The sequence below is a fragment of the Filicampus tigris genome, chromosome 14 (genome assembly GCF_054856515.1).
Source record: "Filicampus tigris isolate MCC_2025a chromosome 14, RoL_Ftig_1.0, whole genome shotgun sequence".
NCBI lineage: Eukaryota > Metazoa > Chordata > Actinopteri > Syngnathiformes > Syngnathidae > Filicampus > Filicampus tigris.
The window spans coordinates 19,675,450-20,521,587 of NC_141230.1; the positions used below are offsets into that span (position 1 = coordinate 19,675,450).

The following is an 846,138-nucleotide window of genomic DNA, read 5'->3' on the forward strand; positions in this document are numbered from 1 at the left end:
CCCTTGAGCACAGAATCACCCCCCCCCCCCCCAATCAACACAGATACAAGTGTGTTTTTTTTCTTTGGCTTTTTCCTATTTGTGACATCACCGGGTGCCTCACTTTACGATGATGATTATGATTTACTACGGAGGGAAAAAAAGCAAGGTGATGTCATTGGACATGTCATATCTAATAATGAGATTGAATTTGTCCTTCAGGGGCGTGGCTACTTCTGTGTCGATTATTTACTGGACACAAAAGAAGAAGCAGGAGGGGTGAAAATAATTGAATCCAACGTGGTGAAGACAAGATACACGGTGACACTGACCAACGCGATAATAACGGACCATCTGACAATACGATTTAACAAAGGTGGGGAATTCGACGTGCATTGAACCGATGGCGGGATGGTGTGTAAATATGGTTGAGGGCGAATCCCATTGTCACATTTATTCAATTAGGTGGTCCTATTTGAGCGCACCAGAAGAACAAGCCGCCATTTGAACGCATTACTCGCAACGGCGGCAGCAGACCCCATGCGACTGATGGTGGCATAAGCCCATGATTGGATCAACTCACAGGCTCAAAAGACAAGAAAGAAACAGAAGCGATTCTCTCTGGCAAGAAATACTCAAGATACTAACAACAACTATGCTAACAAGACACAATAATCAGTGGTAAAATTGCTAACATGTTAACGTTTACGAGGCACAATTCTAAGATCATCCATATTGGCATCCTAAGATTTGAAATTTCAGACTGTCTATTTTCAGGCTTTCCATCGCCGGTTCCACGTTCATGTTTCCGCTAGTTCACAGATTTTTTTTTTGTACAGTGGTGGCACACTTATTTAGTTTTGAATTTGAAAGAAGAATGCAACAGGAAATTTTTCAGCACAGCCTAGTTTTTGTCGAAAGTTATTGAATGTCATTCACAGTAATCCTGCTTTTTACGCCTACACAAAGCCACGGCTGAAGGTTCATTTTATAATAGACTGTACATCTTTGGCCATGATTATTTATGTATGTTGCGAGATGATAAGTTTAGTATGTTTGTTTGGAAAAAAACAGTAAACACATTGAGGGATCCTATTTTACACTTCTGAGTTATCCATTGCTCTTGCTCTTTCACAATATTTCATATGTTTTTGCATTGTATTTTATTTTACTTTCAAGTGTGTTTAAATACCTTAAGTATTTCTATATGGTGGTCTGGAACGTAACCCCGCGATGGAATGGGGATTACTGCATACCAATAAATACTGTTCCAAATGCTAACATGCTCATGTTTACAAGGCGCCAGTTTACAAGACAATGTTTACAAGGCTTAGCAGTTGTGTTTTTAGACCCACAAAATGCAACACACATGGCTACATATACCAATATGCTAACGTGAAAACTTAGCTCAGTGAGCTACAGCTATAGCCGAAGTTGAAAAACATTGGTAGTGCACTGGCAAAAGGAGAAAAGACTTAAATAAATACTATGACACACGTTTGGTCTGTAACCTTAAGGAAGCAGTTGGATTTTACAACATATCTTACCGCAAGCATTCATGCCAAACCTTCCTACTCGCTCTTCCCATGCCTCCCCACGCTTTCCACATCCTGTTTATTGAGCTTCCAGTGGCATGGCATTCAATTCCCACATTGCTTTAAGCAACCTGGAATACTGTACACGCTCCGCATGGAGATTTAAACACGTCATGTCGTGAGAATCCGGAACATGCCAATGGATGTTTTGCTTTTGTTTATTGTGTCTCACACGGATTTTTAGCCTAATAACCGAAGTGGCGCAGCAGTGACTCAGGGCCCATTTAGAGGCCCGACTAAACACACGAGAATTTGAATCCAACATTCTTCATCCTGTGCTCCAGACTGACAGCGAGACCTGCGGGGAATTTTTACAATGCGCCATCTCATTCCGGATGATTCAAGCATGTGAATCACCAGCAGCTCAGATTTCCAGATAAGGATTACAAACAACAAAGACGACCCATAAAATCAGCAAAGCAAAATGTAAGAAATTGTGAAGAAAGATGTGAAGCTACATTTTGGATGTCAACTGCAGTGTAATAGAAGGAAATATCTGTACAGTCAGCACGGTGAGTTGTCTTTTTTTTTTTTTTTAGCACGGTGACTTGTCGTTCGTACCTCCGCTTCATAGTTGACGTCACTCCCCCCCATGATGAAAGTCATCCGTTCATTATTAAACCAGTTTCACAAGGGCTACACCGCCCTCAAGTGTCCAAAGTAAGAAATGCATCTGGCATTTCTACTTCCTCTCCCTCCCCTTTCAGAGATGTATGGAAACTCATTCCCGCCAGTAAAAAAAAAAAAAAAAGATAGATAGATAGATAGATGGTTAGATATAGATATACTTTTTTTACTGAGCACAATCCTCCTATCCCGACACATCGTATATTCAAATAAAATGACAAACTGAATAACATGAAGTTCAGAACTTTCTTAGGCAACCACAATTATGCCATTCTTAATGTTCAATAAAAATAAAAACACAACAAAACACAAATTCAAAAATAATTTAATTATAATTTCATTAAAAATGTCAAAGTATATATTTTTTTGATGAATCTCACTGGGTAGGCAGCGTGTCAATCTGGGTGGAACACATTTTTTTCAAGAATATGTTTTGTGGAATAAGAGTTAATCCACCCGTTTTGAGCCATCTCTGGAGGCGGCTATTTTGTCACTTCCGTGGACTGAAAATGACATCACAGTTGCTCAGGGCTCATATAACGACCAATCATGGCTGAGCTCCAGAAAACAGGTGAGCTGTCATTGAAATTTCGAAACAAAAAACTAGTTTTAAACATTTTTACTTTATTGATTCTTTAAATTGAGGCAATTTGGCATGGGGCTTGCTTAACTACAATTAGTGCCAAAAAATAAAAAAATAATAAATAAAAAATCCCATAAAACATGGGTATGTAAGAAGAAAGTATTTCCTTTTTTTTTTGTTAATTTTTTCAATGGTTCAATTGGACCATGAATCTAAAATTATATGTCCAAAAATGGTATTTCACACCCAAACACTACTTTTAACTACAAAATCAACTGTATGTATATTTTTTCCTTTCAAAATGGGCCCATTTGATCAAAGGGATGTTGAATTCAAGCATATTCATTTTCATACCTAAAATCAACTTAACATGAAACTATTTATATAATTATTAAATATTTGTACATGGATATGATCCAAGAATGGTAAGGAGGATGTCCTTATTACGCAGTCTGGACTGTGCAAGAAATGATGGGAGACAACGGTGGTCACCGCCGCATGTCCTTGTCCAGAAGGTCTTTAGCCTCGTTGATTTTGGCAGCGAGATATGGCGAACCACCTGCGGAAAAACGCATCAAATTAACTTTCGTGATGCGTATCAAACAAATACTTGAGACAAAGTGAGGCTCACCTTTATCGGGATGGTTGAGGACCATGATCCTCCTGTGTGCCTCGCGTACTTTGGCCTTTGTACTGACGGGACTGCAATCACACGCACAGTAAGGGTCAAATAAGATCACCACCATTAAAATCCATTTGTGGTGGTTTACCTGATGCCGAGGACGAGGCTGGCCTCCCGTTTGGACATCTTCTGCTCGAAGCCTCCTTTATAGTACGACGAGAATGCCTGAGGAAGATGCGGGCGGATGAGCAAAGACGGCTGTGTGTAATTAAATGAGCGGCGAGTGTAAGGTGAACTCACAGATGTCGGCATCTTCTGGACCGTTGCCGAGAACATCTGGCCAAGTGGCTTCCACAGCTGGAAGGCGTAGCGACCTGGCACATCAAAACATTGAAGCAAAAAAAAACTATTTAAAACAGAAAGTGGGTTTTATTATTTGTATTTCTAATTTATTGAGAATATTTGAGTCATGAGCGTGCAGTCCTACGTGTTTTGAGATATAAAAGAAAGAAGTTTTTACCTGCAAAACCTGCAGCAGCCACACCAAGGCCTACTGCAATCAGCGTACCACCCTGTGGACAACACACATTATTTTTACTCTTGTATTTTATTCCAGTTAGCATATTTCATATTGGTCTTAGATAAAAGGTTAGAACGTACTGCGTAATGCAGTGTGACGTAACGTATTTAGCTTTAGCAAACAGCTAGCACAAGACATGCAGCGGTCAGGAAGGTGACAAACAAGCGTCTTTTTCGACCCCCACTCAGCAAAACGTTCATTAACGTGTCCAACGGATGCTCACCAGCCGCCTGTCGATCTCCGCGTCGCTCCTGGAGCTCGCTTTCGGGCTGTACTCCGCGTACCGCATCATTTCTCCGCCGTCCATCGCTGACAATCCGCCGGTGGAAGTCGCCATGTTTGTCCAGGCAGGTCTGCGTATTGCGCATGCGCATTGACGAACGTGGCGTAGAAAGATCGTTTTGGTTTTTAAATAATGTAACCATTAAGCAAGTTAAGGCTCCTTTCAGTCGCTATTTTGTGAAAATTGCCAAAATATAGAATATACAGATAGTAAACGAATAATTTTAAAATATGGAATTTATGCGACACGGCAAAAAATAAGCCGTAAACAATTATTGTACTTATTTTATTATTTGTTTAGTATATTCGAAATAAATGTAATTGATAACTCACTGGCAAACTAAATTAATATGAATTGAGTTTTTTCCACGAGTGTCACCGGAAGCTCAGGATACGTCAGTAAGCTGTAGTTCACATTTTGGCCACTAGATGACGACATTGAATAGCAAACGCCACACGTTGACGTCACATACTACATGATAATCAAAAAAAAAAATTAAAAATAGTGTTAGCCTTATTCTACACTTTTTAATAATACATGCTATTGATGTTTTTCTGCAATCTATAGATTTTGACACCAAACCCAATTACCTCAAAGGAAAGCATGTGCCTGCGCGTTTGTCTGTCTGTCCGTGTGTGTTACCGTGTATGTTTGTGTGCACATGTCTGTATGTGCGTCTGCGTGTGTCTGTCTGCCTCTCTGTGTGTATGCGTGAGCGTGGGTAAATCTGTTTGTAAAGGGGTGTGTGTGTATGTATGTGTGTGTGTGTGTGGGGGGGGGTGGCTGCGCCTCGGACGCCCCTGGACATGATGATGATGATTAACTTGTATATCCTAAGAGCCTTGACGCAACGTCACCAGGATGTGACGTTGTCTGGACAGCCTGGTAGCTTTTTCTTTCTTTCTATTGTACTTCTGGTAATTGGATTTGTGATGGCTGCGAGTATCACGTATGAATGACAACACGCACACGACACATTGTATTTGTCCTCATGTCGAACCACATATCGACGCAAGTTTTTGTCAACAAAATGAGTCAAAGACAACAAGATTGTTTTAGCTTCTTCTGCTCCTCGCTGCGATGGATTGAAGGGAACATGGCATGCTGTGGATGCTCGCCCCTCTTGGGCTCACAATCGGCACGCCCCTGGTTTTAAACCCTAATTTGAAACCCTAACCTTTGTTTAAAACCCCCATTTCGAACCCTAACCCTAGTTTAAAACCCTCATTTGAAACGCTAAACCTACTAGTAAACCCTCGAGACCCGATGTGCTGTGGTGTGCATGGCCTAACAATCCCCCCCACCCCCACCACCACCACCACCCCCACCGTCTCACCCCCTCATGTGGGATCTGACCACGTCTGACCCCACTGTCTGTACGCCTCTGGGTGTACCTCACTAAAACTTAATCCAGTAAGCATAAAATGATCTACTGTTGGACTATATCTTTGTCTTTTTTTATGGGGTGGCGCCACTTTTTTTTTTCTTTTCTTTTTTGTTTTTAGCAGCGGTTCACTTCTTTTGACACTTGTCAATATTATCCAAATCCTGCTATGAAAACAGTACAAAGTGGGATTATTTGCATCGCCAAAACAAACCCGTATGGACCTGGTGATTTGGGGAGGGGCTGTTGGGTTCGGACGTCCACGTGCCACGTTTCCACGGAGACGGAGCCCACTACTCGGCCACTTGAGTGGCGGGCGGCCATTGTGCGGCGTGCGCTCGCCTGCTCGCTTGGGGGGGTCAGGGCAGCGGTTGTAGAGCCGAGAGGGGGTCACAGCCTGCGACAGATGAAAGCGTCTTCAATGCCATCATCATTTAGTCATCAGCCGGACAAATAAAGATGGAGGATAATGAAGAGAACGCAGAGGCTCATTCACAAGAAGAAAAGCACTCAAAGCCTCAAAGCTTCTCTAGAAAAGGAAAAAAAAAAACCACCCCAGTGCAGGTTTCCTTCTGTTTGTGCTGTGAGGAGCAAACAGAACAATTTAGGATAGACAAGCGTAGCATGCGGTACACATTACTGCATGCTCATAAAGGCACATGTTATTTTCTGAAAAAGCAACTTAGTCTAAACACGGTATTCTGATTAATATTGCATATGTGGAATATGAATGAAGCAGCAAAATCCTGCTGTTTTGTCCAGCTCAAGGGGTGGCCATTTTGCCACTTGCTGTCAACTGAACATGACATCACAGTGCCGAAGAGTTCATCTTGCGAACGTCACATGACCAAATACAGAAAACAGGTGAGCCCTGATTGGTCGTTACTCGACCGATGAGTTTGCAGCCAATTTTATTTTCAAGAAAAAAAGTGTATTTCTCTGTAATAAAAATATTAGCAGAAAAAATATAATCCTCTTGGTAATCAAAAAGTACTATTTTCAAGATGATTGGTAAATTTATGAAAAAAAGTAATGCTTTTATGGCATACAAAGTCGTTTAGTAGTGCTGGGAAAAATATTTTTTTCCAACGAAAAATGAAGTCATATTTGCCAAAACGTCACTCAAAAAAACGCTAATCCTACGAGGGGAAATACATAATTAGCAAGAACAACCAAAAAAAAATACAACTTCATTCTTATAGTATGCATATAATATATTTAGTTTTCCTTTTGCGGGTTGTCCTAATACTATTACAGTTGGTATTAAATGACCAGAAAGTGTGAGACAAATAAATACATAAAATAAATAAATGACTAGACTGACAAACAAGGAAGAAAGCCCTCAGGCGGAACTCTTTTTAAATTGCACCTTCCGTTTCCATCCGGACGTCTTTACCGACTGGACACTGTCAAATGACTTGGTGATGGTAAACACTAAGGTGAGTCCACATTAATCTCTTCTTTCTTCTCAGTGGTGATGCCAGTAAAACAACATGATAACCGTCAATACTCTCTCCTGTTAAATGTCAACGATGCTACGGAGTGGACACTTATAGATCGCGTTGTTCGACGATGGAGAGACAGGCTAAGTCGTTAGCTTCCAGCTAACTCGCCCGGCTCGCGTCACAGCCGAGAACAAGACTGAAAGAAAACCTTTCTGAATAAACAAGCAGGACAAATGTGTAACCTATACGTTTATATACTTGTGGATGGGTTAAACGGATCAGTTTGACCAGGGTTCCCGTTAGCCTAGCATCCCGTGGAGCCTGAGAGTGACGTCACCTTAGTTATGTTGACTGAGCAAGAGATGCTGACTTTGCGAGAAGACAAACACGCATGCGCCCAACCAGTCGTTGTTTCCCACCTGTCTTATGTTGTACTTTTCTTTTTACACTGAAATTGTAGGGAAAAATATAGACAGTAATTATATAGTCTTTATAACTCATATTATATTCAGTTAGTGCAGAGAGGTGAGGAATTCCTCCGTACTGCAACAAAATAAATTAATAGTCAAGATGTAGTTAGTTATTATGAGAAAAAGAGGACAAAGTCATACATTCTTAAGAGAAACATTTGAAGTTTCAGAATATTGTATATTTTTGAGAAAAAGTCAAAATCAAGAGAGATTAAAGCTATTTTACAAGGAAGAAATGTCATAATTTTCAGAAAAACGTCAGATCCTTTTCTAGAAAAAAAGTCATAATTTTTCAAGAAAATCATTTCTACCAAGAATAATGCCTCTTTTTGAAGGTAAAAGTTGTATTATTTCAAGAAAACTAATAATGAATATTGGCCCTTGGCATCTCTTTGCAAATAAGTGATGTAACCGAATAATGTGTTAAAAAAAAATACAAATAAAAAACTCAATGTGTGTGGTGTGACCTGGGATGAGCTAATGGCTTTTTAAATAATTCATATGAGCAGACAAAGAGGCTGAGCTGAGCTGGAAAATCAATCAGAGCGCAGATTAGAGGGAAGAAGAGCGCACACGTGGACGGATAGACAGCAGGCAGACACAAGTTGTGCGACAATCTACATGCTCACTCAAATCCACACGGCTATGAATAACTGCAGCTGTGTTTCCTCTCGCACTTCCTCTTTACCGTTTTGTTTTCTTTTTCAGATCACCTCCATTTGATGCCACAAGCTCCTCCGGCATCCACCCAAAGGCTTCAGGCAGGATTTTTAATCCCTGGCGACAGGATGAAGGCTATATAAGGATCCCGGTCCAGATGCCGATATGTTTGGACCTAACTAGCGTGAGCCGTGAACGCAACATGGAGGGCCTGAGGCACATGGACGCGGTGGGCGACATTAGCCCGGCCCTGGAGGCCACCGAAGACTTCGCCGCCCCGGGCGGCCTCACTCCTCCCAAGAACCAGACCTTTGGGCAGCCCAAGAAGCTCCAGGAGGCGTCGAGCGCCGCGCTGGCCAAATTGAGCTCCAGCGGCGTGTGGAGTCTCCTGGCCGGCCAGCAGCCCGAGGTGGGCCCGCTCGGACTGGCCTGGGCCGACGGCCTGAGTGTGGTGGGCCTGCGGCACGGCAAAAGGAGCCGGGCGCGATCCACCAACGACCTGGTGGCGCACGGGAAGGAGGGCGCCGCCTCGGCCGTCAACCCCGCCACCAACGCCGCCTTCAAGAAGGGACACAACAGGTCCAGGTCCGACGTCAACTACCGAACGGCCGTCTACACTGACAACGGACTGCCCGCTGTGGACACCCTCAAGAACACAATCCTAAACCACCAGATGGAAGGTCGGTACGCACACGCCAGCGTGCACAATAGAAATCAACACAACCACTTGTGTCCACAGGGTTGGCCGATATGGCCTTAGCTTAATGCTAACGAACAATGGGAAACTCAATCGACGCGGGCTAGCGAAACTACCATGGAAAGAGAAAAGATAAAGCAAGTGACAGTAACATTGCTCAAACTTTTTGTTTTGGACTTTTTCCCCCTCGCTATGCATTAATTCTGTCAAGCTATTTTTTTCTTTTTAAGCAATGTGAAAATAAATGTGCTTCCTCTACGAGAAGATGGTCCTTTTAAAAGCAAAAGCTTTATGCATTTCAATAAAAATGTTTTAGACAATTTAATTCTGTTCAGTTAACTCTTTCAAGTACCTGCCATTTTCAAAAACCAGAACCTCTTGAGTTCCTGACTGATCTTTCAAAGGCTCACAGAATATTGTGTTCTAAACTATTTGCACACTATTTTGCAGTAGTAGTAGTGGTATTTAGGAGTGTGTGTGCATGCATGGGTGCGATACGTGTGCGCGCGCGGGCCCTGAAAATTGCCACCGACAACAGTTTCACTGATCTGTTTGAAATTCAGTGGACGCAGCAAGTCAGTCATTTTGTGCTGAAGTTTTTGAGCGATTTCGCAATGGAAAAGGTGCGACAAAGGTCTGTTTGTGGAAAACACTTTGGCCCCCGCAGCAGTTTCACCGATCAACATGAATTTTGGTGGACACGTGCATCATGACAGGTCGCACAAACAAAATCAAAAGGACCCATCCCCAAAATTGAACTGTAAGTCGGCCATTTTGCTTTGAAGCTTTCAAGATGAGATTTGCCAAGAGAAAATGGGTTGGGGAGTGCGGTGCATGGAAAAAAAAATTGGCTCCAGTTTCACTAATCGGCGCGAAATGACGTCAGGACAGAAATATGGGGCAAAATCCCAGGGATCGTACTTTTCTAAATAAGGCACCCAAAATATTAGGTGCGACGTTTTATCGCTTCGAATATTGATTTTTTTTTTTTTTTTTTTTTTTTGTCGCGTTGCCGTCTACTTTGAGTGTTGGATGTCTTCCTGTGCTCAGAGGAGGCTGTAATGATAGAAAATGATGATAACCTTAAATGACACACACATGCACACACTCTCCAGAGGTCTGGGGGTGTGCTGGATAATAGCCGGTAATCCCGTCGGCAAATGGACTCAAATGAGGCGAGCGCGCAGGAAGCTAATTAAGGCGCCTCCCGACACGGGCGGGATTACGCCGTATTAGCATACACGTGAAAAGATAGCAGGCCGTTTAGGCTGAAAAGCGGAGAAAATGCAATGGGGGGAGGGGGGGGGGGCGGGGGGCTGATGGACGGGACAAAACGCCGTGTTTGCTTTTCTCATTAGCAACAGCTGGTTAGCATCGACACAATGAGACCACGTTCACATTGTGTCCCCATTGATGCCTTTCACGCAGAGACCTGTCACGGGCGAGCCCGTATTGAGCCGCCGTTATTTTTTACGTCAAACCCAGCAAATTTTTCTTTCAATCCATAAAACCATAAAAGGAAAATTCAGTATGAGTATGAAGCCAATGTTCCTGATAGCAAATTAGCATTCCCAGCTAGTTCATCACTCACGCGTTGTCCCGTCTAATGGACGGCGGCAGTTTCCCCTCTCAAAGCGCCCGGGCGTGACGGCGGCCAATCAGCTTGTCCACGCTGCTGCTCATTTGCATATTCATATAGGCTCAGTTAACACGCTGACAAAACGTGTTTTGATAAGATCGATGAGGTAATTTTTCCTCCCTCTGATCGATTTCTCCTACCGGGAAAACAAAGTCCGACATCTGTCACTTGGCGCTCGGACGGGAGAAAATGGAATTAAGGGCAGGTGCGGGGACGGCCATTGTTGTTGTTTTAAATAAATGGAGGCAGCTTGACGCGCCTTGATTTATTGACATGGCAACACAAAGACGCGAGCGTGTTTAAATTGCAATCAATGTGAACACGGCGCGCTATTTGTAGCCTTTTGGCGACATTTCGCTTTGAAGGTTTCACCATTTAAAAAGGGTTGCAAGGACTCGTACAAGGAAAAAAAAACCTAACCTAGGCCCTGTCAACAGTTTCACGGATTCATCCACGAAAAAGTATAGGATGCACGAAAAAGTCTCAAAGACCCATGCCTCACTGAACAGGAAGTCAGCCATTTTGTTTTGTCAATTCGCCATGGAAATGGGGTTGCCAACGTCTGTTCATGTTGAACAGAAAAAAAATCATCCTGAACACCAAATTTACAGATAAAATTTGGCTGACTTGTCTACCATGACAGGATGCACAAAATGTCTCAAGGACCCATGCTGCAAAATTAAATTGGAAGTTGTTTTACCTTGAAGGTCTTCAAGGCTTTAGAAAGCCTGTGAAGGCCAGAAATGTAACAGAAAGTCTGCCAATTGTTTTTTTTTTACGATTTTGCTGTGAAAAAAAAAAAAAAGGATTGTGAACAACCGTTTATGAAAAAAAGATTTGGAAGGCACTGTTTTTGAAGAAAATTTCCCCTGACCCTAGTTTTACTGATGAACACAAAATTCAATGTCAGTGTCTGTAATTTTCTTCAGACTGATACCAGTGCGTGTATTCACTCTTGAGTTCTCCCCGATACCAAGTGCCGATACTACAGATAATTGTGAACAGACCATTCTGTCTTTGTAACGCACATGATGGTTCACCGACGGCTGCAGCATAGTACCAATTAGGAAGGAAGACTTAAAAAAAAAAATGTTTTTTTACTTAAGTATCAGTGGCTAGTTTCGCCGTCCTTCACCAGTACCCAATACGTTGAAATGAGGCCGGTATCGGCCTCATATCGATACCTGGACCCCGCATTTTGAGAATTCATTCTGAAATAATCCCAAACTATTTTGTTCCATTGTCCCTTTGCAGCTGAGAAGGGGAGCAGCAGCAGTAGCAGCATGGTGTCGAAGCAGGCCGAGATGGAGTACCGCGAGGGCCCGCGGGGACGTTGGAGCCAGTGCCACGTGGAGCTGACGCCCTGCGAGCTTCGCCTCTACACGCTGGACAGCAGCGCCAACCGCCAGCTGGGAACGGCCTACTCGCTGTCGCACTGCCAGGCTGCGGTGGCGCCGGCGCCCTGCCAGCCTGCCGACCCGCGCACCCTGCAGGCCGTCTTCTTCAACAGCACGCGGGTGCAACTGAGGGCCGCCACCCAGTGGGAGGCGGCCGAGTGGCGGCGCCTCGTGTGGGAGAAGGTCCAGGCGGTGAGGCCCGCCAGGCAGCGCAAGGGGGGGGGCGGCGGCGGGGGCGGCGGAGAAGGCGGTCACCTTCCCCGACGACTCTGATGGCGCCCCCCCGCTGAGCCGCCCCACCACCCTGCCGCTGTTTAGCCAGCGCTGCCAGGACGTCCTCAAAGCGGGCCTCCTCCACCAACTCCTGGACCAGAACAACTGGCGCGCCTTCACCTTCGTTTTGAGCCGAACCAGCCTGCAGGCGTTCCCCACCGAGGGGCGCGGCCCCGTGTCCCGCCCCGTCCGCCAGTACGCGCTGGCCTCCTGCCTGGGCGTGCAGCCGGACCCCGAGGTCCCGCACCAGGGGGAGCGCTTCCAAGCCGCCTTCGCCGCCGACGCCATCCGACTCCGAGCCGACACCGCCGCCAAGGCCTCGGAGTGGATGGAGGCCCTGAGGGCCGCGGCGGGGGCCCGGCCGCCCGCCCGGGAGGAGTGCGGTCATCCGGGCGTGCTGCTCAGGTCCAAAGAGAGGAGGCAGAGGGAGCAGAGGGCCAAGAGGCAGTCGGTCACCACCAGCTTTCTCAGCCTCCTCACCTGCGTCGCCCTGGAGAAAGGACTCACCGCTCAGGGCTTCACGTGTGCAGGTCAGACTACTCGGCCCGAGTCCTCTTCATTGACAGTTTCTCCTTTTTCATCCGACTTGTCATTCTCCTCCTCCTTCCCATTTTTTTTCGTCTCCTTCTTTGTTCTACTTTAGCCTCCTACATCATTTTCCCTCTCTCCTTCTCTTCATTCTGCTCCGTGTTCTTCTCCTTCTCCGTTCCTCCTTCATTTTCCATTTCAGCAGTTTGTCACGACTGCTGACAGGCAAAATCACTTAAATGTCCGTGCGACTAGATTTATAGATGAATTTTGATTCCAAATTGTAAGCGCACTACTCGGCTGCGGCCAGCAGAGGCGCCGGTGATTCTCACTCATCCAGTTTGTGTACTTTTGTTGACCATCATTTTCGCTCCTTTTTCTCTTGTAACTCTTTTCATGTGTGCACTTTGCATATGCAACGCACATATATGCATACATACATACTATTAATTTAACTATTTAGCATGTAAATGTACCATGTGGTCTATAATTAATTACACGTAGGAGATGATCTCTTATGAAGGACACTTTGTATATTTGCGTGTGGGTCTTTGTGAGCGTGTGCGTTTGAAGAGCCGCGCACACGCGTGAACACTCGCAACGTGTCGCATCGCTAGCTTTCACTTGGCAATAATGATGCGATACGTTGTTGCGTAATGTCGTTTGCTTATTTGCTAGCCTTTTACACATGACCTCCTTCGCTCAATCGTCCTTTATCGCCGCTCGTTTTCTTCTACGTGTTCCGATTATCACACAATCACCGTTTTCGTCAAAAAATGCTTTGCACCTTACTTGGCCAGTCCCACAACTGCTGGGCTTTTCATTGTACAAGATAAACACACACACACACGTTATTTTTTTTGGTGGTCACCCTTGCATGCTGGAGTGTTTTGTCAGTGTGAAAGAAACCACATCAAAGCTTTTAACACACACACACACACACGCGCACGCACACGCACATTGGTCTTCTCAAAGGTGTGCAGGTCCGGACCCGCGGCGGGCAGATGAAAGCCCGGTATCGGCCCTCATGCCATCTCCCACCGCCGTGCGCTCAACCCTCTGCAGGTCAAAGTGAACCACCCCTCCTCTTTCCCCCGCCCACCAACAACACCACCCGCACCCCCCCCCCCCACACCCCCGCCTCCGCAGTGAGCCGAGGTACAATCGGTAGACCTTTTGAGCTGCGTTTAAATTCCCATTCATCTTCCCCCGTCCCCGCAATAAAAGATCAGAGAGGAGCGGCGGAAACTGCTAGAAGCTTTAGTGACAATTAGCGGACCGGTAACGCTCACAAAATGGTGGCCATTGTGTGTTATAGTGAAGTATCGGTCACAAAATGGTGGACATTGTATGAGTCGACCTGCAACTTTTGCAACTTCTAAAGTTGGTGCCGATTTTGTTAAACTGTGTGAAAGGGGCTACATTTGTTGGACAGAGCGTCCCGTCTTTTCCGCCTTTTTTACTACCTAAGAATTCTCACTGGGTTGCCTTAAAGCGGAAGTCAACATAAAGATATTTTTTTCAAGAATATGTTCCCAGCAGGCCCACTAGTTGAAACAAGGCATTCTGATAAATATTGCGTTTGTGGTATAAGTGTTAATCCACTCGTTTTTAGCCATCTCTGGGGGCGGCCATTTTGTCTTCTGTCGCCTGAAAATGACATCACAACTGCTCACAGCGACCAATCGCGGCTCAGACTCAGAAAACAGGTCAGCCATGATTGGTCGTCGTGAGCAGTTGTGATGTCATTTTCAGGCGACAGAATACAAAATGGCCGCCCCCAAAGATGGCTAAAAACGAGTGCATTTTGCCCCGTAACTTATATTCCACAAAGGTTTCAACTAGTGGGTCTGCTGGGAACATATTCCTGAACAAAATGTGTTTGGGTTGACTTCCGCTTCCCTCGTCGGGTTCAGGTGCCTTTCCACGCCACACAGTGTGCTGGTGTTCAGGCTCACGCATGTCGTCGCCATCACTTCCTGATGGTTGTCTCTCATCTTTTCTTCTTTTGAGTCTTTTTCACGCCGGCTCTGATGTTAGCTTGATAAGACACACCTGTGTGTGTGTGTGCGGGGGGCGGGGTGCGCACGTGTCGGTTGCTTGTGTGAAAAGCTATCAAAACGAACGCAGGGTAAGATCTATTTTTTTCTTCAGCTCTTGTGTTGTGACTACAGCTTTTGGCATGACGGCACGAGACGGCACTTAGGCAGATGGATGTTGGGGGCTGTCAGCATTTAGCGTGTCCCAAAGCCATCTTCGCTAAGCAACATAATTTTTTTTTGGTGGGCATGTCTATTATGAGTTCAACTACATAAAAAGTCGCAAGCAGTCATGTCCGAAAAGATGCAGGTCTGCCAATTTATTTTGAATCAGCCATTTTTGGGCCATTTTCAGTGGCGCTTGTGTTGTTATTTTTGAAGATTCAGCCTCTGAAGCCAGTTACACTTAACAACGTGACATTTGACAGTTTCATCTGTCATGAGTAGACACACCAAAAAGTCTCAAGAATCCATGTCTGAATCAACACAGGAAGTCTGCTATTTTGGTTTTTTGAAGAAGCCATGACAGGGTCATTTTGTCCAATGTCTTCAAATTTCCACACAAGCTAGACAGGTGACGCCCAATTGCGCAACATTATCATTGTCGCCACTGCGTGTGGACGCTACTTGACGGCATTGTGACTCGCCCCTGTCGTGCGCAGGTTGCCAGCGTCCAGTGGGCGCCTCCAGGGGCAAAGCCAAAGTGTGCCACTACAGCGGCTGGTATTACTGCCAAAACTGCCACCAGGACAACACTTTCCTCATTCCCGCCCGCCTGCTCCACAACTGGGACACCAGCAAGCGCAAGGTGACCAAGGCGCCACAAAACACGCCGACTAACACCTGGCGTTCGCTGTCCGAACCGCTCTCTCAACCTTGTCGGTATTTCGCATTTCATAGCCGGCGCGTCTCCTCTCCCCAGTTAAAACGACAGCGCAGTAAAACAAAACGAACTGACGTCGGTTCAAACGCCCTCGCGTAGGTTCTGAGCGCAATCTGTTTGCAGGTGTCCAAGCAGGCGAAGGAGTTTCTGGAATTTGTGTATGAGGAGCCCCTGCTGGACGTGCAGCAGCTGAACGGGGGTCTCTACGAGCACTGCGAGCCCCTCAGCGCCGTACTGCGCCTCCGCCAGCAGCTGCAGTCGCTGCGCGCCTACCTGTTTAGCTGCCGCGCCACCATCGCAGAGGATCTGCGACGAAGGTACGCTCAACCCCCGGGGGGAGGATATGTTCCAGGCCCACCCGCAATATGAGTGGGCTGGAAGACCACCTGACACACACACGCGCACGTCTGTGTTTATGTGTGCGAGTGCACGGTTTTGCACACTTCCAAACACAGCGCAATTAATGACGGTCGTGGCGCTAAAACATTTGCAGACACATCAGTCTTTTTTTTTTTTTTTTGCCCCAGTAGTGCTAAACATACTACGGGTCATCTTAAGTCCACGTCAGTTTGAATTGAATTTTGCCTGCCGCTAATATGAAGTCGCAATGTTAGGATTTTTTTTATTTTTTATTATTATTTATTATATTTACTTGTGTTTAGTTAATTTGTTTGCAATATTTATTTGTGTTTATTCAACTTGACTGATTCACTGCCAAACATTTCCAGAGCCTCTTTTACCCTAACGTTTGAAAAAAATTTGAAAAAAAAAAAAAATCAATTAGACAAGTCAATTTGTCAATGGCAAGGAATGAGTTAATTTCAATTCAGTTAGATGTCATTGTGATTACAGTATTGTAATTACATTGAATTTTGACACAATTGAATTGTATTTATTCTGTTCTATCGTTCTGAAATATGGCTGTATTTTTCCATTTCTACTTTTGGATGAATACCTTTTGAAAACCCGCGATGCGCCGAGGCCGCCAAACTCGAACCGCAAAATGGCGGGGGATTACTGCGTTTCAATCAAACTACTTCCTTGCCTTGGTGTCCGCGAGCATCCGAGCACGCGCGCGCGCGCGCACGCAGGATGACCACACAGAGGCCACATTTAAACATTGTCACAAAGATGGACGACTCACCACCACTCGTTGTTTTTCTTCTCTTGCCTCCACAGAATTTTCCCTCGAGAGTATTTGCTGCAGCACATTCACCTCTACTCCATTGCTGACCTGCAGCAGGTACACACACACACACACACTTAACTGTACATTTGGCCCAAAATACTGTATAGTATAGAACATCACAAAATCGTTTATTTGACATGTAGTTCTCAACAAAAATGCAATATTTTGCCATTAAAAGTGTATTTTCTCACAAAAGAAAACTTCCTTGGGTTATAAAACTGTTCAAAGAGAATAGTAGTGTTCTAATACTTTTGCTCATAAGTTTATAAAAGCTTTCTTTGTGAGGTTATCAGTGGACACAGTTGCGCACGCTAGCTAACTTTTAGTGCGTGTGTGTGTGTGTGTGTTGTACAAATGAGGCCAACATGGCGGCGGTGGAGTGGTGGTAAATTGGGGGTGGTGGTGGGTTGGTGGGGCGTGGGGGAGATTGAGGGAGATTGAGGGGGATAGAGGAAAAGGGTCCACAAATGAGTGAAAAGTTCTTTTGTGGGCGATTATGTTGCACCCTGCCCCTCTTTTCTTTCTTGACGGGGGGCTCCCCTCGCTCGCCCGCTCTCACGGTGAAAGAGCGCCCCCTAACCCCCCTCCTCACCCTCGCCCCTCCGGACCCCCTCTCACCTCCTCCACTCGCACACTGTGTGACTGTGCTCGGCTAATTGCTCACATTGAGAAGCAACAGGCGGGAAAACAAAGCGTGACATGCCTGCATTCAGCCTCACGCACATGCACGCTTGTGCGCGCGCGCGCACACACACACGCATGCCTGTTAGCGTGTTAGCGTGTTAGCAGAGGATTCACCAATCAATGCCATTTTGGAGGAAGCCGTTTTAGAATTGTTCTCAGTGGATGTTAACGGGCAGACTTCGTTTTTGAAGTAGAAGGAAGAAGAGCATATATTGTGTGCGTGCGTGCGTGCATATGATTCCTTATGTGATTTGTATTTAAAGTAGTTTAAAATCATTTAAAAAATTTTATGAACATTAAAAAAAACTCACTTGACATATGGCGTTTAAATTAACGTATAAATAATGGTAAATATCTTGGAATGCTAGTGTACATATGTTTATTTACACTTCTATTCTTACATTTTGGAATGATATAAAATATTGATAATGCTAAACATTATTTTATATGCTTATTTTTATGATTATTTAAAAAAAATAATAATTTCAAATATATTTCACTCATTCACTGCCATTGATGAATTTACTTGTCTCTTCACAGTCCAGCCAGTCAATCCCAGGAACGTATTTATATATTTTTTTCAATTTTTTTCAAACGTTAGGGTAAACGAGGGTCTGAAAATGTCTGGCAGTGAATGAGTTAATGGTCATGTTATAACCTATTTTTACTTTTATTTTGTCATATTTTTATGTTCTTTAACATTTATCATATTTTGGAATACCAAACACTTATTTGCACCATATTTTTAAACGATTTAAATAATTTGTGCCATTTTACAATGCGCAAGTTAGACATTATTTGTACCTTAGTTTACCCTGCCAAAACATCTGTCCCATATTTAGTAGGATTTATTTTTAAATACAAATAATGGGACATGCATCACTGAAGTTTTTTTTTTTTATTTTTATTTTTTTTATTCATGTCAATATATATATATTTTTAAAAAGTAAAATACCCTAAAAGCTGGGATTCGTTTTTTGTGTGCATGCGTGTGCTTGAGTCAGTCAGTCCGGCAGCTGTTTAACGCCCGTTTTAGACGATTAGAAGGCAGCACAAAGACTCTGCGTGCAGTAAAGAGGACAAGCTTTAACTGCAGTGCGCGTGCGCGTGCGGAATATAAGGCGTGAGTAGTATTCACGAGTGTTCACAAGCTACAGTAACAAGGTTGACATTTTTCTTACAATTGTTATAACTATGTACTTAAAAACTGTTTTTTTTGTTTTTTTTAATTGGCTTAAAACAAAATCAATAATTATCAATATTGACTGATATGGACTACTTAAATTGTGACAGTTTTTCAGACATATCGCCCAGCCCTACTAAGCACATTATCTTTAAAACAGAGTTTATTTAATCTTTATATTCACCAGTTTTTTTTCACTCTTTCATAGACCTCTTATTAAAGGTGAAGTATTATGTTAAAATAAAATCACCTAAATTCATTTTTCTCCGGGTCACTATTTTCATTAGTTAAAAAAAAGAAAAAAAATTATATATATCTATATATCGATATCGACCAATATGAAACATTTATATCATGATATACTTTTCAGTCATATCGTCCAGCTCTATTAGGGATTCAATTTGCAGTTTGGGTTTTAAGACCAGGTTGGTTTCAAACAAGGGTTACGGTTTCAAACTATGAGGAGGGTTTCAACTCAGGATTGTCAGTTGCCAGGGTTAGGCTTTCATGGCCAGTTTTGGATTTCAAACGAGGGTAAGAGTTTCCAGTTAGGGTTTCAAACCAGGGTCAGGGTCGTCAATTGGGGTGTTAAGCCAGCGTTGTGGTTTAAAGCTCCAGTTTCAAATGAAGGCTAGATTCCAAGTTCAGATGTGAAGCCGCGGTTAAGATTTCAAACCAAGTTTAGGGTTTGCATTCCGAGCCCAGTTTGGGGTTTCAAAAAAGGGTCAGGTTTCAAATGTGGATTCCAAGCCTGGTGTAGGGTTTGAAACTTGGATTTGGGTTTGAAATGTGGCTTTTAAACCCAAGATTATTGTTGTAGTGTGTTAGCGTCGGGGCTCGTCCATCCTCCTCCCTGCTTTACTTGAGCTCAAATTAGAGGCGAGGTGTTCATTAGGGAGCCTGTCAGCATGCATCAGGATGGCAATTCGTCAATGCAACTGGCAAGGGGGGTTGGGGGGGGGGCGCTGGGGAGGGGGGACACTTGGGGCAGGGGGGACAACGGCATCGCCAGCCCAAACATTCATCATCCTCTTCATCAAATTAGGAACACTTTGCATGCGACAAACACACGCGCACAGAATGCGTGTGCGTGCGGTCCACATGCATGAAGAAGGTTGCGGTCAGGCAGGATTCGAAGACAAGGGTTACGGCTTCAAACTAGAGTTAGGGTTTCAAACAAAGGGTTATGATTTGATGGTTTCAAGTCAAGGTTAGGGTTTGAGATTAGAGTTTCAAGCCTGTGTTATCATTGCAAACTATGGTTAAGGTTTGAATTGAGGGTTTCAAGCTATTGTTGGCATTTCAAGAAAGGGTTAAGGCTTTAAATTGGGGTTGAAGTTTCAAGCAAAGGTTAGGGTTTCACGTCATGTTTCACGTTCATGTTCCTAGATCAGGTTTCAAGCCAGGGTTAGGGTTTTAGACTGTTGAGGTTTTAGCCTCAGTTTAGGGTGTTGGAGTTGGGTTTTGGTGTCATGGTTAGGGTTACAAATTAGGGTTTGAAGACAGGGTTACCGTTTCAAATTACCGTATCAAACCTGTGTTAGGGTAACTTGTAAGGGTTTCAAGAAAGGATTTGGGTTTCAAGTCTGGAATAGGGTTTCAAGACAGTGTTTAGAAAAACAGTTTGGTTTTCAAATTAGGGTTTTAATATTGGATTAGGGTTTCAAAGTAGGGTTTGAAGTCATTGTTAGGGTTTAAAGTTATGATTAGGGTTACAAAGTATGGTTTCAATTGAAATTTAGAGTAAGGGTTCCAAGCCTGGGTTTCAAATTATGGTTTCAAGTCAGGGTTAGGGTTGCCAACTAGGGTGAGGCTTTAGGGTTGCAAGCTAGTGTTAGGGTTTCTAATTTTGTAGGGGTTTCCAAGTAGGGTTTTAAGTCTCGGTTAGTGTTGTAAACTAAGTTTAGGGTTTTAAAATACTTTCAAGCCAGGGTTAAAGGTTGCCAACTAAGGTTATTGTTTCATAGTAGTCAATGACAAACCTGCGTGGGCGTGGCTACATGCTACCTATGTGTTCTCCTCTAATCCCGCCCCCCTGCAGGTGATTGACGGCCATCTGGCTCCCTTCCTGTCCAAAGTCATCAAGTTCGCCAGCGCTCACGTGCTGGGCTGCACTTTGTGCCGACAGAAAGGTTTCATCTGCGAACTGTGCCACAGCGGACACGTCATCTACCCGTTCCAGGACAGCGCCACCAGGAGGTTGCGCTTTCTATTATAACATTCCGCTTACTACATCCGGCGCGATTAGAAGCCACCAAGTCGCCAAATAATTTTGCGTGTCGTGTTCCCGCCAGGTGCTCAGGCTGCGGCGCGGTCTTCCACGCTGAATGTCGGCAGAAATGCCAGCCGTGTCCCCGCTGCGTCCGACGCGAGCTACACCACACCAAACGGCCGTCGTCCTTCTGGTCGCCCGACGACGACGACGACCACCACCTGCCCTACCAGGACACCTGAGACACGGCCACAGGACGGCGGACACAAAGTAGCGAAAGCGGCGGCAGTCCGAGCCGAGCTCAAGTGAAAGACGCTTTGGGAGCATAAATGTTGCACAAGAACTTCTTTATACAGTTTCACAAAATGGCGCCCGCTATGCGGTGACTCCAAAATGGCCGTCGCTGTTTGAACATGTGACATAATCATCAACATCAAATTAATCAATAGGTCATGTTGTGGAAAAAAAAAAATATCATGGATGGATTGTTCAGAAAATGTTTTTTGTCGCGAAACGGCGTCCCCTATGTTAATTTCATATTAGCTACCAACAAGTTTCTCACTAGGGTGGTGCTAAGAGGTATTACAACGATTCGTTACTATTGACCCTACAGCGAGCCCTACGGTACAATTTTACATTTGCTCGTAATATAATAACGAAAACTAGCGTGTTAAGCTTAGTGTTTTTTTTACATTTCGGACACAACGTTAAATCGTTAATCATATCTTATATTGCGGGAAAAAAAATTGCTAACTTTGTTCATAACATAAAAACAAAAAAGCTATAAGCTGTTATTTAGTTAGCCTTTTTATTCCGGATGCAACGTTAAATTGTCAAAAGTAAATGACTCTGAACTAAGTCTGACTGGTAATGTTGAAGAAAATAATGAATAGCTAGCTTACCGTTTGTATGTATTATCAAAACAAAACAACAACTGCCATGTGTAAGCTACGAGCTACTTATCCTTTTTGTTTTTTGTTTATTTCAGTCATAATGTGAATGTGTTAAACTTAGATGACTATTCCCATATAAATGACGACTCGTGACGTTACCATAGAGATGACAGGGGAATTTTACACTAGTTTGTAACAAAAACAAAACGGCAAGCATGTGTTAACTAACAAGCAATAATGTAACATTAACATGTTTTATGGCAATAGCGTCATTAGCAATCAACTAATTGGCTGCCCAGCTATTACGACGTGAAGTACAATCCCAGTAACATTAACAATCAAAAAAACAAACAAATAATACTTTTGTTCATTCCATAAAAACAAAATGATGACTATTCAATTAGCATGTGTATGTTAAGCTTAGTGCTACACTAGTGCTCTGCTAGTTGTTTTATTTTTATGGTATTATCTTGAGTAAACTTTTGTTGTCGTAATCGCTAACGTCACGAGTCGTAGTTTGTCATAACAGTTGTCTACGTTCCGCAATTTTACTCTACATTCAAAACGAACAAAAATAGTTAAACGTAGACAACAATTATAACTTGAATTATTACTTGTAACATTCATGATTCATAAAAAAGGACCGCGATGCTTTTACGTAATCGTGCGTCTTATTGTGATAACGCCATTAGCTAAAAATATTTTATTTTGAACGTAAAGTTGTTAAATGTAGAGTACAATTACGATGTAAACTGTGGTAATTTAGAAAATCATAGCGACAATTTAACAGTGTTTCTTAAGAATTTTAAGTTCGATAATAAAAAATAAGCGACGCTAACTAAGCTAAAAAAAGGAAGATTTTACGTTAGTGCGATCTGAATCTGAATAGCGCTATTAGCCATTAGCCATGAGCAATTAGCGCCCCCCGGTTTGAGTGTTCAACGTCGCATTTGCGTGCCAACACCATTTTGTTTTTGTGAACATGAACTAATGACGTTGTTTCATTGTCGCCTGTATCGATATTAACATATTTATCATTATGTCAACATATGAGCCATAAAAACACAAACACACTTTGCTTTTTTATTTGCATTTCAATTCAGGGACTACATAAATTGTACTTTGGCCAAGAGATGTATGTATTTTCATTTATGTTTTTTTAAATTATTTTTTGTGGTCTATGAGGAAAAAAGACTGATGACTCCTATTTTTTTGTTTGCCATATTTTCTGTTTATTTTGCCTACAAATGTGTTTTGTGAAGTATTAAATTAAGAACTTAAGTTTGAATTTGCACTTTTCATGTTTGTTTTGTTCATGGCCAATAAAACGTTTTCAAGGGAATTTTGTTACTGTAGTTTTGGGAGATTTTCATGTTCTCGTACTTTTTCAACCTTTGTGATAAAAGCGGTGTAAGGTTTTCACATTTTCATCAAAAGCATCGTCGACGAGGATGGGATTCGAACCCACGCGTGCAGAGCACAATGGATTAGCAGTCCATCGCCTTAACCACTCGGCCACCTCGTCGATGCTGCCATCCGTCTTGAGGGACAATTTCCAACCACGTCCTAACATTTCTATACATTTCAACTGTCGTTTTGAGTTTTGCGCCCATTTTCACCGTGGTTCCACATCATTTCTAACTTTCCACCTGTGTTTTACAGCAGGGGTGCCCGAGTCAAGGTCCTCAAGAGTCCCTACCCAGCCTCTTTTAGATCTATCCCTATTCCAACACACCTGATTCAAATGATCAGCTCATCAGCAAGGTTTGCAAAAGCCTGCTAACGATCCTGATGATTTGAATCAGGTGTGTTGCCGTAAGGATACAGCTAAAACTGGCTGAATGGGGGATCTCAGAGGCCGGACGTGGGCACCCTTGTTCTACAGTATGTGTTCCATTGTGTGTACTTGCTTTGTACCACCTGTTCTCGGCTCTGCTCCAACTGTTTTCTAACTATGCTATAAGTGTGGTATAAATGTGTTCCACCTGTGCTCTTACTGTTCCACTTGTGTTCTTGTGTTTCACCAGTGTTCTATGTAATTTTCCAACAGTTCCGCCTGTGTTTCACCTATTGTGCCAGTGCTTCAACTTTTTCCCACCTTTTAACTGGGCCACCTATGTTGTGCTCCACTTATGTTGTAGCCGTTACCTATGTTTAAATTGTGCCACTTGAGTTCAACTTATTGAACCTAACTACGTTCTAACTGTTCCACCTGTGTTCCATGTTTTGCCTTCCAGCTGTTTTAAGTGTACATTTTCCACATGTTTTTTGCTTCGTATTCTAGCTGTGTTTTAGGTGTATTCCACCTGTCCCACATTTTGAGGTCCGGCATTGTTTTCTTAGGTTTCCGCCTTTGCTCCGGCCCGTCTGTTCATGTTTTGTAAAACTTGAACACAGGTGACGACAAGAGCGTGGCGGTGACATCATCATCTGCGTCCTATAAAGTGGAATATGCGTGGACGTGACAATAAGCTAGCATGTCGCTTAGCATCAGGTCAGCTGGCGTGGCCCGCGGAGGCTCTCGTCCAATGGCGGCGGAGCGTCGTTGCCTTAATTGTCTCGGCCAATTAGCGCTGACGAGCTGGACCACAAAGCGGCAAGTGTAGCCAGCGCAGCGCCGCCTTTGTCCTGCTCCACTGGCCCGCGGACTCTTGCCGCTCATTTAGAGACAGGGAGCGAAAGAGAGAGAGACCCCCACATGCCAACGCAAATCAAAACAAAAGACACGTTAAGGAGGGGGAAACGGTCACAAGGGGGGGGGAGCCGGCACGAACGCACTGTGCGAGTGTGTGCGTTTATGTGTGTCTATGGCTAAGTGTGAGTCTGTGTGTGTCAGGGTTCAAATCTTTACGTATTGTTCCTTTCCAGTTTGGTTTCGTTTCATTTCGATTTTTTTTTTTTTAATTTCAGTTTGTTGGAATTCATTTTGAGCAGGTTTGTCTATTTGTATTCATTTTTATTTTTCGAAAATGCTTCACTTTAGCTTCGTTTTTATGAAGTTTTGTTTTAACAGAGTACTGTCAAGTGCAAAAAAAAGTCAGTTGTTTAATAAAGTAAAGTACAATTCTCAACTGACTGCTCCTTCCTTCTTCAGCAAAACCAAATGCATATAAAATCGGCCCCAAAACACTCATGTTAGTTATTAATTGACAAAGACGAAAATGAAGGACATTTTCACTAATTCATAGTTTGTTGTGCATGTGTAGTTTCTTTTTTTAAAAGCATTTTTTTAAATTTGTCAGCAGTGTTTGTGTGCGCGTGCAAATTTGTGTATGTGTGTTTGTGCAAAGAGACTAAGCTTTGTTAATCATTAAAAGTAAAACCAATCATTTTCTGCTAAATAAATTGGGAGTTTTTTTTTTTTTTTCCTGAGTCATTTGCAAAAATGGGACATTTCAACACTGACTTAAGTCAAAGGCGAAGCTGGGAAATCACAAACGTCGTGATTCATGTTTCCTTTCACCAAAGTCACCTGAGAGTCAAACAAGATGAACCTGCGACCAAACATACAGAGCCGCCCAACCCTAACCTTTGAACCCGAAGCCTTAACACCCTCGCAAAGGCCACAGTTAACACCAACTCGTACATTTCTTACTTTAATTACATTCTACTTTTACTTGAAACACATGTGGTCAAGTCAAACCCTAAAATGTTTTTCGTAAAGAAAAGATCATTACTGTTTGCTAATTTTGTTTGTATTGCAAACACATTTTACAACAAAGTTAACTGACGGCTACTCATTCATCAGTGTCAGTCATCCATTAACCGGTGCATTCAGGTGCTGCTCAGTCATTTCCACCCGGGTGGATAGTCATGAAACACAAGACGCAGCTGGTGCGTCCGGGTGCGCGTAAAGTCACATAAAGTCAAGTGAAATTAAGAAACCATACAGAATTAGACATGCAGCTGATAAGTTTAGGTCTACTACTCAAAAGACAACTAAACCTTGTTAAAACAAGGAAAATATATGAGTTAAAATAAGTCAAATATATTCTTTTAAAATGAACTGCTGGCGCGTTCAAATTCTCCGAAAAATACGCCCTGTTACAATCAAGAAAACCTAATTTTGGAATGAACTGGTAGGTTCAAGCGCGCTTAGTAAATGGCACCTACAGCACTGTTACAATAAAACATTTTTACAACAAGTGCTGCAATCAGGTGCAGTAGTTAAAGCCTCGTTGAAACAAGCAGCCGTTCAGGTACACTCAGTTAAAAGCGATGCCTTTGAGGGAAAGAAAGCACATTTCGTGTTTTCCTCCCTTTAAATCCACCGTAGATACTGAATGCAAAACGTTCAAAGTATTTTTTTCACCCACAAGCAATCATGCAAATGATGCGCTATTTCATTTAGACAAAATTTGTTTATTTTTATGAATTAAAATGACATGTCCGCGGGTTGTGCGTGAGCGTCGTGACGTGGTAATCGCTACGTCCGAGGGTCCCTGAAGGCAGCGGACAACCAGTCATGCAGGAGGCGGTCAGTGCGCGTTGAGTTAGTTCAGTCCGTGCAGGGGTTCGCACCTGAGGGGACGCGTGTGGTACGAGGGATGAGGTGGGACGTCGCAAGCCGCCGGACTAGGAGGCGGGGGGAAAACCCAACAAGTTTGTCTTGTTGAGGAGTTTACTTTTTTTTTGTTTGAAAGCTGCACGTGAGCGTGGATGACGACGTCACGCGAGACCTTTGGGTTTTTTTCTCCCAGTACTCGGTGGATTTTAGTTGGCACGGTGTGAATTCTCCGTTTATTTAGGAGGAGTATATATACATATATATATATATTTTTTTCCTTAACGTGGATTAATAATCAATCAGAGACTTTGCGCGGGAGAATGGACTTCAAGGGCACATGATTATAAACAATTTTGCTTTGGTTTTAAATCAACCTTTCAAGAGCATAAGACAAAGATCATTTTGGTAGGTTTGAATGGACCCCAAGACCGCAAGACTCTAAGAGCACTTTTGGATTAAATGGAGTTGACGATGAGGTTCCTGCTGGTCCTGCTGATCCAGAGCGGGTCCCGGGTCCATGCAGCTTCCAAGGAGATCTCGTGTGAGCCCATCACGGTACCCATGTGCCGGGGCATCGGCTACAACCTGACCTACATGCCCAACCAGTTCAACCACGACACCCAGGACGAGGTGGGCCTGGAGGTGCACCAGTTCTGGCCCCTGGTCCGGATCCGTTGCTCGCCGGACTTGCTGTTCTTCCTGTGTAGCATGTACACGCCCATCTGTCTGCCAGACTACCGCAAGCCCCTACCGCCGTGCCGCTCGGTTTGTGAACGGGCCAAACGTGGGTGCTCGCCCCTCATGAGCCAGTACGGCTTCGAGTGGCCCGAGCGGATGAGCTGCGAGCGTCTTCCTCGACTGGGCGGCGACGCCCTCTGCATGGACCAGAACGGGAGCGAGGCGACCACCCGCCCGCCGCCGCCGCCGCCGCCGCCCTTTGCCAAACCCACGGCCAAAAATCGCCTCAGAGCAAACGCCCCGGCGCAAAGTGAGCGGGAGTGCCGCTGCCGGGAGCCCTTGGTGCCCATCAAAAGGGAGTCGCACCCGTTGTACGGGCGGGTCCGCACGGGGCCCGTTCTCAACTGCGCCCAGCCGTGCCACCAGGCGTACTTCTCGGAGGACGAGCAAACCTTCACCACCCTGTGGGTGGGGCTGTGGGCGGCGTTCTGCTTCGCGTCCACCCTCACCACGGTGGCCACCTTCCTCCTGGACATGCAGCGTTTCAAGTACCCTGAGCGACCGATCATCTTCCTGGCTACTTGCTACCTCTTTGTGTCGTTGGGATACATCATCCGGCTGGTGGCCGGGCACGAGCGGGTGGCGTGCGCCCCCCTCGCGGACCGGTCCCACGTTCTCTACGATACGGGTGGTCCTGCTTTATGCACCCTGGTCTTCCTGCTGGTCTACTTCTTCGGCATGGCCAGCTCCATCTGGTGGGTGGTTTTGTCTTTCACGTGGTTCCTGGCCGCGGGTATGAAGTGGGGGAGTGAGGCCATCGCGGGGTACTGCCACTACTTCCACTTAGCCGCCTGGCTGGTCCCCAGCGTCAAGACCGTTCTGGTTCTGGCCCTCAGCGCCGTGGACGGGGACCCGGTGGCCGGCATCTGCTACGTGGGCAACCAAAGCCTGGAGAACCTTCGAGGCTTCGTCCTGGCTCCCTTGGTGGTCTACCTGTTCGCCGGCTCGCTCTTCCTCCTGGCTGGTTTCGTGTCGCTCTTCCGCATCCGCGGTATCATCAAGCAGGGCGGCACCAAGACCGATAAACTGGAACGCCTCATGATCCGAATCGGACTCTTCGGGGTGCTCTACACAGTGCCTGCCGCGGTGGTGGTGGCCTGCCTGGTCTACGAGCAGCACCGCCGCCCCGACTGGGACCGGGCGCTGGCATGTTCTTGCGCCGCCGAGCGCCAGCGAGTGGGCGGCGGACCCGACTACGCCGTCTTCATGCTCAAGTACTTTATGTGCTTGGTGGTGGGCATCACGTCGGGGGTCTGGATCTGGTCTGGGAAGACCTTGGAGACCTGGCGCAGGTTTCTGGCACGGTGCTGCCCCTGGTGGCCGCACAAGATGGCAGCCCCACCCCCTGTGTACGCAGAGGCCGCCGCCGCTTTAACGGGACCCGTTCCCGGAATGTACCATAAAGCTCCGTCTCATATATGAACTTTCATAAGTCCTTAAACCTGGGACTAGAGGGTCCAGATCTTCAGGTCCATGGAGCCACACTGGAGCCAGTACTTCCTGACGCACTCACAGACTAAACTTTATTTATTGATGTAAATATTGAAAGAGGTTTTGCCACAACATCCAAGTCCTGCTTCTGGTCTTGGACTATGAACGTGTACATAAAAGTAAAGAATATTGAACTTGAGTTTATAATCCAGGTTTCAGTAATTGCTTTGGGCCTTCAGCGCCATCTGCTGGTGGCAAGAGGAACTGCTTAACATGATTGCCCACACTCAGACCAATAGGAAACAAACCTTAGTCATGTGACTCTTTTTATGTTTATGTCTAGTTGGCTAATGCCGATGTCTCCTCGACTGTCTGACAGTCCCAGAGTCAGCTTTTGTAAAATGGTTAATAATTTCCCACTTTAAATTCTGCAGTTGCCCAGTTTCAATTAGGATACATGTAAATGGCCACTTGTGCCAAGAGCCATTTATTTAAATTAATAAAAGTATTTCACGCAAGAAACAAAACAGTCAGTCGGCTGACTAGTTTTATGTTCATTCATATGTGGACAATGCCGATGCTGACTCAATGTACTGAAGGTTACGGAATCAAAATCTTCAATTTGATTCATAATTTGCCACTTGAAATTCTGCAGTTGCTCCACTTAAATCACCATAAATCTAAACGGACTGTTGGACAGGAGCAGAGTTTTCATTTGATGGAGAAATTTCAATTATAGAGAAGAAACAATACAGTAATGTATGTTACTAGTTTCATGTAAATACATATTTGAGCAATGCCATTGTTGACTCGATGTGAAGGGTTTCACAATCAGAGTAAAAGAATGAATCATAAATTTGCTGCTTGAAATTCAGCTGTTGTTCATCTGAACTCGCCAGAAATGTAAATGGACTGTCGTATGGAATTGCTTTTTTTTTTTTTTTTAAACCGTTATATGTTCATTAGTATTTGACCAATGCTGATGTTGAGTTGGCTGCCTGAAGGTTCTGGAATCAGGTTTAAAAAAAATCTAAATAATTTTCCACCTGACATTCTGCTGTTGCTCGTTTTAAATCACCTGAAATCAAAAGGTTGTGCTGGTATATGTCGATGTTTTTAATTGTCCCATCTTACAAATTCAATTTCACATCAAAAGTACATGAAAAACAAATTTTCCCCATGTTCTGCCACAATGAAAAATGTCGGTGTTTAACGGTCACAACACTCACTAAATCCACTTACGTTTCTTTTTATTGTATATTTGTTTTTATAAAAATTGTGCAGACTTTGGTATAAAACAAGCACTTCGTTAACACTATGGTGGGGTTTTCTTTTGGTCTGAGACAGTCAAAAGACTCAGAATAAGTGGTTTGCATTCTGATGGCCCCACTGACGTCCTTTTTATTGAATTCCTTGAAATGTTATTTTTCTGCAGGCAGTTGAAGTGACCGATTAAAATACGACATATTTGCAACTATTGTGTCACATTGTGTTTATTTTATTCAATTGTATTATATGCTCTTATCAGCATTCAAATGTCATCAGGTTGGATTTTCTATCATTTTGCATAGTTTCCAACATGACTATAATGTGTCTGGACGCAAGGAAACGCAAACAAACGAACCAAATATAGATTTCCATGACAACACTCACCGATTGTGACGTAGCTCGTTGGTGTCCTCCTGAGGAACAAAGCGGTATTACACGTCAAAACCGTCATAATCAGACGTATATCTATGTCCTTGAAAAACGGGCCAATGTGCTGTTTTAATTCAAGTACTTCGGTAAAATACAAACATTTTGACAAGATTTAAAAAAGAAGAAAATGTAATAGTTTGCAAATGTTGGTGGAAATGGTCTCTACTGCCATTTGCTAATCGTGAATCATGGCGGTACGTCTTTAAACATTGATTGAACAGGTGAAATTGCTTAAAAACGAGATATTTCATTTCATTACTCATAACTGAATCAGTGATCATCTAATCATGAAACTTAATTTGACTACGTCAATTTATTTGAACTAGCTACTTGAATTTTGTCATTTTATAAGTTTATTAAATACCTTTGGCGAACGGATTAGTCTCGAATTCCAGGCTGCGAAGTCTCCCATGATGCACTGCGGTGAAGGTATCGCGCGAACAACGAAGCATCTCTTTTAAGTTGTAACACATCACTGTGCTGCGTATTTAGGCGTTGAATAACCAACAAAAAAAAGCTTAAAAGTGGTAATATTTCATTTCTTCACCCAATAGCGACACATAATAAAAATTCTATTCTATATATGCCACGTTAACTTGTGTCCCGCGGTTTTGTATGTTACGTCATTAACGGGGCTTTCTTGGAACGCGTTTTCCTTTTTAAAAAAAGCATTATTTTAACATTCTCCCAAATAATTTTGTAATTTTTTTCCCGAAGTAATGATTCTTGTTTCCATGTAACATTCCACCTTTTTCTTCCAATATTTCGATTTGACAATCAAATTGCGCCTTCTGGAATTTTTTTTTATTATAAAATTCCAATTTGTGATTTTACTCTCAGCAATGTAACTGTGTTTCTTGTTGTATTGACTTTCCCATTACTAGTTGTACTTTTCTCAAGTGGTAGTCACTCAATATTACATTTTTCTTGTAATATTTTCCCCTTTCTACTCCACTAAGTATTCTCACAATATTCTTTATTTTTTCCAAGTTCTTTACTTGAATTTGTCTTATTTTGGAGTAGAAACTTCACTGCAGAACGTGGTCTTTAGTGACAAAGAGCACAACAAACAGGCCGTGTGTATACATGATTAGTGTTTATTTTAAAATACTCCATCTGCAAATGGGTTTTCCATTTAAAAATGAGACCTTTCACAGCTAGTAGCCTACATAGTAAGCAAAACCAACCTTTTTTTCATGCTGTTGAGTCCGCTCAGTAGCTCTACATGAATGTACTGTAGTTTCTTCACTGGGGATGGGAGAAGAAAGATATTTGGGGAGAGTTGGGGGGGGGGTTCAATACTGAATTTAAAAATCATTTCAGTAGTAAGGTCAATCCTGGTCTTCCATGATGTGGAAACGTGAAGAACCTGTTAGTCCTCTACATGTCCTCGCTTTAGTTCTCCCAACAAAAATGCTATTTTGTAACGACTATACGGCATTAGAGAGGTGCCCATGTGACCAGGGTGAGTTGCACATAAATAAAGGGTATAAAAATAATTGCGTTAAACGGGAGTTGGCAGCAGTAACGACGACGCGGGGAGGGGCGGGGATCCGGTGGCCTTACGAGAGTACGGCGTTGGAGCGGCGTATGCCGATGAGGTTGTCGGCGCTGAGTGACCGCCTCATGGCCGCTCGACTCAGGTCTTTGTACTTGTCTTCACACAGTCTGGAGATGGCCTGCATGCAGCCGCAACAACACAACACAACACGCGGTCACAACAGAAAACGTCAGTCAAGTCAAATTTGGATAACCATTAGAAAAACACATTTAGTTAATTAGCAGGGCCAAGGTTTTTTTTTTTTTTATAAGACGATGCTGATTAAATAACTTCCGTGTGAAAGTAAAACTTGTGATATTTTTACTCTTATTTTAAAACTGTTGTAACATTTGGATAAGACTTGATCATTTATTTAATACGTTAACATAACTTATTCAAAATCAAAACTCTTTCCTATTCATAAAAGGGATTTTATTCAAAATTGCACCTTTTTCTTGTAAAATTAGTCATAAATTAACTTTTTGGGTGTTTTTCCTTGTAAAATTAATGATATTTAATATTTTCTGTCTGACCTTATTCTGGCAATACTTGAAATTTTCCCCAAAAATTCAAACTTTTTTGTAAAATAATTTTACTCTTAACATCGCAACTGTGTTTCTTGTAATAATATGAAAATGTTTTAATACAACTTTCTTCTTATTATTATAATAAAACATTACACATAATATATTTATCGCCAGGTCTTGTAATATTTTGACTTTACTCTGGAAAGATCAGGACTTTTCACCATGGCAATATTTTGACTTTAGTTTGTTCATTTTGACTCTCTTGTAAAATGTGAATATCTTTGGTTTTTTTAACGCTCGCACGACAGTTAGGAACGTTAACGTTACCTCGAGCTTCTGCGCCCGCTGGTTGTTGAGCGGCTCCAGCGGGAAGCTGAGGTTGTTGTCGTCGGCCAGCTGCCTCAGGTCAAAGTAGTATTTGGCGTAGACGCTTGCCGGCACGTTGATGTTGAACTGGAGCAGCTCCAGGAAGTGGCGCTCCATCTCGTTCCTGCGGCGGGCGGGACCAGAGCACACAGCTGAGGCCTGGGAAGGCTCAAAAGCCTGCCCAGTGGCCGGCTCAGGTTACGGGCGGGCGGGCGGGCGGCCGACGTGGAGGACGCTCACGCTAACCGCGCTAATGGAGTCAGGAAAGATGAGCGCCTCGAGTGGCACTGGAGCTGCACCGAGTGCGTCCACTCGAGTCGCATGCAAGGGACCCCAATCGCCTGCTCGGCAACTATCACTTCTGAACCCACAAAAATAATGTGGAGTCTTTATTTGCATGGTTACGATTAGACATCCGATTTTCATATCGAGTTATAGCAGGCACGTGAATAGATTGTTGGGGGCAGGTGCTAAAGCCCCGCCCACACAAAAGCCAAAATTATTTATACAAATAAGAAAGCCAACAGTGTTACGTACTTGACTTGTGTATTAAAATCTGTCCACGCAATCAACATGTTGCCAATGATACGATTAACAAAGGAGGTGAAGGGAAGCTACAGTGGACATAAAAATTAGACAATGATGTCATTGACATTTTTTTTTCCTTTTACTATTAGTTAACCTATAACATGTACAACATCTTGTAAAATTAGTCAGAAATCGATAGCTTTTTACTTGCAATATTTTTTTTTTTGCTTTTTTTAACTTTTTGCTCTTGTGCAAGTTTTTGACGAATGAATTCAAAAAAATGTTTTCATCTACTTGTAAATTTTCTTGTAAGATTTTTACTTTCTTTTGTATCTCCAATAGCTTGAAAAGGGTTTTTTTTTTTGCCTCAAAATTACAACCTTTTTTCTTGTTCTATTTTTTTCAAAGATATATTTGTACTTTTATTGCTCGTAATATTTGTCTTGTAAAAATACTCCCAAAAGTACTATTTTTTGTATTACTTTTTACATCACTTTTAGTTTTCATATTTACTAGTTGTCTAGGGCTTGTAGCTTGTTAGCGTATGGCACAGGCTCCATTTTGAATCTGAAATCTTACTTATAAGCCATAAATATGAAGCAAGACAAGACCGATGTGGGCTTGACGACAAGCTTCGTGGTCCTCCCTCTTCATCATCACACAGCCTCTGAGGGCACCGGTCGCCATGGAGACCGCATCCAGGTTTTTTGCTTTGTTGGCCGCCAAAAGGTGTACCGAGGCCACTCCGTGAGCGCGTGTGTGCGTGTGGTATCCGTGGGCAACTAATGGAGTGGGCGAGAGGCAGGCCCATTATGTGGAAGCAGCGAGAGCACTTGAGACCCACCCCACATTTCTCTCGAAACAACCCCCTCTTCATCCTTCATCCACAAAGAGTCTCAGATGAAGCAGGGACAACACACACACCCACGCACACGCTTTGTTTGTTACTGCGTGTACCTTGAGGAACGTCCGTATAACTAACCGGCGGTGCACGATAACACTTTTTCCAGACCAAGTACGAGTACAAGTGCTTACATTTCTAGTATTTGCCAATACAGAACATTGCTATTTCATCATGCCAATATGTCTTGCAATTGCAATGAAAATGTGTTTTATTTTAACACAGTATTGCTTAAAAACAATATTTTCACTCAAACTAACCCTAACCCTCGTGCTTTCAACAGGTCCAGGAAAATGTGGGTGAGAGTCCGCAGCGTTCACAACGTATCTAATCGGAACCTGTTGGCGCTGGAACTTTTAAGTGAAAATGCAGCAGTATTGTACAGAGAGTGAATTTCCTCTGCAGTAATTTTCTTTAGGAACTATGGACTTTTAAAAAAGATCAATGTGTGTTAGGACTGCAGAAACTACTCTTCAAATGTAGTATTTTTACAGGACCTAATCCAGAGTAGTACTTTGATATGGTCAAGGAATCTTTGGGCTGTGGTCCTTTTTTCTCTCCAGGGACTACAAGTACCCAGAAGTAAAAGTACCTGTAGCGTTACATGTGAGCGTGCAGTAAGCGTCCCCCCCCCTCCCCAACTCACATGTCTTCTACAGTGATGTCCTTGAGGATCTGGCAGTAGTCTACGTTCCAGACGGCCTGGTCGTCCCAGACTTTGGAGGCCAGCAGGATGGCTCCGAGCACGATGCGCTTCCAGTTGGAGGGGCAAATGTCCAGCTCGGCGTACGTCAGCAGACGCTCCAGGTACACCTGAGCTCCACAGAAAGGAACACCTTCACTATCTCCATTTTCACTTACGCAGTTGACTTTAATAAAAAAATAATAATAGTAGAAGAAGAAGATGAACATTTAAAAGGGTAATCTATTGCTACGAATAACAACAAACACTGTAGGCAACCAGCAGCAACAATGTGCTGAAATGAGACCCACAATCCTTTGCAAGGTTTTGCTGCCCTCTGGTGACCAAGTGTTACAAGTGTTGTAGTTTGGACACTGATGCACGTGTCCGAAACGCTTTTCCTCAAAGATGATCTGTATTTCACTTTTCAGTACAAAGCATTTGCATTTAATCACTTAGAAGTCTTTGCTTCCAAACCGTTTTTTTTTTCATTGAACTTTTAGACGCAACACATTTTTATCCAATCATTATTCAAGTGCAGTTTTTTTCCCTTTATGTAAGCACAAGATTTGAGTTCAAACTGGGTGCAATGTTACACATGTGAATAAAAATGTTAAAAGTACCATAGGAGGAAAATGCCTTTTCAAGAGCACTTGTATTATATTGTTGGTCATTATCATGGTATTGGGAGAGCCAAGAAATTTCGACTTAGTTCATTTCATATTGTGACTTTACTGATAAAATTACTTATTTTTTTCTTCTAATTACTTTTCTTGTAAGCTTGAAACTTTATTCTTGTATACTTGCCGCTCTTTCTGCAATACTTGTTCTGTATTTGTACAATTTGCAGGTATAATTAACACTCTCCCTCCCTCTGTACAATAATACATATATTTTTTTCAAAAGTCTCCGTTCTGCTCATTAATTTCTGCTCCTTTGTAGAAAAGTATGACAAAACGAAATAAACCATGACAGCTAAAATCCATCTGTAAAACTAAGGGCAATAAACTCACAAGTGTGACAATGGCACATTCGGCAGTGAGTTGTGCTGCACTGAAGAGCGTCCTGACGAAGCGGTAGATAACTTTGTGCTCGGGGTCCATACAGCTGTACTCGTCTGGCACCGCCTCTCTCTGCGTGTGGCAAAATACATATCGACATGACAAATGGACTCCGTGTACGCGCTGGTTACGATGTCGACCGACTCACCGATAAAGGATGCAGCTTCTCGTCAAAGATGTCCAGAGAGCGGTCAGAATCCCTGCACACGACACACTTGTCAATGGGCGCTCACTTCCACGTGCTACTTTGCACAGTATACAATACATTACACGTTAAGTAGTTCAGTATTAGTAGCAACATATGTAAAGCAACGTCTTACTTCATACACTAGGGTGTATGAACCTACCTGTTCTTGATGTGGTAGTAGATTGCTAAAGTGACACTGGAGGCAGACAGAAAGACGTGGAAGATTACGGCGTGTTTTTAATGCTATTATAATATGATGCATTTATAATCCGCACATGGTCACCATTTGATTGTGCTTTTGAGGTTGGGCTGGCTGACAGTGCTGTCGTCGATGAAGATGGTGGAGCACGAGCTGTACTTCTTGGACAGCGGCCCGGGAGACACCTGCACGCAGATGGTGGTTAGCTTACTTTTACACTTGTATGACAGGTAATAACCCGTTTACTGTTTTGACGCAATATGGACTAAAAGGGATGGTTATAATTATACGCAAATGTCTGAATATGACGGGAATAAAGTCATACTCTTCCAAGATACAGTAAGAATATCATGGGAATAACCTAAGATATTTTCGAGAAAAAAAGCTGTATTTTTTTTTTTATTTTTATAAATGGTTGTAATATTAGATCTAAAAGTGCTACTTTTTCAACAAAAAATGTATTTTCTTGTGAGTGAAATTTGTAATATTACCAGATAACTTTTTTCTCGAGATTAAAAGCCACAATATTATGAGGGGAAAAAAATACTGTACACGGGCAATTAATAAAAATTTGGGAGAAAAAGAAATTGAGATCAAATTGTGGTCACCTTACAAAAATAGTCATATTCCGTTTGAGAAAAATCTTTACTGGTTCAACTTTCCAAAACATTACATGAAAAAATAAAAAAGTCATATTTTCAAGAAAATTCGGCACGATAACAATTAAGAATTTTAAAATGTTACTTGCCATGCAAAATTTATAAAGCTTCTATGGTGGCTACAGTTTGACCAGGGGAAAGATTATTTCCATTATTTCCAATGGGGTGAAAAAACTCTTACATGACTGATGTGGTTGATGTGGTTGCTTTTCCTTCTGTCACGCACTATCAATAAAAACAAAAAAGACATTTTTTTTCAAGTATGTCATATACATAGATGTGACATGCTAAGTAGTGTATGTTCAGCAGTAAACAGCATTCGCTCACCGTCCGTTTGGGACTTGCACAGGAAGATGGTGCTGGCTCGGGCGTGGTCTGACGGGTTGGACTCTAAGGCCAGCTCTAAAAAAATAAGAATAAAAATAATATTAATAATAATATATAACTAACCAGAATGAAAAGTTTTGTTTATCATATGGTGCATTTTTTTTTAAGTATTGGAAAACAAAGGATGCTAAAATTCCACCACTCAATCACCAACTCTTGACAAAACTCACTCAGGGAAAGCTGAACTAGGAGTGCTATCACTGGTAACATAAGTGGCCGCCGTGTCTGTGGAATTTTCTCAAAAATGTCTTTTTTGTAGATACAGAAAATGTATTTTCTCTGGAAGTCGTCATCCAACTTTTCAAAAATGTTGGTGCATGGATGGAACTCAGGTTGAAGTATAGATGCTTTTCGCATACAGTAACTACTAGCTCGAAGGAATGCAAAAAGCAGTGTAGAGAATCTAGCAATTACCACCATGGCTCATTTAAAATTGCCTCCAAGTATATTCTTTATGCTGATTTTAGGTCCTTGATATTCCACCGCCTTGCTCCAGCTCAAGCCAAACTAGCAATGCTATGTAAACAATAGCCAGATTAAAGTGGACACGCTGTATTCATGATATGCAAGCATGACTTGCTGGAAGGAATGTTTGAGAGAGGCTTGAATGCACCATCACTACTCAAATATTCAAACAGCTGGCCTCCAGGGTGATGATACCCATAGAAACAGAAGTGGAACTTATAGCAACATAAACAATTGCTCCTATAACTTACTGGCAGTGGCGATCATATGTTTTCAGTTGGCGTTCTCAAGACTCCAGTCATATCACCAATCATGTAGCGAGTTTAAATTTGTTAGGGATAAACGGTCATGGTTAGGGATGGAAATTGATACGAAATTTATGATTTCGATAATGCATATCGATCTGATTCCTTATCGATTCTCATTGGGTCATATATTTTCCAACATTTTGCGAGCAGAAAGTCAAAATTCCCAGTTTATGCAAACGCAATATGGGCAAAACAAGAGTGGAAAGTAAAAAAAATCCAGTTTACATAAAACGCTGCGTGGGCAAAATACGGCCAAGAACCCGTTTTTAAATAGTTAGTTAGTACGACAAGCTTCGGACAAACAAATAAATTGAAATTCACAAAACGTTTCTTTGTTTTTTGTTTTTGTTTTTTTAAATAATAACTGACGAACCATCGGGAACTTCTCTGTCGCTGATGTGCTGCAGGTACGGGGCGCTGTTGTCGTCGCTGACTTCCGTGCTGGTCAGGAACTCCTCCAGCCGCTCCGCCGGCTGCCTGGATGGCAGCTTGGGGCTCGACTCCGGGGAGACGCAGCATGACACCGTGTTCCCCATGCCGGGCCGGGCTGTGTGCGCTCAGTGTCACAAAGTGGTCCGAATCCTTGTACGCTTAGCTGCTTCCGGCCGGGTGCCCCGCTCTCACGCAGCAGGGCTCGGTGTTAGCATCCCATTAGCTCGTCATGCTAAACAGCCGCCGTCCACCAACTCCCAGCGACGGCATTCCGCTGCCATTTGCGAGGGAAGCGGCGGCCAACAAGTCCCGAGTTAATGGCCCCCCAAAAGGCCGATGGCAATAATGATGTGGACGACTTTTCCAATCAAAAGTAATGTTACATATGAAGCAAGCGGGTGGTTCTAAACGTCCCCCGGCCTCATTCATTCATTGAACTAGCAGGGTTGGGGATCTTTTAATCACGTAAAACATTACACTCGATCGTGTGTAGATAATAAATTAATGTAACTAAACAACGTTCAACACGCTGTAAGGTTAATTATTGCTAAACTGTTTTTAAGCGACTTTCCAGGTGTCCTCCAGGGTTTGCGAAATAAATCTAGACCGAGGCTTCTGCGGCCTTCCGTGGACTAAAGCGAGAACATAAGGAAAATCCAAGACCGCGAGACGTTTCTTGATTAAACTAATAACGTAATTAAATAAAAGTGAAAATAAATGAATATCGGTACCTCACGTAGTTAAATGGCGCTAAGAGGCTTTAAGCGACTTTTCAGATAGTTCCGGATGTCCTTTCAGGCTAGCGAGAAAAATCCATCCCGAGGCTTCTGCGGCCTCCTGCGACCAAAAGAGGGCAATCCGACACCGCAAGACAACGTATCCAAATCAAATTAAATCCTGGAGGATTTCTCTTCGTATTCCATCACATCAGCAACTTTTGTAAACCCTCCAAACTCCGTCCTAGTTTTTTTTGGGCCAAACAGCTCACATAATCGCCATCTCGTAGCTATTACTGTTCATACCACAGCAGCACCGCTTTGCAATGAGAGGCGTCTAGCTCCGCCCTCTCGTGATTCTAATCGATCCTATTGGTCGGGAATCCCAACAAGTATTTTTGCTAGGGTGCGCATTGGCCAAGAGAGCTGTCCTTCAAACTGTATTTAACAAGAGGCTATTTTTGTAGCGTCACACCCTTTTTACTGAAATGAACCCTGTGCTGTCAATCAAAACAATTCTTCTTAGTTTAAGGAAAATAGTATTAGTCGTTGTTTAAAGTTAAAATAGGAGTTTTACCCCTTTATGTATATAAATAATTCTGAAAAAATTAAAATAAAAATTTAAAGTGCAGGTACAATACTTTTCTTTCTGTGAAAAAGTCGTATTACGAGATGTCTTATTTTTCCCCAAGTAAAAAGTCGTACAATGAGAAACAACAAGTTGTGCATTTTATGGAAAATTTTTTTTACAAGATAGTCATATTTCTCAAGAAATAAATTGTATTTTTTTCGAGGAAAGTCACAATATTCCTGGTCCTTTTTTAGTCTATTTTCCAAGATAAAAAAAAAGTCTCAAATTAATATTGTTGAAAAGTCATATATTTCTGAAAAATACTTTTAGAGATAAATCAATAGAACAGTAATTGTTTCGAGAAAAAGTCAAGATTTTCCAGAAAATAGTGGTAATTTCACAAGAATAAAACATTTTTTCCAAGAAGGGCGACATATTATTAGAATAAACTTGTATACCGTCCATATCACATGACCAAATCTCATTCAAGTTGTTGGATTTACAACCTTCCAATGACCAGTTTTCTAACACTGGTATTGTGAGCAGTGATTTTTGCAATGATTTACACGGGGAACAGAATCCCCCAACCCCAATGTTTCTAAATACATAAATACAATATAAAATAGTTTGCCTGTACAGTACACACACACACAAAGATTTGTCACGTTTGATTGATGTGAGTCATTTCCACGTCTGCTCGTGCAGTTTATTGCGACATAAGTGCTTACAAAAAAGAATAGTAATCATCAGCAGCTATGCTATTGTTCTGCAAAGAGCACAATAACTCATACGGTGACCTCAACGAGGAAACGCTTCTTAAAATGAATAACTCGCAAAGGGGGCCCATATAGAAAGTCATCAAGATAGAAAATTCCTAGAAATGTTCCTGTTATTATTTTCCTTTTCCAGCCAGCACCAGTACAGTGAGTGGAGATTACAAATAAAATAAACCACATTGATATATACATGTATACTTTTCCCCCCCATCCATACTGTATATATATATATATATAATGACTTATCAGAGCTCCTCCGGACATGAGAAACACGCTTACAACAACCAGAGTACAGCCGCCATCTTGTTCACACTACAAATAAGACGTGTCTACTGTACAATAGCAAAATCTATCAGCTATAAAAATACTGCTGCTGAAGCTCCTTAATCGTGAAATAAAACAATTGCAAACAAAACTTAAAATACATTTGTAAAGCCGTGAATGATTGATGGTGCAGGGGTTCAAAGTGACAATTTGACAGTTTGAGGGGCGGGTCCACCAGTGTCCACCTGACCATGAGCTAATGAGTAGGCTGCGCTGATTAACAAACCAATAACTGGCTAACAATTGATTTGTGGACTAGCCAGTAGAATATAGATGATGTAGCCAAATGATCCTTGCGTAAAGATTGACATTTAGACTAGCCAATGAGCAGTAAGAAATAACCTGTATTAATTGACGTGTTGATTTGTCAATGAAAATTGCACACCCATAGTTCATAGGACATGAATGACAAAAGGAGTCCATTTGAAAGAACATTTGTGCTTCCATTAGCTGCTTGCGTCTTGGTGATATAATATGACTCAATTAAACACAAAAACTTGGCTGTATGCCTAATAGACCATGAATAATGAAAATAATAGAAAAATATGGCACCGCAACCGTGTACACCTCCAACAAACTCGTAGCTGCCGTGACCGCTAGGCCTCGCACACACACACGCGCTCACACACATACACACCGATGTACAGTATGTTACAAATATATCAATAAACAGAGATACATCAAGTCTACACATGCAGTAGCGTCTATGTACACAAACGTCGTATAAAAAAATAAACACATAAGAAGACTGGATGTGTTACTCATGCAAATGTTTGAAATCACACATTGATCTTTTCCTTTAGTCAGTTATGGAGTAAAAAAAAATGGTCATACCTGGTGGTTTTACTTTAAAAGTTAAAGAAACGGTGTCCAAAAAGGACACAGTGAAATAAAAGGACCTCAGTCTGACAATTACATTAAAAGTGTCACGTTATGCTGCGGACTTTGTTTGTGTGTCGACTTTCCGACTGGTTCAAGAGTCCGGGGGTGTCCTCCCAAGGAAAGTAGTCCTTCCCAACGGGTTCTACAGTAAGTCTTTAAACTGTCATGGCCAAGCTTGCCCCCCCCTCATGTCTAAATGCCTACCATGGGTCCATGATTTGTAACCATAGCAACAATTATTTGTATAATTCATTTTCGGTAATTGGACCAAACCATACACAACATACTCTCATGTTTTAAAATCTAACAGATTTAGTTCATGGTTCGTGGGCTCTTGCTTCACACATACTGTTGATGACTATGATTACCTTATGTTACATTAGTGTTTGGACCAAACTTTCCTGATCTACAGTTTAGGCCAAAAGCTACAAATCTTTCTCAGAAGATGCAATTGGACCAAACCTGATCTAGACTTTAGGTTAAAAGTTGAAATCATCCAGAAGAGATGCGGTCAGAGCTGGGCAGTCCGTCCCTGGGCCCTGGGCAGTCCGTCTCTTATTCTAGACCCGATTCCTGCTCTAAAAGCTAAAATCATCTCGAGATGCAATTTGGAGTAAACCAATAATATGTTCCTGTATTGTCTACGCCAAAGTCAGTTCACATTTAAAGCCTGCTCGACCAGACTTGGAACCAGGCCGAGGGTTTAGGGAAAAAGCTTAAATCACTTTGGAACAAACCAACTACCGGTACTTGATCCTGCGCTACCAGCGCTAAAGTTTAAAGAGTTTGAGATCTCTTTTGACAAAGGGAATATCTGGTCCATAGGGTTTTCGGCTAAAGCTAAAATAATATGGAAAAAACCCTTAGGATTCAGAACCACATTGACTAATTCCTTAGCCAAAGTGGACATATACGTTAGCAGGTTTCAAGGACTGTTCTGCCAAAATGACTTGGTACCTGGTCAGTAGGTTCAAGCTAAAAGCTAAAATCGGGTCCTCACTGGAGTCACAACATTAGCCGGAATCAGCATCCATTTCATGTCTTGCTAACTCGCTGATGTTCGCTTCTTTGCGTTTCCATACAAAAGATGGACCCATGGTAAAACAAGTGTGACATACTGAAAAAGTTGAGGCAAGTGAAACCCGAGCAGTCCAAGACTGAATGAGCACAAAAGCTACTTGGGCCCAAAGCAAGGACGTGGTTCCAGGTTTGGAGGGTGTGGGGATTTACTCAGATTTGTGACAGTAAAGGTCTTTGAGAGCCTTGAGTTCTTCGATGAGCGTCTTGTTTTGGTTCTCCAGGACGGCCACTCGGTTTTCCAGACACTTGACGTACTCCTTCTTCTTCCTGCGACACTCGCGCGCCGCCTCTCTGTTGGCAGACATGCTTAGATACAACTTTCTTGCCGAAGTAATCTGGGCACCCGGTTTCCGTATCCGTACCTGTTCTTCATGAGGCGGACCTCCCTCTTGCGGGTGACCTCCTCGGTGGCCCCCTGGGTGGGCAGGGCGGGCGACGAGGCCATGACCACGCTGGAGGTGATGGCGTTGGCCGGCGCCGCTCGGATCTGGTAGGCCTGAACGTCCCCGGAGGCGGCTGGAAATGAGGATGACATAAGTATTCAGGAAACAGAACCAGACATGATCCAGATTTGATGTCATTAGTCCACAATGTAAATCCCAGTTAACAAGTTGAGATGCTTGGATTGGAGATTTAGGAGGTCTTTCAAAGAGGTAACATTTACAACCGTGTACTGTAAAAGGAATGTTTGATGAGGTTTAGTATGTTTCTTAAGATGGAAAATAGAGACAAAATTTGGTTAAAGCAACACTGTGTCATGTCAGTTTTTGTTGATTATGGTGGCACCATGCGGACAAAAGCGATAGTGTTTTCACAAAAGTCAAGCACATTTCCCATGCGCGCCAGCACGTAGCGTCAGTGTAAATTGGATTGAATTAAATTTCGATTCCCAGTGGCTGCGTGAAAGATGAATAGTGATGAGGTAATGAATCTGATTTTGTTTAAACAATACTTTTTTTTTGTTTGTTTGTTTTAAGGCTTCTGTCATGACACCAGTAATAGCGCGTAGACGTTCGAACCGACTTCCGTCCTAATAGCGAAAGGAGGAAGTGACGTATGCCGTAAAGCAATTTGTATTCTTTTTGTGTGCAAGGGTTACTCCCTCCCTCCTCAAAGTTGCTCAGCGGCAGTAAAAACGATACAGACCCCCTCAGGGCATGACAAAAGTCCCATTCAACTAGTCGTAAGTCAATGTTTCATCAAGAGAGTTGTGAAAACAAATGATTAAGGTCGAATCCTTGCCAACTGTTGCTTTAAAATCTTTCAAATTAAAGGCAATTTTGATTTAACAGTGTAGACCTGGGTAGAGGCGTCCTGCTCACCTTGCACCACCACTTGGTTACTGGGCACCAGTATCTGCTGGCCGTCGCTGGTTTGCGCGTACTGCAGGATGGTGGCGCCGGGCTGGGCGGCCGCCGCGTTGGTCATGGTGAGCGCCTGCAGGCCCTGAACGCCATCGGTGCCGTTGTTGGCCAGCTGGATGGCGCCACCCTGCGTGATGGCGACTGCGGGCGATGTGACAAACGCGTTAGAAAGACCACCAGAGGCGAGATGATATCGCATGAGATGAAACTTACTGTACTGGCCGCTGCTGGTCTGGTAAATGGGGGTGGGCACGGTGACCGTGGTGATGGCGGGCGTGGCCGCCGCCGCCATGTCGTCCTCCGCCTTTTCCTCCTCGATGCGAGGGACTGCCGGCGCGTCCGATGACAGGTCGTTCAGAATTTTCCTGTCGGGGCGAAAGTAAAGAGATCAGCTGGGAGAACGCGACACTGGGTTAATTTGTGTCTTTTGGCAAAAAAAAAAAAAAAAAATGTTTTTACCTTCCTCCTAATTTTCTTAACATATGTTTAAAAAAATTTAAATCCTCTGACGGGTAGTTGTCACACTTACACTATCAGTCCTTTGTGAACACAAACATACAACTGTTTACTCAGAAGAGGGCGCTCAAAAGTAACAGGGGAATGAGCCACATGCTGCTTCACAAAGTCTCAAGACCAAGACGGATGAGTATATGTAAGCGTCACCTGTACGAGGGTCGGCGAGAAAGGATCTCTCGACGCTTCTGCGAGTCAGTCACGCTGTCCACTGACTCTTGCGAGTCTTCACTTTCAGCGATGGTTGAGATCTAAAAGGCGCACACACACACACACACACAACAACCAAGCATAGATTAATTCATTTTAATATCAACCATTTTAGGATACCTGCTTAGCTAATTCAGAAATGTTAATAAGTGACAAACACACTTTGAAACCGTTTTAGATGACGGGGTTCTTCTTCCCTTGAAAGGGAATATGTGAATCTTAGATTTCCTCAGTCATGAATATTCTTCATAATTGAGCTAACAACACTTAAAATGTACAATTTGCAATTGTCATTTCTATTTGATTATCTATTTATTTTAACTTTACCTTCATTTCTGCTATCGATGTATTTATTGCACGCTCCGAAATTGAAATACGAATAAAGTACGTAGGCCAGTTGAGGGCCCCTGTTAAGTAAAAATATCTAGTAGGTGTCCTTAGAGATGCCTGACTATAGCAAACATTAAATCTATAAATTACCTGCACAGCCTGCACTTGCGGGGACTGTATGACGGACGACTGTGCGGCCTGGATCACGCCGTGCACTTGGACCGTCTGTCCGTTTGGAAGCTGCACCAGCGTCACCGTGGGACCCGTTGCGGAGCCGTGGCCTGTTGCCATGGATGCCTGAAGGAAAATATATGTAAGGGGCCACCAAGTGAAGGGTAACTGAAGCTGAATGCAACCTGTGCGCAAGGTGCTGCAAATAGTGTGAAGTTTAACACAAGATTTGTGTCGAAAGCAATGCGTCTTTGTCAGACTGACGTCAGCACACATCGAATTATCTGAATGGTCAAAGTCGTGACGGTCTGTTACCTGCGCCAAGGTGGCGAGCTGCGCCGGCGTGATCTGCTGCTGGTTTTCTGTGTCGGCAGACTCGGCCGTCTGCTGAGCCTCGGCCGCCGCTGACTCCATCTTCATTGGCTGAGCTGGGGAATAAATAAAACAGCTATTAAATCATTGTAATGTAATAAAATATTAGATCCATTTTCTAAACTGCTTGTCTTCGTTCGGGTGGCAGGTGAGCTTAAGTGAGGACACACCCTAGAGTGGTCACAAGCCAATCGCAGGGCATATATAAAAAATAAATAAAATGGACTGGTCGCAATTATAGCTGCCTACACGATTTTGAAAATTAATCTAATTTTTTCCCCCCTCCTCAATATTGCGATTTTGATTTAAAATGTGATTCTTTTCTCAAGGTCCTCTTCCCATGTATTTTTAAAACCAAATACAAGCAATAAATGAATCTGTATTACAATAAACAATATCAGATTTACGACATTTTTTTTTGTCCTTTTTTCCAGTCAATGTCAGAGCACATACAGCCCAACAATGGGCTGGTCGCCAATCAACTGACTTACAATACACACACATATACTGTAGACAAAACCATTCACTCGCATTCATACTTATGGACCAGGATCCGACATTAACAGTGGGGCCACCACTTGACTGAGTCGGGCCACCCAAACTTCACTGATGCCGGCTCGATTGGGCCACCAGGACAAATTTCATAAATAAATGTGATGGAATCAAAATGTTCTTGCTTTTTAAAAATATCTAATATTCCAGATTTTGATTTTTATCCACTTAAATCGATCAATCATCTTTGCTCTTTTAACCCCCATTGTGCACATTCCATTGATTCATTGGCAAAGCGTGCGCTACATGTGTGCATTTTTGCCACTGAGACAAAGCACTACTATATTTCATCCACAGGTATGTTTACACATAATTATGAATTTTGTTAAGTATTGTTTTATATCAGGACCAATTTACGGTTCTGGCAGGGCCACAAAAACTTGGCCACAACCCATAAAAGGCTTCATGTCGGACCCTGCTTATGTGCAATTGGAGTCTTCAACTAACATGGCATGCATGTTTTTCAAATGTGAGAGGAAAAACGCTGAAATCACGCTGATAACATGCAAATTCCACACAGGGAAACTTAAATCTGGATTCGAACCCAGAACCGCAGTAACGTGAGGCAGACGTGCTAAACACTAATGGTACACCATGCTGCCCTTACCGAAGAAAATAACGGGGTATATAATTTTAAAACATAAAACGTTGAGTGACTGTTATTTAGATGTGCAGTGAAAATGAAGAGGGATGTTAATGCAGTACATTGCGTGTGACGTGTATCATGGTGATAGCGGTGAGCTCACTCTTTGCGTGGCTGCTGTGCGCGCCATGATTGGCTTTGCGCATTTCTCCCTCGACTTTTCAAAAAACAAGAAGAACAACCATCACCACCGCTCGCCAGGCGGCGGGTGACAGCCGAGCCACATGGCCGGCTCGGGTGACGCCCCCCTCGGTCACCACAGCCCTGTCGGCCCGGTGTCGGAAACTGAAGAGCTCCGGTGCGTGCTTTACACCAGGAAGTGGACGAAATGTGGCGGCGGACCACCAGAAGGGACATTTTGGGTGGGTTTAACCGTGGTGACGTAAGGAAATGTTGAACAAATGAGTCCAAAATAAGCAATTCATATCCTAAAAGTGTAATTTGTGGGGAAAAAAAGCGGCAACCTGATACTAACTTAGCTTCGTTGTTAGCTGATGCTAATTGCTTAGCTACAGTACAAATAGCGCGAGCTAAACCGTCATGCATTCCATTAAAATTCAAAACATCCAAGTTAATTTTGGATCCAGTCACCCCCTCCCAAAAAAAACAGCCGCAGCTTCCCCACCCTGCATCCCGCTCAAAAAAAAAAAAAAAAAAAAAAAAAACACCACCGAGCCGCCATGATTTCTTTGTTTCCTTCGGGCCGAACCCGACCAACACCGAACGTTTTCCCCACAGCCGCGAAGCGTCCCTGCTTCAGCCGTCCTTACCGATACAGACTCCGTTCGTCGCTCCCCGGGCCTCCGGAGCTCCACTTTTATTGTGGCCGACACGTAAGAGCCCGCGTCAGGCTACACCTCCGTCGCGTCACCGCCGACAACAAGACGGAGATTGGAGAGAAGGATCCAGGCAAGGCGAAGCAGATGGCGACGCCGTCCGGAAATGGCCGAAGTTTCTCTACCGAGGTGAGGCGGAAAAAAACGAAGCTGCGCGGATAGAGCCGAACAGCCAGCATGCCCTTTTTCCTGTTAAAATGCACACTTTTTGCGATGTAACCAACACAATGTATTTGATTTTAAGTCCAACTTGTTACAGATAGTTATTTATTAAATTAAAAAAAAGAGAAAAATATGCGTTCATTTGACAGAAAGCGTGGATCATACTCATTGTTGCCTTTAGAGGGCAGCAAAAGACCAATTTCACATGTCGTCCATGCTAGCCTTATGAAACAATAGTTTTTTGTTTTAACGACCACATGTTAATAATGAAATGAAATTACTGTATGTGATGCAAAATGAACTTCTACTGATCAACAATGTGATAGAACTCTTTTTACATTCAATTTTATTGACTTAACCAGGCATTTAACGGAGAGGAGGTCTTTAACATATTATCCATTTTCAATAGAATGTGTCCTCATCAGGGCTGCGGGTAAGCTGGAGCCTACCCATGTTGACTTTGGGCAAGAGGCAGGGTACACCCTGGACTGGTCGCCAATCAATTAAAGTGCACATGGACAAACAAGCATTCACTGTCATATTCACACCAACGAACAATTTTGAGTCTAATGCCTTTTTGTTGTACCAATGTTTGTATAACAGATGGAATTAGGACAAGCAGCTGTCCATCAATTGTGTGATTTTTGTTTATTTTACCTGAGTTGAAAATAGCAGGCATCAATATGAGGTGTGGCATTTATTTAAGTGGAGTTGCAAGCAACCCAGAGGTATATTGCGGCACAGTGGCTCAAAACATTAGACGCATCTCATATAATGATGCAGTACACTTTTACACCCACTGCAGACTACAAGCAGTTTCGTGTTTTATGGCAAGTCGTCAAAGTTTTCTGCCATGCTCAGCCTACACACGATGATTAAAACTCCAACTCTTCCCAACTTAGCATCACCCATCTGTCTTCTGTGCCGTCTAAGGTTCAGATTTGATAGCCATTGGACAACATTTCAAGGACGAGTTCGTCTTTGACAAACACCTGAAAATAATCCTAATAATATAATAATAATATAATAAACCTAAAGTAGCCGCTTCGAACCAAAATGACAGACTTACTGTGTCTTTTCGCGTATGGCTTCTTGAGACATTTTGTGGGTCTGCTCATAATAGCCATGCCAACCAAATATTATGTAGCCGAAAGTAACTGGCTTAAGTGTTGGATTTTCAAGACGTTTGATTCAAATTTGATCTTGTGAAATTGTTCACATTTCAACACCCTGACTTTTTTGCGTATGTGTTTTGCTATTTATGTTTTTGCGCTCGACACAGCTTTCAGGGTCTTAATTTCCCCCCAAAAAATGAAGGAATTGGAATTGGCCAAAAATACCATAAAACAGCCGCTACAAAGCAAAATGGCAAACATTTTTTGTGGGTCATTATGATAGAGGCTTGTCAAATTTCATGTTGCAAAGTGGTTTCAGGGGCTTAATTTTCCCCCAAAACAAAGAACCCCTCGAAAGAACCAAAACGCCGTCAAGGCAAAATGGCAGACTTCTCTCGTGTTTTCCGGCATGGCTTCTTGAGCCTTTTGCATGTCTACTCATGATAGAAGACATGCATGCCAAATTTCATGTTGCTACTTGAAACTGGCTTCGGGGGCTGAATATTCACAACCATTCCCCGGGAGTCTCCCAAGCACCTCATGGTGGCACTGTCGAGCTGCAGACCCCCCCCCCCCCCTTGCCCCCCCACTACCCCCCCCCCCCCACTCTCAGCTCCACAGAGGCGAGGACGACGCAGATATGCGCCGAGTTTATCAAGGCAATTCCTTTTACCATCCTCCTGATGCTCGTTGGCGGCTGTTTTATCTGTTTAATAGCGTTTTACGGCTCCGAGGCCATAAAAAGAGGCTTTTTATTGTGACACCAAACACATTGTTTGAGGAATTGACCCCGCCTGACTAATGAACAGCCTTGAATTTGCAGCCAGTTGTGTAAAATGCAAGTAGACGCAAGTGTGTGCGTACGTGCACGTGCGGTTATGTCCCATTTGAGATTTGAACAATCGCGTCGCTTTACTTTACGATGGTAAGCAATGCTGCAGTCATTGGAAGCCAAATCAAGTTGCACGTGCGGGAGGGGAGGCGAAACATGATCAACAACAGCAACACATGCGTGTGGCTTTACTTCTTCCCGTGGAAGAGTTTTTAATGTTTCAACTTTATTTACAACTTTTCATTAAATCCAACCTTTAGAAGTGGACGTAGAAGAAAGTAATGTCGTATGTCATAGTTAAATGCAGTCTAAGTGGAGTCTCTCAGGTGGAACGTAACCGGAAAGTAGTCACAGCGCTTCACTTTTTCCCTGCGGCGTTGCCTTGAAATACAAGTTTTATTTGTCCTGTGACCACGCTTGTGACTCAAAACACTCGTATCTTTCACCCTCAAAATGTATACAAATGCTATTAGTCTGTTCCAGCCTCTCAAAAAAAACAATAAAATATATTTTTTTAATAAATGGAAAAAAGCGCTCTGTGATATCATACTTTACACAAATCACACATTGATGACATGATTACATGAAATTTATATAATTCAACTTTTTTTGTCACATTGTTTGCTTCAGTTCAATGGACATTGTGCAGCTCCTGGTGTGCGCGCCGTGGCCAATATGATACAGACATAGCGACACACACATAGAAGAGTTGTTGTTAGCATTAAACTAAATGGACTGTCGTACGGCAAAGCTAGGTGCTTGCTCTAAATACACGTGTAACTCTTCTTTGTTTTCTGTTAGTTTTGACAGAAAACCTCATTTTGCTATTATGTCTAGCTGTCGTGATGAAAATGTTAACCGTTGTTAAAAAAAAAAAAACACACACACACTTTTCGACATTTTTTTCACACAAGTTTGGCCATTTTTGTCGTGGGCTGTGGAGAGCTGCAAAATGGAGTCCAGCGTCAAATTAAAGCACACGCGCACACACAAAACTGAAAAAAAAAAAAAAAATCAATGGCAGCATTTGGTCTATTATCATAAATACATTGTGTGTGCGTGCGTGTGTACGTGCGTGTGTGCGCGCGAGCGTGTCCAGATGGTTGACTGAGACTTGGCTGTGTACAGACTAGAACGGGAGAGAAAATAGTACGACTGTGTGTGTGTGTAGGGGTGTGTGTGTGCGCGTGTGGTGGTGTGTTTGCGTGTGTGTGTGTGTGTGTGTGTGTGACCTTGAGAAAGGAGTCTCAGTTGGAGGAGAAAGGGATAACATCCCCCCCATCTCTCTTCCTCTCCTAAACCCCCCTGCAGGGGTAAAGATGAACTAGGCTCTTCTTCGTCTGCCTTCATTTCTATTTTCGTGTTGTTGTTTTTTTTTACTCTCCCTTTTTCCTTTTAGAGCGTTCTCTGTTCGGGCTCACGAATGGCTACTTCCTATAAAAATGTTTGATCGCGACTTAAAACTTATTTTGACTCTTTTGCATTTGATTAAACCATATCTAGTTTGCAAATTGTCTCTGTGATGCCAATGATTTTGGCCTGTTTTACTGCCACTTCTCCTCTTTCTCTCTCTCTTGGTTTTTCTCTCTAAATTCTTTTCATTTATCCACACGTTCCCACAGGTGTTGGTTGTTGCTCTTAATCTCTCTTTTCTCACTATTTAGCGGTACCTTGAGATACAAGTGTTGTTCTGTTGATTTTTATGCTTTGGCTTGTGAGCGCAAACTTGAGATAAGAGCCCTCTATAAACAGCACTCTTTAATATCATAGCTGTAATATAACTAGAGATTACTTCACCTACGATTATATAAAAATAATTATGTTGATGTGATGGGGTATATTTTTTAGCATATTGTTGGAACGAATAGTGTGTTTTTAAAATGAATGATCATTGAAAAATTAAAACATTCTACACATTGTCCCTATAAGGCAACCAAATCCGACGTCGAGTAAGTCTTACACTGCAGTAGTTGGCGCTCTATTGCGTCAGTTTGACACATCGGAGAATCGTGGCCTGCGTCAGAAAAACAGGTTTTTGCTCCCAATTTTTTTTTATACTGGTATCGGTCTAAAAAAAAGTGGTATCAAACTTTCCAAATAAAAACATCCAGTAATGATATAATTGAATGGATTTTAAAATAATTAAATCGTTTTCGTCACACTTTGTCTCGAGACTTTGTCTCTGAGCTTTTCTCGGCTTCCCAGGCAGTAATATTAGTTGTTCTGTTCTGTTGTCTGTGAGTACTGAAGTAGTATCTTTTGCTTCAAGGAGAGTGCTACGGAGATGCTAATTGCTAGCCCGTGTGCCCATGAAGTTTCACTTTATATCTTAGCATAAAGGTAACGGAAGCTATGTGGGTTGTTTTGAATACTCCAGGTGACATTCTCTTAGTTTTATGTTTAGTTTGACAGTACTATTCAAACAGGAGTGTCCTTAAATAGCTTGAAGCTTTTCTTTTAATGACTTCACAAAGTGCTACTTATTGTAAAGTGAGGTGAGTTGATCAGATCCCAACAGGTACTGTTGTTTCTTTTTGCTCTCTTTTCTCCCTTGTCTTCAGGTTTCCCAACCGGTCTCCAACAGTTGTTGTTGTCTTTTAGCAGCCTATTTTCTCCTTGTTTAGTCACACAACTGGGTTCTGACAGGTGTTGTTTTTGTTGTTTATCTATTAGATACCAGACAAAACAGGTTAGTGGGGAAAAAAAAACAACAATATAACGTGTGTTTCCTGTGAGCAGGAGGAGGCACAGACGGGGAAGTGAGCAGCCAGCCGGCGCCTCGTCGGGACTATTTTTTTACGGGACACGTTGTAAAAAAATATGGAGACGAGGCGGCACCGAGGAGACCTTCTCCACGCCCCCTCTCGCTCCACTTCCTGCCCAGGATGGCGAGCGAGCGGCGCGGACGGATGAGGAGTCGCAAGCCTGCCATCAGGTGAGAGGGGAAGAAGGTCGGGAGGGGATACACAGCACAAGAAGATAAAAGAGGAGGAGGAAGGAGAGGATGCCATCAAAATGGAGCTTGTGTTTTATTCATGAAAACACACTGGCTCAAGACACACATTTGTGTTGCACACATACACACGTTTGGCTTACCTGCTTGGCAGAAATGTAAGAAAGAATGTTTTCATGACAGGTGACATTTATGCTAATATGAACATAAAATAATTCCATATTCCATAAATTTCATAAAACGATAAAAAAAAAAAAACAGCTCCATTTTGTTGCTGCTCTTCCCAAAAGCCCGGTGTGTGCGTGTATTTTTTTGTTGTTGTTGTTGGGCTTTTTAAAATTATTTCATATATTATCTGGTTAACAATAAATAATACATAATAAATATAAAAAGTAATATGTATTGTAATATGTAATATTTTTTTATTTTTGTTTAGATTAAAAAAATAGCGTAGTATCTAGTAACATCACTTTTTTATTAAAAAATGAAATGAAAATGAAAACATAATGTTTTATAAAAAATAGTGTGACATGTAAATTATTTTTTTACATTAAAAACAAAACAAAATAGAGTAAACTTTCAACTTCCTTCAATTTGAATAAAAAAATAATAAAAGTAATGTGAAATATGTGAATATGTGAATATAAAATGTGAGTATTGTGAAATTAAAACAAATTGTAATATTTTTAGATTTTAAAAAAGTGCAGTATCTTGCAACATAAAAAAATACCTGGAATTAAAGTGAAAAAATTTTTTTTTTTATATGATATTGAAAACTTTAAATTTTTTAAAATACCGGTACCTGTAATTAAAACACTGAAAACGATATTGTAGAACATCTTCTCACAAGAGTGACAGATGTAAATGTGGACTCAACTATCATTGGCCAGACCTCGTGTCAATCATATCACTCGGCACCGTCTCTGGTGGTCCGACATGTCCGCATCCATCACATCTCCTCAGCCTGCGACCTTTACGCACGCGACCTATGACCCTTGAGTCTCCCAATGATGTGCGTGGCCTGACACATCAAGGACACGCCAGTCGTTAGGGAGCACCTGAACGCATCGCTGACCTTCTCCTTGGATAAATAATACACAATAATCTAACATGTCAGCATTCCATCATGTGCCGCTGATCCCCGTACGCCTTTAAAGGTTCAACTTGTCACCTTTCTGTATCACAATGTTAGAAAACGCTCTCAGTATAATACAGTACACTGGCTTCAGGGACTTTTTACTGGGACTAAAAGGATCCAGTGAATATATTCGATGCTGCAGATCCCATCTCAAATGTTACCTCACAAAAGTAATAGCCGTCTTGTCTTGGCCCTCATATATTACCCTGGAACTAAATGTTGGGCTAAAAAGAACCCAATGTGGATTATTTTTAACCACGCGGTTTTAAGAGTCCACGGTCCAAAAACAAAAGCCTCATTTCCATCCAACCTGTAGTCTTTGTAGTTTCTGGAAATTAAAAGTACCAATCAGACCCCATCTTAAAAGTTCCTGTAAGTCTCATAGTACTACCCCCATTCGATGATCTTGTGAAAAAAATGACCCTGGAACTAAATTTAGACAATCATTCCTAAAGTCCTAACACGGAAGTTTCATTTCCAGAAAATTCAAATCCTTCATAATTATAGTTTCTGGAACTTCCAGTTCCATATGACCTCACCCTAAAGGTTCTTAGACCTCTGAAAAAATACAATCGAGCAAGCAGCAAGATTAATGACGATAGGAATTCAATTTAGATATTAGTTCCAAAAACAAGAGCCTCAATACCATTTAAAGTTCCAGAAATATTTCGTTTTTGTAGTTCCCGGAACTAAAAAGTTCCACACTCAAGTTTCTTGAACCTCCCAAAAGCACTAGGTCCCTTGCAGGGTCGTCTTTGAAATGACCCGAGAACTAAATTCGGAAAACAGTTCCTGCATTCCAGACACAAAAAGAAAATGACAGTTCCTTGAGTTCTTTTAGCACTCGGTACTCACAGGTTCCTGGACCTCTCGAAAGTTGCACCCCCTGAGCAGGGTCTTCTTTCAAACAAAGTCAGCCCGAAGTTCCTCGTTCTCGGGTAAAGAACATTTCAGTGGTGGAAATGCACTATAGCATTAACAGCAATAGCATCCTGGTAGCGTTGCGTAGCGCAGAGTCAGAGCTAACGGATGCTGACGGTCGCACAACCTCTCAAGTCCATTGTGTGTGCGCGTGTGTGTGTGTGTGTCTGTGTGTGTATGTATAGCAGGTGACTTGTTTGGATGCTGAGCCCCATATGTGCTCCACTGGTGTGTGTGTGTGTGTGTTTCCACTCTATCATGCGTGGTTCAGTGGACCCAACAACAACACACGAGAACCAGCAGGGACCATGACCACCATCTGTGTGTGTTGTGTTTATGCCTGTGTGTGTGTTCCACCCCCCCCCCCCCATCTTATTAGGAGTGGGGGGGGGGAGGGGTTATTGCAAACAAGCAGACATGACGAGTTGAGACAAGATGCGAATGGAGACATCATGGCGACCTGCTTGCCTTTAGGGAACTTTTAGTTCCTGGAACTAAAAGGCTCAGTTCACGTCATTTCCAAGTTTCAGATCCTACCCCAAAGGGTTCCTAGACCTCTAATAATTTTGATATATTTCCCCAGAAGTCAGTAGTTACTGCGATACACACAACACACAACAGCCCTCCACAAGTCTATTGGTCTGGGGTAAAGAAAATACTATTTAGTTCCTGGTACGTTTGGTGCAAAAATGCCTTGAAGACACATTCACACACACTCAAGTGTACAGACTGATGTGTTCGCACATACGCACGCGCGCACACACGCAAGTTCCAGTAAGGCTGCCGTCCCTGTGGATCTTCCCAGTTGTGATGTCATATTCTCCGTGGATCAAAGGGAGGTCACGCTAATTAGACAATTTCTCACACACACTCACACAGTAGACATGTTAATTAAAGAGCAGAGCAGCTGTGGGTCACACAGCAGGAAGACGAGAAGTGTCACCGTGCGTGAGATGTGTCCATGCCGGAGCTGGGTATAGCCAAAAAGTGTACTTGAGTAAAAGTACTCTTACAATATGAGTAAAAGTAAAAAGTAGTCAGAAGTAATTAGTTGGGTAAATATTCGGTGAAAAAAAAACTACTACTACCGTATTTTCCAGACTATAAGTCACGTTGTTTTTTTTCCATAGTTTGGCCGGGGGTGCGACTTATACTCTGGAAAGACTTATGTGTGGAAATTATGAACACATTATTACCTGTGTATCATTTCACATGCAATTGTAACCCACGTAAAGAAACATAAAGATAAATCCTAAAAGCTATTAAAATACATGAATAATTTAAACGGTTGAAATCTAATATATTGTTAAATAAGTAATTAAAATACTATAATAATAAGACAATTTGACTGTCTATCACTGCATCTATACAAAATAGTGTACTGTTCCTTTAAAATGTAAATGTAAAATGTTCCTTGTATGTAACGTAACGTAAGCATACCATTCAGTCTGTTGTTGCTTCTATTCTAGTTTTATTTTAAATTGCCCGTCATTTAAATTTTAAATGACATGTCTGTTCTTGGTGTTGGATTTGATCAAATACATTTCCTCCAAAAATGCGATTTATAATCTAGTGCGACTTATATATGTTTTTGTCCTCCTTTATTATGCATTTTATGGCTGAGCGACTTGTACTCGGGAGCGACTTATAGTCCGGAATCTATGGTAAGTAACAGGAGAGTAACTTGAGATTTTTTTCTTTTTCAAATAGTACATTACAAAATGACAAACTGTAAGTTCTGGACTATAAGACGCACCTTTACATCTATTCTATTTTTTAAAAAATAACAATGAAAAAACAATATATAAGACGGACCTTTATATAAGCCACACCTATCTATGTTGAAAAATGAGATATTTACTGCATTTACAGAACGATTTTGAACTGCAAATATACATGTATGTACCTGAACAGATCCTTTCCTAACAGTGCCTTTTAACACGGCAGCAACTTTGCTGATGAAATCGGAACGGCACGGTCAATTCCTCTTGTTTGTGTTCTATGCTAAAGGCATTTGAGTTTCAGATCAAAATATCGTCGCTGTCCTGTGAAAAATTCTTTTGTCCAATTTTGGGAAAATATTGTAATTTTCACATTAATGCGACGCCTGGGACACGGAAACACCATTCACGTAAAAATAAGAAAATTGAAAAAAAAATGGACATAAGTGTTTTTCACAGGACAGCGACGATATGCTCTATTGGTTTAAGGTCTGGTGATTGACTTGGCCAATCTAAGATCTTCCACCAAATATCTGTGGATAAAAATACAAGTGGAATATTGACAATGGAGAAAAGGAGAGTGAACGAAAACAAATAAATAAACCATTAATCGTCACGATTGCCATTGCGAATTCCATCGTCAATCTCACATGTGCTGCATTGCGACCCCGCACACACGCGTGCTGCCGGCCTTGGCGTAATAGTCTTGAGTGCGGATTGACAAAATCAACTTGAAGCCGCACAATGCGCCCGGCGTCCTCTCCGCCGTTGTGAGGGCGGAGAAGCTAATGAAGCCGATCGGCCTCACAAAGGCGTCGCATTCGGCCTTCGCGCTGAAAAGAGTGAAAAGCATTCCTGGCTTTTTGTTGGATGCTTTTGAAGACACTCAAGGCTACATCACAAAAAAAAAACACACAAAAACAAGATCAAATCATTTTCACATGCAAGACTCGAAAAAAAATGATTGGGAAAAAGAAAATGATGTGTCCTGACCTGGAATACGGTTGCAAGTGACAATAGTAAGAAGAAAAGAACACACTGAAACGTAAATGTCATGAAATCGTGTGTGTGTGTGTGAGAGAGAGAGGAAAAAAAAAATGACTGCCTCACACACACTCACAGTCACACATATTTTAGACGTGGTCTTGGAACCCGACTTTTAAACCCCAAACCTTGATTAACGCCTTAAATAGGCTTGAAAGCCAACATTTGAATCGCCGACCTTATTTGAAACCCTACCCGGAAACCCTCATTTGAAACTGCAACCCTGATTTGAAACCCTAATTTGACACCTTTGCCCTGGTTTGAACTCACAACCCTTGCTTGAAACCCTAACCTTTGTTTGGAAACCCAAGCCTGGCTAGAAATATTAATTTGAAACCATGACCCTTGTCTGAAACCCTAATCGTTGCTTGAAACCCTAACTCTTGTTCGAAACCCACATTTGAAACTGTAACCCTGGCTTGAAACCCTAAACAATGGAAACTTTAAACCTCATTTGAAACCCTAACCTTGGCTTGTCACCTGAATTTGACAACCTAACCTCGAAACCTTGAATTGAAACCCTAACCCTGTCTTGAAACGCCACTTTTGTTTCCCCGGAAGCGTTTATTTCACTTTACATTAACTTCTATGGGGGGGGACCTTCCATCTTACAGCAGCATTAAATTGTAAAACAACAGCCTAAGTTTATACAATATGGATGTTCTGCTGGAATAAAACATGAGTACGCGTGTGCGCGGGCGCGCGCGCGCCTGTGTGCGCGGCCTGTCACGTCCTTGGCGTGTCCGCAGGTGACATCGCGAGTTAGCTTCCTGACAACGTGTCAATGTTTGCCTTCCGCGCGGAGGCCAGTGGGCCAGCGCCACCATCTGGATGTGCGGGTGTCAAATTTAGGCCAGCACGCACACACGCGCGCACCCGCGCGCACCCGCGCGCACTCACACACACTAATGAGGCGCGCAGCGGCGGCCTCCCGAGAGCAACAAGATGGCGGCGGGAAGGAGGCGACACGGACGTGAGGCGAGCGGCTCTGACAGCCTGACAAAATGACCCCCCCAGCACACATGAACACACGCATGTACACGCATATACATGCGTGTGCGCGCGCGCACACACACACACACACCCGCGCACACACACAGTGGTATCCTGCAGCCTGGCTCATTGTCTCACTGGACAATCTCAATGTGAGTCATCTCTCCCCTGGACGACTTCCAGCAAAAATAAACTGGCACCGGTCTCCTTTTCACGGAGTCGCAACAACAACAACTTTGAATCGAGTCGCAACCTTTTGTCTGCTAACGCTCCAAACTTTTATTGTGACAAAAATCAACCGCAACAAAACCACTTTTCGTTCCTGCGCAGCTACGCCGTTCCGTCAGGTAAAAAGTTTGCAAGGATTGGCAGCGAGCCAATGGCGGATAAGTACTTTCGCCGATATTGATCGGCGGGCCAATGCCCAATGAGTGATGTCACCAATCGTGTTGCTGATGACAGCCGTGTGGCACACGTGTCGATGAGTTCTTTGTTCTCTCAAACAATGGCCGAGGAAATGACGCGTGTGTGTGTGTAGTATTCGTAGCGCACGTGCGCGTGTTAGATTGGACTTCCTCTTCCTCCAGGTGCTGCACACACTCTCACACACACAAAACGGAAATTTGAAGCCCTAATTTAAAACTCTAATTCTGACAAAGGACCCTAACTGGAAACTTTAAGCCTGTTTTGAAACCCTACTTGGTAAGCCGGAACCCTTACCCTTGATTGAAACCGTATTTTGGAACGCAACCCTTGTTTGAAACCATCAATCTGACTTGAAAGCTTAATTTCAAAACCTAACTGTAGCTTGAAACCCTTAAGACTGCCTTGAAATCCTAATTGAAAACATAACACTGACTTGAAACCTTAGTTTCAAACCTTATTTCAGGGTCAAACTGTAATTTGAAATTCTATCTTGAAATCCTTACCCACCCTTGCTTGACACACTAGTTTGAAACCATAACACTGACCGGAAACCCTCATTTGAAATCCTGCAGGTTAGAAACTCTGATTTTTAAACCCTAACTCAATTGTGAAACCCCAATTTGAAACCATAACCCTTGCTTGAAACCCTAACCCTCATTTGAAACTGAAACCATAATTTGAAACTGTAACTCAAACCCCTCACCCTTGCTTGAAACCCCACCTTGAAACCTTAACCCTAAATTGAAACCATAACACTGACTTGAACCTTAATTTAAAACCATAACCCTACTTTGAATCTTTAAACCAGACTTGACACCCTACTCTGAAACCCTCAACCTGACTTAAAACCCCAATTTTACTCTTCCCTCAAACTTGAAACCCTACTTTAAACCCCAAACCCAGTCTTGAAACCCTAATTTGAAACCCCAACTCAAACCGCCAGGCCTGGCTTGAAAACCTAAACTTGATTTGAAATCCAAATCTAAAACCTCAAACCTGATTAAAACACTCATTTGAACTCCTAATCCTGGTTGGAACACATCATTTGAAGCCCTGGCCTAAACCTTATTAGAAAACCTAAACCAGCCTTGAAATCCAACTTTGAAACCCGAACCCTTGTTTGAAGCCTGTTTCAAGTGAAGATGACAAGCATCATTGGCAACGCGTCTTTTTCTTCATAACATTCCTGACGTCTGATTTTAGGTGTAAACAAATCCCTCCTTTCAGTAGTCTCCCAATAAAACCCTTGTTGTGAGTGTGCTTTTCCCAGCATGCTTTGCCCCGCCGCCCGTCCATCAAATAAAGATGAAGGTGTCGCTGCGGCCGACATTGTCTCGCATGAATCATTCAGCGCTGTTAGTCTAACATTCGCCTTCCAGGTCAGCGCGTCTCGCAGTGGCTCCGGTTCCGCCCACATCCGCCATCCAGACCCGGCCCCTCGGCCCCGTCCCTCGGGCACCGTGGCGACATCCCCACACCCCCCACCCCCCCTTAAGCCATCCGCCCTCTACCAACTCCCCCCAAGCAAAACATGCTACTATTATACTATAAATGACAACAGGTAACATTATGATGTCATTCTCGTACTCAACTCACTTCATAACAAGCAGCATTTTTGCAGATAGTGAACAATTCTTCCAAAAAGAGGCTTGAAGCTGTTTACTGTCAAACTAAACAAACAACCATGTAGCTTTGTCCGTTAAGTTTAATGCGAACAAACAAAGCAAAACGTTATACACGAGCTAGCGGGTTGTAGTTCACGGCTATTTTGTGGATTTTTTTTGTACAGTTAATAACTTTTTTTTTTTTTAAATTTTTTTATTATATTGGTTGTAAATCCACTGTCGACCACTAGATGGTGACACACTTATTGAGTTTGAGATGGTGTAAATTTGAAAAAAAACGAAACAGCGTAGCCTACTTATTGTTGAAGATTATTGAATGCCATATGTTGTAATCCGGCTTTTTATGGAAAAAATGGGATATGTTTACTGTGAGATGGTACACTATATGTAATTTTGTATTTAAATGTTTATATTATTTTGAGACCTTAAAAAGTGTCATAAATGCTCTAAAAATATGCCTAGAGTATTTAAATAGGGTGTTTGTATATTCTAGACTTCATTTATTATGGCAACGGAGGAGGGATTACTGTATATTCTTTATCCTCTGTGAAGAATGACGAATAATACTGCGGCTTGCGGAGAGGTTTTGATTGGCTCCCTGGATATGCATATGTATGTATTATACTGCCCCCACGTGGCCAAGGCATATACACCAGAAAGAGCAACACATTGTCCACGGAATTAAGGACAAAAATATGTCCGGTAAGTTATCGCCCTGCTTCCCTTTTTTTTCCTTTTTTCATGTTATAACATTTCACACACAACACCCTATAATGACAACATGAAAATCATACTTATGATACTTTCACCACTGCTCCTGAAAATCAAACAAAAAGGATGACGTAAAAATGCAAACAAACGCACTGTTGATACTGTCGGACTGTGTGTGTGTGTGTGTGTGTTGTACCCGCGAGAGTGTGTCAAAGTAGGTCAGCAGAGGAAGCCTCCCTAGAAGACGACGTGAACTTGTCACCTTGAATCGACCGCCGGGGAAGGAGACGAGGGCAGACACACCAGCGAAGAGGATGAGGATGTGATGAGGACAAACAGTGTTAGGCAAGTGACTTCCTAAATGTCATCTATTATATATAGATTGCGGGGGATAGCGACTGGGTCGGCCCGCCAATAGTAAAAATCGACATAAAATTGATGGCCATGATAAAGGCATTGATGTATGTATATAGGTATATGAGCCACTGCCTTAAACAGCAGCTTTAAAACAAAATGGCTGACAAGTTGTCCCTTTCAGAGCATAGGTTCCATGTTAATTTCATTCCCTAAAGTCCAGAAAAGTCAAAATGGCGCCCTGTCATGATGAACAAACGAGCCAGATATCGTGTAAATTGCACGCAGTGATCGCCTTAACTCTGTGTCCCCAACAAAACGCCACCTTCAAAACCGCAACAAAGTGCACAAACAACCTCACAAAAAATGTTTGAGTCCACCTGGAAGTCCAAATGTTCTTTTCTCAATCCCAAGTCTCAAACGCTTTTTGACTGGTGTCACTCAAACTTGTTTTTCATGAAAAGCTCTCAAGTTTTGGCATTTGTTTTTTAAATTTTTTTTTAGCCCAGAAATATTGCCAGTGAGGGTTAGCGTTGTTAGCTTGTAGCATGTCCATCAAGCGCTGACCGTGAACTTAATGGATTTAGCGTGTTTACAACCATCGCACTTGTTGACTTTATCCAAGCTTCCGTCAAATCCCTCAGCACTCTTCTTCTTGTTCTTCTTCTGGGTCCGGTTGAATCTAGCATGAGGTTCCATCATGGCAGCATGCATGAAAATCAAACAAGAATTTACAACTCTGCCCTGCGACTGGCTGGCGACCAGTTCAGGGTGTAGTCTGCCTTCGCCCATTGACGGCTGGGATAGGCTCCAGCAACTCCCCGCGACCCTGTATAGGATAAGCGGTTTGGAAAATGACATGACATGACAATTTACAACTCATCAACTTTCAATAAAGTATTGGCAAAACCAGTTGTCACTTTTATGTTGAGATGGTGCAACTGCCCACTGTAACTAATAAATTAATTTGTAATCTAATTTAGCTACTTTTAACACCGACTAATCAGTAATGTAGTCACTTTTAAAATCAAGTAATCAGTAAAGTAAGTAAAGTATAAGTCGGCCATTTTGAGAAGAGTTACAAAATATTACATGAAATCATTCAAGCGGAAGTCGACCCAAACATACTTTTTTCGCCGTTGACCTGTTTTCTGAATCTGAGCCGTGATTGGTCGCTGTGAGCAGTTGTGATGCCATTTTCAGCCGACAAAAGACAAAATGGCCACCCCCAGAGATGGCTAAAAACGAGTGCATTTTGCTGCTTAACTTATATTCCACAAATTTATTAATCAGAATGCCGTGTTTCTTCTTTAAAGAAGCTTTACTGTGAAAAATCACAGGTAAAAAACATTTTTTTCCAGCATGCTTCAAATCCAGCTATAATGGTCTTTCTTTTGTCCACAATAGTATTCGGTATAGTATTTTTAAGAGCGTATAGTACAATAGTACTACCTTAAGCTGGATCAAGGCTATGGAATAAAATGCTCAAACAGCTTGTCATAGGCTTTGAAGTTGTTTGTGATAGAGGTAATCATGGACTCTGCTGCTTTGGTCTCTCATTCAATGGAAAGAAAATGACAATGACAGTCATTTCACACACACACAAACAAAAGACAAAAAAAATCATTTCACTGCTATAATGACGCCAGCAGGACACTGCGCTCTCCGCCTGGAAAACTGGGAAAAAAAAAACCTAACTAAAAAGCAAATGAAAGGATGAAAGCCATAAAAAAAATATATATATATATATTTTAAAAAAAACATGTCAGTGAGGACGTCAAACAAAAGTCGGACGCGGGTTCTCGTCTCATGATAAGCATATTTGGGAGCGTATGAAAGGGTGTCGGAACACTTTCATCACCACGACAAGCTGCCGTCGTTTACGCGAACAAAAAGCATCAAAACGTTGTCATGAAACACACTCCCCCAAGGCTTCTATTTCTTTCTTTAAGAAGCACAATGGCCATCAAGGAAGACACTGCAACGAGCCTACTGACATTATTGCCAAGTTGTTGTTTACCTTCTCCAAGTCTTGTTAACTGTCTCCAACAGTCACACAATGTCTTAATCAGTCATTTGATTACAAAAAGCTGCCGACTCAGAGACCTGACATGCCAAGCTTCGAACGTTCCTGCTTACATGACACTAACTTTCCGTATGTGACAGCTTGCCGGATGACAGCTAGCTAGCTAGCTAGCATAAGAAGCTAATGTAGCGTCAAAGAGTCACCGGTCAAAATTGAAGTCAGTTGTTTACAAAAAGCTGTCAACTGAGAGTCCAATTATTCCAAGCTTGGAATGTTTGTGGTCATTTGTTATATGCCTCCGTATACTTTTATCCTGACATAAAAAGTGTTCCAAAAAGCCAAATAAAAAGCAAAGTGCACTACGATTTGATCTTTAGAGGTCTGATGGGGACATTTCTAAGCTTTTATGGACACTTTTGAGTCCAAACTCTCAAGAAATCGATAGCGAAAAAGAAAAAGAAGCAGTCAGTGACCATTAGCGACTGAGTGCTAATTAGCATCCATTAGCTCACAGAGAGCATCAACATTTAATGAGAGCGCCCGCGTGCATGCACGCACACACACACACACACACGTGCACACTCATAGTGGATGATGATGATGAGGCTGCAGGTGACTAGCAGGAGGTGATGAAGATGGATTTTTAATTATACTGTACCTGTAGTTTAGATTTTTTTGTTATTTTAATAACTCTCATCATTGTCAATTATAATCATATCTAATTATTATTAGAAATAATTCTTTGACGTGGATAATTTGAAAGAATCCCTTCTTTCATCCATTTCCCGCGCCACATATATGTTATAAAAGTGATAAATGCTCATTATAACCAATTATAATAATAATTTTGAAGAACATTTGGGAAGGGGTCAAATGGATCCATGTGTGTGCGTGTTTGCGCGTGTGTGTGTGTGTGTGTTCCATTTCCTGTCAAGTGATGACATCATGGCTTGTTCTGCTCTAACATATTTTATTCAGAGATGACATCATCTTACTGGAACAGGCACACACATGCTCATTAGGCCTCCTCAGTGAGATCACATGATCCACAAATCAGGATTTTTCTTGTTTGTTTATGGAGTGCATGTGCTGGAGATTTTTTTTTCCCAAACTTGAACTCACAACCTGTGTCCGCCCCCACAGACGCATACACATGCACGCAAACAACCCTCCCCCCCACACACACACACGTTGGCCGCCGCCTCCTCAACTCCTGTCTTCGCGCCTACAACTTCCTGTCTCTCCAATCATTCGAAACTTTCCAACTGATTCCAAAATGCTGCTTGATTTGATTTAAGTAACAATACATTTTTGGGCCAAAATGCAACTTTTTGCTGATCCACCATTGATTTTTTTTTTTTGTACACAAATATTAACTCCTGTGAACAAATACTTTTTTTGGGGGGGGGGGGGGGGGCGTAATATTTTGAGGACAAATTGTCAAAAACATCTGGGCCAAAATGCATCATTTTGTGATCAACCATCACAATACAATGCACAAATATTATACTTTTGGATGTAGATATTTATATCCTGTAGGAAATTCCTACGAAATTGACACAGTAATTGACAAATTGATACATTTTTGTGCACAATTATTACACCTTTTGCGACCAAAGACCCATATTTTTGTGAAAATCCATATTATTTTTGGAGCAGTATTTAATACCAAAATACTACTTCATGTGATCAACCATGACATTTTTGTGTACAAATATCCCAGATATTCCGACTTTAGTGCATGACTAGCACCTCGTAATGAAAGGAAATGAAAAGAGCCACTTTGATTGGCCGTGATTGAGGTCAGCTGAAACCACGCCCACAGCGGCGCAGCCCTCCCCGCAGATAGCGCCGGCCTGCGCTCATCTGCAAAATTACTTAGATCGGGTCTAAGATGGTTACAGAGATAAACCACACGCTGCGCCGGATTATGCTGGACACGAAAACAGACCCCCTAATATTTTGGCTGTTAAGACGCATTTAAGTGCCAAAATGCAATTTTCGTAATCAGCCATTTCATTTTTTTGGTACAAATCTTACACTTTTGTGCCCAAATACACAATTTTTCTAAGCATCTATACGTATTGTTTTGGGGGCAAAATTCATATTTTGGTGGTCCACCATAAATGAATGAATAAATCAAATAAACTGACGTGAAGTTGAAGACAACAATCCTCCATTTTCTTTTCCTCCAACTCTGGCACAAACATGTGCGCTAAAGGGCATCCCGCGCAAGGCTTCTCCTTAGGGGAGGTTGTTTCCGTGGCAACAAGCGAGCACAACAGAGCCCCCAGCCACCCCTCCACACCCTCTTAATGCAACCCCCCCCTCGCAGGCATCCACATTGAAGAAAACACAACTCCCTAATTTGACACGTGGCGTGGTGGCACTCGAACTTGTCCCAAATCAAAAAGTTCCAGCTCGTTAGCCTCTGCCTCTCTAACGAGCGAGACGTCCAATTAGCGCTAACGAGACAGACGCCGAGGTGGAGTCGTCCTCCACGGCGTAAACAAAACATTTTTGTTTGCGCACGTTCAGAGCAACGAGTGCTTACGTGTTACGGCCCAAGCATGGTGGCGTACAAGTCATCCCAATTATGACGCGAGAAAATTATGAATTACTACAATTATGACATGCAATACTACACGACTCAATCCAATTCTAATGCAATACGATTCACTCCACTTACGATCCGATTCATTCCAATTCCGATATCGCGTGACACTACACTCACTCCAGTTTCAGTTTTTGGGTGGCATCCCAATCAATGAGGTAACAATGAGATACGATTCATTGTAATTACCAGAGCTGGGCATTTTACTAAAAATGGAGCGTCCGTCATTTGGCATCCGTCTGCAGCGTGGGTACCCTTCCGTCCTCCGTCATTCGTCTTTTTTTCCGGGGGGAAAAATAGTACCCGTCAATAGGCCGGTCCGCCATTAATTTTAAAACGGCCGTCCGTCGGTGAGTCCGACTAAAGTTTCGCTCGCGCGGTTTCCGATACGTCGCGTCTGAATCATGCGTGAGTCGTGGTTCCCGGTTTGCGCTCGCGGTCACGCTGGAGGGCATCAGGAATGTTTGACTTTTAATTGGCTGCCTCCACCTGCTGGCTGACTTTTAATTGGTCGCCTCCGCTGGCTGACTTCCCATCAGCCACCTGCTGGACACACAGCGGAAGAATGCTAATGTGATCAGGAGCTTTAATTGGGTGCAGTGCATGCTGGGAAAGCACACGGGAGTGAACAATCACAGGCTGTAGTTTGAAACCCTATCCAAAGCTTTCGAAAGTCTGACTTTGGTTTCATAGCGTGTGTAACAACGTCAATCAGTTGAGAATGAATACGCAAAAGCGAGAGTTGAGATTCTACCATTTATTACACATATTTGTACATTCTTAAATAAAAAGGCTCCACTGGACACTCGTTGCATAGATATGATACAATACCAATTTAGAAAAAACAATTATCAAACACATCCAGTAACAAAAATAAACTCTCCCTCGTCAATAAACAACATAATGTCGTATCATACAAATCATATCATTTCAACACTTTGTACAGCAAAAAAAGGTGTCGCAATGGGACTCAGCGACCACAAAGAAAAACGATGTGATCGGAGTCATTTTCTTTCCCAGAAAAATGTCACTTTTGAAATGGTGGGAATTGATCTTCAAATATAAACAAAGGAATGACTGACTGAAAAGTGATTTAAAAAATATTTGAATGGCCAAACTAGCGCTCCGTTGCAGTACCACTTTGCCTCTTTGGGGGTGCCATTGAGTCACACCAGTGGATGTCAAATATTTTTTTCAGGATTTGCCATGCCAAGGAATATTGCGCCAATGTCTTATAACGCTCAAATTCAAATTTCAGAAAATGACATTTTTCGACTTATGATTTTTCGAGTGACTTTTCTTTGAAAAAAAATTGTAGTGTGTTTCGGGTGTAAAAATGTGCTAAACAAACACACGCTATTGAAAAGTCTATGCATTGAGACTTAGTGACCACAGCTAAAAGCCTACATCTTGATTTGATTTGAGAATTTTCACTAAAGTTGAAATTAAAAAAAAGTCATTTGAATGCCTTGTACAAATTAGCTCTGTTGCAGTACCACTTTGTGCCATTCCACTCCAGCAAAGGTTGGGTTTTTCCGTCTCAGAATTAAATTAACTCTGCCCAAAATTACAGAGCTAACAATCATTAACCGAAAACATTAAGAATTAAATTGAATATATAATTTTTTATTTCAACGTATGATGTTTCCTGTGACTTTTTTGTTAATTCGCAATGTATTTGTTGACAGATTTCAGTAAAAAAAAAAAAAAAAAAAAAAGGTTTTGTGTTATATTCAGATTGTAAAAAGGTGCTGAACAAACACACGCTAATGACGCTAGTGAGTCATGTGATAGCAGCAACGCCAAGAGAGTCACGTGACTGAGTGTCAAGGCATTTGATTGACAGGTGTTGGATATGTGACATGTTGTTGTCCAGGTGGCGTGGCGGATGTGCGACAAGTGCGACGAGACTACGCTAGCTGACTAGCGAGCTAGCAGTGCAAGAATTGTGATCACGTAGTGCAACGTTGGCGAGAACTGAAGCAGGAAGTGGCTAAGGAAGTTACGCTATTTACAAAAGCTAACAGACACAGCTAGCGACTGGTGAGATGGCACCGCCTACTTCAGCCAGTCCTGCCCCATGATTGGCTGGTGAGTCTCTCTTTGGAATCATTTGGAGTCAACAATCCTAACCCTAAACTAAAACTAACCCGAAGATCTCCGCTGATGCTAAGCTAGCCTCCGTCTCGTAGCTGCTAGTGCTGCGCTAACACGACGTAACTACACTACAGCTACAGCTCAAGCTGCTAACTCGGCTATAAAAGCCACATTATCTTACATTAGAAGGCTGTTTTTAGCATGTAGCGGCCGTTTATGCTAATCTGATCTTTGTTAGCTCACCGCTAATGGAGTCCACTGGGTTTAGACCTCTGGAACACCTCACATTCCTAGTTTTTTTTCCTCCTATGCCGTCCCTGCGGACCCGGAGGAGCCTCAATAGCCGCTCGCTGCACGGCGGAGATGACCTGTGCGTACTAATAGTGCTAATGGTAATCCGGAGTTAGCTTGGGATTCAGGCCAAAACTAACCAAGCAGGTTGAGAAAGGCAGGAGCATGCGGAAAAATATATTCTATGAGTTTTGTAATGACCGAAATATATGAAAAGAAAATTTTCACGCAGACACACTCATACGTTCGTGCTTTGAAAAGTGCTACTAGCGTCCCTCCATGATTGTACATGTCATTACAAGCGCTATTGCGGACGCAGCTTTGGAAACGGTAGCCCCCTTCACACATACCGTTTGCGCAAAAATTGGCCATTTCGAGAAGGTGAAGACTTTCATGCAGAAACTAATAAGTATAATTGTCGGACAATTGCTATTGACATACGAGGGCTGGACAAGTCAATGTCTGTGTTGAGATTTCCACCATCCCCTTTCACACAGCCATCATCCCGCCTCCAGTTCTACCTCAAAAACCGCGAAATTCCCTAGTCGACCTTCACACAGAACAGCAATTCGGGTAAAAATGGCTTTGACGGGCGGCGTGAAAGGGGCTAATGGCTGTGAATTTTTATGTAATACCCCCTTTCCCCTCTTGCGAAAAACGTGGTTGGAGCTGCCTCAAAATGTTGAATCCACGTTGGAGGTTTTTGGTATTGATTGTTCCGAGCTGCACTGCGGTCCCCCCTCCGGGTTTTTATGCCGTCGGCAGCACCAGGGAAGGGGGGATTTGGGGGGCACTATATTCCAGCGTCCATGTTTGAGTGTCCGTGGTTAATGTTTCCAAAGAGAAAACATGACAGAAGCAGATCAAGAAAAGGTTGCCATGGAAACCAGGATAAGATCATTTGTCATCGGAAAAAAAACTATGCTAAATAGTGAAGTGTGAAAAGCCATTTGAACATGAAACGTGTGTGTGAGTGTGTTTTTAGTGGTTTTCCTCCATTTTTTTAATTTTTTTTTTACAGTTTTCTTTTTTTCCGTTGGCAGTACAAAAAAAAGCAGGAGTTGAACATTAGGAAACAAAAGTGCAGTCATCGGATACCAAGTTAAGGGCTAAGTTAGCGGCTAATTTAGAAGCTCAGTTTCCCGCTAACTTAGCAGCTAACTTGGCAGCTAATTTACCAGCTAGTGACTGGCGTCCTTTCTGACCGCACACGTCCAGCGGCACAAGCAAGTTTTGAAAAAGCACTTCCTGTTCCTGTGTCGTTGATTGGCCAATCTTCTCACATTCTGCTAAGTTCAAAGACAATTTTCTCCAAATGAGAAAAAGAGCAAAAAATGTCTCAATTGTCATCAAGGAAGAAGCGTCGTCGTGGTTCTCCCAGTAGAAAAAAATCAAAGTGTCGCTGCGCTTTTTTTTTTTCCGCCCCCCCCCCCTCCCGTGGGGTCCGTTGCGGGCGCCATCGGCGGCAGAGGAGAGCCGGCAAGATGGCGGCGAGTCTCTGGGATGTCAGATTTGTTGTTTTCTTCGGCTGGATGGCGTTCTTGTGACTAAACGCCACAAAAAAAAACCCAAAGTTTGATTGTACAAAGACGAGCATGTGATGACTTTTTCTACGAAAAGCCCAGATACTAAACCGGCGTGATGCCTTCGAAGACGGCACGTAAAAAACAGTGAGTGTGTGTAAGTGAATGAAAACCGACAATCTAACTACTCCTCCTCTTCCTCCTCCTCCTCCCCTTCTTCCTCTAGACGCCACGTGGTGGTTGGTAGGCTTCTTCCTCCTTCTTGTCCTTCTGTCCTGCTCGGCAGCGGCGCCCCCTTCAGACGTGGCGCTTCATGTGCAGCGCCAGATGGTCGGACCTGGAGAAACACCTGCACACACACAAGGACATGGCATCAATAATCAGTATGTTCACTTTGTATACATTTATGTATTTGTCCATCCATCCATCAACCTATCCTCCTGTCATCCATCCATATATGTACATCTATGCATCCATCCATCATCCTTCATTCTATTCATCTTCTATCCATCATTCATCCATCCATTCACCCATCAGTTTGTCCATTGACCCAACCATCAACTGTATCCGCCCATCCTTACATTCATCCATCTATCCATACACCCATCCATCAACTCATTTATCCATTCATGGGAGCACCTATCAATCCATCAATTTATCTCTAGCCATCTATCATCCACGGCAGTGTTTTTCAAACTGTGTTCCCGGCGAGATATTATCAGGTGTGCCGTGGGAAATGATCTAATTTGTGTGCCTGTGCGGTCTAGGCCTGGCGGCGTATCATGTCTTTACTACATTTTAGTACTCTCCCATACCAGCAGGTGGCAGCAGCAGCAGCAACGGGTAGCCGATTGTCTTTGTTTAGAGACAAGCGAATTAGTGACGCATGTTTATCCAAACAGGCCCATGTTTCACACTGAGTATCGATATGAAACATAACAAAATACTTTTTCCTTTGTGTTTATTTCATTCCGATTCAAGACGTTATAATATAACGTCAATAATATAACGTCAATAATATAACGTCATTCTCCAATGTTAAAAATGCTTATATAAACAATATAACACAAGCTTTTTTTCCCCCCACAATTTCAGCTGCTGGTGTGCCGCGGGATTTTTTTCAATGAAATAAATGTGCCTTGACTCGAAAATGTTGGAAAAACACTGATCTACAGTATGTAGAATCCGTCATCCACCCGTCCCTTTATCACTAATCCATCCGTCCATTTAGCCATCAATCCATTGTTCCATATTTCCGTCCATCCATCAATCTGTCCAGCCATGCATACACCCATGTGTCCATCAGTTTGCCACTACTCCATCCATCCATCCATCATCAATTCATCTTCCATCATCTCGCTATTCATTCATCCATCCATCCATCCATGTTGGCATCTATCAACCTCTCCATCAATTCATCTATTTTTCCATCAATGTATCTAACACCATCCATCCAACCATTTATACATCCATCTATCAATCTGTTGGTTTGTCCGTCCATAGCAGTGATTCCCAACCAGTATGAGATTATAAGGGGTGGCGCTGAAAAACGATCCAATTTTGCCTCATTTGTTCATCTATTATTTACAAAAAAAAACAAAAAAAAACGCTCACCTTGGCTCAACAGAGGTTGGGAAACACTGATCTAGACATCGAGCCAATGTACCTGTCCATCAATTCATCCATTGATCCGTCCGCCCGTCTCCCTGTCAATCTCATGGTTTTTGCAACTTCAACAGAGGCCGCACAAGGAAGACACACATGTGACTTAAGTGTGTGTGTGTGTGTGTGTGCTTGCGGACAGATGGCCTCGTGGTTAGTGAGTGTCAGTTGTGGGGGTCCAGCTGGTTACACGGAGAGCCCCTTCACTCAAACCCTCTTCATCTTTACTCTTCTTTGTGCCCTCATCCTCGTCCTCCTCCTCACCTCAAGGGGCCCCAGCTTGATTAGGCATGATTAATATGTGTGTGTGTGTGTGTGTGTGTGTGTGTGCGGGTGCGTGTGCGTGTGTGTGTGTGTCTTTACCTGTCGCAGTGGTTGCACTTGAAGGGCTTTGCACCGGTGTGTTTGCGGTAGTGTCGCGTCAGTTCGTCGCTGCGAGCAAAGCGCCACTCGCACCCTTCCCACGAGCACTTGTACGGCTTCTCGCCTGATACGCACACGCACACACAAAAGAGGGGGTCACCACGACATCCAACGCCGACGCCGGTTGAACACAATAAGCAGTCGAAAATGCGCAGGAAATGAATGTCTTACTTACCGGTGCACTGCGTTCATTACAAATCGCGCGCCCGCGCGCACACGCGCAGCCCGAGGTGTCGTTTTTTCCGACATGTAAATGAAGTTTCCTCCCTCGGAGATGCCGTATTGTTCTCGACGTGTGTGCGTCCGCGTGTGCCGGGCGTGTGCGTGTGTCTGACACAGGGTCAAAATATTAGGGACAGTGCCCCAGTCTTCCGCAGTGCATTTTTAGAGCACAATCATGAACACGTTGTTGCATTTCTGGCACTGTGTCAATCAAAAGTGTGCATGCTAATGTCATTAGCTGGTGTACCTAATGAATTGACTTTATGCAGCCCACCCACTGCTTCTGTGTGTGTGTGTGTGTGGCAGTCGTAATTAGGGGTCTTAACGAGTCCTAATGGGATGAAATATGACAGTGGGCACGCTGCAGATGCCGCATGCACACGCACACGCCAGACACGTAAACAAACACATGTGTACACACATTCGGACAATTGTCGAAACTAGCATTGCAGTGGCGTTTAATGCAGTGGCGTGGAAGTGGCCTGACACTCCGGCGGGGCCTGGAGGTCCTGGTAGCGCTCACACTCTTGTGTGATAATCCCGCGCAACGCCGGCGCCGCTAATCCACCATGATGCTGCAGCGTGTGTGTGTGTGTGTTACATGTGGTTGGGCGGTGTCCTCCCCTCCCATTACAAGCGTAGCGCTTTCATTAGCACTTTCATTAGCTGTTTAATTAGCCGTTTAATTAGCTTAATCTGCCTTTTTGGGGGGCTTTACAATGAGCATAAATCCATGTCACATCCAATGAACTTTTTTTTTTTTTTTTTTTTACATCTGCAATAATGTTCAAAGGTGACTTGAAACCTGCAGGGCCGATACAGATTTTATGATTTGACCCTGATAGACTATTTCCTATCCGGAAAACTTTTACCTGCTTGTTGTATGGATGGATGGATGGATGGATAATAATACTGTATCAAAAGCGCTAACACGCTAACCGCTAGAACATGTGCAGCGAGTGGATGGACCTTGGCACAATATAAATATAGAAAAATGTTCATTTATAAAATAAATATGAAGGTGTATGCCTACTCAATACAGCACCCCATCCCCCTCAATACCCCCCCCCCCTCCTCTTGCTTGACTTTGGTTGCCAGGCAACTGCATCACTCTCCTCCCTAATTGGCTGCCGGATTGTTCGTGTCTGTCAAGCTCCCTCGCTCTCTCTCTCACCCCCTCCCACACCTTCCCACCCGCCGCAAACACACACACACCCACGCACACACGCGCACGAGTTCCCTCAGTTGCTAGGTGACTTCTCCATCACGCATCCTTGCCTCGTCGCGCAATAATTGGCTGGCGTTATGGTTGCCGCGGCATCAGGCCCGGGCCCGCCTCCCTCAGCGTGTATGTAAGTGCATGCATGTTTAAAAAAAAAATTTTTTTTTAAAAATGGGGTGGGGGGGGTGCGATTGGGGCGTAGGGGGAGGGGCAATTAGAGGAGACGGGTGTGAAACGAGTGCCTGTCTGACACCTGCGGCCCCGCACACACATACGCCCCACACACGCACACACACACGCACACACACAATGAGCATGCATGTTGTGTGTCATGTGTCAAGGATCCGCACACGTCACTAAGCATGATACTTTTTGACTTGTATACTATGGCATACAATATTTGTAGTGTAGTCTTGAGTATATTACCATGTATCAAGATAATGTTGAGGCGTACCACAGGGCTTTGTTCTCAGTCCTCTGTATTTTTATTTCTACAAACCATGTTATTGACTCTTATTTCACAAACTCGTCATAGTCTTATGTTTTAGGCCCATGTTATGGAACTATATTAGAGTGCCATATCTAGGACTATATTCTAGGACCATGTTACATAACATTATCTTAAAACCTCTTGATGGGACGACGTTATAGACCCACATTAGAGGTTTATTATCGGGCCAAGTCGCAGGAAATCGTACTGTACAATTTTATGATATAGACCCATGTTAAATGCCATTTATTAAATCACATGATGTAACCATGTTTTAGAACTATTCCATAGGACTATTTTATAGGACCATCTTATTGTATATTATAAACCCACATTAAATAGCCAAGCCATACAACATTAAAGAAAATTGGGTTGTTTTCCTAACCCATTCGCTGGGTAGCTGTGGAATTGGAGCAGATTGGGTAACTTTTCCCCAAGGTTGGGTTAATTATGACCCAGCGGATTGGGTTTGACGAGCTGGATATGGGCGTCATTTTGGACCGTTTTGTGTACTGGAGTTGAAATCGATTTTGCGTTGATTCTTTCCCTTTTGGACCCAACGCTGGGTTAGGCAACTTGGGTTACTTTTGAGCCAGCAGTTTTGAGAGCACGTCATAGAACCATGTCAAAAGGCCCACGAGTTAACCATCTTATAGAATCACATCATAGCAATTGTAGCATCACAAGAAACACTTTATAGGACCGTGTTATATTCTGAACGCGTGTGTCGTATTCGTGTTACCTGTGTGCGTCCTCTGGTGCGCCTTGAGGTGGGAGCTCTTGGTGTAAACCTTGCGGCAGCCGTTAAACTGACACCTGTGTATTCTCTTCTTGTTCTCCGCCGAGTCCCCCGCCAGGCCGGGCCCTCCGCCCTGCTCCCCGTCACTGAGCGCCCCCCCTGCCGGGCCCGGGGGCTGGGACGTCGGGGGAGACGACAGCGCCCGGGCCGCCACCAGCTTGGCCGCCCCCAATCCCACTTTCTTGGCCACCAGCTTGAGTGTGAGCGCGCCGCCCGCCTGTTTCCCGAGGTGGCGCCCCAACTCGGGGGACGAGGGCGGCGTTAGCGACGTGACGGCGGCACTGAGCTGGGCGGCGCTAACACCCGCTACCAGGGCTTGATCCTTGCTGTCCGTTAGAGACTGGAGGAGTTTGGCGTGGACTTTGGGGAGCGGGCTGGGCTGCGGCGGGAAGCCGGCTAGGAGGGGGTCCATAAGCTCCTCGTCGCTGTCGCCGCCCTGCGTGAGGGCGGGCGCCAGGAGGCGGTCCAGGTCCTCGTCCAAGAGCTCAGACAGTCTTCTGGGCTCCGTTTGGAGGTAACGCTCCAACTCCAGACATGTCTGAAGGACAAAGGACAGAAGGCATGTTAATGCTGCACTAGTGCACCATCTAGTGGTCTGGAGAGCTGCATAAAATAAAACATAAACGTAACGAGAATAACGTACGCCACATAGCTTTGCATTCGAAACCGCTTAATGCTAACACATAATAGAAAACGCAACACATGAAAACAGACAATATAACAATACTCACAGGCATGTATTCTTTATCCTCTGCGCAAGCTAAAGCAACAAGCTAAAAGGAGCAGCACAATGCCCGACGGGTTAATTCTTTACATTCTATTTTGTTATCACTAGATATTTTTAGAAAAACAATCCCGAGAAATCTGCATCGATGACTATATCAAAGCCTTAACCGAAACGACGATTTATTTTTCTGCACTTTTCACACGGGACAAGATTTTCACCCTGCAACACGGCTCATCACCAGTCACATAACCACCAGCATCCGGTGTCATAAATAGTTCTTGGACAATGACGATTGCTTTCGACACAACGGGGCGGGAAAAGTGAGTGTCCGGTGTTCAACTTCCCCAGACACAGCCAAGCATAGAGGTGGAAAATTGGCAGATTTACGTCATCCCTGACATATCGTCGTTTATCGAGTACGGCGATGCGGCAAGCGGGCGTGGAATGGCGTCTTTAACAAGCCGTGTGAAAGTTGCTTCATGAGAGAGTATAAATGTATGCATGCGCGAGAGAGGGAAGTCATGTTGAATGTCAGCATCATCAGCTTGCTTGCTTGACGTCCAGGACCGCTGCGCTCGCACACGCTTACGCACACTCACACACACATACAACATATGGAGAAAGGTCACATTTAGTGTATAACACACACGCGGGCACGCAAAATAATCAACATCCCCGTTGCGTTACCTTGACAATCTTATTACCGGTTTTATATATCTTCAATATGAAATCGGACAATTTTGGAACTATTTATATGCAGTGTAACAATAATTAGCCTTTTGTGTAATTCGTAGCGCTCTGACATATCAAAAGTAAACACTGTTACTCCCACCAAGAATGAAGACACAATGTGACAGCGTTTATTTCACTTAGTTTGGTATCCAACACATTAGCATGTTAGTTAGCCAGTAGCTTAGGTTAGCTAGTCCCTTACGTTGCTATCACAGTCATGCGGCGTGTTAAGTTACTTAGTCGCTACGTTTGTAGGTTCTTGTAGGCGTTTGTTATTGTCTAGTCAGTGTATTAGCACAATAGTAGGTGAGGTAGTTAGAACGCTAATGTGTACTTTAGCTCGTTAAAGGGTGAGCCTCTTAGTTTGTTAGTTCATCAGCCAGTCTATCATTTCGTACGTTTGTTCGGTTGTTACTGAGACAGTCAGTGCCTTGGTACAATAGTGTGTAGGTTGGTTAGCTAGTTTGTTAGTTGCTAATTTAGCTAGCTTGCCAGTTTATTAGTTCATCAAGTCGGTCAGTTTTCAAGTTAGTTAGTTAGTTAGCTAGTTAGTTCATTCACCAGTTACTTAGACATGACCAATGTTAGTGTGCTAGTTAGTAAACTAGTAGTTAGTAGAACTTAGCTTGTAAGTTGCTAAGTGACTAAGTCAGTGTGTGTCAATCAATAGGAAAGTTGCCGGTAATTTGATTGTTATTGTCTCACTATTCAGCGCGTTAGTAATATACAATAGTTAGTGGGTGAGTTAGTCTGTTAGTGAGTCGGTTAGTTGGTGACTTTATCAACCAAGCTCTTAGGTTGTTTATGAGTTGACTAGCAGTGGTTATTTAATTGGTCAGTTAGTCTGTAGGATAACAGTAAGTAGGTGAGTTCATATGTCAGTTGATTAGATGGTAATTTGTTTAGTTAGTCAGTCTGTTTGTCATTCAGTTAGTTAAGTGGTACTTTAGTTACTGAGCTAGTATGTTAGTTGGTAGTTAAGGAGTTTAATCAGCCTGTTATTTTGTTGGTTAAGCCAGTTAAACGAGTCAGTCATTCAGTGAGTTGGTTGGTACTACAGTCTGTTTGCATGGTGAGGCAAAATGAGCCTTGGCGGAGGTCTGCTGCTGAGCGACTGACAACCATTAAAATACACACACACACACGTGCGCTCTTGTGTTCTCAACAAACAAGCGCTGATGAGACAAAGACAATTCGTGTGTGTGTGTGTGTGTGTGTGTGTGTGTGAGAGAAAATCCATAACAAATGCACGAAGGCAGCTCGCCGAGAGGCTTTTGACAGCGCAAAAAAGCAAACAGAGTCAAGTGGATCCTCCAGGAAACGTTTGAGTGCACACCGATGACATCATTAACCAGCATGATGATGATGATGATGATGATGAAGTCACACTATGCGCTGCATCTTGGACTTCACACTTCACTGATATAACAGGAAGTGCCATAATCATCAGCAAATATCACAAGCACCAGGACATCAAACACAAAGCTATTCGGCACATTAGGCCACTAAAGTCTCATATTTGTTTCAATACTTCAAATAGCAAAGGCAGCAATTTAAAAAAAAAACAACAAATGATGGTGTATTAAATCGCAATGGCAATTGGTTGGTTATTTTTCAAAATCACTCCGCCCAATATTACGCGATGAAAAACGTTACAGTAGGCTATAAAAATGGCCTCAAACGCGTGGAGCACATCAATCATGACTCAGCGTGAGTGCGTGTGCGTGTGTGCGTGTGAGTGTGTGTGTTTATTTCCCCCTTCAGCTGGTGAGTGTTTTCATTCCTTTTTGTGCACAAATGGCTCCTAATTAAAACGCTTTTTGGCATCTGTCAAAGAGGCTCTTCGAAGCGCCGCCTCCTCCATGGATGCGAGCGCTCTGATGGCTCATTAGACGCAAAAGAGGCTTCAAGTGTGTGTGCGTGTGTGTGTGTGTGTGAGTGCACGAAGAGCATCATGACTGCAAGCTGATCATTGTCTGTGTATTTGTTGAATAGCAAACACCTACGGGAGGGATGGGCAACTTTGTTGATGGAGGGGGCCACAATTTTTCTACTGGGGGGGGGGGGGGTCACATTGGACCACGCACTTCCAAGCCACACGCATGATTAAAAAGTGCCATTTTAAGTATGGACAAACCACGCACTCTGAATACATTTCATTTTCCGTAACACAAACCAGCAGAACAACATTAACTGCAAGAACTCATTTTGTGCATTTTTTTTCCCCCACAAAAATCAACTCAATCATTATTTATTTTATTATTATTGAGGCACTATCTTTGTCCTGCATATCATTCCAAATTCACCCCAAAAAATATTCGTCTTACTGACCTTGTATTATAAGGCAGTGTAAGACCCAGTGTAAGCGCAACGAAGACGTGTCTGCCATCTGGTGGTGATTGGTGACATTGCAACTTAAAACGATACAAAGACTGGGCCAGCCTTGCGAATAGCAAAAATGTGCACATAATCGACATCCATTGAAATGCATCGGTGGGGACTTTTATTTTGTACATTTCTACTCACATCTACACTTTCACACACCCCTGCACACGCACACACACACACGCTCTAAAACACACACACACGCCCTAGACTAAGGGGACAAGGCAGGTACAAGCTTTTAATTTGAAGCATAATTTAATACTGCTTAAACAGGCTTATGCTCATTCTGTGTGTTTGCGCGCACGCGTGTGTGTGTGTGTGTGTGTCCCAGGCCATTTGAGTAATTGGCTGAGATGGAGGGATTGGAATCGGCGGTAGAATCATCTGTTCCTCCGTCAGCTGAGCTTTCTCTTAATTAAACTCTCACTCTGTGTGTGTGTGTGTGTGCGTGCGTGTGCGTGTGCGTGTGCTAGTTATTTATCATGTGGCCCTGCGCCGCCAGGAAGACGATAGGCCCGCCGCCGTCCAGACATCCTATTCAGACACGCGCACGCACACACGCACACAAAATGCTAAATGCTCTTTGTATTGAATTTCCAGTGAAAGTCTTCAAGGCATCTTTTGCAGCACAATTAAGAACAAAAACAAACGCTAATTTTCAAAGTAAAATAAACAAAGACGAATGAAATGATTACTTGTTGGCGCGGCGATGAATTGTGCGTAATGTGTAGCATAAAAGCTGCTAATTGGACAAGTGCTGTTGAAATATAGCGCATCATTAGCATCTTTCAAGCGGCGTGCTTTTATCTGCTTGGCGTCTCCACGGCATCGTTAAAGATTCCTCTGCTCCGAAAAAAAAAAAGAATGGCTTTTTGTTTCTTGAAAATAACTTCTTTTTTTTTTTTCAATATATGACTTTTATGGGAAATAAAAACCCGCTTTTTGTTTTTCCCAAATATTGTGCTTTGTGAAAAATATTGGCATAAAATCCTCAAAAATATGCTACCTTTTTCTTGAAAGATTTCTAAAATATGATTTAAATGCTTGAAGAAAATGCAAATTCTTGTGGAAATAAGTTTTTTTTTTTCTAGAAATATCACTTTTTCTAAATATATGCAACTTTTTGAAATTTAGACGTTGAAAAACGCGAATAAAATCTTTAAAGTCTTTAAAAAACATGTTTTTATGGGAAAAGTTAAACACAAATGTTTTTTTCCCCAAAAAAAAAAAAAAATTCACTCGACTGATACTGTGACACCACTTATTGGCGTAGGGATGAGTGCAGGACGGGGTGGCCGAGTGGTTAAGGCGATGGACTGCTAATCCATTGTGCTCTGCACGCGTGGGTTCGAATCCCATCCTCGTCGAGTGATTTTGACAAATAACATCCCGAAAAAAAGGAAAGTTATGTAACGCTGCTTTGTTTGAAAAGTGTGAATGCTGACAATAATGACTCGAACAACCCCAAAAAGTGGCGTGCTTTCAAGAGATGGTTGCATTAAAAAAAAAGAAAAGAAAGGCTGCATATTTGAGAGACAAAAATCTTATATTTTCATCTATAAAGTTGCATTTTTTTTTCTTAAGTTCTCTATCTTGGAGAAAAATGATTAATATTATTGAGGAAAAAAACTTTTTGGGAAATAACAACTGTACATTTAAAAAAAAAAAAAGTTTTGTGAAAAAAAAGGTGACTGATATATTTGAAGTTACATCAAATGTTTTCTTTTGTGTAAATGCATATTTATGTCAAAAAATGGCAAATTTTCCTGAAAAAAGTTGCATATTTTGGAGGAAAAAAAGTTGTCGAAAAGGTCATAAAACCTGCCCCCAAAAAATTACATTTTGAAAAAGTCTTTTAAATCAAACTTTTTTTTTTTAATTATCTTTTTTAGATTTTTGCTTTTTTTTTATCTAAAGAATCTTGGGTGAATTTTCTCCAAAATACAACTTGTTGTGCTTTTTGGCTTGCACGAGTGAACGTTGATTTTTCACAACCATTGAACTTTTTTTCAAGCTTTGAAACAACTCTCATGTGCTTTTTTGCCCTTCTTCAAACCGTTCCTATTTATCTATTGCAGCCCTTAGAGTCATCGTGGGGCGGACGTCCGTCTCGAGCAAGCCGTTTCCAAAAAAAAGACACCGGTGAGAAGAAGACAACTTTTAATTGCAGTTTCGGTTGGCGCAATCTCATTTGACTCGAATAAAGGTAACACTCTCTCACGCACGCTCACACATGCACCGACTCACTAACTCACACACCCATACACGCAAACACGCACTTACGCACACACACGCACATTCACAAACACACACATGCACACGCGTAGAGGACAAACAAGCAATCGCAAACATGCACGTACACACTCACGAGCAATCGCAAGCACGCACGCACACACACACACAGGCGCACTGTCTGTCTTTCTAATTGAGCGTGAAAGTAGCACATCAATGGCGTGATTTAAAAGTGTCGTTAATGCTTCTTGTGCTGGCAAGGGAACATTAGCGACAAGCTTCAGTCACCTTCACTAGGACGTTCGAGGGCTCTTTGCTCAAATTCGGCCCCTGAAGCCTGTGTCCCTGAGCAACGTGAAATTTGGTAGACCCACAAAAAAGTGCCAAGAAGTCACGGCCAAAACGACACAGGAACACGTCCATTTTAGGCTCATTTTTGTCATTTCCAGACTTTGATTTATTTGAAAATTCAGCCCTCAAAGCCAGTTTTACTTGGACACATGAAATTTGGTAGGCATGTCTATCATGAGTTGACCCACAAAAAAAAGTCTCAAGAAGCCATGGTCATTTCCAGGGGTGCTTTGTTTTTGTTTTTTAATCCAGACCCCAAAGCCAGTTGCACTTAGCAACATGGAATTTGGTAGGTATGTCCAACATGGGAACACACACAAAAAAGTCTCAAGAAGCCATGTCCGAAAAGACACAGGAATGTTGACATTTGGGTTTGAAGTGTGTATACACCGAAAAACAAGTAGAGTCTGCTTAAAAAAAATGTATCTGATCCAGATGGTTTTATTTTGTACAACTACGTGATGAAATAAAATTGTGTACATTTTAGTGTAAATCCAACCAAAACTTTTTATCGGTGTATTTTCGGGTCATTAGGGTCATTTTTTAAAAACAAAAACCAGCCACAGAAGCTAGTCGCACTTAGCAACATGACATTTTGCAGGCTCGTCGATCATGAGTGGACCCGCAAAATAGTCTGAAGAAGCCATGCCTGGAAAACCTCAGAAAGTCTGCCATTTTGCTTTGAGGTGACAATTTGTGGATCAATTTGAAAACGCAAGAGAAAGTGGTCATTAATCATTTCCACAAGATCAGAGCTTGACCAAACATCTTGTTTTGTTCTATTCCAATAATGATCGGATTTTGGTTCTTCCGCTTTCTGTATTATGATACGAGTTGCAACTATGTGACGGGTGATTGAGTTTTTTTTAACCTGAAGGGGGTCCCAGCTGTTTTTGAGTCCTAATGGATTAACCCTTTGTCTTCACTCTCTATGTGCACGTGTGTGCGCGCGCGCGAGTGCGTGATGGGATGATTTCAGGGATGAGGTCATTGTGAAGTGTGAGCATGCGTGACTCGGCGTGTGTGAGTGAAACAAAGGCTTCTGGGAGCGTGTGTGTGATGACTTCACTGCTTATGAATGTATTTATGAGTGTGTGTGTGTGTGTGTGTGTCTGCATCGGTTGCTTTTACGTTAGTTAATGGCGTCACACGCATTCTGCGGCCATTTCATTAGGTACATCGGGAGCGATTTGGACCCTCTCGTGGCGGTCTTAATGTTAGGAACACGTGTGAGCATGATGCAGGACTTAAGGATTTTTTTTATGTCAACGCTCTTTGTATTTTAAGGACATAAGAATCAAAATGCTGTTTTTCTCTTTCTAGTTGCAAGTAAATTTACATTTAAAAAAAAAAATTACAAAAATATGTTTAAAATAGAAAATCAAATTAGAGAGACAAAGGGGGAAGGAAGAGTACGGACAATATTTTTTTTTTCAACTTTTGCAATAAAAACATTTTTTATTCTCGGCATATGAGCCAAAAAATCGACTTTAAAAGTCAGTTGCTAAAAAAATAACGCCAACATTTTTTAATTAAATTAAATTAAAGTTCCAGGGGTTTGCTTTTGGCAAAATATATATATATTTTTAAATTCAACATTTGGTCCTAAAATTAAAAAAAAAAAACATAAATTAAAAACTGAAATACTTCATATGTATTTGATGTATTATACATTTGTGTATTTAATCATTTACTTTCTAAAGTAAAATTTCAATTAATTTGTAGTAAATTGTAAACACACAGAAAGACTGAATTTTAAATTGCAATAAAAAATAAGACACTGAATTAGTTATAATTTATAATTTCATCATGAAAACAAAGACTTATTCAGTAATAATAACAAAAACAAACATAACTTAATTTGATCGAACAAAAAGAAAATGCAGATGAAATAATTTCTTTACCTTTATTTAATAATAAAAACGAAATAAAATGACTGACACCTTGATTGACCGATAACCTAACGGACGTGTTGCGAGGACAACCGACCGCTTTGCAGATGCGGTTGTCATGACAACCAATCATGCGAGGGGACAAAAAGAGCACCTGGTTGCCTCCGGGGACCTCCATCACCATCATGGCCTCACCGCAGTCTGACCTCCAGAGATTTTTTTTGGGGGGGGGGGGCACACACTTTGCTGGAAAGCAGAGCGGGTGGTCACATGACTTGTGTGTGTGTGTGCGTGTGTGCATTAGAGAGCCATCCTGGGGTGAAAAGAGAAACACCCTCCACATTTCCATTTTGCTTTGTCCTGCAGTTCAACCCTAAATAATTCACATGTACTGTGCTCACACATGTACACGCGCGCACACGCATGAACACACTCACACACATAAAATGCTGTTCTGCGACTGGCATCGCAGTGATGTTCCTTCTTGGAGTAAAAAAAAAAAAAAAAAAAAAAAATGAGGTCATCTCGGACGAGTCCCAATTTACTCACACCAAAAAATATATATATATTTTCACGGATAAATTATCATCTTTATGATGTGTAAAATAGTCGCACTAAACGTATGTGTTTTTAACAAGAAAAATAGCAGGACACTTTCACACAGCAACACTGCATCTCACAATTAGATAATAAAAAGCCTCCCGGTTGACGTTGACTGCAAATCAGACACGTGGAACAAAATCGAATTAGACACCCAAAAATTCCACCAAACCACATCTGCCTTTTACAAAAAGTACGCTAGCTTAATGCTAACATATAATGCAAAATGCCATACACAGGCTAATGGAAATTACCATTGATATAATTATAACCCTTCAAGCCGTTGCTGCTATAACATATTTGGAGCAGCAACACATACAAACAGAGCATATAACAATGCTCAAAACTGTCTAATGAACGTATGTTAGCTTAATGCTAACATAATACCAAACACCGTAAACAGGCGAACGGAAATTAGCATTGATGTATTTATAAACCTTCCAGCAGCTGCTACTTTTAACATATTCGAAACGGCAACACATACAACAGTGCTCACGCTGGCTAATGAAAGTATGCTAGCTTAATACTAAGATATAATAAGAAACCCCATAGACAGGCTAATGGAAATTAGCATTGGTGTAATTATAAACCTGCAAGCAGCTGCTACTTTTAACATATTCGCAACAGCAACACATACAACAGTGCTCACGCTGGCTAATGAAAGTATGCTAGCTTAATGCTAAGACATGATAAGAAACCCCCATAGACAGGCTAATGGGAACTAGCATTGCTGTAATTACAAACCTCCAGTCAGCTGCTACTTCAACCCATTCGGGGCAGAACCACAATCGGGGAATATGCAAAGTTCACACCGAGACCGCAGTCTCTCAGCTCCGTGGAAACTACACACACACACACGCAAAACACACACCCGCACACCCCTGTGTACTCCTCATGGACTGCGCTAACCCACAAAACAAAGCAAAAGTCACTGTGGCTTCCCGCTGCGTTGCCACGACAACATCATTCGTCTGCTGGCCTACATGGACCACGTAGACGTACATCAAGTAGATCACGTGCAAGTGCGCCACATGGCCCGCCTCTCTCGCCAAAAGCGTCGACTTACAAATATTGGAAACGCGCATAGAGCTACGCCACGTAGAAGCACATCGCATTGTGACCAAATCAGATCGGATCGGGGGCTAACGGGAAGTACGACCCGCTACTTCCTCCACTTCCCGCACTACCACTTCCCTTTTGTCTACTTCCTGTCCTGACGTTTATCTTGGAGCGCGTCTTGGTTTTGTCTTGGTGCTCCTCGCCTCCGAGACAAACGTCTGCGCTCTTATTCCCAAGGTCATCCTCCTCCTCCTCTACATCGACCCATTTACTCTACGCACACGCGCACACAACAATCATTCATGCATAAAGATGCACTGGAATGGTGGCACACTCTGTTCTCACACGCCCGCACACGCGCACACACACGCATAGTGGCTAAAACAAAGCGACATGCCCAAATGAGCGTCCAGAGGGTCTTGGATGTTGCCGTGTTGTTATCGATTAGAACATAAATGCGGTGTTAGTGCTGGGATCCACGAGATCAATGACCACCAGACAGAAGTCGTCAAACGTAGATCCGAGTCGCCAACAACTGAAATCTTGACTTAAAGTGTGTGTGTGTGTGTGTGTGTGTGTGCGCTGCTCACGGTTTTATTTTTTTGGAATACACACTTTTTTTCTTCCCAAATATATGCCTTTTCAGGAGAAATGCTCATTTGTGAAGATATAAAGGCGTGCCTTTTTTTCTGAACGGATATTTTTTTGACAAAGATATGAAAAATATGAAAAAAATGTTGTTTTTTACCCCATGAAACGGTGTAGCTTTTATCAACAAAATGCGTGGAACTTTTTTTCTTCAAAAGGTTTTTCTTGAAAACATACGAATCTTTTCGCAGGACTTTTTCTACCCCCCCAAAATTTGAATGACATAATTTGATTGTGATCTTGAAAATAAGACATCGTTATTAAAAGATGAAAGTTCGTTCTTTAAAAATAGGACATTTAAAAAAAAACATTTTTTAAATCCCATTCAAAAATACTTTTTTCATGAAAAATGACTTTTTGCGAAGATATACAAGTATTCCTTTAAAAAAAAAATTCTCATAAAAATGTCCAAAAAATGAATGTGATAATTTGGTGATTTCACCAAATTGAAGTCAACTTTTTCATGAATAAATGCAACTTTTTTTGTAAAAAACCTAAAAATTAGAAACCTTTTTGCTCAAAACCACATCATATGGACTGCAAACTTTCTCACAAAAATATCTTCACGTTTTCTGAAAAATACATGACATTTGTCCGTTCTTGAAAATCGACAACCTTTTCCTGAAAACACACAACTTTAATTCCACTCACACATGCACACACACACACACACACACACACACACACTAAATGGAGCTAAGATGTCTCAGCCAAGCCTGTGAGGCAACTTTGAATGTTACCATGGCAACAGAACTCATGAGGCTCAAAGTTCGTGCAAACCCAAACTGTGTGTAACCTTTACATGCGTATTAGTGCGTGTGTGTGTGTGTGTGTATATGTGCGTTCTTGGATGTTGTGCTGCTAGCTTCAGGCCGTGTTGGCAAGCTAGCTCTCTTGCCACACACACAAACACGTAGGCACGCTAATACAGTTGAAAAGCGTACGAATGAACATAATAATCGATTAACGCATCAATGAGAATTTGGTCGATTGTGTGGAATTGATTGATGGTGCTTCAAGTCAAACTGTTGCGCACTACTTGGCTGTCGCCAGCAGAGGCGCCGTTGATTCAATCGCATCCAGTTTGCCGGCCCGAAAACGAGCAAATCGCGACGGACACGCACAGTTGACTTTCTTGATGCGAATTGAGTCACATTTTGGCAGGAAGCAGGAGTTCAGAACATTCTCGAGAGGGCACAGCAACTGTTATAGTCTGTCGAATTTTTGCGGAATCGTCTAAAAGCAGCTGAGGAACAATGGAGGGAGAAACTGACTCAAGCTTTACTTGCCGCTTTAATTCCTAATTCGAGTTCCAATCACTCCACATGCACATCCCTTGTTCGGACACACACACGCAAACAGGCGTTTTGTCACCTTGTTGTTTACTTCCTGTTGTGCCTTCTATGGCAGCCCGTTGAGGCAGCCTGTTTTGTTTTCATTTGCAGCCCGTTTCGGTGGCCGCTTTAAAGTAGTCAATGATTGGTGAGCAGGTCATAGTGTCGTCTTTTTATTCGCCGGCGAAAAACTCTTTTGTTGTCGCCCTTTTGTTTACTTCCTGTTCCGTTTCGTATGGCAGCCCGTCGAGGCAGCTGTTTTGAAATGTATGGTCAATCACGCCTATCCCTTGTGTCTTTTCGTTGACACACGCAAACGCACGTGCACGCAATGTTTTCCTGCCTTCCGGCTTACTTACTGATTTGTTCCTCTTGCAGCCCTTTTAGGCGGGTGCTGTAAACAGTCAATTATTGAGCAATTAATAATATCTAGCGTCCTTTTACCGACACGCACGTGAAAAACCTGCGCTGCCTTGTGGTTCACTTCCTGTTCTGTTTTCTACGTCAGCCCGTTTAGGTAGCCGGTTTGAAATCAACATTGACTGCCAAGCAATTAATCGTGCTTACCACTCGTGTTTTATCTCCTTTGTCTGCCTTTAGAGACACACACACACACACCGCCATTTATAAAGATGAGGACGACTTTCACAACCCAACTTTGTGGTCGTGCCTCATTTGTTCCGCTTTGGCGGCGGCGTAGTCCCAACTAGTTTATCCGGGTAATAGTCTCTTATTTAATCTCCCGCGCCGGCGACTGAACGCCTCATTCGCCTCCTGAATTATGGCCGACCCAGGTGCGCGCGCGCGCGCGTTGCGCAGACGAATCGATGCGCAGCTTCGCAGGACGGAGCGTTAGCAGCGTGTAGGATGATCAATCAAACGCAGATTGCTCATCAAAGATCCGCTTTGTGTTTTCATCACTTTTTCTTCCCGTTTGTGAAATCTGCTGATCTGCACTTGGCCTCGCCGTGTCTGCGCCTTTCCTTTCACAAGTTCCGGTGAGCGAAATGTTCACATTAAAAAAAAACTTGAAAAGGAAGTTTGATTTATAAAAAAAAAAAAAAAAAAAAAAAAAAAAAAAAAAAAAAAAAAGAGGCTTAGGAAGACAACCAGTCATTCAGGTTCTCTGTCGTTCACTTCCTCTTTTCTTCATTCTTTGTTTTGTTTCCTCTTTTTGTCTGACCGGGAAGCAGCTGTTCACTTACGCAATAGTGTGTGAACGTGCGTGCGTGCGTGCGTGCGTGCGTGCGCGCCAACAAAGGAAAGACAGACACTGGGGACAGGCATGATTAATTGATTGGCAATTATGGACTATTTCCAGAAACAGCTGCCTAAATGGGCTGCCAGACAAATCAAAAGACAAAGTTTGATTTGGATACCAAAGAGTGCTCCAGTACAAATCTTGATTATGATACACTTTTGGTATCATTTGACATTCAAAAGTGAGGTTGGGTACCCAACAGATGGTGGACAGTCTTTGCTACCTAACAAAGACAATAATCGGATTGTACTCCAATGAAAGGGTGCCAAAAAGTTGTACGGGGTGAATCTTAATTTTGGTACCCTATAAAACTTCAGACCAGCGCCCAAAAAGCTCTCTTGAAGTCACACATGACCCATGCTTGCAAATTGAACAGGAAGTCAGCCATTTTGATTTGTAGTCCTGAAAAAATGTGTTGAAAAAAAAAAAAACAACACCAGTTTTACCGATCAACATGAAATTTGGCGGACGTGTGTATGAAGAGAGGATACATGAAAAAGTCTCAAGGACCTGTGCCACAAAGTGAGCAGCGATGCAGACATTTTGGTTTGCAGTTTTCGACGATTTGTTGTGGCTCATAATTGGAAAAAAAAAAAATTTGCCCCTGACACCAGCTGAACTGATCTACACAAAACCTGGTGGTCATGTCCGTCATGACAGATCGCACGAAAAAGTCTCAAGGACCAACGGCCCAAACTGAACAGAAAGTCAGTCATTGTGCTTTGAGCGTTTCGAGGATTGACTATGACAGTAGTTTCGATTGCCCGTTGTTGAAAAATAAGAGCCCCGTGACACCAGTTTCAGCGACTGACACAAAATTTGGCAGACACATCTATTAGGGCAAAGCACATGAAAAAAAAAATAATGAGAAGTGAACAGGAAGTCTGCCATTTTGTCTTGAAGGTTTTAAAGTGGAAATCAACCCAAAGATATTTTTTTAAGAATATGCTCTACGCAAGGCCACTAGTTAAAACACGGCATTCTGATTAATATTGCGTTTCTTGAATATGAGTTAAGCATCCCTTTTTAGCCATTTTAGGGGGCGGCCATTTTGTCACTTCTGTTGACTGAAAATAACATCACAAATGCTCGGGGCTCAGGTAACGACCAAATCACGGCTGACCTGTTTTCTGAAACTGAGCCGTGATTGGTCGTTACCTGAGCAGTTGTGATGTCATTTTCAGTCGACAGAAGTGACAAAATGGCCGCCCCCACACAAGGCTAAGAACGGGTGGATTAACTCTAATTCCACAAACGCGATATTTATCAGAATGCCTTGTTTCAACTAGTGGCCTTGCATATTCTTGAAAAAAATATTTTTGGGTCAACTTCCATCTTAAGAGCTCATCAATTGTCACAAAATTTGGAAAAGTCTCAAGGTCCCATACCCAGAACTCAACAGGAAGTAAGCCATTTGTCTTTGAAGGTTTCGAGGATTCACCATTAAAATGGAGTTTCCCCTTTTGAAAAAAAGAAAGAAAAAAAAAAGCTTTTATGAACGTACAAAAAAAAGTCTCAAGACCCACGGCTGGAATTGAGCACAAAGTGGGCCGTTTTGCTTTGAAACAATCATGATGTCAAGGTTGGCTAATATTGCGAATGAAATGTGAAAAAAATCGTTGAAATCCTTTAGGTCGCTACCACCGCACTTGCCACCCCCAACGGCAGGCTGCCAAAAAGTCATTTCAGACGAGACGATAGCGGCCAATGTACACATCTCTGGCTGTTCTTATCTCCCGCGCCGCCGCGATTCCCATCGGGAATTCAGCGCCGCGCCGTAACGGATCGGCGGCATATCGGAGGCGCGCAAGCGTCTGGAAACCGGCCAGGGTACGTGGCGATGCCGCGCTAGATCAATCCGTCAGTCGGGATGAAAGCAGATGAAACCGCGACAGAGAGCAACAGGCGGGGAGTGGAAAACGCTTTTAAGCGGAATGTGCTACAAATAGCGGGAGAAAATCTTACGCCGGGCTGGAAAGTCTGGATTTATTGTCACACACACACACACACACACACAAATCCCAAAAGGCCATCACATCATTCCCAATCCTCACAGACGCGGCAATTATACAGCGAGGAGGATCTGCTGCTGTCAGACGCAGCAGACAGGCGGGACCGTGTGTGTGTGTGTGTGTGTGTGTGTGCGTGCGTGCGTGCGTGTGTGCGTGTGTGTTTAGCGGTCGAGCAAGGCAGTTGATGAGAGAGGACAAAGAAGACGACACAGGAAGCAACCAAACATGACAACGCCAGTGTGTGTGTGTGTGTGTGCGTGTGTGTCCACAGAGAAGGAATTTTGAGGAAACTTGACATCGCTTGATACATTTAAGATGCCATGTTTCAATTTAAAACAGCAGATGACTTTATTTCTTTTATTAAGTTTCAGAAAAAGGACCGTGATGGAACCTAAACAGACGCACACAACATTGTGGCGCCAGCACATGCCAGAGTCTGCTGAAATGTTAATCGTTGCTAAGTCTCCACGAAGCGCAACGTTATCTAAAAATGCTGAATATGTGAATACGTGGCGTAAAATAAACATGGACTCAAACAACATTGCGGAGCGACGACAGTCGATTGGAACGCCAATCAAAGACGTCATACGCTTTTAGCGTACGATCATCTTTAAAAATGCAGAGGGAGTGGAACAAATGCATGTCATAACTCCCTGGAATATAAATATTGATGCACACAACATTGTGGGGCGACGACGTCGAGAGTCAAATGGAATGCTAATTAAAAACGCAGTTTCTACATAGTGAAAGATCATCTTTGGTGCACTCACATGTTAAGAGTCGAACAGAATTGTAACTAAAGACGCTGTTTTCAAATAGTTTATTAAAGGTTTTTCTATAAAAATGCATTCTGGGCAGAAAAAAATGTGTGTAAGCATGAACTCACAATGTTGTGGAGCGACTACATGTCAGAGTCCTCGCCACATACTGTCAGATTATCTTTGAAAATGCTAATTTAGCAGGGGAAAAAAAGCAAGAAACAGGAACATATACAGAAAATGGACGCACACAACATTGTGGAGTGACCACATGAGAGTCGACTGGAATGCTAATTACTCATCTCTATATGTCATAAGGTCATCTTTAAAAATGTATTATGGGTGGGGAAAATGAGTGAACTAGCTCCTCATAACAAATATAGACACACACACACACAACATTGTGGAGCGAATAAATATCAGAGTCTACTTGAATGGTAATCGCTGTCTCCACATAAGATCGTCTTTAAAAATGATCATTGGGAAGAACAAATAAGGGGCAAAATGGAATGTCGACATGGACAGACAAATCATTGTGGAATGACCACTGGAATGCTCATCTTCGCTCAAGACGCTGTGCAACAAATTATCTCAAACAGGCTTTGATATCCACTTGTGTGAACAGTCTACTAGGCTACAAGCTAGTCTTGAGTTAGCCTGTGGTCCAAACACAACATTTACTCTTCACAACAACTGGATAGCTTCAGGTAGCCTGTTGCTAAGTTAGCAAATAGCGGCTAACTAAACATGCTAGCAGCTTTACAATGCATGTGAAAACTTCTTTGTAGTGAAAGGAAATGTTTTTCACAAGAGGCTCCATAAAAGCCAGCAACCGTGCTAAAAAGCTAATGCTAATAACAACAAATGATGCGGGCAAGTGGCGTCACAATGTTCACCACGTATGTGATGTTACATTTATAGTGTGGGTATTATTATATCAAAATATGGAAGTAGTTATTGTGACTGTGTCTTGTCCGGAAGTTTATTTCCTCAGTTGTGCTGACAGTTTTTCCCTAATCAGCATCAGTGCCATTCACACAGACCCAGCAGGGAAAGCTCAGGTCTTAATCGGCAGTGTGAAAAGGGCTGACCCCTGGCATACCTTAAACACAAGCTTTAAGTTACAGCTCTAACAACACCTTACAAAACTGAAAAAAAGTAGTCGACTTCGCCGTTCCATTTTGGTACCTTTCGCGCAGAACGACGGGTAAACTTTAAAAGGCAGTGTGAAAGGGGCTACAGATCCTTCAAAACAGCCGCATATAGTCTGATTCTACCTCAGAAGGAGGAATACAGTATTCGAGGGAATGACTGAGTCCCCCCCCATTCCGCTTCGATGCCTTTTATGCAGGAAAAAAAAAAAAAAAAAAACAGGCGGACAAATGACAGTTTTTACTGCTGTCGAGTAAATGTAGACTTAATGGATGGGACGGGGCTTCATTCAGTACTGTAGGCGTAATGGACATGTGGGCCACACACGTGCACGCGCGCGCACACACAAACAGACGCACACACTGGTCACAGCTGTGCTCATTCAATGTCCATCAGTGTGGAACCATCACACACACGCCAATTAACATACCACGTGCTCATTAATAGCTTTTAGTGAGCACGTGAATATGATTTACGACGGGGCCTGATGTCAACAAAACATTTCTTACACGCACGCACACGAGGATGATGATGATACATAATTCAGTCTGCAAATTCGCCATGACAGGTGTGCATGTATTATTTAGTAAAAAGGAGCCAGCGGCCATTAGGCGCGTGCGTGCGTGCGCATCGATCAGATCGGAGCTGACGCGCGCACGGCTTGTGCACGCACCGCAACAACAATGTTCCGCGCAAGAAAAGCAGGTTTAAATGCGTATGGAAAAAACTAATCGTTAGAAGCTATTCGGGGATGGGGTTACAAGTATAATATTTTAAAATACAGATTTTTTTTTCTTTTCGGGTGGAAGGCACGTGACTTGTTTTACGAGTGCGTGCGCGTGCGTGTTGCCTGTCAGCGGACCGCGCTGCGATCCATGTGAGCGAGGAAATAAATAAATCAGAAAAAAAACGACAAGTCAAACTGGACAGTAATGATTGAAAAATAACAACATAACTACATGCAAATTAATAATAGAAATATGCATGTATAAATTTTTTTTTTTAAACTGCGAACTGACCTGCTGCCAGTTCTCCTCCAGGGAAGGCATCGCGGAGAAATAACCAGTGTCGTGCACCAGTTGGAGTTCCTGGAAAATACTGTAATTAGCCAGCACGTCCATGCTTGTTGTGCAAAAACAACAAGAAGTACAAGAAAAATGTCCACAATCAAGCCCAAAAAAAGTCCGCTCGGAAGTGTCACATCCAAACAATTATTTCCTCATCTCACGTTTTGGGGTGGGAGAGAAAAACAAAAACAAAAAAAAACCAACTACTACTGAAGCAGGAAAGCCCAAAATGAGCGCGCACTTTAATTTAAATTTTTTAAAAAGGAGAAAAATGAAGCTTAGTTTTGTCGGTTCCGCCTCTGCTCGCGGCTGCCAGGTTTGCTTCCGCACAGGCAGCTCGCCATGCAGGCTGCGGGTTGCCAGGTCTGCTTCTCGGCACTAGGCACGCAGCTTCGCCATGCAGGCTACTGCGGGTTGCCAGGTTCCACACAAGCGGGGGACCGGGAGGGGGCGTGGAGTCACCTGTCACTCACTTGCTCGCGTGACCATATAAGGTAAATAGGCTCCATGATGTCAGCGCCGGTCGCGAAAGGAGGGAGCAGTTCGCGAGGAGGGAGGCGGAGCTGGAAAGAGGCAAGCTCACCATTGGCTGGATCCCGCTGTCAGCCCCGCCTCCTTGTGGAAGGAGGGGGTGAGTTATTTTTAGCGGGCTTTAAAAAGAGCGGAGCAAAACTCCCGTCATTCAGTCAAGTGAGGACCTCAGAGAGTGCACAAGAGTTAGTCGCTCTTGAAAAACAAGCAGCGTAAAACAGCAGCGTGAGCGTACACGTGAAAGCTGCTACACAACTAAAGCAGCGTGAGCGCGCACGTGAAACAGCAGATATTTTACCGCCGCTTCCTGTCACATGACTAGTCCCTGTGGTTAAACATGATGCTAATTAAAAGCAAACAACTAAAACGACAGTGGCCTTGTGTGTCAAACACAAAAAAAGTAATATTTTAACATAAGATGTCAAGTCAAATGTATTTATATAGCCCTTAATCACAAGAAAGTCTCAAAGGGCTTCACATGCCCACAGTTGACAGATATCCACCTGGTTTTATCCATCTTAATGGGTGGCAATTTTTCCACTTGCTAGCCACCGAAAATGACATCACAGTGCCTAAGGGTTGTGAAATGCTCTATACAAATAAAATTGTATTGTATTTTCTGAAAAACCTTTAAAAATGACTTCGACAAGTATGCCATTAGCTTAACAATTTTTTTTATTCTTTATTATCGCCATATTAGTTCTCTCTTATTCAGCTGATATTGTGATGTATCATTGATTTTCTTTTTGCAAAATATAATGAATGGATGGATGGATATATCCACTATCACACAGTCACTGTATTGACATACAAAAAAAAAAAAAAAGTGTAACACGTTTTCACTTCTACAGATACATACTGTAGATATCGCTACATAAATATCACACTAACATAAATGTCAAATTAAGTATATTTAGAGGTATCAGGTGTAGTACAAACAGTATAAATGTGCAAGGTAAGCAGTGGATGAAGCAAATGTTGTGTAGGGAATTAAGTCCGACAAAGAAAAAGTCACATGACGTTTCCCCCAGGTGCGCCGCGTCACATCTCCGGGGATGGAGGTGCACGTCTCGGAGGAGGAGGAGGTCGAAAGCGGGGTTGGAGGGGGAGCAGATGGCTTCTACATGAGCTCTTAAGACATTTTCATCATTGATTTTTACTAAGGGAGGGAGGTGGAGGATTGATCAATAGTGGCTGAGAGATTGACAGAAACAGCTGGTCCCACTCAAAATACATACCAGTATCACTAAAACGACCACTAGCAGGTTGGCTTTTAGCAACAAATGCTAACGTGCTACTAGAACTACTTGTCTGTATGTTCCCTTTTCGCAGTAAGCGAATGCTACTACTGTAGTGTTATTTAAAGCTAGCGTGTTCCCTGTTAGCTTTAAGCACATGACACAACTAAAAATATGGCTACTACTAACATTGCGACTGACACTACCGCTAGGTCTATCAGCCACCACTATCACTAAAAATCCTGCTTTTGCTAGCACTGCTGCTACATCTAACTCACGTGATAATAATAATATACTACTACTGCTACTATGACTACTAGCTCTACAAATACAACTATGGCTGCCGCTATTAATAGTACTGATATACTCTCGCTCTACTAATAAAACTTGATTATACTACTAGCAGTACTACTCCTTCCACTATTATTACTACTACTAATCATACTTGTAATGTGAGCATTAGTACAGCTGCTAGCTCTACTAAAACAATCATGGCTACAACTGGCACTAGTACTTCTACTGGCTAGCACTAGTACTACTACCACTCACACTAGTTCGACTACTACTAGCATGTACTTTTGTGGCATCTTAGCATTTCTATATGTTCAAGTGACCCGTGTTACATGCATAGCAATATCCTAACAGGTGTCAAAGTGTCTTTTTGCAAATTAATGTCACATTGAGATGTCACTTGTGGTTAGCGGAAAGACAAAATGGCCGTTTAGAGCCGTGTGTGTTGCTTGTGTGCATGTGTGCATGTGCCTGTGTGTATGTATACATATATATATATATATATATGTGTGTGTGTGTGTGCGTATAAACAATAGAGGTGTGTGGCAGAAGAAGAGAGACGTTATCTACTTTTATGATGCCATAAAACATCTCCGCGGTGACCTTCCTTTGATAGCCGCCCTGGCTAATGCGCGTTTATACGCCACAAACATGTAGCCGCGTCATTACCTTCTCGTTGCGTGATTGACAACTGCGAATATATCATTGCTAACACACACATGCGCACGCACACAAACTATTACCGGTGAACTGTGTCCAATGTGTTCTTTTCAAGGAGATTAAACGCAGCGTTAGTAGCTTCACGCTAACATAACACTCTGTTTGCGTAATGGCGACACAGGCCGTAGAATACCGTTAGCGTCTGGGTGCTCACTGGCCAAATGATTGATAAAAGCGCCCCTGTTGCTGTGGCATGCACCTGACAGATAGTATAGCGGATGACTGTACGTTAATGATAATGTATAAGGTAAGATAAAGGAAATGTTTCCAATTTTGTCATGAGTGTCCCTTGATGTGATGATTGATGAGCGAACAGGAAGTTGGCTTGCCGTCTATTTCTTATAATGCTGTTGTACGGTTAAAATTAAGTTAATTTAAATAAGATGGGAAGAAAGAAGTCAGTCTTGTAGTGCCTTCATTGCAAACAAAGTGGTACCAGAGAGAAAATACTGCAATTTTTGATTAAGATTAATTACATTTTTTTTTTCTAGCGGAATTTTAATTTTTTCTTGATTAGGATTAGATTGTTGTTTGGGAGATTTTTTTTTTCCCTCAGAACAAAAATTCACATTTTTTTTCGTGATTTGTAGAAAGCAAGTTATTTTCATAGTATTATTTCGAAATCTGGGGTGAAAAAATTATCTCAATATGACCCCAATTTATGGGTGCTGTATTTATTTCCCCTAAACACTTTTTCATTATTTGCTTTGAGGAAAATAAAATTTATTTTCAGATCATTGGGTGTGAAAAACTTTTTGAATCTGAAGCTTGTTTTCGGCATGGTAAAAAAATGGAATTTGTCATCTTTTGGGGAGGGCAATATAATCTTTTCATGATATTTGTGTGAGAGGGAAAAAAAGATTTAAAAATGTGTTTTTTTTTTCAATCGATTGATCTGTCTGTCTTTCTATCTATCTATGCATCCATCCATTTGAAGTAGTAACAAACAAGTCAGCGTCTCATTGGACCTCATGATGTTTGCACTCTGTCGCCATGACACCTTTCTACTGGGATCTTTAAGCATGTGTTTGTCGCCTCTTATGAAACCCCATTAAGTGTATGTGTGTGTGTACATGTGTCTGCGTTGTGTGTGTCTGTGTATGCGTGCACACACTCACACAAACATCCAGATGTGTCCCCCGGTGTCATGTTTGAACCACCTGCGGTTCATGATTCCTGTATCACATGATCTGGACATTTTATGTTTTGGTTTTTTTGTTTTTTTTAAAGATTTTCTGAGTGAAACTGCATTTTTAGTAAATGAGTTTTTCATATAGCCACTGTGGGTGAATGGTTGACACATCCACCTCGCAGTTCTGCCTTCATGGGCCCTCATTTCGTGCCCAGCCCAAGTTTAGCGATAAGCGCAGTCCAACAATTTTCTTTCTTTTGGTATTTTCTTACAATGGCGCAGTTAGAAAGGATGTTTGCGCCGTTGTGGGAATGAGCACAGATGGCTTGGTTCTTCTCATTTCTTTTCAATTCAGCACAAGAGGTGGTGGAGGCATAAACGCAAAGTACATTTATGAGGAACTGCAAGAAGATCTCCACTTGTGGATGATGTAAAGTTGGCCAGGGCGATCAGTGCGATCAGTGATCACTTCTAATTTCTGGACCTGGATTTGACAACTCTGGATCCAATCCAGCAAAATCGCGTTACACCGCCTGCACCACAACTTAGACCTGCTCCGAGCTGGTCTAAAGTCACCAAATTGTCAGATTTGTTTTTTGGGGGGCGAGTTTTGTTTGTTTGATTTTGATTTTTACAAATATTTTTTTGGGGGGGGGGGGGGGGAATGAAAATGTGTGATGTCATGGCTTTTCCACCACTGCCGCCACGAGCACAAACTGGTCGATGCGGGTTGATCTCGAAAAGTGTATCAAGTCGATCACAATAGTGACAATAACAACAACAACGTTTTTTTGTCTTGCCAGTCAGTTGGTCAGTGAGAGTGTTCATCATCCAGCATTAATTCCGGACCAGCGGACGCCAGCCAGGCTCCACCAGGGACTGACATCATCTAAAAGCCTACACACTACATCACCCCCCCCCCCCCCCCAACTAAACCGCCCCCCCCCCTCTCCTCCCACCCCTCAACGCCTGGACCCTTTTCTAGCCCAGCCCTCCATCATTCCTCCTCCTCTCCCTGCATGGCCCACTTCTTCCTCCGTGGCGTCGCCCCGGGTCCAATTCAGCAGCGACCTGACACTCTCATTTAGTTTCGATAGCAATGCCCCCCCCCCCCCCCATCAACCCACCCTCCATGACCCCCCACCCCCCCGCCCCTCACTCCCCACCTCACTTCCTCGCTGGAAGTAGAAGAAGAAGAGGAAGAAGAGGCGTCGCACATAAATCTTCGCTGGAGACACCTTCTCCTCCTCCCTGACCCACTTCCTCCTCCTCGAATGTCATCAACTCCTCCGTCCATAAATCTTCACATAGTATGTTTGACTAGTAAAGTGCAATATTTGCGCAGAAAATTGCAATGGTTGACACAAAAAAAGTTGTATTTTGCCACGGAAAAACGACATTGTCCGTGAATCCCCTTATATTCTCGTAGGAAAGTAGTAGTTTCCCATTAACATGCAACATTTGCTCAGGAAAACATCAAAATTTGATCATAAAAAGGCTCCATCAGGCTATGAAAATGTTATGCTTTACCGTAAAAAACATGATGTTGACACTTAAAGATGATTTCGTATACATGAGCTTCCCGGTTTGATTTGAAATGTTTTTATTTTGGTATTACGCTTATATAGAAGAAAGTTATAAAATGCTAAATCTAATACTAAAACTAATAGAATCCAAACTAAAAAGAAGCATTCCCCCCCTCAAAAAAATGAACAAAAATTAGCACATACTTTCTATAAAACAATTAAAACTAACGGAATTTAAAAAAAAGCAAAAGTCAAATTGAAATTAAAATGAGCTAGAATGAAAAACTTGTGCGCAATGCTGTACAGTTACAGCAAGGGAACCGGGAATAACCTTTCACGGGTAAAAACAACTTTTAAAACTTTTTCGGCGAGGTAAACGTGCAGTATTGATAGCAGACCTTTTGTCAATGACCAAAAAAGAAAACCTCACAAAAATTAGTTGAGAAAAGACCACGTTATGACTTACATTATTTTCAATGTCCATGCAATGCCTTTGATGGGAAAGTTGCCCCTGCCAACATGGCCGCCACGTTGGCATGGCAATTAGCTGGGTTGCTACAACGCACTAGCATATTCCTAGTATTAATATCCGTGCCTCTTCTACTTCTTCAAACCATACATTAGATCTGTGAATATATATCTGACCAAAGACAGAACCCCCCCCCCCGGCACCCCCTCACTCTTGCACCTTCTCTGGATGACATGCATGCGCTCATGGCTGACAACAAGGCGCTCTAAAGCAGTCACGCCAGTGCAAAACCTCAGGCTGGCTGTCAAGTCGGACTTTTTTTCCCCCTCCTCTTCGCTATGCCACATACAAACGCCTAGCTGACAACGAGGCGCTCCAAAGCTCCATGTTGCCGTTCGATTTCTGCTCAAACATGCTGCTTACACATGTAAATGTAATATTTTGCCCATGAATCAATATATTTTTTCACTTTTTGCGATACTTTTACAATTAAATACCACACTGGCTCACAAAGGGCTACATTGGATCATAAAATCCACACACACACACCCAGCTGGTCACCTGCCCGAGGGCTGGAGAAGCAGTTTGCAGAGGTTTTCTGTTTCTTGTCTGCTGCAGAGAACAGCAGGTCATCAATAATCCCGCTGGGGGGTGGGGGGGGGGGAGCAAAATGGGGGGATGAAGAAGAGAAAGCGGGGATGAGGAAGAGGAAGAGCGGAGGATAGGGATGAAAGATGGACTGAAGTTGGGGGCTGGGGAAGAAGGCGAAAGAGCCGTTAAAGAAGAGCTGAAGTGCTCAAGTTGAAGGAAACTCGGGATGGGCCTTCAGTGTGTTTTATGTCCTCACTCAGAAGCTTCCGTGACCTCCCCCAGGGAGCAAGCCCGGCCGGTCATGGTCCACGGTAGACCAAACTTCATCACTTCTTTCTCCACTTTGCCTTTGCTCCTTTCATCCTTCCTTCATTGCTCGCTTCTTTCTTCTGGCCATAGTTTGAACCGGGTGCAGATGATTTCCCTTTTCCTGTGGTTCCCTTCGCAGTAAAGGTCTATTAAGAGCACATCCTGTTGTTGCTATCGACTGTATGGATTATTTGGGACGGGTGAGTGTCAGCTGCTGTGTCAAGTCCAACATGCCCTTTTACGTGTCAGGCGCATGTAAGTTAGCCATTAGCGCGTGGCGTAAATGCTACGCGTCCTAACACGCGTGTAAGTGTGCCATTAGCATGCTTGTCATGACACACACACGCAAAACACACACACACACACACACACGGGGGCAGCTCTTGTTACCAGGCAGGGTAGACTCCATTAGCATTGATCAGGTGTGTGCGTGCACGGGTTTGTGTGTGCATGCGCGTGACTCACTTATTTTCAAATTAAAGCGGTCATCATCCAAGTCGTGATTTTTCAAAATGAAATGAAAAGAATATATTATAACTCATGTATGGTGTAAATTTAATGTAGGGTTTTTATTCAATTAGAGGTGCACTTTTTTGTCAATGAAAAACATTTTAATGTTTTTTTTACATTGTTAATTACCGCTTTATTTAATTTAATTGATTGATTCATTTTAATGTTTGTTATTTTTATTTACCATTTTCATTTTTTTGATTTTCTAGAGTAGGCTATTTCAATATTTTGTACATTAAAAAAAACAGATTTCATTGACATTTCTTTTAGTTTGGTTGCATATTAAATGGTTTATTTTAAGAAATAATTTACATTTTTTAAATACATACATTTTTTAATTATTTATTTTCTTAAAAAACATTGCATGTATATTGATTTCTCTTAGTTGACATTTTTTTACATATTTTAACATTTAACAATTTTTATTTAATTTATTCTTTAAAAACATTCGAATCTAGTAAAAAAAAAAAAAAAGGATTTACATTTCTGAAATATAACATTTTTTAAATGTTAATTTATTTTTTTGTGTGTTTTTGTTTCATCATTACATTTTTCCTTTGTTTAATTTTGCATGTATGCATTCATTATTCTTATGTCATTCGTACACCACCCCCAAACGAGCGCTTTGTCTTTTTGGTATGTCAGACTTGTTGAAAAGAAAAAATAAATAAATAAACTTAAAATTTTATTTTTTTCCATCATTCTTTTCATCCATCTGGAGCCACAGTGCCCTCTGGTGGTCCGTAGCCAAACAATCCATTTGGAGACTTTATTAGGGACACACTGGGAGTGCACAAAAAGTCACATTTTGGAAAATAATGTCAGATTCAAAAGAAAATAAATAAAAAATCGTCAATTAGCTTGATTCGTCACACACAGACACACACACACACACACACACGAATAATAATTTAATGTGAAAAAATCTGACTTTATTCACCAAAATTTAAACTTTACTTGAAAAAAAACATTTTTCCATTTAAGATGGACTTTTCATCCCAAAAAAGGAATTTACTCTCATAAGAACTTTTTTTCTTGAACAAATATCACCTTTTCTCTATAAAATCAGTCTTTTTATTTTAATGTTTTGTTTGTTTTTACAATTACATTTTTTTGTCAATAATATGAATTAGTCTCCAATAATTTGTTTTTTTTCCTCAGTAAAACCTGACCTTTTCCTCAAAAATATCTGCCTTTTCGTCTAAAAAAAAACCAACAAAAAAACCTGACGATTCTCTTAATACTTTCCGACGTGGTCTGTTTGAATGGGTCACGTGATACGTGTCTAACGAAGTCGTTATCTTAAATTAGCTCGGTGCCTCTGGCCTGCGTGCGTCTCTTATTGTATACTGTATGTACATCATTTATTGTTCGCGCACTTTATTTCCCTCGTGCACTCGTTAACGAAATACCATAAACCATAACCATAAAAAAAGAAACGCAACTCCATGTTGTCGGATGCTCAGAAGCTTCAACTTGAGCCATAAAATGCATGGACCCTCTCGCAGCCACCCAGCGAAGACAATTGTGATTTTGACATCATTGACTTTTAAAAATATTTTTAGTCACTATTCTGTGCACTGTACAGATAAGTAACCCCGAGTTTGTACGCAAGTAGAACGCTGCCATTTTTTAATAATACAACATTACCCCCTAGTGGTTCGTGGTTCTAATTACAAAGTGTGTGCGCGTGTGTTTGCAGGTGCGTGAGAGCGAGAGTTTAAAAGCTTAAAGATTAGGGTCTGTTTTAAGTAACTCTGGCATTCAAACAGCAAACATCAGCGTGAGTGTCCAGCGAGACGATCATGAGGTGAGTCGAAACTTGTCCTTGTCCTTCACTGCTATTTTAAGCTAAATGCTAACGTAGCGCGTGAAAGACTTATTTCGCAATGTGAAAAATCCTATACGTGGTTATTTAATATTATTAGTATAATTTTTATTTTTGGCCGTAATCATGGCGATGACGCAAAAAGGAGGAAATTGCAAATTTGTAAATTGAAACTGGTCTGTATTATTTTACATTTCTAACAATTTTATGATCATTTAAAAAAAACCTAAATAAGTTCAACTGTTAGTGTGGATTGACATTTTTTATTTATTTAAATATTTATTGAATATTAAGGGGAAAAAATTGCCTTCATTTTATGCAGCGACTGGTCATATGCATTATCTTTTGAGGTCAACTTGAACCCCTTGGCTCTCATGTGTTTTATTTGGAGTTGCGCAAAAAAATGACTTCGCTTACTTTTACGCAGTAACTTGTCACCTTAACGATTGACTTTTGTGGCTCTTTTCGTTGTCTATCAATTTGAAACACGCAAAAAAACTCACCTGATTTTAACATTCTCATATTTTTTACATCATCATGAGAGTAGCCCGAATTCAAAGTTTCATAATAATAAAAAATAAAATTGACAGACGGTACATTTTGAAATGGTATGATTTCATTCATTTGATTCGATGCACTCACATTTTTTAAATCAAAACATTTTTTTTCAATCAAAATCAATTTTCGTTACACGCCTCATGAGAATGAAACACAAAATAATACCATAAAGATGAAATTCTGAATTTTTAACAAGTGAATAAAAAGTAATCGTTAAAACAGGTTTCATTTGGGGGAGATAAGGGTTTTCTTTTTACCAATTTATTGAATAATTTACATGAATAATAATGACCAAATGCAGTCATAAGGAAGAACTATATAAAATGTGACATTAGCTACTTGGGTCACATCATGGATACAATAACACTAATATGATAGAGAGGTTTTGTCAAATGAAGACACACAACTTCTTGTAATGAGGCTAAGATAAGAAAGCTAAAGTAGGCATGGGTTCACATTTAGCGCCCTGCTGACGGAAGCTCAACTCTATTTGTGTCCGTGTAGGTCTGTGGCGCCTCCTGGTGTAACAAAATGTTTTTACGCGTAGTTGGAAGTGCCGCTCGGATCGAGTATTAAACGTTGACGTGCTTTGTTTTCCATGGCATGCTGATGGTGAAAGCGGACCGTCGACATGACGCACACTGAGGAGGATGGTAAGAAAACAACAAAACCTCACAACAGCAAGTCCTTCATTTCTCCCGGAAGCCGCCATTTTAGAGTCAATTTGGCCATTTCCAGGTGTCCTCCCGCAACATTTGTTTGAAGCCGATCGCTAACAAAGTTGAAAAACATGTAACGCTCAAGTTTGAATGTTTTGGTCATGTGAGTAGACTCACAAAAAAAGTCTCGATTTTCTGCCATTTTTTTTTGTTTTTTGCTTTCATGCCGCCATTTTACGTCATTCCAGGTGTCATTCATTAAGAAACTTCGCCCTGGAGATTTTATCCAACCAATATAACTACCAATGCGTGTTTGTTTGTGTACACTAGGCGTCAATGAGGTGCTGTCCACGGTGGTGGAGGATGTCAGCGACGCCGTCAGTCGAAACGTCACTGGCGCTCATCTTCTTCATGAACTCCTGAGTGCTCCGTGGCTGCGCGCCTTGCTGCAGGTACGATTGCAACCCGGTGAGGGGGGGACGGGGGAATTCCGGTTTATGACATCACTTCCTGTTCTCTCCACCTACAGATTTACGAGTGCCTGTTGACGTTCAAGAAACTGTGGCCCCGCCCTTTGCTATCTCACGCCTCGGGACTGTCACGTGAGGTTGTCGTCAACAATTACTACAACAGTTAGAGCAACACACTGACTAGCTGCCAAACGAAGTGACTAACTGACTGACTGATTGCCTGACTAAGTGATTACCAACTAACAGGTTGGCTAACTGACTAAATATGGCTGCAGGCACACCCGCTTTCAGATTTACCCTGACCAACGAAACAAAAGAATGCATAACAATTCATGTTCACAACATTGTATCCTTGAAGAGGAAGTCAACCCAAACATTTTTTTTTTTCAAGAATATGTTCAACGCTAGCCCATTCTGATGAATATTGCCTTTGTGGAATAAGAGTTAATCCACCCGTTTTTAGCCATCTCTGGGGGCGGCCATTTTGTCACTTCTGTCGACTGAAAATGACATCACAACTACTCCTGGGTAGTTGGGATGTCATTTTCAGTCGACAGAAAAAACAAAATGGCCGTCCCCCGAGATGGCTAAAAACGGGTGGATTTTGCGTCTTAAGTCAATATTCCACAAACGCAATATTAATCAGAATGTCGTGTTTCAACTAGTGGGCCTGTATAGAACATATTCTTGAAAAAAATATGTCTGGGTTGATTTCGTTTTTCGTCTTTAACAACATGCAGTTAGTCACACTGCCCCACACTGAAGAGAAAGGAGAGAATAATACTGTCTCTGGGTTGTGTCCTGTATTGCTGTTGAGGTCCAAGGCATCCTGCATACGGTCCAGACTCCTTCTGTGGAGGCCACAGAGCTTCAGATCCTCCTGAGCTCTCCGCACATGAAGGTCCTCCATCTAGTCGCCTGTCAGGTCCTCAAGGCCAACCTTAACCGTCTTCTCATGGCGTCAGGCCCTGTTGACCTGTCACGACGCCGTGGCTCAGGCCGACTTCGGACCCGTCTTGGCGCCGCTGCCCGACGGGCTGCCGGAAGATGAGGAGGTCGTGAGGATTGTTTGTCTGGCTAAGAATGAACAACCTCTGGTCAGAATACGAGTGAAGACGCTTTGAGTGGAGACCAACTTCATCATTGTCCTCACTTTGTGTGTGTGTGTGTGTGTGTGTGTGTGTGTGTGTGTCAGGGGGCCACCATAAGGAAGGATAAGGAGACAGGAGAGATTTTTATCGCCAGAGTGATTCGTGGAGGACTTGCGGACCGCAGCGGTGTGTGTGTAGCGTGTGTGTGAGAGACAATGTTTCGGGTGTGCGGTAACAAGTCGTGCGTCTACGTGTGTGTCAGGTCTTCTCCATCCTGGAGATCTTCTAGTGGAGGTGGACGGAAAGCCCCTGGTAGGGTTGGAGCCAGAGCAGGTCACCCAGATTCTGGTTGGTCCGCCAAGCAAGCATCATCACATATTTCACATGTTTGTCAATATTCCCACGCTCCCCGTTTGCCCGTTGCTCCTCCTGTTCCTTATGTGTCGCCGATGATTCATGTTACTCGCGTCATATTTTCTCAATCGTTTGTGTGCTCAGATGAGGTCTGAGGGCACCATCCTGTTCAAAGTAGTTCCAAACACACACCAGCTGAGCAGCATCAACAAACCTGTGAGGAATCTTTAACAGACTTGTTGAGAAGTCCTCATGTGTGACATGTGTGCTGACTACGGTGTCTTGTTTTCTTGTGTGAGGTCTACTTGAGGGCCATGGTGGACTACTGCCCCCTGCAGGACTCATCCATACCCTGCCCTGACGTGGGCGTTATCTTCAGTCAGGGGGAAGTGCTGGAGGTGTTGGACCAGTCGGATGGACGGTGGTGGCAGGCCAGGAAGATCACCAGCTCAGCCTCCTTCGCCGGATTGATTCCATCAGCTGCCACGTTGAAGAGGTCACCTGACAACACAACCAACCAACTAACCATACCTACTTACTGTACCTAATTAACTAACAAATGATTAACTAAATAATGTCCTGTTTACCTGACTGACCAACCAAATACCCAACTAAATAAAAAAAATATCTAGTGACTAACTAACCCACCAACTTATAATTGACTAAGAGGTTATCCGATGACACAACTAACTAACTAGTGGATTGAATAACAAACATATTGACTGAGTAAATGGGAGGTTACTTGTCATCACAACTAACTAATTGACAAATGGGCTGTCTGATCAACAAATTACCTAACTAACAGATTGACCACCTAACTAATGAGCTAGTTAATAAGTTACATATCTAGATACCTACTACCTACTAGACCTACTGTACCTAATTAACTAACAACTGATTGACAAAATAATCACCTGTTTACCGGACTGACCAACCGACTACCCAAATAAATAACTGATTAAATACTGACTAACCCACCAACTTATAATGAACTAATTGAGTAACTAAATAACTAACCACATACCTACCTACCTACCTACCTAACATTCTACAGACGGACCAGTGGACTTCTACCAATGGACTGGTTGGTTGACTGACCGACCGACCGACCGACCGATCTAACCCAAATTTTGATGTGTGCTGTATCCATGTAAGCTGCTGCGTTTGATTGTGATGCACATTTGATCAATACACACGATGCATCGGGACGTATTGTTTGTGATGATGTCATCAGTAAGCAGAAGGAGCAGAGAGATCATAAGGAGTGTAAGGATGATAAGGATGAATGCGACGGCGGTGGCAGCAGAGCAGGTGAGGATCATCTCATTACATCAGCCCCAATTATCCACGGAGCTGCTGCTAATAGTTAACACTATTTTCGTCCCCTCTCGATGCTGATGAAGTCCCCAAAGTTGATCCTGGTGGGTCATAGTGTCATACCCATGCTGCACTGTACACAATTGTATTGATCATTATTACATGAGTTGACACCGAATGACACTCAATGAATGTTTTCGGTTTCAGAGGAGGAACCTCAAGACAAACACACTTCAGGTAATCCATACTAATACGACATTCTGTAAACCACCAATTGTGTGATTATAAAACATGTTATACACTTTTATTACAGGACGCTTTGTAGAGTTTTATTTGTTTTTCTTCCTTTTTATTGTCCATCAGATCAGGAAGAAATACATTTTGGTAGGTAAGTCTCCAGTAAATTAGTCAGTCAGTGTGTTAGTTAGTTAGCTAGTTAGCTAGCTAGCTTGCTCTAATCGGATGGACAGGTTCATTAGTTAGTCAGTTGGTTGTTTGTGGTCAGTCAGTAGGTACGTTTGTCAGCCAGTCATTCAGCCCGTTAGTTAGTTGTTCAATAAATTATTCATGGGTTCAGTTAATTGGTAAGTTAGTTTGTTCAATATTTGTAAGTCAGTGAGTCCGCGTTAATTGGTTAGTTTGGTTATCAAGTTAGTAGGTCAATCAGGTAGTTGTTGTAATGATGTAAAGCAGTGTGATGTGTTGACATTTTTTTCAGAGTCAGAATCATTCGATTTTCCTGACGGGCTGTACCTCGGTAAGATTATTAAGTATCTTTTTTTTTTTTTTTTTTTTTTTTTTCCAAAGTCATTGTACTTACATCCGGCAGGATTTTTAGCTGGATTAAAAAATATCGTGACATAAATATCATTGTGTGCTCAGCGGGATTCCGTCGTAGTTTCTGTCTGTTGAGGAGGTCGCTGTCCAAGAGGAGGCGTCAGTCCTGCACCAGCATCACAACCACCTGCGCCACTGTGGCCACGCCCTATGAGGAAGTGGTCCTCTACCGACGACCCCCGCAGGACCACCACCGACTCATCATCCTTGTGGGTGAGAAGAGCATCACTCGGTACCATACCTTCTACTACAGTGTATAATTATGTCGGCATACGTCACTGCTATACCATCCCTGGAATAAAGGGTTGGTTATCTCCCTCAAGTCTAAACAGACAAGACCTCGTCTTTTGTTAGCTAGTCAAGTTGCTCATTAGTCAGCACATTAGTGCGACATTTAATCATTTAGGTATTTAATCAGTCAATCAGCCAGTTGGTCTGACGGTCGGTCAGTTGTTAGTAATTCAGATAATTGGCTAGTTTATCGGTTAATCAGTGAGGTTGGTAATCAGTGAGTCAGTTTGTTGGTTTGTCAGTTAAGTTATTAGTTGGTCCGTTAACATGTTAGTCAGTTCATCTGCTGGTAACTCTGCCAGTTACCCGTGGTTTGCTAGTCAGTCAGTCAGTTGGTAGGTAGTTAGAAATCAGTGCACGGTCAATGTCTGTTCTGCCTCCTACATGAGGCGGAAGGTAACCTGCTAGCTAGTTAACAAACACACATTACGTTTTGGTCAAATTTGTCAACACTTTGGCCTTCTGTTGTCTTTTTTGTCTTATCGTTCATTGCGCGCGTGCTGGACAGGCGCGTCAGGAGTAGGCATCAACGAGCTGAGACAGACCCTCATCAAGCTCAACCGGGACACATACGAAGGGCCTATACCACGTACGGTGGTGCCTCCTTGAGGCTCGCTTTGACTACTTCACATAAACGCACAGTGAAACCAGTGCGTGATTGAGCATTTGTGATTGGCTGCCACAGACACCACCCGACCAATCAGAGCGTGGGAGCAGACCGGCAGAGAGTACCACTTTGTCAACAAAGAACTCTTTAAATACATGGTGTGCAGCCACAGGTGAGATTCTCTTTTGGCTTTGACATTCTTCACACACAAATGACACTTCGGTCTGATTGCCACAGGTTTGTGGAATACGGCGAGTATAAGGGCCACAAGTACGGAACCAGCGTCGACGCCATCAATGAGGTCCTCAAACGGGGACATGTGTGCATTATTGACATCCAACCACAAGTAGGAATACATACAGCAGAGCGGTAGTACCTATATCGAGTGTTTTTACGATATCGAGTATCTGTCGTGTTGTAGAACATTCTTCCTCTGAGGACCAGGAAGTACATGCCGTACGTGATCTTCATCAAAGCTCCCAGCTTGGAGAAACTCGCAGAAACTAGAGGGAACGCCAGAATCATTTGCAGCTACCTGCACAATAGATACATCACCGTAAGATTGAGCAGTAGTACAAGTACAGTACATGCAATGCAGTACAGTACATAGCTAAAAACCTACTTACACATCTCACTAGTGACTTACCTAGTTACATACCTTTTTAGCTAGCTCCTGTCCTATCTAACTAAGATATATCAGCCTACCCACCTACTTACCTGCTAACATACTTATACGTGTATCAAGCCACAGACCAACTGAAAAACTAACCTGGCTAACTACCTTGCAACCGTATGACCGACCTGACAACCAAACTACCTACCTACCTACCTACCTACCCAGTTACCAAGCAACAGACCTACCTCTCCTAGCTAACGTTCAAGCGAATACCTACCTATGTAGTACATACTGTACCTATTTAGCTAGCTAACCACAGCTGTGTGTTACAGAAGCAGGACCTTGCGGACCTGGCAACGGCGTCCCAGCAGATGGAGCAGAAGTACAAACATTTGTTTGACGAGGCGATAGTCAACGAGCAGCTAAGCGACACCTGTGCTAAGCTACACGCCGCGGTCCAACGGGCGCAGGAGGACGCAAACTGGATACCCGTCGGCTGGACCCGAGCCATGGACTAGCTGGACGCTAAATATGGACTATCTTCACAGGAATCTATAGCAAGGATACATGCCAAGTGCTGATTTGCAGTACACTATTAGCATTGACGAGCAGCTAGCGCCACCCGCGGTCTGTGTGTGAACATGCAGGCACGCTAACCAATTATTTACATATTAGAAATCAAAGTCGCATGTTGTCATCTTCTAGCTACTGACTGATTTACCCTAGCTATTTAGCTAGCTACAGACAGCACAACCTACCTACCATTTTTACCTAGGATTGCTGCCGATCTAACTAGCAACTGACCAAACTACTTTCCCCATCCAACTACCTCATGTACCTACTTACGTGACTGTGAAGCGTACTACTGACCAACCCAACTAGTTAGGAACCAACCTAGTGAGATACCTGTTCAACTAACTGCAACCTACCGATGTACCCCACCAACTTATCTACAATATCTAGCTACCAACCTACTTAAGTTCACACCTATCTACAGACTGACCGACCTACTGCACATACCTATCGAACAACAACACCTCGCTGTCCCTCTCTGCTAATCCACCACATGGAGCTAATAGGCGCCAACAGGATTTACTACTGTAGCCTTTTTGTGAACAAATAGAAGTTCTTAATGGCAAAGTATTGGATTTCCGTGAGAGAAGACTTTTTTGTTGCACTTCTGTGACCCAATGTAACATTTCTGTGTACAAAAGTAGAGCTATTAGAAGACTTAATACAAGATGTTGGCATTTTTGTTTGGCACTTTTTGTCATCAACATGTTTGTGCACAAATATTGCACTTTCAAAGGTGGGTTGTTGTTTTTTTTTTTTTTACTTGTATTTTGTGTTTTTATTTTCTTTAATCAATTATCCAACATGACTTGCACAGTTACTAAAAGTCTTTTGATGGCAACAGTTTGACCCAGGGACGAATCATCTGTGACGCCTCCCCCCGGTCAGATTAGTGTCGATGGCTGCTTTGCTAATGACATCACCGCAAAGCTCTCCCAGAGGCTCAGCACACGTCCACCTGTCACTCACGTCGGCGTCCATGTCGCCATCGTGAAGACGAGCTGAGCGCAGCGCGGACGGGTGAGTGACATTAGCTTTAGCACGTGTAGCGAATGGTGATTTTGCATCATACTTGTGTTGACAGTATATGAGCACTAGGACTGGTAGTAATACATAATGCAAAGTAGTAGTACTAGTAGTAACACATGTCGCATAGTAATAGAAGAGCCTGAATAACGACTACACATAACATACTGGTAATAATATCCGTGTAGGATAATACTAGTACCAGTAGCAACATGTAGTAATAGTAGTTGTTTGTCTGTAGTACAACACAGCATACTAGTAGTAATGTGTAGCATAGTCGTAGTAGTAATACATGTAGCATACTAGTAGTAATGTGTTACATAGTAGTACCGGTAATTGCCAGTAGTGGTCCACTTAGCATACCATTAGTAATAGGCTACATGTGGCATAGACTACTGCCAGTAGTAGTACATGCAGCATACTAGTAGTAGTACCAGTAGCAACAGTAGTAGTATTAGTAGTACTAGTACGGCGTGAATCAAAATAGTACCAGTGTTAATAGATGTAGCATACTACTTACAGTGGTAGTATTATTACCCACGTGTAGCATAGTACCAGTAAAGGTGTAGCATCATTTTAGTTGTACCAAAATGATACAAGTGGCATAGCATTTCCAGTAGTATTTACATGTGGCATAGTTGTAGAACTAGTAGATATGTGTAGCATAATGCCTTTAGGAATATGAGTAGCACAATAGCTGTTGTAACCGTAATAATACATCTAGCATAGTAGCAGTACAGTTAATAGTTAACAAAGCAGCTGCTCAAGATGCTAGCTGAGCTAAATGCTAACACGTTTGTCCCAACATGTTGCTGTTGTTAGCATGTTAGCATAGAAAAATGCTTACTTTTAGCACTTTCATTTTTTTTTTTTTTCCTTTTTTATCAAATGTGACATGATGGAACTTTTGATGTTCGCTTAGCAGCAGCTGCTCTAGCAGGCTAATCCAATCACAGTTCACGTTTAGCGCTAATGGACTGACCTCAATCACTGATTGGCAGACTGGTCGCCATGCCAACAGTCAAGGGCAGGAAGAGGAAGTCTAAGAAGGAAGTCAATGATGGCGATGGCGAAGGTGAGTTAGTTAGTACTACATGCTACATGTCCTATGGGACACACGTTACTGCTAATATGTGCACTACAAGGTCAAAAGAAATTTACCGAAGGGACATCATCAGCCCTGTATGACATCACACTGACGTCATTCTCTTGTTTGTTTCTCGAGTGGTTTGCGTGGAAGTGGAGAGTGAGGGATTGACCGATCAGAACAGAGAAGTGGCAACGCCGGACGTCCTCGATGCAGCGGCACCACAGAAGAGGAAGAAAAAGAAGAGGGCGCCACCTATTGGTTAGCGTGACATTAATTACTGTCAGTTAGCAACTATATAATTTCACCCACTTTTGTGACCAAAGCGTGCTTTTTTTTGTCATCTTCAGTTACATCTCACCTGTGTATTTTGTTATGGTTTAAGATCAGCAGGTGGAGCATGTCGTCACACCAAACGGGAACACGGCCGAAGCCGAGGTGGACGAGGAGGAAGCCGCGGTCGCTGTGACCAGACGGACCAAAAGGAAGAGGTAGCATTCAGCTCAACTCAATTTATTGAATTATTTATATACAAAAATCATAGTTGTTTGATCGTCGTCTTGCTCAGGAAGACCAAATCCGCGGAGCATCACAGCAATGACCTCGGCGCCGAAGATGACGACATTGTGGCGGACGCCCCCTCGCCCATTCCCCAGCATTCCTTGTTCTCCGCCCCACAAGGAAACAGTCAATCCGTCGGCAGAGCCTTTGTAGAGAGAAATAGTAAGTTACAAACCCGGAATCATACATTTTGTGTAACTCACGTTTTTTTTTACAGGAAGTACAGGATTATCAACAACTATATTCTTTATTAAAAAACATACTAGAAAATATTTTGTTGAGGTTTTGTATGTGTGTGCGCAGGGCGTTTCCAGGCAGAGCGAGTGGAGCAGTTGCGATATCCCGACCAGGTGGATGACTACTCTGAGCCCAGACAGATGATTTGGAGCACCAGAGACATAGCCATCAAGGTCCACAGCAGCTTCAGGTATGTGTGTCATGTAATTGACCCGTTTCATTTTGTTGTGTCATCGAGTTGTATCGTTTTATTTTATTGAGGCATGTCATCGTGTTGTATTTTTGAGTCACGTCGGTGAGTTATATCGTGTCATTGTGTCATTCATGTCATAGTTGATATGATTGAGTCGTGTCATCAAGTTGTCATGAATGGTTTCATTGAGTCGTATCATTGAGTGGTGTTATTGAAACATATCAAGTCGTATGATCATTTTGTATCATCGGGTCGTGGTGTTGAGTCGTATAATTGAGTCGTGTCATTGAGTCTGTATCATTGAGTCGTGCCTTTGAGCCCGTACCATTGTGTCATGTTATTGAGTCATGTTAGTGAGTCTTATCATTGAGTCATGTCATTGAGTCGTATCTTTGAGTCATATCATCGAGTCTGTATCATTGAGTCGTGCCGTTGAGCCCGTATCATTGTGTCATGTTATTGAGTCATGTCATTGAGTCATGTTAGTGAGTCGTATCATTGAGTCAGTTTGTTCAGTCACATCATTGAATTGTATCATCAAGCCGTGTCTTAAGAGTCATGTCATTGAGTCTTATCATCGAGTGGTATCATTGCATCGTATCTCTGTCGTGTCCTTTTTCCGTATCGTTGAAAGTGACCCCTCTTTCGCGTCATTGTGCGGTGTCATAGTTTCGGACGTGTTATATCGCGGCACGGTTTCTATCGCTGTGGTGCGATTGCAGGGTTCTGGGCCTGTTCTGCCACGGCTTCCTGTCGGGCTACGCGGTGTGGAACGTGAGCGTGGTGTACGTGCTAGCAGGTGAGCACATGTCTACGCTGGCCAACCTCCTGCAGCAGTATCACTCGCTGGCCTACAGCGCGCAGTCGCTGCTCTACCTGCTGCTCGCCGTCAGCACCGTGTCGGCCTTCGACCGGTACGTTGCACACTTCCCGTTTGCTGACAAGTCCACGGTTATTTGATTTGGGATTTTCTACAGCGTCAACCTGGCCAAGGCCTCCATGGCTCTGAGGGGCTTCATCACGTTGGATCCTGCTGCTCTCGCCTCATTCTGTAAGTCAAAAACAACAATGGTACGCTTCAAGAGTTCAAACGCAAAAGCTGACAAATGCCATTTAGGCGAAAATAGAGCCACCTGTTTTTTTGTTTTGTTTGATTTTTAAAGTTATGCGATCATTTTGGACTCGTCTGCTTTTGCAATGAAATACCAGCCAAGACTTTATATGAAGTGTGAAACGGTGAAAAATGCTTTTGCATATGGAACAACCTTTTCTAGCGAAATATGTATTTTTTTATTTATTAGGAGTGAGATGGTCAACTCATCATCTCTCTTGCATTTCATGAATTATTCTGCTGTCTTTTCAGTGTACTTCATCGCATTGATCCTGTCCCTCAGCCAGCAGATGACCAGCGATCGCATCCACCTCTATCCCACCGCCAACGAGACTCTGTGGTGAGAACTTTAAAAATACCCTTGTGGAGCATGTTACAAATGAGCCGAGATATTAATATTATTCCTCCAGGCCTCCTGGTTCTGAGGAGCAGATCTTGCGACCGTGGATCGCGGTCAACCTGGTGGTGGCGCTGCTGGTGGGCCTGGCCTGGGCCGTCATCTCCACGCGGCCGGATATTGACTACACAGAAGGTACAGTCAAGCGGACATTTTGTTGTTGTATTGCATGATCCCCCCCCCCCCCCAAAAAAAAAATCAGCCCAGAACACCGGTTTCACTGATTGGTGCGGAATTTGGTGGACATGTCTATAATGACATACCACACAAAAAGTCTCAAAGACCAATGCCCTAAATTGAACAGGAAATCTGCCACTTTGGTTTGAATGTTTTTTTAAATTCACTTTCAAAAAGGGGCCGTGAGGGCCGTTCATGAAAAAAAATAAAATGCAGCCCCTCATACCATGAATTTGCACAGAATTTGGTAGAAATGTTTATCATGATAGGACACAGATAAAAGTCTCAAGGACCCATGCCCGAAACGGTTGCAAATTTCGGTTTGAAGCGGTCCTTTTGGGGCAATTTCCAGGGCTTGTACTTTGATGAACTTCGACCATGTCAACTTCAAAATTATGGTTATTATTATTTTATTTATAATCTTAGTTGTTTTTCTTCTTTGCAGAGTTCTTGATGTCTATGGAAGTCGATAGCTATCCCAGAGGAGATGAGAACTTGGACATCCAAGCCTAAAGCATTGTCTAAAATCCCTTATTCCCAGTATTTATATTGAAAATATTTTTTGTACAAAATGTCTTTTACATTGTTTTTCCTTTGTGGTTTTGTGATTTTAAGAAATAAACAAAGTAGAGTCATACAGCCCAATTGTTGTGCCATGCTTTTGCACCTATGAAGCATGAGGTGGTGCTGCTGCCCTCTACATCCAATAAGTGATTACAGGTACATTACTGTTCATATTTTAGGTGATTTAAGTCATAATGTGTTGTTTTGAATCACTACATTTGACTTAATTAAATAGTGCCATTTTTTTATGTTTAATGTATTTGTATAATTTTGACATTTTGTAAATTAAAAATATAATGCATAGTAATATTAGTAATTCTATGCGGTATAATACTATGAATTCAAATGATTACATTTGTAAAGATGTTGAGATGCTGGAAATGTATAAAATGCAACTAAAAAAATGAATGAATTCTCACAAGTGGCAGTTGTAAACTGATGCGTTTACGGCCATGATGTATAACTCGGAGACTATTCATTTACGATGACAAAGTGTCACTTAAATTAAAAGAAACCGCAAAGTAATTAACCTCTAAACGTTTACACCGTGTATAATTGCCATTATTTTAACAAACTAACGTTTCTTTTCCTAATATCCCAGCCGCCCCTGATTTCAAAAGTGCTGATCGCGTGAAAGTTTCACTGTATCCCAGGGTTCCTGAAGGCATCAGCACACTGTGCTCGCGCTGTGGCGGCAAGTCAGGCAAACATGTAAAGATGGCGGAGCTTCAAATGCTTCTCGAAGAGGAGATCCCCGCGGGGAGAAGGGCTCTCCTTGACAGTTTCCCCAACCTGGAAAGAGTTGCCGAGTACTGCGAGACCAACTATGTCCAGGTAGGCGCTTCCCGGGGAAGTGTAGCCTATTTATCGGCGTTTAGTGTGCAAGTGGGCGTACCACCGGCCGGGACCGAGTTTACAGTGAACCCCCGTTTATCGCGTCCACGACAACTGAAAAGCAGCGATAAAGTGAGACTATAAAATTGATTTTGCTTTGAACAACTTATTGAAACACATTTAAATTGATTAAAAACGTCTATTTGTTTACAGTAGTAGCTAAACTTCGAGTGCCCTGACAAAGATTTTGTAAGATGTAAGAAGTCGTCTCTCTGCTGATTATTTTGTTTTCTTTTGCCTTGACTTGTGAGCAATAACTTGACTTGCCAACAGCGCTGCTCTAATATGACCACTTTTTTTCCGATAACATAAACTGACTTTTTCTAAACTGATAATCAGATTAAAATGACTCAAGACATTTCACTTTGCAGAAGCACCATTCCCATTTTATTTTAGGAGAACCCCCCAGACAAAAAAAAAACAACAACAACAAAAAACTCCACAACCAGTCATCCTACAGTCGATTCCAGCAGTTCGGCTTTTCGATATTTTTTAAAGGTATATTTTGCTCCCCCCATCCCACCCCCGACCCCCATTACACACTCTTTTTCATGGACAAGCGATATAGTAAATGTTTATCAGTGTTTGTTGGTACTGTAATTAGCGTTCCAGTGGACTCATGACTTGAGCATCCATCTTTTAATTTCTCCATATTATCTTTTACACGTGACATGATTCTTGTTTAGTAGTATTACAGTGATACAGGCCCCCCCCCCCTCATAGAAGTGTGTGTGTGTTTGTGTGTGTCAGTGCGTTTCTTGTCAACCTCTGGCATGAATGAGTTTGCGCTGACCTACATTGCATTCGTCCTGCTTACACGCATAAACAGACACACATTACACACGTCGTTTGCATGTAAGCGCCAAGCTTACGCAAAATAAATGTAGTCTCGCAGATTGTATGCTACCATGTCTCAAGAGGGGGCACAGAGTGAAAGATGTAGCTTCTCGGGCTAGCCCCGAGCTCACCAACGCATTTTGCTCGTCACTTGGATTGAAAAGGTGGCACACTCAAATCTGTCAGTTGTCTTGAAGACAACTTCAATCTAATCATGTATCAAAGTGACGTTTAAGTGACGATGTAGTGTGCTACATTAGCATCACCTGCTAGATTTCCAGTTGCCATAAGTTAGTTACCTATGATCAAATTGTAGTCTTTGCGTACGTCAGCCCATTTCAACACAACTTGAATGCATCACGTGTGAAAGTGAAAATCGACTTACTGTGTCAATGTCTCAGGCTAGCTGCTAGCTCGCTAACCATCACAGCTGGCGTCGGTTTAGCGAGACCCCCAAAACGCCATGTTGGTTCAATCATTAATACTGCATCGTCAAAGAGAGAAAGCCCTTTTCGACTCTTTAATATGGTCAATAATTGTTAAAAAAAAAAAAAAACGCATGTGTGGACTGACCAATAGTATAGATTTGTGACAAAAATATGAAATTCACCAAATTGATTGAAATGGTGATGTGTGACTTAACTTCCCGTGTGCTTACTGCGACTGTTCTGCCCAGGCGTCGGACAAGCGCGGAGCCCTGGAAGAGACCAAGAGCTACACCACGCAGTCTGTGGCCAGCGTGGCCTACCTCATCAACACTCTGGCCAACAACATGCTGCAGATGCTCGACATCCAGGCGTCTCAGCTGCGCTGCATGGAAAGCTCCGTCAACCACATCGCACAGGTCCGCAATTGTGACCAGACAACACTACAACGTCTTCATTCCAAATCCAAAACCTGGGCAATAGTATTGGGACGCCGATACGTGCATAGTCTGAAAAGAAGCAAGGAAACAAGGTCGGAAGGAGACCGGCATGGTGTGGAAGGAAGGTGTACAGGAAGGATGGAAGCCAGGAAGAAAGTATGCGAGGAGTGAAGGAGTCAGGGATTGTATTAGGGAACGAAAGAAGTAAGGTAGGGAGGAAGGACGTAAGCTCGGGAGGGACGAAGGAAAGAGTCAGGAATGGTATTAAGGAAGGTAGGGAAGAAGGATGGATGAAGAAAGGAGTCAAGGGTGGTCAACGGAAGGAAAGAAGGAGACAAGGATGTATAAAAGGAAGGGAAAGAAGGATTAAGTAAGGTATGAAAGGAAAGGAGGGAGGGAGGAAGGTTTGAAGGTAGGTAAGAAGGAAGGATGGATGGGAGGATGAAAGAGATATTATGGAGGGAACGAAACGAGGATGTATAAAAGGAGAATAGAAAAAAATGGAAGGAAAGCATGAAGGAAGGAAGAATTGAAGGAAGGAAGGAAGGATGAATGGTAGGACACGTGGAAGGCAAGGGATGAAGGACGGAAGGTGTATATACAGTTGTGTTTTCATAAACCATCTTTCAAAGCAATTTTTTGTAATAGCAAAATTGTATATTTTAGTGAGTTTTTTTTTTTTTTTTTTTTTTTTTAAACAACTGAATTGTTCAAACGGACTCTTCACTTGTTATGCATTCATGTAAATGAATGCTGACAGTAGATAAGCTCATCTTTGTGCGAGCCAGCGTCACTGGCGGCGCGCAACACTCGCCTACACAACAGCTGCCACCCTCGACGCGCGCCCGCACACGCACACACGCGCACAGAGCGGTGACAAAACCCGAAAGACGAGCGACAGCGTCTCGCTTTTGGTGCATCGCTGCAAAGTGATAATGAAAGATGGGCGGATGTGAAACGGACCATTATATGTACATTTAAAAAAAACGACAGCTGTGTGCGTTCGACTCTTTAAAAAAAAAAAACAAAAAAAAACCTTCGACGCCTAATATGCATCATTCTTAATTGTTCATTTTAACAAAGGCTGTTTGGTTCCACATTTGCGGCAGCAATTTGGGGACATTGCTTCTCTGTTCCCAACGACTGCTTGGAGAAGTTTTGTGTGAAAAAACAAGACCGTCATTGAGTCAAAATAGAACGGAAACATTCTCAAAGACACGCGCTTGTTCTTGAACGCCTCCCACAATACTATTCTTTGACAGAAACATTTTGTCCACAAAAGTGTAATATTTGTGCACAGTAATCTTATGGGTGACATGATACAGTTATACAAAAAAAAAAAGGACAAAATTATTGTCACAAAAATTATTAAAAAAACAAGTTGTATTTTGCTACACATTTGCAACATATTGCTCCCAAGCAGAAACAGAAAATGATATTTTTGTCCATAAAAGTTCAACATTTGTGCACAACAATGAAATAGTTGACTGCAAAAGTCTTATTTGGGATAAAATCACTTCAGCAATATTTTGTCACAAAAATTCTTCTTCCACAATGCATAACCTGTTGTCACAAAAATTATGTATTTGTCTACCAAAGTGCAACAATTGTGCACAAAAATGAAGTTGTTGACTACAAAATGTTGGATTTTGACTATTTCTTACTATTTCTTGTACAATCATGCACAAAATCTCCCCATGTTATCACAAAAAATATGTATTTGTCTATAAAAGTTATTATTTATTCTAAAAGAAAATGAAATAGTTGACTACAAAAAGTGGATTTGGGCACAAAAATGGCTCAGTCCCAGAAATGCAATATTTGGCCATTAAAAGACTACATTTGCTAACAAAAAGCTCCATTATCTGATGAAAATCCTCAAAAACATTGCAAAATTTGTGCACAAAAATATAATACAAGAGGTTGTAACGCTCTATATTGTCCTAAAAATGGTTTGTTTGTATGCAAAATTGCAACATATTGTCGCCAAAAGTGACATTTGTCAACAAAAGCACCTTGTATGTTTGATTGATCTTGTTTATGGGGTGTTGTGCAGACGGTGGACATCCACAAGGAGAAAGTGGCGAGGCGGGAGATTGGCGTGCTGACCACCAATAAGAATGCGAGCCGCGCCCACAAGATCGTGGCGCCGGCCAATCCCGAGAGGCCGCTGCGCTACGTCCGCAAGCCGATGGACTTCGGCGCGCTGGACGACATCGGGCACGGCGTCAAGGTGCGACCGGCGTTGTCACGTGACTTCCTTTGTGCCCGCCTCGTCACGCTCACCACTTCCTCCTTGTCTGTTTTTTTTTTTCTTTTTCTTTTTTTTCTTGCTTTCGTTGATGTGTGAAGTGGTTGCTGAGGTTGAAGGTAAGTCAAAAGCTCCGTTGATGTGCAGAGCTTTTAACTTAGGGTTCCTAATCAGGGATTCTAGCTAGCGTTAGAGTTTTAAGCAAGCTTTTAGCCTTCCAAATTTTTTAGTCAAACTAAATGGTTAAGGTTTCAAAATAGGGTTTGAAAAGTGGGTTAGGGTTCCAGACAAATATTAGGGTTTTAATTAGGGCATAACTGATTAACCGGCCGATTAATTTAAAAAATATATATAGTGAGAAAAATACAAAGCTGTTTTGGTCCCTTACAACAATAAAGAAATGAATTACAGGCAGAACATTTGACCGTTTTAAACCAGTGTTTGGGTTTCAAGCCAGGGTTATGTTTTCAAATTAGGGTTTCTATCTTGGGTTTGACATCAAGACTAGTCAAGAGCATTGTGTGTTCTGCCTTCATGTTATGGCATCATGAAGACTGATGGGTGACGTTTCAACAGGTGAACGGGCAGGAGAACATGAGGGGGCTCAGGTCCAGCCCGCCCAACCAGAAACCTCCCAGCCCTCCCAGGGTGGGACGCAGCATCTTTGGGTATGTGACGCCATCTTGAATCGCCTGCTGGCATTTTGAATCAGCTTGAAATGTGTTCGCTCCCCTTCCTTATGTACGGTACTGACAATTATATGATAATGCAGCACACATACACACACACACACACACATACACGTTTGTATGAGAAACCAGGGACTTGGTTGTATGGTTATTTTTTAATGGGGAAAATGGAATCGAAAATTTACTTGAAAGGCTTTTCACCATATTATTACTTAAGATGTGCTTTTTTTCAAGGGAAAAAAGGGGCTGGCACACACACACACACACTCAAGACATGGTTAAGGTTACAAGCAATGGTTTAGGTTTCAAACAAGGGTAAGGTTTTGAAAATGTGGTTTCAAGCCTATGTTTATTATGTTTCAAACAAAGCGAATGTGTGTGTGTGCATCCTGAGGCCAGATGATTACACATTTGACTCGGCACACAGGCAATGACATCACACGCACACACGGCATTGGGAGGAATGACATCATGCGTTATGAAAGCTTGTTTTTCCTTCTCTTCCTCCTCCGGCATGTAGGTCACCCACATGAAGTTCCTCTCACTCGGTCATCTTTTCTCATTAAATCTTTTTTTTTTTTTTTTTTTTTTTTTTTTTTTTTTACTTCACGCTCAACCAAACATGTTTTATTTTTCAATTAGAATGAAATGCAATATGTCATTTTTTCCACTTCAACTCACAATTTCTTTTTGGCTTTCTCTACCAGGGAGGAGACGATCAGGAAAGGAGCAGAATGTCAAATGTGTTTTTAGTCAATCAAAATGGGGTTTAAAAAAAAAAAAAAAAAGAACAAATATACGTTCATGGTATTTAGTGCTACTAAATCCACAAAATGCTACATTTATTACAAAAACGCAATATTTATTATGCACAGAAATGCATGATCTTATTCCCTAAAAAGCGTCTAAATTGTCATTAAAATGATTATCTTGATTCTGGTTTCCAATGTAAATGCTTTTTAGATTTTTTTTTTTTTTTATGAAAATGAAATTTTGCTCACAAGAATATAACCACAAAAACAGAAATTCTCCCCAAAATGCTTTTTTTTCCCCCACACAGTGAGTATATTGGTCCAAAAAAGCACAAAAAAGAAATAAAGAAATAAGAACATAAATAAGCACACAATATTATTTTTTTTTATTAGTTAGTTGATTAATCAGTTATCGGAATTTTATTTTGCTAAATCACAATGGGTCAGTATTTCAAATTGGGATTTGGTGCCTTTGCCTATTCTAATGATGTCACATATAAACATCGACAGCAGGGGTGGGGGGTGTCTTTTGTAGCCCCAACATAACCTGCATGTGCACATCCAGGAAGGGCTCCCCCTACAGGACCCTGGAGCCCGTGCGGCCTCCGGTGGTCCCCAACCACTACGCTTGCAGCCCTAGCACCAGGAACCACAACGACAACAACATGGCTGCTCACAGCCAGCGCTCACGCACGTACAGGTCAGCCTCCACGACATGGCCGCCGCCGCCGCCACCTGGGAGTCCCTCATCTGCTTCTTTAGCCAATCGCGGCAACGCTTGGCCCCGCCCCCCTCCCTGAGCCGCCAACCTATCGACTTCTCGCGTTTCTTCCGCTTGCTGCTAACATTTTTCTTCGTCTCTGTCAGTCCGGCCGCCGTATGTTTCTGTCTCTAATTTTGAAAATATTTCATCTCCATTGTAACGAGGCAAAATGTGTTTTGTCTGTTTTAAAGCGGCAGTAGCGGAGGGAGTCACCCCAGCAGCGGCAGTCGGAGCAGCAGCAGAGAGAACAGCGGCGGCGGGACCGCCGGTGTGCCCATCCCCGTGGCAACGCCATCCCCGCCTGCCGTCTTCCCAGGTAGCACGCAAGTGATTGAAGCCCCCCTAAAAAGGTTTAGACCGCTCAGTAAGCCGCGGTAATATTCTTCATGGAGGATAAAGAATAGATGTCTATGAATTGTTATATTACAATTGGTTTTAAATCGTTTTTGGAACTGATTTGTTAGTTGTTGTTTTTTTCAGTTGTATATATTTTTTTTAAAATGCTTGGTTTTAGTTGAGTTTTTATTATTCCACTGTAATGGCCTTTATATGCCACAAGATGGCACCACAGTACTACTTTCCTATTTGACACCGCTGTGGCGCCAACGTTTTGCATCTTAGAGTTTCAGAAAGAGAACAACAAACAGAAATGGGGACTTTTTCAGCAAATTACAGAAGATAGGTAAAAAAAATTTAAAAAATCCACGAATAGGTAAATTTTTTGGTGATAAAAGTGCACAAAATACGGCAAAAGAGTCACTCCTTTTTCTCACTGAATCTTCCTGATGTCCTCCCTGAAGTTTCCCCGAGCACCGGACCCGCTAGCTCGTCCTCTAGCGCCCCCAACTCTTCTCCGACCTCCTCTTCGTCCTTCTCGTCCTCCTCTTCCTCCCCCGCCACCCTAACCCTGCCGCCGGCCTTGCCGCATGCCCCGCCATCCCCTCAGTCCAAGCCCAGCGAGATCCCCGGCACCGCATGCAACCTCCCCCCGGCACCTCCCTCCCCCAACTCCTCACCATTCAAGGAAGGTGAGTTCCTACTTCCCGTCTGGTTCATCTCAGCTTTATTGCATGAATGCCAACGTATTATTTTTCTTTTTTGGCGCGCTTCTCCTTCCACATAATTCATCCGATTCGCACCAATCCAATTCCACCCTATTCCAAAAACGCACACCATCCGTGGTATTAATTTTCCTCATGCCAAAAATTCAGTTTTCCCAGAATTCCACATTTTCCCACCGTCCTCTATTCTGTTACAAAGACGTCGATATCGTCGTTGTCTATAAATTATATCATATCACGCTTGACTGGCTCCACCGGTTCAAAGTCCATAAGCGCGTCGTCTATATATCACGGCCGTTACTTATTTCAGAGCTCCCGGCGATCGGCGGCGTCCGCCATTAGAAACAAAATTCCGCGACATGCTCCGCGGTCTCGCGACACCGTCACGTGTATATTCTGATGCATTAAATTGGCTAACAGAATTGAAATAGATCAATGATAATAATAATAGATAAATTGAAAAAGAAATTGTCAGAATTGGATTAAAAAAGGGCGGTGACGTATGCGCTCCCCCGGTTTGAAAGGTAGAAAGACGCAACAGCGCTCCCGGCCCTAGTGGTAGAAACGCGGTTATGCGCTCCCGTCCTTAATGGGTTAAATGAACGATATTCAACATTCAAGAATTTCCCACATTCCAAAAATTCGATTTTCACCATGTAGCACATTTCTCACCAATATCACTCAATAACATTCCACATCAATCCATAGCTTTCAATATCATATTTTCAATGTCAATATCATTCCGCATTTGTCATCAACATAGTGCACATTTTTCACTAATACCATTCCACACTATCCAATATCATTCCACATCACTCCATTTCTTCCTACAAAGTATATCATTACATACGTTATTATTCCAAATCATCCCATGCTGCATATTTTTTCATTCAGCATCTCAGCATTCACGCGCAGTTTGACCAGCGATTGCAACGTTGACTTGATGAAGCGATTCATTGGAGTGTGTTTGGCGCATCAGGCGGAGTGGCGCCTCAGTTCTTCAGCATGAACCGCCCTCAGCCCCGCCAGCAGCAGACGCCGCAGGTGGGCGGCTCCCTGCCCTACCGCCGCCCGCCCTCTGCCACTGGACATCCGATCGGAACGCAGAGCCAGCAGGTCAACGGCGGGCCCCACTACAATGGCCAAAGCCCGGGTACGTGCTGGGAGAATAATGCTAGCATGCTACAAACAAAAAAAACAACAAGTAACGGCACCTCCTCGTATTTGGTTTAAAAAGCGGACGATAGATAAGATGGGACAACAAAAAGCAATAACTTTTATTACTTTTACACAACAAAAACAACAGGAACGCCTTGTGTTACTTACTGAGAACAAAAAGCAACAACATGTCTGCTTTTCTGTTTTTTTACAGCCTCCCCGCCGCCCTCCCTCCTCCAGTTCACTCCTCAGCTCCCTCTCATGGGCTTCGTGGCTCGCCTTCAGGAATCCAGTGAGTACACGTCACACGTCTTTCTCATCGTCCAATGACGTCTGAGTTCACCGACCCATCCGTCGTCTGGCCTCCAGTCTCGGACGTGGCGCCGCCCCTGCGGCCGGCCCCCGAGGAGACGCCACCTGCTAGTGCCCCCCAGGACGACGACGATGCCCGGCGGGGAGAAGAGGACTCGGCGGCGGTCGAGTACAACGACCCGTATGCGGAAGAAGATCCCGCCTGGGCTCCCAGGAACTACCTGGAGAAAGGTGAATATGGGTTAGCTTAGCATTTTTAGCATGTAAGAAGACCAGCGCAGACATGTGCCTAATATGAATAACACACAAATACAATGACATACAACATCATTTAGCTTTCAGGCTTTGATGTGGAAATGTAGCAACTCTGACTCCGAATGAACAAAAAGACTCAATTATGGTCGTCCCCCAGTGGTGGCCATCTACGACTACGCGGCCGACAAGGAGGACGAGCTGTCTTTCCAGGAGGGCGCCATCATCTACGTACTGAAGAAGAACGAGGACGGCTGGTTCGAGGGCGTCATGAACGCCACTACTGGACTCTTCCCCGGGAACTACGTGGAGTCCATCATGCACTACGCAGACTGACTTTTTTTTTTTTTTTTTTACCCACAAGCCCTTGCACTTACAGTGCCGCCGCCTTTGAGCCATGTGTTGATGTTGTGAAGTGGACCCTGGTGGACATTTTGTCCACCCTTGAAGTTTACAGTGTTTGCGTTGCACGTGTACCATGTTTACATTTATATACGTACAGTGTTATACAAGTTATATTTGATATTCTTGGTCTGTGCTTTACTCTCTGCTTTTAAGATGTACTGGCCCTTTAAATGATAGATCTGTAGTGTGTGCGTGTGTGTGCAAATATATATGAATGAGGTTATTTGCCCTCAAAAAGCAATAATATGCTAACATCAGGTCCATTTGAAATGTGTAAAATAAAATACATTAAGATATTTTGTTCGAAAGACTTGTTTGATGTATCTTAATAAAAATGTGTGCTTTATATCAAATGTGCTTTAAAAATCCTAATCAACAAACAAAACGGCTGTCTTTGCTGTCAAGCTATTTATCTCATTAAAGCTTCTTTTAGAGTTCATATTCGCTGTAATAAAAAAGAATTGATCAACCAGTCAACGATTGAAGCTTTGTTTTAGCAGCACACCTGAACTACACTTCCAAAAAAACACCTTCAGAAGCGGCAAGCCGGTTTTTTTTTTTTCCGGGGGGTGCGGAGTAGGGTCAAATTTCAACTACACTTCCCACAAAGCACCTGTCAAGAAAATGACCAATGTGACCAATCACCACGTTCAGACAAAACTCCCACGATGCACCTCTCGAAATAGCCACTCGTGATTCGCCACCAAATTTAAACTACACCTCCCATGATGCACCTCTCAGGAAACGGTCAAATCCCAATTTAAAAGTATAACCTCGCCGGGTTTTCCGCCTTCTTACGTTCGAAATAAGGCGCCTGCTAGCCGGGAATCATTCATGTTTATCGGTCAGTAAAACTCTTGGGTGGCTCCTGACTCCTCTGGAGCAGAAAACTGACAACGGGGACTCTTATCTTCGCCATGGCTTCGATGTTTTCTGTTGGCTAGCCGCGCTAAGCTAACTCGTTGCTAGCCAGCTAGGTCGCCTTCTCCAGGACGAGCCTCCAGCTGGACTTGCAGACTTTCGGGACGATGCCAAACGTTCGCTCAAATCTCTTTTAGCGAATCCCCGAAGACGGAGAGCACCATGACGCTGGCGCCGAAGGAGCTGTCCAACCTGCTGGGCATCATCTCGGAGGAGGCTTGCACCAACACTTTCGAGACGCTCTCCACGCACTTCCACCACTACTTCGGCAAGGCGGAGCACTTCCGCGCGGGCTCGGTGCTCGTCATGCTCCTGCAGCAGCCCGACCTGCTGCCCAGCTCGCCGCAGCGGCTCACCGCGCTCTACCTGCTCTGGGAGATGTACCGCACCGAGCCGCTGGCCGCCAACCCCTTCGCTGCCGTGTTCGCGCACCTGCTCAACCCCGAACCCGAGAAGCTGCTCTCAGGTCAGTGCGTGCGCGTGCACGACGTATATTGGAGGGGAAACAGACATTTTGTTGTATGTATTTATAAAACATTTTATTTTTTCAAATACAAATTTTCTTTTTAAAAGTTCAATCAATTTCAGTGTATTTTTTTAAGAAGAATCTATAACACAAATCTTTTCATTTAATAAATGTTTTAAGCGCTATCTTGCGACATATATTTATCGGGACGGGGGAATTTAGCAACCCTTTGAAATTGTTATATGATTAATTTGCTAAAAAAAAAAAATTACACACTGTAAATGAAAGAAATCCCATTTTGTACATTGCTGCTGTCAATCAAAAGTGGCAGAATTCTTTCTGCTGTATTGAATGTCATTGACTTGTGTGCCTAATGAAAGGGCTGGCGTGGTTTTAAAGGCGAGCGTGACTTTTGTGTGCATGTAGGATTCCTGCCGCCCATCACGCAGCCTGAGAAGTTCTTCCTGTCGCAGCTGATGTTGGCGCCGCCCCGAGATTTGTTCAAGAAGACGCCGAGGCAGGTGTCGTGCATGGACGTCAGCGGCATGCCGCAGTCCATCGACATCAGCGGCCTGCAGCTCGCCCTGGCGGGTATAAAAAAATCTACACACCCCTTTTAAACGCCATCATTTTTTGTGATATCCTTTCAAAAGCCTTTTCGCTATTTATGTGACCTTTAAACTGAGTGTGTATTTTTGTTGGCGCAGAGCGTCAGTCTGAGTTGCCCACGCAGAGCAAGGCCAGCTTCCCCAGCGTCCTCAACGACCCCGACCCGGACTCGTCCAACTCGGGATTCGACAGCTCCGTGGCCAATCAGATCATCGAGTCGCTGGTCACCGGGCCGCGCCCGCCACTGGAGAGTCAGTATAATCGCACAGACAGCCATTCCATGCACTAATCCAACATTTGTCTTGATAAAAAAACATAAAATAAGTCAATTTAAAAAAATATATCATTTGAATAAAAGAACCTTTTTTTTTGGTCCCATAATGCTTACAACAACATAGACTATCGGCAAAAAATCTGCCGATTTTAGAAGGGCTAATATCAGCCAATTAAATCGAACTGACGGTTAATCGGTCAGGCGCTAGTTTCAAGATGGCGTCCTGGTTCCAAAATAAGGTTTCAAACTAGCGTTAGGATTTCAGACTGGGGTTTTAACCCCAGTTTAGAGTCCCAAAATAGATTTTGGATTTCAAGCACGGGTGAAGGTTTGAAGTTCATGCTTTTTAGCCAGCATGTGGGTTTCAAGTCAGTCATATGCGAGCCTTTCAAGCTTGTGGCTTCATTTGTGTTCGCTTTTTTCCTCAGGTCACTTCCGCCCCGAGCTGATCCGTCCTCCTCCCCCGCTGCACGCGTGCGAGGACGAGCTGGCGTGGCTCAACCCCACCGAGCCGGACCACCGCGTGCACTGGGACCGCTCCATGTGTATCAAGAACAGCACCGGCCTGGAGATCAAACGCGTCATGGCCAAGGCCTTCAAGAGCCCGCTGTCCGCACAGCAGCAGTCGCAGGTAAAAAACAAATAAATAAAATAACGTTGCCAACATCTGGATGATTAGCAAGACACCAGCTTTAGCGTGAAATTATTAGCGTAAATGTGTCAAAGTGGCTCAATGAATGAAAATGCCGCATTGGCATGTGGCTGCCATTTTGCAAAATGGCAAAATCAGAACTCAGGAATGAACTGAGCACGGACTTTTGATTGAATGCATGTAACTGTAAATACTCATGAAAGCTTTCGAAAAACGCGTTTGTTGGTTTTGGTGCTTAGCTACACTGTATCCTAAACATGATGGGTAGACCTTTACAAATCATCAGGGTGAAATTGGCATACGGTTTTGTTTCACAAATATACGAATGAATGGAAAGCTTGTACAATAAGTTTTGACATTGTGAAGTTCAGTCCGTTTTCTGTATCGTGTGAGGAAGTTTTGCCACATCCAATATGGCGGCCGCAACGACCTATCGTAGCACCAAGCCAACTCGAAACGAAGCATCTTCATAAACGTCTATGCTCAAAGCGTGGCGCTTGGGCTCCCTCTAGTGGTACTTGAAAGAAATGCTGCATAAGTGCAGTTGAGTTGATTACATTTATTGGATGTTCAAACGGTATAAGGATAAAGTGGATGAAGATGAATATCGAGACCACCACAATGAATGATGCTGATGGAGCGAACAACCCCCCCCCCCCCATCCCTCCCGTTAGCTGCTGGCGGAGCTGGAGAAGGACCCCAAGCTGGTGTACCACATCGGGCTGACCCCCGCCAAGCTTCCCGACCTGGTGGAGAACAACCCGCTGGTGGCCATTGAGATGCTGCTCAAGCTAATGCAGAGTAGTCAGATTACAGAGTACTTCTCCGTGCTGGTCAACATGGACATGTCGCTGCACTCCATGGAGGTTGTCAACAGGTCAGCACAAAAAAAAAAAAAACATGGCCAACCAATGTTAGTGTAAGCGGTGCACATCAGCGAGTGGGTCTGTGAACTCATCACCTTGTTGTTGGTGCGTGCGTCAGGTTGACCACGGCTGTGGACTTGCCTCCAGAGTTCATCCACCTTTACATCTCCAACTGCATCTCCACCTGTGAGCAGATCAAAGACAAGTACATGCAGGTAGGACGCAGGTTTTGGCCGCTTTTGCTTTGAGGCGCGAGACGATTAGACGCGACTGACTCGGCGGCTTTGGCTGTCGTCCAGAACCGTTTGGTGCGTCTGGTGTGCGTTTTCCTTCAGTCTCTGATCCGTAACAAGATCATCAACGTTCAGGACCTGTTCATCGAGGTCCAGGCCTTCTGCATCGAGTTCAGTCGTATACGCGAGGCGGCCGGACTCTTTCGCCTCCTCAAGAGTCTGGACACCGGGGACGGCGGACCCGCCGACGCCAAGGCCACCAAATAACGGCGATAGCGACTACAAAATACTGTAAATAGGTTTACTTCTTTCAATGCAAAGTTATGAAAATAAAACCTTTTTGGAGGGGGGGCGAACTCTGAAATTGTCCGAAATTGACTCCAAATTTGCCCACGACTCTCAAACGTTGCTCGTGAAAGTCGGCCGAAGTTTGCAGTCGCAATCGCTAACGGACGCTCCGGATTAGAGCCGAAATGGGCAAGACGAGATCGGTCGAACAAAAAACGGGAGTTTTTAATTAAAAAAACAAACAAAAAAATTCCTGTACAAAAATTGTTTTGCGGCGTACGCAATTTGAAATGATCAAAAAACGTATAAAATACGGGGAAAACGTACAAGTTGACAGGTATGGAACTAAAGTCGACATTTTGTGCTAGCGTCTTTTATTCGAGCTGCTGTGATGTCTGCGGCACTGAAGTTAGAAGTAAAAGTACCACGAACTAAAAGTCCCTGGAACTTTAGACTGGAAACACTAGTCCTAGGAACAAATCGTACCAAGAACTAAAAGTGTCTGGTGCTAAAGGTAAAAATTTGGTGAAAAGTACCTAAAACTCAGGTGTGCGTGAGATTATTTCCGTGCACGTGTGAGACCGTCTGTGTATGCGTGAGTGACTGTGTTTTTGTGTGGCGCGTGAGAGCGAGTTACCGTGTGTGTGAAAGTATGTTTATGAAAGAGAACCTGTGTGTCTGTGTATACAAATAAGATGACAATGTGTCCACTAGTGACTGATCACATTTATTAAAAAAAAAAAAAAACAACAACAACAAAACAGATGTTGTTGTTCTTTGGTCCTGTCAACTTCTTTTGGACTTTGATGACATCATCGGCGGTGGTCTGCGTATCCCGTCGGCGCGTCAGGCCCGTTTCATGGCGAGCGCCATCAGGCAGGCGAAAACGGTCATCACCATCTTGGGCTTGACCTCCACCAAGTCCTCGGGCAGCGCGTACACCCGCGCGCCGATCTTCCTCGCCGTGGAGATGGCGTACCTGCCAATCATCGTCATTACGGGGTGATCACATGACACACTAGCCTCGTTTCCATTGGCGCTTCAGGACTGAAACCAGGATGTGGTTCAAGTTACAAGACCTGGAGCCGAGCGCCAAGAACTAAAAGATCAAGTGGAACTTTGGTTCCAGGAATTACAAATACAAAGAACAAAAATTACTGGAACCTTTAGTGAAAATGTGTCTTTATCTGGAACTACAAGTACTATGAACGAAAAGATCCTGGAACTTGAAAATCAAAAGTTAGTTCCAGAAACTACAAGTACCATGGAGTACCAAGAACTAAAAGAACCTGGAACTTTAACTGGGATGTGGCTTTCACACACCGACTCCCTTTCATTTATCCACCTTTTGAGTTTTCCACAAAAGCCAGCAAAGTGTCCTTACACGGCCAAAGGACTTTCCCTCATTTCATGCAGATCGGATCCGGTTGAAATCTAAACGCGCCGCGTCCTTACTTGGCGTTGTTGAGCTTTTCCTCTTCGGTCAGGTCGTTGGTCTTGAGCAGGTTGTATCGGATGGAGCCGGGCTGGATGGCGTCAATCAGATCCAGAACTGGCATGCTGGTGCTGATGGAGCCGTCCTAGGCAAAGCCAAGTCACACTCTTACACCTAACCAGCAGCCAAGGGCAATATTTGTGCACAAAAGTTCTAGAATTTGCCCCGCAAATTGCATAAGTTTGCCACAATATGGATGTATTTGGCCTTTTGTTTACAAAAAGTCAATATTAGTCTGTCTCAATATATTTTTTGCCACTGAAACACTATTTGTTGACAAAACTTTTTTTACCCAGCTCAAAGAGAGAGATGTGACGTGAAATGTAGCTTTTGCATTAAAGCATTATATTTGTTTACAAAAGGTCTACATAAGGCTATGCAAATATTTTTTGGGCCACTAAAACACAATTTGTTGACAAAAAGATTTTTGCCCATAGAATTGAGCCCCAATATAGTAATCTCCCATGTAACATTTATGTCACCATATTTGTTCACAAAAAGTCTGTATTTGGCTGTGTAAGGATTTTTTGGCCGCTAAAAGGCTATTTGTTGACAAAAGGCTATTTTTTACCTACAGAAATGAGTTCAAAAGACAATTTTCTATCATATATTTTGCCATTAAAACACAATATTTGTTAACAAAAAGTGAATATTAGCATGTGTAAATGTTTTTTTGCCACTAAAACACTATTTGTTGAAAAAAATGGTTTATTTTACCCATTTGATTGCGCTCAGAAATTTCACAGAGATTGTGAAATACAGCGTTTACATTAAAACGCTATATTTGTTTACAAAAGCTCTACATTAGGCTATACGAATAAAACATTTTTGCCACTAAAACACTATTTGTTGACAAAAAGTATTTTTTACCCATAGAATTGAGCCCCAAAACAGTCATTCCCCACGTACCATTTATTCGGCCATTCAATCACTATATTTGTTTACAAAAAGTCTATTCGGGTCTACCTTGAAACTGGAGATGGACGAGGTTTTCCGGGCTTGCGCGAGCATCTGATTGGTCCATGCCACAATGGTGTCGTCGTTGACTTTCTGCCCGTCGCCGAGCTCCTCCAGGATGTTCAGCGTGTACCTGAAAGAACACAAAAAGTCAATGCCGCGCTAAAAGGCGCCTGTGGGAGGGGGGTCGCAGTGGAGGCAGCTTGGCGCTACCTCCTCATGAGCTGCCAGAGCAGCGCCAGGGTGAGGGTTCGATTCCCGGCGTGCAGGTCCTGGCCGGCGATGCCCACCAGGGAGAACTTGGCCTCGTTCTTGCCCAGCTCCACCGCGTAGTTGCAGTTCTCCAGCTGCGGGGGGCAGCAACAAGCCGCTCGTTCATTGGCCGTTCAGTGGTGGCGGGTTACTAGTTAGTGAGCCAGTTAGTCGTCACCTTCTTCATGTTGCTGCCCAGTTTGGGGTAAGGAGGCTTGTTGACTCGCTCCCAGTCCACGGGAACCTTGATCTTCTCGTACAGCTGGAAGATGACCAGGGCGTCCTCCATGTCACTGTAAACGTACAAGCGCGGGGAAGGGCTTTCGTGTTAAGGTCTTGAGCAAGAATCAAGAGTGTCAAAGTAGGGTTTCAAGACAAGTCTTGGAAGTTTTTGAAGTTAGGGTTTCAAATGACTGACTTTCACATTACGCTTAATGGCGTCATCTTACGCGTAGAGGTGATTGACACGAGGGTTGACCCCCAAAGAGTTGATCCAGTTCCTGAAGGTCCGTTCTTCTCTGGTTTCTCCTGAAGACATCAAACAAGGTCAAGGTCAAGGTCTGGAGAGAAGTCCTTGAGAGGGTTTTCAGGGTCCTCACCTTCGATGGAACTCCAGTCTATGTCCTGGTTATCGGGTTTCTTGAGGGCAGGGTATCTATTGAACAGGTTGGCCACAAAGGCCAGGTTGAGTTTGGGGTTCCCGCGGACCACGTCGGTCGCCGTGACAAACTGACGACACCCCAGCTTGTCTGCCTGGTCCAGCATCAACTCTGCACGCTGTACATCTTCTTTCTCCTGGAACAAACGTTAGGGGTAGGGTTTGAAGGCGAGGTTAGTGTTTCAAAATAGGGTTTTGAGACTAGATGAGGTTTTCATGGTAGGCTTTGAAACCTGGGCTGGGGTTTCAAAGTAGGGTTTGAAGACTGGGTTAGGATTCCAAGGTACGGTTGACTAGAACAGAAGTTCAAAGTAGGGTTTGAAGACTAGGTTAGGTCTTTAAAGTAAGATTTCAAGGCTGGGTTAGATATTCATGGTAGGGGTTGAAGACTTAGTCAGAGTTTAATGGTAGGGTTTAAAACCAAGGCTAAGGTTTGAAGTGTTTAAGATGACTTCAAAGTAGGGTTTGACGACTGGGTTAGGTTTTGATGGCTGGACTCACTCTGATTCCTGACATGTCGATGGTGATTGGCGGGATTCCTTTGTCGTCCCCTTTGGGCCTGACCTGATTCAGGAGGTTGTAGTACGCTCGCGAGTCCTGGGCACAACAAACGACGTCATCGGTAGCCAATCAGACAGCAACGTACGTCCGTCCAACCTTCCGTCCCATCCGGACACCCATCCATCCATCATTTATCAGTAATTCCACCCTTCCTTCCTTCCTTCAGATCGCCATCTGGCCACCCATCCTTAAATCCGTCCGTCCTTCATTCTGCCCATCGATCTATTTTTCCATCCATCACTTCATCATCCGTCCATCCTGACATCACTCATCACATCCAGCCTTCTCTCCATCCATCTTACCATCTGAGCTTTAACCATCCATCCATCTTTACATCTGTCCACTGCTCCTTTTTCCATCCATCCATCCCAGCATATCTCCTGACATCATCCATCCTTAATCCCTTCCATCCACCATTACATCCCTCCCTCTATACATCATTCATCCATCCATCCTTCCATCTGCCTAGAGATCAGTTTTTCCATCCATCCCACCCACATCTGTTCATCCTGACACCTCTCCACACATCCATCCATCCATCATGACCCCTGCCCACTGATAAAATGTTTCCATCCATCCCTCATCCATCCTTAAATCCTTCCATCCAACCTTAAGTTCCTCCCCACATCCATTTGTCCATCTGTTCATTTTACCATCCGTCCTTGAATCATCCATCCTCCACCATCCATCCTTCCATCCCGCCTCCATCCATCCTCTATTGTACCTTGATATCCGAGCTGAAGTTGTTGATTTTGGGCACGTTGGCCACCTCCAGGTGAAAGTTGGCCCAGCGCAGCAGCAGCTCCTCTGGTGACAGCTTCAACAAGTCCTCCAGACTCTCACCATCTCTCAGCAGCGCAATCAAAGCTAGCGCAACAAAACAAAACAAAAAAAACCCCCAAACCTCAGCGCAATCAGCCCTTCGTCATCACGCTGAGCTACGCTAGCGCCGCATCCCGCTAAGCCACCTTCGTTCCTGCTCAGCTCGATGTCTGCGAAGAGTCCGATCTTGATGATCTGCCAGAGCAGACCGAGGACCAGATGCTGCCGGCCCTCCTTCAGGTCCTCGGCTCCAATGTTGACCACGTGGCAGCCGATGGCCGAGGCCGAGTTGAGCGCCAGGTTGAGGTTCTCCTGGATGGTGAAGGGGGTCAGCTTCTTCTTGTTGATGGTCCTCTCGTCTATGGTGTCTTCCACAGAGAGGTTGATCATCTTACTGGCGGCAAGATAGGGTCTCGGATTAGGCTTTCAAATTAGGGCAATTCAAGGCTAGGTTAGGAAGTCAAGGCAGGGTTAGGCTTTCAAATTGGGATCCCGAGGCAAGGTCAGGGATGGTAATTAGGGTTTAAAATGCTTCGAATTAGGGTTGATTGTTATGATCATTCGTGGTGGAGGAAGTCAACCCAAACATCCTTTTTTCAAGAATATGTTCCCAGCAGGCCCACTAGTTGAAATTCTGATTAATTTTGCCTTTGCGGAATCTAAGTTAAGCAGCAAAATGCACTCCGTTTTTAGCCATCTCTGGGGGCGGCCATTTTGTCTTCTGTCAACTGAAAATGACATCACGGCTGACCTGTTTTCTGAATCTGAGTCGTGATCGCTGCGAGCAGTTGTCATGTCATTTTCAGTCGACAGAAATGACAAGATGGCTAAAAATGAGTGGATTAATAACACTTATTCCACAAACGCAATATTTATCACAATGCTTTGTTTCAACTAGTGGGCTTGCCTAGAACATATTCTTGAAAAAAACATGTTTGGGTTGACTTCCGCTTTTAAAGAAAGTACCAGAGAATAATTCCATCCCCGACGGCCGTGAAGAGCTCATCGGTGTTGGGATCGGCAGGCAGGACATGTTTGCAGTCCGGGTCCTTCTCCAGAGCTGTGTTGATCCAGTTCACAAAGGCAACCTTCTCCTCCTCTGTGGGCAGAAACACCACAGTCAAGTTTGGGACTGGACCCCCAAAATATTGCTCATCAAAGACTTCAGTCCTTAACTAGTCCCACGCCTCATCCAACCCCCGATCATCCATCTTTACAAACTCCAGTATAGACTAAAATCAAAGACCACCAAAGGTGTAAGTCCCCGAGACTTCGGATTTCAGCCGCCAAAGACTTTAAGACCGGAGCCCTCAAAGACTCCCTAAAGAATTCTCCATACGATGTTGTCCTCACCCGAGTACGAGTGCTGCGTTCCGGCCTGCTCCGAGGTCCCGGCCACGTTTCGGATCCCCTCTTTCTTGTTGATGGCCTTGCGGAAGGTCTTGCCCACCTCGGTGCTCTTCAGGCCATGAACTATCTGAGAGAGAAGTCCTAAAAATGTGGCGGCGGGCGACCGAGGACGTCTCGGGCGAGATCGCGGACTGACCTGCGTGAACTCCTCGAAGGTGAGCTGCTCGCTGGTCTTGGTCAGCTCCTCGACGATATCTCGCACCCTGAAACCCGGCAGACCCAAGTTGGCGGCCCGGAAGAGCTCGTTGAGTTCTTTTTTGCTGATGGAGCCGTTGCCGTCGACGTCTGCCGAGAAGGCACGAGGGGGGACTCAAGAGTGGACGGACGCGGGAGCCAGACGGCGCCGGCGTTCTTACCGATCTTGGCGAAGGCCTCTCTCAGGTCCTCCAGCTCCTCTGCGGGGATGCTTGCCGTGGCGTCCATGTCGGAGTGCTGGAAGAGAAAAGTCAAGCGATTAAAAAGGTGAAATGAAAGCATGGCGGACGATTGGAGAAGAGGAAGTGTGGACACTCGTGATTTCGCACCGCGATGCAAACGTTTCTCCTGGCTTCTGTCGACTTCCCACTTCACATGCCGCACTTCCCGTTTGCCGCTCAAAAGGCTTTTTGACACCACGAAAGGCACCATTTGATCCAAACGATCGTCATAATCCTCACGGCAATTCAACACAATCGCAGTCCCGATTCTAAATGCAGCAAGGATTCAAATCAAATAAAACCCATTTATTTGGGTTTGGGTTTTTTTGGAGGGGGCGGGGCGTCCTCTAATCCCCCCACCCCGTCATCTGTGGAAAATTTATGTTGAATGTTTATCACACCTTTTTTTTTTTTTTTTTAAAGAATTTGGGGGTTTTCATTTTTTTCTTCCCCTAATGCATTTCAACGGCCATCAATCATACGCGTATTTTTCGCTATTCCGGTCCGTAATCCGATAAACGTCTATAAAGGTGCAATGATTAATCGACAGCTAATCAATTAGCAAATCGATGAATGATTCAGATACCTTTTTTTTTTTTATGTAAAAATTTTCAAAATGCTCTGAACTTCAGCTTCTCAACAGAGAAAATTATCCAATTTCTGAAGTCATCGTGAAAGCAGACTGACTAATTAACATTGGAAAACACCGATCAATTTTTGCCGATTTTCAAACGTATTACGGACCAAACGAGTAACTGAAACATAATTTTTGTTTGTGCATTTTCTGCACTGTTAATTTGAAATAGTGTCCTGTTTTTGAATAAAGGGATGGAAATTCAAACATTATTTTTTTCAATCCAATTAATCGATTAATCAACAAAATAATCGTCAGATTAATCAATTATTAAAACAATCGTTCGTTGCAGCCCTAAAAATCCATTTTGCATTTTTCAACAACATGCATGCGTGATGCTTATCTTTCTATGCTAATCCTCACATTGTACTGTAGTATCTGCAACTTCAATGGGGGTACGTGTGACTAGAAGTGTTTGGCCTTGTGAGTGACGTGGGTGCTGTAGCGTGAATTTATTTTGGTTCGGATCCCTGGTCTGAAAGGAGGTCGCGATCTGGCGATTGCGTTTGCACAGGCCCAACATGGCTGCCCACACGGCCCCCCCCAGTGTGAAACCTCAAACTTCCTTTTCTGCTCTGCCGCCGTCGTCTAACTTCTTCTTCCTCCTGATAAATAAAGACCTCGACGCATTTGAACTTTTTACGTTTGGCAGGATATGATACATACATTTTATTCACCTTGTTGTGCACCATTTTATAAATGTTTAGCAAATGTTTGTCAAAATTACAAATTAGGGTTCTAAGTCTGGGTTAGGGTGTCAAAATTAGGGTTGCAGAGAAGGGTTGTGTGTTCAACTTAGGGTTTTAAGCAAAGGTTAGAGTTAGGGAACTAGTTTTTCAAACAAGGGTCAGGGTTTCAAATTTGGGTTGGCGTTTTAAAGTAAGGTTTCAAACATTGGTTAGGATTTCAAACGAGAGTTGGGGTTTCAAGGCAGGGTTTCAAATTCAGAGAGTTTTAAGGCAAGGTTGCTGTTTCAAACAAAGGTTAGGGTTTCAAAAAAGGGCTTCGGGTTTTCAGTTAGGATAATAAGACAGGAAAAAGGTTTCAAATTAAGGTTGCAGACAAGGGTTATGGTTACAAATGAGTTTTTTTTTTTTAAACAAAGGTTAGGGTTTCAAACCATTTAAACTAGGTTTTCAAGTTAAGGTTTCAAGCAAAGGTTGAGGTTTTAAAGTAAGGTTTCCAAAAAGTGTTGGGAGTTGAAATCGCGGTTAAGGCTTTAAAGTACTGTAGGGTTTCAAGGGTTAGCATTAAAAGTTAGGGTTTCATACAAGGGTTAGGGTTTTAAGAGTAAGACTCTCAAATAGGGTTTTAAACAAGAGTTGAGGCTTCAAATTAGACAAGGTAAGGCACTCATGCAAATTGTGGTTGCAGATGAGTGTTCTTTTAGTTTTAATAAGGAGTAAGTATCTCAAATGAAGGTTTCAAGTCATGCATAGGGTCTCAAACAGTTAGGGTGAGAAATCACGGTCTCGTGTCAGAGTTTCAAATGTAGGTCTCAAGGCAAGGTTAGGGTTTCAAGCAAGGCTCTTAAAGAAGGCTTAGGGTTTCAAATTAGGGTCTTAAGCCAAGTTAAGAGTTTTGCAGCCAAGGGTTAGGACTTTGCAGTTAAGGTTTGAAGCCGGAGGTGTTCCTCACCTGAGCGTGGCGGCAAGGAGGAGTCTGGCGGCGCTGAGCTGAAGATGGCGACGATAGCGAGCGGTCTGCTGCGCGCTCCAGTCTGAGCGAGCGATCATCTAGTCAGAGCGAAAGGAAGGAAGTGAGTCAAAATCGCGCCTCGAAGCCCTACTTTTTGTCTTTATAAGGCAATGACAGACAGACAGACTGACTGACAGGCAAGGTGAGAGCCAAATGCACTTTGGCATGTGCACGCATCAGCCAAAAAAAAAACCAAGGCGCACGTCACAAAAAGTGTTGTCATCATTCAACTTTTAATTTGTTTTATTTTTTTAGATGATCATTTCAATATGGGTACCAGGTAGGGTTGTGAGACATGGTTAGGGTCGATTAAAAAAAAAAAACAAGACTCACAAGCCAGAGTGAGGGTTTTAAACGATTTCTTTCCTCTCAAAATTACGATTTAATATGAGATGATTTTTTTTCAAGTTATACTTCCCATGTATTTTTTTTTTTTTTACAATAGATTAATTAGTTTCTGGAAACAATGCATTAGGGTCGCAAGTTAGGGTTTCAAGTTTTGAATCAAAACAAATGTTAGGGATTCAAGGTTGGGTGTTAAAACAGACTTAGGTTTCCAAGTCAGGATTAGCATTAGCATTTCGAGTCGATCGAGGTGAGGATTTGAAACAAGAGTTAGGGTTTCAAATTTGAGTCATTAGGGTTTAAAGTGAGTTTCCAGCTCAGGTTAAGAGGTTTCAATAAAGGGTTTCAAGACCTGGTTCGTTTTTCAAAAAAAAGATTTAGGGTTTAAAGCAAGGGTTTCTAATTTGGGTCATAAACCAGAGTTTAGGGTTTTAAATTAGGGTTTCAAGCCCAGGTTAAGGATTTAAAAATTCCTTGTGTACGTACTGAGGTTGGTGTCAGCGTATAAGAAAGCGGCTGGCAGAGTGATTTCCGAGCGCTTTTTTGCCTGTTACAGTAAACGGCATGATTAAAGTCCCCCCATTTTGTTTTTTAGCATTAGCATCAGCGCTAACCTTGTCTTTCAGAGGTATTGCAGCTTTCTGATTTATTAGCTTAGCTTCTTTAGCGCCTTGTCTTTTCCTGATTTGGCCTACGGCGCGAAATGCTTTGAAGGCAGCGTGAAACACTCACTGGGAAGCAGTGCAGCAGTTTTGCTTGCGTCGCACTGGAGATGGATGGTCGCCGTGTGACGGTGTGGCGCTCGCTGATGACGTCACACACTGACATCATCCCATTGGGATTCTGTCACAGAGGCGCCGGAGTCACATGATGCAGCGATGTCATCGGCAACAAGTTAGCTTCCGAACACGGGTTCTGCTTTCAAATCGAGATCTCAAATCCAGGGTTAGGGTTTTACAATCGGGATGTTCGATCCCAATTTTTTTTTTTTTTTTCAGACTGATATCAGTAACTGAGTACCGAAACCACAAACACTTTTTCATGCATTAAAAACAATCAATTAATACAATGACAGATAATTTTGAACCAAGATCTCTTTTTGTTTCTGACAATGTGTCAAACTATCACAGTAAAGCGCCACCTACTGGCGAGGAGGACTTACTCAATGTCAGATTTTTTTTTTTTTAGTATTGGCGAATGGTATCGGCAGTAGGGATAGATCGATATGCTTTTTTCAGGGCCGATACCGATCATCGGTAGTCAAGGAGGCCGATAACCGATATTTGGAAACGATATTAATTTTCAGTAAAAAGGGACATATAGGCATAAAAAAATCACTCTTAGCATTGTTGAAATGTGTTTTAAGCATATGTTTATTGAACATTGTTTTCAGATTTGCATAATGTTGTCCCCCCCCCATTATTATTACAATAAATGATTGACAATATACATCCTTGTTATCAAATTCTAACAAAAACTTCAGGGGTCGTCAGCGAGTCTTTAAAGGTCCAATGAAAATTTAAAACGATAGCTCCATATAGTTTTCGACACCAAATGAAGTCCTCCAAAATTTCAAATTGACAGAAAAGTGAAACTTTCACATATCTTTGTTTTGATCTCAACACAGTTTGAAATTGATTTATAATCGGCCATCAGATTGTCAAAACGCGGAATATCGGCGCCGATAATCGGTCTATCCCTAATCGTCGGCCTCCACGAGTACCCGATACCTTGCCGATACCCGTTATAGGTACTCACCCATCCCATTAGAGTTTCAAGCCAGGGCTAGGGTCTCAAATTATGGTTTCAAGTCAGGGTTGGGAGTTAAAAGTAGGGTTTCAAACGAGGATTAGGGTTCCAACCCAGGGTGGAGTGTTTCCAGCAAGGGTTAGCGTATCAAATCAGGTGTTTCAAAGTAGGATTTCAAACAAGGGTCGGGGGGTTTCAAATTTGGGTTTCGAGCAGGGTTAAGGCTTTGAAAACAAGGTTTCAACCCTTCCGCGACGAGGCTCGCCGACGACATCACAAACCGCGACATCACAAACCGCGACATCATCCGGTCACAGAGCCGGGGCGCGGCGCGCCGCCGCGATGTCATCGGCGAGCCTTTCAAAGCCTCCCCGAATCGAAACCAATCGAGCGCACATTTTTTTTTTCCCGGGGGGGGGCCATGTCTGAGGACTACGAGCAGCGGGTGGCCGACCTGCAGAGGAGCTACCAGGAACAGGAATGCTACTGCATCAAGCTGGAGGGCGACCTCGGGCTCTTGGAGTCCCTGCTGGACGCCAAGACGGCCAAGATCCAGCGCCTGACCAGGAAGTTGGAGAAGACGGAGCTGGAGCTGGTCAACATGCGGGACAAGATGGACGGCGACATGCGAGATGTTTTCCAGCAGGCTTCGCACTGGAAGCGGCTCTACCGGAGCCTTCGCAAGCACAGCCAAGCCGGGAACCCGGACCAGGAGCCTACCTGGATGCTGGCGGACCACGAGGAAGCGGACTTTGTCGGTCCGGTTCATCCCGACGCCGCCAGGTTCCGGAAGGTCTTGGAGGACCTGGAGAAGTTCCTCAACAAGACCAGGATGCTGCCGCGGGACGAGCGGAACCGGGAAAGGATGGCGTTCGGCGCGGCGTTCGGCGCGGCGCTGGTGGGGTGTCTGGTCTTCGCCAAGGGGGTCTCCAAATGGATAGGATAGCTGCTGCCGTGCGATCCGAATCGGGACCGCTCAAATCTGGATCAAAACCGGAGCGGAATCAAAATGTCCGACAATGTGAACGCATTGTAAATGAACCCATTGCGTGTGTTTAAAATGTTGTCGATGTTTTGTTTCCAACAAGTGAGTGTTCTAAGCTAGGTTTCCAAGTTTCAATTTGGGTTTCAAGCCAGGGTTAGGGTTTCAAATTCAACTTTTTGAGCCCGGTTTTCACATTATTCTCATCCTGTGGTTCTCGTGCTCTTGTTTCACACGGCAGTGCTGGTGGAGCGGCTTCGAGTCTCCTCGGGTTGCGATTCGGTTTTCGTTGACATCCGCCAACTTTGGGGACACAATCAGCGGAAGGCGCAAACAACACACCTGTGAGCTCTGTATGAACTGTAAGGATTTTAATGGCAGTGAGGAGACCACCTTGGAGGCTTTTACGGCTTACTGAAATGAAAAACCGATGTTTGTCGGAATAAAGACTTGAGTAAAATGAATACTCAGTCGGTCCGTGGGGACGTCATGTGGGCGATTCTCCCGGTTCGCCACCTTGCAGCGACGCTATTTCAGGATTTTCCATCTCCACGTTGACATCGGCGGTGTCCTCGGGGACAAACAAGTTCCTCATGGAGTCCGACAGCGCCTCCCTCAGCTCATCGTCCGACTCCTCAAAGTTCCTGAAAATTGGCGACAAATCCGAGTAAACTAAAGACCCGTTCGGTGAATGTCAGCATTGATATGATTTAGTCTTGTTTCAAATAAGGATTAGGGTTGCAAGTTAGGGTTTTAAGTAGTAATGCGATTACATTTTTCAACTAATTAATCGCAAAATGTTCAATCGCGATTAATCGCATTTTTCAACCACAATTTTTTACGAAGCTTGGAACCGATATTTACTTGAGTAAATTCTTTTAATCGGTGTGGGAAAAAAAATCTAATGTATTTCGACAACAGTTAAACGGTAGGCCAAAGATGTACAACTAATATGGTATTTGAATTTGACTGTGCAAAGTGCAAATTATTTTGGATTCCTCCAATGAGCCGTCAAGCAACTTTTTAAAGTAAAACTAGTGCTGTCAAAAGATTAATCGCGATTAATCGCATTTTTCAACTACATTTTTTACGAAGCTTTGAAACGTTATTTACTTGAGTAAAATCTAGGAATTAATATGGAAAAAAGTACATTTCAATTCAAAGACTGTTCTAATAACTTTCTTTGATCCTTGAATACGATTCTTTTCCCGTAAACTACAACAGTTGAACGATACACCAAAGATGTACAACTAATATGGTATTTGAATTTGGCTGTGGAAAGTGTGCAAATTATTTTGGATTTTTCCAAGTAACTTTAAGTAAAACTACGTAAAAGTCGGTATGCTACAGCAAGTAAATCAAACTGAGTTAACTGAGTTAATTTTTTTTTTTAGTGCGTTATGAAATGTTAATTTATCTCCATAGTTAATGCTTTCACTTTGACAGCCCTAGTTTTAAGTCATGGTCATGGTTTTAAAGCAAGGTTCTTATGGTTTTGCTCTCACCACGTGTCAACTTTGATGTCTCGCGTCAACTCACGTGTCTTCGTCGTCCGACCTGGGTTCCGGGCTCTCCTGGTCCATGTCCACATCCGAGTCCCCGTCCTGTTCCTTCCCTCGCGGGACTGAGTGAGAGTGAGTGACAGTTCAAAGTCGCTGCTGACAAACAAGCCGCCTCCTCGTTTGTCGCCAGGCTGATTTCTGACCTGCGCTTTGCGAGTCCACAGTGGCGGACATGAGGTCAGCCTGGGCCATGGCGTCCAGTAAAGACTCGGGGGGTCCGCAGACCCACTGCCGGCGACCGCCTTCCTCCTCCGCCTCCTCACCTGAGTGGACCAAAGAGGCTCATTCAAGCAAATCAACTCAGGCGAAAGCAGATCTTTCTTTTTCACAACCTGGCGGGATTTCCAGCGTGGCGCCGGAGTCCACGTCCATGTGGACCAGAGCCTCCATCAGCGTGTGCGGCGGTCGGGCCGGGCTCCACCCCCTCCTCGGCTTGGCCCATCCCTCGTCCTTTGTCCGCTCGCCTTGCCCGAAGCGGAGCGTCTGCTTCTGGCACTCGGCTTGCGGTCTGCCGCCCCCCTCCGGTCCCTCCTGGTCTTCGTCCTCCGAGGGGTCGTCCGCGTCGTCCAGACGGATCTCAAACATGATTCCCTTCTGCGGGACGCCAGAGAAGATTGCGGGAGGGTTTTAGGCGGGGGCGTTTTCAAGATGGATGACTGTCCTGTTTGTCGACAAGACCGGCAACCTGGTCCTGGTGTTTCTTCTCGAGCTCCCTCCGCTGTTGTCGGTTGTCCTCCCGGATCTTCCTCAAAGCCGCTTCCACATCCTGCAAAAGATGGCGTCCGTACAGCTGACAGTGAATGTGCAGAGTTTACTTTTCCCACTTTTTGGTCTTGACAAAACCATTTTTTTTTAAGGGGTCTCCCTTAGAGAGGAAGTGGACCCAAACTATTTTTACAAGAATATGTTCCACGCAGGCCCCACTAGTTGAAACGAGGCAATATGCTTCATATTGCGTTTGGGAGTTTTTAGCCATCGCGGGGGGGGGCGGCCATTTTGTTCACTTCTGTCGAGTGAAAATGACATCACAGTTGCTCAGGTAACGACCAATCACAGCTCAGCTTCAGAAAATAGGTGATTGGTCGTTACCCGAGCCCTGAGCAGTTGTGATGTCATTTTCAGTCGACAGAAGTGACAAAAATGGCCGCCCGTCTGCGATGGCTAAAAACGAGTGGATTAACTCTTATTCCACAAAGGCGATATTAATCAGAATGTTGTGTTTCAACGAGTGGGGCTGCATAGAACATATTCTTGAAAAAAAAAAAATATTTGGGTTACTTCCTCTTTCATAAATGTCTTACCCGCCCAATACGCTCTTCTGTATTTGAGTAAAGGAAGCGGTTACCTGCACAGGTGCGACTTGCTCTTCTTTGGCGTGAGTAGTGGAACTTGGTTGAGCTTCTTTGTCGAGCACAAACGTGTCGTTTTTGTGCGGCGGCTGAGGAAATACGATGCATAAATACAAACGTACAACAACACTGTATCATTGAGTCTATCATCATGTATGTTACATGTGTCATATTTGTTGTGTGTGTGTGTGTGTGTGTGTGTGTACCTCTGCCTGAGCTCTCAACCTCATCTGTTTCATCTCCTGCCGATATTGTTGTCTGATGAGCTCCAGCTGCCTCAAGTACTCCTGCAAACACACACATACACACACACACATATTTAATTTGTCGCTAAAATTGATCAGGTGTCACCAAGGGCGGAGCCATGGGTGGGCCAGACTGCCCACCCAGTGAGATTCATGAAAAAAAAAAAAAAATAGACTTTTAATTTTTTTTGTAAAATTATTATGAAATCATTTTTGAATGTGTTTTTTTTTTTTTTTTTTTTTTTTCGTTTTATTGAATATTAAGAATGGCATAATTGTGGTTGTCCAAGTAGGATCTGAACTTCATATTGTTCAGTTTGTCATTTTATTTGACTATACGATGTGTCGGGACAGGAGGATTGTGCTCAGTGAGGGAAATATTCAGGCCCGCCCATTCGCCACGTTCTGGCTCCGCCCCCTGGGTGTCACGCAGCTGCGTTTACCTGCTGGTCGTCCTGCTTTCTGGCCGGAGGTGCTTGCTGGGGTTCACGTGGCCGCGCGTCAGCTTCCCATCCGTCGGCCGGCCTGCAGCCCTCTGCCGTAGTGGGACGCAGACCCTGACGAGGTTCGTGACGTCAGAAAACATTCCATGAGCTACTCCATGAAAGGGAAGTCAACCCAAACATATTTTTGTCAAGAATATGTTCTATGCAAGCGCACTAGTTGAAACGAGGCATTCTGATAAATGTTGCGTTTGTGGAATAAGAGTTAATCCACCCGTTTTTAGCCATCTCTGGGGGCGGCCATTTTGTCACTTCTGTCCACTGAAAATGACATCACAGGCAGCTGTGATGTCATTTTCAGTGGACAGAAGTGACAAAATGGCCGCCCCCGGAGATGGCTCAAAACGGGTGCATTTTGCCGCTTAACTCATATTTCATATTAATCATCTTGCCTTGTTTCAACTAGTGGGCCTGCTGGGAACATATTGTAAAAAAATACAAATAAAAAAAAAATGTTTGAGTTGACTTTCCTGCTTAAGGTATGAACGAAACTGTTTCTCACCAGCTGTTTCTCTGCCCTCAGCTTGTACTGGCAGGCCTCTTGTCTCCTCTGAAGATATTCTTCACGAGCTGCTGCCACCCTGAAACACAAAAGTGTAGGCTACACGCGTGTTATGAAGGTACAACATGCTGTGCGAGTGTGTGTGTGTGTGTGTGTCACATTTGTTCAGCATGTGCTACGCGCGTTTAATTGATCATGGACTCCCCAAAAAAAGTTGGCTAAAAAAGACCCCAATTTGGGTCCAAAAGGGACCGAGTGGGTCCGTCCTTTTTTTTTTAATTTATTTATTTATTTTTACCTAAATTCGCATGTTCAATGTGTGGTTCAATGTGATGTGTGTCCCTTTTTTTTTTTTTTTTTTTTTAAACATACTCACTTTAAATACACTTTACGCGAGTTGTATTCATGTTGCAAAACAACGTGTGTTTACACGCATGTCAAAAGTGCGCCATCAACCATTAACCGCGAAACACATCTCGGGTTACGATGTGCCGTGCGCTCGCATTGCATACGCATTACGTGCTCGGCACGTGTTTTTGGTATCGGCGCGTGTCGCATGTGCGTCGCATGCCCACTCACAGCTGGTAAGGTTCAAGCGGAGGAGCCACGTCGTCTTCACACGGCTCACATTGAGGAAGAGGAGGATGAAGAGCAGGAGGAGGAGGAGGACAGACGTCTCGCCGGTGGAAGGCGTCCAGCTGGACAAAGTATTGCCGGTATTGTCCAATCCTGTGGCAGCAAAACAAGTCGGCCTCAGCTCAAAGTGGTGTGGTTGAAAGGGGGAAAACACACACACACACACACACACAAAATGTCACATTTGAAGGCACTTTTGTTGGTGATCCCACGTGGCGTCTCCTGCTGCAGGCTGACGAAGGTGTCCTGCCCTGTGGGGCTGCGAAGAAAGACAAAACGCAAGCGCACTCTCAGCGGAAGAAACCACGACAACAACATGCCTCGACTTTTTTCAATCAGTTGGACTGAGCGTGGCGCGTGCGTGCGTGCGTGCGTGCGTGCGTGCGTGCGTGCGTGTTCTCCGTCACACTTGATCAGATTGTGTGAAACGCAACACTTCGGTGAAGAAAAGTGTTATCACCGTGTAGTAAGCAGGGCTGCACGCTCGCCACTCTGGCTTGACAGGAAGTTTCGTCACTGCCGCTTTGCACTTCTTCTTCTTGTCTGCGGCACATCACAAGGACAAGTGCGCGCTTGTTACATGGCCTCAGATGTGTGCTGCATGTTTTGTGTGCGTCTTGCATTTTTCTAACGTATGCTACATGTGTTACATTTGTTTGGAATATGTCTTGCATTTGTCCAGCATGTGCGTTCCATGCGCTACATTTAAGGTGTGTTAATATTTACACAGGTTGGTGCTACTAAAATGTGAGCAGGAATGTTAGCCAGTTGCACAACGTATATGTGTTAGACGCGTTACATTTGTTTAATGTTCATGTGACGTGTGTTACATTTGTCCAACATGTGAGCACTTTTGTACCTATCCAAGAGTGGACTCCACCAAGAGGGGACCGCATAGTCAACAGGGGACATTTTTTAGGTCCCCTTTTGGTCATGCTCTAAATCATGCTAAAATTAAACATTATGGTTAGAGACCTAAAAAGAAAATGTTCTGGTCTATTTTTGTTTCATTAAAATGATTAGAAAAAGGGGTTCCCTCTTGGTCAGTCTGGGCTGATAGTCCACTGTTGGTAAGGAAAGCGTGTACGTGTGTGTGTGTGTGTTACCTGGTGCAGCTTTACCGGTGTGAGCGGCCGGTGTGTTGTTCTTGTGACTTATCTCCTGCACGCATTGACACATACATGTCCACATTCACTTGCAAGACATCATGAACCAGCACAATGGTGTCCCCGTTTGGGATGTAAAACAAGTGTGAGCAGTTCGTAAATGTTGGAACTCAAAAGTAGTCCAAGGAGACCTTGTACCTGAGCGTGTTTGTTCAGGAAAGGACGCTGGAGGACGGAGCTGATGGAGGGACGGTCGCGAGGGTTCACCTGAGCACAATTCGAGTACACGTGAAGGACTGCCGTGCTTAAGTTACTCATTGTGAGAAATCACACACACACACACACACACACACAAAATCCATGTGAGACCTTGAAGAGTTGTGCGACGAGCAAGCGAAGATCATAGGAGTAACGTGCGGACACAGGATTGAAGAGCCCCCTGCAGATTTTACTGGCCAGCTGACTCAGGCTGTTGCCTTCAAACTGGACATTACACACACACACACACACACACACACACACAAGTGTAGTAATAAGTGTTACATGCAACATTTTTTTTTCAAGAATATGTTCTATGCAAGCCCACTAGTGGAAACAGTGCATTCTGATAAAAATATTGCGTGTGTGGAATAAGTGTTAATCCACTTGTTTTTAGCCTTCTCAGGGGGCGGCCATTTTGTCACTTCTGTCGACTAAAAAAGATGACATCACAACTGCTCACAACGACGACCAATCACGGCTCAGATTCAGAAAACAGGTCAGCGGTGATTGGTCGTTGTGATGTCATTTTCAGTCAACCAAAGTGACAAAATGGCCGCCCCCTGAGATGGCTAAAAACGAGTGGATTATCACTTATTCCACAAACGCAATATTCCTCAAAATGCCCTGTTTCAACTAGTGGGCCTGCTGGAAACATATTCTTGAAAAAAAATATGTTTGGGTTGACTCCCCCTTTAAGCTGTGTTGCATTTGTCCAGCGCGTGTTATTTTTGGTAAAACGTGTAAGTATTGCATGTGTGTTACATTCCTGTTTGATACATGTTCAATTTCTTGAACAGGAGTGTTATGAGCGTGAGTGTCTTACCGGATGTCTCAGAGTGCAGAGTTCATAGAGGACGCAGCCCAGAGACCAGATGTCCCTGCATATACGGATAGGACAGAGACGGACAAACGCACCGCATCACCCCAAGCCGTTGCTGCGCGAGTCGTGTGGACATACGTTTTGTTGTTGTAGGGTCGGCTCTCGCAGATCTCTGGAGAGAGGTAGTGTGGGGTCCCCACACAGGTCCTGGCTAGCTCCAGAGTGCTACGTCAGCGCACGCACACACACACACGCACGTACACGCGCACGTCATCTGATGTTCTGACCTGTTGGCATGCATATATGAGACTGACGTACTGAGTCAACATCCTTGCGATGCCAAAGTCGCCCAGCTTGACTTTGACGCCTCGCTCGCTCAGGAAAATGTTCTGCAACACAAACACACGGACCACTTTGCGGTGCAAACAAGTCAACTGAGTTGACGCTTCCTGCGATGAATTTGACAGACAAGTCAGCCGCCATTCTTTGGGAGGTGATGGGAGTGGAAATGAGCGGACTATGAAAAGAAAGTCCGAGTCTATTAGTTGTAGTAGTGGTGGCATTATTATTGTTATTATTATTGTCTTTTGTCATTTTTATTGATATATTTATTTATTGATTTTTTCCTCTCTCTTTGCTTGTATTGTTATTGATGTTTTGTCCTTGTCAATGGGTGTTGTGTGTGTGTGAATAATATAAAAGCCAATAAAAACATTTGAATATATATGAAAAGAAAGTGGGACTTTTGTGAGGAATAAGTCTTGGGAAAAAAAATACTTTATTTGGAAAAAAAACAAACATGTTGTCTTCCCACAAAATAAAATCACTTTCATGAAATGTTGTTTTTCTCAACAAAATTTAAATTCAATTCATTCTCTGATTCATTTTTTGAACTGCTTAGCCTCACTAGCAAATTTTGTTTTTCCCTGAATTTTTCTTTTTTTTCCACAAATAAATCCTTAAAAATGTTTTTACATAGTATAATAGTTATAATACAAGAGATATTCCATTTTTTTTCTTCAAAACAATTTTTTTTATGAAACAATATACACTAACACCTTCAAAAGAGAAGGTGAGAAGAAATGTTTAAAAAGACAAATTTTCTCAAAATACTTTTTCCTCACATTTTCTTCATTTTTTTCTCAAAAATAAAATGATTTTGTCGTAAAAATAACATGTTTAAAAAAAAAAAAAAAAAAAAAAGTTATTTTCTCACAGTACCTGACTTTTAATATCTCTGTGCAGGATCTTCTTGTCGTGGATGTGTTTGAGGCCCAGGCAGATCTGAACAAACCAGGCCAGGATCTGATGAACAATAAACAACAATGACAAGAATATATCAAAAAAAAAAAAAAATTCAAACAATTCTCATAGGAAATAATACATTCAATATGTCCTTATAAAACCTTTACTGACTGAAAGGACGGTGTTTGAAATCACATTTTGATTGGCATCGTTTTCGTATGAGCCAGTGTGCCTAATCAAGTGTCCTGGTGTTCCTAATGAAACGTCCTGCTTGTGTTACCTGTTGCTCAGTGAAGAAGACTCCTCGCTGCATGTTGATCTTCATCATCAGATCGCCTCCATCGCAGTACTCCATAACGATGCACAGGCTGCCCCTGTCTATGCATGCATGCACACAGACACACACACACACACACACACACACACACTGATTGTAACACACGCGCACATACACAGTGGCGCACGCACGCACACACCTTGAAAGGAGCGGATGAAAGTGACAATGTTGGGATGTTCCATGTTGGACAAGAGCGCCACCTCTTTCCTGGCAGCTTCCTTCTCCTTACTTGACATCTAAACACACACAATAATAATGCGCACGCATTCGTTTTTGTTTTTACGTCATACCTTTCTAAAAAAAATGTCTAGTTTAGAAAATAAACAAAAATATGTATTTGAAAACATTGGATACATTTGTTATTATGATTTTTTTTTTTTTTAAGAAAAAATGTCATATTTAACAATTAGAAAAATGTAATACCCCACCCCCACCAAAAAGGGTAGATAGTGCAGGAAACATGGTTTAGAAAAATCCATCAATAACCTTGGCGAGGTTGATCATTTTGACCACACACGGCGCATCATCACCGTCATGGGCGGCCTTGGTTCGCACCAGGAAGGCCTTTCCAAACGCACCCTCTCCGATCGGACGCACCACCTCGTAGTCGTCCATCCCAGCTGAGGGCCAAAACGACGTCAATAACTCCTCTTGGAACGTGAGTCTCAAAACGCTGTCTCGCTCTTTATATTTTTGCCCACTTGACGTTTGTGGCGATTAAAATAGTGTATAGTCATTAATTATGTACCTATAGTAATCAGAAGCTACTCACTAGTTACTCGGTTCTTGAATAGTTTTCCCCCACTGAACACTTGTCTTGACTTGTTTTTGTCTACTCTAGCTACATAAAATATCCTTACATAATATGATAGTTAAAATGGATTTAAAGTCAAGTATGTCATACAATTGTACCGCTATATTGCCAGTAATAGGGAGAACTTTGGTTGAATAAATACAAATTACGAACCGGGGCCGACTGGAAGGAAAAAGTGCGTTGCCATGGAGACAGGTACACGCATGAGGCTGGTTTTAAAGCTAACATAACAAGTTAGCAAGTTCCCTCGTCCCTAACAAGACGCGTCATTTTCACGCTAATTATTTAGTCAAATAACAGTGTTACCTTTCTTTTAAAAAAAAATATCGCAGTTGTCATGAGATGTTTAATCGCCAGGTGAAACTTCGAACGCGACAAGTGTAAAGACGTGTAGTTGTAACCAGAAGTGACGTCCTTAGGCATTCTGGGAGTTGTGGTTGATAGACGCTTGACGGAATACGAGGGAATTGAATAATAGTGTCATCAGTTTTACTGTATGAAACGGCATCAGTAGCCACTTTATGATTACATTTTATTGATTCAGTAGTGTATGTAGGAAATATAAACAGTTATATACCCCCAAATTGACTTGGTTGCACCTCCTGGTGTGTTTTGAAAAATCATTATTTTTTTCCTCATCCTCAGCCTTTTTTAGATAGTAAAAACCTTTAAAAATGTGCAGATATTTGTCTGTAATGTGTGATTTTGTTCTGAAAAATACAATAAAAAAAAACATTTTTTGTTTTTCAATACAACTATTTTACCACCAGATAACAAAAGGAAAGTTCAGATACATGCATTTTGTTTTGTCCCATTTTTATTCCTAAACAATGTAAACTGGCCACGTTTCTACAATTTAAGGAAAAAACAAACATAAACATGTGTCGTACGAGCAACAATAGCTGTAACGTTAAAAATGTATTCTATTTATTTGTTTGTAGTACATTTAATTATTAACATGTGACCTTCCCAAGATGGCGGCGCGGGTACGCCAGCTATCTTCTGCTTCTATACCTCTTCGGTCCTCGGAGAGGCGCTGTCAGCAACCACGGATATAGGGCTACTTCCGGTTACCCTCCCACTACTACTGCATACATAAGACTTGAATCAGGAGTTACGAAACGTAAACATTTAATGTTTTTCTTCTCAGAAAGCGAGTTAAAGGTTGAGACTTCACACACTAAACATGTCGATGTACAGGAACGCCGTGTGGTTTATGAAAGGACTACAAGAATACACTAAGTAAGTAGAAATCAACATAGTTCGTAATGGGATATGGTTAGGGGATGTGAGCACTTGTGTAGCGTTCGTTCACCTAAACCCACTCTGTAATTATGGTAATGATTAATTTAAGGTGGTCATAAACTCTAAAATACATGGATTACACATGTTTTTACTTGAGTTTCACTTCGCGTAAAACATGAATTCATTGCATTTTGGCTGATGGGAGGCTAGTTTAGATTCTGCCAGTAGACAGTATCCAGCTTTAATTAATTATGACCTTAACATTAAAAAATAGGGGGTGTACGTTTCTGTGTCGTTGTAGAAATATGTCAGATAAAATACTGCTTGGTTGCAAACAAAAGGCATGTAATTCTAAAATACTACTTCTGTTATCTAAAGAAAAATATTGCTTAGCTTTGGTGAGATTAAAAAGCGAAACATGTTTTTGTTCGCATTAGTTAACATTTTTTCTCATAAAACCTAAATACAATATTGTGAGGTTACATGTTTTTTCCCCAATTTGTCACATAATAATAGTCAATTAAGTCGAGATACATGCATTTTGAACACATTTTATTCAATTTTTTTTTCCAGATTAAAGAATTTGGGATTTTTGTCCAAATGTTGTGATTTTTTCCCCCCAAACAACATTTTTGCTGTTTTTCAGATTTAAAACAAAAAAACCCAATCATTTTCTCTGAATTTTGTGAGGATTTTTTTTTTTTAAGAAAATATTTTAGTTTTTGGGGGGCATAAAATAGAGACTCTTGAAAAATGGATTCTTACCTAATATGTACTTTATCCCATTACAAAAAATGATATTTATACCTTACACATAGTCATTGGTTTTACAAATAATATTTTTCTGACTTTATATTTTTTTATCTTAAGAAAAAAATATCACTACCTTTACATTTGTATTGTAAAAAATACATACTTAATCCCAAATTTAAAAAATAGGTTTTTTTATAATGATAAAAAGTTAAATGAATTGAAATAATTTGTCCAAATTTTGAGTTTTTATTTTTCATCAGAACAAAATGTAGTTTTTCATCTTATAAAACATAAGACATATAAACTAAGAAACTTTTTAAAGTGACTTAAATGTAGTTTTGTGAACTTTGACCAGGAGCGGATACGAGGCAGCCGCCAAGACTTTTGTGGCGTCCGATCTGGATGTGAACTTGAATGGCCGCTCCTTCCTGATTACGGGGGCCAACAGCGGTCTGGGCAAAGCCACGGCGCAGGAGATCGCCAGCAGAGGTGAGCAACGACAACCTCCGTGTCTTGACTTTTTGTCGCCTGTGTATGATGTCGTGCGTTTGCAGGAGGAACCGTGCACATGGTTTGTCGGAACAAGGGGCGAGCAGAAACCGCCAAGCAGGAAATCGTGGAGCTGAGTAAGAACCAGGTAAGGCATCCTAGCTCGGTAGTGGCCCCTGAAATGTATACAGTGGCCATGTCAATGTGTGAAACTACAAAAAAAAGCCTAACAAGCTGTGTCTGAAATGACACAGGAAGTCGGCCATTTTGTTTTGGAACTCACCATTAATCAAGGGTGTAACATGTTTCGTGAATTCTTTTAAAACTCAACCTCTGAAGCCAATTTTCCTGAGCAACATGAAATTTGACAGGCAGAGTAGACCTCTAAAAAAAGTCTTAACTAGCTATGCCTAAAAGGTCACAGGAAGCTATTTTTCTATAAGCAGCAATTTTAGGATATTATTTGGCGTTTCTTGGGTCCCTTCAACAGCAAACCCCTCCAAGATTTTTGGGGTGTAAAATTGAAACCAAATTTTAAAGCACATCATAGACAGATTGGCGCTTTGAACTCGCCACGAATTTTGATTTTCGTCACTCCGTGCGGGCGGAGCTTGTGTCAAATTTTGATGACTGAACTTTTTGCTGTTTGTTGCAGAATGTTCACATCCACATCGTGGACATGTCCAGTGCCAAACAAGTGTGGGAGTTTGCGCAGAATTTCTCACAGAGTAATGACCTACACGTGTTGGTAAGTGTGTGTGAGTGTATGTTTGTATACTTGCGATAGAGTAACTGATTGTGTAATGACTGTCGACTAGATCAACAACGCAGGCTGTATGGTCAACCAGCGTGAGCTGACCGAGGAAGGTGTAGAGAAGAACTTTGCCACAAACACCCTCGGTGAGCAAAACCACAAAATGACAATTCAAAAGGACATGTGAATGCTTAGAGAAGGTAAAACATCACAGAAATCTTCAGGTTCCATTCAAATATTAAAAGCGTAACATAACATAAAAAATATTTTCTGAAAATGCAATTTAAAAAAACAGTTTAAGTGTGGTTGAAAATAACATCCATTATAGGGTTAAAACAGTTGAAAAGTCCAAGTTAAAAAAAACCAACATGTAATTAACAAGTTTAGTTCTGTCTAATATGTAATGAAAAATCACACGATTCTAACGCTTTTGTAAACAACATTTCAAGTAAACGGTGTCTATGTTTCACAGCATAACTTGGTATTTGTCATTTGTATGTACATACAGTATATTTGCATACCTAAAAATGTAAGTACATAACGTTTATTTTTATTTCAGGCACATATATTCTCACCACTGCACTTATTCCTGCTCTGAAGAAGGCGGAGGATCCCAGAGTGGTGAGTGGACGATCACAAAAACATATTTGTAACAGCTTTGTTAAAATAACAACAAGTAGCACTCTAAAGAACTTTACTGTATAGAAACACACAGCGTAAAATATTAAAAATAGTGCAAGCTACTTTCACGAACCCGTCAATGGCCTTTCCCATTATGTGTTAGCATTAAGCTAACAGGCTTGAACTGCCGCTTGTTGTGACGTTCACTCCTGCTACCAAATGTTCATCACTCAAACTTTGCTCACAATGCAAGGCAAAAAAAAAAAAAAGTCTTAACAACTGCTCCTTAAAGTAAAAAAACTCGAGATACCACACGCAGTACCTTTCAAAAGTGTCCCTTATCCTGGCAGGTGACGGTGTCATCGGGCGGCATGCTGACGCAAAAGCTAAACGTGGACGACCTGCAATTTGAAAAGGGAGCTTTTGACGGCACCATGGCCTACGCTCAGAACAAAGTCAGCAACAAAAATGCCAACTGGGGAGGAGCGGAGAACGCAGGCTCACGCGTCGTCGCATTGTCGTCGCATTGTCGTCGCCGTGTGTTTGTCCAGAGGCAGCAGGTGATACTGACCGAGAGATGGGCCACGCAGCACAAAGACATCCACTTCTCCTCCATGCACCCGGGATGGGCTGACACTCCGGGTATACTCACGTTGAGTCCTCATTCCATCGCCACTCACAGCCTCGCTTCATTTTAGTGTTGTCGCTTCTTCTCGGTCACAGCCGTCCAGTCGTCCATGCCGTCCTTCCACGCCAAGATGAAGAACAAACTCCGCACGGAGGCCATGGGCGCCGACACGGTGGTGTGGTTGGCCGTGTCCGAGGCTGCGGCCAAGCAGCCCAGTGGGCTCTTCTTTCAAGGTCTGAAACTCGCTTTTTTTTTTTATTTTTTAAAGCACATTCTGGGAGAAAAGAATTTTGAATCTGGTGATTTCTTCCAGATCGGCGTGCTGTGGCCACACACCTGCCACTGGCCTGGTCCAAATCCACCACACAGGACCAAGACAAGCTCCTGGCGGCACTCCACGACTTGGCGTTAAAGTTCAAACCTTGATGATTTTAAAAAGGTATTTTTAATCACTCCTCAGATCATGTTTACATTGTCTCTTGTGCTAATTATGATTAAACCAAATAGATTATCTTTTGAAATCATTTATCTGCAGCACTTATACGATACGAACAATCCAATATTATGATTTAATTCTTAGCTGACTTACTGTTAATGGAGCCGAATGTACTTTTATCTTCAATAATAGCCGATGTATAATAAAGCTACTCGCACTCATGCCAAGTGCTTCTTTTATCACTTCGATGCAAGTCATTATTTAGGCTGCCATAGACGGGCTAACAAATAGCATCAGCGTCACGGTGTACAACCCTGTGAGCAACAGATACACAGAATACAGAAAGTGACCCGACACATGTGAACGGATAATACTCGCAGGCATGTATTTATCCTCCAAGAACAACTAATACAGCAGCAGCTTTGTGATGGTTATTCTTAAATGATTTCATCAAATTTTTGTACAATGATTTCACTGACTTTAAAATAAATGTACAATAAATTATTGAACAAATGAGTCATTAAGGATAAATACATTTAAATGACCTCCCCTCCCCCCTACTGAAGTCTCGTGAGTTATGACATCATCAGACGTGATCATGTTTAATTTTTGAACCACATAGAACATCTCAAAACTCAATGGCACCCATTTGGGGGGCATTACACTTAAGAGGTAAAAAAAAAAAAACAATAATAAAGTGGACTTCAAATGTGACTTTTGCTCTTGAGGAGGGACTTTTTGTGCTTCTTTAATGCATTGTTCACACAAGATCACAGTTCATTTAACACAGCATGTTCATTTAAAAAAAAAAAAAAAATCCCTCAATGGCCTCACAATATTTTATACAGTCAAAAAAAGTCCCAAATCATAATGCAAGCTAATCGAGTATGACACTCGCATAGTAAGACTCAGTAGTGAGTAATGATTGCGGCTCATTTCCATCAATGCGCACACAACACTGTCCCTTCTTTTTGGTGCACTTCACTTACAAACCTTTATTTAGTGTAATCAAGGGACCGAAAAAAAAAAAGTCCCTGCTAGTGGGTTAAGTACTTTTGAGAGGTCCATCAATCGGCGTCCTTACTTTTGCTACCTCAACACTGCGCTTGGTGCCTTAACGGGTATTAGCGCATTTCGACTGCAGGAAACTGAAGTGCCAAAGTTGGAACCTCCTGGATGATTTAGTTCTGGGATATCAACAAAAACTCAGGTCAGACAATGTCATTTTCTCTTCAACCATGATTACTATTCTTGTACACTGTAAGCAATTATGTTTTTGTTTTATCACAAGGCTACTTTATGTTGTAGTATAAGCGGGACAGAAGCTGACCGGTTAGTTAGAAATTTTGATGGGCTTTTCAGCAGCAGTTCTTGAAACTACAAAGAAGTCAAGAAAGTTCCAAGAACTTCGGCCTTTATTTTGGTCCCTTTCACGTTTTAGGGATGGAAATGAACTTAGGTGCTTAGTCTAATGCACATTCTAGATTCCTTGAAGACTATCGAAGAATAGATTTGAAAAAAAATGTCAAAAGAACATTGCTGTATATTTTCCCTCTTTGGACAGTACTCCAGTGCATTAATGTAGCGTTTTCACACAATCACACAGTAACATTGACATCGGATCACAGCTGATAATGACGACGATTCATGAGTGTGTGTTTTATGCTGTAATAACATCGACACACGCTTGAATAATAAATAATCACAAACTGTACACGCGTGTTGTGTGGAGCTTGGAAGCTCCCAACCCGTGAAGGGGCCGCCATCCAAAATGGCCTCCGCTTCCTTTCCCGTCCTGCTCGAGGGCCGACGGCAGCCATCTCGCGGTTGGCGTGCGGAGCTTTTTCGGGCTGGAGGGGCGGCGTCACGACACCACGGGCGTCATGTCCCAAAGCTGAGCAAGGCGCGCACATGATAATGTTTACGAACGCCTTTCGCTTCGCTTTTTTTTCTTTTTTTTTTTTTAAACAACGAGCTGAACTCACGGCCTACCTTGACCACCTTGTCGGTGCCGGAGGTGAGCAGACATCCTGTGGTGGGCTCGTAGTGCAAGTACACGATGGCGTGCTTGCTGTCGTGGAAGGTGGCGGTGGGGGCGCGGCTGGGGCAGAAAGGCAAAATGGAGGGCGGGTTAAAAGGGGGGGGGCGTCTTGACGCCAGATGGCGGCGTCATACTTACTCCTCGTCTGTGATGGAGGCGTGGCAGCCGTCGCACACGCGCACCTCGAACTCGAAGCCCATGAGTGGGATGGTGGAGCGCTTGGACGAGCACTTGCCGCACAGCGCTTGGCCGCACTTCCTGCAGTGATGCTGCACAATGGGGAGACGGTAAGAAAAAAGGAGTAAAAAAAAAAAAAAATTTTTTTAAATAGGAGGGGGCGGGTTGAGTGGGGCCTTATTTCCACCATACATTTCAATTCCGGGGGAATTTATTGAGGGCCAAAAGAGGACCCTTGGGAAATCCCAGGAACCAGCTCCCGTTCTTCTGACATACCAATAGACCGTTTCAATTATTGGCAATGGGAAACATGTTTCCGTACCTGTCGTAGGCCAATCTTCTTGCTGTCCCACATCTGCTTGAAGTTCCAGAAGAAAGGCTGCTCACACTTTTGACACGAGTCACTGTCGAGCCACTCTGGAGTCTACACACAAATGAACGATTAAAAACCACACAGGGGCGAGCTAATGGCAAGCGGAGCGCACGTGTCGGTGACTTTGACCTCCTGCCGCGTCACGTCCATATTCCAGATGACGATGCCGCCGTCGGCGCTACACGAAATGAGCTGACGAGTGTGCGAGGCGTAGCACAAGCCCTGCACCTTGTCGCTGTCACACACAGACGCACACAAACAGTCGTCGTGAAACTAAATCTTGCAGGAAAAATGACAAAATAGGAAAATATTACAGAATTGTAAAAAAATATTTATCAATAGGGAAATACAATCATTTAAGGAAAAAAATGCTGAAAAAAAACAATGTTCTGGACTTCTATAAACAATGTACACCTGCCGATGAAATGAAATGCAAAACAGTGAGGGGTGGGGGGGGACCCCAAAAAAACAAAACATGCTTTGTACTCCTACTTGTGCCCTTGCAGTTCGATGGCGGTGCCTTTGCGACCTCCGATGTCCCACATGATGATGGAGTGGTCGGAGCTGCCTGAGAACAGAACCCTTTGGGCGGGGTCCCAGCACAGTGCAGTCACGTTACCTGAACAAGGGTGAGGGTGCTCTTATTTCACAGGCAATGTGACACTGACCCCTGCAGGAGCACGAGAGGCACTACAGCACAAGCCCATTGTTGAATTGTGCTAACTTGGCATTTTCACTATCGTCCCCGCGCCATCCGAAAGGTCACAGTCCGCGCTTATAATGTACATGCTGTGCTCAGCGAATAATGCTCGGATTCATGACTCACAATAAGGCAGAGAGTCAGTCAGCCAGTCACTTGGAAAGTCCTCGGAACCAAAGAACAAGCCATATCGTGCTGGTGAAGATCCAGCATAAGGTGCATATCGATATGGTTGTTACAGTCTAAAAAGTTGTCCGCGTGGCACTAAATAGTAATGAGCATTATCGCCACCTACAGTCATGGAGTAGAATCCGTTTTTTTTTTCCCCCCCCCCCCAACACTCAGAAGAGTCAGTCAGAAACATCTCAGATTATTTGGCCTCGGTGGGAGGTGGCCGAGTGTGTACACGGTATGTACCGACCGGTGTGGCCCTTGAAGGTGGTCACCAGGCTGCAGTTGTCCTGCTCCAGCTTCAGGATAGTCACCTGACCCGACTGATCGCCGACAAAGGCGTGTCGAGTCTCAACGTCGAATCTGAGAGAATTAAGTTAAGGGTGGGGGGGGGGGGGGGGTTAAAAAAACAAAACAAACAAGAGACAGTCAATGACTTGGTTGGGCAGGATACTGCAGCCCAGACACCCAGGCTGAGGTGTGGTATGAGCCCAGCTGCTGTCCGCTCTCCGAGCAGTGCCAGGTGAAGGTCTTGTCCTGGCCCGTGCTCAGCAGCCACTCCATCTCCAGAACGAACAACACCACCGTCACTCTGCCCTGGTGGGCTACGAACAGCATCCATGTCAACCACATGCAGGAACAATACGCAAACAAACACGCACACTAACTCACCCTGGTAGGTGTGCGTGGGGGTCATCTTATTGTAATCCTCAGACAAGATAAACTCCTGGAAATACCGGGACATCACAGAGGTGGTGTTAAAATTCATCAATTTGAAACATTTTAAGACAGATTATACTCTGGCTACTTACGCAAACATTTCCGGTGTCCATGCCCACCAGCAGGCGCCTGGTCTCCGGGTTAAAGGTCATGCAGGAGCATGAAGCTGGACGACAAACATGCACACCTTGAATGAAGAACTTCTACATACCGGTTAATTGATTAATTCTTTTTTTTTTTTTTTTTTGTCTATCATTTAGTGAGGTAAATCAGTGTTACCAACTTGACAATTTGGTCACTGTGTTGAGCAATTTTATTTCTGGGGAAGTTAGTGCTTGGGAAAAAAATTGAAGCTTGTTTGGTGTCAGGAAAAATAAAGTAAAAACCCCAGAGAAGTGAAAAAAAAAACTTTTTTGTTTGTTGTATTCCTGCTTGGAATAATGTAATTTGCCGTTTCGATAACTGACGGCAGAAAAAAAAAAATCACTTAACACTGCCAGACATTTTCAGACCCACTTTTACCCTAATGTTTGAAAAAAAAAAAAAAAAATCCTGGGATTGAATGGCTGGACTGTGAAAAGACAAATAAATATGTCAATAGCAGTGAATGAGTTAAAATCAGATTTTTTTTTTTAAGGCCCTAAAGTAACATCTCTGTTTTCACCAAGCCCTGCCCTTAATGAATATTTGACACTATTGTCAGTGTGTGTATACTTTGTGTAATTTGTAAGGCCTGCACACGTATCGCTGAAGGCATCATTGAGCTTTCTTTCGTTGCTCAACAGCTCAGGTTGTTGTCCCAACACGTCTGAAAATTAGTGTGCACTGTGTTTGAACACACACAAGCATACAAAAACACACTCATGCGTGTTCTTGTACAATTTGTTTAAATAAAAGTTCAATTATATCCTTAACAGACCACCTCTTCCTCAGTGATGGAAATTGGGTGATGTGATAGAGGCCAATTCAAATATTAATTACTATTATCTTCATTACTATCAAGATGCAGTGGTGGTTTTTTTTTTGCTATTTATTTGAATGCATACAATTGAAACACCACTGCTGGCCTTTTTGTAGGTTTCTGCTTGCTGTTATTGTTGACATGAGTCGGACTTGTTTCAAGCAGTTTTTTGTGGATTTTATTTGGATATTGTGACCGATGTGGTGCATTTGAGTCTGAGTACATTTGTGTTTGGCAAGAAGGAGCACTGAGGAAAGATGAGTAAAATCCTCTTGTGTTTCAGAGAATCAAGAAATTTTTTCAAAAATAAAATAGTCACTTTTTTTCCATCACTGGGGGGAAAAATGTTTTTCAAGAAAGTTTTTCGGGTTTTTTTGTTGTTGTTTTCTTTAAGACATTTTGTTAAATAATGAAATCATATTTTGTTAAGTATTTTTAATAGTATTTCGCCACAAGAATTTTTTTTCTCTGGAAAAAAACATTTGAGACAAGTTTTTTTCTCAGAATAACTCTTGAAAAATTTATATTTTTGTTAAGTAAAAAAAAAATATTGTTAAAAAAATGAAGTATTTCTGCAATTTAAAAAAGTCACATTTTAAAATAGTTTTCAGGATAACTTTGACCATATTTGGATTCATTATTGGAAAAATGTTCTATTTTTTCAAGAATTGATATTTACTTTATTGTAATTTTTCAAGTTTTTTTTCTATGGATTTTTTTGTGGGGAAAGGTCACATTTCTGTTAAGTAAAAAAAATCTTATCTTTTCAAGAACTGTTTTTTTTTCCAGGGAAAAAACGTCTCTCAAAAGTCATTTTTAATTTTTTTTTTTTTTTTTTTTTTAACACTTTTCACAAGGAATAAAAGAGAAGTCATATTTTAAAAGTTGACTTAAAACATTTGCAACCTCTTCTGGTAGTAAAGGTTAAGTGGCGGTGACAATTTGGGAAATTCACTTTATTTGTATGTACAGTACAACTACTTTGGCAGCTCAGACAAAACATTGCTTCGTTGTAACATATTGTATGAGGCATCAAGTGCGTGTATCCTTATTAGATTCCTTTACAAACCAAATAAAGAGTTAACTTGGGTGCAAACATTCAGGGCACCCAGCAGGGCTAAAAGGGAAGCGATTGAGCTCAGGGTTTGTAACTGACAGTAAAACAGCTTCGTACTTTGTCCACACTTATACACATAGTTTTAGATGTAAAGGCAAAGGAGAAGCACACTCACATGGCATCGCGTGGTAAACGCTGGGCCAGTACTGGCCGCAGTCCCGCTTCATCCAAACCCGAATTGTCCTGTTCGAGTGCAAAAAAATTTGGGGGATGAAAACTATAACAAGCGTGGAGGAAGCTGCCTACTGCGGCCAACAAGACAACATTATCACAAAGACAGAAGTATCATACTACTTAGTAAAGAGAAGTCAACCCCCCCCCCAAAAATTATTTCTATGTAGCCCCACAAGTCTAAGCATAGTATTCTAATCAATATCGTGTCGGTGGAATATGAATTAAACAGCAAAATCCATCTATCCATCACAGGCCCAGCTTTCCATCATCACATGACCAAACCCAGAAAACATGTGAGCCATGATTGTTTGTTACCTGAGCAACTGTGATGACATTTTCAGTCGACAGCAGTTGGCAAAATGGCCGCCCCCTGCGATGCATAAAAATGGGTGGATTTTGCTGCTTAACTCATACTCCACAAATGCAATATTCATCAGAATGCTTTAGACTAGTGGTGGCGTGTAGAACATATTATTGTAAAGAAATGTTTTGGGTTGACTTCCGCTTTAACTAAATGGCTACGCTACTACTACCACGACTACCAGTTACCCTTACCACCAGCACTACTACGACCAACGCTATGGCTACCAATAATAATAATACCACTACGCTTACCACCACTACTACCACCACCAGTACCAACAATTACCTCATAACGCCACTACTACTGTCACTATAAATAAAACCATCACCTCTCCCACCACCATTACTACTGTACTACTAATCACCGCTACTACAACTACCACCACCACACTTACACTACCACTGAAATACTCCTTATTAAGTTACATGGCTACATCAATAAGGTAGCCAAGCATGATGTCAATCTACGAGCAAAGTACCATAACATGTTTTATGAATTAATTTATAGTAAATGTGATAACAATTATACGACAATAAAACTAAAATAGACGATTTAAAGAACCTATAAAATCATATATGTACACATTTGTATATACTGTACAAACAATTGGGTAGCTAACTACTACTAATCTAAAGACTATCGACTTAGCATTTTGCTAACTAGCATGCTGATAACTAGCTGGTCAGACTACGAAGACACCTGACGCATGACACTATTAATATTTGTCCGAAAGGAAGGAAAGGGCGAAATTGAATCCAGGCGGGGTTGTTGAGAGTCAGTAGTGAGGGTGAGAGGAGGTGGGGCGTCAGTATTGCGCTTGCAAGGCAGGGGAGTGCGCGTCTTCCAGCCGGGCTCACCTGTCTTCGGACACGCTGATGACGCCGTCCTCCTTGGGGATGATGACCGCCGCGCTCACCACGTCCTGGAAGGCGTCGATCTTGCTCAGCAAACATGGCTTCCGAACCTGCGGTCGCGGTTCGATTTCGGCCGCCATGCTGCTGCTGTCATGCGCAAACCCCCTACGCCGGGAAAGCGTAGACCCGAACCCCGGGTGGGTAGGAGGTAGGGCGAGAGGCGATGGTTTGGTGTCGCGGTGCAGGTGCCACTCGGTCGGCCTGCTAGTTAGTCCAATCGGTCCACTCTGTGAGGGCGAGGGGGGGTGACAATTGTCAGCTGACACTACACGCGCCTGGAACGGCGACACCTACTTCCGGTCATCAAAATGAAACTTATGTTATACGAAAATAAAAGTATAAATGAGCAGTTCTTCGTGAATATTATTATGAATATATTAGTATTCATTCAGTTTCCATTAGCAATCGAGTAGAAATTAGAATGGGGTAGAAAAATTATCACTACCACATATTAGCAGTGTTGGTATTGAAAAAGTGGTAATGGAAGTAGTAGTCAGAATGGTAGTGGTAATAGTAGTAGAACAGATAGAATTACTATCACGATCTTTCGCACTGCTACTTCCACTAGCTTCCAGTCCATTTTTTTTAATTTTAACATAATTCGTTCTTCTTCTTTGGTCTTTAATGGTGGTTGGTTATAACTTATAATTGATGTTTGGAAGGGAGAATCATAAAGTGGAATTATTTGTGTTAACTGAGACTCCTTGTGCTCACTGTGCAAACGTACCCTCACAACACGCCATGTCAACATACTTTCTTACACTTCCTTTCGTTATGAGGACTATTTCCGTTCCACTTTATGCGGAAGTGGTGGTGTTTTCTAAGGAGGCACATCATTATGTAAATTGTGTGTTACACAATCGCACACGCCTGCTGCTACTGCTTGAGTGTCATATGGCAAATACTGAGAACCTCTTCGTCTTTTTGCATGAAAATTCACACCAATTCAGACATTTCTTGTAGTATAAACCAGAATAAAGGCGTCACAAAAGGCGTGCTTCACTATTTCCTATGTAAAAGCTGCTGCTGGAGCTGTCTTATGCATTTTCGCACATGGGAAGTGGAGAGGTGTGTGTGTGTGTGTAGGCGGGGGGTGTCCTCTTCGAAATGCAGGGCGTGTGATTTACGATACATGCATGTCAATCCTTCCAAATCACTTTTAGTTGTTTCACACACTATGAGTTCTAAGAGTGTCACAAGTGGCCATTGTCGTTTAAGAGTGATAAAGGGTGCAGTGTAGCGAACTAACAGTCCTCACTGGGTTTAAACGATGACATGTGTCAACACCACGGGGCGTATTGTGCTATAACATTTCATCGCCGCGTGTTTGGTGACACATGACGCATGAACACAAAATGTTTCTTTGCATTCTTGCCCCTGAGCCAAGTGAGCATGCGCAGACCGATCTGGAAGACGTTGCCCTTATTTGGATATGGTAATTAGCCAGGTCAAAGAAACCAATCAGCGTGAAGTTTAGTGCATGTGATGTCAAAGAGGTGGGGCCAAGCAACCAGGCTGCCAGTAAAACTGCCAGAAGCCGCTCAGCACAGTCAGTGTAGGGAGAAGCAGGGACATACAGTGAGGGCGAACTTTGTTGCTATGAAACTTAGGACTATTCGCAAAATATTGTCAAAATTGCCAATACCCCCCGAGATTCCATGGGCTGCCCCTAGAGTGGGAGGTTTTTAGCTCAGTTCGCCCGGCGGGGGGCCTCGCCACTCACTCTTCTGACACTTTTTTTTGTGTGGTGGAAAGAATGTGTGAGACAGACAGTTAGCCGGCTAGCTAGTTAGCAGCTAGCTAGCTAGCCGAGGAGGTGACACGGGCGGCAAGCAGCGGGAGAGAACAAAAGATTTTTATTTTGATTTTTTTGGGTGGTCTTTTTGGTTGTGTACTGACTCCCAAGTCCATGCAGAACGTGTTGTTAGCACCACAAAATGCCCGTTTTACTTTTCCTGGTAGACACGTCCGCGTCCATGAACCAGCGCAGCCATCTGGGCACTACCTATCTGGACATAGCAAAAGGCGCTGTTGAGACTTTTATGAAGGTACTGTACTGGCGGGACACATCCAGCTCGGCTTGGGTGACATTTCCTCTTTTTAACTAGCTCAACCTGTCAACAACAAAAAAAAGTCCAACTATCGGTTCTAAATCATCTCTACTATCTCCACAGCTCCGAGGGAGAGATCCGGCGAGCCGAGGGGACCGGTACATGTTGGTAAATTATGAAGACATTCCGTTCGGGATCAAGGTAGAGTTCATGTTCGGCTCATGTCGGCTTTTCACTGGCCGAGACTGATCGTGATCGTGGTGATGATGAGTGTCCCCCCTCTTTCTCAAGGCAGGCTGAGTGTGTTGTAAGCTCCCACCAAAAAAAAAAGTCCTCACCTCAGGAGGAAGCTCGCCGTCCATGCCCCCTTTAAAACATGGCCGACATTTTGTACAGAGCAGCGAGGAACTCTGGGAGTTATTTTTACAGACACATCCTCGGGAGGGGGGGCACTCATCCACAAACTACTACTACTACTACTACTATTACTACTACTACTACCACCACCACCACTACTACCAACACTACTCTATAGCACCAATACTAACACTGCAACTACAAACTAACTATGACCACCCATATTACGACTACCACTAATACTTATATTCCCACCAATAATTCCAGCTGTACTACCACTATTACTTAACTACAACCATGTTAACCATCATTACCACAATCCTCCACCACTGCTACTAATACTATTTTTTTTCCACCAATAACACCACTACTACTAGTACTTTGCCTAATAACACCACTCCTACTGTGTTTACCACTACTACTTATACTACGATTATTACCAACACCACAACTACTACCACCAATACCAATATTTATACTGCCACCAATACAACCACTATTGCTGCAACTACCACTTCAACTACTAGTACCTGTACTACCACTAATACTACTGTGAGTCATACTGATATCATTACTACAACTAGTAAGACCGTTACTAATTACTTAAAGTACAATCCCAAATTACTAGTTACATGAACTAATTATGTTACTAATTACTTGAGATACTATTGCTACCCCTAATTTCACCACGACTACTCCTACCGCTCCTATTACCATCACCACTACCACTATTACTACTAATACCACCCCCACAACTATTACTACCTCAAATCCACCACTACCACTAATACTACCCTAAATACCACCACTGCTACTACTATTACCACCACCACAACCACTACTACTCTAAACACTACTACCACTACTAGTACCACCACGCTCACCAGCGTGGGCCACCCCTTATACTACAAGTACTACTACCACTGTTATTACTCCAAATGCTAATAATATAACTACACCTACGACTACCACTACTAGTACTGTCACTGGTAGTGCGTCACAAATACATTTATATCAAGTGTAACAACAAGCAAAATAATTAAAATCACATTTATGTGTGCATTTTCCCACAGGGTTTAAAATAATAAATACATGATTGATAGCTTTTTTTGATTGTGATGCTTGCTAATGACTAATAGTGACGTAGACATAAACCTGCTTGGTAGAGCTCATTAAAAATAATGCGTCTAGGAATGGTAAGTGCACCTGTAGTTGAAAGTTTCAGTCTTCCCACTGCCAGAAGAAGCCACGAAAAAATGTTGTTGGCTGTGGTTGAAGTTGTAATGAGCATGTCATGAACCTGACATGTGTTTTTTTGTGTGTGTGTGAAGGCGGGATGGAAAGAGAGCCACGCCACATTCATGACGGAACTGAGGAACCTGCAGGCCACCGGGCTCACCAGCGTGGGCCAGTCACTGAGGACGGCCTTTGACCTACTCAATCTCAATAGACTAGTGACTGGCATTGACAACTACGGGCAGGTAGGTGGCGCTCAAGAGCCACAAGTCCCTAAAACACACAGACCCCTCCCCGCCCCCACCCCCAGTCTTCCAAGCATCAACCACCTGCATACTGTGACAAACACACACTCATGCTATATATTTAATGACTCAAATGTCTTGCCCCCCACTCCGTTTATGAGGTGATAAAATCACAAATATTTTTAGAATTAGCTCAAACTTCTTCAAAAAGCATTTTTAACCAACAATTGTAGCAAAATGTTGCACTCAAACTTCTTAATGCCGCATTTGCCCATCGAAACACCAAATTTGGTCACGAGTAAGGCCACTAAAGTAATATATTGCGCTTTGAAACGGGATAGAGTGTGAAGTCCCTCAATAATGCCATTATTTGCCACAAAAAAATATTTGACCAACCACAAAAAAGTCAACAGTTAACCACAGAGATCTGTAATTTGTCAGTAAAACAATATATTAAGACAGAACCATAATAGTTTCCAATCTAAATGCGATATTTTGACATTAAAACATCTGTTTCTCATCACAAGGCTTAATTAGCCATTGAAAATGTTATGTTTTGTTCCGTAAAGCGTAAAATTGGGCCACAAAAAAAAAAAAAAAAAAGAAGTTACTCTTTCACTGTGGTGCAGGTTGCCTGGCTAGGAAGACGGGAGGAGTGGGGGCTTAATCCCAGCCTCATTTGTAGGATGGGTGTGATTGTGATCATCACGAATAATCACCACATACTTTGTTATTGTATTAGCCACCAAAACGACCTGTTGCTTAGCAACGATGAACAGCTAGTTTGAATATCTCATTACTGTAAGACAATATCCTGATGATATAAAAGGCATTTGCGCATAAGGAAGTGACGGTTGCCATGAAAATAAGGTTTTATTTACCGGTACTCTTGTACGTAGACTCTTTGTTTTGCAATTGTTGGAACAGTAGCTAGTTTGCATCTCGGCAGTAAAGACGTAGACGCTACATATAGACAAGTATTGGGATAGACGTGCTCTATTTTGCAACTAAAACATGCCAATTGCTTAAAAAAGCATTTTTAAACTGCTATAACTGTATTTTTTCCATTAAGAGGCTAAATCTGTTCACAAACAGCCTATGTTTTAGCCTGTGGAAGTATATCTTGTTTCAAAATGGAATGTACCTACCTCACAAAGATACACTCCTCCAGACAAGCCAACATCTTGTGGAGTATCACAAAAAAATGTGTTTGATCATTAAAGTGAAATCAATATTTGTCTCTAAAATGTAGTAGTTGACTGCAAAAATATATTTAGCTGGAAAGCTCTCTTATTTGGTCACAAAAAGGCATTTTTTTTTTCTAAAAAATATAACTGTTTACCTAAAACATATTTTTACACAACAAAGGATATATTTGGGCACTAAAACATTGTTTTGGCTGGAAAGGCAATACGTTACCATTAAAACTCTAAATTTGGTGCAACATAAATGATGGAGGGGTGACAATTTTTTATCAGCACTACTGGAGGGGAACACACACTTCTTAACCATATGTATGACAAAAATGCCATTTTAAATAAGGACAAAATATGTGCATGTGCCAGTTTCTTTAATTGAACCAATGTACAGAGAAGTATTTTAATATATTTTAAATGCTTAAATATATATAAAAAAGAGCCACTCCTCAGCTCCAAAGGCTTTGTAGCAACCAAAAATAACCACATACAGTACTGTGATCTATTTATTTTTCTTGCCGCTGTGCAAAAGGAAAAGACTGTGTGTTGTATAAAACAAAAAAACGGGGGTGCTGTTGGTGTAAATTCGAGATTGATGTTGTAGTGGCAACTTTAGTCGAAATCTTTCATGGCTCACAGTGTCTCAAAGCAAACTAGGCAGATAGGGTCGTGTTTAAATTCACTGAACATGTATTTTGCTTCCTATTTTACCCGACAGACACAATATTTTTTTACCAAATTTGGTCCTAGCTTCTTGCCAGACCCGCATTCTTATTTTGTGAAGAATTAGTCTCGGGGTTGGAGCCATTTTGTCGTGTCTCCCATCAAGTGGTGAACACTGTTATTGCAATGTAAATCTGCTCTGCTACAGTAAACATATTTAGTTAAATCTTTAAAAAAAAAAAAAGAGTCGAGGGCCACTTATGCTGCCCGCTGGTTGTCCATCCCTGGTTCATTGCAGCAATCATTTAAACCTCGCAAACAAAATGTTTTATTCGCGTATCGGTTGTGCAGCACAAAATAACAATGCGAACAAATTACACTTAAATATCCTGTCTTAAGCATACAAACTGAAATCACAAAAAGGCTATAATAGGCAATGAACATTTTCTAAAATTGCTGTATTCTGCAACTAAAACGCTATTGTAGTAAACTGCTATATTGGGCCACAAAAACATCACTTTTGTCCTTATCTTGCCATTAAAACAAGTTTACCCCAACATTCTACTTTCACATGTACGGTAAATGCTTTGGTTTCTTTGTCTCGGTAGGGGAGGAACCCTTTCTTTCTTGAGCCCGCAATCATCATTGCCATCACCGATGGCAACAAGTTGACCACCAGTGGGGGCGTCCAAGATGAGGTCGGTGTTTATAATGTCAATGGAAAAAAAAAAAAAAAAGATTATCAGTGTAAAAGGCACCCAAAAAAATTTTTTTTTAAATTGTGTCGCAGCTCCATCTCCCCCTGACGACGCCTCTGCCGGGCAGCGAGCTGACCAAGGAGCCCTTCCGCTGGGACCAGCGTTTGTTCGCGCTAGTGCTGCGCATCCCCGGCCACGCGTCGGTGGAGCCTGAACCCGTGGGCGGCGTCCCGTCTGACGACTCGCCCATCACGCCCATGTGCGAAGTCACCGGAGGTAGGCAGACTTCAAACCTGTGTCTCCAGTTGAGCCATGAGTGACTCTGCTTCTAATAGAAATACCTCAATTAATAGCAGGTCGTTCCAGTCACTCAGCGCTTACTTAGCGCTCAGACGCTGGCATACTCTAATTATCTGACTGTGTCATGCCGTAACGGTTGCGTGAAGGCTGCCAGCGCATACGTTTGGGCTGGACCGCAATGCCGCTGACGCATTGGGAATTAGACTCGAAATAAAGACGTATGCGCTTCCTAAACTCTAATTGTCACTGTTTATTTTTCCAGGGCGTTCATACAGTGTTTTCTCCCAACGCATGTTGAATCAGTGTCTGGAGTCTCTCGTCCAGAAGATCCAAAGCGGTGTGGTCATTAACTTCGAGAAGACCGGGCCTGACCCTCCCCCGTTGGACGGTGAGTCTCGCCCGGGCGTCTAATGCGACAAATAGACCTTACGTAACGTCTTTTATTTTGGGTCGGTCGGGGGCCCAGATGCTCCAGCCGAGGCGTTAAAGCCCGGCCCGCAGCCTTGGCACTGCTGCCACAAGCTCATCTACGTCCGGCCCAACCCCAAAACGGGCGTTCCCATCGGACACTGGCCCGTACCCGAGGCCTTCTGGCCGGACCAGAACTCCCCCACGCTGGTAAGGAACATTCAGTGGTTTAAGCCATCCGTTTGATGCTTATTTATTTAATTTTCTATTTGTTGGCCAGCCTCCCCGCTCAGCCCACCCACACGTTCGCTTCTCCTGCCTGGACGCCGAGCCCATGGTGATCGACAAGGTTCCCTTCGACAAGTATGAGCTGGAGCCTTCGCCTCTCACCCAGTACATCCTGGAGAGAAAATCTCCACACACCTGCTGGCAGGTACCGTGCCCGGCAAGAACCCTGTCACGTGGCTTCAATGATTAATAACGTCTCGAGTCATAAAAAGTCCAAGCAAAATCCCTCCATCCAAGCTTCCCAGCACTCTGTTTGGAATTAATTTAGCCTGTTGGCAGCAAACCGTGAGGAAAGAGTTTGTAATAGACAGTTTGCAATAGTTTCACACGAATGAAGGAAGATCAAGTTCAATGCTTACCACAACAGGAAAGAAATGCGTAGTAAGCACTTTCGTACACCAGCTGCCAATGGCCATAAATCACGCAGTCATTCCACATTCAGACTGGCTAACAGGTTATCCATTTTGCAGCCGGACTCTACATACTCATTTGCTGACACACAAATCACTCACCAGGGCATACACACTCAGTTGCACATACAGCTCATAGATGGTCCTGGATACTGTTGCGACCCCGAGTGGAAAAAATAGTACCTGCACCCAACATAGACATTATCGCGTTTGATAACCCAAAGTCATTTTTATCCAATTAATCGATGGGATAATCGGTGGAATACTTCTCCATTCTTAAAATATTTAAATGCTGCAGCTCCAGTTTTGAGTAACATCACACGTAAAATGACGGTGGCTTGATGGTAGTTGATCGATTCATTATAATTTTTTTTTTATGCTCCTCAGGTGTTTGTATGCAACAGTGCCAAATACAGTGACCTAGGCCAGCCCTTTGGCTACCTGAAGGCCAGCACGGCGCTCAACTGCGTCAACCTGTTTGTCATGCCCTACAACTACCCCGTACTTCTGCCGCTTCTGGGTGAGTCCTTCACTTTGACTCGTGTGATGTTGCTTCCCTTCCGGAAACTCCGGAATAGCGCCTGAACGTGTCATGAACCATACAAGAGAATGAAGCAAATAGAAAGACAAAAACAGTCCGAGAAAAAGCAACACACCAAAAAAAAAAAAAAAAACGCAGAAAGAAGACAGATCGAAAAAAATGAAGCAAGAAAGCAAAGCAAAGGAAGACACAAATGTTAGAGAAGACAGAGAAAGATGTGACCCATACAAGACAACAGCGAAAGAAGACGTGAACCATAGAAGAAAACAAAGAAATGAAATCAAGAAAAAACATCAATCGTAGAAGACGAGCTAAAGAACCAGACGCTAAATTGTTTTGTTTGTGTTATTTGCCTTAGACGACCTCATCAAAGTGCACAAGTTCAAGCCAACTCTCAAGTGGCGACAGTCCTTTGAGAACTACTTGAAGACCATGCCGCCGTACTACATTGGGGTACCCAAAAAACACATTTCGGCCTTTTCGTACTTTGGCTGCCTTTGTCGTCCACTTACCTTCTCCTTCTCCTTCTCCTTCTCCTTCTCCTTCTCCTTCTTCTTCTTCTTCTTCCCCATCCTCCTTCTCCTTCTCCTTCTCCTTCTCCTTCTCCTTCTTCTTATTCTACCCATCTCCACAGTCCCTGAGGAAGGCGTTGAGGATCATGGGAGCTCCCAACCTTCTGGCGGACAACATGGAGTACGGCCTGAGCTACAGCGTCGTCTCCTACCTCAAGAAGCTTAGCCAGCAGGTTTGACTCGACTTAACCGCATCGCATTCCGGGCCCTTCTCTGCTCGCGTGACGCAGTTTACTTCCAGACCAAAATGGAGTACGACCGCCTGATCGCCTCCATCGGCAAGAAGGCGCCGCCTGAGTCCGGCATCAAGGTGCGGTGGCGGGGCGGAGGGATCTCGCCGGCGCAGCGCAGGGACTTCATCCAGCAGCTTCAGAGTCTCTCGGGCGATGCCCCAGCGCCACCCCTGGAGCTCAACCCGAAAGAATTTCAGGGCTTCCACTTGGCACTCCTCAACAAGGTCAGCTTTGGTTTTGGTCCTCCAAACCTAATCTCGTCAGCGTCATTTTATCGAATGCAGGAGCTATTGCGCAAAAGTGGAATCGACACAACCGGAAACACGTTTTTCACCTTTAATCCAATGAATCTTCATTTGTACATTTTGAAGCGTCCTCCTAAGCGATTGTCTCTGTTTATAAACGGCATCAGAGCCAGCATTTATGAGCTTTGCTGATTTCCTCCTCAGGGCTTGAAGCCTCAGAGCTTCCGAAACCCTTACGACATTCCCCGCAGTCACCTGCTGGACCAGCTCAGCCGCATGAGGAGAAACCTTCTCAACACCACGGTCTGCACCCTGCGAGGCTACGACGCAGGTACAGTATGACGCTGTTAGTTACCACCAATGTGCATCTGAGGTGTATAGACAATAATGACGATGTTAACATGGTACATTCATCTGAAAAATTGAAGCATTTTTTTTTTTACACCTTAGACTTTACAAAATAAGACAAAAAAATGACATTCAACCCCCCCTAAAAAAAAAAGGCTAAATATCAGCCAGTTTTTGTCTTTTCCCTCCCTTGTAAAGTTAAACACATACTAAAGGATGTAAGTAAAACATTGAAATGTTCTGCCTGTAATTCACATTTGTATTGTCGTAACCATTACGGGACCCAAAAAATGTATTTTATTCATTCTATATATTTTAATTAATCGTCTGATTCCTCAGTTCTCTGAATTTTATTATCGGCCTTAAAAAAAAAAAAAAAAAAAAAAAAAAAAGTATGCAAGTCGGGCCTCTAATGTACGTTCGAGGTGTGTAGACTTTAAATATATTTCAAATTGCTACATTAAGATTAACTGCGATGTAATCCCCTGCACAGATCAGCTCCACAGCGTCCCCATCGCTCAGATGGGGAACTACCAGGACTTCCTCAAAGCCGCTCCCCAGCCCCTCCGAGATGCCGACCCCGAGCAGCCCAAGCGCCTTCACACCTTTGGCAACCCCTTCAAGCTGGATAAGAAGGTTTGACCACATTGAGCCCATCCCCGAAATCTCGACCCGCCGCTAATACATCTTGTATCCCATATTCCTCATTTCCCCTGTTTCAGGGCATGATGATCGACGAGGCGGATGAGTTTGTGACGAGCCCTCAGAACAAAGGGAAGAGGCCCGCGGACAACAATATGACGGGCGGCGGACCGAAGCGAAGGCGCTGCATGTCGCCTCTACTGCGCCTAGGCCGGGCCTACACGCCCCCCATTACTCCTCCAGCCAGCCCTCGACCCGCCTCAGGTATATACATATATATTTCCTTTTTAATTTTGCTTTTTTTAACAACACTATCAATCGCCGATTTCAAACTCTTTCCAGACGTGGGCGAGAGCGACGGCGAACCGGACCCGATCATCAGCCACCTCAATCAGAACCACTGCAGCAGCTCGGACCCAAGCTCCGACTCGGACGCCTTGGGTCCTGCCGACCCTCTGGAAAACCACTCGGACTCGCAACGCGGCCAATGCCGGGACAGCGAGGAGGAGGAGAACGGCCAGCCGGGTGAGGAAAGGGAGGAGGCCGGGGCGGAAGTGATCCTGGTGGGGGAACACCCTCCCCGGTACCTGTCCCCCACCGCTCTGAAGAAGCACATCCACAACGAGACCACCAAAGTCAACAACGAGCTCAGGGGGCTCATCACCAAGGAGATCAGGAAACCCGGAAGACGTATGCCACTCGAGGAGTGTTTACGTTTTGTTGTCGTCGTTGTTGTTGTTAATTTCCTAATCAAAACGTGTCGCTTGTTTCCAGACTATGAGAAGATCTTCTACTTCCTGAAGCAGATCCAAGGCACCCTGGACACTCGGCTTATCTTCCTTCAAAACATCATCAAAGAGGCAGCCAGGTACCTTTTGTTTGCCTTTTTTTTTTTTTTTTTTCCAAATCAAAATACAGTGGTATCCAAACGCGCAAGGTTTTTGAAGCATTTCGAGGTGAGGGTTTTCTTTTGTGCTTTTTTTGTTTTCTTTCTTGGTTAAGAGCAAGCTTTAGATACACTGCCGCTAAGGTTGGTTAAGTGAAAAATGGAAAATGGAGTGATAAAGATACTGTAGAGGTTTTTTCATCAGTTTTGGAGGATGTTCAGTCCTTCGTCGTGGGGAAAAAAAAATCCCATATTGAGAAAGAATTCTTGGACATCAAATCATGTGTGCCGCATTTATTAGCACCCTGATGTTAATACTTTGTACAACCCCCTTTTGCCAACAAGACAGCACCTAATCTTCTCCTATAATCAATTTTATTAGAGGTTAATCAGAGGCTGACTCCCTTTTAACGTGAGTTTTGAATTTGGTTGGTTGATTCCCAAAACGGCTATAAGAATAAGAATAAGAATAAGAATGCCTTTATTGATCCCACAGTGGGGAAATTTTCATTGTTACAGTAGCAAAGATATAGGTCACACAGGGGCGGCGGCATAATGTGGCCATTAATGTATAACATTGACGGCACACATTTAGAATCAAACCTATGTAGATATACGCAGTAACATGTGTATATACACATGTGTATACACACCAACCTACATCTACATAAAAAATATGAGGAACACTCATTTCGGCCTGTACATAGTACAGAGGAAAAAATACTCTAAGTGACAGTGCTGCAGTGCTGTAGTGAAATGTAAGGAACAGCATTGGATAAAAATAAAACTAGACTAACAGTAGTGGGGAATGTCGAGTATTGCACGGTATTACAGTAGTGGGGAATATTGGGTATTGCACCAATATAACACCAATTATAAGAGGGTGTGCACAATTGTGCAACCTCATGTTCTGAGTTTATTTTTCATATATATTTTTTTTTATTGTGCTGTACAAGATTGTTTTTTTTTTTTCATTGTAATTTGGTTTTCCCATGTGAAGGTTCAAGAAGCGTGTTCTGATCGAGCAGCTGGAGAATTTGCTGGAGGAGATCCACAACAGGTCCAACAACATGAACCACGTGGATGCACTCTGACCCACCTCATTGCCCCCCGCCCCCCCACCAACTGAACTTCTAACCAACCCACTAACAAAGAGGACTGATATTTTTGAGTCATCGCACGCACACAGGCGTGTGGGGTTTTCAGCCTGGATGACGTGAGTACTTCCGCCGTTCTCTGATCACGGACGTGACGACTTCCCCGCGACGTTTTGGACCATTGGGAAAAAATGGGTTTGGTTTCTGTGAAATCAAGTCGGTCGGTCGTCACCCCCGCCAATCCAGAACCTTATGGAGCATTCAACTGCTCGTATGACTTTTTTTTGTCTTTTTTTTTTTTTTTTTTTTTAGCGGCACTTTTGAGGGTTTTCATCCAAATTTGACTCTCCGCGAATACAAGCACTCCTTGTTAATGGTCCGACTCCCGGGTGACCGATAGGCTGAAACTCAGACTGGCGGTCAACAGACCGGTGACCAAAGAGCAACTGATGGCTGATAAGTAACCGACCGTCGGTCAACCGACTGCTGACGGGCAACTGACGTTTGACGAGCGCTCGACCGGTCATCCGCCAACTGGCATCCAAGTGGCTAGCAAATCATTGACAAAAGGGCGACGGACATCCGACAAGCCTTTGACTGGTGGTCCACCGGACAGCTGACCAATTGGTTGACTAATGGTAACTTACGTCTTGCAAAGCTACTAACTGGTGACGAACAGACAAATCTCAGATTGGTGCCTGACTGACAGGTGACCCGATGGTTGACCAAAGGGCGACTGACATCCGATAAGCGATTCACTGGTGGTCACCCAATGGCTGACCAGAAGCTTGACCAACCGATGTCTTGCAATCAACGTGTGTCTTAGACCGATAGTCAACCCGTGGTCGACAGACCGGCGGCCGAAGGGCAACTGATGACTGAGAAGTGGTTGGCTGCTGACTTTCTATCGACCTGATGGTTGACCAATGGGAACCCAAAGAGAAAATGAGCAGCTGGCAACTTGCAAAACTTCAAAAGAAGTGGCCACTGGTTGACTGGCGAATGACCGAGACGTAACTTGTTCATGACTACGAGGCAGGTGACCGATTCGTGGCTGAACGGTGACCACTGGACAACCTAAGAGCAAATGATTTACCAACAGGCGAGCGTAAATCGAATGACTTGCGCTATCAGAAACAAACGAGTCGACGTGATTGGTTGGCGGTTGATTAACAGGGACAAAAAGCTCAGGAAGTGACATTTAATCTTGAACTCACATGCACTTGTGTACAATTGCAAACTTATTTAATGTCATTGAAAAGAGTGCCAGGTTGTAGATGTGATTTTCTTTTGGGCGGGCTCTGAAATCTCCAAACCACGCAAACATAAGTTGCTTTACAATTTCTTTGGACGGTCCCGAGTGCTCCAAACCAGGCTAACTTGAGTTGCTTTGTAATTTCTTTGGGCGAGATCTAAAATCTGCACACCGCGCAAACATGATCCGCTATGTGATTTCTTTAGGCGGGTTCTGTGATCTCTAAAACCACGCAAAAAAAAAAAAATGACTTGCTTTCCAACCGGGACCAAAATCTGCCATAGGTGTGTGAATTTGTTTGTTTGTTTGTGAGCAGGCTACCAAAAGAGTATTTTGAATACACTGTAAAGCTGTACATAACTCTAGAGTAATATTTAAAAGATGATGTCGTGGTGGAGAAAATAAAAATGGCCTTTTTGTAAGTATTTCCATGAATAAAAGTCTCTATTTTACACTGTGAACGGCCACCGTCTTAATAAAGTCTCGCTAAAGACGTGAACCGTGCTGTCTCAATTTGTCGGTTGGGGAAAACTAAATACATAAAAATTACATTATTTTAAATATTTTCTCAAAATAAAATTGGTATTAAAACAATCTTCTAGCTTAAAAAAAGGACTTGATGTTTTATAGTTTTGAATAATGTATCCTATATATATATATATATATATATATATATATATATATATATATATATATATATATATATATTGTTGAAAGACAAATATCAGAATCTTTTTTAATTGTGAATACTTTAAAACATATTGTATTAAAATCATGCAAACCAAAATTGAATGAAAATACAATTTTGAAAAAATATACAGAAAATAAAATCATTCAATAAATGTTGAAAAAAAAAGACTACAATATATAAAAATAAACATTTGCACAATTTTATTAATGTTACCAAAATAGAATTGAAAAAAAATGTTTTGAAAAATCCTGAAAACACTTCTTCTGAGGGAAAATAATAGAGAGCCACAAAAGAACCAAAAGGCATAGCAAGTGTAAAAAATGTATTAAAATTTTATTTACACATTTACAAAAATATTGTCCCTCTTCCGGAAGTGCCTGCAAATAAATACTGTGCATGTAGGTATGTAGGTATGTATGTATGTATGTGTGTGTGTGTTGGGGGGGTTCACATTCTAAACATCTCATAGCAATTGGTCGATGGGGTTCATCACTCGGCCCATGAACAAAATGGATCCTGTTGAAAAATACACAACGTTGTCATAAAGTTTAAATTAAATCCATGCAAACAAAATAAATGTAAATGCTCAAGCCTGTTTGGTGACTACATTACCCACAATCGCCTAGGGCATAGCTCTACACAGAGTATCATTGTGCATATATTTTTTCAAGTCCTAATCGGTGAGGTTAATTAAGCTAAAGGGAAGCACTGTAAGGCACGTGTTGATGCTAACAAATGAGCTAACCGCTAAAAACAAAGTACCTGTTTTAACGTGTCTCAGCAGGAACAGGAAAGGCCGGTCTGCCTTGAAGACGGGAGAGCGGGAACGCTTCAGTAGCACCATGGCTGAAACATGACATTGTTTTTAACATTTTATTTTTATTTTTTTAAAACAACAAACTGTTCCATTGATCTGGCAATTTATGTCAAAACAACCGTAAATACTTGAAATTTTAGGATAGCATAGTCAGTGGCATTGTCAATAATAACAACCCAGTAACCCCAAAAATATTTGAAAATAAATCTTTATTTCTGGCAATGCCATGACGACATCGCATACCTGTGGCGGCAGCCGCCTTGGTTCCTTCTTCCGTGACTTCGATGGTGACGTCGTGGAAAGCGTCGGACACGTACAGCGAGTCCTCTGCTGCGCACACAAAGGACCAGTCAGCTTTTCCGAACTGCTCTCAGTTAATAAGCGGTAGACCCAAAGCCTGGGCGCACAGACCTGAAATCCCCGAAAAGTCTGCGTCTGACGGGTTGAAGGCGTCTCCGATTCCCATGGCAGGAAGTGTGGACCTCAAGTTTAACTTGTTGTGCATCTTGAACCTAAACAAGCACAAATTCTGACAACCGGAAAACGGTTTGTCGTGACGACCGTACCCGGCGATTGGTCACCTGGGCAGGAAGACGTCCATCTTGGTCCTGTGTAGGCCGGTCTCCCAGGAGGCCATGTGACGAAAGCTCAGCTGAGCCTCCAGGGAGGACAGAGGGGTCTTGCGATCCGAAGGGAGGACCACCTGGAGGCTCAGGGACAGACCAGAGTAGGGAAGATCCAGGACCGAGTACCTTTGGTTAGACGGTGTCAGGAATTGACCTGAACAGGAAGATAAACATGTCGATTTTAGACTCTCAAGGCTAGTAAGATTATTGTAGTTGACGAAAAACGCATTTCACGTTATTAAAACTAACCATAATTATAGCGGAAATCTGTATCGTACAATGAGATTTCGGGGGTTCATTTTAAATGTATTTGGATGGATGGATGCTGTGCGTCCGTACAGAAGAGGGAAGATCAAACAGTAGTTAGATAATTGTAGTTTACTTAACTTGATTACATAACAATTAGTGACCTTTTTTTTGTATCGTCGCTGTCCTGAAAAAAAACACTTATGTCCCGCAAGGATCGGAGTTTGACACCCATGATCTATAGGCTAACATATAGCATTCGCAGGTTGACAATTAGCATCTGCAGACCAACAAGTAGAATCCACAGGCTAACAAATCCAGTCCAAGGTAGAATAGTCGCTAACTGCTAACTACCATTCTTAGATATATAACTGTTATCCTTGGAGTAATCACTAACATCTTTAGGCTAACAACTAGCAAAGACAGCTGGGGTTCCTTACCAAAACGGACCTCGGTAGCCTGGTGCATCATGGGTACTTTGATGGTGGTGCCATCCAGGAGCAGAAAGTGGAGGTTGTGCGTGTTGACAGCGTGAAACTGCTTTTGCCACATGCCTCTGAACGCAACCGTGCTCAAGAGTGCCATCTGCTGGCCGGGTGGCCAGGATGTTGTCGATGCCGATGACGATGAGAACGATGTTGAGGCTTCGGCCTGTTGAACCTCACCAGACCCAGACAGGTCGCCACTGCTGCTTCCTGCCTGTAGGGGGAGCCACGCCTCATCTAGACACAGGGAACCAGGACAATGCTCAGTACTGTGCTTCATGTGTTACTATGGCAACCAAAGAATGCTAGCACCTTAGCCTTGGAGTGCTTCTTGTTAGCCTGGTGGCTATTATTAGCTTTACGATGCTAGTTTTTAACATGGCGATTCTACTTGTAAGTTTGGCAATGCTACCGATTAGCCTGAGTGTGCCAGTAGTTTGCTATGTGTTAGCCCGATGATGCTAATTGTTAGCATTACCTCTGCGTGAATTGTTGCTCTGTTGCTGGTGATCTCTCATCACACTGACATCAGCCCAAGCTTCAACATTATGCGCAAATCCGGCAGCCAGTTTGATGCTGCTCTGCACCAATAGGACACATGTCTGCTGTAGCCACGCCTCCTTTGATGCCATTGGACTGCTGCTGTTGTTCACCTCAGCCTGCCACTGCAGCAGCAGCTCTCGAACGTGTGCATCTGCAGACAAATGCAGTTTGGAAAATTCAGCCCTTGAAGCCTGTTTCACTGAGCAACATGAAATGTGGTTGGCATGTCTGTCATGGGTAGACCCACAAAAAAGATGACCAAAAAGACACATGAAATGAGACAATTTGTTTTGAAGTGAGACTTTAGGGTAACCATGGACCTTTCCAGGGGCCCTGAAATGTTTTGAAATTCAGCCCCGAAGACAATTTCACTTTGCAACGTGAAATTTGGTAGATGTCTATAATGAATGGACCCACAAAAAAATTCTCAAGAAGGGCCCCAAAAGACAGGAAATGGGACATTTTTCTTTCAGGTAACCACGGTCATTTCTAAGGCTCTGGATTTCTTGGCAAATGAAGCCACTGAAGCCAGTCCCCCTTAGTCACATGAAATTTGCTAGACATATCTGAGTAGACCCACAAAGAAAACTCAGGAAGCTATACTCACACAAAACCTTTTTGTTTAAACCCACAATTTTAAGGCCATTTCGATAAATTCAGCTCCTAAAGCAAGTTTCACTGAGCAACATGAAATTTGCTCCACCATGAGTAGACCCACGAAAAAATCGTAAAGATCCCAAACAGACACAGGAATATTTTTTTTGGGCCAGTTCAAAGATCAACTACTCGTACTTTTCTTTTCTCTCCGATTGCTACCAAATTTAAAGCACATATTCACAAAACATTTCAGTTTTAGTCATTGCGCGTACGCGGAGTATGACGTTAGATTTTGTTGACCGGCAGCTCTCGGCCAGCTTGTAATTAAACGCGGCGACCTCTTGACCCTGCGGCTTCCAAGCAAGCGTATGCGTAATGAGATTAGCGGTGCGGTGCGTGGAGGCGAGTATCACAGCTCGGGACCCTCCTCCGGCCGAGCCGCAACCCTGCCACTCCACGCCGCCTGGCACCAACGGCGCTGGCCGGTGTGTACGGTACCGTTGACGTCGTAGCCCAGGCCGGCCGCCAGTTGGGCCCTGGTGTTGCCCCGGGCGCCGAGCTGCAGTAGGCCCAGGGCGGCCGCCGCCCCAGACGGCGACACCACCAGGTTGGCGTCGGCCCGGCCGTCGGCCACGGCGCGATACAGGGCCATGGCGAAGCTGCCCTGCCGATGCCTTAGGCCGGCCTGCAGGCTGCTGGTGCTGTGGACCGGGGACGCCAGGCACAGCAGAGCCAAGATGGCGGACGCAGTGAGGCAACACATCTCAATGTTCAAAGGTCCTGGGAAAAGAACAAAAACTCAATGTGGTACTTGTGTGTGTGTGTGTGTGTGTGTAGTGGCCCTCAACACATTAAAAAATAACTTTTGATACGGCCTGCAACCTTACAGGGCGCGGGTGTTGGAGAAGGGGTGCATCTATTCTAGTGGCATACTGAGGACCAGCCGCAAATCATGAATAATCACAAACTCTTTCCCTTATTGCCTTTAATAGGTGTTAAAAATAACTAAATAACAAAAACAAGCAAAATCAGACAAACAAAAAGCAACGCTCAACTAATTATAATTCACAATTGCTTGATTGATATTAGTGCATTCAATAAAGGCTTGCAATCTTTGATTATAATAGCTCAAAACTATTTTATATTTGAATTAACTATGTATGTAGTATGAATGAATGAAAACAGTGTGTTGATATCTAAAATTTTGTGGTTGTAGTTTATATTTTTTTTTTTTCTTTTTTATTTCTGTACTATTACTGATATCGATAATGTAAAAATGTTAAATATTGTGGTCGTGGTTATGATGGAAATAATGACCTTTCTAAACTAATACTAATTTTGTTAAATCATTCACAGAAATATGTAAAACAAAATGATAATATGATTGCATTTTGTATGAACTAGGATAAGCGGTTCGGATAATGGATGAATGGACAAATCATTTATTTACGTTCCATTAATATGCATGTCTAATTAATTACTAGCATCAAACAAAATGTGCTTGTAGTTTACTATGTATTATTGTTATTGTAGTAACTTGTGATTAACAATTCTGAGGAATATTTCTAATATATTGGTCACCTAATAATAATAATAATAATGATGGTAATAACCTGTTGACATTGAGCAGTGACACATGCAGAACATATTAATAAAACTGATCATGCGTATTATAATTTACTTTTATGCATGTCATAAAAGACGCCAGATGTGATTTCATAAATGAAAGGAGGTACCTGTGAGTGTTGGGATGCTTCCTGCTTGCAGTCGTCCGCTGTTTCCTGCACTGAGTCATGAGACCACTTTAAAGAGGGGACCCTCGGCTCCGAGCTGCTGCTGCTGCTGCCGGCGGCGGCGGCGGACTCTGGCGGCGACGTCCGTACCACCGACTTCCGTACCAGCCGCCCACCCGCCGGCCGGGGGTGAGCGCCGTCCTCCGCAGCAGCAAGGAGCCGCTGGATGGGCGGGGCCAGCGGGAAGACCCCGCCCCCCGTTCATACAAACATGCATGTTTTCATGAACATTAAATACACTTTAGTCCTTGTTCAACCCACATGATCTTGATTCGATGTGAGACTGACACTTTTCTCCTGTTTTCCGGTGTCTATTGGATGTAGTATTTTGTCTCAATTTCCCTTCTTATATTATTGCTATTTTGTTGTTGTATGAAAAGTGCTTTGTTACAGCTGTAGCTGTTGTGTCATACATGAAGTATGTGTGTTTTCATCAACAAAAGATAAACCTGCATGTTTTACAAACATCAAAGACACATTGGTCTGTTTTAGTGAAGTTAGAGAAAGCTAGTGTGTAAAGTTATGGCGGAGCCACTGATGTTGTTTGGTGGCCTACATGCTGGTGGATTAGGGGTGACCGCTGGCCGGTGACGGCGTGCCGGCGTCTCAATCGCGATGTGCCAGGTACGCCGCCAAGGATTAGACGCGGTGGAGCTGCCCCACGCCGGCTCCGCATCGCGGCGACGAGAGCGTGGCGGGAAAAGGAGCATGGGAACGAGCGAGGACAAATCCCAAACCGGGTGGGAATGTCAGCACGTATTTAATAGGCAGCGCTGCCTCCCTAATGTCCAACCATTTTCAAACTTATGACTCAAAAGTCCTCATGTGAACTCAAGCTATTTGTTTACTGTTCAGCATTGCATTCACACGTAACTTGATTTTTTTTGCACCTGTGTGACAGTTTGACCCTGTGACAGATTTGTTTTTTGTTTCACTCAATGACTAAAGCAAAATCACCCAATATAGATTAATTAAATAGATAGGACTCGATAGGTAAATAAAAATGGCGCAATAATAATAGAATACATGAAAAAAAGCACAAAATAAAGGAATAAATAAAAACTCATTAATAAAATAAACATTAAATTAAAATAAACATTAAATTAAAATAGATAAAATCTTAACTAAAGAGAGAAAATTCTGAATACAGAAATGATACAAATGTACAATACAACACAATACAAACAAATATGCCAATGAATACGTACATATATATACAAACCAATACAATACTATTTTATTTATATAATAAATATACCTCAATAAAGGCATAAAATGGTTCAAACAAATGAGTTAATCGCAAAAGGGGCTCAAATAATTAAAAAAGACAGACAATGACTCAAATGAATAAAAAAAAATATGAAGATGGTGAAAAGCAACTCGAAAAATAAGGACAAAATAAATTATTAAATATGGCAGTGATCAAATAAATGACTAATAAATGAATATTTTTAAATACATTCATATTTGGCGTTACATAATCACAAGTAACGTTCAAGTGCTGAAATGTTTCTAAACAAATCTATGACGTCACATCTGCCTTTGTTGTTCATTGGTGGAAGAAATCCATACTTTACGTCATCACCGCGCGACCCTAGACGATTATTATTTATTTACACCATTGGGGTCCAGTCAACCAAAAACTCATCTGCAGCTGAATTGTTCCACGCCGTCCTTATTTCGGTTTAATTTCCCCCTCCCCGTGATGGCGCCGCAGAAGACCATCCCGTGGTCGGTGAGCGAGGTGACGCAGTTCCTGGTGCTGGTGGCCGACGAGAAGATCCAAGTGGAGCTGGACGGGACTCGCAACGAGAAGGTGTACCGCGAGCTGGCCCAGCGAATGGCCTCATTCGGCTACGAGCGGACCTTCCGCCAGTGCCGCGAGAAACTCAAGAAGCTCAAGAGCGACTACCGGGCCATCAAGGACAACAATTGCCGCGGGGGCTCCAACCGCAAAAGCTGGAAGTGGTTCGGACATATGGACGCCATCTATGGACACCGGGACAGCGGCAGTCGCCTCAGGGACGACTCCAGTTTCCTGGAAGTCATCATCGAGGACGGTATGCTGGACACTTTAAACCAATTCACCGTCGTTTCAGACAAATTAATTAATACACTAATTACTTCTAATAATCAGTGGCGGGGTGTTACGAAGTACAAACACTTTGTTATTATGTACAAATACCTTTTCCTGTACTGTACTTAAATCTGTACTTTACGATTAATTTCGCTCACCGTTTTTGCTTTTACTCCCAACATCTGAAACTGGATTGCTTTATATTCTACTCTTCCCTCTGAGGGACAAGCCGAAAGTCACAAAAACTACTTGGCTGCAACGTAAACATAGTGTAGAGAGGGCAAAGTGAACTGCGGTTGAGATCTTAAATGAGGGTTTTAGTGGAGTTGGTCAGGGGGAACAGGTTTGGAGAAGCAATATATTCCTTATCCATTGCCTTGTTTTTAATGTTGTAGACTCCTAGAAGTATTTGTGGCAAAGAAAAAAATGGGACAGTCTAAAACTCAGGCAAGACAGTCTAAAACGCTTAACGTCAAAAAACGCAACATCCGAAAACTGCAGTCACTCTTGCGTTCACCTCTGAAAATATCAAAACCATAACCCCAGTTTACGGATGCTGTTGCCGCTAAGCCTAAGATTTTTTACGTTAGGCATTTTAGACTGTCTGCCTAAAAGTTAAACCCACAAGTTTCTAATCCGTCATTCAAAATGACAGATTTGGGGATTTAGATGAAGTGTATTTTTTTTAGTTTCTATACTTAGATAATTTTCCAGTTTTTGTTTGCCAGTTTTCAAATTTAGCAAAGCTGTGGGAAACGTTTTTTGATAGCATAAACACGGGGCCAATGCTAGCTAGCTATGAAACAACAACATGCGACATCTTAATCTGATTGTACCAATTTACCTTCATTTTGTACATTTTTCCCATTGTGCCAAGTAATCAAACCGGGCACTCTACAGTATTAAAGTGTCTGTACTTTTTTCCTGAATGAATGAATGAATACTGTATATAATAGCTCAAGTTTATTAAACAATTGAATTATTTAATGGCCAATTCAAAATGATTTTGATATCTGAATTAATATTCATTCTTTTTTTAATAGTTTCCGATGAACAAAACATGTTTGGATTTACGAAAATAAACCTATTAAACTGAATTCCTTCAAGACTTGAGCCCAACATTGGAAAGCCCTACATTGGAAGATAGCACTTTGAGCCCCAAAGGCGACCCTGCGGTGCCTCCAGAATCCATGCCCACCCTGTCACAAAACTCCGAGGTGGACTCCGACGTAGAAGAAGACGACGATGTCAGCGTGCCTGAATTTTCACCGCCAAAGCGCAGTAAGTCAACCGGCTGCTACGACATCATGCGTCAAACGGCAGCGACAGTAGCTAATCCTAAAACGACCCCAGGAAACGCTCCAAAATTGCATTGTGCGGGTTTCCCTTTGTACTTTTTACCCTCTCGTCTCCCCCAAGATGGACGTCGGAGGACGCCGCGCGACTCTGACCTGGTGGCTGTCCTGCGCGAGATCCACTCGGCCGACGTGGTTCACCACCGCGTCGAGGAGGCGCAGCAGGAGCGCGCCGTCCGACTTCAGGAGCTTCAGATACAGCAGCGGGCTGAACACTTCCAGCTAGCCCTGGAGGAGATGAGACTTTCCAGGGAGATGGAGGAAGCTCTCAGGAGACAGGAGCTGGACGCAACCAATGCCTTTAACCAGGCCTTCTTGGCCATGCTCGGGAAGCTGGTGGAGCGCTCCGACTCGCAGTGACCATGAATAAATGGCCCAACAGTAATGTGGCTCGGACAAAATGGCTGCAACACACACAGGAGGTTGACAAAATGCTGGGATGACTTTTACGTGATGTCGACAAAATGGCGTAACGCTCCAGCGATGTTGACAAAATGGCGGCCGTTCCAGTGAGGTTGACGAAACGGCGTAACGTTTCAGTGGCAAAATGACGGAACGTTCAAAAGTGATGTTCCATTGACAAAATGGTGGAATGTTCAAGTGACAAAATGGTTGAAAAGTTTCACTTGCAAAATTGTGGAACGTTCAAGTAAGAAAATTGGTGGGATGGTCAGGTGGCAAAATGTCGGAACGTTCCAGTGGCAAAATAGTGGAACGATCAAGTGACAAATTGGCGGAACATGCCAGTGACAAAATGGTGAAAAGTTCACCTTGACAAAATGGTGGAACATTTCAATCAATAGTGGTGCTTACAAAGTGGTGGAACCTCCCAGTGACGCAGACAAAATGTTGGATTGTTCTGAGTGCAACTCACAAAATGGCGGAACGTTCCAGTGACAAAATGATGGATGCGGAAAAAAATGTCATAGCGTTCCAGTGATGTTGACAAAATGGCGGAATCTTACAGTGACCAGAAAAGGCCCTTTTTTCTGTGCACTGTGCCGGAGATTTTCATTTATACCACGATGATTGACATCTGTCAAATCACGTGAGGTTGACTCCATCTTCAGCTAATGGATAAAGTGAATCCCAACTGATGGGACAGCAAGGAAGTGTAAGTCACAAAGTAGCCACGAGAGGGCAGCATAGCACTTCCATGCAGTTGGTTGCGACGTCGAAGCCCAAAAAATAATGAATGAATCTTTTATTCTTTGATCCATTCGTTTACACTCACCGGTCACTTTTTTTAGTTACACTTGCACAATTCGATGCTATATAAAAAAAAAATTAAAAAAAAATTCGTATTGAAATATAGTGCTCACTTTTGATTGACATTTGTACCTAATGAAGCGCCCAGTGAATGTACTTCTCTGAATGTATATTATGTATTATAGCTATTTTATTTGAGTATGTTTCCGTCCGTGTTAATTCTCCATCAGGCCAAAGTATGTAAAAAAGTTTTTATTGTTAAATGATAAAAAAAAAAAACGTTTTGCTTTAGTTGTACATTAACTGTAAACACGATAAAGTTAATTAAATATGAATTTCCACATTGTAGCAACATTCATGTTCAGCAACGAGCGTGATAACCACCGCCTTGCACAATAGAAAGAAACAGAACGACTACATAATCCACGTAGCCTAAAAATAGTACACAGCATACTCGTAGGCCCCGGGGGGGGGGCAGCATGGTGCTACACATCAAATGTAGAATTCCTCGACTTCCTCAAGTGCTTCACGGTTGCCCCCATTGAGGGGCCCCATGGAGCCTTTCCCGTCCTTTGTCTGCTTGGGAGGGGCCGTTCTGCCCTCTGGATCGATATGCTCGGGGTGGGACGCCGGCGGGCCCGCTTGGCGGACGTAAGCCGACACCACGCTAAGGTCCACGCCGCCCGCTCGGACCGTGGTCCCCGTGTCCACGTCTGTCTCCTCGGCGCCCACCAGGGCATCCACGTTGAGGCGAAAGGGAGGGACGAGGGAGCTGCTCCTCTGGAGGGAGCGGCTGCCGCGGTCCCGGCGAGGCGGGCTGGCTGGGGGCCCTGGCGAGGAGCTGAGGTTGGGCAGCGAGAAAAGCGAGTCGGAGCGCCCCCCACTTCCCCGGCCGTCTGAGGGATGACACCACTCGGGATGGAAATTCTCCTCGCCGCATAGTGGGAGGGAGCGCAGAGACGCCTGATGATGCGGCACCCTGTGGTGGGGCGCCGCCCGATGTGGATGATGATGATGATGGCAACGGCTCCAGTGAGCACCTTGCACCTGAACAGGACAGGAGAACAGATTCACCGGAATAACCTCCGCAAAGGCACAGCAGTCCAAATCCACAATCGGACAAAATCATACTTCATTCATGTAGGGTAAAAAAAAAAAAAAAACAATGGACTTGTGTTCTGTGTCAAAGGCAACGCATGAATTTCCTCCCGATGTAGTAGCTGTGTGAAAGGGTGATCGTTTATAACGCCAGGGTGAGAAGTTTATGACGCAACACTAACTTCTCTGTGTTGAAAGCCGTTGTTGCCGATGCACCAGCTTCCCAGAAAATGTTTCAGAGGGGCTTAAGAGCATCTGTCACTTAAGCGTGGTTGTCAGCACACATTAGCACATTGTTAGCCTCCAATAGCGCTAATGGAGTGATGCTTAATCTGATTCAACTTTCCAAACTAATCTCCCGCCGCCCGCACCCCCGTATACCGCCCCAACTCCGAAACTGATAGTGACACAAAATGCGTGTGGGTGTAGGGTCAGGAATTCTATCAGCATTTTTCAGAAAAAACAAAAACAAAAAAACATGTCATCATATAACCAGGCCAGAAAGCAGAAGACGAGAATACAAATGAAAAGAAGAGAATTGGAGACAAGACAATAGAAAAAGAAGACAAGAGAATGAAAGAGGGAGAAATCAGGAGATGACAAGACAGATGACAAAAAGGCAACAGCAGAGAAGACGGGATGGGACTGGATGAGGGGACTACACCAGAGAAGACAAGACAAGCAAAGGCAAGAGAAAAAGAGAAGAAGAAAAGATGAGAGAAGACAACAAGACAAAGGCAAACGAATACAAGTATAGAAAACAGTGACAGTCAGAGATTGAAGACTAGGAGGAAAAAAAGGCCAGAGAAGACCAGAGAAAAGAAGATGAAAAAATAAGAGCGGAGGAGAAGAGTAGACAAGACCGCAGAAAGCAAGACAAGAGAAGATGAGAAGTGAAGGCAAAAAGACAAGAAAAGAGAAAAGAAACCCATACGAGACAAGAAAAGATTAGAGACAATTACAGATCGAAGAAGACCGGAGAAAAAAAAAAGGTCAGAGGAGACCAGAGAAAAACAAAATAGGAAACAAGATCAGAGAAAATCAAACAAGACAAGTGCGTATGAGAAAAGAAGGCAAGAGACAGTGAGGGAATACCAGCAACAACTGGAGAAGATCGGAGAAGACCAGAGATAAAAAAAAAAAAAGACACGCAAGATGACCAAAACTGGAGAAGGCCAGAGAAATGAAGACGAGAGAAAAGAAAAATCCACATGGCCCCGGAGAAGAGAAAACTGGAGAATGCCACAAAAATGAAGATGAGAGAAAAACCGGGACGACGAGAGAAGAGAAAACTGGAGAATGCGGCAGAAGACCAGAGCGATTAAGAGAAGAAAATCCAAGATGGCCCGAGAAGAGAAAACTGGAGAAGGCCGGAAAAATGAAGAGCGGGGAGGAGAAAAGCCAAGACAACCGAAGAAGGCCAGAGAACAAAAGACGACGGAAAATTAAAAACCGAGACGGCCCGAGAAGAAAAGGCACGACAAAAGAGAATGAAAGATCACACGCGCGCGGTCCTGACCTGCAGTAGTATCTTATTCCCGTCGTAGTCTTGCGTCTGCCACCTGACGTCACTGATGGGCCTGCACGCGTTGGGCAGAAGTGGCACCAGGGCGCCCACGTCTCGCACCCTCACCTCCAGCGCCGTGGAGTCCAGCGGCGTGGGGCGCCTCCCCCTGGGCAACCTCCTGAAGGCCATCTGCACCTCCAGCTGGGGGTTGGCGTAGACCACCAGGAAGCAGAAGTCGTGCTTTTTCTGGGCCAAGCGCCGGCCCAGCAGGAGCTTGTACAAGCGCACCGTGTGGGCGTAGTTGTCATGGCAACAGTACAGCGTCAAACGGAGCGTCCCTTTGCCGCGGCGCACCCTCCTCAGAGCCCACGGAGGTGTGCCGGAACCCAGGGTGAAAAAATGCTGCGTGGACGCCGCTCCCAACCGCCGCCCTGCGCTCACCTCCTCGCTGTGATGGTACCGCCAAGGCGGTCGCGCCGCGTCCTGGCCGCCGCCGTCGCCCTCCGGGAGGAACAGGATGACCGCCAGAGCCGGTTGGGGAGCGACCCCTTGGCACCCGCGCCGGTGCTGGTGCTCGGGTCGGGGAGGCTCGGAGGAGGCGGCGCGCTCCGACACCCTGAAGAGCTGTAGCTCTGGGTGGAGCCGCGCCAGGGCGCTGTCCGCCGCCCGCTGAAGGACGCCGCCCTCGCCGGCGTCCGCGATCAGGTGCACGCTCACCAGGAAGGGGTCCCGCTGCAGGTCGCCCATCCAAATGTCGCCTACACAATGGAAAAAAAAAAAAAAAAAAAAAAAAAGATGCATTTTCACCTAGTTTTGGAAACTTTTACTTCTTGGTGCTTACTGGAACTAAAAGGTTCCAATCAGCTAAAAAAAAAAAAACCTCTACCCAACATGCTATCTATCTAAATGTATCTATTTATTTATCTAGCTAAATATCTAAATTTTCACCCAAATCCTTTGACCAAACCAATCTAAAGTTTTGCCCAATCCCATCTACAGTTCTGCCCAAGCCAATTCAAACCTTTGCCCAAGTCAATTCAAACCTTTGCCCAAGCCAATTCAAACCTTTGCCCAAAAGTTTTACCCAATCCTCCCTAAACTTGATCTCAAATAAATCTGGACTTTTGCCCAAAACTTTAGCCCAAACCAATTTAAGCTTGTGCCCAAAACCTTTAGCCAACCTTCTCAACTTTAGCACAAACATTTTGCTCTTACCTATTAATAAACCTTGGCCAAAAACTTGTACCTAATCCTATCTAAACCTTTGCCAAACCGACAATCTTGCCTAAACCCAAACCCAACAAAACGTTCGCTCAAACCATTTCAATTTATTTTGTGCAATCGTATTTGAACTTTTTCACAATTCTAACCATAGCCTCACCATTTTCCCAAAACCCTTTTCCCAAAGTTCGCCAAATATCTTTTTTTAATCTAAGTCCGGCTCACTTTGTTTTCTGATCAGGAAACGACCTTTTAGGCCGCTATTTGCAGTGCTGTGGACCTTTTTCAGCTATTACTCCCCTACCAGGATTTTTTTTTTTTTTAACCTTGCAAAATAAACAAAGACAGTCCAAAAACACTTTGGTTTCTCTTAAATAAAGTCCCTCGTTCCAGTGTAAAGTTCAAGTAAAGTAAAGTCAAGCTCCATCTTCAGTGTGTTACCCTCTGTGAGAGGCCCACGTAGGGGGGGGGGTGGAATGGGGGGGAGGGTTCGGGGGGGCGGGCCTATCTCCCGTGAGGAGCCTCATTAGTGTCATTAGGAGTATATTAGCGCAGGAATGTTTCCCACCACAGCTGGGATGCATTCAGGTGCACTCCGTCTTTTTAATACCGCAGTACAACACTTTTTTTTTTTTTTTTTTTTTTGGTCTTCTTTGTGTTCACTGCTAGCACAATTCATGATGATGTCATATAGAAATAACACATAAAACACAAAGTTAGCCAAGAAGAACAGTATGTGTGTGTGCGTGTGTGCGTACATATCCATGAGTAACTACATGTGTGTATTGGCACGATGATCGTGTCTCCATCTGTGCGCATACATTATGAGTCTGTTGAGTATCGAGGCGTGTCTTTGCCAAACTAATCAAAACTTGCCCAAAAACTTGCTCAACTTTTGCCCAACCATAAAGCAGAAGACAAAACAATTATCGACAAGAATATGTTCTATGCGCCTTCACTAGTCTAAACGCAGCATTGTGACGAGTATTGCATTTGTGGAATATGAGTTAAAGGGAAGTCAACGTAAACTTTTTTTTTCAAGAATATGTTCTATGCAAGCCCTCTAGTTGAAACGGCATTCTGATAAATATTGCGTTTGTGGAATTAGTGCTAATCCGCTCGTTTTTAGTCATTCGTGGGGGCGGCCATTTTGTCTTCTGTCGACTGAAACTGACATCACAACTGCTCACAGCGACCAATCACGGCTCAAATTCAGAAAACAGGTCAGTCGTGATTGGTCGTTGCGAGCAGTCGTGATGTCATTTTCAGTCGACAGAAGACAAAATGGCCGCCCCCTGGGATGGCTAAAAACGAGTGCATTTTGCTGCTTCACTTATATTCCACAAACGCAAAATTAATCTGAATGCCGTGTTTCAACTAGTGGGCCTGCTGGAAACATAAAAATATGTTTGGGTTGACTTCCGCTTTAAGCAGCAAAATCCACTTGTTTTTGTCCATCTCAGGGGGCAGCCATTTTGCCACTTGCTGTTGACTGAAAATGACAACCACAGTTGCTCAGGTAACGACCAATCACGGCTCTCCTGTTTCTCTGAAGCTGAGCCATGACACAGAAATGACAAAATGGCCGCCCCCGAGATGACTAAAAACAGGTGGATTTTGCTGCTGAAAACACAAACGCAATATGAATCAGAATGCCGTGTTTCGACTAGTGGAGCTGCACAGAACATATTCTTGATTTAAAAAAAAAAAAAAATGTTGTCTCTAAACCTAAAAATCTAAACCTACCCCTAACACATACCTAAGAGACACCAGGATGCTCCTTGTAACCATCGGTCCCACTCATCCATTCATGATACCATGCCGAGCTGCCGCTTGAGCCATGTTAGTGAAAATTAACAGTACCGGTATTTTGCTTAGTAGCCGCCGGACCACGTGACACAAACACACACAGTAGGACTTCCTGTGTTGCAGATTAACAAACTGCTATTGGCTCTAATCCTCCTCGTAAGCCACAAAGATGACGAGTGGACCTGCTCCACTGAGGCCATTGAGGATATTAATTAAATGAACTTTTTTTTTTTCATAAAGGAATAATGTTTGTTTTTATTTCGTCAAATGACTGCTTGTGCGTTTGCGTGTTGTACTTACTGCAAGTCGATGACAAGGGACTGTAATCAGACCTGCACAGGATGAAATAGAAAGAGAGCATTTATATTAATATGGGTGTTTAATACCAGCGAATCAAAATGACACCTGCGTAAATCCTTTGCCCAAAGCAATCTAAAATACAATACGCCAAACCTTTGTCCAAATCAATGGACATTTTTGACCAAACATCTCTAAACTTTGAATTTCTCAAGAGACTAGCCTAACCTTCTGACCCTTGCACCAATTTCTCGCCGCTGACGCTCCCGAGCGGAGGTAAAAATGGGTGGGTCGTGTCAGCAAGGGCATCCGGTGTAAAAACTGTGCCGAACAAATCATTTGAGTGACTTGCTTGAAGGACCGCCGACAGGGAAAAGCAGGAAGTCACTCATTTTTATCTAATCTTTTGCTCAAAGTACAAGTCGCCTGCCAAATTTTCCATCTTCCCACATACAGTAGTATCAGAGACGCTGACTGTGTGTAAGGCAGTCGAGCAAAACTGCAACCAGGGTGTGAGCCCTGTGTGTTGAAAATAGTGCTGTCAAACGATTACATTTTTTAAAACGAATTAATCGCAAAATGTTCCATAATTAATCACGATTAATCGTATTTTTCAACTACAATATTTTCCGAAGCTTGGAACCGTTATTTACTTGAGTAAAATTGTGGAATTAATGTGGGAAAAAAAATACAAGTATATTTTGATTCAAAGGCTGTTCTAATAGCTTTCTTTGATCCTTGAATACGATTCTTTTCCTGTCAAATACAACAGTTGACCGATACACCAACGACGTACAACTAATATGGTATTTGAATTTGGCTGTGCAAAGTGTGCAAATTATTTTGGATTTCTCCAATGAGCCGTCAAGCAACTTTTTAAAAGTAAAACTACGTAAAGGTCCGTCTTTGCGACAGTGACTCTCCTCTAAGGTTGGCTGCAGCAGAGGTCAGCTGCTACAGGAAGTTAATAAAAATGAGTTAACTGAGTTAATTTCTTTAGTGTGTTGTTAAATTAATCTCCATAGTTAATGCTTTAACTTTGACATCCCTAATGTAAAGCAATTGTCGCTGTTGCTATCCAATTTCCTGAATGCGCGATGTCGCAACGGCTGTGTGATCTGACACCCTTCTGCTTACTTTGTAAAAGGCGCAGGAAAATGAAAGAGAGAGAGAAGCACGTTACACCCTGGAAAGGTGTGCAGTCAATGTCAGGGCAGAAAGACAAACAATGGACAGGTCGCCAGCCAAAGTGGGAGCATGGCGTGATTCCTCTTCAGGGGCGTTTTCACTCTAAATGATTTATTCACTCCTGTCCGTAGACACCAGCAACCATCAAATGAAGCACGGGAAGGAAGCAAAAAGGAAAAACGACAATAAAAAGATGTCAAGCTGACAATTTGGAGCAGACAGAAGCAATTTAGCGAGCCGGCCGCCGACGTCCAAAGACAATAATGGTCACCAACAGCAAGAAAAACAACAACGCACTTGAGGCTTGACTCTGGTATGACCTGCCAGCTTTGGATCAACACCAAGATTCTTCCTCCACTTTTTGGAAGACACTCTGAGGCAAGGATGGCCTTTCAAATCCAAAATATTCAATTCCTGTGTGGTCCCGTCCCTGGAATAGTCTCGCCTGTCATTAAGCTTTCAAGCTGCTCCGTCCAAATATGTCCCCAAAATGCAAATAAAAGATGAGAAAAGCAAGGATCACTTTCAGGATTGATCTGCTTCCCGCTTTTCGCTTTATCGGGACGAGAATCAAAGTGTGGGAGGGATGCCGTGACTCTGGCGGGAAATTCCTGGGCTGACTTTGTATCCCCAATTCCGTGTCAACGCCTGTTTGTACAGAACAGTGATGTATGGTTGAAAAAAAATAAATATGTATGGAAATTGCAGCTAGCTTTGTCAGGCAGTGTGAAAGGGGCCGCTACTACCTCGGAAGGTGGAAAACAAATTCTAGGTTGACTTTGCACACACGTTCCATACAGAAAAGTGACATGAAAAAACGGGGCAACTGGCGGAAAACTGCAGGGTTGACTTTGTACCCCCATTCTGTGTCAGTGCCATAAACAGTGACATAAGTGGAAAAAAGATGACTTGGACAAGCAGTGTCAAAGGAGCTACTCACTCCAAAAGTACTTTGTAGATCTTTTTTTTTTTTTTTTTTGGGTTCCTCACATTCTGTGGTAAACCACATCACAGTGTGATGTCATTTAATCCGGCCACTTTGCCATTAATCCCATTTGGGGGAATTCTTAATTGCGATGGACGCGTTGCGGGTACAGATTAGGCACGCGGCTCACGGTGACGTCACCGCGCAGACACGCAGACACACACAGGTGGCTAATAGAAAAGTGAACATGTTAATCCTCACCGTCATCTGGATTACTCAGAGCACATCTAATCTACCGCAATATTAGGGACACGTGTAATCTGATGAGATCCAATATGGCACATGGGCAATATTTCTTAAATTTGGGGTCATCTTTAACCACTTGAAAGGGTGACAAAAGTCACAGATTTTATTAAAAAATATACATTACTTTTATTGTTTGTCCTGACATGGGTAAAAATATGATACACTCATATTATAAACCAATTTAAAAGAGTCAGTTATCATTTTTAGGAAATTTTATCACTTATAGGGCAAGTATCCCCCCCCCCCCCCCCAAAAAAAAAAACAGTTTTTGTAATAAAAAAAAGTCTTTCATGAAATCATGAAATACAATTATTTTTATTCCACTTTAAATCAATTATGTGTCATTTTAAATCTGTAAACACCAGCAACACTAAAATATTAATATAAAATATATACAATTGACATGTACTTAAGTATTTCTTCAGGCTGAAATATAGTTAATATATTTTTGGGGTGGATTTTACCCCTCTTAAGGCCAGTATGTTTACAACAATCAGTTTTTTTAAATTGAGAATAATTTTTTTCCTCTTAAATAAGTCAATTAACATTTAAAACCAGTATGAGAAAAAAGCCAAAAACCGCTGCATGCTTTGAATGGACAAAAGTAGCGCCATCTGGTGGACAGGTTTCATTTTATTTTCCATCCAGAGAAATAAATGAAGTAAATAAAATCCATGTATTTTGGGGGGGGTCTCATGAGATTCTTCATTCTAGTTTGTTTGGGTCACAACAACAGTCACATACCACTCGTGAGGTCCATTTGTTAGTATCTGAAAAACATGCATTTCAATCACATTATTAGTACGCCAAAATCATGTGACTTAGTATGTTCCATGTATGTAATGCATTTGTCTTGTATAGTTGAGCATCTGGTCGTGAGTTCTCCTCGTTTTTGCTACTCACCCTGCAGTTTCTGCTCCCGAATCCACGCACTCATCTTCTACAAAGTTCTTTTCCATCTCAAGGGGGGATTTAATGAATGTAGGAGGTAGAGAGGTTCATTGTTTGTTTGTAAAACTGCCCAAAAAACACACACCGAAGCTGGAATGCTCAATAGGAGTTGACTGACTGATCAGGTCTTGACTCTGTAGTCAGTCTGCCTGCAACGTCACGAGCAACAGGCGACTGGAGTCAGACGGTGTTGCCTTCAATGAACCGTGGGAAATCTGAACACTCGCACTACAGTACTCGGTTGGGTTTTCATGTGGCTGTCCACATTTATCCCACACGGACAATTTATGACTAGAGATTCGTACATATTAAAGACTGAGTCGTTAAATTAAAAAAATATAGGTGGAAAAATGTGACGACCAGCCTGGTGAAATACAGTAGTAAAAAACACGAGCTGTCACGGAAGGCAACATTTTTGGGTGATGTATCGAACTGATCTGTCATAACTACGACCAGTTTATTTTATTAGATAGATAGATAGATAGATAGATAGATAGATAGAGCCCCCCTCACAAAAAATAAATTCTGTAAAGAAAGCCCATAAAGGAGTTTTTTTTATTATTTAATATTCAGCTCATTAAAGTTGATTTCGGGTTGCGTGTATTTTTTCGTGAATTAAATAAATAGATATATAAATAAATTCAGTAATTATGACGTAATCTCTACGCGCCTCTAGAAGAATACGCTTCAGAAGCGCATGCGCAGAGTGACGTTTAGCGGGTACTGTATTGTTTTAAAGAGCGCCGTTTAAAGCATTTACGCAAAAGACTCGTTCCGTGTGTGTAGTTAACAGCAGAGTTCCGTCATGTCGGTCAGCGACATGTTTTCCTACATCCAGGGCTTCCTAAGCGCCGACCAGGACGTCCGGGAGGTAAGAAACCGCGTCGCGTTTAGGCTGCTAGCTCGCAGCTAACTCTTGGGAGCTAGTCAGTTAGCCGCCGTCAAGTGTCACGCGTGTTTAGCTGCTTTCACATTTGTAATGCGTTTGTGTTGGTAAGGAAATACGCAAAGTGGTACAGGTGCTGGAGCAGACCGCCAGAGAAATCCTCACTGTTGTCCAAAGTGTGCACCAGCCGTCTGGATTTAAAGACAGTGAGTGTTCTGCTTCCCCGTTCTAGTATGTAGCTTTATTATAGAGTTATTTAAAATCTCATTTCCCTTTGCAATGAATACAAATGCCATGAAATTGTTTCAATCTGTCAGAACACCAACAACAGTTTTTATTGAGATCGGCGCTCACGGTACGCCTCCTTCTAATATGAATGACATTTTATTTTTTTTCTCTCAACAGTCCCTGATAAGTGTACAAAGGCCAGAGAACTGTTTGGCACAGTCCGGACGCACATTGCCGACTTGAAGACCAAGTTCCCTGTGGACCAGTATTACAGGTACAAAGACCACCACTGAAATGGCAGCACACTAAAATGCCTACGATGATTAACATTTTACGTGTAAAACACTAAACAGTATAACACGTTTTTGTTTGGAAAGGCGATAAAAACATTGTTTTTGGCATGGATATATTTTGGATTTGAATACAGTATTGTGCCATTAAAATGCTATTTACTTACAAAAAGGCTCCATGAAAATGTTGTATTGGGATTTAAAAACACAATTTGGTGAAATAGTTTATATTAAATGAGCGCTTCTTGGTTGTTATCCTTCTGGGCCCCACATTTTCCTCCTGTCACAAAGGTGCGACCCGCCTTTCTAGACGTTAAGAACAATAAATGTATTGTTCAAGGCACCCAACCATTATCTGTACCACTTACCCATTTGAAAAGATGAAGAAACAGACATGCTAACACAGCAGTAGTCATAATTACAGTAAATACAGTATTTGTTTGAAAAACAAAATTGTTTTACTACTTGTTCGTGAGCCAAAACATTATGCCACAGGACATTATACCTTTTAATGGCTATATTTTGCCACTTAAATGTGACAGTTTGCCATTGAATCATCAGTTGGTCAAAATATAACGTATTTTTCCATTTAAATTTGACAAATGCCGTATTTGCTCGTGGAATAGCAACATTAGACCAGAAGAACATATTCTGCTTCAAAGATGCAATTTTTTGGCATTTTAAATGCATAATTTTACCGTTTTGGTGCAATATTTTGCCATTTATATTCTGCCGTTAAAACTATTTACTCTAAAAAAAAAAAGAATTGCTTTAAAAGGCTATATTTAATCTAAATCTGATTTCTTATTGTTATATTTTTTTACACTCTAACAGGTTTCACGAACACTGGCGGTTCGTTTTGCAGCGTTTGACCTTCCTGGCGGCTTTTGTTGTCTACCTGGAAAGTGAGGCCCTGGTGACCCGCGAGGAGGTGGCACAAATTCTGGACAGTAGGTACACGTTTGTGTGTCTGTCCGTGCGTGTTGTTATTGTTGTCGTCATCGTGGCACACGCCCTCATCGTGAGTGTGTGTGTGTGTGTGTTCCAGTTGAGGTGGCACGCGACAAAGGCTTCCATCTGGATGTGGAGGACTACCTGGCGGGTGTGCTCATCATGGCCAGTGAACTGGTGAGTCAATAGAAAGTCTCGTTTGGACAGTCATGCTTCATTTGCATATTAATGAGCAATTAGCATATTAATATCAGATTTGCATATTCGTCATTTGTTTCAGTGACGGTAAGTGGTAGATTAGTCGCCACATTGAATACGTTTGACTTGCTTTTACGGTCTCCCAGCTGCAGGGGGCGTCCAAGTTCAGTTTTTATGACTCCCAAGAGAGAAATTATCATTACTGTGTCATAGCAGCAATACGCACTCACACAGCAAATACATAAAGGTGAATACAAAGGTTAACAATCACATGTATGCAAAACAAATAAGTTGGATAAAAGCAGCGTTAAATTAAAATTCAAGGAATTAAATGGAGAAGAAATTTGTGCCAGAATTTCACTTTTTAGGACTTGAATATTGCTAATACAATAAAACCATATACATGTTGATTTTAATATTTTTTCTTTATTAAAACTTGAGTCACTGTTACATATTTAAATTTCATTTGAATATTTTTTTAAATTAATTTGCTACTAATTTAAATGGATCCATAGAATCCATTTTCATATTTAATATTCTATCATTAGGTCTTTTATCATTTAAAAAAATGCTATCTTATATTATTTAAATATACTGCAAAACAATCAGTACATTCATTTAATGTATTAAAAATAGAATGCAGTGCTGATTGTACATGTGCTATTAATAAATGTGCTTAAAATTAGGGCTTTCATGAGCTTAAAATATCAAATGAAAATTGTACTCTTTTTTTGGGTGGGGGGCGGTAGTGGGCCACAACTTGCGTTTGTTCGTTGACATTCTGAGTTCGATTAAAGAAAATATAATTAAATCTAAAATAATTTATTGGCATAAATTCAAACAAAACCAGTCTAAAAACCAAAAAATGTATGCGTGCCTTTTGCCCTCCGGTCCTGCTGGGGGCGCCATCGTCGCGTCTTTAATTTTGCCTCCTCCTGCTTCCTGGCCAGTCGCGCTTGGCGGTCAACAGCGTGACGGCGGGCGACTACAACCGCCCGCTGCGCATCTCCAACTTCATCAACGACTTGGACTCGGGCTTCCGCTTGCTCAACCTGAAGAACGACCCCCTGCGCAAACGCTACGACGGCCTCAAGTACGACGTCAAGAAGATCGAGGAGGTGGTCTACGACCTCTCCATTCGCGGGCTAGCCAAGGAGGCCAAGAGCGAGCAGTAAGAAGCGCCTCGTCGGGAACGCTGCCGTGCCCGGAAGTCCGAAAACCGGGTTCTGACTGGGGGCCACCTTGGACGGACGTTAGCCCCTTTCACACTGCCGGTTATTCGTAACAGTAAAACTAATAGTTGGGTATTTTGGCTGTTTCAATTCTGGTGCTACCTCGGAAGCAAGAAAATGGATTTAACGGTTCAAAGCAAAGTTTGCCGATAATTTGACCCATTCATCGGTTGGTTGATTAAATGGGCCAAAATCTGGAGGTTTCACAGATCGGCAACACGAGGTCAACATTGATGGACGTTGTCAAAGGGGCGACTCGAACGTATTCGAATGCCGTTGGTGTGGATTGGCAGCACATTGTTATTGTACACGGTTACTATCAACCAGTATCGGGACACAACAAAGAAAATTAGATGTCATGTGAGTAAAGTCGGAATATTACGAGATGAGACACATTGTTTTCTAGTTAAATTGGTCATCAGAGTTTGTTTTTTCTTCTTGACAAAAAGTCAGCCGAAAACAAATTATTTTTCACTAGATTTATCTTAATTTTCTTTGTCTCCTTAAAACAATGGTAATATTACCTTTTTTCCCCCTGAACAAATACAAAAAATACATCTTTAATCTCATAATATTGTAGTATACCATTTTTTTTTTCTTGAAATATTTGGCCTAAATTCTCCGGGGGTGGGGTTAGTTGTCAAAATACAACTTTTTTTTTTAAATACAACTTTTATTCTTGTAATATTGTGCATGTATTTCTTGGGGGGAAAAAAAAGTCTGTTCTAAAATACCTTTTTCTAAAAATGACTTTTTTTTCCCCTGTAAAATAAAACGTAGTATTCTGCCTTTTTTCACCATTAGGGGGGAAAAAAAGCACTTGTTTTCATCGTGGCCCAAATACGCCAACGTGGACCTGCTATGTTTTTTGCACTGTTGTGTAATTTTTTTTTTTTCATTTATAGAAATGTGTTGCCTTTTTTCTTGCAGTGTGCAAAATGTAAATATATTTGTATTCGCAACCTGTGGACTGCGGAGGCTCTTTTAATTCGAAACCACACAGAGGAAAACCGTACAAAACTCACTTTGCAACATTTTAATATGATTGCCAATATATTACATGTTGAAATAATACAGCCGGAAAAGAAAAAGCACAGTCATGTTGGTGCACACAGTGATCCGCTACACAAACGGCATTGACATATTCCGCTTTGATGTCGTGGCTGGATAAAGTGCTTTCAACCAAATAAAGCTCTCGATGGCTGTAGGGGCGAAACGGGGGCAGTCCCAAGTCTGTCCAAAGGCTGAGAGCCAAGGCACGGCGGCTCAGACCATAGACGGGGTCCATGTTTTCTTGTCAGCAGTTTTTTATTGATTTTTTTTTTTTTTAACTTGACCTCACAAAAGCCCCTTTCACACTGCCCACCTAAGCCACTTTTCCCAGGACCGCTGTTCTGCGTGTAAGGTACCAACCCCATCTCGACGGGGGACTAGACTCAACCCCGACGGAAAAAACGTGGGGCGACTCTTCGCCGCGCCCAGAACGATTAAGTGCCACCGGTACATTGAAAAACTGCGACCCTTTTATTAGCTTTGGAGGCTCCGCATATAATATATTGTACCGTCATTTTCAGTCAACCACAAAAACATGGCGCGATTGTCAAGAATTAGGGAACGCCCACAAAGGAGCGTAAACAAGCGGAGAGAGTGTAAATATTTGTTGAGGTGTTTGTGTAAACTACCGTTACGCCTCTGTTTACGCCAATTTGCCGTGTAGTCCGCTTGAAAAGGGCGACTTCAACTTCCGACTTGCCCACAACACAAAAACGAGGGGAGAGGAAAAAAAAAAAAAAACATCTTTGCTGGCCAGTGTGAAAGGGTCTACTTCAATTCCCGCATCGAGTGACTCAAGACCTCGAGCCGGGGAACAAGTCATGAAAACAGTTGTAACGAGCCGAGCTGGCAAAGACAAAAACGGGGATTCCACGATACGCGAAAAAGGGACGGAAAGCGTCTACTCGTATGACCGGTTATTGCTGTCAAGGGGGCTCACTTGTCTGTGGCAGTGAACGTTGCTCCGCCGCCGGAGTGCACTAGGTGGCGACATACACACACACACAAAAAAAAAAGAACATTTAAAACAAAGCGCAAACATGTCCCCTTGTGATATCCAGTTATTCCCACACAAAAAAACAAACCAAAAAGATGTCATGTTCAGTTGTTTTTCCTCAACAGACGTACGGAAATAAACAGTCTTTACAATCATGGCTGACACACAGCCTACAATTCTGTTTTTTTTTTGGTCATCCAAATCTTTGATTAGTTATAAAGGCTCCACATTTTGATATGGCGACGTATAAATCAAGGAGTATTAGGGCCACATTGAAAAGAAGAAAAAAAGTTTACTATGAGACTAGAGTTGGAATTGTATGTGAGTAGACGTATTTCTAAAAGACAATGTAATAATAATGGAATGCTTGATTCCAGAGAAATGCATATTGTTGGATTTTTTTTTTAAAGAAAAATGTGTAACGAGAACTTTTTTTTTTTGACTATTATAAAAATTAAGTAGTATTTTTCTAAGAGAAGGTGTAATGTTACGAGAATAGTCTTGAATGTAAATCAAAATCAAAATAACTTTTTTTATGTAAAAAAAAAAATCCCTTAAAAAAATGACGTAAAAAAAAATCTCACTTTCCAGACTGACAAGGACTAAAATGAGATGGGGGGAATCAGACTTTCAAGAAATGACTTTTTATTCAAAGTAATCTCTTTTTAAAATCGAAAACAAATTTGATTCTTCAAAAAAAAAAAATCTTAAAACGCTGTGTTTTCAAGAAAATTCTGCCCTCCCATCTAAAAAAAAAAATATCAAAATTTGCTCTAAAATAAAAAAAAAAACAGTATATTGTATTTTTTTCCCTAAATGTCTTTTTTCCCCCCCTCAAAGTGACTCTTTACTCATTAATTGTTAATTTACCGACTATTTTCTTTATCTTTCTTTTCAACCTGGCCGTAATATTCTGTGCGCCCATAGCATTGTAAACTAAAACAACCAAAAAAGTGCTCTTGGTCTGCTGCACGTCCTAAGTGTTGACCAAGTGGCGTTTTTTGGGGCGAGGCAGCAGCATGGCGTCTTGTCACATTGTAGTTTTTGGGGCCGTCCGTCTATTCTATGGCGGGGAAAAAAAAGGCCTCGCTTGGGACTGCGTCCCTCAGGACCGACTCTGATTGGTGTTGATCATGATGTTGGGCAAAGCGTTGCGTCTCTTGCGCCAGGCTCCCAAGTCCCGAGCGTACCTCTTCATCTGGTGGAACCAGTTCTGCGTCCGGGACTTGTCCGCCGCCCGGAAAACAAAGGACTCCCGCCGGATGTCCAGAACCTCGAAGGTATCCTGGCACTCGGGGTCCATGGACACCACGCAGTTGGCCAGCCGGATGGGCTCGCGCATCACGGCGAACTTGCCGCTGCTCTTGTCCTTGATCAGTACCAGAACTCCGTCTTGGACGCTTTTCCCCGCTTCGCACGCCGGCTCCCCGCCGGGCTGCGTCCTCACCATGAGCAGACTCTGGACGTTTTGGAACTTGAGCGCCTTGCTTCCCTTCTTCACCCACTGCCCGTCGGCCGGCTGCGAGAGCTGCAAGGGGCCCTCCATGACGAAGCGCGTGTCCTCCCGGGTCCAACCCAGCGTCTTCATGGACGCCTCCCGCATCTCGGCGTCCACCGGCTCCCGGTTCTTGCGGCTGTCGCGGCGGAAAGAGCGCAGCGACCACGAGGCCACGCCGTTGCCGTCCTGCTGCTTGGTCTTGGTGTTGATGTGCTCCAGGTGGGCCTCCACGCGGCTCTTGGCCTCGCGGAGCCGCCCGAATTCAGGCTGCTTCTCCGGGGTGACTTTGAGGAGGCGGCTGAGGAGCAGCGGGTACTTGGTGACGCGCTGAAGAGGCGCCATGAGGAACGAGCGGAGGTTCATGCGACGCAAGGCCGTGTTGTCGTTCTGGGAGACGTCCAGGAAGATCCTGAGGGACGCGAAAAAAAACTCACCTGACGGAAGCTGAGCGCAAAGGGGCCGAGGGGTTACCTGAGCAGTTCTTTCTCCTTCTCCAAGGCGTTGAGCATGTTTACGGAGGCCGACTGCTGCAGGCAGTAGGTCTGGAAGGCCGGCAGCATGTTGACGAACTCCAGGAAGATCTCGCCGACGGACACCGTCAGCAGATCCTCGTCTCCCTAAGCCCAAACGCCGGAGTCACTCACTCAGTCGCTCAGTCAGAGTGCCAATGCCGCACTGTGCCAGTGTCCGTTCGGAGTTACGAGACGAAACCGGGGCCGGACTAGAAGAAAGTCGTGGCGGATCCAAAGGGAAGACTTTCTATTGGCTCATCACTTCACTGGCCGTGTTTCAAGGCAGGCTTATGGAGTAAGATTATATATGAAATGAGATTCAGGTTCAAACCAGGTATTAGGGTTTGGGATTAACATTTCCTTAAGAAGTTAAGACAAAGGGTTAGGGTAGCTAGGCTGGGTTTTAATTTTCGGGTTTTAAAGTCCAATTCTGCTTTCAAGCCAGGTTTAGGGTTTCAAAGTGGGTAACTAAACAGAGGTTAGGATTTGAAGACTGTGCAGTGGTTTCAGATGTGAGGGTCTCAAACTACAGTGAAGAGGTCAGTGTAATGTTAGACTTTCAACCGTGGGATAGGGTTGAAAGACAAGGTTCGGCTTTTACATTTGAGTTTCAAATCAGGGTAAGACTCTCAAATGCAGATTTCAAGTCAAGGATGGCGCCTGGCCCCGAAGTGTTTTAGAAGGAATTCAAAAAGATGTCAAGTCGTCAAGGTTAGCCTTTCAAATTTGGGTTGGAGATTAGAGGTTAGGGCTTCAAATCAAAGTTTGGATTTAAATGAAAATAGAGCGTTCCAAGATAGGGTTTGGGCAAAGTAGACTTCCGAGTCAAGGTTAGTTTTTCAAATTTGGGTTTAAAGTCATGACTAGAGTTTCAAGTCCAAGTTAGCTTTTCATATTTGAGTTTCGACGCTGGGTTAGGGTCTCAAACTAGGAATGGCTTTTCAAACTATGCTAAAGCTTTACCACGAAGGATTTCACATTTTGAAATGAGGGTTTCAAGTCTGGCCGTGCCCAAGTTGTCACGGCGTCCGTGTTTTAAGATTGGCCCGGTGAGGCCATGACCTCTCACCTGGTCCAGAGCGTGTTCGATGGCGTCCTGCAGATGTTCCGTGAACCTCTCGTTCACGTCTCCCAGCTCCTGGACGTTGGCGAAGACCACAGCCAGCTGCTCGGCGCTCAGCAGGCCGGCGCCGCGCATGGGTCCGTAGAACTCCTCCTTGATGATCCTCAAGTCCTCGCCGTAGCTGCTCTCCGTGTTCAGGAACTCCAACACGGCTTCCTTACGCTCGGCCCGCAGTTTGGCGCAACGCTCGCACGCGCTCCGGCCCTCCGGAGTCTCGTCCCGCCGGCCGCAATCGGAGCACGGCGCCGGCCTCTTCCAGGCCCGGGAGAGGCCCGGTCCGATGCCGCTGTCCGCCCGCTCCACTTCGGCGCCGCGCCGCTGGCGCCGGGGCTCGGCGCCGTTGTCGTCCTCCTCGCTGAGGCCGACCACGCCGCTGTCGGCGCTCAGGCTGCTGATGGTGCTCCAGCGGTGATGACGACCGCGGCCCGCCCGGCGGTACGAGCCCGGCCGCTCGTCCGAACCCGCCGGCCGCTCCTCGCCCGGCGGCTCCGAGTGGCCGCGGAGCGCTGCCGGAGCTGAGGACGGGACAAAGGGTCACGCGATGTCCCCAATAGCATCACTGCATAATTGTCAACTTATACGTTTTCCCCGTATTTTATACGTTTTTTTTTTTTAATCATTTCAAATTGTGTACGCCGTATAACAATTTTTGTACGGGCGAAAAAAAACAAAACAAAAAAACTCGTTTTTTGTTAGACCGATCTCGTCTTGCCCATTTTTAAAATTAAAAATTCGTTTTTTTGTTAGACCGATCTCGTTTTGCCCAATTTAAAAATTAAAAACTCATTTTTTGTTAGACCGATCTCGTCTTGCCCATTTTTAAAATTAAAAACTCGTTTTTTGTTAGACTGATCTCGTCTTGCCTATTTTTAAAATTAAAAACTCGTTTTTTGTTAGACCGATCTCGTTTTGCCCAATTTAAAAATTAAAAACTCGTTTTTTGTAAAACCGATCTTGTCTTGCCCATTTTAAAAATTAAAAACTCGTTTTTTGTTAGACCGATCTCGTCTTGCCCATTTTTAAAATTAAAAACTCATTTTTTGTTAGACCGATCTCGTTTTGCCCAATTTAAAAATTAAAAACTCGTTGTTTGTAACACCAATCTTGTCTTGCCCATTTTAAAAATTAAAAACTCGTTTTTTGTTAGACCGATCTTGTCTTGCCCATTTTAAAAATTAAAAACTCGTTTTTTGTTAGATCCCGACTGCAAACTTCGGCCGACCTTCACGAGCAAACAAACGACTTTAATGAGCTGGTTAATCGGCTGTCGTAATTGCATTCTGCCAAATATCGGAATAAGCATCAGCCTCAAAAAAATCCTTTGCGTCACAGTAGCTAGTAGAATGTATAAGTCGCTATAGTAACAAACGATGACGCAGTGAGTGAATGATGAACGCCATGTAAAAAAAAAAAAGCGAGTCATGTGCAGAGTCAGCATCACTCACGGTGCTTTCCGGAATTGTAATAAATTACTTATTTTGCCATCGGAAGCTCGATGAGGTTTGAGGTGTCACAAAAGCAAGAAATATTAGCGTCAGTCGTCTTTGGTCAGAAACCGGTGTTTTTGCTGAAACCAACCTATGTTGTACTGCTGATAACAAGAGAAATGCAAAAAGCAAGATGGACTTGTTTTCTGGTCAAAGAAGAGACTCTACTCTTTCTTTACGTAGGTTCTGTGCTTATATTCCGTGGCTCTTGAAAGATCGGTCAAAATGCTCTAAGGGCTGGCAGGCAATGAGTCAAGATCAGAAAATTGGCGTGACCATCTGAAATCGGGAACGGGGAGGGGGTAGATTTTACGGCCCCGTAAATCTACAACGAGGCACGCCGCGTCTCCTTTGTCCTCTCACCGCTGTCTCTCTCCCTCCGATGATGTCGTCCATGCGGCGCGCTCTCCATCTTGGCCTTCATCTCCGGCCGGTTGCGACTGGCCGCGTCGGCCGGCATGGGGTCAGTGCGGCGCGGTCGCAGGCGACACTCGCCGGCTGCCTGCGGCCGCTCGTGCGCGCGCTCCGATGCAGCCGCCTGCGATCGCTCGTACGTGGCGTCTGAGCTGGAACGCCGGCAGGCACCCGGCGGCTGCGGGAAGGGAAAAACGATGCCTGGCAATGTTGTCACGGCAACACAGCAACAACCGGGGATGTCACCGGCACGATGACGTAACCTTTCCAGCGTTCACACAAATGATCGATATCGCGTGTTCTGCTTCGATACAGCGCCGAGGAAAGTGTCGATATGTCTCAATTATCCAAATATTATTTTACAATAAGGGTCAAATATTGAAATTGTGACGTATCGTAATATGCGCGCCTCAAATATTCATATCAGGACGTATAAAATTGTGTTATCGATACGCAAGCCTGAAATATCTATATCAGGGTATACCGTACCGTCTTGTACGGATCAAGTCTCAAATATCGATATTGAGATGTATCGTATCGCATTCCTTTACAATATGGGATTAAAACACTAGCATCAAATATCAATACTGTGACATGGAATTGTTTTATGGAACGGCATCGATAAACAGAACTTTTGTATCGATATCGGCACGTATCATGTTCTTATCCATACACGGGCCTCCAATATCCATATATTCTATTCCAGAACCGACGTGCATCCAATATCCATATTCCGATAACGTAGCGCTACGTTGTTTTATAGTAAAGTAGTGATACACAACCATCAAGTATTGATATTGTGATGTATCATATGTCCTGTGAAAAACACTTACGTCCAATTTTGCCTTTTATAAAAACAATTTTTTGTTTAATTTTCACATAATGGGATGTCTGTAACGCGGAAACCCCATTATAAAAAAAATAAAACGAAAAAAGTATTTTTCACAGGACCGCGCCGATATCCTCTTCTACATTACATTATAAATACACAAACTTCAAAAAAACAATAGTGCGATGTATCGTATTATGTTCTTTTTTGATTCATGATCAACACAATAGCATTTTAATATTGGTACCATGACGTGTAGTTTGAAGTGTCAAATATCGGTATTGTGATTACATCACATATCAAAAATTGACATCATATTTACCGTTATTGTGTTCATTTAGGTACTACATTGATACATCTCAAATATCATTATATTATGACAGAGAATATCATACGCAGTTGTGAAATATAGATATTGTTATGCATCCTTTTGGGTTCTCTTGATTTAATCATGATGTCGTTGGCATGATTACGTAATGTCACAAAATTTCCCAGAGAAGGATTTTTGCGGTCATGCGCCTTGAAATGTGAGGTCTTATCTCCATGATAATTCGAAACATCCCAGGCTGAGAATTCCTCAACATGCTGCATCATTCCCAGAGTTTACACTCTCTCTCTCTCTCTCTCTCTCTTTTTATTTTATTTATTTTTTAACAAGCTTTCAGGGTTCGTCAGGCACGGGCGGGGGTAACAAATCACATTTTACGCTGGGCTTCGGCAAGGGCTGGGGCGAGGAGGCACTTAAAGGGACAGGCGCTAATAATAGCGAGCCGGCACAACTAGCGCTACGTTGACTTGGCTTATTTGATTTGGGAAATGTATGAAGTTATTTTTACGACTTGAAATGAAATTAAATATTTGCTTAGCGGTGGCTAACAGCTTGTATTAAGCTAGTGCTACACTGACTTAGCATCTGTATATTTTGCAGTGGCAATGTAATAAACACCGGCAGCTAATGGCTACCGCTATACTGTGCCCACACTTTTTCAGCCTGAGAGCTACTTATGACATGACCGAGTCAAAATGATCTACCACCTACTAAAAATGCAAAACACATTATTTATAAATACATTGAAAATTATTCGCAGCAACAACAATCCGCCCATTCGCTCCATTCGGCGCGTATAAAACAAGTCGACTTTTTTTGCACACTATGCTAATGCTATCGATATTGCTGTCTTGGTAAAGTCCAAGAACTGTTTAAAAAAAAAAAAAAAAAAAGGGAAGTGAACAGGCCGTGTGTGACGTAGTATGACATGGCAAAAAAAGTTGACTTGTTTATACGCGCCGAGTGGAGCGAATGGGCGGATTTGCGGCGCTTCGCTCCGCGTCCCACCGCTTCAAACGCAACATTCGCGCCACCCCCGCACGCAGCCGCGCCCGCTCGCGCCAACTGCGTTGACTACAATTGAAACGCGCCGCCAGAAACGCTCCCAACGCAGTTGGTGTGAACGTAGCAATGCAGTAGTGAGGACGGATGATAGGCTGGCGATCTACCCCCGACGCCTTCGCGATCGACGTAATGGGCACCCCTGCTGTACTGACTTATTGATTGAGGTAGCTATCAGCTAGTATTAAGACTCATTAACTGTTATCCCTCCCAGTTAGCATGCATATTTGGCATCTGTAGCCATCAGTGGCACCGAATGAGTGTTTACTAACAGCAGCTAACAACTAGCCCTACATTGGCTTAAAATCCTTATTTTGGCTAACAGCGATATATTGGCGTTAGCAATGTATTAGGTAGCAGTGGCTAGCTAATAACTACCGGTAGTATTAAATAGTTTCGGCTACAGCGCTACTTTGACTTAGCATTTGTATATTTTGCAGTGGCAATGTTGTTAAATAGTGGTGGCTAACGGTTGTCGCTATACTGATCTGTCATCAGTACATTGACTTAGCATCTGTATTTTTACTGTAATGTATGAAATGTCAGTGGCTAACACGCCATATTGGCCGAGCATCTGTATAATCCGCAGTATCGATATGTTAAACTGCTAAAGAACAAAATAAAATGGCGACGGCTAACAGCAGTGATGTGACTTAGCGTCTGAGTATTTAGGAATAAAAATCTATTAACAAGCGGTTGCTAACAGTGCTACATAGACTTAGCATGTGCATATTTTGTAGTAAAATTCTATTGACTAGTGGTGGCTAACGGCGTTACTCTGACTTTGTGTCACCTGGAGTGACATGGGTGACGTTCCCGCGATGCCCCCCCCCCCCCCCCCCCCGATGTCTTGGGCCACGGCTGTTACATAATGCTACTTTTAATTTCCTGTCCCCTTCTCACCTTTTTCTTCTTTTTCTTCCGTCGTATTAATCGGATCGGAACGCTAAGCGTTCTTAACGTGAAAACGGTGCGAGTGACTATGCTTGTTTGACTCCGGGAATGCTGCAGAATGGATGGATAGATGGATGGATGGCTTGCCAGGGATGGAGATAATCCCTCTCCCCCCCCCCCCCCCCCCCCCTTCTTTTTATGCATCCTCAGACATTTCCTTCATCGCACACACACACACGCACGCACGCGCATCTATCTCTGCATGGGCACGTGTGTCTGTCGCAGTGTCCTCGCCATCCTTGAACGCCGACAGATCGCAAACCAAGCCGCCGCCGAAATCGCACAAACACGCACGCACGCACGCACGCACGCACGCACGCACACCGAAAAAATAAAATCCTCCTTACGCATTCTCTTGCTTCTTCGCCTTCGCCGCCGCCGTCTTCTTCTTCTGCGGGCGACTGGTGGCCAGCCTCGGCTCCTGCCGCGGTTGCCATGGCGACGGCGGCGGGGAGCTGGCGGGGGGCGTCTCTGTCCCGCTCAGCTGACAGCCTGACGGGGGCCTCGGCGGAGATGTCTGCACTGCAGCTGGTGGGGGGGGCGGGGTTTGTGTGTGTGTGGGGGGGGGGGCGGGCGGCGGGGGCGATGGGAATGGGACAGGGGGTTGCCAATATCACCATGTGTCGTATCAAAATGCAAATGACATATCGATTTTGTCAATGCACAAGAAAAAAAATATTGATATAGTGTTGGATCTTTTTTTTAATCGTTCACTGTCAATCTACAAGCGTCAAATATCGATATCGTGAGCAATCGTATCGTGTTCTTTACGGTACAGTATTGACACACCCGCGGCAAAAATTGATACTGTATTTTGATTTGATGAATCACTTCGATACATAGGCGTATTCAGCGATATCGTTTTATGGATGGCATCGAACGAGAGTGACACCGATATCGTCAAAAACATTAACGACGCATCAGTGCGCAAGTATCAAATAACGTTATTGTATCTCATCAATACACAAATAATCAAATATGATGAAAAGTATTACCATGTATATTATTTTTATGCGGTCCAGTTTCCGAAAACAATCTTGAGAAATTGATATGGAGCTGGCTTACCTCTTCTTGATGAGGTCCAGAGCCGAGCCAATGAGGCCATCCTTCATTTTGTAGATCTTGGCCCCGTAGCTCGACAGGTCCGTTCCCTCCAGGAGAAGCGCAGGGCAGCAACTGGAGGGTCGGCCTTTGCCGTCCCTGCTGGGTGCAAACGGAACTGACCCGACTGGTTCCAGGCTGGACCTCCTACGCCGACCATTATCACTGGCTTCTCCCTGACTCGAAGCTTGCAGTGGGGTCCTTGGAGAGGGCCCTGTGCGGATCGGCGAACCGGTTCCGGTCTCGGAGGTGGGGCGACCCGAGTCCTCAGAACCGGCTGCGGACTCCTGGTTCCGCTCCGTCATCCTCATCCTCTTGAACTCCTCGAAGGTGGGGATGTACAGGCGGCCCGTGGAAATGCTTCGCCGGTGTCCGTTGTCCCCGCCAAAAACGGGGAGCGCCGCGCGGGAGGCCGGAAGCGCCTTTGGGCTACGCGGGGCCCCGTGGAGAGCCAGGTTGGGGCTGCTGTTCTGCCGGCGCAGCTCAAGTCTCCTCAGGACTTCCTGTTTAATCTCCCGCGGGCAGGTTAGACGCATGCTGCCCACCGGCCGGCCCCCTGGGTTCAGTTCCACGGGGGCCGAGTCTGTGGTGCGCAGGGGTAGGGTCTTCAGAGGCTCCACTGCTGCCCGTGCACTCTGGATGCGAAGCTTTTCCCTTAGACCTTTCCTGGCATCCCATTCCTCCACGCCACTGGGGAAAAGCAACTGCGGCAAACAGGGAACATCCTTCCTGCGGGGATTACGTCGGGGGTAGTATTCCAGGCTCTCCGGGTTGGACCCATCTGGGGGCCCGTCGTACCAGTGACTAGCGGCCGTGTAGCGCACGGCGAACTCGCCGGATGAGCACAGACCTGAATCCAGAACCGGGTTCCAGTTCAAGTTTTCCATACTCCGATACGGCCTGCCCCCCGTCGGTACATCTGGAGAATACCCCGGCGCAGTCTCTGCGGCCCCCTTTTGACCAGGGTGATGTCTCAAATTAGACAGCAGGGTGCTGCTGTTACACCGGGACACGAGCGGGTACCACTGAGGTCCAGGGTAGATGGCGGCGGCTCGGTGCCGGGGGAAGGCGCAAAGGGGGGCGGCGGACGGCGGGAGGTGGGAGACGCACGGTTCCATCGCCGAGGGGTGAGGACCGGGCGGGCTGCTAGAGGGAGGCCTCGCATCTGGCACGGCCTTGGCCGAGGTCCATCGCACTTACAAGTCAGCAGGCCTGCAAAGTCAAGGCGTCGGTTTGCCAAGCATCAGCCGCGGTCTTGCTTCTCCTTCGGATGATGTGAGAACTTACCCCGCTTTTGTATCGGTTTTTATTTTTTTTCATCTGGGCTCCCAAGCTTCGGCTGCCGCCCTCCTCCTCCTCCGGCTGCTCCGAGGCTCGCATCCCACAATGCACCTCTCCCGGATGCCTTGGGAGAGAACACACGCCGTAATTTGTTAGAGATCATTTGAGCGAGGAACGTCAATGCCTCTCAATCCTCTCTTTCACGCTGCTTGCTAATTAAAGCCATGACATTTCCGCCTATTTTCTGCGTTCTGTGTGGAAAAACACCTCACGCCAAATAAAGTCACAAGTCCACCCAGAAAAACTCTCCATCTTCCAAGGTAGTACCTGAAGCGGGGTGGGGGCTGTGTTAAAGAGCGTAAAAAAAACACATTCAACACCTGACACTTCTACCAAGCCTGTACGCAGTGTCTCTGCGTGAAACAGACTCGAGTCTAATTAGGAGCAAGTTGATTTGAATTTCCCCACAGGCGACGTGCGGACAATTAAAGGCGAGTAAAAACAATGTAAATTCCTCGCATAACCCTGCGGTACACACATGAATGTAAAGTAGAGCAGCTCCCCACCCCCTCCATAAACCCCCCCATGGGATGCCAGGATGTAGAACAGCGTGTCTGTCAAGTGGCAGTCATTTTTAGACGTGACTCCCATGCAGCCGCTGTCGTCTCCCTGCAGTGCCGAATGATTGACACCGTTAAAAAAAACAAAACAAAACAAAAAAAAAAAAACATTTCTTCTCCGCAACTGCAATAGGAGAGGGCGGGGCATGTTGAAAATGATATGAAATGAAATCTCCCAGGGTTGCCTTTTAGATCTGTAACTATGTCGTCATATGGTAACAAAATGGCGAGAAAAAAAAATGGCCTCTCCAGACTTAAGTGTTTATTTGAGGGACTTTTTTTTTTTATCTGACGATCTTGATCTATGAACATGTCCTCTACCTATGACAAATGCTCTTTTTTTTTTTTTTTTTTTTTTTTTTTTAATATACTTCTAACAATATCTCACTGAAAGTTTTGTAACAGCCTCGCATTATTCTGAGCGTTGTTTTCAATATTTTGGTTCAATAAGTGCACTTGGGATCATTGATGCGTGGCGCTGATGGCACAGCGAGACGAGTCATTACTAAATGATCGCAGAGCGAAATGAGCCTGATGGGAACTAGAATGTCAATGACTGTGTGTGTGTGTGTGTGTGTGTGTGTGTGTGTGTGCGTGCGTGGAGGCGTGTGCGCATGTGTGTGAAATTGTCATTGATTTCTCTTTTCATTCATGATTTTGAGGCTTTACTTCCTGGAACACATGAAACGAAACTATAGGCTTACTGCATGTTGTCATCACCGCAGAAGCTCGTTGTGGCGACTTCAGCACCCCCCACGCCCCCACCCCCCGACATTGACAGTCCACACACGCTCACACACACACACATGAAACACACACACACATACACTATGTATCAGGCGGTGGATGGAAGAAAGCTTTTAGTCCACCCGGTCAAAAAAAAAACATGTTATAATATTAGTAACCCCACCAGATGATTGATTGATTGATTGATTGATTGATTGGTGGTGTATGTGATGACTGAATGAAGAACAAATGCTGTGGATTGATATTCCCTGTCCTTATTGAGCGCTGTTTTTTTTTTGTTTTTTTTTTAGGGGGGCGGGGGGCCTGTTTTGTTCATGTAAATTAACCACAAAGTCAATCATCCCCCCAACCCAAACCCTAATGAGGAGGCGTCCTAGTAGACCTCGGATCAGATGGGACAAATACATAATTGATCCTTCCTGGTCATTCTCAGTGGGCGGAGCCACACCCTTAAATCAAATCCAAATTCCAACCCAAACCCCGAAGCTCAAAGCCAAATGCTAACGCTAAACCCCGCTGACCGCTCGCCCTCAATTCCAAACCCCCTCACCCGAACCACCTAACACAACTCTTAACCTCAAAGCAAAATTGGAACTCCACTAACCCTAATCCTACCGCCAAACCATAACCACAAACAAAATCTCTGAACGACAACCCCCAAACCCTGACCTCAAATCCAAACCTTGAATCCTAATTACACCAAATAAAAATCATCTCTTAACACCAAACCCTAAACAGATTCTTCATCCCCAAATTATAACTAGAATCTCCAAACTAACCAACCCCAAACCCTGACCTCAAAAACCAAATCCTAACCCCCCAAAAAATGTAACCTCAAACCATGATCCCAAGACAACCCAAGCATTTAATTCTAACCATAACCTCAAACCTCCCAGCTCCATCTCCAACCCTAAACCATGGGGGGGAAAAAATCATCCACCATAAAACTCCATCCTAATTCTCAAACCATAATCCCAGACCCTAATCCCAAATCCTAACCTCAAAACCAAATCCTACCCCAAAACCGCGAACCATAATCTCTCACCCTAAACTAAAAGCGCAAACCCTAGTTCCAAGCCTCACCCTAATCTTTAGCCATATGCTAACCACGCAGAGCGCTACGTTCCGTCTAACTGACATCCCTCATATTTCCCAGCATGCACGGCGGCATCAATTATGGAAGCAGCACCTTTTGTCAGATGAAGGGCTCAAGCAGCCATTCAGCCACGTGGAATACCTTTCTCTCACACAACCACCAGCTGCCTTCAAAGTGGTTTTCCTGCCGATGCAACAGAAACCGCGAGACGTTTTTTTTGTTTTGTTTTTTTGTGTGTGTGTGTGTGTGTGTTTTTTTTTTTTTTTTGTTTTCCCGGTACTCACGTTGTGCGTTTGTAGCTCGCCTCCTCGCCGGAGTCCACATGTGAATGAGTCAACGTGCGTGCGTGTGTGCGTTTCGCGTGTGAGATCCCTTGCTGGCCTTTTGTTACGGCGAGCGAGCGAGCGAGGGAGGCCCCCGACTGAGCATGCTCCGGTGTGAACGACCCTGGCGGTTGCCATGGAAACCGGCAATGCTTTTTTTTGTTACATTGGCCTCAATCGTGCGGACAGATATTGACAAAATAAGTTTGGATCTGGCGAGAACTCGTCGGGGGCTTTCATTTGAGATATGACTTGATGTGGTTTGAAGTCATCCGTAAATGCCCCTCCTCAAATAAGACTATCTTGTATTTACTGCTTTAGCACATGTTTCATCATATGAGGATATAGTGACAAAATACGTGCAGCTCTCAGGTTACTAAAATGCCACACTCTCCTCAGTAAGGTTCTTTTGGGGTTTCTCCCTCCCACAAAACATGACCGAACGACCCCCGATACACCCCCCCCCCCCTCACGTCTCGGCGCCCCCACCCTCCCTGCCCGTGGCTGTGACGACCCACACGATGAATAATTGACCCCCCTCATGAATTATCCAGGCGTGAGGAACCGTCTGATCTTGACCCGGGCGGTGTCGAGTGAAGCGGACCTCTCTCAGGGAGGACGTGGGACACACAAAGGCCTGCTCCTATTGGCTCCCAACAAACATGTGACGACTCGTCTTGTTTTTCAACATGGCGGCAGGAGTAAAAGTAACACTCGAGATCGCTTTTCTCACCGGCCACTTCATTAGGTACACCCGTGGCCTATAGACAACAGTAATGTTTTTACTTTTTGGACTTTCAAAAATTATTAAATCATTTTTTTTTTTTTTTTTTTAAATCCAAAACTACTGTGACTTTTTCACCTTCCTTCCCTCCCTCCCTTCCTTGCTTCTTTCCTTCTTCCTTCCTGCCCTCCCTCCCTGCAAAATCACTTGTCAAATCTGACCTGCACCTACAGTACCAGTAGGCATACAAATTGTCCAACATGTGACAAATTAAGATTTCACGCACAAGCTGAAGGGTGTCCTGGGCCTGACCAGGTGGCACACCGCAGCAGCTGACCTGACAGCGAACAGCATGCGTGTAAATGGGTCACAAATATCGGCGTACGCAGGCCAGTTTCTCTCATTCATTATTTAATTTTCCATCTGTAGCGGGTAGGAACGTCCACGCAAGCAGCGCGCTGTTACGTAAGCCAGCGCACGCTAACGCTAACACATTTAGGTCCGTTAAAAGCAAGCTGCGATGATTTTGGTGCGGTACAATCTTACTCTGCGCCAGTCAGGCCCGCTCTCCCGCCACAAGTCTTCCAATTACGTTGCTATATTTGGGCCATAAAAGTAATTTTCAAGAATTTCAACCAAATCACATACACTGTCTTATGACAGTCAGCTAGCTTAATGCAAAACGTAGTCAGACTGATGTGACGGTATACAGCATTGCTGTATTATATTAATATTTGTATACAAGGTTCAGGTAATGGACGCATGGTTGGTAGCAACACATGCAGACAGGCAATGTACTCGCGGGCATGTATTCTTTATCCTCTGTGAAAAATGACTAATATTGCAGCTTGGTTCCAATGGTTTTCTTTGTGTTTCATCGATTATCAAATGAATTGATATCGAGTCCTTGTTTAATTTAACAATGTCCAAATCCTCGCCATTTAAGTAAGCCTCAACAGTAAACATTCTCCGATTTATGTAGTCCTCTGTGAAAACGTTTTTTTCCCCTCAAAATAAGACATTTACAAATATCTGCTTTTACTCTAAAAAACAATGATCAACATTTTTGCATTTTCCGACACATTACCAAACCACACCGAGAACTACATTTTCATTTGTCTGTACTGTCAATTAAAAATGTATTTTTTCAATTGGGCGATTGAAATGAAAAGACATTTTTAATCAGATCCATTATTCGACAAAGTACTCAACAGATTAATCGATGATTAAAATAATTGTTAGCTGCAGCTGGAGTTTTATTAAGTTTTATTTAAGTTAAGTTTTATCAAGTGCAATACTGTTGAGTCATATTTTTCTTATTATAAAATACATTTAAACACGTTACTGCCCATTGATTTGAATGGAATATTTTGAGTTACAACTTCAAACCAAAATGTTTTGCCACAGAAAAAGTCGTTTTTCTTGCGACGCTGTTTGTTGACATTCCAGCTAACAACGGGAATGACAAAGTTCTTTGGTTATCTCCTCACTCTTTGTCTCCTTGGCATTCCCGTTCCGCCACAATCGGTGACCTCGGCGTGCTTCATGGAGGTGGCGTTCCTCCTGGCGAGGCTGATTTACATTTAATACAGAGCTGTGACTCAACTGCCAAAGGAATGTGTGCAGTTAAACCATATTAAACAATTGGTTGCTTATTGTAAATAATACAATATATATAAAATAATTTTTCTTTAAAAATATATATTATACATACTGTAATGACATAGATAATTAGTTACTTAAGTTCAATTAATTAATAGACTTATCAGTAAATTCATAAAATGTATATGTATCATTTGTTATTTTTTCAAAGAATTACATAAATATTAGACATCAATTTTGGGGTTTCTTATTCAATAATTGGGTATTGTAATTCAAATAAACCTTATTCTTTTACATAATGTGTTAGTTACTATTTATAAAATAAACAATTTATAAAACGAGAATCAATTATTCCTGACCTAAAATAATTCACATAAGCATTTTGAATATTCCACTCCAGTAATGCTGCTAATTTGTTTCAATGATGTGTCCGAAAGTCTTTTTTGTTGTTCTTGTCTTTCTTACATTTTTTTGACTGACCTTTTTGTTAAGTACATATTGATAAAACCTCATTGATGTTGTGGTCCGGTCAATGAAGCGAGCAAAAAACAGCTGATGTCAGCCACCGAGCTAATGCTAATGCATGCTAATTGTGTCGCGCGCGCCAAGTGTGGAGTCAACACAGCATGTGGCTCCTTGGCGAGGTGTCAGCATCCCGGGGGGATCCGTCACGTTATCCGCTGTCTGACAACAACACAGCACCACCTCGGCTCATTAAATGCCGGCGTCTCATTGATCCCGCCTGGGAAGCTGCGATGGCTTCAAAAGGAAATTGTTGCCGGTTGTACTATCCGGCAACTATTCTGTGTTTTCCGTGGATGTAAAAACACAAATACAATAGTTGGCTGTTAAAACTGTATTTCACTTTTTTTTTTTTTTTTTTTTTTTTTTTTTTTTTTAAGGCCGATGCTGATTACGATATTTGGCAGGATAAAATTTCAATAACCCATTACTCACCCCAATAATTAAAACATATATAATGAATAAAAGAACTTGTTTTTTGGTCCCTTAACACTTACAACAATAATGAGTTGAATTACAGGCAGAACTTTTGACTGTTTTATGATACTTTGCACTTTAGTATTGGTTTTAACTTTACAACAGAGAGAAAAATTGGCAAAAATCTGTGATTTCCTTTTTTTTTTTGCTGATTTATTTTTTTTTTTTTTTACACAAAAACATAACATTGAACCCAAAAAGTTGCAATTAGCTTTACTTGGGTATAGTTTGCCTCCCAAATGTACAAATAGTAAACCACCCTCCATCGCAGGTCAGTCTCGCTATTTTACAGATTTGTTTTTTTGGGTACAATTTACAAGTATTTTTTCTGCTTCCTGCTTATTTTGGGTGGAATTCCACTGTTGGCCACTAGATGGCGTGACATGACAAACGTGGCATCACTTCCCCAAGACGGGAATGCAAATTGTGAAGTCCAAGAATGCTTCACTTCAATCTGTAAGCACTGCATTTCCCCTTTCTTATGTGTTCTATAATGTACAGTAGTTTGTTGTGTATCTATCTAGGAACGGGGTCTAGGGGTCTCCTTCTTTATTTTGTTTTTTATTAATTGTTCATTTTGTTCCACGTACACTTGTGAGGGAAAACCGAGATTGGAAAATATATATGATTCATTCCTATGCAAGTGTTGTCAGCTGCCATGAATATGACAAGTGTTGACGCACTTGATAGTGAACATGCTTGTCAAAATAATCACCATGCAGTGATAATGAATTGTTACAAAGTAACTGTAGTCAGATTACTTCACGGAGAAGAGTAATGCATTAAAGTAACCATTACTGAAACAAATCGCTAGAGTAACGCGTTACTTTGTGACTTATCGTCACACTTGTGTTGAGGAAAAGGTTATTTTAGGCCATAAAATAACATTTGTATGTTGTCAGAAAATTGTCAGCAAAAATGACCCTACTAATGACATTCGATATTTTGTCATTTAAACACTACATTTTGCCCACAGAATTTGATTTCATCTTACAAAAAGGCAACAATTGACCACAAAAAGTTGAAATGAGGCGCAGAGGGTTTTTCATGGAGGCATTTGGCACAAAAATGCACATTGAAGTACAATATATTTGTCCAGTAAAGTGGTCGTCACCTCACGCAAATATGCAATATCCTGCATATCTTTCTTTCAGAGAAAGGTTATGTAAGGCCAATTAAACGTGCCATTTCCCCCTACACTGCTGCATTATTGCAAGAAAATGCCAGGGATGCTTAACGTTACGCGTACTCACTGTGGATTAGTTGGGCTCCGTCACCTCCATCGCGTGAGGCGGATGGCAGGTTCCCTTCGAGTCCTGCGGGGGGGCGGAGGCTAGGCTCGCCGGCCACGTTGAACAAGCCAGTCGCTCCTGCTAGTAAGACTAGATATTTATTTTTAAGATAGAAATTAAAAAAAATAAATGAACAAAGCTGAAGAAGAAAATTGCGTTCCGCCAAGGATCCTTTCCACGCGACCTCTTTCTTTGCGGCTTTCTCCTTGGGAACTGTGCTGCGTTCAAGTACGCCTCGTAAAAATGATAATGTCAAATTGGGGCATGCGTTCAGCCACTCTGGTCAACCAAAACAAAACAAACAAAAAAAAACATTCTCGAGTTCAGATCCAAATTTAGAAACACTCCATACTCTTATTTATGGCTTTTAAACAGCAAGCGAAGCGAAGAAGATGCAAACAGCAACCAACCTAACGGAACGTTTTAAAAAAAAACACATCAAAGACAATTACTTTTCAAATAAACATCAAAGACAATTACATAATAATTACACAGCGAAAAGAGGACACTTAGTATTTTATTTTCCTATAAAATTGCTGCTTAATGTTTAAGAATATCGATTGGCCAATGAGCCAATTTGTTAGCATTTGAGTCTGTTGCTGATAGTTACTGTTGAGTTGTTTTCACTACTGCTTGCTCTAGTGTCAACAAAAACAAACATTTAGTTTGTAATGTGTTTCATGTTTGCAAAAATGCGCATGTTTGGTCCATTAAAGTTTTGAAATCATCTTTGTTGATAAAAAAATGTGTAAAATCAGAATTCTTTCATATTTATTGAGGCTTGCTGACGACTGTTAGCTAGCTTTGATATTTACAAATAGTAGTAGTTGCGGTTTCAAAATCGTCTTTGACGTTTACAAAAATTTGGACGCTCGTTTGACTGTTACGAAAACGTGTACAGTATGTATACCTTCGTTAAAGACTGAAAACAGTGTTTGATATTTACGTATATCTGTTCGTTAGGTCACATAATGTTTGTGATCGTAGGCTGATGTTTGTACGAACACAAACAATAGGTTCTAAATTATCTTGGATTCTCATAAAAAAGATGTACAACCAGAATCGTCTTTAATGTTTATGATTATGTGTATGACAAATCAGTGAGCAGGAAACAAAGATGTTGGCTTCATTTCTTTGACTACAGCGCCTGGAAAGAGGCTCTTGTCAACGTTGTGGACGGTTGCCCGGAAACCCAAACCTCCCGCCACGTAGAGGGCAACCCCCACAGTGGAGGAGGATGATGATGACATCACTAAAGCGGAGCTAGCCCACAATTTCATAGTGCTCCAAGCAAAATTTGATTTTGGGGCCCTGTATTGATTTTGGGGGGCACCATTTCTGCCAATGATATTGATTTATTGAGTCTGACTGGTGATTTCTCTTGGGGGGCCCTAAGCAGGTGCATAGTTTGTATAGAGGATGGCACACCAGCCACAACCACCTTGGAAACCGGAACCCTGCTGGCTTTCCTGTCACGCTCAATGAAAGTGGGCCCGGCAGCCATTGAATGACAGACAAATGATATACCATACAGATGCTTTGTCCAAGTAAGATAAATCCAAGCGCAAAGTGGCCAAGAGCCGATTCTTGTGTCACAATGTTGATCCTTTAGCATTGGGGCAGCAGATGGACCCTCGTCACTCAAGGCTTAGTGTTCATTAAGCGTTTAAAAACAGGAAAAGAGATTATTTCCTGATTAGCCTCTTTTTGCTGTCCCTTTACATCCCAGTCATGCTGCTCACCACTAGAAATCAGTCTGTGGAGATTGGGATTGACTTTCCAATGCTCGGTAAAAACAAGGCAAAAGCATGCTAATGATGCTACTGCCACACGAGAAAAAAAATAAAAACTTCAGTATCGCATGATGTCATGTTTTAATGTGATAAGATGCATGTTAGAACGTGATAAATTTCACGTTGAAACAAGCAATTCCTTCCGGGTCAGAAAACTTGAAACTTAGCATGTTAAATATTTAACTTTTTTCTGGTGTTGCAGCAATACGCGTCCTTGCTGTGAAACCTTAGTCCAAAAATTGCTAAGTCTTGTCCCATATTGAGCAGCTATTTTGAGTAAGAATTGATCAGATGTTAACATGCTAACAGTCGATATGCTATTATATAGCAAGATAGCAACCCCGGGTCAAAAAGTGCTCTATCACATTGATAAGGGTTTAACATCTTGCCCTGTATTTTGGTAAAATTTCGATTGCAAATTGATCAAATGCCAATAGACTAACAGTTGGTTATACCAAGGCAACAACTTCGATCAAAAAAAACCCAAACACATTTCGTATGAGAATTGATACCAGCTAAATGAATGACATGAATGAATGACAATGAATGATTTATAATATCATTGTGTATTAAATAAAAAATAAAATTATAGTAAAAAATAAAAACATAATTTTACAGTAATATTTTAAGAATTCTGTAAAAAAAAATTAATAATAATAATACTACTACTAGAGCACATGACATTTTCCCCTTCATTTTTGAGTTAATACTGACGTCAATTCGATTGACAGCCTGTGAGCCAATGAGAACACAGTACTGTCCACCCCGATTCAATCAGAAAGAAGAAGAGGCGGACCTCGGCGGCACCTTGCGTTGCATGGCCGTCGAATAATTAAAAAAAAAAAAAAAGCTGCCAAAAGTTTTCATCTGGCCAAACTCAGGATGAATGGAACAAGTTACGCCAACTTTGACAACCAGGAGCACGTCTTGAAATTGGGGGAGACGTTCGAGAAGCACCCCAAAAGTGCCTACCACACCGTGCGATGTAAGTGAAGCTTCAGATGCTATGTGTTTTTTTTTCTCCTTGCCCACACGGGCTAATATTTAGCATGCTAGCTGGCAGAGTATTCCCTTTTCATTCGAAGGGCGCCGTTCCAACAAAACTAACCGCCTCCCGAGTCTATGTGTACTGGCCTCTTGTGTCACGGCGGTGTCGTCTTTTCTTGTTAATTAATTTTTAACGTGTTTATTCTCCGTGAAAACTACCGGTAGCAGCCGTCCAATGTTAGCTCGTGTGTTAGCCTACTGTCGGTGAAGGCAACACCGCCATCTTGTGGCAGCACACTGACTGTACCACTGCAAATGGCTGAAGTTATATATTAGAAAAAAAAAAAAAACACAGGTTCATTTTGTACTGTCTTGTTTGACGTCGATGTTTTTCTCAAGTTATTATTGTATAGTACAATACATTATTATTATATAATTTTTACGTCACCCAAATTCTTATAGTCACACCTTTCCAATGGTTAAAAATCACGTTGCATGAAGACGTCATCCTGCCCTAGTTCACTTCTAATCCGGTTAATTATTTTTCAAACCATTCCAATTTATATGGTTGTCATATTCATGGCAGCTTTAGAAAGTTCCAATTCCATTTTTTTCAGTATTGTTTTTCTAAAATTGACATGTCGCACCTTTTCTAATTTAACATTGTTCAGCTCATTTGCAAAAATGCTCCACTTTCTTCCCCAGATGATTTCAAACCAGCTTCGATTGACACAGCCTGTGAAGGGGATCTGGAAGTGGGCAAAGGAGAGCAAGTCACCATCACTTTGCCCAATTTAGAGGTGAGCCTTGAGTTTCCTACAGGTGGGAATTGTTTCTTAAAGTTTATTTTTTTCATTTAAAATGTGTTGTAGGGTTCCAGTGCCCCGGTGACAGTTTTCAAGGGCTCCAAGCGCTCGTACATGAAGGAATGTATCCTCATCGTCAACCACGACACTGGCGAGTACCGACTGGAGAAGCTCAGCAGCAATATTGCAGTGAAGAAGACCAGGTGCCGATGTTTTTTTTTTTTTTTTTTTTCCAAACGGGCTATTACTTGTGTAGGGTTTCATTTGTTCTTAGGCTTTTTGTTGTATGTGTTCCAGGGCCGAGGGCAGCAGTAAGATTCATTCCCGCATGGAGCAGCAGACCAGTCGTCTGGGCCAGCAGATGAAGAGCAGCAGTAGCGGTAGCAGCGGAAGTGGAAGCAAGAGCTTGGCAGGATCCAAAAGTTCTCCGCCCAAAGAGAAGACATCGCCCACATCGCCCCTGGACGACATTGAGAAAGGTGCCAGTTTATTCCTACCTACCTACCTCATTTGCTTAGACCCACCCACTTGCATTAAAAATGTAGGCAGCTACCGACCTAACCATGAATGTGTTTTGTGTGATGCAATTCCAATGCTCATCGTCTAATTGTGTTGCCACATGCAGAGCTGATGGCAGAGGCGCGCGTCATGGACCAGATGAGCAGTGCCAGCTCCTCCAACAGCTCCTCGTCCTCCAGCAGCGACGACAGCTCCAGCAGCAGCGACTCGGAGGACGAGCGCGCCGGTAGTACCGGCACCACAGTGCCCCCTACTGCGGCGGTGGCCCAGAGCAACCACAGCATGCCCGTCCTCACCACCAACAGCCGCCAGCAGGAGGGAGGAGGGGGAGGAGGAGGTGGCGGAGGGCTCATGAACACACTCAGTGAGTAACACTATTGCATTATTATTAAATGACTAATTTCAAAGGAACAAGGAGCGCGTTCATTCACATTTGACATACTTGGTCCACACTTTGAGATTCTTTGTTTTCCCTGAGAACATTCCGCCGTCCTTTGCCTACCATGAGACTCGTCCATTGTGTCAATGCTTCATGCTTTTGTCTTGCAGAGAACGACCTCCAGTTAAGCGAATCGGGCAGCGAAAGCGACTGACCAATCACCAGCCAGGACGTCCGCTACCTTCCATTTCTTTTCTTTCTCTCTTGATTAGATCTATTTTGTTTTGTAATTCAAGCAGCGATGTGTTCAGAAATCCTGGGTCACTCCTGCGGATAAAACGTTTTTTTTTTTTTTTTTTAAATGTCAGCCAATCAAGTCTTAAAACACCCACTGCAGTGGTTAAACATTTCAACTCGGCATTATGGGTAATTTACAATATGTGCCTTACATGGTTGCATGTCTACATAAACATACCTTGATTTTTTTTTTTTTTTTTTCTTTTTTAAAGCCAATGCCTTGGCTCATTCATTCGCTCATTTCATGTTAATATTCACACGCTGACCAAACTACTATTCACCCGACTCATCGTTCAAGCTGAATTTGTGTTAGCGACGTAGCTCAGGCTTTCGCCCAAATTCTGTGCTTATGCAGGACCTAACCTTACAAATTCGATCACAAAAACATAATTCATTGCCATAACAATGACCTAAACTATTTATAAATAAATAGAAAATATAGACGTCATGGGAAACGGTCAAAAAGGTCAAGTTAGCAAATGCTAAAGGTCCGTTGAATTAAAGAAAAATAACCTCCAGTTAAAAATTACATCACGATCTGTTTCGGGAAACCCTGATGTAGCTTGTTGCCACCATTGTGTGTTGCTAACGTTTGCGAGCACATTTCGTTGTCAGTGTTGCTACTTGAGTCTGTGGCTAATTGCTAACGCTGCTGTCATATGTAGTTGACAGTACAACCAGTTACCTCCGTGTCTTGTAACTACTTTTCTGTTTGGCTGCTTGCTAACGATGATGGTGTATCCAGCTGACTGTGTAGTTATTTTCCTCCATTGTGCGTTGCCAAAGTTGAGCACTTATCTAGTTGCCTCTGTTCTAATTGGGAAGGGTACTAGAATATGTAGTCCCCAGTATAGCTAGTTATCACCTTGGCTAGTTTTTAACTGTGCTAGTGTATCTAGTTTCCAATGAAGCTAGTTACCTATAGCGTTGCTAACATTCCTAGCACATGCTGTGACACGCACTCTGCTGCTATCATATCGAACTGACAGTGTAGCTATCTACCTACATGGTTTATTCCTAATCAGCTAGTTGCTAGCACTTGTAGTTGACAGTGTCAGTAGTTGCCCTTGTGGCTCGCTGCTAATATAGCGAGCTGCTAACGTCTAGTTGACTAGTTGGTCTATTGCTAGCTTACAGTGGCTAGTTGCTAATGTTGTTAGCATGCATAATTGTTCCTTCCGCTTATTTTGTCGTTAACATAGCCACTTGCTACCGCATATAGCTGCTTCAATGGCTTGTCAGCAACATTGCATAGTTGTCACTGTGGCTAGCTACCTCCTGGTTGCGAATGTAACCAGCTGCTAGTGTATCTCGTATCACGTTGAGCTTGTGACATTCAAGGCTTATTGCTAATTTAGCCAAATGCTTTTGTGCCTTGTTGCCTCTGTGGCCTGTTGCTAACAGAGCCCGCTGCTCACGTTTATCTGCCACTGGAGCGAGTTGGTAACAGGTAGCTTACTGTACATGGTTATTTCTTTTTTTTTTTTTTTTTTTTTCGACCAGGTCAGTGATGCCTCGTAGCTTTAAACCTGCGATACTTGAATCCAAATCATTAATGTATTTCTCCAAGCGGTGAGTGGCCTAAACATACAGTAATATATTTGATATAGTTTTAGTAGCCGACAGTTCGACCAATCGGAAGCATGTTGGCACTGCTGAGCTCCGCCTTTTTGCTCCGCCTTTTTTTTTCCCTCTTTTTTTTTTTTTTCCGCTTGTCTTTTGAATTGAACCAGTTCTGTTTGCCTCATTTGTAAAAGGAGAAATAAAATAATTTAATTGGGTACACAACAGTCTAAGTTACTACGATGTAGCCTCATGTCTTTTTTCTCTTTCATGGTGAGCCTGCAAAATAGCAAAGGAGGATATTGCCAGTTTGCCACAGCAGGTCCACCCATTCATTTTCTATCTCGCTTGTCCTCAGGTAGGCCAGAGTCTGAATTGAAACCCCCAACTTAAGACCTGTGTGGCGGGTGGACTAACCACTCCTCCACTGTCCCACTTGAACGGGTAATCTTGAGAATGATTCATTTACTTTGTATTAGTAAGTTGGATATGCTACATTTTTTTTAGAATGTTGCTTATTAAATAATTACTTGTGGAGATGCGCTAAATGACGAGACAAGGAGAAAAAGGCAAGTCATGTCTGTTTTTCTTAACTCTCTCCCTTCCCATAAAGGTTCACGTTCCTGGTCAATGTCTCTCCCTCGTGGGTCGCCGCATAGTAAATTAATTGAAGCTTAATTATAAAGAAAAATTTTAAATGAGAATGAGGCGGCATGACTCATTGGTGGAGTCGTTTCCCAACCTGGATCCAACCTCGATCCCCGGCCGTTGTGACCATATCGAAGTATCCTTGAACAAGATACTGAACTGCCAGTTGCTCCTGATGCTGCGTCATCGGTAGGTAGATAAGGTGACCAAAGGTAGAAAAGCACCAAACAAATGACAGCCCAATGAATTAATGTATTAAAATAAAAATGATGGATATATTAATATGTTCAAGATTTATGCATTTTATTGAATAGTTGTAATTAAATATAGATAACGTTTACTAATGAGAATACATTCATAATAGTTTTACTTTCACCTAATCGAATTCATTAGTGAAATCTGAAAATGATTTAACTATAATTTTATATATTTCATGTAACTGTTGATTATCATTAAATTATATGTAAAATTAAAAATGCTAAAATAATTTTCAGCTGTTTTAAATATTGCTTGCGTCGGCCAGAACCTCCTATATGTCAGAATTTGGTAAATTGCATATTTTTCCACAAAATCCCAAATAATGTATTTGTTTTGTACACAGAAATTTGACCTAATTAAGGAGCGGTCGGTCTTTATTTATTTTTATAATTTTTTTTTTTTTTACCCATAATGGCGTTATTTTTGCCCCAACTGTTTTTAGAGTGAAGATGCCGTGTGGGTTCACTTGAGTGAGTCACCATAGTGAGTGACGTTGATTGTTTTTGGCACCAGTGCAACGTTCCTGAAGTTCTGAACACTTTAATCCGAGTAACGTGTTTCTTCATGTCATTGTGTGTGCAAAGTGGGTCGCTCCGTGTCAAAGTCCGCATATTGTTCTCAGCACGCAGCGCCATTTGCAGACAACAAAAAGAAAACGACCAACGAGCTCCGCTTGCAGAACAGCGCGACATGTTCGCCAAGGTTGCCACCCGCTTCGGCTTGCGGACCCACCGGCCCCGCCGCTGGATCCACACGGAGACCCCGGCGGCGGCTGCGGCGACCGAGCCCGGGGAACCGGCGCGCTGCCACGCATCGTCCACCTGCACCGGCGCGGTGTCGGACGGAGTCAGCCGGGTAAAGAGCATGGACGAGCTGGGCGGGCCGAGCTTCCTCAGCACGCTCTACTGGCTCTTCGTCAAGGGATACTTCCAGACTACGCAGCAGATGCAAGTAAGTAGGCCAGGCTGTGTTCACGGCTCTTAATTTAGATTTTTTTTTTTTCTTTTTTTCTGTTTTTGTTTCGTTGCTGCGTGCCCGGAACACTTTCCAGGTTGCCATGGTGCCATTCACAATGTTGACTCCCTTTACACAAAAAACAAAAAATGTTTAAAATTGTTTATTTCTTATTTATTTATTTGTACTTCTTATATATTCAGTATACATTGAAATTATAGTCTTGACTCTTCTAATCTTAACTCATCATTTTAAATTGAAAATATGTTACGAGAAAGTTACAGTCCTGAGTTAAATTGTGATGTCACGAAAGTCGATGTCATCAAATTATACATGTAATGAGGAAAGTTGCAGTATTAGCCATAATGTTACGAGATTTCAAGGGGAAGTCGACCCAAACATATTTTTTTTCAAGAATATGTTCCCGGCAGACCCACTAGTTGAAACGCGGCATTCTGATTCATTTTGCATTTGTAGAATAGAAATGATGCAACAAAATGCACTCGTTTTTAGCCATCTCCGGGGGTGGCCATTTTGTCTTCTGTCAACTGAAAATGACATCACAACTACTCACAACCACCAATCACGGCTGACCTGTTTTCTGAATCTGAGCCCTGATTGGTCCTTGTGAGCAGTTGTGATGTCATTTTCAGTCGACAGAAGGCAAAATGGCCGCTTCCAGAGATGTCTTAAAACGAGTGGATTAGCATTTATTCCAAAAACGCACTATTTATCAGAATGCCCTGTTTCAACTAGTGGCCTTACATAGAACATATTCTTGGGGAAAAGAAAAAATGTTTGCGTTGACTTCCCCTTTAAAGTGTTCACAAGAAAAAGTCTTTACATGACGAGAAAAAATCTGAATATTATGAGAAAAATGATGATGATGAAAAATCTTAATACTGTATTATATTTATTAAAAGGAAAGTCCAAATGTTATGTGAACAAGTTTAAAGATGTTGGAGGTTAAAGTAATATAAGGAAAAAAACCGAGAATAAAATATTTTTCCCCGCACAATCGTATTATTGCGAGAGACAATTATACCATCTGACAAGACCCGCAACAGTCACAATCATACCACAACAATACATTTTACGACCATAATATTACAACCTTTAGACCAGTAATATGACCACGGTAAATAAAAGTCGGTCTTTGCTTCCAGATCGAGCACAAGAAGCTATACGGACCCCTGTGGAAATCCACCTACGGACCCCTTGTGGTTGTGAACGTGGCCAGCGCCGAGCTCATCGAGCAGGTTCTGCGCCAAGAGGGCCGACTTCCGGTCCGCACCGACATGCCGCACTGGAGGCACTACCGAGAGGTCCGCAACCAAGCCCACGGGCCCCTCACCGAGTGAGTGGCAACAACTCGACTTTTTTGGCCACGTCACGGCAACCCGCTCTAGATTCTTGACTCTGGTCTTTGTCGGCCTTCGGTTTTTCCTGTCTGACTTGTACCATGACCTTTTCCCTATGCGGTACATGCTGTGTCTTAGCAACACTAAAACAAACATTTCTAGAGTGAAGAATTAGAGGGAGAAAGTAGCACGGGAAACAAAACCAAAAAAGGGAACGTTACTGGAATAAAGTCGGAATGTCACGTGTATAAGTTATCGTAATATTTGGAGGAAAAAGTAATTATATGCTGAGGAACAAATTGTTTTAGGAGTATGAGTATAAATAAAATGTGACTGAAAAATGTAATGTGTGAAGAATTTCTGAATTGTTTGAAAAAAAAAAAAATGTAGAATTGGAGAATAAAGTTGTGATGTGACGCTTCATGTTAGCGTATTAGCTTTGAAGCTAACTCTTTGGTGTTGTTTGTGTTTAGGATGGGGGCCAATTGGCAGCGTATTCGGAATATCCTCAACCCTCGCATGCTGAAGCCTAAGCACGTGGCCTCCTACGCAGACACCATCAATCTGGTGGTGGCCGACTTTGTGGAGCGGCTCTGCCGGTTGCGTCAGAATAACAAACACAACGGCAGCGCAGCCGGCCTGGTGCACGACATGACCGAAGAACTTTACAAGTTTGCTTTTGAAGGTAAAAAAAAAACAACAACAAAAAAAAACAAACACAGAACTATTCACTTCCACTATTATTTTATGTTGCAACCTCATTTCAAAGTGAAATTTGCTCAAAATTCTACACTCAAAGCCCCATTATGACAACATGGAAAAAAAGTTGTATACAAATATCCAAAATACAAAAGTAAGAAATCACATGTAGAAAAACGATTCGCAGCTTTGTTCAATGAAGGGTGGTAGGGCGTAGGAATGAAAGGAAGCAAGGAAGGGCAAAGAAGGGCAAAGGAAGCATGCAAAGTATGTACGGTGAAAGGGAGGACGGGAGCAAGGGATGGCGTGAAAGGAAGGAACAGCAAGGATCATATGGAAGGATGAATGACGGAAAGAACTCAAGAGCGAAGAAGAGCTAGGGAAAGAAGTGGTGGGGTTAATCCTATAAGGAAAGAAACAAGGTGAAGAAATGAAAGAGGAAAGATGCAAGGGAGGGAAAGAGGATGGGAAGAAGAAAACAGGGGAGGAAGGATGGATGGGAACAAGACAAGGAAGGCTGAAAGGAGGAAAGACAAAAGATGCTGGCTAGGAAGGAGAGAGCAACGAAAGCGGGATAAGATGGAAGAGAGCAATAATGAAGGGAGGGAGAAAAGGATGGAAAGGGAATGAAACAAAGATTTCGAAAAGGAAGTGAGGGAATTAGGGCTGAAATAAAAGATGTAGCGATAATGGGAAGGATGAAAATGAGCAAGGAAGGAAAGAAGGAAGGACTGAAGATGGAGGATGACACATGACAGTGTTTTAATTCAATGAGCGTGGAGTACGTGTCGCGTCGAAGGAGGTTAAAAAGTGCGCGGCGTGTTTGTTGGAGGAATCTGCTCGGTGCTGTTCGAGACGCGCCTGGGCTGCCTGGAGCAGGACGTGCCCGAGGAGACGCAGAAGTTCATCTGGTCGGTGGGGGAAATGTTCCGTCTGTCCTCCATCGTCATCATGTTCCCAAAGCGCTACTGGCCCTACCTGCCCTTCTGGAACAAGTTTGTGGCCGCCTGGGACCACCTCTTCAAATTCTGTGAGCCAGCCGTCACACGAGCACTGTTAAGCATGCAACCGTTTTGGGGGGGAGCAATCCGCAATGTTGTCAAATCATTTCACTCTCATCCCCAAAACATGTCGTGAGGGTTTTCATTGGCATCATGAAGCCATCCAATGAAAAAAACATTTTTATTACTTTTACCAGTGGCAATACTTCAATCGTGAAAACAATATATATATTTTTTTACTTATAACATGAAAAAATAAATCTAGCTCTATCACGATTATAATAAAATGCAATAATAAAAAAAATAATGAACACAATCAATCAATCTTTCATTATCCAAAAATAAATTCTACTTTCATCACGAAAACAAATACTGCATTTATTTTTATCGTTATTTTTAACATAAGTGATGCTACTTTTATCAAACAAGTATATTTTTGTTATAACTTTTACCTCAATATTTTTTCAAATAAAACAAAAATGATTTTATCACAAAATAATTTTGAGAACTGGAAAACATACCCCCCAAATTATATTTTTCACATAGAAATTTAAGAACTTTTAACCTTTTTTTTTTTTTTTTTTTTTTTTATAGAACATTTCTCAAGATTAATTTTTTATTTATTTATTTTTTAATTCATTGACTTTTACCATTACTGGTACTTTTAGCACAGACATGTACCGGTAATCATTTTTGCTTTTATCAAGAACATTAAAAAAATATATATATTTTTTATTTTCATCACGAAAACACACCATAATTGTATTTTCATCACTCACACATGCAAATATGTTAATGTCACAGCGATGACCAAAACCTTCGTTTTGTCAGCGAAAGCCCGTTTGCGTGCGTGTACCTCACATCTAGCTCGTCGTCAATGATTATGTGTGCGGTAAGTAAAAATAGTTGACATGAGTAAATGAACACAAGCGTGAGTTATTTGGGCACTTGATCCTGGTCCGTGTCAATGCACTGAATAGTCTGTCATGACCTCCCTCAAGGCACAAAGTTCATCGTGCACTACAAGCGCTAATACAACTTTACATGACATTTCAATTACATTCTATTTGTTGAAATGAAATCCCATAGCCCATTCATGAATATTAAAATATTGGAAATTAATTTAACATGGGAACAACAAAAAAAAAGCAATTAAGTTACATAAAATGAAGTGGACTAAGCATTTACAAATACGACTCGATTAAAATGAAATACATATCAAATTAAACAAAATGTAAACGACACATATGAATCAATATAGATTTTAATTAGATTAAATACATGTTCCAAAAAAATTTAATCACTATTCTGGCGGCCTTAATTAGCAACTTGATGGCACAAGAAAATTGAGATAAAATAATGTGCCTATATACATTTGTGATTTTTTTTTTTTTTTTTTTTTTTTTAAGAGTCAACATTTCCTTCCATTTCTGGGTGAACAGTTTGTGTGCTTGTTTGTTCTCATGCAGCAGAGGAGCTGGTGCAGAAAAAACTGGAGGAGCTGGGAAGGAAGGAGCAGATGGGCGGCGACGTGGAAGGCGCCTACTTGACTCACCTGCTGCTCAGCGAGAAGATGAGCCTCACCGAGATCCTGGGAAGCGTCACCGAACTCCTGCTGGCGGGAGTCGACACGGTCTGCTCATTTCATTGTGTTTTTAAAAAAAAAATTTTTTTTACTACTAATTCAGGGTTCGACGTTAAGCCGCTATTGGGTTGTTAACGCAAATATCGGCTTGGACAAGCAGCTCTTCGAACTCTACTTCATGCTCATTTCAATTTTTTATTACGCAATATGTAATTTGTCTCATTATAATAAAGCGGCCAATTTTTTTTTTTTTTGTAATATGTTTAAAAATGTATCTGTAAAATGGGTTGTTTCTAATCATTTCGTTGTATTATTCACAATAACGAAATCATTTATTTGAATGAGATAGGTTGAATAAACATAATATTCTTGTACTTCAGACATCCAACACAATTTCATGGGCTTTGTACCATCTGGCCAAGGAGCCTGGCATCCAGGAGCAACTCCACCGGGAAGTGTCGGCCGTTTGTCCCGCTTCCCACGGGATGCCCGCCGCCGAAGATATCGCCCGGTTGCCCTTCCTGAAGGCCGTCGTTAAGGAAACGTTGCGGTGAGAACAGGACGGCGCCATCCACCAAGAGCGGTGTTTTTTTTTCCCCCTTTGTTTGTGTTTTTCAAGCCACGTTTTGCGTTGCTGGCGCAGGCTCTACCCCGTCGTACCAGGAAACGCTCGCATCACTGTGGAAAATGAGATTGTGGTGGGGGATCATCTCTTTCCCAAAAATGTAAGAATAAACGTAAATCGCGCAGGATAAGGTTACACACATGTTATGTCGATGGGAGGGTCAGAACATTTGAAATGACACCTCTAAATATGTTCAAGCGGAAGTCAACCCAAACATATTTTTTTCAAGAATATGTTCCCAGCAGGTCCACTAGTTGAAACACGGCATTTTAATTTTGCGTTTGTGGAATACAAGTTAAGCAGCAAAATGCACTCGTTTTTAGCCATCTGTGGGGGCGGCCATTTTGTCTTCTGTCGACTGAAAATGACATCACAACTGCTCACAGCGACCAATCAGGGCTCAGATTCAGAAAACAGGTCAGCTGTGATTGGTGGTTGTGAGCAGTTGTGATGTCATTTTCAGTCGACAGAAGTGACAAAATGGCCGCCCCCAGAGATGGCTAAAAACAAGTGCATTTTGCTGCTTAACTTACATTCCACAAACGCAAAATTAATCAGAATGCCGCGTTTCAACTAGTGGGCATGCTGGGAACATATTCTTGAAAAATGCACTGTGCATATTGCATTTCAACGCTATCATGTGAAAAACACTTATCTCCATTTTTTTTTCTTATTTTTACATGAATGGTGTTTCCGCGTTACAGACATCGCATTTATGCGAAAATTTTAAATGGTGTTTCCGCGTTACAGACATCGCATTTATGCGAAAATTTTAAAAATGTCCAAAATTGGAGATAAGTGTTTTTCGCAGGACAGCGACGATTTACACTATCAAATGTGCAATCTTGAAAAAAAATTTGGATCACACTTAATTTGACGTTACTTTAAAACACCATCCACCTATGATATATTTGACAGATTTTAAACATTTAATTTGACATATTTTAAACATTTATTCAGTTTTTAAACATGTTCATTTAAACTTAGTTAAACTTAACATGTTGCAGTTACACTCATGCCAAAAAATGCAATTTGGATCAAATCTGGACCACACCTGATTTAGCATAACATAGACAAATATAATTGACCTCTGACACACAGCACTTGACAACCATTCAAGTGTCTGAAGATATTAAGTCACACTTTCTAATGTTACATTCACACTGTTACCTAACGTGCAGTCTGGATCAAACCCGGTTTGACATTGTCTGCAATTTTCACGTCAATCCTGAACCAGGAAATTTGACAAGGATCACACCTGGTTTGACATTGACAAATTTCCACATCTGCATTGACATGATTTGTCTGAATTTGTCAAATTGATATCAATTGAACTGTATCGGGCTTAGGTCAGGATTCAAACTGGTTGTAAATACCCGCATCTGGTAGGTTTGATAGAATGTGTCTAGCCATGTTAATTCATTGACATTTTACATGTCACTAATGTCCAGTTTGATCCGGATTTCATCCAGATGTGCAGCCATATAGCATGATACATTACACAGATTACATGTTCAATAGCGCTTTAGATATTGCGTTTTCACTGACATCCAGATTTGAGCTGGTTCCAATCTGGATGAGACCTAGTTTGACGTTCCGGAGTCAAAGCACGGCTCTGTGTTCTCCCCGCCGCAGACTCTGTTCCATCTGTGCCACTACGCCGTCTCCCACGACGACGGCGTTTTCCCTGAGCCGCATCGCTTCCTGCCTGAGCGATGGCTGCGGCAGGACAGCGCCAAGCAGCACCGGCACCCGTTCGGATCGGTGCCGTTCGGGTTCGGGATCCGAGCCTGCCTGGGCCGGCGGGTGGCCGAGCTGGAGATGTACCTGCTGCTGTCCGCGGTAGGCTTTCAAACAAGGGTCAGGGGCTCAAATTGGGATTTTAAGAGAAGGCTGGGGTATCACGTTTGTGTTTGGAAAATCATTTCGTCATAAAAAAAAAAAAAAAAAAAAAAAAAATCATCCTATTTTAAAAAGAGCTAGAACATCGGCCGACTCACTCTTGTCTGGTTTCCCAAGCTGATCACGCGCTTTGAGGTGAGGCCCGACCCGAGCAGCACCGCTCCCGTCAAACCCATCACCAGGACCCTGCTGTGCCCGGCCACGCCCATCAACCTCATCTTCACGGACAGACGAGGATGACGGACAAGGCTCGGTAGAGAAAACAAACAGGCGCTTTTTTTTTTTTGTTTGTTTTTTTTTTTGTGTGTGACACATTAAAAAATAAGGCGTAGATTACGTTGGACTTGCTAGCGCGTGCGCGCGCACGTTCGCGTGCACGTAACGAATAAGTCATTGTTAATCATACCATCCGCAGTCAAGGTTTCATGAAATACAAAGCACACAAATCCAGAACCTTTAATGCCATTTTATTTTCCATTGCTTTGCTTTTGTGTACTCATAAGTCTACTTTTATCTCATGCAATGATTTGCTAGCTAACAGCCAATCAGACTGATCAATTGACACCGACCGCATCAATGACGCAAAAGTCTCGTCGTTCATCACAGCTCGAAACGCCGCTTAAGCTTGTTCCTGCTTGTATTCTGAAAGTGTTGGGCAAAACTGGCAGAAGTGCGCGTTTTATTTCATGAACAACTTGACTGTGGATGATATGATAAACAATGACTTCTCAGCCTTGTCGTTTGCGAGCTATGATGTGAGCGTAATGATTTTGATTGACATTGACTGTAGGAATCAATCACTCTTTACTAAAGACAGATTCTTTTATCTTGCATTCAAGATCAATTGTAAATTTGTGCTTTGAACATGCAGTTGATAAAAAAAAAAAAAAAAAAAAAAAAAAAGAATTGTGGCAGAGTATCAAGTGATCTAAGACTACTGCATCCATGTGAAAATGGAAGGAAAGTCAGACATTTCCAAATTTTGGATGGCACAGTGAACTATACTGCTCTGCGCTGTCTTCTACAGGTGAGTGAGTCGGCCTGTTAATTTGGGGATTTGAATTGCCATGCACGAAAAAAAAGTATATATATATATATATATATATATGCATATGTGTGTGTGTGTATATATTAGGGCTGTCTCGATATCCAAATGTCACGATACGATAATATCATATGAATCTCCTGATATGATAATTATCACAATATTGTGAAGTGGTTGGCGATATATAAAAAGCTCACAATACTGTAAAAAAAAAAAAAAAAGATCACACCATTCTGTTTTTATGCATAATTATAGCATTCACAAAGAAATAGGCGTGGCCAATCCTGCGTCAAATTGACCTGCACTAATAAAATAACCACCAGAGGGTGCTAGAACATCACAAATGGAAAACAACTTGGGCTTTTAAACAGATTGGCTGCTATTAATGTCGTGGCATGAGACGACTACGATATATAGTGGCAATTTTAATGTATTTTGTGAAAATGTGTGCAAAAATGAGCATTTTTGTGTTAGCGAGACCTTTGCACTGGGGAGAAAAAAAAATAACAGCTTGTGGTTACTTTGATTTTTGCTTTAAACCGTTTGTTGTTGAAGTGTAGCTTTTGTATATATACATTTAAGTCATAACATACATTACTGTCATGTGCATTTGTTCAATAAACAAACGGACTTATGCACATATTTTGGCCATATTTAAAATGACTTTTTTCCCATCACATACTGTATCTGGTTAGCACTGAAAAAAATCTTTTGGCTTCCCCATAGTTTATGCTACCAAATTTAAAAAAAAATGTTTAAATTTATACTATTTAGTTTTTGGAGCGGGCAGCCAGTGCCATGCGAGTTTTTTTTAATTATTATTGCGATGGAATATGTTATGCTTATTACAACATTTATAATTTGGAAAAATTGGCCATAACTTCATTTTATTTCAGGATGTTGGGTGTAGTATACCTATTGTCTGGTTACACTTTGTAATGATTTAAAAATAAACAATCGTGTTTGTTTTATATCAAACTTTTATTTATTTCAATTTTTTTTAGGGTGCTGGTGTACCTAATGAAGTGTCGCTTTGCTGGTTCCCTCCCACACACGCAAACAAGCACTACTGGTCACGTGACATATCCTTTCAGTAACAACTAAAAGACAAACGTCAACAGAAGAAAAAAAAAGAACTCCCACTCTCGTGTATGTTTATCAATCAATATTAATCAAATATGCTCGGTGACGTCATCACACGACCACTTCATCTTGGTGGGCCGGGAAAAAAAGTCCTTTTAAAAAGCGGCGCCCAGAGCACAAGTTAACGAGGAGAAGGAGGAGGAGGAGGAGGAGGAGGAGAAAAGAGGCTGAGTTGGTGGGTGTTCTCTACTTTTTTTTGGGGGGTGGGCATCTATTCTGCAGTGACTGCACGCACGCTGCCGCCAACATGAGCAAGGTAAAGCAAATAGTAACTTTTTCACGTGTTTTTTTTGGGGGGGGGGGTGTGTGTGTGGGGAAACAAACAATAATACAACTCGGTGGCTTTGCTTTCACTTTTGTCACTGAAAAATCTTACTCGGTCGTCCAGTACTGGAACTCCACGTCACTTTAATACGTCTTTTTCAAGATACAAGGGGCATAATATTACGAGAGTAAAGGCATGTTGTGAGAGTAATGTTGTCTTTTACAGGTAAAACGGCCATTACGTTACAAATCGCAGATTAAAAAAAAAAATCGCTGGCTTTGCAGCGTGCGTGGCTTTGTTGACACTTTTTTTCACTGAAAATTCCCACTTGATTTTTTCTGTATTGAACGTCTCACACACCACTTTTCAACCGTTTAGTTTTCGCCTCATTCCCGGTGGTGCGTTTACGTGACACCGTAAAAATTGCCGGTCTTTGAGATGACGCAACACGCTGGCCCTCTGAGCGCACGAGACCCCCCATCCCCCAATTCATGAAGCTTCACTAAACTTCCGGGTCAAGAACCAACCGCTTCGTGAGGAGATGATTGTTATGCACCAACCTGGACTCTTAAGTGAAAAAAAAAACCGTTTATGTTAAAATAAAGCAGTAGTCTCCAAGAATAAATTGGAATGTTTTCGAGTCTTAAATATTCGCAGGGAAATTTTCGTAATCTTAATTAGGAATAAAGTCATACTTTTTTTGGGAAAAAAAAAAAAGTTTATTTTTTCAAGAAGATATTAGATTTTTTTCCAAGAATAAAGTCAGTAAAGTTAAGTTGTAATCCTACCAACATTTTGTTGTAATTTTTGAAGAACAGTGATTATGATTTTCCGCAAATACATATTTTTATGAAAATACAACTGTATTCCCGCCCCCGCCCCTAAAAAAAAATCAAAACAAAACGTTATATTACGCTAAGAGAATCCTCGGAATGCACCCGAAGATCAACCCTTAAATTGTGAAATTTGTCTTTCAGCTCAGCTTGTTCTTCACCCCTACAGACTGACGCAGTGTATTATTTATCTCGATTAGATTTTTTTTTTTTTTTCAATCAATCGTTGCGAGTATAAAACATTTTGTTTGTTTTAGAAACTATGTGGGACAAACTACCCGGCCAGCATCTGCTTCATCGTCGTCAACGAGTTCTGCGAGCGTTTCTCCTACTATGGCATGAGAGGTAAAAGAAATACAACCGTCTCAAATGTGCTGCAGTGAAACTCCACAGTCTCCACTTTGCTGCTCCACAGTCTCCAATATCCTTCTCTAGATTCTTCACTGTTGCAACACTCCACACGCAGTCTCCATTTTTCTTGGATTTTATTTCCATTTTTTGCTACAGCTATACTCCACAGTCTCCACTGTTTCTGCCGTCCATAGCCTGCTTTCTTTTTATTTTCTTCATAAATTCCACAATCTCCACTTTGCCGCGTCGTTTACACTCCACAGTCTCCGCTTTGCGTCAGTGATTCTCCGCAGTCTCCACATTTCTGCAACGTTACTGTAAATAACCCTAATCATATTATTTCAACAACATTAGTTCATAGTTTAATTTTGAAATCTGCATTGAAAATGGTCACTTCCTGTGTAGTGTTTCTCGTGTTTAGCGCAGTGCGTAAATGAGCAGCTCGATGGCATTAAACTATGTTCATGCTTGTCAAAAAGCGACACCGACATACGGAGACACAGTAAACGGTCTCACGTTACACAAGCAACCCCTCCGAAGAGGCAAAAGGTGTGTAACTTGTTGCGGTTCAGGATTCGCCTTTGTAAATAGTGAGTGTTGAATGTGAAAGGTGTTTGCTAATGTTTGCGCGTGTTCCGAAACGGCGATTTGGGCTACGGGTGTGGTGATGACGTCATGAATGAATTACACGGCCGTGGATAATTGCTGCTCGACAAATAAAAGCCAAAAATCATCAGTAAAGTTTCATCCTTGGTCGGAGGGAACGCTACAGTTACCCTGTGCGGGCTCGAATTTGTATACTCGACAAGCTTGAATTCGCCGCTTCGCCGTCTCCATATTTGCTGTATGATCCTCCTCCGGTCTCACCACCGTTGCAGCATCGCACTCCGCAGTCTCCACCGTTCTGGTTTTATTTGACTCCAGAGTCTCCTTTTTTTCTGCAGCGCTTCCAATTAGCGTGTAGCGGGAGTGGCAGGGGTAGCGATCCAGGCAGTGCTTCTTATTAGCATGTAGCGGGAGTGGCTAAAAGAAAGCGTAGTTGAAAGTGAGTGCCTGTACGATGACGGTCCAGGAAGTTGACTGTAAAACTGGCTGCGGTTTGTTTTTAGCGATGAGGGAGCGCCCCCCCCCCCCCCCCCCCCCCCGCAACAAGTCCGCTGACGCGCCAACGAATTAACGCCGTCTCACATGCGTCTTTGTCATCGCAAGCGCCCTGCGGTTGTTGCACAAGTCAAGTGCGGAAGGGCCGTGTCACACTCGCCCCAACTTTTGGTGTCCACGGCCTCCGCTTTGCTGCACGGCGCGCGGTCGCCATCCCGACCTTGTTGACTTTTGCTCGTTTTGTGGTTTCCAGCGGTGCTGACGCTGTACTTTTTGACGTACCTGGGCTGGGACCATGACCTTTCCACGGCCGTGTACCACGCCTTCAGCGGCCTGTGCTACTTCACGCCCGTCCTGGGCGCCATCATCGCCGACTCCTGGCTCGGGAAGTTTAAGTCAGTCCCCGCGGTGTAGCCCGGATCACGCCCCGATTTGTTACCTCACCCCAGTGTAACCCGTCCGCCCGTGCGCAGGACCATCATCTACCTGTCCGTAATCTACGTGCTGGGTCACGTGATCAAGTCGGTCGGCGCCATTCCTACGGTGGGAAGCAACACGGCGCACATGTACGGACGCCCGTAGACCAATCGGACCGAGCTGCCTCATGGATATTCATTGACGGTCCCCGTCCGTCCATTTGTGTGGGTGCGTGTTGCAGCGCTCTGTCCTTGACGGGTCTGATCCTGATCGCCTTCGGAACCGGCGGGATCAAGCCATGCGTGGCCGCCTTCGGGGGCGACCAGTTCCAGGAGAAGCATGTGAGTGGAGAAATTGGACGCAATGCAGTGTGACCACAAACGATGCAATGGATTGGGGTGGCCGATTCCGTTGTACAGTATGATTTGCGCGCCACATGCTGCTTCACCAAGGCTTCAGATGAGACATAATTGACTACTAAACGGTTCGGCGTATTGGAGGCCAAGTTTTACTCTCGTTGTCCGTGTTTGAATTCAATGTACTTTAGTCATTATAAGCCCTCAAGGGGATTATAAACGTTAAACGACTAAAATGAAAAAAAGGTCTAAGTTTATTTTGGTAGCCCTGTACAACTTCTCCTAAAGGGATTAAAATGAGTACAAAAGAATTTAATAGTGATTATGATTAAAATAAGCATAAAAAAGTATTACAATTATATTTAAAATGGCATTACATTAAAAATGACAGAATTAAACAAATTGAAAATGGCATTGAATTGAATTAATTCTAAAATTAAATTGATTTAAATTAATTCACAATTGCATTAAAAGTACAGCAATTGAGAAAAACGAAATATAAAATACAAGAACACATTGAAAATGATAGAAAAACATGTTTGTTACGTAATAATGTAATAATCAAAATAAAAAAATGTAATAAAAATTGTAACCAGAGTTATGAAACCAAAAGAATGATCAAAAATAATGAATGAAAATCAAACATGAATCAAAAATGACATTAATATTTCAATAATTACAAACAAATAGCTACAATTACACATTGCATGGAAAATTAAATGAAAAGTGTAAAAAAAAAAATTGTATCAAGTATTACATACAGTTTAAATTTGAAATATAAAATTAAATCCATATTTCTTTCAAATCGTTTGAACCAAAAATACAATTAAAAATGAATACAAAATTAAGAATTGTATTAATTCGCTTTAAACCTGACATCCAAATGACATCAAATCCAAATGTAAAAGTCCTCTTGGTCACACCACAATGTTTGTATTTTTTATTTTTTATTTTTTTTGTGGTCAGGTGAGAGAGAGGATGAAATTCTTCTCCATTTTCTACATGGCAATCAACGCCGGCAGCCTCCTGTCCACCATCATCACCCCCATCCTGAGAGGTGAGCGTCGCTCCGCGCTCGTGTCCGCCCGCTCCTGTTGCTGCCGCTGATGTTGGCCCCGCCCCCCCCCCCCCCACTCCGCAGGAGACGTGCAGTGTTTTGGCGGCGACTGCTACGCTTTAGCCTTTGGTGTGCCCGCCGCTCTCATGATGGTGGCCTTGGGTGAGCGCTTCCTGTTGAATTTTTTTGCCACTAAATCAAAGCAATACATCTAGAATTGATTATATCTTTTTTTTACATGTGAAATAAAGGCATAAAAATGTATATTATCACTTTAAAAAAAAAAAAAAAAGTCAAAATATGATTCTAATGTACACGTCAAATATTGCGTGAACGTTTTCCGCTTTCTGCCGGCCGAGCGGATGATCCTCACCGGTTCCGACAGCGCGTCGCCGTCCTTCTGCGCGGCTCACAGTCTAAACAAAACAAACAAAAAAAAAAAGGCCACAAAGGAAGCGCCGCTTAAAAAACACGCAAGAGCGTGTTGGGCCGACGTGTTAAAAAAAAACGATTCACAAATGGAAAAACCTTTGGCGCTCAAACTCCAAAAATAAACACTGCAGCCCCCTTGTGGCTCTTGATGGCATAGTCATGATCAACGCAATCTTATTCCATGATCAACGCAATCTTAGTCCTAGTTCAAGGTCTTTCATTATCTCACTTTGCAGTTGAACATTTTTGGGGGGGGGTCCTGAATGAGACACACATTTTGCCGCAGTAATATTCGTTTTTCTACATAGAGGATAAAGAACATATGCCTGTGAGCATTGTTGTATTATCTTTCCACATGTGTTGCGCCATCGTCCGTGTGCAAATAGTCCTCGCTTCGAGGGTTGTGATACCGCCACACAGATGCTAGCCGTTAGCCTGTCTATGGCCTTTCCCATTATGTGTTAGCATTAAGCTAAACTGACGTTATTGTTTAAAATTCACAATGTGTCATTGTCTTTATTTTATGTTTAGTTTTACAGTAAATTCAACTGAGTGGCAACATAATATATCGCTTCAACTTTATTGTCTGTCTTCTATGTGTTTGTGGGTTTTTTTTGTTTTTTTTCTTCGTAGTCGTGTTCATTTTAGGCAGCAGCCTCTACCGGCGGAATCCTCCACAGGGCAACATCTTGATGGAGGTCTGCAACTGCATCGGCGTGAGTCATTGAACGCTTTGTCATCTTCATGATTTTTTTGTTTCCTTCTCCTTGTCAGGATTTGTGATTGATTTTCAAGTGTTGTTGTTGTTGTTGTGATTTTACGCTTGCAGTTTGCCATCAAGAACCGCTGGAGGAGGTCCAAGTACGAGTCTAGCAGGAGGCACTGGCTGGACTGGGCCGAGGACAAGTACTCGGTGTGATGTTTGGCTCGCTAATGCTAACGGCTAAAGTTGCTTGTCAGTTACTCAACTAAAAGGAAATTCACTTGATGTATTAAAAAAAAAAAAAAAAAAAAAAACACAGTTGATGAGAACCGCTCCCTATTGGCTGCGACCAGTGCAAGTGACGACATTAGAGCGCTATTCGCCACATATTTACCTTTGCTCGCAAAATAAATGGGAATATTTTTAATAATCGACAGAAGTGATAGCGCGCCTGTTCTGAACGAGACACACATTTTATCCTTTGTTTGTCTAGGACCCTGCTGAGAAATGTTGACGCTATAACGTGCTAAAAGGTTATATTGTATTTAGACATTTAAAACGTGTTTTTATAATATTTAATAACGCTATTCTAAAGGTTCCACCTACCCATTTTTTTTTACCATTTAAAATGTTGAAATTATATATATTTTTTGTATGTACATACTGTATAACAATTCTTTTTGAATAATATCTCTGAGCATTTTTTTTTTTTTTTTACTAATTGTGTCAACAGAAGCGTCTGATCACGGAGATCAAAATGGTTCTGCGGGTCCTGGTTCTTTACATCCCTCTGCCCATGTTCTGGGCTCTGTTCGATCAGCAGGTCCCAGAAGCCGACTTATTGAGTCAACGTAGCGCTAACGATGCTAACAATGCTAACGACGCATTGTTTGATTGCAGGGCTCCCGCTGGACTTTGCAGGCCACCAGGATGAACATGTCCTTTGTACGTTTGTTGTTTTCTTATGGTTCTATTCCATGTAATCATTGTCTGTTATAGCTTTTTTTACGACCTAAATGGATCACCCGCCGGTCGATTTCTTGCTCGATAAACTTCCTGATAGATTTTTGGGGTTAAAGTTTAATCGTTTATTGGTTTTCTTTGCCTTCCATGACAGGGATCCTTCGCCATCAAACCTGATCAAATGCAGGTATGTGCTCACACGTACCTCCTGTGGATGAAAGTGGTATTACAAGATGAGTTGCCAGTTTTTGGCTAAGCTGATTTTCCTTACAAAAAGTATGATGTTAAGATTAAAATGATAAATTTGTTCATTTCTGTTTTTAACGTGTAGGAGAATTTGGTGCTCGTATTTGGTCGAAACCACGTAGAAGTTCAATTTTGAAGAAGCCCTAGAAATGGTCAAAACTACCCCGCTGCTTCAAACCAAAATGACAGATTTCTTTTGTCTTTTTGGACACAACTTCTCGACACTTTCTAGTGGCATTTTTTTTTTTGCCAAGTGAAACTGGCTTTGCGGGCTGAATTTTCAGAAATTCTCAAGCACCCTAGGAAATGGCCAAAATGAACCCCCCCAAAAAATGGCCACTTCAAACCAAAATGACAGACTTCCTGTGTATTTTTGGACATGACTTTTTTGGTGGGCCTACTCATGATCGGCATATCTGCCAAATGTTATGTGTCCGTACTGAAACTGGCTTTGGGGGGTCACATTTCAAAAGGAAATCTTGGGAGTCCCAAATGAGCCTAAAATGGCCACTTTGATCAAAATGGCAGACTTCCTGTGTGTTTTCGGGAATGGCTTTTTCCATTTTTTGTTGTTGTTGTTGAGTCGATTCATAAAAAGACCTACCTACCAAATGTAATGTTGCTAGGTGAAACCGTCTTCAAGGGTTGAATTTTGCAAAGAAAATCTTTGGGGGTGCTACTGAGGGTTTAATGTCAAGTCATCCAACTCTGTTGTCTGTTTTTGACATGTTTTTTTTTCTTCCTTGCTAGACACTGAATGCGCTGTTGATTCTGGTGTTCGTGCCCATGTTCGACCTGTTCATATACCCGCTGGTTTCCCTCTGCAGGATCAACGTCACGTGAGTTCCCATCATCATCTTTTTAACGATGATATGAAATAATATTTTGGGGGTTTTTTTTCCGCCCCCTCAGTCCATTGAGGAAAATGGCCACCGGGATGATTTTTGCAGCCTTGGCGTTTGCTGTCGCCGCCCTGGTGGAGGTCCACGTGGTGGTACGTCAACAACAAAAGCCGCTTTGACCGACCAATCGGGATGGAAAAATGTCGATGTTATTGTATCAGTGATGCGAATTTCAAGTGTGATTGGTTAAAGAAATGGTCCCGACTGACTGTGGGGCGTGTTGAATGTTGTAGAAAACGGTGGTGGAACCAGCACCGGCGGGCAAGTGTCTGCTGCAGGTCTTCAACTTGGCACCAGGGGACGTCCGTCTCCACTTCCCAGAGGGCGAGCATTTTCCGGAGCCGTTCCCGTTCTTACAGGTAGCCAGAAAGAAAAAAAAAAAAAAAAAAATCTGAATGTTAGTTGTATTTATAAAAATAAAGACATATTTTTATTTATATTACAATATTAAAGTAGTTTCTTATTGCCACGATAAAAAGTCGTGTAAAAAATTGGAATATTAGGAGAATAAATCACACGTTTTTTTGTTTTAGTTAAAAAGTCATTTTTTTCCAGGGGCAAAAAATCCTCTTATTTCTTTAAGAATACATACTTTTTAAAAAGTCATATTTTTCGGGAGAATTTTTGTTTGGTATTTTCATAGTAAAATATCATGTAGAGATATTGTGTTATGAGAACTACATACTTTTTTTTAAATATATAAAGTTATATTATTAGATGAAAAAAGTCATCTTTTTAGAATAAAGTTGGATTTTAAAAAATTGTCATTTTTTCGTATTTTTTAGAATTGGTATTTTATTTATTTATATATTTTTTCCCAAAATAGTAATGAAAATTGGAATTTGAGAACAAATAATTTTGTTGGGTTTTTTAATCTTTTTTTTAATATAGAAATGTTTATTTGTTAGAGGAAATTTTTTTTTTTTTTAAAGGATGTATCTAAAAAATTTTTTTTACAAGAATTAAATTGTTTTTATTCCAAGATAAGTTGTATCATTTAGAAGGAAAAAAACTTTCAGATATGCAATTTTTTTTCCAAGATAAAAATGTCATAACGTCCATGTTATGGTATAAGATAGTAAGTCCTATATTTTGAGAAAATGTACTATTGTAATTAAATTGTTCTAATTGTTACCGTTATAACAGTTTTATGATGTGACTAAAGCAAGACACAACATAATTAAAAACAAAACAAATCAACGAATGAAGAGCACGCAGCACGTTTGTGTCAGGATCCCGGGGAGTACCTGACGCTGCCACTGGGGGCGCCCAGCACCAACGTGAGCTTGAAGGTCCACTACGAAGGAGCCGCCTCTGCCTGCAATATCACATTTGGCCAGCAGGAGGCGTACAGTCTCATCCTGCACCCCGCCCACCCCGGAATACGCTGCAAACTGGTGAGTGAACGCAAAAACACCAAAAGAATTGTACAACCACAACAATGATGCAAAGTTACAAGAAAAACACATTCTTACAAATAATATCATTACCAAAAAAAAAAAGTGTTTGAAGCTTTATTGACGTTTGTAATCCAGGTGAAAGACCACATCAAGAAAAACGACGAAGGAGCTCCAATTCTCAGGTAAAAACGTGACCTTTGACGTACGACACGACACGACACTTCGCCTGTCATCTTAATGCTAAGCTAAGCTAGCGTGGACCCGTGCAGGTTCATCAACACGCTATCGGAGGCGGCCAACGTTACCGTGGGCGACGAGACGTTCCACGTCGACGCCCATTACAGCGTCTCCGCCAACAAGACCGTCAATCAGGGAGCGTGAGTGGACCGTGACATCACTTCCTGTCTCACACAAGAAGCCATACCTGAAATGACACAGGACGTTTGCCATTTCTTTTTGAAACGCCTATTTCCAGTGGTCCTTCAAAGACAGTCCACCAGATTTTGTCCCAATTCCTTTCAAAATTGAACAAGGTACACTAGACTTTTTTTTGTTGTTGTTTTTTCCAACTTGTCTTTTATGTCAGGTATAATAAAGTGAGCTGCAGTTTAAAATCAAAGACTTGCCCGGACCTGGACCTCGGGCTCCTGGACTTTGGAGCGTCCTACACCGTGGTCCTGCTTGAGGTCAGCCAGGAAGCTCACCACTCTTAGCCAGGAAGTAGCCTCATCCCACTTTCAAGATCTGCCCCTTATTTATGAATTTTTTTTCTCTCCTGTGGCTTCACAGGAGTCCGGTAGGATTACGGCGCACAAGATGGAGGACGTCCATGCCAACAACGTCCACGTGGCCTGGCAGATCCCGCAGTACATCCTCATCACGGCGGGCGAAGTCATGTTCTCCATCACGGGCCTGGAGTTCTCCTACTCGCAGGTTTGGCTTCCAGTCCAGGTCGAGCGAGCGCTCCTCAAATAGTCGCTGAGAAGGATTGTCCCCCGCAGGCCCCCGCCAACATGAAGTCGGTCCTGCAGGCCGGTTGGCTGCTCACCGTCGCTTTCGGCAACGTCATCGTATTGATCGTGGCGGAGGGCGCAGGCCTCGAGCAGGTATTTATACTTTATTTTTTTTATCCTCTCCCAAGAATCTGCGTTTAATCCGGTTAGCGCACACGCTAACCTCATCATTGTGTGTGTGTGTGTGTGTGTTGCAGTGGAAAGAGTTCCTGCTGTTTGCGGGTTTGCTGCTGGCCGTGTGCATGGCGTTCTCGGTCATGGCTCACTTGTACACGTACGTCAACGTTCATCAGCCGGACAAGAGCCACGGCAACGATCCAAACGGCCAACGCGACGATGACGACTGCGACGAAAGCGACGACGGGCTGAATAAGGAGAAACGAGACTTGGAGCCCAGCACCAGACTTTAACCGCGAGCGCCTTCCCAACAGGGACAACTGAGAAGGAATCGTAAACAATGAAATGTGATCAATTTTTCGCGCCGCTATTCCCTTGATGCTAATTGTTAGCGTCAAAGGTTGATTGTAGATTTCACGCACAACATTTCAAATTTTTATCGTCACCTGTGCAGGATTTTTTTGGGTAGTACGTTGCTGTCTTGCTTTGTCATTTCAAATTACTCTTGTGTTTTTTTTTTTTTTTTTCAGGGATTTGTGTGTAGCACATTGCTGTCGTAAGAAAAAAAATATTTTCGCAAGTTTGCAGTTTTATTTTCTGGAAAAGAATACGACTGTTCTAAATTCAGGATTTTTTTTTCTAGAAAAAAAATCAATTTGTCCTCAGTTTATGATTTTTCTAGAAAAAAAATCGATTCTCAACAGTTAATCAGCTTTTTATTGAAAGAAAACAAAAACAAATGTGTATGTTTTTTGTGAGAAAGACTTCATCCATTCAATCTTACGATTTTTTTTTCTTCTAAAAAAAATCCCATCAGTTTACCACTTGTCTCAAATTATAACTTTCACAGGTTTACATTTTTTTTTTTTATTGAACAAAAATGAATGTATCAGTTCACACGTTTTTTTCTACAGAAAAATACCAATTCATTATTGCAATTTGTTTCTAGAAAAAAAAATCTGAATTTATTCTCATCAGTTTTTGACTTTAACAAAAAAAAAAAAGTATGACTAAATCTTTGTTGTTTGTATTATATTTACTTTTGTTTCATGGTACGTGTCTTGCCCTTTAGGTTTTTGTTCTCAGCTGTTCTCGTCGGCCCAGTTCCGGGTGTCGACCAATCGGCTCCCTCGAGCCTGGTCCAGATGTTCCTCGTAGTCTCATCAGTTTGCTTGAATTTGAATTCCCTGGTTTCTTTCTGTCTTTGTCGGTAATGTTTGCCGTCTGTTTTTCTTAGTAGATATATTCCCAAGTTATATCATGGTCAGTCGAATCCTCGTGTTTTGTTTGTTACTTTGAATCATGTTCTTTGGACTTGAGTTAATTTCGTAGTTTTGATTCCACGTGCCTTGTTAGCGTTTTTATTGAATAAATAATTTTAGTTAACTCCCGCACTTGAGTTGTACCTCCCCACTTGTCTGCTCTTGTGTCCGAACTCGGACTCCCCATCATATTAACCTCAAAATGTAACAAGCCCGATTTTAGAGCTATGACTATATTTTTTTGAGAGAAAAAAAATCAGGCTTTATTCTCATCAGTTTCTTTTTTTTATCTCTGATGAAATTAATTAATTTTTTTTTTTTTTTTTTACAGCTTTTTTTTTTCTCTCAAAGATTCAACAGTTTACTTTTATTTGTGAAAAAAATACAATTTGTCAGTGTTAGCAATTTTCTTTTTTTTTTCTACCCCTTCAGATTAGACAATGGATATTTATCTGAAATGGTTTATGAAATTTTTTGTGAGCATTTTTTGCAATTTTTTTTTGCTTGGAAAAACAATGACTTTATCCACATAATCTTAACAGACTATTCTGGAAAAAATCTTATAAAATATAAAAAAAAAAATATATATATATAATGAAAAACAGCTTATCGTCATCAGTTAAGACTTAAAATACGAAATAATTGGAATTAGCATTTTTTTTTCATGAAAAAAATACAACTTTATTCTGTCTTGGGAAAAAAAAATCGGTGAATTTATTTTGACTGCTTTATGGCTTTTTTTTTTCGACTATTGTCACTCTGAACTAACTGAAAAAGTCAAGTCAACTAGAGCATAGCTCTGGCTCACTTCACGCCTTGCTGTGTCCTCACGATTACAGTTGTTTGCCCTGTTTGTCATGTTGCTAGGCAACAAACATGTTTACATGTGCGAAATGCAGTTACGATGAAGAATGCGGCCCCGGCCCTGACAAACAAACATCCGCCTTGATCGGATTATTGTTGGCGAGGCGCCCACTTCGAACCCATCGTTCACTTTGATGCCGCCTCATTTGCATAAAGGTAATCGTCCGACCCCATCGGAGATTGTCTGTTCTCGGAGTGATGACCGCCATCACTCCTCTGCTTGTCCAACAGCAGCCGGGTAACCATGGCGACCACGTCTGGATGAAGCAGACACTCCAGAAGGTCGTCTGTGCCCACGGGCGCCAACTCGCCTATCGTACCGGGACCGAGGCCGTCGCCGCCATCTTGGAGAGGGCGCGGAAGGCGGGAGACGGGAAGTAGACACGGCCCGAAGGGGACGTCGCTTCGGATGCGTCCGCCAGAGTCGCGCTTTTTGGATTCCGAGGTGGGCTTGCTCTTCTGTAGCCGAGCGCAGGCCCGCAAAGCCAAGTTGATGTAGCGCATGTTGTCGTCATGGGCTGTCACGCCCTCCTGCGCACATGACGACGTCATCGATCACCAATTCGATGTTTGCGTGTCAATCCGCGGATTTTTCAGGCGTCCGTGCTTGCTTTTGTATTGTCAACCACGAACTACTGACCAATCAGATTGCTCAGAATGGTGAGGTCATAAAACACGGCTCTGATGTCATCAGCCAAAGCAAACACGGGACATTTTTGCTATAATTAGTTTCGCAAACAAAAGATGTTGATTCCGTTAGTTTTCTTTTTTTTTTTTTCAGTTTTTCTCAATTGGAGTTTTTTCTCTATTTTTCGTTAACTAAACCTTGACGCTTCGCGAGGCTTTTTTGTGGGTCAACATTGCGATGTCGATTTGGATTTGATGAATTGTTCAGCCCCACTTAGCACACTAACCTCCGTGGGGTTTAGCCAGCACTCGGCGTCGTCGCCCTGCGCGCTCTTCACGGCGCACACCACCGTCCTGGTCACTGCCTCGCCCACGCGCGCCACGTGGTCATCGTCCTACGCGGGGATCGTTTCATTGATCAGTCAATAATCGGTCAAACAATAACCGTTCCGATTTTGTGCGGCTCACCAGCTCGATCCAGGAGTTGACGCTGACGGTGACGGCGTCCAGAGACTCCACGTAGTGCCACCAGTGTCGCGGCACGAAGAGAACCTGGCCACACAACAAGAGGCTTACCATCGATTGGCTGCACCTCTGCTTTCGGCCACCAGATGGCAGCATTGGACCACCGGCTCAATATGTCGGCTGATGACAGGCTTTGATTTTCTGTCTTCATCCACTCGCGGCCCCCGTTTTGTCACAGAGGCCAAAGGTCAAAAGTTATGATGGGTGGTGAGTTACTTGATTGACATGACCCCAACTCGGCCCCGCCCAGTTTTTACCCTGCCAAGGTGGCGGCCTCGATGGAAGATAAAACACGCCGAAATATGACAGTCACAATCTTACTGTTGTGTGAAGGAACCAACACACAAGTTATAGTATGTGTGTGTGTGTGCGCGTTTGTCTTTTTTTGTGCGTGTGCGTGTTTGTTGCGTCTTTAGCTGTCCGATTATGTTGCGTTTGAACGTGTAGGCCTGAAGCTACCGCTTCTGAGCCAGCTGCAAGTGTTGATGCTAACAATGCTAAGCTAATGAACGTTTGAGCAACCTGTCCGGGCAACAAGGTGACGACGTGCGCGTCGGCGCGCCGGAAAGCGGGAAAGCTGCCGAGGTCCGGACGCAGGACGTTGACGCGGCTGAACACGCTGGACTCCTCGTACGGGATCCTGCTCGGGTACAGCTTGGACGTGTCCTCCGGAGGGAACATGTGCCAGCGCTTCCTGCGCACAAAGACCAAGAAAAAAAGTGAGCAAGGGAAATAATTGGGGTGTGTGTGTGTGTGTGTGTTTGTAGAATACACTAAAACCAAACACACATGGTGTGTGATTTTGGCGTATCTGATCAAGGACTTTCTCAACCACTAGTCAGCCAACCACCAGGGGGCGCACACGTGGTGGAGGATTCACTAAGATGCCTTTGGTGAATTTTCACATGTATTTTTTTCTATCATTGATTGTAAAATGATAAACCATTTCACACTAAAAACTGTTTATATACTCATCCATCGTTTGTTAAATGTTTTAGTGCATTTTTAGTGTGTGTGTATGTGTTTGATGTGTCCGTATGTATTTGGTGTATGATTAGTTTGTGTTTGATGTATAGTGTATAAAAGTTGGTCTGCGTGTGTTTGCTGCATGTTTATGTGTGTGCGTTTCATGGATGGCTCTATTTGTCGTGTGTGTTTGGTGTGGGAAAAACAGCCTTATTATTTTCATATTATTTTATTTTATTATGATGATTTTCATAAGTTGCAGCCAGGACACCCAACGTCAGTTTCAAGGGCATCGCCACGCAAGACACCAGACTCCGTTAAGAAAAGCAGCATTTTGAAGGTAACCTGTTCATCGGCGTTCAAAGAGAGTAGACCGAGCGTGTGTTGACACTTATCGCATATCCGAATCGCGGTGGAAGCGTTTCGGCATCTGTTTAAATGTGCTCGGAGTCACTCAATAGAAGCAGGGGCCGGGCTTCGGTGGCGCAGTCTTACCGTCCTTGTACCTGCAGCACCAGGTTGCAGCCGTAAGAGTCCAAGTGGCACGGCGTGTTGGCGCCCTCCGTGCCCATCCACAGCGTGCTGTCTTTTCCGTTACGGCCCTCGAACCCGAACGCCTCCCACTTTACGTCCTGAAACACACATACACACACACACACTGGACTATGAATCCATTAGCACACACATAAGCAGTTGTCAGTAAATGGCAGACTGGTCAATGTCGCCCGAAGGCACATTTCAACACGATGTCATTTATTCGCCCGACGCTATAAAAATTAATCAGCCTCATAAAATGTTGCCGTGTGACCACTCTTTAATGTCTTTATCTGCAAGAAGAAGCGGCGCTTTTTAATTGAAAATGTCCAAAAAAAGAGATTGAGTGAGAAAAGGTAGGATTATTTGCTATCATTCCGCTGACATCCCGTCACTACCTGGAGCTTTTTAATAATGACTATACAGTATATATATATAAATGGTGGGGGAAATAATGAGCTGTATTTATATCTTGTGTCACATTCTCATTGCTATTCATACAATGTTTTGACTTTGTCTTTTCGTGCAAGGAGCTCCTGCATAATGTCTGCCTGCACACACACCCGTAACCAGAAGGGCGGTCAGAATAGCCAAGACCTTCGTCAAGGCCAAACATTATAGATATATATTTATAGATATATATATAGTTTTTTTTTAACTTAGAGAGAGAGAGAGAGTGTATACCTCAAAGACGTCGGGCTGGTGTTCAAACATCCTGGCGATGTACTTGTAGTCAGCGTAGGCCCAGAAATGAAAGCGTGGGTAGTCACAGAAAGATCCCACATCCTCCCCCGCCTCACCTTTCAGCCAGCTGAGGAACTGACCCATGCTTGCTTCCACGTAGCAGCACTGCGTTTCAAACTGAGGCACTGTGGAGACAAACAGACCAAGTCAATTCAGGTTCATTTCCATTGTGCCAGGTGCAAATTGTCATGAATGCGATGGTGTCAATTTGCTCCGCCCATTCCTTCTTTCTTCTGACCATTCGTCTCTTCTTTTCTGCCTAGCCGAAATCGGATGGTTCTGTCCCCGAGGAGTTGGCGCAGATTCTCTGCGGTCCAGCCGAGGACGGGCCAGCCGCGCGTCATGTTCAGGAAGACGGCGGGCTGCCGCAGACGGCCCACAATCCTCCGGGCCTCTTCCGGACTGAAGGCCGGGACGTGGGTGGCGCCGGCGGCCATGGCCTGCAACACAACACAGTGTTCAGTGGGTTTTAAGTCAGCGTTTTTACCGTTTTGATAGCAACTAGGGCTGGAACGATACACTTTTGTCCCAATCCGATACGCATTGCAATACTTAAATATTATAAAAATATATATAAAAAAAAAACAAACTGAGGCCTGTGTTTCCAAAGTTTTAACTTAAATGCCATTTGACATTTATTTAAGTGCCACGATTGAATAGTGCATTAACTGTTCCTGACACACAGAAGTGTAGTAAATAAAACTAAAGGTCAACTTTAAGGAGCTCTAATGTTCCAAAAGTTGTTTGAGAACGTGCAAAACATAACGTAACATGAGGTATCGAAAGTATCGACTGAAAGATACGTCAATCATTTGGTCACACGTATCACAGCTCAGAGAGGCTATAGCGAAGGAGTCTTTTATCATTTCTCGGCCGGTTATTTAACTCCGTTTAGTAACAAAAGTTAAAAAGGAGCTGCTTGGTGCCTGCACCACATTGTTGACCCCTGATCCAGAAAGTATCAAAATAATTGCAGTTGTTCACGTTACTAGTCTAACTAATGAAAAGCTAGTTAATGTCAAAATCACCTAGAACACATGCACTTTAAAAGTCACTAAATTAACTACGTAGTTGAAAGCTAGCTAAGTAGCTCGAGGAATACAAGCTCTTGGAATAAAATAGGGAACACACCGTTCTCAACACGTGCAAGTCGGGCTGTGAGCGGAAGTAAACAAAACTCACATGACTGCTGACGTAACGTGACGTATTCGTTTTCAATTCGCCTGTCACGTTTCGTGCCTGTGAAACTACTCCATTTTGGCTCCGCGTACGGAGCGACGTCGCGGTACGTACAGCTTTCGGGCCGAGCGGAAATGGCGGTTAACGAGCCACAGTTTCCATAGCGGAAACCAGATCGCTTGCGCATGCGCCATCACGTTCCGTAGCCCTCGGCTGTTTTTGTTTGTGCTAGCGACTGCGACCGTGGGTACGCAACGTTCTCTACCGCCATAAGACGACTAAACAAGGCGGAATTGATCCGGAACCAAGGTCAGGGTGATCCACTATGGGTGCCGCTTCGAGCACCGAGGCTGAGAGGGAGCCTCTTCTCGCGTCGCCCCACGCTGCGGCGAGAGCTCCGCCGCCCGTCAACAGCCGAGTATACGGCCGAAGATGGCTGGTCCTCAGCCTGTTCTCCCTGCTGGCCCTCATGCAGGGAATGGTGTGGAACTTCTGGGGGCCCATCCAGAACTCCGCCGCCCACGCGTTCGGCTTCACCAAGTCCGACATCGCGGTCCTGGTCCTGTGGGGTCCGGTGGGCTTCGTCCCTTGGCTGCTGTTCATGTGGCTGATGGATAAAAGAGGTGAGCTCGGACTGTCGATCCGCCAACACGCACCAGTAGATAATTGTCATGTGATGTATCGATTTGGTACATTTACAAATATTCTTAGGTAGCATTAGCCAACTAGTACACCGCAGAGCGTATTTCCTTAGCAAGTAAAATAAAGGCTGGTGTCCCCATCACCATGACCAGCCTCAGAGTCATTCGGTTTAGTTTTGAACTTGTTCGGGATGGCACTACACGTCGCCTTGATAGGATACCAAGTAAAAAAAAAACACAACAAACATATTTAATACAAAATGCTATGATTTAGTTTCAAACAGTCAAAATGTTACGGGTGAAATGACATCAAGGTTCGAACCCTAAATATTGATCTTTTTGTGTTGGGAACACATAGTATCGTAATACTACATATTTTCTTACATATATGATAACAAGTACAATAGATGATGGTATCTAAGATATTGATGTCGATAAAGATACCAACACTGACGCACACATGATTCCAATTGAAGTAGAGGCTTGAATCACCAATACCAAAAGTCATATTCCCTAAGAATGTGCAAAGCTTTTGTCTGGGAAGCGATCCTAGTATCGGGATATCGCGCATTTGCTTTCCAGATATGAGACTAAGTAAAATAGAGACTGGAATCACTGATACCAAAATCCATACTTCAAAAACCTATAGTTTGGAACTTTGGATATTGATCTTTTTTTTTTTTTTCCTGTGAATAAATTACAGTATTGCAACACCACACATTTCCATACCGTGCAGTAAAAAGTGATAATGAGGCAGGTAGCGCCGATACTGTACATTGTAATACATTTTAGTTTTGGATATTGATATTTTGTCTCCGGAATCCATTTTAGTATTGAAATGCCACACATTTTGTTATCCATATATTAGAGGATAATATCGCAGCTATCGATACAACACTTGTAAACATTTTAATTTGGGGAGACATGATTATCGAATGCTAGGTACGATACCAAGTCTGATATTTCATTTCAGTAGCGGGCCAATCACAATACTTTCCCTGTCATTTAAGAACATACACGTTCCATCAGGTCATTCTTGTGACTTTAATGCCAGTCTGCTGTATTTCATTCGGGTAGCAGCATCGTTACTAATTTAATCGTATGACTTCCATTTCCCTGACTAGTGGTATCATGTATGGACGCGTCGCGCGTTACAATATTTGACCATATTAAGAGGCGGTGAAACATTGTTCCAGTTGTTAGCGCGTCATCCTGAGTGGCGCTGCCTTGTGACTGATTTGCAGACTTGCATAACTCGTCTTCATGTGACAATGGAGTCATTTCAGACAAGTCGAATAAGAAGACACCTGACAAGTTTGTCAAGCCAGTACGCTTATTCGACGCTCAACTTTACTGCGAGTGGACTTGGCCTCGGGACCGCACGTTGAATTGGGTTAGCGGTGTTGTGAACCTTGTTCGACTCCGGACGGATCTTGATTGCGTGTGACGCACGCACACATACACGCTCGCACACGCTTAATGAGTCACCATGATACAATGTCGTTTTAGGAGGAGAATTGTGTGGATGTGTCATGTTCAAGTACGGTGGGAATGGAACAGTATTCGATTAAAAAAAAAAAAAAAGACTATTTGAAAAAAATGACAAAAGACAAAAATAAAAGAACTAATAAAATGAAACCATAAACAGATATATTAGACATAGATAGTTCAAACATAGGGGAAAAAAAAATACAAGCAAAAATAAAATGATCAGGATTTATTTTGAAACCGTAAATCACTCCATCCCCATGTTTAAGGATTGTCCACCCGTGTGCTTTGTCCTCCTTGTCCGACATTGACCTCCGGTACGGCATGTGAGTGCGTCGTCGGAATGCTATTATGTGCTCCTTGTGGCACTCGGGTCTTGGGGGTCTTTTCAAGCTATTCCAGTTCATCTCACGCTCGAGAGTCTTTTTGAGCTATTTCCATTCATCTCGCCAGGAAAACAAAAAAAAGCAAGGGCACGAATGTATGCCTGCAGGGCTGCTCTGACATTGCTCTTTTGAGTTTTGGGCTTATGGCAGTCGTCAAAATTTGCTGCCAGGCTCTGCCCGAATGCAAAAAACCCCCCCCAAAAAAACTCAAGAGTTTTGCAAATTTACTGTGTGTGTAGTGTTTGAGGTTCAAATTTGTTAGCAATCGGACAAAAACTGCTGGATTTTGGATGAAAGAAGCCCTGGAAAAAGGCCAAAATCACCCTAATTGCCTCTTCAAACCAGAATGGGAAGAAAAAAAAAAAAAAGGAGACCTGGCATCCTGTGTGTTTTCAGGCATAGCTTCTTCAGACTTTTTTGTGGATCTACTCATGATAAACATGCCTGCCAAATTTCATGTTATTATGTGAAACCGGTTTCACGGGTTGAATTAAAAAAAAAAAAAAAAAAAAAATTGCCACTGTAAAGCAAAATCGTAGACATCATGTGGCTTCTTGAGACTTTTTGGGGGGGAATCCATTCATTGCAGACATGCCTACCAAAATTCATGTTGCTTTTTGGAACTGCCTTCGTTTGAATTTTCAAAACATTTAAATGCGCTCTGAGAACGGCCAAGGTGACGGCTTCAAAGTCAAATTGAAGACTTCCTGTCTTTTCAGACATGTCTTCTCGAGACCTTTTTGTGGGTCTACTCCTCCCAACACATTTGAAGGACCCCTGAAATGGCCAAAATGACTCCCAAGATGGCCGCTTCTGCTCAAACCAAAATGGCAGACTTGCTGTGCGTTTTATACCGCGTGGCTTCTGGAGACTTTTTTTTTTAATTTATTTATTTTTTTTGTGGGTCAAGTCATTTCCACCAAAGTGAAATGAATTTTCCTTCCGACTATGCAGGCTATTTGAGGGAAATGCGAGAGTTTCCCAAAATGTGTGTCGAAACGTTCACTTCCACATCCGAGCTGGGAAAAAAAATGAGGAAGTTGGGCAGCCCTCTTTTGTTTTGCAGTTGTTGCCGACATGAGTTTTGGCGTCCATGTACGCGTGCGCTCAATCAAAAGACTTTCAATAGTTCTCGATGACGTGGACTCGTCCTGTGCTGATGTCTTGTCTCGCGTCCTGCAGGTCTTCGGGCGTCCCTCCTGCTGTCGGCCTTCTTAATGCTGCTGGGGGCGGTGCTACGCAGCGTCCCACTGTCGGACCCGGCTCTCCGCCGCTGGTAAGACGCCTCCTCTTGCTTCTCCTCTTCCTCCACGTCCTCCACCTGCTCGTCCTTTTCTTCTCTTCCTCCTTCTCCAATTCTTCATCTCCCTTCTGGTCCTCCACCTCTTCAATTTCCCTTTCTTCCTCTGCTTCTCCTCCTCCTCCTCCTTCTTCTTCTCCTTCCTCCTTCATCCGATGTCCCCTGACGCCATTGGCGAAGTCCCTTAATTCATTCACTGCCATTGACGTATTGACTCGTCTTTTCACAGTCCAGCCATTCAATCCCAGGAACCTATTCATATATATTTTTTTTATTTTATTTTTTTCAAACCTTGGGGTAAAAGAGGGTCTGAAAATGTCTGGCAGCGACTGAGTTAAGAAACTCCGGTCATCAACCACTTGGAAGCTCCGTCGAGTTCTGTCGTGTACTGTGGCTTTTGCCTTAAATAAAGTTGAATAGGAGAATAAAAAGCCTTTGCTGTGGCTATGTCGGCAGATACATCGAAATTGGGGATGAGAAGCACGATCGCATTCATTATATGACAGCCAGCGCAATTAACCGTGCAGCGTGCCGTGGACCTTTTGGTGATTTCCATGAATATCTGCGAAGGAAGCATCACTGCCGTACCATTGATATTATTGCGTAAGTGCTAAAAATCCTAAACCAGGGCAAGGTTGTCCCCTCGCAAAAATGCCCGCCCACCACTCAGCAATCGGCTGGGCTCAAGGTCAAAGCGGTGCGGAGGTTGCACCCGCTGCCGCCCCGCTGCATGATGGGATTGACCTGAGCGTGCCAGCTCGACGCGAGGACAAGATGGCCTTGTCGCGACAGATTGCAAGATAACAAGCGCGAATGCTGACGCGGTTCATTTGCGCTAATTGTAAACGGGTCGCAGGTGTTAATGCTCGGTACGTGCGGCGAACGGAAGAAATGGATGTAAAACATAAAATGTTGTGTATCGATATTGAACATTGATGAATGTTTTTCTGCATATTTTTGGCTGTTTGCATTTTTTATCGAATAGTTTTGCAAATTTCCCTAAATTTCATGTATATGTGCCTAATATTTTTGAACTTCTTCCTCATAATTTTTTCCTTTTATTACTGCTTCCCCGCCCTTAATAGATATATTTTTTTGTTTAAGTGTTTAAACAAAATCTATCGTATGTATTTTATCAAAGTGATCATTTATTTTTTGTCAAATAATTTCCAACACTAAAATGTATATTTGGTATTTTTCATCCAATATTTTGGGGGCGGGTCTCTGTCTAATATTTCAGTATTTTTCCAGCTAATATTTTTTAAAATTTATTTTGTACCTTAAAAAAAAATCCCAATGTATATTATTAAAAATGTTTCGTCTAATAGTTAAAAAAAAGCGGCATATTCTAGCTAATAATCTATCTTTGATAAAATGTAATTTAATAATATTTTTGGGACAAATGCTTTTGTATTATTTTCTAATATTTTTTGTCTTAGAATAGCTTCCAACATAATCATCAAAAAATTGGAGTTTGTGCACAAAAAGGCAACCATTGACCACAAAAAAGTGTTTGTTTTTTTTTGCAATACTTTTTCCAATATATTTTCATCGGATAGTTGAGATTATTTTTTTTCAAATGTTTTCTGACATGTTGGTATTTTCTGCTGAACAAAGTCTTCCAACACAAAATTTTCTTTTTTATTTTTGTGGCAACCAAAGTGATATTTGTGCATAAAAAAAAAAAAAGTCATCCTTGCCCACAAGAAGTTGCATCACTGGTTTAAATTTGCTAAAATTTGTCTTCCAAAACACGTTGTTTTCACGTCCAGGAAAGTGGTAGCTGCCCTCTTAAATGCAATGTGTCGAGTCTCTAAAAAAGGCCACGACACTGATAACCGTCAGTCCAAAGCCTAACCCGAACCCTTTTCACCAGTAGATGTCACCGTAACAGAGACAAAAATCCAGAGCGAGCATCCATCTCTGCCAGATCGCCTCCCACTTGGAAACCCCTCTTTTCTTTGTTGGCCTAGAACGGACCTTGACTCAGACAGCTTACCTCTCCACACTTTATAACTTCGCGCGCACCCGCGGGTCACTTCATTAGGTACGCCGGCGCCCTGGCTTGACATCATTCATCAAAAGTAATAACGTCAATGTCATTACTTCACCGGGGCCGAACAAAGGCGCAAATATCCAAACACTCTGTGTTCCCAAAAGCTACATCGGGCTATGAAAATGTCTTTTGTCCCGCAAAAGTCTATTTGACGATTTAAACATGCTCTTGTTTTGCCATCGAAAGCCCACGTTCGTTTCCGACGGGTTTTTATCGACTGTTGCAGGTTGATCCACGGCGGTCAGCTCCTCAACGGTTTGGCCGGCCCCACCATCATGAGCGCCGGCCCCTTCCTGTCCACCACGTGGTTCGCCCCGGACCAGAGGGCCACCGCCACCGCCGTGGCCTCGCTCTTCTCCTACCTGGGCGGGGCCACCTCCTACGTGGTGGGACCCCTGATCGTGCCCGCCCCCAACGGCACCCAGGCGGCGGGCCGCCGGGTGTCGGCGCCGGTGCCCGTCTTGGACGCCGCCATCCGGGAGAAGATCCAGCTGGTTATGTATGCAGGTAGGGGCCCGCCCCTGATCGATAGCGCATCAGTGTCGCGCGGCGGGACGAATACAATCCAAAATAACGCACGCGCACGCACACGAAAAGGCAATTTGGAGTCTTCCCATGTAGACCGCTTGGGGGCAAAAAAAAAAGCTTAGATTGTTGAGAGTGTCATGCTTAAATGATTTAGAAAATTAAAAGCATGTGGCGCTGTTGTAAGATGGAGGCTGACGTTTGTTCCAGTTTAATTCCACGTCACTCATTCAAAGTTTTGGAGGTCGGCTCAGGACGCTCACTTACTTGGGGGGGGGGGGGGGGGACAAAAATCCACCCACAACACATACACGCTCTCCGACAAACAAAACGCCAGTCTCTTTAGAATAACAAGCAAAATCACGGAAGCGTATTGCTGCCACACCGGGGGGAAAAAAAACAACAACTTTATCACGTAAAAACATGAAAATGATCATGTAAAAACACTTTCCACTTATTTTGTAAAATTGTGAAAATTACCATGTAAAAACGTGAAAATTGTCGTTGAAACAACACAGAATGGCTAACACGGCTCATTTAAACGATTTGATTAAGTTCTATCTTCACAGTTATTAAGAACAGTGGATGGTATTGTAATAAGTATAATAATGAAAACAATTACGTTTTTACATGCTAATTTTCACATTTTTACATGATAAGGTTTGCGTTCTTTTTTTCCTGGTGTGGCAGCAATACGCTTCCGTACAAATGATTGTAATGTGATTTTTTATTTTTTTTTTTAAATGAGCAAAAATGCAATCTTCGATACTGTACTTAGGAACATACAGTAATAACATGATGAATGAAAAAGTGAAAACATTTCAACAGTTTTGTGACACTTTTTTTTTTTTTGCTTCAAGTCAGTGGACTTTGTGCTACTCCTTCTGGTGTGCGCACTTTGGCCAGCAGGGAGCAGTAAAGCACTATAACACCCCCTCGTTAAGCTGCAGCAATAATATGAGTTGTTCTTCACAGTCGTTTAAGAATATACATGCTTGAGAGGGACCGGGCTGGCCCGGGTATCCAGCCGAAATTTGCAGAATAATTGACGCCCAACACCAAATGCAATATTTGGCCACAAAAGTGCAACATCTGTGGCCGGGAATGAAATTATTGACCTCAAACATCAAATTGTGTTTTGCGGCGAGATACTCTATGGGCTCCCAAAACCGCCGAGCAAATGTTGACGTCCGGCCGCTCCCCCTTGCAGAGCTGGCCGCCATCGCCGCGCTGTTTGTGTCCGTCCTCTTCTACTTCCCCTCGCGGCCGCCGCTCCCCCCCAGCGTGGCCGCCGCTAGCCAGAGGCTCAGCTACAGGAGCAGCATCTGCAGACTGCTCAGGTGAGCGCACGCACGCACACTTTTCATATTTTGCTGCGTTCACACTTTAGTTTTGTTAAGTTGCCAGTAGGCGCCTGTGTATTTATTTATTTTTTTTGGTATGTTTGTTGTAATGTTTGGATATTATCCCTCATTATTTGGTTTATTATCTCGTTTTTCAAAACGAATATTTCGATAGCTTTAGCGCAATATCATTGTATTTTTTTTTTCCAAAATGTGTCTTTAATATTTTTTTTCTATTTTTGTGTTTCATTTTTCATCTACTATTTGTGTATTATTTTGTCATATTTTCACAATTAACCAAAATGTTGAGAATTTTTTTTTTTTGGTCTCATTTTTTTCCCCAGGTAATATTTTTCCATTTATGTCCAATATTTGAGTATTCTTTTGTAATATTTGTGCAATTTTGTTTAGTGTTCTTTCTAATAAGTTTGTATTTTTCAGCTATTGCATTTCTGTTTTAATAGGATACATGTCTTTTATAATTTCCTAATATTTTTGTATTTTTGCCTAATATTTTGTATTACTTAGTAATATTGTTCCCCAATATCTTAAATATTTGGTATTTTTTAATTTCTGCTATATTTATGAAATATTTTGGAGTTTTTATTTGTTATTTTTCCATTCATATTTTTATTTTTGTCTGTTGTTATCCTTGAATTTTAAGTATGTTTTGTCCTATATTTGTGAATTTTTCCATTACAGTAGTATTTTTCTCAGTTTCTATTTCTTCTCAGAGATTTTGCATTTAGTTTGTTATACGGTATTTTAATTGAAAAAAATATTGGTATCGCTTAGCTATTTTACACATTTTGTATTTTTATTTATTTTTACTTTGATCTTTTTTTGTGGAGGGGTGGGGGCGGAAATGAGCATCTAAAATGTTTGGCGTTTTTCATACATTTTCAAAAAATATTTTGCATTGGCATTTTTTGACAACGCGTCTTAAGTAAGAAAGCGCGCCTGTTGAATTCAACGAATCTTTAACGAAGACCCTCGCCATCTGCTAATGTCCCCGTCCAGATTAATTACAGCGCTATGAAAACGGTCCGTGTGGGTCACATGTTGGTCCACCTTTAAGAAACAGGAAGTCGCGAGGGCTTGGTGTTTTTTCGCCGAGGCCTTTTTACGATGAAGCGGGGTTGCCCGAGGTTTCGGCCGCGGATCAAAGCGTTGAAGAAATACCTTCACTGCGGGGCCCAGCGGGCTCGAGAGCCTTTGGATGAATGACCGAGTTGATCCTCATCCTTCGCGCAAAGATAGGCCAAGTTATCCAGGCCATCCAGCTTGGCCGGCGGTGATAGGCAGCCTTCCAGGCAGCTTTTTATCACAGCCAGACAGCATCAACATCAAGCCTCCAAGCGGCAAGCTCCAAGCGTGGATTCTGGCGTTCTGGTAAATACGCCAGGGCATAACCCAAATGGAGGCGCGAGCTACGCTAATTCAACAAGTTTAGCCGAATATTTCTATGGAGTAGAAAAAAAAAAAAAAAAAAAATGAAAGTGGCCGAATGACCCTAAAATGGACACTTGAACCCAAAACTAGCAAATTTTGTGGTGCTCAGTGGGACTGGTTTCAAGGGCTGAATTAAAAAAAAAAAAAAAAAAGAAATCTGAAGGATTCCTGGCCGAAATGAGCCTAAAGTGGCTGCCTCAAATGAAAACTGTTTTGTGTTTTTTGTAGGCTTACTCAACATAGACATGTCTACCAAATTGCGTGGGGCTAAGTGGAACTGTTTTTTTTTTTTTTTGTGCGTGTGTTTTTTTAGGCTGAATGCTCAAAAAATTGAACGGATACCTGGAAAAAGCTCAAAATACCCTTTTCAATTGTGTTTTTTTTTTTTTCATGGATCCTTGAGACTGTAATTTTACTCATGATAGCCATAACTACCAAATTTCAGGCTGCTAAGTGGGACTGTTTTTTTGTGGTTAAATTAGAAAAAAAAATAGGAGTCCGGGAAACGAGCTTGAAATGACCCCTTCAAATGAAAATGGAAGACTATGTCTTTTGGAGTCTTTTTGAAAATACAAACAAACCTGAAATTGATGGAATTAAACCAAAAATGATTAGTTCGAATAAAAATACTCACTTCCTCTGGTTTTTTTTTTGGGGGGGGGGGCATAGTTTATTTTTTTTAGGGTCCTCACGATGGACTGACCTACCAAATGTTGTGTTCCTAACTGGTCTAAATGTTCTAACTCAAATGCTACAGACGATTGTCATTATCAGGGCACTTAAACACCATAGCACAAGCAAGCAGATGCTAGTTAGCCGCTAGCTAAATCAAAGCAGGACGTTTCCTTCTCGCGGAGTCAGACGTGTCATCAGCTAAGTGCCGTTCGTCCTTGACGGACCCGAGCGGAGATCAATGCATCACCGTGACAAGGTTCAAAGCTAAAGTGATTACAGCGGGGGTGGGGGGGGGGTAGTGGTTAGGCGAGGAGGGAGGCGGGGGTGGTCTCATCAATCGCGTAGCTTGGGGCTGTATGTGTCTTTGATTAAAATGAAACCATAACTTTACACCCCCACCTGTCGCGACGTTCGGCCGCGTGATTAAAAGTCTGCGGATGCCATCGGCTGGTGGCGGTTGACGGACGGAGACTCGTGAGGCCGAGCTGCGATCCTGTCGGGGCTAACGTCCGGCGGACTGACACCCGTTCACGCAAACGTGATGTGATGACTTCCTACTGACAGCCCGCAACAATTTGCCATTCGCAATTTATGTGGACTTGACAGATTTGCATAATGTTGATTTATTTTTTTTTTTTTTTTGGTAGTATTACTATACATTTTTGACAATATACATCTTTGTTACCAAATTCTAACAAGTTCAGGGAGCACCCGGGATCGCCAGCATGTCTTAAAAAGTGAAATGAAAACATAAAAAAAAAAATAGCTCCGTATAGTTTTCGACATTTCAAAACGACAGAAAATGAAACATATCTTTGTTTTGATTCCAGCACAGTTTTAAATTGATTTATTACCGGCCAAAAGGCCGATGCCGATATTCATCAAAACGCGGAATATCGGCGCCGATCATCGGTCCATCCCTAATTTTTATATGAGTGAGTTTCTTAACGTGAGTGAGTTTTGAGTGCATTTGTAAGTGTGTGTGTGAGTTAGTATTGCGAGTGTTTGCCTTTGTGTGTGTGTTTGTGTTTCTTCTGGTCAACTGCCCCGGATTTGTGCTCCTTTCGCGAGCGTGTCGTCGCCTAAAGCTGTTTGACTGCCTACTGGCTTTGATGTCCTATTTGGACAGCGTCAAGGCGTCTTCATTACGGATGTGATCTCAGTCGCTGCAGCCATCTTCAAACTGGAGTCAAGGATAAGATGGGGTTGTTGTTGTTTTTGTTTTTTTTTCCTTTCCCCTTCAGTTGTTCCGGTTTGTTCCGCCGACAGCAGCACAGGAGCTGAGAAGTTTGCTTATTTGTCCTGTTGGGATTTTAAGTCCGAAAAGGCGTTGAAAAGCAAGCAGACGAGCTGATGCCGAACTGCTGATGTTCAGCAATCTTGCGGAATGATGATGATGATGATGATGATTATATGTGTGTGTCCTGCAGTAACCTCCGCTTCCTGATGATAGCGTTGGCCTACGCCGTGCCCACCGGAGTGATCGCCGGCTGGGCGGGCGTCCTTGACATGATCCTCACGCCGGCCAAAGTCAGCCAGGTACGCACGCACGCACGCACGCGCGCGCGCACGCAGAAGGAAGCCATATTTGAGTTGGGCAGATTGATGCTCATTTGTGGAAGACATCTGCTCCCTCCAGACGATAAAATATATGTGAACATGCAAGGGTAAAATTTTGTCTTGTGGAAAATTCCGCCGTCATAAAGTTTCAATCATATTTTTGCTGATTTTATGGTTTTATCCTCCCAGCTTTGTGGCTTTTTTTCCATTGTGGGCTTTCCGCCTCTTAACCTTCCAACTTTATTCTGATAAAATAACGATTCAATGCTGGTAACATTATGACTTTATCCTCATAAATGAAAGTTATTTTCCCCTCGTGGTTTTATGACTTCAACGTTGATAAAATTAGCGTTTGGAGCAGTAGAACTTTACCCTTACAAAGGAATGTTTTTTTTTTTTCCCTAAAATCTACAACTATATTCTGTAAAAAATTTTTTTTTAAATTTTCATAATATTATTGCTCTCCTCATGAGCGTATGTTTTTTCCCCCTCATAATTTTAAATTTTATTCATATAAAATTGAATTTTGACTTTGTCCTCATAAATGTACGTTTTTATCCTAAATTTTATGACTTAATTATTTTTTTTTAAAAATGACAATGTCATTTTCATAACATTAGGAGTTTATGCTCCTAAATGTTTGTTATAAAATGACGATTTCATGTTGGTAATATTTACGACTTCAAACTTGTAGAAGTACATTAATCCTCATCCTTCATTCTTAAAAGAACAGTTTTATTTACTACAACTTTAATCATCATAAATGTTGGGTTTTCCACTCATAATTTTACAATTTCATTCTCATTTAGCAAGTAACTTTATTGCAAAAAAAAAAATAATAGTAATAAATTGGGAATTTTTATCTCGTTACCCCTCCCCCCAATATCCAACTCTGTCCTCAAATTACATTTTTTTTTTCAAACTTTTTTTCTCGTAATACTAAAAGCTAATCTTAATTGTTTCACAAGCTTACAACTTGCATCCAACAAAATACAGCCTTATTCTCTTCTTTTTTTTTTTTTTAAAAAACGTAAAACAAATCTTTTGCAACTCATTTTTGCAATTTTATACTTTTCCCCTGAAAAACACACGCGCGCGGGCACACGCACACACGCGCACATACATAGCCCCATATACCATACACACACGCGCTTTAGTACTATTAATGAAAACAAATAACTCATGATGGCGCTCTGCCTCCGGCTCTTTGTCGTAATGTTCGGTCACTGCTCGCCGCGCGCAACGTTTTCCATCTTGCCGTCCCCTCGGAGGACAATTTGCGAGCCAAGTGTAGATCCTCTTCTCCGTGTGCGTGTGTGCGCGCGCGAGCGAGCGTGTGTGCATGACAATGAGGCAACACAAACTGCCTTTCCCGCTCCATTTGCCACGCTTGAAATTTCGACAGGCCGCTCGCACGCGGGAAAGCTATCGTCGCTCCGGAGCCTGCAAGACGAGATTTTTTTTTTTTTTCTTCAACATTGCATCTTTAAACTGGAAAGATTTCCCCCCCCCTCCCCCCCACAGCGAATGATTTATCGATGATTGTTTGGTTAGGATCTGCCCTAGTGGGGTTGAGTTATTCGAGTTTTGTGTTTTATGGTGAGTCGTCAAATTTTGCTGCCCGCGCGCAATGGTAAAAATTCGAGCACTTGGTAAGTTAGCGTCATCAGTCTAAAAGACGATACTTGGATTTTTCTAAAATGAGCATAAATGTGGCCACTTCAAAACAAAATGGCAGACTTCCTGTGTGTTTTGGGGCATGGCTTCCTGAGGGTTTTTTTTTTTTTGTGGACCTACTCATGATAAAAAATGTCTACCAAAAAATGAAACTGTCTTCAGTAGCTGAATTTTCAGCAGAGTTCAAAGGACCCTAGAAATGACTCAAATGATCCTAGAAATAGCACGTTTAAATTTGCAGGCATGGCTTCTCGAGACTTTTTTTGTGGGGCTACTCTTGATTGAGATTTGCACCAAATGTCATGGCGCTGAATCAAACTGTCTTCACGGCTGAATTTTCAGCAGAATTAAAAAAATGCAAGAAATGACCAAAATGACTCTAGAAGAGCACATTTAAATTTTCAGGCATGGCTTTTCGACACTTTTTTTTTTTTTTTTTGTGGGGCTACTCTTGATTGAGATTTGCGCCAAATGTCATGGCGCTGAATCAAACTGTCTTCAGGGCTGAATTTTCAGCAGAATTAAAAAAATGCAAGAAATGACCAAAATGACTCTAGAAGAGCACATTTAAATTTTCAGGCATGGCTTTTCGACACTTTTTTTTTTTTTTTTTTTTGTGGGGCTACTCTTGATTGAGATTTGCACCAAATGTCATGGCGCTGAATCAAACTGTCTTCAGGGCTGGCTGAATTTTCAAAAGAATGTACTGAGTCATTCAAGTTTTCGTTTTTTTGAAGGACCTCCGAAAAAGTGGCAAAATAACCCTAAAATGTCTGCTTTAAACCAGATCCCTTTCAAATCGCGGCTACCAAACAGCACGTTGCTACCAACTGCAACTGACTTTGGAGGCTCCTAACAAAAACGACAAAGCACTTGGACAAATCTGCTGCGTTTTAGAGTAGCAGTAAAAGCCCCTAAACCAGCAATTTGTTTGCCCGTAGAATAACACCGAAAAGGAAAGTCAAGTGCCCGTCCCTGGTTTCCTCCATCCATTGACATTGTCGACTTGAAAATATTTTCCCAGCCATCAACTTTATTGCCGCTTCCCGGAGCGAGGCGCGGACGGCTCCCTGTCGAGGTGCGGTTCATCGAGAACGCGCCAGCCTTGAGCGCCCCTTGGATGTAATTACCTCGACGAGCTGCGGCAAACGTGTTTCCGCAGAGTTGCGCCTCGCATCAAACAGCTTGTACCCCAAACAGTGTTAACCATGACGGCAGCCTTCAACCCCCCCACCACCCCCCACCCCTCCCTCTCCCGTTATTATTATTATTATGCTGCAGCACGAGCACAACAAGGTTCCCCGAGCAGGGAGTTGACTTTTTTAAAAGATGAGAGCAGGGCGGCTGGAACCGGGGGGTGTCAAAGTTAATCCCAAGTTTGGACCTCTATGGGCGCACTTGGCATGTCGTTCCCGTCCGTGTTTGCGTGAGAAGAGCCCAAGCGGATTGGTTGACTGTAATATCGGGACGGTATTTGCCGTTGCCTGGGGCCGATGCAATTAGAGTTTGGCATCCTCGCGTTTCGTCCCTCGGGATACATATCACGAAACTCGATATATTGTTGCAGATTGTAATGGGAGGTGTCCCGACAATAATTGCTCATTGTTTGATACGTGTCCCCAGTAGTACACCAAAAAAAAAATAAATAAATAAAAACACACAGTGTTACTTTGAAAGTAAAGTTCCAAAAAATTGGCTGATTGTCATAAATCAAATGGCCAAAATGAGTTGCTGCTTCAAAGCAAAATGGCAGACTTCCTGTGTCTTTTTGGGCATGGCTTCTTGAGAGTTTTTGGTGGGTCTACTGATCATGGACATGCCTACCAAATTTCATGTTGCTAAGTGATATTGACTTTGGTGGATGAATTTTCAAAAAGATTCCAAGTATCCCCAAAAATGACCAAAATGGCCACTTCTGCCAAAATATCTGACTTTTTGTGTCTTTTTGGAATGGCTTCTTGAGAGTTTTTTTGTGGGTGTATTCATGATAGACATGCCTACCAAATCTAATGTTGCTAAGTGGTATTGTCTTTGGTGGCTGAATTTTCTTGGCCACTTCCGCCAAAATATCTGACTTTTTGTGTCTTTTTTTAATGGCTTCTTGAGAGTTTTTTGTGGGTCTATTCATGATAGACATGCCTACCAAATCTAATGTTGCTAAGTGAAACTGTATTTGCGGGCTGAATTAAAAAAAAACAACAAAAAAAACATTCGAGGGCCCCAAGAAATTGACCTTAAATGAGCTGCTACAACCCAAAAAATGGCTGACTTTCTCTATTTTTTTTTGGGCCTGGCTTCTTGAGTTTTGTAGGTTTATTCACAATGGACATGTCTAGCAAATCTAATGCTGCTGTCTTTACCGGCTGACTTTTCAAAAAGCCCAAGAAATGACAAAAAATGACCTTAAATGGGATGCTACAAAAAAAATGGCTGACTTACGATATATTTTTGGCCATGGCTTTCTCGAATCTTTTTTGTGGGTCTACTCATGATAGAAAAGGCGACCAAATTTCATGACATTCAACGAAACTGACTGAATTCAAAACAACAATGAGCCGAGTTTTTCGAGTTTGGCGTTTGACTGCCAGTCATCATTGTGCCATTTGGACAAAATACCGTAACCGGTCTTCCTTTTGCGCTTCCCCTCAGGTGGATGCGGGCTGGATCGGCTTCTGGTCCACGGTGGGCGGTTGCGTCTTCGGGGTGGCCATGGCCAGGTAAGCCACTGGAACAGCCACTCTCGTTTCAAACCGTAATCCAGGCTTGAAAAAAAAAAAAACGTAATAATTTTAAAACCCTTGTCTTGAAAGCCTCATTTCAAACCCTGACACTTGTTTGAAGCCTTTATTAGAAATCCTGGCCCAGGCTTGAAACCCTACTCCGAAACCCTGACAAAAGCGATTCATTTACGCAATAGAAGGGACGAGGGGGATCCATTTCAGGGGGTGACGTCACCAATCAAGGAACTGGAAGTGTGCCGAGTGCAGTTAAGTGAACTCGAACGGCGAGAGCGCCTCCATCAGTTAGCCGTAAGCCGCTTATGGATTTTTGGAGGATTTTGGGCTATTGATACACGGCCTGATCCTCCTCTCGGCAGAGAAATCGGGATTTGAAATGAAGCCCCAGCTTAAAAGGCCCCTTGTGACGCTCGCGTTGTCGGGGAGCCAATCTGAGGCCCGGACCGAAGATTTACACCGAAAGTTGCGGGAACTTTTTACGTCTCGGGACTTGCGGTCCTGAGCTGCTTTAAGAGATTCCTCTTAGCATAATGCTAACAAACAATGGGAAACACCGCAGACCGGCTCACGATTAGCATCTGCGTCCGCGCGTTCCAACTACGAGCTGGGAGATTAATCGGGCCATATTAGCTCTTTTGAAATTGTCAAAAATACAATATATTTATTTTTGCAGGATTTTTTTTTTTTTTTACACATTAAGACAGGCAAAGCTAATAACATTCCAAATTAAAAAAAATAAGCAAAAAAAAAAAAAAGGGTAAATATTTGTCTGTTGTAAAGTTAAATAGTAATGGTCAAAGTCTTGTAAAACATTCATTTCCTTATTGCTGTAAGCGTTAAAGGATTGAAAAAAAAAAAAGTGAATTTAGTTTTTATATACCATTTTTTAATGAATTGGCCAATTAACCCTTTCGTCAGAATTTCATTCCGCCAAATATCGTAATTGCCATTGGCCTCAAAACCGCCACGTCGGTCGGGCCCTAGTTGTACCCACGCTCACGTGCGCATATTCTTCATCCTCTGCAAAGAACGACTGCAATTTACTGCGCCAGTTGTGAAACATTTCAAATCAAAACAAGTAGCAAAACTTTGACATCATAATTGTAAGTTTGAGTGCAATATTATAACGTTCTCATTGAGACAACAAGTTCCAAGTTTGGTCCAATTCCTGAGTAATGTTCTTCTTCATTGGACAAAGTATTTCGAGCACTTGATTAGCTCCTTTGGTGAAGTTCTTTTTTTTTTTTTTTTTAATTATCTGGAGCATCCCCCCTTCGGTTCGAGAGCGGCGTCTAATCCTCCGCCGGCCCCGGAGGAACCGAGCCGGCCGTTAATGAGCGATGAGGCACCGGAAGACAAGCGAGACGAGTCGCGCTCTGAGAAGAGGAGGCGAGCGGTGTCGCTTTGTTTAATGACGGGAGAAATTGCAGCTGGGCGATTCATCCGATTTTTAACGCTTCGTTCCCGTTTATTTGTCGGGACAAATTGAATTATTTTCAAATCCCCGTTTCGAAGCGTATATAACCCGGACTTGAAACCCAACTTGACTCCCCAAGCCCGGCTCCAAACTCTAATTTGAAGTCGTAACACAAAACCAAAACGCCGACTCGTACACGTCCGCCGTTTTGAACGCCTAACTTGAAACCATAATCGTTGTTTGAAGCCTTAAACCCGAAGCCCAATTTGAAATCCAAACATCAGTTAGTGAAACTACAACCCTGATTGCGAAACCTCATTTGAAACCCTAACCCTGGTTTGGCCAAAGAAATGCATTTTTTTTAAAAGCACTTGATGTGTAGACCAATGTTTTTCAAACTGTGCCGATATTGTCAGGTGTGCCGTGGGAAATGATCTCATTTGTGTGCCTGTGCGGTCTAGGCCTGGCAGCGTATTCATGTCTTTACGACATTGTAGTACTCTTCCATACCAGCAGGTGGCAGCAGCAGCAGGCAGCCAGCTGATTGCCTTTGTTTAGAGACAAGCGAATTAGTGACGCATGTTTATCCAAACAGGCCCGATTCACTCTGAGTATCAATATGAAACATTATAAAATACTTTTTTATTTGTGTTTATTTCATTCCTATTCAAGACGTTATAATATAACGTCATTCTTCAATGTTAATAAAATAAACAATATAACACTTGTTAAAATCAGCTTTTTTTTTTTTTTTTTTCTTCACAATTTCAGCTGCTGGTGTGATTTTTTTTTTTTTTTTTTTTTTTTATGACATAAATGTGCCTTGACTCCAAAAAGTTTGCAAAACACTGGTCTAGACTTTAGTTCTAATTGTCTTCATTTGTGAGCTTTTTAACCCTCGTGTAGATATTCTTGAAAAAAGGAGTCAAGAGCAAATCTTGACTTTGATGTTGCACCTAAGAAAAAAACATTTCTATCATTTCTGTGGAAGTTGACGCTTGCGGGAGGGAAAAAAAAAAAAAATCCTGCTTGTTTGTTATCGGGAGAAATAAAGCAAAGTCCAAACGGAGACTAAACGAAGCAGTTTTGAAGGATGTCAAAGCGAAGAGGGGGGGAGGGGGGTGGGGGTTTAATCCATTCAAATTTGTGTTCCCCAAATGTTTATTTTCGAGGCCACATGGCGAGGGTAAATAAAGGTGTTGGCGAACCTCGTTTGCAGGTTTGCCGACTCCATCCGGGGGATGCTGAAGCTGATCCTGGTTCTGATGCTGGCCGGGGCCTCGCTGTCCTCCACCTGGTTCACGCTCACCTGCCTCAGCAGGCTCACGCACCTCCCCTCCAACGCGGGTACGCTCCCGAGTCGGGCGCGCGCAAGTTTGTCGATGATGATAATAATGAGCGCTCCTTCCGTTAGCAACGTGCTAACGTTAGCGGTCGTTGTTTTGTATTTGTTTTGGGTGGCCCCCCCCCCCCCCCGCCGTCCGGCAGCCATCTTGTACACGTCGTGCATCCTGGTGGGCATCTTCATCAACAGCAGCGTGCCCATCTTCTTCGAGCTCTTCATCGAGACGGTGTACCCGGTCCCCGAAGGCATCACCTGCGGCGTGGTCACCTTCCTGGGCAACCTGGTCACCGGCCTGCTCCTTTTCTTCCTCACCTTCTACTGCACAGGTGCGACACCCTCGGCGGCTTTACACAACCGCATTGGCATCTTACCTACCTAGTTTTGCTACCCACTGACCAGCCCGTCCCACCTTAGCCAGCTTACCTCTCTTATCTGACTACCTACCTTTTGCAGCTTTACCTACCTACCTACCTTTCCTCGCTTACCTTCCTAATGAGCTTTTCTCTCCTACCTACTTAGCCTTTCTCTCTTGCCTACCTTCCCACCTCGTCACCAACCTTTGCCACTTTACCTAGCTCCATTTGACTTTTTCCTTTTCCTCTTTATTAAAGCGTCTTTGAGTGTGCAAAAAAGGGGTATATAATTCCAATGCATTATTATCATTATTTTTAATTATTATGATTCTTTGTTATTATCTATAATAATGATATATATTATTTCTTAAATGACTAATGATGGACATTATTATTATTACTATTACCTACCTTTCATACATTTCCTACTCTGCCTCCCTTACGTACCTTCCTACTGAAATTTTCTCTCCTACCTATAGTTATTTATTATTTCTATTTTTCAAATTATTATTCATTGTTTATTATTATGATTATTATTATGAAATGGCTAATGCTAGGCATTATTATTATTATTTCTATTTATAATATTACAATTTTTTTATTTAATTTTTTTATTTTTTATTATATTATCACTATTTTTATACTACTAAAGGGGGTCCATTTCCTACCCTAGCTTCCTGCGTTCATTCCCTCCCTGCCTTTCTACCAGATGAGCGTGGCGCTTGTATTTGAAAATCCTCCGGGGCGACACCGGACTGCTTTTCATATTGAAAACAATCAAGCCGCTCCATGAACTCATCCCCCCCCCTCCCCTCGGCGGCCATCTTAACACCGCCGCGGTCACGCTCGGCCTCTCCGCTCTCCGCCACGTGACCAGAACCTCCGGCGAACCTCGCCGCCCTCCCGCTTGCTCCCGTCGCCCTTTTTATCCCTTGTCGTTTAGCCGAGCGTGTCGGCGCGAATACAAAGCAGCGCCGAGGATTGGCAGGAAGTGGAGGCGGCCGAGAGGTGTTGTGCTGCCGCAATACCTGATATATCCTTCAGCGCGCCGCGGCCTTCCTACGTTATTTTCCATATTTCTTATTATTTTGACAAAAGGTTCCCAAGCGCGTGTGAAGTGAGCGACGTGCAGCCGCCTCCCAAAGACTGCTGAGGTCTTCAAAGATCTTCGAACACTGAGAGAGTTCGCTCGCTCGCTCTGCTGAGAGCTCAGATGTTTTTTTTTTTTGTTTTTTTTTTACTTCACGGAAAAACTTTCGGAGGGAAGCGTCAATCATTTGTGTTCATGTTAACTTCAGGACTCGCCAACAACTACCCTTACTAAGCTACTAAGCGTACGTGCTGATTGACGACGCAACTTCCCAACCTGGCGAGCTCCCCACAGAAGTGTTTCCCAATGCTCAAACTTTGACTGTTGTGAACATGCCGATGTTGACCTTGTTTTTTTTTTCCCCCGTGCGTCCACAGAGTTGTCATGGCTGAACTGGTGCCTGACGAGCTCGTGCGTCTTCAGCCTGGTGCTCATCCTGTTCTTCCGCGAGTCCTACGACCGCCTCTACCTGGACGTCTTTGTCTCGGTGTAGCGGGACGGACGCAAAACGGACACGCAAGCGGACCTTTTTTGTTGCACAAAACGGGAATGAAAAAGGGACCTTTTGGCGCCGTGCTTTTGTGCGATTTGCCAGCGAGGACTCTTAAAATCAACGTTCGAGCCTCCGCAGAAGACGTCGCTTCCTGTTTCCGGGCGGCCATTTTGTCCCAGCGGTTGTTTACTGGCCTCGCGCAACACGGATGACGCCACGAAGCTGCCCGATGACAAGCCAGTGGCTAAACGAGACACTTTTTGTTGTAAATATGATTATTTTTGGATTGGATTTATGATGTGTTAACATGACCGCGTGCAGCTCCGGGATTAGTTGCTTGTCTTACCGGGCCTTTTAAAGGTTATTTGTGTCATATTTGTTGTGGTTTTAAGCTAACAAATCCTGTTTTTGGGAGCGTGTGGCCAAAGAGCGATGATTGTGTTGCCCTTCGAGAAAGAAGGATAAAAGGGAAAAAAAAAAAAAAAGGACTGATTGATCTTTTGACCTTACCTACCAAGCTAGCTTCTTTTCCAAACCTTATGTTTTATTTGATTTGATTTTTTTTTTTTGGTTTGGTTTGTTTTGACATTTTAACACAAATATGCAGTTGGTATTTCAAGGCCTTTTAAATGCTATTTACGTCACTTTTGTGGCTGTTTTAAGCGAACCTTTTTGTTGTGTGTTTCTTTGTCGCGACCCGACGAAGCGAGACGCTTTCATTGTGTAACATCCAAAGCGAGTGGGATAAACTTGGGGGGGGGGGGGGGTTTGGGGGGGGTTTGTTTGTTTGCACAAAGTATGTGAATGGGAAGGTTATTGTTTGTTCATCTTGTACAGAAATATTTGTCCTTTGCCATTGTCAAACTTTCAAGTGGTGCTCGTCGTCTTCCCGTGTAGCCTTCAGCTTGTACATGTCCCAAATGCTCCGTGTGGGGAAACTTTCCAGCACCTTATTCTTCTTATTAAAAGTGTTTTATGAATAATAATGATGTGGTGATTGACTTAACAGAACCGGTAGAGACTCGTCTTTAGATGTTTTGAATGAAGGGGAAACTCCCAAGGCAGGAAATCAAAATGTTGTCGACTTGATAGCTTCTGGAAAAAGTCCCAAAAAACGCCTTACTATACATGGTCGTTTTTTGTTTTTTTTCTCACAAAAAACGCCTTACTATACAAGTTTTTTTGTTTAAAAAAAAAAAAAAAAAAAAAAAGCCTTACGGTCGCCCATGGTAGCTTTTTTTCACAAAAAAACGCCTTACTGTACATGGTCGCTTTAAAAAAAAAAAAAAAAACGCCATGGTAGATTTTTCACAAAATCTCATTTCCTACCAAATAATGTATTGTTATAACAGCTTGTAAGCAAAAAGATGACCGTAGTTGAGTGGTTAGAGCAGATAACTGAGACATTGATGACCAGGGTTCGATTCTGGCCTGAGGAAGCTTTCAGCTGAATTTCTTGTTCGACTCATATTTTCACATTTAATATTGTTTGATATAATGTCGTCTGTCGTTTTTTTGTTTTTTTTAGGCCAAAAAACGGCTTTCTATACATAGTCGTTTTTTTTTTTTTCACAAAAAACACCTTACTATACATGTTTTTTTTTTTAAAAGCCTTACAGTCGCCCATGGTAGCTTTTTTTCACAAAAAACGCCTTACTATATGTGGTCGCTTTAAAAAAAAACTAAAAAAAAACCCCATGGTAGATTTTTCACAAAATCTCATTTCCTGTCAAATAATGTATTGTTATAACAGCTTATCAGCAAAAAGATGACCATAGTTGAGTGGTTAGAGCAGATGATTGTCACATGGAAAACCAGAATTCAATTCCAGCCTGAGGCAGCTTTCAGCTGAACTTCTTGTTCTCTCGTATTTTCACTTTTAATATTGTTTGATATAATGAATTATGATTACACATTGTCGACATCTCATAGTCGTTCCCCCCCAAAAATGCCTTGGTGGATTTAAAAAAATAAAAATAAACGCCTTACTATACATGGTAAATTTTTTTCACAAAAAGCGCCTTACTATACATAGTCGCTTTTTTTTTTCACAAAAAACGCTTGATCGCTTTTTTCACCCAAAACGCCTTACTATACATGGCCGCGTTTCTACGATACATGGTCGTTTTTTCCTCACAAAAAACGCCTTACTATACATGGTTGCTTTTTTTCACCAAAAAAAAACCTTATCTTACTTTGAAACCCTAACCCTAGTTTGAAACCCTACTTTTGAAACCCTAACCCTAGTTTGAAACCCTAAATCTAGTTTGAAACAATTCATTGAAACCGTAACCCTAAGTTTGAAACCCTACTTTTGAAACCCTAACCCTAGTTTGAAACCCTAACCCCAATTTAAAACCCTATCCCTACTTTGAAACCCTACTTCTGAAACCCTAACCCTAGTTTGAAACCCTACTTTTGAAACCCTAACCCTAGTTTGAAACCCTACTTTGAAACACTAACCCCAATTTAAAACCCTATCCCTAGTTTGAAACCCTACTTTTGAAACCCTAACCCTAGTTTGAAACCCTAATTTGAAAAACCTATTTGAAGCCATCATTTGAAACCCTTTGCCTAATTTGAAATCCTACTTGGAAACCCTAACCCTGTCTTTAAACTCAAATATAAAACCTTACTCCTGTAGTGAGACCCGAACCAAACCCAAATTTCAAAACCGAACTCCTAACCTTGCCTTGAAATCCAAACCCAAATCCACTCAAACCAAACGCAGGTTTGAAACCCAAACCCCGACGATGACACACGAAGGAGTGTGGCTGCGTCCACTTCACGCTCATCCTTTTGAAGTTTTATTGAGTTTTGCGGCGCTGCTGGTAGAAAAATAGAAAGTAGCAAAAAGATTCACAGTGCGGACGACAACACGCCCCTCCACACAACTTGCATAGAAAACACACACACACACACACACACACACACACACACAAACACACCAGTCCCCACACATTTCAATATGTGCGTGCGTGCGCGGACTATATAAGGCTTCCCTAAAAACGTCACTGAATATACATACGCGTACATATACACATACGTGATGTCGTATACATGTACTTTTACAGGCAGTCATATCATCGGGCTATCTACTGGATGTACACACGCACACGCAGCAGTACAGTAGTGGCATTGGAATCAAATACAGCGCGCACACACACACCGGCATGCGTGCAGTCCCCTGCGAGTGTGTAGTGACACCAAAGTCCCCAGTTCCCTATATTCACAAGTGCACGCGTACCCAGAAAATAAACAAGTGAAACCATGTGATGTTACCAACAAAGAAGAAGAAGAAGAAGAAGGATTAGAGTTAGTGGTGCTATGCTACTGGCTTCAAAAGGGCTTGAAACAAAAACGGGGTAGGGCAGCAAAGGGTTAGGGTGTCAAGCCTGGGCTAGGACTCCAAAATAGAGGGTTGCCAGTCAGGAGGTGGAGTTTCAATCAAGGGCCCAGGTTTCAACGTTCAGGCGTCAAATCGAGATTAGGGTAGGTTAAGTTGAACTCGGCTTCAAGAGAATGTTAGGGCTTCAAATGAGGGTTGTGAGGTAGGATTTGAAGCCTCGATTAGGGTTTCAAGCCTAGGTTAAGGTTCCAAATCAAGGTTGAAGTTTGAAACCCTAACCGTGGCTTGACATTCTACTTTTAAATCTCTAAAGCCAGGCCTTGTAATTCTGAAACCAAACCTTTAGTTGAAACACACCCGATCTTTACCAGATACCCTAATTCCAATTGTTTGAAACTTGAATCCAACCCTGTTTTAAATCCTTAATTTAAAATCTGAATTCTCATTTGACGCCGTAATTTAAAACCCAAATCCTTATTTGACACCTAATTTCCAATGCTAAACCCTTGTTTTAAATTTTGACCTAATCTTGACACCCAACTTTGAAACCCCCAACCTTGGCCTAAATCCTTAATTTAAAACCCTAATCCTGATTTGACACCCCAATTTGAAAACCAAATCCTTACTTGACACCTAATTTGCAATGCTAACCCTCATTTTAAACTTTGACCTAATCTTGACACCTTACTTCAAAACCCTAACCTTGGCCTAAACCCTTCATTTAAAGCCCCAGTCCTGATTTGACGCCTTAATCCGAAACCCTTACCCTGACTTGAAACATTGACTTGAAACCCCAACCCTGATTTAAAACTGTAGCCCAAAGTTAAAACCCTACTTTGATGCCCTGACCCAGGCTTTGAAGCCCTACTTTCCACCATTCCAATGGTTCATCTTGAAAAAGAACTCCCGTTACAAACCAAGTGTCATCTACTAGCTTATTCCGAACCCTCGCTAACGCAGCGCGGCGGCCATATTTGATATGACCGCCGTGCTATTTTTTTCTTCGCCGCCATCCGATTGGACGATCCGTTGGGAGTCTTTCTCCCGGTGGGTGGGATTATTTACACCGCGCCCCCCCCCCCCCCCCCCCCCCTTTGCGCGTCTTTTTTCGACTATTCATCAGCAGGACTTTCAGAAGTGGGCCGTCCTCCACTTTGTCCGACGACAAGTCTCCGCCCCTTTGGCCGAGCAAAAAGCCACGTTGTCCTTAGCGGAAAGTTCCGGCTCGTTCAGTCCCGCCGGGGTGGGGGTGGGGTGGGGTGGTGGTGGGGGTGGGGGGGCGGGGGCGGGGCGTCGCTGCGTCAGTTGGGGGGCGGAGTCCGAGCGGAGCCTCAGCTGTTGTTGGTGTGGTTGTAGGTCCGGCAGGGCGAGGGCGACGCGTTGGGCTGGTAGTCGAACTTGCCGAGGGCGGGCGGGTAGTAGGTGGTGGTGTACACGTTGGCCTGCTGCAGCGACGGCGGGAACAAGTTGGAGCGCTCGTCCGGCAGGAGGTTGTTCTTGTTCAGCGTCTGCAAAGCGCACCAAAGTCAGCAAGGAAAGTCACACTTGTTTGGAAGGAATTGTAAAAAAAAAAAAAAAAAAAAATTTTTTTAAATGGAACCCCCCCAAAAAATTAAATAAAAATAAACAAAAATCCCCCCAAAAAAATCAAACTCTAACTGAAGTCGATTAAAAAAAATCTTTCGTATGAATTCATGATTTTTTTACTGTAATACTTTATTACATACACGATACTTAGTGACAGTTTTTTTTTTTTTTTTATTTATCATCTCGACAAATACGCCCAATATTAAAAATAAAACTAATAAAAGCTCAACTAAAACGAAGCACTTCAATAGAAACTACAAAAAAACGTCTTCTAAAGAGGAATTCAAACTAACTGAATGTACAAAACAAAAGTCAAAATGTCAAATCCAAAACTATTATAACCTCGGTAGAGATACACCAATGTTTTCTTTTTTTTTTTTTGGGGGGGGAGTCGATACAGATTACCGATACTCATATTTAGAGACGAAATTCGTTTCCGTAAAAGGGGACATTTTTCACGTCGAAATCATGATGAACACGCACACCAACGCTTCTTTTTAATCATCAGATATGAAACATGTTCAAGTCGGTGTTGTTTTCTGCTCTCTGAGTGAGTTTATTATGTTAAGAAAACAACGCGGGCCAATTGTTGAAGAGCATTTCAGGTGTCTCTAAAAAAAAAAAAAAAAACAGTCCACAAAAACGGGCATTTGATAAACAGTTTAAATGAACCAATTTAAATTTCGTCTGCCAACTTGGAACGCTTTGATATTGGCCTTTTGTAAGGTGCGAGGGGGAAATCTCCTGTTTCCCAGCGGGCCCCAAATGCAGCGCTAGACTCGAAAGGACCTTGGCTGTTAGCGCGCTAAATAGAAAAGGTAACAAACGTTTAACTACGCACACTCAAACAAGAACTTTAACAGCGCCCCAAAGGTGTTCCAAAGTAAACCTCAAGTGGGGGGGGGGGGAAAAACACTTGAAAGACTCATTTTATTTACACCGCGCGTGTGTGTGCGCGCCGCCGCAGACACACACACACACACACACACACACGCATACACACACACATCAAGGGTGAGTAATTCATTGTGGCAGATGCGTTTAGTTGGCGAGTGTTTTCACAGGCGCAAGCAAATCGCTGTAACAAATGTAATCGAGTTTCATGTCAAACATAGTCAGCAGAGTAATGGACAATAAAAATGGAGGATTTGGTCAAGAGCAAGACGCAGCAAGTTGGGACATTTTGGGCGCTAAAGCTGCCATGTTTTGGGAGGTTTTCAACCAACAATACGAGAGAGGCGGATGACACGAAATTACGAGAATGATTCAAGAAAATTCAGCAGCATTAGATTTGGTAGGCGTGTCCATTGTGAGTAGACCTACAAAAGTCAAGAAGCCAAAATCACCAAATAAATTGAGAAAGTCCAGCCATTTTTTTTGGGCTGTAGCAGCCCATTTTAGGGTCAATTATGGTTATTTCTTGAGGCCCGCGAATGTTTTTTGTTTCACTTAGCAACATTAGATTTGGTCGCCGTGTCTATCACGAATAGACTCACAAAAAACTCGCAAGAAGCCATTCCCAAGAAGACACAGGAAGTCCGATATTTTGGCAGAAGTGGACATTTTAGGGTCATTTTGGTCATTTTTGGGGATACTTTGGAATCTTCAGCCGCCAAAGCCAAATTTCACTCGGCGATATGAAATTTGGTAGTTATGCCGATTGTGAATAAACCCACCAAAAATGCCTTGAAAAGCCGTCCACCCTTTTGGTTTGGTTTAGGCGTCATTTCAGCCACTTCCAATCACAAAACTGCCAAGTACTTGATTTTTGATTTTTTAATCATTGTGAAAGTGGAGCATAGCATAATTTGCCATCAAACACTAAACTCAAATAACTATTCCATCTATTCCTTTCACAGGCAGCTTTGCTCTCGTCTCGGATCTCATTAGCTTTGTGCAGGTGCATCTCATCGCGACGGATCGGATCCAATTAGATCGATTTAGCCAGCATTCATCATTAGCATTGTCACGTAGCTAATTACGTTTGACCTTTATTTCTCGTCACCCAAAAAGCCGCAAGAATTGACAGGAAGCTGCAAAAAGCCAAGCGGCTAAACGCTGCATTTAATTCATTTAACCATCGACGGCGACCGGTTGTCACGACAAGGCGGCGGTTAAATAAATATTTTGGGAGATGGTTTCATTAAGAAAAAGCAGCAGACAAAGCAAAGGCACCGGCAATAATCTCTTGTGGTTTAACTAATGAGACGAGCAGAGAACAAAACGGCTCGTTCGAGGACGCCGGGAGTCGCGCGCGTTAGCGGCGGCGCGCTAATGTAGCTCGTTAATAAGGCGCAGGTGAGCGGGTGATTCATCCCGGCGTGCCGAGACGAATGCGGCAATAAAAGTAGTAAATAAAACATGAGAGCACATTTATGGTTCTTAAATCTTTCAAGTGTTCAACACGGGGGCTCGCTTCCAGACCGTTTTAAAAGGATGATTGAGTCTTAAATTTCAGCCAAGCATCTCTAAAATGACTCGTGGTGTTAGCATTCATTATAACAAGCAAGCTAAATTCGCAAGAGGAAGTGAGCAAAAAGCCTGAGGCCATCCTGAACACGGTGGCCTTCAAGGGACAATCGGCGTTTGCGGAAACACTCAATCGAGACCATTTGAAGCTTCATTTCCAGGGTTGGTTCCAGGAGCAATTACTCCGATTATTTTTTTATGTCCGATTGCTAAGAGGTTCGAAAAAAATACGAGACATATGGGCAATGCTAATTTGTCAGGGATTTTAGCTTTTTCTTTAATCTGTGTGGACGGAGCATTATGGCAATACAATGTGCTTGGTAGCGTCCAATTAAAAAAAAAAAAAAAAAAAAGAAATCAGCCCATAAAGCCTATTTCACTTGGCTATAGTGATGTAACGATTAATCAAATCGAGCCCCAAAATCGATTAATCGACGAATCGGTTCATCGATTCGGATTAATCGAAAAATCAAATTGATTTAATTTATCTAGAAACTGATGTCTTGTTTGTGGATGGCTGCAGGACCACACTAGTGCACAGAGAGGAGCATGGTAGCAATTTTTTTTAAAAAATCGAATCGCATCGAAAACCGGGAACTGAAAATCGAAAATCAAATCAAATCGGTCGAGTGAATCGTTACATCCCTACTTAACTATATGAAATTCGCTAGGCACATTTACTACAAAAAAAAAGCCTCACAAAGCCAAGCCTGAAAAGACTCCGAAAGTCTGCCACTTTTTTTTCAAAGCGGCCACTTTATTGTCCTTTTGTCCTTTCCAGCGTTCCCTCAAAGACACTTTTGAGATTTTGTCCGACGCCGGATTTGCGAAAGCGCCACCAACCTTGAACTCCATCGGCGTGTACTTCTCGTTCTTTGGCGTGGCGTTGCCCTTGTAGTTGAGGTGGTTGGGCGTGGTCGGGTGGATGACGGCCGACTCTTGCGACGGCTTGCGGAAGCGCTGACAGTACACGTAGACCAGGAAGGACAAGAGGCCGGCGCCCACGAAGCAGGACACCCCGGTGGCGATCAGGTGGACGGACGTGAACGCTGCACCGGCGACCACAACACACGACAACATCTTGCGTCATTGCCTCCGCCCGGCAGCGCGGGAGATCGTTCCGCTTTTTTTTTTGTTTTGTTTTGTTTTTTACGTGATTCCGGCCTGTATAGATCATCTTGACTCGGCTATTTTCTGCTTTCCGTGCCGCCGCGACTGATTTGCCCGGATTGTATTTCGCAGTAACAAAGGCGGCCAGGGCAAATGTACGGAAATACATTTCGGTTCGGGAATGCCGGGGAATAACGTGAACGTGTAGAATTGGAAGTGAAGTGTAGCCACATGAAAATTCTTGACAAGACGAGGCCCAACCCTACCAAGCGCTGACCCGACCGACCCTTTCGCGACTAATTGCTGCGCGGATCAACTCGAGCGTGGACACACAAAGGGGTGTAAACGGTATGAAGCATGCATGCAGCATGCATGCAGCATGCATGCAGCATGCGCGGTGACGTGCGTGTGATGGGGAGGGGGGTGGGAGCGGGGGGGCTCGTCGGACCGCTGCTTATCCACTCACCTCCGCAGTGTTGGTCCTCGTCAAAGCCCGATGCGGGGAGGATGACTGCAGAGAGGAAGACAGGAGCACACGGTCAGACGCACACGCACACGCACGCACATGCACACGCACTAACAAACACACCCGCACAGGCGTTGAATAAACAGTAAGGCGGGGGGGGGGCGGGAGGGGGCGAAGGGGGGTACACGCATGCCACATAACAGCGATGACGATGGCGTTGAAGATGTTTGCTCCGCCGGGACAAAACAACAAGGACGCAACACAATTTGTTTGGCGGCGGCGCGACAGAGACGAATCCCTTGCGAAATGGACTCGCGAAAGATTACGAGCTTCTACAGAGATGAAGTCAGGTCAACCTGATGGATGAAGTCAAGTGTGTATGTATGCCTTCCACAAACTAGGGTAGGGTATTGCCTCCTGGTGTAGTTTGCTGTCGTTGAGTTAACAACTTCCCGGTTTCCTAACCCCACTCACTCCTAAACCTAACCCTGACAATGATCGTTTTACACATCACAAACGCTCATTTTTATACCAACTTTACAAACGGAAACAATTGACCCTTAGTCCTAAAACTAACTAACTAACTAACTAACTACATAGTAAACGCTATTTTTAATCCCAGCCTCACAAACTGAAACAATTGACCCTTAGTTCTAAAACTAACTAACTAACTAACTAATTAACTAACTATAACTAACTAACTAACTAACTAACTAACTAACTAACTAACTAACTAACTAATTAACTAACTATAACTAACTAACTAACTAACTAACTAACTAACCAACTAAATCGTAAACGCTATTTGTAATCCCAGCCTCACAAACTGAAACAATTGACCCTTAGTCCTAAAACTAACTAACTAACTAACTAACTAACTAACTAACTAACTAAATCGTAAACGCTATTTGTAATCCCAGCCTCACAAACTGAAACAATTGACACTTAGTCGTATAACTAACTAACTAACTCGTAAACGCTATTTTTAATCCCAGCCTCACAAACTGAAACAATTGACCCTTAGTCTTAAAACTAACTAACTAACTAGCTAACTACATCGTAAATACTATTTTTAATCCCAGTTTTACAAACTGAAACAGTTGACCCTTAGTCCTCTAACTAACTAACTAACTAGCTAACTACATCGTAAACGCTATTTTTAATCCCAGCCTTACAAACTGAACCCGTTGACCCTTAGTCCTCTAATTAACTAACTAACTATCATTTCCACTTTATTCTCACCCTGCTAATCCTCACCCAAAATGCTGAAATGAACCCTAAAACCCTACCAGCCCTAATCCCTAAATTGAAGCCTAACAAATGTAAACCACTAACTCTAAACCCAATCCAAACCCCTAATATTACCTCTACTAACTTTAACCTAGCGAGGACCCGACTAACCCTCCTAACCTAATCAGAATTGGTAACCCAACTGTTGCTAATCACTAACACTATCAACCCTAATCCCCAACCCCCATAAACTCAGATTTCAAAGTAGGAATCCGGGCGAGGATGAAGAAATATGTCCGCTTTCGCGTACGTCTTAAATGCTGAGGCTGTTGCCTACTGCTCAAACTCAGTTCAAAGTTCAAGAAGCAAGTGTGGTGTCTTTTCCATGCCAAAGCGTCAAATGCTTTCATTTTTCGTCGCAGACTGACCAGGTATTTCGTTGCAGTCCCGGCGCTGGGTGGCGTTGCCCACGCAGGGGGCGACGCCCCCGCTGGCACCGCACGTTCGCCTCCTCGTCTGCACCCCCGAGTCGTCGCAGGCCGACCACAGCGACCAGGCCATCCAGCCACCTGCGCACAAACAATCTTAGCGCCAAGAACAAACCACGACCTGCGCCCTCAGCCATCGAAAAGCGCCCCCCCCCCCGAAAAAAAGACACCCAACATAGCACGAAGGTGATGACGACTAAGCGGAAAACAAAACCTCTGACCCGAGAAGGAAAAAGAGGACAATTCCCGCTGCGCTCAAATCAAATTAAAGAACGCTTTGCTTTTTGGGAGTGAGCAGCAGAAGACCAGAGGACGCTTTTACCTCCACTGTCAGCCTGGACCTCCGCCTGCTCCCTTGGGGCCCAACACGCATCTAGACACACACAAAAGACTGCGCCGTCATGCCCAATGTGCAGCTAATGTTTTTAAGATGGGCTCAGTCACTGGGTTGGACATCGGGGCCCGACCCGTATCGATTTTTAAAGCCGATATTTGGCAGGACAAAATTACGATAACTGATCCATCAAAAGCCAATTCATTTCAAAAATTAAGTAGAACTAAAATGACTTTGTTGTTCCCGTAATGCTTAGAACAATAAATATATGAACTACATGCAGAACATTTGACTGTTTTACATGAGTTTGTGCTTTGGTATTTGTTTAATGAGTGAAAAATTGGTAAAAACCTTTGGAGGGGGGGTTCAATGTCCTTATCTTTGTCTTATGTTGTTATGTAAAACAATTGCCCAAAATCATTCCAAAAACTTTTTTTTTTTTTTTTTTTTTTAAAATCAGCAGATTTTTGCAGATTTTAAAATCACTTATATCGTCCAATTTAATAGTGGACAGCTACTGTCCAAAAGCTGTTTGGTAAATGATATGAAAAAAAAAAAATCTAATTTACTTTTAATAATCAAATAATCTAGTCTTGGTTTTTTTTACATGTCTGAGTAGCGATGTCAACCCAGTTAGATACATGACGTCGGCGGACATACAGTATTTCAGTTGTTAGCTGCTCAGTCAGTATTTGTTCCCACGCCCACAACGGCGCAAACCACCCCTTTTTTTACAAATACGACGGCTTGTGCGCACCTGCGCAATTAGCAGCAGCCAGTCAAAATGTAGACCGCGCCTCGCGCTAGATTTGCGCCGGTCACAAAAATAGATCCCCGGATGTCAGTCGTGCATTGATCATGACAAAACGCTCTTGTCCCGTGTGCGCCGATGTCAAGGTTGCGCCTCAGTCGCTACAGTGGACCACCCTTTCCTCCTGCCGCCCTTCATTACCGTTTAATCATCGCCATGAGTGACAGGCAGAGACACTTGATGGCTCATTAGCAAATGGTCACTGTAGCGTGCTAGTCCGCGTAGCCAAAAGTCGATTGACAGGACGCCAGAGAGGCAAAAGGCGATCAAATGGGGCCGATTAGCATCTCGGGTGCAGGCAGGGGGAACGACGGGAAGTCATTTACCTTTTTGTCCCCCCCCCCCACCAGGTGGGTAATTATGGCGGAGGAGGGAGGTGAGTGTGTGCCCCGATTGGCAGGTCGGATAATACCAATTGAAAGGGGGGGGGGAATGACACTTGATGGTGGGAGACAACGGGCCAATTTAAGCACGGGGTGTCTGGACTTCAAACATGTTGCCAAGAAACAGGCAAGCACATAGATACATTTTTCTTTGTCCCTTCTAAGAAAGAAATTGCCTGAAAATATCACCAGATGGGGAAAAAAGTAGAAACACATTCCACTTAAGACCACATTCCTGTCAAAAGAAAACACAAAAAAAAAAAACCATCATCCCCATCACAAAAGTAAAGACAAAGAAATACTGAAAAAGTGTCCCCATAAATTATTCTTCAAAATGAAGTTAAAAAAAATCCTACAAATATTTTTTCTTTCTATAAAAATGTCCTCATCGGAAAAAATAAACTGTTTAACTCATTCACTGCCGGACATTTTCAGACACTCTTCTACCCTTAACGGTTGAAGAAAAAAAAAAGAAAAAAAAGATTAAATTCCTGGGATTGAATGGCTGGACTGTGAAAAGTCATACAAAAACGTTTTTGGCAGCGGATGAGTTAAAACTGCCCCAATATCGAGAATGTTCTAAATGTAAAAGTTGCAAGTATGACGTGTGCCGGTTCTCACCGTCACACACGTGCGTGTTGCAGAGCGCCTCCTCCGTGTGCAGCCCCAGGCAGATGTCCCCGCCGCCGGCGGGCGGCGGGCTGCCGCACGCTCGGGTGCGCTGGTAGTGGCCGCCGCCGCACGCCGCCGAGCACTGCGACCACGACGACCAGCACGACCACGCGCCCTGCACTGCAAGCAACAGAGGGCCGCGACGTCACCGCGTTGTCGCAATGTTGTGATGTCACAATGTTGTGACGTCACAACGTTGTGACGTCACAACGTCAACGCAGCACGCGGCGTCACGCTACATGTTAACACATCGCAACGGAGAGTCACGCTAAAAAATAATAATGAATAAAAACAGTAATAAAAAATGCCATTTTAAATACGCTTTTAATCTCGCATACCCCATTTTGACTTATGAGACATTTCATGTGGATATGTTTCACTTTTTATGATTTCTTTTTTTCACCTCATGAGATATTTTTAGGAATTAATTTTCCCATGAAGACCTTTTTTTATTATACTTTTTTTTAAATAGGGACATTTTCCAATATTTTTTTTTCTAATGGGGAAAGTTATTCTTTTTAAAAAAAATTTATGTGGATATTTTTTTTTTTTTTTTTAGGATTTTTTGTTTGTTTTAAAAATGTGTTTCCTTATGTGGACTTTTTTTCTTTTTAGTATTTTTTTTCTGGGGACATTTTTCAGGATATACATTAAAAAAAAAATTCTAAAGAGTATATTTTATTTCTTTTTGGGATGTTTTTAAAAAAAATTTAAAAATAATTTTAAAAATAATTTTTCAGGATATTTTTTTCAATTTTTTTTCAATTTTTTCTTGCGCGATATTTTTTTTTTATTTGTAGTTTTTTCTTCCGTGGATTTGTTTTAGTTTTAAGAATAAATTTTCCTTTTAGTATTTGTTCTAGGAACATTTTTCATTACATATATATTTTTTGGAAATGTATTTTCTAAAGGGAATATTTTTTTCTTTCTAGGATTTTTCTATAGGGGCATATTTCAGGGTATTTTTCCTTAAAGGGAAAGTTGTTCTTTTGAGGACTAGCGCACTAGTGTTTGGTAATAATTGGTCTTGTTAAACTAACCCCCAACTTCCTGAACCTTTTGGCCCATGCACCCCCTTCAACGTTCAGTTCACATAAAATAAAAATTTGGCAATACAGTCATGATCTCGGGCACACCACCCGGGGGTGCGCCGACCACAGCAAGCGCCGATGTGACCTCACCAAAAGTTTCGCAAACAACGTCGTGCTGCGTTTTTAGGTCAGAGTGAGAGCTCTTCACCTCGAACTTCCGAGGAAAGTTTGTAATCGCGGTTTGAAGGCTGTGATTTACGGCCCCTTTTGGCGCCCGCGCACCTCACTAATCTATATTGGCTCCATCCCTTCCTGCTAATCTCATCATCAATTACAATTTCGCAGCCATTCTCTCTTTTGTCCCCGGCGCTGTCCTTGGCCAACGCGTGTGTGTGTGTGTGTGTGTGTGTGTGTGTGTGTGTGTGTGTGCAGCGCACGTCCAGGCGGGCCCGCTCATTTCAAAAGAGCCAATGATTGCACCCGCGCACCACCTCCTAAGCCCCCCAAATCACCGCTCGGCGGGACGCACTCGAGGACACGTAGCCGAGAGTTTCTCACCAAATACCGAGTGGGAGAAAATATTAGCAAGCGGGACCCGTGCATACGAGCGATATGAAATCTCGCGCGCACACACAACAGGATGCGCAAAAATCATGATAGGCAGTAGAAACTATGATGTGACTTGGATACGTAGGCAGCCACCAGGGGGGGTATTTGGACCATGAAATCACATCTAGATAATAAGAAAATATTAGCATCCGACACCAATGTGTCCGATTAACACAAAATCTGTTTATCTTGATAAGAAGCCCAAAAATCATCATAGAACCTATGCTGCTAAAAATTCATCGAAATTCCATTACAATTACGATTATCACACTCCACGATTAACAAAATTGGCATAATCATAAAAAACGATTGTGAATATTCATTTCTGTCCAGCACACTGTTTCAAGATGTAAAGATGTAAAAATAAAGTGTCAGTGTAAGAGAAGCACTATTTTTGATTTTAAAAATCGAGTGGTAATTACCATCCTCTGTTTTGTTACAAAGACGTCGATATTGTCATTGTCTACAAACATATACCTTAACCATATATCACGTTCGTCCGCCATTATGACTGGAAAGAATTCCAGGACATCACGCGTAGATTCTGATGCATTTCATTGGTTAAGAGAACAAAAATTGGATAAAAAAAAAAAGAAAATGGCGTATATGCTCTCCAGGCTTTAAAGGTAGAAAGACGGTTATGCCCTCCCATTTTTAATGGCTTAACAGCAAATCTATCACGCATGTTCATCATGACAGGACGCACCAAAATGATTGTAAGGGAAGCTTGCTGGCTTTTCCGTTTTCTTACCCGGACAAGCCTGGACGTTGCAGTCCTGGTACTCCACAGGGGAGCCTCTGCAGGCCACGGGGGCGCTTTTGCCCTCCGGCCCGGCGCAGGATCTCCGTCGGGTGCGGTATCCTTTGGAGCAGCTCTGCGAACAGCCCGACCACGAGTCCCACGAAGACCAGCCGGGGGCGCTGGCTCCTCGGACCAGCGGGGTCCTTAGCAGCTCCTCCACCAGGTCTACGGACACAAAAAAAAAAAAAAAAAAAAATGGATCAATTGAGTTCCTACAGAGTTTGGGACCACATACAAGAGCATGGCAAGCAAATCCCTGGATGGCCCCAACAAGGCCGAGGTGCTCCAAATTGTTATTAGTTTCGGGTAGGTAAGGGCTAAGAAATTAGAAGGCAGTCCTGAGTCTGCCGGAGAGTCGTGTGCAATGGAATGCGGATTTGAGGGCAGGCGTCCACTGATGGATGCTTGAAAAGGGGGGCAGCGCACGTAGCTGGGCCGTAAAATAACATTTGTCCTGACAGCAGGAGAAATGTTGCCGCGAGAAAAACGTTCCATCAAAGGTAAAGCAACCATCGTCAATCCTTCAACAAACACCTCCTCAACATTTTTTTGTTATTTTTACATCATGAATCCTTCAAGCAGAACCTCCTTACAGTTTTTCATTTTATATATAAATATATATATATTTATTTTTTTTACATCTTGGTTCAAAAAGGGTTCATTGCTGGCAGGGGAAAAAAATGGAATGTTGTGACATATCAAACCACACTAGAGCGAATCTAGTTCCCAGAGCCGACAGGTGGCGCTAACACCCCAAACTGTATGTTAGTCCATGCCAGCCTGAAGAGAGCCCTTTGTGGAAAAGGCGCAACGACGTCGCATTACAATTGTGAAGCTATACAATGAAAACATATTGTTCGATTCAATTATTAGTTGTGCTGTCAAGCGATGACATTTTTTTAAATCGAATTAATCGCAAAAGTTGCCACAATTAATCGCGATTAATCGCATTTTTCAACCACAATTTTTTTTACGTAGCTCGGAGCCGATATTTACTTGAGTAAAATCTTGGAATTGATTTGGAAAAAAAATAAACGTACATTTCGATTCATAGACCGTTCTAATAGCTTTCTTTGATCCTTGACTACAATTCTTTTCCTGTCAAATACAACAGCTGAACAATACACCAAAGACGTACAACTAATATGGTTGTTAAAAAATTCGGCTGTGCAAAGGGCGCAAATTATTTTGGAGTCCTCCAATGAGCCGTCAAGCAACTTTTTCAAGTAAAACTACGTAAAAGTGAGCAGAGGTCAGATGCTACAGCAAGTAAATAAAACTGAGTTAACTGAGTTAATTTTTTTTAATGCGTTATGAAATTTAAATGAATCTTCACAGTTAATGCTTTAATTTTGACAGCCCTAATTATTAGACAACTCTCTCCCTCACTTTCTCTGGTCCACGTTTAGTGCGGTATACACCACGTCACCAAAAAGGCACGGTGACTACTTGAACCCTTTAAACAGGCCGATTGACTGAAATATTGGGGTGGGGGGTGGGGGGTACATTTTTGAAAAACCGTGTCTTTTCCAGCGCCTTACCGTCTGTGTCGCAGGCGGCGGTGCCGTCGTTGGGGCAGTATCGGGTCTCCAGCTTGCGTCGCCCCATCTGCAGCTGGTGCGGGTCGGCCAGTCGAGCGCGGCACATATAGCGGGTGCGCTGCTCCTGACGCGCGCCACCCTGCGTCACGTTGACGGGCATCCACGGCGTCCACGGCGTGTTCCGCTTCACCTCCGGGCACGCTTCCAGGTTACACGCCTTGTACTCCTGGAAAAGGTCAAACTGGCAAGGTTTGCTTCCAAAGCGAAAGTCTGATTCACGTCCGATTTGCTCGGGAAGTGGCGCTTACCAGGGCGCATCCCGGGCAGCTGTTGCCATTCTCGCAGGTGCGCACCCGCGAGTGCACCCCTCCGCTGCACTCGCTGCTGCACTTGGTCCACGAGCCCCACGGCGACCACAGGACCGGCTGGGGACACGAGACACCCTCGTTGCAGAACCTGACGAGAAGGCGCCGCAACGACAATGACTTGGGAAGATTTTTTTAATCAGGAAAATTGGAAAAAAAAAAAAGAAATGTTTTGGGGGGGAAAAAATATGGCTTCTTCTTTATATTTATAATGTTTTTTTTGCAGGGAAAATACAAACTATTATGTAAAAAAAATCTGCTCTTCTCTGAATATTTTTCTTTTATCTAGCCGGTACGATCCTATAAATATGATGATAGATTATAAATTTGATTTAAAAAAAAAAAAAAAGGTCAGAAAATCCTATCCCTATATTTTTTCTCTAAAAATCTAATTTAGAAGAGCTAAACGGCCATTCAGAATATTTTACAACTTAATTATCATAAGTTCACAACTTTTTTCTCCTCAAAAATTGCAAATTGCTTTCTTCTAAGATTTACAACTTTAAAAAATACATACGATTTTGTATCTGGGGAAAAAAAATATCCTTCCTAGAAGATTACAAATCGTTCATCTGAAAATATGACTTTATTTATGTAAGGTTATGACTTTTTTCCCTCCCCCTAAAATATTTCCTTGAGAAAAATGAATTCTCTTTTTGCAAAATGATGTATACGCTAATAGGATTGCAAGTAAAAAAAACAAAAAACTGGTGTTTAGAAGATTCTGCCATTTTTTTCTGTTTTTCACGGGGGAGGTGATTTAGCATAGTACACCCATAAATCGACACACAGCTGTTCAAACGCCTGGTTTGCAACAAGTCTAAATGTGATTGGTTGTTTTTTAACACGGCCACGCCCCCATTTATAAAAGGGTGTGCGAACAGCTTATAGCTCACATCAATGGTGAAAAAAGTTTCGATTTTTTTTTTTTTAATGAAATCACAAAAGCGGCCATTTGAACAGGGGTGTGTAGACTTTTGATGTCCACTCTAGAAGACTTTTTTTTTTTTTTTTTTCTTACCTCTCGTCGCGGCTGGCCCCCACGCAGACGCGCCCTCCGTGCCGCGGTGCCGGGTTGTTGCAGGAGCGCTGGCGCAGCTCGAATCCCGTGCCGCAGCTGGTGCTGCACTGTCCCCATGACGACCAGGGCGTCCAGCCTCCGTTTCTACGGCGACGCACACAAATAAGTGGATCTCATTAGAGCGGAGTTGGCCAAAACTTCTGTGCTCAAGGGGCGCATTTTAGCTTTAAAGCCAACGGATGGGCCACGTCAACCGTAGATGAAGTTCCCAAAAAAAAGTTTCAATGTTTATTTAATATAATATATATTTTTATTCATAGGTATATATAGTTGTATTTTATATCTACAATCAATTAACTCCCGAATCATTGAAAAAATAATGACTTAAATATATTTTCATAAGCCATTAAAAATGCGACAAAGCAAGAGATAAACGTTTACTCTCATATTAAAATATTTATATAAAATATATAAAATAAATGCTCATTTTTCATTACATTATTATTAATCAATTGGATTAATACATTAATAAATCAATTATTTAATGAATGATTTTATTGTTTTAAATGTACATGTAAAATAATTTCTTTTATCACTTCTATTTTTTTAAAATTATTTCCAATGAGCCAATTTAGAAATCATTTGATGAGATAAATTAAAAACAATTAAATAAATTATGAATTAATAAATACATTTTAATAGAGCATTTTTTTTGTATTTACAGTAAGTTAATCAAGAAATAACTGAGATAAATAAAAAAAAAAAGAAAATGGGGAAAAATACATTTTATTCAACATATTTTAGGGTAGCATATTTGACTATTTACAAGTAAGTCAATGAACAAATGATTTATGGAGCTATATGAATAATAAAAAAAAATACATTTTGGCGGGAAAAAACTGCCAAAGTATTGCAACAAATACAACAGTTTAATGAATTAACCAATTATTTTATAATTTTTTTCTAAACAAATATTTAAAATAGTTTATTTGACTACTTTTTTTCCATTTATTTACAATGATTCAATTTAAAGTGATTAAACGATACAATCAATGAATTAAAAATAAAAATAAATAAATAATGAGATTTGAATAAAACAATTTTGGGGTAAAAAACTGTCTATGTTACAGTACAAAACGTTACAGGATTTTTGATCGAGTCAATTCATGGTGGGCGGCAGCCCTTGTCGTTATTGTGCATTCCTTCGCCACGTTGATAAAAGCCCCCCGTGGCTCGGTCCCCCACCTGGAGCAGTTGGCCACCTCGATGGTGGCGCCCTCGCACTTCCTGCCCCCGCAGCGAGGGGCGGGGCTGTCGCACGACCTGGACCGGCACAGGCACGAGCTGACGCCGTCCGCGCCGTCGTCGTTGTTGCACGCCTGCCACGCCGTCCAGTCTCCGAAGGCGCCGTGCGTGGTCTGGTTCTGCATCTGGACACCAAAGAGAATGAGGCACATCTGGACAGTCTCAACCTTCAAGTTTCCACGAGGTCCAAAATGTCCCCAAAAAAGTCAAGCCATGTCTTATGTCAAGTCGTCGTCAACCGACGAATGTTAACCCAACCAGGACAAGCACTTTGAAAAAAAACGAGACACTCAAGACTTACCGGACATGCCGTGATGTTCTGCTTCCACTGGCTCATGTTGGTGCTGTCCTCCAGCGTAGTGCAGCGCCGCTGGCGCATGTCCCAGCCGCAGTAAGGATCCCGGGCCTCCAAACACAGCCTGCACGTGGCGCAAATGCAATTGTTTCAGAAAGGCAAAAACGGCTGCTTAAACGTTTCTGGTTTTTTGGCAGGTCGTCAAACTTCATGGCCAGTTACGCATACACGCAATGGCCAAGACTGAAATGTTTCGAAATTTAGCCATGTAGAATACGTGCTCCAAATTTGGTAGCAATGGGGGGGAAATTGTCAAAGGACTCGGTCTAAAAAGGCTCCCTGGAAACCGGCAAAATCTGCTTTAAAATGGTGGCTTCAAACCAAAATGGCAGACTTCCTGTGTCTTTTCCACTATGACTACTTGAGACTTTTTTGGTGGGTCTACTTATGATAGACATAACAAATGTTCCATGTGTTGAGCTTGCTACTTAAAACTGTCTTCAGGGGCTGAATTTTCAAAATGTGCAAGTATCTACTTGAAATGGGCATGGTAGTTCCGATCAAAACGGCAGACTTCTTGTTCCGTTTCAGGTACGATTCTTCAATGTTTTTAGAGCGTCTACTCGTGATTGACACACCTGCCAAATTTCATTTCGCTAAGTGAAACTGGCTTCTGGTGCTGGATTTTCAAAATATTCCTGTAAGATAAAATGTAGTCTAGTCATACGTTGCATTGTCCGGCTTCTTGCGACTTTTTTTGTGGGCCTACTCATGATAGACATGCCTACCAAATTTAAGTCAAATTGGCTTTGGGGGCTAAATTTTCAAAACGTTTGAGTGTCTTCTTGACGGATCGGCTCTGATCAAAATGGCAAGATTCCTGTGACTTTTTGAGCATTACTTCTTGAGACTTTTTTGTGGGTCAACTCATGATAGACACGTCAACCAAATTTCATGTTGCTAAGCAAAACTGGCTTTGGGGGCTGAATTGTCTAAACATTCTAGTAACGTAAAATCGAGTGTGAAGTGTTGCATTCAGAGTTGTCAGGTAAATTAGAAACCCCCCAGTAGACAACCAGCATGACATCACAGCAATATGATTGGACGCTTGGTTTCCTCCTAATGACATCAGAGCTGCGTAGCCACATCAAGGGCAACCCCACTTTTTCAACAAGTTTCATAATCCAAAAGTAAACGTTAAGTCACCTCCCCAGCTAGCAGATGCGCTACATCACCCAGTCCAATATTCCTAAACTGCAGTGAAGCAGCTGTAATGGCGGCTAATTGAATGTTAAGGCGCTAATGAGGAGTGCGCCGTAAAGGACGAGCGTAGCGGCTCATTAGGTTGACTTCCTGTGCGCCTCCACAGCACTTCCTGTCCACCCCTCCCTCCGTTCAGAGGCGCTATCGGGTACCTACGAAGCGACAGCAGGCAGCTGCGTCTAATGGTGCGATTCAGCAGCTCAAGGTCGCCGGCGTCATTTCACCAAGGACCTCTCATTTGCAGAGCAGCCGCACGGAACTATGAGCAGCGGTTCAAAGTCAAAGTTAAAAGTCACACCTTTTTTGCGCAATTCTTGCACTCTTCTAGCAGAGCGCTCCGCCTTTTGGATCCATTAGGGCGACTGTACCTGGAATTGTTTTGGAACGTTTTAGGCAGCACATATTACTGTTTCAAATGGTAGTGCTAGCTGGCGATAATAAAAAAAACTAGTTTTCCCAGATAATAAATACATAAATATGCATGCACACACACACACTTTCTCAAATTTTCATTTGCGTTGTGTATTACTCAATTGTTGATCCAATATTGTTTCCAATATTCTTACTTTATATTTTTGTTTATTTTGCCAGTATTTTTGTATTTTTAATCCAATTTAAAAAAAAAATGTATTTTGTTTTATTATATCATAATTTGTTCACTTTTTAAGAATTTGGCAATTTTTCAAAAATGTGTTTTTTGTCACACTATTGTATTTTTTGTATTTTTTATTGTTCAACCAATATATATTATTAATTTATGTAGCGGTTGTGCAATATCTGCATCTATTTTTTTTGTATTTTTAGTCCAATTTTCACAGTGTTCATCTTATATTTTGTCTAATTTTATTAGATTTCTGTAAATATTTAAAAATTAGTTGGGTATTATTGTTCTAATATTTTTAGTAAAAAAATCTTTGCATATTTTTCATGCGATATTTTTCTAGTTTTCTCCCTACCATGTATCCTTGAGGTGTGCATCGCGCTATCATCGCGCATGCTGAATAGACGACATTCAGACCCAACTAGCCGATTGTTGAGTGACGTGATGGACACTTCCTGTTTTAATGCCATTCAATTTTTTGTTTATAAGACACCCACTGTCAAAGTTAATTCCCCGCAAGACAGATCGCACATGCACGGAATGCAGTACACAAGGTCCTCTGACATAAAATCGTTTACAGGCGTATGAAAACAACACTGGGCAATGAGCCACATGCTGCTTCACTCACGTGAGCGCAATGCTAAACAGGCCACCGGCCCACAAAACGACACATCAGCGGCCATAAATCGTCCGCGTTGTTTGGTGGCGTAATTGTCGCTTCTGATCGCTTGTCGTAAAAACCGTTGTCTGCTTTTACGGCGGATGCGTAAAAAGACCGGCGTGCGCGTGTATAAATGTGCCCATGATGAGGCGCCGACGCTTGGGAATATTATGACACGCGCTCCCGTCCCTCCTTGGGGAGAAGCCCGCTGACAGGCTCTCGCCGCTCACTTTCTCCCCAGCGGCAAGGCTCTTTCCCCGAGGCGCAGTCGAGCGGCGAGCGGGCTCCAGTCAGCTGCCGCGCGTGTGATGCAACACTGCTGCCACCCAATTAGAGACACGGCGCCAACACCGCGCTGATAGACAAGAGCGGCACTCAGTAGAGCGCATACCTCCACCAAGGCATCTGCAAACATTCAGGCATTGGTCATGGCAAAATGAAATGTGTTTAATGGAATGCTAAAGTTTTTCATTGTAATTATTGGCTAAACGTGGCATTACGGAAGAACTGCATGATTGTGTACATTTTTTGTCATAACTTTCATTTTGTGTCGAATATGTTTGTATTATTTTTAGTGTTGTCAAACAATTCAAATGTTTTAACTAATTAATCGCAAAAAAAATGTCAAAAATTCATCGCGATTAATTTTATTTTTCAACTACAATTTTAGCTTGGAACCGATATTTACTTCAGGTAAATTTTGGAATTAATATGGAAAAAATGTAAAGTATATTTTGTTTCAAAGACTGCTCTAATAGCTTTCTTTCATCCTTGGATACAATTCTTTTCCTGTAAAACGCAACTGTTGAACGATACACCAAAGGCGTACAACTAATATGGTATTTGAATTCAGCTTTGCAAAGGGCGCAAATTGTTTTGTATTTTTCCAATGAGCCGTCGAGCAACTTTTTAAAGTACGTAAAAACTACAAAACTACGTAAAAGTCCGTCTTTGCGACAGTGACTCTCCTCTAAGTTTGGATGCAATGTGAGCAGAGGGAATTTTTTTATTGCGTTATAAAATTTCAATTAATCTGCATAGTTAACGCTTCAACTTTGACAGCCCTAATTGTTTTATAATAGTACTTTTTCTAATAATTTAATATTTCATTTTTAAAAACTTATTCCATACAATACGTGTGCCATTAAAAGTTTTACGATACTGCAGCCAAGGGGAGCCCGCGGAGCAGCATGGCGGAGACCAGGGGCGGAGCCAGAATGTGGCTAATGGGTGGGCCTGGAAAAATCGGGGTGGGCCTGAATATTTCTCTGAGCGCGACACTTCGTATATTCAAATAAAATGACAAAGTGAAAAACAAAGTTCAGATCTTCCTTCCTTCCATATTATGCCATTCTTAATATTCAATAAAATAAAAAAAAACAACAAAACATTCAAAAATAATTTCATAATAATTCACTAAAAATGTAAACGTGTATATTTTTTTCATGAGTCTCACTGGGTGGGCAGTCTGTCAATCTGGGCAGGCCCACCCGTGGCTCCGCCCCTGGTGGAGACTGTGGAGTGTAATTCTGCAGCAAAGTGGAAACTTTGGACCGTAATATCGCAGCAAATTGGACATTGTGGAGTATAACAAGGACACAGAAGCGGAGACTGCGGAGGGTAAAATGCAGCAAAGTGACATGTAACAATTTTGTAGTACTTTAGTCATTTGCCCAAATGGTGATACAGTAGAGTTGCAGGTCGGGTTATCACAAATAAATGACCCATTTAAAAAACACACACACACACACACACACACACACACACACACACACACACACACACACACACACACACACACAACCTCTGTGACTCACGGCAAGTAAAGCAAAAATGGCAGCTGAGCTGGTGTGCGATTGCAGGCAATGCAGCTAAGCTAGCGCGTTGCATCTCTGCGGCTAAAGTAAATCAGCTCTCGGGGTGAGTTAGCGAGACGGGCGGAGGACGACGCGGCGCCATTAGCTCCAGGTGCCAAGTGGCCGGGTCAAACCTAATCGCCGCAAATAGAGGACAACACACACACACACACAGATGGACAGACACGCCCGCATACACACACACATACAGGGCACAGCAAGCAATCAGTAAAAGGCTACATATCATCTGCTGTTGAAAAGGTTTAGCAACGTAACCAAAAAACAAGATGGATGAGCGCAACGCAACGCTAGCTAGCAAGTGGATCAATAACAGAAAAGAGCGAGGCATTAAAAGCACTTTCACTTAATTGAATTTGCTCGCAGGATGCTCACACCCACCACAGAAAATGCACAACCCCACCACTTAGCACGCAAAGCTAAAAGCTGCGCGACGGGCACGCGGCTTCGCCGCTGACGGCACGCAAACACAAAAGGCACACATGCCAGTGGTGGCAAGTGAGTACAAATACGGGAAATATTTTGTGTACAGATAAAAAAATAATTAAAATTGAAACATTTATTTTATATGATTGACAGTAGAAAAAAATACTTTTGTACTTAAGGTGATTTTCACAGTCCACACTGTTTGAATTTTACCTCAAATTTCTCCTCTTTTTTGCAAGGAATAAAACAGAGAAAATTTCTCACAATGTGTATTTGGGTTGTTCTCCTCATCCCATCCGTCGGTTAATGCTAATATTAGCCAATGCTGCAGTAACTTTTTTTTTTTTAACCATCGCAGCGGCTTCGGCAAGCTGTCAAAATGTCCACCGGCGTGAAGAGTCAAAATGACGGACACGTTGACACGAGTCAGGAGTGAGGAAAAGTGTCAGAGTGAGCAGTCCCCAGCTGGAGGGGATCTTTGTGTACCTCTCACTGCCGACATCTCATTAGATCAGCTGCTTGACACCTGTGTGTGTGTGTGTGTGTGGTGTGTGTGTGTGTGTGTATGCGCGTGTGTGTGTGCGAGTACTTCTAACCAAAGACAAGAAATGGAGCTCCTGATGTGACACAAAAAGTGTTAGCATAGCACTAGCTAGAACTTTAGCAAGAATATGCTAACATAGCAGATGCTAACGTAGCTGAAAACGACTATTTTTCCCCCCTATTTCAGTGACAGAAATAATACTATACAGGTATACAGTATATTTGAAACCAAAGAACAAAGTGCTTATTGCCTATTATTATTTTTGTTGTTAAAAAATAGATGGATAATAATAATATTCGGAGCTTCATTATAAGGTAGCACTGCGCCGGCCCAAAACATCCGTCTGCTAATGTGGCTACAAAAAGAGAAGATACTTTTTTTTAGGTGGTTAATTAATACAAGCAGAGGACGTTTTAATCAGCCGCTATAGGGAGGCGGAAGCATTGAGCCGCATTAACTGCCAACAGAGAAAAGGACAGAACAGAAGCAGCGGCCTCAAGCGGCTTCCCTCCTTGGATGAACAAAGTCTATTCATGGTCGCCTTCAAAGCAGCACTGCGGGAAACCTGAGGTAAACACGCCACCTTGAACGCATCAGTGGGAAACAATGCAGGCTAATTGACAACAGCCGAGAACAATCAGGACGTCCTCAATTTACAACACTGGAGACACTTTTTATCCAAGAGGAGATGAAGGGCTCTGCTCCCTGTGGAGTATAATATTGTGGTGCATAATGCAGCAAGTTGGACACTGGAGTGTAATATGTAGCTAAGTGAAGACTGCGTTGGAATGTAATTAGGGATGTAACGATTAATCGAAAATCGATTTAAAATCGATTCGATCCGATTCATCGAAAAATCGAGTTGATTAACTTCATCTCGAAAATGATGTCTTGAAACGTTTTTTCATTCCAGATGCATAGCAGAATTTGGATTTGTAGATCAAATGATGCTTTTGCGCCAAACATCATTGCGTATTGCGTTTGCGGATGGTTGCAGGACCACACTAGTGCACAGAGACAAGCATGCTCCCAATTTTTTTTTAAAAATCGTATCGCATCGAAAATCGGGAACCGAAAATCGAATCGAATCACGGCTTGAGTGAATCGTTACATCCCTAAATGTAATGTAGGGAAAAATGGGGACATATTACAGCAATGGTGGAGACAGTAGAGTGTTAATAGTGAAGGAAAGAGGAGACTGCGGAGTGAAATAATGCAGAAAAGTGGAGATTATGGACAATGTGGCGTGTAATGCTGCAGCAAAAGGGAAGACTGTTGAGTGTAATATTGTAGCAAAGAGGAGACAATGGAATGACATCAGGCAGCTACGTGGAGACTACGGAGAACACTGCAGCAAAGCGGAGACTGCGGACTCACATCTCAGTGCGGTATGTGGAGCATCTCTCCAGGGGGATCTTCAGCACTCGGTCGCTGAGGCCCACAAAGAGTGAGCGGTCGCTGTGCAGGATCTGCAGGCTCAGGATTGGCTGGCGCACGCCAGGTGGGAGGAGCTCCATCTCTTCCAGGTAGCAGCCTTGCAGGTTCTTGTTGGACGTGGCCAGTGCCTTCAGGATGCTGCCGTACTCTGCACATGGAAGAAGAAACACTCGTGACTTGCCAGATTATTTTCAAAGCGCGCTCGGTGCGGATTGAGCTGCACTGACCGGTGCCGATGTACATGACGTGGTAGAGCGTGTCCATGCCCTGCACGATGTCCACCGCCAGGTGGGAGAAGCGCACGTCGTCCTGCATGACCAGTGGGTCCACCGACTCGGGCTGCACCACTTCGTTCATGAGGAAGAGGCGCTGGGCGTCCTGCAGGCTGCGCTCCGTCAGACCCTCGTTCGGACCCTCGTCTTCGATGGTGCCGCACTGACCACGAGGCGGGGGTGGGGGATACGCGACATGTTTGTCCTATCCTGTCCTCCTGTGGGTGTGACTAATGATGGTAGGCGTGATACTGACCTGGAAGTTGCTGATGGGGTTGGGGGTGGGCAGCCAGGTGGAGCGAGGGTTCTCCTGGGAGCGGAACGGCCCGTTGAAGGCGCGCGTGATGGCGCTCAGGTTGAAGGCGCACACAGCCGATGCCGCGATGCTGTTGCTGGGTATCAAACACAGGACAGGTCAGGACAGGAAAGGGCTGGCCAAGAACGAGATCGGGGAGGACAGGATGGGAGTGAAAAATGGGAGATATGAATTGGGGAGGAAATGATGGGACAGTTGTGAAAATGGGAGATAATATGGATGGGACAGGACATGGTAGGGCAGAAGACAAGCAGGCCGGGACAGGAAATGACGAGCGGGGGCAAGGGTTATGGCTGGGTCAGAACAGGACGGAGTGGGAGATGTGACTGGATGGGACAGGAAATTATGAGAGGGAAAAAAATGGTTGGGACAGGACAAGGCAGGATAGGATAGGCCAGGAAAACATAGGATGTTGCTGAAAGGACACGTCGGGGCAGGACAGTAAAGGCCATCGGATGACGAGATAGGATGACAGTAAAGGACAGGACAGGACGGGAGAGAAAATGGTAGCTATGGATTGGGGAGGACAGGACAGCAGGGAAAATTGTGAGATGATCCGGATGGAACAGGACAGGGTGGAAGAGGGCAGGATAAGAGTAGACAATGGAAGTTGTTATGGGACAGGGTGGGGAGCATTCTGATGCCAACTGGAGACGTTTCAGGTCGGACTGGCTGACTCCAAAGTAAACGTGCGCTACAGATGATTAAATATGGATTAGACAGGGCAGCACAAGTCACGGGTGGTGCAGGAAAACAGTCGCTGTTATTCCAGAAGTCAACATTGTGCTTGGCGTGTTCATCCATGTCATCATGATGCTGTCCTTTTCGTGAACCTGTCCACACGACACGAGCGCGCCTCGTTTGGCCCGCTGGCTGAGCTTCACTATCAGCTCCGCGCAGTCAATAGGAACACAATTAAAGTCGCACTAGGAGAGCAGGTGTCACATAAGAGTGAGAGAGGAGCTAATGACTTCCTTCCCTTTACCCGCGCTCAATTTTTCTTTTGTTTATTGCTGGGCTCGCCCACACGCTTGTCCGTCACCCGCCAAGCCCGCATGAGGCAGCAGTCAACAGCTGGCGGGTAACACGTACGAGCAAATTGGTAGACTTTGTGCGTCTTTTCGTGCATGGCTTTTTTTTTTTTTTTTTTTTTTGTGGCTCTACTCATGATTGACATGTCTGCTAAATTCACGTTGCTTGGCAAAACTGGCTTCGGGGGCTGAAATTTCAAAACACTTGAAGGACATTTGATAATGACTAAAACAACCCAACGGCCAATTTAAAGCAAAATGGCAGACTTCCGGCGTATTTTTTTGAGCATGGCTTCTTGTGATTTTTTGGGGGGGGCGGGGTCTACCCATGAAGGATAGGTCCACCAAATCTAATGTTGCTCAATGAAACTGGCTTTGGGGGCTTTATTTTCAAACATTGAAGCCCCCCTAGAAATGACCAAAATGATCCTACACTGGCCAATATGAAGCAAAATGGTCGACTTCCTGTGTACTTTGGTGCATGGCTTATCGGTACTTTTTTTTGTTGTTGGTCTACTCATGATAAGACATGCCTACCAAATTTTATGTTGCTGAGTGACAATGTCTTTGCACGTCCCTCTGAAAATTAGTATGGCCACATCGAGGCAAAACGGCAGTGTTTTTGGGGCGTGGTTTCTTGAGCCTTTTTTTTGTAGGTCTACTCATGTTAGATATGTCTACCAAAATTCACGTGTTCATAACTGAAACTGGATTTGGTTGGCTGAATTTTCACAACATTTTAACCCTTTCATGCAAAGTGGTCAGTACAGTTTAAAAGTTGCTTTCGCCTATATTGATTCAACGAAAAAATATCTTTATATTTTAAATAACACTAAATCATAATTAATGCATGAAAGGGTTAAAATATTTGTAAAAATTTTGATTAATTAATATAGGCGAAAGCAACTTTTAAATAGCTGTCCAGCTGCATGAAAGGGTTAAAGTTCATCGTAAATGACCTCACAAGGGTCTATTTGAAGAAAAATGTTGGACTTCCTGTTGGCCAAAACTTCTCGAGACAGACTTTTTTTTGTAGGTCTATTCGTGACAGACATGGCAACCAAATTTCATGTAGCTAAGTGAAAATGGCAGCGGGCTGAATTCCAACAAATCAATGAGCTGCGTTATTAGACGGATGTGTTTTATGGTGAGCCATCAAAGTTGACTGCCATGTTCCGCCCGCGCTCAATCACCAAATGTCTAATTCTTCTCAACCTAGCGTTGCCCATCTGTCCGGTGTACGTGATCGGGGGGGAAAAAAAAAAAAAAAAAATCTAGCTTGTCTTTGAAAGACGGCTGGAAATGGCTAAAATGACCCTGAATTGCCCGCTAGGAAACAAAATGTCAGACTTCCCGTGTCCAACCTCATTTTTGAAACAGCCATAAACACATTGAGGCCACGTTTCAGCACAGTGACGTCCAGTGTGGCAGGGGACGGAGGGGGAAAAAAAAAAAAAAAAAAAAAAAAAGGCCTCACTCAGCACCGCTGGTGAGTTATATCCATATTTTCACACTGCACAACAATGTGAGCTTTTATTCATGAGTCAGCAAACACCTGCACAAAAACAAAGCAACGCTACGTAAAGCCCGTCGACAGTGTCGAGCTACTCTGAGATGTTGTTGTATTTGCTGCCGGAGATCATAAATAAGTGGTAAGAACCTTGCGCTTCCTCGCCGCGAGTCACATGATTGCACTTGATGACTTTGGAAGGTGGATTTATTCATCCAGACATCACTAATCAATCAGCGGAGGTGATTCAGCGATGTGATTGCCGGGCGGGGCGCATGCACAACGGCAACATCCGCCCGCAGGCGACCACGTATTTCGGTCCGTCTGATACGTCGGGGATTGTTTTGATTTGCGAAAGGCTGATATGTGCTAGCCTTGGCACTCAAACCGACGTAAAAATGAGGTACATTAAAAAAAAACAAAAAAAAAACGACGCTCCCGAGTTTGTTGCGGATGACATCGGAGACACAAATCATGCTTCGAATTTGGTTGCGATCTTGAGCCTAAAATTGCCGCTTCAAAGCCAAATGGCAGACTTCATGTGTCTTTGTGTGTTTTTTTGGGGGGGGCTACTCATAATATCGACCCAATTTTACGCTTCTGAACGAAACTGGCTTTGGTGGCTGAATTTTCAAAAAAATCAAAGGAAAACCTGGAAATGGCCAAAATGATCTGAAAATGGCCACTTCAAGAATCAAAGACAGAATTCTAAAATCTTTTCATGCATGGCTACCTGAGACAAAACTTGTTGGTATTACTCATTCACGATGGACACGTCTACCAAATTACATAATGTTAAAGCAGCACTGGGCAGGAAATCGACCTGAATAATTTTTTTTTTTTACATCTCTTTTGATGAAACATTGACTTACAACTAGTTGAATGGGACTTTTGTCATGCCCGGGGGGGGGGGGGGTCTGTATCGTTTTTACTGGCACTAAGCAACTTTGAGGAGGATGGGAGCAACCCTGAATTGATTTACGGCAGACTCACTTCCTCCTTTCGCTATAAGGACGGAAGTCGATTCGAACGTCTACGCGCTATTGCTGGTGTCATGGCAGAGGCCCCAAAACAAACAAAAAACAAAAAGTATTGTTTGAACAAAATTAGATTCATTACCTCATCGCTATTCATCTTTCACACAGCCACTGGAAATCGAAATGTAATTCAGTCCAACTTGCAGGCCAGCGAGAGCTCAGGATTTCACTACACGCTGGCGCGCGTGGGAAACGTGGTTGTCTTTTGTCAAAACATTACCACTTTTGTCCACATGGTGGCGCCATAATCAACAAAAACTGACATATGACACAGTGTTGCATTTTTTTGTAGCTTTTCATGATAAACAGACCAACCAAATTTGCAAAGTCAAAATGCTTCAAGGGCAAAATTTTCCCAAAAGGACGCCCAGAAAGTACCAAAATGACCCTAAAATGGCTGCTTCAAAGCAACATGGCAGACTTCCTGTGTCTTTCCAGGACTTCTTGACGTTTCTTGGGTAGCTCTACTCATAATAGACACACCTACCAAATTTCATGTTGCCACAGTAGTCGTCTTGGCTGGTCCACTCCGAGATGAGAGCGTGTTGAGTGGAAAGTACATCCAAGTGAGTCACAAAAGATAAGGAGGCTCATAATTAGTAAGTAATGGCGGCTTAGCTGCCATCCAATTAATTAAAAGGCGGCCGTGGCGCTCTCCGGCGTCTCCGCTAAAGCCGTCACATTACTTTCGACAGGCCTCCTTCCGCAGGTACTAATTATTTTCATTATCAATCCATCACTTTAAGGAGGAGATGAAATGGCGCGGAGGAGAAAGAAGTCATCTCCCGCTTTTGTTGTCCTTTGGTCCGTCACGCGGCCGTGATGCAATCGTGCACTTTTTTGGCTTGAAAACGACATATCCAAGTGAGTACTCAACAGTGGCCACATCCATCTTGCGTGAGAGAAATTCGGCACGGTTGCAACGTCCCAGTCTCAGTACGCCCCGACGGTCTTGAGGGACAACAATGCGCTAGTCGTAACAAAACAAAACAAAACCAAAAAAAAGCCAGATGGAAACGATTTGGACTGTTGTTGGCGAAACAACATGTGGAGATGTTGAGCGTTCGCGTCGCATGCGCAACGGGAACATCTGCCAGTCGGCTCACGGGAGACCCGACATACGGAGGCGGGGCGGCTTTTTTACGCTTGCAAGACAAATTCCCGTCATTGTGGAACAAACCATTACTGATGCTGCGGCGTAATCTAATGAGGAGCTTGTGTCATGAGTCATTAGTTAGTGTAAGGAAGGCGAGTAATAACAAGCGCCATCAGTACCAGGAAGAGAGCACTCAAAGGAAATTACTTACTGGAAACGCAGCAGGTGTTCACGATTGGAAAGGAGTAACACCCCCAAGGCGCACCCCCAAAAAAAACAACAACAAAAAAAACCACCTTTTTGCCTCCTATCGATTCACGTTGCTTAGACAAGCTACTGCTGGTTCTCGATGCGTCTTGAGTGACAAAAAAAAAAAAGAAAAAAAAGACAACGCTCTTCTGTGGCGAACTGTTCGCGGGGTGTTTTGCTTTCAGGTGCGCTTGTAGCAAAGCAACCTATAAAAAGCTGCTCCCAAGTGCGGTCGTTCAGTCAGTCGCAACCGTGAATAAGGTGCTTGATGTGATGCGTTCGGTTGCTGTCGTTAACGTGACCGCGCCGGGGCGCTGTCCGACAAAAAGACGCACGGGATGTGATGCGCTCAGGCACAGTTGTTACGCAAGATGTTCTCTAGATAAGCTGTTCTCTAATTAATATGTTGTAAGCACACTCGTAACATAAACTGATGTGATTTGTTTGTTGGCAGTCGTACAAAATATATCCGGTAAATGTGATGCATTCGCGTGAAGCCGTCAACCACATTTCCCACGCGCCCTATTTCTACACCCGGTGGCTCTGTGAAAGATGGTTTGATTTTGGTGTGCCAGGGTTGCTCCCATCCTCCTCAAAGTTGCTTGGTGGCAGTAAAAACGATACAGACTGTCCCAGGGCATGACAAAAGTCCCATTCAACTAATTGTAAGTCAATGTTTCATCAAAAGAGTTGTGAAACAATTTTATGAAGGTCGAATTCTTGCCCAGTGCTGCTTTAAAAAAAAAAAAAAGACTTCTGAATCCAATGTGTTCATGCTTAAAGACATGTTATGATGTGTTCAATGTGCAGCAGCTGTGGTAGGGCATTGCGGTACTTGTAGCTAAGAAGACATGGAGCGATTGGAACATCAATCTGCTTGGAGATGGTCTTATAACCTTTAACTTGATTGTCTATCATTTTCTTTCTAATCTCACGAGACAACTCCCTCCTTTGCTTCCTCTGGTCCATGTTAAGTGTTGTACACGCCATGTCACCAAACAGCACAGTGACTATTTGTCAGCCTTGAAATAGGCCGACTGACTGACATACATAATCGGAGCTACCTGTGATGCTAATTAGAGGACACACCTTGGTTGAACACGCCATATGGTCGAATAATCTTAATTACATTTTTTCTTTATCGTCATTCGTGCCCAGGCCTGTTTCATGAGTTTGTTTTTTGAAAAAGAATTTTGTTGAACCAATATTCCAAATCAATGCCAGATTTTTACGATTACGTTGGTCGGATTCAAGTCATTCCTATGACCACAGTAGGTTTGTCTTTCATCAGGCAGCAATTACCAAGCGTTTGGTCATTGTGTTATTTTTGTTGTCACTCACACATTGGTGGTGAAGATGGCGTAGATGAGGTCCTGCTCGGGCAGGTGGAAGGTGCTCTGCAGCTGGTTGTAGTAGAAGGGGATCTCGCCCGAGCGCGAGCAGTTGAGGCGGGCCTTCATGAAGGTGGTCCACGTGTCCTCCAGCAGGAAGCGGCCGCCGATGTCGTTCTTGCACACGCGCGCCACCCGCGAGTACACCGTCTTGCCGCAGTCGTGCTCCACCGCGTTCTCCCGCAGGAAGAACAAGGTGAACAGGCCCATGTCGTACGCAGAGATGAAGTGCGGCTCTGCCCGGAGAAAAGGAGGGAAAGGAAAGGAGGGTCATAACGGCTGGGGGAAAAAAATAAATAAATAAATAAAAAATCTGAAAATGTGTTCAGAAGAGGGTTATAATAGTTTGGAATTTTTCATTATAGTTCATTTTTATTTCATTTAGAATTCAGTCAGTTTTGATTCGTTTTCAAAGTCCTTATATTTTTTTTTTTGTTGAAAATTCTTCATTTAGTGTTTATTAGTTTTAGTATTAGTTTTAGTTTTTTAAACACAGGATATTTCTTATGTGCAAGATTTAAGAAAAAAATTGATGGCTGGATGGATAGAAAGATTAAAAGCCCCAAATTAACTGCCAAAAAATGCATTTTCACTATAATTAGTAACATAAAACATAGTTAGCAATTTTTAAAAAACGATATTTCATATTTATTGAAACGATATTTCCATTTGCGATTTTTTTTTTTCAATTCTAGTTTTAGTAATTTTCGATCATTTTTGTTTCGGCACAGTTGAAAAACTGTTACGTTTGGTGCAGTTGTAAAAAAGGCATTCTAAATAGTACAGCTGTTTAAAAGAAAAAACTTGAGGAATGGTGCCTTATTGCACACTCATAAAAATCACACTTAAATTTGGTCAATGTTAGGCGCAGTTGTTAAAAACATGCTCTCAAAGTGTGATGCGTTCAAGTGTAGTTGTGAAAAAAAAAGAGTTCTCTGGATGTGATGCATTGTAAAAAAACAAGCTCTAGATGTAATCAATTCAGCCATGGTTGTAAAAAAAAAAAAAAAAAAACGTTCTAAGCGGTGCAGTCGTAAAAAGAAAAAACAACAACTACGGTATAGAGATGGTGCATTCATGCGTAACTGTAAAAAAAAAGACATTTATGTTAGGGAGATGTCATAAAAAAGGCTTTCTAGATATGATGCATTCGGGTAAAGTCGTAAAAAAGATGCTCTCCAAACGGGAGGCTTTCACTGTAGACGTTATGCATCCGAAGACCAATCTAGATACAATGCGTTCAGGAGCGGTCGTAAAAAGAAACGCTCTATATGCAATGTGATCAGTTGGGCGCAGTTATGAGTTATGAATCGTTTAGGCACACTCATAAAAATTAAATGACATTTACATTTGGCCAGCGTCGTAAAAAAAAGATGTGATGCATTCAGGCACGGTCGTAAGGAAAGAGTTTCTTGAAAAGTGACATGTCGAGGTGCATAAAGGAGCTCTAGACGTGATGCATTCAAGAACAGTCAAAACAAAAAAACAACGACACTCTAGAGGTGATGCATTCGGGAGCGGTTAAAAAAATAGACACCCTAGTAGTGGTGTGTTCAAGGGTTTGGGCTATTCTTGAGATTTTGGGTGCTGTCATAAGGAGAAAAAGGCGTTCTCTAGATGGGATGTATTCAGGTGCAGTTGTAAAAAAGATGTTGTCTAGATGTGATGCGTTCAGACACTGTGGTAAAAAAATGACACACTCCGATGCGATGTATTCAGCGTTTGTCTAGGCATGATGCATTGAGGTGGTGTTGTAAAAAATACATTCCCAAACGTTTGGATACATAAAGACGTGAGGCATTTAGGTGCAGTGGTAGAAAAAACAAAAAACACATCAAAAAAACACCAAAAAAAAAAAACATGAGTACTGGGTGTGTTTGTGCGTGGTCGTAAAAGGCGAAGAAAGGAGAGCGGCGATATTTGCAACATTCATCTTCCCCCCCCCTTTGGGTCCTGCAGCAGTGATGCATTCAGGTGCAGTGGGCTTTCCCGCCGGTGACCCCACACCCGGGCTATTATTGCGTGTATTAAAAGTGCCAAAGGTGTAAACGAGAGAAGATGAAAAATGGCAGGTGATAAACGGGCGCGATGTTTTGATGGCAAATCCATGCAGCGCCTTGTGTTTAACCCAACGCGTGTGTGGTGCTTTACGGACACCGACACCTGATTCACGGCCAATCACAGTGGATGACGCACGGTGGAAAAGTGGTGAGCAGTGCCGCTTTGCAGAAACAAGGTTCGGGTTTGGATCTATTGTCATGTCATCCATGAAGACAAAATGATTTGATGCTTACAAAAACACATTAAATAGCATAACTGAAGACTGAGTGTCTTTGGTGTTAACAAAAAGACATTTGTCTCATTGAAAACGCACGTCTTTGATTTTTTTTTTTTTTTTACAAAAACCTACATTAGTACATTAGGAAGATTAAGTTAAACAATGATGTTTACATTAACACACAATATTGTGACTGAATACTAGTGTCTTTGATGTTTCAACGGCTAATTTGTCTTGTGATTTTTTTCAAAAACACGTACGTCAGGGTCCTTTGAAGACCCAATTGTGTTTGATGTTTACAAAAACACGTTCATCAAATTAAAGACTGAATTGTCCTCGAAATGTCCAAAATACGTTTGTTAGGTTCACTGAAAAGTTTCCGTTGTCATATTCTCAAAAACACATTAGGTTAAATAAAAACACATAGTCTGGCATTTACAAAGATGAACAAGGGTCATTGAAGACTAAATGGTCTGTTATTTGAAGACTGCATTTTATTTGATGTTTACAAAGGCACATACGATGAGTTAATTGAAGACTAAATTGTCTTTGATGTTTCCATTAGGGTCAGTAAGGACGATATTAGTCTTTGATGTTTTGTCCAGCGCGTATGTTAATTTTAGACCAAAACCTTGTTACATTCATTGATGACTTTAGATTCTTTGATGACTACATATGTGTCTTTGATACCTACAACACGTCAGATTAAGTGATGATTTAAATGTCTTTGACGTGTACAAAAACTACAGTGGTGTCATTGACGACCAAACGCTCTGAACTTTACAAACTACATAAGGTTCATTGATGTCTTTAATGTTTAATAAAATAGGCACATTAGTGGCTGTCTTTGGCAATCCCGGACAGGAAAATCCCAAAGTCACAACACATTGAAGAAATATTTCTCAGTGTCTATGAAACATGAATGGAAAGTTCCTTGATGACTAAATCCTCTTTGATGTTTACAAAAACATTCAGTTCTTCCTTTTGAGCATTTGGCCTAGATGTTCACTCAACCGTCAATTGTCGTCAATGTCAGTGGAAGAAAAGAATGCATAAATGCATGATCTCACGCTGATCTTTTACAAACACAAACAGAATCATTAGCTTCATCAAAGACCGTTAATTGTCTTCACTCGACTAATTGAGTCTTCAGACTGCAGTCGATCGAGTGAAACAGAAATTTCCGCAGTGTCCTGAAAGGTGAGCACAATTTACTCTGTGCTAAAATGACATTTGAAAACCCGCGAGGACGTTAATCCCCCGGGAATCGCTGTCCTCTGCTCATTTGCATACCCCGCCTCCATTTCGCCACAGGTGACATTCAAAGGAAGCCATCACCTTTTCCATTTTTTTTTTTTTTTTTTTTCTTTCAGTCAACTTTTTCTTTTCGTCCGGGCGGCAAGCTGCTGGTGTGAAGAAATAATGAGCAGAGAAAAGATTCGACGGTGTTTGCTTGCATTAGTTGGAAGCGATATCGCCGCCTAGCATCTCGCGTAAACACAGAGGAGTCATAAAGTGTAATTTTCGCAAATGCACCATCATCCATAAAGCGGGATAGGGGAGAGCGGCGACGGGGACGTCGTAAACAACGAGGCGGAGGAGGTGACGGTGGTGGGCTCCCGTTTTGTGGACGTGATGGATGCGGCTCTGGGTAACTTAAGTGACTTTCGGGGATTTGGTAGCAATCAGACAAAATCTCTACAAGTAGTTTGTCTTTGTCGGATGCCTGGAAGTGACCAAAAGGACCTTAAAGTGGTTGCTTCAAAGCTAGATGGCAAACTTCCTGTGTTTTTGGGGCCATGACTTCTTGAGACTTTTTTTGTGGGTCTACTCATGATAGACTTGAAGACAAAATTTCATGCCACTAATGAAACTGAATTTGGGGGATGATTTTAAATTGGCAGATTCAAAGCACAATGTCAGACTTGCCATGCTTTTCTTCTTGAGACATTTTTGTGGCTCTACTCACGACAGACAAGACGACCAAATGTCATGTTGCGAAGTGAAACTGGCGTTGGGGCGTGAATATTCAAAGGTTGACTTGAAATGATACACTGAAGATAAAATGGCTGCTTCAAACCAAAATGTCTTTTAAGGCATAGCTTCTTGAGACTTTTTTGTGGGTCTAGTTATGATAGACAAGCTGACCAAGTTTCATGTTGCTGAATGAAACTAGGTTCCGGGCCTAATTTTTTTTTTTTTTTTAAATCTAAAGAAACCCTTGAAATGATCAAAATGAACCTAAAATGGCTGCTTCAAACAAAAACGGCCAACTCCCTGTGTCTTTTAACGCACAGCTTCTTGAGACTTTTTTTTTTTTACCAAAACTCATATTGCTAAATCAGACTGACGTCAAGGGGTTAATTTCCCTCCCAAAAATATTGTTGAGTTATTAGTTTTGTCTTTTATGGCGAGTCATCAAATCTTACTGCCATGTTCCACCCTCACGCAGTGATTAAAACTTAAATCCTTCACAATTTATCTAATCCTTATCTCCTTGTCTAGTATACGTGCTTCAAATTTCTGACCCCCCAAAAAATCGAGGAGTGCTTCATCTTTGAAGGACCGCTGGAAATTACGACAACAACAACAAAAAAATCACCCAGAAATGGCACCTTCACACTGCAACAACATTTTTTGTGGGTCTACTAATTTGATTATGCCAAGGAAAACTGGCTTTAGGGGCTAAATTAAAAACAACAACAACAAAAAAAACACATTGAATGAGTGGTTCCTGTGTCGAGTAGTTATCACTTTGTGCGATTCCAACATGACGTGAGAGAGTTGGTCAGCACCTGGCTGACGACCAATCCCGCGAGGGAACAGATTGATTGGATCCAGCCCCCACCTTTATCCCCCCCCAACCCCCCCGCTTGGCGCCATCTGAACCAGTGCGGCGGCTTAACACTGGAAATGAGATTTTCATTCTCACCTTCCGATCCAGTGGAAAGGCAATTCTGTAACACTGACAGCCTGTGTGTGTGTGTGTGTGTGTGTGTGTGTGTGTGTGTGAGTGCGTGCGCGCGCGCGAGCGTGTGTTTGAGCGTAGTGAGGTGTGCGCGTATGGCCTTGTCTACACATAGCCTGGCTAATTTAACAACCCAATACTTAACGTTAACATAACGTTTGCGTGTGATGCACTGTGTGTGCAGGTGTAGTCAGGTGTGTATGCTGCCAGCCCCCCCCCCCCCCCGGCCGTGAAGGATAACGACAATGCTCACTGATCGTCAGTCCGCGCTCCCTCGCCGAACATCCCGACACGTCTCCGGCGGTTCGCGCTTCCTCACTCTCATCTCCGCTTCCCTCCTCGTCCCCGCAACAAATGATTCTTACTTGTCGGCTCAACTTTCAACGCGCCCCAACACAAACAGAGACGACCGATACGATCGGGCGGCAAAAGCAATCGGGTTTACCGTTGAGCCACTTGGAGTTGTACTGCGCCGTGCGCAGCGGCGGCATCCCCCCCAGGCTGCGGTAGATGACGGGGTCGCGTCCGGAGAAGTCGATGACGGTGGCGGCGTAGAGTTCCCCGCGCTCCGTCAACACGGCCGTGGAGTTGTGGCGAGGGTCGTACGGGCAGCGGGCCACGCCGTTCACGCGCTCCAACACCTTGCTCACGTTGCCCACCTGCAACGGCGGAGTGGCCGAGGCGCCACGATGAATCCAATTCAAACGGAAATCACAACGTAGCAGAATGGAATTGATGGGATGGAATGCGTCAAAGGAATATTTTTGGGCAGCGCAATGCTATTGATGTAAAGAAGGCGTCAAGTGATTTTGGTTGGTAGCGAGAAATCCTTTGGGAAAAATTCTTATGAGCTGTCTTGTCATTAATACGTGGATCGGTGCAAACAAGTTTTGTTGTAATCGGATTTTCGACTGACTTTATCCCACACTTGTTTAGTATGATTTTGTGACGTTTTCTTATTGAACGCTTAATGTGCTGCACGTCGTAGTGTTTACTAAGTTCATTTAGTGTTTGTGAAAAAATACATTTGAAGAGGATTTGGGAAAAATGATTGCCTCTTAAATTGCAATTGCAATAATTGACGCAAGCAAGGCTAGCTGTTTTTCAAAAAGTACGGAATACGTACGTATGTAACATTACACTACACAAAAAGTGAATGACAATATTTTTGTCAACTTTTTCACACAAAAGTTTTTTTTTTTTCTGGCAATATTGCTTAAAAAGAGAAAAATATAATTTTACAGGGGTACCTTGACTGATTTTGTAAAATGACATATCCCCCTCCCCCAAAATGTCAACTTTATTGCTACAATTTGAACTTTTTTAATCAAAAATAAGATTTTATTTTTTGACTGTCACAGTTACAGATGATTTTTCATTTTTTATTAATTACGACTTTAATTTCAGAATTACGACTTTATTATGACAAGTCTGTGACTTTCTAGTATGAAAAAAAAAAAAAAAAAAAGAGTGAAACTACCAGGTGCGTGTTTCTTATTGTCATGGGAGTTTTCTACAAAGTTGTTGCCGAGTACCTCTCTGGTGGTGCAGAGTGGCTGGAAGGCATTGGTGCCGCAAGTCATCACTTGGCTCTTGTTCACCAGCAGCACTCGGATGTAGTTCTGACACTCTACCTGCACAAAAAAGGCGACACGACACAAACGCTACGTACTCATTGTGTCTTTTATCATCGACTCGAAAGTTTCCTGAGCACGATGAAATCCTTCAAATCCGTTTGGAGGATTTTTATCAATTTTCTTTGCATGTGACTTGCATTTAATCAAAGAAAATTTGTTTTGATGAGACGTTTTGGGGTTACCTGGAAATCTCGGGGGGCCCGAGGCCATTGCCTGTTTGTCTCATGGTAAATCTCCCAGTGTGTGTGTGTGTTTGTGTGTGTAAATGATGTCATTTGTAGTCCTTTGTGCTACGACAAAGACGAGACATGATGCCAGGCAGCTACTTTCACCGAGGGATTGATTGGGCGCCTTTGTACATGGGTCTGTGTGTGCGTGTGAGAACAAGGCTGCAATCAGTGCAAAACTAGTCGAAATCAGACGAGCTAATAGTGGTGGCGATGATGAGAGAAAGTTGATTTTCCAGAGAATTACACCGTAGCTGTTGACATCAACAGCTCCTCTTTTTGTTCGGGGTCTTTGATGTAAAAAATATGATTCCAAGACAGGGTCGGTAGTCTAGTCAGCTTTAGGGTTTCGAGCGAGGCTCGGGGTTTCAAAGACACGGCTTTCGAACAAGGGTTTAAAACTCGGGTGAGGCTTTTAAGTGAAGATTTCAAGACCACGCTCGGGTTACAAATTAGGATTTGCCACGGCGCTTTGTAGCGAGCAGAAGGATTCCGAAGAAAAACGGGCAGCGATTGGTTATTTTCACAATTGTGAAGTGCTCGGTGCATTACCGTTTCCGTTGCAGGAAAAACAACCCCACCTGACCTCAAAAGGTGACTGGAAGTTTTTCACCTTACCTCCGTCTTGCCTTTGCTCTGACAGGACCTCCTGGTCTCGTCATCGGGCGCCCATTCCGTCGCCTAGGAAACCAGAGGGGAGAGAAGAGGGTCAGATGCCGACGGCCAATCAGACAGCACAATCGCAGACGCTCTTCAACGACAGCGCTGGCTGGTCGATTGATCAACATTTGCATTAGTGTGTCAATCTTGTCCAATCAGGCAGCCCACCAGAAATATGACACGACAAAGACAACAGCACTTGAACCCGATTGAGCACAAAGCTGGATTAGCATTAGCGTTAGCATCACAATTGTTGACAAAGGATTATGAGTGGGAAGGTTTTTCTTTTTTTTGTTGAGAATTTGCTGAGCGTAAGCTGCTTCTTAAAGTGGGTTGTTCCGCTGAGTGGAACTGGATACCTCATTTACAAAGCAACAGACAGACTGCCTGACAAACTAACCAACTACTGAAGCAGCCAATTAACTAACTAGCCAAATAACCAACCACCTAACTCAAAAACTAACAGGCTAACTAACTAACCGACCACATAACTGTCTGACAAACTAACCAACCAACCATGTGATTAACCATCCACCTAACTAACAGGAACCAACTGGCGAACTAAACTAAAACAACCAGCAAACAAATGAAACGTATGACACACAAACAAACTCGTTTACAAACTGGCTAACCGACAACAGCACCTAAATAGAAGTAATCTAAACCAACTGACGAAAATAGTCGTCATACACTGTCAATTGCTGTTAGCACAACTTTCCAAACCCACTTAGAAACTACATGCACAAACAAACCAGCTCACTAACTAACTTGACGGACTGACCAGCTCCCTAACTATAACTAAGTGACTGACCAACTGACTAAAATAGCTGGAAGACGGCATGAAATTGCTTTCGACACAACGTTGGAAATAACAGCTTTCAAAGTTCATACTGCTGCTTTTCTGCCACTGCCTTTCACGCAGCCGTCATCCCGCCTCTGATTCTACATCGCTAGGCAAGAAATTGTCAGGGAGACTTGAGCCGGCGATTTGCGTCTGTACCTTTTATTACGGAACAGCGACATGGGAAAATTAGTGTACAAATCTGTCTTTGTCTTTAATTAAAATGAAGCAGATGTGTTGACGCACTGCGTGGTCACAAACACTCAGCAAGATGGTTTTACGGGGTGGTTACGGTGAGGTTGTTACGGCGGGGTGCGCCCGAGGGGGGCTCAGCTGGGAAAATCTTCTTTGGACTTGCCTTGTTTTCACACATTTCTTTTTTTTAATGGCGCTTCCACACACTTTTAATTGGATCTTAAGAGACTTGCCAGGTGACACAACGTTCGCACTTTAATCTGGCGACCACTCTTTTTTTTTCTCTCCGACTGGGATCTATAATCCCAGAACATCAAGCATACGCTAATTAGTCGCCGTTATAATGATTTATTCCATTCTTGGAGCCATTCATCACCACGCCAACGTACACACACACACACATCCTTAAACAAAGTTAGCATTAAATTTCATTATCATTTTGTACGACAACTCAACAACAATAAGAACCCGAATTCACACAGCAAGCACGTTTTACTCAGCATTCGCAAGATTGTTCTCCCTTCACCTGATATCTGGACCAAAAACGGTTGTGTTCTTTAACTGACTGACTGACGACCTAAACAACTAACTTTGCAACTAACTAAAATTCCAAACAAAGAACCTAACCACCTAACTGACTAGCCAACCAGTCGGCAAACCAAAGTGACAAATTAACCACACAAACAAGAAAACACCTGACAACCAACCACCTTATCCCCCCCCCCAAAAAAACTAACACGCTAACCAACTACCACACAAACAAGCTGACCTACCAAAAAATCAAATGACTAACCAACCAACTGACAAACTAACCAGCGACCAGCCAACCAAACGACGAACTAAAACTGACTCACTGTAAATGACCAATGAAGCAACAAACCAACTAACAAACTGGCTAACTATACCGACAAACATCTGACAACTAAACAAGTGACGAACAAGCTAACAATTTGACCAACCATAACCAAGCTACCCATTTAACTGCAATGATTGCAAACCATGGCGTTGTAATCCATCCGAGTCAACTCACAAGCTACCTAATCAAAGAACTAACCAACCAACCAACTTACTTGTCAACTGACGAATTAGCCAAACAATCACCCAACCAACTAGCTAAAAATCAATTATTTTTAGTGGATTGGACAATGAACCAATCAACCAACAAACTAACTAAGCAAGTGAGTAACCAGCTAACAAACCCGCTGGGGATGACTAGTAGTGGCTGGCACCGATTGGTAATGATTGGTAGTGTGCGGTACTGTTTGCGAGTAATCTCTGGTACCGACAATGTCTGGTAGTCACTCGCACTGACTGGTAATGACTCGTAGTGACTGATGGTGATTGTTAAAGGACTGTTAGTGACTGAAAAGGTCAGGTTGTGACTGGTAATAATCGTCAGTAACTAGTAAATTCAGTAGTGACTCATAATGTTTGATATTGACAGGTAACGATAGATAGTAACTGGTAAGGATCGATAGTGACGTGCACTGATTCGTAATGACGGCTAGCAACCGGTGATGAGTGGTAAGACCTGTTAGTGACTGAGTGGTAATGTTGTCCTTATCAGTGCGGCGCCACATGTGGTCTAAGCCTTGATTAGCGCGGTCTGACACCCCCGCCGCCATTGTTCCCCGGCCGCCGCCGATTGTGTTTTATGCAAATGGCTGCGGGCGGTTTCATGTGCGGCGGCTGGCGAAAATGGGACGAATGCGCTGTCAGGTTAGCTTGTTGGTCTGCCTAATGGATGGAAATGAGCTCCAGCACACGTCTCGGGCTCGGAGCGCACGCAATCAAAATGTGGCGGTGGAAGAAGCAGCAAATAAAAGTCAAATGTGGTGGCGGGGAAGCAGAGCTGCCTTTAATTGTGCGGAATGTGGCACGCCGAGGACAGCGCACGCTCAATTATAAGCCTTATTGTGCGGCCGCCAGGAAATCACACTTTTTAATATTCATGCGTGCGCGCCGGAGAGGACAATACACAATACACACTACATACACGCTGCACTGCCTGCTCACCTGCGCACATGTGAAACACTAAGAATAAAAAAGAAAGAAGTGTTTATTTTTTTTTCTTCTTCTCTACTCTTCCTTTCTCTATCTCTCCATAAGGGCATGGGCAAAAACAATAGAAATAGATGCTGCTAGACACTGGTACATATCTTCCATTGTTTTCTAAATATGACATAATGTATCAAATTAAATGATGTATATGCAGATACAGATAGATATAGCTGTGTAATGTAATAGATAATTGCTCAACTCAACCAGATAGCTAACTAACTGTAAGAAACTGTAAAACTGACAAACTAACCGATGAACTAGTCAACTATTTGTCTGAATAGCCAACCCACTAGCTGACTAATGAACCAAACAACAAGCTAAACAACTAAGCAACCGACTAACCAGACTGACTAAGGAAGCAACCAAACGTCTAACCAACTGACTAATTGACCGATTAACTGACTGACCGACAAACTGAACAACAAACATACAATCCATTTGACTAACCGACTAACGGACACAATGACGATGAGGATAACGACTAACAAATTAAGGAACGATCAAACTGATCAAATAACCGTCTTACAAGCCAGCCAACTAATTGACTGACTAACCAACCACCCAAATAAGTAAACAACCAAGATGACCAATGAGCAAAGCAACCAAACACATTTAACTAACTGACTGACTAACCTAACTAACCATCTTGCTGATCAACTAACTAATCTACTACTTGATCTAACAAAAACAGATGATGGTTAATCTACTTTGTATTCCCTGTAAATGTCTGTGTTGTTTCAACAAGTATTGTAATTGACTCTTTTTTTTTTTTTTAATTCAAGGCCAAACAAGCTTTATTCACGTTTGAGTGGAGCTAAAAAAACAAAAAAAACAAACAACAACAACAAACCCAACCAAAATCTCTCTTATTGGCTTTGAGACGGGTCGCTGTATTTCTTGTGCAAAGCGACCTGCACTCCCGGCCGCTCATTTCCCAGATTGCATTGATGATTGCACTCATTCAGGCTTTGGCTCGCAGGGAGGAGGAAAAAAAGGGTGTCGAGGGCTTTTGGCTTTGTTCCAGCGCAGCGAGGACGAGCTGGATAGAGATGGGCTGTGTATGTGTGTGTGTGTGTGAATATGTGTTTTGAGGGGGGCTGTTCAGGGGGATATTTGTGGTGAAGGTCAGAGGGTTAAGCCGACAGGGATCCTTGGAGACGAGGCTGAAAAAATGGCAATGCCCCAAGCAGTGATTCATGGCACAGGCATCCGACGGCTTCTTTGTGTGTGTGTGTGTGTGTGTGTATATTCGTGCGTGTGTGTGTTGGCCATGACGTCATCCCATCAGGCTGTCAGGGGCTGTCAAGAAGAGTCGGTTGTTTTTATTTTGGTGTCAGCAAGTCACAGCGATTGACCGCCAAGGGAGGGGGCGGGGCCATGCTCTTGATTGATAGGTGCTCACATAAAGGGATGATTGGTTGGCCCCGCACATTTGGTGGAAATACAAGCACTAATTTCATTCCTTTAATCTTTAGCCCATACAAAAAGCCTTGAATATCTTTTAAAGGGATCGGTTATGTTGTAACTCAAGAACCAACTAACTAATAAAACTAGCTAAACGACAAAGGGACTGACCATATATAATAATGAATGGACTAACAAACAACCCTAATGAAACAAGCGATTAACTAACTAAATGACTAATCGCCTGACTAATCAACCCAACAGCAACCAACCAAACTGACTAACTACACAATTGACTAACCAACCACAAATAACTAGCCTACCAAACAACTACAGGCAAACATACATTATCAATCGACCGACCGAGTGTATACACGACCCAACTAACTAACCAACTGACTGACCAACAAACCAACTGATCAATCAATGAATCAACTAACCAATCAACACACGAACAACCAACCTACTAACTTGCTGACCGACCAACTAAACCACTGCTCATCCAACTGACCAATCGACCAATCAATTGACCAACAACTAACCTAAGCGACCAACCAACCAACAACTGATGGACTGATCAGCAAGCTGACTGACCGACCAACCAACCAACTAACTACTTTAGAAAAATACTAATTAACTGACCAACCAACCAACCGAAAAACAAACAATTTAACCGATAAATTGACCAACTAAGAGATTAATTAACCAACATACTAATTTACAGACAAACTAATGAATCAATTGTCCAAATAACCCACATAGTAATCAACCAATGTGACAAACTAACTCACCTTCAAACCATCCAAGCAACTGAAAAAGTAATCAACCGACCAAATAACCAATGAATGAACCAACTAGCTAACTAGCTGACCAACAGACTAAAAAACTATAACTAATCAGGAATTGTTGTTTTATGTCACAGCGAGGATAGCGTTGATTTTGAAGGAGCGAGCAAAAGTAGCTTGACTCCAAGCTAACATGCTTAAGTCATTCTGTCTATTTTAGCCTGAAATCGATTACTTTTCCGTGAAAAGGTCCTATGATGATATCATGAATATATATTCATAACTTTTTGCCAAACTACAGTCGCTGATGCAAACCTGGAGCAAATGTCTGCTAAAGAGACTGGAAATCTAAAAGCAGCAATTGTGTAGGAGAAGCAGTGGTGCGGGAAAGTGTGTCTTTCCAGTTCCCCGGCGGGAAGCGGCGCTCCCACCTGACGACAGGAAGTAGTAGCGCAGAGGTGAAGAGAGGAGCCCAGCGTGAGACGGCTCGCTCTGCTGCCTCCCACTCAATGTCTGGCCCGGCGGGGGACCTCCTCCTCCTCATCCTCATCCTCCTCCTCCGCCTAAACTGTGGGAGCGCTGTACTGTACTGCACCGTACTGTATTGTACCACCGCTGCAAACTTCATTGGGTAGGTACATCATCTCATGCCATCCGCTCAAAGTCCCTTGATAAACTCTTGATAAAAATGCTGTTATTGCATAATCCTCATAACCAACAAACAAACAAGTTGATTCACAAACTGTCTGACTAAAATGACCTAACTTACCAACTAACTGACTGACTGACTGGCTCATTGACTCAACAAAAAAATAATCAACCAGACAACCAACTAACCACCTACTAAACTAGAAAAATTATAACCCCCAAATTACAATTATTGATTATGATTATTAATAATAATAGTAGGAATAATCATTTAAATAAAAATTAAAAACATATTTTAAATACATGCATAAATACTAGCTTTTGTTATTTCATTGCAAAACTATCTACACTTACTATAAAAAAGAATCCATTATCTAATATTAGAATATTGTAAATACTGTTATAGAAGCTTAATGGTTCCTTTAGAATGGAGCAAAATGTTGAGTTTTCTCCATATTGCCATCTATATTTTTCCTCAATTATTATATTTGAAATCAAAAGTCATTATTTAAAGCAGAGCGAATAAGATCCCCGGCATTGATGCCTGCCCTCAATTTGGAATCAGTCTTAAAAAAACCCCCAAAAAATACAATTCAATTTTACATTCCCCATCCCCATTTTGGCGAATTGGCGAGCGCCATCGTCTCAAAGGTCAGTCAGCGACATTTGATTTGACGCGCCAACCGCCGCTTCCTCGCGCATAATGTAAATAGCATCAGTCTGGAGTCGAAAGAGAGAGAGAAAAAAAATCAGCTTCCCCCGGCCTTATCTCGGTCGGCACACGTATAAGGGACGTGGATCATTTCAGCACTAATGTACGCCACTCACATTATACATGACATTCTTCCATCCCCTCAGAGGACGTATCAATAATTAAATCTACCGACAAATTGAGGCGCAAGGGTGTGAATGAAATCAGTTGCCAAGCTGCCAGAGACACTCTGCTTCCAGCTTTCAAGTGCCTTTTTTCCCTCCACAAAACCTCTCTGGACTTCACGACTGACTGACTGACTGACTGCAAGCTGCAGTTCCTTGTGCACACGGATAGAACCCGACATCAGGTCCACCAGGAAAGACATCAGGGAAACATCCCAAGGCAAGAACTCAAATAAAGGATCTTAGAAAACCACCTTGAGGAAAGTTTTACAGATCGAGAATGTCCTAAAGAAATGAGCTCAAATAAACACCCGATGGAAAGACTTGATTGAGCGACCTCAAGAAATGAGGATAGGCTCGAAGGAAAGACTTCATGGTGGACTTGAAGAAAAGATCATGCTGAAACACCTTGATGAATATTTTAAAGGGAAAGGTTAAGGAGGTCCTCAATAAATTCTCTCACGCAATGATTCCATGGACAAACTTAAAGGAACGACCTTAGGGGGAAAAAAAAAAATCAAGGGAAGACCTTATGCGAAGACCTCAGGTAAAATCTAAAGCAAAGACCCTGTAGGAACAATTTGGGGAAAGACCTATAGCAAAGATTTCATAGAAAGACCTCAAGGAAAGAGACCTCAGGAAAAGACTTAGCAGAAACCTTGAGGAATGTTTTCAAGGGTGAGAGTGAAGAGAAAGAACCTGGAGAACGAAATCAAGCAAACACCACAGCAGAAGGCCTCAGGGTAAAGCCTGCGGTGCGGACCTGAATCAAAGACTTTGAAGAAAATGCCGAGGAGACCGCAAGGATTTCCTTGGAAATGAGCTCAACATACTTCTAGAAAAGACTTCGCAGAAAACCTCGAGCAAATACTTCGATGAAAGACCGCAAACAGAAAGCAAGCAAAGACCTGACAGAGAGATGTGATGGAAAGACCGAAAGAATTGACCTCAGGGGAAGAACTCAAACAAAGGCCCAATGGAAACAACTCAGGGAAACCCCTTAAGCAAAAGCCTTAGCCAATGACTTTGAGAAATGTTTTAACAGGAAAGGTCTGGAGGAGGTCCTCAAGAAATGATCTCTGGCTACCTTGACTGTGAGCTTACCTCGTGGTAAGACATCAAAGACGCAGAGGAAAATCTCGTTTGAAGGCCTCGAGCAACTGCATTGAGCAAAGACCCTGGGGGACATTTTTCTCCTCCAGAAATGAGTCAAGAAAAAATCTCATAAAAAGACCTTGAGCAAAGACTTCAAGAACACACGTCACGAAAGGACCTCAAACAAAGATGTCATGCAAAGAATTGAAGACCTCCACCTCAGGCACAGAGGGAGTTCTGAGCACAGACACAGCAGCTAAAACAACAGCTGCAGTTATTTTCCCAACGATGTTTTGTGATTTTCTCAAAGACCTCCAGCGGCTAAGGACGTTGGAGCAAGGACCACTTCCTGTTTCCAGGATGAGAGTGAGGCCAGAGGTTGTGATGAAACACATTGAGACCCAAAGGCTGTCCACACAGCTGTGGAAGTTTGAAAAAGTATTTCATGGACTTTAAGAAAGTTAGAGTTAGCGGTTTAAGAGTGAAGCGTAAACCTTGGAAACGGTTTCCTGTTCCCAGTCCTTCGCACTTTGGTTCCAGACTTTATGGTGTACAAACTTCCATTACCACTAATACAAATAACCGACAATAGAATTCTATCCCTAACTCTTAAGTCCTAACCAAACCCCATACATCCTAACCCAAACCATTGGCACTGAACCCAAAAGTAAGACTAAAGGTCTGGGTTAGGGGAAATATTAGGAGGGTAGGTTGTATGGTTAGGGTTTGTGGGGTTTAGGTTAGGATGTAGGTATAGGCTAGAGGTCTGGTTTATGGACAGGGTTCGGGTTAGACCGGTATTAGGGAGTAGAGTTTATTAGGGTAGGGTTTAAGATTGGGATTGGGTTTGGTATTTAGGTTTGTTATTCGAGAGCAAAAATTCAAAATACAACTGGAAATAGGCAAAACCCGTCCAAGCTTGAGACTGCACCGACAGCGTGGCTCTGAGACAAACAAACACAAAACACCACAAACATGTCAAGTTATCATCCCGGCGATCATCTGAGGGATTCTGGGAGCTTGGACTGTTGACGTACGACACGGTCCGAGCAACTCGTGACGGAAAAACAAGATGAGCTCCAGATATCCGTGTTGACATTCCAGATCCCTTTTTTTTTCTTTTTTTTTTTTCGTATTATGATCCGCGCTGGGATTATCTGACGGACGCTTACTCTCCAGACGCCATAAACAAACAAACCGGATCACAGATTAGCCACTTCAAAAGCAAGCACGGGCAGGTTTACTAAAAAGCAGTAGACACCAAAATATTTTATACTGTAGCGTCCATCCATCCAAACTAAGTTCTGCATACACATTTGCTTTAAAAAGCTTCCCAGATGAATTCTTAAGTTATCGTAGTATCAGGCAAGGATACGGGTTCTAAAAAAGGGTTTCAAGGCAGGATTATGGTGTCAAAGAAGATTATAGCCAAGTTTCTAGCCGGGGTTAGTTTCAACTTTCTTTTTTCAGACCATCCTTGTTTCTTTCCTTTTTTGCCATCTTTCTTGCCTCCCTCCCACCTTTTCTTCCATAAATTCTTTCTTCTTTTCCTTTGTCCTTCCTCTACCTCCCTTCATCCATCCTTTTTCTTGCCTTCCTATACCTCCCTCCCTTTCATCAGTCACAATATTAATAGTGATTCATCTATTTTTCCACTTGTACGACTGTTAAAACGTAAAACACTGCCAGTGCGCTTAATAAAAGCTGTTTACGACGAGATCCTCGCTGCTTGTGCGCTACTGGGAATCAAATCAACGGAGTAATAATATCCAATATGATGAACAGATGTTGTTATCGTTGTGTTTTTTTTTTTCTTTAATTTTTTATTATGGTTGTTATGACTTCCCGTCAGGTTATGAATGTGAGCGCTTATGCAAAGATGCAAATAACGAGAAGCGCATAAAAGCTCATTTTCCTCTTTTGCTCCCATCTGACACTTGAGATTTTTTTTTTTTTTTTTTTTTTCCTTTTTCAACCATCCATCCTACACGTACACACACTTCTATACAGTACGCACACACATCCCACAACACCTTCCTCCTGCAGTTCGACAGTGGTGACGGGGACGAGTGGGGGGGGGGGGGGTGTCATGCGAGAGGCCCCACCGAGTGGGCGCTCTGTCAGCGGGCGCAGGTGGGACGGCGCGAGTGGGCGGCAATCAGGCATCAGATCCGGCACTAAATGCGGCGCCGGCCCGCATCCCACGCGGCAACACAGAGAGGAGCTTGATGAAAAAAAAAAAAAAAAAAAAAAAAAGCAGAAGGATGGAGCAGAAAAAAAAAGGATGGCGTGGGCCGCCCGGGGAAAGTCTGAGTGGGAGCAGAGCGATGCATCCTTTTCTGGATGACTGTATATATTACTGAGCCTGTTTATAATATTCGCAATTGCTGTAATGGGAAAAATGCATTTCATAATAAAATAGTAAATGACTTCTGTGTTCATTCCTAGGCTTGCAGCTGCAAAGTTTCAATTCCTAGTCTAACATTTTGGGGTCAAAAGTGTAAATAGACGCTAACAACTATGAATAATAAACAGTTTGGCTGAAGTTTGATTTTATTTTGGAAGTGGTGGCTCACTTGTTTTTATTGTGCAAGTCCACTCTACAGCCTGGATGTTGTGTGGTTGCTTTTGGGACTTTTATTGTAAAATAATAATAATAATAATAATAATGTACAGTACATGTACAAAGTAGAAGCTGAATGTGGTGTTGACTTTTATTGTAAAGGCCACAATGTACGCGCAACTTCAAAACATCCAGCTTTCACAATAAAAGTCCAAGAGCAACAACACAATATCCTGTTTACTTTCACAATAAAAAGTCGCAAACCACAGTTAGTACAAGGTAGCCGTTCATAATAAAAGTCCATAAAACATACTCAGGCCCGAAGCCCCGTTTCTTCAGCCTGTCTCAAAACATCCATCATAGTGACTTTCACAATAAATGTTGAAGAGCAGCCCCACAACTGCCAGCATGTAAAAGTAAACTTACACAATAAAAGTCGAAGGAGACGACACAACACCAAGCCTAACGGCAAAACATCCGGCTTTCCCCCCGTGAACTTTCAACAACCAAACTCTACATAGGGGACTTTCACAATAAAAGCAAGAAAACAACAGCTTGTGCCATAGTGACCTTTCATAATAAAAGCCACTCGCAACCACACAACATCCAGCTTGCACACGGTCAACTTTCACAATAAAAGGTACAAGCAACCACACATGGTGACTTTCAAAATAAAAGTCACCAGCGATCACACACAGCATCCAGCGAGTACAATGTGACCTATCACAAGAAAAGACGATGAGCAACCACACTGCAGCCAACTTGTTCAGACTCTCGCAATAAAATTCTAACAGCGTGTTGAGACCATCCCTTGAAGCTCCGGCTTTTATTTTTGATACGTCACGCAAATAAGTGCGTGTGTGTTTCTTGTCATTTGTGTGTGTTTTAGTTGTGATTGGCTGTGCAGTGAGCGCCTCCGCTCGCCCGCTCGCTAATGCTGGCAGCAGACAGCTGAGCTCCCGGGGGCCTCGGTCGGCTCAGTAACCCGGCATGCCGCCCTGCGACGCGTGTAGCGCAAACACCAAAACATGCAAAGGCATACATACACACACAAACAGACAAGACACACACACACATACTGTACGACATAAGCACAAAAACTGACATAAGTGCACACAAACATGTAAAAAAAAAAAACTACACACACATACACACGCTCACAGATGTCCAGGTACACATTGCACACGTACACACACAAAAATACATACACACAAACACACACGCGCACGCTCGCTAATGCACGCGCACACATGCACACGCACGACAACAGCTTCCAAAAAGCAATAATGTGGCCTTGGCGCCGCCATCTTTGTGTCGCCAGCGAGCAGGAAATTATTTCTAAAAATATCTGACTGACGTCTAACCTCTGAGTCACTTTAAAAAGTAAAACCAGACAGCACACAAAATGTCACTCTGGGCACTTTTATTGTGAAAGTTAGCGCATGCAACTTGCATGCCGTGCGGTTGCTAATGTCACCATACGGCAAACAATTTGTTCAAAAGACCACAGGCGACCACACAACACCCAGCGACGTCACCGTCTTGTTTTTGGTGACTTTCAAAATAAAATGACACGCCCAACAACATACTCAAGCCTATGAGCAAGGTGGTCTTACCTGGAGCAAAGACATGTTGCTGAGGTCGAGCCTGAATAGGAAGTTCCTGCAAGAGTGGGAAAAAGTGTGTGAGCGTGCGTGTGTGCGTGCGTGCGTGCGTGCTAATGTGTGTGCATAGGTTTCACCTGGCGCCCACAATGAGTTCATTCCTGGCAAGGTCAAGCGTCAGCTGGGAGAAATCCCGCACGCCGGCCCAGGAGAATGTGGACATCCACGGACTGAGCACTGAGGGGAAGACAAAGTATTATTAGCAGAGCTTAGCTTAGCCTAGCCTAGCATAGCATGACAGCTCATATTTTCCTTCACTTCCAATGCTAATTTCATGAACTATATCAACCACAAATGCCTCTTGGCTGTATATAATATATACAGAGCAGGGCGTCCCGCCTATGTGACGGACCCGTCCGTCTATCCGTCACGAAAGACGCCCGTTTTGCTGACAATTGACGAATAACGGGAACAATTTAGCCTAGCGTCCCATTAGAGAGACTAGCATAGCATCAGACAAACAAAGCAGTGAACAGTAGAAGAAAATAATGACAGTATTTAATCTCCAAACAGGAAGCATGACTGGGCCCCGCCCCCCTTCTTGTTCTCCTTAAAAAGACAGTAAACATCCGTCTGCTGAGAATTCCTACGGTGAGGATGATTGGCGTTTATCCTCCCGCTTACAAGCTTTTTTATACCCGCCGCCTGTTCAATCTCCTCGTAAGCGGCCCACAGCTGGGACCGTAAAGACACCCCCCTCCTCCCCGCATTTAACTCCCACTTCCCTCACCGTTTATTTGCCAGATCCCGACCACCATTTGAAGTTTTTATTTTGCGGCACTGTTTTGTGTGGCGCTGACAAAAAGCTCGATATCGAGAACACATTCTCAGATCTTATCACTTATTCAACATTTTGTAATGTTACAGCATCATTTCAAAATGGAATACAGTTTTCCCCTTCAAAATTCAAGGCACAACTTCCATGAAAAATGTTGCGTTAAATTTTTTTGCAAATGTTACAGATTTAAAAGAAAATTTAAAAAAATGTAACAAGCCCAGCTTGTATACGGTGACTTTCACAATAAAAGTGCTAAGCAATTACACGCGGGCTGACTTTCACAATAAAACTGAAGCACAACCACGCAACAATCTGGCTTTCACAATAAAAGTCATACGCAATGATATATTTCCATCTTATCTTAACACACAGCTTGTACATGGTGACTTTCAGAATAAAAGGCACAAGCAATGGCCTTTACGTGGTAACTTTCAAAATAAAAGTCACGAGCTTGTACATGGTGGACCTTCAACAACAGCACATCATCCAGCTTGTTTCACAATAAAAGACTTTGACCTGTTTTCAGTTGTGGCTGATCCCAGGCGATTAGCTTGGTGACCCCGCCGCCATTCCTTTTTTTTTTTTTTTTTGTGCTCTCGCGGGCTCTGCCAGAGTCACTCCTAATTTACGACGACCTGTCTCTCTCGTTCTTCTCTCTCCAAAGTCTCGGTCAGCCGAAGTGAAAATGGAAAAAGAAGGCAAGATAGCGGCTGCGGCTCGAGGAAACTAAATAGATAAGACTCGGGAGATGTGAGCTTCAAAAGAGATCTTCCAGAAAAAAAAACATCGGCTGGACCACTTAGAGGCCTGGCAAGAAGCATTTTCTGGGCCGCGCTCTAACAATTGGACTTGTCATCAAAATTTCAAGCACGGGTGTTCGCTATCAGAAGCCTGGAGCCATGGATCGATTTTTATTGGGACTCTTTCACCCAGCCGGTGACAAGGTCACGCTGGTCGAGGGTTCGAGGCGGTGCTCTACCAGTTAGCCCCGCCCAAGAGTCTTTGAAGGATTCGGGTTATTTGTCAAAGCGAGAATTGTATCATTTTTCATCAAGTGATCATCAAACTTTTAAGGATTAGTTTTTTTGTGTTAGAACCACAGCCCAGTTACTTTATAATTATGTCCAAGACACTTGAGGTAGCCGGCGGTTCTTGGCGCAGCTCTACCAAGTGACATTTTTAAACAATTTTTCAGCGTTAGGGGCAAGATACCCCACAATATTTTTGTTTTCAATATTTGTTCCAAGCCACTCGGGACAGATGGTGGCATGGCTGTGTTGGCACATAGTTCGAGGCAGCGCTCTCCAAAATAAGTGTTCTCCAAACTTTTAAGAATGCAAGTCACGTTGCTCCGCAGCGATAACAATCCAAACATTTGTCTTTGCTCTAACATGCACCACGTTTTAGCCTTAGCATGCTAACTCAGAGCGTCGCAATGAAACCCAGGATTTATGGGATTGATTTCCTCTCCGACTCGCCGGCTTTAAAGACTTTGGGATTGTTCAAAGCGGCCCAAGAAATTAAAAAAAAAAAAAAAAAGCTCCTCCGCGGCGGCGCCTTCTCGCTCGGAAATGAAAAGCACGGCATTGAAACATGAACGGGATGAAAAGTTGACTTAGATTGACGGGCGGCATTAGCCGCGTTAGCGTCGATAGCCGTCGATGAGGGAGTTGTGAGGAGGTATCAACAAGTCATTCGTTCCAATCCAGTCTCGAGGAGTCTTCTCCACCCTCACCTTTCCTACGTGCAAAGCGCCAGTCCCGTTGCGGCCTTTCCAGCCGGATGATTGATGGGCCGCAAGCGCTCGCGCGGCAGCTCCGATTAGGGCCCCCTCTGTAATCAAGACTGAGGACGGAAGAACGCCGTGTCGCTCTTTGTTGTCCCCCCCCCCCCCCCCGCCCGCTTTTATTACCCGAGCGCTCGGTTCGCAAGGTGATGCAAAGTGTTGTTGCATTCGCGGCGCGGAGAGACGGAGCAGAGTGCAAATTAGATTAATAAAGAGTCGAGCGGCAGGCGGGAATATGCGTAAATGGAAAAAAGAGAGGCAAAATAAATATTGCGGGTTTGTTTCTGCAAATTCTCTCGGGAGTTTGCTGTGATTTGGGGGGAAAACCGAGCATGACGACGTGCGCAGTTATTCACCAGATTACTTCTTCTCCAAAGGTGGCATTAAAGCAAGCGCTACCTTCTCCCTTTCGATCCCGAGAGAAAGATCGGCTTTGTCTTTAAGGATATTGTTGCATGCAGCGGGGAAAGAAAAGGTGTGAAGATTATCTACTCACTATCAAACTGGCTGGCTGCAAAATCGGTGCTTTGGGAGTCACAAAAATACAAAGGAAAAAAAAAAAAAAAAAAAGCAAATAAGTTGATAAGCACATGATTGATCGAGCACTGCCTGGAAACACGACTAAAACACGAAGTCTGCTATTTTCAAGGCATCACCATCGAATTTTACGCACCACCTAGAATCATGACCATAAAATGGACTCCAGAACAAAATCCTGAGTTGCTGGTCACTGTCCGGTTACAGCGCGATGCTAAAAGTTGATTGACAACTTATCGTCGCTGTCCTGTGAAAAACACTTACGTCCAATTTTGGAAAAAAAAGAATAATTTTCACATTAAATGCAATGTCTGTAACGCGGAAACACCATTCACGTAAAAATAAGTACATGGAAAAAAATGGACATAAGTGTTTTTCACATGACAGCGACGATATGAGAAAATAGATTGAGAAAATCCGTTTGCGAAAGCATCACCTAGAACCACAACCCAAAGATGAACTCGGCAACCCCATTCCGAGAATGACCTTAAAACTTTCCAGGATACGTTCTTCATCAGAGCAGGAAACCCGATTGATTTGATCTTTAATCCAAGACTCTTGAGATAGCTAGCAGACAGGTTTCTTTCTGTTTAGGTTTCTAGGCAGCGCTCTAGCAATTGGATCATTTATATGATCGCCAATCTTTCATGGATTGCTGTCCTTTGTAAGCAAAAGAGCTCTGTTGCTTTCCAATTAAAGTCCTTTCAAGCACTTGAAATGACTAGTGGTAGAGATCATATCTGTACACGGTCCTAGGTGGCACTCTAATAGTTCCAGTATTTAATTAAGTGGTCTTTAAACTTTCAAAAATTGGTGTGTTTGTCATAACAAGAACTCTATCCTTTTCTTACTGACAATATCCAAGACATTTGAGGGAGCTGCTGGCAAAGATCATATCCGTACATGGTTCTAGGCGGCATCTTTCCAATTGGAATGTTGGAACCGTTCAAGGATTAAGGTATTACGGCAGTTGGAAAACACTATTTACAAACCTATGGTATCCCAGAGACTTTCCATAGCTGGGGGGGGAAATCATATACGGTAATTCAATGTTATCTAGGCACTGCTCTACCAAATGGAATTTTCAACTGTACATTTTGTAATTTATTTTCTCCAGTATGTCAGAGCAAGAACAACATGAATTTATAATGCTATGGGATGCCAGGCGAGACAGCGTGGAAAAGTGCTCATGGTGCATTTGTAGGCGGCGCTCGACCATCAGTCTAATTTAAATCCATCCATTTTCATCCAGCATGTGGTAGGTTCAACAGCATTAGCCATTGTTGGACTTTAATCCGGCCACCATTCAGGCTTCCTGGTGCAGGTGGGCCGGGTTATGCTCCAAAAAGCGAGCATAAAACAGTCATCACACACGACGCATTCACTCGAATCACTTCAATTCAATTGCGTCTTTTACTCAGTGGCGCTCGAGCATCTGGAATGTTCGTGTTGAGCTTTGTTTTGTTATTTTTCTAGCAAGAACTCCGTTGCTTGATAATGACATTTGATCCCAGACATTTGTGAGAGCCGGTGGGAAAAAAAAAACACCTTTTCATGGTTCTAGGCAGCACTCTACGAACTGATATTCGGAACTTCAAACTTTATAGCAGAAGTCAACGCGAACATTTTTTTTTTTTTTTCAAGAATATGTTCTATGCAAGCCCACTAGTTGAAACAAGGCATTCTGATAAATATTGCGTTTGTGGAATAAGTGTTAATCCACTCCGTTTTTCTCTGGGGGCGGCCATTTTGTCTTCTGTCAACTGAAAATGACATCACAACTGCTCACAACGACCAATCACGGCTCAGATTCGGAAAATAGGTCAGCCGTGATTGGTCGTTGTGAGCAGTTGTGATGTCATTTTCAGTCGACACAAGACAAAATGGCCGCCCCGGAGCTGGCTAAAAACGGAGTGCATTTTGCTGCTTAACCTATATTCCACAAACGTAACATTAATCAGCATGCCGTGTTTCAACTAGTGGGCTTGCTGGGAACATATTCTTGAAAAAAAAAAATGTTTTCGTTGACTTCCGCTTTAAAGTTTGAAGACTTGGTGTTCTTTATCAAAGCAAGATTGTTTTCTTATACTGTACGTTCCATATGCGACACTTGGGTTGGGTCGTGGCGATTTATAATATAAGCTATCTACGGTACCTGGGAGAGCTGCGTCAAAGGACGAGTTTCTAGGTAGCGCTCTACCGATGAATTTATTCCGCGGATTTTCTGACTGGAAAGACTTTGTGTTCTTTCACAAAGCCGTTGATTCTTTAATAACACGATCCGAGACTTTTAGGACAAGATGGTATCAAAAGACATGCTTCTAGGCGCCACTCGACCAAATAGAATTTTCTACCATCAAAATTTCAAGGATAAATGTTCTTTAGCAGACCAAGAACTCCGTTGCTTTGTCATTACATTCCACCCAAGACACGATGGGTAGCTGTGTCAGGCCAGGTTTCTAGACGTAGCTCTACTGAGTGGATTTTTCAGATTATCGCGGTATATCCAATTCAATTCCTCAGGCTTTTGTATTTCAGTTTTTCATACACACTTGCAGCTTACTTTTGGTTTGTTTTTTTGGCAGAAGCGAGACAAACAACACAAGGTCCAAAAGAAACCACAATTTGTGCGTGTTTGCTCACATACTGTTGGCCTACATTTCACTACTGCTGTGGTTCTTGGCACACTGCAATGATGCCAAATAGAGAACCGACACAATCAAATCCATTTTACAGCCTCTAACCTTGTGCTCATCTTCCAAACGCAACCATTCATTCTCTCCCTCTATACAGCTTACGCAACACATGGGCTAGCTGCGTTAGCTTAGCATACCAAGTGCGCTATTGTATTTTTTGCATTTTAAAGTCCTAAGTGGATTTTTTTTTTGTTTTGTTTGGGTTCAAGCAAAGAACAGCTTGACAGAAAATACTAGTAACCACCGCTAACACCGTTAATGACAGAAAAAACGGACACCTAACCTTGTATGGACACTTTGGGATGTTCTTTCTTGGAGCACTCAAGCTGAGTGAGCGGCTGGAAAAGCGACATGGTCGGGAACGCCGACGAAGCGTTGGGATGAGCTCCAGCCGCCGTCAACATCGGCGGGACGATGAGGAGGAGGAGCCTCGGCAGGAGGAGGCCGGCCATGGACGCTGTCATGGTGACGACCGCTCCTCTAACTGCCAAGCGGGATGCAGCTGAACAGAAGAGACATTTACAAAACTTAAAAATAATAATAATAATCCAAATGAGATATGTTAGCGTCAAAGTCACTGTTCTGTTTGACATGTTTCTTCTCACCGAAAGCTGTTTTTCTCCACTTTTTGGTGTGAAACCAACGTTTTTGGTAAAACCAACCCGTGTCCTACTACTGATTAGCAACGAATGAAAAGAGGTAGAAACAAAGGGTTTTTTTTTCTGTTGAAAGTCAAGAGTCTTCTCTTTCTTTTGGTTGGGTTGGCACCTATATTGTGTCTGAATACAATATTCAAAATGCTCCGAGATGACTGGCAGTCAATTCGTTCATTCAAAAATTGAATAAATAAGTAAATAAATAAATAAATGCAAATAATTTAAGTGCCCCACAAAGGTGATTTATTTTACAGAATATCATTAGTTCCCACAATAATAATAAAAAATAACAAGGACAATCATCATAACAGTATTTAAAGTGCCCCCTCGCCCCCCCTCAAAAAAACTGCCTACTTGCCGAATAACAAAATCAACACATTGTAATATAAATAAATGCCTTGGAAAAGGTTGATTTATTTGCTGAGTTTGTTTTTAACAAATAATGAAAAAAACACCAAAATGAACGATTCTAAAAAAGGTATTTATTTATTGTATCACTGTATCAATAGTAAAAACAAATTTAAAAACAATAATAATTGCAGGCCCAACAAAAGGTGATTTAGTTACCCGAATAAAAAGCATTATGAAGGCAATCTAGTTGCTTTAGTTGAAAAGACAAGACAGACAAAAAGTTGGGTACGGGTGATTTAGTTTCTATAATAATCATAAAATAATAACAACAATAACAACATAAAAATAACAAGAATTAAAAATATATATATATAATATAGCTGTCTGCAATAAAATCCAAACTGTTGAATAAGTGACAATGTTATCGAGCTGAAAGAAGCCAAAACAGACAAAGAAAACCCACTGCACAAAAAAAAAAAACGCAAGCAAAGCTTTTTTGGGGGAAACGTTGATCATTATCAAACATGTGCAATTCAACTCTCAGGAGGTTAATTTGACAACTCGTTAAGACAAAATAAAATGACGGCAAACACGTGATGTTACTTCAGCAAAATGTTTCAAAGCCACTCCAAGTTGAGCAACCACTGCTCCCTGTGGAATTTTCCTCACTAATGCCTCCATCAATAAAAAATTATTAGCGCCGTCGAGCTGTAAGTGGAGCAACCAGGAAAAAAAAGAAGCTTTGTTTAAAAATCAATAAAAGTTGCTCATTGCTGCTGCTCCAGAAATACTTCAAGTACATTGCGCTTGTCGGGGAGGCATTCAGGGAACAGTCATCAAACTTTACTGCCATGCTATGCCCACACACACAATAATAAAAACGAAAATGTTCACAGTTTAGTGTCACAAATTTAACTCGTATACATGCTTCATACAGTACTTGGTAGCAATTGGACAGAACATGGAGGAGTAGTTTGTGTTTTAAGGACACCCGGAAAGGGATGAATTGATGAGGAAATGGCCGCTTCAAACCAGAATGGCAGAGTTGCTGTGAATGTTCTGGGATGGCTTTTTGTGGGTCTCCTCATGATAGACCAAATTTGAATTTCTTTGTCGGTAAGTGAATATGGTTTTGGGGACTGAATTTTCCAAATGTTTGTAGGACAATTGGAAATATCCTAATATACTCTAAAATGGCCACTTCAAACCAGAATGGCAGACTTCCTGTGTCTTATCATGCAAGGCTTCCCGAGACTTTTTCGTGGGTTTAATTCTGATTAACATGCCCACCAAAATTCATGTTGCTCAGTAAAACTGGCTTCTAGGGATGAATGATGAAAACACAACATTTTCATAATTTAGCATTGCTCTCCCCACCCCCCCGAAAAAAAATCCTGGAAATGTCCAAAATGGCCCTACAATGTCGGGTTGAAAATGTCAGAACAACAAACACTTGAGGTAAATGAGCTAAAATGAGGTCCAGTCCCCTTGTTACTTTAAAGCACTTTTACATCGTCAAGGTAACGAGCTGATCTGTCGTCCTTTTTTATTTTAAGAAAAATCAATCTAAGTCCAGATGGCAGCCTCTAAATCAGACGAGCGCAGCCTCTCACAGTGGCTGCCAGCGCGTTACCACGGCAACGCGGCGGCAAGCGTCACCATCCAGGTCGAGTGCATGCGAGCACTCCACATTCTGCTCGGATGGCGACAGGACTGATAAGCTTCGGAAGCTAAAGTTGTTCACTGTACACATTATTTGTGGAACCCCATCCGAAACCCCCCCCCCAAAAAAAACACCTTTACACGTGGTTTAGTTTTGATTTGAAATATGTGCTGCGAGAAAAATGTGACAGTGCTGCAATACAGTTGTCATCTTTATGACAAAAGTCATATTATTAAGAGGAAAAAAAGTAGTAGTATTAGCTGGAAAAAGGTAGAATATTATGACAAAGTCATATATAATTTTTTTTTTATAATATTAAAAGAAAAAAAGTTGCGATTTTATTGAAAAGATATATTCATTTATATATTATATATTGAGAGAAAAAAGTTGTAATTTTATGACTCAAGAATATAAGCAAGAGAGAAGTCGAAATTTTATGCCTAAAGTTGTGATTGTGAAGTTGTGAAGTAATATTTGATTTAAAAAAAAAAAATCAATAAATAAATTAACTATGAAAATGTCAAAATATTAAGAGCGAGAAAATATATAGCTGTATTGACAAAGATGAAAAAGAAGAGAAAGTTGCAGGGTTATGAAAAAAATTGTAATTTTTAAAGGGAAAAAAATCCAATAATTTGAGTTTTTAATTTCACAGGAAAATAGTTGTTATATTAACGGAAAACGTTTTCAAAACCAGTCATAAAATGTAAAAAAGTTTCAAACGACAAGTAATTGAGAGAGAAATACGGGCAGGAAATTGTTTTGAAAAACTCAAAATCTTATGACAAAAATCATTTGCGTAATATTTGCGCAGGAAAATGCAATTGGATTTGAATTTGAGCACTAACGTGCCACAAAAACACCAAATTCAGAATAATTTGATTTCATTCACACATGTGATTATAAATGATTGCAGCACTTATCCTATCAGTCGCCTCGTGCTCGTAATCACAGGCAAAAATGGAAACATTTTCTTATCTCTGGCTGCGAGTTTGGCCACTCGCCCCGAGGGGAAAGCGACTGCCTGACATTTGCGTTGATCTTTCATGCTCACATCAATGGCGACTCCCACGCCCCCCTAGTGCACCCCCGTTGTGCCAATTAAAGCACCGGCGCACCTAACGGGAACTCTCGGCTTGACTAATGGAATCAAAAATCAGGACAAGGGTTAGCATCACCGCCTCTCCTCTATTTGGCCAAGTGCTATATTTGTGCACAAAAATACAAGGATTGAGTACAAATGTGGTCTGCTTAGTGGGGGTCCATATGTAGTTGGCCACAAAAGTGTACAGAAATGCAATAGATCATCACAAAGGAATTTTTTTTTTTTTGTGGCAGAAAAATGCTCAACTTTGCACCTAAAGACACAATTTTGCCATAAAACGGATTCCAGTTGGCCAGAAGAGTCCACGTTTGTGCACAAAATTAGAATAGTTGATCCCAAATAAGACAAACTATTTTGACACAAAAATGCTATTAGGTAGCACAAAAACATCAATCACAAATGGTATTTTAGCGGAAAAATGCGATACTGCTAAAAACACACTGTATTGCCACAAAAATAATATATTCAGTCAAAAGAGCAACATTTGTGCACAGAATTACAATATTGATCACAAAAAAAGGTCGTATTTTTCATAAATTCAATATGTTGCCCATGCAAGTAAACTATTTTCCCAAAAATGTTATTTGACCAAAAAGCGCAGTATTTGTTCACAATAATACAATAATTGCTCACAAAAGTTGCATTTTAGCACAAAAAAGCTATACTATACACGCACACTTGCGGTTGGGCACCCGTGGATTCACCTATTCGTGGATTTTTTTTTTCAATGTTGTTTGTGAAATTCGGCAATTTTTGGGGGGTGTGAGTGGTAGACAATGACTGTTTTTGATGGAAAATGCTTATTGGAGGTTAATCCACATTTATTCAAGAATTTGGGGGTGATTTTTTTTTTCCACTATAAACGTTTCCAATAAAAAAATGGAGGTCGGCTCCAATTCCAAAAAAAAATTTCCAATGTGCAAAAAAAATAAAATAAAATAAAAAAAGAGCTAAATATTTCAAAATATTTTAAAGAAACTGAAAAACATCAGCGAATAGGTGAATGCGCAGGTGCCCAACTGCGAGCATGCAGAAATCCACCGTACATTGCCAGAGAGACGATGTCATTAGCCACAAAGTTGCAATATTTGCTGGGCCACAAATGCTATGATCTGCCCCGAAATCAACCCTGACTACCGGTGCCCCGAAAGAGACTCTCAATTGAATTAAGAATGAGGTCAGGGGTCATCATGGCCACCTCTCCCGTGTCGTTTTGCAGAATATCAACGGACACCAAAGCTGCCGTAAAACGTCATGCGACGTTAATTTTAATGGTCGCCGATTAAAAGCCAGCGCGGGTGTTTTTCTTTCATGTAAAGTCACGGCCAGGCGAGCTTTACGGCCGCGCTCTTTGGCCCAAAAGTTAATCGGGAAAATGAGCACCGTAAACGGGGGGAGGCATCGTCGCCGAATCAATGGGCTGGATTGATTGAGTCGCGGCTAACGGTCCGCGTTTATGGAGACGGAAGCCTCGCTACTTACTTAGACTCCACGCAAATGCCACGCCCCAAAAACACCACCAAACAAAATGGAATTCAAATTTGAATAGGCAAAATACTAAGTATTGTGCTTGATATAAACATAGTAAGAACACAAAACAAAATTAAACCATGTGTGAATCATGTTTTCATGTATTCATTCAGTGGGCTGTGTCATCAAGAGGCAGTATAAGCTGCAATAATATTTGTCCTTTCAATCAGAGGATAAAGAATATATTCCCGTGAGTTTTGTTGCGTGTTCCATCTACATATCGTCGCTGTCCTGTGAAAAACACTTATCTCCAATTTTGGAAACTTTTTTCAATTTTCACTTTAATGCCATGTCTGTAACGCGGAAATATAAATTATAAAAATGTAAAAATAAGAAAAAAAAAAAAAAGGAGATACGTGTTTTTCACATGACAGCGACGATATGTCACTACGGGTTAAAAATAAATACCATTTGTAATCATGTATCGGTTATTCAAAATTGATGCTAGTTTCAGTAGCATGGCTATGGAATCCTGCATTGTGTTGTAGCATTAAGCTAGCGGACTTTCATAAGCGCTTGAATACACGCTTGTAATTACCGCGATATCCATGTTCATGTTGTTAGCATTAAGCTAAGCATAATTACTGTATAGACGCCCTCTGATGAGAACATTCGAGCTCTGTTGCGAAACAAAACAGCAGCACCAAACCGAGGACTTTAGGTGTGGAGTCTTAGTATCAAAAAAAGAAAGTCTCTAATTAATATAGCGCCCATTTTTGTAGCATCAGTCATCTATGGGGGGCTTTGCAGATCTGGATCAAAATTGCTCACACACCAAAGAAAGGCAACTGGGAAGACGCCCGCCCCATCTGCAGTTGAGTAAACACGTGGGGTGTTGATGAGGGTGCCCGCAGCTTTCAATGCAGCAGTGCAAAGAGGAATGTTTGGCACAATAGGCAACATGCCTGATAACACACACACACACACACACACACACAACACTCAAACACACGCATACACGCGCACAAACGTTGTAAACTCTCTCGCGCATGCACACACAACCACGCGCACACAAAAAAAAAACCCACACACGTCCGCACGTACACACACAGAAAAAATACACAAACAAGCATCGTGCGTTCATTCACTCACGCTTACACACACACACACAACCACACACAGTACACACACACCATGCTCGCAGACACAACAATAGTAGACTCACTCATATACAGACACACACACAAACATATATGTATAGACACAGTACAGGCACAATCACACGCACGCACTCTCCACACACACACGCTCACATTCTCACACATGCACGTACACGCACACAGCACACTTGACCCCGTTGTTTAGAAAAGAACATTGCGTCCGAATGGTGTGTTCTGGCGCTGTAAGCTCGGCCTGATTGAGGTCACACTGCCAACCTCACAACGCAGTGCCCCCACTCCCCCACTGGCAGGTACAACCGAGTGTGAGGATCACACACACACACACACACACAAACACACTCACTCACTCACTCACTCACGTGTGCGCTTGTTAGTGTGAGTTGATTAGCACGCCAGATTCCTCACATGCCCCGCATTGGGGGGAGGGTGGGGGGGGGATATGATGGAGTTATTGTTATCTATCGTTATCAACCGTTATCAGCTGCTATCGCACCAGACGTCGTCGCTCCCCCGCTCGGGACGTGTTTACGCCACGCGGCGTTCAGACGTGCCGACTCCTTCAGCGGGTCACAAACAAACACTGAAGGTATGGCTAAAGAAACACATGTATTCAACGTTTACATTTCCAAGATCCTTTTTATTTATTTATTTTTTTAATTTGGCAAAAAATGGCGAACACCGAGATGAAATCATTTTTGGACGAACATATCGTCAGGTTTTAAGATGCTGAAGAGCACAGACCTCTTGTGAGTTTTTGATGACATCCTCCTGTCCAATGAGTGTCTTGTTGAGTTGGATCTGACTGCAGCGTTCGATAACGAGGACCACAGTATTTTGTCGGCTCGTTGGCAGCACCAGGTGAGCATTAGTGGTAATGCTACAGAGTGATTTTGAGCCTACTTGGCAGGCAGGACTTTAGCCTTGGTTGCCCTGAGTCCCGCTCTGTCGCATGGTGTTCCACAGGGTTCAATTTTGGGGCCCTTGCTTTTCCATTGTATTTACTGCCTTGGGCTCCATCTTACAGAAAGCACGGTCTTATCTTTCACTGCTATGTGGATGACAGTCAAATCTATGTGCCGCTAAGCAAAAAGCACACTTTCTCCTTAAGGCTACTTTTGTCCAGTCTGGACGAAATCAAAGCCTGGATGGCACAAAACGTCTTGAACTTCAATGAAAAGAAAACAGTAGTGATGGTGTTTGATCCCAATTACCCTTGTACATCCCACCCTGTTGACTTGGCCCTCCAAGCCAAGAGTCGAATTTGGAATTTTTCAAAATTGGACTGGCAAATTGGTGCTGTGGTTAAATCCATCTTTTTTTTTTTTTTTTTTTTTAATCTCAGGCAGCTGGCTAAGTAAAGCCTCTCCTTTTTATTTTGGAGCAAGCCAGTCCTTCCTCAAGCGTCTCCAGCTGGTCCAAAATGCTACTCGCCTCCTAAGTGAAGTTCATAGGAGGGAGCACATAATTCCAATTCTGGCCTCCATGTATATTTTGATGGCCACTATCTACTGTAGCTTCATCCATGTCGATACTTTGCCCCATAAAAAAATATTACCACAAAATGACATACCGGTATTTGGCCAGTAAAATGCTAGTCTACCACGGAAATAGTCTTTTGGCTTGAAAACCTTTCTAAGGAAATGCTCTACAGGCCACAAAAAAACAATATATGTTGCCATTAACGGTATGGCTTTATGCTCAAAAAGGCTAATCTCTTATCCTAATTTCATTGATAACAGGTTGAAAAAGATGATATTGCATGAACAACTCCACATCAAGAACTTTAGTGTGACAAGTGTATTTGACAATCTTTAAAAAAAATTAAAAAAAGAATAGCACGTAAGTGATGTAAATACAGCGACAAACCTGATTGGATTCCATCAGCATGTTTACGAGTGGCCTGGAAGTGTGCACCACTGAGTCCGCTTTTATTCATGAGCCTCGCCGCCGACAAGGGCGCATTATACATTTTCTATTAGGCCGCAAAGTGGTTGGCATGCAGATCACTGCTGAAGGATGAGTGCGACGTTATATTTTATAGGGCAGCCTTACAAGACAGCCGGCAAATTGACTTGACTCAGATAAAACACGGCGGCGGGAAAGCTTACCGCGACTAAAAAAAAAAACAACCCCAAAAACAACAGAGGCAGTAGATTAAGAACACTGCGCAAAGGCCACTCTACACAGTTGAGCCAAGCATTTATTGATTAGCACCAATAAGCCGCAATTTGGTATGGAAATGGTATGATTAGCCACTAAAGTGCAGATTTGTGCATATTAGTGGCTTAAGTACAGTTCATGTCACATTTTACTTACATACAAAAAATGCTATATTTGGCCAAAAAAAGTATAGTATTTGGGCATAGAAATATATTAAATGTTGTATTTTAGCACATTTGTCCGAGAGGGAAAAATTTACATTTACATTCAAATTTGAATATTTGGCCATGTAACAGTTGATCACAAAAGTTGCTTTGGGGATAAAAAACAGCCATAATTTGCCCCTAAATTGATTTGTATTGTCACAAAAATGATAGAAATAGCGATAACAGTACAATACTTGGGCATGGAAATACAAAAATGGACACAAAATTCTATATTTGTCCACAAAGGAACAATATTTGTGCACATAAATGTATTAATTGGTAACAAAATGTTGTATATTCCACAAAATGGGAATACTTTTACATTCAAACTTGAATATGATTTGGCCATAAAAAAAAATCAAAAAAATCAATATTTGTGCACAAAGATACACCAAAATACATTTTGGCATAAAAATCCAATGTTTGCATTGCCATGTAACAGTTGACCAAAAAAAAAAAAAGAAAAACCTGCCATAATTTGCCCGCACATTGTCACAAAAAAATGTAGAATTAGCAACAAACGTGCAATTTTGCTCACAAAAATGCAATAGTTGATCACAAAATGTTTGACTTTGCCACAACTAAAATATACTTCATTATACTTAATAAAAAATACCCCCCCCCCCAAAAAAAAAAAAAAAACACTCTGGGCTCTAACCCTCCTGTCAAGCTTTGCATAAAGGAGAGAACAAAAAGCGACCAGAGCAATTAAGAGCGCTGGCATTTCATCGCCGACGCTTTTGTGCTTGCGGGCAGCTCAGATCGGCGGCGACAGCTAATACGAACGACGTGTCGTCGGCGACCTGAGCTGGGACGTGCACGGCGTGGCGGGTTGGCGACACGTCATCGATCTCCCTTGCACACAAACAGCTGATCGGGGGCGGGTGCGGGGCGTTTGTGGGGGGCCAGAACAGGACCAGGAAAAGGAGCCTCAAATCCATCTTATTGCATTTACGCAGCAGGCATTCATCACTCCACTGCTGCCACGGGATTGGCTGCACAACTTTAATAAAATCTTGTTGGACACATACACGCGCTCGCACACAGATCCACACATGCAAAGAAACACTGACTTAAACACGCACTCACACTTGCGCACGCACGGACAGACACAACCACAGATACACACACACACACACACACAAGATGCCCGGGCACACGCAAACTCACACATTCACACACACTCTCCAGTGAGTCACTTTAGCAGATGGATTTATTTTGTGGTGGTGGTGTGAAATAAGGGTGGGCCAAAAGGTTCTGCTGTTCGCACAGACGTCTGTCACTCCTGATCTCACCAACCAGCTTCTACAAAAGCTGGACCGGAACTACGACAGGGTTCTTAACCGTTTAACAGCAGAGGGTCAGCTCGACACACAGCTGAAGTTCACACTACAATACTGAGTCCAGGCAATTTACGAACTGGACCGGAGAAACACAGTATTTGATGACAAAGTGTAGCCCACATCTACCTGCGCACCAGAAACTACCAGAGACCACGGAGTCTTCCTGTTTAGACTGGCATACCTGGAGACCACATCTCAACCACTCAAGCCCCAACTGGCCGAAATCAAAGCCCGGATGGCACCTGGACTATTCCTAAACCTCCTAAGTGGACAAGGACTACTCGAGTCATCTAACAACTGGACTAACCAAACTGTGGTCCACGTCAACAGTATCTCTGAACTGGACCAGAATCACTTGAGTCCACAAAGTCCTCCTTTTTGAACAGGCCTACCATCTAACTGCCATGAGCACAAATCTGATCAGTCTATACAAGTCAATCCCAGGTAGTCTACATTAGTACATGTTCTCAAACATTTAGTAAGATCTTTAAAAAATACTCAATTCGGTTTTCCTGATTTTGCGGGCATGGACAAAATAGTGCCCAGAGACGGATTTGGGAGTTTGACCCCTCCCCATTAAATTACAACTGAACGCCTTCATTCTACCTGCAGCGATCCCGCGCTGAGCGATATGGCAAAAATAAAAAATAAAAAATCACAATTTATTTTTTCCTATCATCCGATCATGATTATTATCAGTTCTTTTAAAAAATATATATTTCATGTTTTAAATACGTCTTTAAACTGCCAGTTTTAAAGCATCTGTACTGAAAACTGAAGAAGCTAAAGGGGTAGAGGGTTTTCTGTTTACTCCCACAACTTGCAAACAGAAGTGGAACATGAAAAGTTCAACTCGGCTTGGTTGTTGTCACTCACATTTCTACCGTGTTCGATCGAGTAAATACGCACCGTGAGTGACCTTCAATTTATTGCAATCATTTTATCGCCCAGCCGTAACTTGGCCTATTTCTACCATTATGGCATGTAGTTAGCTAGCTAGCCTAGCCTAGATTCATGCCCATCCACCAGCCAAGAGGAGCCCTGTAAGCCTGTTAGCTTGCTAGCTAGCTTGCGCTTAGAGCCTCTTGACACTGTGCGGAAAGTCCAGTGATGACCTGGTGGGATATAATCCTGCCACTGGAGGATTTAAGTGGATATATTTTCATGGCATGTAGGGATGAGAAAGACGCTAGCCAAAGTAGCTGGTCTAGTTAATTGGACGAGCCTCCTAACATTAAATGACAAAATGTAGTCAATGTCATAAAATGTTTGTTCCATTTGGTGAACTCCTACACAGTGTCCCAAACAAAAGCAAGACCGTGAAGCCTGACGCCGCTAATCATACTGATTATGATTCAAATGTAATTAAATCCAGTGTGATGTCACTGAATGAAAACCCAAACAGCTTGTAGCCGCGTTTAATTGCTTTGTGGTCTCGCAACACAAGCACTGGTTACCCGTCACGCCGGCGACTTCACCCGCTTAAAAAAAAAAAAAACAACAAAAACAAGAATAAATGACAAGTGTTTTACCAATCTGTTCTTGGTGGTAAATGCCATCAAGCCTGGCAGGAAACGGAAGATTGCTCCTAAGATCTCATTAGCAGTGGCACAATGCGGCAGAGAGAAAATAAGATTGAAAGTTGGGAAAAACGTCCGCCCTAAAAGCTCCCTCTGATTAATACTGCATAGAAATGCCATTGGATAAAATAAAGGAGGTCATTCCGGAGCGGGACAGTAATCCGGTTGGCTGCTGAATGCTAATGCCGACACGAGGCGTCAATCGGAGAAGAATTTCAACAGCCTCCTTTGAGCCAAATCATCTTTTTGGATTAAGGAGAAAGTAGACATGAACTGGGCAAATTAGCTAAACTCAACTTTGTTTATAGAGCGCTTTGAAAACATGAGACAACCCGAAATGCTTATGGGAGGACTGGCTGACTCCAAAATAAAGTGCATTACAGTAATCCAGTTGCAATGTAATAAAGGCATGGATTCCAGTTATGTAATCTTGTGCATGAAAAAAACTTCGCCTTTGCTAGCTGTCTAAGGTATAGCCGGACTTTTGACTACTGCACGGATGAGCTGACCCTATTTAAAATCAATCCAATTTAATACGATTGACTTTGCATCCCGTCAAAGTCAACAAGGGCCACCGGGACCAAACACTGTCACTTCAGTTTTCTTTTAATTTAGGATTAAAAGACTTCCAAGGCCATCAAGATTTTAATGTCTTCGAAACATAATAAAAGCGGTTTTACTGAGAAACCACCTTTCTTCCTTAACGGGTCATAAATGTCACTGTCATCAGCATAACAGTGAAAAGAAAAACTAAGCATTCTCAAGAAAGAAGATAGAGGCAGAAAGTATAACGAGAAGAGCAGCGGTCCCAGAATTGAACCCAGTGGAACTCCGAAAGGCAATACAGCAGAGGGGGACTCAGAACTATCAATGCTCACACACATAGTTATTTTGCAGTAAACTTTTAGATTTTCTGCAAATGTTGTATTGTTACAAATTATTGTTTATTATTTTGTACTATTTTTATTGAGTATTTGTGTATTTAACTGTTGTCCAATATTTGAATTTCGTTATAATATTTGAGTATATAATAATTGTTTTTGTGGTCTAATTTTTAAATATTTATTTGATGCCAAATATTTTGTCATATTATGTCATAATTTCGTATTTTCATGAAAGACAAAAATTAGTGTATTTTTGCTTTTTCTTTACCTCTGTTATTTTTTTGTCTGATCAATCTTTTTCAAATCTTTTTGTAAGAACTGTGCATTTTTGTGTAACATTCTCCGATTTTTTTTTTTCATTTAAACCTCAAGAGAAAGAGACCTAGCAGCACTTTAACTGTCCAGCACTTTTGCTAATGTTTGCGCAATTTTTCCATGTGCTCACTGCAACATGGTTTGCCGGACAATGTCATTTTCTGTAATTAACTCAAATCAATTATTGCACTAAATTCCCTCAAAGGTGTCGCGAATCGCGATGCATCTCGAGTCCATCGAGACGTCCTCGACATGATTGTCCTTCAGCCGTTGAATCGCCTTTGATTTTTTTTTCTTTTTGTGTCTGGCAAACATCTTTGTAATGAAAATGGATATTGCAGCGGACCCGAGGAGGAGGAGGTCCAAATCAAACCTTTTGTTCCCCCGGTATAAAAAAAAAAAAAAAAAAAAAAAAAAAAAAAAAAAAAAAAAAAAAGAAAAGAAAAATGGAGAAGAGGCATGAAAGGGAACTGATTGATTATGTGCAAAGGAGAAGAACAAAAACACATGGGGGGAAAAGCAACGGTGTCCTTTTCTTTCACGCGAGTCCTTGTTTCCTCTTTTGATGCATCCGCTGATTTATTTTGACAGACGCCTCATTGACTTCCTGCGTAGGAACGCCTCTGACGGCGCCGAGGGGGAAATCAAAAAAGGAAAAAAGGACAATTAAAACAGCTGTCACGTGACCCTCACTGCGACAATAAAAAAACCTCTTATTGTCATGTTGTATGGCTTTTGTTCAAACTAACCAAGTCCACTTTAAATGCGTTCAATTTTGCTCATTTACGTGTGCACCTTTCTTTATGTCAAGTGTGTTGAGATCCAAAGCAAAACATGTCAGTTATGGTTCGCTATTTGTATTCTTTTTGAATAGCTTTTCATTAGGGCCTGACCGACCTTGAATTTTTGAAGGCGATATCACAATCGGCAGAATCGAACGATTAATCTAAAATATACATGTAATGAATAAAACAACTTATTTTTAGGCCCCTTAACGCTTACAATAAAGATATTAATTGCAGGAAGAGCATTTGACTGTTTTACGATACTTTATCATTTAATATTAGTTTAACTTTACAGCAGAGAGAAAAATCGGCCAATTTTTTTTTCCAGACATCATTTTTTTACCGATATGCCAATTCTTTTCTGAAGTTTGCTCATTCGTGGCAAAGTTTATTTTATTTTCTCTCTTATCTCTGTGTTGTTGTTTTTTGGGTTTTTTTTTACTACTAATCTTCAGAATTTTTTTTCTTGTTCAGCATATCTGTCGCCATTAAAAATACCAAGTGAAAATAATCATGTATTTAGAACAATATCAGACATCAACTTAACTTACGAGATTTCAGTTCAGCGTGTCAATTCCATGTCACATACGGTATTTTCTAGCATGTCGACACTATTCAAAACGATGTCCAGCTGAATCATGGACGCAAAAGTCCATCAACTCAAACTCTAGACAAACTAAATGTATCTTCCTGGTCTCCATGTGACCCCGCAGTCCTGTTCGAAAGCATGCTCTAGCCGCTAACCGCTAATCCACGCTGAATAATAATCACGCGGCCACTCACCGGCAGCAACAATTTGGTCCTCAGGTTCAAATCTTTTTTCATCCGTCGCGCTAATGCTAACAAGTTGCGCTAATGCTAACACTCCAGCCTCACCGAGCGTCCACTTGACTAAAATATCATCCATGTCAGCATATAAAGGAAGGATGGCGACGAGATTCCGAGAATCTCCGGAGGAGGCGGCTAATCATTAGCCAGTTAGCCTCCCGGAATCCAGGCAGCTTGGACGCAGCTTCCAAAGATCAGCGAGCGATTTATAGCTGAGGGCCCCCACTTGCATCCCCCCCAACACAAAGGCCGCCAGCCCCACTTGAGCTGAGCGATGGAGTTCATAAAAGGCAAAAAAAAAAAAAAAAAAGTCATTAAAAAAAATCCCGTGTGGGAAACAAATGAGCGGGACATCAATCACGGACATATAAAATGTTGAACTTGATGAGATGAGAAAGAAAAGAAGACACTTTGAGCACACACACACACACCCAGCAGGGATTAGGAAATAAAATGGGAGAAATGCAGTCTCCTGGCTAACAAGCGGACATCAAGTCAAAGCAGTTTATATGAAGGTTAAATAAAGGCTATACAAACTATGTGAACTCTGCATAAAGTCGTTTGCGTCAACATGAAGGACTAAAGAAATCTATGACATTTTCCAAGATTACATGAAGTCTTTATGAAGTGTAAAGGAAGTCCACATTGAAGCCTAAATGAAGTCCACATGAAGTCCTCACGAAGTGTAAATGCAGTCTACATGAGGGCTACATGGAATCTTTAGGTGTCCGTCAAGTCTCTAAATAGTCCACATGCAGTCAGTGTGAACTGAAAATGAAGTCTATGTGAAGTCTACAAGTCGAAATGAGGTTTAAAAATCAAGTCTACACAAATTCTAAATGGACTCCTCATCAAGCTAAATTAAGTCGACATGAAGTTAGAAAAAGGCCACACGTAGCTAATGTGAACTCAAAATTGTCCTCATGAAGTCTAAATAAAGTTTAAGTGAAGTCGCCACTAAGGCTAAATTAAGTCTCAGTTTCAATGAACAGGAAGACGTCTGTTTAGAGCACATGAAATCTAAATGAAGTCTACACAAAGTCAATTAAGACGTCCACATCCAGTAAATCGGAACTCAAAAAGAAATCGAAATCACATAAACCAGGGGTGCCCAAGTCTGGTCCTCAAGACCCCCTATTCCAACACACCCGATTAAAATGATCAGCTCATCAGCAAGGTTTGTAAAAACCCGATAACCATGCTGATGATTTGAATCAGGTGTGTTGCCGAAGGGATACACTTAAAACAGGCTGGATCTTGAGGACCGCACTTGGGAGCCCCTGACATAATCTGTCTGAAGTCCTCATAAAGTCTAAATGTAGTTTATCTGAACTGAAAATGAAGTCCATAAGAAAGTCTAAATGAAGTATACATAAACTCTGTCAACTCCACCTGAAGTCTAGATAAAGTCGATGACATCTAAATGGAGTCTATGTGTAGTTTATGTGACCTCAGGTGAAGTCTAAATTAAGTCCATAAAAACTTCACAAAGTCTAAATGAAGTATACACAAAGAATATCAAGTCCACCAGAAGTCTAAATAAAGTCTACATGTTAGCTAAATGAAAATCTTACATAAAGTCTGTGAAGCCGTGATGACGTCTACAAAGTCCAGCTGAAGTCTAATTGAAGTCTAGTGACGAAGCCTCCGGGAAGGCGGTCCGGAACAGAGCCAAGCGATGACATCATCATCATCATCATCCCGCATGCGTTGCTCACGCAAGGAGGGACCCTCTCGGCGTGCAGCCCCTTCCCCCGCTGAGAAGTGACGGCCCCCGGTGCGAGGCTGTCCAAGGATGTGCCCGTCTTTGTGCGCTGAATGCTCCCACCTTGTAAAGGCGCGCTAATGCGCCGTGGCCGTGCCACAATGGCGGCGTGTTAGTTTGCCAAGGAGAATGAAGAGTGACCCCCCCCCCCCTCCACCCCCAACCTCCCATTTGCCCCCCAACCCACTCCCACTGCCACCCTCCGGCCACCCCGTACCCCAGTTTGCCTGTGAAAAGAACTTGTTTTCTTCCGGCGCATTCTTACCATCCTCGACGAAATATCAGCAAACAAGGCTTGGGGGTCCTTGGTGGAGGTAACAACAACAACAACAACAACAACAACAACAACAACATGTCCGCTGGCGAAACTCCAGGGGTGTTGCTCGAGGATGCCACCACAGTAAAGGAGTAAAATTATGAAAATAAATGTAAGAAATAAATAAATAAATACATCTTTTAACGCTGTGAAAAAAAAGGACTTTTCTTGAGGAAAAAAAAAAAAATTTACATGGGAAGAGGGGCCTTGAAAAAAAAAAATTGCATATTAAATCGCAATCGTAATATTGAGGAAAATTACGATTCTTTTTCAAAATGGTTCAGCCTAGTTGTTCAGTACGTGCTACTTAGCATGCCAAAGACCCGTAAGTCTTCACCTTTCAGGCTCGGGTGAAAAATTCCAGACCCAAGCGAGGAAAAACCCAGAATTGTTGGAATTTCACAGCGGAAAGAAAGCACAAAAAGGAGGCGCAAAGTGAGGAAATGAAAGCGGCTAAACTCACCGATTTAGCATCACCAGGGCGCGTGGGGGGAACCGGGGGAGGGGGGGGCAGGCGAGGGTCCGAGGGGGGTGGGGGGGGGTGCGGTAGGCGTGGCTTCCTTTTCACCTCAACCCTGGGAGAGGCGATAGCGAGAAGGAGGAGGGCTGAGTCTTTCATTCACTAGCCGCTCATGAACGCAGCGAAGACCCACACTGGGGCTCTCGTAAACAAACCCGCAACTTTTCAATGGAGGGCAGGAATGTGTGTGTGCGGGGGTTTGTGTGTGTGTGTGTACCGTAAAGGTTCATCAGAGTTCAAGCGCGTTGGAAGCTGTTAAACTAATCAACAGTAGAGAAATTACAGTCGGGTGACGCGTGCTAGTTAGCTTAGCTTAGCGCTTTATTGAAAGCGAGCCGACTAATTGGAACAAATGGCGGCGGCTGGTTACCGCGGCAACCTGAACAAGCGGCTCAGACTCGCCGGCGAGTAAAAATAGACAAGAATGAGGATGTGGCTGCTTTACGTAAAACACCCCCGATTAGTATGGCAACATTTATACAATGCATTTAGTGCTTTTCAAACTTGTGATGCCAAATCAAGTGCCATAGCGCTCCATGTAGCATCATCATGAGCAACATTTAATATCTTACATAATTCTTTTTTTTTTTTATCTAAGAATTTTGGGGTTTATATTTATTTTTATTTTCCTCCCCAATGCATTTCAATTAGACGCGGATAGTTTGCTATTCTTGCGGGGCCACAGCAATACGAGAATATAATCAGATGTTTTAGATTAAATGTTACATTTTTCAGAAAATATATTGTTTCAAGAAAACGAAAGATTTTTCTACCAACAAGTTTTGTCTTGTAGAAAATAGTATTAATCTTTACAAAGAAAAAAATGTAGGTAAAAATGTTAATAAACGTGCCGTTGATTTTACAGTATACATCTCGAAAATCCAAACCTTTTCCTTATGCCCCAAAACATTTTTCTTCTCTCAATATTATGACAATATAAATAAAATAGAAACAAAATATACATGTTGACATATCCTGATGAAAGCAATACGGATTAAGATGCCCATCAAATATTTCACTTGGATTATTTATTGACGAGCGGCGTGAAAGGGTCTTGTGAGTGCAATCGGAACGGCGGGAAGAGTTCCAACACTTGAACCCCCCAACGCGGCCCTCAATACCAATGTGGCCCCTCCCCCTGCCACCATTATCTTCATCTTCACACTTATTCACCGCACCAAGTCAGGAGGAAGAATTCCCATTTATGCCCTTAGTGTGACATCCCCACACACACCAGTACGGTTCTTGCCTACTACATTAAAGTGTTCAAAAGTTCCGCAGGCAACATCTATCTGACAAAAAAGTCTAATGAAAAATAGCAATTAATAAATCGCTAATTGTATCAAATTCATTCAATTTAGTCAAATGCATGCAAAATCCATCTTATCCATCCATTCATTTATAATGAGCAAATCTTATGAAAATACTATGTTGAAACAAGAAATATCTCATGTAGATGCATAGTAAGAAGCTAAAAATTCAAACCAAAATTGAATCCAGACCCAATCCAGATTGAACATGACAGCAGTATAAGCGCAACATGTTATTCAACGCACTCCTCCATTATTCAGAATCCGTCCTCATCGCCTTGCTTTGCCTGACACTTTCGCACCTCCTCCTCCTCCACTCTCCATCACAATATTTGACATCTGTTTACACTCCAGATCAACACTGAACCCCTCTCCCATGCGCCTTAACTCCTCACATCCCCGTGTTATGGCAGCAACGCTGACAAATGAGAGAGCGTCGAACAGAAACACACGTCACGAGGTGTTATTTTGGTGAACGTTGGGTGCCGCGACCACTCCCACAACGGCGCACCTCCCTCTCTCAATCCACCAGCCCGCCCTCATCTGCAATATTACCAACACCGTGTCAAAATGAAAAAGAGCCCAAGACGTGTACGTTTGCGGCTCATCAAAGGCACATTGGGACACGCTGGAAAGTGCAGGACAAATGTGCAGCAAAAAGACAGTTGTCCGAATACAAACAAAAGTCGGTAGACGTGGAAGTAAGTAAAAGGTGTAACGTATCTAGCGGGAAGACGAGCACGCAGGCAGCGTTTGCTCTGAATTTGGCTCACGTTCACAAGCTCATCAGCTAAAAGGATCGATGGGGTCTTTGATGAGACGAGGATTTGAGGCTGATGATTATTGATGAGCTGCGTCAGTCAGCCGTCCATGCGTATAGCGTGGACGGCTGGACACTGGGCTTCTTACAGCACTGCAACACCACCAACACACCAGGAAAGCAGCACAAATTTGGAGGAAATGTTGCCTCAAAAGCAGAGCATGAATAGAGGATCAATTTATTTTCAGGTATGCAGAGACTTATCAAAGACAAGAAGTGTAGTTTTGTTGATAAACTCCAAGACTCTCAAAGACCAAGATGGGTATTTGCTCATCAATGACGTAAAGATGTACAGTATACCTTTGTTGCTCATCAAGTGACAAGGCGTGTATATTTGCTGTTCATCAATGAGTAATTTTGGTGGTCGACACTGCCAAGATGAAAATCAATGACGTGTCTCTCTGTTGCTCCTCAAAGACAATGTGTAACTTTATTGTTAAAATCAAAGACACAAGTCACTGTGTTGATTACCAAAGATTGTTGCACATGGTAGCGTAGTGGTACACACGCCTGAGTTGTGTTGTGTCCAACTGCCGCTCATCAAAGACGTAACTGTCACTCACCTAAGGCAATGTGTAGCTCTCAAGTGAAAACGTATAACCGTTCTCATAAAAGACAATGTTGATTTGCCACATCAAAGAGAAAGTGTAAATTTGCCACAGGAAAACCATGTGATCTCACCGTCAAAGACACAGCAACACTTGGTTGCTCAAAGACACAATACGTGTAACTTGTAACTTGGATGCTTGTGTTGAAAGGTGCCGATTTGACTTTGTCAGCAAAGACGGCGCATAAAAGCAAATTGATGGAATCTGTTTGAGACAAACATAAAAAAAGTCATCCAAGCCGCATTAAAAAAAAAAACAAGCTGAGTGAGCGCTGTAATATCGCATGCACTTGGCAGGACATTGAACGCCTCGCGGTGAGTGGAAGCTTTTAATGGCTGGCCTTCTTTTATCTGAACATCGCAGCTGAAATCCTCCGTCTGTATTTTACGCACGCAGACGCGCACACACACACACACGCACGCACCCCCGACCGTGTGGTCAAGTGGAGGCGAGGCAGGCCGCCATGTTGGATGTGGGCCAGGTCAGTGCACTGCACGGAGGTCTTCCCGCGTCTTATACTGCTTTTCTCGCAGAAATTTGACTTCCAGAGAGTGCTCATCAAAGACACAACGGGTAACTCTGCCGTTAAACATTAAAACGTTCAACCTGTTGGGACGTCCTTTTTTAAAATCATTTGCAAGATTTTTAACATTGTTTTGCTTATCAAAGATGAGTGGCTTTGTTGTTAAAATCAATGACAAAGTTCGAATCAAAGACAAGACGTGGAACTCCACCAAAAAATCATTTTATTGTAACGTGGTAAATAAACCTGTTTTTCATCATCAATCAATGGGAAAGTTAACTCGTTCTGAATGTGCTGCTCACACAGGGATAAGGTACCTGTTGCTCATCAAAGACACATGGGCTTCAGCATCTGCGGATAACGGGACGACGTGACGCGCTCCCGTCACGCTTCTGCAGAACCGCATTGGTAAACAGATGAGAACGTGTCTTTGATTGATCATGTTAGCGGCATGATTGTCCATGCTGTGTATTTTCAAGCCTGAGGCGGTGTATGAATTCCACACAGGTCGGGTGGCAGGTGCTGTGGAAATAGCGAGCTAATGTTACCTGTCTCACAGGGGAATTTGTGTGTGCCTGTCTGCGTGTGTATGTGCGCGCATACGTCATCGCGTGCTCTCACAAAACAGAAGCGGCTTTCAGCTCCCGGGAAGAAGAGCCTCCTAGGACCCCCTATTGATGTTTAACATGAGGAAAACAATCCATAGGAATCAAGTCAAGCCGCTAACACGATTAGCATGAGACTGCATCAGCAATGCATCGTGGGAATTGTGATGCACATACAACTTTGTCGCTCGATAAAGACGTGCAACTTTGGTGTTCAAATCCAAAACAGTGTGTCTTGTCTCTTATGTAAGAAAAGATGTGTAACTTTGGCAATCTAAGACAAGGTCTATACTTTATGGCTGATCAAAGATGTGCAACTGTCACTCAGGCAACTTTTGTCACTCAAAGACCTCATGGAACTTGGTTGCTCATCATGAACAAATGTTATGTGAAACCCTAAACCAGGCGTGAAACCCTACTATGAAACAAGAACTTTTGTCTTCTCAAAGACCATCTGTTTAACGTTGTCATTAATCAAAGACAATCACCGTGTAGGAATGTGTTAACCAAACTAGTGTCACTTGGTCACTCATCAAAGACACCGTGTGTAACTGTTGGTCCTGAAAGACCTCATATGTCACTTTGTTGATCAAAGACACCATGGACATTTCATTACTCAACAGAAAATGTGTAACTTTGGCACTTATCAAAGACAACGTGTGCAACTTGGTTATTGGAAGACAGTGTGTAACTACTGCGCAACTTGTAACTTTGATTGCTCATCAAAGACAAGATTGTTACTCATCAAATAAAAGGTGCGTAAAATTGTCGCTTGATCTAACTTTGTCATCAAAGACTATGTGTATTTAAAGACATGCAACACGCAATTGCAGCTCAAAAGCAAAGGTGTGCAGCGTTGTTGTTCATCAAAGACATGATGCGAAACTTTTTAAAAACAAATTTGATAATTAAAACGTGTAACTAGCTGTCAACCAAACACAAAACGTGTACACTTTAGTCATCTTAAACACCTTATAATATCATCAAACATCAAAGACAAGTAACACCACTGTGTCGCCACTTGGTCTCTTTGATGCTCACCCGAAAATGTCAAACTTTTTCGCTCCTCAATCACACATTGTCAGAATCACAGACCAGATTGCTCACCATAGGCATTAGCATTAGCATGAGCGCACCCACTAGCGCAGAGGACTAAAATGGACGGCGGACAATCTCGATTGACCTTGCGGTGACGCCAAAGACGAGGTGTGTGTGTGTGTGGGGGGGGGGGGGGGCGGTGCTTGTGACGCTATTAAGAGTCTCTGTGATAGGCTGGCCGCTGTCCAAAAGGAAGAAGCGCTGCCTTCGTTATCTCCAATACGCAGACGTGGTTCCCGCCGTCCTCCATCTCTTGTTTGGGCACGTGCGTGCTACAAGGGCCGCCCTCAAACAAGATGCCGGCAGTGGCAGCGACGACGTGGATTGATGCTAAATTGAAGCGCGGCTGAATCTCATTTCTTAATTTCTGCCGTCCACCTTGAGGAGTGAAAGCTGACTTTTTTTCCCCCCCATGCGTAATAAATCATGGATTGCGATTGAAGCGGTCGAGGCCGAGAGGCTCCGCTTCTTCGGCCGGCACATTCATCACTGTCACACGCCTCCCGTTCGCCACAAAGACGCTGAAGTTACCATGGCGACCAAAACAAAACAAACGCAGCAGTGGAGTCCAGTCGAGTCGAGTGAGCCTCAAGTGGACATGACATCACAGTTATGATCCGGGATTACTATTAGGAGAATTCCTTTACATGATATAGTCTCAAAAACAAGTTTAGAAAACAAGAAGGCGAGCAAAGGTTGGGGTTTCAAGCGGAATTATTGTTTTTAAATTTGGCTGAGGTACATAACTTGTTTAAGTTATACGTCAAATCAGGGTTTCAAGAACACCTTTCGGTTCCAAGCAAAGTTTAGGGTTTTCAATTTTGGTTGGAAATTTGGGTTTGAAATCTGCCTAAAGGATCCAAATCAAAGGTAGGGTTTAAAATTAAGGTTTTGAGTCTGGTTTAGGGTTTCAAACTAGGGGTTAGGGCATTTAAGTTTGGTTTTCAGATCGCGGTGTCAAGACAGTGTTAGGTCTTAAAGTTAGGGTTTGAAATTTGGGCTTCGGTGTTGTGGTTTCAAATTATGGTTTCAAGACAGGCTTGGGATTTCAAGTTAAGGTTTAAAGTTTGGGTTTCAAACAAAAGTTATTGTTTCATATTAGGGTCTCGAGCCTGGTTTAGGGTTTTGAATCAGAATTATAAAACAATGTTACAGTTCTAAATTAGTCTTAGTCTAATCTAAATTCAGGCACCAAACATTGGTTGGAGGTTAAATGAGGGTTTCAAGCCATGTTTAGAGTTAAAGTTAGGGTTTCAAGCAAAAATTCGGGTTTCAAATTCAGATTTTGAATTTCGAATTTAGGATTTCAAGCAAAATTTAGGATGTCAAATTAGGGTTTCTAGCCTGGTTTCAAGATAAAGTTAGGGTTTCGGGTTAGGGTTTTCATTTAGTGTTCACGGCAGGATTATGGTTTCAAATTAGGGTGTGAAGCCAGGATTCGGCTTTGCAATGAGTGTATGAAGCCTGCCTAAGCAGTGCGCTGCAATTAGTAGTCAAAGTGATTGAGGAGATGTTGGCTTCATTACTGGGACATTTCACTTCGAGCATTTACCTTATTAAAACGCGTAGCGCACATCAGCACTTTCACTTCATTGAACATAACCAAACGCCTGACGTCGTACAATCGACACCACATTAACAGAAACAGCCGGAACACGTTTTTGCGCATTACCGCTTCCGTGGAGCGATTCCTCACTTTTATCAAATCCTCGCAAGAAAACAAAACGCCTCCGTTAGCTTCATTGATGACAACAAATCTTTCATGTTGACAATGCTACTGTGGTTCATTAAAGACTAAAAACATAGGTTGGGTGTTTGTTCATCAAAGGACAAACTTATAATTATTGGGGCCAGACCGATTAATCGACCAGATGACTTAAACGGACGATATTAGCTCTTTTAAAATCGGACAATTTCTTACACATTAAACACACTATAACGAAAGACATAGATAGCGATATCACCAATGCCAGCGCACCCACCCGCCAGTTTTCATAAACATCAAAGACGATTTGGAGTCATCCCTGAACCCATCAAACCCACGTTCCCAATGTACTTAATACGCTTGCAACAGCATATTGAATGAGCTGTTTTGCTTCCTAAAGCTTCTGGAAGCTGCTGCCATGCATCCACACACACACACACACACACACACGAACACACACACCCACCCACACACGAGCACACATCCACGATTAAACACACACATCCTTCAATGGGAACAGTGTTCCTGCCCCCACAATGGCCGCCTCCATCGGGCACTTTCTCCTCCGCCTCCTTTCTTCGCACCAGGGACACCGGAGAAAAGGCACATGCCTTCACGTCCACAAAGACACACAACACACAAATACACACATACAAGCAGGCTCACACACGTGCACACACACACACACACACAAACACGGACACACACACCTGTACACAAACAAACTTATACACACATGCACGCGACACACACGTAGACACTCAGACATAACAGCACGCTTACACAAAAATACACACACAGACACACACACCCCCACATGCCTACACACACACACACACACACACACACACACACACACACACACACACACACACACACACTAACACAATGACAAGTTGTGAAAAGCCCCACTTCTCAAAGTCAGCCATTTATTGTTTCATCGGTTTACCACAATGTTGTCCTTCAGCCAGTGAAACTGGACCGGCTCTTTATATGCAAACAGTGGAAGCTAATGGAGAGCTAATTAGCATGATTAGCATTGTTAGCACAGATTAGGTTGCCGTGGCCGCGTCTGGTTTCACGCCATGCTGAGGTTGAGTGTCATGGCGGGTGCGGAGAGAGTATAGGAGAGAGAGCCAAGGCCACGCGGGACAACAATGCGAGGAGGGGAGGAGGGGGGGGGGGCGGGGGGTCTGAGGGGGTCTCTTCTCAGACAGACATGCTGGAATTATTCATTGCCAACACGGTGGATCAGACTACGTCCCGCTGATGTGTCTCGTTAGCGCCGTAGCGCGCCGCTAGCCCTGCATGTGTCATTTATTTCCCAACGTGGCGTTCAATGACACTCAGTAAAAGGTGCGCCCGTGAAAATGACCCTTATTTCAGTGAGCGTTCAGGGTTATTATTGGGAGTCACACAGCAAGAACGCGATTGATTTTTAAAGATATCCGAGCCAGGATTCTTGAGGGAGCTCGGGGTGAAGCTCAGGTGATTCTCGTATGCTAGGAGCAAGAATCTAATTGATTTTTACATCTTCCACATCAACTGTTGCCAGGTATTTTAACTTCAGATTGATGTATTTGTCTGGGAGTAAGAACCCTATTGATCTTACATTTTGCGACCAGATATTTAAACTTCAGATACTGTACCACACAAGGAGCAAGAACCGTATCATTTTACATCGTCCATGTCAATTTCCTCCAGATCTTTAAACTTCCGATAATTGTACAGCACCAGGAGCAAGAACTTTATTGATTTCATACAAAGCTGACAAATCTCTCGTCCATTTAATTTGATTTTACTATACCAGCAGGAAGAACCCTATTGATTTTACACCAAGCCATATCAATTTGCCATCAGATCTTTGAACTTTTGATAACTTGACTCCACCGGAAACAAGAACCCTATTGTTTTGACATCTCCCAAGTCAACTGCTGCCTGGTGCTTAAACTTCAGATGGATGTGCTTTAGAAGGAAAAGGAAGTCTACTGATTTGACATACTGCTACCAAATGTTCAACTTTAAGATTATCGTACAACACCAGGCGCAGGAACCCTACTGGTTTTACGTCTTGCTACCAGATCTTTGGACTTTTTATCATTGCACTATACAAGGAGAACGAACCTTATTGATGCCAGATCTTTACTTTTAAGATGCTCGTACAATGGCACAAGCAAGAACCCTATTGATTTTAGATCTAGCATGTCACTTGCTGGCAGACAGCAATTTAAACTTCAGCTAACTGGATAATACCAGGAACGAGAACTTTATTGATTTTACATTGACCGTGTCAAGTCTTTCATCTTTAGCTGATTGTACTATTTTTTTGTGGTTTTCAACCATCTCTGGGCCAGGAGTGTCTCCCTCCCTAAATCATGACATCAGAGCCATCTGATAATCCACAGGTGATGATAATCACCACACCATAAATGTTTCGGCAACACATGTAGGTAAACAATAATTGCAATATTAACATACATTCTTTATCCTCTGAGTAGAATGACTCATATTAGTGCCGCACTGAGGAGCTGAGACTATCTCCGTGTACAGTATATCCATCCGTCTGTCTCATACTGCCCTCAGGTGGCCAAGGTAGCCACACTGGAATGTGAATACCATGAGAATTTACCTGAGATTTTTCACCCCACTGCAGCCCCTACATCAAAATCATCTGATCGGAGGCTAGGGAAATACTGTCCGCAAGAGATGCCATGATATCATTGCTACCTTCTTGCAAAAAAGTTTTAATGGTTGAAAAAAACCCCAGAAGTGTTCAGCCTGAGTAATTAATAGCACACCTACTCGTGACAAACTGAACATTTTCTTCCCGATTGCTTGTCAATTGAATGAGTGACGTCATTGCGATTGGAAGTGGAGAAAGAGACGACGTCTTTGCCTCTTTGCGGCATTCATCAAAGCGAGCCAGGATGGGGAGAGCATGAAGGAGTGCGATCCGGTTCTCCCAACATCAAACTTTCATATCGCCCAGACGACGAAAACCCGGCGACCCCGCAACCCAGACGAGGTGCACCTGTTTAAATATGCCTCATTGCAAATTTGATGAACGGCTACAGTGTTGGTTTAAAAAAAAAAAAAAAAAAAAAAAAATCAATAATGAATGCTGACATCAGACGCCGCGGTGGTACCGACCCTCCGGAGAGACGGCAACAAAAGCAGCCGGAACAAAGGCGGCATGGAGAAAGTAGAGTTGGTCCGGTTGACCCCCACTTCTTCCCCTCCCAAAAAATACTAAGTGACCCCCCTCCCCCCCCCCTGAAAAAAACCCCAGAAAAAACACAAGGAGCTGTCAAGAGCCCTCATAAATTCATCAGGCATGAAAAGCTGCTTTCCATATAAAAGAAACGACCCGGGATACTGCGACCCACAACAAAAACAACGCTAATCTGCCATAAGACAAGCGGGTTAGTGCTCGAACAAAAACAATCGTGCGAGACTTCCCACGTGAGGATAATAGGCACGGGAATAGCTCGCACAACAACTCCTTTTTTTTTTTTTTTTTTACAGACATTGCTGATGACTATTATTGTTGCTGTTGTTCACATTCACATCTGGATATGCTGTATTATTCACTTTATTACCATCATCATTCATGTATTGTTGTCACTGCACTGCTAATAAGTTAGCATTGCTGGGTTTTTTTATGCTGCATCGAATGCTGCCGACTATTCCTGCTGCTTTTTTTTGCATTCACATCTGCATAGTGTAGTATATTATTTTGTTTATGTACTGAATTGTTATTCATGTATAGTTGTCACTGCACTGCTGGCAGTCAGCATTGCTGGTGTGCTTTTTTTGTGCGACTTACAACGCTGCTGACTATTCACGCTGCTGTCCACGTTCACTTCTGTATATACAGTATCCATTTATTCATGTACAGTTTGCATTTTACATAATACTGTACTGTATTTATTATTCAGGTACAGTTGATTATTGATTAATGTATTTTTTTTCAAAGATACAATGCCGCTGACTATTCTTGCTGCATCCTTCATGTCAGCATACATACGAGTAATCTATTTATGTACAGTTTGCTATTCAGGCCTGCAGTTATATTATTGATGCATACATGTATAGTATGTTATGCTACAATCAATGCTGCTAACTATTCTCGCTGCTTTTGTTCACTTGCACATTTACTATCTACTCATGTAATGTTTGCCATTCAGTTTTAGATATGTACTTATTATTATTCATATTTCCATTTGCATCCAGACATGTACAGTATTTAATGATACTGTCCAAAATTCACTCCTGTACACAATGTATCGATTTATTTAATGTAGACTTTGCCATTAACATCCGCATACATTAGATTTATTGAAACATTTATAGTTCTTTTACGCGACATACAATGCTGCTGACTATTCTTGCTACCGATAACATAATGCAAAAGTTGGCAGTGTTAGTGAAATGCTTTCTTCTGCATTGAGCGAATAAAATAATTCAATATCTGCATTAAAATACTCTTTACGAATCATTCTATCGTAAGAATATAGTCATATGAAAGAAAAAGTATGAAAAAAATATGAACTATACAATGATAAGAAATGATATTTAATTCTGGTGAATCTTTACAACACATAATGATATCCATATTTTAACAAAACAATCATTTCGGATCACGAAACAAATTCTGCCCATCAAACAAAGTAATATGAATAGAAAATAATCAGACGAATATCTGCTAGGCTGCAGTCGAGAGCCATTTGAGCGTTAATGAATAATAAAGGCCTCTTCATTAAAGGCGCTCAAGCAACAGAGTCTCAATTAAACAGCAAATGAAAGTGTTCATTAAAAAAATGCTTATGCGCTCAAGCCTGCCCAGTGCAAAAAAAACACACACAAATTTCAAAATTTTTTGATATCATCTTCTCGACATAGAAAAAAACCACCACAAAAGACAACAATCAACAGTAGCAATGACCTTTGTTTGTTTGTCAACCTGCTCTGCATCAGCACAGCTCACCTGGCTGCTCAACACTGCCCCCTGTCGTCCTCCATCCGCCCCTGCCAGACACTTCAACACTTCCAACAACTATTTTCCTTTGTTTGACAGGTCAAGAGGAAGACAAACGCATTTACCAATCAAATTAGTGCTAAATAATTAGCTTTGGAAGGGGGGAAGCATTTATGAAAAACGACAAACAAGGCCAGTCCCAATGCACACATAGTCGTGACAAAGATTTGGGTTAAAAAGATGCATTTCAGCTCACAATCAAACTGTATTTTCGAATAAAATTAACGCTAAATAATGAGCTGTCGAAGGGAGAATCACTCGTGAAAAATGACTATCAAGGCTGCTTTCACTGAGCAAGTAGTCCCACAAAGGTAAAAACATGCCATCTTTGCATACCATAAATGCAGTTAACAGCCCCAAGCAGGCATTTTTGCAACGGTTTTCAAGTGTTTATCAACAGCCTTTTAAAGCGCTTCTCTTTGCTAAGTTTTGGGGGTGTCCACTCGAGTGAGGACAGCTGCCACCCACAAACACCCCTCTGATGGCGGGATGCAACGTGAGCGGAAAGTCAAAAGTGGAGCTGCAAACTGGTCTCACGTGCAAGACGCACATTTGATTTGGAAAAAAAAGTGTTGCAAGTTCGAAAAATGAGTATGCAGAACCGAGCTTCAACCAGAACAAAGTGCCACCCCAAAGTGCACCCAGGTAGAAACAAAGATCCGCTGCTTACCTTCTCAGATGTTCCTCAACGTCCAAAAATGATAATAATGACGCTGATAATTTTGATGGTGGTGGTGGGTCCAGGCGAGCGGCGCGTTCCAAATTTCGTGTCCGCCTAGAGCGTCCCTCTCTCGGCGACCTGCAGCGGAAGACTGCGCCGAGCTCCTCCGCGAGCTTCGGACCAAACCACCTCAGAGAGGATGGTGGGGGCCAATTTGCAAGGCGCGCGCGTGTGCGAAAGTGTTGCGCGTGCACGGAGCACCAAGTGAAAGGCGCGCCGCGTGCACGCGCACACCTGAGAGGAGGGGGACAGCTTGACCTCGTGGGAATTTTGACGTCATGTTGTTGCGTACGAGGGGAGAGCCGATTGAAATGGAACAACAAAACAGTCGTTCAGAAGACATGAAACAGTGTAGTTTAGTCTCTAAATTATAAATTGTGCATATCAATCAACAGGTTTTTCATAAAACTGTAGAGGTCATCAATATCCGATTTTGCAACGATTGTAAAAATATTGCACTCCAACATAAAGCACTGAATAACATAAAGCACTGTATATCTATCCAAACATATCTCCAAATACATTATAAATGACTCTTCGTGACGACGTTTGACTGTTTTGTTGCTAATCAGAGTACCGCGTTTTGAGTTTTGTGCTTGATCGAACAAACAACTGGGGTTTAGTTTCCCTTTAAACCTACGAACGTATATTTTTTCAAACCGTACATAAATTAGGATTCAATTAAATGCATTGCGCATAACGTTAAATAAACATTGGAGCTAAAGAAATCATTAAATACAACTGTGGTGAACTTTAACGTTAAATACAACTAACCTCTTTTCAAACAATGATTCTTTTCTGTACTGAGACTGATGTGGTAAATACAAATTTCAATAATAAGCTAATAATGATACCTCTGAAGATATTTGAGTGTTTTGTTGTACCTCGACCCAACAAGAACCGGACCTGGAGGAGGTTCCAGAATGCCATTTTCCTGCATAAATCTGGTAGGTTTTAAAAATATATACAGTGTGTTACTCTTTTTTTCTGAAAAACAATCTTGTTTTAAATATATATCTTACACTTAATAAAACAACAACAAAATGTTCTATGTACAAGCTCATGACAACTTCATTTTAGAGGTGTCTACAGCCGAGACACTTAATTATCTATTAATCAACTTGATAATATCCTGGTAAATTACAGCGTGCTATTAGGTGAGTACTTGCCGTCAAATAGAATCATTTATCTATCTCCTCTGCCTGCTTCTAATCAGACCAAACAGGAGGAAGATGAGCTGATAGACGTAATTAAAAGTGATTCATTGTCTCGTTAATTTGCTTATTACTTTCCGCGAGGCCCAGTGTGGGTATAATTGCCTTTCAATGTGCTTGCAAAACAAATGCGTCTCTTCTATCTCCTAGTAACGACGAGAGGATAGCGGGTGGGCCCCAAGTCTTGTATAAACTACCCTTCCCAGCAGGTCTTGCGTGCTGGCTCCGGAAGAATCCGCCGAGAAGTGACAGCGCATGCGCGGCCAGACGTGGCAACGCAGTGGCATTATGGCCTCTCGGAACCGCTACGGGAGTCGGATGAGCCCGGGGAACATGCTCGGCTTGCTGCTCCTGGTGAGTCCCGGGAAGCTTTTTTCCTAGGTTTTATTTTAAAAATGACGACTGCTTTATTTTGCGGTTCTCCTGTTGTGACCGTTGTGATTTTATGGCATATCTCGTGTTAAGGAATCCAGTTGAAGCTAGCTTGTCAGTGGAGAGGAGGCTAGTTGAAGTTGACAAGCCGGACTCAACTTGGTGACCGCATTTGACACGCTTGTGGCGCATGTGTGGTGCCGGGAGATCCGCAAGAAGAAGCGGCTCTTTGTGTGGTACTTAATCCGTGGGTTGACGTGTGCTTGGCGGTCGCCCACCTTCGACGAGCTAGCGGGGACGTCATTACAACATACCTGCGGCGTTAATTTGACTTTTTTTTTTTTTAAACATTGTCCATTTTTTAGGCGGGAAAAATGATACTTCATTTTGAATTTTTGATGGGGAATATACAAGATGGGCTAAAAGTAATGTATACACTTCTAACTCATTGTCTTCTTCCTTTGCTTTTTTAGATTATTTAATTGGAGGTAGGAAGAAAGCTAACGAGGTCTGAAAGCAAGACAGGGAGGAAGGATGGCGACATGAAGGATGAAAATGAACGGTAATGTGAGAAAAGAGAAGGAAATGCAGAGAATGAAGGACAGAAGGAAGGATGTAGGGAAAAAGTTCACAGGGATGGTCTGAAAGAAAGGTTGCAATTAAGGAAGGGGGGATAGAGTTGTAAATTTAACAAGGATGTATGAAAAGATGGAAGGAAAGAGGACAATGGAAAGAAGGGTGGAATGACGGATGATGGAAAGAATGGTAGGGAGGATCGTAGAAAGAAAGTAAACCAGGATGAGTGAAGGGATCAAAGGAAATATGAATGAAGGAAGATGGGATGAATGGATGGTAGGAAGAAAGTAAACAAGGATGTATGGAAGGAAGGAAGGAAAGAAAGAATAATGAAAGGAAGGATGGGGAAAGACCATTAAGACGGTTGGTGGGAAAAGAAGGAAAGAAACAAGACAAAGGAAGTCAGAAGGAAGGATGAAGAAAAGAAAAATGAAGGCAGGAGGATTGAAGGTGAGGAAAAAAGATGGACATTATCAAGGATGTTATGAAGGGATGGAGGAAAGGATGAAGGAAGATGCGACTTATAGAAGGAAGGATGCTCGGAAGAAAAGACTTAAGTGACAGAGATTTATTTTCTAAATACATGATACATATTTTAAGTTAATTGCTGAAAATGTGCAAAGACTGAACTGTGTAGTACTGAATTGTGGAGGCAGCATTAAAGTGCTTTTCACCATTTCAGTTTTCCTGATTTTTTTTTTTTTTTAATATACATATATTTTTGGGCTGCTCTCTGAGATGAATAAATATGTCTTTGCTATGCACGCCGATTCGCCGAAAGAGGATTTCATCACTTCATCTTCGCTTGCAGCCAATCAACAGACCCATTCCTTTTTCTTTTATGGGTCCGTTTTGGAGACCGTATTAATGCTCAATAATATAGAGTTGCACATTGTGAAAGCAACTTTGACGATAGTGTCGATGACGATATTTATCCGCCACTTACATTGTGAAAGCAACTTTGACGATAGTATCGATGACGATATATGTCCGCCACTCTTACTTGAAATAAGGCAGATAACAGCCTGATACCGATACGTGATATCAGTACTCACACATCGCTAGTTAGGGCGTTTCCTGGATGTCTCCCTGGTGAGATGTTCTGAGCACGTCCCACCGGGTGGAGGCCCCCGGGGATGACCCAGGACGCGTGTCTCCCGGTTGGCTTGGGAACGCCTCAGGATCCCCTTGGAATAGTTGAACGAAGTGGCTGGGGAGAATGACGTCTATGCTTCCCTGCTAAAGTTGCTGCCCCTGCACTCTTGATCAATAGAATAGAGTGTCTTTACTATTAGGGCCTAAAATTTTAAATCAATTTAGGGCTTATAGCATGGCTCTTTCATGGCAGACATTTACCTATATAAAACCAAGGCAGCGTTAAATACAATGCTTTATCGTTTTTAATCGAGTTGTATAAAAATAACCCATAACGTTATAGAATCTGACACAATCCTGTTCCTGCTTCACCTTCCGCAAACACGGGTGGTACAAGGGTTAGTGTGTACTGTCTTCTCTCCATTGTGTGTTTACGTGCTCACTTGTGACATAATGACTCACTTTGTACTCACACTTGCACACATGTCAAGTGCTACGGTGCAAAGGAGTTTTACGGCCACGTTAAAAAGAAAAACAAATTATACTTTGGGGATAACGCTGTGTTCTTATGGGGGGGAGTCATTTGGGGTTGGAGGTCGTAATAGTGTGATATTAAAGTCATATTTTTAGTGAAGATGTAAAATTATGAGATTAAGGTCATATTTTTCAAATGAAAAAAAAGATGATTTTTTTTCAGAGGAAGAAAGTCATAATCCTGTGAGAGTCGCTTTTACTTGTGAGAAAATGGTTATAATAGAGATTAAAGTTGTATTTTATTTTAGAAAAAAAGTCAATTTTACAGTAAGTCATTTTTTAAAGAAAAAATAATGAAGAAGAGTGATCAAAGTTGATTTTTTTAATCAAGAAGAAATACATAATTTTGAGAGCAAAGTGGAACGTTTTGAGGAAAAGGGATCATGAGATTAAAATCATGTTTTAGAAAAACAATATTACAAGATGAAGTATTTATTTTGTTTGAGGAAAAAACATACTTCATTTAGGATTAAAATGATATTAAAAATAAAGTTAGGATTAAAACGATATTAAAAACTAAAATCACAATTTTACGGGACTTCATTTAAGATTAACATAGTATTCAAAAATAACGACATGATTTTTCGGGAAAAAAGGCACGAGCTAAGTCGTAAAATAAATATTATTGGGGAAAAGGTGTAAATGTTACCTGGAAAAATGTAACTGAAATTTGTAATGTCAAAACAGTCCTTATATATATTTTTTTTAAAGTTTTAATACCACAACCTAGATATATATATATATATACATTTTGTAGAAAAGTTTAAAGTAATCATTACAATATTAAAGTTGTTTCCCAAAAAGTCTAACTTATGTTCATTATATTGTAATGTGAATTTATCTTTGTAGTACATGACTTTTTTTCAGAATTTCTTTTCCTTCTTGAAAATTTTTTTAATTTTTTTATTTTACAAAAAAATCTTCCAAAATGTTTGTCAGATTACGACTTTTTTCTTCTGTAATTTTTTTTTGTCTTTCCAGTATGCTTGCTAGTGTCCTGTGTCTTTTCCCCATAAGAAATTCCACATCGAGTGAAGTTACAGCAGACGCGAACTGGCAAGAGTCATTATTCAGTGAAGGCAGAAGGCTTTTATCAAATTCCTTTGTGATTTATTCTGATGTACTGTTTCCGTCACCGAGCGTCCGCCTTTGATTAAGCACATTTGTCACAACAGATGGGAGGACGGGATGATGCTGCGGGGCAGAGGCGCAACACCTGCTGCCTGCTCGCTGTATATCGTCCCACGCCACGTACCCTACCTGCAAGGCGCATGCATCACTGAAGGGGGATGCTAGGGATTTTGTCATCGTTTTCAAAATCCAGCCCTTGAAGCCAGATTCAGTGAGCTAAATGAAATTTGGTAGGCATGCCTATCATGAGTAGACCTACAAAAATGTCTCAAGACGTCATACCTTAGTAGACACAGGAAGTTTGCCATTTTGCTTTGAAGCAGCAATTTCTTGGTCGTTTCCCAGGGGTCCTTTGAATTTGTGAAAATGAAGGCCAGTTGAACTGGACAACATTAATTTAGGTAGACACGTCTATCAGAAATAGATCCTCAAAAAATCTCAAGAAGTAATGTGACAAAAGAAATCATCCATTTTGCTTTAAAGCACCTGTTTCAGGATATTTTGGACGTTTTCAGGGTCCTTCGAAGACAAACTACTTAAATTTTGGCTGCTTGCTATCAGATTTGAGGCACATGTGTTAGACAGATTGGAGGTGCTAAATTGTGAGGTGTTCTATTTGTTGTTGTTTGAATACATCGGTGGGAAGTTGTGGTGAAGTTTGCGGATTTGCCTTTGGACACCAATCTCTAATAACTCGGCTCATGAATGTTTCGAGAATTCAGCCCCCAAAGCCACATTTGCCGAGCAACTTCAAATTCCCCCCCAAAAAACACGTGGTAAAATGCACAGTACCGTAAATCCGCCATTTTTGTTTAAAGCGGCCATTTTAGTCTCAATTTGGCTGTTTTCCAGATTTCCTTCAATTCTCCTAGAGATTATGTCCGATTGCTAACAATTTTTTTTTTTCCTAATTATTTTTTTCTATCGAACGTATTTTTATTGATGTTGATCACGTCTGTAGTGACACAGATTTATCTCCCGGACCAACGCTGAAGCATTTAAAAAAAAAAAACAAGCAAACGCTCTTCAGTGTTTTTGTTGTTGTTGTTGTAAGTGACTCGTGATGATTGATAATCTGCTTTTTTTTCACCGCCGAGTGCAGCTTGTTTGTCATGCTGCCGTAGTCCGCGTAGTGCGCGCCTCACTCCATCTTCACGCAAATGTTTGTGTTTACACGTACTGTATCGAGCGCGCGGCGCGTCCGCCTGATGGTTTGATAGCACCGTGCGGCAGTGTGTGGATGCTGTAAGACCCACACTATACACGAGCCCATTCCACTGATGTCTCTTGTACTGTGCGACTCGGCGGTTACGTGCAGTCAAGGGTTTTATGAGTGTTTACTTGTACACTTTGAACGCGTTGTTAATGCAAACATCAAAGGCGGCCATCGAGTTCATGATCCAGTGGATGCCACTCAAGCTTGATGTTGAGATAGAAATACAAAGTCTAAGCCCTAAAAGCACTCAATTTCACGTCTTACCAGAATAAATGGGACATGCTTGCTGATACTGCCTCTGGATGTTTGATCGCGTGTCCTCGGGTGCCCTCAGATTTACCACATGCTACTTTTGTTGTATTTTGAAGTGGAGTTTATTGGGACTCGCATCGAAACAGCAGCAGTAAGCTGTAAGAATATCCCTATCGCTTTATTTTGTTTATTTATTTTTGAACTTGAGGCGGCGTTGAGTCACCTGATTTTGAATATCGCCCAATACTCGTCCTTCTTGCATGATGCCGCTTCGCTTGTGTGGCGTTGCAGGGTTAGTTTGTAGTATTCTTTTGGCTCGCCCCGTCTGTCTACCATGAAAGCTTGTGGACATATCTTTCGCTCTTCGAACTCAAGTTTCTAAAAAAAAAAACCACAAAAAAAACGCCGTTGTGTAATTCACTGTGAATTCGCCTTTTCGTTGCTGCTCCCTTTCACTTGCTGTACTGTGAGCGCGCGTGGGCCTGGGAAGCGGCTTAACGAAGTAACACTGTAGTCTGCAAACAATGTACTCGTTTGACTGTCATTATTTGCATCTACACATGAATATTTGACAGCGTGAAGCGAGAAATACATGCCTGTATGTCGTTATAGAGCGGACAGATGAGAGGAAAGAGACAACAAAAAGTAATGACAAAACCAATATCGCAACGACAACACCTGCTAGTTAAAAAAAAAAAAAAAAAGTGGGAACACAAAAGCAATAACAAAGGACAAGTGCAATTAACGAATACATTAGTATGTCGTTTGAGAGTAGCCAGAAGCCACATCACAGAGAGGAACAACAAAAGACAATACTACCAATAACATCTTTTTTAAAGTAGGCAGACGGAGAGACAAGAAGCAATAACACCTGCTAATATGTAATTGAAAGGGGCTGAGACAGAAGAAAGTCAACCAAAAGCAATATCAAACGACAGTAGCAATAACAACACCTTTTTGTGACTTATTTCTCAAGTGAACAACGTGCCTCGCCAAGTAAACAGCGCTGCTTCCTGTTGATCTTGTCAATAAGCTCCTCCGGAATATGCCGTAAATCCACAAGCAGCCCAGTTGGTCATTAAAAGGAAAAAAATGAGCGCGACAGCTGCAGGTAAAACTCTCATCAAGTCCAACTATCGCTCGCCGTTTGCCATCGAAAGCGCTTCTCAGCATGCATAAACAGCAACCGGGCCAATTAGAGTCCACACGGTTACCTTTGCAGCCTCTGCTTCTCATCTTTTGATTAAATTGTCTTTGCGTGCCGCCGATCCCACTCGGGCCATTTGCAACCGTTTGCCGGAACAACTTGTGTGAAGTCCGAGGAAGCTAAAAAAATGCGCTTTAGACGTCGAATAACATCTTTTAAGCGTCATTGTCTCTCAGCGGATTAGAGAGCACGCCAAGAACAAAATGTGTAGACCTGCTGGGACGGTTGTGTCATTACTTTTCATAGTCCGAAAACATACCCAAGCCAAAATATTGGAATCTTTGTGCATGACTAGTGATGTCATGGCATTGTCAGCTAGATTGTCCCATTAGATTATCCTTCTGTCTGAGGTGTGTTAAAATTAGATTTGTCACGATGATACGGTCCAGAACAGGTCGAGCCGACGATCATAACTGCTCAATATTTACGACGGGAGCGGACAACGCAGAATACGGCCAAAACTGTTTAAACGGATGATTTTTCTGCCTTTATCTGTGGGTTCTGTCAAAGATGAAAATAATTTTAAGGTTTGAAAAATCCCTGCCAACGGCACGCGGATCAAGAAAAATAAAATCTCCTCAATGAGGTTGCCGAGGTCAGCGGCTTTCTTCCTGCTGACGTTGCTCTCCACGCACACTACAAATCATCACCGCACTAATATCGTTATTTATCACGGAGACCGCTAACCTGATGCGTATCGATTCAAGAAAGCGGACGGATCATCATCCCCTGCGGACATTTTTCCCGGGTGTGATACACTTTTTAGTCATTTGTCTTTGTTTCACATCACCAGGTGTTGCTAACATCGATGCTGGATGCAGTGAAGGTGTCTCCCCTTATAGAGAAGGTCAGCGACCACAAAGACTTGAAGAAACTGCTCAGGACAAGGACCAACGTTCTGGTGCTCTACACCAAGACAGGTAAAGAGTGATTATTTCCCAAGCCTGTTGATAGATTTAGTAAACACACCCTTGGCCTTTACCTGAAACCTCTCTTTCAACACCATTCCCTCCAACAATCGATACTATTTTTTCCCTCCTGAATCAGAGTACAGATCTGATTTAAAAGGTGAACTTTCCGAAGATGGTGGCTAACATCAATACTTTGGACAGGATAGACCACGGGTGTCAAACCCAAGGCCCGGGGGCCAGATCCGGCCCCCGATATCATTTTATGTGGCCCGTCGAAGACAAATCATGTGTTGACTTGACATTTTTTTGGGGGGGAATTGTCTTCGCTGTTAACACAACGTATTCGATATTTCAAGCATTTGTTATCAATCCTTCCTTTAAAATCCAATGAAAAATAGTTGAACAAACTATTTACTGGCTTCTGATTTCAAAACTAGTGATCCATCAATTAGTTGTGTAAAAATCAATGCACTTGACGAAATGCATTGGGGAAAATCATTGCCGCCAAAAATATTTGCAATAGTATCGTGAATAATATATCATGACGTTTCTCACATTTCCCCAATACTGTCTATAGATTATCGTCGGTTGCTGTATTGCAATGATGATGTGATGCTCCACGCCGTGCTTAGCCACAGCTGCCAAGAAACCTCGGTGCGATGAGGTGCGCGTGTTTGACAGGCAGGGCACGTCATCCCCTCCGAGCGTGCAAGGGAGTATGTAGCAAAAGAGACCGCATCGATAAAGCCTCAGTTCGTAACACTCACAAGCCGATTAAGCGCACAGAGAAAATGCGCGCCCGACGGCGGTGTAGATACGGACGCCCAAAACAAAGTCCCAGCCCAATCACCTTCCAACAAAACACGTCCACATACCTGGTGCAGTTCTTCAAGCGCTTCGTCGCCTCGATGGGCTGAAGCCTTGGCCTTGGGTTGCACCGCCAAAAGTCGCGCAACTTCGCAGTTGCGGCCTAGATGCTTGACAATTAAGACTTGTGTAAATGGTGTGAATCGATCATATCAATGAGTTCCATGGGTAAGTGTGACAAACCATTTGGAATAAGACACTATTTTAGCAGGCCAGGCTAGTAGCTAACCTGGTATCTAAGGAGCTCTTAAATTTAAAATGATATCATAATAATATGACGATCATTTCATCTATATCTTGAGCTGGATCTTTAGAATGGCACCGCTCGTATGCAAGTAAGCCGATCTACAGACGAGTTCTCTGTGTCGGCGTCCAATCGTCCCCCATCGTCCGTCTGGTCCTCACTATTGTATGATTGTTGAAAGCTGATGTAACACTACTCCAATAAGTGAAAGACAGGAGCGCCTAAACCCCTCGACCCAAACTCGACGCTCCCTTTCTTCTTTCCGACGGAGGTCCCCCGGTAATCCAACGCTTCCTTTCGGAATGGGAGCATGTCCTCAGAGGCTTCTTCTTCTTGTCTGTCCCACAGCTACATCCAGTGACGCCTACCTGAAGCTGCTGTCCGACGTGGCCCAGACGGTCAAGGGCCAAGGCACCATCGCCTGGGTCAACTGTGGGTATGTACTAATATTACCAGGTTTTTCCTGCCTCAAGTTGAGGCATGGTTTTAAATGAAATAATTAAGCAATGAACGGACCTATTTGTAAAAACACCAAATTGTCTTGCCACGTTTGCAGAAGGAAAGAAAGTCCTTCATTGCGCTTCTTCTTTGACCGTTTAGGGAGTGATTCTTTTGCGACTTAACACCGCAACTAACTTCAAATGTCAGAGGTCTTAGAGCCGGAGGCGGCCTGAAATCAGACGGAGACGGCCGCATCTAAATTTAATATGCCGGAAGAACAATGAGAAAACAGAAAGTGACTCCCTCTTGGGTCTGAAATTACCACCAAGATCTCATTGACAGCCATTTGAAGGGTGGGGCATTTTGCTCTTGTCGGAATGTCTACTCCGTCGCCATCCATCTGTGGAATTCACCATTTTTTTCTGTGGGTACTACAAGCACCCGTTGACAGGCGCTTTATAAATGACTTGATTGCCTCGCACCTGACAACTTAACGTGAACATCTGCTGCCTCCTGCCAGAGTTTGTCTCTTTGCTGTCAGCCGGGACAAACCTCAGAGGACGCCTCGCGCAGGGGCTGGTTTGTCGAGCATTAAAGTGGTTTTCCGTTCAGAATTCTCGTCTTTGAAGATTAAAGTCTTGTTTGGGGAGTTATTTGAGTTGAGACAGTGACTGATTGGGGACTTGGATGGAGTTGAACTGGTTTTTCTACACTATCTAGACTGGATTTACACAGATGGTCCAAATCTCCAGTTCTGATTTAATCCACTGTCCATTTCAGGGGTGATGAAAGTATGGCGATGTCTTTGAGAATCCTATAATATTAAAGTGGTGCCTCCAGATAGGAATGACCTGGAGTTAAGGGTTTTTGGGGGTTTTTTTTGCTTTGAGTTGCGAGCAAGTTGCCACTTTGCAGTTGGCATTTGGTATTTTTTAGACTAATGAAAGACAACCTTGGTATTGACACTCAGTAGCGGGGACGAGGTGATCAGAGGATTATTTGCATGAGACTAGTCGGCCTTTAAAATGAAGGCTGTGATTGTCCTTAATAGTCATCCTTAAATACAATCCTCGTGTCTTAAAAAATTGCTGTAATTTCCTGAGCTCGTATCGTCCATTTCTAGTGTTCTTATTGAATGAATGAGAGGTCTTAAATTTGATTGACGAGGCCTTTGAAATTTGGCAACCTTAAACTTGCATCAATTGATCCTTTTTATGGAAAAGCACAACAAACCGAGTTTATTCTGCTCGATATAATCCCCCTCTTGCAAGTGATAAACTAGAGCAATATTGCTCTAATTGTGCTTTCATCCACGTATTTCTGTTTGCAAACTCGAGCAGTCAGTTGTCGCAGTCCCACTCCTTTTCGTCATTGTTCCCCTTTTGAGGTAGACGTCAGCTCTCTTTGCAGCCCACGCGTGTTTACAGTAAACGCATGTACGACGCAAAACGAGACAACGTCAAGAAATTGTCTTCTATACACCCGTCATGATCTGACTTTGAGGTGTTGTTGTTTTTGCCGTTTCCTGGATTTATTTTATGCCCAACACCCCCCCCCCCCCCCCCCTAGCCTGTCAAGTCATCATCCGCTGTCTGAGCGGAAAAACAAAGAGTGTATCATCAAGCGGGAAACTGCCAGGAAGGAAGCGACTTCCCTTTGAGTCCCAATGAAACGCTTCCTGCTTTTACCCTTAAAGTGAGTCAGGTTTGACTTTGTGGGGGCGGCTGTGGTATTCTTTTCCCTCTATAGCAATTCCAGCAGAGCCTGGCTCACATTGCCCTCCCCCCAAGGGGAAGCTGAAACGAGCCGGGGCCATCGCAGTGCCACCCGTGGTTCGGTCGCCAAACACCGCGCCGTCTGGCATATGTGCCCGCCGTCGCAAATGGTGCGGCTCCAAATGGTAGCTCGGGGTCTGAGCTCATGGCTGACAGACAGAGCGAGGAAAAAAAAAAGAAGAAGAGGCGGCGAATGACGGGGTGACACTAGTCTGCCGCGCCAGCAACGCCAGTTCAAAGTAACAGACTGAGAAGCAGAGCAGATGACCAGGAACTTGCTTGTTGGCCAAGTGGCATCCAACGGCGAAATGAATGATCTCATTCTGGAAGCGAAACTCGCTGCAAAGGACAGTTATGTGTGCTGAAAGGCGATTATTCAAACAGCAACTGTGCATAAAAAAGAAATAAACAGACGGCTCCTCTGGCCAGTTATTCATAACTGCCATCTTACCCAATAACAATACACAAACAAAAATAGCAGGAAGTACTTGAAATAATCCCCCCCCCCCCTCCAAAAAAAATAATAATAATCACCACGCTCGATCGCGCACAGGCACATAGCTCCTCAAAATGTACTTTGGGGTTGTAAAGCTTTTGTCATGACAAGTTGCAGACGGTGGCAGATGTGACTCACAGATCGCTGGTGCCATAGTCACCCGTGTAAGTTGAAAATACCAGAAGGCTGAAATCAGACAAGACTGCATCACTCTATCTGTAAATCAGACAATAGCGAATCCCACAATTGGCTTGAATGTATGCTGGACATTAAAACGAATACTATCTTCAAAAGGGCACACCTGCTCCTAACGCGTCCGGCGCCGCTGTACCATGCTCGTCATATGAACTCGGTTATGAGATGCACTGTTATTTGTCACCGCGCGTGTTCTATTGTGTTATTGAAGAAGCTGTGCACTCAGTTAATAGCATGTAGGTGGCGAGGCGCATATTTATTTTCACGACCAAAATAAACGACTTAATTGCCGCACGGTGTGCACAGCATATAAAATGGGCAACCCAGCAGCCACTTTATGAGGCGCACCTGGCTCATGTAATCCAAATACAAAAGCTCCGTTAAAATGCAGATAATAATGCTCACATCTGATTGACAGAGAGGTAGAAATTTTCAATGTTTTTTAGGGCGGGAAGATGCTGTGCCAAATGACTGTTTGCTTGAATTGTTTCGGAAATTCGGCCCCGCGAAGCCATTTTAGTTTTGAAGCAGCCATTTTGGGCGTATTTTGGCCATTTCCAGGGGTCTTTTAATCATGAAGTACTCTTCGAGATTTTGTTGGATTGCTACAAAATTTGAACCTACTAGAGAGGTTAACAACGCTGAATTGCGAAACACTTGGGTTTTGTTCGTTGCTTGTGGGCGAAGGGTGGCAGCCCGAATTTGGAATCTTTCGGATATTCAGTCCCTCGAGCCAGTGTCACTTAGCAACGCAGAATTTGGTTGGCATGTCGATCATGAGTAGACCTGCAAAAAAAAAAAATCTGAAGACGCCATGTGCTATAAGTCACAGGAAGTTGTTGTTGGGTCGTTTCTAGCATTTCGAGAAGTCCTTCAATGACCGAGTCGTCCTGCGGCGACCAAATTTGAAGCTTGTAGACTAGAAAGACTGGCAATGCTAAATTGTAGCGAGATACTAGACAAATAGGTGACGCTAAATTGAGAGACTTTTGGTCACTGCCTGTGGTCGGAGCGTGGTGGCAAAGTTGAATGACTTTCCATTAAATACAGACTCTAATCAATGTAAGAGTTTGACAGAAACCTCTCTGCCATGCCCTGAAGAGATTCCTCTGTAAAATGCGCAGACTCAATTAAAAATGTCAAAATAGAACAAACCAAGGGTGCTGCAACCGCTGTTGGCTGTTTGTGTAACATTTAATACAAACTAATTGTCTGCTTTAGCCGCTTGGCACTGCCTCCCTCTTCCATCCGTCTTTTCTCCAGCGGGTTGTCCTCCGCAAGAGAGGGCTTGTGTTTTTAAAGCCAGCGACCGTTTGTTTCACCCTCAAACAAATGACCGGGGTTGCTTCTCGTGAGCCGTTTTTTCATTTACTTATCGTGAAATATTTTGGCCTGAAGTTCGCCTGCTTCCATTATCTTGGCGTCATAAATTACAATCACGTCTCTAATTTAGCAGGCGCCTTTGTCTGATGAAAACAAGTGTGTGCAGCATATCACAATGTTGTGTTTTTGTCCGACCGCGCATTGACCAAACAATTACCCTGCAGAAATGAACTCAAAAAGTGCAATTAATGAACATCGATGGTGGTCACAACACAAATGGAATCTCTAAGGTTGAACACAATTTGTTCTACCTTGTTAGAAACATGCAGTCGAAAATAATGGGAATATGGGGTCATACCCGAACAAACTTCTTCTAGGGAATCTGCCCAATTGCCACATAATTGGGAACCGCGTATACGAGACAAATGGGCGACAGTAAGACAGGACGCACCAAAATCAATACTAGAAGCTATACTGTGAAACGCGCAGACTGTCTGCCGTTGTGGTTTGAAAACGCCATTTTCCGCAAATTAGGACAATTTCCGATTCGCAACAAACTGCTCATTGGAAATTAGCCTGTTCACATCCAAATTTGTACGGTGCATGCAATGCAGATAGACGATGTTTTTCTTGCGATAGTTTCACTGAACAGTGTGAGCGGAGCTTGGCGGCAAATTTCCAAGATTCATCACGAAGTAGGAAACTCCCCGCGGGGTGCCAGTTCATCCGTTTGACACAAAATCCAGCACGCAACCAAATTGGACTATGTTAAATTGCAAATGTTGTAATGTATATATTTTTTTTACGTCAGTGCGGGCAGAGCTCGCCAAAAAACAGATTTTGGTGATTTGCCACGAAAACGTGAAGATTCCCTTACCATTGGCAGTTCCAGTGCGTCTAATTAACACAGAATCCGATACCGAGTTGTGCATTTTGGTACTTTTCTGATTTAGGCCGTTTCCTGGGATTCTTAGTGATTCGGCATGAAAGTGTCATAACTCGGCTCCGCACGCTCCGATCGTGATTAAAATTGTTGTCAGTGACTAACTTCTCTCCCGGAGGAGATCCAAGCTTCACGTTCCCAATTTTGTCATTGCTCCACCTAACGGTTACAGAAATCAGCCATACGTACGCGGGTGCTATGCCCGAACCTCCTTTGGATCACTTTCCACTTCAGACAGGGGGTATATTTTAGACAGATGGACGATGTTTAATTGCCAAGCATGTGAGTGTTTTTTTAATGCGGGGCTTCCTCAGAGACCCGGAGGGCCGTAAGCTGTGCAAGAAAGTCAAAGTTGACCCCAGCTCCAAAAGCAGCGCTGCTGAGCTGCTGCATTATAAGTGAGTCAATCTGATACTCTATAATTACTCCTCTTATAACTTCACCAGCATGATTGTTCACTCCTCTTGTGCATTTTTACAGAGATGGAACCTTCCACACGGAGTACAACAGGCCTGCCACTTTCAAGGTAAGCACTGAGCTCCGGGGCGTTGGTGGTTCACACAATAGACACATCCGTGCTTTAGTCAAGTACTATTCATGAAGGACGTAACAGTTTATGGCATGAATAAAGTTAGAGGTACATACATTATCATATGAAACTTTAGCGGCGTATAGTACTTTAAATATGTAAATAAGGTACTTGACAATAAACATATGGTGGATATGGTAAATTTGAGTATTATAGATGTAGTATTATATCAATATGGTACATTAGAAGTTTATAGATTTAAAGTACAAAATAAATGAGGTACCTTAGAGGTCTTTTTACAAAAATAAGTAGATGTGCTGCATTTGAGGTGTGTAAATATGATGCGAATATGGCACATTAGGACTACATACATTTTTGTAAATGTGGTGCATTAGAGCAGGGGCGTCAAACTCATTTTTGTCGCGGGCCGCATCTTGGTTCTGATTTCACTCGGAGGATTGATGGATCTCTAGTTTTGAAATCAGAAGCCAGTCAATTTTTTAATTGTATTTTAAAGGAAGGATCGGTAACAAATGCTTGAAATATCGAATATGCTGTGTTAACAGTGAAGACAATTTAAAAAAACAAAAAACATGTCAAGTCAACGCATGATTTGTCTTCGCGGGCCACATGAAATGATGTTGCGAGACGGATCTGGCCCCCGGGCCTTGAGTTTGACACCTGTGCATTAGAGGTTTATAGACACAAAATGGTGTAAATAAAGTACATTAGAGGTGTATAGAGAGTGATTAATGATGTAAATATGCTACATTAGTTGTAAATGCATTCAATCCTATGTGAAAGTTGTACACTTGAGGTGTATAGACTGCATCATCCAACTTGCCTTCTGTCTTCAATGCATCTCATCCATCTTTCAGTCCATGGTGGCTTTCCTAAAGGACCCCTCAGGGCCTCCACTGTGGGAGGAAAACCCGGAAGCCAAAGACGTCGTCCACGTAGAAACGGAGAAAGTAGGTTTCAAAGACGCCCGGGGAGCATTTTGATGAAGCGCTTGTGATTTTTCGGGACACTTCAGACAGGTCAAATGATATTGTAACCCCCACCCCTCCACCCCCAGGGATCCTCACAGCAGTTCTCTGAAAGCAGGTCATGTCTGAGCCTATCTGGAGGCCTGCTGGCTGCCATGACAATGTAGTGCTGTGTGATGAAAGAGCTTTCAGAGACATTGTGACCAATGTGGTGCTTTTATTATGTGCTCCTCACACACTTTTGTCTGGCTGTGCCTGTTTGAAGGACTTTAGGAAGCTGCTGAAGAAAGAGGAGAGGCCCCTCCTCATGATGTTCTACGCGCCCTGTGAGTGTCGCTCAACAACCTTGGCAACTTTAAGGGAAAAAAAAAAAAAAAATGTTTATAAAAAATGTTATAAGACTTTTTCCCTCTCCGCACCAATCGCACTAAAAGCAGCTCCCTCACATGAAAAAGGACCAAGAAATTTGGTTGGCATGTCTCCATCACGGGGGTTACGTTACAGGCCACCCCCGCAATAAGTGAAATCTGCGATATATAAATATTTAATGTTTTTATAGCATTTTTGACTTTCTTTAAGCTCTTTAACTCATTCACTGCCATTGGCGAATTTACTTGTCTTTTCGCAGTCCAGTCATTCAATCCCAGGAACGTATTTATATATTTTTTTCATATTTTTTCAAACGTTAGGGTTAAATAGGGTCTGAAAATGTCTGGCAGTGAATGAGTTAAACAGACTTTTAAAACAATACACATTTAGACACATACAGTATGTATTGTAAAATATAGTGAAAGAGAGCAAGAATTAAGGATAACAAAGACACTATACGAACTAAAAAAAAAATGGTAACAACTCTAATAACATTTACAAAAAGATCATGTGATAAAAGCTGGATGGTGACAACCGAACCGCAATATTACAGGGTTGTATTGTTTAATTAGACCCTTTAAAACATCTCAAGAAACTATGCCAAAATAGACACAGGATGTCTACAATTTTGAATTGAAGCTACCATTTCGGCCTTGGTCCTTGTGTTTTTGAAAATTCATGTCGCTGGCACGGTGACGAGTTGGCGACCTGATGGCAAGATAGCCGGAGTCAGTCTCGGCCAGCGGGCTCGAACCTTGTGCAACAATCCGCAAACCATGCCCGAAAATCCACAGCAACGCGAGCGTTTTGAAGCCATCTTGGCTGTGTACAGCAGTCCTTCAGTCCTAAATTCACTTTGGCCTTTTCCAGGGTGCGGCGTGTGTAAGAGGATGCAGCCCATCTTTCAGCAAGCAGCCACGGAAACAAAGGGGCGATACGTAAGTCGTCTCATTGGCCTCTAATATTTCAATGTATCTCATGTTAAGTGTATGGCTCTTCATCATACTGTCTGTTTTTGTTTATCGACCTACAGTAGATTTACTATCATGTTACAATTTTGGTCTTCTCTGCGCGTTTGAAGCGGTTAAGCACATTCTCCGGCTGCAACATTAGATACAAATACGCATTGTTAAACTAAACTAGAGCTTGCTCCTCTCCTCCAAAATTAGATCATAACGTCCCCAGATTTTCCATCATTCCTTTGATGCAATGACGTTTGCATCTATAATCCATGTTCGTCCTTTGATTTTTGGAGCAGATTTCTGAAGCACTACGCCGTTCAGGCTGGGAAGAAAATAATAACTCAACTTTCCCCAACAGGCTGCACAATGGATTCTTTGAATTTTCAATCCATTCAGTGATGACATTGCTTTTACCTGTGGTGAAAATGAGCAAAAATAACAGAGTATCTTTTTTTTCTAACCACAATAGCGTTATTGTGTCTCAACATTCAGTGACTGTCAAAAAAGAACAGTATTTGTAAAAGTGAATTTCTGGTACTGCTTGTAAAACCAAAGCCAAAGTTGGCTGTAATAAATGTTCACCTAACCAACCAATCGGAGGACAGAAAAACTGCATGTGATGGTAAAGCTGGTTTCGAGCTTCTTTGTGGTGTTTTTTTTTTTTTTAAAGGTTCTGGCTGGCATGAACGTGCACCCGTCCGAATTTGACGGCCTCAAGCAGGAGTTCAGCGTCAAAGGCTACCCAACCTTCTGCTACTTCGAGTGAGTGCTCCGGGCTTGCTGCATCAGTCAGTGATTTTTGAGGCGGCACTCGTGTCGGGTGCAGTTAACGTCTACTAAAAAAAATGGCCTCTTGTCTGGTGTCTACTCTGTGTTCAGTCGTCTCAGTGCAGCTTGAAGGATCTTAAGCGTTCCTGAGTGGTGGATTCATTGAGGCTGACAGGTGTTGCTTGCTCCTAAAGTGTTTATCTTCTCCCAAATTTCAACACCAGCCTGACCTTGCTTCTTTTGTTCTTGAGTCAAATGACTTGAGGCATTTCAAGGCAATTCAAAATAACTTTAAACAAACTTCTTTTTTTTTTCTTTTTTTTTTGATTAAAGTATTTTCTCCGCATGATCTCTGATACTGAAACTTGGAGGGGTTGAGACTGAATCAAGACTAGAACTTTAAGGGGTTGAGAGTGACACCTTGAGTGAACCTAAACATTTTTTTGAAGAATATTTTCCCAGCAGGCCCACTAGTTGAAACACGGCGTTCTGATTAATTTTGCATTTCTGGAGTATGAGTTAAGCAGAAAAATGCACTCGTTTTTAGCCATCACTGGGGGCGGCCATTTTGTCTTCATTCGACTGAAAATGACGTCACAACTGCTCACAACGACCAATCACGGCTGACCATTTTTCTGAATCTGAGCCGCGATTGGTCGTTGTGAGCAGTTGTGATGTCATTTTCAGTCGAATGAAGACAAAATGGCCGCCCCCAGTGATGGCTGAAAACGAGTGCAGTAACACTTATTCCACAAACGCAATATTTATCAGAATGCCTTGCTTGTTTCAACTAGTGGGCTTGCATAGAACATATTCTTAATAAAAAAAAAAAAAATGTTTGCGTGACTTCCGCTTTAAGACTAACACTTTGAGAGGTTGAACCCAAGCAAAGACAAGCTCTTATGTTGTTTCTAGACCAAACATTTGAGGAGGGGTTGAGAACAACGAAAGAGCAGGCTCACGCTCGTATGGTCACATTAGTCCAAATCGACTAAATTCATAACCGAAAAGAATTACAGTGGAGTTTTACGCCTCTGCAAAGCGTAACAACAAGCATGTGTTGAAATAAATGCCTCATTGACAGTGTCACTCAAAAGTGGTTTGGCTTTTAACAAAGCATCTGTTGACCCAAAGAGGCCTATAAAACATTCACAGCAAAGTGTTTATTGTCAGACCAAGGTCATAAGCAGGCATCTGTTGGTCTGCCAGTTCATTCGCCTCATGGTCGCTTTGGGATCCCCACCAACACCCCGCGACTCTCTTTGCTCTCCCCTCCGCCGCCACTCGGGGCGTCACGAGCCCGTTTCATATGTTGACCGAGTTTGTTAGCAGTGTGCGGGATCTTAATCATCCCTATTTCCACATTAAACACCCTCATTCCAGCCTGGCTCTTTAATTAGATGAGGACTGATTAAGCGCTCGTGGGGTTAGCCAGCTCGTTTGTGTGCATTGTGTGTTTGTGGACACACACGTAGACAGTAAGCAGGAGGGCGGGGGGGGCGGTGGGTTCATTAACGGTAGTGCCGCGGCGGCTAATGACCATGCCAGCCCAGTGGCTGCAGTTTAAAGAGCATCTCGCTGATGAAACAGCAGCTGATCACTTTTGGGCTAAAGCGCTTTCATCAGCTGTGGCGCTATCGCAGCGCTGCACCTGCTGCGAGAAGGCGTATTGGAGATTCGTTCAATTTACTCACCTTCTTTTATGATGAGGAACGTCGGCGCTCTGTGCCGGGGCTCATTTGGCTTGACATTTACTGAACCTGACATGAATGGAAAAAGCTGACCTGGGACCAAATAGGCCAATATTTGGTAGCGCTCATCATGTTTCAGAGACTAGTCAAGACACAAATACTGTATAAGGTATTGAGACCAAGTCAAGACCAAAACTTTGGAGGGTGCACACGAAGTCTAGATCAAGACATTAAAGTGGAAATCAACCCAAACAGGTAACGACCAATCACGGCTCAGCTTCAGAAAACAGGTCAGCCGTGATTGGTTGTTACCCGAGCCCTGAGCAGCTGTGATGTCATTTTCAGTGGACAGAAGTGACAAAATGGCCGCCTACAGAGATGGCTAAAAACGGGCGGATTAACTCTTATTCCACAGAGGCAATATTGATCAGAATGCCTTTCAACTAGTGGGCTTGCTTTAGAACGTATTCTTGAAAAAAATATGTTTGGGTTGACTTCCGCGCAAAGTCAAGACTTTGAGGTTGGAGACCAAGCCAAGACTAATACCTTGCGGGGTTGAGACTGAGAGTAAGTCCAAAGTATGACCAACCCACTTTGAAGAAATTGAGACTCCGTCCATGTGGGCATTCAACGATAATAATAAGTAGGATAGTTGTTTTTGTGACACGTATGAAATAATGTCAGCTCTGTCAAGCAAGCAGTCAAGGCCTTGCTATTTTGCAATTGTTTTCCTTTCAATTTCTACAAATTGTAAGCCCTCGTTGGAAATAACCGTCAAGTTTTGTGTGTTCTTTAGGAAAGGCAAATTCCTCTACCACTACGAGAACTACGGGGCCACAGCCAAGGACATCGCAGAATGGATGAAGAAGCAAGTAGTCGGAGCTCCACAATTTACATCTTTGAGAAACATCTGGAGTTGATGCATGACACTATAGTCACTGTATGTGAAATATGCACGTGTGCGTGTGGTAAATATCCTGTGCTTCGCGTGTGTGTGTGTGTGTGTGTATAGTGTCACAGTTGTTGCCATACAGGTCACAAGCTAGCATCGCTATAATCTGTTTCACGCTGAACAAATCAAGTTATGCTTTTAACAATAAGTGTGTGTTATTACTTATTATTGTGTATGCATGTGAGAGAGAGAATTATTGAGAGGGAAAGAGATCATTTCGTGTGTGATGATTGATTGTATTTTAATGGAGTGTAATAGATGATTAGTGTTCCTGGGAGAATTGAGTGTGTGTGTGTGGTACATAATTGTTGCATTTGAGAAAATTGTTTGTATATGTGGAGGATACGGTAATTGTTCTGATGGAGAGAATTGTCCATGTGTGATAAGCTTAGTGTGTGTTATTATTGTGAATGCGTGTGAATGACACAACTCAGTATGTGTGTGTGAGAGACAGTAATGGCGTGAAAGGTAATTTTGTGTGTGTGTGTGGGCACTGTGGGTCATTGTGAGAGAGATGATTGTGTGACAATTGGGAACATGTGTTCCTGTGCGAGAGAATTAAGAGCCGGAGTGCGCGAGAGAGTTACACGCGTATTGCGTGTGCGAGAAGTCTCAGTGTGTGTATCGTGCGTGGAGTGGCGTGTTTATATTCGTGTCCATGTGTTATTGGCAGTGTACAAGTGTGATGTCATCCAGGCGGGTTTGTATCAAGAGAGGGTGTGTGTCTCATGCATGCGTTTGTGTGTCATGCTTGTGTGTGCGACATTTTGGTTCAGGCTGGACATCTGTGTCTGATTTACACACACACACACACACAATCTGGATCTAAACAGATTTCTTGTTTGTTTGTTTTTTGTTTTTTCAGCCCCCAGCCAGTGCAGCCAAAGACTCCTGAGGTGTCCTGGTCAGAGACGGATTCGTCCGTCTTCCACCTGACAGACGAATCCTTCGACGTCTTCATGGAGGAGCATCCAGCCGTCATGGTCATGTTCTACGCCCCCTGTGGGTATCGCGCCACACTACAGGCTCGCCGCACTGCCAACCACCATAAATAATCAACACCATGCACATTATTCAACGTTATTTATTACTATATGTAAACATGTGCCTATAAAGTTCCATTTCAATCGTAAATATTGAACAGGTTTAGCCTTTACGATTGTCGGCCGCGATAGTTTACGAGAAAGAACGGAAGAAAACTCACTCTCAGCACACCCCACACTACAGTCGAATCACTCTTAACAGTCCCCCACACCACAAGACGACCACAAGACGTTAAAATCCACACACCACATAATAAGGATTAGCGATCGTGATTATTGAACAGGTTTAACATTTGCGATAATCAGCGTGACAGTTTTCCAGGAGATACTGTAGGTGGAGAAAAAATAAATGTAATCTTTTAACAAACAGGGTAATCACTTAAAATCACATTTTTTGAGACATCGGGCATTCGAGCCTCTGCACACTTTGATCACAGGGGATGAAAAATTCTCCAATTTAGCCAGATTTCCGGGATGTGTGTACCCTGCTGTGTGGGCAGGGTACAGCCCCCCCCACGCTCGGCCCCGCCCCGTTATAACAGACACACACACACACGCGCAAGCTTGTCTGGCTGCACTTTGGCAAATGCGTGGCTGTCATCGGTGTAGATTAATGGTTCTCTTCACGCCCGCCATCATCTTACATTTTCTGCCCACCTCTCAGCGCAAACAATCCCGCTCGGTCAACGAGGTCATCACTCTGCACATTACCGCAAACAACTTCGTCTTCTGCCCCGCAGCTCCAAAAAGCAAAGTTTTACACTCTTCGGTCCCTTCTTGTGCCAGAAGGTTTTTTTTTGTGGGGGGGGGGAGTGTTTGTTTTTCTTTTAAACTAGACAATGTAATACTATGCCGCCACTCACATTTTTGCATCAGGAAGATATTAACGCAGATTTTTTTTTGTAGCACTAACTCCTTATTGGCAACAAGCATTACTGGTGGGAGCGCACAGGAAATGACTTCAGTGTCAGGATTTTATGCTATTTTTGTGCATCATGTTGCAATAACGATCAACTTTTGGTACCTTTATCAATCATATGAAGTATTTTAAAACTTTGACCATCTTAAACTCAGGCAGTGATGAAATAACATTTTGAAATTCTTTATTGTCATGCAAATGTAAAAAAGGAGTTCACCGGTCGAAATGTCCAATACTGATGTCATGTAAAACACGAAATAAAATACTGAAGCCTAGCGAAGCTAGCGTAGCAACCTCCCCGTCAAACAGCTCAAATGGCTGTCACGGAAGATGTCAAAATAAGGAAAGCCAGTCTAATACGTATGAGAAGGGGTAATAAATATCTCAAACTCAAACAAATGAAATCAACTGCTGTCACGTTAAAACGTCACGTACATAAAACACTTTAACCAGCAGCTAGCGGTTTGCGTGAGAAGCTAAATGTATCGCTGTACAATAGATGTATGTGGTGTCTTAGCTTTCTAATTAAAAAAAAAAGTTTTATGTCATCATTATGTGTTGTTGTGTGTAGAATTTTGAGGATAAAAGGAATTTTCCATGTTGGAATAAGGCCGTAACATAAGAAAATGTGGAAAGTTAAAAGTGCTGTGAAAACGTTCCAGGTGCACTGTAATTCCTGCAGATAAAATTTCCAAATAGTTGAGCCCTAGTGGAACTTTTCTGGGACGTCTGCGCGAGTAGCCTATTGATTTTGAACGGTGTGCTCGCCGAGGAGAAGGAAGCCCTCTTTGGCCACAATTTGCATGATCGCACGCCTGGCAGCCTCGTCCCTCCTCCGCCACGCCGGCTGATTTATAGCCTGCACCGGCGCTGAAGAAAGGAAGCGCTCAACTGTTTTGACAAGGGCAATTTAGCACCTTTGGAAATGTACCAATTTACTTGCACGCGGCGGCGGATGGTGTCGCCATCAAACGGCCATACATCTTCAAACGGCGACATCTTGTAGAGGCCCCGCGCGACAAATATTGCGTGCGTTTGCCGGGCTCATGCTCTATTAAATGCCTCGGATGCTTGCTGTGGTGTTTTTGTCGAGATTTAGTGAAAGGAACAAATGTGCGCACCCTCGCGTTCTGGCAGCCCTTCTTCATTAAGAAAAGTTTAGCCCCTGGACTCCAATCCGACTCAGATTTAGTACAACGTTACATTAGGTGGCCTTTATGAACTGCTGTAGGCCTTTGTGTACATACGGTTACAGTTGAGCGCATACTGACAAAATGGAATTTTTATTTGGTCCGTGACCGCGCTATCAAAATCCATTCCAAATGAATGCAGCAATTTTGGTGTTGTTAATGAACAAAAAATGCAATCTGGAATAGGGCTGTGCAATTGATCAAAATTCAATTACAATCGCGATTATTACACTCCCACCATTACAAAATTGGCATAATCGTAAAAAATGATTATTAATACACAAGGAAATCATACTTGAATTTATACATTTGCATTACATTTTTTATTTTGTAATAAACTAATTTGATCGATTGTGTTTGGTCCAAAAGGAGCTTACATAGTTTCAAAGAAATGTATTTGTCCTTAGTTACAACATTTTCTCGTTTTGTAGCAACAAATAAATTGATCGTCTGCATAATCGTGATTTAAATTATTACCAAAATAATCGTGATTAACACATTTTTCCCAATCGAGCAGCCCTACTCTAGAATCATACAGTCGTGACATGAATGGAACGTAAGGACAACTTTTACCCCATTTCTCGTGCGCATCTTGCACGCAAATTATCTCTCTGTACACACATCGTCCGTGTCGATTAACTATCCACATGCACAGTACAGACTCCATGTACACGCGCTGCCTGTTGAATGTATGCAATGTCTGTACACTTTCTGCTCTGTTCATTGAGCTTGACGTCCTGTTGAAATGTTGTGTGCATCTATAGGGTGTGGCCACTGCAAAAAGATTAAACCAGACTACGAAGAAGCGGCCCAAATACTCAACAAAGATCCAAAGGTTATTATTTTTTGTTGTTGTTTTTATGTGTGTGTGTGGTGTAATGTGCTTCTGATTAGTGAGTCCTCCCCTCCCTGCTGTTCTCTCGTCTCTAATCTTTGCCTTGAAATGTGTCTTGGCAGAGTCCGGGCGTGTTGGCAGCGGTGGACGCCACCGTCCACAAGGCTGTGGGGGATCGCTTCAAAATTTCCGGATTTCCCACCCTGAAGTACTTTGAGAAAGGCCAGGAGATGTACACGCTGCCGCACGTACGAACGAAAGACAAGATCATCGACTTTATGCACAAGTGAGAGAGGCAACGTTTTTATAAAAATATGCCAGCGTGACCTCATACGGGCACATTTCTAGTCTACATGCGATGTGTTCATTTTCTGCTTTTGGTTGTAGATCAATGGAAAAAGTGCTTTCAGGAGGGGAAAGTCATGGGTGGAGAGGCTTAACTTGGAAATGTACAGGAAGTTTGACGTCATTTGTAATTACAGTACAGGCTCCATTAAGGCAAAATACAGAACATGACATAATGTCACGCTCTTTTTATAGCATGTGAGATTCTTCTTTGTTTAAAATCTTCACCGCGTTCAAGGGTATAGAGGTAGTCTTTTCTTTTTTTAAATTTTTTTTATTTTAATTTTTTTTTGGGGACCATTATTGAAAACGAAACATTCGTTGAACAATCCTTGACACAGGGCATTGTATTTCAGTCAAGTATTCAGGTGTTTTTGGCCGATTTAATGTAAACCTATTTAAAGTGAAACTTTTGCAGGATTTCAGTTAGTCTTATTTCAACCTGTTGCAACCTTTGGAGGATTTATGGTAGTCTTTAAAATGTTCATAATATACCATACTGTATTTCATGACTCTCCATGCTCCAGTCCACAGGCCCCGCCGCCACCGGAGCAGTCCTGGGAGGACAAACCCTCCAGCGTCCTCCATCTTGGCTCGGAGGACTTCCGAGAGGCCCTGAAGAAGAAGAAACACAGTCTGGTCATGTTCTATGCTCCATGTAAGACTGCCATGCTCACTAACTCGGGGTCGACATGAAATTATGAAGTCTTTAAAATGACATATACCGGTTGAAGTCGGCTATTTGGACTGTTGAGGTTTGAGATCTCGCTCCTCCTCCGGGATCGTCTGTGATCATTTCCTCGGTTTTAACCAGCTGCCATACGTAAGTCCTAGCCAGTTGCCAAAATCTCCTCATCGCGCGACATGAGGACTCCGCCTAAACCCGGGGGAGATGGAGAATATCCAACAATCGTGGGGAATAAAAAACATCACAGTACCACCTGTTTTTAACATGTCCTTATGAACATGGGAGTGTGTAACAACTTTATAACCATTGGAAATATCCGAGGCCAATGAGTCATCCTGTCAGAGCGTGTCTGCTTCATGGAACATTAAAAAAAGAAAAAAAACGTCTTGGCAGCTGAAGAAGCAGCAATCTTCAAATGTGTTGCCTCATTTTCATGCTTGAAAGTTAAAAAAAAAAAAAAAAAAAAAAACTCAAATTATCCCATAGTCATGAATCTTATTACTGCATGGCTAAAATGTCCACTAGGGAACACTGCAGAGCGCAAGAAATACATGAACAGGCAATTAAAATCTGCGTCTTTAATGAGGCACCCTTAAATCCCACAAAAGTCACTCAGGTTAAAATACAACCAGTGTAAGTCCTTGAAAAGCTGCACAAACTAGCATAAGAATACCGTGAAACCTCAAAACTTTACGTAGGTTAAAGTAATACTACCCACCAAAAAGTTGCACATCTTAAAACTTCTTAAAAGTTGGGCATGTCAAAAAATGTTGCAAAAGTCTCACTCGTTAAAACTAGGTTACTTTAAATCCCACAAAAGTTACCGCCGGTAAAATTTGCAACTTCTAAATCCACATAAGTCACTCAAGTTAGAACAAGATTACCTTAAATCCACGAAAAAAGTCAGGCTAGTTAAAATTAGACGAATTTAAATCCCCCAAAAGTTTCACAAGATAAGTTGAGCTGCAACGTCCAAAGAGTTACACATCTTAAATGAAGACTTCCCTAAATTGACAATAAATTGCAAGGGTTGAAACAAGACACCTTTAAGTTCTCCAAAAGTTGCACAGCAACTTCCCTACTGCAAGCCCCCAAAAGTGGCAGCGGTCAATAGAATAAGACCTCAAATCCCCTCCAAAAATTGTACAGATTTAAACAAGACTTGCGTAAATCCGGGTAAAAAGTTGCAGAGGTTAAAATACAACTACATTAAATCCCCCAAAAGTTGCATGGCTGAATATAAGACCACCTTCAATCCCTCAAAATTCCCTCGACATTTTGTGTTGATGTTATGGTAAGATGTTGTCTGTGAACGGAGTCAAAGTGACAGTGTTTATAGCGTCCATAAAAAGATTGACTGTGCGGTTACACGGCGGTGAATCGGCTCGAAGGCCACGTAAACACAATCAGTAGCGTCGCGCTGTTGACGGATGCATGTTGTGGCCCCGTGTGACACTTTTGTTGTCGTCGTCCTCCTCTTTGCCAGGGTGTCCGCACTGTAAAAACGCCGTCCCTCACTTCACCACTGCAGCGGAGCTCTTCAAAGAAGACCGCAAGGTGAGTCCACACTGATGCGCTTCACCTTCAACAGTATAAAACTGCAAATAAGCAGTAAGAAAACATCGACTTCGATTGTGAAATCGGTAAAAATGAGAGTTATCTTGGTAAAGGTAGATTTTATTTTGTTTTTAATTTAGAGGCTTTCTATAGTAGCTTCTTTAGTATTGCAAAATATAACAAAATAATAAATGAAATTGACATGATTAAATTGAAAGGATAATACATGGGGACATTTCATTCTGAAATGTAAATTTTAATCCAAAAAAAAGAAGAAAAGAACAAATGTATATTTGGACAAAAAAAAAATCAATAAATGCCTGGAATAAATTCAATTTTAAAAGACAAATGAAATGTGATACATTTTAAAATTTCCTTTATAGGAAAAAAAAAGTTATAGTAAAAACCGTATTAAAAAATAATGAAAATACTCAAAATATATGTTACTAATCATTTATAGGCAGTGGTTCCTTGAGATATGAGATGAATTTGTTCTGTGGCCATGCTTGTAACTCAAAAATTATTTACTAGGGGTGTAACGGTACGCTAAATCACATTTTGGTTCGGTTTCTTGGAAACTTCGCTTCGATATATTTTCGGTACCAAAAAAAATTATTATTTTTTGTTTATTTTGAAAAGATGACAAGTAAATGGTACATCTTTTTTTTAGAAAAAAAATAAAAACTAACCATTCGGGTGACATTCTAAGAAATTACACCAGAATAAAAAATACACTAACAATAAAGATCTCTTAATTTTGTAAATTATTAAGACACTGAAATCTTTAAACACTCAGCAGCAACAGCCTATGACACATCTAAGTATTCAAGTTAAAGACAAGTTGTCATTACAGTACATGTGTACACTTTTTGTGATGAAAAAAAAAACGTATTAATACACCCACGTGTACCGTTACACCCCTATTATTGACTTTATGAAACAAAACAAAATACTGTAGAATGTAATCAATTAAACTGGTTGTACATCGTGATTAATTCATCGGCTCAGTGCTCTGTGCTGGTGTGCAAAACTTGGCCACTGGGGGACAGCAATATACAGTTATGAAGAAGACTTTTCACAGCTACTGTAAGTGACTCAGTAAGCTGCAGTAATTAGTCGTTTTTCGAGGATAAAGAATTAGTATCGTTATATTGCCTGTCTACATGTGTTGATGCTCCATTTGTGTTCAGATACCCTTTGTGTAAAGCATAACACTGACTATCTGTGTTTTTTTTTTTTTTTAGCCTACCTACGGCATTTTGCTTGTGTATTAGCATTACGAGTGTGGAAAGCAAAGTTGTGCGGTTGTTTTAAATACACAACCTGTAATTCTTTTTGCTTTATGTTTAGTTTGACAGTAAACGGGGTTACTTGTATTAAGGCACCATGGTAATAAAAGATCATTTTGCGCATTATAAATATGATGATACAATTAAAAAAATGTAAAATAAGTAATTCGCATACAACAGCTATTCAATAAATGAAAATACAGATTGGTTATAAACAGGCCCATTTTTAAGGGGGCAGTGAGTGCGGGACGTTTCAACAACATTGTACTGAATTCACAGTTGCTGATTGGACACGTCACCTCACAATGTATCTGCAGACAAATACCGCGCACGCGCGCCCTTTTGTTTTCCTTTTAAAACTGAGGTAAGTTCAAAAGTTTAGCCAGCGCTCTTGCCTCGCGGCAAATATTTCTGGGCGCGTGTCAGCAAGGAATGCGACAAAGCCAATTGAAAGCGCGGGAGGCGAGGCACGCTTTCAGGCAGTCACGGGAGGACACCTTCACCCTCCATCATCGCATAATAGCTCCTGACTCACACGTTGCCGGCGCGTCGTATTCCGCCTGCATCGGGATGCGCTCGCCGTAGCGCTCGACCTTTCTGAGGCCGCTCGTTTCTCATTTGCGCGGAATTGCTTTTAAATCGTTGTCAGATGGCGTCTTAGTCAGGCTCTTTTCTGAGGCAACCCTCCCGCAACACGCCTCGCTAAACGCGCAACACAACACGCTTCGAGGCTCATGTCATTGTTGTCACTGTTGCGGGTTGTTAGGTCACTCCTGGCAAAAACATCTTCTCTACCGCGTGGGCCAAGCGGAGACGCCCAACACAACAAGAAATACTTGTTTTTATTTCAAAAGAAAATTTGGAAAACTTGCATATCTAACAATAGGCATACCGTGAATTCCCCCAAAAGTTGCAGAGGTTAAACTAAGACTAACCTAAATCCAAATAAGACTGCAGTTATGCAGTACCTTACCTATTACCTCGAGAGCTACCTTCATAGGTTGCATAGGTTAAATAAAGCAAGACTACCTTAAATCCCCCAAAATGTTGGGCAGGTTCAATTAAAACTATGTTAAAACAAGACTACCTTTAAAAGTCAGGTAAATTCCCCCCAAAAGCATGTTGGTCAAAATAGCAATACTTTAAATCCTGAAAATCCTCACAGGTCAAACTAACACTGCCTTAAATCCCCCCAAAGTTGCACCGGTTAAAAGAAGTTTGCCTTAAATCCACCCAAAACGTCACACAAAGAATAACACTATCATAAATGACCCAAAGAGTCGTGGACATTCAAAGACTGCCTTAACAAAAATAATAAAAGAAATACTGTGACTCTGGAAAAGAGGTTAAAATAATGCAACCGTCAATGCCTCAATAGTTTTGCAGGTTCAGCTGAGACTTAACATCAACCTCCTCTAATGTGTGTGGGGTAAAATAATATCCCCAAAAGGGTCACAGGTTAAATTAAGACTAACCAAAGACCTACCACAATGTGCATGAGTTAAAAATGTAGACTTGCAAACACTGTTGTCATCTTTACGAGCCCTTTTTTTTTTTTTTTTTTTTTTTTTTTTTTTGTGTGTGTGTGTCGCGATAGTTGCTAGAGGGGTCGGAAAAGTCGCTATCTATAGTGCCAAATCTGTAAATTGTGAACGCATAAAAAGCTCAACTTTCAAAATGTATTTGACTTTGAGTTGATGGTAACGGTGAGGGCCGCCCAGAGACTGCGGGCGGACCGGTTGTGCCCCCCTCGGTCCGTAATCTGCCCAGGTCCGTTTTAATGACTGCTTACAATTTCGTTTAAAATTGGAATGACCTAAGACTACTGTAAATCCTCAAACTGTTGTGCCTTAAATCCCACAAAATTGTACAGATTGAAATAAAACTACCGTAAAACACCCCCCCCCAAAAAACTTTCAATAAGACAGTAACTTGGAAGTGGACTGATAGCTTCTTGTGCTGTACTGACAGCACTACAATTCAGTGTCCTCCGAGGACAATACGTCTCCACTAGTGCTGTCACCCATAATGCACTGGACTGAACATATTGACTTGTTGTTAGAGCTCATCCACCTCCTCTGAACATCGTCCCCTCTTCCCACTAATCAATGATGACCTCACCCGGCTGCACCAGAGTTCGTCATTGGACGCTCGCTGAGCTGAGCTCCAGGACTAATATGCTGCATGCCGGCGTGCTGTATTTTGGGCTCGCTGTATTTCTGAGCGTGACAGGAAGTTGTGCGTCGCTACGCGTTTCTCGCGATCAATGGCGGGTGGATCGATAAGATGATTGGCAGTGCACTGGTGGAGAAGCAAGAGTCGTATGACTTCATTTTGTGCTGTCACTATCTCACATTGATTGCTCACATGTCCCGCAACGAGCTCATTTAACGGCAGCAGTTGGAACTGCATCCCGTGCTTTGTTTTGGGGATTTTTTTTTTTTTTTTTGGAGACGCGCCACTGCCTTCTCACTTTGCGTTTTTTGCTTCTTTTTCAGTCTTGGAGGTGGTGCGTCTTTTTCTGTCAAGTCTGCCATCATGCTTTATCCCTTCGCTGCCGTTGATCTTTGCAGCACATTTCTGCCCTTCAAGTCGAGAACAAATAACTAAATAAGGGCTTCATTCGGCATTTTTGGTGGTGTTTTTATGCTGTTGGTTTTTTTTTTTCCTCCCCCCAATTTCCAAGTGTCAATGAAAATGAAAATTAAAGTCAGATGCCAAGTTCCAAAAATTTTTGCTGGTCACAAATGTGTGGAACTAATTAAGACTGTCATCCTCCATTCTTCATCCGCCCATTTCCAAGTATGAAAAACCGGGTGTTTCCAATTTGTGACTTTTGTTTCAAATCTTAAAGGAAATAATTTGATATTGTACTTTTTATGGATGCAAACAATGAAGACGCCACAAAAAAAATTTGGAAAGAAACACAAACAAAAACCACACACAAAATTCCAACATGCAAGAAACAAACGATACCTTGGCAAATATTTTTCATTGGCCCATAATTAAATTGAAAATGTGATTTTTAAGCAGAATTTGTGCGAAAATCTAATTTTTGTGTTGATTTTCTGAAATCCTGAAAAAGGAGGACAAAATGAAAGAAGTGAACAAAAATGACAGAAAAATTATTATTATTATTATTATTATTATTATAGTGCCAGGATTTCAGTGCAAGACTGCAGTCGAGGAAGTAATCGGCGTGGCTTTGCTTAGCTTTCGCAATCTTGTTTCTTTGTCACGCCAGGTATACTGTCCGACTTTTCATCCAGAAGTGATTACTTGCTTCCAATAACTGTTTGAACAAACAATGTATGCTGACCTGCTGCCATTTTGGCAAACGCAGAAGGGATCTCTCTTGTCAGCGCTTGGCCAGCTTAAAGCGTTTAGCGCCTTTTCCTCTCCTCAGCACATCTTCCACTTCCCCCGGTCAGTGGCGTGACCGCGCGATATGCGCCACTCAGCACTCTGAGAGACCGCCATGACATTTTAGCCGTCCCGAAAATGACGCCGGGCACGGCTCGACATTTACGCCTCATCGGCCCCCGCCCGTCTCTAATCGACGTTACGGCCTCTCGGAATCAAACTTCGTTCACATGAGAAGAATCGAGCAGACCCAGACCTTTTAAAAGGCTGTTTTATCGTCATTGTATATCCTTTCTGTACATTTTTACGATGTTGATCTACCGTCTAAATGTCTGCGAAGCGCACAGAGTGCTAACATTTGTAGCCAACGAGTAAAAAAAAAAAAAGACCATAAAAGAGCCAAAATGACGGCTACTTTTGTGTGAATCAATGCGTTAAATGTCGTCTGTGGATGAGACTTGCTTGGTATTGACATGAAAAGCCTCCTCACAGGTGTATGTTGTCCTATGCTCTGTGTGTCCATGTTCCCGTCCGTTCCTTCCAGATCGCGTACGCAGCGGTGGACTGCACCAAGGGACAAAACCACGAGCTGTGCAAGCAGGAGGGCGTGGAGGGCTACCCAACCTTCAACCACTACAACTACGCCAAATTTGTGGACAAGTACCACGGAGATCGCGGGGTAACTTTTGACACTTTTGCGCCACTAACTATTTTACAATATCGATCATATAAAGCACCCTCTCCTCCTTCCAGGAAGCGGGCTTCATCGGCTTCATGCGCAGCCTACGAGGCCGCGATCAGGAAAAAGTGTTGAAGAAGAAGGAGCTCTGATGACGATGGAAGGCCCCTTGGACCCCCGGCCCCCCCAGCCCCCCTCAAAACCCCTTCAAGGTCCCCATCAGCACTGACACAGGAGACAAAAATGACCTCAAATATTTTGAATACCACGCTATTCTTGTTTTAATTTTTTTCCTTTTTTGGTGGCGGACATAGTACACTAAATTCGCCTGGACACTGTGACTGATTATGTGACAAGCTACATGCTAATCTATGCAATCCCCAAGATGCTGGTAAGGGGGTCCCGGCAGATTTACTGTACAGAACCGTCCACCATCTCGATTCTGGCTGCTCATCAACATGCGACGCCACGGTTAGCGTAGCAACGTGGCGTGACATCAATCCAGGCCAAAGGGTGAGTTTTTGTCTTCAAATGGTGGCCTTAATGTAGTAAGAATTCAAGCAGGGGCCCAGTGCCTTTTGCTTGGTTTTCTTCCGCCCTTCAAGTCTAGAACAACAATGCCAAATATGGGCGTCATCCGACATTTTTTTTTTTTTTTTTTGGAATACTGCCCATTTCCAAATACTGTATGTTATTAGAAAAGATAATTCTTTTTTTTTTTTTTCACGACTTTTGTTAGTCTCAAAGTATGGCTGTGTGAAAACGAAATGAGACTGTATCAGCCTTCATATTTCCAGAAACCATGATTTTTCATAATGGTATCTGGAAATAGACAAATACATCTATTTGTAAAATGTATCTCCCAATTTTGCAATTTATTGCTGAAGTCCAATCTCATAGAATATTAATACAAGTTGTTCTAGAACACATTTCAAATACGGGAGATGTTAGGTGTGACAAAGAAATGAGACCCTCCAAATTTTGATATTTGTGCCCTTTTTCATATATGATGATGAAAAATCTCCAATTTGCAGAGAGTCTTGTTTTGTTTTTCTGGATAAAAAAAACAACACAGCAGACATAAAAAATCATTTAGACAGACAAGGTGAGGAAGAAATTAGACTGGCCAATATTTTTCATCCGACCATTATGAAATATAACAAATAAGGTAAGTCAAAAATGTTAAAGTAAAATGTATCAAGAGAAAAAAAAACAGATTTTGTTGATATTCTTAATACAAATAGAAGACATGATGTACACTAAAAAAATTGGAGATGTGAAATGCGTCAAACAAGACTGCGGCAAATATTTTTTGTTTGCCTATTTCAAAATACGCTAATGAAAACGCGCATTAAAATTTTTGCCCCAAAAAAAGAAAGTTATTGAATTTTGGAGATTCGTGGTGTGCCCAAAAAAACGAGACCTGGTCATGCCCCATATTTCGACACGTCTTAAAATTTAATTACTATTCCGAGCTTTTCTGTAGCACAAGTTTTCGTGTTAATCATCAAATATTTGGGTTCTGGTGTGGGAAATTTAAGATTCTCAGGGATCACGAGACGCAATTAAAGGGAGCGCGTTTTGCTGTTTTTCTGTGTTTTTGTTTGCCAAATGACAACAACAACAAAGAAAGAAAATAAGATACAATCACGCCTTGTCCTCACGTGGTGTTGTTACCGGAACATTCCAAGCAGGAAGGTCTGGTGAGATCATTCCAGTTTGTTGGGAGAATAGGAAGAGCATCCGTCACATCCCAAAGTGTGTGTAAGTGAGTGGGTGGGTGAGTGGGTGGGATAGGCGCGTGGGTGTGCGTGTTACACTAATGCCAAGAAGTCATTGTTGCCTTTGTTCAATCAGCTGTACACTATCACCCCCTACTGTGCAAATAATATTAAATAAAATCATACTTTTTCCAAAATGACTTTACTTCATTTACATCTCACAAAAAAACAAATTCTTTGAAGATCTAATGTAGCCTTGATGCAGTGTTTAAATGGAAAATGATTGCATTGTCATGGGTGACTTGCCTGTTCAAGCAAAAAATAATTTCAATTGCAACAATTAAACCTTGACGTTTTTATTGCCTGGTGTAGCAAATAAGTAGTGATTTAAAGGAAAAACGGGTCTTTTAATGGCAATTAATATATCACCTTTTAAGGTAAGTTGTGCTTTTTGTGGCAAAATGTAACATTTCTATAGCCTGTTGGTTTTATTGTTTCGCAAATATGACATTTGCATGGGCAAACATTCTCATTTTAAACTAATGGTTTTTGTGATTAAATAGTGTTTCAGTGGAAACGTGTAAGTAACATTTTCCTCGTAGCATTTTTGTGGGTAGGCATACAATGATAAAATAAGACATGTACATGGGAAACTAGACTATCTTAAGCAAAAATATGCAGATTTAGAAAACAATGGCAAAACATAGTCTTTTAAGAGCGAGCAAATCATTTTCTTAGGAAATACATCACTTTTCAACGGCAACATGCAACATTTTTAGAGCCTTGTGTAGCATTTTAGTAGTGAGCAAATGTTTTATAATGTTTGGCATATAGATGGGGAAAACTAGCTTGAGCAAACATATTCAGATTCCGAAAACTTAATGGTAACATAGTCTTTTAAACCCTGGGAAAATGTCAAGTTTAACGGTAATTTACAACCTTGTAAGTCAAATTATTAGGCTTTTTTGCGGAACAATGTGTTTGCAATGACGTTGATGAGCGATTGTAAATTTTCCCACAATGCTTCGCGAAGCAGCCACGTAAACGTAGCACCAGTCAAACCAGCTTCATCGGCAATGGGTGGACATGTGTGATTAATGTGTCACTTTTCCGCACATTGGCACACTTCAGACGTCTCAAACAACTCCGCGATGCTTCTTCAATTCTTCAGGTACCAAGCACAACTCAAATTCATATCTAAATTTGTTTTTCACGTAGCAAGCCTCCGTTCCTTAGCATTTCCTTAGCATGCTAACGTTAGCCACACGGAAGCGTTGAAGCAGCTGCTAGTAACTGCTAAGTAGCTAGTCAGCTGCGTCCATTAATGTCATTAAATATGACGTTTTAAAGTTTAAACTGTCATATTTTACAAGACTTAGTTGTACTCGAGTTTTCATTTTGTTGTAAAACAAAATGGAGCCTTACGTGCTAACAAGCCCACATGCTAATATTTTTAGTGGGTTTTACGTCTTTCGCGCTTTTGCCTGTCGGCCTTATTTGGAACAATGTTTATTTCAGTTAGTTAATTGCACTGTAATGGATGCAAATGTTCAAAGTTGAGTCGCGTGTGTAGCGTCGTTCGGGAAAGGAGCTGTCCATGGTTGTGATGTCACGTCCGTGGAACATTTTTGTTGCTGTTTTTATTCCCCAGGCAAAATTCAAATGTGTTGTGGTAAAAAAAATAAAACTCAAGTGAGTCTATAAAAATTAACCTCGAGTGGGGTTGTGCTTGAGCTGGTGCCAATTTTGAGGGGATTATCAAATTACTCTATAAATATTTTCAAAGTTTATTTCAAAATGATCAATCCACAGAATTTGAGCCTCTCAACAGTACTGTAACTGTTTCCAGATTTCTGTCAATGAAAGCAGAGCAATTTTTCGGAATTATTTTTTTTCCAAAGTAAGGCAAACGTCTGGTTTTGCTTTTGAAAACAACGATCAGTGTTTTGGGCTATTTTCTGACATGTTTCAGACTAAACCATTAACTAAGTCTAAATCAATTTAGGTTTGTGCATTTTCATGCTCTGTCGATTTGAATTAACCCACCACCTGGTTTTTAGGACGCATTTGGCTGGATTGTCTTGCTGAGATGTCAGGCATAGTGTTCGCCTCGGTGGTGCGCGTGGACGACGGCTTGCCGCTGTCGGCGTCCACCGATTACGAGCAGGACCGAGAGCTGCACGAGACCAGGAAGCACATGAAGGCTCTCTCCAGGAAGCTGCTGCACTTCCCCGACAGATGCACCTTCAGGAGTGGGCCCTACAACGTCAAGTATGCACTGCAAACTTTGAGGCCGTTCATGAACGCTTAGAAATTCCACAGTGCCCACTTAAAGTTGGCATTGTGTCCTATAGTTGTGATAAGCGATGGAGTGTGCTTGTCAACAAAACAAACAAGCTTATTCTGCTTGTCAGACATGTTTTTTTCTTTGTCTTTGGAACACTTTGAGTTCCTATTTTATTGAACTCAGCATTAGTCAATTAGAGGCAGCCATTTTTGAGAGCATACGGTAAATGTCTTTGTTTTAATACCAACTTTGTGTGTGTGTGTGCGTGCATGTGTGTAGCTTCACGAGCGCTCTGGGTGTGTGTTACATGATGGTGTGTTTGTCAAGTTACCCGAGCGTTCTAGCCTTCTGCTTCTTGGATGAACTCCAGAAGGAATTCATCGTCACCTACGACGGCAAACGCGTCGGAGCCGCCATCAGGCCGTACTCCTTCATACAATTTGGTGACTGCCTACTCTTTAGCATGCTCTTTGCTCTGTCTCTCTGTCCGTCTCTGTGTGTTGTCCAATGCTACGGTCAGATCGAACACGAGTCGAGCGTTTCTGGCGGTGCGGTTCCATATATAAAGTTTGCGTGAGAATGCGTGCCGGGCGATGCCAATGAAGCGTTTGATCCGCATATTTGCTTAGTCACTCATTTTGCTAGGTTTTGCAAATGTGAACTTGAAGTGGAATCATGTCCCTGGCAACCAGCCGGTCAATGGGCACGTCCACAGCCGGCTTTCAAACATGGCTGGGACTGAGCCAAAAAGAGCAGGGTTGGAGAATGGGGAGCAAGGACGTACGTTGGCATGTCTGGTTAGTGGATTGACTTGCAAACAAAGGCACACCAGACATGTGGCCTGATGCAATATTTCGTGTTCGGTCGGTCTGAACCAAGTACAGTGGTACCTCTACTTACGAACGTCTCTTCATACGAAATTTTCAAGTTACGGAACGCCTCAACAGGAAAATATTGCCTCTTGTTACGAAAGAAATTTCAGGATACGAAAGGTAAAAATACAGTACGGGCTGCTACTCGCAGCTCCAGATTTCCCTGAACGCAACATACTCATAGCTGCTCTGCCATTGGCTAGCCTAGCATCTTCCTGGCATCCCATTGGCTAAGAAGAACCTTTACCGTACGTGTCTATGTGTGTAGATAGATAGATATGTGATAAATATGTCTATGCCGCGTCCTCGTCATTCACCCCCCGGGCCATGAGGTGTTCCGATAGTTTGACGTGAATTAGAAACGAGGCAAAGACAATTAAAGTAATGAGGACAGCAATTAAAAGGTAAACGACCATTTTTATTCTTTACTCTATTCTTTGTTTTTTACATGATGCACAACTGTCATTTATTGTGCAATAATTTAAGTGTAACATGTATTTGTTACATGTTTTGATGCATTTATGTCTCAATATTGGGGGGGGCTTGGAACGGATTAGGGAATTTACATGGAAAACGCGTCTCTACTTACAAAATTTTCTACTTGAGAAATTTCTTCCAGAACCAATTAAATTCTTAAGAAGAGTCTTACATTTATGAAATAAATCTTTTTATATTACAATGAAAATGTCCTTTGTTTTCATTGTTGCCAATATCACACATGCGCTCACTTACGAGAACTTTAATAGTAAAGCATTTTAGAAAAAAAATGAAAGCTAACCAATTTGCTCTAAAAACTGAATTAAAAGTCCAAACAAAATAAAAGCAACTACAAAGAGAAATCTAACGCTATTATAAACCTGGCCCTTTGTATGTGTATTATGTGTCTGTCTGCCGTTGCGTTTGTGTGCATGGTTGTCTTTCTGTGTGCGCATGAGAGATCGAACCTCGGTTGTGTGTGTTTATAACTTGCATTCTGACCGTGCGTCACTCATGACGACATGCTGTTGTCGCCGCTTCAGACGTTGTGATCCAGAAGACGAAGCATCGCTACAACAGCCCTCGCTCCCTCTCCACCAAGATCAACATGGCCGACATGCAGACGGAGATCAAGCTGCGTCCTCCCTACCAGCTCATCCCCGACGACCTTCACGCCGTCAATGGCTTCTCCTCGCGCTCTTCCGCCAAGTACAAGGGCATCGGTACTGCACGCGCCGGGCATGACCAATGGAGGGATCAGTGCGGAAGTGCTTTTGAGTGACTTTTGTTGTTGTCGTCGTGGTCCAGCTCCCACGCAGACGCTGGCGCCGCTGACGCTTGCCGGCGCCGTGTCTTGCGTCCTCAGCGTGCTGTGCGGCGGGCTTAACCTGCTGCGAGGCGTGCACGCCATCGAGAGCGTCCTTCAGGACGAGGACGAGGACTTCAGCTATGTCATCGCCTTCTTCCTGGGCACCGCCGCCTGCCTCTACCAGGTTTGGCTCGCGTGCGAATATGCTAACATGCGAATATGCTAAGATGATAGCGCGATTGTTCCCGCGTTTCTTCAGTGCTTCCTGTTCGCGTACTTCACGATGTGGAGGAACGTGAAGTCGTTCCTGGCGCTGGGGCTGGTGTGCGTGTGCAACATGTACCTGTTCCAGCTCAGGAACTTGTGGCAGATCCTGTTCCACGTGGCCGTCGCCTCCTGCATGACGCTGCACACGCACCTCAGGCAGCCCCTGGGCAAGGCGCCCGACTACAACGTCTGAGCGGGACCTTGAACGCCAGAGGTCAGTGACTACATCCAACTGCCTTGAACGCAACGCGAGGGCGACTACGGGAACGTCTCGATGCCGTGACTCCACAATCTGACCGCTTTGAATGCAACACCAGAGAGACTTTGTTGACCTGAACGCACCACGAAAATGACATGGCCAGCATCTGACCACCCTGAACACAACACATGAGCCACTTCGACATCTGATGACCATGAATGCGCCACAAGAGCGCGACGCTAGTAGCTCACCACGCGAGTTGTCGGACAGGAGAGTGGTGTCCGACAACTCGCTTGACTAGGTTTCACCTTGAACCCAACGCGAGTGCCATCTGCTGACCCTGAACGCACCACGATGACAGCATCTCCTAACCCTGACCACAAGACTGTAGTTTGTCTACCCTGAATGCAGCATGAGAGCAACTACAAGGGACAGCTGACGGCCACAACACCCGATGACCCTAAACGCACCCCCGCGAGTGACCGCAACAACTGACGATATCATCTCATGACCTGGACACAACACTCTTGACTACAAAATCGAATGACCCTGAAGGTGACGCGCAAACCTTGAGCTCAACGTGCCCGCTGGCCAGTTTTTCAAAACCAAAAATGACTTGACAGATTCACTTTTTGAGAATTCAAAGTGGCAGTTATGGTGTTTTTCTTTCTTTTCTAGCTATGCTATGCTGCCTAAAAAAAAAAAAATCTTATTTATTTACAGACATTTGCATTTCTTATTTTTGGGGTTGTGGGGAGGAGTTAAGTTGAGCATCCAATCGGAGCTCACAAAAGCCTTTTATCAACATTGCTAATTGTGATGTCATAAGACAACGGACACTGAATTAGGTACACTACCTGTTGAGATGCGGGTGTACCTAATGTTGTGGCTGCTGTGTGTGTGTGTGTGTATATTTAAAGAGACATTGCTTGAATCAGGGGTGCTCAAGTGTGGTCCTCAAGTGCCCCAGCCTGTTTTAAGTGTATCCCTACTGCAACACACCTGATTCAAATCAGGCTTTTGGAAACCTTGCTGATGAGCTGATCATTTGAATCAGGTGGGTTGGAATAGGGATACACCTAAAACAAGCTGGATAGGGGCTCTTGAGGACCGGACTTGGACACCCCTGACTTAAATTGTATGAGGTGTTCAATGACAACAACAACAAAAAAAAGTTATCAGGTTTTAGTTGTAGAGGTTAAAAATGCTTCTCTGGCCTTTTTGAACCAGTTGTAGTGATGTTGCCATCTGCTGGCCAAAGAGTGAACAGTCCTCAAATGAGACACTAGCTTCATTTATTACTTTCATCAGCCATTCATGAAAAGAACAATAAAACATCTCCTTTATACATTGTGTCATATAAAGTCTCATTAAGAGCATCCGCACTGGTGTATTTCCCTGATTTTTACTAGTTCTGCTCTGTATGAAAAATATTTAACTCATACAGTTGAAATGATCTAAAAATCAATATTGTGTCACCAAAGTTGTATTCAAAACTTAAAAATGCAACAGAACCAGCTGTAGTATTGAATACTTTTTGTGTAAAGTGATGAAGTTAAAAGGCCTCAATTAGACATTCACTGGGTCGTACCATCGTGCGGGGGTGCTCCATCTATTTGTCGGTTGCCAGAGTGTTAAAATCATACAAGTACATGACACACCTAATGTTTTTGTACAAAATATAGGATTTGGTGTTCCAAAGGCAAAATAGAAAATGTCCAAAAGTTATAAAAGCATCTCTTGCTGACTTTTTTTTTTTTTTTTGCTTTCAAGTGGACAGCGTAAGGAACAGGAAGTGGCCGCTCACAAGACTTTGGCTCGTTGGAAATGTCGGCGAGCGTTGATTGGCTTCTTTGGTCTCGAGTTCTATGGGGGTAAAGGTGGGGGGGGTCTTCAACTTCCTGTCAGTCCAGCTGGACCTCTTCTAGCGTGGCCACTTCAGGGTCCGGGCGGGGGGGGGGGGGGGGGGGGGTAGTGTTAACTGCTGTGGGAGGGTCCACTGTTGAGGAAGTAGGTCATCATGTCGCCTTTGCCCTTCACCGTCACCACACCTCGGTACTCCAGCGAATAATTGTAGGAGTTCAGAACTTGGTATAAGTCGGCCGTCACCTGAGAGAACAACAGATGAGTCAGCAAGACTTGGGGAACAAAATGAGCATATTGGCATTATGCAGCCATTTAAAAAAAAAAAAAAAAATCTATAGATGCAATTTGTGATTCATGTCCATGCTCTTCATTTCTGGTTAGGGGCCACTTTCCTCCTAGTAAAAACCAAAAAGTCGGGAAACCTGAGGTTTTTTTTGGGGGGGGAGGGGTCCTCAACTCACTATAACATGGCACCAAAGCACTACTTTTATCAGACTTTAAACCAGGAACTCACATGAACAGTTTGCCACCAAATATTTTTGTTTGAATTGAAATCATCTCACGATTACATGGCGGCACTTTTGTCTCAATGAAAATCCTCGACTCAAGTTGCTGGGCACCAAAGTACTACTTTTGTCTTAAGTGCAACCGCTCCTCTTTACATCATCTCCTCTGGTGTTGGTGAATGTTTTGCACCTGTATCTTCTCGGGCACGCCGGTGCTGTCCATGCGGCTCGCCACGTTGACCGTGTTGCCCCAAATGTCGTACTGAGGCTTGCGGGCTCCGATCACGCCGGCCACCACCGGGCCCATGTTCAGACCTGACGCTCCGCAAGAGGGGGGGGGGGAAGGGGGGAGGGGGCAGCTTTAGTATTCTTGTGGAGAACGCGGGTGCCATGGCCGTCCTCACCAATCTTCATCTTGAAGTTGTTGAAGGAGTGCTCGTTGATGTACTTCATCTGCTCCATGAGGCGCATGGCGTAGTCGGCCAGGGCGCGGATGTGCGAGCGGCCCGTCTTGTCGTACGTGCACGCATTCAGGCCCGACGCCGCCATGTACGTCGAGCCGATCGTCTTGATCTTCTCCAGCTGACGAAAGTTGTCCTCGCTGATGATCTGCCGACACGTCAAGAACCCAAAATTCAAACAGTTTGCGCATCATGATCTCGTTCTTTAACTCAATGGACATTCTGCTGATCCTTCTGGTGTGCGTGCCTTAGCCACCAGAGGGCAGTAGAATACTACTTGATTGGATGAAACAAGGAGAAAAACCATCCCGACTAAGCTTTTCTTTTTTTTTTTTTTTACAACTGCACCTGAATGCATCGCATCATTTTTCTTTTGTTTAGATGCAGTCTTTAAAAAAAAAAAAAAAAATTGCATCGGGGCGTCGCTTCCGTCACCTCGTCAAAGTCGGCGATGATCTCGTTGAGGAGCCGGAGGCACTCGACGCCCTCGTTGTTACCCTCCAGCTCCACGTAGAATTCGGAGAAGTTGCTGATGGAGGCGAACATGACGGCCACACACTCGCACGACTGGTAGTAGAGCTCGTCGTTGCGCCGCTCGCGCTGCAAAAAGTGCGCCGCCACGTCCTTGGGCAGGATGTTGTGCAGCAGCCGGCGGTTGTACGCCTGCAGCTCCTCCATCTCCTCCTTCTCCTCCGTCGCCTGCACATCCACGCAACCTTGTTTTTACGACCGCGCTTCAACGCATCACATCTAGCATATTCAGTTTTCGGTACAGTTGTCGAGAAATTATTCTAAATATGCCGCCTTAAAGAAAAAAAAAAATCCCCTTCACCCACAACCATACCCGACCGCAGTACCAGGGAGTGTCACATGTACAGAACTTGTAGAATGTATTTTCAGGGCTGCAACTCAGTGCATCCCATCTGGAGTTATGAAGTGTTTAGTTACAATTGTAAAAAAAAAAAAAAAAAAAAAAAAAAAAAAAAGCCTTTTGGCTACAGTAAAAATTTGTGGTTGAAAAAAAAATCAAATACTTTGAGATTCTTGTTTGACTACGGCATAAATAGACAATACATCTATTTTACCATTGTACCTGAACACATCACATGAAGAGAATGTCTTTTGTTTTTTTTACAATAACAATGCACCAATTGGAACATCTTTTTCGACGACTGCACCTTTTGAAAACATTTACAACGGAACCTGAACACATATTTGGGGAATTTCTATTTAGCTTTCGTACAACTGCACCTTCACATTTCACTTGGGGCGAGCTGACCTGCAGCTTCCAGAGGAAGTCGAGTCTGGCCGTGGACTCCACCTGCTGGGCGTGCAGGTAGAGCGCCAGCACGAAGACGGTGATGACCACGGGCGTCATGATCTTCAGCGGCATCTTGGACTCCACCACGCAGCTGCGGAATGCGCGCACGCACACGGATGAGGTTTTGGGCTGGGTCGCAGCGAAAGATGACAACGTGTTGATCTCACCTGGTTCCGTTCACTTGCTCGCTAAGAGGGACAAAAGAGAAGAAAGGTCAGACCTTCGTCCACACACACACACACAAAGGCTGCATTTGGAATCATTCCCTTAGTATTCAGTCACTGTAGAAGTAGTACCGGCACATTCATCCTAAATGGACTTCACAATTTTACTTCGTTGACTTGTTCATTTAAAAAAAAAAAAAAAAAAAAAAAAAAAAAAAGCACTCTGGCTCCATCGAGAGACGTCGTGTATCGCTATCGTGGTGTTGAGGAGCTTCATTTGGGTACAAGTAGTGCTTTGGTGCCATCTTGTGGAGTCTTGCTGCCAAGGAGCTATGATGAAGTTAATTGAGGCACTTCATTTATACAAAAGGTGTGCTTTGGTGCCGACAGACTGTGCTGGACTAAGTTGGACTTTCATACAGACAGACAAACAAACATGCTTTGGAACCATCGTATGGAGTCTTTGTGCCAAGGCGCATCATTTACTCAAAATTAGTGCATTTGCTGCCATCATGGTGCTGAGAAATGACGTTGAAGTGAGTTGAGGAGCTTCATTTATACAGATGTAGTGATTCAACCCTATCTTGTTCTAAGGAACCATATTGAGGTGAACTTAGCAGCTTCATTTAGACAATCGCGACTGCGTTGTGACTCATTCGCTCGGTCCCGACTTCCTAGCGGCGACGCAGGGGATTCTGAGCGGCCATTTTATTCAACTACTGCGTATCGTCGCTGTCATGTGAAAAACACTTATCTCTATTTTTTCCCCCAATGTTTTTATTTTTACGTGAATGGTGTTTCCGCGTTACAGATATCGCATTGACGTGAACATTTTTCAAACTTAAAAAAAAAAAAAATTGGACAAAAGTGTTTTATCACAGGACAGCGACGATATATTCCACTCGGTGGCGAGCGACGCGTAGTCGGTGTCGAGGACTCACGCGGCGTTGGCCACGGCGAGGAGGTCGCGGTTGTCGAGGAGCGTGGCCCGCGGCAGCTCCACGACCAGAAGGTAGAGCAGCTCCATGGACAGCATGAGCACAAGCTTGCCCAGGCTGTGAGCCTGCAGGAAGACCGAGCATGCCAACAGGCTCAGCACCACGCACCACGAGAAGTACTGAGGAGACACAAAAAAAAAAAAAAATTCCAGCAAACTCATTTTTAAATCTGCCCATGAACGCCTCACGTCTTTTACGACCATACCTGAACGTGGCGCAACCACAATGTAATATTCAACTCTTTTCCAAATACACTTAAATGTGTCGCATTTAGAAAATGGCTTTTTGACAAGTGCATTGGAATGCATCGTAACTAGAGAACATTTTAGAACTTCACATGAACCTCTCAAATTAAAAAAAGAAAAGGTTTTACTACTTGAATGCATTAAAAAATTTAAGCTAATATCAACACTTTCTGAATCAGCAAAAATCTGCCTTTTTTTGGAAAATGTACTTTTTTTTTTAACATGACAATATTTAGTCAAACACTTTAAAAATTCGGGGGGAAAAAAACAGATTTTTTTTCGGACTTTTTTTAACATGAGAAATATGACATCCAGGCAAACATTTTAAAAACTAAAACAAAATTTTTTTTAAAAAGGCAAATTTTTCCTTAATTTTTCTGTTGTAAAGTTAAATACTAAAGAGCAAAGTATTTTAAAACAATCAAATGTTCTGCCCATAATTGATCTTTATTGTTGTCAGCATTAAGGGATCTAAAACGTTTTTTTCCACTCCATTATATATTGGTTAAATTAAAATCTGCCGATTAATCGGTTATCTGAATATCAGTCAGCCAAATAACGGAATCAGGATCAGCCTCCCCCAAAAAAAAAAAACATCGGTCGGGCCCTAATCGGAAGTTCATCTTCACAACTGTCCCTGAACGCAAAGAACATTTACTTTTTTTTTCTTTTTTTTCAAATTAACTTCACTTATCGGAGCTTCTATTTCCCGCTGTACCTCCGGAAATCCACAGAAGGGCGCTTGGTCCCCGCAAGGTCCCGTCTGTGCGTCCAGGCTGTAGTTGAGTAAGCGGGCGTGGCAGGCGTCCACCGCGTCCCGGCTGATGTTCAGCTCTGCCCCGATGCAGCCGCGAAGGTCGCGCCCGCTGCAGCTGAACTGAGGAAAGAGGATTCAAAAGGTCAACCGCTTGCGACCGCCGAACACGACCGCGACGCTCGCGCCACTCACCATGTTGACGAAGGCCGACAAAAAGACCACCAGGATGGTGGCCACGCCCACCAGGGTGCTGTTGAGACGCGATTGGACGATCCTCCTGGAGAAGGTCTGCAGGGCCGCCGGGAACACCTGAACGCACCGCCGCGGTTACTGGCGTTTTTGGACCAAACCATTAAGCCCGGAAACTCACCCCGTAGCAGCAATAGACGCTGGACACGAACACCAGCGCCATCAGGAGGAACAGGCAGCACGTGAAGAAGCCCCTCATCACGCCCGAACTGCAACGACGACACTTAGTAGTAGTAATAGTCCAAAAAATAATAACTGGGAAATTTCACAGCATTTCAAGGGGGAATGAAGTTAGTTTAGTCACGTTATTCAGTCATTTACAAAAACTTGACGTAGCAAATGAGGTAAATGACAAAATTATTCGATTAGAAAAATGTGTATTAAAAAAAAAACAAGACTGGATATAGTCTATAAATTATGTCATGTATAATACATAAAGTATAGCTTCAATCATCACTATAAACTCCTAAACCCTAAGGTGCCATTTAAAAGAAACAACAAAATGCTAGTTTGGTTAATACAAGTAATTTTTTGCAAAAGATTGTATCCAAAATATAATATCAAAGCTAGATTCCAGGGCAATCAAATAAAATGTTAGGTCATGTAAAGAAACAGCTTTTTGACCTGAAAGTCTCACAAATGCACCAAAAAACGCTTAGCTTTGCTTTTTTTTTTTTTTTTAACAACTGTACCTGAACACATTAAAACATCTCATATGGAGAAAATATTTTCGATATAGATTAGCTGTGATTAACGTATTTGTATGATAAGAATATGAAGCAATGAGTGCTTCACTTATTAAAAAAAAAAAATTGGGATATAAATGTTGCGTGTGCGTGCGACTCACGGAGGCACGATGACGACGTGTATGCAGCAGATAAAGAGGAAGACCAGAGAAGCGCACGCCACGTATGCCCCGAAGCGGGAGTCCACCTGTCTGGAGTACTGCACCGCAAATGTCAAAATTCACATTCGTGTGACGATCATCGGCGTCAAGAAGAAGAAAAAGAGGAGGATCGGCGTGGGACCTTGCTCTCCAGGTCGGCCTCCCTGAAGGTGAGCAGGAACTTCCTGACGTGTTCCGACCTGAGGCGGTCGATGCTGCGGGCGTCGATGGCTCGGCCCAGGAATTCGTCCACTTCATCCTCGGGGTTCATGTGCTCTTGCGCGTGTCTGAACAGAAAAAAAGAAAAAGAGACCCAAACAAAAGGGAGACAGACAGCCCGTGAGGGACCAGGATGACATCCAGCAAGCAGGCAGGCAGGCTTCCAAAGTGCAAAGGTGTCTTACCATCGCATCTACAAAACATTTTAACAGCAGCAACTAAATGCATTGAGAATTTATTTTCTTACAACTGAGTGCGCCCCATCAAGAACATCTTCACTCCAAGAAAAGGCAGTAAACATCAACAAAACATTTTTTTTAACAACTTTACATGAACGCATCAAACTGATATTTGATATGACTGAACTCGAATGCATCCCATCAAGATCCATCAAACACATTTACTTCTAGAGAAGTCTTTGCATCAGCTTTTTGAAAACGCCCGCCTAACCCACACCCCCACTTATTTTCTTGTCTGACTGCACCTGAACGCATCACTTCCCTTGATTTTTTTTGCACCCGCTTTACAGAACTCCGGTTCACTTTTTTTTTTTTGTATACACTGCTACGACCGCCCCCTGGTGTCCGCTTTGAAGCTGTGAAAGTCTTATTGCTAGCTGGTGTAGGCGGGTACGTGGAGGGTTTCCATGGCAACAGAAAGACTGGAAATAGCGACCACGAGCAAACGGGGAATATCAACGGGAACTCCCCCAGCAGCCAACAGGGAAAGAACGTTTTTAAATCCAAGTGTCACAACTAATATACTGTACGTTTACGCGGAAATACTTTTAAAAAAACTCACTTGTCCTTTGGGTCTTCAAAGCCCTGCGACACACAAGAAAGAGACACGCGTCAATGAAAAGTACAAGTCAATGAACTATTCCATTACAGAAGACATGCCTGATTGAAAGATGATGTCATGAAAAGGATTCAATGACAAGGATGAGGAAAGTAGTAGTAGTAGTGTGTGCGTGTGAACTTTCTGTGTGAAATTCGAATTACATGCAAAAACATCCTGTCTGGGTCAGGTGCTGACTGTTGCCATGGTAGCAAGCAGCTCAGTCCTGATCAATTAAGCAAATTAACACAAAGTCAATTGTGTTGCTTTGGCTCATTAGTGAAGCTTGACTGAGACTCGCGTCTGTGCCGTCACGCGGTACACTTAAATGCGTACTCTCTATTTTTTTTTTTATTTAAAAATGTTTGTTTCATGAACGCATTTTGTATACAAATATACTTAATTTGCAATTTCATTAAGCCCTTTACACGTTTAAATTTTACCTTCATACATATTTATGTGTAAATGGAATAAAAAAAAATAAAATGTGGAAAATCATTTTTAAATGTTCCAAAGTCTTAAATGACAAGTTCTTTTATGGAACAATCCCACTGTGAGCGCAGTCAAGTAATCTGACGACATCTACTTTGCAAGATTTCAGTTTGTTACCGTCTCGCAGTTAACAGCGATGACCAAGCAGTTCCCAGAAAGCTTACTGTCACTCATTCATTCACTGTATGGCCGTAGTGTTGTTAACTGCCTCTTGGGCGCAGCGGTGAGTGACATTTGATAACACTTGAATACAAATGACATTTTTCCCCTCATGCATGTTCATGGAACAAAATAATAAATAATGAAATCCAAGGGTAGACCCCATTCCTAGATAAAGACACACAGCAAACAACTTCTGCGGAAGCGGAAAATCCAGTATGATGTCCAATACCAGTATGTCCCAAAAAAAAAAAAAAAAAAAAAAAGAAAAATGGATCGCATCACATTCAAGCTAAAAGAGAAACACCCACAAGGCTGTGTGACTGTATGAGGTCCCCAAATTGAATTGTTATAATTAGAAACAACGGCAATTATAAATGTTATTGTTTGCCATGATAATTCTAACAGTTAAATATGACCAAGGCCAAAAGAGACGAATACATATGATCCCGCTGATCGTCGTGTCTTCTTACCATCCTCTTCATCTCCTTGGAGATCTGGTTGTTGTTGGCCAGGTGGTTGTAGAAAGGTCTGTCCGTCCAGTGGCTGCTGTTGTGACTCACGGAGTTTGTCCGATGACAATTCATCTTGGCGATCACGGCCTTCTCCTCTTTCTGACGCGCGCGCGCGCGCACACACACACGAGGCAAAAATTTAGGTTAAGGATGACCGCTTCTGTGGAGTCACATGATCAAAAGCGCTGGCACCACCAGATGATCAATTTCACACCCGTAACGCCATCTTCGCACCCAAATTGGATGTTTTGCCGTGGCTAAAATGCTAACGTTCAAATGATGACAACAGAGAGCATTTCTTGATCTATGTGTGTAGCGCTTCCGTTTTGACCATTAGAAACTAGGTGCATTTTTTCCCGGAATTGCATTGTTTTTCCAATTTAAAGTGGAAGTCAACCCAAACATTTTTTTTTCCCCCCAGAATATGTTCTGTGCAGGCTCACTAGTTGAGACAAGGCATTCTGATGAATATTGCGCTTGTGGAATTAAGCAGCAAAATCCACACGCTTTTTGCCATCTCAGGAGGCGGCCATTTTGTCATTTCTGTCGACCGGAAACGACATCACAGTCGCTCAGGGCTCGGATAACGGCCAATCATGACTCCGCTTCAGAACACGGGTCAGCTGTGATCGGTCGTTACCCGAGCCCTGAGCATCTATCTGTGATGTCGTTTTCAGTCGACAGAAATGACAAAATGGCCGCCGCCTGACATGGCTAAAAACGGGTGGATTAACTCTTATTCCACAAACGCAATACTTATCAGAATGCCATGTTTAGCCTACTCAAGGCGCTTGGAACATGAAAAAAATATATGTTTGGGTTGACTTCGTCTTTAAAGAACATTTGTTATCAGAATAATCTGCTGAAGAATATGTACCCTCTTCTGGCTGCATCCGACAATGAGGAACGTCTCAATGCTGTTCCTCTTCAGGTAAGCGTTCCTCTCGCCTCCCGCCCCCGTCTCCACGTCGTAGTCGCCGTTCAGATAGTTGAGCGTGGCTTTGGTGATGTGGATGCGCCTGAAGAGACACAGTTCATATATTTGTTTGTTGTTTTTGCTTGCTTGTTTTCAAGTTTCAGTTTGACGTAGTAGACTCGCGGCGACTCAATTTGGACTTGTCGTGGCGGCTGTTCCCAAACCTCAAGGTCACGTAAACCCGACGAATCCAATTCGGTCCCGCGGCCGGTTGATCCGTTTTTTTTTGTGTCGCACGTACCCCGCTTTCCCGCCAGCCTCCATCTGGTTGGCGAGCGTGACGTCGTTGGACCAGACGTCAAACTGCCATTTCCTCAGGCCCAGCACGCCGCAGTGGACGCGCCCGCTGTGGATGCCCACCCGCATGTTGACGTTGACGCCCGTCACCTCCCGGACCAGCCTGGAAAAACAAACAAACACCCCAAAAAAAATAAACAACAACATGGGGTGCTCAGGTAGCATGTGAGTGCACCCCCTAGTGGCTGAGAACTGGAATTCAGATTGGCCAATGCTGACAACCATCTTCGGCTATTAGCATAGCATCTCAACAATGATGACGTGGTCGTCTTACGAGATGGCTTCGATCATGTCCAGGCCCATCTCCACGCAGCAGTGGGCGTGGTCAGCGCGGGCCTCAGGAAGGCCCGACACGCAGTAGTAGCAGTCGCCGAGGATCTTGATGCGGAGGCAGTGATTCTCCTGAGGACACAGCGACAGCATACACGTCAAGTTGCCCTTATTTTATAGCATTTCAGCCTCTGTATGTTGCCACGTCAATGTAACTTGCGCGGGGCCTGCCTTCAGGATCAGCAGTGCAATGGGACCCTTATTTCAATCCAATCGCGTATCGGATTGGCCTCACAGACCACAACGACATCAGCGTTTTGTTTGTCTTCTAATTGGATGGTCGGAGCAAAACATGTTCACTGCAGTGAATAAATAGAAATGCCTGCGAGTGTTGTTGTCTGCTCAGTGTGTGTTAAGTAGCAGTTATAATTACCGTGGAATCCAACTGTGAAAAACACTTGTGTCCATTTTTTAACATTTTTACGTGAATGGGGTTTCTGCGTTACAGACTTCCCACTAATGTGGAAATTAAAAATATATGAAAAAATTAGACATGCGTGTTTTTCACAGGACGGTGACGCTATGCTAATTTCTGTTAACCCATTAATGGCATTTTCCATGATATGTTAGCTTGAAGCTGTCTTGAGTTTTATTTGATGAAATGATATGGTTTGAAAGAGCATTTTGGTGTTTGTTAAATATGCAATAATTAATCCTCTTTTGTACTGTTGTTTTGTTTTACAGGGAGGGACAAGCGGCTTGAAGGGAGAGTCGGATTTTCGTTTCCTCAGTGATTTTCTTCCATTTCTTGGCGGCGAGAGAGTGAGAACAGGTGCCGACGAGTACTTTCAAACCTGTGTTTTAATAAGTTGATGTTTAAAGTGTGCGGGAGGGGTAAAAGTATATTATAAATTCACAAAAAAAAAAAAATCTCGAAATAGGGATTCACTGTATCATGTTTTTGTATAAATTGACGCTTGCTATAATTGCGATGCGGATTATGTCAGGTCCGAAGATCCAAAATGATTCACCACAGCAACGCGTACGTTTGCGCGTGTACTTACCGCCGCCAACTTGTCGAAGCGAGCAAAGAGCTCGTTGAGCGTCATGACGAGCTCCTGAGCCGTACACTGAGACGCCAAACTCGTGAAGCCTTCGATGTCTGCGAACAGGATGCTAAAAATAATAAACTTAATTAATGACACATGTCCTGTATGCCGGAAAATGTAAAAAAAACAAAAAGCAAAAGCAGAACACCAACGACAAAAACACTTTCAAACGTGAGTTGCTGTCCATCAATCCAACCTCAGTCGGGATTTGTTGTGCTGTATTTTAACTAACCAGATGTGGACTAAGGCATGGTGGCGAACGCCAACAGGGATCAATTGTGCTACATTTAACCAACATCCCCAAGACACAAACCTGAAATAAAAGTCACACTCATCTCATGAATGGCACATGACTATCGCCTCAAGTGTCTCTGTGTACTACATTCATAGACATATAGAAAGAGATTTGTGATAGTGTAAAACGACATATTTATAGTTAGAAAACGACTATTTATGTGAGTATATAAAAAGCACATTGACGATGTATATAAAAGTGCATTTGTGCACATATAATTGCTTTGCATGAACTTGTAAAAGTACATATATCTACATAGTTACAGTACATAAAACTGCATTTACAATATGTAGGTGTAAAAGCACATTATTTTAAAACGACATTGATTTACATTTCTAAATTAGGTATATATGTGTACAACTATATGTGTAAAAGGCAAAGTCACTGTAGGCCTGTGTAAATTATATTCATATACGTTATACCACATTTATTGAGGCAACAGTTATGACGTCATTGGGAAAAGGCTGAGCTCAGCATCAACTTGGTTTCGTTGGGTTGCAATTTCCTGACGGTGAACCGACCTGGCCGCCGAATTGATAGATGCTAACGTACCGAACAACATAAGGTGCGCCTGTGGTACCTGGCTGGTCCATCAACTTTAATGGCCACTGACAGCTACAAACAATTTAGTCTCCACGTAACACAACTGTGTAGCATCCTCATGATTCTCAAGCTATTTGTTTTCACGTGCTAATGCATTTGTTTCTCACAACAGCCATGATTGTTGTCACTGGCTGTTGTGTGCGTTTTTTTTTTGTTTGTTTTTTTCCATGAGCTAATGACCTCCACATGAACTCCCCTACCACTCTCTCTCTCTCTCTCTCTCTCTCGCTCTCTTTCTCTCGCCGCAGGCCTGCATAACATCGACATTCAAAACATCCCCTCCAATGTGGTCATGCGCTAACAGGCTAATGCTAACGTGCTAACAGTTGTTAGCCAGCAATGGCAACGGGAGGTGTCACTCAGCTTCCTGTTGCTGCCAATTAGTGGCCCCAATTAGCCAAGTTACCCCCGACTAGCGCTGTCACAACCCATTAGCAGAGGCGCTCACGAGTTAGCCAATGTTAACACTTGCGCTGTCTCTATTTGGAAATAATGCTGTCAGCTACAAGTAGTTGGAATATTTAATTCCCACGATTTTTTTTTTCTTTTTTTTTTTTTTAAATCAATATAGTCAATAAAATGACAATTACAGCATGTGAACCTTACATTTTATATTGCGTTCGTCCATCATTGGGATTTGCGTTTAATCACTAGTCAATAAAGTTTCAATATTAAACAAGAAAAACATTCTATTTCTTTTGTTTTGTTTATCATTAAAGTCAAAGTCAAGACTCCAAACTTTTTTTTTTTTTAGAATTCTTCCAGTGTGAAAGGCATAAAAAAATAAATACAACAGCACATTTTAGAATCTTTGCGTTATTTATATCATCAGCGTTTCACTGTTGTTGTTTGATTGTCAATAAATAAAGTTGGTTTCAGCATGGAAACTCTTGAAAATGCTTTTGTTTGTTTTTTTTTTCCTTAGCCAGCACTTTTTTTTTTTTTGCATTTTGTACCTGACGTTGTCGTGCTTCTGTATGTAGATTTTGTGAAACATCATGTCCTCCTGCTTGGCGTTGATGTCTGCCTTCATCTCCATGGCGACGTGACGGGGAAGCACCGACAGCAGCAAACGCTCCTGCAGGTACATTTAAAAAAAAAAAAAAAAAAAAAAAAACACACGAAAAAAAAAAGATAAACCAAACCAAAATATGTGCGGCCGTGATGACCTTGTGTACAAAGCCGGGCGAATGACCGCGGCGTGTTAAGAGTAATCCCCAAATAATTGCGGAATGTTTTTCACCTGCTGCTGGTTCTCCCGCTGCGAGTGCAGGCGAGCTTGGATGCATTCCCGCGTCTCCCGGAAGGCTTGCCTCTGAGAGCCCTCCGCCGGGTAATGTGTGCACACACCCACGATGTTGGTGCAGGAGAAGATCAGCATGTTGGACACCAGCTGCAGTGCGCAAACAAACACGATCAAACAGCTTGAAGAAAGATTCTTCCCAAAAAGCCATTTTTTGGACACAAAATAATGACATTTGCAGCAAGAATGAAATATTTTTACACAAAGATGCAATGCGTGGAACTGCCAGTGTGGAGTAAATATTTCTGACTGGGCTACGTCGTTTGAATGTATTGCAAAGTCGTTCGAACGTGTTTGGTAAAGCCGTTCGTAAATATTGGTGAAATGTAAGCTAGATGCTGAAAACAGCTTATTGTTTTTAGCCTTTTGCCTACGTTTTACCAATACACTGAAATGACTAGCAACGCATTGAAACACTTTGCAGTGCGTTGAAACAACATAGCCCAGTCAAAAATGTTTTCTCCACATTGGCGGTTCCACTCTTCCATACATCGGTGACCACAAAATGTTGTAACACTATTGCATTATTAACCCATTCATTGCCAGACATTTTCAGACACTCTTTTAAGCTAATCGTTGAAAAAAATAAATAAATAAATTCCTGGGATTGAATGGCTGGACTGTGAAAAGAAATTTGTCAATGGCAGTGAATGAGTTAAAAGGATGTTAGACCACAATATTTTTTTCCCTCACAAGGCTACATTTTGCCATTAGAATTATTGCTTTTTGAATTACTTCAGTCTAGGTAGCCATGCAAAAGTAATACTGTATTTTCCAATCAAAACTGGGACCGGACCGGTTTAATCTGACGATATTAGCTCTTTTAAAAAACGGACGATTTTATTTCATATTGTACGTACATTCGTATGAATGTGTAGTGTATATAAATACATAAATACACCTTTTTTTTTTTTTTTTTAATTATGTAATTAAATTCAAAAGAAACTGTACATGATAATAAACATGACAAAAGCTACAGCGATCCCATCGAATCTAAATCCCACTGAATCGAACCGAATCAAATCGTTCTTTAATCGTATCGTACCCCGCGTATCAAAGGACATCTCGAATATTCTTTTATTTAAAAAAAAAAAAAAAAAGATGCCTGGGAAAGGGAACATAAAAAAAAAAAGTGAATGTGAAAGTCTCCTTTGCTATTAGCGCTTGTTATCAAACTGAAGCGGCTCTCAGGCACACAAAAAGTCTTTTCACATGCACTCCAGTCGGCTCGTAAGAATGCATCGATAATCAATGACGTGGGCACGGAGGACATTCCTGCACGTCCACTTGAAACACCGCGGAAGAACAACGCCATTTGATGAACTAGGCTAAATCCTTTGCAACGTTTTGTTTCCGTATATAACCTGTACAACTCAAGAGAGGTTCAAGTATGTTAAAGTAAACGATTGCGACAACGCGGATGCACGTGTGCGCACGCTCGCTCACCACTGGGGATGTGGCCGTGTTCAAAACCGACCAATCACATTCCAACTCACGTTAAATGGGAATCGGTACACAACTGCCGCCATTTCAGTGAAACCCAAATAAAGTTCAGAAGTATGCTGTCAGTTTGACCGTTATCGTCATCAAAAATATTTGGCAAGGAAAGAATATTTTTCTTTTAAAATATTTTAAAAAAAAAACTTTATTAGACTACAGAACATAGCATGATAGATTGGCTTAAACAGGCTGTGAGCCCCACGTGAACGCACTATTTGACCGTTACAACGCTACATTTGCCCACAAAACGGCAACGGCAGGACCCCATATGGATGTGCCATTCGCTCATCAAAACAACACGAGTGTGCCACTCCAGCCGGCGGCACCGTTGGGCCGGCCGGTTAGTGGTGGAAAACGCCGCTTCAACAAAAGACAAAACCAAAGCTTCCTGCAGCTGTCCCTCCAGCGCCGCGTGGTTGCCACGGCAACGGTGCATGCATCAGATAAAGTCTTCTTCCCGTCAACAGGTCAACACAAACGCGGGCTCTTATTCTATTAATATCCACGCCGCCCTTATTTGGAAAGCACGGGCTTTTCCTCCTCGAGACTTGGAACAACATGACTGCCGTTCCCTCGGGGTCGGGGAGGGGGGAGGGGGGAGGGGGGAGGGGGGAGGGGGGAGGAGGACGACCGAAGACGAGGAAGAGCCAATGTTGGATTCGATTCAGACAAATTGACGTGATCGTCACATGGCGTACCTAATCAAGTGGCCACGGAGTAAATATAACATTTTAGGACTGCACGTGTCAATTATTATTATTTTTTTATTAAAAAAAAACAAAACAGAATATCATTTAAACTTGCACATTCATAAAAATACATATTTGTCAAGATAATACTATTTAAAATGAAAATGTGTTAAATTACATGACACCACATGCAACATTTGTTATCAAGAATCTTAATTGACTCAAATGAATCCATAAATTATGATTATTTAAATTAAAAGAATAAGATGAAGCATTTTTAAAATCAGAATGATGGATATCCTCCAAAATCCTGTTCTTGCACTTTATGCTCTTTTAGTAAGCTACTTTTTATTTCTTTACTTTGCATTTCAATGTCTTCAACTCTTGTTTGTAAATGTTTGAAATGTTGTATTTTGATGAAGCACACTGTATTACCACGTGTATGAAATGCGCTATATAAATAAGGCTGCCTTGCCTCATCTTACTAGTTCTAGTTCCCCAAAAAATATTCAAACGGTCATATCATATTTTCAACGCAATTGATTAAGGTTGTGTGCAACTTCCCTTCCTCGTCTAAATCCACAATCTTACATTCATACTTGCTTATCAGAAGTTAAAGCACATGATTACTGTTATAACTGTACTGTGTTGGTGTCGAACAAAGCAACGCTTCTTCAAACATTTCCTGGGAGGAGACTCATTGCTTCCAGCTTTTATGAGAAATTACACTCACACTAAAAATAAATGTCAATAAATAAAAGATGTCTTGTTAGCTTTCAGAAACCGAAACAATTTGTGACTTTCTCAGAGGGGGTTAGCGGTTTGGATCAATAGCAGCACAGTATGCACATTGTGGCCCTGCAGGAGGTAATGCGGGTCATGCGCTAACAGTGCTGCATGTCGAGAGGTGGTGAACCTCATTGTGGGACACAAGAGGATCAAAAACGGCGCTCACATGACTTTTTTTTTTTTTTTAAAGCTCCTTTCACACTGAAGCTGAGGATTGAACGCCTTCGCAGCCCCTAAATGGCTCATAATTCAAACTAATTGTACAGTTACAATAAAATCAATCAACTACGGGCAATTATGAACATTGCCATAATTCGCTCACCATATCTACATATAAATACGTAGAAAATGAATCCCGCAAAAAAGTTCCACTTGGGAACATTAAATTGGCACATGATTAGACCCAACAAAAAAAAATCTGAAGAAGCCATGACTGGAAATCGACCATTTTGATTTGAAGCAGCCATTTTAGGATTTTTTGGGGGGGTCGGGGGTGTGCGGGGTACCATTTCAAGGGCTCTTGCAATTTCTTGGAAAATTCAGGCCTCAAACCTAGTTTTATTTAGCAACTTGAAATTTGGTAGGCATGTCTCATGAGTAGACGCCCCCCCCCCACCACCACCAAAAAAAAAACAAAAAACGCCTCAAGCAGCAATGCTCGAAAAGGTCCACATTTTGCTTTGAAGCATTCACTTGAGGGTCATCTCGGCCATTTCCAGAAGTTCTTCAACTTCTTTGAAAATTCAGACCCTGGAGTTATAGTTTTATTCATTAACTTGAAATTTGGTCAGCATACAAAAAAAAGGCTCAAAATGTCATTCCGGAAAAGACAGGAAGTATGCCGTTTTTGTTTGAAGCAGTCATTCTGGCCATTTGAAGTGTCCTTCAAAGATAGATGAATCGATATTTTTGCCCCGTTGCTAAGAAAATGTGAAGTACCCAAAGTACACAGATGGGCAACACCCATCTGCAAGATATTTGAGTTTTGGTTATCGGCCACGGGCGTAGTATAGCGGCGAAATGTGCTGACTCACCATCAAAACCCAAACTCATATTTTTAGTGTGACACTACTCTCCCCGTCTTTTACCGTCCCTCTCGGCCCACACGTATCGTTAATTTTCCCTAAAGGAGCATTATCGGAGCGCTCGGCGGTGATTCACGACAACGTGTCACAGCATGTTTGAGCAGCGACGACCCCAAGCACTTAAGCGTCCTTTAATCATGTCGCCATTCGGCAGAGTTAAAGCAGGATGTTCCGTCCTCTCTGAGGACCTCGTCAGCCCAGGTCCATTAGCACTCGCTTTCTGACGTCATTTCGTAGATAATTGATCAGATTTTGTCAGAAATGTACACATACTCTGCGAGAAAGGAACATGTATCATTATATAAACTCATTGTCACTGAGAGTTTACATGTTGTCTAGGAATACAATTTTCAAAACGTCTCTAAACATGAAATTTTATGAGCTTAGCAGCTAGTTTAGCAGGCAGTATGCTAGCTCTCAGCTAAATGACTAGCAGCTAATAGGCTAATGTCAGGGTTTTTCATTGCCTTGTCTTGTTTCACATGGATTCTTGAGATTTGTTTTTTCTCAGACTTTTTTGAGGATCTATTCATGACAGACATGCCTACCAAGTTTCATAGCGCCAAGTTAAAATGGCTTTGGGGGCTGGATTTAAAAAAAAATAAATTTCATGTTGCTAAATGAAACCGGCTTTGGTGGCTGAATTTTCACAATATTCAAAGTAACCCAGCAAATGACCGAATTAGCCACTTCAAACTCAAACATTAAAAAAAAAAAAAAAAAAAAAAATCTAACAACACCAGGAAATAAAGTGGCCGCTTCAAACCAAAATGGCTGACTTCCTATGTTCTTTCTTCCAAGGCATGGGTTCTTAAAACTTTTGTGTGGGTCGACTCATGTCTACCAAAAGTAAAACCGGCGAGGTCTGAATCTTCAAACCACTACCAAATGTCAATTTTCACCAGGATAATGCGCTCCAAATGGCGTCATTCCATGTGTGAGGGTAATTGGAGGCGGGCACCATGCCCACCGCCTTGCCCACCTTATGCCAGGACGCTTTCATGTGGCCTCACAATGAAGGCCACTCTTGTGGTCTGTGATCTCATGTCACTCGAAAACTGAGCCGTAGTTTGCATTTCACGTTAAAAAAAAAAATCTTAATACACCACAAGATAAAGTAAATAACACAAAGGCCCTCAAGTTAGCTGCTAAGTGTACATTTATTTCATCCTGGCTAATTTGCGAATGACGCCAGTAGCCATTAGCCTCCTTGCTAAAACTACTTTTTAGACATAAGTTAAGCTAATAAGCTAATTGGACTAACGATAAAGAGGTTCCATCAGGAGACAAATGGTCCGGTGTGACGTGAAAGCCTGACATTGTGCTTTTTCCGTGCCTATAACAGAGACTGCTGCTTTTAAACATGAACAGCATCTGCCGAGCTGACTGCTATTCATCAGCTTACAACAGCATTAGCATTAGCAACCGCAGACTGAGAGCGTAGCTCCGATTGTGATTGCGCAGAGAAAAGCACCTGCATAGTCGCGGTCACAGAGCCTGGACACGGCTGAAAGCAATGGATGAGGAACAGAAAAACAATAGATTGAAACTTGCCTAAAGTACTGACGGGAGCTCCTTTGTAATTGGCCTAATGCTAACCCTAACCGTAACTCCTCTTCAAAGTGAGCACTTGCAGTTTTCCAACTGCGAGCAAGATTTGAATATTGAATCAGGTCACTCCAGCTCCATAGATTTTTTTTTTTTTGTCAATGTGAACAGTACAATTACATTTTTTTTCCAAATCCGACCCCTCTTTTGCACGTGGAGCAAAGTCGGATAGGTATCCCAACACGCGACTGCAATCTTGGCGCTCAGATTATGTCATGTAAAAACTGTAAAAAGAGCAGAAACATGATCGCGCTAATAGAGATGGTGCTACGCCTAAATTGTACTTGGCACTGACAAAAAAAGAGGATCCTAGGTAAGCACGCAGCACTGGAGTTTGTGATGGGGGATTTTTTTTTTTTTTTTTTTTTTAAAAAGAGGGAACGCGTTGCTAAGATACAAGTGTGTGGGTGTTTGTGCGCGCGCACGTGTTCGTATTTGGACTTCCGTGCATCCTAACCCGCTTCAAATCACCTTCCCGTGTCACTCCCATGTGACTTAAAAGTAATTACAGAATGCAAATTGCCACATATATTTGTACACTTTACATACAGTGGAGATTAAATCTCAAACCATTAATGCGACCCAGAACCTGAATTGAAAAGAAAATGCGTTATTAAAGAGGGGAAGAAAACAAACAACTGAGATGCAGTTGCACAAATATGCCCCCCCCCCCATGAAACTGGCATGTGGCCGTTTTCATAATTAAACGGTCACATCCAAACTCATGTTTTGCACACATTTAAAGTGCCTCTGATCAACCACAAATAAAGTTCAGCTGTTCTAGTGGGCTTTTTTGTAGTCAGATCTTAAAGCACAAGTCGTGGTCCGCTTTCATTAAATATAACGTGGAAAACAATTAAGAGGCCGACTATGGAAAAAAAAAAAAAAAAATTACTATTAGAAAATACAAAAATGCATCTGATTAGGGTTCATCTGGGTGAATTCCCAGATCGGAGTTTGCTTCAAACCGAAATGGCCAAAATGAGAACTATTCAGCTCAGTTTTGGAATTCCACGACACATTTTTCACATCCTTTTCAGACTATTTGAGTGTTTTCGCTCGTTGATGGCGTGTTTGCGTTGCGGCGTCTTGAACTGATGAGAATCTGCGAGCGTTTATTCTTCCCTCACTCGCATTGTTGTTGTTAGCATATCAGCGCCCGGCGGCTTACGTGAAATTCGAGTCGCCTCGGAAACTGCCAGCCGTCCGAGTTTATTTTTACGCCGCAACGTGACGATGTTAAACATTTAGTCGTACCGTTGCCAACGTTATTCCAGACAACGGCCGATTCCAGGATCAGTCACTTGATAGTGAAAATGACACAACCAGTTTCCCTAAAGTGGTATTTTTGATCATCGTTTAGATACATTTTTTTTTAATTGAAAATCTTCCAAATCCTGAGAATTTGAGTTTCTCAACAGTAACTCTTCTCCAATTTCTCCATGAAAGCATACTGATTATCTTTGACATGAATCAAAATCAAACATTTGCATTTACTTTGCGAAACAATGCCCTGCCACGTATTTTCACATACAATACATGGCAACTAACGAGTGATATTTTGCTTTTTGTCTCTCGGGGGGGGGGGGGGGGGGGGGGCTGTTTTTGTTGCCCCCGTTTTTCCCGTGGGATCACCCCCGGCCCTCCCTCAAAATCCCCCCTTTAGATTCCCAGCGGAGGGAACATAAACGGTCCCGGTTGGCAAGGGTCCAGTGGTAACAGGGTCTTAATTGAACTGCTGCTCTGTCATAACGTGGAGATTCACAACAGATGTCCATTGGATTATGAACAGTACCACCAATTGACTGGAAATTGGGCGGACAAGTCTATGATAAAAAGATTCGTCAAAATGTCTCAAGGGACCCATGCTGAAAATTACACAGTAGGTCAGAACTTTTGTCGGACTTCCAATTCTCCAAGACCCATACTTGAAACTGAAAAGGAAGTCGGCCATATTGGCCAATTTCCATGGCTTCCGTAACTTTACTGAAAAGTTACAAAAAGAAAATTCAGCCCAGACAGCAGCTGACACAAAATTGGGTAGCCAAGTCTATCACGACGCAACCAAAGGTTCAAAGACCCATGCTTGAAATTAAACAGGAAGTTGGCCATTTTGGTCATTTGTAGCGACTTCCAGGGCTTGTGCTTTGTTACAAAGTTCAGACGAGAGAGAGAAAAAAAAAAAAAAATTCAGCTCCAGTTTCACAAACGGACACAAAATTCAGCAGACATGTCAATTATAACAGGACGCACAAAAAAAACGTTGAGGACCCATGCCAGAAATTGAACAGGAAGTCGGCCATTTTGGGATCGATTCAAGGATTACTACTACCACCACCAACGAGGGAATCCCTGTCTAACTGATTTAGTTAGGCACGATATACAAGGTCTAGCTGAGCAATCATTAGCTGAAGTTGACTTCAATGTGTGTGGAATGTGGCAAGAGTCCAAATTTAATTTGTTTTTGGTTTTTTTAATATAATTTTCTATTGTGTGCCTTGTCCTCTATGTGCTCCTGCTGCAGCATCAATTTCCCTTTAAAGGATAACGAAGAGTTTCTGATGCCGATTCTAAAATGTCTCCCCGAGCAAGAGCATGAAAGAAAATACGGGTAAGTCAAGACGCCAGACGTCAACGTCATGTTTTGATTCTCCGCACGGGATCTTTGCCAGACGCTTGGTTGAGCTTTTAGCGTGACCGCTTAATGTACATCCTCTCAAGTGGGACGTACACAATTTCTAGTGCGACAGCATATGTGGAACCAAAGCAATGAGACAGCAGAGTGCTAACAAAACAAGCAACGTTTGCATTTTATGTGGAACATCTGAGCTGCAAAAAGCCTCTGGAACTTTCCGTTCCGATGAGGTTAACATCCACTTTTATTGCTTCACACCACTATCACAAATATGCAGTCGAAATACTGTACACGCTTCATGCGCATGAATGGTGTTAATTTGGGCCTTTTAATGGTTTGCTTGTTGAGCTCTTTTTTTTTTTTTTTTTTTTTCCCCCCCCCCAAGGTGGAATGATTATACATTCACGTCAAGGATTTTTTAAATGGCCTCGGAAGACATCAGAAGAGTCTCATATTTTGCGTCTTTCGTTTACCGCAATTTCTCAATTGGCCCCCACTCCTCAAAATTGCCCTTCAAAAGCAATACTTGCTCTGTACTCATGTATTGTTTCCCCGTTTTACTGGTAAAAACGCATACGTTGGGAAATACCTATTTGAGGAAATTTTCAGAAAATGATAATTGCTAAAAAACAATTAGAAAAAAAAACAACATTTTTTTTAATTATATTTGATAGAAAAATACGAAAATGTTAAAGGGGGCGGGGGCTTATCTGAAAGTAAAAAAAACAAAAAAATTTACAAAAATATTGGGTAAGAAATGTGAAGAATTTAATAAAAAAAAAAAAAAGAACAAAAATATTAAGATAGAAAAACAAATTAGAACAACAAATACAAAAATCATACACAAATACTAGGAAAACAAAGCTATTTAAAATAAAGTAAATAGAAAAAAAAATGCGCACAAAAAAAGTCAACCAAACGATTAGCTGCAAAAATACACAAATTACAAAAATATTCGAAAAGAAAAACTTGTGAAATTTGTGAAAAACAAAACTGTTGAAATAGACTGCACTGATTTGATCGACTAATTACATCTTGCATTTTATGATTGCATGTTATGTCTTAATTCGATGATGTCATTGACCAGGTTGATAATTTTTTGTATTGCATGTTTTGAAAGCAGCTATATTTTTACTACAATTCCAGTTCTGCTCGTTTTAACAACTAAATGTTTAATACTGACATCACACCTTGATTTTTTTTTGAATAGCTTTACATTTTCCTAGTATGTGTATTTTTGTATTTGTTGTCCTAATTTGATTTTCCACGTTATTTTTTTATTTTATTTTTATTTGTATGTATTTAAAATAAGTTAATAAGTAAACAAATACGTTTTTCTTTTCTACTAATTTTGTAATTTATGTATTTTTCCAACTAATGTTTTAGTTCTATTTTTTTGTGTGTGCCTTTTTTCCCTATTTTTCCTTTATTTCCGATTGTTAAACAAACATTGGCAAAGATGCTTGAGATAACATTTGTTGGTGCTCAGTAACCCGTACACAAGTATAAACAGTAAACAGTTATTTAAATAGACACATTGCTCCATCTTGTGATCGGTTTATTGAAACTCGCTGATCGGCCACAAAAATCGTGATCATTTAGAAAAAAATCGATAAATAACCGGGCGGGGGGGGGGGGGGGGGGGGGTGGAAATACCAGGAAAAGATGATTGTACCTGCTTCCAGAGAAAGGGATCCATGTTGTTCTGCATCCAGGACAGGGCGACGTGCACGGCGGACAGCAACAGTCCGGTGAGCACGGCAGCTCGCATGCGGACGGGCAGCAACGTGTAGACCACGTGGATGAAGAACACGGTCCACCAGATACCCTCCGAGGCGTCTCGGGGCCGCACCACCAGCACGCCCACCACCTGCACCAGCAGCACCAGCAGGATGAGCGCGTAGCACACCACCCACATGTGATCCTGCCGGAAACCCGTCCGGTTGCACGCCGCCATCAGCGCCAACGTCAGCAGGATGGCGGCGGAGAAGACCACGACATAGGCCACGCTGGGCACGCTCGCCGCCGAGCAGTGGAAGAGCAGCATGACGCCGAAGACCAGAACCAGAACCGCCATCAGCATGGTCAGGCTGCTCTGGTTGAGCCGGAAGAAGTAGCGCTGGTACAGCCGCTCCAGGTTCTCCGACTGGAACTTCTTGGAGCTGAAGACGTGGGCCACGCCGGACCAGAACGCCGCTGCAGAGAAACCGGCCTCCGGCGTGGGGGCGGCGACGCCGTCCTGAGGGAGGCCCAGCTCCACAGACTTGGCCCGGACCTCGTCGCCACGCTCCTGCCACGCCGAGCGGGAGCGGAAGCTGACCCGGCTCACCGTGGTGGCCACGCAGCCGGGAGGTCCGGCCCGACGGCGCTCCGGGGGGTCGTCGTCGTCCCTCCGGCGGCTGTTGAGTCTTCGGGTAGAGTACGCGCAGCCGTTGGCTACGGAGTCGGACTCACCCCAGGCCGACCGGTGCTCGGCACCGCCCCGCAGGCCGGGACCGCCGCAGCCGCCACCGGGTGGGCTGACGCTGTTGCAAAAAATTCAGACATTAAATATAGCGATTGGAAGGGAATCCTTACAAAATAAACACAGCAGGGGAAAAAAATTTGGGGGGAAAATATTACAATGAAAATAGAAATTACAAATAAATACAGAAATATTAGAAAAAAGATATAAAAATGTTATGATACATTTTAAAAATCTGAATAATTCAAGAAAAAATAAAACGTTTTTTTAAGAGAAAAAAATAGAAACAAAACAAATTTTAAATATTAGAAAATGATTGAAAAAAAAAACAATTGTTAGAAATTGTTAAACCACAAAAAAAAAAATCTGACAAAAAAAACAAGGCAGAAAAAAATTAATAGAGACTACTTTAGAGACATTGGGGTGATTACTTTTTTAAACATGCAACAGAAATGAATAATAGAAAAAAAAACTAATACGAAATCTACACGCAACACAAATATTAGGAAAAAATATTAGAAAGAAATTAAAAATTTTACAAAAACATACATAAATAACAGGAAAAAATTGAAAACATTTTGAATACCACACTTAAAATAGTATGCAAAAGGAAAATACACCTTGTAAATGATATTAATATAAGATGACAAATAGACTTCAAAATTTAAAAATATACTAACCTGTTGGATCTGGACATGGTGGGAAAAAACTCAACTACAAGCACATCGCTGTAGTTGCTTCCACTTTTTACTTGTAGTAAATCCAAATGTCACACTTTTGCTGCCAAACATTCATTCCAAAAGGATTTGTAAAGGGATAATCCGACTAAAATTGTATCTAAATTAAAAAAAAAAAAAAAAAAAAAATAAAAAAAAATCAATCGTGCGAGTCACAAGGGAAGTTGGCCCACGGCGCTCGGGAACATTAGCTCCAGGTAGATTCGGCTCCACATCATCGGGCCCAATTAAGAAGCACCCGGGGGGAGCTTTGCTGCTCCCCGGAGACGGGCTCGCATCGGCGGCGGCGAGTGGTACATCCCCCACGGCAGCGGTGGTTGTTTCGGTTCGAACCGGCAGACACCTGCGCCGCCGAGGAGAAACCAGGCGTAGTTTGGCAGGGATGCATCACCACCTCCGCCAGCCACCCGTGGAGGCGAGGCGAGCCTCCGCGGATCAGGTCGACGTCGCCATCCAAGCCGAAACAAGGAGCTCGGCGCTCGGGGAAAGTGAGACGCACCTCCTCCGTACCAGCGTCACCAGTCTGGTCGTGACGGACGCACCGCACCGGGAACAGGCTCCGTTTAGCGGCTAGCAAACATCCGGAGGTCCGGTGTGCTTACCGAAGCCTTTCGCCAGAAAATGTGGACGAAACGATGTACGCGCTCCCCCCATTGGGGTACTTAAAGGAGGCGGGATGCTAAATTGGGAGATGCCATTGGACGAGGCGCCGGTCAATCAAAATTGTGGGCGGGCTTGCACAGCTGGGTGCCCACGCGTACGAAAAAAACCCCCAAAATCTGAACAAAATATTAAAATGTTTTAAATAAATACAGTATTTGCAGAACGTATTAGTGGAAAAAATGAAAATTAGAAGAACATACGTAAATATCGAAATTAAAATTATTAGATAAAAAATTAACATACTGGAAAAAAAAAATCTAAAAATAGAAGAATTTACAAAAAATGGGAACAAATGTAAAATTATGGAAAAATGCACATTTGAAAATAGTTTTGCAAATATTACCCCCAAAAATGGAAAACATTGAAAAAAAAATACAAATATTAAGGAAAAATACACAAAGTCTACAAAAAGTACCTGAATATTAGAGAAAAACACTCCAAAAATACAAAAACATCACAAATGTACTTGAGGAAAAAGAGTTTGAAATACAAAAATACCAGAGCCGCTTACAAAAATTTGGCAAATTCAAAATTATGAAAAGAATACAAAACGAAAAATAACACAAAGATTACGAAAAATGTTCGTACACAAACACATTCCCAGCAATTTAGGTGAAGTGAAAAAACAACATCAGCAATTCAATGTTGTAATCACAAAAACCAACAACTGCCATCACTAAATTACAATGTCCAAAATGTTTATGCACAAATATAACCTAGAGGCAATGTCAACAGAGATTTCAAACTTTATTGTCATGAAAGCAACAAACATTAATTGTGGCCACGGGAGGATTAGGGCTCTACTTAAAAAAGAAGCGGCGGATTCCTTCAGTGCATCCTTGAGCGCGCCGAACGAGCTAGACAGCGTCACTTGGCCTTTTTTGTTCATAAATAAAATTGAGGAAAATAATAAAGACAGCAGTAGTAGTAGTTTAGGAAATACGAATGAAAGGAGCTGGCGAGGTCCGTTTTTGTTTGGATGGAAAGGGTCCAATTCCTTCTCTCACTCCGCTTTGCTGTAGGCATCGGCATGGCCGAGAACCTTCTTCCTCTGCCGGATCATGTGGAAGTAGAGCTGAGGGAACACTGCCCGAGGGGAGAAACAACCAAGGAACATCAGAGAACACTTTGTTGGCTCGTGCGTTGTTATTGAGACAAAATGGAGGTCATCTTCATACAGAGGGATTGGTGGCGCAGCTCAAAACCAAAGCCCCTTTTATTTAGCAACACAAAATTTGCTAGGTATGTCTGTCATTAATAAATCAATTTTAAAAAAGGCCCAAGACACCATCCCATAAAAACACAGGGAATATGCTGTTTTGGTCTGAAGTGGCTGTCAGTCATGAGTAGATCCACAAATAAGTCTCAAGAAACCTTGACTGAAAAAACACAGGAAGTCAGCCATTTTGGTTTCAAACAGCTATTATAACCGTTTCCAGGGGACACTTTATTTTTACTTTTATTCTGCAACGTGAACTTTCTTAGGCCTGTCTATCATATGTAGACCCACAAAAAAGTCTCAAGAACCCGAGTTCAAAAAGACACAGGCCCTTTGCCATTTTGGGTCACAGGATCCATTTTAGGCTCATTTCGGGCAGTTCCTGGGGTGCTTCAATTTCTTTTAGCAAAATTGGCCCTCAAAGCCAGTTTGACTTGGCAACATGGAATTTGGTATGCATGTCTGTCTTGAATAGACCCACAAAAAAACCCTAATATGCCATGAGTGACCAAAAAGACACAGGAAGGTTGTCGAAGTGTCCTTCAATGGCGTACTTGTCCTTGAACGTTTGTCCGATTGCTGCCTAATTTGAACCCTGTCTACCAGATATATGGGCGATGCTAAATTGGGGGACTTACGCGGAATGTAGGAGATCATGACGAGGATGAGGAATGTGTGGTAGTCGAAGGAGAAGTTGTACTTGTTGGGCAGCGTGACCGAGTACAGGCCTGTCTTCTGCACGTGGGGCAACGCCGCATAGATGGTCAGAAGCTCGCCGCTCACGCCCATCGGGTACAGCACGATGAAAAAGGTGTACCTGTCACAAAAGGGCATTATCTCAGTACACCTCAAAAAGTGGCATTTTGGCACAAGAATGCAATACCTTTTCCCCTAAAATTTGCTTAAAAAAAAAAAAAATGCTGCTTATGTGATGAAAATGACATACTGTACTCTATTTTTCCACGTCAACTTATCTGTTCAGGAAACGTGTATATTGGATGGAGAAGAACATTGTTCGGATGTCCGCGTGTCCTACCGGGCCCACTTGATGAGGTAGGGCAGGTGGTTGAGCAGGCTGAAGGTGTAGAAGGAGTAGCGGATGATCTCTGTGACGGTCCAAGCGCTAACAAAGAGCAACACGCTGTCCTCGCTCTGCACCTGCACGCCAATCAAACGCATCCGGCAAAAAAGGAGGTAAGAAGACATGTTGTCCCAACGTGGACGTCCTCGATGCAGAACCATGCGGGTTTTGCTCACAAATCGGATGCTAGGTTACAAATAGCAAGTTTGAATAGTCTACATTTCTACAGGGGATGGACATAGCAATGGAGGAAAAATAGAGTTTTTGTTTTTTTTTTGCCTAAACAGGATGCGGTACAATTGTTGGTAGTGTTTCTCTTTGGACAAAAAATGGTGTCAAGAAATTCTTGTAATAATTCTCTTGATGAAAAAAATCCTGGAATAAATTCTAAGACAAGGGAAAAGTATCAGAAAATGTCTCCAGACAGATAAAAATGGGTAAAAAACAGGAACATTTCTTGTGAATTATTTTTACATGAGAAAACCTTTTTAAACGGGGACCAATTTTGAAATTGAGGGAAAATTACTCCAGACAAAACATTTTTGGGGAGGAAAAAAATGTCTAATCGAATGTAGTTTCAAATTTTCCAGGATGGAAACAGCAAAGGGGACTTAATTCACAAGACAGAAAAGTTTTAGGAAACAAAACAAAAAACTGAAATTTGGGGAGAGGAGGAAATCTTCCAGATGATAACATTCTTAGAAGAAAAATATTTGATGAATTTGAATTTTATGAAATTTTGTGGCTGGACCTTTTTCTTTTCAAAATTCTCCAGACAGGAAAAACAAAGGTTTGGATACATTTTGTGGAGCTAAGGTACATTACGTCCAGAGGATAAATGTCCAGACATTTTGTTATAATTTTCCAGGATGGTAACATTATTAAAAAATATATATTTAGAAACAACTTGGGAGGGATTCAACTTTAGCTTTTGTAAAATATTTGCTCTGGACAAAAAATGTCATGGGGAAATGATCCTAATGGAAAAATTCTTAAAATTCTGTGTACAGAAATTCTCCAGTTTTTGGGGAAAAAAATCCAAACAGCAAAAAATGTTTTGTGAAATTCTTCAAGCATTTATGAGTATTATTTTATTTATTATTGTCTAGACTTGATCTTGGCAAATGTATCCATCCCAGATTATTGTAAAAATCATCTGGACAGAATGTTTTACAGAAAAATTCAGGGAACCACATTTTGGGCGGGGGGGGGGGGGGGGTCTTCTAATTAATGGTTAAAATTCATAATGTCCATCCCTGCTTCCACACATTGTCACAACAAAAAAAAAAAATGACCTCAATCAACCAACCCACCCATCAATCAATCAATCAATCAATCAACACAGCAAATCGACCGCATCCACATTGAGTGTGTTCATTCCTGCGAGACGACGTCACTGACTTACGTGCCGACATCTCGGACGCCTCCTACAGCGCATCAAAAGTATTCATCAAGTGGCAGCTTTGACATTGCGCTGTGATTATTCCCGCTTGTGTGCGTGCGCGCGTGAGTGGCCTCACCTCTCGGACGCTGTGTGTGACGGCCCAGGTAAGAAAGACTCGAGACATGACCTGGAAGCCAGTCAGGACGACGGAGGATGGCACAATCCCTGCAAGGAATGCAATAAGTCAACACTTTCATGCTGTGACTCATTTTTGACCATAAACAAAAGATTAGAAACAGCTGTCAGCATAATACCGTACACTTAATAATGAATATATAGTTATGTTAATGGCTTGCACTAGTGTACCCAGTAAATTGTCCTACCTGTGATTAAAAATCTGTTTTAGTCGTGAGGAGGGCTCATGCACCCCTTAGTGGCCAAAGCGGGGATTAAAAAAACAATGTAAAAAAAAAAAAAAAAAAAACGTTTTTGTTGTGTTTTTAAGTATAAGTCAAAAATTGTCTTTTCAATATGTTCTATGTGCCCCCCATCGATCGAAGGACGCAGCCATTTTGACATGCTGCTGTCGACTGAAATTGACGTCAAATTGCCCTTCGGGCTCGCATTGTGACTGTCACGTGACCAAACCCAGAAAATAGGTGAGCTGTGACGATTGCCTGTGAGAGGCGGGCTCAAAATGTTGCCATAGTGACAACACTACCACAAAATAACCCGAGAAAAGTGGTCACTCCCCATGTGAATGCAATATTTTTTATGTTAAAACATAATATTTGCTCATAAAAAAGGTTACATTTGTCTATGAAAAGGTTATGTGTCCCACCGAGATGCTCTATGTTGAGGAAAAGGTTGGAAAAAATACATTTTGCCTTAAAAGGCTGGATGTTGATGCAAACAAGCTAGTTTTCCATGTAGTCTTTTCTATAAAAACACAATATATAAATACAATATATGTCTACAAAAATGCAGTTCCTGATGACAAATGCTTTTATTTTACCAACCAAAACAAAAATGATGCCTTTGATCAGGTTAGTGGAACTTTCTCAGTTTGCCCACAAGAAGATGACATTATGTAACTATGAAGTAAAATGAGATGAAGATGGAGGTGCTACTCACCAACAGCGCAGTGTACAATCTGTGAAAGGAAAGAAATAGATCAAATAAGAGTTGTTGTTTTTTTTGTTTTTTTCTTTTTAGGATTGTTAGATGAACGTGCAGACCTCCAGGACAGCGCCAGTCTGAAAGAACTTGAGGGGTTTCTCGATAGAGTAGTAGAGGCCGTGGTAGCTTCCTCTGGCCAGGTACGCTCGCACTAGACCCACGGCGATCACCAGCCACCTGCAACACACAAATAGTACGGAATCACTGCCTTTGATTTTTATTTTCTAAACACAGAAGCAGACACACATGACATACTGTATTGGCATACAGGAACTCTGACCTCAAGAGTCTGCAGATATTTACTTTATTTTAGTTGTATTACTGTCTGAACAGATTTGTTGAGGAAATGCTCAGTGGGTAAAAAGATTCTCATCAGTAGAAATTTTCTGAATGGAATTTTTGAAAATTCTTTGGACTCAAAAAATTCCATGAAAAAAAATATCTGCTAGCATTGTAGGGTGGAGAATAAGAGTATATAAAGTACATAATTGTAGTGTGTCGGCGTGTGTGTGTGTGTAAGCAAAGCAAGCATTGCAACGCTCACAATGTGGCTCAACTGGTTGGCACAGTGAGAATTGTGCAATAATTTACAAACTTAATTTCAAATATTATTCACAAGTACCACTCATTCAGTATTTACTTGTGATCTGATTTATTGAAATGAATCCATTTACAATGTCAGTTCAATTTATTGATTGATTTTACTATTAAAAATCACACACTAATTGTATTGGCACAAAACGACGCACCTATCTACAATTTTACTCTGAAGGCGATAGCGGCCAAAAAGATGTATACTGTAATGGGAATTATTATATTAAAATATGCCTAAGAATAAAACCCTCCACGCATGCGCAATCATGTCTTGCTAGGGTTAATCCGCGTTAAATGTCTGCGAGGCAAATTCGAAGTTCATTGAAAACCAGAATAGTTTGCATTATCACCGATTACTGTAGCAAGCGAAAAACTCACACTGAAACTATTAAAATGATGAATGTTAATAATTGCAGCCATGATGAACAATGCTGTCCATGGTCCACATTAGCATGAGTAACATGTTAGCTTACCCCGCTGTCATAACAACATTGTAGATGACCAAATAAGCAGTGGCCAAGGCGCCGGGTCCCTTCTTTTTAGCCGGGGCTTTGTCGCCGTGAGCCGCCTTGCTGGCCCCCGATGCAGCTGCCGACATCATGCAAGCAAGCGAGCCCGTAAAGTGGTCGATCTTTGGCCCTGGAAGGTGGCCGCTGTCACAGCGGAAAAACTACAAGAGACGAGACACAGAAGTGACGTCACGCATTGTCCTCCCGCCGTACACCGCATTCTCCAATTTCTATTATTGCTATTATAAAAAAAGTATTATTATTATTATTATTTATTATGAAAAGTGTCGTTGACTCAAGGGGGTTTTAGTTGTAATAAGATTAGACTTTTTGTCAGAGGGATTTAAAAAAAAAAAAAACTCCAAGGGAAACAAGACGAAGTGACGTCACATAACGCTCTCGTTAGGATTTCGTCACTTCCGCATTTAATCTCACAAGAATAATGTAATAATCTAAATTAGTGTGAATTTAAATATATAATTGTAATGCGATTATTCTTGTGTTATTACTTCAGACAGTTGTGAAATGGATGGGAAGCAACAGGCATAAAACATGTAGTTAATGATTAAATGGCCAGCTATTAAAATCGAACAAAAATCCAATTAAAAAGTTTATAATTTAAATACCCTCCCACCATTTCTTTTCCTGAAAAAAAATACAGATGGAACGACAACATTGTAATGTAATGTAATGTTAGAGCATACTATACCTCCACCACTTAGGTGTCATCGCATCTTATTACGAAGGAAGACGAAGACAGACGAGACATATAAAGGCAAAAATGTCATTAATGTCAATTAGAAAGAGTGTGAAGTGAGGAAAACGACTATGATAATACAACAAATCCATATTAAGGAATACACGGTAGACACCATACATAGAGGCAGCAAAAAATGGTGCAACAAAAGCAAAGTAACAAGAAAGATTTGGAGGGAACATTTGCAAAGTGACAGAAGATATAATTGTGATGGTAAACCTCCGTAGAAAACATAGTTTTCTATCTGAAGTTATCTATTGCACTCAACAAGCTTAACACAGAGCAGGGGAAAATAGCAACTGCTAAGAAGTGATACAAAATATCTCGAAGGTTCCTTCGAGAATTATTTAAAGTTAATTTGAAACATCTAGTGACAATCACTTGGTAATTATGAGTTGTAAATATAAATACTGCATGTGAGAGACGAATGAAAGGGAAGTGAAAGAGTTCTTGGGTTTATTTGAAAGAAAAGCTCATTAACCGCAGCCGCAATCATTACAGATTGGGTGGCGGTGATGCATTATTTCAGTTTGCCAAACGCCGTTAAACGCAACAAAGTAGAAAACGAAGAATAAAAAAACGGATCAGGCATCGCCGAAGACGACTAAGGTCCCGGAAGTCCTACGAGTGCGACTTTACAGGACAAGGAAACGTTATTTATTTAGCTCTTTTTCCGTCTAACTTGCCTGACAACCACACTTTCCCATCTTGGATATTTTGTGGTAGCGCTTTATTATGCCTTTTTTTGCCTCCAACCCATTTGACCAAGATGTGGGTAAGTGAATCGCTGCCTTTGTTTTGATGCAAAGAGGTCCACTTGTTGCTAACGTTAGCTTAGCTAGAGTTTCTTTATTGTTGGCTGGCGAGAGTATTGTATTACCGTTGACAACTGAAATGATTTTTTAAAAGTTTCATATCGGTGTGTGAAAGGAGAGATTAAACGATAAAATTCTCATCAGGTAGTTGCTTCAAAGATGTAAAAGGAATACAAAGGAATGCAAACACTCTCCCTGTGACCTGTCTTAATGTGTGTCATGATCACCTGATTGGAATGTAGGTCATCTAAAACCGATGAACATTAAAACAAAACATCAGGATTAATATGGATGATATGAAAATGGTTATGTGCCAGTAACACATTGGTGTTGACATACAGGATGAGCCAAAATTTGGTGTACATTTGAACATTTTATTTTATTACAGTGACACTTTATTTTCTTAAAAGTGTACTTTCTTTAAGTACATGTATTAAACATAGTTTAATCTTGTAAGTGCTTGAAATGGACCCTTCAGTAATCCAACTACCCTAACTCCTTTACAGAATACTTCAACACACTTAAATAAGTTAACTACTTTTGGCCCACCCTGTATAGTAAAGTCTTGGATGTGTTTATTTGCAGAGAAGGCGACCAATGAAACCAACACCACGGAAGACTGGGCGGTCATTATGGACATTTGCGATAGGATTGGAACTACAACCAACGGGTACGCCCAGAGAGGCGAAAAAGGAACATTAGCATAAAATCTCCAGAATTGCGTACTTTATTCTGGGAGTTATTTCGAGTTATGATATTCGTGTTGTCTTCTTGAATCCAGACCGAAAGATGGCCTGAGGTCCATCATGAAGAGAGTCAACCACAAAGTGCCCCATGTGGCCATGCAGGCCCTCAATGTGAGTTATTTACTTGTACTGTATCACCATCTTGTTACCATCAAAGACACACTATGACATCATGTCTGCCCTTTGCCACAGCAAAACTTTATTATGTCCACAATAGAATTATCTGTCACTGGCAAACAGATTAGCATCACCGCAAAGACACAATACCATCGCCTATCAGATATTTACCCGTAACTAAACATTAAGTGTATTATTTGTAACACAGAATTTTTACTTTTCACTTTTTACCTTTTAATTACGAACAGAACTAGGCCCGCCACCATGTGACTATCAAAGACATGATGTCATGTCAGCATTTTGCCCACAACCAAACGCAGCCCTCGGAACCTGACTGGGTTTATATTCACTTAGCATTTCTTTCATTAATTCAGGATCGGGACCTAAACCATAGCGCAACGTATAGACCAGTAGCAGAACTTTAAAATCTTTGCCTATCATGAAAGCATGTCAGTATTTTAGCCAAACCTATTAGATTTATTACATGTTTTGAATAGTTGGTAGTAGGGCTGAAATGATTAATTGATTAACTTGAATAATTCAGTTACAAAAAAAAGGGCAAATGACCCCAAATGGACAATACACGAGATACACATTGAAAAATCAGCATGTAAATCGATGGGATAATCCATTTTTAAAATCCTCGATAGCTGCAGCCTTAGATAGAATGTCAACATTTTGCCCTCAACTTTCTCTGGGCTCTTTCAGTTGCTGGCCGCCTGCGTCTCCAACTGCGGCAAAATCTTCCATTTGGAGGTCTGCTCGCGAGAGTTTATGGGTGAAGTGCGCAGCATGCTGAGCAAAGTAAGTACACTTGTTGAAAATAATATATACACATTTTTAAAGAGAAGTGTTCAATTTCTCAAAGTGGCCTTAAACAGTCTTGAATAGAGCCGGCACTAAAGTGTAAACTGTAGATGAAGAAGGTGTGAGTGTGTTGGTGTCAGCAGGCGCATCCGAAGGTGTGCGAGAAGCTGAAGGCGCTGATGCTGGAGTGGGCCGACGAATTCCAGAGGGATCCTCAGCTCAGCCTGCTCTGCGCCACCATCAAGTCGCTGAAAGAGGAAGGCGTCGGCTTTTCCCCTACCTCGCAGGTGAGTTGCGAGGTTTGCTGCCCCCTGCTGTGTGTACCGCAATCGTGCTTATCAAAGTGGAACATAAACAACAATAGTACATCAAAAATGAAAAAGAACACAGTTTGAATATTTTCATACAATCATTCGGCCCTAATACGCAAACGAGTGCCGCTTTTGCAATTACAAATACTTCAGGCTGAATTTTGAGCTAACAATGTTTCCAAGGCTGGATCTTGTAACTGCATGAGTCAGCTCTGCCCCTAAAACGAGCCAATTTCAGCATGATGTAAAATATGCTGTAAAAATCTAGACTTATTTATCCTTGGAATGTTTTCAGAGACTCATGCTATGCTTAAGGTAACCTGGGAATTCCGCAAAATTGTGCAAAAAGCTAATCTGGTCCCTGAGAGGAGAGTTTGACATTTTTCCAGTAGATGAGACGGTTTGAAGGCCGGAGCGGTCAGTTATGAAAAGCGAGCGCTGCTAGATAACCTCACTCACCTTTTTGTTGACCTTCTCTCTCTGTGAACGCCGCAGGGGTCCAGCGGCTCTCCTGCCGCGAGCAAAGCCACGGATGACGACGACGACGACCTGACCAAAGGTGGATTCAAGCATTCGATGCATCCTGAAAGCATCCACAGTGCTTCACTTTGTCCACATTTTGTGATGGTACAGGCTTATTCCGAAATGGTCGTCACTCGGCGTATCGTGGTATGCTTTTTGTAGTCTCACTATATCGCCGATTTCTAAATTTTACATATCTAATTTTATGACAGATTTTTTTTTTTTTTTTTTTTGCTATATTGCGAGATTTTTGCAGTGATCATTATTCCACATGGATTAATGCTACTCAACAGGAAATGTTATTCGATATCTGTAGTCCTCCATGAAAGCCGGCTGATTATCTTTGTGTGGAATCGATATAAAACATTTGCTTTTTACTTTGGAAAACAATGATCAATATTTTGGCCAATTTTCTGTCTGTTATGGACCAAACCAGCACCTGAATTATAATTTATGTCAGTTTGAAATAATGTTTTTGAACAAAGTTACGGAAATTAAAACATGTTTTTTAATCCTATTCATCGACAAAATAATCAAGAGATAACTATGAAAGTAATCATTAGTTGCAACCCTAATCGGTATTATACATAGAGGTTTTTTTAAAAAAAAAAAAGTTGAATTGTCTGATTTTGAGAGGGGAAAAAAACTAATTGAATTCATTTTGGAATAAAACTGTAACATCAAATGTGGAAAAAAATGCTGTGAATACTTTATAGATGCACTATAAGTCATTTCTAAGTTTTTTTTTTTTAAACATTTGCAAAAATTAAAAGAAAATTTGCCATTTTTGTGTGTTGTGAAGACCTTGGAGGATTTCTTTTTTTTTTTTTTTTTTTATCCTCTTTGGAATGAGGCTGTAAATGCTAAATGCGACTACACTACCTGTCCACCATTGACTCCCTTTTCCTTTCCTTTCCCGTTCCAACATGGCAGCCATCGAGCTGTCCTTACAGGACCAGAAGCATCAGACGGACTCCCGCCCCCCCATGATGTCCGGCGATCCCCCCAGCTACGGCAACGGCGAAGGCGGCGGTCCGGTGCAGGAAGCGCGCAAGGTCCGGGCGCTGTACGACTTTGAGGCGGCCGAGGACAACGAGCTCACCTTCAAAGCCGGAGAGATCATCCTGGTCTTGGACGACAGGTTGGAGTCTCAGTCCAAGTTGTACAAATCACAGTAGTGGTGAATTTTAATTTGTAAATACGTCTATGCTTTGTTTTGCCCTGGCAGTGATCCAAACTGGTGGAAAGGGGAGAACCACCTTGGTGTGGGTCTTTTTCCGTCCAATTTTGTCACTAGCAGCCTGAACACCAGCTTGAACAGTGAATCAGAAACAGGTCAATAGCGCCCCCTGTAGCAGTGCAGGTTTTTGATGCTTTGATGTCAGCTTTTTTTTTCCCCTTTCCTCTCAAAGGGTCTACCTCGGAGAAAGTGGCCAGTTCAGAGGAGTTGATTGCCGAACCCGCAACTGAGCCCGAGTCCGTTTTCATTGATGAGGTTTGTGCCTACAGCACTTATTTCAAGAAATTTAGATTTATAGTTTATTGACATTGGAAAAAAAAATACCACAAAATGGCCTCCAAAACGACATTTACGATATACGTCATACATTCCGTAAATATCATGCAAGTGTTGTACACTGTGCAGGGTCATAATGGTTTTGGTTGTCGTTTTGTAGTTTTGACTTTTGTTTTTTAAATTCAGTTAGATTTTAGAGCAGGTTTCTTGGTTCCTATTTTTGTTTTGATTAGTGTTAGTATTAGTTTTAGTTTTTTACATAGTTGCAGTATTTGCGGAGTGCAAAATAAATAAAAGGGTCACTAAGTATCGTGTGTTTAAAAAAAAAAAAAAAAAGGAAGCTGAATGACAATTCCCAAACAACTGTTCCACCTTCTTTCTTCTCAGTTATAAAAGAAATCCCAAAAGCTCATAAATTGGATTATTGACAAAACACGCACATTTTCATTATGATTAATGTTATTTTTATAAACAAAAAAATTCCGTTTAAATTTTTTAAAAGCAGTCACGCTTTTATTTCGTTAACGGAATTTTTTTTTTTGTTTGTTTTTTGTTATTTGGTTCGTTTTCATTAACAATAATAACCTTAATTATGTGTCATACATTGACTGTAATGTGTTAGCCTCTCTCCTCTCACCAGTTCTTCACAATTGCACAAGATAATTAAACAGACGGCAAAACGGTCCCCGGAAATGTACACTTTCATGATGATTGCGGTCACACTTCTGCCACCTTGCGCGGCCGAAACCACCTCGTGTCTTTGCCTGTTGTCGCAGGGGAAGATGGACAGATCTTTGGCGATGCTGCAGAACGCCGACCCGGCAGATCTGAATCCAGACCCCTCCGAGCTGATCCAGCTGGAGGGTATAAAGCCTCACACTCGTGTAAACACGCATGCAATTCTTGATTCCGCTCCTACCAACTGCGTGTGATTGAACAGACGCGTGTGAGCAGATGAACCCCATTATCGACGAGAAGCTGGATGAGCTGGACCGGTAAGAGGGAATCGACGTGGCCTGGAGATGCCGACCGGACCGGTACCAGCCGGCAGCATAATCTCTCTCTCTCTCTCTCTCCTTCACCCGTCTTTGTACAGGAAGCACTCTGCGCTGTCGGAGCTCAACGTGAAGGTTCTGGAAGCTCTGGAGTTGTACACCAAGCTCATGAACGACTCGCCGCTGTACCAGTCCTACTCCAAGATGGCCCAGTATGGAACCGCGGCCCCCGCAACCACCATGCAGGTCGGAATTGGAGGATTTGCCGAGGACTAAGACACGCAGTCGAGTCGGTTTATTAATACTAAATGGCAGGTTGTGAAATAATCCCCAGTCGGCGCATCCCACGCCCGGCTGAGCTTCATCTCTTGCCTGGTGAAGCGTGGCGAGCGGATGAAGGAAACGCCGGCGAGTGAAGTCGTGCAAACAAATTGCCACGGTTGATTGACAGGTCAAATTGTAGACGCAAACGATGTCGAGCAAAAATTTTTTTATTTTACGGCAGCTTGACTTTAAGTTCCATGTGTTGTTTGTACTGTCACATGCTGCCGTCTTGTTTTATTTTCATGCATGCAGTTAAGTAAGGCAGCCTGTTTGGTTTTTTTTGTTTGGGTTTTTTTCCCTTCCACTCCCTGGAGAAGTCGCCAGCTGTCTGCCGTTGTCGCATCTCGGCCTCTTTTATGAACAGTAACTGATAAAGTAACTGCAAAATAGTTCGAGCTTTCAAGTATTAGGACAGTAAAAGCGTTAAAAAAAATTCATAGTACATTTTTTTTTTTTTTTTGGTGAGAAAAAAGTTGTAATCCTACGAGAATAAAGTTTGAAAAATTAACTTTATTCTCCTAATATCTTTTCACGAAAAACACGATTTTGTTAATGTAATAATACAACTTGTTCTCATTGGCTTATGATTTTGATCTTAAAAAAAAAAAGACTGTTGCTGCAATATATTGTAATTGTTATTAGTAAAATAGTTTATTCCCACGATATTGCAATTTATAAGAAGCCTGTGTTTACAATGCTAACTGGTTGTCGTATTCAGGGCTACGGCGGCCAAGCCACTGCCGCCACTGCCGCCACTGCCGCCACTGCCGCCACTGCCTACTTGCCCCCAGGGATGCCCCCACCACAGGCCTACAGTTTGCCCGGCGACCAGCAGGGGGCGCTGCATCCGCTGCCCAACAACAATCAAGCTGCAGTGCCACCCTACATGAGGTAAGAAGAAACTAGCCATCTTATGTTACTTTACCAGACACGGAATACAATATGGGATGAATGAAAAAACTACTTATTTCAAGGTTGTTGTTTTTTCTTGTGTGTGTTTATTTTTTTCAAGTATCAAGTATTCATTTATAAAAAGAGTCATGTTTGAGGAAAAATATATGAACAGAATATACTTTTGTCTTTATTTTAATTTTTTTTTTTTTTTCTCCAAGTATAGCATCAATTACAAAATTAAAGGTGGTAAATAAAGTTGTAATAATAGATTAATGAAGTCTTTCTCTTTTTCGAGGAAAAAAAAACATTTATATTAGAAGAATACATTTTTTAAAAAATGTCATAATAGTATGAAAATAGTTTTTGGGCAAGTGAAAAAGGTTTTTTTTTCTCATTTTTGTCTTTTTTTTTTTAAGTGATCGTTATTATTGTTGGCGAAATAATTCTCAATCGTATGAGAATAGTCACATTTGTGTGAGACAGAAAGTCGTCGTTGTCCTCTAAGAATAGTTTTTTGTGTAAGAAAAAAAAATATAATAATATATATGAAATAGAAAAAAAAATGCGCTTCTCCATGTCCTCAAAATGAAATCCGAAACGGTAACGAAGTAACTTGTTGCGTCGACAGCAGCGGCATCAGCTCCCATCACCAGTACATGAACCAAGCAGCCGGCGGCGCCGCTTACCCCCAGATGCCCGTCGACATGTCGGCCTATCATAGCAGCGCCGTGCCGCCCGTGTCCTACCCTGCTCCTGCCACTGTTCCGCAGCACCACCAGCACCAGGTGCAAGGGGCCTACTACCAGCAGCCCCTCCTCTAAAACACAACAGTAGGTTGGACCGGTGTGTATATGCGTGTGTGTATGTGTGTCCTGGTCTACCTGATGTCTACTTCCTGGCTAAAATGGTCCCCATGGCGAGGACGGACATGCCCCGTTTTCCCCCTTTTTTTTTTTTTTTTTTTGGTGTGTGTCTTTCAATACCAAACTCGTTTTTTAAATCGTCAACGAGTGGTTGAAGTCGGCTGCGCATTTTCACACAATCTTATTATTCTCCCTCGCGTACGCCGTGAAGCCTGACAAATTTGGGAAGAGGCTTTTTTTTTTTCTACTGTGTCCCCAAACGGGGTGTTAAAAGTCGACGTGAATGTAAGTCGGTATCAGATATCAGAAGCCCCTTTCACACTGCCAATCATGCTTTTTGTGCGAAAGGTAGCAACGAGGGCAATTGGGGCCGGGGGTGGAGTTGATCGTCTTATTTTCCGTGTTTAAATGTAAATTGGTATCAGAAGCCCCTTTTATGATGCCTGCACTCGGCCGTATCCCGCCACTGCATGGAAGGGGGGGTGTTCACCCGCAAATCTTGGCGGTGGGGCTAAAAACGGACCTAAACATTTTTCGGCTTCTGACATTAGTTATAAATCGTCCCTTTCAAGCACCCATGTGGCCCCAGTCTTTGTGTAAGGAAGATACCAATAGGGGATGACGGGGACATTGACGTCAAAATTTCCGGTTTCCAATCTAAGTTTCAGAATGCCCTTTTCCACTGCCTGTCAAAGTCGGACAAAAGGCCGCCGCTGAGCGGCGCGTAAGGTACCGGCATGAAATGGAGCCGACGGGTTTTCCAGGAAACGCCTGACACTCACGTCTCCTTCCGTTTTGTGTCGAACGCAGTTGTCAAGCCCCGATCGAAATCAGCCGCCATCCATTTTGTACCCCCCTCAGTTGGGCCCGTGCTGTACAGCGACATATTATTTCTTCTTCTGTGTATTTTCCATGTACAGTTGCACCTTAGCTTTGTACACATGTATTTACCACTGGATGCCTTGTCCACCTGCGTGTCAACACAAGCGTGACGCAGGTGTGCTGCTACTGCTTGTGAAATATAATTGATAATAATATATGTATATATATTCCAAAAAAGTGCTCTTTTACTCTTTTGTAACTTTTAAGATGTTCTTCCAGATATAAAAAGATAAATAAACAAACTGGAGTGTGGCTGTTTTCTTGGTGGGTGCAGGTGCACATCTAAGATGGCGGCTCGTTAGCTGGTCATCATTTATTCAGCCGAGGTGACCTTTTTATTGAGCCGCCGCTGCGCTTCACTTTATGACTACGCGCCACGGGGATCCTTGTGTTCGATCGTTTTCCACCTGTGTCGCAGCCGCTGCCTTTTATCAGTGGGATAGTTTTGATAAAGAGGCTTAAAATGGGAAGATGCTACATTGGGGAAGGCAGAGTCGGTGTTGCCTTCAGGGGCCCTGCGTAAACACCACTATCTACTTTTTGAGAGGGTTGAACTCAACTCGGGAGTTTTAGAACTCATTTATAAAATGTTTTAAGTGTGACTCGAATATGGTTGTATAACATATGTTTAGAAGATTTTCTGGTTAGAATTGAGAATCTGTATGATAAATGATACTTTTTCAAATTGTTTTTTTAACGATTTTTGTGTCAATCGGTGAACAAACCTATTTTAACATAACATGAAAAAATATATATTTTAGAGAAAGCTCACAGTTAAGCACAGTTTACATGTTAAAAAGAGTAAGAAGTAAACATATCTAATCCTACCTCTTTTTTTCCGTATATTTCGCCTTTTTTTCATATTACATTAATGAAATTTCCTGTGATGAGCGAACACATCATGACTAATAATAAAGTGTTTTGTTTAGTGCAAGTCGTGTGGTGAGCGAACACGTAATAACTGGAATTGATTTAATAAAATGGGGTTCTTATGTTCAATAGCATTAGCATATTTGTCCTTTTCTAGGCGGAAACGTCACGAGTGGTAAACGCGTCATGTCAAAATGTTGGAGAGGAAATCTGTTCAATGAAAGTAGCGAACACTTGACCGTTAAACTAGTGTGAGTGTTGTTGAACTGTATAAAAATATGCGCCTGACTGGAAACGGTGACAGTGTGAACGTCGTGTGTGCGTAGCGATCGCGATACTGTACACGTTCGGTCTGTGAGCGCATGAACGCCGGATGCAAAGCAGTCGTGATGTGTGGAGGGGTCAGTGAACGCATCGCGTGCAGCGAGGCAGGGCTGGCTTGCCACTTTTTCTCCTCAGCATCTTTCCGCGGAGCAGCAGCAGACGACCGCACGACAGGACCGAGAACCTCCCAGCGTTGTCAGGGCAGGGCTGAACCAATCTGGAGTCGTCGGTGGCGTTGGGTCCCCACGCCGGGCAGCAGCCGCCGGAGTGGGGCGGCGCCGAGCGGCAGCCTCCGCCCTGGACCGACGAGCTGGCTGACATGTCCCGGCACATCTACGGCAGACACGGACCGGCGGACGGAGCGCACAAGGCAGCCTTCCAGGTACGGTAACATTTTTCATTCAGTCTTCACATTATAGTTGTTATTGAGTGAGTTCAATGGGCCTCACACTCCTTTCTCAGGTGCACCTGCTGTCATGAGATCCAATTCAAGAAATCACTGCTGCTTGGTTGTATTGAATAAGATGGTCAAGTCATTTCGGACAGCTCTGGCAAATGTGGTTTTTGAAGGTGTACCAAATGAAGTGGTTTATGATTTTAATTATACCTTAGGAATATATAGTAAGCACACATTTCTGGAGCAAAAAGACAGGATACCATTAATCACTGCCCCTCACATATCCCCCCCACTGTCACCCCCAAGTCTCAGGTGCTGTCCCCCTCTGACTTCAAAGTAGGTCACTGGCTTATGATGCTCACTGGCAAACACTAGAAAACCTTGACTTGTTCACATATACAAGATTTATCGGAAATATAACCTGACCGTTACGATAATGAGTATGAGCAATACCCCAAAATTAGATTGGTTCTAATTTAGTTTGTGGTTTAAGCAAATGTGCATTTCTTTTTGAGTTGTTATTTTGGTTAACATTTCCCCCCAGTTACAACATAGTGTATTGTCTCTGTTTCTGTATGAACATGTCCATTACGCTGTATTTTTTACTTTTGTTACGTTTCAGGTGAATGGAGGTACGTACTCCAGGAGGAGTAGACTGAAGAGATCGGATGGCAGCACCACATCCACCAGCTTCATCCTCAGACAGGTAACGCTGTTCACATATATGTGCTTTGAATCTCATATTAACTTGTAATTGCACTTTCTAATGTGTTTGTGTCCGCCCATGTATTGAAGTAGTGGCATTTAATGTGATCGCAGGTCCACTGCAATAAAATTATTTTTAAAAAGTCCCTGTAAGGGAAAATGTCTTCTAAATTTGACACACCAAGGAGAAAAGTGTTAACAACCCTGTACATCTACGACCTGGAAAAAAACTTGCTACTTTGTCTAACTTTCTTATGCCTACAATTTTGCACCGAAGCCCTCTGGTGGCTGGAATGTACCCCACTGGGTCTTTAAACCGTGCAACAACGAGGCGCTCTAAAGAGGCCATGCTGGCGTGATCTAGCTGTCAAGTTATTTTTTTTATTTATTATTTTTTTTAAGCCACCTGCAGCGCTCGTCTCCCATGATGTATGCGCACGCCAACAACGAGGCACTTTGAAGCGGCGTAACTATCTAGCTAACTGCCGGTTTCAATTGCGAAACAAATCTCTGAATTCACTTCAATTAAAAAAAAAATATATATATATATAAATTCAAAAAAAAAAAAAAAAAAAAAAAAAACCCAAAGTCTTCCCATAAGCATTGTGGCTTGTGAATCTACATTTCGGCAAATTCCGGTCTTTGCAATTTCAAGTTATTTCAGAGATGATTTGGGGTTTCAAACGAAATATTGTTGTAGATGTTGGTTTTGTGCTTTTGTTATTCTATACAATTGGTCACTCAGCATTTTTCGCTTTCTCACTCTCATTTTCTTCTACACACACAGAGACACACACACATATTACACAGCAGTCCCTCGTCTACTTGTTTCTCCTCAGCCAATGAGAACGCTGCCGACTGTGTAGTCAGCGTTTGCTGATGGGAGGCAAAGCTGCCTTCGCTCAAGGAACAGAGAAAGTACATTCTTCTTCTGCTGGTGTGTGTGTGTGTAGAGGAAGTAGAATTTCCTTGTAGATGTGCGACAACTTGTACCCGCATGGATTTGATGACTGGGAGACGGTGAGTCTACGACGCATGTTAATGCCGCCTTCTCTCGTAACCACGACTTTATTTACAAATAATACATGAACACAACACTTGTGTATAGAAGAAGATTCCGATTCAAACTGTTTCTTATGAGGGCCATGCTGTCAGGATAAAGACAGTGTTTTACTACCAAAAAGGTTATTTAATTGCCATAATCAAATATTTTTTAGGGTTTTTTTTTTTCTCAAAAATTGCGTCATGAGGGGGTGGAAATGTTAATTTGCAAGAATAATCTCATCAATCCTGTATTACAAGAATTCTACTAGAAAAAAAAGTCATAATAGTGCAAGTAATTAACAAATAATACAGAACAAAGTCGTCAATTCAGTGCTAAAAAATAAGTTGCAATTTTTACAAAAACAGTTTTTCAAATAATGCAAAAATAGCTTGTTTGCTATAAAAAATGTAATTTTAGGATAACTTTTATTTTTAAATTACAAGAATAAAGTTGTATGTTTAGTACAAAAAAGTTGAATTTGTGAATAGTTTTTAAACATTAAAAAATTGGATGGATAAAAAAACTAGCAGAATAAAAAAAAAAACTGCACATTTGTATTATTAGTCTATAGTCTTCAATAAAAGGTTGTTGGACAAAATGTTGTAATTCACAACGTATTGGTGTAGTCCCCATGGTAAGCATGCATGTTATTTTTAGAGAAAGCTGGTTAGCGTAGCGACGGACGCTAGCAGACGCCATCATACAAGAATGCTTTTAATCTTTGAACTCCACCGCGATAGGCCCTCAGACACAAGAAGTCGAGATAAACCTCAAGTGTCGTGCTACGCTAACCACTACAGCGCTATCTGGGACAGATTCTATTAGTGTGTGTGAGTTGTCCCGGATGAAAGTTGCGCCAAGTGAATGTTGCGCCGGATGAACATTGTGCTAGGTTCGGGGAAAACTGCTCATGGTAATTAGCATATTAGCATCTCCGTCATATTCCAGTTTCCCAGTGACTGTCACCTGCACATCCATCCTTGACATGGTGGCCGACGGTTGTCATAGCAACCCCGGTTAGCAACTATGGGATCGGAGCGCGCCGGTGACGGCCGCCATTGTGTTTCCACGCTTTGATTGCGCCACATGAAAGTACACCCGTCATGAAATAAACATCGGCTCACAGCTCCTGTCGTCTTCTTCGGTTTTCCAGGGTTCTGCCGACTCGTACACCAGCCGGCCGTCCGACTCGGACATTTCCCTGGAGGAGGACAAGGAGGGCGGCAGGCAGGAGCGCGAGCAGCAGGCCCAGATCCAGTTGGAGAGGGCCAAGGTCTGTTTCCATGCACCGCCACTTCCTTTATCTTATTTGATCTTATCTTGTGAGTTTCTTGGTTGTTTGTTGATGCGTGGCGCAGACCAAAGCGGTGGCTTTCGCCGTGAGGACAAACGTGAGCTACTGCGGAGCTCTGGACCAGGACGTCCCCGTGGGAGGCACCGCCGTCTCCTTTGATGCCAAGGACTTTCTTCACATCAAAGAGGTCCCGTATTTTTTTTTTCCCCCCAAACTAACAAGCTAAATTGATCATCTAGCAAAATGCATCAATAAGCACTTGAGGACCGAGTTTGGACACCCCTGATATAGACATACTAGTACACAGATTTGATGCTGGGAGGAGAAAAAAAAAAAAAGGAAAACTCGGAAGTCAGGTCACTAGTAAGTTGAGGTAATGCCGTGCTAATTAATACTAATACTAAACTAATATTTTTTTTTTTTTGTTGTTTTTTTTTTTTTTTTTAGAAAAAGGTTAGATGTTTTAGAGAAGACAGGTAGCATTTCCAGAAAAGTTGTATATTTTGAATGCATAATTTTAGATATTTTAACTCATTCCATTCCAAAGTCTTTTTACGGTCCAGCCATTCAATCCCAGGAATTTATTTAGATTTTTTTCAAATGTTAGGGCAAAAGAGGGTCTGAAAATGTCTGTTGCTGAATGAGTCAAAGAGAAAAAGTTTATTTTTTTAGCAATTTTTCAGAAAAAAAGATTTGTACATTTTTCTTTTTTTTTAAATGAAAATTCTTTATTAAATTTTTTTTAAATTACCTGTGTGAAAAAAAACGTTTCTTCTCGACAAATTAAATGAATTTTGAGACAAAAGTTACATATTTTCCAAAATAAAAGTGTTACATGTTTACAAATAAAATATATTTTTGAGAAAAGTTGTATATTTTGGAGAGAAAAAAGTTTATTTTTTTAATTTTCAAGAACCAAAAAAAAGGTTTTGATTCAAACCTGTATATATTTACAAGAAATAAAAATTGTATATTTAAACACCCAAAATGTAATATTTTCTATTTTAAAAAAGTGTCCATTTTTTTTTTTTTTTGTGTGCGCATGTGTTAGAAGTACAACAACGAGTGGTGGATCGGTCGCCTGGTGAAAGAAGGCTGTGACGTGGGCTTTGTTCCGAGTCCTCTCAAGCTGGAAAACATTCGGCTGCAGCACGACAACAAGCGAGGACGCTTCCACGGGTCCGGCACGCTTTCATCCTTCTCCATAACTTCATTACAACGAAACAAGACTTGGATTTTCTTTGTATTATTATTAATTTTCTTTTGTCACTTTTGGTCCAGCGGTCAGAACAAGTCAGGCGGAAACTCGTCGTCCAGTTTAGGAGACCTCATGTCAGGAACCTTCAAGAGCACGCCAAACAGTGCAGGTGGGTCCAAACTGGTTCTATCCGGTTCTGATCTGTTGTCACTGGTGCGATCGAGTCGTAGCTGCACAATCGGTTCTGTTTTTGTTCAAAGTGATCCTTCCTCATTCAGACTTTGTTGTCATCAACAGGAAAGCAGAAGCAAAAAGTGGTGAGTGGAACATTTTCTTTTATTATTTTGTCATTTTTGTGGGGGAGGATATTTATAAAAAAAAGGAAAAAAAAAACGTTTTTGTGGTCAACTTGCATTTTTGTGCACAAAATTAAATGTGGTCAAATATGCTTATTTGTGACATATAATCTTTTGGGGGCTTAGTATGAACAGTTTTGTGAGAAAAAAAAAAGCAACTTTTTGTGATCAACAATGTCATTTTTGTGCGCAACTTTTTGTGATCAACAATGTCATTTTTGTGCGCAAATGTACTAAAGTGGTCAAATATGCCGTTTTTGTGAGATCATGTTTTGGGAGCAAAGTGCAAACTTTTTGTGATCAACAGTGTTATTTTTGTGCACAAATATCATATGATACTTTTGTAAACAAATGCCTCCTGTTTAGGCTGAGCAGGTGCCCCCGTATGACGTGGTGCCGTCCATGAGGCCGGTGGTCCTGGTGGGCCCGTCGCTTAAAGGCTACGAGGTAGGACCATGACATCACGCTCGTGATCATTAATATGAATAATCATCCTTATGGGAGGGAGTCGGTTGCCATGGAGTCCCCATCCCTCCTCTTGCCCCCTTTTGCGGCTGTCGCCATGGAGACAGACGTCCGTGTAAAAGAGTGTTCGCTCAAGAAGCAAAATGAGGATACGGAAACATTTGGAATATGGAAAGGCTCATAAAAGTACTTGTGCATTCATATAAGCGGGTGTGAAACTTTAGACGCTTTTTCCTGCATTTTGAAAGAACCTTACACACACACACACACACACACACACACACACTCACACACATACACAACTTCCGTCTCTGCAGGTGACCGACATGATGCAGAAGGCGCTGTTCGACTTCCTGAAGCACAGGTTCGACGGCAGGTGAGTGCACACACACACACACACACGTGTGTTTGAGGGTCACGTGATGGAGGTGTGACGTGACCGGCGGCGTCTTGCCTTGGCAGGGTCTCCATCACCCGGGTAACGGCCGACATATCGTTGGCCAAGAGGTCAGTACTAAACAACCCCACTAAGCGCGCCATCATTGAGAGGTCCAACACCCGCTCCAGCATCGGTAACGCCCTCACTCAATGATGTGCACGTGTCTAGGAGGTGTCTTTGATGTACCTCGTGTCTTTGATATGCCCCGGGTGTTGTGTTGTCTTTAAAATGCGTCTTGGGTATGGGCTCATTTTTGGGGGGTTTTGATGTGTATGAGAGAGGTGACTATTATGTGTCTTGGAAGTTGTGTTAATGTGTCTTTTTGGGGTGTCTTTGTTGTGTCTTGGACTCATCTTTGATGCATCTTTCAGATGTAATGAAAGTGTCTTGGAATTGTCTTGGGTACATTTTGATTGATTTTGTGATTGAGATGCGTCTTTGGATTGCCTTCGCGACGTGTAAGAGAGGTGCTTTGATATGACGGAGATGTGTCTAAGGGGTTGTCTTTGATGTGTGTCTTAGAGGAGTTTGGTCTGTCTTGGAATTGTCCTTGATGTTTCATATGTCTCTGTGATCTAGCATATGTCTAAGGTGTCTTGGCTGTGTCTTAGATGGTAGGTGTCTTTTGTATGCCTTGAAAGTGTCTTGGAATTGTCTTTGATAGTGTCAAATATATGTTTCGGTGCGTCTTAGCGGTGTCTTGATGTCTTGCCTGTTTATTTGATGTGCCTTAGGTGCATCTTGAAGGTGACTTTTTGTCTTGAATGAGTCTATAGGTGTCTTATGTGTCTCTGTGATGCGCCTTATGTGTCTTGGATGAATTTTAGAACTTTTACATGTCTTGGGTGTTTCCTTGATACCCCTGTCTTGGGTGACTTTTAGGGGGCTTGGATGTGTCTAAGCAGTGCCTTTGTGTCTTTAGGCGGCTTGAATGTCTTATCAGGGTCTTTGATGCGTCTTTAGGGTATTTGGGTGTGTCTTGGATGTTTCTTGGCTTGAGTCTGAGGTGTTTTGGTAACGTGTCTTGGACAAGGTTGAGATATCTTTGGTGTGCCGTTCATGTGTCTTGGAGCTGCCTCTTACGTTGGTCTTCGATGTGTCTTTGCTGCCGCGCAGCTGAGGTGCAGAGCGAGATCGAGCGCATCTTTGAGCTGGCGCGCTCGCTGCAGCTGGTGGTGCTGGACGCTGACACCGTCAACCACCCGGCGCAGCTTGTGAAGACCTCGTTGGCGCCCATCCTGGTCCATGTCAAAGTGTCCTCGCCCAAGGTGAGTGGCGGCGGATAAATGAGGCTCTGCGCCAAAGGGGCTACGGTTGTTGACTGTGATTTGTGCACCCTTAGGTCCTCCAGCGTCTGATCAAGTCTCGAGGCAAATCTCAAAGCAAACACTTGAACGTGCAGCTGGTGGCGGCTGAAAAACTTTCCCAGTGTCCTTCTGTAGGTAGCCACAGTTTTCCGCCTTCATTTTTCCGTCACTTATGCTTGACCCCCCCCACCAACGGCAGGAGATGTTTGACATCATTCTGGATGAGAACCAGCTGGAGGACGCCTGCGAGCACCTGGCCGACTACCTGGAGGCATACTGGCGAGCCACGCACGCCCCCTCGCTCAACACCACGCCGGGGCGCAACCTGAGCTCGGCCGCGCTCTCGCCGTATCCCGCCGTCGCTCAGGTGGTTCAAACTCACCTACAAGTTGCAATTTCACCAGCAAAGAACATCAGGAGTTTATCAAAATCAAGTTGAAGTTGGGTCATGAAATTCTTTTATGAGAGAAAAAAAGAGCACATTTTCAAGGTAAATAAAGTCATACTATAACAAGAAAATTGCTCTATTACAAAATAAAGGTTCATTTTGCAAGAATACTACCTTGTAATCCAACAAAGTTGTCATTTTACATGAAAATGTTGTTTTTATTTTGTAAATTATTTTTATAATTTATTTTTGTTTAAAAATTTTGTTTTCTGAAAAAGTCTTAATATGAGGAAAAATAGCCATTTTTATGTGTATTATTTTTTTTATTTATTTCTTGACAACAAACATTCTTTTATTAAAACTACGTTAAAAAGTTATTCAGAAAAATACAATTCCAAATTGCTGGTACTACTTCATCTTTTCCAAATTAACTTATTTTTATTACTTCCTTTTGCTCATAGACTGACATTAATGCAATTAAAAATTACTACTTTTTTTAATTTTGTGGGAATGATAATATAATCAACAAGTTTCATATCCTGAGGGGAAAAAGTTGCATTTTTACAAGTATATATTGTACGTCACGATACAGTATAGGGAAAACAATAGTCATTTTACAAGGAAATGGTTGAAGTAATTTAATTTTTTTTTTTTTAAATGTCAAGATATGAGGAAAAAGTTGTAATTATGTGAATTTTTTTTATATATAGAATAAGGTTGACTTTATTTTTTTTTGATTCACAGATAACAATCCTAAAGATAAGGAGTAAAAAAAAAATGTTTTTAGTTTGTTTTTCTACTTTTTTCCCTCATTGTATTCCTCTACCCTGACAAAATGAGGTGAAAATAAAATCGCAAAATATACAGTTATAAAATGATGAAGGGGAAAAGCATGTGCATATTAAACAATGGAAAAATGTTGTATATTTGATTTATTTATTTAAATTATGCCCAAAACATGCTGTTTGCATCCTAACAGGCCCAACGTAAGCGCAACATCAACCTGAGCGCGGCGTCACCCGTGGAGCGTCGCAGCCTGATGCCGGCTGAGCAGAACCTGCAGAACGAGCGGGCCAGGACGAGTCGTCGCCGGTTGTCGTCAGGTTCCCAGCACAGCCGCGACCAGTCGCCTCTGGTGGAGGAGGACTCCTACCTCCAAGACCTCTACCAGGACTCCTACCAGCCTCACCGCGGACTCTGAAAAGAACTTCAGGAAGCAAATGGTAGACTGTGTCAGGTAGTGATCATGTGTTGTTCTAGAGATACTATTTATTTTGTTAGCAAGAGAACGCAGAACATTTTTTTTTTTTAATCAAAGAGCATAGCAAGGTCGATGTCGTGTTTTTACATGGAAATACACTTAATTTCCTCAGTTTGACTAGCACCAAGTTGTATGCAGTAATATTCATGACTTTTCTTAAATCACTTGTCCATAAAATCAACTTTCCCCATTGAAATAATCGGAAATGCCTTTACTCCATTCCAGCCCCCTCAAACATATGTAACAGTGTATTTTATTAGGAAAAATAGAATTCTACAGAATTGTACTTTATAAAAATATGCAGTAATAACATCATTAAATAGAATTTAAAGAATGACGCCGTTTGTGCATCATGATTTCATGCTTTAATTCAATGGACATTGTATGGCTCCTACCGGTGTGCACGCCTTGGCCACTAGGGATCGTTATAACACAGACTATAAGGCAGTGGAGGAAAAAAAAAAAACGTAACAAAATCAACAAAAAGAATAGTTGCCTCGATTCAACTATTGCTTATTACTATAACATGGATAACTAAGAATATGCCCGGATGGGGAAAAAACCCCCACAATTTTTAGCAAGCAGGTGGGTATTTTTTTTTTCCGGCTGTCATGATGAAGTAAAAATTAACTATGCTATTAGGCTAATGATACAACATGATAAGTTTCACGGAATAAGTTACCATGTTAAAACGTGCCAAATGTCACGTTTTAATGTGATAACATCACATTTTAACGTGCTAATTGCATGTGAAAATCACGTTCTACCGTGATATTTTACTTTTTTTTTTCCTGGTCTGGTGACAATATGCTACATTAGATTTTTTTTTTTGTATTTTTTAATTTTAGTTATTTTTGTTTTGAATTGTTAGTGCGCTTAATAATGATTGACAAGTCATTAGCGTGCGCAAACAATGCGGTGGACCCGTGCCACTGCGCATGCGCATTGACTGCCATCGAGCCAGCCGCTCGCCTCTTAGCTGAGATTTGCACTAGCAAGTTAGCCAACGCCTTTCCAGCAAATTCCTCCATTTCCCCCATTAATTCCGCCTCCGACGTGACCGACACAGGTGCGGGGGCGTCTTGTCAACATTTTGTATGGCGTTAAATCGGCCATGGCGCTTGCGGTCAAACGCGTCAATAGCCTCGTCGCGCTAATTAGCATCTAGGCTAGCGCTAGCTCGTTTGGGAAGTTCCGACTTTGGCGAGGCGCTTCAGCTTTTCCAGCCATGGGAATACTTTTTACCAAGTTATGGAGGCTTTTTAACCATCAAGGTAAGAAGAAGTACGGCGTTGAAACACGAGTCGAGAGCTAAGAGACTTGATGCTAACAGGCCTGAGCTAACACACACACACACACAAACATTTATGACCGTCCTCATCTCATGTATGTCAATGGAATGCAATGCAATAGACTATTAAGGACAAAGTATTTTTTTTCTGTATTTTTTTCCTGTTGAATACCATCAGTGGGTGTACCTAATGAAGTGGCCTGCCCGAAGGTTATTATTTTCTGACTTGGAGGAATATAGACGCATTAATAAGGTCGTTAGTAAACCCTTCAAGGTGGTCATTCGTTACAGTGTTTAATTGTATGAGGATTTTATTTTTTGTCAGCATTTTTTTACTCCCATATGCAATAATGGAACTGCAAACAAGCAACTTTTAGACAATATTTTAAAGAATTTCTTTAATTTTCTGCGGTAAAAGTAGCTGTAGGTTTTTTTTTTCGTGAGAAGAAGCAGACGTTGTTGTGAAAACATGAAACTATTAAGTGGAAGAGGTTTTTTAAAACGTTTTCTATTGCGTGGGGAAGAAAAGTAATTCGTTAGTCTATATTATGAGAAGTACTGCGAGATAGTAGTCATGTTTGTGTTATTTTACGTTAAACAAAACAGGCGGGAGAAGAAAATGAAATATTGTGAAAATTAAGCCACAATATTATCACAATGTCAATATTACGAGGAAAAAGTTGTCTTTTATATGTATAAATTATTTTAAGAGAAAAAAAATGAGGACACCTCCCAGGATAACGTCAATGTATTTTTATTTATTTTGTGTGTGTGTGTGTGATTTAAAAAAATTATTGCAAGAAAAACATCGGAATATGTTAGTGTTACTCAAGATGGCAAGGAGGAGGGGTCTAACATAGGTGTGAGAGTTGGAAGGGGTAAATGAAAAACATGCACTAACACAAAAGACAACCATTGCAAACAAAAAAAACAAACAAACAAGGACTGGCTCCATCATATACCATCAAAATATACGATGCAGAACTGATGATTCGGAAGATTCAGAACGTGATTTATCATCTTCTGTGAAGCCTGTAATTTTCTTTTGTCTTCTAGAGCACAAAGTCATCATTGTCGGCCTGGACAACGCGGGCAAGACCACCATTCTTTACCAGTTGTGAGTATTTTGACTTTGGTATGTTTAGTATGATAGTTTGAGGATTTTCCATGAAGTTGGGATTGTAAGGGCCTGTTCATTGCTCAAATTTGATTTTTTACTGATTTTTTTTTTTTTGTCATAGCTCCATGAATGAGGTGGTGCACACGTCGCCTACCATCGGTAGCAACGTGGAGGAGATCGTGGTCAACAACACGCACTTCCTCATGTGGGACATCGGCGGGCAGGAGTCACTGAGGTCCTCGTGGAACACCTACTACACTAACACAGAGGTAGCAACTTTTTTTTTTTTTTTTTTCTCTCTCAACCAATCAGAAGATGAGAGACGGGCTCAATTACTTCATGTCATGAGATATCCAGGCCTACATAATTCATCTGAATTTAAAGAAGGGGAAGTTACACACTATTGAGACATCAGTAAACAGTAAGAGATCCATTTTGTGTGAATTTACCTCCTGGTGATATATTAAGGATGAATTAATTTGATCCTAATCGAATCACTCACTGCTTAATTTATACGCGTCCACCAGATGGTGCTATTTCCCCCATGCAAAGCATGCAGCAAAGTTATACGGCTTGTCTTGCTGCTTCACTACTGAAATAACTGTTTTCTATTGAGAGTTGCTAATAGTTTGTATGTAAAAAGGGTTAAAATACCGCAAACACATTTGTCCAGAAGATGGCACTATTTCTCCCTATTCTAAGCCCCGCCGCAATTTTTCGCACCCTCGTACTGTTCAAATGCCTTGCTACTGAAATGATTACGTCTCAAAAATATGATTTTTTTTTTTTTTTGCGTATCTTTCAGAACCTCCTGAAGAGCTAATGTTGTTTGTGTTTTAGTTTGTGATTGTGGTGGTGGACAGCACCGACCGGGAAAGAATCTCGGTGACCAAAGAGGAGCTCTACAGGATGCTGGCGCATGAAGTAGGAGACAACGCACACAGGGACGCATGTTATGATATGACGTATTAGGGTGAATAATTCATATATGGTGCAGGACCTGAGGAAGGCGGGACTCCTGGTGTTCGCCAACAAGCAGGATGTAAAAGGCTGCATGTCGGTGGCCGACATCTCGCACAGCCTGCAGCTCACTGCGGTCAAAGACCACCAGTGGCACATCCAGGCCTGCTGTGCCCTCACCGGGGAAGGGTGAGCGACACGCTAACAACACGCTAAATACAAAATGAAAACATGCAAACAAGCCACATTTGAGTCAAGTCAGGCATGTTTACTCGGAGGGATTCAAAACATTGAAAAGACATTTCTGGCCACCTCCATTTTAAAATGAAACGACTGAAGTCACCTCTTGGTTTGTTGTTTTCTCCTCCAGCTTGTGTCAGGGTCTCGAGTGGATGATGTCACGGTTACGTGTCAGATGATGGCCTCTGAACCTTCGTCCGGCCTCGCTCCAGGACTCAGATCACGATGAGGGGGGTGACTTGGCTTGAGCCTTTTTCCCCACCAAGCTATTTTGAGGACCTTCTTTTTTTGTCTCGTGTGATAATTTATTGGATGGAGGACTTTATTTAAAGTGCACGCTTTTTCCTTTCAACAAGACGGAGGTCCTCTTCTGCAGCCCCCCGCGGCCTTGAAGTAGTATTCCCGGACCAGCGACATCGCGTCCAGTCCAGTATTGTTTTAACACGGTGCCTGTAACATGGACGCTCGGTGTGATGATGAGGTGGATGGGGGTGGGACTGGTGGGGGGGTTAATCACACGGCGCGCCCCCTGGAGATAAAACCAGTCGATTAAATGTTTTTATCTGTTCATCACAAATGCATCCGTTGAGGGTTTTCTTCAACACAGATGTCATATCACAACCTGCGGTTTACACGTTTTCAAGTGTCTGCCTTTGGTTAGCCACGTGACAAATTTTCCCCAAAATTCTGTCGGAATGCTCAGTCTGGTTGGAAGGGCCTTTTCAACCCAAGTACAACGCAACAAGAATTTTGAAAATCAGATGATGGGTTATGGAAAAATTGAGTTTTTTTTGTGTTAGAAAAAACAAATGTCTTTTTGGGGAATGTTTTTGTATCGCAGTCTATAGAAAATTTGGTCCAAAAATGCCTCCAAAGTTAGTTAAACGGTTTTGCTTAGAATAATTATTTCTCAACATAAATCCTCAAGCCTTTGGTTTGGTCTGCTACTTGCTCATTCCATCTTTTTTTTAGAAAATTCTACAAAGATGGAGGCCACTTGTCACGGTGCTACTTGGTGCACAAGGCAGGCAGGCGGTAAGTAGACTTAATGTCATGTTTTGAAGGAAAACCTGGCCTCTGGATGTGGGATTCATGTTTTGTTTGTTTTTGAAATACTGCAGAAGCGGACCCGACAAAGTCTAGATCAGCTGTGCCCAAAAAGACACAGGAAGGTCAGCCATTTTGCTTTAAAGTGGCTATTTTAACGTCAATATGGGTTCTCGAGATGTTTTGATAATTCCGTCCCCGAAGCCAGTTTCACTAAGCAATATGAAATTCAGTCTATCATGAGTAGACCCACAAAAAGTCTCCGGGAGCTATTCACAAAAACACTGGAAATCTGCTATTTTGGTTTGAAGGGTCCATTTCAGGGTCATTTCCATGGGTCCTTTGAATCTTTTGAAAGGTTAGCTCCCGAAGTCTGTATTAACAATATGACATTTGGTAGGCATGTCTATCCTGAGAAGACTCACAAAAAAAAATCTCAAGAAGCCATGCCTGAAAAAACATAAGAAGTCTGTTTTTTTTCTGCCCATTTCCAGGGGTGCTTCAATTTTTTATTAAACTTCAGACCCCAAAGCCAGTTTCACCTTGTAATATTAAATTTTGTAGGCATTTTTTTTATCAGGTAGACCCACAAAAATGTCAACAAGCCATGCCAGAAAAGACAAAGTCTGCCAATTTGGTTTCAAATAGCAATTTTAAGGTCACTTTAGCGAATTCCAGGGGTCCAAAGAATTACCTCAAAATGTAGCCCTTGAAGCTGATTTTCCCTGGCAGCATGAAATTGGGATGACATGTTTCTAGAGCTACAAAAAAAAGCTTCAAGAAGCCAAAACATAGGAAGTCTGCCATTTTAATTTGAAGCAGCAATTTTTTACTTCAATTTGGCCATTTCCATGGGACTTTCAAATACATCACCACGGCAACTGATTTTTTTTTTTTTTTTTTTTTTTTTCCCTATTTTGCTACCAAACTTGAACTACGTTGCCTACTTGACAGATAATTGACATCAAACTGTCGTGTTGACTGAGCATGACAGCAGTTTGATGACTGGGCATAAAAATTCAACGTCACAAGGTCATACTGTAGCTAGACCGGAGAATCAAATGCTCCCCCTACAGGCAGACATGCATAGCTGCAACAACTCCGCTCCCGACTGGATTGTTCCTTTTGGTCCAAGCGTCAGCGTAAAGGTCACTATGCAGGTGCCAGCTCCCACAGGCCGAGCCGTCTATCACGATTAGTTTACCACCCCGGGGAAGACGTCAGCTTCTCCTCCAGGAGGATGAGCGCGTTGCTATGGAAACGAAACCCATGGTCGCTCAAACAGCAGTGACCCATCCCACCTGTCATCGCCCTGCTAATCTGCTTCATTCTGGGCTTCTGACATCACCTGCAAAGAAACAAAACATTAAAAAAAAAACATGAACGGTCATCTCTGTTTTTGTTTTTGTCCCCCCCCCCCTCCCCCCATCAGCTGCTGTGTTCTACCGCTCGTGTTTTGGACACCCGACAAATGCATCCCCCGCTCTTTACCGTATGCCACTCCATTCTAATGTTTATTAAGACTGCTAGTAGGATGATTAGTAATGGAAAATAGTGTGTAAAATAGTAATAAAAAACACAGGAAGGGCACTCGACTATTTCCAGGGGTCCTTCTAAGTTTACTCGAGCTGCTGCGATTGCTATGCAGTGAATGCACCTTGAATCCAGATGTGACCCAAATTGTTGATTTGAGGTCAATGTAAATACAAGTACAAAATATATTTTCAGGCACTTTTATCTCATCAGATCAGTTGAATGTGTTGTTTCAGTCAGATCTTTTTTTTTTTTTTTTTTTTTTTTACGTTTCTTCCGGCAAATGACATTTTGATATGTTAATATCACAGATGATATTAATCTAACGTGCACCCTAATATTGATATTTGATACACACGTATTGATCATAACAGATAATACATTGTGATGATACATAATGTGCCGTACGAAGTTCAATCCAGATCTGATCCAGCTTCTAAGTTTGGCGGTGATTTAAATATGACCCAGAATCCAAATGACAAAAAGGAAGCAAAAAAGTACCAGTACCAGATTTATGATATCGATAATTGACGTTTTTGTGTTGAAAAATCTATGAAACAGAAAACGATACTATACTTACGCGGTATTAACGGTAAACATGACATAAATCCTATCTTACCCAGTTTCGGCAAAATGTGTTTGGAAATTGTGGCTCAAATTTAAAGTCAAGTTTAATCCCGATTTCACTTCACAGATCGTTAGTCACGTCCATCTCTTCGGAATGTGTTGATTATGCAAGTTTTTTTAATTTTTTTTTTTTTACAGTTTTCTGTTTCAAGGGTAGAAGGTATAAAGGCTGTTGTGTTATGATGATTTGATCTGTTATGCTATTCACACGTTGATTTCACACGTGATAAATGTTTAATGAAGCCTCGGTGGAGGCTGTTATTATATCCCGTGACACAGTTTGGCTCTTGGCGTCCATCTGTCCTCATTCCAGACCGAATCGAGGGCTGGTGACCTCCACGGATCTTCACCAACCTAAGACTTTCTCTACCACCTTCTAGCAAACCCCTCCCCCCAAAACCTCTCAAAACATTTTGTCAACATCCCAATCCGAAATGCGTCTTCTTTTTTGCTCTGCTGATGCATTCGGCCTCTCAACAGGTGCGCTTCCCCAAAGGGGATCTGCCTTGGTATATTTAGCGTTTGAAACCCGAGTTCGCCCGCTTTGCCATTGGCCGCCGGGAACACATGACCACCTGGGTAGAAGTAGCCTCAGCTGTGACTCTGTCACCCAGCGTTTCTCCGGAGGGAAGCTTGGGGGGAGGCTTTGGCGGCTTTTGGGAGACCATTAAAACGCTAACCGGTAAGCGAGCAAAAAAAAAAAAATAGAGAAAAGCTTGGGGTTTTTCCTTATGGTCTGCATGGCTTTATTGCATCCCTAATTTGACCAATCCAGCGGGACCATCCAGAACTGACCCTGATCCAGAGCTGAACCTGATCAGGCTTTTTGGGATGTTGGCATTTTGTGGCCAAAGCTAGCAGTTTGTCCTCCGGTGTTCATTCAATGTCCCCCAATTTTAATTGAAAAAGTTGGTTTGCAGTGCTAAAAAAAGCGAGTCCTATATTTAACCCTTAGCCTCAGAAGGCATGGATGGCATCACCGTTCGCCGGAGCCGGCCACCCAATCGGGCTGCGGCATTGGTTTACATGTGAAATAGCTGAGGCTGCAGCTGTCACCCGTCCTCAAATCGGGGAGGCCCGTTTTTTGCCGGGGGAGGAGTTAGATTTGTGGTGGTGATCCAGGGTACACACCTTTACTCACTGACTCTCCCACTTCTGATTTTTTTTTTTTTGTGGTTTTAGGGCAAAAAAAAAAGTGTGATTAGAGGAACTCCAGTCCCTAGTGGATGGCCAGGCACTTACAGACTCAAGAAGACACTGCAGGAATCTTTCTCTGGTACCTTTCCGGCCCTTTAAATATCAGCTCCATTGTCCAAGTCAAAGTCCTGAAAGATCTTCTTTGCGTAGAGCCTCTGAAGGGGTCTCAAGATGTCGCATCGTATCGTGGAGTACGTGGAGGAATGGGAGGAGGAGTACGAGGAAGAGCTGGAAGGGGAATACGAGGAGGAGGAAGAAGAAGAGGAGGAGGTGGAAGAAGAAGAAGAGGAGGAGGGGGTGGAAGAAGAAGAGGAAGTTTTGGATGAGGTAAGCAGGAAAATCGACAAAATTGTTGAGTTAAGTATGGAGGACTGTCGCCGCATCAGTCCTATGAATAGTGACTTCAGGTCAGCAGGATTTGGTTTCGGTGAGACGAGATGAACTGGCTAGAATTCAAACGACTCTTAAAGTTCGCGTACTGTATCACCTGTGTGGTATGACGGCATCATTTGGAACGTTGAAAATCGTTATTGTAGATGTTATTTCGCTGTTTTTGATGTCACTTGGCTAGTTTGTTTGTGCTATTCTAGCCTAGTTGTAGCCTGGTCTAGTGTTGACTGTCCATTGACAATCAAGCACCGAATGCGATCTAAACCTCATGTAGTACCTGGACTGTCCTGTGAGAGGCAGAACAGTCCAACAGGGCATCCAAACCCCAGACTGAAAAAGCTTATATCATCACTTCATCCTGAGTCATTGTGAAAAAAAATGATTACGTATGTGACATTTTCGAAATCCCTCTACACACCTGATTATTTATCGTCATGTCTGTTCACCAACAGTTGAGAAACCAGTACAATTTAAACCTGACCTCGTACCTGGACTGACCTGAGAGTGGCAGCGCAGGGCATTCAGATTGATGAAAACTAGGAAACTAAGCTAGCTGTTAGCTTGCTCACTTTTGTCGTCTTAAAAAAAACCTGTCATCACCATTCGCGTTGTTTCGTAGCACCATAACCTACAAGGTTCTGAATCGTGCTGCAATTTATATTTTTTCATTGTCTGTCCACTGACTATCGAAAGTCCGGTACTATCCAGACTCCAGAAAGAAAAAGAAGTTAAACTAGGTGTTGGCTTGTCTGGTAACTCACGCAGTCCTTGATGTCTTTTTAGGTAAACAAAGTATCATCTGGACCGTTTCATAGCACCGAAAAACACGAATTGTCTTCTAAATCCCATTATACACTTGATAATTTTTTTTAAAAATCGTCAGGTCTGTCTACCAACGATCGAGAGCTGAAAAAGAAGCACGAAAATGCTATGCTAGCTGTTTGCAATTTAACATTTTTTCATCATGAACTTTGAACATGTTTTTAGTGGTTACGAATTTCGGGTCCGACCATTCTATTAGTTGAATGTTGAGAAAAACGTACATAGTTGTTTAATGCATTCGATTGTCGGCCCAACCTTTTTATCAGCAGATTGTCCAGAAAAAAGGACGTAGCGATTGGCTGCTTGTTAGGCTAATGTACTCTTAGCAATTAGAAATCATCACATGTCACATGACATTTTGTTAATTGTAAACATATTGAACATATTTTTAATTATGATTGTTGAACAAACTTTTTTTTTACGAGGTAGATCGACAAAGAAAAAAAGTACGTAATAATTGGCGGTTTTTATGCTAATGTCTTCCCCTTGATTCGCAATCATCATTTTAAATCATCAGAGTATTAAACGGGTTTTTTAAACTTATGATTGTCGGTCTGGTTTTAGGAGCAGATTGGCGAGAAAATCATTAGCTCAAAACCCAGGTTGATATTTTATTGTAAATGTTGACAACGTTTTGAATGCTTATGATTGTTAAACCAGATTGTTTAACAAGGTTAGAAAAAAAATTCTGGATTATCTTGCATACTTTTACATCCCAATACTAACAATAGTTAAAATGTTCCCTATTTATTATGTGAACTGTACACATTTTGTATTGTAAAAAAATATCAAACATGTTTTTGATGCTTATTGTCGGGCTGACAATTTTATGAGGAGAACAATGAGAAAAAAAAATGCGACGACTGTTTGTTCCTTATGCCAATGTCTTCTCTCTGATTGGATATTATTAACCATTATGACTCATTTCCCGTTTGCCTTTTGTCTCATGTCAACACCTTCGTGTCATCTTGTTATTTTGCTGTTGTTGTATTCACTGTGACAGTCCTTGAGTCTTGACACGCGGTCTGGACCATGCGTCAAGGTCTCAGACTCAGTGTCCAATGGAAGAGTGAAAACAGAAGGGCGACAAATTAGTCCCTTATTTCCTGGCGAAATAGGATTAAAGTCGTCCTGGTATTTGCCTCGATGTCGTCTTATAAGGGAGATTGGACGTCGACGTCATCCGTCGATCCGTCTCCCGTATAACCCGTCACGCGGTCGAGGTTTTAGCATCTTTGGCTGCTAAAAAGATGCTAAATGGTTTGTTTTGGGGTTGGGAGGTGGCTCAAGGAAAAAAGAAAAAAAAACAAAAAACAATACACTCTGCTTTCACTTGCACTTTCATCTACACTGTGGAGAACAAATGCCTCGTTTGGAATACAAAGAATGGGGAGAAACATTTTGACGCTTCACACGTTGAACCAGAAAAAATTGGGGCAATTCCTCAGCTTGAGCTCATGTTCCAGTTTGATTTAAAGACATTTTATGCAAATAAAGAAGTAAAAGGACTTCTGAAAGGGTCTTGAATTGTGACAATTTTGAAATTGGACATCTAGTTTGAAATCACCTGTTGACACCATTTTGTTGAGGTTCATTCGTTTAGTTTTTCGGGTTTTTTTTTTTTTTTTACTGCTTTGGTCTAGGGTATTAAAAGTATGGCCCGGCGCCATATTTCAATTCAACCGTTTTTACCTACAATTTTTTCGTTCTTGTCTAGTCTTTTTCTTTATATTTTCTTTATCTTCATTCATTTCTATCATTAAATAATTGGTTAATTGATTTATTGTAAACAATAAAATAACACATTTATGTGTATCCATGTGTCAGTTTTAGTGTGGAACTGCCATGATTCTCCCCTGTCTATTGAATTCACATAACAAGGCTCAATGCAAATGTTGTTGAAAAATAAAGTGATGGTGCAGTACATGTCTTTTCTCTCAGCTCTGGTGTCGGTAAAATTGTTATCCTTCCGTCTTATGTACCAGTATGCCCACCCGTGCTCTGATTGCAGCTGGGAGGGTGTCCCAGAAACGTTGTTAGATTTTTTTTTTTTTTTTTTTTTTTTTTTTTTGCCAGTGGCTTTTTTGAGAAGGGGGTCTGAAAAATGGCTAAATATAGTTGGCAATACTGGATGACAGGCACAGACAGATTGGAAGCTACAATCCAAAATAGAATGAATGTCACCCAAGTGCCAGCTTTTTATTTAGACGACCTTACAATCAATCTAGATTTTTCTTAGAAGAACTCAGTTTTTCTTTTCTTAGAGGAGGACACAATTCAGACTTTTTATTTATTTATTTTTTAATTGACAACCAATGTTGATAAATTCCTAGAAGAGGTCACAACAATTCCTGTTTCTGGTGACAAACAATTGCAATTTCTGTTTTTTCTCAGAATAGAACTGATTTCTTTTCTTCGAAAAGTTCACAATCGAAGTCATTTGAAGCTTTTCATTCTTTTGCTCTTAATTAATGATGACACTGGATGGCCACTTTTGAATTAGCACCATGCTAACGCCCGCATTTAGCATTAGCGCTTTCCGGACACCAGAGCTGAGTAGGAATTGACCCGTCCGCCACCACGCACGCACACACGCAAAGCACAGTGTGTTTCTTCTCCCATGTTGTGCAAGGCCAGAGTGTGTTGTATGATTTGTGTGATGTGTTGAGCAGATGACACCGACGACACACGTCACTCATGAGCACCACACTCATCATCATCATCATCCTCATCATCACGACCACCAGGTAAATGGCGGCAAATGGCGCAAACTACCAAGGCTGCCGCGCTTTGGCTTGTGCAAGCTCCGTTTCAGTCTTCCCAGCTAGCTAGCTAGCTAGCTAGCGCTGCTAGCGTCAGTTCATAACTGGCGGTGTTGATAAAGGCTCAATTGTGGAATATATTGGCTGCTTGCCTACTGCATGTAGCCTGACTAAAACAGCATCTAATCCTACTTTATTCTGTTTAAAAACAATTCACATTTTTCTCTTAAAAATGTTATTGCTAATTGATTGAGACATTTTTTAATACATGACTTTCCTTTATCTCAAAAGATACAACTTGATTCTCTTAAAGTGGAAGTCCAGTCCAAATTTGTCTTTACAATAATATGTTGTTTGCGCTACCACTAGTCTAAACACGATATTCCAATTAATGTTGCATTTGTGGAATTTGAATTACTGTATGCGGCAAAATCCACCCGGTTTTTTATCCATCTCACGGGGCGGCCATTTTGCCTGAAAATGACATCTCAGGGTGAGCCATGATTGGTCGTTACCTGAGCCAAAATGGCCGCCTCCTGAGATGATGCGTAGACGGGTGGATTTTGCTGCTTAATTCATATTCCACAAACGCAATATTAATCAGAATGACCTGTTTTTAGACTAGTGGGGTCGCATAGAACACATTACTGGATTGTAAAGAACATTTTGTACTTGGCTCCCCCCTTTAGAATGAAACGTATTATATGTACTTATTCTACTTGAAATTTGTATTGAGAAAAAAAAAAATGCAATTCTTTCCCTCCAAAAAATGGGATATCGGGAAACCTCAGCGCAATCTGATTGTGTCTTTCTGCATGTTTCGTTTGAGTGACAGCTTAGAGCGTGAATGACGTGCATGTTTGCGTGTGTGACTTGCGTTTTGCCTTCCGCCAGTCGGGCTTGCCCACCAGGAAGGTGATGAAGAAGGTGAAAGTGGACACGTCCAAGTTCATGACCCCGTATCTGGCGCACAGCCAGAAGATGCTGGAACAGTTCAGCAACGTGAGCCGCCACTTGCCGCTCTTCTTCTTCTTCTTCTTCTCGCTCGCGACACTTTCTTCATGTCCTCATGGCTCATTTTTGTTTCGCCATGCAGAACAAATATCGGCAGGCGTACGACAAATCCAGAGGGAATCCTCCCGCCTTCACCACTGACACACCTGAGATGATCCGCATCCGCAAGGCTCAGGAGCAGCTCAGCGAGGTACATCGGTTCTTATTGTTGTCGTTGTTGTTGTTGCTGTCATTGTTATTGCTGCTGCTGTTGTCGTTTCTGCTGTTGCTTTTGTTGTTATCGTTGCTCTCATTGTTGTTGTTGCTTTTGTGGTTGCTCTCATTTTGTTGCTGCTGTTGTCGTTGTGGTTGTTTATTGTTGCTGCTATTGTTGTTGCTGTTGTCATAGTTATTGGTTTTGTTGTTTTTTCTTTACTGTTGTTTTTGTGACTGCTGTTTTTATCAGTTGTTGCTGGTGCCGTTTCTGTCATTGTTATTATTGCAGTTGTTGTTGCTATCATTGTTGTTGTTGGTTTTATGGACTCCATTCTTGTTATTTTGAATTCATTTGCGTAAATGATTTGAGAAAAGGCTTATCTTTCAGATAGTTTAAATCAAGGTTTTGTTCCAGTTTTGAAAAACAGAGGGCAGCCCGTTTTTTTTTTTCAGCTTAAGTGCCGGTGCATCCACACATTAAGAGAATTAAATTCCAATTTGTCGTCTTTCATGAAATGCTAGATTATTGATAAATTATTGACGAGTGTTTGGACTTGGACCACCATTGCACCAAACATTTAGTGGCAGACTTAAAACTTGAAATCTCGAGCAAAACGACAAAATATAGTTAGGCTTCTCTGGCGTGTTGACTTGCTGACTTGCCTTCCAGATCAAATACCGCATGGAGGGCAACAAGTCCAAGACGGGCAGCTTGTACGACGGCGAGGCGCGGGAGATCGCCCACGTCAAGCAGGTGTCCGACCTCATCAGCAAGGTGGGTCCGCTGAGCGTTAAGTCACAGAAGGCGCGACGGAATCCGCCAATAACCTGTATACGCCCGCACAGGTCCTCTACCGGCAGAAGTGGGACGAAACCAAGGACAAGTACCTGCTGCCCCCAGATGCCCCAGAACTGGTTTTGGCTGTCAAGAATGCCGCCAACTACAGCAAAGTAAGACTTTTTTGTTTGTTTGTAAAATTCGGACTTAGGTCCAACAAAATCCCAATTATTATTATTTTTTTAAATGTTCAGTAAATTTATGACATGTGTACGGTAGTCTTACAAGAACACAGCTATTTTTTCCTAGAAAAATGATTTTTTTTTTTTGGTAAAATAAAAAATAATTTTTTTAAAAAAAATTACAATTTTCGTACGTGAATCAAAAATGTGTATTTTACTGATGTGTGTGTATGGATTGCGGCGGTGTAGAAAATGTACACGGAGGACTGGGACGAGGAGAAGACCATGTTCTGCCCGTACAGTGACAGCCCCGAATTGCGTCGGGTGGCCAAGGCTCAGGAAGCGCTCAGTGACGTAAGACCGTCGCCACACAAATTTTTGCCCACGTGGGATCGTTTTGGTGATGTTCCAACTGCGCCTCCTTCAGGTCCAGTACAAGAAAGGCCACGACGAGCGCAAGGCCAAGTACACGGTCCTGCCTGATCCTCCCGAGGTGGAGCTGGCCAAGAGAGTCTCCGACCAGCGAAGTGACGTAAGCGTTGAAGACAACATTTTCAAACTTTGTCAATTTTTTTAAAATCTAAAAAAAACAATAGGAAAAAGATTAAAGAATGTATCTATGTATCAGTTTCTTGTTTACAAAAACAACTAAAAAGATTCACATGAATATTATTGCAAATTTTGAGATTTGAGATTGAGAAAATGTGAAACATTTAGCTCCAAAGATTTTTTTATAAATTGCCGCAAAAAAATTGAAAATAAAAAAAAAAAAGTGTAAAATATAAAGTATGTACAGTGGAACCCCGCTTTACCCGTTTGCATTAAAAAAATTGTTTTTTTTTAAATTTCAATATTTTTTGACCCCTGTTTTTCCTGGAAAATGCTTATTGGTGGTTTATCCCTATTTTTTAAAGAATTATTTGGGCTTATTTTATTTTCAGTGCATTTACAATGGGTGTCTAATCTATTATACGCGGATTTATACGGGATCCACTGTTTCTCCGAATGTTGTGAGCTGGTTTTAACTTAATCAAAAAAATGACAAGTTTTATTTTACTTTATCCCCCAAAAATAAACTTAAAAAAATGTACTTTAAAAAATCTGATAAACTATTTATATATATATATATTTTTTTTTTTTTTCCACAATATAGGTTACTAATCTTGGATGTGTTTGTTTGCCCTCAGCTGAAGTACAAGGAGGCGTACAACCAAGACGTGAAGGGTCAGTGGTGCGAGACGCCCTACTATGACGTGGCCATGGCCAGGGCGGCCATGGACAACCTCAGCAATGTAAGACTCACACACACGCATACACACATGGACGGGCAGACCAGGGTTATATAATTGTTTTGGATTTTTCATTAGTTCAGTTCGTTTTTATTTTGTTTTGACTTTTGATTTTTTTTTCATTTCATTAATTTTATTTGAATTTGTTTTTAGAGAAAATTTGTTAGTTTTTATTAGTCTTTTTTATTTTGAAAATGCTTCATTTTAGTTTAGTTTTGGTTAGTTTTAGTATTAGAGTTTTTAAAAAGTATTTGTCGAGTCCAAGATAAGAACAAAACGGTATTGTAATCTACAATCCTTAAATAAACGAATGTTTGACCTTCCTTCTGTACAAATGTATAGCAATACCGGAATAAATACATTTAAACTCAACAACCAAAATGAAGGACATTTTTGCTAGAATTACAGTTAGTTTTAGTTGGATGTGGTTTCGGTTATCTTTTTGTTTTTATAAGCACTTTCATTTTTTAAAAAATTTTAACGAAATTGCTCTTTCAATTTTATTTTTATTTATTTCATTAGTTTCCGATAGATACAATAACGTCCGTCAGCGAACACACGTGCCAGACGCTAGCGCTGACCTTTGCTTTCCCTTGCAGAGGAAATACACGCAAGAGCACGAGGACACCAAAGACCAAATCTACTTCATGCAAACCGACACGCCCGTCTACGACACCCACAAGAAGGCGGGCATCTCCGCCAGCAACGTAAGTCACCACCACTCACTGATTCTTGCACTAACGCCACTTCTTGCTCACAAATGCAGAAAAATAAAAATTCTGTATGATAACTTTACTGTCACTATTGCAATTCATAATAAATATACGACTTTTACCAATAAATGTATGACTTTAGTGTCATAACGCAATTTTTATTCTCATGAATAAAAAAAAAAACGTTAAAATAAAGACTTCCAGCAAAAATACGACTTTTCTCACAGTCTGAAAAATTTCTGAAAAATGTCAACTTTTTTTCTTTCTTTCACAACACATTTTTCTCATAAATCCCCCACAAATGTTTAGCAAAATTACGATTTCTTTCTTGCAGTAACACATTTTACTCTTAAAATTGCTTCTAATAACCTTATTCTCGCCATGGAAAAATATTTTCAATAAAGTCCCGTTGTTTTTTGCAAATAACACAACTTTTTAGCCCCCCAAAAATTAGCTGCAACAATGGCATTAACGCGTTCATGTTTGTGTGTCCAGGTGCAGTACAAGAAGGAGTACGAGAAGACGAAGGCCCAGTCAGACTACAACACGCTGCCGGCCACCGAGAATCCGCTGCTGAGGCAGCTCCGATACGCCGGCACCATCCTCAGTGACGTACGTGGCACACATCCAAACTCAAATCGACAGTCCACTCCCAAGTAGGAAAATAGCGAAGCTTTTGTTTTCTGGTGGTCTTTGCAGAAAGTGTACAAGGACAACTACGAGAAGTCCCGAGGGTTCAGCATCAACTACTGCGAAACGCCCAAGTTCCAAATGGACTCGGTTCTAAAACAGTTTTCCGACGTAAGAACGACAATATGCTTTCTTTCTTTTTCTTTCTCTCTTCGTTTTTTTTCTTTCTTTTTTGACATTTCTTATTAAAATTATGGCTTTATTCTTGCAATAACGCAATTTCAGTCCCGTAAAATTAAAACGGTTTGTACTTAAATTACGACTTTAATTTTGCAGAAACACAACCTTTATTTTTTTTTTTTTTTACTTTTTTCTAATAAAATTTTCACATCATAATTGTGATTATGACATTTTTGCAGCAAAAGCACAAATACATTCTCACAGTATCAGAATTTGCTTCTCGTAATTTTTCTTTTTGTGTGAAATCATGTTTTCAATTATGTGATATATTACACTATAACTATATTCTCACAATAACAAATAAAAGTTCAAAAATTAAATTACAACTTCCGTGGAATAAAAATACGTCATTACAGCTTCAACTTTATTCCTTTTATACGTCTTTCTCCGGGCTTCATTAACACAAAACATTTCAAGGACTGCTCTTTAATAAATCGTCACGTTGTTTTTACGCAGACACACTACAAAGAGAAATACGACAACGAAATAAAGGGTCACTACCTGGGCAGCTACGAGGACGTCTACATGCTCCACTGCCAGCAAGTGGAGGACATGAAGAAACAGGTTTGATCCCTTGTGGATATTCCCCTTCCCAAAAATCAGACCTCTCATTTTGCATCCTTTTGTTTTCACAGCAACTGTACAAAGCCGACTACGAAGACATGAAAACGCAATGTTTCTTCCCCCAAACCATCACGGCCGAGTATGAAGCTACCAAGAAGCTGGACGACTGCAAGGATGTGAGGAGGGACATGGATTCAGGATTCAAGATTTAGGGCCGCGGTGGTCCTCTTCTGGTGCAGTCTCATGCCACTTTTCCTTTTGCTTTGCAGTATGTTTACCGACAGCATCCGGACAAAGTGAAATTCACGCAAGTGACCGACTCGCCGGTTTTGGTTCAGGCTGCCGTCAACGCCAAACAGCTGAGTGACGTACGTATGACACCCTAAATCCGCATTCTCAACCTTGCCCCTTTTCCACTACCTCAGTACCAGGAGTAGAGAGCCACATCCTCCGTGTGTCAGATATGCAGATGACTTTTAAAAATGCAGGAAGCCCAGCTGTCCACTTGTGGCCATGGAAACCCGAGATCCGTCTGGCTGTGGAGTAAATATAGCAAGTGGTGTTCAGCAAACTCTTAATAGAGCCAGTGTTCCGCAAGAGTGAAAGTCCGCTGGCACAGTGCTGCCCTCCTGTGGGAGTAGAAATCAGTTTCCGGAGCGGTGCAATCCTAACTAGACAAGAGAATCATTATCGTTATAATTATCATTATCGTTTTTACAATGGTTAATTCAAAATGTTGTCAGAAACAGATGAATGGATAGGTTTACTGAAACCCAAGTTGTATCCGGATTACCCATTCGGTAGCAAATGATGGACCAGGCTGAAACTTGTTCTTTTTGGCCGCTAATTCCTAAACGTCCTAGTTGTCGTGGTTCACATAGAACCAAGATCAATTGCCGTTGGGCGAGCAGTCCAAAAGAGTCTAGTCCGTTACCCTGATGGGCGGATTTGCTGAAACGGCAACCAACATTTTTCCGGATTACGCATTTGCTAGCAATTGAAACTTGAATCACTGATTCAAGTTACAGCATTTGCTGGTAACTGAAACTGAAAATGTCTTACGTAGTGGCCGAATCTCAAATTCTGGAATGAAATGTGGTCCTTCTTTTTGACTGTTAAGATCCAACCCAAATTTGATCTGGATCTCATCCAGATTGTGCAGATGGTAGCGATGTAAAATAAAGAGGGGAAAACTCTGGAACTGGAAGAAGCGTTTTGACTCTTAGATCCTAGATGAGGATTGCCTCTGTTTGTGTTGTGGTTCACTGAACACCAAGTTCATTTTCACTCCAAGCACCTGTGACAGACTGGCAAGCAGTCGGGTGTGGTCATCTGTGTTGGACTCCACATCACCTGAACATAGCCTAAGCGCTTGAAAACAGATGATCGGTGACTTATTGAAACCTAAGTCTTATTCGGATCCGATTCAGATTGCGAATTGAATAGAGATTCAATTGCCGTCAACTCTCATCCAAAAATCATGACACCAATTGAAAGGTCTTTGCCCTTTAAGCCCCTAGAAAGGCGTCTAGGTCCAACTCCTTTACTTTTATCCCTTAGTGAAAGTGAGCGCACAAGCCTCCTATAAAGCGTATCCACCTCAAAGTTATGATCTTAATTAGTAGTAAGCGAGAGAGTACTAACTCAAGAGTTTGTCCGGCTCACAGCTCAACTACAAGGCGCAATACGAAGAGACCAAGACCAAGAACAGTCTGCCTCCGGACTACCCTTTCTTCATCCAATCCAGAGTGAACGCCTTCAACCTCAGCGACGTAAGCCAAACCCCCTAGACGTGTACCGTAAATGCACATGACAGTACGCCGAATGCTACCGTCTCCTTGCAGAGCTGCTACAAATATGACTGGGAGAGAACCAAGGCCAAGAGGTTTGAGATCAAGGAGGACGCTATCCCCATTTTAGCCGCCCGGGCTCACACCAACATCGCCAGCGACGTATGTATGCCCGTTGCAAATCTTTTCAAAGTGTGAGGATTGAATGACACGATTTTTTTTTTCTATCGTCTCTCCTAGGTGAGATACAAGAAGGAGTACGAGAAGAACAAGGGTCAGATGGTCGGCGCTCTCAGCATTAACGATGATCCCAAGATCCTGCACTCGGTTCACGTGGCCAAAATCCAGAGTGATGTAAACAAAACTTTTTGCTTTCTTCCTTGAGGTTCCCGAACCCGTTGGGTCCCGTGACGCTTTACAGGCCGCGGCTGCCCGGACTCCAGTTGGAGAAGGCCAGAAACTCTTTTGATTTATTTGAGTTCTTCTCCCGCAGCGCGAATACAAAAAGGAATATGAAAAGATCAAGACCAAGTATCACACGCCTCTGGACATGATGTCCGTCACCCAGGCTAAGAAGTCGCAGGCCGTCACCAGCATGGCTGGCTACCGCAGCATCAACCCCAACTTCTTCCTGCCCCATGACGCCGTGCTGCTGGACCTGGCCAAGAAGGCCAACATCATCCAGAGCGACGTGAGTCGGGACACTGATTTGGAATAGCAGTCAAACGGGCGGGTAGGGTAAACAAAAAATGAGGAATGGATGAAATATAACCAAAGTATCGTGAGATCCTCACCGAGCTCGGTGACAAAAAGTCTGCCTTTGGTTCTGTACTGTTGAGTTCCGTCTTTTGCTGGATCTTTTTCTTTAAATAGGAAGTCAACCCAAACATATTTTTTTCAAGCATAAGCTCTTTGCAAGCCCACAAATTGAAACAAGGCATTCTGATAAATATTGCATTCGTGGAACGGGAGTTAATCCACTCACTCACACCCGCGCCATCTCTGGGGGCGGCCATTTTGTCACTTCTGTCGACTGAAAAGTGACATCAACAATGACCAATCACGGCCATCCTGTTTTCTGACGCCGTGATTGGTCGTTACCTGAGTAGTTGTGTTGTCATTTTCAGTCAGTTGACAGAAATGACAAAATGGCCGCCCCCCGAGATTGCTAAAAAAAATTAAAATGGGTGGATTTTGCTGCTTGAGTCATATTCCACAAACGCAGTATTCATCAGAATGCCGTGTTTCAACTAGTGGGCCTCCATAGAACATATTCTTAAAAAAAATGTGTTTTGGTTGTTTTTCACTTTGTTTGCAATACTAACTATCTATCGGTCACTAAGTTCCCATCTGTATTTCCAGCATATCCGAACAGTATATAACAGAAAATGAGACCGTGTCAAAAATCGAGTGAGTCAAGTCGAGCCCCCTTGCTGAATGTCGTCATCCATGTTTTTGCTCCAGAATGAGTACAAATTTGACTACAACAACTACACCAAGGGGACCCCATGGGTGCCGTTTGGCTCCTTGGACGTGGAAAAAGCCAAGAATGCATCGGAAATCCTCAGCGAGGTTTGTCCGACAAATACAATCAACAAATAGCCAGACAAAAAAGTTCTACTCTACACTGTTTTTTTTTTTGTTTTTTTTCGCTCAGAAAAAATACCGACAGCACCCCGACACCATCCCCTTCACGTCCATCGACGACCACCCCGTCATGATGCAGGCCAAAGTTAACCAGCTGCAGAGGAGCGACGTGAGTCACCGTAATCATTTTTCCTTTTCACGTCGAGTGAAAACGCTTTCACAACTGGCCTTTGTTTCTCACAGCTGTTCTACAAGCAAGGCCTGGAGGACATCCACCAGAAGTACTCGCTGCCACCTGACATTCCCGAGTTCCTCCAGGCCAAGTGCAACGCCTACAACATCAGCAACGTAAGGCAAAGGCGCAATCTGGGCGGATGATTTTGTTTTTGACTGGTCCTGTCTGCGCTCCGCCATTTCAGAACTACTACAAGTACGCCTGGCAGGACCTCATCGCTAAAGGCTACGACCTGCAGCCCGACGCCATCCCCATCGTCGCCGCCAAAGCTGCCAGACACGCCGCCAGTGATGTAAGTCCTCAGCACATATCAGGGGGCGGCCATTTTGTCACTTCTGTCGACAGAAAATGACATCACAACGACTCAGGGCTCAGGTAACAACCAACCACGGCTCAGCTTCAGAAAATAGGTCAGCCGTGATTGGTCGTTACCTGAGTTCTGAGCAACTGTGATGTCATTTTTCAGTCAACAGAAGGGACAATATGGCCGCCCCAAGAGATGGCTAAAAACGGGTGGATTAACTCTTATTCCACAAACGCAATATTTATCAGAATGCCGCGTTTCAACTAGTGGGCTTTAAGTCTTGGTGGTTGGTATCGGCAGCCTCCACGAGTACCTGATACCTTAAAACAAATCCGGTATCGGCCCGGTACCGATACCTGGTATGTGCACTTGCCCATTCCTATTCAAAACACAACACTGGTTTGAAAAACAGTCTTAGTATTGTCTGTCACTTTATCGTCTTCTCAATTGAACGTATAAGCAACATGAAGCCTACTTAGTGTGTGACTTGCTATCGGTGCGCTAAACTGCCGAGTTAACGTGGCTTAGCAGTCTTTACGGCTTTTGCAGAAATGCTCCTGCATATGTCGTAATTGTTGCGTATCTTATCATTTAGTTGCAAACCTTGCATGCTGCCATTCTTTTTTTTTTTTCTCTCCTTAATTTGATCAAAAGCATGTCTGAAGTCCTAAAATTGCAAACGATTTGAGTCCTCCCCACCCACCTTTGCTAAACACGACGCCGCCATCCCACCTGTAGGTCCAGTACAAGAAAGCGTACGAGAAGGAGCGAGGCCACCACGTGGGCTTCCGTAGCCTTCAGGACGACCCCCTGCTGGTCCACTACATGGAGGTGGCCAAGCACCAGAGCGACAGGAACTACAAGAAGGACTACCACAAGGTCAAGCTCAAGTACCACTCGCCGGTGGACATGTTGAGCGTGGCCCACGCCAAGCATGCCTCGGCCGTGCAGACCTATACCGGCTACAGGCAGCCCCAACACAACTACCGCCTGCTGCCGGATGCCATGAACCTGGATCTGGCTCGCACCATGAACTACAATGCCAGCGACGTAAGTTCCAACCTTTTCAGCCACTCGGCTAATTTGTTGCTAGGTGCTTTTTGGGGAAAATGCTAAGCTACTCGGAACGGATTGCAAACAACCCTAAATTTCATGTGTCATTCAGTTTTGAGTCACTCCTCAAAAGTCGCTGAAACAAATCCCAAACAACAACTGAAAGCTGCTAAATGTGTTGTGAGAAAAATGAAGTCCGAAAAGTTGCTAAATCTAGCAACGAAAGTGCTAAATTGGCATCCATGTTTAAGAAGTTGATTAAGTCCCCACTGAAGACCCACTATTCAAACAACCTTAAATTTATAGCAAGAAATGTTGCTAAGAGAGTCTGAAAAGTTGCTAAGTCTTGCAACAAAAGTATAAAATTTCTATCCATGATTAAGAAATGAATTGGGTCCTCATTGAAGGTACAGATACCAAATACTCATCCCATCACTGCTTTTCGGGGATATTCAAGCCTAGCTTGTGAGTAAAGGACCAACATGTTTTTTTATTGGTTTCATAGAACCAGTACAAACAGGATTACAAGAACTACGTCAAGGGAGTCGGTTGGGTCCCGATCGGCTCACTGGAGGTGGAGAAGGCAAAGGCGGCGGCGTCGGCTCTGGACGAGAAAAATTACAGACAGCACCCAGACACCCTCAAGTTCACCATCCCGCTCGACTCCATGAACATGGAGCTGGTCAAGGCCAACACTCAGATTCTCAACGCGGTGAGCGTCTTATTCACAAAGCTCTTTCTCTGGAGACCCTTTGCCACCTTTGACCCAGTTTCCTGCTCCTGACTGCAGAAAGTCTACAAGGCCAGTGGCGAGAAGTTCATGCACACCTACCATCTTCCTGCCGATGCACCTGAACTGATGCTAGCCAGATACAACGCTGTCAACATCAGCAAGGTTAGACGCCTGGCTGATCTTTTCCACCAATTGGTCATTTACTGTACCTACATATTTTAATGCGCTTTTAGGCTTTTCATGTTCTGGCACCAATCAGGCATGACGCAGAATTTGTCTCTCAATTGTCAACTCAATTCACAACAAACAGCAGTTTGGCACATAGTGAAGAGTTCTTCCAAGAACATGCTTCAAGATGTTTATTGCCACTACCAGTGGAGGTTATCGTTAAGCTAAATATAACAAAGGGAATTCAGCATGTGTGTTTAAAACAATATGAAATGCGCTTAGTAAAATAAAATTGCCCTTCCTTGCCTATTATACTGCCCCCAAGTGGCCACTGCATGCACACCGGCAGGAGCTGCACAAGGTCCTGTGAATGAAAGCAAAAATGTGTCGACTGTTAACACATACACGCACTCTTGTTTACTTTCAGAATTACTACACCGACACTCACCGTCGAGATCTGCTCAAAGGGCATCACATGAGGGAGGATGCTATCCCCATCGTGGCAGCCAAGGCCTCCAGAGACATTGCCAGCAACGTGAGTTGTCAGCGCGCTTCTACTCAGGCGGCTCCAGTGCTTTCGATTGCTCCCACCTGACGCGTCTTCGCTCCTTTTTGCAGTACAAGTACAAACTGGCGCACGAGAAGGCAAAGGGCAAACACGTGGGCTTCCGTAGCCTGCAGGACGACCCGCTGCTGGTCCACTACATGGAGGTGGCCAAGCACCAGAGCGACAAGAACTACAAGAAGGACTACCACAAGGCCAAGCTCAAGTACCACACGCCGGTGGATATGATGAGCGTGGCCCACGCCAAGCACGCTTCGGCCGTGCAGACCATGATCGGCTACAGGACGTACCTCCACGACTACTTGATTCTTCCCGACCACTTGCAGCTGCACCGCTGCCGGGAAATGATGGAGATCCAGAGCGAGGTACGTGCGCTCGCTTTCGATCGGTGTGTCGACACTGCAAAAACTGGGCTTCAAAAATCAAATCAAAATGAGGAATATTTTCCTGAATTTGAGGCAAAATCATTTGCCGGTAGAACAGGGAAATGCGACTTGGTAAGACTTTAAAACAAGTGAACAAGCATTGCCAAAACGTGGCTTGAAAAAGAAAGGGGAAGAAGTAAAGAGTAAAACTGAATCGTAGAAAAAACAAGCAATATTTACCATAGGAAATACCCAACTAACCTGCCCCAGACACCTAAAAATAATATCATGATATTTGAACAAGAATATATTCCAATAGGACAGAAAAACACTTTTAAAAACAACCAATAAATAGGGGCTGTGTATCCTAAATGAATCAACATAAATATCTCTGATTCTTGACAGAACGTTTACAAAGCCGACTACACAAACTATTACAAAGGATCCGGCTGGGTTCCGATCGGTTCTCTGGACGTGGAGAAGGCCAAAGCTGCCAAGGCCGCCCTGGACGAGATCAGCTACCGTCAGCATCCCAGCACGTTCAAGTTCACCAGCACCAGCGACAGCATGAACATGTCGCTGGCTCTGGCCAACTCCAAGCAGCTGGACCTCGTACGAGGCACTCTGTTGACAGTTTTTTTTTTTTTTTTTTTGTGCACCCAATCTTTACACTTGTCTGATTTTCACCTCCGCAGACCGCCTACAAGGCTTCTGGTGAGAAGTTCAAGCATACCTACCACTTGCCGGCCGACTGCCCTGAGTTCATCCAGGCTAAATTTAACGCTCAGACCCTCAGTGAGGTGAGAGGACAACATTCACGGACATATTGTTTGACTAGATGGACACAAGTCTGATTTTTTTAATTTCTCCCCGGCAGAGTCTGTACAAGCAAAAATGGCTGGAAGATATTTCCAAAGGCTACGACTTGAGGCCTGACGCCATTCCCATTCAGCACGCCAAGCACGGCAGACATATTGCCAGCAATGTGCGTAAAACCATCCATTTTTCCCTTGGAATTCAACTCAACTGAATTTTATTCGTATAGCACAAATTCACTGCCGGAATGATCTCAAGTATATGTATCCGGCGCAGGTTCGCAAGCATGCTTCTCGCACACACTGACTGTAGTAAAAGTGTAATCATTTTTGCAAGTAACACAGGACCCCTACACAGTGAAAACTGGGCTTAAAAATCAAAAACAGTCATGAAATCAGTCAGAATGATCTGCTATTGGAGCAATGAAATGTCATGTGGTTCCACGACTAATCGTATGTGGCCTCTAAAGCCCACGCTGATGCCTTTATTAGTGAAAATCGACTAAAACTGTGAGGTTAGTGACATCGTCTACATCACAAGTACAGAAATCAGAACTTAAAAAAAAAAACAAGAACCTGCAGCAATTACAACTGTCTCGCTGAAAACTGCACCGCGGCAAGGACTGGCGTAACGGACAATCCGTCAGGCAGCCATAATAATAAAAATCATAATACAGCTATAAGAAAGGAATAAAAAAAAAACTACGGTAAGTGTATCATGAGCATGAGGAGAGCAACAGGGTCAGACAAGAAATATCACAATTAACTGCGACACCTGGAACAAAAGTCACACTTGCCTTGTTTCGTAGGTACAATACAAGAAAGAGTTTGAGAAAGCGCGAGGCCACCACGTGGGCTTACGTAGCCTGCAGGACGACCCCCTGCTGGTCCACTACATGGAGGTGGCCAAGCACCAGAGTGACAGGAACTACAAGAAGGACTACCACAAGGTCAAGCTCAAGTACCACTCGCCGGTGGACATGTTGAGCGTGGTCCACGCCAAGCAGGCCTCGGCCGCCCAGACCATGACTGGCTACAGGAAGATGCACCACACCAACACTCTCCTCCCGGACGCCATGAACTTCGTGCTGGCTCGTACCATGAACACCCAGTCTAGCGATGTAAGTTTGTCCTCAAGTCATTACTTCAGCTAAGCAAGTCACCCCCCTAGGACCGGTGTGATTTCGCATCTCGATCTTTTTGCGACGTCAAAAAAAAAAGCATTACCATTGTACAATCCACTCCAAACGAATTAGCATTTCTGTCTTGTTTTGACAGAAGACCTACTATCATCGAGATGGTCTAAAGAAGGGATAGACCAATTTTTGGCCAGGCCGATCATGGGCGCCAATATTCTGCGTTTTGACGAATATCGGCATCGGCCTCTTTTGAAACATCTTGCTGGCCGATAATAAATCAATTTAAAACTGTGTCGGAATCAAAACAAAGATATGTGAAAGTTTGGAGAACTTCATTTACAGCCGAAAACTATATGGAGCTATTTTAAGACATTCTGACAATCCAGGGTTCTCCCGACACTTTTTGTTAGAATTTGATAACAAAGATGTATATTGTCAAAAATGTGTAGTAACAATAATACAACAAAAAAAAAATCGACATTATGCAAATCTGAAAAATTGTTCAATAAACATATGCTTGAAGACGTTTCAAAAAAGTTAAGAATTTTCTTTCTTTGTCTTTTTCTTTTTAGATTTTGAAGCCAATTTTTTTTTTTTTACGAAAAATTTATATCGGCTCCAAATATCGGTTATCGGCCGCCTTGACTACTAATAATCGGTATCGGCCCTGAAAAAAACATATCTGCCTATCTCTATTCTAAAGGCAATAATTAGCAGACCCAGTCACAACTTTTACATGGCTTTTAAAATTCAGTTCCGAAATTCAGTCCACTCACGAATGACTTTATTTCTTTCACCAGTGTGATTACAAGTATGACTGGAACAACTTCGTCAGAGGTGTTGGCTGGGTCCCGATCGGCTCGCTTGCGGTAGAGACCGCCAAGGTTGGCGGTGATATCCTGAACGAGAACAAGTACCGCACTCATCCATCCAACTTCAAGTACAGCAAACTGATGGACTCCATGGACATTGCCCTGGCCACCGTTAACAACCAGATCATGGATAAGGTGCGGCACAGTTAAGCAATTAAATGGAGGCCAGAGTGAAATGGATTTCTCTTGCTCTTCCCCCCACCAAAAATGCACATTTAACGTGGAATTCCTTTTCAGAAAGCTTACACGGCGGCTTGGGAGAAGGACAAACGGACAGTCCACATCATGCCGGACGCTCCTGAGATCGTCCTGGCCAAGGCCAATGCTATCACCATGAGCGATGTAAATTCACCTCAAAATCTCACAAGAAGAATGACAAAAGTTTGTCAATGAATTCCAAAAACTGTGTTCCATGTAAATACTGATGTTTTTTTTTTGTTTGTTTGTTTTTGCAGAAACTTTACAAATCTGGTGTGGCAGAGATGGCCAAGAAGGGCTACAATCTGAAAGCAGATGCCATTCCCATCGTAGCCGCCAAGTTGGGAACAAATATCGCCAGTAACGTAAGTCACATAAAAAAAAAAGAAATTCCCGAGCTGCACCGCAAACCATTATGCGCTATCAACTTACTTATTTGACCCGTCATTACAGTTTAAGTACAAACTGGCTTACGAGAAGGCGCGGGGCCACCACGTGGGCTTCCGTAGCCTGCAGGACGACCCCCTGCTGGTCCACTACATGGAGGTGGCCAAGCTGCAGAGTGACAGGAACTACCAGAAGGACTACCACAAGGTCAAGCTCAAGTACCACTCGCCGGTGGACATGTTGAGCGTGGTCCACGCCAAGCAGGCCTCGGCCGCCCAGACCATGACTGGCTACAGGAAGATCCTCCACAACAACACTCTCCTCCCGGACGCCATGAACTTCGTGCTGGCTCGTACCATGAACACCCAGTCCAGTGATGTAAGTTCATCTCTGAGCTCAAGTGCACATCGTTGCGATTCAAGGCGAGTTTTGGTCTAGCACCCTTTTCAAAGGGGGCGAGTAGCTCGCATATGTGAAAGTCTTCATCTTAAATCTTAATCAGAACGAGACTCGGAATAGCTTAATTGTTATTGTACCACAGGGTACAATGAAATGGAACACACGCAACCAGTCCAAGAAGAGATATAGAATAATAAAAAACAATGACCAACGGGGGGATACAGAATGGGAATCTGCCAGGTCACCTTTTACAGCACCCCTTTTTCACAGATTAAAAGAATAAACATAAGGGAGGAGGAAGGACAAATACAACCCCAGACTAAGCTCCTGTAAAGGGGGGGGGGGGGCACAGTATGAATTTGGAAAAAAAAAAAGACCCTCAGCAAACACACACACTAGCTCATGTGGAGGTGGGGTGGGGAAGTGTCGACAGGGAACATTACAGCCCAGATGAAGGCACCACCATATCGCATCTACAGTTGCGCTGTAATAGAGGAAGGGAGAGTTGTTGGTGGCGAAGGAATCAAAAAGCATTGACAAGTTTCAAGCAAGTCAAGGTGAGTCCCCACAAAATTTCAAACGAGTCAAGTCATCTTAACAATCTTGCTCAGTCACATCATATCAGATGTGGAAGCAGTCCAATCAGAGCAACCAAAAATGACATGAAGAGCCACATAAGGCCTGCAAGCCTTGGGTTTAACCCCTTGTGTTCTTCGGAGTAATTAGAAGACTTAATCACAGCTTTTAGGTATCTTTTCATATTCAGTTCCAGTGGCCTTTAAATTTCAGGTCTGAGAATTGGTCCATTCACTAATGACGTCTTTCTCTCTCCAGTGCGATTACAAGTCAGACTGGAACAACTACGTTAAAGGTACGGGCTGGGTCCCCATCGGTTCGCTCGCGGTGGAAACTGCCAAAGTCGGCGGGGATATCCTAAACGAAAACAAGTACCGCACTCACCCGTCCAACTTCAGACACAGCAAACTGATGGACTCCATGGACATGGCTCTTGCCACGGCCAACAATCAGATCATGGATAAGGTGCGGCACAGTAAAATGGATCCCTCTTGCTCTTCCCCCCCACCCAAAATGCGCATTTGACGTGGAATTCCTTTTCAGAAAGCTTACACGGCCGCTTGGGAAAAGGACAAACTGAGTGTCCACGTCATGCCGGATGCTCCGGAGATCGTCCTGGCCAAGGCCAACGCTATCACCATGAGCAACGTAAGATGCTAAATGACGACTATTCTCACTCGTTTCAGCGACGTGATTGTCGTCCTTCCTCCCACAGAAACAGTACAAAGCCGGCCTCGTGGAAATGGCCAACAAGGGCTACGATCTCAGAGCGGACGCCATCCCAATTGTGGCCGCCAAGTCTGGTTCCAACATTGCCAGCAATGTGAGTGTGGAAATCAAGTCAATATTAGTGGTACCTTGACTTAAAAGTACCCCCTATTTACCAGTTCTTGGAGTCATGAGACCTGGTCTTTTTTTTTTTTTTTTTTTTTTTCTTACATTCCAGTACAAGTACAAACTAGCTTACGAGAAAGCGCGAGGCCACCACGTGGGCTTACGTAGCCTGCAGGACGACCCGCTGCTGGTCCACTACATGGAGGTGGCCAAGCACCAGAGCGACAAGAACTACAAGAAGGACTACCACAAGGCCAAGCTCAAGTACCACTCGCCGGTGGACATGTTGAGCGTGGTCCACGCCAAGCAGGCCTCGGCCGCCCAGACCATGACTGGCTACAAGAGGCTTATCCCTCACTACACCGTCCTGCCTGACGCCATGAACCTGGAACTGGCCCGGAACATGCAGTTTATTGCCAGCGATGTAAGTACCTGATAAGAAGCTTCAAGATTGACACTTCACCCCGCTACAATAGTGATTGCCTAGGCTGTAATTGACATTGAAGGAAAAACTGAAGAAACAACTACCGCTTTTCCTACAGAACCAGTACAAGAGTGAGTATCACAACTTCATCCGAGGAATCGGTTGGGTTCCCATCGGCTCACTGGATGTGGAGAAAGTCCGAACAGCCGGCAACATCTTGAGGGAACATGGCTACCGCCAGCATCCCAGCACCTTGAAATTCACCAAGGATATGCACTCCATGGACCTGGCACTGGCCACTGCCAACAACCAGATCATGGATAAGGTACTGCAAAGGTCCAAAAGATCTGTTCTTGCTGTTGTTTTGTTTTTTTTCCTGTCTGATAACTCAAACGGACTTCTGCTTGCAGCAATCATACACCAAAGCCTGGGACCACGACAAGAGAACCATTCACATCATGCCCGACGCAATGGACATTGTTCTTGCTCGGGAAAATCGGAAAAACTACAGCGAGGTGAGAGCTGCAGCACGATTGTTGCTTACCCACAGAGTGTCTACACATTATGAACAAACAATTTAAAACTCTTATGTCCTCTTTGTCGTCAGAAACGGTACAAACTGGACAATGAGCTTGCCAAGAAGAAGGGTCACAGCCTTCGTGCTGATGCTATCTCCGTGCAGGCTGCTAAAGCCTCAACTATTATCGCAAGTGACGTAAGTACCGAAGTGTATTTTTCGTCTTTGACTTTGCGCTTAACCCTATTCAGGGGTGGCCGCAGTAAATCGTCCTCTTCCATCTGAACCCATCCTTTGCATGTCCTGCTCTAACTCCAGCTAGCTGCAAATTTTGCACCCAGGCATAAATCTCAAAACCTTTGTTTTCTCGCAGTACAAGTATAAGACCGGATACCGCAAGCAGGTCGGCCATCACATCGGGGCTCTCAGCGTCCAGGATGACCCTCTCCTCATGCTGGCCCTGAACTCAGCCAAGATCGCCAGCGACGCCCTCTACAAGAAGGACTTCAACCAGTCCAAGACCAGGTTCCACCTGCCGGTGGACATGCTGTCTTTTGAGCTGGCCAAGAAGAACCAGATTCAGGTCAACCACGCCAACTACATCACCCGCCTGCACAACTGGACATGCCTGCCCGACTCCAACGACGTTCGCCAAGCCAGACACGCCTACGACCTGCAGAGTGACGTGAGTAGATAATGCTTTATTGATCCCATCAGAATAAGGTAAAACAGCACACGGCATAAAAATGCGTCTTTTAGAGCAAAAGTCATATTATTACCGGAACAAGGCATCATTAAAAAAAAATTTTTTTTAGAATATAGTCCTATTTTTTTCCAATATAAGTGACTTTTCCAACTCAAAAGATGTAAAATTATGAGAATATAGTTGTATTTTTGAAAATTCACTTGTGAAAATTTTTTTCCCCCATCATTAGACTTTACCGTCATAATGTACATAAAATAATTTATTTTGTAAATATACAACTTTAGTCTCGTGCTAACCTAAAATATGAGTTGTTCCTTGGAAAAATGTCTCCCATTCTTGTAAGGGGTTACTCAACCCAAAATATTTGAGAACCCCTGGTCTAAGATATCGAGGATAATTCAAGCGAATACGTGATTGTTAATTTCCCCCTCTCTTGTCTTGTTCAGGTGGTCTACAAGGAAGAGCTGAAGCTTCTTCAGGGTACCGGCTGGGTGCCGATTGGTTCGCTGGATGTGGAGAAGGTGAAGAAAGCCGGTGAGATCCTGAGTGAGCAGAAGTACCGCCAACACCCGAGCAACTACAAGTTTAAGGTCTCAACCGAGGACATGCCCATGGTGCTGGCCAAGGCAAACGCTCAAGTCATGAACAAGGTATTCAAATGTGACACAAATCCCAAGTATGATGACAAGTATAATTCATAACCTGGTATGTCTGGCCTTTATTTCAGAAAGCATATCAGGAAGCCTGGGAAAACCAGAAGACCATGATCCACATCATGCCTGACGCTATGGATGTTGTCCTCGCGAAAGCCAACAAACTCAACTACAGCTTGGTCAGTGAGCAGTTTGGTTGCTGTCACCCAGTTTCTGCTCAAGCGTGTGCCTCTTCACGTCTGCTGTCTTCTGTATCTTCAGAAATTGTACAAGCAGGCAAATGAAGACGCAAAGAAGAAAGGTTACGACTTGGGCAAAGATGCCATCTCCATCCTCGCAGCCAAGGCATCCAGAGACATTGCCAGTGATGTAAGACCATGAGTCCGTTTGCCGCTTGTGTGGTTGTTGTTAGGGGTGGGAATCTATGGCTGCCTCACCATTCGGTCCGATTCTGAGGCTCGCGACTCGATTCGATTCCGATTCAGAGGCCTTTGATTCGATTCCGCTGTATCACTACATTGGCTTAGACCTTACAGCCCATTTAAAACATTGGTACCTTTTTTAAAACCAAAAACTCAAGGAATAGCAAGGATTTATATTTCCCACTTTGACCTGGCTCCGCTCGTATGAGGTTTTGCTTGTTCCGCCATCTTGTCACGTATTAGCTTAGCCTAGCCCAGACGTCTGCCCTACAAGCACACGTAATCGCTTGTGCATGCTTTTAGTTTGTTTATTTAAACTTTAAATATCGATTCATACTTATGAACCGATTCAGAATCTTTTTAATACGCAGAACGATGCATCGGAAAACGATTATCGTTCCCACCCCTAGTTGTTGTATACCCGGAAAATCTTCATGTGGTCTTATTCAATCCTCTGTTAGTACAAGTACAAGACCGGATACCGCAAGCAGGTCGGCCACCACATCGGGGCTCGGAGCATCCATGACGACCCTCTCCTCATGCTGGCCCTGAACTCGGCCAAGATCGCCAGTGACTTCCTCTACAAAAAGGACTTCAACAAGTCCAAGACCAGATTCCACCTGCCGGTGGACATGCTGTCTTTTGAGCTGGCCAAGAAGAACCAGATCCAGGTCAACCACGCCAACTACATCACCCGCCTGCACCAGTGGACCTGCCTGCCCGACTCCAACGACGTTCGCCAAGCCAGACACGCCTACAACCTGCAGAGTGATGTATGAAAACGAATACAGTCAATCCTCATTTATTGCAGGCGATAAGTTCCAGACCCACCCACAATAGGAGAAAATCTGCAATGTAGAGAAACCTCATACTGTAAAAGCACACTTTAAAATTCCACGGGCATGAACATTGAACCGCTATATAGCGACGGAACACTGTATGCTAATGAAATTACGTTTTTCTAGATTTGGGGATAATTCTTCACTGAATTCTTTTTGTCCCGGTCAGCATGTTTATAAGGAAGACCTGAAGATGCAGCAGGGTATCGGCTGGATCCCTGTTGGTTCGTTGGATGTGGAAAAGGTGAAGAAAGCCGGAGAGATCCTGTGTGAACAGAAGTACCGCCAACACCCGAGCAACTACAAATATAAGATCTCAACCGAGGACATGCCCATGGTGCTGGCCAAGGCAAACGCTCAAGTCATGAACAAGGTATTCAAATGTGACACAAAACCCAAGTAGGACAAATCATTTTAGAATAGATTCGTAACTCATAACCTGGTATGTCTGGCGTTTATTGCAGAAAGCATACCAGGAAGCCTGGGAAAACCAGAAGACCATGATCCACATCATGCCTGACGCTATGGACGTTGTCCTCGCGAAAGCCAACAACCTCAACTACAGCTTGGTCAGTGAGCAGTTTGGTTGCCGTCACCCAGTTTCTGCTTAAGCGTGTGTCCCTTCACGTCTGCTGTCTTCTGCATCTTCAGAAACTGTACAAGCAGGCAAATGAAGACGCAAAGAAGAAAGGCTATGATCTGGGCAAGGATGCCATCTCCATCCTCGCAGCCAAGGCATCCAGAGACATTGCCAGTGATGTAAGTAGTTTGGTTTCCACAAAATTTCACAGCAATATATATCTGCGATTCCAAAGGAGTGGCATTTTTTCCACGTATGTACATTTCAATGGGAAGCTAAAGTGGAATTCATTTCAAAGAAATCCTCCCCTTTCAATCCGTCTCATTTTGACATTATACTACCCTCTATTGTTGACTGAAATTCATGTTTAAAGTCCTCTCAGACCTGCATTGTGAGCGTCACAGCTCACCTGCTTTCTGTTTTTGGTCACGTGACATTCGCAATGCGACAACAACTCCCGCAATTGTGCAACCGATGTTTATCTCCTCTTCCAAATAATCACGGACATATTCCTTTCCCAGTACAAGTACAAGACCGGATACCGCAAGCAGGTCGGCCATCACATCGGGGCCCTCAGCGTCCGAGATGACCCTCTCCTCATGCTGGCCCTGAACTCAGCCAAGATCGCCAGCGACGTCCTCTACAAGAAGGACTTCAACCAGTCTAAGACCAAGTTCAACCTGCCTGTGGACATGCTGGCCTTCGAGCTGGCCAAAAAGAACCAGATCCAGGTCAACCACGCCAACTACATCACCCGCCTGCACAACTGGACATGCCTGCCCGACTCCAACGACGTTCGCCAAGCCAGACACGCCTACGACCTGCAGAGTGATGTATGGAAATGAATACTGGGTAATGAACAACTTGGGGGGGGGTGCCAACGCTTCACCGAATTCTTTTTGTCCCGGTCAGCATGTTTATAAGGAGGACCTGAAGCTACAGCAAGGTACGGGCTGGGTGCCAATTGGTTCGCTGGACGTGGAGAAGGTGAAGAAAGCCGGTGAGATCCTGAATGAACAGAAGTACCGTCAACACCCGAGCAACTACAAGTATAAGGTCTCAACCGAGGACATGCCCATGGTGCTGGCCAAGGCAAACGCTCAAGTCATGAACCAGGTAATCACACATAACAGTGACTAAATATCATATCACAATCTCAGGAAGAAAGAAAGTCCTGCAGCATTTAGACCAGGGATGTCCAAACATTTTCCACCAAGAAAGAAAGAGAAGACGAGAAGCGGCAGTAAAACAGGCCCAAATCCATATGTCAGGGGATGAGACAGGGAAAACGTGTGGCAGTTAAGAATATTGTGAGGAAAAAAAAAAGAATCTGAGCTTGGTGATCTAATTGCCAAAAGAAACAGTTATTCATATTCATGTGATATCTAAATACTTATATTTTGTAGCATTTAAGTTTGTGTTATCATGTGTGATGGCAGAAAGCCTACATTGACGCCTGGGAAAAGGAGAAGACCCAGATCCACGTCATGCCTGACGCCATGGACGTCGTTCTGGCAAAAGCCAACAATCTCAACTACAGCTTGGTAAACAAACAACTGCGCTTTGAGCTCAAACGTGCTGAAGTTGGTTATTCTCAAAACGTGTTTTGGCCGATTACAGAAACTGTACAAGCAGGCAAATGAAGAGGCCAAGAAGAAAGGTTACGACATGCGCAATGATGCCATTTCCATCCGAGCAGCTAAGGCGTCCAGGGACATTGCCAGTGATGTAAGCATTAATATTGATTCCCTTTTTCCTACATTCTGCCATGTAACCATTGAGACATGTTTTTTCCTCCAAAGTACAAGTACAAGACTGGATACCGCAAGCAGGTTGGCCACCACATTGGGGCCCTCAGCATCCATGACGACCCTCTCCTCATGCTGGCTCTGAACTCCGCCAAAATCGCCAGTGACTTCCTCTACAAAAAGGACTTCAACAAGTCCAAGACCAAGTTCAACCTGCCTGTGGACATGCTGGCCTTCGAGCTGGCCAAAAAGAACCAGATCCAGGTCAACCACGCCAACTACATCACCCGCCTGCACCAGTGGACCTGCCTGCCCGACTCCAACGACGTTCGCCAAGCCAGACACGCCTACGACCTGCAGAGTGACGTGAGTGCGGCTGTAATAAAAACGAAAAAGAAAAAAAAAAAAAAACCCTCTCCTGCATCTGCTTTTGTTCTCATCCTGAATCCTTCCATCGCGGCTCTCCATAGAACGTCTACAAGGCAGACTTGAGGTGGTTCCAGGGTCTCGGTTGGTCCCCCGACGGCTCGCTTGAGGTGGAGATGGCCAAGAAGGCCGCTGAGATCTTGAGCGAGAGGAAGTACCGCCAACCTCCCAGCAAAATTCCCTTCACCAGCCCTATTAACGCAATGAACTTGGAATTGGCAAAGAATAACGCCTTGACAATGAACAAGGTAGACACCTTGGGGGTGGAAACACAAGAAAGTAATGCCAGATGTTTGTTGAATTGTGTTGTTGTTTTTTTTCCCAGCGTCTCTACACCGAAGCGTGGGAGAATGACAAAACCAACGTGCACATCAACCCTGATACTCCAGAAATCTTCCTCTCTCAGCAGAATGCTATCAACATGAGCAGGGTTAGCATCGCACTCGGTTTCATCAAATGCTCTGACCATGTACCAGTCCATGTCTAGTCCTTTCTTCTGTACTTATTTCATGATTTTCTTTTCAGAAACACTACAGGCAAGGTTATGAGTCCGCCATCAAAAAGGGCTATTTCCTGCCACCGGATGCCATCGCTGTGAAGAGTGCCAAGGCCTCTCGGGATATTGTCAGTGATGTAAGTCACTTAACAAAGAACTCAGTAGATCACATTAATCCTGAGGGAAATCTAATTATGCAGTGGCTAACATTACAGAAAGAATAAAAAAAATAATGACTCCGGCTCACTGCTATAAAGGCCAGGAGATTTGAACTCTTTTTTTTTTTTTCCCCTGATTCCGTCAGTACAAGTACAAGACAGGATACCGGCAACAAGTGGGCCACCACATTGGCGCTCGCAGCATCAACGACGACCCCCTGATCATGCTGGCCCTGAACTCGGCCAAGATCGCCAGCGACAACCTCTACAAAAAGGACTTCAACAAGTCCAAGACCAGATTCCACCTGCCCGTGGACATGCTGAGCCTTGAACTGGCCAAGAAGTGCCAGGTTCAAGTCAACGACTTCAACTACCGGACTCACTTGCACCAGTGGACGTGCCTGCCCGACTCCAATGACGTCGTCCAGGCCAGGAAGGCGTACGATCTGCAGAGTGATGTAAGATTTGTCGAAGTAATCAAAAACTGTTACTTACAGGCTGTCTTTTCATGTTGCGTCAATGCGCTTTCCCCCCCCCCCCCCCCCCCCCATCAGGCTGTGTACAAAGCCGACTTGGATGAGATTGTCGGTGTAGGATGGATCACTGCTGGCTCACTGGATGTACAGAAAGTCAAGCACGCTGGCAAAATTCTTAGCGAGCGCCTTTACAGGCATAAGCAAGACACTCTGAAGTTCACCACAGACATGACTGCCATGCCCATGGTCCTTGCCAAAGCAAACGCTGAGATCATGAACAAGGTCTGCCTTTTTCTCTTCATTGTGTCCAAAGATAAAGTTCCTTCTTTCCCGTGACGTTTTACTTTTCATTACAGAAATATTACATTTCTGCTTGGGAGGCCGAAAAGGTGAAGAACCACGTCGGTGCTGACCTGCCTGAGATCCTGCTCTCCAGGGCAAATGCTTACAACCTCAGCCGGGTAGAGTCCATCGATTTCTACTACATGCAATTGCACAGTTTCACTTGCCGTAACTGGTTAGAAAATTTCACAACCTGTGTAATCCACTTTGTGAGATTTATTCCAGTGTAACATGATGTGCCTTGGAAAAACTGTTTTGCTGGACATCAATGCTTACAAATGCTCTTTTCTCCCCTCAGAAAGTGTACAAGCAAGCCGTCGAGGATATGTTCCGACAGGGCTACGTCATGAAACCTGATGCAATTTCCGTCGTAGCAGCCAAACACGGACGAGAAATCATTAGTGATGTATGTAAACATGAATGAGAAATCATTCTGTGGCAGTTTGACTGAAATTTGGATTTCCACTATGAGTTGTCACTTTCCCCCTCACGCAGTACAAGTACAAGACCGGATACCGCAAGCAGGTCGGCCACCACATCGGCGCGCTGAGCATCCGTGACGATCCTCTGATCATGCTGGCCCTGAACTCGGGCCAGATCGCTAGCGACAACCTGTACAAGAAGGACTTCAACAAGTCCAAGACCAGATTCCACCTGCCGGTGGACATGCTGAACCTGGAACTGGCCAAGAAATGCCAGATACAAGTCAACGACTTCAACTACAGAACTCACCTGCACAACTGGACTTGCCTGCCGGACTCCAACGATGTGGTCCAGGCCAGGAAGGCATATGACCTTCAAAGTGACGTGAGTAGTTAGTCTAGTGGTACCCTCGCTTAAATTCATTCTATGACCTTTTTTTTCCTCTACTGAAATGAAATACCATCACCGTGTTCTCGTGAAGAATCGAGGCCTGCCGCGATTAGTCAAAAGCCGCAAGTAATTCACAATCCCCCTCAAAAGGTTTATAATTGCCTATAGATGCCACAAGATGGCGGCAAAGCATTACATGAAATCCCTCAATTCACTCCAACATTCTGTAGTTCCTCGGCATCAAGATGCAAGATGGCGCCCAAGCAATACTTTTATATTAAAGCAACACCGGGTAAGTATTCAAACTTAATCCAATATTTTCATAACTCTTCTGATGAAACATCGACTTACAACTGGTTGAATGGTACCTTTGTCGTGGCCTGAGGGGGTCTGTATCGCTTTTACTGGCACTAGGCAACTTTGGGGAGGAAACCACTAAGGGCATTACGATAACTTAAATGAAAACTTTTTTTTAATCGCTTCGCTTGAGCGGTACCACTGTAGTTGACAAGTGTTTTGCCGAGGAGCACTCTCACTAACGAAAAATTGCATCATCCCTCATGTAGGCTGTGTACAAAGCAGACATGGAATGGATCAAGGGATCCGGTTGGGTCACCGTTGGCTCAGTGGATGTGGAGAAAGCAAAGAAAGCGTCCGAGATCTTGAGTGAGAGGCGGTATCGCCAACATCCCAGCAACTTCAAATTCACCGCCAACACCAGCGACATGCCATATGCACTGGCTCTGGCCAACGCCCAGATCATGGACAAGGTACAGACTTTGTACACACTGTCAGTTGGATTTGTACGTCAGCCATAAGAAAGAAAACAGCCTGTTCAGCAATCCAACTTTTTGATGTTTTCAGAAAGCGTATGTGTCTGCGTGGGAGAGCGACAAAATTAACATTCACATCATGCCCGACACACCTGAGATCATCTTGGCCAAGCAGAATAAGCTCAACACCAGTCCGGTAACATACTGATGAATGCAAGAAATTCCTATGATGTTTTTTGTTCACAATGTATAAACTGTACATTACTCACAAGCAGTTATTATATTGACAATTTCAGGTGAAATGTCAAGATCAACTATTGTGAAAATGCACCGCAGTAGTGTTTCTTTTATCTCTGGGGTAACATAGCAAAACCCCCACAATGGACGCAATCCGTCAAATTAAGTTCCCCTGTAAAGGTGGTACGGCATTTTAGTTCCGTCCTGAAATTTCACCCGAAAGCCACCACCCTTTACTTTGTATGAGTAGTCTACATCAGCCTTAGAACATCATTTCTTTCCTTCCAATAGAGACATTACCGTGAAGGCTACCTGGAAAACCTAAAACATGGCTACTTACTCCCCAAAGACGCCATTTCGGTTGTAGCAGCCAAGGCGTCTCGAGACATCGTCAGTGACGTAAGTCTGTAGCTCCCCTTTCAGCCGCAAGTTTGTCCACTTCTGACAGGACGCTGATCAATGACTCCACTTTGGAATTTCAGTACAAGTACAAGACCGGATACCGCAGGCAGCGCGGCCACCACGTCGGGGCTCGCAGCGTTCACGACGACCCTCTGATCATGCTGGCCGCCCACGCCGCCAGGATCTCCAGCGACAACATCTACAAGAAGGACTTTGAAATGACCAAGACCAAGTTCAACCTGCCCGTGGACATGCTGGCCATCGAGCTGGCCAAGAAGTGCCAGCAGCAAGTCAACGATTTCAACTACCGCACGCATCTGCACCAGTGGACCTGCCTGCCGGATTCCAACGACGTGGTCCAGGCCAGGAAGGTTTACGATCTCCAGAGTGATGTACGTTTGTAGACAACGCTATCTTGAACATTTGCGGTAGTACGTGCTTTGTAGTGTTTCAATGTAAAACTGTATCTCGCAGGCTGTGTACAAAGGCGACCTGGAGTGGCTGAAGGGATGCGGCTGGTCACCTCACGAATCGGTGGACGTCATCAAAGCCAGGAACGCACAGAACATCCTCAACGAGAGACTTTACCGTCAGCCGGCCAGCACGGTCAAGTTCACCAGTGTGGTGGACTTACCTTCAATTGTCCTATCCAAGCAAAATTCGGACAACCTCAGTGATGTGAGTTGGGGAAAAAAAAACACTTTCTGATGAGTGTAATACTGAAGGACACTCACACATTTATCACGCACCAAAATGATTTCTTTTTATGATTCTGTCAAATTTCACCCTTCTTATTCCTTCCACTGTTCTCCACCTTTAAAGCCTTCCTTAGTTATTATATGGGGTTCAGCCCTTTAATTCATATTTTTTTTCCAAATTTTTTCAAACTTTAGAGTCTGGAAATGTCTGTCAGGGAATGAGTTAAGATGAATGCTAAAGGCTCTTGTTTTCTTTTCAACAGAGGAAATACAAGGAGCTGTGGGAGAACGAAAAGACGGCCTTCGTTCTTCCGCCGGGCACGCCGGCCATTGAGCTGTCCAAGGCAAATGCGATCAACATCAGCAATGTAAGGTTTAACGCTGTGACCACTTTCTGCCCTCCTCGAATGATCTATTTTCACCATGTCCTTATTGATTCTGCACAGAAACTCTACACCAGGGATTGGGATGACCAGAAGGCCAAAGGCTACCAAATCAAAGAGGATGCCATCGCTGTACTGAAGGCCAAAGCATCCAGAGATATCATTAGCGACGTAAGGAAAAGACACGAATGAGGTTTAAAGTAAGATACTAACTTTTCCTTCTTCTTCTTTTTGTAGTACAAGTACAAGACAGGATACCGGCAACAAGTGGGCCACCACATTGGCGCTCGCAGCATCAACGACGACCCCCTGATCATGCTGGCCCTGAACTCGGCCAAGATCGCCAGCGACAACCTCTACAAAAAGGACTTCAACAAGTCCAAGACCAGATTCCACCTGCCCGTGGACATGCTGAACCTGGAACTGGCCAAAAAGTGCCAGATTCAAGTCAACGACTTCAACTACCGTACTCACTTGCACCAGTGGACGTGCCTGCCTGATTCCAATGATGTGGTCCAGGCCAGAAAGGTCTACGATCTACAGAGTGATGTAAGTTTGTAAACTTACCATTGCTAAACCTTGGAATTTTGCACAACTACAACGTATTACAGTAGGTTTATAAAGAATCAGCGCTTAAGACTGGGCCTTTTTACCAAATGGCAACCAGTTGCGCCTGATTGTGACACTCTCCCGTCGCCAAAAGAACAAACAACTCAGGGAGGAGAGCCAACTGACCTGGAAATGCGACAAAACTCAGACAAAACTCAGAGTGGATTCTGTGTTGTGTTGCGCCTCAGGCTGTGTACAAAGCTGACTTGGAGTGGCTACGCGGATGCGGCTGGATTCCGCACGAGTCCGTCGAGGTTTTGAAGGTGAAGAACGCACAGAAGATCCTGGCTGAGGTAAGTCTGACTTATGAGTCGCATCAGATTTGTTTAACAGAACATGTACATTTTCGAAGTTAGCGACAATTGTGTTTCTCGCGTCGTTACAGAGAGGCTACCGGGTCAAGCTGGACGAGCAGAAATTTGGTGTTCCAGCCGATCGAGTCGACTTGGCTTGCGCTAAGAATGCCGCCGACATCCTCAATGAGGTCCGGATTTCTAATCTTCTTCTCATTTGAGGTGGGTTTTAGCTCTTGGTAACCTGCTTTGAACCTCTTTTCAGGCCAAATACCGCGAGGCTTGGCGTAAGGACAAGACCAATTACACACTGGTGGAGACGCCGATCATGGTCACAGCCAAAGAGGCAGCTAAGAACATTCACCCGGTAAGGTTTTTATGTTATTAATTTATTGTTTGAACCGTCTTTGGTAGCATGTCTCTTGCCAGCACTGCTTCCAGTACACGTATGTGGATGTCATTTTTTTTTTTTTTTGTCCAATCTCTGTGTTGCAATCAAATCTGCCCACGGCCTTCAGACTCAGTAATGCTAGCTCATGAAACGTTAACTAATCAGAATTCAAATTGGTTCGTGGCCCCCAGAATGTCAGAATTTTGATTGGTTGATCAAAGCAAAACCGTTTAAGTAGCAAAACATGTCTGTAGCAATTACGCATGGATACATTTCATAATCAGCATCTCTGGTTGGCATTATGTTTTTATTCATAATGTTTTGATTGTGTCATTTCTCAAAAACGATTTTTTTTGTCATTTGCAGAAACTGTATTCCAAAGATTGGGACAAGGTCAAGGCCACTGGGTACTTCATACCTGAAGATGCAGTGTCCATAAAGCAGTGCATTAGCAACACTAAAGTCCAAAGCAAGGTAAGTAGCTTTTCAGACGTCGACAAAATTTCCCAAATTGGAGTTAGAACTGACTCCCATCATCTTTCCTGCAGCATAAATACCTGGAGGGATACCGCAAGCAGGTGGGCCACCACATCGGGGCCCTCAGCATCCAGGACGACCCGCTCCTCATGCTGGCCCTGAACTCGGCCAAGATCGCTAGCGATGCTCTCTACAAGAAAGACTTCAACAAGTCCAAGACCAAGTTCAACCTGCCCGTGGACATGTTGCAGTTCGAGCTGGCCAAGAAATGCCAGATGCAAGTCAACGACGACCTTTACAGGACCCGCCTGCACGAGTGGACGTGCCTGCCCGACCAGAACGACGTCATCCAGGCCAGGAAAGCCTACGATCTTCAGAGTGATGTCAGTCGTCTGATCTATTAAAACAAAAGAAATGACTGCTCGGACTTTAAATAATCCCCAGATCTTGTTCTTCTTGTTCTTTAGTTTGTGTACAAGGCGGATATGGAATGGATTCGAGGCTGCGGGTGGGTGGCCCATGAATCAGTGGACCACGTCAAAGCCAGAAGGGCGCAGGAAATTCTCAACGATGTAAGTTCTGGTCCATTGTATGATTCAGCCTTACTTACTCTCAGTATTTTGTCTCTCATCTGGATGTCTTCACCTTTCTCACAGAGGGCCTACAAGAAGAACGCAATCGACAACTTTGGAGATTTCACCCTGGTGGTGGACCGTCCAGAACTTATCTTGGCCAAGACCAACGCCATTAACACCAGTGACGTATGTATTAAAACACACAATGCCACAAAGCCGTTCTACACCACACTGACAACTCTAGATTCAAACTTGTCTGTACACCGTTAATATCAATGCAACAAATAAAAATTTGTGACATAGCGGCGGCGGGAATAATGAACCGCAGCATAGCTGTGCTGCTCTTCTCACACATTTTCTTTCATCCACAGCTGAAGTACAAAGAGACCTTCTATTCAGAGAGGGGTCAGTACATCGGTTCTGATGACACTCCTCAACTGGCCCACAGCAGGGAGGTGTCCAGGAACATTAGCGAGGTACCGGGAGTCAAATGACCCGTTCATTTGGGATTTTCTTCCTCAACCACGATATGATATAACGATATGCATGATATAACAATGTACTTGTTGTGTCTAATTTCAGAAACTCTACAAACTGCAATGGAACAAATCCAAGGCTGCTGACTACCATCTGGACCATGAGTATATCCCACTTGTCAGTGGGAAGAAGAGCAGAGACATCAGTAGTGATGTGAGTACCCCAACAGTTGTTCTTTCTTCTGGTTTTGCTTCCGGTACAGGTTGTCATTTCAATTATGTTTCTCTTTTAGGCCATGTACCATGACTCCCACGAGAAGGCCAAGGGACACTACTTGGCCGGAACCCTGGTCGACTTCCCCGAAGTGATCCGGTGTGGTGATCAGGAGAGGAACAAGGGACTGGTGAGAAAATCTTGATTAAAACATCATTACCCATCTCAAGGCTTTCCCTGGCTCAAACTGAGGCAGAATGTGTTCTGCTCTCTATTCACTACGTAGGGATTTTTATACATCAGTCAACTGAAAATGAACTGGTCGTTTTTTTTTATCTCTGTTTTTTTTTTTTAGGTTGTCATTTACCTTACATGTTTCGGCGGAAGTCTTTCGCCTTCTTCAGAGTTTGAAGAAAAAAAAAACTGAGATAAAAGAACCGACGAGCTCATTTTCCTTTGACTGATATATAAAAATCCCTACATAATGAGTTTATTTATAAGTAAGAGACAGAATGAACTTTATTCAGTTAACTGAAAATGAGTTTTGGAACACTACTCTTCTCTCTACTCTACTCTTGTAAGATCGCTACAATTTCATAACCTCCAACATTCCCGGTATTTCGTTATAGAGGCTTTACCATCGGGACTACCACCAGACCAAGATGAAGACCCACATCCCGTCCGACGTCATCGCAAACAAGGTGGCCAAGCGTTGCCAGGACATGCTGAGCGACATCCTCTACCGCACATACCTCCACCAGTGGACCTGCCACCCCGATCAAGAGGACGCCATCCGAGCCCGCAAGACCAACGAGATTCTCAGCGATGTATGTTTCTTAGCGCTTACGTTTTGCTCAATTTCTTTATGCATGGTATTTTCCGGATCAAGAATGTCCTCATAATCAATTATGTTCCTTATGATAAGTATGATCATTCCTTTGATGTTTTACTCTACACTGTTTCAATATTCCCCCCGCAATCCTTCAAAAACCAACATGTGCATGTTTCTGCCAAAGCCTGTGCAAATGTAGTCGGAACTCAGGCATTTCTTGGGACTATTTCAAACTCCCTCTTGAACACTGTTACCACTGTCCCCCCCAAAAAACAAAAATCAAAACACATATGTAACTTGGATTCTTTTTTTACGGTTTTAAGATTCCTCCATTAGCCTTGAAAGAGCAATAGCTACATGTTTCTGTGGGAACCTGTGCCAGTGTGGTGGGAACACAGACAGTTCTCAGGGCTGTTTCAAGCTTCCTTTTGAAGGTCTCCCATAGTGGAGGACTCAGCAGCTTTCTCATTTGTTTTTGTTTTTTTCTCTCCTTTGTCATCAACTGCTAGGTGTATTACAAAGATGATCTGACCTGGATGAAGGGTATCGGCTGCTACGTATGGGACACGCCGGAGATCCTTCGTGCCAAGAAGGCCTACGAGCTGCAGAGTGAAGTGCGTGACATCGGGCAATCACTCATCCCGTACGTAGAACCGTAACAGAAATATCACTTCCTCATTTTGCCTTTCAGCTGCAATACAGAGACGAGGCCAAGAAGGAATTCAACAATTACTCCATCGTGACCGACACGCCCGCCTACGTGACCGCTGTGCTGGGCCACACCTGGGCCAGCGATGTAAGTTTCTTTGAAAAGATGTCAGTATGCTAAAAAGTGAGCGATCATTGCTAACAACAGGTGTCTGTACTTCTACTTAAGTACAAAGTGTGAATGCTTTTGCGACCTGTGCCAACAGCTGAACTACCGGGAGACTTACCATAAGGAGAAGCACATCTACACGACCGTCCTGGATACGTACGACTACGCCAGATGCCACAACTTCAAACACTTCTTCAGCAACGTACGGAGAGACACTCGGCCAAACTCATTTGGCACACACAAAATGGTGAGGCGACGATAATAATTCGTGTGGATTTTCAGAAAATCTACACCGACGCCTGGGAGAAATTCAAGGCCAAGGGCTACCAGATCCCCCACGACTCGCGCTCCATGCAACACGCCAAAACTCAAAAGATCATCGTCAGCAGCGTGAGTATCACGTTCATATTCCACGTCACACAAATAAACTTGATGGGAAAAGTTTTTGATTTCCAGTGAACATGATTTTTAGAGAATCCTTAGCGTCTTGTTCCCACTCTAATGGTCAAAAATTGAGAGACTATCGTTGACCATCGCAAACAGTGAAGCGTATTATGGGGGGATATTCTAGAAAGTGCCTTTCAAAGGATGCAAGGATGCTTAATGAACTATGGTCTTGCTCTGCTTTTCAGGTAAAGTACAAGGAGGACTATGAGAAGTTCAAGTCACTCTACAGTCTGCCCAAGTCTCTTGAGGACGATCCTGGCACCCTCCGCTGCCTCAAGGCCGGAAGACTGGTCCTAGATGTAAGGCAAAACGTTCACCGCTTTATTTGACATTGAAATATGTCTGCAGGTTTGTTCTTACAAAAGAGCCGCCCGTTTGTGTAGCGCCTGTACAAAGAGGACTATGAGAAAAGCAAGGCAAAGAACCACATCCCCTCAGACATGCTGGAGATCCTGACTGCTCATAAAACCCAGACCAAAGTCAGCGAAATCAACTACCGCAAATATCTGCACGAGTGGACCTGCCTTCCCGATATGCAAATGTACGTCCAGGCGCGCAAAGTCAACGAGCAGCTGAGTGACGTGAGTAAAAAAAAAAAAATTTTTTAAATGTGAAAGTGGACACTTTCTTTGAAAAATGTGGTTAATTTGTCAAACGGATACCTTCTGCAGATGTTCTACAAGGATGACCTGACCTGGTTGAAGGGCATCGGCTGCTACGCCTGGGACACTCCGGAAATTCTGCGTGTCAAGCATGCCGGCAACATTCAGAGCAATGTTTGTTATCCCGAAGACATCTTTTGCTGCTTTCATTGGCTCTGAAATGTTATTCACTCCTGTGTTTTCCATTTCAGAACGTTTACCGAGCCAAAGGTGTTGAGGCGTTGAAGGACTACTCGGTGGTGATGGAAACGCCGGCTTACGAGACGGCCAAGCAAAACACCGTCAATCAGAGTGACGTAAGCCGGTTCTTCTCAGCCTGTCGTGACGTTGCTGCGTCGTGGACGCCAATTCGCTGCTTACCGACTGTATTGTCTTTTCCCAGCTGCAATATCACTACCAGTACAACACCAACATCAAGGGAACCAACACTGCTCCTGCCGTTACCATAGAAGGGGAGAGAGCTCGCCTGGCCCACCACATTCGGAGTGATGTAAGATAACCTTGTCGCTGTTCTTCATATGAACAAACACCCAACCGGCTTTACTGTCCAAGATGACATATATATGCTGTAAGATCATAAAAAAAAAAAATCTGGGGATCTGGATTTTTGGAACATCGGTAAGACAATATTAGGGTGTGTGTTACAGTGAGCCAATTCAGAAGTCAACGCAAACATTTTTTTTTCAACCATATGTGATATGCAAGCCCACTAGTTGAAACTGGGCATTCTGATAAATATTGCGTTTGTTGAATAATGGTTAATCCACTCGTTTGTAGCCATCTCCGGGGGCGGCCATTTTGTCTTTTGTCGATTGAAAATGACATCACAACTGCTCACAACAACCAATCACGGCTCGGATTCAGAAAACGGGTCAGCCGTGATTGGTCGTTGTGAGCATTTGTGATGTCATTTTCGATCGACAAAAGACAAAATGGCCGCCCCCCAGAGACAGCTAAAAACGATTGCATTTTGCTGCTTAACTTATATTCCACAAACGCAAAATGAAAATGCCGTGTTTCAACTAGTGGGCCTGCTGGGAACATATTCTTAAAAAAAATATGTTTGGGTTGACTTTCGCTTTAAGGCCGGGAAATGTTGAGGTGGACTCGCCCGATACCGGTGAGAAAATAAAGGGAGCCAGGAGTTGTTGAAGTTGAGTTGCCAGACCAAGGAAAGACAAGGACCCAGAACATTTAAGGAGCTTAGTATTGAAGTGGACTTGGCAGACACAGGTGGGAGAACACCAGGGAAGACAAGGACTTAGTTCTTGCAGGAATCAGAACAGGAAAGTGCTGACTGTGACTTTTTAGACACAGGTGGGGAAACACCAGTGAAGGCAAAGAGGGCAGGGGACAGTGTTGACATGGAATTGCCAGAAACCCGGGAAGACAAGGATTCAATTTTCACCACTTGAATGCAAAATGTATTCTCACTGTGTTCTGTTCTCTCAGAACTGGTACAAGGAGGCCAACAAGAACTACATGCCCATAGGATACACTCTGCCCCATGACATCCCTCTCATCAAGCAGGCTAAACACAACACCTTTATTAGTAGCATTGTAAGTATAGAACCAATACTCTCTTAAAAAAAAAAAGAAAAAAAGATTGCAATACCTGATCGAGCCTCTCTCGTGTCTTCTTTTGATTTGCATAGGTGAAGTACAAGGAGGCCTACGAGATGACGAAGGCCAAGGGCTACACCATTCACCCGCAGGGCGTCAACTTTGTCAATTATAGGAAGGCCAACAAGATCGCCAATGAGGTGAGATGAGGTCCAGCGTGACTTTCTCTTCTTTTTTTAAACCCAATCTAATGTTGCTTTCTCTCTTCCATGTAGCGGCTGTATCGCGAGGATTACCACAAGCACAAGGATAAGATCCACACCACCTACGACACCCCCGAAATCAAACAAGTCAAGATGAACCAGGATCATATCAGCGACGTACTGTGACTTTTCATAGCATCTACTGTGTGTCTCTTTTGAAATTATATTACATTGACATTTTGGTGTTTTTTTTAGTTGTGGTACAAGGAGAAGTACAACAACAGTAAAGGCCAGCTGATCTCCATGCCCATGACACCGGAGCTGATGCATTTCTACCACGTCAACGACATCACCAGCGAGGTACTAACAAACGTCTTTGTCAGACATGTTCTTTAAATTCCATCCCCAATAAACGAAACTCCGTTTGCCTTCATTTGGAAATTGCATTGCAAAAATCAATGAAGCTGCTAAAATCCAAAGCATATGTTGAGTAGCATGAACTAGTGAGGAACTAGAAATAAAGATTTAAGAGGCGCTTTATAAACCTAAATTATTAACAGAACTACAATTAAAGTTGTTGTACGTTTTCAGCTGAAATACAAAGAGGATCTGACATGGTTGAGGGGCATCGGCTGTTTCCTGTACAACACGCCGGAGATGATCCGCATCCGCAACCTCAATAAGTACAGAGTACGTATCCTCCTGTACCACATTTTTATTCCCACATTGGTCGCCATCATTTGTCTATTGTTTTTTTTTTCTTTTTAACTATCAAAGATGGACTACCCGGTAGAGGCCAAGAAAAACCTGCCCAACTTCTCCTTGGTCCTGGACACACCAGAGTACAAGCGAGTGAGCGAGCTCAGGAGCCACTTGAGCATGGTGAGTCTTGACCCAAATGAAGCCAGTATGAAAAGAAATTTGCTAGGGTAGCCGGAAAAAAAAAAAAAAAAAAAAGGAAAAACGGCAAAATTTGCATCAATGGCTATACTTTGGATTTAAAAGCAAGTGTGAAGTCTTAAGTTTGGATTCAAGTCGTCTTTTTCTGCTTTCAGCTCACCTACAAAGCTCAGAGCAAAAAAGATATGGCCAAGGTGTCCACCACCGCCGACGCCGTGGAACTCAAGAGAGCCGCATGGGCCCAGCACCTGACCAATCATGTGAGTTTCAACCCATCGGTTTTCCATCGGTCGAGTTACGACTTAACAGACTTGACTTCTACCTGTGCCGCTTTGCGCTACAGTACGTGTACACTGATGTCGCCGCCAAACACCGACCACACTACACCCTGGAAGTTGAAACCCCGCACATGGGCCTCACCAGGAAAATGAAAGTGATGTCCAGTGACGTAAGTTCTTACTTACCTCTTTGCTCGTTTTTGCACTCAGCTTTCGAAAAAAAAAAACCCCACCAAGACTAGTTGCTCTCTCTTTCTGTTTTAGAACAAGTACAAAGAACAATATGAGAAGATGAAGCACAGGTACACCACCATTGGTGACACGCCCCTTCTGATCCGCTCCAAGAAAGCCTACCTCCAGTCCAGCGATGTGAGTTTAATCGGCAGAGGGGGCAAGAATACTCCTACTCTGTACCCATTTACATTATTTCATTACCTCAGCCAATCACAATTGCTAAAAGAATCAACAAGGAATCAGACTGATAATCAGTACTTCCCTAAAGACACCTGAGCTAGTTAACTTTCCCACCACTTTTAATCGGCGAAGATCATGCTAAAATTCTAAACTGAAATGGTTAATAACCTAAATCTGTGGGGTTTTTTTTTTTGCTTTCTTCAGCTGCGCTACAAAGAGACATATGAGCTCTCTAAAGGCCACTACCACACCGTCAAGGATGCCCTGGACATCGTCTACCACCGCAGAGTCACCGACGACATCAGCAATGTCAGCACTTCCCGATGACCTTTTATCACCATGTTCACCCAAAAACCTTTGTCATGTTAAATCGCGTTGTTCCCGCCTCAGATTAAGTACAGGGAGAGTTACCTTAACTCCCGGGGAACGTGGAAGTCCATCCCGGACCGCCCCGAGTTCTTCTTCAACAGGATTGTCAACGACAACGTCAGCACGGTGAGAGCCATTCAAGAGTTTCGGGGTGACATGGAATCAAACATCCCGGCCTCAAACTGTGGTGCGTTGGGTTTTTTAGGTCAAGTACAAGGAGGACCTGGACTGGTTGAGGGGAATCGGGTGCTTCGTGTGGGACACGCCCGAGTTGTTGCGGGCTGAGAAGAACAAGTCACTGTACAGTGAGGTGAGTCACTTCTTACCTTACAATTTTGGATTTTATTTATTTTAAAACAAGTCATTCTCAAAGCGTGGTACACAAGCTCCCTCAAGTGGCACGTGAAATAATTCATCGGATTAAATGCTCGGACTGTCCACAATGTTGCAGTCGGTTCAACATTTTTTTTTAATCCAATATTAGTACATTTGTTAAGTACAATTCAGTTATTTAACTTTTCATCTTTTAGAACTGTTTGAACTGTCATGACGTTGTGTTGTTTCTACTTGGCGGCCAGATACAATACAAGACCGACTACAAGAAGTTCCACGGAGACTTCACGTACACTTCCGACTCGCCGTTCTTCCACACAGCCAGGCACGCCACCAGCCTCATTGACGAAGTAAGTTGTCTTTTTCAGCAAGCTTGGACCATACACTGCAAAAACTGATATTGAACAAAAAAAAAATGTGTAAACACATTTTTACTTAGTAGGTTTTCTTGTTTTAAGGTAATCTTGCTGCCAGTTCAACCGGTCTCAATAACAAGTTACAGCTTGACACCTCAAGCTTTTTAACTAAAATGAATATAAAGCCAGTGAAATGCTCGTTCGCAAAAAGTGCCTGCTAAGAAGGCAGACAAAGAATAAGCATATTTTGCTTTCTGTGATATTTCACAAGAAAAATGTGGCCGAAACAACAAGGAAGGGTGGAAGTAATGAAACTAGGAATGTATCACTTGATTTCAGAAAACATAGCAAATTCTACAAAAGGATTTATAAAATGTGTAAAACCTCTAAGAACATGTAAATAGAGCTAGCCTCAAAGACCCCACCTTTGTCTTAAAACTAGTCGATTTATTGGCTGTCAAAGAACAAGCATATTTTGTTTTGATTTGAAATATTTCAGCTTGGTTAGACTTCAGTTTTCGCAGTGTTGGTTTTCATGGTTCCTCTGTACAATGCCTTCTTCATCTTGGAGGTAATTGAATCCAGTGTTTCAGAAAGGGATGTTCTCTGTCAAACCGCTGTCATTTCGTGGCACTTTTTTTGTTTCCTGGACACTTGTCTTTAACTTCCTTCTGACGTTCTGAGCAGCGAGCCTACAGAATTAATTACGAGAAGTCCAGGGATCAGTTCACCATAGCCACAGATGCTCCTAGTTTCCAGCTGGCCAAGGAGAACAAGAAGATGAGCCAGGTAATGCTCCCGGTCCTGGTCCTGGAGACCGCCCAAAAAACCTCCGGGAGCATGAGGTTGTCCACAGACCTGGTGGTGGTTGTCTCCGCATGGATATGATGGTCTATGTCTTTTGTCCTTAACAGGTCTTGAGACATTTTTACAAACCAACCGGTACTTGTTCTCAGAACAAGTTGAAACTCAGTCGTGAGATCCTGACCCCACAGTGTCACTACTGCCTCAATGTGTTTGTTTTTTTTGTTTTTAACTGTGGCATGATGTGTGTGTACTGACAGAAAAAGTACAAATCCAAAGCAAAGGATCTCCACAAGAGCGGCTGCAATGAGTTACACCGACCCGACATCCTCACCGCCCTTGTCCAGACCTATATGGGCAGTAAGGTAAACAGCTACTTAGTTAGCGAGTAGCTGTGGCATAAAACGCTCATCCCCGCCCACCAACCGATGGAATCTCAAGCTCATCCTTTCCTGCTGTTTCATCCCATCTGCTGGCAAAAAAAAGCTCGTACTGCATAAAGCATCACATGCTAATCTTGCCATCTGCCATTCATCTTCATGTAATGCTTCTGATATGTCGTTACATCCAGAGGTGGGAGTAAGTCTCATGCGCCAGTCATAAATGAATCTTAAGGCTTAACCCTCAGGTTGAAAGCACGTTCCAACTTTCCGCGGAAGTTGAGTCAAGCGATTACTTGGGTTGAGCACGGCATTAATCAAGTCATCCAATCTTGCTGAGTCATAACATATCAGAGGTAGGGGTAAGTCACAAATATGCAGAACTTACTTAACTTTCCAGTTTCAAGTCAGTCTCAAGTTACTGTGGCAAAAAGTCCCCACTAAATTTAAAGAGGAAGTCTATGCAAACATTTTTTTTCAAGAATATGTTACATGCAAGCCCACTAGTTGAAACAGGGCATTCTGATCAATTTTGCCTTTGTGGAATAAGTATTAATGCACTCGTTTTTAGCCATCTCTGGGGGCGGCCATTTTGTCTTCTGTCGGCTGAAAATGACATCACAAATGCTCACAACGGCCAATCGCGGTTCAGATTCAGGAAACAGGTCAGCCGTGATTGGTCGTTGTGAGTAGTTGTGATGTCATTTTCAGTCAACAGAAGACAAAATGGCCGCCCCCAGAGATGGCTAAAAACAAGTGCATTTTGCTGCTTAGTTTATATTCCACAAATGCTAAATTAATCAGAATGCCGTGTTTCACCTAGTGGGCCTGCTGGAAACATAAACATTTGTTTGGGTTGACTTTTGCTTTAAGGTCAAGATCCTTAGAGGTGGCCTCTCGACTCGGCATCTTAGCCTACTGGTGGGTTGCCAGGTTTGGAAAATGCCCATTTTCAAACGTAAATAAACTTAACAAGTCATGTAGTCTAAGGCAAGTCGAGTCTTATGAATATCAAAACTCAATGTCAAGTTGTCAAGTCGAGTCTTTTCTAAATTTTATCCGAGCAAGTCCTAAACTTAAAGTCTGACTCGAGTCAAGTCATGTGACCCGGGTCCCCCACCTCTGGTTCCAGCAGCTTCCCAACCTGCCCTAGAAAAACATGGCAAGAGTCTGAAGACATTACAACTGGTAACTGGTCATCCATGCAAAATAACCCTCATTGTTTTCACGCATGTCTGTTAAAGCATGTTTCTAACCTCACATACTCCATTTGCACTCTTATTATTCTCATTTTACTTCTGACATGATTTCTTGTCTGAAGCACTGATTCTCAAACTTGACAAAATGACAGGGTGTGTGAATCAGGTCAGAACTGTTTGAAGAAACGTAAGATTTGGGCTAACACGATGGCGTCGCTTTGTGGACGCAACACAAAAACTTAGTTGGAGTCCAAGAAAATATATTTCAGCCCTGAAAGAGTCATTTTTCACTGTACAGTCTTTAATTGGAGGATTCCTAACTTGTGTTTTGCTACAGAAGCTAATGCTAATGCTTCTTCTTTATTCAGTCATCTTGGGCAAAATTAGATGTTAGGGTTTGGATTAGGTTTAGGTTTTGGTTATTTTTAGGTTTGGGCACGGTTTAGTTTGTGTAAGGATTAAGATTTGGGGTTATGATATCAAACAGTTTTATTTATCTTGTTTTGTTTCAATAAAAGTTCAACTCGAGCCTTTTCGTGTCCTCCAAAGTGGGCCATGTCAGGAAAAGTTTGAGAAGCACTGCCCTGAAGAAATCGTGAGGTTCTAGCTGTTTGCTCTTAGTTAGGCTCCACACATTGCTTGCCAGACTATTAAAACTAACGATCAACGTGGTCCACTATGGTGACTTGGTCCATGTTGCACTTCTTTAGTGGCGTTACAGGGAACAATATGAGCGTGCCAAGGACAAGTTCACCTCCATCCTTGATACTCCCGAGTATGAAACTACCCAACGCGGCAAGAAGATTGGCGACGTGAGTTTTATATTGGGTTACTCTACATTTTATTGTGTATCTTGGGGGGAAAAAAAAGTCCCTGAGAAAGCGCTGTTTTTCCTGCAGATCGTTTACAAGATGGAGTACAATAAGAACAAGGCCAGGGGCTACACCCTACCTTACGACACCCCGCACCAAAACCTCATGAAGAAAGTCAAGGATATGACCAGCAATGTAGGTGGCCTGAAACTGTAAATGCATGGCGGTTAAATAAGAAAGAAATATTGGGGAAAAAAAAAATGTTGCCTTTGTTTCCAGATGAAGTACAGAGAAGTCTACGAGAGGAACAAAGCCCAGATCAACATTGATCCCGAGGCTCGCTCCATCCGGGCCGCTAAGGACGCCTACAGGAACATCACCAATGTGAGTGGTCCTTGATGAGGGTGGCTCAACTTTTTGTGTCCAGAACTAACATGTATTTTGTCAGGATGAAAAAAAAAAAAAAACAGTCAAAGTTGAAGAACCAGCGGATGCTCTAATCCAAGAAGAAAAGAAAATCATCTCTGTTTTTTTCTCTTCTAGTTGGATTACAAGAGGAAGTATGAAGCAACCAAGTTCAAGTGGATGTGGACCACCGAGAGGCCGGACTTTCTCAATGCCGCCAAGAACTCGGTGCAGCAGAGTGATGTGAGTTTGGATTTTGCTGCCTTTGCGGGGGGGGGTGTCTTACAGTATGGCACAATATATTCCTTGTCACAAATGCTAACCCGCCTTCTGTTTGACAGTATGAGTACAAGTACGACAAGGAGATCCTGAAGGGCTGCGTCATACCCGTGGTGGACGACAAGCTTACCCTACTCGCACAGAACAACACGCAAATCACCAGTGAGGTGAGGGCCATCTATCCATCCATCCATTGACATGTTCTTTGGGCCAACCATCAGTTTGTTGACTGTCTTATTTTGTAACTTCACTCATTCCTATTTACTGCTGCTATTAGGTTGGTTGGTCAGTTCATTCTTTAGGAATTAAAATTGTATGGTATTTTTGACTGTTTTTTTTATTTTTTTTATTTTTTAGTTCATTGGCTAATTATTGTTAGTTGGTTTGACTACTGCACAATTTTGTTTTTGTTCATCAACTAGTTGTAAATGTTAGTTATTTGTTTATAAATTTGGTTAAGAAGTTTTTAAAATAATCAGTTAGCTTAGTTAGCTAGTTGCTTAGCTATAATACTGCATGATTTTGTTCATTAGCTAGTTTTAAAAGTTATTTAGCTAGTTAGCTAGCTATCTAGCTAGCGAGTCAGTTAGTTAGAATTATTGACTGCAGTTGGTTTGTTTGTATTGTCACCTTATCAAAGAATTTGTACGTAAGATTGAATCATCACCCATCCACGCTAACACAGTCGAGAAGTCATGATTACAGTAACAATTTGTATGTAAAACTCTCACACGCGTATTCATAACCTCAAAATGTCGACTGTCTGGACCATCGTAACTGGAGGATCCTTGCGCCGGTACTTAAGTCACTTTTTCATTATATGTCCCATATAAAGACGGTTTATAGTAAGTCAGAGTCTGCAATGTCACCAGCGAATTACTTCTTTCATGCTACACTTTGGGTAAATGACTCTTCTTTATGTAGCTCAAATATAAAATGAAGTATGAGAAGGCAAGGGGCCACTACCTGCCTGTGGCGGACACCCCCCAGATCCTCCACTCTAAGGCGGTGCGCAACCTGTCGTCCGAGGTAAGTTGGATCCCCCTGTGGAGAAAACATCCGCAATCGGATGGCCCGGTCCTTCATGCTGGTCTTCCCACAGAGCAAGTACAAGGCGGTCAGTAAAAAGCTAATGCAGTCGGGGTCCTTCACCATCATGCCGCAGACCCGGGACACGGCCCACAGCAAGGAGATCAACAAACTCGTCAGCAAGGTATCATCTCCTTTCTTGCTTTCTCGCCACCTCTCGAAGCCTCGGCTGATCTCGACTTCTGTTCTGCAGAACGTGTACAAAGCCAAGTTCGAGAAGGAGAAAGGCAAGTCGATATACAACAACATGTGCGTACCGCCCGACATCCAGCACGCCATGGATGTCGCCAAGAAACAGAGCAATGTGAGTCCGGCTGAGTCCGAATTCTTTCGTTTAGCTCTGTGAGTCTTGAAAAGTGATTGACTGGCTCCCTCTAGTGGCGCCCAAAAGAATCACTGCCTAAGTACAGTTTCATTGTATAGAACTTAATTTTCCATCCAGTTACACTTTTGTTTTCCCAGTATTTTTTGGGGTACTTTTCATGTACCATACATTTTTTAAACTGTGTGTATTGAAGTTCAATACGTTTTAATCTTTAAGAACATTTTGTTGTGCAGTTATATCGGTACTTTTTTCGTGTGTGTAACACATTTACTTGAAACATTATTTAGGTACAGTTTTATTCTTGAAAATTGTTGGTGTTTCAGCTGGACTATAAGAAGAGCGCCAAAGCCAAGCTTCACTACACCACCGCTGTGGTGGATCGACCTGACATCAAGAAGGCCACGCAGACCGCCAAACTCGTTAGCGATGTAATGGGCCAAACTCTCTCTCTCTCTCTCTCTCTCTCTCAATAGATAGATAGACAGACATGTATTCATATATATATATATATTTTTTTTAAATGTGTTTTTATCTAATTGGCCGAAAAATATCATTTAAATTTTATTTTAACCTGCAGGGGTATCGTATTATTGTGTGTATAAATTGCATTGATTTAGTTTATTAATCAAATTGGCAGAAATATAATTATTAAAAAAAAAAAAAATTGGTCACCGACAAAAATAATACAGTAATTGTTATTTAATCTCACTGGAAGAAAAACATAATTTTTAAAAAAGTGAATTATATTTTATTACAAATAGTTTTTTTTTTGTTTTTGTTTTTTTTACCTAATGGTCCAAAATATCGTTTTATTCTACAATTTTAACGGTACATTGTCTCGTCAGATCGGCTACCGCAACAAGGCCCGTGAAGAGGCCAGCCGCGGAGGTTCTCTGGCCCACCGGCCAGACATCGAGCTGGCCACAGAAGTCTGCAAGCTCAACAGCCAGGTAGGAAGAACTCAAACTGACTGAGGAGCAGCTCGGCCACAAGCTTCTGTCCTTCGCCGCCGGGCCAACCAACCATTTTTCTCATGTCTTTTGAACCATCCATCCATCCATCCATCTATTCATGTCCTGCCAGCTCTGCTAATTCTGTCCGGAAGCTTGTGTCCTTCCCCATCCTTGTTTCAGTCCATGCTTCACTGTCATTGTGTCCACCAGAGCCATTTTCATGTTGTCTTCACCGTCTATGTTGTCTTCTTCATCGTCCTTGTCGTCTCATGCCGCAAACCATCCGGCTGCGCTTGGGTATAGGCCAAGCCTTCCCCCCACGGAATGGCCTCCTACGACACCCCGCAGATGCGCCACATTAAGAAAATGAGTGCGGTGACAAGTGATGTAAGGAGGTTAACGCCACGCTAGCTGCTAACTCACGCACGGTGTGTCCGTCTGACTGTCCGGCTGAGTCCGCTGCTGGGAAAGAAGAACAGCTGAACGTTTCCTGTAAAGGGCGCCACTGAGCTGGCGACATAAAGTTGACGTCTGTTCAGACCAGAGATTGCATATTTACTCATCCATTTCACTTACTTTCTGAAACAACACAAAACGTAAAACTCTTAACCACTGTTTCATCCTTAGATGAAACTATTCTCTTCATATATATTTTTGTTATATATGAGATTCATTGGGTGTTCATGTGGATTCTTAAAAAACTTGGGAATGCTTAGTCCTCATACTCAGTTACAAAGAATGCAACTTGTAATTCGTTGTTGATGTGGACATTTCTTGACAGTCTTCTGTTTTGACCGCCCCACTAGCTGAAGTACAGGCAGAAGTTTGACAAGGAAATGAAGGGAAAGAGACCGCAGTATGACATGAAGGAGAGTAAGGCTTACAAGACCTACAAGGACGCCCACACGCTGGCTAGCGAGGTAGGTGGCGCCGTCACAACTCCATGGCAGGATGGACACGCCTCCGTGGTGGAACGGTGTCGCTTTTGTTGCAGGTGAAGTACAAAAGTGACCTGAAGAAGCTCCACAAGCCTGTGACCGACATGGCCGAGTCTCTGTCCATGCAGCATGGCCTGAGCACCAGCAGGCTGTCCAGTGACGTAAGATATTGTTAACCAATTCAATCGCGCTATCTTCGATCCACTGACAGGAAATGGCTAGCTGGCCACTTCCTGTGTAACACTCAGTGACATCTCCCTCCATCCATTCATGGCTTAAATTCTGTGACTTCATCTGGTAGTGATCCATACTCCCCTCATCTCCCAGCTCCAGTACTACTAGCACTTACTTTTTTTTTTTTTTTTTTTTAAACCTGCCTTTTTTAAAAATTCAAAATCTAATTCCTCATGTAACTCAAAACTTCAGGTTTCTTTAACAAGCATATTTATCCATCTAATCAACTGATATATGTATGTATATATACATATATATATATGTATGTATGTATGTATGTATGTATATATATATATATGAATGTATGTATATATGTATGTATATATATATATATATATAAATGTATGTATATATATATACATACAGTATATATATATATACTGTATACATATATATACACACAGTATATATATATATATATATATACACAGTATATATGTATGTATATATATACATACAATATATACAAATGATATATGTTTATTTATGTATGTATTAGGGCTGCCACAATATCCAAATGTCACGATACGATATCACCTCCCCACACTACCGTGATAATTATCATTTCGTGAGGTTCATATCGTGATATTATCGTATCGTGACATTTGAATATTGTGACATCCCTAGTATACATGTATATATGCGTGTGTATTTAATTATTTAGGGAATAGGCAGATAAATGTAATTTATTTATTTATTAATCTCTTCATCAGAAATATAATTTCACTCAAATCAATTTTTCAATTCATTTTTTTTTTTTTAAATCATATTACCGGTAATTGATTTGACATCACTAAGAACCCGCTCACCCTTCCACTGCAAGTTGCATAGTCGTGGAATTCCTGTTTTTTGCTGCTTTTTGACCGGGCGTTGCACCATAGTACTGCTACAAGAGGAAGTTTGAGGAGAGTAGGGGTCACTACCACATGATTCCCGACACACCCGAGCAGCTCCATCACAAGGATGCTTCGGAACTGCAGAGCATAGTAAGTCCTACCGACAAAAAAAAAAAAAAAAAAGAAAACAGCCTCGGAACAACCTCAGATGGCTGAAGTATTTGTACTCGATTCCTTCCAACCACTGTTACTTGGCCAATTGTAATCCAAGTGATGAATTTATTCCGTTGCGTTTGCAAGCATCGTGATAGAAATATTGCTGTGAACAGGTGAAGTACAAGGAGAAGTACGAGAAGGAGAGGGGCAAGGCCATGCTGGACTTTGAGACGCCAACATACGTGACTGCCAAGGAGGCTCAGCACATGCAGAGCCAGGTAAGCGCGTTTGCGCGTGTAACGTGTGGTCGGATCTTCACGTGTGCAGGGTGAACACGGCGCAGTGAAGGAAAACGTGTCGTGATCGTCCTGTTTGAATGTCTAATTTTTATGTCATCATTGTTTTTGTTCCACAGTCTGAATTGAATAACTGCACATTATTATTTTGTCATTTAGAAAAAAAATTGTAATCTAATAGGTAGAATTTGTTGTTGTTTTATTTCCTAATCAAATTGGCAGTAATATATTTTTTGTTTTGTATGTCAAATTCTGAGTAATATTTCTCATTTCTTTATTTTTAATCTAATTGGCATGAATATAATTTTATTAGGTTTTTTTTGTTGTAATAGTAGACATATTTTTTTTATCTAACTGTCAGAAATATAGTTATTTTGATGATTTATTGTCCAACCGGCAGTAATATGAACCATAATCAGTTCATTTTAGCCAACACGACAACACACACACAGAGCGGCGTCAGGTATGTATGTGACGTGTGCGTGTGTTCCTGTCTTATGTTTGCGGCCGCTAGAAAGACTATAAGAAGGATTTTGAGGAGACCATGAGGGGCAAGAACCTCTCGGGCTTGGAAGTCACGCCCGCCATGATACATGTCAGACATGCCACCAAAATAGCCAGTGAGGTAACCAAAGGACCCCCTGACTGACCCCCAGTACCTCTACCTTCGCCCCCCCCCCCCCCCACTTCCCCTGTAATCATACTAGCTCACGACCATACCCCCCGTTTTTCTCTCATCGCCATTTTTGTGAATGAACCCACATTATACCCACTAAACACAAAATGCTAATGAAGTAGCACTAAAGATGTTTTCTTGCTTTGGTAACTTCAATGTCGAAATGAAAGATTTTAAGTCACAGTGCGTAACCGCGACACTCCTGGCCGACAAGTTAACGCTAACCGAGCGCATAGTTACGTAAACGTATCGGAAGGTAGACTCCCTCAATACAGTGAGTAGCAACATTGTCGTTTCAAGCGTCTGTTTACGTCACTTCACTGTTTTAGAGACTGAAAAGGTAAACAAAGTCAAGTTGTTGTTTTTTTTACCGTTTTATGTTGCCATGAAAACCTTTTTTTCGTCTGCATTTATAGCATTCCTTTAATCTGCCGCCTACTGGCCTGGCATGCACATTACAGCTTTTCCGGACATTTCCGTAAATTAGCGGTCATTTTGACGAAACGTTGCAACATGAGCCGTCTCAAAGCCGTTTTTTACGTCATAAATGTAACCTACATGAAAAAACTTGATCCAATGTGTGATCATTCTTTGGCGTTCCAGAGTTACGCACTGCCGATTTAAATCTCGCCCCACTACTCTGCAGCCCAACCCTTCCGCTTTACAAAGAACCGACAGCCAAAGGGCTGTGGTGTGTTTGTTTGGCGTGTCCGCCGTGTCAGTTACACTTGCATGTTACGTCACAACACATTAATCAAACCATGTTCCAGAATCTCCATATCAACCTGCATCTCCTTTCACTTTGTACCCTTTCCCTTTTGCAGCCGCATGCACCGTGGATTTGTACTATGTTGTTGAAGTGAAAGTCGTCTTTTCATGCCGTCTGATCCAATGTCGATTCACAGTTGGTTATCAGGATTCTTGCCAAAGTCACTGGTGTCTCCCCTTCCAATTTGAATGTTTATTGGCTTTCGCCACAGGGGGGATGCCCGGTGACTTTGCGCTGGACTTGTTTTTGGTTTTTTTTTGCCTGGCCTGCCCTCCGCAGTCTCTCTGTTCTTTTTCCATCCTGTAGAAAGAGTACAGGAGGGATCTAGAGGAGGGCGTGAAGGGTAAAGGGCTAACTGTGCTGGAGGAAACTCCCGAGCTTTTGAGAGCAAGGAATGCCACTCAAATCCTGTGCGAGGTACGACCGACCGCATGGCTGGCGGGACGGCGGGCGTCCGAGCCTCTTCCTTAACTGCTCGTGACCGCAGCACTAAAAATAAGGGGCAAACTCTTGTGTCACTGCTTGATGACATCACTAACATTTCAGCCATGTTTTCTCTTTCTAAAAAAAATAAGAGTGTTGCCTCATCTTCCGTGTACTCAACTTCTTCTATTTTTAACACACACAATCGTGCGTTTGAATTCCTAATACAATGACCACGAGACCATACACATTTTTTCTGTCATTTTCTTGTCTTTGTTTAATACCTTAAATGGTTTTCACCAACAGCACCGGCAACAGAACCAACGACATTCCCATCCCTCTGTAATTCGTCGTTAGACTTGTGAAATCAGCCCCAAATCACAAATTTGACCCACTTTCCTTCAATATCAACTTTTTTTTTTCCAGCTTTAACCGAAGATCTGCTGTCCGCTCTACCACTTGTGTGTTGGTCTTCTTTTTCTTGGCTTTCTTTTAAAAGCATTCCACTAACCCTTCGAGTGTTCTGGTTTTGCAGCCACCCCCCGCCCCCACGCTCAATGTGAATGAATAGAAAAACTTCATCGCTGGCTTCGGCCGCCTTTAAGCAAGGCATTTTTTTTTCTTCCTTCGCCTGACGTTTGCAGAGAGAGTACAAGAAGTCGCTGGAGCACGAGATTAAGGGCAAGGGATTGTTGGCGTTGGCCACCGACACCCCGGACTTCATGCGGGCGAGGAACGCCACCGACATCCTCAGTCAGGTCAGAATCAAACCTTCGATGTTTCCAAACACAGATTTATGCTCTACGTAAACATCTTTACTCGATCGGATGTCCCTCAAGATTATCCTGAATAATTATCCCGCGGTGTTGGGATGTGTCAAGAGGCATTTTTCCTCCCTGATCTGTCCGGGAAACAGTTGGTGCAGAAAGTCGTAAATGTGAAACCTGTCTAATATTCATGATCACAAATCCTTATATGTGGTCAACCGATTTTTAACATCTTAAGCGGGGTAAAAAAAAACATACGGACAATTGGAACAAATCCACACGCAAGAATTTGCAAGCGTAAATATCGAATATGTTTGTTCAATTGTTAGTACTGGCCGTTTTCCGAGCAGATCAGGGAGGAAGTCACTTAACACCGCCAACACCACTGATTAATCACTCGTAACACACTCCACACTACAGGTTTAATCACTCTTAAGAAACCCCACCCTACAGGATAGTCACTCTTAAATCAACACATCCCACACCACATGATAATCCCTCTTTACACGACCCACACCACAGTTTTTTATCAGTGTGAACACGACCTACACTATTGGATAATAATTTTCAATTTACCCCATACCACAGGATAATCACTCCACATTAGCACTATTAGCACACACCATATAAGAATCACTCTCAACACATCACATAGCACAGGATAATCCCTTTTTCACACACCCCACACCACAAGTTGTTGAAAATCATTTGACCACACACATGCAGATTTGTGATCGTAAATATTGAACAGGTTCAACATTTATGATTGTCGGCCATGACTGTTTTCTGGTCAGACTGAGTAATTCTTTTGCTTTTCCAATGTGAGTACGTTCGGATGGAATTTCATCCTTTTTAAGAGTTGCTATTGCGCCACAATGGTTCCGATAATCCCGACGTCTCCGTTCATCAGATCAAGTACAAGCACACGGCCGAGATGGACCGAGCCAGCTACACCACCGTTATCGACACTCCGGACATCATCCACGCTCAGCAGATGAAGAACATCGTCAGCCAGGTGGGTTGTCCGCCACCCGGCAGAATCCGATCTTGGGTCGGCGTGCAAAACCGGAGTGTGGTTGTCCCAACAGAAAAAGTACAAAGAAGATGCCGAGAAGACCATGTGCCACTATGTCCCTGTTCTGGACACCCCTGAGATGCAGAGAGTCCGTGAGAACCAGAAGAACTTCAGCACTGTAAGTACAACGGTGGTTTGTAGTCGTGGTTCTCAAACTGGGGGGCAGGGGGGCCCTTGGGGGCCTGTGAGCTATAGCTTGGGGGTCCACGAAATAGGTTGCAACAAATGATGTGGAATTATTTAAAAAAAACAATTACTACTCCGGACAATCAAAAGATTATTATTATTTTTATTTTTTTTTAGCACAAGGGCGTATTTTTTGATTATGACTATGAGTAAGTGAGACGTTAGAAGAATTTCTCTCCTGGAAAGGGTCCCTGGACCCAAAAGGTTTGAGAGTGTACCTGGTCCTCACTTTGATCTGTGTCTTTTCCGTAATCATTAATCTATATAAATACTTGTTATTTATATGAAACGTGAGAGTATGGATGTTGTCCTTTCTTTTTTTCTTTTAACTGTGTGTTTTCTCCCCGTAGCTTCAGTACCAGACTGACCTAAAACACATCATAAAGGGCAAAGGGTCTGCTGTAATCACCCCTGAAATTCTTCGCGTTAAAGAAAATACGAAGAATTTCAGCTTGGTATCTACTCCATGATATATCATTTAACACCGACTCTTAACACTTTTTTTCTTCTTTGTCCATCTTTAACCAGAATCTAATCAGTTCATCCTTGTGTTTTTCTCTTTCAAAATAATGACATCATTGTGTTAGCAATGCATCGCAGCTAACCTTTGGCTACTGTGTGGTGATGCCGTTAATGCAGCGGTGCCTCGACTTACAAGTCATATTCGTTCGGTGACCAAGCTTGGAACTTGATTGATTTGTATATCAAATCATTTTTCTCAATTAGAGTGCATTGAAATTCAGTTCATCCCCTCCAGTTTAATAAATGTAAATAGCAGTGCATAGTCTTAAGACATAATCAAACATAACAAATGAGAATGTAAAAAAATAATTGACTGAAATCACCAAGCTATAGCTAGTAACTTGAAAAATTCCGTAAGTCAAGGGACCTCTGCACATTTATTTGTTTGTCCAAATATTGTTTATCTGTAAAAGCCCTCAACTGTGAGGTAAGTCCTATGAAATGGTACAAACTGACAACAAATGCTTGGACGTCTCAAATGCGCTCGAGTTTTCTGGTCCAAACAAAGGATCGTCAGACTATTTACTGCTTCTTCTTTCGCTTCTCATCCATCCACGAAAAAAGATTCAGTACAAAGAGGATTTGGGAGGAGGAACGGCTTTGCCCAAAACCCCTGAGATGGAGAGGGTTAAACGAAACCAGAAGAACTTTAGCACGGTACTCCACCTCGAGACCTTCTTTGAGCCATCCCTCCATATTCCCCTCAAAATATGACGCTACTCTTCCCTTGACTTTCATTTTAATCCAGTACCCCCTAAACTTGGGATTTCCTAAACTTGGCTTCTCTTCCATTAACCGTGTTTATTAATTGGTTCCTGGAATCCGCGTAGTAATAGTCCTGTTAACTTGTGGAAACCGGTTGTTGGATCAGGTTAAAGCCAGAGGACTTTTTTGCATAAATTTGCTAAATTGTGTCTTACTCTATACAATTTTAAACATGACATACATTTCAGTTGTACCAGATCACCTCCAGGACCAATTGATTTTCTGAAGCACCAGAAACCAATCAGTTGTATGAAATTGGCCCCCCCAAAAAAGAGCTGGAGGGCAGATTCGTCCGAAACAGGCTTAGTACGCCCATCTTAAGCCTTGATCAGGACACTGACACTCCAGGGCATGTAGTGAAGAACTGGAAGTCGCCCTAACTAACTGTTTCAAACTCGAATGAGGCATTGAGGCTTGAGAGCAGACAGTAGACAAGTGTCGTTGTCTTTGAGATTTTTACTGTTTTTTTTATACTGAATGTCCAGAAAATGTATCTTATGGATCCTGGTCATACCTCATTCTAACATTTACGGAGAGGATACCCTTTGTTATGGATGCAATGATTCGAAACTGGTTCACACAAGTTAATAACCTCAATTATTTTCCCCTCTCTCGTTCTCACAATTTAACGATTAATCCAATCTAAACCTGGAATAATTACCTTTAAAAACAAACTAGCTGCCTGTATTGAAACGGACACTAATCTTGTGAGTGAACCGATGGACTTCTTTGTGGGGGTAGTCTTTGACTTTGTACCTGTGTGACATATTTTGCAACGGGCAGATACAGTACAAGGATTCTCTGAGTCAAGGTACGGCCATACCAGATCTTCCCGAGGTGAAGCGGGTCCGAGAAACCCAGAAGAATATCAGCTCGGTAGAAGATCCCATCTTTTTATGACCCCTACTCTTTACCCGCCATACAATCATCAGCCCTACAGTCCTCCCACCTTCCCAACGTGGAAGTCCAGTACTTCACATCTTCCATCCTAACTAAGATTATTGTATCATCACTCCCTCCTCTTGACCAGTGTTTGACTTTGTTTGGAACTGACTTTCCTTCAAATGATAATCCCTTCAATATTTCTTCAAATAACCCGGCTGCTTGACAATGGTTTTTACATCGAAGGCAAGTTCCCAACCAGTATTGTCGATATCATCTGCTCAGTACGGAGGCATCAACAGTTTGTCGGGTTTTTGCAACTACCATGTCTTTTGGAGATGTTTTCATATGTCGAGTTAGTCAGTGACATAAAATCTTCGGAGATTGGACTGTCAATCAAGTATGAACAAAGAAAGTGCAGAAACTTGTTGACTTGGTGACGCAAAACACTTCGTGGAGATTTTGCCGACAGTACTACAAAGGCCGGTATCGATAGTTATTTGTGCGCAGCAGATGTAGAACATATTGGCGACATGTCACTGTCTTGAATTTTAGCACAACAGAAGGCTTATCTCTAAAAGTACAACAACATAATGCTGTATATAGTTAGTTCTTCAAACATTAGGAGATATAATCTGGAAACAGTGGCCCTAATCCCAGTAACAGTCGTTGTTAAATCCAAAGTACTTAAAATTGACTTTTTCTTTCTTTCCAAGCTGTAATACAAAGACGGCGAGGCACGCCTGTATTAGTGATAGCCTACCCGAGACTTTGATCGTTTTTGGAAAGGTGTTCTTTCATATAAATTAACAACTTCAGTCTTGTTTTCCCAATTCACGAGCCCTACGCTACCCGTATTGATGTTGGCACTAATTTTGTGAGTGAACGGATGGACACATTTGTGAGCTTTGTCTTTGACTTTGTATCTGTGTAACATTTTGCAACGGGCAGATACAGTACAAGGATTCTCTGAGTCAAGCCACGGCCATACCAGATCTTCCCGAGGTGAAGCGGGTCCGAGAAACCCAGAAGAATATCAGCTCGGTAGAGGATCCCATCTTTTTATGACCCCTACTCTTTACCCGCCATACAATCATCAGCCCTACAGTCCTCCCACCTTCCCAATGCGGAAGTCCAGTACTCCACATCTTCCATCCTAACTAAGATTATTGTATCATCACTCCCTCCTCTTGACCAGTGTTTGACTTTGTTTGGAACTGACTTTCCTACAATGATAATCCCTTCAATATTTCTTCAAATAATCCACCTGCTTGACAATGCTTTTTACATCGAAGGCAAGTTCCCGACCAATATTTTCGATATCATCTGCTCAGTACGGAGGCGTCAACAGTTTGTCAGATTTTTGCAACTACCATATCATTTGTAGATGTTTTCATATGTCGAGTTAGTCAGTGACATAAAGTCTTTGGAGATTGGACTGTCAATCAAGTATCAACAAAGAAAGTGGGCAAACTTTTTGACTTGATGACACAAAACACTTGAACGTGGAGATTTTGCAGACAGAGTAGGCCTACTACAAAGGTCGGTCTCAATAGTTATTTGTATGCAGCAATTTTAGCACAACAGAAGTCTTATCACTAAAAGTACAACAACAGAATGCTGCATATGATTAGTTTGTTCTTCAAACATTAGAAGATATAATGTGGGATCAGTGGCCCAAATCCCAGTAACAGTCATTGTGAAGTCCAAAGTACTTAGAGTTGACTTTTTCTTTCTTTCCAAACTGTAATACAAAGACGACGAGGGACGCCTGTATTAGTGATAGCCTACTAGAGACTTTGATCGTTTTTGGAAAGGTGTTCTTTCATATAAATGAACAACTTCAGTCTTGTTTTCCCAATTCACGAGCTCTACGCTGCCCGTATTGATGTTGACACTAACTTTGCGAGTGAACGGGAGGACACATTTGTGAGCTTTGTCTTTGACTTTGTATCTGTGTAACATTTTGCAACGGGCAGATACAGTACAAGGATTCTCTGAGTCAAGCCACGGCCATACCAGACCTCCCCGAGGTGAAGCGGGTCCGAGAAACCCAGAAGAATATCAGCTCGGTAGAGGATCCCATCTTTTTATGACCCCTCCTCTTTACCCGCCATACAATCATCAGCCCTACTGTCCTCCCACCTTCCCAACGCGGAAGTCCAGCACTTCACATCTTCCATCCTAACTAAGATTATTGTATCATCACTCCCTCCTCTTGACCAGTGTTTGACTTTGTTTGGAACTGACTTTCCTTCAAATGATAATCCCTTCAATATTTCTTCAAATAATCCGCCTGCTTCAATTTGATTTTTTCCATCAACGGCAAGTTCCCGACCAATATTGTCGATATCAGATGCTCAGTACGGAGGCGTCAACAGTTTGTCAGGTTTTTGCAAGGTTTTCATATGTCGAGTTAGTCAGTGTCATAAAGTCTTTGGAGATTGGACTGTCAATCAAGTATCAACAAAGAAAGTGGACAAACCTGTTGACTTGGTGACACAAAACACTTCAACGTGGAGATTTTGCTGTAATACAAAGACGACGAGGCACGCCTGTATTAGTGATAGCCTACCAAAGACTCTGATAGTTTTCGGAACCGTTAACAACATCAGTCTTGTTTTCCCGATTCACGAGCTCTAAACTGCCTGTTTTGATGTTGACACTAACATTGTGAGTGAACGGATGCGCACGTTAGTGAGCTTTGTCTTTGACTTTGTACCTGTGTAACATTTTTGCAATGGGCAGATACAGTACAAGGATTCTCTGTGTCAAGCCACGGCCATACCAGACCTCCCCGAGGTGAAGCGGGTCCGAGAAACCCAGAAGAATATCAGCTCGGTAGAGGAAAGATCTCCTTGTGTCCCCCTCCTCTTACATGCTTACAGTCATCGCCCCCTGCAATCCTCTGACCTTCCCCAAATGCCTTTCCCAACTTGGAAGGGCAGCACTTCACATCTTCCACCCTAACTAAGATTCTCGCGCTATCATCCTCCCTCTTGACTGATGTTGGCTGTTGTTTGGAACTGACTTTTCTCCAAATTATAATCCTTTACATAGTTTCGCAAATAATCCGCTTGCTTGAATTGACGTCTTTCAGAAAGATCCCGACCGATGCTGCTGATAAAACTGGCTGGTCATCATAGATATGTCCATACTATTGACAGCCTTTGAATATGCCCAAAATGGCCGCTTCAAACCAACCTGACTGTGGTCCTGTTCTTAGTGAAACTCCCTGAGACATTTTCATGCGTCCTATGACGGATATATCCACCCAATTGCGTTTTGTGAACCTGGTTTCCAGCGCTGATCCCTCCCCCCCCTTGCTTTTCTAACAAAGTATCAGCCCTGGAATTCACCCAAAATGGTTGCTTCAAACCAAAACGGACAACTTCCTGTTCAATGTTGGGTAATGGTCCTTCAAACACATTTACCCAGTTTCAAGTTAATTTGTAAAACAGATTTAAAATCCTAACTTTCTAACCAAGTATGAGCCCTGGAATTTACTCATTCCTGTTAAATAAAAATCATTATAGGTTCTTGAAACCTTTTCATGCATGCTGTTGTGGTAGACATGTCCACCCAATCGTGTGTCGATTGCTAAAACTTATGTCGGGGGCATATTTTTTTCTTTTTAACGTCACGCTCCTTTAATGCCTTTAAATTAGCATTGTTATTCAGATTAGCACAATAACAGAACAAGGATAGATGACCAAGCCAGGTTGCCACCCCAAAAACCCAGTGTCGGTCGGGCTCTACCCTTCTAAACTACTTTTGAGTGTCACCAACATGTTTGACTTTTTTGTCTCGTTCCAAAGCTGCAATACAAGGAAGACGTGGGACGAGGCACATCTGTGTCGGCGACGCCAGAGATGGAACGCGTTAGACGCAATCAGCTAAACATTAGCACGGTATCCCGAAAAGAGTGAACCCCAATCTCCCCTCTGGCTCATTTCACCCCCCTTAAAAAACCCACCGTAACAACTCTCGCTCCAGTCTGATCCAAAGCGTTACCTGTTACATTATAACCCCCGCAGGCTAACACGCTTCTTCATTTACCAGGATGTAAAAAAAAAAAATCTTATTGGCCCATCTTTGGTGCTGTGCTTTTGCTGTCTTTTTTATAAATGTATTTTTGTGTCTTGACTGATGCTTGCTCTTTACCTTCTTTGCGTATACCGTATCAAATACAGAGACTCTCTGGAACGCCACATGGAAAAACTGGATTTTTTTTTTCTAACTTTGAATAAAGCATCAGCCCTGGAATTCGCTCAAAATGCTTTAAAGCAAAATGGCCAACTTTCTGTTCGATTTCGGCCTTGGGTCTTTAAGGCTTTTTTGTGTGTCGTTTTATCATAGACATGCAGCCCCAGTTTTGCGTTGATTGTTGAAACTGTCGTCAGGGGCTGATTTTTTTTTTTTTTTTCTATCTTCCAAATTTAGGATCAGCCCTGGAATTCGCTCTCAATGGCTGCCTCAAAATCAAAACTCAAATTTCATACATGGTTCCTTGATATCCACCCAATTTCGTGGTTAGCGGGGAAACTGGCGTCTGGGCTGATTTTGGTTCTAATTTTCCAACACCGTACAAGCCAAAAAGGCTGACTTCCTGCTTAATTTTGGTTACGGGTCCTTGAGACTTTTTCGTTCGTTCTGTCATGATGGACAGTCCACCAAATTTCGAGTTAATGGCTGAAACTGGTATCTGGGGCTGACTTGTTTATTTTTGGGTCATTCAAAAACGCTTACTATCCTGTTGTGCTTTTTGGCGCTGTGCTGTGTTGTCTTTTGTACAATATCATTATTATTATTTTTTGGGGCCTCTTGACTGACGCCTGCTTTCTACCTTCTCGGGGTAGATCAAATACAGGGACTCCCTGGATCGCGGCACGGCCATTCCTGACCTGCCGGAAGTGAAGCGGGTCAAACAGACCCAGAGGCACATCAGCTCGGTAGTGGAACGCCCCTCTAAAGCGTGTGTGCTCCTAACAAGCGTGGACAATTGCGCAGTTGGCATCAGCGAACATTCGCTTCCCTTACCAATGTGATCACGCTCTTGCTTCATCCAAGTTGCAGATTTTCCTCCACATGAACCATCTTCATCTCTTGAACCCTAACGCAGACTTCCATCCCATCTTAAGTTGACATCCCACCCTCTAACCCACCACCTAGAGTGCCGCTTGACCGCAAATGTCGTTTGCTAATGTGTGACGTGTGCTTTTGAGACCATCGCCTTCAATAATTCCATAGCGGGGATGAGCAAAGGGCCGCATTTGATTTTTAGATAAAGATAAAAAAAAAAAAAAAAGTGCTGTACTTAAAATAGTTGCATTGAATTAATGGCTCTTTGCCCACCCCTGCGCTATAGGACCAGTTTCTCAAGCTTTCTGCTTTTGGTGAGCCATCCAAATTGTCTGGAAGCTTCTCTGTTGAAAGCAGTCCTACAGTTTTGTGATGGTTTTTTTTGTTGTTTTTTTCTGGTACCCAATGTCTGACCCCTGGCCCCTTCTGCCCCATTTCAGGTGTTATATAAGGACAGCTCGGCCAAGGGAACTCCCGTGGTGTTCACTCCAGAGATGGAGCGAGTCAAACGGAACCAAGAGAACATTAGCTCGGTACCTTGAGAAGCACAGCGAGAACTACAATTTTCTTCGTCTACTTTTCCTTTCGCCTTTACGCAACTCAAACCCCTTTGTCTAACAAACATGTCGTCTTGGTCAAGTCCAGGTCCAGTGTGCAGGATTTGGTGCCTTTGATCCATCGCTAAGTCCTGTGTAGTCAATTACACAGAACCCACACCTATTCCTGAAGTTGTCAGTCGAACATAACTCAAAATACTTGATGGAAACTCACTAAACGTCTCGAGATGATGCATAGATGGGTGCAGATAAGCTAACAGCTAACCAACTAAAGATGAAGAGTCCTTTCTGACATATGTATTTTTTATAAAATGACAATAGCTGTCGATAGTCGAGTAAAAAAGCTTTCGAAATGGCTAATATAGGAAAGTAGTATTTTTGCCAAGTTCATCTGGAATCAGTGAAATCAACCCTGAATTTTTTGTGTAGGTAATGTTTACAATAGTTTTGAAATAACGTTATGTCATGGTGACCGATGTTCTCATACACTTCCCAAAATGTCAGAAAAGGATGTAATGTGCATGCCAGGCCAGTAGGTGCCGGCGTGACTTTCAAAAGAAACACTGCAGAAACATGTTTGAACGTTATAAATGCTTTTGGGGGGGCTATCTACCGCAAAATCACCCTTGACTTTTATTGCAGGTACGTTTACTACAGTTTTGAAACGTTTCACGTAGTATGCTATCACAAAAAAACTGCTGTACTTTTGTAAAAAAATCTGGAAAGAATGATGTTGTAAGGTTGTCATTTTTAAAAAACTTTGATTAGAGAAGAGTTTTCAAATGTGTACCTCGACCACAGAACTTCCCACTGGCACCCGTTAGCATCCTAGCCCCATTATGATGTCTCAAACACCCGCGGCTAATAATGCATTGTCAACCACTGGATCCTGCTAAATCCTTCACACTGGTTCTTGGTATTCATTCCCTGCCATTCCCCCCGTAGTCGTCTAAAGCCCGCAGCCGAGGCATATCTGTGCACTTCCACAGCACTAACCTCTTGTCGTCAAGTACCACGTTCTCTTGTCCTGCTGCTGAACTTTTTGGGATGTGTAATCGCCTTTTAAATACGCTAATTCATTCATCTTGTATCCCATCATCTCGGGTCTCTCGTCAGTCAGTCGATGTGTCCTGTCGCTATCAACTGTGCTAATGGCTACGCTAATTTATACATTTTTAAAAAAATAATAAATCGCCTCAGCAGTTGTTCCTTACTTTCTCGCCAGGTGCTGTATTCCGACAGTTTCCGCAAGCAGGTCCAGGGCAAGGCCGCCTTCGTTCTGGACACTCCGGAGATGAGACGCGTCAGGGAGACCCAACGCATCATATCTGGAGTGAGCCGTGTGGTTATTTCTTGGCACATAAAATGTCGCAGAGGTGGGAGTAAGTCACGTGTATGCAAGTCATAAGTAAGTCTCAAGTCTTAACCTTCAAGTGAGGTACTGTAGAAATAATGAAGCGATTTCCCCACTAAATTCCGAGCTAGTCATAGGTCAAGTCGCCTCTCATGAGTACCAAGTCAAGCGAAGTCTTTCAGAAATTGTAGCTGAAAACAAAAAAATCCCAAATCCTAAAATTGTCATTTAAATCTGACGGGAGCCAAGTTATGTGACTCGAGTCCCCCCCACCTCTGATATGCTATGGTGAGGCACATTTGGCGAACCCTATCCGTGTTTAAGGTGCGCTACCACGAGGACTTTGAGAAGACCAAGGGCAGCTTCACGCCCACCATCACCGACCTGATAACAGAGCGTGTGAAGAAGAACACCCAGGACTTTAGCGATATCAGCTACCGTGGCATCCAGAGGCGTGTGGTAGAGATGGAAAGAAGGCGCGCCGTCGAGCACGACCAGGAGACTACTACCGGTAAGACATCTTGAGTTAGGCCGGGTTTACAGTACACTACCCGTTTGATTTGTTCCAAGAACAAAAAACGGAGCTAGATTTATTCATATATCAAATCCATCAATGCTCTGTAATTAAGCTACGTGAAAGTCGGCACTGTGGAGTGTGCGCCTACCACGTCTGCCTCACAGTCACAGTTTCTTTGGTTTGAATTTCGGCCTTGATCAGAGTAACTGAAATGGACCGAATCCCCGATTTGGCTACCTTGCGCTCTTTTAGATCTGCGAGTGTGGCGTACCAACCCCGGTTCGGTGTTTGACTACGACCCGGCCGAGGACAACATCCAGTCCAGGAGTCTGCACCTGATGTCGGGTAAGTTGAGGATGATCTGGTGAACATGTGCAAAATATATGGACATGTTTGAGTGGATTCAGAATAAACCAAACAAGGTGTCCCCAAAACTGCTTAAACAAGCTTGTTTGGTCCGTGGTCCCTGTGACTCTTTGAATCTGAGTTGGTAGTAGGTCAGTGTTGGACCACACACTCACTCGCCTGAAAAACTTAGCACTCAAGTCAAAAGAAATATCTCCAGAGCACCTTTGTGGTAAGACAAGCAAGCCTGGTGCCATGGTACTTATACCTCTTCAAACCCGGGTTGGTAGGAATCAACGGTACCGACAGGAATCTCACTCCCGAGCACCTTTGCGGAGTCTCTAATTCGACTGTTTCACCCCCAGTCCAAGCCCAGCGCCGCAGCAAGGAGCACTCCCGCTCCACCAGCGCCCTGAGTGGCATGGCTGATGAGAAATCGGAGATCTCCCAGGACCCCGACCACCACTTGTCTCTCTACAGCAACGGATATGTCACCACCTCCGGATTTGTCACCTCTTCTATGGGTGAAGTTCGAATGAACGGCCACAAGCCTGTTTGACTGGTGACTCGTAAAGGTGACCTCCTACGCTGGTTCTTCGCAGGTTACCAGCATGCCAAGACCGTGGAGCTGCAGCAGAGGTCCTCGTCCGTGGCTACCCAGCAGACCACCGTCTCCTCCATACCCTCACACCCCTCTACCACCGGGGTATGTAACATAAATGTATTTGTAAATCCTCTGAAAGTCCAAATACGGTCCTAACACGGTGACCCGGTTGCAGAAAACGGTGCGCGCCATGTACGATTACCTGGCGGCTGACAGCGACGAGGTTTCCTTCAAGGACGGCGACGTCATCGTGAACGTGCAGTCCATCGACGAGGGCTGGATGTACGGAACCGTGCAGCGCACTGGCAAGACTGGCATGCTGCCCGCCAATTACGTGGAGGCCGCTTAAACGTCAACAAGCATGCGGGAAAAATGTGTGCCGAGCGTTTGTGGAGTTTGTCGCCTGTTTGTTAGTTTGTGTCGCCTGTGAAGCCCAAAATCCGATCGGACTCTTTTCGAGATTGACCTCGCTTTACTCCCCCGTACATCCTGACCCATTACTGTGTATAAATCAAAAACAAACAAAAAAAAAATATATATATATTCTCGTCAGTGTTGTATGGAGTGAGTGAACCAATCGGCTAAGACTTACTATACGTTTAATGATGTACACCCTCCACGATCACACTCTTTGAGTCGTAAGAGAAAAATCTCCATCGTTTCCCTCCTTGAACTGAACTCTGACCACTAACTAGCCCACTAACTAGTACACTAGTAGTACTGGTAGAACACTACGAGTACAAGTACTAGTCCAGTGTGTTTTTGTTTTTGATGGCAAGGTGTAACCTTCACCAGTAGCTAATAAAGCCAAGTTCCTGCAGTACTCGGCCTGTCTTGTTTCCTTTTCATTTGGGAGAAATTCGATACAGTTTTTTTTTCCTAGATAAATGGTTATATTGTGAGAATGAAGTCAGACCGCTGTTGTCTTCTGCGATACCACGGAGCTGCCTTTATCAACTGACAGCACAACACTTCACGTGTGCTACCTGCATTAACATCGCACGGGCATAGTCTGCCCTCTAGTGGTTCAACACATGTAATACCATGGATTATGCCACAGGACATTTCACTGACTGACAGAAACGTGCCCAGCCTGTCTTGTGTGTGTAATGCGGGAGAAAGTACGTATTGGGCGTAGGAAAAAGGTGGAGGGTCATTTTGTTTTCTTAACTGTTAACATTTAGCACATAAGTATCTCATTGCATGCCAAGTTGGACCTTGTCTGAGGCATCTCTTCATTGTAAAAATCGCTGCCAGCACAGATTTACACTGAAACGACCCGGAAGTGGAACTCTTTCGTTTCCTCCTAAAATAAATATTTAGCAATAATTGTATTATTGGGAAATAACACAATAAAAACGGAAACCCTATTGCGTTATAACGCAATCTTAAATTTTCTCGTGATGTTTCCTGGCGGGCTCAGGTGTCCTGCCTGTCGTGACTAACTACCAATGCTTAGTGTACTTGCGTACGCATGCTCACTACGCATTAATGAGGTTGAATTTCAATTTAGGGTTCGGTTGAGGGGTAGGCTGTCTAATCAGCCTCACCTGTAGGTTTCACAGGAGTAGACGTTTGTTTTGGCAGCTAAATGCCGGCATAGGTTAAACAGTTGTAAACAATTCAATCCACTCACGATACTCCCAGCCGGTAAGTGGAGCTAATAAGCTTTAAATAATTTTTATGAGTGCGTGGACGGTTTTTTTTTGGGTGGTGGTGCGGGAGGGGGAAACATAAGCGCTTTTAAAGGACGAGGACGGACGGGGTCTGAGGACAATTATTTCATGAATAAGGACGGCGGACAATGACAGAAGGGTACCCAGGTCGCGGACAGAGGATGGACCGGCAGAAAAAAACAAAACGGTAAAGTGCCCATGTGTTTATTATCCGCAATTGCTTATGGCAAGTGTCAATTCTCGCTGAGCAAGTCAAAAGGAAGTTCAACAATAAAAACAGACAGTGCTGCAGCCTGGACTGACATAGTGTTTGGCTCATCTCATTAATAATCGCTAGTAAATACTTTACACTCTTGAGTGTTACTTGTACTTCAGTCCAGTTACTTCTAATCCCACCACTAGCTAATTCCATAATGCTCCAATTCTCCAAACAAGATATCACGGTTTACTGTATGAAACGATTTGTCAAGATGAATAACAACCACCCACCCCACTATAATCAAACGACAATTCAATTTGAAGGTATTTCTGGGCATTTTGTTTGGTTAAAAAAAAAAAGTTTAAAATGAGAGACTTGTCTGCATTATAAATTTTATTTATAAAGACGAATCCAGTGTTTTGCTTTCATGATAAAGTTTTTTTTGCACATTTTGGCTCTAGATTGAAAAAAGTTGAGAAGGTGTATGCAAGGTCAGTACATCACACACTAAAGTGAGAAAATATTTGTGTAGAAAAACATCTTAATCGAGTCACAGTGAAATTAGAAGGCGTGTCCGGTTAGTGGCGCATAGTCTACTAGGACGGACAGGTAGGACAGGCGTCCTTAGCGATGGGCGTGCTGCAGGGCGAGCAGCGGCGCCCTCTGCTGGTACTGCTTCTCCTTGGCGGCGGCGATGCGGCTCGTCAGATCGCACGCTTTCTCCAGAAAGTTGACCAGCATCTGCTCCGTCAGCAAAGACGCCAGGATCTGGGCCAGGCTGATGGTCCACTCGCCGTCGGACGCTCCCACTGGGTCCCGGTCCGGTCCCGCTGGCCTGGTAGTAGCCTCGCCGATCTGCAGGACGAGGCTGGTAACCTTGGCGATGGCCTGGAAGAGCTCGTTCTCCTCGGGGTCGCCGTGGAACAGGCTGCACAGTGTCTTGCAAAACTGGATGAACTCGCGCTGACAAGAGAATGTTGACATGAAATTCAAATCACGGTGATTCTAGTATGATGTTGGCTTTAGTGTGAGTTTTCTAGTCAAATTATCATAATTTCCAGATTTTTTTTATGTGCACCTGAATATAACATAAACCCACAAAATTTAAAAAAGAAAAAAAATTCACATATATAGGCCCTACTTGTTTTTCAGGCGCAGGCATCCACACTGTAACATGGGAAATATATGTTTTTAACCTTTTAATTACTGTAATTATATACTTTAAATAAACACACAAATTTAATACAATTTAAAAAATAAATAGCACTTAAATAAAACATAATTAAAATGTATAAAAGTAAAATAATAAAGTAGTGTTTGTGCTTTGATGTCGCCTGTTTTTATTTTTGTTTTTTCCACATGAAACATGATTTTTATAGAAGATTCTATGAGACAACGGCTGCTGTATTTCACGACATTAACTCAAAAATGAAATAATACAGTATGGAATACGCTTGAAAAGACAGATACAGCCACATCAAAATGATATCTTATATAGTGAATACCAATATCATAACTTGCATAATATTAGCACTTGTTTCAAACAAAAATATGGGATGTCTAAAACCAGAACCAATTCGGGGAAAAAATTTCATTTTCGGATTCAGCAACGTCAAAATGCCCTAAAATCGTTAACTTACATGGCACCCAAATGCACCTTGACTAGTGTAATTAGACCGTTAGATTGTTTTATATAAGTCATAGTTACATCCTTTGCTTCTATACAGAATAATGAAATATTCAAGTGTACCTGCTTCATGAGGGGGAGCGGCCGGTCGACATCCTTCTCCTTGGCCACGACTAAATCCCGCAGCATCTGCTTCAGTTGCTCCTGGTAGTCCTTCACCTCCTCTTTCCCATCAGCCCTTTCTTCAGCAGCCAAAACAAAAGCAACTCGTAAGCAAGTGGAAAATCAAGCCCACGTCTCCATCTTGGTCCCACCAGAGGCCACGCCCACGCAGAGAGGTCTGCCGGTCGACACCGAAGGAATCTTCATCTCCGACGACGAAGAAGATGCGCGCTCATCGCTGTCCGTCAGAGCTGCGGAAGGCGAAAAGCAACGACATCAGAAAGATGACGAATTTCATCGCTCTGGTCAAAATGCGAGGAAGACTCACCGGGAGGTAAGTGAAGACGGTAGAGTAGCTTCACCTTGTCACTCAGCTCACCGCAGTACAAAGTGTCTGATGCAACAAAGAGGGAAAAGGAATTTGTTTTAAGTATCAAAATCGTTTTTTTCCCCAGAATTTTTTTTCTTGAGAAAAATGTTGCTTTTTTTTTTCCAAGTCAAAGTTGTATTTTGCTGAGGAAAAAAGTGCAATTTTGAGAAAAACTGTCAGAAAAGTACAAGAAAATGACATTAAGATGAAAGATAGTAAAGTCAAAACACACAATAATGTTTTTATTCTAAACTTTATTTATGTGCGTATATTATCAATGCGAGAAAAAAGAGAAAACATTTCAGGAGACTGTAGTCAATTTTTGTCGACAAAAACAAAATCTTTATGTATTGTTTTCAAGAATAAAGTTGTATTTTTTTTAATAGGTTTTCAAAAATTAAGTGAAAAAACTCCATATTACCAGAATGAAGGAAACTATTTTAAAGAAAATATTTTTTTTAGACAACAGGACTTTAAGAAAAAAAATCTGGAACAATTTGAAAAGAGAGAAATGTTCATTTTCTTGATGTGATTTTTTTCCTAGAAAAAAAAAAAAATCAAAATAAAGTTGAAGGAAAATAAATATTTTTTTTAAATATTAGGACAAAAAGGAATTCATTAGCGGTCAAATTTTTCAAGTCAGACTTACTTACAACTTAGTCAATATTTTTTTAAGGAAAAATGTGTTTTTTGTAGAATTTTTATTTTTGTGGGAAAAGTTTAAAATGTTTTAATTTTCATTAAAAAGGGTAAATTATGAAATAAAACATAATCAGGAGAGTTTTCAGTCAAATTCCTAATGTAGCTTCCGCAGTAAATAACGGCATTTCAAAGATGATTCATGAGAACAGTTTGGAAGTCAACCAGCATCATCGAACGGATTGTTAGAAATAAACACTTAAGCAAACAAGTCGTCGGTCACATTCAACCCACCGAGCCAGAGGGCAAAGTCCCTGAAGGAGAGCAGATTTTGTCTGTCCGAGTCCAACAGGATGAAGGTGCGTTGGGCCAGAGTGTCTGCGTGGCGCTGGCAGCCGCCTGCTGGCCAAGGGGCCAGCAGGCCGTACAAGCTCTTGAACTGCGGCAGGTCCAGTCGGTACTGGCGCTCCAAGTAGGAGGCGCCGCGCCGCCACGACGCCGCCTCCGCCGCAGCCACCGCGCTGATGTCGCCCCAATACAGGCTGATGAAATGTTCCGTCTGGATGGAAATAATTGACCACCTTATATCGGCAGATAAATTGTTTAAAAAAACGATACCGATTAAAGCTTGTAATATTAAGAGCATAACGCTGCATTTTTTCCAAGGTAACAGTAAAAGTTCAATGATAAGAATAGTCCTTCAAAAAAAAAAAAAAAGTTTGTTTTTTGTGGTAATTTTCAATAAGTGCCAAAGACTTTACCTTGAAGAGGTCATAAATGTCAGCGAGGTTTTCCGCAGAGATGGACACATCTGGCGTCACCACTCTTAACTATGAAAACACGCGGCCCATTAGCGTAGTCACTAGCATTAGCGTCAGCACGAGCATTAGCATCATTACTCACAGCGTTTTCTTTGGTTGTGTCCTCGTGCGCCTGCAAGACTTGGATTCTGTGTCGACAGCGAAGCCTCTCGATCTTCCTCACCGTCAGGTCTCCGAACCTCTGACCAGGAAAACGCATAACTTTTATTTTGAGAAAAAAATTCAAATAAATCATGTCATTTTTAAATCGAATTATCATTGTAGTGAACGCTCCATTTTGGAAGCTAAAATATACAGCTATGTTTAGATGACAGCATCGTTAGCATGAAGGCTAACTGGTATGATGTCACTTTTAACAATTTCCAGAACCAAATCCAACAGATGCATAAAAGGCATTTGAATAATCTTGTTAATAATGTTTAGCCGACAGTTAATATAGCTAAGAATCACTTCCACAACATTTACAGTGTATCTTAGCTGACTTGGCCACTCGGTAGCTGCTAGTGACTCACTTCATAGGCATCGGTGATGAGCTGTGTTATGTTAGCATGGCTCACAGCAGGAGCATCCGCCATGTTGTTGCTGCCGTTTGGAGGGGGCTGAGACAACTCGCCAGGAGACAACTGGTCACTTCCAACATGCTCCAGAAAACTGCAACAGGGCCAATAGATGGCATTAATGTACCCATTTAATGCCAAGCTAATGACGCTAACACAAAAACATGCGATCTGCAATTGTTGTGTTAGTTGTGAGGTACGCCTTCCTGAAAACTAGACCATTGTCCCAGAGTTCTTGCATTCCCACCTCTATTACGACTCTGAAGCAGGCAAATTTGCGGATCGTTGTCATCATCCCTGTAGTTGAACTAACAAACAAGAAAGCATAAATCCTTCGATGTACCTAGCAAGGACCATAAGTGCCTGTCCATCGTCAACGCGGGCGCAGAGGCTGCCGGCGTTGGCCTCCAGCACAGCCAGTGCCAGCTGGAAAATGGCCTTGATGCCGTGGAAGAAGAACCAGTCCACCACGCACACGGCGCTGTGGAAGGGCAGCACGCTGACGAAGATGGTCAGGAACCAGGAAAGAGACACCGAAGACAACGTGGAAAGGTCCGGAAAATGGTCGGCCAGATCTGGGAGACGCTCGGCGATCAGCTGCTCAAACACCGACTGGTCCACCTGAGCACCTGTGTAGTAGAAAGGTGGGCCGGGAATGCAGTCATTTTCCAGTATTAAGGTTCACGCTTACTTTAGCATGTTAGCATTTTGGCAATTGAAAACTACAGGGTGATTCTTGACCACCATTTGTACTTGCGTCCTGTGATATGTTTTATAGCAAAGCAACTGTTAGCATGTTGGGATTTCATCATAAATAGTTCCCAAATACATCCAAAGATACGCAATCCTTAACGATCATATCAACTCTTTAGCCAAGATGTGAAATCATCACCAATCTTCAGGAGCAGTTTCCTAACTCTAACGCGAATGCTAATACCGAAGCCGCTCACCGATCACCCGCCTGTTGAAGTAGTCAGGAAGCATCCGCTCACAGATGGCCACCAGCAGCCAGAAAGCTTCTTCTTCTTTGGCGTACAGCAGCAGCACGGATGCCAGTATGTTCATCGACTAGCATCAGAAAGCTACGCGTTAGCACAACACATGCTGACAAGTTAGCATTCCAACAATGAACAGAAAAAGTATGCGCCATTCAATTCTCATTCGAAATAGCACCGAACTCCTCTGCAAGTTTTGCCATTCTGTTTCTGTGCCTTTTGTACTCGGGTTGGTCTATGTTAGGATGTTAGCGTTGGACTACTTTTAACATTAATAATAATCATGCCAGTCAAACCTGACAGTATCCGATCTTGGGGTTGCGGTGGGCATAGGCGGTGAGTACGCGGCGGAGCGCGGCAATGCCGGTGGGGTTCTGGAAAGCGGGATGGTCTGGTAAGGAGCGGTGGAGATCGCGCTCGATCTCATCGGTGGTCAGGCTGCTCTGACCCATGGACGTCTGCACCAGGCCAGCGTAGTAGCCCGGGTGCGAGTCCAGATCAGAGGAAGCGTCTGCGGGGTAAAAAAAAAAAAAAAAAAAAAGCGTTGGTATGTTAGCATTAGAAATAGTAGACAACTGCAGGGCAAGATGTGAAATCCTCACCCTTCTACTTTTCCACCTTTTGTACTTAGGTTGCTATCTTGTGTCAGTTTGTCACAAACCGTTAGCATGTGTTTGCATACCAACTGTTAGCATGTCAGCATTTGCTCCATCTTCTTATAAATAGCATGCGACTACGGGGCTAAGATGTGACATCAATCGGCCCGTGCACTTCCTAGGTGCTACGCTAGCATAACAACTGTTAGCATCTAATCATGTAGTTGCCAGCCATTTTCATGTAAAAGCTGGGTTGTTTGTGCTTCTCACCTGAAAGCGTCATCCACAGCTCACCCCGTAGTGACTCGGGTATCCCCATAGCAATCAGTCGCTGGACCTTGTCTGTGCGAAACATGTGAACGCCACGGCCAAACTCGGCGAAGTGATCCTCCCACATCTTCTCTTTCAGCGCCTCCATATTCTGAACCAGCCAATGGTATCAAACCACAATATTTTGCCAACGTAACCAATAGTATTAAGATACACCGATTGTATGATCATAATTATTATTTTTTTTTAAACATCTGCAATGCATCACGATAGATTCATATCCGTTAGCAGTGGGAATCGCAATATTTTGCTATATCTACTGTATCGTGATACATAGATTATTCCAATTGCTGTATCGAAGGAAAGTCAAAAAGATAACCACAATCAATAACTGTGATAAGCTATTTTGCGATATGTACTGTATCATGATAACTGATGTATCGGATGAATTAAACAGGGAAGATAATGTGAGAGTGACGAAAACGATTATCAAAATGGTTTACCAACTATACCAGTACACGATACGACGATTGACAGCTGTATCGCAATACATTGCGCATGTTGTAGTAACTCACGATATTTTGCCAACAATCTCAATAGTATCAGAATACAGCGAGTGCGCTGTAAATTTTTACACAAGAGATAACGATAATGGGATCATAACTCATGACGCTGTATTTTACGATATCAACTGCATCACGATACAGCACAGTCAACAATAATCGCAAAATTCGGTAGCAAAATAAAAGCTCTCGGATATCGGACATGTACTACGATGGCGATATTTTCCACTTGTGTATCGAAAACAGCTGCTTTAGCGTACCTTGTTTTTGTTACTTCCCGGGGTGTTGTGATGAAAGGCTGTCATGAGAGCTTCACTATTGACTGTGTTCCGAAGCACCTGCTCCTCCATCTCTTCTTCATCCGAGCAGGCCGTGTCGTAGTAGAAGGTGTAGTAAGGATTAGTGCAGCTCTGATGGGAAAAACAACAACAAAAACCAAACGTGAGCGTTCCTGTTCCAGACACACTAGCGAAGACCATAGATGGGCAAAGTTCTTTCTGGCCCAACGAGTATTTACATGATTAAGACTCACTGAAATATTTCTTGCTTTAATTGAGTTGTTTTTCCCTCAAATTGGCTGATTCAAATGTATTCTATTATATTCTTGTATTCATTTTGTTTGATAATTGGTAATCGACTGGAATCACATAAATTGTAAATACAGTTTAAAAATGAGAATGTTTATTCAAATAAGCTTATTTTTAAGTCTATTCAATTCATTAATTGCTCTAATTTGATAATTGTTTAATTCATGGCTAGAAATAATGCAATTTTTGAAATAGTACAATTTTGCATATAGATTTGTTTTTTTGTGTTTTACAAAGTAGATAGTTAATCAATTGTTGACATAATTTAATATTTTGAAAAAACAACAATAATTAGATAATTACAATAAATGACTTAAATATTTTACGTCTTTATTTCATGAAATAATGGGTAATCATTTGTATTAATGTAACATTTAAAAAAACCAAGAATGACTATTTGATTATTAAAACGAACTTGCACATATTTTATGCTGACATTAATTTTATGAATTTAATTTAACTATCAGTTAATTGATTTATCGCAAATACTATTCTAAGAAATATGAGAAATAAAAATGAGCAAGAACAACCGTTGCGCAGCCACTTAACACTTTCTTAATTTCATTCTAAAAAGTGAATTATACTTTAGTTATGCATCGTGACATTCGTGATTTATTATTAAACTTTCATTTATAGCACACAACTTTATTCGCATTTCAATGTCTGATTGACTTGAATTTCACATAAACAATACATCTCCACATGCACTCATGTGATTAAAATAATTGCCGAGTTCACGTACCGCGCTCCTCTTGGCGAGCCGGCTGCTGCGAAAGGCCGACTGCTTGAGGTGCAGCGAGCGCAGCCGGCAGTCCAGACTCTCCACCAGGTCGTCGCGCTCCTGCAGCTCGATGAGCTGGAAGGCCTTCTTGGAGCGCACGCTCACGATCACCGGGTTGGGGAGCGAGCACGTGCTCTCCGCCTTCTCCACGGACACCACCTGGGAGCAGGTCAGCGCTTTAGCGCGTCTCGCTTGAAACCGTTAGCACATCAACTGCTATCACCTTCGCATTTGAGCAACTCCTATTCCACATAGCTCGACGGGCGAGATGGAATTCTCACCTCCGAGAGGGGTACGAGGAGGGCGCACTGTCCCTCCTCTCGGCTCGAGAAGCCCAAGTAGTTGTCGGTGGTGTAAAGCGTTCCGGCCGTGTGGCAGCGGGCGTGCGGCGTCCACACGGCGCACGACGCCACCTCGTGGAGCCTCTCGCCGCGAGGGAGGCGGAACAGAGACAGAACGTACTCTCGCAGCGCCTGCTCCTCCAGAACCCTCAACAGAAAATCACATTTTGGTAGACGTGTTCAAATGTGGCGGAGCAGACACAGGAAGTCGGCCATTTTAGTTTATTAAAGCGGGAAGTCAACCCAAACAGATTTTTTTTTCAAGAATAGCTTCTATGCAGGCCCACTAGTTGAAACACGGCATTCTGATTAATATCGCGTTTGTGGAATGGGAGTTAATCCACTCGTTTTTAGCCATCTCAGGGGGCGGCCATTTTGTCACTTCGGTCGACTGAAAATGACATCACAACTGCTCACAAGGACCAATCACGGCTCAGATTCAGAAAACAGGTCAGCCGCGATTGGTCGTTACCTGAGCCCTGATTAGTTGTGATGTCATTTTCAGTCGACAGAAGTGACAAAATGGCCGCCCCCGGAGATGGCTAAAAACAAGTGGATTAACTCTTATTCATAAAAATATGTTTGGGTTGACATCCTCTTGAAGGCTTAACTTGGTCATTTCCAAACTTCTTTTTTTTTTTTTTTTTTAAATTGAACCCCCCCTATCCCAGTTTCATAGCCCTCAAAGCTTTGAAACATGCAATTTGGTAGGCATGTCTACCATAAGATGACCCACAAAAATGCCTCAGGGAGCCATGCCTGAAAAGATACACAGTCATTTTTGTTTATTTTTGATCGACCATTTCAGGGTTGTTTTGTCATTTTATGTGATCCTTGAAAGACAAGATACCCCAAGATTTGTTTTGGTCTGACTACGAGCAAATTTGAAGCACGTCCACTGCGCGGATGGGCAAAAGCAAATGTCTGACCTTTTGGTGATGCGAGCCGGCTGCTGCAGCACTCGGTCCAGCTCCAGACCTTCGCTGTCCAGCAGCCGGCGCAGGGCGATGTCGGCCAACTGGCCCACCACCCCGAAAGCCTCATCCAGGTTGAGGAACATGGAGAAGTCCCGCTGCCGCTGCCTGGTGCTCACCCGGATGGCCTCGGTCATGAAGCCGCCGGAGACCCGCTCCAGCCGAATCACCTCCGCCCACGGAATCACAAACTTGACTGGGAAAAGAAAAGAGGCCAGAGGAGCAAGGCTTAAAAGAGCCCAAATGCACGGATGGGTCAGGTTTTTTCGGGGGGGGGGGCAAAGTTTATTTTTATTAACACATAACAATACATTCGCATTTAAAATGTCGATTATTTTAACTATACTGAAATGAAATCAATATTGAATGTAAAAAAATCTGATGCTTGTAAAATATCGTTGTTGTCCTGTGAAAAGCACTTTTGTCCAATTTTTGAAAAAAAAAATCATTTTGACGATAATGCGATGCCTGTGAACCGGAAACACCATTCATGTAAAAATAAGAAAATTGAAAAAAATGGGCATACTTTATTATTAATGTAATTACAATTATAAGTAAAACAGTTCAATATTTGTTACAATGGGTCAAATGTGTTTATATAAAATAACTCACTCATCATTAAAGCTGTTTGTAATTAAATTACAATTAATCAACCAATTACTTGGTAAATGATTAAAAGTGGTTAAAACGGGCCGAATGTTGAATGCCAATTTTTTAATACCAATTAAAAATGGTAATGTTAAAATGCTATTTATAATTAAAAGTACAATTAACCGATTAGTCAATAAAATATATTTTTTTAATGTATTGAATGTGTGAAATAAAATGATTATTTACAATAAATGTATTTACAATTAAGCAATTACTTCATAGAATAAAACAGGTCGAAAGTAGTCACAATTTGTTGAATGTGTTAAAGTTAAATACCAGTAGTACAAAATATTTTATTTTACTAATTGCAATAAATCAATCAACCAATTATTTAAAATATTCAAATTGGTCCCCAAAAATTGTCCATGTAAAATCGATGTTATTTATCGCACTTGACTAACTACTTTAAAGAAAGAATCATGCAAATCAAACTGGTTTCCTTCTCTACAACAATTCAAATAAGACGCACCTTCCTTCCCCAGCAGGAATGAGTAGAAGGCCAAGTGGTTGATGCTGAGGTAGACGAGGCCCTGGCGCGGCACCCGCCCCTTCCACGTGCAGCACGAGTAGAAGGTGACCAGCTTCTCCCACGACGGCAGCCCGAAGTGCCGCTCGAACTTCAGCAGAGCCTCGCGGAACTTCTCCGGGTCGTCCTCCTGGGCAGCCTGCCGACCGCGGGACTCCTCTGCGATCAGGCCCTGACACGCGCACACGTGCGGATTTACTGTAGTTGTATGACACATGTATGACGCAGGTGACCGAGGTGGTGGACTTTCTTTCTTTCACGCTCGTCGTCTCCCACCTTGACTTTTCCTCTGACGAAGCTGGCCACATCCTCTTTGTTCTCAAAGACTGACAGCGAGTGCAGCAGGTTGTGCGCCAGCCAATCCCAGTGCTTGTTCACTTCCTCCATGGCGGCTCCTGAAGGGACAGCGAGAAAAAAGGTCAGGCGCACGCGCGCACTCTCAAATACACGCGCTCGCTTAGGCACGCACGCACGCACGGCGTGGACTTAACCGCTAGCGATGATCCAACTAATCTGCGAGCCTGGGATCTGGAGGAGGATTCGGAAGGGCGTCACCCTGGCGTTGGAGTCCAGCACCGTGTCTAGCGCCCCCACCAGGAGGCCTGCCCGCACACACAGCGCAACACCTTTGACCTTGCAAGGTCACCATGACGACACCATGCTGTTCACACTAATAAAAAGGTTCAAATGTGACTTCAAACACTACTGTTATTTACATTACTGCTATGTATACGAAGGGTAGTTTTTTTGTTTTTGTTTTTCCCTTTTTTTGTTGTGGTTAACTTCCTCATGCTTGACCGGAGACTTTTTTTAGGCTTGTTTTTTTTCCCCGCTCTCACACACACAAAAATATGCTTTTTATCTCGCCGTTTTAGCCTCTAGAATCGTTTTTTTTTTGTTTTTTTTTAACCAATTTGAGCTGTTTGAAGGTGTGACACTGTATCTTAGCAACGCGCACAAAGGCCTCCGAGGGAAGGGGAACATTCCGGAATGTTTCCCTTCCCTAGCCACCCATCAAGTGTGAACGTAAACAACCAAGGAAATGTTCTGTGTGCTGCCACTTCGCAAAATGTGTCTGAGAGTGAGCCCTTCTGAATTGTGATGTCAAAATTGGGCTAATTTACATAATCTGGCCCCCACACCGCGTCGCTCCGTCAATGACTTGACAGCTAGGCTGGATGAAGCTCCGCCGTTTTCAAGCCATGTTTTGCGTCATTTTTATTAGGGATGTGGGAGCACTGATATCAAGTATCATACTGGGCCGATAGAGACATTACAAGATATTGCATACAGCAAAAAAAAATCAATAAAATCTGACATCTGTAGTTGGCACTATACTGCAACGGTTTGACACAATGGCGAATCATCATCTGCATCAGAAAGAAATGTTTTTGTTCACAATTATTTGTCATTGTGTTCAATGTAATTTTAGGTGATATCGGCACTACTGTATCGTATCAGTGAGTACTCGGCCTGGTATCGGTCTGAAAAAAATGGTATCGAACATCCCTAATTTCAGCATTCAAGTGTAAAAAGTAAAAAAAAAATGGAAAAGTGACTTTTTGTTTTCAAATATTTGGGTTTCAGGATGACTAGCACAAATCAACTAATCCCATCCCCGCACCAAGTTTCTCCATCCACATCTTGGAAGATGGAGGCTTGGATGAAGCGCCAGCAGTTACAAGCGATGGCTGGATTACACGGTGAGAAAGACTATCGTGTCAAAGTCAAAAGGTAAGCAGAGCTGTAGTGTTAGCGCCGATTCGTGTTAGCTCGTGGATTTATTTAAGATTTAAATGTTGATTGAAGTCGTCATGGTAACGGAAGCCATATGCCGGCAGTAGAGTGGCGCAGTTCAGATTGGTTCAAATAACGTCACAGGTATGCCATAAAATCACCTGGGGGGGAAATGTAAAATATGTCTCCTTTAATACATAATATGAACATAATTTAAAAAGTGCAATATGGTGCCATTGCCAGCCATGACCTTTAAGTTCCTCCTGGTGCTCCTCTTTTTTCTTTTTTTTTTTTTTTGTTAAAGCACACCATTGTAGTGTCAGAAGAGGAGGCTTGTTGTCACATAGGAAGTGAATGAAGCTCACGTGCTGCCCAATGTGACCTTTTCACAACTGTCAAGTCCACTTTCTCTTTTCTCATCTGATGTAGCAAAAAGTGGACCAAAAAATGTGCTGTTGAGGCTGGGAAAGAAGAAATCAATCACATTCTCGCCTGATAGCCAGATTATTTTGTGTCTCTTTTTTGACACATGGGCCATTTTATAGATTGTCTCATGTTTGACATCTGGGCTGTTTTTTAGATTGTGTCTCATTTTTGATGCAAGGCCTGTTTTGTTGCTTCTGTTTCATTACTGTCTCATTGTCTGTCTTATAACTTGTCTCATTTTTGACACAAGGGCTGGTTGTTTTTTAGATGTGGACGGTCCTAATGTGGTTGTTCATGTAGTAAAGTTGCTTATTCATGTGTTATTTTGTATTATTTAAGCAACAACTTTATATATATATTTTTTTTTTGTCACGTGGTGATAGCAAACTGCAACTTTTACCTAGCATTTGTTTGCCTAACTTTTAATCACATACTGTGCCTTTAACGTACGGTGTTCCACAGGGTTCAATTTAGGGGCCCCTGGTATTTTCATTGTATTTGCTGCCCCTGGGCCCCGTCTTAAGAAAACCTGGTATTTCCTTCAGCTGCAGTACTTTGTATGTAGCAATGGTTGTTTAAAATTGAGTTCAACTCAGGGCACGCAAAAACAAAATAACAACGTGCAAGTGGTTAATTATTGTCCTAAAAGAGACATTAAATCCACAGTCAGGCAATAATTACCAAAAGCACGGCTGAAATTTGACTCATTGATCACTCATGCGACAAATTTGCAGCTTCTTAAAGGATCTTGGATATTACTTGAAGCATTCAAATTGGATTAAAAATCCACTTCTTGTTTTGTTTGGGCGATTTTCAAGTGCCGGATTTTGTTTTCAAGAGTGTGTCGACCCACCCATTCCCCACCGTCACACACTCACGCCCTCCATGCCCAACCAGGTGCACCGTATCTCGGGTTCTACCGACCGCTGATCTTCCCGGCGGGCTCCCCGCGGCCTCTCCTCCTCTGCAGCAGGAAGAAGTCGTTGCTCCGCTCGGTGATCCACAGCTTCAACGCCTTCTTCAGCGCCACTTCCTCCGGGTTCAGCCACATTTCTCAGCAGGGTGGGACCACCGGAGGGGGGGACTGCGAAGTCCACCCCGCCGATCTACAGCGGCGAGTAGGCGGCTGACTTCATTGTATGCCACCCGGGGTTCGAACTTCGAACACTGTTTGACGTCAGACTCGCTCAAGTCGAGACTCAACAGCTGGACAGTGGACACGCCGATCCAAGATTGTCTCTTCTGCTCAAGCGCGAGATGTGTCACTCCGTTGTTCTCATCAAAAAGCGCCGTCATGTGAATTAATGAGATAGTTGACATAGTTTCAACATCTTTGCGTTTATTGCACTTACAGTTTTACTCAACGTCAATGTCAGGGATTGATTATCGATAAGAGTAGCTTCTCGAAAGGGGATTAAGGTGAGCGCTTGTGCTTGTACTTTCCCTACTTCCCAATTTATGCCGCTCTCACTTCCGCAAAGGGATACTTGCTCTTCTCCGATTGGATCTTCGCGTGTCACATGCTCAGATGCTCACCGTGCCTGGCAACCACGCAAATGCTGTAAAAGATTCACTTCTTCCGCTTTGTAAAAGTTTTTCTCTTCCTGGCCTTTTTTCACATTAATACAATCAAAAAACACGTCATCCATTCTACAAAAAGTCAATTTACAAGAAAGAATGGAAGCTAGAACAACAGCATTTTGAGGTCTTATTGAACAAATGCACTAAAACCACCGTTATTACAACAAAATATATACAAAATAAAAGTAATAACAAAAATAATAAAAAAGGTCTAGTCAGAAAAAAACAAATCTACATCTTGGCTCGCTTTGTTTTGATCTTCCTCAATGTCCTTCCGAGATTCTCAATTTCCTTCTAATAAACCAGAAATAGTGGTCGACATTTTGTTAACCTACTCCTATGAATAAATTGTTTTGCCATTATTATCAAAATGTTAAGCATGATTTCTTTCCCCTTTCCTGTTGTATTGTACCGTCCCATATTTAATGTCCTTAAATTCCAGTGTGGGTGAATTATGGTTACAAAAGAGTGTAAATTCAGAACAAAGAAATTTTGAATTACCAGGGAATATAACACATTAAAAACAACAAAAATTGGGAAATAAAAGGTTACTTTTTATTCATACAACTTAAATTTCACACATGCAGTTAAAATCTTTTCGGCCTTTTTGTTCTGGCAGGCATTATCGATTGTAAGTATCATAAAAAGTCCCTATAAAATACTGAAAAAGTGTTTTTTGATTCCCCAATTTACATTTATAGGTGTAAAAGTTTGTTATATATATATGTTGTTTTTTTTAAGTCCTTATTAAAAGTATTTAGACAAATGCTTTTATAGTTAGGTGGTCATTTTATTTATTAAAACATACAGTTTTATTTTCGAACATTAATATTTGTTGATACTAGAGTCGTCAGTAATTCAGCGAAACACAACACTTTGTTGCAATATTATTATTGTTTTCATTTTGCGATGTATATAACATGAATGAACTATCTATAGCATGAAGTGTCTAGCACCTGTTCAATGACGTTTTCGCCAGCCACAAATGGAATGCCAGGCTGCCATTCCTTATATGGACGTATTTAGGCTGAAGCGGAAATGAGTGCCCTTTTATTATTGTCCCTTGGAATTAATTTTATTTTACCACAAATTGGAACGCTTAGTTCAACTTTGTAATTAATAGTAAACATTTAGAAAATTTTTTTTTCTATGAAACACGTATTACTTTCATTTTTCTAAGAAAATTCATCGTGTGATAAAGAAATATGTAATTTCATGCAGCAAACAGCGTGTTTTGTTTCTGACCGAGCTTTTTTTTTCCTCGCTCTTTTCGTTTCCGGTCTTGCCAAGAGGAGTGGTGTGACTCTTTAGCCAAACTTCAGTGTCACAAAATGCAGGTTAGAAATATTCAGTTTACTTTTTTAAGTCGTTGTCGTAAAACGTCTTTGAACGTGTGAACTAACAGTTGTTGTCGTCCAGAGTTTTTTTTTATCAAAGTTAGCGCAGCGTGTAGATTCAACTGTGTTGTCTGTGTTTCCTTGTATACAAGTTGATGGAAATGTAGCTTTTGGTGGGCGTCATTTGCCGTTTAGTGGTGAAAATGTCGGATGGTTCTTCTCACAGGACCCCAACGAGGACACTGAGTGGAATGATATTCTGAGGAAGAAAGGGATTCTTCCACCGAAAGAAGTACCAAAAGATGAGGAAGAGGAGGAAGAATTGGCTCTGCAGCAGCAGTCTGTCGGTAAGAATATGATTTTTATTTTTATTTTTCCTTAAATCGTTTATCGGCTGATTTAAGATGAGGAAATACTCGTGTGGTGTATGATTTAAAGCCGCACCATTTGTATTAGCCTTTAGGGGGCGACAGATTACAAGTATCAACGGCATCAGAAAACCGAAATAAAGCAATATTAATTATTCCATCAAGTATCTTTTTTATGTTGCGATTTTTTTTTTTGCAAGTGCCAAAAGTATTTTCTACGCAATTCCTGTTTTTTCTCCCAAGTATTCTTACTGAAAAATGTTAATTGTAACCCTAATTTATAAATTGTTCACATATATTTTTGAAATGTGTTTTAATTTACGTAGAGTGTTATTTGATTTAAATGTTTTATGAAGGATTCCCAAATTTATTTATCTAGTAATATGTAAACATAAATATGTTTATTTATAAAAACGTCTATTTTTTAGTAAAATGTATTGTTTCAAGTCACGTATTTTACTAATTGTTTCCAAATATTTTTCAAATAGGTGTTTGAATTTTCTCTTGAAGTGTTTTTAAATGGTTTCTTTTCAAGTATTTACATTTCATTTTGTTTAATTTCATTTTGTTAATATTGGTGCTGATCCAATACTTGGCGGAGGTCTGTCCAAATTTAAATGGTCATGCAAGTGTAAAAATCAGTCATCCATTTTGAAATCGAGCAGACCTAGTAGGTTTTTATAAGCTTTGAGTGCCATTGTTGGTTCTATGATTATCACCATACGTCTTCTGGTGTGCACAGTGAAAACGTATGAGAACATGACGCTGGAGGAGCTGGAGGAGAACGAAGACGAGTTTGAAGAGGATGACGAAGCGGCCATTGAGATGTACAGGTGAGCCCACTAGACGCCGCGATTAGCATCCCAAACTCTTCTGTATTATTTTGAGGCAACACGTCGCATTTCAATGTCAACCTTCCAAGCTGGACACACCAGAAGAATGTAAACTAAAGTATCATGACCTTTTTGATTCTTTACACTCTGTTTAAATATGTTATTAGATGATTACAGCCATGGTGGTTGTAAATAAAGAAACAAGATTTCACTCTACACGTCCGTTTGTGCGTGCGTGCGTGCGTGCGGGCATTTAGACAAAAGCGTCTAGCAGAGTGGAAATCGTCACAGATGAAGAACATATTTGGGGAATTGATGGAGATCTCCGGTCAGGATTACGTCAAAGAGGTCAACCAGGCGGGAGAAGGCATTTGGGTGGTGCTTCACCTCTACAAGCAGGGGTAAGTCAAAATAGAAACCACATTTTGGAACTATTTTTAAAATATAAAAATCAAATACCATCGTTCAATTATGTTAATCAAATCAAGTTCTTGCTTAAAAAAAATCTTACTTTGAAACTGTTTGAAAAATAGTTTATGTGAAATGTTTTAGTATTTAAAAATGTAAGTATTTAAAACAAAACTCCCAAGTTTTGAAAATATTTTTATACAAATATTTTTAAGGTGTTTGCTTTGTCGCTGCATTTAGTAAACGGTTAAATAAAAACTAGGGCCCAACCGATAATGCTTTTTATTTTTTAGGCCAATGTCAATTCCGACATTTGGGAGAATAAAATTCTGATAACCGATCAATCAACCGATTGATTAAAAAGCTATAAAAGATATATATATATATATATATATATATATATATATATATATATATATATATATATATAAAATGAATAAAATAACTTATTTTAACAGGCATAACAATTGGCTGTTTTTCAATACGTTATCCTTTCGTATTAGTTTAACTTTACATCAGAGAGAAAAATCGACCCATTTTTATTTTAGTTTATGTTTTGGTATTTTTTGTTGGTGGGGGGCGGTGTTTGAATGTCATTCTCATTGTGTTTTTTTGTTATGTGTAGTCTGATTTTTGCTGATTTTAGAAGAGCTAATAACACTGTCGGGCCCTATAGAAAACAAAACCCTCACATGGTAAGAGCTTGTTAGCCAGTAAGAATGATGAAGGAAGTGCTTTGAAGAAAACTGGGGGAGAATAGGAATGTCCCGTGTAGAGTAATACTGTAGTGTAGATTAATACTAATCCAAATGGAAGTTAAAATGAAGTTGTTTGTTTGGCCAGCATCCCCCTGTGCACCCTGATCAACCAGCACCTAAGCGCACTGGCCCGCAAGTTCCCTCAGACCAAGTTCCTCAAGTCCATCTCCACCACCTGTATCGCCAACTACCCCGACAAAAACCTGCCCACCGTTTTCGTCTACTGCCAGGGCAGCATGAAGGCGCAGTTCATTGGGCCGCTCGTCTTCGGCGGCATGAACCTCACACTAGAAGGTCAGCACGTGGGCACACCGTTTTTTTTTTTTAATGCAATTTGAGTATTTTTCCACTTTGTTTTTCAACAATTTTTTTGATACTTTTGTTTTTAACAACTTTTTTGATTTTGATTTTTAATCTATTTTCTGTGGTCTTGGTAAAAATATTTTTACTTGGATTATTATTTTATCATCAGTATTGATGAAAGATGTATTCGTGTTTTTCGATGTTGGTTTTAGATTTTTTTTTAGTTTATTTCATTTCAAATTCTGAGATTTTTATTTTTTGTATTATTATTTTTCAATATTCTCTTCATGTTAAAAAAAATTGAAACTGTTTCAAACAGTTACTTGATTCATTTTCCTCCACAAGTAAAAGGTATTTGTAAAACATTTTAGAATTTTTTTTAAAAAATTAAATCGTACTAGTTTGTTTTTTTGTGTTGAGCTGTCCAGCAGAGGGCGACATTTACAATCGTGTTTTCCATCCCAAGTTGCCATTTGTGCCTGAGTCTAAATTTAAAAGGTTATATTGCACCAAGACCAGGTTGTGGCGTTTAGATCATAGCGTCACTTGCTATGTGTTTGCTTTCAGAGCTGGAGTGGAGGCTGTCCGAGTCTGGCGCCGTCAAGACAGATCTGGAGGAGAACCCCCGCAAGGAGATCCACGATCAGATGATGTCATCCATCAGGTGCTCGCTCCCCACGCGCAACCACAGCGACGACTCAGATGAAGATTAAGACCTCCGCCCCATCCTTTTTTTTTTTTTTTTTAAATCAACGCATTTCATTACCTTATTTAAATAACCTGCCAAAATCTCTTCCGGTCGGACTAACGACCATGTGCACAGTCAAATCTACATTAAACAACTCATTTCTATCTACACCTTTCTTTTTACTTACATTCACTCAAAAGAAACATTTTTAAGTGGCATTTTTAGTGTCCAAAAAATCAGATGTTTTAAAAACATCTTTTGGAAATAGTTCTACAAAAACAACCACATATTTAAAAAAAAAATCTTTTAAAAAAAAAAAAACCTCATAGGTAGGTTGTGAAAAGCATACCAGAAAAGTCAAGTTTTCAAAATCGTGTAAAATAATTGAAATGAATACCCTCAAAAATCAAGTATATTTAAAATCTGTAGTCTTCAAATATTAAATTTAAAACATATTTAAGACAAGTATTTTCAAAATGCTTTGTAGAAGCATTTGTTTGAAAAAAGCACAAGATAATATAAATATATACAATATAAATATGTATATGTATATATATATATATATATATGTATGTATATATATATATATATGTATATATATATATATATATATATATATATGTATATATATGTGTATATGTATTTTTTTTTTTTTTTTTTGCTGGTTCAAAAATATTGTTCAATTATTTAAATCCATTTACAAATGTTTTCAAATAAAAATGTTCAAGTGTTTCTAAAAATATATTTCAAGTATTTAGGAAAATGTACTGTATACTATTTTTGTTCAAGTAATTTTAAAACACTGTGTTCCAAGAATGCTCACTCCAGGCAGTGAAAATTCTCCATCCGCTTGAGTGTGGGGGGAAAAAAACACTTTGACAGGTTGTTAAACTTGTCGTCATGGAGACCTCCAATTTGAACTGGCCAAAACTCTACCAGGGAAACAATCGTGCGCACAATGAATCATGCATGCAAACCTTTTCGGTGAAATAAAAGCCAAGGCCAGTCATGGTGCGAGTATTTAATGTACAACACGTGGATAACACGTCGCAGTCACGTCCACAAGCATCAAGCGCGTCGTCATACCGCCCGGAACATGCGGAGGTGACCCCTCACGTTTTTTTGTTTGGTTTTTTTTTTGGTTTTGTTTTGTCGTGGCGACCAATCTCAAATATTCTGCGTAACGAGAAAGCCAGAGGGGAAATGTTAGCCAGTAACGTTAAGTGCCAAGTGGACATTTTGTCTTACCAGAAGCACCAGCGTCTTCTTCCTCCGCTGAGACAGTTTGGGTGAAAGTCGCATCAGAGGGTGAACAGAGTCGGACTGCGGGATAAAACGTGACCAATTGCGATGGGTACTCTCAATAATCACAAATTTCTATCCAGGACCAGTCCGGTCTGCTCACCATGTTCTCCTCCGGGTCAGCTGAGGTCCTCGCTTTTGAATAATGAAACAGGAACTGGGGATGAGAAAACGTGATTTTTAAAAATGCAACCCCCAAAGCCAGTTACTCTCAGCAACATGAATTTTGGTAGACATGTCCATCATGAGAAGAACCTCCAAAAAAAGTCTCATGAAGCCATGCCCCAAAAGACACAAGAGTAGTTGCTTTCAAGCAACCTTTTTAGGTGATTTTTATCATTTCCATGGGTCCTTCAAATCTAACCCCCAAAGCCACTTGGAGTCAGCAAAATGAATTTTTCGCTGTCAGTTGTTTTCAGGGGTCCTTCGTTTTCATTTTAAATTCTTTTATTTATTTATTTATTCATTTATTATTTATATATATTTTTTAATTCAGCCCCAGAAGCCAGCTGGACTGAGCAGCATGAATTTTGGTAGTTGTCTATCAAAAGTGTAGACCCTCCAAAAAAGAGAGTAGACCCTCAAAAAAAGTCTGTAAAAATATAGGATGGCCATTTTAGGATTGTTTTGCTCATTTCCCGGTGTCATTCCATTTTTTTTTTTTTTCTGGGGGAGGGGGCGTTTCAGCCCCTGAGGCTAGTATCGCTTAGCAACAGGACGTTTGGTAGGTGTGTCTATCATGACTAGGCCCACAAAAAAAGTCTCAAGAAACCATGCACCAATTTGCTTGGCATGGGTAAAATCCTCAAAAAAGTCTGAACCCAGGTTCAAGATGGCGAACGGAAATTATTTCGGTTTGTAATGGCCAATTTAGTGTCACTTTGGCCATTTCCAGGTACCGGTAAGTAACCAAAGAGGATGTAAAAATGCAAGAACTTACCCTTTTGAAAATATTCTGGACTTGCTGCTGCTGTGAAGAAATTTAATTTCTATTATTTTGTAGGTTTCTGTCTGAACACACGTTGCATTAAAGTAGCAAACCTTGTCATCGCTCCATGAGGGTTGAGCGGGTTCATCTCCCCGAACCTGCAGTCAAACCACCAACACACAAGTCAACTTCATGTCAGTACTTCAGTTAAAGAAAAGGAGAAGAAGGTGAGAAATAAGTCAATGTAATGGCAATATTGTCCAATCATCACCGTTCTGAAGAGAAGTCCATCTTCCAATCTCTGGAAATAGCTTGCGTCTGAATGAAAAGCACATGATGTTTTGATAGTTTATTAAAAGAACACATTTGAAATAAAACGCCCCCAAAATTCAATATTGTTGACACACTGGATGATTTTGAATTTGTATCATTTTATCAAATTGACCGCTATCACTTTACAGGCTAAATTGTCTTAAAATAAATGCCCAAAAATAACCTATCCATAACTTTTATTTTAGTAATTGTATTCACATTTAAGGAAATAAATTCAAATATGTAATGGTTAACAAAGCACAATTAAAAAATGAAAGACTGGCATTCAAGCTATAATTTTTAAATGATAAAATAAAAAAGTAACCTTTTATTTGTTTATTTACGAACAAATACTCCCCCACAAAAACAAAACAACTACGGTAAATATGATATCCAATTTCAACCCATATACGGTATTTCATTTTTTTTCCATCTGTAAAACCTTTAACAATAAAAATGCTAAGATTCAAGCACTTTTTATTTTCAAATTAAATGAAAACATTTTGGTCTTTTGAGTTGAAAACTAAAGATAACTTAAACATAAAAATACAACTGTGGTTATTATAGAGCTGTATATTGTTAAAAATGAATAAAAAAAAAATTAAATACTCATCAAAAAGTCTTATTCATCAAGCAATAATAGACTTCATTTTATTTTCTTAGTACAAAATGAAAGACAACTTTGAGCAGATAGCCCTCCCCCCCAAAAAAAATCACACTTTGAGGACTTACCTGTGGATCGCCAACATCCGCAGCAGAACAAACAAAAAAGTGCAATTTGTCTCACATATGGAACATTCATTTCTCTAACGTAAAAGTCCTTTTTTTTTTTTTTTGCCTTCCCTTTGCTTTGATTTTCCAAAGTTCTCCGTCTGATTGGTGCGCTCCCCTCTGGGTTCTCTCGCTGTGTGGTGGTGGTGTGTGCGTGCGGTTACTCCTCTTCCCTTTAGAGGCTCGACGATCTTCCCACTATGATGACCAGATCACTGGACACGCCCCTTTCTGGGAAATTAAGCTGATCGGCTGACGATATTTGATCGGGATGAACGTCACAAATAGGTAAAAAGTGCACGTGTCACCCATCGCAATAACACAAATCGTAATGAATGCCACCGGACACCGCCCAGATATTTATGATAAAACAATAACTGCCGGGTTTGGTGTCGATTGGACGCAGTGTTGCCGGATGCTAAGATTTTCTAAAACTCTGCGGGGAGTTTTGTGTTTCCGGCAAATCATCAAACTTTGCTGCCCACCTCCGGCCGCGTTCAATGACCAAAACTAAAATGTTTCGGAATGTCAGCAGCCTGACTCGGAAACAAGGTTCAAATTTGGTAGCCATTAGTCAAAAACTCTAGTATGACATCCTGTTTCTTTTCATGCATGGCTTCTTGAGACTTTATATTGGGTTTGCTTATAATAAACACGTTTATTGATTTTTCAAATCGCTAAAAGAGACTGGCTCCAGGGGCACATTTTTTCAAAAGTTCCAAGTACCCCTGGAAATGACTACAATGGTGGCTTCCAAGCAAAATGGTGGACTTCCTGTGTCTTTACAAGTATGTCTTCTCGAGTATTTTTTTCCCCCGAATCTACTCATGGTAGACATGGCCACCCAATTTCTTGTTGCTAGGTGAAACTTACTTTGGGGGCAGAATTTTTAAAAATTTTGAAAAGATTGTTGCTTTAAAACAAGATGGCAGACTTACTGTGTCTCCTCCAGCATGACTTCTTGAGACTTTTTGGGGGGGGTCTACTCGTGATGGACATCCCTATCAAATTTCATGTTGCAAACGGAAAATGGTTTCAGCGGATGAATTTTCAAAAGTTCCCAGGGACACCTGCGAATAACTCAAGTGGCCGCTTCAAAGCGAAATGACAGACTCCATAAGCCTTTTCATGTTTGCCTTCCCGAGATTATTCTGGGTCTGTTCATGATAGACATGCCTAACAAATTGTATGTGGCTATGATAAACAATCTTAAGGATTGACTTTGAAAAGAAATGGGCCAAAGTCTACAAAAACAACACCTTCAAGCCAAAATGGCTGACAACCTGCGCATGCTGCATTTGGTGTTGATTAGACCCACTGGTGCTCGCTCGATGCTCTTATTTTCTAACACTGAATGACCTTGCACAACCTTGGCAATTACAAACAAGGTCCAACTTCCCCATCCGGCGGAAAGGTCGCACGTTTGTCGTCATTGTCGGGATAAATGTAATTAAATGCTTTAATGCCAGCGTTCCATCTGGCTAAATACACCTTTGTCTTCACTATGCCAAACATACACACAGACACCTCCGTTCGCTCTCTCTCGCCTTATATACTTTGTAAGCCTACCCATGTGTCAAAAATGAGTCACACAAAAAACAGTTCTGATGTCAAAAATGAGAGACAAGCAATAAGGTGGCCCATGTGTCAATAATGAGGCAAACTATAACAGTCCATGTGGAAAAACCCAATTAGTGAAGCAGAGGGAGGAGATGCATCGCATGTATCCCATGTTTGTGCGTTTAAGTGTGTCATTAACTTTTTCACAGCGTGTTCTTATTGGAGGTGCCAATCAATAGCGCTGTGTGTTCAGCGCGTAAAAATGTAACCACGGACATGCCTATACAACCTCACATTTAGCCTTCTTCGTATATTGATACGCTGCCCCTTCAACGCTTTGTCACTGTGCAAATTTTAGATTCAGGGTGGCGCCCCCTAGTGAATCAAATGTTAAATTCCAAAGCAATAGCAAGCGCTAACTTTTCATACATCACTGCCATTAATGGCGACGTGTTTTGTTAATGTTTCTCAAACATGGCATTGATGACCGCAAATCACGACGGGGAAAAAAAATCCAGATCGATGGCCGTGTTTTTTTTTTTTTTTTTTGCTTTGTTTAATAGCAGTCCCCAGGTGCGATCACGTGACGGAAAGGCGGCCAAGTGCGCTGACTTATGGTCTTAATAAGCCAGAGGGCATCGACGTGTGGCTAACGTCGAAGCTTGATGGATCGCCGACCCTGAGAGCTTTGCTACAACATGACGACAACAAAGCTGCGATAAAGTTCCTCGCAACGCCTTTTTTTTTTTTTTTTTACTGTGAATCATCTACAAAGTAAAAATGAGCGATAGCCTCACACAATTTGAATGCCTTATTGCTCGTGTCTCATCTTTGACACACGGGCTGTCCGATTGCTTGTGTCTCATTTGTGCTCGTCTTGTTTTCGACACATGGGCTGTCTTGTCGCTTATGTCTCATTGTCACATGAACTGTCTTATTGCTCATGTCTGATTTTTGACACAAGGTCTTTTTGTTTATGTCTCATTTTTGACACATGGGCTTTCTTATTGCTTATCTCACTTTTTTATTTTTATTATTTGTTTTATTTTTTAAACGTCATTGGTGTCAACTTCTTGCTCCAAATGAAAGTGTACATATGTTCATACACTGCCGGTTTACTATACAGTATATGAAGGCCAGGGTCAAAGCAAATTGCATTATGTTCTTCTCATAAGATTTTGATTCGATCACAAACACTTTTTTATTTATACACCAACAAACTTTTCTTATCACTAGACTAAATACTGCACATTCGTATTTGCGCACTCCCTAACGAAATACTTCGTTAGGCACATCGCCGAAGGCGCTCCATCAAAAATGCTGATTGAGAGGCACAAAATAAAGGGATCTGTAAAATCTGGGGATGTCTAAACGTTTTGCAAGGTGAAAATATCGGGACGGCTAAGATTTCGAGAGTTATCGCAAATTTTGTGACGCTTACAATTTGGAGAAGCGCACATTTTAGGGGGGGGTCATGTCCAAACTTGATGTTTCTTGTCATACGCTATCTGCTGTACACTGCACATTGCAGCATACTTGCAAGAATTACAGGGGAAGTCATGACCAAGTCACACACTAAGAGTTTTTTTTTTTTTTACGAATACGTCAAGCTGTTGTAAAGGTCCTGAGCGACACGCTGGCCAATTAATGCCACTTTTCCCCGAATTCGCTGGGAACAGGCGACCTCGCCGCACGACAGGTGGCGTGAATGGATGACATGGGCGATTGAATGGGTGGCAGTGAAGGCCTTTCACGTGCCTCAAAGGTCAAAAAGCACAACTCACTACTTGGTTTTGTGTGTATTATTGACCATTGCGGGACTTTGTTCATAGTCTTTTTTTTTAATGACCCAGACAGCAAAAATAACCCTTAACACTTGAGTAAAATTGTAATTGAATAAGGTTAAAAAGTAGCAATGGTCTAAACAAGAAGAGCAGTCCCAACAGGCAAAAACAATCAACGTAAAAGAGGGAGCTGACATTGCCACCTGCTGGTGGTTTTGTTTTGAGGAAAATTTGAGGAGGCAAAACATTTTCAGAGTCGCAAAATTACAGGAGGCATACAATTTTGCAAGGTGTAAAAATTTGGAGGTATGCTATATTTGGATAATTTTGTAGGTGTAGAATTTACGGAGGGGTAAAATATTGAAATTATTGGTAGGTGAAATGTTTTCAGGGCCACAAAATTTTGGGAGGCAGCAAATGTTTGGAGAAGTGAAATTTTGGGATGGGCAAAATTTTTGAGTTGTAAAACTTAGAGAAGGATAGAATATTGATAGGTAAAGCATTTTCAAAGTCTAAAATTTGCTGAGGTGTAAGGCAAGGCAGAGGCAGCTTTATTTGTAGAGAGTGCATTTTATACACAAGGTAACTCAATGTGCTTCACATACCGGTAATTAAAAAATGCAGCATTAAAGGCATTTACAAACAAAATAATTGGAAACATTTAAAAGTAAAGTAAAGAAATGTTTGTTTTAAAACTTGGGCTCCACTAATTGACCCGAATCTGTAAAAATTGGTGAGGTGTAAAATTTGGGGAGGCTCAAAATTTTGGAGGTGTAAAATTTCTGGGGGGCATATACTATGGGGGGTTGTAAAATATTGGGAGACATAAATTTTGGAAGCAGACATGAAAAAGTGTTGTGGCCTAAAATTTGTGAGGGCACACAATTTGGCAAGAACAAAAATGATCATAGAGATTCATAATTTACAGAGGAGAAAGAGCAGAAATAACAGCCACATGTTAGAAATAACTCAAATAGTCCACAGCAACACGTGACTGGGAATCCATTCAGTAAAAGCACATGCATGCACACACACACACACACACCTGTCCTCTGTCTCCATGTCAACACGTGAGCGCACTCACACACACACAGCATGCTATTAAGTTCCATAGTGGAAGATAAGAAGAAATACAAAGAGTACCGCTACCATTTCAAAAGTTTTTCCATCATTGTGACCTGCAATTTAACCTTTACAACTCAAATGTAAAAAAAAAAAATACTTTAAAGAAAAGCAACCGTGATTTTGTAGTTGAACAAGTGTGCACACCCACTTATAACTGATGATGTGGCTGTGTTCAGAATTGACCAATCACATTCCAAACTCATGGTAAATGGGAGTCAGCGCACAGCTGTCATCGTTTAATTCCTCTCATTAACCCCAAATAAAGTTCATATGCTCTAGTAGGCTTTTCCAGACACTTTTTTGTAGTCACATATCCACAGAGAGCTTTCCACGGTGTCCCAGGTAGCTCATTGTCAAAGTACAAAAGAATTTCCAAGGTATTAAATATACCATGGAAGACAGATCATCAAGTAGAAGAGGCTGCAGGAATTTCTGGTACGTACTGGCTGTTGGGTACATGTGACAACAATCCCCCATCTTCTGCATATGTCTGTGCTATGGGACTGGTTGGCTGGACGGAAGCCATATTATTAACCAAAAAAAAAAAAACACTTGACATCTCCACAACGCATGTTGGAAATTCTTCCATGACCCAGTGAAAGCAAGCAAACCTTTTGCTTATGAACCCAACAAGTATGCAAACACAACACTGCTCATCATCAAAAAAACACCAAAACTACAGTCATGCATGGTCATGGCAGCAAGGAGCTGTTTTTCTTAAGCTAAAAATGTGGGCCTTTGGAAAAGGTGGAGGGAATTATGAACAGTTCCAATTATGAGTCAGTGTTGACAAAACCTTCAGGCGTTGACTGGAAAGTGAAAAAAGACAGGAAAAGCCTACTAGAACAACTGAGCTTCATTTGTTTTTAAACAGAGGCACTTTAAAAACGATGGCAGGTGTGTACTGACTCCCATTGAACACGAGTTTGTATATGCTTGGTTAATTCCAAACACAGCCTCACCCCCAGTTACAGGGGGTGCACACTTGTGCAAGTTGAAAAGACTTCATTTTTGGTGGAATTATTTACACCGTGCGTTGTGCGGCGATGGAGCGTTCTGTGGACTTTCTTGGGGGGGGGGGGTGATTCTAATGATATTGTAGTCGTTTTGTTGTTTGATTTCTATTGTGCAAGTGACGGCCACTTGTACAATAGAGTGGATTCCGGCCAACGTTAGTTAATGGTCACGTAACATTTTTTTCTTGTTGTACAATGACAACCTAAGTGGGTCACGGTTTGTCTTGGAACTTTTGCATGTGTGCGTATGTGTGTGTGTGCGCGTCCCCTTGTATAATAAATTTTTTTTTTTTAAAAAGCATAATGCAACATGCTCCAGAAAAGCAGCCGCACTTGTAACGTTGCTTATATAAAAGCGTTACATAAAACAATGAAGCCGAGCTCAGTGAGAGCGTCGCGTGTCGTCATCTTGGGTGATCCTCACAAATATTTTCTATGATGAAACGTTAATGCCCTCGTGTGAATATGATGTGTGATACATATCTATAAATATGTATGCACGTATGTGTTAATCGTGTGCCTTGTGTGTGCAATTCACACAGCGGCGAAGAGGGGTTATACAACAACACAAGCGCGTTATATAAGTGGGACGTGTGGCCGGCCAATGGTGGAGCTTCTCGCGCGTCACGTGACTCGTTTAAGCGAATGGGACCACGGCAAATTGCAGCGAGACGCAAACTAGCAGCGAGCAGCTTCTCGACTGGGTTGATGTCGTTAGCCGTCCGGGTAAACTTACCTGTGGAGAGTAGACTGAGAAAAACAGCGAGTTTTAGTTATTTTGTTTGTTTGTTGGTCTTATTTTAGCCATTAAGGAGGACGATTTGATAACTTTCGAGTCGCGTAGTAGTTCGAGGGTCTGGATTTGTTGCTGGACGTCGCTGGGTGTGTGTGTGTGTGTGTGATTGGAGTGGCTAGGTCGACGTTAGCTCACTGTTAGCTAACATAGCTCTTGTATTTAAAAACAACAACCGGGGAGGAAAGTTTACATGTAAATCTGCTTAACTGTACTGTTCTTTTATTTATCGTCAAACTTGGCTTGTTTTTTCCCTTACGCTACTAAGTGATTTGGATATTAATTTAAGCTTCTTATTTGTCAAACCTCCCCCGGCTTCTTTTACTCGTGTAAAAAGAAATGGGCACGTAAGAATTTGCTGTTTTGAATCCACAATGAAATCGAATTCAATCCCAATGGCAATTACACGACCACAGTCGGGTGTTCGGTTGGACGGCAGGGAGATACGATTAGTCCTCTAGCTCGTTGTTGTTGTTTTTTTTTTAACAATTCAATCGCGTCTTTATTTTTAATTTATTTACTTTAATCATGGAGTTTGAGATGCTGCTCCACCCGCTCTCCCACCCGTCCGCCCCGGGCATCTGCCCCGAGATGCTGGAGGTGGCGGCGGAGGCCAGCCGCGCCGGGGACTTCAACTTGGCCGTCGAGATCTACAGCTCACAGCTGGCCGACCTCCAACAACCCGACCGGGGCTTGTGCCTACGCAAGGCCGACTCCTTGGTGCGCGCCGGACGAATCTCCGAGGCGCTGGACTCGTACTGCGGGGCGGCCAGCCTGGGCAAGCTGCGACCGGAGGAGCTGCCGTTACTTGTGGAGAGCATCGCCCAAGGCCTCCGAGAGAAGGAGCCGGGCCTCCGGAACACTGCCGGCGGGGAGGAAGGAGAGGACGCCGATGGGGGTAGCGCCGAGGACAACCCACTGGACTTGTTCTCCTGCGGGTTGTGTCGGTGCCTGCTCCACGAACCCTCCACGGTGGAATGCGGGCACACCTTCTGCAGACGCTGCCTGGAGCCCGACACGGTGACGGACTGCGTGCACTGCAAGCGAACCCTGGCCCGTAAGGACGGACTGCCGAACGGCCGCCGGCTGGACGTGGTGCTCGGCGGCCTGCTGGACAAACTGTTCGCTACCGAGAGCCGAGCACGCCGGCTGTGGATCGACGGCGAGGTGCTGCGGCATAACCGGAACCTGACGGAGGCCCTGCAGAAATACGACGAGGCGGTGGAATTAGGTACGGAAAAATGAAACTTTTAAATGTTTTATTCTTTGCAACAGATGACCTAGTTTCACCCAGCTCACTTCATGGTGTCACCAGCTGGTGGCGCTAGTCTTGGCTCAACGCGCGCACAGGGCATTTTATAAGACTGGCCCCTCATTACCCAAGCGCACAAGACAAGATAACTTCATAGTTGGTGAAAAGAGGACTCTCTAAGTGCTTCGCTTAGTTAAAATACAGAATCATTCATATAAAGTCCATCCACAAAAATTTTTTCAACTGTTTCTATAATTCCTTCACCAACTTTAACATAATTATTAAAAAAAGAGCTTGAATAATCATGATCTTATCTATTTAAATGCCAGGTCCATTTAATAATTACATTTTTATCACTCATAAAATCTTTTTAGGAGAAAATCTCCCTCACAAATGAACTTCCAATATATTCTCATATTGCTAAATGAAATTTTCTGTGAATAGCCCTTCTCCCAGAAAGTTTAATGGGGGTTAACACAGAATAATAATCATAAATCATTGTACATGAATATTTCTTTCATTGGTTTGCTTTTCTTGAATTACTTAATCAACTTCAACAAAATCCAAATTGTTATTTTCGTGAAACTAAAAATGGCATTTTAAACACTTGATAGTGAATTATTTTCCTTACATGCATGCATACAGTCTTGGATCGGTCAAAATTGATTTGATTTCATGAGTATTTTCTGTGTTTACAACTGAATACCGTTTGTGGTTTAAAAATGTCTCTTCGAATGTCATCAAAATCTCTTTTTTTTTTGTCTCCCTGCTGCTACAGTATTACAAATACATTGTTTAGAAGCAAATCAGTGATGCAGCAGTATAAAACATTTTCTTCTAATTGGCCGATTCATTGGGTCGGTGGTGAAATCCATACAAACTCAAATAAATCCTCAAAAGAGCAACTGAATGAAAGTAAATGTTATGTTTTGTAGCACTTCTCACAGAGAGGAGTCACAAAGTGCCCGCTTGATCGACAAAATATAGACTCGCCAACATTTTAAAGTAAATACAAGACAAAAACATGTCTGTAAAAAAAAATGTTTTTTGAAATGTGTCTCCAACAGTGGCACAGTAATACGGTACAAGAGCTGCGTCATAATGAAGTAATGCAATACTGTGCAGTGGCAAGAGTCACACTTATTAAATATTATTATGCACCCAGACTATTAGGTTGCCTCGTTCCTGCGTAATGGGATGCCTCGTATGTAAGTCTTTAATGTTTCATAAGTGCTAGCACATTGGGTAACATTCAGGTCACGGTTCTGGGGATGATATGTAACCAGGCTGTGATGCACGACGTGAGTCACACGTGGGCTTGCTAAAGTTCACTTTGCTCAAGCGGAACACAAACGAAGAATGTTTGCGCCTGACTGGACAATAGTGATTTGGACATTTTGCTCGTAAATGTTGACATTACCTTCAAAAATACACACAAGTAAAAAAAACACAGCCACAAAAAAAAACAACCCAGTTGTTATGCTAGTATGCTTTTTCTTTGGAGTTTTTTACGTCACAGAAGTGTGATAAGGGACCCAAACGATGTTTGACTTTGGGCTTAGTGTACACTTATTAATTCTGCTAATCCGGCTAGAATTCCTGTAGGTAAATGTATTGCTCTGCAATATATTTGAAGTTTTACTGTGAAGTTTTACATTTGTTCACATTTATGTAGTTTTATTTCGCAGTCCTCGTTTTCTAAGCTTGAGCAGTTTGACCTTTTTTTTTTTTTTTTTTTTTTTTTTAAGGGATGCACCAATACCAGCTTTTTCAGGCAAAATACGAGTAAAGGTGGGCCTTACACAATAGGATTTTGGAGCCGATCAGCGTGTTTTAAAATAAATAAATAACCAATGACCGATCCTATAGGAAAATTGACCAATCTTACCACTGTATTTAAACAAGTTGTTTATTTACTGTACAGTTGACACTCGCTATTGGTGGGGCCTGGTCCATGAAAGGCCCATTGGGAAAACATAATCAAGATTAAATCCTAAAAATGAATCCAAAATGCTGATAAACATTCAATACATGGGAAGGGGCGTGTATGTTTCAAATATAACTATTTTTAGCATTAATTTTATATTCTGTTGTGGTCAAAATGACATCTTTTCAGGTTTTCAGACTCCCCAAAACACCATCTTCACTGAGTTCCCAAATGCCACTTCAAGTTGTATTATACCTTCTATTGCACATTCACATCAACACGACTCCAAAATGATGTTGAATCGCTTATGTAATGTGCTGAGACAATCGCTCATTTATTACGTTGTCATTAATTCAAAAGGCAGAGAAACGCGGCGCCTGTGCCAGCCGGGCGTGCACATCAAAGTCTGCGGTCATGCTGAGGCCCCACCCTGCAAAAAGCCTTTGAATACGTCACCAGAGCTAACGTCTGTCTTATACGTCATCTTCCTGAACTCTTTCTTGAAGATGGCGAGCCATGAACGATGCGATAACGCAACGAGCCAACTAACCCCGTTGCCTCCATGGCTCGCCAGTTGGGCTCAACATTTAATCGCGTTCAAAACGAGATCACAATGTAGTAGCATGCAATAGTCAAATTGCTGAAGCTTCAATTTTTGGAGAAAAAAACCCAACATATAATCGCTTATTAAATCTCATTTGCAATATCGACGGGAAAAAAAAATCACAATTAGAATTTTCAATTTTCATTTGAACAAAACATGCCAACTTAAAAGTATATAAGCTGAACTATTTTCACTTATTGTCTTAAAAAAAAAACAAAAAAAAACATCCAGGCTTTCAATAGTGGCCGGGCAGCTTCAGCAGAACAGAGAACTTGGCAGAGTTTTGCAACACTTCACAGACATCAAAGGGTTTTATGCCAGATAAAATCCACTTCCAATTGCAAATAAGAACGACCCCTGAAGGCATTTTACGTGGCCAAATGGGCAATCGTCTGTTGACAACACCCGATTGACTGCCTGGAAAAAGGCACGACTGAGGTGGTGGCTGGGAAGGAAGCAGTCTGGCTGGCCTTGGCAACGATTGCAGCGACATACGACGCCTCCTGTCATTTTACTCGCGCCACATGCCAGCCGCAGACGTCGCCGCTCATTCATCCAAATGACAGGCTCCATTTTGGGGATTGCAGGATGCTTCTCTGTGCCTCGTGGAGCCATTGAAAAATGGATTTCGTCATTTATTGAAATGACAATGACATGATTCGAAAGAAGTTTTACTTTAGTTTGTTCCTCCCCTGGTTTTGCTTAACTTCTCCCGATACCAAACAAGATGAGTAATTTTCTTTTTTTGCCCAGCTTGAACTTGCATCACTATCCAATATCCCCAGAAATAAAACAACAACGTCAAAACATGACATATAATCTACTGTTAACGAATGCGGGGTAACCCAGGCAATTTTAACTTTTCAAAAGTCTGGATGTCACTTGGAAATATCCTTATATGAAAGAAAAACACTTTTTTGTAGCACATACATTTTCGTTTGGGGGAAAAAAAAAAAAAAGAAAATAAGGACATTTCTAAATGACCACAAACTTTGGAACAGAAGTGTATGTAAAGATTAGCCTTAAAATATGTATGAACATTTTTCATTTTTAACAGTTAACCATCATAAAAGAAACATTTAAGAACGTGTCCAACTGCAACCTTGGCATAATGTATTCAGCTTGGTTGCTCATACCTCAAGTTTCTCACATGTGGATAAATCACTGCTTTATGACACACATGGACTAAAAATAGCCAAACTTTGCTCCCTCTCTTATTGCCTGTTTGCTTTCACTGGTACTTCCTGAACGGGACTTACTGATACACCACTTTTTGTTGTCTTAAAAGCAATGTGACTAATCTACTTGCCCATCCATGCTTGACAAATAAAACAAAATGCTTGTCATTAGCTCTACTGATAGGTTCGCTGTTTTTTTTTTTCCCCCCGCCCCGGCCGTCCACGTGACACCTCTTCATGTCACGTTACAAGCGCCCGCTGGCCTACTTCTGCTGTCACTTGACCTGACGTTCCCATATGTGTGTTGTGTGTGTGCAGCGCCATCTTCAGGCCGCCTCCTGTGCCAGCGGGCTGAACTGCACATGGAGATGAACAACGTGATTCAGGCGGTGCAGGACGCCAGCAACCTGGTTCAGATCAAACCTCTCTGGCCAAAGGTGAGACAGACGTCTCATTTGTACTTTAGTTTTTCCCCATTGTGTTATTTTTTTTTTCTACTTCTTAAGTTTATGTAGTTACTAATGCGTGTCATTTTGGCATTTTTCCCATTGGATTGTTTAAGTGTTTTTTCCATGGCTTGGTTTTATTTTGGATTTATTTCCCCTCCATTAAAAAAAAATCCAACTTTTAACCTTTTTTATTTTCCACATTTATTTTTATACATTTTATTTAGAATTTGTTGGTGCATCTGTTTCGTAACTTTTTTAAAAATGTTTACATTTTTACACATTGTACTTCAGTACACAGTACTTCCATCAATTTCATTGTTTGGAATTAGTATTTTTCCCAAAAGTTTACTGTACCTTATGTCTTCACTTTTTATTCCCACCTCACTAGTTTTGTGAATTTTTCAAAACTTTTTTTGGTGTTCATTTTTATTTGGGGCACAATTGGGACCACACCATTTTGGATCTAGGGCAAAAGTGAAAGCACATTACTTTCTGTACAGATTGTTTCCTCAATGTAATACATGCTTCCATAATACGCCTTTTGTTTGTCTTTGTGTTTGTAGGCTCACTACTTGAAGGCCACCACGCTGAGCAAAGCGTCGCGCAACGACGAGGCCCTTCAGGAGTACTTCCTGTGCGTGGCGCTCAAACCCAACTGGACCAAAGTCAGACTGGAGGCTCAGAAGGTAATCCCGGCATCAGTCCAACTTTCCGTCCGCCGCCACGATGGCCGTACTCACGTCTTTTCTTCGACGCAGGTCCTCGCCGAGCTCTTCTCCTCCGTGTTCGAAAACCAAGACATGCCCACGCCTCTGCACCCCCTCCAAGGTGGGGTGGCCTCGCGCCCCATCAAGCCCCCTGCCCTGCTGAGAACCCTCAGACCCCTCGCGCAGAAGCCTGCTTCATTCTCGCAGGTAAAATGTAGAAAATGGACGTAATCTTTTTGAATTCGACTTGTGACTGATACAGTGGTACCACAATATACGAGTGACTCAATTTAAGAGGTTTTCACGATGTGAATCGAAGTAAACAAGTTAACAAATACTAAATGACACAGTCAAGTGTTCTGCCTGCAATTTATATCTTTGTTGTCGTAAGCATTGATGGACCAAAATAGAACTTATTTCATTGATTCAAAACTGCTAATTTAATAAAGGTATATTTTTCTGTGCAGGACTCTGATTTGAGCGTGACAAAAAGCGCCCTGCCGGACGAGTCCTCTTCCAGACCGTGGGAGTCGTGCGCTCCAGCGGCCGACGAGGGCAGCGGCACCAGCAGCAAGAGCCTGGCTGATGTCCTGGCCTCAGTGCCGGCGCCACCCGCTGGCCTTAAGAGGAAGCAGAGTGACGACGGGTTCCTCAATCCTCCCTCCAAGCTGCTCAAACGTGGTAGGAACTTCACAACAATATATTGAAATACAGCGATCAAAGAGAGGCGAGAATACGGCTTTTAAAATGGGACAGATTTGCCAGCTGTAGGGGTGTTTTTAAATAAAAAAAAAAAAAAACGTTTTTAAAATGCCCGTCTCCTAATGCAGGCGAGTCGAGCAGCGACAAGCTGACGCCGGCATGCAGGGGAAGAGTGGTTCCCGCCGACCTGTTGGACAGCGGCGACCTGGAGTGTTCACTTTGTATGAGGTGAGTGACGAGTCACTTAACGCTATGGAGGAGAACTTCACATTCCCTAAACATCATCGTCGTCGTCTTCCAGGCTGTTCTACGAGCCGGTGGCCACGCCCTGCGGACACACCTTCTGCCTCAAGTGTCTGGAGCGCTGCCTGGATCACAACCCCAACTGCCCTTTGTGCAAGGAGAACCTCTCAGAGGTAAACATCGGTCCTTTTCAGGGGCCAGGGGAAAGAAAAAATCGTACGCATAACTATCATGAGTAGACCCACAAAAAAAGTCTCAAGAATGTTTGCCCGAAAAGAGACAAGCAGCTATTTTAGGGTCAATTTGGCCATTTCTGGGGGGTCCATTAAATTGTTTTCAAAATTGAGCGCCCGAAGTCAGCTTCACAAAGCAATGCAAAATTAAAAGACCTGGCGTTTATGAGTACATCCAAAAACTGAGCAAAATGAAATTTGCCAGATGTATCTGATGTGAGCAGACCCACAAAAAAGTCTCAAAGCCATGTCTGTTAGGACAGGAAGTCTGCCAGCTTGCTTTGAAGCCACCATTTTAGGGCCATTTTTGACATTTTCAGGTCTCTAATGATAATCTGGACATGAATCTTTTTCACGTCAACACTTGAAGCCAGTTTCACTTAGCAACATGGTATTTGGCATGCATGTCTGTAATAAGTAGACCCACAAAAAAGCCTTGAGAAGCCATTCCTGAAAAGACTCTGGAAGTCTGACATTTTTTCTTTAAGGATGTTATTTTAGGGTCATATTGGCTTAGATCTCAAATAATAACGCCGCTTATGAATTAGGAGAAAACGTTAGCCCACAAAGCTAGTGTCACTTGGCAACCCGAAATTTGATGTGCATGTCTACCGCGAGTAGACCCACAAAAAAAGTCTGCAGAAGCTAAGCCTGAAAAGACTCTGCCGTTTTGGTTGAAAGTGGGCATCGTTAGGCTTGTTTTGGTCATTTCTTCCAAGGCAAACTACTTGCGATTTTGCCTGATTACCACCAAATCCGAACCACATATACTTGACCAATTTTATATGCACGCGCAGTACCAAATAGGTGTTGTTTCTTGTTGCCCACGTCAGTTTTTGGCCACGCGCGGCTACAACAAGACGCTGCTGATGGAGGAGGTGCTGCAGCGCTACCTGGCCTCGGAGCTGGCGGAGAGGAAAAAGATCCACGAGGAGGAGATGAAGGAGCTTTCCAAGTGAGTTTTCAACCGGCGGCTGCGTTCACGCAGCAGCGATCCGTGCGACTCACTTGCCAAATGTGCTCCCGCTCCAGTCTGAACCAGGAAGTGCCCATCTTCGTGTGCACCATGGCCTTCCCCACCATCCCGTGTCCGCTGCACGTGTTCGAGCCGCGCTACCGCCTCATGATCCGCCGCTCCATGGAGACGGGCACCAAGCAGTTTGGCATGTGCATCGCCGACGATCTTAAAGGCTTCGCCGACTACGGCTGCATGCTGCAGGTGAGAAATGTGTAATCCCCGCCCCAATTTTAAATGTGACTGTTTTGTAATTACAATCAAATAAGTTAACTGTTTTATCCTTTTTTCATTATATTGAAATGTAATCAAAAATAAAGGTGAGTATAATAGATGCAACAATTTGACACAAAGGATTTTTTTTTTAAATTGGCTAGCTAAAATCTCTTTATCCACCTTTCCTTTGCTCATTAAATAATGCATTCATTGTTTTATTGTTAATGAAACTGTTTTTAGTCAACCTTGGTGAACTATTTGTTTTAGTTTTTTTAATCAAATAATTTGTTCGTTTACTATATATCTATTTTTTTTTTTTTAAATAAGCATGGATTATTTGATCATCAAAATAAAAAAAATACATACATGTTAAGTTCAAAGGGGGGAAAAAAAAAAAAAAAATATATATATATATATATATATATATATATATATACATATAGGTATGTGTCACGTGTCCCTTTAGCACCAGAATTTGCCCAGCCCTCATCAAGTGTTATAAAATAAACTCAACGGGTTTGTCTTTCCAGGTCCAGGATGTCAAGTTTTTCCCCGACGGACGCTCAGTGGTGGAGACCATCGGGGTGTCTCGCTTCAAAGTCTTAAGTCACGGCCAGAGAGACGGCTACCATACCGCCAAAATCGAGTACCTGGAAGACAAAAAGGTGGGTCCGCCGTTTCAATGATCATCTGGTGTCCTAAACACACACACACAAAATAACGTCTTGATGGAATCCAAATGTGGTGTCGTACGTTGCAGGTGGAAGGCGAGGAGCTGGCGGAGCTGCTGAAGCTGCACGACGCCGTCTACGAGCAGGCCAGCAACTGGTTCACGTCGCTCAAAGACGACATGAAAACGCAAATAGTCAGTCACTTTGGACACCTGCCCGGCAAAGACCCGGACCCCCAGGTGAGAACAACGCCGGCAATTCCATGTTTGTTTCATTTTAGTGTGATTTGGAATAAGGGAGAAAAAAAATCTTAGGCGGCAAACCTCATTCCACTCGCTTCACAGCACTCTGCTGTAGTTGTATGCAGTGTATATGTATAAACCTTTTTTTTTTTTTTTTTTTTTTTTTTTGGTTAAAAAGGGTCTTGATTTCTTGGTTTCAATTACTACTACAACCCATTTAGGCAGCGAAATAGCCCGGGGGACCTTACTCCACTGCATTATAGCTGTTTGCAGCTTGCTAGCTTTATCTTTTCAGTCCAAAATGTCCCTTTTTGCTTTGTTTAATATGCTACTGCAAACTGTTCAGCTAGCAGACTGGCAGCCCTCCATATTGGAGCTGATCCCTTGCATTAAGAAGGTCCTGGTTTATTGTTTTTCAGTTGCTACGGCAACCCGGTTTGGCGCCTAAACAGGAAACGTTACTGCACCACTGTGTTGTAGTAATACACAGCTACCAAAATATGTAGTTTAAGCTTTTGGTCCTGAAAGGTTCTGTTTTAATTTGTCAGTTGCTACTGCAACCCGTTTGGGCGGCAAGACTGAAATCTTCTTTCGTGTCTCTGCGTAGTCAAGCGGCAGCGGCCCGGCGTGGTGCTGGTGGCTTCTGGCCGTGTTGCCACTGGAGAACCGGGCCCAGCTCACCATCCTGTCCATGAGCGCCCTGAAGGACCGACTGCTGGCCATCCGAAAGGTCCTCATCTTCGTCATGCGCAAGAGGCAGCGGTGACGACGGGACGCTGCCCCAGAGCCTCAGCAACATTTGCGCACAATCCAGTCAATCGAGTCACTTTTTCTTTTTTTTTTATGTCATTTGCGTGTTATTATCGTCCAAATCCTGTCTGCTTACGTGCCGCCGCAGCTTTTTTTTCTATTTCATGATGGAAAACAAGATGACCGCCATTCCCTGCAAGTAAAACTTCTAGTTCAGCCCGTTTAGGCAGAAAACAAGACAGGAAGCCTACCAAGGCAACCTCACTTCCACCACTCTGTTGCAATTATGTATATACAGTTTTGGCATTACTATAGTATGAACATTATTTTTTTTTGTTCTTGTTCAAAAAGGCTCCGTCGTACTTTGTTTCAATTGCTACCACACCCCATTTAGGCAGCACACTCACCTGTGGGAACCTTACTTCTACACACCATCTTGTAGCTATTTGCAAGTACCAGAATATTTTGCGTGAAGCGTTGTAAAAGGCCGTAGTTTACAATGTTTTCATTTCTTATCGCAGCCTGTTTAGGCAGCAAACTAGCCTGGGGAACCTCAATCCACCAATTGGCCACCAATTTGCCGTAGCTTTATGCAGCTACTTTTTACCTTTAACTCAAAACAGGCTCTGTTTTACTTGGTTGCAATTGCTACCACAGCACGTTTAGGCAGCACACAAACCCCCCCAAATACGCCACCAGAGTATTTAGGGTAAACTTCAAGTTAGAAAAGGCCTTTAAGTTGTCTTAAAATGCCAACGCGGGCCATTTAGGCTGCAAGCTAGCCTGCGGAACCTCAATCCATTCACTTCGCCATCACTGTTGTAGCTATCTGCAGTTACAGCAGTATTTAGTACACACTTGATCCTCTGGTTAAAACTGGCCCTGTTCTGCTTTGATGCAATATCTTCTGCAGCCCATTTAGGCAGCGCCCTTGCCTTGGGAACCTCACTCCCTACTCTGTGTTGTAGCTATATGCAGCTATAGCAATATTTAGTATGAACTTTATTTCTTAGTTTGAAAAGTCCTCTTGTTTTTTGGTTCAATCGCTGCCGCAACCCATTTAGGTGGAAAACTAGCCCAGGGCAACCTCAGTCCGTTTAATAACTCAGTAGCTATAATAAGCATTCGTCTTCTGTTTCACGTCGACTGTACAGAAAAAAAAAATACAAGCAAAAACTCGAATGTACATAATCTTCCCCGCTTGGCTCATCACATATCGGTGCTAGCGCTCCCGACTAGCATTTCTTCTTCTCCATTCAGTCCCGATGGCGGCGTGTGATGCAATTTGGCCGCCCCTTCCTCGCCTCTCCGGTGTTGCAGTGCTACTGTTGATGCTTGAATGTGAGTTGTCAGTGTTGATGTAACACGGAGGCCTTTTTCACATCTTTGCGTGTGTGCGATACATTTACACACTTTTCTCACCGCACGTGCGTGAGGCATTTGCGGCGGACTTCCTGAATGTGTTGGTAGCAGCATTTATTTTTTTAAACTCGAAAGCACTTCAACGTGATAGTTTGCACTCTCGCTGTCTGATGCGTGAAAATAAAAATGGTTGCTTGAAAATTGTTGCTTATTTAAAGCTAAAAAAAAAATTCATAATTAAAAAAAGAAGAAAAAAAAAGTTTCAGGCAAGTGTGGTTTTAAATGACTAGAGAGAATGTTCCGGTGAGAAAGGCTAAATGTACCGTAGATGCGCTTTTTCTTCTGTCCTTCCAAATAGTTGTGGTCTCCTCCCTGTCTCTTTCATGGGTGGGATTTACAACATGCTGCATTTCCCTGCGATTATTTGTAAAGGGAGATCTTGTACTTATTTTTTATTGCCAATAAATGAAACCAAATCATGATTTCTCTGCTTTTGTTTTTTTTCCCCCAACAATTACCGTATATAGGTCTATATTTGACTTTAAAAAAAAAAAAACTCACTGAATGAAAAACTGAAGTTGCATAATGTTACAGTAGTTTAAACTTTTTTTTTTGTTTTAATCCAGTACATTACATTATACAGTTTAGTTGTTTTTAACCTTTTTAGGCATTTAGGTACAAATTGTTTTCATGGGAAATAGATTTTTTCTTTGCATGACTATCAAGTGCCTACAATATTAAATAGACTTTTTAGAGATAAAACTTACCTTGTTTTTAATTAACAACTTTGACCTATTACGTTATGGTATATTGATGTAGGTTATTGTGGTGGCATGTAGATTTTTTTTGAGGTGGTACTTAGTTTGCGAACCACAAATATCTAGTATACGTTCTTCAAATTCGGTAGACCAGAGGCAACAAAAAATCTTAGGGGTAGTCTGTTTTAAAAGGATCCCCGTGAATGGGCAAAATGGCCCTAAAATGGCTGCTTTAAACATAAATGGCTGACTTCCTGTGTTTGCTCATCAAGAGACGTTTTTGTGGGTCCCCTCATGATAGAAATGCTGACCACGTTTGGAGTTGTCATTAAAACTGGCTTTGGAGGTTGAATTTTCCAAAAGTTTGAAGGACCCTCAAATGACGCTCCCCCCAAAAGAGCCAAAAATGGCCTCCAAAATTGTTGACTTCCTATGTATTTTCGGTGATGGCTTCGTGAGACTTTTTTGTGGGTCTACTCATGATAGACATGCATAAAAAATCTCCAGCTGAGCTTCCCAAACGTGTTAAAGCAACTGCACCTTGTGGCCACATGGGGTCAATGTTGTCACGCTTAATGTGTTAAGCATGATGCGCGTGGTCCGGGTACTTTTTCATGAATCATTTCAATCAGTACACAAGGGTAAAATATCGATATTTTATACAATTACTTTAACTTTTACATAACATGCTTTAACGTGTTTTTCTGTAGTTCCCAAAGATATAGTAGTGTATCGTCGATTATTTTTAACAACATACCGATTATTGCACTATATCACTGCATCTCAGTCATCACTAACTGTTATTTCGATATCATAATGTTTGTATATAAGGCATTGTGTCTTGGTATCGTTAATGATGGAAAGGTATCACCAAACTATTGTAAAAGGCGGTTCAGATAATGGATGGATGAACTGCTGTGATCTCACCACGAACGGTTCCATCCATCCATCCATCCATCCATCCATCCATCCATCCATCCATGCATCCATCCATCCATCCATCCATCCATCCATCCATCCATCCATCCATCCATCTATCTATCTATCTATCTATCTATCTATCTATCTATCTATCTATCTATCTATCTATCTATCTATCTATCTATCTATCTATCTATCTATCTATCCATCTATCTATCATCCGGGTTCTCTCCGCAAGAAACAAGAGGGGGCGGGCCAATCAAGAGGATGCGGCCGGGGAGAGAGATTCTGAGCCTACTCCACTCTACGCTCCCAGTCGGTATGTAGCAGGGAACCGAGAGGAGCCATTGAGAGCGAGAGCGAGAACGAGCGGAGAGCCGCGTATGGCGAGGATTTAACGCCACAAGAACAAGAATCGACGATGAGACGTTCGCCGTCGGAGTGAAGGACATAAAAAAAAAAAAAAAACGCCATTTCGCTTATATTCCCCTGGCTTTTTTTCCGCTTTAAAAATGGCGAACGACTCCCCGGCCAAAAGCCTGGTGGATATCGACCTGGCATCCCTGCGGGTAAGTGCGAGAATTATAAACACTTTCAATTCTGTGAAATAAAATGAAGAAACGATGTTTGTTGACGAGGTTGTAGCTAGCCTCCTCTTCTTTGTCTAATCCCCGCCGCTGCTGAATGTGTGTGTGAGGCCAAGTCTGACCGGGCGCCGCCGGCCTTGGCATCAAACACACCCTTTGCTCAATTATCGCTCCGTTAACTCATCACTGGGCGCGCTTGTTTCGTTATTTAGGATCCTGCTGGGATTTTTGAGCTGGTGGAGGTGGTGGGAAATGGCACCTATGGACAAGTATACAAGGTTAGTGTAAAATTGTGTGTGTGCGTGTGTTTGTGTGGGTGTGTGTGTGTGCGCACGCGAGCGCGCGCGCCCGTGCGTGTGTCATCCACGCCCCAGTTAGATGGCGTGCACGACCTCCATTTGCACTGATTTAAGAGATTCTATCCCCTTGACAGGCTTCTCAGCGCCATTTGCATGGGAGGTGTTTGTGTATTTGTCCTCGCCACAGTGCCCCTGAATACCTCAGTGCTCCATGATGGATTTAGGCCCACCCCGTTGTCGATACAGCCCTACGGTTATCGCGATACAGAGTCAATATACCAACATAGGACACTCATTTTCTTGCTACGTTGATATAGTTATGCACAATAGTTGTTTTTATACTTGATATTTAAGTCAACACTATTTTGTTTTTGTAGTATAGTTCCCTTCCAATGACTGACACTCCCCCCAAAAGGTTTATGTCACTAGATAATGGCAAAGCTTTACTTTTGTCCAAGTGAAACTCCTCAACACACTTCAACCTAGTGTCTTGCTACAGATGCCACAAGCTGGCGAGAAAGCACTACTTTTGTTGAAATGAGCTCTTTAACTCACTTAAGTACCTTAGCACCAAGATGCTAAAATAAGTGAATCTGAGCATGCCGAATCGTGAAATTGTGAGTGTGCACCGCAATGGTGGAGGTAGTAGTTGTAGTGGTATTGGTAAGTAGGTGTTATAATGGTGTTTTTCGTATAATAGGCCGTTGTAGTAGTGGTATTAGTGAGAATGACATGAAATATTGTTTCCCATTTGAAATTTGTACTTGAGCATTTAATTGTGACAAGATGAAATAGAAACACAAATCTTGGACGTTTTGAGTTGAGCTCCTCGGGATTCCATGAATAACACAAATTAGCTTTTTTTTTTCTCGCATCTTTGCACTCATTTGACCCAGAAACGGCAGAACGTGACAGGACGGAGGAAGGATCGGAAAAATAAATATGAGGGGAAGCAAAAGTGGAAATTATAAAGGAAAGCAACACGTCATCGTTGTAATAACACGGGTCTCAAAAAGACGAGGTCGTATTTCCAGAGAACCGTGGGGTAATTTTTAGTGCACACTCGGCGGGTGGGCCGGGAATCCCCCCCGTAAGCTGTCGAGGAACTCATTTAACCTGGTTTACGACTTTTATCCCACACTAAATAGAAAAAGTAATTTTTTATATGCTCGTGAGGAAGTAGCAAAACTGAGGAAGTTGTCAACACACTGACATTTAATAACAAACCAAAAAAAGGAAATGAGCTGATGCTATTGCTAACTTTAGCGATGTATTAGCTACTTGTGTAAAACGTAATGGCGACCAAAAACTCAAACTATTTATATGAATAGTTAACCTCCTTAACACTATCACATAAATGGTAGCCATAAAACAAATCAGATCTGACATTTATCCGTCCACATCTTTAATACATAACCCAGTAAAGCCAGGATATTGCACACGTCGACATGGTAGCACGCAAGCTCACTACAAATTTTTATTTTTGATGTGGTTCATTTCACAAACAGATTCAGCAAAATTATGGCATCCGAGCTGTAAAACAGTATTCTAGACATTTATTCGTCTACACTAAAACTTATAAGCTTTCATATAGCAATATAGACACAGATACGGCCATAAAACAAAAGGGCCACCTTTGCCTTTCACATGGAAAATATTCACAATGTAGCCACATTTTGTGTACTGTGTTTTTGTTTTGAATACATTTGCAAATATGTCAAAATATGTTAGTGGTGTTGTGTATAGAATTTTGTGGGAGGGAAATGAATTTAATTTGTTTTGGAATCAGGCTGTAACGTAACAAAATTTGGAAAAAGTGAAGCACTGCGAATACTTTCCAGACTCGCTGCATGTCCACTATCTACACTATGTATATGCAGTATAATAATAGTTAATGGTTGCATGGGAAAAAACTACAAAGCAGTGAAGTCGCATCGACTTGTGCCAAGCTAGCTCACAGACGTTCCGGCTATTCAAAGTGGACCTTCGATGGCGTCTGTTTTGACCTTTTCATTGCACAGGAAGTGAAGCCGCAACAGCGACAACAAATGTGCTGCCGGGACCTTTTTCTGGTCTGACCTTTCAACGGCATAGCAGCAAACAGGAAGTGGACTCTATGGAGAAGCCACACTGCTAATGTTGTTTTTGACATCTGCATGGATAAATATTAGCTTAGCCTTTTAGCTCTCGCCGACGCCTCGTCTGTTATTCCAAAACATTTGTGTAGGTCTGCTACTTTGGTACCAATCCATTGTTTTCCATTTTTCAAAATTTTCAGTTCAGTAACGGGTATTGATGGAAGTGGCAGAGCAACTCAAGATACGATACGGCACCGTTTTGACAATATTATCATGATATCCTGCCACTGATAGCAGCAGTACCACGATTGCATCACATGCATACATTTTGATATTGATACATCAGTTAAGTGTGGGAATTGCAATGCAATTCATGATATGATTCAGTTCATGATATTTAGCGAGCTTTGAAATTGGATTTGATGTGACTGGATTTCATCCAATATCCAAGCCTTTGTGACTAGTCATCACATTGCCTTGCCGCAAGTGATGTTTTTCGCATTAGCATTCCGAAATGTCTTTTGGTGGGTACTATACTCGTTTGTATCTGTTAGCTATTTTTGTGTTGTTAAGACATCTCGGCGATCCTGTCTGAGCTGTGAGTGGGACGGGTAAGAAATGGACTTACCCCCACCCCATGAATAACACCCATCAGCTTATTTCAGGCCCCCACCCAACCTCAAGGCCTCATGGTACGTCTAGTCCGACTCCTTAGTGACAGTTGTTCGTCTGTCTGAGCTGGTGTGTATTATGCGTGTGAGTAACTGTACGGGTGGCCATCTGCCGCCCGTCAATTCAGGGGGCTGTTAATCATAGATTGTTTATGAAAGGTATAATCATAGATTGTTTATGAAAGGTATGCTAATGCTAGCAACTCTTTGATTATGCCCATGCTTTAAATAATTAGTAGTTGTTTGTCGGCCTTCAGTAAAATGAACTGTTAACTAACATACATTATCTGAATGTTTTGAAGGGCCTGTTTACAGTTAGCATGCTAGGCTAACACTCCCGTGAGCAGACAGGTTCGCCTGGGGACAGCAATGTTTGTTAACATCTTCAAATTCATGAATTGTCGTCACTGTGTATTTTCACAATCATAGTGCGTAGTTTATATGCTAGTGTTGGAAAGATTAGCAGCAACGTTAGCAGCTAAATCTTCTGGGATAAATATTTGAACAAATCTCCACTAGCTCACAAGCTAGGCTAGCCTTGCTAGTCATCAGCCATGAAACCTACATATTTGAGGATTGTTGTCATTTTTTCACAATTTGAATGTGTTCCTTTAGTGTTAATGTTAGCAAGGCTAGGTGTGCTAACAGCTCCATCTCATTTTATGACAGGTGCTAAAAATGTGAACTTGTCTACACTACACATTAGCTAGAGAGCTAAAATGCAAGAGTGGCAAAGAAGTTAGCCTGTGTATCTTGAGTTTTACCGTTAGCGAGGCTAGGTGTGCTAACAGCAAACTCAAGTTTTATGCTGAGGGATTAAGTCTAGCTAGCGAGAATGGCTGACACTCCCGACGGGTAGGCATTCTGTTAAGATCATAGAATTAAGATGGAACACATTCACGATCATGTTCTGTAGCTTGAGTGCTAACTTTAGTAAGGCTAAGTACGCTAACAGCTATATAGGGCTCATATCAGACACACATTTTTTTTTTTGTCCTGGTTGCCATGGCAACATACGGTCCCACTTTAGCGCCTTGTAGCTTGTGTGTGTTGTGTAACCGGCGGCCTCATTATTGTTAGCGTTTGTTTTCATCCGCTTTGACTGGGCTGGTCCTGGCCAGTCACATGACCATGACTCCTGCCACGCTATTGGCCCCAGGCGCTCAGACCCCCGGTGCAGCTGACCAGGATGCAGGCTTCCCATTGGAGCAGAGGTTGTGAGAGCGTGAGTCTTCCTCCTGTCACCGGGCAGACTCTGCCGGCTTCCCGCCCGGCCTGTGCTGTCATGCTGGGGAAACTTCAGGCGGGAGTCGTTTGGTTACCACGGCGACGCATCTCCCCGCTCCTCTAACGAACACCCGCCTGTTTCCGGGCAGATTAGGTCAATGTGAGGATGCCAAATTGCTAATTTCCTAATTTCTGTCAAAATATGGAGCCTTTTTTCACCATTCATTTGTATTCCTCACTTTATTTTGAAGTGTGATATGAGCCCCTTTCACACAGAGATACTGCATCATTCACCCTTTTTTTTTTATTATCTTGACAATGTGATACAAGACCCTTTCATGCTAATTTTTTACATCATTCATTTTTTCCTTTGCTTTATATTCATATATTATGTGAGCCCCTTTCACAGAGAAATGACAGCCTATTCATTTTTATTATTTACATTATATTTCAGTGTCACATGCTGAAATACCACAAAACTATTGATCTCTCTGCTCGCTCCTTTCACACTGAACCCAGCAGAGGCAGGATATTGGTTGGACGTAGCGTCCCACAATAAATGTAACACATTGTGATGTTATAATGTTTGACACTGCGCCTTTCACGCAGAGACACACCAATATTGCTATAAAAGATCCTGAATTTATCTGTAATAAATACACAAGTGCCATTCACACAGAACCCAGCGATGCACTATAAAGTATACAAGACTGTGCATGTATATTTCCATGTCTCAAAAGCTATTTTCACACAGAGGTTTTGCAGAAAGTACATACTATTGTACCTCCAAAAGGCAGAATTCTTTTTTATTTTATTTATTTATTTTGTGGATGTCAAACTTTAATTATTAGAATTTCTTAACACTTCTTTTCACGTATTTATATTGTGGCGGGAAAGAATCTCTACCAACATCCATGCTCATGTTTGCTTTCATGTTTTCAACATTTAGCCTCGTGCCCCCCCCCCCTCTCGCTGTAGGTTAAATCCTGTCTATTTTTAGCATGTGGCGGCACAGCGGAGTTGTGGGTCACTATGTTGCAGGAGGGGCAGGGCCGCCTTCAAATGCATACGCCGTCTTTACCTCCTCCGAGGTATTGTATTTAATGTTGAATTTAAAAAAAAAAAATTTAAGTCAATGCCGTCAAGGTGTTTTATACACAAGAATGGTCTTTTTTTGTAGTAGTAGTAGTAGTAGTAATGATACAATGATAAAGCCATATTTTACCAGAATGAAGTCAGACATTTTCTAGAAAGAAGAGCATATTTTGCAGAAAACGTTGTACCCTTACCATATTAAGTCATTTTTAAAGTAGTAATGATACAGGAATAAAGTTATGTGTTTGGGACGCATTTTTCCCAGAAAAGTTTTTCCAACATCAAAATGTTATTTTTCCCCAAATGAACCTGACATACATTTTTTTCAGAAGAAGAAAAGTGTGTATTGTTCAGGAAAATGAAAAAGTCGTAATATTATATTTAGAAATATTTTTAATTTTGAGCTGACTCCAGTTTGGTGGCATGGGAATGCCATGCACAAAAGTGGGCGTCGGCTCTGTTATCTGCCATCTATTTAGTGCACGCCATAAAGTGGGAGATCACTTCACTCTGTTGAGGCCCCCTGTTACCCGATCCTCGCCAATTTTTTACCCACACGCTTTTGAGTTTTTCCACCATGTTAATTAAACGCGCCTCACCCTTCCTCTGTGCCGTCACTTGACCCTGTATTTACCCCCCCCCCCCCTCCAACCCCCTTATTACCCCCGCCGGCCTTTTTGAAGGAATGCGATGAAAGTGCTCGCGTGGAACGTTCCGGGCGGTCTGTCTTTGGCCCTGCCCGCCATGCTGAGCGAATACATAGGATGTATTTAGCCTCAATGTAAACCGTGGTCGTGGACCGCCGACTTCCTGTGTACGTGTGCGTGTGTGTGTGTGTGTGTGTGGGGGGGTGTGTGTGTGTGGGTGTGTGGGGGTGTGTTGGCATGTCTGCCAGCTGCTTCCCGTCCAAAATCTTATGCGAGATCGATATGAGATCGAATCGAAACAAATGTTAATCAAAAGACAAAGATGATCCTATCCCAACAAACCTTACCGTTTTCAAATAAAACAATATTTACGATCCCAGAAAACCCAACGTATGTTTTTTTTATTTAAACATCAAAGACCTTTTTTTTAATTTTTTTTAGACGGCAACCTTTTTTGTATGTCGGCTGTTTTCGTAAACCGAAGATTAAGCTACTTCAATACAGCACAAGAAAATCCCGCTTCTGTAGTCAATGATGTCATCACTGTGCCGTTGTCATGACGTTGGCCTTGCCCATTTCTAGTCTAAGCCAAACAAAAGTCTTTTTCAGTCGCAATTCAAAGCCAAATGTTCCCCCGCGTGATACCAAGCGTTACCGTAGCAACAACACCGACCACAAAGCTGGCGTCGTCGATATTTACTGCCGACATTCAAAGGCAGAGAGACAAACACCTTTGCCGTCCGAACCCTTTGAACCGTGACGTAAGTGACTTGAGTTGCAATGAAGACAGAATCGTCTTTGATGTTGACAAAGTTACGACGTAAGCGTCACTAAGACTCATTTGTAAGTACACACACATGTTAGCTTGGTTGGAGAGAGAATTGTCTTTATTTTTTATTTTTTTGTCATGCCTGAATTGTCTTTGATGTTAACAAAACTATGAAACTTAACATCGCTCAAGATTACAATTGTCTGGGATGTCTACAAAAACGCGAAAGGCAAATTAGTCTGTTTCGAAAACTATGGTGCTAGCTTTGTTATAACGAAAATTTGTGTATGGTTGTGGAAACATCTAAGCTAGGTTAATTGACAATTATAAATTGTCTTTGATGTTTACCAAAACATGGAAGGTAAATTGTCTTTAGAAAACTTCTGCACTATAGCTTCATTGATTACTGTAAATTTTCTTTGATTTTTGCATAAGTTAGGATCATTGAATATGCTAATTGGCTTTGATGTCTGTAAAAACACCTATCTTATGTCAATTGAAGACGGAATTGTCTTTGACACCAAACCAAAAACCCCTAAGTGAAGTTCATATAGGACTCCCTATAGTCTTTGATGTTTACAAAACCCAAACATGAATTTCATTTAATTGTCTTTGATGTTTATGAAAGCATAAGACTGAATTATATTTTATGTTAACAGGAAGCTATAAACGTTTTATCCAAAATGTTGTATGACGCCTTACTCCAGGCGGAGTCTTTCTTGTAAAAATACAGCTGCCAAAAGTAGGCCAGCGGCCTTCCTGACACGACGCAGACACGCTTGACCACGCGGGCGCGCCGACCCGCTCCACTGCTCACACGTGCCATCCAAACCAGACACATCTGACATGATGACATGGCCGACTGCACGAGCACACACACGAATAATGCTTAGCGCAGCCATTAGCATTAGCGCCTTGTAGCAAAACATGGGATTTGATAGATAGCTAGATCTCATCTCAGCTCACAGAGAGCTGTTTAGCAATCTGCGTTTTTTTGTAAACATCCAAGACAGTTTAGTCTTGAATAAATCTAACATAATTTAGAGAATTTTAAATGAATGTTAACGTGGCTTGATCTTCATTGTCCTAATTAATGGTCATGTGTTTTGGCGTTAAGAACATTAAGGTATCATTATATCTGATGTGCCATATTTTTTATAATAATCATGCTCAGCAGTGGACAGTAGCGACTTAGTCCCCCCCTAGCTCACTTCATTCACAGATGCTAACGAGCTAATTAAGTTAGCCGGCTAGCCTGGCATCGCACGTCCCCTCCCCTCCTAATTGAGATTGGCGCTGTTGACTTTAAGCAGCTTCTGCTGTCCGTGGATTAGTCGCTTGGCGCTAGCTTCTTTCTGCTGCATGGGCGGGGTTCTTATACTGGGTATGGGGGCAAATCCCCAAAACTACACTTTAAGATATAAGCCTACACAAGCCCCCCTGTGGAAGAGAGCAGTGGCAATATCCAGCTGTCAGTTTGTCACCACAAATCCAATCTCACACTAATTTCTCCAATTCCGACAAAGCATAAAGGAGTAATTGGCCTTTGAAGGACGTCTGCCAACGGTGAAAAAAAAATACCCTAAAATGCCGCTTCAGAGCAAAATGGACGACTTTCCGTGCCTTTTTGGGCATTGCTTCTTGAGATATTTTTGTGGGTCTACTCGTGAATGACATGCCTGCCAAATTTCATGTTACTAACTGAAATTGACTTTGGGTGCTGATGATCCTCAAAATGGGCCTAAAATGGCCACTTTGACGCAAAATGGCGGAGTTGCTATGTCTTTTTGGATATGGCTTCCTGAGAATGATTTGTGGGTCAACTCATGATAGACATGAATCACCAAATTTTCTGATAAAGAGCTCACTGCCTTCAGGTACTGAATTTTCCAAAAATTCTATGGACCCCGCGAAATTACCAACAAGACCCTAAAATGTCTGCTTCAGACCAAATTGGCAGACTTCCTGTAAGTTTTCCAGCATGGCTTTTTTGGGGGGGGGTCTACTCATGATAGAAATGGCGACCAAATTTAGTTGCTGAAAGAAACTCACTTTGGGGGTTGAATTTTCCAAAGAATCGGCCAAGGGAAACGTGACCCTAAAATGCTGGCTTACTGTCTTTTGTCAGGCAGAGGGATCCTTGTGATGGTCCAGCAAACTCCTTGCTAAGTGAAACTGGGTTTGGGGCGGAATTTTCGTGACTGCTAACCCCGAGAAGTTGTGATAGCATCTCCATTCACTTCCCCCTTTGTGTTGCATTTAATTAGCTCACTGCTATTAGCCTCCATTCCGACGTGTATCCTCGTCCCAGGCCTCAAGTTGTGACCGGCTAACAGGATTTAATAGTGTTCTATCCGTGATTCGTATCTTCCCAACCTCCCAGTCAGCCGCCATCAACGCTAATGAGTCTCAGCCAGGGAATAACAAGCTTCCGGTAGAGAGAAGAACTCTGAGAGGCTAAAATTAGCCCACTAGCTCGCTACGTTATGGAAAGTTGCACCCGCGGCCAGAATGTCGTCGCCGTACTACGATGGCATCCCATGACACTCGTCACCCCCCATGCACTTTCTCTTCTCTTGTGTCACCTCAGCCAAGGAAGGGCTTGTTTATTTCTTCATGGGAAGCGTTTGCTTTTGTTGACAGCTCTAATTATTAGTATTATTATTCTGCCAATTAAATTGTTTTGTTTTTTTTAATGAGGGCTATACGTTATTAGGATTTTGCCAAATAAATCACTTTAATATTCCTGTTGATTTAATTCCACCAGATGATATAAGTTCTTATTATTCCTACTAATTCACATTTGGGGGCGCGGGGGCTTTAATTTTTACTCTTATTATTCTGCCAACTCAATCAAATTATCATTGGGGTCTGGAATTCTTATGATAGAACTAAATTGCCTTTTTGGGCAGCTTTAATTTTACTCTTATGTTCCAACTAAAAAGTATTATGGAGTGTCTTAAATTATTATTATGCCACCTAATTCCCTCTTTTGGAGCGTCTTAAATTCTTATTTTTACCGTACAATTAACTCACCTAATTTCCCTTTTTACATTTTTTAAAAATTCTTACATCACCAACTTTGCTTTTTGTGGAGTTCTAAGTCTTACTTTTTCTTTTAGACTTTTTGCTTATTTATGTTTGCAAGTGTGTGTGCAAGTTTGTTTGGTGTGTGTGTGTGTGTGTGTGTGTGTGTTTACATGGCCGCTTGCACCTGGCCTCTTGTTCATGATTCAAAGCCCAGAGGGGGTGCAATAAAGAAGGCCTTGTCCCTCTAAAATCACACACACTCTCAGATGCCAGTGTGTGTGTTTTATAAAATGACACCACTGCCCTGGCATTTCCTTTCGGGGGGGTGGGGGGCGATTGGCATCCAGCCCCCTACTTCCTCGTCTTCATCCTATCTGCGTTAAATCTAGTACACACAACACGTCTACAAACACACAAACAAACGGTTGCTTCATTTCGGCCCATAAATATGTCAGTTAGCTATAGCGTCGCATCAAGCAGCATAGCATGCACTCGCAACAACAACAACAAAATAAGGCCATGACTGCAGTTTGACAAAAAATCTGTTTTAACTTTTAGTGATGCATCCTCCTGGTTTAGAGATATGCACCGTGTTGACTAACTAGCCACATTTCTAGCATGAGATGTCACGCAAAAACAGCCAAATCAGAACTTTAGCTTTCGTGTTCTTGAGTTTAGCAGGAGCATAGCATTGAGCGGCATACCGTCCACTCTCTTGACTAATGACAATCTACTCATCCAGTATTGCATATGATGTAAAACCAGCATCTTTACTTTAACTAGTTGTCTGTCTTTGTGCTGCGTTTTGTGATAGCTTACCATTGAGCAGCATGTCTTGACCCATGAAGAAACTTTGTCGATTCTCCATGAAATAAACACAGTGATTTAGTTTTTTGCCGTTAGCGTGTTGACAAATGTGAGTAAAGTGGCGGTTGGGAAGTGAAGTTTAGAGGGGGTTGTGGTTGGATGCGCGTATGCGACGTGAAGTGAAGCACTGTGAGTAAATCAATTCATGGACAGCTGCCCATGTGACCCTTTCAAGCCGCCACGCTGCTGACTGAGCGCTTTTTGTTCTCCGCCTGGCGACAACGTTTACACACAAAGGCTCAGTCTATGGTTTTTATGACTGTAACTAACTACCAAGTTTGCTCTTGTTTTCGCCCTTGTTTGTTTTGTTGTTTGGCACTGATCACTTTATCAGGCATGGTAGCATTTTAGCAATTCTCATTTGGAAAAACAGCAGGATGCAAAATCCTTTTGTCTCCCTTTGCGCCTTTTGTATCCACGTTGCTGTCTTTATATGTATTAGCATACCAACTGTTAGCATCCTAGAGTCCTTTCTAGCCTCGGCCTTAGCATCCATCCTAGTGTCTGTTGTTGCGTCCATCCAAGTCTCCATCGTAACATCCGTCCTAAGGTCTGTCCTTGCATTCAATCTAACATTAATCCAAACGTCCGTTCTAGCCTCAGTCTTGGCACCAGTCGTAATGTCCGTCTTGGTGTCCATCATAACAGCCGTCCTAGCGTCTGACCTAACATCATCCCTGGCATCCATACTCATGTCAGTGCTAGCGTCCGTCCAAGTGGTGCATTCTTGTGTCACTTCTAGCCTCATTTTTAGTGTCCATCCAAGGGTCCATAGTGATATCCATCCTAACATCTGTCCTACCATTCAGCCATTTGTCCGTTCAACGGTACACTCATCCGAGTGTCTGTCCTAGCATCCGTTCTTGCCGCAGTCTTAGCAGCCGTCTTACCTCTGTCCAAGTGTCAGTCCTAACGTCCATACTAGCATCTGTCCGATTGTCTGACTTTGCCTCCTATTAGCCTCGATTCTATTGACTCTGTTAGCTAAATATTTCACGTCCGTTCTAACGTCCTTTTTTCCACTGAACAAAGAACGATGAGGGGATGATGTCATGCCTCAAGAGTCTGAGTGTTTTATAATTGTTACAGCCTGTGAAGTCACCACGTGGCGACGCGCCACTCGTTCCCACATGAGCGACCGTTCATTTAAAACAACCCAAACAAGCAACGTTTTTTTTTTTTTCTATTGCAAGAGTTAGGACTGGCGTCGCTGCGTTTATTTTGGCTTTAGCTTTAGGATGAATAGGCAGTAGGCCAGGCAAATGTGTGTGCGTGTGTACGTGCGTGCGTGTGTGTGTGGGGGGAGTTGGAAAGCGATGACTTAGCAGTGCTTGCTACACCGACTTATTTTGCTCCATTTGTTACTTCTGCTCTGTTTGTCTTTGCGTTTAAAGGGCTGGCAAAGCTTAAACGCTTCTTCAGCCTGCTTCTGTTTGGCATTTTTCTGCGCTATGCTAACTATGCCGTTGTGAAACCACTCATTGCGGGTCTGCTCTGTTGTCTTGTGATTCCCGACAATGAACGGTCTCCCCATCTTGTGATCCCAACGCAATGAAAAGCTGTATTGATCTGCCTTAGCGCTAGTCTCAGTCAGGTTGCTATCTTGCTAGATGATAGGATTCCGACACCAAGCGTTTTAGCAATTCATATTGCTAAAATTGTATACTTTGCTACTTCAGGGCAGGATTCTAAAATCTGCACCCAGGGTGCTCTCCTCCTCTATGTTAGCTTGTTAGCATGTTAGCAGTTCCCATTGTAAATGGTACCCCACTACACAGCATGACATGAAATCCTAATCTCTGTGTCTTGTATGCTCTCTGAATTTTGGTTGCTATCTTGCTATATAGCATAGCAGCTGTTAGCGTTTTAAAAAGTCACTCATTCATATAGACGCCACAATATTTTTTAAGTTTGATTCAATTTGTAACATTTTTTATTTATGTTTTTGCTGTTTGTTAACACTTGTATTGCTGTTGTCATCCGTAGGGTCGACATGTCAAGACAGGGCAGTTGGCGGCCATTAAAGTCATGGACGTCACAGAGGTGAGTCGGACGGTCTTTGTCGCACCTATAAATGTAATTTTTTATGTAGTTTGAATTTAGTTAATCAATTCATGAAATTAGTTTTTAAAATGTCTACTCAATATTTAAAAATGACCATTTGTGTTTTAATAGAAAAAATACATACTGTAGTTTTACTTTATTTTTGATCAGATTTTATTTGTAATTGGATTTTTCTTGGCTGTCCATTCCCAAAATCACTTTTTTAATTTCATTTTTTATTTTTTATTAGAAAAGGTGTTTAACTCCACCTTTTATCTTTTCATTGTTTGATGACGCTTTTGCAAAGACGGATCTTTTTTGGTCTTTTTACAATTCATAATTTGTAGACGGATGCTTTAGATTAGGCGTCGATGTTATGCTAAAATATTGAACATTGGAAACGGGAGCACATGAAAGGCGTCTGGTAGAACGCGCGGTTCTATTTGTCTTTTGAAGTTGACTGAGTTTCTTTTTGCTGTGTGTGTTTTGAGGACATCGGCATGCGCTCTGACCCACATTCCACTTCCTCTTCTATAACGGGATGAGAAGACACATGCGCACGCACACACACACACTCACACACAGACGCAGAATGAAACATACTTCTGGTCGTATGTAGTTTCCAGCTGTGGCGCGTTTGTTTTAGTCGTCACGAGGACTAAAAAACAACATCAAGAAAGTAGCGCTTATCTTGTCAACTTTTTTACTGTCTTGGAAAAGTTGATGAGAAGCGCAGTGGAATCATTGAAGAGGGTCCTGATGATTCTCCATTTGCTTCACGAGGTCCAAAAAATTACATTTTGTGCAAGGGATGACAGCTCATGATGACCCCCCCCCCCCCCCCAAAAAAAAAGAGCTACCCCCAGGTTCCAACCTTGTACCCCCAAAATGGTAACTTTTCAGGAGACCCCAGTTCGGCAAGTTTGTTCAACCATTAGCATTGCAAGAGAGCAAGCCTTTTTCAACACGTTAGATTGGTCAGTAATGTGTAAAACATTGACCACTGACCAGTAGTAACATTTTTTTTTTTAAATATGAAGTTCACCAAAATGTGACTTATGAGATTTTGGACCAACGTCAGCTATCTATTTTTAAGTTTGACGCATCCACTTCATCGCTTACAAACAATATTGACCTGTGAGGTGCTGGTATCATTTTAGTCCACTTGGGATTGCCATCCATACATTCTACACAATAGTAACTGTTGAATGTGTGTATGCCTTTAGAAGGTGGGTCTGTTCTGTTGAGTGATATGGATTTACGACAACATACTATTGGCTGGCTATAGCATTAGCCACTCCGGTGTACAGTGACGGTGTCAGTTGAGGCTACCAGCAGGTGTGCTTCGAATGTGCTATTGATTACTGTATTTTGTTACAGTTTGTTGAATAAAGCGATTGAAAAAAGCACCAGCAGCTGTTTCCATCTTCCCTCTATCTATACCACCTGTTATGGATTACATTTCATTCTAACTAGCAGTGGTAGGCTACATTCATTAAGCTAACGATGTCTATTTTACCATAAATGTGCAGTTAGATAAGATAATCTATGATTCACTAAACCCGTAAAAGTGAACCGCGATATAGCGAGAGCACTCAAGTCAAAGGGAACCAAATGGGGACCACAATGGCATGAGTGAGTGAGTTTTTCGTGCGCGTGCGAGCGTGTGTTTGTGAGTCACCGCACACACTAGATGACATCATCACGACTTGACTTGAATGTGTCTGGTGTCCTTGTACGTTAGCCTTTCATTTAATCAGTCAAGTCACGTGCCGTCTTCACACCGCAAAAATGGAGGCCGGCGGAGGTTGAAATGTGTCCCATAAAGTAATAATAAAATAAACGACTACCTAGAAGGCCAGGCGTCGAGAACTCCTAGGACGGGGAATGAACGCCGTAACCGGAATGTTGTCCTACTGGGGAACGCTGTGGCTTCTACCCACACACCAAAACATGCACTTTATACATTCACATGACAACAGATGGAATAGAAATAGATACTTTTTTCCCCTCAAAAATGACAGAGTGCAGACTGCATGCCAGGTCACAAGTTGGTGACGTAGCCAAGCTCTGATGATGAATAAGTCTGCATAGACTAGAAAATAAACTACACCGATGGCTCGTTTTTGGAGGAAAAGCCAGTATGTAGCACACAAAAACGACAGATTTACATATAAGTACATATCAAGGTGGCAATAAAAATGCTAATACATTATTATTATTAGGTTAATATGTGTTTATATTTGTTTTTGTTGCTCTAGCTTTGCTGTTGTTCATTGTTTTATGTTTTTTATGCTCTGTTTTATATTTTTGTGCAGCACCTTGTATCAGCTGCAGATGTTTTTATTTAAATTGTTCTATAAATAAGGTTGAGTTCAGGTTAAATTTACTTCTTATATTTTAATTTGGCATAAATTGTTTTCGTTTAATTTATATGAATAACAATAGCTTCTAATAAAAGGGATTAACCGCGGGCCCTTTTTGCCTTTTGCCTATGTCTATTTCCAATGTCATGCATTGAAGTTTGAACCCAATATTTTCTTCAAACACAGGACGAAGAGGAAGAGATCAAGCTGGAGATCAACATGCTGAAGAAGTACTCGCACCACCGCAACATCGCCACCTACTACGGCGCCTTCATCAAGAAAAGTCCGCCGGGACACGATGACCAGCTATGGGTACATTTCTAATAATAATAACAATAATAGCAACGCAAAGCCACGTCGTTTTCATTTATAGACACTGACGACTTTGTTTTACAAGTTCCTAGAGCGGTCTCACTCTCACTCGGAAACGCAGTGTCGTGTTTTGTTGCCGTTCTCCAGCTGTCATAGTGGCGACCTCGTTTACGAGCCTCCCATTAAACGGTCAATGCACGTGTTACTTTCTGCACACCATCGCGCAACTGGACGTGGCATGACAGAGCCGAGAGAACAAAGTGCCCCTTTCACACGGGAGATTCCGACAAATTGGTCCCGGCTTTGGCGCTGTCCTCTGGCACTCGTGGTGTCCTCCATCTCACGAGTCTTCCCTGTTTTCTGTTCCAGCTGGTGATGGAGTTCTGTGGGGCCGGGTCCATCACGGACCTGGTGAAGAACACCAAAGGCAACACGCTGAAGGAAGACTGGATCGCTTATATCTCCAGGGAGATCCTCAGGGTCAGGAAGTCTTTCCCGTCCTTCTCACAACTTTATTTTCTCTCACTTTTGACTTTTGTTTTGTCGCCTTTTTGTCCTTTTTCCAGGGCTTAGCTCACCTTCACGCCCATCACGTCATCCACCGCGACATCAAGGGCCAAAATGTGCTGCTGACGGAGAACGCCGAAGTCAAGCTGGGTATGGAAATGTTAGAAATTGGCCTCCTATACTAACAGCTAGCATGCTAACAACCCAAGTGGATCTCATCGTGTTAATTTGGGAACATCTCATAGGTGAGTGTTAATGTGATAAATGCAACTGAGATAGTTTGCATGCTAACATGCTGACTGTTGCTATGCTAACATATAGCAATGTAGCAACATGATAAAATAACAAGCCCTGTTATTGCCGTATGTGTAATGTGAATGAATACAACAACTCTAACATGGTAATAGTTGCCATGCTGACACAGCATGTTACCAACCTGGTTAAGAACGCTAATGCTGATAAGATACGTTTTTTTTTTTACATCCTAGTTGACTAATATTTCTAAGAATAGTCCGTCAAATGCTAACTTGCTAAAGGTTTGAACGTGTGCATATATCATTAAAGCAGGTATTCGTTTCTAATGAGAATTGATCAAATGATAACATGCTATAGCAAGATAGTACCCAAGTACAAAAGGCCCAAATGTGGATCGGTGAGGATTTTACTCTTGCCTTTTAGTTGGATATGATTTCCTTCTATGCGAACATATAGCAAGATAGCAATATGAGCAAGATAGCAATATGTGTTCAAAGTTGCCAAGGCAGATCGGTGAGAATTTTGTATCTTTTGTTGTAGTCGTGTACAGTCAATAAATAAGTACATTTATGCTATTTAATGCGATGCTATGCTATCATGATCAAATGCTAACATGCAAACCTGCGCCTTTCCTGCCTTCTCAGTGGATTTTGGCGTTAGCGCTCAGCTGGACCGAACGGTGGGTCGCCGGAACACCTTCATCGGGACGCCATATTGGATGGCTCCAGAAGTCATTGCCTGCGACGAAAACCCGGACGCCACTTACGACTACCGGGTACGTTCCCCCACCGTAGACCCCTTTTAACAACTTGCCACGATTTTCCATGATTGTTTTTTTTCCCTTACTCCAGAGCGACTTGTGGTCTTGCGGAATTACGGCCATCGAGATGGCTGAAGGAGCTCCACGTAAGTCATAAGACCCATCTAGCCCCTTTCATACTACTGGCACATCCTAAATGTAACAATTGAGGTCTTTGGTGTTCATAGTGCACATTCACGCAGTCAGGGGGTGGAAACTTGCAAAATTGTAGGTGGACTTTAATGCCCCCAACACTGAATCGATGCCTTAGTCTCGGAGACAGTGAGACTTAAAAAAGCCATCTTAGATGGACAGCGTGAATGAGGCTACTATAGTGGGAAACGTAAACGGTTGTGTTTTCCCACAGCATTGTGCGACATGCATCCCATGCGAGCGCTCTTCCTCATCCCCAGAAACCCTCCTCCAAGACTCAAGTCCAAAAAATGGTGCGCTTCTTTTCCGTTTTTGAACTGGCTTTCTTAAGTGTGAAAATGTGACCGGAGGACCCTGCTCGCAGGTCCAAGAAATTCTTCAGCTTCATCGAGGGCTGCCTGGTGAAGAACTACACGCAGCGGCCGCCCACCGAGCAGCTGCTCAAACACCCCTTCATCAGGGACCAGCCCAACGAGCGGCAGGTGCGCATCCAGCTCAAGGACCACATCGACCGCACCAAGAAGAAGCGAGGCGAGAAGGGTGAGGAGACGCGTTACGTCGTCGCATGCAAACTGCCAAAGACATCTTGTCAAAAAGATGCCACCACAATCAAAGATGTGCATCCAAGACATAGTTTGAAAGACGGATTGGCAAAAAGACGATCAAAGACATGCCAACAAAGGGACATTATCACGCATCAGTCTCCTTCGGGGAGACATCATTGATATTCAAGGCATGGCATGGCATCAGTCAAAGACCCCATAAAATACATTTTCAAAGATGTCACCATAGACACCTCGTCAAGAGTAATGCCATCAAAATCAGACATTTTGAAACTCGCGTCTTTAAAAACACATCAAAGACACACCATTGATAACCCATTTTACGCATCGTCCAAAGACCCATTACTTGAGTAATGTCAAAGACACGTCGCCTTAATGCCATTACCCCAAACGTCCTCCACAGACGAGACTGAGTACGAATATAGTGGCAGTGAAGAAGAGGAGGAAGAAGCGTCAGAGCAAGAAGGAGAACCCAGGTAAGAACAAACACACTCAAAGTCTGTCATTTTGTTTTGAAGAGGCCATTTTAGGCTCAATTTTGGCCATTTCCACAAACTACAGCTAGACCTTGTGTCAGAATGCCACCAAATCTGAAGCATGAATATTTTTGACGGACGTACAATGCAAAATTGCGAAACATTTGAGTTTTTAGTCATGAGTTAGTCATGGCCAAGTTTGATGACTAGTCATAAAACACGAAACTCAAATAACACAGCTCATGAATGTTTTTAATATTCAACCCCTGAAGCCAGTTTCACCATGCAACATGAACTTCAGTAGACATGTCTATTTGCAAACCCACAAAAAATCTCTGAAGAAGCCCTACTTGAAGAGACATAGGAGGTCTGCCATTTTAGTGTCATTATCAAGGGAAACTTTGAATTTTTATTTAAAAAATAAATTTACAAAAAGCCCTCAGAGTTCAGTTCTACTTAGGAACATGGAATTTGCTAGGCATGTCTATCACGAGAGAACCCACTAAAAAGTCCCAAAAAGCCATACCTGAAAAGACAGGAAGTTTGTTATTTTGGTTTGAATGGCCCATTTCAACTGTCATTTTGATGATTTCCAGGGGTCCTATGAATATTTAGAAAATATAGCCCCGATGCTAGTTTCACGCAGGATCATGAGGTTTGGTAGACATGTCTATCACGAGTAGACTTATAATTTTTTTTTTTTAAATGTCAAGCCAAGCCTGAAAAAGAGGTAGTCTGCTATTTTGTTTCAAAGTGTCAATTTTAGGGCTCTTTTGGACATTTCCATGGGTCCTTATAATTCTTTGACAATTTAGCCCCTTCAAACAGTTTCACTTAGGATCATGAAATTTGGTGGACATGTAGTCGATCCCCCAAAAAGTCTCAAAAAGCCAGGAAGTTTTGGCTTGAAGCGGCCATTTCCAGGGTCGGACGAGAGGACTTTTCCTCGATTTTGTCCAATTTGGTGAAGCATGACGACCAAGTTTGAGGACCGGCGGTCAATTGAAAATGTTGTCTCATCATTGTGGTGGCTTGGCAGCTCCATCGTCAACGTGCCGGGAGAGTCGACACTGCGTCGGGACTTCATTCGTCTACAGCAGGAGAACAAGGAGCGCTCGGAGGCGCTGCGCCGCCAGCAGCTCCTGCAGGAGCAGCAGCTACGAGAGCAGGAGGAGTACAAGCGCCAGCTGCTGGCCGAGCGGCAGAAGCGCATCGAGCAGCAGAAGGAGCAGCGGCGGCGGCTGGAGGAGGTCAGCACACGATATTTTGTTTGTTGGTGCCGTCAAGGACCACTGTTATGTTAACATCATGTATTTTAAGATAGGCGACTTATTTTTGTTGGGTGGTGTTTGCATTCAGCTCACAATAACTTCCTACATTTTGTGCTTTTGTCATTTTTGTGTTAAACTAACATAATTGTGTTTTGGCTGATACACTTTTGCATCAGCGAATAGTTTTGCCATTCATGATTGCGTTCGGGTCAAACTCAGATAACTTTGTGTTTCTGTTGAGTCATTTTTGCATTCAATTATGGTTTTGCTGAGTCATTTGTGCATTTAACTAACAATAATTTCATATTTGTTTTTGTTGAGTCATTTTTGCAACCAATTTGAGTTTTAGCTTGTGGTCAACTGACATGAGCATGCTTAGTCATCTGAATGTAAAAATAACTGCAAAAATACTAATATGTTGGTTTATTTTTGCATTTAGCTAACATTAAATTAAATTCATAGATTTTTTTTTGTCAACCATTTTTTATGTTTTACTAACAGACTGTATTTGTGTTTTTCTGAGTAAATTTTGCATTCAGTTGACATTTTGCTGCATTTGGCAAGTCATGTTTGTGTTCAGTTAACATAAAGTTCATATATTTGTGCTTTAATTGACTAATTTTGCATTCAATAAACATTTGTTTTGGGGAATTTTCAATTTTAAAAGGTCAAATAAAAGTACCTAAAAATGTTTAAAAACAAAACAGTGGTTGCAAATGTTTTGAAAAAAAAATACAGCTCAGCTGTACTTAAGCAGCTATTCTTTCACATACCACCAGAGGGAGCCCTTGTGAAACTAGTGGCGATTAACGAACTACCATATTAATGTTTTAGCGGAGTCATATTTGCATCATTTTTGCATAGATGCTGATGTAACTGTACCTAATGAAATGACTAATTGTAAACCAAGCTTTGATGGTTTCTATTTCTTCATTGTTTGTCGCAGCAACAACGGCGTGAGCGCGAGATGCGTCGTCAGCAGGAGCGTGAGCAGAGGCGGCGCGAGCAGGACGACAAACGGCGGGCCGACGAGTTGGAACGTCGCCGCAAGGAGGAGGACGAGCGGCGGCGGGCCGAGGAGGAAAAGCGGCGGGCTGACAGGGAGCAGGTATGAAGACTGATGCAAAATGGCTGACGGACGCCACGTTTTTAGTCACGCCGTACTGACGCTAGCGCCTCCTGTTGGTGAGCAGGAGTACATCAAACGACAGCTGGAGGAGGAGCAGAGGCACCTGGAGATCCTGCAGCAGCAACTGCTACACGAACAGGCCATGCTGCTGGTGAGTCGCGCGTTTTTAAAATCGTTTTTTCGCTTTTTAATCCAAGCATCTCGACTTCCACTTGGAAAACATTTAGGTCCACTGTACAACCGCCATTTTATGACCGCCGTTCATGAACACTTTATAACCACGCATATTCTCCGTCTCTGTCTACTTTGACGACCTTTTAAACATGTCCACCTGATTTAATTTAATACCACGTATGTCCACTTTATGACTTTTACAACCATGCACGTGCACTTTTTCATCACTACTTTTTAAACATATATAGTATGTCCATGTTGTCTTTTTTTATAGCATAGTACCACTTGACCATGAAAAAAACATAATGAAAGACGTAACGTTGTTGTCTCATTTCAAGACATAACATAACAGATTTATGACCATGTTTTTAAACATGTTTTTTTTTTTTTAACTCACTGTGTCCGTTTATGATTATGTTTTACATTCTAGCATTGCTGTATTTGGAAAAAAAAGATGTACAATGCATCCATCTTATGACAACTTTTTTTAAAAACTTTTATTAAGAGCGTCAGCCTAACAGGAAAAAACATGTCTACGTACGATGACTTATTTCCTCTCGGGTCGGCTTTGATATTTCTGGAGACGTCAGGGGAGACGTTACCGGTGGAGGTCGGCGAGGGCATTCCCATGCTCGGTCCGTTGAGAGGCCCTCAGCGATGATGTCACCAGGAAGTCAGTCATTCCGCAGGAAAGGAAGTCAGGCTTTCCCATGTTTTCATTCCAGATGTTGCCGTGGTTAAGTCGTCTTAGTCGTAGTAGGATGACTTAAGAGGTGGCAGGTCATGATGTAGTCATCATGTGATGCAGTGGTACGGGGGATATGCAAATAATGAAAGGAAGTGAAAGTTAGTTTCCCATAATGTAACTTTTTACATTAGCTCCATGCCCGTGATCAGATGTCCAATGTGTAGTTTGGGGACCATTTGTGGCCAACAGCTTTTTCGTTGTTGCCTATTGTTAATCTATCCCATTCATTTGTTGAGTTTTAACTGTATGTAATCCATTTGAAAATGTATGACATAATAGAAAACTACACTCATAGAGCTAAATTTAAATGTGAATAATTATCAAAGTTAATTTAAGTTAAGTTTAAATTACTGCGGTTTGGGTGCTTAAATAAGGAAAACATTTACTAAAAGTTGAGTACTATTAAAATTGAAATCGTAAAATATTTAATCACATTAACACTTAATACAATGTTCCTTGAATTTGCATAATTTGCGAATGAGTAATTGTTTAATTGAGTTCATTTTTAACTTCGTTTTTAAAAACTAAATTACAAATGAAATAAATGAATAGAAATTCAAAAGCCAGCAAAAAAAAAGAATGTTATTTTATTTAACTTTAAAATGTTATTTAGGTTTTTTTTAAATGTGCTGTTGGCCACAAATTTACGTTTTTCTTAATTTCCTTCATTTTGTTTTTAATCAAATTGAATTAATATGTACGTAATTCAGTTTAACTTAGAATTATAAATTGACTGATCAGCATTTTTAAAAATGAGGAAAATGTAAACACCAACTAAAAATGCAATTGTACTTAAACCTGTCTAGCTTTTTTTTTTTTTTTAATGAGCTGTGCACTACACACGTGCTTCTTACCTAATTAATTACCTATTTTCCCTCATGGGATCACTAAGGTGTGTCTGTTGATCTACATAATTTAGATTTGTGTCCTTGCGTCCTTAGAAGCGAGTATATAAGGCAGCCTAAATTATTAATAGTTTATTTTATATTTTTAGCATGCTGCGTATTCTGCGAGTACATTGAAACATGACCCGTACGCATCAGAGCAACAAACAGTATCAATTCTCCTCCTGACGAATGGCGTAATGTTCCGGAACATTCTTTGGCTTGATGTCGGCACTCAGGAGTACAAATGGCGAGAGCTGGAGGAGCAACGGCAAGCCCAAAAGCTCCAGAAGCAGCTTCAGCAGCAGCAGGCCTACCTGCTGTCCCTGCAGCACCAGCAGAACCTGGACCCTAGTAGTCCCAAATCTGCCCCCAAAAACCCGGAACACAACACAGAAGCGGAAAAGATCACAACCGTGATTGAATCCGAGTCGGTCGCAGAGGTGAAAACGCTCAGGATGAAGCTTTTTTTTTTTTTTTGTGCTTGGGGTGTGCTGCTGCTGCTGCTGCTGCTGGTGCTGCTGCTGCTCGTGTGGGAGCTAATGCTAACTATTAACAAGGCTAATCAATTAATCAATCATCTAATCGTGTGATTGATTTTTGTTGTGAGCTAGAACGCAGTAGAAAGTCTCACATGCATTTACAGTGGAACAAAGTTCCACACAAAGTGAAACACAATCTGTTGAATTCCACATGCAAGTGTGTTGAATTCCACATGCATGTCCACTTGATGACAACTTTTTAACATTTGAGTGTCACTGCACCATATAAGAAAACATGTATGTCCACTTTAAGACAAACATGTTTAGCTTAATGGCATCACGATAACCAGGGAAGAAACTTGTTTTTGCTTTACCACAACTTTTTAAAACGAGAGTCACGTCTGTAACTACGGTTCTATGAATCCCGAATGACCGCCAGGGCGTCCTGTCACTCGGAATTCTCGTGTTCGCGCGAGAAGATTCCATAGGAAACGAACCTCAGGTGACACCGGAACGTATACACGTCCAGTGTCATCCAGGTGTCACAAGTGACTAATTTAGTATGCATACTCAAACTGCGCATGGCGAAGGGAACATTCAGTGCTTTAAACACCGCCCCCTGGCGGTCAGTAGAGATGAAATAGAAATAGAGACACTATAGTGTCACTGTATAAGAAAAAAACTTTTTTTCCACATAATGTCCTCTACAAATTTTTAACATTAAAAACATATCCACTTTTAAACAGCTTTTCGCTTTAACATTCCATGTATGTCCACCTTTTGATGAAGTTTTTAACATGATAGTGTCATGTATTAATAATAATAATTGTCACCTTTAGGACAACTTTTACAACCTCTGTGGAGTCATCACAAAAAAACAAGCTAAAGAAAAAAAAGTACAGTACACTTGATCAATGAACTGAGCAACATTTGCTGGCGTGTTGAAGGTTTGGGGTTCATGTTGAACTTGGCAGGTTCCGCTGAATGTCTTTTGGCATTTCCCTACGTTCTGGATCGGTGCCCGATTGGTGCGGTGGAACAAACATCTCTACGCTTGGGATGGCTGTGGACTAACAAACTATTCATACCGCCTTCCAATTGATGCTGATACTTCCTGTTTGTGTCTTCTCCAGGCGGACGAGCGCTACCGGAAGAACATCCAAGGTTCTCCCCAGTCGGCGCAGATCAAGCCGCCACAACCGCCAGTGCCGCCGCGGTCCGAGTCCTCTTACCCCAACGGGAACGCCGAGGCCATGCACCGACCTGTGGAGGCGCAGGTAAAAAAAAGAAAAAGAAAAAGACACCCCAGTGTTTCTTGCTAATTCCACCTAGGACACATGAATTTTACTGGGCAGGTCTTGTGTGAATAGGCGCACAGCTGCAAGAACCCATGCTTGAAAAGACCGCAAGTCTGCTTTTGGTTCAAAATGGCCATTTGAGTATTTATTTATTTTTTTTTTAAATTCAGCCCCTGAAGCCAGTTTTATTTAGCAACCTGAAATTTTAGTCTGCATGTCACAATGATCCCTCTGCCAAGTCAGCATTTTATGGTCATGTGGGTCATTTTCCACTGCCAATTCTTTTGAAAATTCAGCCCCCAAAGCGAGTTCTCTTAGCAACATGAAACTTGGTAGCCATTTTTATTATGAGAAGAGACCCCAAAAATTCCTAATAAGCTATGCTGGAAAAGTTACTGCCAATTTGGTCTGAAGTGGACGTTTTAGGGTCTTGTTGGAAGTTTTCTGGGGTCTATAGAATTTGGGGAATATTCAGCCCTTAAAGGCAATTAACACGTAACACAAAATTGGGTGGTTCATGTCTATCATGAGTAGACCCACAAAAAATGTTTCAAAAAGCCATGCCCCCAAAAACACAGGGAGCCTGCCATTTTGATTCGAAGCGGCCATTTTATGATCACGTTGCTAATTTCCTGGTGTCCATAGAATTTTTTTAATGAAAATTCAGCACCTGAAGGTAGCTTCACTTATTCACACAAAATGTTATGGTTCATATCTATCACGACGAGACCCACAAAGAAGTCTCAAAGAAGCTCTGCGTAAAAAGACACACAAAGACCAATTTTGTCTCAAAGCCTAGTTTCTTTTGGTTGGCTTTCATCACTTTAAACTGTCATCCTAACCTTCTTTCTTCCAGCTTCCTCCCCTTCTTCTTGGTGTTCTAGATGCTTCAGGAGATACCATCTCACTCCGTCTAAATAGTTGTTTGCTACTTGTCGAAACTGACATGTTCTTTTTCCCAATAAGGTCAAAGGACAACTTTTCTGGAAGCTTCTGCATGCTCACCCTTCCCCTGCAAATGTTTTGTTTGTGTCAAGGTGCGGGCCCTAAAAAGCGGCGGCAACCCGCCACCGCCGCCCGCCACCGGCGTGTGTCGCTCGCACTCCTTCACCGAGCCTCACCGTCACCCTCCATCGTCATCATCCTCACCTTCATCCTCGTCATCGTCACACCACGCACGCACTGACGCACAAGCCCACCCTCAGATTAGACCCCATCAAGCAGTAACCCCCCCTTCTGCAGAAGTACCACCCAGGGTAAGCACAGGACCGATTGTAGATGCAATTTGACCCTAAGTGACATTTCATAGTGGAAAAAGGAGTCGTTTTAAAAGTGTAAGAAGTACCGCAGTGAAATGGCTAATATTTGCATTCCTTGCACGGATTTATATTTCAATGGCCTTACAATGGCGCTTAAATAAAATGAAATGATTAAAAAGATCTTGAAATATCGTAACCAATAAAGAAATACAGTATACCGGTAATTATGATGTTATGAATCCGATATCACGTTTAATCAATGGGTTTTAATACGTAATTAAAGTTTGCCTAAAAAAAAAGCAACCCAAAAATTATTTCAAAATTCAGTAAACAATAACTGAATAGATTCAATAGCATTTGTACAATCAATATTATACAGTCATCTTTACCAATCATGCCCACGTCATGAAAGTTTCAATTTATTACAGGTCATCAAGATGCAAGCTTTATGTCCATAATAATGATGATAACAATTCCCTGACTTGTCCTGCTTGGCAACCGCTGCACTAACTGGCCTGAATTTTCTCCTGCGTTATGGGGATTATCGTTATCAAATGTGTGGACTACAAACCACGTGGACTACAAACATGGCAGCTAGCTACGGGCCACTTTGGAGAGGGCCAATGGGATGTCACGTTCCGTCCTCTTGTCTTTTTTTGTGTATCAACTGGCGGATGCTTTCATCACAAAAAAGGTCCCCGTCAGGACGACGTCCCGCTCGCCGGTGTTGCCGAGGCGAGAGTCGCCTCATCGCCATGGCAACACGCCGCACGCTGGCCCTGTTGTCAACCGCAACGCTGGCAGGTAACTAACCGGTCTTCATGGCTACTCACTGTAGAAATGAAACAAAGTCCACAGAATGCCCCAAAAAATTCACACAATACACGGGCAAATGCACACTGAAAGACTGACCGCGACTGCGCGTTGTGTCCTGGCTGTACAGTGCGGCCGAGCCTCGGCTGTTGTGGGAGCGAGTGGAAAAAATGCTTCCCAGATCTGCTGGAAGTGGTAGTGGCAGCAGCGGAGGCTCCAGCGGAGGCTCCAGTTCCTCCAGCAGCTCGTCCAGCAACTCCAGCTCGCAGGCTGGCTCTGGAGAAAGATTCAGGGCCCGCTGTGAGTGCTAACATTACACGCGTGCTAATGCCACAAAACAAAGCAAAAAGTCAAGGCTGACTTATATTTTTTTCCACCGTGGCTCGTTCCTCCATACCAGCCTCCTCGAAATCCGAGGGCTCGCCCCTCCAGAGGCCGGAGAACGCAGGGAAAAAACCCGAAGAGAGGCCGAGGCCCGGCAGACCAGCGGTGAGCGAGGGGTTAGCCGTTTAGCCGGCTAGCCGACGTAGAGCTAGAGCACGTAGATCAGCACTCTTTTCTTCCCCACTAATAAAAATAAACTCTTTCGACTGACCATGTTCTAGTGATCTTTAGCGTTTGTTCAAAGTTGACTTATGGTAGAAATTGCTCAAAATTGACAATAACTAATTTTGCCGTTTGTCAACTTCCAGCAGTTTTTTACCTTGCCGATTTTTACAGATTTTTTTGTTACCATGTAGCAATTCCTAACAATTTAAAATTTGTCAAATTCTTGCAATTTTTACCATTGTTCTGTTTAAAGTTGGCACTGCTGCTGAAATGTATTTATTTAACTTTACAAAGTCTCAACTTTCGGTGATTTTTACAATACGTCAACTTAAGCCATTTTTACCATGTGTCAACAAATTTCCAACTTCAGGTGATTCTCTTCCATCTGTCAGCTTCTTGCTTTTGCGTTTCCTTGCCTCAACTTTTGCCAATTTTAACCATGTGTGAAATTACATTCTTATCACTGTTTGGAATAACTCACTAACTTTGCCTCCCGCAGCTCCACGACTTCATCTTTTGGCTTCTGATTGGCTGGCCTGCCTTGGCATAACCCCGCCTCTCTTCTAACAACTTCCTGTTTCCAGCAAATTGGGCATCAATTTTGAACCCTTGTTTGTTGTTTTTGTTTTTTTTTACCTAGCAGGACCTGACTGCGCTCGCCAAGGAACTCCGTGCGGTGGACGACGTCCGTCCCCCCAACAAGGTGACGGATTACTCGTCGTCCAGCGAGGATTCGGATACCACGGACGAGGACGACGACGAGGAGGTGGACCAGGAGGGCGGTGAGGAGTCCACCTCGGGCCCGGAGGACTCCAGAGCCGTGTACGTGTGCCAACCTATTTTAGATCAGCACTGAGAGGGTCCAATTTACTGCTGCCGTCCTCATACATGTGTTTATTGTTCATTATACTCAAAGTACTATGGATGGTTTCAGAGCGTCATAAGTCACAAACTATTTAACTATTGCATAGTTTATGTATTGTTGAATTTTTAATTTGCTTAGGGCTTCATTGAAACCGTGCACAAGTACATATGGTATCATAGAAAATTTACTCCAGTATGTTTCTAGTTACAACTAAACAGTGATTTTGTTGTTGTTGTTGTTGTTCAATTTTGATAGTCCGAAACTGTGGTCATCTAATATTTCCAACCGTTAATTGTCTCCTCGTGGGCAGGTCGTCCCGGCTGAGTAACGGCGAGACGGAGTCGGTGAAGACGATGATCGTCCACGACGAGGGCGAAAGCGACGCGGGTTCCACACCCTGCAAAGACAGCACCCTGGTAGTCCGACAGGTACCCACGCCCGAAAACACTCGGCGCTTGCATGTTTGCATCACCTGGATTTTTTTTTTTTTTTTTTTTTTCTCCCCCCTTCATTTGTTCATTGTGCACCACCCCCGGTGTCCCGCTTTGCATGCTGTGTTGATTATCTATTGTGTTGCTGTAGGTTAAACAGGGTGGTGCTAATGCTACACATTATGACACTATTGCAATTTTCAGTAACGGACATCTTTATTCTTGCAGAGTTAAATGGTATTTCTTAACGAAATTACCATTTTATTCTATTAACATTTATTTACAGTATTACTTTGAGGGTGATAAAATAACTTCATGAATGTGGTTATCCAAGAAAATATATATTTTTAATTACTTGACTAAAAAACCCAAGAAACTTTTTTTTTTTTTGGGCCGGGGGTGGGTAAAATTAGAAATGTCACTTCCACGCAATGTTTTTCCTCTTTCTGCTGCCTTTTTTTTTTTACTGTAACTGGTAAAATTGTCTTTTTTTCCTTTCAGTCTTTGAAAGAACTTTTCACATATGTTACGTTTTTCCCTTTCGTCAAATCATAACTATTTTTCTCTTAACCGGCGGCTGTGTCTCAGTTGGTAGAGCGGGTCGTCCAGCGACCAAAATTCGATTCTCTGCTCTAACTGTCGAAGTGTCCTTGGGCAAGACACTGAACCCTAAATTGCCTCCAAGTAGGCGTTGAGAAACTGTTCTCAATATCCTTACCTGATCAAACAACAGAAACAACAGGATTATAAAGTTAGAAATAGTTTTTTTGTTGAGTTAAGACTTGTCTAGTGAATGTACGCCAGCTTTTCTCATCAAATGTGACTTGACCAGCATTAGGCCTTAATTCTGGTAAAGTGCTGACTTCCCACAAGTGTGGTTGTTACTAACCAACTAACTTGGCGTTTTGTCCCGCCTGTAGGCTAGCCACCGTAGCATAGCTAACACCTTCCCTCCCCCCGAGCTGCTTCGTAACACGTGTAGCGGCAAAGTGGTGTACCCCTCTTTCTACTTCCAGAGCGAGCACAAAAAGAGGCCCGCCAGCTCGGCGTCCAGCCCGGGCCTCGCCCAGCACGCCCCCAACCCCCTTCATCACCAACACCACCACCATCACCCCCACCATCATCATCATCATCAGCAGGCCGAGCGGAACGGCTTTGCCGGCCGCATCCACCTCCTGCCGGACCTGATCCAGCAGAGCCATCATTCCTCCCCGTCCTCCTCCCCTTCCTCCCCGTCCTCCTCCTCCTCCTCCTCCAGTCTGGCCAGTCCCATCGCGTCTCCCCAAAGCCCCCTGGACAAGCTGGCCCTCCTCATCGAGGTACGAAAGTGGCTCGCTTAAGCCCATTGGGTGGGGGGTACAGGGGGGAAGGGGGTTCGGATTGTGTCTCCGGTGTAAACTACCGTAGTCGAACTGCGATAGCTTTTAGTCACGGTAGCCATATTGTCATGAAAAAGCCACCGCTCATGAGGGAAAATTGTGCCGTTCTGCTGTAAACTTTATCTTCATAACATTTGACTACTTTATCGTCGTAGTGGTTTGGTTCTCGTCAAACTACCAATTTATTTTTGCTAAATAACAACTTTTTTTCCCCCCATTAAAATTGCTTCTTCATTCTCGTAAAATTCAGACTGTAACTGCAGTCACCATATTATCCTCATAAAAGTGCTCTTTTAGGATTTTATTCTTGTCAAATTCCAACTTTATTCTTATAAAACGACTCCTTCATTCTCATTAAATTGCTACTTTATTTTCGTAATGATACTACTTTATTTTTCGTAATGTTACGCTTTTTTCCTGGCAAAATTGCAATTTTATTTTTGTATAATGATGACTTTGTTTTGTTGAATTACAACTTATGTAATTACGAAGTTATGCTCTTGAATTTTTACTTCATTTTTGGGAAATTATAACTATATCCTCATAAAATTATGACGTAATTCTTTAAGGTATCAATCATTATTCGTTTTTTTTGTCATGAAAATTCTTTTTTTTTTTTTTCTCTAGTAAAATTAATGTCCTGTAGTTAGTGGTTTAATGACTTTTACTGTATCGTATTGCTCCCAGATAAATATTATCTACAAACCAATTCGGCAATTTCATTCCATTAAAATTAGCCAGAGGACGATGAAATTCTGTGTATATTCCCATGACGTGGGTGTACTTAGTCAACTGACTCGTATACAATATCCCTCATAGCCATCAATATGAGGCACGAGGGGCAGATTTCTGGTGAGTTTCAATCAACATTTAATTGATGTCCAAATATTGTCACAGTCTACAGAAGGAACAGGACGGGTAACAGTGTCCACCATTTTGTCCAAATCCACCATTTTGTTTGTACTCCCCGGAATGAACCATTGTGTTTTGTTTGCATGCATCATCAGCCTGATCGTTTTCCTGTTTGTTATAGTTTTGAATAAGTTGGCGTCGCGGTCAAATGATGATTTTGTTTGAATTTGTTTTCTTGCGGTTGTGCGCGTGCACCCCCTGCAGAGTCAGTCGAGCAACAACATGCAGAAACACAAGTCGTCGTCGTCGTTCACGCCGTTCATCGACCCGCGTCTGCTGCAGGTGTCGCCCTCTGCGGGCAGCGCCCTCAACAACGTCGGTGAGTTTGCCCACAACATTCTGTCCACGTTATTGTGGTGAAAATTTAGGAACGGACGTCATTAGATAACATTTTTTGATTGCAGTATTAAGACTTTTCTCGTTATCTTGTTTTTTTTCTGACGTTACACTCTTCGCATTATGACTTTTTCATGTTTTAAACTTGTTTAAATCTACGTTATATATATTTTTTAGGCTACGGCAACGACGCTCGTCTGGCGGAGGCGCTGAGGGCGGACCCGTCGCGCAAAGGTTCCGTCGTCAACGTGAACCCGGTCAACACGCGCCCGCAGAGCGACACACCCGAGATCCGCAAGTACAAGAAGAGATTCAACTCGGAGATCTTGTGTGCGGCACTCTGGGGTGAGAACGACTGTGCTGTGATGACTTGAGAGATTTTTTTTTTTTTTTTTCTAAAATGAAAATGAAAAAATATTATTCGTACTGCCCCAACTTTTTTTACTCAAAATATAAGTTTTAAGTCCATTCTTTTAGAATGACCTAGTTTCAGGTCAATTTACAACTTTTGGATTGTTGTTTTTTTATTTATTATTTTATCAGTTGGTTTTGTTTCATCTTCATTCTTGTAAAATGCGAGCATGAAATGAGGCCTTTACCATATCTGTCCTCCCCCCCGCAGGTGGCGATGTTGTCTTGTATTTAATTTTTAATTCAGTCATGTTATTTTGTGAAATTCCAGGGGTGAACTTGCTGGTGGGCACCGAGAGCGGACTGATGCTGTTGGACCGCAGCGGTCAGGGCAAAGTTTACCCGCTCATCAACCGGAGACGTTTCCAGCAAATGGACGTGCTGGAGGGACTCAATGTCCTCGTCACCATATCAGGTACACACGCACACCAAACACACACATGCGCTTATGGATGCACGTTGCAATTTTATTTTGCATCAATCACTAATAGACTTGAGCACCTCTGTAAGATTTTTCCCGCACAATGTTACATTTTTCTGTTATTATTTACTTTATTCCCATTATGTCTGGTAGTTCTCAAAACTTTGTTTCTCAAAATTTTCAGGGATATTTTACTTTAATTTTGTTTGTTTTTTTGTCATAAAATTGCAATTTGTTTTAAAAAAAAATTCTAGTAAATGTCAGATTTTTTGGGGGGGGGGGTCTGTATAATGTCACACCCACTATATATTCTCCTCAAGTGATGACTTTTTATCTTGTAAAATTGTCTTTTATGTAAAATGAGGCCCTTTTTTTGTCATAACTTGGTTGTGAAATTTTGAATTTTTAGCCCTTAAAAATGTTAGGGTTTTTCTTTGTAAAATAAGTTGTCTTATGTTAAAAAAAAATAAATATGAATAAAAAAAAAATCATAAATTTGACTTTTTCTTGAGAAAATGGGAACTTTGTCATAAAATTGTTTTTTCTTTTATAAAGTATTTTTTCTCATAAAATAACTTGTTTAATCTCATGAAATTTAGGATTTATTCCAAGTGATTTTTTTTTCTTGTATGTTTTTTTTTCTTCTATAAGGTAACATGTCTTGACTACTTTTTTCCATATGATTTAACTTTTTTTTATGATTATTTTTTGGGGAGAAAATTCGAACTTTTGTCACGAAAAGTTTTTTTTTTTTTTTCCTGCGCAGGAGTCTGAACAGACACACAGACAAATGTACAGATTGAGTGTAGTGTGGCAACACACAAGTTATCAGTCAAAGGATGTTTGGTAAATATCTTTTGGTGGGGATGGCGTCAATACATTTAGCGTGCGTTTCCATCGTGGAAGGAACAATGTCTTGTGGTCGAAAAGTACACACGTCAAGGAAGCTTTCATCAGTGTTGTTGTTGTTGTAATATGCGTGCGGGAGCGTCGACAGCCACATTATGTCGAAATGTGTCCACAGCAGCAGCTGCACTTGACATGTTATGTGACAAGATTCATGTGTGACAGGATTTTTCCACGGTTGTCATCTGCCGTCATCTACTGTGTCATAGTAGCAATCCTTTAAGGTTACCCGCTTTTATTCTCGTAAAGTGGCAACTTTTTTTCTGGCGAAATTTCCAATATTTTTTTTCTTGTAAAAGTCAGATTTTTGATTTGCTGCCTTGTTTGCCTCTCTGGAAATTAGGACTTGTTTTTTTTTCTCTCTTACTGCAAGCTTGTTTTAATTGCATTGTTGTGAAATGTTATTTACTTTTTAAATCTCGTAAAATTGCAACTTTTTCTCATAAAATTTAAAAAAAAAAAAAATGTATTTAGACTTTATTTCTCCTAAAATTGAGCTATTTCTCCCAAAGCTTTTTTTCCCCTCTTGAATTTTGGATGTTTCTGTTACGAAATGATCATTTTGTGAATGGTGTTCAGGTAAGAAGAACAAGCTGCGCGTTTACTACTTGTCGTGGCTGCGGAACAAGATTCTGCACAACGACCCCGAGGTGGAAAAGAAACAAGGCTGGACCACCGTGGGCGACCTGGAAGGTTGCGTCCACTACAAAGTCGGTCAGTCCCACAAGCCTCACCCAAGCCTCATGTCTACACAGCGTTACCCTTTTCTCTGTTCTTGACTTTTAACTCTCACCCGCAGTCAAATACGAGAGGATCAAGTTCTTGGTTCTGGCCCTGAAGAACTCTGTGGAGGTCTACGCGTGGGCGCCCAAACCTTACCACAAGTTCATGGCCTTCAAGGTGAGGAGTCGATCCGGATCCGACAAAACGATGCGGGTGCTATTGTTGTAGAATCTTCCAAAGAAAGGTCCATCTTTTTTCTCACTAGAATGAACTTTTTTTCTTCTATAATGTACCGTACTTTCCAGACAGTAAGCCGCTACCTTTTCCCCACTCTTTGAAACCTGTGAAACCGTTTATTTACTTTAAATGACGAGCTTCAAGCCGCCAATAGATTTATCCATAGTCTTTTCTTTATCGGTTCTTTATGGTTTTTGCAACCTATTTGTCAGAATATGATTTGATTTTTTGTGAAATTGCAATTATTTTCTTGAAACATGAAGCCTTTGTTTGCTTTACGTATCTTTTTGTACAGTTGTGATTTTTTTTTTTTTCCCTAAAATTGACTTTTTTCTCATTTCTCATAGAATTACAGCTTGATTTCTTTTTTTTCCCTCTTAATTTTTCCTTTTTCAGTTGAGCTTGTTGGAGAAAATTGTTCACTCTTGTTTTTTGTTTTTTTTTTGGACGGCAGTCTTTTGGCGAGCTGGTCCACAAGCCCCTGCTGGTGGACTTGACGGTGGAGGAAGGCCAGAGGTTGAAGGTGATCTACGGCTCGTGCTCGGGCTTCCACGCCGTGGACGTGGACTCCGGGGCGGTCTACGACATCTACCTGCCGACCCACGTAAGAAAAACTCCAAAAGGCATTTTCTCCTTCTTGATGAACGAGGCGAGGCGGCTGATGCGGACGCTTTGCTGTGTGCTGTCAGATCCAAACGCACATCCAGTCTCACGCCATCATCATCCTGCCCAACACGGACGGCATCGAGCTGCTGGTTTGCTACGAGGACGAGGGCGTCTACGTCAACACCTACGGACGTATCACCAAGGACGTGGTGCTGCAGTGGGGGGAGATGCCCACCTCTGTCGGTGAGATTGCTGACCGAATTGCTCACCAACAACTCAAATTCAAATGGCCATTTTGTTTTTCTTGCAAATGCATGAATTTTTTTTTATCTTCTTACTTTTCTCAGAAAATTCCAGCATCAATGCTGTACAATTTCTGACTTAATTCTCTAAAAATGGCAATTTCTCTTAATTTAATTTTTACATAAAATGTAAGACTTTTTTTCTTATATTGTAAATATTTTTTTTTTTTCTTTTAACCATTTCTCTTGAAAAAGTTAGGTCTTTATTCTCGTTAAATGTCAGCTTTTTTCTTCAAAATTATAACTTCTCATGCTGAAAAAAGATATTTTTCTTGTAGATGAATTAGGACTTTGTAAAATTCAAACTTTCTAGTAACGTTTATACTTAATTCTAAAATTCCACATTTCACCATGCAAGAGAATATGTTTTAGCATAAGCTGATCTTCCTCACCTCCCAGTCTCATTGAAAAAATGTTTTTCAATTTTTGACGTTTTCTTGTGTAGGCCAAAACATTGACACCGCATCTTTTTTTTTTTTTTTGCTCATTTATTGGCAACTTTTCTAAGCAATTGTTGGACCATGAATTTCTGTATTCTTCAAACTGAAAACACATTTTGTTACATTGGGCCCTTAAGTTTTGAGTCGTCGCCTTTAAAAAAAGATCATTGTCACCAACCTTGACCTTTCCACAGGTACATACTTCCATTTTGCTGTCTGAATATGTTTATTAATTTTGTTTTTTTTGCAGCCTACATCCGCTCCAACCAGATCATGGGCTGGGGCGAGAAGGCCATCGAGATCCGCTCGGTGGAGACGGGCCACCTGGACGGCGTCTTCATGCACAAGAGGGCCCAGAGACTCAAATTCCTGTGCGAGAGGAACGACAAGGTGAGCTTAAAGTTCCTTAAATCCAAATCCAAACCCGGACCTGTCCGAAATGTGGTTTAGCCATAAAAAGTAGAACGTTGTGTTCATGAGCGTGTGTGTGTGTGTGTGTGTGTGTGTGTGTGTGCGCCCTCAGGTGTTCTTTGCCTCGGTGCGGTCCGGAGGGTCCAGTCAAGTCTACTTCATGACGCTGGGCCGAAGCAACCTGCTCAGCTGGTAGATGTCTTCCTTCTTCTTCCTCCTCCACTTCCTCTTCGTCCTGCCCCTCCGCCTGGCCTTCGCTAACACTGGATCTCAGAAGCCGACCACCTCTACAACCACAACCCCACCGGGCCCCGACGGGGCCCGCGGACGAGGACTCCACGTACCCTTCCGTGACAGGAGGAAGCGGTCAAATGTGAATTCCCAGAGAAGGAAACCCCCCGAAAAATTTGCTGGCGCTCGTCATCGTCGTCCTCGTGGTTTTTCCCGGACTTTGAACGTCTTCTAACCACCGGAAAAGTTTTAACCAGTCCATAAATGTGTGTCAATGTTCTCGTGTGACTGGGATGATGGATGGTGATGAAGATGATGATGATGATGATGAAGCCAGACCTGATGATGATAATGAAGTACATTGTCATGGCGATACACAAAGTAGGCGGGGACTCATTTTGGGCAGGAAGTGAGGGCAAAAAAAGGACAAAGTGTATTTTTTTTTTTTTCTTATTCCTCCCACACGAGCGTGAATATTTGTGTTTGACCTTATTTTATTTGTTTTTATTATTATTAATAATAATATTAATATGATTATTTTCCAATGCACATCCACCCCTTACCCGCTGTCTTGCTTGCTTCCACCCACAGAGGGCGACATGCTGTCTGCACAGAATGTGTGAGTACCAAAAAAAACGAAGTCAATAAAGTTGTGTATGTACAAAAAAAATATAAATAATTTTAATAATATCTGTGAATAGGAAAAAAAAAAATGATTTATTGGTGAGAAAGTGGGTGCTTTTGTTAAGCATGAGATGATATCCTAGTGTTGTGGATCTTTGCAGTTGGAGCCAGATCACAAAAAAAATTGAGACGGGAAAGAAATAATAAATCCCCTGACTCCTGTTACCATGGCGACTGTGGAAGCCTTTGGAAGATGCCATTTTGTGTTTCGGGACAACAGCTACCAAAGCGACGATGATGTCGCGGCAAACGGGCCGAGCTGGATCACAGTGGCATGAAATTAAGGGAAAAAAACTCATTGGACTACTGTTACCATGGCAACCGTGGAGGACTTTGGAAGATAAAAAAAACGGCGACTCAACCCACACATGGACACCGCGTCGTCTACCATAGCAACGATGACGAGGATCTCATGGCGACGTTTCAGAAGCTGGAGCCGGGTCACTCAGACAGGAAGTCCTCCCTGCAATCTTGTTACCATAGCAACCGTGGAAGACAAAAAATCTGGACACATGGGTGCCATTTTGTGCTTGGGTCAAGAGGTAACAGCCAAAGGATGTCACAGAGATTAAACTGATGTTCGAGAAACGGTGTCCTCCTCAGACTCGTGTTACCATGGCAACTGTGGAAGACAATGGTGAATCAAGCCCCCGCACACCTGAGCACATTGTTGTGTTTGGGACAACAGTTACGGATGGCAACAATGACGTGGCTGTCATAGCGACCGTTCCCGATGCTTCAGAATCTGTAGCTGGGTCACAAAGGCAGGAAGTCCTCCCTGGACTACTCTTCACCGTGGCAACTTTGGAAGACACAAAATGGCGGCTCAACTCCCTGACACTTGGAGGCCATTTTGTATTTGGTACAGTGGACAGCGAGCAACAATGTCGAGGATGCGATGGCTATGTTACGGATGTTCTGAGAAGCCGGAAGTGGATCACAAATGAAGACAGAAAGTTGAGGGGGGGAGGGAAAAAAAAAAAACGTCCCTTTGCTGTCACCAAGGCAACCACGGGTGACAATATTTTGCCTTTTTTTTTTTTTTTGGAAACCGTCAACATCCAAGCGAGGATCAGGACAGGTTCAGGTTATTGTAATATTTCTTTACTTTCAAACCCTGTTGATTTTGGACACCTTCTGACTATTTAGGCGTAAAAATTGAATTTGAATCTTACTCACCAGTCAGCGATCAGCCGCTACTCAAGCATTCACGAAACCAGTCATCTAGCTCTTGGGAAGAACCCTTTTGATTTCCGATATCGTCTGACTAGAGCTCAGACTCGCACCCAAGATCCACATTCGATATTTGTATTGGCATTAGCCAGCAAATTAACTTGAATAGGTTACTCAAATTACTTTTGTCGGAAAAAAAAACCCAAAACATCACAGTCCCAACACATGAAAAATCCAATTTGATCACAAAGGTCACTGGAGTGCACTTAAAGCGCTTTATCTTGAGCATGTTTTCAAAGCCATATTCCCATTTATATTCATGTCTTGTTCAAACATAATGGAGGGAGCATGTCAACTCACGGGAAGGCTGCCCCTTTTTAGTTGAAAACGACTTACTTAAACCTCCTGGATCTCGCACGGGACCCTGGTCAACAGCGGAAGAAAAGATATCTTTTCTCTTTGGCGCCGTTTTAAATCTTTCTACGTTGCTCCTAGCCTCATCCGCCGAACTAGTGCTAATCTCGTTCGTCTCTCAGGTACAGCGTCCAAGTTTGGAAACTCCCTTCCATCTGTTGCTAGGATGATGTTAGCTAGTCAAATATTCCCGTTGCCATGAACATTTCCGGACGAATTTAGCGCAAACGTCGCTTTCACGCATGTGTACTCGCCACATTCCTCTCTGACGACAATGACACGTTCTGACTTGCATGGGAAAATTATGATTCGGCGTTGGTTTTCAATGGCCAATTCACTACCCCTTTCGACTCTCCACCGATTCGTGCACACCCCTACCTCCGAGCGATTGTTTAAGGGGTCGAAATGTATTCAGAAATGAAAGTGGTTCCGGTTCCTTGCCACGTGTCAGTGACTAGTCGGTGAACAATTGCTACTCTTCAATCTTTCAGGAATCATCAATTTTCCAGATCCAGGCAACAACGTTTTTTTATTTGGAATATCCTCGGGTGACGGTCAATTTATCTGGTTTTCGAAGACTGAATTTGTACAGGTTCCCGGTTCTTAGTCCCGCCTCAGCCTCTAGCCAGTTTTTCCACCACGACACTTTAAACATTTAGGAACGATCGTTTTTCTTGATCTTGTAAGGACCCGATTGATTTCGAAAAGTGGAGACATCGTCCAGTGGGCTGTGTTGCGGTCGTCGATATCGCTAATATTGTAAGCGTCGTCCATGTGAAAGCGCGTGAACTATCGATGTTGGGAATCACTTGAAGAGTTATCTACAAAGACATTGTAAAGCTAGCTAGCAGAGGCCTGATGCTAGTTTTACCGTTTTTTTTGTTTTGTTCTGTTTTGATCTTTTGGTGTGATTACTTCGTAAAACACCTCCACAACGTTTTGTTCAATTGTGCATTTATTTGACCATGCGCTCACTTCCTGTCAGCTCCCGCGCTAACGGTACTAACAGTGCTAACGTGTGTGCGCTACAGGATGTTCTCTCTTTGTTTCTTTCAATAAACTAAAAAGAAAACATTTGAAGAAGATGGGATGTCTTGGTTTTATTTTCATTATTTTTATTACACTTTTGTTCCTCATATGTTACTATTTTTTTTTCTCGTAACATAACGAGAAAGGGATTCTTGTAACGTTATTTTTTTCTCATAGCATCTTTTTGGTCTTAACATGCCTTTTTTTTTTAGCAATGACTTTTATTTTAAATATTTTGTCAAAACATTGCCACTTATTTTTGCAACGTTACAGCTTTTCTCTCATAACACTTCAAATTTGTATTGTAACGCTACACTTTTTTTTTGTTTACTTTTCTCTTACTCTTCTCATAACACGACCACTGTTTTCCTGTAACATTACTTCTTCTCCCAGAATATAAATTTACACACATTTACTTGAATATTATAACTTTTTTCCTCATAAGATGACCTTTTTTGCCCTTTTGTAATATTACTACATTTCTTTATCTTCTAACTTTATGACTTGTAATACTACAACTGTTGAATTTATCCTTGGACATTTCAACTTTTCTTTCATAACATTACAAATATATTGGTAACATTACCGCAATTTTCTCATCACATTCCTTTTTTTTTTATTTAAGTTATTCTTGTAACATTCCGACTTTTCTCCCATAACATTACAAACTTTCTTGTAATTTAAATAATGCAATATTTGTCGTAACAATAGACTTTTTTTTTCCTCAAAACTTTACGATATTTTTCTCACCCTTACGATTTATTCTCATAATAATACAACTTTTTTTTCTCTCTTTATTGAACACTTATTCCACTTAATATTTTGAATATATTGTCGCAGCGTACTGACTGTATTTTTCTTGTAAAGCGACAAATGTGTCCTTCTAGAAATGGCCCACCTCCCTTGCGCTGTTGTGGAGTACAAAGTGTTTGGTTGGGAAACCTTGGAGTTTACCTTCTTGTGGGCACTTAAAACAAACCACTGACGGGAAATTGAACACACACCTGCGGAATGTAAGTACAAATTGTCTCTGGAAATGATCGAACTTTATGTTCCTGTAGTGACTGTGTTCTGTAGGCATCTAGTTTCATTCACTAATCTTATTACTAACAGAATTGTTGCTTGCTGTAGTTGCAGTTTTTGTTTTTTTTAAATCACGTGCACAACAATTTTTAAAAAATTTTTTTTTACTCATTTGGGCTGGAGCTCATTTTATGGGTAGGGTCTCCCTCAATGACACAAACAGTCATTGATTGGATTGCACAGCCACATCACTCCCGTGCGTGTGTGTGTGTGTGTGTGTTGTTTACTACTTTGAATGCTATTTAATGTTAAGCTACTCTTGAATGTTGACATTACTACTAAATATAAACTCATCCACTGCCATTGACGGCTATGAAAGTCAAAAGTCAATTTGAACTGGGAGTGTTAGCTGTGTTCACGTTAAAAACGCAATATGAAAAAAAAGTTACATTAAAATTATGACAGTGTAAAACATTTTTTTTAAAGAACGTAAAAAGCACTACCAAATATTACAAACCCCGTCTTTGGGATTGTTGAAAACCCATGGTGAACTTAAACCACGACAAACTTCATATAGACTACTGGATGTAGACGAAATGCTTTGTGTGTGCGTGTGCGTGTGTTTGTGTAATCTCCTGAGGAAATGGAAGCAGAAGTGAACCGGCTTTAAAGGAAAATAAGTATTTCAAGTTCACACCCTGTCAAATCATAATTAGATGAATATTTATTGTAATTTTGATATTCATGTAAATGTGCTTTTTTTTTTAAAAATCATTTTAAACAAATGTTTGTTTTTTTTCCCTAATGTATGTATGAGTCAGACCAGAGTTGGCACATCGTGCAGTTGCAGCGTTCCCATGACGACCGATGAGGTCATCAGTCTCTATTTAAGAGTCCCACTTGCGACTGAGACCCTCACTCGGGCAGGTACGAAGCGGTCACCATGGTGGCTTGAAAGCTCTCCGCTGTTCCACCGCGTCGGACGCTTCTGGAACCCGTGGCCATGTCGGCCATCTTGCCGTTGATAATGCTAGCCATAGAGTTAGCTCACGGACGGAGATTCACGCTTCTGCCGATGCCTGTGAAGGGTGAGCTGCCTCCCAAATGAACATTTTAGTTTTTGACAGTATAAAATTTTGCACCCAAAACTTCATACTGTCAATTTTTAAATGAAAATTTGCAAATGCATTAAAATATCAAAAACTAGGAAATCATAAATACGTATGTAAGGAATTCCATCATTGCCTTGCCTTAATACTTTGTTGTTGAACTGCAAGTATGTGGGGGTCGACCGTGTGCGATTTTATTTATTTTTATTTTTTGCATATAAAACGCATGTACCTCTGGGAATGACACGACAAAATTAAATAACATCTTTAGCCTTAGTAAACATAGTGTGCATGAATTTCAGCATCCTGTCTCAAGATTGTCTTCCTGAACGTGTTTGTCGCGCTGCTTCTTTCCGCCAGACGGCTGCTTCACAGTGACGCCCGAGTTGGAGCTCTTCCGCCTGGAGAGCGAGGCGGTCACCGTGTCTTTTCCCGCCTTTCGGAAGGCCCTCAAAGTACGCCACATCACCCCACCCGACTCTGCCTTCCGCATCGCCAAGGGCAACCGCACCCACGACGGCGGAGACGGCCGAGTCCGACGCCTCGGCCCGGACTTGTGGCTCCTTCCGGCTCGGCCGTCCGACTCGGGCGAGTACACTTGCACTTTCAGGTAACAAAAAGCTTTTCATAATATTGCCAACATATTCCTTTAAAAATGTTGAAGAAATGCTAATGTTAAGACTCAAAAACATGTTAAAAACTTCTTAGTATAAAGAAGTCTAACAGTTCGTAAAATGTTGAACACAAATGTTTCAGAAGATCTTAAAACACTAACTAAATGTGAAAAAGCAACAGTTACTAACACATGTAAAAAAAAACACTACATGTTTTGCAATTCTGAATATTAAAAATTATTTATATTAAATGTTCAATTCTAAATATAAAATAATTAAATGGCGAAAACACTACAAGTTTTTGAGTCACTCCAAAATGTTACAAATACTACTAAATATAAAAGAAAATCTTAAATCACCACAAAATGTTAAAAATACCATTAAATGTTGAAAAAAACCCAGCGAAATGTAACAAAAAAACATTAGTGTCACAAAATAATACTCGAGGTAAAAAAAATCTTGATGTTAAAATCACTCGAAAATGGTTAAAGTGCTTCGGTATGTAAAATTAATATAAAAAAAATACAGCTCAATGTTAAAAAATAGTGGATGAAAAAAATGTTGAATGGAAAAACACAACAAAATGTTAAAATGCTACTAAAATAAAGAACTAATGTTAAAAAACACTGCAATGCAAAAAAAAAAAAAAAAAAAAAGAAAAGTCCAAAACATGATGAAAGCACTTTTAACGCGACGGCCATGCTTATTTTTTGTTGTTGGGTGTTGCTGCTGTTGCCGTGGCAACGAAGAAACGCGACGTACTGCATCCAAGGCAGCGTGACACTGCAGGTGTACGCCGTGTCGGCGGCGGACGTGGACAACCTGTCGTACGAGTACGACGCCACGCTGGGAGAAAACGTCACGCTCAAATGTCCCGTTAAGAAACACTCCTCCCACACGCATGTCCAGTGGTTCAAGGTGAGAGCAAAAGCGCCCCCTAGCTACGGGACTGAACTTTGTGGGAACACTCCAGGCCTGAAGGGGGCAGTGTGGCTCAATAAAACATTGCGGACGCTACTAACATCGCTTCAAAATGTTCCTACAAAGATTTCCTTGGCGATTTTCTTGTCAGGAGGACTCGGACGCTGTCAGCCTCCAGGCCCACAGGTGGCGCTCCTTCTGGCGAGATGCGGGAAAACTGCGGATCCCGGCGGTGCAGCATTCCGACAGCGGTTTGTACACGTGCCGGCTGAGCATTCTGGTGGAGCGCAGCGAGTTCCCGCTCACTCGCACCATCCGACTCCTCGTCAAAGGTGCCTTTCACGTTGCTCGGCCAACTTCACAGAAACAACTTGTAAAGTTTTCTTTAAAATCTAATCGACAGAAAATTTGTTGTTGAGTTTTTTTTTTTTTTTTTTTTTTTTAAACTTGCCGTCAAGTGAAAAGCATCTTCAACCTCCTTTAAAAAAAAACATTGATCAGATTTTTTTTTTTTTTTTTAAGAAACTCATAAATTTGAGATTTTTTTTAGGAGGAAAAATTCTGTCCAATTAAAAGCAATATTTTCATTATTATCTTATTCTAACATTTCTATTTCAAAACAAAACAAAAACAACCTGAAAACAAATTGGGGCATGCATATTCGAATATTGGTGATTTGATGTATTTCTTTGTTTACTTTATTCTTTCACATTTAAAAATACAATATTAAAACATATCATTTTTATCTCTAAGAAAGTAATACATTTTTGCTAGGTACAGTAAATTCAATCAATAGGTATTTTTTAACATTCTTTTAGTATTTTTCCTTTTATCTAGACAATTTGTTTTCATATTCTAGATTTTAAAAAAAATGGAGATGCATGCTTATTATTTGCTTGACTTGTTTGTAATTTGATAGAAAACATTTTTTACAAAAAGGCTAAATTCTGTCCAATGAAAAGCATGTCAGTGTATCCGTATTTTTTCAAGTTATTAACTCAAAAATACCCCCAAATATTATTCTGTTTTTAGTCAGGTAAAAAAAACAACAACTTCACAACTTCACGTTTTGTTCAAATGATGTAAAAACTCCAATTCTAAACGTGTCTTCTGTCAATCTTTAAGAGCCCGAGTTAGCCACGGCGCTAACGCCACCGCTGATCATCTCGCCGTTGAACGGGAGCGTCCACAAGGCCTCGCACGGTGAGTCACCGACTTTGTCCAGACGATCGTCGCCGCTGAATTATGAGAAAAAAAATATAAAAATCTTCAAAATGTTCACAAGCAAGCAATACTTACATATATACAAATAAAATTAGCAAGCAGAATATAGCTCAATGTAGTAAAAGTGAAAAAAAAAAAAAAGTGAAGTTTCTTCTTCTCAAGTAAAATACTCGAGTAAAAGTCAAAACTACTCTGACAAGTATCCAAAAAAAGTACTTCAGTAGATGTCACAAAATGTTAGCGTGGCTCTAGTGGCCTTTGCCTTCAGCTTCCCACAAGTTGTTGACTGTTGCAGGTTCGGGACTGGAGCTCAAGTGCACGGTGCTGACGGCGTGCCGGTCCAGTGACCAGACGGCCGTGTGGTGGACGGCGGGCGGCGTCCAGGTGGACGCGTCGCCGCGCCGGAGCGGACGAGCGCTGCAGGCCGGCGGGAGGAGGTAGGCGCTCGGTTCCCCACCTCATCCTTTTCTGGGCAAATGCAAGGGCTTTTGGTCACAAAATGGCCGCCGCCGTCCACGCAGGGAAAGCCGCGTGGTGTCGGGTTGCCGGGTGGAGGTCGGGCTGGTCGTCGTGGCGATGACAGATGAAGAGGAGGGGGCGGAGCTAACCTGCGTGGCTCAAAACCAGGACGGGAGGCGGGAAGTGACGGTCACGCTCCACGTGGAGGGTGAGTCGCATGACACGTGAAAATGCACACTGACCAGTAGGGATTCAAATTGGGGTTTCAAGCCTGGGTTAGGTTTCCAAACAATGGTTCATTTTAAATTGGGGTGTCAAAAGGAGGGTTTTGAGGCAGGGTAAGGTTTTCAAAGTAGGGTTTGAAGTCAAAATTGGGGGTTTCACGCATTGGTTAGAGTTTGAAGAGAGGATTACCATTTTAAATTAGGGTTTTAGATCCGGTTTAGGGTTTCAGAAAAGGGTTAGAGTTTTAAATTAAGGTGTCGAGTGTAGGGTTTGAAGATTTGCAAAGTATGGTTTCAAGTCAGGGTTGAGGTTTTAAGTTAGTTTTTCAAAGGTGGGTTTCAAGTCAGGTTTTCAAGAGGGTTAGGTTTCTTAAAGATTAGGGTGTCAAAAATAGGGATTTGAGACTGGGTTTATATTTTCAAAGTATAGAGTTTCAAGTCTGTTTTAGGGTTTTAAGTGTGGGTTAGAGAAAAGATTTACATTTTAAATTAGGGCTTTAAGTCTGGGTTTGGGTTTCAAACAAGGGTTCATGTTTGAAATGAGGGTGTCAAGCGTAGGGTTTCAAGACCGCTTCGATTTTCAAAGTGAGCTTTGAAATCAGACTTTGAATGTCAAGCACGGGTTAGGATTTCAAAGTAAGGTTTCAAGCCTGGTCGGTTTCAAACAAGTGTCGGGAGTTTCAAGTTTTTGTTTGAAGTTAGGGTTTGAAATGAGTGAGATGATTTACCAACAGCGGATAAGGCGTGAACTAAAAAGGTTTGTCCCCTCCGAAGCAGACTCGAGCATGACGTGGCTTGTGGTGGCCTGTGTATCCACTTCCTGTTTCCTGGCGGTGATCTCCGTCTTCCTCTACGTTTTGCTCGTCAAGCCCAAACTCAAGAAGAACACGAAGAAAAAGGCCAACTACTTCCTGGCGCGCCAGGACAGCGCCTTCTAGTGGACGCTGCACTACTTGCGTTGGGCAACAGATGGCACCAGCGCCCACCACGCTATACTGTGATGCAACACCCCCAGACTTGGACAATTGTCTCACACGCACACACACGCACACACACACACACACACACACACACACACATTTACAATGTATTTCATTTTCATCTCATTTTTCAGGTTTTAGGGCTGAATAAAACCTGAACACCAACGGATGCAAATTCTCATTTATTTGTCATTTGAAGATTACATTGAAGACGCGATTGGATGGGCTTGCGGAATGGAGGAGAAATAGAATTCATTTCAATCTGAAGACACCAGAGTTTGAAAAAATTACTATGATTAAATAATTATTAAAAAAGGACAAAAACTTCATTAAAGAAAAAAAAAAGTGAAATCAGCACAAAATATCAGCCACGAAAATACACAAACTTTTTAAACAAATGAATGCATAAGGAATATTTTAGTCGAAACATTTGACGCCAAAACGTTTAGAAATATTTGAACCCTAACACAACAAAACTATTAAATAAATGAATTTAGCAAAAAATAAGAAAATACATGAAATCAACAAAAAATAAATAAATCAAGCAGCAATGAATAAATACATTAATCAACAAAGACCAATTTTAAATAATTAGATTCAGCCCCCAAAATGCGAAAACATATGAAGTGTGTAGGCGTTTTTTTGTAGAAAAACAACCATGTATAGAAAGGTGTTTTTGTGAAAAACAAGACCAGGTATAGTAAGGTGTTTTTTGTGAAAAAAAACCGGACCGTGTATAGTAAGGCTTTTTAAAAAAAAACAAAAAAAAAACGACCATGTATATTAAGGCATATTCTTTGTGGAAAAAAACGACCATGTATAGTAATGCATTTTTCTGAAAAACGACCATGTATAGTAAGGCGTTTAAAAAAAACAAAAAAACAACAACAACAATGTATAATAAGGCGGGTTTTTTTTTTGTGAGAACCAACCAATTCGGGGTGTCCAACGCCTACTGCCCGAAGACAGCTGAGATAGGCTCCAGCACGCCCGCAACTCTTGTGAGGATAGGCGGTGTAGATAATGGATGGATAAATCAGCAACAACGAAAATAAGAAAAAATACAGTAAACTAAAAAAAAGAGACATTTGCCAAAATGTTTCAAAATACATAAAATCCCTAAAAATCAACCCCAAAAAAATGAAATTTCCCAAAATTTCAGGAAATCAGAAAATATTCTACGCCAATTAATGAAATTCATCAGTTCAACAAACATACAACTACAATTTTCTACAGTATTCTGAGAATAATACAAAAGAGCATTTTTTCTTTTGCAACTTTGGCTTTTGTCTGCAACAAGGCTTGTGAAGTAAATCGGCCACCAGATGGCGCCACAGGAAGACGCCCCCATAAACTGAAGCACCACTGTGGAATGTATACACTTGCCAGGGCCTGTGTTTGTGCGAGTGTGCGCGCGCGTGTGTGTGTGCGTGTGTGTCTCTCTCCCACGAGCGATTGGTCAACTCACGAGAAGTTGCAACATGTGTCTTTACTCAGACAACGAAGCGGCTGGCGACGAAGAAGACGCATGTTCGAGTCCTCTGCTACCAGATGAATGACATGAGGAGGCTGTCATGTGACCACCACCAATTCCTCATCCCCACCACACGGGTGAGTTTTATCTGTCCCGAATGTTCAACTTCCTGGATGACCTTGATGGCACCCAGCAAATTGAAGGGCTAGCGCACGCTGCCAGGGCTTTCACGAGTGTGTGTGTTTTTTTAAGGCTATAATGCAAGTTTTTACACAAGTCTAGGACAGTCTATCAAACAGGGAGTGTCACTGAATTATGCTGTAGGATTTTAAAAGAATAGTAAAAAAAATATATTGCAGAGGATCGCTTTATTGTCAGCGTACGGTTTTGCTAGGAAAATAGTAGGCACACCCAAGGGTGTCATCCAGGGAGTGTTGTGGCATTGTTTAAATGGCTTTTCAAAATAGGTCTTCCCAAATCTAAATGTTGACTCTATTATACATCAAATGTAAGTTTCGTATGAAAAATAAAAACTTTTATTGGTGGTGGCGGCGGCTCAATTTCTGTGATTTAACTTGGGAATCCAGGAAGATGAGTAATTTCAAAATAAAAGTCGCAAGACGTTGCATACAATGTGAGCATACCGAGGAAATTGTTTGGAAAAGGCAGCACACACACCCAAGGGTGTCACCCAGGAAGTGTCGTGGCATTTTAATGTGTTTTTTCAAAATGAAAATTGAACTCCAGAAATCTAATTGGTGTCAAAAGTTGGTTCTAATTTAGCATTTACAGAAAGGGTGACGTTTATTAATGAAGGCTCAATATCTGTCACATAGCAGCCCAGGCCAGGCAGATTTGGAATAGGTTCTAATCCAGACGTAGGGAACTCAATTGTTGGTTAAAATTTGAAAATGTGCATGAAAAAGAATGACTTTTGTTGGTGAATGTTCTCCCAGGAAGTAGTAGTCATAGGATGGGGTGTTTCAAAATAAAAGTCGACCCAAACTGTCATTTTTGACAAATGTTGCTTTGAACTGAAAACTTTGCACTGACACCAAAAGCCATGATTTATTTTGATGACTATTCAAACAGGAAGTTGTATCCATAGTAGTGTAATGTTGAATTTCAAAATCAAAGCCACCCCAACCGTAATTGTCGACAGCCGTTGCTTGTGATTTCCCACTATGGGCGTGCTCATGCGGCTAACTCGTCTTCTTTTATTACTTTATGACTTGCCCGGAAAGATGAAAAACAGGTGAAGCCTCATCATGAGAGTAGTTGAAATTAATGACGTTAATTGCTGTCAAAGAAACCTGTTTGACTTACGCGGACAAAGCGCTGACTCATACCTTTCACCCTCTTTAAAGCCACCCATTTAACATTATTTACGTTTACATTCTTTCGAGATACTTATCAACCAACGGGCTAATGAACAAAGAAGCGATCTCGCAAAAATGACTACTTGCTAACATTGACTGCAATTTTTCGAGTTGTTCAAAACACAGTTCGAGCCGAAGAACTAACTAGCAAACAAACAAACGAGAGAACGAATGAATAAACGGGCAAAACAAAACGGCGGAGAACTGGTGAAACAAACTTATGGAGCCGACTGACTGTCATGAACTAACTCACCAACTAACTACCAGACTTACCAATTGACTAAGCACAGTTGAGTAGGTAAACCAACAAGCTAACTATCCATCTCACAGGTAGTCAACAAACTACAAAAATCTAAACCAACGAATGAACAGACAAACAAATGCACAAACTGCCCAAATCACCAACTAAAGAAGTAGTCCTATTAACTTTTTATTTTATTTTTTTTTAATAAAGGCCGCACTTTCTCATACAGCCACACGCACATGGCGGCTGATCTGGCCTGCTTCCACGTGGTTACGCAGTAGACTTGCGCAATCTTGTTTTGGGAATTGTTGCATGAAATCAGTGAATCTGGTGATTGCTCATGTGGGAGGCGCCGGAGCAGGAAGGCACACGTTGTCCTGCCCTGCTCCCGTTTGCCATCATTATATTTTAGCTGTCAATCCTTCACGTATGTACGTTGTATGTGTGTTTCAGTCATGTGCGTCCATGCGCGGACCCTCCTGTTGTTGTTGGTGGTGCGACATGTCTACCGGACTCATGCGGCTCAGGGTGAGTGGTGGTCGCGGTAGCGGGACGCTGGCTGGGGGCTGACTAGTGGTGGGGGGGGTCGCACTGGCTGGATGCTGGGAAAAAGTCCTGTATGGGTCAAAGTGAATCACATGTTTACTCACTAAACTGTCATGTTTGGGTTGTTGTGCAATACTATTGATTTGGAACCGGACACGTGTCGGTGAAAAGTAGTCAAGTTAGGAGAAAAAGTGGTATTTGCTGTGGTGGGAGTGAGGCAAGTGTGGAAAAATAGCTTCGAGTTCTTGGGAATGGGTCATATCCACTTGGCTAAAATCCCAACAAAATGTCTCACGAGGTTGGATGGCCAACAAATCCTGTGAGTTAGCTAGCTAGCTAACTGATGAAATCACTAACTCACTAAGGCTTGGTTGGAGTGAACCAATTAGCTAATGAGAAAAGTAAATGACAAAATGAGAAACTAACTAACTAACTCACTAACTAACTAGCTAACTAACGGTAGTGAGAAAGCTAAATGTGGGCGTTTGTTTTTGGTCAGACGAGTGCAAGGACTATGAGGTTCAGTTTGAGCGCGTGTTCTCGGTGCCGGGCGAGGCGGCCATGATCAACTGCACGCTGGCGTCTCCCGACGTCTTCAACTTGTCGGCGGCGTCTTACGAGGTGGACTGGTACCGCGTGGAAACGGGACGAGCCCTCCGCAACCTCAGCCGTCACGTCCTCATCCGAGGAGAGACCCTGTGGTTACTCAACGTCACCATGCAGGACGACGGACATTACCAATGTGTGCTCAGGTAACGCCTCGCCATCCAAGCAGTACCGTAGTATCCGCGAAAGTCACGCAATTTAGTTGTAGTTCAATTGCAGCTTATTGATTAAAAGGAAATGTAAACTGAAGTGATTTCATTTGAATTGAATTTGAAATAATGTGAATTTGAGGAGTGTCAGTTAAGTAAATGCGGACTAATGAATGTGAATTATTTGAATCACGTGAATAAAAGGATTTGAATGTGATTAACGATTATCTTTTAAAAATGTAATACAATTGAATTACTGTGCATTCGATAAATTTGAAGTAAATGTAACATGATTTTAATGAACTTGAATTCAATTCCATTGAATACTTTAATTAATAGAATTCAAATTTCAGAATTCATTAAATTGCACCAAATGTTATTTTTCGAACTTAAATTTTCACTCTTTTTTTTTGTTGCTACCTGTAAGCCCCGCCCCCTCGCTGCCCTGTGCTTGCTGATTGGTCCACTCCCTCTTCCAGGACGAGCGCGTCTGGCTGCTTCAAGCAGTCCACCGAGTTGGTGGTGGAGCGTCCGCTGCAAGGCGAGTGTGGACGTCCGCGCAAAGCTTCTCAGGTCCTCACCGTAGGCGTGACTGACACGCTCTCCTGTCCAGTCAGAGACGTCCTCAACACGCTTCGCAGCTACGGTGTCCCCGCCTCCATCACATGGTACAGAGTGAGTCACACCTTTGTCTTGTTGCCATGGAAAACATGCTAATGCTAATATAAAAATTAATATAAAAGTACGAAAAAACAAACCACCCAACAAAAAGAACTAAGTAACAAAAAACTAAGTGGCATTTGATATGATTGTTGATCTAGTGACGACAAATTCAAAAACAAATATGTGAACTAACAATCTTAAACCTGCTACCAAACTAACAAACAAGCTAACTGACAAACCATCACGCTAACTAAATACCCGATGAAATAACTCATGAATAAAAAAGTAACGAACGGACCGAAAACAAAGTAACAAACTAACTAATAAACATAAAAAATAATTACGGTTGCTGGAAAAAAAAACGTGAACTAATAAACTAAAGGATGAATGATTGAATGAACAAACAAACAAGCTAACGAACGAACAAACAAACGAGCTAGCTAACTAGTAACTACCTAACTATTTATACAGATAATCACAATACTGTCGGAAAAAATATTGCCGCTAATGAAGACATCAATGTAGAGCCACTTTTAGAAGCAAAGTAACAGTGATAAGCTCCATTTTTGACGGGGTTTTGATTCTTTCTCTACTTTAGCGTAGCAGCCAAAATCTTTGAAGAGTGTCTTCATGTGTCCTAAATTATGTATGTCCGTGTGTCACCATGCACGTCAGGGCTGCGACGTGATTGAGGACGGCTTTGACGGACACGTGTACCGTGACCGAGCACGGCTGAAAATTCAAGACGTGGACAGCCGCAACAACCAGCCGTACACGTGCACCCTCAACTTCAACCTGGGCGGCGTCGCCGCATCCATGTCGGAGACCATCCAGGCTTGGGTGAAAGGTGGGCAATGTGGACACTCCTTCACAAGGGGGCGTCAGAGATCATTCATTCATTCATTCATTCATTCATTCTCCGAAGGGTTCTTCCCATATTGCTGGATGGAGATGTGATTATGGTGCGCTACCAAAAATTTTGTAGTCAGGTAGCAAAATGCTGTAAGAATTTTTGGTACCCTTAAGTAATGTCTCATACTTTGGGGGGTCGAAAGTTGTTAAAGGTACCACTTTGTGGGACCCTACCATTTGTTTCTGGTGCCCTTGTGTTGGGAAAATGGTCTGTTTGCTTTGGTGTGTTGGGGGTTGTCCAAATTTCTTGATGCTACCGAAATGATAAGTTGTATTGCACCATATTTTGGCTTCCTGAAGTTATTGTTCAAAGGTTTTAAAAGGGTACCAACTTTTGGCCATCTGAGGATATGGATCTGAATTTTGGCGGGTTGGTTAAAAACTTGAACAAACAAAATATTATCCGGCTCACTTTTTGGAAGAAGTTCAGTACTAAAGTAATGCATACCACTTTTTCTGGAGGGCATTATGGCATACAATTTCATTTATTTTGAGGGTACCAAAAGGTTTGTTCGCTTTTTGGAGGGAAGGAGGATCGAAATTGTGAAGGCTGCCAAAAATGTGCCATTAAATAAGGGATGCCACTTTTTGGGCCCCTTAACGTATGGGTCGGGGTTTTTTTCCCCAAATTGTGAATGGTACCAAAACAATGATTTCTTCTGTACCACTTTTTGGCGGCCTCTATTTTTAGGGGGGTTGTCAAAAGCTATGCAGAGTATCAAGAGTTGACACACTGTGGCACCCAATCATTTGACTCAAAATAAGCAACTTTTTGGTACCCTTTGGAAATGGTCCAGTATTTCAGGGGTTTGTCACACATTGCGCAGGGTGCCAAGATATTGCTAATGTTTGTTGTTGTATTGCAGAGGATTACTGCTTCCTGCCCCAAGTGCTGGAGCCAGCCAATGATATCGTCAAAGCAGCCATGGGTAAGAAGTCAAGTGGAAAAAAGTGTCAAAAGACGCTAGCTGCTAACATGGCTAACTGTTTGTATTCAGGCTCTCGCTTGACACGAACATGCCGAGTGTTCGTGCCATGCATCGGCACCGTTCCCGAGGATCCTGTGGTGAATGTTTTTTGGTTGGACGACGTCCACTTCATTTCCAAGAACAACTCGGAAAGGGTCTTCGCCTCAGACTCACGGTGCCAACATTATCGTTTTCAGTAGGGTGGGACACCGGTTTTTGGCAACCACTTGTGTACAGGCCAGTATTACTGTATATGACGGGGTTCACTAATGATAGTGTCACTTTTCGGTCCCCTTTGGGTATGGTTCGTTTTTTTGTACCAAAATATTGGATCCATATTACTTTTTTTTTGTCTCCTTTGGATATTGGCATTTGAGAGATTACCCAAATAACTAAATAATCGGTATCACTTTTTGGCCCCCTTTCGGATATGGTTCAGTAATTCGGGGTGGAAACGGTACCAGAATAACTCATCTGTATCACTTTTTGATCCCATTTTGGATATGGTTCAGTATTTTGGGGTGGTAACTACCAAAATAACTGCTCTATACTGATTTTCGGTCCCCTTTGGATATGGTTCGGTGCTTTGGGGTTGCAGAAGGGGTTACCAAAATAACAGATTCGGTAGGTTCTACTTTTAGATCCCCTTTGGAAATGGTTCAGTATTTCGGAGGGGTGGGGGTGTCCAAAATAACCAATAATCATTTGTACATACCACAGGTTATGGGGCTGTAAAATGTCATGAAGCCCAAAAGTGTCCTTTTTTAATTAAAAGTGATGGGTACCTACCCTGCCCTGTCTGCCATTGTTGTTTCAACTTCCTGTTTCAACTTCCCGTGTTCCAGCGTGTGGCGTGCGAGCGTACCCCCTAAAGGTGTGTGGATGGAGAACGTGCTGACCATTTCCTCCCTGGAGGAGGCCGACTTCCTGATCAACTACACGTGTCGAGCGTACAGCGCGCGAGGATTTCCTCAGGCTCACTTTTCCGTGCTGCCTCAAGGTAAACCTCGTAATGTACTGACGCCCGCCATCTTGTTCTGATGCCGTGACTTCCTGTGTGTTCCAGAGCAGGGCGACCTGGTTGCCGTCGGCTGTGCGCTCGGCGGCCTGGCGGTGCTCGCGGTGATCGCCGCGGTTGCGTACTTCCGTTTCAAGATTGACATGGTGCTGTTCCTACGCAGCTCCTTTCCGGTCTTCTATGCAAATGAGGGTAATGACACGTAGCCGTGATGCTAAGACAAGCGTGGAAGATTGTTCCTTATCCAGGCTGTAACACAAGCGCACCAAGTGACGATTTGAGCGCTAGCACGCTAATTGATACTAGCGTGTGAAGTGGCGCGAACCATCACTGGGACACCAAGTGATGCGGCAAACACAAGTGCACGCTAACACGCTAACGCAAGCATGCTCAGTGATATAGTAAATGCAGCAACCACAATCAGATGGAGGAATGTGACTAACACTTAACACGCCAAGTGATCCAGCTGAGGCTAAGTGTAAACATTTGTTCTCTTTGTTATTGTTGTCAGGAAACGATGGTAAGCGGTTTGACGCATACGTGACGTCCTACTACCCGCTCAGCTGCCAGTTGGATATTAGTCACGGAGTGCTAACGTTTGCGCTTGACGTTCTGCCACAAGTGTTGGAAAAAGCTTGTGGCTACAAACTCTTCATAGCTGGACGAGACTCTCTGCCAGGACAAGGTAATTGGAGTTAAGCGTGTAAGTGGGTTAGTTTATTTGTTCATTCATGAGTTAGTTCATTTTTAGGTTTCTGAGTGATTGAGTGAGTGAGTTAGTAGTGATTAGATTGCATTGTTAATGATTGTTATGATTCATGAAGTAGTAATTGTGATTTATAATGACTGCGTGGGCGGGTTAGTAGCTATGTGAGTTTGTTAGTGAGATAGTTTGTTGGTGAGTGAGTTTGTTAGTTCATGTGTTTGTGAGTGATTTATGAGTGAGTCAGTTTCTTGTTAGTCTGTTAGCGATCGAGAGTGAATTTATCAAGTCAGTGTGTGAGTCTTTGCTGACCTTCTTATTCTGTTGTGTGTTTATTGCGGCTCTGCTGCCCCCTGCAGCCATGGCGGACTCTGTGCACGACAACATGCAGGCCAGCCGCAGACTCCTCCTGCTCTACGGCGCCTCGTCCTTCACCTGCATGCACAGCCGCCACCACCTCAACAACCAACACACTGACAACAACTACAACAACGCTAACAACAACAACCTGGGCGAGGAGGTCTGTTTGGACCCGCAACGTCAACACGAGTGCACGGTGGCCATGCATCAAGCGCTAATGGAGGGAACCCTCAAGGTCAGCTCTCAGCAAACAAACAAAACAAACAAAACACTTTGTTTGGTAGCCTTGCAAAAGTCACTTAGTTCCTGAGTGTGTCAATTAGTTAGTACATTGGTTAATGATTGAGTGACTTTGGAGACAGTCATTGAATTTACCAGATAGAATTAGAAATGCACGAGTGGTGCTTTGCAGGTGGTGCTGGTGGAGCTGGAGGAGGTCAGCGCGGCACAGCTGGCTCGCTTTCCGGAGTCGCTGCGTCACCTGCGGAGGAAACAGGGCGCCATCTGCTGGTGGAAGAGTCATAACCAACAGCACCAGAAGTTGAACCAGAAGGGCTGGACCAGCTGTACCAGGAAGTCCTCCGCTTCCAGGACCAGCATACGGGACCAAGAGGAAGTGCACTCGCCACCCTGTTTATCTCCGTCGTCCAGATTCTGGAAGGAGATCCGCTATCACATGCCAGTGAGGGGCAAGAGGGCAGCGTCGCCCGAAAGGACTGTTCTCTCGAAGATATAGCACACTCACATCAAAAACGGATGCTTTTTGCTCAGACAGGAAAGACCACCAGAATGATGGGGGGGATGGATTGCCGGTGAGAGGTTCCTTTCAGTTAGCCTGTTAGCTTGTTAGCCTGAGTGCAAGCTTATGAATAGAGGACTGACTGAACCCTAGTGGGGAATTAATTCAGTGCTGTGGAGTGTATATAATAAAACATTCAGTCTTGAAGATGCTTTGAAGATGTCATGTTATTTTTTAGCCATTTATTTATGTCATTGAATTTTGATTTAATGTAATTTTGAACGTAATTTAATGACCTTTGAACGCAATTTTGAATGTTACTTAATGGCGCTTTAACCCACCAAGCATTTCTTTAATGTAATTTTAATTGTAATGTAATTATTAACAAAATTTAGAATAAAAAACAAAACAAAATTCGTAATGTATTTTTGTTATACTTTAAGGAAATTCAATAAAACATTTTAAATGATTAACCTCCGTAAATGGATTTAAAATAAAATTTCCATGACAGGATTACACACGCCGCCCCCCCATTCATTGATGGTGCTCGATGGCCACATCTTAAACGAGTGGGGGGGGGGGGGGCTTTTCCTTTACAGCAGATAAAAAGGAGGTAGTACTTGTTTTTTTTTTTTAATTTTCTTACAGGTAGCTTACCGTACATACAAAACCCAAATGAGGTTTTGGTGGCCTATTTTTGTGGTGTGCGTGTGTGTGTGTGTGTGTGTTTTGTTTTCTGCTTTCATTTACAAGGGTGGGAGGTTGTTGAAGGAAAAACCCAGAGTGTCATCATGATGTGAAAACAGGATATGCAGGTAACAGGCGAGCAGAAGTCACAGCAACTTCTCACTGGTAAGTTCACGTTTCATACATCATCTTGATTCCGTTTCTTTTTCACCACTGTAATGACAAACCATATCAAACGCGAAATGTGAACCCAAGTCAGCAAGAATAATCAGCAGCATTATATGTAAATTAAGGCTCAATATGTTGATGTGAACGACAGATGTACGCTATATGGTATAAAGTATGCAGATGTGAGTGAACCAAAGTCTAGCAAGAATAATAGTCAGCAGCGTTTTATGAAGCAAAGCCACACATGTATAACCTTCTGTGTGTGTGTTTTGCCTTGTCAACGCTTTTCACTTCCTTCATTGATTGTGTTTATTCAAGAGTTGTGCGGAAAGCAGGAATGGCTTGGCTGCGTGCGCTCGCCGTATTGCTCGCTGCGGCCAGCACACTCGGTGAGCATGCTGTCATTTGTCCAGCTTTACGTCATCCATATTTTGCTTATTATTATTTATTCTATTGTTCACGCGGCTCATCGTTTGCTTTTAAAAGGTCAGGATAGTCTTTGAAATATATTCAAGATCAAATTGTCATACGTTGGAGAGAGTGTGAAAATACGTCTCGATTGTAGTGTTATTTGAATGTCCTTTCATTTGAATGTAAATTGAATTATAATTACATTTTTAACAAATCCAAACAAATACATTTTGGATAAAATTGTAAGATATACATGTTCAAATGTTATTCAATATTAATTCTATATAATTTTGAATGTCTCTCAAAAATATGAATGTAGTTTTAAATGTAAAGTATTGATATATTGTTTTCATTTTAATTAATTTAATTAATTTAGCGTTGATTTTAATCACATGATGCACAATGATTTTGTTAAAATACTTGGGTTCACCAAGAGAAATTTCATAAACATTTTAAATGAAAACTAATAACAATTGCTAAATATTGTCTTTTTTTTCATTTTACAAACTTTGATTTTAATTCGATTTAACTTTAATTTCCATAAAAATATTACATTCTTTTTTACATTGTAATATCATTTTGCATTACATTTTAATGTACATTCTAATGTGATATTGTTACATTGTATTCATTTTATTCCTGAAAAATAATTGAAAGTTATGATTGGCTGGGAGATATCACATGATCACTACAGTGCGGCAAACATTTTGGCTGAAGTTTAACTACATGGCTCCTCACCTTTTAAACAATTACTGGGAATGTATCATTAAAATAGAAGGTTGCACATCGACAAATGAAGCCTTAAACTCCTTGGCAAAGGTAACCAGGTCAAATATTTATAGTAAGGGAACATTTATTTTTTTTTAGGTCAGTGTGTCACCTAAATGTGGTCAAGTGAGGTTCTTCTTGTTTAACTCTCAAAATACATTAATTAACTCCATCAAGGACATGAAGTTTACATGGTAATTTGTTGAATTTACCAAGGCAAAATTCAGTTGTGCAAAATTGGCAAACTTACAAAAGAAAAAATAGCTAGCAAATTTTTCAACAAATTTAGATTGAAAAATTTACATTTACAAAGGTAAAATACACATTGACCAAATGCAAATTAAATAAAATTGAAACAATTTAAAAAACTTTTACAAAATCAAAATACAATTCTACAACTGAAGCAATTGTAGATTTTTTTTTTGTTTTTCTCGTTTGTTTCATACCTTCTTGGCCAATACAAAACAACATAAAAATAATGTACAGAAATATAGTGAATCATTTTTATTTTTTGAAGCCATAAAGTCATGTACGTGTCTGTGTTTCCTTTGCAGGCCACAAGGGGCCGCCAGACACCTACTACGTCAGCGCGGGCCACCTCCTGTTGCTCAAGTGTCCCATAGTGGGTGAAAACGGCAACGTCACGTGGACCCGAGAGGATGAGTCGGCTGGGGCAATGCCGTCTCTGCCCCCTGGTGTGGAAGTCAAGGACGGGTTTCTGTACTTCCTGCCCGTGCAGATGTCCCATAATGGCACCTACAGCTGCGAGAGCACGTATGGAAACACACCGAGTGTCCTGATAAGACATGGAGTCTTGAGTTGAGTGTTTGTGTGCTATGAAGGGTGCAAAGAGGAACTGTCAAGATTGACTTTGGTGTGTCGGTGTCCACTGAAATTTGTCCCCCTGTGGCCGAAGCGAGGAGCATCCCCCTAGGGGTCACCCAGAGCCTCCCTTGCAAGATGGATCACATCCTACGACGCAACAACACGACTAACATACGATGGCTGAAGGTATGGGGCCTCACTAGGCTCAAAAAGGTGTTTCATGGAAAATTATCAAACTTTGTAGCTTGTATGTGCTTAGGCACGGCTTCTTGAGACTTTTTTGTGGGTCCACTACTGATAGATTTGCCATTCAAATTTTACAAAGCCAAGTGAAACAGACTACAGAGGCTGATTTAAAAAAAAAAAAAATTAGAGAACCCATTGAAATGACAAAAATGAGTCCGAAATCGTGGCTTGAAACGAAAATGGGAGACTTGCTGTGTTTGTTCAGGCATGGCTCCTTGAGACTGTTTTGTGGGTTCACTAATGATAGACTTGCATACCAAATTTTACATAGCCAAGTGACACTGGCTTCATGGACTGAGTTAAAAAAAAAAAAAAATCAGAAGACCTGTGCAAGTGACCAAAAATGAATCTAAAATGGTGGCTTCAAAACACAATGGCCGACTTCGTGTATGCGGGGGAAATGGCTTTTTAAGACTTTTTTTTGTGGGTCTAGACATGCCAACCAAATTTCATATAGCTCAGTCAAACTAGCTTGGTCAAATTAGCTACTGTGCATGCATGCAGGACTGCCGCCTGGTAGAGCGAGAGGGCGCGGTTATCAGTGCACACGACAGCGGCCTGAGGCTGAGCAGGACCACGCGGGAGGACGCCGGCACATACACCTGCCTGGCAGACGTCAGCCTCGGCGGCACAACGTACACGTCGGCGCGCAGCGTCCAACTGCACATCAATGACGGTGGGCGCCGATTTGGTACCATAATGGAATCACGCGTGCATGAGTCAAACTCACTGATCTTTTCAATTTGTTCTGGGTTTAGCGTTGGAGCAAACAGTTCTTAGCGAGCCAGAGTTGATCCAGCAACAGAATCAAGTGCTCGTCGTGGACATGGGTGATTTCAGCAATGACACATACACGTGCCAAAGATTTTGTGTGGATGCTTACCAAAACAGGACGCCTAAGTAACTAACTAACTAACTAACTAACTGTAGCTAGCCAACTGGCAAACAAAATAAGAGTAATCAAGAATACTAACTATAATGTGGCTAATAGTAGCTACTAGCTAGCTAGCTAGCTAGCTAACTAACTAACTAACTGACTATGTAGCTGGCCAACTGACAAACAAAATAAGAGTAGTCAAGAATACTAACAATAATGTGGCTAATAGAAGCTAATCAACTGACTAACTAAATAACTGTGGTCAATAATAACTAACAATCGGCAGAACAGTAAATAGCTGAACAACTCACTCACTCACTCACAACTTTCAATGCTATGTAGCTCATTAATGAACTAACTATAAACATTACTCTTTACTACTTAGCCAACCAACAAGTAATTGAACTACCGGCCAATCATACTAATTAACTAACGAACTAACTATGGCCAGTACTATGTAGCTGACCAGCTAACAAAGAAAATACGGGCAGTCAATAATACTAACTAGAAAGTAAGACACGTTTGATGTAATGTTAGGTGCGCGCGTGGAGCTGAAGTGTTTGGCCTTGGTGGGCTACAGCCAGAATGAGGAGACGTCAATGTTCTGGATCGTGAACGGCAGTTTTGCCGACGACGACCCGGAGCTAAATGAGTCCTTTCACTTGTAAGCTTGTCCCTCGTCACTATTCCATCCGCGCGCCTACACAAAACAGCCTCACTGCGCTCTTTCCTCCTAGCACTCCTAACCAAGGCCGTGTGTTCGGCGAGTCCACCCTGACCATTTCGAGAGTTCGTCCTCGTTTCCTCAACGTGTCCATTCGCTGTCGGATCCAGAGCCCTCTGATGGCCAAAGACTGCCTGCTGGTGCTCATGGAAGGTAACACAATTAAAATTTAAATAAAAAATAATAAAACTATACACAAAAATTGCCTGGTAAGAAGAAGTATCTTGTCAGACAAATAACAGACATATTTACCTTTGTCCTGACATATTTAATCTCGTTTGATTTTTTGCAGCGTACTTCGGTATACACCACTCCCCCAATTATGTCTTACTTGCTGTTTCTTTCCAGCCAATCACAGTTGGTTCTACACTGGAGTAGCAGTGGGCGTGGCCACTTCTCTGCTTCTTCTTCTTCTGGTCTTCCTGTTGGTCTTTTTCAAGGTGGATGTAGTGTTGGCATACAGGAAGCTGCATGGCTATTTTGTCACGCCACAAGGTGAGACAATCTTTAGTGAGTTAGTTAATTCGTTTTGTCATGGCTGGCCGTGCAGTCACTGCAGTTGCACGACTGGATGAGAAATGTCAATCGCTATGCTGTAACAACACTACAGATTGATGGTAATGTCACTTGGCGCGCAACTAAGTAACTGACTCGCCTCAATGATATAATGTGGAGCTAACAGACCCAATTTGTTAAACCGAAGTAAATTATAACTAACTAACTAACTAACTAACTAACTAACTAACTAACTAACTAACTAACTAACTGTACTACATAGTTTACTCATTTAATTAACCAACTAAAAAACAACCAGCAGTCAATACTGAAAAATAAGCTAACTGACTGACTGACTAACTAAAATAAATCGCAACAACATAAATAGAACATAATAAATGAACTACAGTAGATACTACTATAAGCCTAACTGGGTGGGTGACTAAGTAAAGGGCAATGGCCTGCTGCCGTCTCCCGTGTGTGCAGATGCCGACTGGGTCCCGTACGACGCCTTGGTGAGCGTGCTACCCGCTGCAGGCTCTGAGACCAGCTCAAGCGCGGCGTCTGACTTTGCTCTGCAGACGCTGCCCCGTCGGCTGGAGGAACAACATGGCTACCGCCTCTTCATCTCAGGCCGAGATGACAGCCCGGGAGAAGGTAGTCAATATAAACAAATAGTAATACAAACTCAATCATTCAACAGACTGTCATTAATAAACAGCAATCAATAATGCCGACCGACCAACTAGCAAACTAAACAATCAAATGGTTGTAATTGCAAACTAACTAGCTGACTGAGTAACTCCTTAGGGGGCTAGCAAGATAACTAGACCACCATCGAACGAATGACTAGTTAATGGTCACAATGACAACAGTCAATAACACTAATGACAGTTAGGCCAACTGTCAAGTCTAGCTAGCTAACGAACAGTCAGTGCTGTGTAGCAAACCAACAAATTAACTAGCAGCAGTCGGTACTAATGATGGACTGACAAACTAACTAGCGGACTGAGTAACTCCCTAGGGCACTAGCAAGAAAATTCGACCACCAATGAACAAACTACTAGTCGATGGTCACAATGACAACAGTCAATAATACTAATGACTGTTAATAATACCACACAGCTAGACAACTATCAAGTCAATAATACTATCTAGCTAGCTAACGAACAGTCAGTGCTATGTAGCAAACATGGACTGACAAACTAACTAGCTAACCAACCGTTTTTTTTAAAATGTGCTCAACATGGCAGCAACACACGATGCCATGGCGGCCGCCGTGCGCAGATGCCGCCGGCTGATCATCATCGTGGTGTCGGCAAAGGAGACGGACAAGGAGGAGGAGGAAGAGGAGGAGAAGGATGATAAGAAGGAGGCTAGGGAGTTGCGGCCCTTCAGCCTCGAGGACCGACAGTTGAGCTACGAGCAGAAGCTGGGCCTGCATGACGCTTTGACGCACAACACACCCACGGTCATCCTGCTGGAAATAGGTGACTAACTAACTACTAGACTATTGTACCAAGCAACAAGATTATTTGTATTGTTATTACAAAGCGCTGAAGTTGTATTTCCTGAGCTGTGGTTCTCCTCTCAGACGGTGCGCCGGATTACGGCCGCCTGCCGCAGTCTCTGGCCTACATCAAGAGGAGGCAGGGAGCGCTCACGTGGAGAAAAAATAAGCACAACAGATTCTTCTGGAAGAAGCTCAGATTCCTGATGCCCGCCGTGCCTGCCAGCAGACACTCAAGAGCACATCAGGATCACATTTTGTGACTGGAATGCAGCAACTGCCTTCACAATCATTCACTCCTTCCTCACTTCCTAGTCACTATATCAGGATTTTTGGTGGATGTTTGAGTGAACTGATTGAGTGAGTGATTGATTTATTGATCCCAACACAACCAGTGTTTCTGACCATTGTTTACAAACGTTAGCTGAAATGCTAGCTAACCTAGCTCAGGTGTTCATCTCAGGTCATCTTAGCACACATAACTTTATTGCAGCTAAGCTCATCTAGACTAGCCTTATTTTATTGGAGCATAAATCGTTTATCTCAGCCAAGCTCAGTTTGGCTTCATCAATACTGTACCAAGTTAGTATAGCTCAGCTCTCCTGTCTTAAACTTGCCCCTTCAGTGTTGATTTTAGCCAAGCTAGCATAGCTATAGCCTAGTAATATTTGTATTGTATCTAGTAATAAGTGTCATGTGTCATCTTCAACACTGCTTATCCTGTGCAGTTTCATTATTTATTTATTTTTTTAATTCAGCCCCCAAAACCAAAGCCCCCAAAGCCAGTTTCACATTGCAACATGAAAAGTAGTAGGCATGTCCATCATGAGTAGACCCACAAAAAAGCCCCAAGAAGCCGTACCCCAAAAGACAGAAAGTTGAAGCAGCCATTGTTGGATCGTTTTGGTCATTTCCAGGTCCCTTTTGAATTTTCTGAAAATTCAGACCCCCGGAGCCAGTTAGACTTGGTTTCAGTTGCTATATATTCTTTCAATCTTGAGTTGACGAACAAAAAAAGCCTTAAGAAGTCGTGCCCAAAAAGTGACTGGAGTTTTGTATGAAGTTGCTGTAGTTTGCATTTTGCCCAGCAGAGGGAGACAACGTTCACAATCTGACTTCTCTTTTTAGCGCATTTGTCACTTTTGTTTAAAACCCTTCTTTTGAAACCCGTAATCTTTCTGAAAACCCTACTTTGAAACCCTAACTGTTGTTGAAACTATACTTTGTAACTCTTATTCTTGATTGAAACTTTACTTTTAAAACGTTACTCTTGCTGAAAACCCTACTTTAGAACCTTAACTCAAATTTGAGCCCTGCTTTGAAACTCACCATTGAAACCGTACTTTAAAACCATGTCCCTTGTTAAAACCTTAACTCTTGTTTGAGCCCTACTTTTAAAGTCTTACTCTTGATTAAAACCTTACTTTCAAATCCTTACTCTTGCCAAAAAGCCTTATCTGAAACGCTCACTCTTGATTAAAACCCTACTTTTAAATGCTTCTCCTTAAAACCCTACTTTGAAACCTTAACTGTTGTTTGAGCCCTTCTTTGAAACCCTAACCCTTGTCTAATAGTTTCAAAGCGCATCTTGGACTAGTACATAAAGTCTAAAAAAGAAGGATTAGAAGGATTTGTCTGTGCATGCATGCTGTGCGCATGTCCCCATATGACCTTTACTCCTGCTCACCTCGGATGTGTGTGTGTGTGTGTGCGCGCGCGTGTGTGTGCGGCGGTGGCACACTCCCATTGAAAGGGCAGGAGTGGGGGGGGGGGGGGGGGGCGCTGGGGGGTGTCTGTATGTTTAGCTCGGCAGCTGGGATCTGCTCCTTGCTTTTGTTCCCCTTTGACCTTTGTGACCTGACACTCGTTACACGCACACACAAATGCAAACGTGTGCTCACACACACACACACACACACGTACATTTACATACATGTATGCGTATTTGCTCGCACACTCCACAGACGTACGCACCATCAGGGGAACATCTATCAGGACTTAATTAGAGTGTGTGTGTGTGGTTTTTTTTTTTTTTTTTTAGTGAAATAAAGCAATTGGCTTTAAAAGTACTGATTGGATTCTCATTCAAATAAAACACAATCAGATGAGCTCACGTGTGGGAAAAGTTGTCGGTAAATTAAACATTTCATATTCGTATGAATCCTTTGAAATGCAGTCATCACTTCTATATTAATTGTCAACGATAAACAAATGATTTCAAACGAGGATAAACTGCATGTACTTCCGATAAACGTGGAAACTTTTACAATAAATAACTAAATAATTTATTTGCATAAAATAATAATACCAAACACAACAGCTGATGATCACACTTTATCCTGTACTTGGTATTATATTTGAAAGGATCATTTAACACCACATCTCGACAAACTGACAGTTGACAGTTCGTGATCACATAAACATATTTGGTGTATTTCATTTTTGGTTCATATCAAATTGAAATGTAAGTATGCCCGCACGTTACAAGTTATTGAGCTGCGACAACGACATCGCGGTGAGGGATGAGCCTTTTGTTTTGATGAGATTTGTTATTTTGGTATTGCTGCTATTTGGTTTCCATGGAGATTTGATTGGCTTTATAGTTTCGTGCTCAATCTCTGTAATGTCACAATCACTCCATCGCCACAGACCGCACGAGCCCCCTACAACAGCAGGTGGTGTGCGTGTGTGTGTGTGCGAGCACGTGTAGGGAAGGAGGGGGAGTAAAAAAAAAAAAAAAAAGGGTCACTGAGGTCTTTTGAAGACACAAAAGGTTGGCCTTCGGCCCGCGCTGGCCTCAGGGTCATTTAAGGATGCAGGCAACACACACGCACACACCACGTCCCTCAGTTTGAATTTGCGTTGGGGGGGCGGGGGGGGGGTGTGTTCTGATAAAGTGTGTGATGATACCAGCTGGCTTAAAGTGTACCAAGAAAAAAAAAAGAAAATTCACCGGGATGAACATGCATGCAAGAGTAGGTGAGTTTATTACAGTGTCATCAAAAATCGCCGCACACATGCACGCAGTGCCCGAAACCGAGATTCTTTGACATTTTTTGTCGTCCATCCGTCTATCAGTTATACTTCAATTTTGGTTGAAATTGGACAAAGGACCTAGAAGGGATTTGTGTTAACGGAGGCTGTAAAAAGTCAGACTAAGATGTCCTTTTCAACACAAAATTTCAGACCTTCTGTGTCTTTTGAGATGGGGCTTCCTGAGACTTTTTTTGGTGGGTCTAATCATGATAGACATTCCCTCAAAATTTCATGTTGTTAAGTGAAACTGCTTCTGGGGTGGGGCGGCATTTTGCCAAAGTTCAAAGGAACCATGGAATTGACCATATAGACCCCCCCAAAACAAAATAGCAGGCTTACTGTGCTTTTCGGGTATGGTTTGAGATGTTTTTGTGGGTCTGCTCAGGATAGACTGATCGGGATGAATTTCCCTAACACTCAAAGGACATCTTTTGGGGTGAGTCTATTCATTATAAACTTGTCTGCCAAATTTCATGTTGCTACGAGAAACTGGCATCAGGGGCTGAATATTGCAAACATTCATGAGCTGATTTTTTATTATTATTTTATTTTTTTAATTTTTTTTTAAAGACGAGTTGTCAAACTTGTCGCCCCGTTCCGTCCACACGCAACGACGCAACTTGGAAATATCTTGTATTCATGTTTCAAATGCGGTGGCAATCGGTCCAAACAGAAAGGGTCTTTTCCAGTGTTTTTCAAGCAATGACAGTGCAAACTTTTGAGCGTCCATTTTGTGCTGCGTCGGAGAAGGTTCCGGCGAGCGGGACACCTGTTCGGCAAGCAGATGGTCCACACGCATGCGCGTGCGTGCGCGCGTGCGTGCGGACTCCCTGAGGAGAGAACCTGTCAGCTGAGCCCCAATTAAAGAGTCACTCTGCTCCGAAATGGGGGTGGGGGTCCTCGTGTGTATTGGCAAAGCGTGTTTATGTGCGCGGAATGTGCCGTGCATATACATGTATTGTATGTATATTAGGGCTGCACAATATTGGACAAACATGTTGAGTATGGTATGTTGAGGGTTGTGATGTTCAACATATCTAGAGAAATGACATTTTTAGAATCCAACAAATGAAAAAAAAAATGTTCACGCGGTAAAACAATCAGGCCCATTGTATTCTTATAGCTAATTCATCGTGATAACTTTTAATTACAATTGGATGGCGATGCGCGTTTACGGTTGCATCTAATTGGTCAAAGTCAGATTAAAAAAAAAAACAACAACAAAAAAAAAGCAATACAATTTCATGTGAAATTTATTGCGCATGTTTGTGATTCGCATATTGCAGGAGCCGTTACCGCGATGACCGTTTTTTTTTCTCCGATATTTTGTGCAGCCCTAGTATACGTACAAACGTACGCTAATAAAAACAAATACTTCACACAGCACTGCAGATAAAACAACCACTGTGCATTAAAGAACAATACGAGTCCATAATACTCTCGAAGGATGTTCAAAAGTTTTTGGGGGTTGCTTTGCTATCAACCCATTTAACTTGCGACACTTTTCTAAACAGCAAAGAAGAAGACTTCAAACGTTGAGCGTGGCCACAGTTTGACCCAGGAAAAGATCCGTCTCACAAGTGTGTGTCTTTGTAGCCGCTGTGCCACAGTGTACATTTCCTGTCTCCCGCTCAAAATAACTCAGCAACAGCCGTCGCAGTCCAAACCGCTGGCAACAAAAGTGAGCGCACCCCCACGTGAAAATGTTTGAAACGGGCCAGGGTATTTTTAATTGTAATGATCAAAAATTGAATCTGCTAATTGAGTATGTGTGACTGTGTGCATGCAGCTGCCTGCTGAAGACCCTCCTTTGTGCTTCCCCCCCCCCACCCCCACCCCCATTGTGTGTGTGTTAAGGGGGGAGGAGACTAAAAAAAAAAAAAGGGGTGTTGGTGGTCCGTAGAGTATAGGGGACATGTCTCACTTGAAGGTGGTCTGCCGCAAAGGACGGAAGTTCCTACTCTCGCTCTCTCCAGTGGACCTTGTGATTTTTTTTTTTCCTTTGGGAGGGGGCAAACTATTTTGGAGGGGGTGAGTGCGTGTACCTCTGTTGGCTACAACACACGCTTGATGGAAATTCCACTTCCCAAAAAAAGGACAAAGTTTTAGGAGGTCCTACTGGGAGGTAAGTCTCTTCTCCCCAAACTCTTTTTTTGTAAATATAACAGTCAGCTTACAAGTATGTATATTAAAAAAAAAAAAAATTAAATTAAAAGAAAAAAATATTTGGATGTTTTTTAAGAGGATATTTTAGGGAGAGAAATCAACCACATATGGCAAAGGTCCTACAATATTTTATGATGTGTATATATTATTTGTTGCATTTCCACAATCAATAAAAAGAAAATCAAAATACCAAAAATCAAACTCTCAATACGGAGATTAAGTGCAAACAAACAAAAAAAAAAAAATCATGATTTTATTTTGATTTGGAACGCCCAAAATCCAGCATCTCAAGAAATTGAGAACAATATTACAGAAAACTAAAAAATGTTTTTTTTAAATAAACACTGAGAAATGTATTTGCTCACATTTTGGAGTAAATGATGAAAAAAATTTTCCGACCATCTCAATTCTTCAGAAAATGTACCTGTAATCAATTTTTTTTTTTTAAATGTGTGATTATTTTAGAAATACGACATACACATTCAACTTTTTTTAATGTCACCTGAAAGTTGAAAGATGGTTCACAAATGGTCTGCCCCTAACAGAAAAATAAATGAAACATTCACATCCATTTTCAAATTTTTAAAAAAAATGGATGACACAGCAGAGGATTTGCGCCATGTGAATTTTGCCTCGTCTCGTCATTACATAAGCCGGTCAAAATATTAGGAACAGCTCTCGGTATGATGTTACGCACTCCTGTGGGGCTTTCAGCTCCCGTGTGTGTGTGTGTGTGCGTGCACGTGAAAGGTGAAGGTGAGTGCACGTGTACACACACTGGTGTGACATGTACCTCTCGGTTGCTGGGGGGGGGGGGGACCACCAGTTGCAGGATGCTTTCAACGTGTGTCCTCAGTAGGCATCTGGTGCCCCCTCCCCCACTTTGCAGCGCCTTTGTACTATCATACCGACAACCCCCCCCACCCCCCCGCCCCCCAGCCCCCTTCTGGCCGGTCCCTGGCAGCCGCCCAGCAGGCACCCGAGCGACGTGTGGAGACTTTTCCAGGCCTCAGGGGAGGAAGGGGGGGGGCAAAGAGGGGCAACACCCCCCCCCCCCCCACACCCTCCCCCAAGGGAGGTCGGAAGCTGAGTAGGCATCTGCTCTCTGTGGAGGCATGAGGTGAAAACCCCCCACAAAAAGCACCCCCCACCCTCCTCTAGATATTACTCAGCAGATGAGTTATTTTGTGGGTTGACTGCGTGTAAATTGAAAGCGCTACGAAGTTTTTGGAAAATACGAAAAATCTCCAATCCATCCGTCATGTTTGCCACTGTGACATTCTTTGAACATCATCACTGCGTTTGAATGTAGGAAAACAAAAAAGGTAGAATTATGTACAATTGTTCATTTCAGTAGTATGTAACTTTATGCAAAATTGATTACGTAATCTAACTGATAACTAACGATTTATTTTTCAATAACATTTTTCGTTTTCGGCAGGGATGTTCATTTTAATAATACAAAAGTACTGTAATTCATTTTAAAATGAATGTTTAAATGTTACTCCTTTTTGTACAAATATTTTACAATAAAACATGTATTTGGAATGGTGAAATTTAGTATTTTTTTTCTTTTTATTTTATGACTAAATTGAGCTAAAAGTTCATTTACGATTGAACTGCACTGAAAAAATGCACCGGACCTCCTTATACAAAAGTTTCAGCCACAGTAACAAAAAAACAAAACAAACAAAAAAACTAAACCTTTCCTAATTGCACAGAACATGTTTAAAAAAAAATGCAAACAAAATGAGTGAATTACTTTTTGGAACAAAAGTTATGGAACCCACGAACGCTGTACAAACAAACCACTTCATATTTCAACAATATGGTTAAAGCCTTAGTCGCTGAGATAAATTGCCGTGCCTGTTGTGTTTATTTCCGTCTGGCAGCTGCATGGCTGACAATCACGTGTGTGTGTGTGTGTGTGCATGTGTGAGACAGTGGGGGAGGCTTAAAAAAAAAAATCTCCCGTCTGTGCGGATCGCCCAAAACAATACTTTGCGTCACAGAAGGACAGATTGGCTGGCAGCTGCTTCGCTCAAAAGGTGCAAGCCAGACACACTTCTAACCCCCCGCTACACAAACACGCACGCACACACACACACATCATCATCATCATCAGAAATGTTACTTCATACTCGACTACAACTGAAGGGGATACAAACAAAGACAATTACACGGTTCTGAACTAGGTCTAGGGTTTCAAAGTAGGGCTTTAAATTACTGTTCATGTTTCAAATTAGGCTTTTAAACTAGTGGTAGGGTTTCAAATTAGGGTTTTGAACTAGGGTTGGGGTTTCAAAGTAGGGTCTTAAATTAGGGTTATGGTTTCAAATTAGGGTTTTAAATTAGGGTTAGGGTTTCAAATTTGGCTTTTGAACTAGGGTTGGGGTTTCAAAGTAGGGTTTTAAATTAGGGTTAGGGTTTCAAATTAGGGTTTTCAAATTAGGGTTAGGGTTTCAAATTAGGCTTTTCAACTAGTGTTAGGGTTTCAAAGTAGGGTTTTAAATTGGGGTTAGGGTTTCAAAGTAGGGTTTTAAATTAGGGTTAGGGTTTCAGATTAGGGTTTTCAAATTAGGGTTAGGGTTTCAAATTAGGCTTTTCAACTAGTGTTAGGGTTTCAAAGTAGGGTTTTAAATTGGGGTTAGGGTTTCAAAGTAGGGTTTTAAATTAGGGTTAGGGTTTCAAATTAGGGTTTTAAAGTAGGGTTAGGGTTTCAAATTATGCTTTTCAACTAGGGTTGGGGTTTCAAATTAGGGTTTTAAATTAGGGTTAGGGTTTCAAAGTAGGGTTTTAAATTGGGGTTAGGGTTTCAAAGTAGGGTTTTAAATTAGGGTTAGGGTTTCAAATTAGGGTTTTAAAGTAGGGTTAGGGTTTCAAATTATGCTTTTCAACTAGGGTTGGGGTTTCAAATTAGGGTTTTAAATTAGGGTTAGGGTTTCAAAGTAGGGTTTTAAATTAGGGTTAGGGTTTCAAAGTAGGGTTTTAAATTAGGGTTAGGGTTTCAAATTAGGGTTTCAAATTAGGGTTAGGGTTTCAAATTAGGCTTTTGAACTAGGGTTGGGTTTTCAAATTAGGGTTATGGTTTCAAATTAGGGTTAGGGTTTCAAATTAAGGTTAGGGTTTCAAATTAGGCTTTTGAACTAGGGTTGGGGTTTCAAAGTAGGGTTTTAAATTAGGGTTAGGGTTTCAAATTAGGGTTTTCAAATTAGGGTTAGGGTTTCAAATCAGGCTTTTCAACTAGAGTTAGGGTTTCAAAGTAGGGTTTTCAAATTAGGGTTAGGGTTTCAAATCAGGCTTTTCAACTAGAGTTAGGGTTTCAAAGTAGGGTTTTAAATTATGGTTAGGGTTTCAAAGTAGGGTTTTAAATTAGGGTTAGGGTTTCAAATTAGGGTTTTAAATTAGGGTTAGGGTTTCAAATTAGGGTTTCAAATTAGGGTTAGGGTTTCAAATTATGCTTTTCAACTAGGGTTGGGGTTTCAAATTATGCTTTTCAACTAGGGTTGGGGTTTCAAAGTAGGGTTTTAAATTAGGGTTAGGGTTTCAAATTAGGCTTTTGAACTAGGGTTGGGGTTTCAAAGTAGGGTTTTAAATTAGGGCTAGGGTTTTAAATTAGGGTTTTCAAATTAGGGTTAGGGTTTCAAATCAGGCTTTTCAACTAGAGTTAGGGTTTCAAAGTAGGGTTTTAAATTAGGGTTAGGGTTTCAAAGTAGGGTTTTAAATTAGGGTTAGGGTTTCAAATTAGGGTTTTAAATTAGGGTTAGGGTTTCAAATTAGGGTTAGGGTTTCAAATTAGGGTTAGGGTTTCAAATTATGCTTTTCAACTAGGGTTGGGGTTTCAAATTATGCTTTTCAACTAGGGTTGGGGTTTCAAAGTAGGGTTTTAAATTAGGGTTGGGGTTTCAAAGTAGGGTTTTAAATTAGGGTTAGGGTTTCAAATTAGGGTTTTAAATTAGGGTTAGGGTTTCAAATTAGGCTTTTGAACTAGGGTTGGGGTTTCAAAGTAGGGTTTCAAATTAGGGTTAGGGTTTCAAATTAGGGTTTTAAATTAGGGTTAGGGTTTCAAATTATGCTTTTCAACTAGGGTTGGGGTTTCAAATTAGGCTTTTCAACTAGGGTTGGGGTTTCAAAGTAAGGTTTTAAATTAGGGTTAGGGTTTCAAATTAGGGTTTTAAATTAGGGTTAGGGTTTCAAATTAGGGTTTTAAATTAGGGTTAGGGTTTCTAATTAGGCTTTTGAACTAGGGTTGGGGTTTCAAAGTAGGGTTTTAAATTAGGGTTAGGGTTTCAAATTAGGGTTTTCAAATTAGGGTTAGGGTTTCAAATTAGGCTTTTCAACTAGGGTTAGGGTTTCAAAGTAGGGTTTTAAATTAGGGTTAGGGTTTCAAATTATGCTTTTCAACTAGGGTTGGGGTTTCAAATTAGGGTTTTAAATTAGGGTTAGGGTTTCAAAGTAGGGTTTTAAATTAGGGTTAGGGTTTCAAAGTAGGGTTTTAAATTAGGGTTAGGGTTTCAAATTAGGGTTTCAAATTAGGGTTAGGGTTTCAAATTAGGCTTTTGAACTAGGGTTGGGTTTTCAAATTAGGGTTAGGGTTTCAAATTAGGGTTAGGGTTTCAAATTAAGGTTAGGGTTTCAAATTAGGCTTTTGAACTAGGGTTGGGGTTTCAAAGTAGGGTTTTAAATTAGGGTTAGGGTTTCAAATTAGGGTTTTCAAATTAGGGTTAGGGTTTCAAATCAGGCTTTTCAACTAGAGTTAGGGTTTCAAAGTAGGGTTTTAAATTAGGGTTAGGGTTTCAAAGTAGGGTTTTAAATTAGGGTTAGGGTTTCAAATTAGGGTTTCAAATTAGGGTTAGGGTTTCAAATTATGCTTTTCAACTAGGGTTGGGGTTTCAAAGTAGGGTTTTAAATTAGGGTTAGGGTTTCAAATTAGGCTTTTGAACTAGGGTTGGGGTTTCAAAGTAGGGTTTTAAATTAGGGCTAGGGTTTTAAATTAGGGTTTTCAAATTAGGGTTAGGGTTTCAAATCAGGCTTTTCAACTAGAGTTAGGGTTTCAAAGTAGGGTTTTAAATTAGGGTTAGGGTTTCAAATTATGCTTTTCAACTAGGGTTGGGGTTTCAAAGTAGGGTTTTAAATTAGGGTTAGGGTTTCAAATTAGGCTTTTGAACTAGGGTTGGGGTTTCAAAGTAGGGTTTTAAATTAGGGCTAGGGTTTTAAATTATGCTTTTCAACTAGGGTTGGGGGTTCAAATTATGCTTTTCAACTAGGGTTGGGGTTTCAAAGTAGGGTTTTAAATTAGGGTTGGGGTTTCAAAGTAGGGTTTTAAATTAGGGTTAGGGTTTCAAATTAGGCTTTTGAACTAGGGTTGGGGTTTCAAAGTAGGGTTTTAAATTAGGGCTAGGGTTTTAAATTATGCTTTTCAACTAGGGTTGGGGGTTCAAATTATGCTTTTCAACTAGGGTTGGGGTTTCAAAGTAGGGTTTTAAATTAGGGTTGGGGTTTCAAAGTAGGGTTTTAAATTAGGGTTTTCAAATTAGGGTTAGGGTTTCAAATCAGGCTTTTCAACTAGAGTTAGGGTTTCAAAGTAGGGTTTTAAATTAGGGTTAGGGTTTCAAAGTAGGGTTTTAAATTAGGGTTAGGGTTTCAAATTAGGGTTAGGGTTTCAAATTAGGGTTTCAAATTAGGGTTAGGGTTTCAAATTAGGGTTAGGGTTTCAAATTATGCTTTTCAACTAGGGTTGGGGGTTCAAATTATGCTTTTCAACTAGGGTTGGGGTTTCAAAGTAGGGTTTTAAATTAGGGTTGGGGTTTCAAAGTAGGGTTTTAAATTAGGGTTAGGGTTTCAAATCAGGGTTTTCACATTAGGGTTAGGGTTTCAAATTAGGCTTTTCAACTAGTGTTAGGGTTTCAAAGTAGGGTTTTAAATTGGGGTTAGGGTTTCAAAGTAGGGTTTTAAATTAGGGTTAGGGTTTCATATTAGGGTTTTAAATTAGGGTTAGGGTTTCAAATTATGCTTTTCAACTAGGGTTGGGGTTTCAAAGTAGGGTTTTAAATTAGGGTTAGGGTTTCAAATTAGGGTTTTAAATTAGAGTTAGGGTTTCAAATTAGGCTTTTGAACTAGGGTTGGGGTTTCAAATTAGGGTTAGGGTTTCAAATTAGGGTTTTAAATTAGGGTTAGGGTTTCAAATTATGCTTTTCAACTAGGGTTGGGGTTTCAAATTAGGCTTTTCAACTAGGGTTGGGGTTTCAAAGTAAGGTTTTAAATTAGGGTTAGGGTTTCAAATTAGGGTTTTAAATTAGGGTTAGGGTTTCAAATTAGGGTTTTAAATTAGGGTTAGGGTTTCTAATTAGGCTTTTGAACTAGGGTTGGGGTTTCAAAGTAGGGTTTTAAATTAGGGTTAGGGTTTCAAATTAGGGTTTTCAAATTAGGGTTAGGGTTTCAAATTAGGCTTTTCAACTAGGGTTAGGGTTTCAAAGTAGGGTTTTAAATTAGGGTTAGGGTTTCAAATTATGCTTTTCAACTAGGGTTGGGGTTTCAAATTAGGGTTTTAAATTAGGGTTAGGGTTTCAAAGTAGGGTTTTAAATTAGGGTTAGGGTTTCAAAGTAGGGTTTTAAATTAGGGTTAGGGTTTCAAATTAGGGTTTCAAATTAGGGTTAGGGTTTCAAATTAGGCTTTTGAACTAGGGTTGGGTTTTCAAATTAGGGTTAGGGTTTCAAATTAGGGTTAGGGTTTCAAATTAAGGTTAGGGTTTCAAATTAGGCTTTTGAACTAGGGTTGGGGTTTCAAAGTAGGGTTTTAAATTAGGGTTAGGATTTCAAATTAGGGTTTTCAAATTAGGGTTAGGGTTTCAAATCAGGCTTTTCAACTAGAGTTAGGGTTTCAAAGTAGGGTTTTAAATTAGGGTTAGGGTTTCAAAGTAGGGTTAGGGTTTCAAATTAGGGTTTCAAATTAGGGTTAGGGTTTCAAATTATGCTTTTCAACTAGGGTTGGGGTTTCAAAGTAGGGTTTTAAATTAGGGTTAGGGTTTCAAATTAGGCTTTTGAACTAGGGTTGGGGTTTCAAAGTAGGGTTTTAAATTAGGGTTAGGGTTTTAAATTAGGGTTTTCAAATTAGGGTTAGGGTTTCAAATCAGGCTTTTCAACTAGAGTTAGGGTTTCAAAGTAGGGTTTTAAATTAGGGTTAGGGTTTCAAAGTAGGGTTTTAAATTAGGGTTAGGGTTTCAAATTAGGGTTAGGGTTTCAAATTAGGGTTTCAAATTAGGGTTAGGGTTTCAAATTAGGGTTAGGGTTTCAAATTATGCTTTTCAACTAGGGTTGGGGGTTCAAATTATGCTTTTCAACTAGGGTTGGGGTTTCAAAGTAGGGTTTTAAATTAGGGTTGGGGTTTCAAAGTAGGGTTTTAAATTAGGGTTAGGGTTTCAAATCAGGGTTTTCACATTAGGGTTAGGGTTTCAAATTAGGCTTTTCAACTAGTGTTAGGGTTTCAAAGTAGGGTTTTAAATTGGGGTTAGGGTTTCAAAGTAGGGTTTTAAATTAGGGTTAGGGTTTCATATTAGGGTTTTAAATTAGGGTTAGGGTTTCAAATTATGCTTTTCAACTAGGGTTGGGGTTTCAAAGTAGGGTTTTAAATTAGGGTTAGGGTTTCAAATTAGGGTTTTAAATTAGAGTTAGGGTTTCAAATTAGGCTTTTGAACTAGGGTTGGGGTTTCAAATTAGGGTTAGGGTTTCAAATTAGGGTTTTAAATTAGGGTTAGGGTTTCAAATTATGCTTTTCAACTAGGGTTGGGGTTTCAAATTAGGCTTTTCAACTAGGGTTGGGGTTTCAAAGTAAGGTTTTAAATTAGGGTTAGGGTTTCAAATTAGGGTTTTAAATTAGGGTTAGGGTTTCAAATTAGGGTTTTAAATTAGGGTTAGGGTTTCTAATTAGGCTTTTGAACTAGGGTTGGGGTTTCAAAGTAGGGTTTTAAATTAGGGTTAGGGTTTCAAATTAGGGTTTTCAAATTAGGGTTAGGGTTTCAAATTAGGCTTTTCAACAAGGGTTAGGGTTTCAAAGTAGGGTTTTAAATTAGGGTTAGGGTTTCAAATTAGGGTTTTAAATTAGGGTTAGGGTTTCTAATTAGGCTTTTGAACTAGGGTTGGGGTTTCAAAGTAGGGTTTTAAATTAGGGTTAGGGTTTCAAATTAGGGTTTTCAAATTAGGGTTAGGGTTTCAAATTAGGCTTTTCAACTAGGGTTAGGGTTTCAAAGTAGGGTTTTAAATTAGGGTTAGGGTTTCAAATTAGGGTTTTAAATTAGGGTTAGGGTTTCAAATTATGCTTTTCAACTAGGGTTGGGGTTTCAATTTAGGCTTTTCAACTAGGGTTGGGGTTTCAAAGTAAGGTTTTAAATTAGGGTTAGGGTTTCAAATTAGGGTTTTAAATTAGGGTTAGGGTTTCAAATTAGGGTTTTAAATTAGGGTTAGGGTTTCTAATTAGGCTTTTGAACTAGGGTTGGGGTTTCAAAGTAGGGTTTTAAATTAGGGTTAGGGTTTCAAATTAGGGTTTTAAATTAGGGTTAGGGTTTCAAATGAGGTTTTTGAACTAGGGTTGGGGTTTCAAATTAGGGTTAGGGTTTCAAATTAGGGTTTTAAATTAGGGTTAGGGTTTCTAATTAGGCTTTTGAACTAGGGTTGGGGTTTCAAAGTAGGGTTTTAAATTAGGGTTAGGGTTTCAAATTAGGGTTTTCAAATTAGGGTTAGGGTTTCAAATTAGGCTTTTCAACTAGGGTTAGGGTTTCAAAGTAGGGTTTCAAATTAGGCTTTTCAACTAGGGTTGGGGTTTCAAAGTAAGGTTTTAAATTAGGGTTAGGGTTTCAAATTAGGGTTTTAAATTAGGGTTAGGGTTTCAAATTAGGGTTTTAAATTAGGGTTAGGGTTTCTAATTAGGCTTTTGAACTAGGGTTGGGGTTTCAAAGTAGGGTTTTAAATTAGGGTTAGGGTTTCAAATTAGGGTTTTCAAATTAGGGTTAGGGTTTCAAATTAGGCTTTTCAACTAGGGTTGGGGTTTCAAATTAGGCTTTTCAACTAGGGTTGGGGTTTCAAAGTAAGGTTTTAAATTAGGGTTAGGGTTTCAAATTAGGGTTTTAAATTAGGGTTAGGGTTTCAAATTAGGGTTTTAAATTAGGGTTAGGGTTTCTAATTAGGCTTTTGAACTAGGGTTGGGGTTTCAAAGTAGGGTTTTAAATTAGGGTTAGGGTTTCAAATTAGGGTTTTCAAATTAGGGTTAGGGTTTCAAATTAGGCTTTTCAACTAGGGTTAGGGTTTCAAAGTAGGGTTAGGGTTTCAAATTAGGTTTTTGAACTAGGGTTGGGGTTTCGAAGTAGGGTTAGGGTTTCAAATTAGGCTTTTGAACTAGGGTTGGGGTTTCAAAGTAGGGTTTTAAATTAGGGTTAGGGTTTCAAATTAGGGTTTTCACATTAGGGTTAGGGTTTCAAATTAGGCTTTTCAACTAGGGTTGGGGTTTCAAAGTAAGGTTTTAAATTAGGGTTAGGGTTTCAAATTAGGGTTTTAAATTAGGGTTAGGGTTTCAAATTAGGGTTAGGGTTTCAAATTAGGGTTTCAAATTAGGGTTAGAGTTTCAAATTAGGGTTAGGGTTTCAAATTAGGCTTTTGAACTAGGGTTGGGGTTTCAAAGTAGGGTTTTAAATTAGGGTTAGGGTTTCAAATTAGGCTTTTCAACGAGTGTTAGGGTTTCAAAGTAGGGTTTTAAATTGGGGTTAGGGTTTCAAAGTAGGGTTTTAAATTGGGGTTAGGGTTTCAAAGTAGGTTTTAAATTAGGGTTAGGGTTTCAAATTAGGCTTTTCAACGAGTGTTAGGGTTTCAAAGTAGGGTTTTAAATTGGGGTTAGGGTTTCAAAGTAGGGTTTTAAATTGGGGTTAGGGTTTCAAAGTAGGGTTTTAAATTAGGGTTAGGGTTTCAAATTTGGGTTTTAAATTAGGGTTAGGGTTTCAAATTATGCTTTTCAACTAGGGTTGGGGTTTCAAATTAGGGTTTTAAATTAGGGTTAGGGTTTCAAAGCAGGGTTTTAAATTAGGGTTAGGGTTTCAAATTAGGGTTTTAAATTAGGGTTAGGGTTTCAAATTAGGCTTTTGAACTAGGGTTGGGGTTTCAAAGTAGTATTTTAAATTAGGGTTAGGGTTTCAAATTAGGGTTTCAAATTAGGGTTAGGGTTTCAAATTAGGCTTTTGAACTAGGGTTGGGGTTTCAAAGTAGGGTTTTAAATTAGGGTTAGGGTTTCAAATTAGGGTTTTCAAATTAGGGTTAGGGTTTCAAATGAGGTTTTTGAACTAGGGTTGGGGTTTCAAAGTAGTGTTATGGTTTCAAATTAGGGTTTTAAATTAGGGTTAGGGTTTCAAATTAGGGTTTTGAACTAGGTTGGGGTTTCAAAGTAGGGTTTTAAACTAGTGTTATGGTTTCAAATGAGGGTTTTAAATTAGGGTTAGGGTTTCAAATTAGGCTTTTGAACTAGGGTTGGGGTTTCAAAGTAGGGTTTTAAACTAGTGTTATGTTTTCAAATTAGGGTTTTAAAATAGGGTTAGGGTTTCAAATTACGCTCTTTTGAACTAGGGTTGGGGTTTCAAAGTAGGGTTTTAAACTAGTATTATGGTTTCAAAGTAGGTTTTTGAACTAGAGTTGGGGTTTCAAAGTAAGGTTTTAAACTAATGTTAGGGTTTCAAATTAGGCTTTTAAACTTGGGTCAGGGTTTCAAATTAGGGTTTTACACTTGGTTGGTGTTTCAAACTATGCTTTTAAACTAGCGTAAGGGTTTCAATTTGTGGTTTTAAATTAGGGTTAAGGTTTCAAATTAGACTCTTGAGTTAGGGTGAGGGTTTCAAATTGTGGTTTAAAATTAGGGTTAAGGTTTCAAATTAGACTTTTGAACTAGGGTCAGCGTTTCAAAGTAGGGTTCTCCACTTGGGTTGGGGTTTCAAATTAGGATTTCAAACTAGCTGCATCAGAACGGGCGGGTCTCCCAAGGGCATCCGCTGTCTCCGTCACGACGTGTATTCAACTCTTTCGACTTTCCTCTCCATCAGCAATCAATATTGACGACTTTCCTCGGAATAATCCTCACGTTGGCGGCGAGCTGTGACGCTACTTTTTGTCACATAAGAAGACTTCATGTGGCCAGATTGAGACACGCTTTCCATCCTCTTTGTGCTCATTTGTTGGCCGCTTATTTGCATGACAATTGCGACGGGCATCAAAACTGTGACTCGAGGCTCCTCCCATCAAAGGAGTCTTTGTGACGTCTCCTAGTCTGCGTTGTGCTTTTGAAAAGGGGGGTCAGCGCAACGCATCACAACACGCCAATCCGCTCATCATCCCGTAAATGCATACAGTAATCCTTTGGAGATTTTTGCCAATCCGTTTTGAGACCGTTGGGCGCCGCCGTGGTGATTTTGGCCTCCAGGACAATCGAGCGACGCTTCCTCCGATCAGCGGAAAGATTGAAGGGATTTTGAAATGAACTCCATGGGCGCGTTCAGATTAAAAACATTTGACTTTAAACCAGTCTCAAAAGCAAAACCCAAAATGTTTTTTGTCATGTGGTTAATAATAATAATAAGAAAAAATGGCAATTGCCCTGTACCAAAACATGGTTAAACCAGAATAACAATCAAATGTAATTTTTTTTCCCACTGAATTTATTCGTCACTGTTTTTTTTTTTTCCTTTTTTTTGCCACGCTTTTTGCAGCTTCTCTGTATTACAAACACCATTGACTGCTTCAGTACAGTACATATTAGGGCCCAACCGACATGGAGTTTGGATATTTGGCAGAACACCGATAACCCCAAAATATATTCGGAATAAAAAACACTTACAACAAATATGAATTCCAAGCAGAATATTTGGCTGTTTTACGATACCTTGTCCTTACATATGTGTGTATTTTTACAACATAGAAAATAATCTGCAAAAATCAACCTGTTTTTTTTCATGTCATTGTCTTACTGTATGGTGGAATGTGTTAACATTAAAAAACAAAACGGCAAAAATTAAAAACAAAATGACAAAATTTTTTTTAAATGAAATTGGCCAGTATCCCAGAATTATTGATTTCCTGAATTGCTGGAAATTTTGCAAGATTTTTCTCTCTCTGTCCCGCGCTCTAGTTCCTGCCATCCTTCCGCTGAGGCTCAACTCTTCTCCAAAGTCATTTTCCTCTTCGAATATATTGTACCAGGAATTGAAATTGAAATGTAAATGACTCAATCAAAAGTGATGGTTTTTCACCTGACGCCAGCCATTTATTACTTCCCACTGTGACCCCAAATTGCACCCGAATTAACTATCCCCCGACTTTTTTAAAGGTGAGACTTTAAGAAAAGGGCCCCGCTTAATCGAGTCTGCTCACCAACGCCCGGGTCTGGATGTGTGAGGCGGCTTCATGGGCCTGAGGGACCATGTGGACGATGGGACAGGCCACATCCTCAGCCCGGGGCTGGATCTGGACTACCTCCACGTGGACGGCCCCAAGGACGCCGAGAAGGTTTCGCCCGCAGCGGTGTCGGCTTCTGGGGGCTCTGGCCTCAGCGACAGCACCAATAGCTTGGATAGCAGCGGCGCTAGCTTCACTAGCTTCTTCTCCGAGGAGAGCGGAGACAGCGAGGATGAGCGTCAGCACAACTCTGGCACCCGGGCAGAAATCCGGGACTCCCCCACCAGGCTGGACCAGGCGGAGAACCCGCAGGCGACCACCGACTGCCGCACCAAAGTGGACTTTGCTCTGAAGCTGGGCTACTCGGAAGAACTGGTGTTGCTGGTGCTGCAGAAACTGGGCCCGGCCGCACTTATCAACGACATCCTAGGTGAACTGGTCAAACTGGGAACCAAGGCGGAACCCGCGGAGCCACCGAGAGGTGCGGGAGGACCGCAGTCTCCTTCGTCCTCTTCCGCATACTCCTTGTCTTCCTCCTCGGTGGACTCCTGCAGGTTGCCGTTTTCGTCCAAACTCCCGGAGGACAAAGACAACCTTCGGCCTGTCGTCGTGGACGGAAGTAATGTGGCTATGAGGTGAGGTTTCCCTTTAACCATCAGGCCTTTTTGATTTTACAACTCTTCCAGCTCGTCCGTGTACAAGATATTTTAGGATAAAATTCCGATCAGTCATACTGATACATTTGTACTCTTTTGAAAAATTCTGCCTCCGAAGTCTGAGGAGTCGACCCACAAAAAAAGACTCAAGAGGCCATACTGGACAAATCAGCATCCACTGTAAAAACGCTCCCAAATACGTCATCTGAGCGACTTGCTGTGGCGACCCGTAATGGGACTAGCCAAAAGTCGCAACAAAAACTTCTGCACTTTAACTGAAGTCACAATTTGGCTTTTACTGGGGTAATATCATGTCCTGTGATGTAAAGCCAAGCAAATAATTGACATCCATGTCCCTCTACTCCTTCAGTCATGGCAACAAGGAGGTGTTCTCCTGTCAAGGCATCCAGCTGGCGGTTGATTGGTTCTTGGAGCGAGGCCACAGTGACATCACGGTTTTTGTCCCCGCCTGGAGGAAGGAGCAATCCCGTCCGGATGCTCTTATCACGGGTAAGCCCGCACAAACCAGAGTTTGAACCCTTACGTACCGGTCGAGTCCAATTTGACATCAATAACACCCTAGATCTCATTCTTCACCATGAAATTTGATGGCTCAAAATACAAAAACAATTTTTTTCGACAGGTACTACAAAGAAATTTGACCTGTGTCTATCGGTGTAAAATTTGTAATAAAATCAAGGAAAATTTGGAGATTCTTTAACCGTACATGCCATAGACAATTATGATGAAGCTATTCTTGGTCCGGGACCAACATAAACACACCGTGTGCACTGAAACTGAACGGTTAGTCATGTAACTGTTTTTTTTTTTACAGACCAGGACGTCCTGCGGCAACTGGAGAAAGACAAGATCCTGGTTTTCACGCCATCCCGTCGCGTGCAGGGACGTAGGGTGGTCTGCTACGACGACCGCTTCATCGTCAAGCTGGCGTACGAGTCGGATGGCATCATCGTCTCCAACGACAATTACCGCGACCTGGCCAACGAGAAGCCCGAGTGGAAGAAGTTCATCGACGAGCGCCTTCTGATGTACTCCTTTGTCAACGACAAGTAAATGCTGTTTTGTGCCCTTACAATTCCCCAAAGTGAGGGGGCTGATTATTTGTAATCTTCAATTCTACCGTCATTAGATTCATGCCACCAGACGACCCGCTCGGACGCCACGGACCGAGCTTGGAGAACTTCCTCAGGAAGCGAGCGCTCATTCCGGAACACAGGAAGCAGCCGTGTCCTTACGGTAAAACCTTTTCTGTTTTCATTTGATTTTCGGCAGACACGGACGGCAAGGGGTTGAACCGATTAGTCCATGTGTCAAATTTTCCAATTAGAACTTGGAAGTCGATTCATCCCAAAAGGTCCTTTCCATCAAAACGTTTTGCCTCCGTTCTGCCTTAGGTAAGAAGTGCACGTACGGTCACAAGTGCAAGTTCTACCACCCAGAACGGGGCAGTCAGCCGCAACGTTCGGTAGCTGACGAGCTCCGGGCCAGTGCCAAAATGTCCTCTGCGGCATTCAAAGGCCAGAAGGACGACACCCTAACGGCCAAGAACCAAACGTTGTCCAAGTCCGGCCCGGGAACCCCAAAGAAAGCATCGAGGTCCCTCACCGAGTTCCTGGAGGAGCGTATCGGAGTGCAGTCCAAAGTAGAAGAACACAGGGGATGCGGGAGGAATCTCCTCAGGCATCCCGAACAAGGGAGGTTGCCTTACTCAGGAAATCCAGATGGGTGGGATTATCCAGGCTCCAAAGGACTGAGTCAAAGTTATTACCAATCCGAGTCTCCGGTGTTGGGCTACAACTCCCTCATGAAAACGTCGCCCGTCCTGAGCCTTCCCACTCCAGAGAGTCCCAAGCGCTTCTACCTACCATCCGACTGTAGCAGTGAAGGCAGCTCAGAGCCCTTCTTCCCAGACCTGATTTTGGATGACAGGCCAGTGTGCCACCACCACCACCGCCGCCACTATCGTCCCCACCCCTGCTCCAACCAGTATGACAGAGCCATAAACCGAACTCCACCTGGTCTGAGCCAGCACACTTTATCAGGAATCAAACAAGTGAATTTCGATGTGGATGAACGTCCTTTCCAGTCCCTCTCCCCTCGCATCCCGCCAACTCATCTACCACTTCTGAGAAGATACCCAGGAGAATGTCTGGGTCCTACGCTTCTTCCGTCCCAAACACCCACCTTTTCTCAGTGCTCCGTTCTAGCTAGTTCCCTTTGGCAAGAGGACCGACTCCAAGACTCAAGAGGCTATCGCCAAGGGTCACCGTTTCCTGCCAGGCGGAACCATTCTGAGCAACAACAAACGCAAACCAACTGGGAGCAGCACTATCAACAGCCACCTAGACCTTGTTATGATCTCTTTCCAATCCGGGATGCACCTTCAGAGAAAGTCTGGTCCTCTCCATGGACGAACAGACATTTGGCCCCGCATGGACTCGCACCCCCACCACAGATGTCCTTTCCGTCCCCTCTCCGAACAAGACAGCAGACCCTGCTCCGGTCGGAGTCCTCCTCCATGGCTCTGTACCAGGACCGGCGGGAGAAGGTGTTCCTGAACCTCTGTGGAATTTTCCCGACCGATTTGGTGAGGGTGGTGATGAGCCGGAACCCGAGCGTAATTGACGCGCAGGAGCTGGCTGCTGCTATATTGCTGGAGAAATCTCAGGATAGTTCTTGAACTTTTCAACACCAAACCCCTGAATCCAAAAGACTACCGTACAACGTTCCCAAGGTTTAGAGTTCTCTATACTTGATCAAAGTGATAAGTTGGGGGGGGGTTAAGTGCATATGTGACCACCCAGACCTCAAAGTCCCTAGTTTTAGGGCAGAGTTCTTGTTCAGGATCACAGTTTCTAGTCAAGGGGCAAAATTTGTAGTTCTGTGGCAAAGTTCCTTGATCTGTGGCAAAGTTTCTAGTTCTAGGACAAAAGTGAAAACATCCACCATATGAGTGCTATTTCTGGTAGTACATATATGCTATACTAGCACTTAAGATGGGAACTTTTGGGGTTTGTAACATTGTAAAGTGAAGCCATTTACATTTTTGATAATATGGTTTGTGAGTCCAGGCTTTTAAGGGTAACAGTGCATTTTTAAGTTATTTATTCCTTATATTTTAAGTTATTTATATTATTATTATTATTATTATGATTTGGGCACTTTGGGTTCTTGTTTTTTTGTTTTGCTTTTGTTTTCGGGCAATCCTATCAGGGTATTACGAGAGATAACGCAGCCTACCTCTTGACTATTTGTGTGCGTGTGTCAGTTTTTTTTTTTCTGTCTGTGGATTTTCCCCGAAAAAGGGAAGTGAAACTTAGAGCACCTGCAGAAAAATCAGAAAAAAAAACTCCCCTCAAAATTCCCTCAATTGATTTGCTAAGGTCATTTTTCAGAATTCTTTATTCAGTATTTTTAACCTAAAGCTAAGAGTTCATTGATGAACCATTACGTGGTTTTGGAAAGTCCTTTAAGGAGATTTCTTTCATTTGTATTTCAATCCTAAACCTTCCAGGAACTTTTTGGTTCTTGGTGGTTTCCATAACTAGTTTCCTGGACCTCTCCAAAGTACTTAGGGGGTCTCTGTTTGGCAACTAAGTTCACAACAGTTCCTGCAGTTCAAACACACATTATGGTCCTACAAAAGTTCCTAGTTCCTAATTTCCAGTTCAGGAGCAAAGTTCCTCGTTCTGGGGCGAACTTGCTTGTTACTGAGCAAATGTTTTCATTCCTGAGCAAAGTTTATAGGTCTGGAGGACAGTTTCAACTTCCGGATAAACGTTTCTAGCGCAAAGCAGTTGAAAATTAGCAACTTGAATGCTTGTTGTTATTTCTAAAACTTGAAATCATTTTTAATATCCAGACTTGATCAGAAGCCACACTTTATGACAAATTTGGCTTAGTCGTCCGCATTCTATTGGATCAAAGTTTATTTTCATCAACGGCAAGCCTGTTTCAAGGAATATTTGCAAGTTTGTGGTATTACATTGTAAGGTCAGATTTGCTTCGAATTTAGACTTTTCATTAGCTTGACAGTATTTAAAATCGGTTTTCTTTCTCGTCGAAGCACTTCTAGCTGTCTAGTGGGAAGTTAATATAAAATGGTTTTGCTGCAGTAAACGTGGATGAACTGGTGCCTGGCTGGCGTATGCTCCCGCCTCTTCTTTGTTGATACAAATTGTATCCCAATGACGATATATTCGTTTTTATATGAGAATATAACAAGTCTTTTGTGTATTTGACAAACGTTGTCACTTCTATGTTTTTACAGTCCAACATTCCTAATAACTTATTTTTCTATGATGATGTTCAGCTTTGATGTTATTTTTTCTGTCAGGCTCAGGCGGGTAAGTAAAGGGTGTTATCAAGTAACAAAAAAAACAAAACAAAAAAAAAATCGAAAATGATCTAAATTCCACAGTCGACAAAGACGGAATCTGATAAATTTGTTGTGTTACGTTAATAATCAAGTGAACCATTAAAAGAGAAAATGACTTCATGTTGTCAGTAGGATCCCTCAAAGACAAAAGGATATGTTCTAATTCAGGAACATCAAAGACAAAATGAAGTCATGGAATTAGGAAACATCAACAGAGACATTTGATGTTATGAGACAAAATGTCATGTTGTCATCGGAAAACGTCAAAGACAAAAACGGGCAAATGTCGTTTCGTAAGAAAACATCAAAGACAATACGGTGTCATGGAACATCAAAGACAATTGCAAATTATGTCATTTGAGAGCGTCACAAACCAAAACAACATTTTGGGGATTGGGAAACGTCAAAGATAAAGATAATGTAATGTCTTGTTAACTAGGGAACATCAAAAATGAAAAATGTCATTGTGAAACATCAAAGATGAGACGGCATGGCGTGGTTAGAAACAAAGGCGATTTGTCTTTAAGTTGAAACATTAAAAATTGTGTTGTCATGAAGATATGAATAGGAGTCATCAAAAACAAAATTGTCATGCAGCAAATTCACTGATGCCATGTCGTAATTGTGCTTTAAACAAAAAAGGGCTTTCATTTGCATGAACCAAAAGGTTTTATTACTGATTTGTTTACATTCAGGATCACGTGGAAAGTATCAAAAAGACAAATCGACATGTTGTAATTACCACTTTAACAATAACATTCTCATGTAAAATCGGCGTTGATCTGTAAAAAACGTTTTTGATTACTAATTGATTTATTTATTAGCATGGGTCAAACATCAAAGACAACATGGATTTTGAATGTTTTCCTCCTTCAATAAAACCAAATATTAGTAGCCATCTCTTCCTGAATGCTTTAAAATGTGCTGACCAGGCGTTATTTTGCTTGTACTGTGGGCAGTAGTGGTGCTAATGAAGCTTTACGTACCCTACAGCACAAAAAGTAAAACCTTTTGTACCACCGCAAATTGATCATTTGTGTTTGACATATTGAAAATGAGCAATAAAAAAAAAAAAAAAAGGTTCTGTTTACCCTATGTGGTCTGGTCCAGTTCCTATTGTACCCCTCAAAACAAATCAAGATGGATGCTTAAATAGCATTCATGGCTAACAGATCACCATTATCACTTACCTCTCTATTTACTAATTAATATTCTTTAAATCACACCGCTAACCTTGTTAGCTTAGCTTGCTAGCAATAACATTTTGGTCAACAACCAAACAACAGAAGAGCAATATTTACAGATAATACAAGTATACTTCTTATGTTGCCTGGTGATTTGGGATTAATCCAAAAGGCAATACGTAGCTTAGCCGGAGCGAACAAAGCATCCATTTACAGATAACACATAAATTCACTTACCTTGGAGCAGACAAAAGGTGTGCCTTGCGATTTTGAGACAACCGTGAAGTTTTGAACTTCTCACACATTTTATCCAAGAGGAGACTAAGGGTCGCAGGTAAATGTGAGAACTGCAGCCGAGTGGAGACTGTGGAAAAGAGGCCGAGCGGCATAGGACGAGTGCGTTTGGTTTGTGTGTTTAGTGGTCAGCTGAAGAGCTACATGAATTTCTCTTTTTATCCAACAAGAGAGTAAGGGCCAAGAGGGGAAAACCGGGAGCACTGCAGCAAAGTGGAGACTGTGGAGTGGAAAAGGGGAACAACTGAGGGTGGGTGGACAATTGTGTTTGGTTTGCAAGCGTTTCCTGGTCCCACAAGAAAGTCAGATTTGATCTAATACGAGACTAAGGGCCTCAATAAAATGGTAAATCCAGACCGTAGAGAAAAACAGCGGCACAAAGAGGCACAGGAAGGGTGAGTTTGATTTGTGTGTTTCCTGGTCAAAGGTTATGCCAGAAGATATGACACATTTTATCCAATAGGAGACTAAGGGCTGCAAGAAAATGGGAACACTGCAACCAAGTGGAGATTGTGGACTGTAAAGAGAGGTGGCGGAAGGGTGGGTTTGCTTTTCGTGTTTAATGGTTAGCTGATGAGCCACATGATTTTCTCTTTTAATCCAATAGGAGACTAAGGGCCGCAAGGAGAACGTGAGCGTCACAAATGGGGAGAGGACGGCCGCGATAGGCCTGCTAGCGTGCCGCACGATCATCACATTTGATCCAACAGGAGACTAAGGGTCGCCGTAAAACGATAACGCTGCAGCCAAATAGAGACTAGAGAGAAATGGAGCAAAGGGGCACAAAAAGGCTCAAGACTGTTGAGTTTTGTTTTCTTGTGTTTACTGGTCAGCTGATGAGCCACATGAAGAAAAAGCAAAGTGAAACGCAAGAGAATCCTACACGGCAAACAAAATGGCTGAAAAGGACGCGAGGCAGAAAGAAAATGGCGGAAATGAAAGTGTGCAAGCGACATTAAAGCTTTAGAGTCATCCGCTTTAGAGTCGGCCATTTTGTCGGCCGGTAAAAAGACGCTCTTGTTTTTCTTGGGAGATTGGCGGATCTTTGGCGAGGCGCAAGCGAGAGTCTCCGCTTGAGCTTTCCTTGTGCGCTGCCCTCACATGGACTCAAACTCGTCGACGCGCTGCTTGGTGTTACCCTGCCGGATCTGCCGCAGCGTCTTGTACTTGTCGCGGCCCGCTCGCACGTTCTCGGCGTGAAGGACGTCGTTGGCCGTGTTCTTGCTGTCGTCGCGAGCCTCCGCCAGCTCGGAGCTCAGAGCCTGAGAGGAAAGAAGGCCGGGGAATTAAAAAAAAAAAACATGACTTTCAAACCTATAAAACATTGTTTTTTCTTTATGCACTGTTTTTTTTTTTTGTCGCTCTACACCCGCCATCCCCCCCGACCTGCAGCTGCTTCTTGACACGCTGGTTCTTGTGCGCCTCGGTGACTCTGTCCTCTTCGCTGCGCTGGCTGCTGATTCCGTCGCTGAAGAGCTCGGCACTGGCCTCCCCGTTGCTCTCGTCGTGCTCGTCCTGCTCGTGCGGCGCTACGGTGGGTGAAGTCATGGCCGCCCGCAGTTCCTCCCGTGTCCTCTCCAAATCTTCCTGCGCCACAATTGCCTGAGTGGGAGGAAGCGGGGACGTAATTAGGATGTTTTTTGATTCAAAGTTTCCATACCACCGAAATACATCCACAACCCCCGCCACAGTTTTATGTCTGACATAGGTCAACATGAGTCTGTGACATGGTTGAAGTTTGACACCCGGGGCCGTCGTCTTGCCGCGGTCGCCTCAGGAGTGCACCGCAGCCTGCCGGTATTCCGCCGACGGAGCCAACACAATGAGGGCACATGGTTGCCACAGGATGCACACTTATCAAGAAATAACCAATCAGAGGAAAGCTATTTTCCCATTTCAAATTAAGGAGAACATAGGTCCAAAGCTCATTTAAATATGGAATATTGTTGAATATTTATGAGCAAGAGAAACGTTCAAAATCAACGAAAAATAGCTTGAAAAAGTTCTTCCTCTTCATTTCAAGCTCAAATGAGCTTGCAACCCCCCCCAAAAATGTGTTGTTGTTTTTTTAAACATGGGACCTTTAAAGTTATGATGTTAGTGTTGCCAAGTTTTACTTTGTGCTGCCATTCGGTGGCGTCTTCCTCCTTTTTCCTCTTGGCTTCTTCCAGCAGAGAGATTTTGGCAGTGAACTCGGCTAATTCAGCAGCCTGTCAATCAAATCACATTAGCACTATCATTAGGACGAAAGATTGTTGTCATGGTATGATGTCATTAAATGTTTTTTGTTTTTTTTTAAATACCGAAATCGGCATCAGCCTCAAAAAAAACCAACCTTTTCGGTTAGGCCCTAGTTTAAATGAAGAAAAAGATCACTCTTGTAGCCTTGTATCGTACGTAGCCTTAGCCCTCGCTATAGTGCGCCGATTACGGATGGGACAAAATATTGATGATACATCAATGGCTGCAGCGGCGTAAAAAGGCGAGTACCAGCTGTTCCTGGTTCTTCATCTGGTCGGCGGCCTTCTGCGCGAGGGCGGCCTTGGCCTCCTCGGCGGCCCTCCTGTCCTTGTCCAGACGCTGGGCTTCCTCCTTGGCCCGCTTCCTCTCCTGTTCCAGCTCCAGGGCCTTGCGGGTCTGCTCCTCCAGTTCTTTCTGCGCCCGCTGCGTCTGCTCCTCGATGTTGCGCAGACGCTCCATCAGCTCGTCCTTCTCGCGCTCCATTCGCTGCTTCTCCTTCTCGGCGTGCTCGCGCTTCTTCTTCTCGTTCTCCAGCTGCGCTCTGGACCAGGGCGATCAAGGACGTGACATCAAGTAACAACCACACAGTGTGATGCAACACTGCCTCCTTCATATGACCAAAGCAACGGTTGGTTGTCGTTTTTGAAATGTAATTGAACAAATAGGCATGTATGTATTTACTTTCATCAGCACTATGATCATTAAAACGGGAATTCATTGATGAAGTGGTCCATTAAGGAACTCAAATGTTCATACATCATATTTTATCTTTAATAACAATTATCGTTAACCTATTAAGTTAACTTCTTCATGTTATTAAGTTAAGTTAACCCATTATTTGTGGACCTTTTATATACATCAAATTTATTGTTATCGTTAATGAGTAAAGAGTTTTAATCCCTTAATTATTCAAGCAATGTATATTCATTAAAAATGCATAAAATTCCATTAATTAAAAACAAATGTCAGTAGTAAAAAAAAAAAAAAATCTGCAAAATGACACAAATATGATATAAATGAAAATGCCACTCAATAAAAATTGTCATTGATAAAATTCTAAAAATATGTTATACACATCGGTATTTTGAAAAGTATGTGAAATTTAAAATGACACAAATGTCATTTAAAATCTGTTAGAAGTAAATAAAAAAATAAAGAAATGTGTGAAATAAAATGCCCCCAAATGAATACAAAAATAAAATGAAACAAAAGACAGTTGAATAATCTTAAAATACTTTAAATACATTTCAAAATGAACTAAATAGGGTCAAAACAAATCAGTAATGCTCAAATTCATGGACAATTGAATTATTATCATTTTGATTTATATTACTGGTATTCAACAAAATAAACAAAGAGTTTAGTTGAAATAGCATGCCCTTCTCCAGTGGTAAGAAGCGTTGTTGTACCTCTCCATCTGCCTGTGATGTTTTTCCTCCCGGGCCTGAGCCTTCATCTGCTGCACCTCGATGGTGTCGGGCTTTCTGCGCCGCATGTACAGCTCGTGGTTGCCCATGCACAGCGCCAGGATGCGCTTGTTGATGCGCAAGCGCGGCGCATAGAACACAAAGTCCTGCAGCGCACACATTTAGAGGTTTCTTCGAATACAATAATCAGAAATGTAATCAGAAGAATACTAAAGGTACTCACGGGCGCTTTCTTGTCGATGGGCTTGATGACAAACTTCTTGTCGTTGAAGGAGATGTTTCGGATTTCGCTCCATGGGAAGCCGATCTTGGGCGACAACCTGAAGAAAATATTGTCATTATTTATATCTTCAGGATAGAAAAAAAAATGTAAAAATGAACAGTTACGTCTAACTGTTGTAGAATGTTTTTTATTTGTTTTGTTTTTTTTGAGAACAGCTATAGATTCAAAGAGGCCTAATTGTTAAATTATTTAAAGAGTGAGGCCTCTTCTTTCTGTAAATTACAAGCAATGTTTTGAAAATATTGTTGATGGGCTGCATAAAAGGAAATTAAATATCACTGCTGACGATAAGCAAGGCCTTCATTTGAAAAGCTTTTGTTGGTAGACCAAAGCTTTCGCAGGAGAAATGTGACCTGGTGGATATTGAACCATTAAAATACATAACATTAAAAGTCAGTCAATATTTAGTTCGACTCCCTTTTCCTGTAACAAATAGTAATTATAAAGTGTATAAACTACACGTCTTCTTTTTCCACTGTCACCAATATAGTTATAGCGCGCACAAAAAAATATTAATACAAATATTTGAGAAAATGCTAAAAACAACATCGTCATTGGCATCCAGCTAGTACCCTTACTCACCACTGGGGGGCAATGTAGCCACATAAATGCCATCATTGCAGGTGGCACTAAAACGCAGCAGTTAGGGTCAAAATGAAAAATGAAAACAGAGTGCCTTGTATTGCCTTGACATACAATCTGTGAAGGTCAATGCACTACATAAGTGATTCTCAAAGGAGTGATTTTTTTCAAAATCTGTTTGCGGTTACTTGTCTTCGTGCTCGTAGATGTTGAGCCCGAGGGCGTCGACGCCTAGCCACAGCTCGGTGCCCTTCTTGTTCTTAATCTCAAAGTAGTTGACGCCATACATCTCCAGGTCTTGAGCAATCTTCAGGTACTCCATCATGGCGTCCTCCCTGCACACACACACGCAAACCTTGTTTCCACCATTTTGTGTGCTCCATCATATTGCTTCTATTTATTTCCATCCATCCATATCTGTACTGCTCATCCTATACACCTCAATGTATGTACCATTAGTGTACACTACCATATGCACATATTTAATCTATACACTTCTAAAGCATGTCATTTTTTAATATTCAATAAATGTACCTCAGTCTAATATACCATTTTATGTTATGTAATGGTATACACCTGTAATGTGTCACATCTACATCATATTTAATGTCAATACACCTCTAATGTATCATAATTACATTGTATGCAGTAATTCATTGTACAATTTAAACATATTCACTGTATTGTACACTTACAATGTACCGTATTTACATATTAAAGGCATCATAGCTAGTCATTCATAGCTATACACCTCTACTGCACCATATTTACAAAAAAAATGCAATACAGTACTCACAAAATTACATCATACTTTATGTATGTGTACTAATGTACCACCTTTACAGTCTTATATATCTAGTGTGCACCATATCTACAGTTTGTACCGCTGATGTCTCATATTGAGATCATCTTTGATGTTGTACGTAGCAGCCACCTGAGCATGCTGCGGTGTTCCTCGTGCCAGGTCTGAATTCTGTCCTCCCACTGCTCCTTTGTCAGCTTGTGTTGCTCCAGAACTCTGCCACCCCAGACAAAGAAGAGAAGACGTCACCGTGACGACAAAAGGCCTCAATCATCGTCATCAAAGACAACTGCGCGTCGGTACCTCTGTGGCAGCAGGCGGTCGGCCGCCAGGTAGCCGGACTTGTGCACGTCCTTGTTGTGGTCGCCAAACTTGGCCTGGACGGCGTAGGAGGCCAAGAGGACGGCGGTCTCGGGGGGGCAGTAGTTGTCGTCGTTTAAGAGGGCTTCCTTCACCTGCATGGATCAAAATAGAACATGTTGCGGCTGAGTCCGGTCCAGGGTTTTTGCCGCATTATAAAATTTGGAGGTGGCCACCTCCACCTAGGATTGGTACACTGTTAAAACAATATTTTGTGTTATCCATTGCTTTTGCTCTTTTTTAATATGTGTTTGAATGTGTTTATTTTTAAACTTTTTCTCAAATGAAGTATAACATGCCATTAATCTGCTTCGCCCCCCCCAAATGTGTTAAAATGTTTTTAATAAGAAATCCTTTATTAATTTTTGAAAAAAAATAAAAAATACTGAAGCAGAGCCGTTTTAAGTTGTAATAATAGTCTTGACCACTAGATGGCAGACATTGCTTAAAAACACATCCAACCTTAAGACAATTTCCCCACAAGAAAAGGAGAGACCAAACTGCTGCAATATTGATGCTAGTTTCTTTAACCCGTCGATGGAATTTCACATTGCGAGTTAGCATTCAGCTAACTCATGTCCGCGGGACAAAGTTATGTGGTCACTTTTTAGTTTTGTCAGTAAGCTTCCAACTGGCAGTGGAGGTAAGCAACATGTGGCAGGCACTTGATTTGCCCAACTGCGTACGGCGTGCTCGGAATGGTACGAGCTTCGCCTCAATTCGAGTCGGGAAAAACCCAAGAGTACCTGAAGGAAGAACAACCTCTGCGTGATCTCCTGGATGAGCTCCTCCGAGACGTCCTCTGGAAAGAACTTTGCCCTGAACTTGAACTGCAAAGGGTTCTCCTTTTTCACGTCCTGCTGCGTCACCTGGGTGAAGGGAAAAAAAAAAAAAAAAAGAAATTAACCCACCATACAGTGACGCCTTTAGGGTCGTGTTGCCTTCGGGGGTTTTCGGTGTCACTCACCTTCTTGTTGAGCTTCAGCCACGTGACGTAGCCTTTGCTGTCGATGTACTGAAGGCCGAAGAACCAAACCTCCCTCAGGCCAACCGTCTTCACCACCTGCAGAACAAGTGGGTGTTATTTTTTTGAAGTTTGTATAGTCAATGGAAATGAACTTGGAAGTTGAGAATCTGCTGCCTTGATTGTGCAGGGGACTACAGTACACGGATGGATTATCGATTATTGGTCCTGAATTTTCCAAATCATCAGACGTTTTCACAGTGACTGGAGTGCAGTTCCCCTATTTCACATGGTCAAACATTTTTGCTAATGCGACTGTACAAAAAAACAACAACCCAATTTGTTAGTCTTGAATTTCATTTTTCAAAGTAACGAAATTAGCTTGGAACCTCAGAATATGCTTCCTCGATTGTGCGGGGTCACTACCTTACCAAGATGCATTCAATAATTATGGATCATAAATTTTCCAAAACATCAGTCAAGGGCATTTGTAAAGCAAATGGAGAAAGGTTCCCCCCTGAACTTTAACTACCGGCGCTTGATTTTGTTGGACTTGTGAATTTGAACGTGAAGACAGTTAGCTCGGAGGCCCCGAAGAAGCAGATTATGAAAGCGGCATTAAATGACAAGTCTCAAAAGCAGACATGATGACAGCTGCTTATGTCAGAGGTCTTAACGAGGAACCGGATCAGTTAATGGCTGATTTAAGATGACAAGCATTGTCACAGACACTTGTGCCAATCGGCTGTGTGACCTGCTTATGAAAAGCAGAACCCATAAAGAAGCCAAAGCCTTCCCTTTCATTTGTTTTCCTTCCTCTGCATCACCGAAACCTTTCAGGCCCGGAACAATGCTGAAAGCCTCCCTTTAACACGCACACACACACACACACACATATATATATCGGCACAAAGACATCTTTGTCAGTCTCGTATTAGACAGAACCAGACGCGACCCAAGCACCTACTGGCACACATTGCCAGTGCCGCCTTTGCTTTGATGCAACAACAAAAGATGACTCCCAAGGAAGGATTCTTTTGAAGAAGACAAAAAAAATAAGTAAAAGCACACCTCATTGTGTGTTGTGTATGTAATATTACCAGAAACGGGACAGAATTTGAAGATCAAAAACATCAAAATACTGTTTGATGACAAAATGTTGTGTTTTTACACAGTATTCATTCTAAGGCAGCGCGGCAGACGAGTAGTTAGCACATCCGCCTTTCAGTTCTGAGGTTTGGGGTTCGATTCCGGGCTTCTGGCTTCCTGGGTGGAGTTTGCATGTTGCCCACATGCTGCAGGCACTCCAATTTTGCCCACATTCTAAACACATCCATGTTGGGGTTACTGAAGACTAAGCAATTGTTCTTTGGTATGAATGTGCGTGAGAACAACCAAAATAGATGGATGGGTTATGAAAAAATAAAAAAGGTGTAATTTTGCACTTTTGTTTTAAAGATTTTTTGGGATGAAATTCAAACTATGAGGACAGGTACTTCTATGTGAAATCTATGAGGAAAAAGTTGTCTTTTTTTTTTTTTAAAACAAATTTTTACAGTACAAAAAAAGTTCACAATTTTAGATGATTTTTTTTAGATAAAATACTATGAGAAATGGTTGTAATTTTAAGTTACAATTTTACAAAAAATATTTGTTCATTTTAAATAAGTAATAATTAAATATTGAGAAATTTTTTTATAATCCATTAATAAATCATCATATTATTATAAGGTTGTAGTTTTGTTGATAACAATTTCATTAGAAAAATGTGTAATTTTACATGAATTCAATTAATAGCACAAGAAAAATGTAATTTTGCATGAAAAGAAATCTAAATAGTACGAGAAAATGTTCTTTTTTTAAATTTGAAAAAAAAAATAATATAGCACAATAACATATAATTTTACATGAAAATATTGTGAAAAGGTTGCCATTTTACATTTGCCATTTCTAGAATAATGACAAAATTAATTATGTACAAAACATCAAAATGTTGTGAGTTAAGGTTGTACTTTTACAAAAAATACATTTAAATGTAGAATGAAAAGATAAAATTACAAGTGGAAAATTCAACGTTTACAAAAAGAAAGTCAAATGATGACGATAACTTCAATCATGATGATTTTCATTCTTATATGGACCCATTTCACAAAAGTGAAGTGTGTGTGTGCGCGCGTGTGCGTGCGCATCTCACCTGGTCAAAGAGCTGCTTGCCTGTTGTGTTGGGCTGGATGGCAAACTCCAGCTCAGCATCCATGGTGGTAACACGGACGTTCGTCTGCATGACAAAAGGTTGACAAAATCAAAAGTAATAAAACACAAAACAGGTTTGGCATGCACGCACACGCACACACATTTGTGCGTGAGAGACAACGGGGCCATACGTTGTCTCTGAGGTCAGTGTGCGCATGCAAGGCTGCAGTTTGTTGATAAGGTTTCCACCGTATGCAAACAAAGAATACGTCAAGCATTGATGGCTGCATTGGATGGGGCTACTCGGGGAGGAATTTATTCATTCAGGCCCGTCAAAAAGAAATGACCATAAACAATATTAACGATTTTATTGTCAGAACAAAGCAATTTACCACGCGTCTCGTCAAATCGTGATGCTTTGCTCGTAAAATTATGGCCATTTTTCTCCTTCCGCAGCATTGCAAATTATTTTTCTCCCTCATAAAATCACAACTTGATTCTTGTAATATTACGACACCAGTCGCCGGAGGGCTGCATTAATCCAGACCCGACTAGACTGCCGCCTAAACGCGTGGCAATCAAACGGCCAGTGAGCTAAACTTGAAACCATTTGAAGTGTCGCGAGTGCACGACTTCTTGCAACGCCCCATCGTGGCTAATCCGGAGCACAGCGCAAGATGTCGCCGGACAGACGCTGCCAGGCGGCCCAGGCCGGATTATCCAGATTGTTTTACGGGGTTGACCACTTCCAGACTGCGAGAAGCACAATAAAGTCAGCCCAAGGGGCCACTGAAGAATATTGAGGTGGAGACACAAGACGAGTCTCCATTTTGTGGTGGCAGCTTTCTCGAGAGCCTTCCTGCCTCGTAACAATGTAGGCCAACGCTGTGCGTGTTTTGTGTTTGTGTGCAGCAGCAGCAGCAGGACCGCCTAGCGACACTGTTTGTGCGTGTCCGTGTCCAGACTCAGACAGCCATAATTAAAAGCTCTTTGCCGCTAAGCTGGTTAGCAGGCCTGGAAGGGCAGCGGGCGGCGAACTTCTTCACCTCATCCTCACACACACGCACGCATCATTTCAGCTTTATTTCCATAAATTACAAGACTTTTGCCTCAGAATATCTCGATTTTATAAAAATGTAAAGTACAACCCGTTTTTTGGGGGTGAAAAATGTTAACATTTTTTCTCCTAATTTTTTTTTCAAATGTGCATAAAATGACTACTATTTCAGGTGGTATTTTATTTTTATCTCACAGTATTTGGGTCTTTTAAAAATGTGAAATGTAACTTTTTTATGACAATATTTGAATGTTTTTATGTAAAATGATGATAAGAATCTATTCTTAATATATAGATGTTTTTTGCATGTAACTATAACTATCATTTTCAGGGGGCAAAATGTATGTACATTTTTTTTTTGTTTCAATTTTATCCACCTTGTTTTTTCCTTGTGACGTGGCAAATGTGACACTTTATTTTTGATACCATTACGACTTTTTTCTCCTTACTTTACAGCCTTTTTCGCTCAATACTACAACTTTGTTCTCATTTCAGTAAGATAGCTATGGTACGTGCAACCATAGAAAAACATCAATATGTCTTTCAGATTCTCCTGCACCATTTGACTTCCCTCAGGGTGTCGTTTTTTTTTTAGGCTGTATCATTTACACACCTAATATACAAAACGCTTTTCTATGGGATGCGGCAACACACCGTACAAGTGAACGCCTCTGCGTTGCATCAGCTCTGTTTGCCGGCCGCATCACGTAAGCATGAGGAAACGATCAAGTTGCTCTCGTGTGTGTGTGTGTGTGTGTCAAGCGTTGCATTGTGGGACGCTCGCAGGCTTTATAATAAATGAAACATGAGATTAAGATAAGCGGGGACGAGGCGCGGTCATTAAATTGGGTATGCGAGTGCACACACTACACTGCAAAAACAAGAAGAAAAAATGAATACATTACTTAATTCAAGTCAAATGATCTGAGAATAGAACAAAAACATTTGACAAGATTTTTTTTTTCAAATAAGTACATAATATCTTAATTGAACTAAAATGTGGATCTATACTAATACAGTACAAGGAAAATATTTAAGAATCAGGAAACCTCGTAAGTCCAAATATGGTCAAGTTTGCATTTTTCACAAATAGATACTAATGGTCTGTCCCCACATCATATCTGTTATTTTTGTTATTTGGAGTGTTGAAAATAGTTTGAGAACAACTCTATCAACTCTCACGAACACTTGAATTGTCTGTTGTAAAACTAGCGGGAGCCGAGCGGCATTATGTCACCTCAAGACTGAAAGTCTGGATGTTTTTTTTAATACAATAAAACATGGATTTTTTGGGTTAAATGTGAGTAAGCTAGTTTTCTTGAAACTGCACCACTGTAATGCTTTGCAGCAGAAGAAACAGGTCAGCCACGAAGGTAAAGGCGTGCGGATTAATTTCTGTCTATTCACCTTACTCAGTACGTGGTTTTATTGATTGCATCATGCATGGCTAAGAGACCTTTGGAAAGCATTTGAAAGGGGAAAGATGATGTAACCACACCACAGTCATTTTCTTTTGTGAGGTATTACTGTATGGTTTGCTTTCAGTGCAGACTATGATGTGGATGACGGGCTCTGGTGACGAATGACAGTGTAATAAATAATAAATAATTGAACCTACTTCTGGGGAGGTCCTGTGTTTGTTACCTTATTTGTTTGAAAAAAATCTTACAAATTTTCCAGTGGTATTGACAAATAATTTTGCTCGAATGAGTTATTCCTCATTTCACTACCTTTTTTTGCCTTGCTTTTTAAGACAGTTTTTGCTGCGTAATAACTTGTGATTTTTCCATCAAAAATACTTGAAGCAAGTAACATGCTCTAAATATCCCGGTAGACAAACAACAAGAATATTTTGCCATGAGGTGAGGTATTTCATCTTGGTTGGGTTTTCGTTTTTGCAGGACACTGAGGGCCTTTGAACATCGGCAGACAAACAGCATTAAAAGACGACATTAGGGGGCGCCGCAGCGCACTGGCGCCGTTTTAATGGCCTGATACGCAGCTAACAAAGCTAAGCTAGTAGATGTGTTTTTTAACAAGCGTGGCTGCAGGGCGCCACAATGCACAGAGGAGGCAGTGAAAGGTCCCCGTGTGTTTGCGTCGGGGGGCACGGGGGATAATGTAACCAGCCTCCCGAGTTTTCCCCTCAAGGTGGTATTGGATACGGCAAGTGGACTTCAACAAAGTGCTTCTCTCTCACTTGCTTTTCCTTCCCCCAATTCTGACAACAGCCTTTCTCGTTCTTTGTGGATATTATTCACACTCGTATGAATAATAAAGAAATGATTGCATGAGTAAATAAATAAAAGAAAAGGAAAACCGTTCTACGTCCATTAATGCTCTTTAGATATAGGGAACGTCCACATTGTTGTAATTTGCTGAATACTTTGTATGTCCACTTTACCATGATTTCTACATTGAAAACATGAAACATGAAAACTTTTTATGTCCACTTTAGGGCTACTTGGGACATTGTATGTCCACATTGTTGCTATGCAAATAAATTCATGTCCACTTTCTGACCAGTACCATGATGTCCACGTTGTTGCTATTGTGCCCTTTCAAGTCCACATTAAGGGGATTTTTACATCCATATTGTTGCTATTTTTGACTTTTTACATAACGTAAACTTCCACATTGCCATAATTTGATGGAAACGTCGTATGTCCACTTGAGTGACTTTTGGGCTTTCAACTTTATGAAATTGATTGAAAAACTCACCGGCTTGGGCATCTTCATCGTCTCTCTGCCCGTCCTCTCGTGCTGAGAAAAGAGAAAAGTCGTCCTCAGTCTTCCTACGGACGACAAAACACAGAAATGGCCTTAATAGTGAAACATAACACTTTAAGGTTGGAACGTTACCAAAAGAGTTGTACAGCTAATGTAGGTCACACTTTCATCTTAAACTTTCCTACATTTTCATTGCAAGAGGATTTACATATTAAAATGGATCGTGTCATTTCTATAATCCCATCCAGGCTTCCGGAATTAAGGACACTGACTTCAATTTGACATCTTGCAATCATTACGTCGCTTTTAGGACAAGTCCTGAAGGTAAACGTGACCTAGAACAGGAGACCATGTCGGCTTCTCTGTATGCTACAGATGACATGATGTTATTTTGTTGTCATTTTTTGGGGGGCTAAAATGTTAGCTAGGTTAGCATTTTCTTGTACATTGGCTGAGTAGGCCTAAGAATTTCTCTTTTCATACAGCACAAAATGTCTCGAGCTCTCAAGCCCTTTCATCCAGGGATTTCTTTCAGTAAGATGGTAAAAATGCACATTTTCAATCATTGCGTCGAATTCCCAACAGGAAACCTTTCAGTTCACTGTATACAATTACTGTACCTGCAGCAGGAGGAAGATACAGACTAGACATAGGCCGGTATAATTTTATAGCACCCACTCGCTTTGTTACCACTTGGCTGGAATGACGTCGTCAATCGGCTTTGTTCCGCATCCAACACAGTGAATGTGATTGCACACGGTACATTTTAATCATTTTAATGGTCTAGGCTTTATGGCAACAAACACCTACAATGGCCACGGTGGATCAATGTGTGCGTTTGTTGAACCACCGGGCGTCTATGATCGGAAGCACGCTACCTCATAAATGGAATGACCTAACGTTATATATAATAAAAACAAGGACGATTGAGAGTTATATCAATCAATCAATCAATCAATCACATTTTATTTATATAGCACTTTTCATACATAAAAATGCAACTCAAAGTGCTTTAAAATATTCAAAGCAAAACATAGAATTATAATTATACAACGAAGAGAACATTGAAAGTATGTTTTTGTCATTTATCAGGAAAAAAAAAGTGCAAATATGAGGGGAAAAAAGTTATGATTTTACATTTGTGATGAGAATAAACAATATATCCTAGAAAAAAAAAATCTTAACATACTTTTTTGAGAATAGTCATTTTTTGAAGGATTAAAGTTGGAATTTAAAGGAGGAAAAAAAAATCATGTCACGGAAAAAGTATTTTTATTTTAAAAGGAACAATGTCATACTATTTCAAAATCAGTCAACATTTTTTTTTTTTGTAATTTGACATCATATTTCAAGCATTTGTTCATGACAAATCTGTTGCATATAGAATAGCTTGTGGGGCGGCAACAGCGTATGAGGGACCTCACAGTTAAGATAAGTCCTGACACGAAGCATTTTTCATTTCCGTTGACACTTCCTGCTTCAACTTTGGCATAGATATACAAAACGCAGTCTTAACAGTGACACTGTGACCGTGATTATGAATATATTTCTAAACAAAGCAAATTTTCTTCTATAAGCATATACACTTTGATATTGGGAAGGGAGAGTGCGACTCTTTTCTAGCAACAGTAAAAAGGAAAAGAAGGTTTTGTTGTTAGTGTTTGACTTTGAATAACGGTTTGAAAAATCAAACTTGACAATAGAATTTGTGTAGCTAACAGAGACACCTGAAAAGGCGTGAAATAAGTGGGCAACTTGAGGGAAATAACAGCGGTAAAGGTGACATAACACCAGAAGAGATAAAAACAGCTGTTCACAAGATAGTTGGTTTTGTGCCACTTTTTTCCCCTCATAATGTTCCGACATTACTCTCAAAACCATTGTGATTTCTTCTTCTAATAACACTATTCTTGAAAATGTGACTCCTTTTTCTTGTAATATACGGTTTTATAAAAAAAATTCGGACTTTTTTATTTTTATATTGTGACTCCATTCGTTGTGAAAAAATTGTTTATTCCTCACAGAATTCTAACTTTATTTCAAAACATTTTAAAGTATTTTCCTTGATTCTTGAAAATGAATGACATTTTCTTTAAAAAATCCCAAGATTTGCTATTTTTTTTCTTGTGAGAGCAAAACTTTATTAAAAAAAGTAATTTTTTTTTCTTGTAATATGATATTAGACGTCCTTTAAAAGTGCAACTGAAAAAAACGTAAAATTACAACTTTATTCTGAAAATGTGCAACTTAAGAAAAAGTAAACATTTTCTCAAAAATATGCATTTTTAAAAAAGTTTTTTGACTTCAATATGTTTTGACCTTCTATTCATAAAATTATGTTCCCCCCATAACATTATGACTTTATTTTCTAAAATGTGCAACTTTATAAGTTGACAGTCCTTTTATGTGCCTATAAAATGTAGAATTTTTCAAAAAGAAAAGAGCAAGAAAGAAATCTAAAACCAAGCTGCACAGTTATCTTGAGTGAACAAGCAACAAATCTCTTTCTCAAATGAGTGTATGAATGTAATTTGGTCCCTAGCGGAGGCGCGACCAACAGGAAAATGCTTGAGTGACAAGCATAGGACCAAATCAAAATGCAAGCAAGGCAATTACGAGAATTAAGTCAGAATAAAAATATGATGGGAGAAGGTTCCGATTTTACGAGATTAGAATAGTAATTTTTAGAGGAAACGGTTATCTTTTACTCTTTATATATTTTTTTTAAAGGTGAAGAACAGAGTCAAAATTGAGCAAGAATTAAGTTTCAATATGAGAAGGCAAATGTCATAATTTTATAAGGAATATTACAAAAATATAGATATATTAAAACTTATAATGATGCTATTATACTTAAATAAAATTGTACATAAATCAAGTGAAATCAAATCAATGAAATCAAACTCTTGTGCGAATAAATTTGTGTAATTTTATGAGAATAAAGCAATAATTTTACGATATTTTGAGAAAAAAGTTGTAATTTTATAAAGTTTAATTTAAAATTATTTTTACAGGGGAGGAATCTAACAATTTATTGAGAAAATAAGTCAGAACATCAGGAGGAATAAACATTTTACTCGGAAAAAACAGGTATCAAAGTCAAAATTTTACAAGAAATACTAAAATAAAGTTGCTATTTCCATACTAACCATGGGGTGCCAAGGAACTGTGCAAGGGGAGGCAGCCAATCAAAATACTTTCCCGCTCCCCATTGTCCAATCAGCGGTGCTTTAAAATTCACTGCTTCGGTTTGACACTGGCGAACGCGACGTAAACGACAAGCGTCGTGGCCAATCACAACTCCCCTCCGCTGTCAGTTGGCCAATCGGCGTGCTTTCAAACTCACCGCTTCGATTTGAGGCTACAGAAGGCTGGCTTGGCTGACGGCGGTGACGCCTAGTTAACTGCCGCGTTTAAATGACAGCTGGTGACGTGCTAAACGGGCTAAAATAGCGGATGATGCGAGTGATTCAGAGCGGCTTTAAAAAGGGAAGTGGAGATGACTCACTGGAATAAATGCACTCGGGCTACCTTTACTGTGCCTCAACATGTCATAGCCAGTCCTGTTAACATCAATCGATGTAGCCGCCAGCTAATCTAGTAGGCAGCCAGGTAGATCCCCAAACCGAAAAGGTGCTTAAAACACTCTTGTGACCATCACAAAGGAACATAAAAAGAGCCACACGTCATAATATCTCAACGAGACACGAGCCAGCTCCTGAATACGGCTACAAGTCATTAAGCGTACCCCGGAGGTGCCTCTTGAGTGTGTGCGGGGGTCACTAATTAGCCTGGCGGCTAATGACGCACCTAACCACGGCGGCAAATGTGACACCTCGGTCAGTCTTCCCTCTCCCCCAAAATGACGGCAAATTCGGCACTGGGAAACGCCGAAGAAGAGACACATGGCTCAAACTGACAAGGGGATAAACTCCCGGCTTGACTCACCAGAAAGACAGCGCTGTGTTGAGGTAAAGAATGTCTACGAGGGATTTTTGCTACTACGCGACCACCACAGAGCAAGTAGCTAAGGGCAAGCAGTGTTGTCACCCCGCCACTAGCTAAGAGGGCAGCCAGGTATGTCTCGAGACTAAAAAGTTGCTGAAGTCAAAACACTCTGATAACCATCACAGTGAACATTCAACGACTTGAGCCCCACACGTTAAAATGGCATCGCAACAAGGCAAGAGCAAGCGCTACAATGCGGCGACAAGGCATTCAAGGTTCTCCGAAGATGCCCCTGTGTACGGGGAGGTAAACTAATTAGCCTGGCCGCTAATGACGCACCTCACCTCCGCGGCAAATGTGACACCTTGCCGCTTCCCACTCACATCTAAAATGACTTCCAAGTCGGAGCCGGAAAAGGCCGAAGAAGCGACAAATATCCAAAGTTGACAAAAACAACCAGCCCCGGTTGGAACTCACCAGCTCGTCCGCGCTGCGTCAAGGTAAACGGTTGCCTGCGATGGAGTGTTGTCACCCCGCCACCAGCACTCCACTCTGCGCCTCCTCCTCCTCCTGAGCTGGGAGCCGCGGCTTTATATATCCACACGGCGGACAAAAATAGCCCACTGCTTCGAGGGCGCTGACCGGACACGGAGCTCACTACACGGGTAAGACTCGTCACAAAGTCACACGTACATACGCACCTAGTACTCAATATGGCTGACCAAGTTGGTAGTGAGGCGTGGTAGCGGTGAGCGCTGAGCGTCTCCCCCTCAGCCTCACTCTCCTCTCCTCTCTTCTCGCTCGTCTCTGCTCGCCATGCACTCGCCCCTCCCTTCTGCAACAAGCTCAAGTTGTTTTTTTTGTACTACTGTATTGCCCCCCAAAAAAAGTCAAGATGTGAGCAGGAGAAAGTTGTCGTTATTTGGTTGAAATGTTCTAAAATTACAGAGAATGTTGAGTGGTGCCTTGAGATAAAGAAGATAAAAACACTGATGCACTTGATTCGCTGTGGCGACCCCCGAGGGGAAAAGCCAAAAGGATAACAACTGTACTATTATACAAACATAGTAATGATAGGATTATATACAATATAAAGAATCAAGCTGTTTTTGCCACTTATTTTGCTTCAATTCAGTTGACATTGTGCTGCCCCCTCTAGTGTGGAAATTGCGACGTGAAACTGCTTACTTAGTTCGAGCCTTGAGATACACGAAGTGCATAACGTTATAAGGATTTACCGTATAAAAAAATGAAATGCATCACATGATGAGTGAGTGTATGCATGAATAACAGTAACAATAACCAGCTCACGTGCTCTTCACTCAACATCTTCCTGTTTGAGTCATGTTCATTCATATCTTCCATAGTCAAATCGAGCACACATGCAATGCAAAGTCATGAATGAAGCCATGAAAGGAATCCATCATTATGAAAAACAAAACAAAAAGAACCACACATCCTCATGGGCAAAAACAAAAACATTATTCTGGCTAATTATATAATTTATCCGACAATTGATTTGTATAGCATTTTTCCGCCTAAATACAACTTTTTTCTTTTTGAGGTGGGCTATGTTCAGTTTCTTAGTGAAACACTGACACCGTGTGGTCACTTTGTTTGCACGACACGTTGTCGCCAAGGCAACTCAGACTCATCAAAAGTCATCCTGCAGGCTTCCACTTTGTCCACACGGTGTCAGTAAAAGACCACTACGTAATTAGCATTAAAAAACAACTTTCGATTGTGTTGTTTGTCTTATCATGATGGATGGCGTCACTACGCACAACAGACAATAGTCGTTTTGCTCGTTGTTTGCCTATGGAGGAGGTTTGGCCTGGGAATGCTCCATTGAATTATTATTTTTTTTTGCTTTCATAATATTTTAATATTTCATAAGGCGAATTTGAGCAACCTCAAAGCAGGATTAAACGCAATGGCGATCATCTATCATGATTACAATCCGTTTCCTCCCCAAAATCAAAAGGACATTGAGTTCAAACTCAACTAAAAAAAGAGGCTTTTAACGTTGTTTTTTATTAAACACTGTGTTCTGTGCAGAGAGCATTATCTAACATGACACCCCAATTTCAAGCCCTGACTCTAGTTTAATATCGTAACCCAGGCATATTTGAAACCTCAACCCTGGGCATGAAGCCCTAATTCCAAACCCCATCTCTATTTGTAGTCTCTAAGCTTTGTTTGAAACCCTAACTCAGGCCTGAAACCCAAATTAGAAGCCTGAATCTTGGCTGGAAACCTTAATTCAAAACCCAAACCCTTGCTTGAAGCCCTAATTTGAAACCCTAACCAATATTTGAAACCTGACCCAATTTGAAACCCTGATATAGACTTGGAAATTTAACTTGGAAACCCAAGCTCTGACCACTACCCCAACCCTGGTTTATTAAATACTGTACCTAATGAAGTGTCCAAGGAGATTATTATACTGTAAATGTATGACTGTTATATAAATATGTACTGTGCTTTGTGAAATAAGAACGTTGAGTTACAGTTGATCTTTTTTTTTTTTTCCATTGTTTGCCTTACTTGCCTTTAAAGTGTACGTTCAATACATGGCTAATGCTAACTGAGTGTTTACCTTGGCAGAGGTCACATTCCTTCATTGGCTGATTGACTGATAGGTGGGCGTAGCCTGTCATACATTTTTAGCCACTCTATTTAAAAGTAGAACCAATTCAAATGTTTCTTTTTACATTTCAAAACAATGATGACACATTATGTAATGTATGTCTGTAGTGTATACTGTGTATGAGTGTTTAGTTGCTAGGCAGTTCATTTTTCTGGCGTTGAGTCGAAAGTCAAGTCAAGTCAAGTACTTGAAACCTTGTGCCTGCCTTGAAAATCTATTCTGAAAATTTAAGACTGTCTTGAACCCTAACTTCAAAACCAAACCCTAATTTGAAATCCCATTTCTGGCCTGAAACTCCAATTTCAGACCACAACTTTAGTTTCAAACCCCAAGATTTGCTTGGAAGCCTAACCCCTCTTTTGAAACCGTAATTTAATAATTGAGATTCGACAGTCTGAAAAAATATATCGTGATCATAATTGTATTTTGGTTTTTTTGGGGCATATCACCCACATCTACTTGAAACCCTAATTTGAATCTTTAATCCTGCCTGAAAACACCCAAAGTTGCCTTTGTGGTTGATTCCTAGCAAGAAAGAGGAGAGACTGCACAGAACACAGAAAACACGACAGCTTTTGTCCCACTTTAACAAAACACAGACCCCTCTGGTGATAACATGCAGAAGTGGCGACAGGGCAGACAGTACGATGTGTTTAATGATGCCTGTCAGTCAAATAGAATTTCGATGTCGGAGGCCACATTTAAATCGCAAACATGGCCGTGCTGCGCCATAATTAGGAGACGCTGCCGGGTCTTGTCCGCAGACATTCTTGTGGACCTTACTTACATTACTTTTTGAAAATGTGTTTTTAATAACTGTAATAGCAGTCTATTATATTATAATTTACAAAAACAGATATTCATGTTATAATTAAGTCGAATGGAAAGGATTCGATTCGATTCGTTTATGCTTCATGGATAATTCATTGCAGCTCTTTCTGCTTTATGTGATTTGGCAACTGGGGGCTAGTCTAATATGGACACAAGTGAAGATGAGTTTCAAAACTACTGTAAGTGGCATAAGTAGCTGCAGTGAAGAAAGCCCGTTTATCGCAGAAGATAAAGAATATATTACGTATATGCCTCTGTCTACATGCACTGCTACCACGTAGATGCTATTGTTATCGTTTATGGCTTGTTTCAATGTTAGCATTAAGCTAAATGTGTGGTTGTTTTAATTATAAAACGTGCAATTCTCTTTGTTTCATGATTAGTTTGACGGTAAATATAAACAGTTGGAAGCCTCTTTTTTTTTCTTTTTTTTTTTTTTTTGCTGATTGTTCGTGACAGTATTCCCTAATGGCGTTATGTTATGTTTCGGTAGCATTTGCGTGTACCCTACAGCAACTTGGCTGTGCTGTTGTTAAATTTGAGCGCGGTTCAAAGGGGACGTTCGAAAAAGTCAGTCAGGAGATAAGGACGCCGTAAATCTGGCGGCAAGCACACTTTGTTGCCGTCACGCTTTGCCCGCCTGTTAAACGGGGTCATTATGAATGCGTCTGAAGGATAATGACCTCTCACATATGTTTAGGTTGCATTTTTACACTTTTTTTTTTTTTTTTTGCTGTGCTGTGTAAATGGTAACTCACAGGGAATATCTAGACAAAGATGTGATTACCCTGACATGGAACTTGGACGATCACTGTAGAATATTTTTTATAATTGATTATTCTAGGCATTATTCCATCAATTGATTGTTTCTTTGGTCTTGTTTAGTGAAAACAAACACTTAAACAACAATTTAGCAATATCACACAAGACAAACTGTCCTTGCCACCCTTTTTGAACATGACTCACTCACTGGTTTGGTCATTGTTTTCCAAAGTAAAAGCAGATGTTTGCAAATGTCTTCAACACAAAATAGAAATCTGAGAATAATTACTGATGAGGGGCTGAAATCAGAGGATTTGAACAAACAATGAAACCTTTACCGTGGCTTGAAACTCGACTTTGTACCCTTATTCCCTCATTTCAAACCCTAACACTTAAAAATTGAGATTGCTGGAGTGGTGACATCCCAAAAATCAATTGTGTGTAAATAAATCCATTTCCAAATACAATAACAACGACTAGCAGAGCTATAAAAAAATCAAAAGGAATCTTGTAAGAGAGCATTTTTAATTCAAATGTTGTACACAATGGACAGAAATATGTAGCAAATATAGTTTCTATGGCAGCAGCAGCACATGTACAAAAATACAATTTGATTTTATTACATAGAAAAGATCACACTTATATTTATCATATATATATATTTCTGTATCATAAATACGAACAACTTTACAATGTGTGTGTGTGTGGGTGGGGGGGGGACTAGTGATACAATTACATGAAGATTTAATTCTTTATACATGATGATACAATGGAAAATTCCTCCAGGAGGTGTTGTTTCACCGCCCAAATTAGGACATAGAAAACACTCACTAAGAAGCAAGGGCATTAATTTCTACTAATAAATACAGACCTGCCGGCTTAATTCCATAATAATAAAGAAAATGATAATAAATTTCATGTGCTGAAAAGACAATTCTGGGACATTTCAGAGCGCTTTTTGGCAACTACATGCTCTTATTTTGTGGTACACAAAATACATCAAAATGGCACCCGGGAAGTGCACTTCCAACTCTTAGAAGAACAAACACATAGTTTAACCCCAAAAACTTGTTTTTGTCACTTTTTAAATTTGAAATGAATTCCATTTCATCCCATGTGTTTCATGCTCTTAGTTTGGAAGGATTTGAATGGAAACAGGAAGTGCATCTGTACCTGCTACCTTACCAAGATTGCGCCTCCTTTGTCACTTTGGAGTGAATACTTTTCATTATTTTCAAATTTGTTAACGGTCCAATGTGTAGGTGGCGTCTCTGATGCTCTTATTTTGACAGGATGGGAATGTGAACGCTTTTAATTTTATCCGAATGAAAATGGGACTCAGGAAGTGCCTCTGTACCTGCTACCTCACACTTATGGCACATCTTAGTCATTTTTGAATGAATTCTATTAGCTTTAGCAAAACCCAAACCAACTCTTATTTTGGCAGGGAGTAGGAAGTGCACCCAGGAAGCGCATATCTGTCTGTCACTTTGTACCAAATTCTTCAATTTTTTTTTCTCAATCAAATTTGAAGACACATTGCAGGAGGCCTCGCTCATGCTTTTAATTTGGCGGGATGGATGGATGGATGCAAATGTAAATGCTCATGGCACCCAGGAAGTGAATGCATATCTGGTGCCTCTCTTTTGTCCCTTCTGACTAGTTTTCTTTTTTAATCTTTTTTGTTCTTTAATATACCAAAGTGCAGGTTGCTTCTCTTGTGCTCTTACTTTGGAAGGATGTCAATGTAAATGTTCTTATTTTGGCGGAATGCGAACGGAACCAAGGAAGTGCATCAATACCTGCTCCTTTACTCATCATACATTGCCTCTTTTTGTTACTTCTCTTCATTTCAATACAACCAAAACCGCCTCTTATTTTGGCGGTAAGTAGGAAGTGCATGTGCACCATTTTAAAAATATCAAATCTCCCACCCTGGTACCGTAAGCGCCACAAAGACAACAGTGAGTAATAAAAAGCTGGTAAAAAGTGGGTATGTACAAAGTTGGTAGTTACACATACGACTCTTCGGCAAAGAAGAGCTGGTCGAAATCGTCCAATCGCGGCTCGCTACACTGCCGACTCCGCCACTCCTTCTTGGCCTGGGCGATGGCCAGCGCCACCTCCTGGCTTCGTCGCGCACAGCCCGTCGCATCGCCAGTCGCGGAAAAGTAGTCCCTCACGGTGCGGTCGGCGGAGGGCGACAGGGGCTCCACGTCCGATACCCTCAGGCGGGCCCGGGGTCTGTCCAGAGTTGCGGTTTTGGCGGAGTGGCAGGCGGGCTCAGACCGGCGGCGGGGGAGAGTCCGGCTCTGGACGGGCGGCGTCAGGGAGTGGGACTTCTGGCGTTTCAGTACCAGGGTGGTGGCACTTTGTCCGTAGAAGACGCCCATCGGGGGCCGGGCACCGTCCGGTCCGACGGGGGACATGTCGTGGAGGAGCCGGAGCTCTCGCACCGTCAAAAGTTTGTCCGCCCCCTTGTAGAAGGGTGATGTGCGCTGTAGTTGGAGGAGCGCCTGCTGATAGGAGGGGGGACTGCTGGACCGCCGGTCGGGCGCCCCGGTTTGGGTCCCAGCAGGCGGCGGCGAGTCCTCACTAGCGTGTCCGTTAAGAGGCTGCTTCAGGGATAGGCGCCGGTCCTTCTTCAGCCACATGTTGGGGTGGGCGCCGTGGCCGGGACGGGGTTCCTTCTGTGGCGGGGAGCAACGTGGGGAGCGGAGGGTTGCGTCCCCTGTCGAGACGGCGCCACAATCGGTGGAGTACTGCGAGAAAGCGGAATCCAAGGAGCTGAGCGAGGAACCGGTGGGGGATGTGGCCGGCGAGGAGAGGCTAGAGCAGCTGGCGTCTAGACGCAGCGGAGGCGGGGGCGCGTGCTTGCCCTTCCGCCGCCCACCATTCTGGTCCCGCTCCGGGTTGAGCTGGAGCCCGTTCAGCTCCTTCTCCAGGAACTCCTCTTCTTCCTCCTCGCCCTCCATGGCGGCGTCGTAACTGGCCTTGCGCAGCGGGAGGCGCCCCCCGGCGAGGGCGGCCAAGGCGGGCTCCGAGCTCCGCCTCAGCCTCCGGCCGGCGCCCTGGGAGGATGCGCCGTTGGCGTGGCGGGCGCGGGGCTGGCGCGTAGCGGGGCTGAAGCGGCGGGGCCTGGCCAGGGGCGGCAGCTGCAGCAGGAGGTCGTCAGCGTGGCCCTCGCCGTCGCCGTCGGGTTCGCAGTCGCTGAGCGTGAGGACAGAGTCGCAGCTGCGGCTGTCCGGCTTGTCGCGCAGAGGCAGCTGGTCCTGGCACGGGGACTCGGGCTCGTCGTTCAGCTCGTTCTCCAGGCTGTCGTACGAAGAGTCGTTCATTTGGAACGACGACGCATCTGCAACGAGCGGTGTGTAAATGTCCGGTCAGCACATCCGATCCCTTCCAAAAGTATTGGAACGTCAAGATCAGTTCCTTTGTTTTTTGTTCCACACTGTAGACATTTGGGTTTCCGATCCAACGCAAAAGTTCAGAATTCCAGCTTTCATTTCATGGGATTTACATCTAGATGTGTTAAATAACACAGGACCGCAGAAGCACATTTTGTTTGAAGCCACCAAAAAAAAAATGCATTGCCAACACAACAAAGGACTTTATCAGGGGGAAAAAGTAGAAGGTCTTAGAACTGGCCAATCAGTCAATCACTGGACCTTTAACCCAATCGAGCATGCATTTCGCCTCCTGAAGAGGAGACTGAAAGGAGAAACTTCCAGAAACAAGCAAGAACTGAAAGCGGCTGCAGTAAAGGCCTGGAAAAATATTTCAAAAAGAATGCAACAGTCTGGTGAAGTTAATGGCTCACAGCCTTGATGCAGTCATTGCAAGTTGTTACTCTCCAAGTTCAATTAATAAGGTCTGTTCCAGTACTTTTGCTCACTTCAAACAAAAGGTGCTCTGTCCTGAAATGTTTATCACATCCATCACATCTAGATGTAAATGCCATGAAATAAAAGACGGAATTCTCAACTTTTGTCTCATCACTTCATCTCAAACACAAAGGAATTGACCTTGCTGTTCCAATAGTTGTCGAGGGGACCTTATAGTTTGTAGGTTTTTTTGCAGCAGTCCACGTTCGAAGCACACGACAAGATAACCAGCAAATCTCGTTCCGTATTTGTGTAGTAGCACGACGTAACGATGGTTCTCTCACCGGAGCCGTGCTCGCTACTGCCGCCCTTCGGGCTGAATGCGGAAAACAGGGAGGTGACATCGTCGCCCAGCATGGAGGCGCAGTTCTCGATGAGGAAGCGCACCAACTCGCACACCTAAGGCGGGAGAAACAGTGTCAAAGTTTACGCAACATTTTGAAAAATGTGGTGGTCCTGTTTTTTTTTTGTTTTTTTTAAGAACAGAATTAAGTAAAAACTACTATAAAGGATACAGGTGATTGCTGTCACGTGTAGGACACAGAACATCTTGCACAACCTTATAAAACCTGGATTTTCCATTAGCAGTATTAAAATATATTGCCTTCTCTGGGTTTTGTGTGAAAGGCCAACAAAATGCTGCATCACCAATTAGGTGGGAGGAAGTCCATTTCAGTCAGTTTTCTACATGAAGCTGTATTGGAGTGTTAAAGCTGAGGTTCTCTGTGAAAGGTGAAAAAAAATTGTGCGGGATCTCTGCATGAAAAAGGCTACCTGCCTTTGCTGGGCTCTGTGTGAAAGGCAGAGGAATTTCTGGATCTTCTGTAATGCCCAAATTAGCGGTATCTCTGTGTGACATTGGCTACATTTGCCTTGAATTCTCTCATTTTTCTGTCAATTTTCCACGGGATGCTGTGTTGCTGTGAAATTTGCCAACTGTTACACGCCAATTTTGCAGTATGATTGCATGAAAGAGTCTGTTTTCTTCCTCTACACACACGTCGTAGTCATCAGAGTGTTTGCTCACATGAGGCCTGTTTATTGGAGGAATTCCTGACCTAAATAAATTTTTCCCCCCCCTCCATATCGGCACAGCTGTCCAAACGGTTCCTTGCATATTTTCATGCTGACAATTTCCACCTTTTCAACGCCTACGCGCGCATTCCGAGCGGACCGTGTAAACAAGAATCCCCCCTTTCGTACCTCATCATTTGGCAGAAAATCTGGGCCAAAATTGCCTTTTTTTTTCTTCTTCACTTTGAGCATTTTACATGTTTTTTCACCAAACGCTTTCTTGACATAAATTGGACAATCGTTGCAGACGTTAGTGCATCCGGAAAGTTTTCACAGTGCTTCATTTTTTTCCACAGCTTGTTACCGCCTAGTTCCAAAATGGAATAAATTCATTTTACCCTCACAATTGAACACAAAGCACCCCATAATGCTCTCACAAGGGATGGGACCGTGGGATGTTTTATAAACAGGTGTATGCCATGTCAAATCAACTGACTCTACCACATTTACTTACACATTGTACGTAAAAATCTACCTGACAAATTATGAAAATTAACCAACGAAAATGCTTTTGAATTGTGGTTCAACAAAAATATTTCCAAACAAACGAATTCATGAAACAGGCCTGGACAAAAAATTCTGGTACCCCTAGAAAAGATAGGGGAAAATAATTTGACCATAGGGTCATGTTCAATCAAGGTGTGTCCCCAAATTAGCATCGCTGATGTTTTCAAACTTCTCATCAGTCAAGTAGTCACGGCGCTGTGTGGTAACATGGTGTGTACCACACTAAACATGGACCACAGGAAACGGGAATAGTTGTCTAAGGAGTTTAGAAAGAAAATTGCAGACAAGTAGATTAAAAGTAAAGGCAATAAGACCATCCTAACAGCTTGATATTCCTGTGACTGCAGTTGAACGTATCATTTGGAAATTTAGGATCCAGGACCATAGGCAACCTCCCTGAAAGTGGCCCAATGAGGAAGATTGATGACAAATGGAATTCCTTTTTTTTTTTGCCTTTCCATTTTTAAAGAAATCCTTTTATTTTACATTGTCATCCCGGAATGTCGTGTAGCATTTTCAGGTAAAAAAAAAAAAAGAAAAGAATTTAATCCATTTTGTAAAGATATGCACTGCACATGCTCAAATATTAGCTCACCACTACATTTCATGACTTCTGAATTCAATTTCAATTTGTTGTTTGAAATTGGAATATACTCTAACTTTATTTTTACTGTCACAGCAGCTATGAACGTCAATTACGCATCCCATAAATTGCAGCACTGAGGTGGAAAAAAAAAAAGGAATAGACACTTATTTACATATTACAGAGAGCACATTTTCATAGCAGACTGTGAGTTGAATTTGCCCTTGAGGTTCTATAATCAGTAGACTAATAATGGCCCGCCAAAGGGAAGCATAACCATAATATGAAAATGAGTAAGTCTAAAGCAAGTACTGTAACTGAAAAGTCTTCCAAGTCAAAGTAGAGAGGAAGAGGCTTGCGTGTGTTTACACAAGCAAGTTCGCCTCGCTGACGCCATGGAAACGCAAGGCGCTTTTTGTTTGTTTGGGTCCAGATGTTGCGGCTTAGTGTGTCTGGATGCTGTTTGCCGCTGCGTGTAAACAGCCAGCCTGCTCTCTGATGTCACCTTTTTGTCCATTTATTTTTTATTTTTTTTACAAAGAACAAAAAAAACAAAAGACGGTCGCCTGGTTTCGGATTAGAAGGAGCAAGATCCAGGAATCCACATTCCCAACTGCGGTTTTGGATGCCGTCCACTGTGTTCTTTGCAAATGTGGCTCCAATATGCTGGCAGTGTGGAGCGTAGAGTGTATATTATCATCATGACATCCTCCTAATCCTCCTCTTTTCTTCTTCTCAGTGTTGTTGTAAAAAAGATGAAGCCATAACATCCTCCTACGTGATCACAGCAAATCTTTAGTCTTAAATTTTTAGTCTTTTAAAACGGCTATGAAACGCAGCATGTGCGTCAATCTACGAACAAATACTTATACTTATACTTATATATATATATATATATATATATATATATATATATATATAAAATAATAATACTTAATATTTCCCATTTAGTACCCTAGCGTCCCCTATTAAGTCGCGGACTGGCACCTATGATGAAGTCGTACCTTGGGATTATCAACGTGCAGTAGATCGAATGATCAAGCGTAACAGCATCCCGCATCTTTGCTCTTTGCAGGGCTACTCTGTTAGCATTTGGAGCTGTTCAACGCTAATTGTAGAAAACAGCGTGGTCACGAGACTCCCGTCCACAATGCGGACCAGCCAGGACTCGGCGGAGGTGCGCCTCAGTCAGACTTGGCTACAGACTTGGACCCCGTGAGGGGAAATGTCGAAAGCAGAGTATTTGCCAAAGAAATATTTGTGGTTGCTGAGGTTATTTTTGCTGACATGTCCCTTTTTTTTTTTTCCATCTCTTAGATGGCCATCCACACACACACACACACACGCGCGCGCGCTGGAAAAACAAACTAATGTAATTCCATAATAATAACATACTGTAGTAAGAGACTTGTTGACATTGAGCGCTCATGCTCGTGCCTTAGCATTCCATGATATTTTAAATCAAGTGTTAGATCTCTGTCGGTACAAGTACTTTAAGAAGCGATGTTGTTCATTGCTATCTTAGCTTTTAGCATCCTCAAATTTGATCAGATTAGCCGTGTGAAAGAATTTAGCTGCTGTGTTGTTGCTATGCTTGATGATGCTTGATTTAAATCCCATTGTTGTTGGTGTTAGCATTTTAGCATGCCAGGGGAACTGGAATGAGCCAAAGTTAAATGTTCGTTTAGCTTTTAGCATCCTCAAATGCTAGCAGTTAAGGACTATTGTTGTTAATGCTGGATGCTAATGTGAGCATTTGAACAGATTAGCCTTGTGAAAGAATAAAGCTGCTGTGATGTTTCTATGCATGATGTCATTTGGTAGGACTCCATTTTTGTTGATGTTGATGGCTAAGGTTAGCATGTTAGGCTAATTGCGATGATCTAATGTGAGATGACCAAAGTGTTGGATCACTGTCGGTCCAAGCGCAGTAAGAAGGGATGAGTGTATCACAAACAATGTTAGCTTAGCTTTTAGTCTCCTTGAATGCTAGCCGAGTAGGTTCACTCACCTTCTTGGCGCCCTCCCCTTCCATCTCAGGGGTCCCAGGCGTGGAGGCCCAAAGCATACTGGGAGCAATGCAGACGGACAGGTTGAAGGAATTCATCTGGTTGTCGTGGGCAAAGCCTTGGATGCGGTACAGCACGGCGGCCACATGGCGCAGCAGCAGAAAATTCTCAGCAGGCAGCAGATGCAGCAATCTACAAAATGGCCAGTAAACGTCATTTCTATTGAGCAAAGTGAAAACCCGACTAGCTCGTGGCTAATGTCGTCACCTGTGGACTTCGCCGGTCATGTCGTCGCTTCCCTCGCGCTCCATGGCCGCCGTCCACTGGTCGTAAAGGTCTGAGCAAAGCAGGCTGCCCGGGATGTTACGAAGGAAGTCCTGTGATGAACAACAAACAGACATTTCTAGTCATCTATTTTGATTTTGTGGATTATTTCCGTTTTCTAAGGTGGTGGTGGTTAGCAAAGATCAATTGGAATAGTAAACATTTCAGATAAGTGTGTGTGTTACTAAAACAAAGTTAGTGTGTTTTGTATGTGTGTTTACCTTGAGGACGGCGGCTACGACAAACACGGACTGGCGTGCGATGTCCCCATCGTCTGTCCCGGCATCCAGTCGCTCACGCAGCTCCCGGCAGGCCTTGGCCCCCGCTGAGCGCCGGAACACGCCGCGGGTGTACGGACCCTCCATGTACAGGAACACTAGCATGTCCTGAACCGAAACCATTGTTTACTATTATTAGCATGTAGCCAGCCTAGCGTAAGGTTAGCACTTTGAGCTAACAACAGCGTACCGTGATTTCCTTTCATTCAAAATAGTACCTGACTACTGGGCAAGATATGAAATCCTCACTAATCTGCTTGAGCACTTGAGTCTACCCTGATTGCTATCTTACTGTGTGCTAGCATACCAACTGTTAGCAATATAGCAGACAAGTTATCTTGGTAGGCTGTAGGTAAAGAGCAGTTGAGATGCACAATATTCCCGATTTTAATCTTGTGGATAACAAGCCGATTGTTAGCATGCTAGCTGTTAGCATTTCTGTTTTGTTGACCGCACTGCGCTCACCATGACTGGTTTAGGCAGGCCACTGTCCACCGAGCAGACGGAGGCAAGCGGCCGTCCGAAGAGGAGCCCCGGGGTGGGGCCGGGCGATGTAGGGCTGAGTGGGGGAGCAGCGTCCAACTGGCTGCTGGAGCCCCTCCAGAAGGGCCAGTTGATCAGAGAGCGCTTACGCTTGAACGACTTCGGCTGGGCGACGTCTGTGTAAAGGAAGGGCAAGTTGACGTCAGGATAACCTTCATTTACAATGCTAATCCTTGCTTGAAACAAGAATCGAGGGTTGAAACCCTACTGGGAAACCATAACCCTTGTTTGAAACCCTAATCCAGACTTGGAATCTTAATTTGAAACCCTAAACATTGTTTAAACGCTAACCCGTCCCAGTCTCCCAAACCCAGGCAACCAGGTTTTAAACACTCTTTCTGTTTTAAACAGTAATCTAAAACCCTGACCCAGTTTGGAAACCATAAATCTTGAAATCCTGAACTTGGTGTGAAACCTTAGTTTTATAGCATAACCGTTGCTTCAAACCCGAATTCTAAAGCATAACCCTGATGAAAATCTTAATTTAATTCTGTGTTAAAACCCAAAACCATAACACTGGTTTGAAACCCAAATCCCGACTTCAAACTCTAGTATGAAATACCACCCTTATCTTGAAACCCTAATTAGAAACCTTAACCCAGTCGTGAAAGACTAATTTGAATTCCACACTCATTTTTGAAACCCAAACCCCGGTTTGGAACCAAATTTGCTTTTAGTTTGCACTCCCGAGCATTGTCGTGCCTACTGTGTACATACTGTGAATTACAAGCTAACGCGCAATGAAGGTGAATAGCCTTGTGTGCTAACACCTAGCATAGCATAGTTTAGCATTTTTTAGCATAGCAGTTGAATGAAGTGGTGTATTGAGTACAAACAGAGAGCCATTGATGACTCATGGCTGCCATTTATGTAAAGCCCTTTGCGTAAAAGTGCGCGCGCGTATGTGTGCGTGCATTCGTGTGTGCGCGTGTTTTGACAGCGTGCTCCTTGTCCACGTCCACAACGCCCACCTGTGTGTGTTTTGTGTGTTTAAGTGTGCGTGTGCATGTTCTGCAGTTTGAGTGAGTAACCACACAACTAACATGTATGACACACACTGACTTTTTGATTTCGAAATTCTGAGAACTCTCTGGAATGTTCGGAGCCACATGTGAGACATCGACTAAAGGACAAACTCACAAGTATTTCAAAACTGTACTTTGGAACCCTAACCAAAGCTGGATATACTCATTTGAGACCCTAACCTTGCTTGAAATCCTAATTCCCCAAATTGAAGTTTAAAACCCCAATTTGATCCTTAACCCCGGTTTGAAAGCCCTTCCAATAGCTTGTAACATCAAATCCAAACCCTGGTTTGAAACTGACCCTGGCTGGAAACCCTAATTTGCAAAATCAAAACCCCGATTTGAAGTTTAAAACCTAATGTGAACCCAAACCAGGCCCGGGAACTCTCATTTAACCTTTGCTTAACTCTAACCCTGGTTGAAAATCTGGCCCAGGATTGAAATCCTAATTCAAAAAAACCCGAGCACAGTCACAACACTTTGAAACCCTAACAGCTGTTTGGAATAATTTTCAAACTAAACCCCCGTCTTGAACCCCTAAGTTGAAACCCAATTCCTTTGTTTGAAACCCTAATTTGAATCCCCAAGTCAGAATTGGAACCTACTTTGAATCCTAAACATGATTACATCAGATGTTGTTGTTCTCTTGCCGATCCTCACTCACTGAATATTTTTATTTTTTTTTTTGTGCGTGTGTTTCCCTGCCATCAGCGTCCATCTTGTTTGTCTTTCCCGCGTCCCGTCCCGTTTCCTCCCCTATCGCTTACCCTCCGCCGCCGGCTGTTGCTTTTTCCCGCCTGCCTGCTGACCTTCAAGCGTGTTATCTCTGCTCACTTTGCCATCTTCCTTTTCCCACATTCTTTGTCAGTAAATTTTGAGGGGTTGAGGGGGGGGGGGGCATGGTGATCGGTGGGCGTTAAAGTCAAGAGGGAGAACATTCCGGCAGTGAGGCAACACGGCGCGCACATCAGTTGTCTCCTCTCTCTCGGGAGTCCCCCGCAGAGAAGGTTGCGATATCGCTGCAGTCATATCCAAAAACCTCCAAGTTCATGAGCTTGTTTTTGTACTCGGATATTTTGCCAAGACTTTAGAGTTTTGTTTTTGTTTTGTTTTTTATGGTGAGGTCAGGTTTTTTTTTAGGGAGCTAAGGAGGTAGTGAAGGATGTGGTTAGGAGGTTGCGAGGTCAGATGTACAGTGGTGCCTTGAGATGCAAGTAATGTCCGTTTATATGTATGTATTGTCGTTACTTTACGTTTTTATAAAGTCCAACATTTCAGGGTGCCATTTTTCTCATCAAGAACACATTGCAAGTTTTTTGGAGAGGCTGGAACAGATGAATGACATTTTTCCATTCATTTCAATGATGAAAAATATTTTGAGATCATTTGGAGTTTCAAGCGTGGCCATGGAACAAATGAAACGGCAATGCCGCCACCGTGTTTTTGTTGCTCACCTGCGAGGGCGTCCGTGCCGTGCGTGACTTTGCTGGGTCTGAGTATGAAGTGACACTGGGTGTCCGGAGGCAGACACCGGTCCAGGAGCTGAACCTCGGGACACTCGCAGGGTCCGCTCGGATCTGCGCCGCCACTCCCGCCGTCTCGAACGTGACTCATCTTGATGCTGAATGGGAACTCGTGGCCTGGACGGGGGAAGGATTTGCAAAATCAATACCGCACCCCTGACGACTGGAGCAGAATTGTTTTGGAAAGCCGCAACAAAGCTTGCGAAGGACCCAATGTCCCAGAAATGTCATAAAACAAAAGGGACACTCTGAGCTTCCAGATGGGCGCCTTGACGCGAGGACATGAATGTCTTCACAGTGAGGAGAAAATCTAAGTAAGGGCATTTAGAAAGCGGCGGTCCTCACCTATCAGGGGGTACGGAGGCTCGTCCTTACTGGAGCTCACCCACAAGCGGTGATCCTTCACGTGACCCTACAGAACGAAAAATGCAGGGTCTCAAGACAGGGTTACGGTTTCAAATTAGGGTCTCGATCCTGGGTTGGGGTTTGAAACAAGGGATTAAGATTTCAGACTAAGGGGTGGGCGATATGGCAAAAATATCATAGCACGATTTAAAAAAATCATGATTCTTTTTTTACATCGTTTTTTTTTTAAGACTAATTTGCACATTTCTGACCATTTTCCTCATGTTAAACATATACAACATTTAAAATGTATATAAAACTCTCAAAGAAAAAAAAAAGAATGAATTTTGATCCAGCTACGCTTTCTGGACGGGTTTTAATTTGAATAGTGACAATTTTTATCAAAATGTGCAGTGAATGTAAACATAAAAGGTAACATAACGTAAACATAAAAACACAGCTCGTAACGCAGGTCTACTACTTTGAAGGGTCTTTTAAAGCCCCTCGTTTTCCACTGTTTCAATGGGAATCATAGTCTTCAGCAAGGTAATAAGTCACTTTCTTTACACTGCTTGCTTGTATTTTTCATATGGAGTGCTCTTGTTAAATGACGGTGTTACCGTGGGTTGCGTTAGCTTGGAGCTAGCGGCTGCCTCTGGCTACCGTGTGTCTGATCTCCGTTTGCTTTGGCTGTCGGCGCTGGCGTCCGAACCGTTTCTCTGCAAACTTTGCAAATAACTGGTTTGCGCTTTCACCTCAGAGGAAAAGCCAAACCAAATCGACACTGTGGATGTGGAGTTTCTTTTCGGGACCAACTCTGCTTCGTGGGTGACTTTCCGCTATAGCTTCCCGTTGGTCGGGTATACGCGTCAGCTGCTTTGCGCCGCCATAGAGCTAAACTGAATAGAATGTGCCATGTAGACGATCAAACGATCTTTCGGCTTTATGAGATCGTCAACACGTTAAACCGCTTAACGATCTAATATCGTAATATCGCCCATCCCTGCATCAGACGCATATTTTGGTTTCAAGACGGGGTTTAATTTTGGGTTTCGACACTGAGTTAAGGTTTCAAATCAGGGTCTCAAGACAGGGTTATGGTTTCAAGTTAGGGTCTCAATGATTCAAATCACGGTCTTAAAACAGGGTTAGAGTTTCAAGCCAAGGTTACGGTTTCAACTTAGAGTTTTAAGTCTGTGTTAGGTTTGCACGTGAGAGTTGGGGTTTCAAATCAGGGTCTCAAGACAGGGTTAAAGTTTCAAGTTAAGCTTTCAAGCCAGGGTTAGGTTTTCAAATGGTTTCAAACCACAGTTAGCACTTCACGTTAGGGTTTTTAATAGGTTCAAAGTAGGGTTTCAAATTAACGTTTCAAGACAGGGTTATGGTTCAAACTAATGTTTGTGTTTCAGGCCAGGGTTATGGTTTCCAATTAGGGTCTCAAGCCTGGGTTGGTGTTTCAAACAAAGGTTAAGGTTTCTCGTTAGGGTTTGAAATTTTGTGTTAGGTTTGTAAGTGAGGGTTTCTAGTTAGGGTTTGGAAACGGTACTCACGGCAATCCCGAACTGCATCAGTGCCATGCTGATGACCTCGTTGGTGTTGTCTGTGTTGTTGACCGCCAGCGTCTTGGCCTAAACACACACACACACACAAAACATTTGTGCTCTTTTATATGACCACAGAATTGCTCGCCATCATTATTTGAATCATGAGAAGGAGAAACTTACATAAGCGCAGTTTCCGATATCCTTGGCAAATATCTTGAGCGGGACTGTCTTGGGGTCGTCCTTCTCTTTTCCCTCGTTGATACGACTGACAAGCAAAGAGAGAGAAAGTCGACACTTTACTCTTGTCGTAAATGTCGATTCATGCTTTGACTTGTTTGTAATGAATAATTGATAAACATGTAAATAAAAGGAATTGAAAACAATTAAAGTGTAAAATGATCAAAGTAAAATAACAAATACAACTCAATTGTAATAAGTAGATAGTTGAGAACAGAACATTTTTGCCGATTTTTTTTCATTTTTTCTCTGTTGAAAGTCAAACAAATACTAAAAGATAAAGTACTGTATTACTGTCAAATGTTATTTTACTAATTGGATATATTTTTTACGTATCAGCTGATCAATCAATGATCAGAACTGTATTCATTTTATACATTTACATTCTTCAACTGCCACACGAAATTCTCCTTTACCTTTTAATGAGCGCCAGCCACTTCTCCTTCTGCTCCTCGGAGCTGCGGGGGAGAATGGGGAAAAAAAATTGCATACATTACATTCATGCGAATATTGAGGACGAGGGGGAGCATCTGTGGAAAAGACGCTGTTGGGTCACGCAACGGCCGATTCCGCGGCACTGAAACTACGAGCGGATTCCCGCTGAGGGGGAATGTGAGAATATTACGTCACGCCTGCGATGAGGCCAGAGGGTGGAAATGGTGTAAACACACACTGCTGCACATACAGTACGAAAACGTGCGCCTGTGCGCCTGATGTTAGCCTGTCATGCTGCGGTTTAGCTGAGGAGCGTGAGGAATGGTGCACCGCCCTTCAGGCGCTTCTGGGTCTGTGCACTGTGTTTATATATATTTTGAGGTTTCCATCTTCAAGCTATGCAATGTAGTTTACAGCCACCTTGCGCAACAGGAATAAACACGACTAGAAAGGACTCCAAGAGTCAAATAAAGCGGTTTTGCCCACATCGCCGTTCAAGCGGAAGTCAACCCAAATATATTATTTTTAAGAATATATTACCAGCAGGCCCACTAGTTGAAACACGGCATTCTGCTTGATTTTGCGTTTGTGGAATAAAAGTTGCGCAGCAAAATGCACTCGTTTTTAGCCATCGATAGGGGCGGCCATTTTGTCTTCTGTCGACTGAAAATGACATCACAACTGCTCACAACGGCCAATCACGGCTGAGCTGTTTTCTGAATCTGAGCCGTGATTGGTCATTGTGAGCAGTTGTGATGTCATTTTCAGTCGACAGAAGACAAAATGGCCGCCCCCAGAGATGGCTAAAAACGTGTGGATTAATACTTATTCCACAAACGCAATATTTATCAGAATGCCTTGCTTGTTTCAACTAGTGGGCTTGAATAGAACATATTCTTGAAAAAAAAAAATGTTTGCGTTGACTTCCCCTTTCAGAGCATTTAGACCCATCTGGTGCGTACCTGAAGGTGGCCACGCTGTTGCATGTGGGCCATCCCAGGACGAAGCTTCGCTCCGGGCAGGTGCTGCCCTCGCACACCTCCTCCACGCAGCCCGCCGTCCACATCTCGCACACGCGCACCCGCGCCTTCACCTTGAAGTGAGACGGAGACCTACGGAATGAAGTGATAGCATGTTATCTTTCATGAGTATTATTTTTTAAAATGCCCAAAATAGGTAATACATTATATTCCAGGATTTATTTTTTTTAGTACGATACTGTATGTGCATATTACATTGCAACAATCAGAGCGCACACAGATGACCATATATTGCCCACGCGCTGTTGAAATTGGGCAAAATAAATTAATTTTCTGTAATACATGTAATATTTATCCACAACTCCATTTTGTTGTTAAAAATACTTTACTATCATTCATGTATTACAGATTTGTATATTTACTAGAAAAAAATGGTCGTTATTTTTGGCATTTATTTTGTTCTTCATTAGCACATTACAATTACCGGTAATCTTTTATTATTTGTACTATATAAAAATCCGTGAATATTCCTAATTATTCACTTCTGTCACCGTAACTGCTGTTTTGTATATTTTTTAAATTTCGAAAATATCCATATTTTTAATAATTATTAATTCGCAAATGTAATGTGCATTTGCTGTATTACATTTCTTGTGTATTTAGAAAGAAATGTTATTGGGGCGGCATGACTCGGTGGTAGAGTGGTTGTCTCTCAACCCAAAGGTTTTGGGTTCCATCCCCGGCCAATGTAACCATGTATACAAGTGACAGCCTATTTACCATTTACCATTGAAAAATCTACCAATTTACCATCCTTTAAGTGATATTTTATGTGATCTTCTTACTGTTTTTTTTTTGTTTTGTTTTGTTTGTCTAATGATTTGGACGGTGACCTTGAGGGCCCAGAAAGGCACCGATAAAGTAAAAGTAAAGGCTGTGGTATTATGGTTGGTATCTAAGTGTAAAGAGAACACAAATCTGAAGGGTTAACTTCTGAGGAGTTCCACAAGGAACCTGTGTGGATACCCTTTGACTTAAAACAAAACATTTCCCCCAAATATATGCATACAGTATATCAAAAATTGAAACTTTTGAGGCTCATGTGTGCTTCGTAGCTTTTGTAGAAAGGGAAAATGTCTGCAAAGGGGTCCCCCCCAAGAGACATTTAAATGCACCAATCAGAGTGAGCAGTGGTCTTAAAGACTGTAAAAAAACAAGCATGTGCGAAGCCTTAAAACAGCCCAACACTAATGAATGATTGTACGCTATTTACGAACAGGCGTGCTCACCCAAAAGCACATTTCAGCCACCGCCGCGATTACAGAGGAGCACGTTCCAAACGCAGCCAATGCACGTCAATGCACGGCAGCCATTTTGTCAAGCATTCCTCCCAGTTGGCCCGCGTTCAATTCAGCCACCGTGTAATAAAGACAATTATAGCCGAGGGGTCAGCTCGGACTGGAACCGACCACAAAGGTCCTGCTGTGTCTGCACACTGTGCGTGTGCGTGTGCGTGCGTGCGTGTGTGTGCGTGTGCGAGAGAACGTGCGCGTGCGTGCGCGCGCGTGTGTTAAATACGGACGTGCTCTTTAAGTTTCTATTTTGGTGCACCGGTCTGGGTGGGGAGCCCTCGCGCTGGGCTTTGATCCCCGCCGGGCTTCATATGGATTTAATTGGCCGGAAAATAATTACACGTTTAGCGGAGGGAGGCATAGCGAAGAGTTGGGGAGGTTAGAAGAGTTCAAGAGGGAGGAAAAGGGGAAAGGCGAGGTAACAGCCAAAAAGAGAGAGGCTAGGAGGGGGAATTGAGGAAAGGGTAAAGCAAGTGGGTTAAAAGGTTGGGAATAAGGAAAAGGGGAAGTTGGCGTTGTAGAGACGGGGGGTTACAGAGGTAGCGGCGGTTAGAGGTAAGAAGGGAGAGAGTAACATGAAGTGAGGGAAGAAGACTGAGGGATGGGAGGAGCGTGGTAAGAATGGAAGAGGTTATTGGGGTAGTGAGGGAAAGCGGTAAGGAAGTAGCGAAGTAAGGGGATTGGGTGTCGTGGTGTTAGGGACGTATTGAGGTAAGGTTTTAAGGAGGTGGCGGGGTAAGGAGGTAGCGCAGTAGGTTAAAAGTTGAGGACGTAAAGCAAAAAGGAGGTAGGTATGGTAAGGGTGTGGACTTTTCGGAAGATAAGGCGCATGGTGGGAGTGCAGCATATAGATCAGGAAAGAAGTGTAGTAAGGATGTAAGGTGATTGTGAGGTCAGGATGTACGCTTTTAGGACGTCAAGGAAGTAGTGAGGTAAGGAGGCGCTACAAGGATGGGGGGAAAGGAATAGGCTTTTAGGGATGTAAGCGTAGGTAGGGTTGGAGGGTCACACTGAAAATTGAGAGGTGAAGAAGTAGAGAGATGAGGAGGTTAAGTAAGGATGGAGATAAGGTGGTAGAGTGTTATGGAGGTACTGTGGGAAAGACGTAATAAAAGAATGGAAGCAAGGAGGCGGGGCGTTCGGGAGGTAAGGATGTATTGTAAGGATGGCATTGTTGTGGGGAGGAGGTAAGGAAGATGGGGCGAAGGGGAGGTCGGGACTGAAGAACGGCGGTAAGCATGTGGTGTCCTGAGGTGTCGGGCAGTAGCGTACGACGTGTTGACTGACTTGGTCTTGGTGACGATGAGCGTGTCGGTGAAAAGGAAGAGATGTCTGTCCTGGGTCTGCAGGCCCGTCTTCATCTGGACTTGAACGTGACCCAGGAACGCTCGGCCCGGACTCTCGCTCAGGAAGCTCTGGACCAGGCCACAAGACTCGGGACTCACCGCAGTAAGGCAGCTCTCCCTGAAACCAAACAACCGCCATTATACCTTTTGTTCTCGCTCCTCCTTTTCTGATTGGCTAAAAAGTGGTTGTCGTGACAACCAAGTCAGGAAGTGCTTGAAGAGCCGCGTCCTTTCCTGTTTGCACAAATAATGTCAGCTTATCTGCATCTCCTCCGTGTTTACAAACACACGCCAGACCCTCGCACGAACGTGTAGAGGCCCCACCTCTAGCCGCACGCTAACACTTTAGCATTATCACATTTGCGGCTAATCGGGAGTTTCTGTTTGCCTGTGCACGCCGCCTGGTGTCGTCAGTTCTGCTCCTTGTGTATGAACCAACGTCCTCGTCAGGGTGTCTAGTCTTATTTCTCGGTTTCTGTTTATTCCTGACATACATTACACGAATCCTGCCTTTACTAGGAGGGAGGTGTTCATTTAGCATGTTGTGGTCTAGCCACGCTATGATGTCAGGCTACAATGTGATGCTACGACGCCCCGCTACACCGAGTGGAACACGATGCGCCGCTACGATACGACGCTACCCAACAACATCACGCTAGGACATGCTGCGACGTTAGTCCACAACGTTAAATTACGATGTTACGGAACACATCACGCTGTCACGCGACAATGTTGTCCTACGATGCTGATGTTTGTACCGCGATGCTAAACTAGATTGTTAAACAACAATTTTACGCTGCAGCGTGTCCCGCCGTCACGCTACGAAGTCTTGCTACATGACAATGATGTCACACTATGACAATATGTTGTGTTGTACTTTGCAGCATCACACCGACCTCTTTGAGAGAAAACAAAACAGAAACAAAAAAAAAACCCCATCTGAATTTCCTGAAACGGTGTCTTGTCTTCCGATAACAAAAGTGCAACAGATGACACGGTCGGTATTCAGCGCGCGTCCCGCCCCGCTGAATGCCAGATAGACAGCCGAGTGGACCACCTCCTTTCAAGCATGATGGATGCGCCGCTAATGGCCGCTGTGATGCTCAGGATGTTGATTAATGGCGCCGGCAAGCACACACACACACACACACACAACACAGCATACTAATCACTACTAGCGTGGCTTGGTAGCCTCCCCTACAATTGGAAGTTTTGGAAAATTCAGCCCCTGAAACCTGTGTCCCTTAGCAACATAAAATTTGGTAGACATGTCTATCATGAGTAGACCCACAAAAAAGTCTCAAAGAGGCACCCCTAAAAAGACACAGGAAGTCCGCCGCTTTGCTCTGAAGCGACCGTTTTGGGGTTATTTTGGCCATTTGCAACCAAATTTGAAGCACGCGGACTAGACAGATGGACAACACCTAATTGCGAAACATTTCCGCCTGTGTTCTTTTGTGTGAGCAAAGCATAGCGGCAAAGTTTGACGCTCATAACTGGATGCATTCAGAGAGTGTAGCTCCACGGTGAAATGTTTGATTGACAGGCAACCACAGGAAGTTGACCACTCTCACTGTCTCACACTTTCTCGTGTCTTCCCACCCGCGTGACTCACATCCCCGTCTGGGCTGACATACACACAGAATGAGGTCGGAATACTGAAACTTCCTCTTTTTTTCCCCTTTAAAGGCATTCAAAATGTCCCGCACGACGCCATTATTATAATGTAGATGAAGTACGTGCATGCGTTTGTGTGTGACTGAGTGGGGCGGGTGTGTGTGATTTCTGCCACTAAGTTAAAATCCAGCGCCTGCGTTTCGGGGGCTCCTGATGGGAAAGCCAGGCCGACAGGAAGTGACCTCACTGCATTACTGAATTTCACTTTTAACAATGTCAGAATGTCATGTTGCCTTTTGGAAAACAAGTTGCTAGGTTACGACGCCACGCACGCACACACGCGCACGCACACCCCGGTACTTTCCTTCTCGAAACACCAGCGAGCCAGTGTGAGGTCATGTGATTGGACCAATGTGTGAAGTCCGCTTGCATAACGGCAAACCCAAAAGGCTCATTAAGTGATCACGTGACTCCAGGTGTGAGGGATCGAAGGCACATATTTCACAAAGGAAAAAAAATTCACGGCACACCGCACTCACAAAAAGTGGATATACAGGTCAAATATGGAGCTCTACCTCTAGTGGAAGAGCATTTAATTGTTTTGCCTGTTGCTATACGTACTTGGCATACATCAATTAACAAAAAAATAGTAGGAAATACTGTAATATATTTTTTCCTGAGTAATTGACATTGGGTAATTTTCCACTCACACACAGACGTACACACCTACTCAGTTAAAGTGCAAGTCACCCTAAAAACTGTCTTTCCAATAATGTGTTGTATGCATCCCCACTAGTTTGAAGTTGATATTCTGATTAATATTGTGTTTGTGGAATATGAGTTGAGCAGTAAAATCCACCCGTTTATGTCCATCTCAGAGGGCGGCCATTTTGCCACTTTCTGTCGGGTGAAAATGACATCACAGTTGCTCAGGGCTCTGGTAACGACCAATACTGGTTGAGCTGCTGAAAATAGGTGAGCCGTGATTGGGCGTTACCTGAGCAACCGCGATGTCATTTTGAGTCCACAGACATGTGACAAAATGGCCGCCTCCTGAGATGGATAAAAATCGGTGGACTCATATTCCACAAGCGCACTATTAATCAGAATGCCGTGTTGAGACTCGTGGAGGCACTTTTTTGACATATTATTGTCAAGAAATTTTGTGGGGGTTGACTTCCCCTTTTATGACACAAATGCACAATTAACAGTACACTGCTTCATGCAAGCATACACTGAAAAAAATGCTGTGCATCAATTACTCAATTTTATTTCTTCAAGCGGTTGCATGAAATATAATCATCTGAATCCAGATTTAAGTAAACTATACATCTACTTAAGATGGATCCAGATACATGTTTTATTTTATTTTGTGCAAACACCTGACGAAATATAATTGAGTAAATTCAACTCGCATTTTTTTCAGTGTTCATGCATATACACATACGCATGCCTATGCACACTCCAAGACACACTTGCGGCATGCCTGCACACACTCACACACTTGTCGAAGCCAATGCAAAAACATGTACACAAAACGTGCATGCATTCATTGCGCGCACACAATTAAAAATGTATACCGGCGTACGCACACACGTACACGCGCTTATGCTCACAAAATCACACACAAACACAGCGTCCCTCCTCTTTCTCCTGCTCAAAGCTGGCAGTGCATGAAACAGGGCTGGTGCGGGCACGGCTAATTAAAGTTTCCCCCGGTGCGTTTGGCTCAGCTTATCAGGAGGAAGTTGAAGGGATTTGGGCGCGAGTGCCGCGGAGGGTCTCGTATCACATAAACATGTCAATCACCCCCCTGTGGAGCCACAAATGAGTCACATGACCCCCCGTGGGCGCTCAACTTTGGTCGTCAGGCCTCTCACGGAACGGCCAGAGAGTCGAACATCATTAAAAAAAACAAAAAAAAAAACGACATTGGGCACCGTAACGTGGCAAATGTTAGCACATGACGCTAGCTGTCTCAGTAGTATGACGTCATATTGTGACGCCACAACTAATGCGGTGTGCACGTGTGTGAACTTGCGTGTATGCATGAATGTTTGTGCGCATACCTGGATGTGCTTCTCGACCTAGTCAGGGCTTTGCTGATGACCAATGAGGGAGCAGATTGTCTTCTCTGCGCCAGCGTCTTCATCTTCTACGCACGCACGCACGCACGCACGCACGCACACGGAAGAAAACCACACAAACACATGTGATCAGTTTTTATGTTCATCCTCATTGACACCACAGGAAATACCACCATCAAGCCAACTTCTATTCATCCAGGCGCGTGCGTGTGCGCGGGTGTAGCAGAACAGAGACTGTGAGGGGAAGTGTGGCTCGGCTGGAAGGAAAAGAGAAGTGGTTGCAACGGGGGAGAAGGAAAAAGAGGAATTGAGCTTCAAGGGCTGAAGATGGAAAAGTAGCGAGCGAAAAGAAGCAGTCTGCGGACAAAAGTATTGGAACGCAATCCGTCAATAGACTTGACTAGACCAACTTCGTTCTTTAGGCTTCATCCTATTGTGCAATTTTGTGCGTAGCACTTAACTTATCGAAACGGTTATTCTTTGACACGAAAAAGGTGCACTTGCTCACAAAAGTGTAGAATACGTACAGCTATACATGGAGACGGTCACGGCTTCCCAGCAAGCTGCAGTAATATTTTTTCCCAGGATTAGGAGGATATGCATGCGACTGTTCGTTTTATGAGCTGTCTACATGTGTTGCTGCGCCATCGTTTGTGTGCAACTATCCATTGCTGAAGGTGCGGCCACAGAACAAATTAAACTCGTATGTCAAAGCACGGCTGTATTTGTTCACAAAAGGAGATTTTTTTGAATGAGATTTTTGTCATTCATGTATTGTTTTTACTTAATGTACAGCACTCCGTATGCAGCTATGGGTGTTTTTAAAGTGCGCTATAAATAAAGTTGACTTGAGCTGAGTACAGGTAGCTGTGACCTAGCACTTGCGCTATCAGGCAGGCCATCCGTCATTCCAACGTGAATGGCCCGAGACCAAAATGCAGATAAAAGTCGGTAGCTATGTGGAAATTCAACATTCGTGAGCACTTTGGTGGCCAGGAGCACAATCTACTAACGACAGCAAAAAACCTCACCAGGGTGCAGCTATTCTGGGGAAAATAAACACATTTGAGACGCCTTTGTGATGTGAAATACAACGTTACACACGCCAAATACTAACAATACATGCTTACTCAGCAATTTCCCACTAAATGACGGCACGATTGGTTTGTGTACGGCCTCAAACGTGCACGTCGACCATAAAAAGTTGTTTTTTGGCACAAATATGCCGAAACACTACATACTGTCACAAATATGATACATTTCGCCTGGAAAATTGAAACATTTCTCCATCAAAACACTATATTTGATCACAAAAAGCCATTGAAAATGCCTCTAATGACACCGAAGCAGAATGTGATAATGGTTCTTTTGAACAATGACTTTGCTGACAAAAGTACATTATCCATGCACAATAATGCAATATTTGACCAAGATTTGAGGATTTTTTTAGAGGGGGGATTGTCACCAGTGACCTCATTTCCGTGAGCTACATAGAGACTGAGCTTTTTCCTTGGATTGAATTGGTGTTTGATTGTTTGCCTTGTCAATCGTTTTGAAGTCAAAACATCATACAAAGGGTGAGTAGTTTTGGTTTATCATAGTTTGATACGTTTTTTTCATAAGACAGATCATTTCCATGATTTACAAATAAAATATTTAACATATCATTTACGACTGAACGGTTCAAATACATTGAAATGTTTCTTTTTAAAAAAAACTCTTTTAAAAAGACCTATTTTTTTCCTCAAACAATTAAAATTGGAGTTCCCACAAATGCCACTGGCGGCGCTGTTTAACAGGACTTGTTGACATCGCTGCACTGTGATGTGTCATTTTAAGCCATTCGTAATCAACCAATGCGGCCAATTTTTGAGCATGATTAATTAATCAACCAATTAATTAATCCGTCTGTTATTTTGTGTGTCTTTGTGTGTCTCTCTGTTAAAGAACCATGATGACCATGCGTGATTATGACAATGATCATAAATATTTTGTACTTTAATGTTACACGTTTGTCCCCAAAACACTGTATGTCAACTACAACCCATTTAGCCAGGAAAGTGGTAGTTCCCCCATAGAACTGTAAAGGTTTCCTATTAAAACACCTTATTTGATCAGGAAAAAAAATGACAATCTGAAAATGTAAATTTATGGCTCAGAAAGTGCACAAATGACTCCACCGTGTTTTATATTGCACACACAGGCTAGTATGTGTATTTATATATGTATATATATGAATGTATATGTATATATATATATATATATATATATGTGTGTGTGTGTATATGTGTGTGTATATATGCATATGTCTGTATGTGTTCAGTAAGGTGGTAGTTCACCACACAAATGCAAAATTTCGAAAACTATATTATTTGATCACAGAAAAGATAGGCTGTCACTTGTATGTGTTTATATGTGTGCGTAAAATGTGCATAAAAGGACGCACGATGTGGCAGGAAAAAAAAAGAGAGAACCAGGACCGGCTGTCTACCTTTTTATTATCCGGGAGCGGCGCGTTGCTCCCGGCCACAGAATCGGAATCGCTCGGACCCACGGCGGCGCCTTGCTGCTGCTGCTGTTGCGGTGACATGCTTTCCATCAAGACACAGATCCACCGGGCCGAGCGCACCGGGCAAACAGTATTCCCATGACACGGCGGTCCGATAAAGTTGTTTTATCCGGCGGACCGCTGGACGAAAGCCCGAGGAGGATCCATGACGGCGGGGGTTCGGTAAAAGACGCGCCGCAAAGCTGCTTACTCTGAGCGGACGCAATTTGGTCTGAGCGCCGCTTGACTGGAGGACCAACCAATGGCAAAACCGATATCAAGGTAGACGGCGTTCAATAGGATACGTCCGATTTGTTACCAAAATAAAAGATATAAACGGAGCAGATTGTGAAATGTTGGTCTATTTGATCAGCTATGCTTTATTTTGATAGGTTAGCAGTTGCGAACAAACGCGAGTAGACAGGAAATGCAAATCTTAACTTGACTACAATGTCTGACGATTTCGAAGACCAAACGCTTGAAAAAAATAATTAAATTTGAAAAGTAATCTTTATTAAGTGATCATTTTTAAAAATATATATTTTTAAATTAAAAGAATATGATCCTCCTTATTTGACAATTTTTTTAAATTAAAAATGAATTATTGTACATTCAAAAATATTTTTCAAAATGAATATATTTTATACAAATGTTAGTAATTATTGATTAGGTGAAATCCAATTTATTGCTATATACTTATATTTAATGAATAGTGTATTATGATTAATTATCTGATTCATTCTAAGCTATTATTGTTGATTAATTTGTTGTTTGGATGAACTCATTTTCACACTATACTGATCTGTGCTGCCAAGCACATATTTTCCTGCCTTTTTACTACTACTGTAACAGTGGCTAGAAAATGCTGACTTTTACAGCCATTTACCATTTAAGTTGAACTAGCAGTTTTAATCATTTTAATGTTAACAGAGTCTTACAGACCTTGTAGAAAAATGCTAGAAAGACAGTAAAAGATACAACATTTTAGTACAGAACAAAGTACTGAAGTCAATATGCGAATTTTTCAGCTTCCATGCAGGGGCGGAGCCAGAACGTGGCTAATGGGCGGGCCTGGAAAAATCAGGGTGGGCCTGAATATTTCTCTCACTTCGCACAATCCTCCTGTCCCGACACATCGTATATTCAAATAAAATGACAAACCGACTAATATGAAGTTCAGATCTTCCTTAGACAACCACGATTATGCCATTCTTAATATTCAATAAAAAAAAAAAAACACAAATAATTTCATAATTTACTAAAAAGTATATCTTTTTTCATGAATCTCAGTGGGTGGGCAGTCTTTCAAGCTCCGCCCCTGCTTCCAAGGTAATATCGGTAACAATGCAACACCCACACTCACTCTTCTCTCCCCCTGTAGTGTTGAAAGCAATCGTCACACCAGAGACTGTCAGTCATACAATTCTTTGATGGCATGTTGCTGCGTGAAAGCGCACAGTCGCAGCAATATCCCGCCGTTAGCTGCCTTTTGTGACCCTTTGCTAAAAAAGCCACAATGCTAACCAGACATCCACCGCAATACTCGAAGCAGCTCTCAGCATGACGTAGCACAGTTAAATGACGGTCCAGCTTAAGTTGGAACCGCTGCAGACTCTTTTTCGAGGCAAGCTGCGTCCTTCCTGATGTTATTCCGGACAGCAGCAGTCTGTTCCGCTTTGGTCTGTCTGGACGATCCAGAGCGGAGCGCCAGACTGGTTCCAGGGTGTGTCGGCGTTGTGGTTGGAAACGCCGCGTGCGTCGCCTGCCTGCGCTGTTTGCTCTATTTCTGCTGGCCAAAGGGTGACAACAATAACAACTTTCCAGACTTTTCCTTTCTTTTCCGTATCCTGTCCGTAAGGTGTTGTCAGACGCAAATTTTACAGCCTCCTGGAAGACAAACCAGTACGCTAAGTATATAGCACTATTCGCAGTCCTAGTAGTAGTATCAGAAGTATTAGAAGCTAATATGAGAAGTTGTAGATAGTAGTATGAAGTAGAGGCAATCATGGTATGTTGTACTATTAGTAGAAGCAGTAGTTTGTTGAGGTATTAGCATGTAGAAGAAGTAGCAGTTGTATTTGTAGAATGAAGTAATACTATGTTGTAATAGCATGTACTAGAATGTTAGCGGTATCTCATTAGTGGAAGTAGAAGGAAGTGCTAGTATGAAGCTGTACAAAGTACAGTATGTAGTAGATTTATTGTGTGTGTGTGTGTGTGTGTTTGTATATATATATAAGCTCCCACTTGTTGCTAGGCAGAGTTGACAGGGCTCACACACTGCTGCCCCATTGGCGAAAAACACAAAATGAAATCTCCAAGCCACGCCCCCCACAAGGCTATTTGAATGACAGCCCACCAACCAACAGACACTGACACGAGCACGTCCAAAACTGCTTCCCAACCAAAGCACCGTTACTGCCACTTCGGAGTTTTCTTCAAGTGCCTGAACAAAATAGACGTTTTTGTTTCAGACCTTTCTGGAGAATCAGTCAGACAGACATGCCATGATAGTGATGAGACGCAGACGTCTGAGCCTGGCCACTGTCCTCATACACACACACACATACATACACACGCACACACCCTGTGACCTGACTAATCAGATTAGTGCGTTGTGCCTGCAGAGAGTTGACATGCTGCTGACGTCCTGCCATGTGCTCTACTATTACTACTACTGTTGTTGTTGTCGTGATGTCACCCAGTGATTGAGAAAACAGGGCAAGTAGCTCGGACAATGATTTTAGCCGTCTTTTCTGGTTTGAGTGTGTGAAGTGTGTGTGAAGAGACGGAACGCTGGTTGTGATTTGCATTTCAACAGGAAACTCAGACATTGTTAACATGAGGAAGGACTGACGAAACCGACCTTTCTCTACCTCAGATTAATGGCACAAACGTGCCGTTTGGATGCTAAAATGGTCGACGAAACTCAAAAGACATCCACTCTAAAAGCAGTTGGGTTGAAAATAACCCAATTATGCGTCAAAAAGGGACTGAATGCTTGGGTCAATTCGACCCAACTTTCTGGGCTGTTTTGCACAAAACAATGTGACCAAAATGTTGTTTTTTTTTTCACCCAACTGTTTTTAGAGTGTACCTGTAAGAAAATGAGCCACTGGAAAAGTGGAATGAGCTAGCTATCAAAATTTTTGTCACTTTAAAATGAAGCGCTTTTATACAAAACAATCCAGAAAGTTGGCTCAAATTGACCCAAGTAGCAGTTTGGCGCTTTTGTGACCCAGATTGGGTTATTTTTTTACCCAACTGTTTTTAGATTTATACTGTTCTTGGAACGTAAGTAGTACTTTAACTTGGGTGCCAGTGTAATTGAACGTCACATGCGGAAAACATGTGGGCTATGACATCCGCAATGCGAGCCCGAGGGCAGTTTGACGTTAATTTCAGTCGACGGCAGAGAGCGGTATAAAGCTAAAATGGCCGCACCCTGAGATGGATGAAAACGGATGAGTTGATCTAAACCTGAATTCTTATTTAGAAAAACATATTTAGAGTAGCGGGGGTCCATTCGGGACCCAAAGTGAAAGCTCAACGGGGCTCTCAGCTGGAGCATCCAGACGTGGAGCCTGCAAAGCTAATCAACACGAGATAAGTGCGTCGGTCTACTTCCGCGTGCGTGTCAGTCAGCCGTCACGTTCACAGCATCGGTCTTGTATCGCATCCGAGAGGTCAGGAGCCAAGAGGTCTAAAGCCCGCATTCCACCTTGGGAGGGGGGCCGGGACCACCAGGTGAAACCTGCACGGCGACGTAAGGTTAGGACATCTCAAGGAGTTCCCACCAAATTCTTGTCAGATAATAAACAAAAAGTTCAGAGGTCGCCTAGAGGAAGCTTTGCACGCTGATCTTGGGATTTGGGTCGGAGGCAGGGGGGGGACGAGGAGGGGGTCCCTAATATTTAGAAGCAAAGACAACATGGCTTCTTCATTCAGTTCACGGGTGGGCAAACGTTTGGGCTCATTTGGTTTTGAAAACAGAACAAATCAGGTCATTCGGCGATGATGTAAAAAAAAAAAAACACAAAATTGTTCAATGTCATAATCAAATTGTCACGTTTCACGTTTTTTTAACTTTATTTACAATAAATCAATTAATTGATTACTTAAAGCAATAAATCATTAAAGAAGTTTTTATTAGTCAAATAATAATATTCATGCTCACTTTTTAAACTTAGTAATTTATTTCAATGTAATTATTTAACCAATTGTATAATTAAAAAAATGTTTAAACGTCCAAGTAAAATTGTTTATTTAAGCCTGTTTCTATTTCATAATTTACAGTAAATCAACTAACCAATTATTCAAAGCAATAAATGAATAAAATAAAAACAAAATTAATAAATATTGATGTAAAATTGTTTTATTAAACCAAACAATATAAATGCTTACTTTTTAAGTATAGTGTTAATGTTTAAACACATTCACAAATAAAAAAAAAACATTACTATACGTTAATGTTAAATGTGGCTATCTTTTTTCCACTTGTTATTAATTATTATTTACAATAAATAAATTGCAATGAAACAGTGTGCTACAATGAAAAAAAATGATGATTGAATTTACTCTATTTTATTTTTTCAAGTGGTTGCACAAAATAAAATCATCCGTAGCCAGATGCATTTAAAAGTAGTTGTATAGTCTGCTTGAAAAAAATCTGGATTCAAATTTAATTTTATGCAACCACTTGACAAAATAAAATTGAGGAAATGATGCGCGACATTTTTTTTCGTAATTTTTTTTTTTTTTTGTAATAGTTTACTATTTAGTATTCCATACAAGTATTCCATAAAATAAATGACTTGAAAAATATAATAAATGCATTTGAATTGACCAATTTTAGGGGCATCTTTCACGCAACAAGTATTACAGGGCTGTATGATTTACACACATGACACTTGTGGAATTCTGCTGCTGATGATGCTGACGTCATCATGAACCTACTTCTGCTCGTCTTTAAGACAGTCTTGTTGCGGTTGCACCCTCGAACACACTCACACGCGCTTTGTGTTGCTATTTTGAAAGGTGTTTGTAAAGCCTGACAGAGGCTCCCGTTTGCCTCCGCAGGGGCTCAAGGGTGCCGTCGTGACATCAAATGAAAACGTGCGCCGCCTCGGAGCAAAGCCAAGTAAGGAGAACAACACCGCTGGCATGGCGCCATCGCGCCCGCACTAGCGCACATCTGGATGTGAGTGTTGTTTCTGCGACTGCGTGTGTGCGTGTCTTTGCGCACCTCTGTCATCGTATATGCGTCTGTCTGAATGTGTATTTTGTGCTTATCTGTGTGTGAGCGTGTGTGTGCGCTCCAATGTGTTGTGTGTGCGCGTATTTGTCATGACGAAATGAAAACATGAATCCCGCTGGCCACAAACATTAAGTCAGAGAACCACCACAATGCCTGTCCCTAATGTTTTGTCCAACTTGACAAATGGAGCCAATGCAGCAAATATTTGGCTACGATGTGACAGCGTCAAATGACTTTAGCCAGCGCATGTTTTTTTTTTTTTTTTTTTTTTTTTTTGGCTGCGATTTGTCTCGTTAAAGCAGCGTCAACGTCATCAAGCTGCCAAAACGCGCAATCCTACGAGGAGCGCTCCAACAGCTACACGAGCTGGGAGAAAAGCGCACCCGCCGCAATGTGATTGTTGGCCTGCGAAAGTCCAGAAATGGCATCGGTCTGTTGAAAAGTAATGATGGCATAAAAATGTCTGTTACATGTCAGCGGCCATGTTGCTGAGGCTACAGCAATGCCTGTTCCATGTCAGCAGCCATGCTCATGAGGGAAAGAGCAACTACGCTCTCTAATCGCTCTCACATGCACACGTCGGGCACATTTTAGAGTTTGCAATGAACCTATGAAGCATGTTTTGGGAATGTGGGAGGAAGCCGGAGTAGGCAGAGATCATGCAAATTCCACACAGAAGGCGCCAACCTCAAAACGGCGAGGCCGATGTGCTACCCACCCTGTGTGAGAGTTGATCATTTTCAAATATCTGTCTGCAAATGGTGAGTTTTTAGTTGAGCGGTAACACATTTTTACACTTATGTGTAAAAAAAAAAAAAAAAAAAAAAAAAAAAAGACCGCCGTGCCTGGGTTGTCTCGTAATCTTGTTTAAACTTTTAAGATGCAGTGCTGTGGTCTGAGCAGCAGGGGGAGCTACTTCTCTCACCGCCACTCTAAAAGTTGACCGTTGCCAACAAGTGCCGAGGGCCATCTCGTCAAACGCTCCATCACATCCTTCACTTCTTTCTACTTCCAGCTTCCCCCCCTTTGCTCCTCCGCGAGTGTCCACCCTGAAGCCCCCACTACAACCCCCCCCCCCCTCTCTGCCCCCGTCCACTTCTGCAGGGTCAGCCGGACTTAATCCCCCCCCGCCTCTTACAGCTGGCCTAATACCTCCTGCCGCCACCCTGACGTCTCAGACTTCCCAACCTGCCGACCTCCCTGTCCGAAGGTCTGACGGGGCCTGACTCACTCGCTACAAGTCGGTCAAGTGGAAGCCTCAAGACAGAGCCCACCCAGGGGAGAGCCCCAGATAATATAGGTCAGATAAACTGTTTTTGCTTGTTCGGAAGAAGGCTGACAAACGCCAGGGTCTGTTGAGTACCAGGACCGGTCACAGTCCAGTTTTGGTCTGGAGTCAATTAAATCCAAGTGAAGTCACGCAACTTGTGACGCATACGTGAGATCGCATCGCGGTGTCATCAGCTGGGACTTGAGTAGATACGAATGCTTTCAAAAGTCTGAAGGCTAACTGTGAATTGAATTGTAGCATCAGAGTAGAATCATAGAATATTGGGGAAATTTGGGGTTTGGGATTCGTGTTAGGATTTGGGGGATTTATTGGTTGTCGTCCAGATCATCATCAGCAAAAAACAGGTTTGTGAAAAATGTCCACGGGGTTAGAATTAGGGAAAAAGTAAATCCCTCATAAATCAGAAATGATTCAGCGATAGGGCAATGGTAAACAAAGTCGTCAGTTCACACAATCGGCCAATTCATCGATTATTATGTTGATGTGTAAAAAAAAGCCAGGTTGAGAGAAAGTCTCTTTGTGTACGTCAAGCTACAATCAATAAACGACTAACGTGCGGCAAAAGTGTCGTAAGATCAAAGACGCGAAAAAAAAAAAAAAAAGAGATCAGGATGTTCTGAATGGACCGCCTTTTTTGTTCTAAGCTTGCCTTTTTTGCATTTGTTAGTTTTCTCTACCTTACACTCACATAAAAACACATACACACACACACACACACACACCCCAAAAACACTCCATGTATTAAATCAGTCGTGCGAGAAAAAATGCATGCCTGAGTACTTGGCGATTGTCTTGTACACGCACACACACACACACACACACACACACACACACACACACACACACACACACACACACACACACACAAGGCTGTGCATACATGTCTAAGCGCATACACACTACATGGTCAGTATTGTCTGGCATGTTATGACTTGGGAGAGGTAATAATACACCACAAGCATTTAATGAGAGCTCCCCGGCTTCATATAATGAGCGCGTGTGCGCGCGGCTTCATACTCCGGGCTGATGGCCTCGCTGACCTAGCTAATGCTTTTCCCTCCGCACGGCCGCCGCGCCGCGCCGCAACATGGGGAGATGTCGAAACGCGCCGCGGTGGTGTTTGCGCTACGTAGGCGCTAAGGCTGCACGTGTCTGAGATTTGAGTAAACATCATCGTGAGTCAAACTAAGAGGGGAGCGTTGACAGCTATTAACCGTTAGCCACACGATGGCTAGCCATGCAAATCGAGACTGCTGAGGAATGGGGAATCTCCCTGCGATGTTTGTGGTGTCAGAGTTTTCGAAATCGAGTCAAACACGGCGGATGGCCAGTGGATAAGATTGGAGCACCATTCCGAGGTCCTTTTGGCCATTTCCAGGGGTAAATGTTAGGGGGGTGGAGGTTAGGCTTTGGGGCCTTGGTTCAAAGATGGGGTTGCGGGTGTGGTTAAGGTTTAAAGGTTTAGGGTTGTGGTTAGTGTTTAGGGGTTACAGGTTGACTGTAGGTGTGAATGTGGCCAATCCGGGGTTACAGGTTGAGTTTGAGGAGCCAGGGAATTTGGTTGTAATTGGGTTTCTGGTTTGGGTTTAAGGTTTAAGGGCAGGTCTTGGATTTAGAGTTAAGGTTGGGAGTTAGGATTGTGCTGAGGGTTAAGGTTTTGGTCGACCAATCCCGGGTTAAAGGATGTTTTACGAGGGTTGGGGGAAGAGTTATAAGTGTAGGGAAATGGGAACTGTTTAGAGCTTTGGAGTTTTCGCCGTTAAGGTTTGGCGGGGGCAGGGGTGGGAGAAAGAGAGAGAGCAAGAGCGAGAGAGCTTTGACAGGAGGCTCGTGGGTTTAGTGTGATTGATTCTCAGTGAGTGTGAGTAAAAAAATGATTCATCCAGGTTTATTCCAAGTCCAGAACAAGATAAGCAGTATGCGAAATGGATGGAATTGAAATGGATGAAATTGTCTGTCCATACATTAAAAGGTACATTACTGGCAGCGGCTGCGCCGGAAGTCACTTCACACACACTGTCAGCGGCATTCCTTTTTAAGTCTGGCGGTGGACCTCACGTGGTGTCGCCTGACTACTTCCTTACTGTACACTTGCACTCACACGTCTGTAATCCCACCCGAAAAAACGCCGCCACAGACAGGAAGTAGGTCACAAAAAGAAGAAACAATATTTACATCAGCATCAATCCAACATGAGATTCATCCTCCTTGGAGGTAATCCCTAGTCTGGATTTATCCCATCATAAATATCCTACATTGTGATGGATTTAAAAAAAAACAACAAAAAAACAAACATTTTCACAGCCAAGTGCCAATTTCGATTATGTGCATATATTCCCTTTCTGTTCGCGTTTACTGAGCACCTCATGTGTCGTAATAGCGCTCGCACACATCGGCGGAAACACCTCCGACTTGATCCGTACTTTGGGTGACTTGTAGAGATTTTTGCGTTATGAAATAAAGCTTCATGGGCGTAATTCGCAAAAGAGGTTTGGCAAGCTGTCAGCATCATTCCTGCTGCTGATTTGTTGCGCTTGCATGGGAGATTTGGAGAGAATAAGAAGTCTCAACAAGTCAGGAATGGAAGGACACAGGGATTCTACCATTTTGCTTTGAAACGGCCATTTTGGGATCAATTCAGACATCTCCATTGGCCCTCCTCAAACAAATTTTGACGACAGAATTTGTCTGATTGCAATCAAATTTGAACCAACGCTAAATTACAAAACATTTGAGTTTTCAATGTTGTGTGTGGGTGGAGCATGATGGAGCAAAGTTTCGTGACTTGCCGTTGAACATGAAACTCAGCTTTTGATTATTATTTTTTTTTAATTCAGGGTTAGGGGTGAGGTAAGGGTTCTATCATGGGTCGACCCACAAAACAGTCTCAAAAAGCCATGCCACTAAAAAGACACTAACTCAGCCATTTTACAATAATGCCACCATTTTCATTGGTTAAGTTTTCAAAAATTCTGCCCTCAAAGCCAGTTTCACTCGGCAGCATGGAATTTGATAGCCATGTCTTAATGGGAGGACCCACAAAAAAAGTTTCAAGAGGCCACAAGGAACAGAACACAGGAAGTCCATCCATTTTCATTTAGTGCAACTATTTTAGGGCTGTATTGATCATTTCCGGGTGCATTTGAAAAAGAAACTACGACCTGCATTTGATTGCCTGCAATTTCATTTAGCAACATGGCAGAAATGTCGATCATGAGTAGACCCGCAAAAAAAGTCTGAGGAAGCCATGCCTGAAAAGACACAAAACCGTTTGGCATTTTGGTTTGAAGCAGACATGTTAGGACCATTCTCCAGGGTTCCCCTCAAAACGGTTCTAAGAAATGTATCATCCGATTGTTACGCGACACGGACCACAACTACTCGACAGTTGGACGACGCTAACTTGCAGAAACATTGGCGATTTGGGTAACGTATGTGGCCAGAACATGGCGGCGAATTCTGCAAGTCATGGCGAATGAACTCTTCTCAATGTGGACTCCGCACAGAGCTTCATTTCATCTCTGAGTGTGAAGAAATGAGCGGAAACGTTTTTTTTGCCGTGTTCCTGTAACGACAAAATTCCCACACCACTCACCCCCCCGCATATGCCACCTGTCATCATGGCCACCATCATCTGCTCTCACTTCATCTTGCTCGTCGTGAGAGAAAGACACTCACCCTGACGCTGTGAAACTCCACGCAGCTTCCCGCCCGGCCCCTTGCCATCTCCGCTTGCTCGTCCATGTCAGGAAAGTTCTCCTGAAGCATCCCCCCCCCCTCCCCCCCTCCTGGAAAAGTCACCCGGGATCGGTCGCCCCCCCCCCGGCTGTTCCTCTCAGGTGTAGTGGAACCTGAAGCTGTGTACATCCATTGAGGAAGACGGCAGAATCTTCACCAGCATGCGAAATGTTTCTCTTTACTGCCTACTGCCCGTCTGGCTGGCTGACTAGTCGGGTATTTGGTCCTGTCCGGTCAGTCCCCCCCCCCCTCCCCGTCCCCGAAGCCACCCCCACCCCGTCCTCCTCCATCTCAGTCCAACCCCAGACCAGCCTGCCTGGTCCTATTGGCTGGTCAAGTATAAAGGGGGTGCACGCGGGTGGGCTCCATGGGGTGTTACACAGAGGGCACAAACAGGAAGGGGCGGGGGGTGGGGGGGTGGGGGGGCTGTATCGATGCGCTCGTCCGTGATTGGTCAGGTAGGAGTTTTGGGGTTGCGGCAAAAGTCGATCATCTCCTGAGGAGAAATCGGAGAGATTTTTTTTTTGGAGGGTGTACAGTAAGTGACTTTCAAGATGTGGGGGGAAAAATAAGGCCAAACTGGAATTAAGAGATAAGTAGCATTTCACTTAGGGTGAAGGATGGTGGTGGCTGTATCATTTAAGATAGAACTTGGGCCTTAGCAGCAAGGAGGGAGTTATGAACAGTTCCAAATAACAGTCTTTATTAACATTCAGGTTTCTATGAGAAAGCAAAAAAAAAAAAAAGTCAGCAAAAGCCTACTAGAACAACTTAACTTTGTTGGAGGTTCATCAGAGGCACGTAATTCTGAACAGAGGCAAATATCCTAATTAGAAAAGGGTGTGTACATTTGTGCAACCACATTATTTTCAGCTGTGTATTTATACTTTATACTATTTTTTTTAATATTCAATTGAGTTATAAAGGTTATAGGTCACAGTTATGGTGTGAAACGTTTTGAAATGATTTATTCGGGTGTCATTTTTTAAAAAATCAGTACCAAATGGGACCGGTCCAAGACCACTGCTGTAAGCCACAACTCGCAAAGATGCTCACACGATAAACTAACGGGCCAACCGACTCCAAATCCTGACACCACTCATCAGGCCACACCCCTTAAAGGCACACATCCAAACTCCCGTTTATACCCTTACATTTTCTTTTTAGTAAAGCAACTTGCATCCCTTTTGCACTGGTGTCGCGGCACTTTAACGTGAAACTTTCGTCAGCTCTCGGACAGGAATGATAACAAACTCTTTCGCGGCGACTTTGTGTTTGGATTTCAGAAGTCAAGCGCGCTTACGAGGACATTAACCGTCTTCTTAAGAATCATTACAAACATGCTTTGACCCAGAAATGGGGGGTGATGACGCAAAAGCTTTCCTGCAAAGGAAAGCGCTTACCGGCTGATTCATTTAGCTCCAATCGGCGGCGTAACCGCATAACGAACCAGCTGAACGATGTTACGGTGGCTTCTTCTTCTTCTGAGCATTTGCAGGGGGTTCTTCGAAGACCAACTCATCCCGGATTTTCCGTACCATTACGACCTAATTTGAAGCTCGGATGCTAGACGAGTAGACGATGCTTAATTGTAAAGGATTTAAGTTTTGCTCATTGTGATTGTGGGCGGAGCATGGCCGCAAAGTTTGATGGCAAGCCGTAAACCACAATTCAGCCCTCAAAGCCAGTTCCGCTCAGGTACATGGAATTTGGCAGATAGTCTATCATGATTAGACTCACAAAAAAGTCTCAAGAATGGCGGCAAAGTTTGATGACTCAGCATTAAATGCTAAAGTTTGAAAATGCAATTCACAATTTCGCCTGGCAACATGAAATTTGGTATGCATGTCAATCATGAGTGGACCCACAAAAAAAAGTCTCATGACGCCCTGTCCCAAAAAAACACAGTAAATCTGTCATTTTGGTTTGAAGCGACAACTTCTAGATCAATTTGGTCATTTCACACATCAAGGGCAACAAGTGTGAGGTTTTAGACTGGCAGTCTCCAGACTTAAACCCGATAGAGCATGCAGTCGACTGGAATAATGCAATTATGTCAAACCCAAAGGTTTTCAGTCTACCGATTAGATGAATTGGCTCACTGTTCCAGTACTTTTGAGAGGAGATCGACACAAGCAAAATAGAAAACACTCTCTCTGTTTACGAAGACAAGGCAAGCTCCTTGTCGTGATGGTTTTAAGGGGTCCTCAAATCTTCGAATAGGGACAGGTTAGGCGGCGGGTGGAGGGGGGAGTGGGGGGGGGTGACAAAAAGGACAATAGGCCACGTAAACATCATGACCAAGCATAACAAGTCTGGGAATGAGGCCGCCGAGCTGAGAGGATTACAGCTGCTCGCTGACACGCTCCAGACTTTGATCCATCAGTCACGGCAACATGCTAACTCCCGCAGAAAATAACTTAACTAAACAAAAAAAACGAAGCACGTGTTGCAAGGCCATCGGTGGACAGCAGTGAAGTAAATTAAGTACGGTACTTATCTCTATCTGTACTTAACTAGAGTGATTTATTTTTTTGGGAAGCTTCACTTTGACTCCACTCCGGTCGAAAGACAAATATTCTACTTTCGACCTTGCTGCTTTTTAAAAAGTACTCGTTAACATTTATATTGGCGCATTCCATACCGTGTGTTTAAAAGGTTAATATTTTGAACGGTGTTGATGTTTCTTTAATAAAAAGCAGAGCTGGGCACTTTAGCCTTTTTTGCCGGTCCGTCCTCCGTCCGCGACCTGGCTACCCTTCCGTCCTCGTCCCTCCGTCCTTATTCATAAAAATGTATCGTCCTGCGACGCCGTCCGTCCTCGTCCCTTTAAAGCGCTTCCGTCCTTACATTCCATCTGTCCGCCCACCCCGCCACCGCCCCCCCAAAAAAGTGCATGACATTATTTCAAGTTCATTATCCGGCTAATTTCCTATGCACATCCACTTACCGGCTAGGGAGTATCGTGAGTGGATTGGATTGTTTACAACTGTTGAACTAAGACAGCTTTTTAGCTGCTAGCAACCATCGTCCATGTAACCATATAATGGAAGCTTGACGGACAACCAGACAAATAATAATGATCAACACCTGGCCAACACATAATGGACACTTGCCTAACAGACACATCATGGACACTTGATGGACAAAAGCCAAGTCAAAAGCCAACCAAACTTGTGTGGCTAATCCATCTGCTGCTCACCGAGGTAGAGCTGAATTCACCCGGTGTGGTCGGCCTCATGCAGGTCCGGACGAGTGGCCGGCCAACCCCTGATCCCCGTGCCGGATTCGACTAATTGGATCATGCCGCGGCGGAGCCTTCAAAAGGCCAAAAAAATCAGACAGCCGCCGGAGCAAGACGCGAAACGGCTAATTAGTGCCGGCGGACATCACAGGACTCTCAGCAAGTTAAAAATGTCTTCCTCATAACTCCCTCAGTTTTTTGTGACCATTACATTTCTGTTCATGTTTGTTTTCAGTATTACATAAATCAAATTAATTTGTGAATTTGCAGTCAGGACCACGAGCTAGCCTTAATAGCTTTTAGCTTAATCAGCCTCATGTTGGTAGAATAATGTCAACATTTTGGCTAATGAGCTAACAACAGAATGCTATTGTTTTTAATATTTACATATTAGCTGTGCCGCCTTTCTACACTTGAGGCATGGCGTGACTGTGTTTCAGTATAATTTTTGTTTCTAAGCGTCTTATCTGCACAGCAAGTGGAAAGTCAATATTTTCCTTGGGGGTGCTAGCCCCGTCGGTACCATCTACAAGGCACTTAAACCCCCCGAAGCAGATGATCCTGTAACATTTATGCTGACCCCCTTTATGGAGCAGAGGGATTCCGACAGCGTGACTGAGGGTCTCATTAATCTAATTTACGAGCAGCTTCAAGTTAGCTGCCGCTGTGTGAGCATTACCTCGCTGGTGCTGGGCCAATGACGAATTAGCGTTTTGGCTAATGAGGCCTGATTTTTTTTTTTTTTTTTTTTTTTTCTTAAATATGCAGGGCTCAGTGTGAGGTTTCAGAAAGAATATAGTTGGCATCAATATACTTTACTATATAAGGGGATCTAGACGTAGCAGATTAATAGTAGTCATAACTAAAGCAATAAAGTGCGTTAAAACATAACACACACAAATCAAACGAAAGACCTTCTGGCAAAACGCTGCTCTCGATCAGCTCTGACTTAGTAACTAAGAACTAACTTCCTTTTTCTTTTTTCTTTTTTTTGGACTAACAATGAAAAACTCACATCAGAGTTAATGTTGCTAACTTAGCAGCATGACACCTGTCATGATTCAAATCAAAGTCCTTTGTTCACAGATTTGCTCAGTATCGACTCAAGGTTAACATGCTAAACATCCTCCTCTTCAAATGCACCAGATCGCACCTAGCAAAATAAAAACGCGAAACATTCTCCCTTTTTGTTTCAGAATAAGTGTCGCAAAAAGACACCAATCAAAAAGCCCTTAGTTCAGAAAAAAAGCTTCTCAATTTGAGATGTGACCGAAGAAGTACCAACCTAGAATAATAAAAGCCATTACAGTGCTGAAGATCCTACCTTTTTTTTTTTTTTTTTTTTTTCCAAAAATAAGTGTCGGAAAAAGTCCAATGCACTGCACCCATCTCAAAAAAACTCTTCAATTTCGGCTCGGACCTAGCATGATAAATGCGGTCACAATGCTAAATCTCGACCTTTTTTTTTCCTGAATGAGTGTAGCAAAATGACTTAATGAATAAAATCAACTTTAATCATTTTAATGAAAAATCAAATTGCTGAATTGAATTGAAAATACATTTCAAGCATGAATAAATATATTTGAACTAGAACATTTTTTTTTGGGGGGGGGATGGCGAAACCTTTAAAAACATACGTAGTTCATGTTGCTGGGCTTCACGCGCACACACGCACCACACATAAATATTTTTTTGACCGGTAACATAATGGATCACACTCCCCCGTGCTGAAAGCATATTTCTGCAAAAGCCAAGGAAAGGCGATACTTCCCAGAGATCTTATCGAATTCTTGACTGACGGATGTAGAGCTCCGCTCTCTCCAAATGTGTCGAGGTTAGCACGTGAAGGTGACCAAAACGTCAAAGAAAAGTTCACGCATTTGGAAAATGAAGACAAATGATTGTTTGGCAGCATTTATTAGTGACACGTTCCTGGCAACGGCGCTGCGGGGACTCATTTTTTTTTAACCTGATTACGGCGAGGTCAGAGTAATTGCTGTAGTAGATGTGTCAGAAAGTAAAGCCCCCCCCTCCACTCCCACCCCTGAGGCTGGAGAACACATGGTAGAAAAATGCAATTATGAGGCTGAAGATGGGAAAGAATTGCGATGCTTTTAATGTTGAAATGTGTCAAGTACAAGAAACACAAGCTGATGACTGATGTTAGTCGATTTATCATTCGAGTTGGAGAACCTTCTCAATTCGAGTGAAACGTCTCACAATTAAAGTGAATCACATTCGAATTACAGTGACTCAATTCGGGGACTGGAGGGAACCGTACTATAATCAGGACCGGGATTCAAGTGGAACGTGCCAAATGGGAACTCGAGAGAATCACGTTGGAATTTGAACAAATTATATTGTTTTGAAAATCCGAGTGAGTCATTTTGAAATTGCAGCAATTTTTTTTTCATATTTGGAGTCAATCATATAATAGTTTAAGTGAATGGTACCATACCAGAATTTGAGTGAATCTTATCGTATCGGGACAGAAGGGAATTGTATCGTTTGCGGATTCAAGGGTACAGTGTCATATGGGAATTGGAGGGAGTCACATCTGGATTTGAGCAAATGTTACTGTTTGAAAATCCGAGTGAATTGTATCGTACTTGTAGCAATTCGTATTGTAATTGGAGTAAATTGTACCATACATGGAGTGAATCGTGTAATTGAAATGAAGCAAATCGTATCGGAATCGGAGTGAATCGTTGATGATTGGACTCAATCTTATCACATCAAATTAGAAGTGAATCGTAACGTAACTGGAGTTAACTGCATCGTTTTTCTTTTTTAATTCTTGACATGAATTTGATTGAGATTAGAGCAAATTTTAACGCAGCTGAGTGATTCGTATTTATTGCATTTGGGGTGAGCTCCATCATCAGAATTGGAGTGAATCATCGTAAAGTGGATCATAATTAGAGTGGAATCTCTTTTTGATTTGAACTAATCATATATCGCCATTGTAGTGAGTCAGACGATAACTAGAGTGAGCCCGCTGCCTCCGCTGTTCCAGTATTTGCATCATTTACATCCTTATTTACATGGTTGTTTACATGCGCGTCACATTCCTGGCATAAGCTGATAAAAAATAAAAACGCTGCGTAACAGCTGCTAAACACACAGGGGTTCCCGTGGAGACGGCCCGGCCCGGAATACGCTGATGTGTTTTATTGACATCCAAATATGGTCCTAAAGGCATCTCCCCGCCCAGAGCCGCCGCCGTCCGTCACGCCGCTGACTGCTGGAGAAACACTTTAAATAACAGAAATAACGTGTCCTCTCATTCAACTCTACCAGCGTTAATACGTAAGCATCACTGCGGGTTGAAGGAAGTCACATTGAACGTAATTTCACGGGGACATACCGTTTTATTCGACAATTGCTTGTGTTTGGCTCTCTGGAGTGTGACAGCGTTTTGATGTCACAGTTTTGAGCATTTCAGTTGATGTAGCCCACACGCGGGTTTCTCCAATCCATGACTTGGTTGTTGCCCGGGTGAACATCAAATTGCATCATCGCTGGAGTGAGACTTCCTGTGCCTGAAGTGAATCAGGTCCTAATTGAAGTGAATCATAAAAGAATCTGAGTTAATGCGCCGCAAGAGGAGTGAATCGTATTGAAACTGAAGCAAATTGTGTCAATTAAAGTGCCGCATTTGGCAAGTGGAGTGAATTGTGTCGTAATTCAAGCGAATCATACGGGAATTGGAGCCGAGGAAATTGTAAGTAGAGTGAATAATAATGAAAGGAAAGTGAATCGTATGGTAACTGGAGTGAATCGTATCATAAGTGGAGCGAATCAAATCGGAACTGCTGTGAATCATGTCGCGGCTGGAGTGAAACGTTTTGTATTACAAGCGGAGTGAATTGCATTTTGTTATTCCGTAATTGGATCGTATTTTAATAGGAGTGAATCCTATTGTCATTGGAGTTAATCGTATCGTAATCGGGGCGAACACCATTACACTAGGGCTGCCCCCAATTGTGGAGTCACAGCTTTAGGAGTAATAATAAAATAGGATTCTTTTGAATCTTTGCGTCACTGACTCCAGTTACGCCAAGACTCGAAAGAATCTGATCTCCAGTTATAATATAATTCACTCCAATTCCAAAGAAATTCACTTCAGTTATGACCCAATTCACTTAAATTCCGGTATGATTCGTATCGTGATCGGGGTGACTCTAATATCGTAATTGGAGTGAATCATATGGGGATTAGAGTTAATTGCTCCATAATTGGAGTGAATCATATTGAAATGTGAGTGAATGGTCTAGAAATTTGAGCCAATCATATCCTACTGCTGATACTTCACTGTTCTGCCCATAATATTTACGATGAAAGAATAACAAATGATAGCAATATTTTCCTGCTAGCCAGAGGTGGAGCAGCACTGTATTTGTTGACCGTTCCACTTCCAGCCCCTAAGCCATGTGGGAACTCAAATCTGAATCGATGTAACGTTATCCAGCTAAGCCGTGTTGCTGAGGCTCGCAAGCATTTCATTTCATGTAGATCAACTGCTCGCTCACTCCCACTTGATCCAGTGGCGCTGAAGACCATACTCGTATAAAAAGAGCATTAGCCTGCAAACCTTGTACAGAATCAGCGGGGTGTTGGGCCAGATCAATATCGCAGGAATGTGAGACGCACAAGCCCTTTCTTTAGTACTTACGTAAAGGCAAATAATAATATTTTGGCCATCAGAGGACTTTTTTTTTTTTTTTTTTAACAGCTGCCTTCTCATGTTGTGAAATCTGTTTGTTACAGGTTAACACACATGACGGTAAAACTGCAGTTGTGGGGTTCTCCTCTGGGTGATATTGTCCTATTGCTACCAAATTAAAACCTTGTATACGAGGCAGAGGGAGGTCACTAAATTGCAAAACATTTGATTTTTCGGAATTGTAAGTGCAGCACGGCGGTAAATTTTGATGACTTGCTGGAAATCATAAAGCTAAGAAGTAAATCATCATTTTTTTTGGGGGGGGGGGGGGGGGGGGTAAATTAAGCCCCCAGAGCCAATTTGACTTAACGTGAAACTTGGTCGGAGTAAATCATGAGTAAACCCACAAAAAAAGTCTAAAGGAGCCATGCCTGAAAAGATACAGGGAAGCCGCCATTTTGTTTTGAAGGTGACATTTTAGCTCCAATTTGAAAAAATAACAAAATCAGATTCTTTTGAAAATTCAGCCCCAGTTTTCTTTTGGCAGCCTTGGCAATCAAAAGTAGACCCACAAAAAAGTCTCAAAAAACCTTGCCCGAATAGAGACAGAAAGTAAGCCATTGTGGTCTGAAGCAGATATTTTAGGGTCATTTTGGCCATTTTTATATCCAAAGAATTTTTTTTTTTTTTTGTAAAGTTCTTCCTCGGAAGCCAGTTTGACTTGGCAACATGATATTTGCTACGCATGGCTATCATAACTATCAAGAAGGCCTGCCTGAAAAGACACTCTAAATCAGCCATTTTGATTTGAAGCAGACATTTTAGGTCAAAATTCTAATCGTAGCCTTATATTGAATCGGATTCTTCTGAAAACTCAACCGAAGAAGCCAGCTTTACTGAGCATCATGACATTTGGTTGGCTTGTCTATCAGGAGCAAACCCAGAAAAAAGGTTCGAGAACCCGTGCCCAAATAAAAACAAAGTCAGGGATTTTGCTTTGAAGCAGACATTTGCGGCTGAAAATGGTAAAAGTAGTCAGGAAATAAGTCTCTTTGGAAAATTCCACCCCTGGGTCCCGTTTCATTTAGCCACATGATATTTGAAATTTGGACTCTCCAAAAAAAGTCTCAGAAAAGCCATGCCTGAAAAGATGCAGGAAGTCTGCCATTTTGCTTCGAAGCGGCAATTTTGTGTTGTTTCGTAACAAGAAAGATGACGTGATGTGGGGGAGATGGTGAGAAGTGGGGTGGCAGGTCAAACGCTCCCCCCTTGGGCCCGGCTTTGCTCGTTGAGCCGAGGCCTTCAGATTTCATTAAGAGCCTCGGACTGTTTGTTTGTGTGTGTGTGGGCATGCGTGTGTGTGTGTGCGCTTCTCCTGCTGCCAAGCAGGGGCTGCCCAGCCAACTATGGCGGGGGTCCTCCGGGGGACGTGGCGTTTACATAACGCCAGGAAGAAGAGAAGAAGAAGAAGAAGAAGAAGAAGAAGAAGAGAGCGTGAGGATGAGTGTACTGTACTTTGTCATTCGTGGCTATCTTGAGACTGCGGTTGTATAAATGCAGGCAAACATGATGGTGAGAGGAAAACTGTGTGTGTGTGTGTGCCAACTATAGTCATTTAGAATCACTGGCAACCAAACGAGGACACGCAAGGAATATATAACATTGACTAGCTTATTCATCCTTCTCTCTATTAAAGTCCATGTTTTCCATATACAGTACAATATATCCACTGTAAACACATTCAGCCCATTGACAAGACGAAATTAAGCCACACCTCTTCAATCAATCAAGGGCTTACCCCTATTTGAGGATTTATTGTTGGACAATCGCATGCGTCCAAATGTGAGGGTTGGGGAAGTTCCTTTTCTCTTGCCAGAGTACAAAGAAAGCTGCATTAAGGCATGATGGGTTTGGTACAAAATATTATATTTGGCCACAAAACAAATGTTTGTGCAAAAAAAAAAAAAAAAAAAAAAAAAAATGCTTTGGTTGACCACAAAAAGCTTTTTTCAGGCACAACAATGCCATAATTACCGCAAAAAAAAAAAAACGTTTGAGTGAAATATTTGGCCGGGACGGCGGTAGTTTCCCGTGGGAATAAAAATATGATGTCATGAATTAAAACATTATATTTGCTCATAAAAATGTCATGATTTTGTTTATTTTAGCTTTGTCATGTTTTCCCTGGGTTCGATCCCGGCTCCGGCCTCCCTGTGTGGAGTTTGCATGTCCTCCCCTTGCCTGCGTGGGTTTTCTCCGGGTACTCCGGTTTCCTCCCACATTCCAAAAAACATGCACGCTAAGATGATTGGACTCTCTAAATTGCCCCTAGGTGTGATTGTGAGCGTGGTTGTTTGTTTGTCTCTGTCTGCCCTTCGATTGGCTGGCAACCAATTCAGGGTGTCCACCGCCTACTGCCCGAAGACAGCTGGCATAGGCTCCGTGGATAATGGATGGGTGGGTGGATGGATGTTTTCCCTGTGTGCCTCTTTTTTCACGTGTGCCTCGTTAGATTTTTGTGTCCACCTGTTCTCGTCAGCCCGGCCGGGCCTTTGTGTCGTCCAATCAGCTTCCTCAGCCACTCATGTCTTGACCAGGTGTTCCTCGTTGTCTCGTCGGTTTGCTTGGATTTGCTTACTGTTGCGGAGTCACGTCTTCCCGAAGTCTTTTCTTTCACGGATAAAATGTACATCTTTGGGCATGATTATTGATTGCGAGAAGTTTGTTCGGTTTGAAAACTTTGTTTACTGTTAACGCATCGGAGGATTGGTACTGTACCGTGTCTTTGTCTTTTTCACTGCTCTAGCTCAATATATTCCGTTTTTAAATGTTTGCATTATTGTAAAAGTGTTTTTAAAGACCTTTATAAAAAAAAAAAAAAAAAAAGTCCAGTAAATGCTGTAAAAACATACCAAGGGAGTTTTTAAATAGGATATTTCGATATCGTGGAATTCACTTATTACAGGGGTGGTTGGAAACATAAAACCCCCACTGGAGGGGGATTACTGTATTACAGCGCAGTGGCATTATTTTGTATTTTTTTTTTTATCTTTAAAGGCTATATATTGCTGTTAAAATGATCTATTTTTCCTCTTCAGTTCCCTAGTTTCCAGTCTAACTGCTCTATTTTTTTTATGTCACAAAAGGGCTACATTAGACCACAAAAATATAACCACGCATGTTGCCAGAAACAAAGTTGCACTAAGCTGTCGGTGTTCCGATACTTTTGTTTGTCTTTTCAAGTCACGCCTCCTCGGCCAATCACAGACTCTCTGCCTCTGGGGCAGCGACCGCATGATGATGGTTTTCCTCTGTGGTGATGCTGATTAGTGGCTGGGGAGACTTATGCAGCTATTTATATGGATTTATATATATATATATATATATATATATATATATATATATATATATATATATATATGGACTCACACACACACACACACACACATGATGCGGTAAAGAAAAGCAACGTCAAAGAGCTGGAAAGTTGACAGCGTGCCGCAAATGTTTCTGTGCAGCAGAAATAATGACAGCCGACGAGTTTGTTATGTAAAGACGACTCGTTGCTCATCTTTACTGAGCAGATTGTACACGTTTGGGACGGTATAGAAGACGATCTTACGTGATGTAGAGCGTCAAAAACAGACCTAACATACGCTTTTTTTTGTAAACACCAAAGGGGAATTTTTAATCTTCGACGAGCATAATGCACGTTTTTCAGTGACAAAGACAATTTGTAGTTGGTGTACAATTTTTAACCTCGACCTCCATTCTCTTTTACAGAAATATGTGTCTGCAGGCTATTAAATTCATAACCTATCAATCCCATAAACTGTGCTTACCAAAAACCTGACAATGAATGTGACAAAAAAATGACTACAATGTGCAGCTTTGGATTCGTTTGCTGAGTATTAGAGTTTAGAAGTGGTTCTAGCCTGATCAGTCCGACCCGGTGGGAATTGTGCGGTCCCGCGCTGTGAACGTGGTTGAGGTTTTGCATTTGGCCCCGCGCGCTTCCTAAAAGCCCGACTTTTAACAGCAACTGTGAGGAGGCCTTGAATGAAACCTCTGGCGTTTTCGAGACATCACGATCGCTTTAAACGCCGCTGACAACGATCCGCTTTGTGTGTCATGCAGAGCAACAAACCGGGAATGACAAAGACGTGTTGGCCGGATTATTTTTTTTGTGGTTTGGAATCGCCGATCAAAGAAAAGGGGGTCAGGTCTGACACACACGTATGGCATGCTTAGCCTGGGAACGAGCGTGGCCTCCATAAAATGTTGCTGGCCTCGCACGTCCCACGCCATTTCGAGCCACCTACAAAGTGCCTGTTCACAGTTTAAGCCAGAGAATGCGCCTTGACAACTACTTGTGGTATTTCCTCTACTGCTGCTATCCAAGCAAGAAAACCTCCACGTAACTGGCGACCAGAGGTGGGCATTTTACTCAAATTTGCCGGTCCGTTTATCGCCATCCGTCCGCGGCCTGGGTACCCTTCCGCCTCGCCGCCTTTTTGGCAAATCGCCTATCGGTCGGTCCGTCTATCATTTAAATGTGACATTTCTATTTAACCTACTTTGCGAACGGCTGGCAACCAGTTCAGGGCGTACCCCGCCTACTGCCCCGAAGACGGCTGGGATAGGCTCCGGCACGCCCGCGACAATCGTGTGGATAAACGCTTTGGATAGTGGATGGATATTTAACCTACTTTGAAATACTCAATGCATGTTATCTAAATACTCCTAAAGTGAGTGAAATATTCCCAGAAGTCCGCCGCGTGTCATAGTTTATTCAAGGCTCTCTGTGTACAGACATGCAGCTGAAGCACATCCCTGCAGCGTGAGCTCATCCACACGCACGCGACCCTCATTCGCTCACCTCGGCCGCCCGGCCGGGTGGGGCTTGTTTTGATTCCTGATAGGATCTACGCTAAGCTGAGACGAGGGGAGGAAAGAGAGACCCTGGAGGTTGAGCACCTGTCTCTCAATGTGCTCACATGTAAACATTGAGTAGGGCTTAGCTTAACCAGGCTACGCTACAACTACCTCACGCATCTTGGATAAGGCGCTGTTCAACCCAAACCATTTTTTTCCAGACTATCTTCTGTGCAGGCCCACTAGTTGAAATACAGTATTCTGATTAATATTGCGTTTGCGGAAGATGAGAAATCCACCCGTTTTTAGCTAGCTCAGGCGGCGGCCATTTTGTCACTTCTGCCGACCGAAAATCGCATCGAAGTTGCTCAGGGCTCAGATAACGACCCATCACGGCTCACCTGTTTTCTGAAGCTGAGCCATGATTGGGGATAAAAATGCCGAAAGAATCTTGTCGTAGTCATGTCAATAATGATCTTGAAAGATTCTCGGTCTTTTTAAAATCTCAGTCTGGGAATAGGCTGTGACTAAAAACTCTTTACTTTTGTCTGTAAATGTGAGCAGGTGTGAGATGATCGTTTTACAAATGTCTTTTCCAAGTCTCCTCAGGGTCTTCTGAAGTACAAGTACCGGTATCTTAAAAGCTACCTGTACATCAGAAGACTTAGCTTAAAGCTAACTGTAAACCTAGACTTAGCTTAGAATTGACTCGTCAGATAAGTCGAAGGCTTCGCCAGCACCAGGTTACGGCATCCAACACACATTTTCAGTCCACAGAAAACCCTGATAAACCATCCCGGAAGTAAATTTAGACAAAGGTTCCTACAGTCCAAACGCGCTAATGCTCCAAAAGTTCCTCGCTGTGCGTGAAAGCTCCTGCGACCACGCCAGCTGCTCCCGAACACGCGAGTTGAGCGCAAAGTGAGGCATGCTGGGAGCAAATGCAGCGTTGTCGGAGCGTTGGGGGCTTTGGGTCTCGGCCAAAAATCCGTGCTGGCGGTTTTGTGGTTGACCTCGGACGGAGATGGAATGGCGGCGGAATAAGGCTCCGCATTTTCAAGAAATAGGGACGGAAGCACTGGGGTTGCTAGAAATAGTCAAATTGCACATTTCCAATGCTTTGGCCCGCAGTTTGGGGGGATTGTTTTATGTGTGTGCATCCTAGGAACTCAAGTCTAAATTAAGTTCAGGGGAATGTATCAGTGGAAGTTGTACTTTACGGAGGTCCAGGAAAGTTTGGGATGAGCTTTACACCTCTGAAAAGTGAAAACATTACAACACAGATGGACTTTGCCTTTCGGCTCAGGTCCTTCTTCACCACGACAGACCGATGCAGAGTACGCATACGCCCGCCCGACCGTATGTACTTTTTGGAGAATTTAGGTCACTTTTAAGTCGTTTTTCAGAACATTTGCATAACTTTTACTGGACAATATTGGTAAATGTAGGAGTCTTTCTATTGATTTAAGATTATTCGGGTAACTTTTAGGGAGTATTTATGTAACTTTTGAGAGTATTTCAGGAGAAGATGTATGTTTTGGTAACTTTCAAAGAGTATTTCAGTTGATTTTTGAGTATTTAAGTAGATTTAGGAGTATTTATGTAACTTTTAGAGTACTTCTGTCAATTTATTTGACCTTTTGGGGTATATTGGTAAATGTAGGAGATTTTCTATGGATTTATGAGTATTTTGGTAACTTAGGTAGGTGTTTTGGTACATAGCTTTAGGCATGATTTTGGTTGTCAACCCTCGCAAGGGATAGGGAAATCAATATTTTTTCAGACCCAAATAATTCTTCAAAAAATGCTGACAAACATGCACGGTATGTTTTCCATGAAAAATGGGGGGAAATGGTGATTACAATTTCTGGAAAAATATACATATTAAAAAATATTGAAAGAAATCTGTGAATATGCAAATTCAAGGGTGCCGAACCACAAGTATGCAGAGATCGACTGTACTAGATTCACACTGATGGTTGCCCCCCTTCCCCCACTGAACTGTACGCACATGTGCAACTCATTCATCTCCACGTCTACGTGACACCAGGTGGAAAAGATCGGAAAACAATCTGTTGCCGAGGTGTCGGGAGAAAACCATGACATCAGCGAGTGCACGTGCGCATGATCCACCGCATTTGTCAGAGCCGCAACACTCTGCTAGCGGGCATCTGGCCAGAAGCATTATGAGCTTGTCATCCGTGACGAAGGAACATTGCGACACCCTCTTTGATTCGTCGGAGGAGTGAAAGAAAAGCGGCCCAAACTGATTCAATGTGTAAATAGACGAGCAAAGCGCGGCTAATTCTTTAGATACGCTGGCATGATGTAGGTCAACGAGTAATGTAAACACTCAGCGCTTGCCAGCAACCCCTCACGTGCCAGCAATCGTCTCGTTCCAAGCCCAAAATAACAATAAAACCTCTGACTGTAAGTCACTCGTGCATACCTTTTCTTTTTTTTTTTTTTTTTCTAATTAAACACAGACCAAAGTCGATGTGAATTCCTCTTCCACCCACCAATGTTTGAATTTGTCATGTGTGGGTGAGCGATTGTTGTTCAATAGTGGAATTTTGCCGCAACAAAAGGCGGTTGACTTTGGCCCCAAGCTCTTGTTGATAACAAACAGCACAAGTGTTGAAAGCGATGTGAAAAGGACTTGACCTCAAGTACAAAGACATGCAGGGTTTGCGCCGAGGCAAATCTTTATTCCTTTATGATTATTTTGCATCTTTTTTTTTTTTTTTTTTTTGCCAGGTATATTTATATAACTACAGAAATTGTAAGCTGTGTTGAATATGCCGCATGTCACTTTTAAGGAGCATTTCGGGACATTTAGATGTATTTGTGTAACTGTGAGGGAGTATGGCAGTACATTCAAGAGTATCTGAAGTGAGTTTTTCAGTAGATTTGGGAATATCTATGTTACTTGCAGGAAATATGTTGGTACATTTAGGAGAATTGATGTGAGTTTTAAGGAGTATTTCAGTCACTTTACTAAGGGTGGCCATTTTGCCTTGTGTGCCACTTGCAGTGGACTGAAATGACATTTTGGCTCATCTATTTTCTAGGTTTTGTCATGGGAATACTTTAATAAATACTTTAATATTTAGGTAACATTCGGGGAGTATTTGCAGTGATTTAGGGGGCATTTTGTTACAGTTTATGAAATGTCACAGTAGGTTTATGTGTGTTCTAGGTAACACTGATCACATGCTAGCAAGTTGCAACATTGCAAATGCTGTCAGAGTTTGAAGCACCTGTCAACTTTTCGTCCTGTTTTTGTTGATTAAAAGGTACCTCCAATACATGTTTTAGCTCGACGTTTAAAATGTCCCGTTCTGTCTCCGTTTGTTGATATTGCATCCAGGAACGAGGTCTCTGCGTCATGCCTGCGACTGTGACCTGACAGTGAGCACGTAGACTCCAGCATCTGTAAACTCTGTTGCGGGTGTTGATATTTTCATGGCTGACATCCATTTACCCCCCCCCCCCCTCCCCACCCCGCTGACTCAATCACACATGTACATACCTGTACATGCTCCACAGACGTGCGGTGTTGATGCTACATCTCGTACGGTGGCTGAATGCAAACGGGGTCACGTAAGATCGTCTTTAATTCTGTCGAATGGGAAAAGCCAATGCGGTGGAGTTCCCCGGATCACAAACATGTGGCATGATCACGTCAGTTTATATTAATCATCAAAGCCGTTGCCTCAGCGTAACGTAAGATTTTATTGAAAACTGCAGACAGAAGAACAAATGCGTGGCATAGCTCCCTGGAACACAGTCATGCACGTACGCCACATTACGAAGCGACGACTAATCTTCATTAAAGATTCCATTTAAGATTATGTTTGACACTACAGTGTGGGCGGAACAAATACTGTCGCTACCTGGAACAACAACATGGACGCACTCCTGCAGGACTTTCTGGTAGGCAGAATGAGAGTGTGGCCAGTGAAATTGAACTAAAATGTCCCCAAATTGTGGTTAATCTCAGTTAACTCTCGATTTAACACTAAGAGGCGATTCATTTTTCATATTGAGTGGGATAAGTTTTGAATTTTCTCTCTTAATAAAAATAAATCACTAGGGTAGAAATTGTATTTCGTATTTTTTCTTGATGATCGGAAATATTCAAGTGTGATAAATATGCAAAAAACAAAACAAAACAAAACAAAACAAAACATGCCATTCTGACATTTTCGGAAGTCATCTTGTCAGGCATTTCCTCCCGCTCACACGCATTGAAGAGAGTGTTAGCCCTTTTGTCACCTGCGAGACATTCCGGCGACAAAGCTGGAGAACAAGGCATGTCATTAAGGAGGGTAGTCAAGGTGAAGAAAGGTCTGGCACACGTCGTTGGACTACCAAAGAAGAATCTCAGTAATGTATAGACTCCCGTACTGTAAGCATCTATGTTACAAACCTGTACTATATCATGTTACATCACTTTAGTGGAGATAAATAAGGAACCTATTGACTGAGAATTTCAGAGAAACACCTTTGACCCAGTGGACTTTTATTGGCCAAATAGCTAGCTTACAAATTGTATTAGCAAATGCCAAACACTCCTTGGCAGAATTACTGTAAAGATCAACCGACTAACAAACTAGCTGTCTAACATGCTAGCTAACCATGTTTTGTGGATGAAAATGTTGTGATAAGCTAAAGCGGCGAACCTATCCTCAGCTTCTCAAAGCTTTTATCGGCCACACAGAAAGATCTGCCGGCCTCCTCGCTAACACTCAAAGCGCACGCCATCACTCTGCCATGTTTTTTTCTCATGCGCGATGAAAAAGTGTCGGACTCATGGCCACACCCTGAGAAATGTGCCCTATCGCGGCTGAGAAGCAGGTCAAGCATTCTGCCAGTGCACTAAAGTGAGATAATCGCAACATAGGTTAGCTGCGCACTGGCTGACAGACGTGATTAGCTTTGCCGGCTAACAAGCGCTCTGATCTGCGGGGCTTTTTTCCCCTTGAAGTGGTTCTGTGGCGCTCGGGACGGGTATTAGGTCGCTGAGAGGTGGCAGGCCAGCTTTGCATGTCAACGGTCTGGACGACCGGTACCTCGTCCCAGCGCCTTGCCGCGATGCCTTTGAACCTTGAGGATGAAGGCCATGAACAACATGTCAGTGTGTCGAGAGATGGGAGAATAGATCTTATCCAGGTGTTAAAAAAAAAACAACAAAATCAATAAATAAAACTGCTGGATAAGGACACCTTTTTTTCAAATCACTTTTCTACATGGACAACATCAGATAATTTATTAGGTTTTATGCCATCAGAGGCAGTAGCAGAGCATATTTTCTTTTTCAAGAATATGTTCTATGCGAGCGCACTAGTTGAAACAAGGCATTCTGATAAATATTGCGTATGCGGAATAAGGGTTAATCCACCCGTTTTTAGCCATCTCTGGGGGCGGCCATTTTATCACGAAAATGGCCGCCTCCTGAGATGGCTAAAAATGGGTTGATTCTGATGTTGCACAAACGCAATATTCATCAGAATGCCGTGTTTCAACTAGTGGGCCTGCTGGGAACATATTCTTGAAAAAACGATGTTAGGGTTGATTTCCCCTTTAAGGGAAGACCACAATGCCAGGAAAGGGATGTGAAGTTGAACATCTGACACCTGACCTGTGGACTTGAATCTATCTTTTGGCCATAACTGAGACGGACGGAGCAGCGCCTGTAACCTCTTTTACACTTGTAGAAGCTGGTATTTTTCCGCCCTTTATCTGGATTGTTATGTATAAACAGCACCATTATGGAATGTGGTGGTGAACTCAGAGCTGTAACAGAAGTGGGACAACATAAGCGTAAGGGTGTTCTGCAATAACAGGGGTGGGGAGTCGAACACCCGGCACTCACTTGATGATGTCATGATGATAGCAAACCATTTCACGTTGCATTTTTTTTTTTTTAGCACTTTGCAGAAATGCTGCGGTTGCACATATTGCACATATCAGAAAGTGCAACTATCGCGGATGCTTCCGACGGGCTAAAACAGCGTTTCGATGGTTGGTGGACGTAGTGCCACCTGTTGCTTTGGTCACCCCAACTTTAACTTGACAGCGTGCTGATGTACTTGCATGTCTTGTACTTTTCATGATGTCTTTTTCAAAATAGCCTCAATGACGCAGAAAGTCAGAGGCTGAGCGTGACCTCAAAGTGGCTGCTTTTAAGTGCTGCAGGCTGCCAAATGTGCAGATGTAACCCATATAGATCCCAGCTAATGGCTCCATTTTAGGACCATTGAATGGGAGATGCCCCCCCCCCCCCCCCCCACACACACACATACATCCCCCCAGCTTTTAGCATTTGGAGTAATGGAGTACTGTACTCTATTGTATTGACTTGACTTAAAAAAAAAAGGAGCAGCAGTACATCTTGTTTGTGACAAATGACCCGGATTTAATCGCAACATCTTTCGGGCAAATATCTCCACAAAGAAGGAATTTACTGCACATTTACTTTGCAGCATTCCAAATGAATCACATGAGCACCGTTATTAGATTTGCCACGATTCTGCGTCAGAAGTGGGATCCCTCGTGTGATCGTCTGGGAGGAACGCAGGACAGCACTCGAGCCACAAAGGAATGGTTATGGGTCAACCGTGTCATTTTCCACCTTCTTATGGTAGTGATGTGACAGCGCCTGAAACCACTTTTACACTTGTACAAACCTGCAGTTTTATCTCTTTTTTAATTTCTTTTTTTAGGGGGTGGGCTAAGGTTGCCACTGTCAGGTTTAACTGCCAGCGAATGGAAGGACGAAGTCGATCCAACAATTTTCCGTATTCAGAGGTAGTCTCAGGGAGAAAAGCTTCCAAAACCCTTTGTACACTTTTGGAAGCTGATTCTTTTCCGCCTTTTTTCTGTCTCTCAGTGAACAAAGTTGAAGCGGGAGATTTTCCACCATCATTGGTGACTGTTGTTGTTTTTAAAGGCCTTTATTAATGGTGAAGCCTACAGGTCCCATTTAGCTGCATTGCGGCTGCAGGTTCCTGGATGACATTTAACTGGAAATCCCGCTGTCACTCGGGATCAATTCATTCTTTCGACCTGTTTGGGGGGTTGTGTGCGCGCGGGAGGGACAAAGGCACGGAAGGGAGGCGGTGGAGTCGCGGGGGGGGGGAGTGTTTTTTAATAAGACCTTTGAGGTGCACACAAACAGACCGAGATGAGCCAGCAAATAGCTGGATCACAACAATGTGGCCATGTCGGGACGTCAGGAACTGGCCGACAAGAAGCCGCCGCCTAATTAAGAGCATCGTTAATGAGAGATTAAAGTGCTTCGATATGGGGGGGGGGGGGGGGGGGCATGAGGATTAGGCTTGGGGAGGGGATGACCAGAGGATGGGGAGTGACCCATATTTGGACGATGGAGGGGGCAGGGGGTGGGGGTGGGGCATGGGGGGGGGGGGGGGGCATGAGGGGGGGGGGCCCAACTGACACTCCCTTAGAGCCCCTGTGGGCGGCCTGCTCATTGGCTCATTACACATAGTAAGCACATGTACCACCCCCTAGCCTCCATCATGGCACAGACATACACACACATTATAAAAAAAAACAAAAAAAAAACCAACTCCCTACCCCCCCTTTCAATATGATCTTCGTCATGCTCTGCTGAAGGCTGATGCATCTGCTGGAATGCAGCAAGCGAGATTGGCTGATACGAAGTATACAGCATGCACTTGGTCTAGTAAATCATTCATTTGGAAAGAGTTATGGCGCTCATACTACCTCCAAAGGCGGAAAACTGCAAGCTTGACATATTTGACCATAAAGTCTACACACCCCAGTTCAAACGCCGGGGTTTTATGATTTTGAAAAATGAGACCAACATCAATCACTTCTAAAATTGTTCTACCATTCATGTGATCTGTGACCCGTATAACTGAATTGAATTTGAGAGGAATTTTGCAAACAATTCCAAAGGGAGTGTTTGAGCCAACATTAAATGAATACCGTCAGTGATATTTAAACAATTGTGTTGTGCTCATATACTGAAATGTCAGACCCTTTCCCTTTGTCACATTCAATTCCATTTCCTGTTCTATGTCTATCATCACACTTTCATGTCATCGTTGGTACCCTCAGCTGCAGTTTGACAAGATTTGCCGACTTCACGCGTAATTTGAACTCCACTGTACAGTGAAGCCTGTACGATGATGTTTCCAACACTTGACACCTACGGGGGGGGGGGGGGCTGTCGCACCTTTCAATTGCGATCCACATTTATGGCCCAGGTTTGAGAGGGTGGGGGTGGCATACTGTCAGCTCTAAAATGGAAAGTGGGCTCATGATGTGCTGCATTCTATCCTCCCCCAAAGCCATGAACGCCACGTAAAGTTTGGCCAGACGTTTTTATTTACCTTTCATGTCTGCCCCCCCCCCCCCCTTCCCTGCTCTTCGGTGGATGTCGCCGCGGATTAAACGTCGTACTTGGATGTTGTCCTCGGGCGGAGGCGAGGATGGCAGCTGCGCTCGCATGGAGGAAGCGTGTGGATGCGCCGCACGTGCAACTGAAAGTGGAGAACAAAGGAACCATGTGGAGAACAAAGAACATTAGGAATTTACAGTACCTGACCATTGTATAGCCTTCTTGTTCGTGCATTTTGCCATTGTGCCAGAAGTGGTAATATCAAATAGAACATACTTGTATTCAATTAATAAATATACAAATACATTTTCAAATATTAATAGTATAGTATAGTATTAGTATTAGTTTAGTATTTAGTAGTAGTATTATAATAGTATTAGAACCAAATAGTAAATACATATTTTGGGATAATGTTTTTTGTTTAAAAAAATCATTTTAAGTTTTAGTTCTTTTCTTTTAAAATCGTTTAATTTGCTTTTATGTCCGTTGGCTCAGGAAAAAATATATTGAATGGTACATGATATTTATTTCCCCTGCCCAAGAAATACAGTATATATAAATATAACACATAAAGTAGAATTACATGAAAATGTATACATTTTTCCCAGTGTTTTTTTTTTTTACATTCTTTTTTTTAACCTTAGTCTTTCTTCTTTTCAACTCTTTTTTTTTAAATGGGTTTTTTATGTTCGTGGGATTAAAAAGAAATATTAAATATTGGGGGGCCTGGGGGCAAGATTTCTTTGAGATTACTTTGGTCTTTAGCCCCTCATAGTGGTCTAGATTAAAAGTGTTTGATGTGAGGCGATTCCATTGTCTCTTTATTGTTTTTATTCGCATAAATCCATTAAATAAGATTCCAAATTGAGTGGCTTTAATTTTTAATAGCTTCACGAAGTTGTACAGCTGATTAACAAATATTTTGGTTCTAATTTCAGACTGTTGTTAATAATGTCATGTGGCCAATTAATATTTAGTCAGAAAATGTTTTTTTGACACTTAATTGAATATGAATGTATATGTGGTATTAATAAACGTATTATTTTGATCCTTCTATAAAATTGGATAAGAGTAGAAGAAGTGAGAAGTATACGAAACCGGGGAGACTGTATATTTTTACCCTATTTATTCCATTAATATTTTGGTTGAATACATTACTAAAATATAAGGGAAAATCCCCAACAACCTTTACAAATGGATCTTCTGCCTACTTTTGATCAAGGCTGAGCATTTAAAAACTGAGATAAATTAAACTAAGAAACATTTCTTGAAAAGGTTGTTTGGAATACACTTTTTAAGATATGTATATATTTTTTACCTGAATAAAATTCAACTTAATTGACTGTAAACATTTGTTGTTTTTATTATTTTAATCCTTTTTTTTAGAGGTTTTCATTTCATGCAGGTATTAAAAACGTCGAGTTTTCTTAGCCATTTATGTGGTCTTTGGCGCCTCGCAGTGGTCTAGAATTTGAATATGATTTCAAATAATTGCTTTTAATTTTAAATGATTTCATTATGTATGGATGGTCAACTAATTTGTTGCTTTCGATTATTAAGGGGTGCAGGACGTTTTGTGGGCACTGAGTTCATATTTTGTATGAAAATATTCTTTAATTTGACAAAGTTGGGAACGGGTATTAAGACTGGCATTTGTGTATATTACAACGAATTTCACAAATAAAATAAATTCATTTACAACATACTCGAAAGATTTTCTATTTTTATGAAATTATTGTGATATGAAATGATTTTTACGGGCAGGTATGCGTCAGTCATGCTAATTGAATCACGTGATGCCGCGCCATTACACGTCATTGTTTCTGGGTTGAAAAAAAAATCGCGGGCTTTGTCACAATTAACAAAACTGCAAAAGAAAAGAATTAAAAAATGGAGCAACCCAACGCATTCATTTGCTACATCTGCGGGAATGCATACACTCTGCCAGGTATATTTCTCGACTCGAAAGTATTGTTACAATAACGTTTCTGTACTACGAGTAGCGATGTGAGCGAACTAGCAAGGCTAGCTACAAGCTAACATCGCAGTGCCGAAATATGACAAAACGAACGTCTTGGTAATTATAAGTCCCGTTGTTTTAACTTTTGGAGGTCGTTTAACATGTAAGAAGAGAGAAAGTGAAAAGGGTAGTATCAAAGCCGTTGTACTCGTAAAAGTTGATGTTTTTTGTTCAGGTGTCTGTTGTGTATAATTGGCAGCCACAGGAAATGGAGGGACAAAACCGAATAAACAGAACAACAAAATAAGATAAAACAAAAATGCTCACGATATAAGGGAGATGCTTCATGGTTTGAATGTGTGCTAGATGCAATGCATCAAAGGTGTGGATGCAGCAGAATGAAAATGCTGAGGCTTGAATTTCACATATTTTCAAGGTCATTTTGTACCTGACAAAAAGAATATTGTCCAGGGAATGTGCAGGGGTAAATGGGCATGAGGCCATGATGGTAGCTTTGAGTAGTTGCGTTTTGGTACTTGACTAAACACACCACAACATTTTGAAATCAAGGATTTCTTTTTTATTATTGATACTTTTTTATTATTATAATTTTTCCACACACCTAAGTTTCTGGGTTGGATTCTGACCAATTTGATGTTGTTTTTCCCACTCAGAGAATGAAGCCGAGGACAATCTCCCTCGTACGCTCATGTGCGGTCACAGCTTCTGCACATCCTGCCTGCAGTCCATGGAATGTGACAATGTGGTCAAGTGTCCAGACTGTGAGGTGAAACTACATTGAAGCGGCCTACGGGGGTTTGCGCAGTCCACGTTGCCCGTGCTTGTGGTTAATGAAGGCCCTCTTGCACAGGTGGCGTCGATCCTGCCTGAAGAGGGCGTGTTTGGGCTGCAGGAGGACACCCGCGTCATTGGGCTCATCTACACCGCCAAAATGAACAAGATGAGAAGGTAGGGCCTGGCCATCGATCAATTTTATCAGTTAACTTGTGTTGAGTTCATCAGGGCAGTTTATTTGTTGTTAGGGTTGGAGTTAAGGTCTTTTGCATTATCTGTAAAGAGAAGTAATTACATTTGCATTCTATGTCTTAAGAAGTTGACAACAGTTAACGGAACTTGCTTCTGTCTCTCTCAGGTTGGACAAATTAAACAGTCGCAGGAAACTCCGAGCGTTATCCTCTGACATCAATGGCAACCCCAAGGATGCACAGCAGGTACAGTGTGTGTGCTTCCAACTTTCCGTCTGGTTTGTTCATACGTTCCTCCAAAGTTAAACCATGGCATGTGTCACACTTCATACGTCGATGCTTCAATACCCATTACCGTCGTGCTCCTTCTGATGTGCGCTCGTCGGCCACCCGAGGTCAGTATGATACAGACAAACATAATACATGAAGAGTTTCACAATGATAAGTTGCAGTAATATTAGTTACTTTTCACTGAGGATAACAAATATACTGTACGCCTGTGAGTTTTATTCTATTGCCTTTGTACATTTGAGGCTTCACTGTGTACCAAAAAAAAGCTAGCTAACCTTTAAGATGGGATGTGTTTCTTAAATGTTCTGCTCAGCCGGTGGACCTTGAGAAGAGCGAGAGGGCTGTGGACGAGGCGTTGGCCACCGCTGCAGAACATCAGGCCATGCTGGAGGACTTGCATCAGGTGGAATACATACACTTGCTTCTCCACAATTCTGTAGACTTGTGTGGAAGTGCTTGATGTGTGTTTTTTTTTGGGGGGGGGGGGGATATGTGCAGACTTTAACTACAGGCCTGGCAGAGCAAGTGAAGAGAGAGCGAGCCCGACTGGAGATGGAGATCTACCAAGCCGTTGACAAGGCGATGCACGCCACTCATAATTGGTATGCCCGCCCTGAAATCTATGTGACATCTCGGTGTAGGGCTGAGCGATATGGCCTTAAAATGAAACCTCCAATTTCTTTTGCTTCTGAAAGAAGCTTTTCTGAACTAGCTCCTCTTTGTGTGCCTTGCTCGCTGGGAGATGTCGAATGACGTTGTTTTGTGTGTCCAAAAGGCGAGATTGCCAGCTGAGTAAGCTAAGCGGACTGGAAGCTCACTTCCCCAGCACCCGCAGTGAAATTTGCAGAGTCAAGGCGAGGTTGGCCATGCTGGAGAACGCTGTGCAGAAAGCCAAGAAGGTGCGAAGTGTGCCCTTCCTGGAGCTCTACAGTGACTGGCAGCAGGTGGGTGATGTCAAATGTTTCCTGTACCTTTCAAATCGTTTGGGTCCATGCAGGAAATGTTTCCAAGGACCCCTCATAATCCTAAAAGCAATTAATTAAACATAACTACCTTGTGTACACCTAAATATCATAGGACAGAGGTTCTGAAATTCCTCACACCATCTAAAACAAATACTTAACTGCCATTTTTCTTTTTCCCCATCGCATTTTGCTGTCAACTTAAAATGACATCACAGTTGCTCAGGTAACGACCAATCACGGCTCACCCCTTTTCTGACTAACATTCGCAAGATGAGCCGTGATTGGTCCTTACCTGAGCCACTGTGATGTCATTTTCAGTGGACAACAAGTGGCAAAATGGCCGCCTCAGGCACGGATTAAAAACAATTCACACTTTGAGAACAACATGAACATATTTATTTCTGAAAAAGCATAAATGCTAAATTGTTCAGTTTGTGTGACAGATTCGGAAGATTCTGCAGAGCCGTGTGGACAACCAGTCCTTCAACATGAAGTGCGTCACCTTGGGCTGTGGACTGAGGTTTGTTACCGTGGGACCATTAATCATCCGGGCAAAAATAATAGTAGCGGCAATTCACAAGCAATGGTCATTGTCCACCAGAGAAATGTACGAGGAGAGATGAGTGAATGATTTCACCGTATTTTCAGTGCTAACAATGTTTGTGTTTGTGTTGGTGTAGTGTTACGTTCAAGTCCCAGTTTCTGAACCAGAGTGTGGACTTAATTCTGAGGATGGACGTGGACAAGCCAAACAAGTGAGTCCTTTTTAAAAATGTCCTCATATGGTGGCCGGGAGCCTTTGTTCACTCAACTGCAGAGGGGGGCAACCAAGATAGTAATTGCAATACAACGCAATTGTATATGAATTTGAAGCTGATGATATAAAACAGAATCATTTTATAAAGTGTAATCGGTTCTGTGCACGTGCCATTTCTGCATTTGGGCTACGACGGCATGCTAACCTCCACTTGAGAGACTAACGCGTAGCAATAGCCGATAACAATGACAGCGTTCAACTCTCCGAAATATACTTGCTGTCTAATTGATCCAGATTCCCAGATGTCGGTGAAGCAATCAAAGCATTTGTGTCAGATTTATTGAGCTATTTGCACTTCTAAATTGCAAGCACATCCGTGTGTGGCTTCGAGATACTCATCCCAAATGATTCCAAAATGAACCACAACTGTTACAAAGTGCTGTGCAGAAAGCGTTCATCAAATAGAATGAAAAGACTTCATTGCCACCGTATGGTGCAGGTGCAGCAAAATTGAGGTTATGAAAACATAAAAGATAACGAATAATAATGGCAAGCACTAACTGCGAGGATGTTGATGAGTGACCCACATCTTATAGAAGGATAATCGCTAGCAAGTTACCATTTTGGTTTGAATTGGCTAGTTTAGAGTCAAACAGAGCCACCATTTGAGGAAATGCGGAATTCTAGCTCACCATTTCATTGCTGCATTCTTCTTTTTGTCCTGTCACTCCTGTCTTGATCTGCCAGCCTGTCCGTGGTGCCACCCCACCTCCGGCAACACAGCAGCGACCTTGCCCAACAGCCTCCCGGGCGGGGTCGTGTCGAATCTTTAGCCAGCAGCTACAACCACCTCAGCCACAACAAAGCCAAGAGTCCGCTGAGCGGGATGAGTCCGAGAAAGATGAGCCCGAGAAGCAGGAGCCCGGCTTCTCGCTGCCTCTCTCCAAGCCCGACGCGTAGTAGCAGCCGGTACCACTGCAAGAAGACATCCTCGCATAATGCCACACCCGATGTCGTCATTGAGGAGTTTATAGACACGGAGGAGCAATATGGTATGTCCACATTTTCCTTGAAAGACTCACTCATACAGTCATGTCGGTGGTGGTAAGTTCAAATAGAGCCGTACCTTGACTTACTGCATGAGTAGTTGTTCCCAAGGTGTGGAAAATTTCCAAAGATCTTTGGTAACTTTCCATGAGAAGTCAAGCTGTAAAATTGGGAATTTAAGCATAAACATTTTCTTTTGTCTTAAAAAGACATCCAAACAATAATATGCAGTAAAGCCCACTGCCATTGCAGAGTCTGCTGTTTCACGGATTGCTTTTGTCCTTATTTTTGGGAAGTTACTTATTCCACTTTCAGCCATTAGTTGGCGGCCCTCGATTGTGTTTAACACTGTAAATTTGAAAGAAGAGAAAACGGTAAGTATTTCCAACTCAGTCTCATTTTTGCCGAAGAGATTAAAAAGAGATTACTGGATGACTCGATCCTCTCACATCCTGCATTTCACGCCTACAGTAAGCAATGATTTTTAGGGTCACTCTTTAATGTCGATCTGTTTAATGTCTATCAGTTGCTCCGCCCACTGGTCCCGAGTTGGCCAAGGATAAGCGAAGGTCACGCAGGAGGGGAGGCTTTGGTTTGTCCACAACGAGGAGAAATGGTACGAAACGCAGATATTGTAACACTTGTTTACATCCATTTTCTTCAATGGAAATGAATGGAAATTAATCAATCCAATCTGGATTGTTTTGAAACCAATGCTAATTCTGATATTTGGCAGAATAAAATTTCAATAACCGATAAATTGGCCTATATATATATATATATATATATATATATATATATATATATATATATATATATATATATATATTTTTTTTTTTTTTTTTGCATCATCAGTGTACTTTGTCCCTTTCAAATAATAAAAATGAAAAATATGAATTACATTTGACTGTTTTACACTAGTTTTACTTCAGTATTTGTTTAACTTAACAACAGAGGTTGGACTCTAATTTATTATGTTTTTATTTTTTTATTATTACAATTGTTGACTCATAAGCGCCATGTTGTACTAAGCAGCCAGGACGGGCACACGTGCATGGGCAGGGGGAGCTTGAAAATGAATCTTGACTGGAGTTGAAAATGCGCTTCCTCGTGACCTCAGTTGCTCAGTGGGTGACGGTGACACATGTGGTCAACCCCACTCACTTCTACGTGCGCTACGCGGCCGAGAAGCGAGAGGGTGACATCCTGTCCAAGGAGATCAACGCCTTCTGCAAACTGGACACCAGTTGCTTCTCCACTGCCGACAACGTGCGAACCGGTGTGTTCATTTTTAAAAGTCAATGACGGATGATTGTTGTAGATGGTCGCAAAGAAACATGGAACTGTTTCCTTTGAAGGCTCCATGGTCTTGGCAAAAGGAAATCAGGGTCTGTGGTGCCGCACCAGTGTGCTGGAGGTCTTCCAAAATGGCTGCAACAGCAGCGTGGAAGTCTGCCCGGTAGACCAACTTAGCCGCATCTGCATCTTCTTCGTTGACCACGGCTTCACCAAGAGCTTGGCCATAGAAAGGTCTACTCGTCGCCGTACATTCATGTGGGGGTGGATAAAGTGACGATGACCCACTCTCTCATTATCTTGTGGAAATAAAGCCTTAAAGCGGAAGTCAACGCAAACATATTTTTTTCAAGAATATGTTCCCAGCAGGCCCACTAGTTGAAACTAGTTGTTTGTGGAATATAAGTGAAGCAGCAAAATGCACTCGTTTTTAGCCATTTCTGGGGGCGGGCATTTTGTCTTCTGTCGACTGAAAATGACATCACAACTGCTCACGACGACCAATCACGGCTGACCTGTTTTCTCAATCTGAGCTGTGATTGGTCGTTGTGAGCAGTTGTGATGTCATTTTCAGTCGACAGAAGACAAAATGGCCGCCCCCAGAGATGGCTAAAAACGAGCGGATTAAAACTTATTCCACAAATGCAGTATTGATCAGAATGCCCCGTTTCAACTAGTTGGCTTGCATAGAACTTATTCTTGAAAAAAAAATGTTTGCGTTGACTTCCACTTTAATTCCCATGAATAAAGTCATACTTTTGTGAGTATTAAGTTTTGGTGTGAGTATTAACAAATCGACAGTCATAATTTTACTCGAACAAAGTCATAATGTGACGTGAATAGAGTTGTAATTTTTACACGCTTTATTATGAAAATGCTGTCCGCGTCCAAAAATATGAGAAGAAACTAAGGGAAGCTTGCTTTCAACATAAGACTTCTGATGCTTGTGAGGAGCCAGAAAATCGCTGGGTTTCCTTTAACGCTCCCTTCCATTTTGCAGGGATGTCTCAAGCAGCGTGTCCTCGGCGGATGTGGTGAACGACCACCTGAGGAAAATACACCCAGAGCTGGTTCGTTTTGCTCCTCAGGCCATCCGATGTTCCCTCAAGGACGTGGTCCCCTACGACTTGGTGAGTCCTTTCCGTCCCGCAGAATATGGCCCGTTTAATGCCGTCCTTGACGTCAACGCAAGCATGTGTGCAGACCAGGGGCTGGAGCAAAGAGGCTCAGTTGGCATTCTGCCAAGTGGTGGGTTCCGCTGTGGTGGAAATGAGTTCATTTGGCCAAGACAGAGATGCCCTGCTGGTGGACCTCAGCAAAGCTCCCGTGGGCCCATCCAACGGCGTTCCCATCTCGATCCGGGAATATCTGGTGTTCATTGAAGTGGCCAGGTACTGCTACCCGAAACACTATCAGAAGCACTCAGCTACATTCACAACCTCAATTCTCATATTTTATTCCATGAAAAACGTGGTCATGGTGATGTTAACAGGTGGGTTGATGTCACCCTCTACTGCTTTCACACATTCTGCATATTCTTTGTCAACGTTGCATTACGTCATCGCCGCCGTCAGGTTTTATTATCCGGTGAAGCCGAGTAGGAGGCCGCTCAAGTTCTACCCGGCTGTCTTCCCCAAAATCCACACGGAGCACAGCGCCGTGCTGACGCACATCAACAGCCCCGATGACTTCTACATTCAGCTGGTACTGAATACGAAAATAAACGCTGCCCTCATACTGGAACTGCGCCTTGACAAGCCCTTGAAATGTCCTCGCTCATTTTTCCCAAACCACAAAAATGTCACCTTACCCTGTTGTAATTGTTACATTAATTTAGTTGTTTTTATCCTACAGTTAGTTCATGAAAATGCATTTATTCATGTATCTCATTGAATAACTAGTTTGTGGATTTAGTGTAAATATTTTTAAAAAAATTGTAACATGAACAATTATACAGACATTTTTTATTTTGATAAAATGGTTAGATAATGCTGCTGCGGCTGTTATCTTGGATCTCTGCTCTTCTTCAATCATGTTTGTGCCCAACAGACTGACAACATGGAGTCCTTGTTGCTGAACGCCAAGCTTCAGGAGTGCTACAATGCCAAGCGTGGAGAAGAAGAACTGGTTGTTTACTGTCCCATCATTGGACAGGCCTGTGTGGCCCGCACTGCAGAAAAGACGTGGCACAGAGCCGAGGTCATAGGTAAGGACGTCTGCGTCCTAATGCTTATTGACGCCAGTTTTCTAATAAAGTCTGAAGGCCACAACCTTCATGAAGTAACTGTAAAAAGTGACCACAAAAAAGTAGGAGGCGGGCGTGAATAAAGTCTAAATTTGTCTAAAGTTGGAATTTTTACAAGGACAAAGTCATACCTTTTCCTGACTATAGTCATAAATGTTGGCGAATATGAATTTTATGGGAGTAAAGTCAAATTTTATGGCTATAGAGACAAAAGTAAAGTTTGGATTTTGGTCACGTCGCATTTTTGAGTATAAACATAACATAACTAGCAAGTCAACTGAAGTCAAAGTTTTATGATGTTTTCATTTTATAAATCTTAATTTACAAAATAATATTTTGAGCATAATTATCTGACAGTCACAATTCTACGTGAGTAAAGTTTTAATTTTACATTAAGTTTGCAATTTAATGAGAATATCGTAATTTGACATGAATACGGCGGTGATATAACAAGGACACAGAGTTGTCATTTTATGATTCGTCTTTTTTTATCATTTATTCCAAAAATGACGTCTTGATAGCTTGATTACAAGGATGTAATTATACATGAATAAATGCAGAATTTCATGCATTAGCAAAGTATAAAATTTAATTTTACAAAAATTAAATTGGATTATGTTCACAAACAGATGAACATGTAGTTTCGGAAAAAAAAAAAAAAAAAAACAATTTCATGAGATATTGTCCTAATTCTGTTTGTGTGTGCGTGCGTGTGTATTTCAGGTCATCCAGGGGACAGAAAGGTGGAGGTGCGCTACATTGACTTGGGACTTGAGACAACGGTGTTGGTCAGCGACTTGAGGAAGATAAAGGATGAGTTCTTCTCCCTGCCGGCATTGGTAAAAGTGCTTAATTTGATTTCAACCTCAACTGTACTGTACACTCAAACGGTCTTTGATTGCGTGCGTGCGTGCATCACATAGGCCATCCAGTGCTGCTTGTCGGACGTTCTTCCTCTGGCGGGAGAGACGTGGAGCGCTGCCTGTGTGAAACGCTTCTCCAGCCTGACTCATGAAAAATTCTTCACCATTGTGGTTACAGGTGAAGTGAATTTAAACAAGCAGTAAAGTAGTACTATTTGCAAAAGATGGCGACAACGTCCTGTCGCGAATAGCGGAAAAATATTAGTATGTTAATAGACTAATATATTAGTGTTAATGTTAGTATTTTAAAAAAAAAAGGTTTATAATTATCATTTTAATTCATCTTACTTTACCTATGAAAACAAATGTAATAAAGGAAAATAAACGATTGTTTAACTGTTCTCCAAACAGAAAAATCCTCCAAGACAAAACCTCTACCAGTCAAGCTACTTGAGAGCAGCCCAACTGACTCACCCGCTGACATAGCCGAGGTGCTAATTAAAGAGCAGTTGGTGTGCTCCAAGAACGGGTATAATCCTATTTTTTTTTTTCTTTTCAAAATAGATTGGCAAATAGTGACTTTGCATTGACTTCTATGACCCGGCTTGTCACAGGCACAAGACCAACATGGCAGAAGTCCCTGCCAATGACAGCGACATATGGGATCCGCCTCTCGAGCTGAGTGTCCTCGGGCCGTCGGACCTTAGTGCCAGCACAGTGGTGGAATTCCTGCCTCGGCTCAGGCTCCCCGGCAGCCTCAAGGACGCCAAAGTGCGCGTGAGCCACATCACCTCACCCAGCAGCTTCTACGTCCAGTTTGTCAAAAACGACTCTCAACTTAAAAGGTAGGTCGGTAGATCAGCCATTTGGCACGCGCGCGGTCGGTTGGTCGGTCACTGAGGTCACTTTATGCCAGGCAGAAATTTGCGATACACTCATTTGCTATATATTCTAGGTTGAACGAGCTTCTGAATGAGGAGTGTGAGCTGCTGGAGCCTCGGGACGTGGCATGGAAGCCGGGCATGTTCTGCGCGGCTCACGTCAACCAAGTTTGGGAACGAGGACTAATCTGCTCCGAGGTCTCGTCCGGCGACATCGCAGAGGTGTTCCATCTTAGCTCGGAACTTTGCGCTCGCGCTCGTTTCGGTGAACAGGTCGGTGACTTGCTCTGCCGTGTGTTGCCTGGCAACAGGTGATGCGCTGTGACCACGGCAACAGGGTGAAGCTGCACATTAGCAACCTGCGGCCACTGTCAGCTTCATTGGAGGGTTTCTTTGCTCTGGAGTGCTCGTTGACCGACATCAAGTAACACACGCACGCACGCAATTTTAGTGGTTCTCAAAATAATATACGATAATTATTATTGCGCCGTATCATTTAAAAAGTGCGGCCTTCCTATGTGGACTGGCGTGCCAATAAAACACAGTAAACCTCGCTTTTGGCCAATTAAAAGATTTGATGTGAGCTCCTGTTGTCACAATTAAATGTCATTTTCTTGGGTAACAGGCCGGCAGGGGGCCAACCCACCTGGACCGCCACAGCCTGCGACTTCATGCGCTACTTCCTGTTAGGAGCCTCAGCTCTTGTCACCATCCAGGTCTGAAGGCCACATTCGTCCCCTTCCACCTTTGCGTAGTGCTCCTGTGCTGCGCCCGGGTTCTAACGTATTCCGCTGTTGTCAGGAAATGACGGCCGAGCGGCCGGTAGCCGTCACTCTGATGTGTACCAACAAGATGGGAGAGTTGGCCAGCATCTCTGACTACCTGGCCCACGAAGGTCTCGCCCTCAGGGAGAGGAAGCCTGTGTGCGTCTCCCTTCAAACACGCGCATATTTACCACCGTAAACTCAAAATGTGGATGCAATTCAGAACCAAATATAATTTATTTGACCCGACTTTCAGGCTAGGGAGATACTTTCAGGATTTGTCTTTCAAAGAAGCGTTTCAAGACTTAGAGCGTCCCGTGTTTGGTGGGGGTCCACATTTCCCGAACCAATTCGATGTATTGTTTGTTGTCTTGCAAGCGCGTTGGCTGCTCCTCCTGAAAAGCCAAATAAAAGTGCTGCTCACTCTTCCGACACCAAGATACAAGCCAAGACTTCTGAGCGCGCAGCTCCTCCTTTGCCGGCATACTCTTCAACACCTTTTCCCCCCAGACCCGTCCCTCGCTCGAGCAGGTCCACCGAGAAGGTAGTCGAACCCAAACCGCCAACCGAAATGAGCATCGCACGTGGAAGTGAATGGCTGTTCGTTTGAGTGCAGGTGACAACTGATATGTACAAAGCAGCAGAGCTTCCACAACTGGGCCACAACCCCATGACCATTTCTGCCATCAAAGAGGACGGACTCATCTACGCCAGAACTGACACTGCAGGTAACGCCAAGAGTTTAGCTGGTGGGACCTTCAAGGACTTCAAGGTGGTTGTTTGCCTCGGTGTTGTCTTTAGGGTATCATTTGGAGCAGCTGAGGGAGAAGATCCAGCAGAGCATGAAGACGCTGCCCAATCCGAAGCGGTACGCCTGGAAGATGGTGCAGGGGTGTGCCGTCATTGGACCTGACATGCTGTGGTACCGGGGCCAGCTGTTGGAGGTCTTGGGGGGACATGTCAAGGTGGGTTTTTCTTGCCTCGGGTCACACCGGACTGACTGACAACTGATAGTGTGCCAGTTTGACCCTTAAAGTGATGAAAATCACAACTGCTCACGACGACCAATCACGGCTCAGAAAACAGGTTGTGAAGACAAAATGGCCGCCCCCAGACATGGCTAACAACAAGTGCATTTTGCTGCTTAACTTATATTCCGCAAACGCAAAATTAATCAGAATGCCGTGTTTTGGGTTGACTTCTGCTCTAAGTCAGTTTTAACTACAGTGGGATACAACATTAAGCTATTTGTCGGGCCACCATGAACCATATTGTGGTGGCCCAGCCAGCCACAATCTGCACTGGCCCTGTATAGTCATGATATAATGCGATAAGTTTCAATCATTATTTTATATTTAATGTCTTTATACTGTATTATTTACCGTGAATCCTTTACGAAAATATTATTTCTATGTAGTTACCGGTTTTCCCATCTTTTTTTATTCAGGGGAGGAATAAATCAAATTCAACATGCTTTGTCTTCAAGCGTTTCTTTATTGAAGGATTTCACCTGACGCACAAAGAAATGTGCACAGCATGCTAAATAAAACTCAAATTAGTAATATTAAAGAAAGCAATACACTGTTTGATTTTATCTTATTTATGAAATCTGTACTGGCCTTTCGGGCCAGCATGAGTGAACCTCGTGTTGCCCGACCCAGTCAAGTAGCGGCACCGGGCCACTGTTCATGTCGAACCATGTTGAATCTTAGATGTTGACTATAAAAGAACCATCACGACGGTTGCAGGTCCAATACGTGGACTACGGCCAGGTGGAGAACATTCCGATGGTCCACGTGTACCCCCGCCTACTGTGCGAGGAGATGCCCCAACTCTGCATGGCCTGTCAGCTACACGCCATCACCCCCGTGAGACTTCGCATTCGGTATACACTCCGCCCATGCAGTACTGCAGACGACCGAGTGGTGGCGTTCTTGTCCTCAGGTTGGCGACAGCTGGCATCAGGACGCTGTGGAGCTTCTCAACGAGACGCTCTTGCATCGCCGCGTGGACGTCCACGTCCTGGTACACGCGCACACACTCGTACGCGCTCACGCAAAGGTAAGTGCTGAATGCGTGTGCGTGTGTTTGTGGACGTTAGAAGCTGCCGACTGACATCAGACGACCGCTCACTGTTGAAATCTTCTTGGATGGACTGAGCCTCAACACCATCTTGTATCAGCACAAACACGCCCTGATGGACCGGACAGCACTACTGGTGTGGCAAAAATATTGCGTTTCCATGGAAACTGGCATTTTGATGCCAAAATGTTATACTTTTGTGGCCTAACATAATAGCCTTTTCCTTCGATATAATACACGGTTTTAGTGGCAGACATTTTGGTAGCTTCATGTTGCTTGTTTTTGTAATCAAATGTAGTTTTTAATTGCCAAATTTACAAATTACATTTACAAAAACATCAAATGGAAAACTTAAACCTTTTTCCTGAGCAAATAGTTTTTTTGAAGCAAACTTATTTCCATAGCGTGTGTCCATCTACAACTCTTAATTTATTGATTATTTATTCCGCAGGCACCTTCTCTGCCTCCTGTCTCCATTTTGGACATCTGGGACATCGACACAGAGGTACTCTTGGCTGGTTTTGTCTAGATCAGTGATTCCCAAAGTGTGGTTTGAGTACCACTAGTGGAACGCCAATGAATCGCTACATTTGCATTGAATATTTTCTCTATAGTCATATTTTTTCTCATAATTTTATAACTTTTAGTTGTATGATTTGAAGTTTTTCCCTAAAATTTTGAATTCTTTGAAAATGATGTCTTGTATTTTTACAACATCTGTCAGTGTTTTTAATAAATATTTCAGCCTACTACACTCCTGTATTTCAGTGTTGGTCATTATCGCGGTACCTATTTTTTTGGTGGTACTTGGTACCAAAAGTTTGAGAGCCGCTGGTGTAGATTTATAATTCTGTTACTGTTGTCATCGCTGTGCGTCTTCAGGGTCTGCTGGGCCCCCGGGAGGTGATGTTGGGGCCCTTCTCGGAGCCCAGCCTGCCCGTGGAGGGCCAGAGTCTGAATGTTCGCGTGAGGCACCTTCAGACTCCCAACGAGGTAAGCGTGGCAAAAATATGACCCTTACGGGTACATTTTCATTAACTTCGTCATGACGTCACGTGTCGCCGGCGCAGTTGTTCATGTGGTGGGAGGACATGGACCTGGAAACGGTGGATGGGGAAACTTTGGACCAGTGCATGTCACGGATCAACGTTGACGTTCCCAACTTGCTGCCACTCACCAGCTTCCCTCATGGTAACACAATAGAACAGGCACAGCAACCCGAACCCTACTTGGAAACCCTATTCTGAAACCTCAGGTCACACATTTTGACGTACCCTAATTTGAAACCCACACTACAATTCAAAACCCTAATTTTGAAATCCTAACGCTAATTCAAAACCCTACTACGAAACCCTAACCCTACTTTAGAACCCTAATTTGAAATGCTAACCAGTTTAGAACCCTAATTTGAAATGGTAACTCTTATTTAAAACCCTACTTTGAAACCCTAATCTAAGATAAAAACCCAAATATAAAACCTCAAACCTATTCTGAAACCCAAATTTGAAATGCTAACCCTAGTATAAGACCCTAATAATGACCTACTCTGAAACAGAACCTTATTTTAGAACCCCATTTTTAAACCCTAGTACCCCAATCTGAAACACATTTCGACAGTTGCATCCATCATCCATCCGCATTTGAAAACTTTGAAAAAGGACTCACACAGCCTCTTTAGTGTCCCTGCATTATTAGCGTAATAGCTTTTAATGTTTTCATGTTATGGTGTCATGTGCGTAAATCCTTTTTATGAACAAATAGTAAGATGCAATAATAAATGGTGGTTGTCAGGCGGTGTGTGTCTGGCGGAGTACATCGACGGCAATTTCTACCGAGCCAAGATGCTGAAGATCATCAGCGCCGATCCCGTCCAGATCCTCATCCAACACGTGGACTTTGGCTCCAACGACACCGTGCCCACCAACAGGTACGAACGCATCTCGCACCGTCTTCCCGACCAACGGCGGGCTGGGCAAATTTCCCCGTTTGACCCCCAGGCTGCGGCAGATGCCGGCCGAGCTGCTGCGCTTCCCTGTGCAGGCGCTCAAGGTGCACGTGGCGGGCTTCAAGGCTCCCAGCGGCAGCACGGAGGACCAGGTGCTGCCCTACAGCCCGGAGTGGAGCATCAAGGCCACGCTGGCCATGATCGACCTGCTGCACGGAGACATAACCGCTGTGTTTCAGGTAGGACACCGTTCGATGAGACGAAACTTGCAATTTTACAAAAATAAGTGAGTAGATTGTATGCGAGTCAACATGCAGTTTGACTAGGACGCACGCGACTGATTAATCAGCCAGATGATTTAATTGGCTATTAGTGTTTTTTCCCCCTTTCAAGATTTAACATGACAACTTAAGACGAAGATGATGGCATTCAAACATCACCAACACTCGGTCCCCAACCAATTAATCAATTATCATCAATTCAAAAAATCTATTAGTTCCACCCTAAATTTGACAAATACATTTTTAGATTGTATTTCAATTAATTTCAAATTTTACACACATTTGTGAATTTTACATGAATTGTTAAATTTAACAAAAAACAAACAGTAGACTATATGACTGACTGAACATTTTTACAAAAATGTGTCATTTCTACGTGAATAAATTTGCTAACTGTCTCCTTGTCTATCCACCCAGAGTGTGGAGGGGTCCGCTGATCCGTCCGTGTTGCTGTACAACCAAGAGGGACAATCAGTTTTCCTGCCTCTGCTGGCCAGCGGCTTGGCACAACTTGACTGAAGGTCCACTACACACGGTTCGGTTTGTTTTACCTTCAAACTGCGTTCACCAAAAATTTGTTTGACTCAGACTTTTGGGGGCGGGGGGGTTCTTAAGAGTCCATTTAAGTTGCCACTTTGTTTAAATGACAAAGACATTTCAAAGTCATTAAAGGGTGTTCTGGAGTGCATCCCAGCTTGTGTTTTTTTTTTTTTTACACGCTAAACTAGCGTGCATGATTCATGTATCTTGAATTTGTTAGGAAAATAGGAAAAATACAAATGTACAGATAAAAAAAAATAATTGCTTCACTTTTGACCATTTAAGAGTCACAGATTAGAGAAGTCGTCAACATAGTGCTTAGGAAACAATCAACACATTTTAAAGTGAAAATAAAATAGGGGGGGGTTGTAAAACAAGTGGTCACTTTTTACCACAGAGTTAGCACCTTTTTAAAAATAATAGTGTTCCAGGTCGATGCCACTCAGGAATGTTATTGCCACCATGAAAAGAAAAAACATATACTCCCATCACATTAGGAATGTGCTAATAATTTGACAAGACTTAAGTATGAATTTTAAATTTAGAGAATAAAGTCCCAATAGTTTGAGTGTAGTCGTAATTTTACAGGAATGAGCTTGTGTATTACGTGAATAAAAATAGTAATGTGAGAATGTAGAAATTTGAAAAAAGTTTTAATAGTTAGTTAATTACAATGAAAAGTAAGTTTACACATGTTGATTTACGTTAATTAAAAAAAATCTGACATTGCAACTTTTTTAAGGACTTAATTCTCAACATTTGAATGATTTCCTTGTATTAGCAAGGGATCGTTCTTCAACGTAGTGCTAACATTTTTTCTTATCAGCGTGGCTGTAACGCTCCAAAGTGCAGGTTCAAACTGGAAAAAAAATAAATAGAAAAGGCTCCTTGTGTTTGGTGGCGGCCTAGAACGGTATGCCCGGCATGTCTATTGCCGCTCATCCGTTAGCACGTTCCCGTGCGCGTCTTTGACGCGTAGCCGTCCTCCGGGGTATCGCGTCTCCTGCCGTCCGTCAGCGTAGACGGTCTTGACCGTGCCGTCGGGGTACTCTCGCCTCTTGTAGTCGGCCGTGTGCACTTCCTTTTGCCCCGTGTTGAAATGGATCTCTTTGGTGCCGTCCCTGTTGGCCACCAAGACGTCGTTAGTGGCTTAAGTGCACGTTTGGAATTTTTATGGCAATGAAAAAAAATTACATTCATTAGTCAGCATTTTATGGGTATTAAGAATCACTTCTACAGGAATAAAGGTTTTTTTTTTTAAGATTATAATTCAATGTGAAGTCATAATTATGTGAATTAAAATGTAATTTTTATGGATATAAATTTGCTATTAATTGGCAGGATTTTCGTGAATAGAGTTACGTGAAATTGGAATTTTACAATCGTAATTTTGTGAATATAGTCACATTTTTTTGAAGGAAATAAATTCTACGTGAATAAATTTGTTATTTTTGTGGAAATGAAAAACTTTTACATGAATTCTAATCGTACATGAATCAAGTATACATTTAGAATTTGCATGCCAATAATGTTGAAATTCTATATATTATACATTTGTAATGTGTATTGAAGTGAAATAAATTTGTAATATTTATAAAAATGAAATCCGTCGGTTTTACCCCTAAATTAGTTCAATTCTTGCGTGAATTAAGTTGTAATTCTATGAAATTTGTCATCTATGGGAATAAAGTCACAATTCTGCGGGAGGAAAGACATCATTTTGATCCATTTTAAGGGATGAAAGTAATTGTGCACAAAGTCATACTTTGGAGTATAATGTCGTAATTTTTATGTGAAAAAAAGTTGCAGTTTTCCGATAAAGAAGGCATTTTGTTGCGCAAACGGGTCCGTGCTTACGTTTTGAGTTGTACGACTGTTCCGTCCGTCATGACGCTCTCCTCGCTGCCGTCTGGGAAAAGAGTCTTCACCGTCTGGTCTGCAAACGTGATTTCCTTGCGGCCGTCTGGAAAGTGTTTCTCTACAAACGCAAAACGGACGCCACTTTGAGGATAGATCTGGGACAAAATATCCTTAAAGGCATACATATTGGTGGAAAACTTATCGAGCTTTACAAAGGAATCCGATCCTGCAATACGATGCCGCCAACATTGTCATACGGTGATGTTCTGACCTGTCTGATTGTTGGGGAAGTGCAGGACCTCCACACCATCCGGGTACGTGATGTGTGTAGTCCTGGTGTCGGCGTAGTAGTACAACTAGCGACCAGAGCACAACCATTTAGGAGCCACAAATAGACGTGAGTTCTCCAGTGGGCTGCACTCACCACCCTGTGGTCGGCCGTGACTTCTTTGGTGTCACCGTTGAAGAAAGTTACTTTGAGCGTCACGCCGTCACATGACACCTCCTTCGTGGTGCCGTTGGGGTAGACGATGACGCGATCGCCACCCACCAGGACCTTCTCCACCTGGAGCGCGTGCGTTCATATTGTAGTCAGCTGGGTTTTTTTTCTCTCTGGGGCTTGAAAGTTGAAGGCGTACTAATAGGAGAAATGTAGTGTGTGTGTCGGGTTTTTTCTTACCTTGCCGTCAGGATGTGTGATGACCTCATGAACAGATTCAGACTCACTTTTCTCCGCTTCATTTGACTCCCTTTCAGTCTGAATCAATGACAATGTATCATTGTTGTTGTTATTATTATTGTAAGCTTTGACTCTACAAATCAAAGAAAGCAGGCAGAATTGTTAGATCGGAGAAGGACAGTCGGCGTGCCGTCGCTTACCGGCGAGCAGCTCTCAGAGTGTTGTTCATTTGAAGATTTGTTTTTGGCGGCCATTTGCTTTTCCCCTGACATTTCTCTCTGTGGTGAGGAGGAGGACTCGGTTGGCTTTTTCAGGCTGCTCTTCATCCCTACACACACACACACGTACAGCTTACAAGTCTGTATGTCGGTTTGTCTTTTAAACAACACACTCCGACTACAAGGTGGTGTTTTTTTTTTTCTGCCATTGCACCTTTCAGTACACTTTGAATCTCACACAATTGTCTGAACATTTGAATCCTTTCAAGACGTCGGCACCTTTACTCGCATGTGCAGTGGAATTGCCTCTAGGGGGCGCTTCAGTGCTGCCATGTGGAGGGCTGACACTCCTCCTTGAGTCCAGTGGATTCTGAAGAGTGGGATTTTTTTTTTTTTTTTTTTTTTTGCGTGATTTAGGCGATGAATATTGACTTTTCGTACTGTCATCATACTCACAGCAAACGTGACTCCTTTGCTAGCAGAAGGCACCCGTTTGACGTCCTTTTCTGCGACGAGAGAGTTCTTCAAGGCACTCAAACGAAGTTTTTCCAGCATGCGCACCTCGCGCGAAAAGACGGAGAAGCACTTTCAAAACACAGGCAAACAAAAAAAACAAGATGTCGTATATGCTTTGGTCTGGCATTCACCTCGTCTCTCAGCTCGTTGTTCTCCTGGCCGAGCGAGTTGATCTGCTGGCGAAGGCGACCATGGGTGGCCGACCAGCGACTCTCCTTCTTCCTCAGATCCTCCTGCAGGGAGCTCAGCTGCTGCTTCAGAGCCTCAAGGCAGGAAATGACATCACGTTCAATTCAGCTTTAATTGGATCGAACAACTCTCAAATCACCACTGTACTCGTTTGATTGGGATTCGAACGCTTTGGAGGCGTTAACTTGTGTCCACCTGTATCTCCTCGCGTTCCTTTTTGTCGGGCACGGCTCGGGCGGCCGAAGCGTGTTTCTCAAAGAGTTTGCGTTCGCGCTGCAGCTTGCCGGTTTCTTCCCTCTTGTACTCCTCAAATGTGGCCAGCTGCTCGGCTCGCTGCTGCTCCCACGCCAGCCGCTCCTTCCTGGAGAAGCCGACATGTTAATCGAGCCACGGGGACGGGGGAAGCGGTCCCGTCTTCGGATTCCGCGACCTGAGGTTGTCCTGGTTTTTCTCGCTCTCCTGTCGGAGCTCGGCCAGTGCCGCGTTCTCCTTCTTGAAACGCTCAATCTCGATCTCCAGCTCCACCAGTCGCTCCCGCAACTGTGTAGACTGTTCCTGCTGCTCTGTTAGAGCAAAAAAAACATTGCCATTTTCTATTGTTTTTTTTGTTTTTTTCTCCAATGGAATTAGGATGAGCCGGAGCCCATCCCAGCTGACTTTTTCAGAGAGAAGCAGGACAGACCCTGGGCTGGTCAACAACTAATCACTGGGAACTTGCGGCCAATTTCAAAGACAATGTGTTCCATTTTAATATCGACAACTTCTGCATCAAAACATTAAGATTAGGACCCGACTCAGGCCTTTGGCAATTCCGATACCCGATTAATCGGCCGATAAATTTGAAATGTATAATGAACAAAACAACGGCTTTTTTGGTCCCTTAATGCTTACATGATGTGAATTACAAGCAGAATACTTTCAAATACTTTGTCCTAAAGTATTTCACTTTACAACAGTGGGAACAGTGTTTGGGGGGGGGCAATGTTTTGACGTTATCTCTGGTTTATGTTGTAATGTGTTCATGGGTTAGAAAAACCCAACAAAACAGCCAATTCTAAACTCTTGATAACTGCCGATTAAATTAGCCGGCACAGTAACCAGTCGGGGCCTAATTAAGCTCCAACAAAGAGGTTTACGTGGTAGCTTTATAGCACATTGCTGGCAAAAATGCAATTTGGATGATATGATTCAATTTGGTTTGAACGTCTCACCTGCCTTGTTGTCAGTCTTGTCAGGCGGGGAGGTTGAGGTGACGTCAGGCGGAGGAAGAGGTGCCTTCTGGGTCTTTGGCTCAAGCGCGGGGAACAGTTTCATCATGAGTTTGGAGGATGGAGGAGGAGGCGGGCTAGAAGCCACATCGGACTCTTGATTGGCCGCTCCTGGGGGAACGGTTTCCGTGCCGACCGCCGCCTCGTCCATCTCGTTCCACGTGTTGTCGTCATCAAACACAATTTGGCCCCGCGTGGCATCTTTGTCGTCCTCCAGTGTGGAGGAGTCGTCGTCGTCGCCAATACTGCTGACCGCGTCTTCGCTCTCGCCGCCGTCATCCTGGTAGGAGCGTTTGTCGTACGGCGGCTCCGACGGGACGGGGAAGCGAAGGCTGCTGGGAAAAACGGCCGGCGTGACTGCCCGTTCAGGCTCTTCGACTTGGGCGCTGGCCTCCTCCTCCTCCTCCTCCTCATGGCTTTTTACAGCGCCACCGCTCATTTCAGGGCTACGCCGCTGCTCCTTGGCCGGTGGCAACTTGATGGGTGTGGACGAGAGTCGTCTCTGGTGGAGGCCGGCCACGCTCAGCAGCTTCCGCTTCTCGCGGTCCATCTGCAGAATCTACGGGTTCCAAAACACAACAGAGCAATTTGAGGACTAGCAACCAAATTTTGTCACCAAGCTAGATCTCTAATTTATGGATCTCAAGGAACCATATTCAAAGATCAAAAGGAAGCCCAGATTGGCCCCTTAAATGGTAAGGAACTATATTTTCTTTTCCCTTCACACAGTTAGGATCCATGATTGGTCACTTTGGACTTCAGTTTAGTACTTTTCAAGGCCGGGAACCCGATTTGCTAGCTTGAGTCAAAGCAGCCAGAGTGACTCCTTTTATGGTAAATAAGCACATTTGGAAGCGAGCGAGATTGTCAGGCGCCTGGGATCATCTTCACCTTGGTGATGAAGGAGGAGTTGGACGAGAAGGAGAGCTCATCTGCCGCCTGCTCCAGCAGCTCAAACTCTCCCAGCTCCATGCTCTCCAGATGGCGCTCGCACTCCCAACGGCGCAGCTTTTCCGCCAAGGATGCCTCGGGCGATTCCTTTGGCACGTCAGGCCGGTCTTCCTGCACGCCCGCCTGCCTCATTGTGGTTTTACTCTCCTCCACCTGTTTGTTTGTCCTCACCTCCCCGCCTGTGTTTAGTCTCTGGTGGCATCCCAACACTTTGGTCCGCGTTGCTTTATCCTCAACCCTCACCTCCCTTCTGTCCCTTTCGCCTCTCGGGCGGTTCTCCTTGTTCACGGTGGCGGTTTTGCGCTGAACGGGAAGCCGCCGCGCCGCCACTTTCTCGGAGTTCCTGCAGGCGGCCACACCGGCCTGGCTCGACCGTTTGGGATCCTCGCCCAAGTCCTCTTTCGGAAGAGAAGACTTGTTGGTAAACCGAGACAAGCCCTCGCCTCGCTTCAGAAAAGTCCGTTTAGGGGGCGCCGCTGATTGGCCTCCATCTGGAATCTGTCAACAAAATGAGACATAATCCCATTTCTGGCCTTGTAGTTGCCATCACAATTTTCCTCTTTGCGGTATCCGAGATGGGGTCTTTTTTTCTAAACGTGGAGACTTGCGGGGTTGTCTGACCTGTTGTTGCTGGGCAGATTTCAACCTCTGCTCCTCCAACCTCAGCTGCTCCTCCAACAACTCCTCAAATGTCTGCTTGCCTGCCTGGATTGGTCTGGAGAGACGCACACAAGAAGGGCAACGGTAAACAGTTACATACATTAGTGCCCGTTTTCAGGCAATTAAAGCGAGTTCAAGTCTCCACTTTTTCCAGACTTTAAAGCGACATGAGAAAAACTCATCTATGACTATGACAACAGAGATGCTATGTTTTCGGGTAAGAAGAAGGAAAACGACTGTCCATCGTCTTACCTGTCTTGTGGCATTCGATCATCGTTTCTTTTGTTGTGAGCGCTGTGGCTATTTGCTCTTGGCTTGGGAAAAGCATCACGTTTCGGGCCTGCGGGACCCACACAAAACTATTAAGAGGTTACTGTTACTTTTTATTCAGTGGAACCCCCGTTAAACCCCGGGGCAGGTAGGGGTGCACGCTCCAGACTGACCTGCGACCGGTCAAAATCGGCGACATCGAGAGATCACATTTTAACTTGGCAAAATAGAACACATTGTAAACGTATTTGATACCCCGCGAAAATTGCAAACATAAAATGAATGCAAAATACTTAAAGATGCCACAAGATGTTGACAAAGCACTACTTATGTCTAAATGAATGTGTGCGTATGTCTCAAGTCACTTCAACGTAATGTCTTAACACCAAGATGCCAGCAGATGGCGTTAAAGCAATACTGTCATTGCTTGGGCCTGAGCACAAAAATAGAGAATGAGGATAGTCAACCAAAAAAAATGGACAAAATTCTGAATCACTACTAGATGGCGGTTCAGTCCTGTGTAAAACTAACAGCAAAACACTTTTTTTTTTAAATGCAATATAGCGGAGTGAAAATGATGACCTTTTTCCTCATCGTGCCTTGTGAGCGCTTCTTCCTCCTCTTCTTCTTGGCGGCGTTCCTTTTGTAGTCCCAGGGGATGACTGGAGTGGTTGTGTCCAGGATTTGAGACTTCCAGAGCCCTCTGCTGCTGCTCCTCCTGAAGGCGAAGGAGCTGGTCCAGCTGGTCAACTTTCAGCTGCTCTTGCAAGTGCTGCTGCCACCTCCTCAGCTGTGGGAGTAAATGGAAAATTTCTTATGCAAAGGGTCTTCTGACAAAAAAAAAAAAAAAGAAGAAGAATAGGCAGCTGCGTCAGTCTCTCACACACCTCCGAGTTAGTGTTCGCCATATTTGCAATTTGTGGCTTCACCAAGTCTTAAAATGTTTTTTTTTTTCAACCTGTCCCACTAAAATAAAATTCTGAGTAACTATCGTGACGTGACTTGAGGAGTTTTCAGTTATATCAAAGTAGTGCACTTAGTTTTATGACTACCTGATCCAGTTTCACCATAATGGAAACCTCCTGTGAGCCGTTGGGCTCCAGCCTGCCCGCCTCACTGTCACCCCCAGGTGCCACGGAGAGGCTCTCCACATCCAGGCAGCTGCTGTCCACTGAGGCGGCAATGGGGCTGAAGTCATCCGGCTCCGGGGGCACAGCAGCTCCCGGGGAGTCGTAGCGGAGCGAGCCGGGGTCCAGAATCACACCGGCCCTGGTGCTGCTCGGCATCCAGCGGGCCAGAAAGTTTGACGGCGAGTGCGGAAGCCCGGCGACGGGAGACGACATGATGCCGCCGCCTCGTTCTTGGCTGTCCTTAATCCAGGATTTGAGCAACAGTTGTTGGTGACAGGTTAAGACGAATCACACTTGGTAATCACAATATATCCAATGCATGAGAAACTTATTATTGGCATTGTTTACCAGCCTATATAAAATAAGCATTTTTGTAATAACATGACAAAAACATAACCCATTTAAATAAAATAAACCCTACTAAACAGAGAAGCTGAAAATCAAATGGATTCGTGTGTGTGCATCGCTACAGATCTGTGTTCCTGGTTGAAGGTGGCAAGTTTGGCTCTGGCCAAACAATATTTGATAGCAAAAATTCTGACGTCACGAAATTTGATTGGTTAAAGAAACTAGCCAGCACTACTTATTCTGAAGGTCCAGGGCAGATTAGATTAACATAAAGAATGAAATCTCATTGAACATTAAAACATCCACTACACTGGAAGCAATGCAAACCGAGCGAAACGCATCGAAATCAAGAGAATACACTCATGGGACAAATATTAGAATCAGGGTTGCTGATCCCTCGCAGTGCACTGTCAAGGGGAAACGCTGACTAAAGCGTGAATCCAAACCGCCATTTTGAGAATAGCAAAATGAAAAAAGGAAAAATAAAGGGACGAGCGACACTTAACACTTAAAAACTGCTTTTAAAAAAAGCGCTCGACAACTTAGAAATGAATGCAAACACATAAAAATGGACGACAGCTACCTTCAATGCAGATGAGAAGAGCGAGGCGCCGGAGTGCAATACTTGACGTTTAAAACTCCACTACTACCCCCAAAAAGGGAAAACTTAACAAACTTGCCGCCATGTCAAAACAAAACCCGCGAGAGTGACGTAGGCAGCAAGAGCAAACAGCGTCGGATTTCTTCAATGCGAATGTAAAGTCGCCAGCGCCACTGGCTGGTTGGAGAGTAAAGCGCACGATTGAGGAATAGTCATTTAATTACAGTTTTATACAGAATGTCTGGTATTTTATGACAGTTGAAGTGTCTACTAGTTAACATACATCACTTCACTGGGGTAATCAGATAAAAGAGTACACTCATAAAATTTAGTCCTCGCTTCTGCTTCTTATGAAAGAAAAAAAATAGAAACGGACTTCAATGTCAGCGGTTCCTGGTAATATATATCCGGTTCTGTATTTCACAATAATGCTACCTGTTTAACAAATACCTTTATTAAACCAAACATCATCAAGAAACATACACTTTACAATGATATTGGTGTTTGAAAGGAGTGTATCTTAGGGATATTTTGCAAAAACCACGGGATATGTTGATGAAATTTGGAATATAACTTTTATCCTGAAACGCGCACATCCGCATCCATTTCGCCGAAAACTGTGATTGGTTGATTCAAAAACGACTACATGACACGAATATGAGAAGTTTCTTTTCAAAGCGCTCGAGGACACGTTCAGTCAATTATGGACAAAATTACATGTGATGTCCACGGTAAGGCGTTAAAGTACACATCATTCGGGAAATAATTCTTGTTTTGGGATACTCGACATTATTACATCTTTATTGGACTCACCATTACGTTTTGTGTTGTCTTTCAGGTGGCGTATGTATGCTAAAGACAGGCGTGAAAGATGGCCCGAGCAAAGGCAAAAGTTTCTACGTGTGTGTGGACAAGCGTGGCTGTGACTTTAGTAAAGTGGCCAGGTGTGTTTGGCGTTTCTCTTCAGTATATATCTTTTTATCTTCAAATGTGTTTTTCATCCATCCATCCATCCATCCATCCATCCTCCTCCCCTCAGCATCTCGGCTTCCCACTGCCTCCAGCATGAAGACTCCATGGTGGAGCTCCAAGCGTTGACGTACAACCAGCAGCAACAGTGCAATAGGTGGGTGGCCATCGAACTACAGGTACTGGTCGGTCGGTTCTGGCATGCGCAGTATATGCGGCCGCAAAGGCCAACAACATGGTCGGGGAAGAGGTGAAGCGCCTCAAAGTAAAATTAAATGTGACATGGTGAAACAAATCCGGGAGCATTAACCACGACAGCACCAGATTCTGAGAAGGAAGCTATTTCCCACATGTGGCTTTTTTTTTTTTAAATATAGAATTGTTGATTTTGTACAACAGTGAATAGTGGGGACATGTGTTGTCTGGTGCCAAACTAAAAAACTACCGGCTTCTGTCCAACTTCTGGACTTTAAAAAAAATCATTTTTATTTTTTACTTGGATACATTTCAGAGTCTGAACTTTTTCTTTGATACTTAAGTAACCGAGTTGAATCAGTACTTTTACCGGTCTTATTTACTACCAAAACGTGTACTTATTTAAGTACACTGTATGAGAAACTTTGCAAACTCTGTATTTATGTAGCATTCATATATGACATTATAGTGTATTTGTCTGCCTCAGGTTGTTCTACAGGTGCGTTGAGGGTAAAAAATCCGGGCAGCGGTGGTGTGGAAACGTGCCCTGGACTATGGTAAGAGCATATTTGACATTTACTCCAAAGCGCAGAATTGGGACTACAAAATGCTTGTAGTAAAAATAAAATTCACTGCATGCTCAACCATGCGTGCAGTCAATATGTACTTGTGGTGTAAATAAATGTGATCAGTCCTCGCTGACAATTAGCTTTGCATACTTCAAAGTTCTTGTCATACATATATTGTATACATCAAACAAAAAAGTATGGAAAAAAAATGCTAGCAAATAATAACTGTTGTCAATGCCTGTCATCATTTTACAGCCGGTGAAGGACGAGAATAAATGTAAAAAACAAGAACAAGCTTCTTGTCTGCCACCAGTGCGAAACCCCTTTAAGGCTCCGGAAAAAGTGGAACAAGAATCACAGTGGACGAGGATGCAAAGAGAGAGTGAGAGGAAAGACAACATGGAGAAGAAAAGCACAGCATCAGAAGAAGAAGAAGAAAATGATGAGGGGGAAGGAGGGCCAGTCACAGCTGAAACATATAAAGGTCAACATCTTCCAGCAGGTATGAAGGTGAAGAAAAAATCTGTGGATAAAACACCTCCTCCGAGCACTTCTACGCTCAAAAGTGACATGACCACCTCCGGCATTTCCATGCCTGTGCCCAAAAGTGATATGGCCACCTGCGACGTTTCCATGACCATGCCCAAAAGCGACACGACCACCTCTGGAGGTTCTATAACAGCAAGAAACATCTCTCCGCCTGTGCCCAAAAGTGACATGGCCACCTCTAAAGGTTCCGTTGAAACAGGGAGTGTCTCCAACTCTAAACCCCAAAACAGCACGGCCACCTCCGTAGTCCCCACGTCTGCGCAGAAAAGCGATATGGCCGCCTCCAGCGTCTCCTTGCCTGTCCCCAAAAGCAACATGAGCACCTGCGGCGTTGCCACGTCTGTGCCCAAAAGTAAAACGGTCACTTCCACGGGTTCCACATCAACACAGCTGGCTCCTACCTCTCTGCCCAAAAGCGGCGCGACTGCCTCCGGCGTCTCCATGTCTGCGCCCAAAAGTGACATGGTTGCCTCCGGAGGGTCTGACAATAGTGCGCAGTGGAGACCCCGTCAAAGCAAACAGTACCAAGATGACGAGGACGAAGACGACGTGGTTCTGGTGTCTGTTAAGGCCCCTCCGAAGAGCCACCAGAGCCTCACCGCCGCCGCCGCCGCCGCCGCCATCCAGAAGCCCCTGACCTCCTACTCGGGCTTTCAGCCGGCCTCCACTGCGAAAGGTCCGCTGAGGGACCCCCAGGGGATGCACAAGATGCTGTCCACTCAGCTCCAGCAGAAAAAGGTGAGACGGTACTGCGTGCGATGTTGTCACAGCTACCTTGAAAAAGTAATTTTTTTTGACTTTACTCTTTACTTGCTGTTAAAACTAATGACCGATTGCTTGATTTTCAAAGTAACTAAGTCAGATGACAAGGTACTTTAATAGTTAGCATAACTGTTATATCTTTTATTGTAGCTTAGCATAAAAATGACACCCTTTTTGCCACTTATTTGGAAGTACGTTTTTAATAGTGACGTTTGAGAAAGACGTTGTTGTTGTTTTATTTTAAACCTTTTTGACTTAACATAATTACTTTGATTTAAAAAAAAAAATGTCTTATGAATTTCACTTCACATGAATGGGCTACTTGTTTTATTACTTAAAGTCTTTCTAGACTTTACGTAACACATTTTTAGAATAAAATATCAAATAAGGCAGTCTATTTTACTTGAGTTATTTAACTATTAATGTTGTAATGGCAAAACTCAACATTTATAATTGACATTGTTTATGAACATAACAATTAAATTTGGGGACTTCCTGCGGTCACACAATCCGGTGGGATGTTTATCTTTACGATTGAAGCATATTGTGCTGCGATACTTTTTTTTTTTTTTTTTTTTTTTTTTTTAGTATTTGACATAGGTTATTGAAGATGGATAACATTCTGTCAATAGACAATCAAATCAATCCATGGAGTTGAAAAGAAAATCCCAGCATGCTCTGTAAAAGCATGAGCACATACTGTCGTTACGCAACGTTGGCATTATGATTACCAGTAACCCAATGGCTCCCCTCGCCAATTATTCATGATCACCGCCACCTTGTCCAATAGAAATAACCTTGCTACTAACTAACTAACTACCTTCACGCTGTCATGTGATTTGCGTTCAAGGCCACCCTGGCTGTAGTGAACGTGGCGGCGCTGCCGGACAAAGGCGAGCGTCTGAGGACTCAGGTCAGAGAGCTGGAGGCGGCGCTGGAGTCTCTCAACCTCACTCCCGCAGATGAGACGCCACCCGTTAGCCAGGTTGTGAACCCCTTCAGCCGCCCGGGGGGCACCATCCTGATTCCGGCCCCTCCCGCCCCAGGACCTCACCTCCAGCCAAGTCAGGGCTTCTCCCAGTTTTATGGAGGTAAATCGCTCATATGTAACTGCATAATTTCCCTCGTATGTATAAATACAAAATGTCATACAAAGTAAGATTAAAAAAAAAAAAACATGAAATGCCTCAAAATATCCAGTAACAAGTCCCAAAATGTGATGGTGTTGTGTTGTAGAGCACCAGGCCTTCTATGGCGGCCGCATGACGGACAACCGTCTGCTGGCCGTGAAGAACGCCACGTGCAAGGCCATCGACTACCTGCACACGTCGCTGGAGTCCTGCCCGGCCGCTGACGCCGAGGCGCCGGACCCCAGGGGCCTCAAGGTGTCGCTGTTGGCTCACCAGAGGGGAGCTTTGGCCTGGCTGCTCTGGAGGGAAGCGCAGAATCCGTGTGGAGGCATTTTGGGTAAGGGGGGGGGGGGGGGGGGGGGCGTATCAAGTGTTTTCCTGATCAAATCCATTTTTTATTTTTTTACACGTGCTGTTTTTGTGGCCTCAGCGGATGACATGGGCCTGGGAAAAACGCTCACCATGATCGCCCTCATACTGGCGCAGAAAATCAAGGCCAAGGCTCAAGAGGAAGGGGACAAGAAAAAGGAGGAGCAGAAAGAGGAGGAGGAGGAGGAGGAGGAGGAGGAGAAGCAGGAGGGCTGGCTGTCAAAAACGGGTAACTTTTCCATCAAGTAAGCCCGCAAATGGAATTAAAGCACATTCAGTAAATAAATACTGCGTTTGCACGTCAAATGCAATTCAATTAGATAAATACAAAAATTGTGTCCACTTTTAAAATATCTTGAATAGGTAAAAATTGTGATTATGGTAACTAATTCCATTAAATTTGTACATTTCTTTTAAAAAGCCATCAAATAAATGAAAGATGCCACTGCATCTTTGAAAATTCCATTACATAAATAAAAATGACATTTAAATAAATATCAAAAGCATTGAAATGTATAAAATATCATTTAATTGACACCAAAATCTCATCTGCTCGTTTTGCGCGCCTTTCAACTTTTGATCACCTATTGAATACAATCGACAAAGCGCGTGGATATCAAACCAAGTCACAGACTCATTTGGACTTATTTTATTCCTAAAACTGGAATCAATTGGATTTTGATGGCATGGGACCGTTAAATAGGTCGAGTATCATTACTTTGTTTTCATATTGGACTATTTAATGACTGCAAAATGCCACCCAGAATGCCGACGGGTGCCATCCAGAGGCACCCTGGTCATCTGCCCAGCCTCGCTGGTCCACCACTGGAAGAAGGAGATTGAGCGACACGTTAAGGCGGGGCGTCTCAGCGTGTACTTGTACCACGGACCTGACCGCAACAAGAAGGCCCGAGTGTGAGCTCGCACGCACGCACGCACGCACGCACGCACACTAATGCAGAAGCAATGCAATTTGACTCACCAATGATGCCCTGTCTGTCAGTCTGGCCCACCACGACGTGGTGGTGACCACGTACGCTTTGGTGTCCAGGGAAGCGCCCGGCCAGAAGGAGGCGCACCAAGCCGACAAGGGAGCCAACGATGCGGTGGGGCAAATATTGAAATGTGAAGTACACTCAAACCTTGACTTAAGAGTGCCCCATTTTGTGAGCTTTTCCAGTCACGCTATATGTTTTTTTTTTTTTTTTAACTAAGTACTACCTAGAAAAATATTTGCTTACCAACCCCCCGCCATAATGACCGACATTAAAATACAGTTGTGTAGTAGGCCCGAGTCTTCATGTACAATGTGGAAATATTTTTTAAAGTTTCTAAATAGAGTTAAATGCACTGAAATACTCCCTAAAAGTCAACTAAATTCTCTCGAAACTACGAAGTACTCAAAAGTTACCTTAATACTCTTAAATCTACCGAAATACTCCTTAAATGTAATCGAAATGCTTCTCGATGAAATCAAATACTCCCCAAAAATGACCTGAATACGGTACTTAAATTCAGAATGTACGAACCGTGCAAATTAAATATAAATTGTACCTGAATAAATGTTTGAAAGCCAACAAGTGATGAATTGCAAATATGTTGTACTTAAAGAGTGTAATTTAACTGCACTGTACTTAACTAATTTGCTGTACTGGATTTGCAAAAACTATCAATTGTTAGGCAAGTTGTAGATTTCATTTGGTACCACTAGAGGGAGCCTGCGCACCACCAGTGGTACCGTACTCGCGCCACACTTTGACAACCCCCGTTAGGCAGATCAGTTAGTTCCTTCTCAAGTTCCGATCTGTTGTAAAATGGCGACTGGATAACATGCTACCGTAATCTTCATCGCGTGCGCGTCCTCAGTCAGCTCGTGCGGGCGGCGGCCCACTCATGCGGGTGGCTTGGGCCCGGGTCATCCTGGACGAGGCGCACAACATTAAGAATCCCAAGGTGCAGCAGTCCATGGCCGTGTGCCAGCTGAGGGCGGCCGCCCGCTGGGCCATGACCGGCACGCCCATCCAGAACAACCTGCTGGACATGTACTCGCTGCTCAAGTAAGACTCACCGGCATTACCTCCCCAAGCACACTGAACGAGATACGAATAAAAGTCACCATTTTTACTTGATCCCAAGCTTGAAAGGGGAAGTCAACCCAAGCATATTTCTTTCAAGAATATGCTCTGCGCAAGCCCCACTAGTTGAGACGCGCATGGCATCCTGATAAATATTGCGTTTGTGGAATAAGAGTTAATCCACTTCTTGTCGACTGAAAATGACATCACAACTACTCAGGGCTCAGGTAACCACCAACAACGAGCCCTGAGTAGTTTGTGATGTCATTTTCAGTCGACAGAAATGACAAAATGGCCACCCCCCCCTGACATGGCTAAAAACGGGTGGATTTTGCAGTTTAATTTATATTCCACAAACGCAAAATTAATCAGAATGCCGTGTTTCAACTAGTGGGCCTGCTGGGAGCATATTCTTATTGTTATATTCTCAACATAAAAAATATGTTTGGTTTGATTTCCCCCCCCTTTAATGTCAAAAAGTTGAATCCAGATCCAAGCACCAGTAAACGTACTGTGTAACATACCATGTTTTACCTTTCTTTTTTTTTTTTTTTGCTGTCCCATACAGGTTTCTGCGCTGCTCTCCGTTTGACGAGTACAAACTCTGGAAGGCACAAGTGGACAACGGCTCCAAGCGCGGCAGGGAGCGACTCAACATCCTGACCAGGACTCTCCTGCTGCGACGTACCAAAGACCAGCAGGATTCTTCAGGAAAACCGCTGGTATGGAATCTTGTTAGATTTTCATGCAGGCCTTGGGCAAACTTCCCAAAATTCATAGCACCACAAAAAAAAAACAAAAAAAAAATATTTGGTCAACAGGTGGCGCTTCCCGACCGGACCTGTAAGGTGCATCAACTTAAACTGTCTGAGGACGAGCAAGCGGTCTACGACGTGGTTTTTGCCCAGTCCAGGTGACGGAATGCTTCTTGTTTTGGCATGTCTTGGACAAGTAGACCCACAAAAATATTTCAAGAACCACCCTTTTGCTTTGAGGCGCCCGCTTTAGGAGGAGTTTGGCTATTTCCAGGGGTCCGACCAAGACAAACTTTGAAAAGTTCAGCCCCCCAAAGCCAGTTCTGCTTATCAATATGAAATTCAGCGGGCATGTCCATCATATGTAGACCCACTAAAAAAAATCTCAATGGCAAAACGACACAGGGAGTAGGCCATTTTGGTTTCAAGCAGCCATTTTGTAGGGTCATTTTCGGGGGTCCGTCAAACAGCAACTACTGCTAGTCTGCAAATATTCTCATCCATCCAGGTTATTTCACTCTCAAGGCACTGAATAGATCGCAACTGGACCGTCGTGGTTGTCTTGGAAGACGCTTCGCCTCGCATCCGATACAGACTTCATCAGTTCATACAACGAGGCTCGCACCAGCCTGAGTTGGGGCGGCAAACTTTTTGGAATGCAAAACGAGTCGTTACGATGTCGTGCAGAGAGGCCGCTCGCTGCTCATCAACAAGAGTCGTTGGGTGGAAACGCCCTCGTGAATATTCCATTCAGTTGTAAAAATGGAGCGGAGGCTGTCTTTCAATTGTGGGAGGCAAAATCACCGGGTCTCATTGTATGTGGGGGGGGGGGGGGGGGGGGACAAGAGGTGTGCTTAGCCACTTCCTCCGTTTCGATGGTCTGAGTTTCCACCTTCACGTTGATGGCCTATCATAAACCAATCATCTGTCTTCTGGCTCGAAAAAATGCGCAGCCCACGGCCCGTCTCGTGTCGCATGCTGACGGTGGATTCTAAGACGACCCATTCAGTGCCCTGACGTCTAGATTTTTAATTTTTTTATTTTTTTTAAATCAGCAAATTTGGACCTCGGTTACTACATTACTCAGAAGAAGTTTGATTGGCATGGCGTTTGCTGTGAAAAAAAATCAACTGAAAGTGAACGTGGCTCGCTCTTTTGGTTCTAGATCTACTCTGCAGAACTACCTGAAGAGGCACGAGGGGAACGACGTGAAGGGAGGAAGCGCCTCCGCTTCCAATCCCTTTGACAAAGGTGAGGGGTCAACTGAGGTTTTATTGACATTTATTTATTTATTTTTTTACGCTGAAACGTGTATGCATGCCCCTCCCTTATTGTTCCCCTTCAGTGTCCCAGGAGTTTGCCTCGTCCCAGCCCGAAATGCCCGTGCCCTCATCCCAACAACCTCAGCAGGCGGCCAGCACCGCCCACATCCTTTCACTGCTGCTGCGCCTGCGACAGTGCTGCTGCCACCTTTCACTGCTCCAGAAGGTACGCACGCGCACGCACAAACATGCACGTCCTCACTTGTTTCCGTCCGCCTCAGACTCTGGACTCGTCGGAGCTGCAAGGCGATGATGTGGTCCTGTCCCTGGAGGAGCAGCTCAACGCTCTGTCGCTCACGTCCGTGTCCTCTTCTGACGGCGAGGACACGGTGGGCCTCAACGGGACGCGTTTTCCTTCGCGGCTGTTTGACGAGGGCAGCAGGAGCTCCAAGGTAGCAACAAAGCGTTCAAGCACGACAACAGATGCTGCGCAACATCCTGACACATACATATTCAATATTAGAATCGAACTCTGGAACGTTTGATTTATCGACGTGACATTTTGTGGACATCATGGCGGGATGCGCAAAAAAAGGTTTGTGGGATCCATGGCTGAAATTGAACAAGAAGTCTTGGCCAGATTCCAGAACTTGTAGTTTGTCAGAACTTTAGAAAGGGTTAGAAAAAAATCCGCCCCAGACAACAGTTCCACTGGACGCCAAATTGGTTGGGCACGTCAAGCAAAGAAACACGCACAAAAAAGTATCAAGGGCCCAAGCCTGAAATTAAACAGGAAGTCGGCCATTTTGGTTTGAAGCAGACAACTTGGGTGAATTCAAAGACTTGTACTTGTAGTGGAAAAAAAAAAAAAAAAAATCCGCCCCAGACACAAGTTTCACTGATTGACACAAAATGGGATGGAAATGTCTATCATAACAGGGTGCACAAAAAAGTCTCAAGGGCCTATGCCCCGAAATGGAATCAGAAGTTGGCCATTTTCATTTGAAGCAGCCATTTGGGTGAATTGCAGGGCTCATTCTTTGCCAAAGTCCTACTAAGGAATTCAACACATTTTGAAGTAAAATAAAAAAAATGTCATCTATGAGCATTTTACTTAAAAACAAATAATTATTCAAAACATTTTTTTTCTTACAGATTTCTGCCATTGTGTCGGAGCTGGAGGCCATCCGAGCGAAGGGTGACAACCAGAAAAGGTAACCAGGAGTCAAAAAATACGAAAATAATGTGCTACCTTGGCCCCCAAATTTTGTATCACTTGCAGTTCTACCACAATTTGGATGGGGAAATATACATCAAAGTCCTGGAGCTGCAATTGGAAACAAAGGACTTTGTTTATGCTGCCACAACTTTTTTTTTTTTTCTACTCTGTATGACTTATGAAACTTTGTTGTTTGCGACAGTGTGATCGTGTCCCAGTGGACCAGCATGCTCCACATCGTGGCTGTCCACCTGCAGCAGATGGGCCTGCGCTACGGCGTCATCAACGGAACCGTCAACCCTAAACGCCGCATGGATCTGGTGGAGGAGTTCAACACCAACTCCAAGGGACCACAGGTGATTCATCTGTGTGGTGCCCTCCCAAAAAACAAAAAAGTTTCAAGAAGCCATGGACCAAAAGACACAAGAAAGCGGCCATTTTGCTTTGAAGTGACACATTTAGGCTCATTTTACCCAATTCCAGGGCACCTTCATTTTTCACTTTTGAATTAAATCCTGAAAGCCAGTTTTACTTAGCAACATGAACATTGGTAGACGTGTCTATCTAGAATAGACCCACAAAAAAAGTCTCAAGAATTTTGCTTTGAAGTGACCATTTTAGGGTAATTTTGCCAATTATCAGGGTCCTTTTTTTTTTCCATTTAGCCCATGAAGCCAGTTTTACTTTGTAACATGAACATTGGTAGGCGTGTCTTTCTTGACTAGACCCACAAAAAAGTCTCAAGAATTTTGCTTTGAAGTGGACATTTTAGGATAATTTCGCCCATTTCCAGGGTCCTTCTTTTTTCCCCATTTAGCCCCTGAAGCCAGTTTTACTTTGCAACATTAATTTTGATAAGCATGTCTATCTTGAATAGACCCACAAAAAAAGTCTCAAGAATTTTGCTTTGAAGTGACCATTTTAGGGTAATTTTGCCAATTATCAGGGTCCTTTTTTTTTTCCATTTAGCCCATGAAGCCAGTTTTACTTTGTAACATGAACATTGGTAGGCGTGTCTATCTTGAATAGACCCACAAAAAAGTCTCAAGAATTTTGCTTTGAAGTGGCCATTTTAGGATAATTTCGCCCATTTCCAGGGTCCTTATTTTTTCCCCATTTAGCCCCTGAAGCCAGTCTTACTTTGCAACATTAATTTTGATAAACATGTCTATCATGAGTTGACCCACAAAAAAAAGTCCCAAGAAGCCATTTCCCGAAAAGACACAGGAAGTCTACCATTTTGACTTGAAGAAGCCATTTTCAGGATTAATTTGCATTTCTAGCATCACTAAAAAGTGATCTACTCCTCTACTTTTTTGTGTGTGTGTGTGTGTGTTTGTTAACTGAACTTGATGCATGTATGCTAGACAAATTGGCAATACTAAGTAGTGAGGCATTTCAGTTTTTGTTATAATGTGTGGGCGACGCATGGCAGTGAAGTTTGATGACTCTGTGAGGGCCCCTTCATCGCTGCGTGCCGATTTAATTCGTCGTTTTTCAAATCTTTCTTTATTTCTTTCTTTCTTGTGGAAGGTGATGCTGGTGTCACTTTGTGCCGGTGGAGTCGGCCTCAATCTTGTGGGCGGAAATCACCTCTTCCTCATGGATATGCACTGGTGAGTGAGCTGGAAAGTGGACAGGACATTGCCTGAAAAGAATTCTCAGAGTGAATTTGGGATTTCCGTGTCCATAGTGACAATTTAGTCGCTTTAATGATGGATTTACACTCGACACCAAAAACACTTGTAAGGGTCCTGCCATGTCAGTCGACTCGTCAGCTGTTGACCAGCTACATGACACGCCCACAAGTTTGAACGCAATCAAATAAAAAACAGTCTGAAGTTTGGTTACCATTTCAAGCTCAACATGTTTTTCCTCTTTGAGAATGTGTTGGCAAAATTACTAGCGGTCTGAGAAATCAGCGTCAATACCTTTACACGTTTGGATTTTTCTTTTGTTTGTAGTTGGTATTGTTTCAATCTCTTGGGTATTTAATGTCTATTCTTTTATTTATTATTATCTACTATTTATGTATATTTTTCATATCTTTATCTAACATTGTCACAGTTTTGTTTTTTTTCCATCTACTACTTTTGTCAATTTTTTTTTAAATCGGATGGGTTTCTGCAATACTTTTTTCCATCATGATTGTTGTATTTTTTCCCCCCCTTTTATCTATTTCTTATCTTTTATCCTCTTACTTTGAATCCTTTACTAGTTTCCAATAATGTTTTTTTCACATCTTTATCTGTAGCTCCTTTTTTTTAATTTTTTTTATTTATTTTTTTTACAAAAAAATGATATACATTTTTAGTTGTGTGTATTTGCAATGGTTTTCCATCATTTTACATTTTTCAGATTTTTGGTCTTATTTCAATCTTTATTTTAAGCATTGTCTCTTTATATTTTTGCCTTATATATTTTTTTCCCTACTATGTGTTTATCCAATATTTTGTATTATTTTCCAATATTTTTTGTCCATAAAGTTTGTGTATTTTCCCATCTGTTATTTTTGTAATTTTTGCCCAATACATAGGTATGTTCTTCTGTAAAGTCCTTGGCGAGACCTTTAATTTGAGATATGATTTATTCATTTATTTTAATTTAATCAATTGGCTACATTATGTTTGACAGGAACCCGGCCTTAGAGGACCAAGCCTGTGACCGAATCTACCGTGTGGGACAGAAAAGAGATGTCACCATCCACAGGTAAACGAGACACTCACTTTATTGTCAAGCGTTTAACTTCCACAGCGTCGGATTTGCTTGCAGGTTCGAGTGCGAGGGCACAGTGGAGCAGAAGATCTCCACACTGCAGGCCAAGAAGAAGCAGCTGGCCCAGAGCGTGCTGTCGGGAACGGGCAGCGCTGTCGCCAAGCTCTCCCTTGCAGACCTCAAGATTATTTTTGGCGTTTGAACATGTCAATGGATGTTCTATGTGTGTGGAAATTCAGTGGTTCCCAAAATTAATATAGCCAAGGCACATACAGTTCACTTCCGAGTGCCTCAATTTGTGTTGATTTTTTTTTTTTTCGGCAGCAAAAATGTTGAATTATGAGTGGCTTCATTTAGGTTCCTGGTCGAGTGAAGTGGGGGGAAAAAAGGAGAGTAACAGTCACTGATGCATTTTGGGGCAATTATTGAATGAGACAAATAGTCAAACACAACTGAAAAATGAAAACACTTGCAAGGAGCATGGAGGAAACCATGCCCACCAATCCAACTGACTCCGGGCTCCAGACTAGGCTGTCCCACTTCAACTAGGCACCACAATTCATCAATGTTCTTGCAAGGATGTGACTCTCTACTTAATTACACTTAATCACAATTTAATTTCTTTACATTAGCTTTTAATATTTTCTTGTATTTATATTTTACATCCATCCATTGTGTGCTATTTTTGTTCATTAAAAAGCTGCCCCAAAAAGTTGGTAGTTTTATGGCTTTTCTGGAACGGGTTAAGGGATTTGTAATGTGTACAAATAACAATTACTACTCTCCTATTTTATTACATTTTCGACTCAGTGCCAGTGGAACATGGGTATTTATTTTAAATGACATATCGCAATTGAATCTGTACTTGCCATAGCTGCTGTTGAGCAGTTTGCAGCTGATCAGCTATTACCGCATCATTTCGAGAAGTTCACCACCCATCTTTTGCTGGGGGAGCCTCGCTAGGACCTCCACTGGAATATTTCATAACGCTGCAATTTGCTGTCAAGACCACCATCTCTTCTGCTAACATGGTGCCTTAGAAGGAGAACGTTCGCCCCTATATTACCGATTGTATGGCTCTTTTTCCTCTCCATAGAGGCGCTCACCACAGAGGCTAAAAAGGTAATAAGGAAAATATTTTGTCTTCCATAAAATACAAAATATTGGGCTGATCAATATGATCTTTTTAGAGGTTGATGTGGGTATAAGAGATGTCCGCATACATTTTGGTGACCAGTGATTGGAGCACACACATTTTGCATAATCACTTTTAAAAACGTGCGGGACTCTTCCACGCCATCATCGACGGCTGTCACACCATCTTTATATTTTTGTCTTAATGATAAACAACTCAAGATTAGTATCACAACACCAAAATATCTACTATAATACATATTTTTTAAAGTTTAGTTTTAGAGATCCGTGCTTCAAGTGGGGGTAACGACACCCTACGGACGATCCGTGGGGACGCGTCAGTCGTGACCAACCTCATTAAATATACGTTTGACTGAAAAAAAAAGTCTTTGTCTTTGAGTACCTCAACCTAGACAGCATTCTCGCGCTTTGATGTACGAATTCTAAGACTTAAAACTATTTCTACGTGATAGCTTTCGACGGGTCGTAGCGTGCAATTCGGACCACCCGTGAAGGCATCACAATGAGGGGCGGGCTTGGTCTCCTCTTGGTTAGCCACTAGTCAGTCAGTTGCCGCGGTCAGGTCCATCGTCTTCCTCGCTCCCCATCGCCTCACCTCTCCTCACCGAGGTCGGCCTCCGCGGACTCCGCCGAAATAAAACTCGAGCGAGCGCGACGATGGAGGGCCACGTTGTGAAAATGGAGCCGGTGGACAGCGAGCAAGACGAAGAGGAGAACGTGTACGAAGTGGAGCGAATCATTGATATGCGTGTGGAAGAGGTAAGGCTAACAGGCTTGTCGTGTCTTGCGAGGCTAACAGGCTAAGTATAGCTATCAAGCTAACTGATGCCGATTTAACAACACGCCCCCCCTCTGGCGAGGTTCACCATGGTGGCTTTGTGGAGCCGTTCTCGCCATGATAGTAATGGACAGCACTGTCCATTTTGTTACATTTAATATTGCATCAATGGACATGAAACTGTAAAACGATGTGCTATACGTTAGCAGCTAGCGTTGTTTTAATCCTAACAGGTCAACAAGGAATTGGAACTACGCTATTTTGTTTGTGAAGACTTTTCTGTAGTGAACTATACATTAAGGTTATTTATTCTGAAGTTTGACTAGTTTTTCCCCCTTCTAATATTTGTATTTTTAGGTGTTTTCTGTCTAGTTTGTAATGGCTAAGCTATTTCTCCCGTGTTATTGTCATATTTTTATTTTTACCTTTTTCATTTTAACCATCTTTCGACTAGTATGTTTTTGACCAACATTTGTATATTTTTTCCATAAAATTATAGTATTTTAATCCACCCCCCCTCCCCATTTTCACCGTTTTTTAGTTAAGTGTTTTTCTAACATTCGTGCAATTTTCATCTCACATTTTTGCTTGCTGTTTTGTGTGATCTAGTCATATAAAACATGCCCAATATTTTCTGCCGTTAGGTATTTTGTGCCATATTATTAGCATCAGTACTTGGGCTAAACATTACATTGTGCCTGTGTATCTAATATTTTGTCTTGACTCCCCCACGAGCCAAATCCTGACACACTATTTATTTCTTTATGCACCATACTGAACGAGTACATTTTACTCCTGATAATGACATTTTCATAGCGTTTCATCTCAACTTGGTGCACTGAAGAGCAAACAACAATAGAATCTGGAAACATCTTATGTTATGCAGCGTGAAAGCGGTGTCTTAAATATATTTTTCCAGGGTGAGGTCCTGTATCGGGTGCGCTGGAAAGGTTACTGCTCTGATGACGACACCTGGGAGCCGGAAGGCCACCTGGAGGACTGTCGAGAGGTGCTGCTGGCGTACAAGAAGGCCACCATAGAAGTCAAGAAGGAACCTGAGGACAGGAAGCCAATACTGGTGAGTCCATCTCACTTAGACAGTAGTTACATTTTTTTGCTTGGCACATGTGCCTTGTACGTTCTTTTTTTCCCCCCGCTGCCATTTAAGAGGTTTAAATAGAACTTAACCACTGCTGATATTATATAATATATATGTATTTATGTGTATGTATGTACTGTTTGGTTGGCACTCATGCCTCGTATGTGTGACGTATCTATGTGCAGAATGCAAATGCCTGAAAACTATGCGCGTGCTATGTGCGAGCGGACGCCCATACGTATTCGCGTGTGTGTGGGAGTATTTGAGTGGCTGGTTAAATTCAACTGTTGAGAAGTCCGTCAATAAAGCCCAACTAGGCAGTGTATCTATGCCTTTGTAGTTACTTTGCTGTTGGCCTCTCACGCCGTCCTAGCAGCAAACGAAATGGAGTTTGCAAACTTGGATGCCGGACCTGAGAGGCGAACTAGCTTAGCGCTTGCTAGGGCAAGGCTAGCACAGCACAACTGTGATGGATTTAAAGTCAGACCGTGGACAAAAAACAACATCCGGGGTTCTGTCATTTGCCAGGGTATGATGTGATCCAAGAGGTTAAGAGTTATAATGAACTAAAAAAGAAAACCTTTCCCTGGCTTGGTGTGCTGCGCCAGTGCACCGGTAGAGGCTACACTGCGATACATTTGAACGAGATAAGTGAATATAAATGGCTTTGAAATGTCTAAAGAGCTTTGTTACAGCGGTGGCTGTTGTGAAATCACTATAAACAGTAAATAAAGATGAGATAAAGCGCTATGTAAGTGCACTACATTTACCGTTTACCATTATGTTTACTTTTTTTTGGGGGGGGGGGGGGCACTATGGCGTGTTTTTCGGTTAAAGTACAACCAATAACCCATTTGAGTTGATTCGGGACTCGTTGGCTAATATAAAAACAAATAGCAGGTTTGAGTCAGAGGTCTAATTTATATAAATATATATATACTTACACATTCTATATTATAATCCTTATACATAATATATACTTGATATTTTTTTCAAATATTTTTCCTAGTATTTCCCCCCAAAAAATGTAAAAAAAGAAAAAAAGTGATAACAATACTCCCTTCTCTCCCCCAAGACGCTGCCCACCAAGAGCGACGTGTTCGATGCCGACTCTGAGAGCGACAGCGACAAGGATCGGCCTACAAACGACACGCCCATCGTCAAAAAGAAAAAGAAGAAGAAGAAGCTTCGAGAGTTGGAGGATGAGGAGGAGGAACCTCCTCGCAAGGAGAAGAAGAAAAAGAAAAAGAAAGACAAGTGGCGAGATGACGTCAAGCCTTTGCCCGCTCCGGAGACGGATGAGGACGAAGAGGAGAAGACGCCTGAGACGAAGAAGCGACTGATTGAGTCGGAGAATGAAGACGAGGCGCTACTTAAGAAGGCCAAGAAGGAGAAGAGCAAGGAGGGCAAACACAGGAAGGACAGAGGCGGCGAGGAGCCCAAGAAGAAGAAAGCCAGGAGGGAGTACAGCATAGCGTCTTCGGACGAGGACCTCAGCGAAGGCTTGTCGGACTCGTCGGCGAAGAAGGAAAAGCCTCGCCCGGACGAGCAACGTTCCAAGCCCAAGCAGAAGCCTGACGCCAAGCTTAAAGGCGTCAAAGACCTGATGCAGGACAAGAAGAACAAGTTGAAGGAGAGCAGCCTCCTCAAGCTCAAGACGCTGACCAACTCCAGAGTCCGCGAGGACGCCGGGCCGCCCTCGTCTGACTCCAGCGACAGCTCGGGTTTACACCGTAGGGGAAAGAGCAAAAGCCAGGAGGCCGTGCCGCCCGCCAAAGCCGCCGCCCCCGCCCCCGCGCCCGCCGCCACCCCCCCCCGCCGCCGCCGCCGCCGCCGCCAAGCCCAAAGAGGACGAGGCGGCCAAAGACGACACCAAAGGCACCAACCTCTTTGAGAGCTTCCTGCGCAGCTGCGAGGCCAAGGACCGAGCCCCCCGCAGGCCACCAGCAGACAAGAGCGCCAGCAAGCCCTCCAAGGTATTTTTGCACATTTGTTGATTTTATTTATTTATTTATTTTTTATTTTTTTGTATTTCTGAGTTCAAAGGCGTTCTGCAACACTGAAGTTTGGGTGTGTCAAGTTTGGTAATGAATACAAAGTTCCACCCTGGTCATTACTTCTTTGAAAGTTCTTTCCTGCTAATGAATACAAAGTTCTTCTATGAATTAGTTCCATTCATGGTAATTCATATCAAGTTTACAAATGTATTTGATTACTGCATTTAATTCATAAGTTTCGTTACTGGTAATACCAAGCTCCACTCCTGTTCAATTGACGGTCATTTATACAAAGTACAACGCCTGATAATTGATTTGAAATGTCGTTCCTGATAATTATTACATTACAAAGTCCCACGACTGGCAATCAATAAAATGTTCCACTACTGGTAACTAATATAAAGTTCCTTCACTAGTAAGTAATTTGAAGTTCCATTCATGGTAATTAATACAAAGTTCTATTTATGATCACTAGTAGAACGTTTCACTGCTGTTAATACGTTCCACTGATGGTTATCAATTCAAATTTATACTCCCTTTAATAACTACAAAGTTGCATCCCTGGTCATTGATTTGAAACTCCACTCATTGTAATAAATTCCAAGAATAGTCACGATCGGTCATAGAAAGTTTGATTCATGGTAATTAATACTAACTCAAAGTCGACTTCTTCTCCTTGTCATTACTACAAAGTTGCATTGCTTTTCATAAATGTTAAGTTCCATTCATTGTCAGTAAAACTCTTGACTATTAACACAAAGTTTTACTACTGGAAATGAATGTCAAGTTCCACTAAAGGGTGTTATTACTTCAAAGTTTACTGCTGGAAATGTTTACAAAGTTGCACTGCTAGTGGCCAATTTTTAAAGGGGAGGCTCAACGACAAAAATGTCCTGGTCTGTGCGGCCACACTAGTCAAAACACGGTATTCTGATTCATATTGTGTCAGTGGAATATGAATGAAGCAGCAAAATCCTCCCATTTTCATCCATCTCTCGGGTGGTGGTGGGGGGGGGGGTCATCTTGCCGCTTGCTGTCGACTGAAAATGACATCACACTTGCTCAGGACTCAGGTCATGCGACCAATCACGCCTCACCGGTTTTCGGAGTTTTGGTCATGTGACGTTTGCAAACTGAGCCGTGATTGGTGGTTCCCTGAGCCTGAGCAACAAGTGTTGCGCAGGTTTTGATCGTAGAGATATTGTTCATTGTAGTGCACTTATGCGCAAAGGGGGTGTAGTCATTAGTTCTTACTCTGCGGGAGTTTTGGCGGCGGATGAATTTCACAGCTTGCAGGTGGGGTCTGCTGAGATGTGGGGAAACTTGAGAGCTTTCAACCCACTCAACCTCCTCTCCATTGACATTCAGGGCGGTGTGTTCTCCGCGCTCTTTGATTTCCTAAAGTCTACAATCATCTCCTTCTTCTTGGCTGTATTCAGGTTCAGGTCGTTGATTTCACAACCGACGCCCGGGACGCCGAACCTCCTCCCTGTTTTGGTCCTTGATCACTCGTCTTTGTCCCTGAGCAGTCGAACAAGGGAGGTGTCGTTAACAAGTTTGACGGTGGGGTTGATTGTCTGAGCGGGAGAGCAGTCACGTCTAAAAAGAGAATGGAGAGGACTGAGTACCCATCCCTGAGGTGTCCCCGTTTGTTTGTAAGAAGATCATAGGTTAGAGCAGAGTTGAAATCCCCAAACGGCACCCTCACATAGGTGTTAGCATTATGCAGGTGTGTGGGGGGGGGGCCCTATTGATTGATTGATTGATTGTTGACCTGTTTGTCCTTGTTGCAAAACTGATGGGGATCGAAGTCATCGGGAAGTCCGTCCTTGATGTGAGACAGGGTGAGCCTCTCCGCTCATTTGGCGATTCCGGTTGTTAGAGCGACTGGGCAATAGCCGTGCCCGCAGCTCACTCCGTTCTTCTCGGTACCGGGACAACGGTGGTTGATTTAAGGCAGGTGGGGGCGACGGTCTGCAGTAGCGAGACGTCAAGGGTCAATCGCAATTCTACAGCTCACCCCTTGCACTCGGTCTTCTGTTTGCCGGGGAGTAAAGGGGTGAAACGCATCAAACCCATAGAAACGAGACTATGCTCGATTGGCGCTATGTCGTCGCCCCGAGCCGCCCGCTGGCTGTGTCGTTGGCAGACCTGACGAGTGTGTATTCACTACCGCAGTGCCGTCTTGCAACTTTGAGCACGTTGCTTGGGTCATTCAGGTTTTCCTTCTTCTCTTTGCGACGCGCAAAAGACACTTGAGAAGACGACTCTTTCTGCAAATGCCGCCAGTGCTGGCGCATCAGCTTACGGTATGTAAAATACGTTTCAATGTATATTTATTTATGCTGGAACATATCTCAAAAAAAAAAAAAAAAAAAAAGGAGCTCACCACCATTGCCTCCTTTCATTTATCATACGTGAGTGTTGGATCAATTTAATGAAATCAATTATTATAGCTTTTAATTCTTCTTTTTTTTTAACTTGCAGTTTTTCGTTACGTCATGTGTTATCACTGCAGTTTATCATATTAGGCTGCGTGCTATTTACTGGGGGAATATACTATATGTAAACGCCGTTGCCGCAAATCAATCAAAGGGGAACTCAAGGCAAAAATGTTCTTTGCGATAGTCTATGTACCCCCGCCTCGTCTAAACACGATATTCTGATCAATGGTTTAAAGAATCAAGCGGATGAACCCATGCATTTTCATCAGTCTCAGTCTTCTGAAATTGACGACAAAGTGCCCCCGGGCTCGCATTGCGAACGTCAGGCGATCAAACCCAGAAAACAGCTGAGCCGCGACGTTGGCAATGCGAGCCCGAAGGCGCTCTGACATCATTTTCAGTTGGCAGCAGAAGGCGGTACGGGACGAAATGGCAGCGCCATTCCACGAAAGCAGTATTAATCAGAATACCGTGTTTAGACTAGCGGGGGGCTTATAGAATATATGATTGCAAAGAATTTTTTTTTGCCTTGAGTTGTGCTTGAATGATGGCGTCATGTTTTATATTTCTAGGTGCAACGCCCAGCAGCAGTATACTGCATTTCAAACGCATCTACGCCGATCCTCCGTTTATGGAGCAATGTCGATCTGGAGATCAAGCATGACTTTCGCTTGACCCGGAAAGCCATGAACGGCTTCCATAAACTCTTACGGCGAGAACATGACCATGGCTGGGGAAATGAAATTGAGCTGCTGATCTACACCTACTGGCTGGCACACGGACTGTCATACAGGGTGGTCGCGTCTGTGTTCAATGTCCCAAAAGCGACGGTCCATCGCATTATACACAGGGTCGCCAAAAACATTGGGGAAAACCTCAACAAAGTCATCTCCTTCCCACCAGCTGATAGGCTTCAAGAAATCGGAGAAGGATTCGTCCAGTTGTCGGGCACGGCTGCCTTTGTGAACGTTGTCGGGGCAATAGATGGAAACCATGTCCCTGTTAAACCGCCAAAAGTACAAAAGATGAATTATCTGAATTACAGGGGTTTCCACTCCATCAGCATGCAGGCAATATGTGACGCAAGTGGCAAATTTTTGGACATTTTCGTGGGGTACCCGGGATCGGTGCACGACAGCAACGTTCTGAAGAATAGCACGTTCTATCGAGCGCAGTGCTTCCCCCCGCCTGGCTACATCCTCCTCGGTGACGCCGGGTACCCGTGTCTCCAGACCCCGGTGTGCCTGATTACGCCGTATAAGCAGGCCGCTGACGGCAGCGTCCAGCAGCAGTTCAACGAGTATCATTCCCGAGCGCGCGGCATCATCGAGAAAGCGTTTGGGATGATGAAGACCAGATGGAGGTCGACGCTTTTGGAGGCGCTCGAGGTGAAGCCCACCTTTGCGCCTCAGGTCATTGCGTCCTGTGCGTTTTTGCACAACGTATGCATTGACAACGGGGACCTACTGGAACCTGATGAGGACATTGCAGGAGACGACCTTGGCCCCCAGCCTCCGTGCGAAGCAGCCGAGGCTGAAGCACACAATGAAACGTCGGGCAGCGTGACAAGGGACAAACTGGCTGCAGTCATTTCTGACGGTGTCCACACCGGATAAGGATAACGTGCCGTATTTATTTTTAATTGATTTGTACATATTAAGATGAAACTGTATAGTGTTTATTTTTTTCTAAACTAAAAAAAAAAAAAAGGCCATCCTAATTTTTTTTTTTTTTTTTTTTTTACAAAGTGTGAAAGGAAAGTCACTGTTATTCATTGCTGTGTAATTAAAAATTGTCCAGCAGCTTATAGGTAAACACCGTTTATGAAGTTGACTGCAATTTGAAATTGTTTATAATAAATGTCTTATTTTATATCTTGTAATTCCTGCAGGAAGACGCAGACATTTGCAAAATAGTGCACTTTACTCAACATTCATTTGTGATAGCATTTTAGGGGTCAACCTGGAAAGCAAAGCTTTTATTTTTGTTTTGTAGTTTCCGTCTATTTTTTTTTTTTTTTTTTTTGGTAGGGGGGAGCTTTTTGGCCCGTCACTCTACCTTCAATCCCCAAATCTTCTGCTGGTTTCCTGTATAAAAACAACACCACAAATTTCCCACATTACAGTAGTCAAGACAACTTAAGAGCACATGTGTAAGAATGGTCCTGGTTCACGTTACACTCACTCCCACATGTTCCTTGCACAAAACATTTTAAAAAGTCTTCATGCTTTAAGCCGAATATGAAAAGACTTCTTTTTTTTTTTCCTTCCGGTGTTGCCGTGGAGGAAGAAAAATGTCGGTCGTTGGTTATTATGTTGGCCAATTTCTGGACAGTCAAAATTCACAGCAGCAGACTTGACTAATAGTTGCTACAGTACATGATTGTTCAGACATCTTAACGATGACAAGCGAAGGTCAGAGTATATGAAAAAGGGCATTACATAGCTTCAATCACCAGCGTTGCCGTTTTGCTACGGCAGTCTTAGCCAGCAGTATTTCCTTTACTTTACCAACAACTCAAAAACAAGGTGAATACATGGTTAATATTCATTGGATAGAATATCTAATAAAGCCATAACTGTCATTACGGTGGAAACTCAACTGCTGGTGATTAATAGGAAGTTCCCTTTCAGATCCTTGGAAAGATTGAGAAGATCAAGCCCATCAAAGAGTCGCCTCCACTGAAAGAATCCGAAAGGACGGAAAAGTCCAAGCAGCCTGAAGGTAAACAGTGCGAGTCTTTTGTTTCCAAGCATTTCCCCAATAACGTCAAGCCTCGTGTCCCGTACGCCCAGCCGTCCCCAGACCGGGCCAGGGTTACGGCTTCAGCCTGGACAGCGACGAGCTGGAAGGAGAGAACGCGACCAGCAAGCCGAGAACCGGAGACGAGCGCCGAGAGAAGCCAGAGGAGTGCCAGACCAGGCCTGGCTGGGACAGGAAGGGACCACCAGAAGACAGGAAGAAGAGGAGAGACGACAGCGAGCCCAAGCATTTCACGTCTGATGACCTTGTGGACCAGCAACCGGTGGAGGCCACTGACAAAGCCGGTGAGTTTCACTCTTCGTAGCGAACACAAAGTTTCACTCCTGGTAGGTAATACAAAGTTTCCCGTTCAACACCTGGTAATTAATACCAAAATCCCATTCCTAGTAGTAAAATTTTAAATTGAGGTCATTCATAAAAAAACTCGACAGCTGAATTGTCATACAGGATGTCAAAGCGGAAGTCAACCCTAACATACATTTTTTTGTTGCCCAGCAGGCCCACTTGTTGAAACGGGGCATTCTGATTAATTTTGCGTTTGTGGAGTATAAGCGAAGCAGCAAAATGCACCCGTTTTTAGCCATCTCTGGGGGCGGCCATTTTGTCTTCTGTCGACTGAAAATGACATCACAACTGCTCACAAGGACCAATCACGGCTCAGATTCAGAAAAGAGGTCAGCCGTGATTGGTCATTGTGAGCAGTTGTGATGTCATTTTCAGTTGACAGAAGACAAAATGGCCGCCACCAGAGATGGCTAAAAACGAGTGGATTAACACTTATTCCACAAACGCAATATTGATCAGAATGCCTCTTTTCAACTAGTGCACTTGCATAGAACATTGAAAAAAAATGTTTGCGTTGACTTCCCTTTTAAAACATGCCAAGGTTCAAAATGGCACCAGGCTGTAATCTTCACACCATTGCATTTGGGAGATAACCTCTTTAGCTACATGTTCCGTAAAATGGCCATTTTCTGGCAATTGGCTCCCATTATAAACACCAATTTTCAATAGACTGTAAACCTGATGTTTTGTAATGCATTTCCCGTGATGACGGCTCAAATCCCTCCACACACGACGCGCGGGGGCAAAAAGACATTTTTAAGTTTTAAGCACCAGGCGGAGCCAGAGACCAATTAATGATTTTTCTGGTTCAGTAAGAGATCTTATTTTTGCCATCATTTTTTGCCACTGAACGTGCACACACGCTTAGACGTCAACGCACATTTCCCACAAGTTTTTTGCATGCTTTCAATGCACGCATTGCATTGCATTCCAGTGCAAGTGATATTATTTGAAATCCAACACTTTCATTGGTCGAGAGATCCGCCTTTACGCGTCTTCACGTGTGTGAGGGTTGATATTTAAAAAAAATGCCCGCCTTGTTGTTTGAATCTTAACTCTTATTGGTCTGTGTTTGAATTTTTTTTGTCCTCCTATTGGATCAAGGCATTTCCATGTAAGTATATATATTGGAAAGTGTTGCACGGGATACCGGTACCAGTACCGTACCTCGATTTTCCGGCGTCAAAAACGGCTCGATAACATTTTTTTTAACACCAGTATTTAAAAAAAAATAAAAAAGTAGCTCACCAGCTCTGTCTTAAAGGCAAGTAAACATGTGTACCTGTCTACCGACGTGTATAAGGCCTTTAAGTGGCAGGCCTCCTTCTGCGTGTGAAGCTTTGAAGCGCCGGCTGCACCTCGTTGAAAATCATGACGCGCGAAGTGGAACTTTTTGCTTCCATGGCAAGCCGACAAACATGACAAAAAGGGCCTTCTATAAGGCTTGTTTTACAACCCCTGTGGCTCGAGGTGGCAACGCATCCAATCTGGATGATCCGAGCTGACCGTTGCGGGTTAAACACCGACAGCTTGTGATGCATTTCACACATTTACCTGAAAAATAAGTAGAGTGTGAATTATTTTGTTCGCAATTTGACGAGGCATTCGACTAGCTGGGATCGGATTAGCGAAGAGTAGACGTGCACACAGACAAGCAACATTGCGTTTAGTCATTGTCAATTAAATGAACATATTTGCTTGACCGTAACGGTGCTAATGTATTGTCAATATCAACAATGGAAATCAAACAATGAAATGCAGTCTAATAGGTCAAGAATATGGCACGTCAAGTAAAAATGTGTAGAGAATAAGTATGTATGTACATACATTGACATGTATATATTATGCTTATATAAATGTATATATGTGGGCATTGGTCTCATTATTTGAAAAAAAAAATGTCGTTCTTAAAATCTGAATTGGCTAATTCTGTGTCCAAAAAGCATAAAGGCTATACAGCTGCATATCCGGGCATGAAAATGATCATAGCACCGGCTCAATACTGCATTATAGTAGATGTCACACTAAAGTTTAATTTGCATGTAGTCTATAAATTATAATCAAGTATAGAAAGAATATTTACTGTAATTCACTCTCCCTCATATGTGCAAATGTTCATAAATGAAACATTTTTAAACGTATTAAACATTTATATTTACATTGTTTTATTATCAAGCATATCCTAATATTTCGAATTAAAAAAAAAAAAAAAATTTAAATGTGAAGTTCTTTTGTCAGTTGTAATTTTGCTGTTTTTGCCGATTTATAGATTTTTGTCGAGGTACCGTATCGGTATCGAGGTATTGTATGCAGGTATGGTATCGAAGTCAAAATGTTGGTTAGCGTGACAACACTGATGTTGGACTGCTCAGCTTACGTTGCTTCCCTGAACTGACACACGCAGTGATGGCGACGTACTACTCAACAGAGGAAGCTCGGCGCACAATTAAGGAGGAGGAAGCTGAGGTTTTGATACACTCACCCTGCGTGAAATTGGAGGAAGATTTGGATGATGATTTTTCCCCTGAAAACGGAACTGTGGAGAAGATGGAGGAGAACGAGGAGGAGGGCAGGGAGCAGGACGAGGAGGAAAACAAGGTGTGGCCGTCTAAAAAAAAAGACATTTCGTGGTCGCCGAGCCACGAAGTGGCAGGATATTTCCTACATGTCCCCCCTCCAATCCCCACCCCCGGCCCAACGCCGTACGCGGTCGCCAGGTTCAGCAGCCCGGGGACGGCATTCCAACTCTTTTTTACCAAGGGCATGATTCAGATGATTGTTGACCAAACAAACTTACAAGGACAGAGGACCATCACGGGCTGGTCACCCCTAACGGCGCAGGAGCTGCGTGCATATATGGGACTGCTGATCCTGGCCGGGATCTACAGGTCCAAACACGAGTCTACAGAGAGCCTCTGGGACAAGATGACGGGACGTCCTGGATTCTCCGAGACGATGCAACACAGAAGGTTCTCCCAGATAAACCGCGCCCTCCGCTTTGAAGACAAGCGCAGCAGGCCGCTGAGACAGGCGTCAAAGATGTCCCCGATCGCGGCCCTTTGGACGAAATGGAACAGGCGGCTGAGGAAAATGTATCATCTCGGCAGGGACGTTTGCGTGGATGAGCAGGTCGTCTCCTTTCGGGGCCGCTGCACATTCAGGCAGTACCAGTACATGCGCTCCAAACCGGGGAAATACGGGCTCAAGATCTGGGCGCTCTGTGACGTCGCCACCTCGTACGCTTGGACGCTGAAGGTACATACGGGAAAGACTTCAGGCACACAGCGGAACACCAACATGGGCTCGCGCGTGGTTATGCAGCTGTGCAGAGATTTGACGGGTCACACCGTGACCGTGGACAATTTTTTTTGTTCCGTCCCTCTGGCTCGGCAATTGCAGAAGAAAAAAATGGCTCTCGTCGGGAAAATTTGCCACAATAAGCCTGAGCTCCCTCTACAGCTCCTCAACTTGAAAGGCAGAGAGATTCTGTCGAGCAAGTTTGCGTTTACACGCACAATGACCGTCGTGTCGTACGTCTACAAAAGCGGGAAAAACAAGCTGGTTTTGAGCACCAAACATCGGGAACCGGAGGTGGTGGAGGGAGTCAAGAGGAAGCCCAGAATCATACTAGACTATAATAAATGCAAGGGCGCAGTTGATGACCTCAGCAAGGTAAGCACAAGTTTTGCCTTTATCAAAGCTTTAATAAAAGATGTCCTGTCATCTGATGTAATCTGATGGGGGTTTTTTTTTCCCCCTTTGTTGTGTTTTTGCAGGCATGTGGCATGTACTCGGCCGGACAGCGGTCACTGAGGTGGCCCCTGCGCCTTTTTTACCACATGTTGGACGTCTCCTGCTTTAACGCATTTGTTTTATACAGAAATATGAACCCAACATGGAACCAGGTGGAAAAAAACAGACATAGACTTTTCCTGAAAGATGTTGGAATGGCACTCATTGCGCCTGAAATTGAGCACAGAAAGCAGTTTGCCCTGCAGGAGGCAGCACAGCCACTCTTGAAAAAGAGGAAACAGTGTGGCTTTTGCCCAAAGCCACTGAGAGCCTCAAACTTTTGTTCAAAATGTGGCATGGCGCTCTGCCGCAAGCACACCAAAGCTTTGTGTTGCAATTGTTAAAAAAAAAAAAAAGGGTTCATTGTTGTTCTGTTTCAGTATCTGTTCTTGTTGTAAAATACTAGTGTGTTCAGTGGCTGTTGGTTGTTTTATAGATATCAATTCTGTTAATTCAATTTTTTTTCATAGTTGTGTATGACTATGACCATTTCAAGGTTCTAGTTACGTTGTATAACATTTTTCACGCTGCGATATAGATACGATATCCAATAAAGGACGTATGTCAAGTTACAGTCATGATGCTATGCTACTTTTGTTGTCCATTCAGGACAAAAAAAACAACTATATATGTACAGTATATGGATATGTATGGATAGGTCTGATCCCGCTGAACATTGTGAGTGGTTGGAAGTAAAAAAAAAAATCAGAAATGACTTGGTTATAACACCTCAAATGCAGAGCCGTTTTTTGGACAAATTACCTCTTATGGGGCATTTTAAGTAAAACTGCCATTGTCAAAAATAGGGACATTAAAAAAAAAAAAAAACGTTATTACTTATTGACTTATTCAAAGCTCTAATTATTCCATATGAAATACTACAATTTAATTTTTTTTTAGATATATTATACAGCATAGTTAGTTTTGCTATTAGCATACCACAGCTGTTATTGGCCATTGAGGGCATCTAAATAAAAATTAAAACAACTATATATGTATGGATAGCTAAAGTCCCCCTGAACACTTTGAGTGGCTGTAAGTTAAAAATAAATCAGAAATGACTTGGTTATAACACCTCAAAAGCAGAGCCGTTTTTTGGACAAATTACCTCTTATGGGGCATTTTATGTAAAACTGCCATTGTCAAAAATAGGGACATTAAAAAAATGTTATTACTTATTGACTTATTCAAAGCTCTAATTTTTCCATATGAAATATTCCAATTTGAATTTTTTTTAGATATATTATACAGCATAGTTAGTTTTCCTATTAGCATACCACAGCTCTTATTGGCCATTGAGGGCATCTAAATAAAAATTAGAACAACTATATATGTATGGATAGCTAAGGTCCCCCTGAACATGTTCAGTGGTTGGAAGTGAAACAGAAAATCTGAATTGACTTAGTTATAACACCTCAAAAGCAGAGCCATTTTTGGGACAAATTACGCTGTGTCACTTTATTTTTCTAACCACAAGGGTTTTAATCTAAATGTCCAAACGTGGTAGTTCATACAAAGTTCTACTCCTGTAAGTAACACAAAGTTCCACTCCTGATAATTAATAAATGCAGGGTTCAATTTCTGGTACATAATATTTAGTTCCACTTGTAGTCATGAATGCAAGATTTCCTTCAAACTGCTAATTAATGCAATTTTTAAAAATTTCCAGGCATGGCGGTGATTACAAAGCTCCATTGATGTCAATGATTACAAAGTTCCATTCCTGTTGATTATTTAAAAAGGTCCACTCAAAATAGATTGTTGTGTGGAAGATCAAGTAGGTTTTTGTGTAAAGTGTCTTTTCCCACTCATACAAACAGACAAAGGTCCGGCCACGTTGAGTTTGGGAATGGATCTCAACCTGGACTGGATGACTCTGGACGACTTCCAGAAACATCTGAATGGAGATGACGAGATCCTGTCGGGCCCTCCGTTATCACCCAGTGAGTCTTTTCACTAGCCAGCTGTTAGCATTTTATCAGCTGTCATTCTGAATAGCGCCAGATATGTTTGATGTAAAAGTGTTACTTGTAGGTACTGTATCTTGCTATAAATTCGAATGTCAACCGTCAGCATGTTAGCATTTGATCAGTTCTCATCTGAAATATTACCCAACTCAAGGGTAAGATGTCAAATTCTTATCTATCTCCGTGTGTGCTTTCTGTACACACGTGCTGTGTTAGCAACTGTTGGCATGTTAGCATTCTAGCTCTCTCTGTAGCACTAGAGCACTTAGCCATAGAAGAAGCTAGCTGATCTGGAATTAATGTTATAAATCCACGCAGTATGTTAGCTGTTAGCATGCAATCTGTTGGTGTTATGAGAATGACTTTTATTTCCCGCCCTTTGCAGGCGAGTTGCGGGATGCCGTGAAAAGCGGAGATTACGTGGCGGTGAAATTGGCGCTCAATTCCAAAGAGGAGTACAACTTGGATCAGGAGGTAAGATTTAACCACAAAGTAACAACATGCACATCAGAGCACAGCCAAGTGTTCTTTTGGGCATGGTATCGTTATTCCATTGTTCCCATAGGAGTGGAAATAATTCAAAGCACGTTATTTTATTTTATTTTTTTATTTACTATTTTTCTAATAGTGTATTTTCTGTCTTGAATTTCCCACTAATGTCTTTTTGTCTGTTTTTATATTTTTTTATCATAGTTTTGAATTTTCTTTTATTCTTCCCATTGTTTCCTAATGTTTTGCTGTTTCTTTTTACAATTGTGTGTTTTTGTGTCTAAGCAGTCCTCCGAAATAATCTTAAGCGTATCAAATCTTTAAGCGTGTATCTGCCAACAATGTCCGCAATGGTCTTAGCGATCGAGCAGCCGCATTCCGTGTTATCAAAGTTTGAAACTTGGTATGAACAAAAAGGTCACACCTAAAATCCATCCATTTTCAATACCACTTGTTCAAGGTTCGCTGGGTGCTGGAACATTTCTCAGCTGACTTTGGATTTCGGAACATAACACTTAGATCGCTGGAATCGTCTTTAAAAGATCTGCCTGATAATGCTGGTCTCATGTGAATCAAATTATCTTTGAAATATCACACATATACCAACTTTTAAGTTCATACAGTGAGGTTAGTGGGTTGGGAAAAAAATGAGCAACGAGCTATGGTGTTGGTTTGAAAACCGGAACAAAATATTTGTGCACCCCTGTTAAGAAAATCATATTCTGTCCCAGTGGCCTTTATTTATCTTTGAGGCACATATCAGCAACTGACTAAAATCTCTGTTTGGCTTATTTTAACTGTTGATTGATGATTGATGATGTTGTTCCGCCTCTGGCTGAGTACTTTAGTGTAGGACTCTTCAGCACTTTGCACCTTGGTTGCCCTGCCGGTTTGTGTGTATGAGTGTGTTAATGGTTTGCATTTTGTCCTGTCAAATTTGGCATTAATCAGGTTCATTGCACCTAATTTGATTGCAAAGTGGGCTTTTGGATGATTGATTGATTCATTCATTTATTTTTAATGGCTTAAACAACACTGGTCATTTCCTACCGTTTCATTGTCAAAGTTTTGCACTTGGCAAGATCAGATCAGGTCTGGTTGTGACAACGATGAAACGGCAATTCCCGCAGGACATAAATTTGGCACTTTTTCATCTATGCTGTCCATGGACTCTGTCTTCACTGCGACAATCCCAGGTAAGAGCCTTTGTCGTTTTTTTGACAACAAAGTCATGTAATCCATGGATGGTTGTTTTCAGAATAATAGGGGGAAAAAAAGGTGGAAAGCTCCAAAACGTGAAGAAAATTTATCAAATGTGTTTTTGTTGTTCCTTAAGGAGAAATGAAGAAAACAGACTATAAAGCCAACTCGTTGAATTCCTTTTCTGATAAAAGCACACTTTTGGAAAAAAAAACCCATCCATGTTGCGTGGATTCTGACTTTGAACTCCTCTTCAGTCCAAGACCATTGGATGACATCACACAGTTCATTTTTGCTTTACTGGGAATCGTGACCCACTTGTACAAGTATGTTTTCGAACAAATGCTTCACAACTGTATTTTTATTTTTTTATTTATTTATTTTTAAGAAGTGCCAGATTCTATTTTTTAACGTCTCACTACATTTGCATCCTGTGCTGGTCTGCGGGAGCTCTTGACATTGTCTGTGTTTTCAGGCAACCAAGATGTCTAAGAAAGACTCAAGAAAGTGGACAAGAAGCAGGTACACACCATATAAGAACACTTGTCATCTTCATAATCATGTAGCACATGTGCCATGCGCCAATCATCTCCTCGGAATTCTATCTTTTTGAACACATACTCTAATTGCTAAAATCAAACACAAAAAGGACACCCAAATGTTTCATTCTGTCCATTTCATCGTCAACATCCCATCACGCCATTGACAAGCTTATCAGTTGGACCGTGTCAACGTGCTGCTTGATCCAATAAAGCCATTAACTTGTCCTTGAATGGGTGACGTGGTCTTTCTACTGACGATTCCTAGAGGTCTGTTACTTTTGGTTTGATTTATTTTTGGTCACATTGAACGAGCCTGGTTGAATGAGCTTTGAGTGTTAGTGTTTGCGGGGCATTGCCAAGGTGCTGGTGCGTCACACGGCCGCAGGGACATGTGCATATGATTGTTGAAGTGGCCAGTTCAAAGACACGGGAGGTTTTGATTTTGGCGACCAGTCTTATACGTCTACTTGTTCTCTTGCAGGCTTGTACTACAATGGGTGAGAAGAGGTCATTTGGCGAGAGGAGTCCAAGGGATGGGATTTTTATGTCGCACTTTTTAAACGGTCCGCAAGAGGGCAGGACTGCCAGCAAGGATGATAACCAACAGAAAGGTGCGCCGGGTTCAGTACGCAGTTCAGGTCAAGGAACAGAAGCCTCTAAGTCAGAGGGCCCAAAATTCCACAGTTTGAGCTTTGATGTTCCTAACCGAACGGCAGATGAGCGGGCCTGCGAACAAGCGGGGGGAAATGTCAAACCTGACTGCAGTGAGCAGACAAACAATTTAGCGTCAGTTTCATCCGAGGAGACAAAAGAAAACGGCGGCGGAGCGACAAAATGCTGCCGGAGGAAAACCATCGACGCTAAACGGCCGACCCGGTCCAGTCAACGGACATGCAGGAAGGTGGTCCATACGGAATCCACCACGGACGACGACGAGGAAAAGGAACCATGTAAAAAGCATTTTTGTTTGTACTGCCAAATGCCTTTCAGCCAACTGGAGAAGCACTTGGAGAAGAAACACGCCGAGGAAACCGACGTGGCCCACGCCATTCACTTCCCCAGAGGCTCCAAAGTCAGACAGACCTTGTTGGACCAAATCCGGGACAATGGCAATTACCAGCAACGTGCCAAAGTTCTCCGAAAAGGGGGAGAAATGGAGGTTGTCGCACAAACAGAGGTGAAGAGTCCTAAAATATGTGTCCGGGACTTTCTCCCCTGCCAGCACTGCTTCACCTTTTACCGCAAAACCGACCTGTGGCGTCACGAGCGTTCCTGCAAAGCCAGGAAGGGTGATGACAAATCTTCCGAAATTCCAAACGCAGAAAACGCAAGTCAGAGCGCCGCCTCACAGCTACTGCCCAGGTCAGAGTTCTTGACAGATGGCTGTAGGGAGATCATCCGCACCATGCACCAGGATGACATCGCCCGGCACATCATCCGTGACCCGCTCATTTGCAAATACGGCAGCACCTTATTGGCCAAGTATGGCCACGACAGGTCTCAGTTTGCCTACATTGGACAGAAGATGCGACAGCTGGGCCGGTTCATGATCGCCATCAACGAACTGGACGGTAGCGTGCGCTACTTGCACCAACTGTGCCTTCCATCCAGGTTCGAATTGGCCGTGGAGGGCGCCAAAAAAGCCAGCGGCTTTGATCCCAGTTGCAGTCGCTTCAAAACCTTTTCCCTGGTTTCCAAAATTGGCTACTCCTTGAAACGGGCTGCCGAGATAGCCTTTGGCGAGAGTCGCATGACCGAAGACAGGCTGACAGAGGACGAGGTGAGGGCCTTCATACAGTTAGTAGATACTAAATGGAGCGAGCGCTTTTCTCGCAAGTCCTTATCGTCCTCATCCTGCAAACCAGAGGTTCAGAAGCCGCAGGTAGATGCGTCCGGTGTGACGGAGGACCTGATCAAACTCCATCGGTTTATCGCTGATGAGGAGGATGAAGCCCGGCGGGAGCTGAGGCACAATCCCAGCGTGGCTAACTGGAAGAAGCTAAGCGAGGCCACGCTGGCGGATGTTTGCCTTTTCAACAGAACGCGTGTGGGCAACATCGGCCGGCTTCTCTTGCAAACGTACGCTGGCAAAAAGCTCTGGGGGGCCTTTGTGCCCTCAGCTGATCAAATCAAGAAATGCACCAAACTGGAGCTTGAGGTCTGTGGGCACTTCAGTCGTGTGGAGCTGGAAGGTCAGTTTGGCAGGAACATGCTTGTCCTGCTCACGGAAAAGATGACTTTGTCACTGGACCTGCTGGTTGAAAACCGCCAGGATGCTGGGGTGTCCAAGAGCAACCCGTACCTCTTCGCCCGGACTGAAGGCCACTCCTTCATCCGAGGGCTGGACTGCTTTCGAAGGGCGGCGCTGGAATGCGGCGTGAAGAACCCTGAAGCTCTCCTGTCACCGGTGCTCAGGGAACAAATCGCCTGCTGCTGGCAACTAATGAGCCTCAGCCAAGGCGAGTTGGATCGAGTGGCCGGCCTGCTGGGAAAGAGCAGCCAGGAGTGCTACGCCTTCTCTAAAAACGCATCGCAGTTGGAGGAGGCCAGCAAACACTTGCTCCAGTTGGATCGCACGCGACCGGCAATTCCAGCGAACACAGTCAGCAACGGTGAGCATCTTTTGCTATTGCATACATACTGCAAACGATGAGCGCTTTGAGATTAGTAAATCCTGTTTAGTGACTGCGGGATGGCAACAACTTGCCTGGGCTTCTCATGTTGCTCGTTACACGGGTCCATTGCATTGGAATTAAAAAAATGTTTTGGATAAATCAACATTTATTTTTTAGTCCATAAAGAAAAAACCTTTCCTACCAAAAAGATCCAAATAAAGCCATTGAACAAAATGCTTACAGTGTAGATTCCCGCCACTGTGCAGAACTGGGATCTGTCGGAAGTTGTAAATATTCAGATTGTTTTCTTTCAAGTTTTGACAACCAATTGATTACGTCTTATTTTTAGGAACACCATCCAAAGCCGTCCTGAAGAGGCGACCGTGGAGCGAATGTGAGCAGACCGCTGTCAAACATCGCATGAGTGACTTCATAAGAAGGATGAAGGTTCCCGGCAAGAAGGACTGTAACGCCTGCATCGCCGCTGAACCCGATCTGGCTGCCAGATCGTGGACGGATGTGAAAAACTACGTGCACAACAGCATCCAGACCATGCGTAGACGTAGTAACCAGCACAAGGAGGAAGGGGACGGTAGAGCTTTAAAGCCAAAGAAACTGAGAGAGGAAATCCACAGGACGGATTTGGATGATGCGTCAGCGGGTTGCAGCTTGTCGTCAGGGCTTCCGGACCACCTGAGCGAGAGAGCAAATTGTTGCATGCCTGTGCCGCCGCAAGAACCAAATCAGTACACCCAAGAGATGCCTTTAAGCTACATGTCCTTGTGTTCACCTAATGCAAATCTGATCCACGCCAGTCAGCCGCTCATGTCAACATTCACGCCTCTGAATGCCACCGACACTCAAGTGGTACCCACGTTCACACCGCTCAGCACCACCAGTGCGCTCATGTCGCCCATGTATGCGTCGGAGACTGACAGCATCCATCCAATGGCTCCTCCTTATTCGCCGAGTACCTCAAATATGCCTCCCCCGGTCTACGCCGACCCTTTAAACTCCCCGATACTTCCCAGTTTCGATGTTCCCAGCACGTCCATGCTTCCCACGTTCACAACACTAAACTCCCCAAGTCCGCCGATGGTCCCGGCCTTCTCCTCGGCCTTTAGCGACCAAAGCGGACTGATGGTGTCCTCCTTCACAGCCCTCAATCACTCCACCACGCCTTCCTACCCGACCGGTCAGCCGAGGACTTCCATGAGCGCGCAGGTGGTCCCGACGGTCCACAGAGGCGGCATTCACGACGAGGCTACCCCAACATCTCCAGTTCACCAAAAGTCTTCGCACAAACAAACCCCTTCTAGCACTAAACCCCAGAAGCGGCACAAAAGGTTGTGGAGCGCAGAGGAGCAGGCGGCCGTCCGGCGGCAGTTTGGAGACGTGTGCAAACTGGTTAAAGTGCCGGGAAAAAAGGACTGTGATGCGTGCTTGGCGGCTGAGCCGGCCTTGAATAGCCGTACGTGGAGGGAAGTCAAGTATTTTGTCCACAATAACATTCAGTCCATGAAGAGACGAAGTGTAGTGGCGGCTCTGCCGAAACTACCCGAAGAACCCAAACAGGAACTCGAGACTCCAGCGTCCAACGCGGAGTGGGATGGGCCAGTCTATCTGTCACTGTAAATAGCACGACCTAACATGTTGGGATATGTCACGGCAAGAGTTTAGTATCTGGATACAAACGTTCAGTTCTTGCCGTCCACAGTTCGGATCAGGTGTGCAAGGAGCATGCGATAGCTGCAGCCACTATGTAATTAACTCATTCACTGCCAGACATTTTCTGACCGTCTTCTACCCTACCGTTTCAAAAAATTTGAAAAAAATATAAATAAATTCCAGGGATTGAACGGCTGGACTGTGAAAAGACAAGTGCATTTGTAAATGGCAGTGAATGAGTTAATGGGGCTCTAACGGTACATCGAAAAGCGCTTGGTTTGGATACATACCTTGGTTTTGAGTTGATTGAGAATGCGGGTTGAGCTGGTGTGCTGCGGGAAAATTTCTGTCCCATTTTCCGTACTGTTTGTCCTCTTCAGTCATGGGTGAGCTGGAGTCCTGGCTGACTTTGCTCAAGAGGTGGGGTATACGCTAAACTGGTTTCCAGCACTTCGCAGAGCAGAGATAGGCAAACAACCATTTACACTCACATTCACACCTGCTGAGAGTTTAGAGTCTTCAATTGACCTAAAACATGTATTTTTGGAATGTGTCAAGAAGCCACAGTATCAGGAGGAAATGCAAGCATGGGGGGGGGGGGGGGGGCATGTAAACTCCAAAGCCCAGATTCGAGAGTGGCAGGTAGAAAAAGTAAAGGCTCTTCTACTAAATAGCAGAAGGTACATTATTAACCTTCAGATCCATCTATTGGCCGTTGAAACATCAGCATAAAAGGACTCTTCTGAAGTTTCTGCATTATGTGTTTCGAGCAAGCGGGTCACATATGCTTGCCCAGTTCCATTCATGCTACGTTTCATCAGGATTCATATTGCTACATGTCCCACATATCATCACACTCCTGTAAAAAACACGTCCATTTACAAAAAAAAAAAATCAGTGAGGTTGCACGTTACAGACAAACGCGAAAATTTAAAAGCATTACAAAATTGGATGCGTTTTTCACACGACGGCGACGATTTGCACACCGGTCGGACGGAGAAGACGGAAATGATATAATATGCAACTACTGAGTGATAATAGGACCAGAGATTGAACATCCAGCACAGTGGTGCAAAAGCTGAGACTATCTTTACAAACTTTACATTTCAGTTAACTTATAAAGATTCATATACCGGCGGACGTCCTCATACAAGTGCGAAGCGAAGCAGTCATCTAATTTTGTTGTTGTTGTCCGTTGTTCTGGCACTTGCGTGGTCAGCGCGCATACATGCGTTCTGTCAGTGCCGTCGGAAAAAAAAAATGGAGTCTAACGCATCGAGCGCAAAGGGGCCTGCGTGAACTCTGGCGGCACAGGGTTGGATGACAACATTTACAAAAATATACTTAGACCATCAGCCGTGCTACTCCATGTATAGACTGCTGAATCACGCTGTGGTTTTAGTCCAGCGGTCCTCAACCTTTTTTTCCCGCCAGGGACTCGTTCATGGTACTACGGATTATTCGCAGACCGTCAATCATTCATCAAAAGGGGCTTGCTGACGTATATTCCCGATCAGAAGCTCTGATCGGGCCGGGGTCGGGCGGATGATGACGGACATTCCCAATCAGGACCTTTTTTTTTTTTTTCTCTCTCGCGGCCCAGTACCAAATGGCACCGGTGGATGAGGACCACTCATTTTTTAGTCTACTGGACCTTTGTGCAACAAAACGGCTCCAACCGAAAGTCATTACTATTGTTGCTTTGACTGTTTGCAAATACACTAAATGTGTAAATGTGTCATTATTTTCCATGGATAACGCATTCATTTCACAGCCAAATATTAGAATTTCGTAACGTCATTTTCAACAATCAGTTGATCTCTCCGGTAAATGTTTATTTCCAAACTTTTATTCAATGTCCCATGTTGTAGGCCCCAGTATAAGTAGCACGGTATTCCCATATTCATTTGAATGCTTTATTTATCATTTTTCTATGTGTATTAAGAGTAACCTTGTACAGCAGCTATGTAGAACAAATTTAGTACTTTTAGAGACAAACAATACAACAGTGGTTATAAAATTTGGTTGATTCCAAAAATGTCCAGCTCCAAGCCGCCTGCAGACAACCAAACCTCAGAAATCTTTTTTCCGGGTCACCCCTAAGGTTCCAAATTTAGGACTCAAGCAAGAGCACTAGGGCTGCATCTATCAAATATATTTAGAATCAAGTCCCATTGATTCATTTAGGAATGAGATCAAAGTTGATTTTGCATGATTAAGCACAATAACGTTAAAAGTGTCTGTGTTTGTCCTTTGACCACTTGCGAGGGCTAGCAAATGTTTGCTATGCTAAATTAGCCAACAGATACGTTACCTTATGTTGCCAGTCGTAGATGTGCTGTTGTGGGACACATTTCACTTTAACTTCCTTTTCAAGTGTGAACTGATCCCAAACGTTGGACATTTTATCTTTTACCGCCACTTTCCCTCTGGCTGGCTGCCTTCGCACCAACTTATGTCTACACGGCCGCAGTAACATGATTCCATTTGGACAAATGAACACTGTGAAGGTTCGAGCCAGAGATTTTACTCCCACCTTTTTTTTTTTTTTTTTTTTTGAATCAATCGATTAAATGTTGCAGCCCTTGCAGCTAATCCAAACTTGAGTCTTGCTTGGGATTGTTTTTCCAAATCGGGCCCTGACCCCCTCCAATATTTGACCGCATCCGGCACACAAGCAAACCCGGCAAATTTGCAGGTCACCCCTTCAGTGTCCAGTACACACCAGGAATGAAAATCCTCACAATTTCCATGTGTCCATCCACAACAAGTGTATTACAGATCTCTTCCAGTATATCGTGTTGTAGTTTTGACTGTATTTATCGTGGAAAAAAATCACTTATTAGCCTCCAATATTGTCCAGCAATTTTCAATATGTTCTTCCAACGTTGACGGTAGTAGCCACCAAAAAACAAGTACTTTTTTCAATTTTTGTATAATTTGCCATGTCGGCCCCAGTTAATGCCTTTTATGATGTATTGTAAGGAACTTAGAACTTGTGCTTGTACAATAAAACGTTTCTTGTCTTAAAAGTCCTCCCCCCACCCAACCCTGTTTTTTGTTTTTGTTTTGTCTGCATGTGGCATTTCTCTATCCACCAATCAACAACTGTCTAGCTCCGTCCCTTAAATACCCTGCCGCGACAAATACATTGCGCTTGGTACCCCAAGGAAGACTGCATAAAAGTGTTATGGTATAAAAAAAAATAAAATAAGTAGTGCTTGATGGAAACAGGACCTAAAAATGAAAACATTGATTTCTGATTCAAATTGACTGTTGCCCACTGTTATCCGGTATGATACCGTCTCCATACCAAATGTGAACATTGTTGCTACTTTCTTCACACTTTGTTGTCATAATCGTGATACCAGGATGTCAGCGGGATGTCACTAAGCATGCTGGCGGCAGCAGGCGGTCAAGACGACATCCTCCGTTTGCTGATCAGGAAGGGCGTACGAGTGAATGGTCGACAGCATAACGGCACCACGGCCTTGATGCACGCCGCCGAAAAGGTGACGAAAAGTGCCATTTCAGCTCGCCTGCTATCACAGGGCTTGGCGTTCAATCCTGTTTTTTTTTTGTTTTTTTTTTTCCTTTTCCATTTCTGCTTTTTCAGAATTTCGTGACGACTGTCGCCATCCTACTGGAGGCGGGCTCGTACGTCAACGCGCAAACGAAAATTGGCGAAACGGCATTAATGAAGGTGAGGATTCATTTTACTGCTTTCTTTTTTTTTATACGATCGGAGTTTGTGTACCCCAGTGACGTGAGTTTCACTGATCTACACAAAATCCAATTAAAAAGTCTCAAGCCTCAATTCGAATTGATTGGAAGTTATCAAACAGTGGGGGGGGAATCATCCCTTTACACAAATTTCACCAAATATCACAAAATTTGGTGGACACTGCTATCATAACAAGCAGAAAAAAGTCTCAAGGCCCCATGCCATAATTTGAACAGAAAGTTGCTATTTGAGTTCAAAGCAGCCATTTTCATTCAATTTTAGGGCTCGAAGCAGAACACCAGTTTCACCGATCGATATAATATTGGGTCGATCTCTATCATAACAAGATGCACAAAAAAAGTTTCAAGAAGCCATAATTGAATAGGTCGCTGGTCATTTTTGTTTGAAGTAACCATTTTGTGCAAATTTAAGCGCTTGAACAATGTTAAAATGTTATGCTAAAATCATCTCCAAAACACCCAATGGGATGGATGTATATTTTTTACAACGCACAAAAAAAGCCTTCAGAAACCATCTGCAACTTTGAACAGAAAGTTAGCCATTTTGTTTTGAAACAGCCATTTTTGGCTCCTTGTGGGGACTTGGTCCAACTGATTCCCAGTCGGAAGTAGGCATCCTCGACAAGGTTGACATGATATTGACCAGTTTGTTTTGCGTTGCCTGGCCAGGCATGCAAGCGGGGCAATGCCGACATCGTGCGCCTCCTGCTGGAGAAGGGCGCCGACTGCAATATCCAATCCAAGCACAAGACCACCGCTTTGTATTTGGCCAAGCAAAACAACTACCTGCCCGTGTGCGACCTTATCAACAACCACACCAGCATGTGAGTCTCTTTAGGGACCTCGTGAAGCAGCATGTGACTCTGTACTAAAAAGGCACAACTCTTAACAGGCTGTCCAGCTTGGCCGAGGAAACAGCCCGGGTGTACTTTGAGAACCGTCTGGTTCTCCTGGAGCCCGTGTTCCCGGTGGCTTGTCACCGGCTTTGCGAGTGGCCTGAGTTCTCCACTGAGTTCAACTACAAGCCTCAGCCACCGGCAGATGGTAAAAAAAACACCATTAGTCCCTTGTTGCTAGCCAGACAACTTAGAGGGGAGTGGGCTAAACTCGGCTAAGTCGACCACAAAAATTACCCGCGTAATCGACGGAATAATTAATGTGATTCTAAAAAAAAAACATTTGTTCTTGACAGCCCTACAGGGGAGCTAATAATTTTTGCCACTAGCCCACAATTGCATTCACCATGTTTGTCTTGCTGGTAGCTTGTTAGCATTTTAGCATAACAAATGTGAGCATTTTATAAAATTCTCATTCCAGATAGTAACAGACTACAGGGTAAAATGTAAAATCCCTGATTCATCTACCTTAGGACCTTTTTGTTCTGTGTTTGTTATCTGAGGGGGGAGTCAAAACGAAATAAAGACTAGACTAATGAAAAATCCCAAACTATAATAACCCCGCTTAGCACACTACCTATTTCAAAGACTTGTAGCATTCTAGCACCCCTAGATTAAGACACAAAATGTTCTGGGAGTAACATTGTCAGTCCGCGTAGGTTGCCATCATAGTAACTGTTAGCATGTTAGCCTTCTACCTAGCACAAAAGGCTTTTAGCAATATAGCAACTGTCCATTGAGGCACGACTGTTTCCTCTGCAGGCATGGGCATCCTCCTCTTCATCTTCCATGCCAACTTCCGCAACGAGATCACAGCCCGTCTAGGCGGCCCATGCGGCGTCCAGGCCGTGGTGCTCAACGACAAGTTCCAGCTGCCCATCTTCCTGGTCTGTTCACTACCAATACTACACTCGGCCATTTTGTGTGGTGACGTTGACTTGAGGCCATTTTATTGTGTGTGTTGTGTCGAAACAGGACAGTCACTTCATCTACTCCTTCAGTCCCGTGGTGGGAAACAACAAGCTTTTCATCCGGCTGGCCGAGGCGCCCTCAGCCAAGGTGACCAGATGTTAGCATGCTCGCATTCGACCTCAATTAGCTTCAACAATGTAGTTACCGTCTAGTGAGGCCTGAAATGTTCATGGACATTTACATTTTGATCCATGCAGGTTGTTGGCATACTAATTGTGAACATGATAGTGTCCTACTTGTGCTCAGTTAGCACAATAACGTCCATCTCTTAGGGTGCAAAATATTAGCAGAATTTATATTGTGGGGTCTACGCATGTTGTTAGCCTAAAACTGTAACTGCTAACTGTTAGCATTTTAGCATTACAGAAGGCTTTTAGCACTATAGCACCTATCCATGGAGACACAAAATTGATTTTGTTGATCCACGAAGTTTGTTAGCATAGCAACTGTTAGCACATTAGCATTGTACCGATCTCTAGGCTTTTCATACCTTGTGATTGTGCCAATGTTTGCCTTTCCTCAGGTGAAGCTCCTCATATGTGCCTACAGAGTCCAGCTCCAGTGACACATCATATATTACTTCCCCCAAGGGGAAGGTTTGTTTATTCTTATTTTTTTATTATTGTTATGTTGGTGTTAACAAGCTCATCATTCAGGTCTAACAGCAAACAAAGGCAACAAATGCTCATCATTTCTAACAAAAATGTTTCTTCATATTTTTTCATAAACTCTGAAAAATAAAATGGTGCTACTCCTGTTCTAATTCTTCAGTTGTGTCATTACACTTTAGAGGTGTCAGGATTAATCGACAACTAATCAAATTATTTCTGTAGTCGTTCATGAAAGCAGACTGGTGATCTTTTGTTTAATCCAAATAAGACATTTGCAAACATCTGCATTTACTTTGTAAAACAGTGACCAAACCTGTAACTGAATAAGTTTCAAAAAGGTGCGTGAACGTTACATTAATCCCCTCTTTTTTAATCAATCAGAAATAATAATTGGTTAATGAGGTAAAAATGGTTTTGTAATACACTTAAATGTAAAATAAAATTGCATCCCATTTCTATTATTCGATGAATTGATGGAATAATGGATAGAAGAATGGATTCTAGCAATATTGGATAGTGACAGCCCTACTACACTTTATGAATGAATGACATGTTGCTTTGTAGTGTTTGTGTTGTTTCTAGGTTTTGTACATATTCACGTCATGTAAATAAACATCTGCTGGCTCTGGTCAATTTTGCCCAGTAACATTGTCACAAAGTTTCTTTGTGGTGGTGGGGAGTTTAGGCTTTTTCCTTTTGAGTTTTCATTTGTTTGTTTCTATCGTTTGGTTTTGAGTACTCCTTTAAAAGTAATAACTATCTTACTTTTGTTGTTTTTTGGAATAATTCCTATTCTTTTCACGTTTTTGTTTTTGACGTTTTTTATTTTGTTTTCCTATTGTTTTTTGGACTGGTTCCTTTTTCTTTTCAGTCCACTTTTATTGTTTTAGTGCTTCCTATTTGAAGTTTTATTTTAAACTTTTTTTTTCTTTTAGGGTTTTGGTTTTGGGCAATCTTCCCCCCACGGTTTTCACTGTTTTGTCATTATTTTGTGTTTTTTGTTAGCCCTTAGATTTTATTTTATTTTTTTTTTTTTTTTTTTTTAATGACCACTTGCTTTTTCAAGAGTTAAAAAAAAAATATATGATTAAAAAATGTTTTGGTTTGTTTTTTGACTTCTCACTTGTGGAAGTCTTATTACGTTTTTATTCTAGTTTTGTGTTCTTTGTTTTCTTCCTTTTAAGTTTGCTTTACAATAGCATTTTTGGGAACACTTTCCTCTGAATAATATTTGTTGTTTCCTTGTAAAGGTCTTTTTTGCTTCTATTTACTTTTGTTTTTGGACAGATTACTTACTTTTTGTTTGTTTTAACTTCAACCTTTAGAATTTTTTTCCCTTTTTGTTATTCTTTTAAGTTCTCCATTTCTTTGTCAACCCAACTGGTGAGACAGATGACTGCCCTTTTTTTTCTTGCTTTTGAAAAGCATGTGCCGTCAAACTAGATTTAGGGGGTTTCCTTAAAAATAATGTAAAAAAAAAATAGGGTGGAAAAATGTTACTAACTGCAGCAGTGCCATAGACGAGACAAAAATCATCCACCATAATTTTGTTTTGTAACGTTTTGCTTAGTTTTTTTTTCTTTTCTTTTTTTAGCGAGGAGCAACACTGATCTTGTTTTTGAAACTGCTCACTATTGAAGCGTATTTTTTTTTCATTTTTTAATTATTGTTTATCACTTCCATTTTACGTTTTCCCTTATGATGTTTTTTGTTTTTGAATCATCACTTTTTAATATTTTTTTTGTCGCCCTTTTAAAGACATAATTTGCTTTTATTATTCTTGTATTTAGACGAATCCCTCATGCGTGTGTTTAATGACCGCACAAAAAAAACCTACATATTTTTCACTTTATTGATTTTTTATTTTATTTTATTCATCCATCTTTCATTCTTAGCCCAAGCGGTCGAGGCAGATTGCAAGCCTTTCCTTTTAGGGGGCCTCCTTTAAAAGTAACAATAAAGACTGTTTTTGTTTGTGTTTTTTGAACATGCGTTGGGGGAAAGGTCTATACTTGCAGCGTTGGCTCGACATGATTCATCATCCCAAAACCAACTAATTAAGGCATCGATATTCATTCACGGTCTTGATTTATTTTTGTTGAACAAGCGTCGGAGCAAAAGAGAGAATGTTTGAGCTGAAAATCATGCGGGATGGGAGCACAAAAGCCTCCTTGAGCAAAGTCAGCCCTCCCTGCTGCCTTCACTGACGCCATGGAAATGTCGCACACGCGACGCTTTTCAGACTCGGTCACTTGAATGCACCTGGTGCGGCCATGTTGTGCACTTGAACGCAGCCCCCGTGACACCTAATCACCATTTATGTACACTTTAGTTTCACCTCACAACGAATGAACGCATTTTATCCCCTATTCTGGTTGGTTATTTTTGTTTATAATTCCCAGAATGGAAGGTAAACTCTGTCACCCCGGATCCTCGCTCCTGATTGGACCCGAACTCCGAGCACTTGGGACGATTTCGACCCTTGCGTCAACGCCGATAGCGTCCAAATGTGAGGTTAAACAGGAGATGTGTTCGCTATGGCCAAGGTTAAAGCTTCCTAATGGGGCCAATTTAATTGCCAACTCGGTGACACGCTCTGCGCATGCGCAGGAACACAAGGAGGAAGGGAGGAGGTGGGGGGGTTGTGTGATCGGAGTGTGGCACAGGGACGGAAATAAAGACCTCTCACTCTATCTGGATTTCCCAAAGTTTTCGCAAGGCACTTCCGGGTTAGATTTTTGTTACAATTTCGCCTTTTTAAGCGGATAATTTTCATTTTTATTGAGTTGATATAGCCTAGACTTTTAAGCCGTCAAGTACTGTTTTGTGAAGCACCTTAATGAATTAAATAAATTAAAGGCGTGACTTCCGCGTCTGTTCAAGATGGCTGCCGCGGTTTTTTTTGTTGTTGTTGAGAAGGTGACCGACGAATGGACGGTAGCTTTGAGTTATTTCATGGCGTTGCTCGAAAAAAAAACGTCGTGATGGTGTTTAATTAGGGAGTGGAAGTAGTTTGATAGCATGAATATTGAACGAGTTGGATGCCCACGTTAGCACGTCACGTGACAACTCCCCCGGAGCCACTAAATGTGTCGTGAGTGAGCCGTCTGTTTCGCTGGCGATCTTGGAGCGTGGAATTGGCTGGTGTTGCGTTGTGCGCATGCGCCTTCCGGGATTAATGTCAAGGCACAAAAGTGGCGCTACACCGTGTCGAGCTCTACTCCGGTAAGAATCAGCCTCGTCTCTTCCAAATTTCCTCTCACTTTTCCTACATTGCTTCTCAAAGCCCTCAAAGTGGAAAGTTTGGGCAACTTTTTTTGGTCGCCGCTTGGCCTCGCCGGGCCTCCCCTTACCTCCGGCCGCCCGCGTGTCTTGACACAGGCGACGCGGAGACACGTTAAAGAGTTGATTGTGAACGATGTGTGTCCGAGTATTGTTCATTTGGAGCCCTAATGGCGGACGCTAGGCACTGGTTTCCCGCTGGGTGGCGACGGTGGCAATGGTGAAAGGAGGGGTGTGTGTGTGTGTGTGGGGGGGGGGGGTCTTGTTATGTTTATGGATATTGCCCTCGCCTTTTTTTTAAATCACAAACGATACGATGGCTGGCGTCGCTTGTTTACCGCCGCATGACAATCGAAGCCCGGTTCATGTGATACGTAACGCCGGCGGCGGCGGCGGGGGGGGGGTTGGTTGGGTGTAGGAGCCGTGGGGTGGTTGAGAAGGGCGCCCCTATCGGAGGCTCGGTGCCATCGTAGCCTGATTGCGCCACGGTTGGCGGCGAACTTTTCAATTAAAGCAGGTAGGCCCCGAAATGGCCTTTAAATCACAACTCCGCGTTCGATTCTGGTCCATTTTTGCCGTTTTCACACGGGTGGATAAGCATCTTGTGACGTTGCAAACCTCGTAAATTTGTGCGCGTTCGCCCACAATGGCGCAGTTGGACCACGTTTCTCGGTGGATCTCCCCCCTCCCCACCCCACATACACAACTTGGGAGGCCGCCCCCCCACTCCTCTTACTACCACTGGGGTGGGTTTGAACAGTTTGAAAGTTTTGGACCAGCCAAGTTGGTTCCGAGCCGGTGTGCTCGACCATCTCTCTCAGGCCGGAATTTGTGATCAGGGCTCGGCCACGGAGTGTTGAACGTGGCGCCACTTGTGCCCGGTCCTCACATCCACCCACACACACAATAACAACAACCGGAACGGACGCCATTTGCAATATGGGCATGCTTTTGACGCCCATTGCCCCTAATGTCTTTTTGTTTAGCGCCAGTTGTGCAAATGACGTCACTGAGGCGACATGATGATGTGATGTGCTCAAAGACCACCCCCCCCCCGCCTCCCCTCCCCCAGGCGGCCTGGTGATTGCGTCATAAGGCTGTGGGGGAGGGGGTTATTTGAGGTCTATTTCTCATTCGAGTGTTCTGCATTGCAGTCATCTATCTACTAAACTGCAGAGAGGGTCAGGCACCTGGTAGGGACAAGTGGTATGTTCAGGAACAGGCTTTTTTTGTCCACGTTTTTATAATAATAATGAATAGTTTACTCAGAAGGGCTGGATTTGATTATGTCCTCAATTGTAGAGAGTGCCTAGCTTCCATTTGAGACATTTACAAGGGATGAGGTCTTTATTTTTACAATTTTCTTGCAAATATCATTTTAATCTTTGCTTATTTACTCTACTTTAGAGAGTACCTATATTGCATTTGGTGTAAGATGTTTAGCATTTGCCTTAGTGCAAGTATACATTTTACGTTTTTAGTAGATGTCTTAAATATTGTATTGCGTATTTCCTCAGAGTGGCTGGATGCAATTGTTTACGCATGTAGCTAGTCCTCCGCGTCATTTGGTGTGAGGCGTTTACGGGGGGGGGGGGAGGCCTTTATTTGGGCCAGATGTGTAAGGCCTTGCCTACACGTAGCTGTGCTTTTTCAACAAAAGAATAGGTAGACAAGGCCTAAATCAGGGGTCACCAAGTCCGGTCCTCAAGGGCACCAATCCTGCATGTTTTCCATCTCTCCCTGCTGCAACACACCTGTTTCAAATGATCTGTATCGTTATCAGGCTTCCGAAAAGCTTGCTGATGAGCCGATCATTTCAATCAGGTGTGTTGCAGCGGGGAGGGATGGAAAACATGCAGGATAGGTGCCCTTGAGGACCGGTGTCAAGATGATTTGGATGGGGAGGGGGGTGTTGTATTTGAGGCCTTAATTCTTTTTCTTCATTTTAACACAAATGAGTTCGCAGCTCTGCATTGCAGTATACTCAACTGCAGAGAGTGCCGGCATCTGGTAGGGCCTTTATTTATACTAATGCATTTTTACAATAGAATTTATAGAATTGTTTTTTTTCTCATCTGGTAGGCGGACGTGCTTATTTACTCTACTGCAGCCATTACCCCCTGTCCTTTTGCGGTAAGATGTTTACTAGAAGGGAGGTCTTTAATTGTAATATTGTTTTTTTTTATAGGTATATTAAGTAATAAATAGACATTACTCAAGTCTCTCAACTGCAAAAAACACACGGCGACCTTGAGCGTTAGATGTTTACTGTAGGGGAAGACTTAATTTGTGCCATTGGATTTAAATCACTAAATATTATAGCTGCTGAAATGTTTAGCTTGCTTTAATGCTCAGGCACTTTTTCTTGTCTTGTCATAAACGTCAGCTTTGCCGTTGCCATGTCTGCTCTTTTTGTGGTCAAGACATCTACTGTGACATCCTTTTTACATCCCTGCACAATAATACAATTTTATATATTAAATATTACACAACGTGAAATGTTTAGTATGCTACGCTCAAGTTGTCGCAAACGGCAACTTGACAGATGGCACGTCTACTGTTTCCAATTATCGGCCCCTTTCACACTGCCTTTAAAAGCTGACCCTCCCACCCAGGCACGCACACACACACACACACACACACCCACACACAAAGGGCACAGTCACAGCGTACACTTACTCGGCTGTGTTCTGTGTGAAAGGCACATGCAGTGGTGGCCATTCTGTGCACTCTCTGTGTGAAACTGTCATTCATTGAGGTAAATCACAGTTGCAGCATACCACGCAGGAAATGGGGGGTTGGGGGGGTCTTTATTTGTTGATTGGACGTGAGGTCAGTGTGTGCGTGCGTGTGTGAGCGAAAACATCAGCTTCCTGCTCCCAAGCATGTCAGCCCGCACTTCCTGTCACATGGTGTGTCGACCCCCCACGCCCCACCCCCCTTCCCGGCCCAACTCCACAGATCATTTTTCACTTTAAAATGGCCACATGCCAAAATGGCAGCCCGTCCGAGCGCACGAGCGAGACAATCGATTAATCATGCCTGCGATGCGTTACGGGTCTGCTTTTGATGCAGCAGCTTTTGCCGCCATCGCCCTCGTTAGCACGTGACATGAAAGGCAAACCCCCACCCCCCTCCTCCCATCCACGACTCCCTCTCCCTCCCCGTTTCCCGGCCCCTTGACGCGTAGGAAAGCGACACACGCCAGATGTAGAGCTAAGAGAGCGCGTCCCTTTTGGTGGGCCTTGCAATCACCATGGCAACCAAGGTGTAGCTTCACAAGTTGCCCCGACAACAAGGGAGGGGGAGAAAATGGCACGAGGAGCAGGTGAGAAGGGGAACGGGAGTGGTGGCGGTTCGCACAAAGCCCCACGTTGTCAACGCCAGTGCATTTTATTGTGAAAGTCATTTGCCGGCTTCCACAGGTTTGCAGTGCAAAACAGAGGTGGAAAGAAATCATTGGCATAACACAAGCCCCTTTCACACGCACCTCAAAATCATTTGCGCATAATGTTCTAAGACACCGTTTTCATATCTTGTGTGTAAGGTGCAGATACGAAACGGTGAATTGAAGTCGACTCGTGAAATTCCGTGTTTGTGTTCGTTGAATAATTTGTTGGTATTAGATGAGCCCCCTTTCACACAGTTTCCTCAGAATGGACGCCTGGATCCGCAGCTGCTGATCCCAGGGCGGGGTCTCTCAGGGGAAAAAACAGGTTCTACCTAATTGCCATTTATTTTTTTTTTGTGGGGCCGGGGCGCGGGTGTTCCAGGTGGTTGCCTTAGCGATGGACGGGGAGTCGGAACCCAGCCCTGCTGTTCCGGAGGAGGAGGTGGCAACAGCAGGGGCGGCGGCAGCGGGGGAGCACGTGGAGGCCGCGGCGGCGCCCACCGCGGAGACCCCCACCGCGGAGGCCCCCACCGCGGAGGCCCCCACCGCGGAGGCCCCCACCGCGGAGGCCCCAGAGTCAGTTACCGTGGCAACAGATGACGACGAGTCACCGAAGAAGGGCGGCGGCGAGGACGACGACGACGTGGTTCTTGTAGAGGAGCAGGCCCCCGAGCCGCCGCCTTCAAAGGAGTGTCCAGAGGGCCCCGCGGACATGGAGACGCAACACACGTCGCCCGCCGAGGCAACGCCCGCAGCCGAGGCGGCGCCGCCCTCAGAGGTAACGTCGCCCGCCGCGGCGACGCCCGACACGGCGACGCCCGACACGTCCGAGCCCGCCAACCCCGCCTCGGCTGCCGAGCCCATCGTCATTGACGACGAGGAGGAGCCCGAGGAGAAGCGAGGCGACTCCTCGCCCGCCGCCCTTGGCAGCATGGAACCACGTTCGGATATCCGCATTGCCAACGTCACCACGCTGGGCCAGAAAAGGGGCGCCAGGGCCCTTCCGGGGGACGCCCAAGCCGATCTGATGATCACCTCTGTGACATCGCTGCAGGGAGGGCCAACGGTAAGATCGCAATTATTTCAATCCAAGTCAACCCCCCTTTTTTGCAGGCATACCTTTCAGACCCGCTCAGACTCAACATAGAGATTAGAGATCATATTAAATTGCATTTTTGTTTTATAATGTTACCCCTTCCACACTTGAACTTGTTCAAACGCTTTTTAAAGTATTCCTTGCGTTTCTCCCTCTGAGGCAAAATCTCCTTGGAGCTATTAATTAGCAGGAGGGATGAAAGATGTAGAAAAAAAAAAATCTAATTGCGATTTTTTTATTTTTATTATTATTATTATTTTTTTTTGGGCATCATAGACAAGGGCAAAACTAAATGGTGGCCAGGGATGACCATGGGCCCCCCGACCCCTGGTCGCTCTCTGGCCACCCCACAACTTGTGGAAAATTTAGATACCTGACTTGACTTCCATTTTCACATGGATGCAATATTTTTAGATCCCCATGATACTATTCTCTCTACTTTGCCTTGTCTTGCTCTGAAAAATGGCACAAACAATGAAGCGCAATACAGCGGGGGGTGCGCTGCATTGGCAAATGTATACACTCTGTAACACGGAGCCCCCTTTCCCGCAGTCGGGCGACGGCGCGGCAGAGGAAAACGGTCTGCAGATCAGCAGCGCCTTCAGCCTGACCCCCGACGGCACGTCCAGGAGACCGAGCGCTTCCTTCAACCCCGGGCGGGGCTCGGCGGTGCAAAACGGCGACGCAGGGACGCACAACAGAACAGGTCGAGTCATACCCCCACCACGCGCTTCACTGCCACACTGAATCCACAAATGTTCGGCTTTCCTCAGTCGTATCAAGCCCCTTTCACACTGCCCATCTAATTTGATTTTTCACCCCCCTCTCTCTCTGTGTGTAAGGTACAGGTAGGGAGCGGGTAGTTAGAAGTCTCGCGGTACCTTTTTCAAGGCCTCTTTCACGCTGTACGGCTGGTCGAACTGATATGCGTGCTGAAATGGAGGATTCAAATAGATGACACGGGCTTCTCTTGTTCCCCCGCAGACTCGTGGATCTCCCAGTCGGCATCGGTGCCTCGCAACCAAAAGCAGACGGGGGTGGACTCTTCATCCACCGCCACTTCCCTCCCCAAACCTGCGGGACAGTCTTCCTCTTCCTCGCCGGGCACCCAGCCACAACCACGAACGGTGAAGGTAGTGCCGCATCGACTACATTTGGCTCATATTTAAATGGTACATGCACCGCAAATGTACCAAATTGACATCCTATTTCTTGTTCCGAGACTTCAAATACGCCTAAACCTCTTTTTCTTCTTCATTGCATTTTATTGCAGAGGTATTGAGCGAGACACTGTATTGGCAAATACTCCAAATCAAGTGACAAAGAGGTGCAAAAAAAATGTGATTGGGACATCCCTAGTTAAAATTGTGAAATGTATTGCATACATTTTGGGCCTGAAGCTAAATTTGTCACTTTGTGCTTTTTGCATGTTTTTGTACTTGAAATTTGCTCTCTTGTGATGTTCAACAAATACCAAAATACAAGTTATTGTAAAGCAATCAAATGTTCTACCTGTAATTCATATCTTTGTTCTTGTAAGCATGAACCCAAAAGAAGTTATTTTATTCATTATACATTTTTTTCATTTAATCGGTTATCAGAATTTTTTTCAGCCAAATATTGTAATTGGCATCGGCCTCAAAAAAATCATATTTGTCGGGCCCGAATTTACATGGTATTTATAGTCTGCATCTAGTGTATTTACTGGCCTGTGATGCACGATATTCCTATCCAATTTCTCGCAGGTGACGTGTGCAAACTGTAAGAAGCCTCTGAAGAAAGGTCAGACGGCGTACCAGCGCAAAGGTTCTACGCACCTCTTCTGCTCCACCACCTGCCTCTCCGCCTTCTCGCACAAACCCGCACCCAAGAAAAGCTGCACCATGTGTAAAAAGTCCGTTTGGGTTGCTCTCCTTGGGGCTCATTTTGGGGCTCTCTGCTAACGCCGCCGCCGCCCACCCTGCAGGGACATCACCAACATGAAAGGTACCATTGTGGCCCAGGTGGACTCGAGTGAGTCCTTCCAGGAGTTCTGCAGCACCGGCTGCCTGGGCGCCTACGAGAACAAGCAGAACCCGCCCAAGTCCAGCCTCAAAACCAAATGCACCGTCTGCGGAAAGCTCACCGAGGTCAGTGGGCCCCTTTTCGCGTTTGTCAGTCAAAGCCGTCCCGTACGCGGCGTTTTCCGGGCTTGCCCCTCTTCCGTGTCTAATGTTGTGAAATGCGCTATATAAATGAAATGGTGTTGTATTGGCTAGGACTGAATAGGGTGGTTGAAATCAGCGCAAATTTCCCGCCGTGCTGGAAGCGAAATTGACAGACGTTGTTGCGCGCAGATCCGCCACGAGGTGAGCTTCAAGACGGTGACGCACAAGATCTGCAGCGACATGTGCTTCAACGTGTACCGCCGGGCCAACGGGCTCATCATGAACTGCTGCGAGCAGTGCGGAGACTACCTGCCCAACAGGGCGTCCGCCAACCACTTCCTGCTGGTGGACGGACAGCAGAAGCGCTTCTGCTGTCAGAAATGCATCAGGGACTTCAAGCAGGTACTCTGGACTTTTTCTTTGGCTTCCGATCATTTCTAGCGGTGCCGATTTATTTCTATTAAGGTCAAAGAGGTTGTAGTGTAGTATTGTTGCAGTCAAGCACTTTGACTGTAGAATCTTGTTCGTTCATTCATGCGCAGTAATGACTCCCATCATTTCCTCCTCCAGCTTTTCCCTCAACAAGCTCTCAGCTGAACACTTTGGTAGTTGCCACAAGTTGAAGGCTGAAGTGTAGTCGTTGTTGCCTGGCAACAGCCGCTCATTAGACCAACCAGATTTGCGTCTTGGCAGCGCGGCCAAAAGTATTGGGACGCCAAGGGTTCTCCAACTTTTTGCGTCTGTATTAAGAATTTAAAAAGTTGCATTTTTTTTTTTCGACAAAATAGTCGTAATGTTACGATAACAAATCAAGTAAGGTGTTGTAATGTTATGAAAATGAAGTCATACAATCAGGTCCTTCAATGTTGGGGCATTGACAACATTCTCATTTTTTGGGCTCTAAACACCATCGTAATGGATTTGGAATGACGTGAACAAGATAGGATTTAACTTCAAACTTTCAGCTTTAATTTTCTGGATCTTAACATCCACATCAGGTGAACTGTGTAGGAATTACAAGTTTGCATCTATACTTTCATTTCAAATCCATTGTGGTGGTGTTTACAGCCAAAAAGATCCTCCAAGCAGTGAAAAGGCGGAGTCACTCTTGTTTCCGGTCGTCCGTGTGCGTCTTTAGGCTCACAGCAAGCTGGCGAACTGCCTGACATGCAAGACGCTGATCAAGACGGGCGAGGTGGTCCTGGGCCTAGCCGCCGACGGCGCCATGGGCTCCTACTGCTCCACCAACTGCATGAACAAGGCCAAGATGGCCGCCACCACCTTCCACCGTGAGTAAACTTAGGTGCCGATGACTAAATGTGCAGGAGTCGATAACGCAGCGCTCTGCTTCTTTTTTTGTCAAAACAGCACTGATGAAAGGACTCAAATGCTACACAGTGGGAGTCAATGGGGTCCTTTTCTGTTTTAACGGCGTGTGTTTTGTATAGACCCGGAGCCGTCGTGTCACTTCTGCAAGAGGAACGCTTTACCGCAGTACCAGGCCACGCTGCCCGAGGGAAACGTCCTTAACTTCTGCAGCTCGCAGTGCGTCACCAAGTTCCAGGTGCACACTCACTTGGTTGTCATTGGCCATTATTTTTGGGGGTGGACGTTTTTTTTTTGAAGGCCGGTGGTCATGCTTACAGAATGCCACACTCCAGACGACCACCAACGGACAAACGACGCTGTCCTCCAACAACAACGCGGTGCAGCTCAAGTGTAACTACTGCAGGGGAGCGTTCAGCGTCAAGCCCGAGACGTTGGAGTGGGAGGTCAGATGATACTCTTCAATCTTATCAGAAGGAAGAAGAAAAAATAGTCGTTTTAGGGCAATAGTCAATGCATTTTTTCATTTTTGGGGGAAAACAAAGTACTTTCAGGGGGAAAGTAATAGTCTTACCAGAGTTTTATTCTATTTTGATGTTGTATTCTTATTTTAGTTTTCCAACAAAAGTTGTAATCTTACGAGAGTTAAGTTGTATTTTTGTGTTTGGGAGGGGTCCCCAAATGTTATGAGAATAAAATAGAATTTTTCCGTGAAGAAAGTAGTAATAGTTCAAGATGATTTCTAAATTGTATACGTGTCCTTCAGGACAAAGTGTACCACTTCTGCAGCAAGGTGTGCTGCGACGACTACAAGAAGCTGCATTGCATCGTCACCATGTGCGAGTTCTGCCAGGAGGAGAAGACGCTGCACACCACCGCCAACTTCTCGGGCGAGAAGAAGCCCTTCTGCAGCGAAGGTAACACGGGCGTCCGCCGCCTTGCCTGTTGCCTTTTTTAAATATATTTAATTTTTTTTCTAACCGTGCTTCCTTTTGACGGCGTTTTGTGTTCCAGGTTGCAAGCTGCTGTTCAAGCAGGACTTCATCAAGCGTCTGGGCCTCAAGTGCGTCAGCTGCAACCACTGCAGCCAGATGTGCAAGAGAAGCGTCACGCGCCAGCTCGGCGGCATGACGCGGGACTTCTGCAGCGAGGCCTGCGCCAAGAAGTTCCACGACTGGTACCACAAGGTCCGTTTTGGGGGGGGGGGGAGTATCACCTAGCCATGTTCTGTTCAGGGCTTTATGCTCTCAATTGCAATATGATTATCCACGATAGAGATTGGCCAATGCAGATTCGTGGTATCTTTAAGAAAATTTGCAGGAATCTTATGTGGGAAAAAAAAACCCTGAAAACTGACAGCTTCTCTGAATGTCCACTAGGCGGCGCGCTGCGACTGCTGCAAGGTTCAGGGCCAGCTGACGGAGTCGGTGATGTGGCGCTCGGAGATGAAGCAATTTTGCGACCAGCAGTGTCTGCTCAGGTTCTACTGCCAGCAGAACGAGCCCATCATGGCCACACAGAAAGGCCCAGAGAACAGCTGCACGGGTATGCATCAACACCACACGCTAATTGTTTACAACACGGATTCTGTACTGGTGCTATTGTGTTTTGAAGTGGACATTTTGGGGTCAATGTGGCCATATCCAACGGTCCTGGCACTTTATTTATTTATTTATTTTTTTCCTAATTAATCCATCTAAGACTCTTTCACTTAGCAACATGAATGAAAATTGCTAACCGTGTCCATCATGAGTCGATCCATTTAAAAAAAAAAAAAAAAGTCATTTTGGTTTGAGACATTTGAATCTTTTTGAAAAGTCAACCCGTATAACTAATTTCACGCGACATAAGATTTGGTAAACATGCTCATCATAAGTAGACCCCTTAAAAAGATCTCTAGATGCCATGCCCGAAAAGACACAGGAAGTCTGCCATTTTGCTTTGAAGCAGCCATTTTAAGGTTGTTTTTAGGGGTCCTTCAAAGACAAACTCCTTGAAAATGAATTCCCGAAAGCCACTTTGACTTAGGTTCAGGAGATTGGGTAGACTTGGGTATCATAAGTATCCCCACAAAAACAATCAATAATACATGAGGAATAACATACCGGAAGTCAGCCATTTTGGTTGCAGACAGCCATTTTAGTGTCACAAACTATTATGTTTCCTTTCAGGCATCGAATCACAAACTTCCAAACTTGGGGTGAGTACAATTTTGACAAAGTTTGCAGTTTCATTCCGTCATATTGTCATACCTTTTAAATCTCGTCCTCCCATGATGCAGCTGGTGAGCCAGGGCACGGCGGCGTACACGGGCGGCCTGATGAGGGACGTCAAAAACAAGGCAGTCCTCTGCAAGCCGCTCACCCTCACCAAGGCCACCTACTGCAAGCCGCACATGCAGAGCAAGCCCATACAGACGGGTGAGGCGGACACGGTATAGGCACACCTGATGTGATGGCAGTCAATCAAAAACTGAGCTTCCCGTGTCAACGCAGACGTGGACGACGGCGTGAAGCGGGAGTATGTTCCCGTCCCCATCCCCGTGCCCGTCTTCATCCCCATGCCCATGAACATGTACTCGCAGCTGACGCCCACGCCGCTCTCATTGCCTCTACCAGTAAGACATGAACTTACAAGTTTTACTCGTAGTGGTGGGTAGTGCTTTCCATAGCTACAGAAATCTTGACATTATTCTCATCAGTATGCAGAGCACTTATCGCAAACATTGAGCCCACCTCCTGCCCACATCTAATTGTTGACAATTACTCAGAACTGGAAGTACAAAAATATCCATGGCTAGATTTGGAGCTCATCTCGACATATGTGGTTTGGTTAACTAACCTCCGCATGTCCCTCTGCCAGCTCCCCGTGCCAGTCTTCCTGCCCACCACCCTGCAGAGCGCCGATCAGATCGTCCAAACCATCCAGGAACTGAGAAGCAAGGCGCCCTCGGAGCCCGTCGCCGCCCAGGAGGACCCGCCGTCCCCGACAGAGGTGACGTCCGAGGACCAGAAAGCAGGTAGCTCTCGCAAGCCCAAAATGGGACATTTTCTCTTGGCTGTGGAGTCAATATTAAATGTAGTCATGGTAAATATGGAACAGGGTCAACATTTACGATGATTGGCTTCAACTGTTTTCTGTACAGATTGGGAAGGAGAACTCTCTCTTAGCTCACCTCACAGTACATGACAAATCAATCTCAACACCACAGGATAATTCACTCTTTACACACCCCATACAACAGGATCATTATTTTCAACACACCCCACACAGCAGGATAATAACTCTTAATAGCCCCCACACCTCAGGATAATAACTGTTAAAAGTACACTCCACACCACAGGATAATCACTATTAATATACCCTCTACACCAGAGGATGGTCAGAGATAACACACACCACAGGAAAATCACAAGGGAGAGAGAAGAATTGCTCAAATTGGGCCCGAGTGTTGTTAGGCGCGTACCCCACTTTGATATGACTAATATGGACGAGCTGCCTGTTTTAGACGTGAAGCTGGAGAAGGAGACAAGTGAGCATGAAGATGAGATGATCACCACCAGCCCGGAGGAGCAGAAGGAGGAAGGAGATGTGGACCTGAAGAAAGAAGAGGAGGGAAGCTACATGGACCTGGAGGAGGACTTCCCTCAAGGTAATTCATTTGTGACGTTCACACCAAGGGAACCGCTGGAAGAAAAAAAAATGCATGCACTATATATAGAAGGAGCACTGTATAGGGCTGGATTACTTTGGTCCAGTTGGTCGTGTCGTGGCGCCAAAGTGTGCTTGTAGTTTGTCGCCACGGGCCTTTGAGCAACCGCTGACTCATTGTTGCTCTCAAAATACTGCGTCATTCTCTGTCGAATTGACGTTCCCTTCCTCTTCCTCAGCTTCGGCGTCAGTCCCGGAAGACGCGGAGAAGCAGCAGGAGGACGAGCGGGCGCCACGACCTCAGCCAAGGACACGAGTATGCACATGAATGTTTTCGTCATCACAATGCCACACGCCCTACATGTTTTCTGTCTTAAATCTAGTCATCTTAGTCAGGATTATGCTAAATTTTCGCTTAAGAACCAAACTTCAGTTGAGCAAATTCTTGGTATATTCCCGTTGACTCCCGTGTCAATTTTGCAACTTTAAAGGCAGTGGAATTTTACAACCCTAGTTGTGTCACAGGGGAGCAAGAGGCTGGCGGCGGAACGCAGCTTGGCCAGAACCTCGTCGGTTCACTCGCCGCCCCTGAAAGCTCGCTACGGCGTCAACGCCTTCAGACGCTGGATGGGCTCCGCAGCGGAGCCCCAAGCACCCGAACCAGGTCTGGTGAATCCCACCGAGAACGACGCGCTGAAAATGTCCGCCAACGATCTGAACGGCAAGCTGTGCGGCTTCGTAAGGGAGGTGTGCCGGCCCAACGGGGAGCGATACGCCCCTGACAGCATCTTCTACCTCTGCCTCGGCATCCAGAAGGTTGGTTTTTCTCTCACTTTCAACAACAGAAGCAGAACATTTGGTAGCTATGTCTGTCGCGAGAAGACTCACAGTGTCATAAATTGCGCAAACGTTACAGTCGATCACAGATTTAGCATAAAATGCAAAATGTCAACCGATATCGATACACTGGATCAGATTGGTGTGAAAGGTCTGTAATAATAACTTGGCTCATTAATTTGCTTGAAAATTTAGCCCCGAAGCTCGTTTCAATGGACAACAAGAAATTCAGCAGCTATGTCCATTTATGAGGAGACAATACAAAAGTCTCCAGAACCCGTTATGACCACAAAGACGCAGGAAGTATGCCTTCTTGTTTTGAATCACCTTTTATCATATCACCTTAAGTACAGTAATTGTGCATTTAGTGAAACTAGTTTTCTGTACTTCAAAATACATTTGTTGATCTTAAAGTATAGTTGAATGTAGTCAAGGTGAGAGTTTGACTTCTAAATTGCAAGCTTGCAAAATTCACGCCATTTTGAAGCTAGGAACCAAAGTTGAGCAGCGAGTGTTTCCCAGGGGACACATTTGAGTGGTGTACAGGGCTTCCCACTTTCTACTGCTGCACATGTTACAACAGCAACTCCCAGCATGGCCACATCGCATGCTCGTAGATTTTCTGCGCTTTGTCACTAACATGTAAGTCAAAACTATTTGTAATTTTGAATAATATAGTTTGAAATGTTCGGTTTTTTTTAAACTATTTTAAAGATTTCTAGATCTTACTGTCATTGGAATCTGCTGTACTTTGTTGTATCACTTGATTGGTCAAAAAAGAAAACGGTTTTTTTTTTCATTTTAGATGTTGTTTTTTGTGTCCTGTGATTTAAACCTTTTGCTGTTCACATCCTGACTACTGTGATGATCATTTGAATATGAGGACACATAAATCGCATGCTCATTCATCAATCTATTCAACCAAATTGTAAATGGAAAAATGTAATCTGGTTTTGTGGCTTTCTTTTTAGCATCTTCACACGAATGGCCAACAGAGCGACATCTTCAGCGACTCGTGCTACCAGGCGTTTGGGGAGGAGCTCAACAGGGTTTTGAAGGACTGGAAGCCCAGCCTGCTTCCTGATGGTGAGTTGTACAGAGACATAATCCGCTTGTAGCAAAGCCACTGTGGAAAGGTACCAATCAGGCAAAAAAAAAACTCCACAAAACCTATTTTGGCAAGCCATTTTTGGATTCAACCAACAGCAACTTAATTCATTTGTATTTTAGCTATAGTGTGGGGGGGGGGTGAAAAAATGGTTTTGGTAGAATACAAACATAGATGGTTGATAGCCGGACACAAACATGACTCAGCTGCAACACAAATAAATTAATGTTAGTAGAAGACTAAATGACTGCATAGACACACATATTCAAAGTTAATCTTGCACTAACACAAATGTAGAACGTTAATGTTGGTAGAACACAACACAAGCGTGAAAACACAAGTTAGTCTCTTAGTTGGACACAAACCGATGCAAAGACAAGTGTGGAAAGTTAATATTTGCTGCACAGCTTGACTTTTAAGGCATTTTAAGGAAAATGTACTTTATTCTGCCGTACAAATCCAGGACGTTCATGACAGAGCAAAAACATGGCTCGGATAAAATGCGCATGTGTTTAACTAACGTCATTGAACTCATTCCAACAAATATTAGAATTTGATTTTCCCTAATAAGACAACTAACATTACCTTTGTTGTAGCAGTCGTTTTTATATTCTGAGTTATCTGTTGTCAATTAGGCTCAAGTTAAATTCGATAAATTAGCATTTGGGCTAGCGAGTAGCGTCTCGTGATTATACCTCTTTGCTGTTCACATACTGACACGTTGTGATTGTGCTTTTGTTATATGAAGACGCTCACTGCAATACAAAATGGATGACATGAAATTGTTTACTCTCTGTGTGGTATGCAGAGCCTGCATACCTAGAGTTATTTTAATTTTGCTTATGATTGTGTTACTTGGAGACCTAAGTATTTTTTTGGAGGCTATAATTGGTGTTGTAACCACTGCATTACATTACCACACAGTGTTTATTTTGGCGTTTTTGTCTCCCCCCCCCGCAGGCTCCACATGGAGCCGCGTGGACGAGCGGTGCTTGTGGGCGGGCGGCCATCTGGGCAGCACCACGCCCACCGTCCTGCTGCGCTCGCTGGTCTACCTGAACGCCAAGCGCATGCGTTTGCGCAGCGCCCAGCAGCACCTGGACCTGTCCTTCGCCAACGTCTACGGCCCGGACGCAAAGCACCCCGTCACCACCGGCGAGAGTCGCGCCTGCGTCCGCGTGCCTTCTCCCGTCTCTCAGGGTGAGTGAAATAAGCTTCATAATAGAGCGTATTGTGGGAGGCGTGACTGTCGGGCCCCCTCAAGTTCATTGACATTGGTCCAAGTGTGACAATCCAATTTTCATCCATAAATGTTGAATTCAACATGTTCTTCCTTTTTTTTTTTAATATTCAATATTGTGAGTCTTATCCACTGAAATTGATTAGTCATCATTGATTTTTCTTTTCGGTTCACATATTTTTTACACGTCAGGTTAAATCCTCTCATAAGGAATGGCTTGAACAAGATATATAGTTCAGAAAATGTCAAATGCTAAATATGCATTTTTATACTGCGCAAAAAAAACCTAACTAGACAGTAGTAATAATTTCTGAACGGCGTCGATAATATTTCATGAAGATACAGGGCAAGTTCCAGTTGTGCCTGGGCCACCGTAACATGGCAAAGGCTTTAATGTGGGTTGCTTTGGTTACTTTGTTTGCCTCATAGTTGAAAAGGAGTCTCGCAAGAGGAAGCTGGACCATCAGGACTGTGAAGAAGACGACGACACGGGATCACTTGGTCCCGTCACGGAGCAAGAGCGACACCTTTTCCAGCTTTACCGCTCCAAGTGGTACGTTGTGTATCCTGCCTTGCCGGCTTTTGTTGAGGTTAATTCGTCAATTGATTTGATGTCAGATTTTTGAACACTGACAGAATATGACGGATTATCACCTATAGCAGGTGGGTCCGGATAGTGGGTGTCCTGTGATTATAACTCCATGCTGTTCACATCCTGAGTCTTCAGTGATGACCGTTGAACGATGAGGACTTCCTCTCTCGCTTAGCCGCGACGTCACCAAACCTCACCGCCGACACTTTTGTCACCGCCGTCTTTTGTTTTCCTCTCGCCGCAGCCCGGCGTCGTTGCTGGAGCGCTCGGACTTCTTCTATGCCCAGCCCGATCCCGGCTGGGACGGCGACGGCGCCTGGTTCACGTCCACGCCGCTAGAGCGCCACACGCTGGAGAGCCTCCTCGCAAGAGTCCTGCTGGTGCGGGACATTTACACGGACTCGCAGGAGCAAGCGGAGGAGGAAGGTGGCGCCGAGTAGCACGTCTGGTTTGGACGCGTAGATTGTTAGTAGATCCGCAGGAAGGCCATAGTGAGTAGCTCTTCCAACATTTTCTTATGTAAACCTCCTTCATTCCTATCGCGGAGCTCCACGGGACGCCGCCCACGGCGAGGAAAAACTGCATGGGAGTGGTTGGGCGTTGGGTTTCCGGTGTGTTTCTGGGATTGTTTCGGGGGTGGGGGGCGTCCAGACAGTTAGGGAATGTTTTAGCCTGCTAATGATCCCGATATGCCGCCGCCAAGCCTGATTTAAATGCCGGTGATGTCGTTTGGAGAACTAATTCAGGCAGAACTGCCTCATTGTTTAGGCTTTTGAAAAGGACAATCACGACAACAACTGTGAGCGTTTCAGCTGTCTCCCGTTCTTTATTAGACATGACATGCATGCTTTGCATTGGACATCGGAGTGGTGCTATGATTTGCGGGGGAGGGGGGAATTCCCAATATTTCGCAAGGCCAGAGAAAAGAAATGGCACACCTGTGTTGAAGTAGTCACACTTTTTGAACCTTTGATTGACGTCACATCCGGCGAGGAAATTGCCCTGCTAGTACACGCCTTTGAAACTTTTCAAAGGTGCATGTGTTTTGCTGCAGGAAAGGTCCAATATTTCGGAAGAGACAAGTGTTTGGGCCAAGAAAAATAATGACACATCTGTCCTTAAGTAGCCAAATGTTTTGTCCTTTAATTTGTCACATCCGTTCAAAAATGGCGCTGCTATTACGTGACTGTGAAACCTTTCATGAAATTTAGAGCTACATGACTTTTTTTTTTTTTTTTTTTTTTTTTTGGGTGCCAGAAAGTCAATATTTAGAACAAAAACATTTGGACTGAGAAGAGTAATAGTGCACCGATCATGATATAACTGCACATTTTTGAGAAATGTCAATGCTGTTATATGCAGTTGGGGGGAGAAAAAAAAAAGGGAGAGCTGTGTTCTTTTCCGGATGATTGCTCAGTAAAAGTTTATAACATGTATTTGGGCTGAGCAAAGTCATATCACACCCATTGCGAATCAGCCATCCATTTTATCCTTCGTCCCATCCGGCGAAGAATGACATTAAGTGTTAAGCTTCACAGCGACATGCTTTATTCAGTGATGCTGTTTTCCCAGTGGCTTAGAACACTCAAATATTTGGTAATGCCACACATATTCCGAACTAGATGTATGTTTTGCCTTCTGGTAGACGTCACAGCCATTGAAAAACGACACTGCCGTTTCCCTTGGAGACGCGTGGGTTTTCCATATTTGCACAATAGCTTGAAACATGCAAATATTTGGGCAGAGAAAACATAAAGCACACCCACATTTTGTCACATCTGTTGAGAAATTTCAGAGCTTTCGTTTACTGTAAAAAAAAAAAATTGTAGATGTATACCTTTTGCAGTGTAGCTCTTTGCCCAATTGCTTGGAAAGTATTTGGCTGAGAAAAGTAATGGCACACCCATTCCAAACTAGCCACATTTTGTTAAGTGAGTGAAGTCACATCCGTTCAGAACTGCAGCAGCTATCAGATGCTCTTTAAACATTTGCAATTTAAACTTCTTCGCAAGAATTTGAAACGCTTGCTTTTTTTTTTTCCTTTGGAGTGATATGTTTACAGTAAAAGTCCAGTAGTTTGGAGCATACACATTTTTAGGCTGAGAAAAATAATGGCGCAATCGGCCTGAACTAGCCACACATTTGTCATTTGAAGTTGCAGTTTGCCATTGCAGAAATGGAAATATGAGTTGTTTAATCTTTTGTCAATTTTTTGTACGGAAAAGTCCATTGTCTTGGAATATACGGGTATTCACGTTGAGAAAAGTAACGCCCGTTACAAGCTAGATATGCATTTCGTCCTTTGGTTGGCGTCAAAAATGATTTTTTTTAAATAGAGCACTCATCATATATTATTCGCACATTTTGTCATTTGAATTCGCATCTGTTGAGAAAGGACAGTCATTACGCACCATTAAGCTTTTGGCGACTTGTTTTCAGGAATAGTCCAACATTTGATCTACAAAGTAGCACCCATTCCAAACAAGATCTACTTTTGCCCTTTGATTGACGTTACCTTTCCTTTGGTGAAAAATGTTGCCGTTATTACGCGCCGTTATGTTTGTCAATTAATTTGATTTCTGCAGATAGTTTAATCGTTCGGCACATAAAATATTTGAGCTGAGCAAAGTAATACCACGCCCGTTCTGAATTAGCTGTATATTGTCGTTTGAATGATACCGTTATCCCACAACATTGGGGCAAAAACATTTTGGGTAAAATTTTGAAATAAAAATGCTGTTAACATCAACTTTGCCATCGCGCATCAGTAGCTACCGCTCCCCGGCAAATACTAATCAACCGAGTAGTTTGCAAGCAGCCACTAGAGGGCGCAATGGAAACCAAACAGGAGGATCTTCCCAAACGACATCACGGCAACTCTTCTGAGGCTACACCAGGCTAACACGCTATGCGGTGAATTGCGTGTCCCTATGACCAGATTTTTTTGGCGGCATCTCCTGACAAGGAGGGCGGGATGAACTGGGCTAGTCACAAAAGGGACAAGAAAAAAAAAAAAAAAAAAAACACCCACCATATTTTTTTAAAAACATATTTATTTCTCCTTGTTTCTTCTGTGTCCTCTTTTTGTACTTTTTCTTCTTTTCCAAAAGGCTCGTTTAAAAGACAATGAGCAGATGCTCCACAGCAAAACATGAAGGACGAGCTTGTCGCTTTGGATTTTCATGTCCGTTTTTTTTCTTTGTATTCATCATTTGGTTTCTCCCAAGAAAAAAAAACTGAACTCAGGTTTGCGTTGAAAGGATTTGCCATCAGAATGACTTCAAATTCGTATTGCTACTTCCTGTGTCTGCTCGATTTAAAAGATGGCCGTCGATGTTAATTTGAATGAATTGCGGTGACCAGTGGAGCATCTTTTTCAGGAGTTCAGCACTCTTCGCTCCGCCTACAGGGACGCCGGTGGGGTTTGCGCCTCAGTACCGGATTCAAATCGGAAAACCTTTAAGCGAGCCCGTCGGGGCGGCGGCGGTGCCGACCCGGGTGTCGCCGCTGACTCGGGTGTGAATGTGCCTCAGTGTGTAAATATGAACGTGTGTGTGTGTGTGTGTGTGTGTGTGTGTGTGCGTGTGTGCGCACACATCTGCTGGTGTGCTCGTGTTCAATAAATGACCTTTTTTTTTTTTTCTAACCGCACGACTCACTTGTTTTTATTTGAAACGAGACAAAAAAGTGCAACAGTAGAACGAAGGAGGCTTATTTAGTAAAGTACATGCATACAGTGTTGGCATGACTTGAGCGCTCCAACTTGCATGATTTTAAAGGCTCGAGCCATCGCTTTATTTTTGTCATTTTCTGGCTAAAAATGTGGAACTGCCAGTTTGTTGCCTCAAAGTCAAAATACTGTTATTTCATGCTTGCCTGAACTTAATCTTGAAATCTTACATTGTAATACACAAAGTACACATTTTTCAAAATGTCTTCCTGAAAACATTTCAAAGCATCTTCACAAGATTGTCTATGTGAAACATGTTCTCTATACTTAAATGTTTTCAAATTCAGTGCAGTACAAAGTGATCTATGACAAAAATGAAATAGAATGAACAATGCGTTCTACATTGACCATCCAGTGAAACAGTGCCACATTTTTTCCTCAAGTATATGTAAAAGTAGACCCTGACGTGTACTTAATACAAAAGTAAGCATGGTTTTTTTTTTTCAATTTTTTTCCAATTTTTCAAACACTCTTAAGATGTCACAGAATTTGCCTTACACTTCCGAGGTGCCCTTGACAGACCAGAGGTAAATGTTCTTCACTTTGTTCTACTTAATTGTATTTGTGTTCATAATTCCATTGTTCACATTTCTTTCTGTTAGCTGCAGAAAGAAGCCCATCTGAGATCTTGAATCAACTTGGATTAGCCAAATTACGTAGGTAATTTTCTTTGTACTTATAAAGTGATAGTTGTATGATTGCTGTTATATGAAAGCACAGGTGTCTGATGCCAATCTGAAAATAAGGTCAAGCATCTGTCCCTCCTGTTAATTCGTTTTAGGGACAGTACATAAATATTCAACTCAAATTCTGAAATGCGTACAGTGAAGCTTCTTGTCTTGCACACTTCACTCCAGTAGGGGGCGATGTGTTGGCATTTTGACCTCTAACCCGAGCTCCCAGCTGCGCCGTGCAGGTGGGTGCCAGCGTCAGGCCATGTTGCCTTCACTTGATCAAAATGAAGCCAACTGGGTCGTACAAATGTGACGTATTTGTGTACATCTGCCTTGCCCTCGGCCTCCAAAATATGGAAGGCTGCAGGTACCCAAAAGGGTGACTAAAGCCTTATATTGTCATTGTTGGCCAGACTCCAGTGACTTGCCCCATTCACTTTTATTGTTCGGGCTCAATACCCGAGCCTTTCAGGGGCCACAAAGAAAAGCGCTGCGCTCAGCAGGCGAGGCGCTGGGCTGGGCTGGGCTGGGGGTGGGTAGACTATAGGCGGCCTCCTCGATCATGTGATATGAACCAATGTGGTGCTTTAATGATGGAACGGCAGCAGGGGCGGAGCCATGGGTGGGCCTGGGTGTGCACAGGCCCACCCAGATTGACAGACTGCCCGCCCAGTGAGATTCATGAAAAAATGTAATTTACAAAAAATGTAAAAGTACATTTTTTAATTTTTTTTTTTTACATTTGTTTCATTGTTTATTTTATTTTATGCAATATTAAGAATGGCATAATTGTGGTTGTCTAAGGAAGATCTGAACTTTATTATTCAGTTCATTTTATTTGAATAAGCGATGTGTCGGGACAGGAGGATTGTGCTCAGTGAGAGAAATATTCTGGCCCACCCTGGTTTTTTTTCAGGCCCGCCCATTAGCCACGTTCTGGCGCCGCCCTGAACGGCTGTCCCTGAGGCGGACGGCAGGGCTTGTGGATAGATGAAGTCTTGTTTCTCGATGGGCTGGTGCAGACACTCGCCAACACACTTACAGCTGTTTGTTGGACTATAAATAAATATAAATGGTCAAACACAAAAATGCAAAAATGAGAATGCTCTCAAGGGGTGACTCAGACTCCAGCTTCTTATGGTCACACCCCTTAAAGGCCCACATGGAACACACGAATAGTGCATGGAGAAATTAAACTACAGAGCCAATTTCTTTACCTTTTTATACAATAGTTCTATTTTTCTTTTAAAACAACATCTTTTGAGGGATGGCGTCACGAGTGCGCGCACTCTTCAGACCTTTTCCACAAAATTTGAAGATTTATGCTTTTTTTGTTTCAGAAAAATTGGTTGAGAAACTACGATACTATTAAATGCCATTAGCTTTTCTGATGACGCATTTGATGTTCACAGAAGCTGTCCAATAAGTACTTGGGACTGTGAAAAGTGATAGCACACCCGTCCCGACCTTACTGCACATTTTGTGTTATGATTGACATGACATTCGTTGACAAATTGTGCTGCTATTACCTGCTGTAATTGTTCAATATGTCGCAAGATACAAGTCGTTGGGCTGAGAAAAGTAATAGCTTACCCGTTCTGACGTAACCGCACATTGTCCACATGTGACCGAAGGTCTGCTCGCGTGCCCAGGTCAGCCCTGGTGCATTGTGGGCTTGCAGTCCACATCCTGGCCTGGCCTGTAGGTGGCCCCGCAGAGCTTTTTCAAGCCCCCAACACCTTACACGGCTCACCCCTCGTCCACTGCTCCAGTCAAAACAAGCCACATGACAGCAATGTTACATCAGTGGACATGGATGAACCATATGTCAAAAAATAAGGGAAATTTACAAAAACAAATACAAGAGCAAATGGAAAAAAAAAAGTGAAAAAACAACAAACTGGCCACAACAGCAGATAAAAAAAAAAAAACACGAATCAACAGCAAATAAAAATGGCAAACATAAAACTAAGCGCAATAGAAAATCCAAGAAATCACAAACTCATAAAGTTGACAATCACAAAAACTAAACACAGCATAACTAAACAAATATGAATCATTTGCGATTCACTGGTGTGTTAATTTTTGTTGTGTTCACTTATTTGTTTTCGTATATTTTCTATTTTGTAAACAAGTATAGTACTGTACATAAAACAGACCACAAGAGGAACAAAGTCATCACACCCCTTGAAATACATAAAGGTTGTGAGGGTGTGGGGGAGGGCGAAAGGGGGTGTAAGGTATTTGTCCTGCGGGCAAAGTGTGAATTTGTTAGGTGATTAAGGGCTAAAAATAGCCTCCGTCCGGCTCTGCTCTGGACACTTCAGTGACAAACTTTTCCGGGAGTGCAGAACAACTTCCAAACCTCAGCACAGACGACAGGCTGTCATATGAACGCTTGTCAGAGTAAAGTAGCGATCGGTGCTTGTTAAAGGGCTGAAAATGAAACACTTCTTGGTTAAAACACGCCATTTATAGATGAAACAAGTCTCTCCCAGGTTGTTATCTGTTGTAAGTGAACATTTTCAAAAATGTCTTTGCAGGTCGCCGTTTCAAGTGAAAATTTACAGACATCTTTACCAGGCTGTCGTAAGTAACATTTTTCTGAATCGAAAAGCAACAGAGACATAGATTTTTTTACCAGGCTCTCAACAAAGCATTTTGTAGTTTGGTTGTACATGAAATTTTCTCAAAAACGTCTTTATTACCAAGTGGTCGAATGTGGGTGGCAACCTTCAAAAACCTGACCCAAAAATGTCTTTACCTGGCATTTGTCTTAATGTGGAAAAAATTTAATTGTCATGTGTGATGTTATGCAAAAGCTTTGTTTCCAGATTGTCCCTTGTTATGTGAAAAATTGTCATCTGTATGTGAAACACTTCAAAAATGTGTTTATCCAGTAAATAGTCCGGTTTTTGAAAACGCCACCAAAAAATGTCTAAATCAAGTTGCCCTATCTACAATAAAATTTTCAGTCCTATTTACAAGCTTTTCTCTACGTGAAAATTCTGAAACATTGTTACCTCATCGTCTAAAGTTTTGAAAAACGCAAAGCAAACACCTCTGAGCCAGTTTGACCTCACTATGCGAAAAGTGTGAAAATGAATGCGGGAACCAGCGCAAATGTGACGGCAACACAGACAGTTCTCTGGACTGTTTCAAACTCCCCCTTGAACACCGCCCCAGCTGGCCTATAAAAATACACGTATGCATGACTTGGAATTTTCGAGATTCTCCAATCAGCCGTCAAAGATCAACAGGTGCGTGTTTTGGTGGGCAAATGTGGTGGTCACATGGACAGTTCACAAGTCTGTTTCAAGCTCCCTTTGAATAACTGTTCCATTGAAAAAATTTTTAAAAAGACATGTACACTTTGTGCGTATTCTGGGTCCAATGTCATGGTAAAATAATGTTTTGTATATTTTAATTGGCTGTCAAGCAGGGTCAAATTTGCCAGCAAGAGCACATGTGAAGTTCCATGTGGCGTGTGAAACGTTGACGTGTGTGAGGTGAGTGATGGGTGACGAGCTCGTCTCCCTTCACTCCGCAGCCACTGCAAGCCCCCGGACCACTCATGTCCCGGACCCGCCTGAGGGTTACGGTGCCACGTGTCACGTGGAAGGCAGTCATGTTTTTTTTTTATTATTACATTTATCAAATATGTATATTAGAAAATTATACGATCAAATATCCATCCATCATTTTGGGCCCTTTTTGAAATAAAATGGTCCTTTTTTTTCTTCACAATTGAATTAATATAGTAAATGAAATATCTACATGTATATATTAAAATTATGTAGCAACAACTGTTTAGTATTAAATACTCCAACAGCAATACAATATTTTTAAGCCAGAATCCTGACTTTTTAGGTTTAGTTAAAACCTAATGACCCTTAATTACTATCACATTGAATATAATAATCAGCGCATCAAGGAGTTAGGGTTAAAATAGGTTAAATTTATTTGTATGGCCCTTCATCACAAAACTAAAATTGATTTGTTGTATCCAAAAATATGAAATACATTTATTTGCTTGATTATTGACATTTGAGCTGACAGAACACGACAACTCCGGTACAAAAAAAGTTTTATTTAGTAACAGTTTTGTAAACATTTGAGGTAAATGAACATTTACATCAACTTTACTAAAGGATCATTCACACACGCACACACATGTGAACACACACACTGACATCCTTCTCTCCTAGATGAATAACTTTTTCTTTTTTTCTCCATGTTTTTTCAAATTCTCTGCCTTTGGTGCGAGCAGATGTTAAGACATTTTTAAAAAAAGATTTTGTTTTCCTTAGAGGACGCTCTCTCTCGTTCTAGCAATGTTAGCATTTTGTTTCCTACTTGTGCAAATCAACTACTAAAATGTAAACTGGAGGGAAAAAATGCAAAATACTGTCAGTGTTTTTTTTTTGTTGTTTTTTTTTTTTTTGGGATAATTTTCAGCACATGAAAAAGAGAAATGAACGCATACAGTACCATCTTTTTGTGAAAAATCCCCTGAAGATGATAGCGATTGACAGAGAGCTCTTTGGCGATGGCACTTGAATGACAGTTTGCGGCTGTAAAAGTCTTGTGTGAGTGTGTTCTTTGGTTTTTGTAGCACTTTGGGAGTAAACTTGGCTTTATCTTTTGGGAAAATGTTAGCATTTTGCTTTTAGTCCTGTTACAAACTGACAACGGGTTTGTCGTCTGCGTGAAGCCAATAGACTGGATTTTGTCTACAAATGTTAGCATTTAGTTTTCTATTCCATTAGGCAACTTGACTGCATTTCCTTTGAAAATGTTAGCATTTTCTTTTGTTTTCCGGCACAAACTGGCAACCATGATGCGGTTTATGAGTAAAATTCAGTGTTCAGGTGCCAACTTGACTGGATTTTCCTCATAAAGTGGCAACGGCAAGTGTTTAGTTTATGCATAAAATGAGCAAAGTGTTTTGTGGATTTATTTGACACTTTAGGAGGTTGTGAATAAAGCATCCTGCCATATTAACTAGATTTCTTTTGAAAATGTTAGTATTTTGCTATGTTTTCCCTTACAAAATAACAACGGTATGTTTTTATTTTGAGTAAAATTGAATAAAACCAATGCTGATTGGCATCATTAGAATGTCACTCTGCCCTGTATGAAACTCAATCCGTGTTATCATTTTGTGTCATGTGACATGTTAACGGTTTGTAAGTCCCATCCGGGCCATCCCGTCGCTCTGCGTCGGCGGGGCAGGCGCTGCACTTGCGTTGTGGGTACCAGTTTAAAACCGGGCACACACAGGAGTCCATTCAGTGCAGCTAATAGAAGAAAAAACACAACAAGATCTTCCCCGAAAGAGTCCACATCCCCTTTCGCACGAAACATCAAAGCTGGCTTTTTCCGGGTCGTCACTGTCCCATGTGAAAGGTACCCATAGCGTATCGAAAGGAGTATCATATGCAGAACAGCAGTGTTGCGCAAAGCAATTATGGGATCGAAACGTGAAGTTTAACACCCAAAACCTCGTCATGTGAAAACTCACAGACTCATCAGTGTCCTGCTTGACTGGGGTCCGCACGAGAGGCGCAGGCTCCAAGTCGACCCGCGAATTTGCCAGCTTTAGTAGTGTCAGCAGGTGCCTGATGAACCCACATCATGACAATGTCCCGCTTTGGTGGGTTTCGTGTGAAATAGGCGAACGCCGTTATGCTTCTGATGGATCAATTTGGAAACTTGGTGCGAACGGGGACTTGGTCATTGAATCATCACCTGAAGTCTACCGCCACCTTTCGGTATCGTTTTGGCGTCAGGAACCATTGCTTTCCGGGGTTGGGAGGCCCGGATTGGGGCTCATACCGCCAAGTCATCGGGTCTGGCCCGGACGCTGCTGCTCTTGCTGGCCCTACTCAGCCGCCGAGGGTCCGATGCAGCAGTCACGGGGCGCTTGTGCATCTCCACTGTGGTGGTGGTGAAGCGGCTATTATCTGACTCGTAGACCTTGGACCCCGGGCTGCTGCGGGCACTGGGACCGGTACCCGGTGAACTGGGGGTGGCACCGGAGGCGGTGTCCACCACGGGTGGCTGGTCGGATGAGGAAGAGGAGGAGGAAGAGAGTGTGGGGGAGCTGGATTTCATCTCCCGAGTCTGCTGCTCTGTGGCCAGGTTGGCCCAGTTTTGTTGGGCGGCCAGCCGGTGGTTGTTATTGTTGCTGATGTAGTAGTGGGCGGCGGGCCCGTGTTGGCGGAGGGCCTCCTCCTGCTGCAAGTTGTCCATCTTGAACTCGGCCCGGGGCAGGAAGGCCCCGCTGCCGGCCGTCACGTCCGTATACTTGCTAGGGTAGCCGCTCCCGGCCGTTGGGACCGAGCACTGCGGCTCTCGGGCGTTGCTACTGACGGGACGCCTCAGCGACTGCTGCTCTGACACACCGCCGTTGGTCATGCCCTGTTTGAGTTTCTTCCAACCCAGGTGATAGATCTCCAGTAGGTTGAGGAAGAGTGAAACGCAGGCCACCACCAGCATGAAGACGATGAAGATGGTCTTCTCTGTGGGCCGTGAGATAAAGCAGTCCACCGTGTTGGGGCATGGCCAGCGGTTGCACTTGTACAAGGGCTGCAGCTGAAACCCGTACAGGAAATACTGGCCCAGGATGAATCCCACCTCGAAGAGGGTCTTGAATATGATGTTGAAGACGTACGTGCGCAGCAGAGCCCCCCGGATGCGGATTTTTCCGTGCTCGTCCCGGATGGGGGGCTTCGCCCTTTTCCCGCCGCCTCCGTCCCCACCACTGCTATCGCCGCTCCTGAACAGCAGCTCCTTCGCCTCCTGGAAGCAGAGGTCGGACCAAATCAGATGTTTCAAGTCATAACCTTCAAGTTTCGAGCAAGTCCCATGTTACTCTGGCAAAAACCAAGTCATTACTTGGTCAAGTCACCCATTCTCCGCCACTTTGCACTCAGTAGCGGTACTAACCCAAACCAGGACGCTACGCCTCCAATGGTCTCAATTTTACGGAAAGATTAGGTGCACTGCAGTGTGTACGAGTATTTCACAATGTTGGGAACTCTTGCAGGTGTGCTGCGTCATTTTTCCTAAAAGGCAGCAGGAAAGTGCGATGCCGGATACATCTTGAATTGGACTTGAATCCAGTTCACTTGAATCCTAATGATTTTAGCTCTGCCAAAGCTTTGTCACCAGTCATCATGTGGAACCGGGCATAACCAAAATAAGATGCTACAACCTCATTTGATGAATTCTGACAGTTTGACTGTTTTCAGGCTTTGTCACCTGTGAAATCAGGATCCTAGTACCTAAACGGAGGTCGGCTTTCATTGTGTGGAAGTAGAGAACCAACTGAAAATAAGATCTTAAAACCTCATGAGTTTGAAGGATTTTTGTGCCAAAGTTCTAAAATTGGCAACCTCGTTAATAGCTCCCCACCTCTTCCTGGAATCTGTTGACTTTTCGCAGTTCCTCCTCCTTTTCCTTGCGCTTCTCCTCCATGCGTACAATGTGCAGCACGTGTCCCAGGTAGATGAGCGTGGGCGTGGACACGAAGATGATCTGCAGGACCCAGAAGCGAATGTGCGAGATGGGGAAGGCCTGGTCGTAGCACACATTCTCGCAGCCGGGCTGCTGCGTGTTGCAAGTGAAGTCCGACTGCTCGTCGCCCCAAACCTCCTCGGCGGCGGCGCCCAGCACCAGGATCCGGAAGATGAACAAGACTGTCAGCCACACCTTGCCGATCACCGTGGAGTGCTCCTGGGCGTTCTCCAGCAGACGCCCCAGAAAGCTCCAGTCACCCATGCTTCAAGATTGCCAGCCTGTGGACAACGTCGTGTCTGCAAGAGGGGCAGACGAGAGAGACCGGTTAGGTTTCAGCTTTAGGAAGCTTTGTCAACTCTGAAATCAATGAGTGGACATTCCCATTAAGGATCTTCGTAGCTACAAGGGGGTCAGCTGTCATTGTCTGGAACTAAGAACCAAGAACAACTTCCTAAAACTAAATTTCCTGAAATTGGACCGTAATCTGAATGGCTCTGTCACCTGTGAAATCAGAGCACCATCGTCAAGGATCGTAGCACCTAAAAGGAGGTCCGCTTTTATCTTCTGAAAGTAGGAAACAAAAAGATCCTAGAACCTCATCGAATGAAATTTGACATTAGTCAAAATGGTTTTTAATCTGCCTGGATTTTGTCACCTGTGAAATCAGTAGACATTGTTGTCAAGGATCATCGTACCTAAAAGAATGTCTATTTTTATCTTTTGGAGTAAGAAAACAATAAGATCCTACGACCTCAACTGATGAAATTTGACCGTCTGAATGTTTTGATTCAATTTTTTTACCTCCAAGGCCTAAATTGAAAGGATGAAATTTTGTCTGAACGATTTTAATCACTAATATTTCAATGTGACCTGTAAAGTCACTGCAATTTAGGATTTTAGGATCTTATGAGCTACGAGGTCTGTTTCAATCGTCTGGATCCATGGCAGTGAAATTTGGTGATGAAATTTTGTGTGGATAGTTTTCACTTTCAATAAGTCACTGTGACCTGTGAAATCACTACAATCAAGGATCTGCCTCCATCTTCTGAATCCAGGGGAACAAAAACAAGATCCTACGACCACATTTGATGGAGTGTAAAATGATTCTGAATGTTTTTTAACTCCAGCAGGCTTTGTTACCTGTGAAACGGGATCATGGTAGTAGTAGTATAGCGTTGCGTGAGCATTTAGCTAGCAGAAGGCAAAGTTATATGGTTGTTTTGAATACAATAATATGAAATTCTTTTATGTTTAATTTGACAGTAAACATCAACTGCATGAATTAGCTTGTATCCTCTTATATGAACAAATAGGGGATTTAGCAAATATTTTTTATAACGAATACTGTATAGTTTTCGAAGAAACTACGCACGCACAGCCCATTCCGAAGCGACTTATTGTAAACCTCATGAACACATGTAGGCTGCTGCTCATTTCATCTACTGTACTAAACCATCCCTCTCTCTCTTTCTGTCTGTATGGCGGGCAGTGCTCGCTCGCCCGCTCACCTGTTCGCTCCAATGGCCAGCAGGCATGTGCTGAGCTCGACATTATCACGCTGAAAAACACAACACGCACACACACACACTCACGGGAACAAATAGTGACGCCACCCTCCTTTCAACCGGCTGCCCACTGTACATGCCACATTATTAGCAATAATAATAATTAAATAACCCTTAAAAAGAGGGCCATTCAGCAATAAGTGATATTAATGGTCCAGTTTCAGTTTGCATGATCAAAGATATAATTTTAGCACATTTGGTGGACTCCACATTTAAACACTCCCAGCAATATTTTTTGTTCAAGTGAAAAGTTGGTTAACATAATAATAGGAAAAAGGTCATTTAATTACATGAAATTATTGCAAATTAATTTGCATAATCAAAGAGGCTTTTATAACTTTTGGTGTACATTTAAAATCATCTAAAAAAAAAAAACGAAGTACAAAAAGTATGGCCATTTAGAGGGAAGTTTTTCTCGGTTTGCTACACAGGTATAGCAAAGGAAAAAATGCAAATGAAAGAATAATTTTAAAATGCATTCACAATTAAACAAAATATTCCGAAAATAAGGACAGGAGATGACCTTTTATCCCATTTTTTATATAAAGTAAAAGTAAAACATTTTTTACCTGCTGCATCAAAGAAAAATGCCAATTCAAAAACAAGTTAAAAACTAAACTAATTAATGCCTATTTTTAAATAAAGTAAAAATGTATCAATTTTAGGGAAAAATTGCAAACAGTAATCGCTATAAAAATTGTAAAACATAAAAATGTCATACTAAAATCAAGAAAAGTAAAACGTACATGCATACACTTGGAAAAACAAAAGGTGCTGATATATGACACATGGTGAAATTAAAATTCCAACCCAGAAATGCTTATGTATAACATATTAAAAAAAAAACAGGGCTGGAAAAAAGGTTTGAGGCCTTAAACATAAATATTAATATCTCTTGGATGACTTTAAAAATAATTGAAAAATATGTCAAGAATAAATGATTCAATCCTCAGTCATTAAGGACATGTTTCAAGTTTTAACTTGGACTCTGATGTCGTCTTGTGTAAGGTGCCACCGAAAACAAATGTTTAAAAAAAGGAAGAAAAAAAATTAACTTACAAAAATGTCGCTGTATTAAAGCTAATAAATCCATGGACTGGAATTCTCGATATTCTCCACACCTGCGAGAAGCAAGCACAAATGATGAAAATGAACATTATGCAACCTAAAAACTGTAATTAAGAAAATATCTCCCGGCATTCCGTGGCCTGCTTATGCCTTTTTCCTCCAAATGAAATGACTTCCATTAAATCCTGAACATTTCCAATGCAGTTCTTGTGAGGTGAATTCATTTGAAAACATGGAAAAGCTCTTTTAAAAAGTAGCAAAAATGTAAAAGTAACACACACAGACACACACAAAGTGACAAAGCAGAGGCTACGAGAGAGCAGGCACCATTGTCGGCTTTGTGTGCATTCCAAACGCTAATTAAAAACGCCGATATAATTCATATTCCAAAATGATCATCATCCATATGTTGCGTGTGAATAAGAAAGCATAGATGTGCTCGTACCTTGACACAGCAGAAGGGACGCTCTTTAAAGTGCACGGCAAAAGCTCACATCCTTTGGGGGTGCCCCCGGGGCAGAAGTTCCAGCCCCCCCACCACCTCCAGCTCCCACCCCCGAAAAAAAAAAAAAAAAAAAAAAAAGCACGCCCTCCTCCGTCTATGCGCGGCTCTGATGGCAAGTGTTTTGTGCACGGGTGTGACCTCCTGTAGGGTGCGCAAGAAGAAAAGCCCCCCTCCCCCCAAAAAAAAGGGAAACACGCTGTTGTTTAGTTTGGTGGTGTGTTCAGGTGTCAGCCGGCTGCTGCCACTCAAGTTTGCACTGTCAGTCACTACGTGCACAGGCAAAGCCACCGCTACCACGCCCTCCCTTCCCACCCCATGACTTCAGTGTACCCCTCCCAACCCCCCAGAAAGTTCAATTGGACCCAAAAGGCATCATGAAAGACATCAGGAAGACAATTTCCATTCAGATGACGTCAGTGGCACTTATGTATACATAGGCATGAAATTAAATAGAGAAAATGTCATACTAATCCAAATAATCAAAAGAAAATACCGGCTCTGAAATATTAGAGGAAAAACAATTTTAAAAAGACCAGATATAGTATAGTATAGTAAGAATACAACTCCATCAGTTGTGTGTGTGTGTGTGTGGGTGTGTGTGTGTGTGTATATATATATATATATATATATATATATATATATATATATGTATGTATGTATATGTATGTGCATATAAAATCTTGATTTGAAAAAAACAAAACACCCTTAATATAGTTAAGCGTGTTACGACATCAATTGTTACATAATGCGTGTAATTAATGATCACACACCCCAATCACCAAACTTTTCCCACCGCTGGGGGTGTTGGGGTGTTTATTTTTGGAGCAGGGAGGACAAAGACAAGGTTCTAGTTATTGAGGGGGAGGTGTCAAGTCGGCTGCGATTAGTGTGCCACCAGCCGCTAAAATAAGACAAGCATGGAAAGCTGATACAACACAACACAGTAACACTCACACATTGGAAACCTTGAGACACATTAGCTTAGCATGTTGCTCATTTTTACCAAGCAATTTATGTTGATAAATGCAATTTGATGTTGACAAACAACTTAAATGCTTGACTTTTTTTTTACTTGAGTTTTGTTACGCATGATGAGTACATAACAGCTTTGAATTCCAGCAGTGCCTATGATGGCCGTTAGGGGGCAGTATCGCTCTGCAAGGACCTCCTTCCTTCCTGCTCCGTTACTTGACTATCTTCAAAGGGTGAGTACTTTTACTTTATTTTCCCCCCACCACACTTACCTTAGTTGAACCGTTTTGAGTTTTATGATGGATACAGTTTGACTCATTGGCCCATCATTTGTATTTTCTGTCTTCAAAGGTGTAGTAGTTTTATTTTTAGACTTAGCGCATTTCACAAATAATATGACAGTAATGTTAAATGTGACTGAAAGGTTTTACAATGAACAGTTTGACCCAGGGACAGATTATTTTTCTTTCCAGTCACGCATCATCAAAGGCAGAGTAGTATTTAGAAGTTGTTTTTTTTAAACTGCATTCAAATTCATTTTTATGTGACTTAAAAGATCTCTTGTGTGTCTTATATTTTTTGATGGTTACATTTTCACCCAGGAACAGACAAATGTGACAGGCTTTGATTTGAGCGTTTGTCATATTTATTCCATTTTAAGCAGCTAGTTAGCATTAAAAACAGAGGTCAATCACCACTTCCATTTTATATCACAAAAATGCAGCAAAAAAACAAGTTTAAAGTGAGTAAATAAGCAACACAGTGCCAAAAAAAACACCACAAACTCACTAGATGTCAGTGGAGTTAATAAATACAACAAATAAGAAATCACATGACACTCAATCACTTTCTGGTTCTTTTTTTTTCAAGCAAATGTCTTTGAAACTCACATTTAGCTAAATTAAATAAAACGCAGCAGGAGCTTGTACAAAAGAGGCGTTCAAATACTTTGGAACCAAATAGAAAGACCTGAAACGATTTTTCGACAGTGTGGTCAAAAGTATTGGGGCACATTCCTTTGGTCGTGGCAGAAAACGAGTGGACCTCAAACTCTTCCCTGAGGAACACCATTCAGTTGTTCCTTTGGGGCATTAACATATACAAGACAATACACATTTTGTGGTCCTTTGTGCCTTTTTGTAAACAAATGTAGTCTGTCCATGGCAAAATGTACCTGTTGCATTCAGTGCACAAATAGTGCCCTTTTGTAACCAAGTTTACCTTTTTTTTTTTTATTTTGCCTAAGAATAGCAAAGTTGGAATACTTTGTAGAAAATGCTGGAGTGTGTCTTAATTGTGAAATGTTGCATTACTTTTGGACAAATATCCTTATTGTGGCAATATTTTTTCGAGGCAACCTTTTGTGGTCAACCGTTTGTGTACAAACATTGGACTTTTTGTCCAACTATAATGAAAAGCAAAATTTGTTTCCTGGCCTGATTTTTGTGAACAAATAGTGTTTTAGAGGCATAACTGAACATTTTCATGGGAAACTACTACTTCAAGTACCGTATATCATTTGTGGGACCATAAATAGCATTTCTGTGCTGATATGAAACTTTGTGTGGTCAATCGTTACATATTCATGCACAAATATTGCACCTTTGTGTCCAAATTTTATTGTATTTTTTGTGGCCTTTATATAGATGTTTCCTAAACTCATAGTCTTTCTGTAGCAAAAAAAAAAAACCCTGCTAACATTCTCATACCCTAATGTAGAGTTTGAAGCATACAATCAATAATATCCAAGATGTGATCACTCTAAAAACAGTTGGGTCAAAAATAACCCAATTTGGGTCCTCCACTACTTGGGTCAATTTGACCTCAAATTTTTTTTAAAATTGGGTCGTTTTGTAAAAAACAACAACAACAAAAAGGGTAATTTTGTGCAAACAACCCAGAAAGTTGGGTCTAATTGGGTTATTCATTTAACCAATATAAATAATCCGGAAAACAACCCCCCCAAAGTTGGGTTGTTTTGTGGCTAAATCATTTGACCCAAAGTTTTGGGTGAGTAACTCAAAATGAATAACACACAATAAACCAAAAAGCTAAAAAAAAAAAAAAAAAAGTTTCTTTTGTGGGTTATTCATTTTTGCCCAACTTTTTTGGGGTGAAATGAATAACCCCAAATGTTGGGTCGATCCCTTTTTCGAACCGTATCGGGTTATGTTTCAACCATCTGTTTGAAGAGTGTACGCGGCGACCGTCTTGCATAGTGAAATGATTGATGGGAGACAACCAGCCAGACGATCCATCTGGGTCGTTCCCGTTCTAGAAGCATCTAGACCAGACGTAGGCTGGCGCGCGGAACAGACACGACGCTGTGGTTCCGGCGGTGTCCCTCAGCACACGGTCTTGCGCGTGGACGAGTCCGAGGAGGGCGCGGAGAGCAGCAGCTCGTTCCTCTTCTGCAAACTGGCGCTGTCCCGCGTGGCGGTTTCCTTGTGGTTGTACGACAATCTCCTGTTCCGCCGGCGGCCGGAGCAACGCATGAGCGCCTTGCACACCAGGTAGCCCAGCTCGGCCACGTTGAGCACCATGCAGATGGTGGAGGAGGCCACCATGAAGATGGTGAAGACGGTCTTCTCGGTGGGCCGCGAGATGAAGCAGTCCACCTTGTTGGGGCAGGGCCACTGCTCACATTTGACCAGCCGCGGCATGCGGAAACCGTCGTAGACGAAGTAGAGCGCATACATGAAGCCGCCCTCGAAGACCAGGCGGAAGAAGAGGCTGCAGGTGTACGTCCACCAAAGCGTGCCGGTGATGGGAAGCCGCCGGCGTTTGAGCGTCTCCATGTCCGCGTCGCTGGCTTTCTCGCCGCCGACGGACGCCAGCATGGAGCGCTTGTCGCCGCGTTTGCGGTAGGCCACGTGCATGGCCACCAGCAGGGCCGGCGTGGACACGAAGATGAGCTGGAGGCACCATAAGCGGATGTGCGACACTGGGAAGAAGTGGTCGTAGCACACGTTCTTGCAGCCGGGCTGCTGCGTGTTGCACGTGAAGTCGGACTGCTCGTCGCCCCACACGCTCTCGGCGGCCAGCACCAGGATGGTGATTCGGAAGATGAACAGCACCGAGAGCCAGATCTTGCCCAGGCTGGTCGAGTGCTTGTTGACGCCGCCCAGCTGGGCGTAGAGGGCGCCCCACGACATGACGGGCCTGCGGGGGTGGGGGGAAAAAAAACAACCCACAGCAAAGTCACACAGCGCCCGATTCTTTGGAAAAATTCAGCCCCTGTAGCCAGTGTCACTTTGGAACGTGAAACTTTGCGGACGTGTCTATCATGAGAAGACCCACGAAAAGTCTCAGGAGGCCACGCCCAATAATGGACAGGAATACTTCCATTTGCGTGTGAACCAAAGGTCTACCTGTAATAATGAAACTGGATTCTTTGAAAAATTCAGCACCTAAGGCTAATTTCACTTGGCAATATAAAACTTGTCCTGAACACCAAAAAGCCATAAAAAGGTATGCCCAAAACATCTACAAGAGAATGTTCATTTTGAAAATTCATAACTTCATTTATCAGTCCCTGAAAGCCAGTTTCACTTTGGAACATGGAACTTAGAGCAAACACACACACACACACATAAAATTAGATTTAAAAAAAACATGTAGCTCCATGAAATTCGGCTTTGATATTTAACAAAACTAGTGTTAGCCGTTTTGAAGACCAAATTGTCTTTGTTTGCCTACACCTGGATGTTAGGTGTGTCAAAAACTGTATGGGCGGATGTTCTTAACGGTCAAAAAACAAGGTGAGGTACATTGAAGACTTTGATTGTTGTTTGTGAAAAATATCTAAACTTCAAAAACTGTCCTCAGTGGTCATTAAACACGGCTAGGTTCATTTGAAGTCTTCACCGTTGATGTTTACCAAACATGCCGTTCGGTTCATTCTCGATGGAAATGGTCTTTCATGATATCGATTGTGCTGCAACTATTATTGGAAGCCAACGGGTGGTGCTGTTGTACTGCCAGAACATTCAAGTCAGGCGAGCAAGAAATTAAATTGTTAAATTAAATACATTGTTTAAAAAAAAAATACATACATACATGTACATATATATATATATATATATATATATATATATATATATATATATATATATATATATACATACATGTACATATATATACATATATATATACATATGTACATATATACATATATGTATATATATGTGTGTGTATGTATATATGTATGTATGTATATATATATATATATATATATATATATATATATATATACATATATATATATATACATAAGAAAAAAACACAATTGCGATGGTGAAGCCACACACTTCCCAGCATGCTTGTAAATGTATATAGTTGAATTGATTTAAAAGTTGCTTTTTACAACTATGTACAACTATTTACAAGCATGCTGGAAAATGTGTGACTTCACTACAGTATGAAAAATAAAAATATGAATATAACTGCATCTACAAAACTGATTTGTGTGTATGTATAATATATGTATGTAAATATATATATTTATGTATAATTTTTTTTTTTTTGCATATACATGTATGAGTATATATGTATATAAGTGCATGTGCGTATGTATACATCTATGTATGGATATGCAATGCAGATTATGCTATATTTGTATGTGTATATATGTATACATTTGTGTGTGTATATATATATATGTATATATATGTATGTATATGTAGACGTATATCTGCATCTGTTATCTTACCTGTCTGTGTGTGAGTCCAATAGAAAAAAAAAAATCAAGATTTAATCTTCCATAAAAAAGTTGTCCTTTGATTTAATGCATGTATTTAAAAAAATTAACTTGAGTTAAAAGATCAAATCAAAAATCTGCTGGAGCACATCAGAAACGTGCTGCCGAGATGAGCAACTTTGAGTAAAGATGCATGAAACTTCTCAAACTCATCAACATGTAAAAGGGGAGAGGTGGGGCCACGCGTGCGCGCACGCACGCGCACACACGCGCGCGCACGCACGCACGCACGCACGCACGTCCAGTAAAGAGTCTGAGAAGATGTGATTTCAACCCGGTCTGATATACAGCACTGAATAGTTTCGTTTTTCTCATGATACTAAATGAATTGAATGTTAACAAAAATATTTATCTTAAGTTTGTCAAAGACTGTAAATTGTCGTCGGTGTTCATCAAAACTCATGTTAGGCCCAATGAAGGATCACAAATTGTCATTCATATTTACAAAACAAACCAAAAACGTTTGCTCAGTTTGTGAAAGACGAAATTGTTTTTGATATGCGTATAGTAGTATACTATAGTATATAGTATCTGCCAATTTAATCAGCAGATATTAGCTCTTAAAATCGAACAACTTATTGGTATGATTTTTTTTATTTTACATATTAACACAATAAAACATAAGACATAGATGATGGCATTGAAAATTCCCCCATCTCCCCAAAATAGGCACATTTTTGCAGGTTTATCTCTCTGTTGTAAAGATAAATACTATCGAATAAAATATTGTAAAACGAATGTTCTGCCTATAATTAAGCATTAAGGAACCCAAAAATAAGTTGTTGTTTTTTTGGTGGGTTTTTTTTTTTCAGTTAACCAGTCGAATCAGCCAATAAATCTGTTATCAGAATTGTATTGTGCCAAATATTGGAACAGCCTAAAAAAATCCATATCAATTGGGATTTAGTGTATAAGAAAAAAATAGTTACTTTCGGAGAAAAAAACTAAATGGTCTTCATTCAAAAAAATTACACTGGTCAACAGTTTTTTACAAAATGTTCTAATAATCAATGCAAGCAAACACTTTAGATTTTTTTTTTTTGTGAGGATTCCAAATCTTCCCTTGTGTTTTCTCTAACACATTCGGTATTCATAATAATAATAATAATAACAGTAACATAATCATAATCTTTTTTCCCCCAAAACATGTATATTGTCTGTTGACAACTAAATTAATTTTCATGAAAACAAGTTAGGTTTGCCCAAATAAAAACTGCCTTTAACTCAAACATTCCAAGGCACGTATTTCTGCGTCTTGAGTTTTTTTCACATGCGAGGGATGACGAGGGTCTGAAAATGGCTGGCATTGATTGTTTGTAAAACATCTTTTTGGTTTCGTCAGACTCTCAATTGTTGTCGATGTTTACGAAGACGGAAGCCTACATTTTGCTAATGTTTATGAAAACGAATAGATGAGTCAAAATCTGTCTTTAGTTGCAAAACGCACATTTCATATGTCAAACTTCAAAGTTGCCTTTCCCGTTTCCGAAAACACGTACGTTGGGTTCAAAGAGCGACAAAGTGTTAATGCAACGGCCGCAGGATGTCACAGCAAATAAGTGCAACATTCATGACCGCTCCTTCCAGGAAACAATTTGATCCAGCGATGACACACTGTGATGGACACACCCCTTCGTAATCAATTAACCAACCAGTAGCAGATGTTTAGTCAATAAAGCACAATGTGTAATAATTGGACCTTAAAGACAAATCAACCCAAACGTTTTTATTTCAAGAATATGTTCTATGCAGGCCCACTAGTTGAAACACGGCATACTGATTAATTTGTGGAATAAGAGTTATTAATCCAGCCACTTTTAGCCATCTCTGGGGGCGGCCATTTTGTCACTTCTGTCGACGTGGTGTCATTTTCAGTCACAACTGCTCAGGGCTCAGGTAACGACCAATCACGGCTCAGCTTCAGAAAACTGGTCAGCCGCGATTTGGTCATTAGCCGAGCGACTGTTTTTCAGTCGACAGAAGTGACAAAATGGCCGCCCCCGGAGATGGCTAAACGTGGCTGGATCAACTCTATTTCT

The 846,138-nt window shown here is 42.6% G+C and overlaps 53 protein-coding genes, 3 long non-coding RNA genes, 2 other non-coding genes and 1 pseudogene across 138 annotated transcripts; 36 read left to right on the forward strand and 23 right to left on the reverse strand.

The window, feature by feature from the left end:
• Positions 1-2,510: 2,510 nt before the first annotated feature.
• dnajc15 (DnaJ (Hsp40) homolog, subfamily C, member 15) lies at positions 2,511-16,918 on the reverse strand. 2 transcript variants are annotated; one of them, XM_086050688.1, is made up of 8 exons: positions 16,829-16,918; positions 5,868-6,050; positions 4,210-4,339; positions 3,927-3,978; positions 3,707-3,780; positions 3,555-3,631; positions 3,416-3,486; positions 2,511-3,343 (listed from the first exon to the last, which is right to left on the reverse strand). In XM_086050688.1, the coding sequence occupies exons 2-8, from the start codon at positions 5,975-5,977 to the stop codon at positions 3,273-3,275; spliced, it is 585 nt and encodes a 194-aa protein (XP_085906814.1). In that variant the 5' UTR covers positions 5,978-6,050; positions 16,829-16,918; the 3' UTR covers positions 2,511-3,272. The 2 variants fall into 2 exon arrangements, with proteins under 2 accessions (XP_085906814.1, XP_085906815.1); XM_086050689.1 differs by lacking the exon at positions 16,829-16,918 and adding an exon at positions 6,208-6,230.
• On the forward strand, positions 7,000-23,187 carry plekhm3 (pleckstrin homology domain containing M3). Its single transcript, XM_086050687.1, is given in 9 exon segments — positions 7,000-7,092; positions 8,277-8,908; positions 11,819-12,177; positions 12,179-12,764; positions 15,464-15,609; positions 15,808-16,001; positions 16,864-16,927; positions 20,782-20,939; positions 21,035-23,187. Coding segments are annotated over 8 exon segments (2,190 nt in total). The 5' UTR covers positions 7,000-7,092; positions 8,277-8,385; the 3' UTR covers positions 21,195-23,187.
• Positions 23,188-23,288: 101 nt separating this feature from the next.
• trnas-gcu (transfer RNA serine (anticodon GCU)) lies at positions 23,289-23,370 on the reverse strand. Its single transcript has one exon. It is a non-coding gene; the product is annotated as a tRNA-Ser (tRNA).
• A 2,982-nt stretch (positions 23,371-26,352) lies between these two features.
• On the forward strand, positions 26,353-29,989 carry fzd5 (frizzled class receptor 5). Its single transcript, XM_086052337.1, has one exon. It carries the CDS (start codon positions 26,812-26,814, stop codon positions 28,510-28,512), a length of 1,701 nt encoding a protein of 566 aa, XP_085908463.1. The 5' UTR covers positions 26,353-26,811; the 3' UTR covers positions 28,513-29,989.
• A 1,307-nt stretch (positions 29,990-31,296) lies between these two features.
• On the reverse strand, positions 31,297-39,540 carry ccnyl1 (cyclin Y-like 1). The gene is made up of 10 exons (XM_086052244.1): positions 38,403-39,540; positions 37,197-37,271; positions 37,051-37,094; positions 36,295-36,395; positions 36,172-36,207; positions 35,973-36,024; positions 35,777-35,896; positions 34,728-34,894; positions 32,614-32,776; positions 31,297-31,898 (listed from the first exon to the last, which is right to left on the reverse strand). Exons 1-10 carry the CDS (start codon positions 38,563-38,565, stop codon positions 31,782-31,784), a joined length of 1,038 nt encoding a protein of 345 aa, XP_085908370.1. The 5' UTR covers positions 38,566-39,540; the 3' UTR covers positions 31,297-31,781.
• An 874-nt stretch (positions 39,541-40,414) lies between these two features.
• On the reverse strand, positions 40,415-47,904 carry creb1b (cAMP responsive element binding protein 1b). The gene is made up of 8 exons (XM_086052660.1): positions 47,736-47,904; positions 45,714-45,826; positions 45,378-45,524; positions 44,838-44,938; positions 44,388-44,539; positions 44,133-44,315; positions 43,173-43,326; positions 40,415-43,101 (listed from the first exon to the last, which is right to left on the reverse strand). Exons 2-8 carry the CDS (start codon positions 45,816-45,818, stop codon positions 42,957-42,959), a joined length of 987 nt encoding a protein of 328 aa, XP_085908786.1. The 5' UTR covers positions 45,819-45,826; positions 47,736-47,904; the 3' UTR covers positions 40,415-42,956.
• LOC147136719 (uncharacterized) lies at positions 47,020-101,380 on the forward strand. 7 transcript variants are annotated; one of them, XM_086052663.1, is made up of 9 exons: positions 47,020-47,263; positions 47,704-47,930; positions 52,650-52,845; positions 60,486-61,787; positions 68,313-68,527; positions 70,574-75,365; positions 75,503-75,679; positions 81,088-81,215; positions 98,091-101,380. In XM_086052663.1, the coding sequence occupies exons 1-4, from the start codon at positions 47,190-47,192 to the stop codon at positions 60,655-60,657; spliced, it is 669 nt and encodes a 222-aa protein (XP_085908789.1). In that variant the 5' UTR covers positions 47,020-47,189; the 3' UTR covers positions 60,658-61,787; positions 68,313-68,527; positions 70,574-75,365; positions 75,503-75,679; positions 81,088-81,215; positions 98,091-101,380. The 7 variants fall into 7 exon arrangements, 6 of the variants coding, with proteins under 6 accessions (XP_085908789.1, XP_085908793.1, XP_085908788.1 ...); XR_015089740.1 differs by having other exon boundaries at positions 47,020-47,327; positions 61,648-61,787; positions 70,574-75,679; XM_086052667.1 differs by having other exon boundaries at positions 47,020-47,327; positions 70,574-75,679.
• On the reverse strand, positions 67,179-93,774 carry LOC147136720 (Krueppel-like factor 7). The gene is made up of 4 exons (XM_086052661.1): positions 93,328-93,774; positions 75,109-75,703; positions 72,373-72,496; positions 67,179-70,696 (listed from the first exon to the last, which is right to left on the reverse strand). The coding sequence occupies exons 1-4, from the start codon at positions 93,427-93,429 to the stop codon at positions 70,645-70,647; spliced, it is 873 nt and encodes a 290-aa protein (XP_085908787.1). The 5' UTR covers positions 93,430-93,774; the 3' UTR covers positions 67,179-70,644.
• trnas-gcu (transfer RNA serine (anticodon GCU)) lies at positions 80,295-80,376 on the forward strand. The gene has a single exon. It is a non-coding gene; the product is annotated as a tRNA-Ser (tRNA).
• A 2,184-nt stretch (positions 101,381-103,564) lies between the features above and the next one.
• LOC147136722 (MAGUK p55 subfamily member 4-like) lies at positions 103,565-110,562 on the forward strand (annotated as a pseudogene). The gene is made up of 18 exons (XR_015089739.1): positions 103,565-103,731; positions 104,068-104,189; positions 104,267-104,344; positions 105,025-105,304; positions 105,403-105,484; positions 105,561-105,646; positions 105,797-105,868; positions 105,952-106,148; positions 106,887-106,963; positions 107,177-107,206; positions 107,333-107,353; positions 107,688-107,726; positions 107,852-108,019; positions 108,606-108,686; positions 108,783-108,876; positions 108,942-109,050; positions 109,126-109,260; positions 109,653-110,562. The product of XR_015089739.1 is annotated as an MAGUK p55 subfamily member 4-like (transcript).
• A 98-nt stretch (positions 110,563-110,660) lies between these two features.
• Positions 110,661-115,327, forward strand: tmem237a (transmembrane protein 237a). Of its 5 annotated transcripts, none has more exons than XM_086052654.1 (11): positions 110,661-110,913; positions 111,921-111,994; positions 112,145-112,267; positions 112,397-112,497; positions 112,579-112,729; positions 112,871-112,994; positions 113,720-113,911; positions 113,975-114,048; positions 114,361-114,448; positions 114,519-114,640; positions 115,128-115,327. In XM_086052654.1, exons 2-11 carry the CDS (start codon positions 111,931-111,933, stop codon positions 115,193-115,195), a joined length of 1,107 nt encoding a protein of 368 aa, XP_085908780.1. In that variant the 5' UTR covers positions 110,661-110,913; positions 111,921-111,930; the 3' UTR covers positions 115,196-115,327. The 5 variants fall into 5 exon arrangements, with proteins under 5 accessions (XP_085908780.1, XP_085908778.1, XP_085908779.1 ...); XM_086052652.1 differs by having other exon boundaries at positions 110,666-110,913; positions 112,392-112,497; positions 112,551-112,729; XM_086052653.1 differs by having other exon boundaries at positions 110,666-110,913; positions 112,392-112,497; positions 112,575-112,729.
• LOC147136724 (abl interactor 2-like) lies at positions 115,259-125,962 on the forward strand. 5 transcript variants are annotated; one of them, XM_086052645.1, is made up of 13 exons: positions 115,259-115,402; positions 115,900-116,080; positions 117,654-117,821; positions 119,899-120,075; positions 120,195-120,212; positions 120,670-120,761; positions 122,100-122,234; positions 122,489-122,613; positions 123,098-123,325; positions 124,338-124,511; positions 124,731-124,808; positions 124,886-125,059; positions 125,241-125,962. In XM_086052645.1, the coding sequence occupies exons 1-13, from the start codon at positions 115,359-115,361 to the stop codon at positions 125,414-125,416; spliced, it is 1,770 nt and encodes a 589-aa protein (XP_085908771.1). In that variant the 5' UTR covers positions 115,259-115,358; the 3' UTR covers positions 125,417-125,962. The 5 variants fall into 5 exon arrangements, with proteins under 5 accessions (XP_085908771.1, XP_085908775.1, XP_085908773.1 ...); XM_086052649.1 differs by lacking the exon at positions 123,098-123,325; XM_086052647.1 differs by lacking the exon at positions 122,100-122,234.
• Positions 125,963-126,192: 230 nt separating this feature from the next.
• Positions 126,193-129,870, forward strand: cnot11 (CCR4-NOT transcription complex, subunit 11). Its single transcript, XM_086052650.1, has 7 exons — positions 126,193-126,872; positions 127,299-127,463; positions 127,580-127,732; positions 128,184-128,386; positions 129,082-129,284; positions 129,392-129,488; positions 129,573-129,870. Exons 1-7 carry the CDS (start codon positions 126,569-126,571, stop codon positions 129,771-129,773), a joined length of 1,326 nt encoding a protein of 441 aa, XP_085908776.1. The 5' UTR covers positions 126,193-126,568; the 3' UTR covers positions 129,774-129,870.
• A 630-nt stretch (positions 129,871-130,500) lies between these two features.
• On the reverse strand, positions 130,501-141,974 carry lcp1 (lymphocyte cytosolic protein 1 (L-plastin)). Its single transcript, XM_086052644.1, has 18 exons — positions 141,512-141,974; positions 141,246-141,383; positions 139,775-139,885; positions 138,638-138,735; positions 136,306-136,381; positions 136,086-136,234; positions 135,893-136,016; positions 135,506-135,638; positions 134,686-134,933; positions 134,442-134,584; positions 133,658-133,753; positions 133,098-133,293; positions 132,948-133,026; positions 132,677-132,791; positions 132,460-132,593; positions 132,256-132,379; positions 131,250-131,374; positions 130,501-130,773 (listed from the first exon to the last, which is right to left on the reverse strand). Exons 5-18 carry the CDS (start codon positions 136,370-136,372, stop codon positions 130,641-130,643), a joined length of 1,866 nt encoding a protein of 621 aa, XP_085908770.1. The 5' UTR covers positions 136,373-136,381; positions 138,638-138,735; positions 139,775-139,885; positions 141,246-141,383; positions 141,512-141,974; the 3' UTR covers positions 130,501-130,640.
• A 155-nt stretch (positions 141,975-142,129) lies between these two features.
• Positions 142,130-151,321, reverse strand: nek5 (NIMA related kinase 5). 2 transcript variants are annotated; one of them, XM_086052643.1, is made up of 23 exons: positions 151,307-151,321; positions 150,826-150,959; positions 150,479-150,575; positions 150,283-150,380; positions 149,979-150,062; positions 149,076-149,146; positions 148,896-148,982; positions 148,761-148,815; positions 148,046-148,159; positions 147,875-147,943; positions 147,677-147,731; positions 147,031-147,113; positions 146,765-146,829; positions 146,514-146,663; positions 145,935-146,013; positions 145,373-145,486; positions 144,891-144,971; positions 144,681-144,773; positions 144,021-144,101; positions 143,668-143,929; positions 143,479-143,598; positions 143,313-143,397; positions 142,130-142,417 (listed from the first exon to the last, which is right to left on the reverse strand). In XM_086052643.1, the coding sequence occupies exons 2-23, from the start codon at positions 150,952-150,954 to the stop codon at positions 142,261-142,263; spliced, it is 2,229 nt and encodes a 742-aa protein (XP_085908769.1). In that variant the 5' UTR covers positions 150,955-150,959; positions 151,307-151,321; the 3' UTR covers positions 142,130-142,260. The 2 variants fall into 2 exon arrangements, with proteins under 2 accessions (XP_085908769.1, XP_085908768.1); XM_086052642.1 differs by having other exon boundaries at positions 146,753-146,829.
• On the forward strand, positions 145,175-149,431 carry LOC147136728 (uncharacterized). The gene is made up of 3 exons (XR_015089741.1): positions 145,175-145,494; positions 145,956-146,052; positions 148,735-149,431. It is a non-coding gene; the product is annotated as an uncharacterized LOC147136728 (long non-coding RNA).
• An 881-nt stretch (positions 151,322-152,202) lies between the features above and the next one.
• Positions 152,203-161,628, forward strand: dhrs12 (dehydrogenase/reductase (SDR family) member 12). Of its 3 annotated transcripts, none has more exons than XM_086052658.1 (10): positions 152,203-152,395; positions 153,507-153,640; positions 153,706-153,788; positions 154,296-154,388; positions 154,459-154,540; positions 154,954-155,015; positions 155,366-155,657; positions 155,739-155,876; positions 155,957-156,082; positions 159,177-161,628. In XM_086052658.1, exons 1-9 carry the CDS (start codon positions 152,340-152,342, stop codon positions 156,067-156,069), a joined length of 1,053 nt encoding a protein of 350 aa, XP_085908784.1. In that variant the 5' UTR covers positions 152,203-152,339; the 3' UTR covers positions 156,070-156,082; positions 159,177-161,628. The 3 variants fall into 3 exon arrangements, with proteins under 3 accessions (XP_085908784.1, XP_085908785.1, XP_085908783.1); XM_086052659.1 differs by lacking the exon at positions 159,177-161,628 and having other exon boundaries at positions 155,366-155,470; positions 155,567-155,657; positions 155,957-156,300; XM_086052657.1 differs by lacking the exon at positions 159,177-161,628 and having other exon boundaries at positions 155,957-156,300.
• wdfy2 (WD repeat and FYVE domain containing 2) lies at positions 156,666-164,071 on the reverse strand. The gene is made up of 12 exons (XM_086052651.1): positions 163,735-164,071; positions 162,455-162,522; positions 160,354-160,427; positions 160,214-160,268; positions 159,996-160,146; positions 159,792-159,904; positions 159,163-159,289; positions 158,800-158,905; positions 158,620-158,721; positions 158,259-158,389; positions 158,072-158,180; positions 156,666-157,973 (listed from the first exon to the last, which is right to left on the reverse strand). Exons 1-12 carry the CDS (start codon positions 163,869-163,871, stop codon positions 157,944-157,946), a joined length of 1,203 nt encoding a protein of 400 aa, XP_085908777.1. The 5' UTR covers positions 163,872-164,071; the 3' UTR covers positions 156,666-157,943.
• Positions 164,072-164,714: 643 nt separating this feature from the next.
• Positions 164,715-177,961, forward strand: ints6 (integrator complex subunit 6). Its single transcript, XM_086052641.1, has 18 exons — positions 164,715-165,839; positions 165,966-166,043; positions 167,531-167,680; positions 170,148-170,237; positions 170,330-170,513; positions 170,800-170,925; positions 171,004-171,155; positions 171,226-171,378; positions 172,031-172,163; positions 172,543-172,637; positions 172,819-172,929; positions 172,998-173,213; positions 173,439-173,565; positions 174,076-174,218; positions 174,305-174,488; positions 174,567-174,914; positions 174,999-175,092; positions 176,111-177,961. The coding sequence occupies exons 1-18, from the start codon at positions 165,729-165,731 to the stop codon at positions 176,202-176,204; spliced, it is 2,589 nt and encodes an 862-aa protein (XP_085908767.1). The 5' UTR covers positions 164,715-165,728; the 3' UTR covers positions 176,205-177,961.
• Positions 177,962-178,462: 501 nt separating this feature from the next.
• Positions 178,463-183,379, reverse strand: serpine3 (serpin peptidase inhibitor, clade E (nexin, plasminogen activator inhibitor type 1), member 3). Of its 2 annotated transcripts, none has more exons than XM_086051856.1 (9): positions 183,204-183,379; positions 181,966-182,247; positions 180,806-181,021; positions 180,283-180,564; positions 179,552-179,750; positions 179,382-179,482; positions 179,214-179,297; positions 178,916-178,999; positions 178,463-178,669 (listed from the first exon to the last, which is right to left on the reverse strand). In XM_086051856.1, the coding sequence occupies exons 2-9, from the start codon at positions 182,228-182,230 to the stop codon at positions 178,617-178,619; spliced, it is 1,284 nt and encodes a 427-aa protein (XP_085907982.1). In that variant the 5' UTR covers positions 182,231-182,247; positions 183,204-183,379; the 3' UTR covers positions 178,463-178,616. The 2 variants fall into 2 exon arrangements, with proteins under 2 accessions (XP_085907982.1, XP_085907981.1); XM_086051855.1 differs by having other exon boundaries at positions 179,214-179,300.
• Positions 183,380-184,833: 1,454 nt separating this feature from the next.
• Positions 184,834-189,573, forward strand: LOC147136733 (uncharacterized). Its single transcript, XM_086052073.1, has 3 exons — positions 184,834-185,320; positions 186,445-186,618; positions 186,757-189,573. Exons 1-3 carry the CDS (start codon positions 184,966-184,968, stop codon positions 187,050-187,052), a joined length of 825 nt encoding a protein of 274 aa, XP_085908199.1. The 5' UTR covers positions 184,834-184,965; the 3' UTR covers positions 187,053-189,573.
• fam124a (family with sequence similarity 124 member A) lies at positions 188,139-197,407 on the reverse strand. Of its 2 annotated transcripts, XM_086052072.1 has the most exons (5): positions 197,156-197,407; positions 196,997-197,022; positions 193,837-193,868; positions 190,519-191,264; positions 188,139-188,948 (listed from the first exon to the last, which is right to left on the reverse strand). In XM_086052072.1, the coding sequence occupies exons 4-5, from the start codon at positions 191,251-191,253 to the stop codon at positions 188,394-188,396; spliced, it is 1,290 nt and encodes a 429-aa protein (XP_085908198.1). In that variant the 5' UTR covers positions 191,254-191,264; positions 193,837-193,868; positions 196,997-197,022; positions 197,156-197,407; the 3' UTR covers positions 188,139-188,393. The 2 variants fall into 2 exon arrangements, with proteins under 2 accessions (XP_085908198.1, XP_085908197.1); XM_086052071.1 differs by lacking the exon at positions 196,997-197,022.
• Positions 197,408-197,884: 477 nt separating this feature from the next.
• On the forward strand, positions 197,885-201,950 carry tsn (translin). Its single transcript, XM_086051605.1, has 6 exons — positions 197,885-198,074; positions 198,202-198,295; positions 198,495-198,591; positions 199,442-199,557; positions 199,656-199,735; positions 200,707-201,950. Exons 1-6 carry the CDS (start codon positions 198,009-198,011, stop codon positions 200,929-200,931), a joined length of 678 nt encoding a protein of 225 aa, XP_085907731.1. The 5' UTR covers positions 197,885-198,008; the 3' UTR covers positions 200,932-201,950.
• A 59-nt stretch (positions 201,951-202,009) lies between these two features.
• Positions 202,010-221,456, reverse strand: arhgef49 (Rho guanine nucleotide exchange factor 49). 2 transcript variants are annotated; one of them, XM_086051603.1, is made up of 8 exons: positions 220,992-221,456; positions 213,634-213,751; positions 212,311-213,558; positions 211,593-211,773; positions 208,022-208,250; positions 206,118-206,686; positions 205,008-205,153; positions 202,010-204,945 (listed from the first exon to the last, which is right to left on the reverse strand). In XM_086051603.1, the coding sequence occupies exons 3-8, from the start codon at positions 213,462-213,464 to the stop codon at positions 204,144-204,146; spliced, it is 3,081 nt and encodes a 1,026-aa protein (XP_085907729.1). In that variant the 5' UTR covers positions 213,465-213,558; positions 213,634-213,751; positions 220,992-221,456; the 3' UTR covers positions 202,010-204,143. The 2 variants fall into 2 exon arrangements, with proteins under 2 accessions (XP_085907729.1, XP_085907730.1); XM_086051604.1 differs by lacking the exon at positions 220,992-221,456 and adding an exon at positions 216,375-216,603.
• A 2,132-nt stretch (positions 221,457-223,588) lies between these two features.
• Positions 223,589-227,614, forward strand: eaf2 (ELL associated factor 2). The gene is made up of 6 exons (XM_086052090.1): positions 223,589-223,808; positions 224,516-224,610; positions 224,683-224,819; positions 224,914-225,095; positions 225,242-225,499; positions 225,685-227,614. The coding sequence occupies exons 1-6, from the start codon at positions 223,706-223,708 to the stop codon at positions 225,726-225,728; spliced, it is 819 nt and encodes a 272-aa protein (XP_085908216.1). The 5' UTR covers positions 223,589-223,705; the 3' UTR covers positions 225,729-227,614.
• A 140-nt stretch (positions 227,615-227,754) lies between these two features.
• Positions 227,755-237,313, forward strand: cyp27a3 (cytochrome P450 family 27 subfamily A member 3). 3 transcript variants are annotated; one of them, XM_086052083.1, is made up of 10 exons: positions 227,755-228,211; positions 228,903-229,231; positions 230,401-230,591; positions 231,069-231,280; positions 232,127-232,324; positions 233,765-233,928; positions 234,261-234,430; positions 234,524-234,605; positions 236,141-236,347; positions 236,525-237,313. In XM_086052083.1, exons 2-10 carry the CDS (start codon positions 228,971-228,973, stop codon positions 236,645-236,647), a joined length of 1,608 nt encoding a protein of 535 aa, XP_085908209.1. In that variant the 5' UTR covers positions 227,755-228,211; positions 228,903-228,970; the 3' UTR covers positions 236,648-237,313. The 3 variants fall into 3 exon arrangements, with proteins under 3 accessions (XP_085908209.1, XP_085908211.1, XP_085908210.1); XM_086052085.1 differs by lacking the exon at positions 232,127-232,324; XM_086052084.1 differs by lacking the exon at positions 227,755-228,211 and having other exon boundaries at positions 228,758-229,231.
• Positions 237,314-238,733: 1,420 nt separating this feature from the next.
• On the forward strand, positions 238,734-250,145 carry slc15a2 (solute carrier family 15 member 2). The gene is given in 22 exon segments (XM_086052082.1): positions 238,734-238,851; positions 239,951-240,038; positions 241,399-241,540; positions 241,619-241,722; positions 241,725-241,903; positions 242,885-242,975; positions 243,060-243,137; positions 244,041-244,123; positions 244,237-244,320; positions 244,844-244,933; positions 245,011-245,055; positions 245,228-245,260; positions 246,070-246,158; positions 246,232-246,313; positions 246,455-246,580; positions 247,454-247,618; positions 247,757-247,803; positions 247,891-247,998; positions 248,208-248,307; positions 248,411-248,554; positions 248,623-248,727; positions 248,832-250,145. Coding segments are annotated over 22 exon segments (2,205 nt in total). The 5' UTR covers positions 238,734-238,842; the 3' UTR covers positions 249,045-250,145.
• Positions 249,633-256,103, reverse strand: hspbap1 (hspb associated protein 1). Of its 2 annotated transcripts, none has more exons than XM_086052089.1 (8): positions 255,456-256,103; positions 254,512-254,713; positions 254,214-254,398; positions 253,491-253,627; positions 252,552-252,723; positions 251,973-252,056; positions 251,792-251,899; positions 249,633-251,408 (listed from the first exon to the last, which is right to left on the reverse strand). In XM_086052089.1, the coding sequence occupies exons 2-8, from the start codon at positions 254,708-254,710 to the stop codon at positions 251,004-251,006; spliced, it is 1,290 nt and encodes a 429-aa protein (XP_085908215.1). In that variant the 5' UTR covers positions 254,711-254,713; positions 255,456-256,103; the 3' UTR covers positions 249,633-251,003. The 2 variants fall into 2 exon arrangements, with proteins under 2 accessions (XP_085908215.1, XP_085908214.1); XM_086052088.1 differs by lacking the exon at positions 255,456-256,103 and adding an exon at positions 255,405-255,445 and having other exon boundaries at positions 249,634-251,408.
• slc49a4 (solute carrier family 49 member 4) lies at positions 255,008-276,742 on the forward strand. Its single transcript, XM_086052086.1, has 9 exons — positions 255,008-256,075; positions 259,150-259,243; positions 261,550-261,830; positions 263,059-263,188; positions 266,749-266,857; positions 271,205-271,272; positions 273,930-274,057; positions 274,199-274,381; positions 275,876-276,742. Exons 1-9 carry the CDS (start codon positions 255,778-255,780, stop codon positions 275,989-275,991), a joined length of 1,407 nt encoding a protein of 468 aa, XP_085908212.1. The 5' UTR covers positions 255,008-255,777; the 3' UTR covers positions 275,992-276,742.
• A 3,700-nt stretch (positions 276,743-280,442) lies between these two features.
• On the reverse strand, positions 280,443-364,955 carry sema5ba (sema domain, seven thrombospondin repeats (type 1 and type 1-like), transmembrane domain (TM) and short cytoplasmic domain, (semaphorin) 5Ba). 3 transcript variants are annotated; one of them, XM_086051410.1, is made up of 23 exons: positions 364,772-364,954; positions 335,550-335,768; positions 329,547-329,646; positions 329,422-329,467; positions 317,296-317,358; positions 316,349-316,447; positions 315,259-315,472; positions 309,518-309,803; positions 303,194-303,329; positions 302,893-303,100; positions 302,606-302,813; positions 295,866-295,983; positions 295,505-295,689; positions 294,260-294,403; positions 293,182-293,329; positions 292,874-293,099; positions 291,282-291,497; positions 288,840-289,010; positions 287,013-287,063; positions 286,631-286,771; positions 284,973-285,017; positions 284,240-284,445; positions 280,443-280,848 (listed from the first exon to the last, which is right to left on the reverse strand). In XM_086051410.1, exons 2-23 carry the CDS (start codon positions 335,728-335,730, stop codon positions 280,672-280,674), a joined length of 3,369 nt encoding a protein of 1,122 aa, XP_085907536.1. In that variant the 5' UTR covers positions 335,731-335,768; positions 364,772-364,954; the 3' UTR covers positions 280,443-280,671. The 3 variants fall into 3 exon arrangements, with proteins under 3 accessions (XP_085907536.1, XP_085907537.1, XP_085907538.1); XM_086051411.1 differs by lacking the exon at positions 284,973-285,017 and having other exon boundaries at positions 364,772-364,955; XM_086051412.1 differs by lacking the exon at positions 287,013-287,063 and having other exon boundaries at positions 364,772-364,953.
• A 1,287-nt stretch (positions 364,956-366,242) lies between these two features.
• pdia5 (protein disulfide isomerase family A, member 5) lies at positions 366,243-398,852 on the forward strand. Of its 3 annotated transcripts, XM_086052003.1 has the most exons (19): positions 366,319-366,390; positions 366,502-366,644; positions 366,882-366,970; positions 373,213-373,339; positions 374,790-374,877; positions 379,929-380,012; positions 380,095-380,140; positions 381,022-381,114; positions 381,398-381,458; positions 382,372-382,439; positions 383,134-383,225; positions 385,719-385,790; positions 386,740-386,876; positions 389,791-389,861; positions 389,984-390,147; positions 390,734-390,864; positions 392,381-392,451; positions 397,648-397,782; positions 397,857-398,852. In XM_086052003.1, exons 4-19 carry the CDS (start codon positions 373,228-373,230, stop codon positions 397,932-397,934), a joined length of 1,503 nt encoding a protein of 500 aa, XP_085908129.1. In that variant the 5' UTR covers positions 366,319-366,390; positions 366,502-366,644; positions 366,882-366,970; positions 373,213-373,227; the 3' UTR covers positions 397,935-398,852. The 3 variants fall into 3 exon arrangements, with proteins under 3 accessions (XP_085908127.1, XP_085908128.1, XP_085908129.1); XM_086052002.1 differs by lacking the exon at positions 366,502-366,644 and having other exon boundaries at positions 366,294-366,390; XM_086052001.1 differs by lacking the exons at positions 366,502-366,644; positions 366,882-366,970 and having other exon boundaries at positions 366,243-366,390.
• Positions 398,853-400,510: 1,658 nt separating this feature from the next.
• On the forward strand, positions 400,511-427,151 carry sec22a (SEC22 homolog A, vesicle trafficking protein). 3 transcript variants are annotated; one of them, XR_015089464.1, is made up of 9 exons: positions 400,511-400,674; positions 401,564-401,774; positions 402,070-402,233; positions 403,682-403,861; positions 403,947-404,131; positions 404,207-404,428; positions 416,376-416,463; positions 418,622-418,722; positions 427,137-427,151. XR_015089464.1 is itself a non-coding variant. In XM_086050787.1 (7 exons), exons 2-6 carry the CDS (start codon positions 401,593-401,595, stop codon positions 404,405-404,407), a joined length of 912 nt encoding a protein of 303 aa, XP_085906913.1. In that variant the 5' UTR covers positions 400,511-400,674; positions 401,564-401,592; the 3' UTR covers positions 404,408-404,428; positions 406,187-406,298. The 3 variants fall into 3 exon arrangements, 2 of the variants coding, with proteins under 2 accessions (XP_085906913.1, XP_085906912.1); XM_086050787.1 differs by lacking the exons at positions 416,376-416,463; positions 418,622-418,722; positions 427,137-427,151 and adding an exon at positions 406,187-406,298; XM_086050786.1 differs by lacking the exons at positions 416,376-416,463; positions 418,622-418,722; positions 427,137-427,151 and having other exon boundaries at positions 404,207-405,761.
• adcy5 (adenylate cyclase 5) lies at positions 405,692-431,095 on the reverse strand. The gene is made up of 22 exons (XM_086050780.1): positions 430,392-431,095; positions 428,923-429,772; positions 418,882-419,031; positions 418,595-418,716; positions 416,696-416,807; positions 415,636-415,763; positions 415,306-415,464; positions 414,966-415,107; positions 414,047-414,187; positions 412,887-412,909; positions 412,009-412,153; positions 411,828-411,925; positions 411,102-411,189; positions 410,924-411,040; positions 410,693-410,851; positions 409,673-409,848; positions 408,735-408,755; positions 408,526-408,658; positions 407,682-407,945; positions 407,190-407,394; positions 406,976-407,100; positions 405,692-406,522 (listed from the first exon to the last, which is right to left on the reverse strand). The coding sequence occupies exons 1-22, from the start codon at positions 430,406-430,408 to the stop codon at positions 406,391-406,393; spliced, it is 3,507 nt and encodes a 1,168-aa protein (XP_085906906.1). The 5' UTR covers positions 430,409-431,095; the 3' UTR covers positions 405,692-406,390.
• A 744-nt stretch (positions 431,096-431,839) lies between these two features.
• Positions 431,840-437,301, reverse strand: hacd2 (3-hydroxyacyl-CoA dehydratase 2). Its single transcript, XM_086050788.1, has 7 exons — positions 437,042-437,301; positions 436,034-436,151; positions 435,930-435,948; positions 434,932-435,020; positions 433,367-433,488; positions 432,969-433,147; positions 431,840-432,197 (listed from the first exon to the last, which is right to left on the reverse strand). Exons 1-7 carry the CDS (start codon positions 437,167-437,169, stop codon positions 432,115-432,117), a joined length of 738 nt encoding a protein of 245 aa, XP_085906914.1. The 5' UTR covers positions 437,170-437,301; the 3' UTR covers positions 431,840-432,114.
• Positions 437,302-438,222: 921 nt separating this feature from the next.
• stam2 (signal transducing adaptor molecule (SH3 domain and ITAM motif) 2) lies at positions 438,223-446,878 on the forward strand. Of its 2 annotated transcripts, none has more exons than XM_086050783.1 (14): positions 438,223-438,609; positions 439,235-439,319; positions 439,431-439,506; positions 440,221-440,316; positions 440,463-440,606; positions 441,126-441,189; positions 442,086-442,293; positions 442,381-442,487; positions 442,565-442,647; positions 443,445-443,532; positions 443,609-443,663; positions 443,765-443,909; positions 444,706-444,878; positions 445,510-446,878. In XM_086050783.1, the coding sequence occupies exons 1-14, from the start codon at positions 438,570-438,572 to the stop codon at positions 445,700-445,702; spliced, it is 1,557 nt and encodes a 518-aa protein (XP_085906909.1). In that variant the 5' UTR covers positions 438,223-438,569; the 3' UTR covers positions 445,703-446,878. The 2 variants fall into 2 exon arrangements, with proteins under 2 accessions (XP_085906909.1, XP_085906908.1); XM_086050782.1 differs by having other exon boundaries at positions 438,225-438,609; positions 440,460-440,606.
• A 146-nt stretch (positions 446,879-447,024) lies between these two features.
• On the forward strand, positions 447,025-457,012 carry cacnb4a (calcium channel, voltage-dependent, beta 4a subunit). 2 transcript variants are annotated; one of them, XM_086050784.1, is made up of 14 exons: positions 447,025-448,202; positions 448,840-448,923; positions 451,121-451,240; positions 451,326-451,448; positions 452,313-452,440; positions 452,543-452,628; positions 452,757-452,776; positions 453,182-453,262; positions 453,598-453,656; positions 453,743-453,852; positions 454,836-454,987; positions 455,062-455,157; positions 455,226-455,393; positions 456,394-457,012. In XM_086050784.1, exons 1-14 carry the CDS (start codon positions 448,140-448,142, stop codon positions 456,613-456,615), a joined length of 1,512 nt encoding a protein of 503 aa, XP_085906910.1. In that variant the 5' UTR covers positions 447,025-448,139; the 3' UTR covers positions 456,616-457,012. The 2 variants fall into 2 exon arrangements, with proteins under 2 accessions (XP_085906910.1, XP_085906911.1); XM_086050785.1 differs by lacking the exons at positions 447,025-448,202; positions 448,840-448,923 and adding an exon at positions 448,945-449,942.
• Positions 457,013-457,542: 530 nt separating this feature from the next.
• arl5a (ADP-ribosylation factor-like 5A) lies at positions 457,543-460,863 on the forward strand. 2 transcript variants are annotated; one of them, XM_086050789.1, is made up of 6 exons: positions 457,543-457,744; positions 459,023-459,083; positions 459,208-459,355; positions 459,927-460,010; positions 460,084-460,235; positions 460,417-460,863. In XM_086050789.1, the coding sequence occupies exons 1-6, from the start codon at positions 457,558-457,560 to the stop codon at positions 460,463-460,465; spliced, it is 681 nt and encodes a 226-aa protein (XP_085906915.1). In that variant the 5' UTR covers positions 457,543-457,557; the 3' UTR covers positions 460,466-460,863. The 2 variants fall into 2 exon arrangements, with proteins under 2 accessions (XP_085906915.1, XP_085906916.1); XM_086050790.1 differs by having other exon boundaries at positions 457,594-457,949.
• A 144-nt stretch (positions 460,864-461,007) lies between these two features.
• neb (nebulin) lies at positions 461,008-531,644 on the forward strand. Of its 10 annotated transcripts, XM_086050779.1 has the most exons (141): positions 464,676-464,769; positions 464,841-465,017; positions 468,575-468,649; positions 469,559-469,666; positions 469,761-469,868; positions 470,544-470,648; positions 470,720-470,824; positions 471,083-471,187; positions 471,261-471,365; positions 472,021-472,125; positions 472,722-472,829; positions 473,331-473,447; positions 473,535-473,636; positions 474,162-474,269; positions 474,341-474,445; positions 474,539-474,637; positions 475,937-476,041; positions 476,114-476,221; positions 476,300-476,413; positions 476,553-476,750; positions 477,524-477,631; positions 477,717-477,815; positions 477,890-477,994; positions 478,066-478,173; positions 478,924-479,235; positions 479,744-479,950; positions 480,029-480,133; positions 480,567-480,674; positions 480,758-481,069; positions 481,475-481,681; positions 481,765-481,869; positions 481,947-482,054; positions 482,694-483,005; positions 483,824-484,030; positions 484,133-484,237; positions 484,351-484,458; positions 484,547-484,858; positions 485,714-485,920; positions 485,999-486,103; positions 486,171-486,278; positions 486,402-486,713; positions 486,832-487,038; positions 487,124-487,228; positions 487,321-487,428; positions 487,604-487,915; positions 488,383-488,586; positions 488,664-488,768; positions 488,851-488,958; positions 489,473-489,784; positions 490,020-490,223; positions 490,315-490,419; positions 490,502-490,609; positions 490,952-491,263; positions 491,343-491,546; positions 491,870-491,974; positions 492,051-492,158; positions 492,233-492,544; positions 492,649-492,852; positions 492,930-493,034; positions 493,130-493,237; positions 493,405-493,716; positions 493,813-494,016; positions 494,091-494,195; positions 494,375-494,482; positions 494,572-494,883; positions 495,456-495,659; positions 495,754-495,858; positions 496,191-496,298; positions 496,382-496,693; positions 496,776-496,979; positions 497,263-497,367; positions 497,446-497,553; positions 497,620-497,931; positions 498,180-498,284; positions 498,377-498,475; positions 498,550-498,651; positions 499,042-499,149; positions 499,224-499,535; positions 499,620-499,724; positions 499,809-499,913; positions 500,099-500,203; positions 500,310-500,417; positions 500,497-500,607; positions 501,047-501,244; positions 501,759-501,863; positions 501,941-502,045; positions 502,164-502,268; positions 502,349-502,456; positions 502,699-502,812; positions 502,897-503,094; positions 503,185-503,289; positions 503,367-503,471; positions 503,558-503,665; positions 504,628-504,735; positions 504,831-504,938; positions 505,014-505,118; positions 505,197-505,301; positions 505,533-505,631; positions 505,719-505,823; positions 505,997-506,101; positions 506,185-506,289; positions 506,384-506,488; positions 506,738-506,842; positions 506,924-507,028; positions 507,108-507,212; positions 507,481-507,585; positions 508,656-508,760; positions 510,685-510,786; positions 510,874-510,981; positions 511,066-511,170; positions 511,330-511,434; positions 511,533-511,637; positions 512,395-512,499; positions 512,573-512,683; positions 512,753-512,863; positions 513,208-513,312; positions 513,730-513,834; positions 514,644-514,757; positions 514,832-514,936; positions 515,891-515,995; positions 516,175-516,279; positions 516,812-516,922; positions 518,049-518,159; positions 518,810-518,923; positions 519,843-519,947; positions 520,021-520,125; positions 520,544-520,648; positions 521,280-521,372; positions 522,264-522,356; positions 523,314-523,406; positions 524,342-524,434; positions 525,111-525,203; positions 526,181-526,273; positions 527,222-527,314; positions 527,885-527,977; positions 529,227-529,334; positions 529,680-529,866; positions 530,125-530,217; positions 530,583-530,741; positions 530,820-530,923; positions 530,997-531,644. In XM_086050779.1, the coding sequence occupies exons 2-141, from the start codon at positions 464,862-464,864 to the stop codon at positions 531,168-531,170; spliced, it is 19,323 nt and encodes a 6,440-aa protein (XP_085906905.1). In that variant the 5' UTR covers positions 464,676-464,769; positions 464,841-464,861; the 3' UTR covers positions 531,171-531,644. The 10 variants fall into 10 exon arrangements, 8 of the variants coding, with proteins under 8 accessions (XP_085906903.1, XP_085906904.1, XP_085906905.1 ...); XM_086050771.1 differs by lacking the exons at positions 521,280-521,372; positions 522,264-522,356; positions 523,314-523,406; ... (1 more) ...; positions 525,111-525,203; positions 526,181-526,273; XM_086050773.1 differs by lacking the exons at positions 520,544-520,648; positions 522,264-522,356; positions 523,314-523,406; ... (1 more) ...; positions 525,111-525,203; positions 526,181-526,273.
• A 669-nt stretch (positions 531,645-532,313) lies between these two features.
• Positions 532,314-547,265, forward strand: LOC147136751 (uncharacterized). Of its 4 annotated transcripts, XR_015089576.1 has the most exons (7): positions 532,314-532,471; positions 534,424-534,530; positions 534,641-534,819; positions 543,113-543,393; positions 543,482-544,652; positions 544,744-544,890; positions 546,217-547,265. It is a non-coding gene; the product is annotated as an uncharacterized LOC147136751 (long non-coding RNA). The 4 variants fall into 4 exon arrangements; XR_015089574.1 differs by having other exon boundaries at positions 543,482-544,890; XR_015089577.1 differs by having other exon boundaries at positions 543,482-544,859.
• On the reverse strand, positions 533,072-546,800 carry tbc1d8 (TBC1 domain family member 8). The gene is made up of 20 exons (XM_086051807.1): positions 546,244-546,800; positions 543,648-543,758; positions 543,433-543,551; positions 543,100-543,328; positions 541,935-542,175; positions 540,946-541,153; positions 540,626-540,823; positions 539,557-539,706; positions 538,734-538,884; positions 538,164-538,378; positions 537,823-537,940; positions 537,216-537,501; positions 536,828-536,966; positions 536,398-536,496; positions 536,256-536,324; positions 535,789-536,053; positions 534,814-534,879; positions 534,638-534,736; positions 534,447-534,565; positions 533,072-533,659 (listed from the first exon to the last, which is right to left on the reverse strand). The coding sequence occupies exons 1-20, from the start codon at positions 546,368-546,370 to the stop codon at positions 533,321-533,323; spliced, it is 3,348 nt and encodes a 1,115-aa protein (XP_085907933.1). The 5' UTR covers positions 546,371-546,800; the 3' UTR covers positions 533,072-533,320.
• An 804-nt stretch (positions 547,266-548,069) lies between the features above and the next one.
• On the forward strand, positions 548,070-551,763 carry pdcl3 (phosducin-like 3). The gene is made up of 6 exons (XM_086052528.1): positions 548,070-548,237; positions 548,464-548,584; positions 549,348-549,438; positions 549,696-549,839; positions 550,690-550,898; positions 551,475-551,763. The coding sequence occupies exons 1-6, from the start codon at positions 548,232-548,234 to the stop codon at positions 551,618-551,620; spliced, it is 717 nt and encodes a 238-aa protein (XP_085908654.1). The 5' UTR covers positions 548,070-548,231; the 3' UTR covers positions 551,621-551,763.
• An 851-nt stretch (positions 551,764-552,614) lies between these two features.
• On the reverse strand, positions 552,615-556,941 carry nms (neuromedin S). 5 transcript variants are annotated; one of them, XM_086052530.1, is made up of 8 exons: positions 556,278-556,941; positions 555,847-555,909; positions 554,097-554,143; positions 553,939-553,983; positions 553,838-553,864; positions 553,001-553,054; positions 552,844-552,918; positions 552,615-552,771 (listed from the first exon to the last, which is right to left on the reverse strand). In XM_086052530.1, the coding sequence occupies exons 1-8, from the start codon at positions 556,339-556,341 to the stop codon at positions 552,763-552,765; spliced, it is 384 nt and encodes a 127-aa protein (XP_085908656.1). In that variant the 5' UTR covers positions 556,342-556,941; the 3' UTR covers positions 552,615-552,762. The 5 variants fall into 5 exon arrangements, with proteins under 5 accessions (XP_085908656.1, XP_085908655.1, XP_085908658.1 ...); XM_086052529.1 differs by having other exon boundaries at positions 553,838-553,867; XM_086052532.1 differs by having other exon boundaries at positions 553,838-553,867; positions 556,478-556,527.
• A 4,071-nt stretch (positions 556,942-561,012) lies between these two features.
• On the forward strand, positions 561,013-573,219 carry lonrf2 (LON peptidase N-terminal domain and ring finger 2). Its single transcript, XM_086051864.1, has 12 exons — positions 561,013-562,417; positions 566,466-566,584; positions 567,160-567,282; positions 567,355-567,510; positions 567,771-567,984; positions 568,134-568,233; positions 568,307-568,421; positions 569,315-569,436; positions 569,514-569,700; positions 570,243-570,377; positions 570,473-570,622; positions 571,233-573,219. The coding sequence occupies exons 1-12, from the start codon at positions 561,715-561,717 to the stop codon at positions 571,389-571,391; spliced, it is 2,283 nt and encodes a 760-aa protein (XP_085907990.1). The 5' UTR covers positions 561,013-561,714; the 3' UTR covers positions 571,392-573,219.
• Positions 573,220-574,673: 1,454 nt separating this feature from the next.
• Positions 574,674-613,734, forward strand: LOC147136756 (mitogen-activated protein kinase kinase kinase kinase 4-like). 9 transcript variants are annotated; one of them, XR_015089483.1, is made up of 32 exons: positions 574,674-574,985; positions 575,216-575,281; positions 587,673-587,729; positions 590,282-590,407; positions 590,777-590,887; positions 590,974-591,064; positions 591,814-591,944; positions 592,021-592,075; positions 592,336-592,414; positions 592,486-592,661; positions 593,088-593,160; positions 594,200-594,410; positions 595,378-595,539; positions 595,625-595,711; positions 598,982-599,125; positions 600,184-600,402; positions 601,100-601,209; positions 601,349-601,518; positions 601,619-601,707; positions 602,408-602,589; positions 602,943-603,060; positions 603,984-604,382; positions 605,559-605,673; positions 605,868-606,035; positions 606,373-606,516; positions 608,008-608,142; positions 608,228-608,328; positions 608,843-608,992; positions 609,078-609,237; positions 609,987-610,126; positions 610,260-610,997; positions 611,164-613,734. XR_015089483.1 is itself a non-coding variant. In XM_086050915.1 (31 exons), exons 1-31 carry the CDS (start codon positions 574,929-574,931, stop codon positions 610,341-610,343), a joined length of 4,110 nt encoding a protein of 1,369 aa, XP_085907041.1. In that variant the 5' UTR covers positions 574,674-574,928; the 3' UTR covers positions 610,344-613,734. The 9 variants fall into 9 exon arrangements, 8 of the variants coding, with proteins under 8 accessions (XP_085907041.1, XP_085907043.1, XP_085907042.1 ...); XM_086050915.1 differs by having other exon boundaries at positions 610,260-613,734; XM_086050917.1 differs by having other exon boundaries at positions 604,080-604,382; positions 610,260-613,734.
• On the reverse strand, positions 600,855-601,726 carry LOC147136757 (uncharacterized). Its single transcript, XR_015089484.1, has 3 exons — positions 601,580-601,726; positions 601,318-601,494; positions 600,855-601,237 (listed from the first exon to the last, which is right to left on the reverse strand). It is a non-coding gene; the product is annotated as an uncharacterized LOC147136757 (long non-coding RNA).
• Positions 613,735-615,580: 1,846 nt separating the features above from the next.
• On the forward strand, positions 615,581-620,401 carry LOC147136758 (interleukin-1 receptor type 2-like). Of its 2 annotated transcripts, none has more exons than XM_086052550.1 (8): positions 615,581-615,789; positions 616,171-616,420; positions 617,174-617,342; positions 617,497-617,596; positions 618,471-618,548; positions 618,865-619,006; positions 619,091-619,236; positions 620,030-620,401. In XM_086052550.1, exons 1-8 carry the CDS (start codon positions 615,705-615,707, stop codon positions 620,188-620,190), a joined length of 1,131 nt encoding a protein of 376 aa, XP_085908676.1. In that variant the 5' UTR covers positions 615,581-615,704; the 3' UTR covers positions 620,191-620,401. The 2 variants fall into 2 exon arrangements, with proteins under 2 accessions (XP_085908676.1, XP_085908675.1); XM_086052549.1 differs by having other exon boundaries at positions 615,589-615,789; positions 617,497-617,677.
• Positions 620,402-621,676: 1,275 nt separating this feature from the next.
• Positions 621,677-630,200, forward strand: LOC147136759 (interleukin-1 receptor-like 2). 3 transcript variants are annotated; one of them, XM_086051517.1, is made up of 12 exons: positions 621,677-621,843; positions 623,783-623,857; positions 624,375-624,627; positions 625,110-625,305; positions 625,969-626,140; positions 627,072-627,134; positions 627,204-627,348; positions 628,019-628,173; positions 628,240-628,383; positions 628,703-628,876; positions 629,254-629,489; positions 629,667-630,200. In XM_086051517.1, exons 2-12 carry the CDS (start codon positions 623,785-623,787, stop codon positions 629,988-629,990), a joined length of 1,935 nt encoding a protein of 644 aa, XP_085907643.1. In that variant the 5' UTR covers positions 621,677-621,843; positions 623,783-623,784; the 3' UTR covers positions 629,991-630,200. The 3 variants fall into 3 exon arrangements, with proteins under 3 accessions (XP_085907643.1, XP_085907642.1, XP_085907644.1); XM_086051516.1 differs by lacking the exon at positions 621,677-621,843 and having other exon boundaries at positions 623,660-623,857; XM_086051518.1 differs by lacking the exons at positions 621,677-621,843; positions 623,783-623,857 and adding an exon at positions 624,023-624,194.
• A 159-nt stretch (positions 630,201-630,359) lies between these two features.
• LOC147136760 (interleukin-1 receptor type 1-like) lies at positions 630,360-638,233 on the forward strand. Of its 3 annotated transcripts, XM_086051520.1 has the most exons (12): positions 630,360-630,845; positions 631,167-631,237; positions 632,582-632,801; positions 632,870-633,038; positions 633,603-633,774; positions 633,857-633,928; positions 634,513-634,639; positions 634,713-634,852; positions 635,048-635,194; positions 635,681-635,851; positions 636,448-636,684; positions 636,789-638,233. In XM_086051520.1, exons 2-12 carry the CDS (start codon positions 631,186-631,188, stop codon positions 636,965-636,967), a joined length of 1,686 nt encoding a protein of 561 aa, XP_085907646.1. In that variant the 5' UTR covers positions 630,360-630,845; positions 631,167-631,185; the 3' UTR covers positions 636,968-638,233. The 3 variants fall into 3 exon arrangements, with proteins under 3 accessions (XP_085907646.1, XP_085907645.1, XP_085907647.1); XM_086051519.1 differs by having other exon boundaries at positions 630,360-631,237; XM_086051521.1 differs by lacking the exon at positions 631,167-631,237.
• Positions 638,234-638,496: 263 nt separating this feature from the next.
• On the forward strand, positions 638,497-657,859 carry LOC147136761 (putative ribonuclease ZC3H12C). The gene is made up of 6 exons (XM_086051635.1): positions 638,497-641,865; positions 654,259-654,961; positions 655,353-655,492; positions 655,818-656,052; positions 656,133-656,239; positions 656,398-657,859. Exons 2-6 carry the CDS (start codon positions 654,336-654,338, stop codon positions 657,681-657,683), a joined length of 2,394 nt encoding a protein of 797 aa, XP_085907761.1. The 5' UTR covers positions 638,497-641,865; positions 654,259-654,335; the 3' UTR covers positions 657,684-657,859.
• A 3,801-nt stretch (positions 657,860-661,660) lies between these two features.
• LOC147136762 (radixin-like) lies at positions 661,661-678,271 on the reverse strand. Of its 3 annotated transcripts, none has more exons than XM_086052358.1 (14): positions 678,148-678,271; positions 673,490-673,563; positions 669,713-669,796; positions 667,522-667,617; positions 667,301-667,423; positions 666,498-666,649; positions 666,327-666,410; positions 665,581-665,727; positions 664,751-664,847; positions 664,510-664,673; positions 663,350-663,641; positions 662,977-663,069; positions 662,246-662,461; positions 661,661-662,121 (listed from the first exon to the last, which is right to left on the reverse strand). In XM_086052358.1, the coding sequence occupies exons 2-14, from the start codon at positions 673,505-673,507 to the stop codon at positions 661,957-661,959; spliced, it is 1,731 nt and encodes a 576-aa protein (XP_085908484.1). In that variant the 5' UTR covers positions 673,508-673,563; positions 678,148-678,271; the 3' UTR covers positions 661,661-661,956. The 3 variants fall into 3 exon arrangements, with proteins under 3 accessions (XP_085908484.1, XP_085908483.1, XP_085908485.1); XM_086052357.1 differs by having other exon boundaries at positions 677,924-678,245; XM_086052359.1 differs by lacking the exon at positions 678,148-678,271 and adding an exon at positions 677,447-677,619.
• Positions 676,878-761,894, forward strand: rnf17 (ring finger protein 17). Of its 9 annotated transcripts, XR_015089668.1 has the most exons (39): positions 739,192-739,341; positions 740,028-740,140; positions 740,225-740,322; positions 740,507-740,585; positions 740,944-741,033; positions 741,129-741,232; positions 741,406-741,574; positions 742,039-742,115; positions 742,276-742,350; positions 743,100-743,404; positions 743,926-744,015; positions 744,520-744,678; positions 744,758-744,929; positions 745,696-745,825; positions 745,899-746,086; positions 746,270-746,399; positions 746,745-746,901; positions 747,664-747,779; positions 747,864-747,981; positions 748,215-748,332; positions 748,418-748,648; positions 748,759-748,906; positions 748,996-749,108; positions 749,310-749,400; positions 749,486-749,607; positions 749,827-749,992; positions 750,065-750,176; positions 750,250-750,413; positions 751,197-751,316; positions 751,393-751,473; positions 751,550-751,666; positions 751,982-752,035; positions 752,413-752,523; positions 752,601-752,721; positions 753,322-753,457; positions 753,528-753,714; positions 754,174-754,291; positions 758,985-759,148; positions 759,244-761,894. XR_015089668.1 is itself a non-coding variant. In XM_086052346.1 (38 exons), the coding sequence occupies exons 3-38, from the start codon at positions 740,063-740,065 to the stop codon at positions 754,273-754,275; spliced, it is 4,629 nt and encodes a 1,542-aa protein (XP_085908472.1). In that variant the 5' UTR covers positions 676,878-678,111; positions 711,010-711,070; positions 740,028-740,062; the 3' UTR covers positions 754,276-754,406. The 9 variants fall into 9 exon arrangements, 8 of the variants coding, with proteins under 8 accessions (XP_085908472.1, XP_085908473.1, XP_085908474.1 ...); XM_086052346.1 differs by lacking the exons at positions 739,192-739,341; positions 758,985-759,148; positions 759,244-761,894 and adding exons at positions 676,878-678,111; positions 711,010-711,070 and having other exon boundaries at positions 754,174-754,406; XM_086052345.1 differs by having other exon boundaries at positions 758,985-761,894.
• Positions 682,196-716,225, reverse strand: LOC147136764 (rho GTPase-activating protein 20-like). 2 transcript variants are annotated; one of them, XM_086052356.1, is made up of 15 exons: positions 716,157-716,225; positions 703,365-703,450; positions 699,620-699,796; positions 696,963-697,112; positions 695,982-696,023; positions 695,509-695,593; positions 695,335-695,412; positions 693,785-693,851; positions 693,371-693,556; positions 690,814-691,007; positions 690,292-690,456; positions 690,014-690,123; positions 689,749-689,938; positions 685,858-685,972; positions 682,196-685,044 (listed from the first exon to the last, which is right to left on the reverse strand). In XM_086052356.1, exons 1-15 carry the CDS (start codon positions 716,220-716,222, stop codon positions 683,702-683,704), a joined length of 3,054 nt encoding a protein of 1,017 aa, XP_085908482.1. In that variant the 5' UTR covers positions 716,223-716,225; the 3' UTR covers positions 682,196-683,701. The 2 variants fall into 2 exon arrangements, with proteins under 2 accessions (XP_085908482.1, XP_085908481.1); XM_086052355.1 differs by lacking the exon at positions 716,157-716,225 and adding an exon at positions 705,874-706,142.
• cpap (centrosome assembly and centriole elongation protein) lies at positions 754,562-763,344 on the reverse strand. Of its 3 annotated transcripts, none has more exons than XM_086052353.1 (18): positions 762,969-763,344; positions 761,960-762,272; positions 761,490-761,697; positions 760,890-760,977; positions 760,599-760,692; positions 759,918-760,475; positions 758,970-759,585; positions 758,189-758,321; positions 757,954-758,119; positions 757,701-757,832; positions 757,510-757,614; positions 757,333-757,423; positions 757,036-757,163; positions 756,836-756,913; positions 756,581-756,721; positions 756,428-756,512; positions 756,154-756,274; positions 754,562-755,417 (listed from the first exon to the last, which is right to left on the reverse strand). In XM_086052353.1, the coding sequence occupies exons 2-18, from the start codon at positions 762,248-762,250 to the stop codon at positions 755,225-755,227; spliced, it is 3,228 nt and encodes a 1,075-aa protein (XP_085908479.1). In that variant the 5' UTR covers positions 762,251-762,272; positions 762,969-763,344; the 3' UTR covers positions 754,562-755,224. The 3 variants fall into 3 exon arrangements, with proteins under 3 accessions (XP_085908479.1, XP_085908480.1, XP_085908478.1); XM_086052354.1 differs by having other exon boundaries at positions 757,339-757,423; positions 761,960-762,277; XM_086052352.1 differs by having other exon boundaries at positions 761,960-762,277.
• A 273-nt stretch (positions 763,345-763,617) lies between these two features.
• Positions 763,618-776,261, forward strand: ttf2 (transcription termination factor, RNA polymerase II). Its single transcript, XM_086051067.1, has 21 exons — positions 763,618-763,717; positions 763,825-763,930; positions 764,026-764,112; positions 764,638-764,707; positions 764,975-766,006; positions 766,881-767,121; positions 767,267-767,497; positions 767,591-767,758; positions 768,294-768,444; positions 768,533-768,635; positions 769,396-769,586; positions 770,173-770,326; positions 770,426-770,517; positions 771,525-771,610; positions 771,705-771,847; positions 771,903-772,073; positions 772,777-772,835; positions 773,043-773,196; positions 774,374-774,456; positions 775,475-775,549; positions 775,613-776,261. The coding sequence occupies exons 1-21, from the start codon at positions 763,690-763,692 to the stop codon at positions 775,755-775,757; spliced, it is 3,570 nt and encodes a 1,189-aa protein (XP_085907193.1). The 5' UTR covers positions 763,618-763,689; the 3' UTR covers positions 775,758-776,261.
• A 687-nt stretch (positions 776,262-776,948) lies between these two features.
• Positions 776,949-805,278, forward strand: mphosph8 (M-phase phosphoprotein 8). Its single transcript, XM_086051070.1, is given in 15 exon segments — positions 776,949-777,469; positions 778,408-778,566; positions 779,663-780,292; positions 780,294-780,563; positions 785,662-785,752; positions 785,824-786,075; positions 791,749-791,871; positions 792,281-792,369; positions 801,781-801,921; positions 802,026-802,112; positions 802,823-802,977; positions 803,046-803,197; positions 803,812-803,936; positions 804,025-804,108; positions 804,545-805,278. Coding segments are annotated over 15 exon segments (2,502 nt in total). The 5' UTR covers positions 776,949-777,367; the 3' UTR covers positions 804,587-805,278.
• On the forward strand, positions 792,376-798,990 carry LOC147136768 (uncharacterized). 2 transcript variants are annotated; one of them, XM_086051069.1, is made up of 5 exons: positions 792,376-793,580; positions 793,842-793,910; positions 794,060-794,106; positions 794,608-796,738; positions 797,091-798,990. In XM_086051069.1, exons 4-5 carry the CDS (start codon positions 794,620-794,622, stop codon positions 798,374-798,376), a joined length of 3,405 nt encoding a protein of 1,134 aa, XP_085907195.1. In that variant the 5' UTR covers positions 792,376-793,580; positions 793,842-793,910; positions 794,060-794,106; positions 794,608-794,619; the 3' UTR covers positions 798,377-798,990. The 2 variants fall into 2 exon arrangements, with proteins under 2 accessions (XP_085907195.1, XP_085907194.1); XM_086051068.1 differs by having other exon boundaries at positions 793,721-794,106.
• A 2,032-nt stretch (positions 805,279-807,310) lies between the features above and the next one.
• Positions 807,311-826,051, forward strand: zmym2 (zinc finger, MYM-type 2). 2 transcript variants are annotated; one of them, XM_086050729.1, is made up of 24 exons: positions 807,311-807,857; positions 811,688-812,371; positions 812,954-813,107; positions 813,386-813,534; positions 814,147-814,295; positions 814,368-814,530; positions 814,738-814,950; positions 815,687-815,837; positions 815,997-816,112; positions 816,195-816,320; positions 816,641-816,791; positions 816,889-817,061; positions 817,254-817,419; positions 818,046-818,074; positions 818,156-818,294; positions 818,370-818,491; positions 818,737-818,893; positions 819,383-819,526; positions 819,765-819,841; positions 820,051-820,341; positions 821,334-821,448; positions 822,431-822,670; positions 823,140-823,263; positions 823,547-826,051. In XM_086050729.1, exons 2-24 carry the CDS (start codon positions 811,703-811,705, stop codon positions 823,740-823,742), a joined length of 4,014 nt encoding a protein of 1,337 aa, XP_085906855.1. In that variant the 5' UTR covers positions 807,311-807,857; positions 811,688-811,702; the 3' UTR covers positions 823,743-826,051. The 2 variants fall into 2 exon arrangements, with proteins under 2 accessions (XP_085906855.1, XP_085906854.1); XM_086050728.1 differs by lacking the exon at positions 807,311-807,857 and adding an exon at positions 807,871-808,134.
• A 5,693-nt stretch (positions 826,052-831,744) lies between these two features.
• gja3 (gap junction protein, alpha 3) lies at positions 831,745-838,538 on the reverse strand. Of its 3 annotated transcripts, none has more exons than XM_086050732.1 (4): positions 837,855-838,538; positions 835,363-835,526; positions 835,126-835,248; positions 831,745-834,510 (listed from the first exon to the last, which is right to left on the reverse strand). In XM_086050732.1, exons 2-4 carry the CDS (start codon positions 835,489-835,491, stop codon positions 833,539-833,541), a joined length of 1,224 nt encoding a protein of 407 aa, XP_085906858.1. In that variant the 5' UTR covers positions 835,492-835,526; positions 837,855-838,538; the 3' UTR covers positions 831,745-833,538. The 3 variants fall into 3 exon arrangements, with proteins under 3 accessions (XP_085906858.1, XP_085906857.1, XP_085906856.1); XM_086050731.1 differs by having other exon boundaries at positions 835,126-835,526; positions 837,855-837,916; positions 838,309-838,330; XM_086050730.1 differs by having other exon boundaries at positions 835,126-835,526.
• Positions 838,539-840,183: 1,645 nt separating this feature from the next.
• gjb8 (gap junction protein beta 8) lies at positions 840,184-844,212 on the reverse strand. Its single transcript, XM_086051979.1, has 2 exons — positions 844,052-844,212; positions 840,184-842,502 (listed from the first exon to the last, which is right to left on the reverse strand). The coding sequence occupies exon 2, from the start codon at positions 842,493-842,495 to the stop codon at positions 841,686-841,688; it is 810 nt and encodes a 269-aa protein (XP_085908105.1). The 5' UTR covers positions 842,496-842,502; positions 844,052-844,212; the 3' UTR covers positions 840,184-841,685.
• Positions 844,213-846,138: the final 1,926 nt, after the last annotated feature.

Coding starts and splice junctions, on each gene's coding strand:
- dnajc15 (XM_086050688.1), bottom strand. CDS start 5,977: ATGGCCGCCCGCCACTCAAGTGGCCGAGTAGTGGGCTCCGTCTCCGTG. Junction 3,781..3,926: donor GGCTGCTGCAGGTTTTGCAG/GTAAAAACTTCT, acceptor TTGATGTGCCAG/GTCGCTACGCCTTCCAGCTG. Junction 3,487..3,554: donor AGCCTCGTCCTCGGCATCAG/GTAAACCACCAC, acceptor GTGTGATTGCAG/TCCCGTCAGTACAAAGGCCA.
- fzd5 (XM_086052337.1), top strand. CDS start 26,812: ATGGAGTTGACGATGAGGTTCCTGCTGGTCCTGCTGATCCAGAGCGGG.
- ccnyl1 (XM_086052244.1), bottom strand. CDS start 38,565: ATGGGGAACACGGTGTCATGCTGCGTCTCCCCGGAGTCGAGCCCCAAG. Junction 37,272..38,402: donor CGACAGAGAAGTTCCCGATG/GTTCGTCAGTTA, acceptor TTATTTTTTTAG/AGCTGGCCTTAGAGTCCAAC. Junction 32,777..34,727: donor GACATCACTGTAGAAGACAT/GTGAGTTGGGGA, acceptor CGCCCGCCGCAG/GAACGAGATGGAGCGCCACT.
- creb1b (XM_086052660.1), bottom strand. CDS start 45,818: ATGAAGATGGAGTCAGCGGCGGCCGAGGCTCAGCAGACGGCCGAGTCT. Junction 44,939..45,377: donor CGCAAGTGCAGGCTGTGCAG/GTAATTTATAGA, acceptor TGCGCCTTTTAG/ATCTCAACCATCGCTGAAAG. Junction 43,102..43,172: donor GTCCGCCTCATGAAGAACAG/GTACGGATACGG, acceptor GTCTGCCAACAG/AGAGGCGGCGCGCGAGTGTC.
- LOC147136719 (XM_086052662.1), top strand. CDS start 47,190: ATGGCCGGCTCGGGTGACGCCCCCCTCGGTCACCACAGCCCTGTCGGC. Junction 47,264..47,703: donor TCGGAAACTGAAGAGCTCCG/GTGCGTGCTTTA, acceptor TTTTCCCCACAG/CCGCGAAGCGTCCCTGCTTC. Junction 47,931..52,649: donor GCCGAAGTTTCTCTACCGAG/GTGAGGCGGAAA, acceptor TCCTGTGAGCAG/GAGGAGGCACAGACGGGGAA.
- LOC147136720 (XM_086052661.1), bottom strand. CDS start 93,429: ATGGACGTGCTGGCTAATTACAGTATTTTCCAGGAACTCCAACTGGTG. Junction 72,497..75,108: donor GCACCAGAGGACGCACACAG/GTAACACGAATA, acceptor TGTGCGTATCAG/GCGAGAAGCCGTACAAGTGC. Junction 70,697..72,372: donor AAGTGCAACCACTGCGACAG/GTAAAGACACAC, acceptor GTGTGTGTGCAG/GTGTTTCTCCAGGTCCGACC.
- tmem237a (XM_086052652.1), top strand. CDS start 111,931: ATGCCAACAGTCAAGGGCAGGAAGAGGAAGTCTAAGAAGGAAGTCAAT. Junction 112,995..113,719: donor AAGGTCCACAGCAGCTTCAG/GTATGTGTGTCA, acceptor GTGCGATTGCAG/GGTTCTGGGCCTGTTCTGCC. Junction 114,049..114,360: donor TGCTGCTCTCGCCTCATTCT/GTAAGTCAAAAA, acceptor CTGTCTTTTCAG/TGTACTTCATCGCATTGATC.
- LOC147136724 (XM_086052645.1), top strand. CDS start 115,359: ATGAGGTGGTGCTGCTGCCCTCTACATCCAATAAGTGATTACAG. Junction 115,403..115,899: donor CATCCAATAAGTGATTACAG/GTACATTACTGT, acceptor ACTGTATCCCAG/GGTTCCTGAAGGCATCAGCA. Junction 124,512..124,730: donor CTACAATGGCCAAAGCCCGG/GTACGTGCTGGG, acceptor GTTTTTTTACAG/CCTCCCCGCCGCCCTCCCTC.
- cnot11 (XM_086052650.1), top strand. CDS start 126,569: ATGACGCTGGCGCCGAAGGAGCTGTCCAACCTGCTGGGCATCATCTCG. Junction 128,387..129,081: donor CCGCACAGCAGCAGTCGCAG/GTAAAAAACAAA, acceptor CCCTCCCGTTAG/CTGCTGGCGGAGCTGGAGAA. Junction 129,489..129,572: donor TCAAAGACAAGTACATGCAG/GTAGGACGCAGG, acceptor GCTGTCGTCCAG/AACCGTTTGGTGCGTCTGGT.
- lcp1 (XM_086052644.1), bottom strand. CDS start 136,372: ATGGACGCCACGGCAAGCATCCCCGCAGAGGAGCTGGAGGACCTGAGA. Junction 133,294..133,657: donor TCGACATGTCAGGAATCAGA/GTGAGTCCAGCC, acceptor CGTTTGTTCCAG/GAGAAAGAAGATGTACAGCG. Junction 133,027..133,097: donor AGACTGGAGTTCCATCGAAG/GTGAGGACCCTG, acceptor TGATGTCTTCAG/GAGAAACCAGAGAAGAACGG.
- nek5 (XM_086052642.1), bottom strand. CDS start 150,954: ATGGACGACTACGAGGTGGTGCGTCCGATCGGAGAGGGTGCGTTTGGA. Junction 146,014..146,513: donor CCGCTTGAACCTTACCAGCT/GTGAGTGGGCAT, acceptor TTTGTGTTTCAG/GGTGGCAGCAGCTCGTGAAG. Junction 144,972..145,372: donor GAAAGCAGGACGACCAGCAG/GTAAACGCAGCT, acceptor GTGTGTTTGCAG/GAGTACTTGAGGCAGCTGGA.
- dhrs12 (XM_086052658.1), top strand. CDS start 152,340: ATGTCGATGTACAGGAACGCCGTGTGGTTTATGAAAGGACTACAAGAA. Junction 153,641..153,705: donor GCAGGAGATCGCCAGCAGAG/GTGAGCAACGAC, acceptor GTGCGTTTGCAG/GAGGAACCGTGCACATGGTT. Junction 155,016..155,365: donor AGGCGGAGGATCCCAGAGTG/GTGAGTGGACGA, acceptor TTATCCTGGCAG/GTGACGGTGTCATCGGGCGG.
- wdfy2 (XM_086052651.1), bottom strand. CDS start 163,871: ATGGCGGCCGAAATCGAACCGCGACCGCAGGTTCGGAAGCCATGTTTG. Junction 159,290..159,791: donor CACCTTCAAGGGCCACACCG/GTCGGTACATAC, acceptor ACCCTTGTTCAG/GTAACGTGACTGCACTGTGC. Junction 158,722..158,799: donor TGGACGTGACGCGGCAGGAG/GTCAAAGTCACC, acceptor ATTTGTGTGTAG/ACTCCAGAGTGGCTCGACAG.
- ints6 (XM_086052641.1), top strand. CDS start 165,729: ATGCCCGTTTTACTTTTCCTGGTAGACACGTCCGCGTCCATGAACCAG. Junction 170,514..170,799: donor CATGTGCGAAGTCACCGGAG/GTAGGCAGACTT, acceptor TTATTTTTCCAG/GGCGTTCATACAGTGTTTTC. Junction 172,638..172,818: donor TGCCGCCGTACTACATTGGG/GTACCCAAAAAA, acceptor CCATCTCCACAG/TCCCTGAGGAAGGCGTTGAG.
- serpine3 (XM_086051855.1), bottom strand. CDS start 182,230: ATGTGTTGCCTCACTGCGTCCGCCATCTTGGCTCTGCTGTGCCTGGCG. Junction 179,751..180,282: donor GGCTACCGAGGTCCGTTTTG/GTAAGGAACCCC, acceptor CTTCCTGTTCAG/GTCAATTCCTGACACCGTCT. Junction 179,000..179,213: donor CAAGGCGGCTGCCGCCACAG/GTATGCGATGTC, acceptor GTCATGTTTCAG/CCATGGTGCTACTGAAGCGT.
- LOC147136733 (XM_086052073.1), top strand. CDS start 184,966: ATGGCGCCGCAGAAGACCATCCCGTGGTCGGTGAGCGAGGTGACGCAG. Junction 185,321..186,444: donor GGAAGTCATCATCGAGGACG/GTATGCTGGACA, acceptor AATTCCTTCAAG/ACTTGAGCCCAACATTGGAA. Junction 186,619..186,756: donor ATTTTCACCGCCAAAGCGCA/GTAAGTCAACCG, acceptor GTCTCCCCCAAG/ATGGACGTCGGAGGACGCCG.
- fam124a (XM_086052071.1), bottom strand. CDS start 197,211: ATGGAAAAGAACTTTGTAGAAGATGAGTGCGTGGATTCGGGAGCAGAA. Junction 193,869..197,155: donor TCGGGAGCAGAAACTGCAGG/GTGAGTAGCAAA, acceptor CATCCTGTGCAG/GTCTGATTACAGTCCCTTGT. Junction 188,949..190,518: donor GGAATAAGATACTACTGCAG/GTCAGGACCGCG, acceptor TGTCCTGTTCAG/GTGCAAGGTGCTCACTGGAG.
- tsn (XM_086051605.1), top strand. CDS start 198,009: ATGTCGGTCAGCGACATGTTTTCCTACATCCAGGGCTTCCTAAGCGCC. Junction 198,296..198,494: donor GCCGTCTGGATTTAAAGACA/GTGAGTGTTCTG, acceptor TTCTCTCAACAG/TCCCTGATAAGTGTACAAAG. Junction 199,736..200,706: donor TCATCATGGCCAGTGAACTG/GTGAGTCAATAG, acceptor CTTCCTGGCCAG/TCGCGCTTGGCGGTCAACAG.
- arhgef49 (XM_086051603.1), bottom strand. CDS start 213,464: ATGGAACCGTGCGTCTCCCACCTCCCGCCGTCCGCCGCCCCCCTTTGC. Junction 205,154..206,117: donor TCGAACACGCTCTGGACCAG/GTGAGAGGTCAT, acceptor GTTTGGGCTTAG/GGAGACGAGGATCTGCTGAC. Junction 204,946..205,007: donor AAGGAGAAAGAACTGCTCAG/GTAACCCCTCGG, acceptor CGCGTCCCTCAG/GATCTTCCTGGACGTCTCCC.
- eaf2 (XM_086052090.1), top strand. CDS start 223,706: ATGAATGGAACAAGTTACGCCAACTTTGACAACCAGGAGCACGTCTTG. Junction 223,809..224,515: donor TGCCTACCACACCGTGCGAT/GTAAGTGAAGCT, acceptor TTTCTTCCCCAG/ATGATTTCAAACCAGCTTCG. Junction 224,611..224,682: donor TCACTTTGCCCAATTTAGAG/GTGAGCCTTGAG, acceptor AATGTGTTGTAG/GGTTCCAGTGCCCCGGTGAC.
- cyp27a3 (XM_086052084.1), top strand. CDS start 228,845: ATGTCATTGTGTGTGCAAAGTGGGTCGCTCCGTGTCAAAGTCCGCATA. Junction 230,592..231,068: donor GCCCACGGGCCCCTCACCGA/GTGAGTGGCAAC, acceptor GTTTGTGTTTAG/GATGGGGGCCAATTGGCAGC. Junction 236,348..236,524: donor TGTACCTGCTGCTGTCCGCG/GTAGGCTTTCAA, acceptor TGGTTTCCCAAG/CTGATCACGCGCTTTGAGGT.
- hspbap1 (XM_086052089.1), bottom strand. CDS start 254,710: ATGGCCGCCGGCGCCACCCACGTCCCGGCCTTCAGTCCGGAAGAGGCC. Junction 253,628..254,213: donor ACCAGCCCGACGTCTTTGAG/GTATACACTCTC, acceptor TGTGTGTTTCAG/GACGTAAAGTGGGAGGCGTT. Junction 252,057..252,551: donor TCACCTTGTTGCCCGGACAG/GTTGCTCAAACG, acceptor TTGTGTGGCCAG/GTTCTCTTCGTGCCGCGACA.
- slc49a4 (XM_086052086.1), top strand. CDS start 255,778: ATGGGTGCCGCTTCGAGCACCGAGGCTGAGAGGGAGCCTCTTCTCGCG. Junction 259,244..261,549: donor GACCCGGCTCTCCGCCGCTG/GTAAGACGCCTC, acceptor CGACTGTTGCAG/GTTGATCCACGGCGGTCAGC. Junction 271,273..273,929: donor TTCGGGGTGGCCATGGCCAG/GTAAGCCACTGG, acceptor CCTCGTTTGCAG/GTTTGCCGACTCCATCCGGG.
- sema5ba (XM_086051410.1), bottom strand. CDS start 335,730: ATGACAGCGTCCATGGCCGGCCTCCTCCTGCCGAGGCTCCTCCTCCTC. Junction 329,647..335,549: donor TCCCAAAGTGTCCATACAAG/GTTAGGTGTCCG, acceptor TCTTCCCCTCAG/TGCTCAGTCCGTGGATGTCC. Junction 289,011..291,281: donor CAACGTCCAGGCTTGTCCGG/GTAAGAAAACGG, acceptor TGTTGCTTGCAG/TGCAGGGCGCGTGGTCGTGC.
- pdia5 (XM_086052001.1), top strand. CDS start 366,292: ATGCGCGGCCAGACGTGGCAACGCAGTGGCATTATGGCCTCTCGGAAC. Junction 380,013..380,094: donor GCTGAGCTGCTGCATTATAA/GTGAGTCAATCT, acceptor GCATTTTTACAG/AGATGGAACCTTCCACACGG. Junction 390,148..390,733: donor ATCATCGACTTTATGCACAA/GTGAGAGAGGCA, acceptor TCCATGCTCCAG/TCCACAGGCCCCGCCGCCAC.
- sec22a (XM_086050787.1), top strand. CDS start 401,593: ATGTCAGGCATAGTGTTCGCCTCGGTGGTGCGCGTGGACGACGGCTTG. Junction 401,775..402,069: donor AGTGGGCCCTACAACGTCAA/GTATGCACTGCA, acceptor GCATGTGTGTAG/CTTCACGAGCGCTCTGGGTG. Junction 404,132..404,206: donor CCGCCGCCTGCCTCTACCAG/GTTTGGCTCGCG, acceptor GCGTTTCTTCAG/TGCTTCCTGTTCGCGTACTT.
- adcy5 (XM_086050780.1), bottom strand. Junction 408,659..408,734: donor GAGCAAGTGAACGGAACCAG/GTGAGATCAACA, acceptor CGCATTCCGCAG/CTGCGTGGTGGAGTCCAAGA. Junction 406,523..406,975: donor GCGTGCCCGAGAAGATACAG/GTGCAAAACATT, acceptor TTGTTCTCTCAG/GTGACGGCCGACTTATACCA.
- hacd2 (XM_086050788.1), bottom strand. CDS start 437,169: ATGATGTCGGCAGCTGCATCGGGGGCCAGCAAGGCGGCTCACGGCGAC. Junction 433,489..434,931: donor TCACACACAGCGTCCGAGAG/GTGAGGCCACTC, acceptor ATTGGCGTGCAG/GTGCAGAGCGAGGACAGCGT. Junction 432,198..432,968: donor CATGATCTCCTACATTCCGC/GTAAGTCCCCCA, acceptor CCCCTCGGGCAG/TGTTCCCTCAGCTCTACTTC.
- stam2 (XM_086050782.1), top strand. CDS start 438,570: ATGCCTTTTTTTGCCTCCAACCCATTTGACCAAGATGTGG. Junction 443,533..443,608: donor CGAGCTGATCCAGCTGGAGG/GTATAAAGCCTC, acceptor GTGATTGAACAG/ACGCGTGTGAGCAGATGAAC. Junction 443,910..444,705: donor CCCCCGCAACCACCATGCAG/GTCGGAATTGGA, acceptor TGTCGTATTCAG/GGCTACGGCGGCCAAGCCAC.
- cacnb4a (XM_086050784.1), top strand. CDS start 448,140: ATGTCCCGGCACATCTACGGCAGACACGGACCGGCGGACGGAGCGCAC. Junction 448,203..448,839: donor CGCACAAGGCAGCCTTCCAG/GTACGGTAACAT, acceptor GTTACGTTTCAG/GTGAATGGAGGTACGTACTC. Junction 451,241..451,325: donor TCCAGTTGGAGAGGGCCAAG/GTCTGTTTCCAT, acceptor TGCGTGGCGCAG/ACCAAAGCGGTGGCTTTCGC.
- arl5a (XM_086050789.1), top strand. CDS start 457,558: ATGATTGACAAGTCATTAGCGTGCGCAAACAATGCGGTGGACCCGTGC. Junction 459,356..459,926: donor CCTACTACACTAACACAGAG/GTAGCAACTTTT, acceptor TTTGTGTTTTAG/TTTGTGATTGTGGTGGTGGA. Junction 460,011..460,083: donor ACAGGATGCTGGCGCATGAA/GTAGGAGACAAC, acceptor TATATGGTGCAG/GACCTGAGGAAGGCGGGACT.
- neb (XM_086050779.1), top strand. CDS start 464,862: ATGTCGCATCGTATCGTGGAGTACGTGGAGGAATGGGAGGAGGAGTAC. Junction 470,825..471,082: donor ATGCCGCCAACTACAGCAAA/GTAAGACTTTTT, acceptor GCGGCGGTGTAG/AAAATGTACACGGAGGACTG. Junction 490,420..490,501: donor ACAACCTCAACTACAGCTTG/GTCAGTGAGCAG, acceptor CTGCATCTTCAG/AAACTGTACAAGCAGGCAAA.
- tbc1d8 (XM_086051807.1), bottom strand. CDS start 546,370: ATGTGGCTGAACCCGGAGGAAGTGGCGCTGAAGAAGGCGTTGAAGCTG. Junction 541,154..541,934: donor CCGGCTCGCATCACCAAAAG/GTCAGACATTTG, acceptor TTTTCTGTTGAG/GGTTCTGGAGGAGCAGGCGC. Junction 537,941..538,163: donor CCAAGATCGGATACTGTCAG/GTTTGACTGGCA, acceptor TTCTGATGCTAG/TCGATGAACATACTGGCATC.
- pdcl3 (XM_086052528.1), top strand. Junction 548,585..549,347: donor TCTGCAGCAGCAGTCTGTCG/GTAAGAATATGA, acceptor TGGTGTGCACAG/TGAAAACGTATGAGAACATG. Junction 549,840..550,689: donor CTTCACCTCTACAAGCAGGG/GTAAGTCAAAAT, acceptor TTGTTTGGCCAG/CATCCCCCTGTGCACCCTGA.
- nms (XM_086052529.1), bottom strand. CDS start 556,341: ATGACGACAAACGTGCGACCTTTCCGCCGGATGGGGAAGTTGGACCTT. Junction 554,144..555,846: donor GTCATGCTGGAGGAGACACA/GTAAGTCTGCCA, acceptor CTTTTCATTCAG/ACGCAAGCTATTTCCAGAGA. Junction 553,055..553,837: donor TCCAGAATATTTTCAAAAGG/GTAAGTTCTTGC, acceptor TCTCATCCCCAG/TTCCTGTTTCATTATTCAAA.
- lonrf2 (XM_086051864.1), top strand. CDS start 561,715: ATGGAGTTTGAGATGCTGCTCCACCCGCTCTCCCACCCGTCCGCCCCG. Junction 568,234..568,306: donor GAGTGTTCACTTTGTATGAG/GTGAGTGACGAG, acceptor GTCGTCTTCCAG/GCTGTTCTACGAGCCGGTGG. Junction 570,378..570,472: donor AGTACCTGGAAGACAAAAAG/GTGGGTCCGCCG, acceptor CGTACGTTGCAG/GTGGAAGGCGAGGAGCTGGC.
- LOC147136756 (XM_086050915.1), top strand. CDS start 574,929: ATGGCGAACGACTCCCCGGCCAAAAGCCTGGTGGATATCGACCTGGCA. Junction 606,036..606,372: donor CTTGTGTGCGGCACTCTGGG/GTGAGAACGACT, acceptor GTGAAATTCCAG/GGGTGAACTTGCTGGTGGGC. Junction 608,329..608,842: donor ACAAGTTCATGGCCTTCAAG/GTGAGGAGTCGA, acceptor TTTGGACGGCAG/TCTTTTGGCGAGCTGGTCCA.
- LOC147136758 (XM_086052549.1), top strand. CDS start 615,705: ATGTCGGCCATCTTGCCGTTGATAATGCTAGCCATAGAGTTAGCTCAC. Junction 617,343..617,496: donor CGCATGTCCAGTGGTTCAAG/GTGAGAGCAAAA, acceptor TTTTCTTGTCAG/GAGGACTCGGACGCTGTCAG. Junction 619,237..620,029: donor GGTCACGCTCCACGTGGAGG/GTGAGTCGCATG, acceptor CCTCCGAAGCAG/ACTCGAGCATGACGTGGCTT.
- LOC147136759 (XM_086051516.1), top strand. CDS start 623,770: ATGTGTGTTTCAGTCATGTGCGTCCATGCGCGGACCCTCCTGTTGTTG. Junction 623,858..624,374: donor CCGGACTCATGCGGCTCAGG/GTGAGTGGTGGT, acceptor GTTTTTGGTCAG/ACGAGTGCAAGGACTATGAG. Junction 628,384..628,702: donor GGTCTTCTATGCAAATGAGG/GTAATGACACGT, acceptor TATTGTTGTCAG/GAAACGATGGTAAGCGGTTT.
- LOC147136760 (XM_086051519.1), top strand. CDS start 631,093: ATGTATAACCTTCTGTGTGTGTGTTTTGCCTTGTCAACGCTTTTCACT. Junction 631,238..632,581: donor CGCTGCGGCCAGCACACTCG/GTGAGCATGCTG, acceptor TTTCCTTTGCAG/GCCACAAGGGGCCGCCAGAC. Junction 633,929..634,512: donor AGTGCTCGTCGTGGACATGG/GTGATTTCAGCA, acceptor ATGTAATGTTAG/GTGCGCGCGTGGAGCTGAAG.
- LOC147136761 (XM_086051635.1), top strand. CDS start 654,336: ATGGGCCTGAGGGACCATGTGGACGATGGGACAGGCCACATCCTCAGC. Junction 654,962..655,352: donor GGAAGTAATGTGGCTATGAG/GTGAGGTTTCCC, acceptor CTACTCCTTCAG/TCATGGCAACAAGGAGGTGT. Junction 655,493..655,817: donor TCCGGATGCTCTTATCACGG/GTAAGCCCGCAC, acceptor TTTTTTTTACAG/ACCAGGACGTCCTGCGGCAA.
- LOC147136762 (XM_086052358.1), bottom strand. Junction 664,848..665,580: donor ATCTACGAGCACGAAGACAA/GTAACCGCAAAC, acceptor TATTTTCTTCAG/GTTGTCGCCCAAGATCGGCT. Junction 662,122..662,245: donor GTGTCAAGAAGCAGCTGCAG/GTCGGGGGGGAT, acceptor CTTTCCTCTCAG/GCTCTGAGCTCCGAGCTGGC.
- LOC147136764 (XM_086052355.1), bottom strand. CDS start 705,981: ATGGAAAGCATGTCACCGCAACAGCAGCAGCAGCAAGGCGCCGCCGTG. Junction 699,797..703,364: donor AGGTCGAGAAGCACATCCAG/GTATGCGCACAA, acceptor GTTTGGTTTCAG/GGAGAGCTGCCTTACTGCGG. Junction 693,852..695,334: donor TGATGCAGTTCGGGATTGCC/GTGAGTACCGTT, acceptor TTCGTTCTGTAG/GGTCACGTGAAGGATCACCG.
- rnf17 (XM_086052345.1), top strand. CDS start 739,284: ATGGAGCAACCCAACGCATTCATTTGCTACATCTGCGGGAATGCATAC. Junction 750,414..751,196: donor TCTTGGGGGGACATGTCAAG/GTGGGTTTTTCT, acceptor CGACGGTTGCAG/GTCCAATACGTGGACTACGG. Junction 752,722..753,321: donor ACTCACCAGCTTCCCTCATG/GTAACACAATAG, acceptor GGTGGTTGTCAG/GCGGTGTGTGTCTGGCGGAG.
- cpap (XM_086052353.1), bottom strand. CDS start 762,250: ATGTCGTCTCCCGTCGCCGGGCTTCCGCACTCGCCGTCAAACTTTCTG. Junction 758,120..758,188: donor AAAAACCAGGACAACCTCAG/GTCGCGGAATCC, acceptor CGGCTTCTCCAG/GAAGGAGCGGCTGGCGTGGG. Junction 756,275..756,427: donor CTTCCCCAACAATCAGACAG/GTCAGAACATCA, acceptor TTGCGTTTGTAG/AGAAACACTTTCCAGACGGC.
- ttf2 (XM_086051067.1), top strand. CDS start 763,690: ATGGACAAAATTACATGTGATGTCCACG. Junction 769,587..770,172: donor GACATGTACTCGCTGCTCAA/GTAAGACTCACC, acceptor TGTCCCATACAG/GTTTCTGCGCTGCTCTCCGT. Junction 772,836..773,042: donor AAGGGTGACAACCAGAAAAG/GTAACCAGGAGT, acceptor TGTTTGCGACAG/TGTGATCGTGTCCCAGTGGA.
- LOC147136768 (XM_086051068.1), top strand. CDS start 794,620: ATGGGTGAGAAGAGGTCATTTGGCGAGAGGAGTCCAAGGGATGGGATT. Junction 796,739..797,090: donor AGCGAACACAGTCAGCAACG/GTGAGCATCTTT, acceptor TCTTATTTTTAG/GAACACCATCCAAAGCCGTC.
- zmym2 (XM_086050728.1), top strand. Junction 816,792..816,888: donor GAAGCCCTTCTGCAGCGAAG/GTAACACGGGCG, acceptor TTTGTGTTCCAG/GTTGCAAGCTGCTGTTCAAG. Junction 823,264..823,546: donor CAGCTTTACCGCTCCAAGTG/GTACGTTGTGTA, acceptor CTCTCGCCGCAG/CCCGGCGTCGTTGCTGGAGC.
- gja3 (XM_086050730.1), bottom strand. CDS start 835,491: ATGGGTGACTGGAGCTTTCTGGGGCGTCTGCTGGAGAACGCCCAGGAG. Junction 834,511..835,125: donor TCAACAGATTCCAGGAAGAG/GTGGGGAGCTAT, acceptor CTCTGCTTCCAG/GAGGCGAAGGAGCTGCTGTT.
- gjb8 (XM_086051979.1), bottom strand. CDS start 842,495: ATGTCGTGGGGCGCCCTCTACGCCCAGCTGGGCGGCGTCAACAAGCAC.